Source organism: Sebastes fasciatus, chromosome 19, assembly GCF_043250625.1.
Source record: "Sebastes fasciatus isolate fSebFas1 chromosome 19, fSebFas1.pri, whole genome shotgun sequence".
Lineage (NCBI taxonomy): Eukaryota > Metazoa > Chordata > Actinopteri > Perciformes > Sebastidae > Sebastes > Sebastes fasciatus.
The window spans coordinates 19394791-20526363 of NC_133813.1; the positions used below are offsets into that span (position 1 = coordinate 19394791).

General features: G+C 40.2%; 35 protein-coding genes and 6 long non-coding RNA genes across 82 annotated transcripts; 18 read left to right on the top strand and 23 right to left on the bottom strand.

Annotated features, from left to right (window-relative positions):
* Positions 1 to 6152: 6152 nt before the first annotated feature.
* dbh (dopamine beta-hydroxylase (dopamine beta-monooxygenase)) lies at positions 6153 to 23962 on the top strand. The gene is made up of 12 exons (XM_074617240.1): positions 6153 to 6682; positions 10677 to 10823; positions 12044 to 12301; positions 12719 to 12895; positions 18027 to 18129; positions 18687 to 18853; positions 18980 to 19123; positions 20517 to 20555; positions 20948 to 21007; positions 21195 to 21322; positions 21688 to 21847; positions 23822 to 23962. Exons 1-12 carry the CDS (start codon positions 6314 to 6316, stop codon positions 23933 to 23935), a joined length of 1866 nt encoding a protein of 621 aa, XP_074473341.1. The 5' UTR covers positions 6153 to 6313; the 3' UTR covers positions 23936 to 23962.
* On the bottom strand, positions 12105 to 13676 carry LOC141757069 (uncharacterized). The gene is made up of 3 exons (XR_012591581.1): positions 13449 to 13676; positions 12672 to 12890; positions 12105 to 12269 (listed from the first exon to the last, which is right to left on the bottom strand). It is a non-coding gene; the product is annotated as an uncharacterized LOC141757069 (long non-coding RNA).
* Positions 23963 to 26043: 2081 nt separating the features above from the next.
* sardh (sarcosine dehydrogenase) lies at positions 26044 to 80399 on the bottom strand. 2 transcript variants are annotated; one of them, XM_074617231.1, is made up of 22 exons: positions 80188 to 80399; positions 77267 to 77456; positions 75929 to 76065; positions 75136 to 75314; positions 72971 to 73150; positions 70044 to 70167; positions 69723 to 69823; positions 66033 to 66137; positions 62565 to 62694; positions 59835 to 59921; positions 52769 to 52859; positions 52376 to 52517; positions 46984 to 47067; positions 46573 to 46686; positions 45952 to 46090; positions 42617 to 42730; positions 41368 to 41515; positions 37637 to 37730; positions 34644 to 34806; positions 34361 to 34529; positions 33271 to 33406; positions 26044 to 28707 (listed from the first exon to the last, which is right to left on the bottom strand). In XM_074617231.1, exons 2-22 carry the CDS (start codon positions 77449 to 77451, stop codon positions 28579 to 28581), a joined length of 2751 nt encoding a protein of 916 aa, XP_074473332.1. In that variant the 5' UTR covers positions 77452 to 77456; positions 80188 to 80399; the 3' UTR covers positions 26044 to 28578. The 2 variants fall into 2 exon arrangements, with proteins under 2 accessions (XP_074473332.1, XP_074473333.1); XM_074617232.1 differs by having other exon boundaries at positions 77267 to 77467.
* Positions 80400 to 85621: 5222 nt separating this feature from the next.
* On the bottom strand, positions 85622 to 100214 carry cercam (cerebral endothelial cell adhesion molecule). 2 transcript variants are annotated; one of them, XR_012591625.1, is made up of 13 exons: positions 99789 to 100214; positions 97021 to 97131; positions 95459 to 95576; positions 95124 to 95258; positions 94715 to 94919; positions 94463 to 94582; positions 94156 to 94232; positions 93559 to 93665; positions 92944 to 93076; positions 91999 to 92126; positions 90819 to 91022; positions 86521 to 87996; positions 85622 to 86367 (listed from the first exon to the last, which is right to left on the bottom strand). XR_012591625.1 is itself a non-coding variant. In XM_074617772.1 (12 exons), the coding sequence occupies exons 1-12, from the start codon at positions 99989 to 99991 to the stop codon at positions 87762 to 87764; spliced, it is 1776 nt and encodes a 591-aa protein (XP_074473873.1). In that variant the 5' UTR covers positions 99992 to 100214; the 3' UTR covers positions 85622 to 87761. The 2 variants fall into 2 exon arrangements, 1 of the variants encoding a protein (XP_074473873.1); XM_074617772.1 differs by having other exon boundaries at positions 85622 to 87996.
* Positions 100215 to 120909: 20695 nt separating this feature from the next.
* urm1 (ubiquitin related modifier 1) lies at positions 120910 to 133508 on the bottom strand. Its single transcript, XM_074617241.1, has 5 exons — positions 133409 to 133508; positions 131331 to 131401; positions 124428 to 124509; positions 122477 to 122525; positions 120910 to 121910 (listed from the first exon to the last, which is right to left on the bottom strand). The coding sequence occupies exons 1-5, from the start codon at positions 133441 to 133443 to the stop codon at positions 121842 to 121844; spliced, it is 306 nt and encodes a 101-aa protein (XP_074473342.1). The 5' UTR covers positions 133444 to 133508; the 3' UTR covers positions 120910 to 121841.
* A 5500-nt stretch (positions 133509 to 139008) lies between these two features.
* On the bottom strand, positions 139009 to 202416 carry sh2d3ca (SH2 domain containing 3Ca). Of its 3 annotated transcripts, XM_074617152.1 has the most exons (16): positions 202222 to 202408; positions 200238 to 200504; positions 199596 to 200109; positions 194338 to 194377; positions 154945 to 155073; positions 151691 to 151840; positions 149370 to 149647; positions 149181 to 149258; positions 148234 to 148361; positions 147779 to 148151; positions 145615 to 145744; positions 145348 to 145463; positions 144886 to 145057; positions 144688 to 144799; positions 144395 to 144601; positions 139009 to 141331 (listed from the first exon to the last, which is right to left on the bottom strand). In XM_074617152.1, the coding sequence occupies exons 1-16, from the start codon at positions 202238 to 202240 to the stop codon at positions 141156 to 141158; spliced, it is 2889 nt and encodes a 962-aa protein (XP_074473253.1). In that variant the 5' UTR covers positions 202241 to 202408; the 3' UTR covers positions 139009 to 141155. The 3 variants fall into 3 exon arrangements, with proteins under 3 accessions (XP_074473253.1, XP_074473252.1, XP_074473254.1); XM_074617151.1 differs by lacking the exon at positions 149181 to 149258 and having other exon boundaries at positions 202222 to 202416; XM_074617153.1 differs by lacking the exons at positions 194338 to 194377; positions 199596 to 200109; positions 200238 to 200504; positions 202222 to 202408 and adding an exon at positions 184311 to 184519.
* Positions 202417 to 239239: 36823 nt separating this feature from the next.
* On the top strand, positions 239240 to 339067 carry strbp (spermatid perinuclear RNA binding protein). Of its 6 annotated transcripts, none has more exons than XM_074617236.1 (20): positions 240929 to 241145; positions 261587 to 261723; positions 273367 to 273471; positions 294481 to 294669; positions 305717 to 305979; positions 307152 to 307320; positions 309905 to 310172; positions 313921 to 314036; positions 314932 to 315027; positions 315907 to 316018; positions 317245 to 317342; positions 318592 to 318697; positions 319454 to 319537; positions 320191 to 320399; positions 321707 to 321859; positions 322086 to 322220; positions 322834 to 322974; positions 323431 to 323575; positions 324383 to 324436; positions 331275 to 339067. In XM_074617236.1, the coding sequence occupies exons 4-20, from the start codon at positions 294667 to 294669 to the stop codon at positions 331367 to 331369; spliced, it is 2247 nt and encodes a 748-aa protein (XP_074473337.1). In that variant the 5' UTR covers positions 240929 to 241145; positions 261587 to 261723; positions 273367 to 273471; positions 294481 to 294666; the 3' UTR covers positions 331370 to 339067. The 6 variants fall into 6 exon arrangements, with proteins under 6 accessions (XP_074473336.1, XP_074473337.1, XP_074473339.1 ...); XM_074617238.1 differs by lacking the exons at positions 261587 to 261723; positions 331275 to 339067 and adding exons at positions 327585 to 327669; positions 327718 to 328206; XM_074617239.1 differs by lacking the exons at positions 261587 to 261723; positions 331275 to 339067 and adding exons at positions 327585 to 327669; positions 327720 to 328206 and having other exon boundaries at positions 240931 to 241145; positions 323446 to 323575.
* A 2020-nt stretch (positions 339068 to 341087) lies between these two features.
* LOC141757068 (uncharacterized) lies at positions 341088 to 360821 on the top strand. The gene is made up of 3 exons (XR_012591580.1): positions 341088 to 341507; positions 343825 to 343987; positions 360738 to 360821. It is a non-coding gene; the product is annotated as an uncharacterized LOC141757068 (long non-coding RNA).
* On the bottom strand, positions 350069 to 434461 carry rabgap1 (RAB GTPase activating protein 1). Of its 4 annotated transcripts, none has more exons than XM_074617228.1 (27): positions 434306 to 434461; positions 418760 to 418995; positions 416840 to 416869; positions 415556 to 415814; positions 414858 to 415071; positions 413915 to 414089; positions 408606 to 408766; positions 406968 to 407078; positions 405637 to 405703; positions 405450 to 405552; positions 403932 to 404101; positions 403560 to 403728; positions 401469 to 401562; positions 399413 to 399563; positions 377199 to 377312; positions 373840 to 373914; positions 373134 to 373259; positions 372724 to 372867; positions 369612 to 369653; positions 369067 to 369195; positions 364222 to 364314; positions 362685 to 362795; positions 362234 to 362338; positions 360688 to 360771; positions 355357 to 355428; positions 352094 to 352291; positions 350069 to 351820 (listed from the first exon to the last, which is right to left on the bottom strand). In XM_074617228.1, the coding sequence occupies exons 2-27, from the start codon at positions 418910 to 418912 to the stop codon at positions 351698 to 351700; spliced, it is 3273 nt and encodes a 1090-aa protein (XP_074473329.1). In that variant the 5' UTR covers positions 418913 to 418995; positions 434306 to 434461; the 3' UTR covers positions 350069 to 351697. The 4 variants fall into 4 exon arrangements, with proteins under 4 accessions (XP_074473329.1, XP_074473328.1, XP_074473331.1 ...); XM_074617227.1 differs by having other exon boundaries at positions 364222 to 364317; XM_074617230.1 differs by lacking the exon at positions 416840 to 416869.
* On the bottom strand, positions 385896 to 391023 carry LOC141757289 (putative G-protein coupled receptor 21). The gene has a single exon (XM_074617673.1). It carries the CDS (start codon positions 390093 to 390095, stop codon positions 388878 to 388880), a length of 1218 nt encoding a protein of 405 aa, XP_074473774.1. The 5' UTR covers positions 390096 to 391023; the 3' UTR covers positions 385896 to 388877.
* Positions 434462 to 438106: 3645 nt separating the features above from the next.
* rc3h2 (ring finger and CCCH-type domains 2) lies at positions 438107 to 470644 on the bottom strand. Of its 9 annotated transcripts, none has more exons than XM_074617061.1 (21): positions 463749 to 463932; positions 462875 to 462893; positions 460307 to 460629; positions 460102 to 460219; positions 459294 to 459545; positions 458424 to 458599; positions 455984 to 456184; positions 455659 to 455791; positions 454179 to 454297; positions 452853 to 452965; positions 451575 to 451889; positions 450275 to 450477; positions 449886 to 450190; positions 449663 to 449809; positions 447332 to 447469; positions 445339 to 445503; positions 444981 to 445239; positions 444217 to 444301; positions 443477 to 443684; positions 443085 to 443248; positions 438107 to 442971 (listed from the first exon to the last, which is right to left on the bottom strand). In XM_074617061.1, exons 3-21 carry the CDS (start codon positions 460535 to 460537, stop codon positions 442830 to 442832), a joined length of 3474 nt encoding a protein of 1157 aa, XP_074473162.1. In that variant the 5' UTR covers positions 460538 to 460629; positions 462875 to 462893; positions 463749 to 463932; the 3' UTR covers positions 438107 to 442829. The 9 variants fall into 9 exon arrangements, with proteins under 9 accessions (XP_074473162.1, XP_074473161.1, XP_074473165.1 ...); XM_074617060.1 differs by having other exon boundaries at positions 462831 to 462893; XM_074617064.1 differs by lacking the exons at positions 462875 to 462893; positions 463749 to 463932 and adding an exon at positions 470162 to 470644 and having other exon boundaries at positions 459294 to 459527.
* Positions 470645 to 476011: 5367 nt separating this feature from the next.
* LOC141757521 (zinc finger and BTB domain-containing protein 6-like) lies at positions 476012 to 480133 on the bottom strand. Its single transcript, XM_074618051.1, has 3 exons — positions 479570 to 480133; positions 478947 to 479261; positions 476012 to 478038 (listed from the first exon to the last, which is right to left on the bottom strand). Exons 2-3 carry the CDS (start codon positions 479253 to 479255, stop codon positions 476932 to 476934), a joined length of 1416 nt encoding a protein of 471 aa, XP_074474152.1. The 5' UTR covers positions 479256 to 479261; positions 479570 to 480133; the 3' UTR covers positions 476012 to 476931.
* A 6474-nt stretch (positions 480134 to 486607) lies between these two features.
* jak2a (Janus kinase 2a) lies at positions 486608 to 526133 on the top strand. 3 transcript variants are annotated; one of them, XM_074618347.1, is made up of 24 exons: positions 486608 to 486965; positions 498526 to 498802; positions 504247 to 504370; positions 504460 to 504580; positions 505995 to 506140; positions 507736 to 508030; positions 508203 to 508322; positions 508861 to 509018; positions 509121 to 509232; positions 510717 to 510903; positions 511884 to 512008; positions 513770 to 513904; positions 513993 to 514080; positions 516428 to 516555; positions 516678 to 516816; positions 517018 to 517169; positions 517713 to 517863; positions 518019 to 518152; positions 519764 to 519953; positions 520567 to 520691; positions 520817 to 520989; positions 521297 to 521414; positions 521720 to 521833; positions 522568 to 526133. In XM_074618347.1, the coding sequence occupies exons 2-24, from the start codon at positions 498550 to 498552 to the stop codon at positions 522673 to 522675; spliced, it is 3396 nt and encodes a 1131-aa protein (XP_074474448.1). In that variant the 5' UTR covers positions 486608 to 486965; positions 498526 to 498549; the 3' UTR covers positions 522676 to 526133. The 3 variants fall into 3 exon arrangements, with proteins under 3 accessions (XP_074474448.1, XP_074474450.1, XP_074474449.1); XM_074618348.1 differs by having other exon boundaries at positions 486636 to 486965; positions 498547 to 498802; XM_074618349.1 differs by lacking the exons at positions 521297 to 521414; positions 521720 to 521833; positions 522568 to 526133 and having other exon boundaries at positions 520817 to 520993.
* Positions 498555 to 502022, bottom strand: LOC141757677 (uncharacterized). The gene is made up of 3 exons (XR_012591697.1): positions 501999 to 502022; positions 501800 to 501906; positions 498555 to 498696 (listed from the first exon to the last, which is right to left on the bottom strand). It is a non-coding gene; the product is annotated as an uncharacterized LOC141757677 (long non-coding RNA).
* A 582-nt stretch (positions 526134 to 526715) lies between the features above and the next one.
* Positions 526716 to 528102, bottom strand: rln1 (relaxin 1). The gene is made up of 2 exons (XM_074618351.1): positions 527774 to 528102; positions 526716 to 527217 (listed from the first exon to the last, which is right to left on the bottom strand). The coding sequence occupies exons 1-2, from the start codon at positions 527967 to 527969 to the stop codon at positions 526856 to 526858; spliced, it is 558 nt and encodes a 185-aa protein (XP_074474452.1). The 5' UTR covers positions 527970 to 528102; the 3' UTR covers positions 526716 to 526855.
* A 492-nt stretch (positions 528103 to 528594) lies between these two features.
* Positions 528595 to 545579, bottom strand: plgrkt (plasminogen receptor, C-terminal lysine transmembrane protein). Of its 2 annotated transcripts, none has more exons than XM_074618236.1 (5): positions 545506 to 545579; positions 545107 to 545210; positions 532823 to 532953; positions 531725 to 531834; positions 528595 to 531156 (listed from the first exon to the last, which is right to left on the bottom strand). In XM_074618236.1, the coding sequence occupies exons 2-5, from the start codon at positions 545185 to 545187 to the stop codon at positions 531029 to 531031; spliced, it is 450 nt and encodes a 149-aa protein (XP_074474337.1). In that variant the 5' UTR covers positions 545188 to 545210; positions 545506 to 545579; the 3' UTR covers positions 528595 to 531028. The 2 variants fall into 2 exon arrangements, with proteins under 2 accessions (XP_074474337.1, XP_074474338.1); XM_074618237.1 differs by having other exon boundaries at positions 545406 to 545562.
* Positions 537528 to 540414, top strand: LOC141757641 (uncharacterized). The gene is made up of 3 exons (XR_012591690.1): positions 537528 to 537781; positions 538819 to 538884; positions 540110 to 540414. It is a non-coding gene; the product is annotated as an uncharacterized LOC141757641 (long non-coding RNA).
* Positions 545580 to 550990: 5411 nt separating the features above from the next.
* LOC141757843 (uncharacterized) lies at positions 550991 to 562712 on the top strand. The gene is made up of 10 exons (XM_074618699.1): positions 550991 to 551530; positions 552915 to 552978; positions 553130 to 553392; positions 553772 to 553868; positions 554154 to 554420; positions 555741 to 555857; positions 558479 to 558547; positions 559634 to 559684; positions 560177 to 560438; positions 562097 to 562712. Exons 2-10 carry the CDS (start codon positions 552921 to 552923, stop codon positions 562572 to 562574), a joined length of 1662 nt encoding a protein of 553 aa, XP_074474800.1. The 5' UTR covers positions 550991 to 551530; positions 552915 to 552920; the 3' UTR covers positions 562575 to 562712.
* On the bottom strand, positions 554423 to 607640 carry mrrf (mitochondrial ribosome recycling factor). 5 transcript variants are annotated; one of them, XM_074618229.1, is made up of 8 exons: positions 594553 to 594667; positions 591770 to 591937; positions 591483 to 591635; positions 584669 to 584787; positions 579267 to 579358; positions 576332 to 576491; positions 575964 to 576057; positions 554423 to 554605 (listed from the first exon to the last, which is right to left on the bottom strand). In XM_074618229.1, exons 1-7 carry the CDS (start codon positions 594557 to 594559, stop codon positions 575980 to 575982), a joined length of 777 nt encoding a protein of 258 aa, XP_074474330.1. In that variant the 5' UTR covers positions 594560 to 594667; the 3' UTR covers positions 554423 to 554605; positions 575964 to 575979. The 5 variants fall into 5 exon arrangements, with proteins under 5 accessions (XP_074474330.1, XP_074474328.1, XP_074474332.1 ...); XM_074618227.1 differs by having other exon boundaries at positions 554424 to 554602; XM_074618231.1 differs by lacking the exons at positions 554423 to 554605; positions 594553 to 594667 and adding an exon at positions 607554 to 607640 and having other exon boundaries at positions 575245 to 576057.
* Positions 597085 to 618450, top strand: rbm18 (RNA binding motif protein 18). 2 transcript variants are annotated; one of them, XM_074618232.1, is made up of 6 exons: positions 597085 to 597307; positions 602696 to 602809; positions 608942 to 609068; positions 610599 to 610685; positions 614615 to 614715; positions 616590 to 618450. In XM_074618232.1, the coding sequence occupies exons 2-6, from the start codon at positions 602703 to 602705 to the stop codon at positions 616771 to 616773; spliced, it is 606 nt and encodes a 201-aa protein (XP_074474333.1). In that variant the 5' UTR covers positions 597085 to 597307; positions 602696 to 602702; the 3' UTR covers positions 616774 to 618450. The 2 variants fall into 2 exon arrangements, with proteins under 2 accessions (XP_074474333.1, XP_074474334.1); XM_074618233.1 differs by having other exon boundaries at positions 597088 to 597307; positions 610599 to 610679.
* A 1045-nt stretch (positions 618451 to 619495) lies between these two features.
* Positions 619496 to 638347, top strand: lhx6a (LIM homeobox 6a). Of its 2 annotated transcripts, none has more exons than XR_012591653.1 (9): positions 619496 to 619993; positions 621034 to 621105; positions 623036 to 623221; positions 625055 to 625176; positions 634703 to 634923; positions 635245 to 635345; positions 635520 to 635615; positions 636432 to 636586; positions 636701 to 638347. XR_012591653.1 is itself a non-coding variant. In XM_074617963.1 (9 exons), the coding sequence occupies exons 1-9, from the start codon at positions 619916 to 619918 to the stop codon at positions 636778 to 636780; spliced, it is 1131 nt and encodes a 376-aa protein (XP_074474064.1). In that variant the 5' UTR covers positions 619496 to 619915; the 3' UTR covers positions 636781 to 638347. The 2 variants fall into 2 exon arrangements, 1 of the variants encoding a protein (XP_074474064.1); XM_074617963.1 differs by having other exon boundaries at positions 636412 to 636586.
* A 1000-nt stretch (positions 638348 to 639347) lies between these two features.
* Positions 639348 to 650382, bottom strand: morn5 (MORN repeat containing 5). Its single transcript, XM_074618235.1, has 5 exons — positions 650208 to 650382; positions 649932 to 650079; positions 647986 to 648097; positions 647760 to 647891; positions 639348 to 639765 (listed from the first exon to the last, which is right to left on the bottom strand). Exons 1-5 carry the CDS (start codon positions 650252 to 650254, stop codon positions 639677 to 639679), a joined length of 528 nt encoding a protein of 175 aa, XP_074474336.1. The 5' UTR covers positions 650255 to 650382; the 3' UTR covers positions 639348 to 639676.
* A 430-nt stretch (positions 650383 to 650812) lies between these two features.
* On the top strand, positions 650813 to 657914 carry ndufa8 (NADH:ubiquinone oxidoreductase subunit A8). 2 transcript variants are annotated; one of them, XM_074618590.1, is made up of 4 exons: positions 650813 to 651035; positions 653013 to 653176; positions 656212 to 656377; positions 656951 to 657138. In XM_074618590.1, exons 1-4 carry the CDS (start codon positions 650985 to 650987, stop codon positions 657026 to 657028), a joined length of 459 nt encoding a protein of 152 aa, XP_074474691.1. In that variant the 5' UTR covers positions 650813 to 650984; the 3' UTR covers positions 657029 to 657138. The 2 variants fall into 2 exon arrangements, with proteins under 2 accessions (XP_074474691.1, XP_074474690.1); XM_074618589.1 differs by lacking the exon at positions 656951 to 657138 and adding an exon at positions 657468 to 657914 and having other exon boundaries at positions 650817 to 651035.
* A 12485-nt stretch (positions 657915 to 670399) lies between these two features.
* fyb1b (FYN binding protein 1 b) lies at positions 670400 to 746719 on the bottom strand. 4 transcript variants are annotated; one of them, XM_074618596.1, is made up of 20 exons: positions 746328 to 746719; positions 741500 to 742418; positions 738457 to 738592; positions 738270 to 738343; positions 737764 to 737786; positions 736718 to 736779; positions 735258 to 735390; positions 735004 to 735163; positions 734629 to 734746; positions 734313 to 734332; positions 734107 to 734179; positions 733919 to 734005; positions 733407 to 733447; positions 732235 to 732313; positions 731975 to 732074; positions 731251 to 731413; positions 731084 to 731117; positions 730940 to 730971; positions 730748 to 730785; positions 670400 to 670411 (listed from the first exon to the last, which is right to left on the bottom strand). In XM_074618596.1, exons 1-19 carry the CDS (start codon positions 746328 to 746330, stop codon positions 730763 to 730765), a joined length of 2280 nt encoding a protein of 759 aa, XP_074474697.1. In that variant the 5' UTR covers positions 746331 to 746719; the 3' UTR covers positions 670400 to 670411; positions 730748 to 730762. The 4 variants fall into 4 exon arrangements, with proteins under 4 accessions (XP_074474697.1, XP_074474698.1, XP_074474696.1 ...); XM_074618597.1 differs by lacking the exon at positions 670400 to 670411 and having other exon boundaries at positions 730151 to 730785; positions 736718 to 736770; positions 746328 to 746717; XM_074618595.1 differs by lacking the exon at positions 670400 to 670411 and having other exon boundaries at positions 730151 to 730785; positions 746328 to 746717.
* On the top strand, positions 676976 to 686938 carry LOC141757496 (uncharacterized). The gene is made up of 4 exons (XR_012591657.1): positions 676976 to 677791; positions 678560 to 678646; positions 683123 to 683266; positions 685519 to 686938. It is a non-coding gene; the product is annotated as an uncharacterized LOC141757496 (long non-coding RNA).
* Positions 687009 to 696715, top strand: LOC141757494 (keratin, type I cytoskeletal 18). 2 transcript variants are annotated; one of them, XM_074618011.1, is made up of 11 exons: positions 687009 to 687138; positions 688503 to 688775; positions 688909 to 689034; positions 689515 to 689597; positions 690115 to 690271; positions 691437 to 691601; positions 692560 to 692685; positions 693478 to 693695; positions 694810 to 694838; positions 695882 to 695898; positions 696094 to 696715. In XM_074618011.1, exons 2-11 carry the CDS (start codon positions 688512 to 688514, stop codon positions 696124 to 696126), a joined length of 1218 nt encoding a protein of 405 aa, XP_074474112.1. In that variant the 5' UTR covers positions 687009 to 687138; positions 688503 to 688511; the 3' UTR covers positions 696127 to 696715. The 2 variants fall into 2 exon arrangements, with proteins under 2 accessions (XP_074474112.1, XP_074474111.1); XM_074618010.1 differs by lacking the exon at positions 695882 to 695898.
* Positions 701797 to 703833, bottom strand: rbp4l (retinol binding protein 4, like). Its single transcript, XM_074618049.1, has 5 exons — positions 703759 to 703833; positions 703312 to 703429; positions 703081 to 703217; positions 702453 to 702565; positions 701797 to 702360 (listed from the first exon to the last, which is right to left on the bottom strand). Exons 2-5 carry the CDS (start codon positions 703426 to 703428, stop codon positions 702137 to 702139), a joined length of 591 nt encoding a protein of 196 aa, XP_074474150.1. The 5' UTR covers position 703429; positions 703759 to 703833; the 3' UTR covers positions 701797 to 702136.
* pde6b (phosphodiesterase 6B, cGMP-specific, rod, beta) lies at positions 705597 to 723948 on the top strand. 3 transcript variants are annotated; one of them, XM_074618591.1, is made up of 25 exons: positions 705597 to 705652; positions 708077 to 708164; positions 711302 to 711579; positions 711793 to 712104; positions 714099 to 714251; positions 715132 to 715221; positions 715347 to 715487; positions 715586 to 715660; positions 715787 to 715851; positions 716112 to 716178; positions 716292 to 716339; positions 716699 to 716848; positions 717047 to 717190; positions 717783 to 717848; positions 718027 to 718176; positions 718260 to 718367; positions 718532 to 718641; positions 719156 to 719243; positions 719350 to 719450; positions 719567 to 719674; positions 719766 to 719829; positions 719916 to 719990; positions 721060 to 721143; positions 721575 to 721728; positions 721972 to 723948. In XM_074618591.1, the coding sequence occupies exons 3-25, from the start codon at positions 711421 to 711423 to the stop codon at positions 722019 to 722021; spliced, it is 2562 nt and encodes an 853-aa protein (XP_074474692.1). In that variant the 5' UTR covers positions 705597 to 705652; positions 708077 to 708164; positions 711302 to 711420; the 3' UTR covers positions 722022 to 723948. The 3 variants fall into 3 exon arrangements, with proteins under 3 accessions (XP_074474692.1, XP_074474694.1, XP_074474693.1); XM_074618593.1 differs by lacking the exon at positions 705597 to 705652 and having other exon boundaries at positions 708082 to 708164; positions 711304 to 711579; XM_074618592.1 differs by lacking the exons at positions 705597 to 705652; positions 708077 to 708164 and adding an exon at positions 711067 to 711214 and having other exon boundaries at positions 711304 to 711579.
* Positions 746720 to 748272: 1553 nt separating the features above from the next.
* Positions 748273 to 754601, bottom strand: ccdc80l2 (coiled-coil domain containing 80 like 2). Its single transcript, XM_074618599.1, has 12 exons — positions 753896 to 754601; positions 753718 to 753806; positions 753403 to 753576; positions 753123 to 753268; positions 752503 to 752826; positions 751559 to 751799; positions 751243 to 751399; positions 750269 to 750405; positions 749685 to 749836; positions 749428 to 749531; positions 749021 to 749101; positions 748273 to 748799 (listed from the first exon to the last, which is right to left on the bottom strand). Exons 1-12 carry the CDS (start codon positions 754170 to 754172, stop codon positions 748465 to 748467), a joined length of 2217 nt encoding a protein of 738 aa, XP_074474700.1. The 5' UTR covers positions 754173 to 754601; the 3' UTR covers positions 748273 to 748464.
* Positions 754602 to 762022: 7421 nt separating this feature from the next.
* On the top strand, positions 762023 to 840201 carry nnt (nicotinamide nucleotide transhydrogenase). 2 transcript variants are annotated; one of them, XM_074617133.1, is made up of 23 exons: positions 762023 to 762171; positions 765007 to 765226; positions 768752 to 768981; positions 769266 to 769483; positions 769712 to 769799; positions 769912 to 770000; positions 770463 to 770650; positions 770956 to 771089; positions 771181 to 771372; positions 773280 to 773433; positions 775295 to 775456; positions 779590 to 779700; positions 783380 to 783525; positions 783674 to 783869; positions 784499 to 784732; positions 786780 to 786940; positions 788730 to 788909; positions 789204 to 789363; positions 792461 to 792542; positions 793655 to 793773; positions 794972 to 795087; positions 795995 to 796159; positions 840191 to 840201. In XM_074617133.1, the coding sequence occupies exons 2-22, from the start codon at positions 765073 to 765075 to the stop codon at positions 796142 to 796144; spliced, it is 3264 nt and encodes a 1087-aa protein (XP_074473234.1). In that variant the 5' UTR covers positions 762023 to 762171; positions 765007 to 765072; the 3' UTR covers positions 796145 to 796159; positions 840191 to 840201. The 2 variants fall into 2 exon arrangements, with proteins under 2 accessions (XP_074473234.1, XP_074473233.1); XM_074617132.1 differs by lacking the exon at positions 840191 to 840201 and having other exon boundaries at positions 795995 to 798596.
* A 19490-nt stretch (positions 840202 to 859691) lies between these two features.
* On the bottom strand, positions 859692 to 880317 carry fgf10a (fibroblast growth factor 10a). Its single transcript, XM_074617142.1, has 3 exons — positions 878880 to 880317; positions 863966 to 864069; positions 859692 to 860569 (listed from the first exon to the last, which is right to left on the bottom strand). Exons 1-3 carry the CDS (start codon positions 879325 to 879327, stop codon positions 860369 to 860371), a joined length of 753 nt encoding a protein of 250 aa, XP_074473243.1. The 5' UTR covers positions 879328 to 880317; the 3' UTR covers positions 859692 to 860368.
* A 40073-nt stretch (positions 880318 to 920390) lies between these two features.
* rai14 (retinoic acid induced 14) lies at positions 920391 to 971032 on the bottom strand. Of its 3 annotated transcripts, XM_074617137.1 has the most exons (22): positions 970752 to 971027; positions 967872 to 967953; positions 954804 to 954933; positions 945376 to 945506; positions 943147 to 943235; positions 942825 to 942889; positions 940864 to 940921; positions 940119 to 940189; positions 935081 to 935187; positions 934785 to 934969; positions 933271 to 933296; positions 932755 to 932841; positions 932180 to 932269; positions 930700 to 930837; positions 930009 to 930110; positions 926176 to 926892; positions 925510 to 925979; positions 924984 to 925152; positions 923445 to 923612; positions 923039 to 923209; positions 922861 to 922926; positions 920391 to 922308 (listed from the first exon to the last, which is right to left on the bottom strand). In XM_074617137.1, exons 10-22 carry the CDS (start codon positions 934957 to 934959, stop codon positions 922222 to 922224), a joined length of 2466 nt encoding a protein of 821 aa, XP_074473238.1. In that variant the 5' UTR covers positions 934960 to 934969; positions 935081 to 935187; positions 940119 to 940189; positions 940864 to 940921; positions 942825 to 942889; positions 943147 to 943235; positions 945376 to 945506; positions 954804 to 954933; positions 967872 to 967953; positions 970752 to 971027; the 3' UTR covers positions 920391 to 922221. The 3 variants fall into 3 exon arrangements, with proteins under 3 accessions (XP_074473238.1, XP_074473236.1, XP_074473237.1); XM_074617135.1 differs by lacking the exon at positions 954804 to 954933 and having other exon boundaries at positions 970752 to 971032; XM_074617136.1 differs by lacking the exons at positions 932755 to 932841; positions 954804 to 954933 and having other exon boundaries at positions 970752 to 971032.
* A 6845-nt stretch (positions 971033 to 977877) lies between these two features.
* Positions 977878 to 991085, top strand: scarb2c (scavenger receptor class B, member 2c). The gene is made up of 12 exons (XM_074617242.1): positions 977878 to 978071; positions 980192 to 980349; positions 981463 to 981607; positions 982896 to 983087; positions 983267 to 983358; positions 984039 to 984158; positions 985609 to 985787; positions 985963 to 986081; positions 988404 to 988477; positions 988860 to 988911; positions 989079 to 989231; positions 989726 to 991085. Exons 1-12 carry the CDS (start codon positions 977949 to 977951, stop codon positions 989762 to 989764), a joined length of 1446 nt encoding a protein of 481 aa, XP_074473343.1. The 5' UTR covers positions 977878 to 977948; the 3' UTR covers positions 989765 to 991085.
* A 2031-nt stretch (positions 991086 to 993116) lies between these two features.
* LOC141757072 (liver-expressed antimicrobial peptide 2) lies at positions 993117 to 994047 on the top strand. The gene is made up of 3 exons (XM_074617243.1): positions 993117 to 993322; positions 993462 to 993601; positions 993868 to 994047. Exons 1-3 carry the CDS (start codon positions 993257 to 993259, stop codon positions 993899 to 993901), a joined length of 240 nt encoding a protein of 79 aa, XP_074473344.1. The 5' UTR covers positions 993117 to 993256; the 3' UTR covers positions 993902 to 994047.
* Positions 994048 to 996600: 2553 nt separating this feature from the next.
* On the top strand, positions 996601 to 1010568 carry LOC141757476 (AP-4 complex accessory subunit RUSC2). 2 transcript variants are annotated; one of them, XM_074617983.1, is made up of 10 exons: positions 996601 to 996918; positions 1000981 to 1002367; positions 1003956 to 1004250; positions 1004416 to 1005375; positions 1007056 to 1007132; positions 1007277 to 1007451; positions 1007575 to 1007680; positions 1007784 to 1007830; positions 1009395 to 1010052; positions 1010181 to 1010568. In XM_074617983.1, exons 2-10 carry the CDS (start codon positions 1001036 to 1001038, stop codon positions 1010263 to 1010265), a joined length of 3735 nt encoding a protein of 1244 aa, XP_074474084.1. In that variant the 5' UTR covers positions 996601 to 996918; positions 1000981 to 1001035; the 3' UTR covers positions 1010266 to 1010568. The 2 variants fall into 2 exon arrangements, with proteins under 2 accessions (XP_074474084.1, XP_074474085.1); XM_074617984.1 differs by having other exon boundaries at positions 996604 to 996742.
* A 1192-nt stretch (positions 1010569 to 1011760) lies between these two features.
* Positions 1011761 to 1016278, bottom strand: cimip2b (ciliary microtubule inner protein 2B). The gene is made up of 7 exons (XM_074617985.1): positions 1016260 to 1016278; positions 1015867 to 1015998; positions 1014915 to 1015123; positions 1013968 to 1014122; positions 1013543 to 1013669; positions 1012577 to 1012789; positions 1011761 to 1012457 (listed from the first exon to the last, which is right to left on the bottom strand). The coding sequence occupies exons 2-7, from the start codon at positions 1015929 to 1015931 to the stop codon at positions 1012363 to 1012365; spliced, it is 864 nt and encodes a 287-aa protein (XP_074474086.1). The 5' UTR covers positions 1015932 to 1015998; positions 1016260 to 1016278; the 3' UTR covers positions 1011761 to 1012362.
* A 1010-nt stretch (positions 1016279 to 1017288) lies between these two features.
* On the top strand, positions 1017289 to 1024646 carry LOC141757000 (uncharacterized). The gene is made up of 6 exons (XM_074617140.1): positions 1017289 to 1018938; positions 1021664 to 1021825; positions 1021991 to 1022228; positions 1022332 to 1022414; positions 1022566 to 1022663; positions 1022937 to 1024646. Exons 1-6 carry the CDS (start codon positions 1018297 to 1018299, stop codon positions 1023019 to 1023021), a joined length of 1308 nt encoding a protein of 435 aa, XP_074473241.1. The 5' UTR covers positions 1017289 to 1018296; the 3' UTR covers positions 1023022 to 1024646.
* Positions 1024647 to 1024794: 148 nt separating this feature from the next.
* rnf208 (ring finger protein 208) lies at positions 1024795 to 1037128 on the bottom strand. Its single transcript, XM_074617141.1, has 2 exons — positions 1036215 to 1037128; positions 1024795 to 1027013 (listed from the first exon to the last, which is right to left on the bottom strand). Exon 2 carries the CDS (start codon positions 1025958 to 1025960, stop codon positions 1025184 to 1025186), a length of 777 nt encoding a protein of 258 aa, XP_074473242.1. The 5' UTR covers positions 1025961 to 1027013; positions 1036215 to 1037128; the 3' UTR covers positions 1024795 to 1025183.
* Positions 1037129 to 1043950: 6822 nt separating this feature from the next.
* On the bottom strand, positions 1043951 to 1055134 carry slc5a1 (solute carrier family 5 member 1). The gene is made up of 15 exons (XM_074618365.1): positions 1054898 to 1055134; positions 1053310 to 1053381; positions 1053023 to 1053127; positions 1052727 to 1052786; positions 1052531 to 1052635; positions 1052336 to 1052441; positions 1051002 to 1051082; positions 1050673 to 1050881; positions 1050037 to 1050172; positions 1049792 to 1049899; positions 1049103 to 1049253; positions 1048844 to 1049012; positions 1045146 to 1045361; positions 1044915 to 1045020; positions 1043951 to 1044830 (listed from the first exon to the last, which is right to left on the bottom strand). The coding sequence occupies exons 1-15, from the start codon at positions 1055033 to 1055035 to the stop codon at positions 1044616 to 1044618; spliced, it is 1977 nt and encodes a 658-aa protein (XP_074474466.1). The 5' UTR covers positions 1055036 to 1055134; the 3' UTR covers positions 1043951 to 1044615.
* A 3832-nt stretch (positions 1055135 to 1058966) lies between these two features.
* On the top strand, positions 1058967 to 1127575 carry LOC141757110 (uncharacterized). 2 transcript variants are annotated; one of them, XR_012591587.1, is made up of 5 exons: positions 1058967 to 1059198; positions 1062217 to 1062291; positions 1063468 to 1063562; positions 1090729 to 1090830; positions 1125138 to 1127575. It is a non-coding gene; the product is annotated as an uncharacterized LOC141757110 (long non-coding RNA). The 2 variants fall into 2 exon arrangements; XR_012591586.1 differs by lacking the exon at positions 1058967 to 1059198 and having other exon boundaries at positions 1061437 to 1062291.
* gnaz (guanine nucleotide binding protein (G protein), alpha z polypeptide) lies at positions 1083955 to 1121283 on the bottom strand. The gene is made up of 3 exons (XM_074617386.1): positions 1120987 to 1121283; positions 1099399 to 1100740; positions 1083955 to 1087719 (listed from the first exon to the last, which is right to left on the bottom strand). Exons 2-3 carry the CDS (start codon positions 1100119 to 1100121, stop codon positions 1087375 to 1087377), a joined length of 1068 nt encoding a protein of 355 aa, XP_074473487.1. The 5' UTR covers positions 1100122 to 1100740; positions 1120987 to 1121283; the 3' UTR covers positions 1083955 to 1087374.
* Positions 1127576 to 1131573: the final 3998 nt, after the last annotated feature.

The following is a 1131573-nucleotide window of genomic DNA, read 5'->3' on the forward strand; positions in this document are numbered from 1 at the left end:
TAGGAATCCGTCCATGGCTTTGAATGTGTTTCTTAACTCCCTTTCTTGTGATTCATGTGCCTCTCTTTGTGCCACAGTATTCTCCTCTTGTCAACCTCTGAACATGAACTGTTCCACTACATTTTTCTTCCTCTATCCCTCTCTATCTTTTTTCTCCTCTCCGACTCTTCACTCATCGTTTCCCCTAATTACCCAATCCACCTCGCCTCTCCCATTCAGATCAGACGAGGGGCAGTTTGAGGCGACGTTAAAGAGTAGCGGTGTGAGTTTTTATTGCATTCATTATTCAGACTCACAGAAGTGGAGATTAGTGCACTTTGAGAGTGCGCGGCGTTGAAATATTCATATAAGGAGAGAATGAGATGGTTGGATTTGTCATGTTGAGGTGAATTCTGCTTTTATACATTCCTCTCTCTCTCTATCTTTCTCTCTCTGTGTGTGTGTACATGCATGCCGGGTAAGGTGTGTCAGAGTGGCTAAGAGGCACCTCATAAGATTCAAATAAAAGTAATGGGAGAATTTAAATTAAGCTTTTATTGTTTCATCAATGAACAGGTGTGTACACAATAACATCAACCACTGCAATTGAGCACAATCTTTAAAGTGGACAACTGTCCTGGGGTCCCAGACCAAGTTAACTACAATGATGTAGAATGGTTTTGGTGCTTTGCAAACTTGTAAGGAATTTTTCACAGCTTAAATTGAGGCTATGCAACTTTACAAAGAAAAAACAACACTATCTTTCTTGCAGAAATGTTGAATTCATAAGCAACACAACACACCTTTGCTCAGTTCAATACACTCAGGTTTTACTAGAAACAAAGAAACATGTTTTCCCTTTGTCCTGAGATGGTCCTAAATTTATACTAGAGTACTTACGGTAACACTTCATTTTACAGGTCCGCAAAATGTCATGGTAATTATAGGTGATAATTAGCAAGTAACCTATTTGAAATTTCTGCCAAATTACCCCAATATTTACCTCACAATTAATCGAAACTTACATTATTATAAACATTATTTAATAATTGTATGCTAAAATAGCATTTAATGAGCCCTGTGCGCTGCTCTTCATCGGAGGTAGAAAACCAACACTAGAAGACACTTCAGATCAGGCACAAATCTCACCATTGTGTGACTTCTTGTCTACACAAATGTAATCTGGTAGCTAATGTAATGATTCGGTTTTTTGTAAAGAAATTTCAAATAAGTTATTTGCTAATTATTATCTATTTATCAGCAGACATGGAAATACAGCATATCAATTAACTTTGTATTTATTTTCCTGGAAATGTATTAAATAAATTACCAGCTCTTGGGAAATAGCGGAACATAATTATTAAATAATGTCTATAATGAAGTAGTTTTCGATCAATTTTACTTGCATTGATAAATAGGTTACTTGCCAATTACCACCTAATTACCATGAAATTTGCGGACCTGTAAAATGAAGTGTTACCGTACTTCCTTGTTTATGAATGAAGCGGTACACGAGTTGAAGCCGTTGAAGCAGCCACGCCTTTTTTGGGGGGGAAAAAAGGCCCCGTAAAAATGTTCCTGGAACTTAATTTAGACCCTGGTCCCTGTGTTTGAAACGCAATGAGTTCTTCAAAAGGTTCCTAGTTCTGGGGGAAAGTTCCTGTAGTGGAAACGGGGCAACTGTTACAGCCTTATTTGGTCTGTATTATGATGACTATCCACTAAAATTTAGATAGATATTGCTGTGTAACCTGCTGGCTTTATACTTCTTGTGATTCTGTTACATTACATTTTAACATTTACCATTTTCCTGTAATTACCACTTGTGGCCACGATGCAGATGTTACATAGGCCTCAACCTAAGACAGATTCTGTATTACTAACCAACAATGCTGCATATAAATAGACAATGTACAGTATTTAGCAAACCTGAAAACAAATACAATCCTATAAATTAATACAAAAGAACATAGGTCTCTAAAACGGTCAATGTATCTCTGATGCAGCTTCTGTAAAAGGTGAACATGTTGCAGGACTATTAGACAATTTTGCTTTATATTAGGCTGAACATGTAATCTAATGCAATCAGACCTTAAATGCAATGCAAACCATGCATACGAGAAAACATAAATCAATGTTCATAATCTATGGATCATTTGTCGCATAAATTCTTAATTATTTTGGTATCTGTGCGTCCATGCATGCAGCTTCTCCCAAACTGAAAGCAAAGCATGATGGGAAAGTTTGGGGGGCAATATCTGGATTGTTCTAGGCAGGATAATGTCAGATAGACCCCCAGGCTTTTTTGCATAAACACACACACACACACACACACACACACACACACACACACACACACACACACACACACACACACACACACACACACACACACACACACACACACACACACACACACACACACACAAACAGACATGATTACACAAAGAACCATCACTTTCTGCCTAAATCTGTTCTTCCCCACCCATCCCCCGTTCTACACCCCCCTCGTTCTCCGTCATTCCCTCCGGATCACAGTCGACTTTACAGCGTTTATGTTTGCTGACACATCACGTAGCGGTGTGCATGTAAGAGAAATGAGACGGCAGGAAGCAGAGTGCGAGAGGGTGATCAGCAGTAATAGAGAGAGCAGTGCGACAGAGGAGAGACAGACTGGTAGAGAGGTAGAAGTGCGCTGGTGTAAAAGATAGACACATAGAGAGAAAGAGAAGACATGAAGGCCAGAGACACACACATCACTGCCTCAGGGACTAACAGTCTTTATTACATTAACCAACACAATATCAGTCTGTGCCTCTCTGTTCTGCTCTCTCCGTTTTTCTGCTCGGATCCAAACCTTTTCCTTTACGGAAAATGGATTAAATGGTTTGACGTCATGTACGAAATTGAATCCAACACACATTCACCCTACAGCACATTGGATGACGAGCTTTCCCTGGAATTCACAGGAACTTGAAATGTATTGAATCGTCCCTACATGACATGGAAAGAGATGTGATGAACTAGAAATAAGGTTGCATCTACTGCAAACTCTCCATCCCGTATCCCTATTAATTTAAAGAGTGAAAACACTAGGCTAAAAAGCTATGCTTTACTGCCCTTTCTGGCTGAAAGCCTGTTCACTTGGGTGTGGTTGTCCCCTGTAACCACACCCAACAGTGATGTCACAGGGTACTGGAGTACACCTGTACATCACTGCAGCAAAGTGAGAGGTTGAACCACTGGAGGTCAGCAAAAACAAGATTTTCAGGAGTGTTAAGTAACTCTTTAAAGGGGACATATCATGAAAAACTCACTTTCAGGGTTTGTGCACATACAGTACATTTGGGTATCTGGAGTGCCTACCAACCCACAAACTGTGAAATAAAACAACCCAGTCAGTTTTTTGTGGGCTGCCTGGATCAGAAAACGTGATTCAACAAGCCGTTCAGATTCGGCTCCCCTTCCTATGTCACAAGCAGGCTCATTAGAATATATCGCCCACAGCTTGAGAACTACCTTTGCAAAGGTGCTCCATATTTTTGTCTCAAGCCATTCAGAGCAGACTGGTCTTTTTTTCAGGAGGGGGGTCTTAATACCAATACCAATGTCCACACTCACAGACTTTAAGGCGCGTCCCTGCAAAGTCTGTGAGGGTTTAGGGCTGTCCCACTGTCAAATCGTCAAGTGCATGAGGGCTCTCTCGCAGACATTTAGAGCCCTTTATGAACACTTTCCGTAAATCCGTATTTCTTCAGACTTTGCCTGAGGGAATTACCCACAGTTCATAGCATTGTGATGTTAAACATGGGGCTACCACGGTTACCCGGGAGAGTCCGGAGGTGTAAAGGTAAACAAAGTGGACGGCACATTGGTGCTCAGCGAGGCATATTAAATTTGCACAGAAAACATTAAGGATTTAAGATGGTATATAAACAACACATGAAATCAGAGTAATGCAAGCATTGGACTATTTTACCCACCTGGTTTATTCATCAACCAGTTCTTTTAATTTTGATTAATGAAGTTTGTCAAAAACAAGTAAATAGATTTTTTTGACAGGTACCTCTAGTCTCGTAGGGCAACAGCCTGGGAGACGTCGTGGAAAACATCCAAATCGACAGTAAAAAATGTGGAATAAAAACCCACAATTGGCGTTGTCAAGGTAACGTGACATGTCGCCGCAAAGTGCTATCCCATTCATGTTTAGACCATTTCAAGCCCTTGCAACCTCTCACACTCAACCGTCCACTGTGGGACTAATAAAGGAATATCTTATCTTATCTTATCTTATCTTATCTTATTTACCAGGTGACGTCAGTCAAGTCACTGAGGGTTCAGGACTTAAGGCCTTAGGGGGGACATTGGGATTTGGCCAGGTGCTAAAACAGAGCGTTTCAGACAGAGGGTGAATACAGGTATATTCAGACAGACAGTATAAGAAAAATAATGTGTTTTTTGAACATTAAAGCATGTAAACATGTTCTAGTAGAAACCCAAAATACAAGTATGAATCTAAAAATGAGCATGATATGTCCCCTTTAAAGAGTAATTAAACACATTTTTGAGGTGTTATCCCATAATGTATCTGTAACCAATACCAACGCTAGACAGGAACCTATTGGCTGTTTCCCATGACACAAATCACAATCTTCTTGTTACTTTCTTTAGGTTTTCATTCTAACCACCACCTACTGATAGCACTCCTTTAAGGAGAGAGAAAGAACATATAAGTGAAATCACTCGGAATAGGCCTATTTCACTGCAGACATTTTGACTTGTAGGAGAAACATAGGTTTACTAATAACATTAATAAAAGCTCTGTTTGATTCAAGAGTCTCATTAATAAGTCACAAGAGAGTGACAGTGAGCCAGCATGCACGATACCAGGAGCCTGAAACTGAAGCAGCTAAATGGAAGTCAGCCATCATTGATTTTCTTTTTTATTTCAAATATCATCTGTGAGAAAGGCCCGTTAAAACCTGCAGGGTGTTGAACCCCCCCGCCCCCCGCCCCCCGCCCTCCCTCCTATATATTATACATATGGATTTTTTTTTTATATGATGGTTTTATTCCGCTTAGTTATTTGTTTTTTATTGTCTGCTTTATGTAAAGCACTCAAGTGACATTGGTTTCGAGAAGTGCTACCGTAAACAAATAAACTGTTACTGTACATGGGAAATTCTATCAATAGTCCGTATCATAGCCCTTAATATTGGTTTTCATTCTTTCAGACGTTTTGAACTTTACTTCATTTTCTACAGTTTTTTTCTTTGACTGTGTTGATTTGCTGTAATTCCTGATTTTGTGTAATGTCAAGCTCCCTGTTTGTAATCCTTTATATGCTGTATTGATTCTCAAATGTGTGTAGAAGACGGGGACGGGCCAAAGAGCACAAGCGCACACACTTATCTACAGGGGCTTTACTAACCTTTTAAAACCAAACCCTGAATGTGTCCGTCTTGTGTTTGAAACCTGTAATTGACACTTTGATTAGGTCTTCTGCAGCCTTAGGCGGTGGCTTAAGGAAAGGGCCTAATGCATTGATGCCTTGTTTACGCCTCCACAAGTGCTTCCTGCCCCTTAAATCTGCTTTGAATCAAACACTCAACAAGCCAGGTGAGCGCTATAGGGCGTGCTATACTTTCTGTCAGGAAATGTACAAGAAAATGTATGATACATGCTCGCCAAAGCAAGAAAAAAAAGAGACAGAGATGGAGTGAGCAATAAAGTTTAAGCAGATTGTCGTTGATAATGTCCATGGTTGAATTTGGATCAATTAGGGGCGGGCAGATGTGCAGAATCATGGTTGACCCCAGGGCTTAAAGGATACAATCCAATTTTCCTCAACAAATGTAATACCATTAGGGTGGATAAAAACAGACAACTCACAAGGGAGGAGTCTCTTAAAAACCACGGAGGGGGATGAGACGGAGAGAGACAGAGCAGTTGTTCTGAGGAAAGAGACAATACCCACAAGGGCTTGGAAACAGAGAAACCTAAAGACTGGAAAGTTTAGTGAGACTCAAAAAGACAAGTCAAACTTTTCAGAAAATGAGGGCCTGAGAGGATAGAAAACATGGGAAGAAAAGAATAAACAACCTCACCTGACCACTGCGAGGGAGATACTGTGGGTCCACTGTGGCCAGAAAGAAGAGTAGAGCTGAAAAAAGGCAAACAAAACCATTAGAACTCGTACAGAGCTACAGCATTGTGACGACAGCGCTGCAGAAAAACTTTCTGGATTGAACGCCACATCAACTGAAGACTGAAAGATAAGAAAGAAGAAAATTTGCTACCACACTGACTCCAATTGAGACCCATCATTTAGGCTATGAGAATCTGCAATAAGAACCTTCGCCTTCAAGACATCACCATCATGTACCTCACCGCCCTGGCTGCTCTAATGGTCATCTTGGTGGCTTCGTATCAGGCACCCACCGATGCCATCGAAGTGTCCAGTCTCAAATCGAACCCCTCCAGCCCTCTCCCACCTCTCCCCATGCCTTTCCGCGTTCCCCTCGACCCACGCAAGGAGCTCCAGCTGGCCTGGAACATCAGCTACGCCAACCAGGAGATTTACATGGAGCTGAGGGTCGTCGACATCAAACACGGCGTGGTCCTGGGGATGTCTGACCGCGGGGAGCTGACCAACGCTGACCTGGTGGTGCTGTGGGACTCTGGAGCTAATAGCTACTTTGGGGTAAGCTGTAATTTTGAAAGTTATTGAATTTAAAAAGGGGAGTTAAATCTATAAAAAGCCCAGACTTGCCTCTAAAAAAGGTGTGAATATCAAGCAGGTTTCTACACAGGGTGTAAAATCGAATCATTTTACAGTCTTTCTCACTTGTCAGATTCATAAATGCACGGGGATTACATGAAAGTCCTTAAGGAGTGGAGGTTTCCCTCATCCGTCTGTGGCCCCCGAGGCATGAGATTGGTGTTTTTTGCACGAGGAGCCGGAGGACGGCTTGCTTCATGATCACATAGTCACAAAGGATGTTATCGGCCCCTGCTAATTGGAAATCACTCACACTGCACTAACAGCTGAAGTTCATTGGGGAATCATTAGCGCATATTAGCATATCAAAATTGAATCCTGTGCTGATTAAGATGTGTAAAATGCCTCATTTTCATTTTGCCACACACAATCTTTGAACAATTTTTTTTTCACCCCTGAAATGTCCTGATAACTTTTTCTGAAAAACAATTTATCTTGCTATAAAAAATCCAATTTACCTTTCTTTTCATTTGCATTTTGTCCATAGGTTTTATGTGGGAATATTAATGAGAAACAGTAAGCAGGGTGAATAGTAAATGCAGCTAAAAATGATCCAGTCCTTGGAAAAACCTGTTCTACTTTATCTGTGTCACGTTATTAATATAAGAAATGAAACTTACATATCACTCTCTTTCCTTGATTCCTGTGAATACCAGTAAATGAAAAAAATCTCATTTTACATTAACTGCAATACCAACTGAGAAATTGGCTAGCCTAGGGTAAAACAAAAAGAAAAAAAATGTTAATGAGTTAAAAAGTTATAAAAGTCCCAGTGCTCCATGGGGCCTGCAGATTTCTTCTTATTTTGACCAACTATTACCACTTTTTTTAATGTTCAACCATAACATCCAAAACTAAGATTACTGTTTGCCATTACTTGTTTTTGAGAATGAAATATTTGCTTCTCATCCATCTGTCATCAAGGTAGTGAATAATGGAGTGGAAAAATGTATTACTATTTTGTTAAAGGGGACATATCATACTCATTTTTAGTTTCATACTTGTATTTTGGGTTGCTACTAGAACATGTTTACATGTTTTAATGCTCAAAAAACATATTATTTTTTTTATATTGTCTGTCTGAATATATCTGTATTCAGCCTCTGTCTGAAACGCTCCGTTTTAGTGCCTGTCTCTTTAAGATCGCCTTCCGAAAAAGCCAAGTCTGCTCTGATTGGCTTGCGAGAAAAATACGGCTCACCTTTGCAAAGGTAGTTCTCAAGCCATAAGCGATATATTCTAATGAGCCTGTATGTGACATAGGAAGGGGAGACGAATCTGAATAGGTCCTTTTCACAGCAGCCATTTTGACATGGAATAGCAGGGTAAACACAGGTGATCAAATTAATTATGGTCCAGTTCTATTTAGCGTCACAGTCACAGCCAATCCAGTGAGCCAGCATGCACAATACCAGGGTCCTGGTACACCTAAATGGAACAGGGACATAATTAATGTTATTGATTACAACTGTGTTTACCCCGCAATGTCAAAATGACTGCTGAGAAAAGGTCCTATGGTTTGTTGAATCACATGTTCTCTGATCCAGGCAGCCCACAAAAAACTGACTGGGTTGTCTTATTTCAGTTTGTGGGTTAGTAGGCACTCCAGATGCCCAAATGTATATGCATAAGCACTGAAAAAGTGAGTTTTTCATGATATGTCGCCTTTAATGCCGATTGCTATCCATGGGATAAAAATGGGCATATTTTACTCCATTAAAATGTGAAGCTTTATTGACTTATTCAGCAGAGACAAAACCAGAAAAAAAGAAATCTCTGCTGTGAATCGCTGTTGTGATTAGATGTGAGGCCAGAGGGAGCATGCAGGACTCCAGAGGCCCCGCTCTATTGGGTGGCGCACATTGTAGTTTCAGGATGGGAGTGACACATACTTGTGTCTCATAAGTCCATGAGCAGTCTGTCCCACTATGCCAGCACATTTATTCCATATGTTTGCTATTACTAGAATAGCGATCAACAAATTAGACCTCTAGTTAGATTAAATAAACTACCTTTGAGGTAGACACCTTACAATATGATAAACAAGGAATTTGGATATATGGTTTGGTGTTAGTTTTGTGCATCTTGGTGCTTAATAATGAATTGTTATACAATTAAATGTAATGTAATTATATAGCACAAAGTGTTTTTACAAGCAAAAACTCTTCATTGTAGGTGATTAAGGGAGGAAAATTGGAAACAAAATCTGCATGGCATACATTTATATGAACAATAGCTTTGACCCCTGTATTCATTTCATTTCTTCCTTCTCACAAAGTCGGGCACATTTCAGATATGCTCTAGTTCGGAGACTCTTATAATCCCCTTTTAAATAAATTTATTCAAATCAGGCCCATGGAGATTTGAATTTTAAGACTGTCTCTCAACATATCATACCAGAGATATGAAAACAGAAGATTTTCTTTTTCCTTTTCTCTCGCTTTCTTTTCTTTGGTTCTTTGGTTACATGACTTGATGCACATTTATAGGTATATATGGTCGTTTTTAGTGATACCAATTGGGTCCCCATCAGGACCTAAATAAGGATATGGATATCTATTCATAATGAAGGTGATGGGGGTCTAAAGTTCAGCTGAAGTTAATACGAGACTTCAGCAGTCTGAAGTTCGACAGATCAAGTATCTTCCAAAGTTACAGTCATTTTAGTACAGCATTCCCTCTTTGTGTTACTATCCCTCCAAAATAAAACAAAAGAAAAATAACTTTTGCCATATTTATATCAGCCAGTTGTAAATGAAATCCGCACAGTACGACCACATTCTTAAGAAAAGATCTCCTAACTCCGCCTCTTCCTGCTATAGCTTAATCTGTCCAGCAAAAAGCTCAGAGACAGCTAGCAAGTCTTCCCTCGCTTATCAACACCTTGCGTAAATGCAAAGGCCTGAGGATTGGATTCCATTACCTAGATAATGTCTCCAGATACAGATCACCTGTTAACACCAGGTGTAAATGGGGCCAAATCACATCGGGAAAGGATCTCTTCAAGACCAGTATAACCAGGAGGAATGATTGGATTGACCAAAAACTGTTTCAGTGTATATCTTTGTACGTGAGTATAGTGTTACAAGACAGATTTGAAAAAATGTGAAACTATCCTTTAACCCAACATTTTTTATTACATTTAGGCAGACATTAAGGTCCATTAGAGATGCCTATAACCAAAACACCAACTTCATACATAAACTTTACCAATTTCAAGACTTAAAACTTCAGATTTTTTTTCAATTAAGATATAATAAATATAATAAATATATGACTCTGTCTCTCTCTCAGGCATCTGAAGAGGTCGTGGCTATAGTGCATTCTGTACACACACATGTAACACGCATAACACACGCTGTACTGTGTACTGCCCACATTTTTAGATTTATATATAATGTATTTATTTTCAAAATGGTTGGCTTCGGAGTCTTTTGCAGTTTGTGTAGAACGGTTACATAAGAGGGACAGAGAGGGAGACAGAAATACAGAGATCTTAGGTGCTATTCTGGACAGATATGAATGTGAGAAACATAACAGGAGCGGATAGACGGAGCTGCTGCAAAGCCTCCTGGCAGAGAAGTGGAATCTTGTACACCAGGGTTGGGAAGGTTTCACAAATACCAAACCGCCGCGGGTTTCACTGATGTCTTTGAAAAAAAAAAAAAATGTGTAGGTTTGTGTTAATCTTAAGATTAACAAACAATAGCAACATCCCCTCAAATGGAAAAAAAAGAGCTGTTTTCCTTAATTGTTACTCAGAGCCTATAACAGAAGATTAATCTACTTGAAAACATGACTGTATGTGATTTGCTCATATCAACGTCCTCTTAAATATGTTGTCATCTCTTTTGGTGTTTATTGTATTTACAGTTTTGATTTGTAAAGTTATGATATGCGTCTTCTTCTCCTTCAGGATGCGTGGAGCGACAGCGAGGGTCACGTTTCACTGGACAGCCAACAAGACTACGAGTTGCTGGAAGCCAAACACAAACCGGAGGGATTCTACCTGCTTTTCAAGAGACCGTTCAGTACCTGTGATCCCAGAGACTACCTCATAGAGGTGTGTAACGTCTGTGTACAGGTCAGAGAAGCAGTGGCTCTAGTGTGCACTTATTGGAGAAATTTGGTTTGGCCTCGTTCTCTCCTTTATATCCAGAATCTAAAAATTCTAACTACTAAAGGAGGTGCATCGTTGACATACTGTAGCTGTGACTTGCTCTGGTATCCTCATGTCAGGTTTGTTCATCTTTTATGAGCTGTGTAAACTGCCAGAGAAACCATAGCATTGTATCTGTTGATCCCTTACTTAAGTAACGTATGAAAAACATACTTATAACATAAAAAATGTGCTATTAATTTGCGATTAATTGTCCATGATTAATCACGATTAAATATTTTAATCAATTGACAGCCCTAACAATTACATTAAAATGCATTATAACAGTGATTATAATGCATTATAATTTTGTTTTAATTATAATACACTATGATCGTTGCAAAAAAAAATGTAATTAAAAATTAAATTTTAAATGATAAAATGCTTTATAATGTGTTATTGTATTAAAGCATTATATTATGGATATTCATGACTATAATTATACAGTGCTATAAGCAGATTATAATGCATTATAGACATGGGCGTCATGGAAATGGTTACCAGATTTTTTCCCCTCTACATTTATGACACCTTTCCATTCAACCGAAGCGCATGTAGAGGGCGAGCATATTTGAGCCGAAATAACGCCTGTCAATCATGAACTGACTGAACTTGACAGCGAACAGGTGGCGAGAAGATAACATGTCAGGAAGGCGGGAAAGATGGCGTCTGAGTGCACACGTGTGTAACCCAACGACACAGTGTATTTGCACTGTACAGTACGTGTTGGTTTATGAATGTGTACATGTGTGTGTGTGGGAGGGTGTGTGTGTGTGTGTGTGCGGTTTGTGACATTTTCATTGCCGTCTTTAATGCATATACAAAAGACTGATTATCATGGAGAGCTCACGGCTTCAGGTGTGTACATAAAACCCTCATAGTCGGACTGATCGGCACAATTTCCACTGAAACATTCATCATAATGATAAGGGTTTCCATGGCGCCGCATCAGACCTCTAAGTTGCAGACACAAAACCAATGGTCATCACCATGACAACATAATGAAAAGTTCTGTTTGCCATACGAGAATATTAATGTAAAAAAACACATCCCTTGCCGTTCTGCTTTGTATAGCCACCAAACATGCTTTCTTTTCTGATTTTTTTGTTTTGTGAATTGGTCAGGAGGGAACCGTGCACATCATCTATGGACTTTTGGATGAACCACTTGCCTCGCTGGAGCAGCTGAACCTTTCCCGGATCCACACGGGACTTCAGAGGGTGCTGATGCTTCGCCCCGACACGCCGCCGACCACCCTGCCTCCGGACGTGAACACGCTGGACGTCGTGGCGCCAAACGTCGTCATCCCGAATCAAGAGACCACCTACTGGTGCTTCATACAGAAGCTGCCTGAAAACATGCCCAAGAACCACATTGTTATGGTAGCCTATAAATGCCTCTAAAAATGGAAACACTTCACATAGAGTTTACACACAGCAGAGTGGGTGTTTGTAGATGGAGATCGTGCACAGGCGGCTATTATTATTGCTCCTTGTTTACCAGCTGGGCCTAACAAAACAAGAGAGGCATTTTCATGGTTAGAGAGAAATCTAAAAAACACATCACCTCACATCCTTATTCTTTCCTCTCAGGATTCCGTATAAAAATGAGGATAAGTTATGGAAGCTCATTGCACCGCATGTTGCACATAATTCATTTCAAAGATGTTTTTATTGACATACCCATCTGAGGTAGCAGTATCGCCGAAGCTTTTAGCAGAAAAAACACATAAAAAACCCCCACAATTCTCACTTTTTCCCTTCTTTTTCTCCGTCTTTCTCTCTCTGTGTTCCTGTCAGTATGAGTCAGTGGTAACTCCAGGTAACGAGGCCATCGTGCATCACATGGAGGTGTTCGAATGTTCCCCGGACATCCGCGACGTTCCAGAGTACAGCGGCTCCTGCGATGACAAGATGAAGCCGGGCAAGCTCAACTTCTGCCGCCATGTGCTCGCTGCATGGGCCATGGGTGCTGAGGTATGATGGGAAACAGACACCCCCCCCCACACACACACACACACATCCTCTTACTTCTGTCCTTATGTGCACCTTCCACTGACTATATTGACTCCCTGTTCCCTAAACCAAAACTAAAAGAGAAACAGTGCTACAAACCAATCCTCACCACTTACCTGAATATAATTATTAAGATTCAAATAAACCCTAAAACTGACCCTTGAAGATGCAACAATCAACTCACACAAACACCATCAGATACAGCAGAATAAACATATATATATTGACAAGTTTTTTAATACATAACAGGTGTCTAATTGAAAAAGAGTTGGAGCGAAGCTTGATTTCGGTCCTTTCCTCGTACCTATTATGAGAGATAAACAAAAACTCCTACGTGAGTAATATCCAAGCCTCGAACTGCGAGCAGAAAACCTTGTAAAGACGAACCCACACGCAGCACAAGTCTATTAAGAGCTCGGAGACAGTCTGTATGTGGGAAGCACACAAATATTCACAAACTCCTTTTCATGGACACAAACACGAATGAAAGACACATATTTGTGTACATTGGTACCTTAGAAAGAGGTATGAGGCAGGCAGTAAAGGTTTCATCGTGGCTGATGTTCCATTCAACCAACTAACCCGTCATCTAGCAAGTTGACCACCTGATTAACAAGCAGCACCGTCGCTGCCACTGAGGACAGGGAGGTGTCCATGCTTGTTTTTCTGTAAATTTGGGGGAAACTTGCATTCTATAGTTTAAAAAATACACAAGGTGAGTATTTTACAGGCTGATTTTTGTATTCTTAGACTAATATATATCTAAAGTTGAACTACTTTATTTATTTTATATTAAAATATATTATATTAAAATATATTATAATATAATATAATATATATATATATATATATATTTATTATTATATCAGAGATTTCCCTCTGGAGTTGGTGGAGACCAAACCAAATTTAAAAGGAGAGGGAATAGTGGACTTACAGTCATCAGGTGGCCAGAAAGCATAGACCGTATATAAGAAGTGGACGTAGTCACCGTGACGTCACCCATTGGTTTGTGGACTGCCGTTACGAAGCCTCAAGTTCGGCATTTTGTCCGTCGCCATCTTGTTTTTTGGGAACCAGAAGTGACACGAGAGGGTGGCGCTAAGTACAACTGAACTCTGAATAAAAAATTTTTAGGCGTCCAAAAGGTTATAATTAACTTTCATGAACTAAAAACACTGTGAAAGGTTGTAAGACGAAAACACGAACAACTCCCAGACCGGACAACTCCGTGGTAGCGACCTGTCAATCAAAAGCTAGTCACGCCCTAAGGCATCCCCTGCTTTATGGTCTAAGTGACTCTAAATGGGACCATCATTTACTAAATGAACATCATGCTGTATTGAAGAAGACTTGAAACTAGTGATTGAGACCATAAACTCATGTTTACAATGTTTACTGAGGTAATAAATCAAGTGAGAAGTAGGATCATTTCCTCATAGACTTCTATACAATCAGATTTCTTTTTGCAACCAGAGGAGTCGCCCCCTGCTGGCTGTTAGAAAGAATGCAAGTTTAAGGCACTTCAGCATTGGCTTCAACTCTCAGACCCTGGAGTTGCCCGCTGCCAGAAACACGACTCCAAATGAATGGTAATGTTAGTCCTCATGTGTCCAACATTGTTATAAGATGATATGTCGATGTTGTGGCCAACAACAATGTCTAACATCCTGGCTGCAGCCCTGACAGCCAGCTAAAAAGGTGGCAAAAAAAACAACTGATTGTTGAGTCCATCAGTTGAATTCAACTAATGGAAATCACGGTAACCACTGGAGATCAACTTTTATCTTCATTTCTTGGGGGTAAACAAACACATTGCACTTCGTCTTTGAGACAGAGCTCCCAACTGAAATAGTCAGCGCAGGAGAAATGCACCTGTTTTCCTCATCCAGCTATTCAGTCAGTCACCTATCAGGCATTAAATCACCCCACTTACATACCACGGCTAAAAACCAGCCGGCTGACCGAGCGAGCGAGAAAGCAGCCGGCTGGTCACATAAAGCAAAGAGGACAGGGAACGGCGAGCCTGTCACCATATTTCTCTGCTCCGCTCCCCGCTGTATCACAGCCAGCCTGGCCCCTCTCTGATTGGATTATCTGCCAGCCAAACAAAAACAAGCAGGATGCCTTCTGTGGGCTGTGAGCTGTGAAGACAAGATTAGGTGGGAAATATTCAGGCCTCTTTCATCACCTCTTAATAGTGTTGTTTCATTCTCCCCGGCAGCCGCATCAGAAGGGAAACGTGGCCTTGCAAAAAACACGCAAAACAAGAGAGAAAGAGTGGGGGGGGGGAGTTTGAAAGAAGAGAGAAACAATAATGTTCAACACTGTCAGAAAGCGTAGAGAGAAGACAGCGCCAGAGAAAAAGAGATGCGTGTGTGTAGCAGAGAGAGCGAGTCTCTGAGGATTTTTTCTGTTATGACATAAAACAAGATTAAATGAAACAATTCTCTCTTCCGTTATGTGTATCAGCAGAAGAAGGTGGTCTGAAATAGGTGACTGATGATGAAGATTAAATCAAGCTTCCTTAATAAAAGCGTGGAGGTTTGACACACAGCAGTGATTCGAAAATTAATTTTTGCCACCAAAAGAGAGAACTGTTCAGAATCCAAGGAGCAAAAGAGGATCTCAGAGTATGCATCCATATGAGAATACAACCTTTCTGTGTATAAAATAATCAATAAACATTGCTTGAGCCAGCTCGTAAATCCCCAAAAGACCTCAAAGTCATTCGAGGGTTCTCAACAGGGAACATATTTGATGAAACGACTGAACTGATTTTGTGCTCATGACCCGTTTTCTGTGTCATAATCAGTTTTAAATCTCCTTTTCTGTTTTACAATCTGTTCCTGTTACAATTTTAGATTCAGTGGGTGGCTGGGAGTCTGTGAGTAGGCAGGCCTTTATTTTTAGAGGCCATCATCAAACATTGTAGAGAACCACACACACACTGGTGGAGCTACAGTAGAGAGACAATCTCTTATCTCTGCAGTGTGGGCAAGAAGATGAATAAGACTGACATAATTGTGATTCCTTAGATGTGCCACTTTGACGGAATCACATTGTAAAGACGACTGGTTTGAGATAGATTGGGAAATTGAATTTTGACATGAAAATGTTCTAATCTGGAAGTTTGAGAAACACCTGTCAAGACTCCAGAGAGGCCAGACGTATGGAGTTCAACATTTAATTGGCACACGTTTGCACAGGAATATACATCTGGTCGACTTCTTTTTGTCATCCTCTAACAATATTACGTTGAACGCGAAGAGCAAGGATGCTGTTTTCTCAGCTCCGTCCTCAAATATTGAGACATTTAAATGTGTTTTTGTTGTGTTGGGGACATAAGCACATTAAAGCAGCAGTGGGTAGAATTGGAGCAAATATGATTAAAAAAAGTTAGTTTTTATAAAACGATCACTATATCCTGACAGTAGTGCATGAGACAGTTAATCTGAAAAAAAACATGTGCCTCTGTGTCCTCCGGTGCTCCTAATGGCATCTGCAATATTTCACAGACCGGAGGAAAACAACCAATCAGAGCCGAGCTGGAGCCTTGCCGTCTCTGAGCAGCTGTCAATCACTCACGAACTCCGATCAAACGGTGAAACTAGGCAGCGCTGATTAAATATGAATCAATATTCTGTTACTGTAATGCCTATATCTCGCCTCAAATGTTATCAGAAACATCTTGTAGTGTACTGTTTAGCTGTAAAATTAGAAAGTTTGTGACCCGGCAGCCATGTTGAGATAAATTGAGGAAATACCATGCACCGCCCAGCCGGAGCAAACGTTTTCATTTTACAGCTAAACAGCACACTACAAGATGTTTCTGAAAACATTTGAGGAGAGAAATAGACATTGCAGTGACAGAATATTGATTAATATTTGATCAGCGCTGCCTAGTTTGACCGTTTGATCGGAGTTCCCGAGTGATTTACAGCTGCCTCCGTTGACTGAACAGTCAATAGGAACGCTCTCTCTCTCTGAAATGACCTGTGATTGACCAAAGTCTGCCGTCAAAGGGTAGAGTTTTTAAAGCCTGAAAACAGAGCCATGAGGAGGTGCAGAAGTCTAGTTTTTCTCTCAGAACACTTGAATTACAATATGCTGAAAGGTTATTATTGAATTCTTGCCCAATGATGCCAAAAACATTCTGCCTACTGCAGGTTTAAAGTCCCAGCGTGAGATAATAGTTTGGTTCCTTTAACTAAAGACACCGTCAGTCTCCACAAGCGTCTTCCTCCAGTCTTCTATAATACAATGCCAAACAGAATACAACAACAATTCACACGTTATTGTGAAGATATAAAATGTACAGTACTATATTTGTGAAACATAGGAATAAATTACTTCTGCAGGCAGCGATGAACGGACACTGGTCGACTCGGCCAGGCACAATGAAACAGGAAATCTGCTGAGTGCAACGACCCCTACAAGAGTCTGCGACAAACGGTTCATGAGTTATGTAAGAGGGTGGCACTATAGTGTAGGGGGCCGGGCTATGAATCTATATTGGCATGAAAATATCCTAAGGCCTGGACCCTTATCATGCTTTTGAGCAATTTGGAGCAGATTGGAAAAAGTACGCTGAGGTTACAACAACTTCCTGTTTTATAGTTAAAGGCGCTTTTTGGTCGCACCGCCACGGCAACAATGTTGCATGAAAACACAATCGTTTGATACACTTTCATCGCAAAGGTCTTTATATTGTACTGACCAAATTTGAAGTCGACGAAGAAGTTAGTTAAGGGCCTTGAAAATGGCCGACTTCCTGTTGGGTTTACGGTATACCTCCGAGAGACTTCTTCTTCACATGCTACATATACCCATCAAATGTCATAGATCTAGGTGAAACACACCGCAGTGGCTACTAAATAGGGGGTGCTAGTGAGCCATTTTGTCACACCCAAGGCCAAAACCCATATGACATGTAAGTAAAAATGCATCTGTATTTTGACTTTTTGCACGTCAGGAACAAAAACCTTTTTACTCAACAGCTCATCTGTACTCTATGTGAAGAACAGTCTTTGCTATGACTTCAAAGCAGCTGTGCATAAATGGGAGGAATAATGAATTTTGTGTTTGCTTGCAGGCTTTCTACTATCCTCCCGATGCAGGGCTGCCTATGGGCGGACCAGGATCCTCCAGGTTCCTTCGCCTGGAGGTCCATTACCACAACCCTCTCCTTATATCTGGTACATACAGCACACATGTAAAAACACTTGAACCCGAGCACATGCTGTAACACATGCACTCTTGTCTTTTCCTTTCTCTTTCACACGAACAGCATGGATTCTCTGTATCTCTTCGGAATGAGAGCTGGGCTTATCTCCAACAGAGCGAGTCATTTAAAATTGTCCAGATATACCTTTTGATCTCGCCGGTATGCGAGTCGCCACAGACTGTGCCTTCCTTATCTCGATCTGGCCTTACAATACGCATAATATCCTACACAACCATCTTCTGATTCTCTACACTTCTTTCTTGCTTTAGAGTTGTTTTTCTGTTACGATTGTGTGCATCATCTCATCTCTTCATGCAGTTCAGCAGAGATAGAGCAAAGGCTTTTGCATCAAACTGACACTAATAATCAAGCCAGAATAACAGCAAACACCAGTTTGATCCTGATTAGCAATTTATGCCTTGAGGGTTGACAGTGAAAAAAATAATTCTGGTTGGTATTTTAATGTGATATACTAGTAAACTGGCTGTCTGTTACATGTTTTAATCTTCCATAATATTCTTCACGCAGGCCGTCGTGACTCATCGGGGATACGGTTGCATTACACCCCGAGTCTGAGGCGTTACGATGCAGGGATCATAGAGCTTGGCCTCGTTTATACTCCCATCATGGCTATCCCACCCAAACAAACCACCTTCTACCTCAACGGATATTGCACCTCCAAGTGTACCCACACTGTATGTATACAGTGAATATTTCAGCTGGCGTGCTACATATTTCTTCACTGTTTTTGTCCCTAAAGCACAAAAATCTTGGTTGGAGCTTGACCTTCAAAAGTCTCTGTCTGTGTCTGTCCATCTTAGGCTTTTCCTCCAGGAGGAATCTATATATTTGCGTCCCAGCTGCACACCCACCTGGCGGGCCGTGGGGTGAGGACGGTTTTGGTTAGGGGAGGCAAAGAGCTGGAGGTGGTGCAGGAGGACCAGCACTTCAGCACACACTACCAGGTGAGCAACAGCAGGGCTCAGTTTACCCAGAGGATGATTTGTGGGGATATGAGGAGTTTAAAATGATTTATGTATAAGTGAAAATAACTGTAAAACCTTGCTGTTTTAGGGAAATACTTTAAAGAAAGAATTAAATTATAGTAGTAGTTTTAGTAGTACAGGAGTAAATAGACATAGCTGGCCAATCGCTGATGACCTGAGCTTTTACCTGAGTTCTTGTGCAATTTGCCGGTATTGTACATGCAAGGGATAATGTACAGCAAGCTGTACAATGTACTAGCTGTGCATTACCCTCCTTATTACGTGGCTACTTACTGAAGAAATCAATAATTTGACGCAAAAACGGTCCGCCAGAGTCCGACATCAGAGCTGCGCCCATAGCAACGGTCTGTTATACATAGCAACGGTCTTTTATACATAGCAATAGTCTTTTATACATAGCAACGGTCTTTTATACATAGAAACGGTCTGTTATACATAGCAATGGTCTTTTATACATAGTAACAGTCTTTTATACATAGCAACGGTCTGTTATACATAGCAACGGTCTTTTATACATAGCAAAGGTCTGATATACATAGCACGTAGAACGCCATGATTGACCAAACAAAATTGAATATTCAACAAAGCTGTGCAATAAAAAGTTATAACCCTTCTATGATCAGTCACAAACTATATCAGTCTTGACATGACATTTAGGCCTCATAAGGTGTAGCACACACTATAATCTCCATCCATAGGACAGCAGAATAATAAGATCAACTCGACATCCAAACTGACAAACAACAACGTTAACATTGTTCAGAAACAACAAACGACATCTGTTGCGTTTATTTTTATGCACAACATCCTGGGGCAGGTACACACACACACACACACTCACGCACGCACGCACACACACACACGCACACAGGGCATAGAAGGACATCTGCTAGACTGCCTGATAAAATCTACAGCTGCTGTTGATGTCAGACTAATCTGAGCGTACCTGTGTGGCGGCGTCGTTTCAAATCCTGCAGCCTCATTATGAGGCATATGAAGACTTTATCAAAGCATTCGCAGCAATGCTAATAGACCTTTTCACACACGCAGCTAATAACTATGAAAGCTGCCTCCGAGGAAATCATCAAAAGCAACCAGTGTTTTTATCTTGCTGCGTTTGGAATACATCACAAAGTGCCCAATTATGCCTCAACTTAAGCTGCTAGAGGGAAATGCATTGTGAAAGAAATACGTCCAAATCCACTGTTCTATTCACTCAAGATCATTGTCAGTGAAACCATCATTCTAGTCACATCACAGATTACAGACTTATTTCTAGGTTTAGTGTTTGGAATCCCCAAAATGAATGTTTTCTCTTTAATGCTACTGTTTTTTGTCTTCTTTCTTATAGACGATCCGAGTTCTAAGGAAAATGGCGAATGTTTTACCTGTAAGTATAAAGTTATACGCCTGCATTTGACAAAAGTGACTTTCAGTTTTCCACTGTACAGATTTTACATTCAGACAATAATTTTACTATTCTGCAAGCTCAGCCTTCTACTTCTGAATGGTAGCGCCTCAGATGTATTTTTTTCCTCCCGTTGCATTTAAAGTATTGAATTAGAATACCTCGCATGCTGTATAAGGTGCTTAAATGGAGTAGAAACAGGGACATAGGAAATCGGTGCTGAAGTTCTCAGGAGACAAACGAGACAGAACCGCAGCAGCTGAGCTCCTCAAAGCAAAAAAACACGAATTGTCTGTCAGTAACCTTAAATCATCTCTTTGCTAAACATAAAATATGGTGAACTGCTGGTGTTGTTTGTGCTCCTGGTCCTGCAGGGCGACGTCCTCGTAACAAAGTGTACTTATAACACAGAAGACAGGAGCAAGCCTACAGTGGTGAGCAGCACACTACGTTCACCTTTGAGCACTGCCAACAGCAACAGAAGAATCTCGAGTATTGCCTTCTTTAATCTCTCTCCTTCATATTTCCTTCATTCTCGTAATCCTTCTATTTCTCCCCCTCCTACATGTGGTCTTTGTGCTACGTATCGACACCTTCCTCCAAATCTCTTTGTGTCCTCAGGGAGGTTTTGGCATCATGGAGGAAATGTGTGTAAACTACGTTCACTACTACCCTCGAACTAAGCTGGAGCTCTGCAAGAGCCACGTCGACCCAGAGTACCTGCAGAAATACTTCAGCTTCATTAACAGGTAGCACACGCACAAAACCATCTCTGTCTCTCTCCCCGGAATCATTTCCTTGTTCCCCTTGTCCTTCATTCTTTTCCCATTTTGCATCTTCCTCTCCATCTCCTGTGTGACTAAGCAATTTTTCAGCATGCCCCCCTTTCCTCCCCATCTGTCCTTCACTCCCGGGAACTTCTTTTAATCTCCAAAACCAGATGCTTTGTCCTTTAAAGTGAAACTGTGTTCCCCCCTCCTCCTAATGCCAATTCCAACTGCTTTTTTTCCCTTTTTCTTCAATCTCTTCCTCCTTTTTCTCAATCTCGCTCTGCCTCCCTCTTTTATCGACTTTCCTTCAACCTCTCTCGCTCCTCCTCCCTCCATCCCTCCAGGTTCCACGGAAACGACCGGTGTGTGTGCGGCGAGGTCGGTGTGACGGAGCAGTATTCTCAACTACAGTGGGACGAGTTCACCGGAGAAGTGCTGGACTCCCTCTACAACACAGCCCCCATCTCCATGCACTGCAACCAGTCCAGTGCACGCCTCTTTCCTGTAAGTCCCCAGTCACACACAAACACACACACACACGCACACACACACACACACACACACACACACTACAATTGCCTGCCAAACCACCAATTAAACCAGTTCAAAGGGAGACATCAGTTGGACAGAATAGACAGATCGGCTGAACGGACAGCTTGTTAACTTGTAATATAAACACACACACACCCACACACCCACACGCACGCTGTTTGGATCAGAGCACATAAATCAATTACAGTTCAAAAATGTGTAGACACCTTGATCAAATATTTTTGTCAGTAAAAAAAACTTCTTCCTTGATGTGTGACATCAAGTCAAAACCACGACATGTACAGAGGAACAGATTCCAGTGTTTGGGTGAAAACATCGAGCATAACTTAAAGAGGTGTACTAAGTAACATACAGTAAGCTGATCTCAGCACATAAAGGAAGCATACTGCTTGATCTCTACATACAGATGCTGTCAAGAGTATTCATTGTAATGCATTTATTTCATTAACTTAAACTACAAAACTGGAATGCGTTCATACACTGTATATAAGAAGTGGATGTAGTCACCATGATGTCACCCATTGGTCTGTGGACTGCCGTTTTGAAGCCTCGAGTTCGGTATTTTCACCATCTTGTTTTTTTGGAACTAGAAGTGACACGAGAGGGTGGAGCTAAGTACAACTGAACGCTGAATAAAACATTTTTAGGTGATCAAAATGGTTATAATTAACTTTCATGAACTGAAAAGACACTGTGAACGGGTTAAAGTTGTAAGACGAAAACACGGACAACCCCCAGACTGGACAACGCCATGGTAGCAACCTGTCAATCACAATGTAGCCACGCCCTAAAGCATACCCTGTAATAAATCAAGTGAGAAGTAGGGTCATATTCTCATAGACTTCTATACAATCCGACTTCTTTTTGCAACCAGAGGACTCGTCTGTTGTGATTGGTCAACCCGAACCAAACTTTTCGGACTCCGCTCCAGCTCCGCTCTAACTAGCTTTGTTTGAGGCCGTGACAAACTAGCCACTAGGCAGGTATTATGCAAATATGTTACTTGGTGACATCACCACATTACAGAAGAAAGGCGGGACTTCAAGCAAGGCGTTTCAGGAGCAGTGTTTCTGCGGGGGAGAGTAACTCCCTTTGGCGTGGACTTTGGGCTTTGCAGACCTTTTACATTCACTAAACACTTATATAACACACTAAAGGAAAGGGAAAAAGCACAAAAGGTCCAAATACGTCCTCTTTAACAACAATGGTAAGAGGCAACATCTCATGAGAACAAAGTGAAAGCCTCAGCCTCACACTCTCCTGGTGCAGACAAGTGACTGGCATTTTACCCTCTCAACCTCTCTGAACTGCAACCCACCGTCTGCTCAGACGTACGCAACATACAGTGAGCTGGACAGGTAAAAAGCTTTCAAAGAATAATCAATAACATACAAAGAAATCATTTTATATTTCATAGTTATTGCCGACATTTAAATTTAGCTATAGACAAAAGAAGAACAAGTTTTACCCTTGCTGCCATCACTTGACAGTGTCCAGTCACCCACTGCTTAGAGGACCTAATGATAATGATAATGATGCACACCTGTTTTCACTTTCCCTGTATGAGGAGATGATCAGCAACAGTATCACAAGCAGAAAGAAATTGACAGATGAAGTGGCAAAAAACACTAATAATTTCACACAAAAACACTGCTGATGTTGGGGAACTGGACCTTGTGAAAAGAGTGGGAAGCCGCCTTTTCACAGTCCTAAAAGCTATGTGCCATAAAATAAAAAATACACTCCAGACCACAAGGAAACGGCCTCGAGTGTATTTTTTGACGACAGGTTCGATATATTGTACAGTAACGACTGTGCAAGTTATCTAATAAAACCTGTCGTCTAAATATCAAGGATACTACCCATTTTTTTTTGCCAAGCAACCCATGAAAAAATGTCGCCAACATCATAAATGTGTTTCTCCAGGGAGAGTGGGACAAACAGCCTGTACCGGTGGTTACCTCCATGCTTGAAAAACCTCGCTACCCTTGTGAGGGAGGAGCACATCCCACCAGCCAACCCCTCACACCCCCGGTCTGAGCGAAGGGGGCATCGTGGCATGCTTCAGCCCGGCGAGAGGGCACTTAACCTGGGGAAAGTTAAAGAAGCTCCCGTGAATTGCAGAATTTACCGTTGTTTTATCTGTGTTTGGGGATAGATGACATCCTCTATTGGGGTTTCTGTCATTCGCTGTAATTATATAGCCACTGTCTGTGATGGTAATCCTACTCATATGTCATGTTTCAAAGCACTGGACATGTGAATTGGGATTGGCATGTCACAAACTAAAAAAAAAAGTGCGAATGACTAATTGGTGCTGGCGACAAAAGTGATTACTTTAAAAATAAATGAATAATATTTACTACTCCTTCACATAAAATAAAGAAATAAAATGACTTTAATTTTCATTCATAATTTTTTATAGTTTACCACTGTAATATTTACTCTCTTTTGCTACATGCCGCTTTGTGTCCTTGCATTATTTTTGTGTGTTAAATAATAAATGTCACAAAAATGTCTGCAGTTAAAAAGGAATTTATTGATACACAAATTGTTTCGGACAGATTAAATGAGTGTGGTTTAACTTTAAGTTTACAATGTTACTCATAATTATTTGAACTGGTCAAACAATTAAAGTGTAACTCAATCTAGACCCTATTTTCCCATGCTTTTCAGTCGTGACTAATGGGGACAAATGTTTTTGAAACTGGTCCAGTATTGAGGCATAACGCTGTAACCGGCAACCGCAAAACGAGCTGCGAAGGCAAGTGAGCAGCGTTAATGGGGCAAGTGAGCAGCGTTAATGTAATTTTACGTTAACTTAAAGTGCTTTTTTTGCCACTGACAGGCTGAGATTGTTATTATAAGTGTCTGACAACATTATGGAAAGGAACCTACAGAGAAATAAAATGTTTTTCTTACCTTTCTTTTAATCCGGTCTGTTTGTTATTGTGTCCAAGTCCCGCTCAAGGAGAAGTGTCGTTGTGAAATCTGAATATCTGTATACTCTGGCCATCGAATTCAAAGACCTCATCCACATTGTCGAATTAATCTAAATATTCAGCTATGACAATTGCTATGAAAATTGCTTTCTGTACTTTGTACACTTTCTAACACAACAAACTCCTGGCCGACACTTGCATTTCCACCATGGATGTATTCTACTATTTCACTGTTGTCTTCGGGCAACACGTCACCTCGCCAGATTTCACAATGACTCTTTCCATGTCAGACACTTATAATAATAATCAGAGCCTGTCATTGCAAAAACGAACACTTTGAGTGGATGGTGATGCCAGCTTGCCCCTATAGGACTACATTGCAGCCTGTGAGCAGCTGCCGTCTACAGCGCTCTCCCCAAATACTGGACAAACAACATAAATTGTTGTCCCTATTAGTCAGAGACAAAAACATGAGGAAAATAGGGTTCAGGTTGAAAAACCCCAAAGTTACCCTTTAAGACATTTTGCATTTAAAGGGACTGTTTGTAACTCCTTACACGTATCAATCAATCCGTGTAGGTGTCCCCTACGCTGACTTTCGTTGACTTAACGGCCACAGGTGTCGCTGTTAACACGCAATTTCTGATTCTTACAAACAGTCCCTTTAAGAATCAACTTGCTTTCTATCATCAATACTTTTGCAATATTAAATATCCCACTGTGTAAGGAAGATAAATCCTACAAACTGAATTAGAAAAAAACAAACCCTGTGGACATGTTGTTGTGGTAGAGGACCAGTAGTGATAGTGTTTTATCAGTGTGCTTCACATTTCCCATATAAATCTTGTTATTAACCTAAGCCACGACTGAGAACAACCATTTCAGTGATTAATGGCCTTCTGGGCTGAATCAATGAATCATTCCACATTAGTAAACATTTTGTGCTGAACGTGCAGCAACACAGCGAGTAGTAGCCATACATACAAATAACCTTCTTCTACTTAGACACGTTTTTTGGCTGCCGTTCACACGGTGTGTGTGTGTGTGTGTGTGTGTGAGATGTACTTTGGTTTTTGTTTGGCCTGAACTGTGTCGGTGTAAGTGGATGTAAACAAGGGGCGGAAAATATAATTAACAATCAAAGTGTCAAAGCAAAAATTACATTTTGTAGTTATAGCGTGTAGACACTAATTCTAACACAAAGAATTAACAAAACATCTTTAATTACCGACATAGCAGTTTAGCACCTTGAAAGCTGATCCATCTTAACTGATTTCTCTTTTTGCTGTTTAAGTCACAGTTTTTCCTTTTAAGACATTTTCATTCCAACAACCAGGAGTTGTCGATAAAGAAACCAGGAGCTACCTAGCTAGCAAACTGATTAGCAGTTTTAATTTTTAATTTATCTATACACACACAGAGTGTATTCATGTAAAGGCACCATACATTCTCAATGTGTAGAGTAAATAGTCAAATTAAGACTTGTCCCAAATAATATAAGGATTTGGCTTGTTGATTCAGCATAATTTACATTTTAATTACAGAAATACTACAATACATTCCTGCCATACACACTATTCCACTGTACTAAGTTCATATTTTGAATTCAAAGTGGCCAAGGCGTTGTTTAATGTGCTGTTGCTTCACAGTAAAAGTGCTCGATTATGCCCCCTCCTGGGAGGGCTTTAGCATGACGATGCACAAATTACTGAGTTTGATTCAACAGCAAAACAGCCCGAAATGAGAGCCCTTAAGAAGTCTTGTTAATTAACAGTGCATCTGTTAAAAAAAACACAAAACTAAGAGAATTGAGTTTGCAGCACAGCAGTTTAACGCCGCAGAGCACATCAGCAACAGGGGGTACGGATCAGAAAACACGGGGGTTTCTATCTGTAACAGCTGCTTTCTGATAACTCTTGTCATTTTTCTCCAGCAGTATTTTGTCCCCGACTGGTACGCTGAGCCTCAGGGTGCTTTTTCTCCTCCCTTTCCCTGCAACTTTGTCTGCCTAAGATTTAGATATCTTACAAGCAAGTGAAACTCTGTTTTTAGTCATTATTATCAGCACAAACATCAGTCACTGTAATCTGACTCAAACTGCCAGAGGGGCTAGTGTATCGTTTGAGAATACTTGTATTCCCTAATACGGTACTCTATGGCCTCGTAGGATGCAGTGGAAATGGAAATATTACAGCATTATTTTAGAATATAATATAAGGACAAAATTAGAATTAATGACTCGACTCCAGCCTATCCAATAAAGCCCTACAGTAGCTTTCTCATTAGCATAAGTACACAAAGGCCCTGGACACTAATTGAGAATTTACTGTATTTACTTTACACACACACACACACACACCTGTAACTGTTTTTTTTTAGACTTAAAGGAACAGTGTGTAGGATCTGGCGGTACAGTATCTAGCGGTGAGGTTGCATATTACAACTTCTCCCATGTGCCAAGCGTGTAGGATTGCTACGGTAGCCGACGTGAAAATGCGAATGGCCCTCTTTAGAGCCAGTTGTTGTAAGAGCAGAGTGCTTAAAGTGTGTGTGTGTGTAGGAGGGAAGTGAGTGGTGAAGCAAGAGAGATGAGAGAGCAGTGGCGACGGGAGTGAGTAATGTTATCGACTTATGCCCAGCAGTAAAAGTTAACAGAGTTTGGTTTGTCCGTTCTGGGCTACTGTAGAAACACGGCAGTGCTACATGGCGGACTCCGTGGAGAAAACCCTGCTCCGTATGTAGACAGAAACGGTTCATTCTAAGGTAAAAAAATATAGATTATACACTAAAGAAAACATACTTATTAATAGTATATTCCATTTCTGCCAATAGATCCCCCTAAATGTTCCACACTGTTCCTTTAAGGCTCTTCATAGGGTTATCTACGTAGTGTTATGGCTTACACATATTGAATTGACTATTGATTGTACGAAAAGAGCAAAGATTGTTCAGTTTAGTTTCTATTTCTAAAACTAAAGATTGATCATGTGCTGTTCTTTGAGTACTTAAAGGATAGATCAGGTGTTTTGAAGTAGATGGCGTCATTTCGCCAGTACATGACGGTTGGCGTGTCCCCGGCATTGAGAAACAGACAGGAGCACCGACACCGGGGCAAAGCAATGCGGAGCTCTGGACGGGGACGGCAGAAAAACTTATTTCAGCCACCTAAAAGAAACTCACCTAAAAAAATTCTATTCGTTCAAGTGTACGTTATATTTAGACAGCATTCATCTACTGTAGGTAATACACTGACTATGGATGAGTACCTCATACAACCCCACTTCAAAACACCCAAACTATCCCTTTAAGATCGATCCAGGAAAGGCGCCGGCTTATTCAAAGTTAGCTGGATCATGAATGGATCTTTTTCAGTTTACCCCAGGTGTACAGATAAAACCTCTTAGGTTTACCTCTTGAACTTGTCTTCATAGTAATCACAAGAGAACAGTGTTACTCTCAGACCCAGAGCGGGTATCAAAATGTAGAGCTCAACAACAAAAACATTCATACCAGATTTAAAATCAGTACCTCTTTTACCGTCTCGAAAAGTTGTACCTCCCCCCGTCCAGATCCACCAAATCACAGTTCATAATCTTTACAAAATATCACATTTAAGATGCATGGTATATGACAGAGAGGTTAAGACTAAAACAGCTGCACCTATGTACTGTATCTGCACCTCTCAGCCTCATTCTCCAGCCAGAGTGTGTTTTCCTTCAGTCTTCCCGTGCGTGGTCCTTCTCAAGCATAGATGCCCTTGACACGTTTATTCTCAGGGTCAAATGGAGATTTGAGGTGGGCCTTGGCCTTGTACGTCTCTCCCATCCTCTCCAGGGTAAACTCGCCGCTCTTTATGAAATCGGCACTCACCTGATATAGAAAAGGAAGAGAGAGATCAGAGGATGAAAAGGAGAGGAGGGGGGAGGGGGGGATTTACATTTTTAGGAGATGAGGAGACGATGGAGATTAAAACAGAGAGTGAAAATGAGATGACCAATTAATCCACACTCTTTGTGAAAATAGCTGACAGAGCGCTTCAGAGCGGACGATTTCACGGCACTTGTGTCTTGACAGGAGAGAGCGGCGCAAGAGTTATGAAACGCTGAAAGCAATCCATTCACTCATGAGTCAATGTCAGCTCCCTCGTAACCCAGAGAGCTAATTTTCACTGACTGACTTCACTTTCCCCCTCCCTGCAGCTCTGCCACTGATCTGTCACTCTTTCCCTCTTTCATTCACACACACGTAACACAGAGCTCCTCTCATCACCACTTAGTGTTTACTACTTCCACGTTGAAGAAAGTAGAGGGAACATTATTGTGATCAAAGGCTCTATCCAACCAACAACCATGTTCAGGGACAAAGATGACTTTAGTTTTAGTCAGGTGTTCCTATTATAACACAATGAAATATCAGTGTGCCAGTTTCAATTCATTAACAGCGTTGATGGCAGACGTTTATGTCAAATGTGATTTCCAGGTAGGTGTGTCATGATTTAGAAAGGCACAGATACACTTGTTAAGGATAATAGAATTCACACTTAGCACTGGCATCTTCACCAACTTTCTAAAAACGTATTAAATGCTTTTAACAGAGTTAATAGTTTTTAATAGTTTACGTTTTTTTAGCAAACTTTTGAAATGTCGCACAAAAAGAAACGCTATAGGCTTGCATGGCTGTAATAGAAGAAGAAGAAGTAGAGGTTGCAAACCGGAAACAAAACAAGTTGCCTTGGTCTTCTAACCATCTAGGAGAGAAAAATGGAGACGACTTGCTTCTGGAATTTGTTTCAATTGGGCTGCGATGGACTGGCGACCTGTCCAGGGTGTACCCTGCCTTCGCCCAATGTCGGCTGGGATCGGCTCCAGCCCCCCCGCAACCCCTAACGGGATAAGCGGTTGCAGATGGATGGATGGATGGGCAAGTTTTAATTGTTCTTTCATGTCAGCTAGTATTAACCATGTTTCATGCTGTCCGGAGACGAAGACAAGCATTTGCACTTTATGGGATTATCTGAGAAAATGCCAGCAGCAGAAACAGCTGATCAGTCATGTGAGTTAAATGTTATGTCTACGTCAGAATCTATTTGGCCGAGGCGTTTTTTTCCATAACCCATTTAGCACATCAACTATTTTCCGATAAAGGAAAAAAAACAAACTCCAGCGAGCGTAAAAACCTTTTTTTTCGCAATAGAGGAAGTTTTAGCGAATTTAGCTGTTTCCATACAGGTTTTTTAAAGCAATACTTAAAAATGCAAATAAAAATGTGAATGGAAACATGGCTAGTGACATGAAAAATTTTTTTTTTCCAAGTAACTAATCCTATGTGGCTGTGTTAAATGTTCAGTTATCTCTTGATAAGTGCAAAATATTTCATATCAAAAAACCTCTCTTTTTTCTTCCTGTAAAAAAAATTACAATAATTTTGATGACTCATCCTGAACTTCATCATATACTTGATCGTTTGCGGCTATAGCTACCAGAGCGATATCATAAGAGGAGTTGTGTGTGTTTGATTATCACTCTTCAAAAAACTTTGTTTGCATTTCCAAAGAATGTGTTTGAGGTCTAATATATTAAATCTACCTCATCCTCTTCCTCATCTGACAACAATGAACTGTATAAAAGAAGTGGACAGTCACCGTAGACACCTCCATTGGTTTGTGGACCACGGTTTTGGTATTTTGTCCGTCAAGGGTGTAACGAGAGGGTGGTGCTAAGTATAACCAAACACTGAATAAGACGGTTTTAGGCGGCCAAAATGTTCCAATAACTTTCATGACCTGAAAACACAAAAAAACACCCAGACTAGACGATGGCGTAGCAGCAACCTGTCAATCACAAGGTAGCCACGCCCTAAAGCATACCCTGCTTTATGGTCTATTTGACTCTAAATGGGACCATAATTTACTAAATGAACATCATGCTGTATTGAAGAAGACTTGAAACTAGCGATTGAGACCATAAAATCATGTTTACAATGATTACTGAGGTAATAAATCAAGTGAGAAGTAGGCTCATTTTCTCATAGACTTCTATACAATCAGACTCCATGTATCCCACTTCACTCGGAAATATGCCACATTACTGATGTTACAACTTCTGTTTCACTTTACTCGAATGAATTTACTCCATTTACCATCTTGCCCAACATCATTTGATGGTGTAGTGCACACAAGCCTATAACTATTTTTCAGTGAGTACATTCACATGTCAAACCGCTGATGCGTGTGCAGTACTGTAAATTGGGGGGATACGTTTTAATGATGCGCCCACTTCCTTCGTTACCGCTATACCACAGAGCAGTTAAATGGTGAACTGAAAAAGGAGCAAAAACGAAGGAAACAGAGCGATCAAGCGTATAGACATGTATTGCTCTCTATACGTATAGGTCTGTTTAAAGGAGAAGCCACTTCACACACACACTTCTGTTGAAGCCAGTGATGTGATTGTAGAGGATGTGCTCTGTAATACTGAGTGACAGGAGACTAGATCCCTCAGACCTGTATGTGTGTGTGTGTGTGTGTGTGTGTGTGTGTGTGTGTGCGTGTGTGCGTGTACACATTTGAGTGAGTGCATTTTCCAAACCGAAGTGCTTCGACAAAGCCAAGGGGTCAATCCGCTTTTGTTTTGTTTTGCCGGTCACGACTCGGGGATGGATATTAAACAAATGAGCACACACAAACACAAGGGCACATATGCGTGTGTGTGTGTGTGTGTGTCTACCGAGCACATACGTACTCATAGATATGGATCTCAATACTCTGACAAATCACAGAAGGATTGTTCTGTTTTTTCTGAATTAAAGAGAAAAAGCTCTTTGCCTTTGAGCAACGCTACTTCTACCAATAACTTTTTGTGTCTCTCCTGCTGCTTCCATCCTCCTGTTTGATGTTCCATCTGTTATTCTGTGAGCGTCTGTATTATTATCGAGAGAAACACACAAAGAAAAACCTGTATGCTGGCCAATAAAAACGTATTATTCAGTGCAAAGTGAGTGGTGGGACCTGACCGACAGCCTGAGGCAATGATTGATAATACCTAAAGAAAAAAAACAAAAAAAACTGAAAAGACAGAGTGATGCACCTGCTGGCTCACATTATTGTTCTGTGTGCAAAAACACAACTACACAAATAAATACAGTTTATAGTTTTTCTGATTTCATTCTAGGCATTAGGAAAATGAGATATGGTGTACCCAAGCAGATGTAAAATATGAAACTCGTCTATTGTTGAGTCCTCAAATCATAAAAAAACATTTAAAGTGTGGGTCCATTATTTTTGTTTGTTTTTTTGAGGTTTCTATATCAATCTGTAGCTTCCCAGTGGTGTTCCTTATGTATTCAAATCCGAATATTAAAATTTTGGTCAAAGTATGTACGTTTTAGCATCAAATTGCTTCTTCTTCCTTCCTTCTAAAAACGTTTTCCCATGTGACTTGACGTAGGTTTCTGCCGCTGCTACATGTACAGTATATATACATCCTTCTAGTCAGTGTGTTAAAGTTACATATAGTAACTTAGATGACGGTCGGCATGCTCCCGGTTTGGAGAAGCAGACGGGAGTATCGGCACAGAAGCTAAGCAATGTACTACTGTGTGGACGCCGCATTAGTTCGGGTCCGAAAGTCACACAATTACACAAACTAACCGGTTGATGCTGCGGTTGACCAGCAACTCCCGTGTTCCGCGAGGTAAAATGAGGATAATATATATATATATATATTTTTTTAAATGGAGTCTGGTCTGGTAGCATTGAAGACAGCGATATAACTGCTTCAGTTCCCCGTTGGAAAGAGCTGTTTGATGGCGAGGTAAAGCAGTGAAAATATTCAAAATATAGCATACACTGATTTTTTTAGGTGGCTAAAATGTATTTTTACCGCCACTTTACCTCGCTATCAGACAGCCCTTTCTGACGGGGAACTGAAGCCGTTATATCGCTGTCTTCAATGCAACCAGACCAGACTCCATTAAAGAAAATCCTCATTCTACCTCTTGGAACACAGGAATTGCTGACAGACTACATTCACAAAAGCAGTAATTTTACCTCGCAGAGCGAGTATACATACAACCCCACTTCAATAAAATTCAAACTAACCTTTTCAGTTATTTCCATACTTAGCACAGCTACCTTTGACTTGCTTTCACATTGTTCATAACCTTATTGATTATCTTCGATTAGCTTACTTTGGTAACCTACATAACTGCTTTTTTCAACGGCTGAGTGGGCGTTCCCATTTGAAAGAAATGGAACCCGCCCTTTAAAACATATTTTGTTAATGTTAGTGCAGCAATCCGTCTTGTTGTCAAGATTTTGATGCACATTTCTAACACGGAATAAAAGAGGGTAATAGTAGGGAAAGAGGGTAATGATAGGGATACAGTTTGTAGGTGTATATATAAATATAAATGTTGTGTGTTTAAGGCCTTTACCACTCCTCCATCAGGGTTGCGGATATATCCATATCCAATCGTTTTGTCGACAAAGAAGCCATAGTCAGAGCGCCGTAGGTGACCAACAGGAGTGCCGTTACGGAAAATGGCCTCCAGACCGAACATCGGTATTTTCCTGGTAGAGAGAGAGAGACAAGAGAGAGAGAAGTGGGGGTTTAACTACATTCAAACAAACACCACATATGCCCAGTTCCTTTCGCACACTCACAAAAATCAACTAATTTAATTCAGGTTTTTACTATAAAACCCAGAGACTATAAAACCCAGAGCATATTTAATGAAATCTGTTCATGTGCACAGCAACATGTGCAGAATGTCTGTTGGCAGACCGACTCCCTCCTGCACACACAAGATTCACTCGTATATACACAGACCCATGCACAACTACACACATTCACACTAATCATGACCGTCAGGACCAAACAGAATATGCCCACTTTGATAACCTCTCTTTCTCTTGGAGAAAGCAATGTTTTTCATGATAGCAAATAGCTGCAGACTTTCCCTCGGCTCATTCGAAGGTGTAATCCTCCATCTGAAGATTAAAGATTAATAATAAACAAACCAAGAGTTGGTGTAATTGCATCGTAGAATCTAAACTAAGTGAAATATTTTGAATGTTTTATATGTTTTCGGACAAAAATCGAATGGAGAAAGACAGAAAATGTTTTCAAAGTTTCAGTTTGGGCCTGTATTTACTAAAGAAATCTAGCATGTGGAATGTCTAAAAAGAAAAAACACAGCAGGGAATTTCAATAATAATCCATTAAAATGCTTCTCCGTCCTGTTACACCATGTGTGGCTGCACATGGTCGTTATAAAATCAGTATTTACACACTGCACATTTGGTAAATGCTTCAATATTAAGGATTCTGCTCTGAGTATCCCTAAACTATTTTAGGTTTAGGTTAGGAATCTATTCGTGAAAGATGTCTTCACTACAGGAAGCTTCATTTTAATGTTTTTTTGTGTCTTCTAAAATTTACTACAATGTTCAAATTATCTATTGTTGTAAGGACAATTTCATTTCTTTCTTTCTGACTAGCACATAATCTCAGGCTTTACGTACTCATCGATGGTGAAGCAGACGATGCGCCTCCTCAGCCCCTCCTCCTTCTGTTTCTCCAGCCTATCACGGCCCTGGAACGGGATCGAGCTCTTCAGTTTGCAGGTGAAGCCTAGCCCCGACTCCAAGGGCGTGTCGTCTGGGCGAAGGTCAGCGTGCCAATGTCTGTACCCTGATAAATAAACAGGGGGAAAAGAAAGAGCATTTAGCTATGAGAGGCACCAAGAGAAAGCTCTACCTGAGCTGGATTTGTATTTCCGTGTTATGACCTCTAATCAAAAGTTACCTTTCTCTATGCTGAGCGAGTCGATGGCCCTGTAGCCGGAGTTGATGATGCCGTGCTTCGCGCCAGCAGCCATGACAGCATGGTAGACCGGAAGGCAAGCATCTTTGGGAATGTGCAGCTCCCAGCCGAGCTCTCCGACAAATGACAGACGCATAGCTCGCACCTGGACGAGAGAGAGCGGAGGCTTTAGAGAGATTGAGGGAGGCATGGAGAGGACCAAGCTGCCATGCCTCTGCTTGTGCTCAGTCACACATACAAACACAAACACACTTCACCTTTAAGGACCGGATCTATTTGTCATGCATTTTAATACCAACAGCAGTTTCTGTGTGCTGCTGTTGAAGAGAGAAAAGGCAGTAAACAGCAGGAAAGCATCGGATTAGAATAGATGCAAGGATAAGATAAAATGCACAAAGACGGGAAACAGTGAAACTGTAATCTCCCTTTAGAAATGAATGTCCAAAATGCTTTGAGGCCTGGAAGAGATTGACAGAATAGACAAACAGCGCAGGGAAGCAGGAAGAGACGGGGGCCTTGAGAGGCAGAAGGAGGTTGACATGTACAAGATGACGAACAAGAATATCGAGGCATACTGAAGGTAGAGGAGAGGAGACGCTACGAATCAAAAGGAAAAAGGGAAAGTATTTATCGACCTTGGTGTTATTCTCATGAATTTCATCCATTATGAATATTGGGCATGAAAACATTTTACTCAACACTTCCATTGTGGAGATTTTGGAAAATGCAGCAAGAACGGTGTTGAATGGGGCACAGCTCGAAGAAAAACTCAATTTAATAGATATCATCTCAAAAGCGTGTCTTTCAAAACTGCAAGTAAACACAGAAATCCCTGTAGCTGCTGGACTGAACTGCACATCAGCTGTGGAACAATAACACACAAATGGAATCTGTCTATCTCATAGTGGCAATCGGTGAATATCGAATTCTTAGAAGTTCAACTATGATTTTGGCTTCCAACGATTATGAAAACAAGATAATCGACGTAAAACAATTATTATGCGGCATTACGTTTTGCAATGATGTGCTTGTTTTGTCTCTTGCGCACCGCTTTTTTTTTTGGTGTCATCACCATGCATATCTATACAACCAATGTGTTTATGATTAACTTGTATACTAGAGAACAAAATTCTTTATAGATCCAGCCTCTTCATTTTCCTCTCAAAGTGCACCAGATTGATGCATTTACAAAATATTCTTTCTAGATGCATGATGTTTCCAAAGTAGATGAGTAATCGTGTTAAATAATCAAGATCTCTATATTGACCAAAAATAATCGTGATTAGGATTTTTTGCCACAATCGAGAAGTCTTAAAAGTGAGTATTTTTGTCATTTTGTTTTTTTGCAATCCTGAAACTTGCAGACACAAACTACCAGTGTAGTCTCTGTGGGCTTACGGGTCTCTGTGTGCACCCTGGAGATGTTTTCTCCTACATCTCTAGGATGCACATAAATAAATCAAAGGCAGGATACAGCCTCACTCTAATGTAAAGAAACTGGGGTGTGCACATTAATATGTCAGACTAGACAGCAAGATGACAAGAAGGGGGTCCGCCATGCTATGCAGGATCTCCATGGGACTACTTATTCATTTCTTACACCTTAAAGACAAGGGTCTGAGATGATTTCGGTTGAATTTTCCAGTATCAGTCAGGTCATTATAGTCACAATAACAAAACACCATGAGAATAACACCCAAATTGACAAATACCAGAATGGTAAAGATTCAAAATGATATGTGAAAGAAGAGGGAAAGCTAAAGGGGAAATAAAAGGAAAGGAAGCGAGTGAGAAAATGTGGAAGGGAGTGAAAAAAGAGGAGAGAGAACTCTCTCCAACAGTTCCCCCAGTGGGTGCTGTGACAGCCAGGCCATCTGGCCGGCCAGGGATCACCCTGAGCCCCATATGTACGCCACGAAACTCAGGGGAGGACAGTACATGTAGGCCCGCGCTTATTCACAACAACACGCGACAAACTCCAACACACAGAAAACACATGCACGCCTTATGCCCGCTGTTACTCATAAATTTATCAGACAGACATCGAACACAGACACGGGAACAAAATTGCATATAAACATGAATTCATGACCTAACAGGCATGCATGCACACTCGCATTCAACTGGCGAGTTGGGAAGAGAGAGAGTGTGAGAGTCTAATGAGCTACGAGGGGAGCAGAGGGCAGAGAGAGAGAGAGAGCGCTCTGCTCTCACAGCAGTGCAGCCATTAAAATGTCACCCAGACGAGGCCGGCAACCAGCTGGAACACAGCACAAGTAACGAACACACACACACACACATGCACAAACACTTCTGCAGGAGCTGTGAGGAGATGCTGACTGCAATCACCGGAGCGTTGCATAATTCATGCAAGAGCAACCAAGACAGAGAGAGCGCGCGTGGACATATGTGTCGCCGCATGAGCCGGTACAACATGCTCCTCTTGATCCGAGGCCAGGAACAGTGTGTGGAGGTCAAACTGAGAGGCTGAGGCTCCATTACCTTGCAGGCTTTTGGTTTGAAAACTGAAGCTTAGTATAAATATATGATTTGCCAGTGCTTATAAACAACAACTTTTTGAGTTTTGAGTTGTTAGACCTCAGGGGGAGAAGCAGAAAGAGATAGAAGGAGGAAAGAGGCAGAGAAAAACAAAAGGTGTGGACAGACTTGATATCCAAGTAAGTCACAAGGACGCCTTGAGATATGCCATCTGTCCCACAAACACACACACACACACCTTTGAAATAATAAACCAGTGTCACTCAACAGCATGTGATTTGCATAGAAGTATTATTCAGTTTACTATATTTTCAATTTAACAAGCAGGGTTATTTTGAAGCTGACAAATGTACCACATCCAATTACTGTAGAAATAAGTTGAGGCACCGAGTGTGTGTGTGTGTGTGTGTGTGTGTGTGTGTGTGTGTGTGTGTGTGTGTGTGTGTGTGTGTGTGTGTGTGTGTGTGTTTTCTCACCTGATGCCCCGCTGCGTTGACAACTTTGTGGGAAGAGAAGGGGAAAGCTTCGTTGCTCAGGTCTGTGTCCAACACCTCTTGAAGCACCTCTCGACTGCACACAAAGAGAAAACACAGAAAACAGCGGTGGTCAGTCAATATATTTTTTTCACCTGTGCAACTGGTGTTGTGAAAGAAACTTAATCTGTATGCTTTTTAATAATCAAATTATCAGATTTTCTTTGACTAAAATCTGAAATATTTCACGTAAAATCATTACTACAAAACGACTTGTTATATTGCTGTTGAAACATCTCTCCTTCTCCCACAAACACACACACACTAAAAATCAATATTACATAAAGATGAGTCAACAGAAGAAAAAAAAAGGGACTAAGTTTAGCTTACTTTGCTACTTGTGTGTTTGTGAGTGGGCCGGTAGAGGCCTTTTCTGGGAGATATTTTTTGCAACAGTGTGGCGGGAAGCCAGGGGTTGAAGATATTTGGGGAAGGGGTTCAGGTTACGTTTGTGTGCATCTGTGTGGGTGTCCTTTTTTTTTTTCTTCTGAAAAGCAAATCGATGCAGGTCACAGCTGGATGTAGAAATATGTGTATGCGGCGGGTATGGTCATATGTGATAAAAAAACAAACATTTCTTGCATATATGCATGAGTGTGCTTGTGTGATGCACAGGCTAATATTTTCTTCGGGCTGTCCTCCCTTAAGCAACGCTTTGCTCACTGAACTCCCAAGACCAAGAGCAAGGCCAATTAGCTATATATAATCAGTGAATATGTGTGTGTGTGTGTGTGTGTGTGTGTGTGTGTGTGTGTTTGTGTGTTTATGTGTGTGGGGTGAGCGAGTCTTGCAACCACCAATTTGCTTCTCTGTCGTGCCACTTAACTGTGGCTCTCAGCTGTGGATCAGAGCATGCACACACACACACACACACACACACACACACACACACACACAGATGCAGAGCTTTCTTGCAGGATATCACATAATTTCATAAATTATAAATAAAGCTGTGAGCGAAAAAGCTGCAAAGTCTAGAGACCCCCCCTCCCCGACCCCCTCTCTCGGGAGAATTCGAATGAGACATCTTTTCCATAAATGCTGGTAATTTTCCATCTCCTCGAAACTTTAAAGAGATCAATTTTGCGTCGTAAAGAAAACAAAACCGGGTCGATTTTCTGCAAACTCCTCATACGTGGCAGAAACAATAGCTGAGAATCACTACGGTACAGTGCGGAGAGAGGCGATACAGATGCTAATCTTGTTTATATTATTGACGCACAAACGAGGAAACATCCACTGATGCAAAAAACAAACACTCACAAGGAGCTGAGTGGATGCTCAGGAAAACTCAATGAGCTCCATAATCAACATCCTTTTATGCCTGTGTGTATCTGTGATAAAACACACACATATATATGTATAAATTGGGCTACTGCTGCTAGTGACGCACCGATTTCTGGTTTGACGTAAGCAATAAAGGCAAGAGGGACAGGAAAGTCTGAAAAAGGGGAAGAGAACAGGCGATCCAGCAAAAAAAAAGGCAGGACCGGGGAGGAAGAGAGACTGAGAAAGAGCTGGATAAGATCTACAGAGACATGAAGGCTGAGAGAAAAGAAACTTGGGAGAACAGAAGATGAGAAAAAAGCCTCAAGGAGAAGAAATCGACACACAGCCCACACAGAGAACAGAGTGGCCTAACCCCGCTGCTGGTGAGAGGGAAGAACAAAGACGCGGGGCGGCGAGGTGGGGGGGGGAGAGGAGGTGAGAGGGGAAGAAGAGATAGATGAGGAGTTCAGAGAATGAGATTGGGAAGATGTAAAAGGTGGCACGGCTTGCTCTTTGAGTGAAGAACAAAAGGAAAACTGTAGGAAGCGAGAAGAAAGTGACAAGCTTTGACTACATCCCATGTCCGAATGTGTAGTTTCCCCCTGTACAGTACATGATTTATCATCCTAAGATGAAGAAATCAATGTATGAGGGTAAAAAAAAGGAATACCATGACATGTTCAGTTTAAGTTTTCAGCCATCGCAACTTAATCCCTGGTCGTCGCCCTTCAGGGATCTGAAATTTGCAAGTTATATAATTTCATGAGACCGAATATAAATTCTGTATATCTGCGAAAAAGAGTTTCTGACATTTAGTCTTGGAAGGTCATCGCAGCAGTGTTTACACAGGGGAGTCATGGCAGACGCCGCAGGTGAAGAGAGATATGACTCTATAGGATTACCTTTCATTACTAGTATCATGTTGAGCTTTGAGACGGAGAAGAGCAGAGTTTACGGTTGAGAGGCCTCCAGTGTTATCACCACTTGTCCTAGAACATTCTGTATTAATCCGATGGTGATTCTACAGTTATTACAGAAATGTTAAGTTATAATAAAAATACATTAATACAGCTGAGCCGGATGGGAATGTCATTAGTTTTACAGGTCATAAACCAAAGAACTGGACAAATGAAGGGCAAAATTCATCCTTTGGGGACCGTGGATATCTGTACAAAAAGTGTCCATCCCATAGTTGTTGAAATATTTCACTCTGGGCTCAAGTGTTAGACCGACTAACAGGCAGATATTGTCACAGAGCCACCCCGCTAGCATTGCTAAAAAATAACCAAACCCAAAACCATTTGATTCATTTAGAATCATGTGGCACTCTTTCCTCTATCATAGACTGTATATAAGAAGTGGACGTAGTCACCATGACGTCACCCACTGGTTTGTGGACTGCTGTTTTGAAGCCTCTAGTTTGGCATTTTGGCCCTCGCCATCTTCTTTTTTTTTGCAACCAGAAGGGAAACGAGAGGGTGGAGCTGAATAATGAAATTTTTAGGCAACCAAAATGCTAAACTTTCATTAACACACTATGAAAGGGTAAAAGTTCTAAGACGAAAACGCGGACAACGTCGTGGTAGTGACCTGTCAAACATACAGGTAGCCACGCCCTAAAGCATACCCTGCTATATTGTCCATTTGACTCTAAATGGGACCATCATTTACAAAATGAAGACTTGAAACTAGCGATTGAGACCATAAACTCATGTTTACAATGTTTACTGAGGTAATAAATCAAGTGAGAAGTAGGCTCATTTTCTCATAGACTTCTATACAATCAGACTTCTTTTTGAAACCAGAGGAGTCGCCCCCTGCTGGCTGTTAGAAAGAATGTCAAGTTTAAGGTTTTAGTTCAAGTTTATGATTCATTTTAGATAGTGACAGGTCATTCTCATGGACGTCTAAATCAAGGTGTAAACTGTTGTTGAGACAGGGAGCGCAACTGCTCTGAGTAATCTGCATCATTGTCACTCACTCAGGTGAAAAATAGATTTTAATTTACTTTGCATGGTTCACAGCATCACCAAACACCCAATGGCTACATTAAATCCTCTAACCTCCCTGCGTCCGTCTCCTATTTTCAATCAACCCTCCGTCCTTGCACGCTTTCACCTCTCATGCCTATGGCCACGTCTCGAGAATAGGCACTTAACCTGCTCTCCTTCTATCGATCGTCATCTTTTCAGTTTCCCCCACCTCTTGTGTTCAGGATGTGAATCATAACCTGTTTTTAGACCGGTTACCTTCGTCTTTTTTTTCCTCTCCTCTCCGCCGCTCTTGGCCCTCACTCACTCTTTTTGTCCTTTTTCTCACCTGGATTTATAAATCATGTCAATGTACCCGTTCATTCGTAGCCCTGTTCCCTCCCTCCCTCCCTCCTTGTTCTTTTCTTTCCTCACCTCTTAGGTCCCTGGATGCTGATCATCCCCATGTCCTCAGAGTGGTCCGTCAGCTGGCAGTGGAAGCCTTGGTCCTGAAGAACCGTTCTAATGTGGTTCCAGTTGTGTTCTGCTACGCCGCCTCCAATGGCCAGGTAGTACGCGTCGCCTGGGGGAAAGGCAGGAAAGGAAAGAAATAAACAATGATGGATGAAACATCGGACAAACACAGCAACTGACAGAAAAGTTAAACCTGCAGTAGGCAGAATGTTTTTGGCATCATTGGGCAACAATTCCATAATAACCTTTCAGCATATTATAATTCAAGTGTTTTCAGACTTTAAAAAATCTAGCCTGTGACGGGAGACTTTGGCCAATTGCAGGTCATTTCAAAGGGAGAGCGTTCCTATTGGCTGTTGATTCAACGAAGGCAGCTGTGAATCACCAGCGAACTCCGATGAAACGATCAAACTAAGCAGCGCTGATCAAATATGAATCAATATTCTGTTACTTTAATGCCCATTTCTCTCATCAAATGTTTTCAGAAACATCTTGTAGTGTACTGTTCAGCTGTAAAATGAGAAAGTTTGCTCCGGCTGATGGGCGGTGCTTGGTCTTTTCCTCAACTGATCTCAACATGACTGCCGGGTCACAAACATTTGAGGCGAGAAATAGGCATCACAGTAACAGAATATTGATTCATATTTGATCAGCGCTGCCTAGAGTTTGATAGGAGTTCGCGAGTGATTGACAGCTGCTCAGAGACGGCAAGGCTCCGGTCTGTGAAATCTTGCAGATGCCATTAGGAGCACCGGAGGACACAGAGGCACATGATTTTTTTTTCTCATGCACTACTGTCAGGATATAGTGACAGTTTTATAAAAAATAACTTTTTTTAATCATATTTGCTCCAATTCTACCTTCTTCAGCTTTAAGCAGAGCGACAAATAAGACGGCACATAAATTGATAGCTACATCAAAACACAACAGAATGATAGGTAGAAGAATATATTGCTGAATAAAGCAGATATACAGCATTGATAGAAACTGGGAGACAGAACAATTAATATAACAGAGCAAACAAACAATAAATCCAAAATAAGATAGAACACAATGAGGGATACATCCAGCAAGAGATAAAATACGACAGTTAAAATGACAAAACACGACAGAGATGAAATGATAAAGTGGAGAATGGAATAACAGAAGGCGCAATAGATATGTCAGTATAGCAGAAAAATACTAAAAAACAACACTCTCTGTTTCTCACCGTTGGACTGTGGTGCCAGGGGCATGTTGGCAGCACCCGGCTCCAGTCTGCTCACTGTCAGGTCAGCCTCCGCCCCTCCTCTCTTATTCAGCATGCAGGTGTACACAGTGGAGCCTGAAACACACGCACACAAATAAACAATTAATTCTTTGTAGGCCAATTTAGAGTGTGCAGTCTCTTGGAACGAGGCCGACGGAAATCTCAGAATAAAAAATGAACCCTGGATTTGAGGTCAATCTTGTGTTTGTAGCCGATTCTTTGTGAGCAATCCAGTTTGCGAGCTTGTGTGTGTCTGTGCTGTATATGTGTGTGTGCGCTTTTCCGCCTCCGTGTGTGAATAAGAATAGAATGATTTTTTAATCAACTCAAGTGTACTTATACTTCTTTCACAACTTGCTTCTAAGGGGCAATAAATATAAATATCCGCCTGCAGGAAATACGCCAGCCCTGACGACATGTGAACTTCATCTTTTTGTAAAATAGTTACCAAGGAAACAACTGAAATATGGACCCCATTAAAGCTGAGAACATCACTGAACAAACATATTCATAATGGGAACATAATCCAAATCATGTGCTAATGAGACAAAATAATAACATTCCCGTCACCCGTTGGCCAGAGGAGCTAATGGCTGCAGTGACGTGCTAATATCTACGTGGCTGTCCCTCAGCCGTCTCTCATTTGAATAAATGACTGATGTTACAGTTTTATTCTGTCACTGGTATAAAAGAAAAGGGTGCGTTAGCGGAGCATAGGTCGGCCTGCTGAGACGTTAAATGTTCTCGGAGCGAGTGTGACCACTGTGTAATTGCTGCGAGTGAGAACTGGGAGCACAAAAAGTGAGAGTGATAGACAAAGAGACTGAGCAAGCAAGGTCACACGATGTGTCATTTAAGATTTCGAGAAAGCTTTGGAGAAACTACCTCCGTAGGTGTGGTGGTAGAGGTTAGCACATGAAATCAATCAAACAGGCTGCAGGAAATATTCAGCAGCTGTGCAGCAGTTTAGAGTGGCAAAAGAAATGTTCTTTTGCTATAACTTCGTCATAATAACGTGAATGTTGATTGCAAAGTGTAATGGCTATAGAATAATGACACCATTGGCGTTTGGATTGGTTCCCTTGCTTTCACTATGCAAATCCGTCTGCCACCGGGTACGATTTCACAGGAAAATGAAGGCTTGGCACAAAGGAAGCGCATCAACCACCGCTGCACAACCAAAACAGGAAGACGATCGCTCTTTTGTTGTCCCCAGCAGCTATCATTAGCAATCCCCAATTACCATAGAGTGTCATTGTAAGTTCTTGGTAGTCACTATCCCCCAGTAGTGGAAATGGTGGACGGTGGAATAACCGAAGTGACTGTGGAAAACAAAATGCCGTGTCCTCCTGTGTTGTTAGTAGTTAATAGACTCTGAAGAAAACGGAAAAACGATCCGGTTGTATTTGCAACAGTGGCGCCAACAATAATACCACTTGGAAACACTAGGGGGGGGAAAGTTGTCTGTTCCCACCTTTAAAGGCTTATTCTAGCAATTTAATGTTACATTTCCTTTTTTTTTAATCCGTCTAACAAGAGACAAACTAAATAGGAATGGTCAAAATAGATTTTTTTGATTTCCCTAGTATTCCCTAGCAGTCCCTTGTAGGGATCTTACATCCTATCATAATAGCCTTTATATTTGTTTGTATGTGCCTCTGACACCTATTATCCTTAGCTTAGGTATTTATTCTGATTCCCCCATGGGATCTATATGTACACATGACTGTATATAAAGACTACTTGTGATATTCCAATTTGTCGGTTTATACAAACAGTTATAAACATCCGACATGTTTTATAGCTTTTTAATGACTTGTGTTGCCCCTCAGTGTCTTGTTAACCTATGGCATCCACCGTATTACTTAAATCAGTGTTTGATAGTTGTGTTGTATCTTTCGTGACCTATTGATTGTAAGTTTGTGCAAGACTCCTTTGAATTATGCTTGCATGTCTATTCATATTCATGTTTTTTTTTTTCATTTTCTTGGTAACAAGGAAACGTTGACACATATGAATGTGATTAGATGATGATGATGATATTATTGATCATTTTGATATACGCTGAGTTTGGAATCGCCTGTTATATTAATGTTATTCTTCTTTCCTTTAATAAATGGCTATTTTAAGACGGATCAAAACAGTTTAATTCAGACACCTAATTTATTATTTACATTTGAAATAGTTTTGGCCCCAAAAGAAGAAGAATTAAATGATTAAAACTTCTATTTAGTCCCAACCGTGTTGCATGTCAGGGGAGAATGCAATTTTCTGCTATTTTTTTTTAATTCTTTTTATAATTTATCAATTTTGAAATTCTCCTTGTTTACTTTTTTTAGTTTCAACAATTTGTATTGATGTGTGTGTAATGCAGAAAGGGCACCACGATCAATAGTGGAAAAGAACACAACATCAAGGGATTTAAAGAATGACAAAGAAAGAAACAGCACAATAACCCATTAGAACAACCCCCAACTGGAAATAATAACCAAGAAAGACAAGAGATTAAAAAAAAGAAGTAAATAAATTAAATTATATAAAACTAAATAAAATAAAAATACTAAATAAATACCTTAAAATTCAATTAAAATAAGTAAATAAAATATGTTTTTATTATATTAAATGAATAAAATAAATAAATAAAATAGTAAAATTAATATACCTAACTGACCATCAAAACATTGTAAAATCACCAAAATGTACATACATATGTCATGAATTGCAAAAGTCTGGGCACGTGATCATAACATAATATATTAGACAGTTTTATAAACCCTAATCAAGTGGGGTCACAGACAAGTTCTGAAAATAAGTCAAAAGCCGTTGCCACCTCTTATAGAATGAGTCTGTCGACCCTTTGAGTACTTTGTGTACTTCATTATACAACTCTTTTTACAAGCTAAGTGCTCCCCGTGATTAGTAAAGTGACTTTCATGTGGAGTTCCTCTGTAAGTGGCGATACCACTGGGAGGTGGATCAAGTAGGAATGTGATGAAAGTGGAAAAAAATAATATTAGGAGCATTTGGAGCTCTGCCCATTTTCACATCTACACACCTGTCGCAGTTTGTTGATTTTACAAAAAAAAACGTACAAAAAAATCCTCAGAGCGACTACACAGTATACTGGCCTTTAATATTAGTGCCATTTGAGATTTTGTGGAAGAGTGGACTGTTTTGCTCACATTTTGGCATCTTGTTTAGCCTTCCTATCCATCTATCTGCCCTCTTCATTCTGTCAATCTTTTCTCCCATCTGTCTGGGTGTGTATATGTGTGTATGTGTGTGTACAGACTGACCTGGCTTCTTGTTGACATCAGCAGTGAACAGCCAATCAGCCGCCTTCTTGGCATCTGGTCCAGTGAGATAGAACTTTCCAAAGTAGGACATGTCAAACACTGCCACACCGTGTCTACACGAGAGGCACTCACTCTTAATCTGCAATAATAATAAAAAGAAACACAACACACACACATCCAATTAACACAGACCCTGAAGTTATATAAAAGCATCTTCCTCGCTTTGTCAAACGTGACATTTCTAAGATATCTGGAGCCACATCCTTGAAGGAAACATTCATCACAAACTGTGAAATTAAAGAGTTTTTTTGACGTCAAGGTTGGCAATTCTCCCATTGTGATCTGTCCTCTGAGCTGCTGCGTTGGTTTAGTATGCACTTCATGCACCATAAACCTCACTGACTGTTCTCTCATCACTCTCAGTTGTCCATGGTTGTTATTTCCCATGAGGACACATGTTCCCTTTCCTCACGGGAGCCTTCACACTCATCTGGCAGACCCTGAGTTTTTTTTGGCCCCAAAGTCTTTTGACAAACCAGGAGGTGGCATGTAATTTAATAACATTGTCCTACTGAATAACATACATAATCACGCACACACGTTTATGCTTTGGTGTCTTACCACGTCATGATGTGGAGGGAAGCCAAAGGTGTACTCCTTGCCCAGCAACTCGTTGTATTTGTAGTTCACATTCTTCTTAACGTCATACGCCCCGTAGTAATCGTAGTTTTTAAGCTTTGCAAATAAAACAGATAAACACGTAGTTAGAGGCTTAATTAATCATCACCGTTTCCATGTGCAGAGAAGGACAAAGCATTGGGCCAGCTACAGTGTCAGTGTCGCCAATTATTGGCAGTCAATCTGTTGCAACGGTCCCCGTCCAGAAAAAGCTGTGTAGAAAAATTTGCATCTTAATTGTTTATGTCTTTCCAAATGCCTATTGTCAATATGTGGTTGTAAATAAATCATTAGTGAGCATGTGCTTGTGTACAGTATATGTGTGTGTGTGTGTGTGTGTGTGTGGCGTCTCACAGGAGCAGGTCCGTCTTTGTTGAACCAGCCAGGTCGTTCCCAGCCATGTCTCTCCTGGAACACACAGCCCTGCTCCGTCAGCACCTAAAGACAAACAATCGCACACACAAACAAAGAGGCCAATTTAGTACACGCAGCTGAGTGTTTAGTGATTACTTTGGAATCATTGCACAAAAACATATGCCAAAGTTGAGAAATCAGGATGTTTTTTTTTTTTTTTATTTTAATCGAAAGCATATACTCGCAAAATTGTAAAGTCATAAATTTATTCTCATAGTCAGCAACTTGCAAGCTCTCATATCTACAGATTTGTACACATCAATTGCCAGAGTGACCACAGCTGCGGAGTCTTGCTCAAGGGCATTTTGACTGCTGTTTCTGAGTAGAACTATCTGATTTTTTGTGGCCACTTTGGGGCAGCAGAACAAGCTTTAAAATACGACTACAACACTACTATTACCACCTTATAAAGTAGGGATGCACAATATATATATCAGGCTCCACAAATTTATATTATTATGTATTATTCCAATAATGAAATCATAACTGATAAATTATCAGCTGATTATACAAAGCCAGATTGCTTTCATTGACTTAACAAGTGCAGTATCTGAATACTCCTATACAGTAGGTGTATGCACCTTTAAAGTTGATTTGCGATTCACCAATTTACACAGAGAAGAAGAAGAAGAACAAGAACGTTGTGTCTCAAAGGTAACCCACAAGTTGCAAAACTTTTGCAAGATAGTTTAGGTTTCGGCTTAGGCACAGTTTCAGAGGAAGACAACACAATGGAAGATTTAAGTAAGAGATAATGTACAGCTAGCGGGTCATTTTTGTGAGATAAACCCCTTCAGTGCGATGCGATCCCTGTCGGAGTTTATTTCACAACAATGACCGGCTCGCTGTACATTATCCCTTACTTAAATCATCCATCTTAGCTCACTACATCTTACCCTCAGTTGTGCATAAACTACAGGTTATGAAGTTATTTTTAAAATACAAAAATGTGAAATTATCGGTTATCTTATCGATTTATCGGCCATGAGAAATAGGAAATTATTGGCTGAAAAAAAATCCATATCATGCATCCCTATTATAAAGTTGTTATGTGGAACTTGCAAACAAACACGTTGTGTATTTAAACATCAAGCAGAAATAGAGCATTGTTTTTATTTGGAGTCGTGATGTACTCTCCTTTTAGCTCTGTTTTGGTCTCCGCCATCTCCAGAGAAATTGATCTTTAGCTGCAAAATGCTGCACTATGTTCACCAGCTATTAACTTTGTCTGTCTGCCGTTTGATGCTGGGCAGGTAGCGTAGAGTGGGATTATTAGAGCTTTTTTTTGCTGAAAAAAGTGGTCTGATGCAACTGGAAACAAGGTTGATGAGAACGCTGAGACTGAACCACACAGTAAACAGTAAAGTTGATCCAAAACAATGAACTGGAAGACTCTAAAACGCTCTGTAGAGATGAGAGGAACTCTATAGGATGGTGATAAAAATTCTTTGTAGTTTCGGCACTACAAGAAAACCCCTTTCAAATTAGTCATTTTTAAAAACAATGATGATGATGATGAAGTGCAGCTTTAAACCCAGTACAATACAACATGATGGGCAACAAATCAACTGTCCAAAGGTCAAACCCTCTTTTAGCACAAACTGTTGCAAATATAGTACACTTATTAATTCTTGATTTCTTGACCAGTGTTGAAATAAGACATTCCAGCGCTCGCCACCTTCCTTGTTAAAATTGACAGTCGCCCACAGTCAGTAGGTATGTTCTGCTATGCTCTCCTCCTAGCAGGCAACTAGCTGTTTCTTGCCAGAACTTCCCACACCGAGCTATATTTACCATCCGTGCTACCGAGGTGGAGAAAACGTGTGAGCAGCAATGTCAGAGATGGCCTGTTTGTGCTCTGAAATAATCTCGCATTGCCTCCCTAAAAGTAGACCGTCTCATTATTTGCAAGGGGACGGCTTCCTTGGCGGATCAAAGTCCTTAAGTACCTCTTAGCCACAAAACATGGCGTCGTGATTAGAAACGAGAGCCAGTATCGTGAGCAAAAGCTCATTTAAAAAAATTAATAATTAGACTTTTTCTGTGTGTTTATTTCTTTGTCGCTCTGCCACCTGCCTACTTTTATACGAGGCTCTCCAACAGTAGGAAGGCTAGTTGCTAGGTGATGGCCCTCGACGAGTGATTAGCAGGGGTCTAATGGGCACGCAGCCGAGGGTTGGACGAACCCCGTCTCACAGGGACTGTGATCTCCTTCGACCTACTGTCTGTCTACCTGAGAGCAGTTGTTTTGTCTATTCAGTGCTCTAAACTGTAAACCTGGTGCCATAATTATACTGAACATAACATGATAATACCTGATCCTGCACTCGCTATGCAAATTAGTCTTTTGTGCTGGCTGGAGAAAGCTGTAATAGTACGGAATTAAGTCTTAATGGTACAGTGTTGTACAACAGGACAGTAGATCTGCCACAGCTGCCTGAAAATAGCACCGCACTCTGACACAATCTATTGAGCCTTTGAACAGCTTATATGTTTTACATTAGATAGGATTTAATTTGTGCTATCGTAATGACTCAGTGAACGTCAAAGGCTATATGGATATTTAAGGGCTGAAGTCACAAATTACAAGCGGTCTATAAACAGAACCAGGATGTGCTGATCAGGAGGGCGAATGTGAGAAAACCGAGTTGATGCAGATAGCGGCACATGCAGTATGCTGCCAGTGTGTGGTCTTTAGAAAGAAATGTGCGGGTTTTTTGACATGCATCGTACGTAAGAGCTTGTCAGCGATATTTGCATTATGCTATAAGTAAGTCTCATGGTTTATCGCGATTAATCGCATGATTGCCCATAGTTAATCGTGATTAATCGCAAATTAATTGCACATTTTTGATCTGTTCAAAATGTACTGAGTAAGTGATTTAATACTCTTATCAACATGGGAGTGGGCAAATATGCTTGCTTTATGCAAATTAAGGTACATATTTATTATTGGAAATCAATTATCAACACAAAACAATGACAAATATTGTCCAGAAACCTTCACAGGTACTGCATTTAGTATAAAACATATGCTCAAATCATAACATGGCAAACTCAAGCCCAACGGTGCGTCAGTGTGCTGACTTGACTATGACTTGCCCCAAACTGCATGCAGTCTCTGTAAAGGGGAGACTCGTGGGTACCCATAGAACCCATTTTCATTCACATATCTTGAGGTCAGAGGTCAAGGGACCCCTTTGAAAACGGGCATAAGAGTAAAATTTAGCTCAAGTTCGGAGCGTTATTTGAACCTCCTTCGCGACGAGCTAGTATGACATGGTTGGCACCAATGGATTCCAGCCCGATACAACCTCAGAAAGATCGATCGCATTAATGCATTAAAGAAATTAGTGGCGTTAAATCAAATTTACGTTTATGCATTATTATTGCGTTAAATTTTCCACTTTTTTGTGATCAAAACAACAAATCAAGATAGTAAAGAATCTAAAACACAATTCATAATTTAAACATTCATTACAAGGACACAAGCTACTAACTGAAAAACATTTAAAAAGCTACTCTCCCTTCGTGTCTTTGCTCATTCTGTACAACATCCTAAAAAAAAAAAATCCCTTCAGGAAATCTGGTTAATTATGCATGAAATGTGTCAGGGAGGCTAAATAAAACAAGCTGTAAGAAGGCAGTAGGCATGATCTACAAAATGCATTGACAACATCGCTAATGCAATTTGTGTGACAGTAATCTGTTCTGAAAGAATGCCTGCATGCGTGAGCGGGGGTAGAAATTGCAACAGTTAAAGGTAAATGAAGTCTGGAAGAGGAAAGCAAGGCTAAGTGGGTCATTAATGCATAAAATATGGTGGCGGGGCCCATTAAGAGTTGGTGTCGAGCTGAGGAGAGAAAGGAAACTGAAAGACATCCGAGACCGGGCTACCGAAGCTAAGTGTATCATTTATAGTCAAGTTGGCGAGGATCGCATTAATAAATGTAGCTGCTGGGGATGAGTTACACTGCTAACTGCAGTCTGGCTGAGCCTGAATCAGCTATTTGGATCCAGATTTGAGCGGAGAAGACACGAGGAGAGAGGGAGGGGGAGGCAGAAAGATAAACATACGGAGAGCACTGAGAGAGAGAGAGAGATGGGGTCATAGTTTGACAGATGATATCTTTGCAAACACTTGCATCACCAGTACTTCAACACTAGCTTGGCAAAATATCCCATGACGGACATGAAAGTTTGTTCTACATTAAAATCACATTTTTAGCATCGGCAACTGAACTCAATTTCTACTCCGCACGTTCGTGCACACAGATGTTGAAGCCTTCACAGCCAGCGACATTGTTTATCTGTTGATTTTGCCACATTACTGTCTCAATTATCCAATCAGATGCTGCGGTTACGGAGGTTAATAGAGGGGAAGAAACTGTGGCGGCACCTCTTTTTTTCTCTCACATAAAATACAGATTGGAACAAGAACAAAGACAGCGGCAACCACAGGAAGAGAGAGAGAGAGAGAGAGAGACAGATTAAGTATGAATAGTAGGATGAATAGAAGAGGATGTCAAAAAGAGAGGAGATGAGAGACATATGAGTGAAGGCCGTGGGTGGATGCATGGAGAAAAAAAAAGAAAGAAAAAGGAGTGGAATGAATGGCTAAACAAGTGAGTCACACAACCTCTAAAAATATAGGAGTCATCAAAAGATGACTGGTCAGGTTAGACGGCAGGAGAGATGCTCCTGTGACTTAAAGAGGTGAACCGGTTTCATCTATGTTAGGAAACCTCGTCGATACGGGGTCTAGAAAGTTTCCCCTCAGCTATGTTCAAGCCAAAAGGTGTCCGACTGTCTAAATCCTGAGAGATACTAACACTGCCTACACTTTTTTTTTTTCATAGAAAGTAAAAGCTCCGCTTACCTAACTGAAAGAGCTAGAATAGAGCCAAGGCTGTGCTTAATGGTTATCAGATCGAAGGGAAAGTATATATGAATATGGTTTCGTAATATCTCAGGATAGGAGAACATTTTCGCTTTTATTTGACTAATCAGACTTTACTTGTTCAATAAAGACACTGTTTATAGGTATTTTTAGGATGGAAAAAAAGTATAGGCTTCATTCAGTATATAAGGGATGGACAAAATAACTAAAATATAGCCTTGGATTATTGTGTTCATTGTCAGTTATGTTAGTATTTCCGGTTTTCTATCATTTCTAAAGGGATAGTTAGATGTTAAGAGGAGGAAAAAAAGAATTTATTTGCTATTAAACCTGTGGTGAGTCATCAAACCACAGTTGAAAGGAGTGTGACTAAGCAAAGGGTTGTTTTCCTTGACCTCCTCAAGAAACACGGTTTTGTAACCGCTCATCTACCTGATGGAAAGGGTCCTTCCTCATGTTTCGGCTGGCCAGCGGCTCATCAAAGGGGAACACCACGGAGTAGTTTTTAGCATACGACTCGTGGCTCCTCTCTCTGATCCAGCTTGCGTTGTCTGTCAGCGAGTTGTGGAAGCGCCTGAGACGGGGAGGGAGAGGAAATTCAAAAGATTAGCGCTCGTTAAAAGTCACAATCGTTCAGGCTTCATTAAAATTTCATTATTCTGGTCCCTGCTGCCCTTTGATAAAATGCCAAAACAGAAAACTGTGTTCTGCTTTGTGGAGTGGCGCCGTACCTATGAAACTTCCTGTGATCGCGGCCACTGCTCACATACTTTTTAGGTTTCACCTGTGCAGGTTTTTATACAGTCTCAGTGTGCGTTGATGTACCTGATGTCGTAACCATACATATCCTTTTCAGGGCGGCCGTGTATGATCCAGTGAGCCAGCTCTCTACCGCAACCGCCTCCCAGCATCATGCCTGACAAAAACACATACACACACACACAGAGAATGAAAGGATAACATAAAAATTGTTATGAACAGCATGTCATAATCACATTCAGTTCCTTATAGGAAACACGTTAATTAACGCTGAAACAATTAGTGTATTAATAAAGTTTAATAATCAATAAATCAAGTAGTTTAGGAAAACTCAAAGCCTGGATGTACTAACATGGATTCCTGCCAAGGCTACTTGGCCCCTTCTAGTCTATGAGGTGCCAATGACAACAGTGAAGGCAGTAAAGGAGACCATCAGTCAGTTTCTCTGCACATTCCACTAAGTTGCAGCTCCCCATCAGCGGGTTATCAGAAAAATTCAAAGTCACTCGAGCCAGGGAGCTAATGATGTACCAATTCTGATGTTATAGTTGCTTCGACAGGAATCCTTCGTTAAAAAAAAACGGAAGGAAGTGGCAGGGAAAGGGAGCTGTCGGCAGAGCGGAGACGCGGCTGCGGCGCTACATCTTGGTGGGCACTGTGGCGGTGGGGCGGGCAGCCAGGACTGGGCAGTTTTCCTAAACCAGGCTATGACAAAGCCCGCGGAAAGGAGAAGTGGCAACTGGACCAGACGCCTGGACCAGATGGGAGCATGCGGAATCTTGCAAGATCACCTCGATCAAGTTTCCCAACCAATCAGACTATGATGTTCTCCCAAACCTGCCAACCTGGGGCATGGTAATCACTCCAGCATGCCAACCGTTCCTTGGAGCACATACTCAGTTGCTGCCCGATGGCGTTAGGGGAAGGGTGATACTGCTGATGCCCTGATCTTGTCATGAAAGGGCTAAAAATGAGAGTGCTGGAGAAATGGCTGGAGAGCCCGCTGTGAGCCAGTCGAAGTTGGGCGCCGGGGCTTTGCTGGCTAATTCAGTACAGCGAACTCTCAAACTCCTTGGAGTAAAAGGACTGCAGTGCAGAAGAGCCACCAAGAACATTCTGGAGGCTGCTAGAAAGGCCTGAAAGGGGGATCCGTGGAGCAGGGCGTCACTTGGACACAAATAGCGGGGGCTGATCACCCCTGGCTGGGTCCCCCAGGTGACCTGAAATCCCCGAAACACAGTATGACCCCGGGTTCATCACTGAAGATGTGTCCGAGTAGCACCAGAGGGTGTATTATAATTAAGCAAAAAGGCTCCATGTGCTGGTTCTATCTATTCTTCTTGAATGAGAGGATTTGAATATCTTTGTGTTTTGGTTTAGGCCTGCAATTAACAATTATTTTCATCATCCATAAGTCTGCATTTGCATAATTGTTTAGTCGATGAAATGTCAGACAAAAGAGAGACAAATTAACTGCTAATGAAAATGATTGCCACAGATTACTGCACAGTGGTTGGGAAATGAGAGAGGAAAGTCTGAACTAAAAGCAGGACCTCTCTCCCTCTTCTCTCTCTCTCACTGATTGCCTGTCTGGAGGACTGTGAGTATGTTTCATTAATTTGGAGAAGAGAAGCGTTTTCGTCCTCTGCAACCTCAGCCTCGATATGTCATATGACCTACAGAGGATTGTTTTGACCTTTGTTCCATCATTTGACCCTTGCTCACAGCTGCCCCTGAGCAATCTGACCTCATCAGCTGCACCCAACGGCTGCTGCATTCTGTTTGTTTTTTTAACCCGACCAACAAACAAACACTGGCAATTCAATATTTTACCCATCCGGTCCCAAAACATCTGGGTTAATGAGCTGCTCCCTTTTAGCAACCCCCCTTCTTGTGTTGTGTTGCTGGTAATTTGCATACATTGTGTGTGTGTGTGTGTGTTGTGCGTGCAACACTATGCGTGTGTTTTGCACGACATCAATATGCAGCAGCACGATCAGTGTGTCCTTGCATCCCTCCTTCATCCCTGTCTCCATCTCTCACAGCGTGCCCTCTCCCTTTGTCTCTCATCACTTCACTCATCTGCAGACACTGTCACTCCGGGCCAAGCCTGGATGGATGGATGGGTGGGAGCAGGGGTAGAGAGATAGAGGGAGGAGTGTGGTGATAGAGGGGATGATGGAGTTCTCCCAAGACAATGTGGAGACACCCAAAAAGGCGAGGTGGCACTGATAAATGTCACCCAAGACAACTACGCTGATGTGCGAGCGAGTGTCTGAGTGTGAACCCTTACGCTCGTACTTCCACTCGTCTTATCATCCCTCCTCTCTGCCTTTGTACTTCCACTCTCCTTCAGCGCTATCGGTATCTCGCTCTGTTATTGTTCGTTTATGCTGCACAAAGATTTGTTCCTTTCTATGACATTATTTATCTCTCCCTCTCGTCTCTTTTGTATTGCTCTCAGATTCTTTTTAGATAGTTGCTCTCTTCTTTTCTTCTGACATTTACAGCGATGCCGCTCGTGAATCAAAAAATAGACTGTCAATGCATGTTTGTTTTTTTTCGGTACACTGAAAATCTATAAATACAGCGTCTAAGAACTTAAGCTTTTTAGAATTCTACATTTAAAAGGAATAGTTCCAACATTTTGGACAATGCATTTACCAAAACCATTTATTGGGTCTCATACTGTCAGCTGCAAGAGTTTTCAGACATAAAATACACACTGGTCTCTCCTCATCTTCCACTGCCTTTATTATTATTTATTAAGGCTGTCAATAGATTCAAATATTTAATCGCGATTAATGGCATGATTGTCCGTGATTAATCATTTTGTTATCTGTTCAAAATGTACCTTAAAGGGAAATTTGTCAAGTATTTAATACTCTTATCAACATGGGAGTGGGCAAATATACTTGCTTTATGCAAAGGTATGCATGTATTCATTATTAGAAATCAATTAACAACACAAAACAATGAGAAATATTGTCCAGAAACCCTCACAGGTACTGCATTTAGCATAAAAAATATGCTCAAATCATAACATGGCAAACTCAAGCCCAACAGGCAACAACAGCTGTCAGTGTGTCAGTGTGCTGACTTGACTATGACTTGCCCAAAACTGCATGTGATTATCATAAAGTGGGCATGTCTGTAAAGGGGAGACTCGTGGGTACCCAGAGAACCCATTTTCATTTACATATCTTGAGGTCAGAAGTTAAGGGACACCTGTGAAAATGGCCACGACAGTTTTTCCTCGCCAAAATTTAGCACAAGTTTGGAGCGTTATATATATAAATGTAATTTATGTTGCTGTTAGATTGCTGCTAGATCGCCCCTTAATACAGGTGTGTGTGGGACAGTACACAGTTTTTGACCGCAGTGAAAAAAATTTTTTTTAAATGTTAAACGCCAACAATTGTGGACTGAAGCAGAATACTTCAATAGATAAAAAAACATATTGTGAATTTTGGAAATTATTACATCTATCTTTTTTCAATACATTTTGACTTTTGGACTGAGCACTGTGTGTGTTTGAGAAAGAGGGGGGAAGAGAAGGTGGAAGTTAATGTTTCTGTAAGTTATTAATAATAGTAATTCGAAAGGCAACGTTATGATTGAAGCTTTGAACTACTCAGTGCAGCCCTACTTCGTCATATTTTCTTTTGATTACCGTTAACTGAGCACTTTGTCTTGTTCGACTCCGAAGCATCGTCCGTTTTTCTTCTTCTATCTGTCTATTACCTGTCTGAATGAACACCATTGTTATAGCCGATTTGTTTTCTGTTCCGCCGTTTCCCACCCGACCACTCGCGCCCCACCAGTCATGCCTCTGTGCCCCACACTTTGAGAACCACTGGCATATTGATTGGCAGGGGGGGAAATAGCTAGCCTGGTTCTGTCCGAAGTTCAAAACTTTGATGCTATCAGCATCTGTAAAGCCGACTTATTTACATGATGTATCTCATTTGTAAATGAACCCATAAATTAACAGAAATGTAAAAACAACAATCTCAAGCCATAGCACAAAATTGCATTTAGAGGGGCTTTTGTTTCAGGCGTTTGCCCCTGCCTTTCCCTTATTTTTCCTATAAGGAATCAAACTAGCTCCTCTTTAGGACTACCATCACCGTCTCCATCCTGCACTAAAGCAAAAGTGTAAGGGATTAGGTCTTGTTGCTATTTGCGTCGCTGGCTCTATCCTTGCAAAAAGCATCATGCCACTGAACCCAATTGTTTTCGCAGCCTTCATTGTGTATAGCCTTAAATACAGGCAATTTTCTGTGCGTCACAATGTGATTAACAAAAACTCTGCGAGCCATAATACCTATGGCGGTGCTCAGTCTTGTGATTATGAACAACATGGTGATACAGTTAAGAGGTGCAGCAGTTGAAAGCAATTAAAGAACCATTATCAGAATAAATAAATGCACTCAATGTTAATCATGGTTTTGACACTAAAAATAAGTAAAGTTAAGGTCTCTAGGTAACACATACAACTTATGTAAGTAAGCAGAGTTACTGATTGCTTGGAAACCAAAATGAACCCCAGCAAGTAAAACGAGACAACTTACTGGAGGCTGAAAAAGTTACCGAGCACTCAGTGATGGATTTTTTTAATGCGAGTCTGTCGACTTTGATCCTGTGGTTTCTGAATTATCCACTGAGTCTATGTGTGTGCATGTGTTGTGTGATGGAGTGAAATGGACACAGGACTTTTCCCTTGCCAAAGGGACGAAGAGGCAGGGGGGAGAAAGTGTGACGGACGTAACGAGAGAAGAGAAAAAAAGGACAGCACGAGGGAAAGTCGACATTATCGAGCTCCTGCTTTGATAAAAACTAGGCTGTTTTGTTAGTTTGTGTGTGTGCATGCAGAGTGCAAGTGTGTGTGACTCAGGCAATAGACCTTTGGAGTATCCTTGCAGTGCATGGCCAGTAGAAAATTCTTAATTATAGTTATTATTAGTTATATATCATGACCCTGGTCCCATTTCAATGAGCTTGGTCCCAGCATACCACATCAAAACTAGAGGACGAGGGGACAGCAATATTTCATCCACCTGCATTCAGATAAGAATGTTAAATTTTTATTTTTAAAGTAATAGAAAAAGAACAAAAATACAGTATTGGTTGAAAAAGGGATGTTTTCATAACATTATTTATCTGTCCATAACTTTTTTTGTATTAATTATTTAGTCTATAACTGACCAAAATTTGTCAAAAATGTCCATTACAATTTCCAAAAGCCCAAGGTGATGTCTTCAATCATTTGTTTTTTCTGACTAGCAGTCTCGAACTATTCAATTTACAATATAACAGATAGGGCTGTCAACGTTAACGTGATAACCCTTAACGCAAATTCATTTTAACGCCACTTCTCTAACGCATTAACGCTATTGATTTTTTGGAGGTGGTAGTGGGCTCAGTTTTAAAGCTAGAGTGAAGATACTGGTATCATATGAAACTGGAAAACCCAAGGAACCCATTGGTACCAACCTTGTCGGGAAGGAGGCTAAATAACGCTCCAAACTTGCGCTAAATTATGTCGAGTAAAAACTGTCATGGCCATTTTCAAAGGGGTCCCTTGACCTCTGACCTCAAGATATGTGAATGAAAATGGGTTCTATGGGTACACACGAGTCTCCACTTTACAGACATGCCCACTTTATGATAATCACATGCAGTTTGGGGCAAGTCAGTCAAGTCAGCACACTGACACACTGACAGCTGTTGTTGCCTGTTGGGCTTGAGTTTTGCCATGTTATGATTTGAGCATATTTTTTTATGCTGAATGCAGTACCTGTGAGGGTTTCTGGACAATATTTGTTATTGTTTTGTGTTGTTAATTAATTTCCAATAATACATACGTTTGCAATAAGCAAGCATATTTGTCCACTCCCATGTTGATAAGAGTATTAAATACTTGACAAATCTCCTTTTAAGGTACATTTTGAACAGATCAAAAATGTGCAATTAATTTGCGATTAATCACGGACAATCATGCAATTAAATATGTTAATCGATTGACAGCCCTAATAACAGAGAGCCAGCAAACCTTCACATTGGAGACATTTGCATAAAAAATATAATTCATATTTTCAGCACAACGTAAAACCATAAGCAATACAGGTCCAATTAAATAAAGTATGTATGAGATGTAAAAGGAATCAACAGCTCAGGGACAGCAGTGTGTGTAAGCCCTCGTTACCTTGACAGTGGATAACAAGATACTAACTGACCTACGATCAGGCTGATGGACAGAAAGAGTGTCTCATGGATAAGTGGCGGGGGGAATAAGAGAGCAAGAGAGGACGTGTTCAACAGCAGCAAGGATCAAACTGCAGTTTGCCTCCAACGTACTAAAACTACACTTCTAAAGCAAAAAAAACACAGACCAAAGGTATGTGTGTGTGTGTGTGTTGTGTGTGAGCGTTGAAACCAATGTATGCTCACTCATTAGAGCTCCACCTCCCAACCTCCCAACCTCTTGTCATAACAACTTTAGAGCTCGACCCCGATGGTCTTTTGCTCTTATGCTAGAAAAAAGCTTTCTCTCAACCGCCTGTTAACGCTGATAGCGATTACTTTACCCTTTACGCCCCCTCTCTCTGGGTTTTTCCAGATTGCTGAGATACTCTCGTTCCTCCCTGTCTCATGTCAAAGGTAAACTCATCTTTGAGTGTAGTAATGGAGTGACTTGGGTTGTTGTTTGTATGTGTGTGTGTGTGTGTGTGTGTGTGTCCTCCATGAACTCAGTGAGAAATGAAAAGCCCTCCATTATTCATTTGTGCCTTGAGAGTGTCCACAGAGATTGGCCAAGGCTGGGTCAAAGTATGGGTAAAAAACACTCTTCGGCCATTTTCTCCTTGCTTGTTTTCTCCCTGCTTATACTGCCTCGTACGGAGGATTGCTTTGACCTTTCTAGCTCTATCATTTCAAGGTTTCCTCAAGGGAACGCTCTACACCATGAAGTATCTGAAAGCCCACAACCGTGAGTGCATTATTTGTTTACGACGTCGGGCGGAGACGTCTTTACATTCTCGGTTGTCCTTGTGCTCTCCTCGTTTATCTCCCTCACTTTTCTTTTCTTTCTATAAATGTCTTTCTTCGATCTTTGCCTCGCAGCACTTACCGGCACTGTTGAAGCCACAGCCCAAGAAGAAACCTCTGACCTCTGGGGCTTCACCCATCAACGGCTTGTGGTCGGCGGTAAATGATTCTGAAAACAAACAAGAGCAAGAGAAACTTTGTAGATACACAAACTTACCACAGAGGTGACATACTATCCCCCAATAATAGTTTTACTTTGTGTATATATATAAAGCTTTTTGCAATGTCTCACAAGTCTTTACTGTGCTACAGTATAAGTGGTTGTTATAGCCATTTATTGATAGCTAGCCTTTGGGCTAGCTTTCTCGTAAACTAAATGATGTACTTCAGTTTTCCTGGTTAAATAACTAAATAATAAGAAATAAAATGAATAAATGCATTGCGTCATTGTCATTGCAACGGTTGCTTGTTAAACCAAAATGTCTCATTTTATTATTTCCACACATGTTAAATACAGAATTTCTAACGTGTGTGGAGTATAGACTGTATATAGTCACCGTGACGTCACCCGTTGGTTTGTGGATTTAAGTTTTGAAGCCTCGAGTTTGGCATGTTGGCCGTGGCCATCTTGGTTTATTGCAACCAGAAGTGACTCGAGAATGTGGAGCTAAGCACAACCGAACGCTGAATGAATGAGACATTTTCAGGCAACCAAAAAGGTTATTATTAACTTTCATGAACTGAAAACACACTGTGAAAGAGGAAAACACAGACAACTCCCAGACCGGAAAACGCTGCGGTAGCGACCTGTCAATCACAAGGTAGCCACGCCCTAAAGCATACCCTGCTTTATGGTCCACTTTACTCTAAATGGGACCATAATTTATTAAATGAACATCATGCTGTATTGAAGAAGACTTGAAACTAGCGATTGAGACCATAAACTCATGTTTACAATGTTTACTGAGGTAATAAATCAAGTGAGAAGTAGGGTCATTTTCTCATAGACTTCTATACAATCAGACTTCTTTTTGCAACCAGAGGAGTCGCCCCCTGCTGGCTATTAGAAAGAATTCAAGTCTAAGGCACTTCAGCATTGGCTTCACTTTTCAGACCCGGAGGTAGCTCACTGCTGTGGAGACCTGTTTAAAGCCATGTAGCGAGTAATGTACCAATTATTTTTGCTGTTGGGAAAATAGTAGAGTAATGTAACTACTCTTTCAATGAGTAATATATAGAGTAATTTATTACATTTTTCAAGTAACATGCCCAACACTGGTAATAACAATAACCTACTCTCCTATATAAAGCAAGGAGGGAACTCATTTTTTTATATGGAATTATAAGACTTTATCTGAGATATTATGCAATACTGTGAGAGCTATTTGGGTGACACAGTTGACCTTTTCTTTCAGGGAATACTCAAATTAATCCAATTCATGCTACCTGTAATAATGAGAAAAAAATGTTTTTAAATGTGTCTACCTTCAATTTACTAAGTTTAGAAACCTGGACAAAATAAAAGAGGACGAGAGAAAGTACATTAAACGCATAGATATACAAGTATTATTAGTTATCTAACTGAAATGAATTGAGTTTGTTCTTTTATCTTTATAATCTCATTATTACTTGACACTTTGGCAATATTGTCCCTGTTACATTCATGCCAATAAAGCATATTGAATTGAATTCAATTGAGAGTGAAATCAAAAGGTCGAGTAAATCACTCAATGGGGCTAAAAATACACGTATGACCTCACTCTCCCTCACATACATATACACACACGCTAATACACATGAAGATGTTCATCAGCCACATTCAATTACCTGTTGAATATGGCAAAAGAAAACATGTTTAACCTTTCACTAAGCTTGATCTACTTAACCTAAACCAACCTTTTGAAGACGTGCATTTCTACTGTACGTGGTATGAGGACATAGGTACTCATGGAACTCATAACACTCACACTTATCCTGTAAACACAACACTTGAAATTAACAAAAGCCGGCCTTAACGCGAGGGTCACAGACGAGGAGATGCTCTGCAATAACCTCATTTTTATCTCCATTTCATCTGAGCTTCCTCTCCCTCTGAGCTCCGTCTTTCTTGATCTGATGTTCATTCATTTTTTCTTCCATTTCCTACATGCTGTTTGTGTCTGCCATTCTCTACATCTCATCTCTCCTTCTTTACATCTCCACTTATGTTGTTTCTTTCTCTCTGTGAATCTCTAATTACGAGTCTACTTATCTCTCTTCATGCGTTGCAGTTTCCTTCTGTCTTTCTCATATTTCCTTCTCAGTTTCTCTGTTTTCCATCTTAATCTGGTCATTCATCCCTGATATGTGTGTGTGTCAGTGGTCACTTGTTTCACTTCTTTCTCCGCAAACAGCCACATCTCACTATGATGATGAAAAATCCAATTCGATACTGTATCTCTTCTGGCTGCACAGATTCAGACCGGCTCACTCAAGCACTTCGGCGACGTGATATTGCCTGGATGGGAAGTCGGGCTTGAGCTAATCGAACTATCTCCTCTACAAACATGACACATAGTCTGCTGGTTTAGGTATTCATGAGCGAATGTAGTATTGGAGCGGTGCATAAATATATTTCACAGATGGATACATTTCAGTTTTAAATTAGAATGTGTTCAATTTAAGAAGTGTCATGAAAGTTGCTTGTTCCCTGCTGTAATGCATAATGTTAGAAGAAAATTGCAAGAAGGGCTTGCAGGATCTTCATAAAAATTGATGTCTGTGGAACTGGTGTGTGTGTGTGTATGTGAGTGTGTGTATGTGAGTACTGTACCTGGTCCACAGACGGTGGACTTGATGCCAGTCTGCTCCAGACCAGGAACTCTGTTGATTGCACCCTCAATGTGTTGCATGAATATATCCCAGTCCAGGTCAAACAGACTGAAGGCAAACTTATCATTCACCTAGGAAATAAAACACACAGCAGATATGTGTGTGAGGACTTGGTTTCCTAATACTGGCAAAACATAAGTCATTTGATACATTTTTATTACACAAGTATTAGGCCTGTCAAAGTTAGCGCGATAATAACGTGTTAACGCGAAGTCGTTTTAACGCCACTACAATCTTTAACGCATTAATGCAACTTGCGATTCTTAGATTGTAGTGGGCTCAGGTTAGATACTGGCACCATATGAAACTAAACAACCCGATGAATCCATCGGTATCAACCATGTCATACTAGCTTGTCGCTAAGGAGGTTAAATATATATATTAAAAAAATATGCTATTAATATGAGATTAATCACGATTAACTATGGACAATCATGCCATTAATCGCAATTAAATATTTTAATTGATTGACAGCCCTAAAAAATATTAATTATAGCCAAAAATACTGTTCATATTTCCCGCAAAGTCAATCCACACTACTGCAGTGGATCGTTGGATGTTCGATCCGATTCGCGCCACCTCAAAGCCAAATGTCATCAAGACTGATGTGCTCTTTCTCCTTTTTCTTCCTCATCACTGTTGACAGGAACACTGTGACTTGAGTCCAAGTCGCCACATGTGACTGTAGACCGCCAACTGTGTGAATAAGTCTCATGCTGCAGCCACAGCACAATCCTGTAGCATCTGTTGAATCACCTGGTTCTCACCAGGGAATCGGCATCTGTCAAATCCCCCTCAGTTCCCAGTCCAAGCTTTAATTTGCTCCCATCTGGACCTCTGCAACTCCGTCCTTCTCAGCCGGGCCAAAAATGGAGCCTTTAGCTCTTACAACTCCTGCCGTTCAGTGCTGACCGCCTCGCCTTAATATTCTCCCCTCCTTCTCTAATCTGACGGACTCGGAGGTGCTCAAATTGAAAATTCCGGCACACCAACGATTTTATCAGTCATGCATTTCTCCCCACATGCTGGCACTGATGTGGTCATCCCTCCATTTGAACTTCCCCATCTTGGCTCCTTTAGAAAAGCAGTCGGTCTCTTACTTTCAGAGGCGTTTCTGAGTCTTTGCTGACAAATCACACTGGATAACCACATCAACGTGAAGCCTAAAAATGTTAAATATAAGTGATTCTTTAAGTTAGAAGTCTGGGGGAGGAAAAAGTTCCTTTGGCTTTACAATTAGTTTTGATTAAGACTTGAATGTCTGGCGGTAGCTGCTTTCATGTGAACAAAGGCTTTCTGCGTTATTACCGAGCGCCGACACTCAACCGGAGTGTGTGAGGAGCAGCGTTCTTTGTCCCAGACGCCACACTTCTCTCAATCCCTTCCCGAGCCATCGATCCTGCTCATCTTCACTCAGTAGGCATCCTCTATTCTCTCTGTCTCCCTGCTAATTCTCCTTTCTGTATCTCCTCTTTCTTCCTCCGTTCGCCTCAAGACATCAAAGCAACGCTCAGCCGCAGAACGAGAACAAAAGCAGCTGCTTCCGCACAAAGAAATCCTCTAAAATGTAAAAACCACTGAGGAGTCTGTAGACAGGCAGGCAGCCAGATGGAAAGACAGAAAGTCATGAAGTCAGTATTATCAGTGCCCTGCAAAAACCCCGTCTAGTGCCTTTCATAAAAAGTGAGGCAGCATATTTTCTATTATTTATATATGTATTTCTTTACATTGTTTTGGGCTTGATAATATTATTAAAAACTGGGAGATATCTTTTGTAAATGTCTTTCATCGCAGTTATTGACATGGCTCATTCTTAAACATGAACAGGTTGAATAGACAGTAATTTTTATTTGTGAATTGGGGGTCCAGGATTATATTGCATTGTAAGAGCACAGATTAAAATGAATAAATCAATCAGGAACGCATGAGCAGCGGTGAAACGTTTTAAGTGTGCGAACACCAGGACGAGAAAAAGAGCAGAGATGCCTGTCACCCAACCTGCCAGTCTACTTAACAAGCTGCTCTAAAAACCTGTCCTTGAGAGAAAGTACACATCCATTAAGACCAAGACCACCTGTCGATTTAAAGGCTTTTATAAAGATCGTTCTCCAAAGTCAACCACCCCTTTAAAGAGTCAGTCTGTGCATGAAAGAACAGCCTGTACGATTACCTTTTATAGTTGCCAAAAGAGCTGTTTGAATAATCTTCCCTCGTCTTCACAGCCTTTTGTGTTTTACAGAAATGCTTTGGTTTTTACGCTCCAATAAAAGCGATTGCAGGGGTAGTGGTGCTAAGAATATAAGGTTTGTGGGTGGTGCTAAAAAGAACAGATATGAGGTCATTAAAATCAATGGCGTTTATCGCCTTTGGAGCGTGTTCTGCTCATCAATCTGCCTATTAGAAATTAGATATCTGGTGTGCAGGTAAGACACTTGACCATGGATGACAACAATACTTTTTGATAGCTTACCTTGCCGAGCACGTTTTTCTATAAAAACCCTTTTTATAGGAAAAACAAACTTTTCGAAATGTTGCTTGCACTTTTTCTGCAAAATGACTATTTTTAACTTTGATAACAAAAGAAAAGTTTGACATTTTGGGCACTCTTGGTGCGAGTTGGATAAGAGGATACACAACTCCACCTATAAACCACAAATTGTCATTCATTCCATTTCTCCTCATGTATGAGTTAAACAAACAAGATACATTGTGTAAATAAGTCATCTTTAACCTTAGAGCAAAGACTGGAAACATGGAGAAACAGCTAGCCAGCCTATAGCCAAAGGTAACCCCCAATAAAACCACAACTTGTCATTTTTACACTTTCGTTTTTGTATTTTGTATTAAATCAACAAGGTATAAGTGTTCATTAGTGAGCTTTAGCTGTGCTAGTAGGCATATTTCTGAGTGGTATCAATCTTCCCACCCAACTCTTGGCAAAAAAGCAATAATTTAACAAAATGTCAAATGTTTTCTGTATTGTACACTTTTATCTATTTCTACTTCAGCAAAGTTTTGAGTGCAGGACTTTTACTTGCAATAGAGTAATTCTATATTATTATATCGCCGCTTTTACCCGAGTAGACAAAAGCACCTGAATACCTCCTTCCACCCCTGGGAGATTAGTGAACAAACACACACACACACTTTTATGAGTCATGTTATAAATGCAGTCAGTTTAACCTCCAAGCTAATACAACAGCAAGTATTGAAGACAAGGAGGATAAAACAGACTAAATAAAAGATTAGGTCAAAAGAGTATATAAACTTCTTAACTGAAGTATTTGATTATATGTCAAACAACACAGATGTGCGTCATCAATCTCACTCAGATGTGCGACAGTCAACACACAAGTGTCATCGACAGAGAATGATACGGTTAATCATTTCAGATAATATTCAAGCTTACCTCCTCCCAGAAGATGGGGTTGTGTTCGTAACCGCCCACAGACAGGGCGTCACCTTGGAGGCGCAGGTACACCGATGCATCATGGTCCCTGACGTTTGGCATGTTCTGGGAAGATTAAAGTGGAAACATTCAAAACATGAATTAGTCCAAAACACATTGTGTTTCAGTTACAAAATGATGGGCAGATTCATATTCATAATCAAGAGGAGGATAAGAGCCTCATCTTAAGAAATTAATTACTTTGTTTGATTGGCAGTTAGAACTATAAAATCGTCATTCATAATGACAAGACACAAAGAGAAGGAAGTTGATGGTAACATAATTGAAGCCGTACCAGAAAATGTTTGGTATTTTTTGCCAGATAATGGATTATAACAATTCTTGGTTGATTTTATGTCAATCAATGAACTGACTGACAACTAATTTCAGCTTTGCTTATCGCAAGGAAACCAAAACAAAGATGAAAATGGGGGAAATTTGCCAATCATGCCATTTACCGTATTAAAGACGACCTATTATGCTTACTTTCAGGTGCCTACTTGTATTTTGGGTTTCTACTAGAACATGTTAACATACTTTAATGTTAAAAAAAACACTTTATTTTTCTCAAACCGGCCTCCGCTAGCTTTGTTTGAGGGCGTGCCAAACTAGCCGCCAGGTGGGTTTTATGCAAATGTGTTACTTGGTGACATCGCCACGTTACGGAAGAAAAGGCAGGACTTCAAGCAAGGCAGTTCAGGAGCAGTGTTTCTGTGGGGGAGAGTAACTCCCTTTGGCGTGGACTTTGGGCTTTGTAACTTTGCAGACCTTTTACACGCACACAAAAGTTATAAAACACTTTAAGGAAAGGGGGAAAGCACAAAAGCATAATAGGTCCTCTTTAAAAGCTAATTTTCCCTTGACTCCACCCAGATTATCCCATGTGCTTTTTGATATTTTACAAAGAGGCATACATATAGAAAAGGGTATACAATACAGGACACAACAATCATAAAAGTCTACACAACACACAACAAACAGCGATATCCGTCTGAGAATAACTAATAATAATTACTGTTGAATATGAATAATGTTGTGGGATTATTCCTTATTTCATGGGCTATTTGGGGATTTATACTTTATTATTACGTACTTATATCAAGTCAAGTCAATTTTATTTGTATAAAAGAATATAAAAAAAACAAAGCATTCGAATACTGATTTGGAGGTCGATTACCATGGCAACTGTCAACGCTTTGAAACATTCAGGTCAGCCCTAGATAACATTTATCTTTTTTCAATAAATGTTGACTTTTGGACTTAACAATACTCTGGAGTAATTTGAAATGTTTGGATCATACGCGTCTGAAAGAATCTTTTGCAGCCACTACTGGAAACTAATTCTACTAATAATATAATACTAATAATATTAGTGGAGCCTGATCTTTATCTGCAACTCAGCAGAAATAATGGGTTTAAACACAATGGCACCCATGTAGCAAAAAAGATTTTTGTAGAAATGATCCAGTAAGTGTGTTATTAGTTATACACTCTCCCATGCTGAGTACAGTCGGGCAGCTTACGCCATGCGATCAGCACTGGACTTTAACACACTCTGTCCTTCATGCACTCACACAGATAAAAACACACACCAATTACTGTCAGCGAGCTATTTTAAAAAATCTAAATCCATCTATTCACACACAGACATGTGGTCATGTTTGACCTGACAAGTTGCACACCCTGGTGGGAACAGATTTCCTGAGTGTGTGAGACGTGTCATTTTGTGTGTGTGTGTGTGTGTGTGTGTGTGTGTGTGTGTGTGTGGGCTGATGTCTGTGTACATGATGTAGCAGTAATGCTGGTTAAACTGATCTTAAACTACATAACACAGAGAAGCTCTGACAGCCCCCCTAAAACCGCCGGCCTCTAGAGGATGAGCACAGTCATGCATGAGTACACCAACTAAAACTAACACACACAAGGTCCGCAATCAGAGGTATACAGTGGCTCATGTACACAAGCCATGTCAGACATTATGTTATAAATCTGCATGCAGTGGCTTCCTCAATGCCCCCAAATACTCACATTATCAGCATTAAAAGGATGCAAATTAAACAATTTCCCTTCCTCAAAAAGCACACACATCATTCCAACACTCATTAAGAGCAGTCTAGACCATTAAAGGTGGAAATCTATGATGCCACAGTGCCCCCTGCTGGTCATACAGACTTAATACACACAGATGAAGGGATGTCTGTCTCTGTGGGAACGTCTATTTGCTATATTAACACAGACAACAGTACATATTAGTGGTGCACATTGTTTACATTTATACTAGATATGCTATTAATCTTACCGTGTCACTTTATCTTGTAACTTGTCACTTTAACTTGCTAAGTTTGTCATTACTTCCTCTTGTTCATTCTTGTAAAGTTTTGTGTAGTTTCTACTCTTACACCCGTTGTATATTCCTCTTTATTCTATTTTATTTTATTTTATTTAATGTATTCTTATTTATATTTTTACCTCTCTATTTTTTTAATTTTGTTTTAATTTTTTATATTTTTACTTCTCTATTTATTTGTACTTATTCAGTCTTTCTGCTGATGTAACACCTGAACATCAATAAAGGCTTATCGTATCTTATTTCTTCACACTGTATGAGCCACAAAAACAAATAAATAAACGACACAAATAGTGCTGTTGTAATCAGGAACCTCGTCAATCTTCTGGACCCTGTTCAGAAATCAGGTTTAACGAACTCTGAGCTGATGAACCCTGATGATGAACAGTGTTTTTGGTTCCAGAACAGCTGATCAGAGTCAGTTCAATCAAATCTGATTATGTTTACTGTAGAGTTAAGCTTGTGCATAGTAAATGACAAAAGCCATCACAGTGGAGCTCCAATACTATGATTCACCATGGCAACAGGTAAATAAAAGGCAGAGCCTCCCTTTTAATCTAGTGGACCTAGAGATATTAATGCATGTATGTATATGCGGACTGTGCACATTTCTCATCATAGAGCAGGGAAAAGTGTCAATAATACAATAAGGTTTTATTCAGCGTTGTCCATTAAGTCATTGTCTAGACTTACATTACAAGATCTAGACTTACATTTCCTTAATAGATGATAAAGTGGTGAAAGCTGACTGTGTATTAGGCTGTAGCCTACATTCAGCTTTAATCTGACTGAATGTGAGGGTAAAAACAGCTGTTCAAAGAAATGACTGACTGTGCATAAAAGTGGTCATTTTATACAGTCCTGAGTAACAAACTAATATCCTAGCAGGATTTTGATTCCGATATACAGTAAACCTCCGCTAATTTTTATGCTTTATTACACCGCTTTGTTGAATACTTGATTCCGATTGGTCAATCACGACATTCTACGGTCTGTTATTTCTCTATAACAGACCGTTGCTATGTATAACAGACTGCCAGTGAGCAGGTTAGGTTCACAAAGTTTCTTCCTGGAACTGAAAATCCAGAGTTTCCCTCATCTCAGGCTTATTAACTCAAGAGTTTTGTGTCTTGTATTGACAACAATGCGCCAAAAAGCAATAAAATATAACAAAATCAGACCTGCCATTTGCCAGCATGCTATCAGAGCCTACAGAACAGTGTGCCAATGGTTGTTTGTATTTTTAGCACAATATATCATGAACCACAGTCAGGCTGTTCAGATATGACACATGGAGGTCCTACCTGTATGCCTTCAATCCTCTCTGTCACCACATAGGCATGATGCATCGCAACAAGAGGCACCTTGACTCCAGCCATGTCCCCCAGCTTGGTGGCCCACACACCTGCATGTAACAAACAGAGACAAAAATGTCATGAAAATGCAACCTTTAAATCGAGATAAATGCAAATTGGGTAAAAACACCAATAAAATTGCACCAAATTATTTCTTTTGCATTAAGTATCAACCCTCTGCAATCTCAGACAGATGCTCCTGATATCAGGAATGCCTCACATTGTGTCACATACATGTCAAATGAAACCAAAATGTTTTTAAAACCTCACCTGCACAGTTCACCACACAGGGCGTCTCGATGGTGCCATGAGGGGTCTCCACTGCCTTCACCCTCTTCACACCAAAGTCATCTGCCCGCACTTGGATGCCAGTCACAGGGCAGTTCTCGATCACCTGATTTAAAGATATACATTAAAGATAGTGTACATGCTCTGCTTCACCCTGAGTCGCTGTGTGTAATGTAGGGACGAGTTGTACAGTAAATCATTCTAATAGTATTGTAGCCCTTTTAATATCTGCTCACTGAGGCTGTGAAAAGATTTTCGATTCACAAGTCTGACAGCAGAAGGGGTTCAGTCTACTGAGTCAATCACAATTTTGCCGTACTTCATAATCCTCTTCGTTTTTTCTCAATTCCTCAAAGATTACTATACTATAGATTACTGTAAAATGCTATAAAAAGCTATAAACATATAAAGTAGCTCTTTGAAAGTGCATGCCAGCGGAGGTTCTTCACATGTAACAGCAAGCAAAGCAAAACAAACAGTATAATACACACATTCTGCAACACAATGATCACATGGTTTCAGTGGTTTCAAGTGCAGTAATCTAGGAATTGTGACATCATTGTTTAAGAACAATTATCGGTAATTATGTTCTTATTTCTATGATAGTATTTTTGGATTTGATAGACTGAGCTTAGCCTGCTTTCCAGCAGCCGCGTAGTCTCAGTTACCATAGTGACCTACCCAAAAAGTTACTTTCATGAGGCCAAAAGGTCAGACTAATAGTGCCTTCAAATAAAACTTATGCGCTTGTGATTACAACATGGGAAGTCGTGCACACGATGTGCTTGGCGTTCAAGTGGCTAAGACCTGAGAACACCGTTGCTAAGCAATGGCAATATTAACGTTACTGTCGGCGTCTAGAAGCCACAGAGGCTAACAATTTAGCAAGCTATAAGGTGGGTAACATAATGCAGGAAATGCAAAGGCATTATAACAGAGAAAAAAGATGAGGCCGTTGGGAATATCAATTTTCCTCAGACCCATTATAAAATTGCGAAGAAAAACAATATATGACTAAAATTACAATATATTCACTTATTATGCACCGAAAAATTAACTTCCATGGCCTCCAGCATTTCAAACACGTCCCACTCGTAAACTCGGAGCTTTCAGAAACTTTCCACTTACAAGGTCGTGAATACCACAAGAGGGGGCATTCATATGGACTCTTCTCGTGAACACGGTAAACACGACCCCATTAGAAGGCACCATATAACCTAAAGTTATTATTTTATTACTAAAAAGGCTTACCTCTAAATTTATATACAGTACATGTAAAACCTACATTGTGTCCCTCAATTGTAGCTAAATACGTAGGTCTCACATAGGATAGGGATCAGTTTAAAAAGTATGCCGTTGTGTTACACATTTATTTACTGCCATTCAAGAAACAGCAATTAATGTTTAGCTGTACACAAGGTTGTCTCATAGGTTGCGACGTGGCTATCTACACTAGATTATCTTGTTCCAATAAGGGTGCTATATAAACAGTACTGGCAGCTCACTAAACTGGAAAGGCAGGTAGAAAAGCAGAACTGTATGTTCCATTCTATGGTTGAATAATTCTATGATGAGTTGATTGAGTATGGTTAATAGCTCCTTCATGTGAAGGTAGTGAACATGGAGGTTTGATTTTCTTCCATCTAGCCTTTCTATAATCTCTTCTATGACGTCGAATGGAATCATCTATCCAAGGGGACGGAAAGACTACTTGGGCTACAGTATCAATGGCTTGGGAGCACAATTCATTAAACCACTTAACGGAGTCATAACATTGGAAAACTTAGGAATTGTCTTGGACATATCAGAGAATAGAGCTGAGAACCGAGCTGCAGAGTGCTCATTAAAGATGGCAGACTGTATAGTTTGTTTCTGAGAAAACATTGACTGTAGAACTGTATCAGAAACTAAGTCAAGAGATATGTAGGGAGTTCAGAGTAAAAACAAGATCAAGGATGTCCCCGCAGTAATGTGTGGCGGCAGGAACATTTTGCACTAGGTTAAATGATTTTGCAGTGAGTTGAGTTTAGCTCCAACTCTCGGCCACACTTCATCCTTTAAGGCCCTGACACACCAGCATTTCAGGCTGTCAATGAGTGTCTGTTGCCCAAGGTTTTTGCGGTGTGTCCCGCATTGTTGGCACTAGTCTGCCTGTGTTGGAGGCTTTTGCTGCTGCGCTCGTCGGTGAGATAAATCGCAACAAATTGGCTGTTCAGCTAAAACAGATCAGCGCACGAGAAGAGAAACCGAAGTGAAGAAAACAAGCAAACGAGTAAAGTCAATAAGCCACACACAGAAGGCTCTTTTCATTTTTCAGAGTGGTGTGAAAATGGTCGGCAAACGCCGCTTTATTTCATGTACGTATCATAACAACGGCTTGTATATCCGGAGGCCTCAGTCTTCCAGTTTCTGAATGATGAATACAGACTACCGCTACCTGCCGGTATGAAGAGTTATTACATCTCACCCAGGTGCAGGACATACAGTACGTGCTAACTGGCCGTCGGCTGTAGTCTTTACGGTGTGTTTGAGTGCAACTTTTTGGCCAAGACACAAGTGACGTGAGGCGACGCAACAGTCGGCCTTCGTCGCTGCTAGTTCTTTGATGTGGGCTTGGTGTGTCCGGGCCTTTAAAGCCAGGAGATCATTTTCCACACACAGCCATGATTGTAGTTGTTTAAGTTGGTCAGCTTGCTTAGCCACCAAACGGGGTAATCATCACACAGTTAAAAGTTAAAACTAGATATCCAGACCCGTCAAGTTTAAAAAGGGCGTTAAAGACTACAAGCGATTAAAAAGGGTATTAAAAACTAGAGCGTTCAAGCAACAGCCAGCCACACAGCTTCATATCCTTGAATAGAAGAAAACATTGTATATACTGCTGGCCCAACAAGAAAAGCGAACATTACCGTGGCTCCCCGGGCGGAGGCAGCTCTGGTCAGGGTGGTGCAGGTGCCTGCTGGGTCCATGGTGCCATCTTTCGGTACATACAGGGTTCCATACAGATCGTCAACATTCATCAGAGGATACAGGTCCTTGGTCTCCGCAGGTGACAGGACGTAGGACTCGATACCATAAACTTTACCCAGCTAGGAATGAGGGGAGATGGCATGTTTTATTGTTATGATCTTGCCTGAGAGAGATTTTTTTTTCATTTAAAGATGATCAGTTACTTGTATCACTTTTATTCTACAGCAAATGAGAAAACTTTGCACAACACTCCCTGAAGCATATGCAGGAGGAGCTGAGTTATAGTCACTGGTCACGGCTGGATCAGTTTCACACCATGTATTGATTAGGTAAAGCTTAAAGTGAACTTTGAACATCCGACACACATAATCAAGATAAACAAAGCCCTTTCCCTGAATGTGCGCATGTGTGTGTTGAGCAATTAATAACCAAATATTAACTCTGCGTTTTAAAGCCTCAGGGAGTAGTTTTGTTCCAACCCATTAATATACTTACAAAACCACTAATTTACTAGATGGAGCCTGTGGTTTACGCACACATTAAGTTTCTATCAGGTATTGCTCTTTAGTAATTATGACAACAGGGGTTATTACCTCAATAATACAATTAGTTATGAGCCATTACTTTTTGGAAGCCCCCTAACTGGCAGAAACAATCAGTATTTTTTTTTTTTAGAAACGTGTTACTTAGAGAAATCAAATCACAGTAGAAAATACAATCATTTATATGCACTAACGCAGCATGGTGGAGCCTTCCACGGATTTACAGCTAGCCCACTTTGGAAACAGGCTAACGACCGGGACACACTGGGAAAGTAAGCAGCGTGTGTGCGTCGCGGAACCTGTTGCATTTTATTTCGGCGCCCATGTTAACAGGTTAGAGCAGCAACACAGCCCGAGACTCGAGGTTTTGCCTATTTTTTCAGCATGCCGCACGCGGTTCACAGCAAGAATAGACAGTGAAAATAATCTTTTGACAGTAAATTGACATCATACAAGCAACATTACTACAGTTTCAATGTCTACACCTGTAGAATATGTCACAGACATAAAAAAAAAGTTCATATTTATTTTTAACTCAACACTTCTGTTTCCGTTTCAGTATAAAAGCCTATAGCATTTTTTTCTGAGGACAGAATTCCTTCATTTTTTTAACACAAGGCTTTTATTCTGAAATATCTGCAAGACAGTGTTGGGGAAAATGCAATGACTTGCACAGCCCCATAAATGAATAGAGTACCGGCTTTTAATTGTGGATTATTACTACAGAGTACACGCTTCTTAACCTTTTTCTGTCCAAAATAAATATAAATTATATTTATGATGAAATGAAATGGCCATTATGAAAGGCAAACTCTATGTAGACAGAAACGGCCGGCAGTAGCAGAGCAGCAGTTCAGCGAGGTAGCCGTCACTCGCTGCTCACGTTCCCAGTGTGTCCCGGCCATAAGAGAACAAACAGCTTTTTCCTTGTAGCATAAATGCGTGTGAATTTTACAAGAATATTTTGCTTAGCTGATTCATTTTTACTTCTAGAACTAAATTATTTCCTCTGTCTGAAGTCTGCAGCCACCTACTTTGCAGTGAAATAAGTGACACTTGTTGCTATGGAAACCATTTAAAGCTATAATGACGGCCCCTTGTGCCTGTTAATTACATATTCAAATGACCTAGGCTCAATAATAATAATAATACATTTTATTTAGTGGCGCCTTTCTGGACACCCAAGGACACCTTACAAAAATCTGTTAAAACATAGACAGATAAAAAACAATATAAAAACAACAGGACATGACAGAGACATATTTGTACAAACACATAGGATGGGTGATGATGAGTTCTAGAGAGAGTAGGCCAGTTTAAACAGGTGGGTTTTCAGGAGGGATTTGAAAGATGTGATATTGTCAGACTGCCGGATGTAATGTAGGACAAGTTCTGATATGGTTGTTCAAATGTTGATATTTTATCACGTGAAAACCAGTTACGCCAGTTAAACCCTTGCACTGTACAAACATGTACATGCAATAAGCCTTTAATTATACTAACTCATTATCTCAATGCAAAGATATTTTCCTCACAGTGGCCAAAAACATCTCGATTCTTACCGACATGAGGCGCTTGTACTCGTCCAGCCTCTGCTTGTTGGAGGCGATGAAGAGTCCTCCGTTCTGGATCCAGCCTGTGTGGAGACCCGTCTCCTCCTCCAGGTCTTTGCTGATCACATTCCTGGTGTGGGCTAAGAGCTCTACCTCTACATCACTGGGACGGAGCTGCCACAGCAGGCCTAGTGAACAGACACACACATCGGAGGATTTACAAACAAATGCATGCCATGTACTGTACAGTGTGCAGGTGAACATACAAACACACAACTGTGGGTACTTTATCTGCAGAGACCTTATCCAGACTTGAAGAACGGGAGATAGAGAACAAAGATAATGTAGGCAGTGTAGAGTAAGAGTCAGGGTGGATGGTTTAAACAGTATCTGTAAAGCCGCGTTTCCACCAAACAGTCCAGTTCAGGTAAGTTCATTAAACATTAGCAAAAGTTGTAGATAGCACCTGGTACTTTTTTTGGTACCATCTCGGTCAAGGTTCCGAGCAAGCTGAGCCAATCCTAGAAGGTGGAGTTAAAACACTGACCACTGATTGGTCAGAGAGACCTAGCACAACACAGGACATCTTGCACAAAACCAAGTAGCCAAGCTACCTTTAATATTTTTTATTCACTCAACCTGCCTACACTGAGGTGGGTCTATCCGCAGTGGAAAACGAATTAGAGAAAAGTACCAAAAGTGAGTCGAGTCGATCGGAGCCGTACCATGCAGTGGAAACGCGCCATAACAGTGCACTTAGAAGTACTCCTTACATCTGTCCTTATTCCGTACGGTTTGTTACCTGCAGTGTGCCAGGTGGTGCCAGCAGTCAGTCTGTCTCTCTCCAGCAGAACTACGTTGGTCATCCCCATTTTAGCCAGGTGGTAGACTGTCTGACAGCCCAGACTGCCTCCTCCGATCACCACCACATCCGCTGACCTGAGGCAGGTGGCAGATAACCACATGGTGAGCTGAGAACATGACTTTCAAAGTGGGATAAGAACGACGTCACTTAAAACTCAAACCAGCGAAACCATTCACTGAAAAGTCAGAAACAAAAAAGGTAATTTTAGTTACTTAAAGGTACTAAATACGAAATAGCATAGAGTGTAACTATTGCCTCCACACAGTTCTCAACATGGTGACAGCTGCTAACAGCACTAACAGTGAAAAAATCGGCAACAGTGCTGTTCCGCAGCGACGACGTCGGTAGGGACATTATCAGTGCGTTATCTGTGATCAGTTAAATCACAAACCGGCCATCGTTGTTTGGTTCAGTGTGAAAAAGCAAAACCGGCATAATCAGCGGATCTTATTCATGGCACTACTGCAGAATCTCAGTCTGAGAAGGGCTAAAGACTGCAGTTCACATTTGCTGCTGGATGCTGGATATACTAACGTTACAAACAAACTCTTCTTCACTTCCCTGGAGTCAACGGGCAATAAGCGGTTCTCAAGAACACTGCAAGCAGCGTTTGCGGGGCCCCGAACGGGCACAGAGAAGCTTGGATTACAACACACACAGAGAGAGTGACTTCATTCTCTGCTCAGGTAGCCATTACTCCACTATGTCTTTACATAGCAAATAGTTGTTTGCTGCTGTATTAATGCTCATAATATTTTGGGAAATCAGTCTCCAGTCTCTATACTAAGCTAAGCTAACTGGCTAATAGCTGTTGCTTCATATTTAACGGACAGATATGAGAGTGGTATCGGTCTTCTCATCAAATTCGCGGCAAGAAAGCAAATAAACACATTCCCGAAAATACTGACCTATTGCTATAAAGATTTTTCCGCCTGAAGTTAAAATTATTATTATTTTTTTTAATTTTATATATTTATTAAACTGGCAATCAAATGTCTTTGTTTTCAGATCGTTTCCAGACCTGAGTGATCCAAAGAGTTCCTACAGTCTGTTCAGGCCTTGCAGAGGTCATCATGATCATTATTACTCCATCAGCTGGTCCTGTATTGATCCATTAAACAAACCCTCAACTTACCCAGCTGTGTGCTATTAGTCATGCCAAATCATCTCATGTTGTAAGAATTCTTAGAAGTCTTGAATTGCAAAAACTACTGGAAGTCAACGGTCATTTTTACAGCACATAATACAGTAAACACAATGCATCCATAAACTAACCTGGGTAAAGGTTTAGTGGGTCCAGAGGAGGCTCCAGCCTCTTGTTTGAGTATCTTCTCATAGGGAACACTTTTTTCCTTGGTGGGCTCTGAGCTGTAGGACCGAGCGGTCGTCCGGCACAAGGGAGAGAGAGGAGGCCGCACTGCCGACACCACCCGCCGAACTGCGCTCCCAAGGAAGGCCATGGCCCCTGTGGTCAGTCAGGGGACACAAAGGGACAAAGTGATATTGTAGAAACATAAGTGGATTGTATTGTCATAGTAAAGTAAGGTCATGGTAAAGAAATGTATAATGCAACCGGTTTCAAAGTTCTTTACAGAAAAACATTTCTGAACTGCAAGGAAATGTATACACACATGTATTCTGTATATTCTGTATCTGCTTGTTCTGGTTGCAGAGGATATGTCACACTTATTTATAGTAATTAAAAGGGGTTTGAACCGGCAACCATGTTGAGATCAGTTGAGGAAATACAAGCACCGCCCACCAGCCGGAGCAAACTTTCTCATTTACAGCTAAACAGTACACTACAAGATGTTTCTGAAAACATTTGAGGTTAGAAATAGGCATAACAGTAACAAAATATTGACTGCAGTTTTTGAGGGGTTCCAATGAAAGTAAAAGTGTGGCGACCGACCCCGTTCTCCCCTACACCAAATTGAATTGTGCATTGTTTTATACACAATATGGTGGAAAGATCCAAGAAAAGTCAAGCGAGACTGATGGTTTGAGATAATGTTATTTTAACTCCAGTTCCAGTCAGCAAATGCGGAAAACAAAATTCCTCTATGAAGATCAAGGGTCACCTTATCACTAAAAAAAGATTAAGCTGCACCTGTAACAAGGTCAATGAATGACAGCAGCCTATTGTCAGCTACTTAAAGCTGCAGTGGGTAGAAATGGAGCAAATATGATTTTAAAAAGTTAGTTTTATAAAACGGTCACTATATCTTGACAGTAGTGCATGAGACAGGTAATCTGAAAAAAATCATGTGCCTCTGTGTCCTCCGGTGCTCCTAATGGCATCTGCAAGATTTCACAGACCGGAGGAAAACAACCAGTCAGAGCCGAGCTGGAGCCTTGCCGTCTCTGAGCAGCTGTCAATCACTCTCGAACTCCGATCAAACGGTGAAACTAGGCAGCTGTAAAATGAGAAAGTTTATGACCTGGCAGCCATGTTGAGATCAGTTGAGGAAATACCAAGCACCGCCCACCAGCAGACGCAAACTTTCTCATTTTACAGCTAAACAGTACACTACAAAATGTTTCTGGAAACATTTGAGGCACAAAATAGGCATTACAGTAACAGAATATTGATTCATATTTGATCTGCGCCACCCAGTTTGACCTTTTGATCGGAGTTCGCGAGTGATTGACAGCTGCCTTGTTGAATGAACAGCCAATAGGAACGCTCTCTCTTTGAAATGACCTGCGAATGGCCAAAGTGTCCCGTCACAAGATTGATTTTTTTAAGGCCTGAAAACAGAGCCATGAGGAGCTGCAGAAGTCTAGTTTTCTCTCAGAACACTTGTATTACAATATGCTGAAAGGTTATTACGGAACTTTTGCCCAATGATGCCAAAAACATTCTGACTACTGCAGGTTTAATATAAAATTGCTGCTGTGTCAATGCTTTCTCCTCCACTGTAACATTACAGAACTGAGATACATGGAAGATATAGTTGTCTAGGAACTTGGGGCATGGCCACTACACTAATAATTATTTAGTTATTTAGCTGGTATGTGAATGTTCCTGAAATGTGCCTAATAGACTACCACGCCCTGTAGGCTACTGCTACTGACTAAACCTGTCTGCATTTTTTTTTTAAACAATATATTTGAGTTTTTTCCCCTTTTTTCCCTCACAAATGATAGAACACAATCAATACAGACAGCATTACACATTGATCCCCCCGTAAGATAATTGCATGAATAAACTTAGCATATATGATAACAAAATAACAGTAGTTACAATTGTGATAAATACAAGTGAAGAAAATTAAAAAAAATAAAAATAATAAAAAAAGGAGAAAGTAAAAAATAATAGAAAAGAAAGAATATATATACACACATACATATACACATATATATATATACACATATATACATATATATACACACATATATATATATACACACACACACATATACATATATACACATATATATATATATACACACATATATATATATACACACACATATATATATACACATATATATTTATATATGTATACACAGACACATATATATATATATACACACACACACACACACACATATATATATATACATATATATATATATATATATATATATACATATACATACATACACATATAAATAAGTAAAAACTATGCAAATTTGTTTAACCACAAATGAATAAAAGGTTTAGGGTGACGTGTGTCAGCTTGTAAACACTCAGGTGCTCATTCATGACTTGGCCTTAAGACTTTAGCCTTACTGTACTTCAGACTTATGCAACCTCCAAACAGCTTGACAGCGAGTTGAAAAAACCCGCAAGAAACTTCAAACTGGCCACTAAAGTGCAGCAGTGCAGTTGTTTTGGCTTCTTGTGCACTGACACGTTTTAATACCAGTTCATATCTTATGGCGTTCACAACACCCGGAGTCACTTAACTTGAGAGTATGAACACATCAGCACATAATCGCAGCGCATATTGCAGCATGCCCATTGAACAGACTGCACACACACACTATAGCATGTAAACAGCCACGTCCCAAAATAACAACCCGAGCAGCTGCAAGCTATAACGTGGCATAGATGCATAATATGCTGTCTCACACCGACAAGCATTGAATAGAAGAACAACGTCACCAAAACCTGCAACTTGTATCATGCAGTAGTAACTCTGTTGCATGAGAGCAGCAGCTCGGTTTCCATATGCATGCATACTTACAACACTCAGTTCCGACTGTTTCCGACTGTCAAGTCAAATTCACACGATGCGAGATGTAAATAATAAAAAAAAGGTGAAGCAGTTTGCAGGAAAACGGGATTAGAGTCGCGAAAAATGTCTAAATACTTGTGTAAATATCAGAGACAGTCGGCGTTTTCACAGTGTGGCAGAGGAGCTGCTGCTCTGGAGCTGTTAGAAAAGTGAGCTGCAGCGGACTTCCTGTTTTGATCCCACCCATCAGCAGTCACTCAAGCATGCTTGATTTTTTTTTTTATCTGATATGGACCTATCTGAAATAAAGTTGAATTGATTGATTGATTGATTAATTGATTGATTGATTGAGTGATTGATGCTGGTTGCACAAAACATAATAGGGATCTGCCATGCATAGTTCAAGTTCAAGTTTGAGTTTATTGATCACATACACATTGACATGGCAGTGAGATTCTTTGTTCCTGTTTGTTACTCTCTCATCCCTGTATAATAGACAATCGATCAATGATCAATTGAATAACAATAATGAAGTAAAATATAATCATCATTATAAACATTATAAATATAGCAGCAGCAATGGCAAATTGTACGATAAAATATGAGGTAGGGAATACTTTCACAATTATAAAATGAATATAAGAGAATATACACCCATCCGCACACATGCACGCACGCACACACCACACACACACATACTTATGGAGCGCTTCACAGTAAATACATAGAATACTTTGTAAGTGTGTGGTGCAATGTTTAGTTGTGGCTTGACAGCATGCCACATCCCTCCAATTACTGCAGCACCAATTTCATTAAAGCATCAGTTGGTAGAATTGATTTAAAGAGTTATTTTTATAAAACGGTCTCTATATCCTGACAGTAGTACATGAGACAGGTAATCTGAAAAAAAATCATGTGCCATATCGGTGTCCTCCAGTGCTCCTAATGGCATTTGCAAGATTTCACAGACCGGAGGAAAACAACCAATCAGAGCCGAGCTGGAGCCTTGCCGTCTCTGAGCAGCTGTCAATCACTTGCAAACTCCAATCAAAAGGTCAAACAAGGCAGCGTTGATCAAATATTAATCAATATTCTGTTACTGTAATGCCTATTTCTTGCGCCAAATGTTTTCAGAAACATCTTGTAGTGTACTGTTTAGCTGTAAAATAAGAAAGTTTGTGCCCCGGCTGCCATGTTGAGATCAGTTGAGGAAATACCAAGCACCACCCACCAGCCGGAGCAAACTTTCTCATTTTACAGCTAAACAGTACACTACAAGATGTTTCTGAAAACATTTGAGAAACAATAGGCTTTACAGTAACAGAATATGGATTCTTATATGATCAGCGCTGCTTAGATTTACCTTTTGATCGGAGTTCGCAAACGATTGACAGCTGCCTCCGTTGAATGAACAGCCAATAGGAACGCTCTCAGTCTGAAATGACCTGTGAATGGCCAAAGCCATGAGGAGATGCAGAAGTCTAGTTTTTTTGCCTATTGCCACTTTAATGTTCAGTCAATTTTACCTGAATAAGCAATGGTTGATGATGATGATTATAATTATATTATAATTTCGCCTGAAAGCGATTATAGCAAAAACAAAAGCAGCCCAAACTCATGACATCATCAGACGTTGATGATGTGCACATAACCAAGGGGTGTTCTGTGGTTACTTTACAACCGTCTTTGAAGCCGGTTGAAGCAAAGGGTTTTTTTCAGGCTGGTTATAATACACGTGCATGAGTAGCACGCCACCTAGGATGGGGTTGCTTCTTCTCCACCTAACTCAGGTGGGGTGACGTGTTCGCTCATCCAGCATGGCCCACCAGCTTGCTCAACATACTTCTGCTTCTGAGGCCGAAACAATACAGTCAGAGTGGGCCCTGGCACCGGATGGTATAGGGGTCAGACTCGGATGGCGGCGACTTGGATCAGCTGTAACCAGGAGCCAATCCAGGACCATGGTGCTGATCCGGCTCCTCTGACCGCTCAGGGGACATTCCTAACAGCCTTTGCCTCAGGTATTAACCAATAGCCTGTTAGAGGAATGTACAAAATAGTAATAGTAGTTACCTGGATGTAACTCCAGTTCTATGAGCACATGCTTAGCTCTCTAACTGCATGCCCAGCTGGCCTCTGTCGTCAGTCGCCGAGCTCAAAAGGGAGCAGACGGTTGTGCCGCTTTTTTATAGCGCATTCATTCTACCACCTGATCTGCCTCAGGATGTGGAAAGTCAATGGCGAAGCCAGTTAGAGGGCTGTACACGTACTCATAGATCTGGAGTTACATCCAGGTAACTGCTGTTCACGTGAGACGAGAATGCAAATCCTTTATGAGAATGTTCAGCGCAAGAACATCGCCAAAGGCGAATTACAAGCAGTCGATTTGTTCTATTCAGATTCAGTTAAATAAACTGTGTGGTTGTGGTGTGTGTTAGGGTAGCAGCTGTTCCTGAGAGTTCTCACAGTCTAGAGAGCAAACCAAGCAGAAGTGGAACATCAGATCTGCATAGGACGTGATGAATGAAGAGTTTGTGTGTGAGGCGTTGGAAGCATAGTCGTGATAATCTTGTAGTGTGGGGGAATAAACGGTGTGAAGAGATTTTCAAACCCGAAACAACCCTGCCTATACACAGCTAAACATTATGAAACCATATATGCTCTGTAGCACTGAGCCACATGCAATGCTCCGCCTGCCGAGTTGACCTCCAAGTTAGCAGCCAATAAGGCGCTGAGTTCAGGTTCCCTCCTGCGAGAGGAGGTTCTCTCCAGTTCATACAGCCTGGAGCAGGCGAAGAGTTAATCTAAGAGCTGCAGCCAGTCCCTCTACTTTATCTATGAGTGTCTGCACCGCTGCACTGCTCTACACCAACCTTTGAACCTTGTTGTCTTCTCCAAAACCCTGTCGTGTAGTTGAATAACCAAGTTTATGAACTAGGAACTAAGTGCAGCATGGCATGTACACACACATCTTCCCATGCGCGTACATGTACAAGGGTGTGTGCTATACTTATGCAAACAGCAGGCCTATTTGTTGTATGTTGGGACTTATCTTTAGCGTCTGCTGCCCCTGCGACCCGACCCCGGATAACCGGAAGATAATGTATGGATAGATGGATGTATAGACAGTTCATTCATTCTGATCTGGGACATGGTGTTCCAGAGGGAAATAAGGCCACGTAAACCAGATAGTGTACATTAGTGCCTGAGACAGGTAAACTGAAAAAAAAAAAAATCATGTGCATCTGTGTCCTCCGGTGTCCTCCGGTGCTCCTAATGGCATCTGCAAGATTTCACAGACCGGAGGAAAACAACCAATCGGAGCCGAGCTGGAGCCTTACCGTCTCTGAGCAGCTGTCAATCACTCGCAAACTCCGATCAAACGGTCAAACTAGGCAGCGCTGATCAAATATGAATCAATATTATGTTACAACTGTTACTGTAATGCCTATTTCTCGCCTCAAATGTTTTCAGAAACATCTTGTAGTGTACTGTTTAGCTGTAAAATGAGAACGTTTTTGAACCGGCCGCCATGTTGAGATCAGTTGAGGAAATACCAAGAACCGCCCACCAGCCGGAGCAAACTTTCTCATTTTACAGCTAAACAGTACACTACAAGATGTTTCTGAAAACATTTGAGGAGAGAAATAGGCTTTACAGTAACAGAATATGGATTCATATATGATCAGCGCTGCCTAGTTTTACCTTTTGATCGGAGTTCGCGAACGATTGACAGCTGCCTCCGTTGAATGAACAGCCAATAGGAATGCTCTCTGTCTGAAATGACCTGTGAATGGCCAAAGCCATGAGGAGATGCACAAGTCTAGTTTTTTTGCCTATTGCCACTTGCCTATTAATGTTCAGTAAATTTTACCTGAATAAGCAATGGTTGATGATGATGATTATAATTATATTATAATTTCGCCTGAAAGCGATTATAGCAAAAACTACCAAAAAGCAGCCAAAACTCATGACATCATCAAACGTTGATGATGTGCACACAACCAAGGGGTGTTCTGTGGTTACTTTACAACCGTCTTTGAAATCGGTTGAAGCATAGGCTGTTTTTCAGGCTGGTTCAGCACCACCCACATGAATGAACAGCCAATAGGAACGCTCTCTCTCTGAAATGACCCGTGATTAGATTTTTTAAAGCCTGAAAACAGAGCCATGATGAGGAGCAAAAGTCTAGTTATCTCTCAGAACACTTGAATTACAATATGCTGAATGGTTATTATGAAATGTTTGCCCAATGATGCCAAAAACATTTTTCCTACTGCAGGTTTAAGTCAAGTCAACTGTATTTATATAGCACATTTCATGCATAATAACATGCAACGCAAAGTGCTTTACATAAAAAAAAATTACATGATAATATAACAAAAATCTCAATATAAAAATGTGAAAGTATACAAGAAACACACATGTTCACATACACACACACACACACTGAAGTTAGCCCTAGACTGTTTTGAAGAGGAATGTTTTTAACCTGCTTTTAAAGGTGTTCAGTACGGGGGCCTCTCTCTCTCAGGTCCTCAGGCAGGGCATTCCATCTGCTAGGGGCATAAATACAGATATACATGTATACTGTATATACTGTATATACACACTGGGGTGCAAAACAATTTAGAGCTTTGTATATAAGTATAGCAGAATTTTAAAATCAAGTTTAAAAGGGGAGCCAATGCAGAGATCTAAGAATATAGGTGCAATGGGCTCATACGTTTTAGTTCTAATAAGAACACGTGCAGCTGCATTTTGAAGTGACTGTAGTCGCTGCACTGCTGATTTTGGGAGGCCAGTGAATAGACCATTACAGTAGTCTAGTCTGCTTTTTATAAATGCATGGATTAATTTCTTAGAGTGTAATTTTGATAAGATTACTGAATTTGCAGACAGCAGTCGAATGCATAGGAGTAAATGTGTACGCTTACATACAGCATTGTGTCTGTGCCAAGTGTGTGTGTGTGTGTGTAGAAATAAATAGATAAACAAAACTCTTTCAATTTACTTCAAAGTTTATGTCAACTTAAGTATTATTGGTGCCTAAGAAGACTTTTCTTATGCTAATCATCTGTGAATACCTTTGCCACTGCACACTAGTGACTGCCCACAGCAATAGAGGAGAATACACACCATGTGGTTTGATTTGTTATACCTTGGTACTGGTAAATGAAGACACGCTCCTGGACTACTAAACTATTTTGAAAATGAATTGACAGAAATTTAGACAATGTTTGATGTTACATTAAAGTGAAATAAGAGTTATACAGATTGTCACCATTATGAACATTTATGAATGAAACACAGTAGTCACCCCTTGTTTTGTTTCCATTTGGGTAATTTTTTCCAGTCAACAAATTGAAAAACTGAACCCTCGGTGGTGGATTTTTGTCAGTGCAACATCTGGTAGTACTTTACAAATTACCACATACTTGGATACTTCTCCATCCAAAAAAAAGTTTGGTTTATTAATAAAAAAAATGCATAATCACAATTAGACAACGGAAACAGTTTAGTCATCCTAACATCTTGTTTTACAACATCCGAATACAAATTTATTGCTCAAAGACACACAAAGAGGCTTTTGTCAGAAAAAAACATTGCACTTTGATTGTTTGCTTTACATCATGTCGAGTGACTCTTCCATCATCAAGAGACTCGACAAATAAATTAAGACATAAAGGAAAAGCAACGCTCATGATAACGGATAGGAGAGGAATACATGAAATTAGACCATCGTAAATGATTATGAAAGCAGACGGATATAATACAAGTTGTAACTTGACCATCATAATCTAAATCTATGATCAAATGTCAAAATATTCCTAGATTTAAGGATCCCAGTGATGCTACAGAAAGGTTGTTAAAGGCTGTGTTTTAATATGGCTTTTACAGATTTTTTAATTTTTTAACATAAGATGTATTGCACCGAAAAGCAGCTGGTTCTCCTAATAAAAGTAGCAGCGCTCTGCAAAAAAACGGGACCAAAGTTAAACTTACACTGCCAACACATTTGGTTAACATATCAACATGCTGCACTGATTTTATGCAAATATTTCACAAAATTATTTCAAAGGATGTTGAAATGAAATGTGTCCACCGATAAATAATTGTGCAGTGTCAGTGCTGAGAGAATATACGGTCAACTCCAATTGCCTGAAACCACATATAAGCATTCTGTTCCTGATTATTATTGATTTAATTGAAATTATATGAAACATTTTGAGGTATTGATCACGTTAACTGCTTTTAAATATATTTTAGAGCAGTGGTTTTCCATCCATAAGTAACACAATGACAGAATGTAAGACTATTTGGTCATGGGGTTTCATACACTTTCTGTAATTACACATTTAAAAGCAAAACTCCTATCAGATGAGGGACCCTGGGACAAAATCTTATCAAATGGGGGTCTAATTTGTTTCAGTTTAGGGGTCCTTGATGTGAAAAAGGTTTGGGAACCACTGCTTTAGAGTAATGTCAGATTCATCTTATACTCCAAATCAATATTTTTTGGATTTAGCTCGAGAATAATAGATCACATTATATCATTTCTCAGTCTACAGTACATAAATACAGTACGATACTTCCAAAGACATACAATTAAAAAGCCAAAGTGGAAAAAATGACCTTGTGGTGGTAGAATTGGGAGTGCTAAATAAATATTATTATACAAACTGTGATCTTGAAATCCAAATTTTGTGGCTAAATGTGAAAAATATTAAAACAAAGCCACAGAGGAGAAGGTAGTCTAATGAGTCGAAGTAAAGAAGCTTAGATTGTTCAAACGCAAACATTCAATGTGTTAAGTTTCACTAAGAAAATACTTTCAGACTGTAACCTGGTGCAACTGAAACAGAGTCCGTAGAAACCATGAGGTACATCAGCTTTAAAACTGTAAATTGTAAATATGAATTAGGGTCAGTCTAGCTTTGTGTTAAATTCAAATGTATCTTTTAACAGTCCCGATGGAAGACATGTAAAAAATGGAGAAATGAATCGACAGACAGATATACCAACAAAGAGAAATTAAAGCAATAACAACATGAGACTTTTGTCCAGACTTGCCAGGAGTTATGAAAAGTGCAGCTACTGGAGCTTCAGTCAGCGCTCAACAGATTAACAAATAAAAGTTCTTGTAAAGCCGCCTCTCCTGTGTCTTTTTAAAAGCTGTGTAATTAGCATTACGAAACATGCAATCATCACAAGCACGCGAACCATCAGACGCATACATTCAAACGAAAACATCAGCCATACAAACTGTGTAAACTCTCAGAATATTAAAAATGTCTGAATAAAAGAAAAAAGAATTTAAAGGGTGGATTGACATCTGTACAAGTATTAAAACACCCCTCGTTTTACACGTCTTTACAATTAACATTCTCCCTTATATTGTTTTCCTCTTGTGCCGCACACTTTCAGACATGCTTTGAAAAGTCCAGTTTAAATGACACTGAGCATGTCGGTGGTGTGACACAGAGTGGACTGAAATAAAGTCTGGGAACACTTTCTCTTCTCAGCATCTGCCCCTCTGACCTTGTGACCTTTTGACCCTCCACAGCTACGTCTGCTCCGCACTAAAGTTCATCCCTGTGGGCAGCTGACAGCACGCCGGCCGGCGGCGCGGCCCCTTTCAGGGTCTTGTGGGAACCCCTCCAATCAGTGCGCACGGCGTCGTCGTCCCACAGAGTCGACGTCTCCGTGTCGCTCACCCACTGGGGATCGCCGGCGTAGTGGCACGGCTGGACCAGGAGGGGGAGTGTACTGTAGGCTTGCAAGTTTCTGTTGGGGAAATGGGACTTGTAGTCCTTACTGCAAGAGAGAGAGAACAGTGATAGGGGATTATATAGATGTGATTTCATTTGAGACTGTATCACAGATTTTTATTCCCCTACGATTCAGTAATATTTTGTGATTTATTTGGAATACACTGATTTTGACAAGAGATGGGAGACGGAGGCTGATTTTCCAAGACAGTTCAGTTACTCTTAGCATGGAGGGGCGACAGCAGGACCGATGTGTGGCATGCGGTTGTTGTGCATTCTTAGCGGACCAGTCAAGCATATCAAATTAGAATCACAGAGGTGAGAGAGAGAGAGAGAGAGAGAGAGAGAGAGAGAGAGAGAATAGAGAAAGTGGGTTGGCTATAAGCCAGTTTTCCACACATGATGGAGCACACAGACACTGCCAAGCCTTCTGGTTCGCAGGCCCCTTCAACCTAAGGTGCATTTCATCTCTCTTGCCACATATGTGTCTCAGTTACTCTGCTAGATCAAAGCTGAGGGATGATGAGAAAAGTCGTTTGGTTAGGGTTAATGTCAGGGAGATTGGGGTTAGAGTTAGGGTCAGGATTGCATAGAGATGCAGCAAATGAATTGATAAAAAAACTTGAAGTGAAGTACTGTATATATATTAGAAAACTGAAGTGTTTCAAAGATGACAATTAATGCATGTGACAATGTCTTTATGTTATGTTATGTTTCCCTTTTTGAATGACGAATACAGAGTACCGCGACCTGCTGGTAGGGAGAGTTATTTCATCTCACTCAGGCGCTGTAACATACGTTGTAGTTGACCGTCGGCTGTTGTCTTTGCTGTGTGTTCGAGTGCAACTTGTCAGCCAAAACAAAGGCGAAGTGAGGCGACGCAACAGGTGGCCTTCATCGCTACTAGTTGTCTGATGTTGGGTTGGTGTGTCTAGGGCTTTAGAGCAGAGCCCAGACAGAGCGTTTCAGACAGAGGGTGAAAAGAGGCGCTGCAGTACAGCCGGTATGAGAAAAAAAAGTGTTTTTTTTAACATCAAAGCATGTAAACATGCTCTAGTAGAAACCCAAAATACAAGTATGCAACTGAAAATAAACATAATAGGTCCCCTTTAAATGGGTTATGGGACAGAGGAGGAGTTAGTGGACATTTTTGGACTGGTGGGAGGACCTTAATGTTGTTGCTGTTTTGAGACAACCTTGGTTGGACCACCTATGAAACCAAGTAAAATGCTTATGTTGGCATGCTACCATGTCATGATGACAATGCTAACATGCTAATGTTTGGCAGGTATGGTGTTTACCATGTTCACTGTCTTAGTTTACCATGTTAGCATGTCAGGCTGTTCTCATACACAGGTCGTAGCTATACCTACGAAAAGCTAATGCACTGGAATTTGTACATATCCCACAAAAGCAATTTCGTGCGTAATTTATGTAATCGTGAACCAGTAACTATAAATAGCGTAAGGAGGAGGTCGGGGTGGATCGGCTGGTCAAAAAATACCAGACTTTTGCCCAGGAGACTGGCGTTCATGTCCCCTTGTGAAACCAGAAGTCAACGTTGATTTATTTGTCAAGTAACTTAGGAGCTTAAGTTACGGCACTTCTGGAGTTATTTTTAGCCAAAGCACAATCTTTTCCTAAACCTAATCGAGCAGTTTTCTTGCTTAAACTTAACTGAGTAGTTTTGTTGCCTAAACCTAAGGAAGGTGTTTCCTGTGAAGATGGAAGTTTTGTTTTTTTAAAAGACTGTATGCATGTAACGAGTGGAAATCAACAAGTGTTGCTGGACATTTGTAGGAAAACAAACGAACAGGAGGAAAAACCTTTCGTAAGATATCATACGAACCGTTGTATGAGAATACGTTGAGTATGAAACATCTACTAAGTAGCACTAAACACGAGGCTGATGGGAATGTCATTAGTTTTGTAAATATGGGATGGGATGGTGGCAAGTACTGGACAAACATGATGGAGCTTATTGAAAAGTTAAGGGATCGCCAAACTTATTAAAATTCATCCTGAGGGTAACATTAATGTTGGTACCAAAGTTCATGGCAATCCATCCAATAGTTGGCGAGACATTTCACTGAAAACCAAAAATGTGGAATTGTCAGAGGTCACAAAAGTAATTGGGATTCATCCTCTGGGCACGACTTTCTGTACAAAATTCCATGTTAATCCATCCAATAGTTGCTGAGATATTTTACTCTGGACTACAAGTCAGACCAGGCGACATTTATAACCCTGAAGCTGCCGATAGCTCGGCTAAATACGTTGAAGGAAATGTTATTTTTACAAAGCGCAGCACAAGTTTATCACAAACACATCTGGACTCCCCCTCTGCTTGTTAAAGTGTATCTGGCAACCACACTGTGCATAAAAAAAGTGGCAGTCCACGTTGCCCAAAATCTAGGCAATCATTCCCAGAAAGACACGAAACCTGCACACCATAAAGAGAAAAAAGATTTAAGACCTACTTTGAAATGTGGCGTTCTAATTCAGCTTGACAAGCGCTGCACATTAAACTGACAAGAACAGAGATTATGGACAAAGCTGACCTTTTTTTTTCTCCAAAGAAACCACAGACTTCACTATAGTTATTTTGTCTACTCACGCCACAAAAAAAACCTAGGCTAAATATATAGTGTGTATGCAAGTTTAGGTAACTATTGTTAGGAACGTTTGCAGCAATCATGAGGTCAGATTTAGAATTACAGGCCTGGCAGCAGAGGGAGGTTTTAGAGTGCTGAAAAACACGTCTCTGTGACTTGAATGTGAAAATGATTGACACGAAACAAACTTTCACCAAAATGTTCATCAAAATTAAAACAAGAAAAGTTGATTCAGCGTTGTCATCATACATACTTGGGATGTTTGTCGTACATGATGGGAAGGAATTCATCGACAGGAAGCATCTTGGACAGTGGCTCAGCGTTGAGCAGTTTTTGGGCTCCTTGCAGAGAGATGGCGTAGGACAGAGTCCAATACGAGTAGTCAGCCATTACCAAGTTGTGAACGTTCTCCACCGCTTCCTCCTTTCCGGGATTGATCTGCTTCCTGCCAAAGTATCTGTAGCAACGTTGGAAAAAAAAAAAAGGGAAAAAAAGGATAAAAATAAAGTGGTGAAGAAGAAATGAGGCAATCTCTAAAACATCCTGAAAATCGTCTGCAATGCTGCAGTTCTTTTTTGCCACATGTGTTGGAAATCACTTTTGAAGTATCATCTTTTTTTGCAGCATTTGTTCCGCATGTGTAACCATTTTCAGAAAGTCATGGTAACCACAATACACACAACAAAAATGCTGGTACATTTCCCATCCTTCTGCTGATAGATGCTTTCAAAATGCTTTCATCTGTTTTGTCTAATCATGTCAGTTTGATTTCAATTAAAAACGTTTGTTTCTATGTCCTGCAGAGGCCTTAATCACAGAAACACTGACACACACACACACACACACACACACACACACACAGTGTGTGACGTGCATTCCTGGACGTAAATTTTTTCCTCTGACTTCTGACCCCATTCCTCTACACACGCACACACAGCATACTTTTCAGAAAACGGTATTGACTTAACCTAACTAGGTTCTGTACACACAGGGAACGTCAGCAGCGCGTGGCGGTTGCCTCGCTGAGCGGCTGCTTGTTTCACGCGTGTGGCATCCACACTGGCAGTGTTCCTGCTGCTGTTGGGCTGCTGCTGCCAGCTCTTTCTTTCTACATTGAGTTTGACTTTCATAATGGCCATTTCATTTCATTATAAATGTAAATTATATTTATTTTAGACAGAAAAAGGTTAAGCTGCAAGAGCTCATTGTAAATAATAGTAATGATCCACAATTAAAAGCTGGTACTTTATTCATGCATGGAGACGTGCAAGTCACCGCATTTTCTACAACACTGTCCTGTTCACGCAGAGCAGTGTGGCGGCTCTAACCTATTGACGTGGACGCCAAAATAAATAACAACAGGTTCCGCAGTTTCCGCCGCACGCTGCTGAAGTTCCCTGTGTGGACAGAGCGTTAACAAGTGTTTATCTTACATGATGTCCCAGTCCAGCTCCAACTGCTTCACCTCCTCCATCAGTTTGAGTGATCGTCGTTTGAAGTTGGCTTGGAAACGAACGTCGTCTTCAAACACCAGCGCCTTGTCCATCTGCAAGTCCACCATCTGAGGAGAGGAGAGTAAAAACGTGTGTTTCAGAATGAACCAAGAGATGGTTAAGGAATACAGAGGGAAAAAAACTTTCAAGATTTTGTCATTAAAAATGTAATTGATGGAGTAAAAAAAGATGATAGAGACACAAAAAGGGTTAAAATATGAACTGAGTGTCAGTTAGTTTACTTAAGTTCTAAACAACTTATTACGTATTTCTTCACTGAAAAAAGAGCAAAGAACGGCACTGAAGGCTTTCCTCCATGGTAAAACTAAATATGTTTTCACTCTTCTCCTGACTGGCTTCGGCAAGAGATTGATTGACAGATGATTCATCCAATCAGCTGCCAAGTATTTTTTGAAAGTGCCCGCCTTTTCCCAAAGCTTGTCAGCTGGTTCTGTGTAACAAACCATCTGGTGGGTCAGGTTAATACTTAATAGGCTTGTGTTCCATTTCGGGTCCATTTCCAAGTTGGTAAAACCCAAATTGAAAATTTTGAAATCTTTTTTTTTTTAAATCGCAAAGAAAAAATGACAAAACATGCAAGTAGTTATTAGTTAAATAGCAAATATGTTACCTATATGGAACAATTTGAGTTTGGTTCTTTGAATTTGAGTCTTTGAAATTTTGTTTTTTTCATTTATTTATAATTGATTTATACTTAACAATGTTATCAATTGCAGTGAAGGCTATAAAACATTTGGAAGGGTTTGTATTTGATAAACAGATGGCCATCATTCATCCTCTTCAATATATTACCTGTGTTGTTCTCTGCAAACCACTGCCAGTCATACCTAGACGATCATGTATAATATGTTTGTGTTTTCTCACCTCCTTCCAGATGAAGTAGTGGCTGAGGAAGCAGCCCACCTCTCCTTTGGTCAGGGTGCGTCCATTGAACGGGTCATAGTAGCCTGGCAGCAGGTCAACACCCAGGATCTTAATGTCACTGCTGTTCAGAGCACTGCAAACACACACAAGGGTGTTATATTATTATAATCCCATATTTCCATACAACCTCAATGCACATTTTCTTTTAATGCTACCTTCGAAATGTTGTGCAAATGTACAGCGAGAATTATATACAAAAAAATATTTTTTCAGTGGTAAATGTCTTCTTTACACTGTTTCTTTTGCACAGATAGATAACTGCATGTCCATAATAAAGAAGCTATTTTTCCATTCAGAATTTGCATTAAATATCAGGATACTATCTGGGAATCCAACACCATTGTGAATTAAACCAAAACACGAGTTTATGTATCAATACATTTTCTTTCCTTCACACCAACCATACTCCAATGTACATCTCCTGTCAGTATCTTCTATTTCGGTATTGATTTTTCTCTCTTTTTTTCACAGACACTCTCAAAACACACTCTCTATCTGAGCCAGTTGAGTGATCTCGCTACAGTATATTCAGTCTTTCCCTGAGAGTGTACTCACTTTCCATCCACAGCGTCCACCACCTTGACGTCAATCTCCAGCTCATTCAGGGAGAACAACATCCGGTCTCTGCGGTCAGTACGCCGTCGCAGATTAATCAGATATATCTGAGGAGAGGAGGGCAAATGGTTATTTAACTCTGTTATAACTGCTTGACGTAACTGAAATGTATATTATTAACTCCCATCTTTGACTTCTGTTAACAAGTCTGCTTAAACTAAATTCTTTCAAAAAAAAATTCAGTAATAATGCTTCAGTTTTACTTTGAATGTATTGTCCATTGTGTGTGTTTGAAAATGGAATTAAAAGCAGATGTCAAGACAGGCAAGACACAGCAAGGCATAACGCCAGGATTTTGATTAATACCATCCAGGAATCAGAGTAAATATGTAAGAACTTACCCCACTTACAATCATTTCAGACTTAAAAGTTGAGAAGTTACAATGTTTTTTCCACAGATGCTGGGACTACCGTGCTAGTTGAAACACAATCTAATGTGTATACACAGTATACAATGTAAGCAGTATATCAATATATCAGAAATGATGGCGTCCCTTAAAGCTACTTCTACCAGAAAAAGAATGGGGCGTCTCTCACCTCATCAAAGCCCATGAGGTCTCTCTGTTTGGGGAACATGGAGACGAATCGTGAGGGGTGCATCGGAGGACCATCGACTGTTTGACAAAGATGTAACACATGTTAGAAGAGAAGGACATAAACAATAAAACAAAACTGAACCAACACAACGAACTTGCACAGACATGGTTGATATACAGCCAAACAAATGCTGTTTTATGCTTTTCATCTATTTTTTTCAGTCTGTGTATCCCTCGTTTTCTTTTTTTTTATTCTCTGTCAGCATTTGTCTTTATTAATATTATTAGTGAATATAATCTCTTCTTACTCATTGACTCAAGCTGGACATGAACAAAGTTGAGGCGATCGTCTTCCAAGGTGTGTTGAGGCTTGGCCGGGACGTTCAGGTAGCCGTAGCGCTCCTTGTTACACAGGTACATCTGGACCTCTGAGCAGCATAAAATTATGAATGAATCCATAAATAGACATTGTGTAACATCATAGGTTTTTCCTCTCTAAAAGATACAATTGTGGACATGATTAAAAAAAACATAACCACAAACAAGAAGCGCTAACGAACCTGCAGCCCGGCAGGAGAAGGCGAACACGATGATGTCGTCGTAGGGCCACGAGTAGTCGCTGTGAGGAGGGTAGAAGGCCAGTTTCTTCATGCCTTCCTTTCTTAAATCCAGCAGCACGGTGGAGTGGATCATGGGCACGGGGAAGCAGCCCAGTCTGTGGCGATGACGGGTTGGGAAATACTCTGCTGTTCGACGATAGTATCCCTGAGAGAGAGGTGGATTAGGATGTACGGTAAGAGAGTCGGGACAACAACAAAAAAGGACGGTTACTTTAAAACAAATATTTACAGGTGGGCGCAGGTATCAGATATCCATGTGTCGGAGGAATCTTGATATAAAGAAGTTATTTTTTCGTCATTTTTGCATGCTGCCTCATGTGTCCCCTTCCACTATCAAGCTCACACTCACCTGTGGAGTGATACCACACCAGTAGTTGGAGTACGCTCCCTGAGAGTCAAGCATGGGAGCGATGGCCGACTTGTTCTCCGCTATCATCAGGTTGAGGGTCTCTGGGTTGGTGAGGATATTGTCTGTGTCGGCGTACTGAAACGGAGACACAGAGGAGGAAAGAGACAAAAAGCAGATTGAGAGTGTCGTGTCTCTGGAACGATCGTTGCCAAAAGTTTTTCTTGGATGCAAAAACGGCAACAGAGAGGGAAGAAAATCTCATCGGATAAATCAAGGGGAAGGAGCCAACATGAATCTTACGCTAATGTCACAAGAGAGATTATCTTATTATGTACCAGGATGTAATCGGCCCAGCGTTTCCTGGCGAAGTTGAGCGCTGCCTGCTTCAGCTTCATCACGTACTCATATCTGCTGTTGGGCCAATGCTTAGGACCCAGCTCTCCTGCATAGGACCTGAGACAGAGATACATAATAAGGACATTAAAGTAGATTGTTGCACTGATTTGCCATTTTCTCATATCTATATCATCTCATACCTCATGTACGTATACCACTGTGCAATATCAATATTCTGTGCAATATCAACATTTCATATTCATATGTGCAATATTGGGAAACCACTCATTCAGTCTCTTTTTTTATATATTGTTATTTACTGTACACTTGCTGACTATATCTTTATTGTGTACTTGCTTATTTATTAGATCTTGTTTTTGTTTTTTTAATGATGCCTGTTGTTGTTTGCCCTGTACCCCTTTGCTGCTGTAATCCTGCAAATTTCCCTGCTGTGGGTCTAATAAAGGATTATCTTATCTTATCTTATCATATCTTACCTTATATCTCATAATCTACAACTAGTTGAATTAGGCTGGTCTCTATATGTAGTTAACACTGTATATATCTATAATAGATCGCGATTAATCGCATGATTGTCTGTAGTTAATCGCGATTAATCGCAAATTAAATTTTTTATCTTTTCAAAATGTACCTTAAAGGGAGATTTGTAATGTTTTCAATACTCTTATCAACATGGGAGTGGGCAAATATGCTGCTTTATGCAAATGTATATATATATATATATATATATATATATATATAATGAACAACACAAAACAATGACAAATATTGTCCAGAAACCCTGACAGGTACTGCATTTAGCATAAAAAATATGCTCAAATCATAACATGGCAAACTGCAGCCCAACAGGCAACAACAGCTGTCAGTGTGTCAGTGTGCTGACTTGACTATGACTTGCCCCAAAACTGCATGTGATTATCATAAAGTGGGCATGACTGTAAAGGGGAGACTCGTGGGTACCCAGAGAACCCATTTTCATTCACATATCTTGAGGTCAGAGGTCAAGGGACGCCTTTGAAAATGGCCATGTCAGTTTTTCCTCGCCAAAATGTAGCATAAGTTTGGAGCATTATTTAGCCTCCTTCGCAACAAGGTAGTATGACGTGGTACCCTACCTTTAAAACTGAGCCCGCTACAACCTAAAAATTGCATGTTGCGTTAACGCGTTAAAGAAATTAGTGGCGTTAAATACAGCTAGACTGACACTTTATAGAGTTCAGTGACTGTAAGCAGATCAGACTGTATCATTGACAAGTACAAATAATTTCCACTGATGGCCTCTTCAGCTCAGACAGATGTCCACACAGATAAGACGTACGGACAAGCAGAGGCGTGCTGCATCATTCCTCATTATGCAAAGTGCAAATGAGCGTCGTCTTGAGGCAACACAGTGGAGGTGCACTACAGGCTTAGAGGCTATATGGTAAACTTTCACGTGTCCTGGGTTAAGATTTGCTTAGATCTACACATGATGTTCGCCTACCCAGATTCCCTGCTGCTGTTAATAACAATTTAATACATTCATATTATTTTGACTTACGTGGGCTGGTCCATTGGTCTCCACTCAACGTAATGGTAGAATTTCTGCATGACAGTAAGCCACTCTTTCAGTATGGCTGTGGTGTTATCTGTGTTGTGATCCGTGGCTGCCCTGAGGAGCACAGAGAAAGAAGGTTTTCAAATGCTGGTTTAATGGAGGAATAATTCATTTCAACACATCTTTAAGGGGAGACACCCCAGGTGAATAGTGTAAAAATTTCAAGGAATAGATATCACCATGAAACTTCCCCAGTTGATTACTTACATAAAGTTTTCTGAAATATTATGTTTAAAAATGCAAATGAGGCACTATCTAATGCTAACTGTTGGTGATTTTAGGAGAAATCTACACACAAAAATAGATAAAATAAACCCCTAAATGTGTATTTTGGATGTTTTCTTTTCACTTGTCAAGTGTATGAAAAACAATAATTTTGCTCTGGCAGTGTCTCGTCTTAACACATACAAATAATTACCATAATACCATACCATACCATACCATACCATAATTACGGTCTCATCTCTGTGATTGAGGAGCATTTTTCTTTTTCTTGTACATGTTTAAGCACATTCTGCTGAAACATTCAAGTGGAGCAGCTGACAGTTATGCATATGATATTCCTATCAAATGTGCGTTGGATCTCTTTTCCCTCAGACAAATTCAACACTTTCTGAGAAAGCTTTCTTTAAAAGAGAAGATGGTCATTACAGAATCTGGTATAGTAGACCATTTTGGGCCTAAATGTGAATCAATTAGAAGAAGTTCTCTATTACAATTAGGGCTGCAACTACGATTAATCTGTTTAGTATTTTCTCAATTAATAGATTAGTTGTTTGGTCTATAAAATGTCAGAAAATGGTGAAAAATGTCGATCAGTGTTCCCCAAAGCCCAAGCCTCAAATGTCTTGTTTGTCCACAACTCAAAGATATTCAGTTTACCGTCATAGAGGAGTAAAGAAACCAGAAAATATTCACATTTTAGAAGCTGGAATCAGATTTTTTTAAAACTTTTTTCACTTAAAAATTACTCACTAATTAATCGATTATCAAAAAAGTTAGCGAATCATTTAATAGTTGACAACTAATCGATTAATCGTTGCTGCTCTAACTGCATTTTTTTTCTTTTTCTTATATGACTTTTATTATTTTTATTGGTCAGTTATGTAATTTGCTGGATCAGCTGAGAACAGACATTCTTGTCTAGTTATTTCATCCATTAACAACTTCTCAATTGTTTTGATATTATCATCATGATATTGATATTGTGATATAAAATGACTCATACTGTGACAGAGGATTTTTTCCATACAATACTATTATACAACAAATTTAATAGGGGTGTAAGGATACATTAATCTGGATTGATATATCGATTTAATGATCAATGATCCAATATCATCGATGCAAAGTGAAAATATCGATACATCGTCATCTTTAAGATACGCCTTTATTTTGAAATTCCCACTATATATATATTCTTCAGTTAAAAAGAATAGATTGTTTTTCATTTAAATGACTGGGAGAGCTCAGTAATAAAATTGTCAAATCAGGTTTTAGTTGCTTTCGTGAGTTGATATACAGTAAATGTGACGGATTGTGTTAAATGGGCATATTATATTGTCTCATATCGATGGCAGGCCCCTGAATTGAATCAAAATCGCACCGTGGCAGACTTTGTGACATCAGCCAATATCGTATCATTGTCCAAAGAATCGATTTAATATTGTATCGTGCTGGGGTGGATTAATGCACAGGCTGGCCTATAGGTTGCAGCCTATAGGGGCCCCATGTTTATGCCATGCCAGATTATTTTTAATTATTTAAATGTACTTCAGAGAAAAAAAATAACAACCGTGACCCCTACAGGCCCATAAGACACATTTAAAAAAAAATAAGCAGCTGATTTTTTTCACTGCTACTGGACAGAATAACTTCAACGCGGAGCATAAAAAGCACAACGGCTGAAAGAACAGCGTGACCAAGATCTACTAAAGAAAATCCCTAAATTGCTAAATATTTTAAGGCTTAGTGTAACGGCTGTCTCAATGTGTGTGTTTCCAAGTGTGTACCTGTGGGCCGTGGATTATTCCTAGCACACTTTTTACACATGGCATGATGAGGAGGGGGCCCCCATACAAAGAGTAGCTTACAGGGGCCCCTGACCACCTTAATCCGCCACTGGCATGGTGATTTATATATATTTATATGATCATCACAGCTCTATTTTGCACTGTTAGGCAACCCAGCAACAGTTCAATCTTCCTTCTCACATCCAGGTTTGTCAAAATCAAACTTTAAAATGAACAAGCAGAATGGATTTTAAATGAGATCAGGGTCACTTTATGACACATTAAACTCCAACTCCAGCACCCCACAGAGGCATATAATACAGCTTAACTGCTAACAGCCCTTAGAGGACAGTTTAGTTTGTGGGTTTTTAATCATTAGCTGTATTTTTTTTTATGAAAATGATTGCTATAAGATCAGTTACAAACAAGCTGTGACAGAAACTAAAAAATGGTCATGCAGCCCACCACAGTAGGACCCTGAACGCGTCACAGTAGGACCCTGAACGCCTCATCCCTGGAGTGTGAAAGGCTCACAGAGGGAGGACAGAGGGAGGGGTGCTGCTGCTGCTTTCACCAACTCATTTAAATGCAATTGACCTTTTGAACGGCTGCCATAGCCGGATAAAAGGGTGACCCCCTCTACAAACAAGCCTGGCAGACAGACAGACAGACAGTATCCATGCAGGAGAAACAACCCACCACACAGAGATGCGTTCTTTGGGGTAGTTGAGTCTCTCCAGAGCTCCGAGGTAGTAAGGCAGAGAGTGAGCTGTATTCCGGGCTATGAGAGCGACCACCACCGTAGGAGGCTGCATTTTCGACTCCTCCGGGAACAATTCCTCCGAAAAGTAGCATTCAGCCTGGAAAACAAAGGCCCCTAAAGCCAGAAAGTGGAGTAACATGGTGGAGGTGAAGCTGCTTACAGGAGCTCCAGCTACAGCACGTAGCCGGTGGACGCGTCAGCAGTCCAAGAAGAAGAAGAAAAAAAGAGGAGTTTTCACAAAATGTTCAACCCCCTCTTACTTAATGTACAAGCTGGCTTCGGTTTTTTCCCAAGAACAAATCCAAACGGAGAGAGTTACCTACATTACAACTTCCGCTTTAGGCCTGTATAGTAGCAGAAGAGAAAGTCTGCTACATCTAAAGATGAAGAAGAAGAAGGCGTGATTTGGCTACATTGTAGTTCTCTCTAAACTATGACGTTTAGCAGTTAACATCCTGAGGATACACAGTGGGAGAAAGCTTTGTGATATAGATACTGCATCACTAACAAACTTAAGGAAGTGTCTTTCAGAATCAGAATCAGAATCAGAATCAGAATCAGAACCAGAATCGTGTTTATTGCCATGTGTAAGAGGTATACACTAGGAATTTGCTTTGGTTCTGTTGGTGCAAATAAGTAGTGTAACAAAAGAATAAATAAAAACGTTAGAATAAAATAAGAATAAAAATTTTTTAAATTCTACCAATGTACAATAAACAATATAAGCTATAAACAAAAATAAACATGGTATAAACAGATGCACACAGATGCAAATATTGCCAGTGTGCAAACATGATATTTTTCAAGATATTACATAGAATTTACCCGTTAAAACTTGTGTTCGAAAGATTCAAGGTGGATTACAAGTGTGATTTCTGTGGACTTGATAAAGAGTGTATTTCCCATTATTCTTTCACTGTATATATACAAGAATGTTCTGGAGGGATGTAGCCAACTTTCTACAATACATTTAAAGCTGCAGTTGGTATAATGTAGCAAATATGAGTATTATTTTTTTAATAACACGGTCACTATATCCTGACAGTAGTGCATAAGACAGGTAATCTTAAAAAAAAGACACCGGAGGCACCTGAAGGTATCTGCAAGATTTTCCCCTAAACTAAACTGTTTGTTTGTTGCCTAGACCTAAAGAAGTTGTAGTTTTGTTGCCTAACCCTAAAGAAGCCTTTTTGTTTGTGTACAAAACATGACGTTTCATTCAGTTTTACAACATGTTAGACCATGTTGCTTTTAAGTTTCACTTTTACGATGTAGTAGGCGTAATCGGTCCCTAACCACCCACATCTATGGAGCTTATAGCGACAGATAACGCACATTTAATGGCCTGGCCCACTCAAATCAGGTGCTCCATTTCCATCTGAGATCTTTACTTACTTTGCCTCGCGTTTGCATTAGCCGCGGCCACCATGACGATGGTGCTCGTAATGGCATCTGCAAGATTTCACAGACCGGAGAAAAAAACAACCAATCAGAGCCGAGCTGGAGCCTTGCCGTCTCTGAGCATGTGTCAATCACTCGCAAACTCCGATCAAACTATGACCAGATATGAATCAATATTCTGTTACTGTAATGCCTATATTTTTCACATAAAATGTTTTCAGAAACATCTTGTATAGTATACTTTTTAGCTGTAAAATGAGAAAGTTTGTGACACAGCAGCCACGTTGAGATCAGTTGAGGAAATACCAAGCACCGCCCACCAGGTGGAGCACAGCCAATAGGAACGCTCTCTCTCTGAAATTACCTGTTTGGCTAAAGTCTCCCGTCACGGGCTAGATTATTTAAAGCCTGAAAACAGAGCCATAAGGAGGTGCAGAAGTCTAGTTTTCTCTCAGAACACTTGAATTACAATATGATGAAAGGTTATTATAGAATTTTTGCCCAATGATGCTGAAAATATGAATGTTGAAATAAATATGTTTGATGTAATGCTATATTTTAGTCAAGATAATATTGTAAATACCATGCTGTATATCATACAATTATTTATTATCTTTTAGAAAATGTCATATTTATAAGAGAAAATGATCAGGAACGAAGCCAACTGTCCTGCATTTTATTAATGAATTCAAACAATATAGCACCATCGTACCCAATATTAAAAACCATTAAGACTTTTAAATGATGAAATGATTATAATATGATGTTTATAAACATAAACACTGGCATTATGAAACGTAAATGTAATTATTTTTGTTTTGTCTTCTTTTTGTCCTTTATTTTTCAAATGTATCTGTTTGTACCTCTGTTCATAAAATAAATTAATAAAAAAAGCAACATAATATTTTTTTTTAACAATCTAATACATCAGTTTAGCTAAATCACTTGTAGCTACACGTGTCAAATATTAAAAAAGCATAAACATTGTTACTTTGTGTCAACAATAGCACTGCAACTCTTTTCATTATGTTACATTTTTGTATAATCTGTAAATCAACAGATACATTATGCACATTTTTTTAAGGTTCAAAGTTCAAGGTTCAATGTTATTTATTTATTTGTCACTTTTAAACTCCAGCAAAGCAGTCATTGGCAATGAAAATCTTTGCTCTCAGCTTCCTTCAACTATGCTCATAAAATATGTATATATAAAAGGGGAAATCACACAAGTAAAAGTAAAAGCAAAATGATAATCTAAGGCATAAAGTAGTGCAGTTGGGGGTTTAAATATAAACATAAGTAAACATAAAATAGTAATGTAAATGTAAATTTGTAATTTTGTTAAAGACAGTATTTCAGATGGGAATGTAAACTGGATGTAGTATGCATGATAAGAAGTAGTGTATGTACACAGAGGTGTAAACAGGAATGTAGTACGTTATAATGAGAAGTACTAAAATATATATACAGAGGTGTAGACAAGAGTGTAGTATGCATAGAGAAGTAGTAAATACGTATAATATTGTTTGTAAAACAGTATGTAAAGTATATAAAGGTAAAAAAGTAAAGTGACAATGGTGAAGTGTGTTTAGACTGCAGTTTTAGTGCTTACACTTATATACACATTATTATTCACATTATTATTATTATATAATACATTATTAGGCATGTATATTTATTGTTATGAAATATAATTTGTAAGAGCGATATTAGATCAAACTGTAGTCTGAAATATACATCAGTAAATGGTTGTTTTATTCTGGCTGCAGTTTCACAGATTCACCAACAGAGGGGGGATTTGATCCAATAGAAGGTCCAGTATTCAGGCTGTGAGTGTCTGTCTGAGGTCAGATCTTATGGTTTTCTTTGGTTTATGGTTGGATGTAACTAATTGCATTATTCTCAAGTACATTTCTGGAGTTGCTCGAAATTTATGTGAGTATTTTCACGGTGCTTTTGCATTTATTTGGCAACAATAATCACTTTTGCAACACAAAGATAATATATGATGCATTGTTGCAGGTTAAAATACATAACAGTACATACAGTATGTTCAAATTAGTTACTAAATTGTAATAATATAACACACTGAAAGGGAGCATTCTGCATAATGACAACATTTGAGGATTTAAGTACATTTTCCTGATAATATGGGGCGGCTGTAGCTCTATAGAGTGATCATCCCTGTTTCCTACTGCCTGCATGTTGAAGTGACCTTGAGTGAGACACTGAACCCTAAGTTGCTCCCTCTGTTCCAATGCAGATGTCAAATTTCATGTATGTATATGTTGAATACATTAAACTTTAAGTTATAATACTTCTGTAAGTATTTTTACATCACACTCTGGTGTTGCTACTTCGACTCAAGTATTTTTTCCACCACTGGGTCACAAGTACTGTATATGGCCTGCTGTGTGTCAAAAGCCACACTGAGATCATCTGCTGCTATGGGAGCGCATTGAATTACCTCACACACACACTTGTGAAGCAATTTGAAATTTCTCCAAAAAAAAGGTGATGATCGGAAAAGGTACAAGTACTTTAGGAAGAAAAGCCAAATTGAAAATTGGACCTGAAATTATTTAAGATAACAGGATCTAAATCTCTGGTTGGGTGGTTGCATGTTTGAAGCACAGACAAGCTGGTGGGATGCATGCCACAGGGGCAGGAGGGCTTTATGGCTGAGATAGTCTCCACTGGAGGCTTGGTCAGTGAAACAAAGAATTTGGAACGATCCGTGGTACTGATGTTCAACATAATATTCACATTTAAATAAGGAAGAGTCCAAACAGAGCTGGGAGGATGGCTGATCATTGAATCAGTGGAGTCATGGCAGTTCTTAACAACATTGGAACACTTATATTTAGCCTTCAAAATTTTAAATACAACTCATTTGTCATTGAGAAGAGGGTCAGTTTCAGAAGAAGTAAACAGTTGGGGCCAGAGGATCCAAACAGGTGTATCGTCTTTATGTGTTTTGTACTGATGGAACAAGGCCAACAGTTACAAAGCAAAGGAACCAGAAACTAATGGAAACGGCACTGTGGAGATAGCTTTCATTACTCACTTCAATAAATAGCCACTGGTATTTGTCCAGTCCAAGGGTCAACAGATCCTCTTATTTAATAGTCTCCTCCTGATGAGGTCATAACTGGTATAAGCACTTACATTTCCTGCACTCAAGTGATCAGTTCAGGTTTTGCTGCAGTGGACCACCTTGAACCTCCTCAGTGACCCCTGGATGTCCCTGGGACAGCTGTTGTTGGTGCTGTTTTCTTCCTTTCAAAGTTATTTTTATTGGACTTTTACAAGTAATCTTACAATGCAGTTGCATGTGGTACAATCAAGATGTTAAAATGGACTATTTTCAAAAGAAATACAAGAAGCCAGTCCATCACAGGTTACATCCAGCAAGTTTGAATCATCTTCTTAGTTTGTCGAGAACATTGTCAAAAATGATTTTGACATACGTTAACATAACCTGAACCAATAATCTAAATCAGATAGATTACACACAGTAGCACTAAACAACAATCTAAATTAAAGACCACGATCATACTCTACGTACGTATGCACATGCACACGGTTAAATCTTCAACGAAATCTGACTTATGTCAGAAGAAGAAAGCTTTTTTAAGAATGAAAAATAGGCTACGTATTGGAGCAGTTTGTGGAAAATGCAATACTCATTTCAAGTGAAAAATGCTGTTGTGAAACTTAAGATGAGACATTGATAAGTTTCCCAATGGCACATTTTTAGCTAAGAATTGAGTAAGGCTGAGCACTCAAGTGAAAATTGAAGATCAGAAGTTGAGGTTGACAGGACAGAGGATGTGGAAAAAAAGCAAAAAGAGCAGTGATGCGAGCAGAAGAAAGAGGATGAGGATGATGGAAAGAACGGGGAAGAAACGAGAAGAGTCATAAAGACATAAACGCGGGTGGAAAATAATAAGCAAAGTGGTATATAATGAATTTTGACGCCTTTTGGCGGGCTCTCTGAATAAACGGAGGCAGTCACGGCTGACAATAGCGGAGCTGGGTTGAAGGGGTCGTTTGTGTGGACAGGTCAGTGGGGTCTGAGGGTCAAATCTCTCCTATTCATGACACCACAAGTGTCGCCACACTCACACACAAACACACGCACACACATATATATACACGTATGTCAGGGGCACTTTCCCAGCGTTTGCGGCAGAGGCTGATCTGGGAGAGTTCAACCTAGGGTGCACTAACTTTTCACTGCGAGGTCAAGGGTGGAGATGACGTTTGTGTGTGTGGGGGGGTGTGAATTAAAGAAGGGGAAATCTTTATTGTTTTGACCAGATTGCAGGAAAGAGACTGGGGAAAAAAAGAAAAGAAAACGTGGATAAATTGCAGTTATTGAGACTTGAGTACTTGTCTTAAGTGGTTGGATCACCCAAACACAGGGCTTTCACCCAAGAGGCCAAGGTTTGCATCCCATGTGAAACCATCCATGTGTAGTTGTCTTTGTGTTCACAAGTGATAAGTTTCACATTCACTTTTGAGAAGTAGTCATTTGAAGCCAAAACACGAGGTTTTTCCCTAAACTTAACCAAGTGGTTTTGTTGCCTGAAGAAGTTGTAGTTTTGTTGCCTAAACCCAAAGAAGCCTTTTTGTTTGTGTTCAAAATGTAACGTTTCTTTCAGTTTTACATGTTAGAACGTGTTCCTTTTAAGTTTCGCTTTCGCAACGTAGTAGGTGTAGGCCTCTACTGACCCACATCACACTTTTTATAGGCTACTCTATCAAAACATAAGCACATCTACAAGCCAAGTATACCTTATAGGCCTATAAGGCAAGAATACTTAATTATACTTTTCTTAAGTATATCGCGATCAAAAGATTAAGTACGAGTAGGCCTACTGTATAAGCCAAGTGTACTTAGACTTTTCAGTATACTTGTCAGTATGAGCCAAGTATTCTTATGTATACCTTTGTTAAGTATATCTCTGATAAGTATATAAAAAGTAAGTGAAAGTATTTAAAAGAAGTATACTAATAGCACACTTGAATAAACTTATTTTTGGTAAGATTATGGTGCTTACAGTGGTGGATGAAGTACCTGAAAGCCACATTTAATAAAAGTACAGATCCCTAACCAGAAAATCACTTTGGTAGAAGTTAAAGTCACCTATTAGAATATTATTTGAGTAATAGTCTTAAAGTATCTGGTATTTTCTGTACTTAAGTATCAAAAGTCATTTTCTGATATTAAATGTACGTAAGAATTGAAAAGTTCAAAAGCTCAAATAACTGCTGTTAATTAAAAAGCAAGCAAGTCAGAATTTTGAGATTGATGAAGTGTATTCCTCTTAACATGTACACCACCTTAAAAAAGGAGGCTACACTAGGCTTGAAGAAAAACGAGGTCTTCGCAACTTAAAGGATTTCAAGAACAAAATCCAGTTTTTCCTTCTCTCGTAGCCGCAAGTAGCATGTAGCATGATCTGACACGTAGCCTGCCTTGACTTGAGCGGAAATCGAAACTTGACTACGGCTTTCAGAGACTTGCAAGCTACAGTAGGACCACTAATTCGCCAAACCTGCTTTCTTGCAATAGTAACGAGTAACGAAAATGCTTCGGGGAAATGTATCTGAGTAAAAGTACACATTTTATTTAGGAAATGTAGTGCAGTAAAAGTGAAAGTTGACAGAAGTATAAAACTAAAGTAAAGTACTGATACTCCCGAAAAATACTTAATTACTGTAACAAAGTATTATTACTTCGTTACATTACACCACTGGGTGCCATAGCTACCGATAACACCTATTTAATGGCCTGATAACAGTCGAATCGGGTGATTCAATGGAGGTGAATAGAATTTTTGTGGCACTCAAAACACTGAAAACTGACATTTAGAAAGATCAAAAGCAATGTGTTTTTTTAGAGACAATTCTCCAGATAATCCAGAGTCTTTGCTACCACAAAGTAGTGAAATGAAAACTGAAAAACAGCATGTTCTGCGGATCATTCTGAGTAGCAGAGAGACTAATTCTGAAAGGTTGCTGCTGATTTTTTTTTTTTCTACTATTATTTCATTGCTTGGAGCACCACAAATGAAATTCCATTCACCTCCATCGTACTGGAGTGGCAGCAGAAATCTAAATGACAAATATCTCAAAATTCAAGCATAATCTGAAAGCATATCTGCATGATGCTACTGAAGATAAAATCTGTTTTTTGGGAATTACTCATGCATGTGCACACAAATGTGCATATCATCCCGCCAGGCAGCCACTGTGGCACCAATCTCTCCTCCATCAGTTAGAGGGGCTTTAGTTAGCGTGAGAGAATGAGTGGCTGCAGGTTAGGTGATGTGTCAGAGTGAAAGTGCTTCTGTCTTTGTGTGTTGGGACCGACGGCTGCTATACAGGCAGCACAGAGTCGTGACATTCTCACAAGCTTCCGGGACCTTTATTGCTGTGGCAATAATCAATAGCGTTCCCACAGAGACGTCTTTTGGCTGGGCGGGTCAATACCTGTCACTCAGGGTCTGAGCCGTGGTGGCACATACCCTCTTACTCAGCAGCTACAGCAGCCTCGCTCTGTCTGCGCCCCTCCTCCCACGTCATCCTGTGGATCTCAGGAGTGGGATGGTTCCACAATTTAAGGAGTTGTGTGTTTTATCTGAAGTCATGTCCAATTCAGTATACCTGTGTCAGTGATTTTTTTTGTTTGAAAATCTATAGTGAATAATCTATATATCCAAAATCCATTGGTGTTCCAGTTGCACTTTTATAAAACAGGGAAAAGCAGCAGATCTTCACATTTGAAAACCAGAGAATGATTTTTTTCTTGATAAATGACTTCAACGATCAGTCCATTATCAGCATTGTTATTGAATTTTTCTGTCAGTTCACTAATCACTTAACGGTCTTATTGATAACATTATTATGTAAACAAATATAAAAAAAAAAGTATGGCTTTTCCTGAAAAAAAATTATTATGATGAATTAATCATTTTAAAAATGTTGGTGGGTCCACAATGAATGTTTTGTTTATCTCTGTGGAAGATATCTGATGTTTGGTTCCCACCTCTAACAACGCTTGTGAGCCAATAGTAAAACAACGTTGGTATCACGTGATATCTCTGGGTCGTCAGTTAGCGTGGAAAAAAACGCCTTTTATACGTCCATTACCTGGCAATGACTTGTTGTGAAGTAAATGCAATGGAACGGGGGAGGGAGGATACGACACCTTTAATCTTTTCAGCACTAAACTCCAGTTGTGGTTATTTGTTTTATTGTAAACTGAACTGTTGATTCAGAAAACTCTGACCACTTGATGCTTATGAAACTCTTTCGAAAACTACTTTTATGAACCAAAAATTTCAAAGCAATTTTAAGAAAATGCATTTGTTTGTTTTTTGGCTATGGTGCACGTTTTGTTGCATTAAAACTACATCCAGGCACTATTTGGTTACAGATAAAAATAAATAAAAAATCTCTAGAATTTTGTTAGAACTAAAAAAAAAACCTGCAAGAATTTCTTCTTCCATCTCAATAATACATATAACGAATCCAAAAAGAGCGGTTTCTGTGATAATGTTTTTTGCATGTTTAAAGCTACAGTGGGTAGAAATGGAGCAAATATGATTAAAAAAAGTTATTTTCACTATATCCTGACAGTAGTGCATGAGACAGGTAAACTGACAAAAAATCATGTGCCTCTGTGTCCTCCGGTTTCACAGACCGGAGGAAAACAACCAATCAGAGCCGAGCTGGAGCCTTGCCGTCTCCGAGCAGCTGTCAATCACTCACAAACTCAGATCAAACAGTCAAACTAGGCAGCGCTGATCAAATATGAATCAATATTCTGTTACTGTAATGCATATTTCTTGTTTCAAATTTTTACAGAAACATCTTGTAGTGTACTGTTTAGCTGTAAAATGTGAAAGTTTGTGACACGGCAAGCCATGTTGAGACAAGTTGAGGAAATACCAAGCACCGCCCACCAGCCGCAGCACAGCCAATAGGAAGGCTTCTCTCTCTGAAATGACCTGTGATTAGATTTTTTTAAAGTGTGAAAACAGAGCCATGAGGAGGTGCAGAAGTCTAGTTTTCTCCCAGAACACTTAAATTACAATATGCTGAGAAGTTATTATGGAATTTTTGCCCAATGATGCCAAAAATATTCTACCTACTGCAGGTTTAAGTAAGCAACGTGTCAGTGTGTTTGTAAATTGATAATGTTTAAATCACAAATTGTCCACCTTATAGACGTCATGTTTCTGCTCACAATGTGTAAAGAGGCAGCAGTATAGATAAATTGATTGCCAAGCCAGGGGGGGTGGGCTTTTTTCTTTTTTTTTACCCAGGTGGCCAATACTACTGTTTGACTCAAGCACTTAAACAGAATTGCTTCAGTAAAAAAAAAAAAAAAAAGACCTGTGTACGTCAAGTCCGATCTTTACACAACACCACTTAGTCAGCACAAAGATGCTCAGACTGAATGCTCCGGAGATGCCTGTAATAATGAGATTATCAAGTCAGTTAGCTGCTGTCATGAATATGAAACAGATCATCAATGAATATATATATAATTCTTTTATTTATTTATTTATTTTTTAAATATTCAATTTCAATGTTGTCAAATGAAATATCTACCCAGTGAATTGATTTAGTAGATAATGATGACAGTGTGGTGTAAAGTCACGGATTTTGGTTGCCGAGGCATGATTTAGGAATTTAATCTTCTTTAACTTTTAAAAAAACTCACATTCATTTAAAACCTTGCATGTCTACTCAAAGGTATTCAGGTTTACTTTTGCATCTTTTAATCCTGCAAAACACCGACACACAATAACAAATTACAGGATATTTGTGAACGCCCTCGAGCCCTGTGATCTCGACAAAGTAATGGTGAGATTAGCTCAGACTTCTCTGCTTCTCATCTTCTCCGTTACTCCCTGGATGACGCTGTCCGTCGCCTCGTTGCCAAGCAACAGCGCAGCCACTGTCAAAGAATTCTGGGGGATGTTTAGGCAGAGGCATGCTTGGGGGGAAGGTGTGTGTGGTTGTGTGGTTGTGTGTGGTGGTGGTGGCAGAGGAGAAGTGGTCTGAGTAGAGAGAGAAGCAGGATGGACACTCTCTCTCAGATGTGCATTTATAGGAGAATTTCCTTTTAATCTTTTAATCCCAGCTGTTATGCCACTTCGTCAAGATCTATTTTACAATCCAGTCTTTCATCATCGGTGCTACAAAGTACGTATATCGTACGTAATCTCTGATGAGTCAACTTTTCTCACACCAAAAAAAACTTCACACTCACTCAAATATATGTTTTTGAGGTTTGCGATGAGGTTTAGCCTGGTCACAAGGTCAGATTCTTGACCCCCGACAACATCGTGGAGCAATCTCCTGTCGGTAAAATGAGATTTGGCTTCTTCTGTTAAAAAGTCATAAAATATTTCGCCCATAAGCAACACTACAGCTTGGCAAATGAATGTGCAGAAAGCAAAAAAGTGCATGTTCATATGAGACTGTAGGACACAGAGAGAATTTATAATGAAAGCTAAGACTGTCTCTGGTGTGTGTGTCGTGGCCTTAAGATTTCTATGCCTCTCTGTAATTGGCTTCCTGCGTTTGCTGTCTGTCTCCTTTAATGCCCCCAGTTGTGCATCATATTTCCTGCCTATCTCTTACATTTTCTCCACTAACTATTGCAAGCTGCCAGCACAGAAGAACAAGTCTTCGCTTTTATCACGGCTGCCGGATGAAACAAGTGTATAGCGCTGCTCTCGAAATGATCTTTTTTAGAGAATACAGTAGCAGGTAGATATATGGATGGACTTGTGTTTGTCCATTAGTTTACCTCTTTGTCCATTTGACTCTATGTCCTAACATGCTTCCCACTATAAATTCCAATGACATTCCCTGCCACAGCGTTGCCTCTCTCTCTAACCTCTCCATCCTCTATAGCTGTGCCCTATAGCAGCGGGGAGGAGATGCCTTCACCAGAGGAGGTTTATTTTAAGGATTCCCCTGTTCTCTTTGTCCCCGCTCTCCTCTCCATCTCTCGACGGGATGGTTTCATAGCCCACCCCCGCCGACCGGGCCTCCCTCTCCCCTGCCAGGCCTTTTAGCCAGCGGGTTAAACATTGATTTGTGAATGGAGGGGAGCACAGTGGCCCCTGCGTAGAGTGCAGCGGTCCCCTACTGTTTCTGTGTGTACACACACACACCCCTACTATACACAACCAAGACTAACAGCCGACATGAAAGCTACGCAGCTAAAAGGCCTTAATTCAACAACTGATGTAAGTTGATAGTGCTATTTAGCCTTAAATTGTTTTGATTAGATTTTTCAGAAACAATTTGGGACAATTTTCATTGTGTTTTTTTACTAACTGAAGCCAAATACACACAACTTAAGGGAAAGAACTAAAGGAACGGCATTTTGAAGGCACATACTTCTTTCAGTGCTTGATCTCAAAGTGGTCATTATCACCTAAGAACCCGATCGGCGTGTAAACAGCATGATACTACAGGGACATTCCACGTGTCAGGAGGACGCATTTTAGGCTTTTCACGTGTCATTTGTACGCCACGCAACAAAACAACAGGAACATCTGCAGTTAGGGTTAAGGCAACAAAACCACTTAGTTAGATCTAGGAAGAACGTCATGTTTGGGCTTAAAATAAGTACGTAAATTAAGTAAAATATGTACAGGAACGATGCAACATATGTGCAAAAAACATGTCACCACTTCACTAATGTAACCTACAAAACCACTTAGTTAGGTTTAGGAATAACGTCATGGCTGGGCTTAAAATAAGTTTGTAAACTACGTAAAATACTTACAGTAGCAATGCGACATAAGTACGGAAAACATGTCACCAACATCGCTAACGTAATTTACAAAACTTGGTTAGGTTTAGGAAGCATGTCATGGTGGGGCTTAAAATAAGTACATGAACTAGGTAAAATACGTACAGAAACATCGTAGCATAAGTACGAAAAACATGTCACCAACGTCACCAACGTCATCAACGTCACCAACGTAACTTACAAAAATAACACCAGTCTCCTGTCTCCTGAATGGCCTGCGTTTGTTGGACCCATCCACTCCCCTCACAAATGACTCGCCAAAAGCAAGAATGGCGTTCTCATTGTGGGCTAAAGACCATGCGAATTATTGTGTCATTCCAACAGTCTCACGGCAGTTCGTGCAATAGTCACGGAATTTAATCTATTTGATTCGTGTACATAGACACATATTTCCTTATTTTTTCATGACACTCAGCACGACTTTCAACATCGCAATAGATCGATTTAGTTAGACTTACGCAACAAAACTACTTAGTTAGGTTTAGGAAAAGAACATGGTTTAGGTTAAAATAACACTGGAAGTGATGTAACTTAAGTATGGAAGTTAGTCTATGTGTCAAATAAATCAAAGTTGACCTCTGACCTCCTTCCTAGATGGCGTTTGCTGCTCTCTATACTTCCTCTGTACTCTATACTTTGGTTCACAATTTCATGGATTACATACAAATTGATTTCATGCTGACCATCAAGAAAAAATGTGAAATCTGTGTCTATGTACACGAATCAATACATCAAATTTCGGGATTATTTCACAAACTGCTGTGCGACTGGGCTGGTCATTCATTTTGTGCCAACGGGCTGCAACTAAAAAGGATAACTTATTCATAAACCTTTCACTGTATGAAAACTACTACTTTGCAGGTTTAAAGATGTTTCTTATCCACAAACAAACAAAAATGTCGTACTGAAACTGATCACACGTATCATGTGCATCACTTGTTGAGCTGTTGAGTTTTTGCCACACATATAGGCAACACTTTTAGATCAAAATAACAAATCTTCACTGCAGGTGTCTCTGTGATCTTAACAGCATGTTCAATGTGGTTTACAAGGTGGAAAAACGTGAATTTGCACTGCCGTACTGGTACACAGTATACACCGAGAGTGTCAAAACTCTTCAGATCCGTATACCACAAGTGAAAGGATGTCAAGGTGAGAGCGAAAGTGGACCCTCTTGACTTCTCACTGGGTTTCCCGCCTCTGGAAGAGGCAGGGCATGAAAAGGCAAAGAGAGGGAGAAGAGAGGGGAGTGGAGACGGAGGGGCTTGCTTTTCACCACTCCAGAAAAGAGCAATGAATGAGTGACTGGCTGAATGAATGAGAGGCGGGCCGGAGCTGAGAGGGGCTCTGGCCTCGTGGATCAGCAGAGGTTAACTCGGCTTCTTCAGAAGGATGAAAAGGGGGAAAAAACGGATTGAGCTTTAAAGAGGAGGATCCCCCTGCGCCTGGGGCGGGATCAGACAGGATGATTTATTAGAGAGAGAGAGAGAGAGAGAGAGAAGAGACAGAGAGAGAGGAGGTGGCGTTTGTAAGCATCAAAAAGCTGCAGAGCAAACGCAGCATTCAAAACTGCTGATATGCACGACATGAGGATGGGCTTGATTCAGGTTCCAGAGAGAGAGAGAGAGACACACAAACACTTCTCACCTCTTGAATCTCACATATTGGGGCATTTATGCAAAAACCATTTTACGCATGAACATTTTTCAGTGTGCTTAAAATGCAATTATGTGGGCACACACACACACACACACACACAGAAAAAAGCTCTTTAATTTGGTTCTTTTGTTTTGATGCTTGTAAAAAAATCCCATTAGTCACACAGTGTTCAGGATGGAACCAGGTGCGCCTTGGGGGCTAAAAGATTTAACCTTGGTGTTTAAAAAATAAATAAATAAATAAAAAAACAGCTGCAACATAATGGCAGTTTATATATAGTGGAATAGGACACTGCAATAAACAAAATGACCATTGCATTTGTGCAATTTTCTTGTTTTTTGATTGCATCTTTTTTGTATATGAACTGTGCTATATAAAAAGTCATTATTTAAAAATTAGAAGGGCCTCTGTCACATGATGAGCATCACATAATAATCCACTCATTTTTCTGTCAACACTTTGCCACACAGGCCTATACAGTAGGCTGCCCTTTTCTGCAGCAGAAATTCCACGTGTCAGGAGGAAGCATTTTAGGCTTTTCACGTGTCATGTGTACGCCACGCAACAAAACAACAGGAACATCTGCAGTTGGGTTAAGGCAACAAAACCACTTAGTTATATTTAGGAAGAACGTCATGGCTGGGCTTAAAATAAGTTTCTTAACTACGTAAAATACTTACAGTAGCAATGCAACATAAGTACAGAAAACACGTCACAAACATCACGAAAAAACACGTCACCAACTTCACTAATGTAACCTACAAAACCACTTAGTTATATTTAGGAAGAACGTCATGGCTGGGCTTAAAATAAGTTTCTTAACTACGTAAAATACTTACAGTAGCAATGCAACATAAGTACGGAAAACACGTCACCAACGTCACTAACGTAATTTACAAAACCACTTGGTTAGGTTTAGGAAGAACGTCATGGTGGGGCTTAAAATAAGTTCATGAACTAGGTAAAATACGTACAGAAACATCATAGCATAAGTACGAAAAACATGTCACCGGCGTAACTTACAAAAAAAACACCAGTCTCCTGTCTCCTGAATGGCCTGCGTTTGTTGGACCAATCCACTCCCCTCACAAATGACTCCCCAAAAGCAAGAACATTATTGTGCGCTAAAGGCTATGCGAATTATTGTGTCATTATTTAAAAAATAGAAGACTCTCTGTCACATGATGAACATTACATATAATCCACTAATTTTTCTGTCAACACTTTGCAACACACACAGGCCTATATAGTATAGGCTGCCCTTTTCTGCAGCAGAACAGGCTGACCATGTGCAACATAATGGCAGTTTATATATAGTGGAATAGGACACTGCAATAAACAAAATGACCATTGCATTTGTGCAATTTTCTTGTTTTTTGATTGCATCTTTTTTGTATATGAACTGTGCTATATAAAAAGTCATTATTTAAAAATAGAAGACCCTCTGTCACATGATGAGCATCACATATAATCCACTCATTTTCTGTTAACACAGGCCTACAGTAGGCTGCCCTTTTCTGCATCATGAACAGGCTGCACATGGTCGCTGAAGGCACCGCTTTATATCCAAGTGCCTGGTTACAGCTTTGCACTATAGTTTGCTCACACAAGAGAGCGAGAGAGAGAGAAGAGGGGGGCAACACAAGACAAACACCAAACGTCATGCAGTGCGGTCAGAGAGTAAACAGTGTCGGGATTGTAATCTCTTTTTGGGGTAGAAAAAAGGGCTGTTGTGTCTTTAAGAGGAGCTGCTGGTCCTCTCATCGCAGCTGCTGGCGTGTGTGTGTGTGTGTGTGTGTGTGTGTGTGACATAGAGGACAGCGGAGATTCATTACTTAAGCAGTACAATGGACATTTATCACCCCGTGGTGTTATTCAAATTCAGTACCAAGCGAGGACCTTCTCCACTCCTCTCCTCTTCTCTCTCTCTCTCTCTCTCTCTCTCTCTCCGCCTTGGAGCAGCAGAAGCAGCGTCTATTTGTTGGAGCAACGTAAAAGGAAAAAGCCAGAGAGGGCAGAGAGACATGCATCCAGTCAGTCAGTCCGAGAGACCCGTTCAGGAAGGATGGAAGGAAGGATGGATGGAAAGCAGGAGCCGGGATGTGGACGATGCCCGCTGCTCAGCCTCCTTTTTTGTCAGCATCCAACGCGTCTCGCTGGGGGGCTTTTTTGGACGAACGCAGAGAACGCACGTCGTGGGAACTGAACCAAGGACGCACCAACGGGAACTAAAGGGGTTTCCTTTTTTTTTTTTTTAAATAAATAAAAAAAATCATCACCAGCTATAGAGGAAAGAATCTAAACGCTGCAGGTGCTTTTTTTTTCTTTGCTTTTTTTTATTATCATCCGTGGAAAAGCCATTGTGCATTTTGAGGCACCACAACTGAACAGTCTTCCTCCTGAATCGATGACACTATACACACAGGTGCAGAAATGGCGTTTTTTTTTCTGGCTCGGGACTTTAAAGACGAAATGAAGTCCACTTTGATTCCTTTCTTTTATTCCACCAACCTTTTCTTCTTTCTTTCTTTCTTTCTTCTTTTAAAAGTGCGACTCTCTTGTGGTGAACCAAAAGGAGATGACATTTTTACTTGAAGATGCAAATGGCACATTCAGCCATCTTAAGGGGGCCCTGAGATGTGTGGACAGACTTGGGGGTTAACTTTACTAAACTATAGCAACCAGTGTACTATAGAGAGAGAGAGAGAAAGTATATAGGCATCCTATAGGAAATAGGATGCTTTCAAACAAGCAGTAGAAAAAGTAACATTGTGTGGCTGCAACAAAGCCTCCTTAGTATTTTGCAAAAAAAAAAGAAAAAAGAATGGACTTTCTTCTAATGTGGAGATTGTGCTCAAGCATTTGATGCGTAAAGATGCGTAAAGTTGCACTACAGGCTTTATTTCAATGTTTTTCCATAGCAACAAATAGGCTATCTGGAGTTTTTTTTCTGCTTCAACACAGCTCACTGTTGGAAATACACTCTTTCAAAATAGAATCCGAGGCAATGCTGAGCAGAGAGGATGTCAAGAATAATGCATAGTACTGCAACTCCCTATCTGGTAGAAAAAAAGGGAAAGAAAACAGTTTTCAGTGTCAGACGCTCAGCCAATACTGTCAAAGGGCATGTAGGCAGCAGCAGCAGTAGCAGGTGCAGCTGCACGGGGCCTATACAAGAACTCGTGCCACACTTTGTGATTTAAATAATCAAATGCTTCATTCCTTCTTCTTTTTTTTTTTTTAACCTTGGCAGAGGATATACAGAGTCATTTAGCGACTGATTGTCCAAACGCAATTCTTGAGTAAACTCAAAATTCAACCCCAAGAATTGTGTATGGACATCTGTTGCTGCAGACTCACATTCATCACTGCTGCTGTCTTTGGCCAAGAGCCACACCAACACTGTATGTACTAGGCCTCTCCAGAGCCACAAAGAAAGGCCTTTTAGTCTCGTTTTGTGTTGTAACTGTCTCGTTTTGCAGGTAAGATACAAATTTTAGCATGTTATGGAGAGGAAAAAAGGGCCAATAAAGTGGAGGAAACCTTCTTCTGATTGGTGTGTTTTTCTAGATGCGCGTCGTCGTGTTTTTGGCCCTCGATTGGTATTTACACTTTTGTCGAAGATCTAATCAAGACTGTTTGTTTTAAATGGCAAATATCGACTTGGGAGCATCGATGTATCGACTGTGTTTGGCAAATAGTAGAAAAGCAGTGAGTTGAGTGCTCGCGCGGAGTGAGGCCTGCACGCAGCACATACATGCACGTGAGACGAGGAAAGCTATATAAAACAAACTGTACCATCAGATGCATGAAGTCATGAACAGATTAAATAGGTTTTTATATTTTAATAAGTTTTGGTTAAGCCTAAAAGCTACATTTGGCTGAAAAAATAGCTTCTTAGATAATTCTATAATTTATTAATATATAGAGAGGCTATTTAGAGCCTATTAAGGGCAAAGTGCATCCTACAGGAAGGGTCTTAAACCACTGATATATTACTTAAAACGCAATTTTTTAAATGCTTCTAAGGGAAAATCAAAGCCTGCTACATACTACAGTGCTGTAAAGACACAAGAGGCCTGATGATGACTGATGCTGCCAAACAGCGTCACTGATAAATCACGTGGGGACACTTCTTTGGCCCATTTTCTTTTTATCTTTTACTTTTTTCATTATTTTCTTTATTTAATTACTTTTTAATAATTGTTCTAATTATTATTATTATTTTTATTTTTAAAAAACAACAAATTGTTGAACATTTAAACTCATATTAATCTAATAGATAATTAAAACGATTTTTTTTTAACGAAAATATAAAAAATATATTACCCCTAAAAGGTATTTTCTTATTTCAAATACCTTTTTATTTTATTTTGTATAGGCTCCAGGTTTAATTGAAAATAACACACACACACACATACACACAGCCAATGTGTGTGTGTGTGTGTGTGTGTTGTTGAACATTAAAGGCTAACCTTTCTTAATTCCAGGGATCAGTTGCATCCTGTTTGCATCAAGGCCTTTGTGTGTTAAATGGGCTCTGCTACTGATTCTCTTTATTTATTTTTACAGAATATCAGTAGCTTGTAAAAAATACAACCGTGTATTAACTATTTTAATTGATATTTGAAGCACAAATGCGATGATTTGTGCACGTGTTAAACAAACACGGAATGTGTTTCTCATAAATAAAGAGCTCCCTTTAAAAATAAATAATTATAATAGTCAGTAGGTTTAGTGTAGAAAAGCTAAGTCTTGTTACATTTTGATTGTTGCTCTAAAATGCATTTAATTAAGTTATTTGGACATGCATGCTATATATAGGTGTAGGCTATATATTTCTGCAGTGTTTTTGTTCACACAACTAACATCCCTGCAGAAACTATAGGTGCAATACAGGAAAACACGATGGAGAGCAAATCTGGCAATAGTTGCTTTTGTCACCATAATCGAAATAATAGGGATGAATCTATTTTCTTTAATGCAGGGAGCAAGTTTTCGTTACAGGAAAAATAATATTTTACAAAATGATCACCCAGATAGTAAAACTAAATCAATACTGTTATGTAAAAGCATAATCTAGCAGTTAATTTTTATTGGCTAGTGTTTATTATAAGGCTGTTTATTACAGACTGGAGATCACAGGCACTTTTTATACCCACTGTTGTAACATGAACTGCTCAGAGTCGTTATGATACACGTGTGTGATCTGATGGTGAGGCCACTAGCCAGCCAGTCAAGTGTGTGTGTGCAGGATGCACTGGAAACTGTGGAGGTCCAGGTAAAAGTCCAGACCCTGCATGTATTTAGAACTGAAATGGAAACAGACAGGGAATAAAATGTGGGTATGATTCACACACAAGTTATGGAAAATAGGTTGTAATAGATACAATCAAATGTTTAAAGACTTAAGACATCTACAATAGACTTTGAAGCCTTTGATTTTCTTAATATTTGGTCCAAAAATTGTAAAATGGTGGCCTATAAAGAGGCATCAAGCCCATACACACTTGCACAAACATGTTTTGGATCATGCATAAAAGTCTCCCAGTGTCCCCAGTCAGTGTGTGTGCAGGATGCACTGGAAACTGTGCAGGTCCAGTTAATAGTCCAGACCCTGCATGCATTTATAACTGAGTAACAAATGGAAACAGAGAGGGAATAAATATGATTCACACACGAATTATGGAAAAATAGGTTGTAATAGATAAAATCAAACGTTTAAAGAACATTTGAAATCAATAGACTTTGAAGCCTTTGATGTTCTTATAATATTTGGTCCAAAAATTGTAAAATGCAGGCCTATAAAGAGGCATCAAGCCCATACACACTTGTGCCAACATGTTTTGGATCATGCATAAAAGTCTCCCAGTGTCCCCAGTATGCCCAGTCAGTGTGTGTGCAGGATGCACTGGAAACTTTGCAGGTCCAGGTAATAGTCCAGACCCTGCATGCATTTGTAACTGAGTACCAAATGGAAAGAGAGAGGGAATAAAATGTGGGTATGATTCACACACGAATTATGGAAAATAGGTTGTAATAGATAAGATCAAACGTTTAAAGACATTTGAAATCTACAAGACTTTTTTGTTCTTAATATTTGGTCCAAAAATTGTAAAATGGTGGCCCTATAAGAGGCATCAAGCCCATGCACACTTGCACAAACATGTTTTGGATCATGCGTAAAAGTCTCCCAGTGTCCCCAGTCAGTGTCTGCCACAGTGCTACACTTTCTCCTCTCTGTAACCCCCTCACAGCAGCCTCATTAGCATTTCCTTTCTAGCGGCCATTATCAGCCGGTTTCCCGTTGCAAATCGGACTCCACAGCCGAGAAAAGGTTTTAAGTCGCCCCGGGCGTTCAGGGGAGGGCAGCCCGGGGGCTAGACCTCGACCTCCCGCAGTGGTCCTGGAGTTCACACCCCACCCACCACCACCACCACCACCACCACCACCACACACACACATAGGCCTACACGCACACTATCACACACACACACACACCACCACCCCTCCTCTTGTGCATATTCCAGCTGAGTGGGGCTATAGGAAGGTAAAATCTTCCTCAAGTCTCATCTAATCAGCCTAAAACTGCAGTGTGATCACAGAGCTTGGCTTAAATCGATCAGATATAAACCATCACCAGGAATTATCGAAGCGTGATGTACAATCCTAATTGAGAAAAGCTGTTTGGCTCTATAGGCCTCTGCATGTGTGCGGTATAGGCTATATACAGTGGATCCTTGCAGCCTAAATTGCACTTTGGAGAGATAAGCTGCAGTTTGTCTAGTGCAGGAACACACAGTGTGGGTTGGGGAGTTGTAAAAGAACAACCTTTACATTGGTGAACAATAATAACATGGAAGACAGCTTTAGAAATTCAGTATGAATATAATTTTACTGCAATTGCAATATTCTTAATACATTAAAGAGGAAACCATCTAGAATTACATTCCCTAATTTATTTATCTTTAATGCATTTTTTTATTTTTTTTAACCAGTGTTTATAACTTGAAATATGCACTCCTGTCAGGAAATCAAGTAAAGAATACATGTTGTTTAATTGTTCACATATTTTGAAAGAAAAATACTATTTTGATAATTAGAAATTATTGTATAAAAAAAAAAATAGTCAGGACTCTTTAACATTTCTTTAAAAAAGCTTTTAATCTTTTTTTTTTTCAATTTTGTGAGGAAAAATATAAGAAACAATTAGAAGAATAAAACATATCTTAAGAATTTATATTTTTTTGCAATCTTATACCAAAAAAAACAAAAACATTATTTTTCTTTGGCAACACTTTATTTTAACCCCCCTAATTAGCATTACTAAGCACAATATAATTTTTTTTAATAACACACTATAATGGAGTTATAAGCAGATGTAGGGACATTGGTTGGTTTACTAATTATTTGTCAACAACTGTAACTTCCCATGTGAAGTATCCATAACTGGTTGTTGGTGTATAAACAGATAATGTATAACAATATCATAAAACACAGATAAAATATATGTCTTATAGGAGAAGTTATAATTGTTGACAAATACATTAATAAATGCTTAAAATGTCCAAATATCTGCTTACAACTATTACAGTGTGTTATGCATCTATTATTACATTTTAAATTAGGAGGGCGTTAAAGCAAAGTGTTACCTTTTATTTTATATTCTCGTGCAAGACTGAAGGTCATTGTGGACCTTGACATAAGGTAATTTTGTCTTTCATGGTCATGCTAGAAGAGAGGATGCTGGGAGATAAAGGTTTACACACCAACTGTCGGTATTTAGCCAGTACAACCGGAGCTTCGTATGATAGCCCTTTACACCTGTCCAGTTTGATTTTAAAAAAATGTTACGCAAACGTCCACAGAATTGTCACCACACAGTTTCAAAAATGTTCTTGGTCTTCACCTCTGAATTTCCCCTCATTCCTGCACACCAGCATCAATCACGGCCAGACCTCACGGTGCAAGGCTGACACATCCACAGCGTCCAATGGGGTGGCGTGTTGTTGAGATGTGGGGTGGAAAGAGGAGGTGGAGAAAAGGCTGTTACAGAGATTGCAAAGATATGTTTTTGCTATCCTCCATGAAGAGTAGAAATAAACACAACGTTGTCTTGGTCTTGCAGTTGGTAGTCCAGCTCCCCCTGAGGACCAGAAAACACACACAATATTCAATATTCAAACAGCTCTACGAGTCAAAAGGAGAAATATCTGTGTTTTGCTAATACAAATGTGTGCATCGCTCCTGTGTTCCCATCGGGGTCCAATCAATGACAAACTTTTCATTTCATTTACATCCTGTGCTGCGTCCTGTAATTGAATCAATGGATTCAAATTGAAGCGTTCACACCGTGTGTGCATGTAAATGTGTTCAGATATGAGACCCCAAGGACAAACTTGTCTTGCAGCTGCTTTCACGTTGCATGAAACATTAACTGACTCAAAGAAAATGAGCAATCTCGGTGTCAGTGAACACGCAGGCTAACCTTCACACTCACACACACACAGTCTTGAATTAAATGTTATGTGTATAGTTATATGGATCTATGTATGAAGACATGATCTCCACTCATTTAACACGGTAATGGTGCATCCTGAAAACAGACAACATTGGTTAAAAGAGTTCAAAATAATGCATGTTTTTACAAGCTGCTGGAAACACACACACACACACACACATGTGACAGTGAGCATGGCTCCCAGTGCTCACCATTAGCTCCCAGTCTGCATCATTGATAAGCACCAGTATCCCAGGTCTCCTGTGGGAAAACACACCGTTTTGAGTCAGACCCATTTCCCAAAGGTAACACTCGTACGTATGCGTGTAAAATATAGACAGGGATAGCAGTAATGCCTCCACAGATGTACGTTAAAAAACACAATAAGGGAACAAAAATTATCGACATAAAAAAAGCAAATAAAACAAATCAAGAGAAAATGTTCAAGTTGTTTTGAAATATAACAAAATTAATGAAAGAAGATTAAAATGTTTAACAAAAGAGAAATGTCTTTTTCTCTTTCTCAGGGATACGATTTTTTATTTTCTCTGTGAATGTAAGTCTGTCAAATTAAAACACATTTTTGAAATATATATATTATTACTAATTCAATTCTTACTAATTATTCCCATTTAGTCTTTAACTTTTTGGGGTGATGGATTGGGACACAGGAGTCGTTCGGAGTCATTTCTTTGCAAGCACAGCCTGACTATTTGATGATTAGATGAATACACAAAAGTGTACATTACTGACATTTTTTCAGTCAAAAACTATGATATATATTTATTTATTTACAATTCATAGGAAAATGTAGCCCAGAGAAAATAGGAAATCAAGTCCGGTGTTTTCATTTTCAACACTACATAGTATGAAATGAATAGACAACCAGTATTATCTATGTAAACAATCAGTATAAGTGACTGCATGTGTGTGTGTGTCCATGTTACAGCCCATATAGGACCATAAACAAGCACTTAACGCATTAAAGCTATGTACATTTTTACACTACTCTATCTGCAAATACTGTATGCATAAAGCACTGTTATTAGCAATCACAAACTCTCAAAATAGGGACAAGAATTTAGAAGAAATTAGCAATAGCTATAAACTCAGTTTCATGCCCTGTTTTGGAACTATGTTAAATTGCATCGTCCCTATCAAATCAAAATCAAATCAAATTGTTTTCTGCCTAACAAGGACTGAAAATAATATATACATATTTTTAAAAATAAAAGAGACATAAGTTGCTGAGGTAAAAAAGAGTAGAGAGATCGTGGGGGGGGGGAGAGAAAAAACAAACTGTCACTGGAAATTAATAGCGGCCCAAAAATAACATACAGAAGAAGCTTAAAAAAAATCAGCACCCTTCAAAAGAGGATAATGGGGATAATGGGGGGGGAGGGTAACAACAAACACCTATGGGTGCAGCCTTCTGAACGTATGCTGGTGTATTTTATCCCTGAGGAAAATTATTTAGGTGATGTGGACGGTGAGAGAACGCCTGAAGCCGTTCAAATACGCTTCTCTCCACCTTGTAGATGCTCTGACGTCAATGTGAGAGGAAACCTGCGAGTACAAACGTGTCCACACACACACAAAAAAAAAAACAGGGCTGCTTTGAGAAAGAACAAAAGAATTAAAGAAAGGTAAAGATTGTAAACTAATCACACACACAGCAACCCATAGATCTTTTTTAAAAGATAATGAAGAAAACAGCCCTGATGATGGTGTGCTGCCAACATAAAGTACACACATCTAATCTATACGGTTTATAGGTAGGCCAGCTTTTTCTCCATTCATTGGTTAGGTGGTGCTATAAATAGTCCTGCACAAAGGCAGCTGTAAAAGTCAGCCAGTCCTATAAGGCTGCTGTGAGCCCTGGAACCCACACACACATACACACAAGCTCACATGCACACACAGGTAATCATCTTACTGAAACCCATAACCTGAAGGGCTAGACTGTGTTTTTGTTTTTTTTCCTCAGCAGTTTTGAACTGCAGGAAAAAATGCTTCAGAAAGCTCCTCGACTTCAGTTTCATTTTCACTTTGATCAAATATTACAGTCATATCATGGCAGTTTTGTGTGATGTATAACATATCATATCTTTTATATTGTTGAACACAGATCCAAGTGGGTGTCAAGTGCACGCACACACTCACACAGAGTCTCCCTGGACAAAGAGCTCGGGCCGTTCCTTCAGCAGGTTCTGTTGGATCCAGACCAGCAGCTGCTTCACGTCCCCTAGAAGCACACACACACACACACAAAGCCCATACACAGGCAGACAACAGAGGTCACAGGTCAGGGGTTAAGGGTCAAGGTGCACGGTTCCAGCCCCCTGGTCGATGTGACGCGACAGAAGCACCAGGCGGGACGAAGCTGTGTATATGTGTGTGTGTGTCTGCATGTATATTTATGAGTGTATGTGTACGTTAGGGGGGGAGGGGGGGGGGAGGACACTGGAAATGGGGGGGATGGTTGACTGATGTCAATGGCCAGGAGCGACATTGTTCACCTTGGCTAGAAAAGAAATTAAATTAATGATTTGTGTGTATAAATCTGGAAACGACCCGAAGAGATTTAGAAAACAGAATCCGTCTACACACCTCGACATTTTTTAAAAATAAAGAAATTAAAACCAGGTATTTACCAAAAGCATCTACTTCTTCAAAAATATAAATGCAATAATATTTCTCTCTAGCATCACACTTTTAGTGTCAATGCGGGACTTAAATAAAAATGATCAGAAAATCCAATTTCAGAATTTTCTTTTGTTAAGAGTCAAACATTAAAGGCGCTGCTTCTCGTCTGAGCTTGAATATCAGCAATGCTCAATTTTTTTTTTTATGAGTCTGACCTCTTGAACAATCAGACTGACCTCGTCTCCACAATAGGTCGAGCCTCACTCAGACCGACTGACAGAACGCCACAAAGGCGACGACAATGAGAGGTTTTAGGGTAAATCCCCACTAAACAACTAACGATGAATATATTAGTTACGGCTGTTGTTAACATCCAGATTCAAGGTGGTGTGAGGGCTTTTAGAGAGTAGTGGTGCTTCCTGTGTTTCCTTTACAAAACTGGAGGTTTTCTTATAAAACAGTGTAATAATATGGACACAAACAAACACAACAAAAACAAGGTGAATGCAACAAAACAAATATTTTCTTGTGACCATTTCCTGTGTGTTGCGTGTTCGAGCGTGTGGTGTGTGTGTGTGTAGTGTGTGTGTGTGTGTGATCACATCTGTCTTCCTAATGTACATGAGGAACACGCCTCGCGATAACAGTTGAGAGCAGTGCTGCAGTTCCTGGTAGCCATATCACACACACACACACACACGCTCACACACACCATCAAAATTAACAGTATCGGCCTCCTCGACCAGATGAACGAAAGAACAGAGGAGACGAGGGATGGAAATGTACAAGGAAGAGAGTAAATAAACGGAAGAGAGGGAGCATTACGAGGGTGAGAAGAGGAAACGAGAGCAGCAGATGGAGCACGTATACGAGGGTAGGAGGACGACGGTGAGTCAGGTGTGAGGAGAGCGGTGAAGCCGTAGCAGGTAGGCGGCGAAACCACACGAGGGTTGAGGAGTTCAGCTGGATCAAAGGCAGGAGCTAATGTCACATTAAAACTATGCAAAGACTGCAGTTTTTTTTACATGAAATACATTCACAAAATACGCAGGAGAAAAAAAAACAAATGCTGCATGGTCACAGGTGGTATTTGCTTTCGTTTGAAATTAATTATTCTATTAGATATAGTCTTATGTTTTGTGCACATCTAAAATTACTGACACATTTTGGCCAAAAATATCTGCTTTTTCTGGGTTTTCACATTCTGAAATTATACAGAGAAAGGGGGTTATAATCAAATCTAGGTCCACACATCAGACAGAAATGTGTATTTTTTTTAATTTTTCTGTGGAAGAGTCACTTTATACATTACATCACAGAAATGACTGTGCTTGCTGATTACAAAAATACAAAAAAAGATACAATAAAATTAAATACAAACTAAAAAAAACATAAAAACCTATTCCACACATTCCAAGTTATAGGAGACATATTAAAAGGACCTACTTGCAGCATTTAGCTTGTGACAAAAAGATTTGTAGAGGCACCTGCGTGGTCACTGTGGCTATGAGGGCAACAGACTGTGATCTATAAGGGGTGTGTGTGTGTGTGTGTGTGTGTGTGTGTGTGTGTGTGTGTGTCTGCACGTGCAGCCTGTGTGAATGGTGCTCAGGTTAATTGCAGTGCTGCCGGCCAGCTCAGTAGTATAATGATAGTGCTGGTTTTCTACGGTTCCAGGCCTCCATATAAAGAAAACGACAAATACCTCCCCTTGCAACACACACACACACATACATACACACACACACACACACACATACATACATACATACACACACACACACACACACACACACACACACACTAGAGTACTAGGCAGTGAATATTGACCTGCACCTCTGCGGGGCTAAAAACAGAACTAATCACTACAGCAGTCATAACTCCTTCTTTGTGGTGACTCCTTTCTTTGCTCTCTCTCTCTCTCTCTGCCTTTAACAATTGGTAATTTTTCTCCACCATTACCCCTTATTCGCTCTTTCATCCTCTCGCCCATTTACTTTTTCATTTGCTCTCTCTCTCTCTCCGTCTCACACACACTCTCTCACACTCTCTCTCATTCTCTCATAAAACCTCTCTTCTCTTTCTCTCCTTCATTTCTTTCGCCTTCTTTTTTTTATTTCCCTCCCTAGAGACACACACATAGGCAAACATGTTAAAAGTTGCACATAGGAAATAAATAGGTTGTCTCAGCTCGATACACTCAGGTCGCTAATAATTCAGACAGCTTCTTTTTTTATAACAGAAACAGTCATCATGGCGCTGCCCTTTTTAATGCTTTTCTTGTAAAAGGTTACACATAGGGCTACAAATTTAAATCACCCAGAAGCAAAAAAGGTGGGCTTGTATAAATGAACTGTTTTAAAAAATGGAAGAAAGAAATAAAGAGTTAAGAGAGGTGAAAGAAAGAGATGGTTTTTGATAGCGCGTCGCGGTCCAGGTAGAAAGAAAATCAGGGAGCAAACAGACAACAGAGAAGGGGAAAATGCGTCACAGAGCTCCTGAAGCATCTTGGGATAGCTGCGTTGCGTGGGTGGAAAGGAGGCAAGGAAAGGGAGGGGAGGGGGAGAAAAAGGCGCCATTTTGACGCCGATTCAAAACCGTGCCCGCTTTTCTTTTGTGCGTGCAGGTTTTGTCACCCCCCTTTTCTTTCTTCTCCTTTTCCTTTTCTGTCTTTGTGCGATTATGACGGTCATGTGAGGGGGGGGGTGAGCTATCCATCTTTCTGCTGATGCGAGGGGGCAAAAAACTGTGTGATCCTTAGACCACGGGGGTTTTTGTTGTGTGTGTGTGTGTGTGTGAGAGAGAGAGAGAGAGAGTTAGATAGATAGATAGAGAGAGAGATAGAGAGAGAGAGAGATAGAGAGATAGAGAGAGAGAGAGAGAGAGAGAGAGAGAGAGAGAGAGAGAGAGAGTGGGGGTGGGGTCTTTCAGTCGAGGGTCATCAATCACCGGCTGGGGTCAAAGAGAAATACGAAGGATTCAGAACCAATTATATCTGCCTTCACTGCACCCCTTCTGTACCAACACACACCCCACACACACACACACACACACACACACACACTGATGTGTGAGGCGAAATTAGTTCGGAGCGACATTTTCAGGATCAGCAAACCTGCCAGACGCACACAACCGGTCCAGACTTCAGATCACAGTGAGCTAATACGTCCAGGAAATGTTACGTCAAAATGTCCCAGTGCTCCTGTGGCGTTAGAATTATGAACTTTGTGCACAAAACATGGCAAAACCGCACACACACACACACATACACACATATACACACATATACACGCAGGTCGGCTGGTGCAGCAAGGTCATATCTGGCTGACATTCCCTCTTCTGGTCAACTTTTGTCTTTTTGTTGTCGTGGTAACATCAGCGCCATGGATGAACACCCTTTGTTTAGTGAAATACCAAAGACACATATTTCTCTCGTTTGTTCCCTCTCTCCGTAACACACACACACACATATATATATATATAAACCCACAAGACATTTTAACCTCGAGGCAACTTCCATTCTCCTCTCCTTATTTTCTCAATGACCCGGGTCCTGAGCAGGGTTTGGGAAATAAAACCGGGCTGCGGGGCGGGTTTTCCCTCGACTCCCCCATGCTGAGTTAGTGACCCATATTGGAAGGCGCCCGAATCCCACAGCAAAATAAAATCTAATCAATTTGGATCCTGAGGTGGGAGAAGTTTTTATGAACTGAGAAATGAGCACACGCCCGCCTAGTCAGCCGAAATGATCTCAGACCAAAAAAAAAAAAAAAAGCTGCGTCACCTTTTTGCGACCCACAGAAAAAAAACATTATCTTCCCCTTTTGCCCCCTTTACACCTCCGTTCACATACACACATTGGCATTAACAGTGGGCCACATTCACAAGTGAAAAGGGTAGAAAGGGTCAGTTTAGAAGTGAGGATGGAAGTGAAGAGAGAGAGAGAGAGAGAGAAGAAATGGGGAAGTGATTGGAGGATAATGGCTTATAGGATATACAGAGAAGTGCAAATAAAAACGATTATACGGCTTATTTACATTGGATTTAAATGGGTTAATAATAGAGCTTGCATCAACACTGAATATTGACTACTAGATTTTCCTGTTGTATGATATGATATTATAGCATAATGTCAACAAAACCTCAAAATATGGCATATTGGTTCAAATAAACCTGAAGTTCTAATGTTCTGTTATAACATTGTTGTGTTACATCAGCTGTTATAATGTAAGTGTGTTTTTAAAAGACACAATTTTCTGTCAATTTAAATAAACTAGTAGCTGCTTTTTGGAGCAACACGTGTCTCCATTATATGCTGTTGCAGCAGTGCTATGCCTGCTACACTAAATAGATATAGCAAGCCACAGATCACAAGATGTGTCACCACCTTCCCTCCAAAAATCCTAATGTAAATTCATTTCCATATTGTTCATATTTTGCTACCAGAGGCCTGAGCTGTAGCTACAATGTCAGGTCTCTCTTGTAAAGGAGATGATGCATCTCAAAATACGTTGTAGTCCTGCCATCCCATATAAAGGGCAGATGAGGTGGTTTGGTACTAGAAAACTTTTTTAAAAAAGGGATGTTGAAGAACCGGGTCGATACGCAGGAGTAGTGCAATAACGTGGCATTTATTAACAAAAACCTGGGAAATTCAATAAAACTACATCTAACCTGAATTAAAGGAACACCAAACAAAAGAAAGCTACAGCAAGCTGACAACTCCTTTCTCCCCTTCCCTTACTCCAGTGAATGGGATTTCACCCAACCTAACCTACCACCTGTCCAGGTACGTAAGTATAGGGTGAGCTAAGCCGGGCAAGCGTCCAAATTCACTGCTGACATCTCAATCTATCTATCTATCTATCTATGGGCACCCATCCATGGGCACACCAAAGATTACACATAGAGTGTCATTTACTGCAGAATTATCTTAACTATCTTACAAATTAATATGGCCCAGCTCCTCCCTATTAAGAGGACATAATTTGTAGGAATGTGCATTCCAAGCAAAAATACGATTTGATAATCACTGGAAATTAGTCGATTATTTTTGGAAAATCGGCACATACCATACACACGTTTTATCGGTAGTAACGTTACTACCAGCGCCTGCGACGGGTTAAAACGAGGGAAAATATATGTTTTTTAAGACAGGACGACAGTCGCATAAACTAGTCGATTTTTTTATAATTTAACAACTATTCGGAAAATCTGTAAATCATGACCCATCCCTAATAATTAGGCAAACCTGTTGGCACTTTCCTTGATCGAGCCGCCGAGCAGCTGATCTACCCCAACATCATAGGCAGAATAACAAAACTCCTATGAACCAATAAAACAAACAAACTAAACAAGCCTGTGCAATTTATACACCTTAATTGATAATGCATCAAATGAACTGAAACATTGGATTGAAATTAATAATTAAGCAGACACAAAAACACAGTTAATTTTGGGGAACAAGGCCTGGGGGAAAGGGGAGAAGGGAAACCTTTTCACAGACTTCCTGGCTAATGTTTGGCCATTATGATATAAAAAGAAAACATTCTTTTTACCAGGTTTATTGTTTTGAGATAACAGCTGTAATTATGTGAAATCAGCACAATGCTGATGCCGTCGCATTTCATGCAATTTATCCATGATATTTCCATTCTCTTGATCACAAACTCTTGACTGTGAAGAAACCAAAGAATCCTGCACACTGTCAATCAGGTAAAAGACCAAAACGTCATTAATAAAGTGAATATAAGTGATCGACAGTGTGACGGATTCTTTGGTTTCTCCTCAAACCATCCTACCTGACAGGAAACCATCGGTTTCCATTCATTTCAGTACGCCATGACAGTCAACTTGGGGAAGCTAAACTTGATATGTAATCCACCACACTGAACATCGCATCTATTTTTAATTCAGTTCATTTAACATCATCATCACACGGTAATGCAGCTAAAAACATGGATTTATTTGAGAGGTCAGCAAAGGTGATGCGTTCATGTACCGGGTGGACCGAGGGTTGGTTGACCACATCGCATTAACTAAACCGTCCTGTTAGAATATTAACACATGACGACAAATAATATGCATAGATGGATGTTGCGATCCCGATTTTAAAGTTAAATGTAAAAGTTTGTGCGGTAAAAAAGTTGTCATTTGGCAGCTGAGATTTCTGATGTCTTGGATGTGATTTGCAGTAAATGGACTAAAGCTTGCAGAAACACTGGACAGGTCCTTTAAGTGACAACTCTAAACACAAAAGTCATTAGGAACATTTCTCATCCTGGGATGCAGCTATCTGACACTGTGTCACTACCCAGTCTCTTACACTGTCAACACAGCATTTATTTTAAAGAAATAAAATCAGTTTCACAATAAGGCTCTAATTCTGACATGAACAGACAGGTGACAGGTGATACTCACAAGGTTCAGACTGGTTTGGAAGAGTCACATGATGTTGCTTCACACCATTGAAAAGCAACTCTGCTCCGCCACTAGAGAAAGTAAAAAAAGAGTCAGATAAAGTGTGTGTTTTTTTTGTTTTTTAGACACTTCCACACAATACAGGGCAAACTAGTTGTCTGTTAACATGACATGACACTTAGTTGAGCTGAGAGTATTGGAAAATAAAAAATACTGTTGCTGTTAACACTGGCGTAAAACACCTGTACAGATAAAGAACACATACATTAAACAGGTTGCAGGATTACATATATAAAACTAATTTATGCCTGGTTTCCATCACTCTGAGCCTGGGGCAGTTTGGCCATACAAAGAGAAAGGTTTTGTATATTATGCGTGTCTCAACGAGGAAACTCTGAGTCTTGAAAGAATCCATTAAGACGTATTGGCAGGAGGTTTAGGCTGTCCAGGTGTACAAACTGCTGCTCCGCAAATAATCTGGAGATCAGTGGAGGATGTTGCATCATGGTGACCAAACTGTTAAATCACATAAGCACACAGCTGTTTTAAGTATTCTGGGGCAGCACCAAGTCAAGTCTTTATAAGCAAACGTTGAGTGATGATTTAAGTCTGCCATGTCTCTGAGCTTCAAGACAATATTGTATTAAGTACTTTGAACTGTCAGGTATTTAATTCACTGGATTAGCCAAAAACAGACATGTTTGTCTGGATATTTTCCCGTGTCTTGTGAAGTGACGGGGCTCCGCAGAGAGAAACGTTATCGTCTCCGACCGGGTGCCGGTGTCTCCCCTATTCCCTTCGACCGCGGTCGGGAGGCTGAAGCAGGAAAAGCCAACACTAGTATCAGCATTGATTCATGGAGAGACCTTTGTCTGGTCAGCTAACATTACTGCCAAGCAGGTGAAATATAGAGTGATATTGTGGTTTTAGCTGACGTGTGTCGACTCACTGTTTTGAGCGATGCTCGTTCATGTCTATTTAGAGCGAGCACAACCGCGGGCCTGACGCTGACTTTCGTTGACTAAATGGCCACAGGTGTCGCTGTTAACAAGCATTTCTGATTCTTATAAACAGTCACTTTAAATTACTAGAAAAACTGACATTTAAACCCAAGAAAATATTTATTATTGGAAACTTTATTACCCACATTTGTTAAATTGTAGGATTGTCTGCAGACAAATGTCACATTTTTGCATGTTCCTCTGACCTGCTGTGCACTGGCTAACTAAAAGACCTTCTTCCTATAAATTACTGTAACATATCAGTTCCTTTTAGGGAACTATGGGACCCATAAAATTAAAATAAATATATAGAATTATATATACCATGAAAAAGGACTATATACTTATCCTCCACCAGCGCCACCCATGTGCTGCTGTCATTTTTATTGTGTAATTGAAAAGTCTATTCTCACAGCAGCCAAGCTCAAATCAAGTCCTCATTTTTTTTTTGTGATGTACGTCCAAATTTAGGCTAAGCTTTATAGTTTTAAAGGAGATGGTTTTCCTTTTGTTTTGCAGGTTATTGATTATGTTCAGTCAGATCCCTGCTGGCATGTTTTGCCAGACAGACTTTGCACATCTGGCTGAGCTGCAGGAGGAAAAGGGGAGAGGTGAGATCAGTCCGACCGAGGATGTGCTGGTAGGTCGTGGAGGAGAGTGAGATAACCTCACAGTGTGAGTGTTTTACAGGCTGCACAGTGCAGCATGGTTACAAAGAGAAGATGTTAAAGTCAGCTCTGTTCAGTGCTGCTACTGTGTACGGTTATATGAGTATTTTTCTCTCTGGTTTCCTCTTTTCTACAACGTATTAGTGCCAACATACAACCTGTCTCTATGCCTGTCAAAGGAGAGAGAAGAAGCGACCACAAGAGGGTGGATATATAATATAAACAAACTCTAAACTAGCAGGCAGCGAGCTGTCACACTGATTTAAGGTCTTTATTTACATGAACGAAGGCTAACGATGCAAAAACAAACTAATACAGAGGTCAACTAACATCTTGTCTCCACAAATCTGCTGTCAGAACACCAAAACAGGCAAACTAGACCATAATAAAGAGGTTTAAAGTCGCCTACCCAAACTCCAGGTGGATCTCTGTGGACGCTGCCATACTGCCGGCACACACAGGAAGTAGTGGGGAGGGGAAGTCGGAAGTGACGTGTGTGGATACAATTTGGATACAATAAGAGCACACATGATGTAAAAAAAAAGAAAGAGGCTTGATTTAATCTGTAAATAAATGCTTTTTTTTGTTTTTAATATAATACATTTATGATAATGATGTTGGCATTTTTTTTATTCGTAAATGTAAATTCAACAATAAAAAAATAACTTATTTAGTAGTTTTCCTGAAGGATGTTGAGTAATATGTGAAACTATGAATACTAACAAAAGGCTATATAATAATAATAATAATAATAATAATAATAATAACAACAACAACAACAACAATAATAATAATAATAATAATAATAATATTTTGTTATTTAATTGATCATTTCCCAAATGTCTTTTATCGACAACGACATAATCAAGTACAGTATTGTTTTTAATATAATACATTTATGATAATGATGTTGGCATTTTTTTTATTTGTAAATTATACAAATACAATTTAATTTATATTTCTGTATGACACAGATTAAAGGTAATAATTTTAGTTAGAATAATTATAAATAATAAGGAAAATTTAATTAATTAATTAATACTTGACTTATGGAGAAGGGGTGGGATTAAATAAATTTATACTTCTTCTCACTCCTTTTCGAATATGTAAATCAAGGCATCAAGTGTTTGACAATTTATTTTTCTTATGCTTTTCATTGTATGTAAATACTACTTGTTTCTGACTGTCCACTTGTTGGTATGATCATTATCTTTTTCTTTATTTTTTTATTTTTTCTTTATTTTTTATTCTACATGTTTGAAATAAATTTTGAAATGAAATGAAATGAATAAATGTAAACTCAACAATAAACAAAAAACTTATTTAGTTGTTTTCCTGAAGGATGTGGAGTAATATGTGAAACTACGAAGACAACTAACAAAAAGGCTATATAATAATAATAATAATAATAATAATAATAATAATAATAATAATAATAATAATAATAATAACAATAACAATAACAATAATATTGATAATAATTTGTTAATTAATTGATAATTTCCCAAATGTCTTTTATTGACATGACCCTAATCAAGTACAGTATGTACAAGCATGTTATACAGGTTTACAATTTATGTGTGATGATTCAGAATGAAATAAAATAGAATTGTTTACATACCACTAAATTGTATGGCCTCCACTAATGTACAGTATATACAAATATTTAAAATTGTGTTTATGCAATTATCTCTATACATTTGCCAATTCAATCATTTTGTTAACAATTTGTTTACAGGGTAGTTTCTGTCTTTTTTATTGCTCAATTACTTTTATTTATTTAATGTGTTATATTTCATATTGAGATATTTGCCATCAATATGAGGAGATAAGGAGCTTTTGAGTAAATTCTTTAGATATTTAGATTTGGCTTTTTATTTACAACGTTTTCAGAATTTCAATTTCAGTTGTAGACTCACGTTATTTAACTTGAACATGTAAACTGAGTTTTGTTCTGCACACAATGTTAAGTTGTGCTTCTGTGAACTCCAGAATCAACATTGTAAATACCAACTCCTTTATACCAAGGCAAAGAAAGTTTACTAGTATATCACATTTCAAAATAAATTAAGTATGTTTTACATAATGCATTGGAAACATACAAAAATAAAGAAAAACCGCATAAAAAAACAAATTAAAGAATAGAAAATTAAATTAAAACATTAAGAAAATATATTGTATATAAATACAGGATAGGAGAACAAGATGGTGTTTTTATTCTGGATTTAAAGGCGGTTAAAATTGGTCTAATATATAATATACTGTATAGTCTAATATCCTCTGGACATTTGTTCCAGCTCTAGTGCTTCTCCATGTTTAGTTTGGAAACCGTAAGCATCTCTGTAACTGATTCTGTGTGACAGTGCACCCATTTATGAACTGGTATTCCCTTGGACTTAACTTTATTTTAGAAAATCATTATATTGGAAAGTCATTAGTAGCCTACACACACGCCCTGTGCATGTGCATGTCTGCATATTTGCATTGTGTCTGTCAATATGAAAGTGTGCAGAGGCCTGACATGAGTGTGTGAATGCACATCTGTCTCTCTCTATCCCTCTCTCCCTCCTCATATACATCCTCAATCATACTGGTGACAGCTCCGGTCCCAGTATACGGGGCCGGGGAGGATGAGGTGGGGGGTGGGAGGTGGTCGGTCAGAGGTTTGAATTGCAAATCCGCTGCCTTCTGTTGGCGTCCAAGCCTTAGCGGGCCCTTCCCTGTCTTCATTCATGTGTTAATGAGGAGTCAGTGCAGGGGCAGATAGACAGATCGACCAGGGGCCTTGGCGTGGCGGGGGCGAGGGGAGAGAGTGAGGCGTGGGCGGTGGGTGGGGAGGCAGGCGGGAAAACGAGGGGGTCCTCTTGATGGCGGAGGCCGCAGTGGAAGTTTTGAAAGATGATGAAGACATGATGAGTGGCTGCAGCCTTTCGTTCTGGGACGAGGGAGTATATACTGTCATGGGGCGAGCTCAGAGGGAGGCAAAGAGGCAGAAGGTGGGGCGTGTGGGTGGGATTGTTATGGCTGTATGTTTCATGAGTTATCCAGGAATGATCACACCATCACTTGGGTGTCACGTCACATTTTGCTAAGCTGCCTTGAGGTGCACGTATACAGCCGTGCTTCTGTTGTGCTCTGATGGACACCTTGTGCTTTCTACATCTCAGTATGCAATGAACAAAAGTGTACACAAATAGTTCGTATGTAATATGATGTGTTTTACAGGTGTAAATATTCAAATTAGAGTTCAAATCGAGAGGATTTTGAGATATTTTAATATTTTAAATGTATATATTCAGTTGAAGATGATGTGAAATACATCTTAACCTTAACCTTTGCAGACATGCTCAATCTCATGTGCTTGATTTACAGTTAAAAGGATGTGCTCTCATCATCCAATGCCAATATTCATACGCGCTTTAAATTACAATTTCTCTACCTTAGACTCACTAAAAACAGGATTCACTACCTGATTCATGAGGACAAACATGTTTTCTTAGTTTATTTTTAATCAGACTACTATCTAATTCTGTGAAGGAGTAGCAGTGACCTCTGACGTGACAAATACCATGTTTTTTTCCCTGTTATTTTGTTGGCTGTCTCCAACCTGTATCCCATCCAAACTTCGGTCGTCTCAGCCTCTCAAAAGTTCCATATCTTCCCGCCGTTGAACGTCAAAAGTCAGCGCTACGCTGCCAGGCACCAGCTATAGAGCAGCCCGGGGTCACACATGATCAGATGACAATGACCCACACAATGGATTAGCTATAAAAGGACTGGGGGGAGAGATTAGGGGTGAATTGATGACGGTTGGCTGGCTGGTTGGCTGGCTGGCAGGCCTGGGAGACCTTGGGTCTGTTTCAATAAGGAACATAAAGCGCTGAAATTAACATGTACCATGATACCAAGCAGAGAGAATCCTCTTAGAGATTACATCCATAACATGTTACGCCTATGGAACTGTATGGAGAGGGGAGACAAAGAGCAGAGCGAGTGATCATTTTCTATTGTGGCATCCTATTCTGCTCTACTCTGTTTGATTCTATTGTGTTTTCTGTTCTACATTACAGTTTTGTTCATCTCATTCCTTCATTCTTCTACTTTCTGTTTTTTCCCAGGAAATGTTTTCACCTGGAATAAACTGGACCCCCCCTCAGTATGACAGCTGCCAGGCCACACTACTGCCTCCTTCATGAAAGGGGTAAGCAGCAAGAGCAACAGCAGTATCCCTGCAACATCTGTGTTGAGGCGCACATACACACACGTTGATAAAAGCACACGTTGATACGAAAACACACGCATGCACACACACGTACACGCTCACACATGCATGGACACACACACACGGTCCATCTGTCTTTGTCTCCCTCCCACCGCCATCACCACCGTGGGTCTGTCTGCGAAACAATGTGTGATGCTTCGCACAACACGCATGCTCACTTCATACGATGAACATTTTCTGTTCAACACGAGATGCAATGCAGATTTTTATGCATAATGAACATTGAGAAAATACTTAATAGAGTAGCCAAAGTGCTCAGGAGGGTGCATGATCCAAGTTGAGGATGCTCTTTTGGTCTACCTGGGAAGGAACCATTAAAACTCAGGACTGCTTGCCACCTAAACTGGACAAGGAACCAGGATGTTCAGTTGGCTAAAGGAGGGATCACTGAAAAGTGAATATATGAGAAGGGTCAGCTTTGGTTTGACAGTGAAATGATGCCACCTATTGGCTACCAGTGTGCATTGCAAGAGAAGGCTCTTTAACCTTTTAAATGCTAATAAATTCTAAACTAGTTGTTGCAAACTAGGAACTGGTGTCTTTTGCTACTAAAACAAGGATAGAGAGACAAGTCATTTGTGTTTATATAGCTTAAAAGATAAGCCTGGCAATCATCTATATGTTTCTTATTTCTTATTCTTATTTCATGTTTCTAATAATCATTATCAGCATGAAAAGACAACAATGTGTTGTCAGTCTGTCAATACTTTCCAACTTCCCCAGGCTTTGTCAGTAAATACGTTTATGTAGGATTGACTAAAAAGTGTTCATGGTAATGAAGGAACATGCCGGTGCAACAGTGTGGCTCATTCAATGGTGTTATGTAACTAAGTACTTAGAAATTGTACTTAAGTACAGTACTTGAGTTTTTCAATTTTATTCTACTTTATACTTCTACTCCACTATTCAACTACAATTAAGAGGTGCATATAGTTTTTTACGCCAGTAAATGTTTTTGTTACTCTGCAGATTCCGATTAATAATACAAAATATAAATCAACGAATAAATTATGATGTATTATTATGTATTATTACACGGCTGTGTTGAATACTCGATTCTGATTGGTCAATCAAGGCGTTCTGCGGTCTGTTATTTCCCTATAACAGAGCGTTGCTATGTATAGCAGACCGTTGCTATGGGCGCAGCTCTGATGTCAGACTTTGGCGGACCTTTTTTGTTTCAAAATATTGATTTCTTCAGTCAGTAGCCGTGTAATAAGTGGGATAATGTACAGCTTTCACAACAATGAACGGCTCGCTGTACATTATCCCTTACTGAAGCTACCCAGCAGTATATACGTATAGTAAATTATCCCCACATACACCAGCTGCATTACAGTAATGTACACATTAATGTATCAATAATTATAATCCAGTAATATATAATACAAATGTTGCTGAAATGAGCCATTCTACATAATGAGTACTTTTGGTTATTGAAGTATATTTTGATGATAATACTGTTGTATTTCTACTTAAGTAAGATTTTAAATACAGGACTTTTACTTGTAATAGTATTTCTACACTGTAATATTTCTACTTTTACTTAAGTACAATATCTGAGTACTTCTTCCACCACTAAGCTCATTGTTTTTGGACAACAACTGAGGTCTAAGTCACAGAGGAATAAGCTATATCAGTTGGTTTAAGTCTTTTGGTGGAATTTCATACCAGCAAATCTAGCTTACATTTATTTATTTTTTCCGTAACGAAACCAAACTCTTCGACACAAGCAATCATTTTATTTGAAAAAAAGTGAATTGCTATGTACAGTATACGTAAAAAAAACATGAGATCAGTCCTGAAACATTTCTTGTCTTTTTTGCTGTTCACGTTCGTCTCACACAGTCCTGTTATTTAGAAACAACAACAGGAGAATCCACACACTGTCGGAGCATTCCTGTACAGCATTCAACAAATAAAAACATTTTACATCATCACTTTTTCATCATCATAAGTGTTCTCAGATATCAAACCTAAACCGGTAGGTTTGATATCTAATAACATTGATATCAAACATTGGTCTCAAAACACACACAATAAATGTGTTTTTTTGTGTCTTCCTGTTATATTGTATTACAATTAATGATTCAGTATTTTTTGCTGACTAAAGGTCGCCCCCTGTTGGACCACAGCGGGAACTGGCACATGGCTCCTCACCTCATGAACTGATCTGTACAGGTTCACACTAGAAAGACAATCAAACATCCATTTAAGAATCTCTGATATGCAACTCTCTAGAAGCATTATTTTAGAATAATTGCTGATTGATTGATATCGGATATGACTTTAGTTCATATATAGATTATCAGTTTGGATAGGGTTAGAGAGAACAAAGGATATACATTTAAAAAAGGGGCAAAAAGTGGATATTGTGAATGGGTGTCTGTTCCTCAGGGGTCTCAGCCCTTGGTTGAAATGATTGCATAGCTCTGAGAGTTGGCTCCAGCCCTCTCAGGCCCACATGCTGTTAATACAGCAATGATTTAACACAAAATGTAATCCTATAGCAATAAAAGGATTTGCTCGATTGCTGAAACACAAACTCAAAACTAAAAAGACATTCTGTGTAGCAGGGCTGTGGTCAACATGTCCTTATTTGACCCCGTTTGGGAACTTCTTTTATCATTCATTGGTTTTAAAACTGGAAAAAAAGATGAATGACTTCTCTTCGTCTGTTTGGTGTCATTCAAGATTATCCACGGACCTGAAAGATCTTCACTGTATCGTCTGCATATTACTTGAGTTTGAAAAGTTTGACACATTGTTATATTTAAATTAGTAGTTTAAAGCAACATTTGACTTGGTACAACATTTATATCTGCATGCATCAACCATTTCAATTATTTCTGCAACTTTACAAACTGAATGTTGATATACTAAGTGAAACATTGCTTAAACTAAATTTAAAAAGAACATAAATCCCATTTTCATCCATCTCTTAATGTCGTTTTAAGCAAAATCATGTGCACAAGACACACACTATCAAATGTATTAGTCAAACAGCTACAACAGCGGGAAGTCGCTTTGTCCTCTGAACATTTTTAACAACTCGCAAAGCCCTCATATTGAAGTTGCTGCGTTACTTCTGCAAATGTTTAATTTCTGATACATTTATTAATGCATGCCTGATACATTTTTAATGGGATTCAATGGGACTGCTTGATACATATTTAATGAGGTTTTATGAACATGGCTCCCTAAGAATGAACACTGGCAGATTCTCACGAGTTTGATGAAGCAACGTCCATGATGTTTAGAGATCTTTTGATCATAACAAATAAATAAGAAAAAAAAAAAATATGTGAAAGATTGATAACATACAAAAATGAAGGAATGTAAAACATACACACACTCACACACACACTCGCTCACACAGACAAAACATCTATATATGAGCGATGTAAGTTATTGTTAGCATTTCTGCAACAGTGTGTGACAACAGTTGTTTGAAACAAGAGAGAGTCTGTGTTTTCTCGGAGCAAAGCCAAACTCTGCAGCTCTGTTTGGCCCTCGGAACGCACCGTACACATGTCACTGTTTGTCGCCCACCTCCCACCATCTTCTTTTCCACTTAGCTTGTCTCCTCTTCGACGCCTTTTAAATATTCTAGCGCTAAGTGAGGAACAGAAGAAGAACTCCACATTGAGTGCAACATGTGTTTTAAGTGAGACCCTCTTTTCTGTATTGCTCACTGCACATGCTCCGTTAGCTGCCTCTTCATCCCCCCCCCTCCCTCCTCCCCGCCTCCTCCCAGTGTTCACGCTGGACTCTTCCACATCATCCTTTGCGATGCAAAACAAGACCGTACCACAATGAGTGGTGAGTGCAGATGGGTGTGTTTTGGCGATGTCGTTGGGTGTCGGGGCAGGTGCTATAGCTCGCTGTGGCGCACGGGAGGCTCCAGCTTGTGCGACAGAGCGGTGAGGACCTTGTCGAACTTCTCGTAACGCTCCGATTGGCTGCCCTCGGAGCCGCGGCTGCCCCACAGGAGACGCATTTGAAACTCTGTCTGGAAGATCTCGTGTATTTCTGCTCGCTCCTGGAAGCCTGGAGAGGAGAGGAGAGGAGAGGAGTGGGTGTTACTCTTTGCAGATGACATGTTTAACAGAAATCGAAAAAAGTAGAACTCTCCTCGACCAAATATAAATTCTTAGTTGACTAATACTCATACGATTTTGTAGACTAATTGATTAGTTGATTTAATCGACAGATCTGTAAAATTGAGTTTCTCCACAAAGAATCACACAAAAGCACCACTTTAAATCTTGTGTTTACCAGAGATGTGCTCATAAGTTTCTTTGAAATAAGTCATTCAGCATGAAAAAAGTATAAAAAACAACTAAACGACTGAAGAAATATTAGTCGACTAAGACCAAAACGACCAATTAGTTGACTAATCGACAAAGAGGTGGCAGCCCTAGAAGAAAAGTTAATAAAAATCCCATAATTGAATAATAAAATAAAAACAAGACTGTGGAAAAAAATAAAACTTAACTGATTTTGTCAACTAATAAATAATAATAGCTAATATATTTTTTTACAATGATCTTGTAAAGCACTTTGTGATGTTATTTCTGTGAAAAGCGCTATATAGATACATTTGACTTACTTACTTTCAAATTAACTAACATAATATATATAATAAATAAAATATTTGGACATTTTTAATAAAAAAGCACTCTGAAAAAATGTGACTTGGAATATTACCATATAAATAATACTGTAACAAATAACTAAATAATTAGAGAAAAATTTAATTAATAAAACTGCCAAATGCATGTTAAAAAGTAAGCAAAAAGTAAGTCATAATTAAAAGAAAAAATATAATTATAAAGTAAAAAAGGTAATTAACAAATTAGTGCTGAAAGTCCAAATCTATCATCATTCTGTGTGACAAAATAATCTCAACTCAAAGGTCCACTAACTAGCCTTTCAACCATATTTCATGACTGTCATCAGCGATCTTCTCCCTTATGTATGACCACTTATCATCATGTGACAGAGTTGCCACACTCCAGGTCACGGGACGACACCTGGAGCCACTTCCATTTGCAGATGAAGACAGTGAGATGAGCTTGAAAGCTCTGAAAAGTGGACCTTTGAAATGAGATTATTCAGTCACACGTATAGCTCCCAAGGTAAAGAATGAAAATCCATGCTGAAATGCTCACTTAAACAATTTAAACTCCCTAACCTGACCCTTTAGATGAACTAAAGATAGCTTTTGAACATAAACATCTTGAGCTGAACCAATTTCGACAACTGTATGAAGTGACCGTTTCAACTTTGGCTCGTAGAAATGTTGATGAGGGGAGCAGACTGAGGTCAGGCTGATCGATAGCGAGTTATAACAGAAACAGAGATGTGAGCTGATAGCTATTGACACGCTGTTCAATAAAGCAGTAATGGCCTCAAACTGAGAACCATTGGGGAGGTATTAGGGATCAATACAGTTAACATGGTAGCCACACACACACACGGCCATTTCACCAAATCAGTGATACTGAACACACTTATCATTATTAACAGCATGAGATGTAACACAATACCAGCTGTACAACAGAACCAAAGAGGCTGTGGTGAGAAACAGTTCATAATTTCTTAAAGGACCCTATTTTCCCGTGTTTTTGTGTCCAAGTGAGTAATGGGGACAACATTTTTTGTAATTAATTCTGCACCGATTTACTGTACGTTATCATTTTACATCCTCTAAAAGTGCTTGTTTTTGCCACTGACAGGCTCAGATTGTTACCTTGTTCTTGACCTTTGGCTTGATGCGGCCTGTTTGTTATTGTGTCTAACCAAGTCTCGCTCAAGTAGACGTATCGTTCTGAAATCTCGCGTTGCATCCACATTGTCGAAATCAGCTAGATATTCAGCCATGACATTAATAATCTTTTCCTAAGCTACACATTCTGTACTCCAACACAATACACTCTGATAGCACACCTTCTCTCCACTCTTGCTCACATTTCCACCGTTGTCTTTTGGCAACAAGTCAACTGACACAATAACAAACTGAAAATGCGAAAGGTAAGAAAAACGTTTAATTTCTCTGTATGGTCCTTTTCATAATGTTGTCAGACATTTATGATAACAATCTGAACCTGTCAGCAGCAAAAACAAGCACTGTAGTGGACGTAACGTTTCATGGACGCTGCTCACTTGCCCTCGCAGCTGCTGGTTACACCGTTATCCCTCAATACTGGACCAATTAAAAAAAATGTTGTCCTCATTAGTCATTTAGAAAATATGGGAAAATTGAGTCCAGGTTGAAAAATACCGAAGTTACCCTTTAAGGTCAGTGTGAATGAAATAATTAACAAGGTTGTGTTAATGATCTTAAACCAAACAGTATCAGGGGTAACGGGGTGGTGAGAATATATACTTCTTCTACAGCCGTGCTACCGTGTACTTAAGCACGGCTTTGAGTTAACCCTTTGAACTCTGCAATAGAAATGGTCCGCCAGTGCCTACGCTGGTATTTTTGCTTATTGTGATGTCATTTCTTGGATTATCTTCAAATTATTCATATCCCTAAAATCTGTACAACCTAAGCTAAAAGGTTATATAAGTAAATAAACCATAATAATTGACAAAAGTATTGAAATTGTATGAAAAACATACAAAAATCTTTGTTGTTTTTTCACAAAATGTTACTAAATAAACACACAAAACATATTGATCCAAAAGATATGTAAATTTAGAAACATGAACAAACTATTTCTTAACACTACATAAGTTATTTGAACAATGCACATTTTTCAGTTTTTGAGAACAAGTGCAAAGGCGTTTTGATAGTTTTGTTACTTTCCGCACGTAATGTAATGACATCATCACGAGTGTACAACTTGATGACGTGAAAGACACAAGCCTTGGCTCTCCACTGCAAAAACAATGAATGCTCTAGCTGTTATGGTTTTTATTTTAGATCATGCAAACAATGGTCCGTTTTAAAGGGTTAAATGCTAACATTGAAATTTTTCAGTATGTACCAAAGTGGTAAATGCCCAACCGCCCAACAGACTGACAAACCAACATTGCCATACATAGAGCCACGCCGCTAGCATGGATAAAAACAACACAGATGCTGTCTCATGTCGGCCTTACCCTGCAGTTTGGTCTCAGTGTTGGTTCTATAGATCCCCCCGTGATGTGCGATGGTACGAGCCGCCTCTAGGTGGTACATAACCACGTCCACTCCCACCTCCGCACTCTCCCATGGCTCCAGCGCCTCCCCTACCGCCATGCCCCGCTCCAATAAGGACAGGACGGGAATGATGTGGGGGAGTGAAGTGTTGGACAGGGCGTTCGACTCTGTAAGCACAGGAGAGTTCAGCGTTGCAAAAAAATACACACTTTTGCAAATTTTTTTGCATGAAACATGCAAACTAAGATCTCACCTTTGCCGTCGTTCATGTTCTTCATGAAAGGTTTGAGTTTCTTCTCATATAGAATGGCGCCCTCTGTGTGTCTCTGGCGTAACGTCACCCACGTCTGCTCCAGGCGGGAAATCTACAGCAATAAGTGACAAAAAATGTAAGAATGCATTTGGAGTTTTTGTGCTTATGATGGTGACTTGTATCTGTGTCTCTCTTAACCTGTGGTAGCTCCAGGGCTCTCATCACAGCAGCGAAGCCAAACATGTTGCCCAGGTTGCTCTTCAACTCTGCTGCCAACTGGATGGTCTTGTGGAGCAGCGCCGCCCTCTCCTCCGTGCTTCCCGTACAGCCCAGCAGGTCCACCGCCATCATGATAGACATGGTGTAGAACCTGAGAAAAGAAGAACGCGCTATTCAATAAAATGCATCAATAGATGTTAATTGCTGCTGCTGATAGGGAAGCAGGGGGGTGTTGAGTCAAAGCCTATTTTGAAAGCCACTCTGGAAAAATTCACATTGTGGCCGACTGGTATGTGTTACAAGATAAGAACAGAAGAGGGAAGAGAAGAGGAGAGATGGAGGGGAAGAAGAGAAGAGTACAGATAATCAATAGCTGGATTAATGAAGGAGTTAGTGAGGGATGTATAAAGGAAGACCGAGGGGGAAAAAGCGTGTTTGTACCTCTCCAGTAGGTCAAGTCTTAGCTGGTGTCCATGTGGTAGTGTCAGCAACTCCAACCCTGAGGACACTCCCATCATCCTTTGCGTCTCTGAGGTCACGCCTAATATTCTAGCCACCTGTCCAAGAGTTTGAAAAAAAAGATTAGCCGTATGTGTGCAGGCATTTTAGTGTATACGATTATGCAAGTCAGCATGTGTGCTTTTGTATGCGTGATGTGTCAGCATGTGTGCTGCCATGTGAACTGCATATATTTATGTGTGTGCGTACCGTGCAGTCGGCCATGGTGATGTGTTTAGCGGCGGTCCGTGCGTCCACCTCAGCCAGCAGCTCTTTGACTCTCTTCAGCACCGACATCTCCAGAGGCTTATTCTCAGCTGGCATAAGGCAAGACTCGTACCTGCAAAGGTTTATGATTACACCGTATTAGAAAATACTGAACCAAGACGGAGGCATGAGCACTGGCAAAGAGTGCAAGAGATGAGTGTTGTAAAGATAAATAGGTTACCACATGATATTTAGTAAACCTGGTAGGCTCATCCAGAGGTTTTATGACACACAAAACCACTGGATGACCACGGTTTATGACTTTATGTTGATCATGTAGCAATCGGGACCAAGTGGGCGGATTATGAGTCAATGAGTCCCTGGGCAGAGACATGAAAAAGGGCCCCACCATCTCCCCTACATAGGAACAAGACACACTGTGCATCTCTTTGTAGTCGTTATGCATCTTTTCGTGGTTGTTTTGTGTCTCTCTGTAGTCATTGTGTCTCTTTGTAGTCACTGTGTGTCTTTTTTGGTCATATTGTGTCTCTTTGTAGTTGTTTTGTGTCTCTTTGTAGTCACTGTGTGTCTTTTTTGGTCATATCGTGTCTCTTTGTATTCACTGTGTGTCTTTTTTTGGTTGTATTGTGTCTGTTTGTAGTTGTTTTGTGTCTCTTTGTAGTCATTGTGTGTCTTTTATGGTCGTTTTGTGTCTCTTAGTAGTTGTTTTGTGTCTCTTTGTAGTTAATTTTCCATATCTTTGTAGTGTCTGTGTCTCTTCGAATGACATTTTGGTGAAATGGCCAGGTGAAGGCCAAGGGGGCCCCTGTGCCTGTACCCAGTTGGCTCTTTCAGTAATCCATCCATTTCGAATGGCAGCCACCCAACCCTCCGTCATAGGTGTAAGGCCTCTGGACATATCAACAAACCGGACTAATACATATGCAAACCAACCCAAATACACAGTATATATTCTACACAATGTGACACTCAACACTAGCTCTAACATTAGTCACTCACTGGCTCACACTGGTGCCTCAAACATAAGTCGCCTTTACTGACTTAACTGCCAATTTTCCCCCGTAGTGTTAACAGTCAATAATCCCCCTCTGCAGTAAATTTCACAGGGGACGCTTAGATGTCCAAAGCTGCTGCCGACTCGGTGTACCTGTCCATTTTCCTGTGACAAGCCTCATCTGCTGTGCCCTCCCATGGCACCGTAAGCCCAATGAAATATACAGTATCTGCTGTGTCTCTGACCACAGCACAAAGTCTGCCCTCGGGCTATTTCCCACAGGATTATCAGCTGTTTACTCAAGTCTATTTTCCAGTCTCTGCTCACTCATAGCTGTGCTGCAGTGCCTGCACGAAATTGCCTCACTCCACTATTTTGCCGTCTATGACAAAACGTCAGCAGGGGTATTGACCTTTGAACACAACCAATTTAAATTAACCCCGCTGTAGTGATGAGATCTAACTGTGGCTGTTACACGGTTTCTTTTTAGCTACCTTCAGCAGTTTTTTTTATTTTTATTGAGTCCAACAATTTGACTCAGCCGAAAGTCCAGCCATAAAGTTAAAGCAAAATGTTTGGCCATATTTCTGTACCTTCTCTTCTTCCTATGGACATGACAACTATTCCTTAAATGCACGTTCAGCCTTAGCACATGGGCGATGAAACTTGATCACTGTAATCCAGATTTTCCACTCAAAGAGAGGAATAAAACAAGACAGATTCATGCAGAAGTGTCTTCCACCGTTGGTGCAGACAGTAATCTGTTGTGTGCTGTTTTTAGCAACTTTCTAACTATATGGTTATGCATATTATTTTTTGTTGCACAAGATGAAAGTTGGCAACTCCAGCACCACACTATGCATTTGAAAGTGGTCAAACAGTCGGTTTTTGACCGTCCAAACTCCCCTTCAGCCCTCAATGCATGTAACTGAATTAGCTTCTGAATTTCTTTCCATTCTATTTCTCATCTAAATTAAATTTTCTAAAGAGGGAAATAGTGGTAAGACTCACTCACTCCCTCACCAAACTTCAAAAGCTGTCTTTGTGCTGTGAGTCCCTTTCATAAAGTACTCCAACTCAAGTTAAAAGAAGAGGTTACATTTGGAAACACCACAAAGCCTACTCCTGTGTGTGTGTGTGTTTGTCTCGTACTTGGATGGCCTGAACGAGGACGCTGTCTCCACTTGTGGTGCGCTGAACATCCCCTCTCCTTCCTCCCTCGCTCCATCCTGTCTCCCTTCTTCCACTCGCAATCGCTCCACATAGCCCTTTGTCGGGGGTTTCGGGGGCCCGGCGGGGCAAGGTCTGAGGTCACAGTAGCTCCCTGCTGTTTCTGAGGAATGTGATTGGTAGCTGGGATGATGGGCAGGCGTGGAGTGCGCCGAGTGAGAGGTGTGCGCGGGATGCTCTGGAGGGTTGTTACCGGCCGATGGGCTGAGCTGGGGGTCGCTGGAGCGGCGCATCTGTGGGGACGGTGGGACGACAGCCAGGACCCGCCCGCTTGAGTGGGCCCTCTGCCTGGTGACTGAAGAAACAGAGAAAGGGGAGTTTGTAAATGTGAAAGGGAGAGCTTTTATTTTTCATTCATATGCTCGTGTGTCACTTACTTGCACTATATGCAGGAGACAGCGGGATTTCCCCGACAGGTGACAAGGGGCAGCGGTACTCCTGAATCTGGTCCATGCTCATCGCACAGTTCCGCATTGCGTCTTTATGGTGGTGGATTGTCGACGGGCTGCAAGCACAGCATTTTTTAAGGCTGTTAAAAATCTTTGGGCATGGATTTAAAAGCTGTCAAGGCAGTGAAGGGGAACCTCACAAAGCGGTGCAGTTCAGGGTGTCACATTTATCAGTTTGAGATGACAGGAATGGTGTCGTTACAGATGCAAATGATAATTATTTCAGGGTGAGAGAGAAGTGGGAGACATTTTAGTTGGTTGAAGACAATTCTTCTTCGTGACACTCATATTCTTGTGTTATTTATGAATTCAAACCAGTGTTAGGAGTTTAAAGCAGGAGCAGAGCATATAGCACAGTGTGGCTTCTTAAGAAGAGATTCAATGCAAATAATAAAAACTAATATTTAAGGTGCAAAATCACTATTTTTTGGAGCATTAAGTGCTGGAAAATGTTTTCAGCAATCATGCCCAAATACATTTTTTCAAACATCTTTGCTTTCTAAAGCCCAGTGCGTCAGTACAGCATTGGTTTTGTCCCACGCTTTAAAAGCTTGCTCAACTCCTTTCCATACTCCCAATGAGGCTAAAATGTATTTCCACTGTACAAACATTATTTGTCTGCTCCTTCTTTGTAGATTCAAGTTTCAAACGGCCTTTTTTTGTGTTTGAAACTTGAACGATCCAGTGCAGAATTGGCGAGTGAAGAAGTCATTTTGCAACTTCACTCTGAGAGAAACTAAGAGGACTTGATGCTCATCACTTGGGGAGGTGCTAATGGTGTTTGTGAAGTGAGGGGACTTCAGGAATGTGAGAGGAAAAGTGTACTAGTTTAGTGCTCAAACACAACACTAGTAATACACACACACACACACAACCTGCAGTTGGGCACAGGCTCCGGCTCTGGTTCTGGTGGTGCCACTGGTGTCCTAACTGGACTGGGACTGTCTGAGTCACTGATCATGTGTACAACATAAAGCAAGAATGAAACATGATGAAGACTGCAAAAAAAAGAGACTGTCAGGGTTTCATTATTGGCTGCTCATCTCCTCGTTCTCCCGGCTCACCTGTGAGGTATCATCTTCTCCGTCGTCAGCCCGTCGGTCATGGTGACGCTCCGCCTCTTGATGTACGCTCCCCTCTGACTGGACGGCGAGTAGGCGGAGCCTTGCTTGCTGCTGGCCAGAGCGAAGGTGGCCTCCAGGTAGCGCAGAGGGAGGGTCCTGCTGACCGGACAGTAGATGTGGACGCCGCTGGACTGGGAGACCGGTTTGCGCTGGCCCACGTAAAACCGCACGAGCTCCTGGACCGAGTCGAAGCTGTCGGACTCCAACACATACTGCACCTGAGGATAGAAATTAATATGACGTCTTTATTCATTTATAAGAAAGAGTTTTCTTTTCATGATCTGTAATGCCCCCCATTAACCTTTATTAAGGATACTATTAAAGTCAGAGAGAGTAGGAGAGTCTGTCTGTCAGAAACAAACACGTTTTACATCATTTATCGTCATTTCCATTCAGTCACATGTTCGGCATCCGGTTTGATATGAGCTACATCATTTCAATTTCCCCTGAAACATTTAGCCTAATACATAATTTCTAGTGTTCAAAGGACACAATAATCATATTCTGTGTTATGAAACAATGAATTCACAATCAGAATATCAATTAATACAGATGCTAATAATGAATGAATAATAGAAAGGCGTTGTGCCAGTAGAAATGGTCCCCTAAGTAGGACACAGTCCACAGTATAAATACAGACTGCAGGCTGTTATTCATGTGCAGGTGTTTGTTAAACAGGTAACAGGCTACAGAGAGAAAACACTGCTGCTCTGCCACTGATAACTGTGTGTCTTTATTAGTATTAGTACAGTTCAGACATAAATAGCTGTTAAAGCCGACTGACAGCTGATCCAGCTGTGATCAGCTGCTGCGGTCATCAGAAACGGACGTCGCTCCACGTGACTTTATTCTCTAAAAACACATTTCCTCGCTACCTCTCTCCTCGCATCTATTCCTCGCCTCTTCCGCTCGCACCTCAGGTGGGACGGACTAAGACGCGAGGAGAGGAGTCGAGGAAAGGAATTGAGGAGGTACGAACTCGTAAATGGGAAAGCCCTCTTGACTCGCCGAACACAGATGTAAATAACAACACTAAAAAATGCATCACATTCAGGAGGCTATGGGAAACACTCATGTCTATAAAGGCCAGTAAAGACTGTAGTCAAGACTCAATACACCACTGGTTCCCAACCTGGGGGTCCCGACCCCCACCAGGGGTCGCCAAAGCTTCACGAGGCCTTCTTGATTTTAAGTAATAGGCAACTAAATATATACAGTTGGCCTATATCTCAGGATTTCATTCATTTCTGTGAAGAAAACTAAATGAATGTTTTTAAACTTTGGATTATTAAGGATATAAACAGGACAGAAATTGTGTTAACTGGCCTGTATTCACTGTTCTTGTCGTCCTCTTGTTGTTCTGTTAATGTATTGTTGAGTATTGTCTTTTGTCTTGCAATAGAAGATATAAACAAGATAAGGGAATGGTGAAGACCTGAACTCAAGCTATATTCAAAGAGCCTTCCCTCTCTGCTAAACAGCCCCGTCCTGCTTTAGAAAAGTAAATGGTAAAATGGTAAATGGACTTGCATTTATATAATGCTTTTCTAGTCTTCCGACCACTCAAGGCACTTTACACTTCATGTCAGCATTCACCCATTCACACACACATTCATACACTGACGGCATAAGCTGTCGTGCAAGGTGCCAACTTTGCCCATCAGGATCTAATTTAAATACTCATTCACACACCGATGACTAAGCCTTCGGGAGCAATTTGGGTTTTAAGTGTCTCGCTCAAGGACACTTCGACATGTGACCGGAGGAGCCGGGTTATCGAATCACCGACCTTCTGATTGGTGGACGACCTGCTCTACCCTCTGAGCCACAGACTATTAAGTATGAATAATTGTTCAATTATTCAATTATATACATAATGCAGACAGATTAAAATTATTAAAAGGTTCCTAAAAATAACAGCAAACTCATCTCTGATGCGATATTCACCAAAATAATCTGCTCAAAATTCATCCAAATTGAATTTCATCCAAATTACACAAACTTCCCTGCAGTTATTGCATTCTGTGTTCTGAACTGTCATTGAATATAACATGAAATATCCATAAAATATGTCACTTAGTCAGGGGTCGTCAGTTTACTCAATGCTAGAAAAGGGGTCCCTTCAGTAAAAAAAAGGTTGTGAACCAGTGATGCACCCTAAACGGAACATATGTTATGTTATTAGTTACACTGACACAAAGTAAAAGGCCTCTAGTTGTTAAGTGATGAAACACACAGCCAGTAAAAGCTTTAATACGTACCTTGGTCTCAGTGGATTTGACCAGGACCTTGCTGATCTTGAAGTGCAGCACCTCATTATCCCACCGACAGGTCAGCACGTAGTCGCCCACGCTGGTCAGAGAGTCACGCACGAGGAAATCCCCGTTCCGTACAACCAGAGTCTCTGACACCTAGACGGAGGAAAAAAAATATGTATATGGTTCAAAGTTAGTAAAAACAACACGGGCTCCAATCTTAAAGAGCTGGAAGCAAACTTGGCTCACACTCGGCTACAGCATGTGTGAGAATATTTTGTTTCCGACACCATTGTTGAATAATTGAATTTAGAGAATCCTGATTATTTATAACAATGCCTTAGGACAGTTTGTTTCTCTGAACAAACACAACCATCTCTCTCACGTCCCTGCTTTGCACAATTTTGAATTGGCAATGATGGATAAAACGCCAAGCGACAACGGCCAGACTGACTTTCAGAGGATGCATTTTATTGAGTTCAGCAATGAGACGTATTTTAAATGTATTGACAAAACGAACAACCCGGTGAAAGCAATCTCCCATTCGCGGCCAACGGAGCAGCTTGGGGCTGTACATCTCGCTGATACCAAACGCTGCAGATGTGTCTCTGGTGTCTGTGAGACAAATATTGATCTTGTCGTAGTCATGCAGGTAAAAAAGGGAAACACACATATTTCAAACTGAGCGGTATTCCCTTTAAAACGACCCGCAAAGAGGCGAGTGATGAAGGCTGGAGGTGTGACGCTTTAAATTCACTCAATACAGAGGGGATAAAAGGCATGAAATATGCAATGCAGCATAGCACAAGGTAAACAGTGCTTCACACACCAGCAGGAGGCAGTATATACACAGATCAAAAGCTCAAACCAAGCAGGATCCTCTTATCTCTCCCATTAATAAGCACCATTCTGTTGTGGTGGGGTTTTGTAGCTTTTTAAAAATATGATAAATATGTTTTTCACTGACGATTTGGAACAAAATACATATCAAAATATATATAGAATAATATGACTAGGAAAGCCACACACTTTTGACTTGTGCACATAGAGGAAGTCTTCACTTTAAAAGGGAAGAAGAGCAGAACAGAAGGAAGAAAACAAGCAGGAAGGAAGAATAGGATGTACAGTAAGTCTAGTCGCTAAGTATTGTTTTGGTAACCAGGGGGCTCAGGGTTTCCCCAAGTTTCCACTGGAGGAAACCATGCATACATGAATATTTTATGTAAATTAAAAGAGGAAAGACTCACAGATGGCTGATTTGAATCTGTGTTTATGTGTGTGTGTGTGTGTGTGTGAGAGAGAACAGAGGTTGATCAAGAGACGGAGGCTGCGTCTATGAACGAGAACCCTCCACATGTGCATGCAATGTGGGTGTGTGTGTGTGAATGTGTGTGTGTGTGTGTCTCAGTCACCAGCTGCGGAACTCAATTGCGTACATCAGCAACACACACAGCTGTCTGTTTGGCAGAGCTTCCCCTCCTTCTGAGCGCTAAAGCAATTTCTACTGAGCTGTGACAGATGATGGGATTCAGTAATCAGTGTCATTCTGTGTGTAAAGCGTTTAAACTGCGCTTTCAGAGCCAGAGACTTTGGCCAAGTAATCGCTTGACTAATACTATTGGTTTGACATTAACCACATCATCCCACTCAGAAAATACTATTGTGTTCTGTACTTTATCTCATTTAATTCGGGCTTTTTGAAATGTATCATGACATGTGGGGAAATAAAAAAACATTATTCATTATTTATTTCACTGCCACAAGGACTAACAGGCAGTTAGTGACATGAAGTTTAACTTGAAGCTTTTTATTTGTATTTTAACAGGTTTCTTGACAACTGAAGGTTTGAAAACTGATCGCTGACTAGTAATACATTGAACGGGACATAATCACATTCATTTCCAGGTTCGTACTTGTATTTTGGGTTTCTACTAGAACATGTTTACGTGCTTTAACGTTCAAAAAACACATTATTTACTGTCCGTCTGAATATAACTGTATCCACCCTCTGTCTGAAACGCTCCGTTTTAGCACCTGTCTCTTTAAGACCAGGTAGCTCTCAAGCTGTGGGCGATATATTCTAATGAGCCATATGAATGTGACATAGGCTTGTTGAATCACGTTTTCTGAAAAACTGACTGGGTTGTGTTATTTCACAGTTTGTGGGTTGGTAGGTACTCCAGATACCCAAAATGTACAGTATGTGCACAAGCACTGAAAAAGGGAGTTTTTCATGATATGTCCCCTTTAATGTTTTGGTTATTTCTAAGAATGAAAGTTCAGTGTGTTAGTAGAAACACATTACACTTTATTTGATTTAACCAAAACACAATGCAAAACTATGACTACAATGCTGCAACTAACGATTATGTTCATTCACAAACAAAGACAAGCAGCAAATATTCACATTTGAAAACTGAAAATTATTAACGAGTTTTTGCTTGAAAAATTACTGAAATGAATGATCAATCATCAAAATAATTGCTGATTAATTTTGCATTGATTGACTAATTAACTAAAACAATGAATTGACTAATCATTTCAGCTCTAATGGCTCCAAAGTGCTGCCTGCATAGGCCTGTGTGTATAGCCCATTTTCAACCGCAGGAACTTTTCCCCAGAACTATAAGAACCTTTTGAAGAACTCATTGCATTTCGACCGCAGGGATCAGGATCTAAATTAAGTTCCGGGGACATTTTATCCCCGAAAAAGGCCCTGTGGTCGAGTTTCATTCATTTCATTCATTCGTTTCATTCATTTCATTCATTCATAAAAAAAGGAAGTACCCTAGTATCGATTTAGGACCATTTTAGGACGAGAGGAGAGCATTTCTCTTTGTTCGATAACATCAAAAGTGAGGCTCTGCTGTCAGCTTCCCGACTCATTTTAAAAAAAGTCAGAGAGATTGTGCGAGCGAGCTGAGAGGCCAAGCAGTAGAAAAGATAGACAGCATGGCGGTGCTGTGAATGAGAGAAAAAATGGGTATTTTCTGATTGTCTGAGATTCATTAAAACACTCAGCAGATGATGAAATGCGACTTATGTGCGTGTACTATATACGTTTGTGTGTTCCCGTGTATGTGCTGGGACATACTGTGCACAGGAAGTGCGATACCTCGATGGTTTATTGCCTTGCATGTATAATATCTGTGTCCCCATCTGTTCTCAAACATCCATCCAGCGTCATGATTTAACTCGATGTTCTCTGCCATGCATGTGTACAGATTCCACTTGTACTCCACAGTGTGTGTTTTGTTTACCTCTCTGGGTATGTGTCCATGGTACCAGCCATGGCTCCGGATGTCAGCGGCGCTCAGCTTCAGCTCCTCCTCCAGCTCCTTACGAAGTTTCTCAGGAGGAGACTCCAGCAGGTACTTCTCCTTGGAGAACTGCGGGGAACAAAGACGAGAGGACAACAAGACATCAGTGGGAGTGATGAGTCGACACAAGGGACTCCTTGCACGACATGTTTGCCCTTACAGTGTATTGTAAAATGGACAACAGATCAGTCTTATATTACGTTGTGTTCATTTCCAAGAGGAGCTCGAGTACATAAATAACTACATAATGTAGAATTTACAATACAAAAACAAATAATATTGAAACACGGGTGTATGGTTCCTGGCTACAGCAGAGTGTCCTTTACACAGATACACACAGACATGCACAAAAACACACACACCTGCGTTACAGAAGGCAACACTGCAGGGAAGCAACAGTGTGTGCTGCTTTCTACACAAGCACACACTCAGGCACACTCACGCACGCACACACACACAACACACACACACACACACACACACACACGCACAAAACAATCCAATCGACCCTGACCTGATTACTGAGAGGCAGAAATCATCATGAGTACGCTCTTATTGTTCTCATGCACAGTGGAGACCTAGCTTTAGCTTTTCGAGTGTGGTCACTCAGGATGGCTCATAATAATGCCGAATACACACAAACACACACACACACATTGGTAAATACAAATAAACGGATCAGACTTCAGATTTCAAAGCTTCATATTTCTGTTTGCACAAAGAATGGCACTTGGGCGAAATCTGGGTTGTAAAACATGGGAATTTAATTCCACATATTTGAATGGTTATTTTTAGTAAGGGATAATGTACAGCAAGCTGGTCATTGTTGTGAAATAAACCCCAACAGGGCGATACGGCACCCCGATATGAAGCAGAGGGGTCTTGCATTGCCTGGAAGGGGTTTTATTTCACAACAATGACCCCCTCGCTGTACATTATCACGCTTATTACACGGCTACTTACTTAAGAAATCAACAATTTGACACAAAAACGGTCCGCCATAGTCTGACATCAGAACTGCGCCCATAGCAACGGTCTGTTATTCATAGCAACAGTCTGCTATAAATAAATAACAGACCGTAGAACGCTGTGATTGACCAATCAGAACCGAGTATTCAACAAAGCCGTGTAATAAACACAAATAATCTACAAGCCACGCCTGTCTGAGATAATGATAACAAGCATACAAGCTTCTTAAATGATATTGACACCTGAATTGGTTGAATCCACAATCAAACTGAGATGAAACTATGTGCACAATAAATGATTGAAAACTGTATGTGTTCAAGTATCTGATCTACTATTTGAGTAGGTACGGAGAGAAAAATAGGAAATCCCGCAGTGGGACCTCGATGTAACGTGACTACGCCATAACAACCGATGATTGTGGAAAGATTGAGTTCAGATTGATGATCTTAGACGAGGCAAACAGGGGACGCACGAACACAAACAACCTCAAAAAACACAAGGCATCCACACAGGAATAAACAGCGAAAGGAAATCATCTCGACTCTGCCAATATACGAGGAGAAATGAGACTGGAGACCAAAATAAACAGTAAACAGCCTCGTCGCTAAGGCCGGCCTGTCGTTCCTCCTAATATTTTCCTTCAATCTCTCCCTCAGACTCAATATTTTTCTCCTACATTCTCTCCGGCTCACACTCTTTTCTCTCTTGTTCACCGTTCATCTTCCTCTCTCCTTTCATCATCCCTCACAATCACAAAGTTTCATTAAGTTTTGAGACTTTTGCTGAATGCGTGCGACACACAAAGAGAGGGGCGAAGACATTGCAAGAGAGTGTGAGCGAGGATGAGAAACTGTGAGGATCCGTGTGTGCGCTGCAGAGTGTGTTGCCGCCTTCCCGCGTGAGTGTGTGTGACACGAGGAGACTACAAGAGCCAAACAATCGATCTTATCGTCTCCAGGTCACTGCAAGATGAAATTATTAACTTCCTCCTCTCCCCTTCTCTTCAGCCCTCTCTTCTCCAACCCTCGGGGGAAGATGGAGGAAGATCGCCACGGGGGGGCTCACTCTCCCAGATTAGATTTGAGGTGTGCGAGCGCACGTGTGTGTATGTGTGAAGAGGCCAATAAAAGAGCAGAGGGGTCAAGTGTGAAGTTATTGCTTTTCCTCGTCTCCCTGGAAACCCAGGAGGAGAGGCCTGCCGCTGAACTGATGCTCTACAATGAACTTGGTGTGTATAAGTGTGTATGTGTGTGTATATATATGAAGGGTTATGGGGCAAATTGAAATGTCAGTGGGGCTCTATTTATGATACGGTTCATGGAATAGGCTGACATCAGGGGGGCACGTTGAAAGAGGAAGGAAAAATGGATTGACAATAAAGGAGCGGTGGAGAAAAAGTGATTTGACAAGGATGCAGGACACAGCTACTTTATTGTATTCCAACATATGAGGGGAACTGAAAGTACGCCTCCAACACACACACACACGCAGCCATCAATCTACGTTAATATTGCAGAGAAATTCCTGTTTTCCTTTATGCTGTAATAGCAGACACACTCTCACAGAGCACAAAAAAGGGGAGGATAAAGACTGAAATTGTGTTCCGGAGAAATGTGTTGACTGGTGAGAAAAAGGGAAAGACACAAAGGGAATAAGTACAATGGGAGACATCCACAATGATAGTACTATTCTAATTATAATTACCAGGTGTATGCAACTCTTATACCCCCCACCTGTCCCCGCTTAGTCCTTTGTTTGCCATAGCAACATATCATTGTGTTTGTTTGCCTGTTGGTGTGCAAAGAAGAGTCCGTGAACACAACAGCCACACAGAGCAGCAAAGAACGTCGGATCAAAAACACAGAGACCGACACACTTATAGAAACCAAGATGCAGACGGGACAGAGACGGACAGACAAAATAACCGGCATACATAAAGACAAGACATCATCAGACATTCAGGAAGGCACTGAGGCAGACAGACAGACAGAAACTCATTAATGTAGACAGAGAGCCAGATCCGCAGGAAGACAGGTAGCCCATTAGCAGATGAGAGAGTTTAGGCAATTTAGCAGCTGATGCAGGACTTTGTTTCCCCAGGGGGGGCGAAGAAGAGAGGAAAAGTGATTGGTGTGTGTGTGTGTGTACATGCAGGATGTGTGTGCATTCATCTATGTAAAGCGTGTGTGCATATGTGTGTGTTCTACATGGGTGGCACTATTAATGGATGGGGCTCTATTTTTGGTGTGAGCTGCAGAGAGAGTAACACCAGGTTACCAGAGAGAAGAGCACTGTTATGATATAGCGGTGGCTGTACTGTGTAGTTTGAATGGATGGAGGTGAGTGAGGGGTTAGGGGCGTGTGTGTGCATGTGCGAATATGAGTTTTATAGATAACTACCCAGTGTGATCCATCACCTAATTTATACCAACATGCACTTGAGCCTCTCACCACACCCTCCCCGGGTGAGAATCGACGCCGCTATCACTCAAGATCAGTAAGAGAAAAAAACGAACCACCTAAAAGGAGAATAAATGAAAGGGATGATAATGGGGAGAAATTCTAAATTTATGCACATATTTATACATATATTATGCGCGCACACGCCTTTTTTTAGCATGTTGTGTGTGTGTGTGTGTGTGTGTTACTGCGGCTCTTGGTTTTGTTCTGTTGTCTGTTCCACGATGAATTTCATATGTTTATTACTTTGTCCAGTTTGCATGCTTGCTGTAATTCTTTCTTTGCAGTTCTAAAATACAGTAAATCATCACTGCATGTGGTTCAGCTTGATGTTAAGTCAAAAATATACAGCCACAGGTATTTAACGATGCACAACACAGTGGGGCGGAGTGTTCACTCTGGCACGAACCAGCGTGTTGTTGTTTGCGGCTGAACCAGTTTGTTTGCTAATTCTTGCGGAAGGAGCACAAAGCCAAGTACCTTGAGCAACTTAGAGGGATGCCACTAAAAAACAAACAACTCCGAGAGCGGAGGCATGAATGCGGAATGAAATGGAAGATAATTGTTGACAAGAAGGAGAAGAAGAAGCAGAAAAAAAATCTCTGGTATTTAGCAGCATGGATGCAAAGTGGAAAAAGAGAATGAGAGAGCGTCAACAAAAGAGAGGAATGCGTTCTAAACAGACTGCAGCACTTAGATCTGAGCTCACGTCAGAATGCATCTTTCTTTTGCAGCTCGTGGGCTAGCCTCTAACCCCGTTGTCATGGTAACGCCCCCGAGTGGTGGTGATGGTGATGGTTGGGGGAGAGGAAGGGGGCTGGGTTTGGGTGCGCACACACACACACATCAGGGTCAGGGGTCCAATTCTTGAAGAACCTTTCTATCCCTTGATCTGCTTTCTCTTTCTCCTCCTTCAGCTCCATGCGTCCCCTCTTTTGGGGAAATAGAGACCAGGATTATTGCTTAAAGACCCTTGAATCCTCCTATCTCCCATTACACACACACACACACACACACGATAGGAGTTAATGTGTACGTATACGTGGCCAGTATCACCCCGCTCCATACCGTTATAATCCCTCTGTGCCCTCCAGCCTGATTTCCACTGTTACATCCACGCTGGTTCACACGGGTATAACGCTCTTTAACACACATGTAAAATGATATGAGCATTAGAGGGAGTGCTGCTGGTAACATTAGACACGTTTTATATTTACCCTGTATTTTTTTTTTCTCAGCGAGGTGAGAAGGCATTGAATCGAAGCTAATGAAACTGCTTTTGCAATGATGTAATAAAGGAAAGCTCAACAGTGGGTTCAGCCTGAAGTCAACCTGCAGTTTTACAAGCCTGAACCCTATCAACAATGTTTGGCAATGTCTCTGACTTAATACCCTGGAGTTATTGTTGGAGTAACAACAGCAACTCTTATGGTAAATGGACTGCACTTACATGGTACTTTTCTATTTTATTGGACAAAGTTTACAGACTTTTGACTTCATCATCATGGAAAAGACATCATCTATGCACACTACTGTCACGTGTGAACCTAGATACAGTAGTTACTATATTTCACACTTTTATCCTGTGTTTCACCTGCCTGATTACTAACTCTCCTGTCATTACAGATCCTGTTATGCTCGGAATTGACCCTCAGATTCTTCATGGTAAATAGTAAATGGACTTTATATCGCGCCTTTCTAGTCTTCCAACCACTCAAAGCACTTTACACTACATGGCGCAGTCTTCAGGAGCTATTGGGGGGGGTTAAGTATCTTGCTTAAGGACACTTCTACATGTGGAGAGTGGAGGAGCTGGGGATCGAACCGCGGACTTTCTGATTGGTGGGCAACCTGCTCTACCTCTGAGCCACAGCTGCCTCTTCAATGTGCGACCTGCCATGCATAAGACTTCCACACCAACTGTGCTCAGTCTAGCTGGACAAAATGTCAGATAATGAAGAGGACTCAGCTCAAAAGACAGCAACAAACATCCTTTTCAATAATTAACTCCTATTGAAATGTGTCCCTTGCAACGTTTAAAACAAAAAAAAACAACATCATCAAAAGCACAGCCGGTGCAGTATATTAGATAACAGGTGGAATAACAGTTCACATGCGAACAGATTGGCTCGCTAGTGATAGTGCTAGCTCGTCCGTCGAGTGTCTCCCCCTCATATCAGCCTAATTGATGCAGCAGAGTAATCAGCTGACACAGTATGGTATTTATTAGATGTTGTTTCCTGACACCTGTACTTGCTCCAGATGATGGTTTAAAGGTCCCATATTATGCTCATTTTCAGGTCCATACTTGTATTTTGTGTTTCTACTAGAACATGTTTACATGCTGTAATGTTAAAAAAAAACTTTATTTTCCTCATAATGTCAGCCTGAATATACCTGTCTTTACCCTCTGTCTGAAACGCTCCGTTTTAGCGCATTTTGACCGAATTGCAACAGAATTGCGTTGCTAGGCAACAGCTTGGGTCCATGTGTATTTCCTGTCTACTGATGACATTTACATACACTGCAACCAGTAATACACTGGGACACATTGAGAATGTTTACGTTTAAAATTGTGTCAAGGGTCTAAATATTGTATATTCGTGACATCATGAATGGGCAGAAATCCTGACAGCTTGTTTCAAACGCAGAGTTTCTGAATACGGGCTGTGTGTATTTCCCTGTGGATTGAGTGTCTCGATACTTTCACAGTATTTATATAGCACTTAAGCCTGCTTTATAATAAAAAAACATGAAAATCTCACTTTTTTATAATATGGGACCTTTAAAGTAAAACTGAAAGCTTCAAACACTTTCTGAAATGACCCTTCTCTTATAAGGTGAACAGCGCTATTAGTAATTAGGCTTCTTTCAACCAATCATACCACATTTGAAGTTCCTAAGTTAAATAGTTTCTGAGTTCTGCTCCGGAAACGAAAGTGTGACACGCGAACGGATGGAAGGACGTACGGAAGAATAGACAGAAGGACGGACGGAGCGCTATATACCATGACTGCGTTGTCGCGGGGGTATAATAAATTCATACATATATATGAAGTGATCAAGTGGCCGCCTCTCTCTCTCTCATATTGTGATAGGTAGGAAATGTTGCTTGTTTTGGGCTTGTTTCTATAGACCTGGTTGCTTGTTTCTCTTGTGAGATCTGGCAACACTGCAGTGGAACAGATGCAGACTTCCACATGATCTCACTCGAAAGATAACTCAAGAACAAAATGAATGCAAAGAAACCTAAATGATTCATATATAAGCGAGTAAATGGAAGGAAGAATTAGATCCAGAACCTGTTGGGCCTACACCAGTTTGGGATGAGAATCAAAGCTTTTTTTTCTGTAAGTAAGAACAGTGCAGTCACAGATCCTGAGACAAACACACACAAACACAGAGACAGAAATAAGAGTGCTGATGTCTCATGTGATCAGACAGTATCAGAGAAGCAGCTTCAGACAAAGAGAGAGAGAGAGTGACGACTGGTGTAGAGACAGGAAGAGAATATGAGACTGATAACAGTGACCTTCTACTGTCGTTAGGAATGAGTGTCTCCTACAAAAACGCATGTACACACACAAACACACACAGCGGGCATTCACCCCCTAGAGGCAGCTGGATGCTGATATACACCCTACAGAAATATATAGATACACACACATGCACACATACCTTATATATAGAGGAGTGGTGTGAGCTGTCAGTCAGTATGGTGTCAGAGACAAGACCCCCTGGATTGAGTGACAGCTGGTGGACAGGATATGACATACAGCTACGCTCCCGCTGAGACGGCAGGAAGCACAGTGCCGCTGTGCACCACGGGGCTCCTCTCTATTCTCAAAACTATATACTCTCTCCTTCTGCTGTGCATTGTTACTTCCTTACTCTCTCTTTTTTTCACTTTTCCTCCCTTCTCTCAAGCCCATTCTCTCTATTCACTCAACTGTAAGAGCCTTTACAGACATGAAGCAACAGTGACAAAGGCAACATTTGAAATCTATACATTTTGTTCCTGCATTATTGTTGATGGACGATTCTCTCTGACCAATCAGTGTTTTAACTCCACCTCCTAGTATCGGCTCAGCTCGCTCGGATCCTCGACCAAAGGTGGTACCAAAAAATGGAGTGGTTCTATTGGTAACATCCACAACTTTTGCTAATGGAAAAGTAATCAGTCTAATGAAGTGAACTGAACTGAACTTGACTGCTTGGGGGGGAAACGTGCCATATGTAGCCTGAGAGACACGACCCGGGGGAGAAGGAAGTCCTCATCAAGTCTCGTCTGCTCATAAAGCTTAATTGATCTGACAATTGAAAGTGACCTTGATGAGCATATCGACGTTTTTATCAACTCTCCTCTCATGTGAATTGTGGTGGCTGGACAGTAAGAAGACTCTGTCTGACAAGTGAGCGGGGACATCCTAACGCCCTTGTGTGGAAGCAAAAATAAAAGCAGAAGGATGAACCCAAAATGTCTGTTAGAATCATCCTTTGCACCGCAGCACTGCATAAGCCATAGCTTCTGCTATACTTCTCAGCATTAGTTTGGGCAACAACCATAGACCATGTGACGTCAACCGTTGGTTTGTGTACTACGGTTTCGTAGCCTCGAGATCGGCATTTAGGGCATCGCCTTCTTGGTTATTGGCCGTTGGATTATTTGCAACCAGAAGTGACACAAGAGGGTGGAGCTAAGTACAACCGAATGACATTTTTCGGGCGACCAAACAGGTTATAATGAACTTTCATGAACTGAAACACAATGTGAAAGGATTAAAATTCTAAGACTAAAACACAGACAACACCCAGACCGGACAACGCCGTGGTAGCGACCTGTCAATCACAAGGTAGCCACGCCCTAATGCATCCCCTGCTTTATGGTCTATTTTACTCTAAATGCAACCATAATTTACTAAATGAACATCATGCTGTATTGAAGATTTGAAATTAGCGATTGAGACCATAAACTCATGTTTACAATGTTTACTGAGGTAATAAATCAAGTGAGAAGTAGGCTCATTTTCTCATAGACTTCTATACAATCTGACTTCTTTTTGCAACCAGAGGAGTCGCCCCCTGCTGGCTATTAGAAAGAATGCAAGTTTAAGGCACTTCAACCCTACAACCCTTAAAGCTCCTTTCTCCGGCTGAAGTCATATAGTTGAACTGAGGACTTGTGTGTATAAAACATACATCAAACATGTCGGACCATTTGTGATGCTTTATCTATTGAACACAGTTATAAAGCTACCACTGCGTCCCCAGACATCATTATTAATGCTGGGAAGTAAAATCTTGTCAAAACCAATATGAATGAAGACCACAACTATGAAAAGCTGTAAAAAATGTCCTTTCATTAATACTCTAATGCAAGTATGTGCCTTCCTCTCTATGGACCAAACCCATCTTTTCTCTCTGCGTGTCCCTCTCTGACTCTTCCATTCATATTTTAATGTCTCTTCCACTGTGATTCCCTTCGTTTCCTGCTTTTTGTTTATGGCTCAAAGACCTACTGGAGCGTTTCCTCTCTCTCTATTTCGCCCTCCAATCAACCTGGTGAGCAACATCTATCAGCACTTTGATGAGAGGACCATTACTGAGAGTGAAACACAAGTGTGTGTGTGTGTGTGTGTGCTTGTCATTGTGCAATAGATATATGCCGACAACCAGCTGCCTAAAGGGGCTGAATGTCCTCTCCCTGAATGTGCGGTTTGGTGTATTATTATTATTATTACTATTATGTATCCACAATACTGTCACTCCTGTGAATTGAATTCTGGCTCATTTATAAAAAAAAACTGTTGTATATGGAGTGTTTGCACATGACAGCGCTGCCGGCGCCAATGAGAGAGAAAACAGAAAAAAGTAACCTAGATATCACAGCAAATGCAAAAAAAAAAACTTTGTTTATCCCCACAAACGCGAACAGACGGAGAACGATAACACATACGCACACAGATATAAATACACATGACATGCGGATAACACACACACAGAAGAAGATTTTAATGATGTTTGACTGTTAAGTGTGACTCCTAACTGCACGTTTCTCCCTCGCCTCCTGACCCGTGCCTCCTCTGCTAAACAGGCCTATAGGCTACAAACACCGTCTCTCTCACACACACAAAGAGGGGAGGGGAGTAAACATCCATTTCCCTGAAGCGTCCGCACAGACACAAACTCCCCTTTTCCCAGAAATGCACACACACAAACTGTAAGACTGTGTACACACAGGTAAAAATAGAGATGGTATACTGATAACGTGTCGAGTTATTAAAAGAAACAGATCGGAGCGCTGATGTCACCCAGAGCACCACACAGATACTGATTAGAGAGATTACACTGATTCAATTAGACGTTTCTCTGGATGAAATTAGATAGCTTGCTTGAACGTAATTCAATTCAAATTAGTTCAATACTTCTGCTAATGACACAGCAATGTAGCCACACACATTGCGTCGGTGTAATTGGATGCACAATTTAACACAGTTGTATTTGCGTAGGCTCATCCCATGGCTAGAGGGCAGAGTGCAGATGGCTGAGGGCTCGGGTCTTGACTGATGTGGTTAGATTAAAGGCTTGGTAACACTTCATTTTACAGGTCTGCAAATTTTTATGGTAATTAGGTGATTAGCAAGTAACCTATTTGAAATTTCTTTGGAATTTGGAATCAAAAATGACTTTATATATATGCTAAAACAGCATATAATCGTTAAATTAGGGCCCTTAGGCTTGAGAAGCGGCTGTGCGCTGCTCTTCATCGGAGGGGGAAAATCAAAACTAACAGAAGACACTTCTGATCAAGCACAAATCTCACTGACTTATTGTCTACACAAATGTAACTGGCAGCTAATGTAATTATTCAGGCAGTTTTAAATAAGTTATTTGCTAATTATTATCTATTTATCAGCAGACGTGGAAATAAAGCATATCAGTTAACTTTGTATTCTTTTCCTGGAAATGTATTTAATAAATTACCAGCTATTGGGAAATAGCCATCTGTCAATCAAACCATTGTTGTTTAGAATGAACAGTCGCCTCACTCACACCTAAACCATGGCCTTATTATTGCCAGTAGCTCCTCACAGGACGCTGATTGGTTTAAACCACATTACTTGAAGCCTGACAAGATGGATTTTCATGTGATCTCGTGATATCGCAAGAATCCAGCTGGCGTTCAAGGTAAGGCTTTCACTGGACATGGAGCAGCAATGTATTCTCATGATGCTACTGTAGGTTTACAGACGTGTTACAGGTTCTGTTTTGTTGATTTCACTAATAAATATTCACATAATTGTGCCAACAGCTTTTAGAAAACACTTATTTGCTTACAATTTGCACAACTTACAGCGTAAAAATGTGCATGTGGCAGAGAGAGAGACAAGGGAGGTATGGTAACACAGTGCTTGACTGCAGATGTCTGTTATCTGTCTGTCTGTAATATGGAAACACTGTTGCAGTAATGAGGGGATGGAGAGATGTCCATTAAACAAAATCATTATCCAGAATAAACACCAGATGCCAAACATAAAATAAGACACACACACACACAAGCACTCACACACACACACAAGCACTCACACCCCACTCCCTTACTGTCGACTCAGCAATGCCACACCTACAGATGCTGTTGCCATGGTAACTACCATACTCTGCATGCCCCAGCTGGTGTTTCCCTGAGGAGATATGTATGGTTGTGTGTGCGTGTGTGTGTGTGTGTGTGTGTGTGTGTGAGAAAGAGAGAGGTTAATGTGCCCCATGTGTGCTCTGCTCTGTCATGTGCAGCGGGGTGTACTGAAGAGGAAAACATGGCTGGTTGGGAGCAGTTATCATGGGATCCTATTGTGTGTATGATCATGTGTGTGTTTGTGTGTGTGTGTGTGTGATCTTTTTCCTATGGTTCTGTTCTATATTTCAGTCATCAGTTTTTGCTATTGACCGATCAAGCAGTTCACCCCCGACTGAAGACCATGAGACTTGACAAATCAGCATTCAGCTTTCATTTAGAGATATTGAAGATGGACAAAACAGTGAATGAAGATAAAATGCCACAAAACCATTTAGATCAACTTTTTACTGCCAAGAATTTACTGCCAAAATCTGATCTCAGTCCAAATTAATTAGAATCCGATAGTACCACCACAACAATAGCTGAAAACAAAGCCATGGAGCCACACCGGAGGAAACAAATACCTCAGCAGCCCACTCAATCACACAGCTTTTTGCTATTTTTTCTTACAGTGACTTATGCTTTAAATTTACACACATTACAGCATGTGTGGTGACCTGGGTTCCTGCCAACATGGGTGAAAGGATTTGCGATGTAGAAGTAGTAGTCATGTTTCCACTGTAGCATCACTCACCACAGGAACTTACACAAAGAATAACAAAGGATTTAGCCATGAATGTGTAATCTATGATATAATAGCTAATTCACCATCGCTGTGACATTACGTTGTGTATTTTTGCTTTCTGTGTTGATGTCATAAGGAACTTACAATGAAAATGTCATGAACTGAAGTAGAATTTTACACGATAACACATGTTCAAGACGCACATAAAAGCAAGATAAAACCTGACAGAGCAAACAGTGGCACAACTATACTATACTGTTTATTGCATCGCCTGTGTGCATGATTGTCCCTAAAAGCCGTGTTCCCACCAAGAAGTTCCTGGTAATTTTAGTCCTGGGACTACTTTTCAAGGAACTAAAAGGTTCATTCAGCCCATTGTTGTTTCCATAGCCGTCTAAAGACCTGCAAAGATTAGGCAAATTAGTCCGCTGACGCATGAAAAAGCAACATGACGTGGGATGGGGCCTGCTGGTGGTCGCAGCGGTAAACACACTCAATGTGCCCGTCTGTTTCATCTAAAAAATACATTAGAACAAAATAAAGGTTTTGTCTCACTGCGGCGATATCTATTGCTACATATATTTATTTATGAATGAAATGCAGAGGAAGAAAATTAAACATCTGTTTCCACAGAAAAGTCATATGTTGAGTGTTTAATGGTTATTTTTTTGCACTTTAGAACAAAACTACCATGAAACAATCAGAAAATTAAAAAAATGTTTCTCTCATTCACGGCACCACCGGCTGTCCGTCTCTTCCTCCACTCGCCGATCTCTCTCTCTCTTTTTCTCTCTATCTTTTTTAAAATGAGTCTGGAAGCCGGCAGCAAAGCCCAACTTTACTTTTAATGTCATCAAACAAAGAGAAAAGCTCTCCCCTCGTCCTAAATCGATACTAGAGTACTTCCTTGTTTTATGAATGAAGCAGTCCAGTTGAAGCAGGGGCGCTGTGTGTGTGTGTGTGTGTGTGTGTTTGACCAATCAACAATATTCCTTCCTGAAAATCCCACTGCGAAAGTTCTTGTGTTTTCAGAAAGTACTACTCCCCGACCAGAGCCTTTTTGGGGGGTAAAAAGGCCCCAGAACTTAATATAGATCCTGGTTCCTGCGGTCGAAATGCAATGAGTTCCTCAAAAGATTACTAGTTCTGGGGGAAAGTTCCTGTGGTTGAAACAGGGCTTAACAAAACAGGTACCCTGTGGGTTATAGCACTACTAATGGTCAAAAACTCCATGCTGTACCTTTAAAACAGGCTATTTATTTATCCATTTGCCATATTTTCTTCAGGACATTCCCTTTTGCATTACAATTTGACATTTAGTAATGATAAAGAATAAATACCAGACACTGTTTTTTATCACGTAGAAACTTTTTCAAAACAGTTCTCTTTCAAGATGTTTATTAATCCTGACTGACACAGCTGAATCGACCCTGTCCATCTTTCCTGGCTAACGCTCAGAGTAATCAAAGAGAATTGAAGCTTCGCTGTTCAATCACTGCATTTCGGCCTGCCTTCCTTCGCCTCTCATACTTCACTTCTCCCTCGCTGCGGTGCAATTTATAGACCGCTCGAATGTACACACACACACACACACACGCACGTCTGACTCATCATATGGCTTTCCTTTACTTCGCTGCTTTATTCTCCACCACTTTCCATCAGATATCTCCACCTACCACGCTTTAGGCAAACACCGACAGACCTATTTCTGCACTTCACATGCTCTCTATTTGAATATTTCTTCCTCTTATCTTCCCCAGACTTTTCTAGGGTAGATGGCTATAAGTGGAGTGGAGGTCAGTTATCTCATTTCCCCTTTTCTTCTTCTTCTTCTTCTTTCTTTCCAGCATCACGGCTGACCTGTCCGTCTCATTTCTTGCTTCTCTTTCTTAATATGTACTTTATTATCCCGCCAACTCACTCCATTACCTTTTGTCATTCTGCTCCTTCATTCCTTTATTCCCCCACTTGGAAATTCTCCTTTATTTCTTCTCTTCTAAGTTAATCATCACCGTCTACTGTCAGTTCATCTCTCCCTCCCTCCCTCCTGTTCTAACCTGCCATCTCTCAACCACACATCATATCGTTCCCCTCTCTGTGCACTCTCCCTCACCGATCCACTCAGCCGGTCTGTCGGCGTGGGTGTGTAGTTGTTTGTGTGCGTGAATGTGTGTTGATATCAAACAACAGCAGGAGCATCACCTTGTTCCATCGGCGAAACAGAGACAGAGAGATGGAGGGAGAGAGAGAGAGAGAAGCAATGCACTATAGGAGGCAGAGAGGAGAGAGAAAGAAAAGTAAAAGAGATTAAGCATTTCAGGCATTTAAGCGACCAGTCCTTTCATTTATATCATTTGTTTTTCTTAAAAAAAACTGTTATACACACTTCTACACCAGTTTCATTTGAAATCCTAATTTTGTTACTTTGACAACCCAATCTACTAAAGGCACATGTATGCATAACAATGAGCACATTCAACTCAGAAGAGTTAAATAGAAGGAAAGCTGCTATAAATCAGGCAAAATGTTCCAAATTTAGACAGGGAATGTGTTACTTTGGCTCGCACTTGTATATTTTGCTTAGTCATTTTAACAACCTTATATTTGTCTTTGATGAGAGCACAAACTGTATGATCGGTCTTTCTAACAGCCAGCAGGGGGCGACTCCTCTGGTTGCAAAAAGAAGTCTGATTGTATAGAAGTCTATGAGAGATTGCGCCTACTTCTCACTTGATTTATTACCTCAGTAAACATTGTAAACATGAGTTTATGGTTTCAATTGCTAGTTTCAAGTTTTCTTCAATACAGCATGATGTTCATTTAGTAAATTACAGTCCCATTTAGAGTAAAACAGACCATACAGCAGGGGATGCTTTAGGACGTGGCTACCTTGTGATTGACAGGTCGCTACAACGGCGTTTTGTGTTTGTGTGTTTTCAGTTCATGAAAGGTAATTATAACGTTACGGTCGCCTAGAAATGTCTTATTCAGTGTTCGGTCGTACTTAGCTCCACCCTCTCATGTTGCTTCTGGTTGCAAAAAAACAAGATGACAATGGCCAAAATACCGAACTCAAGGCCTCAAAACGGCAGTCCACAAACCAATACCTTAACCACTTCTTATACTTTATAGAGTTTGGTCTAGACCTGCTTTATATGAAAAGCGTCTCAAGATAACTTTTGTTAGGATTTAACGCTACATCAAAATAAATTGAATTGAATTATATACAGTCTATGCATTTCACTCACAGTAAAGAACATCCTCTCTTTGTCTTTAATTGAAACAGGATCTGTCAAGAGTCTATGACGACCAGGAGCAGCTGGGACGGCTGAAAGATGTTCTGGGCAGTTTATTCACTCGGCTGTTAAATACAAATCTAACCTTTCATTTTGGCAGCTCAGACGTGAGCTTGTGATTCGTGAAGAATCATGAATGTCAGCAAACTGGGGAAAAAAAGCATTATTTTAAAAGAGACCTCATCCTGACAAATATGCTAATGATGGTATGTTAAATCAGCGACCACTCACAGTGACAAACACCTTTGCCCAGCTTGATCCCAATCTTTCTTCAGAAAGACACAACACGACCACTCACTCACACACAATTACCCCTAAGGGGCTGTGCCACTCGCTGTCATCCTCTCTTCTCTGGGCTGAACCATTAATGGCTAATTTGCAGGCTTTTGGGGGTAAAAGGTCAGCAAACTGATGGATGGAAGGTCTAAGGACTCATCAATACTAACACACACAGACACACACACACACACATACATAGATGTCTAGGTGCAGACACGCGAATTTAAACATATTGCAACCAATCAGATGTACACAGCTGCACACAAACATCCATTCCCTTCTTGCCATTTAACCGCAAGCCAGTACCATTACCATCCATACTAGCACCATCTATCTTGACATTGACAGGTGTGAAGGGAAAAACCACAAACCCATAATGCATTTCTCCAATGCAGTTAAACAGGAAGGGGGAAAAGAAGGGAGGAAGCAGTATTTGAAAGACAGGCAGCAGAGAGGCTAAATGAGAGGTGGGGGGTTTGGTGAAGAGGGAGAAGAGGGCCTTAAAATGAAAATAGAAATCTGCAATGCTGGAACACAGAGCAATTTATAAATGCCCTCTTCTCGTTTGTGGTCAAATGACGGACAGTGCAGAGGATCATTGTTTTGAAAATAACTAAATAAATTGTGTTTTGTACTTTAAAGGGGACCTAATATGCATTTGTGCTTTTTTCCCTTTCCTTTAGTGTGTCATATAGTTTTTTGTGCATGTAAAAGGTCTGCAAAGTTACAAAGCCAAAAGAGTTACTTTCCCCCACAGAAACACTGCTCCTGAACTGCCTGAAACGCCTTGATTGAAGTCCCGCCTTTTCTTCTGTAACGTGGTGATGTCACCAAGTAACACATTTGCATAATACCTGCCTAGCGGCTAGTTTGGCATGCCCTCAAACAACGCTAGTTAAAGCGGAGCTGGAGTGGAGTCCGAAGAGTTCGGTTCGGTTGACCAATCACAACAGAGTGGGCCAGCTGACCAATCAGAGCAGACTCAAACAGGAGCTCAAACAGAGCGTTTCAGACGGCCAGTATGAGAAAAATAAAGTGTTTTTTGAACATTAAAGCATGTAAACATGTTCTAGTAGAAACCCAAAATATAAGTATGAACCTGAAAATAAGCATAATAGGTCCTCTTTAAATTAAAAACATGATGGACATCTATTGCTTTTATACTCATTACACATAAACATAATGCACTGCTTCTAACTTCAATAAAGACCTCTGCGGCGCAAGCTGCAGCCTCGTTACTATGGATACACACGCATATGGTGACACAGCATCCAATTAATTAATCAATGACTGACAGCAGAGGATTAATCAGCTTTGCTGGCTGAAACACAGCCAAGAAATAGAACGTAGATACAAACACGGTCACTCTCAGACAAACAACCTCAGCTTTTGATGTTTTTTTTATTAGCATACACAAATTCAACTTAATTGTATATATTAAGGGATTAGGTTTGACTCAAATTGGATGAAAACAGGATTCACTGCGCTTGAAAACGGGGCTCGCTTCCTCATATCTGTCCGTGAAGCCAACAAAGTAGTGCGTGTCTGGGAATCCATGATGGAAACACTCAACTTTTCAGCCCAGTCGCCAGGAAAAATTGTTGGCAATGGACGCTTCAGTAAACCAGGGATACATTGAATGTCAAGTGACGTAGTTTAAATAGCCAAAAGAGATACACCGGGTGGGTGGGTCCAACAAACTCATGGCTTTCATCCAGGAGACCGCTGTTCGTGTCCCGTGCATCACGTTACAATCAGCTGTTCATTCGTGTCCAATGTACACAACATTTAGTGTAATTTTCACTGTAAACACATAGTAGTTTTAAGCCCAACCATGTAGTTATTTCCTAAACCTAACTATAGTGGGTTTGTGGTTGTTACGTTATATTGTTAAGTTGTTAGGTTATCATTTGAATACAAACCATGATCTTTTTTCTAACCATAACCAAGTATTGTTGCCTAAGCCTAACCAACGGTTTCACGTTAACCATGTGGTATTGCGTTTCTTCAAGCGTGACACAAAGCTGATATAAAAAGTATTTATGAAACATATTTTTGGTTCAGAAACGTCGCCATTCAACATATCTGTGGTTTGCAAAAAACGTCCAAATGCCAACATTTTTTCTGGCGACTAGGTTGCACTTTTAGATGGAAGGTCACAGCAGGGAAGTGCATCATGAACAAGTTTATCTGTAGCTCGGTCATGGTGTCACCCTACCCTCCGTCACCGTGCTGTGTCAGTACACACACGCACATAAATTTTGCCTAGTCACGGTACAATACAACGACCTATCGACTGGCCTTGGAACTTGACACACAAATGCACCACGTGCTCAGGAGGAGGTGATGACGATGCAGCTGATGATGCGACCGCAGAGGGCAGAAATAAAGAGAGGCGCAAAAAGGTAAACAGACAATGAAATAAGAAGAATGAAAAAGAGAGAAAAAGTTATAGAGGGAGAAAGATGGGAGAAAATAAATATGGGTATATGATGAGACAGAAATGAGGAACAGTTTTGATCCCATAGGTCGACCACGGCTGCGAATCAATCACTTTTATCCCCCTATTACCAGCACACACGCACACAACCTTCCTCGTCACCCCTGATCATGCAGACCGTTGGAAAGAAGCACGCCCTAGAGCTGTGATGCCATTGGCCGGCAATGATGTCATCTCCTCCTGGAGGTTGAGCAGCGAGCTGAACAATTGGCTGGCGGAGGCAGACAGTGGGAGAGCGCCGCTGAGGTATCAATTCCATTCATACAGAGGCAGCAATGGAGCGCGCGCGTGTGTGTGTGTGTGTGTATATATGCGTGTATGTGTGTGACCACTCCCCACTGAGGCATACAGGCAGAGCCATTAGGGCCGCGTCCATCATTCAGAGACGCAGACGGTACCTGCTGGGATGCTCCCTAATGGACGCTCTCTCTGTCACACACACACATTGGAATTTCGCTCAAATGCACACTATCAAATATGCAAGTAATCAAGCATGCACACACACACTCTTGCACACACACAGTGATGGGGGTTGGGAGGGTTGAGATGGGTGTTGTCTCCCTGTTGTTACCGGGCTGTTGTCATGGTGATGACGATGATGGAGCTTTTACTGCTATAGCTGGGACGTTGCGATAAACACACACACACCAGCACACCTCTTTTCACTGATGCACACCTTTTGAGAGCAGCTTTGCCCTTGCTTTCAAGCAACAGAAAGAAAAAAAAACAGAAAAAGGACTCACTTCAGTGTGTGTGTGTGTGTGTGTGTGTGTGTGTGTGAAGGTGTGAGTGTAAACACTCCCGTGGGAGACACTGGAGTCGTTCCTCTAAGAGAAGCTCAAGGGAAATTAGCCTGTGATAGCCTGTTAGAAAGTGCTGCACGCTCACTCTTCTCTTTCTCTCCTTACATGTTTTACACTCCCCTCCCCCCTTTTCACCACCCACACCTCCCACTCCTCACCCAAACTCCCCCTCCACCACCCCCTTTTTTTTTTTAGAGTATGATGTCACTCGCGAGCTTGTAATTGCCAGCATTGCTGTCGGGATTTCTTCCAAGACTTCACGTGTGAACACAAAATGTGAAACTATGCAGCCCTGAATCTCATTTCAATGCGCTGCAGTTGAGTTTATATGAAAAATTCAACATGCACACTATGGATAGATACAAGTCCAGATAGCACACACTGAAAGCCATTTCCCCCAACCATGATAATGCAATTTGAGATGTCCCGATAACGGAAAATAATTGCCTTCCTTCGAGGCTGTTCTTGTCCATTACTCTCTTATATCCGGACACTTCTATTGCTCACTTGTTACATACCGAAGACATAATAACTGATATTCTATCGACACAGTCTTCTCATCTGTCCCCCTGGTTATGTGTATGCATGAGTTATACGTGTTCCAGCACACGATCTGTGTGTCCACGCTGCATGAATTCCATCTTATTAGCAGGAGTGTAATCTAATTTGAATTGAATTACATCCAACAAAGCTATCAAATTTCAGTCAATTAAATCGGTTTAATCTCTGATCAGTATCTGTATCTGGTTCGCAGATCTGCTTCATTAATACTAAAAAATGTTATCAGTATCTTTAGAAATATTACACTATCTGCCAAATCTATCAGTGAGCACTTGTGTTGATAATCGCTTTAAGGTGTTCGATAAGGATAAATGCAAACTGTTTGACATCATAGAGACTAAACAATTCATAGATGCAGACCCATGCATGTATGTGTAGGCATGCACACATACATGAGTGAATATGTGTGTGTGTGAGAGACGGAGTGAGCGAGTGTGTTCATTGCCATTCTCAGCTGCTCTCTGCAAATCACCCAGAGACGCTCTGACAGCCCTGAGTCTTTTCTTAAAGGAAAATGATGCATTAAAAACTCCGCAGAGGTCCAGGGCCTTCTGTAGCTCAAACACACTTCACCCAGTGGGATTTATTAGAAATCAGAACAGAGAGCAACACTGGTATGCAGAGCTGAGATATCTAAAGAGAGAACAATTTCCCGGGCAAAACGGACTCTGCACTGAATATTCAGCCTACATAAATAAATGAATAACTTCCTTTCAACAATATTAATAAGGATGCAGTCCAAACACTTCATAAATATAAAATAAAAAAACTTCAGTTTTTAATTACAGCTTCCTCTGAATCATTCATTTGGACGACGGGAATTTCTATAACAGGCTATGTACAGGCTGTTCTCATACGCCGTTCGTCGCTTTACCTATGAAAGGTAATGCACTGTAATTCGCATAATATATCCCAAGAAATCAATTTGCATGTAATCCAGGTAATGGTGAACCACTATAAAGAGCGACAAACGCTGCGTAGGGAGGAGGTCGGGGTGGATGGGTGGGTCTATCACCCAGGAGACCAGTGTTCATAACCCGTGTGAAACCAGAAGTCAACGTTGAATTATTTGTCACGTAATTTCCGTACTTAAGTTACGCCACTTCCGGTGTTATTTTAACCCAAACCACAATCTTTTCCTAAACCTAACTAAGTAGTTTTGTTGCCTAAACCTAACCAAGTGGATCTTTTCCTAAACCTAACTAACTAGTTTTTGTCACGTAACTTCTGCACTTAAGTTACACCCCTTCCAGAGTTATTTCAACCCAAACCTCAATCTTTTCTTAAACCTAACTAAGTAGTTTTGTTCCCTAAAACTAACCAAGTAGTTTCCTGTGAAGACGGAAGTTTATTTTGAAAAGCCTGAATGCATGTAATGAATGGAAATGAACAATTCGTCACATGTTGCTGGACATTCGTAGGAAAACGCATGAAAAATGAGGAATAACACTTCGTAAGATATCATACGAACTGTTGTATGAAGATACGTTAATCTGTAAGACGATAAGCTGAAGGTAGATATTCTTTAACATTAACTATATTAACACTAACATCAGGACCATTTCGATGTCTGAGCAGGTGCTATACTTCCAGATTGCATCCATTTCAAACCAGAAGGCCCTGCTTTTTTTAACAATGGGCCGTTAAAAGCATGAGAGCACAACTCCCCGTGCTGGAACGGCTATTTGGTTTCATTTGGGAGGAACTGAGCCCTTTAAAGCCGCGGCCGCCTTTGATCCAACAGCCTCCGCTTCCTCAGAGGTCAGGTAAGGTCAAAGATGAGGAGGGCAAACAATCGCCAACCTCCTGCTCTAAATCCCTTCACTATGCCACACTCCCTCTCAGCTGCGTCGTTCCCAGCATATGTGAGCGCGGCGTGTCTGCGTGTGGATCCACAGGCATGTGTGATTTCTTCAGCGAGAGACTAGTGGAGAGACTTCAGAGGATTGATTCTCTCACACACACACACTGTTCAGCCCTCTGTGTCAGCTCTGAAGGTTTGCTTGCAAAACTAACAGACACTTGACTTCATTCATCTTTAAACTCCACATTAGAATTTGTGAATGGATGTAGAAGTAAGAGAAGCGAGAGAGCCTGATAAGAAAAAAAAAGAGGAGAGGAGAATATTATTCTTATTCTCGATCAATGGTGAGCTAAGTGGATGCAATACATAAACTGTGCTAATGGGCGATGCTATCAACCTACGCTCAATGTGAAATTATGCCTTCATGTTCGCAGTTACCAAGAGCTCTCTTGCAATTTGTGATCATCTATAGAGCATTTCTCTCCATCTAAAAAGGAGCGTCTGTCTACACTTTGCAGCATTCACACCTCCCTTCAAGTCCAGGAACAATCAGCCTTGCATCAGCATCGAGCATCGTGCATTTTTCAAATGTAAACGCCCACTCAGCCGTTGCAAAAAGCAGTGACGTAGGTTACCAAAGTAAGCTAATTGAAGCTAATCAATATGGTTATGAACAATGTGAACACGGGCACTAGCTGAGTCAGAGTTAACTGTGCTAAGTTTGGAAATAAATAAAGTTTAGTTCAGATTTTTTTAAAGTAGGGTTGTATGTATGCTCCCGCATTCTGCGAGGTAAAATTACTGTTTTTGTGAATGGAGTCTGGTGGCTTTGAAGAGAGCGATACCTTGCCATCGGACAGCCCTTTCTGATGGGGAACTGAAGCCGTTATATCACTGAATTCAGAGCCATCAGACCAGACTCCATTCACAAAAACGGTCATTTTACCTTGCAGAACGCGGGAGTTGCTGATCTAACCGCTGCATCGATCGGTTAATTTGTCCGTCTGCTTCTCCAACCTGGGAACTTGCAGACCGTCATCTATGTTACTATATGTAATGTTAATACACTGGAGACAAGGATACTGTACATGTAGCAGCATCATCATGCAGAAACCTTCATCAGGTCAAAAAATTGTACGCTAAGACACACATACTTTGACCAAAATTTGAATGTTTGGATTTGAATACATAAAGAACACCACTGAGAAGCTACAGAATGAAATAAAAACGTAGAAAAAAAATAAATAAAATACCCATCCTTTAAATAAATTGCTGGATCGCAGAGCAGTGTTGAACATTTTTGAGGCAAAGACACTAAAAGATGAAAAAAGCAAAATGTAAATATTCACCAAAGTAATTACTTTCAGCCCTACATCTTAAATGTTGAGAGAAGAAGAAGATAATTACAACGCTGAGGGTCATTTTTTTTTATCTTTAACCTGCAGGCAGGTATTCTTTAGAATAATCTCTCTCCTCCACCTCCACCAGCCTCTGTGTTTTAAGTGCCTAGATTGTCATTAAATGAACAGCAGCGTTCGCCATACGTTTCTGCTCTTGTGCTATTCTAGTTTAAAGATTTCCTCTATCATGTCAAGAGAAAGAGCAGATGATTACATGAAGCACTGAGCTGGAAAGCTCTGCGATCCTGGCCTGCAGCTAAGAGTCATGATATGCAGAGACCATTTTTGCATTTTCACTTGTTTGAACAGCGAGCACATTAATGCGCTCGAGTTCGCTGAACCATACAGCGCCCGAAGACACGACAGCCTGGCCACATTTATTTAAATGACAGTATTTAGAACCTTTTCAGTAATGCCACCACCTGACTGCTCTCAGGTCTGGTCTTATTTAGAGCTGAGCTTTTAATGCGTACCATCAACCTTGCAAACAAGTTAACGTTATTTGATGAGAGGCTCAGTGAACCATATGTCAACACATCTGTTAATCCACATTTTATCTTTTTTTAGGAATACTTCTTCTACCTTTTAGAGTAAGCAGCCTTGTAAGTGACTTACGGCTGGAGGACCACTTCACTCTCTAGTGTTTTCTCTGACCTGTCTGGCCAAGATGAAGATTAAAAGAGAACCTGAACACAATGAAGAATGAGATGGTGGTGGACTCTTTAGTATGCTGTTGAAGCTAACTCAATACATCCTATATAGCTGCTTCACAGTAAGAGCCTTCAAGCGAAGACGATATAAGCCTTCTGTTTGGGTTTTACATGGCAGCTGCTGAAAAGGTAGGTTCGTTTCTGCAGGTTTTAAGTGATGTTAGATGCTACATCACCTCGTCTCTGCTCAAATTCTCTCAAAGATCAGAGCCACCAAATCTAACTCTCTAACCTATGTTCACGTTTTCTTGACAAGAAACATCTTGCGATCAGTTTTTCTCTCAGAAGCAAGGGCAGGAGTAGCAGGATGTTTTCGTACAGTAGCACTACAAGGTGTCGTTGAAGTGGATGTTTGGGTGTAAAAAGGATTTTGACTTTGGTGCAGTGTTGTAGTACTCAAAATCAGTCTTGGTCTCAAGAGCACTTTTTGAAGGTCTCGTCTCAGAATCGACCGCATTTTTACTCGGTCTTGTCTCGGTCAGACAAAGAGGACTCTCGATTTTATCTCCACACCACAACTGTGGGGAGATCACTAAACTGCCTGTGCATTGCCTGATTTATTTGTTATCATCATTACTGTGATTGCTCATAGAAGACAAAGGAAAAATTCCCACATATAAAATTCACTTCTTCAATGCCTTTTGGTTATTCTATCAAGGCATTTCTCCTGGTACACTTATACATACACACATGTACAGTATACATGGCAATAAAAGAGATGAATAAAGAGGAATCTTCATTTGTTTTCTGTGGGTGATTTTATGGGAATGTGGATCTTTCAGATCTATTTGAGGACTGTTTATGGTTTGCAGGTTCCATGTTTTATTGTATGCCATGCAGTGTGGGACTCGCACTGGTCTGGTCTTGACTTGGTTTCAACCACTCAAAGTCTTGGTCTTGTCTCGGTCTCGATACACTCTGGTCTTGGTCATGACTTGGTCTTGGTTTAGGTGGTTTTGACTACAACACTGCTTAGGTAACTTTGGTTCGCAGGAATGCTGGTTTCTTTAGACCATGACCTAAATCTTTCCCTCACATGCAACCAAACCTTAACCACAGAGGTGGCAGATTAGAAGCGCTCATATAAATTGTTTTTTGAGGACACAAACAATGTTGTCCGGCTGATAGGGGCACCAGATCGTAAAATGCTCAAAATGCACTTTGTCCTTTAGGTATGAGGACTTCTTTTAGTGTTATTTTCTTCTTCTCACTCCAAGGAACTCTCACCAAATCAGAGAGATTGCAAGTGTCAAACAAACTTGTAGTTAATCTAAAGAATTGTTGACCGATTACGCCGTCTTAAACTGATCCTTCTCCTCAGCTTATGCAATTAACAAACGAACCAAAGAAGAGCCGAGAACAGAGAAATGTGAATGAAGAACACATTCACAGAAGCACCACACACACACATGCACTAGCTGACACAAACACACACACACACAGGCAGGCTTTTTCCTCATTACTGCCAAAAACATCACAGTGCTCTAATGAGGATATGGACTCTGGCAACATGGAACAAGGCAATTCAAGCACACACACACACAAACACACACACACACAGCTGCCCTTCACACTATGAGCCTGAGGGTGTGACAGGCAGGCACACCAAAAGAGGATTTGTGGTGAAAAGCTTCGGGGCGGAGGGCGAGAGGGAGAGAGAGAGAGAGAGATAGGAGGAGTGGAGAAGAGGGGATTACATGGTGAATATTTCAATACTAAAACATACCAATTGGCCTGGGCTGCCTTTCTGGCTTGGACAGACAGATACACACACACATAAAGGCATTAGCAGGGCCATATCTTCTACAGCTAGCTTAGCACTGAGTAGACAGAGAATGGGATGATGGGTAAAGCTAATATAAAAACCAAAGGGGCCCCCCGGGGATCGGACCGACAAGTTGATTGCTGGTTAACCTGACTGGATCAAAACCAACCATTCACTTTAATACTGTGTCATCTTTTGGCAGAAAGTCTAAAACGCATCACTGAGAGTAGATAAAACTCAGGAGGCGAGGAGGTATGAAATGAGGATTTTTTTTTGTTGCTGTAAAACTAATAAAATCAAAGGACAGACTGTGAACTGTATGTAGAGGAGGTTTTAAAGAAATGACATACAGCCAACGGCGCCGGTTCAATTTCTGTTATTAAACTGTGACCTTCTCTCGGGAGTAAAGAATAGACGAGACATCCAGCAAGGACGTCGATGCAATAAAGTTCGCCAGTTTAATATGTATGATCTATTTGTCGCAGGGTTCCTTGAGAATAATCCTCCCGCTGCGTGTTATGAATGGAGCTCTGTGATGATCTAACTTGTTTATATCACTACTGCTGAATATTTTCACTTTTGATTTACAAAGAAATCGGTGAATTTATCAGTGTTTATTTTCTATATTTAATAAAAAATAAACCCATGCAGATAAAAATCTGATTTTAGCAGTACAATCTGCAACGCCAACACTGTATTTACTTCTCCTTTGTGTCTTTGAGTCCTTCATTTACTGTAAACTAAACATGATCAGGATGCACAAGAGCTTCATCCGAAATCGCATACTATGCAGTACAATATGCGTACTATCGTTCAACATACTTTTGTGTGACTAAACAGTAGTATGAATCTTTTCGGACGCACTGAGCAGTAATTTACGTCGTCACTCCCTGAGAGCCTCCTTGCCGGTTGGAGACGTGTAACCATGGTAACCCGCGCCAACCTCATGTGACCAAAACGACGTTTTTTGAGAATCAAAGTCGGAATTCATTTTAAAAATATATTACGCCTAGCAAAGTGAAATCTTATACTTAAATTGAAGCGTTATTGATGTTACAGAGCTGTCAGTCAATGTCTGTTATTAACGATGTTGTCACAACGCATTGCATTGTGGGATATTTATGCCTCCGTAGTGTTTAGTGTTTGCATACTGCAATATTTCATCGGAAATAGTATGCAATTCACGTAACTATTGGTTTCGGACATACTAACAACTGTTTTAGCGTACTAAATAGCATGTTAGTATGGAATTTTGGACGCAACCAAGAACTTTTGGCTGCACAGGGGCATAGAATCAAAGTGAAAATCTAATCTAATCTGCTCTTTAAAAATTCAAATTAAGTAAAAATGTGTGTAAACAAAAGCAATGAGCCTTATATTCTACTCCTGTATTGTCATATTATGTAAAGGATAATGTACAGCGTGCCGGTCACAACAATGACCCGCTAGCTGTACATTACCCCGATTATTACACGGCTACTTACTTAAGAAATCAATAATTTGACACAAAAACGGCCCGCTATAGTCTGACATCAGAACTGCATACACCATGAGGTGCTGGATCGCTGAGAAACAGAAACTTGGTTAACAGTGCATTGGACTGGATGGCAGAGAGGTGCCATGTTGCGAGGTTGGAGGTCGACAGCAGCGTTCCAGATACAGTCGGGCTGCAGGAACGCTAAAGGACATAGGGACCGGCTGCCGGCTGGCATGACGGCTGCCACATGCTGGCCGGGTCAGCAGGGAACGAGGCTACGGTGCCGAGTGGCAGAGAGAGAGGAAGGAAGGAGAGGGGGAAAGTGGCTCGCAGTAACGAAAGGATTAACTTCAAAAACAATTTAAGTAGAGGGGGCAGCTCTGTGTATTTGTGAGTCCATGCATCTGTTAATGTATTTGTCCGTGTGTGTGTGTGTGCGTGCGTGCGTGCGTGTGTGTGTGTGTTTTTCTGGGGGCTCATTGGGGGTTTTAACGCTGCAGGAGTCCAGCGGACAGTTACATTGCCCCAGTTACACTGATGCGCTGGAAACACTGGGTATAATGCAGACACAATGGTTAAGCTGCACGTCTCTGTATATGTGTGTGTGTGTGTGTGTGTGTGTGTGTGTGTGTGTGTGTGTGTGTGTGTGTGTGTGTGTCCATAGTTAGCATAGTGCAGTCTAGACCAGGGGATCAAGTGTAATCTCTCTCCACTGATACAGCTGATGAGTCGTCCATTGTCGCTCCATCAACATCATCTCTGCACGTAACTTAATCAATTCGTAGACGGATTCAAAGTGCTATTTGTTTTATGTAGTGCTGTCAAAATTGACACAATAATAACGCGTTCATGCAAATTCGTTTGAACGCCACCAATTTCTTTAACGCATTAACGCAGCTTGCGATTTTTAGGTTGTGGGGGGCTCAGTTTTAAAGCTAGAGTGAAGATACTAGTATCATATGAACCTAGAAAACCTAAGGAATCCATCGGTACCAACCATGTTATACTAGCTCCAAACGTATGCTGACAGCCTTAGTTTTCATCACATCTGTGTTTATTATGAAAATATAATGGTTAAAATATTCCTGTAGTGGGAGCAGTTGTTGCTGCTGTGGTTACTGACCACTAAGGAACACTCATGAAGCAACAGCCTGCACGAACAAGCCAATCTGCAGTCATTAGCGATGGGCTTTTTTTTGCTGCTTTTTGGGGGGAGTAAAACACTGATAAAAAGATAGATCTAGATCAACATCACTGGTTCCCCTGAGTGTTCACAAATTCACACACCAGCCAGGCAGCGAGTAATCTTTATGTTTTCAGATAAAAGAAGACTCAATCACAAGTTGCAGGTGTCTAAGAGAAGTGTAAACATCATAACCCCCTGGAGGGAAAAGAAAAAGCATCAACATGACATTGAATGCGCGGAGCAAGTAATGATTAAAGCATCACTTCTCTGAGCGGCAGTCAGACACTGTTTGGGTTACATGACACTCAGTATTGTGCTTGATGGGCTGTGTTTAATTAGAATGGATCGGGGGGAATCAATATTGGTCTATGGACAAAATCGCACTGTTCTTTAAACAAACTCAAGTTTTGGGGAATTATATATTTTGCAATAGAAAAGCTCCCACTTAACTCTTAACCCTTCAGCGACTGCTAATTAATTCACACATACCCTAACCACAATCACCACTTCGCAGGAACCCCCACGACAGACTCAATTAAAACAACTTCATTACTCTGAAACACTTCACTCTAAACAAGAGCAGATGCCTCCAAAACCTAGAAAGACGAGAGCCAAGAATATCCCTCTCTCTCTGTGTGTCTTTCTCTAGGAGAGACATTTGTTTTTACAACAACAAAACAACCAAAGTAATCCAGCGCTGACTGTCTCGGCTATAGCCGTCACACTGACAAAGTGTCCTGCTGCCATGCAAGGGGCAAGGTGGGACACGTCAACACCCAACATGAGGATTACCGCCCTGAAACGCAGTTAAACCGCACACACAAACACAACCTGCTGCTTTCCCCGTTTAAAGTAAAGCCATAATTATAACAACACAGTCGGCTACAAACAACGTGGCAGGGAGAAGAGAGTACGTGTTCTACTACAACCACTTCAGTCCAACACAGATTCATATAACCCCAGGCAATAACATCTTTTTGGTTCCTCATACTATTATCTCATCTATTAACCAATTCTCTTTAAGTAGTCTCTTCTTTTGTCTCGGGAAATCCTTCAAACCCTCACACTGAAAAGAGTCTCATAACTGTGCTTTACGAACCAAAATGTGTCAGAAAGCAAACAGAAAAAGTTGTTTTTGTTGGTCCCTGAAGGAGCAAATCAAATGTTTAAGCATAACAGACACATACAAAACATACTGTAGGTATTTTGTCCCAGGAATAAGGTCAGATATTAGGTTCCAGGCGTGAAGCCAGAATTAGACCGAAGTAAACTGATACTCTACTGTACCCTTCACACATTCTCTCACACACATTCCCCCTTTCTCTCTCTCTTTTCCCCTCTTTAGTCCCAAACCCCTCTCCTCCCTCTATCTCTCTCTCTCCACGCCGTGATTTCACACAGTCCATCTGACACCCAAGTACTGTACGGGCATCTATGATATCATCAGTCTGCCAGCTAGCAGGCTGGCTGGCTGGCTGACATTACCGGCTGCCGGCCGGGACAGGAGAGGAGAGGAAGCCAACACACCTCCCGTGAATGCACACAAGCACAAACACACACACACACACACACACACACACACACACGTGCATATGGACAAATGTGCCAAATGTAAGTAAACTATATGAAATCAGAACACACATATGCCTGGTGATGACATACTGCGAGCACTGTTACACACCAGGAAGCACACAGTATCACAACACACACACACACATATATAGATGCTCACTCACCTGCACCTGCATGAAAGACCCCCGGTAGAAGCAGCATGCTGCAGCCGACAGGGCACTCCACAGACTACACCTCTCCGTCATGGTGGGTGCACACCTTTCTCTTCCTCAAACCTTTTCCCTCTTCTTCACCTCTTCTTCTTCTGTCCTCTTCTTTATCCACCCACACCCAGGGTGTCCGATCTAAACCCCCAGCCCCTGGGCTAAGCCTGTCCCGCCCCTGCCAGCCTCCTCCTCGCCTGCCTCTCTGCCTGGCTAACAGCCCCTCAACATAGTGCCACCACTACAAAACCAGGGCTACCGAGCAGAAAACAGCTAACACCACAGCTTACAGCTTGCAGGCAGCTGCTGGTAAACCACATCAGCTATACAAGCGAGCCCGCTAAACAGCTGGTACCGATGGCAGCGAGAGATATTGCAGCCTCCTAAACATCCTCCGCTGCAACCGGCTTCTGTCGCTCCTGCTCTCTCTCCCTCTCACTGCACTTGCTGCACTTCACGCGGCTGCTAGGGATTACCTCATTGCTTGCTGATGAAAGGAGTGTGGGTGGGGGGAGGGCGGACCAGAGAGCGAGGGTGGGAGGGATGGATGGATGGAGGGAGGGATGGAGGGATGGAGGGAGGGAAGCTGAAGAGGGGGGGGTGTATGGTAGCAGGCACAAGCAGAGAGGAGTGCTGTCGAAATTGCAGGCAGAAAACCCCACCCACCCCACCCCAACCCGACGACCCCCGCTTCAGCGCTGAGACAATGCTGACACTGGGTGGGGGGGGAGGCGATGGACTCAGTAAAACAAGGAGAAAGTGAGAAAAGATGGGAGGAGGCAAAAAGAAAAGATAATCAAAAGATGAGGTGATGAATGAGGAAGATGCGGGTAAGAGGAGAGAAAGGAGGAGGAGGAGGAGGAGTGCAGCCTCCCAAAGGAATCTAACCTTTCTTTTGCCATGAAAGGAACCCAGCAGGGGTGCCCCCCCCACCCACCCTACCATACACACACACACACACACACACACAAACGTTTGAATGCAAATTCACACCTTTTATTCCACCTACAAGTCCACACACACACACCACTATAATATATTACTAGAGATGGCAGGAGCTACATCGCTTTTGGTTCCTGTTGTGAAATAATGTTGATAGTTATCCTTGTGTGTGTGTGTGTGTGTGTGTGTGTGTGTGTGTGTGTGTGTGTGTGTGTATGTGTACACAGCAGAATATAATGATGTATCTCTAAAAAGCCATGCAGACTGCAGCTAGACAGCTCATTATAGGCTGAAACACACAGGCAGGTGTTTCAAGGATAACACGGTGTGATATTCACCGGCCCATTTGACACACACACACACACACACACACACACATACACAGGCATACGTGCACACACACACACACACATCGGCAGGGAGGATGTCAGGGAGGGAGGGGTGGAGCTCTGTCTCTAGAGGCCTGAGTGAGTGAGTGAGTGAGTGACATCATTGAGGACGCTTCACCATGGCAACACTGCGAGAGCACTTGACAGCATCCAAAATTCTGACACTGCATTTAGTCAGGTCTGCACCACTGCAGGGAAGCATAACGCAAGAGAGGGACATAGCCGGAGAAGACATATGCAACACAGGTGACAAAAACTTCTTACTTTGAGGACATCTCTGTTGCCGCGCAAACACACACACACATGCAGCATCAGAAGACGGCAGTAATCACTCTGCTAATCTGCCTCTTGAATGCATGCTAGTGGGTCACAGGCAAAGAGAGAGAGAGAGAAAGGGCCGCTAGATAAGGAGCTACAAGAAGACACAGGGTGGATTCATTAACTGCAGTGACTCCTCTTAATGTAATCTCAAACCATCCAGCGCTGGATTAGACAGATTACACAGCAGGGACACAATATAATCTCATAAGAGGGGGCCCTGTGCTTTCCTTCCTCTCAATCCTCTGTAATACCATGGCAAAACAATCACAACATACAGCGTGTCACATCTGGATACTGCTGCGCCACACACACAGAAAAAAACATGTGACAATGTGATGGAGTTTAAAGAGTATATGGTCCGCTATGAGTTTATCATTAAAATTGGCAGTGTTAGGCTTGTAATTCCCACTCAGACAGGCCATAATGAAAATATATTGCACTGTAAGGTCCATTAGCTAAAAGCCACTCCACAAAATTATACTTTTATCAGACACATTCTTTTTATATCACACCTTCCTAATCATTTTAAACAAGTGTTTTGATTTGAGAAAAGAATCTCCGCTATAAATGAGCACATCCTCTAAAATGTTTTGAAGCTAACTGGATTGTAAATGTTGCAGCTTGTGTTTAAATAAAGTCAACAGATATCAAATGGCAGGCCGTGGGGAGCCGTGACGTTAAAGCAAAGCAGCAGATTCACCGCGACTGAGTCATACCGTGTTCTCTGGAAATACTTGATACAGAGGAAAATGTATTGTGCTCTGCTGCACTATGATATAATACTCAAGGGCAGATATTCTGGTGCTGTCAGTATAACTCGCTCTTTTTACTTCCTTTTCATCAGCAACTTAGAATAACTGTCTTGAATTGAGCTGACAAGTGACTGCATGTATTGAAATATCAATATTATGAATCTCTTACAGACCTAAATGTGGTCGATTCACTATTGAATTGAATCCGACACAATTTAACTGAGAATAAAATACAAGGACAATATCAAGTCCCAAATCAAGTCCCAAGTCCTAAACTTCGGGTTTTGAGTCCTACACAAGTCATAATGCGCTCTTCAACAAATGAACGTGCCATTTTAACATCAGAGTAACTGGCGCCAACTAGGTCTGCACAATTAATCCAAATTTTGTCAAAATCGCAATATGGCCTACGGCAATTTTCACATCACGGGATGAGGAGGAAATCGCAATATTTGTCAAAGGTGAAAATGTGTGTCAGGTACAGATGCCCGCAAAAATCACACCATAATAACTTTTAAATATGTTTTTCAATGAAAATCAGAATAATGATGTAAAAAGTATCATTCTCTCTAATATCGCAAATCATATCGCAATCACAATATCAGTCAAAATAATCACAATTAGATATTTTTTTCAAAATTCGTGCAGCCTTATAGCGCCAACTGACGCTCAGTAGCCTAACATAGCGTTAGTTCTTCTTGGTTTTCTGGATGGAATTAAGTGGAAGATAATCAAATGCAAGTCCCAATAATATTCACCAAAAATAAAGAGTCCAGAGTTCAACAAAAAAAACACCACTTTGTGGGGATAAATAAACAAGAAAAGATAGAAATTCAGTTTAGACAGTTCCGTTTTTTCCCTACGAGTAAATCCTCTTCCCAAACAAATCAATAAAGGGTCTCTCAAAAAGTAAATAATCCCAATATTTCTGATGCTGTCGGAGTTACCTCCGATACCGGGCAGTTTATCGTTTTTTTGCACACACTTTTTAAATAACATATTTTTTAATCTTTGGGCTTGGGGGGAAGGGACTTCCAAGTCAAAAAGCGCAAGTCCAAGTGAAGTCACGAGTCTTTGGTGTTAAAGTCCAAGTTGAGTTGCAAGTCTTTTTTGGTCCTGTCATGTCGAGTCTAAAGTCATCAAATTTGTGACTCGAGTCTCTACACCTCTGACCATACTACACACTAGTTCATCAAGACAAACAAAACAGATGTGACTCAATATAAGAAGTAAAAATCACCAATATAATAAAAAAAAAGTTATTGTTACTTATTATACGGCTTTGTTGAATACTCAATTCTGATTGGTCAACCACAGAGTTCTACTGTCTGTTATTTCTTTATAGCAGACCGTTGCTATGTATAACAGACTGTTACTATGAATAACAGACCGTTTCTATGGGCGCAGTTCTGATGTCGGACTCTGGTGGACCTTTTTTGTGTCAAATTATTGATTTATTAACTAAGTAGCCGTGTAATAAGCGGTATAATGTACTTTAGCCGGTCGTTGTTGTGAAATAAACCCCTTCATGGGTTAGTGCCGGGGTGCCGCATCGCCCTGTCGGGGTTTATTTCACAAAAATGACCGGCTCACTGTACATTATCCCTTACATATTTCATTATGGAGATAAATGTGACAATGTATCGACATATCATCAAGTCCCAGCCTTCAGTGCTCCATAACATTTAAGATGTTTTAGATCTAATAAGACTGAACGGTCCACAGACACAGGTTGGAAGAAAAATGGTGGTAACTTCGCCCCCTTTTGTGCCTTTGGGAAGACTAAAGAGAGTCTCATTCTTACTTTACTGTCTTGTTCACTTCATTACCCTGAATTGCCTGTCTTGTTCTCTTTTTTCCCTTGCTTCATCCTCACTTTGTTTCCACTACTGCTTCCCTTTAAATCCTTTTATCTATCTTCCTTTCATTCTCTGCATTCACAAGTGTGTGTCAGAAAACGTATGTACAGGTACTCTTCTACTCATTGAACCTATCCTTTCTCTTTTCTGCATTCCCTCAACTCCCTCTCGGCTCTATCGAATCCAACCTTTCTCCAACCCTTCTTATCACCCTGCTCCCCCCCTCATCTCTCCCTCCACCTTATCCCGACCTCTCATCACTAGCCTAACCTCCTCCTTCCAGCCTCCTCCGCTCTCTGATCCCTGTCTTTCCTCCGTCCTTCCCTTCTCCTCCGTGGCCATCCCTCCGCCTTCCTCTCCTTCCACACCTCTATCTCTACATCTCCTCCCCTGCTTGGAGGCGGTCTTCAGTTAAATATTAATTAGTGAGCCCCATCCCGCAGGCTGATAGGGAGCACAATGGAGAATCCCTGCATGTGCCTGCAAGCGTCCCACTAATGAAAGGAGTGTGTGTGTGTGTGTGTGTGTGTGTGTGTGTGCAGAAAGACACACTGTGATAGAAAGAGAAAGACAGCGAGAGAGTGTGTATGTGTGTGTGAGAGATGAAAAGAGACACACCGAGGGCAGATCAAGATTACATGTGCACACATATCTTTACGTGTGTCTACGTGTTTGCACACGTGCGTCTCTAGAAACAAAGGCCGGGCTCCGTTGGGGGTTAGCGGGGTACGGCTAATGATCTGTGTGTGTCTGATTGTCATCAGTGTGTTCTCACAGGGCGGACCCCATTCACCGAGCGGTTAATCCGTATCGAACCACCAGATGTGTGTTTCAAAGGCCGTTTGAAACATCAGCCTGCGATAATGATGCACATCGAGAGGAGGAGGCCTGCCGGAGAACGCCGCGACTTTGTCCTCACAGACGTTTCCGAAAAAATATGAATTTAGGTGTGAAATAGCGCAATTAAAAATCAGCTGTCCTGCTTTAATCGCATTAAAATGACTTAGCCTTACACAAATGCGTTGCTGTAGCAACGAGACACATCTCGAGCGTGAATAAAGCAGTGCGTAATACTTTTTTTAGAGAGATCAATGTGCCATTATTCCCTGTTTCGTGTACCGGTTTGTGGCATGGGCGCGCTGACCTTGAAGCGGGTGGACAAAATAACAGAAACACTTGAGAATAATATAGCCCTGCAGCAAATATCAGAGTTTTTTTCCTGAGACTTTCAGAGGTGTTGATTCAAAAATGGCTATTTTTGAGGCTGCAGTTTGTGAAGTAAATATCCAATAAGGTTTCTTTTGTTCAGTGTTGCTGATGGTGCGCATGTAACCACTGGGCCTCTTTGCTAAGGCAGTTTTTTCTGTATTTTGCATGTGGTCGTAGGATTTTTTACCACCATCATATATTCTTTTAGTGTTTTATGACTGAAGTACCAGCAGTTCAGGCACCGACCACTGTGCTGTAAAACATAATTGCAAAAGGCAGTTAAGACAACGAGCCATTTAAAGTTGAAAACCAATTAGCAAAGTGTGCTTGCAGATTGTCAGCAATTTAAGCCACATTAGTGGCGTGGCTTGAGGGATGGCGATGCTGGTCGGTCGGTTGGTCGGTCGGTCACGTTGGTCGCCATCAGAAGGCCAAAGTTTTCAATTATCCAGTGAAATTATCTCAACATTTAGATCGATTGCCACAAAATTCAACCTAGTATCACGCCAAAGTGTGTAACAGACCTGCCTGTCCACCAGAAGATAACATGTAAATGTCACGTTTTGCCTAACATAAAGAAGTGTAAGAAAATAGAAATAAAGCAGTATGTAACATGTAAATGATGTACATAATGCTACAATATATAACACAATATATGTAGAGACATAGAAGTATTACACGCATGTATGAAGGTGCAGTACCAGCAGGGGGCAACAAAACCACTCACTATAGGTTTAGACAACAAAACCACTTAGTTATGTTTAGGAAAAACGTCATGGTTGGGCCTAAAATAAGTACATAAACTAAATTTATTACGTACAGAAACAACGTTACATAAGTGCAGATAGCGAGTCACAAATGTCACTAATGTAACAAAACAAAACACCGGTCTTGAACACCTGTCTCCTGGTTGAAAGTCCTGTGTTTGTTGGATGCATAAACCTACCCAAAAGCGGTCTTTCTCACTTTTTATTCTACGTCACTAGCTCTGAGCGTAGCATATTTACGTGGATGCGTTTACATTGCGGTCAGTTCAGACTACATCACGTGCAAATGACACGCCAAAAGCAAGAACGGCATTCTTATGGCACTCTTTTGCCATAATTGTGTCATTCATACGCCTTTTCGTGCGATCGGGTTGCAAAATTTGTTGAAGACATTCATGGTCCCCAGAGGATGACGCCATACCGACATTACCTGCTGAAATTGTCATTGTTTTGCTTGAATGCTGGTCAGCTGCAAACACTGAAAAATATGTGTAGCAATGGAAAAACTCTACCATGTCACACTTTCAACAAACTGGTATTTACTGCAGGGTATTGCACTGTAATGTATTGGCCCTTTTCTCTTTGGTGACCTATATAAACTGATTTATCCGAGATGTAAACACAGTGTGTGTGTACTGTATATGTCTGTGTCTGTATGAGTCTTTGTCAGTCTGTCTGCACGGTGAAGGAACAGTAACTGGAGCCTTTCCACGGGTGTGTTACCGAGGGCCAGCCCTGACAGTTTACACCCCCTCTCATTTACTGAGGCGCCACATTAATTCATCTACTGTAATAGTCACACGTGCACCCACCCACAGGGCACTGCCGTAATTTAATCAGGCGGCACACAGACAGATTTTGAGAATTCAAACCATTCGCATAATCAAACATGGGGTAACGCACAGACACACAGCTGAGCACCAGTGTGACTCTATAGTGCCAGACGTATGTTAATATACCACATATGATCCGAGCCGCTCCACCTCCCCCCTCAAAGTAGCACCAAACCACTAAATAGGACGCGAGACAAAGCAGGGCTGGGCTGCAGTCATAGAGACACACACACACACCCATACTGTACACATCATGCACACTGTTCAAAAACAAGCTCACACTTAAACCGAACAATTTTGATTAGTTACTTAATAACACAGCATCATCATCATCAGGCCTGTTTTATCACCAACCTCAGCCATTTTAAAACTGCTTTTTACATCTTTCACTAAAAGTCACAAAAACAAATCAAAAACAGTAGATATTGCTTGACCAGCCGTGCGTCTGCACATGAAAAATGAATGATGATGGATATTTTATGATAAAGCCTAACTTGTCCTGAATGCTTCGGGGCTTTTCTTACTGATTGCTTATTTTCTTTGTACAGATCAGATCGGTTTGTCTGTTTTCGTTTTATGTGTGTGTGTGATACTGCGAGTAAATAAGTACATGTGTGTGAGCGTGCGCGTATGACAAACCGGGCGAGAGTCACTGGCCTGGTCTCTCCCATTATAACAGGGAACACTGAGGCCGACTCCTGATTTAAACATCAGCTGTCATAAATGTTTCAGGGGAATGGAAGGAGATGGAGGGATTGCTGGCAGCTTTCAGGGAGCGGGTGGAGCGGTGAGTGGTGGTTGGTGGTGGCGGGAGGGGCTGTTGTGGTTTTTGAGAGCGAGACAGGCGAACAGGAAACAAATTTGGGTGTCAAAACATGTATAAGGATTTGAAAGAAAGTTGGTGTTTAAAGCAGAAAACAACGATCCTACCTTACTTCTAGCTTTTTAAAATCTGAATGATGTGCTCGACGCGTGTTCATCCAATATTACACAAATGAAATATTAAGAAAGTTCATGTTAAAAGCTGTCACATGTCAAGCTCATTTAAAATTGAAAAACTTCAGAACCAAAAGAAGTCGAACAGCATTTATTTTGTGTCAGTGTGAGAGTAGCGCTATTGGTATTAAGTACAGGGGCGTCTCTCGGTGGCCTATAGTTTAAGTCGGGTGGGTCACCTCGCCTGAAATAAAGACCACGTCACTGACATCATAAAAAATGTATACACTTTTATGAAATAAAACATTAAAGAGCAGAGGTACTATTTTCGACAGAGCTTTCAGGCCTTCATCTAGTAAGTAAATTGATGACAAAATGAGATTTGTCAGAATCTGGGTCATGGTCAGAAATCTACTTACCCGAGGTCAATTTTTACTTGCCCTTATACAAATACTTTTATTTATAACAAAAAACAAAGTTAATCGTCATGTTTAATCTTTATTTAAGTAAATGAATCTGGTGTTTTGCCCACATCCTCTAACGCCACCTAACTAAACTCCTGTTTACCGGATAATTGAAATGCCTGCTTGCACTCCAGCTTATAAACGTTGTCTTTACCTGCCGCAATTTTCTCGCCAGTGTCCGATTGGTACTGTGTATGTGCAACTCTCAACAGAGATGAGAAGGAGGCTTCGACACCCTCTGTCCTTTACAGTATGGCTCTCTCATCGGAGTGCGACTCTCTCATCTTGCCCAATCGGGCATCAGTTATGGGGCCTTGAAGTATTGTTTGAGGCAAGATGAAAATGAAGATGTTAAAGAAGTGTAACATTTACACGCTATTGTTCTGCCTCCAACATTAAAATCCTAATAACGGAGGCAGTGTGGAGGGATTTAACTGTAGTCGATGTGTTGTGGTCGGAGGAAGTCGGATATATTTGTTTTACAAAAGGAATACAGGTCAGGGTCACAGGAGAAGGCTTTTACCGCCCGCCTGTGATGGATAATCAATAAAAAAAACTGATCCCAAGAGCTCAACAGTTCACTTCCCTTCCCCTCTCTCTTCTTCTTTCCTCCTTTCTTTCTTGAGCTTCACTTTCTTGACTGTAACATCCCGCTTTTGCTCTCAGTTTAAAGCCCAATATCTGTATTAATGTGTGTTTGTGTTATATGGGATGCATGAATCCCTATTATCCACCTCCAAGGTCATGAAACAGCTTCACATGCTCTCTGATCTATAAGGAGTTCACATCTCCTCCAGCGTGTGGCACCACCTACTGGCCAGGCTGCAGCACAGACCGGCTCCCTATAGCTGCACGGTGCTGACATTAGCACTGCCTCACTCCAAATTCAATTAGCTAAATGGCAGACTGAATTAGGCTAAATGCAGAGTGAGCCTGCTGAAATGAGCGAAGCTGTTGAAGACTAAAGGGCTAATAATCAGCCGCAATTACATCTGAGAGCTCACATTAAAAAAAATCTAATTCAATAATATGGGGGAAAGGAGGAAACTCAAACTGGAACGCCTGTGTAGGCTGAAAACTACAACTCATATCTGCTGGCATCTCAAGCGTTACATGTGTGTGTGCATGTGTGTAACTGAAGACAGAGTGATGAAATGAAAGGATTTCTGTGGGAAAATATGCAATTACACCCACACACACACACAGTCGTGTTTCCATAAACCACTACTTGCCTAATCCTAACCCTAACCTTAACCTTATCCTAACCTTACACCAAGTCTACACCCAAAAATGTAATGAATTACGTTATGGGGACGTGCATTTTGTCCCAAAAAGGAAGGAGAGTCCCCACAATGTGACTTTGTAAACAGATTCATGTCCCCACAACATGAGTCCCACAGGCCCACACACACACGCCCACACACATCTGTACAATCTTACCACACATTCAAGGACATAGACGCAGACAGAAGAGGACAGGACGAGGACACACACACCTTGAACAGAGCTGACTTACCTGCATATATTCCGCCTGGTTCCGTGCTGGCTCCATGTGGCTGAAGAAATAAAAAAAAAAAAAGAGATGAAAGACGGGAAATGTCATAACAGAAAAAAAAGGCTGTAAGCCTCTGTCAAATGGTGCGTACATGTGTGTTTGATCTGGTCTTGTAACAGGTGCAGCACATGTTACCACAGGCAAAAAACATGCCTGTATTCCCATGACCCATTTCTGCTGCTCCAGTGAGTGAAATGTTGTTGCAGGCCAGCAGCTTCATGGAAAACGGACAGATAACAAACCCCACCGAGCATCTAAAGGTTGCCGAATACAGAGCCGGCCCTCTCAGATCTCTCTCGGGCGCCATAACTCACACTTTTACACTCATGATGCATCCGGATCATGTGTCAGAGCCCCGCTGCGCTGCAGTCTTGGGAGCCATACTGTGGGTACTTTGTGATATACGGAGCGAGCGCGGGCTTAAAGGGGCAATTACACTCCCGGACAAGTTTTAAGATCAATCATTCAGCGCAGCTCCCAATTGCATGATGGGTCTCACAGGACCCGGAGCAAAGCCGTGTTAACACATGACCACAGAGAGGCCAGATCAAAGGGTCCCGTCGCGGCAGCGGGCTCGGAGAATGTTAATAGGTCCCATGGCAGAGGAACTCTACATTCTCTTCCTAAGCTGCTCCTGCGCTCACACTAAAGAAGAATGGTTGTACAAATGTAAAGCATTTGCCTCCATCATTTGCACTGATAACAGCAGCATTTATCCAGAGAAGAATGTGACAGAGCTGCAAATAGAAAAAACATACCAATCATGTATGAAAACAAACAGCAGCCCAGACCTAGATAGGACGGAGGTCACCGAGCACTACAGCGGAGCTGATGTCCATGCCAAGCATATCAGTGGTGGTTCATAGACTTAAAGACATGCCTTGTGTTTATGCTCTGAAATCATAAGAAATTATTTATCTTGCAAGTCAAATTTCAGATGCAAATCCACGTAATCTTATGCAAAAGCCCTTGCAGTTGTTTGATTACTGCAGTAAGGCGATCTTTATTTCATATCTAAGTCATTTTTCCAGCAAACAAAAAACAGCTCGGCAATCAAGGCCAAGCGGCTGGAGGCACAAGTCAACTGACTATAAACAGCACAGTAAACTAATAAAAGGGACTGTTGGAAACACTTTTATGATTTGACCTACTTGAACTTATTATTACACATAATATGTCACTATATTATCCTCGAGTATTATACTATGAACTTGATATTATGCTTGACATTTATTCACTAAATATTGAAACTGTTTTTATTGTAATTCTACTGCTGCTACGTCTGTCTACTCTGTACGAGCAGCAACCGCATCGAGGATGGAAGAACAGAGGTTGTCATATGTTGTACAATTTGTAAAGCCCTCATACTCCCATGTTCAAAGGGAAACTTAGCAAAAGTGCACTCTTGGATGCCTCTATGGTAGATAAAACGAGATAAAGTGCCCTCTAGGGTGCCCTTCCAGTGGAGAAAACAAGATAAAGTGCCCTCTAGGGTGCCCTTCCAGTGGAGAAAATGTCATAAATTGTCCACTAGGGTGCCCTTAAATGGAGAAAATGTGATGAGGTGCCCTCCTGGATGCCCCCTATGGTTGATAAACACGATAAAGTGCCCACTGGGTGCCCTTAAATGGAATAAAAACATGATGCAGTGCCATATAGGCTGCCCTACATGCTATAGAAAAGGCTACCACCACATGCAGTTGGTGCCCCTTTCATTTTTTGTAGTCCACCACTGAATTAATGAGTAGCATCGTTATCAATTAATCTGCAGAATTTTTTCCTGATTAATCAATTCATTGTTCTATCTATAAAATGTCACAAAAGAGTGAACAATGCCCGTCACAAAGGTGAAATATTTAAATTGCTCGTATTATCTGACCAACAGTCGACCACCAAATGATATCTAGTTTAATGTCAAATATGACATATGCGAAAAGCATAAATTCCTCATATTTGAGATGCTGAAACCAGCGAAAGGTTGCCACTTTTTGCTTGAAAACTGACTGAAATGATTAATCTGCTGCTGATGAAGTTTCTGTTGATCCATTAATCATCTAATGTTGGGCATCCCTCTTCCTCCCTTTTTCAATTAGTGCCCAATAAAGACGTTGAAATGCTCAGACAAAAAGAACAAAACCCATAATTATGACAACATGACAGCATATCATTTCAGAGCCAAATCTTACCAGTATCACCAACAACAAAGTCAAATTGTTTTTTCCATGAAGCAGCCCGGCAAAGACAGGCAAAGAAGTGAAGAGCTGCACTTTGACCAGAGTAAGAAAGAACAGGAAGTGGTAATGGACAGACAGGAGTTGTAATTTAGGGCAGAACAGACACAGAGAGATCTTTGATGTGCCCATACTGAACTTGCACTTACACCATATACAGCCATGTTTCCCACGGTCCCTATAGGCTGAACTAATGGACTGAGGCTGCTCGCTCACACATGCACGCCCATGCATGCCAGCACGACTGCAACTACGCATGCTGCACACACACACACACACGGTGTAAATATGATACTGGAGGCAGTATAGGGAGACCTTAATGGCATGTCATCATGGGAAAGCAGCGAGGAAACGCAATCTGCTCTGCTGGAGAGGAGGAGTTTTACGCACAGATAAACATTTACCCTAAAAACTCTCCAATAAACTTCTTCTGACTTTGTTTGATAAATCCACTACAACATTATGAAGCCCAGCAGCACACAACAAAAAAGCTTCTTCATGTCAGATCTCCTGTGTGTCAGAACGAATCAATGCAAAATAAGAAAAACATCAGATCCGCAGCTCTCCAGCAGCAATCTGATCAATAAAATGGATCAATAATACCACCGGCTGCCTTTTAAAAAGTGAAGTAATGAATCCTGTTATCGTCTCACCTCACACCCCATGGCCTGAGGCGAGTCCTGTCTGTCCACAAAGTCAGCACTGAACTGTGAACTGTCCAACTTCACCCGGTGAGTCCACCACGCGGAACAGTCCAAACCGATTTGCGCCCTCTGGCGTTACGCACAGACACGGACAGATTAACCTGTTGTGAGGCCCTGAGGGGCTAAACTGTGCTGCTGCTGCTCCTCTGTTCACCCACAGTTACTGCACTCTCTCAGCTATGTTTTCAGTGCTGGAATATAACCACGACCAACATTTACTTTAGGAATATGCAACATGTACTGTATATTCCAGTGGCGGCCGGTCAATAGAGGCCAACAAAAAAGTGAAGGTATCAAAAAATACATTACTACTTTGCAGTCAAATAATTAACAATTATTTTATTCCAACAGGATGAGTAAATAATGCTTTGGAAAAACACAACAGTATAAAATGTACTCAGTGGTGCAATGTAACTAAGTACTTAAATACAATTTTGAGGTACTTTACTTGAGTATTTCCATGTTCTGCTACTTTCTACTCAACTACATCTCAGAGGGAAATATTAGACTTTTTACTCCACTACATTTATCTGACAACTTTAGTTACTTTACAGATTCAGATTTTTTAATACAAAATATAATTACATTACAATCAAATTACACATATTACTGGGTGAATTCCATATTTAAAACACAAATATTGACAATTTGTATAATTATTATTATTATTATTATTAGTAGTAGTAGTAATGATTTTTTGTGTGTGACTCAGGGAGGGTAATGTTTTTTGAGTCACACACAAAAAACATTACTACTACTACTAATAATAATAATAATAATACAAATGTGATTATATTTTGTATTAATAATCTGAATCTGTAAAGTAACTAAAGTTGTCAGATAAATGTAGTGGAGTAAAAAGTCTAATATTTCCCTCTGAGATGTAGTTGAGTAGAAGTAGAAAGTAGCAGAACATGGAAAAATACTCAAGTAAAGTAGAAATACCTAAAAAATTGTATTTAAGTGCTAAGTTACATTCCACCACTGAGTACATTTTATACTGTTGTGTTTTTCAAAGCATTATTTACTCTTCCTGTTGGAATAAAATAATTGTTAATTATTTAACTGCAAAGTAGTAATGTGTTTTTTTGATACCTTCACTTTTTTTGCATTAATCATACCGGGATGTTTGCTGAGATTGTTTGGATGTGGCACAGCCCCACCAAGAAAAAATTCCACCAGCAGCCACTGGTATATTCCTTCACTGAAGTAAAGGTGCCAAAAAAACAATGTAAAAATACCTCATGACAAGTAAGTAATCCTACTTAAGTGAAAGTACAGTAGCAGCTAAATATACTCCGTAAAAGTAAAAAGTACTGTTTCTGTAGGGGGGGGGGGGGGGATTTGCCTCTGTGACACATATTTGATTGTATATTTTATATAGGTATTCTAATTACAAATACTTTGGAATTTGGATGGACAAAAGCCTAAATTTGAAATGCCATATTGACCATCTTGCAAAGAAAAATAAAATTCTCACTGGGTTTTCTGTACAGCCTGTTTTTCCATAGCATCAAGAAAACTCTTAGTTGCTGGCCTTTTTCCTGAGGTTTGTCACTAATTCTAGCTTCAGGATCCATAACTGAACCTTATACAGCATGGTATAGTCATCCTTCACTCTGTGGAGGTTACAACATTGGTACATTTCAGTCTATAAGATCATCCCTGGCAAATTTCTTACTTACTTAAGCCGGAAGTTTGCATTTCTCCAAAACAGTTATAATCTTAGGTCACATAAATGGCTTCAGTGTAAAGTGGCTTCTATCAGAACAGAAGCTGGCAAAACAAATCTGTTCCACTGTGGACTTTGGTCTTGGAACAATCTGCAGGCCAATCAGTTAAATCAGGTAGTAAAGCAGAAGCCACCTTAAGACCTTTATCGTGTCAGTTAATACTGCGCTTTAGTGGTGCACACTCCCAAATTTTCAATAAACTACAACAAACCAGTTGATGAGACTGGAGTTTTTGGGGGACCCCTGGACCTCTTTCGGCAGTTCTCCAATTTGGAAATAAAACACATTGCCTACAATCATTAGTTAATAGATTCATAGTTATTAATGATTCAAGTGTAGATATTTTTCTTTATGACCTTTGTTTAGTTTCATTAAAGCTTTCAATAGCCTACTGTGCATGCCAAACAAATCTGCGTCAAACTGGTACAGGACAGGCCCATAAATGTACGGCACTCTCTCATCTCCTCAATCAGTAACCTTTCCTCCCTCAGTGACTTTATTGTGTCATAACTGTACACATCTAAGAAAACAAGAAAGTAAAAGCAAATCACCAGTAAATGCTGTCAGAGGTTTGGTTTCCTGTGTCTGCTCCTTCTGTCAGCTCTCTGCTCTCTGCTTTCTCCTCCTTTGGGTCGGATACAGGGCCGGACTCTGACCCGTCATCCTCGTGAGTCCGGGTCTGATCATTCCCGCGGCTGGGAAGTGGAGGTGATGCTTCAGGGTTCAAGTCTACGCTTGCCTGGGTGACGCCCTGCTCGTTACAAGCCTCTGGTTGGAGTGCATCACCTGAGCCACCAGATGGCGACGTGGCAGGTATGGGTCCTGGGATGGTGTTTGGGGTGTTAGTGACATTAGTTTCTCCTGTAGGTTCAGGCTGGGTCTTGGGGTCAGGGAGAGAGTCTTTGTTGAGCCAAGTGTCAGCTTTAGCTCCAGATTCATCCCCAGCCACCTTGGATGAGGCGGCTGTTGGCCTCGGGGGCTTACCACGATCTTTCTCCCCTGCAGGTCGCTGGCTTTGACTTCTGTTGATGCTGCTCTTACTCTTCTTATTGCTTTCGGGGCCTCCTAGAGAAGAGGGGACGTGAGAAACAACACAAAATCTTTGTCATGGAGAAAATTGTTGTCCTATTTCTCAAAAAGATTTTTTCCCAGGCTAAAGATCATGTTGTTCAATGACTTTTGCTGCTTTATACCTTTATTGCTCTTGTCTCTCCTCTTCATCAGTAGCCGTGGCAGGGTACCCATGTGTGTGTAGCTCTCACTGGAGCGGATGTAGCTGGCAGTGCGAGGACGCATGGTGCCCATGTCGTCCATCGTTATCTCAGGAACTGGAGCCAGGATCGCCGTGGTGACACCGTCAGTGCCATCTACGCCAGACTTGGACTGAGACGACTTGGAGTCTGCTTTCTCAGTGGAGCGGCGAAAGGAGAGGTTGGTGAGGCTACCAAACCACTTGAAACCTTGATAGGGGAACAGTTAGAAAAGAAGAAGAAATGCTCAGTATATAACAAGTCTGTGATGTTGTTTCATGTGTTTGCCCACCAGCCAACCCAACTCATCCCCATTCAGGCAACCTCTCAATTAGATTTTTTGTTAGGCAGGAGGGCCAGAGAAGTTAAAGGGGAACACCACCTAAATTAAGAATTTGAATATGTTATTTCCATGGCCTAGTAAAGTCAATATTTGTGATCATGAGCTACTTCCTCTCAAAGCCAGAAACCAGAGATGTAAGCCTAATACTTGTGTGTGGTCATAGGGTATAAAGTCTGGAGCTGCTCCATAGACAATGAATGGGAGACTGATTTTGTGGACCCACAGAATGTTTGTTTTCTTTTTTATACCCAAATGAGTTTTATTCTATTGTAGTTTTCTCAGTTGTGAAACAGAAAATGTTCCTGTATACTCAAAACATTCCCCTGGGTGCTCTCAGTGTCATCTAGAACATCTCTCCCAATTCATTGTCTATGGAGCAGTTCCACACTTTATACCCTATGAAATCACAAATTTGAGTTTTAACACTAGTTTTTGGATTTGGGAGAGAGTTGTTCATGTTTACTAATATTTTTTTAAATTGTTTTAGACCATAGGAATAACATGTATGAATTTTGAATATGGGCGTAGTTCCCCTTTAAAGATTATGAGTTGATTAAAACTGCAGAATATTTTTTTTAATTGATAATGGATCAAATGACTAAGTGTAATGTGAAAGGTGTCGTTTGTAGTGATGAACCAACAGAGAATTAACACCCAATTGCAGTTGCCCTCACATCAACAGAGCTTTTTAGTGTCTTTTAGCTCGTTGTTTTGGTTTTCCGACTCTCAAACTCTGCTCTCATTTACCTCTCAGCAAAACAGCTCTTTTTACCAGCCACCTGCCCAGCACCAAGCGGCAGACAAAGTTATCAACTAGCTGTGGAACATACTGGAGCATCCTGTGAGCTAAAAACATGATGTGTTTATCAGCAGTTGGCGAGGACTAAAACAGAACTAAAAAAGAGACTTACATTTTTACCAGATGGATAGACACACGACTCAAAATGAATTGTCGCTCTGTGTCTGCTAGATGTGTAAAGTAAAGTAAAACTCTAAGTGCAGCTTCAATGAAAAAAAAGGGTGTCTCTCTTTCTGCACAGCTGTTACAGCTGAATTCCCTTTTGCAGAGCTACAGTGTTTTGATCGCTGTACAGATGAGATGTAACATACTGTATGTTAGTGTGTATGTGGTTGGGTGGGCGGGTGCATATGTTCCTGTTTAGTTGTCTCTGTGTGTCAGCACCAGTAGGCATACAAGTGTTTTGCTATTTGTATAAATACTTGCTTTTACCAAACATATACTGTATATACTGTAGTGTATATAAATTAAATATAATAAACAATGCAAAAACAGGTCTCTAAAATCCATTTACTGTACACGTTTTCTGCTCTCAGAAGAAATCATTTCAGCTGCCAGTTGATTTTTGCATCATTATCACCAAATTGTTGCAAAACTGACATGGCAGTGTCTGAGAATCAGTTAACCTAACCGACACCCTGGTTTACTATATGTGCAAACACATGAACAAAGTGCAGCTGCTCTACGCACAAACACACACACACAGACAACCACACAGACACACACACACACACACACACACGCACACACACACGCACACACACACACACACATACTGTACTCACTCAGTTTCCGTATGCTCATGTTGTGGCTGTATAAGATGAGCTGCAGGTGGCTGACAGATGGATCATCTGAGAGGAGCTGCAGTACAACAGAAAGAGGAGAGCCAGAGAGGGGAGGATAACTTAGTTGCGGAGGCGGAGAAACCTCAGTATGAACCACGGTTCCTCTCTGTGGGTGAGATATACTGCACACAGTGTGTACGTGTGACAGAGACAAAACCGAGAGATGAGAGGCAGCGACAGGGGCAGGGCAGACCGTGACACTTCCTGTGTGAAGCTGAGAGCACCAATGGTGACAGGAAATGAAATGATAAGATGAGATGAGATGACAGGAATATAAATATATAAAACATGTGAGGGTGCCCTTTGGTTTGGATGATAAAGTGTTGATAGGATAGGTAGAGTGGTGATGGGTGTTTCAAACTGAAACTGCTGATTGGTCACTTTTGTCCCATTAAAATAAAAAGCTGGTTATAAACTCATCTAGAGAGGTAATAATAACGGTCACCTTTGATATCACTGATTATCTACTACAAGCTATTTCATCTTCCCGATGCGGTTTATAGACATAGTTAATGTTTGATTAGTATTACTAATGCATTGTTATGTTCATTTGTTCTTGTTCTTTTACTTCAGATTGCACTGATGTGTATGTCACTTGCTTTTTCCACAGGATGGACGTATTGCAATTACAGCTATTCTATTTATAGTATCTACCAGTTTGAAACTTCAATTATGTTTGAGTAAATTAGGCTCAAAATGCCTCCAGAAAGCTAAACTCAACATAAATCTGTGGCATCATCTTCCTTGTAAGCCCCTTTAAAAAAAAAAAAAGCCCACTGATGGATCAGTCATTATAAATCCATGCTGTGCAGCCAAACATTGTTCAAACCCACAGAACTTTTAGCAGGAAGTTTCCAAACATGTCAGGTTGAATTTTGGGTATATGTGTATATAATGGTGCAAAAAGACATCTAGAATATTCCAATTAGATGGAAAAGTGCAGTTATAATAACATGGAGTCTTGGTTAGACACATCATATATAAGGAGGTGGAACAAACAGATACAGAATATACAGTATGTGATACTGTGTGGAATAAGGGGATTTTTCCAATCTGTTCATAACTTGCTCGGTTTTTTGTAACTTTGCTTAATTTGCATAGATGTTTATTTTCAGGACGGCTTCAATAACATCACTTTTGCATAAGATAGATAAATGGTCTAAAGTTAGGAGGGGAATTTCTTTATTTTTTTTCTTCCCCTTTCTTCAAAGATTATTTATTTATTTTTTTCATTTATTATGAAAAGTGATGCCTTCGAAATAGAATGTTACTCATTATGTTGGAATCTTCCTGTTTCTTTATTTCTATTTTTCCTTCTCCTATTTATTTATTCTTTTACATCATTTCCCTTTTCTTTTTTTTCATTTAAGCATAATGAAGGAACAAACTCCACAAATACAAAATACTGTATATTTTCAATTTTAGTTTGGCATTATATATGTCTACGATTATTTCTTTAAAAAAACACATGATACATTTTTATGTAGTATGTTGTTTTGAATGTCAGATCAGGGAGATCAGTTAAGGTCACAGTAGTGTAGTGTCTACTGGTCTATTAGTGCGACCCATACGCCTTCATGGGCTTTCACTTCCTGTTGACACTTGGGTGTGCAGCTTCTGCAAAGAGGCCTTTTGTCTTCCTGTTAAGATTGTACCGCACCAGTATAGATGCAGCTGTGAAACTGTAGGTGTGAAGGCATAGAACAGAGTTAAATACATTATAAAGCAAAATGAAACTCCAGCACATCTGAAATATTCACGCACTCCCTTATTATTAAAGGCAACATCATCAGCTGAGACTGGATGTAATATGATTTTAAAATATGTATCAGCCTGTAAGCTGAAAGAGCAACAATGGCTTGTTATTGTAAATTAATTTCATTCCATTTTCCATCCAAAGATGCCCTGAAGATAATAATTCAGACTTCACTGCTCAGTTATTTCATCATCACACTGTCTGGTTTTATTGTGTTAACAAAACTAAACTTTGAACTTCTTAATCCAGGGACAAACGGCTCTTTGAATGCACACATGCGTCCTCAACCAAAAAGCTTTTTGTCACACAAGTTGTTCCCTTCTCAGTGAATAACCCAGCATCTCAGAAAGAGTCACAGAAACAGTTAGAGATCCTTATCTTCTGTTAACTGTCCTCTGGGTGGCACCAAAGGTCCCTGAAAAAAACAAAAAAACAGAATACAGCCATACTGACTTACTTCCACCCCATATCTACTTCACCACAGATTACTGTAGATACATGCATGTTTAATTCTGAAAATTGCTGATAAATTGGCCTTGCACATTTCCAATTAGGAGTCATTAAGACTCATAATGACTCATGTAGAAGACTCTGAATTGCTGCCTAGTTACCGGCCTAATGGATTGTTTGGTTCCATTATACATATATGTCTCATGTAATGATTTTTGTGTCTTGAAAGGTGTTTTTGTGATGATATGTTTTTCTGCTAGTGACTTTGGTGCAGCCTATAGACCCAATCAAATGAACATGGCAGCTGTAATCCACCAGTATGGAGGCAGATGGAGTAAAGGGAGAAATATGATGCAGTGTGGTAAACACAAACACACATACAATACAGTATGAGCACACACACACCCTGAGGTAATGGGTTGGACTTCATTTTAGACTTTGTGTCCCAACCTGGTTTTCCACAGAAGTAATTTGCTGCTAGAGTGAATGACTGTGTGTGTTTGTGCGTGTGTGTGTGTGTGTTGTGCCTGCGTGTGCTGCTTTAATTTCACCTTGATGAAAAACAAGACCTCAATAATTCAGCTCTCTGCCTCCTCATACGATGACAAATATCAGTCACTTTGACCCGAGGCCACGTTGATACACACCGCCGTGTAAGAAAGACTCACACAAAACTGAAACCTTATTTACACAAAAATAGAAATACTGTCAGTCTGACTTCAAACTTTTTAAACTTTATTACATTCGTCATATACAGTACATACAGGTACACCTGTTTCTTAGATTCTCTTTATCTTATTTCATTTCCAACATTGCATAGCTTATAGGACAAAGCTAGCTATGTTCCTCAATAGATTATAGTAATACATGTTATTCTTGCTTTTTGGTTATTTATGATTATTTATGAGTGTGAAATTACTGTATGCCACCAGAATAAAAATAACTGATAGGTAGATCATTTATCTAATTGATGGAAGGTAACTATTATCCTCCTTTATTATGATAACATTGTCAGAAATAGAACAGACTAATGCTTTTCTCTTATTAAAAAAATATATTAACATATTTTAAAAGCCCTACAATGTAGATTAGAAACATAAAAACATATGGTTGTATTGATTTTTCCTTCTTGCTTCCATTATATTTCCAATAATGTCAGCATTAACTATCAGTGAAGTGGTGCTAATACAGACTGGGAGACACCCAGCGACTGGAAGTTGGCTGGGAGGGCAAATTCTATGTGGCTGCATCCGTATTGTATTCACTGGTATAATTCAGTTTATATTTTAAAGCTTTGCAATTATGTTTTTTATTATTCTCCAGTCGAACCTGCTGTAATTAAAAAAAAAAAAATTGCAAAACACCATCCCAGTGCAGCACCTAAACAGCACTTGAATGAATTACTCTGAGCTGTTATCCTTGAATGTACATTATGTAAGTTATTTCTGAATGACGTCTACAATATATTTTGTATCTGCTGTGCCTTACTGTGCAATACAGAACGTGGGTCACGCTCCAATAAATTCACAAAATCATCTATCCTGACGTTACCGCAAGAACAACTGATTTGGTGCATTAAATACTGTTGGGTTGTGTAATCTACAAAATAATGGATTATATCACCACAACTTTTGATCTTTGTTTATTTTAAGCTCTCTTTATATGTTCTCTACTATCATGGTGTTTGTTTTCCTTTTCCAGCTGACTACCTGTCACTTCTTATTGTATGCTGTTCAATAAAAGAGAAATGCTGCAAAAAAGGATAGTCGTAAAATGAAATGATGGTGGGAGAGGAAAAGGTCAAGACGGCAGTGTTTCAGATTGTGTTGCCATCAGGTTTTGGCACTTTGCTATTGACGTGGCCTCATAAGGGGGGCTGAATTATTGAAGCCTTGTTTGTCATCAGGATGAAATTAAAGCAGCACACATTTAACCTGGCACACACGGACACATCCTTTGTGAGGACCTTGACTTGATGTCACACTATACGTCTTTCCACTGCTGCCAAAAAAATAAAAAAAATTACATGACGTTTGGTATGAAATGTTTGAGTCATCATAAATGTATCTGGATACATCTAAGGAAAATATGGACATAAGACAGTAGACCATGAAATGTATACCCCCCTTGGCTCCCTTGTATTTGTAAAATATATTTAAATTGGTGCAAATAAAAATGTGACAAAATGTTTTAGTTATTATTACAAACACTTAGTAGCCACTTTATTAGGTACCCCTGTACAATCAATTGTAATTCAATGCAACAGCTCTGCAGTAACATCTATTTTTACGAAGCTAATAATGTTCCGTTTTTGGTGATATTGTTGGAAATGTGTAAAATCAATTATATGTGTATTAGTGAGGCCATAGACAGGTCATTAAATGGGCGTTATCAGTGAGCCTCATAGATGTGGGTCAGTAAGGCCCTGCTACACCCACTAGTAAGTTTTATCATTGATTCACATGGGCGATCACCAAAAGAAACCAGGAGACCGGGATTCGCGTCCTGTGTGAAATCAACAACGTGTTGTTGTCTTTGTGTTCACAAGCTTTAAGCTTCACTTTCACTTTTCAAAGGTAGTTAATTTAAGCCAAAACACAATCTTTTCCTGTAAACTTAACTAAGTGGTTTTGTTGCCTAATCCTAAAGAAGTTATAGTTTTGTTGCCTAAATGTAAACAAGCTGTTTTGTAAAGTTTCATTCAGTTTTACAACGTGTTTTAATGTGTTGCTTTTAAGTTTCACTTTCACTTTTAAAACGTAGTAGGCGCAGCAGGCCTCTGCTGACCCACATCTATGAGACTTATGACGAATGATGGCGCACCTTTAATGAGCTGATAACAGTTGAATCGCGTGCCATAGTTAAAGGTGATGTTGTGCTGGACTACATTATATTGAGAGGTGTTTCAAAATTTTTGTCAACACTAATTACATACATGAAGGGGTCCAGAACATCTCTGAATATAATACAGTCAATACAACACCATCACTAACTACAATCTCAATGCTAAAATTGAAGAACACCTGAATGACAGCATCAACAAAAACTGAATGTTATAGACTTCATAAAAGTAGATTTTATGGCAGAGCAGTTGTATTGGATTTGGAGGCACAAAGGTCCAATGTAATGTCATTTCATTTATACCAAATGCTTTATTTTGGAGCTTAACTTTGGATTCTCTTGAACACTTCGACTTCATCAGCACCAAATATCACAAATACATCAATAGTGAAGTCGTACAGCACAAGTTGTTTAGCATTCATGATGTGCGTCTGTGTGTGTGTTTATGGCACGCTGAAAAAATTCATTAAACTTGTAGTTGGATAGTGTACTCAAATACAGTGAAACATTTAAAGTGTGTCATCATGTGTCTCAGACTGTAGGGGGCGCCAAAGACAATTGAATTTCACATTAGAGAGGAAAACACCTGCCTCTATCGGACCAACAGACCAATCGCAGCAGAGAACTGTATAATGCATTACACAGAGCCAAACATTTGAAATAATGTATAACCTTGGCATCTTTTTATCCACTCCTAGGAAGAAAGATTACAACTTCAACAACACTACAACAAGCTCTCTCTGTGATGCTCAGATGTTCGCTGACTGAGTTTGTACTGAATCGTTTTGGAAAAATATACTGTAAGGAGACCTGAGAAGACTTCAGTTTACAGGAGCTGTGCCAGCTTTGATTTCTGGCAGCTTGTGTCTCCCTGTAGACAAGGAGGAGGGCCAGGCCAAGGACTCTGAATCAGTATTTCTTATACCGCGGATGCTGGATTGACTGCGGAAGTTTTTTACTTTATAAACATCAATAAAGGGACATTTGGGAGGCACTTGATGAAGACACACGTTATTTAATTGGCATTTGTTGACCCATATGGCCTTGACTCTGACAGATTTAAAACAGATAGACAATTTACACACCATTGTCCCTTTCTGTTTTACATAACTGGGTCAAACCAAAAGTCGTATATATACACATATTTTATGTATATCTGCATATTTTTGAATTTCCTATGGGTGTGAGAATTATTCTCCATATTTTTCCTCATAATTATGTACTGTAGAAGCATTATACTGCCGAATGACCTTCTCTTGTAGCCTGCTGTTTGTTTTTGGCACAAACCTGCCAGTCTCTGCAGCTAATGTGCCTCTACACAGTCAGCGTTGGCCACCATGTTGTCTATTTTACTACCGATACCAAAATTGTACTAATGATTCAACAAAGTCATAGACGATTACATGTAAATATGCATTGTGCTATCATATGACTTCATTGGATTTTTGTATACTTTTGCAACAAAATAAGATTAACTGAGAGTAAGTGAAATTGTTTAAAGGAAAATATAACCAGTGCTATTTTAATGTGCATTATCCGCAAATGCTAAAAGTCAGTTGAGAGCACAACTGCATCGACAAAACATTCAATTAGCCAACAATCTGCTGTTGGTCCGCTGCTATCCATTACTGCGTCATCCCCTGTGTGGTTTGGGAGGGAAGTCAAAAGGCCAGCTTAGTAATAAGGAATACAGGTGTGAGTGTCTTTAATGAGTCGAGCAGGCCAGCCATCTGAAGGTGACTCATCATGCGCCAGGTGCAGCTCTCATAGTAGCACTCTTCTCTGTTGGGGAGGTGTTGAATCATGAAGAGGAAACGACGATTCCTCAATGAAATCTGCAATTTATTTGATCTTTTACCATATTTCCTTAACTCTACATGCATTTAGCTCTATTTCTATATCATTGTTTTTGCCTGTGCATTGTCAGGGATAATGGTGTATTGGTCTTGGTTTGGATAATCAGGATATCATGAATTCTATGCATTTGTTTACTGTATTATATAATGCATGCACATGTCCTCCTATCAAAATGTATATATATATATTTATAGTGTTTATTTTTAGTGATCATTCCACACTCAGAAACAATTGTTTTTTGTCATTGTTGTTTGTCTCTCTTTATTTTTATTTAGTTATTTCTTTTTTGATTATTGTTTTCTTTAGTTAAATAACTAAATAAGTTAATTTTTTGTATTTTTATTTTTGTTCTTAATTTTTTTTCCATTCTTTTTTGCCTCTGGGATTCATGACTGCTATAACTTGCTGATATTCTTATATTTTGTGAGGATTCATATGTATTGGTATTGTATCATGTCATTGCCCAATGTCATGTTGTGTACTAAAGCATTACAGTCCACACAGTAACACTATCACGAGTTAACGATGAGCAATGGTGATGAAATGCTTAATAAAGCATAGGTCAACTTCTTAATGTTAATAAAACACTCAACTTTTTAAAAAAATTGAATGGTTTGAATTAAATCGTATTAATTTTTTGCCTTGCTGTCAAGATTGGCACGTTTTAAATTATAATATTAAACATGAAATTCTCATATTATCTTGGAAAATACAGATTATTGCTGTATTTACTGTGACAGCAGTGAGAGTAGCTGCAGGCCACATAAGGTTACAGACATGCATTAACCCTACCCGGGGTCATTTAGCTTCTACTTCTGGCCCCTGAGGAAGTTCACCGGAGCGGTTGGGGATTAAGTACTTAATGTCACTTCAGTGAGAGTTGTTGAAGGGTGGGATGAGTTCTTCTAATTCACTTCCTTGTCTGGAGTTCCTGGCTTTCCAAGGATTCAATCCAACGGCATTCAACTCATATCCCCAAAATAATTAGGCTTCTGCCACCGTTTCCCTTCAAATTGGCGGTGTTAAGAGAGTCATCGGAAGCCAAGTGTTTACAAGCTAATACTTGTAGAGACATTTTCAGCATTTTGTTATTTGTACGATGGTTACATGTTATATATTGTATGTCTTTAATGCACAAATGTGTACATATTTCTTAATTTCTTATTTTTCTTATTTACTTATATTTCTCTACATATATTGTGTAATATATTGTAGCATTGTGTACAGAATTTGCACGTTACTTACTCCTTTATTTCTACATTTCTTTAAGCTTATATAAGAGCAACTATAACGTCCCAATTTCCCCTCGGGCACCAATATAGTATTTCTGATTCTGATTCTGATTAACTGTGGGGTGGTAGGTTTTTCACATACCACTACTTTTTTAAAACAATCCTCTCCGTTCTGTGCATGTACTGTCAGTTTTCAACCACTAGAGGACTGCAAATAACTGAGATTGCAATATAATGCAAATTGGTTGTGCTCAATTTGAAAGTAAGCAGTAAATCATATTGTAATTGAGTGCGTTTGAAGAAGCGGTATGCATGCGGTGACTGCAGGTGAAGAATGATCTGCATTGAATGTGCAGTAGTGTTTTGGCACCCTGTGTGAAATTTTAGAAGTTATACTGAATGGAATGAGATTCATGAGATAAATTACGAGCACCGCAGAGCATTCATAATATCAACACTGTTTACCATCTTTGCAGGTCAATTTGGTTGTATAATAAATCATCGCATGGTAAGAAGGGTCGGCCGTAAGTTTTAGCCACTGGATAGTTAAACAGCGGATTGATTTTCTGTGAGGAGTAAATCTCAAGAGTGCCAGTTGAGTAAGATGATAATTCTCCAACAGACATTATTGAGCTTCAAAGGGACCTCGGTGATTACTGGGATTGGTCTCCCAGAGGAAAGGTTTTAAAAACAGATGGTGAGCAGAACCAGAGGCAGGTCCTGTCCTTGCCCTTTACTGATGACGCTCTCACATATGGAGTGAGGGGAAGATTATCGAAATCAGCACAAAAACATTCAAGGAGAATAGAAATAATCTGGATCAAATTCTGGGCATCAAGTCCGAACCAACATGTGATTCATTGTAGCTTAAATCCCAGACTTCATCAGCTGAGGCAAAAGGAGATAAATAGAGTATATGCACGGTTCTGAGGGGCGATCAGCACCACGGACAGCGGTCCAGAGAGGAAAAGTGTGCAGGAAACACTGAAAATGGAGTGAAACAAAAAAAAAAAAGCTAAACTTACAGGTATCATTAAACGGTATTATTACTCCTCTAAAGTGAGATACTTCCTGTTGAAAGAGGAATGGAGAGTTGAGCCGATGTGGCCAATCAATTCCTGTTTTTAGGGCTAGAATTTCGGAACACTCTTTGGGTACCGTGAGGTCAAAGTGTAATCAGACCTGACTGCAAAGACATGATGCTTTCACTCCAGTAGTGTCCGAGCCATGGTTTGCTATTTAAGCTGAACAAGAGCATATAGCAAGGCTCAAAGAAGCTGATAGATATACAGTATATATTTTAACATTCCAATGAAATAATCCCTTTTTAAATATTTCATTACTTTTCATCCACTGCTTCCGATAGCTCACTTACAGTCCTACAAGGACTTATGTATAATATATTGCACTAAAAGCAACCCCACAGATCCCAAATAGGCATAATTAAGTAACTACATGTTTTGCAATATGCATGCAAAAGTTCATCGTGGGTATAAAATTAAAACTTCCCTTTCTTCCACTTTCTCTCTCACACACACATATGCAGACACACTGTCGTTTCTTATTCTCTCAGCATCCACTCAGCCGGCACAGACTTTGACCCAACATGTGACTGTCATACTGAAACCGCGAGCTGAAGAATGAGTAAAGGCCTACCGTAAACGAATAATAAAAAGAGGTGTGGCGAGGGTGAAATAACAAGAGAGGAAGGAGTGTTTGTGTGAAAGAGACTGACTGAAAAACACAAAGAGAGAGAGAGAGAGAGAGAGAGGGCTAGAGAGGAGGAAATAGAACAACAAAGAGAGGAAGACAGCAGATGGTGTCAGGGATCATTGTGAGTAATGCCTGCCAAATTAAAACACAGCTTGATGATATTCCCCAATTTATCTCACTCCACTGGGTTATTGTCTATCTATCTATCTATCTATCTATCTATCTATCTATCTATCTATCTATCTATCTATCTATCTATCTATCTTAACATATAATTGTTTCAGGCAGAAAGTTAAGAGCTGTCTTAAAGAATATGGTCTTCGAAAATGGAAATTTGAACGTCTACAATTCCACGTCAACCGGGCATCTCCATCTGCTGAGGAACACAATTAGATAGGAATCGAAAGCTCCAGAACAGCTACTAATGGGCCTTGTGGTGAGATTGTTTTGCCAACATGCTGTTTTTGTAAGGTCAAATATGACGTTTCAGTCTCAAATTGAAACTGTGGTTGTTTTGAGCCCTGTCCTAAAGCTTTCACTTCTTCTAAAATCTGGTTTACCGTAATAATCATCTCTTAAAGGGACAATGTGTATGATTTAGCGGCATCTAGTGGTGAGATTGCAGATAGCAACCAACTTAAACTTAATGTTCTCCAAGTGTGTAGGAGAACTATGGTGGCCGCCGCAAAAACACGAAAACGACAAATGGCACTATCTAGAGCTATAGGGTTGGACTGTCCGTTCTGGGCCAGCTCCGTGAAGAGGACCTGCTCCATATGTAGATATATACGGAACATTCAAAGGTAATGAAAACACAACAATTCTTATTTTCAGGTGATTTACACACTAAAGAAAACATACTTATTAATATCATATTCCATTTCTGCCAATAGATCCCCCTAAATGTGACACACATTCCTTTAATCAATTACTTAAACTATCAGACTGTCAACCTGTATTTTGCACCTTGTACTCGTGAACTCCATTTAACTGTTTTCGCTTTGTCGCATACGCTGTAATCACAGTTCGACTTGTCGGCGGCATCGCTGGAGAGGATAAATTCAGTGTTCGCTCTGTTTTGAAATTCATGAAATATGTCAGGGGCTCACAATGCACATTTGCATAATTCTGTATTACTGCTCTCCTGTCTGCCTATTGGGTGAGGCGAGCGGATAACCATCGCACGAGTGAAGACTCTCACCGACTGTGAAGAAGTGTAAACCTTGAACATCTGCTAACCTGCAAACCTTGTTTATCACTGTAAACGCTATAAAAAATATAGCGAATGCTTTTGAGCCCCGTCTTTTTAAAATATTTGAACTATTATTTTTGCCACTAACATATTCCACATGGCTAATAATGTCTGTCTAGCTTGTATCCTGCACTGTGACCCAATTTCTGCAAGCAGATCATAAATGTTTCATCGACTCTAATCTAAAGCTACTCCATTGGATTGTTATTTGGTTGATGTGCTTCACTTTATTGCGTTCATACTGTGAATTCTAACCTCTCTCTTTCTCTTTTCTCTTCGTCTATCCATCAGCCTCCTGGAATCAAACCAGGACGCCTCCTGTCCTTTGATCTCTGCTGTCTGTTTCATGGATCACACACACACACACACACACACACACACACACACACACACACACACACACACACAGAAACATATTATGCACATACAAAATCACATTGTTCAACCTTGAGTGTCCTTCCCCACAGCTGACTGAGAGGGTGAGACAAAAACAGAGAGATTGAGGGAGATGGGGGAGGTGCAAAGTCATCAATTATTTATGGATGAAATCTAATAAGAGGCAAGAGTTTAGATGGGCAGCCAGCGAGCATATTGACAGATAGACAGAGTCTCTGTTTGCTGCAACGTTACAACATCATTATCATGTGGAAAAAAAACAACACTGAAATGTTGAAATCAGAATATAATTTTCTTTGTTTGTGTTTCTTTGCCGTTCAAATACTCAGCTGGATTGCTGTAATAACATTACATGACACATTATACTCTGTTTGTACATGTGTGTGTATGTGTGTGTAGGGGGTGAATGCATTTGAAGGAACATCCCAATGTTTGGGATTTACTCCAGTTGAAGCTCATTTATCGTCCCGCTATAGAAGCTTCTTTGGTATATTTTCATCATAAAATATAAGATTTTTGACACAAAAATTCACAAACACACACACATGTGCAATGCCACAACACAGTCTCTGAGACACACCAAGATCCTTTCTGTTTGTGAAGTATTCCGCTGTCCATATTTGCATACTTATTTGATCTGCGGGGTGACTACAGCAGCTTCCTAGTTCCTCATTAAGAGCATTTTTGAGTATTCTGATGTCTACTCATGTGTGACTGTGCTGGCAGCTCCAACGGTGTTCATACAAAGCCAACTAAAGCCTACTATGAACCCTCTTTCTGTGAATAAATAGAGAGGGAGGTTTTTGTTTAAATAACGATTAATTTGTAAGGATATACAATAAAGTTCAGCTCTCTTTACCAGCATGGCAGTGCGTATTTGTATACCATCATTACCTAACATAACATAAAATCCACCAAAACTCTGCAATTTTTTCAACGTTTTATAGCTCTAACCACAAAATTGTCCACACCTTTGCCTCTTTCTTTGAGCTTGGGCTCATGGGAAATGGTGTACAGAAATTCTGAATAAACGTGATATGTCACTGTTTTGGTTTCGCAAAAGTGAAGCCGATGAGGAAGTGCCTTAAACGTGCATTCTTTCTAACAGCCAGCAGGGGGGGAATTATGGTCCCATTTAGAGTCAAAAGACCATAAAGGGTATGATTTAGGGCATGGCCAGGATGGACAGGTCACCACCACGACATTGTCCGGTCTGGGTGTTGTCCATGTTTTTTTCCTACAACTTTAACCCTTTCACAGTGTGTTTTCAGTTCATGAAAGTTAATTATAACATTCTGGTCACCTAAAAATGTCTTATTCAGTGTTCGGTTGTGCTAAGCTCCACCCTCTCGTGTCACTTCTGGTTCCAAAGAACCAAGACGGTGACGACCAAAATGCCAAACTCAAGGCTTCAAAACAGCAGTCCACAAACCAATGGGTGACGTCACGTTGACTACGCCCACTTCTTGTATACAGTCTTAGTCTACAGTCTCTTAAAGGCCATATTTTTTCATGCTCTACTGTCAGTCTATAGGGTCAGTTCACCCAAATGACAAGAACACTCTTCTCACTTACCCCCACTGGTATCCAGGCCATGCAGATAGCGTGGGTTTTATTTGCTGAGGTTTTGAGAGATCAGCTACTGAGACATCTGCCTCCACCCAAATACAACAGAGGTGAATGCAATCTTGTGCATATTAAGAGTAATCCATATGTAGCCTAGAGAGTTATCTCTATTTTTTATAGTTGGTAGAAAATAGTGAAACAGCAGGATGAGTCATTGATTCTGCAAAAACATATCACTGTTAAGTTTTTCAAATGTAATCTTTTGATGCTTTGAGTACCCCGAATAAAATCACATTCTCCTTGGCCTGGAAACACAAGTGTCAGATAAGAGCTTAACCTTCTTCATGTCTAAGCTACCATAGGTGTAGGTGAGTTATGACAATCACCAGTGACTCTAAAGAAAAATGCTCCAATCTCATCACCATCTTCCTCCTCAGTATTGATGCAATCACTGCAAACAACATCAAAGATAGTTCAAAGACTCTTGATCCTGGAAGAGTTCTGGTTACGAACCAGATAAAAACAACTTCTTTATTAGTTAGAGAGTGGAGGGAAGTGTAAAGGTGTATAGCGTAGGCGCCGCTAAGAAGAAGACAACTAATGGTACTAATGATGTTTTTCTCAAAGTGGAAACTATTCCAGAGAAAGTTCAAAGAGTTTCTCAACCAGGGCAAGTGACCATGGTATAATTGGGTTCAGATTATTCAGGTACATTAAGTTTATCCAGGTATATTTGACCCCTGTACACATCTTATCCATAATTTACAGTAAAAACAAAGTACTGACTACCACTTGAAAGAAGTATAGGCTAAAGTTTTCTTTCCCGCATCTTAGTCATTGGTTTTACCCCTCAGATTCTGGTTGTCTCAGTCAGTTTTTCGCCACAGAGGCTCCAGTAATGAGAATGATTTACTTATTCAGCTATACATGGGATTTTGATGGCTTATGAGCTCACTCTAAAGCACTTTAAAAGGACTGTATGTAAGTTTTTACACATATAAATTTGTTTTAATTGTTTTTTATGGCCAATGTGTGAACATGTTGTAACCTAACTTAAAAAATTAGACCTTCCGCGACTTTCTGGGTTTCCTCTATCAGCCTGTAGACTGCTTTTAATGTGTTTTCTAGGAAAATCCAACAGACGGGACGTCATGCATGCTCGCGAGCGCCTTTACTCTCTTCAGCTCCACTACAGGGCTAACAGTGTGCAACCACAGCTAACGTTCGATTAGAAATAGAACGCCAACAAACGACCAGCCCCCAACACAACTCAGACTCCAACTCAAACTCCACGTAAGCACAAAAAAAACAAAGTTATATCTAGTGAAGCCCGTCTTGCAAAACAGGAATGTGACCAACGTTGGGGGGGGAAACTAGGATCAACATCGGCCGGGCCTTTGATTCATGGATTCGTTTGGTTTTGGGTATCAAAACGGACCCGAGCTGGCAAAATTCCTATTGGACAGGCAAACTAACATTACTGCCAAGCGTGTGAAATAAATAGTGATATTGTGGTCTTAGCTGGCTAATGTTGCTAATCAACATGATGCCTGTCAATCACGTTCAGTCTTGAGTGTTTCGCCTCGATGCTCGCTCGAGTCTACGTCGTGCGAGTGTGAGCAACAGGACGCTGACTGTCGTTGACTTAACGGCCACAGGTGTCACTGTTAACAAGCAATTTTGGATTCTTACATCCAGCCCCTTTAAAAAGGACAGAAGCAATGCAGTTGTTCTGAAGTCTTCAATGACCTTCAGAGTTATGGAAATCACAGCAGGACATGTGAGAGAAAGAAGCTGACGGGGCTGCTCTGTTCCTCACCGAGGCTCAGAGGCACAGGGCCTGCTGGACAGTGAGTCTGAGTCAGACAATATCAGCTGAGAGAGTTTGGGAATTGCAGACTCTTTTAGTGTTTGTGAATGTCCTTACAAAAGCCCTCAACTGTAACTGGCTATTTTTCTACTAACATGTATAATATAAGGAGTTTTTTTCCCCTCATCTGAGTGGAGTTAAGCTCAAGTCCTCCAGTTTAAGGCCTTCAGGGACGTGCAATCAAGCTGATGAATCTCTCCATTGAAGCTCATCCCCGCCGTGAGAATACAGCCAGCAACAACAACAGCCGCTCCTCAGTGGCATGCCCTTTCTCTTTATCTCTTCACAATGTGATGCTCCAACAAATGTTTAAAAGAACTAGCTGTCCATGAGGCTGGCACACATCAGAAACAGTTCTTTTGAAAGGTGGTTTAAATAAGTGTAAGGGAGGAAAACACAGAAAGCTGTAGTTAAGATAAGACACAAGACGCATTCAGCATTTAGCAAATCAGCGTATCTGTGTGTTCATACGGACTGGATATTAAAAACTTGGATAAAGAATATGACTTTTTATCCATATATATCACTCCGTGCTGTCCTATAAATGATACTTAAATATGATTAACTGTAATGATCAGATGTATCACCAACCAACCAGGCTGCCGCTGCTGTAAAACCGTCGACACTGAACCTGATTTGTGAGTGACAGAAAAAAAAGAAAGGGATTTATATATGTACGTGTGTGCATGTGCGTGAGTGTGCGCCAGTTAACAGGATTTGCTGACGGTGGCTATACAGTACGTGACAGTGTTTGATCCCCCTGTAATATGGAGGATCAGCGAAACGCATACATGACGTGTTTGATCATGCAAAGTCACACACTAACACACTTACACCATGGAGGAACAGATGTGTTGCATTGCCTTTGAGCTTACTGTGCACCTTTACTAGAGTAAGTGCTTACAGTGTTGTGCAACAGGCTGTTCTCATACCCTTCGTAGCTATACCTACGAAAAGTAATACACTGTAATTCGTAATCATCCCACAAAATCAATTTGTATGTAATCTGCATAATCGTGAAATAGGAAGTATAAGGAGCAACCAACGTCATGTAGGGAAGAGATCGGGGTAGATGGGTGGGTCAAAAAACAGCAGCCTTTCGCCCAGGAGACCGGCGTTTGTGTCCTTTGTGAAGCCAGAAGTCAACTTTGATTTTCTCATGTAACTTCTGTACTTAAGTAACCTAACCTAACTAAGTAGTTTTGTTGCCTAAACCTAACCAAGTGTTTCAAGCATAGCTATATTAACCTCAACTACGATCTTTGCCTAAAGAGTTAGTTTTGTTGCCTAAACCTAACTAAGTATAGTTTTGTTGCCTAAACCTAACTAAGTAGTTTTGTTGCTTAAACCTAACCAAGTGTTTCAAGCATAGCTATATTAACCTCAACTATGATCTTTGCCTAAAGAGTTAGTTTTGTTGCCTAAACCTAACTAAGTATAGTTTTGTTGCCTAAACTTAACTAAGTAGTTTTGTTGCCTAAACCTAACCAAGTCGATCTATTCCTAAACCTAACTAAGTCGTTTTGTTGCCTAAACCTAGCTAAGTAATTTTGTTGCCTAAACCTAACAAAGTCGATCTTTTCCCTAAACCTAACTAAGTAGTTTTGTTGCCTGAACCTAACTAAGTTGTTTCCTGTGATTACGGAAATTTATTTTGAAAAGACTGTATGCATGTAACGGCCGTAAATTGACACGTTTTGCTGGACATTCGTAAGAAAACACACGATAAATGATTAATAACTTTTCATAAGATATCATACGAATTTGTTGTTATGACAGCTTATGTGTAACAGCTTCCTCGTTGGCAAAAGAAGAAGGGTGAGGGTTACATTTAGCTTTAGGGTTCATTTTGTCCCAAAGGTCACACAGAGCTAACAGAAGGGCACTGAGGCTGACTAGAGGCACACCTGGGCCTCTCAAGTGCTCCTCTGGTGTGACTTTAGGGCAAATATGAAGCATGGAAGTGTCCAATTAGGGGCACAGACATACCGTGGTGAAACATAGGTTTGACAAAAGCCTCACAGTAAAAGCAGCAGGCAACAGAAAGAGAGATTTATAAATACATAACCTTTAACCTCCTTGGTGCTGCCATCGTCTTAACCTCTCGTTCTGATTTAGAAAAGTCTTTTCCCGCTTCAGCTCTCATGTCAGATCCACCGTGACGAGAACAGAGAGCGTCGGCAGCATTCGTTGCTCTAATGATGCCCCAGCTGCCTGCCTGCCTGCCTGCCTGCCTGCCTGCTAGACTGTGTGTGCACTCCTGACAAGTGACATGATGCATTGCTTGATCTCACTGTTCGTACGATATCTGTCTGAAGTGTATTCGTTGGCGAACTCACTGCAGCATGAATAAATGCAGGCCTTATTAAAAAGGAAGGTTTTTGATTGGCTCTTTTTGTTCTTTATTTAAGGTACCACGCTCGATGAGTTCGCAGAATTTCAACTGCTCTGTAATCTTTTACACTTAAAAGTATTTTTTAATTTTCTTTTCATTCTGTCTATGTGGCAAAATTCTGGCTTCATCTTTCACTATCTCACAAACAAAGACACCTTTATCACCGATACATCTGGACTCCAATAAGGTGAATCCTGCCAGCTTACACAGGAGGGAGGGAGAGGAAGTGAGGCCTCAGGTGTTTGGTTTCATATAGAAGAGCCTGTTGATCCTTCATTTCTCCTTGTCTCCCCCTCCCTTCTTCACCATCCTTGTTTCTCTCCACTGCTCCCTTTGTTAACCCGAGGCCATGTTGCTCCCACAACACTCAATCTCATTTCCACATGCATGCTATATTTTTCTTATATTCCCCTCCCGGCCTCCCTTATTTCCCACCTGTGATTTTTCCTTCCTGGTTGTAATTTTTCTCTTCACGTTCAGTTACACTTCAAGCTCTCACTTCAGTATAAAAAAAACATGATGAATGCTACGGGGCATGGCTCATGGCGTGGAGAAGTAAAATCCTTAAGGGTGAATACAAGACTCTAACTGGATGGTGGGTGTAAACAACATCACAATATATTCAGGAGGCTCTCCAGCATACATCATTTTCAGATCAAATAAACCAAAATTAAACTCAGAGATCAGAATACGTTAGCATGTTGCAGGACTGTATATTTCTTGAGGGCAAATCTGGTTTGAGCCATTAAAACACTTGCTCAATGTACTGTGTGTGAATCTGATATGTGGGCAGCCACTCAGAGGTCTGGAACATAGACTGTATATAAAGATTAACGACATGACAGCTCCCCAAAAGTGAAGCCAAAACATCTCAATCGCCCCCTGGTGGCTGGCAACAGTATAGGTCATAAATCCCGCCCCTCCAAGTTAGCGGATGGGCCAAACTAAAAAGTCAATGTACATGTCAAATACATTTTCCCCAAAGATGGTTTCTGTCATTTTAGGTAGTTCTTATCATGCTGATGTATGTTCAAGTGTTAGTTTTTCTGATGAGTTTAGTTTTAATTAATTATTTGATGCTAATCATGGTGAGACGTCATGATTAAGCGTTATCAGTTGCTATAAGCCCATAGATACGGGTCAATAGGGGCCTACTACACCCACTAGTAGGTTTTATCATCTATTCACATGGTAGATTAGAGAAAGAAGGTATAAAAGAACACGACAGCAACCTCTAGTGACTGCAGTAATTATGATAGGAGCAGAAGTGGAAGTCAGGCGCTGTAGGAAACACAGGGAGACTGGAGTTCACATCCTGTGTGGAACTAACAAACGTGTAGTTGTCTTTGTGTTTGTAGTTATTTTATCCCAAAACACTAAACTTAACCAAGTGTTTTTTTTTTGCCTAAACCTTAAGAAGTTGTAGTTTTGTTACCTAAACCTAAAGAAGCCTTTTTGTTTGTGTTCAAAATGTAACGTTTCATTCAGTTTTACAACATGTTAGAACGTGTTGCTTTTAAGTTTCAATTTCACTTTTACAATGTAGTAGGCCCCTACTGACCCACATCTATGGTGCTTATAGCGACTGATAACGCCTATTTCATGGCATGATAACAGTCGAATCGGGATCATTTGACTTCACTTTTGTACAGTGGGAGGAAGTGGAGACGTGTCGTCCATCTATATAAACAGTCTATGGTCTAAAACCAGGCTTGTAAAACACAAAATGTTAAAACAATTTAACTGAATTTATAACTGACACACACACACATACTAGAATTAAAGGAACATGCAATAGTAATGGACTCTGTTTTCACAGCCAGTTGTGATGCAAATAAAAGATCATCACATTGTAGAGAACTTCCCTAAAATAGATGAAAACATATGCATCAAACCCAGTGAGCTAGTGGCAAAGTCTTGCTTTACTTGGTTGGAGTGACAACTTTGATTGTCTTTCCATGTTTTATGTCATGGTTGTATTTCACAGTTTTGCCACAGTGTAAAGAAAAGAGGGGGGTAGGGTATTCTGCATCATTATTCTCACTTACACTCGTGTCTCCATGCATCTTGTTTCTCACATTTTCCACATCTTCCGAACTCATTCTCACACTCTTGAGTAGCATGTGTTATCTCACAAACAGAACAGCCTGCAGTATCTAACGCTGAGTAATTTAGCCTCTCCGTTCCTCCTAACCGGCTCCTTTATAACAATTATTGTTTATTGCACTGCGACACAACAGTCCTACAAGACAAATCCCTGCGAGTACTCAGTGATAGATTGGCTGGCTTCACACAATAGCTACAGTGAATGAGAAAAAAATGAAGTCATGTTCATGGCTTCAAAATTTAGCTAGAGATCTGGAAATAAATATTGTTAGTGTTTGACGCTACAGAACAGTTCAATTTAATGACTCCGGGCTGGAATTTTTCCAGGATTCCTGTTATTTTAACGTCACTTTTCCCCCCACTTTCTCCTAAAATATTGTCTTTACACTGGGAGATGAGCTCAGATTCCAAAACCGGTTTCCACAGTCAACTGAAAAAGGGTGAAATGACGGCCTTTGACTGTAAAAGTTGAATGTTGGATGGGCATAACAACTACCGTCACTGGGGGATAATGAGCAGGCACAGACAAGTTGCCGGCTGTGTTGTTGGTCTCTTCCTTCACACTCCGTCAATTGCTCTTCTTCACAGTGCCAAAAATAACCAAGCATGATAAGCTGAGTGACAAATTACATTCATGTTAGTGTTGACACCTATCAGAAGTATACTTTTTCATAATGTTTTTTGTTTTCTTATGTACCCCTCATACTGGGGGGTGGACCGACATCATCAGGGGAAAATGTGGAGTTTTATATTTCAAGTAAGAAAGCAAGGTAAAGTGTAAAGATTTTTGACAGGGCAGACAAGGAAAAAAATGGTGATGCTTATCAAGCAAACAGATCAGTCAGATGCATGCATGAATGGCAAGCATTGGCCATTCTATGAAGCAATCTATGACGAAAGTAATGAGCCAAATCATAAAATCCAAAAGCACAGTTGGAACAAATTCTGCCCTTTTTTTAAATTTTATTTTGTTACTCACCTCTCCTCTCATTTCAGATCACTTCCTGTCTTTGTGTGTTTTGCCGCCAGTTTTGATTGTCTGCCCCGCCCTGATTAGTCTCGCCTGTCCCTCGTCAGCCCTGCAATCACATGACCTCCAGCTCACTCACAATTTATACCAGAATAGGAGTATAGGACAGAAATTCCCATTCAAATCAATGTAGCAAGATGGTCAGAGTGGCGGACATTTTTATGTGTACCATCGTCATTGCAACTGTTTTAACTTACAGCAAGTCACGGACTCACTGAGGCGGGGTTTTGCACAACCAAACGAGCAGCGGAGTAGTACAAATCATGGAGAGGATCTTTGGTGCAAATCGTTGCCTTGCTGCGAGAGAGGAATTAAGGATTGCTACCAGATGAATATCAACAGAGAGACACACAAATGGAATGGACGGTAGGCCAAAACAGAGGCTGCGTTCCAAATCGCATACTTTTTACTTTTAGTACATAGGCTACTGCAGCTTCCCCTTACACAGTATGTACTGTTGCATGCAGTATGCATACAATTGGGACATCTGGTGCCTTCAAATGAAACTCGTGAGTTTGTCTTTACAGCATGGGATGTCGTGTATACACGATATGCTTGTGGTTAAGTCGTGAGAACACCAACGGCAATATTAATTAGAAGCGGTGAAAAAAATATTTTTGTGTGTTTCTCAGTGGGACACGACTTCCAATAAAGTTTCAGCCCTATTTAATCCTGTAAAGTTACTTTTCAATATTACTGCTGTAAACAGACATTTTATAGAGAACTCAAAACATGTATTTCGATCCAGTGTTTGTATGTGTGCTACAGTAAAAGACAACCAATCTGGCATTGATAAGTTCAAGTCTTGTACATTTTTGTGATGTGCCACCTGTCTTCTTACAATAGTTGTGTATAATATGCTCCTCAGAAGCACAGACAATATATTACCATACTGCTGGCAGGCCTTAATTGGAGACTTTGAGCATTTATTGTAATGTGTATGAAAAAGTACATTAATCTATTTGAATACATTTTAGTGTATTGTCTGTGTTTCTTCTTTCTGCAGCTCTGTGTATTGAAATGTTCTAAAACTGCTGCACTGTACTGATAAAGTTGAACTGATTGATTTGTGTCAGCATGTACTAAATAGCCAACATTGGATGCCTCGTGCTTTTGCCCAGCACTCAGTATTGAGCCGATAATTCCATATCAGCCTGACTTCCTCAGAGGTCAGGAGAAGTTCAGGTGAAGGTCACAGGTAAATGCCTTCTGTGCTCATCTTGGATCACTTTTTCAATTTCTCTACAGATGAGTGACCTCACCCCTGACAGCCCGCCCTTCCATTGGCTCTCAACCCAATTAGTGTGAGTGCATTGATTTAAGTCAATGACGTGAGCTGTCCCCTATTGAGCAGCTAGTCCTTGGGGCTGAAGATCAATAAACATGATCATTGATTACTTATGTATAATGAGTATGGATTCAGTTACGAATGTTTACATCCCTTCTATTTTTAACCATATTACAGTATTTATGATGCTTCTATTTTTATTCCTGGGTTTCCAGCAGTGTTTTATTATAGTGGAGGTATGAAATGTATAATTTTTTAATGAAATAAGACAAAAATGAGCCAATGAGCTTTAAAACTGCAGTCGGTAATTTTGAGCAAATATGATAAAAAAGTGATTTTTATAAAACTGTCAATATATCCTGACAGTAGTGCTTCTAATGGCATTTGCAAGATTTCAACGTGTCACAACTAAAACAACCAATCAGAGCCGAGGAGTCTCTACAGCAGCTGTCAATCACTGCTCGGTGCCTACCGGCCGGAGCAAGCTTAATCAGAGTTTGAGATCAGTGATTGACAGCTGCCCAGACGCTGCTCGGCTCCAGCTCGGCTCTGATTGGTTGTTTTTCTTCAGGCGCGGGGAAATCTTGCAAATGCCATTAGGAGCATTAGGAGGAGGCAGAGAAACATGATATTTTTTTTACAGATTATCTGTTTTATGTACTACTGTCAGGATATAGTGACCATTTTATAAAAATATTTTTATCATATTTGCTCAAAGTTCCCGACTGCAGCTTTAAAGAAACAATATGTAGGACAGCTAACGTGTAAAATGGGTAACAGCTGTCCAAATTCAAAACATTGGAGCCGTGGCCCGTCCGCTCCTCCGGTGTGACTGATAGCAGCACACGTTTTCACAATTTGAGGGCTTACCTTCTACACACAAGCACGTTAGCCTCTGGCCAGCAGCAGTAGTCGGAATCACTTCACCGGCTGTGTGCCTCAAATACCTGCTGCCTTGATAAACCAGCTGCACACGGACCACAGATTGCCAATTTGTTTTAGAAGTGGCAACGGGGTGTAGAAATGGACAGTGGACGGGATCACACCGGCCAAAATAAAACAGATGTTCCTGACCGGAAAGTTCAAAGGTGAACATACTGGCTGTACTGTAGCATTGTTGTCAGAGAAACCAGTATTTCAATTCAGCGTGTTTACTTAATCTTTGATGACATATCATGGTCATTTTTATGATTTATTACACTAAATATATTACACATTAGTCCTTTAATGGTACATTGTTTTGTCATGTTCTATGTATGCTTATTATACTAATATGCTCACAGTTAGAACGTACTAATCACCATTGTCTTTGATGGTGGATATGCTTTGAATATTATGCTGTTGTGTTGTGATCCCCCTTTCTCTCTCTCTCTCTCTCACTCACTCACTCACTCACTCACTCACACACACACACACACACAGACAGACAGGCATGGTGGTCTATCTCACTAAATAGTTAGAGGAACAGGTGGTTGGCCTCTTGTGGCTTTACCAAAAACCCTATAAATACTTCCACTGCTGTGTTACCGTAATTGTTATCAACATCATCGTACTCTACAAGAGGAAATGCCAACACCTACTTTATCAGCCTATTTACCAAAAAGTATAACTTCTTATAAGAGAACTAAATTGGCTCTTTGCTCTGCTGCTCCTGTATGATTTGCTTGATAATAACTTTATATAATAAAGTGCAGAAATTATCCTACTTAAGGTAATAAAGCCCCCACTCTCCTGAGCTATTTCTATGTTCTCATCAGTGTATTTTGTTTCTCTTGAGCTCTGGTCCCCCCTGCACATATCTGAGCACCGACACATGTACTCTACAAAAACAACGCTGGTTAGTGTGACAGAAATTCCAAAACATCCTGACCTCATTGCTCGGATGTTCTTTTCTTCAGCTGAGCAAAAACTGTCTGCGCGAAAGGACCACAGCATTGTTGGCAAATAACCTCCAAAGCTCTCCATCTATGTGTGTGTGTGTGTGGATAATAGACTGATAGATCTCATTGTCTAAATTTACAGCGTCGCTGGGTGTTAATGAGGGTGGCGTAATTCTGCTGCACAAGCAGAAAATACCCGGAGACCTCACAGGAAGAAGTTCACAGCTGTGCGTCAGGGGGTCTCACTTATACGATACTTGGATTCCATCGTTCACATATACTTTGTAATATATGCTGCGATGCATTCTGCAATCAGTAATTTTATCTCAAGGGTCTTTATGTTTGGTGGAATTTAGACACCATGCACTTGAGACAATCAAGACTCGCAGGGGGATCTTACATCAGCGTCTGTGGGGGGATGTGGTCCTCCACATGCAGTCCTCAATCTGAGGCGTCCGTCCTAATCTGATCTGCATCTGGAAGGACAGATGTTTGACATGAGTAATGTAGGTGTCTATTCAGGCAGTAAGTTTGGGGTTTATTTTGATTTTAAAGATACCTGTCTCAGAAATGCCTCCATCCCAATACAATCCATAATACAGCCTGTCAACAGTTTCCATGCTATTATTCAACTATTTCTTCACTAGATCCGAAAACTGTTCACAGTGAAGTCAGATTATCAAAAGTAACCAGGAAGAACACATTGTTGTTGAAATTTTAGAAGTATTTTTTTTTTCCAATATCTTGATCAGACCAAATTGCCATTTTGTTTCACTGCATTATTCAGTCTGATATAATGTTCAAGTTAGCCACTTTCTGTTTGGGAATTGTTCATTCATATTTATCGTACAAACATGAGAGTTGTATCAATCCTCATATCTATTTGTAACGCTCAGCAAAGCAGTGCATTTCCCTAAATGTCAAACTATTCCTTCAGCTCTCTGCTGCTACACCGAAAACACAAGTCCCCCCACGCCCCCAAAGTAAAAATGGTAAACATAATACCTGCTAAACATAATACCAGTGTATGTTATCATTTAGCTCAAAGCACAACGGTACAATCTTGTTATTTGATCACTTAAAGTTAAAGCACTTTTTATATTTTTTTATCATTAAAGGTGCAGTATGTAATACCTGGCCACATGCTCCAAACAAATAGGGGACAGCAGCATTTCACCTCTACTACTGGGTCCATGCAATCTCTAAATTTAAAGTCATCAGTTATAAAAAAAAAAGAATAAATAAAGTCAACTACTAACTTACAGCAGGGCAAGAATACCACCCGATTCAACTGTTATAAGGCCATTTAATAGGCATTATCAGTCGCTATAAGCACCACAGATGTGGGTCAGTAGGGGCCTACTACGCCTACTATGTTGTGAAAGTAAAAACAAACCGTTCTAACACGTTGTAAAACTGAATGAAATGTCACGTTTTGAACACAAGCAAAAAGGCTTCTTTAGGTTAAGGCAACAAAACTACAGCTTCTTAAGGTTAAGGCAGAAAAAAAAACTTAGATAAAATTTAGGTTCAAAACATCGTGTTTTGGGTTAAAATAACTACGAACACAAAGACAACTACCCATTGTTGATTTCACACGGGATGCGAACTCTGGTCTCCTGGGTGAAAACCCTGTGTTTCATGCTCTTTTATACCTTCTCTCTGTGATCTACCATGTGAATAGATGATAAAACCTACAAGTGGGTGTAGTAGGCCCCTATTGACCCACATCTATGGGGCTTATAGCGACTAATAACGCCTATTTAATAGCCTGACAAGAATACACAAAATTCCACCAAAACTGAAACTCTGAGAGCTAGTCAAACTAACGCTGCTATCTTTTAATCTTCACGCTTTGATCGTTTATTTATTGGATTAAATCCGAAGTGGCAGAAACGAGAAAACGTGTTAGTGGAGCTGTGGCTAGCAACTTAAATTCAGCCAGTGCAAACCCCTTACAAAACAAGATGACGTTCATTCATTTCATTTCATTTTTTTTAATGAAAATGATGGCCATATCTTACACATTGCACCTTTAATGTTGATATTAATTAACTAATTATATGGCACTGGGCTTAGATGACAGGAGGAAGAAAAACAAATGCACATATTTGCCTTTAGTGTCTTTTTGTCATTATAGATCTGTTAAGGTAAATGCACTTCATTCTGTTATATTCTGTTGCATGCAGGATTTCCTGACCACGCAGCCCCCATTATTTTGAAATTCTACTGGGGAGAAGAAAAGGAGAAGGAGAGGAGACGGAGTCACAAGAGAGGTGAGTGTGAGACTGAGAAAAAGGAAGGAATAATGAGAAGAGTGCTGCGTGAGAAGAGAGAGAGAGAGATCAAAAACGTAAAGGGGTTATAAAAAGATATAAAAATCTCTGTGGGATATGCGGAAATGAGAAATAAATTAATGTAAAAGTTGAAGAAAAAGCAGATGAGATGAAGGGTGGGAGAGAAAAAAAAGATCATTGAAAGCCTGACAGCAAGAGAGAGACGGAGATGTGGAGGTGACAGATTTCTGAGTGTCTGGGAAAAAAAGAAATCTGCAGCAGGTGTGAATCTAGTCTCAAGCTGCAGAACACACACACACACACACGCACACACACCTACTTGCACATAAAACACACAACGGAGACATCATTTTTTCTGGCAAGCTGTCTTGATTTGCCCTTCCTCTTTCTTCTAACCGGCTATCTATCTCTGTCTCAGACAAACAAGCACACATTTATGTATAAAACCATCTGAGAAGGATTTTAAAACATGACTCTCTGTTCATTTTCTCTTCTTTTCTGTTTTTTTACTAATTAAAATAATTTGGTAATGTCACTCTCTTCCAGCATCACACACACACACACACACACACACACACATACTGAGATGCTGCTGATTACTGATTAAAGCTCAAAGCAGACTAAATTTAGACAGGATTTAGATTGTCTTAACACGATGGGAAGATGAAGAAATTTCAAATTAATTTGAACATTTTGCTCGTCTTCATTGTTGCAAAATAGTAAGACTAGAAAGAAGCCCTATTTCTTTAACTCAAAGGAACTAAGAACACGGAGTTACACCCCTCATTCTTCTTTCAGCTTTTACTCCTCTACTATCCTATCCTCTTTTTAATTCACTGTTTCTAAACCTGACATATCAATATATCACTTCATATGTCAGTCATTTTGTGCTAATGAGGGGAATGGTTGGACACATATAGATTTGAATAAAAACCAAGCTTAGCTACATTCATTCATCATTAATTCAATTTAAAACTTTCATTTGAAGCTGCTTCGGCACAGTATCACAGATCCTGATGGGTTTGCTGTTAAATTGGAAGACAAAACTGTCAAAAAATCTATATAAGGAGAGGTTTAACTGTAATAAACGACTTCCCCACCAGAAATGAAATTCTTTTATCAGTGACAGGATAATAAAAAAGCATTAAACCTGCAGTAGGCAGAATATTGTTGGCATCACTGGGCAAAAATTCCATAATAGCCTTTCAGCATATTGTAATTCAAGTGTTCTGAGAGATAACTAGACTCTTACTCCTCCTCTTGGCTCTGTTTTCAGGCTTTAAAAAGTCTAACCCGTGATGGGAGACTTTGACCAATCACAGGTCATTTCAGAGAGAGAGCGTTCCTATTGGCTGTTCATTCAACGGAGGCAGCCGTCAATCACTCGCGAACTGGGATCAAACGGTCAAACTAGAGAACGCTGATCAAATATGGATTAACATTCTGTTACTGTTATGCCTATATCTCGCCTCAAATGTTTTCAGAAACATCTTGTAGTGTACTCTTTAGCTGTAAAATGAGAAAGTTTGCTCCGGCTGGTGGGCGGTGCTTTGTATTTCCTCAACTGATCTCAACATGGCTGCCGAATCACAAACTTTATCATTTGACTTTATCATATCACTTTCAAGCATTTGAGGTGAGAAATAGGCATTACAGCAACAGAATATTAATTCATATTTGATCAGTGCTGCCTAGTTTGACTGTTTGATCGGAGATCACAAGTGATTGACAGCCGGCTCTCATAGACGGCAGCTGAACGGCAGGCTCCAGCTCGGCTCTGACTTGTTGTTTTACTCCGGTCTGTGAAATCTTTTGGATGCCATTAGGAGCACCGGAGGACACAGAGGAACAAGATTTATTTTTCAGATTACCCGTCTCATGCACTACTGTCTGGATATTTTTTTAATCATAATTGCTCTATTTCTACCAACTGCTGCTTTAAGAAAATGTCAGTAGTGTTTGTGTGTTTTGTGCACAAACTCCTGCGGGGATAAAGTGTATCTAGGAGAAGTCGGTGCAAAAAAAACACAAATATTTTGGTTGATGATTTTAGTTGCCCGTGTGCACATTTAAACTCTAATTGGGGCACCCACTCATCTACAAATATGCGGACACATGCACTCACACATCTCCCTGTGCTACAAGGAGGAGTAGACAGCTGCCTCTCTAAAACTGAACTGTAATTAACACCTTTAAACCCGACATGCCAGACTCATAAATAAAAGAAGCAGATTAAGGGCCTGGGACACATTAAAAGTGGATTAGCTCCACAGATGTAAATATCCCGCGCTCATTTTCATCATAGTACCCAGATATCCAGCGCCTGAACCACCATTAGGGAACCGGGAGGGCAGAAATGGACGCTAATGTTGAGTGAGAGAGTAAGAGAGGGTATTATAAACAGAGACGTGTCAATCACACATAACTCTTTTGGATCTAAGTCCAGGGGATTTGCATTGCTCTGTAATACTCTATTATGAAATACACACCCATACACATACCATCTGTCAGATATGAGAAATGTGCACGCACACAATTAACATAACACTTAGCTTGAATCAACAGTAAGACCTCTAAGTGTATGAATAATTAATGACGGTAATGTTTTATTTTTGCACATTTGGTTGCTGTGTACATAGTTACTCTGCATATGGTATTTTATGGAGGTAAAGTGATTGTTTTTAGATAATGGTACAATATCAAGAGGTACAGTTACTACCATGGTTCACATGGTCGATCACCAAAAGAAGGAATAAAAAAAGCGACCTCTAGCGATCGTAGTAATTATGACAAGAGCAAAATTGAAAGTGAGGCGTTGTAGTAGAGTAGTAGAGCAAGAGTTTTCAACCTTTTTGGGGCCAGGGACCCCTTACAGAGGAGAACATTTTCCAAGGACCCCCTTATAATCGCAATGCCGATTAAACATTACTACCATTTGTATTCTTAGATGCCAGTGTAACTATTTGTATTCGAAAACTTTTCAACCTAAATACTTCAGACCTGTTTCATAGTGAAACAGAAACACATTTTAGTTTGAATCTTGTTAAGATAAGATACAATCCTTTATTATTCCCACAGTTGGGAGCAAGTAGCAAGACTGGTATAGTCCTAATAAATCCAGATATTTAAACAGTTTATTATCAGTCTAAAGCTGACTTTTAATAAGTGCTTCAAATTCAAAATAATGAACTTATTGCTGTGTGTCACATCATATCAGAGTTTCTAGTGGCCACAAGCTAAGGTGGGTGGGAGTAATGGATACAATATGCTTGTTTTATTGGTGCAAATGGTCCTCATCTGTAGATTTGCACTTTTTAATAATGCAGCACAATTTTATAATTTATAGAAAAAAATTTCGCGGACCCAGCAGAGTGCTACAGACTCAGAATAATCAGAGAATAACTCAGAGAATCACTGGGGGCGATGGATGGGACACAAAACACAGTATTTTCACCCAAGAGACTGGATGTATCCCAATGGAAACCAAGAATGTGTAGTTTTGCAGTTGTCTACAATGTAGTAGGTGTAGCAGGTCCCTACTGACCCATGTCTATGAGGCTTATAACAATGCACATTTAATGAGCTGATAATAGTCAAATCGGGTGGATATTCAGAGTCTGGATTGGAAGAAAACCTTGGAACATTTGGAAGCATTGCTCGACCACCATCAACACAGTCCTGCTTCACATATTTTCCTCAACGTGGCTCTTGACGTTCTAATAAAACAACATATCGGTGCTACGCTGAATGAATGTGGAACCAGCATGGCACCACACATGGTGTGAATTTATACTGAGCAGTCATTTGTTGAGATATACACAGTGTTTTATAGCTCCATATTTGTCAGATGTGACCTGACATTTTTTTCATTTTGCTTTTTTGGAAGATCCATGTTACTGTAATGTTTGCATATGAAGTCACTGACACAGACTCGCTGGCATTAAATTAAATCACATTATCTGCCAAAAGCCGCGTAGTAAGACTTGATGAGTCAAGTCATTACTTATCAAAAATGGTTTCCAGGATGGAATCATCTGTGATTTTCAAAGTAATGAATTGGGATTTTTGTGTACAGCTTGATTAGCCGAATATGCTCAAAAAGATGAGATAATGATGTTAATAGCTTTGCAAATAGACGGACAGGATCACAGAAGTTATGCTCAATATTACTGTGTTCAGGTGTATGGGGGAAGGAACCTGCCAAAATCTAAAATAAATAAATAAATCACTCGATATATAAACAAATAGGCCCATGTCATTAAATTAACCAAAATAATATTAGAAATAAATGTAGGCATTAATTCATTTATAAAATGTGACATAAATTGATATGTCATGCTTCGTTATTTATTTATTTATCTTTGCATTACTTCCCCTTTCTTTATACTCTTCTATTTAATTTTCCTTTTTATTTATCTATTAAAACAGAATAATAGCATTTTTATTTTTTTATTTTTTTATTTTGGCAGGTTCCGTCCTCCATACAGGCGGGGTAGGTGTGTGTGCTTAAGTGAGTGAAACTCCATGTAACATTTAAAAAATCAACCTGTCTGGTGTGTTGACAGAACCACTAAACATATTTGACTGATGCACTGACTTTGTCTCTGCAGTTTGGAAACCAGTGATCTGGAACATTGTTTGTTATTTCCTCCTTTCAGCCTGATCTAATGTGAGGTCGGTTATTGCTCAACAGATGGAAGGATTTAGGCAGACGCTGTCGCTGTCTCTCTCACCCACAGGCGCAGACAAAACAAATTTTTATTTGTCACGTTTTCTGCCATTACGAATGTGATGTATTCCCAATTCTGATGTGTTATCCAGTATTTGGTAATAATCTCTTTCCCAACACCTGCTCGCACTGCGGCTCTTTATTCATTAACAACCACCAGTTTAGATACGGGAGCCTCTCTATACGTCTTTCTCTCTCTTCCCCCATGGCTCTCCCCTTGTTTCTGCTGCTTTTGAAGTGCAGGAACATCGAGGCAAGGGGTCTGGAGAGAATCTCAGGAGATAGAGAGGAAAGATTTGAGTGGAAGGATGTGAAGATGGGGGAAGATGAAAGCACTGAGATGTTATGTAGGATGGGGAAGGAGGGAGCGGGCAGGTGGTTGACAAGTAATGATTGAGCATGTGGAGTAGAGGTTGAACAGGCTAGATTGATGTCCCCCACTGATGTAAAGTAACCAATATTCGTCAAGGTCGAGATCAATGCTGCAATCAGAGCTACCCTGTATGGGTTTCCTCTCTATTGTGTATCTCTGGCTTTCTTTCTCTGCTTTTCTTTCTCCTTCCTTTGTGTAAAGTCACTGTACATGTGATGGGATGTCATATGAGCATGCAGTCAAATTAAGACACCTTCAAGTTATAGCTCACACTAGCCCGACTGATACAACAGCGACTAAGGCAGGAGTTTTCATGGTTTCACCGCTTTGCATCATCTAGCCAACGGTCTGTTTTAGTTGAAGTCTGTTCTCTCAGCTTTTGCGTGTTCCCACTTCTAAAGCTGGGTTGTTTTTGGGCAGGTGTGCATGTACAGTACAGGTGTCTATTCATTCAACTGTGAGTGTATCAACGTGCCAAGAATACAAGGCAGGTAGTATGTTGCATGCAAATGGCGAGACTGAATTTGTGTTACTTTCCCTTACTGAATGACACGGTCCCTTCATAACAAAAATTGTCACCTTCTGCACGTTTAAAGAAGAGCAATAATGATGGATCATCAGATGTCAAATTGTGAAGTTGTGTCACCTCGTTATTGTTGGTGTGTGGAGAGCTTTATTTTCAAAGCAAAATGTACAAAGTGCTCAACAGAACACCAGATAAGGAGATGAATATTTTTTAAAAAGCTGGTGTAATGAAATTAACAGATATTGAAATACTAATAAAGGATTACGTCTTTCAATATAGAGCCAAAGTAAAAGCTACTGTATTAAGGTTTTGGGGATTGATTTAAAGGAAAAGACTGAAGAGTCTAGCGTGATTTTCTCAAGCTTACTGAGAAGGCTTCATCACATGTCTGTATTTCGGAACAACTAACATCACCATCTGGGTACAACGTGATTACATAGTTCGACATCGTCCAGAGTGAGCCCCGGAGGTAATTAGTGAAATAAAATGAGTCTACTTATGTAGTCTGGTTTTAGACGTCTGATTCATCACCCATGTCTCTGATGTGTTAGACATTTCAAACTAAAGGTAGTGTCGGTAAAGATTTTAGAAATATTTTCTGTTACATTTGTTGAAATTCTCATTACATCCCGACAGCAATTAATAAATCAAATGTGAATTTTTCGAATGAAAGGGATACCTGTCTATCTATCTGCCTGCCTGCATCCACTTTGCCACCGGAGTCTTCCACAAGCTGCTAGCTTGACAGCTGTGAGTACTAACAGTAGCCATGTTCACGTTCATAATGATAATTTGAGGGAAGTGGCTTTGGAGAGAAGCCTGAAGCGACGGACTGTCAGCGTTGCCAACTTGCCGACTTTTTTGCTTAGATCTAGCGACTTTTGGAGCTAGTGTTGCTAACTACTTTCATTGGAAAAGAGTTGGCAACACTGGGCTGGCTTTTTCGGTTGAATCATTTTCAAAATCTAGCATACTCTTGCTAGTTTCTCAAGATTACCAATCCTAGCTTTAAATGGCAATTAAGTCTGATTATCAGGCTACTGCTTTTGCTGGATGCCTAGATGATATATGATATTTCAGTTGTCCCCAAAGGATACATTTGTTTTCCACAGGGCGGTCAGGGGTCAGGGTCAGCTATGGAACTATGTTGGAGCCAGAATGCTGTCAACGTGTTGCGCAAGACACTTGCCATCAAGGATGGTATGACTTTGTTTTTATTTCTTAATGAGTTTCGGTCTAAGAATAGAGACTTTGGGGGGAAAAAAGCTGCTGTTGTGTTTCAGAACAGCGTGTGTTGTGTTGGTGAGAAGGCCTGATGATCCTGGAGTATTAAGGCGAACAAAAGAGAGTGTCAACCCTTTTGATGGGTGTGTATGTCATGCTGTCACCACCAGTACAGAGAGACAGAGATCGGGTCTGACAGCCGAAGGCTTGAGGTGCACACTGTGAGTGTGTGTGCGTGTATTATTTGTGTGAGGTTTCGGGTGGGGGCAGCAGTGTGGTCTCACTTTACCATCACCTGTCACTGACAACAGATGTTCACACAACAAGGTTATTTACCAACCACATTGTGTGTGTGTGTTTATGTGTGTGTGTGTGAGGGGAAGTGACTGAGAGTTATCGATCTAAAAAGCCCATATATGAAACAACTCTTCCAAAACACACACACACACATGCCCTCAAAGCGAATCCATCTTCTTTGTACATCACCAGCATTGTGGAGGTGTCATGTCATCATTTGCTCATTCCACGTGATCCTAATTCGACAGCTCTTGTCTTCACATTTCTGAGATGGAAAAGGACATCGGAAAAGGATGTCCTTCCCCAAAAAGCCACTCCAAAACATATTTTTCCATCACCTGCAGTAATGAAGCTGCACAGTGCTGGCAGAGGAAAATGTTTCCCCCCTCAGTCCATAGTCCACCACAGCGCTGCATTTAAAGCTCCCGTCTCATCCATCACGCTCCAACAATAGAGATGTCGTCCAGTCCCTAGACAGCTGTTCAGCCACAGACTGTGTGTGTGTGTGTGTGTGTGTGTGTGTGTGTGCCTTTGCATCTGTATGTTTATGTATGTGTCGATGTCTAAAAAGTAGTGAGTTTGTTTGTGTGTATAATAAAGCTCTAACATTACAATAACATTGTATTTAAAAAGTGATACACACTAAACAAATTAGGCTTACAAAGACTCCACATCACCTGTTTGACACCAGCATTGTACTATGTTGAACGGCATTCATTTAACAGATTGATTATACCTTTGTTGACAGTGACACGCCGTCTCCTCCGTAATATATCGAGGACTTTTTTTTAATTAGAAAAGAAATTAGAACCGTGGTCTGCATAATCACGGGTATTAATAAGCAAGGAGAAAAAAAATGAAAGAACTAGATGGATACGTCCATACACGGTTGATAAAAAGTACAAAGGGTGGTGGGGTGTTGAAAGTCAGATTAGTATTTATTGAAACTTCCTGTGTGCATCCATGTGTGTGAGTCCGCCTTGCTCTTATGCCGATGCCACGCTGGCACCGCCATCTGCTGCCCGTCGAAATTCTGTCCGGCCCAGCGAGACTCCTCAAACACACACACACACACAACTCCCTATGTCCTGCTTGTGGTCAGACAGCCAGGTGGCATCACACCAATTGACCAACGGTTGTTAACGCACACGCTGCGACCTACGGAAAGTCCCTCTCCATCCTCTCGTGCTTCTTCCTCTTTCTCCATGTGCACGTAGGCCTGATTAACGCGCAGTAAGGGTGTCTGTCTGTCCGTCCGTCTGTTTCTCTCTGTGCCATTTGGCCTGTTTCTCCGCCTTGGATTGAGAACATAGAGGAGCTCTTCCTCGCAAACCACCACACAGTGTTTATGTGTGTGTTTTTTAGAAGACAACTCTTGAAACAGAACTCCTTAGAGGGGTGTCAGATGGCAGGCGTTTGTGTTGGTGTGCGGAGAGGAGAAGGGGGGGGATGGAGAGATGATGGGGGCGGATGAAGGAAGGGATGGAAAGAAACGGGAGGAGGGGGAGTTTGCTCTGTTCTCTGCTCTTCAGCTTTTGTTCTCTTAGATAATAACTCTCCACCCCCTGACTCCAAAAACCAAGGGAACCCCTCCAGTCTGGAAACAGGAGTTACATTCATGCTCATATGACAACTGATTATGCGTATATATATCTGAGCTGACAGGATGAATCGCTGTGGATTTCCGACAGTTGGTGCTGCAACTGTGTCAGATTTCTCATAGTCAATTATAAATGCCCTATGTTGCCCTAAAAAACACGCTTTTAATTTGGGCCAATACTGAGTAGGGGGAAAACAGAGCACATATCACTGCCAGCAGCCCGGAGGCCAGTTGAGCGTCTTGGCCTAATCTGCCAGGACCAATGACGAAGACTGAAATCTGAGTAGAGAAGATGGAGCTAAAGTGCAGGTTGCGACATAATAATCACAATCGCTGCTCTCAAATTTCTTCTTTTAAAAAAAATCGACACTGAATACGGGAAGGCAAACATTTAGGGGGGAAAACCGAGAGGAAGTCAAGGGCATTGGATGTTGCAGTGAAAAACACTGTTCTATTTGCTGTGACCTGGTTGAGTAGAGCAGCATCTGCAACCCACATGAAATCTAAAAATACTCCCGCGCCATTGACTGCTACTATGCCGTGGCCTCAGTAGGTAGATGAATAACTGCGGGTGTATGGTATATGCTTGTGTGTATGTGTTAAAGTAGGAATGGGGTATGGGCTACATTCTTAGGTGTGTTGGTGTAGTGTAATTTGTGTTAGATTCTGCTTACTTGTACTCGTATATGTGTGTCTATATTATAAGTTATGGGTTTGTAAATGGGAATATATCTCGTTCAAAAGGGCCACGGCAATCCTTCTGTCGTGCTAATGACTGGTTTGTGACAGATGTTACTAATGTTGTTAATGCTACAGTAAAGACTGGCTTCATCTATGGATCAGTCGTTGTTATTACCATGATGTTGATACAGTAACAGAAGCACTCAAACACAAACTACAATATCCACAGCGACAAGTTTTAATGACTTGGCTGAATCTTTATCTTTAATTTGCTCGATTGTGAGTTTGCTGGTGAAGCTTTATTATTCAGAAAGTCTCATTGAGATTATTTCCAAGATGTAATATTTAGAGCTGTCAATCGATTAAGATATTTATCGCGATTAATCGCATGATCGACCATAGTTAATCCTGATTAGTTGCAAATTTTTTCACAAATATGCTTGCTTTATGCAAATATATGTATATATTTATTATTGGAAATCAATTAACAACACAAAACAATGAAAAATATTGTCCAGAAACCCTCACAGGTACTGCATTAAACATAAAAAAACATGTTCAAATCATAACATGGCAAACTCAAACCCAACAGGCAACAACAGCTGTCAGTGTGTCAGTGTGCTGACTTGACTATGACTTGCCCCAAACTGCATGCGATTATCATAAAGTGGGCATGTCTGTAAAGGGGAGACTCGTGGGAACCCATAAAACCCATTTTCGTTCACATAACTTGAGGTCAGAGGTCAAGGGACCTCTTTGAAAATGGCCATGCCAGTTTTTCCTCACCAACATTTAGTGCAAGTTTGGAGCATTATTTAACCTCCTTCCCGACAAGCTAGTATGACGTGGTTGGTACCAATGGATTCCTCTATGATACTAGTATCTTCACGCAAATTCCGTTAAAGAAGTGGCGTTAAAACATATTTGCGTTAACTTTGACAGCCCTAGTAATATTCATCTGAGTAGGCCTACGCTATGCAAAAATGGCAAGAAAAATCTATCAATTTATAGTATGTAAAGATATGACATTTAGCCTACCAGACTTCAGATGTAAAAAGTATGCCCTGACACCTTGTTTGTGTCTTGATAATCCTTTTCATTCTTAAAGGAACAGTGTGTAACTCTTAAGGGGATCTATTGGCAGAAATGGAATGTAATATTAATACGTAAGTTTTCTTTAGTGTATAATCACCTGAAAATAGGAATCATTGTGTTTTCGTTAACTTAGAATGAGCCGTCTCTATCTAGCGGGTCCTCTTCACGGCGCCAGCTGCCATGTTCCTACAGTGCAAAGGTGTCGCTGTTAACAAGCATTTCTGAAAGTTACAAATAGTCCCTTTAAGCATGCTTTATAATAAAAAAAAACATTAAAATCTCATGTTTTTATAATATGGGACCTTTAATATAGTTTTCTCTGACTCACACACACACACACACACACACACGGGGATGGGATCAATATTATGCAAGGATATATATTATGCACCAATCTGTTCTCTTCTTTCTCTCTGTCTCATCCTCTCATCCTGCATGGCTGCATGTTTTTACCGATAACCGTACAGGTGAATGACGGCTCGAGCCGCTCCACCAATTAGGGAGCACTGAGCGTGACCACGTGAACAAATCCCGTCGTCTAAATTCCCGGTCGAGAGGCTGAGCAGCTCGGAGTGAGCGGCAGAAAGAAGCGCTGAAAGCCACACTGAGACTGAGAGTGGGAAGTATTGGGCTGATTTACTGGAGGCGGAGGAGTGCAGGTAAATGGCTCTTTTTTTCCTGACTATACACTTTGTGTCTGTCTGTCTCACCTGCTCTGTTTGCGGGTAACATATGCTCGGAGCTCTGGGACAGGATGGATTACATTCTCCTCCTTCTCCTCCGATCCTTGGACAGGACAAAACAGCATCATCGGCTGCTTTGCTCTGCACAGTCTGCGCATTGAAACTCGGCCACCACCATCCCTCTCTCTCTCTCTCTCTCTCGCTCTCTCGCTCTCTCGGCTATTGATAGTTGACAGAAGACCTTGTAATCCCTGACTGATCTGGCTGAACCGACCACACAGCCAATTGCACAACAAAGAATGTTGATTGAACTTTATTTCGCTTGGAGATTTGTTTAAATTTGTAACGTAGATGCGATGCGAGAGGGGGGAGCGTGAGAGAGGATTCTTTTTGGTGCTGCATGCAACCAGGCAAGCAGAGGCGAGCTTTTATATTGCTGAATTATTTATAAGACTGTCTGGGAGAGAGTAATGCTTCTCTGGAGAGGGAGTCAAGGCTCCTTCTAATCGGGATTTCTACCTATTTTCACTGGCATATATATATTGTTTTACTTTGTCCAGTTTAAGCTTTAAGGCTTTGAGTTTCTTTTTATTGTTTTGGTAAATAAATCAAATGAAATGCTGACAGGATTAAGCGAAAAATCAATTAAAAATGATTGAATCAAGCATTAATGAAGTAAGAAAAGGACAACTCTGATTTCAGCTTCTCAAATTTCAAAAGATTTGCTGATTTCAATGATTCATATATCACTCGAAATTGAATATCTTTGAGTTTTTGGACTGTTAATCGGACAACATAAGCACTCTGGGAAACTTGTTAATTATGAACATTTATCTGACATATTACAGCCTCAATTTATAGATTCATCTAAAAAAAATATTTCCAGGTTAATTGATGGTGAAAATAATCAATAGTTGTATAGCCCTAATTAAATTAAGATGCCGGAACAGCCTTTTCTAGTGTTGTCTACAGATTTGCTCCAGCTGTTTATTCCACTCTCTTTTCTATTCGTCTCAAATGCTTCCTCAGAAAAAAACATATATATATATATATACATATATATATAATAATAATAATAATAATAATAATCTTTATTTATATAGCACCTTTCAAAACACAGTTACAAAGTGCTTTTCAATAAAAAATAAAATAAACAATAAATAAATAAATAGATAAATGAATAAATAAATAATAATAATAATAATAATAATAATAATCATATTTATTTATATAGCACCTTTCAAAACACAGTTACAAAGTGCTCTTCAATAAATAAATAATCATAATAATAATAATAATAATAATAATCTTTATTTATATAGCACCTTTCAAAACACAGGTACAAAGTGCTTTTCAATAAAAAATAAAATAAATAAATAAATAAAAGCACCGCATTTTGCCCTGCTATGTTTCTGCCTCTTTCTCAGCCCTACTCCACCGGAATGAATCGACCCCCCGTCTGCGCATGCGCACTGCCGCCTCCATTCATCTCTAGGGATCTCGCTCTCTTCCTCTTGTCTCGTGCGAGAGAGAGAAGAGAAACCAGCAGGCGGCTCCGGGGCTCGCGCTCTCTCGGTTGTCAAGGCTCCTCACCAGCAGTCTGACTTCTCTCCTCGCTGCTGCGGCTGCACGCTGACAGCTCGCTGTTTTGTGTCGGATTTTCTGCCTATTTGGATTTCTATGTTTTGGTAGAAGTGACGGACTATCAAGAGCTTCTCGTTAACACCGTAAGTTGGTTGATATTTTATTTCTAGCTTGTTTTTTTTCCTGTATTTTAAGAGGGTTTATGTTGTCACACCGTGAGAGAAACCTCTCTGCGTGCTCTTGGTCGACTGAGTAGTTGAGTAGATCAACTCTATTGTTTCGTTATCTGTTTATCAGTCCTTTACTTTCGCTTTTTCCCCCGTGGCAAGAACAAAAAGAGGAACTTTTTTTCCCACGTGATGAAACGTTAACTTTTCCTCGTGTTTGTGAGTGTCCAGTCAGTGTTAGTGGACGATGTTTTGGTGGTTTATCCTGCAAAGAGTTGACTGAGATGAGGAGGTGCTGGTGGCGGTGGCTCATCTTTTATAGCAGGTGTTTGATAATAACCCACTTCCGCAGTGTGCTGCGAGATATCGCTCCTATTGTCAAGTCTGTTTAATATTTGTTTAACATTGCTGGGTTATTACTAGAGGTCCTGCTATAGTTGAGGTGTCACAGTTGTTTATTTAGAATTAACAGTTGTTTTTTCAGTATTGTTTTCATTTCCCCTTTTTTAACCTATACACGAGGCACTTTAGGGAACCAAAACAAAGTTATTGAAACACCGAGTTTCATCATCGAGCTCATTTCCTCACACTATAGTACATACTACCTTCTCTGTTTTGTGTGTGTGAATGTTTATTTTTTTATTTGTTTTGCACAATTTAAGACTATACGACATAACAAAAACAATAAATGAATAATATACAGTGCAGGAAGAGGCAAAAAACCCCACTGGGCTTATCTGAAGCCTCCACCTAGAGACAAGTTTAATATAAAGACATAATATGACTACATAATAGTGATAACAACCAATTAGGACAAGATATATATATATATATGTGTGTTGCGTGGAAGTGTATGGTTAGTGTTTGTGAGGAAGATATTGATTTAAATATCTATAAAGACTTCTGGGCAATCGTAACCAAACAACATTGTGAGTGGGAAAAAATATAAAACATATAAACAGATACATGGACAACAAGCAATTACAAGACAGTAATTAAATGACACTTTAAGCGACTTTTGAAACATTGTGTGTAAAAAGTGTTTGTTCTATATGGTGACCAGATCCCAACAAACCAAATGTGGGACAAAGAATATGTTTGTGTGTGACAATGTGGGACTGATGCTGAGAAGTATAGTCTTCAATTTTGATATCATGTCTATTGAACTTAAAAAAATCAACATTTCTATTTCGTCCCTTAGCTTGTAAGGCAAGGCAAAAGGCAAGGCAGCTTTATTTGTATAGCACATTTCAGCAACAGGGCAATTCAAAGTGCTTTACATAAACATTCAAGAACATTGCGACAAAGTTCAAAAGAAACATTAACACATAATTAAAACAGTTATAAAAACATTAAAGATTAGAAAATAAAAACAAGCTAAAAATAAAAGCTAGGATAGAAGCTAAAATAGAATATAACACACAAGAGTAAAGGCTCTAATGCAGTTTAAGATCATTATCTGGTTTCATAAAAGGCAGCAGCAAACAGGAAAGTTTTGTAACGTCTCTATGCTTTGCCCTCTGGTTGAAAACATTTTGCAAGAACTCTTTGAGAAGCACTTTCCACTGGCTTCACCCAGTTATAAGTAGTTTAACAGTCTTTGTTGTTGCTGCATTTCCTTTTCTTTGCTTGTGACTTTTCCCCATATAGCAAAGACAGGTTAACCTGTACTTGACCCTCGTGATGACAGCCTTCCCTGCTCTCTTCACAGCCATCTGATAAAAGCCATATTTTAGAAAAGCGTCTGCCCTGCGGTGGTTTGGCTTTTGAGAACTATAGCCGATATATATCAGAATGTGGGACATATAGTATCAAGGGACAAGGGATAAAAATGCAGTGCAGTCCATCATAAAGTGTGTGACACCTGGTCACCCTAGTTTGTTCCTGTGTGTGTGTGTGTGTGTGTGCATGCGTGGGTGGATTGAAGTGAATGACAGTGAAAGAAAGAAATGCTGAAGTGCCCTTACCTCCGTTCTTGCTGAACCAGCTTGTTGGCGTACCTAAACCTGTGAAGTGATTGTAAACTAACACCTTATTTCTGTGTCTTACAACAACTAGAAAGACCACAACAGGCATATCAGCTTGTCAGTGTACAAAGGTCTTCTTCCCACCTGCCTGTAGACTGCTATCATGCAAATCTTTCCTAACACTTCCTCTTGGTGCTGAAACAGCACTATTGCAGATTTGGCAGCATGTCATTTTTTATGTGTGGACAGCGGGGCTGGGACGATCCACCTATCTCCTGATTCAATACTATCACGATACTTGGGTGCTGATTCAATACGTATTGCGATTTTTAAGTATTGCGATTCAATCTTCTGATTTATTGCGATTTTTGTAAACTTTTTTAACACTAGACTGTGGGAAAAAGTTGAATCATACACTTCTAGGGAATTTTTCATTTGAAAAATATCAAAATTAATTTATTAAAATGTTTGATTTTCAGCATGTATGTAGTCAGAGATGTCCTGAAGTCAAATATATCTGTAATTGTCAGGCATTATTTATTATTTTTTTCCCCAGCAACCCAAAAATCAAAGAATAAACACATTTCCCTCACAATTAAGTGGTATTTTCTTTTTAATTTATAAGGGACATGTAATGTTTTATACTTCTGGTGAATATAATCCAATCAATCTTATTTCCATATATGTATTTTGTATATACAGTTCCCTTTTGTTAACACCTTATTTTGAAAACCGGACGTAGTCACACGTGTATACTTCCGCTAACTTCTCCAAGTCCGTCGCTAGCTCTCCCGTCAGCTCCGTTGTCTTTATACATCCGTGGTCAGCTCCATCGGGGGCCGATTGAATGCATTTAACATAAATGTCAGTATATAGGTGCTCTACAGTTGTAGCGTCGGCCAATGTGACCACAGAGATGCGAGTGGCGGCTGGCTTGACCGCACGTTACCGCAATACGATACGACAGATTTAGCATGCAGCTTTAGCCATGATGTCTAGCTCTTCTTTTCCCGGCAATATTAGAAACCCAAAGTGTTTCTATACTTTACTGTATGTGTAGTTGTTTACCACTTTGGATTTAAAATGGGAGGGTGCAGGTCGTACCCACGCGTACCCTCCGCCGTTTTCTGCTTTGTCGTTTCGTCCGGCTGCGTTTTGTTTTGGTTGACGGGTACGAAATGGATATTACGTCACGTTACTCAGACTACAACAATAAAAGCGTTAACTTCCTTTTACCTCCGCATAGACTCAAATGAAGCAAATATATTGATTCTGGCATTAAAAAATTAATTTCAAAATTGTAAAAAAAAAAAAAATCACAAAACATAGATGAATCGATTTTATTTCCATCCCTAGTGGACAAGTTGTTTTTCTGTATTCATTGACTGAGCTGTATTGGTCTCCGCTGTGGTCTCTGTTGGTTTCAGTAGTTTATCAGCTCCTTGTGCCAGGTGGCCTCCAGGCTTGACTAATGGCCTGTTGCCTTTGGGTTATTTTTGGTTGCTCCACCCTACTCCACCCGGTTTCATGTGCAGGAGCTGCCCCTGCTACAGTAACACACTCGGCCACACCTGCCCTGCTTAGATCGAAATGTGGGGCGTCTTTGTTTCAATGCCCAACCCTTGCTTCACTTAGATAGAGTTGATTTATGGAGTGGAAACACAGACGCGTCTTTAGTTGTTGCTTGTTATGGCCATATAATGCTCCTCTTGTGCTGCATAAAGTGGACTTTGTGAGAGTGACAGATGGAGTAATTACATTCTTGCTTTTTCAAATATGTGTTTGAGAAATTGTCAGTGATTTGCTTCTTTTCTTGTGTGTATTTATGTCTCTTTTCTGTGATGGACAAATACCCAGCGGCGACTTCACAAAGTGAGCACCAGGAATGGGGCAGGTTGAGAAAGTGTGTGTGTGTGTGTGTGTGTATGCTCCAGGCCCCCATGAGCACTTTCTACAGACTCTTTCTCGTAAGCATCGACTTGGCAGTGAACTCTCTATCAGTATCGATGAGATAAGAGGATGAGAACGAGAGAGGGCTGATATTGTACTGTATGATGCACAGTCCGTCTTTGGCTCTCTCTCAGTATTTCTTTTTGCGAGAATCGTTTTCTTTTTTGTATTTCTCTCCTCACTTCTTTTGGAAAATGTGGAACACTCTTTTTCTTTGACAGTTTTTTTTCCTTCATTTTGCTCGACATCTCTAGCCCCTTTTTGTATTTCTTTGTCCTCTTAGACTTACATATAAGAAAGACATAGATTTCAGTCTTTGATTTAGTGCATTATTTACTTATCTTTGACATTTTGAGAAGGTAGACATTGAATTACACACATAAATCATTTGATCAGAATAACCCAAATATTTTTTCCATATAAAATAGGGCTCTTTTACCATTCTATATTTAGCTTTTGGTGTTTGATCCTCTTATCAAACAGGTGATTGAAGCACGAGGGTTATGGATTGCTTCAATGGATTTGGAAATTGATTTAATTTCCACTAATGGAACTCACTTGGGCCCAGATTCCCAGACTAAGGACACATACTCTGAGCATGCATGACAAAGACAAACACAGAGACAGTGGATTGACAATTAAATAACAGCCACAAGCCACAAACCAGAAGAGCACGGTTGTGTAAGGTACATTTGTTCTAATCTATTCCACACGCAGTCGGTTAAACAAAGTACAGCATTTAATTTGTTTTCAAGTAACGTCCCATCGGTTTTACTTATTTAGCCCAAAATCACAAATTTGCCTCTAATGGCTTTGCAATTTAGCACAGCATACACCCTCTATCCTTAGATCCTCGATTCTGATAAGGAAAAACTCCTAAAAAAAGAAAAGGTTAAGGTGGGGAAATCGGTAAGAATAACAGTTTTATTTAAAAAATGAAAATGTCTGGTCTCGGTCCTCTTCCCTTTTTCTGTCTGTATGTATAGCCTGGCTCAGCCTTTTTTTTTCTGCAAACCCATCCGTGCAAGTGTCTGTTTTATGTACGCTTGGAGCAGCGTCGCGGCCCCTCGGCTGCTTGGGTTCTGGTTTGCCTTAAGTTATGTTCTTGGTTTAAACTGTTTAGAATCTCATACACAATCAGTAGCAGAGGATTCACAGTTACAGCGTCACGGGATGCCTCTCTCTTTCTCCTGCCGCTGCCTCTGCTGCAGCGTGTGTGTGTGTGTATTCTGGTGCCCAGTGCCTATCAGCGAAACAGGAGTCAGCCCACCAGTTCTCAGATTCTAGCATACAGCAGCACATTTAGAGTCTCATCTGGCAAGGAAATGTAGCACTAATCCAATTGGCTGGAGCTTTAGTAAAAGCTTTCCTAATTGGCCGATATGGCAGCTGGCTGCCAAGGTTCCTGTAAGAACAACAGGGAGTTGGGGAGAGTCCCAGTGGTGCAGGAGAGACTGAACAAAGGGCAGATAGCAGAGTGTGTGTTTTGAATATTCCCTCACATGGCAATATAAAGGAAGAACCCATCTGCACCCTGCTGACTCAGATCCATCCAGCTGACCGTATCTCATTTTCAGCTGTGTTGTTTGCCAAGCACGCATGCAAATACACACATGCAAACACCCCCCTACGCATTCCATGTGCAGGAACAAGAATGGCTTTCGTCACACAAACATGTTTGAGGAAATAGCTTCCCAACTGGCTGAGGAACAATGTCATTAACACAGGAATATTGACTGTGTGTGCGTGTATTACAAGAGGAAGAGTGGCTCTTTGCAGAGAAAAAAAAAATGCTGCTACCAACATCCACTGCAGCCATTCCTGTTTCCTTTCACCTCAGTGTGGAATCCAGGAATAGCTCAGAGTGACAGAGACAAGAGATGAGCGAGAGGGAGGGAAACAAAGAGGGACCCGCCAGACAGACAGAGGCAGAGAGTGTGAGAGATGGCCATGTAAGGTTTCCTGCACCACCACCACCACCACCCCACACAAACACTGAACCTTAAATGAACTGTTCAGGGTTTAGTTTCTCAAGTCGCTGTTATCTTGAACTTTGACCTTGCGTGGCTGCTTTACAATGAAACAAAGGCAGCCTTCACCAGAGGATGCATTGGGGGTCTTGTAATAATAGTGAGTTCCTCCTGAGGAATGGCATGTTTTGTTTGCATTCTCATTGTATTCATACATACAATAGCAGTGCTGTTGCTTAATGTACTGCATATTATGAATTAATTCCCCATTAGGCCCTGAAACCCTTTGTAAACAAGTTAGTTAACTTACTACAACTTGGTACTTCTCAGAGCTCATGATTTGCAAGTACAAAAGTTTAATTTCCTTTTTATGCTTGCTCATATGATTTTTTTTTAACACTTGGACATTATGTAGGGCTGTCAATCGATTAAAATATTTAATCGAGATTAATTGCATGATTGTCCATTATCAATCACGATTAATCGCACATATTTTATAGATTTGTCAAGTATTTAACACTCTTATCAACATGGGAGTGGACAAATATGCTTGCTTTTTGCAAATGTATGTATATATTTATTATTGGAAATCAATTAACAATACAAAACAATGACACATATTGTCCAGAAACCCTTTCAAGCACTGCATTTAGCATAAAAAAATATGCTCAAATCATAACATAGCAAACTCAAGCCCAACATGCAACAACAGCTGTCAGTGTGCTAACTTGACTACGACTTGCCCCCAAACTGCATGTGATTATCACAAAGTGGGCATGTCTGTAAAGGGTACTCATAGAACCCATTTCCATTCACATATCTTGAGGTCAGAGGTAAATGCCAGTTTTTTCTCGCCAAAATTTAGTGTAAGTTTGGAGCATTATTCAACCCCCTTTTCCGACAAGCTAGTATGACATGGTTGGTACCAATGGATTCCTTAGGTTTTTCTAGTTTCATATGATACCAGTATCTTCACTCTAGCTTTAAAACTGAGCCCGCTGCAACCTAAAAAAAGTTGCTTTAATGTGTTAAAGAAATTAGTGGCGTTAAAATGAATTTGTGTTAACGCGTTATCGCGTTAACTTTAACAGCCCTACTATTATGCATTCCTATGGAGAACTAACTGGTAATGAAATCTGTCACTTGGATTCTCTATTAAGTAATCATTGTCTCTGTAGCAAGTGAAAGAAATTTGATAACTTGAATTATTGCAGCTGTTGCAAACGCATATAGACAAGCTCTAATTTGGCTTTATATAAAAGGTCACTTGTTCAATTAATGTAGAAGCAGAGTGGATACGAATTTGTTCAGTGTATGACACGTTTCTTTCATGAGAAAAATATATAATAAATATGAATAAATAAATAGAAATATTTCTCTAATTAGCGAGGCCAGTGAAGGACAAATGACACGCAGCAGAGTGTGTTTATCATCTTTGCTTTACACAAAGAAAGTTAAATATTGACATTTTTTATCACAGGGGAAAATGCTCCAGATGGCATTGTAAACCACTAAATGTGGGTTTACGCAGAATCCCTGTCCTATAAAGTGAGATGAAGCTCAGAGAATGCATTTGATCACACCATACTGACCCTGAAAGGGAAATAATGGGAAAAATGTCTCTATCAGGAAAAAAATGGTCACTTTACATTAAATTTGAGGAATAAGTGTAAACATGCTTATATTATTGATTGAAGTGTGTATGATCAACATTTTACTTATAGAATTTTTTTACAAAAATCTGAGCCACAAGTCGCTTGACTATTTGAGCATCGCTAGTGTCATTGGGTGAAGGTCATATATTTATGGAGGGAAGCTTTCAGAAGTTTCATTCTCTGCATATTCCATTTCACTTGCTGATGTGATGATGGATTTACCAGGAAAGAGGTTGGCGTGACGGACATGTGGGCGAGGACAGTTAAGAATGTGCCTTTTTATTGCATTGGTGGATTTGTTAGAGAGCAGTTAGCATTACCACAACAGTTGTTTCTGCACTAATCATTAACAGGTCAACAATACCACATCTTTAACATTATTGATGAGCAGTATAAGGGTAGACAGTGAACATAGAACAAGGGCAGGGTGTAGATGGGATTAAGAAGTGGCACAGTGAGTGGAGGTTATCTTGACAGCTCCAGTTCTCAGGAGCAAAACAAACATTCACATCCTTCTTGGTTCACTTTGAGTTTGTGATTTTTTGCCCTCCTGTCTTTCATTTTTTGCTGTTAATCACAGCTTTGTACTTGTGTTTATCGAAGAAACTGTCAGACTAAAGAGAAATAAAAAGTCAAGGAGACAGGAAACGGGCCATCGGAGCCCTCAATGAAATGAAGGAGACAGATGCAAAGAATGGAAGAAGTTAGAAAAATGTGAAAGGAGGGAATTAGTTACATCCAGTTACAGTTACATGCTTACCCATAACCTGTTTACTGTGAATACCTGTATGACGGTAACAGCTTGACATGGATAATTAGTCGATTTACCCAACAACCCAGATTTACATGAGGTGACAGACAGTTGAAGAAATGTCCGGTTGGATATGTTGCAGTGAAATGGAGGACTTTTGTTTTGCCGTTTTATTGTTTTCACTTTGATTAATTCCCTGAGCACTATGACGGTCCAATTCATAATAATGGACTCTGACGTGTGGGTTGAAAAGTGCAGTCACAGATTATGGATTGTGGGGTTTAAATGCAATCCCTGTTACTTGTGGTGTGACATGAAAATCGCTTCCTCCATTTGCTCCATTTTTTTTTACTGCTACTTACTCATGTTGTTCTTTTTTCAAAAATGCATGATTGCATCCTTTTTACTCTGATACTTTTGTTGTGGTGTGCACAATCAAAACTCTTAAAAAAAGCAAGACTAGACTGTTTACATGCCAAAATAGTTCCAAGATTAAGTATTACTACTTTACATGTACTCTAATATTCCACTATTATTCCAAGTATGACAATATTCCTAATTTGTTACGGGGCCATGTAAACAGCATTCTCTTTGGATATTCTGATATAGGCCTTATTGTGAATGGAGCACTTTCTGATTAAGACATGGGATATGCCGATATTATAACTACCCGACAGTTTGCAGAGATGCATGCCCAACAGAAAGCCCACATTTCTGGCCAGAAGGAGAAACACACCTACTTTAAACATTATGAAAGACTTGGTCATCAACAGGTTTTTGGACATGCGCAAATATCGCAACGCTGGCCTTTTCAAGAAGGTGGTTGAAGGAATGAAAGAGGGGGGGGGCTGTGTGTGCCTGGTCGAACAAGTCCACCACCGGTTACGCTAATCAGAGTATGCTATGCACGGCTGCATGTAAACGGAAATATTAGTGAAATATTCATTTTCATTAGCCATGTAAACAACTTAGTAGGAATTTTGTCTTTTTTGGAATAAGGGCAAAAAATGTAATATTTTGTGCATGTAAACATGTAACAATGTTAGTATGATAACCTGGTTGAGATATATTTTTTCCATTATTATTACCATTTTCAGCATATTGCATTTCTCTAGCCTTAGCAAAAATGATGCCATGCATATACACACATACTGAAGGAAGTGAAGGATTGAGTGAAGAGAAAGTCTTGACAGTTTGGTATGGGAGGCCCATCTGCTCTATCACTCAACTAGTGTGACTCACTGAGTGTCACCTCTCTGCTCTGCCTAGTCGCTCACACCCACTGACAGCAACATATAACGCATATAGTGTTCACATGTTGTTATTCCATTTGCACAGACCCCAGCCGAACTCTTGAGCTCTCTCTCACTCTCACAAACATGTGCACGCAACCTTCCCCTATCCCCCTCCTCTAATGTCCCAGCTCTGCTTACCGCATCAAAAAGAGCTTAGATCAGGGAAACCATAGCTTGCTCTCATGCGTACTTCCTGGAAGATCAGGCTATTTATTCAAACCACGCACTCCATGTTTGGACTGTGACTGGAGAGTTTCCAGTTTGAATCCCAGTATAGTTTAACAAATTTGGTTGAACCAAACCACTATCAAGGTGCTGCAGAGCAGGGCAGTCACTTCCATTTGCTCCAACATGCGGATGAAGACTGTAGTTGTACTTGGACGTTTCATTATTATATGATAACTTGTGCATGTTTGTAATATATTACACTGTAATTTATTTAAAAACAAGTGAGAATATTTAACAGAAAAATCACATCATGTTTTAACTTAGGTATAATCAATTGTGTTCGTAACAGTTTATACAAAGTGAACGGCTGTTTGTCGATCACAGTGTGACATGCTGTTTATGAGCTTCATCTGTCATTGTTAAGACTCTCCATTCATTTGTCTTATTAATATATTAGACAGAGCAGATGAAGTGTTGTTGGATACCCACTTTGATAACAAATACACAACTACTGCCAGCTCTTGTTGTAGGTTTGTAGTGTCTGCTTGTGGTAGTTGTTAACATAATCCAGCTCAATCTGCCTTAATCGGCATTTAACAACAAACAGTGCTAAACGTTGAAGTGGATCGACTTCTTGTTTTGAGTCCAAAGAAGCCATTGTTTCCACGATTTAGTTATGATGAATAGCACCATCTTTCAGGGTTATACTCACACTCACTGCAGGCAAGTCTGTCTCCATTAGACCGATCTAAAGCATGCATTTGTGCCGCTTTGAAAGGAACCCGCGAGAAAAAGTCTTGGGACCAATTTTGAGTCCTTCACCACAGTTTGAGAACACAGGCACTATGGAAATAAGAATGGAAAAAAAAAAACTCCACTATATTTGAATTGGATCTCTGGAGAAATGAGGAAAAATTATACTTCGCTCTAAATAAAATATCTCAATGATACTATGGCTTTGTGTGTGTGTGTGCATATGCGTGCCTGCAGGCGATATTTCCCTCTCTACTACAATGACCCAGTGACCGGTGTTAGCAGATTAATTGCTGCTTTCATGTTAAGCTGTGGCGTATCACCCCGTAATTGGTAATGGAGATTATCAGTGAGATGCTGTCTGGGTCTCTGCATGTGTGTGTGCGCACGGGGGGTGTGTGAGATTTCTTTATCTGATTAGGAAGTTTATCTAGTAAAGTAGGATTTATGGGATTCTCCCTCTGCACACACACACACCGGCCCACGCTGACAAGTGTACTAGCGGAGGAAGAGGATCACATGCAGAGTGCATGTCTCTGCAGAGCTGGGTGTTATTCACAAAATTGTTTTGCATATTGCAATGCCTTTACTGAATTCTCAGACGGACTATGAATTGTGACACGCGGACATGTTACCTCTACATTATTTCTCTTTAAGGCTTAAAGTTAAATTTGGGCTGTCAATCGATTAAGATATTTAATCACGAATATTCGCACGTTTGTCCATAGTTAATTGCGATTAATCGCAAATTAATAACATTGTTTTAGTGCTGAAATGATTTGTTGTTGATTAGACAATTGACATAAAATTGACAATTAATAATTGATTAATAGTGCTTTGAAGTAAAAACGCCAGATACACTGGTTACAGCTTTTCAAATATGTTAGGACTGTAAATTGAATACCGTTTAGACTTTTTTTGGGCTCAGACTAAAAAAACTTACAGTAGGTGCTTGATATTATTTTTCATATTTTGTAGACTAAATGATTGTTTAACCACACTAAGAGATTATTAGCTGCAGCTTGGAAATGCTCTCCTTTTTTATCTAATTTCATCACTTGAGTATATACTTTACGTTACCAGATAAGTCAATGACATGAACAACAAGATGAAACAACAGATTTTATGCTTCAAAATGGTGAAAAATAGTATGTACAGTATCAATGACAGTAAAGTGATAAAATGATGTGTATATGTGCGACTTCATGGATGCCCAGCGTGTAGAATCAAAGATATTAATGTACAGTACTTGTACACATACTTGTGTCATATGCCTCAGAGCCACTGAGGTGTATCCACCCGTGTTTGTTGTGCTTGCAGGGAGGATGGGGATGAAAAGGATGCAACGGAGCAGCACACACACACGCACACACACACACACACACACACACACACCATCACACATACATGGCTATGAGCAGACACATAGCACTCGCAGGGAAGCTTCACCATATTTCTCCTGAGATCTTTTGGAGCCACATCATCGTCTCACTCCAGCACACACATCATTGTCAGCCTGACTTGCCTGCGTGTATGTGTGTAGCTGTGAAGGGAAAAGGAAGGACAGGAGTGCAAGAAATGTGCAAAAATAGTTGACTTTGCTTGTGCGCATCTGTATGTGTTTGCTTGAATTAATAAGCCATCTATAAAATATTGGAAAATTGCACTTTTACACTTGTAAACTTCCTTTTTTTGTGGAAATTAACCTAAATTCAAGGGTAAAAAATTCTGAAAACATGATTCTACCAGTTTTTCTACAGTACTACAGGTACCGTAGGTAGGTACCGGGGATCAGGGCTCGGGACTAACTGCATACCGTCATTCTGGGGACGATAGAAAAATTGCCTGATAATGCTGCAATGTGAACAACAAATCCGTGTTGAAATCGGCAGGAGACGAGCTAGTTATTGAGAATTGAGAAATTTCGCTGGTATTGGTATCGACTACTAAATTTCTGGTATCATGACATCCCTAGTAAGAACACAAAGCATTTACGGCACTCTACAACAACTTGGTTGTGTGAACCGTACCCAGGCTACTGTGGGATGTACCTTATATTGGAATAAAGAAAGGTCATGTTGGTCCAACTCTTGCTTTTCATCCACAGCTCATTAGAGCTATAGTCCGACAGCTCCCACACAGCTCTCTCCAAACAGTCTCTCTCGCCTGCCCAATACACAGAAAAACAACTGAAACAACACATCACGCTAGCTTGAACATGCAGGGTGAACCAAACTGACTTGACTGACAGGTGTAGCTTTGATCGGTGAGCACTCACAAATAAACATCAGGCTCTACGACACCATCAGACCGGCAGTGACACTAACCACTTGTAGTACTTATTCTATTCAGCCTGAACCGAGTGTGGGCATGACATCGTGGTTATCAAGTGGGCACCTTCCTTCACAAATGAGTCACTGAGTTAGAGACACGACACCTCAAGAAGTGTCTGCCAGCGTCCCTGCCTGCAACACCCCACTTCTGTTCCCAATCTCAACAGACCCAGTCACATTACACTCATATCGTGTCATGATCTTAGTAGCATGAGCTCCTCTTGCAGGAAGTTGCAACCGCCGAGAGCTCTGACAGTAAAAGGCACGGCCACCTCTGCGTGTGGAACAAGCAGTCAGGCTCTGCTTTAAGAGGACCGAAACTGTGCCTTGGCTCATAAGTGATAAAAAGAGGTCTGATATGTCGCTGCGGGGCATTTAGTTATCAGTAAATTAAAAATGAAACCTAAAAAAAAGCAGCAAGCGTAAGGCTGCTAAACAGGAGTGATGTGATGTGGTGCTGCGGTTTGAATGGGCAGCAAGTGGGAAAGATAACAACACAAAGACCATGACTAATGCCATTTAATCAAAGAGAAGTATGTCTTGCATTGCTTTATAAAACGCTGTAATCTGTTGAGGTGCTGTCTCTCCCTAAAGTCCTACAGTATAACATATTGAGTTTACAACAAAACATTGTTATAAAGTCAGCCATCTGAACCTCAGGAAACTTGCTACAAAGCAGAGAAAATGATCTTCCCATGTGGTTTCCTCTGAGTACTTGTATCCTGTAAGAAAAGAGGCTTTTTTTTGTTAAGAGTGATGTAATAATATACTGTGAGTTGTAATACAGTATATTTTGTAACTCATAGACCATTTGATCAAAACGTGCGTTAATGGGTGCTGAGGCTTTCCATCTGCAGTTGAGTCCATATGAAATGATGCGTGTATAGTTGTTATTTTCTCTTTTTGACAAACTTTGATCAGATCTGTTGTTCTCTGGAGAACTTTGCTGTATATTATATTTAGCTGGGTATGTTTGCTCTCCATGGTGCTGAAATTCATGATTGTCTTTGTTTGAATTGCTTTTTGTACCAGTTGCTCGATATCACAAATAGATCTGCACCTCAAATCTTTTGTTACTTAGGCATTGTAACATTGGCTGGTGCATGGACTGGTTGTTTGCCTGTCTTGTTAGTCCACAGTGTTGGACTCTAGGTAAACTTGATTTGGTTGTTTGTCGTGTGTCGTTCTTGATCTGCTTCTCTCTACTGTGGTGTCAGGCTTATTTTACAAATGACTCCGACCTTAATCCATGTGTTTCCAGGACTACTCAGGACGACTTTTACGTGGTATGTTACGCCACTGCATAGCTGGAATTAGATCCCATACCATAGACCATTTCTGTTTTATATGAGATGGACAATATTAGTGGTAATTTATTGGACCGCTTAGTTCATTTTTATAAAACAAGAATTTTACAATGAAATTGATAAAAGGTAAATATTTTCTTTTATTTTGAGAGTCTTTTTTTTTTTTTTTTAACTGTAGCCACATTGAATAAATTGCTATGTGCTATGATTTAATTGCATTTATTGGAGCGTCACGTGGCGTGGATTTGGGAAGGATAATGGATTCTGGTGGGATTAGGAATCACTTACTCTTTACAATAAAAACTGCCATATTTATGCAGTGTTTTGTGTTACGGGAAAGCAAGAGGAGGGGAGAAAGAAGCTCAGAGTTGGTTTGCATGATTAAGTGAAATACGATATAGAGCGATGCAGGTGGAGGCTGTAGTTAATTGGGAATCCATGCCAGCTTTTTATTTCCGCTGGCATGCATCGCTATCCGCAATACTGTAGTATTGTAATACTGTAATACTATACTTAATGATGACGAGAAGATGTAGACCGCGAAAATAGAAGCACTTTCAAGGCATATCAGAGGGGGAAAAAAAGCTAAATATGGACATGGGTTGTCTGAAGAACTTCCCTTTGCCTGCAGAGTTGCACGACCATCATCAGACTGAGAGAAACATGTCTGTTTCAGGATGCCAGAAAGCAAGGCGCGTTACAGCTACAGTAACTGTCATGGACCGACCCAAACAACCAGCAAACTTGAGTTCTTTTCCCAATTAGATTTCTAAATGAAATTAAAGGTGCATGAAAAAGAGATAAGCTGAGACGCATTGAATTAGCAGGCGCATCATGCCGTGTTCATCCTGTCTTAGCGAGGATTTTTTTTTCCTGCAGCTCTTTTCCAGGAACAGGATCTTGATTTGGTGATTTCAATCAGCGTTGGTGATAGCGGTTAAGCAGGTTTTTTTTGGGCTTTTTGATTTTTTGTTGGCTTAAGCAGAGGGGGGCGGGATCCTCCTCTGTACGGAGCACAAGCTTACCTGTATACAGTATTTGGTGTCTGGTCATGGATTATTGGTATGTGGCTGCACTAGTGTTTTATTCATTCCCATCCTGCTTTCAACCCTGATCTTTGGCAGAAGGTCAAAAAGGAGGGGACTTGATCCTCAGTAGTAATCTGTTGTGATTCACAAGCGAGGAAAGATTAAAAAAAATATATGTTTTTTATGTTGATTTTTTGAAGGCAAGATAGTATCTCAATTATATTCATCACTCTGCATCATTCATGATAATTCGATGACTGCAACAGTGATTAGTGACCTTTTGCTTGTGCTCCTTTTAATTAGTGGTATTACCTTTAGCCAACTGTGCTGTGTGTTTTGTGGTGATATTGGCAGTTCAAAAGTCTGCATTGGCATTATATCTGTGGTATCCGGCCAGATCTACTGTAGCCTTTTACTGCAGCCGTCATAATGATTTTATGCCTGTGTGTGTGTGTGTGTGTGTGTGCTTGCTACTGTAGCTTCTGTATGTCAAGATAGCCATGTTCACCTCTGTTTTTGTTCATGTTAAATACTTTGTGTATCCATCATATTTTCTTCTAAAAAAGATTGCAGTTACACAGTGACCAGCAGTTTAATAACCTGGGTATACTGTTTCTAAAACAACACTGTAGTTAGATATGTATTTGTTCCCCGCGACATTATGCAAACAAATATCACTGTTAGCATACATCCGTGATAAACAGGAAGTTCCTGTTTCCTTTTCTCATAAAGTGTTAACCATACGACCTCATGTGTAAGCCTCATTTCAGCTCTGCTGAATGAATACGACTGTTATCACAGATAAGACATTACATACATACATACATTTTCTCACTCTGTGTAGTTGCAGTCAGACTTTATCTGTGGATTATGTGTAGGCTGTACCCTAATCTGTGTCTATTTGCTAAATTGTTTTCGATAAATGCACACACACAGGTCTGTAAGCTATGTCAGAGTTGGTGGTTTCAGGAAGGTTTGCTAACCTCTTGGTTGGTTGTAAAATGGCTTTATTGTTTTAATGCCTATGGACTTTAAACCTTGCAATTATAGTGGATTCTCGCAGTTACGGGGCTTCTCGCAGTTATGGGGGTGTGGTTGCAGTGTAGAGTTATACAGAATTATCTTGGACACACGTTCTTAACAATATATTTCATTGAAAAACCGCAAGAAAGACACTTTTATTGTCCCAGTAGTTAAAAAGAGCTTCTGCATAGTTTTGCATTTTTGCATATTGCATATTTGTCAGTCAAACCATAGAGTTTTGAGCAGTGCTTCCAGTATTCAAATGCATTAAAAGACTATTGACTATGAATACTGTTACAAAAACGCCAGCAATAAAAAGTATCAAATAATGTATTCGTGTTAAGGATTAACAGCTATAGAGTTACAAGTTCTTGAATCGTAGGCTATATGTCCAAATGAAATTGCAAGTGAAAGTCTTCAGTTTAAACTCACAGTAACCTTAAAGCTTTAGTCAGCTCACAGCCAACACACAATCCAACCTATTTAAATGTTTCACTTATGCACAAAAAACACATAGAAGGCTCACATTCAGAGCTACTGTACTTAGTGCGTTCCCCTCAGTGACACTGAGTAGTTATTTTCTGTCAAAGATCTACTGTAGCAACACTGTAGTGCAGTGTATCTTCAACTAAAAGGCCTCCACATGACAAGGATAATATGGCGTTTTATGTTCATTAGGATAGACTCTCGCTGGGCCCTCGCTTTAAAAGACCGCAGAGTACCACTGCACCATTAAGATATGAGTTAACCCCTACGTATGTCTCTTCTTCTCTTCCATAAAACACACCAACGCCTTGCCACCATCACATGTATAGTTCACAAACACACGGAGCTCTTTCTTTCGCACAAACGCATATACGGCAGGTGGTTTAAATGAAGAAACATGGAACCCTGGAGGACTGCTGCAGTGCGTTACATATGCTGTAGTCAGCTCGAGCTATTTCTGTTGCCCCTAGTCAGCCGGCCAAGAATCAGCCCTGCCCATTTCGGAACCAACCCTGCAGGTTAATCCATCGAGGCCTTGAGTTCTTAATCATTTTAAGCTCTAAGTAGCTCTATCCAGGCACATGAATGTATGAATTCATAGTGGAGATTGGCTAATCTACACATGGTTAACAAGAATGATTATGAAATAGCAGAAACATGGCAAGTAAAAGGAGCAAAGAGGTAAAGGTTAGCTTGATTATTCAGCAGTAGATTGACCTTATTTGCATACTACTTACTTTTTCACATTATTGCTTACCATTGCTAAAAATTCTGGCATGTGAATATTTGAGTTCAAGCGAAAATACACAGGTGGGAATTCCCCGAGTGCAAGAGAGCTCCTGTATTAATTTGTCTTGTAGATGTATGACTCTGGCTAACACACACACACACACACGCAGCTAATGCAGTAGTAGCCTGATGAATAGTCTGCAAAATAGTTAGTATGCTTACAGCAGTCTTCATCAATAAAGATTTTAATTACTGCTCAGAATTGCTGATCCACGCACATTTTATGGTTTATGTGTTACACTTATAGCTGCTGTGGGCAACAGTAAAGACTCAGAAAACACAGCAGGCCGTGGAATTTTTGGTGCATGGGATTACATTTCATAGATTAAAAAGAGAGTGTGAGAGAGAAACTATGGAATTCAGAGTCCATCTGAAAATAGCTTAAATATTGAAAATGATTTAAAATAGGCCAGTTATGTATCTTTAATCCTTAGATCTTTAACCCACAGCAGCTACACTGGACACTAGAGAGAAGCAGCAGCTGGGCAGATATAGTAGGAAAAGTTTAAAAGATGATATTATGCTCACATTTAGCTAATCTGTTTCCAGGTTCACCAGATATGCTATGCTATAATACACAGGTGCACAGGCTGAGATAGAAGTAGCATGGATTTGATGGGTAGGAATGGGACAAAGTGTGGACAGAAATAGAAGAGGTGCTGAACATGCAAAGACAATTTGAGTGCTTAAAAAATAAGCATTAATAAGATAGGTAAAAGGTCCAGAAGGATAGAGGACAGACCAAGGGAATGGAAGTGTGTGCAGAGCAGTGTGTGACAAAACACCACGGCCGAAATAATTGAGTGACTTGGCATCAATATTGCTGTAAATTAGTTTCTAAATTAACCAAATTAAAATCACATTAAATCATGGTTTTGGAGGCCCGGTAAATTACCAGATATGTTTTTTTAAAGAGCGCAATATCACATTAACCGGTGACTGATTTCGTGCCACCGATAATAACACAGGCTGCGATATAATAACTTGAGTTCGTACATTCTTCTTCTTATTCCCACAAGGTTATCAGTTAGCTTCGCCATCATTATCATCGGTTCAAGACGTGTCACATTGCTTAACTGCCGGGTAATTAAATGCTGTATTATGAATAGATTAACTGGCAGTGTATTACGCAGCATGTTTTATTCAGCCATTTAGTGGTTAGAAATGTGTATTTACAGAGGGAGAACAGAGAAAGAGAAAGGGAGGCAGGGTTAATTGCAAGAGGGGAACTCGGGGAGCAGAATGTGACGGAGGCTAGCGGGTGTGTGTGATAAAGTCGAGGCTATGTTTATTAGCAGAAGAAGGAAGGGATGAGGGTGTAAACAAAGGAACTAGAGACAAGATGGAAAGATGTGGGAGGGTGGGATGGGAGGACAGACTATCGGACGGATAGATGGATGCACTGAGAATGCCGCTCAGCCTTAACAGCCTTAAGGTGAAGAGAGAGACTGACTTCTGCTGCACACTGATACCACAGACTGAATCAATGTGATACCTCCCTCTCTCGCTCCTCTCTCTTTCTCCCTCTGTGGGAATTCTCTGACCCAGTTAGCTCTTCCACCAGGCAGCAGCAGAGTTATTTTTACATATTAACAGGAGACAATACGTTGTCCTCTGCTCGTCCTCCCCTCATCCATTCCGCTCCTCTCCTCCTCCATCTTAGCCGTTCCCATCCTTTCATCTCGTACCATCCCGCACTTCTTCCCCCCCTTTTCTGTATGCGTCTCTACTTTGTCCTCCTTTAGGGATGTAAAGGTTCACCAACTCTCTGCTTCGTTTGGCACAAGATACTGGCTTGATGGCAATATCACCACAATAAGTTGAGCAAAACAGACAATTATGCACAAAAAAAAGCGAATCATAAATACATTGATGACAGGTTTTTAGATATTGTTTTTAGTAGGGCTGTCAAAGTTAACGCAATAATAATGCGTTAACGCAAAATCGTTTTAATGCCACTAATTTCTTTAACGCATTAACGCAACTTGCAAGGTTGTAGCGGGTTCAGTTTTAATCATATGAAACAAGAAAACCTAAGAAATCCATTGGTACCAACCATTTCATACTAGCTTGTCATGAAGGAGGTAAAATGGCGCTCCAAACTTACACTAAATTTTGGCGAGGAAAAACTGGCATGGTCATTTTCAAAGAGCTCCCTTGACCTCTGACATCAAGATTTGTGAATGAAAATGGGTTCTATGGGTACCCACGAGTCTCCCCTTTACAGACATGCCCACTTTATGATAATCACATGCAGTTTGGAGCAAGTCATAGTTAAGTCAGCACACTGACACACTGACAGCTGTTGTTGCCTGTTGGGCTTGAGTTTTGCCACGTTATGATTTGAGCATATTTTTTTATACTAAATGCAGTACCTGTGAGGATTTCTGGACAATATTTACATTGTTTTGTGTTGTTACTTGATTTCCAATAATAAATATATACATATATTTGCCTAAAGCAAGCATATTTGCCCACTCCCATGTTGAAAAGAGTATTAAAAACATGACAAATCTCCCATTAAGGTACATTTTGAACAGATACAAAATGCGTGATTAATTTGCGTTTTCATCACGATTAACTATGGACAATCTTGCGAATAATTGTGATATTATACTCTTATTATACCCTTGGGACTTGACTTTATTAGGTGTTGTTAGTGTTGTGTTGATGCAATGTGGCTAAGGAATCCTTGTAGCACAAATAGAGAAAGAGCAATGAGTCAGAAATTTGAATTTCAATGCAAATACACACACGCAGTATGATATAACATAACATATAACAATATACTGTGTACATGTATGTACAGCCAAAGTGTCAGTCCGGTCTATAAGCTCTCCTCTCCTCTCCTCTCCTCTCCTCTCCTCTCCTCCTCTTCCTCTCCTCTCCTCTTCCTCTTCCTGTTCCTCTTCCTCTTCCTCTCCTGTTCCTCTCCTATCCAGAGAGTAAAGGGACAGAGAGTGGTTGCAGGTGTAGACAGGTCATCTATCCCCCTCCTAATGATGATGGATGGCAGGACTGCAGAGAGCGAGAGCGTAGAGAAAAGTGGAGCGATGCAGGGAGATAAAGAAATAGCAGAGTAAGAGAAGACTGTGTTTCTATTTGTCTGCTGGCGGGCAGGTGGTGGGAGTTTTAGTGATATGTTGATCCTCAAGTGTTTACATCATTCTTGTCATCTACAGTACCTGCAAACAAACACACACACATACACACACATACACCTGTGCGGTGTGCTCGCAAGGTGACATCTGGCGTAGTGCATTGAGAAGCACACTTCTGAAGACACATATGCATCTTGAGCACACACACACACACACACACACACACACACACACACACACAGACACACACAGCTCCATCTCTGTCAGTCCTGCCTTCTCTGTCCTGTCTACAGAAGGAGCAGATCTCCTGGGGTGCTCTCACACTTTCTCTGTCTCTCTCACTCCTTCTGACACACACACACACACACACACACACACACACACACACACACACTCATTTTCTCGCCAGCTCCGCTGACTCGTGATAGCTTCACAAACAGCGCTGTACTCTGTCCCTGTATTTTAGTGGGATAATGAATTTTTCTAAACAACCTTTGCATCTTCTCCCTGTACGGATCGACAGTGTTTGTTTGTAAATCACTGCATCTCGGGAAATCATCATATTTTCTTATCATAAAGGGAATCATCGATGCATAGCAAACACACACTCAAAGAGATAGAGGCTACCCACAAACGAGTACATAAAAGGATTCATCACACACTCTTTTTCTGTTATTACTGTATGTGAGAAGATCCCCATCAACAACAGAATAAATATTAGATATTACTAGAATGCTACAACTGAAGACTGACTTGTTACTATCATTATCCTAGGGCTGTCCTCCACTAAAGAAATTCCTAGTCGACTAACACTCATATGATTTTGTCGACTGAATGATTAGTCGAGTTTCTCCACAAAAAAATCACACTACAGTACCACTTTAAATCATGTATTTACCAGAAATGTGCTCAGAAGTTTCTTGGAAATAAGTCATTCAGTATGAAAAAAGAATATAAAAAACGACAAATCGACAAAAGAAATCTTAGTTGACTAAAAAAAAACTGATTAGTTGACCTATCGACTAGGAGGGGGCAGCCCTACATTGTCCATGTAAGGGATAATGTACAGCGAGCTGGTCATCGTCGTGAGATAAACCCCATTTATAAAATGTTTTTATATTCAATAACCATACAAACAATACTGTAACAGAATCCGTAAAAATGAATGGCTTGAAAGTAAACCGAAAGACACGTGTTGAAGCGCTATGCCGTCCATCTCAGCCGAGGACGGAGGAATGTCTGGCTGAGTCCTTCCCGAGTCATGTCATGGAGCCCTCGCTGCCTTTGCTTGTGGTAGAGCGTTCTCCGATGCAAGCCATGGAGGGGCCGAAAGAGCTGAGTGGAAGCCACTGGAGGCTGCATTACGCACATTACCGGGCACTGCCGGAGACAGTCTAAAAAAGAGAAAAGCAACAAATCTTCACATTTAAGAAGCTAGTGCCTAAGTATAGGTATGAAAACTCAGTGTTTTGATGTTTCTGGTCATATTAATAATCTTGTTTACGTATTCTTTGATCAAATAGTTCCGGATTCCAATACATTTTTTGCCAGTTTTAGGCTATTTTATCTCAGTAAAGGTACAGTAGTACATTTTAGAAGTTAATAAAAAAAAAAGGGAGCACAGTCCATACTCTGCCCCTACAACAGAAGCCAGGTCGTTGCTCTTTAGACATGGTGTCGGTACTGAATGGGATGACACGAGTGTGTGGGGTCACAAGCAATCTCATCCACCACACTACAGTTATTTTCTCCCTTCTCTCAGCGCGTCTCACCTCTCTGCTATCTCGCAGCCTCCCGTCTCAGACGTCCAATAGGAGTGTGAATGTAAGGTTGACAGATACAAAGTGTTAAGACCCCATCTGTTGGGGTTAGCACATACACACATACACACACACACACACACACACACACACACACACACACACACACACACACACACACACACACACACACACACACACACTGGTAAAGTCTCACCCTTCCCAAAGTACAGACAAGGAGGCAGGCTGTAGCTATGGCAACCCAGAGAGAAGGGAAACGATTGGGCAAGGCTTGAATTTGTTAAGAGCTACTGTATGAAGCCTAGGGGTGAGACTTAGTCACTCTCTCTCATTTGGGGCTTGTGTGCTTGTGTGTGTGTTGATACTAGAGTGGGTGAGAGGAACACAAGGAGTCAAGACTCCTCTTCCTCGCTCCCCTTCCTGTCTGTCTGCCTTTTTCATGTTCTGTTTAGAGCGCTCCGTCAGTTGTCAGGCTGTTTTATGATGGATCTGGGTGAGCAGCAAAGCATTTCCTCACTGCAGCACGGCCTATAAACCTGGAAAATGACTGCGAATTGCAGCCATTGGTCGCATATGCTCGCATGGCTAATTGAATGAAATGAAACACTTCGCAGGGGAGATACAAAGCAGCCGCAGAGTAGCTGTGACATCAAATAGACCGTATAAGCCCGAATGTTTCGCTGAAAGGCAGGCATATGTTCCTGTTTAGCCTTTAGAGGAGAACTCCCAGTTTTTACTATAGATCTTGTGTCTGTCTCATTTAGAGTTAGAGCTGCAACAATTAATCGCTTAATTGATTAGTTGTCAACTATTAAATTAATCGCCAACTATTTTGATAATCGATTAATCAGTTTGAGTAATTTTTTAAGAGAAAAAAAAAGTAAAAAATCAGATTCCAGCTTCTTAAATGTGAATATTTTCTGGTTTCTTTACTCCTCTATAACAGTAAACTGAATATATTTTGAGTTGTATACAAAACAAAACATACGAGGATGTAATCTTGGGCTTTGGTAAACAATGATTGACATTTTTCCACCATGTTCTGACATTTTATAGACCAAACAACTAATCAATAATTCGAGAAAATAAATCATTATTATGTCAGATTAATGGACAATGAAAATACTGTAATCCTTAGTTGCAGTCCTACATTGACTTTTATCACACTCTTGTGTCCTTTCTTACTGTTTATCAATCAGACAAGAGCCTCTGTTTTCTGATTTGTACCTCTTTTCTGTGCACTCATTATCAATTCCTCTGCTGATTATTTTCTTGATTAAGCGATTCATCATTTGATAAAGAAATGGTGGAAAATGCCAGTCCCAACTTCTCTTTGCTACAAAACAAAATGACTGAAAGAATTAAGGGATTGTCAAAATAGTTGCAGAGTAATTTCCTGTTGATCAAGTAATCGATTCATTGATTAATTGTTTCAGCTCTAGATTAAACACTCTGCTTGAATAGAGGATCCCCGGCAGTTTTGCCACATAAAAGACTTCACATTGGTTTCATTTCCACTGATGTTACACCCTGTCGGATATCATTACAACTTGGAAAAATAATGGTACAATATTTTTTCTGCATCGCACAGTATGCTGTCAGCCTCAAATGAGTTATTCCTCTAACATGATGGCGTTTTCGATGTTCTTTCCTTGGCGTGTCAGTATTTATTGGCGGTTCCATGCAGGATGTCTAAGTTATGCCTCCTACGCTGCATTAGTGTCAAAGGCTCTTTGCACTGTCTATAGGGTGTGTTCTACTGCAGAATGTGTTAGTGTTAAACAAGCGCTGAATGTAGACTCATTTGTGATTTTAGGGACCTCCGCCTAGACACACAAGGGTGCCCACAAACCGGCACCAATTGCTGTATCTGTATGGATAACATAGAGGGGGTCTTTATTGATGTTTGAAACAGAAGCGTCTTTGTAGATGTCAGATCACAACCAATGACTGGGGCTCACACACTGTGTGTGTGCTTTGCAGACTTTGTGCATGATTGTATGAATGGGAGTGTGTTTTACGCTGTTATTACAGCGCTGGCTCAGTGTCTCATCAGCTTTGCTCGAATAAACTGAATAACTCTTAATAGAACTGATATGGCTGTCCATGTATGTACCTCAAGGGACATGTTAGGAAAGCTAACAGAAGTCTGGTCACTAGATCATTTCTTTTACACAAGAAGGCTATTTGACTTTGCTCCTAGGAATAAAGAAATGCAGTCAGCGGCAAATGACTCTGCAGTGGCTCTGTATAAGCTTACAGTAAATTGCTTTTATTGTTGAGTGGAAGGAGGTCACACACGCAAGAATGAAGAACAACCGGCTGAACCTGGAAACTCCCTGTCACCTGTCGCCACTTCCCTTCTCACCGCCCTCCCTCCCACGTTCCTTCTCCCAACCTCACACTCTACCTCTTTTACCGTGCATCAGGCGTGTATCAGCATCTTCATTTCTCACCTTTTTGTCAGCATATTGTAGCTCTTGAAGGGATGGATTTTAGTCTACCTCGCCTACTGTATCCCACAATGCAAAGCGCTGGAACGGTACAGGCTGTGGTCACAAGAACAGTGGCCAAAAACTGCACGTTTCTTTAAATTTTTCATAGCTGTTTCATCACTAAATTCTAAAAACTTTTTGAGGCGAGGAAATCAACTGTGTAGATTTTGAATATTGGCAGTTTTATGATATTAGATGGCGAATCGAAACTCCAGCATTACTCTAATATTTGTAGAGACATCATTCCACTGTTTAGTTGCTGTAACTGAAAAAGCAGTTTGAGTAAATTTTGTGGATCAATGTTTTATATTTACCGTCTCCCCTGGATGTGCAGTAAGATGTTTGTCTTACTTCACCATGAGCTGTTAGAATAAATTGTTTAAAGGTGGAGCTAAACCATGCAGTATCTTATAAATAAAAAAGGAAACAAAAAAAAATCAAAGTTGTATTTTTCGATAATATTGCAGTAGAGGTACGAGTTTGTTTATTTGTCCAGTGCTTTAAGAGCTTGTTTAAAGGCTAAAACCTGGCCTAACATACTGAAAAATAAATCGCTTGAACTGTTTCACTAGCATACTACTGAGGTTTGCAGTATGTACTGTATAGTAGCATGTAGTGGCCGGTTTCGAATACAGCCCAGGTCTTTCTGTCTTCACACCTCGACACCCTCCACCTACTGTACACTCCATCCAGCCGGAACCCATCTCACCCTTCACCCTCTAGTTGTTTCCTGATCGAAATCCCAAAGCCAAGGCTTAAGTCAGTGGAGATCTCTGGGCCAGCCTGCCTCAGATTGGAAATATAAAAACAGAGAACCAATTCCAGGGCTTCCTCCACTGTAGGTATGTGTGTGACATGCATGCATGTTTGTACACAGGTGTGCAATTATGGGTTTAAAGAAGGCTTTGTTCCTCTAAGGCAAGTAGTTCCCTCTGCACTTGCAATCTTTGTGAGCGGCATTTGTGAGTCTACGCCTGTGTTTGTTTTATATCTGTGACTTTTTGAATTGTCTGGTTACCTGCAGCTTGGATTCAGATAATTGTGTTTTTAAACGCATACAAATCGGAAGCGTGTATGCAAGCGCATCACCGTAATGAAAATGATTCAAAACCGGAGATTATCTGGATTAGGATTACATGTAATATTTTTAAATTGAGAACAACGTTAGGCATACTCTCTCACATCATAATTTCTATTAGAGTGTGTATGAATATTAAAAAGGGATTGTCATTTTAAATTTATTTCACAAATTGAATAGCAAAACTAATTTAGAATTATACGGAATGGTCTTTTATGTTTTTTATGAAAGCACTCTGGTGTGAGATCAACTAATATGCTTGCCATGACACGTCAATCTCACTTAGGCTCAAAGCTAAAGAAACTCTCAATGACGGCATTTTTCACTGACTACAATATTAATAATATAATCTGATTAAGATTGTGATTAAGAAATTACTACATAAGCAGCATTATGTGATTAGCTTCATGATGATATTAACACCTGGAGCTATACCAACACAAAGTAAAGTCACGTTATCGTATTGTAAACTAACAGCAGATAACCAGATAACCGACACACTGCATTGAGGTAGCACAGGAAACCTCAGAAATCATTCACAGTAGTAGAGCTTCCGTTGTAAAGACGTTCAGAGTATACATTTGTGCAGCACAACATAATTGAAGCAAAAAATGGTAGCTTTGGTTTAGGGCTGGGCGATGTGGAGAAAGTCAAATATAACAATATTTTTGACAAAAATCCCTCGATATCGATATTATGAGGATATTGTAGGGCTGACTATTGGTGCTTTAACAAAATATTTACACAATGGGGTAATTTCTTATCTCGATAACGATTCACGATATAGCGTGTTTTCTGGTAATTCAATAAATAAATATACTTTATGGAATAACCACATGGTAAGGCCTTTTTTTGTATACTCCTTTGGGAATTTCATACTTGACAAATGAAAAGTACTGAGCATTTTTTTCAGATTTTCTGAGAAATTTGAGTTAGTATGTGCTTGTTATTAGTAATTTAAACAACATAATTGTGTGCCACGATATCTTAATCTTGTGATAAATTATCATATTGAATTATCGCCCAGCCCTATAACTAAGTGGGTAAAGTCAAGTAATAGAACAGCGAGAATAAGTTTAAAAAATTACATCACTTTACTGTAATGCAGCCTTTAAAACCAGGAAAAGACAACACTTATGCCATATTACAATATCCAAAAGCTAAGACGATATATAGTCTCATATCATAATTTCAATATAATATTGATATATTGCCCAGCCCTACATTGGTTATTAAAAAGTGGACAAGAATGACAGTACAAATTACTTTTTGTGTTGTTTTTTTTAATATTATGTAAATGTACATCATTGTAGAGCTGACATTGGCAGTGATGTTACAGTATGGGCCATAACATTTGGGGCAGGTTTTATGGTTCGAAAATGTCCAGTCATTTAAAAGTTCCCGTTCGCTTTAAACATCCACCTCTGTTTTGGGTTCACACTTCATTAAGTTTATTATTATTGGCTGTAGTCCCCTACTACTTGTCTGGCTAATGGTTACTACATCACCACACATTACGCTGTGAGGGCTCAAGCTGATTAAACAGCCCCTTTGATCAAGGAACTCTCTGGGTGATTCACCAGAGACGGAGGTATTGCGAAGGCACCTGCGCTCGCGCGAAATGTATCCCGTGAATTCAGGTGCTGTGGGTGAGAATGATCTGAATCATGCGTGTGGAAATGAACAGCTTAACAGTGGGGTTGACTCATAGAGCTGGAGAGTGCTCAGCTTTATTCAAAGAGGTATAGAGAGGACTCTGCCCTGTTTTCCTCATCAAGCAAGGGGGTCTCGTGCAGCATATGGGCCGGAATGCACACCCGTCAATTTGGGTGTTTATGATGGCACGTAAACTTGTGTTCGCCCATGGGTATTGTGTAGATTTCCATGTTGGCGCATACTTTTATATGGTCACGCATGTGGTTTTGGTTACATTTCCCCCCCAGCCTGTCTGATTAAAAAATGTGACACTGTCAGTGCAATCTGTCACTAACAAGCTCAATTTCTTACAGGTTGTGTTTTATGCACCGAGTCAGGTTCTCGTACCACCTACTGCAGCATAAAATGATGTCTTTGTTTACGCATCGTTGCACCACTGCTTCTCAGTTTGACACCTAGCTCCTTATTTCTCACGATCAGTAATGCTTTACAAATGAGATGTGAAGGATCGGCAAATTAGATAATGCTGTCGGCTGAAGGTTTATTTTTCTTTTCTCGTGAGCGCTCTATTGAGAACACGTGTCAGTCACTGGAGACCATTATCTGACAGAACGTCTCCATTAACCCCCCTTCTCTCTCTCTCTCTCAAGTGCTCCTCTACAGAGGGAAGAAATAAAAATCTGTGATGAGGTTTTTATTTTTTAATATTCTCCATCTTTAAAACTGATTCACCACGCCTGTTAGAGGTGTGAAAAATGACTTTCAAGCCTAATCTACATTCCATACTTTAGCACTGCCTAATACATCTGCAATTTTCTGTGAAAAAACAACTAGAGTATCTTTAGATATAATGTTAACATTGCTCAATTCAATGTGGCTTTATGCAGCACTTTTGTTTGTGATCTGATTCATATGCCAATCCCTTATTGAATATTACGTACAGTTTATAATATTTGTCAGTATCAAACTGTAATTACTTAAACAGATTACTGACTAAGATGTTATAATCATGATAAATCTTTTGCTTGAAAAAAATGATTTCCGTCCGTCCTTTGTGATTTACTTGTGCCTGTTCAGAATGGGCCGATTGCTTGGCTCCTGGTAGCCTCCCAGTATTGCTGCTTGCAGCACTGTCGTGGGCTCGTGCTCGTTTGGAGCCCGCCTCCTTCGGAGCCCGCTTCCGTTTGGAGCGGGCCAATTAGCTCCCGGTAGCCCCCCGGTATTGCTGTTTGCAGCTTTGTTGCTGGCTTGTGCCCGTTTGAAGCGGGCCGATTGCTTGCAGCGCAGTCGAGAACTGCTCATCGCTCGTCAACTCCAGGAAAGTGAAGAAGAGTTTGGTTGTATCGTAAGAATATCCAGCAGCCAAAGTGAATGTCAGTCAGCCCACTGAGGACGACATGCTCGTCTCAGCCCTGAAGCCCTGAAGCCCCTCCCCCACTGCTGCACAGAGTGCTATGTGGTTGTTTATTTAAAGTTTATTAATATTGAACATGTTACGTGTCCAAATTGCATTGAAAAAAGCACTCCCTTGGGTCCCCAGCAGTACACCCGCCCAGTGTAAAGTAGATCGGATGAGCAGTTCTCAAGATATGCTAAGGACACACAGACAGACAGAGATTCCTCGCTTTATAGTTAGATGACAAGCGTTCGAATAACAATTTTTTTTAACCAACTGTCACACTGTCACATCGTGTTTACCAGCTTTCCAACTGTCCAATGTTTTTCTAAACAAAGCACACAAAATAAAAGGAATTGTGTAATTAAATGGAATGAGTCATTCACAGTCTAGACAATACTCAGATACATAGGCCTATAAATAATTACAAAGGGTAAAGAGATTACAAGCAGAAAGAGTATTTTAAAAAATAAGATTTGTTTGATTTTGATAAGGTTTTATTAATGTTACCATGGTTAACAGTGCTCATACCTCAAAGGCTTTTTTCAGGAAGATTAACTGTGTGTGTGTTTGTGTACTATACGCAGTGTACTTGTAAGTCTAATTTGTGTGTGTATGCACGTGTCAAAGTTGTGAATAGAGTTCCAATCAGATGTGACTGTGAACCAGTTTGACTTGAAGGACCATGGCATTACATCCATTTACACCAACCCACACCCACCTCAGTTATGCTCTATTATAAAAGGTGTGACCGCTTCCCCAAACAGCACAAAGCAAATACTGTACATTTGTTCTGCTCTGATTTTCTTGGCTGTGTGTCATATTTGTAGGAGGGTGCACCGCCGTCTGTTCGTTGTATCTGGTTTTTCAGGATCATCACTGTCAGAATTTGCTACACAGGGAGGGACATGTCATTAGTGTTAGTACTATGAATAGTATTTTTTTGCATTGTAATACACAATATATGGTCTGTTAGGATTAATGCTGGTTCAGACTTTTCTTAACTCCGCTCATGAATACTGAGCAAAGCAGATAGTTTGATATTTCCCAGTAGTCCAGCAATCAGGCTTGTTCTTATTGATTTACAATAGCGCAAATTAAACCCAACAAGATTACTTAATGACTCCAGCTGGTTCATCCGTTAATGGTGCCTAAAGTTGTTTTAGCTAATAGAAGACCGAGGACAATTTAAAAGCCACAACCTAATTTAGCTAATGTTCAGAAAGTAAAATGTGAAAATGATCGGTGCTTTACAGAGCAGCCAGTAGCTCTTAAAAGGGACATATCATGACATATCGTGCTTGTGCACAAACATTTGGGTATCTGAAGTACCTATCAACCCACAAACTGAAATAGGACAACCCAGTCAGTTTTTTTTTGCAGTCACAATAGAATATATCACCCACGGCTTGAGAACTACCTTTACTAAGGTCTGCCGTATTTTTTTTCGCAGACTTGGCTTGGCTATTTCAGGAGGGTGTCTTAAAGAGACAGAGGAGCATTTCAGACAGAGGGTGAATACAGGTATATTCAGACAGACCGTATGAGAAAAATAAAGTGTTTTTTGAATATTAAAGTATGTAAACATGTTCTAGTAGAAACCTAAGACACAAGTATGAACCTGAAAATGAGCATGAAATGTTCCCTTTAAGTTGTTCTTACGTGTCACTGTAGCTTTGTCTCACAGTAAAGTCTCAAATGACTATTACAATGGTAGTTTGGTTGATAAAGTTTGAAGGTGAAAAGCTACAAGTGCTTATTGCAGTATGGTTGTACATCAGTCTGCCATCACAGTGAATTAAAAGTAAGCAACTTTGCCGTGTCACGCTGGGCGGAATAAAAGAGGAATGGGTCAGCTCAGCAGTGCTTTAGACAAGCTTTGGAAAGTTGGGAGAATTCAGCGGACAAGCTAATACCCAAGCTTTTCTCAAAGTCAAACATGTCCTCGAGGAATAAACTAGAGCACATTCTCTGAAAATCTGTGACACAGTGCTATATGTTACGGGCACATTCTCTGTAATCCGTTTGCATGGAAAGGAAATGTGGAAATTGAAGTGATGTTGCATGCGTGTATGTATGTAGCGGCACATATGCAAATGGGAAAGGGAGGGCCCACTTCTTCTGCAGGGGCAGGGTCTCAATTTTCTGGTCAGTGTTTATACACTTCTGTGTTTTCCAGAAGAAGTTCGTCCCTTCTTATGATCTCTTCCTTTACTCTTCTCTTTCATACATGCTTCCTTTCCCGTATTATTTCCTTTTTCCCAGCCCTTGACCCCCTAAGGTCCTGTCCCCTCTCCACTGCCCTTTCTGCCGACGTTTTCAGGAAGGAGAGGAACAAGTAATATAACGACGACACTCTGCCATGTGCACGAGTGAATCAGTCATACTTCAGTGCAAAATAATTACTCTTATCGCACCGAGATTAAATATGCACTTGCTTAATGGAGGTTTTAGTCTTTCAACCTCTCATCTTCAAGCGTCTGTTCAGCTATCTCTTGCCTTTGATAGATAGCAGTGGAGTGTCTACGTGCACACGCTTTTGTTTGTGCGAGTGCAAGTGTGCAAGTGTGCAAGGAAATGCATGATACTTAAATTACTATTCAGGCCGTTCTCATTGACTCTTCGTACTTATACCTACGAAAAGTAATGCACTGGAATTCATATGTAACCCACATAATCGTGAGCCAGGATGTGCAGGGGTCTAAGGAACTCAGGTGAATGAGTATAAAGAGCGACAAAGTCTGCATAAGAAGGAGGTCGGGTTGGATAGACACGTCAAACAAACACAGGTCTTTCACCCAGGAGACTGATGTTCCTTTGTGCTCCTGTGTCCTATGTGGAACCAAGTTGATGTTGACTTATTTGACCTTACTTTTGTTTTGTAACTTGCGTACTTAACTAATTTAAAGTTACGTAACAAACCTAAGCCTAACCAAGTAGTTTTTCTGCCTAGAGAGATTCTGCACTGAAGGGGCACTGATCGCACAAAAGAGAACACACGGAAATGAAAAATAACTTTTCGCAAGATACCATACGAACTGTTGCACAAGGATACATTGTAGTACTTAAGCACACAAGCAAATCCTTATTTGCACCTTTTTTTTTTTTTTTTACTCCCCCTTTGGTGTCAGCTGGTCAGCTGGTGTCAAGCTGAACATGATCCTTAAGTGTCATCGCACTGATGTTAACTGACCTTTGACCTTTTGTCTTCTCAGGTATTGAACCCTGCCTGCTCAGACACCGTGACTCCAGACAGACACACTGGGTGACGGACGCTGAAAGAGAAGTGGGCAGATAAACAGATTGGAGGACAGTGGGGGGTGAGTAAAAAAGAATAACGGAATCCAAATTCTTATCTCTCCGTCTGCATGTCTCTGTATATTGTATCTGGGCTGCTGCAGCATTGTTGGCTCACTGTTTATGGAGCGAAACTTTAAATCCTCTGGCTCTCTCTATATCTCATGCTCCTACTACTGTATATACCAATATCTGCTCACCTATATATGTATTCTGTAACCGTCTATGCTCGTATCTCTTCCTTTCCCATCTGTGTCATCTGAATAAACATAAGCCCCACATTCATCTTGTGGTCTGCTCCTCAGTATCAAAGCCGTACACCGAGGATGCCTTTAGGTAAGACACCGTTTTTTGATCACAGCTGGTCAGGGTCTGCGGTCCAAGCGGTTGCCGAGTTCACTCGCCGCTTTGGTAAACTGCCTACTTATGTTAAGAAGCTTTTATGCAATTCACCCCGCGGCCTTCCCCGCTATCATCTCAGTGGGAGTGTTTTGGGGTCTGCGCGTGGCGTGTGTTTTTATGTGTAAATAATTGATTGCTGTAGAGGTTTCAGTGGATCGCTGGTGAGACTGAACCAGGCAGAAAAAAGCTGCTCCATGCGCGGCTCTGCTCCTCAGTGTGCATAACATAAACATATATAACATATATGCTGCTCAGTTGGGCTCTCTGTGTTCTCTGGGGTTGCCCATTGGTGTCAAGTCAGTTTAGTTTGTATTAGTGCTGCTGAAAGGATTAAGTCATAAATCTCAGAATTACAGAAAATCTATACAAACATTCATTGACAACAACTTTTATGAAGATGTTATATTATGAAGATATAATTAAATTAGGTTTTTTTTCAAGCCAAAATACCACTGCTTGATTTACTGTAAGTTTAAGATGTCACCTTGAGTCATTTTCAACCGTGTTTTTACATTTTTTAACGTGTTTTAGACTAAATGATTAATTGATTAAACTAAAAAGAATCATCGATACATTAACTGATAATGACATCGTCTGTAGCTGTAGCACTAGTTTTGTATTGTGTTTAACATTCACGGTAATGAGACAAACAACGTTTTCTGGTTACTCCCACTGGGAAACCGCCGGGTCTGAAAAGTGAAGCCAATACAGAAAGTGCCTTAAACTTGCATTCTTTCTAATAGCCAGCAGGGGGCATCTCCTCCATGAGGAAATTACCCGACTTTTCAATTGATTTATTACCTCAGTAAACATTATAAACGGTTTATGGTCTCAATCGCTAGTTTCAAGTCTTCTTCAATACAGCACGATGTTCATTTAGTAAATTATGGTCCCATTTAAAGTCAAATAGACCATAAAGCAGGGTATGCTTTAGGGCGTGGCTACCTTGTGATTGACAGGTCATTACCTCGGCGTCCGTGTTCTCATCTTACAACTTTAACCCTTTCACAGTGTGTTTTCAGTTCATGAAAGTTAATTGTAACATTTTGGTCACCTAGAAATGTCTTATTCAGCGTTTGGTTATACTTAGCGTTATACTACGTCCACTTCTTATATACAGTCTATGGTTACTTTACATACTGTAAACCTTGTTGCAGTTTTCCAACAAGAAATATTTTCACTTTCACATATGGAGCACAGCTTTCCTTATCTGCTGCCTCCTCCACTCTCATTTTTTTTTGCCTGTTTTCTCCGCTTATTTCTTTATCTTACTTGGCCTTCTATCATCAGATGTCTTTATTTCATTCTGCCTCCTTCTCGCATTCTCTTCCCGTGTGTCATTCCTTCTCTCTTTCTTGCCCCTTAGCCGCAGTGTCCTTGAGAAAGCAGTGACTTTGCCGGTGAGCGCAGCAGAGCGCATCTCTCTCTCTCTCTCTCTCTCTCTCTCTCTCTCTCTCTCTCTCTCTCTCTCTCTCTCTCTCTCTCTCTTTCTCATTGACACTCACTCAATCCCCTGAACACACACACACACGCACACACACACATCTGGTAGGTCCATGGCAACACTGTCAAGCAGAACCAGCCCTTACAAGTCTCTTTCCTTTAGTCTCCATAAATAATTCATGACCAGTAACATTGGCTGTACTTTATGCAAATATTGACAAACCTATTGCAGAGAAAAATTGAGACGGTCGTTTCCTGTGTTGAGCACAATTTTTGCCCACTTACTGTTTTCAGAAAATCATCAACAAACTGCTGATACGAGTAAAATATCTCAAAATCATGGCACAATAGAGCGCTCCCCAAATAAATTGTTCAGAAGAAGTGTTATTAGATTAGTTTGATTTTTTTTTTCTTTGTTAATGCTTGTCAATCAGACCCCAGCGATAACACGCTGTGTACCACAAAAGATGACACTGTGTCCATTAAAAAGACGACCAATGCTTCAATGTTTCTGGTAAATTCACTTCTCTTGGTTAGATGATGAGACATTTAAGAAAACGGGGTTTGGTGCACAAGTTCAATTACTCTTCCTCAAGTTTTGTTACAGAATTCGGACAAATTGGCCCTCAGGCGATACCGCCGTTAGCCTGCCAGCATGGAAACACGACCCCTTTGTGCCCTCTTCCTCCTCCTCCTCCTCCTCCTCCTCCTCATTAAAGGTGCCCTCCACTAATCTTAGATCATGACGGCCCATTGTCACGATTTTCCGTAGCTTTTGAAATATAGATGGAGTCTGATTGTCTGGTTGTAAGATGAGACGTTATAGTCTCTTGATGCTGTTTGTTCTCGTTGGTCTCCGTTTTCCATTAGAGTTCATTAGAGTTCGTATTGGGTCACTGCTTTTTCCTGACGTCTTACATGTTTTCTGTTGGAGATCAAGTGTCTTGTGGTTACCTAGCTGCAGTGCTATATAAGGCACAAGTGTTTTTGTAACTGCATCCTGAATGTATCATACATTTTTTTAACTGCTTTACATCTACATTAACGTACAATGACAATATATCAGTGCCGCCATGTTATCTCTCTCTCTGTCTCTTTGCGTTTCTCTCTCACTCTTCCTTATGTTTGTCCCACGTTCAGCTGAAAATGCTTCCGTAGCCATGGCGACCAATCCCAAGGGGAAAAGTTGATGCTGAATCTCTTTCTCACTCTCTTCTTCCTCCTTTGTCTCATGCCGTGTTGCAATCTAACGCTTTCCTCGCGCGCACACACACACACACACACACAGAATCTGAAAGCAGAGGAGATTGCAGTTTGTGAGTCACGTGTTGTTTTGGTTCTTTTGGCACAGATTTCAATATAGCACTGTTGTAAAATAAGTAGGGCCGGGTATCAGTACTCAATACCTTTTAAAGGGCGAGTCCATCTGCATTCTTTTCCTTTTTTTTCAAATGGAAACGCCCACTCAGCCGTCTCCAAAAGCAGTGGCGTAGGTTACAAAAGTAAGCTAATAGAAGCTAATCAATAAAGTTGTGAATAATGTGAACGCTAGCACTGGCTGAGTCAAAGTCAGCTGTGCTAAGTTTGGAAATAACTGAAAGGGTTAATTCAGATTTTTTAAAGTGGAGTTGTATATATACTCCTGTGTTCTGTGAGATAAAATGACTGCTTTTGTGAATGTAGTCTGGTGGCTTTGAAGAGAGCGTTGTAACGACTTCAGTTCCCCATCGAGAGGGCTGTCTGACGGCAAATTAAAGCGACTGGATGGGAGCAGCCGATTTTAGCCACCTAAAAAAATCTGTTTAAGTTTCCGCTATATTTAGAATATTTTCACCGCTTTCCCTACCATCAGACAGCCCTCTCTGATGGGGAACATGGGGTCATTTTACCCCGCAGAAAATGGGAGTTGCTGGTTTACTGCTGCATCAATCGATTAGTTTGTGTTATTGTGTGACTTTTCAGATTCAAACTAACGTGGCGTCCACACAGCAGTACATTGCTGAGCTTTCGTGCTCCAAGCTGGGAGCATGCAGACCGCCATCTAAGTTACTGTATGTAACGTTAATACACTGACTATAAGGATATATTGTATGTATACTGCATATGTATAGCAGTGTCATCATGTAGAAATCTATGTCAGACCACGTGGGGAAACGTTTTTAGAAGGGCTTGGGAAGATAGCATTTTGACGCAAAAACATACATACTTTGACCAAAAATTGTATATTTGGATTTGAATACATAAGGAGCACCACTGGGAAGCTACAGAATGATATAAAAACTTAATAACAAATTAAATAATGTACCGCCCTTTAAGGTATCGACCGAAATAACCCTGTACCAATTATCGAAACTTCTCCAGTCAAATGATACATGCATTCGTTCATTTTTATACCCATCATCGCAAGCATTCTTCGAATTAATGCTACATGTGATTGCGCCACTACCACAGCAGCTACAAGCCATACAGTCTGTGGTGTGATGAAGTTGAGCGCAGTGTATTTCTCTTTTTCTCTTTTTTCTTCAGTTTCTTGGTTTCTTGCTTGTTAGTGACCATGACCGTTGCAGTTGAACCCAAGTTTGACATTTAACACTCACATAAAAGAAGCTGATGGAAAAAAAGACTACTGAAAAAAGAGGAAAATGAAGTGAGGAGGCAGAATAATTTCACAAGAATCTAAAGCTTGAAAAAGAGAGTCAGACCATGTCATCACACATGTATGTGGCCATGAGCTGCTGTATGCTTCCTTTGACATACTGTATGTAATTAAATTTTTTTCAACCAGGTCCTTACTGATTTGCATCATGCAACCATCCAAAAATGTCTTTTATTTGAGTTTCTCTTGCAATTAGACCTTCCTTATTGAGAAATGGGTGTAAAGTGAGTGGAATCATCCTTTAATCTGTGGTTTTAATGGCGGTGGCCTTGGGCAAGATGAAGACAGACTGGAGATTTAAAAGTGCAGGAAATTCCGTTTTGTGAATTAATGATAATTAATTGTTAATTATTAATCACAAGTCCTGTTCCTGTGGCTCGGTAAGGTTTGTTTTAATATTAATATGAAACATTTTGTTCTAAAGTGTATAAAAGACAGTGGAAATGAATCATTTCAGCCACGGCTCCTCTGGCTCTGCTTGTCTCCCTTCACTTCATCCCTTCTTTCTATATTCCCTTCACACCCTCTCCCTCGTGCTTTCATCCCCCTGCCTCCCCTTCCTTCCTTCCTTCCTGTCCCCACCTTTCTCCATTCACCCATTTTTGTCCTTCTCAGTTTCCTCAGTTTTTTTGTCCTTCTTGCTTCTGCTATTCTTCTCTCACAGTTTCTATTCTTCACACCACTTTTCCTCCCTCACTCTCTTTCTTCTGCTCTGCACGTCCTACCTTACGGCTCCATTATTCTTATCTAAATCAGCCACACCCTGTCACTCAACCCCTTTCACCGTCTCCCACTCCTTTGTGCCATCCTGATTCCTATCTTCCTAATCTCTCACACTCACACTTAATATTGCACTTATCTCCCTCTCTTCACCACATACTGTAAACCTTTTCCATCTCCTTCCTTCTGTTCATTTCCCAGTCTTATTCCCTCATTTCTAGCACCCCTAACTCCCTCTCTCTCCCACAGTACACCCCTTCAATCCCGCCCTTCCTCTTCTCTCCCCTCTCTCCTCCTGTTCCTTCCTCTCGGTCCCTCCGTCTTCTCCCCAGAGTCAGAGAGACAGACAGACAGGAAGGAAGTGTGTAATGAAACGGCCATATCGAGCACACTGCCCAAATTGACCTGGAATGAATGGAGTCACTGATCAGCTCCCCGTTAAAGCTGCGCAGATGAAGAAGTAGGGGGGTTGGGAGAGAAAATTAAGCTGCCTAATGTAGCACACATTTTATGAATACTGCTGTCAGACAGAATGAGTAAACACACACGTTTACTCTGTGTATCTGAGTCAAAGAACACAATCAACAACGCTAGATGTGTGTTTATTTGGGAGTGTATGATTCTATTACTAGTGAGCTGTGTTTGAAACAATAGATGAGTGCAGAAAAATAACTTTTCTTCTGCTGCATTCTGCCTGAAATCGATACTTGGCCGAGAATTCAGTCATTTCAGCTGAAGGAGGAAGCAATCTGTATTCAAGAGATTTTCTCTGCTGCTGTTTGAACAGAGACAGGCGAGGCAATAGCTAAAGAAAATTAGAAAAAACACAGACAAACAGAAAGAGACAGAATGACGGGATGCACTTTCCCAAGTCACTGAAGTTGTTCTACGTTTATTAGTGTCCAAAATGTAAGATGATGTCATTCTGAGTCCATCCTGTGAAATTAATTTTGTTAAAAATACTTGATCCTTCAATGGGATTTGGCTTTCGCAATACATCACGCTAATCTGCTCATCTGCCACCACCCGCCACACTACTGCTTTTATTAATGAAAATGGAGGGAGAGAGATAATGGACACACAATGGGTGTGTGTGTGTGTGTGTGTGTGTGTGTGTGTGTGTGTGTGTGTGTGTGTGTGTTTGTTTGCCAGCTTGCCTGCCAGTGTGTGCTGTGGAGTAGAAGCCCATTAGGGAATTAGTCCACATCTGGACAACCCTAGCTGTCCTCATGCACTCACAACTCGTAACATATACGCTTCAGAATTGGGAGGGTTTTAACAACATTGCATAGTCTTCTGACTATGAACTCTCTACAATTATCTAAGAGACCTGTTCTGATGTTTATGTGGCCCATTGTTTGGCTTTGGCATACCTCAATTTTCAATAGATTTATAGCATATCAAGATTGTTTTTTCTCAATGTCATTGATACAGCTGGACAAACATGAGGTTTAAGCAGGGAAAAACTACATATAATCCAGTAAGGCTGGGCAATATGGCCAAAATCCTCTATCCTGATAATATAGGTAATTTCACATCTTGGTACCGATAAACATCACAATAAAGCATGTTTTCTGGTTCAATAAATAAGTCGTCTATATGAAATAACCACATGATAAAGCCCATTTTTGTATACTGTGTGAATTAAATACTTGACAAATGACAAGTATAAACTACTGTAAGCAATTTTAGTTTCCTTTTAGCAAAATGCTCTGCGTAACTGTTTATCAGAGGCAAATTCACTCAGTGTATATGTCCAGGGCTTTTATTGTGAAAGGTAAGAACGGAAGGAGTAGGTCTGCTGCCTTTGTCAAGGTTGAAAGTAGTATCGTTTGGCGTCTTGGTTCAGACTACGGAGCCTCCGTGTTACTATAGTGTACGTATTGAATGTGTCCATTCCACACAACACGATTGGTTGATGCCTTGATTTGAGTTGCGAAAGCTCAGAAAAATCAAAGTTGTTCCGTAAAAAAATTACGGTGCTTTTTTCGCCAGGAAATATTTGTGTTCGGTGTGAAAATACTCATGACAAAAACAACATTGACACAGAAATATAGTGAAAGAACACTCCCAGTGTGTTAAGGCCTTAAGGATCAGAATGTACAGGGTTGTCCAAATGACGTAAATATTGCCGTATTTTAACATCACGATATAGAAAAATATAAACAATAGACATTTTTATATCGTTTTGACAATATATATTGTCATATTGCCCAGCCCTACAATCCATCTTCAAAGTTTCTATACATTCTAGTTTTTCTTTCTTTCTACATCTCTCCTCTCTTCTCCTTCTGTCCTTCCCTACCACATCACCCTACCTATCACTTTTTTGTGACCTACGTGACCTTGCTTCGAAATGACTCGATAATTCAATAAGTTGATAATTTGCTATGTGTCGGTAACATTCTTCGTTTGCTCTTTTTTGGTGTGTATTTATTTATTTATTATTGAATAATAGTGTCAGTATGATGCAGCAGTCCTTTTTTTTTTACTTCAAAGTGACAGCTGGCGTTTATGTGATAAGTGTTTGTAACCACTTACGTATTCACAAACCTGCTCGGACAAACAAACACACAAAGCGGTGGGGGTGTGACAGCTTTGTGTGTTGGCAAACATGAGCTTAGCAGTCAAGAGCCTTTCAAGCAGGATTAAGCTACGAAGTGTCAATGGAACAGACAACTAGGTCAAAGACCACTAGGATATCACTTACACCGCAGCAATCAGTGTCAGTGTGCCTGTGTGTGTGTGTGTGTGTACAGTAGTATGTAAAGTAGTGCGGTAGATAAATAAAAAGGAGTAGGAATCACACACACACGCACACATACACACACACACAGTCCGCACATTCGCAAGTCTTCCCACAGACTACGGACTGGAGCCTCGGCAGAGCCCTGGCAGCGCCATCTGTTCATGCTGAAATCAGCACAGCAGGAGCCTCCAAGTGCACACGCACACACACACACACACACACACACACACACACACACCGTTGCAGCATGCTTCAGTTCTGGCATAGTGATAGTCTATTTATTCCCCACGCTGACGCAGGACAGTGTTCAATTGTGTATGTGTGTAGGGCAGTTAAGTTTTCAGTGAAAAGTAAGCTAACCCATGGAGATGACAGGTGTGTCTGAGATGAGTAATGCTAAGCTAATTTTAAGATGATGTGGATACACAAACATATCATGTAGATGGATGGATGGACGGTAGGAATCAAGACATATTGCGATTTATTACCTTTTTTCAACTGCAAATTATGCAGTTTGTCAACATCTGTTTTTTCTAATAAGATAAAGTTTTCACTCCATTCATCTCAAAGTTTTCATTCACATATCTTGAGGTCAGAGATCAAGGGACCCCTTTGAATATGTGCCATGCCAGTTTTTCCTCACCAAGTATAGCATAAATTTGGAGCGTTATTTAGCGTTCTTCCCGACAAGCTAACATGACATGGTTGGTATCAATCGATTCCTTAGGTTCTCTTGTTTCATGTTACCAGTATCTTCACTCTAGCTTCAAGACTGAGCCCGCTACAACCTCTGAAAGACAGAATAGCAGCCCGGTGGATTGTTATTTTTTTATTTAAAATAAAAGATCAATACTTGACTTCTGTGTACCGATACAAACTTGCCACACAAAATATCGCGATACTATGCTATATTGATTTTTTCCCCACCCCGGATAGATAGATAGATAGATAGATAGATAGATAGATAGATAGATAGATAGATAGATAGATAGATAGTCTCTCAGCAGGAACTGCACACACATTCAGCTTTTCTACATTTTAATAATCGACCGAGGGCAGTTACACTCCCCCTGTCAATGTTATCTATTTCCCTCCCAGAAGCAACATCAGCGTTTCCTCTTGCTTTCTGCCGTCTCATCAATACTCTGTGCTTTGACCTCCCCTGGCCCCCACCTGCACAGGACCATAGTGTAGTACTCAAAAACATACGCAGGGCAACAGAGTGTCATCCTTCAAGATAAGCAGTGAGTACATACTGTAGTTCTGTAACTTACATTTTAGAGTTGCCTACAAATATAGAGAAGACAAATGTGAAAATGATAGCTAAAAGGAGCTCATCAGTGGTAACAGAAATCAATGTCTGGGTTCAACAAAACTTGACCTAACCTTGTCCTATATGGACTAGAATACCAATTTCAATCAATAAAGCAAAGCATGGTCATTTATCCTCATTTTTCTAAGCTTGTTTCCAAAGCACCTGCATTTTTCAACCATATCAGGCTGCGCTTTATGCAGTATATATACATATATAGATATATATGTATATATACAGTACGGCTGCACAATAAATTGAATATCAATCGCAATTACGATTTTGACTTCCCACATTAAATGAACACGATCGACTGTGATATTGACGTTTAAAATGCCCCGCTAATAGAAAACTCTGCTGCATAAATCAAGCGCTTCCTAAGCTAACAGCTATATATGCACCGTAAATCAGCAGCCGATCGATGCCGGCCAGTTTTCAGTAGTCTCATATATCCGAGTTTTTGCCGGTCACAAACACGTGCATCGGCCGCATGATGGTTTTACGTCGGCACACAGTGGCACAGTCAGCTACGTCACACACGACATGTTGGCGGTGTGGAAGTTCTTCAGCGTGAGTGAAAAGAACTGTAAGTCCAAAATAAGCCGTGAAGGAAGAACCTTAAAATATCTGTAACAACTAACTTAATCAGATTCTCATTATGTTGTAATTAATTCCCATGATGCTGCTCAGAGTAAACACAGTGATCGGCTCGTCTGCCGACAGCAGGGAGCTAAATAGCTAATGTAAACCGAGGTTCCATTGGGTTACATTATGATGTATACAAACTCTGCTCAGTAAATATGAGTATGAATATGAGTTTTTATGCAAATAACCAACCACCATAGATGACAGTAACACAGCAAAAGGACAACATTTAGTAATTTTGACTGTTGGAATGTAGTACAACTCTGTTTATTTAAAATGTGAAATTGCAATAAAAATGTTTTGTTCCTAAAATCTATGAATAATCGTGATAATAATCGTGATCTCAATATTGATGAAAGTAATCGGGATTATCATTTTGGCCATAATCGTGCAGGCCTAATATACAATGTGTTTGGTTTCTTATTGTGGCCATTACTGACGCACTTCATGATTGCAGGCTTTCAAAAGAAGCATAGACGTAACCAGGGACTGTTGAACACTGTTATTGTGGCAGGAGTGAGTCTTTAGTCATCACACTGAGCATCTTCTTTTTAAATGAAGGTCTTTTATAAAGAAAACATTGAATCAGAAAACATCTCATTGCTGGAATTTTTAAGATGTTCTGTAAATAGAATAAAAACCTTAAAAGGGCTCCCGTCAGCATCTCATCACAAAAGAATAAGGATGACAAATAAGGATGACAAATCAAACGTAACGCCATCCATACTGACACTGAAAGACTGAACAAGTCGTTAATAAAACAGCAGGAAAACATAAAAGTGGTAGGAGGGCTAAGATAAATTGGAACAGACCAGGTGCATAAGTTGAGATCAGCGGGGAAATCAGCGTGCTAGTCACTAGGAGAAGTAATTGCTTTTGTGCGTGTGTGTTCAGTGGAGTCAGTGTGTGTCCAGTGTGAGGAGAGTCATGTTCATTTGTTCGTGAGACGGACCTATCCATCTATGTTAGATCCTCAGAATATGTGGTCATTAAAATTGGATTGTTCCCCCTGTTCCTGAAAATATCAATAAATGAAACACTTATCAATAACAGAAGTCTAGTCCGCCGTTGCATAAAACTAAAAAGACACAGGATAAATGTATTGAATAGTGTACCAACTACTATGTAGGGAAATGTTTAATTTGCATTCACCTCGACTCCCAGGTGTAATGCAGTCCCAGATTAAACGGCTGGAATGAACCCAGCAGGTCTCCTTTTTCTGAGGACTAGAATCGAGAGCCGTACAGTTTTAAATGAATTTGCAATGTTTTAATGGGCCAATTCCTGACAGTCTTTTCAAGTTGCAATTGGCATTGTTCTGCCTGTAGTCGCACCTGTCAACTACTCTCCATGCCAAGTGCTCAACGTTAGCAGTATGGTAGAGGAACGGACAGAGAAAACAAAACAGAAACAAACACATAAATCAGTCAGGAAGGAACAAATTGGGGAAAATGGAGAAAGATGGCAAAAGCAGCCATAAAAGAGTAGACAGTTTATACAATCTGTCAAGACACCTATTTGGGCTTTGAGAGAAATGCGGCTAACAGGAATGAGGAAGGACAACAACGCACCTCCCAACCATCACCATTACGCACATGCAGTACATACCTGACGCCATATCCCTGGTGTCCTTTGTTCTAATATCCTCTCAGCGTGCGTCGAGCTTGCTGCATAGTTCTGCATTAATGAGACATAATGCAGACGATACGGGCATGTCACTTCCACCTGATCATGCCTCTACTATGTAGGGTGCATGTTAAATAGATGTGCATGAATACTGATACCTTTTGAGTAGTTTTATGTATTACTCTCTCGCGGCTGTTTTTCGTACGTTGTGTGTGTATTTGTGCAGATGGAAACTTAAAGAGGACATGTTATGCTTTTGTGCTTTTTCCCCTTTTCCTTTAGTGTGTTATATCATTTTTTTGTGCATGTAAAAGGTCTGCAAAGTTAAAAAGCCCAAAGTCCACACCAGAGGGAGTTACTCTTCCCCTACAGAAACGCTGCTCATGAACTGCCTGAAACACCTCGCTTGAAGTCCCGCCTTTTCTTTCGTAACATGGTGATGTCACCAAGTAACACATTTGCATAATACCTGCCTAGGCTAGCGGCTAGTTTGGCACGCCCTCAAACAAAGCTAGTTGCAGTGGAGCAAGAGCGAAGTCCAAATAGTTTGGTTCGGTTGACCAATCACGAGAGGGCCAGCGGACCAATCAGAGCACATTTTTTTGAACATTAAAGCATGTAAACATGTTCTAGAAGAAACCCAAAATATAAGTAGGAACCTGAAAATAAGCATAATAGGTCCTCTTTAAGAATTTGTGGTCAGGAAGAAAATTTGTTCTTGTGAAAAACGCAGCATTTTTTCAGCATTTAAGTTCAGTCTCAAGATCTGTAAGACTTTCTTTCTTTGCTTTAAGTCTTCCTTTACATTTGTGTGATTGTAATGTACAATGTTGCATTATGTGATTTTATGTATGATGTGGTATTTATATTTTTTCTTAAAAGCCTAACCAGGGATAATGTCTGCAAATTAGCTACGGCTAGAAGTTCTATATACATTGCATCGGTTGCACTTTAATAATTGTCCCTGTCAAATAAATGTATAAATCATTTCTATTAATGGAGCCTCTCACCACCACTCTCTGTTCCTTGCAATCTACTGCCAAGTTAGCATTGCTTGTTTGTTTATTGCCATTGCTGGTAACCAAGGATTTGGTTCCTCCAATCTCATCTGTTGCTTTCCACCTTTCTCCCCTACAAACAATCAAGGTTGATCTCACCATTGCAGTTCCAGGTCTTTGTGAACTCAAGCATGACAGCTTCTACTCTGTGTTGTTCCTCGTTCACAAAAAGGATGAACAGCTCACCTGCGTCCTCGACTTGAGAGGGCTAATGCACTTTTTGAAAGTCATGCACTTCCTGATGCTACTTTAAAATATGTTGTTTATATTGTTGCTCACAGGGACTGGCTTGTTTCCATCATCCTTAAATTGTCTGCGGGTACATGGATACCTACACTTTGCATTTGTGGCCACCGGCCAGGAGTATTAGTGTAAGGTCCTGCCGTTCAGGATCGCCCCTTTAATATTTATGAGGTGTTTGGTATAGTGGCCCTGTCACCTCTACTGGCCAGGCATTCCTCTCATATTTTGATGACTGGCGGATTATTTCCGCAATTCGGGGGGGCAAGCAATCAGGCACAGCGTCCTCCGCTATGTGAGCCAGTAAAGCCTCACAGTGAACTAGCAAAGGCAACCTTATACTCGGTCAGCAATCGGCTTATCTGGGCATGTCTCTCAGTGAAATACAGCCTCTTCCTTTAGCTGCAGGGCGTGCTGACTGCAGCCTCCACAGTTGTGCCATTGGACCTACCCTTCAGATCTTGATAAATGGTCTCCACATAGACACCACGTAGAACAAGACGGGGTCAGAGTGTCCAACCTTTGCCTCCGGCCGTTAAACAATAAGGAGGGCAGTGTATCTAACCAAGAGGTTTCCTTTTGAAGTGTCTCCCTTCCTCTGTTTGTCTTCAATCTTTTCTAACGTTAGACTTTCATTATCCAGCTCCTGATATTCACACCCTGCTTATACTGTTATTGTCTTTTTCGTCTTCTTCTCATGTTGTCTTATCTGCAAAGGAAAATACTTCCGTAATTCTTGAAAGAATGTGAATGCAGAATTTATCTGAGAAAGAAATCATTGTTTATTTCTGGAAAGGAAATCGGTTCATTAAGGGAAGGAAAAGCCCTCGCACACTAAGGTTGTACTACATAAATGGACTGTTTGGTGTCACATTGTCAATGAGTTACGTTGATAGTAGGGCTGTCAATTGATTAAAATACTAATCACAATCAATTGCATGATTGTCCATAGTTAATCATGCTTAATTGCAAATTAATCACACTTTTTTTTGTATCTGTTCAAAATGTACCTTAAAGATAGATTAGGTCAGATTTCTCAAGTATTTAATACTCTTATCAACACGGGAGTGGGCAAATATGCTTGCTTTATGCACATGTATGTATATATTTATTATTGGAAATCAATTAACAAAACAAAACAATGACAAATATTGTCCAGAAACCCTCACAGGTACTGCACTTGGCATAAAAAATATGTTCAAATCATAACATGGCAAACTGCAGCCCAACAGGCAACAACAGCTGTCAGTGTGTCAGTGTGCTGACTTGACTATGACTTGCCCCAAACTGCATGTGATTAACATAAAGTGGGCATGTCTGTAAAGGGGAGACTTGTGGGTACCCATAGAACCCATTTTCATTCACATATCTTGAGGTCAGAGGTCAAGGAACCCCTTTGAAAATGGCCATGCCAGTTTTTCCTCGACAAAATTTAGCATACTTTTGGAGTATTGTTTAACCTCCTTCTTGACAAGCTAGTATGACATGGTTGGTACCAATGAACCCTTAGGTTTTCTAGCTTCATATGATGTGTTATTATCGTGTTAACTTTGACACCCCTAGCTGATAGTTAATCAGGATGTTCAATGTTTGTTTGTCTAACTGTATCCATTGTAGTTAAAAGTCATAATGTCAGCAAAACTGTGAGCCAATTCTTTTGCCTACACTTTGTATGGCAATAAAAGGAGCCCAGATTACACTCAAATTAAAGCTACTTTTATTTTAGACAGCCTGTTTGCAGTCTAGTCTGTTGAAGTCTGCTATACTAGCAATATAAGCATTATAACTGCTCTTTTGGCAGCACAACCAAGGATCAAATGAAAGAGTGGAAATAAGTTGAAGGAAGGCCTAATGGATGAGGAAATCAGATGTTGTTAGGTTGGAGGAAAGATGAGACATAAATAGTAAAGTTTATGTGAGAAAATACATGAGTTTGTAGAGAATTTTCATTTTCATCAAAATTCAGAAGTATTCTTTCATTTTCAAGGACAGAGACAACAGTCTTCCTTACTTCTCCTTTGAGCTTTTTTTCTGCAATCTCCTCTGCAATCAAAAATGAAACTTCTCTGTCTTTCTACCTCTCCCCGTCTCAGCGTGCCTCTCTCTTGCTGTTACACTGTCTGTGTTTCTGATCACTTGTCTCTCCATCTGTCTCCGTCCTGCTGTCTCGCCCCAGTAGAGAAATAGCCAGCACCTGTTTACACAGTGCATGCTTCTTCACAACAGAGGTGGTTAGAGAGAGGTGTATGGGAGCGTGATTCTGCATCCATTCTGTTTATTGTGCACTGCCTGCTCCCCTCGGTTTCATTATTTGTGTGTGTGTGTTTGTCCAGCTCATTACCACACACTTTTGCAGATGTTTTCCCAGATGCAAACATTGCTGCACCAATAACCCCGGAGCCAGCCACACACCAGTCGGTACTAATATAACACAGAGGCTACTCACACTCTCTAAACAGCCTTTCAGGTGTGTGATGAATGTTTAAACATGATGGATCAGAAATAGCGTTGGTGAGAAAAGCATTCATGAGAGCAAAAATACCTAAACCTGGGAATAAAAAGAGAAAAATCAACAGTCATGCTCTAAAATATCTTAGGAATAACACACAGACTCAACTGCCAGAAACATCACCTGCTCAAGATTAGCTCCGTCGTGGGTCTGCTTCATTGGAGTGCATAGAGACGTCTGTACAGTTGTTGGTTTAGAAAAAGAAGAGTATGGCATGTGACAGCAGGGCAAGAGCTGGAACGAACGCACAAAGATGCAAGCGCATGATACGTACTTAAGCTCATTACCTTATTAAGGGTCCCTCAGCACTGGAGGCATGGCTACCTTGTGATTGACAGGTCGCTACCACAGCGTTGTCCGGTCTGGGAGTTGTCTGTGTTTTCATCTTAGATCTTTAACCCTTTCACAGTGTGTTTTCAGTTCATGAAATTCTAACCTTTTTGGTCACCTAAAAATGTTTTATTCATCGTTCGGTTGTACTTCTGGCAAAGAGTATAGAAAAAAAAGAAGAAATAAAGGGGAATTGATGGCTAGCAAGGTAGAAGTGAAGTGCATAGATTGATGTAAGCTTGTTCTGTTTAAAGTAAATCAGTGGACTCTGTTTGGACTTTGTGTGCGACATTATATCTTATTCCAAAAAACTGTGGCAGGAAGCTTTTTCCTGGGACAGGGCCCAGGGCTTTCCCCTGTTATAATCGGAATACAGATGGTTTTTATAGTAGATCATTAGTTTGGGCTTCTCGCAAACTCCCTAACACAAAAAAGATACTAATTTGGTGTTTTATAATTCATAGCTTTATAAAGTGCAAGCACATTTTTGGTTGTGGTTGTAATGTTCGATTCGTCCTCCAACTATTCTGGCATGTAGCCGGCCATTAATCGAAAGGTCCTTTCACCGGTGGAATAATGACAGTGTGTCTTGAATTTTGGGATCCTGCTGGCACCCAGGCCGCTGGATGAAACACTTCCGACCGTGCTGTAATCATTAAACATTGGTCCACATCATTTTATGCAGTGATGATCTGATTAAAATATTAAGCAGATAAACAAAACTCTAAGAGGGAATACATTGTGGAAAATGAGCTCCTCCAACACTAATTAGCACACTCTCTCTGGCTTTTTGTCAATCCTATGTCTCCCTTCACTCCGTCTCTTCCACTGCTCATCTCATTTGATGGTTATCAGATGAGAAAGGTGTAAATTGCTGCTCAGAGCCATCTCAGCAAATTCCCCAGCTCTGCTATCTCTCCTTCATCTTCCCATCCCTCGTTTCTTATCCTCTTATTTGATTCCTTTCATCTCTGTAGGGAAAAACGGGATGTTATCACCAGCTCTTGGCACAGGAAGGACACAGTATGTGTGTGTGTTTTCCCCCTTTTTGCATAAACTTCTAGGAGAAATAGATTCAACAACTATGGAACCAAATTGAGGTGATGGTGATGGTGTCTGTGTGTGTGCACACATGCTAATGTCAATGAGCCACCACCAGTGTTAATGAGGCAGAGGCAGGGCCTCTGCCAGTTTCCCCCCTCCTTTTTCCTCCTCTTCTCTGGGGAAAAACTCAAAATCACACATTAATGACCCACCAGGATGGTGTGAGTAAACGAGAAGAAGTAAAATGGAGAATAGATACCAGTGGGAGGCGTACAAAAAGAGATGGGGAAGAGGGGGGGATGCAGGGAGAAATGTAATAATTGGTCAGTGTGAGCCCAAGGAAGACAAAGCCACAAGAGGATTTATGAACAAGCAGGCAGCATACAGTTTGTACAGACGACACAAAGCCATGCGTGTGAAAACATGGTCCCCTCAGTCGCCCTCGGTCCCAGTGTGAGGAGGGTGGGCATACTGTAAGGCCACATATTGTTGTTCTGGCGATCCAGATCTTCATTTAAGCTTTGATTCAGACGACATTCCGTTTTTGTTCTATTATATTTTTTAATGTAGGGGTGTATTTTTCATTTGTGTACACACAATTTTAATTAAAGAAAAATGAGAAGGAAAGTGCCACGAGAGAGAAACAAAGGGAGGGAATTGGTGTTGTTGTTTATCACTGAATTGCTCTGATAATGAGAATCGAATGGGGGGCTGGCACGTTGCTATTATGCTTCTTGGCAGGGTGTTTGGATCTGCGTCGTGTTTGTGTGCGTGCACTATAATCATGTGCGTGCAATCCTAAGTGGCCAAGCCATGTTGGAAAAAGAGCTTACCCCCCCACCCCCCCTCAGGCACAGTGTTGGCTGTAAGGTAAACTGGCAAAACACGAGTGCAGAGACACAGACGCTGTCGCTGCCAGGTGTGTTGAGGAGGTAATTGCCAGTGCGGCCAGTGGCTCAGAGAGGGGGACCTGGAGAGAAAATGAGGAGCAGCCTCGGGTGGAGTCTGTTTGCCTGAGGGGGCCAGCTCAATATCTGCCATTCATTGTTGTTTATCCGATTCCCCTCTGTCCCTATACACCACTTCGTATTCTCCTTATAGTTTCGCTCTCCGCCTTCTTTCCTCGCTCGCCTCGACCTACGTGCTCCCGTTCATGCACATTACCAATTCTCCCCCATTTTTCGCTTGTCTTTTCTTTAACTACTCACTGCATGTCTATCTCTGGATCCCACAGAGCTTTCACTGAGGCTGCTGCTGCTTCCCCACACCCAGCAAATCTACATCTAGGAGAGACCAACAATCACGCGTTTATCTTTTCTGTCCCCAGATAGAACCCTGGGTATATGTACAGAGGTCTCAAGGTGATGAGATACTCTACACATCAGACACACTGTTTATTTATCTGGTAGAGTGTTGAGATACAGTCTGGTGTTTGTAATGGACTTTAATGGATGCATGTGTACTTTTTCCTGGATTATGCCACATGAATGTCTGTATTGTTTCCCATATCATTGCAGTGCCTGCTTAATGTCATTTCTCAGAGATGATGGCTTTTTGCAGATCAAACTAAAATGCAGTAATGACCGTCCACCAGCCGGAGCAAACTTTCTCATTTTACAGCTAAACAGTACACTACAAGATGTTTCTGAAAACAATTGAGGCGATAAATAGGATTACAGTTAATTACAATAACAGAATATTGATTCATATTTGATCAGCGCTGCCTAGTTTGACCGTTTGATCGGAGTTCGCGAGTGATTGACAGCTGCCTCCGTTAAATGAACAGCCAATAGAAACACTAGGAACGCTCGCTAGATTTTTTCTGGCCTGAAAACAGAGCCATGAGAAGGTGCAGGTTTTCTCTCAGAGCACTTGAATTACAATTTGCTGAAAGGTTATTATGGAATTTTTTCCCCCAATGATGCCAAAAACGTTCTGCCTACTGCCACTTTAATGTTTTTAGTCAAATCTAGTTGGATGAAAACATTTGACATTTGTGAGGACTTGTGAGAAGCATTTTTATCTGACTTCAGTAAAAGGGTGAAGCAATCACTCTTTCTGTCTGCATCGTTACAAATAAGTCCAAATATCAGCCCATTGTTTTGCTACCCTGCCCTATTTTTGTTTTTTTATTTTTCAAATCCCATTTTTTCACTGTTTTCATTAATGAAATTAACACTGCTGCAACACCTGCCTGCAACACGCAACCCCCTTGAATCTGGAAGACCTTTGAGAAATCCACTCGTACACTCTTGTGTGAACACATGCGCAGCTCTATAAATGTCATTGCTCTGGTTTGAGAGTGACCAGATGCGTCTGTGTACTGTCAGTGGTGATACTGTTGACATTTCATGTTGTGAATAAGAACGTTGTGTATCTGTTTAGCTCGGCTCGCTGCGCGCTGATAAAAACTGGCCTGTGTTTTCATAGCAACACCAGATGTTTAGTTTAATTCACGGGACCCTGAGATGAGCTGAAGGTAGAAGTCACAAGTAGCTTCATTGAAGTTCAAGGTTGCATTTACAATTAATTTATCATTAGGTCATTATAAGAGGCATGGAAAACCATAAAGATGAATTGGTTTACTGGCATTGAATAATTTATTTGTTGTGTTCTCTGTATTTTGAGTTAAATAAATCTGTTTCCAGTGTTATTTTACTGTCACCTCTGTTCACTGAAAGGAATAAAAGCCAGGAAGAGATAAGGTTAGAACCATTACTGTCTCAAATAGTATTGGAAGGAACACTCTGTAGCGCAGTGGTCCGGCTCCCGCCAAGCACTAAACATTGTAATTTTAGTTTTGTCAGTCCCTTTTCTGTCCTTTTTTCCAGTCGCCTTCTCTACTGTTTGTCACTGGGTGAATCAGAAGTGCTTTACAGTAAAACACAGTATTTGCGAGTAATACATTATAATTTTGTCAACATTTCGTCACTGCTTCTTCTATAAAGTGGTTGGAAATGTCACTCTGCAAGACTCATGGGCATAGTATGGACTCACTGTGGTCAGGCTGTTCTCATACACCGTTCGTAGCTATACCTATTCGTGTAATATCCATGAAATAAATTTGTATGTAATCCAGGTAATGGTGAACCAGGAAGTTTAAAGATCGACCAACGCCGCGTAGGGAGGAGGTCAGGGTGGGTCAAAAAACACTGGACTTTTGCCCAGGAGATCGGCGTTCGTACCCTGTGAGAACGCGCAAAACCAGAAGTCAACATTGATTTACTTGTCACGTAACTTCCGTACTTAAGTCACGCCACTTCCGGAGTTATTTAAGCCCGTACCACCATATTTTCCTAAACCTAATTAAGTAGTTTAGCCTGTATGCTTGTCATGAGCGGAAATTGACACATGTTGCTGGACATTCGTAGGAAAACACCCAAAAAAATGAGAGATACCTTTTCGTAAGATATCATACTAACCGTTGAGGATACGTTGCTGTGGAAGCATTTAAATTAGGGCTGTCAAAGTTAACGCGATAATAATGCGTTAACGCAAATTTGTTTTAACGCCACTAATTTCTTTAACGCAATAACGCAATCGATCTTTCGAAAGGCTGTAGTGGGCTCAGTTTTAAAGGGAGAGTGAATCCATTGGTACCAACCATGTCATACTAGCGAAATGAAATAAATAACGCTCCGAACTTGCACTAAATTTTGGTGAGGAAAAACTGTCATGGCCTTTTTGAAAGGGGTGAAAATGGGTTCTATGGGTACCGTGCGTGCGTGCGTGTGTGTGTGTGTGAATGGAGGAGGGTGTGTTAGGCATAAGTGTGTAACCCAGTGTATAGAAACAAGTACATGTTTGTATTACATCCCCCTCCCTCAGACCCCTGCTAGCTCATGAAAAATGAATGAAGGCCTGTGTGTGTGTGTGTGTGTGTGTGTCCACATGTCTGTCTCCACATGGGTCGATCAGCCATTCTGTCAGATCTTTTACTCAAGGACGGGGACTGCACCCGTACTTAGAAAACCATGTGTGTGTGTGAGAGAATTGGGTGCTACAGGGGGAAATGAAGGTATGGATGGAATTGGTGTAGACAGATGCTGGTTAAATGTGAGGGGGGTTGATGCTGGTTAGATGATGATCATGCTGCTGTCTTTGTTTGATCTGTTTTGCTCTGCGTTTTAGAAGTATTTTGTTATAAAAATCTATATCGCTTCCTTTTTTGTGTGTTTTTTTTATGTGGAAGAGACGAAGCAGCATCGCCTATTTCCCCTTGACATTCCCTCCTGTGGTTGTTGAGGCACTGATCAACCTTTCTCCCCTTCTTCTCTCTGTTTCTCCATCCCGTTTAGAAGCAGAACCTCTTGTAGAGCGGTGGCCAGAGTGACGGACGAACACATGAGGAGCGGAAACGGCGTGACAGCAACATCCTGACCGCTAACCTTGCTTCTGAACCCCCCCCTCCCCACCACACGCCCAGCAACTCTAGAAGCAGGGCGACAGAAGGAAGGAAACGTGCGACCACTCCTCCTGCAGGCATGGTAATAAACTCTCTGTCTGTATTATAAGTGCTGGTGTGTGTGTGTGTGTGAATGCCTTTGTTGTGGTTCTGTTTGCTTGGATGCTGGTGAATTATCCACAGTAGAGTAAGGAAACACTCTCCAGACTGGAGGGGTGTAAGAGTTCAAGTAGCTGATAAGAGATATGTGCAGACAGGAGTGTATAGCTTTGCGTAGACGAGGAGGGACTATACAGGCTATATGTTAACACGGGGGAAAGAGGAGAAGGAGGAGACAGAAGAATGAAAGGGGGCAGAGGAGGTTAAGGAGATGAAGAACAATGAAAGGGAACAGGAGAAGACAGTGGTGTTTAACAGAAAGAGCCCATCAGATTAATTACTGTTGGCTGTTTATTAGGTTTTCTAAATGTTTTTCTTGTGATTTTGATCCAAAGACAATGAATTTCCATATGTTATATTCTTATAGTTTGGATAACTAGTAATTATGCATGGAATGAATGTCTTAAATCCGGCCTGTATTCATTTGTTGATGTTAAAGAGGACTTATACTTATTTTGAGGTGTATACTTGTATTTTGGGTTTCTACTAGAACATGTTTACCCACTTTAATGTTCAAAAAACGCTTTATTTTTCTCATACCAGCTGTGCCGCAGCACCTCTTTTCATCCTCTGTCTGAAACGCTTTTCCCAAAAAGCCCAGTCTGCTCTGATTGGTCAACCGAACCAAACTCTTAGGACTCCGCTCCAGCTCCGCTCTAACTAGCTTTGTTTGAGGGCATTCCAAACTAGACACTAGGGATGTGACGATGAGGAAATTTTCCCACCGGTTAATAAACTCCTGACAACACCGGTGTTGCCGATTACACCAGACAGTTTACAAGAAAAGATGATGGCCAATATGTGTCGCACGCTTATTTGATCTTTAACGTCGGGTGGCTGTGTGTCTGGCCTTTCCGGTCCAGCTTTCGCTGCGGGGCCGCAGGTTTCCACCCGGCGCTGCTCTGCCGCGCACACCGACTATGACTGCGCCGTCCTTCTTGCGGCGATTACCTCATTAACGTTATGGTTCCCTTATAGCATTATAGAGTTTAAATAGGCGCTTTTGCTTTTCGCTTCGACACCAAAGCCTCCGCCAACGTCTCGCTGGTCAACTCTCTCTCGTCCCGTGTGTGTGTGAAATATGACAACTGCTACTCTGTGCTGGGACTCCATACGGAGCAGACACATTCACTTTCAGTTTGTAGTGTCCGTCATCCGACTATGTATTGATAACACGGCGCTGATAACACCGACTACTGCGGCAAGCCTACAAGCCGCTAGGCAGGTATTATGCAAATGTGTTACATGGTGACATCACCACGTTACGGAAGAAAAAGCAGGACTTCAAGCGAGGCGTTTCAGGCAGTGCAGGAGCAGTGTTTCTGTGGGGGAGAGTAACTCCTTTTGGTGTGGACTTTGGCTCTTTGTAACTTTGCAGACCTTTTACATGCACAAAAAACTATACAACACACTAAAGGAAAGGGAAAAAGCACAAAAACATAATGGGTCCTCTTTAAATATGAAGGATAGTTGATTATTTTTCATTGGTCTACAATTTTCTACCCGTGCACAATCACAAATACTGAATGAATGCAGAAATGAGGTTTGTTCCTTAAGTAATAGCACAAGAGGCGCGTTACGGAAGGAAGAAGATGCCTGAAAAAGAGAGCTGTGGGTTGTTTAGGAGGAGGAGAGGCCGTCTCAAAAGATCAAAGAGAGCAGCTGAGGGGGGAGAATGACAAGCCGGGGGCAGATAAGACCATAAAAACATAAATGATGGACAGAAACATGACAGGTGAAAAGCGCAAAGGATGTGAAAAGCAAAAAGAGAAGTGTGGAAATGGGGGAGAGAAGGGAGGTTAAGAGCTGAGAGAGGTAGAGAGAGACGAGGGATTGATTAATGTTCTTGGCCTGTGACAGAGGGAGCTTTTCCCCGAGGAGGGGGGAGCAGACTAGAAGATGAATTATTAAAAAAAACTAGAACAAGAGGAGGAAGGAGGAAAAATGAGTGGAAAAAGGAAGAGAGTGGTTTATGAGGGGAGGGTGGAAGAATGGAGGGAGGAGGAAAAGGGGAGAAAGATGAATGATTGAGGGAAAACAAGATGTTGCTGATGGTGCTGAGGTTGGACGCCGCAGAAGAGGGCACATGGTTGAGCTCATAAATAACCAAGGGTAATGAGACTAGTGCATGCCTGTGTGTGTGTGTGTGTGTGTGTGTGTGTGTGCAGCCTGCAAACACAGTACCGTGATTAGTCTTGAGTTATAGTGATGCAGCAAATACTGACTGTGGGTGACCTTGGCGAGGGTGTCACCGCGCGAACCGCACAATACACCATACAGCTTCTTTATCGACTTTCAGCATTCTGCATTTAATGAATACACATGCCCACAGCGCTTCTCTGTGTCTTCATTCCCTGCCTACACACACACACACACACACACACACACACACACACACACACACACGCTCACACACTTTGGCCTGATTATTTTGTATCTGTCTGGCACGTTGTATAGCTCGGCCCCTTGTACATGTCATCATTAGTTCACCGCTCAGTTTCTGGAGCAGACGCTGCAGACGTCGCCAAGCGGAAAGTTTTAACAACTTTTGTGGTTCCAGTTCCGCTTTTCGTATTACGTTGACTGTAAAATAGTACTCTCCATATCTTTCCTGCATCTTTGATGTGCAATTTAGTAAAAGACAAAAGTAATATTCAAAGTGAGGTTTTAAAAGTTTTTGTCGAAACATATTTCGTTAGAACATTCACCTATATGACATAATTTTATGTTTATTTCATTGTGTTCTGCTATTCCCCTCGTGTAGACATGTCCGTACTCAATACCGTAATGGTATGCCTCGAAAAAGCGTAATGTCAGCTCATCTGCTTTTAGCGGTCCGGTCATAATATTTTATAGGCCGTACATAAACCTTTAAAACCTTGCCGACACATTAAAGGGGGGTACAGGAGCGTAGATAAGAAAAGCTCTTCCGTTAGTGCAAAGTAGGCTGTGTATTATAGTTTGGAGAGGCTGGTTTATAAGCTTGATTGATGACAGCAGACAGGCAGACGGTGCTGACATATTCTATATATATATATATTGCCCTGGTTTATGGTTTTCTAGTTTTTCATGTGTTTATCAGGACAGTTTGAGAGGTGAGACTTGACATGGACAGCCGGTTTGTTGTTTTGCCGCTTTTTCATACATATTGTGATGTATGTGTACCCTTCTATCGTGTGTGACTGCACGCATGTGGTAATTTGGAAGACAGAGAGAGAGAGAGAAAGAGAGAGAGAGCACAATAAAACAGGACAGCGGAGTGTGTCGGGCCGGCTTGCCAAGCCGAGAGCAGATAAATCACAGGATGAATTTTTAATGCAATCTCCCCTAGGCTGCTGGATGTTACAGAGAAGGCGCTGAGTTTTTTTTATTTGTGTGTGTGTGCGTGTTGCTTGTTCCATCACTCCGAGCCTATTTGGTGATGGGTTTTTGAAGTTTTTATTTTCTCCTTCAACTTTACTTGGTTTCATGTTAGGCTAAAGAGGTGTGACATTTTCCTCAAACACCACTTCTGAAATAGTTTTGCGTGCTATTTATATTGGTGGTGATTTGTTTTTCTGGGTTTCTTCTGTGAGGATGTTTTTTGGCCCGTGTTGTCAGCTCCAGCACAAACAAACGTTTGTTTTCGGCAGCTGGCTAAAAATATTAAAATCCAGTTTGTCTTTATCTCCCCGCATCTCCTTCTGTCGACCTCTCGGCTTTGGTCGTTTGTTTACTTTCGGAGGCTTGTCTCTCCCTCATATCTCAGTCTCTCTATTCACAATACCTAGTAGTGTGTGCTGTCATCCAAGCGCTCGGCATGCACTTTAGGCATATGACTTATTTAGAATAGGAGCATGCAAACACCTTAGGCGCACTGCCTCAGCGCACACACACACATAGTACACTGTTCCTAAACGGTGCTCTAAAAATAATAGTTTTTTTTTAGGAAAAACGGGTCTATAGACTCCAATCAGAGCTGATATTGTTCCTGTGAGTCTTGTCCTTGGCATCGGGTCATGCAATTTATAGCAGATGGCCACAGAGAGACAGGAAGAGACAGGCGGCGATGGAGAGGAGAGTCATTGCTGCTCCTAAAGTGAGGTAGCCGCTACCGACCGGGTGCGTGTCTAACCACAACACCTTGATCCGAAATGCTTTTACTGCCGGGCATAAAGCACAGAATGGGGCGGATGATGGATTGAAGTGATGGAAGTAATGTGTGTGCAATTGATTGTGTGGGTTTTATGTGTATATATCACTCATAATTTTCATATTTAGTGATGAAGGTGTTGGATTTTTTCCGTGATATGTTCAAGGTTTCCTTGTGTTTATGTGTGTGCACATTAGTTTAGCACACAGCGAGTTGTAAATGCTGTGTAATGTGGTTATGTAACATGGGCCTGCCAGCCGGTCGTCCCCGCTGGAGCATGAAATGGAGTGTAATTGGTAAGTGTGTGGTCTAAAAGCACTGTGCAACAATGGCATACGAATGTACACACACACAGTGCATGGTGGTGTGTGCCAGTGGCTTGTAGACAGCTGGGATTTAACAGTTTGTATGAGTGCATGTCTGTTTCTGATTCCTTGAGGGGAAAAATCACAGGCAACAGATTCCCTCATACAAGTTTACAGATTCTGTGTTGTTCATATTTGGCTCTTCACAAAGTTATCACTTATTTTGGATGTCTGAGCTTTAGTGGAATCATTTGCTTTGGAGCTAGATGTTTAATTTTTTGTTAAAACTCTGAAAATACACTGCCTGACTCGGCTTATACACTCAAATGTTATCCTTTGTTTATATTCTTTGTAATAATAAATAATTTACATTGTTTGGCATTTTCTGTCTGCTCCGGTTTTTGTCATGGCCCACGGGCCAGGTTGTGACAACTGCAATGCCAGAATGTAGTGTGTCCAGGTTTTCACTCCACAGTGAGCTAAAATAATGTTTATCTTACAGTTTTTTATCACTCAATAATGATATACATCGTTATACTACATTACACATTATTAAAACATTAATGACGCTTGGAGCACAGGATTCAGAAAGTGCTTCAGAAGGGAAAACAAGCGATAAAACAGCTTAGTGGGAATATTTTTTTATTTGGTGTAAATATGTCAACCAGAAAGGTAATTATGCTTAATGTTGTGTGATGTTTTATCCTGAAACATGTTACAGGATAATTCTGGTGTTGTGTTATTTTTGTACGTTTTGCCATCGTTCAATAATAATATTCCTTGCTGATATTTGGGAACATGAGCGGTGAGACAATCAGACGCGTGTTTTGAAGTGGGGTTGTATGAGGTACTTATCCATAGTCAGTGTATTACCTACAGTAGATGACGGTCAGCACGTCTCCAGTTTGGAGAAACAGACAGGAGCACCGACACCGAAACAAAGCAATACAGTGCTGTCTAAATATATATTTAGCCATTAAAAGACAGGCTGACCTAAAAAAATCTATGTCAGTTTAAATGTACAGTATATTTAGAATAGTTTCCGATGGCGAACTGAACTGAAAATGAAACGTATCTATACTGTTTTTGTCATCTGAGCCCGTTGGCTTTGGAGAGAGCATAGATAAGTTTCACTTTCAGTTCAGTTTCCTGTCAGAAAGGAGAAGGAAAGGGCTGTCTGACGGCAAGATAAAGCAGTGAAAATATTTTAAATATAGCGTACACTTAAACGAAGATCAACTTTTTTTAGGTGGGCCTGTCTTTTAAGTGGCTAAAATATGTTTTACTGCTGTCCCCGTCCACAGCAATGTATTGCTTTGCTCCGGTGTCGGTACTCCTGTCTGTTTCTCCAAGCTGGGGTCGTGCAGACCATCATCTACTGTAGGTAATACACCTACTATGGATAAGTACCTCATACAACCCCACTTCAAAACACCCAAACTATCACTTTAAACGATTAGTGAATTTAGAATAGAGTATTTTTGGCATTTTGTGTGCGCTCCAAACAAAGTGGTTTTGATAATATGGCTAAACTGTTGACTAGTTTACAACCTGTCTGTCTTGCCCCTACACTCTTTGTCATAGGTTGTTGGTGTGTTTAATTTTCTACAGCCTTTATAGACTAAGAACTTAATTTGAGCTTGATATATTGAATTTGTGGACATAGCAACATTAACATTGGCCTTACAAGACACCTGAACATAATTTTCACCTCCAGGGATCAGCTTTAGGTCAATGTGCTGAAATTGGACAGTGACACTGGCGGGGTTGTTACAGGCATCTGGATAGAGTGCTGTGATTTATTTCGCTCTCACAGGAGAACATATTGTGCGATTGACCTCTGGGTTATGTGCCGGTCAGGGTGGATTCAAGGACAACCAAGGTGTTTGTCTTTAATAGACTGAGTGTGCATCTTTGTAATCAGGTTGTAAAGAGAGCAACTTGTGCTGTTTTCACCTGAGAGCCTTTTTCTTGAAGTTGGTTCTTTTTTTTCATAAAAATTGGAGAACGTTACAAAAATATAGGTTAAAGCATTTAGTTTCCACAGTTACCATGGAATTTTCATTCAACCGTCCTCCTTTCTCTAGTGTGAAACTGCGAAATCCTGCATCCCTTCCTATCTTGGCCGCAGTAGCTTACTTATCGTGTCACTTGTCTAAATGTCTGCAACATTATCTGGGCACGCGCCGGCCTAGGGGGTCGATTCCTGTCAGTGAGTCCTCCTTAACTGCTCTGATTTACATGGTGATCAGAGCGGCTGGGCAACAACTCCCCCGTGGTCGAGTAGTACCGACACACACACATAGATACACGGACGCTCTCCTCGCAATGTGGTTTATGGCTGCAGAAGCTCACATTAGCAACGGCTCATAAAATCTGCGACTGTTGGTCTGTTAAACACTGCTGTGAGAAGGCACACAAGGATAAAGATACACACACACAGGATCGTACACGTGCATACACAATCTCACAGTTAAACTGTTGGCACCCTTTGTACAGTACTTTTTGCTGAAGAGAATAAAACATTTTCTCTATAAAGAGAAGAGGGGAAACATCTGTTGGAGACAGTGAAAATTACTCATAGCTCAATAAAGGACCAGTGCAGGGATTTTTTTCCAAAGTAATGGTTATTTTCACTATCTATTAATCTGACTATTACATTTTCAATTGATCAAATTTATTTATTAAATTTATTTCATTTTGTTTGACCAAAAGTCCAAAATCGTTTTTTAATACATCTTCAATGAAATAAAACAAAGAAAAGCAGGAAATCGTCATATATCTGTTAAGTATTAACCCTTTAAAAACGGACCTCCCGCGGCCCATCGTTGTTTGCATGATCCTGTTTAAATCAATCTAAAATAAAAACCATAATAGCTAGAGCATTCACTCTTTTTGCAGCAGGAAGCTAAGGCTTCTGTCTTTCACGTCATCACGTTGTACACTCGTGACGACGTCATTAAGTTACGTTACTTGCGGAACGTAACAAAGCTATCAAAACACCTTTGCACTCAATCTGCTCATAAAATAGAGCATATCTCAAAAACTAAAACATGTGCATAGTTCAAATAACTTATAGAGTGATGAGAAATATTTTGTTCATGTTTCTACTTAAGGATCTCAACGTAAGGAATCCATTGGTACCAACCATGTCATACTAGCTTGTCGCGAAGAAGGTTAAATAACCATCCAAACTTGCACTAAATTTTGGCGAGGAAAAACTGGCATGGCCATTTTCAAAGGGGTCCTTTGACCTCTGACCTCAAGATATGTGAATGAAAATGGGTTCTATGGGTACCCACGAGTCTCTCCTTTACAGACATGCCCACTTTATGATAATCACATGCAGTTTGGGGCAAGTCATAGTCAAGTCAGCACACTGACACACTGACTGCTGTTGTTCCTTGTTGGGCTTGAGTTTGCCATGTTATGATTTGAGCATATTTGTTATGCTAAATGCAGTACCTGGGAGGGTTTCTGGACAATATTTGTCATTGTTTTGTGTTGTTACTTGATTTGTTATAATACATATATACATACATTTGCATAACGCAGCATATTTGCCCACTACCATGTTGATAAGAGTATCAAATACTTGACAAATCTTCCTTGTAGGCACATTTTGAACAAATAAAAGATGTGCGATTAATTTGCAATTAATCACGGACAATCATGTGATTAATCGCGATTGAATATTTGAATCGATTGACAGTCCTAATCTTTTTTTATTTATGACACAATTTTAAGACTTGTCAATTATTATGGTTTATGACTTATACAACCTTTTAGCTTAGGTTGTTCAGGTTTGAAGGATATGAAGAATTTGAAAATACTCCAAGAAATGACATCACAATTAGCAAAAATACCAATGTCGGCACTGGCAAACCATTTCTATTGCAGAGTTCAAAGGGTTAATCAATCATAATTGTTGTTGCTTAATTTTTAGTCGATCAACTGATCGTTGCTCTGCGCTAGCACAATTGAAACTGTATTGACTGTATTTCTTTAGTCCTGTTTCCTGTGTTGTCCCTCCTAAAGAAACGAGGCGTAATCATTTTTTGACATTGCTCATGAAGATTATGAAAATGGCATTTCAAAATATTGATTGTCTGAAAATGTCAGATGAAGCTGTGCAAGTCATGTTGATCGAAATAAGACATGATGATGATGAGGCAGATTTAGAATATTGGCATATTCTTACAAGGTATCTAAATTCACTCTTGTGTCCCTTCTGTGCCAAAGTGAGTCCCAGCGGGAATGTAAAGTCTAACCCTGTTGAATATTTTTTGCCACACTCCACATACTGAGCTACACAGGCTGCGAGGCTGCCGTTATTGTGCAGTGCTTGTCCTCCATTCTGTTAATAGCTTTATCTCACTCACGCCGGTGAAAGAGAATGTCACCAGTTCAATTAGGAATGGGATGAAGTGTGTGTGTGTGCAGTTGGTCCTTGGATTTCAAGTAGATTGATAGTAGCGCTCCAGCTACTCTATCCATACTACAACGAAAAAAGGTCATCTCTCCTGCGTGTGTGTGTGTGACGTCAGCATGCCTGGTGTGTGGTTCTCTTAGAGTGGATGTGTGCGTCGTGAATAAAGGGAAATGTGGGTCTTGGAGATAAGGAGCTTGTTGAGAGCAGCCTCCTCATGTTGAACTGGGTTATGCACCTCGGGCTCCCATGCACAGTGCGACAACCTCTAATGATTAAAAAGGAACCTCATCCTTCAGATTCAGGTTACCAAGTGATGCTGTAAACAATACCTTGTAATCTTAATTGTTTTTCTCTGATATTACATCTTTATATTTATAAAAAATAAATAAAGACGGAGTGGTAGAAAGAAAGAGAGACAAAGTGAAGAGATAAAAAGCAAAACTGAACTACAGTGATTTTATTTTGATGTGTATAATAACACAAAAGAAATGCAGAAAGAAATTAGAATCAGAAGTGGTGTTGCTGCTATAAACATTGAGGAATTAATATGAAATAATGTATTATTACAAGCACTGTAATATATTATTCATCTGCTTCTTTTATTAATTATATGGTTACCCCAGATAATTTACATGATGTGTATTGCTGCAAATGTTGTATTTTGATAATAGATTCTAATGCATTCTCAATGTAATTATGCTGGCAAAGGGTTATCCCATCATCTGTTCTATGCATTGACACCTAAGTTAAGTCAGTTTTATATTACATTAAATTAGTTAATACCTAATGGTCAGATGTTAAATTATTCTCTCACATAACAAACCACCCACTCAAATTCTGTGACACGTCAAAAGATGTAAACAGCTGACATATAATTTACAAGGTGTTTTCATATAAATGCACAGGGACCCATCTGGGTGGTATTAATTGCATAGAGTGAATCATAAAAGCCTCAGCCGCACCTGCTCCTCTCTTTCATCTCTTTACTTTTCCATTCATCTTCGAGTTCAGCCTCCTCTGCTGCAACAACCATTTCCACGTCCTTTTTAAAGATTCTGCACCGTTCCCACAGCCCTCCTCTGCCGTCCTCTGTTCTCTTCCTTCTCGGCTTGGCCCTATTTTCAGTCGTTTACTCTCCTCTGTGCTACCCCTGTCTGATGCCTCCCACCTGATCTCCTCCCTCTGCCTCCCAGAGAGTAAGAAGGAGCAAATGAGAAAGACCGAAGAGCTGACATAAATTCCCAGAGCCAGGATGTCTGATTGAATTAGGACAGGTAGAGAGGATATGAGGATGGTGGTCAGATGAATGTCTGATAGCTGTGTGGGCATGCATGCGTGTCAGGGTCAGTGCCGTTAAATGGAAGCGGGTCACTGAGTTAGGAATTGATTTATTTCCCATAAAAAAGATACATGTGCAGTTTGCAATGAAAGCAACACACACTCAACACACACAAAAAGCTAGGGCCGACCTGAATGCTTCGAAGCTTTGACCGTTGCCAAGGTAATCGACCTCCAAATTAGTATTCGAATGCTTTGTTTATCTGTATATTATAAGATGATATAAGTATGTAATAATAATGTATAAATCCCCTAATAGCCCATGAAATAAGGAGTAACCCCACAACATCATTCATTATTCACATTCAACATGAATTATTATTTGTATTCTCAAATGGATATCGCAGTTTGTGTGTGTAGAGGTGCATGTGTGTACAGTAGTGGTAGTTCCGGGGCCATGCTGCAAAGCTTCGAGTAGCTTCGAATATTTCTCGCCGAAGCTTTCGAGGCCCAAAAAATGGTATTCGAGACAGCCCTACAAAAAGCCATTTTTACTCGCGCTTGCTGGTATGTGTGTTTGTTTTTGGCTGGTTCGGTTGTGGTGCAAGCATTTGTGCGAGCTGTGTGAGTTTAATTTGTGTGTAAGATGGAGAGAAGTCAGGCCCCAACAGGGAGCCCATAGCATGATTTGATGGATTAAAGCTCAATCTGTTGTTGAAAACCTCTCTCCGGTGGTGCCCTTGCTGTGTGTGTGTACAGGTGTGTGTGCGTCCCTGTGTTTTACTATTTGATAACTAACTCCTGATTGATCTTTCCCTTCCAGAGGTCCTTCCGTTCCTTCAGCAATGATGACCGCCACGTCATGGCGAAACACTCCACCATCTACCCCTCCTCTCAGGAGCTGGAAGCCGTTCAGACACTGGTGTCCACAGTCGAGTGCGCCCTCAAGCACGTCTCCGATTGGTTGGATCAGAGCGGCAGCGAAGCCCACAGCCAGGTCGACGTAAAACCAGCAGACAGCACAGAGGAGAACGATCCTGGCGAAGAGCCCAGCAATGAAACTGAGGATTCCAGCGACAGCTACAGGTGGGGTAGTAGTGACGCATACTAGAGCTGCAACTACTGATTTTTTTTTTTATTAATAAATTGATTATTTTGTTTATAAAATGTCAGAAAATTGACATGACATAGGAGGCGACGTCCTCTTGCTTGTTTTTTCTGACCAAAAATGTTAAAGGAATAGTTCAATATGTTGGGAAATACTCTTATTTCGCTTCCTGGCAGAGAGTTAGATGAACAGCAGGAGCACGTGCGGCTCCGGAGGAAATTAACTTAACCACTTGACACTCTCCGGGCACAGTCTCCACGGTCGGCTATCTCCATGAATCTTTTTATTAAGGGTTCATTACTTCTCTTTAAGGTCTTGAATTACCTTGTCAGATCTTATTTTGCAATCTTAACTGGCACCTTGTATTTTAATTAGAGCTGTCGATCGGTTAAAATAATTTAGTTAATCGTGATTTATCACAAATTATTTGCAAATTTTTTATCTGCTGAAAATGTACCTTAAAGGGAGTTTTGTAGTATTTAATGCTCTTATCAACATGGGAGTGGACAAATATGCTTGCTTTATGCAAATGTATGTATATATTTATTATGGGAAATAAATGAACAACACAAAACAATGACAAATATTGTCCCGAAACCCTCACAGGTACTGCATTTAGCATAAAAAAATGCTCAAATCATAACATGGCAAACGCAAGCCCAACAGACAACAACAGCTGTCAGTGTGTCAGTGTGCTGACTTGACTATGACTCGTGGGTACCGATAGAACCCATTTTCATTCACATATCTTGAGGTCAGAGGTCAAGGGACCCCTTTGAAAATGACCATGCCAGTTTTTCTTCGCCAAAGTTTGGAGCGTTATTTAGGCTGCTTCGCGACAAGCTAGTATGATATGGTTGGTACCAATGGATCACTCTTGCTTTAAAACTGAGGTACAACCTCCAAAAGATCGAATAGCGGCTGGCCCGACAGGAGGTTTACAAAAAAATCGCAAGTTCATTAATGCACTAAAGAAATTAGTGGCGTTAAAACTACTTTGTGTTATGGCATATGTTATTGGAAAAAAAGGATGTAGTAATGTTTTTAATTTTCCCAGGTGTACAGTAAATTGAAATGTGAGCGTCCTTATAGTTAAAAACCACGAGATACGAATGTTACCTGTCGTTTTTTATTTCTCTTTTAAAAACAGAGAACCCAGCAGTGGTGGCGTGCTGTGTGGAGTGATGAGGATCGGCCTCGTGGCCAAAGGCTTGCTGATCAAAGGCGACATGGACCTGGAGCTGGTGCTGATGTGCAGAGACAAACCCACGCAGACACTGCTGGACACTGTCTGTCACAATTTACCCACACAGATAGAGGTTAGAGACACACACCCACACATGCACAGATGCACGCACACAGGCACATAATTCTGCTTCTTAGTTTCTGTCTTTTGTTTTCTGCTCACACACACAAATGCATCTTAGCCTTGCATCAAACTGTCAGTGCTAGTCTGCCAAATGTAATCCAAGAAAGCTCTATTTTTATTGCCTCTCCAACGTCAGAAAGCTATTCGGATAAGCATCCACATTTTATTGTGTAGTGTTTCTGCTTGAATTTCGCCACTCTCGCTATACTATGTGCGTGTGTACGGTATAATAATAAGTTCATGTGTAAGTGTAAAGAGAAGTGTCGTTGAGTGTTGCCTACTTATGCCAATGCCGTCAAGTGAGAAGTTGAGAGGTGTTTTAGTATGTATGAGTCATGTGTGATTAATGCTCTCGTCACTACCTCAGTGTCACGTTTCCTCATTAACAAGTCATGGCACAGAAATACAAAACACACTGATCCCTGCAGTGCACTCAGAGCGAGCTCAAAATACAGGCACAAATGGGCAGCACATAGTTTTCATCTTTTTTTTACATGCTGTGACTTTGGCTCTGGGACTTGATGGCTTGTAATGTTAAGTGGGAATTAAGTTAGCTCATAGTCCCCTTTTGAAATCCATTAAGTCATTCGTTAGCTGTATAGTGTGGCAACCAGGGGAACTTTTGCGTTCCCTAAAAAGCTGTTAGAAGGGAAGGTATTTAGCAATGAGCTAACGCGTTAAAACTCCACAACCTGGCCGACAAGTGCAGAAATTACTCAATGAATAAATTCTGCCCCTGTGCCTCGTCTCTGCCCATTCTCTTTAGTGGTTAAGTGGTGTGAGAGAGAGAACGACAGGCAGAGTGTGTGTGTGTGTTTTCTGTGTGTGGGTGGGCAGGGAGGTAATCTCATGTCTCGGCCCAGTGACCAGCGATTCTGAATTTCTCATCAGGGCCAAATGGGATGTAGATGGGCCCTCTGCGACTCACTGCTCACTTAAACAGTGTTAGAAAAACACCCACACACTTGTTTTTGTCACGCCGGAGGAGGACATTGCATTGACTTATATGAATGTCCTGAAAGCTTACTGGAATCTTAGCCTAAAGTCTTAACCCTTAAATAAGTGATGGATCTTGTGAGGACCAGCTTTTTGCCTCCGCATTGGACCGTACATAGTTCCAATAATGTGATTGGATGACAGATTTATTGCCCAACAATATAAATAATGCAAATACATACACAAACATATAGTCCACTTGCAAGTAGAGCTAGAGCAGCATATGGTAGGTACAACAGAAACAGCTATATACATACTGCTTGACTTGTGCTGTGTTTTAGTTCACATCTCTGTTTATTCAATATTTATAGTCGGTCATGATTTTATATGTGTTTCGTGAGTCTGTGTTAGAGCTATGATCAGAAGTTGCATAGTTTCTGTCGCAGCCCAACCCCGAGCCCGATTTAAATACCTGAATTGCCACTGTAAATCCGGCCGCTATTCGATTTTTCAGAGGTTGTTGCAGGACTCAGTTTTAAAGCTAGAGGAGGCTGGCATGGCAGACATTTGTGACACCATCTCCGACATGCGCCTTTTCCTACCGAATGTTCAGCACAGCCCAAAAACCGTCACAGCCGGACCCAACCCAAACCGGGTGGGTCAGGTCGTTAGGGCAGAGGATCAAAGCTCTATTTGTGTGTACCTGTTTTTGCCTGTGGGGCTAATGTGTGTGTTGATGTGTGTTCATTAATATAAGTGTTTTAGTGGGCGAGACTGCAGGTCGTTGCTGTTGTTGTTGTGTTGTTATTCCATTAATTCTTGTATGTAGGCACGTGTGTTTAAGTGCATGTTTGTATCAAGTAACAAATGTGGCTGCTGTGAATACATGAATTCATTATCATCAGTACTTCTCAGTCCTGACCACAGAGGTCAGCAGTAATTGAGAATGGTAGCAGAATGAAGCATAGTGTACATACAGATAGACAATTTCACAAATGATGTGTGACACTATTGTGGAACAATAGAGGTAGACACGTAAAAACACACATCATTATCATTACAATGTCTCCAAAATTCATGTAGAGGATACAGAGCTTATAGCAGCTTTCATCACTTCATCATCTTTATGATTTTTTTCATCGAATCCATCTCACAGCTGTCATTCAGTGCCCTTTATTCATTTGCATGTTGTCATGCGTGTGATCGAGATGGAGTGTTGGTACAAATGTGACTTTAAAATAAGTATTTTTTGCCCATTATGATGTGTGGACAAGTCAGTGAGAGATACTTCTCACATTTCAAAAAGCTGCTTTTAGTTCAAGATATCAGTCACATCTTTGAGACCAAAATAGCCCCGGAAATATCAAGAGATACGGTATCTGCAAGGCTAATCATTTTCTCAAAGAAAAAAAGACAAAATTCTCACGCACGTTATTCACTTGATATTTCTCCTGTCGTACCTGGTGATGTCGTTGCAGCATCTTGAAGCAGCAGCAGCAGCAGGCTCAGATATATTTTGCTTCTTTTTCATCTGCACCGAGTCATGTCGTGACCTTGGCCTCTGACCATCCATTTATGTTCGTTTTGACACATGACAGAAGCTGACAGAAGAGAAATATGAGGTCACGAGCTCCTTGCCCGAGGCGGCCATCTTGGTACGAACTACAACAGAGCCCAAACTCACACTCACGATTACCCTCACCTCGCCGGTCATGAGGGAAGACGACGAGGACGAGGAGGAGGAGGAGGAGGAGGAGATGGAGAATGGGGAGGAAGGACAGGAGGAGGAGGAGAAGGAGAAGGAGAAGGAGAAGGAGGAGGAAGTGGAGGATGAAAAGGAGGAGCAGGAGAAGAAGAATGGGCGAGGTAGGAACACACCAGTTGTGGTTTTTCCCTCTCACACCCCAACACACATTTCCATTTTATATTTGTATATGCCATAGAACTGTTTTATTTCCCTCAAACAAGAGGTATGACCTCATTAACTGATGCTGACACAAGACAAGACAGCTACAGGACGCATACCAGAGCTGAAACACACAGGAACTGTCTGTTCAGTCTAATAACAATCCCCGCTCCCCACCCCCCACGTTTTCATGGGTAGCAGGAACTGATTATAATTGGTTGTGGGAGGTGGGACGGCGAGGCAAGGCCAGCAGGGCTCTAAAATCAATAACCCAGCAGTAGCAAGCTGCCCATCCATCCTGTGGCTCCCGTCCAACTAGACACTCAGGTCTCAGAGAGAGATGAGAGATAGCACGGAGGTTAGCCGTACATCATGCCACGTGCCACGGCAAGATGGAGAAGATAGGCTCATATTTTTCTCTCTCTCGCATCACCAAGAAGAACACACACAACCACACGGAGGAGGAGACATGCACACGCAGTCGTATTTTACAGCCGACGGATAAAGATACCTGTCACACGCCGGATGTCTTAATTGCTCAGATTTCATCAGACACCCGTGGCAGTTGAGGAATGCGGGTCAGTCTGTCTAATAGGGGTCACGTCGTAAAAGGCAGCGTCTAATACTTTTACACATTAACACACGCATCGATCGACACAGATACCAGTGGTGTTGTCCACTGTCGGCACCTCTTTCAGCTCTCTTAAACCTATGGCTGCCTGTGCCTGGTCAGAACTTTATTAGCAACGTATTAGAGGGTCTGTAAACTAAATCTGAAAGACGCACAAGTTCATGCACAGCAACATGGCACACACATTTAAAGAGGACCTATTATGCTTATTCTCAGGTGCATACTTTGTATTTTGTGTTTCTACTAGAACATGTTTACATGCTTTAATGTTGAAGAAAACGCTTTATTTTTCTCATACCGGCTCTAAGCATAATAGGTCCTCTTTAATAAGAGTAGTAAAAGCCAGAATGTTTCAGTAAGCTCCGGCTATTTAAATGCTGCGATCAATAATGCCTTCTGATTTGATGTCAGGCAATCAATACATTGATTTAAAAATAGTGCTTGGTCATTTTATCTGCCACTTAAATCAGTCACCACATGAATCAGGGTCACTGTGTTTGATTTTATACACAAGACTACGTATAGTTGAATATTTGATTGAATATGAGTTACTCTTTGAGCTCAGTGTGATCACAGAGGGAGGGAAGGTGCTGCGGCAGCAAATTAAAGAACACACGGTAGCAAAGGGAATTATTTTTTTTTTAATCAGACTGAGTGAGAGCACGGCGTCAGTAACCACAGAAGGTGATAATAATAAAATAAGAGCGCTGAGTGAGGGCGCGGCCAGCCAGCAATAGCGCTTGAGAGAGCAGTGGGAGGACTAGCAAACGAGAGTGGAAATACTATAATGATCCACTAGCAGCAGAGCGCTCCCACGTGCAGCTGGGATCACGCTGACAGACCTTCAGATACACCGTTATACATAAAAAAAATACACACACTACTTCATGCGTTAGACAGAGGAAGAGCTACGCTGCCATAATGGCCACATGAGTTCAGGGATAATGTGAGATAAATGTGCTCCTGCTGCTACACATTGGACACATTTACCATTTCAACTTAATGTCTCTTCAGGGAAGGGTTTTCTTTTCACGGGAGATTGATGATGAAAATATTTACCTAGTTGTGTTTTCATACAGACCCAAAGGGCTCTTTAGCGTGTTTTATGTCACTTCCAGTAGGTCCCGCACACAAGAAACCCTCTTCAGAAACCCCATGTAACCACACTCATTCATACACAGCCTGCGTTTGATTCAGCTCACCTCGCACATCATAGATTTTTTTGCTGATACTAAAGTAGCAGAGCGAAGTAACTCAACCACCCCGGTGTGCTTGGCGGCGTGAATCAAACGCTCACATATAAAAGCGTAAAGAATGCTCCTCTTTTACCGACCACGATGCTCTTGACTAAACCCTGCCTTGATCCCTCCTGTGTTGTGTTTTGTCTGAGACTGGGTCAAACTATCTTAGATTTTTTTTCTTTTCTTTTCAGTTCTACTTTAGGAGCGCTTGATTCTGTGTTTTGCCCAGACAGGGAGTTGAATTGCTTTTTCTCTGCACCATTTCTCTACGAGCCTGTGAAATCAAGTGCACCTTAAGTAATCCAGAAGAAAAAAATCAACTTCTATTTTGACTCCTGCCTGGTGCAGACTGGATCAAAATAAATGAAAATCCTCCTCAAATACATACAGGAGAGATTGATTTACCTTGCTGGGCACGGCGAAATGAATGGATGTGTCCCAACAATGCCCACACATTAAATCAAACACTCCTTAGGTATTTGTTTGGTGTATGTCTGTGGGGGGCTCTTCATCCCACAAAGTTGTCTCTTCCCCGGTTGCTCTCACTTTCACTGATTTGTCAGTGAATGGATGGATGTAAAACACTAAATTACTGTTGAATAGTGTGTGTGTAATTTTCAATAAGGGGACAGTGCATCCTGTATTACTAGGGCTGGGACAATTCACCTCTCTCCTGATTCGATACTATCACGATACCTGGGTGCCGATTCGATATGTATTGCGATTTTTAAGTATTGCGATTCTACAAGAATTGCAATTCGATATTACGATTTATTACGATTTGTGTTAACTTTTTTATAGCTAGACCATGGGAAAAAGTTAAATCATACACTTGACGTATTTTGTATGTACATTTCCCTTTGTTAACACCTTATTTTGAAAACCGGACGTAGTCACACGTGTATACTTCCGCTAACTTTGCCAAGTCCGTTGCTAGCTCTCCCGTCAGCTCCGTTCTCTTTATAAATGTCAGTATATGGGTGCGCTACAGTTGTAGCATCAGCCGATTTGACCACAGAGATGCGAGTGACAGCTGGCTTGACCACACATTACCGCAATACGATAACTTTTCCTGTCCATGACAGAGTTAGCACGCAGCTTTAGCCATCATGTCTAGCTCTGCTTATCCTGGCAATGTGTGAAACCCAAAGTGTTTCCATACTTTACTGTATGTGTAGTGTTTACCACTTTGGATTTAATATGTGAGGGTGCAGGTCGTATCCACTTGGACCCTTTGCCGTTTTCTACTTTTCCGTTTCGGCTCGCTGCGGCCGACTGCGGTTTGTTTTGGTTGACGGATACGGACATATATGACATCGCGTTACTCAGACTACAACAATAAAAGCGGTAACTTCCTTCTACCTCCGCATAGACTCAAATTAAGCAAATATATCGGTTCTGGCATTAAAAAATCAATTTCAGAATCGTAAAAAAAATAAATCGCGATACAGATGTGAATCGATTTTTTCCCCACCCCTATGTATTATTTTGTGCTATAGATGTCAACATGTGATGCAGTTAACACACGCTAGACTGATCACAGTGTTGAAAATGACACACCGTTTAAAGAGTGTTTTTCTGAGCATTCATCACAGATCTGTGCCCTGTAGAGAGCCAGCGCTTTCTACAAGGAGAGGAACAACTTTATGGCATGAAAAGCACCTTGTATGTACCAAAAAATATCCATGCATGTGTGTGTGTTATGCGTGCATTCACACGCAATTTCAAGCGTGTGTCTGCACACATTCACACGCGCACATTTCAAACACACACACTCAGACGTGACGTGTGTGTGTTTCACGTTCTCTATATCGGGTTGTTATTGTTTTGTGGCAGTGTTGGGTGCTGCCGCGCAGAGAGTGGAGGCTGAGGAGGAGGAGGAGGGGGAGGTGCTGGATAGACACAGATGTCTGTTGGCCCTGGCAGCGCTGCGACACGCCAAGTGGTTCCAGGTCGGCACCCACTCACTTCCTGTCTTCCTGCCCGATGCTTATTGTAGCCTGACGATTCACCCCGAGGGCACACACTCACCGTTGGCTAGTGCTGTGGTGCTTATTATGCCCACTCAGATTAGACTAATCTAGAATAGAGAGACGTGTGGAAAATTACTTATTAACACAAATTTGAATTTAAATGTGAGAATGATTACAAATGATCTCATAGTTAAAGATGATATGGCTGATAAACATTTTTATGCTCGCTCATCTCCAGTTCAGTTTGCAGGATGTTGTTTTACAACATTATGAACAAAAATTGCCAAATATTACACATCAGTTGCATAAAAACTCTCCCAAAAAGTGTATTTTCCACTATATACGAAGTTGCACTCCACCCACTGAGTATAAACTGGAAAAAACGATGAATGTAAGAAGAATCGTAAGGCTACAAAAGCAATGGTTGATACTTGTTTTTCTTTTTGGCTATCATGTGAACCTGCCTGCTCTGTACAGTATGTCAATGCTTCCTTTTGATTCCCCTCCCATACCCTTCCCCATCTACTGTATCTCCCAACTCACTTACCTTACTGACAACATTTTACAAGTTCAGAATGATAGGTTTTTTACTGAAGACATAGAGAAATATTTATAGTAAAACACATTTAGTGGACTAAATTCAAAATGTTTAGTGTCCGGATATTCATTCTCTGTGGGGTTTTAGACAGATACAATCGCTTCATCATGTGGTTTTGTGGTGTAAAGCAGGCTGTTTATCTGTATGTGTTTGCGCAAATGCCACTCCTCCTGCACTCAATTTGTTCCCTTCCTCCCTCTGTCTGTGTAATCTTCCTTCTTGCATCCCTCCGCCTTTCCTTTCCTTCTCCCCTCTCCATCCCTCGATCTCTCTCAGGCTCGAGTGAACGGGCTCAAGTCCTGCGTTATCGTTCTCAGGATACTTAGAGACATGTGCAATAGACACCCCGTCTGGGAACCTCTCAAGGGATGGGTGAGTCTTTTGCTGTAATTACCTGTGTTTGAGTGTTAACACGAATGAAATGAAAAGAGAGCGTTCAGCCCCCTTGAACTTGAACTACATTTGTATGCCTCCGCGCCAGCGACAGCGTCCGTCTGTCCATTCTCGTGAACACAATATTTCTGGAACACCTTGAATTCATTTCTTCAAATTTGGCACAAACGTCCACTTGGATTCAAGGATGAACTGATATAGAATTTGGTGGTCAAAGGTCAAGGTCACTGTGACCTCACAATACACGTTTTTGACCATAAATCCAGGAGCCATATGCAAATTATGACAATTACACACAAATTTCTTACAGGATAAAATGATGAAGTGATGACATTTTTGGACAGACATGGATGTAAACTGCAACTTGACAGAGGCATACAGCCGCAAGGCGGTAATTCTAGTTGTGCTATTATGTGCATTCCAAAATGCCCTCCATCTCCCTGCTCCAATGGGAGGTTCATATTTCTATTGGAATTTGAAGAATTGTGCTCAAACATCATCTATAAGTGAACTGTGTGGCTCATACGAGGCTGAAGAATTCAGTCCAGTGTACACCACAAAACACAGTCTCATTAAGATCTGACTGACCGACGTGCTGTTAATCTTGTCGGCGAGAGAGATGAATAATGTTTAGTGAGAAAACCACTACATATATTATGTAAATACAACATTTAAGCAACAGATGGTGATAATTCTTTTGAAATATTAATGCCAACCCACATTCTCCGAGTTTAATTTCATACACCGCAGGTATTTAGTAAAAGGGGTAAACACCTTTTATTGGCACAGCACCTCATTTTCTTTACAGCTGCACGTTCATCTGTGTTCATGTGTGTGTGTGTGTGTGTGTTCTTGCAGCCCTTAGAGCTTATCTGCGAGAAGGCAATTGCCACCTGCAACAGACCTCTCGGGGCTGGAGAAGCCCTGCGTCGAGTCATGGAGTGTCTGGCCTCAGGCATACTGCTACCAGGTATGGAGCCACAGTGGATGCATGACAGCAGGAAAGATTAGAGAAATCAACAGAGGACCATGTGTGTTTTCATGCAAATTGGCATCACTAGTGAGCGTAGCGAGGGAACATGCTGGCTTTGGGAAGATGAGCTGATAGATCGAGGCTCTGCTTGGCACATTTTGAAGCTGTTCCTCTCTAAGAGAGGTCGAGACATTATGAATGACCCAGCAGAGCACAGCTGTCTGAGGAAAGTCATCATTACAAGAGCATCTTAATTAGGAGCAGCTGAAGGGTTTCTTTGCAAACTGTTGTGCATCCTCGGCAAAAGTGTTCAAAAGTATGTGAAAGTTTCATTTAGCTGAATTTAAAAATTGTAATTTGGATGCAAACGCCAGTTATGGCTTGATTGATATGGATTGAGGCTTATTAAGGTCTTACTTTAGGAAGTACTGAGAAAAGTTTTTTTTTTACTGGCAAAAATGGCTGGTCTCATACACCGCTTGTAGCTATACCTACGAAAAGGTAATGCACTGTAATTTGTGTATATCCCACAAAATCAAATTGTGTGTAATTTAACGAAATCGTGAACCAGTAATTATAAATACCACAGAATGCCGCTTAGGGAGGAGTAGGATGGGTTGGTCAAAAACACAGGACTTTCACCCAGGAGCCCGGCGTTCATGTCCCATATGAAACCAGAAAATCAATGTTGATTTATTGGTCACATAAGTTACGTACTTAAGTAACGCCACTTCCGGAGTTAAACCACAATCTTTTTCTAAACCTAACCAAGTAGCTTTCTTGCCTAAACCTAAGGAAGTGGTTTCCTGTAAAGACGGAAGTTTATTTTGAAAAGACTGTATGCATGTAACAAGCGGAAATTGACACGTGTTGCTGGACATTCGTAGGAAAACAAACGAAAAAGGAGAAATAACTATTTTGTAAGATATCATACGAACCGTTGCATGAGAATACGTTGCACAATTAAAGGTTGAGAATTTTTACCTTTTAAATTAAGTGACTGATTTGAATATCTCACTGCCAGTTTGACCAGTTACATTTTCCCATAGCTGCTGTTGTCCATTTTAAGAGTCAGGATTTCCACTTCACGTCACTTATTCCATGACAGTGAAGCCTAATTAAATGTTGCTGAGCTGCAGTGTCAGTACATAAAGTGACAACAACTGACTCTGTGTGTGTGTGTGTGTGTGTGTGTGTGTGTCGTCTTGTGTCGTTTCCCCCAGGTGGTCCAGGTTTACACGACCCATGTGAGAAAGAGCCAACAAACACACTAGCCAACATGACCGACCAGCAGGCTGAGGCCATTACCTTCCGCGCACAGGTACACGCACACACACACACACACACACACACACACACACACACACACTCACTCACACAAGTCAGCTTAAAGACACAGTTGTTATCACCCAGCTGCACTTGCCTTGAGCTGTCAGTGTGTGGGAATCAGTAGGCAACACGCCTATTACCAGACAGAAAGACCCCATCACCACCCCAACCACACAATGTGCACGCACACACACACACACACACACACACACACTTGTGCGAGCGTGCATGCACGTCTCCATGAAGAGCTGTGTGGTGCTGCATTTTAATGGTTGGTGTGGGAAACTATTGCCATTGCGAGCCATAAATCCATCTCTGACACCCGGAGGACAGTATTTGTGTGCTTGCACTTTGGGTGCGCGTGCTGTCGTGTCCTTCTTAACACACACACACACACACACGCGCACACACACTCGAGTGAGCAGGGCAGCCTCTGAGCCGCATGGCTTAGTGAATCCTGCCGCCCATTTCCTTTGAAGGCAGCCTGAACGAGGCTGGAATGTCAATGGGGATAATTGTATTGGAGCAGATACAAGAGCAGATAGAAGAGAGGGAGCTGTTCTGTCAATGAGCTACACCGAGCCTCATGAATATCTGAGACACTCTAGCTCCCTAATGGATTTGTATTAGCAGAGCCACATATATTAGGGGTGGCTGTGGCTCTGAGGTAGAGCGGGTCGCCCACCAATCGGAAGGTCAACAGTTCGTCTCCTCCAGTCCACATGTCGAAGTGTCCTTGAGCGAGATTGCTCCCGAAGGCTGTGCAATCGGTGTGTGAATGAGTATTTCGATTAGATCCTGATGGGCAGGTTTGCACCTTGCATGTCAGCCTCTGTATGATTGTGTGTGTGGGTGGGTGAATGCTGACATGTAGAGTAAAGCGCTTTGAGTAGACTAGAAAGGCGCTATATAAATGAAAGTCCATTTACCATATTGCAATTTTTGCACTACTTTTTGTGCAATCTGAGCCACGAATCTTTGCAAACTATTAATTAAAAATCAATAGTGTTTTTGAGTGTGCCGTTTGAAAGAAGTTGGCATTTACGAGGCAGGGAACGTCTAAGAAACTCATTGCATAATTGGAAATGTAGGATCTAACTTTAAGTAAGTGCAATTCTAAATTGCTGGTATAATGACGAGCGAATAATTTGACTCTGTCAATGTCCATACTGTCTATAAAGTTTGAATGTATCTTCTCAGGTTTTTATTTCATTTCCGGTGTGTGTTTTTACGTTCAACAGCACTCTCTCAGACTCATGGCGTTCGGACAGATCTACAAGGTGTTGGAGATGGAGCCTCTTCCCTCAAATAAACCATCGCAGAAATACCCTTGGTCTGATAAAGAAGGTGTGTCTGCTCAGTCTACCTCACGCTGTGTTTCACTGTCTCTCTTTCCGTCCTTGTTAAGCTTTCAGTCTGTATGTGTTGTCTTTCTTAATCTGTCTGTACAAAGGCTTGTCCGTCATTCTCACATAAAACCTACAGCAGTTCAGGCAGAAGGCTTTCGTTCATAGGTCGGACTTGCCATCATATCTTTTCGCACATGACGTGACCTTTCTGGATGCATTTGGTGTTTTTTCTACACCCCAGCACTGACAGCGCTGTCAATATTGCTGACATGTGAAACACCACAAAAATATGTTTTGCCTGCTTTTTTCCACTATATATTTTTTTTGGGTGTCTTACCAAAAACACAGTAGCCTTGGTTGAAATGTCTTGTGTGTGGTTCACGCAGGAATGTTTCTGCTTTTGTTCACACGAGAGAAAGTTGGCCAATTTTCAAATGAGCTCGAGCCTTTTGGTGCCTCGTGACGCTGACATGGAAAATTGCCAGAGCATTTGCAGATTAAGGTGCATGTAGGAAAGGAGCTTATATGTCTTCCTCATTGTTTGACTGTTTGCGGCTCTCTCTGTCTGCTCTGTTTATCTTGTCTGTGAGCTTATCCATCTTTATGCTTCTTCTCACACGGTGCATGTTTTCTGCGCCTTTCTTTTCCGTCACACACAAGTGCCTTTTTGTGTGCGTTCATATAAACATCTCCTGTAGTCACTGATTGATTAGTAACTCTCTCTATGTTTCTCTCCCTCTTGCTTTCTCTCCAGGCTTAGGTCTGAAGAGGCCATACGAGGATGGAGCGATGGATGACAAGGACCTCATCAAGAAGATGAAGAGGAATCTGAGGAAAGGTATGAGAAGGAGGGAAAGAAAACAATGGCAGGGTTTTATTACTTATTTCTAATGCTTTTTCTGTTCACCCCATTATTTTAAAGCTGGAAAGAAAAGCAAAACAAAAAGTTCCATTCAGCATTGGATTGTCTTTTTATTTTTAATCAAAGCACTGAAAACAAAGCAGCACAATGCTCGGAGATGGAAGTAATCATACTCTGTTGTCTGCAGACAAGCATCGCTTCTTTTCCCCGTCTCTGTTTTTTCCCCTGTCTGCTTCTCTCCTCCTTCCATTCCATGGAGGCAGATCAATAGTATTGATCGCTAACGTTTTAGTAGGCCACCCAACCATCCCCAGCTCTTTCTTCATACAAGGAGAAGATGAACCACGACTAATGGAGACAGAGAGGCATTTTTTAGATATCGGCAAACAGGAGGAAAGTGATTGAAAGAAGAAGAAAATAGAGAGGCACCTTTATTCATCATGAAAACAGCCGGCGAGGGTGCTGAAAACCTTTTAGAAAAATGTGATTTATTACGTACAGTATCTCTGAATTGGCTAAGTCTGTCCAATTTCGTCTGGATAATTGGTACACGCCCTGCAAAACCTTATTAAATCTATCCTAATATGCTCTACTTTCTACTGTAACCATGCCCCCTCCATTTCTTTTAGTCCTAGACAGTAAAGCCATAGACTCCAACCAGCCAATGAACGCCCTGATGCGGTTGAACCAGATCCGGCCGGGGCTGCAGTACCGCCTGCTGTCCCAGTCGGGCCCGGTTCACGCTCCGGTCTTCACAATGTCTGTGGATCTGGACGGAACCATTTACGAAGCGTCCGGATCCTCCAAGAAGACCGCCAAGCTCCACGTCGCCGTCAAGGTAAGGAAGGAAAATGAATAAAAATGATAAAAGTCCTACGAATATCAAAAAGAGAGATGATTCTTTTTTGGCTACCTGAAGAACTTTCTAAGCTCCAGCTTCAGCCGAAACCTGCGTGTATCTATAAATATGGTTCTGTCTGTGTGTCTGCCTATTGTGTGTGTGCGTGCGTGTGAGGAGGGATGGAGGTGGGCAAATCCATGTAATCCCAAAGTGGTTGTGAACAAAGAGGCTCTCCAGAGCACAGAGCCGGGATAATCCGCTATCCGCTGCATTCCCATAAAAGGCTCTTTCTCCCCCTTTTCCATTCTCCTCCTCACTCACTTTCTTTCTCTCATGTACTCACCTTTTGATCTCCCCTCAGTTTCTCTCTCTCTCTCTGCTCTACTCTCTCACTACATTGGCTGGTTCAGCAGCTGTAACACAGTCACCCATTTGGATCAAAAACGTGTCATTCTTCTATTATCTCCTGCGTGCATATTGTTCTGAGTCACTTTGCTGCTCTGTGTGCTGTCGAGGACTCGCGGTAGACTGGTGTGAATCTGTACAGCCAGTGTATTATAATGGCTTTATTGTAAACATTGTGTGAGTTAGATTACCCTTTTTATTGCTGCGTCCAGTAGAATTTGTTTGTTAAAATATAGTAATTTGTGTCATCAACACATTTACGGATGCGGTTGTTATTTCCTGTCTATGCACTGCTTTACATTCTTATTGCCCTTGGGAGCAGCTCTCTGCCTTTATGGCTGATAATGCCAATAAAGTCTGTTCGAAACAGAGTCGTCACACGCAAAGGGAAATGAATATAACAGTGGGAATTTGTTCTCACATTGCAAAATCTATCTCATCCCATTTATTGTGTTATTTGGCATGGCCATTTTCAAAGGGGTCCCTTGACCTCTGACCTCAATATATGTGAATGGAAACTCTGAGATGAACAGAGTCAAAACTGTATCTTATTAGATAAAACAGATGTTGACAAACTGCAGAAGGGCCTCTGGTGATTCCCACCCTTCTATTTTACTAAACCTACAACATCATCCCCAGATTGTGTATAAGTAGAGTAGTAAGACAATGTTGTTCTTTTATTTTAGTAACTTTGGATTTTCAAATCAACAAAAACAAAACACAAAAAAATTCATGTATACATTTAGGCCTGTACAATAGCAGCAAAATACAAGTTGTTAAAAAATTGTTTTGTTGGTTTTCTATTCAGAACGACCGTTTGTGCTTGGTATCCACACATTGAGCTTTAATGTTTTTGTTTGACGTTTATTTTCTACTTTATCATCATCATCCCTCTCTAGGTTCTCCAGGCGATGGGCTACCCGACAGGTTTCGACTCAGACCTGGACCCCATGAGTTCAGACGAGAAGTCGGACGGCGAGGGGAAGAGCGAGACGTCGTCACACACTAGCAATAACCCAAAACACTCCTCGGACAGTTCAAACACACTGGAGGTGAATGCTGAATGCTTTTCTTAAAGTCTAATTCAGGGAAATTTAAATTGTAAGTGATTAAAACTGAACAGTCTCTCTGGTTTAAGGCCATAAAAGGGTGTCCAAATTTTGTTAAATCTTCACCCTGCTTCAGTCATGCCCTTGCTCCTCCACATCACGCTTTGTCACCCAGGTTTTTTAAAATGCTCTTAAATTAAATTACTTTAATAATCTTTTCACTCCCCAGGTGCGAACTCAGGGCCCCATACTGACGGCGAGTGGGAAGAACCCTGTCATGGAGCTAAACGAAAAGAGACGAGGCCTCAAATATGAACTCATCTCTGAAAGCGGAGGCAGCCACGACAAACGCTTTGTTATGGAGGTGAGGGCTTCATGCACACACACACACGGACTGACTCTGGGAAAAGATTATAAAATATGTACACATGTAAAAAGAAAAAGTGTGGAGCCATGTGGTAATAAAAAAAAAAATCTAGAATAAGTACACTTTAGCCAGGGGGAGACGCATACAGAGGCTAAGCCACACACAGACACTCACTAACAGGCTGATAACCAGTAGCGTCAATCAGTCAACTTGGTTCCTGGAGCAGGCCTGTTCTCTGTGGGGTGTGTTGTTTTCCGACATGCATGGCTGCTCCATCGCTCTGCTGATTGATTAGCAAGCCCGCTTGACAGCAGGGCATCGCTAAACAAGCCGTCCTGTTCAGCCAGACTCGCTCGCTGAGTTACTGATGACTGATAAACGCATGGGTTTTGCCAAAGCTATTGTGTGATTGTTAGTTTTGACAGAGCTGTAACATAAAATATGAAACCGCTAATAGAAATGCTAATTAGAATAGAAAATTCATTGTGGAAAAATTGACTTTTCACCAGATGCCCAAAATACAGAGTGTTCCTTCTGTCTGACTCTAATCATAAAGCATGTTTTGATTAATAATTTACATTCTGTGTGTGTGTGTGTTTGTGCATGTAAGGTGGAGGTCGATGGGCAGAAGTTTCGTGGGGCAGGTCCCAACAAAAAAGTAGCAAAGGCCAGCGCTGCTTTGGCAGCTCTGGAGAAACTCTTCTCTGGTCCCAACGCAGCTGCAAACAAGAAAAAGAAGATATTGCCTCAGGTGAGGAGATACACACACATACTGTACTGTACATACCAGGAACAGAGGGCACTGCTTCAGTCTGTGGCGTTTACACACACAGAATGAAACATATAATCAAAGCAATCTGTTACTCTCTTCCTTGAGAGCTGAACTGTCAGTGCAGCTTTAAAGAGGATGAAGTTTAAATGTCTTTTGTGATCCCTAATCATCTCTGTAGAGCTGTGGGACTATTTGTCCATCCATCAGTAATCAATGGCACTGCGTTTAACAAGTGTTTAATCAGATCAATACTTGACAGTTATCAGATCTCACACTTATTTAGTCAATGAGCCTGTGTGCCAACACATTTGTGTGTGTGTGTTTTATGCCTTATTTCTGTGCACCATATTTATGCAGACATGTATGTATATCTATGTATCTAAACACTGTGTCTATCTTTTATATCATGGATGTTTGAAACACACTTACATATAGTGGGTCTGTGTTCAGACTAAAGGAGCCCTGGCCGCGGCAGCAGCAGCCTCAGCAGTAGCAGCTCAAGTAGCCAGAGGAAGAGGAAGAGCAGCCCTCGCGAGAGGAGCCTTCGTCAGTGCAGCCGCACCTGGATTCGTCACGCCAGGTTAGTGAGAGGATAGTTGTTTGTGGTTTTGGTGTTTTTTACTGAGGCAATACACAGTTTTTGATATTTAAAAAAAAAAAAAATGATTATGTTTTTTTATATTTGTGGGTTGGTGGTTTATTTTTGGTATATTTCAAGGGCCATTTTATCAGCCTATGAAATAATTAGGGCTGTGTATTGGCAAGAATCTGCCGATACAATACGTATGATACATTCAATATATTGCGATACTGTAAACAAGCAAGGCGATATGACATATTAACTGTCATAGTATAAAGACATGTATGAAGATCCCACCACCATATGCATTAAGTAAAATAAGATGACATTTTTTATACAATCAGATCAAAATCACAAAATAAAATATCTTTTATATACATATATAAATACTTGTTTTTTCTAGAAATAATGCAGTTATTTGTACAGCTGATATTTTGATGCATTGTACCATAATACTATATCATGTAAAAAATGTTGCCCATCTTCACGTCAGGTTTTATTGAACGTGAACGTATTCTTGGCCCTTCATTTAGATTTTTAATCAGAATTTGATTGATTTTCAGTTTGTGCTAAACCTCCCCTTATATATGACCCTGTTGTGTGAGAACGTACAGTACGTTGATCTTGTTAGGAAGGAGTGTACAGTAGCTTCCACTTAGATCTCTTAACCTGAACCCATGACTGTCTGCTAGTGTGCAGGATGTCCAAATGTCATCTAAACTTAAAACTTAAAATGTTGGAAAAAATACAGCTTGCAATTAAACACGTGTGCAATGGAATAAGAGCATGTAACCTCTTCCCCAACAGGCTTTGGGACACCGTATGGCTACAGCCCTGCTGCAGCAGCTGCTCCTGCATACGGTACGTGCTTCTTGTTTGTTTTCCCTGTCAACTCCTTTCGCCCTCCTTCTATAACCTTCTTCCACCTTCTCGCCTCTCTTAATCAAACAGTTCCCTTCTAACACAACATACCATAACTGCTAACCACTAGTGGGTAAATTAATTCTCCCTTTCACTTCAATTTCCTCCCCTTTTCTCAAAATAAACTTGATCCCATTCTAATCTAAGTTTTAGGGTTTGGCGCTGACTTTTAGTCATGATTAAACAAATCTTATACCTCTTTGTTGCAAGCAAATCTCTCTGTACTTTGGCTTATTGTCCGCCCGCCACTTGTTTGTTAATCTGCTTGTTGCCACTCACTTCCTCATCTCTTATGGTTGGATCACTACTCTGTCAGTAAAGAGCTGCTGTCAGTCTCAAGCTCCAAGAAACTGATCATAAAATCACAATGACACACACACCTGCACTTCTTGAATGAAAACAGAAAAGAGTAGAACGATAAAACAGCCACCTCTTACTAACTATACAAGCTTTTCCTGGATTTACAACAACCCTGACATGCTGCCTTTGCTGCCGTCATCTTCATTTCTGTTGAGATTAGCAGAACGCATAGTGTGAGTTCCTCACTTTACCCGCTGTTATTTAAGACAGGGTGGCAGCGCTACTCCTGTCATGTTACTCCTGCTAAGGGGTTTCCATTTCCTCGCTGCTGAAAGTGGCCGCCGGGCTCTCTCTCACACATGCATAGGCTAGAATCTATACTAGTCCTTGACCTTTAACAGCATAAGTATTGGTGCAAAATTCACTCACACATGCGTCCCCTCTGTCACACACAGTCATATTTACCTCGACAGACTCGGCCTTGTGTAGCATTGGGAGGCCTCTCTGTCCATCCTAGAGCTTTGAGCTTGAATGGGTCTTATGTGCTAGGAGAAACTGATCTGGGGCCCCAGGCGGACGTCTAGTACCCCCCTGAGACCCCATCAGCCCTGAATATGAAGCGCGCCTTAGTTTTTCTGTTTATGATGGAGCTGGAGCTCTGCGGTCGTTTGGGGTGTTTCGTTTCGGTCACTGACATCCGCACACTTTTCACATGTTCTTGTGAACGGGCGCGGCGCTTACAGAAATAGTTTCTGCTTTCATCTTTTATTATGTTATTCCTTCAAATTTACAAGTTTGTTAAAGGCCATGACATCCAAAATAGTTGAGAAGGCATTCAGTAGGCTGCTTCAAAAAACAGACGCTTAAATGCATCTTCTGTGGGGGTGATGGAGCATAAATCGTTGTGTGCATCTCTGCCCCCGTATCAGAGTAATGTCACGTATCCTCGTGGGTGATCATTCTGCTTGAGCTTTAACCTGAGTTCTAACCTCCCACAAGTAGGTAGGAAGTTCAATTTGTGTTATACAAGTTCACTATGTTAGAAAAGATAGACATGAAAAACAGAATTATACCCAGAATTAGGTACTGGAATGAAATGTTTCATCCTCCCAATTTGTGTCAGCACAGCATGTGTGTGGAGACCTTTCTGTCCTGCTCTCTGTTATGCTTGGCTTCTCACTCAGTGGTTTCCAACTGTGTGATCAGAGACTTTATATGGCAAATTTGAGGGAAAACACAAATATATACAAAATATTAGATACACCTGCTGTTAAGGCGAGTTAAGGTGAAAATCTAATGTTTTCTGTGTACACTTGACTTATAATGCAGAGCTGCAGCTTAGTGGAAGAATAAGAATGAGAGATTGATTTTTTTTTACATTGAATAAATGAACGGAACAGTGTTTCGGAGGATCTATTAGCAGAAATTGAATATAATATTCATAACTACATTTCCATTAGTGTATAATCACCTGAAACTAAGAATCGTTTCGTTATCTTAGAATGAGCCCTTCATAGGGAGCGGGTCCTCCGCCATGTTTCTACAGTAGCTCAGAACGGACAAACCAAACACTGGCTCTGGAGAGAGCCTTTCACGTTTTTAAGTTTCCTGAAGTCCACCGTAGTTCTCCGACACGCTTGTGAAACTGTCTTTGGGTTGGACCCACTGGGTCTTACATTTCAATCAGAAGGGAGAAAAAAGGCACATGAAAACACTGGGAACTAGTCTTTTATATTTTGGAAACAAAGCTTTCATCCTGTTTCCTGCTTTTTCAATGTGCACTGGTACCCGTTGCTGCTTTGGGCTTTCTTGTTGGCAAACACTTAGAACATTAGATTATATAGCACACAACATTAGATCATACTGTAAAACAAAGAACATTATAGAACATATTATTCCATAGCTCTTCTAGAAGGACCACTTCCTACATTACAGGAAAGTAACAACAACAACAACTTCTTCTGCTCAACCGTCTCCTTTAAAGGATCATTCCGCTTTATTACAACTTGGGTCCTAAATTAGTAGTATTTTTGTCCATCATTCCTATCAGTAATAACAACATTGTACTCCCCAGGTTTAGATCTGGCAGAGATCTGGCAATGTGACATAATTAAAGAGAACCAAACCCCAGATATGCCAAACTTATTTGAAAGAAAAAACAAAGGCAGATGTTTCAAAGTTGACATGCGCTACTCCGCAATTAAAACCTGCAGTAGGCAGAATATGTTTGGCATCATTGGAGACAGCAGGCTCCAGCTCGGCTTTGATTGGTTGTTTTCCTCCGGTCTGTGAAATCTTGCAGATGCCGTTAGGAACACCAGAGGACACAGAGGCACATGATTTTTTTTTTTGTCTCATGTACTACTGTCAGGATATAGTGACCGTCACATAAAAATATTTTTTTTAAATCATATTTGCTCCAACCTGCCTACCCCAGCTTTAACTTGAAGAGTTCAGTGTTTTCCTAACCAATGGAAAAGATTGCTAAAACTACAGAAATAAGACCAAGTTGTAATAAACCAAATCTTTAACTTTGGCCATTTGTTTTCTTCTCTTTTTAACGCCGTCTCTCTGCCCTTCTCGGTTCCTCTAACCACCGATGAAGGACACACAATCCTGCCTGTTCTCACACACTTCCCCCTTTGGGAGCCCTGTTTGCGTAGTGCGAGGGCTGTTTGTTGGACCTAAATGTAGCGTAGCGTAGTGTGTAGCGGGAATAGAAACACATGGTTTATTTTGTTGCCCTGGACTCATGCAGAGCTGTGCTCTTCTCATGTCTCCCCTCTAGGTTTGCCCAAGAGAATGCTTCTGTTGCCTGTCATGAAAATGCCCACCTACTCCGTCCCCCACTACCACTTCTTTTAGCACAGGAGACACACACACACACACACACACACACACACACACACACACACACACACACACACACACACACACACCAAACGCTTTTTCATACATACCAAACGCTTTTTCCAAACCGTACAATTCGGGTTTTTTTAGAAGGGAAACTTTTTTTTCTACAATATCAATGACGGGGAGAGGATTAAGGACTTGAGCTGAAGATTTATAAAAGCGATTTTTTGGGGGGGGCTTTTTTGTTTTCTTACTGTTTCCAGAAACTTTTATGAATATGAAAAAATACTGCAGGTTAAAGTTCTTAAGAGATAAACAAAAACTTGAAGGATTTGTACTGTGAATTGTGACCTCGTTCTTTGAGTCTAAATTATATATATATCAGCCTTTTGTTATTGTTTGTTCTTTGATAGGAAGAGGAGAGCCTTTTGCAATATGATACACACAACGCACACACACTCTCTGTAAAAAGGAAATAATAATGAGCCGTGTGAAGGATGTATAGGAGTAAATAAATAAGAATGTTGAAAAATGAATAAAGTTTATCTCCTATAAAAGCTGAACACTGGATTGTGACTCTTTAGAACAGTTATGTCTGTTCACATGTGAAAGGATTTCTCTGCGCATAATACTGTGACCTTAACTTACATCAAGCTTTAATATTCCACCCTCATACTAGGACGCAGATTAAATTTCCATCTTTCCACGTACCTCAGGGCGTCTCGTTACATCCCTTTGACCCTCAGCTTATCGATATTCAGAGAGAAAGGCAAGAAGACAACGGATGAATTCAGAAAGCTCCCATCAGATCCTGCATCTTGCATTCAGCTGCACGATCCCATTACGCGGATTAATATTTGGCGGATTTCCCACAGCTATCAGCGGTATCACCTACAGCATATATGCAACGCCTTTTATAGGTTGTCACATAAACCGACTACAGCCTTTTTGCAGCAGCAATGTTAGAGCTAAGCACATAAAAAAATTAAATAAAGACTAATACTGCATCTGTATATCCCTATATTTGTCTTATCAGACGTCACAGAGCCGTTAACACTGCACATCGACCACAAACATTACAATCAAAAGCAGCAATAAGGGACCTGCATGAATTCAAACCTCACTGTCGGTGTGTTCTATGTTGTTGTTTCATTATTTCAGTATCATTGCTGTATTTTGTTGCTTTTGCATGTTTTTTGCTCAACCGTTGTCAAATCAAAATCAGCACCAACTGAGCCGCTGCAACTTGAGCTCAAAAGTATCCCTCTAGACTGAGTCTGTGTTTCAAATAAAGATTTAAAGATTTAAAAAATGATCTAATGTCACAGGTAAGACAAATAAAAATAGAAGAGGAACTTGGCTAAAAACTTTACAAAAAAGAAAAATGCTCCCAACATGCTAGACACGCTGGCCCTTCACCACGTCTCGGTCATCCTACCAGCGAGAGATAACCCCCCTGACGACGTCTCCATGGTTACAGCTATGAGGCGCAGCCATTGGATGAGAGGACCCAGTATCTTATCCAATGGTTGGTTGAGCTCCATTGTGTTCTTTTAAAACCTTTCAAATGATATTTGTCTGACATCACCGGAGCTTTATTTCAATCTGAAATGATTGAAGATTGATTTCCAACTCTGTGTATATTTCTGTTATTCTTCTATTCTGTTCAAGGTTGAATTCCTTTCAGTGCACAAAGAGCTGAAGCCCAAAGGGAGAACTGTCTTACCGGTGTTGGATCTCATTTTCAGTCTCTACATCTTTGATTTAATATTTGTAATAAGGTTTTTCACTCAGCTCCTACTGGATGTTCATGACTGGAATAGCTGTGAATTATTAAAGGAATTCGGAAGTTTTGGGAAATTTGGTTCTTTGATTTCTCGCCAAGAGTTAGATGAGAAGATTGATACCACTCACTCAAATATGAAGCTACAGCCAGCATCCAGTTAGCGTAGCTTAGAATAAAGACTGGAAACGGGGGCAAACAGTTAGCCTGACAGAGCCTGGCTGCTTCCCCCTGCTTTTGGTCTTTATTTTAAGCTGAGCTCACCGTCTCATGGCTTCATATTTAATGACAGATATAAGACTGGTCCGGTATCAATCATGTAAAGTTGATTTGAATTTATCCATCCATTTTCCGCTGCTTATCTGGTACCAGGTCGCGGTGACAGCTGGCCCCCCCAGGGACCTTTTCTAGATCCTCCTGGTGGATCGTGTTCCCAAAACAGATTAGATATATAATCTCTCTGGCATGTTCTGTGTATATGAGTTGCTGCCCCAAGTATTTTATTTATATAGCCCAATACCATAAATCACAAATATACCTCAAGGGGCTTTACAATCTGTACAGCATTACGACACCCTCTATCCTTTGACCCTCCATTCAGATAAGGAAATACTTTAACTGGGAACCAACAGAGAAGGCATCCCTCTTCCAGGACGGACAGACATGTAATACATGTCACATGTACAGAATAGAACAAAATACCAAAAATTATAATTTGGAAAATCAGGATGATAATATTTAGGGCTGTCAAAGTTAATGCGATAATAACGCGTTAACGCAAATTCATTTTAACGGCACTAATTTCTTTAACGCATTTGATCTTTCGGAGGTTGTAGCGGGGGGTTTTAAAGCTACAGTGAAGGTATTTATATCATATGAAACCAGAAAAAGGAATCCATTTGTAACAATTACAGTATGACATACTAGCTTGTCGCGAAGGAGGTTGAATAATGCTCCAAACGTGCACAACATTTCGCAAGGAAAAACTGTCATGGCCATTTTCAAAGGGGTCCCTTAACCTCTGACCTCAAGATATGTGAATGAAAATGGGTTCTATGGTTACCCACGAGTCTCCCCTTTACAGACATGACAACTTTATCATAGTCAAGTCAGCACACTGACAGCTGTTGTTGCCTGTTGGGCTGCAGTTTGCCATGTTATGATTTGAGCATATTGTTTTATGCTAAACCCAGTACCTGTGAGGGTTTCTGGACAATATCTGTTATTGTTTTGTGTTGTTAATTGATTTCCAATAATAAACATACATTTGCAAAGAGCAAGCATATTTGCCCACCTCCATGTTGAGACAAGTATTAAATACTTGATAAATATCCTTTTATAGATAAAAAAAAATCTGCAATTAATTTGCAATTAATCACAATTAATCACGATTAATCATGGACAATCCTGCGATTATTCGTGATTAAATATTTTAATCGACTGACAGCCCTAATAATATTATCTTCTATTTTAACTCTCTGTAAGAAAGCTAATTATTTTCTTTCCCAAAATGACGAACTATTCCTAATCTACTGGACATTCCCATATAATGTAATGTTATTAATGCCACCCAGGTAATACTCTTTTTTTACTGGAACATTTCCAGTTACTGTTCAAGTACACTTGAAGTAACCTTGTCCCAAAAAAAACAAACATTATTGGATTTCTTTGTCCCTATGGAACTGCCTCTGTGTAGGCATTCATTCGTTTAACCCATATTGTTGTCACAGAAGTGAATAAAGATTTATATATAGCAGCATAACATTGTGTTTTATAGATCTCTATATATAGATATAGTAATCTCTCCTGCTCTCTTTGTCTCTGTCCTTCATCTCACTGCAGGTGGTCTTTTCATTGACAATCCCTTCTACCAGCCTCGGACCCTCGCTCCTTTTATCATTCACCTGGGTCCCCAGGATCTCTTCTCTGACTTCTAGAGGCAGCAGGTTGTTGGATACTCTCTTCACACTTACCTGTCCGTATACGCAGGACACCTGTTTTTTCTGTCCGTCTAAGCGGGCTGCCTTTCTATCCAGGTGACGGACTCACAGAACCAAAACTGTTTCTGTTTGATCAGGTCCGCTGGGAAAAAAAAAAAAGCCCGACAGCAGCGTCCGGAAACTATCTCACCTACTGACCGAGAGGCTCATAGCTCCTCTCTGTGTTTTCTCTACTCTCCGCCCAGATTATCACTTCAGAGGAGAGAAACTTTACACGAAGCAATACTCTGATTTTACGAGAAACGTTCAGCTGCGACTGTGCAAAGGCTGGGCTGAACTTCTTTCTTATAGCAATACACCAGAACTCCTCTCTTCGAGCTTACTTACTTGAGAAGATGTGAATGTCCGACGGAGTTTGACCCAACACAGCATTGCAATAGCTCATTCTGATTGTATATTCATTGTATGTGTGTGTACGTGTGGCTATAACATGACTATATACACATATATGTATGGTGTATGTTTCTATAACGATGTGTTGACAATAATATTACTATACGATGATGTATTTATGTAAATATTCTATAAAATATAACTATTGTTGGTATAAATTATTTTAGAATTATAAAGTGAGATGTAACTGTAATATCACAGTATAGCTTTCTTCCAATTTTATATACACTGAGCAATTGAAGCTAGTTCTAGGAGATGCAATATTATCTTTGGTATTCCTATTAACCTGTGCTGTTAGAATAATAATGCTTCCTTCTTTCCTTCCTTCCTCTCCTTCCTCCTCTATCTTTGATGTCTTTCTGAGCCTTTCTGAGCACGCTCTCTGCTGCCCGAGGTTTGTTTACGTGGCCCGGACCAGAGGTGCTCACTACTACTGAACACACTCATAACCTAATCACACACACACACGCACACACACTTTTTTCCTGTCAGAAAGCACATTTTCTATAGTCTCACTGCTGGCAGGGAATACAGTTGTTACAAATACAGTACTGTATGTGTATAGTATGTGTATACTCTGATGTACGCGCTCCTCCATCTGCCATTAACACGTTAGCGGACTCACCCATCAACACTCGGTACAATCGTCAGCTCTGTCCCGCTCGCCTTAGGAACCAAAAGCACAGCTCACTCGCACTCCTTCTTTCTGCAAACACACACATTCACACACACCCTTCCCTCCACCCTCCTATGGCAACCCTCTACTGTACGGACGTGATGCTGCTGGTGGCAGATACAGTGTTCTTACACAATGGGAAAGACACAGCACAAACTACTGGCTAACTAATTAAAGGTATAGCCCAGCAAAAATCTTCAAAAGCAGGGCTTTGAATTGGATTTATGACTTTGATTGGAATATGCACATTTCAGTGGTTTGGCGATGTCACCCGTAGGTCTCTGGAGGGATGAGGTTTTATGTTTGGCTAGCTTTGCAGGTCACTGATGCCAGAAAATTTGAGCAAAAGAAACCTGGCTAGAGCTGAGGTGGATTGAGGAAGTTTCGTCTAGGGATGCACCGATCCAACATGCCCGATCAGTATCGACCACAGCAATCTCTGGCCTCATGTTACAGTACATTAAAGGGGACCTATTATGCTTTTTTTATTTTCATGTGCATACTTGTATTTGGGGTTTCTAATAGAATTTGTTTGCGTACTTTAATGTTCAAAAAAAGGTTTATTTTTCTCATATCGGCTGTGCTGCAGCACCTCTTTTCACCCTCTGTCTGAAACGTTCTGTTTGAGCTCCTGCCCCGCCGCCCCGAAAATTTCAGTTTGCTCTGATTGGTCAGCTGGCCCACTGTTATGATTGGCTAACCAAACCAGATGCTTCAGACTCTGCTCCAGCTCGCTCGATCTAGCTTTGTTTGAAGGCGTGCCAAACTAGCCGCTAGGCAAAATGTGTTACTTGGTGACATCACCATGTTACAGAAGAAAAGGCGGGACTTAATGCAAGTCGTTTCAGGCAGTTCATGAGCAGTGTTTCTGTGGGGGAGAGTAAAGAGTGGGCTTTGTAACTTTGCAGACCTTTTACACGCACAACAAAATATAGAATGAAAGGGGAAAAAAACAAAAAAGCATAATAAATCCTCTCTAAAAGGATTCCGGCAGATAACCTGAGTTGAGGTATCGGAGTTGAGAGAGAAAAAGTTGGATTGGTGCATGCCTAGTTTCAGCCACCGTGGCAAGAAAACAGCCTGCAAAACCTCTGTGTAAGACTAAATATTTTCTTAATGGAACAGTGATTCTGAACATTCCACCGCGGCACACTTTTGAGGAAGCAAAATTAGCTTTCGAGGTAAAAAAAAGTACAGTGGAAACCTCTTATAGTGATCACGTCTTTAAATTGATCACTATAAGCGGATGATTATTATAAACATTTTTTTCTTTATTTCTCATGCAGATTACCATTTAATTGACATTTGTATATTTCACTTTCTTTTTCCCGTCGTGATTTCAATGTGCACGCAGCACCAGCTTCAGTTAACCAGCCGGAAAGCAGACGGGTTACTGCGAGGCAAAGTATCATGGGAGTAAAGTTTAAAAAAAAAAATAGAATTACTGTAGTTTTTAATTTTTATTTTCCATATGTTGTCACGCATGAAAACGGACTACTTGATTACTGTAAGCGAATTATTTAAACAGCATTTGTATTGGAATGATTCTGTCGCTAGCTTTTTGATCTATATATAAGCGGTTGATCACTGTAACTGTGATCACCATAAGCGGTTTCCACTGTATTTGTATTTTGAGACAGAAGTTGGGTCTCTTTGCAGATTTGAAGCCTCCTCATGGCTCATGCATCAGTTAGTGTTTCTGCAATTTAAGGCAATTCTGCACTGGCTAGTCACAAGGATGTTGAACTGCTGCGGAGATATTTGGGGAATGGAGGAAATGGAATTTGGCTGGTTATCATTTTTAGTCTGAAAATACATGTATATTGCACTTAGTAGTTGACTGTGTAGTCTTAACGCTGTGGGTTTAACGCTGCTATAGTAGTAATTAGACTGAGCGCTGAGATATTCTATTTAACTCTAAAGTGCTTTATGTATAACAGTCTAATTTGGGGGTATTGTTGGAACCAAACAGGTGTCACAACACTGTTCCGATAGCAGTCACAGACATAGTACTCACTCAGCGCTGTGTGGGCTTTCGGCAAATTTCTGCGGTGCTTACATGCGTCTGAGAGCTCTTCATCCGTTATTTATTTATTTTTAGCCTTTAATAGAGACAAGGTGTCAGTCGGCAGCGGCAGAATCGAACAGCATGTGCATCAAAAGGCTTTGATTATCCTCGCGCTCGCCTTGATCTGGGCGCCGGTTTGATCTCCTGTGTTTGTGTCGGCTTTGATTCGACAAAAACGACGTCTGAGAACGAGACTCGCTCAGGCCCCCGAAGCCCAATTTTTTCGAGACGATAAGTCAAATTAGAGTTTGTGATGCCGCTGAGCTGACAGCGACAAGAATTTGGACAGTTTTACTGAAGATGGAATAAAATCCATCAAGCTGTGATTGTTAGGTAAACTGGAGGATATCCTGTTTCCTCCGGTTGTGTGTCGGAGCGTTGAGGTCAAGCACGTAAGCTCTCGGCCATTTGTGTTTGAGCAGCTGGTTCCTCAACTTAAACATCCACACAGTGTGCTGTTATGTGTTATAGCAGGAGTCCACTCCTATGCCCCATGTGGTAGCCACTGTGCTCCCCGTGAACCATCAAATCACGTCGTCCCATCTCCTCCGGGAGAGGAGCTGCTTTGCAGTTTTTCATTCTGGTGTTGGAATTCACGTGGAGGTGAATAACTTGGAGCTTTACTGTGTGGAAACAGACCTTCTCTATCGGCTGAGAATTTATCCTAATTTCCCCTCCGTCTCTCTCTCTCTCTCTCTCTGCCCCCGTCCCCTCTGTCCAGATGGCCCACATTAATAAGGCAGACAGTCATACCTCAGTGAGCAACCTTTTCATTTCCCCTCAGACTGAGCAGACACGCAGGAGGAGTCACCCTGACTACTGACCCTGTCCTCTTGGTCTGTTGGCTGGACGACTGCGTTCAGAGGAAGGGTGGCGGAGCGAGAGCTCAGGGAAACGCAGTCGGTCTAGAACTGGCACACAGGCGGTCTGGTGGGATTGTAGCGATTGGGGAGTTGTTGTCTTCTAGTTAGGCAGAGGTCCCACGTGTGTGTTTCTTGTTAGGCTTTACAATGAAATGTGAGGAAAAACAACATTTTACCGCTACCTTAAAGCCCCTAGTGGTTTGAGTAGAAAAATAAATAAAAGCATCCATGCTGTTTGTTGTCTAATAGGGATTACTGAAGGGGAAAAAAAAGACATTTTCTTGTTCTTTAAAAGTACTAGTGCAGTTCCTGTTCAAAACATGCCTGTCCAGAATGGGCCGAATGCTTGTCCTGTGGTGTTGCTGCTTGCAGCTTTCTCGAGAACCGCTCATCCAAAAAACTTCACACTCAACACTGCGCTTCCTTGGGTCCTGAGCAATACACCTGCCATGATATAGTCGCGTCACACACCCATGTCGCGGCTACTCATAATCCGACACCGATGAAATACACTCTGGTTCACGGGGGGAAAAACACACCCAGGTCGGGGTTATTCGCAATCAGAAAAATCTGTGAAATACACTTACAGGAGGTAATTTCAAAATAGGCGCATCAGTTGCTTGCTTTGACATAACCACTGTGGTTATAAAGTAGAGCTTGGATTTAATTAGCGGAGGTATTTTGCTTGCAGTAACATTATTAGTGTTATAAGTTCAAGTCTTACACCAGGGATGGGGAAAAAACACACACTGGTGAAATACACCTTGGTTTCATTCTGCTTCCAGTTGGCTATCCATTATTTCATTAATATCGAACATGTCCAAATTGCACAAAATTCGACACTGCACATCCCCAGCAACACACCCACCGAGTGTGACGTCGATTGGATGAACGGTTGTCAAGACATGTGTGTAACAGACAGACAGAGATGACTTGCTTTCTAGTTTGATATATTTGGTGATGATGTAGAGAAAGCGTGAGAAACAAGGAGGAGAGTGAAACTAAAGCTGCTCCGTTCACAATCCATACAAAAAAGCTTTATTCAGTACATGCAGAAATCATCAGTCAGATAGTTTCCAGCTGTGTTTCCCACACTGTTGATGACAATACCAGCCGTACTCCACTATGAACTGTCGCAGAATAGAAAACATTACTACATTAGCCGTATCTGAAGGCTCGGAGAGTTATGTCCACGTGGATAACTTTTCTAGAGAGTAATGCTTGTTTGTGCGGGGACTCGAGTCCTGTGAGCTTTTCTGATGGATGTTCTTCCTGCTCCCCAGAAATGTCTCTTAAGAGATCACTATGAAACAGGAAAACGTGGCAGCCATTGTAAACATACACACACCCTCCTGCATCCACACTTTTCCCAAACACCGCCTCTCCGCAACAACTTTCAATCTAAAAAGCACAAAACACACACGAGCAATACACCCACACATCGTTCTCAGGGCCACCTGACACACACACACACACACACGTGTATGCAAATAGACACACATGTAATCATATATGTAAATATCTAAGCACTCACCGACAATAACAGCCGAGCACATCGAGACAGCGTGGCGTTCTTCGCTCTGTATATTACACTTAAGATTGTACTGTATGTAGTGAGAATCACACAAGTGGTTAGGCCTTGTTTGTACTTTTAGGATTTGAGCCATGTATAGCTGAGAAAACACACCGCCCCCATTTGTTATCTCGGTGCTTTATAACGGGCTGTCCGTAGCACTGTATGTAAAGGATTTTACTTTTGCTTTTTTGGAGCGGTTATCTGTGAACAACTCGAGCTTTGCTGACAGGAGAAAAGAGGGAGGGGAGAAAACTTTTTTTTGGCAACATATGCAGGAGCTTTGCGCATTTAGATCTGAGTGCTTTGGCTGCCAGGTACCGTCAGCTTTTTTTTGGACTCACTTTGAAGACTGTCGAGCCCAGTTTCCCTAAGGCACCTCTTCATCCCCCCTGCCAGGTCAAAGGTTAAAACAAGGAAAGCGAATGATGCAGAGATGCTATTGGGAAATGGGTTTCGGATTTGTTCTGGGATTCATCCAGACACCAAAGACTCTTAAAGCCTTTGTTGCACAAATCTGATCATCCCGGCAGTCTCAGAAGTGAGAAACCAATACGGTAGATGTGATCTGATATTCGCCAATCTAGACCGTTATGAAATATCAGGTAAAAAGAAAAGTGTGTAAATAAAGAAAAACGGTGTCTTGCTCATTCTTGCATCACCACAGAGAGTTGTGTTTTAAGTCTGGGAGTCGTGCTAAACTTGTCTGGGAGCAGAAGGAGAAGAGCTGCAGAAAGAAAGAGCCGGAAAGTCCAATCCGCGAGTCGCCCCCTGAACTCTGCAGGGCAGCAGAAATAGATCCGGGATCACGTTTCGACTGCCGAGGCAAAGCGAACCAGACTAACTGCTGAACACGTCATTCTCTCTGGGTGTGTGTGCATGTGTGTCGTGGGGGGGGGAAATGTGTGTTTTTGTGTGTTCGCCTTGCAAGCACATAAACCGGAGGCTAATGGGGGAAGCTATTTCACACCCATATGCACGCATACATACACACAATATTGCAATTGCAATAAGCATGTCGTTGCATACTTCCTGGTCATGGTCCACCTCCTGATAAAACGATCGAAGCATTTTGGTTGGGAATGTACACTGTCGTTATAGTGATTGTAGAGTAGAATGTATTTACTCATAGAAAGAGTAAACTTGCTTTTTTGTAGAGAAGCATATATACAGAATATATATGGATACATACATATATATACATCTATATATCTTTTGAACTACTTGTGTGTGAGAGTTGTTTTTGGGGCGCATCCACCCTTTTGGATTCACATTTCTTCCCCCTTTTTCAATTTTTATTTATAATTGTTCTGACAAAAGTAGCGTCTTACGAGTGATGAGTGTTTGCTTTTTTTCTGTAAATATGATTTTTTTAATTTTATTTTATTTTTGACAAAAAGGGGATTAAAAGAGAAACAGTTTTACGATGCCGCCTGTGAAACTATGAAGTGATTATCTGTCCACAGAATCTGTTTTGATCCATGAAATTATCAAAGTATAATGTTTGTGAAATGTAACGATGAACAGGGTGGTGAGTGAACGGAGGCCGATGACGGGGTCATTTGAACTCGCTGTGTTGATCGTTTTGATTAGTAGCAACATTCACAGCGGTGCTGATCTGTGGTTGTCACTGTTTTTTGACATAATCTATGCTTGACGAACTGAAAATAAATCTGAGAAAGTGCTGAATCTCTACATGTGAGTATCTTTTTTAATGGTCTCTGAGAACTGAAACTGATGAACATTCGCATGACACTACAGGACACTATACAAACTACAGAAAAACACGGTAGTATCACCACTAGGACTGCAACTAAAGATTATTTTCATTCTCGATTAATCTGTTTATTATTTTCTTGATTAATCGATTAGTTAATTGGTCTATAAAATGGTGAAAAATGTCAATCAGTGTTTCCCAAAGCCTAAGATGACGTCCTCAAATGTCTTGTTTTGTCCACGACATTCAATTCACATTCATAGAGGAGGAAAGAAACCAGAAAATATTCACATTTATGAAGCTGGAATCAGAGAACTTCAACTTTTTTTCTTAAAAATAAATAAATACTCAAACCGATTAATCGATTATCATTATATTATATGATCAATTAATCGTTGCATCTCTAATCAGCACCGTGTAAACAAGTTGGAGGAAATAACAGCACATACTATTTACTGTTAGCAGAGAGAGAGAGACATCTTTCTTCATTTGAATCCATTTCTTGAAGCATTTAAAACAAAGGGTACATGTCATGTTTTGAAGAGAACACAGAGAGACAGAACATCGCTAAAAAGAAAGTAGAAATCATAAGAAACAATCATTAAAATGACATTTACTTTGTAAAAATAATAAAACCGTTCAGATTTGGGCCCCCAGCAAATGACTGAGCTGATTTTGTAAACCACAGAGTCTGCACACACTGGCAAATTGGCAATTTTTATTATAGTTCCTCCTGTGCCCACATTGTTAGTGCTACATTCTGACACCGAATAGTGATAATACTCGTGTCAATCTATAATCGCGGACTCAAGGTTATGAGCGATAATTGGCAAGTTTGTTTAAGAAGAGTTTCAGCACACATGAGCTGTCAGTCACATTTAGAGCGGCACTGCTGACGGCTGAGTCCAAGTATCCGGTGACATCTCCAGCAGTCAACGCCACCAGCACACAGCCACGACTGCCAATCATCCTGCAGAGAAAAGAGTGTGTGTGTGCATGTGTGTGTGTTTTCATAAAAAAAAGAACAACTGGAATAAAAGTGCTTTTTGTCGGAAAGAAAGCAAATGAGACGGAGAAGATGAAGATGAAACTTGCCGATGACAGTTATCCTGACAGATTAAACCCTGCTCAGTAGATATCAGTGCCAGTGGATTGTGTCAAATGTGGCAGTTCACTTTTTTTACTCCATCTATTGTCTTTTTATAGTATATTCTTTTCCGTTGAAAGTGACAAAAATGAGGGCAATGTGGATAGAAGTGTCAAAAATCTTAACTGTAATGCTACGTTTACATGCCAACACCCATCAACATGATGAATACAACAAAACAACCATTTAGAGTAAAATGGCGGCGGGCCCGGCAGCTATTCTGTCTTTCTGAGATTGTTGCGGGCTGAGCTAGAGTGAAGATACTGCATCTCAAATTTATCTTCAGGTTCCCAGCTTTCAGATGATGTACACCACTTCTATTTGACATTATACTGTTGACTATTTATCTACCCCCTAACATCCCCTGTCTAGGGGTTGAGGACTCTGTTTTTACCCCTCTAAAAAAAGGAGTGATACCAGTTATGTAGGCAGGCTGAACACTAATCTGGAAAACCACTTAGAAACTTTATACCAGGGGCATATTACGCATAGTCCAAGTTCATACACTAGATCAGGGGTCAGCAACCTGCGGCTCCGGAGCCACATGCGGCTCTTTAGCTCCTCTCCAGTGGCTCTCTGTGGATTTTTAAAAATGGAAATGAATAACTGTTTTTTTGTTTACATTTTCATTTTTATTTATCATTGTTGTAGGTCTATGGTAGGTACGATGTAGTATTAGGGCCACATTGAGGAAAAACAAATAAATCTGAAATTTTGAGAATAAAGTCATAATATTATAAAGTAGTAATTTTACGTGCTAGTTTATTTTTTTCTCGTAATGTTATGACTTTATTCTTGTAATATTACAACTTTTTTTCTCGTAAAGTTCTGACTTTATTCTCTTAATATTACGACTTTATTCTCGTAAAGTTAATATTACGACTTTTTCCTTGTAATATTATAACTTTATTCTCGAAATCTCTGATGTTTTTCCCGTCAATGTGGCCCCAATACTCTGTAGTACATTTAACTCTTTGGCCCTATATACTATATACTAATACTATAAACTGTGTTACCTTCATCACAATGATCAAATGTTTTGCGGCTCCAGACAGATTTTTTATTTATTTATTGTCTAAAAAGGCTCTTTTGATACTAAAGGTTGCTGACCTGCTCTAGTGTAATAACTGATGTTGGACTGCTGACAACTTCTCAGGATGATCCGTTTTGTATTTCAAGTTATTTTGTAACCGGAAGCTGTGATTGTGCTCACAAATCAGATTGATATGACGTCAGCCTTCACGCCAGGGCCTGTTTACAGATAAAACAAAGTAAAACAATATGAATACAAGTCTACAGCTATATATGGTTTGAGCACACGCACACTGTTTTTCTATGTTACGTATATTCACACAGTGACGTTACATGACAATTTAACAACGTAACCTGTACGCAGAACGCACCTGTGTGCTATCACCTGTAATCAGCAGCTAGCTGCTCTACCAGGTAACTAAAGCTGTATGATAATGTTTGCGTATTTTTTCGCGAATATGTGCTCGGAGTAAAAGTGAATAAACGGACGGACAGCAGCAGAGAAGTGTTAGTGATAACGTTAGTTTACATTTTGGTACTTTTCAACGTGAAACAGACGCTGTTAGCTGCAAGAGAGCGAGCTACAAACTATAGAGAGCCAGTGAGGTGAGTGGTTATGTGAGTGGTTATGATATTAAATGTGATGTTTATGATATTAAAACAGGTTTTTCGATGGGGTAAATGTTTAATATGAGAATGATGCAGGACCGTGAAGTTATTAGCTTTTTTTTTAGATAGGTAGGTATTGTTTATTAATTTCTTTATTTGTGCAGAAGTAAGGCTAAACGTGCATGGGGGGTTCTGGGGTTAAATAGCTACTTTAGCTAATTTGCACCTGTAGTTCCAATTTAATCAGACAGAACAGATGTAAATATTACATAACTACACCATAGTGTAACCACAAAAAAAACATTAAAGTAACAAGTGAAACATCAGACTATTATTAAATATTATTAAAGAAATGTGTGCAAATCCAACAACACATTCAAAGATACTGGACAGTGAAGTTATTTGCTTTTTTCGCTGCAGGTAGGTATTGTTTATTAATGTCTTTATTTGTGCTGAAGTAAAGCTAAACGTGCATGGGTTTAAGGGTTAAATAACCAATTTGCACAGGTAGTCCCAATTTAATTAAATAGACAGAACAGATGTAAACATTACATAAGTACACTATAGTGTAACCACAAAAAAAACATAAAAGTAACAACAGTAACAAGTGAAACATCAGACTTTTATTAAAAATGATGAAAGAAATGTGTGCAAATCCAACAACATATTCAATGATGCTGGACAGTGAAGTTATTTTGCTTGTTTCCCGGTAGATATTGTTTATTAGTTTCTTTATTTGTGCAGAAGTAAGGCTAAACGTGCATTGGTTCTGGGGTTAGTTTCTTTATTTGTGCAAAAGTAGGCTGTACGTGCATGGGATTTGGGGTTAAATGGCTAGCTAATTTGCACTGGTAGTTCCAATTTAAACAGACAGAACAAATGTAAACATAACATAACTAGACTATAGTGTAACCACACAAAAAAAAACATACAAGTAACACCAGTAACAAGTGAAACATAAGATTGTTATTGAATATTATTAAAGAAATGTCTGCAAATCTCCAACAACATATTCAATGATGCTGGACAATGACGTTAATTTCTTTATTTGTGCAGAAGTAAGTGCATGGGTTTTGGGGTTTAATAGCTAGTTAATTTGTCCCACTTTAAACAGACAGAAACAATAAACATTATATCATTTTTGTTTTGTTGTTTTGGTCAGAACCACTGAATGACTTTGTTTACATGAAAACTCCACATGGCCCCTTTAAGAACCCCAATTGCAATGAATGGAAGAACCAGTGTGGTCCCAATTAATCATGAAATTAATTTTGGGTAGATCAAATGCCTAAGTCTTTGCTCCTTCACACATTAACTTATTTTTTTATTTAATTTATTATTATTACTCTCTTATTTTTGTATTATGATTGGTTTTTTTGTGTGTTTTTTTAATTATATTCCTTCTTTTTATTATTATTATTATTATTTATTTTCTTAATTTTATTTCAATTTTGAATGTTGAAGTTGTTTTCTCTAGTGTACTTAATGAGTTCGTCTTTAAGCTCAACTACTTAAAAAATTGGTTAATGAACTATTGTAATTACAAACTCTAAATTGCATATATGAAAACAACCTCGAAAAAATAAAGTATAAAAAAAAAGTTAAAAAAATCTTGCTCCTCCACACTCTGTGCAGTTTGACATGGTTGCCAACCAGCCCTACCTTCTTGTCTTTACCACAACAAATTTAAATCCACACTCATTATTGTTTTACCAGGCGAGCTGTACAGTTTGAAGTCTTTTTTACCGTACAAACTCTGGCTTCTGTAACACTTATTTGAACCCAGATTATTTATCAACTCTGCTTACATTGTCTGCTCCCATCTGCATTTGACATGTTTGTGTGACCTCAAACCTGTAAACACTGTTAGCTGGAGAATAACAGCACTGATTCAAATGAACTTGAGTGGGAGTAAATTGATATTAAACCAAGGCAGTCAGGTGGAATAATGGGAACGTGAAACTGTTAACATTACGTCTATTATCAGTGCTAAAATATGTGTTCTGTCCACGATTAAAGCATGAGGGACAAACAACAAAGATATGATAAAGAGTTTCTGGGTTAAGTTTAAGTGTAAAAAGACCTACGAATGTTTTAGAGAGGAGCATTTTGTTATTTTTCTCAACACTTCACAACTAACTTGAGAAGCTTGACTATATTGTAATTGGATGTCAAGGATTAAGAAAATAGTGTTTCTTTCCCTGAGAATACCCTCAGGCTTAATTGTCCATTGAGAGGGAAATGATAGCAATGTAATTGGACACAGCAGAGAAGTGTGAATCTTTTACTCAGCCAAAATATCTTTTCTGAACAGGTGGAGGCTCCGCTTTGTTCACACTCTTCTCCTGAACAAATGAGATAACCGCGACGAGACTAACACGATTCAGCGCTCAGGATTTCACCTTCAAGGGCCGCTTCAAGCTTCCAAATATTCACCCACAGTCCTCCAGAAGGGAACAGGAAAGGTAAGTGTGTCCGTGTGAAAACATACTCTGTTCTGTGTATGTACATGAAACAGTGGTGGAACTTTTATTTACTAGAAAAGTGTCGACACCTGAACCACAATGTTAAAAAGTAAGAGTCTGATATATCTGTAAATAATAGTACTAAATAAATATATCTAGTAAGCACTGATTTGATGATTTGTAGGTTGTTTATAGGTTGTTTAGGTAGAATGAAAACGTTGTTTCAACATTTCACTGAATATATTTCAAATCTAGTTAGGACCTGCTTCTCATTTAAATATAGTCGTGGGTAATATCAAATACAGCTGAAGCGCTTAGTCGGTTAATCGATTAGTTGTTCAACATAAAATTAATATTTAACAATCTAGGTAATCAATTAATCATTGATGTTTAAGTGATTTTTATTTTTTTATTTTTTTATTTTTAAGCATAAATGGCAAAAATGTTATACTTTCAGCTGCTCAAATGTGAATATTTCCTGATTTTCTTAATCTTCTATGAAAGTAAACTCAGTTATTGGGTTTTTGGCTATTGGTCAGACAAAAAAAAAATGACGTTTGAAAATCAACTTGGGCTCTCGGTACTAGGGCTGTGGCAGTGAAGGAATTTCCCCTGCAGTGATAATGATTGGCTCAACAGCGATATGCGGTATTATTGCAATTTCTTTTTTTGCAAATTACTTTATTTATCCTGATTTTAGTGCTGTATAAATAAGCTTTATTGTAAGGCTATTATTAGGTATATTGTTGCTTTTTAAATGATAAAAGATGACAGTTTTAAAACTAATTAAATACTTGATTATTGTTAAATGCAAAACACAGCAGTGTTTTTTTCAGCTGCGCTTTGGTTGCGTCTGGCTGCTATGATACGGAATATCAAAATGTCGGCAAAGTGGAAAACTTGCTCTTGATGAAGGGAAGACTGAAGCATGTAGGGAGAGAGGACGGACCCGCCGATCTATGTGTATTAATATCTCCTGTAGTTGTTCAGCACTTGTAGCCTACATGTAGGATGTGACGGTTGGTCATTGGGGAGTTTTACCTAGATTTTTCAACTCTCGATGACCAGAAAAAAACACCATACATAGATGCTCAGCGCCTTGTCACTCTGCTGCCGTTTGTAGCAAAGTGTAAAAATGTGGCGCTCCCATTTCAAAGAATTAAAAAAAACTAAAATGTGAACAGAGTGGTTGTGGCGGTTGCTTGCCATCCCCTGTGGTTGGCTTGTCAATATTGCGGTTATTGCAACAACCGTACTCGGAAATTGAGACCAAACGATTTTTCGAGTAATTGAGAAAATAATTAGTAGATTAATCAATAATGAAAAATTAGAATTAGTTGCAGTCCTGGTGTAGAAAGTAAAACCACTGGTAGTGAAGAATGGTCACATTGTAGCGCCTCGGTGACCACATGGCTACAGTGCTCGCCACATAACTGCAGCATCCCTGGTTCGATTCCAGCCAGTGACGTTCGTCATGGCCCTCTCTCCCCTTTTTTCTTGTCTGCTTCCTCACTGTCGACTGTGAGTCCCTATATGTGTGTGCCCCACTGTCAAGGTTAGCACTGTTAGCTCTGTCAGCACTGTTGCCGTTGTTTGCACTGTTAGCTGCGAGCCACCGGAGAAAGAATGATGTTGACAGAATTTGACTGACACAGAATTGGCTACATCTGAGACTGGTGATCGATGCATCTCTGCTGACCTATTGTTGTCATGATTCGTCTCTCTTGCATTCTCCCGTTGATTTTTTTTTTCCTGTTCTGTCCCAGTCATGTGACAAATAGTGAAATTGTTATTGAACCAGTATGGAAAGTAGGGATACTTTCCATACTGGTTCAATTACTATCCTTAACCACAACTCAGCAAGGAAACTGTTTGGGAAACACAAAGAGGGAATTTTTGGAAGATGATTTGTTGAACTCTCATATTTGGCTTAAGAAGTAATTTTTACGAAAAACGACTGGATTTTGTCCACCATCTCTTTCATTAGAATTGCATTAGGAAGGGATCTCTTTGGTATGGAAAGTAGGGACAAAAACGTTTTTATATACATATGGGCAATATTATTTTAAGACGTAACTGAACATTTGTAAACTTATCCTTTTTAAAACGTACCTTAAAAGTGTACCAACTTTGTTACTTTTCACAGCTGATGTTAAACTTGTCAAAGTTGCTGGTAACTGAAGCAGTGTGAGATCAGTGCGTTTGCATCTGCAGCCAGAGGATTAGGTGACAGAGAGTTCAGAAGGTTGTTGGGAGGATCTAGGGTCCAAATAGCTCCACACTGCCCATCTAACACGCACTCACATACTACACACACCGAGTTTCATCCCCGACTCGCAAATCATCGACGACTGAGCCGAGCAGCAACCGAAGACACCCGTCCCGTCAGCATTCCACCTTTGCATTTTACTCTGTTGCTGCGTCGCCGGTTGTATTTATAGCTCTGTAACGCAGGACAGAAAAGAGGAGGGGAGGGCATTTCAAGCTGATTACATAATGCTGACGTTTGTTACCTCCAGCCGCTGCAGGTACCGGGTTTCCAGCTCATCGTTTCCTGCTGCTTTGCAATCTGCAGACTCAGTAGCAGACGCAGAGCCAAGATCCCAACGGCCGTCATAACTAAAGGTGATGATTTTACGGGCCTGCACTAAGTTACCTTCCAGATGATATATGTAAGACCTCCAGCACAATCAGTGCACACTGTACATTTTACACACTGAGGCCACGGCAGGAAATAGCTCATCCCTGACACAGATAACAATGCAGCCATATGTTATGAGGGATGTTCTCGGAGGGGGATGATGAGAGATAGAGCCGCCGCCAACAGTAAGTAAAAGCTACGAGGAGATTTCCATCCAGCTCGAGGGAAACTGCTCATTCAAGTAGCTGACAGACAGAGGCGGTTTTCACAAGACATAATTAGCTAGAAGAAAACGGGGTTTATTTCCATGTTCAAAACTCTCTCAGATGTCCAGAGAAGTGTTCCCAAGAGGTGAGTTAGAGAAGTCTCATTATAATAACAGCAGGGGCCTCTATTTATCTCTTTCTCCTTTTCATATCCGAAATGTTAGTGAGGGAACGGAGAGGAAACGACACGTTTGGCTTTATAGATTTAGAACCAACAGATAAAGATGCAAAACCAATAAATAAATAACCTTTTTAAGACTTCCGGTGACGTCTTGAGATGGGTGAAGAGCCTCTAAAGCAATAGTCAGTGCTCATGTTAAAAGTGAAGGAGAAAAGGTGTTGATGTGGGAAAGCAGGGTCAGAATAGTACAGACATTGGCTTTAATTTCAAACAGCTACTTGAGGTGAAGATTGTCACATTTTTGACAAAGAGGCATATTAATTCAGCTGGATGCTGAAAGATTATATAGCACCAAAAGATAGAAAAGTATTGTATATTTAGTCAATTTGAATCCTGCTCTACTGTACGCACTCAACTTGAAGAAAGATCTTGCTTTTAATTCGTATCTCACCGCACTCAGCAATATTCCATATTCAAACGATGGATTTCTGAGGGCTGATTTACTGTTTTGTACTTTCAGCTGAGAGCAGATCGATATAAACCAAAGAGACTGATGCAGTTTAAATGTCACAGCACCAGGTGGTTTATTCAGTTTAGGTCACAATCGCACTATTTCTAAATGAATGCCTCGCATCCACTTACGTCCTCTCTCCCACGTTACCTCTCTACGTGTCCTCAAAGAGCACTTTCATATCCTCTTTAAGTATAATCTGTGTACCCTCTTTCTGCTGAACCTGCTGGTGTATCAAAGTTTAAAGTGTTACTGAAGCTGAGTATTGAACCGCAATACTTTTTGGTGCAACCAAAATTTGTCCGTAGCAGAGGATTGAAGTACGGAAAGCTGGCATTAAAGGGAGAGTTCAGATGTTTTGAGGTGGGGTTGTATGAGGTACTTATCCATATTCAGCAAAAAGTTTTTGACCGCAGTGAAAATGTTGGCCCGTTTGGGTGGCACCCGGCCCGTTGTGTGTGTATTTTTATTTTTCCGATAATTAACATAGCCCACAGACAAAAACGTATAGCTTATGCATTTATAAGGGCATGAAGAGAAAAGATGAATGGAGACACGACACCAACACTTTTCACGTCAACACACATGAAGCAGATATCCCATAGTCTTTTCCTCGGACAATCAAATTCTCATGGCCGTTTTCATTTTGTTCTTAAGGCTGAACCAGCGCTCTGCTGCCACACTAGAGACTGGAATTACCAGACTCTGAATGTGGGATTTCCTGATCCTGCAAGCACTTGCTTCACTGGAAGGAAGTCCCGCAGCATGCTCTCTTTCTGCACAGCTGGATCTGCACTGCTCTGTGACCCGAATAGCCACAGCCGTGTTCCAAGGCCTTGTACAGTCTGTCAAAATGACGGACATTTGACATACTATACTATGACTTTTTTTCTCAACATACTATAGTGACTTTTTTTCGACACTCTATAGTATGACTTTTTTTGAAATACTAAACTATGACTTGTTCTTCCGACATACTATACTATAACGTTTTTTTCAACATACTAAAGTATGACTTTTTTTTTCGACACTTTATAATATGACTTTTTTTTTATATATATACTATACTGACTTTTTTTTGACAGACTATACTATGACTTTTTTTCAACATACTATACTATGACTTTTTTTCAACATACTATACTACGACTTTTTTTCAACATACTATAGTATAACTTTTTTTTCATACTACACTATGATGTTTTTTTCAACATACCATACTATGACTTTTTTTGTGGACATACTATACTATGTTTTATTCAACATACTATACTATGACTTTTTTTCGACATACTTTACTATGACTCAGCTTCACCCTTCCATCTCAATTTCATTTTCATCCATCATCTACTTTAACAACAGTCTGTTGAGCTGACCGGTCAGAGGGTTTGATTTTTCTTCCTTTGAAAATGCAAAAGAAAGACAGGCAGACATATTTTTGTGTTGATATCTTTATATTGAAATTCATGAAGTATACACAATGCATCCTACACTATTACAATTTCCACACGTTGATAATGTTTTTTGTTGTTGGATGATAAAGCTACGTTTTGGCATTTAATTAACCAAACAGCAGTCTGACTTGAGAAGCTTGGAGCAAAATAAACATGAAACCATAAAACATCGTTGTGGATTAAACTGTAGCACGGCAGCAGGTTGGTAGGTACAAGTAGGCAACATTAGTTATAGTAACAGAGTAGAAAATCATAAACATTTTAATGTTTGTTATATACAACCCAGTGCCTTTAGAGGAACGGCCCTTTGTTTCTTTCAACTTCATCAGGACCTTTCCTCTGACATCACCAGTAGATTTCAGCCAATCAGATTCCACTTTCAAGTTTGATGCAACATACAGTAACTGCTCATTTTAGGCTGGCTAAAGAAATAGAGCTTTCTCTGAATTTGTTTTTTCTTCAGTCTAATCTGATCAGTAAAGTATGAAGAGAAATTGGTTGTTGACCCCCCTTTCTAGTCAGCTAAATATGAAAACACACACAAGCACTTTTGAACCCCCCCATCCCCTCTGGACTGATTTAGAGTGCATGTCAGTTTGACCCCTGCTTTGACCTCTGATGAAATCCCTCTGAAGTCCTGCGACTGACAGTCTAACTCCTGTGATACTGATAGACACTTAAGGTGCAGAGTTTCACTTCTGGTATTTGACAAGTGTCTTTGTTTATGTGACTTTTTTTAACACTCGGTGGCCACTTCAATATGTCAACCCTCTCAGTACTGGGCCACTTCTGCTTTTGCCTCCTGAACAAATTGAATTATTTGAGGCATGAATTCATCAAGGTGTTAAAAATATTTCACAGGGATTTAGCTCCACGCTGGTTCGATAAAGTCGATCAATTCCTGCAGATTGCTGGAAGCTGTGAGACGCTTGTGTTGTGGTTATCTTGTTCCACCTCATCCCGAAGGTGCTCCTACTGAGCCGAGTGCAGGCAGCCGGAGTAAACACAAGTTTCTGTCATGTTACTGAATCTATCTTGAGGTGATGAGCGCTTTCACGCGGCAAGGAAGAGATGCGCCTGATGCTAAGAAAAAAAACACCTTTTTAATGCCAATTCTGCCCTTTTATTGTTTTTGCTATAAAATGACCAAACGTCTTGACCTTGTCTGCATGTTTCTCACATAGATGACCTTTAATAAGCAGGTGTCCCTAATGAAGTGGCCACTGAGTGTTTGTTCTGTACCCATTTGTATATAAGTTGAACAGTGTACTTCAGTGTTTGTGTGTAAAGAGACTCAAAAGGTCTGACTCAAGTGTTAAAAATAAACACAAGGCCTGCCCAGCCTGCTCAGCAAAGTATCAAACATGACCTTACCAGTCAAGGTCAGAGGTCAAAGATCATAGAGCAGCTGGCGCCAGAGTAGGGACGGGGGTTTAAAAGGTGTGTTCAAGTGCAGCAGGGATTACAACGTTGTGTGTGTGTGCTTTCCATTTTGACTTTACACTTCTCCTAAGCGATGATTATAGTTTGTAACGAGCATTGCACCACTCTGGGGTTTTAACAGTGTTCTAACATTTATACACTTTACTGTATAATACATGCAGAGGTTTGCATGGTTTGGAGCTTTTTTTAGTTTCTTTGTGCTGGGACAGCCAAACCAAACAAACCTCAACCATGTTTTAAGTTTGAATTTTGATGTGAGGAAAGTTTTTATATATTCATATCCGTTAGCATCATCTTTATCGACCTTCATATCAAGGCTTTGTCAGCAAACTTCTTTAGCATCATTCATATACACATTTGAACATTAAAGGAAACTAGACAAGGGAAAACTTTTTTTTTCCCCCTTACATGCACACACTCATAACCTTAGTGCTTTTTTCTTTCCCTTGGACTTCAACACGCCGTCTCACTCTCTCTTATACACACACCAACATTATTTCAGTCAATTATTTAAGCATTCAAACACATTTTTTCAGTCTCACACACATGAACACACACACCTCATAGTCAACACAAAACAAAAAAACATGCGTGCTTACACACACACACACATATGCTCATTACATAAGCACATTCATGAACATACATAGAAAAAGAAAGATGTTGTTCAACGTAAATTAGAAAAAGCTCAGTTTTGAAAAGGCGTCTCTATTAGCTCTCGTACCTAAAACAAAGATTTTACAGGGACTGGTTGCTTTGTGCCAGTAGTTTAGAGGGGAGCACGCAGGACAGTAAGGAAGGACGGAGTGTTTTTCTTCTCTATCCCGTCGGGACAGTAACAGTTCAGATGTCCTACCTTCCTTCTGCGGTTCTTTAATATCAGCAGTACAAAGACAGAAATAAATGAAGCATTTCTTTTTTACACTTTCTGTGACCGGTGGAAGCACATTGTGTCTCTGGGGAAAGTGGTAGCGCTGCACTTCATCGCATGTTTTTCAACCCCTTCTCATCAGCACATTTGGCTGTAGTCATTCGGGGTGGAGGAGAAGAAGAATAAATGGATGGGGGTGATTAGATCAGGAGCAGTGGGAACAAAAAGGACATTCTTGATAAGACGAACAAGTAACACGGTATGTAGTAATGGTCATCCTGGGATTTAACGGTCAATGTTCAAGTTAAAGTTATGGCCCGGTGGGTTAAGTTAGGCGTCCAGAGGTTTCAGCGTGGTGAGTTGCACTGAGCTCCAGACGTGGTCTGGGTAAAACTGGATGATGGGGGTTATCAGGTTAGGTGGTCTCCTTGCCCTGGGTCCCAGTGACTGTCTTGATGGAGCTGAGCGTTCGGTTGAACCAGGTCTTCTTGGCGGCCTGCACTTCGTTTAGGGCCAGACCCAGGTGGTGCTCCAGGTCCTGATTAAAGAGGAACAAAGAACTATCACTATGACTGTCACAGAACAGTGGTCGAAACAAGTAGTGTTGAGTGTGCCACTGCAACAAAGGCCAGTATAGCAGACTCTGTGTGACTTAAGGTCTGTCTGTTGAATGGCTTCAACATTAGCTAGATTGGTCGTGATGGGAGCAGAACTAGTATGACTCAAGTTATATTACAACTCAATAATTATTTATGAACGACTTTCATGTGTCAATCGTGTTTTGATTTGGGCCAAAACTGTGTGTTAGTACCTGGATTTTGCACTCAGCCTCAACCAGCTGCAGTTTGGTCTGGGCTAGTTCCAGCTCCATCTCTCTCAGCTGGTTCTTCAAATCCTCCTTCTCCTCATCTGTCTCCTCAGGCCCCCCAGCAGATGCTCTGGTCACGACCCGCACACGGCCTTCTTTGTTGAAAAGACTGCTGCACTTCTCACAGCCTTCCACTTTGGACTAAAGAAGGATAAAAGAGAGAGCGATAAATTAAGAGTTAAAACAAGGTAATAACTGAGATCTTTACACTGGTCGCTTGAATACATTTAAAACTTGAGTTGAGTAAATACAGACAGAAAAAAGCAGAATGATGTCGGGGGTAAATGAAAAATGTTAAAGACAAATTCTAAATTAAGAAAATATAGGCCAGTAATTGATGAATGTTTTATAGCATAATTTAATGTGACAGAAAGTGATGGTATAATACAGTATGTGGAAAAAAACAAGTCATACAGTATGTCGAAAAAGTTTAATGAAAAAAGTAAAACAAATTAAGTCATAGTATGTCATAAAAATGTCACAAAAATAATGTATAAAATGTTATAGCATACGATAACAAACGTCATAAAAAAGTAAGACATTCTCGCCTATGACTTTTTGTGATATACTTTTCTATGATTTTTTTTACTGTATATTATGAGGTGTTTTTTATTATACTATACTATGATTTTGACAATATGATGATAATGACAAAATATAATCAACATACTTTACGGCATACTATTCTATTTGTGTGTCTAAACTAAATGCAATTATCTGCAGCCCCGCAATTCTGTGAGGGGCCCCGTTTATCTTTTTGCAGTTGAGATATTTTTATAATTTGAGGAGAGAGAGACAGTGCTCTGCTTAGTTACTGAAGCATGGCAGCTCATTAGTGTAGTTGCTATACAAGCCAACCATTCTCTCCATCTTCAGTCGGGGCTGCGCTCGACCCTGCCCTTTTGTCAAAGAGCTCTATTTGGGTTCCCTTGTATGTGATGAGCTATTATTGGGCACGGAGCATTTGTGCAAGCAGCAACAGAAAATCACTGCGAACAGAGCCACACTGACTGCTAGTAGAGGACAACACCCCATTAAGGTATTTTTACTTGTCATTTTCTAGTGTTAACTCATTTAAGTACCTATCACTGTGGGAATGGGACATTATTTTTGCCAGATGATGAGTTTTGTTGAGATATTCCCTCAAAATTAATATTTCATAACACTATTACATTTCATTTGCATTAAACTGTCAACTGATTTTAAAGCTGAATAGTAATTATACATGTTTGCAGGCTCATCACTGCAGAAGTGGATGAGAGCATTAATGAAGCGCCCGAGCTGAAATTGTTTCCGTTGTCACTTTAAAGAGTTTTAGTGAATAAGTATGTCAGTGTATTATTTAAGCATTTCTAATTAACACTGTTGTAACTTACAATTATATATTATTCACTGCGCATCACTGTTCCCCTACTTGAGTTATGAATGCGATTGCTAACAGAACAAAAAATGACAAACAAGATGATAGACTTTCCTCTACACACAGAGAGAGATGCCAGGCTACATCCTTTACAGGACTTGTCCTTGGTGCAATAAACCTTTTGTCTGTCCTTTTTGTGAGTCCTTGGGCAGCCCTGACGGAGCTCTCTGCCAAAATGGCATTTCTCCCTGCTACAGTCTAAACAAACAGTTCGCCAGCCAAGTGTGCGAGTGCTGGAAGTGAGATGCTCGGCCCTGGCTCATTGGCCTAACTCCTCATTCTTCCCCGAAAGCTTTGATTACACTACCAGGCAGGACAATGAGATGGCAACATAGTTACCAACAAAACCTACAAACTCAGGAAGTAAGAGATCAAAACTGTTCTGTGCATTTAAGGCTCTGACGTTCTACATGGAGGGAGCAGCTGAATCTAATATTGTTATAGAGTGTAGCGAATCAACCATGCATCAACTCTACAATGATTGTAGAGAACTTGTGAGGCATGAAATACAAATTTAGAAGTTATGTACGGTAAATAAAGCTCTGTAAAATATATTTGTTTTTTTCTGACATACTATACTACAGCATTTTTAATTACATTTTTATGAAACACTATAATGCGACTCTTTTTATGGCATACTATATTATGACATTTTTATGACTTTTATGGCATAATACATGATCATTTTTAATGGAGGACCACAAGAGTCATGTAAATAGTAATAAAGCATTTGATTGATTAATAACTACTTGTAGAAATAAAAATAAGCATTCATTTGTTTTCAAATTGATTGATTAATCTATGAATAAATTGACTAAATTATAAAGTAATTAATTATTTGACATTTTAATGGGCAATTAAAAGAAGAATTATAAAAAGAATTTACAAATGAAATATTAATCCATCAATAAATAGTTCAAATTAAAAGGGGATTTACAAAAATATTATAAAAGAATCAGTCATTTAATGGATTAATATTTCATTTTTATATTCTTTTATAATGTTTCTTTTTAATTGCCCATTAAAATGCCAAATAATGAATTACTTAATTTAATTGTAATTTAGTCCATTTATTCATATATTAATAAATCAATTTTTAAACAATATTTCTTATTTTATTTTTCATTAGCTATTATCATGGCTCTTGTGGTCCTCCTTATTTTATATACTATAGGATAACTTTTATACTATGACTAGGGATGTTAATAATTAACCAATTAACGCTATCACTTAAACGGTTAAAAGAAATATTAATAGTTCATTAAAAGCTGAACAAAACTCAGAGGAGCGTCTTGTCACTAAAAGAAGAAAAGCTGGTCCACCTTAACAGCCCGCCTCAAGAGAGTCAGAGCCGGCGTTGCAAGATACAGGAAGTCGGCTCTGGTTGCTTGAGCTGAGGAGCTGTAGCATTTATTCACCGACAAATGAACTGTACACACAATGCTACAGCTACGTTCACAGCTATAATGCCACACTCACCGCCGCTACACACGTGCGGTTTGTCGGATACTCGCTATCGTTACGTCGGGCAGACACACAGCTGACAACCTGCTAAACTAAACTAAATGATGCGGTGGTGGCATCCCTAAATATGACTTTTTTGTGACATACTATACTTAGACATTAAGTCCACACTTTAACTGTAAAAGACATATACACTCATACATTTGTCGCCAACAGCACAGCTCTGTAATTATGCTCCACTCATAGTCCAGGCTGTTAATCTACACTGTGTTTGAGAGCACACAGCAGTGTTTTGAGGCCTGTGTTTGTGTGTAAAACTCACCCGGATTTTCTCCAGTTCTCCTCGGTTGGCTGTCTGTTGTTTCTCCAGTCGTTCACTCAGCTGAGAGCAGATCTATATGAACCAGAGACGGAGGCAGTTGTTCAGAAAGGGTGTTCAGTTACTGTGTTTTCAGACTGCCATTAACGTGATCGACAATTCACCCAAAGTCCATTGAATTTCTACTTAGCCAATTCAGCGTGACAGCTATTGTATCTAGAGCTGCACTGTGTTGGTTAGCTAAAGATAAATGACTTAAAAACATAATACAGATGCAGTAGTTTGTAGTGCTTTCAAAAATAACAAAGTATCAATACATATCAATACTGAATATTCTCCCCAAACACATCAGAGACTGCACCAACCGGTCCACTAAATCACTAATCAAAACTCATCTTTTTAGAACTGCTTTTAATGAGTGATTAATGTTGTTTTATATATAATGCTGTTTTATTTATGATCATTTTAACTGTGAACTGTCTGAGTTTTATGAAAAGCGCTGTATAAATAAAATTTATTATTTATATTTGAAACAGTTTCAATGCTCATTTTCTGCAGTATCGATATAGACGGGAGTTTAGAACATTTGATCAAATAAGGTTGTAGGATGAAATAAATTTGGAAAATAAAAAATTCTATTACATGAATATATCAGTCAATCTATGTAATTAACGCCTTTAACTGGGGGAATAAAAAACTCAATCACCCACCATTTCCTTCCACCCCAAAAGCTTCTAGTATTTTTTGTTACAGTGCAGCTAAGACGTAAAACACAATATGTAACCTCATAACAAATTGAAACCAAATTGAAACAGCGAAGTGTATTGTTCCACTGAGATAAAACAGCTATTTTGATGTCTGCCTCTCCTGACCATACCACTGTGCACAACCTTGTCTCTCCCTTGTTTGTCTTTATTTGTAAATCAGTCTTTGTGGCAGAGACTTCATCCTCTTACTTTTAATTCCATTAGTGGTGTCTTAAGGTCCTGCTTTTCCAGCAGGGCTCACCGAATGCACACACGAGTATGCATGTGCGTCCTTAAATACACCCAATCTCTTTTTCTCCTCTTTCTATACCTATAACCCACAGCTACAAACACGCTGACAGACGCACACACACCCACACACACACGCTTGTGCTCTAGCTTGCCGACAAACAGAGAGATCGATGTGACATGAGTCATCCTAACGGGAACATCGGGTTATCCCACCTCTCTGTAGACAGACGATCTATCTCTCTATCTGTTCCTGCTCTCAGCATATCGCTCAGATTCCCCGTGGCATACACCGAATCTCTCTTCATCCTTCTCCTGTAGAGATCAATCTATACATCCATCTGTGTATCTTTAGCTAAGCAGATATCCATCTCTCTCTCCTCCATGTCTTATCTTTTTTCTCCTGTCATCCTCTCCTTCATTTACTCTCAACTGCAATTACTGAACACATCTTTCTACCTTCCCTTCATCACCACTGATCACTTATATCCCTCTTGATCTTGCAGCTACCCCCTATGCTCCTTTACTCTAACTAGTGCTACTCCATGGCAGGCTGTACATCTTTTTTACTTTGTGAAGCTTTAACTTGAGCTGCTAGCCTTCAATCAGTTTTCTCCCCCACATGGAAATATTTTTTTTCTATAATTTGTAGAAGGGCTGAGAGGGACACGGTGAGGAGGACAGTGTGTTCTGCAGGGATTTTAAAGTCCACGTAAGATGGGGTACATGTCAGCCTACGGTCAGGTGTCCTTATCGCTGTACCATCTGCAAGCAAGCTGTCAAGGAATATTTTGCTGATTTTAGGTGAATTTAGGGTTATTGTTTTTCTTGATATTGTTTTTTTACATTTGCATGTCAAATAATAGATTTTGTGCTTATTTATACTGTATATAGTTCAGGCTATGGGACCCATGGGACATTTTTTTGTTTTCATGTTTTCTCTGTCTTATTTATTTGAAATGTTTCCACTCAGTATTTTTTCTGGTCCGTGTACTCTCCGTCCAAAGCTGCTTTCAACTTTCAACCAATATACAATGCATTATTTATTTTTGTCGTGAATTAAAGAAACGGAAGTCCACTTGCTTTTTCCGTCTATCTATCTATCCCATCTAGGTCTATAGCATAGCAAGTGATGTTTTTGTAGCGATGCAGTAGGGTCAGATAGCCTATAGATATAACAATAAAAGCGAAAAACAGGTCGTTTTCTGGTTTTAGTTTCATTTCTATCCCAATTTCAGATTTGAAGACGAAAACGGGAAAAGCAAGTGGATTTCCCTTTTTTTTTTTTTTTTTAATTCACACAAAAAACTAAAACAAAATAATGCATTGTTTATGTTTTCAAGTTGAAAACAGCTTTGGACGGAGGGTACACGGACCCTGCTGTAACTTTACTGCCTGCGGCAATTTTGGCTTTCTTTGTCAATAATGCATGTATAGTGTAAGCAGTAAGCACATGTTATTTTAATAGCTTTATCCCACTTATAACATTTTGTATAAAGCTTAGAACTAGAAGCGAATTAAGATGCAATGCTCAATCAAAATATGCTCCGAATAATGTTAGTGTCCAGTGTCAAAAAATATTTTGAAACTGTAAGAAATAAAAATAAATAGAATGCTAACAAGGCCTCAGAGACACAAAGCGCTGGCACATGTCGCTGTCCCTGGCAAGCACCCGGGAGGCCTGAGTGTATCTACACCGGCTCCGCTCCTACAACGGGGGATTACAATACGCCACTCGACACTGTTTTTAGCTTCACCTTTAACAGACGTTTTCTCTGTCCTCGTGAGCTGAAGGGGCAATTAGCGCACAAAGCTTTTTTGGCTCTAATCCCAACAAAAAAAGAAGCTTGGCATTCACAGCCACTGAAATAGCAAAATGCTATTTGAAGAATAATTTGAGTTATCTGGGTTGGAAAACAATGCAGGCTATTTTGGGGAATTCAACTTGTCAATCCCAGAGGATTGAATGCTGCTGTCCTCCCTCTCTGCTCTCTTCTCCACAGACTTCTGTTCATTTTATCACTCTCTCCATCCATCACCCCCTTTTTTTTGCTGTCACAAAAATAACTATTTTTTGACGAAGCTCCATTTTCACATTTAGCTCTGCTCAGCTGCATGCTTGCAATGTGAAGGCTGCTTTTCACCTATAATACACACACAGACACACAACCATCAAGTCCACTGATAGCTCTTCATCAGTTTTCAGATCTGCTGTCGATACTTTTAGACTCAGGTGGGGTTAAGGTCTGTTTCTAAATTAGTCCTCTTTCTATTTCTGCGTACCTCCGCAGGGAGCGATAAGAGCCGTATTGTTGCATAATGCCTCTGTGCTGATAGTAATAGTACTTGATCTGGGTAGGTTTATATTAAAGCATTAAGTGACAGGATGAGATCTGAAAGGATGAAAATCACTGTAAGAGGAATTTGGAGAGACAGGAACTCAGAATATGCTCACAGGCTCAGTCATCAAAGGCTCCGGGTTCAGCTTAGGGACGTTTTCGTAAAATTAGATGTTTCCGCTTCACAAACGAGATGAGTGAATGAAAACAGATCGCTCTTATATTTTTAAATATTTATGGCTAGTCTTGCCGCGGTAATGGCTCGATCGGAGCTTAGATCTGAAAGGACGAGCCAAATAAGGAAAGATAAGTGGAGGAGAGGCGCTCAAAGGCTCATCAAACCTCCAGAGTTCAGGATGCGAGTCACGTAAAATGCATCGAAACACACATTAAAGAAACATCAAAATAAACTAAAACTATAAGCCACAGTTACGCAAATATATATACCAGATGTTCAGTGAAAAAATATTAAACTACCGTATATACATTATTTCATGTATGTTTTCTTTGAGATATAAATCAAATAATAATTAACTTCGAGCTAATACCTGCAGCTATGCAGAGATCACCAACTGTTGGCAGCTTTTGCTGGAGTTCACACATTTTTTCTTGTTAAACATTGTGAGATGTTCATTTTGGGTTAGTGAGTCTTCAATCGAGCAACAATTAAATGTCACTAAATCTTTACATTTTTAATATATGTCTAGCCAAATTCATACGTGGACCTTCAGAATTACTGGCTGTTTGTATCTAATCATCACTCACAAGCTACTAGTGCTGTCTTACTCTGTTCTATATGCACTTGCATGTCCTGTGCATCTTCCAGATCAATGAGCAGCTTTCTGCTCATCTGCTTTAGACTTTAAAGCTTTTCATAAAATTAAATCTACACAACAAATTTTAATAAATTCTCGTACATAAATAATTAGTGTGCAGTCGCCTTCTTGCTGCTGGAAAACAACAGCAGCTGTACAGAAGTCAGCGGTTAAGCTTTTAACCAGAGCTAAGAGGTGACTTGTCAACACCTGTTTTGTGTCTTTACACTGGCTCACAGTAGGTTTGAGGATTGATTTAAAGATTTTATTGATTACCTTTAAGGCTCTTGATGGCCTGGCTATATTTCAGACATTTTAGCTCCATATGGACCGGTGTGTAAAACTAGAGCTTGTTACCTGAGGGACCCAAGTCTGTGGAGGGACCGGCTTGAGGACGTACAGAAAGGCTGGCTGACTTGTTGTCATATTATTTGATTGATTCTTTATTTTATCTATTCTTTTATTCTTCATCTATCTATCTATCTATCTATCTTATTAGATTTTAGTTTTACTTTATTTGGGTCTATTTTAATACATTTTATTTACCTGTATTGCTTGGTTTTTACTCTTATATTTGCTCTACAAATAAGGATTATTATTATTATTATTAGAACGTTTTTGATGCTCTAACAACATTAATTATAGTATTTTGATGGTATTGTCACACTGGAGAACATGCTGTAGTTTTTTTTTAGGACACAATAGAAGTTAACACAAAGATGGGCCAGGATGTGCGATACATCGGAGGAACAGCTCCATGTGATTATGTTACTGTGTATATCTTGCTCCCTCATATTTAAATATATTTACTTTTCATCATCTTCCCTCTCTTACATTTCTTACTTTTACATTTAATGTATATACCACATGTAAGCTTATGAGGATATACATTAATAAACTTATATACCGGCACATTGGTATAGTTAAATATTTGTATTTATGTATTGGATGGTGTATTGATCACCACGTTGAAGAGCCTTGGGGATTTGTCTATGCCTGGGCTGGTGGGAGGTTAATTGGATTGTAGAAGGGTTTATGCTGTTGGATCTAAACTGAAAATCATCAATAATGTGTTCCAAAAACGTTTCAAGGAAACTGGGCTGGGTATGTCACAGTTCACGGTTTCACTTCTCTATTTCTGTACTCAATTCTAAAGCACAAGTTTCAGATATATACGGTACATACCTGCTTATATTCTCCAATAATGGAGCCATTCTTCTTTATCTCCGATTCAGACTTGTCAAGCTCTCGTCGGCACATCTCCTTCAGCTGTGGAAACAAACAAACACAGACTGTTAAAGGCTGTTGGAGGGCAGAGACCGAGGACAGGAACAGAGTCAGAGGCCCCAGAGACCGTGAGACTGCCATGACATGTGATGAAGACAGAGAAAGGTATTGGCAGACCTGAAGCTCGGGGCAAAGTCACACCCTCAATGCAACCTCTACGCAAGCACATAAATCACTCACTGCTACACCTACACATTCAAGAAGACAGGACACATTTGGAGGACAGCATTGAACACACATGGGAGCAGAGGGCAGCAGGTCTGTCCTTCATCTCAGAGACATTCTTCATCCAACTCAAGAAAATCAACATCAAAGATGGACTGACATCGTTTTGACATTGGAGGTTTGACACAGATGATAGAGGAAGCCCTGAAAATGTTTTTTCCACCTTTTTGTATTACATGGGCAGAGGCCAAACAATAACCATACAGACAAGGAGAATATGGCACGGACAGATTCAATGACAAAGTGGTTAGAAGACACACTCAAAGAACAATGTAAGAAACTAAAAGATATGCTGCCATGCCATGAGTCCACAGGTTTTTATTCCCACCAAAAAATACAAAAAAAACATTTTTGGTTGTTTTTTTTGGTGCCCCCCAAAGAGGTTTAGCCAGCACCAAAGGAAAATCCTTTATAATAAAATAATATATTTTTAACCAGTTTTGTTAATTAGGTAACTAATAATTTGTTAGTTCTTGTTTTATTATAATACTATGCATTTCCTTTCTTTATGATCATGATTATTTTAACAAATTTCAGTCATTTACTTACTTACTTATTATTATTATTATTATTATTATTATTATTAATAATAAAACTCATATTTTGTTTGTTTTGTTTGGCTGTTTCCCCTTGCTTTTATCTTATTTTATGAATCTTTTTTCTTTCTCCTTTATTGTTTTTCTTTCCCCTCACATAAAATTATTACTTTTTGGATTTATGAGTTATTTAGTATCTTGGAGAACAAAGCATATGTATGGTTTTGCTGAGTCAATAAATAAAGTTATTAAAAAAAAAGAAAAAAAGTTTTGTTTATTGTGGTTTCATTTACTCAAGCATAATATACATTTGTGTTTATCAAATGGTCAATAACAGGAAAATGCATAGATTTCTGTCAAATAATGTAACGCAGACTCATGCTTACTGTTGTGCATAGTCGCCCCCCCAAGGGCCCATTCTGAGCCAGGAAAAACCTGCAGACTCTTGGCTCTCTCTCTCATAAGATGGACTGCTCAGTCATCGCCTGTCACATTAATATTGCATACTTCCTGCTAGTCTCCCTCTTTTTCACAATAATTCTGATCATTGGAGAATTTGTGTTGCAGTAGTGCTGACGCTTTCCTCCCATCTGTAACCCTGTGTGCCGCGTGAGATTAAAAGAAAAAACATATATTCAGCTAATGTCTAAAATATAGACATCAGGCTGAAAAGTGGCTCTAACCTGTGCAGATTCTTCCTCCAGTCGTCTCTTCTCGTCCTCAGAGTCCACCAGTTTCTGTTTGGTCAGCAGCAACTCTTTATTCAGGGCGTCTGCCTTCTCCTCAGCCTGACACACAAACACACACAGGACAGAATGACCCAGTGTTGATGAGGTCGTTGAAAGTTACACTTGCCCTACTTTCTTCTTAGCTGTCTCTCTTTTCAAAGTCAAACGATGCCTTACACACAAACACACACACACTCTAATGACATTTTGAATTGGTGTAAAAAGGTTTTGCAACATGTATGTGTTTTGGTTCTCATGCTGTTTCACTTCTTGCACAATTATTGCCACATACACTGCATACTTGCTTCTGTTAAGTGTGCTTACAGAAGTGACAACTCACATTTTCATGAACATGTGTACACAAACACGCGTAATGAGACAAATATAATCTTTCTCTTTGGCTTACGTTGTCGAGGTCTTTGCGTAGGGCTATCTTGCTGCTGACTAGTTCGTGTGCCAGGTCGTCGTTCTCCTGCTCCAAACGCATGTTAGCCTCTTGCAAGCGACGGTTCTCCCTCTGGACGGAGGATACAGAGCGAGAAGGAGGAAAAAGAGGAAGAGAGATGAAGACAAAGGCAAAATTATGAAATAAGAAAAAGAGGGAAGAAAACAGAAGAGCGTATGAAACGGAAAGAAGTGAGGGAACATGGAAGAGGAAGGAAGATAGCAGAGCAGGGACAATGAGTTAATCATGAAGAGAATGTGAACAATCAGTACAACAATATACAGAATGAGACTGTGTGAGTGTAAAAGTTAACTGATCAGGTGAGAGTGCAGGAGTTGTCTGTAATGTTTAACAGGGTATAACCTGTTTGTCTATCATTAACAGCAACAGACAGCTATATTAAAAAAACAGACATTGTTTAAAATCTTTTCCCAGAGATGCATGGACTTATGGAAGCATAAGAGTTAAGGGGATAAAGTATATATGTTATAAAACCTTGAGCATTCCTACTTCCAAAAAGAGATTTGAAAAATAGTGCCGATTTGTTCTTACTTAGGTAAACGTAACAAGGTGTCATCCTAACTGTCTTGCATAGGGACTTACAAGCAAGTCTGTTACTGCAAATAATGCACACATTCTTCTTTTCTGCTCACTTTCATTCTGGGAAAATAAGTCAAATGTTTTTCATAATAAAATAAATTTCTAATGCTCTGATGTGCTCGCTAAAAATAGGATAACAGGGAATTGTTCAAAAGGATTTAAATACAGAATTGTGATAATCTGAAATACGCTTAAGCGTCTTAAAATGATGAAACTGATAATTTGACTGAACCAAACTGACTTTATCAAGTTGTGGCTTAATGGTTGAGTGTGTGAAAATCCTCATAAACAGCAATAATACAAACATCTCAAGGTACCTTGTTTGACATTTTAAAGAAAATGGTATTGGTATACGGTTTGTTGGAAGCATTTTTAAAGAGCAAACCGGGCAGATGTTCTGTCGCTGTTATTGATGATCTTGTACTGTACACAACCAAGACGCTACCCTTGAGATGACTTATGGCATGTACAATTAATGGCTTTTTTGGTGCCATGTGATTTTTCTTTCTCCAACAAGGACTGTCAAGGTCCACAGTAAAAAAAAAAAAGAAAAAAAAAAAAGATTTATTTTGTTCAGTGGAAAATCTGTCAGTATATGGTGGTTGTTTTAAGACTATGTAATGGTAACATGTAGTATATCCATATAACACAATCCATTAACTACACCAAAGAGTTCCAGAGTCATGAGATCAAATGTTATACTTTGGATACTAAAATAGTTAAATTATAAACTATATAAAACTAAATTAGTTGTTACAACAAAGGACAAAATCATAAAGATTCCTGCTCTTGTCAGAAGAACCAAATCGGAGTTATATTATGTTGATATTAAGTTTATGTTAATTCCATGGCAAAGTCGTTGAATTTTTTTTTATGTGCACAGGTGAATATTTTGTACCTCATATCTCTCGATGGGGGCCTCCTGTTGCTCCTGCTGCTCCCTCAGGGTGTGATACTCCTTCTCGAATTTCTTCAGCTTTTTCTGGCTGATCTGCTGGGCAGCGAGAGCAGAGAAAATGTTTGGTACTCATCGACCATATCACACGAACATGAAGAATTACACTAATAATTGCAATTATACACACATGATGACAAACATGAATACAAACTAGCCTAATAGTCTTTGGCTCGTGCGCTAAAGGTGGCTGCCAGTGAAGAATCTTTCCCATATTTTGTAAACAAGATTGCACAAGATTGATAATCTATGTTGGACTGTGGCGTTCATCAGTTCGGTCCAGCATTTGAATAAGGATGCAATGGAACATGTTAAGAGATTACAGGCAAATTCGCTACTGTTAATTCCTGTCTGACAAGCCGGTACGTTGGGATAACACAGTCCGGAGTAACTCCTGCCACCTTAATGTTTGGTTGAGCTATAAAAAGTTCTTAGATTTTTTTTCCCATTTGATTTTAAAGCCGCGCAGAAATAAAAAATGAATAGCATTTTAAAATTAGGCTGCGGCACCAAAACATGCTGAGCCGAACTCCTGAATGCTAAAAAGTGGGCATCAAATTGCATCAGTTCACACTATTTATCGTCTTGTTGTTGAACTGATGAACACAAAATACAGTAGCTCAGGTTCAGTGCTTCACCACAGATCGCCCAAACCAGCGAAACAGTGTCTCATTTAAACACGCACGCTTACAGTCACATTCACGCCTACAGATGCCGTTTGCACACACTGCTGCATTTAGACAAACTCATCAACAGGCCTTTCACTGCCCAGCTGCTGCCTTACATTGGGCTTTTTTTTTTTTTTTTTTAAAAGGAGACAGCTACCATACAAGGAACACTATGTGCCTGATTCTCAGCATGAGAGACAGACTTGCCTGTCCATTCTGTGGATTTTTTAATGCATCTAGTTACAGCTGCAACATCAATGCACCGTTGGTCTTTTGCATGGATGTTACTATCTCTCCCTCACCCACCTAATGATGTCGGCAGAACTGGGGCAGCACATGTTGTCCTTTTCTAAGTGTGTCTCTGCATGTATGTGTGTGTGCATGAACATGGGAGACGGATAAAACAAAGAAAAAGTACAAGAGATCATTCAGGGCAGGAGTTGGCTCATCCATGTCCTATTTGTCTCCTTTCTCTCACAGCCTTGACAGACAGCTGGGTCACCAGACGTTACTACTTAGAAAAGCAATTAGGAGCACAGAGCAACTATAGCTCTGTTAAGTACAGACATAAATATCTTACAAGTCTTGTCTGTGCAGTACCATCAGTATTGTTTTCTTAAAGTACACTAGAGGTCTTGTAAAACCATTTGCTGATTATCCTCTGCTCTTCTTAACCCTAAAAACCTATTAGAAGCTTTCTTCATCTGAAGAGCTGTAGCTGAAGACAAATACCTATGTATACTGGGGGTGAGGGAAAAAAAGCAATTCACCTCTGCATCGCAATTTTTTAATGGAAGTTACCGCTTTTATTGTTGTAGTCAGAGTAACGTGACGTCATATCCGTCCCGTATCCGTCAACCGAAAACAAACCACAGCCGGCCGGAGTGAGCCAAAACGAGAAAGTAGAAAACGGCGAAGGGTCGGCGTGGATACGACCTGCACCCTCACATATTAAATCCAAAGTGGTAAACACCACGCATACAGTAAAGTATGGAAACACTTTGGGTTTCACACATTGCCAGGAAAAACAGAGCTAGACATCACGGCCAAAGCTGTATGCTAACTCTGTCGTATCGTATTACTTGCGGTCAAGCCAGCCGTCACTCGCATCTCTGTGGTCAAATCGGCCGACGCTACAACTGTAGAGCACCCATATACTGACATTTATGTTAAATGCATTCAAACGGCCCCGATGGAGCTGACCAAAGACAACAGAGCTGACAGGAGAGCTAGCGACGGACTTGGAGAACTTAGCGGAAGTATACACATGTGACTACGTCCATTTTTTAAAAGGAACTTTTGTCCGGTTAACAAGAAGAAGTGTCTATACAAAATACAAATATGGAAATAAGATTGATTGAATTATATTCACCAGAAGTATAAAACATTACATGTCCCTTATACATTAAAAAGAAAATAGTACTAATTTGTGAGGGAAATGTGTTTATTCTTTGATTTCGGAGTTGCTGGAAAAAGATTTAATAAATAATGCCTGACAATGATCCTGATATATTTGACTTCAGGACATCTCTGACTACAAACATCCTGAAAATCAAACATTTTAATGTATTAATTTAGATATTTTCCGAAGTAAAATTCCCTAGAAGTGTATGATTCAACTGTTTCCCCATAGTCTAGTGTTGAAAAAGTTAACAAAAATTGCAATGAATCGTAATATCGAATCGCAATACATATCGAATCGGCACCCAAGTGTCGAGATAGTATTGAATCAGGAGAGAGGTGTATCGTCCCAGCCCTAATGTATACATGCTCATATTGTATGTTCTAGAGCGACAGTAGAGAGCTATGTGGTAGACATAAAGAGATGGAAACTAAAAACACACAGTAAACAAAAAGAAAATGTAAGCATTCATGACTTTCATTTAAATCCCCTGGGCAATTAGCATATATTAGCTTTGGAAGTCAAAAGGTTGGCAGACGAGAAGAGAAAGTAGGTGTAACAACTACACGCCGTGACAACATCCATGACCCTAGTTTGACCCCGAGATTGTCTCCTGAATACATTTTCGGACCCGACTGTAGTTTCCAACTGTGTTTGTCACATATTCACTTCAAAATTATTCAAATTATAATGACCTTTGACAACAATTACTAAGTAAAGTACTTTAGAGAGTTTTTTTTTATTTCCAGCACTTCTATGTGGCACTTTTATTTCCTCTTGAGACAGGATCACTATAATCCTGCTTTTTACAGTTTTGTGCCGACTCCACCATGAGGGTGATGAAGCAGGAGAGGAAGGAGTCAATAGTTCAAAGGGTCAAGGACCAGATGGTTTGACTTTAACCTCTGGTACATTAATAAAAATGTAATAAAAACTCCATGTAACCAATATAGTTCTCCAGCATCTTGTGCTATTTTATCTTAAAAAATGTACATGGACACATCCCCAGGTAGGTCATTCAACAGTAATAATCCAAACATCATGTTTAAAACCTCACAATCCGACACCGACTACATACCTGGCAAATCTGAGCTAAAAATGGGCAATAACGTTGGAGCACCTGGCAGTGCAGAAAGATGTGTGCTCCAATCAGACGGCAGTGTGTCATCAGTCAATGAGGGCACCAGTAATCTGGTCCGTTAATCCCACTATAGTAACATCCAAGCTTCAGATTAGCCTTCCTTGATTCTGATTTAATTCCCGGCCCCACCGTTGCCGTACTCATTGAGGTCAAATGGCTTCTTGGAATTATTTTCTCTTGCCACATAGAAGTGCTGGAAATAACTTCTTAAAGCAGTGTGCAGGAAATTGTAGGTCAATATGCATCTGTGTAACTACATGCAGGTATTTTATTTAAATGGGTACAAAGCAACCCTTAAATCACAAGCATAACTAAGCTTAATAATTACACAAACTAGGGCTGTCAGTCGATTCAAATATTGAATCGCGACTAATCGCAAATTAATTACACCTTTTTTATCTGTTCGAAATGTACCTTAAAGGGAGATTTATCAAGTGTTTAATACTCTTATCAACATGGGAGTGGACAAATATGCTTGTTTTATGCAAATGTATGTATATATTCATTATTGGAAATCAATTAACAACATAAAACAATGACAAATATTGTCCAGAAACCCTCACAGGTACTGCATTTAGCATAAATAAATACGCTCAAATCATGAAATGGCAAACTGCAGGCCAACAGGCAACAACAGCTGTCAGTGTGTCAGTGTGCTGACTTGACTATTACTTGCCCCAAACTGCATGTGATTATCATAAAGTGGGCATGTCTGTAAATGGGAGACTTGTGGGTACCCATAGAACCCATTTCCATTCACATATCTTGAGGTCAGAGGTCAAGGGACCCCTTTGAAAATGGCCATGACAGTTTTTCCTCCAAACTCAGGATATATATTAAGAACTGATGCCTCTAAGATGAGTACTGAAACATCTTCAAGACCGCACACCAAGCCGAGTTGCCGAGTTGATTTTGTTCCACTATATTTTTCTCTGTTGGAATATCTGATTGTGTGTGTGTCTCTCTCTCTCTCTCTCTCTCTCTCTCTCTCTCTGCTGCCCAGCTGTCCAACTGAGAACCAAAAGAGCTCAAATCTCTCCCCATGCTGGCTCCTTTCCGGAGTTTGTGCTAATAAATATCTCTGCCCAAAGTTACCTTCAAAGTCCGGCCCTCTAAACTAAGCCAGTCTGTTCGAAACAGGTCAGGACACAGGTGTTGGTGTGTGCGTTCAAAAGATAGACAGAAAGAGAAAGGTGTGTGTGTGCATGTGTTCATTGCATCTGTTAAACTTGATTTACAGTTCAAAAGTGGCCCCTAGTGGTATTTAAGTAGCACTGCTGGACTACAGAGAGGTTTTAGCCATTCATTCAATCCATTACATTTTATCTTGATTATGTGATTAGGAGACATACTGAGTTTTCTGTTTCGAATATTCCAAATCTATTAACGTTTGGGGTTTTCTGGACATTTTGAAGACCATTAGTTTTACCCATATGAGGGATAAATTAAAAATTTTACTCAAAATGAAAATGAGGTTTGAATACATGAATACAGAGCTGAACCTGAAGTCTCAGAGGTTTTGTATAAAGGGGATGCAAGGCTGAACAGACATAGCTACCTATAGACTGTAAACTCACCTTCATGCTACAGGCCAGCTCCATCAGTTTCTTTGCGTTTTCCTCGGAGCGGTACCTCTTCGGAACCGGGACGCGAAAGAATTTGAGTGCACCCTCGAAGTCTGTTTGGATCAGATCGTCTTTGGAGGTCTGAGGGAAAAGAAGGACGGGGACACATTAAGGAACACGTTTACACAACCTGGAGTCGTCTTGGGTGGACATTTATTTCCTTTTTTTGAACATGATGTATCATCACTGCATTTTCTGAACTAGATATGACAAATAACAGATTTGTGATAAACTAGCTTCAGTCTAGAAACAAGCATAAGATAAAAGTTACTCCAAAGATTTCTTTTTGAGGTAAAACTCACAATGAGGGTGACACTACACGTGTCTGCACCTGCTCACATGTGCAGACGTCTAAAATCTTTCCATGGTTTGATTTTCTTTTGGCAGTGTCTTGCTGTGCTTTTCTGTTTCCTCTCAGAGCTGTGGTTGCTAGTGGTGTTGTTGTGTGTGCGTGTGTGTGTGTGTGTGTGTGTTCATATTTGCGTGGGCTACCTTACCTTCAGAAGTGCCAAGGCCACATTGAAGATCACACTGATGCCCTGAAAATAAAGACACATTTTTCATGGTGATGTGAGGAATTAAGTTACTGTAGCTTCAAAGAAATAAACATTAAACAGGAGTCACACCGACTAAAATAACATCAGCACTACATCCAAAGGCGCAGTTTGCGTTGGTTCATGCACCCTAGAAATGCATCTAATATATTTTTTATGATAACGCAGAACTAATAATTTATTATAATGATGAATAATATTGACCTTGATGTGTCTTCTTAATGACAGAAACCAACAAGATAAGAAGATAGATTTGTGGTCTTTTTACTTGTAGCCTAATAAAATTGACTCTGTTAAATATGCACTTCTGTTACGCGATGTAAACAAACCCCGTACCTATCAGCTGTGCGGTCAAGATCAGACTAGAGACGTAACCACTTAAAAGATGGGTGAGTAGTACTTGCTTTCTTCTGACGTTTGTGTTTTTTTTAAACAGAAAACACAGGTTTTATGTTGTGATATTTACAGAAAATGATATACAATACAGCCAACAGTAGCCCGGTAAACTGTCAGGCTCCTGGAGATCTCCCTCCAGCCAGTCGTCACCTTATTTAGGTGACTGTAGTTATCGTACAGATAACTCCTCATTTCAACTTCACCAATCAGCCGTTCCTCATCTATTGCGGCGCTTTCAAAGCGAGCAACAGGAATAAATAGAAACAGAGCGTCCCAATACGTTAGACCTCTCTGCGTTGAATACATCACATTCCCTCTAGATCTTTTTTTGTGAACCCCCAACCTTAAAGTTCAAACTGCGCCTATGACTACAACATTTACAGTTATAGCTATTTTGTATATGTCTTTACAGCTTTACATTATGTTCCTACATTTCAACTGAACCCTTTGTATGTGAATATATAGAGCTACAGATGTTTACATTCCAACTGCACCTTGGTTTAGTCCTTTGTACATATTTACTCTCGTATTTATTTATTACTTGTATATAGTGCCAGCACAACTCAATATGCAACAATACGCAACGTGCAATATCTGAAGTGCAATATTTGACTGTTTTTATAGTTCAAGCAAATATACATTTTCTATTTATAAGATGTCTTTTTATTTGTACTACTGTTTAATAGATGTGTATGCACCGTCAGGATTGATATTTCATTTCGTTGTACTCTGCAATAAAGGAATTCTATTCTTTAACATTTAAACATGAGAGTATGTTTTAGTGCCGCAGTTGCTGCTAATGGAATTCCTTTACCAGCTTTGCCTATTTGGATTTGCACAGTCTCCTAACCTTCCTTTCAGATTATTTATCAGCGCTGTCAGACTTCACGGGAAGTTGAAAAACTACAAATGTAACATCTCTCCACAGACGGTTAGGGATTTGGCTGACCAACTTTAAAGACACTCCAGTTGTCTTGGCTTGGACCACTATGCTGAAAGGTCAATCTTCCTCTTAGTCTGAGCTTGTGTGTGATTTGAAGCAGGTTTTTCCTCTCTGTACTTGGGTCTGTCCATCATCTCCTAGATCTTGATCAGTCTCCCAGTTCCGATGCATCATTACAGCATCATGGTGTCCTGCGTTATTCAGGTTATTAATGGGGCATGGTTTTCACTAGATGTAGAGCCTGACATTCAGGACAAAAAAATACATATTTGTCTCATCAGGCAAACTGCTCTTTGAGGCCCTCAAGTGGATAAACGTTTTACTGACTCTGGCCTAACAACCAGCTCTTGGAAGAGTGTTCAATGTTCCAAACTTCACTTCAAAACTTTATTATTATTATTATTATTATATCAACTCGTGGGGTGCTTTCAGTGCTTGAAATTGCCACAGTCGACAAATCTTGTAGAGATAGATGATCAAAATAAACAGGATGCGCGTGAGCTCAGTTTAGGGTGTCATAGCAATGGGGTTCCTTAGAGTACTTTTGTTTTTTAGTTCAATTACTTTATCATTGTTTACAGTACATACAAATATGTAACACTTTATAATAACCATCATTATTAAATGGTTAATTAATTAAACTTGGTAAACGTAATGATGTTATAATGTGTGCAATAATAAACAGTTAATAGTTTACTAATGTAATCAGAATGTAATTATTATCGTCTCTTATCAGCTATGATATAAAATATAATTCATAAACTAATTATTTCATATTACACAAACTAATGATAAAATAACATAAGTTATAGCATTACTAGTAACTGGTAAACATTGTTAATTATCATTTCATTGTTTGTAAACAGTAAAATCATTGTTTGTAAACAGTAAAATAACTATTAGCTTAACTATCAATTTACCATTTCTTGATTATGGTTATTATAAAGTGTTACCAAAAAAAATCCTTTGTTAGTATGGAATAATGTGTGTACATAAATGGCAAAGTAAGTGTTATTGTGGTCCTTGTTTACATGGTATTATGGCCTTTTCCTCTGATTTGTATATGCATATCGTGAAGTGATATAGTGATTCTTGTGCTAACCGTGCTAATTATTTATGTGGACACTGACTCTAGTTATAGCTGTTCCCTCCCTCATTTTATATTCATGGGGACATGCATATAGATTCTTACTCTTATATATGTTTTGAGCTACATCCTAGTCTGTTTTTTTTTTTTATATAGAGATGCCTCTATTCCAATCTAACCATATAGAAAGTATGACAGCCATGGGCTTGATGTTATTCTTATCTGTTGAGAGGTACTTACCTATATTATGACTTGATAAATGTATGTATATGTTATTATGTATATATGAGTTTAATGTAACATTACGTTTGATTATACTTGGTTCACTGGCGGTTGTCATGTGACCAGAGCCTTTAGAACCTTTTAAGATGGCGTCTCTGTGCGAATTTATTAAGTCTGAAGAAGAGCTTGTACTCGAAACGTCCCTTACTAAGATGTGCCAATAAATTGCACTCTTATGGAGCTACAGTGTGAGGACATTCTTCTACGTTGTACATAAATGGCAAACATAAATTAATTGAAATTGGTGGAAATTGAAAATTAGATCTGTAATACAACAAAATGTTCATTTGTACATATTTTTATGTGTGAATTGCAACCGGGAAAGGTTTGTGTCTTTTACTACTAACCTCACACAGTAGCAGGTCAATGATATGGAAGACCATGTAAAGAGGGAACTTGGCTGTGAAGAGGGTGAGGAACCACTGAGAGGCGTACATATGAGCCTCCAGACCCACGTTCAGGAAATGGTTGTACAGGTCTGGTATGTATTCCTGTTTAAGGCAGAGAGAAAGCAAATGACAGACAGAAGAGAGGAGAAAATGATGAAAGAGACAGGGGTACGGAGAGGTAGACAAGTAGAGGGAAGGAAAGAGGATTCATTAATAGAAAAAATGGTTAACACAGAAAGAAAGTAGCACTTGTCAGGAATTAGACCAATTGTATACCACCTAACACATTTTTCAGTCTGAAGTCGACCACGGCTTTTGTGTACATTCAGAAAAAAAACACTTTAGATCTGCAAATAACACACACATACCTGCATGAGTCTCTCAAGTTGGAAGAACTTGCAATGCAGATCTTCAAAGTTCTGCTTGAAAAGGTCCCTGAGCCCGTAATCAAACATGATCTTGACCAGCACGCTGAAGGCTTGCTCCTCCGGCATCTGAAGGAGACGACCAAGAGATTTAGTAATTATTAGAACCTCGCGCCAATTCATATCCTAGTGACACAGATGAGGCTAATATGTGAAACCTTTTACTTCACAGCGTTCTTATATAACACTACCTGAACTTGTTAAATATCTCCTTTTAATGTTGTAATACTTTGCACATATCTCCTCTATTCCATCTGCATCTAATAGGACATTGACGTTGTTTGTCCACTAGGTGGTAGTGTTGACATGTCCCTTAACTGCAGGAGTGCTTAAAGGGAAGTAACTTGGCAGATGAACACGAACACATTATATATTATTTATAAAAAAAAAATGTCAGTGTCCCACAGATACCATCTCACATCTGGAATCTTTCGCAAACTGTTTTCGTGCAGTAACAGTACATCATGCATATCATATAATATACTTCAGACAAGGCTCTAAGACATTTAAAATAAGCCAATCCTCTGGCTTTGCAGAATGTCAAAAATGTACTGATGTCAAATGAGAACAAAACAGTCCCTCTCAGCTCTTCAGAGTGGATTAAATTGGATAGGATTTTTTGCTGGACCCAGCTGATATGTGAACTCACGTGCAGCAGCAGCACAGCAGCCAAGAAGGATTGTCCCTGGCAGTAGCCAATCTCCTCGTCGTAAACAGAGTAAGCCTGAAGGAGACGACAAAGGCAAACGGGCACACAGTAAATAAGTTTCATAGTGAATTAAAAAAATTCATGAGGGTAATTAAATGATGATAAAATCTTTTTTTTTTATTCTGGGATGTTGCTTGTCCAACTACTGTATAATAGATGTTAGTCCAGATGTTGCTGTTGCAACTGCAGCTGATCCAAACCAAGATTTTTTACAGGTACATTAAACGGTATTTATGATTTCAAAACAGACTCAAATGATGAAATATAATCTGAAAAAGAAGACCAAAATATTTTCCTTAGGAGTTGGAAAACCAGCCCACGGCAAATTCAGAGTCAGTAAATACTGAACTTGTATTTGACAGGTAGTGAGAAAGATGGCTCAAGATACACTGGAAACTTAAAAGGCAGAATGAGGAGGATTTTCCTAAAAAACAATGTATAAACTGATACAAAAATAATCCCTCTCAATCATCAATTATGACCCAATAGAAGTGTGTGGTGGTGTCTGTATCTGCAGAGACCCTGCCCTCTGCCTGGATTTTATTGCTTTGCTGTGTTCAGGACATTTCTGGGTATCAACCTTTGTAAAAACGTAGCGACCCGGTGCCAGATCGGAAGCACGCATCCAAGACGAAGCTACGAAAATGGGGGACACGGCACCGAAAAAAGGAAAAATATAAATGCCAAGCGGACAAAGCTTCTTCTGAATCTAAAGTTGGCTTTCACCCGCTAGTGAGAACTCTAACCCTAACCGCGGTCAGGGGGGCATGCGCTTCTGGTGCCGTTGGGCCGGGTAGGTGGAGTCAACTTTGAATGTTGTGTTTACAAAACCGCAACCGACAAATCCTACTCATTCGACCTTTAACACAGCTTTAAATCAAACACAGACAAATTAAAGAACGGTTGAGAAATTACACACACAAAAACAAAGACGATCTTTGTCTACCCACCATCATGTGAGTCAATTATGTAAGGGATAACGCAGAGCGAGTCAGTCATTGTTGTGAAATAAACCCTGACAACATCGCCCTGAAGGGGTTTATTTCACAACATTGATCCGCTAGCTGTACATTATCCCACTAATTACACAGCTAATTACTTTAGAAATCAATAATTAGACACCAAAAAAACGGTCCGCCAGAGTCCGACATCAGAACTGCGGCCATAGCAACGGTCTGTTATACATAGCGACGGTATGCTATAAAGAAATAACAGACGTGATTAACTAATCAGAATCGAGTATTCAACAAAGCCGTGTAATAAAACATGTATAAATATTTAGTTTTTGAACTCGCAGCAGACTTTTTTGGCTACAGAGCACTTGAATTATATTGCATAAGCTGTTGAGAGTAATATCTAGTCGTTTTTATTCCCTTTTTAGAAATCTCAAGTTGTTGAAGTTTTTCCATTGTATGCCGTATGTCTTCAAGTACACTGTAGAATTGAATAGCAGTAAAGGAAGAAATAGATGAGCGAAGGAGAAATGACCATGAGACTGTTAAAAAGACAAACAGAAAGGAAAGGACAAAGAGAGGGAAAGAAAAGGGGTTGGCGAGAGATGTTGATATGGAGGAAATGGAGTACATATGAGGGGAGGGAGAGAGAGTTTGGAACAGGCGCTGTAGTGGCCTACTGAGCTACAAACACAAATAACGAGTGCAAGTCAAACAGACAAAGTGCGGATCAATCCACGCACAGAGGGAAGGGAGGGCCCGCTGAATTATTCAAACACACCTGAGGAGGTGCCTGTCTGGGAAAGAGATTGATGCCCTCACCTGAGTTATACATAATGAATGAAATGAAAACAGTGAACAAACTGCAGCCACACCGCTCATTTGGGTTTATGGAACTATAGGTTGAAATGTGTGAGAAAGAACACGCGGCACTTTACGATCAATATGACGTTACATAATATAATGTTTTGTGACAAGTTGCCAGGTTTGCGTATATGTGTGTGTGTATCAGCTGTGCAGCAGGACTGATTATAGTGGAGTCTAGTGTGTGTGTGTGCGTTTGTTCGATTAGAAACTTGTGCTGCATTTCTAGACAGGCAGCAGCGGTTGTTATGAACTCGCTGAACCACCCAGAAACAGAGCGTCTGTTCAGTTAATTAATAAACAGTTCCCTGTGGCTCCGACACCTCTCACTACTGCTCTGCAAACTTTGTCATCAGACCTACTGTAAAGCAAGTCATTTACACAGTAATGACACAGTATTATAGGGGAACATGTGACTGCAGTTCACATGCAGAATGCTATAAGCGGTTCTAGCTTTTTGCTACCAAAAAGATCAATTGTTTAAGTCTCCAATTATATTTTAACAGTACAGTATCATCCTCAGTAATCGTGAGGTTATAAATATATTTCAGGGCCATAATGTTTATAAAAAATCCCCCCCAAAAAAACACTTGTGACAGAGGTTGTACAGTTTGAATTAGAGCTGCAAAGATTAATCGATTAGTTGTCAACTATTAAATTAATCGCCACCTATTTTGATAATTGATTTATCGGTTTGAGTAATTTTTTAAGAATAAAAAAGTAAAAGTTCTCTGATTCCAGCTTCTTCAATGTGAATATTTTCTTGTTTCTTTTCTCCTTTATGACAGTAAACTAAATATTTTGAGTTGTGGACAAAGCAAGACATTTGAGGACGTCATCTTGGGCTTTGGGAAACACTGATCGACATCTTTCACCATTTTCTGACATTTCATCGACCAAACAACTAATCGATTAATCAAGAATATAATCAACAGATTAATCGACAATGAAAATAACCGTTAGTTGCAGCCCTAATTAATACATTTTTCACTGTGATGGATGGGAGTGTAGAAATTCCATCAAACTTTTTATCTGTTATTTGTTCTCATGTTTACGAATATTTTACAGATTTATTTTGAGTTGCCTTTGTATGTATTTTATGCCAATTCCAAAACTATTGTCAAAAAAAAAAGATATGCTGTGTCAAGTTTCAGAAAAGACGGATATTAAACTGTATGCGTGTTGCATTTAAATAAAAATTTGAATGCAGATAATGTGGATCAGAGTGGAGAATGGAGGAGGGGAATACATGCTTGTTTCTCTAAAATAAAAAGGTTTACACCTCTTGTGGTATACAGCTGTTGCTGAAGCTTTGTCCACTATGTTGATCCATTTTTTTCTATTTTTTACTGGCCCCTGAATGCCCCGTGTTGACTTTAAAAATGCCATTCAAACATCCTCTTGCATGTGTGTGTGTGTGTGTGTGTGTGTGTGTGTGTGTGTGTGTGTGTGTGTGTGTGTGTGTGTGTGTGTGTGTCCCACCTTGCAGATCTTGTAGAGGGAGTCTTGTCCATCTCCTCCAGTGTCTTTGAAGTAGTCATGAGCTGGAAATGTCCTGTTAATGTCCCTGGTGATGGCGCTGTCCTGAGGGGACTCCTAATAATGAGACAAAAAGGACAAAAAGGTCGAGGTGAATGAGAAGACGTGAAGATGGTGTGTCACAGAGAGGGAGATTCATCACTTAAGAATCCACAAATAGTTTTATTAGATTACTGGAATAAAAATCCCATAGAGGCCCAGCAGTGGCCAGTGTTCCTCAGTGTGTGGTGCCAACACACTGCTGAGAATTTACAGTGTGGGTCAAGATGAATTACTGGTGGCACAGAATGTTCTCTCTTCTACAGTACAGACTGTACAACTCTCCTCTTTTTATGTCCATTTTAATTCGAATTGTAATAAATTTAGAACTTGACAAGTAATTCTTATGTTGCCAAAGGTTAGATACGCTGACATTAGTTACTAAAAATAATAACTCAGCTCTGACCAACCGTTAAAAATAACATTAAAGTGAAACTGACAAAACACAGATACTGTTACGCAAACACAGAGAGATTCTTTGAAAGAAATAACATTGGGATAAAAAAGTTAGGTTCATTGCTGTGCCACTCTGAACTGTAAGAGAAAATCAACAAGACCTTTTGTCTGGAGAGCAGAATGGATGTAAAACTAGAACAAAGAGCAGGAGATGTGTGGAGGTGTGAATAAAAATGCATGCAGCAGAAAATAAATTCTAAACAGGAAAAGAGCCATCGGCGACATAACACGAGGGACTGAGGGTGTTGTTCTGTGAACATGTGAACTTATTTCCGTTATAATTGATATGATCTTATTTGTTTGTTTACACTTGCATGAGTCACCATGGCGCGGGCCTCCACAAATGGTGCGTGCACTACAAGCACGCACAAATGCATTTTTTGCTCATTGCGTTATTCGTTGCAGTATTTTTCCGAAACGCCAGAAGCCATACAAACTAAATATTCTCTAAAAAAAACAAGAAGTCAAGGAGTGTTACCGGCAAAACACCATAAACTCCTCAATGCCGGGAAGGAATTGTAATTAACTGTAATCTCATATTTCATGTTCATGGTCATACTTAATCGCCTTTATACAATCCCTGTAAAGAAAGGAGTCAAGTATTAAATGTATTATAATTAAACGAAGGTTGTATTTGATTTGGCTGGCAAACTATTCACTCACACTATTTACTTTCTATGATCTCCTGCTTTTAAAGCATTTAAAAAACGAATTAGCCATCTTTCTAATTAATTATTAATATCTTATTGTGGCGGTCATGTCTGAAAAGCCTAGTTACAAAAATTCAGAGGTACATGACCAAGTGCTGCGACAACTTTGCGGAGTCTTCATGCTTTACGCACAATACATGAGTAGTATAAACCCGGCTTTAGAGTCTAGAACTATGCTATGTGAGACAGCAGTGTTTTGAGCTAAATGCTAAATGCTAACGTCAGCATGCTAACATGCTCACAATGCTAACAACAAGCTAAAGCATAGTATTGTGATATTTTGCCTGGAAATTTTGTGTCGATACACGGACATCAAGTATTGATTTTTTATTATATAAACTATTAACCTCTTAACAATCTGACTGCCCACCAGATACTGCCATCTTACGAAACTAGAAAACCTAAGGAATCGATTGGTGCCAACCATGTTATGTTAGTTTGTCGGGAAGAACGCTCCAAAGTTACACTAAATTTTGGCGAGGAAAAACTGGCATGGCCATCTTCAAAGGGGTCCCTTGACCTCTGACCTCAAGATATGTGAATGAAAACTATGAGAAAACTGTATCTTATTAGATAAAACAGATGTTGAAAAAACTTCAGAATTTGCAGTTAAAAAAAAGGTAATTAATTGCAACATATCTTATCGCAATACTCTGCAAATCGCAAAATGTTTAAAATCGCAATAAGATCGTATCGTGACTTGAGTATCATGATAATCTCATATCGTGGAGCCTGTGGTGATTCCCACCCTTATAATCCACCCAGTAGTTGTTGAGATATTTCAGTGTGGACCAAAGCGATGGACCGACAAATCGGCACAGACCACATTGACATCAATAGAGCTAAACCACAAGGTCAGAAGAAACTGTTCAAGGTCAGGACAGGAGTAGACCGCAAGCACCGCAAGCCCAACTGCATACAGTGCACACACACAAGCGACATTCTTCTCTGGGATATCCCTCCACTGTGATGACAGAGCACAACACAGAGGAAACACACACACCCACACAAACACACACACACACACACAGATCAGTAACTACTCTACTAGCAAATATTAATCACCCCTCATTTCATTATTGATGCTCAGTGTACTTGGAACAAACAGCCTCTGAATAAGTAATGTTACTCCAAGACACCCTGGCCATTAAATACACATTTAAAGATACAGTATCTGCAAACAGTATTTGGAGGTGAAGTCTGAAGTCTGGATTGCATGTTGGGTAATGTAATACAACAAAATGGGGCATTAATTTAACTTTGTAGGCAGAAATCCATTATGGCATTCCTTGTAGCCTGGTGCTGCGACCCTGCTTTCATGCCATCAGTGAATAATGAGACCGTCGGAAGGGTTTCCATTCAGTCAGCAGTACGTAACAATAATGCCTCATCGAGTTCATGTGAAATGAGCAAATTAATTTGATACTCCATTGATCCATGTAGGGAAATTTTCCACTACACACTGAGATGTCAGAAAGTACTCCTCGAGTTTTTCAGCATCCTGTGCCTTGCTCAGTGGCACTTTAGGACTGAAGCTTACCATCAATTCCTGCAGGGGCTTTAAATCATCCCTACTAACAGAACCATCCTGCAACACCATGTATTTAGTGGATGTAAATTAAAGCAGAAATCCCTGATTTTTTTTATTTTTTTTTATTTCTCTTGCTCTCTTTGTAGCTAATTCTACCGTCCTGGTCTCTCTGTTACCGTACCCATCAAGTCCCTCGCTCTTATTTTTCCAAGGTTTCTGTTCCAGCCTCAACAGAGGAAGAGAGTGAAACAAAAATAAAACGAGTATAAGAAGAAATGCAGGAAGAAAGGAATACTAAAACAAAGTGAACAAATGGGGATCAGAGACCAACAACAGGGGGCTATTTTATGAGTCAAGTCCACAACTTCCACCACACCCTGTAAGTCTGAGTTTGTGTGTGTGTTTGTCCTTGACTAGATGCTGAGGGAAGTTTGAGTAATGATGATTGTTAGAGTAATTTTGGTCAGAGTACAATATGTTCCTCTGTTGTTATATGGTTGGTGTTTATGCGGTATTATAACGTTCAATAAAGCATGAACATATCCCATCCACTGATCTGAGATCAGTCATTGTTAATTAGATTTGCGGCTTCTCTTCGCATATATAATTGTAAACTGAACCAAGACATTTGAAGACATCACATTGGGCTCTGGGAAGTTGTGATTGGCATTTTTTCACTTTTTTTAGGGATGGGAAAACAAATCGATTCACCTATGGATCGCGATTTATTTTTTTTTTTAAGATTTTGAAATCAATTTTTAATGCCAGAACCGATATATTTGCTTCATTTGAGTCTATGCGGAGGTAGAAGGAAGTTTCCTCTTTTATTGTTGTAGTCAGAGTAACGTGACGTCATGTCCGTTCCGTATCCGCAACCGAAACAAACTGCAGCTGTATCGTCCCTGCCCTACTATTTTTTTGACATTTCATAAACCAAACAATGAATCGATTAATCAAAAAAAATCATTGGCAAATTAAGGGCTTCACTATAAAGCACATCAGTGAAGTTCAACTGAAAAGGTGCACACAAGCACTCCAGAAATCTTCATCTTGAAATGAGTATTGATGCGTTTCAGAGCGCAGGGGTGGAGAGTTACCGCGTCCAGTGTGAAGGGCCCATTACACCGGGCTACAGTCTCTCAGTGAATGATAAGGATCCATGTTTATACAAGCACCACTTAGCCATACTTATCTGAAGTGCTGAGAGCATGTACAAAGACCTCTGACATAATGGCCAATTAGCTCCCCTTCTGTCTGTCTGTCGATTCAGTTAAAGCGAGGTTTGGAATGAGGGTAGCGTGAGAGGGGAGAGAAAACATATCCAGTGTCTCATGGCAGTGCACGAAAAAGTGTGAGAGCGAGTTCAAGCGATTAAGAGCGAGACGAAGAGAGGGAAGAGAGCTAATACTAAGAATAGTGTATCTCTATGGAAATGTATAAAGAAGATAGTGAATAACATAAATATTACTGAAGCTTTAAGTGATATTTAAACACTTAATCCATGTAGATTTTTCAAGGTGGCTATAGAGGGTGAACGGTGGCTGTGGTCTGCTTGGACAGTATAAAGAATACATAGCATAGCAGATAGCATAAAGCCTGGAAGCAGGGGGAAAATGAACACTTTGTATCTCGTTTGTTTAATCTGTACACAAAAAAAAAAAAACCCGTCAAGGTGTGGTTTTACAGGGAATTACAGTACATGCTGTAAAAAAGGGAGTGATTTCTGGGAGTCTACACGGGTTCTCCAGCAGGAAGTCATTGAGCTCGGCTGATGTTTGCCAAGAACCATGTTGATAAGGGAGCTTTAGAGGTGCTGGTAAACATATTTTTGAAGTTGACAGAACCAGGCTAGTTACCCCCTACTTTCAACATAATCACTGCTGATCATTATTAATCATCATGTGTACAAGAAACTGAACAATTTGTTTCTCCAACATTGTCCTAACGCACTTGTTTAATGGCACACCGTAAAGGAATATGCCGTATAAGTTAAAGTTGAAAACTGTAATAAGAGTGTTCATCGCACCATATGAGACTTTGCAAACACAGTTTATGCTGAGCCACAGATCTCTTTGAATAGTCAAAATCCATCAGTCCAATCAACAGCAAACAAGGTGACACCAAAAAAAAAACACTGCAACAGCTACAGCTACTTTTTGTTAAACTGTCTTAACAAATGCTATGGATGTGTCGAAGCACTGTCTACTGTCAGTGAAAAGTAACTGCCAGAGTAGTACTGCAGGGAAATCAAAGGGAACCTATACACTGAATGGAAGTCAAGAAACCAAACACGTTCTTTTAACAGACATCCAATAAAAACGCTTAACTGGGGGCAGTGGTACAGTGTGTTTGTGTTTGTGTGTGTGTGTGTGTGTGTGTGTGTGTGTGTGTGTGTGTGTGTTGTGTGTCTAAAGCTAGGAATAAAGTACCGGAGCAGGGCTTCCGTGGGAAGGCTGAGTAGCTAGCCCTCTATTGTTTATGTCCCTGATTTTCTCTGACTCAACACAATAGCTGACATGTCATTCTGTTATTCTTTCTCTGCTCCTAAAGGACCCTGCTGAGATGCCAAGAGAACACAGGGTGATATTTATCAAGCTCGATACAAAACCTCACTCCCCAGGCCAAACAACCCTGAGTGCTACACTTTGATTATATCGCTGGATTTAAAACTTAAATTACAGAAGGAATAGCGAATGTGACGGTAACTTTAATGCGTTGTAAATAATGAGTAGAGCCCTGACAGATGCTTTCATCACTAGGGGTGTAAGAAAATATTAAAAAATATCGAGTATCGCAATATTATGTTTTGTGATACTTTATCGATTCTCAAAAACACTATTGATTTTTCAATTAATTGCTTACATGCAAAGATTAACTCAGTCAATACTTTATTTCATTTGCAAAGATATGTGCCCTCTCAAGTAGTGCCATTAATGTTGGATGGTACAGGGAGAGTGATAAATGAAAAAGGCAGATCTCACTGTTCTGATTGCAAAAAAAAGTGAACTTATAGTGCTTACAGTATCGCAATATATTGAATCGTAACCCCTGTATCATGATACGTATCGTATCGCCAGATTCTTGCCAATACACAGCCCTAGTCATCATAAACAACTGCAATTCCTTTATTAATAAAATTCAGTGTTTCTATCAGTCTTTCCTTTATAATAATCTGTAATGCTCACATGCTCACGCTACCCATAGCGCTGTCTCCTCACCTTAGCGTCATTTATCATTAAATCTTAATGGTCTGTTTCATGCCCTACTTTTTGTGCCATTTGTGCACTGGTATGCTGCTTTAGCACAAGGAGGAGCAAGCAAAAATATGTATCTGATCAAGACAGGGATGACAGAGCGGAAGAAGCAATGTAAATTGTAATAACACCACATACTACATACTACATACACCGCCAAAACTACAATGGTCTGCATTCTCTTATGGTACGACTTTCCAGTTGAGCCCATTAACATTTCCCGCTGCAGCTTCACCAGCATGCAAATTCAGCAGACCAAACTGCTTGAATGAATATGGTGCTGCTACAGTTCATTTACAGCATGTAACATTAACATAGCAACAATTTATTCTCATCTGTGACGATTTACGCCAAAGTGTTTGGCAAATCATGGAAAAGTCTATGTGAATGCAATGCTATTATTTTTCTTATCAACTAAACTACTTGGTCTTCAGCCAGCAGTATTTACCCAAGACTTCCACTTCACTAAATATTAGGGCTGTCCTCAACCAAAGAAATTCTTAGTCAACTAACACATACGATTTTGTCAACTAATCTATTAGTTTTACAGATTTGTCGATTAAATCAACTGAGTTTCTCCACAAATAATCACACAAAAGCCCCTTTATATCTTGTGTTTACCAGAGATGTGCTCATAAGTTTCTTGGAAATAAGTCATTCAGCATGAAAAATGTCTAATCTAATAAAGAAATCTTAGTCGACTAAGACTAAAACGACCAATTAGTCAACTAATCTACTAAGAAAGGACAGTCCTACTAAATATAACTGTGCAAAAGGGTCTGTTTTGTGATATTTGTCCAAAAAAAAAAACAGTGTGTGTGTGTTAAAGTACTTCAGTAGTGATTACTAAATGGCATTTCACCTGCAGGAGGGTGGAGAAACTGACAATAAAAGAAATTGTGCCCACCATGCCTGTGTTCGTAGCAAAGTAATTAGCACAAGGAAGTTTGAATACATTGAGATAACATTACATTTATTTGCTATTTACAGATACACAACATGTACATCTTATAATACCATACAGGCTCGTCGCCTACAGAGCATCGTGTGATGAAAAATTTAACATTTTTCACACAGACTCACTTTCATGACAGCAAAATTAAACATGTTTGACCATTTGCATTATCCACACATTCTCTAACTATAAAAGCATACATCTTTACAAAAAACGTCATAACAAATACCCCTGACGTATGAAATATGACATGATTTTGTCATGATCTAATGCAGTAAATGGCTTAATTTTCTCCATCGGAAATTTACAAATGCCCCATTGTTGACTGTAAGCAATTTCCAGCGTTCATTGAGGACAAAAATAAACGCAGAGTGAAATTCCTGCATCTTTTGGGACATTTCCAAAACCAAGGTTTTGTTACAGTGGTCAAACTAGTCTTATTTGTGATAATAATCTGTTCCTCAGAACAGCTGGGTCATGAGACAGCCATTAGTGGGGGTCTTGTGTGGCCTATTTAGAGCCTTACGAAAACACAAAGTCCAATGCAGATTAAAAGGCAGATAAGAAAATACCGTTCCGTGAGTATTTTTGCGTTAAAGTGCACTATAAGAGTGAAGCTGTACTGGGGTACGGTCTACTGTTAGATACAATAGCCAACCAGTATTCAGTTGGTGTAAAATACTTTTGTATTGTTTTTGTCTGAACTGAGAGAAACAAAATGTTCAATAAAAAAAAAAGTGCCTCAAAATGGATTTTATTGGTTATTTTGAATAAGGCCCCTATCACACTTATCAATGCCATGTGTTTTTTTATCTGGATAAATTCAAAATATAGTTTCTACAATTCTATTTACATAGATCCACATAGACAGTATATGCTACATATGCTTGTTCCCACGACAGATACACATCTGGGTAACCCCAGTTCTGAAAGTGGCGATGCACCTAAAGCTGTTTGCCAACCACATAAGATGCCAGAAGAGAAAGATAAAGAAGAAGCAGCAGCCGCCCTCTAATGTTTCTGGATAAACTTGTAAAGGGCTTAAAATGAAATAAAATGACGAGTGCATAATATAAGGACTCTGGAAACACAAGCTAGGAACCATTCAAACTTCCTTCTTTGCACCCTTTGTACATTTTATTTAAACTTTCATATCTGAAAAAACACTATCAGCAGATATCTTTCCCCATTATTACCGATCTACATACACTCATATATTACTCTCTCACAGCAGAAGGCTGTATTTAACCTACAAATGGCTTCCTAAACCAGCCCTAGTGTCCATATTCCCTCTTGTTCCCTCTAATCCTGCCCAACATGGCACTGCAGCCAGACACAGCCGCCACCACCAGTGTTGTTCCCTTGAGAACATGAGTCGATTGTTTTCCCACAGGAAAAAGGGGAATGTGTGTGTGTGAATGCTAATGCTGAATGTTTTGGCACAATAACTTTTCCCTAAATCTTACACATTTATGAGGAATTGTACCATTAACTGCTGTGGGAAACTTGTGGTGGACTTCTTACCTCAAATTCACAGTAATCTATTTTTACCAACTGCAAAAGACACCTTAATAGAAGCTGTCCAAGTAAAATAAAAATGCATCTTCATAAAGACAGCGCTTCATCATTTCGATAGGTAAGCATGCTACTAAACCTACTTACGAGTTCCACAAGAGAAAAAGACAGAAACCAAGGAATTTTTACAAAAATAAATTTCTGTAGTTTGACCATCAGACATTCAATATGCCATTTCTGTACATGCTATTTTCTGTACACGTCATTTCTGAACAAAAGACGGCACAAATAGGAAAGATTACAATATTTGGCAATGCTTCCCAGATGTCAGCCAAAATATTTAAAGACAACATGTGAATCTACCACCATTGTACATCATACACTCACAAAATACAGTATACTGGAGGGAAGTGATGTGCAGCTAATAAAGCAATGAAGATCTATTAGCACCCTTGCTAAAACACCGTAAACAGTCCAATTCAGCCAATGGTCGCTTAATCCTAACATACCTGCACAAGCACTCATACTCATTCACACACAAACAAATAAATTAAAATGCAAACAAAATGAACAGTTTTGAGTCACGTGTTTGCTCCTGGTTGTTTTCAGTTTTACAGAAGAGAGGAACAATGACTGCAAATTATGAATTTTTTAACGAGTAGCTGAATTAACACATTTTTTTTAATGACTTCACACACCAACTGGGGCTCAAAGTGTGGAATCAAGGCTGGCTAATGTACATTTTCATTTAAATTTTTCCAGTCCGTGCCGTTCCCTCTAAAAACAGTCGCTTGTCTATAAATTAAGCCCTCCCTAAATGTAAGGAGAATACTTTCCCAGCAGTTCATTTGTATATCAAGGCAACAATAGATCACTATATACTGAGAAACAGTCATATTCATGCACACAAGGCATCACTGAGCCAACACAGTGCAGTGGACCTACACAAAACGTTGTGTAAAAACCCATTCGCATTTTACTAAACCTTCATATATTAGATAGAAAAAGAATATCTGTTGAACTTTCTTTGGTAGATTAGATAAAACATATAAAGTGAGATTATCTGCACCTAAATAAACGGTGAAATGAGTCTCCATGGTTCAAAATAGAGAGAATCTTTCACAATGTTTGAGTTCAGTGACGCTTGTATTCATTTCGGCTTATTATTGGTCTTGATAATGTTGTATTAGATATCAAGTTAAGAGTGAAAAGAACCCACAGAACTACACATGGGAACAAGCAGACTGACTACAACACGTGCATGCACGTAGGCGCTCACATACACGCACACATGCAACTGAATTTCAGGAGAGTTGAAGGGGTCAGTCCCTCTTCATGGTGCTGCACAGAGGTTGGAGTTAAACCAGAGGTTAGTCGACTGGCAGCAGAGTTAATGGGCTATTTGTCTGTTCTGTTTACATTTAATGATGATTTGATGTTTGTATGTGTGCACATGCACTAGTCCCCAAATACGGGCACAATAATGCAGTCACAATACAGTCAACAAATACGCCTGGAGTACTGCCCAGTTAATTTGTTAAGTGAAGCTTAGAAACATCTACAAAAACTGCACAGAACAGAGCAGTCAAATTAGTTCTTCATTGTTCTTTCTGTGCTAATGTGTGTGAGATATATCAACAATTATCATTCATGGCTAACTGTGGCGACTCTATTCAAATCTAGTCATCTGTTACATATGCAAAATGTCATTTGAAGAGGTCATCAGACAGTCAAAAGTAGATTTTCTTTAAAAAAAAAAAAAAAGCCACTAAAGCATATATGCTATTTTGGTTATTGTTGTTTTGGAAATTTGTGACAATTTAGTTTTTGTTATTTTCTGATTCTTACTATTGGCTTCTTTTCTTCTCTTTTCTTCTCGTTTGATTTAAAATTATTCTTATTGATTTTGTTTGAACCCCAGAAAGAGTAGCAACCGCTCTGCAGAAGCTAGCTAATGGGGATCCGAATAAAGAATGAAGAATAAATAATGAAGTACACCTCGGTTTCTAACAAGTGAATTATTTGCAAGAATATTTCCACAATCACATAGTTAAGACTTCTCATTATTCCTCTCAGCACAATCCTGAAGACAAGGTGTCAGGATCACAGTTCAAGGGTCATTCATCTAAGAGCTTAATGTTTTTTTACCTTCGATCAAAAAGTCAGCCCAATGATGTACCAACAATCAGTGTAAAATAAGTGTGAAAATACATCCTTTCTTTGTCTTGCTTTGCCTTGGACATGGTTATGAAATGCGTTTAGTTACATAATCAAAACAGCAAGGGGGCAATGAAACTGACAAAGACTTGAAAAATGAATTGAAAGATAAATTCACTGAGAATAACATCAAAAGTTGATGAATAGATGTTTTGATGCTGACAAACCACAATCAGTTCAGTCAATGCAAACGAACTAGAAAATAACGTGTACTGGGTCTGGACCTACATCATTTCTTTTTGACTGACTAAGCTCAATCAATCAGTCAACAACAAGGGACACAACAAATACACAAACACACTGTTGCATCACCTTTAGTATTCAGATACTGAGTGGGTAAGAGCACGTGAAAACATATTTAAAGAGCTTGCTATCGGCAGTTCACCTAAGCACCACATTACTGAAACACTGTTACTCTATTTGCATTCATTTCTTCTTCTATTTTTGCATTCAACTGTGCTGATAATCTGGCAACAAAGGTTTCACATACAGCTTTTCACAACATTTTTCTTGTAACATTTTGATGTTTTGGCAAAATAAGTTAAGGATTCACTTCCCATTAAAAGATAAAAATGTTTTTCAACCTCAAAAGAGTTCATTTCTCCAGAGATTTTCAGACACTATTTTCGCCTCCTTTTTCAACCAGTGAATATGCTCGGTTTCCTTGACCATTTTAAAACACCTTGCAGGGCTATTTAGCCCTTTTCTCCTTCAGTGATTTGCTCCCGACTCCCTTTTCTCTGTCTTTGCCAGCTGTGGAGTGTGCCGAGAGGACGCCTGTGTAACCTCCAAATGCGACAGAAACAGCAGCGGCGGATCAACGCCTCCTTCCATCTCTTTACAGCACATTTAAGCTTAAAAGAGGAGACGTTTTACAGCACATCAGGCATCTTTTAAAAAAGGTTCAAATGCCAATTTGACACAAGGGTTTACTCTGTGTGTGCCCTACACATGACATGTTGTGCCAATTCCTATTTCCCCGTGACCGTATCCATACCCCGACCCTCCACATCCTTTTTCAACAGAACCAACAAAAGTCTTTTTGGTGCTGCTAACCCCAAAGCCATTGCCGCTGCGCTGTAAACAAAAGGAGCAGAGGCGTTTGAGGCCCTTCCTGAAGGCCGAGTTGGAGAGGCTGTATATAAGACAGTTACAGAAGCTGTTGCTGATGGCGAGCCATGTGGTGAGGAATGAGGCTGCGGGGTGGTGGTAGATCCCACCGCTCTCCAACAGAAAGTACAGGATGTAGGGCAACCAGAGGATATAGAACACGCTGGTAATGCGGAACAGTACCATAGCGTATCGCTTGTCTGGGTATGTTGATGTGGGCTGCTGATATGGTGGTTGGGATTTTTGTGGTTGGGACAAGTGCTCTACTGCACTGTTGTCCTTGATTGCAGACCCCACTGTCAATCCTGGGCACTGCAGCTGTTGGGGTCGGTAACGCGCGCGGCGCTCGCTGATCTCCCGGTTGTGCTGTCGGCAGATCTTGAAGATGTTGGCGTAGGTGAAGCAGACGGTGAGAGCGGCTGGGGCGTAGAGCATTGCAACGATGAAGGTTGTGAATTCTGGACGAGTCCTCCACTCGACCGCGCACCACTCCACCACGTCCCCGTGGTAGCCGGGTTTCCCCCACCCGAGAAAAGACGGGAGGAACACCAGGGCGGAGTACAACCATATTAGAATGATGCAGCATCGCACTCGGCAAGGCGTCACCAGGGACGCGTAAGTCAGAGGTCGTGTGATGGCGACGTAGCGGTCTACACTCACGCACGCTAACGACACCATTGACACTGATTTTAAAACGGACACCATGTACCCGAACACCTGGCAGGTGAGTTTGGGGTCGAGGCCCTGGAGGTGATGCAGGAGGTACAGGGAGGGGAAGAGGCAGCTGACCCCCACCAGCAGATCAGCGTACGCCATAGTCTGGATGAAAGCACTGGTGGTGTGCTGGCTAAGCAAGGGGGCACAGTGGAACACAAAAATCACCACAAGGTTACCGGAAATGATAAGAACAGTGAGGAGGCATATGATCGAGACTTCGAGGAGGCAGGTGGTGAAAATTTGGGAGTAGCCTATCTCAAGCAGGCAGAAGGGAGTAGATAAGTTTGACGGGTCAGCAGAGCTCTGGTTCAGTGGATCCAGGGAGGAATTCATCATCTTGGGCAGGAATACGTGTCTGAGGGGCCCCTCCGAGGGTACGATGAACCCACTATTTTGACAGGTATCTGGCTGCTTCTGAAAGTAGCTGTAGGCTCTCAGTCCAAACAAAAAGCTCCATGCTGCGGTTCCATGATGAGACTGCTGCCATCTGCCATTTCAAAATGCAGGAGGGATGGAAAGGACAGAGAAAGGTGAGAAGCCCCCTGGGTTTGTCCTCGGTGCAAGCAGTTGTGGTTTTACACCGAGATACAAAACCACCAGATTAACACACAAAAAAGCAACGTGTGTATTCCTTCTTTCTTTACTTCCCAGCTGAAGGCACGAAAAGGAAGAGAAAAAAAAGAGAATGAAATGTGACTTTGTTTAAAGGAATTCCAGTCCAATGTATGCTTGAAATGCCTCCGCTCCCTATAAAGTCAAAGATGTCTTCAACATCTGCTGCAGCTGCAGAAAGCTCAGACAGAAGCTCCCTCTCATCTGTCAATAGTCCACAGAGTCACAGCTTCCAGTAAGAAGACATCACTGTGTCATGTGCTGTGGACATGAAGGAAGAAATTGAAGTCTCCTTTTTATTCTGTCCTCCTGCTTCTCTTTCTTGTTTCTTCTTCTTGCTCTCTGCTTTACCCTCTTTTCATCACTCCTCCACGTCCGCTTGCTCTTGTCTCAGTTTGTCTGTCTGGTCCTTCGCAGTAAGATCACAGCGGACTGCCGTGAGCGGAGAGGATGAAAGAGGTGCGCGGGGTGACGGATATTTAAAACACGCGCACACGCATGCGAACGCACCTCAGCTGTTATTCCTATCCAGAGGAGCAGCAACTATGTCTGGACTGGAAATGAGGGAGGCAGGCATACCGATGCTGGGAGAACCCCCTGTGTTCATTTATCCTCCTTTGCTGTCTCTCTTTCTCTCTCTCAGTCTCTCTCTCTCTCTACAGAAACAGTGGCACCAAGGCCCCTCCCCTTCCCTGTGGCTCCAACCAATGATCAACTGCAAGGGCACGAGGCTTCCCTCCTTCCCCCACCCTCTCACTCCTCCCCGTTTTGTTTTTTTATGCCAGTGTTTCTCAAAATCACCCAAAAATTCAAACATGCTGTTTCACACTGCTAAAATTAGTAACATTCAGTACTAGGCCAGCTCTTTTGACTGTTAACTTGTCTGTAGTCTCTCACCTCATTCCCAAAAGCATTTTCGAGCTGTAAAGAATGGACATTGTCTTTCTACAGTACAGAAAAGTTATTGTATTTGTTTGCAGGGAAACAATAACTGCATTCCTGGGTGCAGTTTACAGGAAATATTTCTATTATTAATCTAAATGTAAACCAAGGACATACAGTATGTGCTTAATGCTGCACAAAGGTTAAATCAGCTCTTATGTGTGTCTGCTTCTGTAAATGAAAAGAACAGCAACACCCTGTATTAAAAGTGACGTCATTCAACAGATAATCTTTAATTTCTTGTGAAAGAAAGAATCCAAAGTTAATTGTGCAACACTTTCTCTCTTTGTTTATTAAGGAAGCTATAACTGCATTTTTACTGTCTTTTTCAAGCTGGTACTCAGCTGCACACTGCATAAAACTAAATGCGATAAATCCATTTTTTCTAGTTTACTAATTTTTTATATTTGTAATCTACTAATAATAAACAGCAGCAACATACAAGCCTAACGAGACTGAGAGACAGATTTCAATACATGAAAGCACAGCGCATCATAATTTAATTTACGCTGACAGCCTTTGAGTAATTAGCAGCTGATTCACTAACGCATCAAGTAATTATGCAATTAGTAACTGCGAGTGAAGGAGAGACTGAAAGGCGCAATTCAATGGTGGATGTTTGGCAAGTTCAGATAAGAAATAGAAAATGTAGTGATGCTAAAATTAACATTTTCTTAGGCCACTTTAAGCCTGACTGAGAAATGCATTGCTTTAAATCATGAGAAAGAACTTCAAAGAAAAAGAACGAGATAAAATGACATAATTAGACGCGCATAAGATCGCTGATTGAAAAAAAAAACACACCATTGCAAGATAAATATGCTATTGCCATAGTGCATTAGTCTAGTTCAAGGTGAATGAACTCACAACCTCAACGGCAAAGAGGGTTTATTATTAATACTGGAAAATTGTACATCTTACTTAAATAACATCCCATTCAAAAATAAGCGCACACACACAGTACAGTACTTAGTACACACAGTACTCTTGCCTTTTACAATGTACGCCTTGTATAAAATTGGTACTTATATCATGTATCATTATACAAATGACCTACTTTCTTCAAGGGTCTTTCCAGATATAAAAGTGGGTTTTTGTGGGTTTTTTCTGTTTAACTTTGCAACTTTATGAGTGCATGTGTCTTTGAAAGAGAGAGAGAGAGAGAGAGAGAGAGAGAGAGAGAGAGAGAGAGAGAGAGAGAGAGAGAGAGAGAGAGAGAGAGAGAGAGAGAGAGAGAGAGAGAGAGAGAGAGAGAGAGAGAGACTGTAAATCTACAGTACTAAGAAGGGTTCAATGTTAATCTTTTTTTTTTTTTTTCTTCTTCCTTTTTTTTTTAAATCGACTTGCCCGGAGTAAATTTTTACTTGACCCTAGACAAATTGTTTTATTTATTAGCAGTTATCAAATAACAACAAAGACTTAAGTTAATTGTCATGTTTAATCTTTATTTAGGTAAATTAATCTGGAGTTTCGCCCACATCATCTAACGCCACCCAACTAAACTCCTGTGATAATTGAAATGCTTGCTTGTGCTTCAGCGCATAAACTTTGTCTTTACCCACCTTCATTTTCTTACCAGTAGCCTATCGGTTCTGCACATGTGCAGCTCTCAATAGAGATAAGAAAGATGCAAGATGGCTCAGTCCTTAGCTACTTCCATCATCAGCTCCGGAAAAAACAATGTTTTATTCTTCTACTTTTTTTTTTTTTACCACTTGCCTTATAGAGAGAGTTGTTAGATTTACTAGCCTGACGTGGCATTTTACTTGTTTTATAATTATTAAATAATGTTTATAATAAAGTAATTTGCGATACATTTTGAGGTAAATATTGGAGTAATTTGGCAGTAACTCTAAAGAAATTTCAAATATGTTACTTGCTAATTATCACCTAATTACCATGAAATTTGCGGACCTGTAAAATGAAGCGTTACCAAATATTCTTATGGTTGTACCAGAGCCAACATACTATATGTAAGCAAAATACAAGCAAGATCCAAATATTGTCAGATTAATATATACTTTGCACATCAAAGAATGTTCGCATTTGAACAGTAACTTTGTCCATGTATTTGTGCATGGTCTATTTGGCCTGAAAGCCCCTAAACAGATATGCAGCTGCTCCTGATTGTGTATGCATCAGCGGATGCTGTGCCTCCACTTAGCACGAGAGTTGCTTTGACACAGTCAGCTATACCCAAGTAGCATGACCTCACCAGACATCTTTTAATCTCCAACAATATTAACAGCCAGCTTTTTTATTGCAGGTGCTCTAAAGGAATGAGTTGAACACTTTTTATTCAATTTTCTTAAAGAGGTTAGCTCTAGCAAGTCTCCTTCAGCCCTTCTGTAAAGAGCCTACTGTATCTCCGCAAGGAAAATTACCAACTGAGTTATTTTTAGATCCTATGATGTGCTGATTACATTTAACTCAGATTGTTGTACTAAAATTAGAAAAGATTTAGTGCTGCTACATCCTCATCCTAATGGCTTCCTGAAGACTGTGTCTCGTGCGGTGCAATTTGATGTAGCGTGATGGAGACCCAAACATACCCACACATACACACACACACACACACACACAGACACACACACACCGGCGTGCACCTTTCTCCCCCGCGATCCAGACACACTCCCATGCTTTCACGCACCTCCTCTGCCCACCACACGAGGAGCTAAAAATAGATGACAGTACGACGAAAAGGGGTTGGAAGAAGAGGAGGATTAGGAGAAAAAGATGAGGAGGGGACTCAAAGGTAACACAGAGCTCATTAAAGGTGAGAGGAGGAAGAGGTGGAGGTGGTGAAAGACATACAATATTGCAAGAACAAATCAGAAGAGGGAGCGGTGAGAATTGAGGAAGAAGGAAGAGCGTGATGTACTGTCACGGTCACCTGGTTGAGCAGCTTGTGAACCAACGAAGGACAGGCGTCCCGTAGCTGACACAAATCTGGCAACAACACAACGCTCTTAAATGCCTGTAAAAGCATGTCTGAGTTTAAGGGAAAGAAAAAAGTTGAGGATTACATTTATGTGTTGTTATCATAGCTCTATATATAAAGATGGACAACATAACCGCTCCACAAAAGTGAAGCCAAAACATCTGGATCGCCCCCATCTTTATATACAGTCAATGGTTGTCATGTTGACATCATGATTGCGCTTTACTGACGTTGCTGTAGTTATTGTTAGGGTGGAAGACAATTAATGCTTCACCGGTGATTCATGGATTACCAGAAAATGTTCTCTATTTTTACTTATATAACACAAAATGAATAAGTCATCAAAAAATGGAACATATTGTCTGCTTGACAAGCTAAGCTAAACACTATTAAAAGAATGGGATAGTTAACTTGCAACTGCCATACTGGCTGACTTCCAGCTGATTATTATGAACACCCACAATCCACCACCACCCAGCTGGTGACTCATAATCCTGACAGCTCTGTTTTCATATAAATATAAAAATAAGCAGTCACACTGTGCCAACTTCTGTATCAGCATAATAGCAAAAACGTTAAAAGAACGGGTCAACTGATCTCCTAACTGAAGTTTTTATTCATCTTAGGAAATGCCTTGTAGGAATCGAAATGAAAAGAATCTCAAAGGAACTGGACAGCTAATACACTATGATTTATATCCCAGAATGAATGATGTTTATCTCTGCGGTCTCCACGGTGATGAGGCCAGAGCTAGCACATAAATACCGGAATCAGTCAAAGGTTGTGAGAGCTGTTAACACAGTCACAAAACATTATAATAATAAGATATACAATGTTCCAGTTTGTTCACAACTGCAAAAATGATTCTTTCTTCTGGTATTTTACTGTGTGTTAAAGTGGGAGACTGGCTTTAAGGAAGGTTACAAAAAACATCTAAAAGTGTTTACATTTCAGCTGAAGTCAGAACAAGCAATGCACACATAAACCTATGGGACAGAGAGACAAGCAGTCACACAGAAAAGGAAAGAAGCAAACACGTCGGTCCGACAAGACAGCGGGACAGAATCGAGAAAGAGGCAAGCGGACAGTGTGACAAAAATAAAAACACAAATGAGCAGGCATACAGAGAGAGGCAGGAAGATACACAAGTTGACAGGAGCACAAACAGGTCTAGGTAGAAGTCAGAGAGAGTCAGAGTCAGGCGTACGCAAATACAAACGATTACATAGAGAGACAGATAGACAGAGAGGCAGGCATACAGGTCATTATGTGGGTCAGACGGAGACACGCAGATAGATGTGGGCGCTTGTTTTTGCTCTACACAGGAGGCTGGCGCAGCAGGTCTGGGGACCGGTCCTGTGTTTACCTGATCACATTGTGTCTACACTACACATATCCGTATGTGCGTATGCTCATAATACACATCTTAGGAGACATTTAGAATATTCTGCCTCACTAATGTAGGTAAAAAAGCGGTTGAAACACCTTTGACTATCATGCAGTAACACGATATAACTCAACACCATCAACCAAACCACTGTTTAGCAGTCCAATCAAATGTGAAGGGTTTGATTTAAATCCCTCTTGTAACTGTATATTGCTTCTACTGGGCAGTACTCACAGTACAGAAGCTAAAGATGCTCTAACTTCTGTTTCACTGAGACTTTAACATTTAACACGCTACTGGGCCACGACAACATGATACTGATTATAAACTAAAGATAGTTATCAACACAGGACGTAGTCAGTCAATCATCACCCACTTAACTACTTGTGATGTGCTCCTATTACTGTTGCAACAAGCTCTCAAGTTCTGTTAAAATAAACAAACTTATTACTTTTGCCTTTTATTATTTTCCACCATCCCTCTCACCGTTGGCCCATCCACGACAACATTGCCAATATGAAAACAGTCTACGATGCAAAAAAGGTTTGGAACGTTTTTTTAACAGGATTATGTATACTATAATATCCATAGCTCAATATTATTTCAATTATTACCACCAAACTACAGCTTATAAAATGAAAAAAAAAAAATGTAATTCATAGGCTACACTCTGTCAATTTATTTGAAGGTTGAGCAACACTTAACTGGTAGTAAGTTTATTACTGTTATGCTGTAATATGGTCACAATATTAATACTGCCCCTCGGCAAAATAACAAAGAGCTGCCTGCCATTATGTCACGTTATCTTTCGTAACCAATTATTTGTTTCCCAGACTTACTAACTCCGTGCGACTGGCATTCTACTCACTATAACTTATGCTTTGTTAATGCAAAATTAGACTGGTACTTCCGGTATTTACCACATATTGGGGAATTAATTAGGGCTCCGTAGGGAAAGTATCAGTTAAATGTTCATCAATGCCCTGCATTCAGATACATGGATGAACACCAAGTTCAGAGAGAGTGAGGGTACAAAAGAGGGCACTAGCTAGGACATGATGTACATACTGTACACAAAGAGGTACACACAAGCACAGGCTGAATACAGGAAGAACACAAAACAAATTAGGCGCTGGCACATGAGTATGGTATTTTAAAACATGCGCTGAACAGGGAAAGACAGAAATAGTACTTACATGAGAACATGAGCTTTAATTGGTACCAGTAACAATACCAGCATTAATGTGAATTCAATTCTTTCCTAATTAACACATATAATATTCGGCATATCGTTATGCAATACAGTTCAATACTCTTTTAGAGCTAATTTTATTAACAAAACGTGTGGTGTCTTAGTTCTCGTTTGATTTAAAGAAATTTACTCTGTGCACACCTTGTTGTGTTGAATAAGATTTATCATCTGTCTGTCCTTTAACTGCTCTTGGCTACCTTGCCCTGTCTTGCTCAAAGGAGACTAAATAAAACACGCAAATTGTCTGTCAGTGTCAGATAAAGCTGCGCGGGTTCTCCACACTTTTCTCGGTGTGTTTGTTGGCTGACGTACAAACCTGGAATGCTTTAGAGCTTCTGCAATAAATTCCTATCCAACTTTCTGTCCAATGGCTATCAATGCAGTGGCATTGTGATCCATTGTTATTGTTGTCTGAGTGAAAGTTGAGATTCCATTCATACCGTTCATGTTAACAGAAAACAGCATGGCTCCCATGTTATTTTTGGTGTAAAACTTCTATTTGAGTTTAATCCTCTTTTTTTAAACTTTTAGTATCCACATTTTTCCAACATCTCATGCCAGAGATGTGGGGCGAAATAAAGAGCAGGCAGAGATAGGAAAAGAGCAAAAGAGACAGGGAGGGAGGGTGAGGAAAATGAGAGTGGGAGAGGAGAGCAGAGGGGAGGAAAGGGCAAGACCAACATCTTGTCACCACCTGGGACCCAGCTTGCTGCCTGGGGATGTTGCCTTTACATAAGAACAGTGGACAGAACTGCAGCCGAGAGAAAAATTACATAGACTAACACACTGTTCTCAGCGCGCAGGGGGGGGGCTAACCATCTACAGCAGTGTTAAGTCACCTCCGATTCTTTCACACACGGCCGCACAGACAGACCTACACATGCACTCCATGATTTTCCAACAAACTGAAAAGCTAGCTGTCATTACTGACCATATATCCAGACACATGTCTGCAGAAAAGAGGCACATAGGCAGAGGCAATAACAAAGCCAAGCAGCTATGACATGCTAATGTTAAAAAATACTCCCCATTGAAATCATCATATTTGAATATTAGAAATAAAGTATCTTTTCTGACTGTTGCAGCTGAGAAACTCAACCAACCTCATGATATATGATTCCTTACTGTCAGAGGTTCATAAACAGGTAGTTGCATATACATTTACTTTTTTCGTCAACAACATTATTGAGTTATTATTTGAGCTGTCAAAGTTAACGTGATAATAACGCATTAACGCAAATTCGTTTTAACGCCACTAATTTCTTTAACGCATTAACAATTTTATCTTTTGGAGGTTGTAGCGGGTTCAGTTTTAACGCAAGAGTGACGATACTATTGGTACCAACCATGTCATACTAGCTTGTCGAGAAAAAGGTTAAATAACGCTCCAAATGCTAATTTTGGCGAGGAAAAACTGGTATGGTTATATTCAAAGGGGTCCCCTGACCTCTGACCTCACGATATGTAAATGAAAATGGGTTCTATGGGTACCCACGAGTCTCCCCTTTACAGACATGCCCTCTTTATGATGATCATATGCAGTTTGTCATAGTCAAGTCAGCACACTGACACACTGACCGCTGTTGTTACCTGTTGGGCTCGAGTTTGCCATGTTATGATTTGAGCATATTTGTATGCTAAATGCAGTACCTGTGAGGGTTTCTGGACAATATTTGTCATTGTTTTGTGTTGTTAATTGATTTCCAATAATAAATATAGACACACATTTGCATAAAGCTAGCATATTTGTCTACTCCCATGTTGATAAGAGTATTAAATACTTTGACAAATCTCCCTTTAAGGTGCATTCCGAACAGATCAAAACTGTGCCATTAATTTGCGATTAATCACAATTAACTATGGAAAATCATGCGATTAAATATTTTAGTCGATTGACAGCCCTAGTTGTTACTGTATAAGAAGTTACGGATTAATAGTTTTAATATTACGAAAGAGGACTGACTTTAAACTTAGAACTAAAAAAACTGTTTCACATGTGGACCTAATCCTCTTCTGTATCACAGAACCATGAACACACTGCAAAATTCTTAAGGGAAGAAACATGTATAACCCTTTCACTTGCATAACACCAAAAGTGATCAGCTGGCATGAGCTACAGGGCAGCAGTGGTTTGCATCACAAGTTTGAAGCACATGAGAGAGAAATTTATGCAACATGGCCATCACTGGCCCCTGAGGTGCACGTTTAAAGAGCTGCTGCCAAGGACAATAACGGCAACACATATGCTCTGGCCAACAAAAAAAACAAGAAATTGAATCATTTTGAATTAAATGTGTTTCAGTTAAAGAGATCAAACTTATAACCAAGTGTATAAACAGATAGGACAAAAAAAAAATCACCAGAAGTGAAGTGCAGAGCTTGCTGATGCATCCTTAAATTATGGGGACTTGTGTATGAGTCATCTTGAAGGACAGCTTACACCACCAACATTAGGGGCTCATGGGACTTTAGTATGTCCTGGCCATCTTAACAAAGGCAATACTTTTGTGTGGTCTTACCTTTGTAATAAGAGTGCGGTACTCTTCAACCTGGTGGTCATTGTTATGGCAGCCTGCCAGGAGCTGCCACACCTCCCCACGGAGAGCCTCGGGAATGCCACTCCGCACCAAAGCTGGTAGCTGCCTGGGACGCACTGATAAGTTCATATGCCTGAGAGAGGAGAGGAGCGGAGGAGTCAACCATGAAAGTTTATCAAAAGACATACTAATCTTATGTCATGAGTTCTTGCATCTGCAATCTTTCTGGCACACCTGCCTACGATATCTACCCGAAACAATGTTTTCATTGGCTTTACATTGTGTCCAAAAAGGACTATCATCATCTCTACAGATGGTCTGCTGGGCCAAGATCATGACAGTGAGGAGGAGTTATTATATCACTTAATACCACAAGTATAAGGGTTTACGAGCATAGCAGTCTTTAAAAAGTTCCAGTCTCACCTCCCACAAGGGATACAATCAATCAATGACTCAAATGTCAGCTTCAGAATGTACACTATGTGCTATTTTTGTACTTTATGTATCCCTGAAAACTCTTTCTCAAATTTATTTTCTCCAATAATTGTACGTTAGTTTTGCTTTATTTTTATACATGCACTATTTTTAGCAGGATGGGAAAACAATAGACAATAGAAGACAATAAGCCATTAGAAAATTACAGCAACAATACACAGAGGCAAATTTTAATAACTTCCTTCCTTCCTCATCTTCACATTTAAATGTGAAAGCTGTTGGCGAAACAGAGTTTTTTACACTGTATGCAGCGTCAAAATTAACTCCGATATCTCCCAGCCCACGAGTGAGACAGAATTAGAGAGGTGATTTTGGAGGCACAGCTGTATCAACCTAACAACTACCGCCTGACTGGAGCCGACAGAAAACCCCTGAATCCCTGATGATTCTCTCACTTCCCCCCCCCCCTTTCTTAATTAATCTCTCTCTATTCTCTGAATTTGTTTAGTTTATTTGTTTCCGAGCAGTAAGGTTATGCAATATGTGGCATTTTCTGTTGAAACTAAGAGAGGGAACAAAAGTATACTGTGTACGTGTATGTGCATGCATGTGTGCGTGCATGTGACGTAAGTAATGCCAGGCCTGGCCCTTGGGGGCATAAGATTGTAAAGGGCTTTCTGTGATTTGCCTCTCTTGTGCTCCCTGAGCGCTGCGTCCCACAATGCCACAGCACACACAAGAGCACCCGCACAAAGCCGAGTATTATGAGAGTCTTGTCTTATGATTATCTTCTTTAGTTAGGCGTCATCTTTAACAGAGGGAGAGTGAGACAATTACCTCTTTAAACATGCAATGTTTTAACACTCCTGTCAACATTTGGCATTGACAAAGGACATTATATACACCAAAATACAGTAAATAATGTAGAAAAAAGAAATTAGATTTATTACGATAAACATGTATAAGATAAACCAAATAATCTATATATGTAGTATGCATTGTACAAATTCAACCAAATTACACTGTTCTCTTGAAAAACATACATGAGAACAGAGAGAAAGAAAGGCCGAGGCATGCTATGCAGTGTGTGTGTGTGTGTGTGTGTGTGTGTGTGTGTGTGTGTGTTTGTGTGTTTGTGTGTGTGTGTGTGTGTGTGTGTGTGTGTGTGTGTGTGTGTGTGTTTGTGTGTTTGTGTGTTTGTGTGTTTGTGTGTTTGTGTGTGTGTGTGTGTGTGTGAAGCTTAACTAACAGCTAATTAAAGTCCGGGCAGCTTCAATTCAGTTCATCACAAGCTTTTGATTAAAAACAAATGCAGTAATGGAAGAGGGAAGCCACCTCAATAAGCTGCTTATCAAGAACTCCTGCCTGCTGCTCTTTCTTTCGCATACAGTACATCCGCTAAACCCCACACACAAAAATGACATATTTATGTGCGTGTGTGTGTAAGTGTGTATGTGCACATTCATCGCAGCAGCAGCAGCAGCAGCAGCAGCAGCAGCAGCAGCAGCAGCAGCAGCAGCAGCAGCAGCAGCAGCAGCAGCAGCAGCAGCAGCAGCAGCAATAGAAGAGGAAGGACAAAGTTAACGAGGGAACAAAGCCTTACCACTTGGATAACAAGTCCCCCCAGGTCTCCAGGATCTTCTCTGCACACTCCTTGGAAACGTCACCCGACCCGCTGAGTAATGGCTCGTCATTATCTGGACACACACAGGAAGTACAAACACAAAGTGAGATCCATTATTGTCCTTTTTCTTCTTACTATGTTTAGATTTGCCCTTTAAATGAACTTAATTCGATACAATTCACCAGAGCTCATGCATGTGAAATGAAAATGATTAAATAAATGGGAGGAATTAAGCTATACAGTAGATGTTTCCTCGTTAACGCTTCAGTAGGCGACAATTCTTTTGTTTTTCTTTACAATTTTTTTCTTGTGAGAGAAAACTAGACTTTTGCACCTCCGCATGGCTCTGTTTATACAGGCTTTAAAAAATCTAGCCCATGACGGAAGACTTTAATCAATCCCAGGTCATTTCAGAGAGAGAGAGAGCGTTCCTATTGGCTGTGCTCCGGCCATGTGAGCGGTATTTCCTCAACTGATCTCAATATGGCTGTCGGGTCACAAACTTTCTCATTTTACAGCTAAACAGTACACTACAAGATGTTTATGAAAACATTTTGAACAACAGAATATTGATTCATATTTGATCAGCGCTTCCTAGTTTGACCGTTTGGTCGGAGTTCGTGAGTGATTGACTCATGGCTCTCATAGACAGCAGCTGGATGGCAGACTCCAGAGCAGCTCTGACTTGTTGTTTTCCTACGGTCTGTAAAATCTTGGAGATGCCATTGGGAGCACCGGAGGACACAGGATGACACAGTGGCACATGTTTTTTTGTTCTAGATTACCGGTCTCATGCCATACTGTCAGGAAATACTGACTGTTTTATAAAAATATATATATATATTTTTTTAAATCATATTTGCTCCAATCTCGCCTACTTCAGCTTTAAAGGAGATTGATGTTCAGTCACAAACTTTCTGCTTATTTGTGTTACCAAGATAGTTTCCCTCGTCCACTTAGAGACACTTTGTTTTAAGGTGTATAACGAATGTCACAGGCTCTTATCGTCTGGTTTAATATTTTATGATGTTCTATACTGTATGTTGTGTGGTCTTCTGCATCTGAGCTGTGGTCATGATAATATTGAACTTGAACTGCAGCTTTCTAAATAAATTATTGTTGTTTCGATAGACGACATGCATATCTAGATGTGGAATTATATGATCGAAACAAATCGTTGGGTCTTTTATTTCAACTCTTCATGGTATCGGCTGAAAAGCTGCACTATCTTTATCTACTATGGCATCTAAATATTCACCATCAATGAACATGCAGTCCAAGGAGTGAGGTCAAACTGTACCAAAGGGCCAATAGACCAAAGACCAACACACAGACGGATATAAAAAGTACCTAGATTATGCTCTCTAATTGCTACCTCCCACATTCACACACAAATACAAAAACACACACATATACACACCACCGCTGGCTAAGTACTGTGTGAGGATACAGTACAAACAGTTCTGTAACACAGCGTCTTATCTCCCACGGGATTCTGACTCCTGTTGACCGCAAGACTATATCTGGCACAGCCCACGGGTAGAGTTTTCATTTGTACATCGAGTCAGGATATAAATGTAAATGTTAAACGCTAAATATCTGAGCGCATGCAGCGCAATTCAGCTGAGCTGTATGCTGGTCAACCTTGTTAGATTTCTTGCTGCTGGGCAGTAATACTTTTATTATTGTGTTTAGGTCCGTGCTTCTGAACGAGGTCATTCCTGACCAAGGACACCACAATGGTTCAGCGTTTCAGAGTTAAACACTTATATTATCTTGCCAGTTAAGTGTCTGCTTTGAGGCTGTTTATGTGTCTGACATGATCAAGTACAACAAGTGGTTCAAAATGTTAAAACCATTTTCATATGGTTCTGCTTGTCAGGCTTTTTCTGTGGTTCTATGTGGTCATGTTTGCAAAGGATATTTTCATATGGCTCATATAAAGTAATTATACCCTTCGCTACATCAGGAATTTGATTTTTAATAACATATTTGCTATTTTTCTGTATTGTGTGCCTTTAATGAAATAAGAATCCTATAAGAGGAAAAAGTAAGACAGCAACCAATTACCTTCCTCTTCATCATCCTCAGGTGGTGAAGGGACCGTGGTACCAGTCCCGCTGGGCACGATGCCGGGACTGGCTGTGGTCTTCCGTTTCTCTCTCTCAGTCTCGCTTTCCAAACTCACCACCTCGTAAAGTGTGTCAGAGGCAGGACTCTTACGCTCCTTACGCTCCATCTGAAGAGAAAGGATTGGTTGATAAAACATCTATCACATATCTTTTTCAAATATTACTTAGCAAATTACAAAACTACAGTGTATTAATGAACATATTGCTTTGCATCATTGCAGATCACAGCTGACATCTTGTGCAATTCACAGAGACCATCACTTGAATTTATTTAATCACGGATGGAAAATCGTGCCATGACTTGACATACCTGTCGTAGTTTAAGGTAGAAGGTCTCAGTGTAGTTACGCTTGCTGAAGGGCCAGAACAGCCTGTCATTTGGGGAGCAGACTCTGACCCTGGTCTCCAGCAGAAAACGGACAGGCTCCTCCACCTCTGTGATCACCAGGTCCACCGCTGTCGTCATGTACATGAACTTATCTGGAAAAACAAGAAACGGCTAAAATGTTATCCCCAGTGAGTGCTTCCACTTCCATTCAACCTTTTAACAAAATACATATTCAAACCAAATCCTGCAACTGTGTGATTTATGAGAACACTGGAGTTTGACTTATTGTGTTTGAAGGTGGATTTGTTTTGTGTGATGTACGGTAGGCCTATTCAATTGGAAGCTTGTAATGACCTCAATCCAGCCCTTGGATCATTTATAAATATGGAAAAGTATTTTAAAAAAACAATAATAATGTATTCCAATAAGAGAGTTTATTCCTAATCAACAACATTACTGACGCTGTTACGGACTATCAAAAGCAATATTTTATATTTTATTTATATTCTATTTTATTTAAATAACCTGCTAACATTATAAGTTTATGGGTGTTTACATTGTTTGATTATTAGAAGATCATCATTTTATCGGTAGGCTAATTAGCCCATTCATTAGTTATGTCTTCTTAAAGGAGCCGTGTGTAGGTTTTAGTGGCATCTAGTGGTGAGGTTGCAGATTGCATCTAACTGAATACACTTCCGCTTACCCCTCCCTTCACAAGCGTGTCAGAGAAACTACGGTGGCCTTCAGGTAACATAAAAAACGCGGAACGTTATCTCTAGAGCCAGTGTTTGGCTTGTCCGTTCTGGGCTACTGTAGAAACATGGCGGTGCAACATGGCGGACAAGGAGAGGAGGACCTGCTCCCTATGTAGCTATGAAGGGCTCATTCTAAGCTAACAAAAAACCTTCTTACTTTCAGGTGATTACACACTAATGAAAACATATTTATGAACATTATATTCCATTTTTGCTAATAAATCCCCCTAAATCCTACACACTGTAACTTTAAGCAAAAAAACTTATTTAGTTAAAAAGTTTAACTCAAGCTGCTTAATCAAAGGGAGTCAAACTGAATAAAAAAATATGTTGAATGCAACATTGTGCTTATTAAAACGATAATCTACTAAGACTAAAAAGGTGTTTTGTTTTCGCATTTAAATTCCTAGCTTTGCAGATCAGACATAGGAAATGTAAATGTCTGTCCCCTATTCTAGCTTCTACCTTGTATGCAACATGATTTTTAACAGTTTTAAAGAACAGTCTCTATACCTATTTAGTGTAGCTATAATTTTACAATAAATTGCTCCTTCACGAGTTCATTTGAGGCTTTGTGCAACCAGTGGAAAGTGGTTTCCGCGCTTAGAAATGTGTCAAATATTAGTGTGAAAATATGTGCGAATAAACAACCAACTAGCCGATAAAATATAAACCAAGGAAATAATAACTGTTGAAAATCATTCTGTTTTATGTGAATTTTCGACAGATTGTTGGCTGTTACCTTTGGGCGTTTCCTCATTCACAGGCTGGAACTGAGGCGTGTTGGGGTTCCAACTTCCTGTGATGATGTAAGACTTCCCGTCGGAGCTCTTTCCCATTGACTCCTGAAGGGGCACAAGTTGGGAGGAAGTAAGCAAACACAACGCAAGCACACAATGATATACACACACATGAAAACAGTCACCCACCAGATCTAGCAGGTGCATGTCGCTGTTCTTCACATTTTTCCCGGGGCTGAGCAGGAGACCGAAACACCTGGAAAGAAGACACACATGAATGCACATGACACACACAAACAAGCATGCACATACACACACACACACACACACACAGATGCAAGAAAGAGAGAAAAGTGAAATGAATAGGATTACATAAGAAAAAAGGGAGAGAAAAAAAAAAGAAAGAACGGAGCAAGAGCGGGAACAAGAACAATAAATCTCTATATCGAGTAAAACCAGTTATTAACTATCGCAAGTTACCGCAAATAGCTTCCTGGACTGATCCTTTAACACAGACCAGAACATTGAGAATATTAAACACAGCCCTTCAATCTTCACCTTCGCTGGGTTCATCAAACAATAACAAACCACCGTGAAAGTGGAAGTCTGCGAAAAAGTGATGGAATGTTTACATTTCAGTAGATTTATCAAACTGTGGAAAATGAGGCCTCGCATCAATCACCATCTTAAAACTGTGCCGGAACACTTAAAACCTGACGTGGTCCGACACGCGGATGTAAAGATGTTCGCCGGTTCAATTATAGCTGAGTGATTCCTTTCTTATGAATGTCTGCCCGTGTTTTAAGTAGAATGGAGGAACCTCGGTCAGTCTGACAGATACATGACTGATTCTTTCCTTAGATATTTCCCTTTTAGGATAATTCCAGAGTGACCAAAAAATGTAAGTTATATCCTCTATTCCCTTGGTTTTTTACATTACTCTAGATTATTTCCGCATGTTTTTGTCATGTTTAGAGATATATCTGTTGTCTTGGTTGTTGTATTTCAGAATAAATCTTGTGAAAGTAGTGCTACATCTTAGTTAATGAGAAGAAACTTAACAAGACCCGGTCAAAACCAAGTATATGACTGGAACGTGTATCTGGTCAGTCTGTGAATTTGTGGCTAAATTGTTATACAAATAGTCAGTGGTCATGTCTATAATCCAGGTAAATCCAGCTCGTCGTTTCAGCATACAACATGGCGGCTTGCTCATAAACTTTCTGTTATTCCATCTAAACAATCCACCAAAATCTACTTCCGAAAACATTTTAAGCGAGAAACAAGCTATGCCACTGCTGAATCTCGCTTCACTTTAGAACTAGATCGCCTAGTTTCACAGCTTGGTCCAAGTAGTCTCATCACTGACTGGATGTTATAACTTATATGGATAATACATGAAACAAAAACAAAAACAACATTCAGCACTGTATAATAAACTAGTGCCTCGAAAAAATGCTACTCAGAAGCTATTCAGAAGATGTCTTGTGTGTTTGGTTTGTGTTTGTGCTTTATTTTACCTCTCAATAGCCAGTTCCTTATTGGAGGTCTGCTGGACATAGATGACAATTTTCTTGTCCATTCCTGCACGCAGCTTGAAGCTCTGCTTGTCCTTGTCTTTCGCTACAGCACTAAATATGTGAAAACAAGAAATATGAACAACATTTTAACAGCAAGAAGATCATCAATAGAAAAAGAAGAGATAAATGTGACAAAAGCATACTTAAATTACACTGTAAGACAGATTTACTACCTTGACATTAAAGACATTTTAGGTCATATTTGACTACAGGCTGTTGTTTATGTCTGGACTGGGAATAAAAACAATAATCCTGTGTCTACTTTTGATACAAACTGACACATACATTTCAAGCAACTGGTGTTTCTTCTGCTGGACAAATAGACCAATGAACTGTATCACTAATCAGTCAACCAGCCACTCTGGCTGGAAAAAAAATTAGACCATGGCTCATATTCAGAATAGACCCATTTTTCATAATAAAAGCGTGCATAAGAGCCATTTTCAAACATGCTCTGGCTCTGGTTCTTTTCCTGCTCTGCTTTCAGAGCAGGAAAAGAACCAGGTTTGAGACAGGAACAGTAATCAACATTCTCCAAACTTTCGCAGAAATAAATTCCAGAGGAAACACTAAAGAAATCCTTAAGTACAGAGATTCCCGAGTAAAAAAAAAGAAAATCCATTAAACAATTTTAAATCTAATGCAAACATTTAGAACCTGCCATGATTTCAGGCAGTGATCAGATCATAAAAAAAACGTGTCTCTTTGTGAGTACAGACTTAATGTACCAGATAAAGCTTAGTCAACTATACTATCAGACTGAGTCATGGTTTTACACTGTAAATAGGTCCTCTGACTGCAGATAAACAGGCTTGTTTACATCCCATTAAAAAGGAAAAAATAATTTCAATATATTCTACTTCTATTTTATTTTACAGATATTCTTCTATATAAACTTTCTATAGAGCATTCTTTCCATCTTATTTTATCTGAGTGCTTGCACACATTGCATGTGAGAGCTGTTTGCTTGGAAGTCAGCACACTAAAAATAATCAACTGAGAGCTAATGAGGAGGAAATATGTGCTGGCTAAAAATAACGAGAGGCATAAATTGTGTTTGTTTTGTTTTGTTTTCCAAATAAGCTGAGTATCTAGGGCTGATTGTGAACGCACGGACGTGACTCAGTAGTATGGGAGAACAAAATTTTAAAGGTCAGGGAAGATGGGTCGAAGGGAGCAAACACAGGAACTTTCTGTTGAAACGTGTGAAAAAGAGTTGTGATGGGAAATCTATGAGAGTGGTCAAGATATCAGTCTACTGTGAGACAGGAAATCAGAAATTTAACAATGATGTTTAAGGTTTCTATACATTTTCCACATTTTCAAAATGCCATACTTGATTTGACGATTAAAGCTAGTGATCAATACAGTTCTGATGACAGACTTAACAGTATGCCCACATCTACAGTACATTTATTCTTCTCCAGCACAAGCCACAATAGACTCAACAGAAAAAAAGTTCCATTATGTTTCCAGACTTCTGTGCAACTACAAAGTATTTCAAGACATGGAATTCATTTTTCACAAATTATATCATTCCATGCTCTGAACATTGGAATGAGTGAATGTATGTCTCACCTGAAAGTACCCTTGCCATCATCCTCCCTGATTTCCAGGCTGACAGTGAAGGTAAACAAGTCACTGTCAGGGGTGAGCGGAGCAGGCTGCTGAGATGACAGAACTGCCTTCTTAGCTGACCGCCGAAAAGCAGTGGCAAAGCTGTACAGTATCCTACTCACCTGCAGGGGGAAGGTAAACACATACAAAACACTTGAGAATAAACACAAAATTAAGCCACGATAATGGGGAGGCGGTTAATCATAACAATACAGATATACAATTCAATAATTTGTGTTTGAATAGGCATTTATGACCTCGATTCACAGAGAGTAGAAATCCCCACCCCCATCTGCTCTCTGTTGCATTAAAGGGGTAGATTTTTTGAAGTGGGGTTGTATGAGGTACTTATCCATAGTCAGTGTATTACCTACTGTAGATGACAGTCAGCACGCCCCAAATTTGGAGAAACAGACAGGAGTACCAGCACAGAAGTAAAGCAATGTACTGCTGTGGACAGGGCCGGCAGCTAAACGTGTTTTAGCCACTAAAAAAATCAATAACAGTTTAAGTGTACGCTATATCTAGAATAAATAAAATAAATAAATAATAAAAAAGCCACTCTACACCTTTGCCAAACAGTCATTTTACCTCGCAGAACATTGTAGTTGCTGGTCTACCGCTGCCCTGATTTGCTTAGTTTGTTTGTGTTATTGTGTGGCTTTGGTGTTTTAAAGGGTTACTTCAGATTCACCAAAGTCACACAAGAACATTAACAAACTAACCGATTTGAGACAGTGGTAGACCAGCAACTCCTATGTTCTGCAAGGTAAAATTACAGTTTTTGTTAATAGAGTCTGTCAGCTTTTAAGAGAGCATAGCTGGATATAACGGCTTCAGTTCCCCGTCGGATAAGGCTGTCTGATGGCAAGGTAAAACGGTGGAAATATTCTAACTATAGCGTACACTTAAACTGATATTGATTGTTTTAGGCGAGCCTTTTTCTTTTAGGTGGCTAAAATATGTTTTGCTGCCAGCCCCGTCCACAGCAGTACATTGCTTTGCTCCCGTCTGTTTCTCCAAATTACTATCACTGTAGGTAATACACTGACTATGGATAAGTACCTCATACAACACCACTTCAAAATATTCAAACCATCCTTTTTGAATCAAAAACACAGGCAACTCTGACAAGTTATATAGCTGAATAAGTAGAAATCCAATAGAAAACATCCACTGAAGAGATAAACGGTATCACACGGCAAAGTATTGTAGTGTTTCTTTGGCCATGGCACAAAGTTTAGCAGCTTTTGTAGCTGACATGTCTTGCAGATCATAAAATGGAGTTTTCAAAGTCAAAAATATCAGCACCAGGCAAAATAATCACAGAGTCATTAGTATTGATTAAAACCTCTGCAGATCTGTTATGCCATTTTGCAATATGGGACACTAAAAAGCTTACCTAATGACCCACTATTCTACGGCCAGCAGAGTGTGGAGGTTTTGTTCCTATTAACATTAAGCAGAGACAACTCAGTCCTACCAGAGACTCAAGGGTTCTGCTAAACCTCCAACCCCAAAGAGGAGCAGGGTTGGTGTGTGGAAAACTGGGTGGTAATCATTTATTTACATTCACTAAATGTACTTTTCCACTCACAAGTCTTTAGATTTGTGAGCTTTGCTTTTAAGTTTTTTTATTTAATTTTTGATCATTACTACACAGACGTGTGTGTGTGTGTGTGTGTGTGTGTGTGTGTGTGTGTGTGTGTGTGTGTGTGTGTGTGTGTGTGTGTGTGTGTGTGTGTGTGATGACAGAGTGCTCCCCCAACTAGGGGCCCATAGCACAGTGGTTTTGGATCATCTCTTATTCTGGTAAACAGCACAGCTTGGGGGTTAGTGACTGAGAGGTGGTTGTGGGGAAACTGCTGTTATGAATAAATAACAAGGCTCTTTTGCTTTTTTCAAGTCCAGAGTATAAAGCAGCTCCTAACCTCTCCTACAAAAAGCCTTTGTTATGTTCTCGGTACAGTAGAAGGATGTTAGGGCCTCGCAGGGGGTTTGTTTATTGAGAAACAACGGGGGGCTGGATGCAAGAGATGGGGAATAAGTGGAGTTAGATGGGGGTCACCCCCTGTATGGATGAAATTATGACAAATAACACAAGAGAATTGTTGTTTTGTACTGTTCCAATCAACGCTAGAGTCAGAACTGACCAGTTTCGACTTTCTACAAATGGCCTTTTTATTCTTTGTATGCAGTTTGAAGGAGTTCTATTAGGATGTGGACAGTTGTACTGCAAAAATATCAATCTGACAAGTAATTTAGGCTGATATTGGGTGCTTCCCATCCTGTCTTTGTAATGTGACAAGGAAATGACACTTTTTCACAAAAGTTGTCAAACTAATCCATTTCAATTGGAAACAAGGAGTTTTTTTAATCACACTCACTTTTTTCAAGTGCTGCTGGAGTTTCATTCAGAGGGTCTGTTCCCTGCTCATTTTTGTACTTTTATGGAAAACCAAGAAAACATTTTTAAAATCAAAACGGTATGGGAAACTGTTTTTACCCTCAAATTTCTTATGAAATGTAATTCAATACGGCATTTTGGAATCCTTTATCTGACAACACTGTAGCCTTTAAAGATCTGGAACTTGTTAAGTATTGTGTTACAGATACATTGTTTTTACTTCCCGTACAGGAAAGTCTTATTTTTTCCTACTTGGCAGCATGATCTTTATGTACGTACTGACATGAAGCTTTGAGACATTTTTATCTGATGTCACGGCAACAATCTGTATCCATTTATCACTACCAAATTTGTGCTTGTCTCCCTGAGTATGAACATGTGATTTATTTATGTAAGGAACCCGAATCATTTCAGTGAAACAAATCTACTGAAGCCGAACTGATTTTGAACAACATATACGTCTCTGGATGGGAACGGCAAGTTTATGGGCACAAAAGGAAAGCGTTGGGTATGAGAGTCACCAGGGCTCTACGTCACCATCAACATCATAAAAGTTTGAATTGTTAGAAACTGGCCTTGGGGCCTGACTAGGAGGTATGGCACAAAGGAGGCGGAGAAGGGCTGGGGAGGTGAATAGTTCAGCTCCAAAATCAACAAATCTGTTTAGAAAATGAAATTATACAGATTCTCCAAAAAAAAGCACATGATTACAAAACCCAAAAGTCCTAAGACTTTGCCTCAAGTTTCTTATTTCTCTTTCCAAATATTCAGAAGTTTGAAATTCTGGGTAAAGAAGGCTTCAGATGCTCTTTACAATTTGATTAAATAATTCGGTCACTTCTGTTACAGCCCGGCTAAAAGCAAATGAGAAAGCTGAGGCAAATTGGGCAGTTTTAGTCCAGCTGTGATGGCTTGCCACAAGGTTACCTCAGTAGAGATCGGTGATGAAATCAATCAAGAAATACAGTGGTTTAAGAGGTTTTAGGAGTTTTTTACAGGGGACTTGAGGCTGATGTGAGGCGTATGACTAGGGCAGCTTTTTTCCGAAGAAGTAGGCAACGAATGGGCTGACTCACTCCAGTCTAATAGTGCAAATGAGAGGCCCAAATTAAAAAAAAAAAAGCTGGAGGCCTTGTAGATTGGTTTGTTGCTGGGGGTTTGGAAGGAAGCGAAGGGCGGGTGCAAGAGGAAGACTGTGGGGAAGAAGACAGAGCCGAAGACAGAGATGTCCGGTTGCTAAGTAAAGAAGTGAATTACTACTGGGGATTATCTGTGTGTGGGTTTGTGTGAGTGTGTATAAGCATTAGTGTTGTAGCGTGAGCATGTGTGTTACGGATGGGTGTCTGATAGTGATGTGGGACTGATAAAGTAGCATCTGTCTGGGGGCTCTAAGTGACATTGAAGGAGAGTGCTTCCATGAGGGAGAAATCAGGTCACTGAACACTGCAGCGGCACTTTAACCCAGTTTCATGAGTCGACTCCCTATTCTCTTCCTTTATATTTCTGCTGAACCTCCCGTATATAAGCAATGACACTTCCTCTCCCATATAAGTTAGCTTGGGGGATTGTGTGTACTTTGTGTATGGTTTACATGTGCATTGCAGCGCAGCCTGCAGTGCATGACATAATCCCTTGTGGACCACTGACGAAGCTCCCACACTGTTTCTGAACTCTGGGGAACCGGCCACAGGGAGATCAAGACTTTAAGACAAGGTCAACCAGAATACTGCTGACAATATGAGTGCCTGTGTACACATGTATATGTACGTGAGTGGAAGAGACAGAAAAAGTGTGGAGAAAAAAAAGGGAGAACAGAGTGTCATGTGAAATGCAGGGTAGAGCATTTATAAGCAGAGCTTTTGCTCCCCCTTTGGTTCGCTATCTGAATAGCAGTAACATTGCTTGTTACTGTTTTTTTCTTTTGGCATGCGTGAGTTTGTGTTAAAGGATAGCTTCACAATTATTCAAGTCTGACTTAAAACAATAGCCAGGTGCCCATATGAACATTGATACAGGTTTTGCTTGCTGTAATCATCCCTCCTGTTCACACTGGCTACTACTAATGTGCCTCCAATGATAGACAAAATCCATAGTCCTCGTTTTGTGCATTAAAATGCATTTCAAAGTTTATCTGAAGCTGAAGTTTCCATTGAAAACACAGTGAGGTCTCTCAATGACTATTGTTTTAAGACTTCAAAATTTTGAACCTATCCATTAAATGTGTCTTCAGCAAACATAGACCCCTTTCACATCTGCCATTAAAATGTGTCTCGTATCCAGATAGGATATGATTTTTAACCTGATTACATTTACACCTGGTATTAATATGTATCTCCAGTGTCCACATTGAGATCTGATCGCTCCTTCTGAAAGGGAGGAAGGCTGCATGGGCTTGCAGCGCAGCACTGTCGGAGAGGCGGTGGGTAATGAATAGACACATCTGCCTCAAAACATCGCTGTTCAGGGGAGAGGGTCCGCAAACCTGACTTTGAGATACGTCTGCACTGGCACACACAGAGGGATGAGGAGAGACAGAGTGCAGACAGAGCGGTGGCGGCCGCGGTGATCTTTCTGCATGGAGCATTACTTATTTTCGCCTGCGTAGTTGTTGTGGTCTGAAAACGCAATTGCATTCACACTTGTGTTTAATGTTGTCACAATGCGTCCCTGACCACCTATGGAGGTGGTTTTGTCGATCGGATCACAATCCGTCCTCATTGCGTTTTGGGTGCATTTACACCTGTACTTTCATGTGGTCAAGCACTATCCAATTGCAATTCGATCACCCAAACGCATTTTAACGTCAGATGTAAAGGGGGTCAAAGTTACACATAAATTAAACAACAATCAATCGATTCCTCACCGCTTCTTGGATTTGGCAGCGGAACACATGGATCCTGAAGATCTCGGCGTTGTAGTGGCTCTCAGTGAAGGCAAAGCAGTCGCTCTCTGGTGTGCCATCATGGCCTCGCACACAGAACAGAATCTTGTAGATTGGGTAGTTGGCGATCTCTGTGCTGGCGTTGGGGTCCAGCAACCTGTTAAATATCAATAAAAAATGGTGCCGTTTGGTATCGTCGCTGAAAACGTGACGTAATTGTTTTTCTACAGTACCGCAGGTACCATCAGACTCAAGACTAATGGTGTCCTGTAGTCCTGGGGATGATAGTGAATGTCTTTTGGGTGCAGTAAACTCACTATCGATGCGTCCAGGGACCGCACCCCTTTCTCCCTGATAATGCTAAACTGTGAACATCAAATCCATGTTGAAGTCAGCGGGACAAGAGCTAATTAACGTTAGCTGTTAGCTCTGTGCAGGACTGTGGTGCTTACTGGCTGCTAACAGCTAACGTTAACTATCTCTCCTCCTGCCGATTTCAACATGGAGGAGCCGTTGATTTACATTATGATGCGGTAAATTATAACGTTATCATAATGTGTTCAAATGTAATCTTGTAAAATGTAGTTTTTGGTGAGAAACTTGAATAAATACAGTTGTTTGAAGTAGATTTTTTCACAGCAATATAAAATAGATAATAGAGAGAGAATTATGAACCGTTTAACTTCATAACAAAAAAAACAGTATGCAAATGGTAATAAAGGAGTTTGTGTTGAAGTACATGGGATTCATTGTTTTACTTTTATTTTTTACCAAGGTATCAAATTGGTATCGAGAATCGTGGAATTTCCCTGGTATTGATATTGACTACTAAATTTCTGGTATCGTGACATTCCTAACGGTATATAAATTTATGTATGATACAGTACACTCTAGAACTGGAACCAATTATCCATGTTTCTCCTACCTGACAGTGCCTTCGGACACGCCTGGCACAGACAGTGTAACATCCAGGGGGAGTTGGCATTGCCCTCTGAGGATGCTCATCATACGGAGGGCCTCCACCTCACTGCGGGGGGCGTTGACCGAGGCACACCCCAGATATGTCAGCTGGCTGAACACAACGCTGTCCTCGTCTGGGATGGGACTGCAGGGACTGCCCTCTGATGATGATTCATCTGCTGCAATGGGGCAACGGATTGGGAGAGAGGTGGAAATAAGAGTAGAAGAAAGGAAAGGCAAAAGATTTGATTATTCTAAAACACCTATCATGATTTTATGGTTGTACATCAACATTATTGTCCTCATCTGAGATAAGCTGACTTGCCTTCTGCAAAGTAGAAATAATGTGAAGTAGCCATGTAATAGTAGGATGGGAGATACGTGAGAAGATCAACAGTCGTATCATTCAGTGAAATTCATGCGACAAATGCATAGAGGAGAGGAAAATGGCAAAGGAGTCCTCTGATACAGATATAAAAAAGAAGCAATGAGGGAAGTGGAAAGACCTTGAGTATACTGTATGGTTTTGAAAGCTGGGTGTTTCTGTGATATGACTCTGAATGGCTTAGAAACACTATATCTATAGCGCTGAAGATAAGAGCCATTGTGTGAGCTTTGACAGTCACAAGAAAAGAGGATAAGAAAAGTCCCATCGCGGCTCACCTCGATACGACCTCTCATTCAGCTCACTCTCCTGAGCCGTCTGAACGGGAAGCACCATCTCCAGCTTGGGTGGCGCAGCGCTCAGAGGGTCAGAGCCTGGCGGCACGGGTGACGCTGTGGTGGGAAGTGGGACGTGGTCGCCCCCGCCGAGGCTGTCCATTCCGGCTTCTGATCTGAGCCCAGTGTCGGCTACCGATGGGTCCATGAGGACATCCTCTAACTCCCTCTGGAGTTGCTGCTCACTTCCATTCCCCACAATCTGACACACAGACACACACAGAGAGGAGTAGAGAAACACACACACACACAGAAACAGACATGAACCCAACCACACCAAGGAGAAGTGACAAAAGGAAGCATAAAAAGCACCACATTTAGTTTAAAAAACACAAATCAAAATCATTGTAGAAATCACCGTAGCACATAATTTAGGATAATCTGTGTGGTTGCAGTGGGTGTGCCTTATAGTGATTTTGTAATTCATTTCAAGTGGTTGCAGTGTTCAAGGGGGAAAGATGCCTTGTTTCATGTTGGCGGTCAGAGATATATCTTCATTACATTTCATCCAATATTAGTGATTAGTAGGCATGTGAGTTTGAGTTGTGAAATACCTGTATCAAGACATTAGAGGAGTCATGCTTATTCTACAGCTAACAAATAGAAATCAAAGATCAAGTTTAAGGCTGGACAAACCATGAGGCGCCACAAAAGGAGGCAAGGCCCCATTTTCCCTGCCTGCTATGGTTTAAGACTTAAGCTGCAGAGGGCACTGCTGTGCTGAGCAATACAGGATAGGAACAGACAATTTAGAATGGAGAATCTTATTTTTCAGCCTTCGTTATATATATGATTATTGCATGGTTGAAGATTCTGTTGGACTCATGCAATTATCTATCTAGATCAGGATGGATACTACAGCTACAGTGTCTATGTTAATAGTCCTAATGCCATATAGTGGGAAAAAAAGATTATCATTTGAAGACTGATAAAAGCAGCATCAAATGTAAGTCCACACATCTGACATAACTGCGTCACTATGCAACTGTGGTGGGCCTTCTGATTTACAGGCAGTGGTAAAAGCCTGAGCAATTATAGTCCTATATGTTCACTACCATCATCCAAGTGTTAAATAGGCTGGCTAGGGCCATCACTCAACAGAGAGCACAAATAAATCACAGAAAGAATCACCACGGAATCACATCACAGAAAGAAGAGGATAATAGATAGATACAAGCAAGAAAGAGATACAGAGAGAGGAGAAAGCTAGCGAGAGAAGAGACTGACCTTAAAGCTGACCCCTTCCTCAGAAATCACCTGCATAACAAACAACAAGTTTAGACACACTGACTCCTCTCTGACCGGATGGGCTGACTGGGAGGGAAATGTGCACAAGAGTGTGTTGGCGGGAACCGATACATGATAATCTGGATGACCAAGTGTCAATGAATGGAGTGATTTCACCACTACATATTGAGAACAGTGGATGTGTGTAGGGAGCTGCCTTTCAGCAACCGCTAGGCTGCACAAAACTGATACCTCAACCCGGTTTCCATTCAAATAATTCTGATCCTTTAACAGACTTGTGTAATATGCACAATCCTATTCTCTCATCTCCAGGCACAGCAAATGCCTATCAGCTTATGCAACATCCACGCTCTGCTGGCGCCTCCTTCTGGTATTTTTACAACATCAAGTCGACAATTCCTTTCACAGGAAATACAGGTACAGTACAGTAATGATATGAAGAAATGGACGCTGTATGAACATACGAGCCAGCTGCTTAAGTAAATTCAATAAAAGGAAGTGTGATAAATAGTAAACTGAAATACTGTACATGAGGAGAGGAGAGGAGAGGAGAGGAGAGGAGAGGAGAGGAGAGGAGAGGAGAGGAGAGGAGAGGAGAGGAGAGGAGAGGAGAGGAGAGGAGAGGAGAAACCTGAACCCATTAGGGATACACACAGGATGGTGGCTGGCAGCTACATATCTTTCCTCAGAAAGTCTTCATTCTCTTTGTGAAGACACACCCTGGTCACAAAACACCATTACTTTCCCTGACAATGACTTCAAAGCACTCGCAGCTGCATCACCACACGGTTTGTAAACCAATATCTGCTGAGTGAGCACTAACTGAAGCACTGAACTGAACCGCAGAGGGCATACTGTATGTCAGACATACTGTGGTACGACAGCTCATGCTGTATACTAACAGAAGCAGCTCATTGACTGCGGGTGGGAGATGTTCTCAATTTCTGGTGATGTGCAAGGACTTAAGGGCTTCCTTACTATAAGAAGCAAATGAAAACGGACAACCACATATAAAACACACAAATCTAAGACCAACTATGAGAAGAAGGTAGAGTGAGAATGTGGAAAAAGCAAAATCAAGAAATGGTTAGCCTTATGGTTAGAGTGTGAGACCGCATGTTTAAAAAAGATGGACGAGAGTTGTGATGAACTCAACCTGTTAACAATGGAATATGTATGGACTGACACCCCCAACCTGCAATTCTAACAAGTTGATGACAAATAGGTAAAAAATTAAATGAAGTTTTCAAAAAATCATGCTGTGGGTCCTGAGATACACTCCTAAATCAGTTTTACATTTATTGGAAATTTTCTGGTACAGGATATTAATCCTCCACACCAGACTTTCCAACTACAACAAACAATACAACAAAATAATACCACAATATACTTGTTTAAAATAACAATAATTTCAAAAAAAAATATCACACAAGTTAGCGTTACTGTAATAAAAATCTCCTTTGCTGACCAGAATTGATCCAATCTATTTTTATTTATTTTTTTAAGTTACCTGAAGGAGCCTGCACTACATCCTGTCAAAGCTTGTTCCATGCTTTTACAGCACAAAGTGTGAAGTATTTTCTCTTTTCAGTGAAAAGACTGTTACAAAAAAAGAGTGTTGATATGACACCATTTCGCCCGCAGCACTCTCTGGCCTGTTATCCTCCTAGTACTTTGAAAATAACTATTGCTTTACACTAGCTGTCATTTTTCTTATGTAATCAGGACCAGATTGTGACTCAGTATTGAGCATACTCGTGATATTCACAGTAAGAAACAGCTTAGGAAAATATTTATGCCCTTGAGGTTGTTATCACAGTAAATGTCAACAGACTTTTATATCAACTCTCCCTTCTCTCCTTTGTACTTCGGTCCATACCTACACCCAACCATCCTTACCTTCAGTCCTGTCTTTTCGTCATCACTACCATTATTAGTGGAGGAGGGTGTCTCGTCCCCCAGCCGGGACACGAGGACAAAGTCCTCACTGTTGAGAGTGGACACTGAGTCCGAAGACACGCTAATCTTCCCCACCGAGCCCTTGTCATCCATGGCTGCCGCTGTTTAACTCAGCCACGCTGCTCATGAATGGAAGACGGGAGGAGAAAGTGGTGGGAGATGATGAGCAAAATCACCTAGGAAAAAAAAGAAAAAAATATATATAAAGAAAAGAAGCAGAAAACAGTCATGATGTGATGAAATCCATGAAAGGCATCTTTTACGGTAACTGGAAACTTGGCTACTTAGAAACTAACCCTCTCATAAAATGGTGAAATCATTTTTAATTCATTTTCACAGGTCTTTAAAACACCTTTAGGAAACTTTGAGGAAGCTTTAGAAAACCCAGAGAGAGGGAGTGTTAAGAGGAATTAGAGGCTGCATAAGAAAAGTAAGCAAAAAAGCTTGGTTCAAGTAGGGCTGCACAATTAATCGGATATTGATCGCGATCACAATTTTAACTTCCCACAATTAAATGAACATGCTTGTTCTAAAAAGCATGCTCTGCTCATAGAATAATCTGCTGCATATGAAATAGAGCGCTTCCTAAACGAACAGCCAGCCACCAGGGGCGACCGAGATGATTTGGCTTCATTTTTGGGGAGTTGTCATGTCGCTGGGCTCGCATCCTGCAGCAGCAGCCTGTGAAAAACTTTCCTGAATGTTGCGGCTGTAGTCCAGAGTAAAAAAGTAATATACTGTAGAGCAGACGGGCAAAATGAAAATGCACTGAATTTAGGTGAAGAAGAACCTTATTTTAAGTCTCATTTTGATGCAACGATTTGTTTATTAGCAGAAATGTAGCACAAAGTGAAAGTGACAGCAGTGCTCTGTTGATTTAATTTTGCGTAAAAAGTTTTGGTACAATTTTAGGCGATGCACTGTAAATAAGGACTAGGGGTGGGGGAAAAGAAAATCGATTCACTTATGTGTTGTCATTTATTTTTTACGATTTTGAAATAGATTTTTTAATACCAGAATTTATATATTTGCTTAATTTGAGTCTAGGTAGACGGAAGAAGGAAGTTACCTCTTTTATTGTTGTAGTCTGAGTAACGTGATGTCATATCAATTCCATATCCGTCAACAAAACCAAACCACAGCCGGCCGCAGTGAGCCGAAACGATAAAGTACAAAATGGCAGAGGGTCTGCATGGATACGACCTGCACCCTCACATTTTATATCCAAAGTGGTAAACACTACCCATGCAGTAAAATATGGAAACAATTTTGGGTTCACACATTGCCAAGCAGAGCTAGACATCATGGCTAAAGCTGCATGCTCACTCTGTCATGGATAGCTAACGTTCTGGTATTGCGGTAACGTGCGGTCAAGCAAGCCATCATCTCCGGGGTCAAATCGGCCGACGCTACAAGAGTAGCGCACCCATATACTGACATTTATGTTAGATGCATTGAAACGGCTTTAGTCTATGATTTTTGAGTTGCTGGAAATGTTTTTATAAATAATGCTAGACATTGACTGATATATTTGATCTCAGGACATCTCTGACTACATACATGCCAAAACTCAATTTTTACTGTATCAATTTAGATATTTTCCTAACTAAAAGTCCCTAGAAGTGTATGATTCAACTTTTCCCTATGGTGTAGTATGAAAAAAGATAAAAAACGCAATAAATCATGATATTGAATCCGAATACATATCGAATCAACACCCAAGTATCGTGATAGTATCGAATCGGAAGATGGGTGTATCGTCCCTGCCCTAATAATGACTAGTCTTATTTTGATGCAAAAATGTGTAGTGAATGTAGCACAACATGGAGGGGAAAGCAATGCTCTGTTTATTTATATGAGAACTATTTTCATCCCTAAAAATCAAGGAATAATTGTGATAAATAATCATGATCTCAATTTTTATCAAAATAATCGCGATTATCATTTTGGCCATAATCGTGCAGCCCTAAATTCAAGTGAACATGAAGAAGTAAGGACACGGGACAGATCAGAGGAAAAGAGGATCTGTGGGTCATCTGACGCAAATGTGTCTATGTCAGCAGAATAAAGAAGAGGTATTTGCAAAGTAGCTTGATGCAATGCAAAGTCATGGTGATGCAAGTGTCATTTTGAAAAAGAAACATGCATATGAAAGTGAGGAATAGGGAACAAGCACGCTTGCCACAAGCATCCATCTATTCCATGTCAGTATTACCCCTTATAAAGATTTGTGGTCCCCCACCAACACGTTAGACACCAGAAATATATTATGTAAACAAAGAATGATGCACTGAATGTGCTAATTGCGTTGCGTGCACTCCTCACTGCATGGTTCTCCCGGCCTGCCGCCGTAACCACAAATAACCTAGATCCCGTGGGAAAAACTGCACATCATCTCGCTCTGCCTTTCACTCCAGCTCCCTCCATCAATACATCAATGACATTTTAACATAGCGTCATATTTTGGCACAAGATAAACACATACAGTGAGCCATCAAATATGACATTGTGTAGCTAATCAAGAAAAGCTTGCAAAACTGACCTAAGCATAACAATTATATCTTTATTTGTGAGGACAGCTGATGACAGGAGAAAAGACTCAGAAAGAGGAAGTAAGGTGTGGAACAGGTATAGCAAAGCAAGCATTTTTAGTCTCTATTTGTGAGCCTAGGTAAAACAATAGGAGGTAAAATTAAGGTAAGAATTATTTTTATAAGAAAAATAAGGTAAAGCTCTATCGCTAGGGCATGAGGTAACTCATGAAAAAAAAGGGAGGCGCCATTGTTTGTAACACAGGAAGAAAGGCGCAACAGAAGGTTCTGGCAGAGATTCAACAAGAGACCATAACAAGCTATTTCTGGCCGTTCTCCCCCGCCTTCCCCTTTCATTCTCTCCCATCTCTCTCCCTTTCTCTCTTTTCTTCTTCATGCCCTCCTAATCTATTCCCCTACAATCTTCTATTTTCTCAGCCCTTATTGCTCTCAAACAAGGGCTGCCCTTGCATTCCTACATTTTTTTTTAAGGTTTTGCTTGCCGTTTCTTCCACTTTACTCTCCCGTCAAACCCCCACCCTTCCTATTCAAAGCAGGTCCAACAAGGAAAAAGTAATAGGAAATAAGGTCTACAGCGGAAAGGTCATAGCAGTTAATAAATGTGCATTACTTATGATAACATTGTTATACTGACCGGGAATATACCTCAATATAAGTAGCTATCTCTGCGTGACTAGAAGGTTTTACAACATCTTGTGCTGATGTGAATGTTATTATGAGGCTACCAAACACAAACTGAGTAACGTAAACTGACAGCTTAGGCTTGTTCTCTTTATCCGTTCAAAGAAAACTGAGGAAATGAGAGACTGGTATTCATCCAAAAGTCCTGGGTGTTGTTTTTCACTTGTGTTGCAAAAGTGAAGTTGAGAGGCAGGGTCACAGCGTACGATGATTCGTCATGACCACTTATACTGTCACCCTTTGACCTCTGAAAGTTCCCTCAACAAAAAGCCAATGGGATTTTTCCATTGGGTTTTGGATTATTGCAGAAAATAAGCTCTGTGGCAAACACACATACTGTATATGATACTTAACATTTTGTTCAGCAAGATAATCTTCACAAAGGAACACCACTTTTGTGATTTTGAATGTGTGAATGCAATCGCCACAAGTAAAAAGCCAATGTTAGGCTATAAACAAACTACACCACGGTCGCAAGAATGTGAGTATACACAACGAGGCTGTAAAGGTCGACAAGTCGACGTGATGACGTATAGCAGTCTCATTTAGCCACTTGTTTGCAACCGCCTTTTTTAAGACACGTAAAGGCTTCAAAATTCTCGAGTGGGGTATTTATTGATGTATTTTATGTCTTAGAACAAAACATTAAAATCTCTTAAGCTTGTGTTAACCACTGACCTTATTTCAGGCAACAAAATAAAAACCCATTCAAAAAACCCATTGACTTTGAGACAAGGGAACCGGAATTGCTAAAATGCTTAGGAGCTGTAGTACTCTATTGCATGCTAAATGCCTTGCACATTGTCATTCATACGCTTTTTTGTGCAAACGGGCTGAAAAAAAAGATATGTTGTTGCCTTTCAGTTAAGGGGAATAACAAAGAAGTCATATGGACTGACACAGGTAATTGTCATCCTGCATCATTGGCTCTACATAGACCCATGGGGGAAATCAAAGACCAGTAAGTGACAGCACCTTATGTGTTAACTTCTCTAGTATCACAAGGAGCCCATATAGAAATAACTAATAATGAGCTTCCTGTCAACAGTTGACAGAAGCTTCACTGCTACAATATACAAAGCACACACAAGCCCAACACACCTCTGTTTTATCTCCTCTTCAATTCCTAACATCATCGGAAAATCCCAGCACTCAAGTGCAATGCATATGTGTTATCATGGTTACCAAATAATCCTGCATAAATATATACGTCTCACACAGAGCAAGTGATCGCTTTGTTAATTATAACAACTTTCAGCATGGTCTTTAATTCTGCAGAACAGAACACTTCAATATATTACTTCAATAACATGGTTAGGCTTATAATATAGGCCTAGTTCTGCAGTGATTCAACATCTACCTTCTAGGACTACGTTGGTGTGTACAGACTGTGATTGATTGAGCATGTTTGGATGTTTAGTCTATAGCTACCGTCACAAATTGCGTCACACATACAAAATACAAATTGCAGGGCAGAGCTGAGCTGAGAATCGTAAACCTAGCATCTGACTCAATCCAAGAGGGAAATTTACATCACTCCTCATCCTCCTGATCTTCTCCGGCTTTTAATCTTGAAGAGACAGTGCAGATGTTTACTCTACTTCTGGCTCAAAGGCAGCTGCTTTCCATTTTTAGCACACTTGTCCTCTGAGTGATTAGTCTAGTTCTTCTTCCTCAGATTATGTGTTGATGAACGTTACGTTTCTACATGTTTGGCACTTCCTTTAAGCATCTTTTCTCCATGCTTAGATAGTCCTCATACCTCAAAGAGGGCCTATATATAGTTATATAGTTGTTGGTGCATGTAAAAGGTATGCAAAGTTACAAAGCCTAAAGTCGCCAGCCCGCTAGGGCTGAAGGATTTTGAAAAAATATCAAATTGGAATTACTTTGACTGATATTGCAATTGCGATATGATTTGCGATATAAGGGGGAATGATAATTATTCTCATTTTCATTGAAAAACATATTAAAATGATTATGGTGTTATTTTTGCAGGGAACTGTACCAAACAAAGAAGTCTGTTGAATATGATGTGTAGGCAAGGACATCTCTGCAGCATGACAATGTTTAATTTAAAATGGTATTTTGACATACATCTTGTCTTTAACAAATATTGCACCTCCTGCGATTTGAAAATTGCAGTAGGCCGAATTGCAATTTCAATAAAATTTAAATTAATTGTGCAGCCCTAGTCTATGCAAAAGGGAGCTACTCTCCCTCACGAAACACTGCTCCTGAACTGCCTGAAACGCCTTGCTCGAAGTCCTGCCTTTTCTTCCGTGACGTGGTGATGTCACCAAGTACAATATTTGCATAATACCTGCCAGCAGCTAGTTTGGCACGCCCTCAAACAAAGCTAGTTAGAGCGGAGCTGGAGCGGAGTCCAAAGAGTTTGGTTCGGTTGACCAATCACAACAGTGGGACAGCGGACCGATAAGAGCAGACTGGACTTTTATTTGGGGGGGAGGGGGGGCGGGGGGGCTAAACAGAGCGTTTCAGATAGAGGGTGAAAAGAGGTGCTACTGTACAGCCGGTATGAGAAAAATAGAGCGTTCTTTGAACATTAAAGGTCACATATTATACTCCATTTAAACTAGTTATTATAGGTCTCAGACACCTCCAAACCATGTCTCTGAAGTTTTTTTTTCAAAAAAACAATCAGATCATGCATTCCAGCATGTCTCTATAACCTCTGTTTCAGCCCATTTCCAAAAGTGCTGATTTCTGTGTCTGTAGCCTCTGTCTCCTCCCACTCTGCTCTGATTGGTCAGCGTTTTCTGTCAATCAAACGTCCTCAACAACACAGCGTCACCCTCCCCGCCCACCTCGCGGCCTGAGAGGAGTGGAGAGAGAGGAGCTAGAATAGAGCTTATAAACCACTTTAAAGTTTATAAACCAGAAACTTCACCCAGCGCACGTTACCGGAGGAATCTGATCAGAAATCGGCGACACATGATGAACATCTGCGGTCCAGATTCCAGGTTTTCCTGACGGTTTCTCTCAGGTAAATAATACTATTTATATCTCTGTTAGTTAGCTCAGTGTTTACCTCATGCATCAACTCTGTAAACCGTAAACATACACTCTGTTTTACGTCTGTCTTTACAGATCCATCTGTGAGAAATGACCGACAGAATCATCCCAGAGGAGAGCAGACAGCTGAGAGCAGATGGCTCTGTTTACATGGAGATACAGAGCTAACCCATTAGCATGTAGCTAACCCGTTAGCATGTAGCTACATGCTAACGGGTTAGCTACATGCTACCGCTATGACACGGTGTGTAAACACAGCGACCATCAGGGTGGAAAATAGAAGATGTGAAACAGTAGTCAGTTCATTATTTCTGCTAAAAGATAAATGTATGGAAGATCAGAGTAATGGTATATTATTTACAGTAGTAGCTGTCTCTGTGTTACCATGACTACAGACCACCGGAGCTTAGCTTACCATAGTTTACCAGAGCTGAAGACTTTCTCCTGTACCATGTTAACATAACTAACTAACAGGTGAGATGATTACAAATGCTGTGAATAATTAATATTGTCATCTGTCAACTCAAATAAAGTTTGACTGTGAAACAGAAATGTGTTGTGTTGCTTACAAGTCACTATTTACTACCTGTAATCTGCTACATGCATGACATCAAATATATAATATATAAATATCACCTGTTTAAACAGTGTAATTACATAAAGCCTTTGTGAATGAACATGTTATATTTAGATGATGGGAGTACATGAAGCCTGTTCTGCTGGTTCTTGCAGACTAACTGTAGGAGCTACTTTGCTCAAGTTAGGTTGAGGAGGAGAGACAGTGACGCGCTGTGGGGCGGGGTCAGCTACTGAAGGTTCTGCTCTGGTTCGACCAGGAAACCCTCACGTGGCTTGCATTCCCTAATGACGTCAGAATACAAGGAAAAAAGCGAATTTTTTTTCTGCACCCATTTCCGGACAAACGGAGGAGGAGAAAAAGAGAGAGGATGGTCTTTTATGATACTATGGTGGCCTGTAGACACACTGGGGACAGATATTGATGTTTAAAAGACATGGAAAAGTGCATTTTGCATAATAGGTGACCTTTAAAGAATGTAAACATGTTCTAGTAGAAACTCATGACCTTGTAAATCTACTAAATAAAAATACTGTTTGGTTAGAAAAGAAATGAGACAGTAGCCAATCACTTTTTTTATGCCCAGAGTTAATCCTTTCACTGGAGAGCAATGTAGATCCTGAGACTTCACAACTTGTGAAAGATGGCAATTAGCTTCACTAATTCATTCATGTTTCAAGCAAAAAACACTGAAATCTCTATCAACCTATGCAATCGAGTCTAGACAAACACATGCATACATAAACAGAAAAGAAAGTACTGTTTCATGCTGGCTCACACACACGCACAAGCAGCTGTATGATGAACACAAATAAGCACTCACCCGAAGGCGCACATGTGCATGCACACACAAACCTCATACTCTATGTCTCTATGACTAGCTGGCGGCTCCGACAGGCTTATAATGGTTGCCTTGTCGCCCTGCTTTCCTCCCGAGCCTCAGCAACAGCCCTCTGCCTGCTCCTGCCAAGCTACACTGTTCCTTATCAATGTTTTCAGTGTCTTGGTACATTTCCAGCAAGACACACAATCCATTGCCTATCATGCCAGAGATTGTTACAAAATTAGCAACAGCGTTTCCTATCTAAATGCCTAAAAGGTTCCTAAATGTCTTAAATTGGAAGACATTTCTAGGCCTGTGGGGCAATTTTCTTGAACAAAGTCACACTTTTAAATTGATTTTATGCACATCACATTCGCTGCAGTATTCCTCCAGCCACACCCTTCCTCTTCCTCCTCTTGTGTATGTCCCATTCTTTGTTTTAAATCTTTATTTGCACATCTTATATTTTCCCCCTTTTCTTTAACTATTCTCTGACTTATTTCCCATGTTAGAGAGTTGAAAAGATGAGAAGAAAAGCAGGAAGCACTTTCCTCTGTAACTCTGTTGTGTGTATCACCATGACAACAAGACCCTTGTCATCTATAGTGGTTAATTTGGTGCAAACCACCAAAGGTGGTGATAGTCATATGTCAGCTCTGAAAGGTAATTCTGGCTCTAAGACTGATATTTTGAATCTATTACTTCCTTAATAAAATACTATCACTCTATATCAAATGCACTTCCCTGAAGAGACAATTTTGTAGACATAAGGCAACAAAAAGTGAGCGTGTGCACATTTTAGAGTTAGAGGAAGACATTCATTACATTTTGAATGTCAGACAATTTTGAAATTTAATACTGCAACTAAAGATTATTGTCATTATTAATCTATCTACCAATTTTTTTATTAAACAATTAATCATTTTAAATGTTCACCATGACATGAAATGAAATGAAATGTAAAATATTTCAATTTAAATGTTTAAAGCACAGGGGGGTACCGGTGAGGGTTTCTGGACAATATCTGTCATTGTTTTGTGTTGTTAATTGATTTCCAATAATTAATATATACATACGTTTGCAAAAACAAGCATATTTGCCCACTCCCATGTTGATAAGAGTATTAAATACTTGGCAACCCTTTAAGGGACATTCTGAAGAGATAAAAATATGTGATTAATTTGCAATTTGAAAAACTGAAAAACTATTTTTCAGGGTTGCAAACCAAGTTGTCTAGTGTGGTAGGGCTGAGCTTTACTAACTGAGCTGACAAACAAAGCGATAACAGCAGTTATGTTGATGTAGTCTGGGTGTGTCCTGCAAATGGATCACGCAGAGTACAGTTTCATGTTGGGACCAAATGACTGACTGACAAGAGTGACCTCTCTTAGCTATTTGTCGCAGTTAAAAACAGGTGCAAAGTATTTGAATCTGTAACAAGCATATCTTATTCGTGCCGGAAACCTATGCCTTTTCTTTTTTTTTGCCCTGCCAACCATTCTCTAGCTGAACGGGCTGTTCTGGGCTGCCAGCTGGGCCCTGCGTGCACCTCACAAGGGAGAGGAAGACACAGCCAGACACAGCCAGAGAGCATTCAAGCTTGCAACACAGTCCCTTTCGACTCGCCTCTCAGCAATGATTTCAACCAGGCAGAGATAGCAGCACGGAGAAAGGGAGAAGTCAGACAGCAAAAGGAGAAAGAACGATAGAAAAAGGCTGAACTAACATAAGGTGAGTCACAAGGTATAGGGTACAAAAGAGTGGAGAAAGAAAAGGGATGGAAGAGGAGGAAACGCACACACATGCTGTCTCTAATTTACATCTCATTTGTCATCAAGGAATTAAACCTCTGCATCGTCGACCTCGAACACTCAGTGCAGGCCTGCCTTTAACATCTGAAATGGAGCACTGGCTGCAACAAACCCCTCCACTGTGAGATACTGAGCTGCACAATGTGTGGTTACAGATGTGTTTAGCACTACAGTGGTTTATGTCTGCTGGTTTATAAAGAACAGAATTATGGCTTATAAGGGAAACTTTACACCTGTGTGTGTTTGAGTGGGTACATGCTCTAACAACAAACAGTCGTTAAGGGTGTTAGGCCTCTAGAAATTAGGACTGAAAGCAGCAACTGATACTCGGTTCATATGCGGTTAAAAGGAAAGAGCAGGTTTATTATATAGCCGTTTTATGTACATTCTGCAGAATAAAAGTGAGAGAAAATGCATTAGTTTCACTCTCAAAATACCAGATATGATGACCAGTTATATAAGCATTGGCATTCTACATTATTAAAGGGTGTTATGTAATCAATACTTTCATTTATTTTCTTTTAAAAAGGAACAAAAAGGTGTTGTTAAAGGCAAAATGTGTGTAAAAAATACCATCCATCAATCCATCCATTATCTGTAACGCTGTAACGGGGAGCTGGAGCCGATCCCAGCTGACATTGGGCGATTGCGGGGTACACCCTGGACAGGTCGCCAGACTATCACAGAGCTGACACAAAGAGACACCCTCCCATTCACACCTACGAGCAATTTAGAGTCAACAATTAACCTAACCTGTATGTCTTTGGACTGTGAGAGGCAGCCAGAGAAGTGTCAAAATACAGTTTTAAATTAAATATTGTGGTACTGCATGTCCTGGCCTTCACATAATATCGGGAAAACATCTTTGTTTGTTACGGATCTCCACAAAAACCATAACATAATCATTTTAATATGTATTTCAATGAAAATGAGAATAATGACACACAAATTATCATTCTCTCTAATATCGCAAATCATGTCGCCATCGTAATATCAGTTAGATTCAATTCGATATTTTTTTTTTTTTAAATCGTGCAGCCTTAGTCATGATTGCCTGATTTCTAATCCACAGAAAACTCAATTATATTGTTCTTTCCCCTGAACGACTTTGTTTTTTTACTCCATATTACATTAGACTTTTACAATACAAGGGACTGGCCGTGGTTCAAGAAGTAGCCTGGATGCAATGTGACTGTGAAAGGAACTGAAAACACTGAGAATACATTTGTGGGTGTTACATGTTAGTCTCTGTACACGCACATATATAGTCACAAACAAACTGCTTGCCACTACTGTGGGTCAGGAAGTCTAAGGACTGAAATAGCACAATCATAAAATCTAAAAATCAACACCAAGATAATGTTCCTTTCCTACTAATTAAAAGAATCAAATGGTAAAATAGTTAATAAGCAATCAGTGATTCATTTCACAACACTGATTAAAGTTCTTGCCCTCCTGGGGTGATGGACTGGAGGTCTGAATAATTTGAAGGAAATGTATTCATTTAAAATACAGGCTTTATCAATTATGCATCTCAGGGTAAGTCATTAGATATCATTAAAGCAAACATTGACTTTTCTGATCTGAATTATTAGCAGTTTGTTTTTAAAAGACTACACACTGAGACAGAGATATAATATAAACGGATATAAAGATATAAACAAAATAATTCAACAATGCTTCTAGATGCAAGAAGTTTGGTGGAAGCAGGTCAGTCACTGGGTGAATTTCCCATTACTGATGCTTTACCGGATCAAGCCCAATTAAAGCATCTCCGTAAAGCTACACAGAGAGTTGTGGATAGACTCCCCAAACCTAAAATATTTCCTCCAAGCTCATTGTTGATGTTTTAAAACTGTGATTAGTGTTGAGTCAACCGTAAGCGAGGAAGATATTTCGCAGACAAATTCTTTACACTTCTGTGTATCTTTTAACTCCTCTCTTAGCCATGAAATATCATGCTTTTGACCCCACATGGTCTCTTTTAACCTCGTCCACACAGCAACTGCGAGGAAACACGAATCCACTACGGTTGAGCTCCCCGCCATTCAGGCTCCGCCAGCTCCCCAAATGACAGGTGCATCTGAGGGGCGTTGTTGGGACTTCAGAGCATTCAGGGATCAGTGCAAACTCAATTACAGATAAAGCTATAATAGGAGGGATACAATGGGGGGACACGCTAAGAGAAGGGATGTGTGAAAGGGTTCGAGAAAGTGCACCAAGCATTAGATTTGACATATTTGCTTCTGAGGAAGCGGATTAATTTTTATTGTATATAATTATGGTGCATAAATTCTGCATTTTATTATGGCTTACTTTAGGAGAGAAGCTGAAATGCAAATGCTGAAATTATGCACCCTGCGAATCTGTGCATGAGACAGTAGTGGCGGAAGTGTTTTAAATAGTAAGATTTTGGCGAAATGCATGTATTTGGTAAGTACTGAGAATACAACTGAATAAACGAGACTTGCATTATACTGCACGAGTTGTGTGAAAGTTTGTAAACAGATTTTTTTATATAGTTTTTCTGTTCTTAAACCTGTCCTCCATTTACTTCAATTCATCAAGGATTTAGTAGTTTTGGGCCTTTTTTGGATTCTCCGTGGGTGAAGTATTCCTTTAATATCTTTTATAGTGTTAACTTTGATCAAATGAATAATTTATGCACTTGTTCCCATAATTCCTCAGACTGCATAACTGAATGATCATTAGAATAATTGTATTGTATTGTGCTCTGGTTTTAAACAATTGCTTAAAAAAAATGGAAAAAACTATTGTGTTTAAGACCAATATTAAAAATGCATGTATCTGTATAGTATTGGCTTTAGCCCAAATGCGTAAAAAAAATATATCATACTCATACTGGCTTAAAAAACCTAATAGAAAATACATCTGACAAAGTACTCTGCTTTTCCCTCCTCTCGTACACACTGACTGTTGTCAATACAGCAAATATTTGCTTACACACAAATCTGGGTTGTGTGTTTTTGTGCACGTGTCACCTGCTTTAATGTAATACATCAGTTTCAGGAAACAGAGCAGGAACAAGGATTTGAGTCACGTGAAGTGACAGTTGGCACCATGCATGACCTGTTATCCACTGCTGAGAAGTATTTGAAATCAGGAGACAAGAGCTACTGGTATTGACAACAATCCTTCCTATTCTTGGCTAACAATAGTATTAGACCCAGGCATTAAGCTAATGACAGATGGTTTGATGCTGTAACAAATTGTGTCTCACTATCAGTATCAATTTACGTTGGCACAACTTGCACTACTTATGGCTGATTGAAAGAGCTGTTCGGTGCTAACCCTAAAACACAGAACCTTTTGAAATGTTGAAATCAGGATCAGAGAGGTTGCATTAAGAAACGATATCCCTGAAAGATTCTCCTAGAATAAGATAACACATTATCAATATGTTATTAACCTAGTTGTACAGTTAGTTTATTGTATTGATTTTGCTATTGTAATGAGTGTTTCTGTGCCTAACTAGTGGGACTGTTAAAAGGTGTCAATGGGGTCATTCAACATACAAAAAAATAATCAAGCTCATTCAAGCTAGGGCTGCACAATATATCATTTTTTATCATCATCGCAATGTCAACTTAAGTACTAAACACATCACTAAAAACTGCAATATTGCATTCAGGGATGTTTTAGTTAGTTGAGAGTATCTATTGAAAACTACACATTAACTATCATTCTTTTTTTTTATTGGTACGTGTGTTCAGTTCAATTTGTTTGATAAAAGAATGTTGGAAATAATTTATTTTCATTTTTTTTTTTATTCAACAAGCAATTTTTTGTAATATATCAGAATACTGACAGCAAAAGAAAGGCATAACTGAGTATACTTAAATATCTGTTTATCGTAAGTAATATCATTATCGCGATATACAACAATTGCATATTTTCCTCATAACGTACAGCCCTAATTCAGGCTATGCTTCACAGCAGACATGTCAGACAGACACTCACGCCACCGCAGAGACTTCTCAAAACAATCCCTGCTGGTCCCTCCCTCATCATGTGACAATAACAGAACTTCAACTAACAAAAACATAGCTTGGATTAAATGCTCTCTGTGCCAAATTACTTAATTTAAGAAAGATTCAAAAGTTAAATTCCAGTCAGTAAGTATCTGTAGGACACTTAGTATATTTTTTTACACTCTGCCAAAGCCTATATATACACTGAATGGTTTCATGTTGTGTTTATATAACAATCAACCCAAAAAAATCATTAAGTGAGTTAAAGTAGCCTAAACTAAGCTATTGAGCTATCAATGTTGTTGTGTGATTTCTTCTAATTGTACATCTCTTATGTCTCTATTATTGTTTTTATAATTTTTGTATACCTTTACCTCTCCTGTTTTTCACTCTGTTTGCTGATGTTTGCTGATGTTGCTGCTTTGACACCTGAGTTTCCCTTCGGGGATTAATAAAGGTTCATCTTATCTTATCTTATGTCTTTATTATATATGTCAAAATGAACTACCGGTATGTATGTAGTAAACTCCCATGGTACATAAGAAACAAACTGGTTAATGTGATCATCAGTGCATTTTGAAGACTATTACTGAATATGTAAAAATGCCACAGAAAATCACAGATCAGTAACCATAATAAACCATACCATCAGCCTATACACATAACACATCAAACAGAGCACATATAGTTTTCATTTTGATCTGAGCTGAAATATTAACAGTGACAAATAAATTAGGGAAACCAATATGGAGAAAATATTGTACATGTCTACAAATATTGTACATGTCTAATTGTACATGTCTTTATTATATATATGTCAAAATGAACCAGCGATATGTTCTGTATGTAGTACGCTACCATGGTGCATAAGAGACTGGTTAATGTGATCATCAGTGCATTCTGAAGACTATTACTGAATATGTAAATATGCCACAGGAAATCCCAGATCAGTAACCATAATAAGATAAGATAATATAAGATAAGATGAGATAAGATGAACCTTTATTAATCCCCCAAGGGAAATTCAGGTGTCAAAGCAGCAACATCAGCAAACAGAGTGAAAGACAGGAGAGGTAAAGGTATAAAAAAATTATAAAAACAATAATAGAGATATAAAAGATACAGAGTGAATGGGTGAACATAGTGTGTACAGTCTATCAATAAATAAATGTAGTATGTACAATAAATAAATGTAATATGTACATATGTGCAGTCTAGTAAGTGGGTTATAAACTGTACTATCAGCCTATACACTATGTTGAAAACAAAAACAGAGCATATATAGTTGTCATTTCGATCTGAGCTGAAATGTGACAAATAAATTAGGGAAACCAATATGGAGAGAATATATATATAAATATATATATATATATATATATATATATATATATATATATATATATTGCTTAACACATAGTAGTCACAGCTCTCAACATGGTTATTCTTATCAGACAGATATACTACTAGTTTAATTGGCTTTCTGGTCTCACCAGGTGCACCACTTAATCTGGATACAAGCACACCTGCTACACATCAATGCAGCCTGTTCAGCCTCCATTCATTCATTTTAAATCTGCACAGCTCTTTAACGGTTACTTAATTAACGGCTACTAACGGTTACTAACGGTTAGCGTCAGTTAATTTAATTGTTGTATACCGTTGGGCGAGGCTAATGTAGCAGTTAGCCGTTATAAACCGTTCGCTAGCAACGATAGCTTCTCAGCAGACCATCGAGTCAAAGTGCGACAACAATGTGAAACTGCACAGTGACAAACTAACCAAACTGTCCCGTCAACATACAGCAAACTGCAGTGTGAAGGCTGGTGAGTAAACCCGCTGACTGGCCCTTTCTGAAGCCTTCAAACAGGCCGTTACTGTATGTAGCTAGCTGGCTAAGCTAACATGCTAACCCTGCTACTTAACAACCAACAGACGGGTTGATTTGTTGTGATAACTGAAGAGACAGCTGCGTTTTACGGTGACTTTACGTGTGCAAACATACAAAACAGCTTACCTTTATTCCCACGGATGTATTTGTTCCAGTGGAGGTTGGCACAACATTGCACTTTCCCCAATAACATCAGCAGCCAGCAGCATCCAGCCGAGCTGTAAACACTAGACCCGACCAACCCGCTGAGACGCCCACTGCGCATGCGCCTGTCAGAGCACCTCTCTCTGGTCTAGTGCTGAGGAAGCAGGAAGGTTGGCATTACCTAATGATAGGATGGATGGATGGACATGATGCAAACTACCATCCTATCTTATTCACTGTATCTTATTTATATGTACAGTACATGAATGTGGGTATATGTATGTGTGTGTATATATAAACTGGGGGGAAAAAAGTTCTGAAACTTGTGTTTGGTGGATTATTTCTCTGTTGTAAAAATGCTAATTGGCATTGTATTTTACATTGTTGGAAAGCCTGTTTATTTACCTTCACAATGATGTCCAACAAAAAAAAAATCAATCAAATCAGGATTGCATTTAGCTGCGCACAATATCTAAATAATGTAAAAAAAAAAAAAATATACATATATACATACATACATACAGTACATACATACTGTACATATCCAAACAAACCCATGTGTACATACATACATAATCGTTACATATTCCCAAGAACCCTATATATTTGGGGTGCCATGTGGAGAGAAACAGAGCACCATATCAGATTGACAGCAAGCTAATATTGATAAATATAGAAATAGTAAGAGTAATCCTATGAGATAAACAAATATACATGTATATATGCATACACACGCTCATATACCCACATGTTCATGCCCATACATACACGTATATATTGCATATAAACTGGTTACAATGCTAATTGGCATTGTATTTTACATTGTTGGAAAGCCTGTTTATTTACCTTCACAATGATGTCCAACTTGTAAGGATCATGCATTTGTGTGATGAGCAGCACAGCTGATTATGTGGGTAGCGCCCAAGAAAAATTTGCCAAAATGCTCTGCCAATGGTAAACAGTGTATTCTGCTGTTGGTGTTGACTCTTGTTTTGAGTTGTTTGGTGGATTGGATGATTGAACTCTCTATCAGTAACAAGGAACAAACAAGACATGTTAGCTATTTTACACTTTATTCATTTAATACACCGTCAGGAGCCTCAGTAGCGGGTGAAGGGCAGTCATTGCAGGCTTCCTGGTAGCCTTATTAGACTGTTTACCATTGGCAGAGCATTTTGGCAAATTTTTCTTGGGCGCTACCCACATAATCAGCTGTGCTGCTCATCCCACAAATGCATGATCCTTACAAGTTGGACATCATTGTGAAGGTAAATAAACAGGCTTTCCCACAATGTAAAATACAATGCCAATTAGCATTGTAACCAGTTTATATGCAATATATACGTGTATGTATGGACATGAACATGTGGGTAAATGAGCGTGTGTATGCATATATACATGCATATTTGTTTATCTCATAGAATTACTCTTACTATTTCTATATTTATCAATATTACCTTGCTGTCAATCTGATATGGTGCTCTGTTTCTCTCCACAGGGCACCCCAAATATATAGGGTTCTTGGGAATATGTAATGATTATGTATGTATGTACACATGGGTTTGTATGGATATGTATGTGTATGCACTGTATGTATGTGTGTATATATATATATTTGTGTGTATATGCAGGTATGTATGTATGTATATATGTATATATTTAACTTATTTTTTTTTTTTTTTCCCATTATTTAGACATTGTGCACAGCTAAATGCAATCCTGATTTGATTGATTTTTTTTCCCCTCTCTGCTACTGTAGGTGTGTACCCCACGAATAGGGGAGACTCCCATCACGGACTGGATTTTTTTTAAAGCTTGAAAACAGAGCCATGAGGAGGAGCAGAAGTCTAGTTTTCTCTCAGAACACTTGATATACAATATGCTGAAAGGTTATTATGGAATTTTTGCCCAACGATGCCAAAAACATTCTGCCTACTGCAGGTTTAAGTCTCAAGTCAGGTCATTTCTGTCACTACACATTAGTAAAAAAAGTTTGCTTCAGCATTAGCACTCTAATGTAATCTCACATAATTCAGCAGTTTGGGCGGTACCGTTTGCACAGCAGTCATTTGTAAGAAACACACCCAATGCTGTCACTGTGTTGTGGTCATGCTGGCCCTTCCTGTCCAGCCTGTCAGGGCTTATTGTTTCACCAGAATTGGACCAGGAAACATAAAGCAATCCTCTTCTCCTTTTTAAAATAATAAAACCCAAGTCACTAATTGAGAGATTGCTCCTCACACTCACACACTCGCAAAGCTAGTTAGGTGTATTGCAGATTTCTGAAAGGCAGTTTAGAGATTTTTAGCACCCCCTTGTGTTTTGTTAACTTTCTTGTTTTCCTGATTAGATTTAAATACTATAGACAGTGAGAGAGGTCCGATACAGTATCTCCCTGACCAGGAAATCCAAGAGCCATGAGCAAAAGTGAATAAGGTGTGTGAGTGAATGCAACCGCAACATTTTTTTACATAACTAATGAGAAGGTCTTGGTATCTATGTCACTTTGTCAAGAGTCAAGTCTTCACAGTAGCGTTTCAAAAACCCAATAAGAAACTCACTGGTGAATATCAATAATGAAAGTCTAAGAATGTGGAAGAAATATGTTCTCCTACTCCATATGTATCTGGGGTTTATATTGGAAAAATCTGCCACATTAAGTTGAAAAAAGAACATTATTAAATAAATACAAGGTCTCAATTCTTCAGGTATCTGCAGCTTTGACATTTACTATCAGGGATTTTTCACCAGCTCCCAAAACTTCAGAGTTATTAGATAAAGTACTAATGAGCTATGGGAAAGGCCATGAGGCATCTTATTCTATGATGATCAAGAGCGTGGGTAATGGGGCAATATATTAGCCCTTAAGAAGATGTGGGAAAGGGATCTGAACCTGACATTGAATGATGAGGAATGGGATAGGATATGTAAGAACATTAAAACTATGTCAAGGGACGCGAGGGTTCGCCTCATACAATTTAAAATAATGCATTGCTTTAGACTTGGGTTAAAGGACCCCCCAAATTGCTAGCGATGCAAGTCTGAGGAACGTGATCCAATTCATGTTTTATGATCCTGTCACAAAGTTCAAGAATTTGGGGCTATATGATAATCTCTTTGAGATTTCGGAGACCCAAATTCCTTTAAGCCACTACTTTTAGGTGATGGATCGGTCTTAATAGGAGGAGACAAACATATTACAAGTTGGGTCCAAACTAGTATTTTGATAGGCAGACAGATTCTCTCCTCTGAGGATGTCGCCTGAGGGTATGCCTCCAGTCAAAGAATGGGCTGCTGAAATGGCAAGAGTGGCAGCATATAGATGGTTTGGAAGATTGAATATTAGTAAATGGGGCAGGTACTTAACCTTTTTGGAGAGTGCCTGACATGAACCAAACTCTGTGGGGAGTCGCATATTTTGTGTATAGTGTTTTAATATAAGCATGGAAAAAAAAAAGATGTACTTGTATTGTACTTCCTTATTTTGCGATGGTCTTTTTGTTGAGTTATTTATTGTTTTAATATGTGTTCCCACTGCATATGATGGAGAGTATTTATGTTGACAACCAAGGACACTTGTGTATGTGGTGACGATGAGTTGTGGGGTTTAGGGTTGAGGGGTTTGTATGTATATTTTGAGATGAACACTATTTTGTATCAGAAAAAAAAGAGAATCATTAAATAGCGTACTGTTTCAAAGCCTATGAATTGGTTGTGTTATCTAATGTCATATCATGTCACAATACCATATTCACAAATGACGACAGGAATCATAACGAAACATAATTTGTCGTTGATTTATTGTGGCATGCAATTTCATGTGCCTTTTCATAATTACACCTTTCAGTGCAACACAGAAGCAATACGCTGCTCGGCCAAGCCATCTGTAAGTCAGTGTAATACAGATGAACGAGCCAGGAAATGCACAGAAGAATCAGTCAAATCGGTCAGTCAGTCAAACAGTTTCATCAATCATTAACAGCACATCATAAATCATCATCATCACAGGTTTGACTCACTCCAGTCCTGCATTACCGTACAGTCAGTAAAAGGGAAACCTTTCACAATGTGATATTTCCAAGGAAATAAATGGAATACGTAACAGTATTATTCATTACGGGTACATTTTAAATATGCTGTCTCTTAAAAGGAGTTTATTTTCCTCATTCTGAAACATTACACAACTGCCCCGATGATTTTAAACATTTAAATATATCTGATTATCACAGGTTGTATAAATGAGCGTCTATACTATATAAGTCCATCTAATGATGGTGCCAGAACTGTATACAATGACGGATGTGTACCATCTCTTAATAGTTCATTTACATTTCAATCGAACAATAGATTTCGCAAATAAAATGTCTAATACAGACATGAATAGTCAGAAAACATCAGTTCATCATATGTTTCACAATCAACAAACAGGCTTTTTTCCATATAATATAGAATAATGAGACACTTTCTTTGTCTAATAAAAAACGGTTTCAGCAAATTCTCAAATTCAAAACAAAAGAAGCTGACTTAGAATATACCGAGGAGGAAAAATACCACGACAACAACCAAATGGTGGTCATAACGATAATAGTCATAATAATATAATCTCTATCAAACAAGAATTTTTCATGAGCAAACAAGTAAACTGCTGCAAGCAAACTTCAGCACTTGACGTGGCCACACAGTGGGCATGTGCAGAACTCTTAACAGCGCTGGGTGTGTTGTATCACAACTACAGAATCATCAATACTCCTCCGCCGTCACAAGAGGGACTATATCGCATGCATGACGCAGGATGCAGGGAGGATGGGGTGAAGGGAAGTTGTGCACCCGCTGGCAGTGATGGGGGGGGGGGGAATTAGTGCAGTGCAATTGGCCACTACAGCAGTGCTCTTAAAGGAAACAGGGAGTATCACTTTGACGTACTCACAATACTGTTTTTACATACAGTAGTGCCCAGCCCTTTCCCAAGGGAACAGGAATAGCACAGCCAATATTGATACAGAGAGGCAAAAAAAAAAAAAAAACACTGGTAAAGCAAACACTGGCAAACAATATAATCTCTAACCCGTTTACGCTTTGGGTTGTCAGTTATCAGCAGGTGAAATTCAGGTAAATACTTCCACAGAATATTTAATAAGGAGTGATGAATATAGAAAAAGCCAAAGTAGCTGGGCAACTTAATAAGTCTTCCCTGAGCGATTCAGACGGAAATGGATCTATAGCCTCCTCTAATGGAACAAAGCAGAACTGCACGAGAAGTGTCTCACTCCTCGACTTCTCCTCCTCACATATAGTTTACAGGCGAGGGATATGAAAAGCCGTATAGGAAAAATCGCAGGGGATTGATTGTACTGTACTGCACTGTACACAACATGGCACTTACATGTCTTCAAAAGGTGAAGTTGTAAACAGATGCAGAGCGACAGTAGGTAGTAGCTGAGCTAATTTCATGACTTGGGGGAGCAGCAAAATCCCTGCACCATCTTTAGAAATGAACCCTGCAAAAGACACTGAATTGTTCAGTCCAGTTCTTCACTTGTGTGGGTGGAAGATAAGGGAGAAACCCCTAAAAAGGTTACCGGTTCACTATTTCATTGTTCATTCGGGTTAATAAACTTGAAACTTGGAGGATAAGCAATCCTCACAAGTTCAGCCGTTTTGCCATCCTCTAAAATGGGATTTAATGTAGAGATTTTTGAAAAGGTACAGTAGCTCAGGTGAGAGGAAATGAAAGAGGAAAGCTGGAAAGATTCAAATATTATACAGCCCCCCTCTTCTCATTCTACACAAATCTCATAAGATTTAGAATAGGGTGTAAACAAACTGTATATTTGAAATGGATTTTCACTCTAATTATTAAAGCCGTTAAGACGAAGACATGATAAGATGCCTCATATCTATAAAAGGGAGTGAGGCAAGGCCGGGCTGTATGGAGATCGCCCATAATACTGCACAAAATGACAGTGAACTAGACAGCGTACTGATGACAGCGCATCCGATGGCCGGCGAACACATGGAAACATTAGTCAAGGCGATCAATTTTGTCTCTAAAATACAGCAAAAACAAAACAAGAGTAACAAAGATCCTGATACAAAATACCCCGACAAACAACTTCACAGAAGTTAGCAATGCAATTAAATAAAAGAAACTGAAACTTGTTAAAAAGTTAAACAAACACATACAGCGTGACGAAACACAAGAAGCGGTGTCCCTCGCTTTGGTATGCTTGAAACACCACGCATGACCTCTGAATGTCGTTTACATTAAAAGGTGAAAGCACAGAAAACGCCACAAGCTTACAAAAAAAATGTGATTTCCAGTTTCTGAGATTTACATGAAAGGTAACAGCTCTGAAACAGAGGACAGGAGTCTGTCAGCGGGCACGGACAAAAGTCACTGTAGAGCCCGATGTTTAGGTCTGTGTAACACCAAGGAGAGAAAGGCCACTGTATTGCATGTTTGTGTATACTGTGTGTGTGTGTGTGAATGACGGCACACATGTACTGTGTGAGAGAGAGAGAGCAGTGAGACTGTTCCTAACTTACAGTCAGCAGGATTAAATGCCAGGACCACTACAGGCACACTAAGATGAAACAAGTTTTTAATGTGGCTTGGATAGAAATCTACGAAATTAGCCCCAACTGGAGCTGAAAATACAAATTTCTGCTCCAAAATTGGTGATTGGTATTCTTTAGTTATGCAGTATGAGTCATCTAAGAACAAGGTAGTATGGTATGGACAAAAAAAAGTGTACATGCATCTTTGTTTTGTTGTCATCCCTCCAGTGATCGATGATCATTAACAAATTCAGTTTATGACTGCGCTGTTGTGTTCTGCGATCTCATGACAGTCGCAGGAATTAAGAGGTCGACATATGACTCATTAAAGATAGAGCTCCTTTGGGCATCAACATAGTGAAGACCTCTGTTTCCTGCAGTTTGTTTTTTTTATTTTCTCAGAGGGTTGGAGCGCCCCTGCCCATTTATCTTCTAACGTCTATTTCTTGATTTTTTCACGGAATACTTAATGTTTACGCAGCAATACATCAAAAGCTATACTCTAAATCAGGAGCATTGAGCTGGGCGAGGGCCAGTTACCATGTACGTCGGCTTATGGAAACAAGAGATAGCAAGGCATGGAAAATAATTGTCAGATATTCATAAGGTGGCAACTAATTAAGGATGCACCGATACCGATACCAGATTGGGTATCGGGTTGATACTGACTTAAATAGCTGGATCGGGTAATGAGACAATAGGGCCGATCTATTCAATTCAATTCTATGTTTATATACTATATACATTATATACTGGAATTTGAATTCCTGTTTAAGTTTTGACCAATTTTGTTGCTGCGTTAAAAAGGTTTACACTTGAATTGTAATTCCTGTTAATTTTTGAAGATTATTTTTTACCAAGTTCCTGGTGTACAATTTATTATTTTAATAAATAACAATTCACTAAATTCATATGTATGTATTTATTTGTTACATTTAGTTTTACAAAGTTAGGAAAGCAATGTTTAAGTCAAGTCTGTTGTTTCCTTACACATAAGAGAATGATCCCAGTCACTTCCACACCGTGAGGCATACAGCTTATTAATTAAACACTGGTATTGGATCGGTACTCGTAATCCCAGGTATCGCTATCGGTATCGGGACTGAAAAAGTCGGATCGGTGCATCCCTAGTGGCAATGACTGATAGCTTTGGATAAATAAGTGTCTCTAGACCAGCGCCTGCCTTGGAGGAAACAGACACAAGAAAGTGAGCAATTATATACAGTAAATATAATCATAACATCATAAAAAGAATGATAATTTACTGTACTTATATTTACTATCCCAGGTACCCGACCTTAGTACTGTGACCAGGACATTATTTGATAGGAAATGTTGGGATCTCAGTCCCTGCTCTCAATCCATGTTACATGAAAAAAAAATTAGGAATAAGTAAAGGAAAAGATTAAATTCTAAAGTTAACTTTAAAAGTGGCGCCTACTGTTTAGGCTCTTGCTGTGTGACGGACCATGTGAAATGAAAAAAAGACGCATTGAACATAAGTCCGTCTTTGTCAGCCATGTTGAATGACAACAAACTAGATGCTGTGTAAACCTCAGGACTACGATGTCATGTAAAGTGATTAATTATGTGGTGTAGATGCTGCAGCCTTTCTCCTAAATGTGAACAAACATGGACGAGTTCAGCATCTACTGTAAGGTCAAACTGGACGTGTGCCTTACTGGGCATAAACAGTGATACAGTGGAGCTGTACATCGGTGAAAATCAACACTTGGGAGGCAGGACAATGTGTTTTTCTCTTGCTCCTTACGACGACGCGGCGCAGCACAGTCTGTTGACCCACATCTGTCAGGTTTTACTTAGGCATATGATTGACATATATGAAGGCTGGAATTAAACGGTATTCCCTTTAACCAGGAATCTGGTTATGGGGCAAGCGACTCAGCTCTAGCTTTGGCGCAGGTCAGTGTCCGACTTTGTGTCCCCCTTAGCTTCCATTGAGCAGCATCTCTGTCCCGGGCGTTTCAGGACAAGCCCGGGTGGAAGCGTCCCCCAGTCGAGGAGGTCCGGTCCGCAGCACGAGCTTGCCGAGACCTCCTGAGACCAACCCTCCAGGAGACAGGGACTTCCTGGGAAGCAGAAAGACAGGAAGGAAGGAATGACAGAGGGAAGTCAAAGTCAAGTCAAAGACGACTCTGACTGAGGGCGACCCTGTGAAACAGCGATTACCGTGGTAAATCACCTGAAGGCCATCTTTTTCAGCAGGTGAGCGTCCATCTTTTCTGTCGAAGGACCCTCTGTTTGGGGGTGCTCCTCCACAGGAGAAGAGAGGAGGGGAGAGGAGCAGGGTGGCGGGCGGAGGTGGGAAGCATCCTGAGACTGTGGGGTGGCCAGGTCTAAAGACTCCTGAGAGTATGAGATGATAAAGATGACGATAAGTTAAGAAGATGATAAGATAAAGAGGTTTGGTTGCACTTGGTTGCATTTAGACTTTGAGTCAAAATGTTCTGATTGAGGTTGGACAAAATCAACTCCAATCTTGGAAACATCCCTTCAGAAATACTCAAGCCACATCACAGATATAGTGTCCATCTGTATAGCTGCTTATAGTCCATCACTCTGGTGTGATTTTACCTGAGACTTGATCTCCTGGTGGTCTGAATCCTCCATGTCAAGAGCGCACAGTTCGAGCTCGATGTCTCGTTCCGGGTCCGGTTCGCTCTCGGCCCGGCCCCGATCCCGGCTGTAGGCGGTCTGACGGGCTTGCAGATCAGATACGATTTTCTCTCCGCTGCTTAATGAAGTTCGACGGCAGTGAAGCTCTGATGCACAAAGCTGCTCACTAAAACACATAGAGATACAGATAATTGTATGTAAAAGTATAGTACATCGAAATTGTAAATTTCTTGGAATCAATATCCTTGGCATTAGTAGAAAAATTGCATTGTGCGTTAATACAATACAGCAAAGTGTAAAAGTATATTGGAGAATAAGTTGTGCGTTAGAGAGACATCAGTGCAGAGGGCTATCCTGACTCTGTTCCTTGGCTGCCCAGCTGGCAACACTATTTTAGTCTGACCACAAAGAGGAAACGACTGCAGCACAATGAGACAGGAGAGCGGGATGAGAGAGGACGAGGGAGAGCAAATGTGTTAAGAACAATCAGGAATGGACTTCTACGTGTGCCCAGGGGAGAGAAAGCTAACCGATAACTGTGAAATTGCTTTAATCATGTTCACATCATTTTCTGTACTGAGGTGTGAACTTAAAGATTTGAATTGTTTCCTGTTCAATTCTCACTTCTTTCCATGGGGAGTTTGTGTGTTTCCCCAGAGTTCAACAACATGCAAAGTCCTGAAGGAGACGTGTTGTACCTCTCTAGGAAACTGGAGTGGCTGGAAGAGTCTGATCCTCTGGAGCTCCACCTGTAGTCGCTGTGATCCAAGTGGTGGTTGTAATCTTTGAGAGAAAAACAAAGACAGAAAAATGTAAAAAAAAATAGAGAAAAACAAAAACTAAGCAAAATTTACCTTATATTAATATAGATTAAATATGTATCATGTTTTATGCATCTGTATATTGAACACAGTTTACAGATAAAGGACAGTAAATAGTAAAACAGCTGCATCCCAGGATGAAATTTCCAACTTTAGTTTAGAGACTTAAAGGTCTTATTGACATTCGTCTACATTTTTATGTAGACGAATATTTTTTTAAAACAATATATCTACAGAGCCTTTAGAAAAGTGCTGAATAAAAGTATGGCTTTTCCTGAAACAAATTATTATGATTGTGAATTAATCATTTTAAAAAAGATATCCAACGTTTGGTTCCCACTTCTAACAAGGCTTGTGAGCCAATAGTAAAATGACGTTGGTATCTCTGGGTTGTCAGTTAGTGTGGAAAAAGCGAATAAATGGCTGAGATTGACAGTAAGTGCCTGGCAATGACTTGTGAAGTAAGTGCAATGGAACAGGGGAGGGAGAATGCGACATCTAGTGAATGAATGTTGTCAATGTTGTACCTTTAAAAATAAACAAGAAAAAAAAGCTTAAACAAAATTAAAAAATCCAAATAAAAAACAACAACATAGAACATCATCATGGTGACATATGAATAACAAAGGATCCCTCCTCACCTTTAAAGTTGATGGGCGTGGTGTTGGCGCTGCCCTGGCAGGCCGTGGCTTGGATGGGGTCAGTGGTGTGGTAGCCCGTGCGAGACGCCCTGGAGATGGCACCCCACTTGGAGATAATGGGCCCCTCACTGAAGGGAATGATCGGGTCCTCGTCTTTCAAGCGCCGGTAGTGATCCAACGAATGTAGCCATCGCTTTCCCACGCCGCCGCCGCCACCACTGCCGCTAACGCCGCCTCCACCGCCGTTACTGTCCAACTCCTGCATGAGATAAAATACTGTTGGAACACATCCAATACGCTGCAGCAGAGATATCGAAATTAAAATAATAATTTGTCTTCAGTGTCTTCAGAGTCTCACCGAGTGCTCTGAGCAGGAGTGAGCCGAGGTGTGTGCGAGCGTTTCGGGCTCAAAGGGGCTGAGGCAGGGGCCGATGGTGCCACAGGACCACGGAGAGTAGTGAGCTAAACTTTCCTCGCCTCTGAACCTGCACCCCACACACTGGCCTCCGCTGCTCTCCACATGCTGAAAGACAGAGAGAGAGACATTTGAAGGGACAGTATGTAACATTTCTGGGGATCTATTAGCAGAAATGGAATGTAATATTCATATCTTTGTTTTTATCAGTGTATAATACCTGAAACTAATAGATTGTTGTATTTTTGTTAGCTTAAAATGAGCCCTTCATATCTACATAGGGAGTAGGTCCTCTTCACAGAGTCCACCATGTTGCTCCGCCATGTTTCAACAGTAGCCCAGAACGGACAAACCAAACACTGGCTCTAGCGAGAGCCTTTCATGTTTTTACACTATCTGAAGCCGTAGTTCTCTGACGCCCTTGTGAAACTGTGGTAATGTGAGCCACAGTGCAAAACCTTGGTGCCGCCAGCCGCCGTCTGACTTTCGTTGCTCCTAAAGTAGTGTTATTATGGTATGGATGGCCTCTGAGCAAGGCGAACGGCGTTACCGCGGTTTTGCACTCGGCGGCTGATGTTACCGCAGTCTTGGAAAGGGAGGAGTAAGCGGAGGGTTATTCAGTTGGTTGCAATCTGCAACCAAACCACTAGATGTCGCCAAATCCTACACACTGTACCTTTAATAATGATGGTGAGACACGCACCTTAGATTGTGCATGCTGCTAAGCCTATATTCATCAGCCAAACATTTGTTTTAAAGAGACAGGAAGAGAGATGCCCAGTAGCAGTGTTTTGGGTTATTATTAATAATAATAATAATAATAATAATAATAATAATAATGATAATAATAATAGCTTTATTTATAAAGCACTTTTCAAAAAGAAGTTACAAAGTGCTTTACAAAGACATAAAAAGCAAGAGAAATTAATAGGTAGTGATAAATAAAAGGGATAGCAGCTGTTTGCTCAATACAGTACATGGGGCACTATAGGATAATTTTCGCTCCTAATATTTTGCGATGTAATATCAATGACTGTTGGGTTGGCACACTGGCTTAGCGGTAAGCACCGTCACCGCCACCAGTTTTTTCCAGGTGCTCCAGTATTCTCCCACAATCAAAAGACATGCAGATTAGGTGAAATAGAGAACCAGAGGTGTGACTGTGAGTGTGCGTGGTTGTCAATGTCACATGTGAAATGAATATTAAACACAAGGTGTACGTTTTAAGAGGGCTCCTACACCTCATATCAGCCTTTGTTGCTGACTAATTTGAATTTAAGCTCTCACTGCCAGCGCTGCCACTTTGCTGCCGTCCCCATTGCAAACACTGGATATCATTCAATAGAACTAACTAGTCTTTTCACCGATGGTCTTGTTAGCTTATGTTTATTATGCAGAGGCATCGAAATTAAATTGAGATCAGTGCACCTAAAACACTTAAAAAGTCCTTGTGTTTTTCTTGAATCAGCGCTCAAATTGTAAAGCGGATATCTTCCCAAAAACATATCTGCCGTGCCGTTAAACAAAGCTGAAAGCCTGAGTCACTGCTTGTTAAAGTCTCTCCTCTCGCTGTCTCTTTTTCTCTCTCGCACACACGCACATACACACGCCCCCACATGCACATACGCCACAATTGTGCAATGCTATGATATCTCCCTCCACAGTTGCTAAGCAACTATCCCCCCACTTAAATAGCATTGGGCACAGCTGAGGCGCAAGCTTTTGGGATGGGAATTAAATCCTACATATCTTTAAAAATGGTAAAAATGCACAAGCAATTTATTACTCTCACTTTCAGGTGCCTGCAGACGTGACACTATTAACAAACTGGTCACGGTGGCGTTTTAATTGTAATTGTCGCGCCTCTAAATAAACGCCCTTAACGATGCTCTGTGTGTTTGTACGTGATGTGTCGTCTCTTTTATTTGCTTTCTACCTCAGTTCCAAAATCGATGGTGAAGATGGGGGAGGACTGGGAGGGCCTGTTGGCGTTGTGATGGTGGTGATGGTGAGCCCACTGCTCCTGCTTCCTTCTGAACAGATCCTCGTAGCCGAGAGGAACGCGGCCATAATCCTGACACGGGGAGCGTAGGACGAGACAGGAAGTGCGAGGAAGCAAAAAGAGAACAGATACTTATATTAACATAATAGCCTAATATATTTAAACGACAGTTTAGCGATGATGCCATTAGGTAGCAAACACATCTGACTGAAACTATAACTGTTAACTGCTGTTCAGAACCAAATCAGACTGTTGACAAATACATGACTAATACAGTATATGAGGTTTCAGTTGAATCCGATTTGTAATCAATCTTTTCCAAACTTTAGATTGCATTTTATGTTTGGTCTAGGTCTAGACATCGGGGCAGACAGAGGAGCCTTTTTTGAATATGTGGGGGTGGAAACAATAAAAACAGCTGTCCAATAAAATGCAATAAAACAACTCTCCAGTAGAAAATTGTCACGCTTCTAATGTTCCCTTTTTATCTAGACCCTAGAGAGCTGTTTGTTCAGAAATTAAAAGTATTGTAGTTATTAGTGGTCTTGTATTAGCTTGCCATTTAGTCACCTTATACTGTACACACAGGTGGTGGACACAAAAGGTATATTGAATATTTTCATTGCAGCACTGCATTGCATTGCAATGTATAGGTGTTGCTTTAACAAAATGTTTGTTCTCTCCTGCAGAACTGAGAAAAAGTCTTTGCTTAGACTTAAACCAGCAGTAGGCAGAATGTTTTTGGCATCATTGGGCAAGAAGTTCCATAATAACCTTTCAGCATATTATAATTCAAGTGTTCTGAGAGATAACTAGACTTCTGCACCTCCTCATGGCTCTGTTTTCAGGCTTTAAAAAATCTAGCCTGTGACGGAAGACTTTGGCCAATCACAGGTCATTTCAGAGAGAGAGCGTTCCTATTGGTTGTTCATTCAACGGAGGCAGCTGTCAATCACTCGTGAACTCGGATCAAACGGTCAAACTAGGCAGCGCTGATATGATGATATGAATCAATTTTCTGTTACTTTAATACCTATATCAGAAACATCTTGTAGTGTACTGTTCAGCTGTAAAATTAGAAAGTTTGCTCCGGCTGGTGGGCGGTGCTTGGTATTTCCTCAACTGATCTCAACATGGCTGCCGGGTCACAAACTTTCTCATTTTACAACTAAACAGTACACTACAAGATGTTTCTGAAAACATTTGAGGTGAGAAATAGACATTACAGTAGCAGAATATTGATTCATATTTGATTAGCGCTGCATAGTTTGATCATTTGATCGGAGTTTGCGAGTGATTGAAAGCTGCTCAGAGACAGCAAGGCTCCAGCTCGGCTCTGATTGGTTGTTTTCCTCCGGTCTGTGAAATCTTGCAGATGCCATTAGGAGCACTGGAGGACACAGAGGCACATGATTTTTTTTCAGATTACCTGTCTCATGCACTACTGTCAGGATATAGTGATTTTATAAAATTACTTTTTTTAATCATTTATGCTCCATTTCTACCTACTGCTGCTTTAATTTACCTTAAAAAAGGATATTTTGAAGACTGTGTCCTGTATTCATAATCTCTAGCCAGACAACATTACTGGTAAAATAAAGTGTAGTACTGCAGTATAGTCAGACTGGTGATGCTATATGATGATGTGAGAAGAAGAAGAAGAGAGTGGGGGAGGCAGAAACATATTTGGGTGAGAAGTGGGAGGACTAGAGGAGGTTGGAGCTACATACTGCAGCTCTGTGGCTGGCAGGGAAGGTAGAGGTGAGATAATATGTGGGTGTAAAAAGAGAAATCAAAGGAAAGGAAATGTTACTGGAAAAAACGCAGCAACAGATCTGTTCAACGTGAGACAGACCAACATCGATTAATATGGATTTTTTTCACAGGATACACTGGAAGCTACATGAGAGATGTTTCAGGAAAAACAGGAAGAAAGCCATCTAATATAAGCCTCGGCAAAGAGCATTAGTTTCTAATGATTGCATGGCTCCGAGTGGATTATCTCTCTTATAATAAGCCTACTTTCAATAATTAAAATACACTACTACGCTCTTGAAAATAGATGCTACTGTGAACGTTGGAAGAAACGTCACTCAAACAAGTGGGAGAAGCTGTAGCCAAGTAACGGATATGTGTCTTCAACTAAAACTGTGATGCAGCGGTTACATCAGAGGTGTGTTGTCGTCTAAAAATAAATCCCCCCCAGCCTATCAGAAGCGAGTATTCCCCACGGCAATGCTATGAGATGTGCGTCGCTTCACCTACCCTGTGTAGCCCTGCGCGGTGCTCAGCTCCGGAGCAGTAGTTGCTGTCTAGAGAGTTGAATCTCTCCCTGAGTGGAGGCTGGTAGACGGAGGAATGCAACACCTCTGGAGGCAGCGAGTTACTCCTGGCGTCCTCTCTGTGGTACAGCTGGTAATGATAATAATCATTAGTGTGAGTCACAGAATGATCAGTAGCATGACTAATTAATTAAGATAAGACTCACCTGAGGCCTCCATACTCTCCTGCTGTCGTAGAGGGGAGCGTAAACGCCATGAGCAGGAGCCAGAGGGCCGTACTGAGGCTGCCCCGGGTGGTGATGGAAGGCAGGTGGTCCCATCCGCTCTCTAGGCGGGTACCCCGACGAAGAGGAGGAAGGTGGATGCGGTGATTGAGGGTCACTGGGGTAGGAAGATGGCGGAGGGCCAATAGAGGGCGGCAGAGAGGATTCTGGGACGTTGGAGGATCGAAGGAAGCGTGCCATGCAGGGTTTGTGAGGAGGATGAAGAGAGGATTGGTAGTAGGAACCTGCTGGAGAGGAGGAGGAAATTTGCACTTTTCCAAGACAACACAAATTTTTTTAATATAAGCCTTAATTTTAAAAATAGGACTCACAGGTTGGTTGATAATGCGGCGTGTCATATGCAGAGTGGGGCTCCTGATAGTACAGCTCCGACGCCTGAGAAGGATGTGGTGCACGCAGCACGAACTGACCATGTTTGGGCATAGGAGCCCCACTGTCGCAACGCCCGACTGTTGTCAAGGGAGACGACGCTGAGGAGTGGCTGACTGGAGTCCTGGGAGGTGAGATGGGCTTCCTGTGTGACAACGTGAAGAGTGAACACATGAATGCCTCTTGGGTTGAGTTGGAGATACCTAACGTCAGACCTTCCCTGCCAAAATCACATGCAAATATCCAAAATGTGTGCAAATCCACATATCAGGTGACTTGTTAATGTGGATTTGACTAGATTCATTTAAGTGTAAATGAAAGAAAACCACATTTTTTGATACACAAATAGTCATATGGACTACAATTTTTGTTACATCCAACTTTACAAAAATAAATTCAATGTTTGGAACCATGCATGCAAAAATACATTTATATATTGTTTATTTTTATATTGCTTAATTACTTATTGCAACTTCACTCCACATAAATAGTAACGGAAATGATATTAGGCTGGTCACAGGGTTAAAGAGGACCTACTATGTTTATTTTCAGGTGCATACTTGTATTTGGGGTTTCTACTAAAACATGTTTACATGCTTTAATGTTCAAGAAACGCTTTACTCTTCTTATACCGGCTGTGCCGCAGCACCTCTTTTCACCCTCTTTCTGAAATGCTCTGTTTGAGCTCCTGCCCCCCCCCCTCGCGTCTGATTGGTCAATCGAACCAAACTCTTCGGACTCCGCTCCAGCTCCGCTCTAACTAGCAGGGCGTGCCAAACTAGCCGCTAGGCAGGTATTATGCAAATGTGTTACTTTGTGACATCACCACGTTACGAAAGAACAGAGGGACTTCAAGCAAGGCGTTTCAGGCAGTTCAGGAGCAGTGTTTCTGTGGGGGAGAGTAACTCCCTTTGGCGTGGACTTTGGGCTTTGTAACTTTGCAGACCTTTTACATGCAGAAAAAAAACTATATAACACACTAAAGGAAAGGAGAAAAGCACAAAAGCATAATAGGTCCTCTTTAAGTCGGAGCTCAATCCAAAATTGAAAAGAGGTTTTACCCAGACAAATTTTAAGAAAATCATTGTTTTTGTTTATCTTAATTTAATAGAGTTTATTCAGTGGAACATATTATACTAAATCTGAAAAGAATACAAGTCAAAAGCAAAATAGGTCCTCTTTAAAAGCCAACAACAGAAGATGTACAAGCATCAGTGAAAAAGTAGATAATAATAATCTTACTGTTCAGTTGACCCCGATGTGTTTCTGCTAGATAGCCCGTTGGACCCGTTAGCCCCGTTGGATCCATTCGGCACCGCTCTCTTCATTTCCTCCATCATGTCGGCCCCTCTGGAGATCAGTTGCGGGTGAGTCAGGCCGGGCCCTGCCTCTGTCAGGGAGGCAGTGTTCTCCCCTGTGCCTTTGAGCCCCTGCCCCACACTTGTAGACACATCAGTCTGGATACTGCCCTCCATGGTGAAGGTTTTACCCATAACCCCCGGCGCCAACGGGAATGCGCGGCCCACGCTGCTGCTCTTCTTGTTCCTCAGTCTGAATCTGTAAAGAGAAGAAGGGACGACGGGGTAGGGTTATGTTTAGGGGTGGGAATCACCAGAGGCCCCACGACACGATATTATCACGATACTTAATAAGTTACGATACAATCTTATTGCGATTTTAAACATTTTTCGATATGCTGAGAATTGCGATAAGATATGTTGCGATTTATCACCTTTTTTCAACTGCAAATTATGCAGTTTGTCTGTTTCATCTAATCAGATACAGTTTTTACTCTGTTCATCAGTTTCTATTCACATATCTTGAGGTCAGAGGTCAAGAGACCCATTGAAAATGGCCATGCCAGTTTTCTTCGCCAAAATTTAGTGTAACTATGGAGCGTTATTTAGCGTTCTTCCCGACGAGATGAAAATCGTTTCCTTAGGTTTTCTAGTTTCATATTATACCAGTATCTTCATTCTAGCAGTTCTTCTCAATAGCGGCCGGCGGTAAATAGTTTATACAATAAAAGATCGATATACTTGACGTCCGTGTATTGATACAATATTGCCACGCAAAATATCGCAATACTATGCTGTTTCAATTTTTCCCCTTCCCCTCGTTATGTTTGGATTAATAAATGGTATTTGCAGTAAGGACCTCTTGTAAATAAAGATATGATTAGATAAATAAAACCTAATTAAAAAGGGGGACTTGGGGAAGACTGTGTAGGAACAGATGAGAGCAGAGAGACTCTAAAGGACTTTTTTGCAGGGCAGATAAAGTGTATCCGGGGCTACAAACCCTTAATATAATGTAGATATCTGTCTCGTTTCAATTCAATTCTTCCTTATATACAGATACATAGACACTTATAAAAAATAAAGAAAATCTCCCACAGTTGGACAAGCAGACATCTGTTTTTATCTAAGTATAAATACAAACTTGGACAACTGGAGTTATTTTCTATCTTGAATACAGTGACTCTTTCTTTCGGAGTGTATGCGAGTGCGGCGGACTCACTTCTCCAGCTCATCCTGTGTGTGTGCAAATGTACAGTTGGTTCCTCTGGGACAGCCTCCCTGCTGACGAAGGTCTCGGCACATGCTGGTCTTGTACTTGCTGTTGGCCTGAGGCTGCAAATACAATGATACGATACACATTACTGTAACTGTGAAATCAAACTAATGCATGCAAGTCTTCGATGAAAGACTAAAATTAACTCAGGACTCTCGGTCTGAAGTTGTAAGTTGCGATAGATATAATAAAACATGGGCAATATAAGTGTAAAGTTCAAGATCTTAGTTAATGTTTACTCTTAACAGTGTTTGTGCACTGTTGTGACTAATTATCTAGATCCATAGTGATTCCAGTTTTTATTGACAAATTGTTACAACTCATTACAGTAGAAGTTGAAAGGGAAAAGGCGCAGAATTTCGCAATGGATGTCAAACAGATGTCAAAGACACTGCTGGCAAAGATGAATGATGTCACAAAGCAAAGCCAACAAACAGGTGTATAATAATCACCTTTGTGGTACATTCCCCGATGGAAAACAGACTTAGTGTTTATGGCAGGGCTGCTGTTTTGAAACTGTTTTCCTCCAAAGCAAACGCACAAAAATACTCCCTGCTTTACAGAGCTCAAAACACAAAGTATAATGGTGTGATCGGTCATCTTTAACATCTTATTTTCTAATATGGAGAAAAGTACAAGATTCATTTAACCAACAAAATGTCTCAGTTTGCACAGGGCAGAACTTCATGATAGCAAGCCACGGATGATGAAAGATATTATACTACTATATTGTACATGGATATTGTACAAGTATTATTTTATTTTATTTATTTATTTATTTATGTATTTATGTATGTATGTATGTATGTATGTATGTATGTATGTATGTATGTATGTATGTATGTATGTATGTATGTATGTATTCATTCATTCATTCATTCATTCATTCATTCATTCATTCATTCATTCATTCATTCATTTATTTATTTATTTATATTTATTTTAACCCTAAGCTTGTGGTAAACTGTGTCTGGACTTGATCTTGTTTTTAGGGTTTGTTTTAAACTTCATTCATTTGACATTGGCAGGAGATCTTCTGCCCCTATTCACCCTACTATACTGTTTGTTTAATGACGTGGTATCCAGCCAGAGACCATGTTGTTATGTCCCGTTTAGCCAAGAGGAACAAAGTGTGCTGCTAGACCCTGAACATCTTATCTTCCATGTCAATGACCTTCTACGGTAAATAATAATAATAAATATTATGTTTATCAATCGCTCTGATTTCATGCATTGTTCTGTGTACAATCTCTTCGTATTGCCTCAGTGTACCTGCGGAGTGTCGTGGCTCTTCTTGCTGAAGTTCTGTATGAATTCCACTAGTCCGTGAACCACCAACTTCACAGCCAGCATCACACTTTCCAGCTCCTCCCATGATGGCGCCGGGGCATCTGCACACAGATCAACAACACAAGTCTGTTCAGAAGAAGGGATCCTAATCACTGCACAAGCTCTTAAAAAAGCTCAGGAGACAGAATTTAGCGTGTATCAGATATAATTAAGATTAGACATCCTGATATCTTTAAGTCAGGGTAAAACTCTGTAGCTGAGTTACTTTTTGGATGAGTACACACACACTTTCACCATTATATCTATTATACAATGTGATAAGTAAACAGAACAGCAAAAGAAGAGAATGTAAATAACGCAACTCTACAGTCATGCCAGCAGCTCTGTGAGGCTGAGAGCACATGCTAAAATTAGCGTGCCAACATGCTCAAGTACTGGACACATTTCAAATATTACCCCCTTATTGTCAAAATAGCTAGGAAAGCCAACCATCCTCTGAATGCCCTAGGTCTCTAGTTTGTGGTTGTAAAGTTTCGTGAGGCTGTGATTATCCTAGAGGTCACCACAGGTCATTTTATACAGTGAGGTCAAGTTTAAAAAATATGGTCTCACTATATGAAATGGCTACTATGGGGACTAACATCATCACACATGAATACAATTAGGCTCATTGGATCCACAAGAGTCTCAGCTTTACAGTAAAACCCAATTTATGTAATTCCAAGACTGTTTAGGGACCCCAGTATGCAGAAATATTCAAATACACTATTTCAGAAAAGGTGAAAATAACACATTTATACTGCATGCAAAAAACAGCATGTTTTTTTTGCCCCAAAATGCATGGGATTATCATAAAGTGGGCATGTCTATAAAGGGGAGACTCGTGCGTACCCATAGAACCCATTTTCATTCACATATCCGGAGGTCAGAGGTCAAGGGACCTCTTTGAAAATCACCATTCCAGTTTTCCCTCACCAAAGTTTTGCCTAAATTTGGAGCATTATTTAGCCTCTTTCCCAACAAGCTAGCATGACATGGTTGGTACTAATGGATTCCTTAGGTTTTTTTAGTATCATATACATTTCCTCTAGCTTTAAGATTGAGCCCACATGCCTCGTAAAGACAGTAATGTCCTCTAGGATCGCCGGCAATCACGTAGGTCTCAGAGGGATAAGACACCACAATAGGCTACAGAATACAGAGTAGAGTGCCATCATATTTGAAACTCCCTGCTTGTCTTTGTGCTTTGCTAAATAAATATTTAACACACAAAATGAATCAGGAGTTTTAATCTTCTCTTTTGTGCTCATTAATTGCATTTTGGTATGTGAGCGCCACAGCTTTCCTATTTACTTCACTTTTCGATCTCATTAATCTTTGTGGAACAGGACAGGCCCTTTATTCTGAGAAGTGTGAATCATTGAGACTCATTAGTATTCAGATGTCAAACAAACCCAAGTACCTGGGTTGTGGTCTATGTTGGCTAGCAGCTCTAGGTGCTGTCTAAGGCTGGTGAGGTTGGCGGGGTCTCCCGTCCTCTGCAGAACGATCGTCAGTTCCTGAACGCTCTTTGCAAACGACTCCGGGGACTGCAACTGGAGCAAAAGATGGAAGAGGAGAGTGAGGCATTAAAAAAATAAATATTAGAATAATGTGTTTTCCCTGTGCTCCTGTTCTCCAGAGGCTTGTTAGACCCACCGTGTGAAATTTCTATAATGAATGCTGAAACTTAAATGGCAAGTGGAATGACAACCTGTTACTTAATGGCATATGAATCATACTGGTACCTTGTCAATAATGGACTGCATATGTGACTTGTGGACCAGGTCTCCGTACAGCAGAGAGGACCACTGCTCGGGTGAAATCCGTAGGCCCGCCTCCATGGCGATGTGGACGATCTGAGCGTCGTGTTCTCTCCGGAGGGCCTCGTATGTTCGAAACTCTTCTTTCAGCTGCATCAGTGAGGAGTCTTCATCACGCTTAGTCACCTGACAGTAATGGAGAGAGAGAGAATAAGAAAGAGAGGGAATTGAGAGACAGGAGAGTGAGGAGAAAGACGAGGGAGAGAAGGAAGGTAGGGAGAGATTATTATTTTTTGTAAGAGTTTTTGTCATTGATACAGAACAAATGGAAAAATATCATCATCTTTCACGTCATCCCATAATTAAACGTCACTCCTTGTATAAAACCAGACATGACACTTATAATCAATCGATCTCAATTTATAAAGCACATTTCATACGACTGGCGTAAAATCAATGTACTTCAAATAAAAACAAAAAACAAAGATCATATATGGCACATATATAAAACATATAAGATAAAAACATATAAGAAAAGAAGCTATCACATATAAATGTAGTAAACCATTACTATTGTTGTTTGTTTTGCTGTATTTTAACATGAATGTAAAAGCTACATTAACGTTAAGAATTAAAAATACAGCAAAAGAAACAACAATACTATTGGTTTACTACATGTTAAGTGTATTGTATGGTAGTATACAAGAAGGAGTGACATTTTACAATTTTTATTTAATTTGTCCCTGCTGTTTAGTTTGACCTGTTTTTAGTCTTTAATTACTTATTAATTTAATTTAATGTAATTTTATATACATATATATATTCATTTTGGGGTGACCTATTACTTTAAAATAAAAATAGTATTTTGGTATGGGAGACAAAGAGGCATATTTGTCCAATTAAATGTGGCCAAATATACAAACCAGCCAGTTTGTCCGTATGTGGTGTCTTCAGACTAACAAACTCAAATTCAGATCAGACAAAGGGATTCCCCCTTCTCAGAATCTGCCCTATGAGTAATCATCACAAGACACACAACCAGCTACTGTATCACTATCACAACATTTCTGCCAAGTTCAACAGCAACAACAAAATTGTGAGTGAACCGAATCAGATTTCATCATGATTGGAACTCTTGCTGCTGTCCATCCTCTTTGTCTGTTTTCTCTCTGTTCCTGCACTATCTTTCTCTGCATCTCTGTGCTGTGCTGTCCGTCTATCTGTCCTGGCTGCACGGCGGGGCAACAGGGGCAAATATAGACCACTGTTACATCAGGGAGCGAATAGCTGGCATTTCTGCCCTACCAGCAATGTCTGTCATCAGGTAACAAGCACAGAAATACACGCACGAGCAGCAAATATATCCACAGACGCTCGTATCCTGATTACAAATACGACTCTAATGCAATGTGAGATATTGGTGGTAATGGGCAACCCATTTAGGGAGTGATAATACTTTAATGTCAGACAGGGTGTTAAAGCTTAAAGGGGATGTTAAAGAGGACCTGTTATGCTCAATTTCAGGTGCATACTTGTATTTTGGGTTTCTACTAAAACATGTTTACATGCTTTAATGTTAAAAAAAATGCTTTAATTTTCTCATACTGGCTGTGCTGCCCCACCTCTTTTCACCCTCTGTCTGAAACACTCCCCCCCATCTCCCAAAAAAGCCCAGTCTGCTCTGATTGGTCAACTGAACCAAACTCTTCAGACTCCGATCCATCTCCACATCTCCGCTTTGTTTGAGGGCGTACCAAACTAGCCGCTAGGCAGAAATGATGCAAATAGGTTACTTGGTGACATCACCAGGTTACGGAAGAAAAGGCAGGACTTCAATCAAGGCATTTCAGGCAGTTCAGGAGCAGTGTTTCTGTGGGGGAGAGTAACTCTCTTTGGCATGGACTTTGGGTTTTGTAACTTTGCAGACCTTTTACATGCACAATATAACACACTAAAGGAAAGGAGAAAAGCACAAAAGCATAATAGGTCCTCTTTAAGTTGGAGCTCAATCCACAATTGAAAAGAGGTTTTACCCAGACAAATTTTAAGAAAATCATTGTTTTTGTTTATCTTAATTTGATAGAGTTTATTAAGTGGAACATATTATACTAAAACTGAAAAGAATACAAGTTTTGGAGAACCCCTCTGTTACTGCTGACATACAAAAAAGGGTATTCATTTGAAGCACTATCTCTGCGGTAATGGACTATGTGGAGGATCTATTTAAACACCCTTCTTTTAATCAGGTCATTCATTATGGCTTGGGTTCTTGGGACAGCAGCAAACTGAGGTTCTTTTGTTCAGTCTGACGTAGATTACATTTTTTTAATAAAGCATTCAATAGTGCAGCTTGCTCACATGTCCTCGCATGTGCACGTATTTATGTGACTGATGTACATCTGTGTGTGTACGCTCATGCACATACCTTGAAGCAGGAGGCCCTGTAGAGAAGCTGCACCACGTGCCCTATGCTGGTTTTGGAGGCCTGGGGGAACCGAGCCTCGAGCTTTTGGACGACAAACAAGACCAACACCTTCCTGGACAAAGCCGACCCGTCCTCCAGAGCCAGTAAAACCAGCTTCAGAGCATCCTCTTGCATAGCTGATGAGGAGGAGGAGGTAGAGGGGGATTGTTGGGATGCAGCGAGAGGTGAGGATGGTGGGATGATGGAAGAACACAACACATATTTTAATCAACAAATCAAACAAACAAAATCTATTTCTAACACATAGAGCCAGGTGTCCTCAGACTTTCAAATGAACTCATTCTGTTATCATGATGAGAAACATTTTCCCAGTCAGAATCTGCCCTATGAGTAATCATCACAGGACACCGGGTACCAGCACCAGCAGCCAGTTTGATGAGACAATCCAAAAGGCAACTTCTGGACACAATTCCTTTGAATTCAGACACCAAACCACTAAAATAACAAGTAGTTTCAATGATTTCATAAATCCAACAAGTTTATAGCAGCAATAAAACCAAGATGCCACTTTATTGTTCTCAAACCTGTACCACACGGCTTGTACTTTTTACAGGTAACAAAAGTAAGCATCAAGTGACCTGTTTTTAAATTATAGTGCCTCAAAAAGTTCACAATAGCATGCATCACCTTTAAAACTTGAATGTCTGTTTTAAATGTCTAGTTGGAGATGGTTACAGTATAAGACAAGATGCAAAAAGACGTGTGGAATCTGCTGAAAAATCCATTCAAATCTTACAAATCACGTTTATCGCCGTGCCTCACAACATCTAAGTGTTTGTGTCTTGGAGCATGACGTTCATTCACACCCACCAGGTCCCAGGAACTGGCATCCCCGCGCCCTCACCGCCGCCCACAGGTTGGCAGAGAGCTGCTGGGGGTTCTGGTGCTGCAGGATGAGCTCGGTGACGGTCCGTTCCCCCAGCGACCGGCCCGCCCGCACCGCCCGCACGCGGCCCTCCTCCTCCACCAGCTGGCAGTTCACCAAGGTCACCAGCTTCCTCTGCATTGGCCGGCTGAGCACGCTCGGACTCAGAGTCGCCACGCCTGCAGAAGGTGACAGGTCTGTGGTAAAACAGCGTGGCACTTCATCACAACTCGAACATTTACTTTAGTTATCAGTCATTTTTCAATTTTATTGATTTTGTCTTAGTTTAACTCTGTTAAAGTCTGTTAGAACCAGTTACAGTATGTAGGTGTATTTAAAGGCCTCTTCATGGAATGGATAAAGGTTCACTGTGCAGCTAATCTCCCACCAATGGTTTATGATTCTTGGGGAACCAGAACATGACAAAGTGTGATCTAATTCGCCAAAAATGATGACGAATGCTGCCATAGCACCGTCACCCAGAAATTGGCTGAACAAACAACCGGAAACTACTGGTCATTTTCAGAGAGGTTAATCTTTCTTATCTGGTTACGTAGAGAGCTGCATCTTCCCTCAGCATCATAAAAGTACAGCTTTCAGGCGTCATGAGAAGTGTGAGAAGCATGAATTGCCAAGTTGCACATGGCAGCTCAACTGCAGCCCACGCATGTTCAGCACCAAGAGCTTCATTCTCTCTCTAGGATGTGAAACTCTAAAATTTACCATCAAAAACACAAAAACAGACACACAAACCTTTCGCTCCGCTGATGGGTTTCAGGTAGAGAGCCAGCTCTTCCACGCACACCCTGCACACCTCGTAGTTCTCGACTTCTGCTGCATTGCTCAGGCTCACCGGCTGCACATCTGGGATCTGAGAGACGCACATCATCATGAGCACACACAAGACATAGAACACTTTGATACACAAACATGCCATCTTCTTTCTTCCCCGACTCACCTGAGCTCCGACCAGCTGCAGCAGGGCGCAGTTGACCGGCAGCAGGTCGATGTCGGTGCTGATCGGCGTCTGATCGAAGGGGCAGGCCTTGCGGTGCAGCTTGTGCAGGCAGGTCTTACACACCGTGTGGGAGCAGCCCAGGCTGATGGGCTGGTGGCCGCTGCTGTCGAACTCATTGTAGCAGATGGGGCAGGACAGGAACTCCGTCCATTGGGCCGCCTGCACTGGCATCCTGCCGCCGCACCACCGAGGGAGGTGTCGGCGAGCTCAGGGGGAATGCATGTCAACGAGCCCCGACTACAGCTCCTGCTCGCTGCCGACAACTGTGAGGAACAGGACATGAAGTTATGCAGCAGTCATTTTGTAAAGACACACGTTAGCACAGTACTGTAAAAAAAGAACAGGCGCAACTAATGATGTCATTATGATGAAAAAAGACAGTTTACTACTTCATTAATCCACTAATTGTTGCAGCACTAACCGGCACATTAAAGTACTTTAGATAATCCACCACATGGCACATTAAGGATCATCACAGTCTGCATGGCGTTACAATAACTACAACTATAGCTACACCACAAAAAAGCATTACATTCTGGGATTTGCACTCAGTGTGACTGAAAAAAAAGCCATATCAAATTTAAAGAGGACCTAATATGCTTATTTTCAGGTGCATACTTGTATTTTGGTTTTTCTACTAGAACATGTTTACATGCTTTAATGTTCAAAAAACGCTTCATTTTTGTCATACTGGCTGTGTTGCAGCACCTCTTTTCACCCTCTGTCTGAAATGCTCTGTTTGAGCTCCTGCCCCCCCCCCCCCCCCTCCTAAAAAGCCCAGTCTGTTCTGATTGGTCAGTTGGCCCACTGTTATGATTGGTCAACAGAACCTAGCTCTTCAGATTCCTCTCCAGCTCCGCTCTAACCAGCTTTGTTTGAGGGCACGACAAACTGGCCGCTATAGCAGGTATTACGCAAATGTGTTACTTGGTGACATCACCACGTTATGGAAGAAAAGGCAGGACTTCAAGCGAGGTGTTTCTGGCAGCTCAGGAGCAGTGTTTCTGTGGGGGAGAGTAACTCCCTTTGGAGTGGACTTTGGGTTTTGTAACTTTGCAGACCTTTTTACATGCGCAAAAAAATATACAACACACTAAAGGAAAGGGAAAAGGCACAAAAGCATAAAAGGTCCTCTTTAAATAATCGAAAAAAAATAGAAGAATGTGAAATAGAGAATGCGTAAACCTCCACAATTACAACTTACATTGTTAAAGTTTTGTAATAAAGCCCATTAGAATTCATTATGTGCATATATGCACTCTGTTCGTATATATATTCAGCTGCTTGCCATAAAAAATATTAGCCATAGCTTCATAAATCAAGAATGCTTTTGCTTTGATGTATTATGATCTACATTTGAAAATATATATAATTTATACACATATTTACAGACAATAAGAGTTAACAGACAATGATATGGTGTCTAGCCAATAAATAAAGCAGAATAAATATCATTATTCTTTGAGCTCTATCAAGTGCAATAAGCATTTAGCTAAGTACACAGGCAATCTTCAGCCACTCTCCCCATAAAAGTCAGACATTTATTTAATACAGGCAATAAAATCTCTCTCTCCGTCTCTCCTAAAATAAGCAGTTGCCAAATTCTCAACACATATTGCGTTAAAAGGCCTCGCTGTGAACACAATTTGTACAGTATCAAGCTGTCCAAGCCTATATTTCACTCTCCTCATTACCAACACAGACGGGACATTATTTAAATCATCAAAGATCACAAGAACAAGTAGAAAAACAAGAGTGCCAAAGATAAAACATTATTCAAGAATAGCAGGTGAAGACAATTACCTCAAAAATAAAGGTCCAAGTTTGAGCACTGAGTGTTAATTTGAGAGTGAGATCGGTCTTTGCAGAATCATCTCAGCTTCCACTTCCTGCTCTTTAAGACAAACCCTCTCTTGTCTAATGAGGACTGAGCTCACGCTGAATCATAATAATACTGAATGAGCACAACTGATAAACACAGACAGGATCATCAGGTTGAGACGGATAAAGCTGAATCATAACAGCGTTTCCTGTATCAGGGAAAGTTTGTAGGCCAGTGTTTGTTTATGTCAAATGTTCACAGACATCTTTTACAACTGACTCTCATTCAGTTTTGTATTAGTGAGCACAGTTTGCAAGACTGTATTGAACTGAGCACAATGCCACACGGTGAGATAGACAAGATGAAATAAAGATATACAACAATACTTCTTTAGAAAAGCATCAAAACAAACAATATTTGCTCCTGTTACTGCACTAAGTGGATATTTTCAGTGTTTTCTGCAGGCAGTATTTTTGTACTTCAACTGACAAAAGTTCTTCCTGCATACTATTTGATTTGAGCATCAACCTATTAACTACAAGCAAAACCTTGCATAAAAAAATACATGCAAACATGAGAAAAATCCTTCTGACTCCATTATGCAAAGTGTTTTAGACACAGTGGCACACAGACAGTCAGCACCTGTTGCTTTTTAAGAGTCTGCTGCATCTGTTCAAACTGCTCACCAAAATAACAGCTGGTGCCCTAAAACAGAACAGAACAGGTGCCATGATAAACTGAACAAAAAATATCTATTCAAATGGGTTTAAAGATAAAATAACTCTTACACACACTCACACAGTGCAAATAAAGGAGATTATAGAGGGCAAAGCAAATCAGTTAACGGACCAAACACGTTTTGAAAATATGCAACCAGTGTGTGTGCGTGTGTGTGTGTGATTCTGAGAGCCTGTGCAGCATGTATATGTAAAAAATATATTTATTTTTTCTATAAACTCTACAGTGTGTTTCTGTGTCCCGTGAAATAAAAACAAAACTCCAATATGTCTGGAAAAGTAAGAATAAAAAAAAAAGATTCCCCAAGTTTTCTAGGAATTGTCTGAGCTTGAATATCAACCTTTTTACAACCTTTTATGGCAAATATTTATTAGTATAAAGTATGCAACCAGTGTGTATGTGTGTGTGCTTCTGAGAGCCTGTGCAGCATGTATCGACCACGTGCACAAATATATATTTAATTTTTCTATTAACACTACTTTCTGTGTCCCATGAAATAAAAACAAAACTCCGATATGTCTGGAAAAGTAATAATAATAATAATAATTAAAAAAAAAAGATTCCCCAAGTTTCCTAGGAATTGTCTGAGCTTGAATAACAACCTTTTTTTTTTTTACAACCTTTTATGGCAATAAATATGAGTATTTTTACAATATGAAGATGCTGGCAGTCCAATGGGAAGCGAAAGAGGAACTGTGCGCATTTACGCATTACGCGCCACATTAAACAACAAACACACCCACAACATGCATTTCCATGTGATTTAAATCATAATTAAATATAGCAGTTATAAATATGCCAGTTTACTGTCTATACACGCACCTTCCAACCTGCCCCCCGCTGCAGCGCGCGGTGCCCCCCTGTCCGCGTGGACAGCTCCGCTCTGTCCTCGCGCGTCATATTTCCTTCCACAAGGAGAACCAAATATAACACCTATTACGGGTTATTGCAGCCCACAAACTGAGGAACCACTGGAGTGAGGTAACGCTCATGTGATGAAGCTGGCTCAGGGTGAGGGGGGGGAGGGGGGGGGGGGGTTTGGAGACGATGAAGGTGGGGCAGTTTTTTATCTTGGACTCTTTCTCTGCGTGCGCGCCAGATTAGGGATTGGTGAAAACTCTGGGGGCAACTGTTCACCGTCATTCACTGGCACTAGGCACGTTGACAGCCACCTGTTCCTGCTCGGAGCAACTGCTACATCCTGTCTTTTACTTGGCAGAATGCAAGAAGTCTGGCCTGAGCTCCTGCCTGTCTCTCTCTCTGTGCAGAAATGATTCCTGCAACACATGGCTGGATGCACTGTCACACCACAATTAGATCCATGATATGCATAAGTACCTCACAACACATAATGTGCACAAGACTTCCATTAAAGGGACTACTTGTAAGATTCAGAAATGCTTGTTAACAGCGACACCTGTGGCCGTTAAGTCAACGAAAGTCAGCGTCGGGCTTGCGCTTGCTCGCTCTAAATAGACATGAACGAGCATCGCTCAAAACAGTGAGGCGACACACGTCAGCTAAAACCACAATATCACTCTATATTTCACCTGCTTGGCAGTAATGTTAGCTGACCAGACGAAGGTCTCTCCATGAATCAATGCTGATCCTAGTGTTGGCTTTTCAAGAGAAACGTTATTGTCTCCCGACTGCGCCCGCAGGGAGACACCAGCACCCGGTCAGAGACGATAACATTTCTCGCTGCGAAGCCCCGTCACTTAACAAGACACGGGAAACCTCTGTTGGTCTGGAGGAGCAGCAGCCTTTATTTCTGCACAAACGTCCACTGTCATTCACTAGATATTCTCAGAGCTACTAACTCTTCTGCAGTGTGTAGTGTGCGCGCATGCACGTGAGGTGAAGCGAGAATGCGCGCGTTGTGTGAGTGAAGGCAGGCAGCGGAGTGGTCTGAACAGCGTACCCACACGCGAGCGCGCATATGCGAGCGCGCATGGGATCCCGACCCAGTAGATTTATACGTGTAAAAAGTTACAAACAGTCCCTTTAATTGCATGGATGGACCACTGCTTTATGCCACACACACACACACACACACAAAAAAAAAGCCCCCACAGTCATGAATAAGTCCGGTCTTGTGACCTTGGAAGGCGGAGTGGGCGTGATGTGATGTCACAGGAGACCTCAACTTCCTCATTAGGCTCCACTGATTATTTCAAAATGAGGAAATTGACCTATGAGCTGTGTTTTTTATTCTACCAGGCTTGTCCATGCTTGCGATTCACCTGCAACGGTTTGTGAACTTGAGGATGTGCCATTTTTAAAAACACACCCCAAGCATCCAAGAAAGCTCCAGTGTCCACTTTTAAGAGCAAAAAATATCCCTAAAAGTGTTGAACGAAAGAAGGCTTCGTAGCTTTTATAAGCCGTTATTTCTGCTTGTAGCTGCCTGTTGAGCCACCCACTCTGCCGAGCGGAGGATGAGAAGTACATTGTGTCTTTACAGCCAACAGTTGGCGAGCTATCATCTGGCTCAGGACAGTGAGTCCTCACTTGGCCCCCTCTATGTGGGGGAGGGCATCTGGAGTTTCCTTTGGCATGTCTCATAGAGAGAGAGAGAGGGAGAGGAGAGAGAGAGAGAGAGAGAGAGAGAGAGAGAGAGAGAGAGAGAGAGAGAGAGAGAGAGAGAGAGAGAGAGAGAGAGAGAGAGAGAGAGAGAGAGAGAGAGAGAGAGAGAGAGAGAGATTGTTTTGAGAAAGTGTTTTTCAGAACATTGAGGTACGAACATTTTCACAATAAGACAGCCCATCCTCATTTATCAAGGGCCTTTATTAGATTTGGACTCTGGCTTATAGGCTCATGATGAGACTTCCTGTTGGGTTAAGTTAATTTAAGGGTAAAGATGGAAGTTCTCACATTGGCAGCGAAAGATTGGGTAGAAATAAATCAGGTAGACTCATGCTGGTGCATGCTAAGATCACTACAACGCCTGCAAAAATATCATGCCAGTGGGGAAAACTACAGTTGCTCCGATATCAGGATCGGAAATGCATCCGTATCGGCGAGTACGCCAGTCTATGCACCGATACGATACCATCATTTATTAACCCAGGAAAAAAATAAACTGAAATCCAGAAATCGATACCACTTCGCCGCTCCAAAACAGTAGCCTTCACTGTGCCTCCGTCGCCCTGACTGATCATGGCTGCCACTGACAACTACTGTTTTGGAGCAGCGAAGAAGAACTGCTTGCAGGTAGCTTGTCACATGACGATAGCTAACAACAACAGTGCGGTGCTAGTGGAGAGTGTAACGGTAACGGTAACGGTAGTCAGAGCGAGAAAAATGTCAGCCATCTGGCAATATTTCACAGTGGAAAATCTAACAAGTAAAACTAAATAATAAAAGAGATTTCTATTGCATTCATTCTGTGTATGTATATGTTCATGGAGCCAGGTCATACAACAAAGATAGTAATCATATCACATCCATAAATAGGCACTAGTAAACAGCTGTTAAATAACAATAATAATAACCATATATTTTTTAATCACGGTGGTATCGGATCAGTACTCGGTATTGTCCGATATCGCAAATTCAGGTATCGGAATCAGTATCGGTATATATAAAAAATGGTATCGGAACATCTCTACCGAAACAGCGACGCAACCGAAAGGAAAAGTAGAAGGAAGCAGCCGGGCCAATGGGAGGCTCATCCAAGCTGTACACACCCTCATGCAGGCAGGGTTAAGTCATGGTTGGAGTAAGAACTGAGGTAAGGCATGCAGTAACGATGGACGGATGTGGCTGCCAACAAAAAAATCTAACAGTTAGACGTTTGACCAGTTTATGGGTCCACAACAACCAACAACAATAAGGAGATGAGCTGTCTCTCTGTGGCTGAGCAAGCGCTGCATCATCTGATGGACACACGGTCATCCTCATATCGTCCAAAAACTTGTCTGCTGCATGTGCACACACATACATACGCACGAAAAAGAAAAAAGAAATGGCTGCATGGACACACACACACACACACACACACACACTCACACACCGCCACAGAGCAGAGTTGGACCTGAAGGAGAGGAATCTGAAGTAATGTGAGGACTCCTTCTCAGTGTCACTGTGACCCTTGAATTAGAACATTCCTTCTAGTGTGTGTGTGTGTGTGTGTATGCAAGCATGTGAGAGCGTGTGTAAGAATATGCACGTCACTGTTTATGACGTCACTGAATCAGTAAACCCAGATTGGTGTTTTCACCAGAGACACAGATTAATGAAATATAGGCTATGTTCAACTGCAGGCCTTTTAGTGCTCTATTCAGATTTAATGCTCAGATCTGATCTTTTTGTTTGGCTGTTCACATTATTTTTTATAAATGTGGCCAATATCAGATTCCTGTGTGAACTGGTCATGGTCCTGAACTGACCCGCATGCGCAAAAGAACAATAACAAAGACACGCTGTCATACGGAAGTAAACGTGGAGGCCACTGAAGTCAACGTTTACAGTTTTATTTATGTATTTATTTAAAGTTAATGTGCAGGAGGAAAACCATAGACTGTATATAAGAAGTGGACGTAGTCACCGTGACGTCACCCATTGGTGTGTGGACTGCCGTTTTGGAGCCTCGGGTTCGGCATTTTGGCCGTCGGGATCTCGGCTTTTTGGAACCAGAAGTGACACGTCAGGGTGGAGCTAAGCACAACCGAACACTGAATAAGATATTTTTAGGCGACCAAAATGTTGCAGTTAACTTTCATGAACTGAAAAACAAAACACGTGAAAGGGTTAAAGTTGTAAGACAAAAACGCAGACAACTCCCAGACCGGACAACGCCGTGGTAGCAACCTGTCAATCACAAGATAGCCACGCCCTAAAGCATACCCTGCTTTATCGTCTATTGGACTCTGAATGGGACCATAATTTACTAAATGAACATCATGCTGTATTGAAGAAGACTTGAAAGTAGCAATTGAGACCATAAACTCATGTTCACAATGTTTACTGAGGAAGTAAACCAGAGGAGTCGCCCCCTGCTGGATATTAGCAAGAATGCAAGTTTAAGGCACTTCAGCGATGGCTTCACTTTTCAGACCCGGAGGTAGCCCGCTGGCGGAAACCAGCAAATTCGTGAGCAGATGATAACGATCACTGTTCCACCACTGACTGCCTCCACCGCAGCTGTCTTCCATATTTGTGTTCACGGTCGTATCTAGAAGGTAACCAACAAGCTGTGAAAACGTGTGAAACTCTCACAAGACTCACTGCCCGACCTTAACCATTTGAGGTCAATGCCTAACCTTAACCATCTCACGAGAGTTTGGCAACTTGTGGGTCATCTTCCAGACACACATGAGCACGAGTGACGTAAAAGTCGCAAAGACTCATCAGACTGCGGTCGCATTGCAAAAAAATCTTACCTGTATCTGATTTAGGACCACATATGAAAGTGTGTGTGCCGTTCACACTGTTATGAAAAAAACAGATACGAGTCACATGGACGCAAAAAATTAAAAAACTGATTTGAGCCACTGTTGCCTACAGTGTAAACATAGCCTTATTCACAAAAACTCCCCAACAACTGATTTACTATCACTAAAGAAGTACATCAGCACAAAACAAAGGTCTCATTCTGTAATTCATGGCCGTACTACTGTAATCACTACTCTAATTTACTCATTTTGAAAAATATGTGCAACTTGTGCTCACACACACACACACACACACACACACACACACAAACACACGTGTTGTTTTAATGAGCCTATTTAGGTATTTACAAAAAATGTAATTTCCAATCTCATGACTCATTTGTCTTCACTTCTGTAGATGTGCTCATGACCTTTTAAATCCCCCCCTAAATATGCCTGGCCTGCCCCTCTACAACATGAAGCTACAACCAGAAGTTTAACATAAACTCAACTGCAGAGCCTTCGGGGGAACAACTTTGTGGGTAAAGCACAACAAGACTGAAACCTCACACCCACCACATTGCTGAAGAAAAAAAAAATACTGAAAAACTCTATTATCAGTCGAGTCAAGCAAGCCAAGAAGACTATAAACACTAAACTCTTTGTCCTGAAATACATTTCTGTTGACAACAAAGTGAAAGTAATTCAATCAGATTGTGTTTACATGCACAATAACTCTCGACTTGCAGCACCTCTCGGCTGCAAAGTGAAAGCACTTATAACCACAACCAGCAGGTAAATGATGAAGAGAAAGTTCAACTTTAACACTGACGCTGCTTGTTAATCTTTAAAAAGTCTCAACAGGCACACACACATTCCAGTATATGTGACAACTCACTAATGCACTTACAGTCTGCAATGAAAAATCATATTTTGGCTTTACATGATTTTAAATTTTGTTTTTGTATTGCAGCACAAGGGCTATTTTTTTGTGATATTTGGATTGTTTCGTTCCATAATTCATTGCAGGATTACTACACTTGTTTTTGTGTGTGCTCGCTTGTTTTTGAGTGTACAGCACAGTGGGGGTATGTGGGTCTGGGTGATTATTTATTCATTAGGCCTGTCATCACAGTGTGTGGATGTAGGCAGGGCAACCATACAGCTTACAATCTACAGCAACACAGGCCTACTTTAGTACGCATGCTGCTGCAGTAGGAGACAACCAAGAAGAGTTATGCAATCTTAGTTTGTTGCAGCCTTGGATTATCAAAATATCAGGTTGCATCCAGTTGCAAAACCAGCAGATTATATAGAGTATAACCTCCAACATGACAGGCTGCTGCACACTCCTCCTTGCCTTTTCAGACTGTAAATAATATGCAACACCTGAACTTGCTCTGCTGTGGCTCAGGAGGAGTCACTTTGAGAGCAAAAGTGATGCTCCTCCATAAATTGTGCACCACGCTTTTTGGGGGTAACATCAACCTAGTCTCCACCATTGCAGCAAGCATATCTATTTCATGTTGCTTTTTACAGCATGCAATGACAACTCTTTCTAGAAAACCCTCATTCGTATGAGCTTATTATTATGGGCCCATAACTCCAAATACAACCAGCCTTCTTATTATAATATCTCATCAGCACCAGTTGCAGGAATTGATGATAATGCGCTGGTGGGCTGAATAGTTTCCAGGTTTAATGATATAATAATTTCTGAAATCTTTAGCTGTTAAATGAGATAAACACACAAAAAAAAGAAAAATCTGATAGAAAAATTTCTTTGCACACATCAAACAAAAATCTCGATTTAAAGGAGCAGGAGAAAGTAGCGCGCACCTCTCTGGATAAGTCACTTACCTCAGAGCTCCAGAATAAACATATTCATCCCACAGAAGCGCATCAAAAATAATAATAATAATAATCATAAATAAAAAAAATCATCAGTTGCAAAACAGCAGCAGCAGCCAGCTCAGGGTGAGATAATTCTTGATGCCAGAGTGATGTGGCTCTGCATTTCAGAGCATTATAGAGACAGCTGCCTTGGTCCAGTGTTTGATCCTCTGCCCTCCTTTTCGATAGTACATGACGGACACGTTCACGCAGGTACAGTGAGAGAGCAGCCTCTCAGAGGCTGAGATGAGATGGTGGTATCGCTCCGCCGGTGATGGTGCCTCACGACCGGGCTGCACAGGCGGAGAGCTGCTGCTGCCGCACCGAGAGAATAATACGCATCATGCATTTACTCCATAGACGCTTGTTTTGTTCATCCTCCAGACGTTTCAATGAAAAATGCTTGCGCGTAATTGGAGGAGCAGTGTGTGTCTGTGTGGTGGGGCACTATTTTAATGTTGTGAGCAAGGATAAAAAGATGTAAAGGGGCAAGCCGGAACAAGCCGCTTTTCGAGGCGTGGGCTGTCTGGTTTTAAAGGAACAGACCGGCTGGAGGATGATGATGATGATGCGCTTCAGCAAGTGCGCTCTGAAGAGAGGAAGTTCACACACACGCACACACACACATACATATACACACACACACACATACAGACTAAACACAAGCAGTTCCCGCTCGCTTTATTGCAGCCCTGCATGCGTTTAGAGAAGTGGATCAGCAGCGGAAGAAAATAAAACTCAGTTTGTCTTCCCCATTATTTATAATGTTGTTTACTCTCCCATACTAACCTACTAACCATGCATGCATGCAGTGTGGGGGAATGTAACTCATTTATCTAGGTATACTGTACTTAAAGCTGCAGTATTGGAGAATTGGAGCAGATATGATGGTGTAATACAGCTACAAATGTAAATGACAAATGTATTGGTTTTGGTTAGACTAGACTGACTGAAATGTTCAGTGTAATCTGATGACTAAAACAAAGAACATTTGACACAGGGCTAGACTAAGACTAAATTAAAGGGACTGTTTGTAACTTCTTACATGTATAAATCACCCGGGTCGGTGTCCCATGCGCGCTCAAGTATACACGCTTGCTTCGTGTATGCACGCTTGCGCCGTATGCATGCTCGTGTGTGGCTACGCTGTTCAGACAAGACTCCAACACAAACTACACAGAAGCACCAAAAATACAAAGTTCTATCTAGCTTTGGTCTCCAGGGCCGGAGTCTCTGCTGTACTCTGCTCCTCTGCTCCTCTGTTCCTCTGCCTGCTTGCCTTCACTCACAGCACTCTCCACCTCACGTGCATGCGCACACACTGCAGAAGACTTCGTAGCTCTGAGAATATCTAGTAAATGTACAGTGGACGTTTGTGCAGAAATAAATGCTGCAGCTCCTACAGACCAACAGAGGTTTCCTGTGTCATGTGAAGTGACGGGGCTCAACAGCGAGAAACGTTATCGTCTCCGACCGGGTGCCGGTGTCCCTGTTTCCTCTGACCGCGGTCGGGAGGCTGAAGCAGGAAAAGCTAACACTAGGATCAGCAGTGATTCATGGAGAGACCTTCGTCTGGTCAGCTAACATTACTGAGAAGCAGGTGAAATATAGAGTGATATTGTGGTTTTAGCTGACGTGTGTTGCCTCACTGTTTTGAGCGATGCTCGTTCATGTCTATTTAGAGCGAGAACAAGCGCGAGCCCGACGCTGACTTTCGTTGACTTAACGGCCACAGGTGTCGCTGTTAACAAGCATTTCTGATTCTTACAAACAGTTCCTTTAAGAGAGAATACTTTTTGACTAAAAATAATGACTAAAAGTTGACTAAAATGTAATATAATAACTAAAACGGGAGTAAAATGGGATTAGAACATTATGAGTTGTCGTCGACTTAAACTAGACTAAAACTATGAGGGATAAAAATGACTAAAATGCGATTAAAACTAATAAGCATTTTTGTCTAAAGAGTAAGACTAAGATTAAATCTAAACTAGCTGCCAAAACGAACACTGCAATACTGTCACCGGTTTCCCCCTCTTATAAAGAGTAATAAAAGTGCCCCGGTTATGCATGACCACATATTTTAGCACAATGGTTCCCAACTATCAGGCCTCTTAAAGATGCAGTAGGTAGAAATGGAGCAAATATGATTAAAAAAAGTTATTTTTATAAAACGGTCACTATATCCTGACAGTAGTGTATGAGACAGGTAATCTGAAAAAATGATGTGCCTCTGTGTCCTCCGGAGCTCCTAATGGCATCTACAAGAAGACTTATACTTATAAGTAAAGATCTGAATACTTCCTCCACCTCGCATTGATGTGTTTATCTCCAACTGTTTGACCAATATTTTTTAATTATCTTAAATTACATTTGTTGTTATTATTATTAGGCTGTTACAGCATTTGAAAGTCAGAATTATGTGAATATATTCAAATGTCTTCTCATGGAAAATATGATTATTTTATATTGAGAGTGCCTTTTTATATCTATTATAGGCTACTGGTTGATAAAACTCTGGTTTATGTTGATGAACGTGGCCTACTGAGGTTAATCCGGTTAGTTGGCTAGCCTCATCCAGTACATTATAATAGACTTAGTCTGGCATCTCAGTGGTATTTAACATGTTCATTGGCTATGGCTTTACCTCCAGTGTTTATAATTGTATCATACTGTAGTAATAATAACTCAGACTGTCTATGTTCACCCTATTCGACTGTTATCAGGCCATTAAATAGGCGTTATCGGTTGCTATAAGCATCATAGATGTGGGTCAGTAGGGGCTGCTTCTGCTCCCGTCATCATTACTGCAGTTGCTAGAGGTCACTGTCATGTTCTTTTATACTGTCTTTTGGTGATCTACCATATGAATAGATGATAAAACCTACTAGTGGGTGTAGTAGGCCCCTATTGACCCACATCTATGGGGCTTATAGCAACTGTTAACGCCTATTTAATAGCCTGATTGACCTTCTGTTCACTACAGGAGATGTGAGCCTACAATGAGGACATAATGTGTTTCTAATTTACCATAAGATGCATATTGGAGAGCTAAATATGTGCTAATTTGCTTTTTTGAGATGTTGCAAGCCATTTGTACATGCGTCAGGCTGTTGGCTTTGAAAAGTTACTTTAGTTAGTGAAAATTTGAGGCCGACCTGTCTCCGTGGTAACAAGTGGTGCATTTGGGAACTGCGAGGAACTCAAACTCAGTTACATAATGAGTCTGGATAACACTACTGTGAGTTAAACAGTGACTGAACTGTCCTATCTGAGTGTTTTATTTGAGTGCTTCATTTATATGTGACTCGCTGTGTGGAGTGAGCTGTTTGCATTATCAGAGAGGTGTCCTTAATAAAGTGAGCGGTCCGTTTAGCAAAGAATGATATCAGGAGGTCAGCTCACTCAAATATCATCCTGCAGTAAAAGCACAAATTAATGTTTAACACCTCACCTTTAATTGAGATAATAACACAACCAACAATCTCTTTTTGTCCATCTACTGTATCGTCACATGACAATCCCTCCTCTCTGTGGATGGGGCTGCAGGTTAAATGCTGCCTCAACATGATGTGGAAATAATCAGTGGAACAACTTGACAGCTGCAAGCAGTAACTTCAAAGTGTTTGTTCATTCAAACTCATTTAAAGCCTTGGAAAAGGTTATTTGTTGTTTTCTAACTTGCACCCCTTAAATCACATGCAGTTAGTGAGTTTGAGTTTGTTTTACAGCAAAGTAAACTAAACATTAAAATGTCAGTGATTGCAATCTGTCATATGCATACTTTATTGTGTAATATAAACATTATAAAACAGTGCAACCAATAGAGCTTTATTCTTTTCTTGTATTTAGCCACAACAGCCCACCACGTTGATCCAGATTGCCATTACTATGAAATCTTCAACAGACCTTCATGGTCTCCAGAAGATGAATCCAACCTCCACTCCTTTAGTGCCACCAGCAGGTTGACATTTGTGGTTTTTAGTGACATTTCTTGTATGCAGTTGAATGGATTGTCATAACATTTTCAATCAAATGTGCCCAGAGGATGCATTATAATTTAATTAGAAATCATAAGGTCAATATTTTAATTTGTTTGATACTTTAGTTTATGACCAAATACCTACAAAATGAATGATATTTCTATCAGTCTCAGCTGTACTTATGTTAGCATTCTAACACACTGAACAAAAATGGTGAACATGGTAAACATTATGCCTGCTAAACATCAGCATTGTTAGCATGCTGAGTTTACGTTTATCAGTCTCACAATGCCACTAGCATGATGTAGATCTTTGTTTCTTTCTTTTCCTTTTCTTTCTTGCAGTAGGCTGAATATACCAATTGGTGAAAGAGGATTATTTGTGCTTTTTGGCATCAGATAAATATCAAATAAAATCACATTTCATTGTAGTGTTTTCAGATTTATTTATCAGAGGTAGTTCTGCTGAGAGTAATGCCATTATTTTTTAGGAATATAGCCTCACACAGTTGCGCACATTCATATCTGTACAGCCACAGTCTGATCTGTTGGCCAACAATATTTCCTATACCAGCATCACAGTAAATGGACTCCTTGGTACAGTCATGGTCATGCACATGCATATATATATATATATATACACTTCCAGTAATGGTTTTAATTATCATAAGACCAAAGAAAATGCTTCTTCTCGATAACCCACTTTCTTTTATCACTCTAGTTACCAGCCGAGACAGTGACGCTGCATGGTCTTCTGTCTGTTTTCACCTCAATAGTGTCACAACTGTATAAGATGTAGTCACGAAACTTTACAGGTGTGCAGTTGAGATCAAAATGAAGACCGAGTTCGAAGATGGGTGTAGTCCGAGCAAGGGGGCCGGAAGTAGGGGGGTAGGAAGAAGGAAAGGGGCCATTGCCCCCCTCCCCAGGATTTGGTGTTGTGGCTGGTGTGATCGCATCACAAGATGGTCTCTATACCTTTCTCTGTATCTACCACTACTCCTCCATCTTCCCCACTGCCTTCATCCTCCTCATATTTTATACCGCTCTGTCTCTCATTCATAATGGAGGTTCCCCGAATGCCACATTTACTGTGTGTGTGTGTGTGTGTGTGTGTGTGTGTGTGTGTGTGTGCACATACTCCCACTATAATTTATGTATTGAATACACAGCCCACCATGCGTTAATCATTTGTCTGCACAGAGACTCACACATTACAAGCCAATGGCACCTCGGATGCCCCGAGGAGGGCAACGACTACTGTTCCATTCACTGAGATGAGTGACGGAGAAAGGGAGGGATGCGAAGGGAAAGGATGGAGCGAGAGAGAGAGAGAATGGAAACCCTCTCAGCCACGCGGGAGAACCCACTCACTGATAACGTAATGCTCAGCGAGCTGCACACAATTTCAGTCGGGTCAAATGGAGAAGCAGTGGTTTGTCTGTGAACTCCAGCAGGCAGTATGCAGCATTCAGTCTATCCAAAGAAAATCAACAAACAAGCCGTGAAATAACCTTTTAAAAAGAGAAAGGCATTTTATTTTAAAACTGTTTTCTCCAGAATTTGTTGCAGTAATTAAAGCAGTGTTCACTTGTTCACTGTATTATGAATTTTTATTTTTTTATACTTTCTTTTTTCCCTTTTTTCAAGGTTGTTGTCATATATGCAATTTACAGTTCGTAATTACAATAGTTTATTAACCAATTTTTTAAGTAGTTGAGCTTATAGACAAACTCATTAAGTACACTAGAGAAAACAACTTCAACATTCAAAATTGAAATAAAATTAAGAAAAGAAATAATAATAATAATAATGATAAAAATAAAGAATAGAATAAAAAAAAAATAACTGAGTAATAATAAATTAAATAAACAAATAAGTTAATAGAAAATTATGAATTTTTCAGTCATAGCATTCTCTCTCTTATAGTTACTTTTGGCTTATCTTATCTTCTAATAATCTTGGGTTGTAGAGGGAACAGAGACACAAACTCAGTCATCTGTACACACTATATAAAATGCAGGAGCACCAGCACATGACATAGGCATTATCAGTCGCTTTGAGGACCATAGAAGTGGGTCTGTGGGGGCCTACTACACCGACTACATTGTAAAATTGAAAGCAAAAATTAAAAGCAACACCTTTTTAACACATTGTAAAACTGAATGAAACGTTTTCAACACAAACAAAACAAATTGAAAAAATTAATTACTAAGGTCACTAGAGGTCGCTGTCATGTTCTTTTATACCTTCTTTCTGTGATGTACAATGTGAATAGATGATAAAAACCTATATATTGGGTGTAGTGGGCCCCGACTGACCCACATCTATGGTGCTTATAGCGACCGATAATACCCATTTAATGGCCTGATAAAAGTCTAATCGGCTGTGGAAACAATGCCCCAACTCAACCCTATATGAGACTGCATTCACTATTGTACATGCCAGACTATCTATAGCATAATGAAAAGTGTACATTGCATGCTACAGGACTTAATTCAATGTATTGTACCAGCAGAGATCAGGAAAACGCTGCAGAAGGCACAGAAGGAATTTCCATTAGCCAGATGATACAGTGCAAATGCATGAACTCACTGATCCTTTATCACTGTTATGGGAGATACTGGTGTAGCAGAAAGGGAGATAATTTGAGATTTTGAGATACCTTATTTGACATGTTCCCAAAGTAATAGAAACAAACAACTGTTAGGCCCCTGCATTAACAACACTTGAGCTAAAACTGCTTGTTTTAGCATCAGTGCACAGCTTCCTCCATGTTTCGCAGGCTACCCTTACCATGAACGTCCTTCAGGTGGCGCCTGAGGCCTGGCTTGTGAGCGAAGAGCACAGCGCAGTGCTTACACTCATGGGGCTTACCATCCCCTGTGTGCAGATTGAGGTGATCTTGCAGCGTGGTCTTCTGGGAGAACGTCTTGTGGCAGAGCGGGCATCGGAAAGGCTTGACCCCGGTGTGGACGTGTACGTGGCGGGTCAGGTTGCTCCTCTGGGAAAAGCCTCTCCCGCAGACCAAACACAGGTGCTGTCTGTGCTCCTTCAGGTGGCCCACGTAGCTCTGCAGATGCTGGAAGACTCTGTCGCACCTCCGGCACAGGTACGGCCTCTGGACCGACACGCTGTCTGAACCTTCTGCCAGATCATCATCTCCAGAACAATGACTCTTTGCTCCGGAGAGGCGGAACAGATCGGAATCCATCAGCTCTCCGCATTCTTGCAGTTGAGCTGCCAGCAAGAACATTTCTTCCTCTTCTCTTTGCTCTTCCTGTGTTTCTTCATCATGATTCTGTGAACTGTAGGCCAATTCTTCGTGTTGAGAACTTCCTCTGGTTGTGGATGATAAATGATCTTGAGGAGGGTGTTGCTTACATTGCAGGGCACCTGTAACATGGCAGACTTGGTTGTTTGTGTGAACAGGCTGGATGTCTCCACCTTCCTCTGACTCCGGTGTATCAAGACAACTTGCTGCATCTTCAGATAACTCTATTTTAGCTATAACCACCCTCCTATCATCTCTGACCTCCCTCAGTCCTTGAACATCGACCTCAGCTCCTTGGCTGAACCTCGACTTTTTGGACTGAATCACATCCTCGGTGCTTGCTTCCTGGATGCTGGTGCTGGGCAGGGCTGCATCCTTTTCCTCCTGATTGTTGAGGCTGGTACCTGGCCAGCAGTCGCTGTCTGGCGGCTGCAGGATTTCCTTCTCCTCTGAGTGTCTCTCCAGATTCAAAAAAGCCAGTGTGGGACTGAGGTACTGGGAGACGGCCTGGGCACACTTCTCCACCACCTTACTCATCTGGAGCGCACTGGCGGCAGTCAGGTAGCTCACCAGTTCTCTCAGAGGGACCTACAAGGACAAACAGTGAATTAAAGGGATAGTTCGAGTGTTTTGAAGTGGGGTCGTATGAGGTGCTTATCCATAGTCAGTGTGTTAGCTACAGTAGATGACGGTCGGCACGCCCCTAGTTTGAAGAAGCAGACAGGAGTTACCGCACAGAAGCAAAGCAATGTACTGCTGTGGATGGGGCCGGCAGCGAAATTTATTTTACCACCTAAAAGAAAATCAGTAAAAGTGTATGCTATATTTAGAATATTTTCATTGGTTTACCTTGCCGTGAGACAGCTATGTATTCTATGTTGTCAACGGGGAACTGAAGCCGTTATCTATACTCTTGCCAAAGCAGCCAGACAAGCAGAACACTGGAGTTGCTGGTCTACCGCTGCCTCAATCGGTTAGTTTGTTTGTGTAATTGTGTGACTTTGGTTAGTTCGGATTTACTAAATGCAGCGTACAATTAAACTGATATTGATTTTTCTTTTAGGTGGCTAAAATATGTTTTTCTGCTGGCCCCGTCCACAGCAGAACATTGTTTTGCTTCTGCGCTGTAAGTCCTGTCTGTTTCATCAAGCTGGAGGCGTGATGATAGTCATCTACTGTAGGTAATACACTGACTTTGGATAAGTACCTCATACAACCCCACTTCAAAACATCCAAACTATCCCTTTAATAATGAAAAAAAACAAAAACAACTAACAGTACAAGATTCATGCCAAAACACACGGTCACTTTAACTTTAATACCACGCAACACCCTCTCTTTTGTTGTTGTAACAGTATGTTTGTTCCTTATTTCTGATTTGGTGCCGTAACACCTTGATGTTGTTCAATCCGACTGTTTTGCGGTGATGCCATCTTGATTGTACAGTAGTATAACTGGGATGGATTTGTTCAGAGAAGCAGTAGATTACATTGCACCTCTAAGAGCCCGGTGTAGCAGGACAGGAGAAGTCTCCTGCCGACCTCCACACTGGACACTACACCCATGCTCAGCTCGGCCCTGCCTTCGTGGAGCAGGAATTGGTCACGCAAGAAGTCCGAGGACGCCGCGAGCACCACTCTGTGACCGTGGAAATGGAAGGGCCGGACGGTGGCACCCCGTTGACCACCAAGGAGGAGCGTGATGTCACAGAAGCGGTGCTCCTCCCTTAAGGTGTTGATTTTGCTGAGGATGGAGTCGCCGTGGGTGGGGAAACAGAACCGTAGGATGTCAGAGGAGGTTGACATGATGGTCTGTGCGGATTTAAAAGAATAGTTTGTTAGAGGTTGAACACAGAAAGATTGTTTTTCATTATACTGTCTTTTCAAATAGGTTGTGGGCCTTTTCTATTACGTTTAGTTGAACAGTGCAAGTACATTTTAGAATTTTAAGTGTGATAAAAGTTTGTGATACTTTATATAAGGCCCACACTGACTTGCAGCCAAATCACAATCCCCACATCCTCATTCTCATCATTATCATGGGATAGTTTTGGTCAGCAATTAAGCAAAAAATCTCTGCACCACAGTCAGTAAAATACCAGAGAGAACACAGCCCCCACCTTTTACAGCAGGCGCATCCCGTGATGTCTGATGGATCCAGCCGGATTGAAAACCACAATTGATTTAGAGGGAACAGTGAGTCTTCTATTCGCCTGGTGCCTGACAGTTTAACTACAATTACTGATGGGAAAAAAGGCGTTTAATGGGCAACACATGCAGGCGGATGAGACGTATCCTTCAGCGAGGAAGCAATGGTCATCCTGACTTCCTCCGTCTTTCTGCTGAGGAATTTAAATTTAGACAGCAGTGTGTGTGTGTGTGTGTGTGTGTATGTGTGCTGTGCAGGAGCTTGTGAACTAATTAACCCCTTCAGTGCCTTTATTTAAAAAGGGTTTCTACAAAGGCACCGAGGGCTCCTGAAATGATATTGTGTAAACCTACCCAAACGGACAGATTGTGCAATACATTGAAATAAAGCAATTCAGTAGTGCAACTCTAAAAACCAACTGCATGGTGATGATAATGCTCTCTAACTCCTTCACTCACACAGTGTGCACACATTGTGCTTAGTATAGGGAAATTGTTTATTTGCACGCTGGAATTGGTAAAAAAAGAAAGAAAATGTAATACTACTTGTATTTCTGTTCTTTTTCTACTGTGAACTACATTTCCAATGTAATAGAGCAGCATAGAGTGAACTGAAGTAATTTATTTGTGTGGTACATAAGCATGTTCTATTAAAAAAATATAAATAATTGATTTTAAAACTAAAAATAACTGCCATGGAGCTGATAAGACGATTAGAAGAAGAAGAAAAACAAGTTATATGAGGCCTTGAGTGATATCTTTTTTTGAATGAGGAGATATTTGTAAAACTAGCCAGTGAAATATTTACACAGTTCAGCTGGGAATCAGGATAAGATTGACATTGTTACATATCTTAATAGGAATTTTGATGAAGCTAATAACTGACATGACTGCTTGCAAAGGTGTTTGTTTATGGTATGATTACACTATTTTGCCAAAAGTAAAAAGACTTGCCTGTCCACATTTAGTTTCCTTTGATAAGGCCCATGATTTTGGGTTTATATGTTCAACTATCACCTATGAGTTGAAAATTCAGGTGTCCACATACTTTGAGACATGGCACCCGATTCAATTGTTATCAGGCCATTAAATAGGCGTTATCAGTCGCTATAAGCACCATAGATGTGGGTCAATAGGGGCCTACTACATCTACTACGTTGAAAAAGTGAAAGTGAAACTTAAAAGCAATACGTGTTCTAACATGTTGTAAAACTGAATGAAACGTTACGTTTTGAACACAAACAAAAAGGCTTCCTTAGGTTTATGCAATAAAACTACAACTTCTTTAGGTTTAGGCAACAAAACTACAACTTCTCTAGGTTTAGGCAAAAAAAAAACAGTTAGGTTTAGGCAACAAAACTACAACTTCTTTAGGTGTAGGCAAAAAAAAAAAAACAGTTAGGTTTAGGCAACAAAACTACAACTTCTTTAGGTTTAGGCAACAAAAAAACAATCAAGTTTAGGGATAACATTGTGTTTTGGGTTAAAATAACTACGAACACAAAGACAACTGCACATAGTTGTTCCCACACGGGATGCGATCTCTGGTCTCCTGGGTGAAAGCCCTAAAGTCTGTATTTTGTGTCCCATCCATTGTCCCCAATCTCCACACCTTATGGAGCTTCACACTGTCTATACTGCAGCGCCTGACTTCCGTTTCTTCTCCTGTCATAATTACTACGGTCGCTAATGGTTGTCCTCTTCCTTACATTCTTTTGGTGATCTACCATGTGAATAGATGATAAACCCTACTAGTGGGTGTAGTAGGCCCCTATTGACCCACATCTATGGGCTTATAGTGACTGATAACACCTATATTTGATAGCCTGACAACAGTCTAATCGGCTGGCCATGCAGTGAATGTTGAACTTCAGTCTGTTAAACAATATTTTTTTACTGTAAGTTGTGGATTACAAGTTATTAAGCTGAGCAATACAAATTGTTTAAGTGTAACTGTGGATGATATGAAATTAGATAACATGAATATAAATGTAACTCATAACTTGCAAATTCATATCTTACACACAAACATTAGTTGGCAATAAAGCTCAGGCTATACAAACTTTCCATAGGGTGGGTTCAAATCAAGAAATTTTCAGATGTCTTTAAAAAAAAATGAAGAAAGTTACTTTTATTGTTTTGAATGAAGATGAATGGTGAACCATAGAATATGGGAAAGGCTGAACAATTCCCCTGGCTTCATGGGAAACAATGGTTCTTATTGTGCTTTCAAAAGGTTTTTTTTTTAAGCAAAAAAGATGAAAAGCTATCGCTTCCTGCTGCTGATGTCACATGAATTCCTGTATGCGGATGACCATCATGCTCGTCTGCAGCCAACTTCTCTTGTCCTGTCATTGTATTTTTTTCCTCTGTGGTCTTCTAACTGCAATAACCCACTGAACATGGTTATGTTCATTGTCTTTTCTGTTCTCCAAGGTTCTGGCTAACCTCTAAATGTTGCCCTCTGTCACACAAACAACTCAGAAGTTGCACACAAAATATGTTAATCCCAAAGAGAAAGCATGTGAGAATGTGCTCTATGGACAATATCTATTATTGAATTACGCTTTTTTTTCATCCGCTTTGGCTCAATTCTCGAATGAGAATTATTTTTTCCAAAACAATAAGTTAAAATCTCTGAACAATCTGCATTTTGCACAATAACCACTTGCATGTCTTGCTGATCAAAACTGATAAGTTGATTCTCAGTGAAATTGTCATATTCTTCACAACTTCTAAATATTCTTTTATCGTTCGAGCCATCACATGCAAAATGATCCATTCAATTAGTTTTTCTCATTCGCTTTGGCTCAATTCTTTGAACTGAACTACTGCAGGTTTCTTCATTGTTGCAGTGTTATTTGTTTGTTTTTTGGCATAGCTGTCATTTTGTGGGAAATTTTCTGTTCACATGAAAGATCAAAAGAGAATTTTCTGTTTACAGTACATGTAACACATTGCTACATGAAAAAAAATTCTTTAAACACAAATGTAAATACAAATGTGCATATTATTTTTCTGTATAGCTACTACAGTATTGACTTTTCCCAGTAAACCCTTGCCTACTGTTAAAATGGGAATCTAAAAAGCTCTGTGCGATACACAACAGCCTTCAGCTGGACAAAACTGACATTCTGGTATAGTACAGTAAGCAGTCAATGTCAACAAAAAGTAGAACGAAACAGAGATTTGCATATGAGACACATTTCCAGGATTGACTGGCCTGATGAAAAAAATCTAAATATTTGGTCCAGTGGTGCTCACACAATGACAACACAACTTTTCATTTTGGTGGCATTGGCCAATATTCTGACACAATAACTAGGTTTTGAAGCATGAATGAAGTGTTTTGGGTGAGTTTCTACCTTTTGCAGACATGCAATAGGGTTGTGATGTCCCGTCAAACAGTTGTGATAATTGCACTTACAGTTTAGACAATGTTAAGATGGTTTCAAAAAATGAGCCAAAGGGATTGAGAAAAACTGTAATGAATATAACATATCAGTGCGTGTCTCCAATTGTGTGCAGCAAGTGGGAGAGCAAACAGTTTTTTGACCACACTGAAAATGTTTTTTAAAAGGCTAAACGCCAACAAAAATTGGATTGAAACTGAATATTTCATTAGACAAAAACATGTGATAAAATTTTGACTTTACTGGGTTTAAACAGAATATGGCCTGCTAAGTAGCAAAAGAAAATCTCTTTTTAAAATGTTTTTTATGCAGATTTCTTTCATAAATTATCCAGTTTTATATGTGCAAGTCTAATTTTCGACCACCTCAGAGCAGACAAATCCTGGAGCACCCCCTGGGAAAAGCAGAACGAAACGACTTTTTCTACTTTTATATAAGAAACATTTCCAGGGTTGACTGCCGTGGCCAATTTACAGACACAATAACAAGGTTTTGAAGCATGAATTAAGTGTTTTGGGTGAGTTATTACCTTTTGCAGACATACAGTGGAGTTGTGATTTCCCATGAGTACAGTTTAGAGAAGACTGTTTAAAAAAATTTGCCAAATTGATTAAGAAAAACTGTAATCCAAAAGAGAAAGCATGTGAGGACATTCAGTTGGATGCACTCTGAGGACATAATAAATAAATAATAAATAAATAGATAGACTTTTGTTGAAATGTTTTCACTCCTGAAGATCAAAGGACACACGCCTATAAACAGAGTTTGCCAGACATCTGTCTCTTCTTAGAAGCTGCAGTTATTACCTGCCAAACCTCTTATCATGCCAAAAGATTAATGTTCCAAAGAATTAGGGTTTGCCATATCAGCAAATTAATCTGTGTTCAGCTGTTCATCATTATTAGGAAATATGAGTCATATCCATAATCACATCATTCAATAATACCACCAACATCTCTGCAAGCGGCTGCCGGTTGCTCTCGAAGGAGCTTCTTCAGTATGAGCCAATTCACAATTTGGGGTTTTAATTGTCAGGATACAATTTTAATCCAGTTTTGGGGTAAAAACTATAAAGAAAAGTAGTCAGCTTTCATGTTAATATAATTATTTGAACTACTTGTTGCTCAAGACATCAAAGTGCTCAAGTTAAATTATGGAAATATTTCCAACAAAAAGTTGTCATTACGCAGAATGGCTCCTCTAAATGATATATTCTATTGTTGCATTATTATTCCATTAGTCCAGTGATTCTCAACGTGGGGTCTGTGGATGCCAAAACGTTCGTGAAATAATTTGCTATAAATTATAAAATTGTGCTGTATCATTAAAAAGTACATATGTACAGATGGGGATTATTTGTGCCAATAAAACAGGCAGATTTACTCCCAACCATGTTAGCTGTGGGCCAATAGAAACTCTGATATGATTGGGACACATCACATCAATCTCACTCACTCTAATGCAAATTTTTCCAGTCAAAATTTCCTGAAGTAATAGACATAATTACTATGATGTTGCCTACTTTGTAACACTGCATGATAACTTCTATTGTGATTTGTTAAGAGCTTTCTGCCTATGATTTGAATAAGGAGCAATAAGTTCATTATTTTTAAAGTCGAAGCACTTACTAATATTATGATATGATTTTTTAGAGAACTAATATATTGTAAATTAGTTATTTATTATCTGGTATGATTATACCTGGTCTTAGCATTTTAAACTATTGTCTTTCATTACTTTTTATTATTTTAAAGAACTACTGTCTCACACTCAACATGTGAATTTAAGCACGTTCATGCATGAGTGTATGTATGATCCATGTTTTATGCGTGTATGTACATTGTGACTTTGGTACAGTATGTTGTGTGATGAAGTGGCCTAGAGCCCAAGACAAATTTCCCTGTGGGACAATAAAGTATATTTTATCTTATCTTATCATATCATATCATATCTTATCTTATCTTATCTTATCCATCTTACTGAAAGTCAGCTTTAGACTGTTCATTTTAAATATCTGGATGTATTAGGACTACGCCAGTCTTGCTTCTGTTCATTTTCTGAAAGCTTTTAAGATCAATTACTATAAAATAAATATCGGGATGTGATTATTCCCAAGAATGCACCACATCCTGAATTATATATTTTAATTTGAGACATTACTGCCATGCCCTGAATTTAAAGACACTTACAGCTGCAGTTGGTAGAAATGGAGCAAATATGATTTAAAAAAGTTATTTTTATAAAACGGTGTCTATATCCTGACTGCAGTGCATGAGACAGGTAATTTGAAAAAAAAAACATGTGCCTTTGTGTCCTCCGGTGCTCCTAATGCAGGGGTCAGCAACCTGCGGCTCCGGAGCCACATGCTGCTCTTTAGCTCCTCTCCAGTGGCTCCCTGTGGATTTTTAAAAATGGAAATGAGTAACTATTTTTTGTTTACATTTTCATTTTTATTTATCATTGTTGTAGGTCTATGGTACGACGGTACGACGAGTATAAGGGCCACATTGAGGAAAAATAAATAAATCTGAGATTTCGAGAATAAAGTCATAATATTATTTGAATAAAGTCGTAATATTATGAGAATAAAGTCATAATATTATAAAGTAGTAATTTTACGTGTTATTTAATTTTTTTCTCGTAAAGTTATGACTTTATTCTGTAAATCTACAATTTTCTTTCCCTCAATGTGACCCTAATACTCCGTAGTACATGTGCTCTTTGGCCCTCACTGCATTAGACTTATATACTATATACTTAGACTATAAACTGTGTTACCTTCATCACAATGCTCAAATGTTTTGCAGCTCCAGACAGATTTTAATTTTTTTTATTTGCCTAAAATGGCTCTTTTGATAGTAAAGGTTTGCTGACTCCTGTCCTAATGGCATCTGAAAGATTTTACAAACCAGAGGAAAACAACCAATCAGAGCCGAGATGAAGCCTTGCCGTCTCTGAGCAGCTGTCAATTACACGCAAACTCCGACCAAACGATCAAACTAGGCAGCGCTGATCAAATATGAATCAATATTCTGTTAATGTAATGCCTATTTCTCGCCTCAAATGTTTTTAAAAAACATCTTGTAGTGTACTGTTTAGCTGCAAAATGAGAAAGTTTGTGAGCCAAGCACCGCCCACCAGCCGGAGCACAGCCAATAGGAACGCTCAATAGGCTCCCTCTCTGAAATGACCTGCGATTGGCTTGGGAGATTGTGTTTTCAAGCCTGAAAACAAACAGCCATGAGGAGGTGCAGAAGTCTTGTTATCTTTAACAAAACACTTGAATTACAACATGCTGAAAGGTTTCTATGGAATTTTTGCCCAATGATGCCAAAAATATATATACTGCCTACTGCCACTTTAAAGAAGTGAAACCTGGCTCAACTCACCCCGCTCTCCCCTACAGTAAAACTACCACAACATTGTAGTTACATTGACTTTAGACTTCTTCAGCTGTGTGATTAACTAAAAGGGATTCTAGTATAAAAAAAATGCTTCCGTGTCGAACACGGAAGAACCGGTCAGAGTGGCTCAGAAAGCAGACTACACAGTTAGGCATCCTGCTCCGCCCTCCTCCTCCTCCTCATCATCATCATCTACACAGAAGCGTACTACCGAATCATATGAGGAGACAGTTGCGTCGGGTGAGTCCGGATAGTAGACTACGTAGTAGGTTTCTAAAGCACAACGCGTCATGTGAGCTCGGTGAGAAGTGACTGAAGTGAAAATAGTTTAGGAGAAGATGTGAAGACCGACGGGATGAGAGTTAACGGAGCTAGTAACGGAGCTATAAGCGCGTTTGTTGACAGCTAAACGTTAACGTTAACGTCTGTCTAGATAGCCAGGTTGACTCGGGTTGACTCGGGTATTTCCGTTGGCACGCTTTTTGGCAAAAGACCCACCGGACTTCAAAACTCCAGCAGCCACACAGCAACACCAGAAGACAACAAGCAGAGTAAGTAGGATGTTATTGTCGTATGTCGTGAAGTTCCTGCAAACCAACTAACTGACACCAGTTATAGTTTATATCAAGTAGAGTTATAATGTTGAATCAGCTGGTGTGTGATGGAGCTGCTATATAACTGTATAGGCTGCATTTTGCAAGAGCAAACTTCAGAAAAGTTTGTGTTTACCACCTTACTGTAGTCTATTGGTGTTGATGTGGTTGGACAGTTCAGTAAATGTTAAAGTGTTGAACAAAAGTACCAGAGATTCCTTAAATTGAGTTCATCCCAAGGTTCACATTTTTGGTTTATAAACTCGGAAAAAAAAGTTTGGAAATTTGTGTTTGGTGGATTATGTCTCTGTTGTTACAATGCTAATTGGCATTTTATTTTACATGGTTTGAAAGCTTGTTTATTTACCTTCACAATGATGTCCAACTTGTAAGGATCATGCATTTGTGTGATGAGCAGAACAGCTGATTATGTGGGTAGCGCCCAAGAAGAATTTGCCAAAATGTTCTGCCAATGGTAAACAGTGTATTCTCCTGTTGGAATTGACTCTTGTTTTGAGTTGTTTGGTGGATTGGATGATTGAACTCTCTAAACAGGATTTCCAACGATGTAAAATACAATGCCAACTAGCATTGTAACAACAGAGAAATAATCCACCAAACACAAATTTCCAAACTTTGTTTTCCGAGTTTATTTATACTCAGTAGCTACACCTGTCTGAAGCTTGTAGTGTTATTCTAGTGCAAAAGCCCTGCAGTAAATACTACCTTAAGAAGGGTTTTAATGATCAGGTTTTGTTGAAGAGTTTATTTGATGAGGGTCGATATGTCAGTATTGGATTTTTGAGGCCGATATATGAGAGTTTGAAAAACAGTATGTTGGCCAATATTAATTTCTTTTAACATTAAGGCATAACATAAACATTCCTTTTTGATAAGGATCCCTTCAATTTGGTAATTAAAAAAATCATCTAGTGCAGTGTTTTTGGGGACCCACTTTTTTAAAAATGACAGACCATCCCAACCCAATTCACAATATGGTAAATGGTAAATGGACTTGCATTGATATAGCGCTTTTTTAATCTTCCGACCACTCAAAGCGCTTTACACTACATGTCAGCATTCACACATTCACACACACATTCATACACTGATGGCAGAGGCTGTTAAGGTGCCAACTTTGCCCATCAGTATCTAATCTAAATACTCATTCACACACCGATGGCTATGCCTTCGGAAGCAATTTGGGGTTAAGTGTCTTGCTCAAGGACACATCGACATGTGACCCGAAGCAGCCGGGACCCGATCGAACCACCGACCTTCCGATTGGTGGACAACCTTTCAACCACATGTTATTGAAAACATATACACATGTTATGGTGCATCATGGTGCAATATGGTTCCAATGAAACTTGCAAGCTTGTGTTTACAACATGGGAAGTCGTGTACACAATGTGCTTGGCGTTCAAGTGGTTAAAGCTTTCAATAGGCATAAAGTTTTTGGCATCATTGGGCACAAACTTTCTAATTTTACAGTTTAACAGTACACTACAAGATGTTTCTAAAAACATTTGAGGCGAGAAATAGGTATTACAGTAACAGAATATGACTCACATTTGATCAGCGCTGCCTGGTTTGACCGTTTGGTCGGAGTTTGTGAGTGATTGACTCATGGCTCTCGTAGACAGAAGCTGGACCGCAGAATCCAGATGGGCTCTGATTGGTTGTTCTCCTCCAGTCTGTGAATTCTTGCAAATGCCATTAAGAGCACGGGAGGACACCGGACGACACTGAGGCACATGATTTTTTTCACATTACCTGTCTCATGAACTACTGTCAGGATAAAATGACCATTTTATAAAAAAATAACCTTTTTCAATCATATTTGCTCCATTGCTATGCCCTGCAGCTTTAAGTTGAATCAACACCTGAAGTGATACTGTAGTTTGTTAATAATTCCTTCATCCATGAATCAACACCTCTCTAAAACAGTTTAAAAAAAAAACTGAGCAATATAACCATCATGTAGGGAGGGAGGATTTATTGCAAGACTAGGCCAACTAAGTGTACCTGATAAACTGGTTACTGAACTCTACATTCACTGTAGCCTACTTTTGTTTATGTGGTTGGACACTTGATCTCTATTGATAGTGATGTCGCGTGATTTACTGCATATAGCTCATCCAAGATAATTCATTTTAAAAGCCGGGCCAGTTAATTCCCTTCATAGCAAACAAGTCATTTTCCAGTTCATAGTGTTAGGCTGAACTCTGGTTTCGAGAAGGGAAGCCGTGTTGTTTGCAATGTTTGAGTCATCCCCAACCAACAGTACTAATACGGATTCTTAAATTGACTGTATCGCATTTCTAGGGGACTGCTGGGCCTGAGGGAGCAGAAAACTCCACATTTACCACAACACGGATATACTTAGCAGTGCATCTATTTAGGGCTAGACATGCTTTAAATAGTGTACTATTATGTAACTGTTTTTGTTTTTTATATTTCAAAAGCATGTACACATGTTCCTGATGTTTTTGACATGATGTTTTAATTGTACGTAGGCAGAGTTGATTCATTGGAGTACTTGTCATAGCCAATTTAGCATTTTTGTTGAGGTCTTTCCTGGAAGAACAAAATCCGTGACAGTGGGGAAAGTACATTATTCTTGCAAATTAAATTCAGGTCACATTCAAAGATCTGCACTGTCAGCCGCTGTAACTGAGAAAACATGAGTTGGCCAGTTTAAAATGGAACACGTAGCAGCAGTTAAATTACACGTCTGCATGTTTTTCCATGTTTAGTCAGTGCAATCTTAAGACCATTAGAGAGACTTGCAGCTATAAACCCGAATGAATGAAAACATCCCACACTGTGATGTGGTTGTGTTTTCCGGAGCCTTGATTCATACAGTGTTTGAAGCATGCTGCTCATTTGTGGTTTTTTTAACCAGTTGGAGGTATTTTAGAAGAGAATCCCTTTTACCAAAATATTTTCCATCTTTCAAACACAGTGCCTCTGTTCTTTTAACACAGCGAGAGCCAGCACACAAACATTCCCACGAGCAACGCACACATACAGTACTGTGCTGCAGGGGAAGGAAACGCCTGTGTTCCACATTTCACTTTCATGACTTTAATCTGTGGTCTGTTCTGTACATTTCGTTGATGACGTTATGTGAATTTTTTTTATTTGAGATGTTCAAGTCCGGGTAAAGCAAAAGTAAATGTTTGTCACACCACAGAAAATTTGTTATTAACCACCCAGCCAAATTTGTAGTATATAGTAAGTATATAAAATGGTCAGTAAGTAAGTAAGTAAGTAATTACATAAAATGTGGTTTCAAAATTGTGAAAAAAATAAGCAGTATCTCTTCTCTGAAACACTGGGGGCATGTCCGCTGAAGGCGCTGAAACCACGGGCAATCGCAGTTGTGGGTTGATTACATATGTACAGCATATACAACACTTCTTGTTGGCAATATCACTGCTGTGCACTACTTTTGTAGAACGTTAACGTGCATGCTCTATGGGCAGAGCATGCGCACCAGAGACTTCTATTGACCAAGTCGGTTAACTTCTGGTTTAGCCCTATGCTAATTTGAATGAAGATAAAATAATTAAATCGTGCTTCTCTTCTAGACTTTCCAAATATTAACGGCTCGAATCGATCAAATTCTGATAGTGAAACGACTAATTTCACGAGGGTTGTGACGCGCAAAACAATTTATCCACCATTTTACAGCCGCAACAGTAGCAACCTAATAGGCTACAGTGGAGCCTATGACATAAACACAAGTTTTACTTGGTTGTGATTGGCCAGTGAGCCCAGACCTGGAACACACATGCAGCACGCTCTCATGGGCACCCCGAATGACGGGCCCACAGAGAGGTCATGTCTAGAAGGTAACCCACAAGTTGCAAAACTGTGCAAAAACTTTCGCGAGACTTGCTGCCCGAAGACCTATCCTAACCATAACCATCGGAAGTTAATGCCTAACCTTCACCATTGGAGGTCAATGCCTAACCTTGACCATTGGAGGTCAATGCCTAACCTTAACCATTAGAGGTCAACGCCTAACCTTAACCACTGGAGGTCAACGCCCAACCTTAACCATTGGAGGTTAATGCTTAACCTTAACCATTGGAAGTCAATGCCTAACCTTAACCATTGGAGGTCAATGCCTAACCTTATCCATTGGACGTCAATACCTAACCTTAATCATTGGAGGTCAATGCCTAACCTTAACCATTGGACGTCAATGCCTAAGCCTAACCATTGGAGGTCAATGCCCAACCTTAACCATTTTAGGTCAATGCCTAACCTTAACCATTCGAGATCAATGCCTAACCTTAGCCATTCGAGTTCAATGCCTAACCTTAACCATTCAAGGTCAATGCCTAACCTTAACCATTCAAGGTCAATGCTCAACCTTAACCATCTCATGACAGTTTTGCAAACTTGTGGGTTACCTTCTAGACATAACCAGGGCTGGACGGCTGGTAAAAACGTTATGAATTTGTTGACGGTCCACTGGCCCACCAATGTGCCAGCCCACCAAGATTTGTCCCATTATGCCAGATGGCCACTACACCACTGGCTGTGGTAAATAAGTATTGTTTCAAGTCGCGGTTGAATGGGAGAACCACTGGTGCTATGTGCTCTAATTTGTATATAGCATTAGGGGAGAGGTTATGCTACGGATGGCTCCAGTGCATCATAGAGCCATGATTTCAGGCCTGCCCAAAAAATCCTAAAACACAAAAATGGTGAAAAACTGTTTAAAAAACAGTCTAACTCCACAATTAAGTACTATCTTTGTCACAGTATTTTCACATATTTTCAGCAATTATTTTCTAACGTGTAATGTGTTTAGAAACAAATCTCAGATTTTACTTTAGCCAGACTTTAAGGGATGACGGAAGGGTGTGATTCAATGCTAAATTGTGTGCCATGGCTGACTACAACAAATTGCCCCTAGGGGATAATAAAGTTTTCCTTGATCTTGACCTTGTAATTACTCGCACTAAACTTTTTTCATGTGGGAAAAGACAGCACATAGCATGTGAAAACTGTAACAAAGTGTTATATTGTTTCAACTCTGACAAATAAAGAGTACAGAGCAGAGACAAGTAGTAGATGGGAAGTGGGTGACCAGTAACTGAGGACAATATGAACTTTAGACACAACTCTCTTATTGTACTGTTTGCTCAGTGAAGATTACACAGTCAAACAAATGTTTTGGAATTTTCCAGCCTAGCTACCATTGCCCTCTTTTGATCAATTTCCATTCTTAGCACGTGAGAAAATATATTAAATGAGGCTTGTGTCTTGTCAAAAGACAAAAGTAGATCACAAGAGATAGCACAGTTTACATCAATTAGATGGCTGTGTGGTTACTTGTCAAAACATGAATAGGTATGACACAGACTAAAATCATTATTGAGTTACACACAAGTCTCTAGAACTAGATGGAAGAGCAAGATTAGTAACACAAAAAAACGCTCCAGGATGCGTATGATTGGTGGTCTTATACAATGCACCTGCTATCTGAAGTCCCCATCAGTCCATCATCAATGAGTCAGGAGTATCATAAAGTATTGTTTGACTGAAGGTGCCACAAACAAACAAATCTTGGCACATAGTGGAGTCAGCAGCTATACAACCCTCTCCTCCTTAAGCAACAATAGGTGCTATAGACTGCTTCAGTGATGGCCAGCAGCCAGGGATTTTTTTCTTCACCAGAAAAGTTGTATATTGTCTTTCACATTTCACACATGCTGCTCAGACTGAACCAGAGTAACATGTAAACTATTTTGAGGGGTTTTCCCCATTTTATAGAGAGCTCTGGCTGGGTTGAGAGCTATTGATGCTGTGGGCCTATGTGAAGCTAAACGAAGCAAAGCCAAACGAAGCAAAGCCAAACGAAGCAAAGCCAAACGTCACCTCGACTTTTCCATCCTTTTATTTCTTCACATTATTGAAGAAGTTATTGCACGTTTTTGACACGTGCGCATTCTTTGGCAGCAGTTATAGCTTGGTGTCTATGTCTCAGCTTTGTACATCTGGAAACTGGATTTTGTAGTGGCACGAGGACCATGAGCAGATGTTCCCCACCTCATGATGCTGTCAGCACCAGGCCTCATGTTTGGGATGATGTGTTTCTGCTGATGTGTGGGGTTTGGCGAACATCAATGATCAAAAAGCTTAACGCTAGTTTCATCAGACCATCAAACCTCTTTCACTCTGCCACATTGTCATTAAGCTATGACCGGTGAAGCACCCAGGCGATAGTTGTTGGATGCACCGTGTCTCCCATTTTGAGCCTTGGAAACCTGTTGCTCCTTGGTCGTGTCTAGAAGGTAACACCGAAGTTGCAGAACTCTTGCAAGATGGTTAGGGTTAGGCATTGACCTCCAATGGTTAAGGTTAGGCATTGACCTCCAATGGTTAAGGTTAGGCGTTGACCTCCAATGGTTAAGGTTAGGCATTGACCGACCTCCAATGGTTAAGGTTAGGCATTGACCTCCAATGGTTAAGGTTAGGCGTTGACCTCCAATGGTTAAGGTTAGGCATTGACCGACCTCCAATGGTTAAGGTTAGGCATTGACCGACCTCCAATGGTTAGGGTTAGGCAATGACCTCCAATGGTTAGGGTTAGGCATTGACCTCCAATGGTTAGGGTTAGGCATTGACTTCCAATGGTTAGGGTTAGGGTACGTCATCAGGCAGTAAGTCTCATGAGAGTTTACACGTTTTCTCAACTTGGGGGTTACCTTCTAGACACAACCTTGCTCCTTCAGATTTGTCATAGGTCTCAGGTTAGCCTCCCTTATTGGTAAACGTCTCAATACTTTTTATAAGCACTGTCTTAAAGATTCATCTCATATTATTTTCTGGATTGGTTGTTGATCATTGAATGATGAAGAAAAACAGAAAACAAAAGCCATCTGCAAGACAAAGTCTGTCAGCGAGCTCTGTTTTCTAGATGGGAAAGTTGTAGCCATGGCTTTCATTAGCTGGTGGACACTTAAATTGCAGCCAACAATGTAGTTTCAAATGAAAGGAAAGAAGGCACCCACTTGATAACCCAGAAGATGCCATCGCTCACTTGATCACCCTACTTAGTCTAGGCAGCATGCATAAGGTGTGTAATTTAAGGTATGCCAACAACTACTCCTGTAGAACAAATCTGAGATATTAAGCCATGCTTTTTTGGAACTTGATCCAAACTTTTTAAAGGAAGCCCAGCAGTTAGTTGGTTAGTGGAAAATGTCCAGAGGCCGATTAAAGAGGTGGCATCGGCGGCCAGCACGGAAGCAGAGCAGCAGAGCAGCCATGTCCGAGCTGATAGCGCTGACCTTAACCAGCGCCAAGGCCCAGATAAGACGCAGCGAGGAACTGGTCTAACTGCCTGTCTGCTACATGATAAACTTGTGGGTGTGTAAACACACTGACAGAAAGTTTCCTCTATTCTTAAACAAGGACTCCAGCTATGGAGCATCAATAATGTTCTGCCTAGACCAAAACAATACTTTGCATAATTCATTGCTTACTTTTTTTACTTTTACTGTGCAACACCTTCTGTGTTGTATCCTACATAGAATTAGGTACTCTGTCAAACATTAAACAAATGCATTTGTGTGTATGATGCTTGTTTTAAGTGAATTCATTTTTCTTGTTATGATCTTTTGTAGATGTTAGTTGCTCTCTCTTGCAAAAGAGATCTTAATTTCATGAAATTTCCTGAGTAAATAAACAATAGCCACAAGCCCAGTGTTTAATTCCCAAGTTTACAGTCATCCATATTGAATTAATTGTTCTAGTGGTCGTTTCTCTTGGCTCTTTTTTTTTCTTTTCTTTTATCCTTTTTGTTATTTCATCGTCAACAAGGAACATGTTACACTATTGCACTCCATGATGTGATTTAAATGGAAACTGTATCTGGGGCTTAACATTGGACTTCAGCCACTAAATCCTTGAGAAAAACTCAGTGTGGTTACTGAATGTACTGGAGGTTAATTAATAACATACAAATTCAGAAAAAAAATACAGTTAATATTCAGTTGTTGCAGAAATGGCACAAATCCCACTGCATGAAAATTAAATTACAGGGCATATCCCACTAACTAGATATCTATAAGCCCAAATGATCTAAACATGATTTCAGCAGTCAGGTAATCTGTATTTGCCTTTAAGTTTACCCATGTGTAAGTAGCATTTAGTCTTGTTTTTAAGGAGCTTTTGGTTTAGTATTGTCTACAGTATATTGTTGTATACTTTGTTGTTCATCTCCTAGTAATGTTTGTGCAGTTTGTTTATGTCATCGGGGTGTGTACATAGTGTTGCACTTCCTCTTTATGGGTTTTGACTATTAGCTGATAATACCACCCTTGTTTGGCTGTGCTGCACCAGAAGAGAGCTTTTCACTGTTTGGGGCATGTTACTGTAGGTCATCATTGTAGTTTTGGAGTGAACCTTTAATAACCATACACTGTTAAATGCTCTGAACATTACTGTCTTTAAGAGGCTGTAGCGGGCTCAGTCTAAAACATAAGGAATCCATTGGTACCAATCATGTCATGCTAACTTGTTGGGAAGGAGGCTAAATAACACTCTAAAATTTGGCAAGGGATAACTGGCATGACGATTTTCTAAGGGTCCCTTGACCTCTGACCTCAAGATATGTCAACGAAAATGGGTTCTATGGGTAACCACGAGTCTCCCCTTTAAAAACATGCACACTTATGATAATCCCATGCAGTTTTGGGCAAAAAAAACATGCAGTTTTTTTGCATGCAGTATAAAGTTATTTTCACCTATAAATGGTTTCTACATACTAGGGTCCCTAAACAGTCTTGGAATTGCATAAATTGGGTATCACTGTAAAGCTGAGCATGCTACAACTTATGAGACATAAGTGAGGATGGGAATGGCCATCATATACTTCTATCATAATGTTCTAAGTTCTTATACAACTTTAGGATTCATTTTAATAAATTCAATAACTCATGTTTATTTCTGATTTATGACTAGCAAAACTTGCCAGAGTCCGAGATCAGAACTGTGTCCATAGCAACGGTCTGTTATACATAGCAACGGTCTGCTATAAAGAAATAATAGACTGTAGAACGCTGTAATTGACCAATCAAAGTCAACTATTCAACAAAGTCGTGTAATAAAGAATGTGAAACTGATGTTGTGTACCATCTGCTTCCACTAATGTAATGACTCGTCAGCCAGTTTGTAATCAAAAGCAGACTGGCAGTGCAGAGCTAGGGCAACCAGAGGAGTGAGTCTATTTCAGTATCTGACTTGAAAACAGTCAATTCTGTTTTTATTTACTGTGTTTTCCCTCTTACAATGCAATGCATCACAGCAAAATTAGATTTCAAAGATTTTACTCAACAATGAATGGCATAACCCCATGAGGGCAATTCATTACATTTGATCCCTCTTGGAAATACCATTAATTATTAATTAATTATTATGAGCATATAGGGACACATTTCAAAGAACTGAGAATGTGAATTTACATACGATAAGATAAACATTATTGATAGAGGGATATTGAAGCATAATGGACCGTAAAGCTCAGCAGCTAAGCAGAATAGCAATATCTTCACCATCTTAGTTTACCGTGTATGAATGCTAAACTAAGGAACTAGTAAACTAAGCTAATGAGCACTAAACACAGTACAGCTGAGGCTGATGGAAATATCATTACTATTTGGTTATAACCCAAAGTATTGGAGAAATACAAATTTTGACCGAATGATGAAAAATGAAAAATGAAAAATCAGGAGATTATCAAAGTCATTACAATTTAATTTGGAAGGGACTTAATTGTGTGTACAACATGTCACAGCAATCCATCCAATAGTTATCGGGACGTTTCACTCAAAAACGATGTCACAAACGTCAACCTGCTGGTTGCATCAGAGTAAAAGAAATAGAGACATTTATTTTCCACGTGCAAAAATTATTAAGTGCATTTTCCACGTACATAGTTTGGAGACTATAGAACTGCTGAGAGCTGTCCAGGGCAGTCTTTATAGTATAGTATAGTATAGTATAGTATAGTATAGTAAGCGCACTGCACTGCAGTCTTGTGATAAGTAATTGTGTGTTCTGATAATTAACCATAAATGTAATAGACGATAAGTAATACTGATCTTGTGTCAGCCAACAGTTTATGGTTATAGAGAGGTATACATTAGTATCTCAGACATCTATATCAGCCACTGTTCAAAACGGCTGCTGTCTAGAAAAATATTACAGTGTCATTTTAGGATTGAGTGCAAATTAGAGTGAAAAGACCAGGAAGGAATGTGCTGTGATTTCCAAGCATTACACTTGTTCTTCTCCATAATCCGTCTTTTATTGGGAAATCTGCCATCAAAGCTGACTCAGCCAAGAAACGCCCAACTACAGACTACAAACATGAATTACTAATCTCTTACTGATGCCTTTACCTTCCCTTGGGAGCACAGACTATTGATGACTTCTCCCCATTTACTGGAAGTAATATCTAGGAAAGTCTCTTCAGGGTGTTCCAGCTGTGGCCTATCATCTTCATTTCAGCTCCTACTTCCAACCTATTTTCCCTCTTTCCCTTTGGGGTGGATCTGAGGGCTTTTCTTGTGATAATATTTCAACTTTTTTTCACCATATTCATCCCATCTTTCTGGATTTTCGTTTTATTTCAGTAATTATAATTGATTTAAGGAACCTTGATTTCAGTATTGAGGGCATAAACAAGAAGACAGATGAAAGTGATAGATGAAGATATTGTGATTAAGAGACATTTCGTGCTTTTGATTTGATTAGAGCTGAAACGATTATTTTCATTGTTGATTAATCTGTTGATCATTTTCTTGATTAATCAATTAGTTGTTTGGTCTATAAAATGTTAGAAAATGTTGAAAAATGTGTTTTCCCAAAGCCCAAGTTGACGTCCTCAATAGTCTTGTTTTGTCCACAACTCAAAGATATAATATAATAGTTGCTGATTTTGAAAGGAATGAAATTGATCTTCAAATGAGTCATTTTTACTGTGACTGAGGTGTTTACATTATGCATTTTAATCTTATTCTGATTGCGGATTAAAGTAAACGTAAAAAGTGCGACATAAAGATATTTTAGCTATTTGAAAATCCTTATAAAAAATGAAAAGCAAAAAACTATTTCTATTTTCAGACCCTCTGAATCTAATTTTCTCAGACTCTATTTGTCATGCAGGAAGAAATCTATCCTAGATGAGACAAAGATGCCTGTTTCTCCGCTATTAATATCCTCCACAAGATAATAAAAGGATACAATTCTCACTTTTTTGTGTCTGATAGTGGCTTAATTTGCTGATGAAAACCTTCAAATCTCAGAAGGTCATATGTCAGGTCAGTCAGAAAACCGTGGATGGCAGTATGTGCCGTAAAACACTATCTTCACTCCAAAATGCCTTAATCTGATAAAATTATGTCCCAGAACTACAGTATAATATGACCTTTTCTACTCAGTCTCGTTCTTACCTGTGTATTTTTTCTCTGTCTTTGTTCCCTGACAGTTGGATGATTGTTTTAAGCAGCACATGGCCTGTATTCTGCTGACAGACATGGATCCCATCGCCGGCCCCGCAGCACATCTTAATGGCGTTCCACCAGACCTCGACGCAGCCTCTGGACTCGACCCCAAGCAGGACACGGATGCCACCTGCCTCACTGTCCACCTCTACTACCTGGGGAAGGATGGAGGAGAGGGTAACGGTTCAGAAAGTGTGCTCACATTTCCACCTGGGGAGTATGTAGCAGAGGAGCTGTGCATCAGTGCAGCGAAAGCATGTGGTGAGTCACAGGAGGATTCCAGTTCTGATGTCTTCCCACACACACACACAATATATAGTTTAGTTTACTCATATGAAGTTTATTTGTTGAGCAATTTGTTTAACATCAGTTTAATATGATGCTAAAAAAACGAAACATGCATCAAATATGTTAGAAAACAGAGGGGAAAGAAGAACAACAATCAAAATATAGTGGTGTGAAAATGTATTATATTGTTCTCCACCAGTTTTTTGCCGTTTTTATTGCCACATATCTGGTCGTTTGTGCAACCTTGCGAAGTTCTGCTTTTGTTTGTGTTGTCCTCTAAGTGCGTCAGGCTTACAGTAAGTCTCAAATATTACACACACGACATTCATACACATCCACATTCCTAGACACTGTTGAACATATAATGACACTGTTGTGAAGGATCATCTTGAATCATGAATTTATGTAGAAGTAAGAACAGAAAGGCATTAAGTCTTATGCAACTGCTTACAAAAGAAAAGGTGCTACAATAGACTGATATATGAGAAGTGCACCTAGTCACCATGACGTCAGCCATTGGTTTGTGGGCTATTGTTTTGAAGCCTCGATTTCGGCATTTTGGCCGTGACCTTCTTGAATTTTTGGTATCAGAAGTGACACGAGAGGGTGGAGCTAAGTACAACCGAACGCTGAATAAGACATTTTTAGGCGACCACAATTTTACAGTTAACTTTCATGAACTGAAAACACACTGTGAAAGGGTTAAAGTTGTAAGACAAAAACACGGACAACTCCCAGACCGGACTACGCCGTAGTAGCAACCTGTCAATCACAAGGTAGCCACGCCCTAAAGCATACCCTGCTTTATCATCTATTTGACTTTAAATGGGAATATAATTTACTAAATGAACATCATGCTGTATTGAAGAAGACTTGAAACTAGCGATTGAGACCATAAACTCATGTTTACAATGTTTTCTGAGGTAATAGTAGGCTCATTTTATCACAGATATCTATACAATCAGAATTATTTTTATAACCAGAGGAGTCGCCCCCTGCTGGCTATTAGAAATGATTTAAGTTTAGGGAACTTCTGCATTGGCTTCACTTTTCAGAACCGGAGGTTGCTGCGTGGTTGCTACTTGCATCAATGCATTTGTCTGAATAGATCATAGACTGGACCGTAACTTTCATCTTTGTGAAGAGGGGTAATGAGTGGGAAGCCTGGAAAGAGCTGAGTGAGGACGTAAGGTTCACACTACGTTTCCATTCAACATAAACATTAGCAACAGAGAGGCGAAGTCCCTCCCCTTCCGGTGGACTCCATGGGACCATATTTCAGAAAAAATATGACTGGACTTTTTTTGACTTGCTAAATAATTTTTTTAAATTGACAAACATCATATGTGTGATTCATGACGCAACTCAAACAGGATCAAAAAAATATTTTTTCTCCTGCCGTTGATTACCGTTCATGTTTTTTTTTTTCAAAATAAGGTCCTATGTTTGTTCACCGGAAGGAGAGGGACTTCGCCTCTCTATATAATATAAGCAGGAAACGCATGCTTGATTTCGTCCGTCATATGTGTTTCATTTAAAGTGAGAGTTGGTACGAGCAGTTGGCCTATCACAAACTGTGATAGGCTTAAATATCAATATCAGTAACAGTATGTCAGTCAAGCAAATGCGGGCCCAAAGCATAGTTCCCACAACCAAGAAGACACACATGGGAGAATGTATTTTTTTTTCTTTTTCTAAGTGTGCCTTTAAATTCTCGTGGAAAAAAAAAAAGCAGGGATCGGTACTTCCCCCTCCACACCAAATGAGGGGATATCTTTTGGAAGAATGTTGTTTATCCCTTTACTGGAGTTCAGAGACTTGATGCGAAGGAGCATTGATAATGATGGGTCAACACCTTATTAGGACATCCCATGCTGTTTTTGCCTTTAATTTGTCCGTATATGTATAAACTAGCTTGTTTTGTTCTCTTCAATATGGTGGGAAAATTCTTTGATCCATGACCTGTAGCTATCTAGAGGCATTTTAAGGCTCTGAGCCATGATCTGCTTGGTTTAGATTGATCATCCAGTTGATAAGGAAGTAAATAATCAAATGGACTGGTTAACCAAAAGCATTTGTTGTTTATTTCTGTGGTCTCATCCAACTGTGTTTCATTACAAGAATATCCTGGTAAAGGAATTGAAGGAGTTTCCGCTGAGTTATTTCTGTGGAAACGGAACCTTTCACCAACTCTTTCTAGCAAACAGAAAATCAGGAAGTTGTCGACTGTTGTGTGTTTTCCTCTTTGCCTCAGCTCTACAGTATCTCTCACTGCCACACTCTCTTGCTCCATCCCCCTTTGAGCTGATAAGAAACAACCACTCTCCTTTTTTATCTTCTACTTTTTCTATATCCCCTTGCTTTTGTTTGTTTTTGTTCTTTTCAACTCCCTTTGTTGTCTTGTTTGTCTGTCTTTGCACTTTCATGGTAAAATGGTATGAAGTGTGTCATTAAGCTGTGTAACATACTGTATAATGCAATGAATGGTGTGAATACAGTGACTCTGCAGTACATTGCTTACCTTATTATTTGATAATGTCATAAATCATACAACGTTAGGACTTGCTTACTTTGACTTCACTTCCCCTGTTGTGGTTGAGCATACATCCTCTAATGCACCCTCATACCATTGCTTCACATGTGTGAGTGCTTCCTGCCAAATGATGAAATCTTTTGTTTGCTAATGACTCACTTTTAAGCCTGACTGATAAAACACCTTACTGCCACAACAGATCGAACAGGTGGGCATTCAGTTTTCACAGGGGGTTTAAATATGGTTGGGAATGTTGAATGTGGCATTATAGCGCAGCATAAACATTTTCCAATGCAAACTTAATGAACAAAAGCTGATTACTTCCACTAAAATGCCACAACATAACTCCTAAGCCTGGGTTTAACCACCGCTGCCAACTCTTAATAGACTACGCAAATCTGCGTTAAAAACTGTAGCCGCTACGCCACTGGACTCACCCTTAGAAGAGCTGAAGGATGCATCTCGGTGGGTCTCCCTTGAGGACCTCGTCCTTCCATTTATTCAGGAATTTGAGTGTGAGGTCTCTCTCTAAGACCAGCTGCACCTGAAAGGGGACATATCATAACAAACTCACTTTTTCAGTGCTTGTACCCAAGCAGGCTCATTAGAATATATCGGACACAGCTTGGGAACTACCTTTACAAAGGTGCACCATATGTTTCTCACAAGCCAATCAGAGCAGACTGGGCTTTTTCGGGAGGGGGGGCTTAAAGAGACAGGTGCCAAAACGGAGCGTTTCAGACAGAGGGTGAATACAGGTATATTCAGACAGACACTATGAGAAAAATAATGTGTTTTTTTAACATTAAAGCTGGGGTAGGCCGTATATATTTGGCATCACTGGGCAACAAATCCATAATAACCCTTCAGCATATTGTAATTCAAGTGTTTTGAAAGAAAACTAGACTTCTGCACCTCATCGTGGCTCTGTTTTCAGTCTTTAGAAAATCTAGCCCGTGACGGGAGACTTTGGCCAATCATAGGTCATTTCAGAGAGATAGAGCGTTCCTATTGGCTGTTCTAATGTAGATGCACATTCACATCCTTTCAGATGGTGAAAGACTAACTCAATGGCAAAATATCCTGCAGGAAAAGTTGCCATTCCAGCATTAGCATCAACTGTCTATTAAGGATCAGTGTATGTGCCCTCTCAAAGTAGTGCTATGATGTTGGATGTTATCGGGACTGTGATAAATGCAAATGCAGATCCCACTGTTCTGATTGCTTAAAAAAAGTCAACTTTTTTTAACTCAGATTTTATGCATATGGCGGTGTGTTCTTTAAACTGACAGTTTTCCTAAAATTAGATTCGCAATTGCAATATATCGCCTCACTTCTAGTATCGCAATATATCCCAATATATTGAGTCGTAACCCCTGTATCATGATACGTATCGTATCGCCATATTCTTGCCAATACACAGCCCTAGTGTCTACACTGCAAAGCAACCCAAAATCGGAAGATGGACTTCAAGAAAAGAGTCTGTCACTGTCGGCAGAGTGTTTCAGAGATGGAGAGAAAATGTTGCTAATAGTTAGTTAATAGCCTTCTGCTCGCTGCTGCAGTGCAACGGCTAAAGGCTAAATTATTAGCAACGTTTTCTCTCCATCTCTGAAAACGCTTTGCTGATATTTTAGCTTTCCAGAGCCTCGAATCAAAGTATGTCATCTCAAAGGGCTTTACAGGCTCACAAGTCTGCAAAGAAAACAGGATGTACTTCTCATAGAATTGCCGCTACATGACGGCATCAGGATCACAATGATGATCGGGATGATGTTTGAAATGAATGACGAGTACTCGTACAGGTTACTGTATGAAGCGTGTGCATATGCCCCTGCTCGTCTAGTGGAAGGGTCTTAGGACAGAGACGGGAGAGAGGAGAGCTGTAGGACGAAGGCTGAAGACTGTGTGCCTTTTCCAGGAAACTGCCTACCCCGGGGTACCACTTGAATTGCAATATGCGGAAAAGTTATTATGGATTTTTTACCCAATAATGCCAAAAATAAACCGCCTCGTCCAGCTTTAAAGCACGTAAACATGTTCTAGTAGAAACCCAAGATACAAATATGAACCTGAAAATGTTCATGATATATCCCCTTTAAAGTTACATGCATGGTACATGGGTGGTCAGTGAAGATACCTTTCCTCAATACTGAGAGTGAATTTTCTCTCACTTCCAAGATCAGCTGAAGGCTGAAGTTGTTGTCTATTGACTATCACACCTGATCCACGAATCGATGACAGTGGCGGGGATCCAGCCGCAGGTTTAATGTTAGCTTGGCCTTCTATTGTGATTTCCTCCTTGGTTAAATTTCCTTTTGCATTAAACCATTTTCTTATATCCATTATCACCAACCATACATTACTATTTGCTAATGCTGGCTCCCAAAATTCTCTGTGTTCGCTGCGCTCACCCTCGAAAGTCATCCTTAATCTCCCAGTTATGTGCGAGATTGAATGCTTGGCTGTCTACCTCCTAAATTAGGCTGCCAAATCCGCAATTAAATTATGATCCCAAACAGTTTTTATCTGTGTAATCTCAAATGTAAATAAAACTCCTGACAAAGACTCAAACTCATAAAACAGTCCATGGGAACTTCAGCAGGGAATTTAATTATTTTCATTGAGGCAACTCCACTGAGATACACTACCAATAGAAGTGAGTTGGTGGTCATCATGTGTCGCTGAATAAGCACAGCTGCTTCCAGTCTACATTGCTACTGCAACACAAGCTGTGAGTGTGAATAAACACACAGCCAGTTCTTCTTTTGTTACATCTAATTAGGAACATGCGCTGATAAAGCTGTAAAAACTGTCATTCAAACTTCCCAGACTTTCACTGTCTGTGCTGTATCATAGTAAACAGATGACTGTCTCTTTCCAGGGATTGCTCCGGTGTACTGCAACTTGTTTGGCCTGATGAGGGAAAATGACAGGATATGGTTCCCTCCGAATCACATCTTTAAACTGCACCAGCCGGATAGTGAGACCCTGCACTTCAGAATCAGGTAGATATTTTTAGTATGCATGTTTCAGATTTGCATGTGTTGTTTCATGCTCTGATTCCTTTCCTTACTCTGTCTCTTTTTCTGCCCAGATACTATTTTCCTGGCTGGTACGACAGCGGCAATTCATTATTCGCCCATCGCTACGGCGTGTCCAAGGGGACAGAGAGACCTGTGATGGATGATTGTGTCATGGCATACCAGTTTTTTCAGGTTAGTCTTTATGACTTGCATCTCGTATTATCATTAAAGGGGAACTACGCCAATTTTCAAAATTCAAATGTTATTCCTGGGCCTACATTCTTTAGACTAGTCTGATGAAGACCAATTCCTGCATAGTCAACAAACTGGTTAAGGCCCACTTATACGTGCTATAGCAGCACATTAGAGCTAGCGTTAGCTTCAGTTAGCTATGAGACTTAAAGGGGATCTACGCCCATTTTTCAAAATTCATACATGTTATTCCTCAGTCTGAGACAGACCAAAAAATATTAGTTAACATGAACAACTCTCCCAAATCCAGAACTAGAGTGCTAAAACTCAAACTTTTGATGTCATAGGGTATAAAATGTGGAACCGCTCCATAGACAATGAATTGGGAGAGATGTTATAGATGACACTGAGAGCACCCAGGCGAACGTTCTGAGTATATGGGAACATTTTCTGTTTCACAACTGACAACACTACAATAGAATAAAGCTCATTTGGCACAAAATCAGTCTCCCATTCATTGTCTATGGAGCAGCTCCAGACTTTATACCTTATGACATCACAATTATGAGACTTACTTCTCTGGTTTCTGGCTTTGAGAGAGCGTAACTCATGTTCACACATATTGATTGAACTTTACTAGGCCGTGGAAATAGCATACTGTATTTCTTAATTTAGGTGGTGTTCCCCTTTAAGTGTGCTATTTTCTATGTTCTTTGTATTTGTGATTTTATAAATTGGAGTGCATTTTTAGTCTGAATCATTTATAGTTTTTTTCCTTTAACCGGGTGCCAACTAAAGGACAGCGTCTTCAAGATGCCCTCTCCTTCCCCTCCATCCCACGCTTTCTCTTTCATGCATTGCTTTTTTTAAATATAACGACAAGCAGAAGTGTTGAGTGGGGGAGATATATGCTTGCTTCCTTCTCTCTCTGACTGACTGGCCGACTGTCGGCCTATCAGTCATGTCAGCCATTGTGCAAGTTCAGAAAACAGGAAGTGGGGTAGTCAGAGTGTTTAAGAAGCACAAATGGGGAACAAGGATGTGTCAGGGTTCTCTTCACACAGTGTTTGCTTGTGTCTAGGCACGCATATGTGTGTGAGTGCATTTGCATGTGCGTTTTAAATAGTTTCTACTACTTTTTTTTCTTTCCCACATGCTATTATAAACTTGACACATACAGCTCTGTTCAGCTTTTATCTCCACTTTCACATTGACAACATGAGCTGTGAGTCAACAGAATGTCGTTGTAGAGCTCGACTTGATGTGATGAGTTTGTTGATGAACTGAAATACTTTTTTTTGTTGTTTGTAACATACAACTTCCGGTGCCATGAAGAGATTATAATCCGTCTGATTACTGTCAGTTTGGTTGATAGATCTAAGATTTACTTCACTTTTTTTCACTCCTCCTCCAGAGGCGTAGTGACTTCCTGAACGGCTGGGTTCTTATTCCGGTGAGCCACGAGGTCCAGGAGGAGTGTCTCGGCATGGCAGTGCTGGACATGATGAGGCTCGCCAAAGAGAGTGGTCAGTCACCTGTGGAAGTCTACAATGACACCAGGTACAGGATGCATTCACTCACTAGAGATGAACGACCAAATGTCATAAAATGCCATTGTGACTGTTGCTGCTTTCAGACATTATATGATCTAAAGCAGGAGTAACCAAAAAATATGGATATGAAGGGAAACCTGATAGAATCATCACACAGCTAGAAGGGTTTAATACTGTAAGCCCAGAAATGTTTATCACTTAAAGGGATAGTTTAGGTGTTATGAAGTGGGGTTGTATGAGGTACTTATCCATAGTCAGTGTATTACCTACAGTAGATGACGGTCGGCACGCCCCCAGTTTGGAGAAACAGACGGGATTTACCGCACGGAACCAAAGCAATGTACTGCTGTGGACGGGGCCGGCAGCAAAACGTGTTTTAGCCACCTAAAAGAAAGGCTCACTTAAAATAACAATATCAGTTTAAGTGCATGCTATATTTAGAATATTTCCACTGCTTTACCTTGCCATCAGACAGCCCTTTCTGATGGAGAACTAAAACCGTTGTATCATCTATTATCTCGCCAAAGCCACCAGACTCCATTGAAAAAAACTAATTTTTTCTTGCAGAACACGGGGGTTAATGGTCTACGGCTGCCTCGATCAGTTAGTTTGTTTGTGCTTTTGTGTGACATTGGTGAGGTGGACCAGCAACTCACATGCTTTGCGAGGTAAAATTACTTTTTTTTTTTTTAATGGAGTCTGGTTGCTTTACTTTGGCGACAGCATAGATAACGGCTTATGTGCCCTGTCGGAAACATAGACTGTATAGCTGTCTCGTGGCAAGGTAAACCAGCTAAAGTATTCTAAATATAGCGTACACTTATATCGATTTTTTTAGGTGGGTCTTTCTTTTAGGTGCTAAAATATGTTTTGTTGATGCCCTCGTCCACAGCAGCGCTTTGCTTTGCTACGATGTCGGTACTCCTGTTTGCTTCTCCAAACTGGGAACGTGCCCACCGTCATCTACTGTAGGTAATACACTGACTATGGATAAGTAAGTACCTCTTATAACCCCACTTCAAAACACCCCAAATATCCCACTTTAACTATAAAGCAGCAGTTCCAAAACTCCAGACGATTTTGGTCTCATGTACATGCTGCACACTCTCTTCCCTAAATAATGTGAAATGCTCGCTGTTATGCTTGTGTGCCTGTGGTACAGCTCATGAATAACGATTTCAGAGCAGTGTGATAGGACACAGCGAGCATCAAGATAGTTTCATTATGTGTGTTCATGCAGCTGAATGAATTCTCTCTTTGTATGAGATGTTTCAGTTGAAAAGGTGTCTACAATATCTGATCTTACTTTGCATGCATTGTGTCCACACTTGTATTATTAATTCTTCTATAATTTCTCTTTCATATACTGTATAATTCATCATTAATATTATTTGATTCTCCTGAGGTGGATGCAGCATGTAGACTTACTGAATTGCCACAAAGCGTACTTAGCGTTTGCTCTTTTAACCTTCCTCTTTCACTCGCCCCTCCCTTCTCTCTCTGCATTTCCTGTTATTTGTTCATCATTCCCTCCTCCTCCTCCTCCTCTTTTTGATAACTCACATAACCCACCCATCCCGATCCCCCTCCCCGCTCTGATAGCTACAAATCCTTCCTGCCGAGATGCATGCAAAGCCGCATCCAGAAATACAACATCTTGACTCGGAAGAGGATTCGCTATCGCTTCAAGAAGTTCATCCAGCAGTTCAGCGAATGCAAGGCCACGGTGTGTAACCTCAAGCTCAAGTACCTCATGAGCCTGGAGATGCTGCTACCCTCCCTCTACTCCGAGCGCTTCCAAGTCACCGACCCCTCTGGGCGCGAGCTCGCCATCGTTGTCACGGGCAACACGGGCATCCAGTGGTCAAAAGGGAAAGAGGAGGAGGGAGCAGAGGAGGTGAGGACTAGGGGATGGGTTCATGCTGCCATGGCTGTTTTTGTGCCAATAGATGGAGCTCTAGGAGTTGGTTAAAATTGCCAATAACAACAAGAGAGCATGCATGTGCACGGTTCTTCATCTAATACGAATACAAATAAACCAGTATCTTGTGCTCTTTCTGTGTCTCCAGGAGTTACTGACATACTGTGACTTCCCGGCGGTGATCGACATCAGCATCAAACAGTCCAATAAGGAAGGCTCAGTGGAGAGTCGCATCGTCAGCCTCACCAGACAGGACAGCCAGATCCTGGTAGAGTACACGCTGAGCTCTTCTTCAAGCTGAATCATTTGTTTACTTTGCTTATCTTATTTTCACTACTGTCTGTAAACCAAATTGTCCCTGCAATGTGTTTAAATGAGCACATACTTGTTGTCAGAGTCAAAGATCCTTATATGGATAGATTTGCCTGGACCCAGTACGAAATATTTCTGAGAATTATGGTTAAAAAGTCACAGGCCAAAATGTAAAGTTCATTGATATAGCGCCACCATCTGGCCAAATTGAACCACATTCGACACTTGGATCCTGAGCAATACACCCGCCAAGTGTGAAGTCGATCGGATGAACGGTCCTCGAGATATGCGAAGGACATATGGAAAGACAGACAGACAGAGATTCCTTGCTTTATAGTTGATTTATAAAGTGTAATAATTTGTTACACTAAATTGCATAAAAACATGGATTGAAGGCTTATTGTTTACATTGATTAAGTTAAAAATAGGCACTTAATGATTTATTTTTCTCTTCTTCTACATCCCCTCTCTATGCTCTCTGTCTGACCACAAAGGAACTGGAGTTTAATTCGCTCCCGGAGGCTCTGTCATTCGTATCGTTAGTCGACGGCTATTACAGGCTGGTTGCAGACGCCCATCATTATCTGTGCAAAGAGGTGGCTCCACCGAGACTTCTGGAGTGCATTCAGAGCTACTGCCACGGTCCCGTGTCGTGAGTATCGCACCCAATGCACCTATAGTATATAGCGCGTCACTCGTGCGCCCACAACCACAGAGCCATTTACACACACATCCTCTGCATCTTTGATCACAGGATGGAGTTCACGATTGGTAAGCTGCGTCGCTCCGGTAACCACCAAGGCCTGTTCATCCTTCGCTGCAGCCCCAGGGACTACGACAAATTCTTTGTGTCCTTTGTGGTGGGGGTAAGCTCTTAATATTGGGTCTTCTTCAATGTGATGTACTGTGTTTCTCTCACATGTGACTCTACAAATAAAACAGGCTCATTCAACACAGTCTTTGTTGATTGATAAACATCACAAACTTGCTTCAAACTTGTTTCTGAAAGTGTTTGTTCACAGTTTTGCTAAAACTCAGTAGTCATAAAGGTGTGCTCACCAGCACCTCTGAAATATAGACCATAATTTCAACCACTGGAGGGAGCAATAAGGTTTTATTATCACATAAAATGAACAATCCAGCTGATATCTAATACCATACTGTGACTAAGGTGTACTGTATATCTTCTGTTCTATACATCAGGTGCAACATGTTTGTCATAAACATATTATATTAAGTTTAGTTTATAATCGTGCCAATATTGCAAATGTTGTGGGACTGAGGGAAGTTTTGAATACATTGAAATGAATTTTTTTTTAAGGTTTCAGTATAGCAAGGTGCCAAAATGAGCATTGAATCATGTTTTTTCTTTCTGTAATCATTCCTCTTGTTCATACTGGCCTTTAAAAGATCCCTTCCTAGTGCGCTTCCAATGGGAGTGATAGGAGAAAAAAATCAGCAGTCCTTGTTCTGTGTGTAGATGTATTCCAAAGTTTATCTGGTAGATAAATAATCAGGCTTCAGCTGTCCGTGATAGTCAAATCAAGTGGGTGTCGTCTTTTTGTTGCTGTCCCTCCGCTGCAGCACTGTCCATGAAAACAAAAAGTGGGACTGTGACTCTTTACTCTTTACTCTTTTAACTGATTAACACTGCTGAAAGCTCATATTAACTTCTGATAAATGTTGTAATGTATATTTTCACAGAAAGAGGACTGTGGATTAATGCTGCAACTAACTAATTATTTTCATTGTCGATTAATCTTTCGATTATTTTCTCGATTAATCAATTAGTTGTTTGGTCTATAAAACCTCAGAAAATGGTGAAAAATGTCGATTAGTTTTTCCCAAAGCCCAAAATGATGTCGTCAAATGTCTTGTTTTGTCCACAACTCAAACATATTCAGTTTACTGTCATAGAGGAGTAAAGAAACCAGAACAAATATTCACATTTAAGGAGCTGAAATCAGAGAATTTAGACTTTTTTCTTAGAAAATGATGATTAATCGATTATCAAAACAGTTGGCGATTAATTTAATAGTTGACAACTAATCGATTAATCGTTGCAGCTCTACTGTTGATGTTATCCATCATCACTTTAGGAATGGATATTTTCATGGCCAGTATGAATAAGAGGAGTGATTACAGAAAGAAAGAAAAATGTTTCAGTGTTTATACTGTATTGATACCCGACTGTTTGAAGAAAGACTTAAAAAGATGTGAACCTATCCTTTTTTTAAAGCTCTTGTGTGTTCTGACAGACTCAATCGCAGAATGTACTTTGTAGTCTCTTAGAATAATATTGGCATATTCAGCACAACTTAACTGTAATAATTAATATTGTTATTTTCAGGATGTAAGTATGGTGGACTATAAGCACTGTCAGATCGTGAAGACGGAGTCGGGAGAGTACATTCTGAGCGGTGCTAAGAGGAGCTTCGGCTCGCTCAGTGAACTCCTGCACTGCTACCAAAAGGAGGCGCTCCGCACTGATGGATACATGTTCCAGCTGACCAGGTGCTGCTCACCCAGCCTCAAAGGTAAGTATTCACACACACAGACATACACGAAGAAGAATAAAGCATGTATATCCGCACACATATTAACACAGGTAAAAGAAGGTCATTGTTTCTTTGTCCATGAGGCTGCAAAAATACAACAACAGCATCCTTTCCATCATAGATGGATGATCTCCTATTTTAACCAGGATCAATTGTAAAACTTTGAGTGAGTTTTGTGCACATTGTATAAAAATGCAGATGTTATTTTAGCTGCAGACCCAAAGATTGGTCTTAATTGATGCTGGGTCATAAATCACTTTTAGGAATGACTAACAGTTGAGTTTAATCTATTACATTTTGAAACGAATGATTAGACAATAGAAGGAAGTGATTTAAAGTCGCAAGAATGCTCCGAGTTCAACATCTCTTATCAAGGCAACCAATTACCCTTTGTGTTTAGAGCCCAACACAATTCCTCACAGCGGTCTTTGACACTGTTATCTTGTTATTACGTTAATATTTACTTACTCCAATCCCTGCTGCGGCTAATTACCCATTTTCAAGCTTCTGTTTATATCCAACACATTCTCATCCCAACTCGTCACATACCGCCGCTTTGTAACTTTATTTTCGGCATCAAAACCACTATAGTTACCCCTTGGCGTCACTTTAGGATTAGGCAACAAAACCACTGTAGTTAGGTTTACATGGTTGGGCTTAAAACGACTTTGTTTGCACAGTAGAAATGACACTGAACGTTGTGAACAAGGGATACAAATGAACAGCTGATTGCAACGTGACGCACGGGACACGAACAGCGGTCTCCTGGATGAAAACCTTGTGTTTGTTTGACCCATACACTGATTTTACAATTGGTAGCTGTTGCATTTCTATTCATACTTGCCATTTAACGGTATCACACATTGAAAAGAAATAACCCTCCTGTAGTGATAATCAGATGTGGTGTCAAAATGTGATGTGAGTTTTTTACTAATCCCTTCATCTTTACCTTTCTGTAGATAAATCCAACCTGGTGGTGTGCAGAAATAACCAAGGGGCAGATGTCCCACTGTCTCCCTCGCTCCACAAACACAACATCAGCCAGATGGTCTTCCACAAGATCCGAAAGGAGGACCTCGTCATCGTAAGATAACCCTCCTCGCTTCCTCTCTGAAAAAGACGTGCAAACATTCAGAATTAGGCCATTTCTTCATTCTTAATATGTTGTATTAGTGTAAGATTATATGCATTGTAGAAGCTTACAACAGTAACGAAAAGGCGCTTGTGTATTGTTTCTTGCCATGAGCAGATACGTTATAGATTTACAGAGGTAATCTGTACCAAAGAGGGTCGCCGATGTTTTAATAAATGTAAAATAACACTGAATGTAAAGCCAAAATATACTGATCCAGGCCTTTTGTAGAATTTGTAAACTCCTGTGGGGTCAATGAGGTCGCTACAGTTAACAAAACACTTCCTCCATTGATCCACCTACTGTCAGTGGCGGTCCCTGTGGACATGTGTGTGTCAGCGGGGCTTTCACCTCGTTGACTGCTCCATTTCCGTGTCACCGTATTTTCTCTTAGTTGAGCACTTGAAGTTTTGTACAGCAGGTCTGTCACAGGAAAACCACAGAAGCCGTTTCCACTAATCAGAGAGCTCAGGGGGTTTTCTGTATTGCAATATTATCTTCTCGCACGTCCCCCCATCAGATTCAACAGGTGTTGTTTTTGTTTTATCTTCCTATTTTGAACATGTGTTCAGCTTTTTTGTGCATTTATTTAAGAGCTTTGGCAGATGCTGACCTTAAATCTATTTAGTTGAATCTTAAAGGTGCAGTGTGTTAAATCTGACGGCATCTAGCAGTGACCAACTGAAATTTCCATTGCCAAGCGTATAGGAGGATTACGGTGGCCGACGCGAACATGCGATTGGCCCTCTCTGGAGCCAGTGTTAGGTTTGTCCGTTAGAAACATGGCAGGCAGCTCCGTGAAGAGGATGTAGATATAAACGGCTCATTCTAAGGTAACGAAACCACAACGATTCTTAGTTGCAGGTGATTATACACTAAAGAATACATACTTATTATTATCATATTCCATTTCTGCCAATAGATCCCCCTAAATGGTACACACTGGAGGATGACAGGAGTGGACTTTATTCAAACTAGTTTCTGGGCTGCAAGTGAGGAAACTTCTTGTAGCTCTCATAATGTCTTTGATATGTCATTTGGAGCATCATATATCAAATAGGTCGCCATTATTGCGATTATTTATGCTCCTTAGTAATACTACTTGGAGAGTGTTTAAAGGAACAATATGTAGGACTGACAGCTGGCGTTTCAAATGAGTACAAGCAGTCCAAATTCAAAACATTGGAGCCTTGGCCCGTCCGCTACTCCGGTGTGACTGATAGCAGCGCACGTTTTCGCAATATGAGGGTTACCTTTTTGGAAACGACCTTGTTAGCCTCTGGCCAGTAACTATATTACATATTGGTCCTTTTTATAATCATATTCACTTATTATTATGTTATACTGTCTTATATTAGGCCAGCCAATGTTGTCAGAAGCAAAGTCGAGGATTTCAGCCTTCAACTATTAATTCCCGTCATGCAAGGCAGAAAGAAACACTCTGGACATGAGGTCATGAATCTACAGACAAAAGACAGCCAGCTGGGAGATCCGCACCTCCAAATGTGAACCCTGTTTATTGTTATAAAACTCTAAAAAGGACAAGCTCGTTCTTTGTGAATTCATCTTTAAAGAGCCACCACAGAGGGATCCAGTAACTGTATGAGGGAGTATTGGCCAAGGAATTGTTTCTTTGACTCAGAGAAGGTGGTTAAAATGCACTCCACCCCCTTTCCAAACTAGGTTTTTCAACATAATAAAACTGTGTTTTAGAACGAGAGTCTGGGCCAAGGAACGTTCACCAAGATCTCCTGCGGTGTGAGGAAGGAGCTGGGAGACTACGGAGAGGTGCACCAGATAGACGTCGTTATCAAGACCCTGGACAAGGCTCACCGCAACTATTCAGAGGTTTGTCTTGTTGATTGAGTGAGCCTGATTAAATAAACTCTGAGGACACCAGTTAATAGGATCTCTTATCTCATTTTCTCCTTCACAGTCCTTCTTTGAAGCAGCCAGTATGATGAGCCAGCTCTCCCACAAGCACTTACTGCTCAACTACGGCGTGTGTGTTTGTGGCAATGAGAGTAAGTCTACAACACACACACACACACACACACACACACACACACACACACACACACACAACCACAGGACAGAGATGGTCACAGAGGAAGGAATCATTGTGGTTATCCTCATATAAAAAGGACGCTTTAAGATCTTAGATGAGAGGGATATTGAGAGCAAGACAAAACAGAATGTGTGTTACGGTAGAATACAAAGAAAGCAAGGAGGCTGTTGTCCTCCTGAATGCAAAAGAGAGTTTTCAACACTAAAAACAGGTGTGTTTACATTAGACGAGGTCAAATGTTGTCACTTTAGGCAACTGAGACAATCAAACAGAGAGGAAATAAGGTTTCTGACCTGCTGACCTGCTCTCTGCTGTGCTCTGACCCTTCCACTCGGACAGGATTAAGCCCTCGGGATCAACAAGTTACTAATGGGCCACTGCGGTCTTGATCTTTACTCCACCTGGAACTGCCCGCACACATCAGGGCAGTGTGTCTGGAAACCTTCACCATTCACATTTCTGAGTGCAGGATAAGAGAAGGCTGGAAAGAAATACAAAGATTGTAATAAAGGACTTGAAAAAAAAAGATGCAAAACTGACACAAGCAATTCAATTACAGCAATTACCCATAAAACCGAATTTGCTCACAGGCCTATAAACAAATGAATGAACAAATAGACTGTAGCCTATGCCAACATATTAAATTAAATACCTGTCTTTATTGAGCCGGTCTGTCCGTCAATCTCCACTGCTCCGTTTCAGCACCCGGGACAGCGCCGCATCTCCACATGCACGCTCTACGCACAACAAACAGCGCTCTCCGTCTGAGAATAACTAATAATAATTAAAGTTGATGCATAATCAATAATGTGGGATTATTATTAATTATTTCATGGGCCATTTGGGATTTTTGGGTTAATGCATATATATAATGACAAAAAAACCAAAAAAAAAACTGCTGCACTTGGAATACTGATTTGCACGTGGATTACCATGGCAACTGTCGAAGCTTCGAAGCATTCGGGTCAGCCTTAGGGGCTGATCACACAGAGACGCGTTGCCACAGGCGCGGCCGCTTCAAAAACGCCCCTTGGCAAATGGCGTAGGGCAAAACCGCCTGTGGAGCGGGCTGCGTAACCATCTGCGTAACCGGGCAATCAAATGTGATTAACAGAAAAATGTGGTCTCTCTCTCTCTCTCTCTGTCTCTCGCTCAAAGAAAGTAGCCTTCATGAAACCATCACGACATGATGATGATATATGGTAAAGTCCGCCTCTTGCTTGACTTGATTGGCTTCCTGGGCCAAGTGTGACACTGTGGAGCAGTGCGACTCCATGCCTGGTGCTGAAAAGTTGAGAATATTTTAACTTTTGTTCGCGTCTAAAAAAAACGTCAGAAAAACTCAACGCACAGCGCCAGAGAGGAGCGCACGGCAGTCGCGTCATACCATAGGAAAACAATGGTTTTGCCCGGCGACACATTCCTAGCGATACATCTCAGTGTGATCGGGGCCGTGGTTAGGTTGTTCCATTCTTTATATAAATCAGGCATATGGTGCACTAATAGCCTGATGGTACGAGTCCACAGGGGTGTTTTTTATCGCGAGGGGACGCAACGCTTCCCAACATTGGACGCTTGGTGGGCGTGTCGCTAGACACAGGCTCTCCCCACCTGATTGGAAGAAAAACTCCCTCCGTTGGCTGCTGCTGCTCCCAGCTTCAAACCGGAACCAGTATGGAGGCTCGTTTGGAAACTTTCTTCTCTTATTTCACGAAAGTAGTTCACTGAAATGTGTTTCTGAAAACATTTGAGGTGAGAAATAAGCCATGCAGTTGCTGAATCTGTCTTTATTTTGGATCAACAACATTTATTTTAAAAGATTCTCGGGAGTTTCGAGAGGCGGCGAGTCGCGTCGGACGCCCGAGATTTGCATAAAGTAGACTAGACCTCAACTTTATTCAAATGAGGAGCGGGCGTCGTGACGCTCCGTTTCTGAAATCGCGCCGCCACGCTACCAGAATGCATTGCGCGGCTGCTTACATAGACAATGAATGGGGAGCGTGGAAAGCACGGAGCCTGTGGACATGTACCATAACAGCTCCAAAGAAATTAAAACTTTTCAGTTCAGATTTTATGACCAAAACTAGACAATAAAAACTGTACTCTACCAGATAGCAAAATAGGGATGAAGAAATTCATGGGTGCGGAAAGTGTTCCCTCTATAACTGCTGTCTTTGAGGAAACCACAGGAAATCAGCTACCGTAGTGCACAAACTGGATGTATGGGAGTTTTGATAGAAAGAATTTTGTTTGGAAGATTTCTAAATGGATAGTAGTGACTAATAAAATGATCTCCCTGTCAGACATGATGGTGCAGGAGTATGGTAAATTTGGCTCACTGGACACCTACCTGAAGAAGAATAAAAGCTGTGTTAACATCACCTGGAAGCTAGAAGTGGCCAAGCAGCTATCCTGGGCTATGCACTACCTGGTAAGACTACCGACATAAGAAAGAGAAATACCTTCAAGCAATGTGTAAATAAAACTAGTGGAGCGTTGAAGCCTTGAAGTACCTAATATCATTATTGTTGTCGCTGTCATGTCTGCACGCAGGAGGATAAGAGCCTCATCCATGGAAATGTTTGTGCCAAGAATGTTCTCTTGATCAGAGAGGAGGATCGGATGACGGGCAGCCTGCCCTTCATCAAACTCAGTGACCCGGGTATCAGCATCACCGTGCTGCCCAAAGAAGGTGAGATCAGTCATGTACCGTCCTGATGTGAGGAGGCTTGTAGCTCACACCTGTGTGGAGGCTCAAGTCATGTGAGAATAATGTCACCTAACATAGTTTTGCTTTGGTGTGATTTATTTTTTTCCTCCTCTACCTTTTTATTCCATTCATGTATTTCCTTCTCTCTGTGCTTCTATATCTCTCCTCGTGTTCGTCCGTCAGTGCTGGTGGAGCGTATCCCATGGGTGCCCCCCGAGTGCATTGAAAACCCTCAAAACCTGAGTTTAGCCACAGACAAGTGGGGCTTTGGGACCACGCTTTGGGAGATCTGCAGTGGCGGAGACAAACCACTCAGCAGCCTGGACTGCTCTAAGGTCACAAAAACAGAGGATGCATTAAGAATATTGAATATTAAATTAAAGGAATAGTTCCACATTTTGGGAAATGTTGATTAAGTTGCCTGGCAACACTGAGAGGCCAGGAAGACACTGCTCCCGGCAAAAAATAGTTCCAGTGTCATTTTTACACTATGGTGTTCATTAGTGAGCTTTAGAGGTGCTGGTAAGTGTTTTTTTTACTTTTGGACAGGGTCAGGCTAGCTGTTTCCACCTGTTTCCAGTCATTATGCTAAGCTAAGCTAACCGGCTGTTGACTGTAGCTTCACATTTACCATACAGACATGAGAGCCACTCATCTCATTTAACTCATTGGCATGAAAGCAAATAAGCATTTTTCCTAAAATGACGAACTATTCCTTTAACTAATGCAATTTGTTCAAAACGTGAGAAGCACACAAGATTATTTAAAACATATTCTATTGACTATTTTAAGAATGTCTGCCATCTTTGTATCTTGGATCGTTTCCCAAATCAGTTTGAAAACATGCAGGCTCTGACTTTTGCTCTTTTGCTCTGCAGAAGAACTTGTTCTACGAGGACAGGCACCAGCTGCCGGCTCCTAAATGGACAGAGCTGGCCAATCTGATAAACAGCTGTATGGACTATGAGCCGTCACACCGACCCTCCTTCAGAGCGATTATCAGAGATCTCAACAGCCTCTTCACACCAGGTGGGGAGAAAAAAATCAATGTGGATTCACTACGCCCTACACACACACACACACACACACACGCACACACGCACACACGCACACACGCACTCGTCATCTAGGGTTTTCTCAAGATATTTTAAGAAAACGACTTTGCGCTTTTTGTTGTGTTGTAGACTATGAGCTGCTGGTGGAGAGCGACATGGTGCCCAACAGGACAAGAGGCGTCGGCTTCCCGTGGGCCTCCGAGAGCCAGGAGCCCGCCCAGTTTGAGGAGAGGCACCTCATCTTTCTCAAGCAGCTGGGCAAAGTGAGAAACATGCACACACACACACACTATCATTTTGTTTGATTCTCCTTTATCTCCTCCAGAGTATTTAGATAATATCTTTAAGTGTGATTGTTTGACAGTGAGGCAACACACATGAGACTGAACGTGATTGACAGGCATCATGTTGATTAAAGTTAGCAATATTAGCCAGCTAAAACCACAATATCACGATATATTTCACATGCTTAGCAGTAAGGTTAGCTTACCAAAACAAAAGGTCCCTCCATAAATCGAAGGCCCGGCCGATGTTGATCCTAACCGAACGTTAGCTATGGTTGCACACTGTTAGCCCTGTAAGCGGAGCTGAAGATAAAAGGCATGATGTCACACTTTCTTCACATTAAAAGCAGTCTACAGGCTGATAGAGGAAACCCAGAAAGTCGCGGAAGGTCTCATTTTTTAGGTTCGGCTACAACCTGTACACATGAACACATTTATGCAATAAAAAGCGATTACCATGTTTATATGTGTAAAAACTTACATACAGCCGCTTTAATACAAATATTTGTTAAAGCATTAAAACGATTTTCACTGGAGAGCTGGATGCATATCTGTTAAAACTTCCTCAAAGATTCACACTCTCTTGAGGTGGTTTTTCTTTTTCTTTCTGCTGGTCTTTATGTGGGTGTTTGAAATGCGTCTGTCAGATAAATGATGATATACAGTAGCAAACATTCAACCCACACGACTAATCAGCAGTTTCCGCTATTATCTCAAAAATTCTCATGACACTTCCCGGACAGCGTGAACTTGCTCAGCACTATTTGATTCGCAAGAACAACAATTTTCTGAAGATGATGTGTCTTGTTTTCTGTCATAACTAATTCTTCTTCTGGTGATTAGGTATCTCACTGATTCCATCCTAGTTAATGACAACGCACCATCTTGTACTTTGCTACATAATTTAATGTGCGCTCAAACTAGAGCTGCAACGAGTATGTTTTGTTTTTTTTAAAGTCAAAATTCTCGGATTCTTAAATGGGCATATTTCCAGTTTCTTTACGTCAAATTCACACCAGAGCAGCGGTGAAGTGCGGCCTGTGGCGAGCTGCCATGCAATGTCTATGAAAAGCTGCGGCGACCACTTCCGAGCTCAACCAGCTGTGGCTGTTTGATTCTTTAATGAGGTCTAAAGTTGGGAAAAGTTCAACTTTTTGTGGCGAAATGCAGCCAGAGACAACCAATAAACCAGTAAACAGATCCTTTATGATCCTGTGACATCTTTGTTACAAAGAATTTCTTAAAGCCTGAAACACATGAATATGCCTCCAGGGTACAGAACATTTTTATTATTGCGGTGAGCTGCACGTCACCGCTGGCTGGTGTGAATTCTGTGTTATATCTCTATGACAGTAAACTGAATATCTTTTTGTTGTGGACAAAACACATTTTCTGACATCATCTTGGGCTTTGGGAAACACTGATCAACATTTTTCATCATTTTCTGACATTTTATAAACCAAACAAACTAATTAATTAATCGACAATGAAAATATCCGTTAGTGGCAGTCCTACTCAAAACCAAGATGGAATCACAGCTGTTGTTTCTAGATTTCTTAAATGTGCTCTCCTTCTGACCCCACGCTGCAGGGAAACTTTGGCAGCGTGGAGATGTGCAGGTACGACCCCCTGCAGGACAGCACGGGGGAGGTGGTGGCCGTGAAGAAGCTACAGCACAGCACGGCCGAGCACGTCAGGGACTTTGAGCGAGAAATCGAGATCCTCAAATCCCTCCAGCATGAAAACATCGTCAAATACAAAGGAGTCTGCTACAGCGCAGGTAGGAGCACATGGTCTGATATCTATATGTGCAATATTTCATTATTATAATAATATCATATTGTTTAGAAATGGTCAAAAATCACAATAAAGGGGTGTGATTCTCTTTCTTGTTGCCTGTCTTAGCTCAGTTTTGAATATATATAACTGATTTGTTATGAATATAGGTCACATATTGTTTATATAAATCAAAGCGATATAAGCTGGTGTTTCTACATCAGTGGTTCTAAGCTTATTAAAGAGATAAGAAGAGATTTGCTGTATGAATAAATATCTCCTTTTACACAGATTTGATTCCCAATCAACAGTAGATCACAATAAAAATATATATTTAGTATTTCTTTTCTTTGTTGGCATACATTATTTAGATAAAGCAAATTATTTTCCTGATAAATCTCATTTCTTAAGTGAGATCTAGGAGCGGCCTACAACTTGTTCCTTGATTTGATATCACCACCCCGGCAGATTTTGTTACACATAATAAATGACTTTACAGTTCCAACATGTGCTGCCTGCGGCGTCAGTGACCATGCCCATGAGACAAATCAATCTTGATTTCCTCAGAAGGCCTCCACTCCGCCGCTGTGTCACACTTAACTTCTTTATTTCTGCAGGACGAAGGAACCTGCGGCTGATCATGGAGTATCTCCCCTACGGCAGCTTGAGAGATTATCTCATCAAACACAAGGAGCGCTTTGATTTCAACAAACTGATGCACTATGCATCACAGATTTGCAAGGTAATGTAGTGCAGTGGGTGGTGTGGACTTTAAAGACTTTGTGTAACCCTACCAGATTCTTGCCGATACACAGCCCCTAATATAAACCAGTTCTCTTTCTCTGTGTGATTGCGTTCATTCTTCAGGGCATGGACTACCTCGCCACTAAGCGATACATCCACAGAGACCTGGCCACTCGGAACATTCTGGTGGAGAGCGAGATGAGGGTGAAGATCGGTGATTTTGGCCTGACCAAGGTGCTGCCGCAGGACAAAGAGTACTACACTGTCAGAGAGCCGGGGGAAAGCCCCATCTTTTGGTGAGGAAGACACACTGCACATGTTTGTTAGAAGTATTTTCATATTTTTTGTGGGTTGACATTTATGGATTCTCTGTTTTTGATTAGCTTTTCGACAGTTGTGGTTAAGAAGTGTAACCCTTTGTGACTGATCTTTAAACACAGATAACATCATGTGATCACGCCGGGAGAAAAAAGTGTTTTTGTGCTGTTTCTGTCATGCCTTCATGTCTGTCTGCTTGTAATGTAGGATTAGTGTTGACTGTTTAAAGACGTGTGCATCATTATGTATATGTTTGTTATGTACTGTATATATGGTATTTTCCAGGTATGCTCCGGAGTCGCTGACAGAGAGCAAGTTCTCTGTGGGATCAGACGTTTGGAGTTTCGGTGTCGTCCTCTACGAACTCTTCACCTACAGTGACAAGAACAGCAGCCCACCGGCGGTACTGCACTTCTTCTTTCTTTCTTTTAACTTTTGGTTTTTTTGTTCTGACAATATGACTTCTCTCTCACGTAAACCTTTTCTTATTCCACCCTTAATTGCTTTGTCAAATTAACTGAGCTAGATAACAATGGCCGGTATAATTAGTCTGTAGTGTTAAAGCAATCAGTTGATTGAGCAATCAGTTGATTGAGCACTCAGCGATGTACTCAGAAACAGGAAACACTTCTCATCTTTTTTGGGGGCATTTTTAATGTTTTACTAGGCAGTTTTCACTAAAGAACTACACTTTTTTTTCTTTTACAGGTGTTTATGGACAAGATGGGAAATGAAAAGCAGGGCCAGATGATCGTCTACCATCTGATAGACCTGCTGAAACAGGGATATAGGTTACCTGCTCCAGATACTTGCCCAAAGGAGGTCAGTAACTCTTTACAAAATATACAAAATTGCAAAACTTTTTTTTTTCTCTCAGTTTTTTGCTTTAATAAAAATGTCTCTTGGTTCAAGGCCAATGCAAACTCACCACTTGTTTGTAAAGTCAAACAAACCAGGGTCTCATTTAATAAAGTATACAAACTCAGGTTCACTTGAGTCCACCAGGTTTAGGGCCCTATCTTACACCCGGCGCAAAGCGGCACACAGAGCAGTGCAACTGTCATTGGTGGTTTCAGACCGACGCAGTTGTCATTCTCACGTCCAGCCCCACGTTTTATAAGTAGCAAATGTATTTGCGCACATCTGTGCGCCCATGGGCCCAGATTATGTGCCGTTTAACTAGCAAAAGTGGAGTTGGACATAAAGCACTTCCACGCTGCTATAGATTGTTTGTGAGTCTTATCTCTTCAAGTGATAACCTCACTAGTTTTCTGTGTTGCAGAAATGGATAGAGAAGTTAAGGACTTACTAAGAGCAAACACTTGGGGAATAAAGACAATATTATTCTTTGCCCCAAGTAGAAAACGTCATATCATTAAATAGCATATCCAATCAAAAATGAATAGAGACCTCTTCCATAGCAAAAATATATTTCAAAATGTTCCATGGCTGTAAAACTAGCTTATTATTTAACTTATTTAAGTAGAATAAAATAATTGTAGCTCTTTTATTTTTTTCTCCCTGTGTTAATGTTCGTGCTCTGCTGCTTCCTTCAGATTCACAAGATTATGACAGAGTGCTGGAGCAGTGATCCGAAAGCGCGCCCCACTTTCAAGACATTAATCCACAGTGTGGAGAATGTACGAGACAGCAAGGACGGATGAGCCGCACTGACCCCTGAACCTTTGACCTTTAGGTGTCGACTCCCAGAAGTCAGTCCTCACAGATCTCAACAGAACAATGAATGTACAGTATTTGCTGAGTTTACTGCAGTGATGCAGTCACTAGTCAGCCGTGGACTTGTTTTTCTCTTGGTGCTCTGCATGTCTGTCAGCCTGTTTAACATTTACTCAAAATAAGGATGATGAATGGTAATAGAGTGCTCCAGGGATGACGTATTTTTTGTAGGCCAACCATGAAGTTAGCATCGCCCTGGTTACCTAGACAGAAAGCCAAGGGGATTTTTCCATTGAGTTTTGAATTATTGCAGAAAATGAGCTCTGTGGCAAAGAAACAAGTTTTGTTCAGCAAGGTTTTCTTCACAAATGATACCACTTTTTTGATTTCTGAAGACATTAAAATCTCTTAAGCTTGTGTTAACCACACTTTCAGGCATCTAACTAAAAAAGCCATTCAAGAAACCCTTTGACTTCCAGACAAGGGAACTGGAAATGCTAACTCATTTCTGTGTTTTAGGACTCATTCCTGTAGCACTCTATGTCCGCTTTCTTAGCAGTTTGCCTTCTTTCTATGACGTACACAAATGATCTGATTACTTAGTACACTACATGTGACTCAGACACCGAACAAAATATATTTCAGATGCCTTTAAGAACATTTCATTAATTATGGGATAAATTATTTCCTTTGTGTTATTTGTACATGTTGTGTTTTACAAGTTGAATTGACGAGTCCCGGACTGGGGATACGAGATTTTCTTTACTTTAAGTAACTTGTGTCGAATGTTTAAGCCTTAAAATTAGTATTAGTACCAAAATGTATAAATCTCCAGCAAGCAGCATTTCATTTGTTAATGATCATTTATTTGATTTTGTACTGTTATGTTATTATTGTAAAATGAGCAGCAACTTGTTGAACCAAAGAAGCTGTGGGATTCTCAACAGCCATCTTACCGCACACCTGAACCTCACTGAACCTCACACCTGAACCTCACTGAACCTCACACCTGAACCTCGCTGCTCTTGTGGCCGGACTTTTAAGGACTGGAACTGAGCAGGGATCCTCCTGCTTGATAGTTTTAAGACTGATAAAGGACAGACCATAAATGTGAAGCACCACAAGGGGACCCGTTATGAACGTCTCTACGGGTGGTTTGGAGTCACATTTCTGCCGTTACTTGTGTTTTACAGATATTCATTGCACATCGAGGATGATTCTGTGTGTTTTCTGAGCTTGCTATGACTACACATCAGGGGTCAGAATGAACACAAATCAACTCTTATTTGTCAACTACATTAGAGACACAGCAATAACTGCTTGGTAATCCCTTTGAGAACTACTTGAGGGTATCTAGTAGTGTCACATCATGGACTCATACAGTATCATTCTTGTTTTTGAAACTGGAAATGATGATGTTGCCTTTGTAATTATTAATGGGTGTATATATATAAATACATATATATGATGTTTTTAGTGTTATGAGGCTATACTATCTGCCTGTATTGCAGATACCTAATGTGAAAAGTTTATTTTGGTGGAGAAAAAAAGTAATGAAGGGAGATGCTTTTATTTTCTGCAGTAGCTTGTTGTTGCACGTGATGGTTTTATTTTCTTTGACCTTTGTTCATGTCATTATTTTTCAACCCATTTAGAGTTGTTGAAGAGCGTGTGTATTATGTTGAATACATTTATGTGTTATGGTGTGCATTACAATGTTAGCCGCAAATGTATCAGTGTTTTCTTTGGGATTTTTTTTAAACTTAAAAACTTAGAAATAGGGATTACAGTTACAGAATATTGATTCATATTTGATCAGCGCTGCCTAGTTTGACCGTTTGATCGGAGTTTGTGAGTGATTGACAGCTTCCTCCATTGAATGAACAGCCAATAGGAACACTCTCTGAAATGACCTGTGATTGGCCAAAGTCTCCCGTCACGGGCTAGATTTTCTAAAGCGTGAAAACAGAGCCATGAGGAGGAGCAGAAGTCTAGTTTTCTCTCAGAACACTTGAATTACAATATGCTGAAAAGTTTTTATGGAATTTTTGCCCAATGATGCCAAAAACATTCTGCCTACCATCGCTTTAAAGGTGCTATTGACAACATCAACCACTAGATGTTGCACTCTCCCTACCCTGTTCCATTGCATTCACTTCACAACAAGTGGTTGCCAGTTCATTGTACAACCTGCGTCTTTTATGGTCGAGTGGAGTGAGACTCAGACTGCTTTTCGGTTGGCGGAGCATTATAAAACAAACTTCATTCAAACTCGACAGAAACAAAATAAAACTCACCAAAACCGCCTTGTTAAGTCTTTCCAACAATCGCCAACTCTGGTTTGGTTGAAATAAACCCTTATTTCACTTATTTTTCAGTCGGCCATCCACTTCTAAATCCCCTCTGATGCGCATCTTTGTTGACAACACATTAGTTAAGGTTAAAAGGACTATGGCTGTTGGTAGTTGTTGGTTTTGTTTAAATATGCTGAATTGTACTTGTATGGGTTATTGTTTTTCAACTGAGATATGGCAGCTAATATGTGCTAATGTCAGTTTTTTCACTTGTTGCCACGGTGAATATTCACGTATTCTTCAGCCTGATGGAGACACCAGTGTCAGATTCCGCCTTTTATCCATTTTTTCCCACACTAATTGGCAACTTGATCACTGACGACCCAGAGATACCACGTGATACCAACGTCGTTGGCTCACAAGTCTTGTTAGAAGTGGGAAACGAACGTCTGATATCTTCCACAGAGATAAACAAAACATTCATTTTGGACCCGTCAAAATGATTAATTCACAAACTTTTATTTGGCATCTTTCTAAAAGATCTGTGGATGTGATTTTTAATTTTTTTTTATATTGGTCTTAATGCCATTAAAAGGATGCCATACACACATGCACGCACAAAATGTCAAAGGATGGATCCCCTCTCACATCGCTAAGAATGAGTCACTGTAAAGAGCAACGTTTTCTCACTTACAAACATACAGTGTGTCTGTAAGCTCCCACGCTCTAACCTCTGGGCAGTATCACACCGGTCTGGAGATTTTGTTCACGTCAAGTCTGTTGTTTGTCAGTTTCTTCAGAGTTGCTAAGAAAATATTACTGCCAAACAGGTTCCCTACCCCCCCAATCCAGATTTCTTTTTACTCATATAACCATTATTGTGATATACTGTATATGTACATTGGTGTGTAAGACCAAATAAGATTATTTTATGAAATATGTATAATTGTTCTTATCCTGGTGGTTTTTCCATTTATTTCATTTTGAGTTTGTTGCAGTGTGAATGACATTAAGCCTGATTCTGTCATCTGATGGCAACATGCAGCTGCCTTTAATACATTTATGTGTAGATAGATGTAAATAGTGAAAGATGGATATGGAGTATATTCAAGGTGTGTGTATACTTTTATTAAACAAAACATGTTGTAGTACTACGGGCGTGAAAATTGTACTTTTTTTAATGTAAATGTGGCTTTCTTTTCACATAAAGCTTCATCATATTGTACCCACAGTACAGAGCTTTTTTCTAGTCAAGATAAAGTTCTGTTCATGATTTCTACATTTAGACCAGTGTGGGGTTTTAGTGCAAGGGGCTAAATGTATTTATTGGTTTGTTTTATCTGCGTCACAAAGGGGTTAAAAGAAAAAAAGAAATCTGCTCTTTTGCAGTAGTGTCCTCAGGGTGTTAACAGAAAAATGATCAGACAGACGTAATGTTGTGAACAGAGGCCAGCAATAAGTTCACAGCAGCCTAAATGACATTAATGTGTGATATTGGCCCGCGCTAGTATGAACGTTAGTTTAGTCCGATGGTCTGCGGGCGAGAATACGGACGCTGTTTATCGCTCCAAACATAAACAAGTGTCAAAGACAACATATGATGCGGCTCAACATTTCATATTAACACAGTATTTCAAATTTATTTTCAATGATGCTGAAAGGGTGTCATACAGTACATACAGAACATACATACATTTTCTTTTTTTAAACAAAATATCAAACAAGTTAGGAGAATAAAGAAAATATTAGATTATCTATTAAAATATCAGGCCTATTAAAGAGCAGATGTGAACTTGCTCTCCTCCGTATTTATCCTCCTACATCTTCATCCTCCATCACCCACCTCTCCTCCCCCCCACCTCTCCTCCCTGCCTCAGCACAAGCGTCCGATATCATTCTTGGTACAGCCCTGGTTACAGCACTTCCCCGCCACGCCCAGAGAAAAGTTCCTCTTCTTCTTGCTCGGTATGGGCCAATCAGCTGCAGCTCGGTTCCCGTCTCGCTCGCCTAAAACTGCGGACGGCTGAAGAGCCGAGTTACTCAGCGGCAGCGGCTGCTGCTGCTGCTGCCGGTCTCCTCTGACCCCGTAAAGAGCCAGGAGGTCTGCCAGGGAGTAAGAGGAGGAGCCGATACGGAGTGGAGAAGGGTTATCTGCTGTGAGCTCTGCGACAGGTTGCCAGGTGTGATGGTTTTCCTCCACTGTAACGTCACTGAGGGAACTCCACTGGAAGGGATCTGGAGGATTGATCAATAATAGCAGGAGTTGACTAAAAAGTATTTTATTTGTCAAATGCACCTTTGGTCATAGTAAAAAAACAAATTCACAGATCAGAATGTGTGACTAACAACACAGGAAGGATGGTTATTACTCACAAAAATGCTAACAATGAAGAATGAGCTGACCATGGTGCTGAAATACGAGGCTCCGTCAATCAGCTGTCCAACTGAAATGTGGGGGCAACTGTTGCCTGATTATAGCTCTGTGGCAGCCTAACATTTTGATGTGTAATAACCCACCATCTACAGTAACATGCGCTCGCTAGAAATCAACAGTTCCTCGCCTGTGAACCTTTTCTTCCTCCCTTTAATCATCCTTAGCCTTAATGAGAAATCAGTTTCTTACAGTATACCTTGGCTACACCAGAATACTGTATAATTAAAGACGTTTAACAAGTAGAGTCTAACTGTTTTGATGTCTGTATACTAATTTCTGTACTGCTATTTTTAGACATACTCCACTTATGGTGCACAAATTAAGCACTTAATGAAACAGCAGTAAAGGTTAACTCACCTATGTCCCCCTCTGTGGACCGTTTCCAGCGGGAGCCGCCGCAGGTGAAAATGACCGCCCTGATGAACTCTCTCCCGCACAGTTTCACCCCGTAGTCCCTCGGCAGGATCAGTCTGCTCATCACGTCAGCCTTCACACACTTGCATATGCCACCGACGCACACCACAGCCACGGCAAGAGTCAATCTCCAGAGCATTTTCACTTTGAGAACAAGTCGGCTGGTTTTGCCGCTGCAGAGAGGAGGGTCAAGCTGAGCTCCACCTCAGATCTGATCAGTGTTTCAAATCCTGTTAGTTTCCTTGTTGTTTTTTTTATTGTTAGGAGAGTTACGTTGCGAGCCAAATGCTGAAGTTGTAAAAGATGCTCCTATTGTGTCGGTCCTTGTGATGCAGAGCAGGCTTCGGTTTCCTCTTTTTGTTCTCTCTATAAACCTAGTCACTGGTTCACTCATCAACCTATGCGTTCAACCCCTCTCCCTCCCTCCCTCTCACACACACACACGTCATTTAGATTGATGACAATGACGTACTTGGGAGTTATTTCTTTATTGTAATAATATTCGGGGACTATTTTGATGCGATGTGCGAGTGTGCACATTACTCATACGCTAGTTGCGGTGACGATTTTGAGACAAGCAATACGAAGGCATGTGTGACGTCTTGTACATTTCACTGGGAAGAAATTAAGATCGTGAGTGCTTCAGGCTTTTATTAACACGTTATGTGATGTTATTGTAAAAAAAAAGATTTGGGGTTTAGATAAGTTGGAGCTTTGTATCAAACTAGCAGCGTGTCACAAAACAGGATCGTAGAAGAGAAAAGTCTTGGCAATATTTCTTTTTATTGGATTTTCAAATATAGTTTCAATGATGTCAAACAAGTTAAAATTAAACACAATGTATAAATATCAGCACCTTGTTATATTATACATCCATCGAATACATAAAATAAAGCTCTTTAACGCTCAAATTCGACAAATTAACTCTTTCGGTAACAATGACCAAAAAGTTTTAGTGATACATTTTGGATTTATAACAATCTTTCGCTGTCAGGACAAATGTCTGCAGTGTTGATTTATGATATTAACATTTAGATCACTCTGTAGCTGATTTGATCATTTCTTTGATCATTGCTTTGACAGCGAGTGTACCATTTACCTGCCTGGCAGGAAACATCAGCTGTCTAATGTAAAAACCCAAAAGTTATGCATCTAGCACATGATACACGGAGCTTGTCAGCCAAAGTAGGGTTAAAAAAAACATGTGAATATTACATTTCTCCGTGTCAGGTAGCAAGAGAATATACACCAAGAGATTTTCATGTTGTTTTGTGTCTGCCTGATGTGCAAGTAGGCAACTGTTTACTAAAACATCAGCCGTATGGCCTTGATAACCTGTAAGGGGTTATGTTCCTGTCAGTGGGTTTAGGAGTCTTTCTGCCCTCTAGTGGTCAAAAATCACTTAATGCAGCTTCAACTAAGAACATGATTGACATAAACACAACTTGTTGAGACGTACGCCGTGTCCCAATTCAAGTACTACATACTGAGGCTAAGCAGCTTTTCATGCATACTAAGTGTTGAGTGCTCTGTTGATGCACACTATTCTCCCACAATGCAGTGCACAAAGGAAATAGACCTGCGCCAGCTGATTAAAATAAATCGTGGGTGGTGGTGAAACGGCTCAAATATGGAAAACTAAAGTAGGTGTCTAATCTTATAATATTAATACGAAACGGTTTAATGGGCAGTAGCTTTCACACATACAGTATTGTATCATTCCCTGTTAGAATAATTATGGTAAAGTATGTTGATATTTTTTGTATATTAACTGTTAAAATGAGTCATAGATTAGTATGTAGTCTGGATTTGGGACACGGCTGTAGTCTCAGTGTACAATAATGTCTGAGTGTAATATGTAACAATGGTTGAATGTAATTAATGCAAATATACATGTTACAGATTTATTCCATGATATACTCCAGTACTGACGGTGTAACTTACCATAAAACTGCAATTAAGCCCAGGTTTTTTATTTTCGGTGTATATATGAGAAAGCCTTCAATGTCTTTCGCACAACAATCTTGCTCAGCAAAGATCGTAAATAAATACTATCAAATTGTTTATTTAAACCGGTATGAATATTACTTGCATAAAAATTAGGCTAACAAATAACCTATTAATTACAAGTCATTCATTTGATCTTGCTCCGGTAGGTTATTTACAGGCTTACTGGATTTTTTTTTTCCGTCAGAGCATTTGATTCAATTTCAACAAATATAACAAAAACATTTTTTGGAGAACATTACCAACCCTAGCTTTGACAACGCTCGTTTTACGGCAAGCATACCGCCTCAACACCTCTCTTTATCCCCTTTAAACCAACCTGTCTGTCAGCGACGAGCCTATTTGGCATACCGCAAAGGAAAAGGGGTGAAAACTAAACAGAGAAAGGTGGGGACACTCTAATTTTGTAGCCAGGGAGGTCATGAAAACAAACATATCCAACAACACGGTGCAGGAAATATTGTTTATGTCAGTTAAAGTGCGTTCTTCGTTTGACGAACGGTTAGCAGACAGTGAGCAACAATGGACTTCACATGATAATATCCACAATTTGGATTCATTTTTATGAAAAAAACGTTTGATTCTTTCGATCCTTGTATTTTTACGGATTAAAGGAATATAAATAATCGAAGAATTGACACATATTCTGAATTTATGAGCGCTTCAAAAGGTAGGGAGTCACCACTTGTTTTCATATCTCTTGTTTACCATGCTGGTAACTCTGAATGAGTTATACTTTGATGCTCATGGTTTCCATGAAATGAACTGAACAATTGACTTGTGGAGATTCTAACTGATCTAACGATGTGTTGCATGTCCATATTGACAAAAGTTACCTGCCGTCTAATTGAGAACCTGCGTTTCTTTGTCAAAAGTGTGGCCACACCTGGAGAGTAAAAGGGACTGGGCGTATAATGGGGGCTCTGCTTTTAATTGGAGTTTTACGGTAAGTATTTTGTTTGGCTTAAGTAAATGTGTTTAACTACTGATGCACCTCTAATAATAATAACAACAAAAACATAATTCTTTTTATATTCATTAATATTGAATTTGACTCAAGGTCCATGATAAAGAAATAGTGCAAACCATAGACTCAATAATGTCAAAAAGGCAGTTTTTTTCTTAAGCAAAAGCAGAATGGGTGAATGCATCGGCTGGACGGTTATGATTTTGTCTCAAACAACCAACACGTCATTTCTCCAAGAAGGAGGCGAGGCTGCTTCTAGCGCGGCGGGCTTTCTCTATGCTATCGAAAGTTGGAGTCCCGTGAGGCAAGTCCAGACGGTCGTGTTCAGACGCCATAATACTCTCAGCCTCCCCTGAAGGTACAATAGAGAACAATAATACATGTGCATTATGGCAAATGGGTGTCTGTGAAAACAATTATTTTTGTCCTATACATACAGTAGTTGTTTTAAATCAGCCAGTTCATTCAATAATGTGTCAGCTAATTAACGCTAATTATTGGGTTATTACTATTGAGTTTCTGCCTTTCCAGGTGAGCACTGATGGCAGAGAATATAAATGTATTATAGCTGCTTTTACATATGTATATGATAATTATACCCCCAAAAAAAGATTTGGGCATGTGAGGTATAGACACCTCCAGGCATGTGGGTGTATTTTGGGGATACACAGATGTTCAAATATTAAACATACTAATGTCTGACTAACCATTTAATTACATTTATATGCATAACTGTGATTTGATGCGTGACTTTTGTAATAAAAGGCATTTTTGTTTAATAAACTTTTGATAATTGTGGATGTGTGTGTAACAGCTCAGGCTGAAATTCAATGGAAGGCTTGTTTTTCTTTTTCTGGCCAGCATTAAAGCTCTGCTTGTGTGGGGTAATGATGATGATAATAATAACTGCTTTGACTTACCTCTCATGCGATAAATAAGTGTCCCATAAGCGCTGTCCATCTGGTAGGCAAGTAAGAAGCTGAGAGGGATGACGGGAGCAAATAGGGCCGGTTTCCTTCTTTTTAGCGCACTGAAGAAAAGTAAAGAGACAAAGAGAAGAACATGTTAGTATTTTACACTGTAATTATGTGATACAAAGATAAATAAAAGCACTCAGAGAACGCATACTTCCTTTTAGGCTACACAATTATATTTTTGGATCTGCAATTTGCATTAAAATACACACAGCCATTCGCTAATTTTCTCAATAATTAAATCCTGAGAATATAGAACGATAAAAAAGTGAAGTGAATCAGACTCACGACCACTGATGTACAGACATTTAAAGGGCTGCTACACAGTTAAAAATGTATGTGACTACTGTGACGAACCCTTGCAAAACATCACACATGGAGCTGCGCCAGTAAAGGATACTACACTGTGATTACTTTAATACTGAAGCTGTGAAGACTTGCAGCTGACACATACAAGCTGATACAGGTTGTTCTCTCACTGTGCATTATTACTGGGTCTTTGTATGTGTGTGTTAGAAACAAGAGATCATCTCTAGGTGAATTCATGTTAAACTAAACCCCTGTGCGCTGACTTCTACCGACTTTACTCATGTAAAAGTAGCAATACTACAGTATACAAATACTCTGTTGCAAGTAAAAGTCCTTCATTCAAAACCTTACTTAAGTAAAAGTACAAAAGTTTTGGCATTAAAATGTATTCATTATGCAGAATGGCCAACATCAGAATAATGTATATATGATATTATTGGATAAGAATTATTGATACATTAATGTGGTAAAGGTGGGTCTTATTTTGTAATATATATACTGCTGGGAAGCTCAATAAAGTTTTATATTAACTTATAATAATACATCATTTATTTGTTGATTACATTTTGTATTATTATCTGAAGTTTTCAAACAAATGTAGTGGAGTAGAAGTATAAAATAGCATAAAATGGCAATACTCAAGTAAAGTACCTCAGAATTGTACTTTAGTACAGTACTTGAGTAAATGTACTTTCCACCACTGGACCTCTATGAGCAGCTGTATACAAAACTCACCCCACAGTGAGTCCGAATGTAGTCAGTGCGTAGAAAGTCCCAAAGTATTTGAGAAACTCTCTGGACCAGGCGACCTGCATCGCCATCTGTCTCTCTCTCATCTGGTTCTGCATCAGGATCTGACGGTCCATCTGCACACAGGAGACAAGGAGACAGAAGACGTCATAACAGACCTTTAAAACCAAATGTGGACACTATAGTCAACTTGTAACATGAAATATTTAATGATGAGAAATAAATTGTTTCAGGAATACAAATAAAACAAAAAGAAAATTGACAAATGAAATTACCAAATAAATAAAATACTAGAGTCTGATGTTAGCCCATCACAGATATATCTGTATCAGCATTTATGTTGGCTAATAAGCAACAAAAAATGTCAATACTACAAAGGTATGTTTGACATAATTAGGAACAGTATCTTCATTCATATAGTTTGTCTACCAGAGAGCACTGACAACTTTATTTTTCAAATGTTAAATGTCCAGCTCAGTACATATCTTGGTTACAATTGGCTCTGAGTCCATTTTTTTTTGGCTGAGTTGTGTGAGAGCGTTAAGAGAGAGTTAGAGAGAGTTAAACCTGGTCCCTATTTACATTAATTCAACAAAAATGTACTCCGTTTTTTGGACGTTTCTGGATTCTCCATTCACCGTGGAAACATGCAAGAAAAAAAAAGCTTTCCTCAAGAATTCAAGAGTAACACACGATGAGTAATTGATATACAAATGATCATTTTCAAGGGTGAAGTATTCCTTTAATGGTACGCGCTCTACCCGGTGAGCTACCAGAGACCCCCAAGAGCCAAATTTAACAGATAACATTTTTTGTTTAAGTTATGTGTTCATCTGAAGAATATCGGTCTATATAACCCTGGACATTAGAGCTGCATCGCCTACTCTTTTAATAATTAATTCAGTCATTTTTCATGTAAAAAATGTCAGAAAAAGCTGTTTTCAGCCACTCAAATATAGAGATAACCTGCTTTTCTCTGTTTTATATCATATACACAAACTGAATAACTTTGTTTTTTTTGGAGATTTTTTTTTAATGTTTTCTGACATTTTATAGACCAAACAATCGATTAATCAAGAAAGTGATCGGCTGATTAATCGATAATGAAAATAATGGTTAGTTGAAGCCCTACTGGATGTTAAAGCAGTGAGACGGACAGGCAGTCGGAGGGACAACGACAGGGTTCAAAGCAACGAGGGACGGCCAGTCCAGTCTCAGAAACACTGCGTCCATGCTGATGATGAACCTCAGTCAGATGAATCTATTGTCTGCTGTTTCCTGTTTGACGTCACTCACGTCTACATGCTTCCTTCCTTCAAAATGACTGCTAACGAGCTGACTGAGTGACATTTTAATTTAAAAAGCCTTTATCCCTTAAAAAAAGTGAATGTGTCAAAGATGAGCTTTTATTTCCACTTAAGGAATGTGACATCAACTCACTGATGACGTAAAGGTAAAAAAAAAAAGACCACAGTTCCATTCAAAGGAGTCCGTGACGCAAGTGGGTGACGTAAATTACAACATGTCTGAAAAGCAACATTTGATTTATTTTCTCGTTTGATTTGATTATTATTAACATTATTAATATTATTTATATTCCCACTAGACATATGTGCATTACTCTGCACCCTGCTTTTTGCACTTCTGGCACATAAAAACATTTTTCAAACAGAATGACTGAGTTGTGCCAATGAGTGAATAAAAAAAAAACACCTCAGTGGTCAGTACTACAGTGCACACTACCTACACTTTGCTGTAAAGCTTTAAGGAGTAGGAAGAAATAATGTTCGATTTGAGCTGCTGTTGAAATTTGAGCCAGTCTGCATCCGGGCAAGAAACATCTACATTTAGGTAACAGAGAAGGATGAGCCATTTCAAGCCAGGCTATGAGGTGCAGGAGCCTCTAATTGAACAAGTCAGTGTTAATTTAATGTTTGATGAGGGAGTCGGCTTCTTATTGACCAACTCACAGCACTAAATGTGTTTAACTTGTCAAGCAGGATAAATACTGGCAGGATCGGTCAACCCCTCGGGGCCTGACGGTAGGCATGAGATAATTATCTCCAGTCACTTTCACTAATGGAAGTTATATGACAAATTTAATGCATATTTCAACAATAAAAAAAAGTGCTTAGGAATGGTTTAACATATTCTATATAATGACAAAGCCTTGCCCACTTCGCCCAGTTTGCAACATTCAGAAGTCCAGTGTAGATTTTATATGTTTATATACTTTATATGCTGGGCAACTCTAATAATATAAACTGTAATAGCTCTAATCAAATACCTTTGTTGCCTAATACATGACCAAAATGTATTTTCCTGTTGTGACCGTGCTGAAGTGGGGTGACTAATAAAATTCAGTAGTAGAGGAGAAAGAAGGGCGTAAAGTTCAGCCTAAAATTACTGCCTTGCGGTTTGTTTGCCTCCGCCAACCAGTCAAGTTTACAGTTTACATCCATGTCTGTCCAAAATGTCATCACTTCATAAAAAACAGCTCAGGAGGGTTAAGCTGTAATCATCGGGCTGAGACGGCACTGGCAGGTAAAAAATACTATAAAAGGCGCTGATGAAGTGCAATGAACTCTGAAATTTGATCTGATTTTTAAGCATGCTGTTTAATCAACATTTGTGACCATCAAAAGGCTCAGGTAGATAGAGATGGCATGTGATAGATGTGCTAATGTGCTAAATAAATAAAATGGGATGTAGGGGGAAGCACCTAGCATCAGTTTGCAAGCCAGCGTTTGGAAGTTTTACCAAATGTCTACAGATGCCAGATATTTGCACGAGAGGATCCTCCCACACCGAGCGTTATGTACCTGAGCTGTCAAGCGGGGGAGAAAGCGCGCCGCAGCAGAAAAAGGAAAGAGGTGTGCTTATCTTGTTTTCATAATCGTTGGAAGCCTAAATTGTGACTGATATTGAAAATGCGATTAATTGCACAGTCCTAGTCGGTTGGACAAAACAATTTGTAGATGTCGCGCCGTAGGCTCTGGGAGTTTTTTTCACTCCCTTTCTGACATTTTATAGCCCAAACAGGCATCATGCAATCATAAGCTGGGGGAGCACGGGTATGAACTTGTAGGCTACATATTTAAACATTTGCTCATCATGAAACTTGGAAATAACTTTGTAAATAATTACTGTAATCACCAAGCTGGTGACGAAAGGCTACCTCTCCAGAATTTTTTTTTTTAATGTAATACTCAGAGACTCTGGGTGGAGTAATGTTTCTAAAGTAGTGGGAATTCACAGGAACGGCTTCTGCAATCAACAGTTCATGTGCCCTAATCATGGGGTCCGCTTAGCTAAATTAGTGAACAATAGTGAACTCGAGGATGCCTCATTAAAATGAGGCACAGTCCGAATGGGAAACCAAATGCAGCAGGTGTCGTTTTAATGAGTCAGGAATTTCATTATGTTTCGATTAGAGCCCCTTTTCCAAGGACAGCAAGGGGAAATTACCCATTATTATGTTATATTCCTCAAGAGCGAGAAATGTGTAATGAATGCTTTCTGGTGACTCAGTTAAAGAGAAACGTGACCTCTCGTGAAGTCATCCGCTCTCTCATCTAGGTCGCCAAAACAGGAAGTAGGCCGGACATACTGGATGTTCGGTTCTAATAAACTATCTGGAAACTACCTACTTCTTGTCAATGATGATCATTTTATCCCTTTTAGTGACCTGCATCTAAGTTTACTTTAAAGAGAGTGTAGAATATTCCAATGGACATAAAAAGTAGTTAAAAAAGACATGGGAATTGTCTTAGTGGAGGCGTTAATCCGAGTATAATCGGTATGATGTGTTGAAACAAAAGCAAACAGCTGATTATTAGTAGCTTGCCTCTTTGTTGAATGGCACCCCCTCTCACTGGCTCATGAAAAGTCTGCTCAAATGATGCATTCAAGTGCAATATACAAATTGCAAGACTGCTCTTATTAAGACTGCAACTAACTATTATTATTTCACTATCTATTAATCTGCCTATTATTATTATTGACTCATCTTTTAGTCTCACTTTACTGTTATGCAGCCGTTAAAACCAGGAAAAGACAATGCTTATGCCACATTATCCAAAATCTAAGACGATATCTAGTCTCATACCATGATATCGAAAATATTGCCCAGCCCTGCGTCAGCACTGACGCAGCTGACACGGAATCAAGTTTCAAACATACGGGAATCACAAACTCTGCCAGCAGACGCTCTCCGCCATCCGGAAGCTCAACGCCCTCTCTCTGTCGCACCCAACCTACCGCTCCCCTTGTACCAAAGCATCAAAAAGCACGTCCTCGTCTATTGCAGCATCTGCTACTTCACAGTCATTAACAGGAACAAACTCATTCAAAACCACAACCACAAAAAATCCACTTCTAACCTCACAGATGGGAACGTAAACACTGCAGACATCCAAATCACAATCAAACATGACTGGAAATTGGGTATCATTTGAAAGTTTCCTATTAGCGCAGATACAATTGAGGAGTTTTGGTTGCGATACCAAAATGATATATAAGCATGTGTCTCTATTCTATTATCTATTCTATTCTTTATTCATTTAAATGAATAAGTAACATGTTGTCTAAACAAAAGCATACAGTCGTCAATTGGCAAAATATTGATGACATGTCGTCTATGTCAAAATGACTTCAGGGACACTTTGTATTTCTCAAGTGCCAACATGTCCAAACCCATGCATGATAAACTAGAGTTACTTAGAAAAACTGACAAAGCAACATAGTGTTACCTTTACCTACGTGTGTGCTTTAAAAATAGACATTAAGTCTCTCAGTGGAAACGTGGCAAAGGGATGAGCAATGCTGTGGATTTTGAAAGGCAAGCTTGGACAAGCAGCGGAGGAGACGGTGACTGGAAAGAGCAGTGAAGAAGAAGTGAAAGAAAGAAATGAGGCACAATGAGTTCACTCCGAAGGTGACAAGGTGAGAGCAGAGCTGGAAATTCACTGACATTTTATAAAAGCTACAAGCATACGGGACAATACCTGGAAAACTGATACACACAAATCATCACGGTCTATATACTGAAAGTAGTAGATGTGACAGAAAGAGAGAGAGAGAGAGAGAAACCCACAGCACACACACACACACACACAAACAAGAGATATTATGGCTACCATGTTATTTATCATAGTCTTACATGTCCAGTGTTTTTCCTGACAATTTAAATACAAAATATCTTTTGTATTTTGCATCATTTGTGTTTTAAAACCATAAATAAAAAATGTCTCTGTAAGTACGTGCTCCAACAAGTAAAAAAGGGTCGTGTCTAGAAGGTAACCCACAAGTTGCAAAACTCTCGCAAGATGGTTGAGGTTAGGCATTGACCACAAATGGTTGAGGTTAAGATGGGTTACCTTATAGACACAACCGTACAAAAAGTTTGATGATGAAGCAACAACAACACTTATGTTTCCATCACGTCACGCCTGATTAGTTGTGGCGGTTCCTTGGGGTACCCATATCTATAGAATTTGTCCAGATCTCAACACTGAAGCTGGTTTGACATCCCTACTGCTCTCTATTCAAATTTGCAGTACACAAAATCCTGTAGTGGACAATTGAAGAGTGTTATTGTGATTCATGTTTACATTTTAATCAGTGCATCCCATAACTGGTTCAGGCTTGCTTCTTTCATCTCATGGATATAGTTAATATTAAATACATGTTGCCTTTATTGTTTCTTGCTTTAAAAGGAACAGTGTGTAGGATTTAGCGATATCTAGAGGTGAGGTTGCAGATTGCAACCAGTTCAAACTTCTCCTGCGTGCCAAGCGTGTAGGAGTGAAGTGGAAGTTGCCGTTTGTGAAGCAAGAACAATAGAGGCTTCCAGTGTCTTGTTTCGCAGCGGCCCGAGTGGAGTGTCGGCAAGGGGTTAACTCCGGAGCGAGTAACGTTATCGACTCCGGCCCAAGCAGGAAAAGTTAACTTAGTTGTTTGTCCGTTCTGGGCTACTGTAGAAACATGGTGGTCGGCTCCGTGAGGAGGACCCGCTCCCTATTTGGATATAAACAGCTCATTCTAAGGTAACGAAAACACAATGATTTTCATTTTCCGGTGATTATACACTAAAAAAACCCTATTTATTATTATTATATATTTCATTTCTGCCAATAGATCCCACTAATTGTTACACACTGGTCCTTTAATAATGACCGGCTTTAACTAAGATCAGATCATAGCCCTTGTGTTAGCCACTATACACTGTCTCCCATTACCCAATAGAACTGATTTTATTATTATTGATTACCCACAAGGCACTTCATGGCAGAAGTCTCAATGTTGACTTCATCATTTGACCCGGGGCTTCTAGCTGTCCTCCCAATAATTTAAAACTACAGGATTTATTTGCGGCGAAAGCTTCCATAAAAAAGCTGAAAAGAAGAGAAAAGAGAAACTTGGTATTTCCCTAATTTTCACCCTGTGTTCTATTGTACTACTCAATACGTAAGTAAGTCTTTCCTGTTTAATGTGTCTTCTTTCTGCACTTTTTATTTATATTTAATTCATGTTTTTGAACAGCGCTAAAGAATCTCAACTTTTATTCATTACTAGTGTCTGCATTATCTTTAGAAAGTGAGGAACGCAGTGGGGAGAAACCAGTGAAATAAATCAAATCAAAACTTTGTAGGGAGGTCTCACCTCTCACCTACTTCACATTCAGGCCCACTCAAATTCAGCGACTGTGAATGAAAAGCACAACCCTATCATTAGCTACTAAGACCCTTATTAAAAAAATTAACAAAAACGTCATTGACGTCACTTCACAGCTGCCATTCATTCTGAGGACATGAGTCACACCAACACACCCATACCCAATACATTTTCAATGTTTTGTCATGTTTCAGATGGACACCGTGATTCAAACACAAAGCCAATTAACTTTGACTAAGAGTCCACAAGGCAAGAGTGTGGAAAGGAACAATTAGCTTTGAATGATGTGACTTGAAAACACTGGCAAGCAATCATCTTTGACATCTTAATGCACGGGGAGGCAACAGTGTTGCTTCACAGATATTCTGAAATTGTCAATCTTATTCATTCAATTTGGTGGTGAAAAGATGCAATTTCACTATTACAAACCCTAACGTACCATTTGTCCATTAGCGACCCTGAAGATTTCTGTTTGACTGTTGGACATTTGAGTATGTTTTGTTCAGTCAAGATCTGAAATATTATATTTGTCTAACTATAAAGCGAGGAATCTCTCCGTCTGTCTTTCCGTATGTCCTATGCATATCTCGAGAACAGCTCATCCGATCGACCTCACACTTGGTGGGTGTATTACTGCGGACCCCATGGAGTGCTTCATAACATTTTGTGCAATTTGGGCACGGCACAAGCACACGGCGCTCTGTGCAGCAGCAGGCGGTGGGACTTCAGGGCTCTGCAGACAGGCCAGCACAGTGACCCTGCAAGCTGGCGTCTGTATCAGCAGAACTCTGTTAAATAAAACAAGGAAAATAACAACGCGGCTCTAATTACCAACCAAATGTACCAATAAAATTAGATTCACCATCTTTTCTGGATCTATCCAAGCATCTCCTGTAATTCAGCAAACAACAAATCCATGAAAGAGCACGTGTTAAAGTATTTTTACCGTGTTTCTCAGTAAAGGAAAAGCAGTCCGGAGGTAAGAGTGACATTCTCTTCACAAATACCACTTCGACACACAACACAGCGCTTTCTACAGTCACTGTGGCGTCTTCCTGATTTTAGAAGCTTTTCTCTCATCAACTTCTCACAAAACTTCTTCTGAATATATTATATTTTTGTGGGGTTTTGTTTTGGAAGCCTCTCGCTGTCTCACGTGCTGCAGTACCACTCTCCGCCTGAATGTGTTATGATGCACCTGCGGGGGGGCGCTGTTTTACAAAAAAAAGGTTGAGAGTTAATATAAAAGAAAACTTTTTTTCTGAAGTAAAACTATTAACTATTAATAGTAAAACTATTGATAGTAATACAATTAATACCGCACAGTATCCTGCAATCAAATTTTTACTTCACAGGAAGAGTTAAAGAGAGGCATTATCAGCACAATGTGCTTAAATTGACTTAACATGACTTTACTTAACTTTCAAGGTGGAGCTTTCAATTCTGATATTACGCTGGATACATAGTTTAATGAATAATAGTGCATCATATTCTAATTGTTATATGAGTCAAATCTGAATCTGCAATGTAACCACTAACACTTCTCTGTCAGGTAAATGTAGTAGTACAATATTTTCCTCTGAAGTAGAAGTACACAGTAAGTAGTATGCGATTGAGTTGCACATTGTTTTACGTGCTTTGGGGGCCTTTTGTAAGTTATTTCGGGGTACAATGAGTGTTTTTTTTTTCCCGTGAACCAGAGTGTATTTCACCAGAGCTTCTGACCGTGAGTAGCCGCGACTTGGGCGGTGACGTAACTATGTCATGGCAGGTGTTGGCCTACTGCTCAGGACTCAAGGAAGTGTCCGAGAGTGAAGTTGTTTGCATGAGCGGTTCTTGTGAAAGCTGCGAGCAGTCCATTCTAAACAGGCACTGCACTAGTTAATGATCAAAATAAATGAAAAATTAGAAATGTCTTGATAATTTGTATTCAAAAGTGATGCCAAGTGTGAATTATAAATATGAAACTATCTGTCGTAACTTAAGTCAATGAAACAATGTAGATCTACTACAGCAATGCTTAAGCATCACGTACCTAATATTTACCTGTGAGTCATCGTCACGACCCAAATGAGGGCGCTCTGAAACTCAATTTCCAAAACCTTTGCCATCACTGAATATTAGTCATCCTCTACCACATTTACAGCCGGGAAAGCAGGAGAAAAAATTACGGGGCAGAAAACACAACAAACCTTTTGGGTGTAAGTTGGATAATGTCATTGGTGTTATGACAGTCACACACCCCACCTGCTGCTCAGCAGCTTACAGGCATGCATAAATCACAACAAATTGGCTCCAAAAAGGAGAAGAAAAATACCCACAATCCTTTGTTTAAATGAAATAATGAGTGCAATAAAACATGTGGTCTCTAAATGGAAAAGGCTGAGATACAAACTGAAGCTTGTGTTCCTGGCTTTGACAGTGTGATTCATGTAAGAAAGACTGAACGCCAGGCTGACAAGAAAGATAGATAAATTAGATTAATGTGATGGTCAGATTGATGGCCTGAGTCTGTTTTCTGGGAAAAAAACCTGCCAAAACTCTGGTCCATGTGGGCTGGTTCACTGGTACAATTGATGGATTACCCTGGCATATTACAGCCCCATGCTTGCTGTGTAGTAACTACATTTAAAAGATACTATTTCAGGTTTCATGTTTGCTGTGTAGTAATTACATTAAAAGATATTATTCTAGAAATATGCACAATGTAAATATGTATACCCTGAAGGTAACAATTAAAATCAAAATAAATAATAAACATAATGTTGTTAAACAACACTGCCCTACCTTAACCCTCCCACATGGTGTCTTTTGCTCTCTGTACTTTTTTATATCCTGGTTACACCCTAACAGTACATCCCTACAGTAATAGCTATTGAATGCTTTAGTATTGTCTTTACCTCATAAGACATTAAGCAATGTTGGATCTCATAGAAAAAAAAGTGTTTACTCAAGATCTGTATCACAAAACTTTCCTGTAATGACAAGTGTTTTATCTGTTTGCGTAATCTGGGTCGTAAAGTCTAAAACTGTTTTGGATTTCCCAAGGGTTCTCCAAAACGGTGGAAACTGTGTCAAAAATAAACTCCCCAGTGACAAAAACATTAATAAGGTCAGACACCTACAATTACCATATTCCCATAAAACAATAAATAAAGCTGGTATTCCTGCCCTACATTTAAAAAATACTATTTCAGGTTTCATGTTTGCTATGTAGTAATAACATTAAAAAGATATTATTCTAGAAATATGCACAATGTAAGTACAAGTCAATAACATTTTAATCTTAAAGCTAGATTTTGACACAGAGGGACCTCTTTAAAACAGGGTCACTAGATCAAGTAACAAAGCAGGACCCAATTCAAAAGGTAACTTCTGTGTTTTTCAACCTGGACACTATTGTCCCATGTTTTTATGTCTAACTGACCAATAGGGACAACAATTTCTGAAAATTGGTCCAGTATTGAGAGATAACGCTGTAGACGGCAGCCACTCACAGGCTGCAGTATGGTGCTAACATTGGGGCAAGCTGGCACTGCCATTTACGTCCACTTAAAGTGCTTGTTTTTGCCATGACAGGCTCTGACTGTTATTATAAGTGTCTGACAACATCATGGAAAGAGTCTCGCTCAAGGAGAAGTCTCGTTCTGAAATCTGGCGAGGTGATGTGTTGCCGGAAGATAACGGTGGAATAGTGGAATACATCCATGGTGGAAACGCGAGTGCCGGCCGGGCAGTTTGTTGTGTTGGAGTGCAGAAAGCGTAGCTTAGTGTTATCTAAAAGATTTTCAATGTTACGGCTGAATATTTAGATGATTTCGACAATGTGGATGAGGTCTTTGAATTCGATGGCCGCCTGTATTTATTTGAGCCAGAGTATACGGATATTCAGGTTTCCGAACGAGACTTCTCCATGAACGGGACTTGGACACAATAACAAACAGACCGGATCAAGCGAAAGGTAAGAAAAACATTTTATTTCTCTGTAGGGTCCCTAACATGATGTTGTCAGACACTTATAATAACAATTTGAGCCTGTCAGTGGCAAAACAAGCAATTTTAGTGGACATAACTTTACATTGACGTTGCTCACTTGCCCACGCAGCTCGTTTTGCTGCTGCCAATTACTGCGTTATCCCTCAATACTGGACCAATTTCAAAAATTGTTTTCCCCATTAGTCATTTAGACACAAAAACATGGGGAAATAGGGACCAGGTTGAAAAATGCCTAAGTTACCCTCAAGGTCATACTACATATCAGTAGTATATGCATACATACAGTATACTGTATACTACATACATTAATACATACTACATTTCTGTTTACACCTCTGTATGTATATATGTATTACTTTCATCATGAATATACATACTACATCCTGTTTACATTCAACTTATTCATTTGTAATACTCCCTTCCACAAATTTATATTTACATTACTTCTTTTATATTTATGTATGTTAATATTTAAGCCCTATATTTTAACCTGCACTATTTTATGTCTTTGATTCTCCCTTTGCTTTTACTTGTGTGATTTTCCTTTTTTATATATACATTTTTAAAATGGGCATTGTTGAATGGTAACTGAGACCCAAGATTTTCATTGCCAACGACTGCTTGCTGTAATTGTTGTGCATATGACGAATAAAGAAACTTGAAACTTGAGGTCTTCATTGTGTCAGTTGACATTGTGCTTTAGTAGTGTGTTGCAAATTCCCATTTTCCAACTTGTGCAAAATGCTGCTGCTCTCTTTTTAACTAACACTTCCAGACGTGAACACATCGCCCCTGTACTTTACTCGCTCCATTGGCTTCCAGTTCGCTTTAGAATCGATTTTAAGCTCTTGATGTTTGTTTTTAAAGCCATTAACGGCCTCGCCCCACCTTATTTGTCCGAGATTTTAACTTTCCACGAGCATAACAGGGCTTTACGGTCATCGGGTCAACTTTTTTTAGAAGTCCCAAGGTCGAGGTATAAGCTGTGGGGTGATCGTGCTTTTGCTGTCGCTGCTCCTAAACTATGGAACAAGTTACCCCCTGATATACGCACTATCACTGACCTAGTACTTTTTAAATCTAAGCTCAAGACTTCTTTATTTCGATTGGCTTTTAATATCTACTAGCACTGTGACATTTTTCCTGTGCTTTTTATGTACCTTTTTATGATTTTATGATATGTTATGGTTTTATTCCTGTTATTTCTTGATGTTAATGTAAAGCACTTTGGGTACCTTTTGGTTATTGTAAAGGGCTATACAAATAAATGCTGATTGATTGATTGATATTCCTAAACAAAATTACAATTGATCATATTGCCACATGGTGAACCTGGAGCTATTGGGGCCTTGTAGGTGGTTGTCTTGCTTTGCACATCGGGCTTTGACTGGTACAACATACATGTACATATATGTTCATGTACCACAGTAGATTAAGGACAAGCCTTCAGCATAACACTCACTTCCATGTCCCACCTGACACCTGAATTCACCACATTGTTCCAGGTGCATGAAGTAAACCATGAGTGCATATAGCTACATCTTCTGAACAATGTTGTTTTTAATATCATGTGAGTGAGTGTGTGCACCTTCACTCACCTGCAGCCGTGCATTGTGCAGCATGAACTCTTGCTGCTTCTTGAGGTTTGCATCCATGGACTTAGACAGTAGAAACCCCATGTTTCCACGCTGTTACTGTTCACCTAAACACACAATTACTCACACTTATACTTCAGCCAAACGTTACCAACACTTACAGGCACAGATAGTGAATGTATAGAGCTAAAAGCAACGTTAAAAACTGTATTTACTTCAACATAAATAAAGCTTCGCTCGATAAGCGTCGCTTTTAACCTTGAGTGGTAACTTGGTTAACTAATAAATAAACCTTTACATACCTAATGTACTCTGAAGACGGTGGGTTAAGTAAGGTGACGTTACTGACTTACTCGTCACACTAAAAGCAGGTTTGACGAGCTATTCAAGGGCATACTGTACCTGTATGAAAACAAAACGTGTGCTGCCAGCACACCCTCAGAAACAGACACTTCCGGTATAAATAAACACTATACTCCCGGGAGAACTTTCAAAATAAAACAAAAAAGCATGTTATAGCAATCCTCAACAAACAGGATGCTTTCCAAATTTCAAAACTAAAATATTAAAGGGGCATTATAATGCCAGTCTACCACCAAAATAAGTCATTGTAAACTCACTATTAAAGCAAATGAATATCATGGGGATTTTTCATCAGGGACTTAATCACATTCATGATTGAAAGGAATTCATTCAAACCAGTTTATTAACACGTTTCGGCTGAGTAAGTGAAAAATTGGGGCTGAGAAATATACAATTTACACCCAGTGCTTGTGTTAAAGAGGTATAGTGCACTGGTACATGGTCCCAGGGTAGGTGCAGTTAAAGAGAAATGGCTCCCTCTGTTGGTGTTTGTGGGATAGATAGATAGATAGATAGATAGATAGATAGATAGATAGATAGATAGATAGATAGATAGATAGATAGATAGATAGATAGATAGATAGATAGATTCTAATGTCCACTGTTATGTAGTCCTGTCCGGGGTACCCAGCAAAGCCCTGGACAGGCTCCAGTATGTCCAGACCTCAGCTGCCAGGGTTCTCACCCGCACTAGGCCCTGCATGGCAGCACATCACCCCGACACTCATCCACCTTCACTGGCTTCCAATCAAGTCGCCGCATCAACTATAAACTCCTCATTCTCACATACAAATCCCTCCATGCCCTCGCCCCTCAGTACCTAACCTACCTTCTCCACCCCTACACTCCATCCCGGAAACTACGATCCTCCGACACTGGTCTGCTCTCCACCCCCCTACACCCGGCTGAGAACATTTGGCAACAGAGCGTTCAGCGTCGCGGCCCTCCGCCCTCTGGAACTCTCTCCCTCCTGAAATAAGAAATGCTTCATCCCTGGACATTTTCAAAAAACACCTCAAACACCACCAGTTCATCAAGGCCTATGATCTCAGCTGACTCTTCCTACACATTACTCTTTTAATTACTTAGCTGTAGTTTCTCCTCTGTGTTATTTATTTGTATGATTTTGTGTGAACCCCTTTGTAAAGCGTCCTTGGGTTTCTGAAAGGCGCTATATAGTAAGTCCAATTTATTATTATCATTATTATAGATAGATAGATAGATAGATAGATAGATAGATAGATAGATAGATAGATAGATAGATAGATAGATAGATAGATAGATAGATAGATAGATAGATAGATAGATAGATAGATAGATAGATAGATAGATAAATAGATAGATAGATAGATAAGCTGGTACAGAGAGAAACATTTAAAGCTGGAAGACTTTTATGTAAATGTTGTGACCTGGTATAGGCTCCAGCACCCAGCACTTAAATGGATATAGATTGGATAGATGGACTTTGCACAACCAAGGCCCTTAATAGGTGGGAGGATACTACAATAACTTTGTGGGAGAGTTAGCATCCCAAGCTGCTTTTTGGTTAGTTCTGACTTGATCTGTCAAAAGTGAAAATCTCCATGCTGCAGTGAAGCATATCAAGCCCAGCTATTATTTTTCATTAATGTATTACAATAGCGTTGGGAACTCCTGGCCAACTTTCAACTTCCTGGAAAAGTAAGACATGATATTCCACCTCCTTAGGTTTACAACTGACTCAGCATACATGGGTCATGCTGTAGGTCATGTCTTTTTCCATTTTTGACAAAATAATAATTCTCAAATGTAAGTATAATCTCCAGAACCAAATTCACAGCTAAAGACAACAATTAAACTGAACCAATAAAAGTCAAAATAAATAATTAACTTAATGTTGTATTAAACACCACTGCCCTACCTTAACCCTCCCACATGGTGTCTTTAGCACTTTACCTCATAAAATGTTAATCAAGGTTGGATTACATAGGGAAAAAAGTTTTTACTCAAGATCTGTATCACAAACGTTTCCTGCAATGACAGGCATTTTATCTGTTTAAGTAATCCGGGTTGTAAAGGTCATAACCGTTTTGGATTTCCCAAGGGGTCTCCAAACAGTGGAAACTGTGTCAAAAATAAACTTCCCAGTGACAAAAACATTTATAAGATCAAACACCTATAATTAACTAGTCCCATGTGTGAATACGCATATTTGTGGGAGCCGAGCCAGTAGGTGAAGGGAAACCCACAACACTGTCATACAGTCATACTATAATTGGGACAGCCCAATCTCTGCCAGACATCGCTGGATAGAGGAAAGAATTATTATTTTGTATGTGCAGTATGTAAAACATGTGCTGTGGCAGAATGCAGGGCATTCAAATTTCCAACTTTCCCAAATTACGGTATTGACCTGTGTGAACGTGAATCTCTTTGTTTTTGGAAGCACATTTACATATCAACACAGACTAAAAAATTCCAGTGTACTTCCTGTACTGTAGTAGCAGCAAAGTGTGTTATATAATCAGTGGGGGAAAAAAATAAGAACATTTCCTCAAGCTCTGTGTCCAATTCTGTGGTAATTGTACTTTACTATACCTTCATTTTCTACCACTTTATACGTCTACTTTTTACTCCTCTAAATTTATTTGACTTTTAGTTATGACATTGCAGAATAACATTTTACCTATAGAACATATGGTGAGTTTATAAAACTTGGTGCATTTGTACAGATTACACAGTTGAATGATCTGTCAAAGTTCAATCTCTCAAAACTTAAAATGTGCATTGTAGCCTACTACTGTAGATGACCTGACGGCTGCTAAAAAGATGATTATAATATGATGGAAGCCTCCTCACTCACTCACCATCAGACACTGGGTCCTCACATTTTTGGATGTTGTTTATCTGGAGTTGTCAACTGCCCGATTTAATGGGACAAGTGAGACTAGTTTAAACAACTGGCTCTCTGCATCTGATTCACTTAAAGATCAACCGCTGCCTTTCAAAGTGAATTTATATGAAACTGTGTGGGTGTGTATATGTGTATATACTGTATATGAATGCACTGATACCGATACCGAATCGGATATCGGGCCGATACTGACTCACATAGCTGGATCGGGGGTCGGTGACAATGGGGCCGATCTATTCAGTTCAGTTTTATATTTTACTATCTACATTATATATTGGAATTTTAATTTGTGTTTAAGTTTTGACCAATTTGTTGCTGCATTGAAGATTTTTTTCCAAGTTACTGCTGTAGGATTTATTATTTTAATAGTAATTAATTCAGTAATTTTCTATCTATGTGTTTATTTTGTTACATTTTGTTTTACAAAGTTAGGAAAGCGATGTTTAAGTCAGGCCTGATGTTGCCTTACACATAAAAGAATGATTCCAGTCACTTACACACAGTGAGGCATACAGCTAATTAATTAAACATTGGTATCGGATCGGTACCTGTTATCGGTCGATACCCAAAGCCCAGGTATCAATATCGGCATGGGGCTGAAAAAGTCGGATCGGTGCATCCCTAATATGTATATATATATATATGTATATATATATCTACAAAACAGTGGAAACTGTGCCTAAAATAAACTCCCCAGTGACAAAAACATTGATAAGATCAGACACAATTACCATATTCCCATAAAACAATAAATAAAGTTGCGTGTGAATACGCACATGTGGGAGCCGAGCCAGTAAGTGAACTGAAGGGAAACCCACAAAACGTTCACACAGTCATACTATAATTGGGTCAACCTAATCTCCAAACTTAGTTGGATAGCTGAAATTATTGGATGCGTGCGTGCCCTCTTGTGGGAATTCCTCGTGGCTGGTATCTTGGTGATGTACTGTATGTGCAGTATGTAAAACGTCTCTCTGATGTGCTGTGGCAGAATGCACTCCATTCAAATCTCCAACTTTCCCAAATTACGGTGTTGACCTGTGTGAACGTGAATCTCTTTGTTTTTGGAAGTACATTTACATATCAACAGACTAAAAATTCCAGTGTACTTCTTGTACTGTAGTCGCAGCAAAGTGTGTTATATAATCAGTGGTGGAAAGAAACTATACGTGTGCCCGTCCTACTGTTGAATGATCTGTCAAAGTTCAATCTCTCAAAACTTAAAATGTGCATTGTAGCCTACTACTGTAGATGACCTGACGGCTGCTAAAAAGATGATAACAGTAAGATGGAAGCCTCCTCACTCACTCACCACCAGACACTGGGTCCTCACATTTTTGGATGTTGTTTATCTGGAGTTGTCAACTGCCCGAAATAATGGGACAAGTGAGACTAGTTTAAACAACTGGCTCTCTGCATCTGATTCACTTAAAGATCAACCGCTGCCTTTCAAAGTGAATTTATATGAAACTGTGTGGATGTGTATATGTGTATATACTGTATATGAATGCACTGATACCGATACCGAATCGGATATCGGGCCGATACTGACTCACATAGCTGGATCGGGGGTCGGTGACAATGGGGCCGATCTATTCAATTCAGTTCTATATTTTACTATATACATTGTATACTGGAATGTTTAAGTTTTGACCAATTTGTTGCCGCATTGAAGTTTTTTTTTACCAAGTTACTGGTGTACGATTTATTATTTTAATAATAATTAATTCAGTAAATTTATATCTATGTATTTATTTTGTTACATTTTGTTTTACAAAGTTAGGAAAGCGATGTTTAAGTCAGGCCTGATGTTGCCTTACACATAAAACAATGATTCCAGTCACTTCCACACCGTGAGGCATACAGCTTATAATTAGACAATGGCCCAGGTATCACTATCGGTATCGGGACTGAAAAAGTCGGATCGCTGCATCACTAATATATATATATATATATATATATATATATATATATATATATATATATATATATACACACACACACACACACACACACACATATATCTCTCTCTCTCTCTATATATATATATATATATATGTGTGTGTGTGTAGTCCTTTTGTTTTGTTATTTTACTTTATTCATATAGATTATTATTTGTATATTTTGTCTTTTTTCTATATGTACTTTTTGTCATTGTTGTCAAAATTCTAAACAAAAAAATTAAAACAAAAAAAACAAAAACAGAACATCAGTAACGGTAATCCAGTAATATAATATTTAGTAATGTATTTCTAATAGGGGACATTCTGCTTCATAATGAGTACTTATTTTTGATACTTTAAGTACATTTTGATGATAATACATTATTATTATAAAATTATATATTATTATTTATAATTTCAAGTAAGATTCTTTTGAATGTAGAACTTTTACATGGCTACATATACATGGGTACTGTTCAGTAGGATACTAAATACTCCTGTTTTTTTTTTTTTCTACCGAAGCTTTGGGAGTTACAGTAAATGCTTAATTGAAGCCCCACACCAAATGACATCAATACATCCCTTTGAACAGTTCCCATAAAGATGAGCTGTGTGATGAAACTCTTGGCATTGCTTTGGTAAAACTGTACTCTACACGTGACGTCACAGGGACCCCTGAGAGGGAACTCACACACAGACAGATCAGAAGAGGGAAAAACACACAATGTAGCTATCAGTTTCATAATATATCCTGTCTGACTGACCAATTCTGCTTATTCTCATCTTTTAAACGTCTACAGTTTAACAGTAAAGGGCGGTGTTTGTTAGCCTTACAGCTGTTTTATGACTTTTTCGGTGAGATAATCTCCTGCTGCTCCTTTTTCCTTACAGTAAATCCAGTGGTGGACTTCCGTGTGTGTGTTAACCCTTTCCTTGGCTATTGCGAGATTTTTTTCTTCTTGTAGTATTATCGCAATATGGGGACATAAATCTGTAATTTCCTTCTAATTGTTAACACAAAGCTTGACCACAGAGCTAGGAACAGTACGTGCCAAAAGTTATTTGGCACTGTTGTTTGTTGTTTGTGGGCGTGTGCAATTGGGATGCCACGCGTTGTCTCTCGAGGAAACGCATATAGTCCAGTCTCGAGCACTTCTAATCAGACACAACTATTGAAGGAAGCGGGAAACACCAGGTGAAAATATAACTACAGCTGTTGCAAGAACAGGTAAGAATATATTATTATCTGATAAACAACAGTTCGGGGTTGCACAACTTTTAGACTTGAATAATAATAATAATTTATTTATTTATTTTTTATATTATTGTTAATATTATTATTATTATTATTATTATTATTATTATATTCAATGTTGTACTATTGTTATTTTTCTTTTTTATCATTTGTATTTATCTGGTTTTTCATATCTAAATATACATTTTGCAATTTACCACCTTTTTGCCAACTGTAGCCTGAAGACCAATACAGTTATCTTAATTATTGTAAATATGTTCACCTCAGGCTTTTTGTAATAAGTTCAAGTATACCTGTTATTTTTCTTCTTTTTTTTTTTATAATATATCTGTTTTTTCATATGTAAATATACATTTTGCCATTTACCACCTTTTTGCCAACTGTTTGAATCTATAGCTCTGTAGCCTGAAGACCAATACAGTTATTTTAATTATTGTAAATATGTTCACCTCAGGCTTTTTGTAATAAGTTCAAGAGTACCTGTTATTTTTCTATTTTTATAATTTATCTGGGCTTTTTTTCACATTTAAATATTAATTTAGCCATTTATCACCTTCTTGCTGAGTGTTTGAGGCTATAGCTCTGTAGCATGAAGACCAATAAGTTATCTTAATTATTGTAAATATGTTCACCTCAGGCTTTATGTAATAAGTTTAAGTGTACCTAGTACTTAACTTAATAACTGACTCATTTCAAGTGATTTAATTTATGCCTATTGTGAGAGAGCTCACCCACATTCAAAGAGATAAATGTTCTGCAGAACTACAGTTGTCGTTGTTGTCATTTCGCGCGAAATCTGCAAGGAAAGTGACTAATGTGCTTATCACCCAACAGCTTACTCATAAAATGACTTCAAAAATAAGCACTTGGAGATCAAGTTATTCCTTAGAATAATGTGTCTGACTAAATCTTTTCCACTGAAGCATAACTTGCACGATATGCATGAACAGCTGTTTTGTTTTGTTTTGTTTGGTGTGTGTGTGTGTGTGTGTGTGTGTGTGTGTGTGTGTGTGTGTGTGTGTGTATCTTGACACAGCTCCAGAGTCAACCAACAGCATCCTTGTTGCTAGTTTTGTTTTGTTATCAGGAATAAATCAATGAGGAAGTGATTTCCTTTGTTGGGCCGAGTCATGCTGAGATCAGGATTAATCATGTATATGTCACCAACATGTGATGTCTGTTATGTTATGTTATGTGTCATGTAAATTTTTTTGCAGAGTAAAGAAGTAAACTAGGTCAAACTTCTTGTGGTTTCTGGAATTCACATCTGGTCTTCTCCAGTAGAATGACTCATGCTTCTCAGCAACATGACAAAAGATTTCAACATCCGTCTAACTCCCTTTTGTTTCTTCCTCAGGTTTCAATGGACTGGACCCTATTTGTTGTAATTTTGCAACTCGTGCTGAAGCCATCTCACGCAGGTGTGTATACAGCATACAGCAGTGGAGACATTAATGAATAAATAAGAGAACAAACATGTTATCTATATTAAACATTTCTATTTCTACTTGAAAGTAAAATCTAGTGAACTTAATTTGATGTTGAAATTTACTTTGTATTATTTCCCTGCAGTGTTGTTCACTGTTGAGGCAGAGCAAACTGCATACCAGTCAAAGTTTGGAGGAGATGTTGTGATGGGCTGCAGGTTTCAGCCTAAACTACCAAACATTCACGCTGACCTGAAGGTGACCTGGCAATGGATCGGCTCCACCTCGACTCGGGAGGTGTACCACATGGATAACCGGAAGGAGCGATTGGCGTCACGGGACCCGGACTACCAGGGCCGAGTGGAGCTTCTCGATGCGGAGCTGGAGCAAGGCTGGGCCAAGTTACAGGTAAATGGTATTTCTTTCTATTCTTCCGAGCACTCAAAGCGCTTTACACTACAGCATTCACCCATTCACACACACACATTCATACACTGATGGAAGAGGCTGTCATGCAAGGTGCCAACCTGCCCAAGAGCAATTTGGGGTTAAGTATCTTGCTCAAGGACATTTCGACATGTCATCAATAAGGTCAATAATGGCAGTGATGTTTTCATATGGGATGAGTTAGATTCAGATTTCCTCTAAGTGACGTGTTTAACTTGTTTAAGCTTGCCCAAGAGAGATTATTACAGATTGATTAATTTAAACCTCTAGTTTATGAGGGTGTAATATGGCCAGGAGCACATCTAAGGACTCTACTTTCTTCTACTTTGTCACATTACAGATCTCCAGGCTCCGGATCAATGATTCCGGTACCTACCAGTGTTTGGTCCAGACAGCAGAAGGATCTGATTATAAAACGATATCTCTGTCGGTTGTAGGTAAGTACCGAGTCAGTGACAGCACAATGACATTTTAGGTTTTTAGGTGAAGACTTAAGGGGCTTTGTTCTGGTAATAGTCTTGCTCATTTGCCACAGCATGTGGTCGTTTCTGGGCAGTATAGCTCATAATGAAAATGAAACTAAAGCAGTATTACTCAATTTTGTAAAGAATGCTTTTGGTTCATTTAAACCTTCCTGTAATCTTCCCCTTATCATGCAAGATCTCTTGAACATAATCATAGTGCTATTCTAAACACAAGATATATGTGTGATTCTGCCCTAGCACCTTATAAAGCAGTGACTAAACACACGCATAAGGCTGCAGAGGGGGATGGGGTGCTGCTGACCTGCGAGTCTGAGGGATACCCCGAGTCCTCTGTTACGTGGCATGATGGACACCTGCGGAGCCTCAGTCACGATACCAACACCGTCTCAACTCCAGACCAGCTTTTTAAAGTCACCAGCCAGATACATGTCTGGTCATCAGAGAAAAACAACTACACGTGTATCTTTACAAATGATGGCCAGTCTGCAACATTTCATATTCCAGGTACAGTTTTTATTTCCTTTAAAGCTTTCTTAGAAGACAGGATTCTGCTTAGCTGGAGAGAATATGCAAACACACAGGGGTTTTCTAAATGTTGACTGTGCAATTGCAACATCTCCAGGTCATGTTTCCCGACAGTGAACTTTACTCCATGTCATCCCTCCTCATGTCTTGTCAGCTCTTGTCTGCTGCCCAAAATAAATTACAAAAACAGAAAATCAGAAGCAAGCAAATAGATGTATGACTGTTTTACATTTTTGAGGCACTTGTACTTTACGCGAGTATTTCCATTTTATGCCACTTTCTTCTTTTACTCGACTAAGTGTCAGACGGGAATATTATACTTTTTATTCCCCTACATTTATATGATAACTTTAGTTAGTTACTTTGCAGATTCTAATCGTTAAAACAACATATAATCAACTAATACATTATGATGTATTACATTATTATAGATATACTGTAAGCTACTAAGCAATCAGTTGAAATCAGCCCCACCTTTTGCCAGCTGCTTACACATAACGCATCACTATTTATAATCCATGTCAATAAACCCACATTAACCTCTTTTCTATGAATGAAAGAAAAACTGAGGTAGAATTGTTCCAATTCAAACTTTTAGTTTAAAAAAGCCCCATTAAGTTAGGTGAAGCCTTGGTAATTCTCAGGAACAGGAAATATAATATCAGCATTTGCATAGTTATCACTCTACTGCTGTTTCCTGTTATGTTCTATTTTCTTTTTGATAGAGATATCCTCTGTCAACCCACATCAAATGTGATTTCTAACACAGACGGGATATATGAGCCTTCAGCTCTTGCTCACAGTTTTTCCAGTTACAAGATTTTTGCTCTTCAGTGGAGCTGTAGGAGGTGTTTGGGTTTCAAGCTTCAAACGATACAGCAGTGTGTAGGAGTTCTATTACAAGAGATGTAGTCATGTGTGGAAATGTGTGGCTTGTCTGCGTGTGTGCATGTAGGCTGCTCATGTTTCGGCATATGTATATATTATGTATGAAAAGTATGAGGTTATTTTAATGCTAAATAAAGGGAAAAGTAAAAGAAGAAGATCGGGCTGCATGCACAGCTGATCAAAAAACAGGTACACAAGCATGAGTCACTTTAATTGCTGCAATCTTTACTTCTTAACCAGTAAGGGGAAGTCTGGGATAGTTCGTCTTTGGTATATTTGGTTATTTCCATAGTGGTCAGATATATTAAGACGGTGGGTATAACTCACAAAATGCCAACACTTGTCCTGACCCTGTCATTGCTGAATTACAACTTTTGTGGCACATTTTAACACCAATCCTTCTTTTCACAGATGAAATACCCGTTCCTCCTGTAAAAACTGATGCTGTCGCCGTTGCATGGAGCATAGGAGTGACAATGATAATAGTTGGCATCATCATTGCAGTGATCATGTGTCGACGACGAAAAGGTAACCAGTCACTCAATTCTTTGTGTATGTGCACATTACAGATTCAGGACATGTTGTTTACAACAACCACAGCATTACATAGAATGCAGATGTAGATTGGAGACAAAATATCTAAAGCAGAGGTCTAATGAAATCTACATCAAATGGAAATTTGGGTTTGACACTGGCAAATGAGACAATGCACACCAGGCATTACAATGCATAATAATTTCACATCCATCCATCCATCCATTATCTGGAACCGCTTATCCTATTCGGGGTCGCCAGACTATCACAGGGCTGACACATAGAGACAGACAACCATTCACGCTCACGTTCACACCTACGGGCAGTTTAGAGTCGGCAATTAACCTAACATGCATGTCTTTGGACTGTGGGAAAACCCATGCTAACATGGGGAGAACATGCAATTCCACATACAGCTATGGTGAAACGTTAAAGGTGCTATATACGGGATTGGGAACATTTCTATTGCCTCTCAACGGCTCTCAACATGGCGACGGCAAGCCACGGCTCGCAGCTAATGGTACTAACAGCGCAAACAACTGTTGGGTTTACCTGAGGGGGAACCGGAGTGTGGGTGCTACGCTTCCGCAATGACACTGTCGGTCGGGACGGCATTATCAGCCGTATGAGAGCCTTGAGCTAGCCAGTGGGGCACGCTCACATGCACTAAAAGCACGCACGGCCGGCCCGGCTATGTCAACAAAGCGAGGAGAAACTCGCAATACAACACACACAGGGGGGGAGAGTGACTTCATTCTCTGCTCAGGTAGACATTACTCCTCTGTTTCATTACATAGCAAATAGTTGTTTGCTCCTATATTAATGCTCTGGATATCGTATAGAGAACCTTTAAAGTGACAAATGTCAGCAATACAAAATTGTTCTTGCACTTGTATATGAAGCACATATATATGCACAGAGATACACAACAACAGATACTTGTGCAATAGATTATTAAAAATATAAACCAATCGTCTCGGCTACTGGGACATTCAACCTGCAGCCTGAACACATTCTGTGCAGGACAGAGACTGTGTGCAAGAAAGGGCGGGATCGCTGCAGGGCGGGAATTCCCTTCAGAGCTTGCGCTGAACGTGCAGGACATGAAGTGAAAAATCCAGTTGTGCATCTTTAATTATTTCCTCATTGTAAGAACTCACACTGTATTATTTTTAACTGTTACACCCATTTGAAAACATGACGTACACACTGCAATGACTTAGGACAGATAGAATAGATCTTTTTAATAGAACTTTATTGTCCAACCAGAACCTCAAACAACTTACAGAAGTGCTGAAATTCATTAGTCAGCAAGTGTATTGTTCCTGTGTCAAAGCCATTGCAGCCTAGCTGTGTTTTACTTTTAGTCCTTGTCAAGGGTCAGAGGAACTTGTGTCCTGTCAGTAAACAGCTGTGTGACTTCAGCTGAAAAGATAACGCAGCCGCCGCATACAGACGGTGATAGTTACTCCCCTCCGAAAAGAGGAAGTATTTCTAAAACGTTATAGAATTGAGATGTTAGTTTTGTGAACTTACTGTTTGCCATTTGGTTAAGAGGGATTTTACCAGCATGTGACTCAGCATGCAGGTTATCATGGGATCATGACTTTGCTTTCTAGACCTGACATGTGACACAACAACCAGGTTTGGAAACACCCAGGTTGATCTTGGTCTGGGTGCCAGGGGAATTTGAGGCTATTTGTTTATGCGTGGGTGGTTTTTCAGTGTAGCACGTTTATTTTTTGAATAATTCCCCAAAACACACACCTCCATCATTTCATTAGTAGACTTATTACTAGAATTATTACGTTTCTACATATATGACTGTGTGAACATGATAAGTGTGAAGTAGAAGTGTTACTTCAGCTACGGGTCCGGGAATCTACGGACGGTATTTTGAAGCTGGTATCCGGTCACAATTTCAAAAAAGTCTTAAGTTACAGCTGTGTAGTTAAAACAGGTCAAAACAATGAATGTACTTACAAGAGCACATAAAATACATGATAAATAGAAGATTTACAAGAGAAAATACCATCACCTGTCAAACATCAACACAGAAAGCTAAGTTGACACGTTTGGAACAAAGACTGTCCTGTCCCATTTTAATATCATTTTATTAAGCTGCATGAATTAAACTATTTGTATGTAGAGCCAAACAACACATACAGTAGGGGAGAACGGGGTTGGCTGGGACAATTTTCTTTTGACATCAAATAACTCACCATTACTCACAGACCGCTTGAACAGTAATGAAAATAATTTGATCCCTGAACAGATACAGGTGTCTGCTAACAATTTATCAAGTTTTTTGGAGGCCAACCCAAACGTAAAAGGCACAATTTTGATAAATGTACAAGGAGTCCATTTTCCAAAATTCTCTGTTTTTGTTGATTTGTAACGAGGTAGGAACTATAAACAATACTGTCCCAACCGTCCCCGGGTAGTCTGAACCATCCCGAGGAGAGCAGACACACTTTGGACTCCTGTGCTATAGCTACCGACTAAACTTCATACAGCTAACGCTAGCATCATCTGATAAGCCAGAAAATAGGCTTTCCAACAATATGTTTTTTGTATGTAGCATAACTAAAGACAGTATGCGTTTTGTTCTGTAGGTCCCAGAACTCACGGTACCAAGAACCTTTTCGTCCAGGGTCAAGGCCGGTCTGTTTCTTCTGCTGCCTGTGAGTCTAAATAATTCACTACACACGCACACACGATCCCTGCATGTAACTAAGTAACACCCATTAAAAACAATGTGTTACATCCTTGTAATCATTACAACCAAAGACACAGCCATGCTGATAGCAGCAGCCACAGGAAAACTAAGTTAACTAACTTGCACTAGTTATCTCAACATTGGCTGTAATGATACAAACGCTGTGGTCACATCCGACGGCTGTAGCTAATACAGCTCGCCCTTCCTGTAAGGATCAGAGGGAATATAAAATGTATTGCAAGGAAAACTTATTGAGAGGGAACACAAAGTAGTTCAAAAGTAGTAGGGAGCTTTCACAGACCTCCGTTGTTTCCACTTTTGTTCCAAACCACTTACCGGCATTTGAAAAGTTCGTTATTTTGACACTCTCGGTTGAGTTCAGTCAAATTGCTGATGCTGCATTTTGTGCAATTTGTGACAAAAGACGCCCACAGTTTCTGTCACTCTCCACAAAGAAGGTTGAGATCACACATTTAGGGGCATCCTGAAACTCTGATCATAATTTCCTCTTCCACCGCGATGATTCATTTTACTGTCAATATCATGATCCATTTTCCACTTGTCTGGCTGTGCACTGTGCATCAAGGTACTCATGGGAAACGAATTAATGAACATGAACTGTTCTTTCACAAGAAGGGCAAAAAACTCATATCATTGCATGACTTCTTACACGTTACAAATAAGTAACACCTACATTAATACAATAAGACCTATATTTCAAGTTGTACATGTTGACTGAGCTATAGATATTCAGTTAACATACGTATTGACAGTGTGCGAAAGCTTGTTTGTTATTCTCCAGAATACAGAAGTGCAAAGATCCCCTTTCTGTGAAGTTGTTCATTACATAGTACACTTTAGATTAATCTGATTTAAACTTGCATTGAGGTGTTTATGAGTGGATTTACACTATCACAATTATTGCAGCCTTGTAAAGTCTCTGTAGAAATGACTAATTAATAGTACTGTTTCAGTAGTTCTATAAATATTACACTTGTTTTCTAATCACTTAATCACAATGTGTTCTAACAACTCTGTTCTTTTCCTTCAGGCATAGAAAAGGCTAAAGACAATGAGGAAGAGATAACTATTTTTAATGAAGGTAAGCGACTCTTGTGACTCGAAGAACTATTGTTTACATTATTTATGTCTTTCAGTTGATGTATAAAACTATTTTTCACATTCACAATTTCCCTTTGTCTCTGCTGATTAGTTGGTAGGAGTACCTTGATCAATTAGTCACAGTAATAATGTCATGTTTTTTGTCCAACCAATAGTCCAGAACTCAAAAATATTCAGTTTACTACCACGTAAGATATAGAAAAGGACTCATCAGTGAATCGACCCAGTATTAGAATCAGTACTAAAAATGATCATACATAATTATTTCAAAGTGGCGCTGAATATAAACCTGTTGGTTTTGGTGCAAAACTGCCCTTAGATGTTTAAAACCGACCTGATGACACACACAAGTTGATGTTTTCGAACAAACCTCTCAGAAAAGACAAATTCAGTAAGACAAGTTCTTCCAGAAATCTGTTGTTGTCTGTAACAGCATTATACTACAGAACTAGGCCTGCATTCATTTAAAAAAATAACCCTTTTACTGTAAAAATGTCAGCCTACGCACTCCACACCAGACAGAAACAAAGCATCTTCTCACGCTATTTGCTTCCTTTTCATGAAAATGATCTGGATGTGATCATGATCAAGTCTGTGTTATTGTCTGCATGTTGCGTAGAGGAAAATCTGGGGGCGTTTCTGAAAGCCCATTATTCCGAATTCTCCTTCAGCACGGAGGTGAGACACCACTGGAAGGCTTTTGTTTCGGAGTTGCCTAAAAGGCTGCAAAACAAGTGAGTCACAAACACAACTTTCCACTTTGATCAAAAGGATGCCAGACTTCTATGATTCTTCTTTGTTCTCGTTTCCAGTAACCTAACAACAACAATTCAAGTTTTTTTTATTCCAAACCATTGAGAGAAATGTTAGTTACCTTCTATTCTTTGATCAATAAGCTAGCTAGCTTGCTAAATGTTAGATAACAAGCTTAACTGTCAGTTAGCAAGCTTGATAGCTTGGTCGATAGCTGGAAAATATATTTGTGCTATCTCCTGTCTCGTAGAAGTTGGTAAACCATTTGTCTTTTGTAGTGCAGTATATACTTAAATAAAGTTTTGAAGCCTCAAGTTCGTCATTTTGGCCCTCGCCATCTTGTTTTTTTGCAACCAGAAGTGACATGAGAGGGCGGAGCTAAGTGCAACCAAACGCTGAATAAGACATTTTTAGGCGACCAAAAAGGTTATAATTAACTTTCACAAACTGAAAGCACACTGTGAAAGGGTTAAAGTTGTAAGACGAAAACTTCAGACAACTCCCAGACCGGACAACGCCGTGGTAGCGACCTGCCAATCACAAGGTAGCCACGCCCTAAAGCATAACCTGCTTTATGGTCTATTTTAGGGTGCTTACACATCAACATGTAGTCCGCTTTAGTCGAACTCTGGTGCGGTTCATGTGGGCGGTTGTGAACACAGTAATCAAACTCTGGTGCGGACCAAAACAATCGGTCCAAGACCACTTGCGAGAGGCGGTCTTGGACCGTTTCCAAGCGATTCAAAACGCTCCCTGTGCAGGCATTTGTTGAGATGGACACTGGTAAATGACAGGTTAACATGAGTGGGAGAAAACGGACGTGGACTTCTGCAGAAGTCTGATGTTTCCTTGACATCTGGGCAGAAGAGAACAACCAGAATATGCAAAATAAAGTCTGCAAACGCAGTGAAATTTATAAAGTCATAAACTGGGTTAGAAGGGAGTCATGCTCACCGTAGATCAGTTCCGAATCAAAGTGAAAAAACTTTGACAGCATCGAAGTCTGCAATTCCCTGCATAGATGTGGCATCTCTCAAGATGAAAAAGATAAATTCACTCCTTCATACACATATTTGATCCACTTTCATTTGTGCACCGTGAAACCGAACCAGATCAAATAAATAGAAAACAAACCAAAAGTATCAATTTCACTCTGATTCGGACTATAGCTAGTGAAAGCGCCCTTACTCTAAATGGGACCATCATTTTCTAAATGAACATCATGCTGTATTGAAGAAGATTTGAAACTAGCGATTGAGACCATAAACTCATGTTTACTGAGGTAATAAATCAAGTGAGAAGTAGGGTCATTTTCTCATAGACTGTTATACAATCAGACTTATTTTTGCAACCAGAGGAGTCGCCCCCTGCTGGTTATAAGAATGAATGCAAGTTTAAGGCACTTCTGCATTGGCTTCACTTTTCAGACCATGGAGGAGGTTACCCACTGTGCAACACACTTAATTACAATAACTTCCTCCATTTTGGACTGCCAAGATGGTTTGATATTGGCCAGTGGTGTAAATTTGCGAGTCAGAGTTCACCACAGTGTGTGGACATATCCAGTTGACTCAGCTGAAGTCTATGTTTTAGTATTTGTATTTCTGTGTAGCTTACAATCTCAATCTCTTTTTTCCAGTAAGGGCCAGCCTGTGAATCTTCAAGCTTTACTCCCAGAAGCTGGAGAGACACTTTTCCTCGAGGGACCCCCAGGAAGCGGGAAGACAACCCTAGCCCACATCCTGGTCTCTTCTTGGACAGAGGGGAACAAACATGCCCTCTCTCACCTCCTCGATCTCAGCAAACTTCTACTTCTCCTATATGTCGACTGCAGCAAAGTGAAGGGGGACTTGTTTCAGGAAATAACAGTTCAACTTTCTCTCACGGGAAAGATATCAACGGAGGATGAGCTGAAAGCTGTGTTGACAAGGTCCAGTGAGGCTCTGCTGTTGTTGGACGAGTACAGAGAAGAGAACAAGTGTTTCGATGAGTCCTTGAGGAAGTTTCTAATGGAAAAAGGAGAATGCAGGGTGCTGGTCATGACCTGCCAGGAACACTGCCCCATACTCAAGGACACAGTTGGGACAGAAGGGGTGTTGCAGCTCCAAACAGTATGACATACTGAGGGCAACAAAGACATTAAGCACTTGTTACATGTTAAACAAACATTTATATGATGTTAAAGGCAGGGTTGGTACTGTTGAGAAACTAGCAAGAGTACACAAATAACCAAAAAACTGAGCCCGAAATGTAGCGAGAAAGTGGCCAAGTCGGCAACATTGAGAGCCCGTCCCTTAAAAGGTACTGTTTAGAACTTCTTACACTTACACTCTCATAAATCATTGCGGGTCGCGAATGTAATAGTTGGATTGCCTATCTGCCTGTAAAGGTTGATTACAATCCTGTGACAGCAACAGATGTTTTTCTCTTTTTTTTGTCAGCGCATTAGATTCATTGATTGCTGTCGGAATGTAATGAGAACTTCAAAAAATGTATTTGAAGAACATTACCAACCCTACCTTTAATATGTTTTTTTTACACAGACTGTATGGTTATTTTGTATATAGGCCCAGATATGCTGCAACATTTTTTGTATTCAATATATGTAATAAATACTACTTTTGTATTCTTTATAAGACATCACTGATTATCATTTTGATTAACATTTGTTAACATGTAATAGTAATTCTTCTAAGTTTGAAAATGAAGTAAATCATTCGCCCCATCCCCTACAGTATACGGATGGAGAAACTCCACGGCAAATTCGGTAATCCACCTTAGCCTTGTTTGCACGTTACACGAAACTCCTGAAAATGGTTTCAGCCACACCATCAAACTCTCTGTTTCCAGCAGATCTGATAGTTCACACACTCAGTTAATAATTGCAGTCGTTTCTGTTTCTGTTCTGTTTCAGTCCAAGAGAAAAAGAAAGGTCCCTGTTAGGGGTCATTTGCTAGGCTGCAAGTAAAGCAGGAACAGTTTCTGTCTGCCTAAAGTGAAAAGAGAAGTGATTTTGTGAGAGATGAGTATTCCTGGCAAGAGAGCTCGCTGTTTCCAGTAACATTTGATTAAAAAAAGTTTTTTATTTTATTTCTGTTCATTCTTCAATCTCCAGTAATTGGAGCATCCTACCTACCGTATCTCACCAAATTCATGAGTAATTCATTTTTGGCATTCATTTTCATCGAGTCAGCATGTCGTCTTGTGGTCTAATGTTTGACTCATTTATCACCCACGCTCATATCAAGATCAACTTTCAGGTCGGTTTAGAGAGGAACCGTCAATGAATGCCTGATTGTGTCTTTTTCTGCTACAGTCAGCAATGATCAGCAGGTTGTGATTTCCATTCTCTCACTCTTCAAAATATCTCTGTTGAATTTACTTTATAAACTGAGAAAGACTAACGGCTAAAGACTAAACTGTGAGGATAGTTATTGTGGTCGACATACTGTATGTTGCAGGAAATAGGATATGACGCCCAGTCAGTGACCCTGCAGAAGACATTGGTTCTTATCTTCACACTGATGTTATTTTTGAGTTGTCACAGAAACGGGTGCAGGCAACAGGCACATCCTTATTTGTGCACATGCTTTGCAACAAATTAACCGTCTGGAACGACACGGACCGATTGAATGGCCCCCGGAAGTTCTGCTTGCAGCTTTGTCCAGAACCGCGGTTTGGCTGCTTGTACCCTCCAAGTGTGAAATTGATTGGATGAACGGTTCTTTGTAATATAACAGGTTTTTTTTCGTGATACAAGCCCTGCCCACTGCATTTGAGCTAAGTTTGAGGGCCAGCTGTAGCAAAACTGTATGGAACATCGACAATCCAAAAAGGTCACTTTTTCCAGCTTGGTCCAGAGATGTTCTGTACCAAATTTGGTGATGATTGCGGAAAATTTGAAGGAGGAATAGCAAATAATCAGATTTGGACAAAATTTAAAGACGGCAAATGGGTGTGGCTTACATAGGTACATTCGTCTGGACCCACAAAATCCAGCAATTGAGACTGACGGTTCAAAAGTTACAGGCCAAAACGTAAAGTTCATCGTTATAGCGCGACCATCTGGCCAAATTGCACCACAATCAACGCTGCTCTCCCATGGGTCCTAAGCAATGAACTATGAAGTAGATTGGATGAGCGGTTCTGCGAATAACACAGAGACACAGACAGACAGACAGAGATTCCTTGCTTTATATAGAAGAATATTCTAATAGACATTGAAAAAGGAAGACTTTACTGAGCAGAGAGAGCAGCTGCCAGTAACTCAACATTGGTTTTTGGTTAAGAAATCAGGCAGCCGACTGTAACCGGGATAATTAAAGATATATTAATCTATTTCTGTAATAGCATTGGGTCACATGATGAAAGGTTTTGCTTGTAGTGATGAATCCACAGATAATCATCACCCAACTCTGCAATTCCTCTCAGCTCTATACAGAACATTTTAGCATCTTTCAGCTCATTGTTTTGGGGCCTGCAACTTTACTGTTTTGGTTGAGTCTCACCGCTCTCATCAACAAGCTACAGCAGGCAGCTGTTTTTAGTTTTTTAAAAAAGCACTAATTCCCTCTGTATGCTGCTGTATCTGTCCGGCACCAAACAGCAGATAGACAGAGTTAGCGGAGACCAAAAACAGAGCTAAAAGGAGAGTGAGTATTCCCCAGAACTTGTGTAAATGTCATTAATTACCGTATGTACAAGAAAATAACATACTTGAAAGTCAGGTTCCCCTGCAAAGAGAAACCAAGGGAAAGGCTTAGGTCATAAAATGATCGTACATATTATTATAAATGAATAAACAAAGTATGGATGTACGGGTATACTGTGACATATATATGTATTATACATAAATAACCATTACACCTGAAAATAATAAAACCACCCAGTAATATTACACATGATCTTGCTTTGTTTTCAAAAGTGGATGATTTGCCTCCATCAGCTGTTGCTTGTTGGTTATTTATGGACGACTTCCTCTTTCTAAGCACTAATTCTGTAGAAACTACCTGTGCATTGCTTTGTTTATAGTGAGAATACAGTACATCCTTTAATCTGTAAATGGAGCTGTAATGAATACACCGTCAGTCCTTATGTTTGTTCATGTAAACTGGTGGAAGTTAGATATACAGACACTTTATCAGTCATGTTTTATGTGAAGAGGAACAGAAACTGTCTCATAAAAGAGTCATCGGTTAAAATAACCTTCCTTATTATTCCTTTTTTTAAAGATATCCTTAGTGACTGTGTGTTTCAGTAAATAAAATAAATAACATTTCATCAACATGTGCCATAATCACTGCTATTTTCACAAATGCTAAGGCTTCGTTAATTCAGGGAAAATCTCTTGGTACTGTTACTGTACATTCTGTAGATTTGAGGATTACAGTAAGAAATATGGAAAATACCGAATGTGTTGCGATATTTTGGAAAAGATGACTGTTTGGAATATACTATTTGGACAGGAGAGAAGTGGTTTTTTGATGCAAGAGTGGTTTCAGAAGCATCTTTTGCTGAAGTTCACACGCTTTTAAGGGGATTCACTTCACAACAAGTCATTGCCAAGCACTTACCATCAATCTCAGGCATTTTTTTCACACTAACTGACAACCCAGAGATACCACGTGATACCAATGTTGTTATACAATTGGCTCACAAGCCTTATTAGAAGTGGGAACCAAACATCAGGTATCTTCCACAGATATAAACAAAACATTCATTTTGGACCTGCCGAATTTTTTAAAATGATTAATTCACGATCAGAATAATTTTTTTCAGAAAAAGCCGTACTTTTATTCGGCACCTTCCTAAAGGCTCTGTGGATGTATTATATACTGGAAAAACAAAGTTCAGAAACTTGTGTTTGATGGATTATTTCTCTGTTGTTACAATGCTAATTGGCATTGTATTTTACATTGTTGGAAAGCCTGTTTATTTACCTTCGCAATGATGTCCAACCTGTAAGGATCATGCATTTGTGGGATGAGCAGCACAGCTGATTATGGTGGTAAACAGTGTATTCTCATAAGGCTACCAGGAAGCCTGCAATGACTGCCCTTCACCGTCAGGCCCGTTTGCGCTGGTGTCGACAACACAGACAATGGAACCTGAACATGTGGGGGAAGGTCATGTTCAGTGATGAGAACAGGTTCTGTCTGCCAAAGTTGGACGGCAGGGTCAAAGTATGGAGACGACGCGGAGAACGCTGTGCTGATTGTAGCACCGATGGAGTAACAGCTTTTGGTGGGGCTGTGTTATGGTGTGGGGCGGCATCTCCCTCACTGGCAAAACAAGGCTTGTCATCATTGAAGGCCATCTCAATGCAGTGAGATATCGGGATGAGATTCTGCAGCCAGTGGTGATCCCATATCTCCACAATCTGGCACCTAACTTCATCCTTCAAGAAACAACGCTCACCCCCACAGAGCCAGGGTTATCACAGACTACCTCCACAATGTGGGAGTGGAGAGAATGGAACGGCCTGCCAAGAATCCACACCTGAACCCAATTCAACACTTCAGGATCAGCTTGGGCGTGCTGTACGTGTTAGAGTGACCAACACAACCACGCTGGCTGACCTGCAACGAATCCTGATTGAGGAATGGAAAGCCATCCCACAGCAACGTGTGACCAGGTTGGTGACCAGCATGAGGAGGAGGTGCCAGGCTGTTGTGGCTGCGTATAGATCTTCCACCGCTACTGAGGCTCCTGACGGTGTATTAAATGAATAAAGTGTAAAATTGCCAATATGTCTTGTTTGTTCCTTGTTACTGATAGAGAGTTCAATCATCCAATCCACCAAACAACTCAAAACAAGAGTCAATACCAACAGGAGAATACACTGTTTACCATTGACGGAGCATTTTAATCGGCCAAACACAAGTTTCCGAAGTTTGTTTTTCCAGTTTATATTCGTCTACATAAAAATTGTATCAATAAGACCTTTAAGCCTGTTTTATTACTCTCACTTTCAATAAAAAAAGATTTTCAATTATAATACTGCATTCTTAAACAGGGGTAAATAATAAAGTATTAATTATTAATGATTAATTCATATTTATTTTGTTGTTATTCTTATTTAATATCTTCAAGCACTGTATTTCTGCCATTACAACGACACAAAAAGAAATTATGGAGTTTCCGTCTCTGCCTACATCATAGTTTCACTAGAGGGTGCCATCCTCCTTTCCATGCAGGCTCAGTGTGAGAGCTGTACAAGGTTTCTGGTGTCGGCTCATTATGAATCCATGAAATTGTGTTTACTTATGTGGAATTAAAGGGTCACAGAAAATAATTTAGACCTTAAACATACAAAAACGCAAGTATTTGATAAAAGGGAAGGTTATTATGAGGCAACTGTGTTTTATATCTTATCTTCTATTTCACTGTCTATGCTTTGTTATCTTATTATAGTAGTCTTTGATGTCTATTGTATTGCTTCTTATCCTCGATCTTACCTACAAAATTGTTAGCTCTCAGTCAGGCTAAGTTGGTATGTGTGTGCTTGTCTGAATACTCATATATCTAATGCTATTTACAGGAGTGTCCTGGCCGAAATAGACATATGAGTACAAGCTTTTTAACTTCTTTTCATTATTTTTTTCTCTTGCGTAAAGATAACTTTCTTTGGTGCCAAGAAAGAGGTACATTAATTAGCAATTCTGTGCCAAAAACACAACTGCTTCTTCCAGCTGTCCAAGATATTCTCATCATCCATTCACTGTGAGAAAAATGCTTCCCCCCTGAAACTCAACACCCCAACAAAGCTGGTGCTATACCCCCATCCCCATCACCCACTCCTACCTCCCCATAGCGCCACACACACACACACACACACACACACACACACACACACACACACTCAAAATGAGAGTTAACCCCATCAAATAGGACGGTCTCCGACATGCGCGGCCCCCATTTCCTCCTCTAACCTCAACCCCCTCAGACCAAAGAGGCGGTTTCATCATTTGGTAATTAATATTCTGGAGCAGAGGGGAGCATCAGGAAACAATTATTCAATAATGTATGGATGTAAATGCACGCTGTGTCCACACAAAAACACACACGTATGCACAAGCACATATATATATCACCGTGATCGACTCTTCCTCTCTTCCGAGATCAGGTTACTTTCATACATGTAACACAACTGGAGTGAACGGAGTGAATGTGCTGGATGGAGGGTGAAGTCTTGCATTTGAAATATTCAAGCTACTGGCTTACACACAAAGTTTTTGTTCTATATTGTTACAAAATGTGTACTTTAAGAGTATTCCAGTTTTAACAGGGTGTGTACCAAACCTGCCCGTAGTAATTGTGCTTTTTTTATTTTATAAAAGTGTGGAAAGTCAATAGAGGGAATAGAAGTTAAAAGTAGGAGAGGATTATACACGTTATAAACTTTCACTATAGGACAAGATATAAGAAGATATGGTATAACATGACATATTATAATATCAAATAATAGGCCATGACATAAAAGTGCATAATGACAACTTTTCCATCTGAGCAGCTGATAACTGTCATGACATAAGAAGATAAGACAAGAAGAAGACGAGATGTGTTATAATGTGACATGGCAAGACTTACTACGACATGACATCTTATTAAAGGACATGTCCTGATATTCAGTATGCACATGTAAAGCCATTTGAAATGCTTTGTTGTTGAAAGGTGCCATGCAAATAGGTAAACTTCTACATTCATACATACAACCTTGCCCATTTTTGAGATACAGTATATGAAGTGCATATACTGTATGTATTTATGTATGTGTAAAAGCAGTAACATGGGTCAATGCCATATTTCTATGCTCTAACTTGGCAGTAAGATAGATTTCAAGGTGGCTTTGTGGTTAAGGATGCACCGATACTGTCATTTTAATTCCTGTTTAAGTTTTGACAAATTTGTTGCTGCATTAAAAAGGTTTGTACCTGAATTGCAATTCCTGTTCATTTTGAAGATCTTTTATCAAGTTGCTAGTGTACAATTTATTATTTTAATCATAAATAACAATTCAGTAAATGTATATCTATGTATTTATTTGTTACATTTTCATTTACAAAGTCAGGAAAACAATGTTTAAGTCAAGCCTGTTTCCTTACATATAAAAGAAGGATCCCAGTCACATCCACACAGTGAGGCATACAGCTTATTAATTATTATTATTATTAATAATAAACACTGGTATGGGATCGGGACTGAAAAAGTTGAATCGGTACATCCCTATTTGTGGTTAGATCCCCATTGCAGGTTAGTCACAGGTTTGATCCCCACAACAGCTTCATGTCCCACTGAAATGACACTAAATCCACGCATACTCACTCATACTTATCCACTTAAGAGCATGAGATAAAATTTTAAAAAAGTGTGCAAAAGCCATACTGGTTATAAACTGTATATGTGCTATGGTTTGCATTAAATTACAGATAATTTCTGCACAGTGACGGGGATGATGGGGCATGGTGGGGCATGGTGTGGTGGCGATGTGTTGATTTAAGCCAAAAGGATGCCACACTTGGGTTGTCGCTGGAGTCTAACTAACACACGACTCCAGTCTGCACCCATGTAGTCCCCGCTGGCTTTGACCTAGTCTGTCTGGTAATTGGGATCAGATGAGTGGCAGCGAAAGCGAGGCGACCTGGGTTCTCCGGGACCCGCGCTAACCTGGAAGCATTTATTTTATGGAAAAGATGTTTAGTTAAAGTGCAGCGCTGCAGCCTGCAGCCCAGCCCCTCTAATGACTCTCCAGCTCTCTTGCCCAGGCCTGGAGACAGAGCCCTGTGATGGATATGACTGGTGAAACAGGGACACACACACACACATGAACACACATGCTTCCATCACCGTGCACTGTGATGGATACGACTGGTGAAAGCTCTGAACACTGCTTCCTGAGTCCTTCACTTCCTTCCTCCCAGGCCTCGGTCAGCCAAGCTGAGCCGGGTTTCACTAGACTCGGGCCGGATTGGATTGCAGATTAACTGGCTTCCTGTCCAATCCGTTGGCCGCGTTCATCTGCTTTCCTAACGGTCACTTTTATTTATGAGCAAGCGGTGACGTTATCGAGGACGAATGAGTCTCGTCAGGATGGATGAGATCCTGGAGGGGGTTGTGGATTTGCTTTAGGGACAATGTGTTTCAGAAGTGTATTGTGGAAAGAATTTAGGAAGAATATTAACAATGACTCAATAAACAAAACAAATAGAACTGCGTGTCTACTGTATGTACGTCATGCTTGCGTCCACTCCTGCTCATTTGTGCAGTGTATGTTTTCTCTTGCTGACCTACAGCACGTCAGCTGACTTTTTTTTTTTTTTAAAGCCGTTATTGCACTGCAAAAATCTCCATCTGACCAAGTCACTTGGTCTATTATTGATCGCTGAAAGTCTTAATTTCTTAAAATAAGTGAAAAAATCTGCCAGTGTGGGGAGATATTTCAGTAGAAATTAATATTCTCAGTTCTAGTGCAGCCATTTGCATAATTCTGTTTTATTTCAATAAACTCACTCACAGATTTGTATTGGAAACCCGTACAAATGATCCTTCTGCAATAGCAGATTTTTAAAATTAGTTTTACTGTATGAAAACGTGACTTTTGGCCTGAATAAAAGAAAATTATATGAGATCTTTGCAAGGGCTGAAAGTGATTTTATTCCTAATCCTAATTAACTTTGCTCCAATTTAAACGTTTTCCTACTAGTATTTGGTCAAAGACAAGTGCCGGTTATAGTTAAGTCTTTTGTGCAAAAAAGGATTTTTTTTACAACAAAAGGAGAGGATTTCATTGTCTGAAAATATTGTCCAGATATACTGACAAAAAAAAGTTGTAATATTTCAATCAAAAGCAGGTCATGCCAGACAGATTGTACTTACTTTCTGTCTTCTTTCTTTTAGGACTTGTCTGAGTACTTCAGTATGTTTTAAGGACCGAGATGCAGAGATATATTTGTAACTTGGGTCCATTGTCATTCCCTCCACCATCCCATCACTACAGGGCTCCAACACCATCCACCCCACACCTCTCATCCTCCTCCCTCCCTCTCCCTCTTTCTCCCTCTCTCCTGCTGGCAGCCCTTGATTACACTTGTCTCCTGGGGGAAGGTTTAAACTCCTCAGAGATAGTAATATCGAGGGCACTACTGGCTAGTCACTTCAGATCAGGGCGGGGGGAGGAAATGGCGACGGACATAAAGCTAAATATATAATTCCTCCCATGCCGGTAATCACGATGTCCAGACGATTTGAAATGACAGTTTAACCACTTTAGACTGAGGAACGCTTTGTTCAGATTTTGAGAAGCGGGAGGTGTGTGTGCTGGTTGCTCCCTAGTACGACGGTTGGGGAGCCTCCTCGTGGGTATATAGAGGCTATCCAAAGGGGGCCCGTGTGGTCCTCTCTAAATGCACGTTGGGGGGGGAAAGAGTGCACGTTCCATTGAGTTAAAATGGCTCGCAGACCAGACAGGAGCAATTCTGTGAATGACTGACGTGCCAAGAGCTCCGGAAGGAAACACTCTCGCCGCCCGGTATTAGTTCACCTGATTATTAGGATATCCAGCTTCCTCCAAAAATGGCCGGCCATTTCCCTGTTAGAGGAGGTAAGAGCATCCACCTGGATTAAGCCTAAACGTGGTCTGCATTACACCAGGCACAACAAGGCCTCATGCCACACAGCTCCACCAATTACATCTATAAATATTAATAGGCTAATCTGCACATATTCTTTTCCTGCGAGCCCTGTTACCACATCTCTGAAAGGGTCAGAGATGCTCTTATGAACATCAAATCCATTAAATTTTGTCTTCAATTTGCATATGCAGAGATTTTCGCTCCAGACAAGGCTCTCTCAATGTCTCACCCCCCCTCCACCCATCATCACATCGCAAGAGGAGAGTGCATTTGGTATTCACGCGCTGATTGGATCCTTGATGAGATCTTCAGGGTGGCTTCACACACTCTTTACACTCCAGAGGTGATGAGAAGAGAGAGAGAGAGGGAGAGAATAAGAGGTGTGTGTGTGTGTGTGTGTGTGTGTGTGTGTGTGTGTGTGTGTGTGTGTGTGTGTGTGGGATCTGGCCAATTCTGTCTACGGTGAAGTGGTCGGCTCCGTCGCCGCCCCGGCTCCGCGGCCTCCTCAGCGGTTCAGCTGCTGCAGGAGCACCGCGGCTTGATGCTCAGAGTGTAATCACAGGCGGCACAAAGGGAAGACAGAAAGCAGAGGGGGAATCATATGTACACACACATATTCTCTCTCTTCTTTCATACGCACAGTGGCTATACAATATAATGTAGGTCTTTTTGGGGAAACTAGTATTAGACCATGGTGTCGAGCTTCTCTCAGAAGATATGAATAATGCAGTGCAGAAATCTGCATGAAAAGTAGAGATATTGAGAAGTAGAGAGGAAGAATGAAGTAGCAGAGGATGGAGTGACTGAGATAAGAGAGCAACACTCGAGGGATTTTTGATTCTTTTCTCCAATATGAGTTTAAATTGTACTCTTCTGTATCTGATATTTGCGCTTTCTGAAAAGAGTAAAGTGCTCTAGTCTGCATACTTAAAAAAAAAAAAAAAAAATCCCATTTTGATGATTTAAAGTGAGAATATGCAGCTTTTGAAAGAAGAAATTATGAATTCTTCTTCTTACAAATGAATTCACAAGAACTAAAATAGACTCTTGCCCAATTTAGCGCATTCAGGAGTTTTGCTGCTTAAGCCTCACTTGGTCTTGTATGACCAGTACTGGCTAATTTTAACAAACTTTAGTTAGATATTGCTGTATAACTGACATTATTATGAGTCTTCTCTACTTGTGCTGTTGTTACATTACATTTTAGAATTCAACATTATCCCATAAATATCACCTTTACGGCTAATTAGGAAAAGTTATGTTTTATTCAATTGTCAAGCAAATTTTAAGCTAAAATGATGCAAAAATGCAAATTAGGCGCGTTTCCATTAACTGGTTTGGAGCAGATAAACTCTGCTACAGCGTAGTTTGGACAGAAGTTGGCGCCATAGGTTACGCATGGCTGTAATCCGCCAGTAAACAGAGTAAAAGAAGAAGTAGAGGTTGCAAACCAGAAACAAAACAAGTCAGTTTGGCCGTCTAACCATCTATGATGAAAAAATGGAGTCAATGAAGTCATCAGGAATTTGTTTCAATTGGGCATGTTTTAATTGTTCTCTCATGTCAGCTTGTATTGGCCATGTTTCACGGAGACTTAAGACATGCATTTGCACGTTATGGGAATATCTGAGAAGACGGCCACAGCAGGAAACAGCAGATCAGTCATGCAAGTTAAATGTTTCGCTACGTCAGAACTTATTCGTCAGTTGTTTCCATAATCCGTTTAGCGCATCAACTCTTTTTCGACAAAGACAAAAACTACTTCAAGTGAGCGTAAAAAGTTTTTCCGCATATCCTTTTGCAGTTTCCATACAGCTTTTCTAATGCAATACTTCAAAATGTGCATGTGCAATATGTGAATGGAAACGCGACTAGTGTCTCTTCTGTTTTGAATATCACATTTGCATTTCTGTCATGTAAAAATACAGCTTTACCTTGTTGCGAGTTAAAGCTCCGAGTACAAAATGTGCAACTGGTTATCTTTCCTTAAATGCACCGGCAACGCATAGAAGGCCAGACTATCAAATCAAACGTTTACTGAACTAATTCAGACTTGTATATTTTTGTGAGGAATCGCCAAAGGACACACCAGAACAGAATTGCTCTCTCACTCGAACACAGTCACACACATGAACACACACACGAACACACACATACGTCAAAAGGCGGTGCTAGTAGTAGTAAACATTTGAAAGGAACAGGGGTAATTCACTTGATAAATGTCAACCAAAATGAAGCTATCAGCTGAAAGCAATTTCCTCGTGTTTGCCTGTGTTCTGCGCCAGGGACTTGGGAGATTTTCACCCCTCCATCGATCATGAAGCCTCTGTTTTAGGCCAAGGTACACAATGCCCTCAAATTGCTGACATATGGACCCAGAATCACCACAAAAAACCTGCCATTTCCACCCCGCCCCTCCTCTGTCCCGACCCAGCCACTCCTCTCCGCTAAACTCTTGTTTATCCAACGACTCTGGTCTGTTTAGGCCATTAAAGCAAAGCCGTTCGGGGAGACAGAGAGCCAAGGTAAATGTAATAAAGCCACAATCTGTAGCGTGCAACTTAGCGCTGCTACCACCTAACACCAAAGATGACCAAAAAACCACCATGGAATCTGCATCAGCACTATTCCTCATTTTAAAAAGAGCATTTTTGATTAAGATTTAATTAGTAGTTTGCAACGTCGCAGCGGCTGTCATCATCAAATGACTGGGCAAGTGTGTGGGCAAACTTTTAAAATTAAACCTGTCTGCCATATGGGCCAGTAGCAGAGGAAGAAAAAGAAACCATGATAGAGATGAAGACACCGACCACATAATAGTACGGAAAGCCTCTAGCTGGTGTAAACAGCGGATACGTGAAAGCGGAGCCATGTGTGTGTCGCCGGGTAGGTTTCCCATTCATACATTTCTTGTTATCGATCCACTTGTACGACAATTCCTGACTTTAAAAGGGCAGTTATTTAAAGACAAAGAAGGCCAAGTGCACACAACATTAAAAGCCTCTTTTCCTAATGGACAACTGGGGTGCCAGCAGCCGGAGCCTGGAGGTCTGTACACAGGAAAAGTCCATTATCACTCTGACTAATGGAGGAGGGGGGGGGCGACGACTTCAAACCGAGAAAAAGAAAACAAGAGAGAGAAAGATGACGCACATGGTACAAAGCAGTGTTTCTTTAATGGAGTCCATCAATAATGTTACTTTCCCGACTTTATTGTCGAGAGAGTAGCCGTATTATCAATCCTAGACACGGGCTGAAATTAAAGGCTTTTTCTACTCAAGTGCATTTTTTAAACAGACTTCGAATCAATGTGAAACAAATGTTTGGCAACACGCTAATCATATCCTGCGTCTCTGGAACAAAACCCTCTCTCCCTTTCTCTCTCTCTCGCTCTCGCCACCAAGACAAACCCACAGCCAGTTTACACTCAGACGGGTGCGCTTGTTTTATATAAACAGACAGCCCTTGTGGCAAGGGGGTTTGATTAGGAGGAGGCCCGCAAATCCCATTAAAAGTCCATTCGTCCCTCGCTCGGTGTTTGTTTGAAGACAGGAAGAGTAACAAGGGAGGAGGGAGGTGACTGGCAGTCTGTCGTTGTTGTTTCCGTGCCAATTTCTGTTTATGCGCTGACGGTTAAACGCAGATATCACCCAGCAGCGAAGAGCGGATCTTTGCCAGTGATGTGGGCAGGAACCGAAAGCCCAGTTTCTGCCAAAAACATGTACGACGGGGCCGAGACTCGTTCGTCTGTGTGAAGCTTTCGGACTGTGAGAACGGGATTCACTGAGTCAGTGTCAATTATAAACATGATAGGGATGACATTCTGTTTTGTGTGTCCATCTGTAGGTTCAGCTATAACCCCAAAAAAAACAAGACCTTGTAATCATCACCGTCAGCCTAACAGCTCCTTGGTCTTGGCTGCAAGCTGTTTGTCAATGTCCACTGCCATGTTGTCCGCCATCTGCTGAATCTGTGAAGGCAGAAAAAAATGTAATATGAATACACCTTTTGGGCTCTCTTTTTACCTCTCTCTAGTGTATGTCTGGTAAAGGATGACATTATGTTTCTGCAATGTGAGAGAATAAAACCGGACTAATGATGAATTTATCACTTCTCTAATTATGTCACTTAAGAAAAAGCTGCACCCTTGCATCTAGCCACTCGACTCAACCTTCCTTTAAACTTCCCCTTCTCCGTCTGATCTATCAATTAAGAAGCGTTTTGTTCTTCTCCTTGTCTCCTACCTGTTTTTCCACGAGTCGTATGGTGTCCTCCGAGTGTCCTTCCTTCGTCTTTTTGACCTGTGTGACGGCGTTAGATCGCACTTTCCTCAGCGAGTCTTTAGCCTTGTTGCTGAACTGTTTGGCCAGCTTGGTGAGGTTCTCTCTGTGTTCCCGCGTTACTCTGCAGGGAAGGGAGGAAAGAAGATAGATATAGATAGACAGAAGATAACAGAGAAAAAAACAAAACAGGTAAATGGATTACACCAAGCAAAGGTTCCCACACACACAAACTCACCTGCACCTTTTATGTCTCTGTATGCAGTTTGAAGATACGATGGAGGATGATATTAACTAAGCTTAGGTCGACTGATATTAACTAAGCTTAGGTCGGCTGATGTCTGTGGGTTCAAGTCAGTGGGCAACTTCCTGGTCTGAAAAGTGAAGCCAATGTGGAAGTGCCTTAAACTTGCATTCTTTCTAATAGCCAGCAGGGGGCGACTCCTCTGGTTGCAAAAAGAAGTCAGATTGTATAGAAGTCTATAAGAAAATGATCCTACTTCTCACTTGATTTATTACCTCAGTAAACATTGTAAACATGAGTTTATGGTCTCAATTGCTAGTTTCAAGTCTTCTTCAATACAGTATGATGTTCATTTAGTAAATTATGGTCCCATTTAGAGTCAAATAGACCATAAAGCAGGGGATGCTTTAGGGCGTGGCTACCTTGTGATTGACAAGTCGCTACCACAGCGTTGTCCTGGGAGTTGTCCGTGTTTTCGTCTTACAGCTTGAACCCTTTCACAGTGTGTTTTCAGTTCATGAAAGTTAATTGTAACATTTTGGTCACCTGATAATGTCTTATTCAGCGTTCGGCTCTACTTAGCTTCACCCTCTAGTGTCACTTCTGGTTGCAAAAAACCAAGAAGGCGACGACCAAAATGCCAAACTCGAGGCTTCAAAACGGCAGACCACAAACCAATGGGTGATGTCACAATGACTACGTCCACTTCTTATATACAGTCTGTGGTTCAACTAGCAGTTTCCTCTTAAAAGCATGGTGATACACTGTACCAAGTAATGAAATAATTGCAAAGATATGTTTATTAAAATGTTATTAAGCTCTCAGTGTTGGAGAAAGTATACTTCCTACTTTTGAGAGGAGTTGCTACGGCATAATAAGATAAACTATGCTAAAAATTCAACATAACTTCAAACTGCATAGAGACCATAAAAGAAAGGGTGAGTCAGACTCTCGGTAAAACACAGACCTGTGAATAATGAAAAAACAATGTCCTCAGTTGTCCAAATGAGAATGTTAAGTGCTCATAAGCATGAAGTCTAATCATTTTAGTTCTGACTCCTGAGCAGCCATCTAACAACAATCACTTGCCGAGGTCTCAGACCAGATCCCGACAACTTTGTATTCACTTTGCATTTGTTAATCACTCAGAAAATCCTACTTCCCATTTCACTCTCCCTCTTTGTCCTTAATTGGCTTTTTTTTCGTTGTTTTTGCCTCGGGGACTATTTGCAAACAATCCAAGTGCGGCGTCTATTTACCGCAAACAATACGGCCTAATTACTGATTCCAGAGCCAATCAAGGAGCGCCTTCTCTTTGGAAATGTAAATGGAGGCTCGGAGCGTGCCGAGACTGATTGCAGGGGGAGAGCAGTCTGACTCTTGTGTCCCTCTTCTGCCAGACTAACACCTGCTGCTCCACGCGCACGCACACACACGCACGCACACACATACACACACACACACACACACACACACATGCACATAAACACAGGCCGGCATTCATACATGTATTCTTACATGCACATGTGTGTATATGTAAAAAATAAATAAAAAAAATACTATATATATACACACAGAGTGGTTTAGTGAGTGAAGGATGGATCGTTTTTTGTGAGGTTGTTTGACTTGGCAGAGAAAAAGAGAGAGAAAGACTGAGTGAGAGAGGTCCATCCAGAATAGAGAGAGAGAGAGTGACCAGACCCTCACATCAACACACGGGGGGTCTCTATACATCTACAGACAACAAGTCCATAAATCTGTTAGTTACAGGGATTTATTAATGGGGAGATATTCAAAACCATGGATGAGACTTACTGTAAGGTTTAGGTTTATGATAATTTACATTTTGTATTGATTATTTCACAATTATTTGGTTACTTATTTAGTCTATAAAATAGCATAACTATATAACATAACTATAAAAAACATTCTAAAAATATTTATTTTGTCAAATAACAGTAAAAAAAATAACTCATTGCGCTGATAGTAGTGATAATTCAATATGATAATTTATCCTCTTTCAATGGAATTGTATCATGATGAAATCATATATCGAGATATCGTGATACACAATTACGCTGTCTAAGCTGATAACAAGTACATACTAACTCAAATTTCTCTGAAAATCTGATCAAACTTAGTTAAATCAACTATTACTACTATTGTCTTATATTCTAAATTGATATTACTCTCTCTTTGTCTGCATGAAAATAGTGTAAGCTGGAAATATTTATTCAGTTTTTTTGTAATTTCTCTATAATTTCACGTGAAATTATGAACTTAAATTATAAATGTATAAACATTTTGCCATAAAGTTCTTAATTAAATTAGAAAATACTCAGTAATTTTCATTTGTTAAGTATTTAATTCATACAGTAGTATACACAAATAGGCTTTATTTCATATAGACTATTTATTTTTTGAACTACCAAAAAACATTCTATATCGTGATATATATCGTTATCGAGTAAATGATCTATATCGGGATAGAAGATTTTGGACATATCGCCCAGTCTTACTTCATGGTACAGAAACTGGGAAAACAGATGAATAACAGAAGAAAAGTAAAAGGTGTAAAGAAAAGATTGAAAAGCAGGAAAGTGTTTCTGCCCTTGGGGCTGTGTTTCTGTGTGTGTGTTTCAGAAAGAGACTCACTTGGGAACGGGCACCTTGATGATCGTCCCGTCCACCTCTGGGTTAAGGTTCATGCTACTCTCTCTCAGGGCACGGGTGGCGGCCGCTGTAGCCTGGGGGCGCACACACACACATTAACAGAAACACACACACACAGATATATGAATGTGTTCTTGCTTCGAGCGCTGGTGTGAATGAAAAAGCAACGCTACAACTGCAGGTAGTGGCCCAGCTCCAGCTGGCAATCATTAAGGTGTTGTGGTGTGTTTGTAGTGTGTGTGTGTGTATGTGTGTATGTGTGTGTTTGGGTGGGGTTGTGTGTGTGTGTGTGTGTGTGTGTGTGTGTGTCAGGGGAAGCCCGTGCAGTGTGGAAGTGCCTTGGGCCACTGTCAGCGCTTGGCCCTGTGGGACAGGACTGAGAGGTTGCAGGGCAGGGCGTTGACCCATGGTGACCTCACAGGAGAGTCTGCTTGGGCTTGTGTATGATACATTGATACACACACACAAACACATGTGCTTTTGACTTTGTATGTATTCATTTTGAAATTATTTTGAAATATAAAAGTAGCTAATTGCTTGCGTATGCAGATGGGGAATGGTAATTATCTTGAGGTGAGCACATGTACATTCACTTTAACTAAAGAGTGCATGAAAACACTTTTCTTGTATTGTGGTCATATTTTGCATGTGGCCAGCTCATTATTACCAAATGTGGGTCTGAAAGGGAGGTCTTAATTCTACTGGTTGGAAGGCAGAAGTCAACACATGATGAAAGACATTGATATCTTATGGTCTTCAGACAGGCACAGACACCGTGATTGTGACATTTTAACATGGCTGAGGAGCAATTTTTCCCGACCGAACCCATTTCTGTCCATTCTGTTTATTTCCATCCATTGAAGAGCAATTAACACTGAATGTTGCAGAAATAAAATTCTAAACTGATGATGTGAGGAAACAACTGAATGTTTCCTCACATCATCCTCTGTAATGATACAGTTATTCTTAGGTAATAAAACATCCAATCCCTACAGTTGGATGAACAATCCATTCATCTATGCTAGCAGTAGCGTTATTAGGACTATTATTAGGAGATTATACATTATGTATCACCTGTGCTTTTCCTTCTCTGCTGAGTCAAAAAGCCTCATGTGCACATTAGTTTCACTATTGCCAAAAGTCACTGTCTACAAAAGCAAGGTTAGTTTTGCGAAGACCAGCCTCATGTCTGTGAAAATGGACATTAGAGATTCCCTTCCCCTACATTTGTCCACATTAAAGGTACTGTGTAGGATCTGGCAGCATCTAGTTGTGTGGTTGCGGATTGCAACCAGCAGAGTACCCCTCCGCTCACTTTCCAAGACTGTGGTAACATGAGGCGCAGAGTGCAAAATCGTGGTAATGCCATTCGCCTCGCTCAGAGGTCATCCTTACCATTATAACACTACTTTAGGAGCAATGGAAGTCAGACGACGGCTGGCGATACCACAGTTTTACACTCTGCGGCTCACTTTACCGCAGTTTCACAAGCATGTCGGAGAACTACGGTGGCCTTCAGCTAACGTAAAAACATAAGGCTCTCTCTAGAGCCAATGTTTGGTTTGAACAACATGGCGTACTCTGTGAAGAGGACCCGCTCCCTATGTAGATATGAAGAGCTCATTCTAAGCTAACGAAAACACAACAATTCCTATTTTAAGGTGATTATATACTAATGAAAACATAGTTATTTCTGCTAAAATATCACCTGAAATGTTACACACTGTTCCTTTAAGAGCAAAAGTGAAAATGTGTGTTTCTGATCTGCACTGAGCAACTACATCAACAGAAATAAATAGAGAGGATGGTCGTGGATTTGGGACAAAACTATTACTAGAAATGAAAACATCTGCAGAAAATTCCCTTCTCAGCTGTTGTCTAAAATGGCTTATTGAAAAAAAGTACCATCTGTCTTCTTTTTAAAAGGATGAAGATAATCAAGAGGGAGATGAAAAGAAGAGCATCATGTGTTTTGTGAGGGAACAAGTGATCCAGCATTGATGTGGACGCAGGCTGGAGAGGCAGCTGTGCTGTAAATGATATCGCAACACCACACAGGATCAGACAAAGACGCTGTTAAGAGGTTTTCTGAGAAGTGTTGGTCTACTGCAGTCACACAATACTTTGATAATATCAGTTAATTTATTATAGTGGCTTTCTTTGGAATTTTATTTAAAAGTGTATTTGTATATGTTTGGCAGGGAGAAAAAGAAGCTTGCATGTGACTCAATGGTAAACATTAAAACAAGCATTCACATATGCGAAACATAAAAACTTGATCCACCACATACAACACAGCAAATACTACATTAGAACCAGAGAGCCACAGTTAAACAGTGCACACAGACAACGGGGAGGAAGCCAAATCCATTGAATTACTTAAAACAGGGTCACACTCCTCAAACCAATTCTGCAACCGCATGACAATTCCCTTAGCTGAGCTGAACAAAGTGTGCAAATGTGCAATACGAGGAAAAAGAGCATATAATTTCCTCTTTTTTTTTTACCCTACTCTCCTTTCTCGACAGCTCCTTCTGGCCTTATCCGCTGGGGGAAAGACATGGCAGCGAGATTAAAGGAATTTATTTGTGTGCATTAAATTAATTCATGTGGTTTTTCTTTGCTTTTCCTTTGTCAGAATCATCCGGAGCGCAGGCCTCTGGTTGCTCTCTTTGAGTGTGGGGTGATAGATTCGGCCCATACCTATGTTTGATTGTTCTCAGCATCAAATTCATCACCGCTTCCCCTCTCCCCGACGACCACTCCGGTGGTTACGGAAAACCGAGGGGAATTTCTCTGGGCCGGTTCTGGTTAATATGTTGGAGAGGAAGAGAAATTACGCTGAAGTTTCACATCAAACGCTTTGACGGCCCCGGTTCAAAGCGAACAGGCGAGCGGAGAGGAATGCGTGCGAGTAGTGCGCGTGTGTGCGTGTTTAAACAGGGAGTCTTGAAGAAAACACTTTCCGAACAAAGTGGTGGGATGCTTAAACATGCGCGCACACACTCATCCTAAAACACACACACCAAATTGCCTCCTGATCTAAGCATGCTGGTAGTTGTTGTTAGTTCCACTGTGCCTTCCCAGGCTGCTCTTAATGAATGAATGGAAAAACAATGGTAGGGCCTCTGGAGTGCCTGGTAATGGATAGGCATCATTATAAGCCTATTAGCTCTGGGTACTGAGGACTCACCTCTGTGTGGGACACGGGTAACGTAGGGCACGACAGGGTAGTGTGTGTGAGTATGTCTGTCGGTGTGTGTGTGTGGTCTGTGGTCTGAGTTTCTGGGAAGGAAATAGACTCACTGAAAGACCATTCAGCCTGACTCAGGTGGAAGACTGGATTTACAGATTTAAGATGCTGATAAATACTTAGATTTGCGTGTTGTTTTGTGATATCGGTACAAAAGAGAACAAAGAGGTGAAGCCACTGCTCGCAGATTCACAAAAGGTGACCGGTAGGAAAATAGAAGGTGGTGGAAAATGATTGCGAGAACTGTCTTTTGTTGTAACAGACAGGTGTTTCTCCAAAAGAACAAACTGCCTTTGAAAACAGGAAAACCAAATCATGTTACAATGGCTGGTTTAGATTTTTGGGGTGTAGGGGTGGCCATGTCAGTCATTGGCTATTTCTTTATAGTTATTCCTAATGCTTGTCATCGGTGCCACCGAGTCGGAATTCTGCGCGAAGTCAGATGAAAACACGCAGGTTCACCAGAAACTACAGCGGGGCTTCTGGCAGCAACCAGCCCACCACGGACAGACCCAGATCCGGCTTCGCTGCCGCCTTCTACATGCAGTCAAAGCTCCGGCGGAAGGTGGAGAGCGCTTCGCTACGCCGCTATGCAGGTCCCCGCTGTGGAGCCAACACCGACACCATACTGCTAGAGACTCAGGCCGTATTGCTGGGTACGCTGGAGGGAAGGGAGGCACGGGAGAACTAGAACCAGGACTGAGGAGGGCAGGCTGTCAGACCCTGCTGCAGTAAAATGAAAGGTTTTCTAATTGGAATCTGGTGCTCGGAAACACTACCGCTTTTGTCCAACAGGGACCGCCAAAATCAACATAAAATTAAAGTTCCTCGTGGTAGCTTTAACAGCAGCATGTTAGCATTGTCACTGTGAGCATGTAGCACGCTGACATTAGCATATAGATACATTAGTACAGCCTCACAGTCTTTTTAATCCTTTAAATCTTGTTTTATTGCACTTTACTGTATGCATTTGTTTTATTACTGTAATCATTACTATTGCCAGGTCTCTGAGTGACATGTTGTACATGGAAGTATCACTTGTAAGGTGGCATCATTCCTTATTCCTATTCATCTGAACTTAATTTCTCAGGTGGTATATATGTTTTCTTGCCTTCCTGTGTATCATTCCCTCATTTTAGATGTTTGTATACTATGCATGTAAACATATTAAATGTCTGCTTATTTGGTGGAATTTATCACCTTAACTCTGCATTTGATATCATTCATTTTGCATACTAGTCTTGTTTTTTTAAAGTGTTTTTCAGTCATATAAGCATTCTAACAGGTGTTTCACTACATTATACATATGTGTAACTGTGCACATAAAAAAAATAATATTTGAATTTACTAACAGTTGCATCTCATGAGAAGAGGAGCAGATGTGAAAAACCTTATGAAAACAAAGCACCACGTAGCTGTATATCGGCTCAATCAAACTAAGAGCTAAATCTTCAGTCATGACTGTCTGTGAATATGTGGTTGCATAATGTCGTATTAAATACTAAAAAAAAGCACATTTAGATTTTCCAGACCACCAGAAGGTCTGGCCGCTAAAATTGCGAGTTGCCCCTGTGGACAAAATTTCTTTCTGGAGCTCTGATTAGCGCAGCATTGTATCATCTAAGAAGGAAAAGAGGGAAAGCAAAAGGAGTAAAAAAAAAAGAAAAATAATCCATTCCTTCCTAACCTGGGGGTAAAATGAGGTAATTTCCTATTCTGTGACAACTCATACGCAGACGTAACCACATCTCAGTGCACACACACACACACAGAGTTTGGGTTCATGTTGCTATCTTTCACCCCAGAACAAAAGGCTCCTAGAGTGATCCATCAATTAGCATCTGAGACACCGTTGGAGAGAGAGAGTCAGGTTTCATTTATACAGAGATGTGGGCTTAGAGTTCTGGTCCGGCTCACTTTTCCTCCTGAGAGGAGGACCGTCTATCTATCTGTCTGTGCTTCAGATTATTTTTATAAAGCTTTTAGTTACTGTGTGCTTGTCTGCGTGAGACACACATACCTGTCGGGAAGAATCTGTATGTGTATATGTGTGTGTGTGTGTGTGTGTGTGTGTGTGTGTGTGTGTGTGTGTGTGTGTGTGTGTGTGTGTTTGTGTGTGTGATCGTCTTACCTCTGGGAAGCTGCTCATGTTGACCATAATGAGCTGAGGGGATTTCATGGAGACCTGGCCCAGCTGGTTGAGAGGGAACTTCCCATCTTGAGTCGTCACCACAATGTGATCCAGAGCTCCTGAATGAATACAGATAAATGCTATTGTTTATTTATTGTATTCATCATTATTTAGACAATTCACGGCATCATTTTACTGTTGCAATGTACAATGCGGTCACCCGATCTTGTACATCTACGCATATGAAGGCCAATTTTATTTGACAATACCAAAAATATCAGCATTAGCAGAAATACATATTTTATAGGCCGCATTTTATGTATATTTGACTTTATTTTTTCAAAATTTAAGTTGAATACTGTATTATTTAATGGTACAGTGTGTAGGATTTGGCGGCAACTAGTGGTGTGGTTGCAGATTGCAACCAACTGAATACCCCTCCGCTCACTCCTCCCTTTCCAAGACTGCAGTAACGTGAGCCACCGAGTGCGAAACCATGGTCACGTCGTTCGCCGCGCTCAGAGACCATCCTTACCATAATAACACTTAGGAGCAACAGAAGCAGAGAGTATAGAAACAAAGAGACAAAACACTTCTTTTTTTTTTTACAACAGCCGCTGCTGCCACTTTGGACTTAAAACGCTTATTTTATTTATAATATTTTTATTGTTCAACACAAGCCATTTCGGTGGAGACATTAAATATGACAACAGAATAGAAATAATTTTGTTTTACTTTTGTACGGCACTTTATAGCTTGACGTTTTACTGCTGTCCGGTAGTTGCTTTCAGTCCAAAATGGCGGAAGCGTAGCTTCGCTGCTAGGCGCTAATGTTGCAATGTAGCGAACAATTGACTTTCACTTCTTGGTAATATACGAAGTCAGACGGCGGCTGACGGTACCACGGTTTTGCACTCCGCGGCTCACGTTACTGCAGTTTCACAAGTGTGTCAGAGAACTACGGTGGCTTTCAGGTAACGTAAAAACGTGAAAGGCTCTCTCTAGAGCCAGTGTTTGGTTTGTCCGTTCTGGGCTACTGTAGAAACATGGTGGACTCCGTGAAGAGGACCCGCTCCCTATGTAGATATGAAGGGCTCATTCTAAGCTAACGAAAACACAACGATTATACACTAATGAAAACATGAATATTATATTCCATTTCTGCTAACAGATCCCCCGAAATGTTACACACTGTTCCTTTAAAATAATTTAAATTTCCACAATGTTGACTGCTCAATTTACTGTTACCTCATATTTACTGTTAGTGTCGTTTTTGATAATAAAGTTTATTGTTCATCCGTAAAATATCTCTACTCTCAGACATATCTTTCTCACAAAATGCTTGTTTACGTCATGTGTTTATGTAAAACACATGAATATTAACCAATATATTATTAACAAATTTGTTTTATTCTCATGGATCAATCTGAGGTATCAGGCTGTGGTAATATGGTAGCTTGTCTGGTTTGATGACACGGTTTCTATGTTGACTGAATGATCGAGATGAATGGGCAGCAGAAGCCACAAACTGCATGAAAAATGTTGAAACCACTATAGTGTTAAGAGTTTCCACGATCTACTGTCTCTCCCCACTGTCAACACGGAGAGAAACAAAGGTAAGTTCGCCAACAAGAGTTGACTTCTGTCCTCTCCTTCTCTCCCTCGCTCCATCCATCCGCCCCTCTCCCTCTCCTCCATCTGGCTAACCTCAGACGCAGTTGTTTCCTCCTTCTCCACCTCTGCCTTACATCACTCGCTCCCTGCTTACCCATTGGGGGCTGTGCTGGTGGTGAGTGTGGAAAAGGGAGGGTGAAGGGGAGGTGAGCCAATGGTGTAATTTAAAAAAATAATTTATCATGTGATTTCAAGCACAAAAAAACCCCCATAGATGTACCAGAAGAAGAATTTAAAAATAAAAGGTTGGTATGATGTGATGTAATGGATACCTTTAGTTTAAAGACTGGATCACTGACATACCGTCTACCTGCCTGCAAATTATTCTGTCTCCCTCTTTGACTCCAAACATCCGTTTGTGTGCAGCTCTAAACCTTTCTGTCCGTCTCACAGCGCCTCTCTGTGTATATGCAGACCGTTCATGTCAATATCTGTGACCTTCTGCCTGTCCGTCTTTGTTACCTGTGCCTTGACAATGAGCACCTACACATCTGCTAATACTTTAGGAGGGCAGACAGACATTTCTTAAACTACAAAGGTGGAGGGTGAGGAGGGGTACGAGGGTTGAGAGAGAAGAGGAAGGTCAGAGGAGGAGGGCTGAGAGAGCATTTGCCAAATTGTTATTTATCAAATATTGCAAATATAATACATACAATATAAATGTACACTATAGTTTTATATATATATACACAATTTTTTTTTGCTTTTCATTTAAAAATGATGTTTCTATAATTAAACAAGCCATATTATTTGTAAACTTCATATACTAGGGATGTACACAGTTAATCGATATTGGTGATTTTCATTCACATTCACCAGACTGAGATGAATGTTGTCCACCTATTGGAAGGTCGGTGGTTCGATCTCCTGCTGCTCCGGTCACATGTCGATGTGTCCTTGAGCAAGACACTTAACCCCAAATTGGTGTGTGAATGAGTATTTAGATTATTTCCTGATGGGCAAAGTTGGCACCTTGCATGGCAGCCTCTGCCATCAGTGTATGAATGTGTGTGTGAATGTGTGAATGCCGACATGTAGAATAAAGCGCTTTGAGTGGTTGGAAGACTTGAAAAGCGCTATATAAATGCAAGTCCATTTACCATTTGTTTGTTTGTTTGTCAACAGGATTACGGAAAAACTACTGGCTCAATTTTCATGAAACTTGTTGGAAAGGTGTAGCATGACGGAAGAGGAAGAACCAGTTACAGTTCTGCGCCCTCTGAGTGCCCTTCTAGTTATCTGTGGGTTCATCACAACGAGCGACCCCTTTCACAATCAAGTAGTCATTTAATCCATTCATAAAAAATATTGATTATAGCAGCTTTAATATGCTGTGTTGAACTCTAAATGTAAAAAACAGAAATTTGCAGTTCTACGGTGGATTACTTGCCTGGACGATTTCCTGGCCAGGAGCGGTGACTCCATGGTGTCTTGTCGTTGCCTTGAGGTTGCCAGACCACCAGTACAGACTCAAGGAGTCACTGGCTTGGCCAAGAAATTGTTCCGGCAACTTGTCGTTTTTACATTTCGACTATTGTACAGATTAAACAAATGTATGAGACATAACGTGTTGATTAGTAATCTTTAGAGGTGCTGGTAGGCGCATCTTTTTCCACCTGCGTCCAGGCTTTATGCTAGGCTAAACTAACCAGCTGTAGCTTTATAGTCAACAGAAGTCAACTGATTCTCTGCAAGGTGTATTTCTCAAAATGTCAAACTATTCCTTTAAGCTCCAATTTCATTTCCTTGGTTGGAAGACCTATTAGTAGCTAAAGGTTTCTACGTATTTCTAGGCATTTCTTTCTTTACAGTACTGTTGTTGTTGTTGTTCAATGTCTCAGTCAACCCCGTCTTAACAAAGTTTCCATGGAAACAGAGCCTGTTTTTGGGCCATCTTTACCCATCTGTGACTGACCACAACATGATGATCACTGCATTGATCCCCTCTCCATGCAGCTATCTGTGACTTTCTGCTATTTGCCACATACAAATAAATGCATGCACACATACAGTATGCATTCATGGCACCACACAACAGCAGTCATATCCACATACACACACACATGTACTCATAAGCTTAATGAGAGCCAGATGAGAGGTTCATGGAACAAACACACACACGAACGAGACACATAATACACACATGAACGAGACACATGCACACATTCGGACAGCTGACGTCATTCCATTCCACCATCTCATCTCTGCTGTCAGCTCTAAGTCCTGCTGCCTCCCTGGATTACTGTGCAGCTGGACAGAAGAGAGGAGGACAGAGGGAGTGGAGGACAGCAGCGAGTGGATGGAGAGGTGGAGCGAGGATGACGGGATGAAGGGAAGGAGACAGAAATGACAAAGAGAAACAGAAGGAAACGCAGGGAGTGAAGGAGGGAACCCTTGCCCTGTGAACAAATGTCTCCCTGTAGGTCAAAGGGAAATTTAAATATGAGACACAAATTGAAAATATCATATGAGCGGAGGCTAAAAGTAAAGCTGGGAAAGCTTTTGGAAAAACAAAAGAGAAGAGTAAGTAATGGAGGGATATAAAGGGAGGGGCCAAGGACAAAAAATGCTGAATGAGTGGAGAAAGAAAAAAAGCTGATGGGAACACGATGGAGAATGGACAGACAAATGAATAAAGAACAATGAAACAGTTGGAAGAAATCAACAAGACAAGACATTGAGGTGTTAACCACAAAATATCCATGTAGTGTAAAAGTGTAAAAGACTGCACATGCATCAAATGTCAGAGAAGGCGCACTTTCATCTGAGGACGAAAAGGAGTAAAAGCTCAGACACTTTAAGTTTGAAGTCTGCCTCCTCCCTCGGGAGCTTCCATTATACACCCCACCTCTGACTCCCCCGAGCCCAGCTCCCATTTGTTAGAACCCAGAGGCAAAAGGGTCATGACCTGGATGTAGTTGGGGAAGTAGAGGTCAAACTGGGGTCAAGGTAAGGTCACACTGGAGCTCACTCTCAGCCCTCAGGGGCTTTGTCAGGTAGATGCAAACAAAGAGGAAGACTTACTGACTTTTATCCCAAAGTCAAGACGTGCCTTTGGTGTGCTGTTAAAGGGTACCTTTGGTATTTTTCAATCTGGACCCTATTTTCCCATGTTTTTGTGTATGACTGACTAAAGGGGACAACAATTTTTGAAACTGGTCCAGTATTGAGGGCTAACGCTGTAACCGGTAGCCACGGAACGAGCTGCGAGGGCAAGTGGGCAGCGTCAATGTTACATTATGTTCACGAAAAGTGCTTGTTTTTGCCACTGAGAGGCTCAGATTGTTATTTTAAGTGTCTGACAACATTATAGAAAGCACCCTACAGAGAAACAAGGCAAAAGTGAGTATGGCTCACATACCCCTGCTCACTGCTTGACCTCTACTAAAGTAGGGCCCTTTTGGAACTAATGGAACAAGTTCTACTACGGAAACGAAACGGAAGTAAAAAAAAAAAAATCACTGTTTTTGGCCAAGATTTCAGAAATGTTGGGCACCCCGGACTTCTAACCCCCAAAAGGCAGAACTAGACCACACTGTCAACCATCATACCAAATTTGGAGTTCCTAAGTTAAATAGTTTTGGAGTTGTGCTCCGGAAACGAAAGTGTGACACGCGAACGGACGGAAGGACAGATGGACGGACACGCAGAGCGCCATATACCCCTGACTACGTTGTCGCGGTAGTATAATAAAACGTTTTTTTCTGGCCTTTCGCCTGATCCGGTCTGTTTGTTATTGTGTCCCAAGTCCCGCTCAAGGACAAGATTCGTTGTGAAATCTGAATATCCGTAAACTCTGACACAAATAAATACAGAAAACCACTGAATTCATAGACCTCATCCACATTGTCGATATCATCTAAATATTCAGCAATGACTTAGAAAATCATTTAGATAACACTAAGCTACGCTTTCTGTACTCCAACACAACAAACTCTGCCCGGCTGGCCCTCACGTTTCCACCATAGATGTATGCCACTATTCCACCGTTGTCTTCCGGCAACACGTCACCTCGCCAGATTTCAGAACGAGACTTCTCCTTGAGCGAGACTCTTTCCATGATGTTGTCAGACACTTACAATAACAGTCAGAGCCTGTAATGGCAAAAACAAGCACTTTTAATGGACGTAAATGACGGTGCCTGCTTGCCCCAATAGCACCATAGCGCAGCCTGTGAGCAGCTGCCGTCTACAGCGCTCCCCCTCAAGACTGGACCAATTTCAGAAATTGTTGTAATTGTCGCTCTAAGTGAATTAGACACCAAAACATGGGACAATAGGGTCCAGGTTGAAAAATATAGAAGTTACCCTTTAAGAAGGAACAGCGTGTAAAGTACATGATGCAATTGAAAAATAAAACCGCACTGCAACAGTCAAGTATGTATATCAATTCACTGTAGAAATCCAAACAACAAGGAACCCCTATATGTGACCTCAGCACTCTGTTTGTTACTTTGTAACATTATGGGAAACAAAAGTTAAAAGGTGTTCAGAGGTATCTCATGGATGTCAAGTGATTTCATCGATGTCATGGCAGTTCATCCAAATGCAAAATGATAAAATGTTAACTCAGGGCTAGGACAAAGGACACAACAAACAGCTTGTATAGAGAAGAAGAGATTATAAGCCATGTTTGTAGAGATGTTACTGAAAAACAATTCTTCGGAAAAAGTGTATTCAAACATTGGTTTCGTTCCGGGTAAACACTGTATCATTCTGGTTGGACTGCAGACATCCATGAGATCACAGACATACCTTTGCACATTGAACCTGCTGTTGGAAAATATATAAAAACACTAGTTTGGCCTATCCGTATGTGGTATGATATTCAATTCACTGCTTTTGTACTATTGTTCAAGCATGTTTTCTTCTTTAACTCTGTTAACAATAAAAGAAAATAGCAAGCCGAGCAACTAAATTAAACCCTTGCATTTGTTACATCACTGTCATTTCTCTTATTATACTGCCACTTGTTTTCACTCACAACAAATGGATACTTGGCCCTATTGGACGGCTGTTAGTTCGTATTGGTTCGTTTTGTCTTCTGTAAAGTTTTGAAACAGAGTAGTGTACGAAGGAGACACAGGCAGACAGACAACATGAGAGGGAGTCCGAGAAAGAAACAGAGATAAGCTGAATACCTGGCGAGGTTCGGATGCTGAGGTTGCGTGTGAAGTCCTCTTTGAGTGCATTGAGAACAGCTGCCATGTCCCCCTTCACTTCATCCAGACTGATGATGTCTTCCACCAGAGAGGAATTAATATTCACCTTAGCCGACTGGCCCTTTGCCTTGGCTTGGAAGATGAAGAGAGGGAAAGAAGCAAAGCACTGTATTATCTATCTAAGATGGATAACATGTAATCACGTAACCCGCGTTCATGCCAGCAGAACTACGGAGGTTGTGCACATGTGAAATCTCTTCACTGACCTTTTGCCTTCTTGGTGGCATAGAGCCTGGTGCATGCAGCAGGGTAGCAGGGGGTGTTGGGGTACAGCAGTGGTGCATTGACCCTGGAGGTGGCCACAAGGGGAGACCTGAGCTGTCGCACCAGGGACTGACACAGCAGAGGTCGCAGCAGGTGATTCATAGCCACAACTGGAACAGAAAGAATGGGGGGGAAGTAAGAGAGTAAATAAAAAACATAGTAGAGGAAGTATACAAACACAATAAGTTTGGAATATCATCATTTGATTAAATTTGACAGGATCACAAATTGTTCACAGATCAGTTGAAGGCACTGCTGGTAATATTTATCAAAATGAAGTAATAGCTCATATCAGCCAGTAGGAGGTAGGCCTACATCTTGTACTGACATTACAGTACCAGAGCCTCTTTTTCTCTTCACAACTATCTGCTGAGAATTTGAGACAAAAAATAATAATAAAAACAGAGCCAAACCTGTGAATGCTAGATTTTCTTTGCAATATCAGCCATATCTCTTTGCAATCTACAGTATAAAGAGTTAAATTTTTTTCAATAAAAAAAGGTTCCATCTGTGATTTTTTAACACATAAATTACAAGTATATTCAAAATACATACATTAACTCAAGAGATTGAATTACAACTAATCATCTTTTTTTTTCTGACCAAATTTGTTTTTCCTTTTTCTTAATGGAGACAAATATTGTGTTGACATGGCATAACACATCTAAATCTATTCACTAAGGTAATCACATCCATTATAAATGTAAATAAATTTACATTCACATAACTACATAAAATGAAATACAAAAATAAATGGTGTGAATAATACAGATATATAATGTATACCCTGAAGATAAGCACTTTGGTGTGCAATGCCCTTGCCAAAACTTTCGAATAATATTTGAACACAGTTTATTACAAATCATTTTTCAACCTCCATTTAAACCTCCTATGATCCTAATTATAACGTAACCCCACTCTTTACCCACGGCCCTCCTATCCATCTATTTGATAAATTCATTCATCTTGGATCTAGGGATCGAACTAATCATTTTCTTCATTATCGATTAATCTACCAATAGGTCTTATTCACAGCAGACATGTTGGCATGTCATAGCAGGAAAAGCACAGGTGTAAATGATAACAGTAATATAGCGAATGCATTCCACTTCACTGAGCTGACTTACAGGAACTCTTAATGGAATTGAGCCACCGTTGAGGAAATTTGTTTCACCTGTGCTTTTCCTGCTATGACAAGTCAAAGAAAATGTACTTTCTGCACTCATCTCTACAGGCTACATTTCATGCAATAAGTCACAAACATGCTCTTCCTCTTACACACACAACTCTATGGCCAACACGAAGTCTACACTCTGCCCACGCACAGTTGTTTGGGCATTCCTGAAGGGGATCCTCCCATTCAAAAGAAAATCACACAACAATATGAGACCAACCACAAAACCACCTCCCACCTCGCAAACTGGCTCTCGACTGCGAACTGTGTCACTGAACCTCGGAGTACACACACAGGCGCAGACAAACTGTGAGATATCTAAGCACACAGACACAAACACACACTAAAGCCCATCTTTCACAGTCAGTGGCTGTGAAGAGCTCACAGTGCACTGCAGCCTGACTGACATCCTCTATTGTCTGGTGTGTGTTTATAACTGGGAGCTGTGAGAAGAAACACACTGATGCATTAAAAGACAAGTCTGGTTGCAAGTGAGAAGAACTTTCCCAAATGCATCATATTACTGACATTTTTTTCTGTAAAATATAAAAATAAAAAGCAGGAATTATTTTCAGTCGCGAGCAAAATGTAAAAAAGTAAAACAAAAACCACCCGACTAATGACTGAAAAACTGAAGATCAAATGCACTCAAATGTATTAAAAATGATTTTTTTTCACTGAACATAAATATTATTTGAATAAAAAAACAAGTAAAGACCTCTCATCACCTGTCATGAGTCCAAACTAAAGCTGCAACAATTAGTCAATCTACAGAAAAACAATCGCCAACTATTTTGATAATCAATCAATCATTAGTAATGCTGTTTGCAGCCTCTCAAATATGAATTTTCCCTACTTTTCTCTGTTTTATATCATATTAAAGCAAATATTTTGGGGCTTTGGACTGACAAAACAAGATATTTAAAGAAATCTTTGACTTTGAGAAATTGGGACGGACATTTTTTACTATTTTCTGCATTTTATAGACCAAAAAACTAAAGAGAAAATAATCGGTAAATGAATCAATAATAAAAAATAATCGTTAGCCCTAGCCCAAACATCCCCTAGAGAAACCCACTGCTCTGAAAAAAATGTTTGAAATTATCTGATTATTTTAAATATTTATTTATTCTACTAACTGTTAGATTAAAGTTGTATCTCTCTAAATGTTGTTCTAAATGCTATTTCAAAGATTTATCCACACTGCCAGCAATATAATACTAAATCACTTTTAGTAAAATGTAAATGTATGTACTTATCTGGCCAGAAACAGACACATTTTGGATTTTTGTTTTAAAAACATGTCAGAATCAGCCTTAAATTATCCATGAAGTGTCGTTTTGTGTAATTGTAGATTGTAAACTCCTCCTTCGGTCACTTAAACCCCAAAAATCCCAGATATGATACTGATCTCAATGGTTACGGCCACACAACAAGCCCCTGCTGTTAATCCAGCATTTACTTTAGATATTAACCAACATAACATATTCCAATGGCAATATTTAGACTAGACTGTGGACCACCAGCTAGCCTACAATACAAAACCCATACCAGGCATCCGTGGCTGGCAGGTTTCCTGACAAGCTGATATGATACAGCGCACTCTGGCAGAGCAGATAGACTCGGATGTGGGACGTTGACGGATCGCTTTAGAGTGGAAGTCAAGCAGAAAAGGTGAAGCACAGGTGTTCAGTGGGATACTGTAGCCTCGTATCCTGTAGATTTCACACACACACACAGCAGCAGCTGCAGACACACCTCTCTTTCTTCCAGTAGCAGAAGCCAGCTGGTGAGCCCGCATGAGCTCTCCTCTGCACACTTTACAGTTCGAGCAGAAAATAATACAGCAGAGTATCTGATAATGCTCTGCCTCCTCAAACAAGCTGTTCAGACTAGGGCTGCAACTAACAATTATTTGAATGATCAATTAACCTCTCAATTACTTTTATGTTCAATTGATTAACTGTTTAGTCTATGAAGTGCCAGAAAATGCTGAAAGATTATTGTCTAAACTTTCTCAACCCAAGGTCACATGTTCAAATTGCTGTTTTTGTCCAGTTCAAAACCCAAATTAGGGATGCACCGATCCGACTTTTTCAGTCCCGATACCGATTGCGATACCTGGGTTATCTCCAATACCGAGTATCGATCCGATACCAGTGTTCAATTAATAAGCTGTATGCCTCACTGTGTGGAAGTGACTAGGATCATTCTTTTATGTGTAAGGCAACATCAGGCTTGACTTAAACATCGCTTTCCTAACTTTGTAAAATAAAATGTAACTAATAAATACATAGATTTGCATTTAGTTAATTGTTATTTATTATTAAAATAATACATTTTGCACATACAATTTGATAAAAAAAAAAAATCAAAATTAACAGGAATTACAGTTTAAGTGTAAACCTTTATAATGCAGCAACTAACTAGGCAAAAATTACATCAGGAATTAAAATTCCAGTATATAATGTATGGAGTATATAAGCATAGAACTGAATTTAATAGATTGGCCCCATTCTCACCAATACCCAATCCAGCTATTTGAGTCAATATCGGCCCGATATCTGATCCGGTATCAGTATCTGTGCATCCCTAACCCAAATATATTCATATTACGATATACAAATATTACAATTACATGATACAAAAAGCCAAAATTCCTCATATTTCAAAAAGATTAAACCAGCATATTTACAATTCTTGTTTTAAATTCCTGTTATTTGTGTTGTTTCTGTTTTGCTGATTGTGTTCTTGTGAATATTTCTTGTTCTCAGGTCTCTCTTGGCAAAGAGATATTAATCTCAATGAGACTGCCTGATTAAAATAAAGATTAAATAAATATATAAACCAGCATATGTTTGACACTTTGCTTGATAAATCACTTTTTAGTTGATTATCATATTATTTGGCATCCCTAATGTGTCTGAAAACTGAAAATGTCAGTTCAATTTGACTTTTTTTTATTGTCATGCAGACCACTGAGAGGAATATTAGCAGGGCAAATTCAGATGTAACATCACCAAGCTGAACAGATATTTAGATATAACGTTAGTATGTCGACATCAGAAGTTAGTATGTCGATATCAGAAGTTAGTATGTCGATATCAGAAGGATATCAGTCTTTTTAATTAATTTGTAATTGTCTGAAATATATTAATTATTTATTTTTTAAATATTTTTGAGAGTTACAAGTTTTTTTAACATGATCATGGAGCATATATACTGTATATTTGTATTCTGGGGGTATCGTTCCTATGCAGAGGGTAGTTTAGTTTATTTATAGACTACACTGAGGGCGTTTTAACCTTTAATAATTTATTTATTTATTGTGTTGAGTTGAATGTGCTACTTATTTTGTACTGCAATTACCTTTTGCTTTTTCTACATTTTTTCTTTTCTTAAAGCTGACTCTGTGTAAGCTGCTCAGAATCCCAATGTACTTATTATAGGAGCAAATGGCAAATAAAACTCTTGAATTTTTAATCTTTTGGTTATAATTACTGATGTGTTGACACCATACTGTCATGCAAGTGGCACCAGGTTAGTTTTGTAATTGATACTCGAGTAAAGCAGGAAACACGAGGCTGTCGAGGCAGATACATTATCAACAATAGTAGGTACATATTTATAAAATAACTGACTGGTCGTAACACTTTATGTAAGTGAAGCAGTGTGAAGGTCGATGTGATGCATACAGCACTTCTTGTACACACAATGGGAAAAAAACTACACATAAACAGCAACCACGTAGTTGCTAAACATGATAAAGCCGTTCATTTCAGCTCCGACCAGATAAAACCCAACATTAACTGTAAAACAGAGTACTTACGTTCACGTTTACAGCCTTTACAGCAGCAGCATGTTAGCTAGTGAGGAGCAACATATATGTCGTCATCATCCAGCTCCGACACTCTGAGACGCCCGGTTGTGTTGGAGACGTTTGAAACAGTGTACGGGGTGAACCGAATGAGCGGGGGGGGGCGGGGTTTCCTGCCTGAGAAGGTGACTCGGGAGTCCGGAGGAGAGAGGTGCGGGAGATGCCAAACATTAAAACGAGCGCCTCCTCTCAAACCCACAGACAGTTAAACACACTACGACATCACCCTGCGCCTTTGTTGTGAGACGATAGCAAGGCGACTTGTTGTATCCTTCCAGCTTAAACCACTCAGTTCAACAGAGGAGGAAAACATCACAAACAGCTTGAAATGATTAGTGTTAACTGAATCACCCCGAAGTGGGATCCGTAGTATATTAAGTGGAAGAAGTCCGTCGCTATCAGAGAGGAGGCTTCAACAGATCCGAGGAGGTAAAGTGATGCTACCTGAGCTAAGCTACCTAGCAACCAGCTGCTCGCTCTAAACGGACCGTTAACCGTTTAGAGGAGAGGTTTATAATCTTATACATCTCCACACCTGGAGGAGAGATATTCAATTAACCTTAGGCTAATCGATTTCAACCAGCAGACGCTTACTACGAGCTGATCAATCGATCAACCTGCGGAGAGCTAAGCTAACTGTAGCTAGCAGCAAGTCAACGTTTCCTAAAGAGGAAACCAAAGAGTTCTTCTCTTGTTATACTGTTCAAGAGTCCTTCTCTTGTTATACTCATCAAGAGTCCTTCTCTTGTTATACTCATCAAGAGTCCTTCTCTTGTTATACTCATCAAGAGTCCTTCTCTTGTTATACTCATCAAGAGTCCTTCTCTTGTTATACTCATCAAGAGTCCTTCTCTTGTTATACTCATCAAGAGTCCTTCTCTTGTTATACTCATCAAGAGTCCTTCTCTTGTTATACTCATCAAGAGTCCTTCTCTTGTTATACTCATCAAGAGTCCTTCTCTTGTTATACTCATCAAGAGTCCTTCTCTTGTTATACTCATCAAGAGTCCTTCTCTTGTTATACTCATCAAGAGTCCTTCTCTTGTTATACTCATCAAGAGTCCTTCTCTTGTTATACTCATCAAGAGTCCTTCTCTTGTTATACTCATCAAGAGTCCTTCTCTTGTTATACTCATCAAGAGTCCTTCTCTTGTTATACTCATCAAGAGTCCTTCTCTTGTTATACTCATCAAGAGTCCTTCTCTTGTGATACTTATCAAGAGTTCTTCTCTTGTTATACTTATCAAGAGTCCTTCTCTTGTTATACTCATCAAGAGTCCTTCTCTTGTGATACTTATCAAGAGTTCTTCTCTTGTTATACTCATCAAGAGTCCTTCTCTTGTGATACTTATCAAGAGTCCTTCTCTTGTGATACTTATCAAGAGTTCTTCTCTTGTTATACTCATCAAGAGTCCTTCTCTTGTTATACTCATCAAGAGTCCTTCTCTTGTTATACTGTTCAAGAGTCCTTCTCTTGTTATACTGTTCAAGAGTCCTTCTCTTGTTATACTGTTCAAGAGTCCTTCTCTTGTTATACTGTTCAAGAGTCCTTCTCTTGTTATACTCATCAAGAGTCCTTCTCTTGTGATACTCATCAAGAGTCCTTCTCTTGTTATACTCATCAAGAGTCCTTCTCTTGTGATACTTATCAAGAGTTCTTCTCTTGTTATACTCATCAAGAGTCCTTCTCTTGTTATACTCATCAAGAGTCCTTCTCTTGTTATACTCATCAAGAGTCCTTCTCTTGTGATACTTATCAAGAGTCCTTCTCTTGTTATACTCATCAAGAGTCCTTCTCTTGTGATACTTATCAAGAGTCCTTCTCTTGTTATACTCATCAAGAGTCCTTCTCTTGTGATACTTATCAAGAGTCCTTCTCTTGTGATACTTATCAAGAGTTCTTCTCTTGTTATACTCATCAAGAGTCCTTCTCTTGTGATACTTATCAAGAGTTCTTCTCTTGTTATACTCATCAAGAGTCCTTCTCTTGTGATACTTATCAAGAGTTCTTCTCTTGTGATACTCATCAAGAGTCCTTCTCTTGTTATACTTATCAAGAGTCCTTCTCTTGTTATACTTATCAAGAGTCCTTCTCTTGTTAAACTCATCAAGAGTCCTTCTCTTGTTATACTCATCAAGAGTCCTTCTCTTGTTATACTCATCAAGAGTCCTTCTCTTGTGATACTTATCAAGAGTTCTTCTCTTGTTATACTCATCAAGAGTCCTTCTCTTGTTATACTCATCAAGAGTCCTTCTCTTGTTATACTCATCAAGAGTCCTTCTCTTGTTATACTCATCAAGAGTCCTTCTCTTGTTATACTCATCAAGAGTCCTTCTCTTGTTATACTCATCAAGAGTCCTTCTCTTGTTATACTCATCAAGAGTCCTTCTCTTGTTATACTCATCAAGAGTCCTTCTCTTGTTATACTCATCAAGAGTCCTTCTCTTGTTATACTCATCAAGAGTCCTTCTCTTGTTATACTCATCAAGAGTCCTTCTCTTGTTATACTCATCAAGAGTCCTTCTCTTGTTATACTCATCAAGAGTCCTTCTCGTTATACTCATCAAGAGTCCTTCTCTTGTTATACTCATCAAGAGTCCTTCTCTTGTTATACTCATCAAGAGTCCTTCTCTTGTTATACTCATCAAGAGTCCTTCTCTTGTTATACTCATCAAGAGTCCTTCTCTTGTTATACTCATCAAGAGTCCTTCTCTTGTTATACTCATCAAGAGTCCTTCTCTTGTTATACTCATCAAGAGTCCTTCTCTTGTGATACTTATCAAGAGTTCTTCTCTTGTTATACTCATCAAGAGTCCTTCTCTTGTGATACTTATCAAGAGTTCTTCTCTTGTGATACTCATCAAGAGTCCTTCTCTTGTTATACTTATCAAGAGTCCTTCTCTTGTTATACTTATCAAGAGTCCTTCTCTTGTTAAACTCATCAAGAGTCCTTCTCTTGTTATACTCATCAAGAGTCCTTCTCTTGTTATACTTATCAAGAGTCCTTCTCTTGTTATACTTATCAAGAGTCCTTCTCTTGTTAAACTCATCAAGAGTCCTTCTCTTGTTATACTCATCAAGAGTCCTTCTCTTGTTATACTTATCAAGAGTCCTTCTCTTGTTAAACTCATCAAGAGTCCTTCTCTTGTGATACTTATCAAGAGTTCTTCTCTTGTTATACTCATCAAGAGTCCTTCTCTTGTTATACTCATCAAGAGTCCTTCTCTTGTTATACTCATCAAGAGTCCTTCTCTTGTTATACTCATCAAGAGTCCTTCTCTTGTTATACTCATCAAGAGTCCTTCTCTTGTTATACTCATCAAGAGTCCTTCTCTTGTTATACTCATCAAGAGTCCTTCTCTTGTTATACTCATCAAGAGTCCTTCTCTTGTTATACTCATCAAGAGTCCTTCTCTTGTTATACTCATCAAGAGTCCTTCTCTTGTTATACTCATCAAGAGTCCTTCTCTTGTTATACTCATCAAGAGTCCTTCTCTTGTTATACTCATCAAGAGTCCTTCTCTTGTTATACTCATCAAGAGTCCTTCTCTTGTTATACTCATCAAGAGTCCTTCTCGTTATACTCATCAAGAGTCCTTCTCTTGTTATACTCATCAAGAGTCCTTCTCTTGTTATACTCATCAAGAGTCCTTCTCTTGTTATACTCATCAAGAGTCCTTCTCTTGTTATACTCATCAAGAGTCCTTCTCTTGTTATACTCATCAAGAGTCCTTCTCTTGTTATACTCATCAAGAGTCCTTCTCTTGTTATACTGTTCAAGAGTCCTTCTCTCTTTATAATGTTCAAGAGCCCAGTGTTTGCCTGACACAGCAACCCTATCGCCATAGAAGCTGCAGGATATGTCAGTGCATGTTACCTTACTAGTTAACTACTGTGGGCCAAAAAGAGACACTAGTTAATTAGTAAGACAAAATGTCCTACTAGTGTGATCAAATGTCCAACTAGTGTGATCAAATGTCCAACTAGTGTGATCAAATGTCCAACTAGTGCTGCCAAATACCAAACTAGTGGAGGACACTGACGTCTGATATTAAGGATGCTCAAACGAAAACCAAAGAGTTCTTCTCTTTTTATAATGTTCAAGAAGCCAGTGTTTGTCTGACACAGTAATAGGAGAGAGAGGAGAGAGAGGAGAGGAGAGAGAGGAGAGGAGAGGGAGAGGGAGAGAGAGAGAATTACCTAATTATAGCTAAAGCAAAAGAAAATGACATCAACTATTGGACATCTATCACAAAAACTCAACACAAACGTCAATGCTATTTGGCTCTAAACAGACAGTACACAGTGGCAGACTATCTCACCACCGTGACTAAACAGAAACAGAGAAAGACATTGGCTATGTACAGACTCAGTGATCACAGCCTGGCCTATAGAGACTGGCCCGACACAGAGAAGACAGGCTGTGTCAGCTCTGTCCACAGAGACAGGTGGAGACAGAGCAACATTTCCTGCTAACATGTAGCACATATTATGAAGAAATTAGGAAAAATTCTTTACAAAAATTAAATCCCAAGATTTTGATTCCCTCTCTGACCAAAATAAAATACAACATCTACTTGGAGAAAATAGTGTCATCGCCATAGAAGCTGCAGGATATGTCAGTGCATGTCAGCTAAGAGACAACCACAACAACAACAACAACAACAACACATAATAGATGTAACTCGCACTCTGCCTTTTATTTACTCCTCTACTTCATGTTTTTTTTTTTTACATTTATCCTTTAATATTGCAATATATTGTTATTAATTGTTTTTTATTTGTTTGTTTGTTTGTTTTATTGACACAACAAACATTAATTACTTCTTTATTGTTTTCTTCCATTTACATGCATGTTCTTTTTAAATATCTATATATTGTAATTTGCTTAATGAATTGTATATATGTTTATATATGTTTTTGTTTTTATTTTGATCTTTTTTTTAATTTTTTATTTAGTATTGAATTGACGCTTTGGCAATATTGTTCACCTGACAGTCATGCCAATAAAGCAAATTGAATTGAATTGAACTGAATTGAATAAAAGTAATGCACCTACATAATCGTCTGATTCTGGAGGAGCTAGATATCTGAGATACAGATTAAAACTAAAGGAAGGATATATTGACACTGCTGACATTGTGTAGACTGCTTCTCAAATGTGTTTGACCACAATCTTGTCACTGCTTTATCCGTATAACGTTATACATTATGTAACATAAATCATATTTACAATGAGCGCAGTGTTTGGCATTTATACTACGACATAAAAGCGTAGTTAAACGTCAAACAATTTGCTCATTAAATACCAAAAACCGAGAAAGGAATCTCTGAGTGAACTGATAAATTATTGAATTTTTGAACTTTTTGAAATGAACTAAATCTGATTGCCTAACCCTTTTAATGTATAATTACAGTTGATGTTAGCACTGGCTACATGTTATTAACGCTTCATGTGTATGTAGGCTTAACTGTTTGACCTATCTAGGGAACTTTTACTATTATAAAGCACCGATTAAGAGTCCCAGCTCGGTCTGAGAGTTGAATATGTGGTCACTCAGTAGGTCAAATGGGTGGACAAATCTTTTCTGATCACTTTTCTTTATTTTCCAGATGCCTTCTGATCAATCATGTAAGCCACAGTGCTCAAAGAGATATAGTTAGTTTAGTATAGTTTCGTCTTAAGGCAATATTTTAGTCTTCCACTTAACAGCTTATTATTCTGTCTTTCTTAATGATTGCTGAGTATCTGACACAAATGCAAAACAGTTAACTTTTCTTTGCAAACCTAATGTTTCTGTCTTCTATTCCTGCAGAGTACACATGTCGTCTGCGGCAGAGACAGTGGAAAATGCCTCCATCATGTCAGAGAGTGTGGCCCATGACGGAAACCGCTTGTGGATAGGCAACATTGATCCCAAAATTACAGAGTGAGTAAATCCACTACTAATTTCAGCCAGGCCTGCACTTTCCCCCCACGATTTTGGGAAGGTGTTCACACTCGACAGTCTCTTGCTTCAGATTAGTTTAGAGCTGAAACTACCAGGGGGACACACAACATCTGGTCATCACATTTTAAGAGATTAATTGGAATTGAAAACAGATCTGTTTTTCACTACAAACGTACAAATCTCCAGACTCAACCTCAATGAAAAACAAGGTTCGTTTTTGATTTTAGCAGCGACAAATGTTGGATTTGACTCGATTTCTGTGAGGCGGTCCGTGTTATGAACCTGATGCATTGCTTTTTAAACTCGCCTGGCTCTACCTCATAGAGAGGCGATGCATTGTGTGTGCATATATGATTGATTAACTGTGTGCGTAGTGTGTGTGTGTGCGCGTCGCAGGCTGAGACTGAGCAGACAGGGCTGGGTGTGTGAAAGAGAGGCAGCGAGGCGTGGAGACCTGCTCTGCTAAGGAGCAGCCATCATTCTTCACTCACCTGCCCTGTTTACTCTCTCTGTGTCAACCTGGAGATGACTGTGTGTGTGTATATGTGTTTGTGCATGTGTGTGTGTGTGTGAGCATGTTTAAGTACACAGTTGATGTTTAGGTGGCAGCTGGTAGTGGTGCAGGCTTCAACACACTGAGGTGTCTGTGTACATGATTAGTGTCTCATTTATACAACATCACATGTACATGCAAACCTTCTATTGTTGCATTTGTATGTGTGCAGTTGAATATGCAAAAAAACTCCAAATGTGAGTGTGGAGAGCAGCACCCCTTACATATATAGTGATGGAGAGAAGGTAGTTTTTTCGGGGGTGAGGGGGTGTGTTTGCTCGCCTGTGGGGGCTGCTGGAGAATGTATGGGCCGCAGCTCTGGTGGGCGTCTAGACAGGCGTTTCCTTCCCCTTTCCCTGCTCTGCTCTACCTCTCCTTAAATAGCCCACTACCTCACAGTATGGAGGGAAAACAAGAGAAATGCCCGTGGCCCCTGGTGCTGATTGGGAAGATTAATTAGCTCCTGGGTAGCATACGCAGTACTCCCTCTGTTTGTCCCCCGGTAAGACAAACCAAAACTCAGTGCAGAGGAGGAACGCAGACGTGAAATGCAAGGTGTTGATTATGAATATATGAGGCCATGAATAGTTAATATGACTTTGTTTATTCTGCAAGTGTGTTTTTTTGGTAATTAAAGACATCAAGTCATTTAATCTAGACTAGAATTTATAATGTGATATTTTATTTCTTTGAAGCTATTTTCTTTCTATTTTGAAGCAGAAATGGTTAATTTGAACATATAGCAATATTAAATGGCAGGTTTTTTTTATTTAACTGCAAGGTTTTAGAGTGATCAGCAAATGAAGCCAAATACGAGAATATTATCAAAGTATTTTGGAGACATCCAGGTCTGCTCTGGTTGGTCAGGGTGAAATATTACATTGATTAAGATGTAATGAGGTAAGAAGTCTGCACTTTCATCCTGTGTCAGAAAGACAAATTTTAGCGTGTGTAGTTGTGGTTATTACTGATCTCAGGTTTTCTAAGAAGGATAAAAGATTCCTGTTTGGCTCATAGCTTAGAAACCTGGACAAAAATGTAACCCAAGCTTGTGATTTTTGAAAAACAAACTGCACTTTTCTTCTTCTTTCATCTCTGTGTTGTAAACTCTCTCCTTTTCTCCTGTTTCTGTGGAGGTAGCAACTCTGTTACGAGAAAAACTATAATCCTCTTATTATCTACTGTCACTTTAAATCCTCAGTAAAGACGAAAGGACCAGTAAATAGTCACACTCTTTTAACTCTTCTACATTGAAATGATCTCCTCAGAGCTTAGATGAGCATCCCACATAATATTATCCAGTCAGATCTTCTTGCCCTGCGCACAGAGCAAAGACACACAGCAGGTGTAACTAAAGCTTTCAGCACATATTCATGTTTTTGTGCTTTTGGCTGCCCAGAGAGGGAATTTCTCATTAACGGTGATCCATCACCGTCTCCCTCTTTGTTCTCTCTCTGGTCCTCTTGTTACATTTCAAGTGGCGTACCTGGAAGTTGCCATGATGTCTTATTAAAGAACTTATCATCTTACTCATACTGCAGGCCTATTTTTATCTGCAGTTTCTTTATATGAAGAAACTGCAGATCGCTGCCTTGCCAGAAAGCCCAAACTCCCCCCCTCCCTCCTCCTCTCTTACCTTTCCCCCCCTCTGACCTGCACTTTTCTGCATCGAACCTTTTGTCTTATCTTTTTCTGGACTGCACATCCCTCCTGTTTCGCTTCCTTCCTCTTCTTTTGCTTCCTAGCTCTTGTGTCTCTCCTACCTGGCTCCTGCACCTCCTCTCTTCTTTTGGCTTCTCCTCCTCCTCCTCCTCCTCTTCCTCCACCTTTCACCTCACCGTCAACATCCCCTCTCTGAACTTTACTCTCCCACCTCCCTCCCTTTTCCTCCCCCCTCTCCTCCTCTTCCTCCGGTGGTTTTTACAGCCCCCACGAGGAGCGGTCCATTGTGGTTCAGCCTGCGAGCATCCAAAAATGTTCTTAGAGTGTTTCTCTCACATTTACACATATGCACAAACATGGGGTATACATTTATTTGAATATAGAGCAATATTAAAAGGTAATATTTAGACTTTTTGCATTTGACTTTTCTCATTTCCTGATCAGTGCTTCAGAGGTGCACAAAGTGCAAAGGCAAACTATTTGAGTAAGAAGTGCAGAAAAGTGTTATAAATAATATGAAAAACCTTTATTTAATATCGACTTTTCATTGTAAATGAGCCTATAACTTCTTGAGGAGCCACCTTCACATGGGAGGCTTGCTGGGTGTTGTCTGGGAAAAGCAGAAATTCTCTTTGGCCTGAAGCCCTCCAGGGAGTCATAGAAGACATTAGCTGAGACGCACTATTCACCCTCCGTATCCCACATCGAGTCCCATTCATACACACAAGTGCGTCCTGGCATATTAACGTCATATTTGTGGTGACACTCACACACACACAAACCACTCCAGGATTAAAAATAACAATCAGCTAAACAATAAAAGGCTGAAGCATTAGTTCCTCTTGAACAATTATACAAAATACCTGGGGTCACTGCGAGGCCTGGACAGTCACACAAGGTAACAAAACACAGGAAGGTGTTTGTTCATTTCTTTTGTTTTCTTTTGTGCATTTTCGGTTTTGTTTTTTGCTGTTGCTTTTTATGGTTTGTGAGGCTTTTTTTTTTTCATAGAAGACATGCTGGAGACACAGTAGGAAAAGCACAGGTTTAAATGCTGAATAGAACAGAGATGTTTAAGGTTGTGCTAATTTTAACTACTTTATTTACTGTTGTAGGGCTGTCCCGAATACCATTTTTTGGGCTTCGAAGCTTCGGTGAGAAATATTCAAAAGTATCCGAAGCTTCGTGGAGCAGCGCGTCAGTAGGACTTCTGTCTGTCTGTGTCCATCTCCCCCATTTCAGTGCCCGGGACAGTGCTGCTGACGCATGACTCTACACACAACAAACAGCGTTATCCGTCTGAGAATAACTAATACTAATTGATGTTAAATATGAATAATGTTGTGGGATTATTCCTTATTTCATGGGTTATTTGGGGATTTATTATTATTACATACTTATATATAAAAGATTAAAAAAAAAGATTTAAAAAGCGAAGCATTTGAATAGTGATTCGGAGGTTGAATACCTTTTCAGGTCAGCCCTATACTGTTTGGAAGTTTAATTCACAGCAATGCATCCCAAAGATCATCATATGTTTGTAGCCTCGCTGTCCTGTAAGGACTGCGTAATTCTAAAAAACATCTCCAAAGTTGTTGTCTTTTTTATATTTTGTTTAGCTTAAGAGAAGGAGAATTTCCTCAATCCAAATAGGCCCTTTACACAGCAGCTATTTTGACAAGTCATAGCAGGGTAGACACAGGGTGTAATTGATCAAATTAATTATGATCCAGTATATAGCATCACAGCCATTCCAGTGAGCCAGCATGAAAAATACCAGGGACCTGACCCACCTAAATGAAACAGGGCAATAATTAATGTTATTAATTATACCTGTGTTCACCCTGCAATGACATGTCAAATGGCTGCTGTGAAAAGGACCTATAGGAACACTTTTCACATTTAAAATCACCAAATTTGGAGATTCACTGGACAGGAAGGGTGTGAAAAATTACAATGTGAAAACTAACTATAGCTGTCAGACACATGTAATAAAAAAGTATAATATTTGCCTGTGAGAGATGTAGTGGAGTAAAAGTATAATGTTGCATAAGATGGAAACACTCAAGTACCTGGACTTTGTACTTAAGTACAAGCACAGTACTTGTAGAGTAAATGTAGCTACCTATGGTGCCTTCAAATGAAACTCGTTAGCTCGTGTTTACAACATGGGAAGTTGTGTACACGATATGCTTGGCGTTCAAGTGGTTAAGTCATGAGAACACTGATGCTAACCAACGGCAATATTAACGTTACTGTCGGCGTCTAGAAGCCACAGAGGCTAACAATTCATATGGACTCTTCTGGTGAACGCAGTAAACGCGACTGCATTTGAAGGCACCACTAGTTACACTCCACCACTGGCCCTCGTTAATGTTATTAGTAGCACCTGTGCTTTTTCTGCTATGACAAGTCAAAATATCTGCAGTGAAAAATGCCTGTTACCACATGCGTCAAACTAATTATGAATTAATTTGGGAACATTCATAAAATGAGAAAATTGCTTACCAAACTCTGCCAAAGAACAACCAGGAAATTGTAACTTTTTTTTTCCTGCAGTTGTTTTTTAACTCTCATTACCTCCAGAACATGATGAGGTACTTCACAGGTGGTTTCAATGACTAATCAATCAGGAAGACACTGTGTGCTGCTAATGAACTGTTTCTGGTAGAACAGTTTGTGTTTGCCCAGTAGGGAGACACCAAGACTTGCATAATATTAGACCTGAAGCAATTACTCGATTAGTTTGATTAATCAATTAATCAATACGCAGAAAATAAACCGGCAACAATTTTGATGACTGATTAATCTTTTCAGTCTTTTTCCTTTTTTTTTTAAGCAAAACTGCCAAACATTTATTGGTTCCAGCTTCTCAAATGTGAATATTTGCTGGCTTCCTACGACACTAAATTGAATATCTTATGTGAATATTTGAATATCAGACAAAAACAATCAATTTGAATATGTCAACTTTGCTCTTGGGAAATAACGATGGGCATTTTTCACTATTTTCTGACAGGTTATCGGCCCAGTAAATAATAAATTATTAAAAAAATAATCATTAGTTGCAGCCCTACGGTTATTGGAAGAACATGCCTCAGACAATCACTTATTCCGCACATGCAAAAATAAGAATATTGCTCCTATAAATCATATGATACAAGTTTTGACAAGTCATGAAATGGGAAAGCACCTGCTGCTCAGCATGCATTGGAAACATTCAATCAGCCCCCGGGTATTCACAGTAATACAGCAGTGAATATAGTCTACAGGTGGCCCTGAACTCGTTGCTCTTTTCGACACCGTCTGAAGAAATATTTTTTCCCATGGCTGCCAGCAGTCAGTTACACGCAAACCTCGCTGCATAGCTCTTCAATGACAACATATCTATGTTCACTCCCAGGTCCAGCGGTCCCAGGCAGCTCCGCACAGTGAGTGGATGTTGTTTGTGCGGAGCTCGGTGCTCAGGGGAGATTTGAGGCTTCCTCTTTTTTATTCCCTCATTGTCCCGCTACTGTATCCTCAGCATTGTCTCAATGAGAGATTTACTGTCACTGCGCCGTCACACCAGCTGGCCTGCTGCTAAAAAGGTGACAGGGAGAGAAAGCTGTCATTCTCATTAGCCTTGACAGATTCACAGACTGCAGGGGGGCAAATAACACAGTATGGAGCAGATCTATGTGGCTGGTTCATAGAGTTAAACTACAATTTACTGTGTAGTACATTTGGTTGACCATTGTGGAAATGTAAGATAAGAGGAGGTCTCATGTGGGACATTTTACTAAATAAAAGCTTGTTTTCTCTCTTTACAGAATAGATACTAATAAATACCATTTTCCTCTTTCCTCTCGCCTTTTCTTCGAACCTTTTCATTCACGTGACTCCTCTGTTGGCAGGTATCATCTTGTGAAGTTGTTGGAGAGGTTTGGCAATGTGAAACAGTTTGACTTCCTGTTTCACAAGTCTGGGCCTTTGGAGGGACAGCCGCGGGGCTACTGCTTTGTCAACTTCAACACCAGAGAGGTACGTGCAAGATTCATATTTTAAGACAATTTTATAATTGATTTTAATTATATTGTATGTCATTTTTGTAAACTAAAACTCAGATGTGTCAAATACTAAGTTTTTCTAGTCATGTTAAGTGTTTGTCACAAAAATGACATGGTACATATGTCAATAATTCGTTGTTTGAAGAGAAAATCTGATTTTAATTGATGTAATTCTAATTCCACGGTCAATCATTGGCAGTAAAATTGATATTGCATCAGTGCAGATATTGCATTTTTACACAACATATCAGTTAGGGCTGTCCCGAATACCATTTTTTGGGCTTCAAAGCTTCGGTGAGAAATATTCAAAGGTATTCAAAGTTTCGCTTCGCGGCACGGCAAGTGCTTCGACATGTTCTTCTGTCTGCCTGTCTGTCTGTCTGTCTGTCTCTCTCCATCTCCCCCGTTTCAGTGCCCGGGACAGTGCTGCTGCCACACTACTGTACACACATGCCTCTCTACACACAACAAACAGCGATATCCGTCTGAGAATAACTAATAATAATGAATATTGAATAATTAATAATGTTTTGGGATTATTCCTTCTTTCATGGGCTATTTTGGGATTTATATATTATTATTACATTCAAATTAAAGAAACGAAGCATTCGAATACTGATTTGGAGGTCAAAAAACCATGGCAACGGTCGAAGCTTCGAAGCATTTGGGTCAGCCCTAATATCAGTCAATGGTGATAGTATGCCAGTATATTGGTGTGTCTACACAAACTCAAAGCAAAAGGAGGAGTGTGACTTTGACCAGATTATGTCAAATTGCATATTTGTATCAAACTTGTGCAGTGAATGAAAAAGAAAAAGAAAAACTCTTACAGTCAAATATATTTGATCCAAGGAATTTCCTTCATTAATGCTCCCCATACTCAAATAGCCTAAGAAAAGCTTCATTAGACGTCTTCAAGCAGTCAGGACCTGATTATGTGTCTCACTGAAGTGGGCCGTATTTATTTTTTTTATAAAAAAGGACTTAAAAGGAGCCCACTCGGCTTCACAGGTTCGGCAGCAGGCAGTATTTGTTTTGGAGTGAGCCTGGGGATCGTGATAAGCATCTCGTTTAACAGCTAGTGTCTATCAGTGGGATATGAAGCCCTCCCAAAAGGATTATACAGAGGAAGTGTGTGTTTATCTTACACACTCACACACACGTAGACACTTGCGCACACAGACACACACACACACACAGAAAAAGTACTTAATTAATATAATTTAGCATCAAAGCCACACACTCATTTGATTAGACAAAACTACATTTTCTCACACTGCCTCTCAAACACACACATGTGTCAGTTATGGTCTATCTGCAGGCAGAGTGGTACATCATCATCTATTATTGTTTCTGCCGTCTCTCTATTGTGATGACTAATTATTTAAAGACTCTGGTGCAATCATCAAGGCTGATTTTTAATCATAATTGTAAAAAATCTGTTCCTCTTCCTTTCTCCTCTTCCTCTTTTCCCCTCTGTGTGTGTATGTGTGACTGTCTGCAGGAAGCAGAGAGGGCGATCCAGTGTTTAAATGGGAAACTAGCTTTGTCCAAGAAGCTGGTCGTGCGCTGGGCGCACGCACAGGTGAGGGTAAGTGTCAAACCTGGTTCCATTTTTATAAAACTGAAAATCGTATGCAGGATATATAAGATATTATAAGATATCTCAATGAGTTTATTATTATTATTATTATTATTATTTATGTATGACACTGTGATTGTGGCTGCAGTTTGACAAGACTAAATAGACATACATTCATACTAGCTTGTCAAGAAGGAGGCTAAATAACGCTTCAAATTTACGCACAATTTTTGCGAGGAAGAACTGCCATGGCCATTTTCAAAAAGGTCCCTTGACCTCTGACCTCAAGATATGTGAATGAAAATGGGTTCTCTGGGTACCCACAAGTCTCCCCTTTACAGACATGCCCATTTTATGATAATCACATGCAGTTTTGGGGCAAGTCATAGTCAAGTCAGCACACTGACACACTGACAGCTGTTGTTGCCTGTTGGCCTGCAGTTTGCCATGTTATGATTTGAGCATATTTTTTTATGCTAAATGCAGTACCTGTGAGGGTTTCTGGACAATATTTGTCATTGTTTTGTGTTGTTTATCGATTTCAATAATAAATATATACATACATTTGCATAAAGCAAGCATATTAGTCCACTCCCATGTTGATAAGAGTATTAAATTCTTGACAAATCTCCCTTTTAAGGTACGTTTTAAACAGATAAAAAAAATGTGTGCTTAATTTGCGTGTAATTAATCGAGATTATAGTTCTTTTAATCGATTGACAGCCCTAGTTGATTTATATTTCCACGTTATTACTGCAGTAGTTAGATTACGGCGAGCAGTGGGATCCGAGCACAACCTATGCCTGTCTCTTAACAATAGCCCGCCTACTGGCAATGGGTGAAGGGATATCCTGTATAGAGACGAATCACGCCCTACACACACACACACACACACACACACACAGAGGGAGAGGGAGGTCAAGGTCAACGCTGCCGCCTCTAAGACAACACGTAGTAGGATAAATCCACCGTTCCAACCAAAAATAGCTTTGGTTAGTTATACCTTTATGAACCTAAAATTTTAGCGGTTTATATCTCAAAATGAATACCAGTCTGTCTTTCTGTTACTCAACATTTTAACTTCTTTACTCACAGTGTCTGTCAACACCTTCTGCATGCCCTTCTCTTACACTTTCCAGTTCATTTCGACTATGAATGTTTTCTCAAATTCAGTGCCGTACTAACATAGTCAGGGTCTGGCGTTCACCATCATCTGGATTTGATACACTTTTATTGGCAAGTCATCGGCCAGAAGACGTTTTGCTGCATCACCGAGCTACAGCATCTTTATTTGAAGAAATTGGTTTCGTTCTGTCTCTACAAGTACCTAACATACTGGAAGTAGTGTTCGGCCTTCATGCATGAAACTTTAAGCACATAGCAGCCGATTAACAGCTCTGCACGGGAGCCGTGTTTTATAGCCGCTGAGCGACTGGTATATATTTCATTTTGGATTGGATATTTTGTTTTTTAGTACCCGACTAGCTCGGCCGGTTAGGGTGTGAAAGTCAGTGTTACAGTTGGGTGTTAGAGTTTTGGGTTCAGCCTTCATTTTAAAGCGTGCTTGGATTCAAGGCATGGTTAATATGATGTTGCAAACACATCAGCCAGGTATGAGCAAAGCTGCACTGCAGGAATGTGTTTCTGTCAAGCTGCTCGCGGGGGACCAACCTTTCTGGTCAGTGTCCCAGCTGACCAAGTTGAATTGCAAGATGCATAATTTCATCCCACGACATGCTTTAACAAGCTCATATCAACCCGAAATTATCCTCCAGTCTTTGATCGTTCTGCTTCGGGATGTAAAAACAGGATCTTACAGCGTAATCCTTACTACGCAAGTAGCAGATTTCCACCAATGGTGCCAGCTCAGGTCCAGTTGAATGTGATGTATTCTTCAGCGAGCCTGTCTTTCCAACCCAGAAGCGGCGTGCCGGGATAAGTGAGTCAGAGACAGCCTGCGTTGGAAGTCGTTGTCTCATTTCCAAGATTACATCTTGACTTTGTTACGTAGCTTTGAAAGAGAGGAAATACACGTTGAAGAACGTTTATTGAAGTGTTTCCCCTAAACTCTTCACAAACATCCATGGCTTCCCAAATCTACGTTTTTCAACGGTTAAACAATTTTGTCCTATAATTCATTACTGTATTATTCTGTATTTAGCACAGTTAAGCCAAGGTGTGTGTTATGCATGTTATATTCTTGGTACGTGAAACTCTCACTGTCACTAACCCTAATCCTCTAAACCTTCCTGTGACTGTATCCATAATAGGGATGAGGAAAAAATCAATACACTATAGTATCGCAATATTTTGCGTGGCAATAATATTGGAACAATACACGGGACGTCAAGTATTGATCTTTTATTATATAAACTGTTTCAGAGGTTGTAGCAGGCTCAATCTTAAAGCTAGAGTGAAGATACTGGTATCATATGAAACTAGAAAACCTAGAAAAAAGGAATCGATTGTTACCAACCGTGTCATGTTAACTTGTCAGGAAGAACAATAAAAAACGCTCCAAAGTTACGATAAATAAAAAACTGGCATAGCCGTTTTTAAAGGGGGCCCTTGACCTCTGACCTCAAGATATGGGAATGAAAACTCTGAGATGAACAGAGTGAAAACTGTATCTTATTAGATAAAACAGATGTTGACAAACTGCATAATTTGCAGTTGAAAAAAGGTAATAAATCGCAATATATATCTTATCGCAAATGTTTAAAATCGCAACAAGATCGTATTGTGATAATATTGTATCGTGGGGCCTCTGGTGATTCCCACCCCTACTAAATAATGAACTATAAAAACAGTTGAACAGTTATTTTAATCCTTGATGAAGCTCTAATGCTTAAGCAGATGTGTGCCTATTATAGTGAATGCTATAAAAATCAAAAGTGCAATTATTGGAGCAACAAGAAACATTTTAACTTAACTTTCCCTTCGCTAAAGCTTTGGCTTGTGTGCAGAGTCACTACGGCCTGATTGGCTCTATGTACTGTAGATCTATATGCATTCCAGCTACATGCCTTTAGGAATTGGTGGAAGGGAAGGGTCCTGGCTGGTGGAATGGTCATTGTTTTAGACCTATTCTTGGCTATACACGTTATTTATTTCTTGGGACAGTACAGTGTGTAAGAACATGTGTGTGTTATTGTGCATTTATATAACTTAACTTGATTCAGTGCCACTTACATCAACTGATTTCTAAGCTTCACATTCCCGCGAATGGCTGCTGCTGCACCAAGCGCCAGGGGTTTCCTCACGCCCATCATGTGACTGTTGTTTCGTTTTTTTGTCCCCCTTTCTTTCTTCGCAGGTTTCAAGAGTTCTGTGTTGGCTGGTGGAGATGTTTGGAAGGTGGTTTTTGAAAGGAATGAGTGCACAGATTTTTTATTTTTTTTTTGCTCTTCAGCTGCTCCCCCTTTATCCTCCCTCGTGCCTTAGGGTGTGATCATGAGCTGAACAAGCAGTCCTGCTTGGTTACTGTCTGTTTGAGCAAACACAAACAAAATCAATACTTCAGTTTAATAATGTTGATCCTTGTGGGAGGAAGCTGGAGTTGGCTCTCCAGAGAGCGGCTGTCAGTGTTTATTTGGAGGTCTGATGGTTTGTAAATGTCTGGTTCACACACAGGATGTTTTTCTGTCTTCTCTTGCTCTACTTGTTATGTGGTCCTGTTCCAACTGGGCACTTAAATGTGTCTAAATGCAGGTGCGATTGTACCCAAAATGCGCTTAGAATAGCCCATGTCTAGATAAACACACGATGCACTAAGCACATTTTTTAGTGAGTTTAGCTGCGACTATCCATGTGCCTTCTCTTGCTTCTAGCTGTTATTTTACCCCCTTTTTGTCTCTCTCCATCTGTCCGTCCATTCACCATGTTTCCATCACTGTTTGTGTGGGTCGTTTTGTTTTGGCCACATGTATCATCTACAGAGGTTTGAAGGTTTCCGTAACGACAAGACGATGCCTCCGAGCCTGGAGCCGTCGTGCAGCGGGGCGTCAGACGACGGAGCCTTAACCGCCAACCACCTCAGGTTGGTACCAAACGCACACAGCAGCACCATCGGCCATCTCAGAGGATGTCCACGCTAATCCTGCTAAATCAAAATCGTACCCGCTGTTTTGTCCTTCTGCCCACGCTAAGCCATCAAAAACTAAGCTCCTTGAAAGCGGCGCCCCTGAGTGGATAAATCTGAAAACACTGATCTCCCATTTTTAGTGTGGACAAGGAAAACTGTGGAAAACAATGATGTAAGCCTGCTCAGACAAAGTGGAGGCAGTAATGTGAAGAAGCCAACTTTTTGTCAATCACTGTTCGCTTCGGTTAACGGCAGCTTTTACCACTGTCACTATTGATGTTTTTCCGTTGTCTGACAACAGAAGCAGAATATATGTTAAAGGAGACCTATTATGCTTTTGGGCTTTTTACTTTCCTTTAGTATGTTATATATAGTTTTTTGTGCATGTAAAAGGTCTGCAAAGTTACAAAGTCGACGTCAAAGGGAGTTACTCTCCCCCACAGAAACACTGCTCTTGAACTGCCTGAAACGCCTTGCTTTAAGTCCTGCCTTTTCTTCTGCAACATGGTGATGTCAGCAAGTAACACATTTGCAAAATACCAGCCTAGCGGCTAGTTTGGCACGCCCTCAAACAAAGCTAGTTAGAGCGGAGCTGGAGCGGAGTCTGAAGGGTGGGGGCGGGAGCTCAAACAGAGCATTTCAGACAGAGGGTGAAAAGAGGTGCTGCAGCACAGCCGGTAGGAGAAAAAAAAAGTTTTTTTTGAACATTAAAGCATGTAAACATGTTCTAGTAGAAACCCAAAATACAAGTATGCACCTTAAAATGTGTTCAACAGGTCCTCTTTAATGAACTACTGTCAGTCGAGCTATACTGAAACATTATATAGGTGACCATGGAGAGCATGAGGCGACAACAGAGGTTTAACTAACTAGGCTGTGTCTGTCCCACTCGTTGATATTTGATGTTATTGAATGCAATCTGAAAAAAGGAGGAAGAAGAAGAGATTTACCCATTTTCAGTGCGGATGAAGGTCTTCAAAAAGATAATGTGAAAATGCGTGGATTCATGTCGTCACATAAAAATGACATTTTTCAGATTTAGCCTGCTCAGTGTGGACGAAGTTTCTGGTCGCTTTACCCCTAACAAATCTGGTCCTGAAATGATTATAGGAGAGCGTGTGGGGTTGTTGTTTTCACCACAAAACAGCAGTTCAAGTTCATCCGAGTACAACTGGACTAACACTTTCAAAAAGTCGAAGGCCTGTTAGAGCAACTTCTAACATGTTCCATTATTGTGGCTACACTTGCAGCCTACATTCACACATATACACAGACACTGTAAGTACGCCAGTCAAATAGAGCACTTGAGTCGATAAAAGGCCCCTTGTGGTTCGCAGTATCAACTCTTACCGAGACAATCCAGTATGTGTAATAAGTTATCAGCTATCAGGAAAGTCTTCAGTTCTAGTGTAAACTCTCTCCACACAGCACAAGAGAGGAAATATAAACACTCTTTTCCCCCCTTTTTCCCCACGATACCCCCCCTAGACATTCTCTCTCCTGCTTTTTAGATACCTCTTACAGTCACTCGTCTTCTCACCTGCACTGTCATTTTTCCTCACTTGCTCCTTCAAACTCTGTTTCACCATTTAAATACAAATTTTCCTCTACTTTACATGCAGCACAAACTGGTAATCTCTTGCTTGTGCTCCCTTTTTTTTCCTCCCCACCGCATCTGTCCCTCCCACTACTAAGAGTGCTAATACCTCTTCTTTTCCCCCCTTCCAGCCAAGAGCCAAGATCTGTCCATCACTCAGTTCAGCACCAGCACTGGTATTTCCCCCTCAGCCTCGCGACGCTAACATCTCCCCTCTCTCTCTCTCCTCCAGTACGAGTGCTAAGATCCGCGCCATCGAGGCCAAGCTTCAGATGATGGACGAGAATCCAGATGATGACTACTCGGGCCCGTCAGCCTACGTTTACAACAAACCGCCAGAGAGGAAACGCTGGGAGCCCTACTCTAAATCACACCACAATAACCAGAGCAGGCCCTTCCGCAAGTTTAGGAGATGACCCATCCCCTTCCCCACTCATTCTGGAGCCTCCCCTACACACCTCACCCTCCACCGACACACAAACAGACTCTACGCTAGATACTATAAAGACTATACATACCCTATCTGGGGAGAAAAAGGTTTTGAATACTTTGAGAAGCCGGACTCTTTGGGAGTAATCGCAGCAATCATGGACAAAAGTGGTTTTTATTTTGGTTTATGAGTTCTTACTTGGTCTTAACATATGTCCCCTACCTGACTGCTGTGCAGGTTGGATCCCTTATCAATCTCACTTTTGCAGAGATTTAATGCAGGTGAATCATACAGCTGTGAGTCACACACGAGGGAAAGAGAAATGTTATTATTATTAAAAAATCTAAATGGCGATTCTCTTATTGTTTTTCACGTGTTTTTAATTTCAGATGGTATTATTTAAAAGGTGAAATATTTGTCTTTATTCAAGACTTCAGTGAAGAGGAAGAAATGCAAAGAAACAGGTTTGTATTAATGGAGTTCAAATGATAAAGCCACTCAGCGACAATTACTGTACATTGCAGTATTTTTGTGTGACGTTGCTCTTTTCCTAATAGTTTTTTTTCCCCCTGGATCCAATTTTTTTATACGATTGCACTCAAACTCTTTTTACTGACTCTTTTTTGTGTTGAGTTTTGGTATTTCCCTAACCACAGTCTCTTTATTTCACCAATTAAAGGCTATTAAATATCACATCTGCAGCGTGTTGTTCAATGCCCTTTGGTAGATATTCTACATTAAACATATTACTTAAAATGCAGGATTCAGTTTTATGATTTGTCAGTCGACAACATTTCAACACTCTAAATCACGCTGATATAATGGTATTGTTTTGTAAGAAATCTAAAGCATCTGCCTCTCATTAATGGGAGACTTTAGAGGAATCCCAATTAAACCCATTAATCCACCATGGGTTAAGAAAAAATGCAGTCCTGAATTATCACAGAATTTTTTTAAATCAGGGAGATTAGCACAAGACAGATGTCCCAATGTCTTCTGTAATAACTGATAATCCTGTTTATTATAGCATACATTATGTTTTTTTGTCCCAGTATTCTTTCGAACCCCCTGTTTCGATTAATTCGTCTGCAGTCTACCAAAAGTTTCTGTAAATCATTTAAATATTTGCTGGCCCTTTGGGGTTTAATGTGGAAACATTTTCAAATGTAATGTTTATTGATTTCTGTGTTCACTATACTTTTGATGTGGTCTGAGTTGTGTTTTCCTGCAGGTGTGACGTGCAGTGTGAGGCTATAAAAAACGTCTTTAAGGCACAAAAAAGACATATGTTGGCGAAATTGTAGTCTGAATTTGTTTGCGTGAAGAATGAATTTGCCAACCAAAGGTCCTTTTTGCAGAAGCAATGTTTTTTAAGAGTTTACCAAGAATATTTAAGTCCCATATTAAGGCTGGATGACGTTGCAGAATGGATGGAGATGGGCAGACTAATTGTACAAGATGAGAAAAAGCACAATTTGGTGCGAACAGAGCAAATCAAATCCTACCTCTTGACATCAGTCAGCCCTTTTTTTTTTTCTTTAAAAGTCTTTGTTGCAAAATCACCCGATTGCAGAATATTTCTGATGGCCATTAGAATCAATTAATGTTTTCTTTGCAATGTGTGTAATTTATCTGTTTTCAATAAAAGGCCTATTCGTTAAAATATATTTTCCATTGGTTGTAAATATTTCAAATTCGTTTCTCCTCAGGAATGACGAAGAAGTTTCTTAATTTTTATTTTTTTTTAAGGCCTGGTTTATTTTGATGGGATCATTTCTGCTGCTATAGATTTACAGATAATTGCTGGATCCTCGCGCAGAAGCCTGATTGACACGTGGACGTAGGCTGAACCGGTGTGTGGGCTCGAGCCACATTACATCCTGTAATCATCAGGCTTCCTTTCCGTTAAAAGAGCCGGTGAGTTTCTCTTTCATCTGCATCACCTCCTCTACTCTTTACATCATTTAGAAAAAATATTTCTCACTATTTATCACAATTATTTTGTTTGTTTGAGTTATAGCCTAAATTAATTATGTCCAAATCAAATTCTGACCCATATGGATTAATATAACTAACTTTTTCTTGTTTTTAATCCGTAAATTGTACTACAGTATGTGTTTCTTTAATTTTTTTTTTATCTTTAAAAATATTTTGTTTTCCTTAATTTTACACATTACATCAATGTAATAACGAATTTTTAATATACAAATTCAAGTTTTTAATAATGAGGATAAGAGGCATTACAATACAATAAATATGATTAGGCCTACACCCAATGGAATTATTTAAATTATATTTTTATACAATGGAATTTGGGGAAATGCATTTTCTTGTATCATTATTTTTTTGTTCTGGTGTAGATATATCCTGAATAAAACCCAACATATATATGGACACATTGTGTATAAAACAAGGTCTATTTATATGCCCCAGTATGTAGGTTAATTATTGCATTCCAGTCTATATATTTCTAGTAGCAAATAAACGGCCAATTATATAAATACCTATAATTTACATTGTTGTTTTCTTCTCTGGCAGCAGCCATATATGTCTTGAGATATCAAACATACACCAGCAGAGTTTGAGTAAGTTTCTGTCACAACTGTTCCAAAGTGTGTCCACCCTTCTTCTCACGCATATGAAAGTCTTTCCTCTCACCCTCCCCCTTTTCTTTAACTATTGAGGCAGGCCAGAGAGACGCGCAAACTTTCACTGCAGCTCTGCAAAGACACTCCGCAGTCTCTCCCTGCTCTGCACCTTATGAAGCCTTGGAGTAAAAGCTGCCAGCCCCTCAATTTGATTCACTTCCTGTAGTCAGACTCCTTCCAGAAAGTGGAGAGAGAGAGAGAGAGGAGAGAGGGGGAAAAGGAAGAAGTCTTTCTGTTCTAAATAAGACTCTCTGGAGGAGCAGCGAGCAACTCCTTTGCCTCTGCAAAGCTTCACAACTTCTGTAGTTGTGCACAAAGACAGCAGCTTTTTTTAAAGAGAGAATTTTGCGTTAAAAACAAAACTTATACGCCCGAGTCCATGCGGATGGTACAAAGTTTTTGACGTCAAATCGCCGAGTCTTCTTCTCCTGGTTCCACGCATCGAGTGTTTGGAGACACTGTGAAGCTCCAGGGAGGTTCATGTACTGGAAAAATGAAGTTTTGTCCCCTCTTTCAGAGGGAAATAAGATTCTGTCCGAAGGAATTCCCACGAAGCAGGTATATACTAACAACTTTGGACACTTTGGCTGAGCTTTGCAACTTTGTGCGTAAAAAGGTTCAAATTGGAGAGGTACCACCACTTATTCCCATGTGGGCCTCCACTGTTTGGTTCAGACTGAATTATGTTTTTATGTGATGACGTACAACTAGTAGTATGTGGTATAACGATGCCTCAATGTGAAATTATTTATTATGATTTTTTTAATATGATTTTTTTTTCTTCTTTTATCTTTTTTTATCTTCTTTATCTTTTTTTCTTCTTTAACCTTTTTTTTATCTTCTTTATCTTCTTTATATTATTTTTTTTCTTCTATCTTTTTTTTATCTTCTTTATCTTTTTTTTCTTCTTTTACCTTTTTTTTATCTTCTTTATCTTCAGTTTATTTGCAGCCCCGCAGCATCTTGCTTGTGCAGTGCGCTAGTTTTGTGTTGTTGTCTCCTTGTGATGTCACAAGAATCACTGCTTGTGTGTACTGAGATCAGCTGCACGCGCCAGCCGCCGTGAAGAGGCACGCGCGCCTCTCTTGTTATGAATAGCGTGATTTGCGGTCCGCGAGCCTCTCTCTCTCTCTCTCTGCTGCCAATTCGCCACGAGAAGAATTGGATTTTAATTACAGCCATTAAAAATCAAATTTGCAATTCTTTAGGGTGACCCGTTGCCTTCCTGTGATTGACAGATGAAATTGACACTCCGGGTCGCTCTTATCCGCAGCGTTTCAAGCTATTTGTAATTACAGGTAGTTTTTTTTTTCTTTTTCTCCCCCCTCCTCCTCCACTCTCGTGTCCTGGATTGCGAAGAAAATACTATTATTCTAAGAGGCACGGGTTAAGGGCAGGGAGAAAAAAAAATCAATCCAAATTGAAATAGCTTCATTAAAATGTGCCTTTTGTTCAGTTTTTAAACTGGGGGTTTATTGTCAGGACCACTTTATATAGGAGTAGCTCTGGAGAGCTGTCTGCAAATATCTCCAGGGGATTTCTCAGCTGAGGATGAGACGGACAAAGTGATGAAGACTTTACTGACCGTTTTCTTGTAGGTGATCATCACCGAGCAGCAGAGTACACCGGGAGCCTCGCGCTGCAGTGTGGACTCGAAACACGCGCCAATGGTAAGAGCTTTATTGCTTTATATTTATGCTTCTTATATGTCTGGGTCGTTTATTACGCATCCACTGCACAGTGGGATTCATGCAAATATCCTCTTTGGAAACGAGGAAAAAAAGTGTCTTCCAATTCCATTTTTTTGTGATTTCCTGAAACAATCGTGCCACTCTAGTTCACCCATTAATCTCTGAAGCATTTTGTTATTTTTCAGTGAATGCACTGTGTAGTTTCCTATTTCTCAACGCAAGCAATTCTTTTTTTTTTTTTTTAAGTAAGAATTTGGGAAGATTTCTAAGAGAGTCCCTCCTTTTGATTGTCTGTAAAGCCAACCTATATTCAACTTTCTTACTTCACACTGAAGGTTTCCACCTGTTAATGGTTGGTTGGTTGTTTGTAATAAAACGCACCCCCACATTCAAGCTTCAAAACTATATGGCATAGTTAGGAAAAAAAAAAAAGGTGTGATGAACACAAGACTGATTTTTGTCTACGAAGTTTTCCATTTTTTTTCTTTTGTAATCAACCACAATCTTACAATTTAGACTTTTTCAATTTTATTTTAATTTTTTTTAATTTACAGCATGTCCTCTTTAGTGGACCATTTTAATGTTAAACGATTCAGAAGATACAACAAAATGAACAGATTATGGCTGTAGAGTAATATTAAACCAAAAAATGATTGAAAAACTAAAAAAATATATCATTCTGGATTCATGGTAACACAAATTATATTTACAGTAAATGGGTAATTCCATGTAATGTAACACCCATAATGCATACATATCGCTATGTATCACTGACATGTATCAGTGATCATTGAGGTTTGAAGATTTCCCCAAGTAGAAATACAATTTGCCTCAAGAATACAAAGTTTGCGCTTATGAGTATGGTAAACAGGAGACCATAACACTGGAATTGTCCCAATGATGCCCAGGATGTCCTCTTTAAAATACACAGGGGTTCATAGAGTAGCTCAAAAGAGTAAAAGGGGATGCATGTGGACAAAATGTCTACTACACACCGTTAGGAATTTCCCAGTAAAATAACAGTAAAGAACTGGCAGCAGGGTTTCCTTTATGTTACTGTAAAATTAACATTATTATACTGTCGCTGAAATTTACAGCTTTATACTTTTAATGAAAAATACAGTTTGAAATGTTTTTTTTTTATTAATTTCACAGTATTTTACAGTTAATTTACTGTTTAAAGATACATTATATAGCTGTTTTCCACCTTTCTTTTACATTATCTTACTGATTTCTTTTAATGCACTATTTAGGTTGTATTTTTTACATACATTTGAATAAACATTTTTTTTTTTGCCTAGATAAATAGACTTAGCAGGTTACAGACATAGGAATAGTCACACTAAATACAATTAAAGGCACTTGTTAGGAAAAAGGTTATAATAAACTTGTTGACACTTTTCCCAAAATGTCTGTCTATAGCTGGCTACAAGCACAGAATGCAAACCATAACAACATGTGAGTGAAGAACAATAAAGCTAATTCACTGATTTTACAATCATGTACAATGTACAAGCCTCACATGTGCAGATCAGGTCCCAGAATAAAACAAATACTGCATGAAACTGTTACTGATGATACTTTAGACAGTTGATCAGCAGTAAAGTGCTGTTTTTTAAGAATGCATTATAGTTCAGTTAAAAAACGGCCTATGAGCGTAATTTAACAGGTTTTCTTTTGTATTAACAGTAAAGCACTGTTTTTAGCAATAACAGGTTAATACTGTTGAAATCCTGCTGTAAATTAACAGCAATTGTTAACAGTGCAGAGGACATAAGTCAACGGGCTGGGTCTCAGGAGGATATACATTACATTTGTGAATTATCCACTTATTGATATCATGAAATTGGCATCAACATCTGCAGAGTGTGATTTATTGTGTGTGTTGCTGATGATGCTCCTCTTGCAGTCTCAGTCGGACGGAGAGTCCCAGCGGTCCAACATGGAGCCGGAGGACACCCGGTCGTCTCCCAGTACTCCGTCCACTCCCTCCGTGTGCTCACCGATCTCCACCAGCAGCTCGGTGTCAGCGTCCACCGGGAAGAACATGTGCGCCAGCTGCGGACAGGAGATCGTGGACAGATACCTGCTGAAGGTGAGAGAGAGAGGCCGAGCAGAAACAGCTTCGACTAAAAAACAGGATGAAAATGCACAGAGCAGAAATAATGTTCTTCTGGCTGCTGGGGACGTCTTGTTTATTTGTTTAGCCTTCTCTTTTTTTTTATTCTGGCATTCACATTAACAGCAAATAGCTCTTAGTCTACAACAAGACGAGCAGGAGCAAGTGGAGGAGGGTGCCATGTTGTCCTGTTTTGGTGAAGGCCTTGGACAACTTTACGCATCCTTATTGTGGAAATTACGCCAAATAAAAAAATCATGCACAAGTAAATACAACACTGAAGAAATGTGTCACCCATGAACTAAACGTATCCTGACCTGGCACATAGAAATACCTTAATTCAACTTATTCTCTAATTATTTTATAGTTGTAACATGCACGAAATAAACCTTTAGATTCAAAAACCTACATGTCTCCAGATTTAACCGCTCTTATCTGCACAAAAAAAAAAACATTTTCAAAGATTTAAAGCGACAGATACAACAGGGGGGTGTTTTGATTTTTTTTTCTTTCTGTTTTACAGCCTAGCTGTCAATACGCCTCGACTTGTCGCGTGCGCCCGCGTGCTTCTTCCAAGCAAAACAGTCTTCACTCGCGCGCAAATGGGTGTGTTTGTCAGGAAGTGTGAGTTCACTTTTGTTGTTGTGTCGAAGTCCAGGCCTATTAGGAGATCATCTAGAAATGTTGATGAAAAACACACTTTATGAAAAATAAAGATTTGTGTAAATTAATTTAACTATAAATAAATGATAATGTCACATAATACATTAAAGTGCAGCATTTTATGTGGTCTACATTAATGGTAGTCTTGTCCTGTTTTTTTTTATATTAGCCCTTTTTGACTGTTAAACTTCGTGCTTATTTCTGTGTGTACATATTTCACACTGGCCGATGCTGTAAATAAATTTATGTAAATAAATTGTTTTTTTTACTGATTTTAAAAGTCCTAAAATGGTTACAATAAATTATGCTTTGTTAGATAAAATTGCCATAATAGATATTTATATTCTAAATTGAATATGATTGCATGATCTCTATCGCCAAAATAATCGGGCTAATTTTGGATAATAATAATATTTTGAAACCTATTAAATGAGCAGCAGCGAAATGGCTATGCAATCTGTAAATTTACAAAAATGATTTAAATAATTTTTTAGTTGTCATTAGATATTGGTCACTTGTTTTCCACGCTTGATAATTATTATTATTATTATTATTATTATTATTATTTTAATTTTGCTAAAATGCTATCATAATTGCTGTTGAACGAAAACATTTTACTCAGTGCCAGAAAATGTTAGCTATAAGCAGGATGCTTGCTTTGATATTTCTCAATAAGAATGCATGCAAAATCATATAGTTTACGATAAAGTACGAAAAGGAACCACAGTAATTTTACAGGCTAATTATTTAATTTTTTAAGAAAAAAAATCCTAGTGATTACACAAATATGGTGTTGTTATATCAGAAAAAAAAGTACAATAAGATCTCTATAAAGTCACATATTGGCACCATAGACTCGCTTAAAGTCCCTAAAATTTAATTTTAAAATGATAATAGGCCAATATCACTATTAACTCTTTAATGTAAGATGTACAACTTTCATAGAAATATTTTTTCAAGTTGTATTGCTGCGTAATTAGGCATATAGAGGAATTATGAATATAGTAATGTTGATGGAAAACTTTGGTTAGTTATTACTCAGCACCATGCACACTGTACGTCCATAATGCAGTGATCGATCATAATCAGTGTGTGTGTGAGTGTGTGTGTGTGGGTGTGTTGACATGGATGTTTCCTATTTTGCAGGTGAACAACCTGATCTGGCACGTGCGCTGTCTGGAGTGTTCTGTCTGCAGAACGTCGCTACGTCAGCACAGCAGCTGCTACATCAAAAACAAAGAGATCTTCTGTAAAATGGATTATTTCAGGTAGGGTAAGTTTATGACCGTGTTTTCAAAATACCACGTCTACTCTCTCTCTCTCTCTCTCTCTCTCTCTCTCTCTCTCTCTCTCTCTCTGAGATGGATGCGGGTTGCCTCATGTGTTCCTCTTGAAAGATCTTTTCAAAAACGTCTCACAAGTCTGTAACAAAATAAAAGTCTAGCTGAAAGATCCACACTTTTGTTATGGCTATCCAACACACAGCATTCCCTCCCAGGAGCGACAAAAAAAAAGAAAAATAATATCTAGCCCACCAGAATAAAAGTTTGGAAAATGCTGTCCTTTATCTTAAAACGCGTAAAAGGAGAGTTTTGCCGTTTTTTGGGATGTTATTATCCTATAGCTGTGTTTTAGGGGAGGATGTTTTTTTATTCTTTTTATCACGTTTCACCATCTTCTACCGCTCAGATAATATCAGATTATTTTTTTAAATTATTTTGTTGTCATTTTACATTGCATTAAATGTAATGATTAGTTTCCTGTGGACCATGTCGGATCAGACAGGCCTTGGACCGGATTTTATTTGGCCACTGCATGATAAGTTCTCCAATTTATGGGCGTTAAACACACGCACACACACACACACACACACACACACACACACACACACACACACACACACATACACACACACTTTAACTTATCAACACACTGTTAATGCACAACGTGCCAGCCACGAAGCGCGCACGATGGCTGGCACGTTAAAGAAACGGAAATGGCCGGAAATGCCCGTTTGAGTGCGCAGCTATCTGAGTTTAGTCTACTCGGCTCCTATAGGCAAGCAAAGCGTTGAATGCAACGAAACTGACATACAACAGAGAGAAAAATGCATACACTCTATTTTATTCCAATCTATTCTATTCTATTTCTACTGCATCACCATAAAATGTGAAAATAGAAAGATATGTGTTATAATAATAATAAAACATATCACATGCTTGTTATTAATTTCCAGAGAACAAAACAAAGCAAAATAAAACAAAAATATTCAAATAAATTCTATCTTTAGACTCAAGTACAATAAATAACAATATTATTTCACAGATTTACTATCTATCTATTCAATTCATCTTTATTGACAGACTCGAAGTCCATTAAAAAACATACAACACAAACAACAATACGTACATTAAAATAGAAACTGCCACTTTTTTATAAAAGACAGTTATACCAGTGTTTCCACAGGGGTGACTGGTATCGTATAACACTAAAACAAGGATTTCTATCTATCTATCTATCTATCTATCTATCTATCTATCTATCTATCTATCTATCTATCTATCTATCTATCTATCTATCTACCTATCTATCATACTCATATGTATACTCTGTTGTGTATATTTTGGACAGCAATTACTTTATTTTCATGCAAGATCAATGCCGATAAATAAACAAATAGATATAGTGATACAGAGATACACACACACACATTGGGGGAAAATGAGAGACAGATTTGTTGATTGATATGTTGATTTATCATAATTCAAGGATGAATTTACCATCAGTTGCATTCATTCAATAGCCACATACTGTACTTGTGTTGGCATGCAGCAGAGAAGGAATAAGTCTTGGTTGATGTTTTTATTCCGATTTTCTCACTTTTTTGACTGTGTGTGTGTGTGTGTGTGTGTGTTTGTGTGTGTGTGTGTGTCTGAGGTTAAATGGGGTTCACACCAGCAACAACACATAGTAAAATCCTGTGCCTGTAGCCTGAAGCTGGTGGATAGGCTATATAGTATGGACACACATGCATCGTGCACATTGTGTGTGTGTGTGTGTGTGTGCATGTGTGACTGCTTGGAGCTGTGAGCTTTGGTGTTTGTCTGATCGAAACCTGATACCACGCCACCGCTCTGAGGTTTATAATCACCAGCAATTAGTCGTCCTCCACCCCAGACCCTCAGGCCTCCAGACCAGCAATTAGACCGCCCCGAGTGCCTGGTCAGCATGTTTCTGTTCTGAATGTGACTCCTATCCAAACTAAAAAAAAAACACACACAGACTAAAACAGATATGGGCACACTTATACATGGACACACACCTAAATATGAAAACATGAATATGAAACATGTACATATTAGCAGTGTACACATTGCCTCCTTTTACAACTCTAAAGAACGTGCACACACTGACACACACACATAAACATCCACTGAGATCTCTGTTTATTTATGCATGTCCAGCAGCTGCCAATCATTTTGCTGATTTTTTCACAAAATGTAGATTTTTGGTGTTTGCTCTGCCACATCATAATAATATTTTACCTGACCCGTCTCCATTTAAAAGCTCCTTCACCATTCACCCCTCTCGCCCCCTAAACACCGCTCTCTGGACTCTGAGCCTGTATTAACCACGCAGAGAGGGTTTCAAATACATCAGAGCATTAGAAAATGGTAATGAGTGTCACTGGGTCATATGTTATATACTCATCAGAGAAATCCTATGCTGTATTTATGTGAAATACAGCTTATGACTAAAAAGTGCTTGAATATAGAAGTGATAATATGTTGTTGACCCACCAGGATAAAGAATTTCCAAAAGATTAATGTATATTAAAGACACACTATACAGATTACACAAATTCATACAGTAGTTTTATATCAACCAGTGTGCAGCAGCTAGCCTATATGAACTGTAATGCAGTCCACACAGATTTTGAAAGGACCATTTCCCACTATAGCTCAAATTATGGGTCAGTTTTTCTTCTTGTTAATAAAGAAATGCAAACAGAAAAAAAAGAAAATCAAACAGCTTCACATTTAAACACTTTAAGCTGTCAGCTTTAGTGTCAATGTGAATCTCTGCTTTGGCCTAAATGCTGTAGCCAACTATACATAGCCAAAACACTGTAAAAATATATCTGATTGAATCTGTTTTTGTTTGACATGACATGGTTTTACAATATGAAAATTATTCTTTTACACACAATGACGTAATGCTCTACCCATGCCGCTGCCCGCTAGCCTATCATGCGCCTCCGCCTCCAGTGTTTGCACCTCCAACAAAAATGGCGCCAACCCCAAATACCTATGTGTGTGTGGAAAAAAATTCAGAAAAATGCGTAATTTTCTAAATAAAACAACATATAAAATTACAAAACACAACCAAACTGCAGTGACTGAAACGGCTAACTCAAGCTACCTGGTGAGGCACAGCTAGCCTTTGCTAAAGCTAATTGACCCCCACTTTCTGACCTGTTTCCTGTAATTGAAAAATCAACTCTAACAGTTCAACATGTTAATAATTGGTTATATTATTATGTGACATAAACGAGGCAGTATCATAATCACAATGGAGGAAACATGTAACACCAGATAAATGAGGCCTGCTGAATCTAACTAGCCTAGTTTAGCAGAGTAGCATGCTAGCGGCTGTAATCTGAGCCTCCAGTGAAATTGATTTGGTGTAGTTAAACTACTTTTAAATCTATAGATTACTTTGTTCATTTGTTCAAAAGGATATGAAAGCTAAGAACCCAATTTGTTTGTATGGCAGTATTCCTATGAATGAATGGTACAAACTAAAGTTTTTTATGCATGCTGTAGGCGTTTCATACATCAAAACTTCCAACCACCTTCACAAGATGTAAAACTAGTAGGTTGTTAGTTTCAAAGGTTCAGAGCCTCATAAGTCAAAAACACAGCATTCAGAACAGTTTCATTCCTATCAGTTTCAGCTGCAACTAACAGTTATTTAGATTTTTGATTAATCTGTTGATTATTTTCTTGATTTATCGATTAGTTATTTGGTCTAAAAAATGTTGAAAAATGTTGATCAGTGTTTCTCAAAGCCCTAGATGATGTCCTCAAATGTCTTGTTTTGTCCACGATTCAAATATATTCAGTTTACTGTCATAGAGGAGTAAAGAAACCAGAAAATACACATTTAAGAAGCTGGGATCAGAGACTTTTTACTTTTTTTTTTCTTAAAAAATTACTCAAACTGATTAATCGATTATCAAAATAATTGGCGATTGATTTCATAGTTGACAATTAATCAACTAATCGTTGCAGCTTTAGGCCTACTACCAGTGGAATAACTGAACACTAATACATTTAATTTGATAGTCTGGATAATATAATGGTCAAACTGTTAGACAAATCTTCTACTCAATATGGTTACAATCTCTGGACAAAAATCCTCATTTGCATAATACTATTTGTAGTTTCGGATTAGATTTCCTTGGTCTGACTGGAAAACGATAAATTGTTTAGTAAATCCTGCAGCGACAGTGAAGCTTTGCTGCATGGCTGGTGTCTGTACAATGGTTACCTCTGTAAATATAAACTGTAATCTGGGTTTAGGCCAGATTTAAACTAGGCTAAACACCACCGCGAGTCCAGATCCTCTGGGCTGGTTTTCAAACCTCTGGAGATATTTCTTCATCTGTGTCAGCCTCTCATCTGGCTTTGGACTGACAGCTACTTTAATGGGGCGTAATAGCAGGAAATCAGAGCGGGTTTCCCTCCATATACGTGTGTGTGTGTGTGTATGTATGTATGGTGAGGGGGGGTTGGAAGGTGGTGTGTGTATGTCGGGATAGGGGGCGCAGGACAGAGCCCATGCTGTGCCTCTCAAACCCATGTCAGGCCTCAGGGGCTTGCACACACACACACACACACACACACACACACACACACACGCATACACGCACGCAAACCATTTCTTTATCAGCCTCCTCCCCTGACCCCCCTCCCCTCCCTCGCCCCGCTCCGTAGAAACATCATCCTCGTCCGTGAGCTGCAGGCCACACAGGAAGTTGCATTGCTGCACTAATCAGGGGCACCCTGGGATACCGACATACAGTGTAACCAGAGTCCATGCACGTATAGGGAACTTTGTGGATGAGATGTGTGCACGTGTCTCTTTATGTGTGTGTGTGTGTGTGTGTGTGTGTGTGTGTGTGTGTGTGTGTATTGTAATAATAATTATTCATCAACCCACCTCTGCTTAGCTGATTAGGTCTCCATAGCAACAAAGACGAGTAAATCGGTACAGAGCGAGAGTGAGTTTTATTAAGAACTGAATGAATTGAAATTATAATAAGACATCTGTCACACAATGCTACACATTTAAATAAAGACTGCTCAGTCAAAGCAATGAATTATTATTATTATTATTATGATGATTATTCATGTTGTAAAGCACAAAGAAAACCGCCACAGTTACTGCAGTCTCAAAGAACACAGTATAAAAAATGTCAAGGTTTCTCTTGTGCAGGGTTAATGTGGTAAAGCCTGATGATATTTTTTAAATCCGTTAAAAGATGTTGTCTGTAAAGTATTTAGATCACTTCCCCCCCCGTTTTGGATTCCCATACAAAAGGCCTAACACGAACCTCGCCTCGTAAAAACCGCAAGCAAGAAGTCTCTCAGGACAAATCTAATAGAGATTAGAGTATTCTCATAGCACATCAGAAATAATCCGAAAAACGTGTACCTCCTCAAGCCACTCTTTCAGCAGCAGGTGAATTACTGTTAAAAAAAAAAAGAAGAAGTAAAGATTAGACGAAAGAAGGGAGCAAATAGCAGAGGTCTGGGGGAAAAGGGGAGTTTTGCGGTGTAGGATTTTCCCCTTTTGTGAGTGATACAGGGGGGGCCGTGAGGATTGACATCGCTCCAAAATAAACACCAGGTTTTTGGTACAAAGACAAAAAACGAGATACAAAAAAAAAAAAAAAGCCGGGGTATAGAGGGAGGAGGGGTCTGAGGAGGAGATGAAGATGGGGGACGAGGAGGGGGTTAAAACAAGGGATGATTTGCAGCTTTTCTGGGTTCTGTCTCGGAGCATGAAACTGACAAGCTGTCATGCTAGATTAGCCACAATGTTCCACAATGTTTTCCTCTTTTACTGTAGAAACAGCCTGGATTTCTCCATAACAATCCGAAACAATACGCACACACACAGCACAGCGCTGTAAGCCATGGAGACCATTTGTCTCCGGAATGGCTTTTATTGGGTTATAAGAGGTTTCTTTTGGTTAAGTTGCACATATCTGTGACAACTTAAGATCCTCTGTAAGTGCTATGCCAGCTAATTTTTATTTCAAGGTCACCACAAAGACTCGCTTGCTCTAATGCTGAACTGTGTTTGTTTGTGATGAGGAATAGCAGGCCTGGTACTGGAGATTGTATTTGTTGCATTACTTGACAGTGATGATAAAAACTAGGAAGGCAAACAGAATCCTCAAACAGTAGGCATGTATTCATGACCTATAAATATTCTCTCTACCACACTACATGCAGAAAAATGAATCTTCTGGCCAACAAGCTCATATACATGAGGAGGGGTACGAGTTTGTGAGATGTCGGAGGCTATAGTATGCTTTCATCCCAGATAGAGTGGACTTGAGTGCACTGATACGCTGCCAAACCCACTCACTTGGCAAACCCTCGTGCTCTCCGTCCCCCTGCTCCTCTCTCTCCCTCTGCCATCGACACTCTTTACTTTGCTATTTCCCTCAGCCACTTACTTCCTCTCTCTCCGTGTCTATTCTTTTCATCCCGCCCTCACCAGCTTGCCTTCGTACCTTTCAACTATTGACTGAATTTGGCTCGTGCTTGTGATGCTGCACTTGCATGAGCTTTCTCTCTATACCTCTGCTCTATATTCTAAGTTAAAGAAGAACATGTATTAGTAAAGATGTTGAGTCAGCCATCAGCTCTTGATATCTGTCCATCAATATGGAAAATCTAATTTGAGCTTCGCCGTTATGCTTCTGGGCCCCCAGTTTTACTTTCTCCCAGGCTGCCTCCTTCACCAGAATTGGCAGCTGCTGACCCCAACAATGGCTCTTAACCTAACCACGACCGTCTCAAACGTAAAGCGCTTTATACCCATTAAACCCACAATGTGCTCTTTAAATTAGGAGCTTAATGTCTTTTGATTGTGGTGTAAAACAGGAAATTAGTATAATATTTCAGTTGTATTAAAGTGGAGTTTTTTGGGATACTCCACAGTGCCAGCTGCACAGCGAATCCCAGTTAAAGGAGAAGCCCGGTGATATTCTATGTTTTTTTGTATTTTCAACAAATCCCATTAAAAGACCGAAACTATCAAAGCATCGTCTGCGTTGCCAAAGCCTGATGTATCTTATTCCTCCCTGCCACAGACCCCCATTTTTTTCATAATTTTTTTACATTCAAAGCTTCTATTGAGGTTTCGAATGAAGCTACAATTGTCTCTCGTCATATTTTATGACGTCATGACCCCCCCTCAATTTGAATAAAGTGATTCATCAGATTAAATGAGTATTTTTTTTTTATTAAATTAACTTTCTTTAATAAATATAACTCGTCAGTTTCATCACCATAAATACATATACTGTAGGTGTGACCTGACCTGCGAGTCGACCAGTCACCTGCGCATCACGTTACGCAGCCACCACTGGAATTTGATTTTACAAATAGTTTAATAGCCACTTATAATATTAGCCTAATCTTTATCTGCAACTGTGCAGAAATACTGGGTTTAAACTAGGGCTGTCAATCGATTCAAATATTGAATTGTGATTAGTCACATGATTGTCCATATTTAATCGTGCTTAATCGTAAATTAATCGCACATTTTTTATCTGTTCAAAATGTACCTTAAAGGGAGATTTGTCAAGTATTTAATACTCTGATCAACATGGGAGTGGGCAAATATTCTTGCTATATGCAAATGTATGTATATATTTATTATTGGAACACAAAACAATGACAAATATTCATTCAAGAAACCCTCACAGGTACTGCATTTAGTATAAAAATAGTATGCTCAAATCATAACATGGCAAACTGCAGCCCAACAGGCAACAACAGCTGTCAGTGTGTCAGTGTGCTGACTTGACTATGACTTGCCCCAAAACTGCATGTGATTATCATAAAGTGGGCATGTATGTAAAGGTGAGACTCATGGGTACCCATAGAAGCCATTTTCATTCACATATCTTGAGGTCAGAGGTCAAGGGACCCCTTTGAAATTGGCCATGCCAGTTTTTCCTCGCCGAAATGTAGCATTAGTTTGGAGCGTTATTTAGCCTCCTTTGCAACGAGCTAGTATAACATGGTTGGTACCGATGGATTTTAGGTTTTCTAGTTTCATATGATACCAGTATCTTCACTCTAGCTTTAAAACTGAGCCCGCTACAACCTCCGAAAGATGGATTGAGTTAATACATTAAAGAAATTAGTGGCGTTGAAACAAATTTGTGTTAGCCTGTTATTATCCCATTAAATTTGACAGCCCCAATTTAAACACAATGAATTGACATGCAAAAATTTTTTTGATTTTGAATTTGAATGTCGACGTTATGAACGAAGCTTTGAACTATTGGGTACAGCCCTACTAAAACTACTATGAACACATTAATGAGTCACATGACAAGATGAACATGGGCACTGTAGTTTATTTAGAGTCAGCTCTACACCATCCTGCTGCTGTAAATACTCACTAGGACACCAAATGTGTATTCATCCGCTGATGAAAATAGTCCCCATGAAATACATTGTTCACTCTTGTTTGAATAATGTTTGTGAAAAATTACCAGCTGTTTTAAGGAACTATTCAGCCTTTAAAAAATGTACTATATATATTTGTGACCCATTTAAAAAAAAAAAAAAAAAGATTTACATCTTCAGTGGGATTAAATGGGATTGGGGCTGAGTGCCAAAAATCATAGTGAGAGGGACTAATGCACACTTATTTAGAAGATGATGAATGTTAGGGTACTTAAATCTATGTTTACTTTGTCTCTGTTCCACCCTTGTATTTGTCTCATTCTGTCCTCAATCACATTTCTACACATTCAAATATTTCAAATGACGAGAGCATGTTTATTTTAGACATTCATATCTTGTTTTGAGCTCATGAGGAATTGTCTTAAAGCGTTTGCTGACTTAACAAATGTACGTTCACTCACCCTCTCTCTTTCCATGACTTTCTGTCCACTTATCTTTCATCCACCCACCCATTCAGAACAGTAAGTCAGGTGGTTTAGGTTTATGTGCCGCCTGACCTCACTGTTGCTATCAGTTACAGCGGGGCGATCTAGAGTGATGTCATCCGAGTCTTTCTTCATCTTCCACTGTGTGTAAAACCACCCTGGTTTGCGTGTGTGTTGGTTTGTTCCCCGGTGTGTGTGTGTGTGTGTGCATGTCAGGGCCTTCATGCATCAACCAGGAAATTGCAGGTGTTGGTTTGTTTGCATTCAAGGCTCAGCTTGCAGCCGCAGTCAGGAGTCTTTTCTGAAGGCCACATCCTCCTCCAAGGTTTCTTCCTTTAAACCCTTGAGTTCTGCCAAAACTTCAAGTTTAAAAACACTTATTTTCAACTTCAGCTCTCTCAAAATATTCTCAAAGAAAAGGACGTCTGTGCATGTTTAATTGATGTGTGTACTATCTGGATCATCTAACATCATCTACTGCTGTGATTTTCTTTATCGAAATGTTGCTTTTACCCCATCAATGAACCACTAATTCCTCATTCTGTTTCTCCTCCTCTGCCTCTGCTCTCCTTTTCTCTCCCTCACAGTAGGTTTGGTACTAAGTGTGCCCGCTGTGGGCGGCAGATATACGCCAGCGACTGGGTGCGCCGTGCCAGGGGAAACGCATACCACTTGGCGTGTTTTGCGTGTTACTCGTGTAAGAGGCAGTTGTCCACGGGAGAGGAGTTTGGCTTGGTGGAAGACAAGGTCCTGTGTAAGATCCACTACGACACCATGGTGGAGAACCTCAAACGGGCGGCTGAGAGCGGTGAGTAGTGGTTCTGGCAAATTTACTGTAATGGTTCTCTGTGGCCGTCCAGATGTTTGCTTGAGAGTCCTCCCAAAATCCGAGCAAAATAATGACTGCATAATTCACCTTTGTACGGTTTATTATTTCTGATGATTTAATATGTCTGGGCTGCTTCTTTCTGATTTCTCAATGGTCATGTTACAAGACACTCAAATTTGGGTTCCGACTGAGGAAAAAAAAGTCCCTTCCAAGTCGTCTGGTTCAAATCTCCTGGGACTATCTTGGTCATTTCATTTAGGTTTGTCTGTCATCTCACATGTCTGCCGTTGTGTTTTTCAGGCAATGGTATCACATTAGAAGGAGCGGTTCCAACAGAACAAGACAGTCAGCCCAAACCGGCCAAAAGGGCACGGACATCCTTCACTGCAGAACAGCTACAGGTCAGACACAACACATCACACCAATCTCAGCCTATAACCAAGGTATTTTTTAATACAATTTGAAGCCCATTTTGTAAACGTGCAGCACTCTTAGCTTCAATCCTCAATCCAATACGCAATGACCTCTGTAATGATCGGATTGGTTTAATGCTAAAGATTCGCCTCCATGTGCAGATCATGCAGGCTCAGTTTGCCCAGGACAACAATCCAGACGCCCAGACGCTACAGAAACTAGCCGACATGACGGGCCTCAGCAGGAGAGTTATACAGGTCAGTACACAGAAATCCACTTTATTCTGGTACTAATGAATCTACTGATGTTATGGCACTGTTGGTGCCTTCAAATGGGGTCGTGTTTACCGTGACTCACGAGAAGAATCTATATGAACGCGCCGCTCTTGTGGTATTCACAACATCATAAGTGGAAAGTTTCTGAAAGCTCCAGCCTCACGACTTGTGACGTGTTTGTTGACGTTGTCAGAAATGGCGGAGGCCTTGGAAGTACATTTTTCGGCACATATTAAGTTAATATATTGTAATTTTAGTCGTATATTGTTTTTATTCGTAATTTTATAATATGTCTGAGGAAAATGTTGATATTCCCAACAGCCTCATCTTTTTCCTCTGTCATTATGCCTTTGCATTTCCTGCATTATGTTACCCACTTGCTAGCTTGCTAAATTGTAAGCCTCTGTGGCTTCTAGACGCCGACAGTAACGTTAATATTGCTGTTGCTTAGCAGCGGTGTTCTCACGACTTAACCACCACTTGAACGCCAAGCAAATCGTGTACACGACTTCCCATGTTGTAAACACAAGTTTCATTTGAAGGCACCATGCATGTATTGAAATCACATAATTCAGCAACATACAAACACCTATGACCTGATCCAGCCATACAATGAGTAGAATAAAAAAAAGTCAGATTATGTATTAAATGTTCATGTTAGATAATACATTTTCAATTTTTTTGTCTGTCATTTATGCTTCTTAAAAAACGTACAAATCAACATATTTGATTTTAAGAATATAGCTACATGATGTCTGGTTACATTGCGTCTTCATAGGTGTGGTTTCAAAACTGCAGAGCAAGACACAAAAAGCACACGCCCCAGCACAGTGGGGCGCCCCCAGGTCATCTCCAGTCCAGGATACCCTCGTCCCTGCCCGATGAGCTGCATTACTCTCCCTTTGGCAGTCCAGAGCGGGCGCGCATGGTGGCCCTTCACGGGTACATTGACAGTGAGTTGCAGCTTACTTTTGTGCAGTAAAATAAAACTGTACTTTTAGGTAGTTTTAAAGCAGATTATTATTTATTACACTGTTTTAAAATGCTTTTTTCTGTGTGCTCTCCAGGTCATCCCTTCTCCATGCTGACCTCTCAGGGTCTCCCTCACCAGGCCATGTCGCTGCCACAGCTCCCCCTCAGCCGCTAGCGCTCCACCACTACGACCCCTCGTGACCCCTAAACCTCCGGATCCTAACCCTCGACCTCCCATCACTGACGTCTGCAGACCTGACCCAGAGGTCAGGCAGGAGTCAGCTTGGAGAAAAGACACATCTTACAGGAGCCGCTCGGAAGCAGAAAAAGAAATGGAAGAACGAGGAAAAATTACATCCGTCTTTATGTTTTTTTTTTTCTTTCTGAGGACAGGACAGGAATATCCCACCTGCAGCCACTCTGTCAAAATGATGAAGCATTTATCATTAGCGGGAACTCACTGACTGTATTTTACACCACCTAAAGGACCCATTTTGCTTCACATGTACAGCATCCTCCACTCTGCCAATCCACCCTCCGACTTGAAGGAGGAATGGAGTTTTAAAGGGATGAAACTGACCAAGGAAGCAGGACTGAAGCCTCTGAGTGCTGTCAGAAGATAAACAAAGAAGGGAAAATTTAAAGGGGGAACTAACTGTCATTGTGGCCCCGAGGTCCCGGCACACACAGTAGACCACATTAGAGGTAAGACTCCTCACTCTTTTCTCTCTAAAACAACCATGAAGGAAACATAAATGTAAATTAAATAAGTCGACTGTTGAAATATTTTCTTTAGGAATGACAGACTTTTATGACATCTCAAAAAACAGAAACTTCTTAGTTACATTTTAGGTCACTTTTCCATTGAAATTCGATTTTTGTTAAGGAATGAAAATGTTGTGTGCCTTATCTTTTCCATTATTAAAAGAAACGTTACAGCAGTGAATCAGCTAATTACAATTCCAGCCTGCAATCCGTCTCTAATTTGGGTGTTTTTTTTATTTTATTGTGCAGAACAAATTATTTTAAATCTTCTATTGGTAGAAAATCAGCATCTTGACTGTTTATCACGAAAGGAAAACCACCAAAGCACAATGTCTGGGCTCGTTTGTTATTAAATTATGGCTGTAACATTAGAAGCTAACAGATTTCAGGCCGCCACAATCCTGTTACGTTTCTTTTAAACTGCGAGAGGGAAGTCTGAGATGAGCGTACTAGTCAAAAAACACATTCCTACAAAATCTGTTCCAAGTATTTTCACATTTCCAAACAAGTGTATTGTCACTAATTTATAATTTCGAAGGTTGCTTGTTCAGCCGCTGTGTGTGTGTGTGTCTTTCACACAAAGAGGGAGTGTTGGTGTATTGGTACAATATGAAACAGACTGGGGTTGTACATAGTAAGACGTGTGTGTGTGTGTGTGTGTGTGTGTGTGTGTGTGTGTGTGTGTGTGTGGGCGTGTGTGTGTGTGTATGTGTGCGTGCGTGTGTGTTGGCAGGGGTAGAGAGTGTGCATCTGTATTTTAGTGCCATGGCCATTGTGTGAAGAACAGGATCCAACAAGACCTCAATGTCCTTGTATTTATTGAGATGGTAAATCCCTGTAAAGCACTTTTTTCCTCCTCTGAAATTGTTTTTGTTTTGTTAAAAAACATGAAATGAAATCCAACAAAAAAGTTTATTTGATAGACTGTGCATCATAAATGTTTTGTGTACTAAATTGCAATAAAATAGAATGTGATATTTTTGTGTTTTTTGGATCATTTGTGAGGATAAATTAATGAAGCAATAATTTATTTCCCAAACGTTGGGAAAATGTTTGGCACCAAGATTAAATTAGGCTCAATTGGATAGGATTATTCAAATGACAAACGTACAAATAAAATAAATAAATATGACGCAGTTGTATGTGTTTTGTAATTATGCATGACGTTTAGTCCTTTGGCTGTGCGTGCATGTATTTGCCCTTATTATTGTGGATAGTTGGTACATCCTAGTGTGTGTGTGTGTGTGTGTTGCATTTTTTGTGAGTGTGTATTTGCCACAAAGCAGGAAGAGTGCATCATGGGAAAGATTGTGCAAAGGACTGCTGCCTTTAAATTACTTGATGTTATTTATTGATGTTATTTTCACCTTTGACCTTGTGAAGTTGTTTAGGTGATAGAGGGGCTATCGGGCCCCCAACATATCCTCTGCTAAAGACAATTTATGGTGATTATTATTATTATTATTATTATTATTATATGTTAAAGTAGGAGTACATGACCCTGTTAACGTTACCTGCACATTAGCAAGTATCTTGTTTTGGAGACAAAAGCGTGCCTGTAATCTCATACATTATAGTATCAAAATATGACTAACTATTGAACTTTTCATTGATGACCGACCGCAGCATGAAGCCTAAATATATAAAAACGTATTTATTGACATGTAGACTATGAATGTCATATACCTCCATTATAATGTTTTGAATATTATTTATATTTTTGCATGCAGGAACATTCATTGTCAGGATTTAAAAGTGCAAGAGATATTCCTCTATCTGAGATCGAAACTGTCAACTGTAAAACAAAAACACCTCAGGTTATTATTATTTTTTTTGATGGACAATGGTATTAGACTTTTTCCCATGCAGGAAGTGATATTTAGTCGTATAGCAAATGCTGATGGCATCAGATGGAGTTCATATAAATATAGTATGTTTGCACAACCAACAACTAAACTAAAAACAACACACAGTACATTTAAACTGATCACAGTTTATTTAATCAACTGGACACATAGGTATGGTGTTGCTTATACATTCTCAGACTCACAGTAAATGGAAATGAAGATGAATACAGGCAGTGGCTACAACTCCTTTAAAATAAACAACAAGGAGGATTTAAAAAAAAAAGAAAATTAATCATAACAGAAAAAGATACAATATAAACTTTTTGCTTTTCATTCATTAAACAACAACAAAAAATCAAGAAATTTCCAATAGTCTTAAAAGGATACATACAAATAAAAAGAGCATTTTTAATTTTTTTTTAAATATCAGTTGATGTTGCTGGTCTCCTCAGGAATGGGTCAAACAGACTCATCCTCAGGCTCAACGCGAACAACCTCATCCCAAGCTTTCCGACAAGTCCGCACAATCCACTCATGTTCCTCGTCATCTGTTGAAAAGATTTAATTTGAAATTATCTCGATTTTTTTTTTTTAATAGTAATCTTAATAGTATTGGAAACAAAGTCTGTAGTAAAAGTAAATTGTTTTTAAACGTTTGACCTATAGGATTAAATGAGACAAAAAAACTACAAGTGTAAAGGTAAAAGCGTTTAAATCAAACCTCTAATAACCAGTAAGCCTGCATAATAATTAAACCACAGGTCATTTTGTGTGTGTGTGTGTGAGGCTGTAACAAGTGAAGTGGCATTCAAGTCTCGGGCTAAATCTGTCAAATCAAGATAGACCTGACAATTAGGGGGAGAAAATAACTTCTCAGAGCCACTTCAGACACCAATAAATAATAACCCACCCCAAAAAAAATAGACGCCAATTTTTTTTTTTTTTAAACCGAAACGACTGCCAGAGGAGCTGATAATAAACCAGTTTTTTCATTGTTACAACTGAAATGAGTAGCTAATTGCAGGGGAAGTGAGCTTTTTTCTCTGGAAACGCCCGCAGCTGCACGCACTTGAGCAGCAGCGCGCGGGCCTCACCCCGCAGGTTCCACTGCTGCTGCGCGCGGGGCTCCATTGTGCGCGAGAGGAGAGCAGGTCTGCAGAGCTCTCCGGCTGATTGTGCGTAATTGCGCATTGACGCAGGCGTCAATACTAACAGCCACTTCAAGTCTTTCTCCTTGCGTCTGTCTTCTCCTTTTCTACCTGTTTCTGATCGGGAGGTCATTGAACGCATCGGACACGCGGACAGCTGCCACGCAAACACTCTTTGTGACGCAGGAGAAGGTAATTATTGCCGTTGCGTTTACTGACCTCAATTAGCCACAAACCACAACCTGCCTTAATGAGAATTAGATTGGGACATTTTCATATTTGCTGTAATTCTGCCCCTCTTGAGATTGTATAGCAGCGTTTATCTCGGGATTTAAGTCACATGTAATTGGTACCTTTGGGTTATTTGAGGGCACAGGTGGCTCTGGTGTGTTTTAGGTAATTCCCTGCAATCTGAGGACAGCGGTACACTTTTGTGATTTACCAGTTTTTGTAAGGCAATACATTAATCTTATAGATCTACCCTTATAAAAAAAAAGTATACTTCAAGTTTATTTTACAAAGTAAACTTAGTTCAAGTATATTCCCAAGTATATTTTTTTGTAATAAGTATATTAATATCAATGTACTATTAGTATACTTGTAAGTGTACTATTTTAATAATAAAAATATATAATATATATATATACTTTAAATGTAAGAGTAGTAAACGTTGAGTACACAACTAGTTAACAGAAAAGTCTAAGTGTACTTGGCAAGTATACAGAAAAGTCTGTTTAATTTAAGTAATAAGTATACTTATATCAATGTACTAGTAGTAAGTGCGCTACTTTGATACTTCTTGGGACTAAATTGGCCCACTTTTTAATTTATAAAAGTATACTTTAAATATACTTCAAGGGTAGTGAACGCTGAGTACACAACTAGTTTACATCCAAGTTGTATTTTGTACTGCAACTATAATATGAACTATACTACAAGTGAACGTATAGGTATATTGTTAGTTTACTAGTTATTTACTTGTAGCCCACTTTTTAGTTTATGAAAGTACACTTTAAATACTCTCAGTAAACTACTTGTTTAATAGTTTTTACTGCAAGTATACTTGTAAGTTTTCTTTAAGTGAATTTATAGTACTTAGTCAAATGTGCTTATACTTTTCTGTATACTTTTCAGTATAAGCTAAGTATACTAAGTATACTAAGTAATGACTCTTCTCATCCTTTCTATGTATTGGGATATTGCAGTTAGACTAATAAAAAGAGAAATACATAAATCATAGCAGCCTATATGGTTCGCTCAAGTAATGATAATGTCAAATGTTGTAAGGTAAATTTCAGGAAAAATGTTGCACCTAAATACACTTGTTTATTAAACAGTTTTTTAGTTGATATCCATCTCGACTGTAACAACCTGCAAGGACAAACCTTTTTGCAGGAGAGAGAGTGTGTGGAAGCGATAATGGCACCTTGTTAAAGTCTGTTTATCTTAATCCTTAAAATACACTCAGAGGGGAAAGTGTTTCCTTCCAGCCTAATGGCTGCGAATTAACACACACACACACACACATACACACACACACACACACACACGGTCACACAAAGACAGACACTGGTGTAATTAGCAAAAGCACAAATCTGCTTTCTGGTAGTGATTTGCATAAGAGATGATTGCATTCTGCTGGGTTTCACAGCAGAAACAGGAGAGCTATGACACTCTGTGATGTCAAACTCTGTGACATCACGGTGACATAGAGGTCACGTGTGCTAATATAAGCACATTTTGTGGTTTCCAAGTGGAGGCACCACAGTGAAATCAAACGTACCTAAATGTGAAAGCTCAAATAAACATTCGAATGCACACGTAGAAGTCATCTGTCTCCAATTCACTGCGAGCGGAACAGCAGCCCCTTTTGCTTTTGTGTCTTGATGATGACATCACAGAAAACGGCGGCGGTTTTCCGGTTGCCAGCTTTGAAGGAGAGATGCTGATCTTCAAAATTATTATTAATCCATCTGTCACAGCTCACAGGCTTAACATGTGAATCCTGTTTTATGGTGTTTTTTTGTCTCTAAGATGTATGAAAAATGAGAGTTTGAGGATATGTGTTCCACTCCCAAGGGCCCCGGCTGATGTTATCTGTCTGTGTGAAACACCTCGGCTGGACGGGGACAAAGGGAGGGGCCGCGGTTTGGTCACCAGAGGTGTTTTCCTTGGCAGTGGAATGTTTTCAGTGTGGAACTCTTTCTGTGCGGAGTTTCAAAGGGAAGCGGTTATTCCAGAAACAGGAAAGTGCTACAAACAATATGGCAACACATGGCCCCTGCTGCATGGAGCTGCTGCCGCCGCCTCCTATGCCGCCGCCGCCTGTTGCTGCCGGTTGCCAAGAGAGAATACACACAACTGGCCGTGTGTGTGTTTGTTTTTAATAGCAGAACACGCTCAATCAGTCAGTGGTGGAGATTTGATTGTGCAGATGTGGCCTATGTAACTCGTTCTTTTTTAATTACACTTTTATAGAGTCATGTTTTATATTCTACCTTCAAACTTAAGTAACAATCTTCATCAGCAAAGACAAATTAAGTACAATTAAGTGTCTCTGGAAGTTTTTATGCGAGGGGCGGAAGCAGATAAAAATAGTCTTTTAGAGTTGTTTGTTGATTTTGTGATTTGTGTTTCAGGTTTAACAGTAATTGTTTCATTGTGTTGCAGTCTGTTGGCTTTATTTAAGCTGGGGCTGCAAACTATGACACTGAGGTGGAAGCACATGTTTGTTGCAATGATCTCATGTCGACATAAAAACGTAAAAAAATAATTAAAATCTCAATCACTGAACATCATTAATTGCTTAGCAAGCAGTGTTTTGTGTTTTGAAATATACTGAAGTCTGCCAGCTCATCCTCTATGCCAACTGATATGCTACTTAACAACTATTTTGAGTGCACTGACATGTCGTCGTCTTATTTTTCTTTTCAGACTCCCTGGTTTACCCTCCTAGTGAGAGATGAACTGAAGAGATGTAAAACTGCAGTGTAATAATACCAAATGACTAAGTGCTGTGGTGTCAAAGTAGCAGTTGGACGCTCATGAAGAAGGTTGGGAAGAACATCAGCCAGAAATAAAGTCTGTGACTTTTCCCTGAAAGTTCATCTTTCACCACCTGCAATCACTCGTTACTGACACACACGCACTGCAAAGTCACACACACTCCGACACAATTCCGTCTTCTGTGTATTGCAGGTGTCTTTGCATTCAAATCACCTGTCTGACTCCTCGTCTGACTACTTTCTTACAAATTTTTAATAAAAATCTAGGAAGAATCACTGAGTCTGTCATTCAACCCAATCACTGAGATACTGGTTTGGATGATGATGGTGATGTGACTGGCTGTAAACCCCAAAAAAACTTGGAATTGTAGATATGAAATAAAGCATGATTCTGTTTGTGAATGGCATGTCTTTCCCTAAATCTAATCAGAACATTTATTTAACATACTATTAAGGAAGAAACAAAAAGATGGGAAGCAACGTCCAATGTCAGCCCAGTGGTTACATGTGTCGGTAAAGGAGGGCACTTGTCATCTTTAAAAAGACTGCACCATTTCCTCGTAGAGTAATGTTGGTCAACGCCCAGTGACGACTCCTCTAATCCATGTAAATGCTCCCTGGTCCTTGCCCAAAACAAAATGAGTAAAGTGAAATTTGTGATGTGTGTTTTCGCAGGACTTAAGTCTGTCAATGTACATTGGGTTTTAACGTGCTGAGCAGGCCATAAAGAGGGCCAGCCATCCCATTATTGTTAGTATTGTTTGCTCTACATTCATTTGGCAAACGCTTTTATTCAAGCTGACTACTTAGGGGAGTGGTTTGGGGTTCAGTGACTTGCTCGAGAATACTTCAACATGTGGAGGAAAACCACCACCCCAACGAATAATGAGCCTTAAATTTTGAAGTAATTGTACAAAGTAATGTAAAAACAGGATCAGTAGGTCGTGTCTAGAAGGTAACACGCAAATTGTGAAAGTCTCGTGAGATGTTTAAGGTCAGGCATTGATCTTGAATGGTCATAGGTCACAAGAGTTTTTGTAATTTGCAAGTTACCTTCTAGACACGACTGGATCAGTATGGATGTGTTCAGGTTTGTTGCATCTTACATTTGAACCCTCTGGACACATCTGTGACGGGAGGAACTGACACTCTTACTCTCATCTCCCTCCATTCCCTCCATCATCCTCCAATTCCTACACGGTGTATACCAGTACTCTCAACACATCCCTCCATACATGCAGTCGGCACGGCAGCTCCACGATGACAAGAAATCAGTTCAACTCCCAAAAATAATCTATAACCTCTTGGGGACTATTAGCTACAGATCCTATTGTTTTGCTGCCTGGCGCTATGCCAAGAGGGACTGTTTGTCCAAGTTAGCAACAGTAACTAAGGAGGGCGGGACTTTGCAATAGGTCAGTTGTGGCCAGCGAGTAAAGTTTAGATATTTCCTAGCAACGACGTCCAGTTCAAGGGGGGCTAACACTTGAATCATCTGCAGTTTAAACCAGTTCCATACGCAACTTTTCTAGATATGAGGTTTTGTCTTCCTTGTCCCACATCCACCAGCTGTGACGGCTACACAGGGAGCTCCTTCCTCTTTCCTTGCTGCAGCAAGCGTCCCCTCTGGGAGGGTGGGTCCTCCCTGTGTCCCATCATCCCCGCAGTCCTCATCCTGGGCGGAAGCCACGAGGCAATAAATTCCGTCTTCACACCCACTCTGACAAATGTGCCTTCACCTCCCGGGGTTGAAAAATAAATCCATACAGGATACAGGAGCATTCTTCTCAAGAATTGTATACCAAGACAAGAGGTAGTGTATGTGATATATAGAGCACACGACACATCCCTCCACACACTTGCACACAAACAGGCATGCATCAATTAAATAGTTCCTGTTTGACTTAGAGCATTGTTGGAAAGTGTTCAGTTCCTCTTCTTTTTTCATCTCAACTTCCAAAAAAAATCCTCTTGTTCTCTCTCTCTCACCGCCACTCCACTGATCAGTACCAGAGCTGTAACGATGATGAACTACCCGCATCATGGAAAGAATCGCAAAACATATTTTTGTGTTCTTACACACGCCGATAACATCTGGCGAGGAGGATGTGGATCTTCTCCTCTGTTTCCTTCTGTCTCTCCACAAATGTAAATGAGATATGTGTGCTTGTGGAACTGATCTGTATTATGTTGCAAGTAGTAGCTCATCTGAATACAGATATTCCGCCTCAAAAATACATTTCTACCTCGGGGAGCTTGTGAGTGATACCTTAACTTCTGCCAAGGATCATATCTTGAGACATTGCTGCATTTGTAAAGTTAAAAAGAGTCAGAATCATCAGATGAGGATCCAGACAAATGTGGAAGAATACCAAAATATTGCTGCATTTCTGCAATTAAAAGCAAAGTTACAAGAGCCCTGCATGATTGTACAACAACCCCATGCATGTACTTGTGATTAAAGCTGTGTTGCAACACGTGTCCAATAAAAAACGGTAATGCCAAACACCGTTGATGCACAGCAATAAAACTGGACCAAACCTCAGTGAGCCAAAAGCTGTGTATTTAGAGACCGCATTCACAAGCCGCTACCTAATTCACAACATTGTCCAGTGATGTAAAATCATAGGAGACATGACGAGCAGAGGATGTCAGGATTTGGGAATTCCTATCTGGACACCTGACAGATCACATTCACTTCAAATCAGGAGCTCCAAAACTGGGCACCCGTTCAGTGGAAAAAATGTGTCTTGAATTTTCCACTTTTGACAAATAACAAAAGGAGAAAAAAAAAGTTTTGCTATAGCCTGTAGAAGCATGCTTATCAGATGACTTGTAGAAATAATCTTCCATCAGAGAATCCAGGGATAATCCATTTAACATCACTCCATAGGTTCATTGCTATCAAATCCTTCCCATATGGCCATATGCTTTCAGAGATGCAGTTATTTTTTAAAAAATGGGCAAAGACAAAGGGTCCAGCCTGAGACAAATTCAATACAAGAGCTTTGGTTGTTTCAAAGTATTTTCAGAAAGGCCTTTTCTGTGGCCTGCTCTCAGGAAAGTAGAGTTGTTGAAAAGTAGACATGATTTTACACGGAGCTACTATCTTGTATGACAAGGCAGCAACAGTGCCTCCCTCAGTACTAATCTGTCTGATTGTATGGCTTTGAACTCCTGAATCTAACTGAGATATAGACCTGAGTGGGCATTTATTTCCTCGAGCAATTCAACTATATCAAACAATGATTGGGACATTTACACGAGGAGTCTACACCAATAACTGGAACACAAAACATTACATTGTCCACTCAAACAAACCATTAGCTTGACCATAGGTGCATACTACAGCACACAAACTAAACTAGGCTCTGGTTAAATCAATGGCAATATGATTGCTGAAATTTTGTGGTACTGCTTTATTAAAGGTACAGTGTGTAGGATTTGGCGACATTTAGTGGTGTGGTTGCAGATTGCAACCAACTGAGTACCCCTCCGCTCACTCCTCCCTTTCCAAGACTGCGGTAACGTGAGCCGCCGAGTGCAAAACCGCGGTAACGCCGTTCGCTGCGCTCGGAGGCCATCCTTACCATAATAACACTACTTTAGGAGCAACGGAAGTCAGACGGCGGTTGTGTGTGTCGGAGAACTATGGTGGTCTTCAGGTAATGAAAAAACGTGAAAGGCTCTCTCTAGAGCCAGTGTTTGGTTTGTCCATTCTGGGCTACTGTAGAAACATGGTGGAGCAACATATGGACTCCGTGAAGAGGACCCGCTTTCTATGTAGATATGAAGGGCTCATTCTAAGCTAACGAAAACACAACGATTCTATGTTTGATTATACACTAATGAAAATATAATTATGAACATAGAATAGATCCCCCCGAAATGATACATGCGGTTCCTTTAAGTTACTATTTCACAGCAATCCATCACTGAGAAGGGGCTTCTTTGGACATAAAACTGTGTGTACTTAATTTGAAATGGAAATTCGTGTATGCTCTTGACTTTCATCTTTCTCATTTGCTTTGGCACAACAGGCTAAGATGTCTGGATATTACTCAACACTCAGATGGAGCCAATTTGGCCTCAAATTAGTGGGGAAAAAAATGTGCACAAACTAGTGCAAAGGAGCAGTGAGAAAAAGAGGTATGATTTTGATTATGATGGAGATGTTGAGTTTCATATCTGGATTGTTGTACTTTTGTTCACCTCACATTAAATACATAGTTCAGGTATCCATTATTTAGCAGCAAAGGATTGTTATTATTACGAATCAAAGTAAGGAGTTACATGAACATTGTTAGAAGACACATCTCCTAATATTCCAGTCATGTTTGGTGTCACAGGGCTACAAAAGTGGAAATAACAGGATATTTTCTGTCTCACCTGCATTCCTGAGGAATCTGCCAGTGTAGGATGTGACGGTTCTGGTATTGGGGTCATAAAAACCATCTCCACAGTCGTAGCATCCATCAGGAATGATGTGTGGCGGATGCAGATTAGTCAGCTGAGATTCTCCTGTATGAACAAAACGGTTGTTTTTTTACTGAGCGGCGATCTTACAGTGGTTTACAACTACTAAGACAGAGTGAGCAAATAAATGAATTCCAACCTGCAGGTCTGAGTCCGTTGCAATGCTCACTGTGGAAGCGCCTGTCGTAACCATTACAGTAGTCCCAGTCCTCCTCCTTGTACTCCAGACCATCAGCAAAGGTAAATGACCCCTTGTGAGGAAGCACAATAGTGAAATTATCCTCATTCTTCAGTCATACATTTTAATGGGTCAATTCACGCAAACCTCTAGTCGTTTCTGGCGATGGAGTTCCAATTTTATGTGCCAAAATTTTGAGATATTCACATCTTCCACCACCTCCATACAATGGAGTTTCATTTTTGCTCCTCAAAGTGAAAAAAATGCATTTAAAAAACTCGACAGCAGAAACAATGTTACTCAAGATAATCCACAGACCTCACTGTTGGCAGGTTTCCTTGGAGCTATTTGTTTGGCAGAAAGTAGTTCCAGGGAAAACTATTGAAAGAAAGGTCTGGGGGTTATTCTACCAGACATGGTTTCTGGAGAGATAAGTTGAAGTTGAGGTTTTTAAATGTCACTTTTCGGTGCTTTTAAGCACCACAAAAGAATTTAAATTTTCCTCTATTGTCTTTGGGTTAAGGCGGAAATCTTGGAGATGGATATCTCAAAACCTCAGCAGATAAAACCAAAACTGTCTGCGTAGATAAATCCCATGAGGGAAAAGTGGAAAAATATGTCTTTTGGGGTGAACTGAAACACTTTGTGTATGTGTGTGTTTTTCTGAAGAATGTCACAACTGTTATTGGGAATGAAAAATAAGCATGCATTGTTCAGGAATTTTGCAAAATGTGGAAACATTGCAACATTTTCACTCCAATGTCAACAATATAATTTGCCATCATGAAAATGCCATTAATTCTGATTGTATAACATGTACATTTTTAAGTGCTTATTTAGTGGAAATACAAATTCAAAAAAAGAAGAGAAAAGAAGTCAAAGGGGTGAATTTGTAATTTTGACAACTGGTGTAGATTTAGCATTGTCTTCTCTATAGACCCTTCTCACTGCAGATCATTTAGACTGGTCATTGCAGGAGAAGCACAGGTGTAAATTATAACACCAACGATGCTTCAGCTCCACTAAAGTGTCCCATTAACCCATATCAGTGATCCGGCATGCACAGTACTGGCCATGGTCCTTAATTAATGTTATTAATTACACCTTTGCTTTTCCTGCTATTTTGTGTAAAAATGTCTCCAGTAAAAAGAGTTCTGTTAACTTGCATCAGACATAATTAGAGGTTGCTGTTAACTGTATGTCAGTGGTTGTTGTCCCTTTTATATCGGAGTACATTTGATAAAGTTTAGATCCAACAGTTGTAGTGATATTTACACTCCGGCCACAAAATTTCTAATATAAAGTGTCTTTTACATTAATATACACATTGGAACTCAACCTTTTAGGATCACAGCCCTTTAAAATGCTTGTTTTATTTGGTTAATAAAAAGAAAAAAACATACATGCGGGATCCTCAACCCCTCCCAGGCTGAGAAGCATTGTTTGATGGGAGAGGTGCAAGTTTCAGAGTGAGCTATAAGCTACCAGATAGTTTGAATTTCTGAGTTTATTGGATGGTTTAGGTCTGTTTTGAATGGAAGTATAGGTTTTCTTGGTGCTGGCATGGATGCAGGTGCAGGGTAGTCCGGGCCACGGTTAGTCATGGTTCAGAGCTGCTATCATTTCAAATGAACCGCAACTGAAATGATGATAATAATTGGAGTGATCGCTGTTGTGGCAAAAGCCCATGAAAGATTGCATCAGAACATCAGGGACTGTAGCTTCAGGCAGGAAAAAAAAAGGAGAGAAACCTAATAACTGCGACAATAATGGTGAGTGATTGCTAAAAGGGACCAGATGTAATATCAACTATAACCAATGTGAAACACACAGTCATGCATGTGGATGCATATATTCTGACATGCATGCAGGGACACACACACACACACACACACACGACTCCTCACCTGTTTAGCTAGGCCGTTTTCCCAGATGGCCTCATATTTACTCCCATTTGTAAAGTGTAGCACTCCTTTGCCATGGAACATCCCATTTCTCATCTCTCCCTTATACTTGGTCTGTGTGGGAAACGTGTACTCTCCTTTTCCATCCATACTGAGGTAGAGATGAGATGGTCACACACACATAGGTAGCACATAATAATGTATATATATATATATATATATATATATATATATATATATATATATATATGTCATTAATGTTATGAAACAAACACTTACCACCCATTTTTCATATCTCCTGTGTAGCTGCTTCCGAGGAGCTCCATTATTACTACACTGACTTGATGGTAGCACCGTTTCTTCTCAAAATAAACAAACAAGCACACAAAACCGTGGATTTAACATCAACTGGGCAAGGCTGCCAAGTGTATCGTTACCATGGCAAGTGTATCGTTACCATGGCAAGTGTATCGTTACCATGGCGAGTGTATCGTTACCATGGCGAGTGTATTGTTACCATGGCAACGTAGCAACAAATTGCCAAAGCGAGGCTAACAGCCTAAAACTGTTCTGCATGAAGAGCAAATGAATCATTTGTCACATTTTTATCATTTTAACATTTTAATTTCGATATTATTATTATTAATAATAATAATAATAATAATAATAATAATAATAATAAATAATATAAAATAAATAATTATTAATATAAAATCAATTATAAAATAAATAATTTTTTTTATCATTTTAACATTTTAATTTTGATATTAAACTTGGCAAAACAAATAAATAAAGATAAATAACAATAATAAAATAGATAAACAAAAGTTTATCCACATTTTTTTTACAGATCCTTAAGTGCGCATGCGCTCTCTCGATAGCGTCATCAGATCGCGTCTCGCTAGCTGACAGCAGCCGACAGCAGCAGCAGGTCGCACTACACCAGACTGACCTTCTTCCTCGCGGCCTCGTCGTCCTGGAGACCAGACGAGGAGGACCTTGAATGTGTTTCATGTGATTCTCTGCGTGTCTTTTATTGTACACAGACACACAGCCATGCCCACAACGCCGGACGTGCCCTCGCTGCAGGAGCTGAGCGTGGACGAGGTGAGTTATGAGGTTACTGTTAAGATTGAATGGAAATCAAAGTAAGACTGAACATGCTAAGCTAACTAGCTTCTGGCTAATGCTAGCTGCAGTTATGGCTCAAAATATGCCCAGTAAAACTTTAGCTACTAATTGATAATAAGCACACCAGCAAATATGTGTGAATGCAACTAAAGCTGGTGAATGTTGCTGTGTTTTATGTCCACCTTGGTAACATTAACTAGCTTTAGAGGAACCATAATATGTGCAGTATATCCTTGATGCAATAAACACCTCAAGTGCAACTACCTTTGTTTACATTTTATTTATTATATTACATCTACCCTACCTTTTTTACAAGTGCAATTACCTCTGTTCACATTAAATCTATTTTTATATTTTATACTTCTAGTGTAACACTTCTGTTTATATTTATTTATTACATCTACTTTACCTGTTTTATTTGCTTTATAACTGTGTGTGTTTTACCTGTTATATGTTTCATCTGCCTCGTTTAGTCTTGTCAATTATTTGTTTTAAAGCACTGACCAGAAGTGGCAACTGTGAATCTCGTTGTATTTAATACAATGACAATAAAGGTTTCTATTCTATTCTATATGCAGGAGCTCATTGGCTGTCAACCAACGTTAACGTTGTATCGCACTCTTCATAGTCCGCATTCAATTCACTCCTATGGTGAAAGTAACTTTACAATGGTTGCCCCCAAACAAATCTCTGGCCTGTGTATGTCAGCAGCAGTGCTATGTGACACATTGAACTTGTCCTTGGAAGTCAGGTGTTAGTTGGCAGCAGCTTATGTCTTTCCAGCACTAATATTATATAATATATAATATATCAGGGATCAAATAAACAATATGCGTGCAGGTACAAGTTTCTCTTGAATTCAATAGTTTGATAAATGTTTTTTGGTAATTAATTAATGAAGTATAAATTGGTTGTTGTATTGCCAAGCACCTCATGAATTATTTTTATTTTCTTATAAAGATAGTTAGATTTCATGAAATACACTTACACGTTCTCAAGATAGATAGATAGATAGATAGATAGATAGTAACTTAATTGATCCCGAGGGAAATTCAAGTTTCCAGCATCACAGTTCCATAGTGCAAAACATGTTAGTAAAAAGGCAGTAAAAAAGTTAGTAGTGCAAAGTACAAACAAATATACCAGATATAAAAATACAAGTAGATGAAGAAAAGTGTTAAAACTGAATACAGTGCAGGGTAACAGCTGTGATACACAACTATTAAAAAAGTGAATATAGTGTAGAAGAGACTGTTAAAAATGAGTATAGTGCAGGATAATGAATATAGTGCAGGATAACTCCAGTAGCTTAGTCTATGAAAGTGCACTGTGTGCATTATTATCTGTCCTGCAGACCGTTTTCCTATTTTTGTGTGCTTATCTGGTGGGGGATCAAATACAAATTCAAAACAGAAGAGAAAAGAAGACCCACATTGAAGGGGTGAATTTGTGATTTTGACAAGTGGTGTGATAACCCATGCTAGAAATTAGAGATCAACACAATCCGCATACATCACCCCTGTAGTTGGAGATCATTTAAAGAGATGCTGGACAGAAGAATACATGCTTGTCCTCCAAGAAATAGTTCAGACCTGATAGCTGCTTACATCACAAAGACTATTTTCATTGTTTTTTGTTTTAATACACAAGTTTAGTAAATAATATACAACATGCAGGCTGAATACAACAATTTAGGAGTTTGTGAAGGTGTACTTTTCACTAATGGAGCTAGCCTAGCAATCCATGACCGGATGAATATTAAATTGATCTGCAATATTTGATTAAACACATTCTTTCAGCTCTTTTAATGAGGTCACCAATCAACAAGTGTCAGGATATCCAAGAATAATCCTTTACCTCAAAAGATGTCTTAGTGCATCAACTATTTGGTAATGAATGATCATTTTACCCAGACTCATTGTTTTCCATGTGTCTGTCCCTGTTTCTGTCCAGGTCAATGTGTCCTCAGCAGTACTGAAGGCTGCTGCCCACCATTATGGCTCCCAGTGTGACAAACCCAACAAGGAGTTCATGCTCTGCCGCTGGGAGGAGAAGGACCCCAGAAAGTGTCTAGAAGAAGGGAGGAAAGTCAACGAGTGTGCCCTCAACTTCTTCAGGTAACTCACACCCAGAGTTGTCAATTTTTTTGGTGCCAAATACTCCGAGTACACAATGACACAAAGTCTGAAACAGTCGTTCAAGAAGGTTTACACATTGAGGGTTTTTTCTAGCGATTCAGTACAAAAAAATAATTAATAATAATCAGGGCAACAGTGAATAGACTAGAAAACTAGTGATTACACAGAATATATACACTTTTGGGGGCTGCCACAGTGGTGTCATCTGCAAAACTTGTGGTCAGTGAGTGAGTGAAGATGTGGCTGAACTGTGGAGCCGGCGGGTGGGTGCAGAGTTTGCGAGACTTTTTGAAACCTTGGTCAAAGGAGGTTTGCGGTCAAGGGTTTTTGCCTTTCTTCCTCTGTGATGGACATGTGGGTAGAAAATGTGCTCTGAGGTTGCAAATACATAAAGTTTTTCTTCCAGGGGTTACAGTTGTTAAGTTTACACAGTTTCCTATCCTGTAACTTGTCCTGCTAATAAGCTTTCCATTCCTTTGGCTTACAGCGGAAGTGGGATAGAGATGCCAGTCTTCCCTGGCCAAGCAGAATGGTTTGCGATTTAACGCTAGTGATGTAAGGGCAGGAGAGAAAACATTGGTGAAAATTAAGTTCCAGTGCCCCATCTGGGATGGAGGTGAACGACCCGATTTTACAGAAAAACAAGAGGAGAGTGAGGTTTAAAATAACTTTTTAATTCTGGTCCAACCTAAGGACAGATGTTTATAAGTCATTAGTCCTCCATGAATTCCCATGCACTGTTTCTACTAAGTGCACTGAACCTTAAAGTGGGGGTAGGCAGTACATTTTTGGCATCATTGGGCAAAAATTCCACAATGACCTTTCAGTATATTGTAATTCAAGTGCTGTGAGAGAAAACTAGACTACCGCACCTCCTCATTGCTCTGTTTTCAGGCTTTAAAAAATCTAGCCTGTGACGGGAGACTTTGGCCGATCACAGGTCATTTCAGAGAGAGTGTTCCTATTGGCTGCAAATGCAGACATGCGTGCACGTCCTTTCAGATGGTGAAAGACTGATTTAACGGCAGAATATCCTGCAGGAAAAGTTGCTATTCCAGCATTGGCAACAACTGTCTACACTGCAAAGCAACCCATAAAAGCAAGACGGACTTATCAAGAAGAGAGGCTGACAATATCGACGAAGTGTTTCCGAGATGAAGTGAAAATGTTAATTGTTAGCTAATAGCCTTCTGCTCACTGCTGCGGAGCAGTGCCTAACGTTAGCAAAAGGCGAAATTATTAGAAACATTTTCTCTCCTTCTCTGAAACAATTTGCCAATAATTTAGCTTGCCAGAGCCTCAAAATCACAGTATGTCATCTCAAAGGTCTTTACAGGATCACAACTCTGCAAAGAAAACAACAGGGTATGTTCTCATAGAATTGCCGCTATAACAGCATTGGGATCACAATCACGATCGGGATGATGTTTAAAATGAATGACTAGTACTCGTACTGGTTACTGTATGAAGCATGTGCATATGCCCATGCTCGTCTAGTGGATGGGTCTTAGGACAGAGAGGGGAGAGAGGAGAGCTGCAGGAGCAGGGTTTTATTTCCAAATAATTCAGGAGCAGAAAACTGCCTACCCTGGGCTACCACTTGAATTACAATATGCTGAAAGGTTATTATGGATTTTTTGCCCAATAATGCCAAAAATAAACCGCCTCATCCAGCTTTAAGTGGTGAAATGTTGTAGCTGAATGAAATGTCTTCTGACTTTTAAGAAATTCTGGTTGAGAAATGGTGCATATGGTGTCATTAATATTCCAAAGTGTATCTCAATGGAGGGAAAGAGTAATTAATTTGTTTTTATGAATGTGAACACAAGAGAAAAGCCCCAAAAAACAACAGTAAAATGAAGGAAAAGGCTTTTTTCACACACAAACACAAGAATAAAACTGCACAGTAGGGTACAGTCGAGAATATAGGTAGAATCAAACTTATTGTATGAGGGTATGATCGTAAAGGACATCTCTTGTGCTTTTTAAGGTGAGTTTATGCTTCATGCAATGACAAAACTGGATTTTTTAGAAAGTATAAATACCCACAACAGATTTTTGCTCACAACTTTCCTGGGATGTTGCCAGATGTCTCAAAATGTGTTTTCCAATGTGTAAGTGTACTGTGTCATAGTACTAATCTTACAGCTTTTGGATCCTCTTATCGAGTCAGTATTTATTCCATTAAAGCTCTTTAACTATCTTATTTTCATTTCATTAAAATCTATTAATGATTGTTTTGCCTGCGTTTTTTGGCTATTGATTAAGAGTGAGCCTCTCAATAAATGCGTGTTATCTTGAAATAAATAAGAATAAATCAACTAGTGGTGACTAAAGTATGTTGAAAACATCTTTATGTAATTTCTCTGTGTATTTTTTTAAAACAATGCCCTGTAGAAAAAAGGGGTGTTAATTTTAAAACATGAATAAGTGAAGTACTGAGCTTATTGTGTCTATAAAACTGCCCTTGGGGGCTATTTGGGGAAGTGGTCTGGGGTTTTTCACTCTTAACTGCTGTGTCTGTGTTTACTGAAAGTGTGAGACTGAGCTTTGGTTATACCCTGATGCCCATGCAGCAACTAAGGTGCTTTTGTGTGAAACAGATTGTTTCTGGTTCTCAAAAAACACATGACCTCTAATTCTAAAGCCGAAATAAACAGCCGACACTCCAACTGAGAGTTACTGTGAAAGGGCAATACCTTTAATTATTATAATGAGGAAAGATTTGAGAAAAGCTGTAATTGCACCCGGGACCTGGTTTGATTCTTAGGTGCTTCTGGCAACTGCCGGCCACCTTTCGGAGCACTTTATTCACATGACCAGTTCAGAAAGTTCTTGTTATGGAAACCTTGGAAATCTTTTGAGTAGTTGGAAGTCATAAAGCAACAATTAAATGAAAGTTTTTGACGTGGTTGGAGTGTGCATAGGAACCAACTGAGTTTTGTGGACTATTTAAATTTTACTCTTGCATATGTGATTCTGATTCAAATCTCTGTTTGCACTCTTCCTCCTAGGCAAATCAAGGGAAATTGTGCCGAGTCCTTCACGGAGTACTGGACCTGTCTGGATTATTCAAACCTGTTGGAGCTGCGCCAGTGCCGTAAGCAGCAGCAAGCCTTCGACAGCTGCGTCCTTGATAAGCTGGGGTGGCAGAGACCCGATCTGGGAGACCTGTCTAAGGTGAGTCTTATGAGGGATTGACTGCATTCACAATGCGAGCAGCTCGGTTGATTATGGGCTGTGCAAGAGGCTCTGATTGCATCTGCGTAGTGGTCTCATTCAGCTACAGTTCTGAGCAGGCAAATCATGCATTTTATGTTGCTTTGGTTTTTTCTTTTCATAAAATTGCCATTTTTAAGGGGCTTGCATAACACGCTGGCAAGCACTAATTAGGTAGCAGCAAAAAACAAGACCAAAAGCTGATCTTGACAACAGCTTTTTGGACATTTATTTGTGTAGTCTTTGAAAAGACACTTGGACAAACCTGGGAATCGGTGAATGGCTGTAATCAACCTTCTGGTCATTTTGCACTTACCAAGCAGAACTGTTGTTAATGGAGTCAAATCACATGAGCAGGGAAACAAAAGATCAGAAATCTGACTTGAGATCACTATGAAAAATGTCCAGTTTGACTGCCCACTTGCTGGCTGAGTTTCTCTGGTGGCTCAGCTACAGTATATAACATGGAAAGACTTGTTCTTGAGATGGTGGGAGTACATTTGGAAAAAGGTTGAGAAAGAGTTACCTATTCAGGTTCAGAGATATCCAGTCTTGGAGAAAGACAAAAGCATGTCAGGAAAAGGAAAGACAGACCTGACCCAGAAGTCATAAAGAAAGTGCAAGGGAGAGGATGAGGAATGAGGTGGATAAAGAAGAGCCGAGAGGATGTAAATCATGATTTGAGGGAAGAGAAGGAAGAGGAAATGGACAAGGATTCAACAGAAAAAAGGTCTGTTTGCTCATTCCTCAGTTATTAGATCTCACAGGTTTTACCAGAAATCAATCATTGTAAACGTCACTGGTTAGTCAGATATTGGCTCTATATACACATGTTGTACAATAATATATAACAAGGTATTTGTTGTGTTTCAATTCAGTTGTATTAATCACAATGTCAAGAAGAATCAAGGCCTTTAAAACACTGAATCACTGAAACTGAGCACCCCACCAATAACGTCCTAGCAGAACACTGTTATTTCAATGTGTTCACACGTTTGCACAATATGTATGTCTGACAAATCATGGCGTGCATGTTCCTTTTCTTTCGTAGGTGACCAAAGTGGCGACCGAGCGGGCCCTCCCTGAGAACCCCTACCATTCTAGACCACGTCCCGAGGCAAACCCAGCCATCGAGGGTAAACTGGAGCCTTCCAAACATGGCAGCAGGTTATTCTTCTGGAGCTGGTGAGGCAGCTCCAGAAAGTCTGTCATCTTCCAAAATCCATGTGCTCTGTCCAAAAACATCTAGCTGGTTTTGACACCTTTCAACCGTGTAAGGACTGTGAGTTTGTTTTTGGACAGGGCTCATGCTCTAACAGTCTCTTCATCAGCGGTACCTCCAGTGTCGTCAAACAGTTTGATAAAAGGAAGGGAAGGATGATTGTGTGAACAAATCCATGAATCCATACAGCTTTCCTGACCTTTTCTGTAAATGTAATGAGTGAACAAATGCAACATGCTGTTATTGTTGTCAAATAATAAAAAATATAAATTATAATTCCAGATTTTAATGTTTTCATTGAAAGACTCAGTTGCCTTAAAACAGAATAAAAAGATTTCTCCGTTTCCTAATGTCAGAAAGTTCAGCTATTCAGAGGCTTTATGCTGCCAGACACAGTTCCTTCGATATCTGCAAATTGCAGGCAACACCGCCGTGTTTGCACATCTGTGTTTTGTCAGAGTGCGTATTGTCAGGACTGATGGAGGGTGAGGTTGGAGGTCAAGGTTCAGGGTCACTACCTGCAGCCAGAGAGAGCTGCTTCAGCTTCCTCCTTTTCCTCCCAGCTCACTTCCTGCCTCTGACCCGGAATGGAAGAAGACTACGGGAGTCATTTCGGGAGATCCACAGTAAAGTGTGTTATTGCTGCCGGCACGCGTGTGTACTCGTGACCTTGAATCGAAGGAGGTGAGAAAACCAATTCAAAGACATGCTGCAACATAGTGGACTGTGCCAATGCACACACACACACACACATACACACATGCACTCACGCACTCACGTACCACCAGGACATTGTCCAAGATCAAAGTTGAAGTATAAGTTTCCATAAAAGCTCAGATTTAGTTTCAACACGCACATCAGCTGTTTAAAAACTACACAGCAGTCGTGATTTGATTTGCTCCACTACAAACGTCAGGCAGGTTGAGTCTTTAACCCGTGTGCCATGTGGTTGATTTCTTTGGGGACCAGTAGTAATGCGTGATTTGACAGCTTTCTCATACTTAAACGTAGAGATGTGGCCCTAGGGTGTTTGCATTATGACGTAAAAACGTCTTGTTTCAGTGCACAAAAACACAGACTTGACTTACCAGTCAGAGAGGTCGACAGCTACCCGCTGATGGTCATTTTATTCAGAATAAAAATACAGCTTTTTTTGTTTTTGCTTATTCTAGATGGAGCGTTGATATAAGTCCCGTTGAATGTGTTTTCAACATTTTTTCCCACAAGTTCCTTTTTATCCTACAGACAGCGTTTCAACAGAGTCACAGCTTATTGCCAAAAACAACCGTATATTCTCAGTGTGTACAGTAGCTCCGTTTATGTCTGTATGCGGACATGAGCATGCACGTCTCCTTGTTGGAGAAATCCCCTCACAAGGTGTGGTCTGGACCTGCGGCTTGTACAGGAAAACGCCTGACAGACCCTCTTCTGACCTGGACAGTGGGACAAAGGGAGGAGGGAAGAAGGGATGCAGAGAGGAAAGGAGGTGTGGACGGAGGGAAACATGGAGGAGAAGTGGGGCGAGGACAGACGTGAGGTAGCAAATAAGAAAATATTTAAGTAGATGGAAGGGGGATGAAGGGATGTAAAATAAAAGAAGCAGAGTTAAAGGGAGGTAAAGATTTAATTGAAATAAGAGACGGGGCTCGGAAAAAGTGAAAAGGGCAAGGTGGGTAATGACTTGAAAGCAGACAGACAGACGGAGTGGGGTCTTGGAGGTTGTCCAGTGGCTGGCGGTGAGGCCCCGGGGCTCGTGGCAGACCCGTCTCCATGCGACTTGCAGGAAGCAGAGGGTCATCGTTTGACACGGCACCGCCACAGGAAACGGGCTCTGGCACAGGAAAGAAATACAATACAGCGCTTTCACAAAGCTACAGCCCGCCTGGGAGCCCGGCCGCGCTAAAATACTCAAACAACCCGGCTTGTTCATAACACACGACTGTCAATATTCCCATTGTTCGGCGTCAGGTTCGACATAATAAAGTGTATGTTTGAAGTGGTGATGAGCATCAGCAGTCATAACTTTTTTTTTTTCTTTTCCATTAATTCGTCCGTGAGTTCAAGGAGACGTAAAACAAATTTCTATGTTCCAACAGTCAGTTTTTATCTGCTGGGATTCCCCAAGCAAATTTGCGATAAATGCATCTATTTAAATAAAGATAGATAAATAGATCAAGTGCAGTCTGACAATTTCCGTTGATTACATTTTGTGGAATAACACGACCAATGCACTACTTTAGTTTCAGTAACACTGCAGTATACTTCTCTTCAGACTTCGGTTGCATCCATGCCATTAAGAACCCCTTACCCCTAAGAACATGTGGGTGCACTTGATTTGACAAAATGTAGGTGTGTTTGATTTGTTTATGTTGGTGCGCCTTCCTCGCCATTTGGCTCTGTGATCTTACATGTCGTTGAGTGCTGCTTTCATGTCTCCTCTCATCCCCTCGTACTGCACGGGGGTGGCTTTGAACTGCCATGCAGGTTGCTCTATGTATAAAACACACACACACCCCACAAGCCACAAGTACCACCACTGCATCCACGACCACCACCACCACCACCACCACTCATGGAGACTAATAATCTGAGATCTTCAAAAGGGTAAACACACTCACACATGCACATGTGCTCACTTACGCGGCAGACGTTGTTGTTTTTAATCTTTGTGTTTTATGAGAAGAGCCGTGCAGGCAGAGTGAGACCACCACCACCTGTTTTGTGAGGATGTGCAAATGAATTTTGCTGCACCACTATCTGGAAATCGGGAAAGTGGGAAACAACACTGATGTATCACCTTTTACATCGATATGGCAAAGTTGTTAGCAGAGTTGCCTAATTACATATCCAGCAGATATGGAGACACATTAGCATTCATTTGGAGTTGTGCTTCTGGCCTCCCAACGAATGTAAACCCAGTATTCACTTTCCTATTAGCTCTGTTTTTGGTCTCCACCAACTCCTGAGAGAAATATGTGTCTCTTTGGCTGCTAAATGCTCAACTATGTTTACTAGCATGCCACTAATTTCTGTCTGTCCACCTTTTGGCACTAGGCAGGCAGTGTACAGTCCTCTTATAGGGCTTTTTCTGCTGTGGCTGTAAACAAGGTTGACGAGAGCGCTGAGAGAGAACGAAAAGAGTAAAGTTGGAGCGGGAAAACCAAAGCAGAAAGCTGAAAGATGTGATAAAGCTCTGTAAAGTTTAGGGGAATAGCAGATTTGGGTCATAACTGTGTGAGGGGCACTACGAGTCATATTATACCTAGTCATTTGATCCACTCTTATTATAAAAAATATAGATTATAGCTGCTTTAAATAACCTCTATATTAACTTAATCTTTGTTGAGGATGGATATTCTTTATCAACAATCCTGTTTTACACCAATAACACATTTACCTAACAATTGGGATTAAGTTAAATTTACCAGAAACAAAATTACACACACAGATCCTCAAAGCCTGTATCTGTGTGGTGACAGAGTGATGACCACAACTTGTGTTTTGCATTCCAGCCAGACACACTTCACAGCCGCTCTTTCACGCTGCAGTTTTGCCAAACTGCCTCTCAATGCGGCTCTTAAGATAACATTTAGCACATTTTTAAAGGTTTCACTCAAGATGTTAGTTGGTCAAAAGACAAGACGGAGCAGGAGAGCTCTCGCTTCACAGCACGCTAATGAAGCTCAGTCACACGCTCACGGACAAACGGGGAAACACACTGACACATGTGCATGCAGATGCAAGCAACTAACAGTAGTGACAAATATCTTACCACCATGTATGAGTTTTGATTACATCTACAGGACGCAGCTGGCATTTTTGTCTTTTATGGTACTTACAAAGAAAAAGTTTCATTAAGGGGGATTTTGCTGAGGGCTCGACTAACTCTGCTTTTGCCTCGGATTTAAAAATAAAACTCCAACCCATTTCTTTTCGCCGCGTGTTTACTCTGCGGTATCTCACCAAATGGAGTAATGTGAAGTGTGTGATGAAACGAGATGTCTAAATGACAGCTCAGGCTGTTGTCACACAGCTTAGCACTCGAGAAGTTGTGGTTTTGGGAGCCTTAAAGTACACTGTTTATTTGTCTGCAGGCGTTTGTGCGTGCATGGGCGTGTTTGTATTAGATGTGTGTGTGTAACAGTATGATGAATATAAAGTGCTGCTCGCAGTCTTAAGTGTTTGTATGTCTGTGCATTTGTACATATGTGTGTGAGTAACATTCATACATATGTGTGTGTGTGTGTGTGTGTGTGTGTGGTGGTGCTGCAGCTCCTTCTGGGCTGGTCTGTGTTTATCTTGGCCTGATCCCAGACCTTCATCACTTCTCTGCTGATAGCTCCATTCCTCCATCCCTCTGTCCCTCCGGCTATTTACAAGTCTACCGCAGACTGCTTTTCCCTGCGTGCCAACATCCAATCCGTTTTCTTCCCCGTCCTCTCCTCTCCTCTCCTCTCCTCTCCTTCATACTGTCGTCATTTGCTTTATCTCAGACTGTTTCAGTACTCTCCATCCCAAAAAAACACTTCCCTGTCTCACTCTTCTTCTTCTTCTCCGCCAAATAGGTCAAACGAGTGTATATGCACATCTGCCCTTCACTCATTCTTTCCTTTGATTTACTTACGCAGTGTATGTGCTCCTTGTAGAGACAAAAATGTATTTATCTAATATCCTTCTTTAGTGTGGACTTGTGTACAATGAAATATGCTACAACACGGTTCCCATAATTGGATGATTGTGTTTTTTTATATTTTGTGATAGTGTTTTTCTGTTAGCTTCCATCAAATCAAGTATAAAAGGATAATAAAAAATGATCAGTTAAAGGTTTTTGTTTCAATACTTCAATATTATCTACTACAACAGCTTGTTTGCAGGAAAAGGCGTATTAATGCCACAATAATGCGCAAGGCATTTAGCGTGCAATAAGAATGTCCTTTCTTGCTTTCGGCATGTCATTTGTACGCCATCTAGTCTGACAAATTGCAATGTAAATGCATCCACGCAAATATGCTTTACTCAGAGCTAATGACGTATAGAATAAAAAGCGAGAAAGACTGCTTATGGCGGGCGGGTGGGTCCAACAAACACACAGCTTTCAACCAGGAGAGCGATGTTCGAGAGCGGTGTTTTGTTTTGCAAGTTACGTTAGTGACATTTGACGTGTTTTTTAATGATGTGTTTTCCGTACTATGTTACATTGTTACTGTACGTATTTATTTTTACTTAATTTAAGTTCCTGTTTTAATGAAATTCCATAAACCTAAGTGTTTTTTTTTTTTGCATAAATCTGACCGCGGACGTTACAATCATTTTGTTGCATGGCGCGACAAATGACACGAAAATGCATCCTCATGACTCGTGGAATGTCATTATTGACTTAAAGGAGTGACAGCTAAAAGCTTAGGTGGAGGCCTTTTTCACTGCAGACATTTTGACTTGTCATTGCAGGAAAAGCACAGCTGTTACTAATGATATTAACGATGGCTCTGTTTAAGAATCCCTGTAAGCTCTGACAGTGTAAGAGTGGGCCAGCATGCACAAAACCAGCCATCGTTCATTTTATGATTCACACCTGTGCTTTAACCTCCCTGTTTTTTTTTTTACATATCAAGTCCTTTCGATAGAGAGGTGAAGTCCCTCTTCTTCCAGTGTCCCTCATGGGACCCTTATTTCAGAAGAAATATGAACGGTAGTCAACGGCAAGAGAAAAATATTTTTTTGATCCTGTTTGAATTGTGCCATGAATGGTCCCATGGTGGTCCACCGGAAGGGGCGGGACTTCGTCTCTCTGTAGGCCTTTTTCACTACAGACATTTAGACTTTTCATAGCTGGAAAAGCACAGGTGTTACTAATGATATTAACTCCCAGTGTGACAGTGGTGAGACAACATGCACAAGAGCCATCGTTCATTTTATTGTTTACACCTGTGCTTTGACCTCCTTTCAACGCATCGGCTCGATAATTAAATATTCAAGTTGTGTCGCTATGCGAGGCCCCCCTGATATCGTCTTATTTACCAGTTCATAACTTGATACTTGAAACCTTTAGCTTTTAAGTCTTGAATCAAATCAGTTGTGGCAGCCAAGTCTCAAGTGAGTCAAGTCTCACAGCAGACAACTCGAGTCCAAGTCTCAACTTACAGGTCTACTGTGCTGACCCTTATCTTTCTGACAGTACCACACCATCAAAGGGACTTTAACTAATATAGCCATACAGCACTCATAGTACCAGCTGACATGTATTCACACACACGCACACACACACGTACACACTGAACTCCTCCAGCCAGCCATTTATAATCCCGCTAGTAGCCAGAGTTGACTTATTCCCATGCGCTGGGAAGCTGCTGTCGCTCTAATGCTGTTGTGCTTGCGGTTTCTGCAAGGTATACTGAAGCATTCCTCCGCCGTGCGCTCATCTAAACAAAGCTAGTTAAAAAGGACGCACAGGGGGCTCGGGCTACACAGTTGTGGCGGGGCTCCACTGGGTGGCTCCTATCTGACAGAGGGCTCAGAGAGTCTTGGGTTTCCTACGCATGTCAAGGTAGGTTAGCTGTTCCCAGCGTCGGGCCGCTCCGAGGCCCCGGTGGGCTATCACTCACAACGGGCCCTCCCGTCTCTCTCTCTCTCTCTCTCTCTTTCCATCCCTCCACGCCCTCCATCCCACCCACCCACCCACCGCCTCGCCTACGCTGACGCACAGCCTGTCTTCTGGCTGTCGTCCCAGGTTTAGGCTACATGTCAGGTTTTGCCCTTTTTTCCTTGTCTGTGTCTCTCAGACCTTACATCCCCTCCGTCTTGCTCTTTTCTTTCCACTCAGATCACGATGTGTCAGAGTGTCATCTTTAATTTTTCTCATGCATTAAAAGCAAACTCTTGCCGTTCTCTAATTGACTGCGGTCCACAATGAGCCATATATAGGGAGAGCTAAATGTCATTGGCGTAGGTGTTGAGGCCATATTGTTTTGTTTTTTCCTGGAAGCATCTTGCTCGCTGAGGCACAATGTATTTTGAATATATTTGTATCGGGTTTTTTTTATTTAAAGTTACGCCTCATTTCCACATAGCTCTGTGTATGTATGCGAATCAGTCGGAAGTTGGTTCATTGCTATGGGAACCTCCGTGATCGCCGATGTGTTTGCAAACTCCTTTAGTTGTTTTTTTTGTCCTTAATTTGAGTACATTGAAAAAATTTAACTTTTGCGGCAGATAACAGACAGACCGTATAGAGAGGCGAAGTCCCTCCCCTTCCGGTGGACCCCATGGGACCTTATTTTGAAAAAAAAAAAGTACGGTAGTCAATGGTGAGAGATCACCATTTTTGGTAGCGTTTGAATTGCGCCATGAATCACACATATGATGTTTGTCAATTTAAAACATAATTTTGCGAGTCAAGAAAGTCACATTTTGTCGTAGGTTTGTCGTAGTGTCATTTAGTTTTGTGTGAAACCACGAAGAGAAAAAACAAGCGTGACCCGTTGCTCATGTGATTACATCCCAGTACGAAACACACAGGCATCGTAGCTTGGGTGTGTAGTCTTTCTAATTGCGTATTTTTTGCGTCTTATACTTCATCAGTTTTACAACAAACTGCAACTTTATTAACTTGCAAAATTAGCTTTTAAATTAACAAACATCTTATGTGTGATTCATGGCGCAATTCAAACGCCAAGGATTCGTCTTTCGCCGTTGACTACCGTTCATATTTTTTCCGAAATAAGGTCCCATTGGGTCCACTGGAAAGGGCGTATGTATGTACTGTGTGGAGTTAGCAAATTAATAACTATTTGATGAATGTAACAAAGTTCGACGGCATATTTAGCAGTTTTTAGATATAAAAGTTTTATATCTATGCCGTAACTTCTCTCCCATATCTGCGGTGGTGTTTCTATCCTTCTGTAAAGAGATGCATTTCCTTGTGTTGAACACTAGGGGCGTAATCCGTATACTATACGGATTTACGGACACAAAACAAAACTGTGGGGAAACAAGCAGTTAGCCAAGCCTATAGGCAGAAATAAAGGAAACACCACCTTCTCTCACCTCTCCGTCCTCTTTGCAGTGTCGTCTTGTTTGGGTCACTGCGAGGTAGCGCGAAAGAGACAGTCCAGTCCTCCCATCTCACACGTCCACGCCTCAACACATACATAATCACAGCACTTCCAGGTTTACCGAGCCCGTTAGCCTCCTGCACAACACCGTTGCTTAATTGTGAATGCAGGCAGTTTGTGAGTCAAAACTAAAATAACTTTTTGCAAAAGAAAAATAAACTGACAGGGATTTTTCCTGAGAGGAAACCTTTAGTTTACTATATGACATGTTTCTTAATAGTGCTAAAGTGTTCAGTGTTCTTTAAATAAACAATGTGGAGTTTTGCATAGCGGGGCATGAAAGAATGCAGGAGTCTCGCTGCCCCTCGCACACATGTCAGCAATTTGGCTGCCTTGTGTATTTTGGATGTTGAAAAAAAAGGAACATTTCAAAGTAAACGAAAGAAGGAAAGTCTTATCCGCCTGGCAGCTGCGCTCCGGACCAAATTGCTTTCAGCTGATGCGCTGCAGCTCAAACTTGCTTGGGTAATGTCAAGTGATGCATTGCAATACTGAGAAAACAACACAGACAAAAAATAAATAAAAAGGAAAAGAAATGCTGGAAAGTTCCAGTGCTTATTCAGGCAAAGCCCACAAACCCCCCCAACAACAAGCAGACATGCTCAGGGACATTTTATTTCTTAATTCGCTGTTTTTATTTTTTAATTCAATCGTCATTTAGTCGTGTTGTGAGTCAAACAGTAGAGATGTTGTGTCCGTGTAAACAGCACATTTGTGTTTGACATTTTAAACATTTAACTACAACGAAACAAAAATCTATTAGCGTAGATTGACACAGGAAGAAACAATGAAATTAAGATATAAAGTTTTTAATGAGCAGAGCAAATTTAAAGCAAGGTTTGCAGATATGAAGTTCTTTCAATAAATAAACAAAGTAATGAAAAAACACAATAAAACGCCAAAAAATAGGTAAAAATATGCTGTTTTTTTGTGCGAATATTTTATTCATAGTGGTTTTGCAAACTAAAACAAGGCAGACAAGACATATTTAAACTACGTAGACAAGTACAATAAAAACAATAATAATATTTTTAAAAATAAATAAGTAAATAAATAATAATTACATTAAAACCCGCCCCTATTCCCTCCCCCGTAATAAAAAAAAAGTCAAATAAAATAAATTTAAAAATTAGAAAATGTTATTAAGGAATTATGTATATATGTATTGATAGTAACAATAAGACAAAAAAAAAGGTTTTCACTTTTCCCCGCTCAAAATATGCTGGTTAAGCAAAACTAAGAATCTTCATCTACCCACACTCACATCGTTGTCCTGGACATGATGAATATGATTAATTTCATTCATTACATTGTGTAACTACATGCTGGCATCTCCACTACTGAACTCCAGTACTAACAAACATGCCAGCAAACAAATGAAGGTGCAAATCAAGCATCAAGCAAGATTTATTTTTCTTTCAACACGCAGGCGTGCTTGCACAAATACACAAAAATATTAAATCTAAAAACCCACAAATCACAAAGGCACGGAAATTATACAGTATACATTTATAAATTCTCCACACACAAACAAACACGTAGAATAAATAAAATTATGTTTTAGTGAAGATTATTGAATTTTCCATGTTCGGTGGGGGGTTTAGATTTTCAGCACGGTTCATCTGTGGTTTGAGAAATGAAGTCGTGATTTCACACATACAGGATTTGGTATTTACACCTCGAGGTCATGACATTTCCTCTGGCGCACGACTGTCATCAAGCTCATTTATTAATTTCATTTTCATTTTACACACACACAGACACACACACACACACACACATTTTTCATGTTTAATAAAATGCCATGAACATTTTTTCTCCTGTATAATGGGTTCTCTGTTTGGTGTTTCTCTAAGGAAACACCTAACTGAGGTGTTTCCCTAAATTTCCCTCGCCAACGGTCCAGAAGTCCAGCATGCTATTACATATTACATAAGTTGTTCAGTGCACCTCTCAAGAGCTGTGGGGAGCGATCATTTACAATAACGTTAATATGCTCTGAGAGGCTATTCGGACTTTATAGGAAACCTCTAGACATCAACAGATATTACCCAGAGTCTGACGGGGAATTGCTGTAAAGAAAATAGAGAAAGAGACAGTTAATAACTTTGTTATGTACAGTTTTTTTTAAGGGATGTTGATGATAAATCCGAGCACTCCAGTTATACCATTTATATATACTAACTTTTGTGGTAAACAGAAAACTTCTGAATATTTGTTTTATGTGCAAAACTCTTCTCTTATACATTCCTGGGTATATGTTATTAACATTTTGGGCAACACTTTAAGTCCCTCTATTTAGCATATTTAAGCAGTATATAAACATGGTATATTACATGTAAACAAGTTATAAGCAGTTACAACAGTTATAACTCCTCCTGTGGGCGCCCACAAGTGGAAGCTGGTGATGAATGTCAGTAAAACACAATTATAATATGTTATTTATGTCTTTGTACGATATAATTGTTGAAAAAATACTTTACATGAATGAACTACGTTATAATCTGTTATAAACCACTTATTAAATATACTGCTTATAAATGCTGAATAGGGGAAATAAAGTGTCAAAAATTTGATGTGCATTATCACACCAAAAAATATGTAATATGAGTGCAAAAGTTGATTTGCGTGCGTAAGAATATCATATAATTCAAATTAAGTATTTTATAATTATTTTATTGAGGTTCCATTTTACCTTATTACATAGATAGACAGATATTAGAGAGCAGGTATGTAATGAGGGGAGAGAGGTTGGGAATGACATCGGGGACATTGCAGTTACGTGGTTTTATACAATGTATAAGAAATACAACGTTGTTTTCTCACTGTTGTTCATTTTAGACATGAAGAAATAACTGCTGACGTCTGGTTCATCTCAGTATTGTAGCTCTGACAAAATATTTCCCCACCAAGAGTCACCACCTGCACGTCCTTGACTTTTTGAGTAAAAACAACACACGACTTTTAACTTGAGAAAAAAAAAGAAGAAGTTTTGGCCAACCAACTAAACCAACGACAACAGCAGGTTCACTTGGTCTGTCCCAGCCCCCCGGCTCTGTTTACATTCTGCTGGCAGGCCGATCTGGAAGTGTTTGGCTCGGCTCGGCGCTCACTGGGAACTATCAGACAATTCACATTTTAAACTATTTTGATATCAGCTCTGTGGAGAGTTGCCGTTTCCCTGAGAACATGACTTGCCTCTGGGCTCTGGGGCCTGTTGCACCGCCAGAAGAATAAACAGAGGGAGGGGAAGAGAGAGGCGGGGAGAGACAAGAGAGGGTGATGGGAAGAGAGAGAGAGTGTTCCTCAACTTCTACAGTAAAAACAAATACGTTTAAAAAAGTATAATCACACTCTCTGCTGCAAAAATCTCACGATTCTGAGGATGACTACAGTGTAAACACACCAAAAAATCAGGGTTCAAGACGAGTGACTAAATTCCTCGTAACTTAAAAACACAAATATAAAAGTACAAAGAGCATAATATTTGAGTAGATGAAAATGGTTGTACTGTATCTGCTGCAGTGAGCTCTGAGGTCAAGGTTTTCTGGTGAGTAACGGCTTCTTATGTTGAGGTTAAAGGTGCTGGAATTAGAGAGGGAACCCTTCAGCCTGCGTTAATTAGGTGAGTAGTTAAGTTTCACCCCGTTCATGCAGCGCCTGAAGCTGTGTGTGTGGATATGTATGTATGTGTGTGAGTGTGAGTACAAAATAATAGAAGACCTTAACATACGGTCAAACAACACTGATATAAAAAACAAATCTTAATTTGAGCTCATAAGGTTCATCTTTTGTGGAGACAGGTGTTTCAACCATTGATGATTGGTTAATCTGACTAAAAACTTAAAGGTGCAATTGACAACATTGATATCATTCAGCCGCTAGATGACATTTATCTGTTTTTTTCCACACTAACTGGCAACTCGATCGCTGATGACCCAGACGACCCATTTACTGTGGTATTGCTATTTTTGACTGACATTAAGTAAAGATCTCAATCCTTCTTCCACCACTGTTAATCGATAATGATAATACATAATATAACATAACCTAATAATATTATTAATAACTCTGACAGGAGCCATTGTACATGTACATACATTTTAATTATAAGGTTGATGTACTTTTACTTACATACAGTTTTAATTTATTATTTATAATGAAATATTTCTATACTGTGTTATTGCTACGTTTACTTAGACAAAGGAAATGAATACTTCTTTCACCAGCAGTGTGCAGTCTGTGTGTATGTTTTTGTGATATGTTGTGTATTTGATGTGCATATGTGTAATTTTGGAAAAATGTTTGAAATTTGATCTTATTTTTAACCCATTTGTGCCGCAACTGAAATGATTGATTTCCTTTGGTGGAAATGTTCTCTGGGCTCGCAGCACAAATGTGAAGAAATTTCAATATTGGTCAAAAAGTGCGTTTTTCTTATTATACTATATCTAGTATTTGGGCACATGGGACTATTGTTTTTACTATAGACTCCATTATATTTTAGGAAAAAACAGTCGTCCCATGTGCCCAAAAACTAGATATAGTATGATAAGAAAATGTCTGTGTCTCAGAAACTACAAGGAGCACAATCAAGTATTTGGTATCTATGAACTCATAATAAGTTGAATATCAAAGATATGCACACATATGCAGTGTAAAAAAACATTTAATAATCACAATGTTAGTGTTTTTCCCAAGTTTTCACAACTTTGACGATCAATAAAACTGTGATGTTTCATGTGATCTAAAAAGGTCAAAGTTGTACTGTTAGATAGTTGACCGAAGTATCAAACCTTTTACCAATCAGAACAAATGTTGTGGCATTTTTCCATATCATATCAAATATAGTCTTTGGGCACAAATGAAAAAGTATGGATCCATGTCAGTAATAAAGTAATTTGACACATTGATTGACAAATTCTTGACAAATTCCCTAATTTTTGAGACCTTCAGCATTGCATAATTTTTAAGAATTTGACTAACAAACCAGAAGTCCTGTCCGTCTTAAACTGCCTCGTGTTGCCCTGGAAGCTCTATTAAAGCTGACACACACACTACTAATTGCTAGTCAGCTGCATGACTCACTTGTGTAGCTTGTTTCCTTTTTAAAAAATGATTTACAGTAGTTGCTATAATCGCCTGTGACAGTCCTGACAGAAAAAACACTATTATAAAGTGTTGTTTTGTCCATTACTGTGCATGCATTTGTGCATTTCTGAGTGCATGCACATATTGCTAATGCAGGAACTTAAAACAACCTCGTGGCCAATCAACAGGTCCGCCTTCTCCGCTTCAGGTTCGAATGACCTATTAGCCAAATGTGTTTATTCAGTGTTTAGTCACTATTACCCTCAGTATGATCCCTGCTCTAAAGGGCTAATGGCTGAACATTTTTCCCCCCAAGTCCGACTTCACCGTAAAATAATTGATCGCATATGAGAGCAACTGGCACGCGTTTCCTCTTGTTTTCCTAAAGAGGTGATATCATGCGGTCAGGCTGCTTGTTCGTCACCGAGATAGCGTGATTGCTTCCGGTGCTGAGGAAAGAAAAGAAAGAAAGAAAAGATGTTTAGGAGGGCAATGTGGTTCTCAGTGAGGCACCGTGGCATTAAATCACACATCGAATAATTTGGTGTGTTATCGCTCTAAAAACTGCCCCCGCCCCCCCCACCTCCGGAACGAAGCCAAAGAAAGAACATGAATTGTTTTGCAAGCTGTGTTTCAAATGCTCCGTCATTACGTCAGCAGGAAATTGTCCTTTATCAAAAACTACACTTTGCAGCTTAATCTTTACCGTTTCTGGAGATAACATTTCAGCTGCATGGATTTATTTCGTTGTTTTCTTTTCCTGAAACATCAAATTAATCTTTTCAATCTTGCTTTTGGTTGGTTTATAATTTGAGAGATGTTTGTCTCCCTTTAGCCGTTCAGATTACACGGTCAACTGGAATAAATGGGCCTGTTTATTCAGCGCTTCCAATTGTTAGGTCTTTATGTTTACAACTTACAGAACACTTTATAGACATTTTGTTCTATTTATCATTTTATTGTTGGTCATTAATGCTCTTTATATATATTTATATAATATTTATACACTCCATTTTTTTTACCACCACTTGTGTACATAACAGTTTTGTCTATTCCTTGCCTTTGCCTTTATCCAGCTTTGTTGTCCTTGTCCTTAGCTGTTATTTTTTCTATTTCTGTGTGAGAGAGAGATGCATAAAACCTGAGTCAAGTTCCTTGTATGTATGTACTTGAAAAACATTTTTTATTCTGATTTAAAATCTGGTCTGACTCGTCAAAAATCAACACTGGCTCCTCTAGTGGACATTTTTTAAGTTCAGTATTAAAAGCAAATAGATCAAAATTGATTTGCACTCGTGCTCAGCTTTTCACTATTTGACATATTCTGCGTAATAAATCTGTTAGTCCATGTAAATCCACATAAGCAGTTTACATGCATGCGTGTGTGTGCGTGTAATATATTTCTCTCTTTTTGAAGGTGTGTGTGTATTTGTGATTATTCACTGTGTGCATCCCATGTAACACTACCCTAAACTTGGTGTGTGTGTTCAGTACTTGAAGGGGCATATGTACGAGCGTGCCCGTGCTGCGTTTGTGTGTGTGTGTCCCCTATATGTTACATTTACCTAAACTGCTGCTCTCTCTTTTTCCTGCTTCATTTTGACAAATTTGCGTTTCCAGGAAGCCTCTGAGGTCAGCGCGGCATCTGTTGCTACTTATAGGTCCAAGATGCAGTCATGAAGCACACACACATACGCACACCTACACACACACACACACACACACGTGCATGGTGCAGGAGCTGCTTTGTATAAGTTACTGAAGAACCGAGACCCAATCAGACATGAAGGCGTGTTTAAAGTTCCCAAAGTGACTTTAAAGAGGAGTCCAGGTCTAGACCTCCAGGTTTAACGGAGAGGGTTAAGAGGGTGTATGTGAAGGAAGTGGATCATTATTTTAAGGGGGCTAAACTAGAGTTATACAATAATTTTAGCATTATAAACAATGGACCAGTTAAATGCAATGAAATAATGCAATAGTGATTTTGATCAATTCAGACTTTCAGCTGTTTTCCTAAAGCGCAAAGTGAATACATTTTCTCAAATAGAAGCTCTATGACTTCATGCCGTCTCATCTTCTTCTTATGTGTGCATGTGTATGTTTCTTCTTTGAATATCAGATTACTGACATGCAGACAGTCGTTCATTCTCTCAGAGCTTCGGCCAAAGCGAACAGAACACCTGGATAGTTAAACTGGCTGCATTGGTTTGGCCAAAGCCGTCCACTGCATCAGCCCTTCACCCCCAACTGTTTCACCCTGTCAGTCCTCATTCCCTTTCATTCACGTCTCTTCGCCCAAAACCACATTCATGACCAAACATGGCCTGATCCCATCAAAGTGATGCATCGGAGTACCTCAGCGAAAACCCTCAGATACTTCGGCGATACCGCAGCGATGGAAGCGGAGAAGAAGAAGAAGAAGGAGCCCATTTTGCTCTCACGGTTTCTGGAAAGGCATCGAGGAGGCACCGAGGAGAGAAAGATGAGAGAAGCCAGACGTCTAGAAAAGATCTGTAAGGAAAAGGTTTTCTGTTCTTGGTTTGGTCTGAAGCCACAGGAACTGGGCTTCACAGCCAAGTCCCTGAGCAGAACCCAGAACCGCAGATCGCAGACCTCTGTCTCGGTATGCAGAGAGGTCTGCATTCCAGTTAAACCTCATGTTTGTTTTTTCATATTTATGTCATGAAGTGAAGCGAAGGTGAAAACATACATGCTTAAATTAAGTGATTTTACTTGATAATTCAACACAAAACAGAATGCAATGCACCATTTATCACCTGTGGATACAGAAACAGAACATCTGGGTCACTGGGTGACATGTCTGTTCTTTATTTTGAGTCAGTCCCACATACGCCATCCTGCTGCTGTAAATAGTCAGCGCAGTAATTCCACGGCTGAAAATATCCCCCCAAAAATGCACTATTTACTCGTGTTTGGGTAAAGTTTAGTAAAAACTACCGTGCCCAGATGTTTTATCTGACACATGCCAGTGTTTTATGTAATATTAGGCCTCATGCAAGAAGCAACATACAAAAAAAAGTTCTCTTCATTTTGTCCGTATCCACGATTCATTCTTATTTTGTTAGTACCAATTGATTTCTGGGATTCACCAATGTTTTCTTACTCTTGCTCTTCTAAGATAACATTTTACGAGTCGAGGAGCACTCTTATAAAGGTAAGAAAAAAAACCATCTTGTTTTCCCAGTTCACAAATTGTTTGTCCAATGCAAGGAAACATTTTTCATGAAACAAGTTTTCAATTTGAGGATGCCCAATGCCCCTCTTGGGTATTTGTACACAGCATAACACCTATAGCATTTAGGGTGTGTTACCTATGCCAATACCTGTCCTTATATAGTGTTTAGGGGTGGTACCTACGGTAATACCTGTCCTTATATACGTACATGTCCTACACTGTTTTCTTTCTTGCTTGGGCCGGAGTCGACATCATTACTCGCTGCCATCGTCACCGCCGCTGTCTCTCTCTTGCTTCACCACTCACTTCCTACGTACACACACACTAAGCACTGGCCCTGCCTCAAAAGACCTACATTATTCTCACAACAGCTGGCTCTAGAGAGGGCCATTCGCGTTATCGTGTCGGCAACCGTAGCTCTTCTACACGCTTGACACACAGAAGATGCTTCAGTTGGTTGCAATCTTCAACCTCACGGCAACATACTGCCAGATCCACTGCAACTGCAGCTGAAGACACTTTTCACGTGGGCTTCAACATCCATCTGTGCTGCTGGTCGTTGTTTGGGTCTGGCGGATCAGCCGAAAAGGAACCAGTGGAGTGCCCTGCAGTCTACATGTACCCACAACATCCTTGGTTTGGTTTCAGCTATAGGGACTTCTACATTTACTTACACACGTCGCTCTCCTTCTCTTTTTTTATCGCTCTTCATGTCTCCTGACAGGATCTACTGTCAACTATCCAATAAAGGCAAAAACAACCGAAGGGGAGCCAACACTGAGGGCTCCTCTCAATAAAAGTTGTGGTTTTATGGAGGATTATTCGCTGGACTATTTCTTGGAGGGGACTCAGATTTTTGGTTTTACACTTCAGTTTTTGGATGGATTAAACAAATACAATATAATGTGTTTATTAGTCAGCTGTGGAAGTGCTGGTAGGTGGCCAGACTAGCTGTTTCCCCCTGTTTCCAGCTAACAGGTTGTGGCCATACATTTAACACACAGACATGAGAGTGGTATCGATCTTCTCATCTAACTCTTGGCAAGAAAGCAAATAAGTGCATTTCCCAAAATGTAAAATTATTACGTATTTCCACCAGCCGCCAAATTACACGTCAACCTTTTAGTTGCCTTAGTTTTTGCACTGCTCCACTGAGCTGTGAGTGTTGCTGAACTGCACGGCGAGGAGATGTTAAGATGCTGAACCCGCGGGGTGATGGACTCTCCGTGGCCCGCCGTGTTAACAGGACAGACCTGTTAGAGGAGCGAGGACCACCCCAACGCAGCTTCCCTCGATAAAACTCAACCAGATGTGTAATGAAGGCCGTGTATGCGTGAGGACGGTGTGTGTATGTATGAGTGTAATCATTCTCACCTGTGTTGCCGCTGTGTGCTGATACAACCCCCCCGTGTGGAGGTTAATGGATGCGATACCCTGTTGGGTTCGACCAAGTTTCTGCCTTTGTTTCTCTCTCTCCCCGTCACAATTCTGCAGATCTTACATCACCTCACCCTCCTCGTTTTCTTTTTGTCCCGTCCAACATTTTCTTTTTCTATTTGCGGTGTTTTAGGTTCTCTTCCCCCCTTAGGGCTTACATGCGGAATTAATTTTCATATTCCCTTTCCATAATTCCCTTTCTCCTCCTTAACTGACAGCCCTTCTCCCTCCTTCACCTCCTGTACCCCCTCCTCCTCCCCTTCATCCCCTCATCCCTACCTTACAGCTGTTGTTTTGGATTAGTCAAATAGCTCCTGTCAGATCCAGTGATCCTTCTCCTTTGCCACCCACAGAGCTGCACTCCACTCACTCACACTTTCTGTCTCTCTCTTGTGCACGTGCACACAAGCCGTATTGACGTCTTTGACAGGTGCGTGTCAAGGTGTCTCTGTGGGCCGGGGCCGTGAGGTTGCCGTTGTTTCAGAGGGCTCCGCTGGCTTTTCTTTCTTTTCAGGTCCAGGAAGGCGCGACGGTGCTGGCGTAGCGCTCACACCTCTCAGTAAAAAAAAAAGGGTGTTGTTCTAAATCGGACAAGGAGCGTCATAAATTCCCAGAGTTTTACTTCCCTGGAATTCACCTTTACCTTTCAGCTGCTGCTCTCTTCTTCTTCTTCTTCTTCTTCTTGGATGTCTCGAGGAGTCTTTATTATTTTTTGGGGGAATTTTGACAGCTGCAGGTCTGGTCATCCATGCTGGGCGAGACTGACTGACACTGAAAAGGGTTTTGACATGATGATGGCAAGAGTAATAGTGTTATTTCAGTCATTTTGGAGAAAGGGAGTAGCTGGGTGTGCATGCGTGTGTGTGTGTGATAGAACGAGAGAGTCCAGTTGCAATAGAACAGCAAAGATATGCGTCGAAGCAGAATCGGGAGAGGTGCTACATAATAATTTGACAGAGACATGTCGAACCAATGATGTTGTTTCAGTGATTACAGAAATAGGTTGCTTTTAGTTTAGAGTTTCAGTGATACAGTATACGGTAGGGGTGCGGTGCAAAGACAACACAGGAGTAGCTGTTACTGTTATGAATGAGCGGCAGAAATCTGTCTCCTTTTGACCATAAATGTTATACGGTACATTGTAAGGGGATTTCATGTCTGTGTTTATGAGTTTGTATTGAGATCAAGCATGCAGTGGCAGTCCAAAATGAAATTTGCAGTCTAACTTGGGTCATTTCTCAATGACAGGGTGCCATCTAGGTTGTTATACAGGTAGTGCTTGAATGAGACATATAAAAGACAAGATCTTACATTTTCAGAAAAATGACCGTTAGAGACTACAAATGTGAGAGACATATTCGCTGTAGAAATGCTCCTTGATATGAGTCAGTATTTGAATTGAGGTCATCAGAAATGAAAAGAAATGCACATGCCCATCATCCACTATGCTCACACTCCTGTTTCTATGACTACTGAGCTGATTTCAGTTGTTCCAACTACACATCAACCTTTCTTTGTATTAAAACATGTTTCTTTCACACATATTTACACTTCACAAACATAAGCCGACCAGGCGGTCCGGTGCTTAACATTTTCCTACTTCCGACCCCGTGTTCAGATCAGATCTTCTTTTTCCCCAAAAGACTTTAAAAAACCTTCAACAAGAATGTCATATTCTTCTAATTAGACTACTGTCGGCTTTGTTCCAGCCTTCACATATCAATCATGGTAGCTGTCGGCTCTTTATGGCCATATAAATAATGTATCAATCACACACACACACTATTACGCACATAGATTGATGTGGTGGCTTTAATCAGTTAAATAGCTCCGTGCCAATTAGCAGTATTTCTATCCAGTTAGCAGACACTATTATAAAGCCATCAGAGTCTCACACGATTGATGAGTGTGTGTGTGAGGGAGACATTACTGAGCTATGTAAAAATATAGATTGACATTCAAGGTTTTCTTTTTAATGATCTTCAAATAACTGCATATTAGACCACAAAAGACCCTCTTATGTTTATATACATGCACATCTATAACCTCAGCTCCTCAAATCACCTCACATTCAAACTCGCTTTACTCACAGCTGGTCAAACTCCCTGTCGGTAAAGGACAACATCTCGCCTCCTCCTCCGTTCCCTCTTCCTCTTCCTCCTCTACGTCCTCTCGGTCTCTCCATCCTGGTGTTTTCTTCTCCATTGCCCTGCGTTCCTCCTTCAGCTTTAAGGACAAGATCCGACCTCTTCCTCCACTCGCGGGCTTCCTCTGTAAGACAATGGCAGGCCAAAGGAGCTGTGTGTGCATCCAGAGAGGTGTGTGTGTGTGCACGTTTATTTGCAAATGAACTCATATGTGTAGGTGCATTATTAGTTATTAGTAGCATCTGTATACATGTTGTTTCTTTTATGTGTCCGTGCAGGTTTGTAGATTTGATGTATGTGTGTCGTTTATAAATTACATATATTAGTTGGTGTTCATGTAGATTTATGACGCAGGAAACAGCGACTATGTCTCTGTAAAACAATAGAAGATTCACAGCGCTACTGCAAACACACACACATGCACTCTTTTGGCACTCGCTTCTCCTGAGACCACTTCGCTTCGACCACAAGGAACTCCCTTCCTGCTGCAATGCTGGCACACACACACACACACACACACTGAGTGACACATCCCCTGGGCTCACAAGTCATCAGGATAAAGCTTCAACAGTTGTGCATCCTCTTTTCGAAAGTTAAAAAAAAGTAAGGAATAAAACACAAGGGATACAGGAAATAAAAGTGAGAAGTCTTGTACGTCCACGTACGAGCTGTCAGATTTATTTATGGGATTATGGCTGTGAGGAGATAAAGAGAAAGAGTGTCGCCCTCATATATCAGCTTTTCCTGCTTTGATAAACTATGTCATTTGAAGCCGTATCAGACTGGAAAGCACTACATTATTGTTGCAAAGGAAATGCTAGATTCCACTGTGTGTAATCCTCATGAGACAATAGCCTTGAGTGGCCGTGTTCACTTATGGAGGTATAATAAGCTTTCTTTCTTTCATGTCACCCTTCCCCCCCTCTGTGTCGATGGAAGCGCTGAAGGCCCACTTGAGACGGGCAAAGATGCCGTAGCCACCGTCCGCTCCCCCCTGTGAATGCAGACAGTCACCCCGAGATAAAGGTGAGATAAAATACATGAGATTATGGTTGAATCATTGAGCTTTTCCCCCTATTCTCTCGCACAATGCAGTAACAGTCAATCACCTGCATAACACAGCCTAAATATAGGGTTTAAGACTTGTTACACCACTACCCGCAAGGCTTGTAATTGAAACTTTTCCATTCTGTTTTTTTTTTTTTTTTCAAATGCTTTGGCTGCCGAGGGGAGATTGGCAGCTCTGAGTGGCCAGCAGATGAAGCGGCTGGCGCGCTAATGAATAGAACGCTGATTGCAGGATCCCCGAGATGCAAATTACCGCGCCTGCCACCCCTGACGACCGGCAATTACCGGGCCGCCGCGGCGGACGCCTCGTGCATATTCATCGCACCCGCTGGGCATATTGATCAACAACTTACTTCAAGCAAGAAGCACTGAAATGTATCGTGTCGCTCAGTCAGTGCTAAAAAAAAAATACTCTTTATTTCACTGTTGTCAAAATTAACACAGTAACATCCAGCAGGACCGGCCCTTTAACTAGGTATTTCTTTTAATCAGGCTCAGGTATAGGCTAATTGCTAGTATGTCACATTTTCAAGAAGAAGTGACAAAACATGTCATTCATTGGAAAATAATCTGAATTCAGATATTAATTCCTGCTTGTACTTTACCTAATTAACTGCACTTTAAGTTCACTGCCCCCAACAATGACGTGCAGCTCTAAGTTTTGTCTAAATCTTGACAAATGTTTCAGGCTTTTCTTATTTCATTCGCAGTGGACAAAATCAGAAAGAGTATTAAATGCAATGCTTTATCCCCAATTTTCTTCACACCACATATGCTCATTAAAGATTAGTTCAGTTTCGTTTAGTTTTAACATGAGTCACAGGAATTATGTCATTATACTAATAGCAGTCCATTCGGGACTGTGTTAAAATGACAAGCATTTCTCCTGTTTTCATGCTGCTAATAAGCACCTACACTCAGTATTTAACCCTCAGCACTGACAACTGAGGTTTAAATGTTATTTTTGTCCATTTAACTCATATTTTGGAGATACGCACACTTTTTATGGAGTCATTCCTGAAAACACACACACACACACACACACACACACACACACACACGCAGACACACACACACTCAAGCGCTGTGCTGAACATGGAATATGAATATGAAAGGGCTTCTTTCAACAACAACGGAAAAACAAGAGCGCTGCCAGCGGTTAATGGGACCAAATGAAGGAAAGCTGAGCAACATCGGATTTTGAGCTCTCTCCCTCAAAACAAACATCCAATGATCACATTAGCGATGGATCACAGAGCTGTGTCATTATTGTCTTGTGTGTCCTGTCTGGTTTAGAGAGTCACTTCCACATCTGAAAAACAACACAACAACAAAAAAAAAGATTTGAGATGACAAAAACTTCCTTTCCGGAGAGTCAAATTTTCTAAATGATTTATATTTTTTATCCCAGACTTACCGGGCAGAAAATAGCAATCCAAAGGTCACCGTATATTTATGATATTTAACATTATTTAACATTATTTACACTGAAGGACCCACTTAAAAACAACCTGTTTATCAAAGGAAATGTTTTTTTCTAACCACAATGGTTTCACTAGATTTTTAGCCTTTCATCATGCAGTGAAATGTAGAATAATAAAGGTCTTAAAGCCCCTGAAGGCTTGGTGTAAATCTTGAATATTTCTCGATAACATAACATATTTATTAAATAACTACCGCTCAAATTCGAAGCTTGGAAAAACTGTCATCAGATTTTGATTGAAATTTTGCTAAATTCTGATTGGTGCACAGAGACATATGACATCACCTTTTTTCAACTCCAGTTCACTTCAAACCAGTGAGAAAACCCAACCTGCTCTCACTCCCAACTCGTCAAATACTGTTTGGTCAGTGCCCCTTTATTTTGAAAGGACATGTGCATGTAACGAGCGTTTTTTGACACGTCGCTTCTGGTGCGTCCTAAAGTAACGCAAGAGGGGTACCCCGTGTGTCAGTCTCTGATGCCGACCACACGGCGGTATTCGACGAGTTCGGAGTGAGAATGTGTTGGAAAAACAAAAATGTTTCAACTTTAGCAGAAAGTTTTATGTCCATGTAGGACCCCATCGCTCATAATAAGAAGCTGATTACGGAGTATTAGGTCCTTTAAAATCCAATTTTGTAACATGGCCCCTCTACAAGATACCTAATATTACCTAATAATGCAGGACCTGTGTTAGTTGATATTGTACTTTATGGTGTAAATTTCCAAACAAAATTCAAATTAATCGAATCAACAAAAACAGGTAAAAAGAGGTACTTTGGGGCAGTTGCCTGCGTTGCCCAGTTGGTAATCCAGCCGTATTAGGTGAGCCTGAAACTGGAGCCTCTGCACTTTGTGAGAAACAACTGCCGAGGTGCCAACGAGCAAGACACCAAATTTACATAACTGTTATAGCGGCTCAGATGTCAACAGGACTGTAGTTGCACCACTAAGCAGCTCCCAACGGTGCTGCCCTCCCTCCCTCCCTCCTTCTGCTGCTACTTCCCCGGCCCAGTGTGCTCTTAGTGAAGTTTTCCTCTTAAATAAGGGTTAACACACGCACACACACACACACACACACATACACACACAGACCTCTTTCTCTTTCAACTTTTCATACACTCACCAGCTATGCATATAGATGCATATCTTAAATATTACCAACCCTCCTGATAATAATCTCCACACACATACTGAACAGTCTGACGTGTTTCCGTCACACAATAGCAACCTGCAGTTAGGTGGGGGGGGGGTGCGGGGGAGGAAAGCCCAAATGTAGGAAGGGAGAAAAAAAACCCTTATAGTTAAAGCAAAAGAGAAGAAAGAGCAAGTGCAGGTGCTGACCTCCAGAGCTGCTAACATATGTTGCTATCGGTGTGTAATTTCTCCGCTACAGATTCTTATCTTCTTATCAGAGAAAGGCTGGTGTGCTGACGTCCGCCCATCAAACGGCGACTCGGCGGCCCAAATTGCATCAATCAGGGTCTGGAGTGGAGCGGCGCTTTGAGTTTCTTAAATTGGTGGAATAACGAATCTACTTCCAATTGTTACCTTAGATTTCAACTTTTGATGGGAAACTGTGAGAAACGCAGCAGAGGAAAAACTGTAGATGAGACCGTGGCTTGTTTGTATGTACAACTTGTTGCTGCCTCAAAGAACTTACAGCAAGATTTTCTCAATAATATACTTGAGTGATTGTAAACATCAGATTGCTTTATGCATAATTCAATCTGCATTGGGTTAGGAGGTTGTCCATAGGCTCAAACCAGTGGGTTACCCCCAAGTCTGAGAAGTGAAGCCAATGCTGAAGTGCCTTAAACTTGCATTCTTTCTAATAGCCAGCAGGGGGCGACTCCTCTGGTTACAAAAAGAAGTCTGATTGTATAGAAGTCTATGAGGAAATGACCCTACTTCTCACTTTATTTAAATCTTCAGTAATCATTGTAAACATGAATTTATGGTCTCAATCGCTAGTTTCAAATCTTCTTCAATACAGCATGATGTTCATGTAGTAAATTATGGTCCCATTTAGAGTCAAATAGACCATAAAGCAGGGTATGCTTTAGGGCGTGGCTACCTTGTGATTGACAGGTTGCTACCACGGTGTTGTCCATTCTGGGAGTTGTCTGCGTTTTTGTCTTACAACCTTAACCCTTTAAAACTCACAGCGTGTTTTCAGTTCATGAAAGACCTTTTTGGTCGTCTGAAAATGTCTTATTCAGCGTTGTGCTTAGCTCCTCCCTCTTGTTTCACTTCTGGTTGCAAAAAAACAATATGGTGACGGCAAAAATGCCGAACTTGAGGCTTCAAAACAGCAGTCCATTGTGGACTATGAGGTTAGCCAATTGACAAGCTTCATGATATGATATTATACTTCTATGATCTGCAATGATCCGATTCAGATTTCCTTCATAAAATGTAAATGATTGTGAACATATATCTATTACAGTGGAGTAGAATAAAGCTGTAATATCCCCAAAGGCTAATTTGGCGTACAGACAGCAGTCAATTGATAATAAATACAGAAAAGTTAAAAAGGTTAATACCAACATCATCACTTGGGCCTTTTTCACAGGAGACACTTTGACCTAGCTTATGAAATGTTGACATTTCAGGGATCCATTGTTCAGAGGACAACGATGATGTTTCTACTATCTCACTTACATCACTTGGATCAGCTCCCAAAATCTGTGATTGAACTTTGTGCTCCAACTTGAATTAATGCTATAAAGGGAGGCCATTTATTTTTCCTGATCAACTCCAAACGCAACTCATTTTTTCAAGTTCTGCAGGCTCACAGGAACAATTGTCACATGTTTTCAACCATATGTTGGGACCCTAAAGCTTCCTGATCAGGATAGTCATGCTGCAGATGAAAATAATGAAAAGCTGTGGAATGGACTGATTCCTCTGTCTGTCTGTCTGTCTGTGTTTGTTTGCCCGTCTGTCAGCCAGCCAACGTGAATGCAAGTCAGTCCTGCCAGCAGCAGAATTGTAACAGGAAGCAATCACTTCAGGAGCAAAATGACTATTGAGAGGCGTCAGTCATGTTCATGGCCAGAGCAGCAAGAATGTTGCACAGCGTGATGCTGAAGGTGAGTTTGTTTCTCTAAGAAGTCCTTTTTCAGGATTTTACCTGATCGATCTGGTGTTTTAAATACTTTTATGTTTGCTCCGGCTGTCACATTTGTGTATTATATGACTTTGTTGCTGGTCATGTTGTATCATAAACGTACAGTTCAATTTTTCCCTCCAAACTGACAGCTTGGTTCTTAAAATATGAAAATCACAAGTAGATTTCAGAGTGAAGTTTACATTTCATATCATCCAAATATACCCTATAACATTCCAGTCTGTGTGGTAATATTACGAAAGTGATGACCTGACCCTGGGTGTCTTCGGAGTTAGCGCTCTTCTCTGCTGGTGTGTGCATTTTGCCGGTGTGGTCACATGATCGCTTGTGACAGGGGTCACGCGGGGTCAAGTGGGGTCATGAGTAGTATCCTGACATCCTGCCAGTCTAATCACCTGTTTATTTTTTTAACAACCAAACTCTGATCCACGCTGGCTGAAGAGGAGAGAGAGGGAGAGGGAGAAAGTGACAGTAAGAGGAAAGGTTGATTGAGGTTCAGCTCGATCGTGATCGATCTCATGTAGGGATGTGTATCTCATATTTAGTGGTAGTTCTGGTACAAAGTGCTAGCACGTTAAGTTTACATGTCTCTTTATTTAACTCCTTTACTGTAAATACAGCAGCCTGGATGTGGATAAGTTCTTACAAACTTGTGCAGTGAAGCCAAACACCGTTCAGATCTACAGAACTTTCTTTTAAAGTCTGGTGGAGATCCAAAAGTTTCCAAAGATACCAAATATGTCCAGAATTGAATATGGATGTATATGTGAAATGTGTATAAAATTCAAATATTTAATTTTGATGAAACGGTGCAGCCACTTAGAAACACGGCGTTGTTGGGTGAACATTATATAGCTTCAATGAAGAGCTGAAACAAGCAGATTCATAATATACTGTACATGTCATACTCTCAGACAGTGTAAATTCATTTTCCAACCTTAAAGCTGCTTAAAGTGGAAGTTAATAGGCAATACTAAATATTAAAGGGTTAAAATAATATTTCTTCTTATTTGAATTCTCACTTACATGTATCAAAATTACATTTTGATTTGCTAAGCACTTAGAAACATGGAAATATCTATTAAGACAGTCTGCTGGGATAACAACACTAAGAGAAGTACAATAGCAGTACAGCTTGTTGCTGCCCTCTTTTGGGAGGTGCTGGTACCGGCTATGTTGTGGACTTCACTTGTATTGACCAGCCTTCACCACAGAGAGGAGATAGATTACAGCTGTCTGGTGAATGATGTGTGGTCTGATGGGAATATACACCGGCGGACACTGGCAACATTTTGAACAAATGGAGATTTGCAATATGAAATACACATTTTTTTTTTTCTTTGTTTATTTTTGGATCATTCTCTGTCCCTTCCAGTTCACCATGTAACAACACTGCTCTGCCACTGGTTAGGACAGTGTTACTCTTATAAAATAATTACAGTATATTTAAAACACTTCTTAAAACTAATTTCTATTAATTAGCCTCTCAACAATTTTCTATATTTTACCTTTGCCATCTTATTATGTTGTATATGCTGATATATAATATAGATAGATATAGATAGATAGATAGATCATCCTCATCCTCAGGTTGCCATTTTTCACTTTATGTAGGATGATGTGTTTTTTGCAAACAAGCCTTCATCAGAGCACCACAACAGTGATATTATTATTATTTTGATGAAATATGATCATTGTATGATGATGATGGTGCTGTGAAATACAAAATGGTCAACTGAGACCAGAGCATTGAGAAGATTTTTAGCTGTTACTAATGTTGCAGCTCGTAAAATGTAAGGCCACAATGATGAGATGAGAATAATACAAGTCATAAACTAATATAATAATGTAGCTATTCGCTACTCACAACTCGTGGGAACTATATGCAGAATGTTTGTGGATGCAAATGGAGACATTTGCAATGAAAACACACAAGGAATATTTTAATCTTGCTTGTATTTGAATATGATAATAGGCTATGTGGGAAACACATGCTTCACTCATGCATTTTTAATATCAAACATCCCTCTATGTTTCTATAAGACTTTGCATGAACAAAGTTCAAAGACTCATGGTTACCGGTTACAGTATCAGTCCTGCTCTGTATGGGCTGTGTAAACTACTATGAGTTTACACCATGTTTGTTTCAAAGAGCTTCAGCCAGCAGGTTTTCTTACTCTGTGAGCGACTTGTTGAATATTTTATCTCCTTCAGGTAGAAGGAGGGTCAGGTTGCAGCGAGATGACTGACTGCAGGACAGGAGGGCTCCAGAGACCTGCAGGGAGGGATCCACCCACCACATGCAAACAGTAAAGGGATGGTGATGACAATGAGATATTTAATAGCACAGATGCTTTATTGTGAGCAGTGATGCTGCTCGGAGGAAGCTGAGCCCCGTCAGCATCACTGACTGAATATCTGTTGAGAAAATATGCATTGTACATTTTTTTAGGATTTAAATCTATATTTCAGTCTCTCAGGAGTTGGTGGAGACCAGAAACAGAGCTAAACGGAGAGTGAATATTCAGCCGATTAGCCTGTTATCACGTCTTTAAATGGGCGTTATCAGTGGTTTTAAGGCTCATAGATGTGGGTCAGTGAGGCCCATAGTAGGTTTTATCATCTATTCACATGGTCAATCACCAAAAGTAGGAATACAAGAGGACGACGGCAACCGTAGAAATTATGACAGGAACAAAAGCGGAAGTGGGGCGCTGTAAACAGCGTGAAACTCCATATGACATGGAGGTCGACAAAACACTTTCACCCAGAAGATCGGGTTTCACACTCCGTCTTTAGTTGTTTTTATGTGTTCACAAGCGTTAAGTTTCACTTTCAGTTTTGAAACAGGTATTTTAGGCCAAAACTTAATCTTTTTCCCTAAACTTAACTAAGTGGTTTGTTACCTAAACCTAAAGAAGCCTTTTTGTTTGTGTTCAAAACATAACGTTTCATTCAGTTTTACAATGTGTTAGAACATGTTGGTTTTAAATTTTGCTTTCAATTTTACAGTGTAGTAGGCGTAGTAGGCCCCTACTGACCCACATCTATATAGCGAGCGATAACGCACATGTAATGGCCTGACAGTGGAATCAAGTGCGTGTGCATACAAGCAGGATTTTGTGACATCGAAACTAGTGTGGAAGCCAACCATGGTCCAAATAAACAACCCACGCAAGTGTGATGTGGAAACCTAAAACCACCAGTGCAAAAACACACTGAGAGCAGACTTGTCAGTGAAGTAGGACACGTCTTGTGTCGAGCAGTTAAGTTATTTAAATGATGTCCATAGCTCCTGAAATTTTCAATGAATTTATCCTGGTGATTGAATGTTGTTTTTTGTAAACCACATCAGACACACAATTCCAAACAAATTATTTTGATATGTCCTAAAACCATCCATCTTTAAGTAGACATCACGACAAAGGGAAGAAGGTTAGAAAAAGAAAGTTCAAGTCAAGCTCTACATAATTCATCACACTGGGAGAATATTGTGATCAAGTAGATATGTCTCTCTTATCAGGGTTGATCATTTTAGCACAGACCTACGACATCTATTCTGTAACTGCCCTTTCATAATACAATATCCCTAGTATCTCAGTAAAGCATCTTATTGCATGTAATAGTAGGCTGATGAAATGGATAGGTATGTTTCATTACAAGCCTCCACATCCACCTTTCTCAAGACCTGCAGGTGCAGTAAACACACCTCCTGTTCAAAGCTAGCCCCTCCCACTTTCTGCACACCTGTATATAAGCTCACCTGTAGCATCAACAGCACAGATCCTCCACTATTCCTCCGGATCCCACTGTGCATCTCTGAAGAAAACCCTGGTGAGTAGGAGCTTATTTTTTAAGAAATTATTATTTTGTAGAATTAGATTCATTCGTTTTATTATTATTATTATTTAGTTTTATTGATTGATGATTTAAATCATTCTCATCGATTGTAGTTTGTTCTTTTATTAAGTTTAATCATTAAGATTGTGGAAAAAATAACAAAGCATTGATCTAAATCAAAATTATAACTTGAAGAAAAAGCTTGTACCACTTTCGCAGTTAATCTTATCTACCTGTTCACTTTCAATCAACAGTTGTCAACACAACTATTTGTCAGCTAATGACAAGATGATTTTTTTCAAATGAAATGAAAGTCCATTTCCTGTCGAACAAAATGTCCCCTTGTGTCACTGGAATTCAACCTGAATATTTTCCCGATCAGTTTCCCAAGCTCTATATCTTTCATCTGAACAAGGGCCGTCTGTCTCCTGCTGGCTCCTTTGTAGTGTTGTGGGAACGGTGTTGCGGGGATCAAGTGACAGAGAGACAGTGAGACAGAGAGGTTCCCTTGACTGCTAATCTACAGAAACACACACACTCAGACAAAGATACACTGTCCATGTTTGACATCCATACACCAACTAGTCACACCTGACCGTCCAGGAAGTAATGTGAACACCTGTTAAACTTACCATCAAATGAGGTTAAAAAAAAGTAGGAATTTAAAGTGACATCACTGGAAAAAAATTTTTGCATATAACATTTGACCACATCTCTAGTGGAAAGCTTCTATTTTTATGCAGTCACTTTTTCTGTTTTTATGAATCCTCCATTAGTCTCTTCTTGAATATAAAATGCACCTTATTATCATAGTAATAGACTATATGAGAGCCTTCTCAGTCCCGGTGAGAGGCTCTCCTTCGACCCAGGGTTGAGCCGCGTGCTCATTTACATTTTAATATTACACCGACTTGAGTTGAAGTTGTATTTGAACGGAGCCGAGATGGACAGACTGAAGTGGCTCTGACCGTAAAGTCAGGCGATGTCTTTCAATTGCAGATGGTTCATTTGAAAAGCCACTAGCCGGCCGCATACGTACACTCGTTGAAAGACTCCTTCCGTCATTTTCAGTGGGTCGTTCGGAGGTCTTGAATATGAGCCTACTTGTATTTAAGTCTAGCCAAATGCTGGAATAAAACACATTTGTTAAGGGCTACAAAAGAGCTTTTCCACAGCTAGATCTCATGTAACACTATGGTTGCATTTGAACTTATGTATTTTCCTGTAATTTGAGCATCCGTCCACTCTCTATTCAGAGAGGTGAACCCTTAGCAGCTGTGATGGATGTAACATGTGTGATTCTGTTTCTCTCTCCATGTATTGCCTACCCTTTTTGTCTTTCACCAACATCTCCATAGCCGCCCATCATGGCCTCCAGCATGTCGATGAGGAGCTTCTCAATGGGCCGCCAGCCCTCCTTTTCCAGTCGCTCCCTGATGGACACTGGCCGCGCTCGCTCCCGTGCTTCGGTCTCCTTCGCCGCATCCAGCCCCCTGAGTCGTTCGTCCTCAATCGGCCAGGATCTCAACGGGCCGGCCAGCCTGCAACTCAACGGCCTGCACGGCAACAGCATCAACGATAAGGAAGCCATGCAGAGCCTCAACACCCGTCTGGCCAACTACCTGGACAAGGTTTGATACATAAAACAGTAGCAGCACTGTTAAGCTGTTGGTCGGCAGCCAAATGGGCCAAAAGGAAATGATACCACTAGTAGCTGAAACACTTTGATCATTAAACTGCCTCCTTCTCTCTGTCTTCCTGCAGGTGCGTTCGCTGGAGCGCTCCAACGCAGACCTGGAGATGAAGATCAAGCAGGTGATGATCGAACGCATCCCCAAAGGTCATGACCTTGACTCCATGATGGCCCAAGCTCACGCTGTTGAGCAAGAGGTAGGCATGAAGGGATGTGCACCAGACCAGACATACATTATACAGACTGTCAATGAACAAAGCTCAAGGTTGATATGATGACATTGGTTATTTTACATAGACAAAACGTCCATGCAAATGTGGACATGTGCTGCGTCTTTTAGCAGGAGCAGCATCAGTTGATCCATCAGAGGCAGACTTTATCTTTGTGTTAACTTGAGTGAAGTTAATCATTATTTTTGCCTATTTTTTTACCAAACAGATAAAGTTACAGTTTAATGGAGATGGAATGTGTTACCTTATTGGACAAGGATTCAACTTTTCATGTGTCTTTTGTAACTTTAGTACTCTAGTTTTACTGCCAGTATACTGAATACAATATAAACATGTGAACATAATACATAAAGCATCAATGCACATGACTTCTGTGTGAAGACTGACTTTAATGAAGGATGTTAATGTCTTTCATGACATCATTTCCCCCACGTTAATATTTGTCAGGTGAGGAAGAGGACCTTGGAGAACGCTCGTCTCATGTTAGAGATCGATAACGCCAAACTGGCTGCTGATGACTTCAGAATCAAGTGAGTGGTTAATGATTACAGTATGAAGGTGAAAAGCTGAAACAAATTTTTTTTTTATACACCTTATTGAGCCCTTTAGGGTTTAATCCGTGTCTTTGATCGAGGTTTTACTACATCTGCATCATGCAGTAGCATCCACTGCACATTTGTAATAACTGTGCGGCATGGTAGCGGTAGCATTTAATTAAAGTGTTAAATATTTGTCACTTTTTAGTGTAATGTTGGTTCAGCTGTTGAGATATTTAATGCAAATTCTGTGTATTATCATCAATAATTGGATAATAAATATCATATCACTTTGATTTTAGACTTTCTACTGCTTCAAGCATTAATTTTCTACTTTTTCTTCCATTGTGCAGAGAGATCCTTGAGTATTTTGTTAAGCGAGCGTTATGCAAATGCTTTTCTTCTTTTCTACATAAATGTTTATTTTCCATCTGCAGACAGTCCAGATGTAACTTCAATTAAAAAGAAAGTAAATAAACATGTCTCTCTCTATTTATCTGGACTTTCCCAGGTGGGAGACTGAGCTGGTGATGTGCCAGTCTGTGGAGCGAGACTGTGTTGCCCTGAAAAAGGCCAAGACCGACCACGAGCAGATCATCGCCTCCCTGAGGGGAGATCTGGACAGCCTGAAAGAAGAACTTTACTTCCTCAAGAAGAACCACGAGGAGGTAAAGCCTGTCCTAACTCCATCCGTCTGCGCTCGTTTCTTATCCCTCCTATCTCTTTTCTACTTCGCCCACATTCCTACAGTACGCAGGTCTTTTGTTTATCCCGTTTGCTGCTCCATTACTCGTCATTTGCCTCATCTCATTTTCATCTTGGCCCTCTCTCTTATTCTCCAACCTGCCCTCACACAAACAACAACTTGTTTGATAAGAGGCTGACCCAGTTTGGTGGACTCAAGAGGTCTTATTTAGAGCCTAAGCGGACAGAAAAAAAAGTGTAGCGAGGGAGGAAGAGAGAGAGAGAGAGTGAGAGAGAGGTGGTCCTCTGGTTACTACAGACAAAAGGAGCAGGTGGATCTGGTTTCCCAAACCTGCTCTTTCTGCCCAATCAGCTCATCCGAGGCGTCCGGACTACTGTCCTCTGGGGGGGATAAGAAACTAAGATAAACTTACCCCCTCCCACCAAGAGAAGGACACATCTCCTACTTACTGAATCATGAATTAAACTGAACGGATCCAATTCATGACCTACTGCAGATATTGAGAATGAATTTGGATTGAGCCTCTTTGTCTGCTCTCATCAATGCAGTCAGTCCTTTTTGTTGACCTTTCCCCACTAAATAGAAAAGCAGCATCTCTGGGGGGTTAGCTGAGGAACTAGAGCACATCACATCTCTCATGCGTCCACTTCCCAAGCAAAGATACGATTACATAATGCATAAAATAAAGTGCATAATTGAGCTTTATTGTCCAGCAGTAGTTGGAAAATTCAAGAGCATTAAAACCAGATCAGATCACGTTAACGCAAATGTGACATGACACGATGCCACACAGAAACGAGAGTGAAAGAGATCCAGCAAACATGCATGAATAGAGTTTAGTGAGTGTGTGTGGGGGGGGTGGTTGTAAGGTAAGGTGAGCTCTGCCCATCAACTATTGATGGAGAACATCTAAATTATGAAGATGTCCTCACATCCTCTCTGCCACCCCGCGGTGTAGGATTCACAAAACTATCCCTGGTTCCATATGTCGTCTGTACATTCACACATATGGTTCAACTTCAGGTTTATTTTAGAGACGACACATGCAGCCATTATGTTCTTTTCATTAAAAGATATACACACTGTGACAAAGCATCATTAAGGATATCAATATTCACTACCCCCAGGATCTGGAGCAGATGAAGTCTCGTGTTGCCAGAGATGAGGTGAATGTGGAGGTGGATACGGCCAGCGGGCCGGAGCTGGGTACCGTTCTGTCTAACCTGCGTTCCCAGTATGAGGGGATTGTCAAGAACAACAAGGACCAAGCGGAGCAGTGGTACCTCAAGAAGGTGAGGAGAGAATGGGGCATTTCTTTTCTCATGACAAGAGAATTGTTTTTAATCAACTTTTTTTTCATTGTTTAGTATATTATGTTCAAAAATAAGTTGAAAATGCCCATCACAAGTTGAAAGAGGCCACGGTGATGTCTTCAAATGTCATGTTTTGTCCAACCAAATGTCCAACACCCAAAGATATTCAAGAAAAGCACCAAATCCTCTCATTTGAGAAGCTCGAAAAAGAGAATATTTGGTGTTTTTTCACTGTTTTTGCTTGAAAAATGACTGAAACTATTCATCAGTTGGACAAATCATGTCCACACTGAAATATTTTGACAGTTACACTTGGCAGTCTGGTATCAAAGTTTATGTCAAATGGCCTGAAACAAACTAGAATTACCGCCTCGCGTCGTATGCCTTCGCCAACTAGTAAAGTTGCAGTTTACACCCATGTCTGTCCAAAATGTCACCACTTCATCATTTTATCCTGTTAGATATTTGTGTGAAATTGTCATAATTAGCGTATGAATTCTTGAGTTATCGCCAAAAACATGTTTTTACCTTTGACAAACCAAAATCGAATCAGGTCATCCTTGAATCCAAGTGGATGTTTGTGCCAAATTTGAAGAAATTCATCAAGTCGTTCCTGAGATATCAAAGGTCAAGGTCACGATGGCCTTGACCTTTGACTTACCAAAACCTAATCAGTTTATCCTTGAGTCCAAGTGGACGTTTGTGCCGAATTTGAAGAAATTCCCTCCTCCTGAGATATTGCGTTCGCAAGAATGGACCGGACGAACGAAACGGACGGACAACCCAAAAACGTAATGCATGAAAATCAATGCTGTACTCAGTGAAGAAATAGCAGACTAAATGAGGGGAAACACACAATCGTTAAATTGATCTTTAGTACAATACATGCATTTCATGGGAGTGTGCATCACTGTGATGTTTTTGTGTCCCCGTCCAGCTGGACACGGTGCAGAATGTCGTGAAGGAGAGCAACGAGGCTCTGAGGGGAGCTCAGGGCGAGCTGGTCGAGAGGCAGCGCTTCCTGCAGACCCTGGAGGTGGAGCTGGAGAGTCTGCACAAACAGGTGAGCTGCTACTGTACACCTGGAGGGAGGGGAGGGGACAAGAAGAGCACATTATCCCACGAACACACACGAGAAACATAGGAGGAGGATTATATTCAACAAACAGTAAGATGAACTGGCATGTCCACATATAAAGCACCACAACCATGACTTTAAATTATGGTTACGGAGTGTTTCCTTTGCACAAAGCCATGATGTGCTATGGTATTGTGTTAAAGAAAAGCCAGGCTTAGGAGGGATTTGTCGAATACCAACACAGAAAATCCTTACAGAAGTTCAGAGTCAGTCTCAGACTTTCTTTTTTTAACTTGACATCAGCGTCTGAGAAGAATGTTTTTGTTTTACTCTTTTCTAATCTTGTATTGACAGTAAACATGTTCTCCCACGCTGATAAATCATGCAAGAACATGACAGTTGCTAAATTGTATGGGGTTGAGTATCGGTGGTGAGATGGGTAATCGTGTCTGAGCAGCGAATGTTTGTTCTGGATGCCAAGGCCTTGCCAGCTCACAGGTATTTGTTGATAATGGTTTGGGAAGTAATTTCAGAATCAGGAGACACTGAGGTCTGATTTCTACTGGCAAACCACCTTCTGAGGAAATGTGAGGGGGTTGAAAAGCCACAACTTTTAATACCAGCATAACAGAATTATGAATAATTGGACATTTCCCCGGTACATTTCCCAGATCACCGGTCAATTAACTTATAAACTGATATGATTATGGTAACGGTAACAAGCCTATTAGACCCAGGCAGGTAAACTCTCTTATTATTTCCCCTTCCTCTTCTCAGGTAGCGGCGCTGGAAGGTAACCTGGGTGAGACGGGTCAGAAATACTCCTCTGAGATGGAGCGGCTGCAGGCCAAACTGAGCCAGCTCGAGGACGACCTCTCCCAGCTCCGGCTGGACATGCAGCGCACCAAGACCGACTACGAGCAGCTCCTCCGCATCAAGCAGAACCTGGAGATGGAGATCGCCACCTACAGGCGCCTGCTGGAGGGAGAGGAATCGTGAGTTTTCCACCAGTCTCACGACCGGATGAAAGCTAAACTATGATTAGAAAATCATTACCACTCTCAGCTCGTTTAGCTTAGCTTAGCATAAGGACTGGAACTGAGGGGAAACAGCTAGTTTGGCTCAATCTAAAGGTAACAAAACCCCTTTAAAACCAGGCGGCAACCTCCAGGTCTGAGAAGTGAAGCCAATGCGGAAGTGCCTTAAACTTGCATTCTTTCTAATAGCCAGCAGGGGGCGACTCCTCTGGTTGCAAAACAAAGTCTGATTGTATAGAAGTCTATAAGAAAATGAGCCTACTTCTCACTTGATTTATTACCTCAGTAAACATTGTAAACATGAGTTTATGGTCTCAATCACTAGTTTCAAGTCTTCTTCAATACAGCATGATGTTCATTTAGTAAATTATGGTCCCATTGAGAGTCAAATAGACCATAAAGCAGGGTATGCTTTAGGGCGTGGCTACCTTGTGATTGACAGGTCGCTACCACAGCGTTGTCCGGTCGGGAGTTGTCCGTGTTTTTATTTTAGAACTTGAACTATTTCACAGTGTGTTTTCAGTTCATGAAAGTTATTTATAACCTTTTTGGTTGTCTAAAATTGTCGGATTCAGCGTTCGATTGTACTTAGCTCCACCCTCTCGTGTCACTTCTGGTTGCAAAACACCAACATGGCGACGGCCTAAATGCCGAGCTCGAGGCTTCAAAACGGCAGTCGACAAACCAATGGGTGACGTCACGGCGACTACGTCCACTTCTTATATACAGTCTATGTCTAAAACCACAACTTGGCATCTCACTATAACATGTTAATTAGTGAGCTTTAGAGGTGCCGGTAATTTTGTTACTTTTGGACAGAGATAGGCTAGCTGTTTCCCCTTGTTTCTAGTCTTTATGCTAAGCTAAGCTAACCAGCTGCTGGCTCCAGCCTCATCTTAACAGACGTGAGAGTGGTATTAATCTTTTCATCTAACTCTTGGCAAGAAAGCTAAAAACAGAAATGCAAATGCAAAAGTGCATTTTATTGAACTATTCCTTTAAACATGTTCATCTTGTTTTCAAGTCAATTCAATGCTATTTGTATCTAACATGTTTCATTTCTGCCCCTCAGAGTCAAGGAAGTTCCTCCTCCACCAAAAAGTGAGCACTTGGCTTCTTCATTTTAACTGTTAAAAAAAAAAAGCAAAGTCACACGTATGCCAGAACAACAGAATGACATCCAAGCATAGTATTATACAATATATTAATAGTACATCAGCACAGCAACGAGTGAAGCACGGCTCATTCATTCATTCTGAATGCATCTTATCACAACCTGAGGGAAACACAACAGGGAGGTAAAGAGTGACTGAAACGACAATGATGAAGGAGATAAGAAGAGCAAACTGTTCACTAATGTTTTTGTTGTAATTTGACAGCGTTGGTGTGAGGCTGGCAGACAGACACAAACACAATATTCATTAACACGCCCAAGCGGCCCAGGACTAATGATTGTTTTATGAACCTAGCAAACACCGCCAACAGCTCAACTCCTATAGCAACAAATATGGGTGTGAAAACATTTATCCCAATGTTGTGAGTTACAACATTGACATAAATGTTTTTCACACCCACATTTGATTAAGGCACAGTCACAACTTGTAACTGTGTCCTAATCGGACTGACTCATGCTGCTAGATTAACAAACTGCAGGGTGTTTTGGTATGATGTTCCACGTTAGAAGGCTAAAGACAACACAGAATCAAAGACTGTGACGTCTTTTAGTAAAGCTGTTTTTACAAACCGAGTGTTTTTAGTGCACGCAGTCCTTCACCTGAAGCTGTCGAGACATGACATATTTTTAGTACATTTAGTACGATTCAACACGGAATATGAGATTAAAAAGACTCATCTCATTTTAATTTCCCTTCTCATCTCACCGCTTCTAATGTTTTCTCTCCTCTCCTCCCGTCTCATACCACCTCATTGCATCTCATCTCTTCAAATCACATTCTTCTCACACCGCATTATTTCATATTTTGTCTCATATGATCTCGTCTTCACACTTTAAATTGTTTTATCTATTTTGTATCTTCTCTTTTCTTTTCATTTAATCTCATATCATAAAACCTTTTCTTCTTCTTCTTCATTCAAATCTTCTCTTCTCTTCTCATCTCATTTTGCATCGTCTCTTTTCATCACAGCTTACTTTCTCACCAGTGTAAATGTCATTTAAACTAATTTTATATTATTGTGTCATTTCAACTCATTTTTATCATTTCATTTGATCTAATCTATTTTATTTGATCTAATCTCATTCCAAATCATCCTTTTTTTCTTCTTTCGTCTTCCATCTCATCCCTTCTCATCTCATCTCATTAAATCTCATCTCATCTCATCATATCTGTCTGTGCAGAGGAGCCTGACGTTCGCACCAGGAAAATTGTGAAGGTGGTGACTCAGACGATGATCAACGGCAAAGTGGTGGACGAAACCAGCGAGGTGGAGCAGATCGAGGAGACCAAGAAATAAAAAGAGGAAAGGGAGAGAACTTTATCAGAAGATGACACAGGGATAACAAAAAGAGAGAGGGAGGAGAGTGTCAGCATATCACACACGAGCTGTGGAACATCATTAAATCTTCTTAACAGAGAAAATTTTGTTTTGAATAGGGAATTTTGGGGGGATTTGATCCACTATGAATGTTTTGTTTTCAGAGAAATGTTTTCCCCACAGTGGACTTTGATCAGTTCTTTATGTCTGGAGAAAATGCCACAAACATATAATGTCCAGTACTGCTGTAGCTATGCATGCTTATACCAATTAGAATAGAGATGTGTCTGTGTTTTTGTGTTGACTAACCATCTTCATTCTGTTTTACTAGGTTGATAAAATGCTGTGTACAAGATATTTATTACTTAGTGTGCAGTTTATTTTAGTAAATGTAATACATACCTTTTAATCCTTTTACAAGAATATCATTTAATTGTCTTTGCTGTTTTTGTGTACTTATCTAAATAAAGTTTCTTTAATCCATGGCATATCTACCCGTGTGTTCTTATGTCATTCAGAATAAACATTTTATGGCTTTTATACTGAAATCAGGAAATGTTTACCATCTTAGGTTAGCATGTTAGTGTGGTTTTGCTAATTAGCACTAAATACAAAGTGCAACTGAGGCTGATATCATTAGTTTGGCAGGTAGTATTGGACAAATTGACATTTTGATCTGATGATGGGGTTAGAGGAAAAGTCAGGGGACCACCAAATTCAGTCAAATTCATCCTCTGGGGACCATGAATGTCAGTACAAAATTTGATGGCAATCTATATCCAATAGTTGTTGAGATATTTCTGTCTAAACCAAAGTGTTGAACCGACCAACAGACCATCCAAAACTGTGAAGATACTAATTTTAGCTTTTCACAAAGAGAAAATTTATGCCATATACATTTTTAATTTTGCAGTTCTTTACATAAATGATGCCAAAGTGCAGGTAAAATAATACATTATTTCTTTCTTCATGTGGTCTGAAGGTTTGGGATGTTTATCAGTATTAGTTTGTACAGTGCGTGTGAAAGAAATTAGTGGACATTTAGTTTGTCAAAGATTATTCACACATCTTTCTTCTCAACTTTGTTTTGTCGAGTTTTGTTGCTTGATCATCACAAACCCCGAGTTGGGATTTCCTGTAATGTATCTCATAAACCTCCGATGATAAAAGTAAAAAAAAAAAATCCATTTCATTAAATTGTTTTGGGGGAAGATAAAAGTAGCAAGAGATAAAAAAAAAAGAAAAAGAAGATGATATCAAAAGAAAACAGAGCTAAAAAGGAGGGAAACATTTGCTTTATAATTAGTGCTGTTCCTCCCCACAGTTATTATGAGGGTGAACACATCTGTTGCCATTCAGGTTAAGTGTGAAGTAATGTCTCTATCAGCCTGTCGCTCTTTCATCAAAGACACCTCCTGTAATACTGAGGTGAACATTACTATGATGAGCTGTCAAATTATCAAAAAAGTGTTGTTGTCTTCATGTTTGGTTTTTACACGCAGGTTAAATTTTTCTCTGTTCCACTTGAGAGACTTTAATATATCTGCTGATGATCCCTTAATAAGCAGGTTCTACATGAGCACACACTTTGTCATGAGATAACAACCCCACTGTGACTTCCATCAACCCTATAATTAAGGGTCATGACCTTTTGGACCGGGGTCACCGTGCTCCAATAATCCTCATGAACAAAAGCCAACGCCTTGTTGCCCCTCCCCAGACATTGTGATAAAAAGCAACGTCTGCAGTTTAAAGAGCAGTTATGAGTTGTCAAACCCCCGCCGGCAGATTCCACGTCGGACGACTCAAAGACTCATAAAAAGACAGACAGACAGTCAGAATGAGCGCAAACAAAGAGACAGGTGGTCAATAAAGTGAGCAAGAAGAAACAAGAAATGTCTCACACTGATGCTCTGTGATCATAGTACAGGTAATTTAACAAGTAACAGCACCATTTATTATTTTAACGCCTTGCACATCCATCCTTTTAACCAACTGACGCATTATATGTAATGTGAAGGTGTCTATTTTAGATAATGCCCTCCGCACCCCTTTAAAGAGGACATATCATGCTCATCACCAGGTTCATACTTGTATTTTGGGTTTCTAATAATATGTTTACATGCTTTAATGTTCAAAAAACACATTATTTTTCTCATACTGTCTGTCTGATTTTATACCTGTATTCACCCTCTGTCTGAAACGCTCCATTTTAGCTCCTCTTTAAGACCCCCTCCAGAAAAAGCCCATTCTGCTCTGATTGGTTTGTGAGAAAAATATTTTGCACCGTTGCAAAGGTAGTTCTCAAGCTGTAGGCGATATATTCTAATGAGCCTGCATGTGACATAGGAAGGGGAGCCAACGCCTTGTATATCCACAGTCCTCGGTATTCCAGTTTCCCTTTTAGAATGACAAATAAAGATTATACCTGCAGGTATGGAGAGTTATTAGATCTCATGCTGATGCAGAATGTAAGTGGTGGTTGGCTGTCGGCTGTAGTCTTTGTGGTGCGTTTGAGTGCAACTATTGGCCAAGACACAGGCGACGTGAACGGTCGACCTTCGTCGCTGCTAGTTCCCTGATGTAGGTTTGGTGTATCTGGGCCTTTAAAAGAACAATTTCCCTCAAGTGGAAAGTATTTGTTGAGTAATGAATGCCAAAATCCTACCATTGAGAGTGAACCCATTACATAAAATATGCCTGTTTCGGTAAGACTAACAGAATTTAGGACCTTCGTTGTTTATTACAATACAAGATACAGACACTCATTCCTGAAACAAGGAAAACTGCACTGGGAACAAATTCAATCATCTCACTCACTTAGCATCCAATTACCTTTTCTAGTTCGTAATGAATAAAGTCTTGAAGGCTGAGACTGAATACAAGATCATTTGCACATAATCACATACAGTATAGACTTAGAAACCTTGATAAATATTGAGACAGAAAGTGTAAATTGTTGGCAACAATAGTTTGTTAGAACATTTATTCTTGGTGCAGGTACCTTTTATTTCCTAAACAATAGGTTTACGGAGGGAATTCCTGGAAAGAGCTGCAGAAGTCTTACAGTCACATAGATCCATCTGTAACTCAAGTTAATATTAGATTAGTTAGAATAGTGTTCTAACTGAACACTTTTTCTAATTGATCTAAAATGACTAAAGTCTTTTATAGAAAACTAAATTACAGTTATTTCCTGTTCTCTCTAGCGAATAATAGCAAAAAAAGGGGTTAAAACAGTTTTCTTAATAGTTTGTTTAATGACATGTCTTTATTAATATGTTGATGTTGTGTTCAGTTTTGTTTTGCAGTGCTTCTCCTGTATAGAGCACATTCATGATCCACAAGCAGAAGTTTTCTTGTATCTCTTAAAAGACGGCAGGTAGAGTACACAGGCAGTCACCTTCTGTCTTTCCTCTGTTTTCTCCACAGAGCGAGAGAGAGAGATAATGACGACATGGTGAGTAAGAGGCAGACAGATCATTGGATTAAGCGGTGTTTCAAAAACAGGCACACCTCAAGATATCCTCCAAGTTCAGACGCTGCATTCAGGCACCGTTTAATCTAGAGTCATATTTTCCTTTCAGTTTTCTCGTGTTGTTCCTTTATTGGTTATGTGAACAAAAACAAGGTGACATTTTAAAAGTACTACGAAAATCCCCTAAGTCAGATCAAATCCCATCCCCACCCTGAGCCCACAGTCACACACACAATAGCACCAATTATCTTCCAATTATACTCCGCTCTGTTCATTCACCTGTTTATTCTGAGGAACGGCTCCAACATGAACCCCATGCACTTTGAGAAACAGCACTGAAATACACCTCTTCCACCTGTAGAGCACCGGCATCTCACACCATCTGCATGATGAATACAGAATGTAACGTAAAATATAAACTTATACTAGTAGAGTATTTAAAAAAATCAAGTAGAGCCTCATGGTTTATTGTTACCAATGTGATCAGCTGTCACTGAATTAAAGCAAGTTTATCAAATAAGTAAGTTTATCACCATCAATTGATCAAAAACGAAAATTATTGACTATTAATTGAAACTATGATTAATTTATTTAATAGTCATATTATAACTACTTTAAGTTGACTTAAAGTAGTTATAATAGGTCTTCAAACTCAGTGTTCAATGTGCTTTGACTGCCTTCTAGTGGACAGATCTTGATGTAGCAATTAATATACAATTTACCTAGTAAAGGCAGCAATTGCAGACATTCACAATGTGCAATTTTACATAAGGTAGTGTGTTTAAACAGTAATTTCCATTATTTCTGGTTGAATGCAGAGACATGATACAGTCTGCTAAAAACATTTATCCCTCAGAGACTTCAAATAATAAAAAAAGTGACCGTATGAAAGGAAAACCACCTGCTTGACAGACAGATATAACTCAATAACACTAGTTATTTCTTATTAATAATGAGTAATGAGCAGATTTTTGTCACTTTAGCCTAGCTTTGCTGTAGAGAAGACCATTAAGAGACCTTAACTCCTAACTCTGGTATTTTCCAGACGCGGGGTGTTTGAGTTGAGGCTCACCAGACTCAAACAGATAAATCCACTTATATTCTTACCTCAAGCTTGTAGTCTATTTTCGTGAAAACAGTCTGGGATTTACCAGCTATAGTCTGGGTCTGCACTAAATGTGAGACTAAATATAACTTCTTTGTTTTGGTGTTCTGATGTTTTTGTTGTTGTTGTTGTGTGATTTGTTTCTCCATCCAAAGTGATGCCTATGTAATAGTTTCCTTAACTGTTCGTCATGAAATCCAAGAATATGACAAGAGAATAAATCATGAAAGAAGTATAAAAGATTGTTTGAGTTTAGCTGTTTTGAATTGCTTATCACAGTCTCTTTTCCACTAAGGTCAAACTGTTGATCCCATCACAGCTAAACTAGTTTACACACTGTCCCGCCAACCAGTGTCATCACCCACAGAGATTATCCACGATCCCTTGTCACACATTCCCGTTTCACAACCGGGATGCCTCTAAAATTAGCAAGTGAGTTATTTTGAATTCTATATATTTACCATACAAAAAGAGTAAATTTAAGTAAACCTACTGAGATGTTTAAACAGAAAGAAGAAGAAAAAGACCATCTTGCTTCTCCCTTTTGCTTCTCACATTTTACCTATTTGGTGATGTCACATTTAAAAAAAAAACTAACATTTGAGTATCAAAGTGTTACATGAGAGTACGCAGCCAGTCGTCTTTGTAATCCAAACAAGACGTGGCTTCAGTTAAGAAAGCCCCTGATATGACCTTTGACCCCTGGAGCATGCTAACAGGTGAGTTTGTATAATAGGACTAAAGGTTTCTGAGCATCAGACCACCAGTAAGCTTATTACTGCTCAGTGTGTACTGTGTTGGTTTTGTCTGCATTCTCATGAGCTCAGGAGGGATCACCGCCGCTTACATAGCCAAAGTGCAACATGTGTTTTTAAGCTTTATGCTTTATTTGTTAACTACTAAAGGGATTTATATACAATCACTTGTACATGTTTTGAAAGTGACCTTCTGTACAGCACAAAAAGGACAAAAATCCACTGATATTGTTTAGAAAAATATCTTTTATTTGACCTTTCAAAGCAGCGGTAACATTTTTCCTTGGATAAACAATGGATGAACACAGAGTGATAGAGGAGGAAATGGATCAAAAGATGTGAATCTTGGAATCCTGGTTGGACATATGCGGGTATTTCTCTGTCTTCGTTTAATTTTTTCTAATGTTTTTCCTCCTCTCATCCTTTTTTTATTTTTCGCGTCTGTCCATTCACATTATCACTCTCACATACAGACCGTTTATACACTCTTTCATTCTCCCTCTTCTTGCTTTCAAGCCTCCTAGACTGCAACTAGCTGGCTGCTCTCTCTCTCTCTCTCTCTCTCTCTTTAGCAGGCTCCAGACTGCAGGACGGGCTGGAACTCTCCGGCCATGCACACGTCTTCCTGTTTCTGACGCACGACGCGCTGGATGGCGGGAGGCAGGCCGCGGGGGTTCCTGGAGAAGATGATGGCGTAGCCGTCCTCGCAGCTGCCGTCGTCCTTCAGGGTGCGGCAGGCGTAGGTGATGGCGTAGTTGTCGTAGTCGGTGTCGATCACCCAGTAGTTGTCACCTGGTTAGAGAGGAAGGGAGAGGTTAGGGAGTGTGAAGAGGAACGAGGAGGTATAAGAGGGGTGTGATGGGAGATATGTGTGCACAGCTGACCTCCACTGGACAGGTAGCTGGCCAGTCCCTGGTAGTTCATGAACATCTTGCCGGGGGTGTTAGGGTCAGGGACGGAGTACTGGGCGGCCATGTCAGCACACACAACCCAGAAGCTGCAACATGGTGATACAAACACACATGTTAGTATCAAGGTGAACAATGTACAACAAATCAACAGCCTTTGGCTTATATCATTGACCTTTTCTTGCAATTACAGAAACTTTTAACCATGTAAACCTCAGAAATTCCAAGTATTATAGGCATATTCATACAGTAAGTTTTACAATTTCTCTGAATAAAGCCTAGATTGCATTCGGTCCACGCCATAAGCCCTTAAATCGGCTGTACTTAAATTTGTTTGTTACACATTCCTGTGTAAAAACCCACCTCTTAATTTCTCTCTAATCCTCCATAATCCAGTAAAACCCTGGCTGCTTCTAGAAAATTACTCCTGCTCCTAACTACTGACCCTGGAAACTGAATATTTATCGTAGAGAGTCAAGAAGGTCTTTGTAACCAAACTGACCCTTTGCCTTGGTTTTGCTGTTCATTTATGTAATTGTATCTGTAGATAATGAGATAAATAAGGCAGGGTAAGTACAAAAACTCACTGGCCCCTCTGACTCACCCAAAAAGAGTGACACGTCCTTTGGAGGAGGCAGTCATTGAGCCGTCATCGTCAATGGTGTACTCAGCTGAGATGTTGTCCTGCAGGAACAGGCCCTCTGGATCTTTCTTCTGCAGCGCGTACCACTTTCCTGCATACTGCGATGAAGACGATAGACACTCAGACACTCAGAAATGATTTTACTTTACTTTTTTCAACATGCATGCTATCTGTGTGTTTCAATTCACTCACCCTCTTGGGGTCAAAGTCCTCTTTGACTGTGAAACTGTCAACGACGCAGGAGGCAGACAGACAGCGCTCAACGCAGGACAGCAAGACCAGCAGCAGGGGCAGCTTAGAGGATCCCATTCTGTAATGAACATACATATCAGTGTATTAAGACCAGAAACAGGCCTCAGGTCTCAGGACAAAATAGTCCACCATCCCTGAACTCTTGTATACTAATATACAATAAATGCACCAACAGTATATTGTACCATTTAACATGAGATAAAGAAAATAGTAGCCTTATTTGACATCCTAAAACATGCTTACTCTGGGTTAACAGAAAGTTCTTAATTTCACAGTGCACTTTCAGAAAACTCAAATCTCAGATATCTTTTGCCGATCGCTACTGATACAAGTTGAAGAAATCCCCAAACAAGTGGAGGTAAAATGAGTAAAACATCAGTGTCTTACCTGTTTTGAGTCAAAGAAGCAACAGTAATTCAAAATGTACTACTGTACTGGCTATCCACCGGTGTGTGAGGCAGCCTTTATATACTCACCCCACAGACGAGCTTATGGCTGATTTTCATTGCTGGGAACTAAATAAGGTGCTTAAATCTAGAGGTAATCCTGTTGGGTTGAAATACTTACCGTAATCTGGCTTCTTCGTTGAAACCTGCCCAAGATTTACTATAAAGACAATTAGACCTTTATGTAACTTACTGGAAGCAAAATAAAACAGGCACATGCATCACTGAGCAGAAACAGGTGCATACACATAATCTGACTTTAAATGCACACATGGCATTGTTTGAGTTTACTCAACTGTCTAACATTTTAAGTATATGTTGAAATAAATTGCCGTTACATGAAATAGAATTTGCAACAGGAAGGAGGAAAATGCCTACAAGGTAACAAGAGAGACTTTTGAGCTTTGTTCTCTGACATTTGGCTTATTAAGAAAATAATCATATGATTTATACACACCTTAAAAATAATTTTGTAATACAAGTATCCGCATCACAATTATTATATAAGGAAGAAGTTTTGCGCCAATCAAAAAGGTTAGATGCCACAATACCAATATTCACAACTTGTAACAAGAAAGGCTTTTTCATTTTTTGATTTGGCAGGTTATAGTGCTGTCATTTTTGCAGAATTATTTTTTATATATATATAAAAAGTCAAGTCTGAAATGAAAAAGCTGTTTCCAATATAACGTTTCTGATAAGATTTCTTCAACACTGGGTATATGTAAATAAAGATGGAACACCGCATAAATGAAAGTTTTAATTTCCGCCTAACAAAACTGTACACTTTTAGAGTGAATATCCCGTTGGAATGATGCAGTTTCAGCCCGAAACCTCTAGCAAACCATATCACAACATCTGAACAACCTGTGCACAGACTGATGCTATAATGGTATTAATTCTATCTAAATACAACTGTTTTTGGCTTTATTTGTAAGAAGTAGACGTAGTCACCCATTGGTTTGTGGACTGCCGTTTTAAAGCCTTGAGTTCGGTATTTTGGCCATCGCCTTCTTGGTTTTTGGCCGTTGCCATCTTGGTTTCTTTGCAACCAGAAGTGACACGAGAGGGTGGAGCTAAGTAGCCTACAGTAGCCTAATAGATGTTACAATTAACTTTCATTAACTAAACACAGTGTGAAAGGGTTAAAGTTGTGCCATTTTTTTCATATGGAGAGAGATCTTAAAACTAGTGAAAACGTCTGACTAAAAACTGCCGTACGAAAGTAAGACAAAATTATTTATATTCTACTGAAATGGCCTGTGTTAAACAGTAAAATATTATAAATATAATAAGCGTTTTCAGTACAAAATGTCAGCAGCGGCTGTTGTCAAAAAACACTGGACGTTCATCTCTTTGCTTCTATAATCTATGATGCAAGTTTTTCTTTTTTTTATTGAACAAATTCAAATTTACAAACAACATGGCTCATAGATCATTGTATTTGAGTAAAAGGACAAGGTGCATACAAAACAAGAACAAATAAAATATGTAAAATTATACATGAAAATAATAATAAATCAAATTACGGGCTAGGGCTGTATCTGTAATTCATATTCTTCTATTATACTAAGAAGTTTCAATGCATTTTTGTTTTTCATGACTTTAAGGGCTTTTATGTAAGAAAGAAACTCATTAAACTTAGATTTCACTTTCATATACTTGGATTTGTGCAAGAATGAGAATGTTATTCACCAGAAAGTCATCTTGTCTTTGATGCAAGTTTAAGACACTTCCGCATTGGCTTCACTTTTCAGACCCGGATGTTGCCAACTGACGGTATGGATGGTTGTCATGGAGATGTATTACAAGAACTGGAGCACACAACAGTAAAGGTGAGACATCATTCATGGTTATGGCTGTATAAAGTTAATTTTTTTTTTCACCGTTAGCTTGATTTTGTGCTAATGGTGTTGAAATTGTGTTTCGTTTAGATACAAATGTTTATCGTGAGCTTATAGTGGAGTTTCTTGAATGATGAATGTGTTGCCAGGTGTTGGACATGTCTTATCTGGTACTCGTTACCATGGTAACGTTACAGGGGCCGCTCAGGTTCAAGCTAACTTTTATGCTAAATTGTGACGTCAGCTGTAAATGACGTCATCTTATATGTTAATGAGGCCACCTTGCTTAGAGTTGTTAGTTCATTACATGCACATTGTGCCACAATAAATTCTCTAAAAGTGCTTACAATAAGCAAAACGACTAAAACCTGTAGTGGAGAGTTATCTTTCCTTAATTCAATTTCAAAATCTGAAAATTATTTTCAAATTATTAATTATGTAAATGCATAACATAACTTACACACCAAAAAACTGACAATAACCTGATATTTTCAGGTGGAATTTCATTCAATCATTCATTCTCACTGTGCAATATAATTTTCCACTTGTGCAATTTTGTTAATAGTCTGTTTATACTTCCTTCTATTTAAATGGTTCATATTTTGTTATGCTTTGTTTAGCTCTTTTTTTTACTGTGTTAGCTGATGCTTGTTTTTTGCACTATCCCTTTTGCTGCTGTACACTGCAAATTTCCCCACTGCGGGACTAATAAAGGAATATCTTATCTTATCTTGCAGTCTTACATGTACACACACATATACAAAGACATATACTGTTGCTGCCAAAGTTGTACTGCAGGATTTAAATATTTTGTAAATTCAGCACAGTTTAAGGCTAAGAACATTATCCCAGAACACTTGAGAGAGTAAACAGAACTGGTCTAGACCTACCTGATTATTTTCTCTTCTTGCAGTTGAGCAATCAGTGTAATAATCCTTTAAGAAGTTGCCTGTAAGCTGTCCAAACTTTCCAAATAGTGGGATGATCCGCTCATAATAACATCAACACTCATAATACAGTTAGATAAGGGTTTTACAGTATACACTATACTATGTTTGAGAAGGCTTTTACCACAGAAAAGACCACATCGGAAACCAATATTAAATGTAAAGACAAAAAGAGAAGTGGAAGTCAATATAACTATAACTTTGCATGCTTGAATGCTTTCTCACTCTCTGTTGTGAACTAATGAACTCTCCTTTCCCGGATTAACCCCGGTCACATGAGATTACTGCTGCCATAACACACATCATGTAATAACATCTAAAGTCTTCTTCATGTGTAGCTCTGTTCTTCTTTTCTGCATTTTTCTTTGCTTAATTAAAGTTATTTAATCTGCTGCTTTTACACACAAAATAAAATAACAAGTTAATAACTGCAGAATCACCCCACACTGATCGTAAACAGTCTCCTCAGTGAGGATACACACAGACAAGCCAATCAAGACAATCTATTTTTTTCCGCTGACTGTAATCCTATTGTATGGCCTGAAATGGACCTGTAATTGACTTACTATACACATTTCTATATAGAGATTTTACTTTCCTAAATGGAATTAATAATAAAATGCCATTCTGACAAACTAATTCTGTGACCCTACCTCCATTCTTGAGGTTGTTTACGGTAAAGAAATCTGTGATTGATGCTGAGTACTTCTAAAAACATTTATATAAATTCATTTTTGATCTGAGGACACATGTGGGCCCAAAGGTGGCTTCATCGACAGCATGCTCCAAGCCTTATCGTGATCATCATCTGAATTTGATTGGCCGATAACTCAGATAGACCCGGGACAAGGCTAACACAACAATTACACCCTCTGCTGACCATCCAGACGATTGTATTTACATCTATTTTAAGTACTGTCACGTTTTGGGACTGTACATGCCTACGCTGCCTAAAACCTTAAGCTTGTACGGTACATCCCATTCACAAAACATGGAGGCATTTCCTTCTATTTGGGATTGTGGCCTTATGTTTGGTACATTGTGATGTAAAAAAAAAGGTGAGATGCTAAGACAGCTCTAGGCCTTGGGCTGGAAAGGATTACGAGGATCTGACTAAAAAAAATTGGATTTCCGCGTTTTGGTAACATCCAGCCACAAAGACAGAGCTTCTTTCTGTATTGAGTCTTCGAACATATCCATAACACGGTGTGCTATAATTTAAATAGGCACACTGAATGTTTACATTTACATCTGTCATGTAATATTGTCTCTTTGCTAGACAGTCTTAGGGGGTTAAGTTGTCGACCATGAAACACAATGCGTCTGGTTCCTCTCCAGTCATTCCTCATTTACTGTCAGCTATAATAAAGACATAAAATCCCCCCCAAAATGATAAACTACAAGGAGAGTATGATGGATGTCAACTTGTGTTAACATGTGCATTGATTATCATGTATTCTCTCTTCAGGACCAGGGGTGTGTGAGAGCTTTAATGTGTACAGGTGCTACGATGTGGATCTGCTGCCATCTTGTGGTGAATGTCAGCATTGCAACTAGTAAGTATTTTTTTTTTTACTAGTTAGTTTTAAGACTAGTAGAATAGTAGTGATGTACAACACTGAATTCAAATTAGCTGGCAACACTCACATGTCCATATGTATAATGAAACAGTTATTGGTCACTGTGATTATCCCTTTTGTCCATCTATTATGTGTGTACAGTGAGTGATGGATGAGTGATAAATGGAGAGCCAGTGGGCACTAATTTAATTCAAGAAGTTATTCAGTGTAAACAGACTAATCAAACATATTCAGCAGAAAAAAGTCAAACATCCACATTAAACTCAATGTGGTCCTCATGGTATAATAAAGAGATTGGATAACAAGTAGGAAATATTTCTGACTGTGATTAGTTTAGCCCCACCTTCTGGCAGCAGAAAATAGTGTGGTTTTAATGGTACCGAGAAATACTTCTGGTTAATTCATGACATAATAATTATAGGTTGTTGGTGTTATTTATCATTATTCTACCATTTAAGGTCAGTGGCTGGATAAAATGGTTTTTAAATGTTTTCATTGCACTTGGCTTCAGAGGGCTTTATGTGGGGAAAGCCTCACACTCACATCAAGTGTCCTGAGTGTGGGGAAATAACAGTACACATGCCCAAAGCTGTTGTACCAACCTAGATTATGTTCTACAGCACACATTTGAACGTCGACCTTTAGAAGAAAAACTTGAGATTAAACACCTCAGTTCCCACCAGCTGTGGAATATTGTTGTTATAAACCAAACTTCTGGTAAAAAAATAATCACAGATTTAACACTGAGTGGTTCTCTGTGAAAAAGAGAATGTCTATCTGTTAGCTTGACAGAGAAGATGCTGTTTTTTTTCCTGAGAGGATGCGATCTGGTCAAGATTCAAGAACAGACTTTCAGAATCTCAAGCATCTTTCTGAGAGGATTACCAAACATGAAAGCAGCAGGACAACGCTATAAAAATTGGGCTTACTCTGCAGAGCAAACACATACAGTAGCTACCCAAACTAACATACTTACTATGCCCTCCCTCCCTCACTCATTCTATGTCATACACACACACACACACATACTCTGGACCTGCCGTAATCTATTATAGTGGAAGCAGATTATCTCTTTGACCTTTTTGTTTAAGGTGTTTATGGAACCTTATTATAGAGCGGTCCTCCCTGCTCTGAATGAAAGGATTAACTTTCTAACAAAAGCACAAAACATCTTTCTTTTTCCACTTTGTGTCCGTGGGTGTTCCTGACAGTAGCTTAATATGTCATGAATGTTAAATTAGTTGTCTAGCTTCTAGCTGGCTTTACTCCCTCAGCCTTCTCAGGATATCCTTGACCATCAGTCTGTTAAATAATGACAGTCATTGCTGTGGAAACTCAGAAAGGCACTGCAGGTAGACCTGCATGTGGAGAAAGACGGAGAGTTGGGGTGCTGAGATAATCAGCTAGTGTCCTAACTAAATAGGGCTTATGCCAGAGGAGGCCTTGTTTAATAAGGACTTAAAGAGCTTGTACAGGTAGACCTGCATGTGCGAGAGAGACAGTCAGTAACAGTATAGTCTGTAGAGAATGCAACACATTTAAAAATAATATGGAAGACCTAAGATGAACTATGTCTTCCATTTTATTTTTCAGTTTATTATGTGTTGTCTACAGCATACTAAAAATACTTAGTTTAGTTTAGAGACTAAACTAAAAATACTTATAAACTTATCATTTTTTCTCATACATTTCCGTATCTCTATCATTCATTTTGATCCCTCTCTCTTTAAGAGTACACGTGATCAACTTTTTATTGAATTTGTCACATGAATATCGTTGTACACTAGTCACCATAGACAAGGATTCTTGCACATACAAACAACATTTAGTACAAACTATACACATATCACAATTGCCAAAAAAAAAAACACTAGGTCTTCTTACATTCTATTAAAGTGAAAATGTGGATTCAAAAGAGAACCAATGATGCCCGCGCTTTATGAATTACAGCTAATGAGAGTACTATGAGCGCAATATCCAGATTTCTCTTATTTTTTGCATTTATTTCACAAGTTTAACAATTTTATCGTGGGTGTTATTCTTGTCTGCTTTTAGAGTGTAAATTGGCCAAACCAAGATAATCTAGATTTGTTATCATGGCTGGGCGATATGGCCAAAATCTTCTATCCCGATATAGGTCATTTCATATCTCGATAAAGATATATATCACGATAAAGCACGTTTTCTGGTAATTCAAATAAATACATAGTCTATATGAAATAACCACATGGTAAAGCCTTTTTGTGTGTACTCCTGTGTGAATATAATACTTGACAAATTAAAAACTACTGAGTATTTTCCCATTTTAAGAACTTGAGTGCAAAATGAACATAACAGTTTTACGTGAAATTTCTAAAGAACAAATGAATAAATATATGCCTAGCCTATATTGCGATAGAAATGTTATAGAAAAATATATACAATGGACATTTTTATATAATTTTGACGATATATATCCTCATATTGCCTTGCCCTATTTGTTATACTTATTTCCACCTTTATTTTGTTTTGTGGTTGTTTGCTGATTAGTTTCATCGTTAGCTTTGTGTACATTTATTTAAGACTAAGAAAGCTATACACATTTAGATATACATATAAATGATTCATTTTCAAATGTGTGTAAAAGAATTGCTAATTGGATGTAACCCTTAAATTGAAAATTCAGTGCAGTGAAAAAGAGAGGGATATGTGTTGTTGCTTTTGTGTGAAATCTTGTATATTTTCCTATGGATTTATTTGATCCATCTGTACAGTTACAAAGGTGCTGCATGCACTGAAGCATAGCTGGAGTATCTGGCCCACATATCCGTTACTAGATGATCAGCTGACAAGTTTAGCATAGGCAGATCCCTGCTAACCTTCAGCACTATCTGCTGATGACAGATGGATTGTTTGGATTCAGCCCTCTGCCTTCTCCTCGGGGAACTCCCTCACTCAGTCCGTTCATCCCGCTAACAAGGGGGATTAATTTGACCTGCATTTGAATGTGTCCACTTCTGTTTTCCCCCTTTGTGTGTAATACCTGGGTAAGATTTTTTTTTCTTTAGGGGGGATTAACTGGATAAACCGTGTGCTTTGTTTTGCTTATTCTTTTTTCTTTTATTTCTATTCAGAGAAGTTGGAAGTAGCTCGTTCAGGGGAAGTGTTGGACCGAGCGGGAGCTCCGTCACTGAGCCGAAGAGGGAGAAGACAGGAACATTTGGGAGACTAGGAGGAAGAAGAAGAAGGAACCATGAGTGTGCAAAAGGAAGACGTGGAGAAGTTCCTCCAGGGGAACCCTGCATTTGCTAAACAGTACTTTGCCAAGAAGCTGAGCCCTGCCTCCATAGCAACGGTGTCAGGACTCCCAGAAAAACAGATTGACTTCACCCAGTTCCAGGAGCTCAGTCAGGTAAAATTTCATTATTTCACTACTTGTTTATTAAGGAAAAACAAGCAGGTAGACCAAACTTTGCCATAGTTGTTCATCCTGAGTTACCCCATCATAAATCTATCCATATATAATATAACATCTGGCAAACTTCTGTACTTATTATGAAGATCCTAATCTTCTCAACTGAAAACAAATTCTAAAAATTGGGCTATTTTTTTGCTCTGTTTCCAGGTCGAAGAAAGCCGAATCATGTATGAATTGATCAGAGACATGCAGGAGAACATCAACGTGGAAAAGGTGGTGTTCAAGATCTTGAAGAGAATCAGTGCGCTCATCCACGCGGACCGGTGCAGCTTGTTCATGTACCGCCAGCGGAACGGCATCGGAGAGCTCGCCACAAGGCTCTTTAACATCAACGCGGAGGCAGAGCTGGACGACTGCGTCGTGCCGCCGGACTCTGAAATCGTCTATCCGCTGGACATGGGAATAGTCGGCCACGTGGCCCTGACCAAGAAGACTGTTAATGTGAAAGATGTCACAGAGGTTAGTGGTGAACAGTAATCCTAAACTTAGAACGATAAAATCTGGATGGGGTGCAGATGTTGAGCATATCTCACAGTGTCATTCACGATACTACCACCAGATGACGCCACTGCCTTCCATTTTCAAATCCCACGCATCGTGGTTTTAACTAATGATTAAATGTTTATCTTCTTAACAATTACATTTTAATCTCATAGCAAGCAAGCCTGTTTCTCATTATAGCTCCTAAGAGTGAGTAAATTAACTCATTAATTTGCGACTCAGGCAACCCAAGTTAAATCTGTACGGCACCGTTTTTATCTAAAAATATCAGCATAAAACACAAAGCACAGCATTGCAAGGAAATCTTTTTTTTAATCAAAAAGTAAGAGTAAATCCACTCCTAAGTGAAAATAAGCTGTAGCAAGACTTTGCCATACCTTTCATACTGTACGATATTTCCCTTAATCTGGTTCTGGTTCTATTAGACAATTTTTGGGAAATTTGGAAAATGGGCAAAATTGGATTTGTCGATGATTTTTGCATTAACTTGATGATGTTCTCAGAATGACCAGCATGTTGCTGAAGGAATATGCTGGACAATATTCTTGTCCCCATTGAGTAATCCCAGTGAAACTGATATAGATCAAACCTAGAAATAGCATGTTGCAGATGGACCAGCATTGATAGTTCACATTTGAAAAAGACAATAAGGCTATGACAACTGAATTGTTAATATCATAATTTCAACAAACATTTTGTTGGGAGTGGCTAAAAAACATTGTATGATCCTACAACCCTCAATATAGAAAACTAGCTATTAGAAGTTTGATGACACAATAGATACAATCTAGAAATAATATTCTATGCTCTAATGCAGCTTTAATTTCTGAGGTTGTTATCAATAATGCACTGGTGTAAAAACACTGTACTGGGCAGCCAAGAGTTAAAACCTACAGTAGTTAGTGTAGCCTTAGCACCCACTCCTCTGTTTATGAAGTAAAAACAATATTTCGATGTATTATTATTACAGTATATCAAACTGAGCATATTGACTATAGTCAATAGACATGTCCTACTGAATCTGTATGTTTTCATGAATCACATTAAACCTCTGATGGTTGTAAACAAGTAAAGGAAGAGTTAGTGACACGTTCAGTATCCACAGTATACTTGAGTAGTGAGAGTGTAAATCCCCTTGTCAGACATAATCCATTTATTTCCAGATCCCATCAGCCTTTGCTCTAGCTGTGGATTAGACGCCTCTGGCATTTAGTCAGCAGGAATCTAAAACAGATCAAAACAGGTTTGCTTTGCTCTGCCTCCATACAGACTAAACTACATATTAAATATGTATTGTGCCCAGTTTAAATAAGTACTGTGGTTTCATAATGACATCAACTTGATCATTAAGCAGTGGGAAACAGCTGGTTGATCCTATGATTGTGGGACATTTTGCTTTGGTAAATCATATAAAAAAGAAAAAAAACGACATGTTCCAAGGCATGCCTAGTAATTCTTTCTTGCCAAGCTCAGTATAGAGATTTTAGGTACTTTTCCAACGACATTATGGGTCATCTAGGTTACTGTTACAATAATGGTCTTGGTTTTGGTCCAAATTGTAATACTTGAGAGGCTATAGATCTACCTACCTACAACGCGGCATATAAAAAAAAAAGAAACATTCATTCTACGTCATAAAAGTACTAATTTGAAGGCAATTAATATATTTTATCTCATGATAGATTAGGAACACCATTGACCTAATAAATCCACTTAAAACTCTACACTCTACAATATACCAAATGAAAATTACAGCTATTATATCAAGTTAGAGCACATTACTGGCATATTATAGAAGCTATAAATGTAATGTTGGACCAAATTTCTTCTTCAAAACATTATAATATATAATATATATACATAATACACAGTAATAGTAATGAAATCAAGTAATGAAAGTCCTGCAAGTATGCTTCATATATACTCAAAGCATGTATTTTCTTGTCTTCTAGAACCAGCACTTCAGCTCATTCGTCGACGACCTCACAGAATACAAGACCCGGAACGTTCTGGCTACGCCCATCCTCAACGGCAAAGACATGGTGGCTGTGATCATGGCTCTAAACAAGACCACTGGACCGCATTTCACTGCTGAGGATGAAGATGTGAGTCCCAATGCACGAAGCACACACAGATAAAGCACATAGAATCTCAGAGCAGAGCAGTGTGATGTACGGAGGCTAAATCCTAGTTTCTTCAACATAAACTATTGTACAGCATCTGTTTCTGCCAGATGTTGATTGTGGCTATTTTTTAACCTTTAGCGTATCTAAAATTGTGATGATAACTCTTAAAGACAACCGCAATCACTACATTTTGGAGGGAATCCCATTCGGGCCGACTGGTATATCATTAAGGTGTTTACGAGTAGGACCAGTGTGTGTGTTCAGTATACGTTAGGTCATTAATCCCAATTAGGAGTAAACTAAGCTTCAAAATGGAAATAAGCTTGAGGTGGACAGGTCAGTTATGGACTTAGATCTACAGCAGGTTAATGACTTTATTAACAGCATGTTACTACAGGATGTATGACATCATGAGCAGAAATAAATAGAAAGTCAGTACCGTATATTATCTGAATGACAGCAGCAAAATGCAGATGTTCTCGATAGTATTTTTATAGCATATACAAAATGTATATCTGTAGTTTTTTTGCCAGGGTCGTTATCTGCCTGAATATCATCATTACCTTCTAAATTAACCCATTAAATATATCAAACATGTCTGGAATGATGGCTTTTATTAAACATTAGACACTTTGGGGCTTACTGTACATTGTGTTTTTAAAAAGCACACCTAGTCATCTGTATCAGATTATGCTTTATCCTATATCCAGATTATGCTTTATCCTATATCCTCACACATCACCACATCTTGTCATAATGTAGCCCTTATTTTATGTAATCAGAAGTTTGGTCCAGACACTGTATTGTAATATTATGTATTTATTCATATTGCTTTCTTTTCTCTTGTTTGTCCATTTAGCTTTTTTTAAAGTATCTGAAAATTGCCACGTTGAACTTGAAGATCTACCACCTGAGTTACCTCCACAGCTGTGAGACCCGTAAAGGACAGGTGAAGGATATCAACCTGCTCATGTTTTGATAGAACTCACTCTCAAGAGTTTGGCTTTTCATTCTTCTCAAATACAGAATCACTGCATGAACTGACTGCTGTATGTTTGTGTTGTGTATCTCTAGCTGCTGCTGTGGTCTGCCAACAAAGTATTTGAAGAGCTGACAGACATTGAGCGACAGTTTCACAAAGCCTTGTACACAGTCCGAGCCTACCTCAACTGTGACCGCTACTCTGTCGGTTTACTAGACATGACGAAGGAGAAGGTACCGTGTCTTCCTGTGTCTTTGCTTGTAATATCCCGTGTTTTGTTACCATGAAGTGCTGACTTTTTCCTGCATTTGTTGTGTCCTTCTTCCTCCAGGAGTTCTTTGATATTTGGCCAGTGTTGATGGGAGAGCAGGCACCTTACTCTGGCCCCGTCACGCCTGATGGCAGGGTACATTTTTATTTAATTTATCTAATTTATCAACATTCTGCTTGGCAGTAGATTTGTCGCCCTTTGTCTTTTTCCTCTGTTTCAACTGTTTTAAACCTAATCTGTGTTTTTTATTTTTGCCTCCAGGAGGTAATTTTCTACAAAGTGATTGACTATATACTACACGGAAAAGAAGACATCAAAGTAATACCGTAAGTAGTTCTTTTATCGTTGAATATTTATTCCAAATGTGATCTTGGATTAATATGGCAACAAAAATACCAACAAATCAGCCTTATTCATTTCAATCTACAGAACTAGCAGCATTTTGGGGAACAGGGCTTAAAGTAACATTATTCTATTTATGTACCATGTTTCAATAACACATCAGAGAGCAGAAGGTCAATCTTAGTTTGGAGACAATCTGTGCTCATATCTGTTAACTTTGTCTTCTTGCCCGTCTGACACACAGCACTCCGACTCCAGACCATTGGGCCTTGAGTAGCGGCCTGCCTACTTACGTTGCTGAGAGCGGTTTTGTGAGTCTCTTTTCATTACATTACTACAAGCTGTTGAATCAGTTAGAAACCAAATGAACGAATTTTTGCTTCATCTTCCACCTCGACCAATCTCTTTTATTTCTGCTCCTCAGATTTGTAACATTATGAATGTGGCTGCTGACGAGATGTTCAAGTTTCAGGTAAGAGACTTAATCTATCGATACCCCTACCAATTAGTATTTTTTCATATTCACGTAACCCCCGCCCTAACCCTCCTAACCATTTCACAGCGCCAGAATCCAAATCCTAGAGCTAAAGGCACCAAACTTAGTATACATGGGCAGTGGGAAGAGACAATCACGCACACCAAAATTGGTGGCTCTATCACTTACCATTCGGGGGGATCATCCGTACCTATACCTAGTATTTTTTCATATTAAGATGGCTAAGATCAGCTGGATGGTAAAAGAGATGATTTACAAAAAAAAAAGCAGTCTATGGATATTTAGAGATGTTCATACAGTATCACATGCTTTTGCTTGTTGTTCTATTGTTTCAGACTGAGCCGCTCGACAGCAGTGGCTGGACCATAAAAAATGTTCTCTCGCTGCCAATCGTCAACAAAAAAGAAGAGATAGTTGGCGTGGCCACTTTTTACAACAGGAAAGACGGAAAGCCTTTTGATGACCAGGATGAGCAGCTCATGGAGGTATATAGAAATCTGTCACATAATTACATGCTTTTTGTATGCATTGAATAAGTACATCACATAGTATGAAATGAATGATACAGTTTTTGAAATCAGAAACTGATACTGCTCATCTTGGTATGACGTGGTTAAGGAAAGTCTAGCAAGCAATTTAATTTGCACTATGTGTGTGAAATACAAGATCCCTTTTTGTCTCAGGCTTTGACCCAGTTCCTGGGCTGGTCTGTTTTGAACACGGACACTTACGACAAGATGAACAAGCTGGAGAATCGGAAAGACATCGCTCAAGACATGGTGCTCTACCATATCAAATGTCGGGATGATGAGCTTCAGAATGTCCTGGTCAGTACTGTTTACATTTTTCCACCTGTTAATTAATTGTAAATGTTGAAATATTCAGAGAAGTTTTAGCTTTATCAAAAAATTGCATGCACTAGCACATTCTGGTTTTTCATATGATTTTTCATCACAGCATTTGAACGCAATTATTATACCCCCTTGACAACGTAGTCGGGGGTATAAAGCGCTCCGCGTGTCCGTCCTTCTGTCTCTCCGTCCTTCCTTCCGTTCGCTTGCCACACTTTAGTTTCCGGAGCAGAACTCCAAAATTATTTAACTTAGGAACTACAAATTTGGTATGATGGTTGGCGCTGTGGTCTAGTTGTGCCTTTTGGGAGTTAGAAGTCCAGGGTGCCCACAATTTTTGAAATCTTTCCAAAAGGGCAAAACCTTTAGCCCTTTTTTATTAGGGGTCAAGCAGTGAGCGGGGGTATGTGAGCCATGCTCACTTTTGCCTTGTTTCAAATTCAAACCATCGGCCCACCACAAGGCAACAGAAACGGTCTAGCATCCATGTTACACACTTTCTTTTCAGTATGTCTATCTCTGTACTTCAATTCATACTTACAATCAATGTTTTTCTCATTTCTCACAGAACACCGTAGAAGTCTATGGCCGTGAACCCAGAGACTGTGAAGAGGAGGAGCTCTACGATCTCCTGGTAACATCTGTAATTTAGTGTCCACACATTCAATTTGTACCCTAAATTGCACCTAATCTTTAGAAGAGGAGGCAAATTGACACATTCAAATAATTTGTCCGTTTTTCTTATATTCAAGCAAACCTGTCTGCCACTGCCATGAATGTGCTGTGTGCCTTGTTTTATCTTTGTCTCTTAGAAAAAAGACCTACCTCCACTAATTAAGAAGTTTGAGATCTACGAGTTCCGCTTTTCGGATTTTAACTGCACGGAGATGGAACTGGTGAAGTGCGGCGTCCAGATGTACTACGAGGTCGGCGTGGTCAAGAAGTTCCAGGTCCCTCAAGAGGTGATCTAGGCACACATACAACATTATTATACATTATTATGAAGCCAGCAAGCGTGTGTGATTAATCAGTTTTCTCCTCTCAGGCGCTGGTTCGGTTCATGTACTCACTCTGTAAAGGCTACAGAAGAATCACCTACCACAACTGGCGTCATGGCTTCAACGTGGGACAGACCATGTTTACACTCTTAACCGTACTGCTTTTCAATATCATTTTCTACTCTATTTACAATATAAGATATTTAAATTTCTGCAAGCACTATTATGTTCCATTTCAATACCTAAAAGCCTTAAAAAGTACCTACAAAATGTTGTGTATTTTCTTTGTAATGACCACTTTGTGTCTCCGTGTGCTCAGACAGGAATGCTGAAGCGGTACTACACTGACTTGGAGGTAATGGCCATGATGACTGCTGGCTTCCTCCATGATCTAGATCACAGGGGGACCAACAACTTGTACCAAGTCAAGTAAGTGCTGTTGGGGACTTTTTAATTTCTTAGTAATAAAAAAAAAATACAACCCTACACTTTGCAAAACTATATCCATAGCTGGGTATACAGGAAATCAGCCTCCTTCAGAGAGGTACAGTAATAACACTGCTGTGTCTGTATCTGATTGGTTGTCTCTCATACTTTTTTTTACCTCCTTTGAATTTTTTGTCTTCTTCATACCTACCCTAATTAATAATGTGTTTCACGATGACCCTGATGAAGATCACAGGCCGAAACGCAATAAAGTTTTTCTATATACTACAAGTGTTAATGGAAGAGACTATGGAAGACAACAGGGTTGCCAATCTTGAAAGCCATATGGTAGAGGATGTTTTGAAAGTGAGGGACAATTTGAATTAAATGGGTCAATGATCCTTTTAAATGCCCATAAAGTCATATGCTGAAGCCTTAGACTTGAAACTGATGGTGATCGTTGTTACTTTCGTGTTTAATTCTGTTGATCTCTGAGGAATTTTGCTTACACCAACAGATCTGGCAACCCTATGGCCAAGCTACATGGCTCCTCTATCTTGGAACGACACCATCTAGAGATGGGGAAGTTCCTCTTGGCTGACGAGGTGAGAAAGGGGAGGTGAACTAGACTTGCACGTTACTGAAATCTCCTTGTCACATTCCTCAGTCACCGACTATGACTGATGCCCATCTCTGTCATCTCATCTGCAGAATCTGAATATCTACCAGAACCTTAACAGGCGACAGGTAGACCATGTGATTCATCTAATGGACATCGCCATCATCGCCACTGACCTGGCTCTTTATTTCAAGTCAGCATGATCTCTCATTGACTCACTCTACTTGTGTATTCCCTCCTTTTGTACTTTCTCTTATCTTTATACTGTAAAACATACATAATGATAAATGGTAAAATACTGTTTAATAGGAAAAGAACCATGTTCCAGAAGATCGTGGACCTTTCACACACATATGAGGACGAGAAGAAGTGGGTCGACTTCATGTCACTAGAAACAACCAGAAAAGAAATCGTCATGTGAGTACAACAAGCATGTACAGTACGTTGTTCTTTGTTCATATTTTAAAATCTTTCTGATCTTCTAAATCTTTTTTTTTTTCAATTTCAGGGCTATGATGATGACCGCATGTGACTTGTCAGCCATCACCAAGCCTTGGGAGGTACAGAGCAAGGTGAGAAGCACAAAAACGTAATGAATTAGTGACTCACTGAGTGTTTGTGATCTGCGTTTCTACAGATGACTGTGTGTATCTTTCAGGTTGCCTTGCTAGTAGCAGCAGAGTTCTGGGAGCAGGGCGACCTGGAGAGGTCGGTACTGGAGCAACAACCTATTGTGAGTTTACAAATTGTTACAGTGAATATGTTTATCTGTGTTGGATATGTGCATATGTGAAAGCACATGTAAGTATCAGTACATGTAGGCTATCCCTGTTGTGGTATTACTACTTTCTACTTTAATAGTTTGGTGTATGAAAATAGTGAAAAATGTCCTTCACAATGTCTTTTATTTGACCAACTGTCCAAAACACAAAAATATTTAATATAAAATGATATAAAACTGAGAAAAGCCAGAAATGCTTACATTGGAGAGGCTAGAATGAGATTATTTTGGGCATTTTTTGCTTACTTTTCTGTCAATCGACTGATCGATCTGGTTACAAAATGAAGTCTGACCTCAGTAAACATTGCAAACATGAGTTTATGATCTCAATTGCTAGTTTCAAGTCTTCTTCAATACAGCATGATGTTCATTTAGTAAATGATGGTCCCATTTAGAGTCAAATAGACGATAAAGCAGGGTATGCTTTAGGACGTTGCTACCTTGTGATTGACAGGGCGCTACCACGGCGTTGTCCGGTCTGGGAGTTGTCCGTGTTTTTGCCTTACAACTTTAACCCTTTCACAGCGTTTTCAGTTCATGAAAGTTAATTGTGACATTTTGGTCGTCTAAAAATGTCTTATTCAGCATTCGGTTGTACTTAGCGCCACCCTCTCGTGTCACTTCTGGTTGCAAAATACGAAGATGGCGACGGTCAAAATGCCAAACTCAAGGCTTCAAAACAGCAGTCGTCAAACCAATGGGTGACGTCACGGCGACTACTCCCACTTATTTAGCTCTTTGTCTACCTACAGATACACATACTGTATACTGTACATGTTGATTGAGCCCTGATTGAAGTGACTCTACCATTTTAGGCATTGTGCTCATTAAGCTCCTGAACATAAGAATGTTAAAAACATAAACTAACCTGAGGGAATTTAAACTTCTCAGAAACCAGGAGAAAATGGTTGATATCAGGCAGGTGTTTAGTAACAAGAGACTACTTCCAGCTGTTATTGATTTCCTGGATGTTAATATGATGTTTTTGAGTGACTCAAACACGTTCTGTTCCTCCCACCAGCCCATGATGGACAGGAACAAGTCAGCGGAGCTACCAAAGCTACAGTGTGGTTTCATTGACTTTGTCTGCACGTTTGTCTACAAGGTAATGTTGCATTTTGACTGATTACATGGTTCTTTACAGTTTACCTAAAGAAAATCATCTATTTAGTATATATTTGGAGGTTTTCTGTTCTATTTTTTGTGTAATTTTGTTTTGGCTGTCCCCTCTATTAGTCGCCTAGTTGGTAATTTTGGTAAACACAAGATTTAAAGTTGTGCTTTTGTGTGATTCTTTGCTGAGAAACTCAAGTTTCACAGATCTCTTGATAAAATCAACTTAATTGATTAGTCGACTAAGAATTTCTTTGGTCGAGGACAGCCCTAAATTTTGTACATAAACTTTTTATGGTAGGTCTGACAAAATAAAAGCACATCCACTCACTTATTTCCACTGGAGCATCAACAAGTGTGAACAAACCCCTCTCACTCTAACCTTTTTAACGTAATTTTGTCTTTGACTCTTTTTCTTCTCAGGAGTTTTCTCGCTTCCACCCACAAATCACGCCCATGCTGGATGGCATCCTAAATAACAGGAAGGAGTGGAATAATAAGAAAGAGGAGTATGACGCTAAAATGAAAGCCATAGAAGACGCGAAGGGTCCTAAAGAGGCAACCACGGCCAGTAAAGGTGCGGTGATTCTTTGGAATAATCACACAGAACTGCTACCATGATGTTTGCGCAATCTTATTGATGTGTGTCCTATTGTGTATCATTTTGTATCACCTGATGGCTTTTTTTTAAAAGTGTGAGGAGCATTTTGGGTTATTGTTTAGTTTGAATACTGAATTTGGCAAAACCAAGCCTAATTACTAAATCCACAAATGATCCATAAATACATTGACTCTTTTCTTTGATGTCTTTGTCTACCAGCTCCTGCAAACCCCGGTGGTGGAGGCTCCAAGACCTGCTCAGTGTGCTAGAAGCTCAAAAGCCGTGCACATGATGGGAGTGCTCACGACAGACTGACTTCAGAATTACCTGAGCACCACAGCCAGCCAGCCAGTCAGTCAGTCAGTCAGTCTCACCGCCAAGGAGTAAATGCAATAAAGTCAGGAATACGGATACGTGAGTGAATGTACAGCGCCGTAGTATTTCTTCAGAAAAACTGGTTGCGATCAGAAAAGGAAAAAACCTGAACGAGGAGAGAAATCCTCACCAAGAAGAGCAAAGTTTTATCTTTGAAAGGACACGAACCAGGTGAGCAAGGCAGGACACCAACACATCTCGGAAAAAAACATCACCGAGGAACAACTGACACAGTCGTGACCACTTGTACTTTAATTAAATATGAATCCATTTTTGAATCTCAGGTTTTCACTCATCCTCACATCCGCTTCCTTATATTTTAAGGATTAATGTTAGTTCAGACGGTGCAGAGATGCTGAATGCGCTTGTTTGTTTTTGTTGCGGGACAAACTTTTATATTTCTTCTCACGGTTTCTTTAATGTAGTTATGATACAGCAAAATGAGAGGATACAATTTGTACATACATTCGTGTAGTAAGTGATACCCATGTACAGTATGTAATATGTAAGAGTGAGCACACTATATAAGTAATTCTTTGCTGCAAAGCCCAAGTCACTGTAGCGTGTAGATCATGTTTGGAGCTGTTTTTAAACACACTATATTGTACATTAATGTAATATTCATATAGGGGTTCAGTATAATGGGTAGATAGAAGTATAATTAAACTACTGTATATTTATTCCAAAATGATAATTTCATGTTCACTCCTTCCAGTCACTTACCATTTACAAATGAGAGTCTGTTTACCTTGATTGCAGAGAACCAAAGGTAGATGACAAGCTGCTGCAGTAAAAGATGCATATTTGTATAGAGTATATTTACTTTATAGGAATATAAAAGGCATAGAAATGTAGCTTTACTGTCTGCAAACAAGCCTGTAGTTGCTTAATCATGATGCCTTCATACTGTACATACATCTGAGAGAGTAGCTGAGTTATATTTTATGAATATACATTACAAATGTCTTATTAAATAAGAGCATGTTGAAAAAGCTGGAAATGAATTGGTTCCAGGTCAGATTAACTTTACTATGAACTCAATGATTGGACCTCAATGGTTATTCCAATCTTTTTTAGCATGATATGGTAGCAGGAGCAGCCATCTGTCTCCAACTGCTGCGGAAAGTTACTACTTATTAATTCATCCTCTACAACATCCTAAATAGGAGCAAGGGTCAGCAGCCCTAGAGCTCCACCCGAGGACCAACTCAACTTCTGAGGCCTGTGTATTGTTCAAGGGCAATGATAGTATTTATAATAGCTAACGATGATGCGTTTTGAAGTGAGAGGAAACGGAACACAGAAATGTGGAGAACATGCTAAACCCCACATTAAAATCATCAGGTCAATGATCTGAAAAAAACACTAGTCCATCGTGCATCTGCAGTAACTATATCTGCAGACAGAAGTGAAAAGAACAACGCATTGTAATGACTTGTACATACTTCCTTCCTTCCTCCCTGTAAATATATATAAAAAAAAGAATATTTTTCTAGTTGAAATATAGAGGCTTATTTTTTAAATAGTGAAAGTAGTGTGGTTTGTAAGCACTGGCAAATGAGTCATCAAGTCATTTCTTATTCCCTTAAATGATTGAAATATGGTTTTTAATCACGCTTAACTCAATTTTACTGATGTAGAAGTATGGGTGTATCAGAGATGACTATGTAATATTAGACAATAAATGTACCGTAATATGCTGTGGACATTAACATTTTAAGTAGACTTAACTTTATGGTCAGTTTTTTAAAGCTTGCCCCTCCATGTGCTCTATGTGTACAATGATGACCCAAATAAAGCAAATGTATTTTTATGAGGTAACTGAGTGAATTAATTGCTTGATTACAAACTAAAATGACTCACTTGATACTGTTCGGCCAGGGTTTGGTAACTCACTATTTACCGAAATTTACTTTTATAGACATCTCACAAGTTTAACTTATTGAAAACAAAGACACATTTTTGTTTGAGAGTCACATGTAGCAACATGAAATGTACTAAACCCTCATCTGCAGTCACAGTAGCATGTACTATGTAATGCTCTAACGTAATGTAGAGTTCATAATGAAGCTTACAATATTACACAACACACAAGAGTATTGAGGGAACACTTCTGTCCACACTGCACTTTTTACTACTGCGCCCTGACCCCAATCCTGGGATTGCTGCTAAACTAGGCCAGGATTACAACCATGCTCTTCTCCAGGCTCATCTCCTACTGAAGGACAGGTACACCCACACACACACTACTCTAGTCACAAGGTGTGTGTGTGTGTGTGCTACAGTGGGTTGTGTCTTTGTATTACATGCAAAATTACAAAACTTCACCTGAAGAATAACTCGAAAAAGTGAATAGTTTGAAAGATGACCTTCTTAAATTAGATGTAAGGCTGTCAAAGTTAACAGGATAATAACGCGTTAATACAAATTTGTTTTAAAGCAACTAATTTCTTTAACGAATTAATGCAACCCGCTTTAGGTTGTAGCGGGCTCAGCTAGAGTGAAGATACTTATATCATATGAAACTAGAAAACCTAAAGAAGCATTGATGCCATACTGTCATACTAGCTTGTAGCTCAAAAGTAATGCTAAATTTCGGCAAGGAAAAACTGTCATGGCCATTTTCAAAGGGGTCCCTTGACCTCTGACCTCAAGATATGTGAATGATAATGTGTTCTATGGGTACCCATGAGTCTCTCCTTTACAGACATGCCCACCTTATGATGATCACATACAGTTTGGGGCAAGTCATGGTCAAGTCAGCACACTGACAGCTGTTGTTGTCTGTTAGGCTTGAGTTTGCCATGTTATGATTTGAGCATATTTGTTATGCTAAATGCAGTACCTGTGAGGGTTTCTGGACAATATTTTTCATTGTTTTGTGCTGTTAATTGATTTACAATAATACATACATTTGCGTAAAGCAAACCTATTTGCTCACTCCCTTGTTAAGAGTATTAAATACTTGACAAATCTCCCTTTAAGGTACATTTTGAACTAATAAAAAATGTGTAATTAATTTGCGATTAATGGTGATTTACTATTGACAATCATACAATTAATCGCGATTAAATATTTTAATCGATTGACAGCCTTAATTAGATTATAATAACTCGTTTGATGTTATTTTCTATTTTAGTAATAAGATAAACCCCACAAAAAAACAATAACACTTTGATTATTACATGGAAAATACTCTTTGTGTTTATTGAGTTTGGAACATAACGACACAGGTCCAGAGATCTTTCATTTGAGGATGGTGTCCGTATTGGCTGCAGAGAGGAGAGAGAACAAGAGGGTAAAAATATGTAAATAAGACTTTTTGTTGGACATAATGTTGAAATGTGTGATGATGCCTCGTTGTAATAAAGTGTGACAGTCAGGAACAAAGCGGGTGTGTGGTCCCGTGTTACCTTCAGCCAGTTCTTTGTAGATACGCTCCTGCTCCTCTCTGATCACCTTCTCTGCTTCCTCAACCCTCTTCTCCTCCTCAGCGATGGGCTTTAGGTAGTCTGAACAAGAATAATACCACAACCCGTCATTATTTAAAAAACAAATCCTGAACATTTGTATTAGGGCTGACCCGAATGCTTCGAAGCTTTGACCATCGCCATGGTGCTCGACCTCCAAATCACTATTCGAATGCTTTGTTTTAATTTTTTTTATATATAAGTATGTAATAATAATGTATAAATCCCTAACTAGCCCATGAAATAAGGAATAATCCCACAACATTATTAAATATTAGTCGTTATTCTCAGACGGATATTGCTGTTTGTTGTGTAGAGATGTGTGTGTGTACAGCACAGTAGCACTGTTCGAGGCACTGAAACGGGGGAGATAGAGACGGACAGACAGACAGACAGACAGAAGAACATGTCAGCCTGCCACACCACGCCACGCCACTCTGCGAAGCTTCAAATACATTCAAATATTTATCACCAAAGCTCCGAAGCCCCAAAAATGGTATTTGGGACAGCCCTAGTTTTTGCTTTAGCTTTACGCAGTGTGCAAAATATCCTAATGATAGCGGGGTCCAGCATTATACGCACAGGTAGAAATAAGCAGATTCACAGTATACAGTATATTATAGATACATAATGTTATATACTTTTTAAATTTATAGAAAATCCTATATCCCATGAAAAAAAAAAACAGGAAATTTTGCAGAACGTATCTGAAAACATCTCCCAAATAAAAATAAGTGTAGTCCACTTCTTTTTAATTTGTATACGTTTGTTTAGTGATATAAGGACTGTTTAAGTACTCTAAATATATTTCTTTGGGATAATAACTTCTATCTTGCACATGGGTTGGCATTGCCTATGTTTTATTGGACTAAATGAGACTTTAAAAAACATTTATATGAAGAGACCTTTCCTATTCCCTCACTTTTGTTGCTGCCCTCGAAGTTTGGACATTGACAGAAACAACTCTTGTTGGCGCATGTGCAAACATGAACTTACCAAACCTCTGTTTGCCATAGAAGACGCCGAGCAGCAGAGCAGACCACCTGGCCGTCTGAAATAAAAGAGATTCACAGGTGTTAACTACTGAAGCAACTATGGCTAACCAGCTAACTGAGTGAGCTGAGACATGACAGCAAGACGTGCTGACGATAAAGTTATTTTTCTTAAACAATATTTAAGATTCCCAAGGGGTACTCTGTTTCACTGTGTATGGGACTGTCCGAAGTAAAAAAAATACTGGGAAACAATTGTTCAGAATATATCTGAGATTGTTGGAGTGAAGGTGCCTCACCAAGCAAAGATATGTATACTATAACCTTTGTTGGAGTTTCTTGGACGTCAGGGGACACAGTCAAATTGAAACTGCTGTGTGTTGCTGAGTGCTGTTGTTGAAATTGTTGTGTTTTTTTTTTGTTCTTCTTCTTTGAGGTATTTATTTGTTTTGTCTTATCTTTTATTTTCTTTGTTAGACATGTGAAATACATGAAATGTCATGTCTCTCTTTCTTTGATTACTGTGGAAGTTCTGACTAAACATTTCATTGTATAATTTAATTATTAATATTGTTAGTCTGTCTGTATGTGTATATATGTATATATGTAAAATTCAATAAAAAATAGTTTAAAAACAAATATATATATTTAAGATTTCCACTGCAATACCCATAGATGTGCCTCACTTATGTGACTGTCACTTTTAAACATTACTAACTAGCTGAGTGAGAGATAACATGTCACAGCCTAAGAGACAACCAAAACAACAACAACACATAATAGATGTAACTCACACTCTGCCTTTTATTTACTCCTCTACTTCATGCTTTTTTTTTAACATTTATCCTTTGATATTGCAATATATTGTTATTAATTGTTTTTATTTTATTGACACAACAAACATTAATTACTTCTTTATTGTTTTCTTCCATTTCCATGCATGTTATTTTTAAATATCTATATATTGTAATTTGCTTAATGGATTGTATATATGTATATATGTTTTTGTTTTGTTCTTTTTTAAATTGTATTTATTATTGAATATAATAATATTGTTCACCTGACAGTCATGCAAATAAAGCAAATTGAATTGAATTGATAATCACCTTTCTGTTTTTTTTACAGGAGCAAAGTTCACCTTTTCTCTGACCTTTATTATCTAACTATAGGAGCTGTTGACTGAAATAACACACTGGAATCAGTGCAGCTGTACAACTAGTAATGACAATCACGATCAGACAGATGTGGAAGACGCTCTAGATGTTAACGTACAGGTGTTTGAGTGCAGAGAAACCTTCACCTGTGCTGTGCAGCCTGTCAATGTCATCGCTAGCAGACATGAGCTAACATGCTACTGCAGCATTGACGGCCACACAGCAGCCGAGAGCTGCACGTGGAGAAGAACGCGGGCGCTTTACATTAATGTATTCCCTTTTACATTGATAAATCCACACAACAATGACAGTCTTCAGGGTGAATAATGTGTGTTATTACCTTGATGAGCGGCGACACTGCGACCGGAGGAACCATGTTGAAGCTGGGTGAAACTAGGAAGTGACTTCCGGTGCAGGGCGGAAGTGTTTTTTTCTTTTTTTTTTACATGAGAGTTTCAGAGAGAGTTGACTCACCTGCGTCACAAGGTAGGCCAATGATGCTAAACCATACTGACGTTAGCAAAGTTAGCAGATAAAAGCACAGTTGCAATATAGATAATAAATAGTTAGTCAAACATGAACACTTAACATATTCATTTGAGGAGTCAAAAACTAAATGAGTATATACTGATTTAGTTTTTGTCTCCATCAAACTGTATAACACCTCTAGGGGGGGACAAAGGAGGACTGTCTGCAGGACAGATAATAATGCACACAGTGCACTTTCATAGACTAAGCTACTGGAGTTACCCTGCACTATACTCACTTTTAACAGTCTCTTCTGCACTATACTCACTTTTAACAGTCTCTTCTGCACTATATTCACTTTTAACAGTCTCTTCTGCACTATATCTAGTTTTTAACAGTCTCTTCTGCACTATATCTAGTTTTTAACAGTCTCTTCTGCATTATACTAATTTTTAACAGTCTCTTCTGCACTATATTCACTTTTTTAATAGTCGTGTATCACAGCTGTTACCCTGCACTATATTCACTTTTAACAGTCTCTTCTGCACTATATCTAGTTTTTAACAGTCTCTTCTGCACTATATTCACTTTTTTAATAGTCGTGTATCACAGCTGTTACCCTGCACTATATTCACTTTTAACAGTCTCTTCTGCACTATATCTAGTTTTTAACAGTCTCTTCTGCACTATATTCATTTTTAACAGTCTCTTCTGCACTATACTCACTTTTTTAATAGTCCTGTATCACAGCTGTTACCCTGCACTATATTCAGTTTTAACAGTTTTCTTCATCTCCTTGTATTTTTATATCTGGTATATTTTTTTGTACTTTGCACTACTAACTTTTTTACTGCCTTTTTACTAACATGTTTTGCACTATGGAACTGTGATGCTGGAAACTTGAATTTCCCTCGGGATCAATAGAGTTACTATCTATCTATCTATCTATCTATCTATCTATATATATATCTATCTATCTATCTATCCTCAAATGAATATGATAAGTGTTTGACTAACTATTTATTATCTATTATTGCTAACTTTGTGTGATTGCATATGAGACACTTTTATATAGTTATATCAAAGCCATGCAGGTGCACTGCTAGAAAGTTTGACTTCCCTGGAAACAGCTTAACCATAATAAATGTGTATACTACCGGGCATGTTTTAGGGTCCCTGAATCATTTAGCATTCGCCCCACTTATTGGATGTTTATGTCACACATTTGGTCATAGTTTTGTTCTGCCAGTCAAAGAGACTCATATCTGGCTTCCACCTCAACTGTGGCACCACCTCACCTGAGTCAATTTTGCAAAGATTATTATTGATTATTGTCTCAATGAATCAATTCATTTTTAAGGTTAAAAAATGTCCGAATTTTATATTATATTATATTATATATTTAAATTGTCCTAAGTCAGTTTCCCATCTTCAAATGTCCTGTTTTGTCCGACCAGTTGTCCAAAAAGGTATAAAACATTGAAAAGCAGATAATACATATATTTAAGATGTTATTACCAATTTCTCTATAGCAATCTTTAGTGTTGTATCAATAATCTAATTTACAGCAAAAATGAAACTTCTACTTGAAATACAAATCCCAGCGTGAAGTTTGCTATTGTTGTTGTTCCTGATGGCTGCCACTAGAGATCACTGCTTCCCTTCTTGCACATAAACTGCACAGAGAAGGTCATGATTGAGGATTTGAAATTTCTTTTCTATATGTTTTGCTGGAAAAGCAATGGTCTTCATTTAGTCTTAAACACATCATACACCTGCACACACACAACCCACGTTTACAAGCATCACACAACATTGTATGTTGCATGTTATTGTCATGTGATACACTTATGGAACAGGAGCACTCTCTCCATAATAGATAATGCTCTTACTTTAACAACAGGACAAATTAAGACATGTAGAGAAAAAATCAAAATTGTTTTATGTATTTTATAATTGTATGTTCATATTATAGAGCAATTTTGGCACTAGAACAGTTAGTCTGCATGTTGAAACTTGATACGAAGACACCAGAGTTAGTTTAGGAGCTGTTAAAATTTCAGTTGGCCTTACAGATGGCAGTTGAATATACATACATACAGTATCATATCATGGACATTAATTGAAAAACAAAATAGCAAGTAATGTTTACAACACGTAGCTCTTATAAAATTGCAAAACACAGTAGAAGCTTGCATGTAAATACAGTGCTGTGGAGTTTCAGAGATATGCAAATACTGTTGTTATAACAAACGTTTCCCACTTTGCTGAAATATCGCAAGTAATATAACCCCTTTAAATTGGTTTGTTTGATGTTTTTTGAAGAAACATTTAAAAAGGACCACATTATTCAAAGGAATTAAAGCTAGCCTGATTCCATGTCCAATTTATTCAACGATTCAAAGGTCGATTCATAAATAATGAAGGGAAAAATGACAATTCAGGCTGACTAGCAGGCGAACCAAAAGCAGCTCCCAATGTATATTATCAATAAACATAATAAATAACATGAACAATGAATATGAATAACATGAATAAAAGCCGGACGTTTCTAATCGTTGTCATAGATGCAATCTGAAAAGAAAATACAATACTGATTAAAAAAAATAATTATAAAAAATAAATAAATAAATGTATATATATATATATTATGAATGATATTTTAGGTCCACTGTGTGGATATTTACAAATTATATGAAATGATGAAAGATTAGTTGGAAAAACATACCATCTCCAATATCATCGTAGATATCACCATCGCTGTAAATTGAAAAAAAAAAATGAAATGATCAGTACAGACAGCATACTGTTAAGTGTTTCTTTCTCTGTCTGTGTGTGTGTGTGTGAACGTGTGAATGTTTGTGATACTCACTCCGTATCAATGTGAGAGGTCGAAACATGACCAACTGTAAAATACACACAGAGATTTTAGACTTGGATGGTCCAATTTTGTGGTGCAAAGAATGAAAAAGCAGCCGTGTGGGAATCTTGAATATATTTAATTTTCTTTGCAAACAATAACAAGCAGCAGATACTCACACTTGCCCTCCTCATTCCGACAGATCAGTTTGTTGTCCTCGGCTTTAACAATGACGTCAAGTTTCTCTCCTCCTTTGACTGGAAGCTCTTTCACACCCCACTTCTTATTGGTAAGGTTCGGGGCGATGGTCACCTGGTACAGCACCTGGATCTCCCCATCATACTGAAAGAGAATTACATCATCAATATTGTGACTATGAATACATTTTAATTTTACATTCTTGATAAAAGCACATTAGTTTTTAAAGGGAACCTATTATGCTTTTGTGCTTTTTCCCTTTCCTTTAGTGTGTTATTTAGTTTTTTTGTGCATGTAAAATGTCTGCAAAGTTACAAATCCCAAAGTCCACGCCAAAGGGAGTTACTCTCCCCCACAGAAACACTGCTCCTGAACTGCCTGAAACGCCTTGCTTTAAGTCCTGCCTTTTCTTCCGTAACGTAGTGATGTCACCAAGTAACACATTTGCATAGCAGCTACAGCCGGTATGAAAAAAAGTTTTTTGAACATTAAAGAATGTTTAACATTATATTCACTAATGATTATACTCAATATTCTAATGAAATTTGATTAAACTTATTTATTTCTTCCTGAAGTATGAATGCATTTAAATCAGGGAGCAACATTTTTTTTTCACTATTGAGCAGTTTCAAGTTTCTTCAGTAGGTGAGATCCAGGTAACAGTAAGAGTTTAAACATGCTTAAAGACATAATAGCGCTACAAACTTTAAACTTTTTCCTGAAGTCCTTCTCCTCTTTCTCAAACTTTTTCTGCTTCTTTGGATCCATCTCTTCAGTCTTGCTTTTGCCTTTCTGAGGTGGAAGGCTGGAGAGCACAAACAAATGATTCCTTGGTTATGGTTTTTGTCAACCAAAATATATGTCCTCTCCACAATTTTAAAAAACACACTTGAAATAATGAATCTAAATGGTTGGGATGGGAATTATTGTAAAGTTGTTTAGTTTTAATACTGATGTAATTGTACCTGCTGATGGGAGGAGGGGGAGGCGCATCTTGAGAGTCAACATCATCGTATATGTCCTCATCAATTGTTCCTGGCTGATCTGTGATAACACATGGGAGAAGTCAGTGATGTGAAATTGTTAACTTTAAGACATTAACCGAGATGGACATGCATTCAGAGGTGGCACATTATAATCACACTACATATAACAAACATCAACCTGTAAAGGATGTGAAGAGGAGGTGTTTTTTGCAAATTTGCATTTTGGCCAGTGAGGTTTAAAAGCTGACATAAAAGGATACGTCCAGATCCAATTTTGAAGTCATAAATGAATTTAGACAAGTACAAACATTACATGTTAGAGATAAAATTCAAAGTGCAGAGGGATTGGTATTTATAGTTGAAGTTGGTAACTTTGAGTATGATATAAAAAGAGCTTTAAAGTGAGAATATGTAATGTATGTCAGCTATTGTGGCCATTGTGGCCACAAGCTAAAATAGCAGTTGGTGCCTTCAAATGGGGTCGTGTTTACCGCGTTCATGAGAAGAGTTCATATGAACGCCCCCTCTTTTTTCTGAAAGCTCCGAGTTCACAAGTTGTGATGTGTTTGTTGACGTTGTCAGAAATGGCAGATCCCATGGAAGTTCATTTTTCGGTGCATAATAAGTTAATATATTGTAATTTTAGTCGTATATTGTTTTTCTTCGTAATTTTATAATATGTCTGAGGAAAATGTTGATACTTCCAAGGGCCTCATCTTTTTTCTTTTTGTCATTATGCCTTTGCATTTCCTGCATTATGTAACCCACTTGCTAAATTGCCAGCCTCTGTGGCTTCTACACGCTGTCAGTAACATTATTTTTACACAACATTATCTATCTAAAGTTTGCTATTATTAGCCGCCGAGCTACTGGTCATAACAGACCAAATAAAGCAGCACCACTGTTTGTATTGACGAGAGCAAGAGTGTGTTTTATTGCTTATGAATTCAACTTCTTATTTGTAAGAGGAAGAATATGTTATATTTTCTTTCAAAAGTGACATAGCCTACTGTAGTCTCGCTTTAATAATGCCAACCAAGGACTTCTGTTTTGGGTATAATACCTGACCAGTTGCATAAGAGCACTAAAAGGGCACTTCCTCATCTTTTTTTCATTAAATATCATAGTAATATTATCACAGTGAGTGGTACCTGAATTCCCCTCGGCAGTAAACTGGCTGGGTGGAGGCACTCTGGCACAACAGAAGAAAAAAAATATTAAATTTGTTACATCATTTATATCATTGCAATACCGTCAATTAAAAGTAGGTTAATACGATTCAAAGCAGCCCAAATTAATAATCATATTCATGCAACACAATATTTAGTTAGTATACTTGTGTTAACAGATGGAGTCTTGATTTTCTCATTAAGTCAACAATTCATACATCAATTATAGACATGCAAATGACTTGAGAAGATTAGTGAAATCACAGATAATCAGCGGCACTGATTGTAATCACAGAAACAACACTTAGATGTCAATTTGCAAATTAACATCCTTCAGTGTCATTCAGTAAGAGGTGAAGTGGTTGATGTGATACGAACATTCAAAAGCGACTTCATCTGAGAGGAACTTTTTAGACGTTAAAAGTGGGAGCGACGGCTGAAAGATTAGGGATTAACAAACAGTGTGATCAGTCTTACTACTGAGTGTATTTTACACTTTAGTGCTGGCAGGACGTCTGTTCCGGTCAAACATACGCAGGAAACCACGAGCCTTTGTAGGAGAAGACCTGTGGTCCGGGGGACTAGAGAGCCAACCAAGCATGAAATGACCTGAACTTCTTTCTTAACTATCAATCTCAAGCATATTGTACTGAAACACTTAAATAAACAAATCAGTTCCCACCTGACTTCCAGGTTTGGATCAACAATGTCATCATATATTTCTCCGTCGTCTCCTGGTATCGGCGGTAAGACAACTACAGGACAACAGCAAAAACATGATGTAGTTGGTGACGTGTTTTATCTCAGTGAAACAAACATTGACATTAACTGAATGCAAAGAGTGTAACTGAATATAATTAAATTAATTGTATTATCGTAAGGTTTTACCTCCTGGTCCTTTCATCCCGCTGTAGAGAGAGAAGAATTTGATATAAGTATTAAAGAATTAAGTAAACTTTAATTTCTCACTGTAGATCGGAGTAAACTCCACTTCCAGTGTTAGATGAATATACAGAAAACTGACAGAAAAGGGGAGATTTTTACAACTATTGTCTGTGTGTCTGTGTTGCTCAAAGCTGATCTTATTGGCAGTTTATAATGAGAAATAATACTTCTGTTACGAGTGGCTCCAATCATTTTACATGTCTCCATTCTTTCAAAAGTGCCACTAAGTGATTTACATGTAGAATATCTAATTCCGTACCTGTTATCAGCAGAGACCACATCGATGTCATCGTATACCTCGGGGTCGTACGCCTGCTGAGCTTGATTCTTCAGAGAGTTAAAGTCAATTCCCACTGAAGTGGTCTTCACATAACCAACTGTTAGAAAACAAAGAGCAAAGTGAAATATTGAGTTGATTTATTGTCCTTAATTGGGACGTTGGGTTTGATTTATTGCATGTTTGTAGCTCAAATATTGACTATTAAATTAAAAAAAGAGAATTTGTAGATAATAAAAAGATAATAAGGTTGAGAGATGTCATTTTAAAGTCTTTTCCTGTATTTACAGATTGGACTGGAAGGATGTCATGCCAAAGATAAGTGAAGACCAATGAGGGATAAATATGTGAACCTACTGCATCCATCCGGCGTCCGTCCCAACCATTTTCCCTCTGGGTTGCCCTGGACACGGATGATGTCCACGCATTCTCCCTGCTTCAGAGCGAGGTCGGTTTTACTGCTTTTGCAGTCCACGCGAGCCTTCCCCTGGTGGACGACCTCCAGGGGGCCAACCAACTAACAGGTGAGACAAAAAACAATTTTTATGCTAAACTGAATTAACCACTTGCTGGGTCTATCTTCATATTAAGCTCCAGTCTTGTTCACTCACTTTGAACTTCTTTCTGGCATCTTGTTCCTTCTTCTCACGTTCCTTCTGCTCCTTCTTCTCAGCCTCCAGTCGTTTTTTCTCCTCCTTCTCCTCTTTCTCTCTCTTCTTTTCTAGCTTTTGATCAGCCGCTTCCCTTTTGAGAGCGAGAGAGAGTTGACAATAAACAGTAAATTATAAATTGTGACGGATAAACTAATCCACTTACTGGTTGGCAGACGCTCCTAAGATTACAAAACTTATTTTTTACTATTTAACAAAGAGAACATCCGAATAAATGTCAACGTAACTGACAAAATACAAATGCGTACACTATGTTAAAATAACCCAGTTTATCTGTTTAAGTGTGATCATTTTGAATAATGCTATTTATCATAGTATTTTATCCCGAGCTAATTTGCAGCACATCACAAGGTACTTTCTAAAAATACAAAACACTAACAGTAATAGAAAACACAACTGGTCAACTGAAAGTACATCCGAGTGAGAATTCTGGTATTGTTGTGAAACAACCACCAGAGAGCAGCGTTAGTAAAGATAGACGTGAACACAGCTGAACTGGGATTAAAACAAACACTTGTGTGAGGGAGCTCAGCGCAGAAACAAGTTGTTAAACATGTGTTTACAATATTAAAATCGGTGAAGAGTACTTTGTAGAGACAAATCTAGTTATGGATATAAATACACATATAGACATAAGTATGGATTGAAGGGATAGTTCGGGTGTTTTGAAGTGGGGTTGTATGAGGTACTTATCCATAGTCAGTGTATTAGCTACAGTAGATGACGGTCGACACTCCCCCAGTTTGCAGAAACAGACAGGAGTTACCGCACAGAAGCAAATCAATGTACTGCTGTGGAACGAGGGCAGCCGCAAAACGTATTTTAGCCTCATAAAAGAAAAGCCCACCTAAAACAAGCCGTTGTCTATGCTCCCTCCAAAGCAACCAGACTCCATTGAAAAAAATAATAATTTTACCTTGCAGAACACGGGAGTTGCTGGTCAACTTCTGCCTCTTTTATAGTGCGACTTTGGTTAGTTCGGTTTCACCAAAGTCACACAAGAGCACAAACAAACTAACCGATCGAGGCAGCAGTGTTCTGCGAGGTAAAATTACTGGGTTTTTTTCAATGGAGTCTGGTGGCTTTGACGAGAGCCTAGATGAAGACAACTTCAGGCTGTCTCACGGCAAGGTAAAGCAGTGAACATATTCTAAATATAGCATACACTTAAACTGATATTGAGTTTTTTAGGGTGGGTCTTTCTTTTAGGTGGCTAAAATACGTTTTGCTGCTGCCCACGGGACACAGCACTAAATACTTCATACAACCCCACTACAAAACACTCCAACTATCCCTTTAAAGCACTCCACTAAACCAGATTTAAAGCCAGAGCAAAATCAGTGAGGATGTGTAGGAAAAAACGGGTAAAGATTTAATGAAGAACACTCTCTCTCTCTCACCATATTTCATCAAGATCCTCATACATCTCTCCATCATCATCATCATCATTTTCCTCCTGGGCCTAGAAAACACATGAGTAAAAAACAGCAATACAAATGAATTATTCTCATACAGTACATAATAGAGTATGTTCTGTATGTCACACTCCTGTAGACCCTAGTAAAGACATATTTAACGCACATTTTCTATATTTGCTCCAATATTCTTGTTTTCTTATTTTTCTTATTCCTCCTACAATTACATACATAAAAAAATTTTTATTTCATGCTGCAGATATTTCATATTCTTCTTCGCAACATGTTTCACACTCTGATTCAAACATCCCTCATACTGTGTAATCAATCTAACATATACTTACATACCTTATCTGCTTTTTGCATACACTGAAAGTTATTCTCCGTTGCAGTACTCATCTTTTCTTTCTTGCCTATTTACTTCCTGTGTCGTTGCTGTATGTTTTCACAACACGCTGATACATGTTGCACCACTGGGCTCATTAGTCACACGTCTTTTATAGGTGAAAATCATGAATCACTTTGCAGATTCAAATCTCTTTGTTCGGTTTAGTTCAAAGATTTGTAGTCACTGGCAGTTCGTTCACGTATTACCCCAACCTCGAATGCTCTCCAGTGCATACGTCAGTAAGTGAATGCATCACCGTTCATACGACCCGAAGTTCAGCACTGATTCTGATTGTCTTCAGTTCTGTAGTACATTCAGTCTGTTGTAATTGTCCATATAATATAATAGTCTTAGGTGTCAGGTTAAGTTTAGTACACAACTAGTACTAGCACTTTACATAAGGTTCATACTGTAGCTCAGCAGTAGTCGAAAGTAGTAGTAGTAGTAAAAGAATACATGTGTTGAACCCCTCTAGTGTCTTTATGAGCATAGATGCAAGTTCTTATCTGTGTGTGTGTGTGTGTGTGTGTGTGTGTGTGTGTGTGTGTGTGTGTGTGTGTGTGTGTGTGTGTGTGTGTGTGTGTGTCTGCATCTGCACATGTAACTGCATGCAAATCTGTATTTATGTGAAAGTAAATCTCACCTTTCCCCTCCGACTTGGGTGACCTAAAGAGACACAATGAATCAACATTACAAGATAATTTGATCCTTATGGAATTGCTACGATCATCATGATCCGACTCACACTTTAGATCGGAGTATTTTTAGCATTTAGTCACAATCACAGAAAGTTGCTCACCCATTTTATCTTTTGATTCTGAATTATTTAAAACAATGAGATCTAAACTAGACTGTCTAGAAAACTATTGATAGAAACTACACAGTTTTAGCCATACAGTATATCTTATGCAAATAACCAAAATATCTACCCCAAAGTAGGTAAGAAGTAGGCAACAGTAAGACAGACTATTCACTGCCAAGAAATGCTGACTAATATAGTTCCTTTTATGTGTCTTCTGATCTGTAAATATGGTTCAAGGTTCAGCATCACACAGTCCTCTTCTTTCTTCCTGCGGTGCTAAACACATAAACGCCTTGTCACACAGCCCTGACACATCACATTTGATCAGATAGTGACTGCTACTGAACCTGTAGATGATGGTAGAGGTGGCGGAGTGCTGTTAAAGTCATCAACATCATCATATACGTCATCTTGCTGCATCCTGAAAAGCACAGTCAGGATTTACCTTTTGTTAAACTGGAGAAGCTTTATCTAAAAATCATATATCATTTGTCAGTGTGCTTGTGTTTGTGTGTGCATGAATGTGGGGCTTACATGGCTCCGGGGTGTCGCGGGGGCAGACTAGGAACTGCAGGCTGAGGGGGTAGAGTCGGGGTCACCTGGTTGCTATGGTTACTGGGGTGAGAGGTCAGAGGAGCTTGGACGAGGGGTTTCTTAAAGGTGCCAGGGCCTGTAACAAAAAACACATGGTGTTGACAATTTACTGTAAGTGTCTTTACTAGTGCCCTTCAGGGGCTTTATATGCATAGATGGATAACTTTATCAATTCCCAAAGGGGTAACTAGTGTGGTTGCCCATGCGAAAAGAAACCCCAAGTCGGACAGGTCCCAACCATGGTATATAGGAAGTGGACGTAGTCACCGTGACTATTTGGCCGTCACCATCTTGTTTTTTGCAACCAGAAGTGACACGAGAGGATGGAGCTAATTACAACTGCACACTGAATAAGACATTTTTAGGCGACCAAAATGTTACAATTAACTTTCATGAACTGAAAACACACAGTGAAAGGGTTTAAGTTGTACGTTTTTGCAACCAGAGGAATCGCCCTTTTAAGTCTTCACTTTTCAGAAGCGGAGGTTGCGACCTGATCCCAACAAACAATATGACAATGTGAAAAGTCCTGCATTTGAAATCAATTATCAGAAAAAAATGTAGTGAAAAATGGAAGTACTTCTAATGGAGCAGAACGGCTACTGACAGTCTTATTATATCTTATAATATTGGATTATGATTAGTGATGCATTATTGTGTAAGTAGCATTTTACTGGTGGAGCTAATTTCATTTCATGACAATAGTTAACTAACTAGTGGAGTAAAAAGTAGAATATGTGCCTCTGAAATGCAGGGGGGTAGAAGTATAAAGTAGCAAAAAATGGAAATACTCAAGTACAAGTACCTCAAAATTGTACTGAAGTGCAGCACTTGAGTAAATGTAATCAAATCACAAACTGTGGTTAAAGTCTTCAGGAAAGAAATAATCAAATGAAGCAACAACAACATCTTTATTTTTATTTTTGGTCTTCTTGTATTTGCCCATGTTTTAAGAGGCATTTCAGCCAACAGGCATCCTTCACCTCTGACTCGATATCGATTCAGGTCAGGTGTGTGTCTAAAAACAGAGCCTCTCACTCGAAACTGTCCTTGTTTGCTGGGACTTACTTCCTCATGTGGTGAAACAAACTAAGCTGTCAGATCAGAGCAGAGAGCGAGGGGGGGGGGGAGAAAGGAGAAACTGGACAGGGAACTTGGCCGGCGGAAATAGAGGAACCAAGTGTGTGTCTGTGACTTTGGTCTCGTATCCGAACCTCTGGACAACTGTGTGCAGCAGCTTCTGAGACTTGCAGTAATTTTGCACAATTTTCTGAACATATCTTAAAATGGCAAGAATAATTCACTTTTCATGCACAAGCATGCTTGCATTGCTGCTTGATCAGATAACCCAGATTAAACCCAACATCCGCAGTCTACACATTGCCAACTCCACTGACACATTAACCTGTGAAGCAAGTCCGTTTCACACCTCTGACATGCGTTCACAAAGTCTGCCCACGGTAGCGCTTCTAGTGACAGAGAGGAAGTGACAATAGCAAAGTAACTGTTCACTGTAATTTAATTTTTGCTGAAACCTTTTGCAGTGTTTGGTTTGCTGTATTTGTTTCATGCTGATTGTGAGCAGGGGACATATCATACCAAATGGAAAACAAATGGTGAAGTATTCCTGCATGTGGGTCACATGTGTGTACCTGCTGGCTGCCAGTACTACTCTCCTAAAACTCTTTTTTTCCCCAGCTGTTAAAGTCAAGTCATTTGTTCAACACGTTGCCTTCTAATATAGATTAGATAGGAAGGAGATTTATACTGAAAAAGGAATAAAATGTGTACTTTAGACTTTCTTTGTTGAACCATTACAAAGAATTCCATTCCATTTGCAAAAGCTTTAATGTTTGATTAGTTAGTAAGTTAGTTAAGCTGTATTTACTCATATCTCTTTTGCAGCATAGGCCTGAAAACAAATCAAATATCCAAAAGACCACAGCCAGATTAGTCATTAACTTACACTGTATTCATGAGTCCATATAATATATTTTCTGTAAATTTGATCTCCAGTTCAGAAATAAGTTTTTTTTTAAGATTCAAATCGATTAAATTTCAAGGCCCAGACTTTACCAATTCATGAAGTAATGGTTTTGATTTGAACTTTATACTTTTGTGACTATTCATCAGAATTAACCCTTCAATACCAATAAAGGAACCCCCAAAAAGACATGCCGTGATTTTTGGAAGAGTGGGTGAAATTAGGCAGATGAATAAGCAAAGGGCCACCGGTAACAGAGCTGCCTGCAAAAGTAAAAGCAAGATTTTTTTCTGTTGCTTGAGTTTATCTGTGGCACTAAAAGTGTGATGACACATCTTTGAGAGTGTTAAGCCACACATTCTCAACTCGTGACTTTATCACGCGTCTTGGCGTCACTTTAGGTTCAGGCAACAAAACCACTTAGTTAGGTTTAGGAAAGAAATACATGGTTGGGATTAAATTTACTACGTTTGTACAGTGAAAATGACACTGAACTTTGTGAACACGGGACACGAACGAACAGCTGATTGTAACGTGAAAGTGAAACTTAACACACGGGACACAAACAGCGGTCTCCCGGATGAAAGCCTTGTGTTTGTTGGACCCGTCCACCTCAGCTCCCGCCCGCCCTGTGTGTGTGTGTTTTTGCTCTTTCAACTACGTCGCCACACTCCCGGTGCACTTTCTTGGAGCGTTTACTGTTGCCGCAGATGAGTTTGTATTATAGTTAATGGAACGCCTGGTGCGTTTCATACCGGCGCTAAAGGGGCGTATTTAACGCTGTGGAATGAGAACAGGCTGGTAATTTTTATGGTGCCTCGGACTACACTTTAAAGTACAACTTTGCAAAATGCAACTTTGTAATGCATTGCCCCCAATACTGATATATATTCACTCACTGGATTGGTGGTTACATCTTCTCATAATCCATAGTTTCGTTCATCTATGGTGTCACCATTAAACAAAGCTGTTAATTCCTGTAAATGAAGTCCTACTTACCGTTATCAGAGGTCACAGCACCTCTTTTAAAGCTCTCCAGGTTGACTCTGGGGGGGCGGTTGGGCTTGGCAGGAGCTTGGCCCAAAGCTAAACTGTTGGGGAGGGTGTGACGCTTGGGACCAGCGATGGTATCCCCGATGACGCCGCTCGTCTGAGGAGAAGGCTTTGGAGGTTTTTTGATGCTAGGTTTTTTACTGGGCAGAGGTTTTGGAGGAGGTGTGGAGTTAGTAGGAATGAGGGGTGGTTTGTTGGCACCGTCTGCTTTCACGTCGCTATCTGACTCCTTGAAGATATTCTGAGCATTCCTGAAGTTGGACGGGGGCGAAGGTTTGTTCGCAGTGTTCGTGCCAGCTCCTGGCACCTCTTCACTATGATGCCGTAATTTTGAAATGCTGCTCCTTGGTTTGTCTTGGAAGCCTCCACCGCTGTCTTCTTTCACCCAGCTGGGCTTGGAGTTGAGCGGTTTTGGCATGGCTGGTTTGGAGTCGGACAGGGTGGAGCTCAGGGTGGAGCTCAGGGCGGGCTTGTTGAAAGGCGGCTTCTGTAGAGCGCCTTTAGCTTCAGGAGACTGGGAAAAGGTTGGCTTCAACGGCTGTTTAGTAACAACGAAAGGTTTTTTGTTGGTGTCATCCTGGGTGTTTCCAAACCTGCTAGCTAGGGCTTTAGCCTTGTTTGGTTCGTGTGCCTCTGTGTCACTTTTAGTTGATACTGTACTTTTCAGAACAGTGGATCTAAGTGGAATAGTTATCCCGCTGCCTGAGCGGCTCTCCAAGACCGGTTTCTTTGTCTGTATGGTCGGGCCAGAGGAGACGGTGGAGTGCAAGGGCTGTTTGATGCGTACAGCCGGTGTGGAAGAAGTCTCGTCCGTGCTCGCCGTTTGGAAGCGAGCCATCATGGCCTTCACATCGGATTTGTTATCCTGGAAAGAACGGAAGAGGATCAGAGGGATCAGAATACAAAACCAGAATTGAAAATAAGCTTAGGATGTGCTGTGCATACCAGAATATAAATTGACTTCAGCAAACAAAAGTAAAACAGAAACAGCTGGACAAAGCAAAAGAGGAATAGAAGAAAACACAATATAAGTTCACGTAGGAACAGAGAGTTGCACAACTTTAAAATACCATATCTCCTATCAGAGCATTTCCTTCTCTTTTTTCCAAATGTTTTATCTAATCAGTGCAACTCACGTTCTCTGTGTGGTTACTTATTTAACTTATCTGTTTGCTTCTCTCTCTGAAAAATGTTTGAACAATCCAGGGTTGGTGTTAACACCAAAGTAGTCTCAATCAATCACTTTTCTCTTGTTTTTCTCTTTGGTTTTAACAGGAAAGTAATACGCGCCCCATAACACTCTTATAAATATGACATAAATGAAAGTCCTGTATTGTAGAGTTTCCTTCACATATCCAATTAAAAGCTCTTTCCTATGATGTGGAAACTATTGTGATTATTTGATTAATGTAGACGAAGATCAGAACTGGGAAAATGTGTACCTCACATGATATTAAAATGTATAAATGAAAAGCAAATGTGATATCTCAAAAGAGAACATTCTCATAAGCAGACCGATAAAAGTTAAACGACACTTCAAAGCAAATTCTAATATGTTAATTATACAGTACTATAAAATAGATAAACTCGTCATTGTATAAAGATCTTTATTACTTCTCGGACCACAGTTTGTATTGACTTTCCTGGCTTATCTTAGCACATTCCCCAGTGTGGGTGAACTAAAGGCACTGTTGTCACGTATTTATTGTTGAAGAGGAGGGGGAGGGATATTTAGAATATGCTTGTTTCAAGGTTAAATGAGCCTTTGCAACAAAATGGTTTATATTGTATTACAGTTTGATTGTTTATTAAACTGAAAAGAAGTCTATAGAAAGGAGTGTGTTGTGTTGCTTTGGCTATATGGCATGAATGGATAAGCCATTCAATCTCAAAGTCTGTCCTACGAGCACCCAGAGGTGTGCAGGATGACCAAATGTTGCATTCAAATAAGCCCATAATAGCAGGTTTGCGTGCAGCTGCTTCACAAAGTGCCACAATGAACTGACCAAGTAGCAGCCACACCTATTGTAATGAGGCAGGTTTGACTGGAGTCAGCACCATACCAGGAAGTGGAGAGATAAGAGCATGCTGTTCCTATAGCGGAGCAGTGAGAGCGAGGGAAAACAGTGCAATGGAAAGTACAAATGTACTGACACTAAATGGGAAGTTAAACCACAGTGACCGTGAGATCTTATAATAATATTCAACAAAACACCCAGCTAAAATATTGTTACATCAAAAAAGAAGAAGCTACTGATGATCTCAGTAGTGGTTTTGGTTAAATACTGAAAAAGATGATTGCATTCTGATCTTTTCATGACTTAACCAAGTGCTTTAACTTGCCAAAACATAACCATGAAAAAATGCTTTTTGTTACCACGAGCAGATATTGTGCTGAAAACAATGTTCAGTTTGAGCAATTTGCAGCCTTGCATAATTTGTTCTTCTTCTAAACCAATTATGCTGCCTGGATTTCTCCGCTGTCCAGTCGTCTATCCATCCATCATCCAAAATATGGCTAAAAACACTGCACTCAGAACAGCCCAGCCTTCACCGACATCATTTGGCAGAGTTAAACGCTCACCCCCAGTCTCCCCGGCCCCCCCGCTAAAATGCTAATTCTAATTCAGAGGTGCTAGATTAATTTCACAAGCGGGGAGGAGGTGGGTGTGACAATGTTCATTTAGTAACACAAGACAACTTTACCGCTAATTTCTTCTTGCCAACAGCTGATCTGTTCTGAACACCGTCGCTCTCTCTGTTGCTTGACCACACACTTGCTACTCACACGTTAGGCTACTCTTGGCGTTGCCTGTCATTTTACACGTTGTTTTCTTCATCTACTCTCATTTACAATGCGGGACAGGGGTGTAAAGTGGGGGTGGGCTAATGGCCCCTTGGACCCTCCACTTACTGTACAGTGCACTTCTGACCCAATGTCTTTGACGGAGATGGCCTCATCTGTCTCAAAAAAAGATTCAGGGGCGCCCCGGTAGCTCACCTGGTAAAGCGGGCACCCCATGTACTAAAGGCTGAGTCCTTGCTGCAGTGGCCCGGGGTTCTGTCCTCACTATCTCTGTCTATCACTATCTCTGTCAAATAAAAGCAAAAAGCCCCAAAAATAATAATAAAAAAAACATTCATCTGCACCTTTAATCATGTTTACAATCATCTATATTATGTGTTAAGAAATTACCAATGCATATGAGAACTGACAAAAAAGGTAATTCTTACAGTGTGATGTATTATTGTGGCGCCAAAAGGCGCGGTGAAAAGTTTTGGATGCACCTAAATTATGTGCTGATGAACCTAAATGAAAAGGTTAATCTGGAGCCCTGGTTTGGGCTATTTATTTAGTCAGAGATCCAAAATATATTACAGCATACTGGGCATATGAATGGACAAAGGAGAAGTGAGTGATGTTGGAGGATTGGTTTTGATACTTTTTATTCCGCTATGGGAAATTGTCACCATTTGATGGTTGCAAACATCATGGTTCACTAAATACTTTACGTTAGCAATCAATGACTGCTCTCTTTTACTTTATAAACACCTTTCAAGCCAACGGAGGCTCCGTATTTAGTGCTCAAAAGAAAGTCTTTGGGTGGAGTGTCACTTTAAGGATAACAGTAACACCTTGCAGTGTTGGCAAGTCTGACATGATGTGGCTGCATATGAAATTTGAGGAAAGTTCCCTCTGTTTCTCAACCACAGAAAACTAAAAATTGCCCAATAGGTTCTGTACCAGACAGTTGCAATTACTGCTTCTCTAAATGTTTGTGCAGTTTCAGTTTTGTAAAACAGTTTTTTGAATTTTCAAATCCTGGAAACACCTCTCAGAATAACGCAACACAACTCAACAGAACCACAAACTGCAGCCAAAAATCCAGTTTAATCCTCTCTAAAACAGTTTCAACTAAAAATGTAACATAGGTAGGATTTATTGCAGGGTTGTTATATATTAAACTAAATTAGTTTCAGCGAGGTGTGACTGATAAACAAGCAACTGACTGACTATACAGTCAGGGTAAGTACAGGTTTAGATTGGTTTACCCTTATACAATCCATCGTTTTAGTGCAGGGTCACTTTTATTATGTGCAAATTCCTTGGGAGGAGTGAGAACCACAGCATTGCTATGTTGGGCACAAAGACTTTAACCACTGGAAGGTTAGGTATTTGGCTAGTTTCCCTGCTATTGCAAACATAAATAGAAATGCTATTGTCTACACAGTCAAATGATCTGCTGAGGAAAGTACGAGAGAAAGAGATGCAAAGAGGAACCATGATTTCTATTTCCAGTGTGATGAAAAGTGGAGGCCAAAGTTGTCTTGCTCAATCTAGTAGACACGAAACCACACAAAAAAACTACCCTAATGGTGACTCCTGCTTTTACACAATATATATGAAGATATGAAACAAAAACATAAAATCAAATAAAAGAATGTCATGGGTCTATCTGAGGATAACTAAAAGCCATTTAAATACTAGTACCATTTAAATATAACAGATCCTCTCTAATCTTACATGCAATAACTTGCTCATACATTGTCAAATGCATGTGTACAAGAATGAATAGCTACTTGAGGGTGTTGTTGCAAAGAAATACTCATAATATCCATTCATAATACATTGTAAGTCTTGTAAAATGTTCACAACAAAGATTTAGCATCACAGCTTTCTTTTAGTAAATCTTACTAAGGCACTCCGGGGCAATTCTAATATCTAGAAAGTGATTTTTAAAGTAGTTTCAGTTGACAGTTAAGTTGTACTCACCATACTGAGGACAGCAATCCCAGGCACCTCTGCTCTGTCCAAGTGGCTGGTGTATAAAGTGGCGCAGAGTGTGTTTGTTCAGTGTGTCTGTGTGAGTTTCTGTCGCTGTCGAAATGAGAGAGAGGCACCGAGATAAAGTGAACGACAAAGAGTGCGACAAAGCCTTAAGTGTGTGAGCCTGTGGGGGGGGGATGTACACTCCAGTTCTGTCAGCGACATTAGCAGACTACTTGACCACTTCCTCTCTTAGTAGTATGTGTGTTTTGTATGGGTGTGAGTATGGGTGTCACAGTGTCTGCTATCTGTGTGTTTTTATCTGGTGGATTTGCCTATCCCTGGCAAACTCCCTGCAGTATTTACCTCTGCTCAACAACTGGTGCCCACTCACTCGGTGGCAGCTCAACAGAAAACACACTGTGACACTTGTTCCTTAGCAACCGTTTAAATATCATGAATGATTTTGGAAAAACAAAAATGTGACATGACTAAAAGCTATAGAGCCTTAATAAGCAAATAACAACAAGACTAACAGCCTACAGCCATGGTAGTGGCTCTGTGAGGCTATACTTAGGCACAGCTAACGCAAGCATGTCAACATACTCACTATGACAAAGCTAACATGCTGATGTTTATCAGGTAGAATGTTTACCATCCTGTGTGAAAGCTAACATGCTAAGTTTTGCTTATATTTTCAAGCATGATGTTCATGCTTGAAAATATCGATTGAGACCATGAACTCATGTTTACAATGTTTACTGAGGTAATAAATCAAGTGAGAAGTAGGCTCATTTTCTCATAGACTTCTATACAATCAGACTTCTTTTTGTTAAAAGTGAGTCAGCTGGTTTTATGTTCCATTATTTCACCTCCTCCAAAGAGTTTCTCCTCTGTGTATAAACTCCTGCTGTGTTCAAACGCCCCTCGATTACAAATCTCCCTTTAGAATCTAAGCGCCAAGTGTCAAAGAATGAATTAATTATCACATATGATCTTTTATAATAAACTGCGGTATGGAGGATTTAGCTTTTAGTGTTTTATTGCCTCTCAGTATCAGTGTAAGTCTTTATGGTGTAAATGAGGCTCAGTGATCAGCAGGTTCCGCAGGTTTTTGCACAGGTACTTTCAAACTTTTTAAACATTTGTAGCATCCTTGTTATTCTGATGTTATTTGCCTACCAGCGTGTTTTCAAACCTATAATTACCTACTTCTTCTTCCCTTTTACCGTAAGATGCTGCTGCAAATGCAGAAACTAACATCCACATTTAGGCATGTGTGGTGTTCATCCTCACGCAGATACATTTCCCCTGAACTGAGTCTGCATATCTTCTCATCTTTACTAAGCGTTGCTTTAGGATATTTACAGTACAGTCAATGTCATGACTATTCACTGTTCTCTTTGGATTGGTCTATGTCTATATGACATTAATCACATTCTCCTTATCATAAAATGATGTTTGTGCGTTTGATTTCACGGTCTAATGGTAGAAAAATTAAGAAAAACAAAAATATTTTTTGGTTACACTGATGGTATGTTGTTTTTTCAACAACTGAACGCCTTTGCAGACAAGTTAAATTATGTATTTTTTTCTAAATGAGATGAGTCCAGCCTCAAAAACTCTTTGTTTTACTGACCCTGAGATGTCTCAAGACTGCAGCTCTTTAAAAAACAGATGTTTAGCTCAGAGTTAAAGAAAAGAACATGTGTTTGGTTTATATACTACAGCTTCAAATTTAGCATCAAAACGTTTCAACGGAGGGACTTTACACAGTGAATGTGTTTGGAAAAAGAGTGGACAGAAGTGTTGCCAAAAAGCACAATCTGCTCGGCCTCGGATGGACTTTTTTCTTGTTAAACTGTTGCTGTAATCAACAAATAATAACATTAAAAAAACTGTTGAATAGTGCACATATGCTTTCCCTTTTTTTAATTAAGCCATGCCAATATTTCTGCTCTGCTTTTGAAATTTATTACTTGCAAACATAAAATATTCATCTTATTATTGTGGGTCTGTGAAGATGTGAGTCCTGGACCTGAGTCCTGAAGATGAGCTTTGCGACGTCTTTGCTGTGCTCATCTCAAGAATTTAGGTAGCTCTTTCTTCACTTCGCCTGCATTTTCTTCCTCCTTCTTCCTCATCATTTCTCTGAACGGTGATACAAGTACGTCTCGTCCGCCCCGTCTTCATCATAGCCGGGATAATGCCCCCCCTCACTGCCTCCTCTCCCTCTGTCCTCAGGGCAGTGGATCCCCAGTCTCTTCTGCAGCTTCTCCTCCTGAAGGCGCAGCTCCATGGAATCCACCAGGTCGTAGATGCTGTCCAGGGACCACATGGGTGATGGGAACCACGCCTTGACATCGCTGTCCTTCCCCACCACCAACATGCTGAAATAGTCCTTGCTGATCTTCAGCTGCTCTCTCAGATTGTTGACCATGTCACGGGACAACGGCTCAACTTCACTCTGACTGCGGCCTGGAAGAAGAACAACATGGTGAAAAAGTAAGTTGTGCACTTTATAAAACACAGTAATAAGGGATTCAAAAAAGATATGGAGTCCTAAAACACACAGTCCAACCTGAAATTTTAAAAAAATTGGGCATGTCTCCATATATATTTACATTAATATACACAACATTAGCAGTAATGTTTCACTGTTTTGCATACCTGGACTGCCCCACATAACTGTAACTCACCATTTAGGGGAAATAGTTCAACAGTTCCTGATGCTTTGTCTCCAGTTCCAGTCAGTTTCAACATGGCAAAGTGGCGAATACCTGAAGAGAGACCCAAAAATTAGTATTGGGTAAATGTGAGCAACAAATGGTAGTGGCCAGTGGTGGAAAAGTACTCAGAAGTTTTACTTAAGTAAAAGCAGTAATGCCACACTGTACAAATTCGTAAAAATAAAAAAAGTAAAAGCCCTGCATTAAATTTTGTTCAGAAGTAAAACTTCATAAGTATTCATGTCATAATATATTAAATGGAAAAATGCTCATTTTGCAGAATGACCCATTTCAGATTAATATATATTATATTTATGGATTATAATTATTGATGACATTGTATTGTTCAGCAGACGTAAGTGTGGTGTGTTACTGACCCAGGTGACACTCCTGTCCCCTGAGAGCAGAGAGCTGCTGCTGGAAGGAGTAGTCGTCCTCAGAGGGAGCAGAGATGAGCAGCAGTCTCCTCTTAGACATGAACCTAAACATCCAGGGTAATAGATTGAATGCTGTGGTATGAGTCAGTATTATGTTAAATAAGGACATTTTTTAAATGACTTCTGAAGAGGCTCCAGATGCTGTTTGTCTCTATGCAATATTAGGTAATAATGTGCAGTGAATTAAAGTGCAGTACCTGAGCAGTGAATTCTCAGCTCCAGGCTTTTGCTTGCCGTTGGAGCAGGACGGAGGACTCCTCCTTTCCTTTTCTTTTTCTGAGCGCCTTGAGGGAAAGTTGTCAATGTAATCGAACAGAGCAGGACGTGATGGAGGAGCCTCAAAGACTCTCTACGAAAAATACAAGATCATTAGGCATTAAAAAAACAGAGAAACAAGTCTAGTCAAGTTAGGTGTATTTGTATTACATGGAATTGCATTTCAGTGATTCCTGACATATAGCCTAAGTCGGCAAAAAATGAAAAGAACATTGTAAAAACACAGCTGTGACACAGCTGGATTATAATAAAATGGGGGATCAATTGGTCATTTTGTAAATCTCTTACTAAATCATACTGTATTCTTTCAGATTTTCACAACTAAGTGAAAGGATGGCACATGTTGCCTGTCACGAGGTGTTCTCATCACTCTGAGCAGCTGTGAACTAGACTGCTTCCAGGTGTGATCATGAGTGGGAGTGGTGCTGAAAACGAGCACGCGCGCTTATCAAATGCAAATAAAAAGACCAGAAAAAGAAAGAAAGTGCAGAGGAGACTGTCTTACATTGGGCTTGATGTCGTAGTCTGTGACGGTCATGGAAAAGAGGTCAGAGGACGACAGGCCGAGCTCTGCTCTCAACAGAGAGATCAGGCCTGAATCTGAGAAATGCTCTGATTGGTCACTGAGTGGAGGCTCCGACTCTGAAACACACAAAATATATGAATAATAAGTCTGCATGGATGTAAAGGGAGCGGACAAAATACCAGGGACACCTTAGAGAAATGCAACCCAGTCCAACCACAACAACATTAACTACGACTCAAAACTACCATAAATCTGAATCACCACTTCTGAGCAATGTTTGTACCGTGTAACCTTCAAGGACAGTATTTATTGCAGGACTGTTCCAATAACTTTGTTTTATGACCAATCATCTACAAAACAAACAACATTCCCATCAGCCACAGCTGTAGTCCGTGTTCACTGCTAATTTAGCAAATGTAAGCATGCTAAGACAGGATGTGTTATCATTTAGCTCAAAGCACCACTGTGGATTTAGTGCCTAAAAACACAACCTCACAGAGCCGCTAGCATGGCTGCAGAATTGTTTTGTTTTCCATTAACAGCTGCTGTTCAGCTGCTGACATTGTTGGAAGTACCCACAGCATTTAAACACACCACAGGACAATAACAAATACCAGCAACACAATCAAAAAGCAGTTTGCAGCTGAATTTTTTTTTAAATAAATTGATGTAAAGAGTATGAAGCATAAAAAACACCAATATGATCCTTTTTACAACAAATGCAAGAGTGAAGAAATTCAGTTTCAGACCTTTGTAATTCAGTGAATTGTCACGCCTTAGTGAAAAATACAATGTGTTCCTCTTCTGGTTCAAGTAGATAATATCTGCCCACATTTTCCAATAACATGGATCACACCTAGAGAAAACCTAACCAAATGTTTTAGATGCAAATTCTCAAACAAATAACATCGAAGACACACATGCAAAAGTGTACAAACACAACAACAACCTACCGAGCTGGTGGTGTTGTAGCGTGAGCGTGGCGTCTCTTCCCTCTCCAACAACGGTCGCCACAGTGACCTTCCTAATAGCGAGGTCACAGTGTTGCTTCTCGCTGTCGTCTTTCTGCTGGATGTACAGTGTTGCATCTTTGCTGGGCGTTGAGATCAACTAGTACCGGGACGACACACAAACAGATACTCCAAATGAACAATAGGAAGGTGCAGATGTGTCTTAAAAGTCAAATAATGCATTTATATAATGTGGATGTACATCAGGGGATTAGAGATAAAAGGCAGACAACAGGATGTAAAAAGAGAAAGTTCTCACCATTAACCTTCTTGTCCCCTTTAAACTGTCCAGAAACTCCTTCAGGGCTGTTTTGTCCTTCTCACTGGCCTCTCTGTTTGACTTCTTCCCTCTCCCTTTCCCTTTCTTCCCTTTTTTCCCTTTACCCTTTTTCTTAGAGCTCGGTTTTTCCCGTGTGTCATCCTTGACATTCTGCTCTTTTTTATCTTCACTGTTTTTCCCTCCATGTCTTCTCTTCCCTTCTTCCACGGCAGAGCCAGGCCTGCAGTAGAGTAGAAAGAAAAATTACTTTGATGTTCGTCCAGCACTAAAAAAACAAAAAACTCTGGTCTGGTGTAAAGGCAGGAGGAGGCATGACCTACCAGATGGGAGTACAAAATCTAAGCACGATTTAAAGTGTAACTAAACCCCCAAACCACTTTTTTTCAGCTGGAAACCAATATATATGGGTATTTAGGAGTGTTACTGATGCCTTGCATGTGAACTCAAATTCACAATTTACGTTTTATTTATGCGTTTATACTGTATTTTGCCACAATAACAGCCCATTTACAGCACTCTCACCTAACCCAAGTCAGCATGCTAGCGATTAACATTAGTGACTAGCATCAGCAACTGGCATAAGCTAATTGAAAGGGTAACATTTATCATTTAAGGTAATTTAAAAACGGTAAATCCGGCTAAATGTTAAAGTAACGTAGACCAAGCCCAGCAGTTGGCAAGCTAGATGGCTAACTAGCCAGCTGCAAAATGAGTAAAATTTAACAACTTGATGCTTCATCCACACACTCTTTTCACAACATGGAAACAACTGCTGTCGCCAAATAGATTCACCAGATTTTGTGATGTGCTGATGGCTAAATTTCCATTTTTACATTTTGTAAAGTCCACAGTAAAGAGAGAAAAAGGCTTTGATTGTGCTGTGATTGTAATGCTACACTGGTTACTGAAAATGAGCCCAGCACCTGTCTTTCTCCACTTCTTCATTGCTCTTTGACACAGGTGGGGGACTGTGCACTCTTTCCAGTCCATTAGAAGTGCCCCGACCACCACTGCTCGAATCCTTTCCCTTCGTAGACCCCACAGCAGGCGCCTTACGGATGACAAACCTCGACCGTCCGCTCAGTATATCCTGGATTTTACTCCTCAGGGCAGCTTTTTTGTCCAGGGGAGGTCTTCTTTGTAATGTCACAACCGACGTCACGTTCCCTCGCCTCTGAGGGCTCAGCACCACCTTCTTCTTCATTCTTTTCCTTTTCATCACAACCTTCTTTTTAGTGGTTTTACACCTGAGTAAAAATAAAACATCAAACAGCATTTTGCCTGAGAGGGTTTGTGTAGATTTTTCCTCCATAACTTCAACCAAAATGACAACGAAAAACCACAAATTCTGAATGCACTGTAATGGTCACATGGATAACACACATTAACATCTTACACAGAGCATCGCCAACTCCTACAAACTGAAGAAGAATTTTCCCAACAAAAAGCAGCACTTTAAATTTTGAAGTGGACTGAATGAATTTGTAAAATCCTTCCTCCGTTCTCGATCAATACAGTGAATAACACAGTGGTGTAATGTAACCTCAAGTTGGATCCTTTTCTGGTAATCTTCTCCAGCTTCCTTACTGGGAACTGATCAATGAGCTCCAAAACCGCCTCGACACGGACCGGATAAGGGAAGTGCTCACTGACCCGAAGGTTCTTCTTCAGAACAAGCATGGTGAACTCCTGAAACAATTGTCATTTCAAGCGGAGGTACCCACAAAGGAGAAACAGACAATTTTTAGAAAAAAATTCAATTAAAAGAAATAATTAAAATGTCTGTAACTTGCTTATATCTTGTCAAGAGACTAACTGCTTACCTGGCTGGTAAGCTCCAGGTAGTGCAGCAGTTTGCTAACTGTGTCAGGGTCCAGGCTCTCCACTGTGGCGTCTCCTTGGAAAGTTGTTTTCTGGATTCGACCCTCCATCCTGGCGTTCTGGATGATGGTGATGATGAATGTGTCTCTTTCTGCTAGACGGCAGTTCAGCCCTTTCTGAGAGAAACAGAAAACAAGTTAAAAAAAGAGATAGAAAGGGGACTCTTTTTAGTGAAATTCTTTTTTAATGTTTTACCAAATTACATGAAACAAATCTCCAAAGGGTGTATCTGAAGAGAAAATTAATATGTACAGTACCTGGTCTGTGTCTTCCAGCTGTTTCTCCATCATACGAAGGTAGTTGTCATTGTGTGATGGGGCCGTTATCACCCACAGTCGCCTTTTACCTGGAGGAGGGAAGGGCGGTGGAGGTACTGTAGTTAGGTAAACAGACAGGTACATCAGCTGATCACTTCTTTTTCTCCATTTGTCTTGCCTGCAAAGTCAGCGAGGAAATCCAGCTCCGGAGCCAGGCTCGACGACGACTCCCCAACTCCTCTGTTGTTTCCATGTTCTTCATCCAACCCCAGCCCATGCTCGATGCCCGGAGGGAGGTCTGAGTAGTCTCCCCAGTCCCTCACATTGGGGTCCAGCTGATCCTTGGGCTTGCTGCGACTGATGCCCGGCCAGGCGGTGAGCAAACTCGGGTAGCTGAGGCTCCACAGAGCAGCAAACAACAGCAGAGGCCAGTGTGACTTATAGAAATGAAACATCCTTTTACTGACACGGTTGAGTTTGTTGATCAGCTGGAACTGGTTAGCAGCTCACAAATGCCCCGGTGATTAAAAAATACATTTGTGCCAGATCATATAGGCAGCGGGGGTGCATCTGAAACTTCACCAGTTGTTCAATTTAAAAGTCAGTTTAAGAGCTCTAGATCGTCAGTCACAGAACTGAGAAATCTCCATACATTGCATTCAAATTCAAACCCCCATTAAAGGCTGAGGAATTCTGTATCCTTAAAAGAAACAGGTGGACCAAATCTGACATGAATCTCAAAGGTAAAAGGACAGCAAAGACTGCAGTGATGTTAGACCCTCTCACCAGCATAGAGAGACTGACTGGAGAGACTTTCCTCTCTTTACACACTCACACAAGCACTCCTGGTTCACATTATGCCCCGGGATCGTTAACAGGAAACTCCTGGAATTTTCTGGGACTTCAAAGCATTTTCTTGCTGAAAAATCTCTTTCTTTAACCCTCTCTCTCTCTCTCTCTCTCTCTCTCTCTCTCTCTCACACACCCACACACATATTTTCTGTGCATATGTGTGTGGTGCTGCTTTGTCCCACAGCTGACAGGTTTGGTGTCCATTACCTATAGAAAAACAATCGCTCACATGCAAAATCACACACATTTTTGCACAACATTAGTAGGAGTGAGAGCCTGCTTCAGGGGTGTTCCTGTGAGGCTGACCTCTGACCACTGACCTCCCTCTAGAGTGGGGGCAAGTGAATAGACAATATACCTGCAAGGAGCAAATTGCTTGCATTATTGCACCTGGTGAAGATTGATTGTATTTGCCAGTTTTGTATTTTAACATCTGTCACTATCCATCAGAGGCTGTCTCACACATGAAGGCAGAAAAAAACAATGAAAGCTTGAGTGTTGACAGATTGAGGGAGTAAAAGTAGGACATTGGAGTCAGAGCAGTTCAGCTTAAAGCCATTTGTTCAACATGAGTTAAAGCTTTTAAATGCAGGGAAATGGCCGCGACCATAAATTACCCAGACAGGCTAATGGATGCGTCAGTCTAGAAAAGTTCACACCAGTTCAAAGTTGTGAATCTTAGGCAAACATACCCACAGGCGAGTTCACCCCTGAAGTATCCATCTCTCCCACTACTGCCCAATAAATGATCCACCAACTGAAAACTTAACCACATTAAATAAAAAGTCTGAAACTAGTCATCTATCACTTAATGCACAACCATCTCAACTATCAGTTCCCACCAGGAATCAAACCTAGAATTGAGAATTAACTAAAAAAAACAATGTATCGACTGATTAAAAAATAATCCCTCTCAATCATCACTTATGCCCCACTAGAAGTGTGTGGCGGTGTCTGTTTCTGCAGAGACCCTGCAGCCCTCTGCCTGTATTTTCTGTTTTCTTCTTATTTTGCTTTATTCTGGATGCTTCTGGGTGTCTGCAAACAGCCTTTGGGCCCCACGTGGCGGTGTAACCCCCAGCCAATAACAGTGTGCAGGGTGTGCAGCCCGTTCGGGTATCCGTTCAAATATCGCTGCTGTGTCACACCCCTCGGCTTCTGATACCGAAGCACAAGTCTCCACATACAAAGCGTCTTTACTTCACGGATGAGAACGGGTTGTGTTATGTGCATGTGTTCCAGTGATCCCCCTACTCCTCTCTGTGCTTTGAGTGCAGCTATGATCGGTGTGTGTCTGTAGTTAAACGACAAAGCCTGCATTCATTCAAAATCCGGCAACTCGGCACCTTCCCGCAGTATTATGCAGAGTTGTGTGGAGTTAGTTGTGTGTTAATTCGTGTTTTGGAACGTAACCGCCGGGAAAGAATCAGAAAATAACGTTTTATTTTTCTGTTTCGCTGCTTTGTTCTCACTAACGCCGCTCTCTCTCTTCAGTCACTCTATAGCTCGCTCAACCATAGCTGCTCTCTCTCTCCCTCTCAACTCGTTGAGCTGTGGAGGTGCGGCCAACTTTGAATGCAGTGTCTTAACAAACAGCAACCGACAACGGTTATATAATACTTTTAAACAGCTGATATTAGCATAAAACCCCAAGGCACCACAAACCTATAACCATAAACTTGACTATCTGATGTACAGCCTTTTAATAAGTAATCTATTAAACATTCTGCTTTCCTGATCTGAAGTTATTATAATGTAAACATACACAAATAATGTACCACATTTATATTGCATTTTAAATTCTTCAAAGTAATTAAACTAAGCATCTCAGAGCACAAACATAAAGCAAAAACAAAAAAAACATAAAGTTGACAGCAGCAGTGGGATGAGTAATAAAATTCATATGGGAATGGGAGTGATCCATGATCCTATGGTTCAGTCCTTTTTTTATGCAAGGCACCATATGTCCAAATTTGGATGGCCTTTGATGTCAATCAACATTATTTGACAGTTGTAAAGGGTCTTCATCCTATTCTTGATTTTCAAAATAAAAACATTGAAAATATGTATGGCCTGAAAGAGAAAGAGGAGACATTTGTTTCGGATAAAAAATGGATATGCAACTAGTTATAATGTATCTACTAAACAGAGCAAGGTACAGCGACAGGTACACACTTTAAAATGACTGAACAATGACTGGGGTGTTAACAATCAGAAATGTTCCTCCACCTGCTCCTTGACCTAAAAAAAAATTACACATGTTGGTTAAATTTATAGTCTTAATGTCACTGAGGAAGAAGAAGAAATGAAGAAATGAAAACAGGAAACAAAGAAAACCGAAGCCGATACAATTAGAAGATCCGTCTTTAGGGTGAAAAGCTGAAATGAGAACCAGGCGTAGCAACAATGCATTCCTCTCTCTGAGCCTGATAAAGAGAACCAGATGATCAGTATGTCAGTGACAGAGAGAGAGAATACTGTATACAGCACATAATATATCGTACTGTAAGTGAAGTGAGTTTCAACACTACTTCTGTCTCAATGCTACTTTTTCATTAGCAAAGATTGACTGTTAAAAGGAAGCCAGCCACCTTCTATTTGTCTCTACAAGCACAGAAACACAGATGCAATTTCGCACATGAGGAACGAGGCATCATGCATGTATCTGCTGACAGTTCGGCAAACACATTATAGTGTAATGGTGCTGGAGAGGAGAGGAGAGGATAGTCTTCAATGACCTTATATCATATTTCATTATGTATCATGGAAGTTATGAAGCAATCCGGAAACATGCAGCGCAAAATCTAAAACCTCAATGGTGATTCTACTTTGTTAATGATTACTGTTTTAGTTTATCAGACCAGATTTCTCATTTTCTGGAGCAATGAAACTAAAAATTAGACGAATATGGATGAATGACAATGTCAAATGGTTAAAAAAAAAAAAAACACCCCTTGGTGGAGATACGTGAGTCTTGCACCACATGTGTGAACAAATGTGCCAGCTAGAAAGGAACTGATTAGTCCATGAAGGGGGCTGGAGGGGGGCCAACCAAAGTTCAACTAGGGGGGAAATCCTGGACTGCAGGCAGACCTCACTCCACCATCCAAATGACACTGGATCTCATACAGTGGTGTATGCGCACCAGTCACAGTCTCAAAATGAGGGCCAGGTGTTCAAAAAGAAAATCAGGGTGTGGATGCCGCGCAAAGTGAAGATCTTTACATGTTTTAATATCATGCATTTAGTATAAAGGAAATTAATCACATTGTGACATTTAATGGCAGCTAACAATACTATTCTAACAGAACGGGACATAAGGAACGCATCACGGTCACATTATAACAGCAAATGACATCTATTCTAAAAGTACAGGTAGAAAAAACATAGTGTACAATTTTGGTAAACAAAAGTAATTAAAATAGATTTAACATTACCTTATGTTACTGTACTTACAGTATATGAAAAATACACAGAAATTAAGTGTCCAGCAAGCTTTTATGGACATACCTCCCCCAAAATAGCCGAAAATGTTCCAAACAAATTGTCCATTGTATGTTATTTGTAAAGAGGCACGTTGGTGCAGTGGTTAGCACTGTCGCCTCACGGTAAGAGGGTCGCAGGTTCAAACCCGGCTGTGTGGAGTTTGCATGTTCTCTCCGTGTTAGCGTGGGTTTTCTCCGGGTTCTCCGGCTTCCTCCCACAGTCCAAAGACATGCAGGTTAGGTTCATTGATGACTCTAAAATTGCCGTAGGTTTGATTTGATTCATATTTGATCAGTGTTGCCTAGTTTGACCGTTTGATCGGAGTTCACGAGTGATTGACAGCTGCCTCTGTTGAATGAACAATGAGAATGTTCTCTCTCTGAAATGACCTGGGATTGGCCAAAGTTTCCCGTCGTGGGCTATACAGATTTTTTAAAGCCTGAAAACAGAGCCATGAGGAGGTGCAGAAGTCTAGTTTTCTCTCAGAACACTTGAATTACAATATGCTGAAAGGTTATTATGGATTTTTTGCCCAATGATGCCAAAAACATTCTGCCTACTGCAGGTTTAAAGCATAATATCAGCTGAAATGAAAATGGTCTTAAGGTGGATCCTGCTATATTTTCAAACCATTAGGCCCTGTCGACCTGTCCAGGCTGTACCCCCTCACCCAGTGTGAACTGGTATAGGCTCCTGTGACTCTTCAAAGAACAAGATGGTAGGCCTCTGGATGGATGGATGCTGCATAGCCCCATGCCACCTTAACAGGATTATTCAGCCATGTTTGTAGACATATTCAGATGTATATGTAAGTCCATGTGCAAGACAATTTTATGAATGTTAGGTTTAGTGTAGTGTGGCAGGGTCAAAAATGACTTGTGCATGATTTATGTTTTATGGTTGTTGTTCTCCCTGGTAAAGTCTACTCCAAGGTGCTGGAAAGGAGGGTTCGGCCGATAGTCGAACCTCAGATCGAAGAGGAACAATGCGGATTCCGTCCTGGCCGTGGAACAACGGACCAGCTTTTCACTCTCGCAAGGATCCTGGAGGGGGCCTGGGAGTATGCCCATCCAGTCTACATGTGTTTTGTGGACTTGGAGAAGGCATATGACCGGGTCCCCCGGGAGATACTGTGGGGGGTGCTGCGGGAGTATGGGGTGAGGGGGGCACTTCTCAGGGCCATCCAATCCCTGTACGCCCAAAGCGAGAGCTGTGTTCGGATCCTCGGCAATAAGTCGGACTCGTTTCCGGTGGGGGTTGGCCTCCGCCAGGGCTGCGCTTTGTCACCAATCCTGTTCGTGATATTCATGGACAGGATATCGAGGCGTAGTCGGGTGGAGGAGGGTTTGCAGATCGGTGTGCTGAGGATCTCATCGCTGCTTTTTGCAGATGATGTGGTCCTGTTGGCATCATCGGTCTGCGACCTCCAGCACTCACTGGATCGGTTCGCAGCCGAGTGTGACGCAGTCGGGATGAGAATCAGCACCTCTAAATCTGAGGCCATGGTTCTCAGCAGGAAACCGGTGGTTTGCCTACTCCGGGTAGGGAATGAGTCCTTACCCCAAGTGAAGGAGTTTAAGTATCTCGGGGTCTTGTTCGCGAGTGAGGGGACGATGGAACGTGAGATTGGTCGGAGAATCGGAGCAGCAGGGGCGGTATTGCATTCGCTTTACCGCACCGTTGTGACGAAAAGAGAGCTGAGCCGGAAGGCAAAGCTCTCGATCTACCGTTCAATCTTCGTTCCTACTCTCACCTATGGTCATGAGGGTTGGGTCATGACCGAAAGAACGAGGTCGCGGGTGCAAGCGGCCGAAATGGGTTTCCTCAGGAGGGTGGCTGGCGTCTCCCTTAGAGATAGGGTAAGAAGCTCAGTCATCCGTGAGGGACTCGGAGTAGAGTCCTTGCTCCTTTGCGTCGAAAGGAGCCAGTTGAGGTGGTTCGGGCATCTAGCACGGATGCCTCCTGGGCGCCTCCCTTGGGAGGTGTTCCAGGCACGACCAGCTGGGAGGAGACCACGGGGAAGACCCAGGACTAGATGGAGAGATTATATCTCTACTCTGGCCTGGGAACGCCTCGGGATCCCCCAGTCAGAGCTGGTTAATGTGGCCCGGGAAAGGGAAGTTTGGGGTCCCCTGCTGGAGCTGTTGCCCCCGCGACCCGATCCCGGATAAGCGGTTGAAGATGGATGGATGGATGGTTGTTTTTATTCTATTTTGCATGTTTTATGGTTTTTATTGTATTGTGTGTTTTATCCCTGCATGTTGGTTGTTTGGATTGCTTTTAATATGTAAATTGAAGTGTTTTTAAGTCATGAACTGGAATGAGACCCATGGACAGCGTTAGGAGAGGAGCGGCAGGTGTGGCTGAGAGCCTGCAATTAGCAGGATGCAGCACAGGTGGAGAGGATACAAAAGGAGAGAACGGCTTGCAGCAGCAGAGGAGATCTTCAGTCAGAGACAGTCCAGAGACAGCAGTGCAGCAGAAAAGCCCTCCTGCTACTACCTACCAGCCCAGCGACCTGAGAGTCGTGTGAGACTACATGCAGCAGACCAGTGACCTGAGAGTCCGCCAACGCAGATTCACTCAAAAAACGTAAGTACCCTTTTGGACGTGGCGGACACACTGAAAACAGACCAGGATAGCTTTTATCTGGAGTTGTGATAGCAAAGTAGTGGAGAACACACTACTGGTCCTGGTCTCTTGTTGTTTCACAGTTTCGGACGGTGCTGGAGAGACGGCCGAGACGGGCAGACGGCTGTTGGAGTACGGGAGGAGCTAAGACGCGGACACGAGGAGGATCGCTGGATTGGATTGGACTAGATTGGACTGAACTGGATTAAAGAGCCGGATTGGACTTTATTGGACTGGACTTTTTATAGGGTTTTTAACCTTGTTGCTAGTAACATTTTATTCCTTTTAGCTTTAGATTAATCATTCATTTTTAGACCCATGCTATTTTAATTGCAATAAATCTGGTTTTAAATTGATTTAAACTTCTGCCTGTGTTTTTAACTCTGCTCCCCTGATGTAAAAGAACCTGAATTTATCAGAGTCCTAGGCTCCAAATATTTCCTAGGTGGCGTTGTCGGCTCTAAGCAAAAACATTAATTGTAAATCTAACTGGTACTTTAAATTGCGGCCTTGCCATTGGCTGTTGGGCCCGGGCCACAGTAGAAGGAAAATGAATCCCCCCCAAAAAAGGTAGACCAAATGTTATCCCATGATGGATATAAAATGGTAAAAGAGCGCTCTCCAGTGGGAAGTACACAGAGTTGCATCTTCAGTAAGTTTTGGGACGCCATTTCTGATATAGTAGAATACAAGTATATGTGCTCATTAATCAATTTCTTTGTCATTGCATATGCATCAGCCACAGACTCATCCCCCCTCGGCACAACACAAAGCGCTTGGGTCAATCCTTCATGCTGGTAGCCATCAGGCTCCACAACCAAGGCTGACCCCTATATGAGGACTTTAAGAACTTTAAACATGCACTATCTGCAACCATCTTGGACTCTAACCACTGGCGCACTTTACAATTACTTTACACTATACATCCTATATACCACTTTTATAGACTGCACATATAGACATATTACATTTATTTATTGCACATACTACATTTATTTATTGACGGACTGTACACACTATGTTCACCCATTCAACTCTGTATCTTTTATATCTCTATTTATTGTTTTTATAATTTTTGTATACCTTTACCTCTACTGTGTTTCACTGTTTGCTGATGTTGCTGCTTTGACACCTGAATTTCCCTCCTGGGATTAATAAAGGTTGATCTTATTTGTTTATTTAGAAATGTACTCGTGCATATGCTTTTAGAGAGTTTTAAATAAAACTTGTGCCCAAATTACGCTTTAACGTATAATGCAAAATGGGAACATTCATGTTACTGTCAATTAATAAAATGTTACTAAAACAGTTTGACTTTGTTATGCCTCTGTCAGTGACAGCCCATCAGAAGTCACCGGATGTCCTCTGATGCATCATCTCATATGATCCAATCACACTCCTGTGTCTGCTGCCTTCAACTCAACTTCTTCCGGATCCACAGAGAGTTCGCCTGTGCTGCTCACAGAGCCAGGACTATCTGCAAAGGTCAGTCGAGTTGTCTGCCGCTAACCTTCCCACTCTCACTTTCCACCCGTGCATTGTTTCGTTTTGCATCTGTGCGTGTGTAAGGGTCTTTTTGAGTCACACCTCGCCTTCATTGCACGACACACGTGTGTTGCATTCCCGGTGTTTCCCGGATAAAGCGCCAGTTAGCTCCTGTTAGCTCTAAAGCTATGTTTTGCAGACAAAAGGAGAGAAGTGGCAGACTGCAGGCGGCTGCAGGATATTCATGTTTATCTGTGACTCACAGAGGAACTGCATTGAGCACCAAAAACACATTTTAACCCTCCAGTTTTTACGCTTTTAGTGTCTGGATGACACAGTTGTGAGAGAGTGGAAGCCATTGATTTATGATGCCTTTAAGTCCTGACTCGGGTTGTTTAATCCGGCACATTCAGGACAAAGCGATAGACGTGTGCCATATAATGCCGCGTTCATCATTTTTTATGAGCTAAGGTTATAGTGTTAGCAAAATGTTAACTGAATCTGTGTCAGTCCATGTGTGAGTCATATTTTAAGACCGCGATACTTTTTGATGACGTGGTAGCTTCAGTTTTTCTGACATTAAATCAGAGTCCTGAACACAACACACCCAGCTGAGACATCTGCAGTCTGCTCTACAAACAAATTGTTTTTCCCTTTTAAATAGTCTTTTTTTTTTTAAAGTATTATATTTTTGATAATTGTTAAATCGTTCAGCAATTTATCAAGCTGTTTCTCAAATGTAAATATTTACTGCTTTTCTTTGTTTTTGAGACGTCAACTTGCACTTACTTTCACTTTCTGACAGACTGACATGATGAGACATACCTGACAACCTACTATAAGATATTCCTTTATTAGCCCTGCAGTGGGGAAATTTGCAGTGTACAGCAGCAAAGGGGATAGTGCAAAAAACAAAATCCATCAGCTAACACAGTAAAAAAAGAGCCGAACAAAGTAACAAAATATGAACCATTTAAATAGAAGGAAGTATAAAATAGGAGCAGTATATACAGTATTGACAATAAACAGACTATTAACAAAATTGCACAAGTGGAAAATGATATTGCACAGTGAGAATGAATGAATAAAAGTCCAATATCAGGTTATTGTCAGTTTGTTTGGTGTGTAAGTGGTCTGGTGTGTAAGTGGTCTACTGGGAGCAGTGCTGGTTGTGGAGGCTGACAGCTGCAGGAGGGGGACATATTATAAAAAGGAGATTTTCATGTTTTTTTAATTATAAAGCAGGCTTAAGTCCTATATAAATACTGTGAAAGTATCGAAGCACTCAACCCACAGGGAAATACACACAGCCCGTATTCAGAAACTGCATTTGAAACAAGCTGTCAGGATTTCTGTCCATTCGTGATGTCGAGAATATACATATATATATATTTAGACCCTTTATGCAGTTTTAAACATAAACATTCTAAATGTGTCCCAGTTTATTCCTGGTTGCAGTGTATGTGAATGTCATCAGCTGACAGGACGTACACATGGTCCCAAGCTGTTGCAATTCTGTCGAAATGCACTAAAACGGAGCGTTTCAGACAGAGGGTAAATACAGGCATATTCAGGCTGACAGTATGAGGAAAATAAAGTTTTTTTTTTAAACATTACAGCATGTAAACATGTTCTAGTAGAAACGCAAAATACAAATATGAACCTAAAAATGAACATGATATGGGACCTTTAAAACTTTCAAAATACTTACAGTATACTTCGATATGTGTATGCTTTGCACTTTGATTGTACAACATTGATTAGATGTAGTTATATATTGATCCTTTGACTCTACTACATTAAAGTCTACCAAGTAGGTCAGTTCTGCCACAAAGGCTCCATTAGTGGCATATTTGATTCACATAGTGTCTACAATGACCCTAAGATTTTATTCTGACTCTGCTGATTTGCATGGTGGGAAATACCTTGATAATTATTTTTAGTATTAGTTTAAAATGTCAGAAAAGAGTGAAAAATTGTCAAGTTTCTAACAGTCCAAAACCTAAAGATATTCAATTTACAATGGAGATGCTGGAGCCGGCAGCTGACGGGTATTTTTTCTTGATAAATGATTAATTGATTATCAATTATTATTATGCTACATTTTCAATTAATTGACTCATCATTTCAGCTCTAGTTTCAGCATTAATGAGTCGTGGTGTGTATTGTTTCAGTTGTAATATGTGTCTCCCCCTCAAATCAATATGTGTTTTGACCTTTTAACTGAAATGGTCTCTTTACTCTCTCTGCAATCTGTGAAATGTATTACCAGTCAATTCTAGTTTAAACCCTACTACACCAGCCAAGCTATCCCAGTTCCATTATCTCCCTTTAAAGTAAACATACTCTCCCTCATGCTGTTTATTTCCTCAGTCATTCAGTAGGCTGCAAATTAAAGAAGTGTCTGTTAATGTCCAGATGTGTAAATTACAATATTTTTATCCTTGAAAATGGGACAAAATGCACAAATTAACTTGGACCGATTCATAATGTGGCTCCAACAGCCAGAATATGTGTTGGATTTGGGTGCAAATGCATGTAGGAAAGTGTGTGACCTGTTGCATAAACATAGGTCATGTGTTTGATCTACAAGGGAAAAGAGTAGGACATGTTTCTGTGGAACTTGTGGGCACAACTTAGAGTGCATACTTTTTCAACTGTGAGAGTATGTGCAATTGAATTGAAAGCTGATAACGATGGAGATATATTGACACTAACTTAAATGTTCCCTTTCTCTTTCACACACTTTCATCCTTCTGTTTTTCTTCTTTACCCATAACCCCCCTCCCCTCTCTTTCTGCTGGTGCCCTTATCTCTCACCTGTCTCTTTCCCAGGAGGGGTGCTGTCTGTCCTGTTGAGCTCCTCCTGGTGTGTGTGTCGGGTGTGTGTGTGTATGCACCATGGCGAGCCTCCTGCGTGTTGTGGCGGCCAGCTGCTCGGCCCCTGTGTTCAGCGGTGTTTCCTGTGTGAAGCTGCAGAGCGGCGGTGGTATCAAATCCTCATGCCTTCGCTTTTTCAGGACCCATCAAGCTCTGGGACGATGTGCCAGTCCAGGTAAGACAAGACTATACACACAACTGAGATTTTCTGATTGAAAGGATCAAGCTTTCAGTAGAAAGCAACACAATGTTGTTGCAATGAAGTGTGACCTTGAGGTTTGAATAGAAGTAGTAATGAAGGATCACCACACATGATCTTGTAAACTACACTGTGACAAAAAATGCTCAAGTACAAAGTTGTGTGAGTATTTACATAACTACATTTCCCATGATATAGGTCCTTTTTTATATAGGTGCATGATGTCCCACCAGCCTCAGATCATAGCCAGTAGATTTACTGCTAACTGAGAACAACATGTTGGAAGTGACTGAAAATATTCACACACCCGAGACTCTTGGATGTTGTCAAATATGAAGTGGCCAAGATGACCCAGTTCTGTCTATATCAGCATGTTACTGTTGGCATTTCTAACCTAGATGTAACTGTTTCTATACAGAAATAGAGCTATAAATTGAATACTTATGTGGCAAATGCAGTAGTTGTCTTCTTGGCTGATTGTCTGTATTTATCTAAAAGTAAATGAGATCATAAAGGAATGGTTTAATTCATGGCCAGCAGGCAGATTTTCCTCCTGTTGGACTCTAAATTGAAATCACTTGTAACCTAGCTGATAAGGTTTATAGATGCACGTTTTACTACTGATAGCAACATAAAAGCAAAGCCACCTGTAGCTTCCGTGTGCATTCTCATGTATCTCGTGTATCAGGTGCAACATGGCAGGTGGCAACATACTCCTTACATAAACACCGACGCTATTCATACCGTTGTCCTTCGTTGGCCTTGGCAACTGGTGAAACAAATCGGTCATTGTGATTTAAATATGCTGTCGAGTAGAGCACAACCCATTCATTCCTTTATTGCATGCTTATTCTAATTCTTAATCGTTATGAAGAAGGTAATCTTCTGTTTAGGTAAAATAGAGATAAATAAAACCCAACAGAGCACATCCTTTAACCTCATACAACTCTAATCTAGGGGTTAGTATTGCTACCTGCATTTGCTTTCATCCCAAGGTCACATTTAGGACATTAGGACATTAGGACATTTTCCATGCCCTCACTCTGTACCCAGTAACCTGGCAGAAGGTGCCTGTCTGTCTGGCAGAAGGTGCCTGTCTGTGTGTGCTGTGAAAGCCAGTACAAGCTGGTTGCAGGTGCTTCATGCCTGTGTGTGCTGGGTTCACGATTGTGCCGGTTGTCTCTCTATATATGTAGGTGGGTGACGTGTTTAGAAGTTGCTTGTGACATGGTTCATGCCGACATTCCTGCAGTTCAGGCAGCGCCAGTAACAGCTGGCAGCGTCTATTCTGGACACACAAGTATCAGCTGACAGGCTCGTACACCACACACATTTCATATAGATGTGCGTATGCTCTGACCTCTAGGGAGCCTATAGACATACAGTATAGACTGAAGCAGTGTGTTGATGTGAGGCTGGGTTTGTGAGCTACAGTATGATGTGGTCAAAATGACACTGTCCTGTATGAACAGTTACTGACATTCTCTAGAGATGTTTGTTTGTGGGACTAGTTGTGACATACAGTAATTGTGCTTCTTGGTTAGCAGATGCTACCAACTGTACGTCGAGTTGTCTGTTTCCACGCACCCTTACCGGGCGTCCGAACCAAAAACAGGGCACCACCAGTGCATTGGTGGTGGCGTGCATGGTGACAATCATTTGTACACCTCATCGAAATGAATGAGGGGTGCACTTTTATTAAGTGCATTCAGCACTTAATAAAAGTGCTGAATGCACTTCCTTCCTTATCAAATATTTACAAAATCCTGCATCGTTTATATCCATGATGGCTTGCTAGCTAGCAGTCTTCTTGTTAGTGTGAAACCGGTGTGTAGCGTGCTGCCCACGTGCAAGTGCATGTTTATCCTTGTAGTTGTGCACGCTTTATTTAATCTAGATTATTGTGTTATTATCTCTACTGTGAGGTTCTCAACAGCTCTTATAAAGTACACATGTAGAGTCTAAACACAAGATAATGCTAGTTCGCTGCTGCATTTTCTGTATTTTTAGGGTTATGGTGGTGGTCGTTGGGTGTATCAGCTGGTTTCTACTCAAATTGAACTTCATCTTAACTGCATTTTTGTAATATACGATGGACTACCCTGCTCTCTGACTCTAACCACTTCAGCTGATTGCTGCCTGAGTGCTAAAGTTGTTGGCAGAAACAAATGGGACACACGGCACATACAGTGGCATGGGGTGACTCTCGGTTTATAGAAATGTAATAATCAAATGGCTGGCAACCATTTGTTTGGCTGTCTTGTGCTGTGGAGCTTTTCGTAAAACAAAAGTTGTTAGAGGACGGGTCACCACAGCAGGGTGAGAGGAAAGGCAGCCGGTCAGAGGCTCATGTGTTTATCTATAGACGAGGAAACTGAGGGAAAGAGCTGCAGTGGAATTTTCCATAGGAGCCGACACAACATGTGACCTGCCTGTCCCTTTGACACTAGACCTGAATAAGAGTACTAAAAAAGACAGAATGAACTGGCTGAAATTAATAATAGTTCAGTGTCTGTCATAGTCATTGTATCTCACTTGACTCTGTTTTTATATTTTTTTCTTCCCTTTACCAATCTCATTCTCATTATAAGCTTCCCCTAGCAAAAATCTTAAACAACAAATGAAAGCTTTCTACTTGTATATTGCAAACAACATTGTGTTTGTATCTAACTATCCAAAGTTATTATTATCTGACTTTAAATAAAAGACAAGCTGGCTGTGGAGCTCTAGAGATAGCAATAGCAGTCAGTTGTTCAGTTAAACATTTGGTCAAAAATGTAATATCTTGATTGAAGTATAGGATGGATTGCCATCAAATTTTGTACAGACATCCACGGACTCCAGAGGATAAATCCTATTCAATTTGGTAGTCTCCTGACCTTTCCTCTTGTGCCAAATGCAAGTCAAAGTTTTCAAGTATCCAGTGATGTATATTCACATTATCTACTTCATGAATGAGCACAATGTTTGCTAGAGACATCTATCATTTTTGGTTAAATTTCACTTTGGTTTATGACCAAATACCTGCAAAACTAAAGACATTCAGCTCAGCTTTTGTGTTTAGTGCTAAATAGCAAATGTTTTTTGTGTTGGCATGCAAAGTACAGCATCAAAGAGCCACTAACAAGGCTGTAGACTCTTACTGTTGTTGCTGGACACTGACCTTGTATGTCTGCCTACGAAGGCCATTCCACATACAGTACAGTATTTACGGTAAACACAGTTCTCCTGGCCGTTTCCTGAGGAGACTCTCCTTGAAGCTGCAGAGGTTTCTGCCTGAAAGTATTTTCCTCTGTGCTGTTGTGATGTTTATAATAAAACATTTTCTCAAATAATCCCCTATTACTTAAATCATGAGCTCCGACTTGTGAAAGCGAAAAGCTGCCATAGTTAAAATGATCCACTAAATCAGCAAAATAACTGTAAAGTATAATGTGTATTAACAGCTGTAACACTTATGCCACATTCTTCATCTTTTATTGTTTCTCTTTGCCTCTGCAGGTATCGCGTACAAACAGCTCACAGTCGGTGTACCCAAAGAAATCTTCCTGAATGAACGCCGTGTGGCGCTCTCCCCCGCTGGTGTCCAGGCGCTCATTAAGCAAGGCTTCAATGTCGTGGTGGAGTCCGGAGCCGGAGAGCCTTCCAAGTTCGCTGATGAACACTACACCCAGGCTGGAGCAACGATCAAAGACATTAAAGATGTCTTGGCATCTGATGTCCTGGTTAAGGTAGGATTTAAGTGGGAGTTAGAGGGGTAATAAGAGGGATGAGGAGGTAAATAAGATTAGGGTTAGTGGATGTATTGCAGATAGATTCATGCATAATCTGTCTTTTTATAAAATATAAATAGGACGTCCTTTCACACTCTCTGCTTCTCAAACTCCCTCCCTAAGGTTGGGGATATTTAATATAACATTCTACCTTTTTGCGTACAGCTTTTAGTGCAACATTTAGCTTTCCCTCTCACTTTGCCCCTGTCCTGATCTTTATCAACCAACATCTCTGCTTCCAGGTTCGTGCTCCCATTTTCAACCCTGAATTGGGTGTCCATGAGGTGGAGATGATGAAGGATGCGGCCACATTATTCAGCTTCATCTACCCGGCTCAAAACCCTGAGCTGATGGACATGCTGTCCCAGAAGAAGGCCACCGTTCTGGCTATGGACCAGGTGCCCCGAGTCACCATCGCCCAGGGTTACGATGCACTGAGCTCCATGGCAAACATCGCAGGGTATGTACACGGTGCCTTCAAGGGAGGTCTTGTTTACTGTGTTTTACTGTCCATCTAAGAGAGATTCTGCACTTTCACGTGTTAAATATGAACAAATATGTCTGTTTGAATATTGTCTAATGTCTTAATTGGACATGTTTAAACAGGTGCAGTTCATACTTACATTCATGTTGCTTGATGTTTCACTCTCTCTATCATTTCCTGTTATTTTCCTCTCCGTGATTTCAGGTACAAGGCAGTGGTGCTGGCAGCTAACAACTTTGGTCGCTTTTTCACTGGACAAATCACAGCAGCTGGAAAAGTGCCACCTGCAAAGGTGTGTAGTACGAGTGTGTGTTTGTGTCGAATAGAAGTAGTATCGGAAGTGTGGAAGTGTCTATGCCAGTTTTAACATGCTAAATCCCAAACTATTTCATGTATGTGAATAGGTTCTGATCATTGGAGGTGGTGTGGCTGGATTGGCAGCAGCTGGTTCTGCCAGGTCCATGGGAGCCATCGTCAGAGGATTTGACACCAGGTTTGTTTTTGATATTATACTGTGTGTCTGACCTGCAAATGAAATGAATGCTGGCTTTTAAAATTTTTATTTGAGCAGAATTAGATGAAATGATTGTCTTGTTCGCCTGCTAATATGATCAGATTTGTTAAATTGGATCGGATTGACAACTGCAATGGCAGCATCTGATGTGCTGTACATGTGCATGTAACCATAGCAAACCGTCCGATTAAAAGCCTTTGTAGAAACAGATCAAGACAATCATGAAAAAGTGTTTTGGGACAATGAGTGACAACAATATTGCATAATTTACACACAATTTGATTGCATTAGATACATTTTTCAATCATGCCATGAGCAACCGAGGTCTGTGTATGTCTGTGTGCAGCTTTAAGGACAAACAATGTTACTCCTGCATTACCAGTCCAACAGAGAGATTTTCCTTCTGCCTGACTAACAAATCACCTCTCGTCCCTCTTCCAGAGCTGCAGCTTTGGAGCAGTTTAAATCTCTGGGCGCAGAGCCGCTGGAGGTGGACTTCAAGGAGTCAGGAGAGGGTCAGGGAGGCTACGCCAAGACAATGTCGAAGGAGTTCATCGAGGCAGAGATGAAGCTGTTTGCCAAGCAGTGTCTGGAGGTGGACATTGTCATCACCACTGCTCTTATCCCAGGTATGCACAGAGCACAGCATAAATACTGAACCAAACAACAACAAACGAAAGATCATGGAATATCACAGAATGTGAGACATGTATAATTTTGGGCAGGTAGTTGGAGAATTTAGAAATAAAAAAGGACCAGTCATGAAATATTGAACATTAAAAATAACTTTACCAGAACATATTTTACATTTGTTCCATTTCGTATTTGTACATTGTATGGCCATGCATTCACAGTAGCTGTAGCGAATAAGTTTCACTTCTTGGGAAAGTATGTATAATGCCTTGATGTCTGTTTTTCCATTGTAACATTGTAGGTAAGCGTTCACCCATCCTGATCACCAAAGCAATGGTAGAGAGCATGAAAGATGGGTCAGTGGTGGTGGACTTGGCCGCCGAGGCCGGAGGAAACATTGAGACCACAGTACCCGGAGAGCTGTCGGTACACAAGGTCAGCGCACATACTCGCACCCATACCAAAAAGATAAAGGTTTTTTGGTTTATGTCGTTTGTCTTTTAAGTTTTTTTTTTTTTCTTTTTAGGGAGTGACCCATATCGGCTTCACAGACCTGCCCAGCCGTTTGCCAACACAGTCCAGCACTCTGTACTCCAACAACATCACTAAGTTGATGCGGGCCGTCAGTCCCGGCACGGAGAACTTTTTCCTCGATGTCAAGGAAGTGTTCGACTACGGGACCATGGATCACGTCGTCAGGGGATCCGTTGTCATGCAGGTATGACGTCTAATGCACAGATAAAAACTAAGGATCCATGCAGTCATATTGAAAATCATTCCAAATGCCCTGCGGGTCCCTTTCTGTGCCACTAGATGTCACCCTAAGAACAAACAATCTTTTTTTCTTACACTTTCTATTTAGAGGATCTTTACAGTTGCCAGTAGAGTGATGTCCCCTCAATAAACATAAAACCTTATTATCCATGTTTGATTATTAACAGTGAAAAAAATGGCATTAACATAATGATGATCATAAAGATACAACCACATGCACACAGAATAAAGAAGACATAGCAAAGATACCTCCAACATAAAATGTCATTGTGCTTCTCACTCACTCCTTACTTTAGTTTATTGGTGCAAATATTTAGTCGAGTAGAAATAGGTTCTTGATCTTTTTCAGATAATTGTACTCAAATGTTCCTATATTGTAACAGATTAAATTTAGTAGTAAATGACTAATAACATTTGCATAATTTTATGATCACTTTTGATAAAGCTTTTTTAAATTTAATTGTAAGTTCATCCAACTGTGTGTCATGTTACCCAGAAACAAAAATGCCAAAAAGCTTACTGTCTATGTCACCAAATAATCATCTGAAGCTTTTATTTGTTATATACCGCTCTATATGAAGGTCTGCTCATACTGTTCTAATATCACAGCCTTAAATGCTCAGATTTAAGATAATTAAAATTTTAATAAGATCCTGAAAAAATACTGAGCTGCCGATATTATTGGGTTATCACACATATACTGATATCGGTGTATATGTCAGCCGATAATTAAGAAGAGGGCCTGAGGAAGCACAGCAAGCTTAAAACATGTTGCAATCCAGCTGCTATTCCATTCCCTTGGGGTTCTTTGTGCCTTTTAAAGGATCAGTGTGTAACATTTAGGGGGATCTATTGGAAGAAATGGAATATAATATGAACAAGTGAGCTTTCTTTAATGTATAATTACCTGAAAATACAAATCCTGTTTTCGTTACCTTAGAATGAGCCGTTTATATCTACATGGGGAGCGGGTCCTCTTCACGGAGCCGCTCTAGATGGCTCTAGATAGGGCCATTCGCGTTTTCGCGTTTTTCACAGCAACCGTAGTTCTCCTACGCACTTGGCACACGGGAGAAGTTTAATTTGGTTGCAACCTCACCACTAGATGCCGCCAGATGTTACACACTGTTCCTTTAGGTACCTGCATTTGAAAACATATTGAGCAGATTCAATTTCTTTACTTTTCTACATTGAAAGGCTCCCCCACCTTTCTTTTTGTGGTAATTTAGAAACAGTGTTGCACAAGTTCATCTTTCAACTATAAAATGTCCTCATCGGTCACCGTTCTGCAAATTTAAGAGATCCTTATCAAAATGTTTGTTTTTATGTTAATATATAAAAAGAATACCATATTGTATTTTTTTAGTACTATAAAGGCCTTTCTTCAATATCCATGTTTTTTTCAGTAAGGTGGACCCACATCATTTTAATCATAGATCATTGTTATATCATTGAGATTATATTTGCTGTAATCAGTCTAACTCAGGCTGTGTTCATTTAAACAAATAGATTTTCGATAGTAATTTTACCCATATCTGATCGCAATAATGGTCACGCATCTTATAAATGATGCTGAAATGCAGATATTACTTACCGTGCTTACTGATCATTAGTTTGCTTTCTTTGATCTTGACAGCGTAGTCTAATGTTTCACAGATTTACGAATGCAACAGAGGACATTGTACACCACCAGGTGATGAGATCAGGGAATAACGTGTAGATAACTACAAGCCGAGCCATTAATATGGTGGTTAGGAAAGATTGATTGAACTTTCTGTTTGTTCTTTTTTTTCGCCTGTTTCTCCCTTTCACATCGTCCTCATTCTCTGTCTAAACTCTTGTCACCTCCAGGATGGAAGGAACCTGTTCCCAGCTCCCCAGCCTAACAATGTGCCCGTCGCAGCTCCTATTAAACCCAAGTCCGTCCAGGAACTTGCGAAAGAGAAGGCTGCACAAGTCTCCCCCTTCAGCGCTACACTCACTACTGCTGGCGCGTACACTGGAGGTTAGTTGAATGTGCCATTAGGTTAAGATTTTCTGGTTAAACCTGCAGTAGGCAGACATTTTTTGAAATCATTGGGCAAAAATTCCATAATGACCTTTCAGCATGTTGAGAGAAAACTAGACTTCTGCACCTCATCATGGCTCTGTTCAGACTTTAAAAAAATCTATGTTCCTATTGAGCGTTCCTATTGGCTGTGCTCCAGCTGGTGGGTGGTGCTTGGTATTTCCTCGACAGATCTCAACATGACTGCCGGGTCACAAACTTTCTAATTTTACAGCTAAACGGTACACTACGAGATGTTTTTGAAAACATTTGAGGCGAGAAATAGGCATTACAGTAACAGAATATTGATTCATATTCGATCAGCGCTGCCTAGTTTGACCGTTTGATCGGAGTTTGCGAGTGATTGACTTGTGGCTCTCAGACGGCAACTGGATGGCAGACTGGTTGTTTTCTTAACTCATCTTGCAGATGCCATTAGGAGCAATTTTTTTCAGATTACCTGTCTCATGCACTACTGTCAGGATATAGCGACCGTTTTATAAAAATAACCTTTTTTAATAATATTTGCTCCAATCTCGCCTACTTCAGCTTTAAGTAGAGAAATCAGGAAGATGCCATATCTGAGCACTTTGCTCATTTACAAGGTTTATTCTTAATTGTCCACATTGGGTCTTGAGGGAGGTTGAAGGTGAAGCATAGGTTAATAATCAGCTTTCTAGGTCACTGCTGGAATGTGCACAGGAGGCGAGAAGTGACACACACACAGACACCCTGTTAGTGTCAGGAAGTGTGCATTGTAAAAACTAGTGTCACGCTGTGTGCGTGTGTGTTTGAAGTAGTGCTGTTGCGAGTGGTTCCCATGGTGCCACACAGCGCTCTGTGTAAGTGTGCCACATGCTGTTAATGTGGTTCACACATTGTTTAGGTGCTCCAGTAGTTTCCTACTTAACACCAACACACAGCTGCTGGTGTTGGATGCTCCTGAGAACTTGTTTCACGCTGGTTACTTGCTTATTAGTGTGGCATGTAATGTGGTCATTTTAATCATTTTAGATTGACTGCAATGGACATGGATAACCTCTTTAGCTACAGCAGCCAGTTTGTTACATGCCACCAGTCAACCAGGCTGTCTGACAATTATACTAGTCTGTTGTAGTAACAGGAAATAAGGACATCATGGGTGGTCAAGTGCCTACCACAGAAAATGTGCTTATTGTTGGGGAAACATACTAAATCCAAAGCTCATTTATACAAATTAAACTGCTGTTAGACCAGAGGGGTAGAAATATGATAACAGGATAGGAAACAGAAAAAACATAGTTCTGCTACACAAAGTTATGTTTTTTTTTTTTAATATGACTTTCTAATTTTGGCTTTTTTTGTGAACTATTGGATAGTTTTCTGTCTTCTTTGTCTTCTAATTTTTGTGGTGTTATTATTTATACTTATTCTATTATAATTTATATATCTATTTTACTCTATTTTGTTCTATCAACATTGTACTACTTTAACTGTTGATCATTATGAATTATTTTATTTTGACATTTTACTGCTTTTAGCATCCTAAGTTTTGTTAATTGCTTGTTAATCATGTTGAAGTGCATTTGATTTATTCGAAAGGTGCTATATAAATAAAGTTTGGTTTATTGAAGTGGAAGTTACCTTTGTTTTATGAGGTCATAAGCTAACAAGGTTGGGGACCACTGTACTGGGATGACTGGTTCTAAATATACTGTACACTAAATGTTAATTATCTCAATAATTTTCAGATTATTTAAACAAAATCTCCCCCCAGATATGCTGTTCAAGCTCTCTAGTTTTTACATTAACTCTCCTCTTTTTTTATTTCTTTAACCAGGCGCTGCTACCCTGCTGGGTCTGGGTCTGGCAGCTCCCAACGCCGCCTTCACTCAGATCGTCACCACCTTCGGTCTGGCTGGCATTGTGGGATACCACACCGTGTGGGGAGTCACTCCTGCTCTGCACTCTCCACTAATGTCTGTCACCAACGCCATCTCAGGTTGGTTGTGTTCAGTGTGTCTTTTACAAACACGTTTCACCACTGCTAGGCAACAGCACAAAGTAGGGCCAAACAATATGATCTGCAATTTATAGCAGGATGGACTCACATTAGTCTTTATAGCAATGAATGCAATAATATTTATTAATACATCAGCACTTGGAATTACTTTTCTTGTGCTTGCTTAAATGTATGTATTCATCTGGATTAATTTCAATATGACCATTTTACAGGTTATATTGATAACATTTTCATGTAGACGAACAATTAATAAAAATAATACATCCATAGAGCTTTTAGAAAGGTGATGAATAAAAGTATGGCTGTTCCTCAAAAAACACATGACTGTGAATTAATCATTTAAAAAACATTTTGAGGGTCCAAAATGATTGTTTTGTTTATATCTCTAGACGATATCTGATGTTCGGTTCCAACTTCTAACAAGACTTTTGAGCCAATAGAATAACGACGTTCGTATCACGTGGTATCTCTGGGTCATCAGGGATCATGTTGCCAGTTAATGTGGAAAAAACAGATAAATGGCTGAGTTTGACACTGGTGTCTCCATCAGGCTGTCCAAAGTTATCAATTGTACCTTTTATGTTTCTGGATATATGGGCTGGACTTTAGATACATTTGGACTATTTATTAATTTCAAACTTTAACAAAAGTAAATTTAGATTAATAACACATTAGAGCATAATTTTCCTCAGACACTTGAGTATTAAATTCAGTAAGATGGATGTAATAGATGAGAATGTAACTTTATCGTCCACCAGAGTGAGAAAATGTCTTAAAAACAGCACATGTAACGTGCAGAACAAATATGGTAACAAAACACCATTGAATTCTAACCAGGTTTATTATAGTAACTAAAACTGAAAGTAAAACAAAAATAAGCAGTAAAAAATAATGTTAGTAAAATGAAGCTAAATAAAGACTATATCCTTTAAGAAAAACTAAACTATATTTCCTGGTTAAAAACTAATAAAATGAATGTAAATTCATTTCAGTTTTAGTTTTTAGCTATAATATATTACGACTGAAAAAAGGAGACGGCATGAATTTGCGTCAACTCTTGTGACATTGAACCAAAGAAACTGAACACACTTGACCTCTAAGTGACGGCGCTAGGCCGCAATTGATTCACATTGGACACTAAGGTAGCACAAAGATTAATCATTAAACATCATGACCAGTCCTACACAGTTCTCCAACCAAGTATTTTGTATGTATATGTACTTCTGAGACATTATAGCTGGCTCCAACTAAAACTTCTGTAAAATAGATATTTAAAAACAAAAAAATAAACCTTTCTGAAAAATGTAAACTAAACTAAAACTAGCAAACACACTTTGAAAACTAACTAAAACTGAACTAAAATGAAATAAAAACTGAACTAGTATAACCTTGTTTCTAACACATAGTACACTAATAGAAAACAGAGATAAGATATGTACAAAAAAGAAACACTTTCAAACATAACATAAAGACCTAGCTAGAGGATCAAACATGTCACATGTCAGTCCAGCAGGTCTCTTCAGAGTCCAAATAAAACCTTTAAAGATTGTGTCCTTATTGTCGGCTGCTGCTTAACACAGAGGGGTTAAGAGGTTAGAGAGGTAAGTGCATGTGTGTGTTCTCGTGGCTTTGATCACTCCTCAGAGCCGCACTGGGGTAGGAAGTAACACACCCTCGGTGATCTTTGAGGGTCAGGGAAGTCCTTTGCTCGTTTACTCGTGTGCACACACCCGGACATGAGTTGTTGCTCTGCTGGGCTCCGCAACCGAGCTAAGAGACAGCTTTCACTTCCTGTTAAAACTTTATGACTTACACCTATACCCTATTTTCACATTCCCATCTTCACACCGCCTTACTTTGTTCCTCTGGGTCCGTGCCCTTTTATTTTCTGCCCTGTTTTCTTGAAGTCTGTTACTCTGTCAAGTTTGTCAAATGCAATTTTTTAAAAGTTTTGTTTGCATTTTATAACAAAAAGCTCACGAGACCATCACTGAATATCAGTGGAATATGAGACCGCAAAGAAATGAATACACGTTAGAGTTCATTTGAAGGTTTTCCTTTCTTCTCTCCGAGTCGTCTGCCCTCCATCTGTCCTCCTTTTCTCCTTGTTAAAATATTTTCCATTCATATTTGGCGTTACTTTATTATTACTTTATTATTTGTTTTATTCTGTCACTGACTGACTGTGGTTATGGAAACAGTGAGACCAACAGAAATCTGTTGTTGTTGTGCCAGGCATCGTAAAGAGACACACACACACACACACACACACACACACACACACACACACACAATCACTCAGACATTAGGGAATCATGTTGGAATTTAGGGTTTTGAGTGAGGGACAGTTATATTCTTCATGTGGAGATTATAGTGTTACAACCAGTAGTGACTCTGACTGGTGGGTCATCTTAAATTCTCCAGACACTGGTCTCATATCCAGCGTCTTTATATCTGGTGTCTGATAGAAATGCTTTAATCTACTTGAGAGCTCTGATTCACTGTCATACACTGTGCCTGTAACCTGGTAGCTGATGTTTGTCACAGCTACAGGACATTGGCCCACCCAGTATATAGTATATGTGTCATAGTTGGTGTGCGTGCGTCCACTGATGCCTATTAGCTTTCTTTCTGGCTGATCTATTAGTTATCGTGGCCAGGCTCGCCTTTGATCTCTTAATAAATGGTGTCGCTGTACTTTTTTCTTTTTTTTTCTTTCTTTTTGTATCAAGTAAAAAATAAAGTGTGCCAAACTTGGAAGGCTACAGCTGTAATTTCAATATGTCAGATATTTAATCAACATTTAGATAAATATAAGTATCAGAGCCGTAAAATATTCAAGGACTCTTGATTCATTGTTATTTTTTTCTTCAGTCAGATCGCATTTTGACCCAGACCTTTTCAGTAAATTTAAACTAAATATTATTTAGTACGACGGAGTATTAGGGCCACATTGAGGGGGGAAAAAAATCTGAGATTCTGAGAATAAAGTCATAATATTACGAGAAAAAAGTCGTAATTTAATGAGAATAAAGTCATACTATTTCAAGAAAAGTTTTTGTTAGTTACTAAAAAGCGTGAATGAAAATGAGAGGCAGGCGGCGCAACACAGCTAGTGAACATAGCAAAATGTGTGTATTTGAAAGCATATGTAACAAGATTGCAAATGCAATATGAGCTGCGTTCGAGTTGATATGCGCATATGAGTTTACCTTACTGACACTAGCATCTGTTCCAACTTGGTAACAAGAGAAAAACATTGTTATCATTAGCCTTTGGAGAAAATTGATCCGTGGCATCCTGACACACTTTCAGGTGTTTTTGTGTTAGAAACCAAACTACAGTTGTTTGGAAAGCTTTCTGTCCTTTTTTATATTCTCATCATAAACAAACATTGCATGTTTCCTGCTGTAGCCATCTCTTTTGTAACAGTGGACATTTTTAATTGGCCCATATTTACGAAGTAAAAGTTGTGAAATGATGTTTGGCAGCATTTGAAACTTGCTTTGTTTAGGAGCTGATATACACACTTGATTATAAAGTTGACTTTGTTGGGGAAAAAAGAGACTAGTGAGAGAATGTCAAACTTCGTATTTGCCTCATTTGAAAATTCAAACACACTATTGACTTCATACACATACACACACACACACATACACACTGTACCTGCTAGTCATCCTAAATTGTACTCAAACACAATGCCGTGTGAATGCAGGCTCCCGGGGTGCTGTGTGTTGCATCTTACTGCCTGTAAGTCATTACAGGGCTGATGTTATCAAGGTTTCCTGAGCCTCTCTTGGTAAACACACTCTCTCTCTCTCTCTCTCTCTCTCTCTCTCTCTCTCTCTCTCTCTCCCCTTCTCTTTTTATCTCTAAATCTTCCTATTTCTGTCTTTTTCCAACATGGGAAGCAGACAGAGTATTCTGAGCTTAAGAAGACAACTATAAAAATGTCTGTACCAGTTACACAATACTGGTGATACGTGTTAAGATGGACGTTTTTATGACTATTCATGTTTTTTATTGTTTTTGTAACATCTTCACCAGAGGTTCCAATGTCCTGTATAATGAACTATGAAAGTGGAGGTTCATAAAATATCCCCGTTCCGCAGGTCTGACGGCTGTGGGTGGTCTGTCCCTGATGGGCGGCGGCCTCTCCCCATCAACTACCGCTGAGACACTGGCTGTGCTGGCCGCCTTCATCTCCTCGATCAACATTGCTGGTGAGTCACCCGCACATAGACACCTCACAGTGATCCCTGCCAGTTACAGCAACCTTTAGCCAATAAAATATCAACTTAGGCTGAAGATTGAAGTGTTTTATATTGATTGTACAATAACATTCTTTCGGACCAAGTTTTGCAGCTGCCCTCTCTGCCCACCTGCTCAGACCTCGGACCACACACACATTCATCCCCGCTATTCCTCTTAATAATTTCCATTATGACAAAGTGTTCCCGGAGTCATTATGATACTCATCACTCTCTAATAATCCTGGGAAACAGAGTGTTCCTCTCAGGGCTGAGCCATGAACTTGTTTTAATTTCTCCTGTTAGCTCACAGCTAGAGACACCAGGGGAGACTTTGACGCAAGCGAATGAATAGTTAACTTAATGGATCAGTTCGGCCTGTTGGTTAAAATGCACTGAAGCTTCTTTGTGTGTGTGTGTGTGTGTGTGAGCTGCAGGGCACCATAATGTTTAAAGTCAAGACGAGGCTGTGAAACCTGCCACAAATCTCAGGCCTTCTAGGCTCTTACAGCATTAATGTTAAAAACACCTATTAGTCTTTTAGATTTCCCTTAACCAACCTTTACAGACATACCTAGTTTCATTTTTGATCTTCTACATGGGTTCCTTTCCACACACACACACATTTCCAAGCGGTTTACCACATTACCCATAAACCCCCGGGAACAGAAAAAAAACATTCCATTGAAAGGGACGAAACACAATGTCGAAAGTTAGCTCCAATAAAACAGACCCTGAATTTTTTCAGTCTGTTCTGAAGAACAGGTCCCTGGCCGGTAGCTTCTTGTTCCCTTTTGTGTGTCAGCAGCGGATAAAATGTAGGAATGCTTGGAAAACACCAGTGTCTGTTGAATATCTTTAGCTAAATATGTTCAGTTTCTCACTATCCAAATGTCAGTGTGCACTCATCACATTCCATATTTTCCTGTTATTGCTCCAGGCCACTCATTTCAGTCATTGAGCTGAATCTTATCAGTATTTTAGAAGTGGCTTAAAGTAAAATAACATCAATGCCGAAAGTGTTTTGTTGAATGTCTTCCGACTGCAAAAGTGGACGACTAGTTGTAATTTCAGGGACAAGTTTTGAGCCACGGTAGTTGTGTGGCTCTGTAGAGTGCTGCAGGAATGAGTGCTAAATCCCAGAAATGAGTTAGCATTTAGCACTTCTGGTTCTAGTTTAACGTTTTGTTCTGCGACATACAAATACGTCAGTAAATACCCTAACCTACTCATGAATTTTGAAGATTTTATATGTTTTAAAAAAAGGCGGTTGCTAACAAGTGACTAAATGAGACTACTAAACATCATCATGCCAAATACTACTTTGCCTTTAGCTTAGTGGTGGTGACATGAGGTTCGTTTATAGCCTAACGTTAGCTTTTTACTCCTGCCGATTGCACTCACGCTTCAAAAATCATAAAAGTGGTGTTCATTTGTTAAGATTATCTAGCTGAATAAACGTGTGTTCGCCACAGAGCTTATTTTCTGCAATGATCCAAAACCCAATGGAAAAATCACATCGGCTTTTTGTCATGGTAACCATGGCGATGTTAACATCCTGGTTGGCCTACAAAAAATACGTCATCCCTGCACCACTCTATTGATCAGATGGCAATGTTAGTTGTCCAGACTGAAATATCTATTAGATGGATTGCCTTGTAATTTTGTCTTTCATGGCTCCTAGTGGATGAATCCTAATAACTTTGATGATCCTCTGAAACTTTAGCGCCACCATGAGGTTGACATTAGTGGTTTTGAGGGAAAAGTCTCAACAACAAAATGGATTTCCAGCCTCACAGAGCTGCTAGCACGGCTGTAGATTCTTAGGCCTCATGACTTGGCCGGCGTTGCTGATTTGCTTCTAAATATAGTTTCAGCAGACCCATTCTAGGTATCAAAAACAAAATAACCACAAGAAATGAGTGGATACTGGCTTTGCTTTTTTTAAAATACATGAACATTCCTCCATATTAATATATTGACTCAGATTGGTCAGCAATAATATTAGTCAGATTATGTTACGCATTTTAACTTGGACAGTCTACGACTAAAATTACACGAACCGGTGAGAAACAGGTGCTGGCCTCTGATTCACCTTTGTACGTATGGGTGCACGTGTGTGTGCGCATTGCTACAATCATGCCAGGGGGGAAAAAGGGAGACATACACACGGTAATGTGATCTCCTCCTGTAAAGCAGTGAGACACTGTCTGGTCCTGGTTTGACACTTTTTGAGGTTTTCTACTTGAAATATTTACACTGACATGAAGTAGACTCATTAAATTCCTAACATTGGTTATTGTGCTTGGCAACAGTTTTAAACTATTGGCTTTAAAACACCTGTTGTCCAAATTTTTCATGTACTTCAGATGCCTCGACTCTCTGCCTTTACATCCCTGCCTCAACACCTCTTACTGTCTTTTGCCATCTTGCACTTTTTGTTATCATTAAAGGTTTTTTTACTACTCCTTTTTGGTTCAGCTTTTAACCTTCTGAGACCCACAATAGACCAGTTTTTGTCTTTTTGAGGGGGGTGGGGGGAGACAGTGGGTCTTGAGGGGGAGATAGCAGGTCAGCAGTAGATGTCACATAGAAGTGGTGTACATCAACCGAAAGCTGGAAACCTGAAGATTAATTTGAGATGCAGCTCAGCACTGTCAAGTTGTTCTAGTCAGAAATCACAAATAAAGATTAATTAATTATCTAAAATAAATTGTACAATTGTACAAGTGTATAAGGGTTTATAACTTTATGATAGAAGTATATGATGTCCATTCCCATAAACTGTTATGCTTCATAAGTTGTGCAGCACTTTTTGGGTTGATACCATTTGTTACACAAATTTGGTGCTAAATGTAATAATTTTTTTTACCAATCGAGAATTGATAAAAATGATCAATAATCCCTCAAATACCACATTAAGACACCAAGACCTCGAGGAACACCATAGAAATGACCATGCTGTGATTTGGTATCAAAACCTTTGGACATTTGGAGATTTCTGCAAGAATTGCATTTTTTCGGTTATTGGATGGCGAGCACTTCAGTTCTGGAAAACTTCAGAAACCCCCCTTATTGTCAACATAGTTAGTAAAGCCATACATCCTCTGAATACTCTAGGTCTCTAGTTTGTGGTTGTAAAGTTTCATGAGGCTGTGATTATCCTAGAGGTCACCACAGGTCATTTTATACAGTGAGGTCAAGTTTTAAAAAATGGTCTCGCTACAAAGAAATGGCTACTATGGGGACTAACATCATCTCACATGAATACAGTTGGGCTCATTGGATCCACAAGAGTCTCAGCTTCACAGTGATACCCAATTTATATAATTTCAAGACTGTTTATGGACCGCTGTATGCAGAAATATTCTAACGCATCATTTTAGAATAGGCGAAAATAACATATTTATACTGCATGCAAAAAACTGCATGTGATTATCATAAAGTGGGCATGTCTGTAAAGGGGAGACTCGTGGGTACTCGTAGAGTCCATTTTCATTCACATATCTTGAGGACAGAGGTCAAGGGACAGTTTTTCCTCGCCAAAATTTAGCATACTTTGGAGCGTTTGGAGCCTTCCCGACAAACTACGATAGGTTTTCTAGTTTAACTGGTAAGTACAGGTTTTAATCATTTTCCCTGTGTCTCCCAGGTGGTTTCCTGGTGACTAAGAAGATGTTGGACATGTTCAAGCGTCCCACTGATCCCCCAGAGCATAACTACCTTTATCTGCTTCCTGGTGGCGTCTTTGTCGGCGGCTATGCTGCTGCCCTGCAGTCTGGATACAACATTGAACAGGTGCGAGAGGATGTTTATAATGCCATGTCCCCCGTGTTTTCCCAGATGTAGTACAGAAACCTTTCAAGTAAACCATTTGGCCTTATTTCTCAATCCTGGTCTATAACCCCCCCCTTTTTTTCCATTCTCTGTTTCTTTCTCTCACCAGATAATGTACTTGGGCTCAGGTCTGTGCTGTGTCGGTGCCCTGGCTGGCCTTTCCAACCAGAAAACAGCCCGTCTGGGTAACGCTCTGGGTATGATGGGAGTCGCGGGAGGCGTCATTGCCACTCTCGGTGCCCTCAAACCGAGCCCTGAGCTCCTGGCACAGATGAGTGCAGCCATGGCTGTAGGTGGCACTACTGGTGAGTCTGTGTGTATTTATGTCAAGGCAGACTTAGAGATACTGGACTTGCAGAATGGTGTTGCAACAGATGTAAATTAGTGGACATTTGTTTTGCATCGTTTGTGTGTGTGAATGTGCTCCAAGCTTGGCCAGATTAAGCAGCAGGTGTGCCGAGTGCAGAGGCATCTCTGTGATGTTTACATCAAACACAATATGACTAACGCCCCGCCAGACACGGGAGGTCTGTCGAAATGGTCAGCAGCATGTATTACTCAACTTTCTCTCGCTCATTCGGGACAGTTTGATCATTTAAATGCTAATTATTCCAGTAACAAAGCGGAAACCCAGACTAAACTATCCAAGCAGACAGTAATGCTCTTTTCCAGATACGGCAACATTACAACAGGCGTCCTGCAGTACACACACACACACACACACACACAAAGTGTTGACCCACTCACAAACATGGAATTTCCCCAAACAGGCCTCATCAGCAACACCTGGTTCCTCAGATGGACCCATTTCCCAGCAGTGCTCTGAGTGTGTGTGTGTGCACGTGCTTGTGATTTGCATGTTATTAGCGTGTGGGTCTTTCAGGGCCACTGCACTTTATTTATGCGTTATCTCTCTTGTATCTCTCCCCTTTAGGCCTGGCCATTGCTAGGAAGATCGAGATCACTGACCTGCCCCAGCTGGTGGCTGCCTTCCACAGCTTGGTGGGCATGGCCGCCGTGCTCACCTGCGTGGCCGAATACATGATCGAGTACCCCCACTTCGCCACAGACCCCGCAGCCAACCTCACCAAGATAGTCGCCTACATCGGCACCTACATTGGTGGAATCACTTTCAGTGGCTCTTTGGTGGCATATGGCAAACTGCAAGGTGAGAGAAGCACAGTCGTGTATATATATATACTTAAAGGAACAGTGTGTAACATTTCGGGGGATCTATTAGCAGAAATGAAATATAATATTCAGAACTTTGTTTTCATTCGTGTATAATCACCTGAAACTAAGAATCTAGCTTAGAATGAGCCCTTCATATCTACATAGGGAGCGGGTCATCTTCACTGAATCCGCCATGTTGCTCCGTGTTTCTACGGTAGCACAGAACGGACAAACCGAACACTGGCTCTAGAGAGAGCCTTTCACGTTTTTACGTTACCTAAAGGCCACCGTAGTTCTCCGACACGCTTGTGAAACTGCAAACTGCTGTAACATGAGCCGCAGAGTGCAAAACCGTGGTACTGCCAACCATCCATTCCTAAAGTTATTAAGGTAAGGATGGCATCTGAGCGAGGCAACCCATTGCCACGGTTTTGCATTCGGCGGCTCATGTTAATAGTCACAGTCTTGGAAAGGGAGGCGTGAGCGGAGGGGTTGCAATCTGTAACCACACCACTAGATGCCGCCCAATCTTACACACTGTACCTTTAATGTTCCCTGCAGAGCAAACATTTACATTTCCAGTGTGCTAATGCACAAACAGAACTTGCATTAATGCTTTTATGGTATTAAAAAGTGCATTCATCACACAGTTGATGACATAGGTAGACAAAGAGAAAGTCTAAACTGCATATCGAATGTAACCCATCATGTGTTTGGTATTTGACGCCTTATCGGAGTTACTTTGCATGATACACATTGGAAAAAATGTTGTTGGCTCCAGAAATATCTATCTCTCTTCTTCTCTTTGTTATATTTGTGTTTTTGGAAACCAATTTTTTTTATGTTACTGTATGCATCCTTATGATATGATTTTAGAAATGACCATTTTATTTTATTCCATTTTATTTGCAACTGCTTAGTCATTTCATTACCTAAGTAATTGTTAACATCAATTTCTAGGGGTGGAAAAAAAAATTGATACAGCATAGTATTGTGATATTTTTTCGTGTCAATATTATATTGATACACAGATTTCAAATATCAATCTTATTTAAACTATTAACATCTTAACAATTCGACGGCCACTATTCTGTCTTTCAGAGGTTGTAGTGGGCTCAGTCTTATATCTAGAGTGAAGATACTGTTATCATATGAAACTACAAAACCTAAGGAATTAATTGGTACCAAACATGTCATGTTAGCTTGTCGGGAAAACCACAAAATAACGCACCAAAAGTTACGCTACATTTTAGTTAGGACAAACTGGCATGGCCATTTTCAAAGGGGTCCCTTGACCTCTGACCTCAAGATATGTGAATGAAAACTCTTTGATGAACTAAACTGTATCTTATTAGATAAAACGGATGTTGATAAAGTGCATAATTTGCAGTTGAAAAAAAGATAATAAATCGCATCTTATTGCATTACTCAGCATATCGTCTAAAATCACAATAATATCGTATCATGGGGCCTCTGGTGATTCCCACCCCTATCAATTTGCTGTAATCCTTTGATTCTTTGTCCGTAACCACCAGTTCTGTGAGCTGTACATCTTATTGCACTTTCATATTTAGGGGTAATGAAAAGGAACATATTGCGTTTATTGATGTGAATGAAAATCACTCAAAACAGGATTAATAGTAAATATTTTTTTATGTCCGCTTGGCCGTGCTGTAGTTATCAACAAGAGAAGGTCTGATACGCACTGCTGCCTGCTGTGAAGGGGAAAGAGGGAAAAAAAAGAGTTCATGGGGTTCATGTGCTGGCACCAGTCCTAGCAGCCACACTGTAATTTTCATGTTGACTGCAAGTGTTTCATGACGGCAAATTATGCATGAACATGACATTCAGTTAATGACAAGTCTCAAGTGGTTGCTGCTGAAGGATAAATGAAACGCTACACAAGTTCCTTTTTCCACTGTTTTGATTTACGTCTTTCTAAAAACAAGTTCACAGTTTATTGATGTATAAATACAAGTGTTGTTATTGGTGGTGTTTTCTTATAAATTCTCAGTTAAATCCTCCCTCTTTTCTCCATGCAGGCGTTTTGAGCAGCGCTCCCCTGATGCTCCCTGGTCGTCACGCTCTCAACGGCACTCTGATGGCAGCCAGTATTGGTGGGATGATTCCCTACATGCTGGATCCCAGTTTCACCACAGGCATCACCTGTCTGGGATCTGTCTCTGCTCTCTCCGCTGTCATGGTATGGCGTGCGTGTGTGTGTTTCTAAAGTCTGTTTTTTGCACTCAGTGAGGCCCAGCAGTAGAAAAATCTGCACCTAAATATTGCAGATTGAAATTTTCTTCCAAGCTGATCGACAGAATATGATAAAAGATTTCAGTAAACACCAGGAATGGGGAAAAAGCATAAAAGAGTCAAAAATGATGCTCGAAGACAGACTCGGATTTACTTAATATGCAAAGGAAAATACTGCAAAGGATTTGCCTCTTGCAAAGGTAACAGTAGCTGTCCAGACATTTAGTCAGAGTTGAGCAGTTAATAGTCAGAGCTGTTAATAGTCTGGCAGCGATTGTGGCAAACAGGCTTAAGTTTGTAAAACTGCAAGGTTCCTGTTTGTGTTCGACTCATTATGTTGGTCTCCACCATTAAGTCTTGCTTAACTTTTGAAAATGTGCCACAGAGTTTGTCAGAGACAAAGATGTCCATGGTCATATTATTACACGGCTTTGTTGAATACTCCATTGGTAAATTATGGCGTTCTACGGTCTGTTCTTTATAGCAGATTGCTGCTATATATAACAGACCGTTGCTATGGATGCGGTTCTGATGTCAGACTCTGGAGGACCGTTTTTGTGTTATTGATTTCTTAAGTAAGTAGCCGTGTAATGAGCGGGATAATGTACAGCTAGCGGGTCATTGTTGTGAAATCAACCCATGCAGGCTGCAGTGTCATTCTGTCGCAGTCTTACATCGCCCTGAAGGGGTTTATTTCACTACAATGACCGGCTCGCTGTACATTATCTCTTACATAATACTAATAGTAGTCTGTTGCATATGAACTTCACCTTTCAACTTTATTTCTCCCTGAAGGGCAATTGCATCAACGAATGCATCACTCCTCCATGAGTGGCAAAACATTTAAGAATAAACTGCAACAAACCAGAAACGGTTTATTCATCGCTGAGTTAATGAGGAAATTTTAGTTCTGCATTTTGTTATATTTCTACAGTAGGTTATTGTAATTAATCTGTAGGAGAAAAAAAAACATTTTTAAGTTTATTCATTTCATCATAAAAAGAAAATATAAAATTTACTCTGCATATACAGTAGCAGTCAAATGGCCCTTGATCATGACATTTACTCTGTGAAACATCTGGAAAGTGATACATTTTGTGGAATTATGCTGGAATCATGCTGGAATTATCAGCGTGCACTAATGTAACTACTGTAAAAAGAAAAGAAATGTGTATATACAGTGACATTTTACAATTTCCGCATTTTTTTGCTTGCTTTGCATATTTTTGTGTTGCTGGGAAAATAAACAACTGGAGTCAGTCCCAGAAAGAGTGAGCACAGCATCCCTAGAGACGTTAGATGGATATCATTTCAGTGATGCACAAATTAGTTCAAAATAGCTGATCCGTAATCAGTCGTTAAAGTACAGTATTGTGCATGTGTGTGTTCCTAAAAATAAACCTACAGTCAACAAGAACACCTCTGTGCGCATTGAAAAGATGTACACACACTCCTGGGTCTCACTGCTGCTACAACAGTTGGCCACTGTTAAACAAAAACTGCCCAGATGTTTTCCCTCATGATGAAGAGAAATGGTTATGTGAGTTTTTTTTTTTTTTTTTTTTTAAATACATCCTAGTGGGGTTCAATCAGTACATCACTAAGCTAGCTAGTTCCAGTTGTTATGGATCACCTTTCCTCTTTTGTAGCTGGTCCTCACATCTGCTGTGGCGTTCACGGTATTAAACGGCTAATCTGATGAAGCTCCTCTCCTGTTTTCTTCTTCTCTCCTTCAGGGTGTGACCTTGACAGCAGCTATCGGAGGCGCTGACATGCCGGTGGTCATCACCGTGCTGAACAGTTACTCAGGTTGGGCGCTGTGTGCCGAGGGCTTCCTGCTCAACAACAACCTGCTGACCATCGTCGGAGCTCTCATCGGGTCGTCTGGAGCCATTCTGTCATACATTATGTGTGTGGTGAGTGGAGCGCAGTCTCAGTTTAAACAGCAAACATGCATCGTCGTGCTGCTGCCTTGAGATCAGCCCAGTTTCGTGTGGTTGTTCCTCTCCCGTCCACCAGGAGGGACTCTAACTTTATCATAGTGGAGTCCCTGTTGGGAATACAAATTTCAGGTCACAAATGTGTGTTTTTGAGGAATTTTACTTTTTAATATTTCCTCTGATTGCTGTATCTTGCTGTACACTGTCAATAAAGTGAAAGCAAAAGGTAATATAATCATAAAAAAGGGAAATATCTTACTCCCATTTCAGGCCATGAATCGATCACTGGCTAACGTGATCTTGGGAGGCTTCGGCACGTCCTCCACCGGCACAGGAAAGCCCATGGAGATCACGGGCACACACACTGAGGTCAACGTGGATCAGACCGTAGACATGATTAAAGACTCCCAGAGCATAATCATCACTCCAGGTAACACACACACACACACACACACAAGCATGCACACACACCCCTACACACACACTTCAGCAGGTCTCGTACGTGAGTGGAAAAACATGGTACTTTGACTTTGCCAGTCACTTTTTTTTTTTTCAGCATTAGCGAAGTGTGTGTTCTGTTTATTTAACCTCGTCTTGACCCATGTTACATCACCATTTTGCTAGGCTAATTGACAAGTCATGGTAGAGTGGCCACACACACACACATACTCTTAGGTTTCTGTGTGGTCGTCAGTCCCAGGTAAATAGACATTCTACAGTGCAGCGCATATATATGCAAGGTCAAGGGAAAATGAGATGGAATGAGGGTATTCTGGGTTTATGTTGACAATTCAAACACTACGTTCAAAATTGGCTCAGAAGTTCCTTTTTCAGGGGGTTAGAGCGCGGGGTCCAACCTCTGTTCCAGGTACATGCTTTTTCTCTGTTTCACATGTTTTCAATATTTGACTATAAATACGTGTCTGAATCTCCCTCTTGGACTATTGCGAAGGTGCTGCTATCCTAAAACCATCATTGTGTGGCCCGGTGACGTTTCAGTCCTCTCGCCAGACTGTTCCAAAGAGTTGTTTCACTCACGTGGGTACATGTAAACACAGACTAACGGCATCCAGCCTGCAAATTGGTGATTCCAGTCACAGTGCTAAGTGCCTATATACAAAAAAAACAACTCTTCAGAGGACACCTCTGCAATTTACAAGAATTAAAGTGGTTACATGGTTGAGACGGGAATCCAAGTGGAGAAGTGATCCATGTAGATTAAACCATTTTTTTTTTCTTGCTTTTTTGAGACCAAATAGAAGACAAAGAGGAACACGTTTGACAGCTGAAACTAAAAGCAGGCCAAAACATTTTTAGTTGGAAGGAGTGGGAGAAATGAAAGGGCGGAACTGAGAATTTTTTTTTTTATCTTTTACTCAAAAGGTTCTCCAAACAATACCACATCAAGACGAGACGAATAATAAAATGCCAGACATTTCTTTCGAAGATTATAGAAAGACCTCAACAAGTGAAATATGAGGATTCGAGTAGAAACAAATCACAATAGAACCAGTCAGTCATTTTATGACTCGAGTGATTCGAAAGACATCGGTCAGTTACCCAGCCAGTACAGAGATATTTCTCTCTGCGGTTGCAACGTTGGTGCAAAGACATCGATTAAAATTACATACCAAGTAGTTAATATATCACATCAGCTGATGTATCATTTTTTTAGACCATCCAAATGCGTAATCCTTCTCTCCACACTTCAGTCAGACTAGTATTGTTACACCCAACACCGGCTTTCACTCAGCCCCCTTGTTCCCATGTTGACCAGTCTCCCTAATTGGAGCCGTCACAGCCACTTTGCCTGATTGACATCTGTGGAAACGGTTACGACTCTGCCTGATAAACATAAGTGTTTTTCTGGCTTCGTCTGGCCCATCTCCGCATGGCCCGGGTCCACTTGTTTTTCTTATAGGAGAAACTCCAGAGAGAATATTGGAAGCACAAGGAATGACAGAAAAAAAAAAGTTTAAAAAAAAGTCAACTATGTCTCTTGTATAGTTTTTTTTTTTCTTCCTGTCTCTGTGCTGAATTTGAAACCTTGTCATTTTGACTGGTGTGATGTAACGAGACAGATTCTGACTGGTTGTTGTGACAAGGCTAGTAAACACCACTGGACCGTTTGACGTCTGTTTGTGTGTGTGACGGGGTGATAAAAATCAAGTCCCACACTCCAGCAATATTAAACATGAAAGAGGTCCGAGGCCTGGAGAGAAAAACATAGACTGTGTATTGAATTCAATGCCAGCTCTCTACTAAAAGGCAAGTAACATTATTATCGGATTATTTATTTTTATATATATATAATCTAAATATACATTTTTAAATGCATTATTCAACACAATAATTTAAATGTGAAAACAATGATGCATTTAACATCTTTTTTTTATTCAGTTTGGCTCTCCTAAATTCCCTCTGCTTAAACAGCCCGGGATAAAACCTTTTAACAAAATAAGTATTTTTGTGCGTACCAAGATGTACTGTAACTAATGAATGTGCCTACTAATAAAATGATGATCTTCTAATAATCAAACAATGTAAACACCCATAAAGAAAGTTAGCTGGTCATTTAAATATGCTTCAACAGTCTGTAACAGCGTCATTAAAGTGAGTGGAATAAATGTTCTTATTGGAAGAAGTTATATTTATTTTTAAATACTTTTTCATATATTTATAAATGATCAAACGACTGGATTGAGATCGTTAAAAGGCCTGATTTGGCTGGCCCACGTGCCGCCAATTGAATAGGCCTGATTTAAAGTTTCACAGTTACAGAAAATGTTTAATTGAAATAAATATATATATTTGAGAAGTACTTTTTTGTCTTATCTATCATTCAATCTTATCCTAACCCTTCCCACAGACGACTGTGTTTATGTTTGTATAAGTGTTGCTTATCACATAGTTTGGACTTGTATTTATTTAATGTGCTTGCTCCCTCTGTGCTGTTGAGAACTTTACCCCATCTCTGGGTTGGTAAAGGTTAGTAGGGCTGCAACTAACGATTATTTTCATTGTTGATTAATCTGTCCATTATTTTCTTGATTAATCGATTAGTTGTTTGGTCTATAAAATGTCACAAAAAAATCACATCAGTGTTTCCTTAAGCCCAAGATGACGTCCTCAAATGCCTTGTTTTGTCCACAACTCAAATATATTCAGTTTACTGTCATAGAGGAGTAAAGAAACCAGAAAATATTCACATTTAAGAAGCTGGAAACAGAATTTTGACTTTTGTTTCTTAAAAAATTACTCAAACCGATTTTAATCGATTGTCAAAATAGTTGCCGATTAATTTAATAGTTGACAGCAAACGATTAATCGGTTGCTGCTCTAAAGGTTAGTGGAGACTAGAGCTGAAAAAGGTCTTTGAAAGAAGATGCAGACAAATCAGAAAATGTATCTGTATTATCTCAAAACTTTGTCTTGGACAGGTAAATCCTGGCAAAAGTTGTGTCGTCCACACAAGGTTTTAATATCGTCTAATTCTTATCTGTTGTTTTTTTTAATCTCTCTTTCAGGTTATGGACTGTGTGCTGCGAAGGCCCAGTACCCCATCGCTGAGCTGGTGAAGATGCTTCAAGAGGCTGGCAAGCATGTCAGGTAAAAGGGGGTGATAAAACTCATCTACATTTAATGCAGTTCATAAACAGTCAACTGTTGGCTACATAGATATAGATAGAAACAGTATAGATGGAGGTACATGTAGATGTAAGGAGGGAAGGGAAACAATTTTTCCCCAGTACAAGATGTAACCTGAGCCATGAAGGACAGAAAAGAGGAGTTGTGGTTTGGGGCTTGATGACAAGAAGATGGGACAGGAGAGATAGGAAGAGACCTGTGTGCGAAGAAAGAATGAGGGAAAAATAGGAAATGCGAAAGAGAGGAGAGGAAGGACAAGGTACAGCGGAAGCATGTGTAATTGTCCTGCCTCAGTCGTTTGATCCTGGCTGTTGCAGCTGCTGCTACTTAGAGCATTTGTACTTGATTAGAGGAAAGTGGGTGGTCAGAAAAAAAACCTTTACCCCGATCTCTTACACTCCTATTTTTCGCTGTTCTATATTATAACGCATTCGTTTGAATTGTTGTCTTCTTACTCTTCATATCTGTCTGCTTAATCCCTCTACACCTCTCCCCTTAGTCTGAATGAACCATATGCCGTTTTATTCCTCTTCCTATACACTACAGTACGATGTTTGGAAGCACAACACACCAAAGACCAAAGTCTTTGCATCTTCCCACTGTTTTCTAATGCATGTAGACCGTACGGGATTACATGAAGAGCAGAAAATGACTTTTTCAAACGGCAGCCACAGTCGCTAATAGATCCCAGAGCCCGACAGGCCATCTGCGCTCTGAATCCGCCTAAACTCGCCCAACAAATAGAAAATAAATCTCGCAAATGGTGGTCGATCAGAGAGAGCTAGCCGCCGGAATTCAGTGGCTGGTGTTAATTTCCTACCCTGATTACATGACATGGCTAATTGAGTTTGAGAGCTATGTAAACCCAGTCACACACATGCACTCAACAAATAATACATAGTGGAGGATTGCAGTGGGAAGCGTGTGTGCAACCAGACTATAATCACAAACGTCTCAACTGCACGACATCACTCATTTTTATCCCATCTCCCCAGGTTATAGTGGATGGTGGTCAATAACCAAGTCTATAGAGGAGGGACTGTTAAAGTACTCATTAAACTTTGTTGTCACAGGTTTGGTATCCACCCCGTGGCCGGCCGTATGCCCGGTCAACTCAACGTGCTGTTGGCTGAAGCTGGCGTCCCGTATGATATTGTCCTGGAAATGGACGAGATTAATGAAGACTTCCCTGGTAAGATCCAGTCTTTTTTTTTGTCTGTTACGTACTGCACCTTCATGAATTACAAAACTGATTCATCCAGAATTAATTGTGGCCCAACATGTTTGATTCTGCTGCAGCTTTTTAGAGAGTTTTTAGAGAGTTGTCAGGGAAGGCAGTCGTCATTTGAATATATGGTGTTAAAGGATAGGAAAGTGTAACATTTAGGGGATCTATTGGCAGAAATGGAATATAATATTCATAGTATCGCTGTGTTTTCATTACCTTAGAATGAGCCGTTTATATCTACATACAGAGCGGGTCCTTTACACGGAGCCGGCCACCATGTTTCTACAGTAGCCCAGAACGGACAAACCAAACACTGGCTCCAGATAGGGCCTTTCATGTTTTTTTTGCGTCAAGTCGGCCACCGTAGTTTTCCTACGCGCTTGGCACACGGGAGAAGTTTCAGTTGGTTGCAACATCCCTGCTAGATGCCACCAAATCCTCCACACTGCACCTTTTTAATGGAATAATTTGACTTTTTATGAAATACACTTATTGGCTTTCTTGCTGAGAGTTAGATGAGAAGACTCTTGCTCTCATGTTTGTATAAATATGAAGCTAGAGTAGTTGTGGTTTTATGGGAAGTCAGGTGGTGGAATTATTTCTTCCTGGAGTCTCCGCTGGTTGCCTGACAAACTTGCAGAGCAGCCCGACCGCACGATAAGGCGTGTGAATGACACGATAATAAAACAAAGGCAAAAGCGTGCAATAAAAACGCCCCTCTTGCTTTAGGCGTGTCATTTTCACACCATGTAGTCTATACTGACTGCAGTGTAAATGCATCTGCGTAAATATGCTACGCTCTGAGCTAATGATGTAGTATGAAAAGGGAGAAAGACTGCTTATGGCGGGCGGGAGGGGAGGGGAGGTGGATGTGTGCAACAAACACATGACTTTCAACCAGGAGACCGGTTTTTGAGACCAGTGTTTTGTTTTGTGTTAGTGGTGTTTGATACGCTATCCTCTGGTGTACAGGGGGGTCTATTACACGCTTTGGCGTGATATCGGGTTGCACAGTGACAACAAGACTACAGTGATCTAACTTGAGTTGATAAGCGAAAGACTGGATAGGATATAACATCGTGGAGATAATAAATCCAGTAAACTTCATGTTAAAAGGATCGAGATATGTTTTTTGATATTAATTTGTCGTGTGTCCAATCAGAAACGGACCTTGTCCTGGTGATCGGAGCCAATGACACAGTAAACTCAGCCTCCCAGGAAGATCCCAACTCTATCATTGCTGGTATGCCGGTGCTGGAGGTCTGGAAGTCTAAGCAGGTGAGACATCTGGTGCATGCATGTGTGATAATGAGGTTGTCCTGAAGCCCAAAAAGATAAAGAGGAATGGAGGATTTTACAACAACGGGACTGCTTTTTATCGCCACAACTGAATGTTGGAGTCCACACCCGTAGAGGGGCCTCCATTTGAAGACACACACACACTCAGGCTCACATGCATAGACACAGATTGTTACAGTTCCAGGTGCGGTCCCATCCTGATCCCATTAGTGGCGACTGTGTCGCTGTGGAATGACGACATTCGGAGCATCCCGCTGGCACCATTCCGAGATCTGGGATTTTATACGGCGCTCCCACTTGTTTCCACACACACTTTCCCCCGGGGAAATCAAAGAGGACATTCTACCTAACCACACACACACACTCGTATGGACGCACACAGAGACGCACATACAGGTGCACAGATTAAAAAACAAGACAAAAATGTGGGTTCCCACAAAAAAATATCACAAAAATGCTTTTAAAAAGCCATTCATAAGTGCCCAATTATGCATGCATGAGTCATATGAGAACACACATAAACTACTTTTAGACTTGATGAGTCAAACTACAGTAAAATACATCTTTATTGAATTAATGTTGTCCAAAACAAACTATGAAGGCATTTCAGGTTCTAATATAATTAGGTCTACTGATTGACGCACAGTGTTTTTAATGACATCAGTGTTGTTAAATATGTTAAGAAAGCAGCTGTTATTAAATTTCAAACATCCCAGCTCTATTTCTAGATAGATCTCTATTTCTTAGAGAATATCAGAGATGGGATTAGAAAATTCAGGCACAGTTTGAAAAAGAATTTGCCTTTTTAAAAGCTTCTTCTCCAGTATTGTCACATGTAATCGTCCAATTAGAGGCTAATGCATGTGTGTCTGTGTTGTGGTTGTAGGTGGTCGTGATGAAACGTTCCCTGGGCGTTGGATACGCAGCTGTCGACAACCCCATCTTCTACAAGCCCAACACCGCGATGTTGCTAGGCGACGCCAAGAAGACTTGTGACGCCCTGCAAGCCAAGGTCCGCGAGTCTCAGAGTCAGTAAGGCGGACACCTCCACAAAAAGAGCACACACGGAGCGAGGAAGGTCGAAGACAATGAGTCACCAAAAAATATCTCCACTTTAAGATGATCTTTGTCCGATTGTGACTATTTGAGCAAAGATAATTTAAAAGTTATTGGCACATCCTTCCTGTCATCTATAAATAAAAGAAATTGTAATGGTTGTAATATGCTTGTGCAGTAGGAGCCAAGCAATGCAGATATTGTAGTTTGTCTATTAGTGCTCCAACTGTGGTACTTAGATACAGATTTACAAGCACGTCTTTTATCTCTAGATATTATAGGAAGGGTATGTCAACAATTTGCATGTGGTAATCTGGCGAGCAAGCAGCTGTGTCATCTTCATTATAGACGCCTATATTAATGTAAAACAATCAGAAATGTAGATGCATTAAGATGTTAGATAATGTTAAATTTCAGTGTTAAGATATTTTAGGAAATAGTCAATAATTGAAAGACAATTTTAGATGAATAGGAATTAAAAAGGAACAAAAGCAGAGATATAAAGAGAAAGAGGTATGACAGACTTGGGCACTAACTAACGTTTTTCCACACCGATAAGAGTTTTCACCCACGTTTTCTTTTATTATCGTAAGGTAATGTGGTGTTCCCTTTATTTTCTCAAATGCTAACGTACGTCGCACCTTCTTTTCCTGTCCAAGTAAAAAGAAAAAAAGCAGAATAGCGCAACATTTTTGTAAAGTTCTTTCAGTTCCAGTTTTATACGGTATTGAGAGATTTTTGTATTTGGTCTAATAATTATCATGAACCTATAAAATCACATTTTAGAAGCCATAGCTTAAAGAAATCTGGTCATGCTATTTGCTTTTTTTCTTTTAACTTATGTGTCTTGTGACCTCCACCTACACTATGCCTCTAGTGCAGCAATCACACACGGACCCAAAAACATTAATAAAGATCCATTCAGACCTCGTCTATCAAGCATTCAATGCAATAAACCAAATGACACCACAGCGGTCATGTAATGCTGGTAAAGACTGCACTATTACAAACACACACACTCTTGTAGCTCTGAAAGCTGAATGGATTTTATGATGTTTTTGAGCCAGGTGCATCACATCATCACCCTGTGTGGTTCTGGTGTTACAGTACATATGATGATGATAGCCTTTACGGTAAAGAAGGGTGTGTTTTTTTTTTTTCAGTGAACGTGGCTCCATCCACTCCGATATTTCTGTGTCCTCATTATTTTTCTAGAGGAAAATGAAGGATCGCTGTTTTGTAAACTAGGGCCAGATGTTAACCTGACTGTTGTGCAAAGAGTCTCAAGCAACATGACGCTTCTAATTCATTCAATTTGTCGCCACATTTCAGAATACATGTTTGTTATTATTAAGCATTTCTTAATTGGAAATGTTCTTTTTATCCTTTGCCATAAATATAAACTTGTGCCATAACGTCCCATTTTTACAATCAATCTGGATAGATTTCACAGCACAAATATAGATGGATTGGTTGCCGTATTAGCACTTCTTGAAAGATCACTGACAAAATGACAGCAGCTCCCACTCTACACCGAACTAACTAATAACTAAAAACACCAGAAAGTCCATCAAGTTAGAATTTTTGACTGAGGTTGGATTGCTTCCTTCCTTTTTATTACTTTACTTTACACAGTTTTCGTGGTCATGATACAGTAGATTAATTAGTTTTCCGGTACACGGTTTGAAGAACATGAGGTGACAGGTTGGCAATCTCCGTTGCTGTTAAAATCTGTACAAGTACAAGTTAGTCGTTCTAGTTTCATCCTGGGACCTGATTACATTGACCATGACAACTATCCTACCTCTCCATAAAACGACCAACACCTTTTCAGAGGACCCTCATCTGACCAATCACCTTTGACTGAATCGACCACAGGGCGTCTTAACGGACCAGTCATTTTCCTTCTTTCACATCTGATTTCAACCAGTCAGCTCTCATGCATCCTAAACCTGACCAATCGCCTTCTGTTTTGTGTTCACATCATGTTTTTAACCATCAGACCTCAGTTTATCGCTGGCTAGTTTACTGTATGTTACGCAAGTGTAGAGCTGCATATGTCATTAGTGCTCATGAGGGGTTATTGTTCTTACATGTCAATTTACACAAACGCAGTCTTTAGGGACTATTAGATTGAGATGTTTGCTTAATATTTGTTGCCATTTTGAGGAAGTCAAATCAAGGAAGCTGGAGAATATTACTAGTTTTGCCAATGTGCCCCCCCCTTATGCCCTTTTTGTCTTCTTAAGGAAAATATTTTTGTAAAGAGGCACCGTATCTGTGCAGAGCAACAATGGGGTTTTGAAGTTGTACAATGTTTCGCCGTGTTATAGGGAGATGAAATGATGAAATGTACTGTGAATGTCTCCCCCCCCCCCCCCCTTTGTTTATCATGGAACAGTTTCATCCCTAATAAACCTGTATTTACACTAGATGTTGCCTGAGGGTCTCATTCCTTCCCAGACACACACTCTTAAAGGTGCTATTGAATTCCCTAAATAATAAACAAGTTGATCTGCGAGGTTTTCCCTGAGGTCTACCACAGCTTTGATGGGAACGCTACCCAATTTTGTACGCCGGGGTTGAAAACTCAAATATTTGCAGCAATTAACCCGGATTAAGGATCATGAGGGGAAGGAGTTTGTATCCACACTCGCACACATGCTTCACCTGTGCAGTGCTGCTTTACACCAAATAATGTAAACACTTTGTGCAAAGAAATCAAAATCTGTCAATCAGCACTTTGATAGTGGAGGTTTCTGAGCCTCAGCAACTGACGGGGCATAAAAGATTAAAAAACTACAATTAGTTAACCAACAATAGACATGTTTGAAACTTTTTTAGGGGGGTACAGGGGGTCTTTAGGGGGAGATAGCAGGTCAACAGTAGATGTCACATAGAAGTGGTGTACATCATCTGAAAGCTGGGAACCAGACGATTAATTTGAGATGCAGCTCAGCACTGTCAAGTTGCTCTAATCATGAATCAGAAATAAACATTATTATTATATAGTATATAAGGGTATAGAACACCATGATAGAAGTATATGATGGCAATTTTCTATTATGTCTCATAATTTGTTGCAGCAATTTTTGGGTTGAAACCATTTGTTACAAAGATTTGGTGCTAAATTTAACCATTTTTTACAACTCGAGAATTAATAATGAGAATTATCAAAAATCCCTCAAATACTACATTAAGACACCAAGACCTTGAACACCATAGAAAAAGCCATGCTGTGATTTGGTATCAAAAACTTTTGATATGAGATTTCTGCAACTTCTGACGAGCAAAGGGGAGACCCGTGGGTACCCATAGAACCCATTTTCATTCACATATCTTGAGGTCAGAGGTCAAGGGACCCCTTTGAAAAACACCATGGCAGTTTTCCCTCGCCAAAATGTACCCTAAATTTTGAGTATTATTTAAGCCCCTTCCTGACAAGCTAATGACAAGCATGACATCATTGGTGGGCTACCAACGCATTCCTTATGTTTTCTAGTTTCATATGATACCAGTATATTCACTCTAGCTTTAAGACTGAGCCCGCTACAGCATCTTAAAGGCAGTCTCAACTGTAGACAAGAAAAAGAAAAAATATGATAAAAGGACAAATACTATGAATGTTTCAGGGAGAAGCTATCTGTAGGAATTGCTGTAGAGCGCCATATTGTTGTTTCCAAATTGTCATCGCACTGAAATGGAAATTAAACACAGCTGAAGAGCTGTCTCAAGATATCAGTATCACTACACTTTTTTTTAAAAAGATACTAAAACTTGTACTTAAACGCAGTCACGATATGCCATTGAAATGAAGACAGGAAGTGGTTTATTTATACCATCGTGCCACCAGTGTCATGCAATGAGCATCTCTTCTAAAAGGAGAAGATACACACGCTGGTTAGGAATGCCACCTTCGCGACCACAAAGTGTCCGTGCATGTGCAACAGAATGGGATCGCATGAGTCCGTCATGAGGGTCGTGACAATGACTGAAATGTAAATATCGGCTTGTGTGACATTTTCACCTACAAGCGGCACTTGATTGCTTTTCATCAGCGGAGAAAGGAACTGGAGGTACTTAGAGAAGGGGAGTGGTACCTGGAGAGATGGAGCAGATATATTTATGAAGACGGGGATTGCATGTGTGTGCGATGAGGGTGGCTTCATCCTGTAACAAGTAGCACTCAGACAGGCTGTTATCTGCTCTCATGGTGGAGGAGATCTGAGGAGAACTGTCAGTCCCACAGCAGAGGAGAGATGCAGCGGTAGTGATAAAAGAACAGGTTGAGAAATCACTTATTTTGTGTGCATCATCTGTCTGAATTGTTCTTGAATGGGAGTAAAAAGTTATTTCATCTACTGTATATCCATAAAGTGTACTTTTAATGATCTACTGTATGCATGTGGAGGGTCTCAGGTGCTGACAAAGGTCATGTATGTCTTAGAGAGTGATAAGTGTGAGAGATACCATGAAGATCCACGGCCTGATAAGACCTGAGGTGACAGCCTCCACAGCTCAAGCTGGTCTATTGTCATACTGCCAGTATTTACCCAGAGTGCTGAAGGATAGCCAGCATGTTCCAGCCACAATACGCCTCCATCCCTCCTCCCTGCAGGGATAGAGAAAAAAACAGTTTGTTTTGCCTGGCCTTGCATGCAATTTGACGTGGAGGGGATTTAATTATGAGTGAATCTATTTGATGATGAGACGTACTATGTGGAATCCACGTTTGATAAGGTCAGCGAGCGTGCACGCACATGCGTGAGAAGAAAACATGCAGTTGTGGATGAAGTGTTCTGATTGTTTTACTTAAAAAGTGCAAATACCACATCAAAATGTCACTTCAGTATAAGTACAGAAGTGTATTCAGCAATGTACTCCAGTAGAAAAAAGTAGAGAAGTAGTTATCTTCATGCAGAATGTCCGCTTTCAGCATTATGAGGCTCCTATTGACCCCCTTGTTTGAGTTAGACATACAGTTCATTTTAATTCAGGGCCTGTCTGGAGCTGCAAAACATTTGAGCATTGTGATGAAGGTAGCACAGCTTATAGTCTAAGTATATAGTATATAAATCTAATGCAGTGAGGGCCAAAGTGCAAATGTACTACGTAGTATTAGGGCCACATTGAGGGAAAACAAATCTGAGATTTCAAGAATAAAGTCATAACTTTACAAGAAAAAAGTCGTAATATTACGAGAACAAAGTCATAACTTTACGATAAAAAAAGTAATATTTCGAGAATAAAGCCATACTTTATAAGAAAAAGTCGTAATATTTCGAGAATAAAGTCATAACTTTACGAGAAAAAAGTCGTAATATAATGGGAATAATGTCATAACTTTACGAGAAAAAATTCGTAACATTACGAGAATAAAGTTATACCTTTACGAGGAAAAAATAAAATACGTAGAAATTAGTACTTATTCTTAGTCATATTATGACTTGATTCTCATAATTCTACGACTTTTTTCTCGTAAACTTCTGACTTAATTCTCGTAATATTACGACTTTATTCTCGAAATCTCAGATGGGTTTTTTTTCCTCAATGTGGCCATAATACTCCGTCGTACCGTCGTACCATAGACCTACAACAATGATAGATCAAATTAAAAATGTAAACAAAAAAACAGTTATTCATTTTCATTTTAAAAAATCAACAGCGAGCCACTAGAGAGGAGCTTAAGAGCCTCATGTGGCTCCAGAGCAGCAGGTTGCTAACCCCTGAGTTAGGGGGGGAAACACATATCGACTGTAAACAATACTCGAGACAACACCGTGTGGGACACGTTGCAGCCTTTAATACATCCATGGTTGCAGCCTTTAATACATCCGTGGTTGTCGCCTCTTGTACTGGCTGCATCATTAAAACACACCTGGTCGCTAATTGGTTTAAAGCGTCATGGCCCCGCCCACTCTGCAGCTGTTTCCGGTGCTGCTAATTAGGCATTAAGTCAGCAAGTTAATTACTCAGCTGTGAAACTGCGCAACGTAGCGTTTAATGAATAAGCTACCTCGGTTTTTGTCGCTTTATGACGGCTATATAGAGAAATAATGTGCTTCCCACAACAAAGTGAGCGTTTAAGGCAGCAGGTGAGGGAATGAAACGCCACTTCATGTGCAGAGGGAGTCTGCTGGGCTGGTTTCACTAGCTTGGGACCGCCGCCGTCATGGTGACTGCTGCTACTCTTCCTGAAGGCCTTCACTTCACTTCACCTCTAGCTAAGTAAGTACCCATCAAAGCAAAGTCCAGCATGGCACATATAGTCCAGAACTATATTGATCAGCACTTCTCAGACTCCTGGTTCTTATTTACAGACTGCTCCAAAGACCCCGAGACAGGGTGTGTGCAGGTGCAGCAGTTTATATCCAGGTGAGTGAGACCTACATCAAATCCTGTGTCAGTATATACCACAGAACTAATGGCAATATTATTGGCCCTGCAGTTGATAGAGGAGAGGGAAATAAACAACACCGTTATTGCATCTGACAGTTTTTCAGCACTCAAAAGCATAGGATCTGGTAGATCATCAGTCAGAACAGATATCATCAACAAGATAAGATAAGATAAGATATTCCTTTATTAGTCCCGCAGTGGGGAAATGTGCAGAGTACAGCAGCAAAGGGGATAGTGCAAAAAACAAGATGCATCAGCTAACACAGTAAACAAAAAAGAGCTAAACAAAGTGTAACAAAATATGAACCATTTAAATAGAAGTATAAAAAAGGAGCAGTTTTTACAGTATTGACAATAAACAGACTATTAACAAAATTGCACAAGTGGAAAATGATATTGCACAGTGAGAATTACACCTGAGTAGTACTGATAGACAGTTGGTGTACAGTAAAGTGCAGTTCTTGTCAGTTTGTTGTGACAGTTTATGTGGTCTACTGGGAGCACTGCTGGTTGGAGCAATGGAATATTCCTCATAATGTACAGGATGGAAATGAAAGGCACAGTTGCACGATTCCTCTGGGTTCCTGCTCATGTTGGTGTGGAGGGAAATGAGCAACAAGTAGATATTCTGGCCGAGCAAACACTCAGAATTAAGAATATAGATTTACAAGGTCCATTAAGTAAAGCTGAGGCTCTAAGCCATTCATCAGGACATAATATGCACAAACAGTATGGCAGTCCAGTTGGTGGCGGTAATGCAACTCTAAGCTTGTTTGCCAACTGCCAATAAACACCAAAGAAGAAGAAGTAGTAAGTACCCAATTTACTGCTGCTTGTTGTGCCAACGCTGTGTTAACTCTGTGCACTTATCTGCTGTTAATGCTGCTATTGTGAATTTCATTTTTAGTGTGGTTTAAGTTTTCTGTTAGTTGTTGTGTGATGTGTGCATTGAAGCTGTTGACTTCATGAGTACTCATGTTTGAGCAATAGTTTATATATTTGGTTATACATTGTATGGGGCTAGAGAGATTGGTTTTGCCCTCGAGGTTATTGCTGTTGTTTTGAGCGGTTATTGGCTCAGTGTTATGGAGATTTTGGTAACAATGGTATGTTGGCTTGAAACCAAACATGAGTGTTGTTGTTCACATAATCCCTGTATTATTTGCCTCATTGGCTTTTTTCACATTCATATTTTGTCCACACCCTTCAGAAGAAATGTTTTTCTGCCAGCTTGCTTTACTATTCTTAATATGATGATATGCGTGGTCTGTGGTTAATGCTGCTGCTGCTGCTGCACATTCAGTATCAACCTTTTAACCACATAGTGTCAGTGTACTGTTGATAATCTGTTGTTTATTTGCTGATGTTTCAAAAGGAGATTGTCAGCTTTAAGCTAATGATTTGCCATGTAGCTGATTTGTAGTCTGATGCTGCATAACCAGTATGGATCCCAACAAACCAAATGTGGGACAAAGAGTATGTTTATGTGGGACATGTTACCAAGGCGGAGAGGTAGTTTACAATTTTTATATAATGTCTAACTTAAATAATAAACATTTCTATTCTGCCCCTTATTTTTTAGCATCTCTATGCTTTGCCCGAATGCATCCATAGATCGGCACATCTCTTTTTGAGACGCACGTTTTCTTGTGAGACTCGCGCGAACTGTGTCGCTTCATGTCGTATTCCCCCCTGTGTGAAATTGAAAAATAACTCTATAAATCGCCTTCCACCAGCTTATAAATACTTATAAGTAGTTTCACAGTCTTTGTCGTTGCTGCTCTTCCTTTTGCTTGTGGTAGTTTCCATCATATTTTGCCTAAATCTGTATAGCTTGTGACTTTGCGGTGACTCTCAATTTTCTCTGTTGGGCATAGCGTAGCAAAGACGGGTGAAATGTTAACCTGCACTTGACAGCAAACCCGTGATGACAGCCTTCCCTGCTTTCTTCACAGCCATTGGATAAAAGCCATATTTTAGAAAAGCGTCTGTCCTGCAGCGGTTTGACTTTTGAAAAACTACAGCCAAGGAAAATGTGGGACATTGTCTCAATATGTGGGACAAGGGATAAAAATGCCGTGCAGTCCCTCGTAAAGTGGGACACCTGGTCACCCTAATAGTTTTATTAAGTCATAGCCTGGACGCCAAATATCACCTCTGTGCATATTCTGAATTCAATACCCTGAAACTATGGGCAAATGGTGTTTTGAATGCTACAGCAACATCTCGTCTTCTCCCTCACTCACCACTGTAGGAACCACGCTGTTTCCAGTACTTTTAGTTCAAGAAACACATTTTAAATCAGTGCTATGCAGACAGGCTCGAGTCTCTCTGCAGTGTGTTTGATCGTGTGATGAGCGCCAACCTCAGACCCCAAAACTATCTGCAGCTCCAAACCCACAGACCCTAGTTAACTGAGTGTGTGTGTGTTAGAACACATAGCCTTGTGTACATGAAGTAATCCTTGTTGAAAGGCGTGCAGATGAAACTATGTGTGATTGGAGAGACTTGTAGCTGGGTCCCCCGCCACAGATGAAGTATGTGTGTGTGTCAAATCAGGCCAGAGGATTTGTGGCTGTGCTACGGGATGAAACCTCTCCACATGCCTTTTATACCAGGATAAGCATCTGTTTAACAAGTCTTTTTTTTTACCAATTGTCAGTCTGAACATAGTGTAGTTGCTACTAAACTGACAAACAACATTGATGTATACGGCCTGAACTCACCACAGGGGGCATTATTATTAACTCCGGTCCCAAATCAGAGGAATCTGTTCTCATAAACTCCACTTCATAGTCTCATTAAACTGCTCTCATTTACTTGTTTCTAGACTTGAAAATAGCGATTGAGACTGTAAACTCATGTTTACAATGTTTACTGAGGTAATAAATCAAGTGAGAAGTAGGGTCATTTTCTCATAGACTTCTACACAATCAGACTTTTTTTTGCAACCAGTCGTCGCCCCCTGCTGGCTATTAGAAAGAATGCAAGTTTAAGGCACTTCTGCATTGGCTTCACTTTTCAGACCCTGGAGGTTGCTTATCTAATGAAGGTTAGATAAATATAAATACTTTTACCGTCATTAAGTAAGCCACCATCATCTGTTGAGTAAAGGTCATAAACTCTATAGTAATAGGAGCTCCATCATCCTAATCTATCACTGCAGCACTGGTCTTGTTATATCTACAGGTAGAGTGATGGCGTATCATCAGTCTGCGTTACGGACGGTGGACCTCTCAACGAGAGGAATCTCTTTCATCCTCGATCTCGAGCGTGTTCCCCTCCCTTAATGTCTAATCTGATCGTCCTAACAGCTTGTTTGGAGAAACTGTGTTATTGAGCGGTGTTTTAAAAGCCCCCAGACCCAGGCCTCTGGGATACATCGTCCCAACGGACACACACAAACATACACAATGTCTGCCCCAGACTGTCCTCGAGTCGTTTTGACCGTGACAGCCAGAGATAAATGTAGACACACTAACCTGGCCAACGAGCAACACAACTGGCCTCTTTACTGTTCCGTTTCATTGCTGCTCGGGGATGGCTAACGTAAACATCGTGGGAGTGTGTCCTTTTAAGCTGCTTTTATTGTCCAGCTGCTTCTCAACCTCTGGATGTAAATTGTTGAGAGGTTGGGATGGAAGGATGAGAGGAGAGGGGGGAATTAGGCGGGGGTGAAAAGAGGTGAGGGCGGTGGTTAATGTAGTGGTAAGAAGTGAGGGGATGGGATATCCTCTGAAGTAAGAGCAGGAATCATTTAGAGTGGTTTTCTCTCCGTGTGCATCTGTATGTTTGTGCACGTGTCATTAAAGCAGAGGCATCACAAAGTTCAGAGAAACAAAATGTTTATTGAAACATCTTCCCAGACCACTCCGCATCAGTTTGTTATTGTCTTGTGGCTAGGGGAGAGTTGTTGGAGCAAAAAAAGTAATGCGAAAAGAAACAAATTGTATTTACTCTGGAAACCCAACCTATGCAAATGAAGGGGGAATCACACTACGAGGCTTTGAAGCTGATGGAGCCTCACTGTTGGCTGTCAGACACAAACACTGGGATGGAAATCCTTGAAAATATGTCTGCTATGCAGCTGTGGTGTCTGATATTTATTTGTTGTGCTCACAAGTTGTCATCATAATAGATTGTCTTGCCTTGACAGAGCATACATTACTTATTTTCCCATGCTTCCCACTTGACATGCACAGTATATACTTAATGTATTGAAATAGTTGACGGTTGTTGTCTTTTCTATTTTAGTTGGGTATTTATATTCCACTCTGTTCTGGTCTGGATCTGTCCGTTTTGTCGGATGCTGTGGTTCTCTCTTGCACTCCCAGTGACGGCAACAAAAATTAAATGAACGATAATTGATAAGAGGCCTTGCATAGCTTTTTACTCAATGTTTAGACTTGTGTCTTGTATGAAGTTTCCCATTTAGTGACAGTTAAACTAAAAAAAAAGCTGGCAGGTGAGAGACATTTTGTTGGACGATTCTTGCATTTTATTGCTCTGTCCAAATATAAATGTGTTTCTTGTGTGTAACCAGAGTGTACATGGATCTGTGCTGTGTGATAAAATGTTTCCTACAGCCTGTAGAGTGATCTGGAAAAGAAAGCAGCTATTATTGCGGTCTCATATACAGTAGCTATCCTAGAAGCTGTTGTAGATGTGCTAATAGATACATCGATTCAACGATCAAATATCATTGATGCAAAGTGAAAACATCATCTTTAAGATACGCCTTTACTTTGAAATTCCCATGGCACGTCTGTGTCACCATTTCCATCCTTTCTACAGAGCCCAGCAATGAAATTGTCAAATCACATTTTAGTTGCTTTTTGCGAGTTTATATACATGTAACTGGTTGTGTTAAACGGGTATATGATATTGTCTAATATCGATCACAGGCCCCTGAATTGAATGGAATCGAAATCCAATTGTGGAGGACTTTGTAATATCAGCAAGTACAGAATCATATTGTTGTCCAAAGAATGGATATAATATCTTATTGTGATGAAACTTGTGATTTACACCCCTATTAACTGTTGTGTGAGGTATGCACTGTAGGTATCTTCTATGCTGTTGACTAAAGGTAAATAGATTTATTCTGTACACAAGAAGTAAGACATTAGCAAGGTGGATTTGTAGTTCATGTGTTAATATTTGTCAAACTTTCTTTGGTTTTTGTTTCACGTGAGAAAGCATACACTCTTTTTATATTCATCGCAGGGTTTCCTCCAGAAAAGTCGTTAGGACCGGCAGCCAAGTGTGATGCTCTCTTTCTTGCTTTCTCTCGACCGCAAACACCGACACTTGCTAACGTCATGTGTTCGTGTAGATACAGAAAGATGGGTTGAGTAATAGCTGCTGTGGTCCATCTGGACTTTGTTCATTTATGTTTGAATGTTTATTGATCCTGAATGATCTGATGCCAAGTCACCACACAGTCATATACTGTATCATACTGTAGATTTATATCTGCTTACACAGATGCACGTATACACTCGGTGGCTGTTCTATCAACAGGACACTGTATTGCACAGTAAGCTATTCTTTTTTTGTCAGCTCAGATATATGCGTCTTATGAAGTTGTCCAGAAATTACCTCAATCACTTGACACTCTGAGAAGGTTCACTTAATGTTTACTTTCAAGCCTTTTATGGAGCTTTTGTTTGCCGGCTGTGGATTAAGTCTAAGCCTACAGTTTTAGTGTATATAGATTGGGATGGACTTGGCAAAACGATTGCTTTTACATTTGGGGCAGACCAGTCCAGGACAGTGCACCCTATAATGAAAAGGTTCCTGCGGGCTACTTTAAGGGTTCATTAAAACAAAACACTGGTAGAACCTTTTTATTTATCATTGCAAAACCCAGGTAGTGAAAACAGTGAATTATGTTCTCGTGAGGTTTTTATGCTGTACAATAGTTTTGGCTGCCGCCGGAGTCATGAAAGATGGAGATGAAATCAGTTTTCTGTTGCAGTAATGATCTGTATGACTGAAGGAGATTGATTATACAACTCATAGACTGACTTGTAAGGCTTATAATCCCCTTTACACCGTAAATACTTGCTCCAGAAATTAAGCTCATCAGGGCATGTTACTACAAATAATGATGCATATCCTCTTTTGACGAAGGCGTCGTACTTCATACCCCGCATAATGCGAAACAGCTTTATTTACATTGCAGATAACATGAAGTTCTCATCATGTTCAGACTGTTTTGGCAGAGTTGAAACAAACATAAATGTACAAGCATCTACAGACTTGTTGCCAATATGCAGTCATGTTCATAATTTTGTTGCTCCCTGCATGTATTGACTTTTATATGGTTGCTACACATGCATGAATTATCCTCAGACAAAAAGGATGTCTCAAATTAAATTGCTCCCTTCATAATGTTGACATGTTTTGCAGTAGCATCCGCTCGGTCACATGACTCGGTCACCGGGTCCCAACGTCACGCTGTCGTCACGGCTTGCGCTCCAGCCTCGGTCTGGGTCTCATTCACATGAACGGAGGAAGGGAAATAACTCTGGATTCAGCTATTAGTGCGTTTTACAACTTTTAGGACCTAATGATTTAAATAAGGGGCTATTACAGTGTTTGTACTGGGGAGTTGATTTACCTCAAAAATAATAATAAGCTAACGATAATTACATTTTATGAACTTCGAAGGAATGTGCTGGTCACAAAATGTAATGTAATATAATAAATAGAAACCGATGTTAATCAGATATGAAGGGCTGTGGGTATACAGGCCAGCTGTTGAGTGTTTAAAGAGTTGTCATCATGCTTTTAGTCAAACTTACTACGTCCCGCTGTCTCATCCGGCCCAGCACCATAAAACACACCCAGGCAGCCTCATCTTGTGACATGGGGGCCACTTTGGTCCGTCATCTGAGGTGTCTTTTATCTAAGAGCTTTCCGTGAGAGTCACCGAAGAAACAACCAAAAAGAAGGTCTGGAGTGGAGCTTGATTCCCTCGGGATCTGGCCTAGAGTGGTGTCCTGTATCTGGTTAGTAGGGGGGTTGTTAGCAAGTTTACTTCTCTTTTCAAGGTGATGAAATTTGACTTTTCTGTTAATGATAGAAATATGGTCTAATCAAGAAAACTGAAAGGTAATAAGCGGTCATTCCATATCACTCAAGGGTGAAGAGGAGAAAGGATGCAAACAAGAGGCAGGGACCAACCAGGGGAAAGGACATACAGATGGTAGCAGATGTGAGAAGAGAAAGGGTATCTCTTCTTTCCCTCCCTTTCCTCCCCCCTCTCTGTGGTGATGTAAGTGTTTTCCGACACTTCTCCTGTGGTATCTTTTTGTGGCGTGACCTGCGTATCTGTGTTAGGATGGCGGAGAAGTGATTAAAAGACTGAGGGAACAAAGAAGAAAGGAAGAGACAGAAGCTTGAGTGTAAGAAAGAAAAAGAGGGTAGTGGATGCGTGCATGTGTGTGTGTGTGTGTGTTTGAGAGAAAAGCGTCTTCAATGGGAGTCAGGTATCGGCTGAATAACCTCTTCAGTGTCGAGGGGGCCTCATCAGCAACATACACAAAAGAGCAACTGACACAATGAGAGAGGGAATGAAAGAGGGATAGGGTTTCACAGGCAAGGCAGGCAAAAAGAAAAACATCACATCTCTCCCCCTCCCTTTCTCTTTCTGTCTCACTCACTTTCTGACTCTTTCTTAGCGTTTGTCAAACTACAAAGGGAGAAACACCTGAGCCCCTTATTTGGGCAGCACTATGTCATAGCAGGAATGTGCCACTTGTGTGAGGTTGCGTGTGTGTGTGTATGTGCGTGCGTGTCTGTTTGGGTATTTGGATGAGAGCGTCCAGCCGCAGCCAGCATACCTCACTTGCCTACCTACCTGAGAGCCTTTGAACGCTCCCCAGCTGTATGGTGGCCCATTCAGTGATCAGTGGCTCGCATAAAGTGTTTGATCACACAGTGTGTATCTGATGAAACCTTTTGTTAGCCAGAGAGAGGCTGAAGCGTTGCCTTACCTTACCTGAAATTTAAAACGGGGAAACTGCTAACATGCAACAACTGCCTCTCATTTTGATGGACTGCATACTTTTTAAATAGTAATTTTACGACAGTGTGATATTAATCCCTCATGATGAGTCCTGTATGTCACCCAGAGGTCCTCCTGCCCTCGTTGTGCTTCACACATTGGTTACATGCATTATTAGTGATTTATTAAGGCTGAATGCGTTGAGGAAAATCCTGGCTGTTTCCTTATTTACCCCCTTTTTTATATTGTTTATGCACAAACAAGTTGTAACATTGGTATTTTCATCAGGGCCCTGAAGGCAGCATAATGAGAATTTGTTTGGAATGCTTCATAGTAAATAAAAAGGTGAAAGACAAAGAAACACGTGAAATGTGTTTAAAAATATCAACACATGCACACTTGTATTGGCCTAGTTAGTCAGTGTAATGCAAAATCACGTACGGAGCAGCACAGATTTTTCTTTCTCCTGGTTTTGCTACATAGTAGGTCTGGGCAATATATCGATATTATATCGTTATTGTGATAGGAGACTAGATATTGTCTAAGATTTTGGATATTGCAATATTGTAATATGGCATAAGTGTTGTCTTTTCCTGGTTTTTAAAAGCTGCATTACAGCAAAGTGATGTAATTTTCTGAACTTACCAGACTCTTCTAGCTGTTCTATTATTTGCTTTTACCCACTTAGTCATTATATCCACATTACTGATGATTATTTATCAAAAATCTCATTGTGTAAATATTTTATTAAAGCACCAAAGGTCAACCCTACAATATCATTGTAATATCTATATCAGGGTATTTGCTAAAAAAATTTAATATTTGATTTTCTCCATACCGCCCAGCTCTAGTACATAGACATGGATCAACCCACAGGTCAACCAGTCCACCATTGCCATTACTCCTGATACTCCAGATAACCAATAAATACAGTTATTTAATAAAATGCATATAGATAATATATATGCAAATATAGCACATTTATAATAATAATATTTATTTATTATTATTAATTTATATATAAACAAATTTGGACACCACTATATTAGCCAAGCTACAGCCTTTTTACTCAGCTGTCATTTTGACATGTCATTAGAGGAAAATGAGAGGTGTTATTAATCCTATTAAGCAGGACTTTACTCTATTAAGATTTACTAATTTCAGTGCCCTCCCACTGTGCATGCTGGCTCACTGACAAGGATTACTGATCCACTTTAATGGCAAGCGTTACCAGTAGGGGTGGGCGATATGGCCGAAATCTTTTATCACTGTATATGTAATTTCATATCATGGTGACGGTATACATCACAATATAGTAATTGTTCTGTAAATTAAATTAAGAAATGCTTACCGTACCATATTTCATCATATTTGATTAATTTCTTCTTTTATTTGGAGCTTCCATGAAAAAAAAAACTGCCTCACATGAGACAAGACTCAAAGCAATGAAAATTCTTTCTAAATGGAAGCTTTAAGGTTCCTGAAAAATTGAATTTCAAGTGTTACAGGTTTTTAAGGTTGGCAGGGGCAAATAAATACCAGCCTGACTTCAGTCAGTGCAATATAAAAATCACAACAATTTGTATTTTAGAGTGTACCAAAAGAAAAAAAATCCAAATGTGATAATAATCATGTAACCAGAGTTCTTCCTCATCTTGGGTTGGTTGGGATTCCTCCTCTTTAATTAATTACACCTGTGCTTTTTCCTGCAATAACAAGTAAAAAGGGCTGCTGTGACAAAAAGGCCCATGACGAGCTCGAGGAAGATGTCTAAAGTATATTATAGTGTGGGCGGTTGATGATGTTGATGGTGGCGGCGGTGGTGGAACCTTGAAACTCTTGTGAAACCCACATCATCACTCTAGCCATATCACTCAGATGTTTTTAAAGCACTTGTTGTGGTTACGGGTATTTCATGTCTATGTGTGAGGGATGGACAATAGATATAACGTGCCACTACAGAAGGAGGATGAAAAGATGGAATGTGTCGTCTTGTCCTTGCTTGAATTTGTGGATCACACAACAAAGAGAAACCCGCCACTTCCATTCTTACCGATGAGATTCATGTTCACACATACTTTACAGATTTATTCGTTAATACGTCGGTAAAATAATCAAGATGCATTAAGTGCTTCAATTTAGTCTCTTTTGTTTCCATGCTATCCATGTCTCGCTTACTTTAATCAGCAAAAACACAATCACCATCTGGGATTTATTGCGTTAAATTGAGAATATTAGAAAATGCTGACAGCAAATATGCCACTAGACCTCAGCGCCGTGCAGATTGAGGAGATTTTATTTTTGGCATCATGGCTCTGTTTTGTCCAACATCTCTCCCCTTAAAGTTTTATTTACAGGCAATGCAAAAGGAGACTAACCTTGTATTTGAAACCACGACGACACCGAGCATGTCGTCGAATGCTGCAGGGGGGAGATTGACGGCTGCCTTTGTATAGACGGCACATCAGCTTACCAACAACACAGTGCTTCCAGACTTCATTTCTTGTGACACGAATTAATTATCACACTACTGTACATGGTGCAGACAAGGACTCTATTTTTAGTGAGTGCAGAAATACGTTTTCTATGACAGTTTAGACTGACTGCAAGCAGACAGTAATAACAGAGCAATCAATGCCCTGCCAACCAAACAGACATGAATAGTGTATGACAGACTTTGACACAATGAACAGATTACAGGCAGAGAAAAATAACAGTGGTTATATGGTGCCAGACGAGAAACTAATTTTAAATCAATCACTCAGATTGGAGAGATGCTGTGCAGATTGCAGATGTCATGCACAAGCCAGTGTGCTGTGGATTGTTGGTGGTTGATCAATTGTTCCTTTTTACAATTTCTGTTCCTCTACACAAGTTATCAGATTTCAGTGGCAAAGAGAATCTCTGGTACTCGCCTTGCTGTCATGTTTTCACTTATACTCAGTCTAGCTGTCTTTTATTAATCTTCATAACTTCTGCATCATTGCTAAATACTGTGTGAGAGTATTATAAAGCCATAGGCCCGGATCACAGAGTGTGTTTTAGCAGCCTGGGGCGGCTTTTTATAATTGTTTTCAATGAGAGTGAAGCCTTTTGCGTTGCCGAGTGTCTCGCGTTTATCTGCTCTGTGCCTCACGTTTTTATAGAAGCGCCCTGAACGCCTCGACTCTGAAAAATTCAACTCAGAGCGGAAAAGCACCCGACGTTGTTTTTTTTTTTTTTTTAAGGCTTTCAAAGTTAACATGATAATAATGCGTTAACACAAATTAGTTTTAACGGCACTCATTTCTTCAACGCATTAACATAACTTGTGATTTTTAGGTTGTAGCGGGCTCAATTTAAAGCGAGAGTAAGGATAATGGTATCATATGAAACTAGAAAAAACCTAAGGAAGCCATTAGCACTGACCATGTCAGGCAAGGAAAAACTGGCATGTCCGCTTTCAAAGGGGTCCCTTGACCTCTGACCTCAAGATATGTGAATGCAAATAAAGACAGACATGCCCACTTTATGTTAATCACATGCAGTTTTGGGGCAAGTCATAGTCAAGTCAGCACACTGACACACTGACAGCTGCTGTTGTCTGTTGGGTTAGAGTTTGCCATGTTATGATTTGAGCATATTTTTATGCTAAATGCAGTACCTGTGAGGGTTTCTGGACAATATTTGTTATTGTTTTGTGTTAATTGATTTCCAATAAAAAAATATATACAGGTTTAATATACATTTAAAACATATAAAAAATGTGCAATTAATTTGTGATTAATCGCAATTAACTATGGACAATCATGCAATTAATTGCGATTAAATATTCTAATTGATTTAACAGCCTTAGTTTTTTTCTCATTGTGCTGACTTTTGCTGGATACCCGGAGCTATATGACTTTGCCAACCATATCATGACCTGAACAGAGAACAGTAGGCTTGGAGGCTGTTGCTGTATACCCGGAGCTACTGTATGTGAGTTTACCAACTGTAGTTACCATGATGAAAAAAAAATTTAAATTAGTATGGCACTTGAGATAAGTTGTTTTCATTAATTTGAACTGTACTATTAACTATTTAGGTAGCTCACAGTTCATGGTTTGTATTCAGGTAACATTAGCACTCATTTGGTGGTTGCCTAGTAACAATATAAAATAAAAAGATGCAGCAAACTGCAAAAAAACGCTCCACCTGCGGTGCGCCTTGCTTTTTCCGCCTGCAAAACGCACTCTGTGCGCTCAGGGCCTTGCAGGGTGTTCCGACCAAAAACAGCACTGTGTTGAAAAAAAGGCTGCTTTGGTGGGGCCGCGTTGCTCTGGCATTGGTGAGACGAAATCCGATCCAAGAAGGCCGGTTAGAGTAATAGATCCATGTGTTTGAAGGCGTACAGTGGTTTGACTGTGGCTTGGATTGTACCTCATCTGTATGTCACTTTGGACCCAAGTGTCTGCCAATGGATCAATCCAAACGTAGGAGAACGGATATGATCCACAGTCTCCGTTGTTGAAGTCAGATGTTTTGTACACCCAACTATTCAGCCCAACAAAGGTCTTGCGGCAATATAACGTCACGGTACTTCCACCTTTTTGCTACTTTGAGAGGACAGTCATTCCTTACATGACCACAGCATGTCACTTGAAAGGAAAACGTAAACATGGGTCGATTGAGCGTTTGAATGAATGACCAGCACTATTGTTTTCTGGTGAGGATAGTCTGGCACAACCACACCAAGCTTTTTAAATAAATTTGATTATTACATTGTGTGGGATTGGAAGAGGATGACTAAGAGAAAGGAAGTCTCAGCAGACAGAAATAAACAGAGAGGGAGAAAAATGGAATGGGATAGAAGTAGGGGAACCCCTCATTAGCGATGAATCAACCCATGGGATGGTAATAAAACTTAATTTAGAGATTTTTTTGTGTGTTTGTGCAGCCAGGCCACACACTGCAGCAGCAGCACAGCTCCGTCTGCCAAGAGAACACACCAGAATAGGAAATATTAATAAGAGGCCATGACCTGCTGCCTGTGTGTTCGTACATGAAAGTGTGTGTGGGTTTGTAGTTGTTTGAATGCATGTATTTGTGTGCATCAGAGATGCTCCTCAGCTGTTGCTGTGGAAGCATGGAGATCATGATGAATCAACCCGGTATCACGCCAAAGCGTGTAATAGATCGCCTGTCCAGCAGGAAGATAGCCTGTCAGTGTCACGTTTTGCATCGCAGAGATTACACACCTGTATTAACATGCAGTACCAGCAGGGGGCAACAAAGCCACAGACTTAGGATCAGGCAAGAAAACCACTTAGTTATGCTGAGGGAAAACGTCATTGTCGCTAGCGAGAAAACTACTTAGTTGGGGTAAGGGAAAACGTCATGGTTAGGCTTAAAATAAGTACGGAAACAAAGTAAAACACATACGGAAACAACGTAATGTCAGTGCGGAAAACTACTGTGTTTTGTTCTACTTGCTACAAAACACGTGACAAACGTCGTTAATGTAACTAACAAAACGAAACACCAGTCTCGAACAAAGGCCTCCCCACCCACCTACCATAAGTGCTCTTTCTAACTTTTTATACTACGTCACTAGCTCGGAGCTTTGTACGGATTACACAAAACGCGTGACAACCGTCACTTCATAACACTGCACCTTCATGCAGGTGTGTAATGCAAGTGTCGCGCCTCGGCGAGGCAAAACGTGACACTGACACTTTCTTCCGGTGGACAGGCAGGTCTATTACACACTTTGCCATGAGACTGGGCTGGATGAAGATGAGCTGTGGAGAGTTAAATTGTAGCTACGAAGAAATAAAGGGCAGAGGTTGTTTAATTACACTTATGGTGTTGTTTTTGCTTACTTATGGTCCTGACTATATACTCTGACTTTTTTTTTGCCAGGGGTCTGTTTAAAGCTGAAGTAGGCGAGATTGTAGCAAATATGATTTTAAAAAAAGTTATTTTTACAAAACGGTCGCTATATCCTGACAGTAGTACATGAAACAGGTAACCTGAAATAAAACAAGTGCCTCGGTGTCCTCCGGTGCTCCTAACGGCATCTGCAAGATTTCACAGACCGGAGGAAAAGAACCAGTCAGAGCTGATTTGGGGTCTGCTGTCCAGCTGCTGTCTATAAGAGCCGGCTGTCAATCACTTGCGATCTCCGACCAAACGGTCAAACTAGGCAGCGCTGATCAAAATGAATCAATATTATGTTACGTTAAAGTGGCAGTAGGCAGTATATTTCTTACATCATTGGGCAAAAATTCCATAATAACCTTTCAGCATATTGTAATTCAAGTGTTCTGAGAGAAAACTAGACTTCTGCTCCTCCTCATGGCTCGGTTTTCAGGCTTTAAAAAATCTAGCCCGTGACGGGAGACTTTGACCAATCATAGGTCATTTCAGAGAGATGAACTTTCCTATTGGCTGTGCTCCGGTCATGAGACCGAAACTTGACGTTCCTTCAACAGATTTCACAATGGCTGCCGTGTCACAAACGTTCTCATTTTACAGCTAAACAGTACACTACAAGGTGATTCTGAAAACATTTGAGGTAAGAAATAGGCATTAACGTTACATAATATTGATTCATATTTGATCAGCGTGGCCTAGTTTGACTATTTGGTCAGAGTTCCCAAGTGATTAACAGCCGGCTCTCATTTCTTGGGGATAACCAAGCACCGCTCACATGACCGGAGCACAGCCAATAGGAACGCTCTCTCTCTGAAATGACCTATGATTGGTCAAAGTAGATTTTTTTAAAGCCTGAAAACGGAGCCAAGAGGAGGTGCAGAAGTCTACTTTTCTCTCAGAACACTTAAATTACAATATGCTGAAAGGCTATTTGGGAATTTTTGCCCAGTGATGTCAATCAATACTGGACCAATTTCAAAAACTGTTGTCCCCATCAGTCACTTGGACTCAAAAACACTGGAAAATAGGATCCAGGTTGAAAAATGCCGAAGTTATCCTTTAAGAAGGGTCATATTTGGTTTGTCGGCTGGTTGCCCGTGTTGATCCAGACTGACATAACTATTGTATGGATTGCCATCATTTTGTACAGATGTTCATGGTCCCCAGAGGATAAATCATACTGACTTTGGTAATCAATTACAACCTTAACATTTGTATTTTGGTGTATGTTGAGAAAACTGTGACACTGAAGCATGTGAATTCAATTTTTCACAGCCCTTTGGAGTCGTTCCCAAGCGTCGGAATATTGTTCTTTCACAATGGGTGTGCATTTGACTTTGATTTTGAATGTGGTTTTGTCTGGATGCCTGATAAAATATGCACTAAATCATGGGATTCTCTCCAGTGTCTTTCCTAGTGATAGACTGAACCCGGAGACCACAATCAATTCTTGTTGGTCTTAAGATAATTTGAGACCAGAGCTACAGTTTCACTTGTCTTTTCAATATGACTTTTTAGAGGCATGGAAATCAGATTGAGCAAAAAAAAAAAAAAAAAAGCTATTGGATTTTCAAACCCAGATGCAGAAGTGGTCAAATTTGCATTCAACACAGACTGCATGCAAACCACCCACAATGTACATAGAAAGCAAAAAAAGAATAGACACAGTGAGATGAGATTTTGTCACAGGAAAGGTAGATAGCCATTTTGAGGCCAAGTATGAATGTATAGCAATTATAATTCATTCAGTGTCGGCCCCTTAGGCATTATATAAAGACGGACGACATGACAGCTCCCCAAAAGTGAAGCCTAAACATCTGGATCGCCCCCTGGTGGCTGGCTGAAGTATTGTTCATAACTCCCACCCTCTCCATATTAACTGGCCAAACTAAACAGTCAAATTATACCTGAGTTTGGTTTTAATTAATTATTTGATGCTATGCTATAAAAAGGAGGTGAGACATCATGATTGACAGCTGCCCAGGAATTGTACGAGAGAGGAGATGTAACTTTAACTTTCCATAACCGTCTGTGTATCAGGATGTGTAAAAGAACGTATCAATTTGATCATAATGTAGTTCTAGCTTTATTATGGTTAGTTGCTGTGTCTTTCTAGCCAAACAGCTACCGTGGTGTTAACGTAGCGGCTAAGTGGCTCACGCTAACAAGCTGCGGCCATGCTTGGCTCGTGATTGGCTCGGGCGGGTGTGTGGGCGGGACCTCGACACCGCCGCTTCAGCCCCCCCCGATCACTACTACACAGCCTCTGGCTACAAATAACGTCAAAATCTCAAGATTGGCTTCACTTTTGTACAGTGGGACGAAGTAGAGACACGTCAACATCTATATATACAGTCTATGATCAGACCCCAAAAGTCACAACACTGATGATGACTCAAGCAGAAGGTTATGAGTCTATTATCAACATGTGTTACTGCTATGATTTTGGAGAGTTGACCACATACATTATGTCGAAATGAGAAAGCTAGAAACAAGATAGGCATGACTCTGTTGATAATGTTTTTTGAGAGACAGGCTCTGAATTTGGGTAACAAACAGGAACATGATATTATTCCGCTGTATGTGATCATAGCAGTGATGTACTGAACAGTATGAAGTCTGACAGAGCCAAACCGTGATGGAGATTGTACAAACTCCAAGCCTTTTTAATGAAATAGAAGATAAGTTCTTTGTCATACTGTATACTCACATGCATGTGTCAGTATTTCCAAACCTGTGTTCTTGTTTACAAAATGCATTCAGCCATTTGTATCTATTAGGACTATCAATAAAGCCTAATAACTAATAGGCAAGACCGATGTTTACTGTTTGCTGCCAGATATGTTTTTTCCATCATCTGCTCACATTAGTTCAGGATGTTTATTCCAAATTTTCCACACACCTGGATTTTGATGTGTTTTTTCCCCCCGAAGTGCAGATGTGTGTGTGTGTGTCCTGTAAGGGTACTTCATCTTTGTTTCTGAGCAGAATTGGCAGTGTGTTTTGAAACGTTACACCTCAACACCCCGGCCTGCACATGGATTGCTCCGCATGCCAGCTCATCACCAGGCTGGGAGAACGAGTGTGTTTGTTGTGTGTGTGTGTGTGTGTGGGTGGTGCGGGTGTGTGCACGCTGATGTGTGGGTGTTCCTTGATTAGCCTGTAGTCTGTGGAGGTATAAGGTTAACTACCAGTGCAGCATTGGCTGAAAGACTACCCAGGAAGGTGCATCATCATCAACTGATGACTTCATGATGACAGTAATACGAAATACAGACTTTTTACTTTCATCTGTTTCTGTTTCATGGTGTTCTCCTCCATGTCCTTTACTGGATGTAATAACTTTTCTTTATTACGGAGCAGTTGATGCATCTTTCCAACAACCCATCATCAATGTATCATTTTTTTTCTGGTAGACATTTTGCAGGGTTACGGATGTGCTGTAAAACCTATTTATACTCGTATCACAACCAGCTTTATATCATTAACTATTAGCAGCTGGAGACAGCCTTGTCACTTCAATTATGTCCAATGAGGCAATAAACACGAGCAGTCAGAAAATCAGAAAGCAAACAAGCCAACAGTTAAGTGGGAGGTGAAACCAAAAGAAAGCGCATCCAAAATGTTGATAATAATACTGTGTGCCCCTAATTACAGCAGCAGGTCAACATCTGTCTGTGAACTCTGATGGATGTTTACAAACGACAGTGTGGGCAATAATTTAAAGGTTTACCTTCGTTTCCCCTTCCACATTAGGTTGGATAACCTGATGGTTTGTTTTAAACCTGTGATCATCTGAGCACTTCCTTTTTGTTTCTTCTCACCGTGTTCCCAAATCTCTTAAGCCCCTTTCCCACTGGACAAAAACCCCACTAACACCCACTAACATCTGTTTTTTCCTTCAGTGGGAAAGGTTACAATTGGCATTCATTACCGGGACAAATAATTATGTTGTGGTCATGGATATTTGTCGGCTTCAGCTCTGATCTGCTGTGATGGAAACGTGACACCCGGGTGGAAACGTACATTTTTGCCCCATTTCTGGTTGCGATGCTGTGAGACGCAAGTTGAAGTGAATATATAATACATAAAATCGATGTGGATTTGAGCAATTATTATAACTTAATATCGTGCAAAATATTAGAGGTGTAAATCACAAGTTTCATCACGATATTATTTGGATACAGTACAATATTTGTTATCACAAATACTGCCATGATACAATACATTTATAACGACTCACAAATGGCAACTAAAATATGATTTGACAATTTTATTACTATCACTTCAAAATAAAGTGCGTATTTTAAAGATATGTATCGATATTTTCACTTTGCATCAGTATATTGGATCATTGAATCGATATAACGATTCAGATCGACGTATTGTTGTTCCCTAAAACATACAATTCATATTTTCTCCTCAAAGCCACCAGACTCCAGTCAGATAACAGTAATTTTACCTCGTCTTTGTCAGTTCTTCCACTGTTCCAACGATCACCAACTCTGGTCTGAGAGTTTGAAAGAGAGACTGAATAAGTAGCAGGGTTTCCCCGTGTTTAAAAAACCTGCTGATACATGCTACTTTTGGTGTAAAAAGGGTATTAGTGAACACAGTGTTATTCTTAGTTTTTCTTACAGATTAGATGATGGCCAAAACGATAATTTAAAAAGAAAAACAAACAAGAGGATTTGGCTCTTTCTTTAATAGTTTTTCCATGTTTCTGATCACACGCTTGTCCCTGTAATCTTTAGACTCAGCTCCAGCAAAGCTTAACAAGACTGACAGAATTTACTGGTTCAGAGAAAACAAGTCCTTCAAGTTCAAGCACCAGCTGACCGCCGATTTAATATCTGAGATCTTACGATAAAGAGACAGAAATGCTGCAAAAACACCATGAGGAAACGCTCGAGTGTTTTACTAACGTCAGACTGTCTTACTACATTTCCTCCTTCCATTAAGCAACGTCTGTGATTTTTGTGTGTGCATGTACAACATGCGCGTCTGAATGCATACATGAGCGTGGCCATCTGTGTGTTTGTGTTCCCCCGAACAGCCCTACAGAGTCCCGACTCTAAAACAAATACGGCAGGAGGTCACGGTTAAAGATGGGCCAAGAGAGACACCACAAAGAGAAGGAGGGAGACAGAAATGTCAAATAAACTCGCTGCCGCCAACATCTTGTTTATCTATCAAGAGTTTACTGGTGACTCACTCTGAATATATTTTTTGTTGCTTTTTGTTGCATCTGTGTGTGTAAGCACAAGCTCACGTTTGCTTGTGTGACACGTGTACATTTGTATGTACATTTCCGTTATTTGGTTATTTTAGCGCCTTTTGTGTATGTTGTCAGTGAGCGGGTGTCCTCAAATGGAAGCGTTACACGTGCAACATATCTGCGGTTCAACCCAGGGTGGCCTATCTGCCACTGCTGGTAGCTGGTATATATTTCACAGTGTATGTTTAGTTTTGTTTTCTTGCTTCAGCTACTGCTGCTGCCTGACTTGTGGTTAAAAAAAATGTTTATCTTGCGATCACTTTGGGGGTCCTGACCCCCAGGTTGGACACCACTGGGATATCATAGACATGAAAGTTGGGAGATAGGAATTCAATGATAATTTGTATGTAGATTACTGTAGTATTTGTCTTGTTGCAGTTATTAGGTCAATATAGATACTGTATGTTGGTTGGTCCCATTCCAGATATTTGTCTGTCATGCCTAAAAAGTCAAGAAGAATCTATAGCTAGAGTTTTTCTTCATCAGTATTAAATGGATTTCATAACGATAATTGTTATGATGATGATGATGATAAAAATCTCAGTCTCTGGGTTTATGATTATTGTTTTTTAATTGACTCATGTTCAATCGTATATATATTAGGGCTCGGACGATACACCTATATCCCGATTCGATATTATCACAATACGTGGGTGCCGAATAGATATGTATTGCGATTCTACAAGTATTGCGATTCGATATTATGATTTATTGGGATTTTTTTTAAACCTTTTTTAACACTAGACTATGGGAAAAAGTTGTATCATACACTTCTAGGGACTTTTAATTTGAAAAATATCTAAATTAATACATTCAAATGTTTGATTTTCAGCATGTATGTACTCAGAGATATCCTGAAGTCAAATATATCAATCTGTCATTGTCAGGCATTATTTATTAAAATTTTTCCAACAATCCAAAAATCAAAGAATAAACACATTTCCTTCACAAATTAGTGGTATTTTCTTTTTAATTTAATGTAATATTTAATGATTTATACTTCTGGTGAATATAATCCAATCAATCTTATTTCCTTATATGTATTTTGTATATACAGTTCCCTTTGTTAATACTTTATTTTGAAAACCGGACGTAGTCACACGTGCATACTTCCACTAACTTCGCCAAGTCCGTCGCTAGCTTTCCCGTCAGCTCCGTTCTCTTTATACATCCATGATCAGCTCTGTTTGAATACATTTAACCTAAATGTCAGTATATGGGTGCGCTACAGTTGTAGCGTCGGCCGAATTTAATATGTGAGGGTTCAAGTTGTATCCACGCTGTTTTGTACTTCCTCGTTGCGGCCGGCTGCGGTTTGCTTTGGTTGACGGATACGGAACAGATATGACGTCATGTTACTCAGACTGCAACAATAAAAGCGGTAACTTCCTTCTAGACTCAAATGAAGCAAATATATCGATTCTGGCATAAAAAGTTTTATTTCAAAATCGTTAAAAAAAATTGCGATGCATACTGTAGGTGAATCGATTTTTTGTTTTTGTCCACCCCTAATAGATACTCATGCACTTTTCTGCTACTTTCCAGCTTGATCTCTCTTCCGTCTTTCATTTACATTATAAAACCTGCTCCTAAAGGTCAGGTGCTTCAGTGTTACCAAACATGTTTTGGGACACTTTGAGCCTATTACTCATGTTCCCGTGTTTCTGAGTGGTACAGAGTTACTTTGGGGTGATTGTGTTAACAAAGGGTGAATCATCCCCACCCCTAGCTGGAAGTCTCCCCACTGGGGACTATTGTAAATATTTGAGAGGAACTGTTGACATGAAGATAACACTGACTAATGGATATACATGCCTGGACTCAGAAAAGCACTGATGGTTCTGTGGGAGTGATGGAGAAAAAGGATGGGTGGGTGGGAGGGAGATATTGGAAGGGAGATGAAGAGAGAAGAAGAAAGGATGGGAATGTGGCGAAGGGCAAAGAGTAGAGAGGGGAGTGGGAACTGTGGAGGGGAGAGGAATGACATAACCGAGGAGAAAGTTGGGAAAAACAGATTGTGTGATGGAAAAAGAGGTGACGAGGCAAAGGCAGGTGGAGAAACGAAGATGGAAACTGATGGTGCCTATTGTAAATAAAAAAAACGAAACAAACGAATACTGTAGTCTTCCCACCATTTTAACTCTATTCTGTCTCATCTTCCAAAGTCCTGCCTTTTGGATGTGCACCGCAGTTTCATTTTGATGAGTGAAAATGAAGAAGCGAGGGGATAGAAGGAGGCTGGAAGGGGAAAACTTTCCATTCCAGCACTGGTGTTTAGTTTGAGATTATATCAATATTGATAAAACTGTCTGTAACACTGATTTCAGGCAGATTACCTTTACTATTCTGAGAAGCGAATAACGACAGAAAGGAGGGTGCCCTCTGCTATCTAATAAACAACCTAATACTCCAAGCCTGAATTTAGTCTGTATCCAGGAATACAATGCAGAGTGTCATCTTGATTAAAGTGTCGGAGATGCAATGATGTTTACACTTTGAAATGATAATGATTACAATGACTTCTATTAACAAAAGAAAGGTCAGCGCAGAATTTCGCCAAGGGATTGAATCGAACACAAACAAATGGTTTCTTCACTACTTTCAAGTTAAGTCTGTTCTCTTTTTCTTTGCACAATGTTAGTTTGAGCAATATTTTACTGGAACCAGCGTTTGAATGTTTAGATGTGTGTACTGGTGTCGGGTTACAGAGGGAATTCTTCAGAAGCAGAGCTGACAGCCTGGTTATCTATTTCTGTTGCTGTGTACAGTACACACACACACACACACACACCTCTTCCTCTTCTGGGAGGGTTCAGGGAGTTCTAGCTATGCTAGCTCAAAAGTGAAGGGGACTAAAAGCATCAAACACAACTAATTAGGAACACAACAAGTCATCCATTCAAAGCTACTTTTGCCAACAGACAAGTTTCCATCCAAATGCAGCACACATTTTAAAAGAATATCCAGAAAATCCACAAAGGAAAATGCTAATTAATGCATGTTTTCATATAGAGCTGCAACAAATTAATCGATTAGTTGTCAACTATTAACTATTTTGTTAATCGATTTTGAGTATTTTTTAAGAAAAGAAAGTAAAAACTCTGAGTTCAGCTTCTTGAATGTGAATATTTTCTGGTCTCTTTACTCTTTTATGACAGTAAACTGAATATCTTTGAGTTGTGGACAAAACAAGACATTTGAGAATGCCACCTTGGGCTTTTGGGAAACACTGATTGTAATTTGTCACCATTTTTGACATTTTATAGACGATAAAATATTAATGATAAAAAAATTGTATAATCAATTAAGAAAATAATTGACAATGAAAATAATCGTTTGTTGCAGCCCTATTTTCATCCACTACTGTTTGCTAGTATTGGTCAGTTGGTGGGACTAACTCTCCATTTGGCACATGATGAATCATGCTTAATTTCACATTTAGAAATGCCTTAGTAATTATTATGGGGTCTGCCATATTTTCAGCCACCTCATCAATAAAAACCACCCCCCAGAATTAGCTGCTTGATAGATTCTGCTGGACGTTCTCAAGATTGATTTCCCGTAACACAAACTCAGCTCTTGAGATTTAGGACGGCTTCTCCAAGACCAAACAGCGATGCAGAGTCATCATGTAGTTGCAAACAGGCACAGTGCAGCAATAGAAGAGTTTTTCCCTTAAAAGGAGGAAGAAAATACTAACAGTCTATGCAAAGCAGTGTTCTCTTTTATCCAAGACTAATACGCGTGACATTTGGAGAATGGCGGCTCTCTGTTTCGCGTCTTTACATTCCTTGTGGTCCTGTTTCTGTTCCACCCTGTTTGTGTTCTTTAATGTCACTGTATATAACTTGAATATATCCAGGCTTGGAGTGTTTGGCTGCCAAGTCTATATTATATTATGTTGTTATGTTATACACATGCTTTCTCGTTCATATCTGTATGTTACCGTACAGTTTTGTTTTGCAACCTAAACATAGGCTCTTTTTATGTATCAACCTTCTATGTTTTATTAGTTTTGTAATGTTCCTGGTTAAAAATGTTGTCCGTTGGCCACTCAATAAGATGCAGCATCCCTGTAAGTTTCATCAAAATCAGTGGTTCAGCACATATGACTAAGTTTTTAAAATTACTTTATTGCAGGTTTTTAGAAATTGATTATAACTTTTGACTATATGTTTAACCAAAGACATGAAAGTACAGTATGACTTTTGGTTATAGTATCATGTTTATCAGTGTGATGTTTTTAAAGAAGGTTGTCAAGCTTTATATCTTCGCCTATGTTGCAATATTCATCAATAAGATAGCTAACGGTGCCTCATTTTCTGCAAACTCTACAAAATCCTGCCCTTTTTCAAAAAAATGGAAAACAATATATTTGATCAGATTTGGTGCCAAAGTAAGTTCAAAACAAGCATTCATTGGCTCGCTGTAACAATGGAAAATACAATCATTCTCCAATGCTCTGGCCATGAAAAGGGCATGTCAAGAATTCAGAATATGAGCAATGCCAAGGTTCAGTCAAATAACCATCATGGCAAAGGGAAACCACAGTCCACGACATGGAATCTCAACAAGCCATGAAGAATGTAGAGAAGTAAGACTGTAAAATAAGTAGACAAAAAGTCTACAAGGAGAAGGAAAGCAATCTTCCGAGGAGGTCTGGAGGGCACTGGGCCCTGTTTTACACTGAAAACTCAACACACATGTTGGTTTAGCATTAACTTAAATGTTACTTAGGGAATTACGCTGATGTTTACCCCAAACCAACCCCCCAATCCAGGGGATTTCAAAATCTGCACTTCTCCACTGGTAATTTCCAAAACAACATTGATAGTGCATCATGAAAAACTAAATGTTAATGGATTTGTCACTCCTGTTATTCTTTTGTCTTACTTCTACTGTATATGGGGATAATCATGCTCTAACCTTTGGAACTACAGTTACTATAATTTGGGGGCTTTGGGGTAAGTAAACAGGAAGTATAATGTTGCCATGGAGTGAGTTAGCTGCATGCTTAAACTTAAGCTCAGTTTTAAGTACCCATATTTGTTTAAGATTTGGCAAATTGGCACCATTAAAAGTATTAGGGCTGACCTTGACCAAAGAAATTCTTAGTCGACTAACACTCATACAATTTTGTCGACTAATCAGTTAGTTGATTTAATTGACAGATTTGTAAAACTGAGTTTCTCCACAAAGAATCACACAAAAGCACCACTTTAAATCTTGTTTACCAGAGATGTGCTCGGACGTTTCTTGAAAATAAGTCATTCAGCATGAAAAAGCCTAAAAAACGACTAATCAACTAAAGAAATCTTAGTTGATTAAGACCAAAACGACCAATTACTCGACTAATCAACTAAAAGGGGACAGCCCTAAAAAGTATGCCGAATCCGCTATTGGCAGTTCCTGTTTGCAAAATACCCATGTACAGACAACTATCACTGGATTACTTTGTAATTGAAGAACAGTAAAAAACATATTATGATTCTCAGGCAAGTTCTGGAGTTATTTTTTCTATGATTTCTCAGCAGGTTTATGGATGTTTATTTGCAATGGGCATAGATAATGATATCACAGGGAAGTGTAAGTCACACTGAATCTAAAATTATAAGTATCATGTTATGACTCAGAATAGCGTAAATTGCGGTAATCGGACGCTAAGGGTTTTAAAGTGCCATAATTGCCTCCATGAGCAATTGTGTGTCACAGCTCCTGCTGCTGACCATGTTGATAAACAGCCAAACTACTATAATTAACTTCACCGTTGTTTTCAGAACACGGTATGCACCTCTGCCCCAACTCATAAAGAAGACTGTTTTGTACCACATAATACATACATCAGCAAAAAAAATTTATTAGATCAATTTTGATTTTATTAGGAAGTGAACTTTGACAACCAAATACGTGATGCTCTAGTCCCAACTAACCGATGGTTCATTACAAATGTGAAAAAAATGCTTTCGTCAAATAAACACTCACTTTTTGCAAGACTTGCAAATCATCAGCTCAAGTTCCCGTTAAAAAATACTTTGCCGCATATTTATATCACCATGAAATTAAGAATTTCATATGCCTTCTTTATTTTTACAATGCTCCAAATTTGATTAAAATCAAAGCAACATTCACGTAGTGAATCAGAGAGAGAGAGACGGAGCTGAAGTGAGTGTGTCACTTGACAGTTTAATTGAATACAGCGTTTGAGCTGTTGCCCAACTTTGTTGTCAGTAAAGCGTCCATGTCTAGTGAAGTGTGTGTGTGTGTGTGTGTGTGTGTGAGTGCTCATGCATGTGCAACGTTAAGTGTTCCAGGAATCAAAGTGAAATGAGAGGGAAAAAAAGCTCGAGCTCCAAAGGACCTTAACTACGCCCTGAAGGGCGAGCAGCCCCCTGTCCCCTCCACATGTATGCACACACACACGCACACACACACACACGGCAAACTAACCTGCAGCCCATAGGTGAACCCCAGAGAGAGGAGAGAACAGAGCTGCCAGCTGCCCGTAAAGCCTGACTGAAGAAGTGAATGAAACAAAATCACCCATTTAAGTCATTTTAACTCAATGAATCAAGTATGTTATACACTGAAATATTTTTTTGGTGGTGTTTTTTGCCTGTTGTCCCCGCCACTGGTGAAATTAATGATCAACTTGCTTTAGGGTAGTAGGGCTAAAACTGTTAATTTCCCCCAACAAAAGTGTACTGTTTGACTTTTAGTTGTTTAACAGTTTAGGATGATGGTACACAACGATAATCAGATAAACAGAACTAGACCGACACAGTTTGTATAAAAACTGTTGCTGCTCCACCCAAATAAACATATGGGGAATAATGTAGGAGAATCTAAAAGTGAAGGACTTCCGTAGGGCAATGGTCGGAAACTTTGAAAAACGCAGCCTGAATAACACTGTTTAGCATAGTAACACATTCTTGTTGCATAATGGCCAATTATACAGCAAAACTCACATGAATATATTTTTTGTAATTAAGTGATTCATTTAATGTGTTTTCTGCCACATCAAAGCATGCATCAGTGGGTGACACGGAGGTCCTTGTAGTCTGATTCTCAAGGCGTTTTTATACAGTCACAAATGTGTGTTTGAGCGTGCATGTGCGCATATGCTTTTGTGTGTGTGTGTGTGTGTATCTTTTGGTCAAGGTAGGAGTGTGTGAGTCATGCTGCGTACAGCTGTGGTCCAGATGAAGGAGGCCACCTGCTCCCTCCCTCCCTTTCCTTCGTTTTCCTCTTACCTCCATCATTTACACGTTCTCCCAGACATACAAACAACCTCCAATTAGGCCAACCTTGACTCACTCTACGCCTGTACTTTATACACATACACGCACACATACACACTCACCTCATATTGGGTATGTACTCTCTTTGATGCAGTGTGTCTCTGTATGAGACGGATGAAGAAAGAAAAGGAGTGGGATAAGGAAGGAGAGAAGTGAAGAGACATTTGATTAATTTCCTTGGAAGCGCTACATTTAATTCAGTTGTAATATGTGCTCCATTGTGTTATTCTGCAAAGATTAAACCCAGGACTCCAGAAATCCCAGACAAAATCCTCCACACCACCCCGGCTGACACCATTGTGGTTTTTGGCAGGGAGGGGTCTTAAACTTGTGATCCAAGTCATATTAGTACAAACATGCCAAATAGTGGATATCCAACTCGGCAAGACAGTTGTTTGACTCAACCGTCCCGAAGAGACCTTGTATTTCCAAAAAGTCTGGAACACACAAAAAAAAAGTGCAGTATTTCTTTTTAAATGAACATCCTTCCATCTTCTGTCAGTTTGTCGTGAATATTTTTGGCTTGGTCCCACTATTATGAAGCATTTTTTTTAGATTTAAAGGACACCTTAAAGGGTGAGTTTAATTATAAATCGACATAGCTTTCGTTGACTACGTTCCCATTTAATTTCAACAAAAACTGTGAAAAACTTGCGCTCTGCCCCCCCCTCTGTTAAATCTGTGCTCACACACGTTACGCATTTGTACCAAATCAAACTTTAACATGAATATTTTCTCAGTCAGGAATGACTGGATGCTTGTGGTTTGTGTCTCATTCAGTCACGGTGGTCGTCGGTTGGACCACACTAGGTGTGTGTATGTTTCCGTGTGTGTGTGTGTGTGTGTGAGTTTTGAGGGATGTAATGTGTTGGTGTGCGGCTTGCGTGTTTTCTGTGCACGTTTGCATCGTGTGGTAGAGTCCGTATCAACCAGCCATATCAAATCTGGGGATAAATAACCGGCATGGCTATGCCTAATTTCACCCAGCCACCCAGCCAATCAACCTGAGTTCAGTATCTGTCCTGATTGGAGGAGATGTGATCTGAATTCCTGTTGGTAATGCTAATTACCCAGCATGCTGTTCTACTTGTGTTTCATCCCAGAATTGGTATTCCTAGATCAGCTCTGTATTCTGTGTTTAGGCTTTCATGTCTAACTAAAGCTAAAAAACATTTTACCTCCTGAACGCCCTTGACTTCAGATCAGTTGAAATAAAATAAACGTGTATAAGGGAAAAAAAGCAAAGGGATGGTTTGAATAAAAACAGCAAAGGCATGTTCAATTATCCCCTCTCTACTGTAACTATCTTCCCATCACATCATCTAAGCCATGCATTTTTTTTGGCACATGTTGCAAAACTTTGGATGAATGTAAATGTATCAGAAAGATGCATATTGTACCATATTGCTCATATTTACGCAGATCCCCCCCATTTAAACCGTCATCATAACTTATACAACTTCCATAATGAATGAATTACAACAAGAAAATGTGGTCATTGTACAAACAATGACTTCTGTGGCTTGTCTTGATCTGCTGGCTGTATTATTTCTACTAAAGCTATCATAAATTTCTTGTAATAAAGTTGCACAAACGTTGGTGAAATCACGCATCAGCTTTGCCACAAACGGCCCAATATTCCTTTGATTATCGGCATAATTGTCTTTAGGAATTTCATGTTCATTCAATCGTTTAATAGCTGGAAAGATACGTTACAGATTTTTGCTGCTATGACTTGCAAATGCTGGTTGTTTTTTAGGATTGAAAGCGTTTTTCACAAGATCTTTGGTTAGTGAAAGTTGGATAAATGTTATGTTTTAAGAGATCAATGAAACAGCACTGGGCAGTATAATGAAAAATAATTCCTGGTCTTTTTAGTCTCGCTCCTGTGGACGCAAAGTTTTTATAAAAGCATATCAAAACGTCTAGTCTATAAATGGTATTTCTGTGTTTATCCCTGTTCTCCATTTCAGCCTCCATACATTCCAGTCAAATGAGGCCTCCCATTGGACCCAGTCAGTAATCAGCCCACTGGCTGGCTGCTGCTGTTCTGTAATAATATTCTAATAAGCAGTGACTGCTGCTTTGATGAAGGCCTGCTACTCCTACTGCTGATCTACTGAACTCACTCCTACTTGGGCAATTAAATATAGCCGAAAAGAAGGAAATGGACCACCAGCTCTCCTCGTTTCTGCTTTTCCTGCGTCCCTCCCTTTCTTTCTCTCGCGTTTTTTTTGCGCTCGGTTTTCCTCCTCGTGTTTCTAGATGTGAGCTTTTATGTGCCTTTTCATCATGCTTCGCTGGTTCTTTCCTCACTCGTCTATGTTTTCTTTCTCTCTCATCTCTTTAATTTCTTATTTGTTGTTGTTTCTCAAGTCTGATAGAAGCTTAGTGCTGAACTGCTGCTCTGATCTCACTCCTACCCGGGCAATTAAATCAAGAGAGGTAACAGTGGGAACATGGACCACCAGTGGGAGAATGGGGATGTGGATTCCTTTTTTACATTTTGTATCCCCTCATTTATTATTGTTTTCTTTCACAGTTTGTCTACCCATTTTCTATCATTTTCTCTTTAACACAGTCATCTTTTTTATCTCTTGTTATTCTCTCCCTTATGTCTTGTTCAGTGGTTTACCCTCTCTCTCTCTCTGTCTGTCTCTATCTCCCTTCCCCCTCACTCTCTTGATTGACTTGAGTGGGTGAAACAGGCCAATTTGTTCTCCCAGGGTCTAAAATTACCTGCCTGTCTGTTTGGATGTGGAGAGGCACAGATGATTTCTGCTCTCCCATCAGTAACCACGGTTCACGTCGTTCAAAATCAGCATTGTTTGCATAGGACTTTACCCTGAGAAACCATGAGAACTTCCCTCAAATGATATCAAAGTTGTTTGCATTAGCTCTTAACCGCCGAGGACCGAGACCGAGCCCCGTTTACAAGTTGAACAACTTGAACAAGAACCGACAGAATAGAGGCCATAAAGACAAGAAATATTGTATCATAAATGTAGCTGTCTCCACTTGAGTTGATCTTAATAAAATCCAGATTATAGCCAAATATTTATACTTGAGGGGATAGTTACTACTTCATAAAAGCAAATGAAGAGTGGTGCATTTAAATTTTGTGCTTCTGGATCTGGCATGATTTTTGACAGCACTTCACATAAATACAGGCGAAATAAATTCCAGTAATCATCCTCAAAGTGTATCTTCTTGGTTCGGTGAAATTGCAGTTGTTTGTCTTTAGCTTACATAATGTGAAATATGTCAGAGTTTGGTTTACTCAAGAAGAGTGGGCTTGGTTTACAGAGCAGGACTCCCCTGGATAAAAAGGCAATTTTGACATTTGTCACACGAAAAGCACAGGTGTGAATAATGAAATGAATGATGGCTGAATTCCATTTAGCTGCTTCGGTTTCAGGGTCCTGGTATTGTACACGCTGTCTCATTGTCACACTCTCATGACTTACTGGCTTTTGCCCTAATGAAGATCAAGTGACCTTTTTTTTGGCCTCCTGGCACCTTTAGTATTGTGTCAAGATAGGGGTGGGGGTCACCAGAGGCCCCAAGATACGATATTATTACGATACTTAAGTCACAATACAATCTTATTGAGATTTTTGTATGCTAAATGCAGTAGCTGTGAAGGTTTCTGGACAATATTTGACATTTTTTTTGTACTGTTAATTGATTTCCAGTAATAAATATATACATACATTTGCATAAAGCAAGCATTTGAGGTCAAGGGACCCCTTTTGAAAATGGCCATGCCAGTTTTTCCTCCCCAAAATTGAGCGTAACGTTGGAGCTTTATTTAGCGTTCTTCCCGACAAGCTAACATGTCACTAACATGATGGTTGGTACCATTGATTCCTTAGGTTTTCTAGTTTCGTATGATACCAGAATATTCACTCTAGCTTGGATCACAATCAGAAATACTATATTGATGTCAGGAATGCGGCGATCTTCTTGAATGTGTTTTTTAAAAGATGTTTTATTTCATAGTAGATTGTCTCTTAATCTTATTTCATCCTCAATCTTGAGCCACTGTTATCCATCTCTCTCATGGAAACGTTCAAACGGAGTGATCCTGAGTGTTTACAGAGACACATTTTTGGCACAATGTATGACACCGCTTTAGAAACAAATTACATTTTCAATCAATTTATTAAAATAATCCAAATGATAAAGAATCTGGTTCTGTAATGGTTACTAGTTGATTAATAGCTCTTCAAAAATAGTCTCTTGTGTGAATGTTATCAAGTCTTCAGTGCAAGGTACCACGAGGAGACCCTAAAACAACCTTCTTCAGTGCAGACCAGGCCCCAGTTCAATGTTCTGTTAAAGAAAGCTCTGCTGAGAGATGGTTTCAAGATCGCTGTAAATATGACAGATAAAGTGCACCTCAGCGGAGGCTTAGGAAGGTGCGAGTGAGTAGTTTTTGGTCTCATTCCTGGCTGTGTCTGGCCCTTGTTCAGCTCCCGTTTCACTGTCCTGTCAGCCCTCATACTGGGGGTCTGGAATTAAACAAAACAAAACAAACATAGCACAGATTCCATTGTGTGTGTGTGGTTTTTAAACTTGGCCGTTCGGGGTCATTTCGGCTATTTCTAGATGTAATTTCGCACTCGCGCACACAGATACTCAATATCCAGATGAAATAACATTGCCTCCGTGCTCTAAGAGGTGTATTAATATTGGCACCGCTCTCTCGGATTAGGAAAAAGACAGCGGATATTTCTAGACAGACATTCTAATTTTACTACTTTGCATTAAAACACATTTGGAGCTGATTCTTTTTTTCTAGCCTCCAAAGAGCAACAGTTATTGTTTTTTGTGTGGTTTTCAGAGCCAGGGTTTTGTGGCTACATCTTCCAGTCTCCAGCGTGCCTGGCCTTTTGTGCTGATTCTTTGTGTGAGGAATACTTTTCCACCTCACTAGTTTCGCCGCTCGCCTGTTTTCCCGGCTCATTCTTTGGATGGAGTGTGTTTTTTCTTTGTCAGTGTGAACATTAATTCATCTCTCCCCCGGTCTGTGGAGACTGTGGTGACCTGAGCTTCAGTGGAACAGAACATGGCTGTGTTGGTGTGTGCGTGTCTATTGGGCCTGTCACTTTTATTTTTGAAATTTGAGCCGCCATTTGAATGTGGGGAAATATATTCAATCTGTAATGGTCAGACCGAATTCAGAATTCACTCTGTATAAGGGCTACAGGCAATGCCTTGTACTCCAGCTGAGAGTGTATGTACAATTAACTATTATTCGGACCTATTGCATGCCCAGTTGCCCATCTGTACACTATGCTGAAGTGGCCCACAAATGAACAGGACAACATCCATTCTGCAAAGTAGTTTACGATTAGGCTGTATGGGTTGTGATCTCTCTGGTCACGATGGTCCAGTGCTCGGAGGAGCGCTGAGAGCGCACGGCGGAGCGCTGAGAGCGCACGGCGGGTTGAGCCCCTTTCCTTTGGAAGTGTTCTCTGGGTTTGCCTAAGCACAAATTGAAGAAATTTCAAAATCGGTCAAACGAAAGTGAGTTTTTCTTATCATAATATATCTAGTATTTGGCTACGTGAGACTGCTGTTTTTGCAATAGATTATATTTTGGGAAAAAACAGTCGTCCCATGTGCCTAAATACTAGATATAGCATGATAAGAAAATGTCTGTATCTCAGAAACCACAAGGAGCACAATCAAGTATCTGATATCTTTGAACTCATAACAAGTTGAATATCACACATGCAGTGTAAAAAAAAAACATTTTATATGGAAAACATTAAATAAACACAATGTTAGTTTTTCCTTATTAAAGTGTGATTTTTCATGTGATTTAAAATTTCAAAGTTGCACTGTTACATATTTGACCAAAGTATGTCTGTACCAAATTTCATGATTTTAGACCAATTGGAACAAATGTTGTGGCATTTTTCCTTATCAAAGTCGTTGGGCACAAATGATTTTATTATCTTAGCGTGTGTACAAGGAAGCACTTTGTAGAAAAGCTGAAACGCGGCTTCATTGTTGTTGCTGTTGTTTCAGTTACTGGTGAGACGATGAAATGCGATCCAGGAAGACCCGTTTGAACCAACCATATTGTTGGAACAGTGGAGGAGGCCAGTAGAACAACAAACCAAGACGGTTTTGATGAGTTTTATTTTGTTTCTATTGGGTTTGAATGACGATGTTGCGCCGCTTGCGCACTCACAAACACACACACACACACACACACACACCTACCTGCGCTGACAGAAAAGAGCTGAACTGAACATGCCACACATTTTACCAGTAGTAATGTTACTCCCAGGCAGCGCCTGCAACAGTTAAAACAAGGGAAAATATATATTTTTTAAGACAGGACGATAGTCACCTAAACTAGTCATTTGTTTTATAATTGAATGTCTTCGAAAAATCGAAGATCATGACCCATCCCTAAACAGTAGAAATATGCTATTGACGTTACAAACAAATCTACACGCTTTGTGTTGCTGTATGACATTGCATTGCATTGTGTCAAAAAAAAATTGAGGCAGTTTCAGCTTTTTTGCTGGATGACCCCGTGTTTCATGCAGTATTATTGTCTGTCTGAACACGGTCTTAACGCCTTTCCACACCAAGTCCATATTTTTTGTCCAAAATTGTCACACGTTTTAAAATAAATACAACCTCACGTTGTGTCAATCATGTTTATTCACCGACTCCGAAACTTTCGTCCGTCATTTAAGTTTTCGAAACAGGTTTGTTTTTCTGCATTTTTTTTTCTGCATCTGCAAAAGGCAAAAGGTGGCTTGTTTGAACACTTAGAGCCACCGTCCGTGCAAACGTCATCATCAAAAATGACATGATAAAGCTAAACGATAGCTTCTTGCTAATGTCAGTCATTCATTAGCACCATTCTGGACTAGCGCTATCCATTGCACCCATGTAATTTATTCAGTTTTGTCAGTGTGCAAGGTTTCAGTGCGTAACGTTTTTTTATTGGAATACGGATTTAAAAAACACATACAAAAAATACAGACTTGGTGTTCAAAGACCTTTAGCCTCAGCAGCTCATTTGCATATTCTTACAATTTATCTCTTTATTTTCTATTACTGAAAATTCACAAATTGTGCTGATTATCAAAGGACCATGTTTACAATAAACTTTAGCCTTTAGCATTCTCGGTAAGAAACACTTTGGAGTGCGTTAGGAGAAAAAATTCCAGTGTATGTTTGGGTGAAAATCTGTAACGATGAAAACGATGAGCCATAATTGTGAGCCTGTGTGTGTGCGTGATGCATCTGTGCGTGCTTATGTGCGTCTTTCTGGGTCGATGACACCAGACTGTCTGATCCCAGTTGTACACCACAAGCAAACACCTCCACACATTTCCCCCGAGGTCTCAATAAAGTCACCTGCTAATACAAACTTTATTAGTCCGCAGAGCCGCTGCAAACTCCGAATCTTTCACTAGTGACTTGTTATTGTTTTTAAAGCTCTGTTTACTCTGCACAGCCCCCCCAAAACCCAGCCCCTCAAACCCAGCCCCTCTCTGGGCTGCGACCCAAAAGCTTTATTAGCTAGATGAGTGTTGGGTGGCCAAATCTGAAAGCGTGATTGTGTGTGTGAGTAAGAAACTGTAACAGAGGGTTTATATATTTATGTGCTTGCCTGCTTTGTGGGTATCATTATGTGTGCTTGAACGTGTGTTTAGACCAGTTTTGACCAGCTGCTGTGGCTGTGGTGTGGTTGCCTTCACCTCTTAAAATGTTCATGGGGAGGTGATTATTGCATTATTTGTTTGTTGTTTTACAGAGTCTGCAATGCACACTAGACTAGGCAAGTGTTTATCTCAGCCGGCTATGTTTTCACCTGCTGACAGGTGCAGTGTAGCACTATTAACGTACATAATTATGACTAATTATTAGTTCTGTTTCTTTTCAAATACGGGTAAGAGGAGGAGACTGATCCTTGTGTAAAGTCACATCATGGATCTCTCTTGAACAAGTGAACATATTACTTTTTTTTTATCTTTTACATTAAGGGACAACCATGGCTTTTACTGGCCTGCTACAATTTTAATGGGTTTTGATGGAAAGGGTATAGCATTACTGCAGCAGTAAGATCTTGTGGTGGCCAAAACCCCTGCAAGCCATCCCTGAGAACAGTCATTTAAACATTTTCAGTATAGCACAATGATGTCACCAAGTCTTTTCTAGCAACTCCTTCATGTCGGAAAAAGTAAATTTTTTTTCCCCACCCCAAGTAGTTTTCCTCATTCACACATTCAGCTTGGCCTGCTCTTTTCTGGCGGCGTCTATTAGGCCTATACTTTATGTTGCCTTTCAAAACATGGCATTTTTTATTAGTTTATATAGTCGGCTAAGTAGGTGCCATTACTTGATTATATTGTTGCTGAAATAAATCATGGAAGTAGGGAAAGTAGTTATCTGACTGATTTTGACTGATATCAGCCACTAAGGTCAATGGAAAATCAATCATCATCTTTTTAGGCTTTTCCACCTTTTTTTATGACATGGAACAATTGTGCCAAGGCTGGAATCAAACGTTACGGTTGTATAGCATGCGCTGGAACCACTCGGCTACCGAGACGCTCCCCAAAGGACTTTCTCACAGAACTTCTTTGGATGGATAGAGGGGATGGATAGTGGGGATGCCACGGTGAGGACATTTTCCCACCGGTTAATAGACTTGTGACTGCACCGGTGTTTCTAATTGCACCGGACTTTTTACAAGAAAAGATGTTTGTCGATGACCCCCAATATGTGCAGATCGCTTACTTTGATCTTTAACGTTGGGCGGCTGTGTGTCTGGCCTCTCTGGTCGAGCTTTCACTGCGGGGGCCACAGTCGCACCGGCTGCGACTCGTTTTTTTTTTCTGTACTCCGCGCGACTTCATACCAAAAGTTTACAGATTGCGTCAGTAACTTTATCAGGTTCCCTGTTAGCATTGGGTTTAATCCAAAATATTGCCAAATAGTAGCTTTTGCTTTTCATGTTGACACCAAATCTTCTGCCGCCTTGTCGGCCAACTCTCCTTACTCTCATCATGTAAAGTTAAAGGTCCAGTGTGTAGGATTTAGTGGCATCTAGTGGTTAGGTTGCTGATTTCAACCAACTGAATACCCCTCCGCTTTTCCAAGCGTGTCGGAGAACTACGGTGGCCTTTAGGTAACATAAAAACGTGAAAGGGTCTCTCTGGAACCAGTGTTTGGTTTGTTCGTTCTGGCCTACTGTAGAAACACGGCTGAGCAACATGGCGGACTCTGTGAAGAGGTCCCGCTCCCTATGTAGATATGAAGGGCTCATTCTAAGCTGACAAAAACACGATTCTTAGTTTCAGGTGATTATACACTAATGAAAACATAGCTATGAATATTATATTCCATTTCTGCTAATTGATCCCCTGAAATCCTACACACTGGACCGTTTTAAGGGAAAAAATGCCACAACATGTAAACCCAACATGAAATTGTGTTTTAAAGGTTAAAGGGTTAGAAAAGCACTGATCATCTGTGTTCTAGAGGAGACTCTTTAATTTTCACCAAATTAAATCATTTCCAAATTGTTCACTCTGATGTGTGAACAGCACACTGTAGCCTTTCTTCACTTGGACTTTCCAGACTGAGGTTAAACACACTAAAATCACATTCCCACAAGCCTGCTGTATTTAATGTTAAGTCAAGAAACTTTAACTTACAAAGACAACAGTTGCTCCTTTGACAGATAATGAAAAACTGACTTTACAGGCCCTGACGGTACCGAGGGAAATTTTTATGGGGATACGGGCACATTCTCTCTGGTTCGGAGATGTCAACACCCCGGTGAAATAAAGGATGCAAAGTACAGTTCAAACATTCAGCCTTCAGTTTCTTCTTAATTTCTCTGGTTTCAAGCTTTGTGAGAAAACGTATTCCTGTTAACAATGATTATCTGAGCCGTGTGAGATCTGTAGAATAACACATGGTGATTCTGTTTGGAGTGTTTTTTTCTCTTCAGTATGGAAGAGTGATTAAGATGACACTGACTTGCATCCCGCCAACAGCTGCTGAGAGACTCAACTATATGCAGTAGATATTTCTGAGATTATTGGCTGGTACACGGTTGTCATTTTCTACTGTAGTAAACCACTTTGTATGTGAACGTCTTTGTGTGTTGCACTTTCTTCCTGACTCTACTTTTTCCTCATCTCTCTCACCTTCCCTCATCTTTCCATCTCCCTCTCATCCTCTCTTCTCTCCGTCTCTCTCCGTTTAGTAGGTCAACATGTCCTGCCTCCTCTCCACATTAATTGTTGTCTTGCTGTATCACGCAACCATTCACAGCTGGGACTCATTAGACCTGCGTCTGTGTTTGCCTGAATGTGTGTGTGTGTGTGTGTTTGTATATGGGTGTGTGTGTGTTCACCAGGCCAGGGTAATTCCCCCGCTGTCTTTGATGAGCAGGTTGGTCCAAGGCTCCGGGCTGAGCTCTGTAAGATGCTTCACACTTGGATGATATGCTGGTGTTTGTAGTTTTCCACGCATTGCTTCTGTCTCTCATGTGTCATGTCAAAAGTGGGACTGCGAGAACACTGAGAGAACTGGATGTACGTAGCTATGGTTGCTTGGGAGGCCTGTGGTACTTGTTGTAGTGTGAGATGCTCACAAGATTTGTCGCCTGTCATCGACTCTTTATCCTCTCCATTTCCCCTCTGTCTACACTACACAGTGTGATTTATATATAAAAGGGGTAATGTCTCGCTGAAACCAATCTACATGTAATATTTTACACGCTGCATTTTGGAAATTGTATCTGTTGAAGACGTCCTTGCTTTTATACTACTGGATCTTCTCCAGAACGCTGCAGCGACGCAGCAAATACGTAGCAGAGGATTCTGAAAAATGTTTTTCCGCCAGAAAAGTCAGACTCAAACCCGAAACAAACAAAAACGGATCCAAACTGACCCGAGCCGAAACAAGACAATGAACCAGTTTGTTTTTAAGCCTGTCTGTTATTTTATGGATCACTAATCCAGTTGGAAAAACGGCTGATTGACACACATAACTGGTAAATTCAACCCCCATTGCCCCGATCACGTCAGTGTCCCAGGAGACATTTGTTATTGATATTTAATTATTGAATTGCCAATTATTTCATGTTAAGAGCACAAAACTATATTAAAGCACTGAAAGAGCTGCTACGATTAGTTAACTAATCAATTAGTCGATCGACAAAAAGTAGTTCCGCTGTTTTTTGATAATTGATTACTCCTATAAGTCATTTTTCAATAAGATCTTTTTCTGGTTACAGCTCCTCCAATGGGAGGATCTGCTGCTTTTTTCTGTTTTATAGCCTTGTAAACTGAATATCTTTATAGGTTGTAGGTCAGACTAAACAAGACATTTGGTTAGAAGTTACCTTTACATTTTTTTAGACCAAATGATTTAATCTAGAAATTAATCAGCAGACTAATCAATAATGAAATTAAGCCAGGGATAAACTCAGTTGCCGCATGTTGCTTCATGGATCAAATTCAGTACTCAAAAGAGCCACCATCTCTAACATGACGCAAAATTCAGGTTGATAATTAGACCAATGTATTGGTGCTGATATCAGTTGTCCTGTTCCCTCAGTCCAAATTTGCAGAGCCAGGACTCATAGTCATTAAAGTTCAACACGATGAATTAAAAACAAGGTGAATTATGAGTTATTCCTTATAGGAGTTTTCTACTTGTAGAGCCCATTTTAGTTTAAAAAACATCTTTAAAATACATAATTCCCCGATGATTAGGCCCGGCGGGCAGTCAACTTAGACCCGGCAGGCCGCCGGGTTTGCAATACACTTGCGGAAACCCTGATAAAGTTCACCAAAGATCTAGTTAGTGTCCAGGAGATCTGTCTGTCCTATAGACAAAGCTGTCGTATAATGTAAAGTTGGGCTCAGATGTGCGTAAAACACTGTTTTTCCAAGTCGTGATGCTACCTGAGTGAGAGCAGCGTTTGAATATGCAGCTGCATATCGTTGATATAAGATGTCATGATTTCGAAACGGATCAGTTTACACTTTGTGTCTATACTTGATTTTTCTTTTGGAATAACGGATATTATTTATGTATTTTAAACACAACAACAGCATTGCCAGAATTACACAACGTTTTCACCCTCTCCCTTCTTCATTATTAAGTCTTGTCTTGATGCCAAACCCTCTGTTTAATTCCAGTTTTCCCAAATGTACAGAGTGAGCGATTACTTGATATCAGATATAAAGTTTCATTTGTACAGTTTGAGCGCACGCAGGTGTACTTGTTACAGATGCATGTGGTGAATCATCAGCACAAAAATAAATATTCTTGGCTTTCACCGGTTAACTTGACATTGGCCAGATGTTTCTCTTCATTTGCATATTACCACTGTCATATTCAGCCAGCAAACCTCTCTGTTTACCTATTACAGTCAGCTGAAGTGCGTGTGTGTTACTTGGTGCATTAGAGAGGATTTGGGTTTCAAATCAGGCTCCTGGCCCTCATTATTCACATGGGGGATGGACGTGTTGTAAAACCTTTAATGATTTTATACAGAACATGCAGCTGCATGTCGAGTACCTGTGTATTCGAGGGGGTATTTGCTGTTTTATCAATGTTTGTCGTCTCTCTTTTATTGTTTTTGTAAGTGATTAACTTAAGTGTATAATCCATTACAAAGAGTGATGTTAGGCCTAATTAAGCCTAACTGCGCAGCTCTCCATCCACTTGTAAAATTGTATGCATTGGCTAAGCGCCCACGTTGCAGCACCTTATCCGAGACTTAATAAAATTAGGGGTGTACGAAAATATCGATACACTGGAGTATTGCGATATTATGTTTTGTGGTACTGTATCGATTCTCAAAAACACTGCATTGATTTTTTTAATTAATAGTATACATGCAAAGATTTGTGGCAGACAGTGGGTCAGATTGCACAAAAAGTAGTGCTATGATGTTGGATGTTACAGGGACTGTAATCCCACTGTTCTGATTGCATAAAAAAGTAAACTTTTTTTACACAGATTTTATGCATATGGCAGTGCGTTCTTTACTATGACAGTTTCCTAAAATTAGTTTAGGAAAAAAGGAGTAGAAAATTAATATATATAGCAATATATTGCCTTGCTTACAGTATGGTAATATATTGAATCGTAACCCCTGTACCATGATACATATTGTATCGCCAGATGCTTGCTAATACACAGCCCAAGTTGAAATATAGTATGTCCTGGAGCAGCAACATCTGAATGGATGGCTGTATCCTGAAAGGCTGTTTTTCACTTCTGGCAAAAAATGAACCTATTGGTAGCAGTGGTTGCGTTAGATTTTCTCATTGTCTCTCATTTTGACGGACATGGTTGTAAAAATTCTGTCATCATCTATTATTACCCGTCATTTTAATTGTAGTGTTTTTTTTATATTTATTATACAGAACAAGCTTATAGATTATGCATTTACAGTATAAGGGCATGGAGAGAAATGATGAACGGAGACACAACACCGACGGGCGGTCACTTTTCATGTCAACACACAGAAGCAGATGAATGATTTTTCCTTGGACAGTTGACTTCTCACTGTCGTTTTCATTTAGTTCTGAAGGCTGAACCAGCGCTCTGCCACACTGGAGACTGGAATTACCAGACTCTCTGAACATGGGAGTTCCTGATCCTGCAAGCACTCGCTGCACCAGTGGCGCGGCTGCATCGACACCGCTCTGTGACCCGATTGGTCACAGCTGCGTTCCAAAGCCTCCTACAGTCTGTCAAAATGATGGACAGCCTTCCGATTTTTTCCGTCATCTTTAAAATTCATTCAACGATGGAAAATATTCGGTTAACGCGACCTCTGACTGGTCGTCAAATCCTTTGTGAACTACTCAGTGCCTCATCAACTGAATGCATTCTGCAACAGTCCTCACTGCTGCATGCAGAGCCATCATCCTGCTTGCAGCACATAAACAAAGCTGCAACACTCACTGTGGGTTTCTTCCGTTACTCCCATGTCCAAACTTTGCTTCCCTTCTGCCTGAACAGCTTGTTCTCAAACAGGAATAAGGAGTAAGACCACATCACAACCCTGTGGGGAGTTTCAGTGTGGCGGCGGTGCTTGGACCATTCATTCACCCACCTTTGTTTAATTATAGGTCAAAGACACCTCAAGGTTTGTGGGCCACATACATGTAACAATTCAAAGGGGGGAAACCCCCCGGAGGGTACCTCCCGCACCGTAAATAACAGGATCCTGCCCTTTTTCTCTGGCTGTCCTTGTGTATGGATTTATGGATCACTACAGTGATCCATAAATTGTTTTGTGGAGTGTTTTGTTAAAGCTCTCCTTCAACTCTGGGGGTGGGAGACACTTGTACAAACTGATTTAATGGACAATATTTTGTACAGTTTGTGGTGTGATGATGTAAAACAGACTGCAATGTTCAGATGTTATTCAGTGGCATCCAGCAGAGACAGGGCTGGTTCATTGTTTTACACAGTAATGCATCATCTACTGTCGTATTCGACTGCATTAGGTTTTCTAGGTGTACTTCATGAACTGGAAGCTGAGTATACTCTTGTAAATACTTGTCCTCCTTGCATCTATGCTGTATTTCCAAAGCGAGATTTATACTTTTTCCTCTTGACGGTGATAGCAAGTAGTGTTAGTGCAGCAAGTGAAATACACGCATGAAAATAAATCGTCATCATTAGGCACTCAGTCCGTCCCTCTCTCCTTCTCTCCCTGAGGTCCCTCATCCCCCCTCTTTTGAAGTCTACTCTCAGTCCCTGACTCTTTTTAATCATGTTGAGGACCCGCGTTTTAAAGCCAAGGTAAGATAAACTCTGTCTATAGAGTACATCTGGCAGGGAGAGCTCTGCTAGTAAAACAACAGGAGAGAGAAAAGAGGAGAGAGAGCCAGTAAGATGTCAGGGTGAGGACAGCTACAGGCAGAGCAGGGTGAACAAGCAGTGCGAATGGTATAGAGAAGAGGAGCTGGTGGAAAAGAGAGCAAGGGAAGCAGGATGAAGGACTGAATGAAAAGTGGAAATGTGAGCTAAGAGGGTTAATGTTTGTACATCCCCATCCCTTCTGAGAGCATGGGCTGGGCTGCTTATTCTCCAACAAAAATAAGTTGAGGTTGGAGAAAAAAGAACACCAGATAAACAAAAGCTATGCAACAGCAGCAGCAGGGATGTACAGTATTTTATATGGTCACGGTGAGAGGGCCAATGTGGTATCCTAGCCTGCAGAAGCAAATAAAATTGAGGAAACTGATAACTCTGACTGAGTTTTGAGAAGTTTGTGGTCGGTGAATCCATTTTGACTTTCTCATATTTTTTTAGCTGTTTTTGTCCTTTTTTAGTTTAGTTGCAATGTAGTTTTCACTGTTTGTTTTTGTATTGTTTCGTCTGCAACTTTTTATGCTGCCAACTTGGCCAAGTCTACTTTGCAAAAGGGGGTCTCTGAACTCGGTGAGTTTTCACTGGGTAAAAGCCGTTTCGCACCAGTGCCATGCAAAAATGCACTGCAGGAAGACGGAAAATCTGCGTGCGAATTATTCTGCATGACAACTATGCGCAATGGTTCCTGTGCAAATTATCCGAGTTACCGTGTTCCATTTTCGTCAGTGAGTTTGCTCCTAAATAGTGCAGTGTCCACTCCACACAACAAGACAGAGAATGTCTAAGGGACTAACGTTAACTGCACAATACATAAACTAAAATGGCATAATTCATTTTGTCTTTATTTGGTTGTTGAGGTAGTAGTGTTTGTCCTACATTATTGGGTGTTGAGAAGGACACAACCCATGTTTTCCCATTGAACTGAAAAAAGCTCATTCGTCCGACAGTCCGTTACCCCGAAAACAAACGGCCATTGTTCCAGAACCATTGCTCCAAAAATACGCACTCTCCATGCATCAAACTGAAGCATATGGCTACTTATTATGCAGAATGACAATGACATTTTTTATGACATCAGTTGGAAGAAAGGATTTCATCGGTCAAACGTATATTTCCTCAGGCGGAAATCCTGAATATTCCGCAAAGGTGTGCAAGCATTCATAAGAACCCACAAAATCAATATTTATAAATTTCCGTGCAAATTTTTCGGATGGAAATCCATGCTTGGTGTATAACGGCTTTAAATATGGGTGAAATGAATTGTTTACAATCTTTATATTGTTCTCTAAAGATGTAATTGGCTTGACACTGGTTTAAAAGTCTTGTTTTAAATCTTCTACTCTGATCTCAGTTCAGCGTGGTAAAGGAGAGGGTCATTAGATCACAAACATGGGAGGTTGGATGGAGCAGGAGTGAGACACAGTACGGGGTAGGTCTACCTTATGAAAGACACATGGAAGAGAGCACGATCAGGCCAAACCTGTAGCAAACAGTGGTTGGGGATGTGTGTGTGTCTGCGTTTGACTACATCTGTTGTGTGTGTGTGTGTGTGTGTGTGTGTGCATATGAACGGTAATTACGTGTGTCTGTATCCTCTCGTTCATCCTGTACGTTTGGCAATATTTGTATGGATATATAAGCATATCAATAACTGTATGTGTGCTTGTGTGTGTGGCGGCGTAAAGTACCGTGAAAGCTCTGGAAAAAAAGCTCGGGCCGTCATCAATTCTGTCCGATCCGTTTCATGCAAGAAAAAGCACAACATCATAACGCCGGCCATATGGAGGTTGTTACTATAGAAAGCAAAGCAAAAGAGGCTGCTTGTGAATGCAGGTCACACAGGTTGGACTCTGCAGGAGAAGACTGTGTACTCTCTCACACACACACACACACACACACACACACACACACCAAGGATATTGGACAGTTTACCAGAGAAAATCAGAGATAAGGAAATTGAAGAGTCTCTTTCCTCTGTCTCATGCGGCTTGTTTTCTCTCTAAACAAACAGCCGGCAGCAGCGCAGCGTTTAGGAGCACTTTATGAAATAGTTTGACATCCTTTTATGGGACGCACACAAACATACGCACAAGTAAAACAAAAAAAAAAAACTCAACTTTGACACACAAGTACAAGAGAGGTTAACTAGTTCCAGAAAAATAACACTTCCCGCCAAATTCGGCAGCTGCAAACTCAAAACACTTTGAACTGTTGGAGGTCCCCCACCAGACATCACCAGAGTCACTGTAGGTTACGAGCTGTATCTCACATCTGGATCTGTAGGTGACCTGAGGGTATAGACGAAGAATGCCATTCTAAACCGCCACCGTCCTCTCACAGTCTCTGCCCCATAGTGATCAAACGGCGGGATGGTTAGTCGTCCCACTGCAGCTCGGCATGACAAATCACACTCATACCGTCGCTGCTCACAGATGTGCATGCAGCTCTGGTGCTTTTACAACACATAGAAAGGCCTTTTTTTTTGCACACAGAGTCTGGGCGCAGTGTTGTGAGTGACGTTGTGGTTGCCCGTCCTAGTCTTGTTCTGCCGCAACCACCAGTAAAAAAAAAAAAAAAAAAAAAAAAAGGACTGTAAGGCTGACTGCATTAGACTCAGGCCGCAAAGTCTCCAGCGACCTGCGGTTCCTATTAGCCGGCCATCATTTCTGACAGTCTAATAAAGCCCAAATCTTTTCAGGAAGGGCTTTTCCTTTTGTTTTTGCTTGTTTTAAGCTTTAGTTTTTGAAGTTAACGTCTGATGCTATTGTCCACAGTGTCTAGAAAAATACGAGCAGGAATGTACTGCGGTGCATTTGTCTTTAATTTTATTTGTTAAAGCTGTTGCAGCGATGATTTGTGCGTCCATGTGTGAATCAGGTCGCCAGACTGCGGGGATACCCTTGGGGCGCTAGTGTCTGCTAAGGACACAATATAGCTACTGTAGCAGCGAGCACACTAGCTATAGGGAAGTCTTTGGATAACATATGAACAGTAAGTGCTGATCTTTATGGGCAAGTCTGTCTGCTATTAAAAAAGGAAAACTATAGATGAAATATAAATAGTTTTGTTGGTGTGGAACCTGGCATTATTGAATTCATAAACTATAAAGAAATATCCAATATTATAATATTGCATTTTCAGTTTCTGCAAGTATGGCAATCAACAACTTCTGACAGTCATATAGAAAAATCAACGTATTACTAAGATTACACTAAGCTTTCACACGTGACTTTGATTAGGGTTTCAAGCTGTGTGATTAATGGCGAATGATTGTGTCTCATATAACCTTGGGGACTTGAAAGCACCATACTAAATAATTAAATGCAATAAATGTGTTTTGGGCAGTCATCAATGCTATTATCTACACTCGGCCTGTATGACGGCTGGAACTGGGGACATGGGGCCAGAAGCTGTTTATTGCTTTCATATGGAGCCAACATGTGTTTCACATTTACCAGGAGATTTTTTTTTTTTTTCTTACTGTAATATGCAGGGTGCTCTCACCGTTGAGACATGATCACACTGCTTCTACTGCACAGTTATCATCTGTTAGTAAAACTAAGAAATGAAAACGAAAGCTCGTCTTAAATTGGCCGCACTTTATTATTTTTCTCGTTTTGTTGCAGTATTAAATTACGGGTTTGATTTGATTATCAGATGTTGATTCACGCAAAGTAAAATCTAAACTGTAACAGAGTTTATAGCATTACGGTGCTGGCTCACCTGCACGAGGATGGCCGTGGTTTGTTTGTAATTCATCAAGTAAATGGATTTGGCTGCTTTTGGTTGCGGTTTGACTATCATGTCAGTGTAAACAAGTCTAGTGCAGGATCCTGTAATAGCCAAAACATTCTTTCCTCGTGAATTACTGATTTGGACTCGAGTAAAGGCCCCTTCAGTGCCCCTGTTCGTCTTAGCGTCTTGAACCTGTGTAGTGCAGGTCAGTTGGCGTGGAGCACTTGCAGAATATGACATCAATGGGACGTCTTCTGCTGTGCTGAAAGATAAAGTGCATCACTGAAAACCTCATCAATGTTCCTGTGGGCTCTGTGCTGGTGGGACCACATCATGCATGAATGCATGAATGAATGTGTGTATGTGTGCATGTGTGTGTGTTCACACACACACCACAACCAAACCATCACAGGACTCGTCTTCTCCGTGATTACCCTTTAGTGAGGCCCGGCAGGACAATGCTTGGTTGAAATGAAGCAGGCATTGTTTTACTCTTAAGCAGAGAAGAAGGCAGAGAAACGTGTGGCATTATTTAGTCAGGCCCATGTCTCATCCCACCTAGTAAGATTACTGGATTAGCAAGTTAATTCATGGTTTAACCCTGACCTTTTGTGGTTTTACAGTGGCGCTTCATGCTGAAACGGATCATTTAATTATGGTGCACAACAAATCTGCCCCCAAGCAGGTTCAATTGAGACTGTCACATCCAGATTTATTAAATAACAGCAGCTGATTTAAAAAACAAACAAACATTTTAATCAAAGGATGAGGACATCATCAGCAGATACCAGTTTGAAAAATACCAATTAGGGAAAATCACTTTTCAAACAATCTGTGAATTTAACTGGGTTGGTTGTTATAAGTCGTCGCAAATCAAATCCAACTAGCTGAGAGATGCAACGATTAATCGATTAGTTGTCTACCATTAAATTAACCGCCAACTATTTTGATAATCTGTTTGAGTAATCTTTTCAGAAAAAGTCATAATTCTCTGATTCCAACTTCTTAAATGTGAATATTTTCTGTTTTATTTACTCCTCTATGACAGTAAACTGAATATCTTTGAGTTGTGGACAAATCAAGACATTTGAGGACGTCATCTTGGGCTTTGGGAAAAACACTGATCGACCATTTTCTGGCATTTCATATACCAAACAACTGATCGATTAATCAAGACAATAATCCACAAATTAATCAACAATGAAAATAATCGTGAGTTTCAGCCCTAAACAATTTATTATTTAATACTAAAACTCTAACTTGTCAGGGGTACCTTCAAATTGCATACCAATTTAAAATATCCAGAAAGTTAGTTCAGATTGTATAAAACATTAGCTTATAGAGAAAGTTTACTAATTTTATTTATTTTTAGAATTTCACAAATGATTTTCACCTTGTAATACTGATAAAACATCCACTGTATATGGTACTTTTGTTGTGTTGTCTTAGAAATAAAAGCACCACTTTTTCTAGGATACAAATAGCTGTTCTCCAGTCAGTCAACTTTCATGTCTTATCATCAGAGGTTAAATTGGGATTCATAAGGAGGCATTATGAATAACCTGTTTCTGTTTTAACTCCTCTAAATTCTATTCCAAAAGGACTTTAACCTGAAAAGGACTTAAATGTCTACAATAGTGTGTATTAACATTGAATCAGGGCTGAAAAATTCACCTGTTTCTACTTTGTTTATCCAGAGTTGATGGTATAAATTCACGATACCCTTCCTAAAAAATCTGTTTGCGGGGATTGTCGTTGTGTCTTTCTGTCAGCAGTTTTCTCCTACAAATTTCTGATGCCAGTACAGATTGTTGAGAGTCAAGACAACATGAAGCAGGTTGAAAAAAGGCTGGATTATCTTCTTCTTTTGTGTATCTCTCTATCACAGTGAATACGTGAAACAGCGTAAATACATAAGGCGACTGCACGGAATAGTCTCATTCAAAAATGTCCACTGTCGCTTGTATTACAAAGTAAATGAAAGAAAGTAAACAGTAATTGTGAGGAATAAAATGAAAGCATGATGCATCTTGAGCATCAATCTAGTGTACTGCTATGAACGGGTAAGCTCTGGCACTGAACTACAAAAACTACGCCGCCGGAATCTACCGCCTATGTGAAACTGTGGTGAACTTTATTCGTGAAACACCCGGCTTTGGTGTTCAAAGCTTTGTGGATATACAGGGTGATGTTTCTATAGGATCCACATTGCCATCTAAACCCCTGATGTGGTGCACCCACACAGACCCTCCTCAGTGCAAAACCACATATTGCCAGACAATCTTAACACTGTGCCACACCAGACCGTTTTCACGCTGATCCCAAACCAGACCGAGGCATTCCAACCATCGAGCTGAATCTGGGGATCAAGGGACACTCGGGCTCAACAGTGTGTGCAAATGATCACGTATGACAGGTTTCAAGACTCGCCACTTGATTCTTTTTTTTTTCCAAATGTGTTGATTTTCTTGGCTTGTGTGTCACGAAGTAGTCCAAGAGTTCTCCAAGAATGAGCTCAATTGTACAACAGCCAGTGGGAGTTTAGCTCGAGGGGGAGTAAACGAGAACAAACTGGAAAAAAAGAAATCACTTTTAATAACTCACACTGACATTAGTGAGCAGTAGAGATTCTCAAGTACATGATGTAATTATTATAGCAAAATATGTGAGGGAGAAACTAATATATTACATTTACTATTTGGTAAGACACCGAAGAATTAACTGGAATAGAGTTCAACAAGAACTGGAGACTTCGCTGCTTTGTGTGACTATTATTCTTGTAAATAATACACATTAAAAAGCTCTTCTGTGTTTATCAGAATGCAAACCCAGCGTTTCCAGAGAATGTTAACATGGAAACTGCACCATCAGGTGCACCATGGGAGAAATTCGGCCTCAGAAAGGAAACGAAAAGACTGAATGTCTTAACCTGTGTATGCAAATGTTTGAATGAAAATAGATGGCCTAAAGACATTTTGGAGGATGCAGCATGTTTAGAGTGGAACATATTTCTCTTGCTTTCCATGCGCAGTTCACATAAGTATTTGCATTTTACAGTTTTTAAAAAAATGTGCACGACTAAGTCCATATAAATATAGAGCTTCAGCGCACACACACACACACACACGGAGCACCCTAATATAGCTCACTCCTGCCACAGCCCTTTTCGAGCCTATACCACACCAATCTCCCCACACTACCACAAAAAAGCCCACTCACTCCTTTTGCCACCTTACCTCATGTTGAGCAAAAGTCTGTTCTTACTTTAAAACACACTCTCACCACACATATTACACACCAACCACCAATCTCAGCCGCAACCCCTCATATTACCAGCACTCTGACCAGAAAAAGCATATGGCTAGCTATAATTCTCACAACTACGTGTGTTGTAAGAACTAGAAAGCCCTCAGAGATGACATACTGTATATATCTACCAAGGCTGTACAATCCTAATCTTATAATATGAAATATTTACAAGTTATTGATTTGGATCTGCATCAAAGTGCACAGTGAAATATACATACCTGAGCTTTGGACAAGGATCAAATTAAAGTGACACATTTTTGAACATTTAAATTCTTTATGTGGCTGCATCACTACCTACAGGCAAAATGCTATTCAAATATGTTTTGTACTAGAGATGCACTGGTCCAACTTTCTCAGTCCCGATAGCGATACCTGGGCTTTAGGTATCGACCGATACCAAGTACCGATCCGATGTGTTTAACCAGTGTTTAATTAACAAGCTGTATGCCTCACTGTGTGGAAGTGACCGGGATCATCAGGCTTGGCTTGAACATTGCTTTCCTAACTTTGTAAAACAAAATGTGACCCATAAAGACATAGATATAAATGTATTTAATTGTTGTTCAAAAAAAAAGAAAACAGCCGCAGCTTTGCACTGCTCTCATACGGCGGTTACAGTTGATAATGCTGCCCCAACTGACGTTGCGGAGGAGTAGCAACCACCCTCCGGTTCCCCCTCAGGATAACACTGTCGGCTCTGTCAGCAGTGTTGCCGTTGTTTTCACTGTTAGCGCTGTTAGCATTGTTAACTGCGAGCCGCCAGCTCAGCTGTTGCCATGTTGAGAGCCGTGAGGAAGCAATAGAAATGCTTTCAAACACGCATTTAGCACCTTCATATATTGGGATAACGGCACACATTTACACTATTTGACTATTTGTCACAAGTGTCTTTGTACGGCCGCTCCAAAGCAATTCTTGCTGAAAATCTCTTTTTCAGAAAAGTGCTGATGTCATCACTGTGGATGAAGCGCTCTTCAGCGCCCTGCCAGCACTTTTCTGCCAGAAAAAAAAAAAAAAGAAGCTATTTGGACACCTGGTGGTACAAATGAAAAGTGACAAATAGTTGTGTATAGAATGAAAGAGAGAGAGAGTTTGAGTTAGGAGTTCAAACCCAGCTTACTTTCTCTCATCTGCACACCTGGCCAATCACTGTGTGAAATAGGTGTAAATGGCGAATCATCGATTTTGTAAAGTTAGAAAATTGTTGGACATACCCCCCCTAATTTTGACATTGGAAAGGTGTGGGGGGAGGGGGTTTCAGACGCTGTTCAACCATCAAGCACTTCTGTTGAAGCATACTGGGCCCAAACAGTTCAGGGGTTTTGAATATAACTTACTGCCGGCAAAGAAAGTTTGTTGAAACCACAAGGTGCACTGGAGGTCCTTTTGTTTGATACTGTGAACTTGGTTCATGATGAAGAACAGAGACAAGTATTGCAAAATGTAGTGACCTTCTATAAGCTTGTATAAGCGTTATCACTTTGTGAGCTTAGTTCACAGCAGTGACGTCTAAATGCATTTAATCCTTCCTACAAACCCCTTCACATCAAGTTTGGAGGTCTGTGCAATTAAAAGTCCCCTAAGGGAGAGTGATATTCTGATTTTAATCTGTTTTATGGCACTTTTCTACATGGAATCCACACGAATCAATAGCAGATGGTAAAGGTATTCTTTATCATAACAGGATCCTTTTTGCTTTGCATCAAGATTTTTACCCTGCAATGTAAACACGACATTCAAACAAATCCTCTTTTAAAATCAGCAAATGCCTTCCAGTGGAAAAAAAAAAACTGGTTGCCATGTCGCCTTTGAATTAAACCGATATGATATGATTTCTTTATATGAAATAATGTTTAATTTAGAATCATCTACCCGTCTCTCTAACCATTATAAGAATACATTATAAAACATTTCTCTTCCTTTTTTTGATTTTGCTACAGTAAAAATAACTGTCCCTCTTGTTCATCTAATCGTTTCAATCATTAATTTCAGCTAATTTAATTATTAGAAAACAAAACCGGGATGGGGAATGGTTAATGTGGTTTTACTATACACAGACACCCAGTAAATTAGCCTTTATTTGATCCCATGTCAGGCCCTAATGTCCTGCATGTTGACTCTGCTGTCAGGCAGCCAGTGATCAAGGACTAATAGAGGCTTTCTGCTGCCATAGCCGCTTCCAGCGACCCTGGGTCTAAGGCTAAATCACGCCAGTGGAGTTAGAGGAGAGAAGGCCAACAAAAACAACAAATATATTTTCATTTAGACTGCCGGCATATTCCTCTGGAGAGTAGGGGGGTGAAGGAGGGTGGAGGAGTAAAAGGCGAGGAGAGGAGAGGTAAAGCAGAGCAGAGGAGAGAAACCCAATGATTTAAGCGAGGCAGGAATGAGATGAGAAAAAACTGAGAGGAGACTAATTTTGGGGTTTTGGCTGCTCTGGCTCAAGCTCTGGAAAATGTTTCATAGGTTTATCAAAGCCCTGACTAAAATATTAGTACAAAATACATGTTTACATTCTTGTTTTTATCTCCGCGTAGCAAATGCATTAACATGAAACACACTCCACTTGAGTGACTCACATTTAGGACTCTTGTGACTTTCCCTGAATATTTCTCTCTCCCGCTGACGGGCTTTAACAGGGTTTTTTTTCTTCCTCTTTCTTTTTATTTCTGTCTCTCCCTCCCTCTCCTGACTCTCCTCACTCTTTCCGAATCGATAAACAGAGGCCTCACCTCAGTGCAGGCCAAGGCAAATGTTTGAGCCACCTGTTGCAGGAAACTTGAAGCCCTCAGGAGATGTGAAGATGGAGCTGGAGCTGAGGCTGCGCTCCAGGTACAGGTCGCCTCTGAACCAGAGCAGAAAGGGTGACAGAAAACGCAGAGCAGCGTGTGTGCGTTTGTGTCAACGGGCAGGCGGGGGGTGAACTGCTTGATGTGACTGTGTGTGTGTGTGTGTGTGTGTGTGTGTTTGTGTGAAAGCACATTTACAAATGAGATGTAATGATATTTCTATATTTAAACTTCAGGGTGCTTGTCTGCTGACGCCTCAATTAAAAGAAAAATAATAATCCCAGCGGGAAAAAAAGAAAAAAAAGATTTGGATGATTTATAGGATTTTCATTTCTTATTATTCCACTGCATCTGCATATACAACTTTATTTTGGTATGCTTTTCAACAGAAGCAAAATGTCAAATGACAGGAATTTGTAACAAGTGAAAACACTAAACAAGTAAAAACTCAAGACTAAGTAGTTTAAGAATCAAGGTAAGGTGGTATAGAGCCCGAAAGTGACAAAAGGAAGTAAAATGTTATCAGATAAATTTTTTCCTATAACCTCTTATCTAATCAAATGATTAAATAGCATTCACTTTGTATTTATCTTCTGTTTATCTATCTCTCTCCTTAGTTTTCTTATTTTTTTGGCTAAAGTTTAATCATTTTTCTATTCCCCAATTCCTCCCAAGAAATATTTCCAGTTTATGGAATAATATGGATGATATATGTGTGTGTGTGTGTGTTATTTCTCTAGTATGATGGTAGACACTGTCTACTGTGTGTTTAGTGTTTAGGCTTACATTGGTAGCTAAACATGTTGAGCACCAGCCTTTTCAGCTATTTACTGTACCTAGCGTAAGCTATAATTTAATCATACAAGTACACTAGAGCAGGTAAAGTTAATATCCGTATACTGTGTACTACTGTGGCATCACTCTAGAAACTCTTATAACAGTAGCTAAAGCATTTAGGCCGACAAGCTGACACAAAATGCACACTAGAGATCGACCAATAGTGAATTGTAGGTCGATATAATAATGATAGTTTGGAGCAGGAAAAAGCCGATGAATCGGCCGATGCCAAAACGGTGATGTACGTCCCCGTGTGACTGGCGGCGGCTGTGCAGCCATCGGCCACTTTCGGAGCCCAATTCTGCCGATAACGATAGTTTGATTAAAAACAAAAAAATTTTAATCCAATTTTATTGTCACACATGCACAGCACAGCACACAGTAAAATTAGCTACAGCATTAAACCCATCCTAGTATATTGGGAGCAGTGGGCAGCTGCTATACAGCGCCCAGGGAGCAGTTTTGAGGGGGTCGGTGCCTTGCTCAAGGGCACCTCGGCTGTGCCTAGGAGGCAAACTGGTACCTCTCCAGCTAACAGTCCTTACTCCGTACTTGGTCCGTGCAGGGACTTGACTGGCGATCCTCCGATTCCCAAGCCAAGTCCCTACGGAATGAGCTCCTGCCGCCCCAATCGGCGCTGATTACTGTATATGCTCAGCTGTTGACAGACTACTACTGTTTTATTCTATCTGTGACTAGTAATAAGTAGAAGTTTATTACTAAAAATAAACATTTACTTTTTAATGAATGATAAATAATTACAGTTACCATTTTTGGCCTCTAGGGACAGGACTCCAAATCAAGCTGTCAGACATGACATGTAATTGTATTGATAAGTTGTTATGGCTAACAGCAGATGCAGAGCAGCATTATCATCAATTGGAGTCATTTCTGTTAGTTCTGGCTAATGAATGACTCCTTTTAGCTCTGTTTTGGTTTCCACCAACATCTGAGAAAAATATCTAGCTTTACAGCAGCCAGATGTTTGACTTTCTGTACCAGGTAGTTGCTAAATTTGTCTGTCCGGGGCTGGACAGCTAGCATATAGTCAGTTAATCAGAGCCTTTTTTGCTTGAAACGGCTGCTTGCTTCTGTCTTAAAACAGTGTTGGATGGACTGGTGAGATTTGAATTCACTTTCGGGCTGTAAAATGAAAACACTGTGATATGTAAGGCTAAAAAGCCATTTGGAGCTTCAGAGTTTTGTGATAATTGTCTCTGGGTTTTGTCAGTACAAGCAACCAAATTACATTACGCATAGTGATTCATTGTTGATATACAAAATCTTGATTTAATTCAGCTTTCACGCAGGGGGTTAAAGATGCTATTGACATGAAAGATAATGACAAATAGTTGCGCTGAAATTAAGTAAAAGGAGCTGAACATGCGAGGAGTAGGACTCCTGGTTCACCTCCTCGGTTCCAGGAACTCCCTTGGTCTGCTTCCAATGATTGCCCCCGAGCCCCTTTGCCCCCCCAACCCTCTTTACCTCTGCAAATACCCCTTCAAACCACCCCCCAACCCTCCAACCCCAAATTTTCTGGCAACTCCTTTAATCGCCCCCATCACCCCTTCTTCCTCTCGACCACTCACCCCCTCCTTTCACCCTTTGGCATCGCGTCCAAACTGCTGCCCTCTCAGCAAACATCTCCCCTCCTCCCTTTCTTTCTCGCGCCCCCCCCCCCCCCCCCCCCCACCCCCTCCCTACCCCCACTCGACTGCCGCAAATGCCCCCAGGACTGTGGTTCTTTCAGTTATTCACCTCTCCTCCAAACCCACACGTCTTTCTCCAATTCAGAGCTTGCAAACTCTCTCTCTCTCTCTCTCTCGCTCTCTTTCTCCCCCTCTCCCCGGGAAGTAAAATATTCACAGCTGCTGCTGCGGTCAGGTCGCACGGCCACAAGACTCTCTGAGCAAACAGAGGAGCTGTGAACGTGTGAAGCCGATGGTGTACGTTTCATTTGAGGTCCGACACAGGTCCGATAGATCCTGATGTAGTCAAAACAGAAACCGCATACTGAGCCTCGCCACATGCCTCAACAAACCAAACACTAACCAAACACACCCAAGCACAACACTAAAAAAAAAAAACGACATTGGCAAACAGTTTTTAGAAACACGTTAGGGCGCACTGTAGAAACGGGAGAAATGATGCGTGGCTCGGTGCCGCCGAACAGACTCACTCAGATGTCACCGGGGTTGATAATCAGTGTGAAACATCTGTCTTGGATGAATACCCCCGCTTTTTAACGTCTGGCCTTGTTATGCATTACGGGTAAAGGCACATTAAGTCATGTTAAGGTTGCAATAAAAATACATCAAGCTATTCCAAGAGGTCTACACATGATATGTATGCAGACTTGATTCCAAGTTCGCTGAATGAACAAGTGGACGGATTTGTCTCAAACGTCTCCTCCAGATCCTGATGAAACGGGAAGTTTTACATATGTAGATCTCTGAAGTTGTACCACCATAATAAAGAGATCTTGGCTTAGGAATGCCAGCCCTTGAACTTTATGAGGGAGGGAGAACGGGGGGGGGAAGGAGGAGGCGGGATCAGTGTCTTGAACACATTTCAAAGTAATTGTACTTGATATGTCGTTTACAGAACACCCAAGTAATCATATAAACAAAGGACTAGATGCCCTGGGAGGATGAAAGGAAATCTGAATCTCCCCCTGATGCATCATACTTACTCGCGTTTTGACACGAGCGTAAGGCACCGAGGATTCCTGAGCACAAAAAAAGAGGATCCAGGACCTTTTTGTAATAAACACAGCGGGGATGGCCCGACTCCGGTGGATTCCATCATACCCCCGAAATTGCCTTACGCACACACGGAGAAACAGATGGCAGAGAGTTGAAGGTGATGGATGCAATGAACAAATTACAATTGCCGCAGCCCTGGGCAGAGGAAGCGCGTGTGTGTGTGTGTTTGTGCGATAACCTTGCTCTAGGTCTGATCCCGCTAATTGCTGGAATCTATCTGAACTTTACTGAGACATGACAAAAAGTTTGAAAAACAACGTGAACGCGGCGCAGAGGGACCCCGGACGGCAACAACACCGGAGAGGGAGTTAAAGAAAAAGAGAGGGAAAGCGAGGGAAGAATAAAGAAAAACATGACATCATAGTTAATTAGAATCAGGTGATAAACAAGGGAGTGATATTTACGTTATACCACATGCCCTGCTCCATGTGTCTTTCTGTCTCTGGGGGGGCACAGCAACAGGTTTCAGACAAGTAAGGTCAAGGCGGAGGCTTTTCCCAGCTGCTGGACCACACTGATGCACACACCTCCTTTACCCAGCCGCCCCAGTGTGTGTGTGTGTGTGTGTGTGCGTGCGCGCCTGTGGGCCATTTCTAAAGCCTGTTTTGTCTTTGTTGCTATCACATAAAAAGACAGTGTTTATCCTCCAGGAAGCCATGTTTGCCATGTGTACTTGTAAGGGGAGAGGTTTTTTCGCAGCGAGAAATGAAAACCCCTGAACTCATCAACCAGGGTTGTCTAGCTGGGCTTCTTTCAAAACGTCTAATCTCTTACAGATTCACGTCTTTGTTTTAGAATACCCCACCGACGTACTCACAGTTTGTTATAGACTCTGATTACTTAGATAAAGACGCTTTTGAGTTGCCAAAACATTTGAATATCTGAGCGTGAAAAGGTCATTCTTGGCCTTTTTGGAATAGTAGTTTAACAAAAATAACCATGGCCTTCTTACTAAAGGTCTTTTTCACACCAAGTCTGTATTTTTTGTTGGAAATTGTCGCACGTTTAAAAATATATACGACCTCACATTGCGTCTTTCACATTTACACACCATCTCAGAAACTTTCGTCCGTCATTTAAGTTTTCGGTTTGATTTTCTGCATTTTTTTTCCGCATCCCTCAAAAGGCAAAAGAGGGTCGTTTTACCACTCAATGCCACCGTATGTGCAAACGTCGTCATTCAAAATAGCACATTCACTTTGTCTCCATGCACAAAGCACTTTACAATAAAGCAATAAAAGAATAAAGAGATGCAGAATTTAAAGATATATTTAAATTATCTGCCACATATCGTGGCTGTTGATTGCAGAACAGCTTAGAAATCGGGGATGGTTGCAAACAAAAGACACAAGACGGTAGTTATTGTGCTCCAGGCAGCTAAATGATAGCTTCTTGCTAATGTCATCCATTCATTAGCCCCGTTTTGGAATAGTGCTATCCATTGCACCCACATAATTTATTCAGTTTTGTCACCTACTTTGAACTTTTGCAACGAACAGAATAATAAAATGCATCGGACTCGGTGTGCAAGGTTTCTGTGCGTAACGTTTTTTTATCGGCTGACGGATTTAAAAAACGCATAACTCTGAAGCTTTCAACCACACGGTGAATGGTGTTAGTTCTGTCACGGCAAACTGAGCAATAGTCCATCTGCCAATGAAGACCATGAGATGTGGTTGAAAGCTCTAGAAAAGTTACGATTATTTTGTCAACCTGCTAATTTCAAAGGTCAAGAATGATCTTTTAATTCTTTAATCTGTTAATTCCCAGCACTTTTCATGGTAATATAAAAATAATACAGTGGATCATTTACCCGGGTCAACTGATTGAAGCATTTCCTTAAATGTTTAGTTTATATATGTATTTATTTCTATCTCTTTGCATTGTATTTACAATATGAACAACCAATACTTGAACCGTGAAAATAGGGCTGCGCAATATGGCCAAAATCTTCTATCACAATATAGGTCATTTCATATCTCGATAATGATACATATCACGATATAGCATGTTTCCTGGTAATTCATTAAATAAGTAGTCTATATGAAATAACCACATGGTAAAGCTTATTTTTAAATACTTGACAAATAAAAAGTACTGAGTATTTTCTCAGTTTTAAGTGAAATTATAGAGAAAAAATAAATAACTATAGGCCTAGCCTATATCGCAATAGAAACGATATAGACAAAAAATATATGAGACATTTTTATATTGTTTTGACGATATATGTCGTCATATTGCCCAGCCCTACGTGAAAGTATCTAAAAAAAAGATTCAAAGTCAGTCAAACAACTTAAAGACAAATATATTTTTTATATTTATTCAGGTTTAAATGATTAGTATTCAAAAAGAGAAGCATAAATGGTAAAAAAGACAAGAATTTGTCCTTTTTGTGTTTTTGTTCTTTTTTTGTTAAATATTACACAAAATAAATAAATTTAAAGAAAAGAAAAACATGATAGTGTTAGACTTGCTGTTGTGTTGGGGCTTCTTGACTCTTAACTCTTTCTCATCATTTCCATTTTCTGCTTTCCTTGTTCATTTCTCCTCCTTTTCTATCAGTTAGCCTTCTATCAATACTTCCTCTTCTTGTCTTCTTTCTTTTCCTCCCTTACACATTCTATCATTTAATTTCTTCCCAGCCAAGCGCTTCACATGCACACAAATCTAGAAATGTGAGTTACTGATCACATTTTGGCACAGAAGTAATTTCTTTTCATATTTTCTACTGTGCCAATGTACTTGATAACTTAAAACAGAAAATAATATATACATTGTATAGCAATATATCTTATTTCTTTCTTTAAAAATAGAAATGTCTTTATCCAACAGAGATAAAATGTCCATAGGTTTCCATTCTGTTCCTCCTCAGTGCATCATTCAGATCTGATTCAGATCTGTCCAATGTAGCCATCGCTGTAACTCCAAAGAAGTCCGATACCCTGCAGTGGGCAGAGCTCTCTCGTGGCCGATATGTCCAATCATCGTGGTGTTACCACAATGGGCAGGAAGTGAGTGGCAGTGTTTTTCCTCCGTGTCTTCTTCCCCCTCATTGGCTTGCCGTTGGCGTTCAGTCCCACAAACATGTGCTTCTTCTTGTTGCGCCACTCTGCTGAAGCGTAGGTGTTGTACTTGTTCTCCTCGATGCGTTCAATCAGACGGCAGTCCGGACCAAAGTCCCTCTGCAGGGGAGAGACGACAAGGAGTGTAAATGTCAGATTTTTAAATCTGAAACGTTGAGTTTGATTAATGCTAAATCCAGTTTCTGAATTTCAAGGATTTGCTGCTTTTCTTTGTCTTGTATGACCGTAAACTGAATATCTTTGGGTTTTGGACTGTCGGTTGAACAAAACGAACAATCTGATAGCATCACCTTGGACTTTATGAAATTGAGATGGTCATTTCTCACTATTTTCTGACATTTTATAGAAGTCAGATTAAAGCTGCAGTCGGTAACTTTGAGGAAATATGATAATTATTTTTATAAAACTGTCACTATATCCTGACAGCAGTGCATGGGACTGATGATCTGTGAAAAAAAAATTCATGTTCCTCTGTGTCCTCCTGTGCTCCTAATGGCATTTGAAAGATTTCACTGTGCCTAAACAAAAAGAACCAATCATAGCCGAGGAGTCTCTACAGCTGCTGTCAATCACTGCTTGTGAAACTCGTGAACTCCGATCAAACGGTCAAACTAGGCAGCGCTGATCAAATACAAATCAATATTCTGTTACTGTAATGTCTATTTCTCTCCTCAAATGTTTCCAGAAACATCTTGTAGTGTACTGTTTAGCTGTAAAATGAGAAAGTTTGCTCCGGCCAGTGGGCGGTGCTTGGTATTTCCTCAACTGTTCTCAACATGGTTGCTGGGTCACAAACTTTCTCATTTTACAGCTACAGTTTTATAGAAATAATTCTTTTATCATATTTGCTCAAAGTTACCGACTGCAGCTTTAATCAATAATTCTAGATAGTCATTGGTTGCAGCCTTAATGCGTGTGAATGCTCGAAATGGATACATTTCAGGACTTGGATGGTGCTGCGTGAGATTAGTGGATTTCTCAGCATCATATTTAACAAATCAGGAGGCTGTTATACTGTACAGCTGTGGTTGTTCAGGCTACTTGCTGTATGTTTTATTAACCCCCCCCCGATGTAATGGAGCCTAGTCTTTACTTTATCCTAATTATTTCCTTGTCCACATCTTGTCCTCAGTTGCTCTTTTTAATCTTTCCGTGTCATCATTAAGAGTTTCATTATTTCTATCCTAACTTGCTTTAGTTGTTCCTAGAAGTAGTTCTGAGCTCAGCAACATGATATTTTTACTTCTTTTGACAACATGGATCAACAAATGCTTAAGAATCTGCTGCACCAATCCCCAGTGTAATCAAGGCCAATTGTAAAATGATGACATGAAACTCAAATTGTTGTAGAGGATGTTTGTGTGTCAGTGGACTCGAGGGAGGTAGAGGGATGGGGGTAGGGGAGATGTTTTGGGGACGGGGGGCCGAGAGGTTAGCATGAGATGTGACGTCGTAAAGGTTCGGGCTCCGAGCCAGCAAAGGGCATCGTGACACGGCGTTTGTGGCTTACGTTACCGCAGTGACCACCCACCACTAGTAAATAAAGAGAAAATGATCTGAGAGAGTAACATTTGTCAGTTTACTGGAAGCTGCCCTTGTGCTTAAGGCTAACGTCGCTTAAACAGCCAGTTAACTGGATGCGGTTATTCACGAGCAAAAATGTACACGCACACACACACACACATGCATCATATAACTCAGTCTCTCTCTCTCTCTCTCTGTATCTGGCCACAGCTGTTTAAATTGGTTCCAGAAGTAAAACTGAATGTTCCCAAAGCAAAATGAGAATATTTTACATACACTGTGCAGCTTCTTAACGTACGCTGGTGCTTGGTACGACCAAATGGGGGTATAAACTTTAATCACAAGTGACATCAAATCATAGAAATGAATTATGAAAAATAATAATGTCAGTACCGTTTTGCTAAGTGTCAATCTCTACATTCGATAGAGGAATAACTGCTGAACACGATTAATTTTTGCAGAGACCACACAGTGCATTTATCCATCTTTGGTTTTCTTCTGTACAAATTGAATTATGGTAAAAAAAACCTAAAGGCAATCATAATCCTTTTGTGTCCCTTGCGTGTATTGATCTGGCGATGTAACGAAACAATGATTTCATTTGATTACCACCGGATAAAGAAGTCACTGTGTAAACCCATCAAGTGTAATCGAACGCCAGCCCCTCACCGCCGCGCTACTATGGCTTGTGTTGCACCGCGCAGAAGACGTCATGGGAATTCAGTTTCAGGCCATGCAACAGAATGCCTCTCTGTCTTTTTCTACCGTGTGTCATTTCATCTGTGGTGTGGCTCCCAGAGAGACACCGCTGAAAGTTGGGTCTTTCAAAGTGAGCAAAAGAGAGGAAAAAAAGGAAGGGCGAGAATGAGATGAAGAAAAGGAGGGAGAGAGAGAAAACGGATGAAACGAGGGCTGCTCTCCCCCCAGAGGGACTGAAGCAGAATAGAGAAACTGAAGGATTGTGTTTCCTGTTTCTGAATGGAGCGGAGAGGAGAGGTAGGTAGCAGAGAGGAGAGCTCTCATTGACGAACTGTGGTTCCTATTTCTGGAATAGAGAGTCTCGCAGCCTTGTCCATTGTTTTAAAAAGCATTCAAGAAAAGTCCAAGCTGCAGGGTCACCAGTTTAGGGCGAAAAGTGTCTCTTTTGCAAGACTTTGATTCATTAAGATCGACATATTTTACGGCGTATCACCGGTCAGATTTAACAATCGTGAGACTGCGTAAGTGTTTGGACACCTTGAGATTCTGGATTAAAAAGTAATGGAGGTGGCAGATTTAGGGGTGCGACGATCCACGATTCGATTTGACATTTGATTTTAAGGTCACTATTCGATTTTCAGTTAATGCACGCCATTGTTAGACCATGGAGTCTTGATTCATAAAGATCAACAGGTCATTTGGTTTTATGCCCTGACAGCTGTCATTTACACTCACAACAAAAGATCTATAGATGGATGGCAGGAGGATACTTTACAACAACAGCTAGAGTTTTTCAGAGTTTACGAGGCACACCTGAATGCACCATGACGTCCCTGTCGGCGCCTACATGCTTCACGGCAAGCATAAATCCTGCTTTACTGTACAGAGCAACGTTGACGCACAATCGATTTTAAGTGGAGATATTGCGACCGCAGCTGAAATCGCCAAACAATTCGCCGAGCGCAGTTTACTTTGTTTGTCTCTAAATCTTCTGCAGCCTACAAACTGTAGTTTTTCTGTCAACGATGCATTCGTTGTTTACATAAGTCATGGGGAAGGCAAAATGTGGCCACACTGGTGACTTCAGGGCAGCAGGACGATTTCAAGTTCTGTTGTTTCTCCGTCATCTCCGACTTCTTTAGTTGAAGGCTACCGGTAAGATGCATTATGTCGTCTTTGAAGTGTTTTTTTTCCCTTTGGACACATGCAAGTAGGAGGGGGCGGAGAGAAAAAAATACTACTAAATATGGATACTAAATAACAGCTACTCACCGCTCCGTATAGCTCTCCCTTCTTGCTGATTGCCAGGTAGTAGTTACTGCTGAGGCCCCTGATGGCCACGACTCCCACATCCACCGACTTGATCTCCAACATACCTGGTGCAGCGGAGACAGGGAGACACACGTCAAAACTTTGTGCGGACTGGTTCCTCAGATGTTGTTGCATTCATGTACATTGTGGTTTTGTTCTGCTGATACCAGCTTCATATGGTCGTGAACTAACGATTATTTCATTAGTAACGCCTATGACATTTTTCACAAGTGATGCACATATATATATGAAATTCAAATTTGGCTTCATGGATGAGTTAAAAGATGAATCGCCTGTCAAAATTAATGTAAAACATTGTTCTGTCCATCAACTAATTGATCAATTGGCTAAACTCTTCTGCGCTAGTGCTGAAGTTTATGGCTCTTGCTGTTTCTTTCAAGTGTTGGTGCTGTTACCAAGAACATATGGATACTCATTTGAGAGATTATGGGATCTGAAACACCACAAAAGTAGCGCTCAGACTGTATTAGCATTGGTTTCAAATGGGAAAAGGTGCATCTTAGAATATGAGGTCTTAGGTCAGCATGCATCACTCTTAATTACATTCTATAATTTTGCAAAATAGCTTAAAAATACTGCAGGAGAAAATCATCTCAGTTTCTTTCGCACAAGTGAACCCCAGTCTCATCCATCCCCCTCTCTTTTTTTCTTCACTATGTGACAGTCGGACCTCAGACCGGCCTCTTGCCCCCTGTTCATTTGCTGGTTAGCTTGTGGGCTGCGTGCCCTGGGACCGAGGTGTAAGCCAGGAAAAAACATTTCTCCGTCCCATGTTTGTTTTTCTGACCAGGGGAGCTAAGGCAGGCAGGCAGGCACACGGACGGGACGGAGAGAAGCTCTCTGGCTGCCAGACTGGCAAGAGGTCAAGGCGTCCGTATCAGTTTTCAAGCCTGAACCAATTACTGGTTTAAGCTGTGGTCGCCGGCCCTTTCTTCTCTCATGCTAAAGCCAGTTACACCAAGCCGTAAAACTATCAGGGGTTTGAGAGGATTAGCTGAAGGGGCCAGTAGGAAGTGGAGCCTGGTTGCAGGAATAGTCGGAAGGATGAGGTGAGAAACCGGGACGGTCTATCCAGTATCTCTAGAGGTCTTTAAAGATGTTAAAGTGACAGTATTAGACAGCTTCCTGTTGGAGTAATGTATTATGGACAACCTTATGTCATGCTGCATTGCCAAAAAACAGTTGAATCTGTGAATTGGCTGGATCTACAGTAGACTGAGGTCGGATACAGCTTAAGCAAAAAATGTGAATATTTAATTATGGATTTTGTGTATGATTTCTTTTTTTATATTATTCACATATTTTCCCCAACTTTAGCAGGTAGGCAGTAAACCCTGGAAGAAACAGTGACCAGTAGAAGCAAGTTACAATAAATACACAACACAGTCTTACGGTAGTTTCTGAAATAGTCACAAAATCGATCTATGTAATTGATTCGGGTACATAGACACGAATTTCCCCTTTTTTTTCGTGATGCTCAGCACGACTTTCAAATTTTTTTGTGTTTTCCTACGAATGTCCAGCAACACGTGACGCATGTGTCAATTTCCACTCCAGTCTTTTCAAAATAAAACTACTTAGTTTTGGAGTAGATGGACTGCTAAAACTGCTAAGTTAGGTTTAGGGAAAGATCGCGGTTTGGGTTTAAATAACACCAGAAGTGTCTAAACTTAAGTACGAAAGTTACATGACAAATAAATCAACCTTGACTTCTGGTTTCACACGGGACACGAACAGTGGTGCTGTGTTTTTTGATCCACCTCGACCTCCTCTCTACGCGGCGTTCGCCACTCTTTATACTTTGTGGCTCACAATTATGTGAATTACATACGAATTGAATATGAATGTTGAAAGAGTAAGGTTGAAGATCAAGTAAATGTCTCTTAAGTCTTCTTACCAGATGCCCCTTCCCTGCCTTCATCCCCCTCTCTCGTCCTCAGACAGGGATTTGCAACATCCTGCAGGGGTGTGATTTTTATGATGGTCCGAGAGATGAAGGTTGAGGAGGAGCTTCAGATGGAGACATCTGAAGGAGCCTGCCCTCACTCTGAACCTCTATACGTTGAGGTATCTTTTCTTTTTCTCTATCTATCACTGCTAAACTGTGTCACCATTGTCTCCAATAGTCTTCTCATCGCTTGGCAATAGCAAAGAGAGACCGTTTTATATTTGCTGCTGTTTTTAATCATTTCTGGCCTTGTTTCTTTTTGTTAAATGTATTCCTTGGCATTAAACCATCCCCACGGTTCCTTTATTTGGCCTTGTTAAACTAACTGTAAACTTCAAGTAGATTTTCGAAAACCCGCAGTGCATCATATTAGCTCGTTACGTTAAGTCCATTACTCACTGATGTGTACCACAACACATCACTCGTCAGGTTCAAAATGTTCCATCTCGCTCCGCACACAGCTGACATTTCTGAGCCGTGATCCGTCCGACTGAGATTTGTGCTGCGCTAAAAGGCCGGTCCACCTGTTCAAACCCTTTCCCTCTCCTCCCCGTTTGATGTGGTTTGTCAAAAAACCAAAGCGCAGGGCTCTTTTATGGCCCCTTTAGCAGTTACCAGAAGCAGCCCCGTCTGCCTGCGAGTTAAAAGGCCAGGCCGCAACAAAAGGCTTAGATTGCAACAACAGAGTTTATGGCGAGGAGACGGAGAAAAACAGAACCCCGGCTTGTAACATGGACCATTCGTCAGGTTTTTGTGATAAACGCACACACAGACGCAGTCGTGCACATACGTAAGCGAACGGTTCAAGCTCAGGTGCTAGACCTACATTGCAGTCTGTTAATGTACTCTTCTCTCTTCTCATTTTTTTTCTGAGAAGGGAAAACAGTTTTTCTCCCTCCTTGTGCCCTCTGGATCTCAGCCCATCTTAATTATGAATTTATGTTTTTAAGTGGAAAGGGGAAAAAAAAGTTTTATAACCCAGCACTGAAGCACAAACAGCAACAGGGTTGAGTTAATATAAAAGGCATGGACATTTTCCGCTATCAACATTTAAAAAAAAAAAAAGACTACCAAGGGCAAACACCTGTGTGTAACAGGGCAACACGACAACTTTCATAAAAAACAAGCCAAAAGGGAGTTTTGCCAGTCAAACCCAAACCGTAACACTAACGGAGCAACAAGTACAAATAAACACAACCTGGCCTTCTAACAGTAAGAAACTGTTCATTAACAACCTCATGAAGAAACCAAACCCCAATGTGATACTTCTACAACATCTATTCAGTCAACTATACTTCAGTTGCTCCATGTGTTTAGTGATATGCTGCATTATTTAATTGACGTAGGTAACTTATGCGATACTATAAGAAGATTCAAAAGTTTAGTATTGTCGCTGATAATCTTTGTTTTTGCCCTGATACCACAGAAAATGAAGTCGAGTGGAAACTTCACTTGCAAGTTAAGATGAATCAAACACTCACTTTTGAGATGCATTTACTGCTCTGAACAGCACAACAGCGCACATATACATCACATGTTCACAGATCCACACACACATACTGCAGAGCTCCCGTCAACCCCCCCCACCCGGCCCCCCTTTAGAAACACGGTCACTGAGACTCCAGCTGAACCTAAAGGTGAAGGGAGGTTATGAAAATGTTTCCACTGTTTATCCAGAGGCTTTTTTTGAAGATTATACTGCGGTTGTTCCCAATTTGACCTCGACACGGTGACCAGCTGTGACTGGGTCTACTGCGTGCCTGCTGTCCTGAGAGTGGTCTCGCTCCGTATTGTGAAATCTTGTCACTTGCGGACTAGTTTGTGTCATGAACTCCCCTCAGCGAGAAGAATGGATAGTTTGGTTCTTTTATTCTGGGTCCAATGCTCAGATGTTTGGATGAACCCCTGACTTTTCCTGTGTTTTTCTAATCCTCTCACTCTTTTCTTCTTTAGATGTGAAATATGAATGTGTCATCCAAGAAACGAAAATTTCATGAAGAAAAAGCAGCCCATGTATTTTTTTTTTTTTCTTTTTAAGATTTAATATCTGATTTGCATCAGTTGAAGTCTAAACACTAAGATCATTTTTCTCTTGAGAACTACGGCAACAGAGTGACTGACGATGTCTCGTATTCTTTGTGACAAGAGTTTACATCCATGCAACCGCCGAAGACTCGAAAGAAAAGAAAAGCTGCGCCAGTAAAGAAAAAAAAACAAAGATACAAAAGAAGAATTCAGAAAGGAACAAATGGACCACCAAATCAGTTATCAGTTGAGAATATCTAACTATTCTCCTGTATTTGGCCTTTTTAGATGCAAAAAACAAAGGCACGCAAACAAGTCTTCTTGACAGCTGCTTCATTTCAGCAAACCCGCGCTTTTTACAGGTTTAAACTATTTCCTTTGCATTATTTTTTCTTGATGTTTGGTTGAATATTTCTGTCTCTTTATGCAGTTTGAGAGAGAACAAACGTTTCTTGCTTGGTGAGGTGAAGATATTGGGTTGGAGTGGATACTGCTGTATATTATGTGTGTAGAAGAGTGTTGAGGTATTGGGTCGGACTGATGTGGTTGACAACAGTATCATCCTGCGCTAAGTGGCCACATCAAAGCCTGCCTAACCCGACGGTTTTGACTGAAGCTGAGAAAACGAGGCCTGTTCATGATTTATCTTTTTTTTTTCTTTTACAAATAGAATTTTTGGTAAACTGATTTTTCAAAATTTGTTTTGCTCGTATTCAATTTCTGGGTTGTAAATTAGATGAAACAGACATTGCGCGCCCTTTTGTGCACTACATTGGATGAAAGTCTTTTTTTCATTAGCAGGATTGTACTATGTGACCCGCGCTCACTGTATTATTCAGCTTATTCTTGCCCCCATAATGGTTTTATTTCCTTCCCTGACAGGAACACTCACATCACTGTCTTTCTTGTTGGACCGAAATAGCAAAAAACCACACACTGTTCTTCTTCAAGCTGTATGTGATTTCAAAAACTGGCCGGGGTACGAAAAGAAAAACAAACCCAGATTAATCCTGAAATCAAACAAAAAGGGATCACCTGAGCGAAAACCCTCAAGTTTTTAAAACACCAGAGGTCTGGCCAACAGATAGCGTTAAGTTTCTCGTCTGCGCCGCTCATCATTCCAGCGCTGCATAATTTGAGATCACTTTACCGGGGCGCAGCGAGACCGCAGCGAGTTATGTCACACACGTTTAAGAGCAGCTGGGAGGAAACCAAAAGAAATTCGCAGTGATGTTAATGGTGATTTGATGGAGAGGAGGAAAAAAAACAAAAAAAAAACATAACCACCTGAGATATTGTGATTCCTTTAACACAGTTGACTTTGTAACATGATAAAGTGCCGGAGCTGCCAGTTTCTGTCAAAACATTTCACAGGCCTGACACGGCAGAGGAGTTATGTTTTTCAGGCAAAGCGCTGTGACGGTCGTCTGCATTTCGCACATTTTTCATTTACAGTTCAGCTGCCAGTGAGATGTTGCCCAACTGTTGAGGTCGGAGTTGTTGGCGTTGGACTTTTAAGCTTTGGAGATCTTGGTATTTTACACCGCAGATATAACGCACGGACATGCAGAAATATTATTCCGTTTTTCACTTTCGGTCTCTGTATTGTTCTTACTTTCTTTGCTTCGCCTTGCACATGCATTTATGTTCGTACACATACAGTACGCACACACACACACACACACACACACACACACATACAGGGTAATTAGCTGGCATTCCTGGCTGCTCTGTTCAAACAGCCAGGCTGTCCAGATGCCTCTCTGGACTCAGCTCTACCTTTGATGACTCCATTAAGAGCCTCACTTTCATGCAGCGACTGTGTGTGTGTGTGTGTGTGTGTGTGTGTGTGTGTGTGTGTGTAGTGGGGTTAGGGGTGACTGAGAGAGTATGGAGGAGCAGGAACATGAGGGGTGTGTGTGTGTATTTGGCAGGGGGGCTTTTCTTGAAGCACATGGTGTCTAGGTGGCAGCAGCCCTGGATGTTATCTGTCACAGGTGCTATTCTTCAGCTCCCGCTGCTTTACTGGCCATGAATCCTGCCTGTTCACATGCACCAGGCCAACACCTGAATGACACTTTCAGTATCAGGCTTCCACTGCATTATTCAGCATAGTTGCTGGTAGAGAAAGTCTGATGAAAATATATTATAATGCAATTTAAGGCTCATTGATTTTGGTATTCTAGAAATAAGATTGTGAAGGACTTGGGCTGCAACTAACGATCATTTTCGTCGTCAATTAATCTTCTTTTTTTTTTAATATATCTTTATGTTAGTAGAAAGTCAACAGGCACAATGTATCTTACACTGTATACTTTTGTTCTTGAAGCCAAACAAATCATGACTTTAAAAATCAGACAATACTAATCAAACAGAAACAAAAAAGGAAATTGTCGATTAATGTAACGATTATTTTCTTAATTGTTCGGTCTATAAAATGGCCATCGCGATTTCCTAGAGCTCAAGGTGACGTCTTTAAAATGTTGTTGTGTCCCAACGACAGTCCAAAACAAGATTCAAATTACAGTTGTGTAAAACAGGCGAAATCAGTAAATCCTCACACTGGAGAAGCTGGAACCAAAGAAAGTTTGGTGATTGAGCTTGAAGAACGTCTTAAAGATTATCAGAATAGTTTCTGATAAATTTCTGTCGATCGCCCCAGTCGATTTATCTGCTACTGATTTCTGATCTAAAATGGACTAGATTATAGAGCTGCAACGATTCATCAATTAGTCATAAACTATTAAATTAATTGGCAACTATTTTGATAATCGATTAATCGAATTGAGTATTGTTTTTAAAGACAAAAGGTAAAAATTCTCTGATTCCAGCCTCTTAAATGTGAATATTTAACTCCTCTTTGACAGTAAATTAAATATCTTTGAGTTGTGGATGTCATTTTGAACTTTGGGAATCACTGATGGTCATTTTCCAAAATGTTATAGACCAAACAACTAATCGATTAATCGAGAAAATAATCAACAGATGAATCGACAATGTTGCAGCCCTACTAGATTATTTTAAATTTTCTCCTGGATATTAAGTTTACATGTGTCAGAAAGCTGTTCTGTTTCCTGCTACAAGAGGTCACTGTTCAGTCTAGTTTACAGTATAAAGGGCTCATCTCATGGACTTCTTAGATTGCAGATGAAGCAGCTAAACTGCACAATGTCTGCGCTGCAAACTGTGTTTTTATATTCCAAGTTTCACATTTGAGATGTTTGCATTTTTTTCCTCTTTCTCCACAATGAAATCCTCTCCAGAACAAAGTAGCTCTGGCTCCAACTCTGCTGATATTACACAACGTTAAGCCGTGGAGAATAGTTTCTATCTGACATGGCAAATACTGCAATTTCCGGTTCTTAACTGGAGATGATGCTAACAACGTTCCCGTTATTGTTTACTCCAAAGTGAATATTGCTGTGATTCTGCCTCGCAGTTCTTTACCAAATGTAATTAGATGTTATTTAGACGACAACAAACATTTGGATTATTGCTGACAGCCCTGAGATGAGCCAGGAACTGAGCTGAACGGGCAATGTGTTGGCATTCACACAGCAAATGCCTCTCCGTATTGATAATACTGTGGGCTGCATGTAAAACTTCCAAAAAACGTCCACACAGATATTTGTAAAGTTTGCTCATTTAGCAGATTTGTATGCCACATACCAGTTACGTGGAAATGATGATTCAAATCTGTTTGATTACTGAGAACTAGTTGTAAGTCCGAGTATCTTCGCCTGCTCCTTTCTCTTTCCCTCTCAAGGATATTTATGATTGTACTCTGCAAGAATCCTCCACATAACATAAACAATGAAAAAGGCCGTCCATCAAAACAAAGATGTCCAATTTAAGATTCTTTGCGGACAGTAATCGACTCTTGCTGTTTGGAGCCGTTTTGTCTTCAGAGAGCCGAAGATCTTACAGAAACATGATTTGCTGCTGAAAGACTTTTGTTTAAGGTGGTGCCGGACTGCTGAGGTTTTGTGGCAGGGCCGCTTCGGTTCTGCCTACAGAAATCTGTCTCTTGTTTCAGTCTTGTTGTTAGCTGACACATTAATGGACAAGGGAGTGAACTAATGGGAAAGTATCGAGCAGCGATGATAGGAAATATGTTAACAGTGATCGAAAAATGAGACGGATCCTGTCGATGTCCTCTTGGCAAAAACACGGCGCTTTCAAAAGTCTAACTGCACTTCAGCGATGTAGAAATATGTTAACCAACATCTTGATGGGGAAACTTTTATTAACTGTGAAGAGCTGATCATTTTCAACACTGCATGTTTCTTCCAGACACGTCCAAAGCCCCAATGCGCACATGCTCCGTAAATTACCCTGTTGGGGCGGTTATGGGGTCAAAGGGCACTCATACATCTGAACCTCTGGACCTTCACATTCAACCCCCTGTGGGAGATGGAAAATACTGCGAGAGGCCAGAAGTTGCATAAATGGTAATTGTTTTTACTTACTTTTAGATAATATTTATTGTAGATACACAAAAAAACATTTTAGATGAAAATATTGCATATGACTCTGATCAAATTTGGAAGTAAAAAATGGGCACTGTTTTAATTAATTAATGCTGTATCTGACGACAATCTTTTCATTATTACTAGGGCTGTCAAAGTTGATAATAATAACGCGTTAACGCACATTCGTTTTAACGCCACTAATTTCTTTAGCGCATTAACGCAACTTGCAATTTTTAATTAACCTCTTAAGAATCCGACGGGCCGCCATGTGGCCCGGCCACTATTCAATCTTTCGGAGGTTTAGCAGGCTCAGTTTTAAAGCTAGAGTGAAGATACTGGCATCATATGAAACCTAAGGGATCCATTGATACCAACCATGTCATACTAGCTTGTCTAATAACGCTCCAAACTTGCACTAAATTTTGGCGAGGAAGAAGTGGCTGTCGCTGACCTCAAGATATGTGAATGAAAATGGGTTCTATGGGTACCCACGAGTCTCCCCTTGATGATTTGAGCATATTTCTTTTTGCTAAATGCAGTACCGGTGAGGGTTTCTGGACAATATTTGTCATTGTTTTGTGTTGTTAATTGATTTTCAATAATTAATATATACATACGCTTGCATGAAGCAAGCATATTTGTCCACTCCCATGTTGATAAGAGTATTAAATACTTGACAAAACTTCCTTTAAGGTACATTTTGAACAGATAAAAAAAATGTGTGATTCATTTGGGATTAATCGCGATTAACTATTGTAATTGATTGACAGCCCTAAATACTACACAACAGTGTGTAGACCATCACAATATTGTTGCAGTCATGAGGAGATGAAAATGCCAAACACAAATGAGCGCTGCATATCTATCTTGCCACGATACAGGCCAGAGAATTTCTTGCGTAACAACTCATACTGGAGCCTTTGAAAGTTTCCAGCCTCGGACTAATATTTATTAAAAGACGGCAAGTTGTAAATTCCTAAAGCAGGTAAATTCAGCAGTGCTTACTCCCTCACAGCCTCTGTTTGTACATCAGTACATGCAGGTTTTCTCTGCCTTTTTATACTTTGACGGCCTGTCTTCTGGGACTCCGATTACGTTTTGTCCCGAACGGAACATTTCTCGCTCCAGACGTCAAAGATTGCGCAATACTTTTTGTGAAGTGCCATTAAACTTCCAGTAAACGGCTTGTTAATCTGTCTCTCTCAAATACTCTACAGCAGTGTTATCAATGCTTTGGCTCTATTTCATTACAGTAAACTAATGTTTGCTCTTATGTAAGATGTGATCAATGTAATGTCTCTGCAGGACATCGATGGCGTTTGCTCCCTAGATTCCAGTAAAAGGAGTCATGAATCAGAACTGACATGATTTGATCCAGACTCTCGCTGCATTTTTAGATATTAACCAAACATCATGAAGAGTGGCAATGTGAAAATGAATTGATTTGTTTGTCTATATAAGCAGATTGCAGCTCATAACATGTTACAAGGCGATTAAGTAAAAGACTAATTTCACTCGTTACCTTGAATGGTTTTTCCATGATTTCTGTTTACAACCTCTCAGGAGCGCTTCCTATTTGTTTCAGCCATGAATGTTAGTGAGTGTAGTTGTCGGGAGGATCACAGGGAGTGTGCAGGCAGTATATGTTTATTGTAAGTTTCCAGAGTACAGCTGAATGTAATTGTTGATGTTAAACTCGGCTCCGGCAGCTTTAGGAGCACCCGATGATAGGTTCAGTATTTCCTGAACAAGCTCACACTGCGACGTTTGCGCTCCGCTTTTATTTACGGCTGTTGGACAGAAGAGTCCATGAAGATGTCAAAGCTACTTTGAATGAAAAGCAACGCTGACACTAACCTCTGGAGCATCCAGTCCCTCCTCATAACTCTCTTTTATGGGCCACACTGTTACCTTTTCCCACGAGAACCATAACACACACTCATCAAGCAGTGAGAGAGCAAGGGAGGAACAGCAAAAATGAAGACATAACAGAAACTGAAAAAAAGGGGGAAAAAGGCTGTGGGACTAATTTCAAGATGTTCAGGAAAGGGCAAGCACTTGATGCATTTTAGTTTTTTGCGTTAACCTTGCTGAGTCATTGGAGGTTTATGGATGCGGAGGAGAAAGACGAAGACGTGCTTGTGGTTTAGGAGACCTTATTCAGATGTTCCCGAAACACAAATTTACATTCCACATGTTTTTAAAGAGAAAGAGACTGATTAGAGTTTCTTGGTGCTTTTGTTTTTTTTTGTAATACGGATTGTAACTGCAAAAATCTCATCAAGTAAATTATTATTGAGTCCTAATGGTCACATTTTTCTCAACACAATTGGAAAAATCTGCCAGTGCGGTGAAATAATTTGACCATTTCCAATAGAAATCCACTTGTTTCATGAATTTTCTAGAATCAAGTGTAATTTTCCTTCATTCTAGCGCAGTGATCTGCCTTATTTTGTCTTGTTTAAAGATACTCGCACTTCTTGACTTATTTTATATTAAGAAAACAAAACTTTTTAGACTCGATTAGAGACAAAAATGACTTTGTACAATGGAGAACATGCACTGTAAGGGAAGGTTTCCTCCAGCGGAATTTGGATTTAAAGATATAATTGGAAATACAAATGTGAAATTTGCATCCCCCCCCCAGCTACACCACATAATTAACAGTGGCAGAGCAACGTAAAGTGATGCACTATGTGTACCGTTGACCTTTGCATTACTAAAGCTTCCTGGCTTGGGTCAATAGGTAGAGGTCAAACCAGAGGGGACAGACCTGTGTAATTAGCCTGGACATGGAAAACCTGCACTAAATCAGAATAATGTCCAGTGTATTAAACCCTCCATAAATCGCGTTGCGTTCGATTCACTCATGTCAGTGGGTAATGTGTCTGCCATGATTAATGTTCGCAATAAGTACGTGTGGCAGCTTTTACAATCCGGGTGGCCGCAGTGCGAATCAAAGCTCTAGCTGTGGTCAAGTTGGCACAGCCCAATGCTAATTGAGCTACGCGAGACCACAAGTCTGTTGTCCAACTGCAAACACATGTCCGATTGTTTCATTGCTTTTTTATGCGTTTGTTGGTAAACACGATGTGACAGTCCGTGGACGACATGTAAGGAAGGAAACAAGGACAGTTTTGTTGCTTATGGTCGGTGGCGGGATCAATGCTAATCACATCACGGCCCGAACGGATCTCCATGTTCAGACTAGGAGAGCCTTATTTTAAAGGCCTTATGAGGTGAGATGGATAGATGAGCATTGATCACATGACCATAAATAGACAAACATTGATGTGCACCAGTGAGCGCACACACTAATACAGGCCCTTAACCCTGAATGATGTACTGCCCTCAGCTTTGACAAGATGATTAGAAAGGCTTCGGCTGCGGAGGAGAGCCTCGCCCCCGGAGCCGGAGCTGAAACTTCTTCATCACCTCTGACACCATCTAATGACACTCATTTGCAATCTGACCTCCTGAACATTACCAGACTACTAGACCATGATAACAACACTAACAACTTCCCCCCTTGATAGCGTTTCAATTTGATGCTTTCCCTAAAGGAGTAGTTCCATTTTTGACTAATAAGATCTTGGATCAACTTATAGATGTGCAACAGCGGAGTTTGCTCTGACACCTTGGAACAATTTTTGTCCTCTGTGTTATGTTGGTATATTATACAATATAGTATGTCATTCTGTAGAGGATTTTTTTGCATTATTTCCAATGAGCCATGTGTGTTTGATGAGCACATAAAGGCCAGAAAACTGCATCAAAGACCTCATTTATCCAAAAGTCTGTGCACAGATTGAAGTAGTTGTTTTGGATCTATCAGCTCTAAAACTATACAGTATAAATGAACAGTGTTATCATCTGTAGCATATAAAAATTAAAATGTATTGAAACGTCTAAGCAGGAATGATCACGCACAAAAACATGTCTATGTCGTATAGTACCACATCTATATTGTCAGTTAGGGGAGGAGAATTAAATTGTTGTTTGATTTAGTTTGAAGGGTACAATTTGTACTCTACAGATTTTAGAACACATGCAAAATAGTGTAGTACTAGTAGTAAGCATACAAAATGCCATACATGCAAGCTTGTGCACAAATACTGTCAATGCACAAGCACCTAAACGTATAATATGGTGTGCAGATGCCTGCATTATTCAATCTTTATTACATTACAGCCAAATCTCTCCACTTTATCACCAAATTTCCACCCATCTTCTTTTTATCTGAAACACGTTAAACATCTGCACTTGCTGTCAGGTAGATACAAAATGATGAAATGCCCTACTAAATATACTGGCAAGACAAAATATGAGCTAAAAGGTTTTTGCCTCCAACTCCTCATATCTAAGATTTTCCTTTTTCCTCTAGAAAGTTCTTCCCTACTTCCCACCACAATCAAGTGGCAGGAGCTGTTGAAATTGATGGATTGTGCTCCTAATGCCATGACCTGATGCCATTATAGTTAGTGACACGTTGCACCCTAATGGTTGAGCTCTTTAATGTGCATGTGTGTAAAAGTGTATGTGTGTGTGCACATGTGCATGTGTGTGTCAGAGAAGACTGCAGGCAAGGGGAGGGAGGAAGAGACGCTAATTGAAATTCCTTCAGCCATGTCTGGCAGAGCCTTGGTGTCTGAGTGGCACATGCACACACACACACGCACACACACGCACACACACGCACACACACATATTCACACTGGCCCTGGCCCTAATAAAAGTGGGCTTTGCCATATGGAGGCCATGTGCAAGACTGGCCTCTCTGTGCTCAAGTGTGTGTGCGCTCTTAGCAGGAGAGGCTTGTACAGCACCGCACAGACCCACAGACGGATGCATACAAACCTCTGACATGTGTCTGAAGTTGTGCGAGAGATAAAGATCCATTTTATGAATATAACATTCCCACACACACACACACACTCGACATGCTGTGACGGATTCAAACACACACACACACACACACAGTAGACGTAACGCAGCTAGAGCCTGTTGTTTAATCTTAAAGAAATTAGCCCGTGTTTTGGACGTCACCCTTCTTAATTCAGCGAGCTGGCAGGGGAAACTCTGGGCAGGTAAATGTGGGAGTAATGTTCTGTTCTCCCTCAACAACTACTGTCAGTGTGCCCTGAGGCGATGCAGCTATCCTGAGACCAGAAGACTGTGGCAGTCCTGGAGAACTTCCAGATGTGTTGGTTAACTAGAAGATAAAGTTGTGGGCTCCAGAATGATAACAGCTGATTTTCTGCTCTGCATCAGTCATAAATGATTGTGATGGCCCTTACAAGCTGTTAAAAGTATTTGCTAGTGTGCAGATCAGATGTTTTGTGGCTACCATATAGCTGTTGTGGTACAGTTTGGTTTTTAAGTAACTGAGAACAGAGTAAAGCATTTAGCATCATTTTATATGTGCGTTTTAACATGCTTCAGTCCTATTATCTTACAAGAGGTTCCACAAATGTTGCATCCATCATGCAATCATACTCTTTCCTCCCTTAAAAAGGTAAAGTTAAGGTGCCTTTAAAGGTACCGGCGGAGTTTCTCAGTGCTCCACAGTGGAGGAGCTGAAGAGTGAAAGAGTGCAACTGTGTGAATGTGAGACTGAGTGGTGCTGACAAAAGAGCATGTGTGTTCAGTGACCCTTCTCAGGCTAAATAAAGGTTAAAATCATATTTCACAGCCATCCGAAATATACAACCATAAAAAAAGGGAGCAGGAATCGCGTGGTTAATTCTTTACATCTGAGTCCGTAGAACCTCATGCTTAGCATATGCCCACCGCTATTATAGCTGCGGCACAATAGCAGCAAGGAGTAAGTGGACTTGTCATTCTCCCCTGGGGTTTGGTAATAGCTGTGTTTTAGATATTTCCTCAAGGAGGAACTTTCTCTGGGCAAATTTCTAATTGGTTCCAGTGGATCATCTCTCTTTTTTATCTTCCTGGCTTACTCATTTTGTTTGTTCCTCTCCTCTCCCACTCTCATGCTCCCCCCTTCTCTCTAACTCTCTGTAATCTGGCCTGCCTCTACACATGGTGAAAGGGCCGAAAAGCACGCAGCTCTGTTTGTTCTTTTGCCCAGGCACCTGTCTTAATGTGCATGGTCTGCCCAGGGTGGAAAACCAGAAACCCCTCTTTTCCCACAACACTAACACAGGAGATGCAGTGGGAGAAAACTAGTCTAACATTTGCCCTCTTTGACAGATATAGGCAGGAAACTTCCTAACGTGGACTTCCCTTTGCGCTCTTCTGTCAATTTTTAGTGCAACAAAAAAAGTCTAAGAGGAAATGAAACGGCTCAATATCCAGCAATAGCTTGAACAATTCCCAGATGGCTCTCTAATTCTCACAAGTTGCTATTTCCATGCTGCTTAAAATGTAAAGAACAAAGAGGACTTACTGTATGGATCATCCTCACTTTTGGTGCCATTAACTTTTCCTTTCTTGTCGATGCGAAGGAAGAATTTCTGGAAGGAGAACAGTTTCCTCCTTCGCACGTCTCCTTGGAGATGGTTGTAGCTGCTCCGCACGTGGCGCCCGATGACCGTCGCGGAGGACGACGACACGTTGGTCGCCCGTGGCAACCTCGCGGAGGATGCGTGCAGCGGTGCGGGCGATGAGGAAGGAGATGAAGGGCGTGAGATGAAGGCGTGCGGAGGATTCCCTCGTGGTTTTGCATTGTGTGAGTCTGATGATGATAAAGCGGACAGGGGCGCAGACGAGGAGGGTCCGAGCAAAAGGAGCAGGAGGAGGAAGGTGAGGGACAGGACGAGTGAAGGAGGTCTGTAGCAGGGGCAGGTGGAGAACCAGGCGACCGGTGCACCTTGTGTCACTGTCCATCTACACATGGTAGTGGAGCTGGGAGAGCTATGGAGGTGCTCAGGGGCTGGGGCATGCTGAGCTGGGTGCAGGGAGAGGGAGCGAGAGTGGGAGAAACCCCCCCTGACTGACCGACTACACCTCCTCCGTCTGGGGACCCACAGCCTCGCTGTAGGTGTAGGCGTTGGAACCTGTAGAATGGCTGCTTGCGGTAGATGTGATGTAGCGTTATCGGTAATATTGATGGTGATGGTGATGGTGATGCAGCTGCTGGTGGTGGTGACTCTGCTGTAGTCCCCCGGTGCTGTTTATTCCTCAGTGGCGTCGCAGGAATGCATCAACATCCATAACTCAGATCACCTCGCAACAGGAACAACTGGGGGTTCACCACCTCCTCCCTCTCCTCCTCCCAAGACTGCCGCTCTTTGCTCCTGGTTGCTCCCACACACACACACACACACACACACACACACACACACACACACACACACTCAAAATCCCTTTTTAAAGTTTGAATGCACACCTATACACTCTCACATCCAAAGACAAAAACACCCAGTTCATTCATACACACTGTTACTCCACACACATGTCCCAAAACCAGTGATCTTCTCCAGTCCAGGGAGGTGGATAGTAAGAAGGCAGAGGAGGAGGAGGTCTGGATTAAAGATGCCAAACTTCTCAGTACAAATTGATTAAATAACAGGAAGTTTAAAAAAAAAAAGGATTAATGCTGCTTTTCATAAAATGTCCTGAAAAATCCACGCAAGGCAGGCCACAACAAAAAGAGTCACAGAATCCAGACTTTCTTCTTCTCTTCTCTTTGTTTCTCTCGGTTTTGTCGGAGCTGGTTTGAAGTTACTTGAGTGTGTAACTGAGCCCCGGAGCTCTCGTCTTTCTCCCCTCTCTGGTTGTGCGTCTTGTCAGTGAGCTGAGCTCCCTATCTCTCCTCTGTCCTCTCGGAGTCTGAGCGTCGGAGCAGTGCGTTGCCTCTCTTCTTTCCTCCCGTGTGTGGCTCTCCCCTCTCCTTTTGGCCCCCTCCCTCTTTCCTTTGCCTCTCCCTCCCTCCTATCTCTATCAGCGGTGCGCTCTCGGCTTATCTGGAGTTTCTCTGAGGTGACTGAATCTTGTCTTTCCTTTCACCTTATTTATCTGCTGCAGTTCCCCAGATGTCATCTGTTAGTGTAATTGGATGTCTATGAAAACCACTTGGCTTTGAAGAGCTGTGTGCATTTGTGTGTGCGTGCATGTGTGTGTCTGCACATGTACATGTGTGTTTGTGTGTGTGTGTGCAGTGGGGGTGTGTGGGGGGGATCTGTCCCACCCCGTTTTCTCTTTCCCTCCCTCCCTCTCCCTCTTTTCTCTGTCTCCTCCCCTTCCCAGACAAAACCCCACCAGTTTAGCAGAGAGAAAACTATTCTTCATATCTCTCTCCTTTTGCGCTGCTCTCAGTACGTCTTTCTAATATTTCTGTCCTCTCAATTAAGAATTTTTAATATTAATATTGATTGAATTTTTTCAATACTAATTCTGGTGAGATATCTGACTTTTGGTACCTATGACACCAAAATAGCACGGCCTTATTTGAGAAAGATGATCATATTTCTCTTCAACGCACATTTTTAGAAATTAAGCCAAAGTTCTGAAATGTGGAATATGCATCACAAGAATTTAGGAGGAGTAAAGAAACCAGAAAATATCACAAAGATTCATATTTAAGAAGCTGGAATCAGAGAATTTTTACTTTTTTATTATTTTTTTTATTTGTCAAACCGATTAATCGATTATCAAAATAGTTGGGGATTAATTTAATAGTTGAAAACTAATCGATTAAACGAAATTTGAAATCAGGAACTATCTGAAGAAGATTATGACTAACATATTTTGGTCAGTACCAGAACATTATTTGAACTTAATCATACATACTAGGTTCAATACATATTAATTCCTGTGGACGTAACCTAAATAAATGACGGTTCAAAGTTCAACTATGAATAAAAGATGAGGCGTGGCGTTAGTTCAGGCATTAGCTGATTGGCGTCAGCTGCTTCATTCATGCTTCACAATCGCTGGCTCATTCACAGCTCTGCGGCTACCAGCTGACTTGTAACATCCAATCATATTCATGCAGGTGTAGAGCCCGGCCATTATTAACCTGACACCTCACACTATTACTCCCCCCACCACAAGCACATTGCTTGTTGCAAAGCATTTCCTGCCAAATGTGACTTTCTAGCCATTCGCTGTAAATGCTTGTAGTAAAATAACCTCCTGTACTGTTTGTGACGACGTTAAAAGACTATGAATCCTCCATCCTCCATACCACTTACTGTAGTTGCCTGTCCCCCTCAGCTATTTTGACATATCAAGTGATTTCTTACTTGGAGCTCAATCTTTAGACGAACATCTCTCTGTGCTTGGATGAAAGAAGTTGTACCTTACATGTGTTGCTGTCTTTCGCCTGTCAAGAATCTAGGTCTACTGTCTGGGTTCAGCATTGTTTAATTTCCTTTTCACATTGTCAGACAACAGCCACATCTCCGCCCCTGCCTTCTCTTCTCTTCTCTCAGAAGTTTCTCAGTTATTGCTGGAGCTACTGACTCCTGTCTGAGGTATGCAGCAGATATATGGGAATTATCACGTTCTACTGAATATCTTCCTACATTTAGCCCCTCAAGTGTCAATCCATCATGCATTAGTACTTCAGGATTTTCACGTAATTCCTTTTGCCGATGCACCAACTGCAAATGTCAAAAGAAAGACCTATAACACACCAGCATTTCCCTCTTAACTCTAATTGAGATTAAACAGCTGCTGGATGCTGCCAACAATCTGTCATTCACGTCAACTTATACCAAACATTTGCTGGTTCCAGCTTCTCAATTGTTAGGATTTGTCGTTTTTCTCTCTTATGTGTTGAATCTCTTTTGAGTTTTAGACAAAACAAGCAATTTAGAAGTCAGCTCAGGCTTCTTTTATTTTCTGACATTTTATAAAGCAAATGATTAATGGAGAACATCTGTGCTACACGTCAACACCTGCAGACAAAATTCAGCACCACGGACAGCACTTTACGATGTAGTTCTTCGCCGTATGTAATTGAAGATGCTCGCCGTAGATACCTTAAACTTTCCGTAGAGTGTGCCGTAAAAGGATTCTCCAAGGCAGACATGTACAGACATGATTTTGTCTGAAGAAGAATCTAGCAAAGTGTTGTGACACACTGTGATACAGGTGCTGGACATCCTCCTGGATCCACTTTCTCACAAATGTTCACATTATATTTTTTAATTTTTGTCATATGGATTGTCTATGTTGTCCTTTCACTATGTTGTTACTCATACAACATGTATTGCACATTTTAGATTTTATTTAAAGATAAATAATAGTGTGTGTGTTTGTGTGTGAGTCAACTCAATGTCTGAGAGAGCAGAAAGCGCAGCTGGTATACTGTGTATATACATTATATAATATCGATACTGCGTAAAATGAGTATTGAAACCTTTTCAAATATTTAGTATTGATATGCATCGATACTTTGATATTTGTAACAGCACTTGTCTCGAGCTCATACGTTGTGCATAACATGCCATCTGTTGGTATAAAGGCAGAACACTGAATGAATGAATGAATGGGAACTTGTGGAAGCAATAAAAATGGAAACTCCCAGGGAAAGAACAAAGGAGTGAGAAGAAGAGATAGAAGAGATTGAGTGAAAGAGAGAAAAAAACATCTGGTCAGTGGCTCTGTGGCTTGAATATGGGGTGTAGAATGACAACACACACATGGACAAACACAAAAACAAATACACATGTAGTACGAGCATGTCTCTGACCCTTCTATTATTGCTCTGAAATTTTCAAGCCGTTTAATCATCGCTGTGTCGTATTAGCAAGCACGCATCACTATTGAACCAATTATCAGTTGCTGATCAATTACTGACTGATCTCTTCATTGCCTCGCCCCGCAGTCTTGTTGTTCTGTGTAACAGTCCTAACAAGACTCAGATGTTGGAAGGCAGTCGTCCGTGAGGGAAAGAAAATGTTTCGTCACACCAGAAAACAATTTGTTGGACGCAGCGAAGCACCGCATATTCCTCTTTTTCCCCCCTGAACTACTTAAGAAGGCTGTAGGGGCTTCCCTCTCTGGAAAGGATTGTAATTCAAAGGCTGTTTGCTTTACAATAAGTTACACACAGCTCCAAATTGATGTACATGATTTTACATAACAGTTTATTTTCTAGCAATTGATTTTTTTTTTTTAATGTTACTCAACAGACTCAAAATAGACTCTATAATTATGATGCCACCAGGTGTGGTATGTAACTAAGAGCATTTACTCAAGTACTGTACTTGAGTACAATTTTGACATACTTTACTTCTTCTTCTCTACCACTTTATACCTCTACTTTACTACATTTCAGAGGGGAACATTGTACTTTTTACTCCACTATATACTGTATATTTGACAGCTGTAGTTACTTGTTAAAATATATAAAACATGATATTCTTACATTATATGATGCAGTGATCTACACAGCCAGTAGTACATCCATCTGAAAATGACTCCAAATTGATGAACTACATCATTAAATTGCTCTTCCATGTATTCATTAGTGATAAAAACAGAATATTATATTATAACACTTAAAAGAGCCATTCTGCATCATGAGTACTTTACTTTTGATACTTGAAGTATATTTATGCTGATGATACTCTACTTTTACTTAAGTAAAGTATCTGAGTACTTCTTCCACCTCTGGATGCTACTAATACATATACAGTTGTAGGTCTCGTATGTTTACGTCACAACGCAGAAGCGGTGCCTCTCTAATGATGAATATATATATATTTTTTTTTTAGATGTGGCCACATTTCTCAAAATCTTTTTTCCCCCGTTGTAGGAAAGAAATGAGTCAGTCTCATTGTCTCGTGGTTTTGGCTTAAACTGCCGTCGCAATCTGAGGCAAAACTTCAAAGTCAAGCCAAGTGGAAGTGCTGATCCGGGGTCAGCACCCAAAAGCAAACGACTGTGGTCTTATTTATTCCCAAAGAGCTACGCAGATTTTAGATCAGGGAATGTGAGCAGCTTGGCATATCCCAGCCCAGATGAGCTGACGCAGGGTCCCCTCTGGCTCCGCTGGTCATGCCTTGGATAAGTCTTGATTGCTCATGCCTAGGAGGAGAACGCCATTAGGGACCAGCAGTTCGGCTCAGTGATTCTAATTGTTTCATTGCGGTTGAGCCGGTGGCTTTGAACGCATTATGGTCTTCAAACCGGCTCTGCAGAAATGGCCCTGGCAGTTAACTTTAATTACAGACACGTTAAAACACTTATAGACAAAAAGGGAGGTCTTGCGATAACGTACAGATACATTACAGTTACGGTCAAGCCGCTGAATAGATAATTCCCAGTGAATGCAAAACATCAGTGACAATCTTAATAATGCAGCGCACTTTGATTACGATCGGTTTCCAACAAGCTTTTCAATCTGAAGTCATGGTTTTAAATTAATCAACACGGCCCTTTTTAAAGCCGTGTGTTGTTGCCCTCCCCACTGAGTGCATTATTGTTGTCATTCCATCGGAATGTACTACATGCACTTGAAATGGAAACAAACACGGATCAGTGTGTTAACTGCGGCAATAAGAGAAACACGAGTAAACACCTCTTTCTCAGGCCGCCTCAGAAGGTATGCCAGACTCCTGAGCGAAGAGACACGACCTTCAACATCGCATAAACAAAAGATGTGCGGAGACGGTGACGTAGAACAATAAGACTAGTGCTTTGGTTTAAGGGCATTTTATGATTCACACACCACAGTATTTCTGATGGTCTCCTCATGCTGATGCTCTAAAAATAAAGAGGCAGGTTTATAATCACGAACACGTCTCTCCCAAAGCGGCAAATGACACATAAAGTCAGCACTGTGTTTCCGTAATAATTAGGGCTGTCAAATTTAACGCGATAATAACGCGTTAATGCAAATTCGTTTTAACGCCACTTATTTCTTAAGTGCATTAAAGCAACTTGCTTTTTAAAGTTGTAGTGGGCTCAGTTTTAAAGCTAGAGTGAAGATACTTGTATCATATGAAACTAGAACACGGAGGAACCCATTGGCACCAACCATGTCATACTAGCTTGTCACGAAGAAGGCTAAATAACGCTTCAAACTTGCACTAAATTTTGGCGTGGAAAAACTGTCATGGCCATTTTCAAAGGGGTCCCTTGACCTCTGACCTCAAGGTATGTGAATGAAAATGGGTTCTATGGGTACCCACGAGTCTCCCCTTTACAGACATGCCCTCTTTATGATAATCACATGCAGTTTGGAGCAAGTCATAGTCAAGTCAGCACACTGACACACTGACAGCTGTTGTTGCCTGTTGGGCTGCAGTTTGCCATGTTATGATTTGAGCATATTTTTATGCTAAATGCAGTACCTGTGAGGGTTTCTGGACAATATTTGTCATTGTTTTGTGTTAATTGATTTCCAATAATATATATATTTGCATAAAGCAGCATATTTGCCCACTCCCATGTTGATAAGAGTATTAAATACTTGACAAATCTCCCTTTTAAGGTACATTTTGAACAGATAAAAAATGTGTGATTAACTATTTTAATCAATTGACAGCCTAGGTAATAATGTATTGTGTATCGTCACCGTCGTCACATATTAGAGTCTTGACGATCTGGTTTCTGTCACTCACCACAATGTTTTATTGTTTGGAAATTATATTATGCAACATCATATGAGCCCCACATGAGTATTTCCTTTTGCGGTAAGCAATTTTATTTTGCAGGGCTGATCCAGATGATTATTGGATCAAGATATCACAACCAGGGAATTCTCAAAACAGACTCCATCTGAATAAATGCACCTGTGTAGGTCAGAGGACTAAAGGGTCATTACCAATGGAAACAAACAACACAGAGATCCGTCTGATGCAGGCCGGCTGTTCCACTTCATCCACAACTGTCCTCTAAAAATCAACAGTGAGAAGGAATAGTTTATTTCTTAGGGCTATCATGCTGAAAATCATGACTCAATATGAAGTCATAACTGAGCTAATTATACATTTGAAGGAAAGTGCTGCCAAATTTTGGTCCTTACACACCAAACCTCGCATCTGTGAAGCAGACTCTGACATCTGCCTTACAGATCCATCCATACACCATCAGCCCTGATGCCATAATGAGCTATACAGTCAAACAAACAACAGTCAGAAACATAGACTTCACAGAGCACATAGGAAGTGCGTGCAGCAGGTGTTGATTTTATTAATGGCTGTGGACCTCCTCCATAGGAAGTATTTGTTGTGTGTTGGATCTGTAAACGCAGTATAAACTAACATCATCACTAGTGCTGGATGTGGTTTAGGATAAAGAATTACTGTCAGTGGAAATGCAGCGCCAACAAAGGCAGTCATAGGATTTAAATAGATGACCCTGGTTTCTTACAGCACAAGTGGAGAAGCAGTAACCGCCATGTTTAAGCAAAGAGAGTACTCTGCATCGGACCAGTTCAAAGTCTGACATCACAAAACCTCATCGGATCCGTCTCCAGCCGGTTTCACACTTAATTTGTCAACTACTGGCATAAATTACAAACTGCGATTCCCCATATCAGACGGTGCCGCTTCTCAGACTGAGTTTACATTTTGAAATGTAAACCTAAAGTTTTGAAACGTTGCCCGATGCGCCGCCGACAGCTTCTTTTAATCGTGCTTCTACAAGCTGAGATATAGCTTCCATATTTTAATAACTACATGGAAGTAATTACCGTGTGGCCGGAGACTTAAAAGCTGAAATGTTAAACACAACTGGCACCGGAAGGGTAATTCTCATGATACATGTGCCGTGATAACAAATTACATTTCACCAAGGCGATGATCATTTCCATCACTTGGCTGGCTGTTTACTTACTGGAGTGTCGATGAAATGAACTCACTGACCTGGAGAGCTCCTGACTGATCCTCATATTCTCTATTTGTAGCCTTCTTCGCTAGGGATGGGACGATATACGATTTTATCGTCGATCGCGATAAAGACACTCACAATAGTTGTTTTATTAATAATTATCGGGATAATTGTGAATATACAAGTGACTCAAAAGCTGTCCAGCTCACTATCATGTTAGAGAAGTGAAAAATAGAGCCTGATTTAAAAAAAAAAAAAAAAAATGCAGGAATTATCGTGTAAGAAAGAACAGACTCGCACAAAAGTATGATATAAATATTAAAGTATAAATAAAAATGTTTGTTTCTTAATAAAATGTGAGGTTAAAGCAGCAGTAGACAAGATTGGAGCAAATATGATTTTAAAAAGTTATTTTTATAAAACGGTCACTATATCCTGACAGTAGTGCATGAAACAGGTAATCTGAAAAAAACATCATGTGCCTCTGATGTCCTCCGGAGATCCTAATGCCATCTGAGAGATTTCACAAACCGGATCAAAACAACCAATCGGAGCCGAGCTGGAGCCTTGCTGTCTCTGTGCAGCTGTCAATCACTTGCAAAAAATGATGCCGAAAACATTCTGCCTACTGCAGGTTTAAGTGATTCCAGTATGTTTTAGTGCCATTTTAAGAGTTTTAAGCATATTTTGGAGATTATTGGGATAATATCGTGAATTTCAATTATTTTGGCCAGGATAATCGAGACTTGGGCTCCATAATTTATCAAAATTTTATTGAAATTGCAATATGGCCTACTGCAATTTTCAAATCGCAGAATTTTAAATACTATATGCAATATTTGTTAAAGGCAAATGAAATATGGTGTTGTTGCAACGTTGTCCTGGCCTTCGCATCATATTCTTCAGACTTAAGAAAATGTCTGTTTGGTACAGAGCCATACAAATATCACACCATAATCATGTGAATATGTTTTTCAATGAAAATGGGAAAAAATATGTAACAATTATCATTCCCTCTAATATCGCAAATCATATCAGAATCGCATTATTAGTCAGAATAATAGCTGTTATGTATTTTTTGGAAATCGTTCTGCCCTAATTGAGACATGAAATTGTCTTCCCCATGCCTGTTCTTCACTATCTGTTGCTGGAAATGTCTTCTTTACCTAAGACGCATATATTTTTTAGCTACAGTAGATGTCATCTCACCTCAACTTTTATTTGCAATTGTAAAAATTAGTCATAAAGGCACATTATTGTTTGTTAAAAAGCATTTTTAATGTGTGTATACTGCTCATAAATGCTAGATAGGGGGAGTCAAAGTGTTGCCGTCTGGACATAAAGAATAAAGCAAAACAAAAGTCTGCCAGTCTCCACCTTTTTAAATTTGAACTAAATCCCCTGCGGGCTATATTCCGTCCACCATCCACCGAACCAACATCCACATCCATCTCATCACGCTGACCAGTGGAGGTCCGTGGTCTTCACTGAAATATTGATGCGGGGACTGGGAGTGTTGGTTCCGGGTGAATAATGCAACAGGTGGATTAGTTCTGGTTTCAGAGAAAGCGAGCGGATGGATAAATTAATGATTATAGCTCCTTCCATCCACCTCTCTGGCAGAATTAAAGGCAGAAAAAGAGGAAATTAGAGGAAGGGAAAATGCTTGTCATGTAAATTTGCGTTCACTTACTCACTCAAACATCACGGAAATGACAAACAGATACCTTTTTATATTCAAAGTAACTCTTCAAAATCCAGATGTGTATCATAGTTTTGTGGGGTGACGCATTCAAGGTCATCCGTTTTTGCTGCAATTGGGGCCTTGTTACTTTGTTTGAAGGAATATATAACTAACATGACTTGTCCTTGACACTTGTAAATCTATTGTAGTCTAAGGCCCAGAAATCATATGCTACATTTAACAGACTCAAGTGAGCACCTTTTACGTGACCATAATGAAGTTTGACATTCAGCATAAACTGCCACATCTGTCACAGTCCAGACATGTACGTAGCTAAAGAGAGACTAAATAAAGGAATACAGCATGAGCGTGAAAGGGGGAGGTCTTCGGGGAGGACTGAGGAAGGAGGAGAGTGAGAAAGAAAGAGAGAGATAATTGTCGTAGATGATTGATGATTTTCGTGGCTTTCTTGTTTATTTCACCAGGCGGGAGGTTGAAAGCAGTCTAGGCCTGTGACCAATCAGTGGTCATCATTAAAGGTGGGATGAATGCCAGAACCAATCAGACACTGGTTTATTAGAAGGCGGGACAAGTGAGCGAGACATGTTGTTTGTATCTGAGAGGAGTTTTTAAGTCTGTAAAACTTTTTTAAACTCTTTACTTGTAGCTGTAGACTCTTGTTTCTACTCTTCTTCACATCTCTCTGCTAAGGTCCGTGGTAAACATTCATTAAATTCAACTTTTCAAGGAACTGAATCCAACATTCATCACTAAAATTAATCGCTTGACAGGATACAGAAGGTCTTCTTTTGCTGTCATCAAGTACATTACTTCGGTACCAAGTTGATGCCAAATTTCTGAAAACGTGACTGTACTCATTTTTCTACAGTACTGCACTACCGTACCGGTACCATCAGGGCTTGAGACTAACAGCGCCCCGTCATCCTGGGGACAACTGAAAAGGTTTTGCGACGCATTAAACTCAATATCGACTTGTCCAGGGCACGCACCCCATTTTTTTCCCTAATAACGCTACATTATGAACGCTAACGTTAACTAGCTCTCATCCTGCCAATTTCAACACGGGAGGTGCCACTTACATTATGACGTGTTCAGGCTCTATTCCGTAAAATGAGTTTTGGGCACAGGTAAATGATAACGTTATCGTGAGGTGTTCAAATGTAATCTTGTAAAATGTAGTTTTTGGCGAGAAACTATATAGCAATATAAAATAGATAACAGACAGGTAATTATGACTTGTTTAACTTCAGAACAAAAACCAATATGCAAATGGTAAAAAAGGAGTGTATGTTGAAGTACATGGGATTTATTGTTTTACTTTAGTTTTTTACAGTGGTATCGAACTTGTATTGAGAATCTGGGGCTGCAACTTATTTTCATTACTGATTATTCTGCAGAGGTGTTGTATTCATGTAGCTTGTTTTATTCGACCGAATATCCAAAACCAAAAGATATGAACCTCTAGCTTTTACAAACACACCCAGTGCTATGATATTTGTCTCTTCAGGGCCGCCATGCCTCATAGTAACCAAAGTTCACTTGAGGAATCCTCTGCAGGGGATATTTCTATGAAGCGGCTACCATGACATGCAGGATTGCGTCAGGCAGGAGGTAAAATGGAGGCCAGGTGTGTGTGAGCGGAGGCTCGGAGGCTTATTTGACCAAAAATGCTCCCAGACCTTTCAAGCACGAAGAGCATCCTGCTTTAGACATCACAGTGCGGTGGTCTGCTTCGTTTTAAAGATAGCTCTCAGTGCTCTCTTGACCTTGACGCTGCCACAAATGAACGCACCTCCAATCTTACACACTCACGGACACGGTTATACACACACACACACACACACACATATATACATTTGTATAAAGGTCAGATAAGGGTGAGAGGTCAGGGGAAAGAGTGAGACATGGGAAGTTGATGAGGATTTTGTAACCTCCCACACCAGGCCCTAACACACACACCAACCCACCCCCCACCACCACTCACGTCCATTACTTTGGCCACAGTTGGAACCAGACACCTGTCCTGTTCCATGTCCCGAGGTTGAATTTCAGGTATCGGGTTTAAGTGGGCCAATAACCCCGTCCCTCCCCTTTCCTAACCTCTCTGCACACACTCTGTGAGCAGGTGACCGGCGTAGCTTTATCCTCTACATAGAAGCAGGGCGGCCCGGTACAGACCGTTCCACCTTCCCCCTGCACGACACATCAGCGATGAGCAGAGAGGGCGACGGGAGTTGAAAGGCAATTATGTCTGGTCTCCGATGAGAGAACAAACTGAGGCAGACAAAGGCCTGTGATGTGGTGAAGCCATCCAACCATCCCCAGGTACACAGGTAGACAATAGACAGCCAAGTCAAAGCCCCGCAAAATGCATTCTGTCTAGACACGCGAGCAAACCAAAGCAAAAAGAGTTCCACACAGAGAAGATGAAGACGTTCGTTAGGAGGTGAGACGACAACAAAAAATTGTTGAGCTGAAAAAGCTTTGAAAGTTCTTTTGAAGCACTTGAAATGCACTTGAATTAACCTGTTAAGCACTTGTCTCAGTAGTGGGTTCTCCACTTTAAAGATCAATCAAGAAAGATTATTTTTGCAGCGTTCTCTGTTTGGAGCAGGTATTTCTTTTTTTTCCTAAGATACAAAGCAGACTCAAAGCGCTAAGTGGATGTTCATCTTGAACAAAACAGCACCCCCCCCCCCCGAACCACTAACGTTACTTATGTGAGCACCTTTCACGTGAGCATAATGAAGTTTGACATTCAGCGTAAACTGGCACATCTGTCAGAGTCCAGACGTGTGTGTAGTTTCAGGAGAGACCAAGAAAGAGGTATTTGGGTGAGAAGGGGGGGAGGCTTTGGGGTGACTGAGGGAATAAGGGAGAGGTAGTTGTCTTGATTCTCAAGGCTTTATTGTTGATTTCAAGCAGAGTAGGCCTGTGACCAATCAGCGGTCGTCATTAAAAGACGGAATGATCGCCAGAACCAATCCGACGCTGGTTTATTAGAAGGCGGGACTAGAGTGACGCAGTCATGTTGTCTGAAGGAAGGCTAACAGACGAGAGGTGTTTAAGTGTGGAAAACGTTTGTATTTTCTGCATCTTTATATGTTACTTTACCAGTGCGTATAAGTCAAATGCATTAGTGTACAGTTCTATAAGCCTGTTGTCATTTGCTAAACGGATCTGTCATGCTAGAGACATTCTATGGCTGTCTGTCTTTTGATCAGTCCACCACTTTAGTTCAGACTAAAATATCTCAACTATTTTATGTATTGCCATGATATCCTTTAGAGACATTCATGGTCCCTACATGATGAATCCTACCGACATTGTGACCCCCTGACTTTTCAGCCCATTGTCATTCCCAGGGCGTCAAATACCAACGCTTTGTCATGGCCGTCGGCGTTACATACTGACGCACAAGGCACCTTTTAGGGACCCATTTTTCACCATTTTCTGACATTTTATAGACCAAACAGCTAATCGGTTAATTGAGGAAAATAATCAACAGTAATCGTTGTTTGCAGCCCTACAACCAGTCTGATCCGCTGGCCACTGAGCAGCTCCACTGGAGCAGTTATAGGGTTAAGGGCATTGCTCAAGGGCACCTCAGTGGTGGTAATGAGAGACCACCCAGATTTAACATGCCGGTTCCGGGGGATTGAACCCGACGACCTTGCGGTGACGAGCTCGCTTCCCTAACCTTGAGAATTGAAAGAAATGAGCACATCTCTGGTAAACACAAGATTTAAAGGGGTGCTTTTGTGTGATTCTTTGTAGATTCAAGGATCAGTCGACAAAGTTGTACATGTTAGTCGACTAAGAATTTCTTTGGTCGAGAACAGCCCTAGTTTTTTTTCTTGTGATTTGAATACTAATTCATACTATTGTGATTTTGAGCTACAGCTGCCTTTTTCCTCAAGAGAGCCAGCTATAATCTTTTCAAAGCCACCTTCCGAGGTTACAAGCGGCAAGGATTTGAGACTTTGAGTGGAATATTTCTTTACTACAATTGTAAATCAAAGAATAGCATCATCTCAAATCTCGCATACTTTCTCTAATTCCACTGCGCTAAGTCCCACTATGCTGATGTGACATACTGTAGAGTGTAAGCTGCGAGTACATCTACAGTCAAAATAACGGTTCTGTCTCTTGTAGAGAAGCGATGTATTTTGATATTGACGTTACCTCCTTTCTTCCTTCAGTCTAAATGTGTTTTGTGATGGTTGATTGGGGATATAAGTTGTCATTTGTCTGTAATAATAATAATACTGTGTTGCAAGTTTTTACAAGGCCAGTGTGAACACCTGCGCTTTAACTGGCTTTGTTTCCACGCCGGGGCTCATAACAACAAATGCATTTACTGCGTTAAGAAGAAGCACTACTGCTGCTACCGGAGATGGCACACACACTCGCACAGACACACATAAAACACACACATGAATCTGCGGTTTTCAAAACCACAACAAACACTTACTCAAGGACTAATCCCATGTCTGTACAGTATGTAGTGTTTTCTCATGTTTACACTCTCCAGTAATGATGGGGCCATTAGACATGAGACTTGGTCTCACATGAAGGGAGTCATCACGCTTCATCATCACAACGGTCTGTTGCCTGTAATGAGGACAGTGAGGCCGGGCTTCCCCCTGTCTAGCTGCTGATGTCTTGACTCATAGGTTCCCACAGGCGGTTGTCCCTCACACGTCCTGACTGAAGGTAAATCCCACTATCGGAGTGGTTCTCAACCTGGGGGTCAGGATTCCCCACAAGGGACCACAGGATCAAGCTGAGGGATCTCAAAAAACAACATTTCTGCCACACAGATTTAAGTTTCTGACTTGCATCTAATGTTTGCTTTTATATTGTGACTTATTAGATAATTCCTATAAAAGGTACTCATATACTGACTGTACATATAACACTCTTTGGGTGAATTGGTCAAAACTGGTAGACATGCTGTATGCAACCGGTTGAGAGGGGCCTCAAGTAGACTGCATTGTGTGAATGCATCAAATGAGCCAAAATGAGCGTCAGAACCAATCAGACGCTGGTTCATTAGAGCAGTGGTTCTCAACCTTTTTCTCGCGACCCCCCAGAATAATCCCATTGGTGTTGAGTGATTATTGTGAATGATCTGATTAATAAATGTAGGATAAATAATGTAATACTTTTTTTAAATCATGTGCATGCACACTTTGACTCTCTCAAACACACTAACAATAAAATGTATTCTAAGGCAAATTATATCACTGGTACAAGCAATGTGATGTAAAAAACATTCCCCAGCTTAAAATGTTATTTTATTTTTAATATGTTGTTTTATGTTGTTGTCCATAACCATCTGGCGACCCCCTGTAATCATCTCGCGACCCCCAGGTTGAGAACCACCACATTAGAAAGCTGTTTTTAAAAATGTACGAATAGACAGGTCAGAGCAGGAAAGTGTGAAAGCTTTGAGTGACAGACTAACGCATCGTTGTTTTTTGTCTCCTCGTGGGATTTGTTGATAATAACAAAAATATAAACTAGAGACCATCTTGCGCTGGGATCACACTAAATCGGGGCCAGGGGTGTAAACTTCCCACTTCTTACCCCCCCTTACTTCCTGCGCCCTTGCTCGAACCACACCCATCTTCAAACTCTGCCTTCATTTTGTTACGTGAGTCGGGACTGCATCGTGCACGGTCGTGACGCTATCGCGTTGACAACATCTGTCCACAGACAGACATATAAACACCAGGCAAAGTACTCAAAACCTCTTCTGTGGCAGTTCCCGCTACGGTACAGACTGACAAGGTGAAAACAATACCAGCCGCACGATGTTACGGCCGGTAAGTATCACCAGCCTTATCCTTTAATGGAAGACTTCACAGATAATCTTTCTTTTGACTACATGTGTCAACACTCACCCCCTGTAGGCTTGAAAGATGGCTGTGGAAAGTCTTTAGCACAGCAGCTGTAGTCTCTGCTTGGATTCACAGCAGTAGAACGATGTATTCAGATTCAGATCTGTACATTCTCTCGCAGATATGACAGTGACATACAGTTTTTGGAGCTCTGACATATCTTTGTGAATTTCAAAGCTTCGTGTTCATATGGTGGCCAGCGCAACTGGCATGTTGACTTCTGTCATCGCTATCAGTATGTGTCAACTTCGGCCAAGTCACTCATATGGAGGCAACAAAACGAACGGCATTGTCCTCTGCCTCCGGGGTCGACAGCCTCTCTCACACTCTCTTTCTGGATCATTATGCACACACAATACACACAAATTGAGTTTAATACCCTTTAAAATAAAGTAAAAGAAGTGTCTGCTGAGGCCAACTCCCTCATATGGCGGCAACAACACCCAATGATTGATGTTTTTTTCTTTGATGTTTTGGATGCCGACCCAACTGAGTCCACATGTTTCCCCAAAGAGGACGATTAATGGCTAATAGAACAGAAAGGGATTAACGAGCACCGGTCATGAACTTTATTCACAACAAACAAACATGTCATGTCACATTTGTTTGGGCAGTGGTTTTGATTGTTAGTCTCGCCTGAGATTTTGATGAGTGATGAGGCAACATGGGAGCTTCCAGAGAGAGAAACCGCAGTAGAGCTGTGACGTGTGTTACATCAGCACATGGGGCTAAGGCCTTCTCAAACCAGTAATACATTACCCTGCACCTGTTACTCATTTTAAAGGCGACAAAATTACAGAAATCCCTTGTTAGGACTAATGGACTACATTAGTTATTATGTAACCTTTCATTTATAACCTCGCAATTCTTGTTCATCTTCACAAAAACTGTTATTATTCAGGATAGTTTCTTTTTTCTCTCAGACAAACAGACAGCAGTGCAGTTACAGGAATAACCTAAATTATATATATATAGTTTTGTGCATAGTTTTATCAAACAAGATTTGGCACTTGAAGCTTTGTTTTCTGCAATTTTTAACTCATGTCCGCTTCATTCATGTCAATGTCAGGCTGCGTTCAGGCCGACTTGAGCCCTGCGTGAAAAAGCCCTCTCATTCATCTCAATGGAGCCAGTATGTCGATGTAGCCAGGGCGCCAATAAAAGGGGTTTCCCAGGGGGAAAAAATGCAGGGTCATGGGTCAGGCTCAACTGTTGCTGCAACGCAATGCTATGTCATCCGGCAAGGCTCTGCGTTAGCCAATCAAATACATGCAAGCACACTTATTTAGCACTTTGTAACGTGAACGTTTACCTCGCGGTCGTCGTGAAGAAAGATGAAATAGTTGCAGCCGTGATAACTTAACAGAAATCCTGTCTGAGTATTACAGTGTTTGGCATCTGATAGACCCTTAAATGCATGAATCTGTCACTCCAGCTGGACTTCCTTGGATCATTGTCTCACCAGTACCTTAAAAAACAACAAGCCACCACCAATTTGAATGCAGAGATGTTTTCAGTCTGAATTTCTGCCGAGTCTAATTTGGAGATCTTTATTTTATATTATGATTTATTGCAGATTTCATGTCCTATTATTTCACTGGCAGCAGTTTTTGCACCTCCAGTATAATTGAGTGGGAATACCTTTTGAAATAGCACAGAGCCATTTGACATTTTGCATCTAGGCCAGTTCAGTTGACATGTTTGGATCAACAACTGTATAAGACAGCTGATTGTAGAAGTGAATGTGATATTTAGAGTTGTTGACACAATAATAATAATAACTAGAAAAGAAGAAATGAATCAGTTTATTTTTAGTTCACATCATCACTATCCTCCCATCTGTTTCCTCAGTACATCCTTATTGTGTCACTGGATTCCCAACATAGTTGGACCAGCTTGTGTGGCACATCTCTTTGCGTACATCTTGTTGTTGAGAAGAAAGCAGCCAAGTACACGGTATCCTCTATAGACCTCTCAAAAGCAGCCTCTGACACTGATAATGGAGAAATGTCACACGGCTGCCTCAGTCTCCTACATCAGCTCAACACATTCTGTTAAGATGTGGCGGGGTAACAATAAAAACGACGCAGATTGGACGCAGTCAGCAGCAGTGTATCTTTGATGTGATCTGTCAAGCATCTGGTGTAAGTAAGGCATATCATGGGCAGACTAATAAGATAGCATAAGCTTAGCATCTTTAGTTAGCCATGTGGACTGACAGGCCAAGACAGCTGAGCAGGCTGCAAAATGAAACCGTGTCTTCGGAGACACATTAACCACCTGCTGCCGTCGTGGTCAGGTCCTTTATTCAACAACATGCTGCAGAAGTGTTCTTCTCTTCAGAACTGTTGGTTCTTCTGTAATTTTCCAGCAGCTCAGCTGACTCAACAGGAACACTTAAAGTAATCCTGCTGCCTGGAGACTTTGCTTTTTCACACCTATAGTAGGCCTCTAGTGACGGTAGTATTTCCTGCAAATGTGCAAGCAAGCTGTGGATTTGTGAGAAATGTACCACTTTCAGAGGGCAGAAGGGGGAATGCATGGAGCTGAAATGCAAATTGCATGATTTATTGATGTATGGATGCTTACGTGAACAGAACAGTCTGGTTTAGTTTTTTTCTTTATGATTTTTAAGAAACATATACTCCTTGAATTCTGCTTCTTAGGCTGCTCAGAAAATGGACAGAAGTTGTTTAATTGGATACGTTTTTGTCACTTGGGTTGTTGATGATATCTAGACTTTGCCTCGCGGTTGCTACTTGAGAAAAATGGAATATATGACCCGACTTACTATTATCATCCTGACTTTAAACATTTGTCTTTGCAAGCATTTACTAATTCCTAACAAAGCAGGTCTGTGTTCATCGCCATTTTCCTGTTTTTACTCTAATTGACATTCATATTCAACTGTTCCGCATTTGCAGTTGACATTCATTGAAAACTTTTAGCACCGATGCAGCAAGTAGTGTGAAGTACAGTGGAGATCAGGGTGCTGGTTGGGCGCATGAAACATTTGCCTCTTACATCGTGACAGCTAAATTTACCAACCTGTCTCGTACTTGTAGTTAAAGATAATATTTGTTGACGGCTGCAACAATTAATCGATTAGTTGTCAACTATTAAATTTAAAGCTAACTATTTTTATAATCAATTAAACGGTTTGAGTAATTTTTTAAGAAAAAAATAGGCAAAATTCTCTGATTCCAGCTTTTTAAATGTGAATAATTTCTGGTTGCTTTACTCCTCTATGACAGTTAACTGAATATCTTTGAGTTGTGGACAAAACAAGATATCTGAGGACGTCATCTTGGGCTTTGGGAAACACTGATCGGCATTTTTCACCATTTTCTGACATTTTATAGACCAAACAACTAATCGATTAATCGAGAAAAATATCGACAGATTAATCGACAATGAAAATAATTGTTAGTTTCAGTCCTAATGGTTTTTATCATTTAACTATTATGTTATTTTTTTCCTCGAACAAATACTGTAAGTTCTCATATCTTACCAATTCTTTAGTTGCGAAGTGACGACCTCGACCGAAAGAAATATGCAGTTGCAAAACTTTTTTAAAATGGTGAATGGTTTGAATCATAATCATAAATGGGTCATGCAGTAAATGACTTCCAATGGAAATGGCTCCATAAATGCCATCAACCCACCGGCGAAATCAGAGAAAATGACTTCTGTTTTGATTTTGATATACTCTTGTAGAAAAGCTCAGATGACTTCTTGTGCGTGGCATTGGCAAAAACTCAGGGAGGGCTGTGACGTTATATTACATCCACACATTAGTTCCCATTTTACCTACTGTACCTACCCAGTGGTGGAATGTAACTAAGTACATTTACTCAAGTACTGTACTTAAGTTAAATTTGGAGGTACTTGTAATTTACTTGAGTATTTCCATTTTATGTAACTTCATACTTCTACTACCGCTCTACATTTTGGAAACAATATTGTTCTTTTTATTCCACTACATTTATTTGACAACATTAGTTACTTTACAGATTTAGATTATTAATAATTAATCAACTAATAATTATGATGTACTATTATAGATTAAGCTACCCAGCAGTATATAAAGTAGTTGAAATGAGCTCCACCTTTACAAGCTGCAACATTATTGATGAACACATTAATGCATTAATTATTATAATACAGTGATATAATATATATGATTCTGAAATAATGAGTACTTTTACTTTTGGTACTTTAAGTATATTTTGATGCTAAAACCTGGGTACTTTTACTTTACTAAAATGTTGAATGCAGTACTTTTACTTGTTGAGTATTTTCACACTGTGGTATTACTACTTTTACTGAAGTATAAGATCTGAGTACTTCTTCCACCACTGTACCTACCTACCTGCATGTAGCTCTATCTGCTGAACCTTTTTGTATTTTCTTCTTTTCCTCAACTGGAACTAATTCTTCTTTTTGAAGGAGAGGTATTTTTCACATGTGCAGACAGAGAAAAATATATCTACAAATTCCCTCACTCTTTTTCTCTCTCCGTGTCTTAAGGTCCATGACCTGAGTTCCTCTCGTTGATAATTAAAATAAGTTTCATCCATCTAAAGAGACACATTTGTACCTCATGGACATTAATTCTTCCAATCTCAAGACACAGCTGGCAAATATGGTTACCATATTAACAGATTTTTTTTAACATCTAGTCTTTTAAGATAGTCTTTTAGAAGCTGAGATTTATAATGACCCTTGACAGTTTACATTTGCCTGTCGAGAGTTAACAAACTAATCTGAGAAATAACATTATTGGAGCCCTCAGCCATTTCCCCGCTGAGCCTAAAACAAACACACGTGATACGATGACTACTCAACCTTTCACTGGTGGGGATTACAGTACTTTGTCCCAGTGGGTTGCTGGTTTGAAACCTCATTACATCGTGTCTGATTATGGATTTAATCCTGAACCTGACATCGACTGGTCCACTGGACCGAGGCAAGATATCCGCTCCCTCAACAGGAGGGACCTGGATCACAGCCCACTGAAACTTCGTTCTCCAATTCAGACGTCTTTCACCCGTCAAGGTGATAGACAGTCATGCTAACTGATTAAGTTAAACACATTTTTAGCAAGAATGCATGAAATTCTTTAAAATGATGTTTTACCACGTTTAGAACAAACACCATGTAACTGTAAATTCAGCCCAAAGACGGATGCCTGGAGGGTTTGCAGTGAACAACCAAGTGTAACATTGGTAAATCAGGCGTTCATGAAGGGAGGTTAAAGCAGAAAAGTGGAGACATTGGTTCATAAAGATTTCTGCACAGTCAGCTTCTTCCACTATTTATTTTATTTTACACTAAAACATTCAATTTGTGCACAGGATATTACATAACAGAAGTCTTCATGGGCACTACATGATGTCTCACTGAACTCGACCATAATATCTGCCTCATTGTTGGCTTCAGGTGCAATGTCACTCTCACAGCAGGGGCTGAAGCTACAGTGCCAATCCTGAAAATTCGTCTGTTCATCAGTTGTTTCAGCAAATACCACAAAACAACATCTGTTTGCCCCCTAGCGACCGTAGGAACGATTTGCTCTGTCAGGAGCAAGGACGAAAATGGTGTGACATTATAGAGCGACAAAGTCCGCAGAGGTCGGAGGTCGGAGGTCGGGTGGATGTATGGGTCAACCAGACGGCGGACTTTGACATGGGAACTGTTCATTTCCCGTTTCCTTCCTTCTTGTTACCATGACAACGATCGTTCCCTGACCTTAACCGAGTGGTTATGGTTGCAACCATGATGACGAATTTTAACCCAAACCACAATGTTTCCCTAACCACATCCAACCAAACCTCAACCGTAGTGGTGTCGGCTCGGAAAATGGTTTTGTTGTTGCGGCGCTGGTTTGTAACGGTTTTTGAAGGCACAGACAAATGACGCAGTCCTGCTGATGTGGGCGTCAAACACATATGCTTGTGTCGTTCTGAAGGGCAGCTACAAATGATGCATTTTGGGATTTAATTGTTGAGCATTGTAGGTGTCGGTCGGTTGGATTTAGGTGTTTGGTCTTGTTCTGTGTAGAAAAAGTGCTGCCTAGAGCTGCACGTTATTTCAGTAACAGCGGGAGGTCCTTGTAGTTTGACTACTAAAGTCTAATTTGCCCTTTTCACATTTTTAGCAGCTGCAGTGGCTGTCAATCCTCAGTGCCAGTCATGGCAAAACCTCTTGCAGCTATACAGTTGCATTGCAAGATGTGCTTGGTTTTGTTTTTTGAACCCCTTTTTTTCCACAACGGGTAAATAAGTCCTACCAGATCTTAAAAGCAGCTGCTTTCGATCCTTGTAAAGGTTGATCTGTTTGATCCCATAGTTTATGGTTGAAGTTACATAATGGAACAGTGTTCATGTTCAATTTCTCCAGCAGCACTTTGTTTGTCTTTGTTGTTGTTTTTGTGGGGAGTCATAAATCTAGCTTCCTCTTCCCTGTGAATTGTTTGATGAGAGAAATCAACAGTGCTCCTTTCTTAACATTTGAGAGTAGTCGTTTCTGATAAAGCATACAGCAGGAGCATATATTTAGAATGGATATATGCATATATTTTAATGTAAAAATGTGCTGTTAGGTTTGAAAACAGCAAACATTTTAAAGCAGCTGCCAAATGAATGCCTTTATATGTCCCAATTGTACAGATTTCCATCATTTTTGCATTTGAAATTGTTTGTGTGGCCTGTCCAGTCAGTGTGGAGCCTATCCAGTCAGTGTGTGTTCAGTATCTAAGGACCTCCAGCAGTGGGTCATGCCAGCTCGGTTTGCTCAGTAGGAAAGGGTGACCCACATTTTGTCCGTTGTTTGGTTCGGTCAAATTATGAACTTAAATCAATCTACAACGTCAGTTCCCAGCGTGCTCATCTGTTCCCCTGATAACCGAGCAGATGCAGTGATCCTTGCGCTGGTAAATCTGTCAGTGTGTCTGACGTTATATACGTCTGTCCCTCACATCTAGCATGTCCAGCCACTAGCGTGAAATCAACAGGAGTCTTCTTGATGTTGGGAAGTTAAGAAAAGGGTGCTGGGGATGCAAAATACTCAGCTTGTGATGGAGGGAGTACTTGTATTTTTTTGTGCCAATAGTAGCTTGAAAACCATAAACAGGAATGTATTGCTTTACTGCACAAATACTTTCATACATTCCCCATTTTTCATACATGTATGAACTCGGGGCTGTCAATCAATTAAAATATTTAATCGCGATCAACCGCACGATGGTCCATAGTTAATCGCGATTCATCATACATATTTTATCTGTTCAAAATGCACCTTAATGGGAGATTTGTCAAATATTTAATACTCTTGTCAACATGGGAGTGGGCAAATATGCTTGCTTTATGCAAATGTATTATGATGCATTTTACATTTATTATTGGAAATCAGTTAACAACACAAAATGGCAAATATTGTCCGGAAACCCTGACAGGTACTGCATTTAGCATAAAAAATATACTCAAATCATAACATGGCAAACTCAAGCCCAACAGGCAACAACAGCTGTCAGTGTGTCAGTGTGCTGACTTGACTATGACTTGCCCCAAAACTGCATGTGATTATCATAAAGTGGGCATGTCTGTAAAGGGGAGACTCGTGGGTACCCATAGAACCCATTTACATTCTCATATCTTGAGGTCAGAGGTCAAGGGACCCCTTTGAAAATGCCCATGCTATTTTTTCTACGCAAAAATTTAGCGCAAGTTTAGAGTGTTATTTAGCCTCTTCCGCTACAAGCTAGTATGACATGGTCGGTACCAATAGATTCCTCAGGTTTTCTACTTTCATATGATGCCACTATCTTCCCTCTAGCTATAACCGCCGAAATCGCAAATTGCGTTAATGCGTTAAAGAATTTAGTGGCGTTAACGCGTTAACTTTGACAGCCAAACAACAAAACAAAAGTCTTGGTAATCAAATTTTGAAACATTTTAAATGTTGAAATACTCTACTCCATAAAAATAGGAACCATTCCCAAGGTAGGAAAGATGACGACTAGTGATAAACTAAGCAAATGAGCTAAAGCTCTTAGGGATGTGTGTTGTGAAGGGGGAGTATTGAGAAGAGTGGGTGGGCTGTGATATATGTAACTAGCAATGATGTCACGAGAACAATTTGTCTGGGAGATAAAGACAAGTGGTGAAGTTGTTATCTAAGAAAGATGGAGAGAGAGAGAGGCCGAGAGAGAGGTTGAACGCAACAAAATATATCACCACTAAGAGACACGATAAGATAACATCAAGTCGGTATTTGCACTAATTTGATTTCACTTGAGACAGTGTGCTTGTAATGCATCTTATAAACTCATAAAACTTTTAGTTTGTTACTCTTACTATTGATATGATGTTTTATCATTGTTATTAATGATAGTTGCCATCAAGTGTTGTTTGCAGAGTCTGGGAGCTGAGATTAAACAATGTCTTCAGCCTCTTGATATATTAAGTATTATCTAATTTCTACCGGCCAAGAAAGTTTTCTCGACTGTTGCAACACTGCCGCGCTCTTGCATTTCTTGCCCGTGTCACTCCCTTGCAGAGCAGAGAGGTCTTGTAAAAGTCCAGCTGTGAAGACGAATTCCAGAGCTTCCTGGGGAAAAAAAATGCTATCCGACAGCATTAGCCCAAATAACGTTGTTGATTAATCATTTTCTAACAGGCTCTGACGTCGCTTCATGTGAGAGGCATCCAAAGGCTAAGGCATTACTCACACCCGCCTGGTGTTTCTGGTCACACGCTGACACACACACACACACACACGGACGTACAGAAAAAAAAAACATGCATACCCTCATGCACAAAAACACCACTTAGAGCTTGAACGATGTGTGCATACCGCTCTCAGGCTCCTTTGGCCTGTTACCTGACTGCAGCTCGCAGACCAAGTTTGGTTTGTAATTCAACCCCTCTCTCCTCTGAACATTTGACAAGCAAAGCTCCAGCAGGTGACAGAGACAGAGCGCATCACCCGGATGAAAAAAGCTGTTTTTTTTTTTTTGTCCCAGTGAGAATTAACCTTACCCAGATAAACGGTGATTGATTTAACTGATCAGAACCACATGGTTAAACTGCTGTAAAGGCCCTGATGAGAAGCGAACGTGAGGGCCAGATACTCTAGATCTAATTCATTACTGTAAGTACATGAAGATTCATTGCCTTGGCAACAGCAATGGATCAAAGCAGAATCAGCAGATTGGATTACTGAACTTAAAGTTGATGATTGCTTCTTACAGAGAGAAAGATAAAAAAGAAAAGAGAATTTGATATCTCTCTCTCAGTAATCCTTTTCTGCGATGACATTATTTTCATGCTGGTGTCTCCCTCATTACAGTAAACCAGAACATATGTACGTGGTGTCGTTTGTTTGTGCTTGTAATTAAAGACCCGTCACTTAGAGACACTTAAGTCTCCCCAGACCGAAGACACACACAGCGAGAGATGTCTCTTCTGTAATGAAACTAAATGAATCATTGTAATTATTGTCAGACGTTTGCTGGGAGGGAATACCTCAGAGGCCAACATTGTAGTGTCACGTAAGCACAGGGCACCACTTTAGTTTTCAAGCTGAGTGTGTGCGGTTATACAGTATAAAGAAAAGCAACTGAAGCTCTAGATGCAGGTGACAGTACAGAATATTCTGAACTCATCTGAACAGTAATTATCCTCCTAATATGTATCTGCTCAAAAGAAAGTCTCCAGATATTTTATGGCATACCTGCTAACATATCATTACACAAGACAAATGGTTTAAACAGCGCTGAAATACTTTTTCAAAGATGGAAAAAGGCACATAAGAGCCGCCGGCCAAGTTGATTCAGCTACAAATGATATTTTCGTTTTCATTTTTTGGTGCTGCGGTTGGGGTGAAATCCCTCAACGCAACTGCTGCAAAACCATCTGTCCAATCAGTGTCAGGTGAAATAACATGGATGGGCCATGAATCACTGGAAAAATGTTGATTAAAAATCTGTATAGGAAATCTTAAGCAATGCTTTGGACAGCTCTCGTGAGAGCCTTGAAGTCGGCTCTTAGAAAGTGTTCTGTGTTTTTTAAACATTACCGTTGTTGCTGATTTGACCTGCCACTGTGCGCCGTTTTCTTTAGAGCGTAGCAGTTTAAAGGTCTAGCACCTGGAGTTATTTGAGTCCATGTTTTCTCCCTCCCAGGGAGCACAAGGTGGTTCACATGAGCATAAAAGTGTTCCACATTTTGTTAATGGACATGAATTATATGCTATTTCAACCATAAATCTATAACTGTGCTTATTTGCATGTATTGCTTGTGTGGTTTCGAATGGTTGTGATTTGGATGATTTGTGGAGACACAATTTTGTGCACTGTAGAGTTTAAATTCCATTACAAATCTGCAGTTTTGAGTGAAGCAAACTTCCTCACTGGTCTACAGTAAGACACAGATATCACAAAAGGCGAGCATTTTCTTCTTGCATTTTTTTTTTAACAATAAATTAAAGGTGTGAAAAAGAAATGTATTCACTTCTGTATCGCCTTTTTTATTTATTTATTTTACGATTTTGAAATAGTTTTTTTAATGCCAGAATCAAATTTGCGCCATTTGAGTCTATACGGAGGTAGAAGGAAGTTACTGCTTTTATTGTTGTAGTCTGAGTAACGTGACATCATATCCGTTCCGTATCCGTCAACCAAAACAAACCACAGCGGCCGCAGCGAGCGGTAACGAGAGAGCAGTAAACGGCAGAGGGTCGGCGTGATTACGACCTGCACCCTCACACTCTCACAGCTGCATGCTAACTCTGTCATGGGCAGGGAACGTTATCGTATTGCGGTAATGTCACATGTCAGCGCTAAAGAAAGGTATGGCTCCACACATTACCATTATGGTATAGGGGGGGGAAAGTGCTCTGGCTCGTTTGTATTTCTTTAAACCAATCACAATCGTCTTTGGCGGCGTTAAGCAGAAGATGCAGCGACGGTGCCCTTGCAAAACATAAACTGAAAGGGGAGGAGAATGCCGCTTGAAATACACGGCCAATGGTAGACTTTTACCCACATTCTACATCCGGTGAGTCAGACTTGCGTTGAGGCGGCAAGTATGTGTCTGCTTCTCTCTTCTTTTTTCCTTTTTTTAAGAGTTTTTGGGGATTTAATGTCTTTATTTGATAGTGATAGTGGAGAGAGAAAGGAAGTGTGGGGAAAGAGAGTAGGGGAATGACATGCAACAAATGGTCTGGCCAGCATTCCCATCACAATATGGTCTCTAGTATCACATGCTATTATTTTTCTAAGAAGCCATGTCACATTTTTCAAACATCAAAACATAATATTTTAAGAGAGGAAGCCAAGAACTTATGTAAAAAAGAAACTAATGCATACTTAGTGATGTAATAAAATGTACAGTAGTGATTCCTCAGGCTGTAGTAAGTCCTTCTGCCGCATTATTATCAACTTTGCTGAGCATAAAATCTTGTATCTCTAATTTTTATTACTGAACTGTCCAAAACCTGTTGGATAAACAGAAATATCCAGCATACGATCAGGCTGAGCCTCTTCAAAGTTTAGATATTTGGAGATGTGAGTTTTCACCCGACAGCAGTGACTGTGAATCCGTCTCCTCTGGCTCTGGAGTGTTTAGTCTGAGCGCTGCACACCACCATCTGCTTTACAGCTGCCTGTTAGAGCGAGGGGCTAATTAGAACAATGGTAATGTCCAATCATCTATGCTACATTAAGCTAACATCTAACACAACCAATCAGGAGGTCAGGGAGCACCAGGGCTCAAAGCTCATAAGAGGAGCTGTTACTGTCAAACAGTTCTGTATGAGTTGTTACATTTTGGTTATTAACGTTGATGACTTTATAACCAATAGCAAAGTTTTGTTAATAATCATACTGAGCACTATTTGCTAATAAATATAGATGACCAGTAGATACTTTGAGTTTGTTTGGTGTGGGATGTACCCACACAACATATTATCATACAACGGTTCATATAATATCTCACGAAAAAGTTATTTCTCCTTTTTTGTTCGTTTTCCTATGAATGTCCAGCAACGCGTCAATCTCCGCTCGTTACATGCATACAGTCTTTTCAAAATAAACTTCTGTTTTCACAGGAAACAACTTTCTTAGGATTTGGCAAGAAAGCTTCTTAGTTAGGTTTAGGAAAAGATCGACTTGGTTAGGCAACAAGTAAACTACTTAATTAGGTTTAGGCAAGAAAACTACTTAGTTAGGTTTAGGAAAATATTGTGGCGTTACTTAAGTACATAACTTACGTGACAAATAAACCAACATTGACTTCTGGTTTCACACGGGACACGAACGCCGGTCTCCTGGGTGAAAGTCCGCTGTTTTTTTGACCCACCAATCCAACTCAATCTCCTCCCTACGCGCCGTTTGCCGCTATTTATATTTCCTGGTTCACAATTACGTTGATTACACACAAATTGATTTTGTGAGATGTACACAAGTTATAGTGCATTACTTTTTGTAGGTGCAGTATAGCTACGAACAGTGTATGAGAGCAGCCTGACCCACATGACATTTCGGAGGCTGTTCCAGTATCTAGCAAGTCAAATAAAGTCGAAACTAGCCCTGAGATTAGTAGTTGTTTAATCAGTTAGTTGATAGACAGACAGTTCTTTTTTTGAATGCATGAAAGGCTATCCCATTAATTTACTGGGACTTATGTGTGAAAGAGGCAAAAGGATCACATCATCTGGGAACCATAAATATCTGCACAACATTTTGTGGCATTTTGTGGATAAAGTTGAACTTGTTGGTGGTGCTAGATGAAATATCAGGGGATCGGCAAAGTCCATAAGATTCAACCTATGGACACCATAATTGTTTGTACCAAATTTCATGGCAATCCATTTAGTAGTGGTTGAGATATTTCAGTTTAGACCAAAGTGGCGGACTGACCTTTTCTTGACAAAAACACTCGCTCTCCCTCCCGACTTTCCTTAACTCTGTCTTTCTCTTCAAAGCATCTCAAAATCATCGGCGTAACCCCGACACTACCTTCACCCAAGCTGAGTTCTGCCCTTTCCAGCTATTCCCATGAGCCCCCAACATCAGTTACAGTATCTTTTCTTCCTCCTCCTCCTCTTCCTCCTCATCCCCTCTCGCTCCCATGCCCCTCAGCCCTGACACCAGCCTCCCCTTTGAAGTCCTCTTTTAAGAGCACAATTAACCCCCTCCTCCAGACACCGCACTCACTTCTCACCTTTTTAATAAGACACTCATAGACAAGTGTCAGACCGTTTTTTTTTTCTTTCTTTCTCTCACACACACTCTGTCACACACTCACATGCACACTTAGATCTACAGGTCCTTACAAACACGCCTGTAAAGTCTTTGTCACTTGGCTGCGAACTCAGAGACCCCTTTCTGTGTATATGCTGTGGCACTGTACAAGTGTGTGTGTGTGTGTGTGTGTGTGAGAGAGGGGGCAAATGAAAGAGAGAGACAGAGGTGTTTTCTGGTGGTTTGACTCAGGGTTAATGTAGTTTCCGGTACTTTGATACAAAGTGAATCAGTGGTGACTGGAGGGTGAGAAAGCCAACAAAGCAGCAGACCACCTAATTGTCACTCAGCGTGTGCTCTTTTATGTGCAATACCTGTGCAGTTCAGTTCAACAGAAATTATATGGAGGAACATACACAATAGTGTGAAGCCTTATTCCAAAACCATAGTCATTATTATTTCGCTGCTAGCAAGATTTTGCTTCCATTCAGCCACAAGAGCTCAGCTTGGCATCTTAAAAGGGGAAAAAGGTTGCGTCCATTTTCCCGCAATTCGCCCCCATACCTCCACGATCTGTAAATGCTCAGTGTTTCCTGCGCTGGCGGGATACATGGCCTCAGGCTCCCGGAGTAATTCGGTGCAGGGGAATCCGGCTTTAGTGACTCAGTCTGTAGCACCAGGATGTTTTCTTTGTAATCCAGGGTCGGGGTACTGGTGAATATTGCCTGATGGCAGTGGCCAGAGTGAAATAATAATGAAATCGCTCCTCTTCTTGTTGTTGTTTCTCATCTTTATCTTTGTCTTTGTGGGAGATAAAACTGTTGTAGATGGTGATGTGTGCAAAAACCATAATGGTTGTCTATAAAGCTCATACCTTGCAGCATTAACGAAGAAACATTTGCTCCCGTTCAGCCGCAAGAGAGTTAGTGAAGTTGAGCGCTGATGTTTAGAGCTGCTTTCATTCATCAAAGATAAATGTTGACTATAGATTAGATCAAACTAATAGTCCAACTTCAGATGGATGTCTAAATTCATCTCTCGCGTTCTTGACTATCTTAAGCAGGACAACAATGATTTGCTATGAATTCTGGGTAAATTAAGACTTAAGGTCTTTGAACACAGTCAGTATTTTTGCATATGCGTTTTGTTTAATCCGTTCTATTCGATTAAAAAAATAAATCTTGTACACTGAGTCCGATGCGTTGAAAATTTACCAATACAAGACAAAACTGAATTAATGATGTGGGTACAATGGATTGCGCTAGTCCAAAACATGGCTAATGAATGAATGACATTAGCATGAAGCTATCGCTGAGCTGCCTAGAGCACGATCACTACCGTCTAATCTTTCGTACATCCTTTATTTTTCAACCATCCCCGATTCCAAGCTGCTCTGCAATCATCTGCCATAATCTATCTTTAAATTCTGTATCTCTGTAGTCTTTTGTTTATCGGAAAGTGCTTTCTTTGCGCTGGGAGACAAAGTGAATGTTCATCGTGCCATTTAGGATGCACAGACGGTGGCTCTGAGTGGTCAAACAACCCTCTTTTGCCTTTCGGCAGTTGCGAAAAAACGCAGAAAATAGAACCTGTTCCGAAAACTTTAATGATGGACGATGGATCGCCACAACGTGAGGTTGTATTTATTTTAAAACGTGACAATTTCGGACTAAAAAAATACGGATTTGGCGTTCAAAGGCAAAACAAATCAAACTAAACATGGCTGACTGAGCAACCACATCTGACCACTGAACAAACCTGGTAGCTGCATCTGCAGGTTGATATTATACCAAGCAAATATCTTTTCTTCTCTCAATATGAGGCCAATTATGTTTTTGTACAGTTCTGGAAAAATTCAGAAACAGAAGTAATTCGTTTCTTGTCCATTTTTTATTGGTCAACAGCGTTTGGCTACACCCGCAAAGGTCAGCGCTGTGCATCGGGGCGTTATGTCAATCTGCAGCCAATTTTTTAAAATATCATCAGAAGAATATTTAGATTTTCCTTAATTAGAACTAAAGTAAACTCAATAACAGCCCCAGACCAAAAGTACACAAAAGGGGCGTCTACATACTTTTGGGCATCTTCTCACTCTGGACCCTCGTGCACACGAGGGTCCAGAGTTCAGCGGCTTCAAGAGGAGTGACATGGGGCTAAGCCTGCTGAGTATTGAGTTAGATTGAGAGGATATTCCATATGCAAACACAGACGTGCTGCCTTCCTATAATAACTTCCTCAGAAGCGACGGCAGCTCAGTGTTGAGCTATTTAAGACCAGCGAGCCTTTGAGGAGGGAGGATTTTCCCTTCCCCACTTCTCTCCCTCCCTCCCTCGGTCTCTCTCTTTCTGTCATTAATAATATGATATTGTCCCATCTGTCGGGGGAGCCAGCGTGGACCACGTGTTTCCAGTTAGGCTCATCAGAACCTGATGTGGGGAGGCCGGAGTGAGCGCGAGGGACCTGAAACTGGGAAGCCTGGAACTAGAGTGGGAACGGCGGCACAGGGCGAGGTAATTAAATCACAGGGTCTCCACTATTTCAGTGCGCAGGTATACACTTCAGTGATATATGAAAACTCACAAAGTCTGTTTGGAATAAGCAGAGGACTCTTGGGAAAGATAGCGCGAGCTGCAAGACGTTATTATCCAGCTCGAACAATAAATAGTCAAATAAAGATGTGTTTTTTTTCTGACCTCTTTCACATGACACGCCGTGCAAAACATTCTCCCTCCCAGATGTTTAGTTTCATGGCTCCCCGCCAAATGTTTACATGCACATATTGTTCACCATATACAAGCGATCGTATAATTAGATTGTCTTATATGATTGGTTTACAAAGTAATGTGTAGGTGCCCTGGGACACAAGTACGTTGACATCACTATTAACATATTTGTAAGATGCCATAATGTAAAACGCAAACAAGAAAATAGTCTGATCAAAGGCCTTGTTCTGCCCACTGCTATTACCCCACCGCCAGACAGTATTGCTGCAATCATTCTGTGCTAAATCAGATGCAGAAATAAACATCTCTGGGGTTTGGATCTGTAGCCAAAACTCTCTCAGATCAGGGATCTCATCCAACTCTCCCACATCCAGACGGAGCAAAAGAGCACACGATAATGTATTATTGAATATCATCAATACGCATGCAAACATTGGAGGTTTGTAGACAGTGAAGACAGTGGGTCATGAAACTGTTACGCTGAATCATGTTTAAGAACAAGAGGAATAATGTAAACACTTAACCATGGCTCTTACTGCTATTCACAGTACACCACTTGCAGTGTTTCTGTGCAGGACTTTTTGCTTTGTGTTGTGGTGTTGTGGTCTTCCACAGTCGTGAGTGTAACTGTATCTCAGTGACCTAGGTTACTGCCGCCAGCAGATCTGCAGTCGGCTCAGTGATGTCAGGGAATGCACCAAGCGCGCCCAGAGATGGTGTAGCGGTTGCCGGGGGAATACCACTTCAATTTCAACAAATCACATCTGCTATCATCACGGCGTAGCACCGTCAAATCTCTTTTTTAGGGGGAACCGAATAGCGAGGAAACCGGAGAGCCGAGGCTGTAATCTGCGTGATGTCATCCTGGTGCGCCGCCCAGAGCGACAATCAAGATGAGGCTGAATTTTAGTGAAATGTTTTTTTGTGAGCCTTCGCTGATGTTAGATTTGAGTCATAAAATGTGCGTTTTCCCCGGAGGAAATGTTCCAGCGTACTGTTACAGTCACCTATTCCAACTTTTCCAATTGATTCTCTATGGAGCTGTGTACCGTTTCACAGATTCTTTATCGTTTATGACTGTTCACGTACAGTATACAGATTCAGCAATCCTAGAAATATTATATTGTAATGGTGTAATTCAGAGGAGCTCCCTTGGTGGCTTCAGCTGCTCAAGTATAAGATCAAATCAGACCCAAGCTTCTCTCCCGTCTCTCTACTCTCTGATCCCTCTCATCATTTCTGTTCAGTAATGCTTGATGGATTCTACTAAGAGCCAAATGTAGATTACTCAAAAGCATCTTTGCATTAATATCATCTTTTATCCATTAGACGTTCGGTTCAAAAGACCTGCTTAAGATGCCTCTAGGAAACGAAACCCGTCGATTTTGAATCATTTCGATTTGGTTTGATTCCATTTGGTTTGCTTCAGAGAGAAGGACTTTTGAATGTTCTCCATCAAAGGATCGTAGGAGAATTAAAACCTTGTTTTTCACCAACAAACAAACAAAAAAACAAATGTGTCTATGAAGTTTGGGCCCATGCCGTGATGCGGAGCAACAAATCCAGCCAAGTTGTAATTTAGTAAAACACTTAAAGCAGTTTGTGTTTTCTCTACCGCATATACTATGTGTGTCCACATTTGATTGTGTGTTTGCATGCTTTCATGTTGGTGGATGTGTGCGAGTGTGTTTGTGGGCCACAGTAGGCTGCAGGCGAGGTTACATCTTGCAGCAATTAAGCTGCATGCGTCTCTTACGCCCCTCCATTCGTCTACTGCGGGGTCTCGTTTCAAGGCCGGGCTGCGTTAGACAAACTGAGAACATTTGACGGCTTTTTGGTGGCTGGTGGCTTGACGGTTGAACACAGCAACAACATGTTGCACACATCGGTTAATTACTCGACAATAAAATGCGGTCGCATTAGATGGAACGTAAGCATGTTAGCAATGTTGACAAACCATAGAGATGTGCGGCAGAGGGAAGAGATGAAAAGAAAGAGGGAGAGGAGGAGGAGGAGGAAGGAGGGAAGCAAAAGAGAGGTAGAGTGATATAGGTGAAGTGAGAGATGAGGTGAAGGCCGTAATGTGATGACAGTTGCTGAAAAACAGTTGCCAGGAACGAAAATTTGCATTTGGAAATGTGTCAGGCCTGTTTTATTTCTCAGTTCTGTTCCATCACTTCCACAGCGTTCATTACCGTCAGACCTCCCATAAAAATACATATGTAAACACACGGTGTTCTGCCAAGAAGGAGAGAGAGCCGCGGACTCAGTGATACTTAAAAAGTTCCCCGATGACAGCATGAATGCAACCACGCACGTAGTTATCATGGCAGAGATTACTGACATACCGAAACCTCTCCCTGTTTACACTGTAGGAGCCTGGATGCCAGAAGCCAATTGTCCCCAGCATTACCGAGAGGCATTTAGCACGGCTACATGTCAAAATATAATTAGTTTTAACTGTGTAGTTCAACAGATAGTCAACAAACAAATGATCTCTTGTAGATGTAGACTCACAGAAGTATTGTGTCTATGTAGACAATGAGGCCTGGGACGGCTTTATGTGGCTGCGTAGTGGAAGAGGGTTGTGGCCAAGAGAAAAAAAACATGGAGAAGCGAGAGCAGCAGATCAGGAGAGAGGGACAAGTGTATATGATGAATCACTGGAAGGATGACTAATCTGCCACTAACAGACTCCTCGGAAGTGGCGTGCAAACCTGTACAAGGTGCCAGAAGCCTGGGAGGAACAGGCTGAGGGGGGGGGGGAGAGGAAGTTGCTGATGAAGAGGTGACTTTTCTAGTTAGATTTCTTGACAACCATGACTCACTAGTGATTAAGCACAGCAGCAGTAAAGCACATTTTATATTTGACATCCTTTGGTAAATTAAAGTTTGGTCTCAAGTTGATAACCTGAGTGGTTATTGATAAGCAGATTCTTTGCACTGATGACCTTCACTGCATGGCCAAAAGTATATGGACACCTGAAGATTACGCGTTATGTGATCGTTGAATATCTGATTCTAAATGGCTATTAATATGCTGCTATAACAGCCTCCACTTTTGTGGGAAGGTTTTTCCATAAGATTGGGAGGTCAGGCACTGTCGTCAAGCAGTGAGGCCTGGCCGGGTCCATCGGAGGCTCCAGAGATTGTTTTCTAGCTAGGGCTCGTTATTGGTGGGGCTCTGGAATTTGTCGTAAATATACAAATAAATGAGGCCAGGTGCAGACTTATTTTGAAGTCTCAAATGATTACTACAAAACTTAAAAATGATAATAATATCCAGCGCTCTGATAGTACTGGTAGATAGGACCCAAGTGCTGACAAAGAATAGAACAATGCAGAAATAGACACCAGTCAGCTTTGGAAAATGAATAAACAGTTTACTTAAGTAAATACATTTTGTTGATAAGCAATTCGAACTTGCCCAGGTGGTTCTAGTGCATAGCAGGTTATTATGGCAATTGGGGGGGGTGCTATTGAACCGGATCAGCTGGTGAATGGGGGAAACTGCTGCAGAATTATGGACGCTTTCACAAACCAACATTTAGTCCACTTTAATCGAACTCTGGTGCGGTTCGTTTGGGCGGTTTTGAACGCAGTAATCGTACTCTGGTGCGGACCAAAACAGCTGGTGCAAGATGTGGCCTCGGACCGTTTCCAAACATACCAAAACGCAATAAAATATTAGGAAATACTTCATTAAAGCAGAAACGACACATACTGGCAGACACAAGTAGCGACACTTGAGCAGATAACGCTCGCTGAGACCGAGCATACGGCCTCTGACGCACATTAGTGAGAAGCCATTCAACAATATTTACTAAGCCCACAAACCTTGATTTGGTAGGAAATACACAGTATAAACTGCACTGCTTTTACTGCTGCCGTGCTTAATCACTAGTGAGTCATGGTTGTCAAGAAAACTAACTAGAAAAGTCACCTCTTCATCAGCAACTTCCTCTTCCCCCCCTCAGCCTTGTTTCTCTCAGGCTTCTGGCACCTTATACAGGTTTGCACGCCACTTCAGAGGAGTCTGTTAGTGGCAGATTAGTCATCCTTCCAGTGATTCAACATATACACTTGTCCCTCTCTCCTGATCTGCTGCTCTCGCTTCTCCATGTTTTTTTTCTCTTGGCCACAACCTCTTCTCATTTCCTCCCGGAGTGGGCTCCTTCAGCCGCAGTCTTCCTCTCCTGGGATTTGACCTTCTCTTATGACTTCTCAACATCGCCTAAACTCTCCGCTCTTCATTTTACTGAACTCTTTTTCTCTACACAGAATCACCACGAATCAATTCACTTTTGCATTCATATATCATAAGCTGTCTTTCTTTGTCCTTTTTAGTGGAAAGCGTGTCAGTCACAAAGTACCTTATCTGTGCCTATCTCTGGGGTTCCTCAGGGTTCATCTCTGGGTCCACTCATTAGTTGCCATGTTTTGCCGTTCCGTGGGCTAAATCCATTAACCCTTTGAACTTCACTGCCTCAACGGCGAGTCATCATTACAAAGGCTCTATTTGAAATAGTAGTTCAGATCAGCAAGTGCCCAAACATAAGAAACACCACCCCACGTTACAGAGAAATTACGAAATTACGTGCAAAATATTTACAATTCTCGATTGGATGTAATGGTGCGTTCATACTAATCACAATATCTGATTTTGAATATTCAAATCAAGACAATGTTGCTTTGAAGTTGGGCAACAACTAATTATTATTTCCATCAGCGATTAATCTGCAGATCATTTTCTCAGTAACTAAGTTAATTTCATTTGTAAAATATTAATATAGATAACAGTTTTCTGACATTTTCCCAGAGCCAAAGGGAAATTAATCAAATTGCTTATGTTGTCCGACCAACAGTCAAAAACCTAAATATACAATCATATATAATAAAGAAAAGTAGCTGCAAACAGCTTCTTTTTTTTTGCAGTTTTGCTTGAAAAAATATTTAAACAATTAATTGATTTATCAAAGTTTTTGACGAGTAATTTCCTGTCCTTCAATAATCGGTTAATTGGCTAATTATTTAATGGCGTTAGTTCTACTTCTTTTGGAGCAAGCAGATAAGGAGCATTTATGTGACATTAAAAAAATCTAACTTCAAAGCCACTTAAAGATGTTAGACATTAAAGGAAAACACTGAAAGGTCAATTTAATAGCTAGTTAAATGCAACAGAAATAGCTATAAAACAGTCCCATGATTAAACATCCCCGTAAATAACGTCAATTTTTTAAAATATTATTTCAGCCAAGCAGAGTTCATCCTGCCACTCACACTGGGGCTGGGATATTTGACAAATATGGGCCCTTGTGATCACAGCACCAGATCTCTCTCCACTAACCCCCGAGGCCTGAGGGCAGAACGTGTGGGAAAGCAAGATTGACAGGAAGTTGACGTGTAAAGGCAGAGGTGTGTGTGTGTGTGTTTGTACGAATGTGTGTAGTTTCTTGCGTGCATTATGCGTATGTGTGTGTGTTTGCCCAGCGGGCAGAACACAGGGCCAGGACAGGAAACGAAGTGGTTGTGCCACCGGTTAGAGGAAACAGAACGGCAGATAAATTACCCGGAGTCGGGCTGGCAGGACTTCTGAGAGCCAAAGCTGAGTGGACATTGAGGGAGGACAGAGTGTTGACATGGAGGACGGCCGTGCCTAACCCAACAGGAAGATAAACAATGTTTTTTTTAATTCACCCACTATTTCAAACTCAAAGTGTATATTTCTTACTCTGATTCTGGAGGAGGTTAGAGTAAATGCAGAAACTGAACATTAGATATCATGTGTGTATATATATATGTATATATATATGTATGTATGTACGTATATATGTATGTACGTATATATGTATATATATATGTATATATATATGTATGTATGTGTATATATATATATATATATATATGTATGTATATATATATATATGTGTATATATGGGGACAAATGAAAGGAAATAAACAACATAAAGGGACTTAGTACGGCGTTGGACCACCACGAGCCACCAGAACAGCTTCCAATGCTTCCTTTGCAAGAATTCTACAAGTCTCTGCAGCTCTACTGGAGGGATAAAACACCATTCTTCTAAAGATAGTCCCTCATTTAGTGTTTTGATGATGGCGGTGGAGAGTCTGTCTAACACGTCCGTCCTAAATATCCCATAGGAGTTCAAATAGGTTGAAATCTGGTGACTAGGAAAGCCCCATTCACATGATTTTCATACTCATCAAGCCATTTAATTAAATTTTTTCAGATTTTTCCTACAATTTGTCTCCTATCTGTAAAAGTGTGTGAGCAGGACGGCCCTATGGGAGTCTCTTTACCATTATATTATATTGACACTTTACCTTTATATACTTTTACTTACTGTTTTACAAACTGTTTACATTTCTTTATATATATTTATGACTTAAAATTATGCATATTACTATATTCCTGTTTACATTCAGTTTATTCATTTAAATCACCTACATTTATTTAATTTGGTGCTTTATCCCTATATTTTAACTTTCACTATTTTACGTCTTAGATTCTAATTTTTCTAGTTGCGTGATTTTCTTTTTATTCATATTTAATGAGCATTGTTGAAGGGAATCTAAGATTTTCATACTACTCTGTAATTGTTGTGCATATGACAACAAATAAGAGATCCAATTTTGGCAAAGGCTGCCATCTAGTGGTCATATACCGCCTGTTCAGTCTTAAACTGCTCTTCACCAAACACTTGCCACAAGTATGTTAAGATAAATCGGATTTGACTCTACATTCAACAAAGAAACATTGTGGCCCATTCTGGGTTAAGAAAGGATCAGCTTTTGTCTTTGATAGCCAAGATTTAATGAAACCAAGCCTGTGATGTAAAATCATTTGTTGTATCTTGTTTATCTAGAAACCAAAGGTCTGATGTTGTTTCTGTGGTCATTGAGTTCGGCAGATTAAAAAAATAGATCATGTGAGTTGTGTGATTTGGGAGAAGTGTGTCCCAACATTTATCATTTAAGAGTATATTCTGGTAAACAAGTGTATCTGTTGCTTGCTTCTGATGTGTTTCTATTGGCCAACTTTGTCTCAAAAGCTTGGAAAAGAAGGCAGTGTTGTTGTGTTGTTTGAACATGTATACAGGGAAAAAGTATTTGCCCCGTCCTGATTTCTTCTATTTCTGCATATTCGTCACACTTGACTGTTTCAGATCTTCAAACTAAATTGAATATCATACAAAGACAATCTGAGTAAAACACAAAATACAGTTTTTAAATGATTATTTCATTTATTGAAGGAAAAAAAGTCATCCAACACCAACTGGCCCTACATGTGTGAAAAAAGTAATTGCCCCCTTAGTTACTCATTCAAACAAAATGGACCAAATTGAATTTATAACTGGGTTGAATTAGACTTGACACAGTCAGGCTTGATTGCTGCTAAACATTACATTTCCAGCAATGTGAAGTTGGCTAAAAAGGTCTCAATAAGTAGCACAGTGTGACGCGATCAAAAGAAATTCCACAAGAGATGAGAAAGAAAGAAATATATCGGTCTGGAAAGGGTTACAAAGCCATTTTTTATGGCTCTGGCACTCTAGCGAACCACAGTGAGAGCTATTATGTCCAAATGGAGAAAAATTGGAACAGTGGTGAATCTTCCCAGGAGAGGCCGGCCTACCAAAATTACTCCAAGAGCACATCGACGCCTCATCCAGGAAGTCACAAAAGAACCCAGACAGACATCTAAGGAACTGCAGGCCTCGCTCGCCTCCATTAACGTCAGCGCTTGTGATTCCACTAAAAGAAAGAGACACAAAAAAACACAGTGATGAAGCCTGAGCCTTTTACGGATGATGTTCTGCATTCAACAATAACTAGCAGTCAGTCATGGCGGTGGTGGCGTGATGGTGTGGGGATGGAACTGATGGAAGCATGAATTCTACCAGAGTTATCAGTCCTCGATCTAAACCTCAAGCGCAACTGTGTTATGCAGCAGGACAACGGTCCAAAGCACAAGAGCAAGTCCACCCAAAAAGTCCACCAAAATTAAGGTTTTTGGAGCGGCCTATTCAAATTCCTGACTTCAATCCAATTGAGATGCTGTGGCTGTGGCTTAAATGTGCAATTCAGACTCAAAAACCCTCCAATGTGGCCGAATTAAAGCAATTCTGCAAAGAAGAGTCGGCCAGAATTCCTCCACAGCGATGTAAAAGACTGATCTCCGGAAATCGGAAAGCGTTTCGGTTGCAGCTAAATGTGGCACAACTAGTTAATTACTTTTGCACACGGGTGATGTACGTGTTAGATTACTTTTTTCCTTCAATACATGAAATGATCATTTAAAGGGGACATATCGTGCTCATTTTCAGGTTCAGACTTGTATTTGGGGTTTCTTATAGAACATGTTTACTTACTTTTAATGTTCAAAAAACATTATTTTTCTCATACTGTTAGTCTGAATATACCTGTATATAAATATTAATCACAATTCTGGCTTCCCACAATTAAATGAGCATGATCGCCTTGCGATATTGATGTTTAAAAATGCGCGGTCTGCTCATAGAAAACGCTGCAGCATATCAAATCAAGCGCTTCCTAAACTAACAGCAAGGCACCAGCCGGTGATGGAGATGTTTTGGCTTCACTTTTGGGTATGGATATTATTTATACAACCAATGTGTTTACTTTAATTTAAATTAAGGGCATTAAATTGATTATCTAGCTCTTATTGTTGCTAATTTTGCTCTTGAAGTGCACCACATTGATGCATTTAACTCTAAAATGTAGAGTTGAATGTAAATGCAATGTCAGTTTTTTCCAACATCGTGCAGCCCTCAGTTGTACATTAGCAGGAACAGCATGAAAGTGAAAACAGTGCTCTCTTTATTTTAATGTGAAAGTCCAATAGTTGTCGCTAAAATCAATGAATAATTGTGATAAATAAACGTGATATCAATATTGATCCAAATAATCGTGATCATCATTTTGGCCATAATCGTGCAGCCCTTATTCACCCTCTGTCTGAAACGCTCCGTTTTAGCGCCTGTCTCTTTAAGACCCCATCCCGAAAAAGCCCAGTCTGCTCTGACTGGCTTGGGTGAAAACTATGGTGCACCTTTGCAAAGGTAGTTCTCAAGCTGTGGGCGATATATTCTAATGAATTACATGTTTTTTCTGATCTAGGCAGCCCACAAAAAACTGACTGTGTTGTCTTATTCCACAGTTTGTGTTGGTGGGCACTCAAGATACCCAAATGTCTGTATACAAGCACTGAAAAGGTGAGTTTGTCATGATATTACCCTTTAAATACTGTATTTTGTGTTTACTCAGGTTATCTCTGTCTTATATTCAGTTTTGTTTGACGGTCTGAGAGCGTTTATACTTTTTCACTGCACTGTATGTGGCACTCTGAATCTGCTTTAAGTTAATCTGTGGTATGTTGTAAATGCATGCAGGCTGGGCGTACTGTAGTTGTATGCATGACACAATAACCAAAACCTAATTTCAATCACTATGCTAAAATCCTTTTAAGGTTTCAAATTAAGTAATGCTACCTTTCTTACAATAGAGGTTTTGATATGAGGAGGGAAACATAAAACAGACACATAAATGGCACAATATTTTGAAAATTTATTAACGTGGGCAACAAAGCAGTTCGCAAACAAGCATTTTTTTCATGTCACTACAAAACTCTTAGTGTAGAAACGACCAGCAGAGTTCGTTCTTTTCCCTTTCGTGTTACAAAACATTTCAGTCAAAGGCTTAGAGATAAAGAGAGACATTGTTTATGATATTCTACAAACCTATGAAATAAAGCAAAAGCTCTACTCAGGGTGTAACAAACCTTACAGTCAGGTGTAAATCGGTAAAAAAGTTCCTGAGTGAGAGACGAGGGTGGGAGCTTCAGTCGGTCATACACAAATTAATCTGACTAAAGTTGAACAGCGTTAGTGTTTAATCTCAAACACTGAGCAGAAGCAGGGTGATATCTAAGTGCGTATGGCTCTAAGTACAGTACTAAGGCAAAGGAGTGTGATGTGAAAACAGTTCAGAAGCCTCTAGAAGACACAAAAGAAATGTATTCTGTACATACTAGTGTATATCCGTACCTACAAAGAAACACAGAGAGATGGGAGTATGACTAATAGAAAGACAGAAAGCATTCCTCCTGGTAAATGTTAATAAATTAATAAGGAAGCCTGGTGAAATTGGCATCAACGGCAATTGAGAATTACTGATATTGACAGTAATTCTCGGTCGCAAAAAGTACTGCAGAGTCAGAAAATACTGTCTGATTACAGGCACGTGACAGCAGACTCAACCGTTTGCTTTCAGCCGACACATTTTGCTTTTCAAGTAAGGGATTGAACAAAAGACCAACGTGTAAGATTTAGACGAGAGGAAATGTAAGAACTAAAAAATCTTACCTCCTGACTGTCCTTGGAGTCAAAATATTCAGTTACAACTGAAACGTTTTATCACAGTAAACAATCATTCAACCCCTTATATGTAAAATATGAATAATAACAGGAAATCAACTAATTCAGGCGTCACTAGACCAAAATAGTGCGTTGTTATACTCGAGGAAAAGTCATTTCATTCACACAAAACAAGGCCATCAAAAATACAGCTATCAAACCTCTTCATTAAAGTACAGTATCTTAGAAAACATGGCATGTAATACAATTCAGTAAAATACATTTTTATAAATTTGTTGTGCTAATGGGGAAATAGCAATACAAACAGTATCATGCTTTTTCTTCATAGAAGTGCGACAAAAAAACAAAACATTTTTATGTGATTTTTTTTTTGGGCTGTTTGAGCAAAGTCACATGCATTGTTTAGAGGGCACAAATAATTTAGATTGTATCAGGAAAATGTTGACAACCATGAAACCTTTTTTAGACAACAAGTAAAATACTACTAACACTGTTGTATCATAAAATAGATACTAGCAACAGCAGCGCCAAGTGAGTCTTTTAGCGCACATTGTAACAGAAACCAACCACGTTAAACTCACTGTTTTGAGTGGACTGATTAGTACGCACACGTTTGTGTCAGAGTACACGTGTTTTGCATTGTTATTGTCCAACTGCATGTGATTTAAGGTTACTGCACATTTGACAGTGTAGTGTTTACATGCACATACAAAGTTTGGCTGGAACCACTTGGTTCTTAGTTGGCTGATGTGCATTATCTGTATGCTGGGCTGGGCTTTCCCAAAAACATCTTATATCATAAGATCGATTACGTTAGCAAAGGCAATGAGCATGATTGTAAACCTATTCCTCAGTAACAAGGTTTATCCAGAGGCACCATGTGTGTGGCCTTGCTTGTAATCAGCACAAGCGACGTGTGAATTCGGACGGGAGGCGCCGACGGCAGCAAGTCACTTCACTTTCGTTCACAACATGCTTTTGGGAAACCACACCCAGTGTATCTTAGCAGGCCTCCTTGGCTTGGCTTGGCACCTTGCACATCATCAGGATCTGCTTCAAGGCTTTCTGGACGTCCTCGTCCATCTGACCCTGAAGACACAACACCGCTTCAGTTAACCGACTCAAATAAATACACAATAAGTACTAGGGCTGCCCCCTCTTAATCACTCATTTTGGTCTTAGTCAACTAAAGCTGGGCATACACCGTACACAACCCAAGTTACTATGGGATTTAAAGGGCCAGTTCACCCAAAAACAATCAGAATTTCTCACATCTTGTGATATATTTGGGTTGATTTTCCAGATTTTGAGATGTCTGTCTGAGATTTCTGCAGCCAACCCAATAAAATGTGTTTCAGCGGAACTACTTTCTACATAAGAAATTATTATATAGTATGCTGTAGAATATATTTTTTAAAGTAATTTTTCAGTCTTTTTTCAGAGCACATCAAATGCAACTCCATTCACCTCCTTCGTATTGGGATGGAGGCAGAAATATTATTGCAAAACTATCTGCACGGCTACATACCACAACTGGTAAGAGGGAAAAGTGTATTTCTTCATAATTTGAGTACCATTCCTTTACAATTTGAGTTGAAAACTAAACTTGCACTCTTTCAGCAAACTAATGGATGGATTTACCTGGACAGCATAGAGGAGGTGCATCCTGTAGACTGACACTATCTCATTGTGCTGCTTCTTTGACTCCTAAAAAGAAAACAAGAGGTAAATAGAAATGTTTTCACCTTTTACAATACAAGTATTCGTAGTACAGTAAATATTCTGTGTTATATCTTAAAATATGTAGACCAAATCTTACAGCTAGCTGGTACTGTAGTTGTTTGATTTGTTGCTGCAGTGTCTCCAGCTGCTGGTTCAGCTGCTGGTTTTGCTGCAGTCTCTTGGAGGGAGACCCAGCGCTGTAGGAGAGCTGTGATAGGCTGTTTAAGGCATCCTTCAGCTTCCCCACCTCCCGTGACAGGTCATCTATCTGAGAGGGAGAAACAGAAAACATCTAGTTAATTAAACTATTAACTTTAAAGAGATTTTTATCTAAAAAAAAAAATGGTATGATAACAGGAAAAACAACAGATTAGACTGTCTCAAGTTTAGGTTGACTTGTGTCTAAAATTACATCGCAACCAACTTCTAAATCATGTGTCTGGTGTCAGTACTGCAGTAGTGATGGTACTTGTGCAGCGGCCCGGTACCAGATTGTTACTGACCCTCTTGTTCTTCTCTCTCTCTGAGGCGACGTGGTTCTCCACCAGCTGTTTGAGCTGACACACTGCATCCTGGGCCTCAGCCAGCCTGCTGCTCAGCGTCTGGTTCTCCTTCTCCCTCGACATCAGCAGCTCCTGCACAGCCGCCCGCTCTGCACCGTTGTCCCGCGCCTGATGGACAGAAACCACGCTGGAGAGGTAAGTTCACTCTCTCTCTATTGACCTCCCTTGCTCCCTCTCATTCCCGCTCTCCCTCTATCTCTCTCTCCTTCCCACTCTCTCTAACTCTCCCTCGCTCTATCTATCTCTCACTCTATCTCGCTTCTCTCTCTCTATCCATCGCTCTATCTATTTCTCGCTCTCTCTGCCTCGCTCGCTCCATCTCTATCTCGCTCCCTTTCCTTCCCGCTCTCTCCCTCTTCTTCCCTCTCTGGCTCGCCCGCTCTCCATCTCTCTCCCTCGCTCGCTTGCTCCCTCTCCCCATCTCTATCGCTCTCTCTCTCTCTCTCTCCATCTGTCCCTCGCTATCTCTTGCTCTCCCTCGCTCCTCCCTCTCTATCGCTCTCTCTCTACCTCGCACCCTCTCCTTCCCGCTCTATCTAACTCTCCCTCGCTCGCTCTCTTGCTCTCTATCTCTCGCTCTCCTTCCCACTCGCTCCCACTCTCTCTATCGCTCACTTGCTCCATCTCGCTCCCTTTCCTTCCCGCTTGCTCGCTCCATCTCTCTATCTCTGGCTCGCTCTCTCTATCCCTCGCTCTCTATCTCTCCCTCCCCTCGCTCCATCTCTCCATCGCACCCTCTCTCTCCCTCGCACCCTCTCCATTTACCTCTCCCTTGCTCACTCTCCTTCCCCCTCTCTCTCGCTAGCTTGCTCCTTCTCCTTCCCACTCTCTCTAACTCTTCCTCGCTCCCGCTCTCTCTCCCTCGCTCCCGCTCTCTCTAACTCTCCCTCGCTCTCTCTCCCTCTCTTCTTCTTCCCGCTCGCTTGCTCGCTCTCTTTATATCTCTCCCTTGCTCCATCTCTGGCTCGCTTGCTTTCCTTCCTGCTCTCTCTCCCTCCATCTCTCTCTCTCTCTCTCTCTCCTTCCCGCTCTCTCTAACTCTCCCTCGCTCCTTCCCGCTCTCTCTCTCTCCTTCCCGCTCTCTCTCTCTCCTTCCCGCTCTCTCTAACTCTCCCTCGCTCCTTCCCGCTCTCCCTCGCTCTCTCCGTCGCTCCTTCTCCTTCCCACTCTCCCCGTCGCTCTCTCTATCACTACCTCTATCTCTCCCTCTTCCTAACTCGCTCGATCTCTCCCTTACTCCCACTATCTCTCGCTCCCTCTCCTTCCCACTCTATCTCTCCCTTTCTCGCTTGCTCTCCATCTCGCTCGCTCGCGCTTTCTATTTCTCGCTCCATCTCTCCCTCGACCGCTATCTCTATGGCTTTTTCTCTCGCTCACCCTCTATCACTTGCTCGCTTCCTCTCTCTCCATTGAGCTATCGCCTCTATCGTCCCAAGCCTAATAAACAGTCAATGTTTGAAAGTTGTTTTTTATTCTCACCTTCTGCCATGCATCAGCAGCCTCCAGAGCCATCTCGTCCTGCTTCCTGAGGGCCCCCTGGAGGAGCTGCGTCAGGTGGTTCACCTCGCCCTCCAGCTGCTTTTGCGTAGTCTCGTGCTCAACGCGGGAAACTGAATCATCTGGGGTGACATCTTTCTCTGCTGTCTGCCTTTTTTGTGTAAAAGACAAGAATCCCATGGTGAAATCTGATGCCTTGATCAGCTCACATCACTACAGTAGGAGAAACCATCTTCATATAAAACGCGTTTTAGTCCCCCCACACTGGATTGTAAACAAGTTATGAGGTAAAAGTATATTTTCTTCTATAAAGTTGCAATAAATGGAAATACTTGAGTAAAATACCCTAAAAAGCATACAGTGTTTATTACATTCCTCCACTGCTTTTCTAATTGCTTATATACCATTTCATAAGCCCCTATTTCCCCCTCAGCATCCAGCTGTAGGTCTCTAGTAAAAGCAGAAAAAGATGCATCTATCAACCACAGGTGACAGTTTTCTTCCTCACCTGTTCTGAAGAGCCTCCACCTGCAAGGTTTTCTGGCATAGCTGCTCTTTCAGGGCCTCTGACTGGCTTTCCAACTCTTTGATGGCATTTCCCAGAGACGACATCACTTGTGTGTGGTCGGCGAGGGCCACAGAGCTCTGTGCCTGAGCTTCTGCCTCCTGCCTCAGCAGTGAAATCTCCTCTTGGGCGGCCGAGTGCTTCTTCTCCGTCTCAGCTAGCAACGTCTGCAGCTCCTCCACCTTGCTGTTCAGCACCTGTTGCTGCTGTTGTTCTGAGGAGGGAGATGAGGCTGCGCTGCTCTCAGCCAGCTGTTTCTGTGCGGTACTTAGCTGACTCTTGGTGTCACTGTAGGAGTGTGACAGTTCCAGCAAGCGGCGCTGCAGCCCAGCAATTACCTCGTTGAGCTCAGCCTTCATTTCTTCAAAGTCTTTGGCTGCAGCTTCAACTGGCACTGTGCCCCTCAGAGCCTCCTAAACAACAAGGGAAAAAATTAAAGAGGAAAAGTAGGAGACATGTCATTGAATTCAAGAAGTAGGTGATGCACAGCAAGTAGAATAAAATAAAGGATAATTGATGTCAATGTTGAAGCACTTTGAACTTCTGTATTAATGAAAGGACGACTGCACCGATTTTATACGTCAGAGAGAAAAAGAGGCCCATATTCACCTGGAGCATCTTGATCTCCTCTTGTGCCTCCTTGTACAGCTCCTCAGTCCGTGCATTCCTCTGTTCTTTCTCCTTTACACTCCGTCTTTCCTCCTCCACCCTCCTCAGCGCCTCCTCCAGCTGTCTGATTTGTTGAGCTGCTTTCTCTTGTTCAGATCCCGATTGGACGAGCAGGGCCCTCAGCTGTTTTACTTCATGTTCAAGTGTGGATGATGAACGTCTCTGGACCTCCTGTTTCTCCGTCGGCTCACCTCCTCCCCTTCCCATCTGCACCCTCAGCTCCTCCACCTCCTCCACAGCTTGGTGGTATCTCTCCTGAGTGTCCGTCAGCTTCGCCTGAAGCTCCGCGAGACTCTCCATCAACTCTTCCTCTCTTCCTTTCTCCCTCACGCTTTCATCCTCCTCTCTTTCTCTGCCCCGCTCAGGTTTCAGCTGGGCATGAAGCGAGCGGTTTTCCTTCCTGGTTTCTAGCAGTTTCACTTGAACGCTGTCTAGCGCCTGTCTCAACAGTCTCATCTCCTCTTTGCTCCCAACTCTCCCTCCGTCGCTCTCTTCTTCCTCTCGTCTGACAGAAACACCGATCGAACCGTCTTCTCTTTCCACTTGTGGCAGTGACTCAAACTCGTCCTGGGTGGAGTGGAAGGAGGAGTTGGAGGCCATGCTGTTTGGACGACTGGTGTCCTTCGGGTCTTCGCTTCCTTGGCGGGACGGATGTTTCTGTGAGGTGAGGGATTAAATATAAAAATCTCACTAACAAAGCACAATAGTTAAAAGTTTGTGGCTAAAGTTTGTCATTACACAGAGGGGACCACATCAAGAAAAGCAGCAAATTCTCACTTTCAGTTTGGCATTTTTGCTTAAAGGTCACATATTATACTCCATTTAAACTAGTTATTATAGGTCTCAGACACCTCCAAACCATGTCTCTGAAGTTTTTTTTTCAAAAAAAACAATCAGATCATGCATTCCAGCATGTCTCTATAACCTCTGTTTCAGCCCATTTCCAAAAGTGCTGATTTCTGTGTCTGTAGCCTCTGTCTCCTCCCACTCTGCTCTGATTGGTCAGCGTTTTCTGTCAATCAAACGTCCTCAACAACAGCGTCACCCTCCCCCTCCCGGAGAGAGAGAGAGAGAGAGAGAGACGAGTGGAGAGATAGCAGCTAGAATAAAGTTTATAAACCACTTTAAAGTTTATAAACCAGAAACTTCACCCAGCGCACGTTACCGGAGGAATCTGATCAGAAATCGGCGACACATGATGAACATCTGCGGTCCAGATTCCAGGTTTTCCTGACGGTTTCTCTCAGGTAAATAATACTATTTATAGCTCTGTTAGTTAGCTCAGTGTTTACCTCATGCATCAACTCTGTAAACCGTAAACATACACTCTGTTTTACGTCTGTCTTTACAGATCCATCTGTGAGAAATGACCGACAGAATCATCCCAGAGGAGAGCAGACAGCTGAGAGCAGATGGCTCTGTTTACATGGAGATAAAGAGCTAACCCGGTAGCATGTAGCTAACCCGTTAGCATGTAGCTACATGCTAACGGGTTAGCTACATGCTACCGCTATGACACGGTGTGTAAACACAGCGACCATCAGGGTGGAAAATAGAAGATGTGAAACAGTAGTCAGTTCATTATTTCTGCTAAAAGATAAATGTATGGAAGATCAGAGTAATGGTATATTATTTACAGTAGTAGCTGTCTCTGTGTTACCATGACTACAGACCACCGGAGCTTAGCTTACCATAGTTTACCAGAGCTGAAGACTTTCTCCTGTACCATGTTAACATAACTAACTAACAGGTGAGATGATTACAAATGCTGTGAATAATTAATATTGTCATCTGTCAACTCAAATAAAGTTTGACTGTGAAACAGAAATGTGTTGTGTTGCTTACAAGTCACTATTTACTACCTGTACTCTGCTACATGCATGACATCAAATATATATAATATATAAATATCATCTGTTTAAACAGTGTAATTACATAAAGCCTTTGTGAATGAACATGTTATATTTAGATGATGGGAGTACATGAAGCCTGTTCTGCTGGTTCTTGCAGACTTTGCTCAAGTTAGGTTGAGGAGGAGAGACAGTGACGCGCTGTGGGCCGGGGTCAGCTACTGAAGGTTCTCTCTGGTTCGACCAGGAAACCCTCACGTGACTTGCATTCCCTAATGACGTCAAGATACAAGGAAAAAAGCGAATTTTTTTTCTGCACCCATTTCCGGACAAACGGAGGAGGAGAAAAAGAGAGAGGATGGTCTTTTATGATACTATGGTGGCCTGTAGACACACTGGGGACAGATATTGATGTTTAAAAGACATGGAAAAGTGCATTTTGCATAATAGGTGACCTTTAAAAGAATTATTTTAATAATGAATCGATTAATCAGCTAATCATTGTAGCACTAATAAAATCAATTTACTGCATATAAAACAAATGGGAAAGGGAGGGAAATCTGAATATAGCTTTGACTGATGATTGGATTTGTATATTTCCGGTATTTTTATGATGGGTTGAGACTAATTTGTGAAAATATGGTATCACCTATTACACCTTTATGTCCTTCATTTGTTAATGTGATTCTTTTAATAAATTACATTTTCTACAAGTTTCTGATTCTATTTCTTTTCTTTCATCTTTTTTAAATTTTCAGTTAATTAGTAGATTAATAAATGGGTTAGATTTAGTTAATAGATTGACAAAATTAGTCTGCACCTATTATGGCATTTAATTAGTTTAAAAAAAACCTGCAGCCATAAAAAACAGGTGTGTGCATGTTATACTAGTGCACAGAACAGTATCCGTGAGCGGAAAGCATCCTCGCGAGGGAACATTTCTGCTCCTCATGCACAAACCCTCTTTACACGGTCGCAACTGCTCATGAAGATGACTTTTGAGACTTTGGAGGCAGGGATGGTATAGACCGTATCATTTTCATGATTGAAAACTTTTGAACGGTGGTTTGTGTATCATAAGAGAGACATAGATCAGACCGGAGACTGTGGGCGTTGAAAGTGACCAATCAAAGGAGTGGAGACATCAGCCACTATTCCGTCCTCGCCTTCAAAATCTCAAAAGTCAACCTGACAAGCAAGAGAGTGGAAAGCAATTGCAAGCGCGTAGAGGGTTTAGCTCACGCTCATCATAACCCTGTGCTTGCGGGACGGCATTTGTGCACGCTGAGCAGAAATGTTCCCTCACGAGGATGCTTTTCCACTTACTGTTTTCTGCTCTTGTATCATGTGCACATGCTTGTTTTTTTTGTGTGAGTGGGTTTTAAGACTATTTAAACGCTATAAACTGTTAACATTTTTGTAATTGTTTAAGCAAAAAATTTATATATGTTATATATGATAGTAAACTGAATATCTTTGGATTTTGTAGTGTCACTTTGGGTTATGGGAATTTTTAACTATCTCTGACATTTTATAGACAATAAATCAAGAAAAAAAAAGTAATTTTGTACTAAAATCACAATACTGAAGCCTCATTATTATCTTTGGTTATCTTTTAAACTTTTTTTCTCTTTTTTGCACAGAAAGAGGACTGGATTTTGCTGCTATTTTTGTTATACTATATTATAGTGACTATAATAACATTACATATTTTTGCATTGCCTTGTTATATCTAAATAAAAACATAACTTTTATAACTTAAATTGTTTGCTGTAGTTCATGTTCTTAGCCTCTCACATGAAGACTGTGCAGCAGTTGCATAGCGTATACCAGTATGTATACACAGTGTGCTGCCCTGACCTTGAGTATGTTCATTCATTGATTTATGGTGAACTAATGAGCGTGAATGAATGGGTTACATACCTTGAGTTTGCCTACAAGTTGCTGATTCTCCAAAGTAAGAGCAGTAATCTTGGTTTGCAAAGCAGAAACCAGAGCTGCAGATGCTGTAAAACTGTGCTCGACCTGTCAACACATAACACATATACATTCCCATGCAGAGGCACACGGAGACAGAAAAGCAACGTTAAGGACCACTAGCTACCGACTGAAAAACAAATCAAGTTGTGACACGTCTGAAGCTTAGGTTAGACCTCCTTCAAGAATGCCCAAGGTGAAAAAGTTCAGCAGTACACAGCTGTCTGTTGTCAGAGTATAGTATTACACTTACAAAAGCAATGTTGATTTAAGAATTTAACAACCAGAAAGACTTTTAGTTAACTTGTGATACATAGAAAAAAAGCTAAACATTATTGAAAATAGCCACCATTTAAAAACATCTATATATTCTAGCCCAAAATGTTTTGAATTCTCTTCATCCAAATAGGAAGAAATTTAAGTTGGATTAGGTCAGAGATTCATTTACAATATGTTTATACACCAATAGTTATACTCAGTGTATGTGCTGTACTCCACTGTGTTTCAATGCTCTTCTTTTCAAACTAAAAGTCTGACGTCATTAACTTAGACTGTTCGAGCCACCACTTCTGTTTTTCAAATCTGCTCATCTGTAGTTTAAATGCAGTCGGTGTAGTGTTGCTTAGTCGTTAATCACCTTTGTATCCAGTTCGGGACCAGTCACCGTCTGCTCCACCGACTGCTTCAGGTCTTCGATTGTCTCCAGCAACATGTTTCTCTCCTCATGGAGCTTCTCAACCTCCTCTCTCAGTGTTGCTCCTTTAACCTCATCCTCCTTTGAAATGGGGGAAAAAGGAGGAGTGGCGGGAAAGAGGAGTGGGAGGGGAGAAGATGCACAAGGAGAAGAAAGAGAGTAAAGGTGAGAGGAGGAGGTCGAGGAGGGAAAAGGGTATGGAGGATGAAGGCAAGAATTTCGCTAATTGGCACATGAGATGCTACTGTATCATAAATCATAAGTTAATTATGTACAAAATGTCTCCCTCTGGAGTTGAAGAAGAAGAATGTTGCATATTTGATGACATTCCTGAAACATCGCTGCATGTTTCCAATCAACATTCGCATCTGAGGACTAATTGCACTCGGGAGTGTCGGGATATACCAGTATTGATGGTAACCGTGATATTTAAAAATGAAATATTGATATCATGTTAATAATACACATGTAATAATATCATGTAAATAATCCTGCACCTCTTAAATCATTTTATATATACAGTTATGGTTAAATACTCACTTTCCACCTCCTTACATTTGTATTTTGAATTAATTAGTTTGACAAAAAAAGAGCCAAAATGCACAAAGTTATAGATGATTTTTTTTTTTTCAAATTTTCTATGGCTATAACGATTATATAGTTTCATGAATTCTTTTGGCCACAATAACCGTGTAGTGAAAATCTGATATCTTAACAGCCCTAATTTGCACAAACCTTTCAAAGGAAAGGGCTAGTGCATTTGTCATAAATGATGTAAATGCTGCTTTCCACACATTTTTATTCACCTAATATTGATATATAAGTTACTAAAGTACATAATATGTTGCATTTTAAGTTGAAGTTACTTCAGTACATATTATAATGTATTATTCATATATAAGTCGAAGTTACTACAGTACATAATATGCTGTATTATTCATAAACAAGTTGAAATTACTACAGTACATAATATACTTTTTTTTTTTCATATATAATTTGAAGTTACTATAGTGCATTATATGCTGCATTTCTCATATATAAGTTAAAGTTACTACAGTAAATGTGTTGATTTTTCATATACAAGTTGAAGTTACTACAGTACATAGTATGCTGTATTTTTCTATGAGGGTCTTCTTATTCCTATTACCACTGATACAGGTTCAAAGGCATTTGCTGCAAGTTTGGGGCTTATTGAATATTTTAATATATGATAAAATAATTTATTTACTATTATTTTTTTTAATTTTCCTTTCATCATTTTGTGCATCTTGATGTCCCTGCAGCAATAAATAACACTATTGTAAGCTCTGAAGAAGGCACGTTGTTGACGAAACATCAATTTATGGAATAAAGTTCCGTAGATCTTCATATTCAAGTTATTATATGTGTTATGTTGACTGTTATTTTATAAGCTTTATATTACCTTGTAGGTGAATCTTTTGGGAGTGTCACTTTTGTTGGATCCAGGGGTCCCAGCGGAGATGAGGACTGAAGGAGAAGAGGGTCCAGAGCTCTGAAGGAGGGTGAAGTTGATTAGTATTTGGATTTGTTTTCCTCATAAACCCTTGTCATAATTTAGTTGGAATAAAAGTCAAGATTTGTTCTTGAGCAGCTTTAAAAACAAATGTGCAGTACGTTTATAATTTATTGATACAGAAACCACAGAGACTTCAAAATGTTAAGTGTCCTGTAACAATAATCAAGGGCCCTGCATGTTTGCATTAAGTACATTTTAAATCCTAAACTCTGGAAAACAAAAGGTAGATTAGTAAATAAATTAAATGAACATACTACACGAGTGAAATACTTTGTTATACTTTGGCAAACCATAAACTAATGAGAGACTGACTGACGGAGAGATCAATAATATAACAGTAAACAGACCAGACACATACAGGTCTGACTACTCATTTTATGAATATACTGCAGACATGCATTAATATAAAGAGTGGCATACTGATACAAGCAGACGGATACAAAAGAGAGACATGCATTTACCTGCAGTGGGCTAATAGGAGGTGGAGGTGCTTTTCGTTTTTTGGGAGTTGTGATCCGTTCATCACTTAGTTTAGCTACTTGATCATGCTGAGGAGCCAGCAAAGAGACGGAGAAGAGAAGAAAGGCAACGGAAAGAGAAAAAGAAAGGAGGGATTCAGTGCTGGTTAGTAAGAGGAGGGTCAATCAATGAGGGCTACAGTAAGGCTTAAGTTTTGTTTTCCAAAAATATTAACTAAAAGATTTTTTTACAAGCTGAGAAATTTGATATTGACACATTAGAAAAAGCTGATACTAAACTACAATCCATGAGTTGTAGCTACACAACAGAAATTAGACAGAATTGGGCTTCAGCTCTTCCTCAGTATGAATCAAATTGTAGTGCTAAAAACGTATTAGACTCTTTCACTATTAATAGTTGATTGGTTGTTGTAAGTTCAGATGTTGTAGTAACTATGATTGCCTGTTTTTGTGATGACCTCTAAAGAAAAGTATTGAAAGACAAGTCTGGTGTGTTACCTGAGGACTTCTAGGAGACTTTGTATCTGTCAAAAGGAGATAGGAAGAACACAGAAAAATTAACAAAAATAAAAGTAATAACCATAGCTTTCTCTTTAGATATTTTACATGTTTCTACTACAGGTGACATTGCATTCATAGACAGCAGCTTACACCACACATGTAAAGAAAAAGAAAAACAATACTAATGGGAGAACTCCTCCAGATGGCAGTGTTGACTTTGTGTTGAAACCAGAGCAGTACAAATCTCTACCACATAGAGGCGATACATTTGTGTGCATGTGTGTATTAGTATTGCTCATGTTGTGGGGACAAAGATAAAAACAGTGACATTATGGGGACTCAACTCCCATCTGGGGGCAAAAACCAGGTCCTCACCAAATCAACCATTAAATAGTAAGGTTAAGACCTTCTTGGTTAAGGTTTGGGTTAGGTCTGAGGTTAGGTTTATGGTGGTTATGGTTAAACTCAGTAAGTCTCCAGGAAAATTATGTAAAAATATGGAGTAATGTCTACCTGAGCAGAGAATGAAATCACTGGTTGCGTTCGAAATTCCATACCGACATACTATTTAGTACACAAAAGCAGTATGTGAGATTTTTTTATTATGTCCGAAAACCTTAGTATGAAACCAATAGTACGCAAATTGCGTACCATTTCCGGTGAAATATTACAGTATGCAACGCTGGACACTACGGCGGCATAAATATCCCACAATGCAATGCAGCAGTGACGACAACATTCAGAACAGACATTGACGGACAGCTCTGTAACGTCATTAACGCTTCCGATTAGATTAAGCATAAGATTTCACTTTGCCAGGTGTAAATGTATATTTCAAATTAGTTCAGACTTTATGATAGTCACAAACTGTTGTTTGGTCACATGAGGTTGACACGGGTGACCATGGTTACACGTCTCCAAACGGCAAGGAGGCTCTCAGGAAGTGACGACGTAAATTACTGCTCAGTGCGTCCGAAAAGACATACTACTGTTTTTTCACACAAAAGCATATTGAACGATGGTACACATATTGGGTATGTTGGACATAGCCACTCTCCCTCTGTGTGTTGTAGTCCGAGCTTCTCCGTGCTTTGTTTACATAGCCGGGCTGGCCACGTGCCTTTTAGTGCATGTGTGGGTGCCCTACTGCCTAGCTCGCTGCCACAGCTCTGCACTGCTCTCATACGGCGGTTACAGATGATAATGCGCTCCCGACTGACGGCGGCGTCACAGAAGCGTAGCACCCACCCTCAGGTTCCCCTCAGGTAAACACTGTTAGCTCTGTCAGCACTGTTGCCGTTGTTTGCACTGTTAGCACCATTAGCTGTGAGCCGCCAGCTCAGTTGTTGTCATGTTGAGAGCCGTGTGGAAGAAATAGACATGCTCTGCATTTCGAATTTATCACCTTTATGTATGTATGATGTATAATGTAAAAACACAACAACACTTGTCTACTGCTGCCTCAATGCTCCTACAGTGAGTATGTGTGTGTGACTTTGCATAACTCTTACCAGAGACATGTTGTCTGTTCAGGGCAGCAGTGAGGGCACTTTTGACCTCAGAGTTGCCCAACAGCTTGGTGTAGTGTACGACATCATGGCCTTGTGAATCTACTGCTGACAGATCTGCTCCTCGCTGAACCAAGACTTCAACAACAGAAACTGCGTCGGACTCGCTCGCCAGCATCACGGCTGTCCTGCAACACAGAATATAACAAATATTCAATACATAAGTGTCTGTAATCAGTCATCACTATTGTTACACACCATTTCTGAATTTTCAGTGTGTGTCTTGACTGTGTTTGTACCTGCCACTGTTGTCAGAAGTGTTGATTTCAGCACCGCAGTCCAGCAAAGCGCTGCACACCTCAGCATGACCGTGTTTGGCTGACAACAGCAAAGGGGTGAGCCCGTCCTTTGGAACAAACAAGACATTATAAACATCAGATATGATTGAAATCATCCTATGGAGGGACCACAAATCAACACAACACACACACACACCTACATAACTTAACTCGTGTGACATCAGGACGTGGGCCTGGACATGAAATATGGCAAGTGTCTGTGTGGTGAGAGAAATCTCAGATCCATGTGAAAAAGGAGTGGATGTCTCCTAAATGAATTTCCCAGAACATAAACAGAAAAGCCAAAGTTGTTCCACTTTCTGGAGAGGCGTAGATTTGGGGAAAATCCCCCAAATTATACATTTACAGTTCTAAATGAATGGGCTGACTCAGTAGAATTTATTGCCCTGAGTTGGGCAACCGAGGCGGTATTTCATGCAATGTAATCCCACATTTTTCACCAACATTGACAAATCCTAACCCCAAGCATGACATTTCCTTCTATGACCTAAATCTAACAAACATTTGATTGGCTGGGCTTGTGGAGGGCGGTGTACAGCCTGGAAGGAGCTGATGCCATAACATCATCTTCACAAAGATGACATTAGAACTCCTTATTAAACTGTATGAACAGCCTTTTTCACATTGTCAATTCATTTTGTTAAAGTGAAACAAAAAGGGGGAAAAAAAAATCTAAAGTCATGTCCAACTGGAAAAAAGAGAAAGAATGCCAAGAAACAGTAAAGTGTGTCAGCATAGCTTTGTGTTTTATATTACAAGGCTGCTGCTTCAACACACCACAGAGAACAAAACTATGTTGTGGGTTCCTCTGAGCTCTGCTAAAGACTTTAACAGCCCTGTGTCTGCTCTGCTCAGTCTCTGTTTCTACTGAACTGTTTCTCCGGGAATATAAAAGACAGAAATATGTTTTTCATGTCAGGGTCATAGATTCAGTGTCTGTGTGGATGAATGTGAGAGCGTAGGTGGATAAATGTTTGTCTACAAGTTATGTTTACAACTTGCTGCCATCTTGTCAGTTTAAAGCCAGAATACCAAATTTGGGCAACGAGGTAAAGACTGGGCAGAGCTGACGCAGAGCAGCAGCCATCACAGCTAAGTGTGATAATTTGAGAGGCCTGTCGATCAAAGCAAAAACACACAAACATGCCCCTGTTTAAGGCTTAATACACTCATAATGGGACAATAATTATCAAAATTGCCACCAAAATACGCATTAAAAGAGTTGAAATTGGCTTTAAAACTGTAAATTGTGAGAAAGAAATAGATCAGTGTTGAAAGAAGCCTAATATAATTAACTCTCTGTGGTGGTTGATGTAGACACAAATACTACATACAGTACATGTCTGTGTGCGTGTAACAGCCTTGTGAATGAATATTTAATAAGTACAACATGTGACAAACTACTTTAGAAAGGGCATTTTTTTTTCATAAGACCTCTTACTCATGAAAAATGACAGGAGAGTAGATACAAAAGTGGTTGTTGTGCTAGCTCTATCACTTTATGTGCTGCTAATTGAGGAGTAGGCTGAAGGACACTATGAACCCAACCTTTGTAGCATGCCACCCTATAAAACCAAGCAATGTCTATTTGTGACCCATCTTCACATGTTGCATGTCATTGAGCTGTGATCTGTCGAAACAAAGAGTGATCAGATTGTTTCATTTCTATAATTTCAGAGGCCTGACGAAGTAAAACTATAAACACAGAAAAATAAATATTGGAAAAAACAGTTTGAAATATTTACAATTTTGTCTGACCTATCCTGTCTCGTAAATCAGTACAAGGTCCTCACTCCCAGGTTGGGAATCATTGCTAAAAGCTCCATCTGAATTCCACTTAAGTTTTATTTCAGTACTGGGGAAAGCAATGAATCACTCACCATGCAACTTCCTGGTATGTGGATGTCCACTGGACCAGACTAGACCTGACTCGTACCTGTTTTACCATACTGTCTAGAATACACATGCATACTGCCATTTGGTCTTGTAGAACTCTTCAGGATACTTTATTCAACACTCTGTAGTAGAGAGACAGATAAATTGTCCAGGCCGATAGGGCTTTAATGGTTCTTGTATTAATGGTTCTTGTATTTGTGCTGAACCGTCACGGTACGGGGGTCATGGTTCCGTGCAAACAGCGGCATGCAGAATACACGGTATGTGGATTGATCCATGTAATGCGGAACCACAGTTCACAAGCGTAAGTTCCGCCCAGAAACATCAGCTGTACGCCGTTAGCAACATGTACTGAGGTTAGCACAACATGTACTGTACATGCCTTTCTTCAGCTTGACGGCATCGTTTGGGTTCTGGTTCAGGCACCAACGACGTTCCGACCACAACTACTAGCAGCCGCTTCCACAATGGAGATTATGAACATGGCCCACTTGGATTCCATGTCCCTAGCCTCCCCTGGGTTGCGCAATACAAAAATTCTTCCGGAGATAGGAGTTGAAGACCACACGGACAGGGGCGTCAGCCAGACGTTCCCAGATCACCCTCACTTCATGTTTGGGTTTACCAGGTCTGTCTGGCAGCCTCCTTGCCATCTGATCCAACTCACCACCACGTGATCCAGTTGACAGCTCTGCTCCTGTCTTCATCCCAGTATCCAAGACATACGGCCACAGATCTGATGATATGACCACAAAGTCGATCATCGATCTTTGGCCTAAGGTGTTCCGGTACCAAGTACACTTATGAACCACCCTATATTCGTACATGTTTTTCATTATGGCCAATCCATGACTAGCACAGAAGTCCAACAACAAAGCACCACTCGGATTCAGGTGAGGCAGGCCGTTCCTTCCAAACACCCGTCTCCCGGTTTCTACATTGTTGCCCATGTGAGCGATGAAGTCCCCCAGCAGAACTATAGAGTCCCCAGTTGGCGCCCTTTTTAGGATGCCACCCAGAGACCTTTGTGCATGAGCACATACAACAGTCAGGGTCTTCCTCTCAGTCACGTAGAGGCCACCCTCTCATTCCCCGGGGAGAACTCCAACACAGCGGCACCTAACCCCAGACAGGGGCTTGCAAGTCCAGCCCCTCTCCAGGAGTCTGGTTCCAGAACCAGTGCTATGCATGGAGTTGAGCCCAACTATATCTAGTTGATACTGCTCCTACTCCCGCACCAGTTCTGGTTCCTTCACCGCCAGTGAAGTGACATTCGTCCCTAGAGAGAGTCTGCGATGCCAGGGGTTGGCACACCCAGGTCTCCACCTTTTCCTGCTGCCCAGCTCACCTTGCCTTAGCTAACTGCATATATGAACATGCTTATGTTGTGTTTATATATTAAACAGAAATTAGTATTACCTATCATTATGGGAATTACTAAACACCCAAAAATCAATATCATTATCAGCTTCAAAAATCAAGCATTGGTAGGGCTATACTCTGTATTGTCTGTATATTAACAGCTACATGACTCATATCCTTTTTGCAGTCTTCCAACACTCTTTGACCCACTCAAACCAAACAACAATTACCCGGCCATGTCTTTGAATTGTGTCAAGGAAGGCTGAGCTTCTTTTAAGTAACTGAGATATATATTTCTTTCCAACTGAAAGCATAAGGAAGCTTTTACACTCATAGTACCACTGTTTCTGAACAGTAGTTTACATTTACTTGATTTTCTATAAACACTCTTTGTCCGACATATGTGAAACCTGGCAGATGTTCCCCTATTTCTTTTCTATATCTTGCTGTGTGTTTATTTAAGCCAAATATAGATCAGGTATAGGTATTTGTTACAGCCATGATGTCTGCCTGAGGCTAACAAGCTGGCATGTTCTGTTCAGCACAGAGAGCAATATGTTCCAGACGACTATGTGGTTCTCAGTCTACATGTCGACTAACAGCAGACAGAGCTGCTCACATCTCGCACACATATTTGCAGATGTTTGGCTGGAAAAGTAAATGATCACATTTTGTCTTCCGGTTAACAGAAAACTGCACTGAAGCTCTGTCTTTCAGCTACAAATTCATGTATAAAACCTAAAATGTGCAAGTGTGAGAACACGTAAATATACGATCTGCTGACACATTTTGAGATTAGGAAGAAATGTTTGAAGACCGTGTGTAAATGTCACTGAAAAAAAACTAAAAAGTCTGGTTGGGCCTCCTCAAATTGTAATAGGATTTCAGAAACACTATACTTTAGCTTTAAAACCCTTACAGCCAGTGGTACAAAGTGGTAGCATGTACCAGTTTTAAAAGCCACAACATACATCTTGTCAAAGACTTAAACAAGCATGAGGCGGCAATACATTTTAATTAAAAATAAACATAACATCTTTACATGTAGGCTAAGAGACCACTGCGTGTGTATATTTATCTCCAACAGGCCAGATGTGGCGGGATAATAAAAAGGGGCAACACATGCTCTTCTTTCTTTCTTTTCTCTCACTTGCTCTCTTTTTCTATTACACAAACACAAAATATCATGCTCACGCACCCCAGTTGGGTAAAAAACCACAGGCATGGAGCGTCACTGCAATGGAGACCACATGTCTGCGGCTTGAGAGCAGAGTTCCCACAATATACTGACCCCCTACCTCACACAAATTCACATATACACGCACACACAATGTACATTAATCAATCTTTAAACGGAGAAAGAGAAACAAGAGGAAATGTCAGTTAATGAGGATCCTTCATAGTGTAGATTTACAGCTGTGAGAGACAACTGCCTCTGCTCTCTTAACAAACTCAAAAAGCACATTAAGGGACACAGACCAATAGCATCCTGGGGCACACACACAACCAATAGACAGGTAAAATCCAAAGCGTACAAATAGTGATTAACCTTCCTAGAACAAATTCCTCTCTGGAAATAACACAGTACGAAAGCGATATGAATGAGACTGAATGGAGCATTTCTGTGGTCGTTATCCTGTTTCAGAGCCCCCTTGCTATCCTGCCAGAAAAAATAAGTCTGGGTAAGAAAGAAAGTGGAAGTAATAATGAAAGTACATACTGCATCTTTCAGGTTGATGGGACTTTTGAGTTCACACAGCAGTTGGACGATCTGGATGTTCCCGCTGGCAGCTGAGGATAAAATAAAACAGTCAGAAAGTCAGTCATGAAAAGAAGATTGCAGTGTGGTCTTGATCAGTTAGGATTTAATTCAGCAAGAATGTGTCTGCTTTGTCTCCCTCTCTGATTTCCAAAACACCAAATGAATTTAAAATAAGATGAGTTAAACATGACTGGACTGTCTACTTTCCCATTGGCAGGCTTATGGTAGCTGTACTGTTGTAACACATGACACTAGTAAGCCATTGCCTCAACTTTAAAAGGGCAACATTGAATTTACCTAAACATCCCTGTCGACTCATCATTGTAACACAAACTGAAAAGAAGCTCAGAAGAGATCTGTTATTCTCAGTGTAGGCAGACGATGTTGAAAAACATTATTTTTAGAGACAGAAAGTATAAGCTTCATGAAAAAATGATGAGGTCTGTGAGAATCTTCCCATCGCTCTGACACAGTGTTTGGTTTGAATGAAAACCGGCAAGAGTATTATAGGAACTTTAGATTGAAACAAACTGGGCTGAACATGTTTAATCACTTAATTCCAAATATGGTAGAGGATTTCATCCAAATAAAATCAGAGCTTGAACCTAATCTCACAAGATATTTTCCCACGTCCTTGTCTAAGCAGACTAATCTTTGAGAAAAGCACATGTTTAATTAAGTCTCCGGACACTGAGACACTTACCAGCGTGATGCAGAGCAGCTTTTCCTGAGCTGTCTACAGCATCGATAGGACATTTACTCTGGAGGGGAAACAGAAACATATTAGAAGTGTAAATCAATGTTACACATGAATTATGAAAGGAAATTGTTAAATACACTTTTTTGTGTCAGTAGTCTGTGACATGCAACATATTCAGTACTTGTGGTGTGATGAACTGCTGTGATTACATTTAGTCTCCACTCTCCATCAACCTGCCGTGTCTGTCTGCTAATTTGGTGAATTCTTACATTTCCCTGAATGACTTTCAAAACTTTTCAGAGAACATGACATCTGTCCAAATAATTCTCAAAACTCAAAATGTCACGTGGCTGAATTTCATGCTGGTGTAGATTATAATGTTAGTTTTCCACTGGAGCTCCATTACAACAGAGCAACCTGCTTGAGGGTGTGTGTAACCACGGCTGTGACTAGTGGTTAAAGGAGCGGCTGTAAAACGGTGATAAACACATTTCATTTCCTATATTCTTCACAATAAAGCCCCACGTTATTTTGTTATTTAAAAGCTTTTATTATGAAGTAGCAAAATCAGGAAATGCTGGGTTTCCATCATCAGTAACTTTACAAGACTCCTATGCAGCTGAAAGCGAAACAGCAAAATAAAGCGACGATAAAGTGCCATGAAGGTGTTCAGCATCATCAGATTCTCTTCATACTACAAAAACTGTATTAGTGTCAAAATTAAGGCCCAAAAATTTCGCTGCGCTCGCATAGAAGGCCTCTAAATCTCAAAGTCCCAGGATGAATTTCTGTCCCAGTCCTTCCCTGTTGCAAATTGAGGGACGGCATAATTGTTTTTCGCCTGTAACGGCAGAAGTGCATGCGCCGGGCCTTCTTCCACCTACTGTATATATGCGAGTCGAACTCCTCATCAATGAATAAAGACGCGTGAGAGGAATCGATTGACGTAAAAAACTTTGAGAACTGCCTGCGGATTAAAGTGACGTCCATATCACCAGACATCCAAAAAAATCATGACTGATGGCCGATGCCAGTTTGCACATTAAGTAATTGCTAAACCTCTCGTTATTGTATTTAATTTGTATTGTGAAATTGTAAAAAACGAACTCTCACACTTTTATTTTGTAGACAAAATCACTAAAGAGGACGTGATTCTGTGGGTAACAGTTGCTGCCATGACGAAGATCTACAGTATTTCAGCATTCAGCATCTGACTGAGGGGCCCGGCAGGCTCCATTGTTTCCTCAGAGTTGTTTTGTAGCATGTCACCGGAGTGTGATTGATTATTATTATTATTATTGTGTGGGACATATGCTTGAATACAAAAAGCACCATCAACTGTCAAAATGCCATGTTAAACAGGCAGGTGTGAGTTGCTGAGATGCTGCAGACTGTCATGGGGTAGTTCGGTCAGCAGATCAGAGCAGGAAGAGTGTGTGTGAAAGTTTGTTTGTGTCTCCTCCTGCTGAGATCTGCTGATCTGCGCGCACACATACACATAATCAGCAGGCTGAAGAAATGAAGCAGTGAAACTGTCTGGTTTCAGACATATTAACTGAATAGTGAGACCATTCAGAGTGTAGGTTTCACACGGTTCATGCTACCGCTGTCACGCATTCCTTATTGGCTACACAAAATAATGCGTCCAAGAAGAAGGCCTGCTGGGTGACTAGATGCTCTGCAATTAAAAAATTCTTAGTTCCATATTTCTTGCACTTTTTGCTGTATAACACGTCTTGAAAACATTTCACTGAACCTAAAGTATGGTAAAGCCATTATATTAAATCAAATACCATGTAGTAAATGATCACTATGGGAACATGTTGTGTGTAAAATAGCATGGCTTGATAGATGGCAGCAAATTGTTGCAATATTTTTAGGGCATTAAATATGACAAAGCCAATTTAGAGATACAAACCACAATTTGTTACTTATAAAAGCCTACTTCACTACATCCATCTTACCTGAATGAGCTTTTTGCAGCACTCGATGTGATTGCTTTTGGCAGCCAGGTGTAACGGATTGAAACCTGAACATAAACAAAGAAAGGAACTTAGTTGAGATCTTCATTAGGCCAAAGAATTTAGTGAGAAATTGGATAAGATGAAAAAGAAAACGACTACAAGAAAGCATCTAGAAGTGGCACTAGAAAGCATGTGGACACAGCATTATACTTTTCTATTTACAGTATTTATTGAAAAAGAGATCACATTTTTTGCAGAAACACAGATTCAAAACAATATCCATCTGTTCTATTACTACTGCATATATAACAACAGTACATACCTGCAGCATCAGTGATTGACAGGTCAGCTCCATGGGCCAGGATGACAGATAGGCAGTCTGTCTGTCCACGTGCAGCTGCCACATGAAGACTAGATACAAAGCCAAGAACAAAGAACAAGTGCTGTAATTAGGGCTGTCAAATTATAATGTGTTCACGCAAATTTGTTTTAACGCCACTAATTTCTTTAACACATTAAGACAATCGATCTTTCAGAGGTTGTAGCAGGTTCGGTTTTAAAGCAAGAGTGATGATACTGGTATCATGTGAAAGGAATCCATTGGTACCAACCATGTCATAGGTTGTAACGAACAATAACGATAACAAATAATGCGCAGAATTGGCGCAGAATTTCGGTGAGGAAAAACTGCCATGGCCATTTTCAAAAGGGGTCCCTTGACCTCTGACCTCAAGATATGTGAATGAAAATGGGTTCTATGGGTACCCACGAGTCTCCCCTTTACAGACATGCCCACTTTATGATAATCACATGCAGTTTTGGTCAAGTCATAGTCAAGTCAGCACACTGACACACTTACAGCTGTTGTTGCCTGTTGGGCTGCAGTTTGCCATGTTATGATTTGAGCATATTTTTTATGCTAAACGGAATACCTGTGAGGGTTTCTGGACAATATTTGTCATTGTTTTGTGTTGTTAATTGATGTCCAATAATAAATATATACATACATCTGCATAAAGCAAGCATATATGCCCACTCCCATGTTGATAAGAGTATTAAATACTACTACTAATCTCCCTTTAAGATACATTTTGAACATAAAAAATGGATGATTACATGCAATTAATCGCGATTAATCATGGACAATCATGTGATTAATCCTGATTAAATATTTTAATCGACTGAAAGCCCTAGCAGTAATGTATTGTATGTTTGACAGCAATTTTAGGTATTTGCTAGTTTTCAGCATTAAAGATCTCATAGCGTGGGAACCTGAACTTCCTTGAAAACTACTACTTTGCAAAATAGTGCATCTACATGCTCATACAGCACATAACCCACTGTAAAACCACAACATTTTGTCTGTTTGTGCGTATGCGTGCAGTAGCCAATCAATACAACCCCTTTCCACCTCAGCGAGCAGAATGAAAAAAACTACTACACATACCCAGCATTCCCTTGGTGTGTGAGTGTGTGTAGGATACACACTCACACAACTATGCCCACATGCCTTTCAATCAGGTTTTATCACCATAGAGATACTGTAGACTCCTCCTTTGTGCGTCCTGAAAAGATTGGAGCGCTCTGAGATCCCAAACCACCACATTCATCATGATTTACAAAGGCTGTGAGTATGCATCTATATGTGTGTTTCTGCGTTCTAATAGTCACACACAGAGAAAAGGGTCAAGGATGTGAACTACTGATGGAACAAAAAAAAGCCTGTGTGTTTGTTTCGGCATGTGAGAGTCTAAGCGTTCCTGAGTTTTGATGTTCCTGGGTCTGAGTGAGCCGCTCAACACATTGAGGTCAGCGGGTGTTGTGTTTCAGAAAAAAGAAAGGAGGTCAAATATTAACACTGAGCCTCTGTGTTATCAACAATCTGAACTGGTGAGGCAACGAGCTTCACTGCCTCTGCAGAAATGAACCGGCTCTCAAAACACTGAATATCAGGGAGGCTGAATGAATGGTTGAAAATGTCAACCTTTCAGGAAATAGAAAAACAGCTATATTTTTAGACTGGCCATTCATTTTTAACATAGTGCTGTGGAGCGTAAAAGTAGTCTCAAAAGCCCAAGACATGAGGATTTGAGCATATGCTGTAACTGAAAGGAAAACACAAAAATCACCAAGACTGGATAATGTTTCCCTAAAATTTAATACACCCACTTTTATTTTACCACAACCACACTATTTCTTATCACACCTTTGTTATTAAAGTGTGAGCTAAGTCCCAGATAGCGCCTGAATAGCTGCACTTCTATTTACTTGTCAGATATTACTAAACCAGGCTGCAAACTGGAGATTTGCACATTTTATTCTCCTCAGGTTTTTGGTTTGCAGCCTTGTCTGTGTAGCAGATCTGAATCAAAGTGCTTTTCTTTTTTGACTGAAGCTGCTTCCCCGAGCTCATACAGTACCCATCCTACAGAAGCAATTAATTACTCTGCGGGAGTAATTTTGTGCTAAAAAGCTAATTTCCCTGATTGCCACATCTTTATCACAGCCCATTTTCCTTGATTCTTTTGTAGATATTAGTAAGAATGCTTACGCTGATTTGCCCTCGCTGTCCAGCTTTATAGCACTGGCACCTTTCTTGGCGAGAAGCGACGCCAACTTCTCCACCTCGCCGTGCTCCACCGCAGCAAGCAGGCGCTCGTCATTTTTGCTCCACTCATTGACCTAAAGAGATGGGAGAGAAAGACAAAACCATCAATATCATCAAGACAGACTTTAAGATATCAATTGTTGTGATGTAGGGCTGTCCTCGACCAAAGAAATTCTTAGTCGACTAAAACTCCACCACTTTAAATCTTGTGTTTACCAGATATGTGCTCATAAGGTTCATGAAAATAAGTCATTCAACATGAAAAAAGCATAAAAAAACTACTAATCTAATAAAGAAATCTTAGTTGATTTAGACCAAGACGAGACTAGTCGGCTGATCGACTAAGAGGGGGAAGTATCCATGGTTTTAATTATAAGAAAGTATGTTATATCAGACATTTAACTTTATCTCTAATAATAATGTATACTTTCCCAACAATGACGTGCATCATTGGACATTAATATACACATTAGCAGATCTTACTCTGCAGCCAAAATGACCGAGATGCCCTTAATGTGAGTAATGTTTCTCAGAGGGAGGGAATGTTTTTTTGGCTCTGCTATGGCCCGCACAAAACATTAGTCTCCATATGTGAGAAGAACACACACACACACACACACACACACACACACACACAACTAAGTAATATCCAATGTGGACACGTACACAAACCAAACGGCCCCACTTTTGTATCACTGACAGGCCGTTCAGATAGAGAGATGTCAGCTATTGGAAAGCTTCAAGCATGATCTCACTGCACACTGCAGTCTGATGGCAAAAAATACAGTAAGCTTTTTAAGAGCTGTTCACAAAAGCATTTACCTCTGGCAAAAAACTAAATCAACATTATGGAAACACATCTACCATATACATTAACCATATAAAAAAGGACGATGGACAATCCTGACCAAAATCAGGAATATCAAACTAGGAAAGAAGTAGCCGCTCATTTGAAAGAAAGACAGATTCGAAAATGTGTTTAAACGAAATTGTTGTAAAGGGAGCGTGTTCTAAATGTATTTGTTTCCTTAACTTGATAACAGAGTGACAGGCAGAACTAAACCTGCGCTCCTCAAACATGTTGGCAGCACAAATTCATTAGTCAGCTCTCCATGCAACCATCTGTGCATATTAGGATGCAGCGCACAGTATTAGATTTGACCCGATAGCCTACTGACCTACACGTGATAAGGGGGGTGAACTCTCTGACTCCAGAAATACTTGTGGTGGCAAACTGTACTCTATTTCAAGAGAGCAATAAGCTAACATAGCAATACTTGGTGTAGATAGCCTCTGTGGCAAACCCCCAAATGCAATCACTGCAATACGTTTTGCACAGCTGGTGGAAAATTGCTGGGCTATAAAAATCCCTTCTGTCACTGAAACAGCTAGGATGACCACCTAGCGCTGCAGCCTTAGCCACAGAGTCATTTATATGGAGCAGTGAGGAAATTAAATACACTAAATTGTTGGTGTTTTCTAAACTAAAAAGAAAGTAAGACTGAGAGGAGAGACATATTGTTGCATTTCTGGCGAGGAGCTCTGGAAAACTGTTGTAAACCCACACATGCTCTTTGTGTTCCAGGCTTCAAAGCGTTGAAGCAAGAGGTGAGATACTATTTAGGAGGCTGTGTAAGACGAGAAAGTTCTCCGACAGACTGGAAATAACAGATTGGATATAAAAATACTCAGCTGAGCACTGAAGGGACACGTGAAAAAGATTTATGAATCTACCAGGTGCCCTTCCATGTCTTTGATGAGCAACGATGGGCGTACTTCACCAAGTATTTCCAAAAATATCCAAGACCAGTTTAGAGTTACTACAAAATAAATGCTGGACCTTTATAACAAAGTTTACCATTAACTGTGTTAATTTGAGTTTTAACTTTCTGCTTGCACAATTCCTGTATTATTAGAGATACTGTCCTGGCAATACACCTAGCAGTAGCCCTTTGTTTATTACTAGCGTGTTCATCAGTATCCCCCAGAAACTGCTGCTGTGTTGACTTACAGCATTTCAGTATTTGCTCATGTTTTGTCTATTTGCTTATGTTTTCTTAAAGGTAAACTGTGGAGTTTTGTCCAGAAACCCTCACAGGTACTGCATTTCACATAAAAAAAATATGCTCAAATCATAACATGGCAAAGTCAGCAACTTTGTTGTCATGCAACAACAGCTGTCAGTGTGCTGACTTGACTATGACTTGCCCCAAACTGCATGTGATTATCATAAAGTGGGCATGTCTGTAAAGGGGAGACTCGTGGGTACCCATAGAACCCATTTCCATTCACATATCTTGAGGTCAGAGGTCAAGGGGACCCTTTTGAAAATGGCCATGACAGTTTTTCCTCGCCAAAATTTAACACAGGTCTGCAGCGTTATTCAACCTCCTTTGGTGACAAGCTAGTATGACATGGTTGGTACCAATCGATTCCTTCGGTGTTCTTGTTTCATATGATGCCAGTACCTTCACTCTAGCTTTAAAACTGAGCCTGCTACAACATCGAAAGATTGATTGTGTTAATGCATTACAGCAGTGGTTCCCAAACCTTTTCTACAGGGCCCCCCTTTTGTAGCTAAAAATATTTTCAAGACCATTGATCATTAGATGAGCTGAATAAGGACCTGGGTGGCTTACCGCCTCTGCTAATCTATATCTCTGGGGAAACCCTGTGTCGCGGAGTAAAACATGCACAATGGTACTGTGGGGGTAAGTGCAAGTGGAACAGAAAAGTCAGAGAACGTGCATCTGTCCGTCGCTATGATTGACGTGCAGTGAAACATGACACAGCAGGAGATAACTAAAGCTATAAAGAGGACATATCCCATATGGTGTAGTGTTTAGGATTCCTTGTTTTCACAGAGGTGAGTGGTATTTGCCTCCCAGTATGCTGGTCAGAAAAGTCTCAGTCATGTGCTTTTCAAGCAGCATGCAGGGCACTCAAGCAATCAAATACTAAAAAAACAACTGAGCCATAACTGAAGAAAAAGGAAAAAAATACATATATGCATATGAATGAACCCTGTGTTTCTGTTGCCAGAGCTTTATCAAAATCTTCAAAGAGAATGTAAAAGGAACTTGTAGAGTTGTTTGTTTATATTATTCATTCAACACGGTACCCGGTAGTACTCTTCTTATCATGTTTTGGGGACATCAGGAAGGGTGGAACTTGCTGCTGTAATTTAGTGCCTTTATGATCCGGAAATAGCAGCAAAACAAAGCCACTCCTATACTGCACATTACAGATTGAATAACAGGAGCAGTCGCATCTTGCAGATGGTGAGGTGTCACTTAATGGGACCTTATTCAGGGAGCTACAGTTCAAGTTAAGTTTGTATTGTGTGCACCTGAATAATTCAGTAACTTTCCAGATCTCTCAAAATAAACATCATAACAAACTCACTTGATGTTGCATCTGATTCTTTACTGGGTGTTGACACTTTGCAGATATTTGCATGAAAGGTCTGCAAACTGAGTTGATTAAAATAATTTAGATGGATCTGAAACTTTGTATTTCCTATATCTAACCCTGTGAAGTAAACTCAACATTGCTTGTATATATGAAGCCCTGTGATTGACAGGCCACTAACCCAGCTTGTTATTTTCCCCAGTTCATGATGGGGTTGGTTCCAGCTTCCCTGTGACCCACAAGTCCTATGGGAGGCTGGGTCACGCGTCATCAACGCGTCATATCTTTCGGGGTATTACACATGCGCAGTAAAATCTGGCCTGCAGTCGCCGAAATTGAGCCAATCGCAACGCACGACCGCAGCTTCAGTTACACTGCGCATGTGTTATACCCCATACCCCAAGACCCATGTCCGCCCGTCACCCAGCCTCCTTTCTATAGGATTTGGTGACCCACCTGATCAAATCAGACTCTGTACCTTTTCTAAAAAAGTTAATCCTGCATCCTTTCCTAGTCCAGGCTGTACTTTGCTTAGGGCTGTGTATTGCCAAGAATCTGGCAATACGATACATATCATGATACAGGGGTTACGATTGAATATATTTTGATACTGTAAGCAAGGCGATATATTGCTATCTATATTTAATTCTAAAAAAACTGTCGTAGTATAAAAAACACATCACCATATGCATAAAATCTGAGTAAAAAAAAGTTTACTTTTTTTATGCAATCCCAACGGTGAGATCTACATTTGCATTTATCACATTCCCTGTATCATACAACATCATAGCACTGCTTTTTGTCCAATATGAGCCACTGTCTGCCACAAATCTTTGCATGTAAATTATTAATTTGAAATCTATAATGTTTTTGAGAATCAATACAGTATCACAAAACATAATATTGCAATACTCAAGTGTATCGGTATTTTCTTACACACCTATTTAGCTGTTTGTTTGAACAACTGAATATGCTTTTTCTCTGGTATGTTTTCAACACACTGGCGTACAGCAGGACATGAAATGATTTTCAGAGTTGCTTAACCAGAGGAGCATGTCACAAAAGACACAGAATGATACTGAAAAGACAAAATACTGGTACAATGCCTAGATTGGAAGTGTTTTCATTTCAAATACAGAAGTATGCTGGGATAATATCTCACAGAGAACAGACACAAGATTTTAAATGCACCATGCAAAGAAACGACTACCAATGTTTATCCTTACGATTCACCCACCCAATATTTACAGAAAAACCCAGAAGAGAAGAGTTGTCATGAAAGATGGTCAACCACACAAACCTGTCCAACCTAAGAGGGTAGTACGAGGAGGAACCTGAAAATGATTAAGTTAGAGTGTGGTTTCACAGAGACGGAAAACCAGAAAAAAAAAAAAAGGTATGAGGTAGTTTTAAAACTAAAGTCCAGGGATCTGGGTACTGTATATTCTCTTGCTTCAGGGCTTTGTGCTATCATTAAAAACACTGCCAAGAACACTAGACAGCCAGTTCTCTGTATACTTGCTTCAGTAAAGATTTGTTCATGCTGTGTTTGGTTGTCAGAGTCTTTGAATCAAGAAACTGCAGCCCACTACTCTGCGTTTTCTAACAACTGCCTTACAGGCAAAAGTTTCACTCTGAAAGTATGCAACTCTACAAAAGCTTTTACCTCATCTGAACCTCCACTGTGTCTACAGAGTAGAGTCGACACTCCCCTTCTCTGTCAAACAGAAATATGTACTGTAACTTATTATTACCACGCCATTCATTATTACCCAAAGGTTTATATGACAGAGAAACTAGTATTACAACATCTGCACAACGTTTCACACATCTGTGTCTCCGAAGTGTACTTTCTCCAGTGTTCATGATTCATTTAACTTGTTTCATATTGAGCAGGACTTCCTCTTTGTACACTGAAGCATCCTGCTGGTCACACTCAAACACATTATCTGTCGATCGACTAATCGAGTCGTTGTAGCTCTACAAAAATCCATATTGTAATTAAAATTTGGGTGGCTGACCTTTTTTGGTCAAAACAAATGGTTTATGGGTCGCTCTTATTTTGATTCTTGAACACTATATGACTGTAAAAGAAACATCTCTAACCAAAAACTGCCAAGTATAGAGTTGATTTTTGCAGGTAAGGCTCCTGTTGTGGTCTCATTAACAAGAACTGCATGTGGTAGAAAAACTGGAATGGACTTTAAACCCCTACCAACACAAATACCAACCAGCGCTAATAGAAAAAATTACAGGGGAAACACTGATGTACTGTATCACATGATCCTGCCTAATGGCTTCTGTGATTTTAATAGGCTGACCAAAGAAATGAAAGGCCATCACGACAAAGCAGCATGACATCGATAGCATTAGACTACAGTACATTGCAATGGACAGGTTTAAGTGGAGCGGAATGCACTGCTCCAGTTTCAGCCACATACACAAATAGTGTCATCCCGGGGAGGCTGATGAAATAATCATGGGCCGGCAGAGATGGTGCAAAATCAGCACAGGCCTCCTCTGCAAAAAGTGATTCAACAAAGTGTATTGAAGAGTTTTCTTAACCAAATTTCTTTTTGCCTGTTCTGAGAGGGCAAACAGTGTACCATATACCCTTGCCGTGCAGCAGTAGAAACAAATATCCTCATGTCCTTAAAGGGTAACTTTTGTAATTTTCAACCTGGACCCTATTTTCCCATGTTTTTGTGTCTAACTGACTAATAGGGAGAATAATTTCTAAAGCTGGTCCAGTATTGGGGGAGGTGCTGTAGACAGCAGCTGCTCACAGGCTGCAATATGGTGCTATTGGGGCAAGCTGGCACTGCCATTTGCGTCCACTAAAAGAGCTTATTTTTGCCATGACAGGCTCCGATTGTTATTATAAGTGTCTGACATTATGGAAAGAGTGCCGCTCAAGGAGAAGTTTTGTTCTGAAATCTTGCGATGTTACGTGTTGCTGGAAATGGAGTAGCCGGGCAGGGTTTGTTGTGTTGGAGTACAGAAAGCGTAGCTTAGTGTTATCTAAAAGATTCTCAATGTCATGGCTGAATATTTAGATGATTTCGACAATGTGGATGAGGTCTTTGAATTCGATGGCCACCCGTACTTATTTGAGCCAGAGTCTTGTGTGCCAGAGTTCTCCATGAACGGGACTTGAACACAAGAACAAACAGACCGGATCAAGCGAAAGGTAAGAAAAACATTTTATTTCTCTGTAGGGTCCTTTCCATAAAGTTGTCAGACACTTTTAATAACAATCTGAGCCTGTCAGTGGCAAAAACAAGCACTTTTAGTGAACACAACATTACACTGATGCTGCTCACTTGCCATCGCAGCTTGGTCGCTCGCGGCTGCCGGTTACGGCGTTATCTCTCAATACTGGACCAAAAAATTGTTGTCCCCATTAGTCACTTAGACAGGTTGAAAAATACAGAAGTTACCCTTAAAGTTTGCTGTAACTATTTTGATAATCTATTAACCATTCATTTTTCAAGCAAAGAAGCCAAGCACTACCTCGTCCCAGCTTCTCAGTTGTGAGGAAAATATGCTGCCTTTCTTTTTGTTATGTGATTGTAAATTGAACATCTGTGGGTTTTGGACTGCTGGCTGGACAAACGATTAGTCAAGTAAAAGAGAAAAGAATTGGCAGATTAATCACTAAACCAGCAACATGAGCATTCATTTGGAATCGTGTTTCGGCTCACCTGACAAATGTAAGTCCAATATTCTCTCTCTTTTAGCTCTGTTTTTGATCTCCACCAACTCCTGAGGGAAATATCTGGCTCTTTAGCTTCTAAAAGCTCCACTATGTTCTCCAGCTAGTCTCTAACTGTGTGTGTCTACTATTTGCTGCAGAGCAGGGAGTGTACAGTGGGCTTTGTTGCTGAAAACAGCTGCCTGCTGCGATCGAAAACGATGCTGTGAAAGAGAGTGAACCGAAACAGTAAGACAGCTAAACAATGAGCTGAAACTCGCAATAAAGCTCTGTAAAACTGAGAGGAGCTGCAGATGCAAGTGTTAATTCACTGAAGGTTCATCACAACGACCCCTTTCACATATATGATACAGTGTTATTACAAAATATGAATTATATTAACCACTTTCATGAAAACAATTGCTATTTGCAGCCCTGCCCCTCATGACAACACAGCAAAGAGCATGTCAAATACTGTACAAACACTGCACTTTCAAAAACATCTAAACCAGTGTACAACACATGAACTCTAAATGACTGGACAATATCTGCTTCTACTGAATACTGTTGGCTTAGCCTACATTGGCTTGCACTGGACAGCATGGGTTTAGCCCCAATAAGTCATGGGTCACTAATCCTGTGATTATAAACCAGCAAGACCACCGTTGTTCTGTGTGTGTACCCCCAGGAAGTGAGAAGGATCTCACTTCCTGTCTTGCTTTCAGTTCTGTTTCCCCATCTGCCCCCCCGTCCTCTCCGTCCCCGTCCGTCCGCCTGTCTCTCTTTCAGGTTCTCCCTCTCTTTCAGTTTCTTTTGCTGCGATAAGTGTGTTTACAGTGGGATCAGGGTGTGGACGGTAGTGTGTTCTCGCTCTGTCTTTAGCCTGACAGTCATTAAGACACACAAAGAGTCGGCTGATAACACTAAGTGTTTCCTGTTTGTCCAGGCATGAGGCTGGCTGCAAGGACAAGGACAAGAGAACAAGGAGCGAGAAAGCTGAAGAGGTGAGGAAAAAGAGAAAGCAATTAATGAATTGGTAGAGACATGCTGAGAGACAAAAAGAAACAGAGATACATTACTGGTAGAAATCAGAAGTTTTACCATGTATTAATGTTCTGTGTGTTGCTTTACAGTTATGTTTCAATGAGTCATTGTGTCCTCTCCTCTCCTCACGTCCCACAGGTGTTAATTTCTCTAAATCATGGAATGACAACTTCAAACGTCCAGTCATTACTACACTTTTAGAATAAATTGCAAAGAAAACAGATACCCATCAAGTGTGTGCGACTGTTTGTTATCCTACTGGTTTTTGCGTAAACATGGCTGTGTTTTTTCTGGTTCCCTGAACTTCCTCGGTTCTCTGAAGGAAAAACAAACTGAGATCGGGAAACAGTAAGTCCTACATCACAGTCTGTATGTTTGTAGAGTTCAGCCCCTAAGAGCAGGTGGAGTTTAACTTAAAAAATGTTTACTTAAGAAAACCTTTAGTATTTCCCTCCAAAATAGACAAAATAACATGTTTGTTGATCTACGGATAAAAAGGTGTTTGTTCTTCTTTGAACAACTACGTGGAGAATACAGGTCATTTCAATGCAGCTGCTGTACTTCCACATATATAGTGGTAAAAGCTAATACTATACTTATACTACTTATTGCTATAACTCATTTAAGTTAAAGCTGACCTGATAAGCAAAGAAACCAGGAGGCCTTTTGACACTATTATTTGTCAGTGTACTGCATCTGTGTGAACTTAGGGGACACTGAAAAAGAAAACAAAGCAAATCCTTTCCCAGGAAAACTAAAGATTAGAATATAATGTTAAAGGCAAAACCAGGACTATGCATATCCTCAGCAGACTTCATAGAAAAATCCAAGAATTACTTTTCCAGATGCCTTGTGAGGTTGTTTAAGGGAAATCTGAGCCGACGGTGGCAACAACATCACTGGCACTCTGGGGATGAAAAATAACCCTAACACATTTCATGGTGATCTGGGCAGTAATTGTAAGGAAATCTTGTTTTGGACTGAAGTGTTGGACAGACAGAACAACCAACTAGGCCACTCTGTTAGTTGGGCAGGAAAAACAAAATGTTGACATAAAGAGAGAAGATAAGGGAAACAGAAACAATACATTGAGTGAGGAAGTATTATTTTTTAAAGATAATGCACATAGAGACTGACTTTCTAAAAGTCTTAAAAGGGATAGTCTGGGTGTTTTGAAGTTGGGTTGTATGATGTATTTATCCATTGTTAGTGTTTTACCTACAGTACATGACGGCCGGCACGCCCCCAGTTTGGAGAAACAGACAGGAGTTACTGCACGGAACCAGAGTAATGTACTGCTGTGGACGGGGCCGGCAGGAAAAACATTTTTGTCACCTAATAGAAAGGCTCACCTAAAAACAAAAATCAATTTCAGTTTAAGTGTACACAACAGTTTGAATATTGTTGCAGGTTTACCTTGCCGTCAGACAGCTCTTTCCGACGGGGAACTAAAGCCGCTGTATCCATTCATGGTCTCGCCAGAGCCACCAGACTCCATTGAAAAAAACCTGTAATTTTACCTCGCAGAACACGGGGGTTGCTGGTCTATCGCTGCCTCAATTGGTTAGTTTGTTTGTGCTTGTGTGACTTTGGTGAATCCGAACTCAAACTAACCCATTTGAGGCAGCGGTAGACCAGCAGCTCCCGTGTTCTGCGAGGTAAAATTAAATTTTTTTTCCCAATGGAGTTTGGCTGCTTTGGCAAGAGCATAGATAACGGCTTCGGTTCCCCATCGGAAACAAAGAGTGTAGAGCTGTCTCATGGCAAGGTAAACCGGAGAAAATATTCTAAATATCGCAAACACTTAAACTGATATTGCTATTTTTAGGTGTGCCTTTATTTTTGGTGTCTAAAATAGGTTTTGCTGCTGCCCCCGTCCACAGCAGTACATTGCTTTGCTCTCGTGCCAGCACTCCTGTCTGTTTCTCCAAATTGGGGGAGTGCCAACCGTCATCTACTGTAGGTAATACACTGACTATGGATAAGTATCTCATACAACTGCACTTCAAAACACCCAAACTATCCCTTTAAGCATGGAGAGGAAATACGGAAAGGAAATGGAGAGTGGGGAAAAGGAAAAAACAACCAAAGCAGCACAAGGTTATTAGGATGAAAATACATTAATACATGTATTAAAGTCATTTCTTCTCACAGGTTCTCAGAGAGCTGACTGAACATGAACACACAACCCCACTGTTCCAATTCACACACTAAACCAGATTTGTCTCTTGTGTAAATGAGCATTATGTTGTCTGTGGGATTACATGCAGAGATGAAAGATAAAGATAAATAAATGCAGAGAGAAAAGTAGGTTACTGGGAGGTAAGACACACAAGCAACATACAGACTAAACTCCAGAGGGGAATAACATCTATGCAGGTTACAAGAATATTCTTTGTTTTAGAGAACGGTTGAGAGACAGAGGAGGGCAGTACAGACAGGAAGGAGAGGATGGACGAGTGAACAATGTACAGAACAGAAAGGAAAAGAAACAGTGAAGGAAAGAGAGACTGACACATCTACAATATTTCTGCCCTTTGATCAGTAGGCTGTTAACTATAAACCCCTTATCTGCAACAAAGCAGATGCTCAAATGTCCTCGGACAATACATCCTTTCTCTCGGGCCACAGCTGAAACCGCTTACTGCCCTCTGTAGTACAAGCACACACACACATACACACATACACACAATAGTTTACTAGACTCTGAAACTCAAACCCAGAATAAGAGAGTTAGTAGACAGAACTGTTAAACAAAGACCAGATGGTTGCTCTCAGGATGAAAGATGCTGCCATATATTTCACAATACCCCCCAATCTGGACCGCACGTTTAGATGATGAAATAAATTTACATCATGACAATATTTCTCATTTAGCAACTTTGTTTTGGATTAACTGCAATTTTACTGGAACCACCTTCTCCCCACTGAATGTCTTTTACCCTCAAAACTGATGATCGTTGGTACAGTCAATATATTGTCCATATATGAACATCAGGCAGCGGTGTACTTCATCGGTTTAGCATTGCACTCCTATAACACTCACGGTGGACAGTTTGAAAAAAGGATCAAAATCAATGCAGCAGACCCAGAGATATTTTTATTTATTTATTTCTTCTTCCTTGTCAAAACCTGAGGCCTACATTACCCACAATGCAGCACAACCACCAACAGTTGGGATCGATATATCGATCCAGATCGATGTATCGTTACACCCCTAATATAAAGTTGTACTCCTAAGATCTGTAAACAGACTTTGATGTGTAAAATCGGTGGAGTTCCCCTTTAGAGACACTAATGACAGCCAAGTTGAATGGCACCCATATTAACACTCAAAGTCTGCCAAGATCCGAGACTGTCAAGGAGAATATCTGTGCCCGAGATACAGTGATGATTAATAATTTTCAATCAATTTACCTTAGAGAATAGGTCTGCCATTATGTGATTGGTTGTAATTGTGTCTTGTAAGCCCCCAAACGGGCTTACAAGACACCATTATTTAGAAAAAAAAGAAAAGACAAAGGCAGAAACCAGAGTAGCAGTATAAATTATAAATACTACGAGACAAATAAACCATCCTGATGTTTTTTCCAAGCTTGAGAAACAAAGGTTGACAATTTATAAGTATTAAAATTAAATAGCCATTCCATTTTGTCATCATCCGAGCACTGAAACATTTCTGGATTTTGAACACACATTTCGTTTAAAATAGAAGTTCGTAACTCATCATAGTATGGACAATACAGAAGGAAAATGTGATTAATTTTCAACAGGCAAAATATGTTTGCCAAAAAGGAAATGTTATGATTATAAATCATTTTAGTCCTTATTTCAGTTATTTTTAGCTTTCCTCTATTTACGTAAATGCTAAATGTGGTGTAGTGGAGACTCTCAGATGAAAGTGCTATAAATGCTAAATAAGCTCTGTGTTTATGCTTCACTCTTAGAGTATTTAGAAGAATAAGATTGTTATTGCCTAAGGTGGTAAATCTGCATTGGAAGTACCATTGTATTTATTTTCTGACTGATAAACTAAACATATGATGTGATCTTGTTTTAAAAGTTTCCACTGATGACCGGGCATCAACATTAAGACTTAACAGAAATGAAAACAAAATTGTCATGTCATCCATCAGCCCCCCTTTACCCTCTCTTCACTTTAGTGTCGGAGCTTGAAAAACTCCCATTAGTTGACGTTTCCCTTTGACCTCTCTAATTACCTCTTATTTTACTGCTTTTCTTGTGCTCCCCTCATAAACAACTTGTGTAGTTACGGGAATACTACGAGGCCACCATGACTCTAAGAATTGAATTGTGACAATATAAGTATATACTATGTTTTTTGCTTAGAGTATTATAGGCTGCGACAAAGACACAAGCCTCCTACATGTATGTGATCTTACCACTAGAACTCCTTACATACAATTATGACACACAGCTCTTTTCATTGAATGTACTTATTTTAAAGCTGATGAATTGATGCAGAAGTCCGGCATAGGACATCTATGGGTGCAAGAAAACCTCCAGTAAAAAATAGCCCTCATGCAACACTTCCTCCTGACACAAATAGCCTTTCCTGCCCTATAAATAAACACTGCTGGACTTGGAAAGCAACCAGCCTCATTACGCTCGAGGCCCGCTCATAAAGTCAGCAGAGTAGGGCAAAAATCTACTGTATTCCTCACTTTAGACAGGATAGGAGTTCATGCACAGACGTCAGTGTACAAAGAGTCAAAGTAGAGTCAAATAGAAGTTACACAGTCTCACTGATCATTCTGTTGAGCTCCAAGGACTCAATTTTGACAGGAAACCGTGTTTCTGGTCCGGCTATTCTACTTTAAAGATGTGTCCATAAAACTGTCTATCACTCCTCCATCACTTAAATCATTAGACATAACTAAAAACACATCTCACAAACGCTTGAGAGCAAAAACAGCTCTCGGAAGTACGCTGCAAATCACGCAGTGCGATGCCAAAAGTCTCTCATGACGGAAAGTTCTGATATTTTTTTCAGGTGAACTGAGATTAACCCTCTCTCCATCCATCTCCAAGCCTGAATATTGTTCCAGTTGTTCTGCGCAGGCCAAACTAAACAACCCGTCTGAACCCGACTGGAGGCGGGGAGCCGGACTGCCCTTCTCGCTCATATAGGGTTTCTCTGCTGCTCATTTTCTTCCCCCATCATCCCCCAATCTCTCCTCCTTTATCCGCTTCTTGTTCCTCATTATTCCTTCATCTTTCTCCCTCTTCTCTTATTATTCTTCACAACTTTTCCACAACCTTTCACCTGAACTCCCCTCATCATCTACCTTATCTGCTGTCGTCTATATCTCTGGTGCCGCCGTTATTATCAGTGATTAGTTATGTCTCGCACCATTACTTCATCTACATGTAATTCTGAACTATGTCAACAGACTAGTGAGTCATGCTACACTGGATACAGCCACAGCTGTCTTAAAAACTTTAAGCTCACACTGATAAATATACCTTCACAAACAAATCCTCTTAAACATAAATACAAACATATAGAGTACATACAGCAGCAGTCAAGCACCTTGCATCATGTGCTCACACCCACACCAGACAACAAACAAGCCCATGCACAGACACACGCCCACACATCAATGAGCATGCAAACACATGCACAGACATAAGGATCACACCCGCCTGCTTTTACCATGCTGCTCACTGCTTCATGTATTTGCTGATGAGCAGGTTTCCTGTAGTTCATGTACACAGGCGATAAGGAATAAAGAGATCCCATGGGCAGTTCTTGCTTTAATTGGATCCATGTTTAAACAGGCTCTAAGCCATTTTCCTCTGGCCTTTCCTTGGCTTAATTTAAACTAGTTCAAGTCTGTATATTTTAACATTCATTTAGAAGCCCATGGGGGCAAAATCAAGGATGAAACTTTAGGATAACGACCACAGTGGCTAGTGCAATCAACAACTGACTAACCGTTGCGAGCATACCAGTAGTTGGACTGGTAATCTGCATGCAACATAAGTAAGCTACACTAGTACCATCATAGAGGCAGGACTCTTCATCTAACTAGTTCCACAAAGGAGACAAAATTAACATTTGGTTAATTTTGGTTAATTCACACCAGGGCAGCGGCGAAGTGTGGCCTGCGGCGAGCTGCCATGCAATGTCTATGAAAAGCTGGGAGGCCGCTCTCGAGCTCAGCGAGCTGTGGCCTTTTGATTCTGCGACGAAATGTGACCAAACAAAAGTTGGGAAAAGTTAAACTTGTGGCGGCGAAGTACGGCCAGCGAGGACCCACGGCCTATCAGTAAACAGATCATGTGACTCCTGTGACATGTTGACCTATGTTACAAAGAATTTCTTCCTGCTTGAAACATGAATATGCCTCCTGGCTGCAGAAAAATGTTATTATTGCAGCGAGCCGCACCTCACTGCTGCCTGGTGTGAATTCGGCATAAGTAAGGACCAAATGATTATTTTCACTACCGTTTAATCTGCTGGTTATTTTCTTGCTTAATCATTAGAAAACTGTAAAAAAAATGTCTTTCCCAGTTTTCAAATCATGTCCTCAAATGTTTTGTTTTCTCCAGCCAACAGTCCAAAACTACACAGGGAAAAGTAACAAATCCTCATATTGGAGAGAGACAGAGATCTTTTTTGCATAAAAATGTACTTAAATGATCAATTATCAAAACAAGTTGCTGAATCATTTTCTGGCAATAAACTAACTGATTAAAAGACTAATCGTTTCAGCTCTAAACCTAAGCCACGGCTAGACGTGTGATTGGCTGATGGGTCACTCATCCTCCTGACAATCATGATTAAATCCAACTGATAAGTGCTGTGAACCCACATCATCCTTAATTGTCCTTCTCTGCATTGGCTAAATTTGTATTTTGTTGACACTTCCTGTTGAATGTAGACAGAATCAGAACGCACTGTATATCTAGAGATAAAATACTATAGTATGTCTGAACGGGGCCGTAGTTATCTCTTGGACTGCTGTACTATCTCCTGCTGACAACTGACAAACATACACATCCACAGACACACACACCCTTCCTCCTCTCCCAGATTAATGCTGGGCTGTCCCTGAGGTTTTACTGTCTGTCACTACCAGCGCTATACGCTTTCACTACACCCAGTCATTCCATGCCAAACCAAGTTAGACTGGGCCAAATCAAACAGAGCCAAGTGGATGTGCTTCAGTTAAAAAGAAACCTTCTATAATTGAGGGGCTGCTTCATTATTGTGTTACTATAGAATGATTTTTCTTTTTTGTGACTAAAGTATGTTTCAACTTTCATGGAAAAAGTAGGGTGTAACATTTTTTTTTCCTCGATGTACTGAGAAGGAGGGGAAATACGGTATTATGGTTTTCAACCACACAGTGCATATTTCTTTTAGAAATGCTTTCAGATGATCAGCATGTGATTTGCTTTGCAGTGCTGCTCCAGTTAACACAGCGGACATATTTCAGAACTCCTGATAAGAAGGCCTCCATTCCTGCAGTATTTACATAGCTAACTTCAGATTATATACATTTTAATAAGTGCCAAACAGTAAATGCACAGTTTAGTCTCCAGTGTCGTGTAGCTCAGATTAATTGAAGCCATGAAACAGATGTGTGGAGTGAGAGGAGACAAAATAATCCACACATCAATTAGACACAAAGACTGGGGAGGGTGTGTGTGTGTCTGCGCATATGCTGTGGATACCAGTCTATACACATGGATATGAAAATGCGTGTGTGAGTGAAAGCCTCGAGTAATCCTGCTTAGTCTACCGGCTGGGGGTGCAGGTTTAAGTAGTGACAGTATGAAGGTCTGGGTGAGGGTTTAATACTAGAATTACTGTCAACAATAGAAATGCACACATAATAACAAACACTGTATAATGTGTGTATGTGTACGCACAACAGCACAGCCAGTAAGCAATGTGCTTGGGGGATGGTAGTAAGGGGCTGAGAGTACAGATAACAGTGTAAGCAAATTAACTAATTTAGAGCAGCTCTGTACAAACAGCAGGGAGACTTGTTAATGTGGTCTCAAAGGGTCGACGCACACTACAAGACTTAATTAAGATCTCTCAAACTAATTACACACGACCGTTTTCTACGATGAAGGTTGTTTCAAGAAAAAAACATGATTGTAGAATGATTTTTTACATTACAACATGGTTTTTGCATTGTTTTACTCGTAGGTATTACAGAGTACTATTTAGGGCTAGTTATCAAACCTCAATAACTTTTTCTTCTCAACCAAAATGCTTCAGTAGCACTAAGTATTGAAAATAATGTAGTACTAAGAGCTGGAACTAAATGTTTGTACAGATTCTTAGTATTGTTAACTATAATTAAATCTAAACTTTGTCAACTTTAGACTGGCATAGATCTTGTGAAATAAGCATTTATACCAAAACTCACAACCAAACCAAACCAAACCACACTCAACTCGCTAAATCTGGGTCTTCTTGTATTTCCAACTCAACTAGGGCTGCAACTAACGATTGTTTTCATTGTCAATTAATCTGACGATTATTTTGTCGATTAATTGATTAGTTGCTTACTATGTTGTGGTATATTGTGGTCTATAAAATGTCAGAAAATGTTGAAAAATGATGATCATTGTTTCCCAAAGCCCAAGATGACGTCCTCAAATGTCTTATTTTGTCCAGAACTCAAAGATATTCAGTTTACTGTCATAGAGGAGTAAAGAAACCAGAAAATATTCACATTTAAGAAGCTGGAATCAGAGAATTTTGTAAATTTTTTTTCTTAAAAATTTACTTAAACCAATTGATTATCAAAATAGTTGGTGATTAATACAATAGTTGACAGCTAATCGATTAATCGTTGCAGCTCTAAAATTAACTTTAAATAAATGAGGCCTAGTTTGAACAAAACAAAAGAGAAACATTCGTATTGACATTATCGGTGCAGGTCACGGCAAAACCATCTCTGACGGCTGATTGTTCAGACATGGCCGAAGCAAAATGCCTGTAAACCTCTCTGTGGCTGATTGCCAACCCCATTCCCAGAAACCAGATTACAGCGTCTGCTTGTCTTAAACACTGCTCACACACACACAAAACCTTCCTCATTATGCTGACTGTTTGGCCAAATAGGCTTAGCCAAAATGATCCAAAAAATTAATCCCAAAATGTCTATGATATATCCAGAAGACATATTCAGACAGACAGAAACAACAGTTAAACGCAGACAGTCTAGCAGACAGACATGCAAACATTTCAGAGCACACTAACACACACACTTAAAAAGAATTCCTCTGATTCACTCTGACCTTGCATAAATACACACCTGCTGATAAAGCAACACTGGTGTTACTCCCTACTGGCATGCACAGAATTTTGATGGACACATTTCATGTAGAAAAAGTCAGACCAAAACATAGCCATGATGATCCCAGTGCGGTTATTACCAATACTGGATAATCTGAGAGAAAAATCACACATTCAGTTCTCAGTTAATCTTTTTTGTGCAGCAATAAAGCTGTTTAATATCAAGGTTAGAAATGCATGAGCACCTTAAGCGTAGGCGGCGTTTTCACACTACTTAGCCTTAAAGCGCATTCACAGTGCAGCATTTGAGAAAGCCGAGCTACTTAACCTGGTGATACTTTCTGCTGAGTCTGCCTGGCTGGACAGTTTTTAGCTAGTTTGCGTGGCATTACTGCAGCTGAACACAGTTTCATATAACAATCAAATATACTGGAAGGTCAAAAAATAACTACAAGCATAACCCAAAACATAAGAAAGGTCAGGTTTTTGTAAAAGAGGAAATTCATTTCAAGCCACCCAGCATCAAGTCAGTAAAGCCATGGTGGAGAATATAAGAGTAAAAAAAAAGAGTAATAAATGTTAGGAAGTGGTAGGTCTTTCAAGCACTGCTTTGGCATTAGTAGTTTTAATGATGTATCATAAGCTGCTTAGAGCTAGTGTGAAGAAGTTAAACATATCATAATTCTCTCTCTATTATGTATTTTATATTGCTGTGAAAACATCTCCTTCAAACAACTGTATTTGTTCAAGTTTCTCACCAATAACTACATTTTACAAGATTACATTCGAATGCATCATGATAGGGTTATAATTTACCTTCGCCCAATACTCTGCTTTTTACTGAGCAGAGCCTGAACGCACCATAATGTAACCCAATGGAACTTCCGTTAACGTTCAACTCTTCAGCTCTGCGCTGTCGGCAGACGAGTCGGTCACTGTGATTACTCTGAGCAATATCATGGGAATGGCTTACAATATAATAAGTTTCTTATTAAGTTAGTTGTTCCAAATGTTTTTAAAGGTTGTTTCTCCACGGCTTATTTAAGACTTGCAGTTGTGGAAAATTGCAGATCCTTCACTCAGCTGAAGAACTTCCACACCGACATGTTTTGTATGTGTGACGTTACTGACTGTGTCGCTGTGTGCCAACGTAATACCATCATGTGGAGGCTGCACATGAAATTCAGTTTCTATAGGGATTTTTTATAACCAGAGCATCCAAAAATCCAAATTATGGTTTGGCCGCTGTACAGTTAATAGGTGTTGAACTAGGTGATCATAAGGGATAGAACGGAGTTGATGACTAATGTTCTCTGTGAAATGTTGTTCCGAGTGCCCTGAAAACATGACATATTTGCCTCTTTTCTATGAGTGGAGCATTTTAGAACGTCAATATCACAGTCAATCATTTTCATTTAATTGTGGGATGCAAAAATCGTGATTCATATTTTTTTGATATTTGTGCAGCCCTGTCACATACATAAACTTTTTCTCCTTGAAGAAATTGGTGTGAAGCCAGGCATTAAACATGACCACAAGGCATAAAAAGCATACACTCAACACCAAAGAAGAGATAAAAGCATAACCTAACAAAAATGAGACCACCAGACAAAACACCCTGATGAGGGATAAAGCAACCATACATGATGCAAAGTAAAGTTCTTGTGTGTTTATCAGAAGTTGAGTTGTTCATCAGCTAATGGTATAAAAGAGAATCTGGTGTTGTTGTATACATATGTACATCTCTCTCTTACCGTTGCATCAAATGGAAAGTTCTAGATGTTTTGTATCAAGGTTTTATTATCAGGCCATATCATCCAGCTCAACCTTTAGCCCTTATACTGCCTGCCTGTATCATACCTTTTACTTTATTTAGGCCTCATGTTGTAGGTGTTTGAGTAAAGGTTTGGCTGTGTGATGCATTCAGTACACTGGGCTGGAAGTGAAGCATTTAGTGAAGCATTTAGAAATGGTTTGACACAACAGATTCCATTACACATTATCTGGAAAGGTCTTTACTTCATAGTAAAGATATTTAAGAAGGAATTAAGTTTCTGTTATTTTGTTAAAAGAAAAAAAAGAAGGGCCTGTTTTGGGTTTGGGGGGGAACATTCCTGAGAAATCAGTCGCTGACACACAGCTTAAAATAGAACAACCGAGATATTTTCTTTCTATTACGGTTGTTCAGGGTTTCTATAAAAAGCAATGGAATGACTGTTGGCTCAGAGGATAACCATGCTAGCCTGTGAAACAATTTTCAGCACATCTTAATCATGACCATTGCTTTTAATCACTAACAATATTGGCACTGTATAAAAAAATATATCTGTATTTCACTGGAAGTTATTTGTTTATATATATCTATATATTTATATATAGATATATAGTATATTTATGGATCTTTCTTTTAAAAAAATAGAGTTTTGTATTCTGTATTTCAGAATTACTCAAAAGAAAATTGTCCAAACTTAGAATATAGTTGGTAAGATATGATTTTTGTCAACAGTTCTTAGTGTTTGTATATGACTGGTACAGCACAACAGTTCAATCGATTCCTTTCCCAAACTGTATCATATCAATGCACAGATATGAAAACAGGGATTTATTACAATTAAAAGACAACTGGACATCAAATTGGTCAAAGTGCGACAATGTGTGTGGGTGTGAGAGGTCTGCTAAAGGCATGCATGACTGCAAATGGCTTCAGTCGTGTTTCTAAGCAACATGCACATCCACTGCTCTTCCCTTTCTTCTCTCATGCCGCCTACGACCAGCTATTTCAGTGACGACAAGCATTCCTCTCCAAAAGCATCTCAAACAGTTTACAACCCTTACTGTAACAATACAGGTTTTTACTGGAATAACACCCAGTAAAGGTGAGACAACCACCATCCATTTTACGCACTAAGGAGGAACTACTGTGACCTTGCAGCCCATTTCTGGACTCAACATTTTCTAGAACAAGGGACACTATTGTACTCCCCCACATAGCTGACTGAATTTGCAAAAAATTGCTAATATCAGGCTGTAGAGACTGTGTAAAAATTGCAGGCTGTTAAAGATTGAATCAGAAAACGGGAGTAAATTGTTATTTTTCCCATTTTCTATTGATATATCTTTGCATCTGTATTCCTTATAGAGAGTTTTAGAGGGATAGTTTGGGTGTTTTGAAGTGGAGTTGTATGGAGGTACTTAACTATAGTCAGTATTTTACGTACAGTAGATGACTTTCGGGGCACCTCCAGCATCGAGAAACAGACAGGAGTACCAGCACAGGAGCAAAGCATTACAGTGCTGTAGATGGGGACTGCAGAAAAATATATTTTAGCCACTTAATAAAAAGGCTCACCTAAGAAAATTTATATCCATTTAAGTGTACGCTATAATTAGAAAGTGAAACACTAAAAGTGAAATGTATTGATACTATTTTTTTCATCTGAGCCTGTTGGCTTAGGAGAGAGCATAGATAGGTTTCACTTTAAGTCCAGTTCCCCATCGGAAAGGAGAAGGAATGGGCTGTCTGACGGCAAGATAAAGCAGTAAAAATATTCTAAATATAGCGCACACGTAAACGGATGTCATTTTTGTTTAGGTGAGCTTTTCTTTTAGGTGGCTAAAATAAGTTTTTCTGCCGTTCACATCCGCAGCACTGTATTGCTTTGCTCCGATGTCGGTAATCCGGTCTGTTTCTCGATGCTGGGAGCGTGCCGACCGTCATCTAATGTAAGCAATACAAGTACCTCATACAACCCCACTTCAAAACACCCAAACTATCCCTTTAACAGCTGAATGACTTATTTCCAAGAAACTTATGAGCACATCTCTGGTAAACACAAGATTCCTTGTGGAGAAACTCAGTTTTACATATCTGTTGATTAAATCAACTAATCGATTAGTCAACAAAATTGTATGAGTGTTAGTCGACTAAGAACTTCTGTCTTAGGACAGCCCTAGACTCTACATTTGAATATTCTTCCAGATGATCTATAGGTGTGTCTCTGATGACTTGATTTTGCTCTCCACACATCCATGCACTAGTTATGCTTTGCAGTATATTGGGGCTATAATTGAGTAAAAGCAGAAGCAAAGTTAACTCTTCCTCTGTGGGACGGTCTCTCTCTCAACAGAGCATGCCATTTAACCATAGCTCACCACCCTGCCCCGCCACACACTCTTAATCTCATGGAAACTGTCTACATAAACCAAGTATCTCATTTAGTAGGCATTCTCCTCTCCATTCGCCAACTTCTATACTTCTGACACTCCCTCATCCCCTAAAACTCATCCCATTCATCCAGAAACCCTCCAGCTTTTTCCTGTCTGGCGCTTGGCTCTGTGTCATTACGGTCACTGTGACAACAGATGAGTCAGACGCTGTGGAGACGCCTCTCTTCCTGTGATTGTAGAGTATCTTAGACTGTGACCGAATGGATGATGATGAACCAACACAGAGAAATTCCTCCCTAAAGACTGATTCATAGTTAGCAGGATCAAACCCTCATCTGGAGCAGTGCAGAGTCACAGTATCTGAGCATACTTGTGGTCTTTGAAGGATTAATCCAAATTTTTGCACATCCGCAGTCACCTTCCTAAAGTGACTCCACATGACAAGTGTGTGTCATATCGCTAACATCATAAATCCTGATTTTCTCAAACTCATGATCCCGTTTTTAGGTCCTGAGGTTCTCATGACACCCGCAATTAGAGCTGACAAGTTGTCATGTGAAATTGAGCATGGCATACTTTCTGTTTACAAGAGCACAGGGAAGCTCTAAATAGATTACATAGACATTATGATAAATCTATTTATTTTATCTTTCCAGCCTATTTATTTGTTCTTAAATAGCAAAATATCAACAAGCCACAGGGTGCTGCTGACCCTAAGGTTAAGAAAATCTGCCATAGTACTGCTCAAGGCATACATACACAGACACTGACTCAGCCACGCAGACATGCACACATGGTAGCATGTACACAGCTATGAACACATGTTACAGTACTTACATCAGTTTTTCTAAACTTCGCTTTAAGGCTCTTCATGTTCAGTCCGGTCCATGCAGTCACCCACTCAATCACTCAGTCAAGGCTGTGAAGAGAAAAGACACAGATGTTTAAACTCAGCCTGAGTGATCGAATGTGATTTAGTGTTTCTGGAAGACTAAACTATCTGATTTATCAGGTATTTTGTGACACTATTATCCACACAAGTTACAGTCAATATGAGGTGTAAATGTGCTGTGCAGCAGCACGGATTTGCAGTGGCAATAGATACAGCCTTAATAAATCAACATCTTCCTCATAAAAACTAAAATATGCCGTTTATTAAAGCCTCGTCAGCAGCACAGCTTCCTCTACAGTAAGTGACAAAAGTAAATGTAACGTTTTTATAATGATCACAGCACTCTATACTCGAGCTGTAACAAATCTGAAGCACTTTTACATTCAACTATTCCTCTCCAATCAATGGGCAGTTTTGGGAATGTGTACCACATGCAATTCTAATTTAAACCCGTTGCTGGAAATGGTATCCGGCTTTGTATTGTTTCCTATAAGGATGTTTTAAATCACCACGGAACCCTTGGGGATGTCTGGTGACTGTATTTTTTGCGCCTTAAATGCCTCTAGCAATTTCCAATTTTTCATGCCTGACAGTGATTTACTACCAAAATATCATTGTGAGCATTCCAGTCAAAATTAGCCTACTCACTTACTTCATTATTATTATTATTTCCAGGTTCCTCTGTGTCCGCTTGTATTTCAACCAAGAGCAACATGTTAGCAATTTGAGGCTCTTTGCAATGATAACCCGCAGTGCACTCTGGAGCCTTAATTGAATATATTTTTGATAATGTTTATGTATTTTCTGAATATATTTCTAAAGCATGGGATAGGAGGAGAAAAGTAACATATGCAATAGATAAATTCCTCACTCTTATGCCTTTTTTTGTCATGATAAGATGTGTCTTTCGCTTAGGGAGCTGTGTTCGTATATCTGTGACTGTTTATTTGTTGTATTTCCATTGTGGGATATATCCTGGAGCATTATTTGTGGGAGGTTCACATTTGCGATTATGTCTGGATGATGTTTCATTTTATGTTTGGATGATACTGGTGTATTGTGCTGTTAGATGATGGTGGGCTAACATGCCGTAATGTTTGTTGTTAGATAATGTGTCTGAATAATCCCATGAGGGATGGGTTATGTAAATGACCAGGCACAAAAATAAATGATTAATTCATTCATTTCATTCAAATAGTCTTTACATGGGCAGATACTGATGGTGTACTGAAGGTGGGTGCATCGAGGACAGCCATGTCTGGGCTCCTCTGGCAGCATTCAAGCCACAGATTAACATAGATTTGCCTTCAACATTCAAATCTTATTTTTCGGTCAAATATCAGCAGCCCATCAATGACAAATAGGGCCGTGTATTGGCAAGAATCTGGCGATAAGTTATGTATCAAGATACATGGGTTACGATTCAATACATTGCGATATATTGCGATACTGTAAGTAGGCGATATATTGTGATTTTGAAAGAACAAACCATATGCATTAAATCTGAGTAAAAGAAGTACACTTTTTTCTGCAATCAGAACAATGGGACCTGCATTTATCACATAACATCCAACATCATAGCACTACTTTGAGAGGGCACATACACTGAGAGGGTGCATCTCTTTGCAAATGAAATAAAGTAATCTTTGCATGTATATTATTATTAATTCAAAATCAATACAGTGTTTTTGAGAATAGCGATACCTTACGTATCAAGATACAGGGGTTACGATTCAATACATTGCGATACATTGCAATACTGTAAGTAGGAGATATATTGTGATTTTTAATCTAATTACAGGGAAAACTGTCATAGTATAGAGAACAAACCATATGCATTAAATCTGAGTAAAAAAAAAGTATACTTTTTTCTGCAATCAGAACAATGGGACTTGCATTTATCACAGTAACTGTAACATCCAACATCATAGCACTACTTTGAGAGGGCACATACACTGATTGTAAACAACATTGAGACATCAAACAGATTTTGTCTCACTGTAAGTAGGAGATGTATTGTGATTTTTAATCTAATTACGGGGGAAACTGTTATAGTATAAAGAACAAACCATATGCATTAAATCTGAGTAAAAAAAAAAAGTATAGTTTTTTTCTGCAATCAACCAACCAATCATCCAACATCATAGCACTACTTTGAGAAGGCACATACACTGAGAGGGTGCATCTCTTTGCAAATGAAATAAAGTATTGACAGAGTTAAACTTTGCATGTATGGTATTAATTAAAAATCAATACAGTGTTTTTGAGAATCAAAACAGTATCACAGAACATAATATCACCAATTTTGTCTATATTTTCTTAAACCCCAAAAGGGGTGAAGACAACAATAAAGACAACATTGAGACATCAAACACATTATGTCTCAGTGTTGGACAACAGACTTAACTACTGAACAGTCAAACTTTCTATTGGACCACGAATTAACAGAACAACAAACAGTTCAGACAACTATCAAACAGCTACCTGTGTATATATTTGCACACTGGCCCCTCAAACAATGGGAGTTGTGCAGGAATACCGTGCACCAACATGGGTTAACGTCACGGCTGCAGCTCGTTGAGCAAATTAGCACAAAAAGTATCAAAAATGCGCGCAACTTGCATCATTGTGCACCAACAGTCCGACTGAACGAGGTTGTAACCATGGATATATAAAGAGAACGGGTTGTAACCATGGATATATTAAAGGTTGTTAACAGGAGCTGTAGTTTAATTCACCACTGAGACTTAAAAACAGTTAGTTGTGCGGCTTTTGTACGACCAACAACTCCTTACATGATGTGAAATGACTGGACACACACTTACCCGGGTTATGTGTTGGAGTCGCTGTGGGAGAAGCTGGACACATAAAAGAAACGGACACACAAACCGCCTTTTTGTGCCAAAAAAAGCAGATTATCTACCGAGCCGGTGAGGAAACAGCGAGCCGTAGTTGAGCTAAGTCGAGCAGGAGGAGGGTGAATAAAAGGAGGAGAAAACAGTGCGTCCCAACCCGACACACTGAGCCCCGGCTCGGCCCGCATACATTAAAAGTTGTTCACGGACTCTCTGCCTGTCTGTCTGACTCTGCCTGTCTGTCTGACTCTGTCTGTCTGTCTGACTCTGGCTCTCCGGGACTCAACTAGTGATGTGTTGGTCGCGAACGAGCTGGTTCAAAGAGCCGGCTCTTTTAAGTGAACGATAATGGTACGTTTTCACAGGCTCCGTGCTTTCCACGCTCCCCATTCATTTTCTATGTAAGCAGCCGCGCAATGCATTCTGGTAGCGTGGCGTCGCGATTCGAGAAACGGAGCGTCACAACGCCCGCTCCTCATTTGCATAAAGTTGAGGGCTAGTCTACTTTATGCAAATCACGGACGTCCGACGCAACTCGCCACCTCTCAAAACTCACGAGAATCTTTTAAAATAAACGTTGTCGATCCAAATTAAAGACAGATTCAGCAACTGCATGGCTTATTTCTAGCCTCAAATGTTTTCAGAAACACATTTCAGTGAACTACTTTCGTGAAATAAGAGAAGAAAGTTTCTAAACGAGCCTTCATACTGTTTCCGGTTTGAATCAGAATCAGACTCAGAATCAGAATCAGAATGGTATTTATTGCCAGGTGTAAGAGGTATACACTAAGAATTTTCTTTGGCTTTGTTGGTGCAAGACAAACAGTATAATAAAAAAAGAATAGATAAAACGTTAGAATAAAATAAGAATAAAAATGTACAATTTACAAAATAAGCTATAAACAAAAATAAAGCTGGGAGCAGCAGTCAACGGAGGGAAACCTTTCGTCCAATCAGGTGGGAACAGCCTGTGTCTAGTGACAACCCACCAAGCGTCCAATGTTGGGAAGCGTCGCGTTTTTTTTTGTTTGTTTTTTTAAATTAATTCAAGGCAGAATGATAGGACGATCTTCTCCGCGCCACGGGCACTCCATGCACTGACTGTGACTGAATGTTGTGTTAATGACGTTAATGACAGACAAGGATCATACCATCAAACAGGGAGGGGCAGGGGTGCTGACGGTCTTCAGGTACAGAGCAGGAGGGAGAGGAGGAGAGAAAGAGAGAGGGGTGCGGTGCGCAAAGAGCAGACAAGATGAGAGACAGTCGGAAACGAAGCAGCATGTAAAATGATGGTATTCTGGAAATTATAAGGTTTAGTATATATGTGCACACATTGCCTATTAATCATAGGTCAAAACAGCGCTAAATTTGGCTGAATTATAAAAGGCAGAAGTGGTAAAACGAAGAACCGTTTGGTAGCCGAAAGAGCCGGCTCTTCTTGGTGAGCTGAGCCAAATGATCTGGCTCACTAAAAAGAGCCGGAATTCCCATCAATAGTTGCCCGGTTTAGGAAAGTGACGTCACTCTCCCAGTGCTCTCGTGACCGCGGCGAGCGAGCGAGCCCTCTTCTGTTCTCCATTGTGCCCCATTCATGTTCTGGTTAAAGGGGTGTTTCCCACAAAAACCACACTGACACAGCTAGAATCGAATAAAATTAGAATATAATAAAATCTTTTACTGACATCACTTTTGTTAATTCACCACAGTGTAGGACAACACACACACACCCCCACAACCTGCCCTCTGGTAGAAGATACAGGACCCCCAGGACTCTCACCAGCAGACTGAGTAACAGTTTTTTCCCCCAGGCATTTAGACTTTTAAATAGATAATTCATACGACACCTTCTCACACAAAAAGTACCTCATTCATATATCTTATACTGTATATGTTCTTAATGTATATGTTCTTAATATGCCTCGTACAAAGTATTTCCTTTTATCATTGTAATAAAACCTTATTATTTTGAATGGAGCTTCCCAGCAAATAGCATTTCACACAATTGTACTTGTGTAACCAGCGTGACACTAAACATCTTGAATCTTGAATCTTGTGGCACATGTTTCAGATTTTTGGCCAGACCCCTGAACTCCCATGCCGCCCTCCCCCTCCAAAAAAAGGTCTGTTTTACGTTTTCATGCAACAAACCTCTATGTAGAAGGAGCTCCATTTTAACTATCACATATTTCAAACCACTGAATGCATAATTAAACTAGTAAATCAGTCAATATGTGTAGGCGCACACACTTTGCTTAAAGGGATATTCCAGCATATTATTATTATTGCACCTTCATAAAGTTGGCTGACTGGCAAGAGACAGTTTTTAATTAGGGCTGTCAATCAATTAAAATGTTTAATCGCGATTAATCTCATGATTGTCCATAGTTAATCACAATTAATTGTAAATTAATAGCACATCTTTTAAAAGTTCATCTTAAAGGGAGATTTGTCAAGTATTTAATACTTTCAACATGGGAGTGGGCAAATATGCTGATTTATGCAAATGTATGTATATTTTTATAATTGGAAATCAATAAACAACACAAAACAATGACAAATTTTGTCCGGAAATCCTCACAGGTACTGCATTTAGCATAAAAAATATGCTCAAATCATAACATGGCAAACTCAAGCCCAACAGGCAACAACAGCTGTCAGTGTGTCAGTGTGTCAGTGTGCTGACTTGACCACAACTTGCCCCAAAACTGCATGTGATTATCATAAAGTGGTCATGTCTGTAAAGGGGAGACTCGTGGGTACCCATAGAACCCATTTTCATTCACATATCTTGAGGTCAGAGGTCAAGGGACCCCTTTCAAAATGGCCATGCCAGTTTTTCCTCGCCAAAATTTAGCGCAAGTTTATTTAACCTCCTTCCAAACAAACTGGTATGACATGGTTGGTACCAATGGAATCCTTAGGTTTTCTAGTTTCATATGATACCAGTACTAGCTTTAAAACTGATCCCGCTATGACCTAAAAATCACAAGTTGCATTAATGCGTTAAAGAAATTAGTGCCGTTAAAATGAATTTGCGTTAACGCGTTATTATCGTGTTAACTTTGACGGCACTAGTTTTAATAAGAATGGTCAAAATAAATGTAACAGGGGTGAAGATCTTCAATTTTTAGTCACACAGGTGAGCCGAGCTCCAAAACGTTGGATCATACATTTCCCATAATGCATCTCAGACTTGACAATGCTCCGCAGATGCAGAAGGATCCACAAAAGACACATTTTTTTCAGGCTGTGTAGTACTCATAATGTGTTAACTATCATGTGTGAAATCTGTGTGTATCATCTCTAAGGTTGAGAAACCGCCAGTCAAACAAGTCGTGTTGATGATACGGGCCTATGTCGCAACAATATACTTATAAAGCAGGTAAGAACGTGTCTGAGCTGTAAGGTTGTAATGTTGATGCTATTTGGTAAGATGAGATAATGCTACCTGGGCTTCCTCACTGTCTGTCTGTCATAATAAACCAAAACCATCCATTCAAAGCAAATGTTTTGATTTACAGCCCCATATCTGTTTCAGTACATATCATATATATATATATATATATACAGTTTGTGATGGTCTATTCAGGTTGTCCTGGCATATCTGAATATATTTCCTTAATAAGTATGAGCAATATCCTCAAAATTGTGTAATTTTGGAATTTCTGTCTAAACAATCAGAGGAAAAAAATGAGGAAAAAAAGGAGACAGTGTGACAAAGAGACATAGATGCCTGCTCATAGGTTCTGCTTACCCAAGGTGTGGCCCCTTTTATTATGAAATTTTGACTCAACAGGTATGAATCCAGTTTCTAGTCAAACAAAGAATGTAGGCAGTGGCATGATGTCAAGACAGTGACATCTAGTGGAGAAGTTATTTACTACATTGTTCTGTTCGATGAATAATGTGGTCTTTTTAATAAGGTGAATGTTGTATAGCTCAAATTTATCTCCCCACAAAAGTGTCATGCAAACCATAAAACAGGCAATTTGCATAGCCTATGTGAGAAAGCCTGGTACACACCTGGTTATGCATAACACACACACACACACACACGCTGGTGAGTGTGTGCTCCTATAATATGGAAAAGTTGCTGTGTCAGGTTGACGATCTCACAGCAAACTGGAACATGATCTATGCTGTCAGTGTCTTCCTTTAACCCATTAGAAAAAAAGAAATATAATTTACGAAGTTAACTTAAGAATAGTTCAAGTATATTCCCAAGTATACTTTATGTGATAAGTATACTAATATCAATGTACTTGTAGTATACTTGTAAGTGTACTACTTCAATACTTCTTGGGACTAAATTGGCCCACTTTCAATGGTATCAATCCAAAAAGTGCTGCAACAACTTGGTTGGCCATCATATACTTCTATCATAATATTCTAAGCTCTTATTATTTTGATTAATTAATTGTCTATGTCTGATTAATGACTAAAACAACAAGAGGCATTTACTTATTCAAACTGAGGCTTTTTTTTTTTTTTATTAAGAATTTTTTCAATTACATACGGATTGAGTTAATTTAATTTATTTTGTGTGGTTGGAAAAAAGGCCAACCTGGCACCCCTTCCTAGCTGGGGTCATAGTTCCAGTACTGCCACACTGCAATGACATGTCAAAACAGCTGCTGTGAACAGGGCATATTACACCAGTTTTAGCTAATTGTAAATGGATGCACCCCTTTCTACCTTCCTGATCTCCTTAAACCTTATGCTCCAATCAGGACTCTCTGCTCTCAGAATACAGGGCTCCTGTCTGTCCCTAGAGTTACAAGAAGTAGCAGGCCAAAGGGCCTTTTCCTATCATACCACCTTCTTTGGAATAACCTGTGGACATCAGACGGTCTCAATCTGTCTCTCTCTCCCTCTCTACCCCAACCACTTGAACATGCCTCTACAAATGCCCTGATAACTTACTTCATATTGGTTTAGTGTGCCTATCATATACGGTATAGTTCCAGCATGAATAGCACAAGAAGAGCACAAAAAGTATATATTACATGAATAACAACAATAAATGATTTTTGTCTTTTCTTCTATATCCTGTCTGCACCCTTCAAGTACAGATGCCTCTAACACTGGGATGACCTGAATGATATGAGTAACAGGAAATTAGTTATTTGGTCAAAAATGATTCAAAGCAATTAAGTTCCTTACTCAAGGGTATTCAATCACTGAAAGCAGGGATTTATTGTAGGTATGGAGAGGTTGAATAAAATTGGGGAGAGAAAAGTTTGTGAAAAATAGATCAGGCCTATCATTGTTGGATTTACCTGCTAGGGTATTGACCTCTATTGACCTCTGTTTGTGGTCATTTTAACACACCATTGTGGGCCATTATATGAGACACAAGACAGGTGCAGGAACCACCTGGAAGGCCTTTTAGTGCATATCATGCGTAAGGGGTGCACATTGGCAAACAAAATTGCAGTTTATGAAATTACCACAAACCAGCTGCCTCAAAATAAATATGGGGCCTTTGGGGGCCACTTTACTGGCAATCCAGCCTTGATCCTACACCACACTATCGGTTCTTTTTCCTTTTCTAAATACACAGAAACAATAATGCAACGGAATCTCCTGGTTTTGTTTACACTCAGATAACCTGAATTTAATCTGAGATTCAACATGGTTGTACTAATATTCCAACGTTTGGATTATATTAAATTGTCACACATAAAGCTCAGATTTTGTGTATAATTTTATTGAAATACATCTTTGACCCGAGTCTTAATGTTAAATCTTTTTACCTCACATTAATTAACTCTCCATCAGACGTCCCAATAACGCTGTTTTCCTGGATTCATGTGAAACCTGCAAGTATTTAATTTTGTCACGCATGTGCTCAATTTTTGTTTGTCTTTAGCGTAATTTATTTAATTACATTATATATATAATATATATAATTTTATATAATTGATAAATATAATATAATTAAATAAATCAATTACATTACACAAGTGATTGTATCAGTAACAGACAGGCATGTGATTAAGGCTCGTTTCTCACTGTTTGATAATGTTAAGGGATTTTTCCTGCCATTGTCATAACACAGTTGATTAGTGTCTTTCATCAACAAAACAATGTTAATCCTCTCTGTTGCACTTGGAGATTTTCTTTTGTCTTTCTTTCAGACTCTTCTGTTGTGTCTGTCAGTGAGGTAGGCTATACAGTAGCCTAACAATGATCTTCCATATATTTGACGTTTTGGGAAATACACTTATTTGCTGTCTTGCAGAGATTTGGATGAAAAGATCGAAGCTGCTCCCTCTGTCAGTTAAATAGAAAATAGCCAGGAGAGGGTTAGATGATTTTATTTTAATTTCATTGAATTTGGTTTAATTTAATTAATTTATTCATTCATTTATAATGACCTGTGTTTTAACCAAAATGGTCCAGAAAAGACTGAGGTTTAATGAATAACGTCATAATCATGCGATTAAAAATAAATATTTGCTGTCTTGCAGAGATTTGGATGAAAAGATCAAAGCTGCACCCTCTGTCAGCTAAATACAAACAGCCAGGAGATGGTTAGCTTATTTTATTTTAATTTAATTCAATTTAGTTTAGTTTAGTTTAGTTTAATTTTATTAAATTTTATTAAATGTATTTATTTATTTATCTATTTATTTATCCATTTATTTATTCATTAATTTATAATGACCTGTGTTTTAAACAAAATGGTCCAGAAAAGACTGAGGTTTAATGAATGACGTCATGGTCATGCGATTAAGAAACAAAGAGTCTTTAGCTACAAGAGAGATATTTTCCCTACATTTGGCCTTCAACAACCAGCTAATGTGGAAACACAGTATTTCATCTACCATTTACTAGTTGTTGGAAGCAATGTCACATTTCAGCATTATATATTACTACTTTGCATTAAATGGGCTTTTCTAAATCACTGTAGTGTATTTGTCACGGCTGCTTGCTCCGGGAAGGAAGTCGACTGTCGAAGAAAGCGGAAGTGGTAAGAGATGAGTTATTTCATTCCGGAAGTGTGTCTTCGCTTCACCGAGAAAGTTCCTGGGCCACCAAAACAAAACCAGCTCTCACAGACAGACAGACAGTAGCTGATGTTAGTCACAGACAGACAGTAGCTAGAGTCACAGTGGGAGCTACTGTCCACGGAGATAATAATCAGTCTGCTGTGTCACCATGCAACAGAAATCATGCTGCATTTACACCACCGGAGTTTTTTCTCTTCTGTTGTTGATATCGGGCATCGCTTTGGTCTTGTCTAACGTGTTTCCACATTTCCTTCAGTCGATGGTTGAAAAGGTAAACATCTTATTCTAATAACGTGTTTTTATGACTGGCTAGATAATCAATAACTAAACTTAGTAATCATTTTGGTGACAGTTATTGTTAGCTAGCGTGATTTGACAAAACATCCAATAACAACAGTCTGCTGAGTTTCGATTTCATCATCGATATTCATCATGAAACTGTCAGCTGGACAGCTTTAAAACTATCTGTTTAGCTGGTTATAAAGTTCAATATGTTGTTATGACTTACATCTAATGTAATGTCATTATACTCACTAAGCTTCTGTCAATAGACATCTGTTTAGACCGTTTAATGAGCTAGATAGTTGTGTCCTTAGCTGTTCTGGGTGGGGTCATGGGGTGTATTATTGTGTCACTTTAAACTTTAAAATTAAATATCTGATGATTTTTTGTTCAGTATGTCACTCTTAAGCATTCGCATGATTATTATACATTCTTTATTTTGTTTTACATAATCAAATCTATGACAATATAATAATATCTGTATATGTTATGGGGTTATATTATGTCAGGTTATGCATGTAGTGCAATGTGCGGTGTATATATATGTGTATATATATATGTATATATACACATATATATACATATGTATATATATATATACATATGTATATATGTATATATTATATATTATTATTATATATATTATATATGTATATATATGTGTATATATATATATGTGTGTGTATACATATATGTGTATACATATATATGTATACACATATATATGTATATATATATACATACACACATATATATATATATATATATATGTGTGTATGTATATATATGTTTTTATTTATATATATGTATATATATATATATATATATATATGTATGTGTATGTATATATTTCGGGTTGTATTGCATGTGCATATTGTATATTATAAATTGTATTTTATAAATAATAATATGCACATATAAGAAAAGATAACAAATAGTCAATATGATTAAGATTAATATGTAAGTAATGAATTGGTATTGTGATTAAGTTATATTATAAGTAATGAATTGGTATTCTGGATTGATAACAAATTTATATTTTGATAAGGATAATTATATCAGTAATTAATTAATATTTCTGTATGACACAGATTAAAGGTAATAATTACAGTTAGAATAATTATAAATAATAATAATTGTAGCTAGACAAATTTAGTTAAATTTAATTAGAGTATATGTATGGCTCAATAAGGTAGCTGGTTAATAATCAATAATTGACTTATGGAGAAAGGGTGGGATTAAATACATTTATACTTCTTCTCACTCCTCTTCGAATATGTAAATCAAGGCATCAAGTGTTGACAATTTATTTTTCTTATGCTTTTCATTGTATGTAAATACTACTTTTTTTCTGATTGTCCACTTGTTGTTATGATCATTCTTTTTCTTTATTTTTTATTTTATTTTTTTGTACTCTACATGTTCGAAATACATTTTGAAATTAAATGAAATTAATGAGTTTAAACCTTAATATGAAATATCTGATGATTTTTTGCACAGTATGTCACTCTTAAGCATTCGCATGATTATTATAAATTCTTTATTTTGTTTTACATATTCAAATCTATGACAATATAATAATATCTGGCATAGTTTTACCTAAGTGTGTAGGAAAATATCGATACACATGAGTATCGCGATATTATGATTTGCGATACAGTATCGATTTTTAATTAACTTCTTAAAAATGTGCAGGCCAGCCAGCTGACCCGGACGTTATACTTTCGGAGGCTGTAGCAGTGGGCACAGTTTAAGGCTAGAGTGAAGCTACTGGCATAAACTAGGTTAAATTAGATTTGAAAAAAATCCCAATATATCGCCTTGCTTACAGTAACGCAATATATTGAATCATAATCCCTGTATCATGATACGTATCGTATCGCCAGATTCTTGCCAATATGCAGCCCTACTTTTAGTGTTATTTTAGTCTATTCTCGCTTTCCTCTTTGGCCTTCTTTAATGTCAATGAAATAGCATATCATGACTGCTAATCCCAATGGTGGTTTCACCACTTGCAGCGGCTTTTGTCATATGATTGTGAGGACAGCTTAGTCAGCGTCTGAAGTTGCACATTTTACAATTAACCCTTTGCTCTGTGTCCCCACGTAGGAAGTAGTATTGAAGAATGGCACAGAGGCATTTGAGGCCTGGGAGAATCCACCAGCCCCTATTTACATGCAGTTTTACTTCTTTAACCTGACCAACCCCCTGGAGGTGCTGGATGGGGATAGGCCTGCCGTTATTGAGATCGGACCATATACATACAGGTGAGAAAAGAAAAAGGAGACTTCACTCTTAATTCTCCAGTCATCTATTCAATAAAACAGAAGTGCAGATGTCACAATCAAAAAAACAGCCACGCAGATCTAAAGGAGGGGGGACGCAAAAGCAATTGCAATCAAGAAGCCTCCTTCTAAACTGTTTACATCATACTAGAATAAAAGAAACTGACGACAGACTAATTACAGCCCACACAATGGAAACAAAGTCTGTCATTCATCTAGGTAGAAAGGTGCCAAAAAGCTGATAATTAGATTAACTGTAACACAAAAGAAAGGACCCAAAGATACACAAGACAGTGTTGAACATGATGAACACTATAATAGAAAATGTAAGTATACAAGACTACAAACATACAAATTATCTCTCAAGAATGATTAAAATAGATTGATTTTGAAGTTTTGAATAGTATTCTTGACTTGACTGATGAGTAATGGCCATTCCCCGAAGGAAGTTGTTGGAACAGTTTTATTCGCCAATCTATTACCTTTTTCCATTTACATACTTGTAATATGTTGAATATAAGCCCGGGTTTGGTAGATATCTTACCACACACTTGAGATGGTTTGCTTATATTTTTTTGACACTGATATTCACCTTCTGTGGAGAAGAGTTAAATGTCATCACAGTAGTGGCCTCTATTGCGCAACAACCGCAAAGATCCCTTTTCCTCTTTTTGACAGTCATGTGAAATTGAGTCAGGAAAGAAAACGACTTTAAAAGAAACCTCTTCTTCCTGTATTATGCTACATTTAAGCCAAATATATCATTTTCAATGCAATCTGGGGTGCAGGTACTATATATATAGTAAATGTGCGATTCTTGGCCATGTAAAGTTTAAAAGGCTGTTCATGATGGGAACATATTACCATCCTAATTGTATGTATCGTATGTTGCTAATGTAATGTTTTGTTTAATATTGTGCTTGGGACTCAGGGAGAGACCGTATCTAGAAAGACAGTGACATAACTTCATCTGTAAAAATTTGTATTTAAGGTTATTTTCTCTTAAAATATTTGGCTACAGCACTTTAACAAGGAACTATCAACAGTTAACGTCTGTGAACATTAACCCAATTGTTATATTATTTTCCTACACAGAGAGTACCGGCCCATGGAGCAAGTGGACTTCCACGATAATGGCACTAAAGTAGCAGCTGTCAACACTAAGACCTACATATTCCAGCCTAACATGTCCCGAGGTCCAGAGAGTGACCTCATCAGGACAGTCAACATCCCTGCAATGGTGAGCCAAAGAGATCCAGGAACTACTAGTGTTGTTTGATAACACATTATTGAGTCACAGTAATGTTATTTTCTAGTTTTATTTATGTATGTTATCGGGCAGCAACAAGGAAATCGTGTTTTATTAATATTTTATGAGTTTTTAGTATTTCGTAATATTTTTGAGGCAAGATATGAAATATTAATGGATTAATATGTCTTCCATGTAACTACAAGGAGCACCATTACCTTTGAAACACATTAGAAGTACTTCTCTATGGAGTCGTGTGGTTAATTTCGTTTACCACAGCAAGGCCCAAAGTATTCTCCATTTAGTAAGGCTAAATGGAGAAGCTAAATAATTTAGCAAATCCAATAGCTAATAGGTTCAGTAAAAGCAGCAGGGAAATGTTAATGCAAACGGAAAAAGAAGATGCCCTTTTAATTGCCTGATTAAAAAATTTCCTTAATTCAATTTGTGAATCCAGTTATTTATTTATTTCTCTTTATAAACTAATTTAAATTCCGTTAATTATTTATTAATTAATGGATGTATTTTTAAATGATGTACTGTTTTATGGTGTTTTTTGTAAATCCCTTTTTAATTTGAACTATTTATAGATGGATTAATATTTCAGTTGTAAGTTCTTCTTTTTATTGCCCATAAAAATGTCAAATTTTTAATTTAGTCCATTTATTTATAGATTAATACATAAATAATAAATGTAATAAAATAAACAAATTTATTAATGTCTATTTTTATTGTACAATTAGTTATTAATCAATTAAATGCTTTATTACTATATCCGTGACTCTTGTGGTCCTCCATAGTAACTATTTATTACACAATATGCAATAAATCACTGACTACATTCCCCAAAAAATTCTGAGATGATTTTGGCTTTTTTTGTTTTGGTTTTGCTATTTTTTCCAGCGTTTACTGATAATTATTCAACTTTATGTGACACAGAAATTAAATAGTTCAATCATATACTTTACAGTTTAGTACATATCTAGTTGTTTTTAATCTAATAATCTTATTCTGTTCTCTCCAGCGTTAATATTTATTTTCTGCTTTATTAGATGTGATTTCCTTTCTCTGTTACACAAACATAGCAGTAAATGATGTATTGCAGCACTGAGATTGGTAATATGTTCAGTTGAGCTACTGTAATGTTAACTCTCATAAAGTTTTTTATTTTAAATGTTATATAAGTAAATGATTCATTCCATTACGTAGTCGTCTTTATGGAACTTATGCAATTTAGCGCTTTACACAACAGGTTGTCTTCCCTTTTTTCTCCTGGTAGACGGTGATGGAACAATTCAAGGACTCGTCTTTTATGGCCAATCTGATCTCCAACTACATGAAGGACGCCGACGAAGGCCTGTTCACCACCCGCACAGTGGGAGAGCTGCTGTGGGGATATGAAGACACCTTGCTCAAAGCCCTCAAACTTCTAAAACCCGACTTGGATGATGTTTTCGGACTCTTCTATAAGGTCTCATTTAAGCATATGAATACGTTATTGTACACTTTGTAGTGTTTATTCATAAAAACGTATAAAATATATCAGATAATTAGTTATTAGTTATAGTTATTAGAATCATAGGAAATCAAGAGTTTCTTGTGTGAGAGTTGTTTGTTGAAATATTCGTACATTATTTTTTTTTCTTACAGAGCAATGCTTCCAACGATGGTGAATATGTCTTCTTCACTGGCCAGCAAAACTACAAGGACTATTCCAAAGTGGATACATGGAACGGTGATAGGTAATTGTCTCCATCAGCAAATCAAATGACAATGAATGAATGAATGAGAATTATCTCTCGCTCTGTAAATCCCATCAGTGAGAATCATTGATTACATGCAGTTTAAATGGATGAGAGTTGGATTACACAAGCGATTGTATCAGTACCAGACAGGCGTATGATCAAGGCTCGTTTCCCCCTGTTTGATAACATTAAGGTTTTTTTTTCCTGCCATTATTATGTGTCTTTCATCAGAGCTACTCACGTCAAAAAGCCACACCGATGTTAATCCTCTCTGTTGCACTTCGAGATTTCCTTTCATCTTAGTCTATCTTTTAAATTGTTTCAGACTCCTCTGTTGTGTCAGGTAGCGCTGTAGTAGTAGTTATCTCGATCGACGCCACACTCTTATCTGTCAGTTAAGTTCAAAGCTACAGCGTTTACCAAGCTTTTTTATGACCTTCAAACATATTCAGTCTTGATCTACTGTAAGCCCACACTATTTAAAACATTAAAAAAACACAATTTTTGCCTAACAAATTAGCAGTCCATCAATCAACCTGACAAAGGAAAACCAGTGAACTGGTTAGGCGCTGGCCATTCTAAATGCCTAAATATCCTGGGTTTTTAAAAACATAAATGACTGACTGATAACTGATAAAAAACATTACCAAAATATCCTTTTTTGTGTTTGCATGCAGCAAGCTGAATTGGTGGACATCTGATGAGTGCAATATGATCAATGGAACCAACGGAGCATCTTTCCATCCAGTCATCGCCAAGAATGAGACGATCTACATATTCTCCTCTGACCTGTGCAGGTGAGCAGACTGACAGACGGTGAAACACCATGCTGCTTTGAAGACTAAATATGTTCCGCAAATGCAAATGGGCATACATCAAATCATTTTATATATTCATATATACAGCATATACTGTATACTGTATGTTCAGATGAAGCTCTAGGCGATGTTCTTATATAGGCTACAGTAGTTTCCGCAATTCTTTTTGAAGGCACAAAACATTGAGTCAGATGAGCTTATTTGGATTTTCTTTCCTTCTTTTCTTAAGTAACTTAAAAGTCCCTTTAAGCTAATGTGGGATATGTTTTTATTTTCTCCAAATACGTCAAAGGTTTGAATTTAGCTTGAGTGGGAAGTTTGAAAAACACTTTTGTTGCCTATGGAGCACAGCTGACCTTTTCAACTTTAGGCAATATGAAATTGATTTTAATTAAGTGTGGTTTTCCGCTTCCTCTTTTGCTGAGTCATTCTTTTTCTGGTCTTACCTGCCTGGCTTGACTTGGCTCATGTGAAATAGCTCTCCCTTCAGTCATCCTAGGAATGTCTTCCTACGCCTTTCCCTCTGCCTTTAGGGCTGCTTAAAACAACTAATATCAGCTCTCTTTGACTGTTCATACACCAGAACTGAGAGTGCAGCACATGCAGGTCAACTAACCGACAGACAGACAGCCAAGGTTTATGAGGCAGTAACATGTTAGACCAGCACAACCTTTTAAATCAGGGCTGCCCAAAGTGGGGCCCGCGGGCCAAAGTTGGCCTGCCCTCAGGTTCAATTTTGGCCGGCCAGATGTTAGCGATTTAAAAAATGTTTTTAATCAAAGGGCCCCTCTTTCGGAGGATTTAGCGGGCAGTTTTAGAGTTAGAATGAAGTTACTGGTATCATATGAAACTAGAAACCTAAGGAACTCATTGGCACCAACCATGTCATTGCATGGCCATCTTCACAGGGGTCCCTTGACCTCTGACCTCAAGATATTCGGACTGAAAATGGGGCAGTATAAATGTTATTTTCACCTATTCAAAAAATGATGTATTTTAATATTTCTGCATACTGGGGTCCCTAAACAGTCTTGGAAATGCATAAATTGGGTATGACTGGAAATGTGTCCAATTGTATTCAGCAGGTGGGTTTTAATGGGTTAACTATGTAAAAGCTCAAATAATATTCAATTAAGGGAACTTGGGATCCTAGTACCATTTTGCATCTTAACAATACAATACAATAGGTGATTGCTTTTGGCCTGTGGCCCACCATTGAGTTCCAGTTTTGGCCCTCCAGGGGAAAACGTTTGGGCAGCCCTGTTTTAAACACTTTGGTAAAACCTGCTTGTGCTGTGCAGGTTTTCTGTAAATCAGCTTACGACATAGCTCATGTACAAAATTAGCTCAAACTGCCCTCCTTTGTTGCAGTTTCAGCTTTACAGAATTTATTTGTGTGTGCAAAGATTAACCAGACTCTGTTTCCAAGGTCTATATACGCTCTGTATGAGGAGGATGTGACAGTGAAGGGGATCCCCGGGTATCGCTTCAGCCCCCCTAGCGCGGTGTTTGCCAATAAGACCGTGAACCCGGCCAACGCAGGCTTCTGTGTCCCTGCTGAAAATTGCCTCGGCACTGGCTTGCTGAATGTCAGCCCATGCAAACAAGGTAGGCATCAAAGCAGCTGGTCTGTATGTAAAGCCAGAAGAATGTTTTCATTGTGTCACAGTATGGAAATGTTCTTCAGAAAACTGTTTCATCCTGAACTGTTGTTGTTTTCTGAATCCGCTCTGTTGAGTATCTTTCATAATGTTATTCTGACTGAATCTTTTGTGTGTTTAAGGAGCTCCCATCATAATGTCTCCGCCACACTTCTACCAGTCAGATGAGAAATTTGTTCAGGATGTATTTGGCATGAATCCTAACAAGGAGCAGCATCAGACTGCGATTGATCTCAATCCGGTAGGAATTTCAACTTTAATTCTTCAAGATCCCCTCCACACATGTTTCAAGACATATACAATATTCTGCTTGGAGTAATAATTTGTGTCTGGTATTTTTCCCTCAAAGAAGGTCAATGAACCAATTTAAAATTCTTATGACATCTACTAATTCTCCGTCACGGAAAAATCCAAAATCTGTGAATATGCCAATATTTTTTCATTTCAAAATTTTAACTAATTGACAAAATAATAATAATAATAATAAATTAAACTTATATAGCGCTTTTAGAGAACTCAAAGATGCTTTACAATATCGGGGGAAACGGTGTGAGACAAACGGGAGACAGACGACACACACAGGCGCACTCTCATTCACACACACGGACAAATGGGTACGGGGAGGGGGGGCTAGGAGTAGGCAGAGGAGAAAAGGTGGGTTTTGAGGCGGGACTGGAATAGGGTGGGGGAATCAGACTGTCTAATGTGTTGTGGGAGGGAGTTAAAAAGCTTGGGAGCTGCCCTGGAGAATGCTCTGTCCCCAAAGCACAAAAGATTTCTTCTTCTTTGCTGAAATGTCCATTCACAATGTGTGTGTGTGTGTGTGTGTGTGTGTGTGTGCACTGGAGGTTTCAAGTTTCCGCTTCACACTTTCAAACGTTCCCTCTTCATTTTGAAATTTTTAAAACACATTTTTAAGCGGAGGGGTATTTTAATGATGTAGTTTGTGTACACGTTTTAAGCTTTTCTTTACTTTATACCCTCACGTTGTTCATATGATTCCTTTTTTCCATGTAGAAAAATCTGTTGTGAAAACTTTTGGTATAAAATTCATGCTTACCACTAGATGGTGAACTATCTCAGCTTTGTGACTGCCTGCCAGTGGTTACCCACAATGCAGTGGTAAACAGTGGTTAAAGATTAATGCAGAGTTACATGGAACGGAGGTGACACCAAAGATAAGCTCTGACAGCTCTTATTATGTGTTATATTATAATAACTTGGTTGAGCCAGGAGTGTTAGGGCCATAATAAAGAAGAAAAAACTGTTCACCCTTATATGTAGAATTAGTGCAATTTTAATCCTGTGAGTACGTGGTTACTATTTGAAGGGCAACCATATAAACTACCATACTGTAGTAAATTTGAGAAAGAAATACAGAGCCATATCCTGTGATGAATCTATATAGTGTTTTGTGGTATTTTGCAGCACCTAATTACATTCAAAACATTAAATTCCATAAGAGATATTGCTGACAACAATATCTAACAGATACACTCCAGGGTGAAAACAAGGAAATGATTATACTATCAAACTTATTTTTTTTCTGCTCTTCAATTTTACACCAATTTGACTCCTGCGAGAAAAGCAGACTATAAAGACGAACAGCTAAGACATGAATAAATAAAAATAAATAAGTTAAGGTCTAATTATAAGACGGAGTTCTGTTTGAGTCTTTCTTCAGATTGTTATTTGCAGTTTGCTTTGCATGAAGACTTTATTTAACTCTTTTATTCTTTTTGCAGTGTATTTTTTGTTAGAGGTCTGCATCATTGATACAATTTGGAATATATTATCTAATAAATTGAAGCTTATTCTTAGAAAAGTAAAATGAAAAATGGAGTGTGATGCACAAATGCATCAAAGACGGTGAAATAGGTTATTGTAAAAAATATGTTCACAAGAGCATTTAGTCGATTTGCCCGACCCAGAATGCAACCGTGACAAACACTTTGGTTTTATACTAATGTCACGTACACTTCCTTAACCCCAACGTGTAAGGTGATGGCACCATAAAGTGAACTCAGTCTTTGAACCCAATGATCAAGCTACTGTTTTGACTGTTTACCCTCCTTCTTAAACTGTAAACTTCACGGTGCCACTGTATGGGATTACTGAGATTGGTCAAAGTCCTGCAACTTCTGTAATAAATACTGGGTTGCTATGCCTTGTACAACTTCATGGGTAGAGTAAACCACCTCCGCTGCCAGTGTCGGGGCTGTGATTTTCATTTGGGCCACCTACAACAAAGATCTATGCAGATAGATCTCTGTTACAAAATTCACTTGTGTATACACAGTACGTGCAGATTGTGTGTTTTAGCTCTCAGATCATTTCTGCCAACTAGACTCATAAAGTACATTTACTGGAAAATGTTTGCAGCATAAAGATCTTGAACATAATACACAGTGTCTTGGCAACATGTGGTATTGGTGCTAAATATGCTATAACTATGCATAAATGTTTTCATCATCAGGAGTGACAGGTGTGAGTCTAAATCTGCACACGGCTCGGTGGTGTTAAGTTTAACTCTTAAACCAAGTTTAATTCTTCTGTTTCGCAGCTAACAGGAATCATCCTGCAAGCTGCAAAGCGGCTCCAGATCAACGTGAATGTCGAGAAAATTGATACCTTCAGGTAATCAGCTCATTGCCTTCATTAATCACTTGTTACTGCACCTTTTGTCATAAACCCCACGGTCACCGTGTCTGGGAAGTGTTGCTGTTAAGTAATTACGCCAGCATCATCATCATGACCGGACTTTTGGACAGTCGTGACTCACTTGTTGTGCATCTACTTGGCATCCGAAGGAACAAACAATCTTGATATACTCTTCCAGGCCTAACTGATGTACATGTTATCAAACTAAATGTAGACTAACTAAATGTACACTGTATATGAACAGCATACCAAGAAATATCGGTGCTGAAATCATAAGTAAATGTTCAGATTGCTAATAACGAAATGCATGATTATCATAGCTGGTAAAACATTGTGAATAATTCAAATTGTCTTTCAGTCAAACAGGAAACGTGAGGACGGTGGTCTTTCCTGTGGTTTATCTCAATGAGGTACAAAAACACACACACGGCAATTTGTCATTTAGTCATTCAGAATGACAACATAAGTATGTTTACTGTAATAGCTAATCTACCTCTGGCGGTTGTTTTCTTTGCTCAGTGTTTTTTACGTTGTGCTGAGCTGAGCCTCTAATCTCAATCTCCTACCGTCTTCTCAGAGTGTCGTCATCGACGACGCGTCGGCCGCGAAGCTGCAGAAGATCGCCGTCATGAAGAACGTCGTGGAGAACATTCCCTTCATGCTGATCGGTCTCGGCATCATCGCGGGAGTAATCTTCATGTTCCTGATGTGTCGACAGAAGGTCCCCGAGGTGAGTGTAAGAGATAGACATTGATGAGTTTGCGTGGTCATTAGAGCTGTTATCGATCAATCTGTTGATTATGTTTTACTTTAATGGATTAAGTGTTTCGTCTATTGAACATCAAAAAGATCTTGACGTTAAAATAATATAAAAGACAGGAAAACAGAAAATCTTCACATTTTAGGAACTGGGCCAGACAATATCAATGTAATTTCTGCTTGACTGAACTGTAATGATTAACCGCTTATCAGAATTGTTATTAATTCATTATTAATATTCTGACGATTGACTAATCAATTAATTAAATGATCATTTCAGCTCACGTGGTTATGTAGAAAACAAACATTTAAAATATTTCTTTTAATATTATTCAGAGATAATGTTCGTGGCAAATGTTAAATGTGTATTATTGTACATTAAATATGTTAGATATTTATGTACATATGTCAATTAATAGACTTGTTTTTCAAGGTAACATTTTTGTGTCTGGTTTTATTTTTCAGAGCTCTGCAGCTGAGCGACAGCCCCTGCTCTCATCATAGCACCAAACAGTATGTAAAAAGAAGGAGGGTTGCTATATTTGCAGTATAATTCCACATTTCATGGGTTCAATGGATCTGCAATATTCACCATTAACCCGCCCAAGTAATATTTTCCATTAATATTCACAATTCCACCTTTTTAATCAGTTTTTTAATCCAAGTGTTTTAGGAAACAAAGTGAAGAGGTTTGTTACAGGGATGGGGTTAATGTCTTCCTTACAACTCCGTTGTAATGAGGCTGGAATCCCTATTTTTTAAATTAAATCTTAAATATCTTTTTTACAACATGAACTGAGTAAATTAAATCTCCTACCAAATGTAATTTGAATTGTCTGGAGAGTCAGCTCTGAACTATTCAAACCTCCGGCAATTGAAGTGAAAATATACTGTCTCGTTGATTGACCGTTACCCATATTTTTGTGTGAAATTGCTGCTTTTCTGAGTATGTGTGTGTGTGTGTGTGTGTGTGTGTGTGTGTTTGTCCATAAGATGAATGACTACAGAACTGAAATAGTGATGAAGGAATACTGTCAGTGTGTGTTCTTAAAAATGGGCCAATAATCTGTTTTTCGCATGGTCTGGTGAGATTGTTAAGGCATCAGTAAGAAGAAAGTTTATACAGCTGAAGAGAAATATCCTTTCTTTCTTTCACGTCTACATTTCACAATTTTTTGTATTGTCAAAAAACATAAGCAAAGTGAATAACAAAGTCAAGCTGTGCAAAACGACTGCGGGCTTAATGTTTTACGAATATAGAGTGACCTCGGCTTCCTTTTCAAACCATATACCGTTTTGAAACCACAGTACATGAAAATAGTATAACGTGGAATGGCATCCAAATAGTATTATTTCAACAATAGTAGTTTAAAGGGAACGTTTTTGTCTGGTACGATATTTTCTTTCCCCTAATTCCACTACTTTGCCATGAATGTGTGATTTTAAAATTTTTCTACTGATAAATATGCTGACAAATAGAATTGTTTTCCTATTTAACTACTAGGAATTGTCCATGGCTTTTATGGTTAAATTCTGCACTTCTAAACAACATTTTATCAGATTATTGTAACTTAATTTAAAGGTTTTTTTTGTGTGTTTGTGTGTGTTTGAATAACCACTGTTTCACAAGCATTACTGACAGGCCGTCTTGTGTTCATTTGGTCTTTGTTTCATATGTAACAGAGATTATTGTTTACACTACTACTCCTACATAGTAAAAATCAATATGTAATCACTGTTTACGTACTCTCAATAGGTCACATATCTACCAATTTGCACATTGTCTTGCCATCTGCTACAACTTTAATAAATCTGGTGTGCTTCACATTCTCTCTGACGGCGTGTTTGTATTTCCTCCTGCACACATTGCAAAATGTGTTGACTAGTCTGTATAAAGGTCACCAGTATCATCGCCTCATAACTATTTTCTGGGGTTGGTCTGACCAATTTATTATTTGCAGATGTTGAAACTTTAGTAATTATAGCTACACTTAGTACACACACACACACACACACACACACACACACACACACACACACACACACACACTATGAATAGACCAAATAGTTGTACAGTTCACTTTAGTATTTTGAAAGGTTGACACCTCACCTACAAACCTTCTATATACGTATGAATTTTTGTTAACACTTTTTATGGGAGTTTCTATTTGATACTCAATTACACCGAAACGTACCACCAATTTAGTAATACACTCATTGTGTTTCTTCATTCCATGCATTCTCCTTCCATGCCAACACCTGCCGCCTACATTACGTTGGCATTAGTCGGTAATGTATCAGAGGTATGTTATGCTAGTAATGCAGCCTCGAGCTGCGAGCCTCAAGCTGTTAAGCGTGTTAAACTCGCTTCTTACTAACTTATGTTAGCACTTAGCTACACTATAGAAGAGTATCTTCAGCGTCATGGCTTACCCATATCCATTGCTGCTTAGAACAAACTTAGAGGTTGAAACTAGGGCTGTAAATCGATTAAAATATTTAATCGCGATAAATTGCACGACTGTCCATATACCTTAAAGGGAGATTTGTCAAGTATTTAATACTCTTATCAACATGGGAGTGGGCAAATATGCTGCTTTATGCAAATGTATGTATATATTTATTATTGGAAATCAATTAACAACACAAAACAGTGACAAATATTGTCCAGAAACCCTCACAGGTACTGCATTTAACATAAAAAATATGCTCAAATCATAACATGGAAAACTGCAGGCCAACAGGCAACAACAGCTGTCAGTGTGTCAGTGTGCTGACTTGACTATGACTTGCCCTAAAACTGCATGTGATTATCATAAAGTGGGCATGTCTGTAAAGGGGAGACTTGTGGGTACCCATAGAACCCATTTTCATTCACATATCTTGAGGTCAGAGGTCAAGGGACCCCTTTGAAACTGTGTGAACAGCTTGTAACCATACCTAAAAAATGAGACCTTCCGCGACTGTCTGGGTTTCCTCTATCAGACTGTAGACTGCTTTTAATGTGAAGAATGCGGGAATGGTTTTGGGTATCAAAACGGACCCCCGAATCAACCGCTGTCGTTGACTTAACGGCCACAGGTTTCACTGTTGACAAGCAATTTCTGATTCTTACATAGAGCCCCTTTAATTGACAGATGTGAGAGTGGTATCGATCTTCTCAGCTAACTCTTGGCAAGGAAGCGAATAAGCGTATTTCCCAAAGTGTCTTACTTTTCCTTTAAGGATGTTCGCTTGTTTACAGCATCACATTCAAACTGATATTCACAGCAGTATAACCACAGTTTTGTCCAGTGAGAAGCTCAAACTGAACAATTACCAAGTAGAAGAGGAGTTAGTGTCTAGTCCGAGGGAAAATCAGTCGTCATTTTTGCACATCTAAATTTGGTAAACTTTGTTCACGTTCATTGACCAGAAATTCTCAGGATCCAAACTAGCTGAGGACCGTCGACCTTCCTTCAAGAGGATGTATCTACTACAGTAAGGTGGCTTAGTGGTAAGCAGTCACATTATGTGGAATCCTCATGTTGTCCCTGTGTTCACATGGATTTCCTTCAATTTCCTCCCACCGTCCAAACCATGCAGCTCAGATGAATTGGAGACTGCAGGGGTGAAGTAAATGGGTACATTTCTACAGTCCATGACACGATGTTAAGGTTTCAGTTAGATACCTCCGACGTGGACTTGTCCTCAAGTGCAGGGTTAAAGTGTACTTTGTCTTCCTGCAGATAAACTTTGACCTCAACTGCCATTATAAAACTGATAAATACGACTGATCAACGAGGTTTGCATTGTTGGCTCTGACTTGAGATCAGCTTCTCTGCCAAACCTCAGCCTCAGTCATTAAAGTAGTAAATTGGGGAATTAATCTTTCATGTCTGTCAACGGGTAACTCCTCCCCAACCCAAATAAAGCCTTTAATACAAGTGGCATATGGGACAACACACCAGCCCCGCCGCACAACTGCTTCTCTTTTGAACGTGATAAGCAAACAGCATGAGGACTCTTCGGGAAAAAATCGTTGTTCTCTCAGTTCTTGTGACTCTGATCTGTGCCATTCAGGTAAGTTAACAACCCTTCTGTTGCTGTTTACGTCCTGAGAGTCCATGTCTTTTGATTTTTTTATGGAATTTGATTTTATCACCATAAATCATGAGGGTCATCACAGTTCTTAAGGGATTCTTATATTTGCCTTTTACAGGTCGATTCACTGCCCGTACCTAAAGACTGGAATGGTCTGATCCAGCGGACCAAACGGTCGCTCCTGTGGCGTTGGAACAGCATGAAGCCCGTGGGTGCCAGCTGCAGGGATCACTTGGAGTGTGGCTCAAAATACTGCAGGTACAGCAGAGCTTCTCAGACAAGTCAAAGCCTAAGTAATCTGACATTTGACACATTTAAGAAACCGGCCTACATTCACAGACAAAAGTCTGAATATTGTGGTTCTCATAAATGTAATTTAGTTCCTCTAAATGGCATTCCATGATATTAAATAGACATGCAATAGTATCTCTGTACTGTGAAATTTTGTCCACGTGTGTTTTGCATGGCGTGGACAAAGTCAGAAAGTAATAATACTGCAATAAAATTGCTCCTTATCTTTACAGGAGAAGTATCTGTACCTTCTGGAGCTCCACTTGAAGAGGATACACAAACAAAACTCCATCAGGGTGACAAAACAAACATCTGCCTGATGGACCAAAGCGACCCGTCTCAAAATGAACCCTGTATGAAATTACTGCTCTAATATTCTGGCTTGAACTGAAGACCTGCTGGCACTTTATCAGACTCTGTGCATTCAGTTAAAATAATCTGATCTGGCACTGCACTGCAGCAAAACAAAGCTGTAAATGCTGCATTTACATGAATGATCAAATGGCTCCATCTAGAGCGACATTGATTTTTTATAATTATTATTAGTCTAAAACACTTGTAGTACATCAGACAGGCTGTAACAAATGTTTAATAAGAAAATATAAATATTCATGCAACGTTTGTGAGATGCTCTGAGTTTATTGGTTCATGTTATCATTATATATTTATTTGTACATATTGTAAATATAAAAAAATACTTTTTTCAAGAGGTTGTATTGCCCACATTTTTTTTGTCAAAAAATTCAGAACAAATGAAAATATTCCTCATACTTCCTTCTACTCTTTTACTGCAATGGAAGAAGATGAAAACTTTGATGTTGGTTGGTGTAAAAAAAAAAAAAAAAAAAGGATTGGCATTTTAACTTAGAAATTAAATATTTTTGTATTTATTCATCCAAGGCCATGTTTCACAAGGTGGTGATGCTGTGATTCCTCACTCATCACTGACCAAGGGACATGCTTAATCTCACTGCTTTTACATGTTTTGAATTATTATTAATTCTTTATTGCTGTTTTTCCATCAAAAGCTCTTGTGATGAAGTACCAAAAAAATATTGAAATTCAAATAACCATGCAAAAACATTGCCCATCTGTCTGAAAATGACAAAAAAATGAATAAAGTTACTGCATCAAAGGTCCTGAGATGGATAGTATGGTTGGGAATTGTAAGGATATTTTTGACCATATGTCAAATCCTTTGTCTGTGGTTTGGAGAAAACAAATGTTAAAGCTGCTCTCAACTCTTTTATGTGTTGTATTGATGAGGAGAGCTGATCAGATTTGGTGAAAAATATGGTTGACCTCTGATATCCGTCCACTGCTGTACTAATGTTTGAGGCTCAGTCCAGCACTTTAACAGATTAACATGGTAAACTTGGTGAGGCTTCTTCTCTCTTACCATGCTGGAATATACATACAGTATGCTCACATACAATGAGTTTGACGCTCTGGATTATGTTCCATGTTGAGGTGGTACCACCCACTTGCCATGAGACAAACCCTGTCTCTTGGGTTATTGGGGATGCCTTCTTTGATACCCACAGAACAGCATTACCGCCATGTGGATTATGGCTTTAGATGTAAAGTTTACCTATACAGTCAAGGGCTGAATTTTGATTTCAAAGGTGGGGGGGATACAGTTATAGTACAGGCACAAATCCTCAAAACGGCTTTAGTTTTTCATATACCCGAGATAGAACAAAACATGACCACTTTTTGTCATAATTTTGATTTTGAATCTACTATTGAATCTATTGTTGCCTGGATTAATGCTAGACCTAGGCTACATACACAGATTTCAATGATGCTATCCAATCTAGCCACACCAGACACCTCATGACATGGGAGGGGACTTGGAAGGGGACTGGGAGCTTGAACAGGCAGTTTCTCCTGTTTGTTTGTTTTTTAATATAAAGTATATATTTAGTAGTATATTATTATATATAGTATACAGTATATAGTATATATAAAGTGTAGGGGTCCAATACTGCCGTCTGAAAAAGTGGGGGGCATATGTCCCCTGTGCCTTCCCCCTATCATTACGCCCTTGCCTACAGTGTATAACAGAGGGAACCACATGTCACATATTGTGCAACTGTCCTTGAAAATGGTTGCATCAATTCGCCACTGGAGGGCGAGCTGAGCCAAGGTGGTTTTAGTGAGATGAATATGCCACTAGCACATTTGTGATTTGACCAGCAAACTGTAGTATTTTATAAACTAATTCTTACAAATTCTGCAATTGTTTAGTTTAGAGTTACACTATTTTGACTTTTTGCATTATGTCACCATTGTCTAGGCATTCAAACAATTACACGGAGTAGTTATTTTGAAAATATTGTTTATTATTTGTTACTGTGTTATTTGTTCTTGTTCTTTTAATTTTTTATGTTGGTGGTTATCTAAAACTATGCTCATTTCGGACAATAAAAGGATGAAAAGTTAGGAATGAGATGGGAAATACAATGGTCATAATGTTAATGATGAATGATAACATATTTTATTTATTTTATTAAAATTAAAAATTAAAAAAATAAATAAAGGTAATTTTTAATTTGAATAAAAAAATAAATACAAAACTATTTTATATATTTATGTGTGTGTATATATATATATATATATATATATATATATATATATGTGTATATATATACACATACATTTATAAAATAGTTTTGTATTTATTTTGTATATTTTAATTTTAACCTATAGCCTACTAAGAACAAAAACATACCTAATTACAATGAATTATTCCAAATTAACATTATAGTCATTGTATAACTTCTTATGAGAGATCTCATTCCAAGCTGTTCATCCTGTTATCATGTGAAATGAGCATCCTTTTAGATAAACCACATATACTGTATATACAGGCTCTCTCGCTGTCTCGGATACTTGAGTGACAGCCACTTCTCCCTCCTCATTGGTTAAAGCCTCCGTGACGTCGTATCTCTGTCCGGCTGAGTGGTGCTGAAGCTGCGGCGGCGTGGTGGTGGAGGTCCTGCTGTCTCTGTCCGGACCTCAATGGCCGACCGGTCTCATATTACGCTTTAGAATATAGTTATTCATTCCCGGTGCAACCCGTTGATTTTAATATCAGGATATCAGGTAATATAGCTGAAATTATGAGCTTTCTAATGCATCTTTGACGTCAGAGGTGCGTCGAGTACTCGCGTGATTTTATTTATAGGGAATTGTTTGGTTGCATTATTTTGGATCTAACATATTTAAATCAGCTGGAAGAGGAGGACGGACATCACTTTTGACTGAGGACTGTTAATCCAGTAGGTGATCATAATAATATTAAAGGATATCATTGCTGGTGATGGTGCAAAATGCACGAGTCTTTAGATAATAATAATAATAATAATACATTTAGATGTGCTTACTTTGCTTTGAAGTCAGCTGTATTGATTCTAATCTTTTGTCTTACTTTATTTGGGGTTTAAATCTGTATGTGTGTGATAGTGTGTGTGTGTGAGAGACAGAGAGAGAGAGGGAAAGGGAGATGCTATACTTCTGTCATGGGTGCTGCATGTCTCTTGTTGTCTAACATGTTGTCCTACTTCAGCCACTTTGAATATTTCATCATGAGAACCAACACACACACACACATACTCACAGACAGGTACTGTCCATGCATTGCAGTCTCCATATGTGACCTTCTTCTTCTTCCCTCTGTCTATACACTGTTTGCTGTCTTTTAATCTTTAGACGCAGGTCAAAGATCATATCTTATCATTTGTTATTGAGTTCTATACAGACCAATGTGAGCCGTAATGATGTCTCATTATCAGAGAGACATCACTGAATACAAGCAGCATCACGATCTGTTTTCCAGGCACAACAACAGTGGACCTCCTCTCAGACTCTTTGCTTTCACAGCATCCCTCATGTGAGATGGCTGACTTGACTTGACAGACATTTTTCCAGTGAAGTAGCTCAGTTAATCACAGCCTTCTATCTCAGTGTGCTCCAGAGGACAGAGCTGCAAGTTACTGGACCACCAGCAGTGATAATGATAACGCAAGAGTTGTATCCGCTTTGCAGTGAAATTGTTAGTCCCCCTGCAGACAACCAGTCAGTCACGCTGGCCTACTTTCCTGTGGCATTGAACTGTTGAACTGTTGAAGATCAGAGGGGACAGACAGGAAGAATCAAGATGCAATGCTATGTATTATGTTGTCCCTCATATTACATTATACCAGAGACATTTATCTTGCAGTACTAATCAAACGACAACATATTGATTCAACACGATTCGGTCAAAACTGTTCAGCAGGACTCCCTCCACCCAAATGTGTGTTATGTTGTGTATAATATCTTTTAGGACAGAAGTAAAAAAAATAAGACAGTTTCCTCCAAACATCTACACATACACTGGGAGCAGTTGGAGATTTGTGTGTATATATAAAACCTTTATTTAACTAGGAAGTCACGTTGACTTAGTCAAGAGAGGATCAAATAGCAGCAACCCACACGTAACAAGACAACAACATTGAATCACGACAGCAACAATAGGTACGGCAAAATACGTTACATCATACAGTGCATTAACAGAGCAGCATGTTGGTCATGTGTTTGTCATGACCACATGTGTGACCACTTCCTTTATTCTATGTTTAAAATCATTTAAAGAGATCTCAAGTTTAAGCTTGGCCTGCAGATCGTTCCAGGACCAAGGACCGTAGTGTCAGGCCATTAAATAGGCGTTATCCCTCGCTATAAGCCCCATAGATGTGGGTCATTCAACCTACTACACCCGCTAGTAGGTTTTATCATCCTTTCACATGGTAGATCACCGAAAGAAGGTATAAAAACACGACAGCGACCTCTAGTTACTGTAGTTATTATGTCAGGAGCCGAAGCGGAAGTCAGGCACTGTAGTATAGACGGCATGAAAGTCCATAAGGCGTGGAGGTTGGGGAAAACACAGGGTTTTCACTCAGGACACCAGAGTTTGCAAATTTTTAGTAGCTTAATTGTTAGCCACATTTAAATATTAAATAATGCAATGTAATTAGATCATATCTGGAAACACAAGACTAGGAATAGACTGAAATATATGCCAAAATCAAAACCTGGCTCTGGTGTTGTAGGACAGAATTATAAGTCTTCTAAAAATGCTCAATATTTGACTTTGTATTGTTTGTATTAGTGCTCTGAACAAAGGTCCCACAGCCAAGCCACATCCACTTTGTTTATATCCAACAGATTGATATTTCTGCAAACAAGCATATATCTACGTGTTTACTCTTTGTTGCCATGGTAGGGATGTTGTTTATTGTAGCAGTGTGATAATAAAGAGGATTATCTCTTCACGGTCATCTGCAACAGATGTTGTTTGTTTACACACGTTATGCCCAGACAGTAGTACAGCGATGTCATGTGCTACATAATGCCCCAAATGTCTTAACACAGAGGATGTTGAATCTAAAATAATGCATTTTCTGAACATGATTCTATAGCATAAATTCACAACATAGCACTGCTGAAGGCAGATTTCAGTAAATGGTGTGTGTGGTTGTATCCTAGCAATATTAATTATCGCTAATAACTTAAAAGAGCTATTTCATTAACTGAAGGTCATCAGCAATCTTCAGTGTTTAATGTATATATATAATGTATATATATCATATTTTATGTGCTTTGTAATTATTGTTATTTTTTTTTACTTATCAGTAGTTGTGTTTCATGAAAGGATGATGATCATTATTAGGCTGCCTGTGTATAGGTAAAATCAGGAGCAGTGCGTATGAACATGGTAGAGCACGTTGAATTAACTAAACTGATGTGAAAGTGTATTTACTCTTAGCAGTGCCAGAGGAGCATCTCTGCAGTGCAACTGCCCTAGTTACAGAGCAGCTGAGTAACGGTGAGAGACTGTGGTTGGCCCAGGCAGAGAGAGGAGGAGTTTATTAATGGTCCACTGAATTATGGGGGGTAGGCTGCGCTGAGGGCCAGAAGCAGGCAACACAGTAGGATGCTGACTGGGGGACCAGTGGTGGGAAGTGAGGGAGCAGACTCCCTGTGCTTTTTACATGTATCTATTCTGTAGGGATACTTTTACTCTACAATTAAACATGCACTTTTCTTTTTTTACTAAAATTAGGTCCCTGAGGCTTTAAGCCTGTCACACCATTACAGCTAGGAGAGTCCAAGATCAACATAAACACTTCATATACAGACACCTACAACAAACATACAATTTATCTTAATTACATTTACATTCAGCATTAAATCATGTCTCCATGGTCCAACTGTGAAAACATTTTCTCTCAAATTCAGATGGTCTATAATGGTACCTCTGTTCTTAGGGCCAGGCCTTAAACAGAGTTTAAACCTAAACCTAAGTCTTAAACAATAACTTTGGTATTTTTCAACAATATTTTCCCATGTTTTTTGTGTCTAAGTGACTAATGGGGGCAACAATTTCTGAAACTGGTCCAGTATTGAGGGATAACGCTACAGCCGCCAGCCGCTAATCAAGCTGTAATGTAATCCTTTGGGGCAACCTGGCACCGTCAGTTTACGCCCTCTAAATTGCTTGTTTTTGCCACTGACAAGCTCAGATTGTTTTTATAAGTGTCTGACAACATTATGGGAAGGACTTTACAGAGAAATTAAACATTTTTCTTACCTTTCGCTTGACGCCGTCTGTTTGTTATTCTGAAACCTTGCATCGCATCCACATTGTGGAAATAGTCTATTGTAAATATTCAGCCATGACATTGGAAATCTTTTAGCTAACACTAAGCTATACTCTTTCTGTACTCCAACACAACAACCTCAGACAACACTGGTGTCCCGTGACACTCCTCTCTCCACTCTCACTCACTTTTCCACTGTTGTCTTCTGGCAACAAGTCACACGACACAATAACAAGCAGAAAGTGAAAGGTAAGAAGAACATTTCATTTCTCTGTAGGGTCTTTTCTATAATCTTAGAATAAAAACCTGAGCCTGTCAGTGGCAAAAACAAGCACTTTTAATGGATGTAAACTGACGGTGCCAGGTTGCCCCAAACGATTACATTATAGCCTGATTAGCGACTGGCGGCTGCAGTGTTCTCCCTCAATACTGGACCAGTTTCAAACGCTGTTGTCCCCATTAGTCACTTAGACACAAAAACATGGGAAAATAGGATCCAGGTTGAAAAATTCAGAGGTTATCCTTTAACTGTCTGTAGCAGTGGTAGTAATTGATTGTTTCATGTATTTTGTATCAACACATATTACCATTGTACTCTTGTATGCATCCCCTTGCATAGTTGTGAATATGTTTCACATGATAACACATTCAAAGCAGATTCATTACAAGTGATTCTATTCTGTTTTATTCTTTCAGGATTTAATCTTAATAACATGGAGACCGTGTCCATGGTCCAGTCTGATCCAGCAGTATGATTGGAGCATCCAGTCTCTCAGGGCACACCCTAATAGCATGCCACTTCCCCGTGGTTCAGCTCCCCACTTGGCAACTTCCTGTCCAGGCCCTGTGCGGCTCAGCCAAGAGGCCCGGCCGGCTGTGCTCAGTAGGTCTGACCCGAGCTGTGTCCCTCCCAGAGCGAGACTCGCTGCACCGAGAGCACGCCTTCGCAGGCGGGCGAAGGCCTTTTTCCAGCAGCTACGGTAGTCTCAACGAGGACCGAGCGGAGGAGGAGGGGGCCAGCGACAGCAGCGGGAGGTACGACTCCAACTCGTCACCAGAGGAGACGAGTTCCCATCTGAAGAAGGAAAGTTCTGGAGCTAGAGATAGAGACAGCCTGCGGTCACGCAACTCATTCCTTCCCAGTACAGAGCTAGATGAGGATGAGGAAGATGAAGATAGTGATGGCGATAATCTACACCGATATCACGAGGACTCCTCTTTTGTGCTGCATGGAAATTCCAACTGGCCTCGAAATAATGGTGCCAGAAATCATACAATGTCCCACAGGGACAGCGAATGGGGCAATGAAGGGACCATGCTGGGTACGAAGAGTGACCAGGAGTGGCTCTCTAACCAGCCTCGCCAGCAGGACTCACTGCAGACTGAATGCTTTCATGTGAGCAGATCTGGCATCACAGTGGTGGCTTTTGGCGAGCAAGACTCAGACAGACTGAAGGATAACATGTCCTGCTGCATCCACAAATGTTCCCCAGAGCTGTTCTCCAACAGCCACGCAGAGTATGTCAGCGACTCTTCCTGTAACAGCTCTGATGGCGTCTTGGTTAACTTCTGCACCATCTATAACAGGAGCAACAACCCTGCCACGCCGAACGACCTCAGCAGTCCCGTGGTTCACCCCTATCCGTCATCTGAGGGATCCGTGTTCCTCAACCTTCAACCCGTTGCTCAGACTCCAGCCGAGGACCTCCAACATGATGACATGGCGGTTAACTCTCCCCCTAAAGAGGAGGTCGACGTGACACCCCCCGCTTCCTGCTGGTCTCCTCAGGGCCTCGACTCTAACTGCAATCTTTACTCCCTGGAGCCGCTACCCCCGGGTCTCTCTTCGCTGGAGGTGTCAGACCTGGCCGCCTGCCTCCAAAGCCAGGCCACATTAGCTATGGGGACCAACCAGAAGTACTACAAGCTTGTGACCTGTGACCTCTCCTCCAAGTCGCCTAGCCCAGCCTGGTCCAGCCTCACCAGCTGCCCCGAGGGTCAGAGCAGAAGTAGCCCCTTCCATCCCTCTGAGCACCTCTTTGAGGATCATAAGAAAGAAGAACAACACAAAGAAGCAGAGAAGGTAATATTTCTTTTAGATGATATAGGTATGCTAAACATAGATTATTAGGGAAAATTACAAAAAATGCATAGCTAAAGTTGTCGCTGTCCAAAGAAAACCAATCGAATGTCCAATGAATTTTTTATGGCAGGCCTATTCAATTAATTTTTTAGAAGGGCCAGATTTGAAAAACAAGTGTCAAGGGGCCGGACATCTACATTGCTGTGTCTGATCTGCAAAGCTAGTAATTTGAATGTGAAAACAATACACCTTTTTAATTTTAGTAGGTTGTTGTTTTAATAAACAAGTGGGTCTTTAGGGGGAGATACTGTAGCAGGTCAGCAATTCATTAATGAATTAAACCCATTCATACTGCATGCAAAACCTGCTTTTTATTTGCCCAAAACTGTATGGAATTATCATAAAGTGGGCATGTCTGCGAAGGGGAGACTCTTGGGTACACCATAGGACCCATTTTAATTCACATATGTTGAGGTCACAGGTCAAGGGACAAAATCATTGGTACTAATAGATTCCTTAAGTATTCTAGGTTCATATAATACCAGTATCTTCACTCTAGCTTTAGACTGAGACCGCTACAGCCTCTTTAAAAACAGCAATGTCATCGTTGATCCCGCTTCAGGTCTCAGAGGGTTAAATGCTTTTTCATATTTGTAAATGATCAAAGGGCCAGATTGAGGTCATTAAAGGGCCGGATTCAGCCCACGGGCGGCCAATTGAATATGTCTGCTTTATGGGTTTGGAAAATTCTTCTACTTCTTGAGCGATATAAACCATTTAAAAACTGTATTAGATTATCTGAAAAAGGCAATAAAGCTGAAAAGAGGCAGTGTTTTGTAGATGCATGGGTTTTACAGGACAGCTACGATTTGCTAATATGAAAGAAAGAGAAAATAACACAATTGAATAAAATACACTAACAAAGGCATTGTATGTACTGTATTCTGAAGTATGAACATCACCATTCTCACAAGCTTTAAACATCTCAGTACTCATCTTCTAATACGTTAAGTATAAGTTAATGACATAGACCCCTCTAATGGACCATTTGACCACTTAACTTTGTTTATTAGACACGTATTAACATCCACTACAGACTTGATAGATTATTGTGAAAACTCTTTTATCAATTAATGACAGTTAGCCTTCTACTACAGACTTGATGGCGTGTAAGTAGAGCTGTCAATTATTGTGATTATCATAAAGTGGGCATGTCTGTAAAGCGGAGACTCGTGGGTACCCATGGAACCCATTCTTATTCACATATCTTGAGGTCAGAGGTCAAGTGGACCCTTTGAACATGGCCATGCCAGTTTATCCTCGCCAACATTTTGCATAAGTTTGGAGCGTTATTATCGCGTTACCTTTGATAGCCCTACTTATAACAAAGTGAGAAATTATTTTTAATGGTTTACAACACAGCTTACAACTGATCCATAAAGCCATCTGTTACTACTTAAAGTATAAACCCCATTACAAAGAGTTTCTTGTTAGACAGTCGTGACAACGTCTTGTGTAATAATAGGCTACATGATGTGATATGGTTGTGTAAACCTAAGCAGTTATGTCTTTTCTGTATCACCATCAGGAGAAAGAGGATCACCAGAAGGAGAAGAGGTTCTCCTCCGCACAGTGCAGCGCCGGGTTTGATCGCTCTCAGTTTCAGACCTATGATTACCAAGTTGCCACCACCTCCACTGAGAAAGCCCTCTGCAGGAAGGAACATACAGACAGCATCCAAAGCCTCTCCCACACGCCTTGTTCGCTCTGCCCCAGCCAGTGTAGCCCACATAGCAGTGAATGCCAAGGCACAAGCGTTGCGTCCACACGGCCATCTGTGATTCTGCACCAGGAGCACTGTGATACTGATGCTACTGAGAAGGGTAAGGCTACAAATGGGAGTGTTTTATTTCTTTGATGCTTGCTTTTATAAGTGAGAGGGCAAAATACGCAAAGATACAATACCAGATTTCAAAATGATCAATAAAGTATTAGGTGAATCTAACATCTGTTCCAACTATTTTTCTTATCCTCTACCACCATGTCAGGAGCATGTTCATTGGAAAATGCAGTGGTGCGCTACAGTAAAGCCCAGAGACCAACCTCGCTGCCCATCCAGCCCTTTGTTCTGGTCCCCACAGGCAAACCCCAGACCCAGCACCTGGGCTGTCTTCTGGAGCAGTACATAAACCAGAAGAGCAGCAAGTCTGGTAGCTCCCAACCGGGCCTCAAGTTCAAGGCCAAAAGCAGCCAGTGCTTTTCTAATCTTCAGCCGTCACCGATGGGCAACCGTTGCCCCGTCTTCCTGGAGGCTCCGTCGAGCTCTGACACCTGCTCCACCTGCACGCCGAGCCCAGAGTGCTTCAGCCGCAGACGGGCATGGAGCCAGCCCTGCAGAAGCCAAGGATGCCCAAGTCTGTGTACATTAAACTGCAGCCTAGATCCAACTCCCAGCAGCCCAACGCCCAGACTGGTTCAAGATAAAACAAGCCCATACTCAGGCAAAACTACCAATTTTTCAGCCCCAAATCAGACCAACCTTGTAAAAATTCCCACCTACCAGGACCTTATTAACCTCACACCTGAGCAGAGCCATGCCAACACTGAGCCCAAAAGTCCCACCTACCATCCACTAGTCTCCCATACACCGCCCACTTTACTCCTAACCACTGACGCCCGTCACCCAAACCTGCAGGTGTCCCTGTCTCCTCCTGCAACCGTACAACCAGACAAGAAGCTCCCTCAGCACCGGGCTGCACCTGCAGCTGACGCCGGCTTTTTTCGCGGAGGTTTTACAGCTGCCCTCTCCTCGGTAGCTCCTCTCTCTTCTCTGAGTTGTCTGCTTTCTTTAGCTGCTTCCGGGCTGCAAATGCAGGACTCTACTGGGAAGCCGAGTCAGAGTCAACACAGTGACTCTCTGATCCTGAGCGACAGGCCGCCCACAGAGTTCTGCCTCTCGCCCGACACGTCTTATGAGTCCATGTCTATCAGCCACCTTCAGAGGAGAGGTGAGGCCTGAGTCATATCAGTTTGTGTAAAACATGTTATATGCCATACATTGAAATCTGGATGAAGTAAAAAAAAAAAGTGACCCATTAACAGCAATGACGGGATTCCTCCTTGATTGGATTGGCAATCCAGTGATGAGCTGTAGAGAGCAGCAATAAAAACTCACTGTGCTGCAGCAGTGCCTTCAATACCCTGAAGGGGCTTCCTCTCAAACATGACCTATTTTTAACTCTCCCTGCACGGGATTGGCTGAGCCCTCTGCTCTGTCGCCCTATGTGTGTGTGTGTGTGCGACTGCAAGCTCCAAGAGAGGGAGAACGATGCAGTAGAAACAGTGCTAATGAATTATAAACACACCTTATCATTTTGTTTTACCACATGGGCCAATTGGTGCAAATTGGATTCTCTAAATGGGAACCTTTTGTGATGTATAATCAACGACGGTGAACAGTCAGTGTGGTGCAACACTGCAGGCAGCATCAGCATGCATAAAGAATTCACCGTGACATTTGCAGAGGCTAGGCAGCATGAGACGAAAAGAGAAAGGCAAGGGGAAAGCAAGTCAATGAGGATCGCTGCTAAATTTGACTCTTTCATCTTCGGTTCACTTTCACATTTGCATTCCCCGCAATATGATAATGAACCCTGAAAGTAATCTCTCATATTTCTATGCACTGACCCACTTAAGAGAGGTGAAATCCAGCAAGTTCTGTTCATTGTTGAGTCTTGTTTTATTATTTTTTAAGTGAAACATCTGACAGTGCAGTATCATCGCTTCAACCTGTCTCCAATACAAATCACCTTGTTTAAAGAAGTTTCTAGAAATGAGAGTACAAGGGAAATTACTGCACTAGAAACAAAAAATTCAAGAAACAGCTGGATTTGTACTGGAAACAGGTTAGTTAGATACCACCACACTAGCAGCTTACGCTTATTTGATGAAAGTAATACACTGAACTGATATCAGATGGGAATTTGCAGTGTAACACGCATTGTATATATTATAGGGCTGTCAAAGTTAACGTGATAATAACGCGTTAACCCATATTGGTTTTAACGCCACTAATTTCTTTAACACATTAACGCAACTTGCGATTTTTAGGTTGTAGCAGGAGTGAAGATACTGGCATCATATGAAACTATAAAACCTAAGGAGTCCATTGGTACAAACCATGTCATACCAGCTTGTCGCCAAGGAGGCTAAATAACGCTCCAAAGTTATGCAACATTTTGGAGAGGAAAAACTGGCACGGCCAATTTCAAAGGGGTCCGTTGACCTCTGACCTCAAGATATGTGAATGAAAATGGGTTCACCCACGTGTCTCCCCTTTACAGACATGCCCACTTTATGCTAATCACATGCAGTCTGGTGCAAGTCATAGCACACTGACACACTGACAAGCAAGCATATTTGCCCACTGCCATGTTGATAAGAGTGTTAAATACTTGACAAATCTCCCTTTAAGGTACCTTTTGAACAGATAAAAAAATGTGTGATTCATTTGCAATTAATTGCGAATAACTATAAACAATCATGCGTTTAATGGCTACTAAATATTTTAATCGATTGAAAGCCCTAATATATTAATATATTCATGTTTTGTATATGACCAAACAATGTATGGAGCATTAATTATTACTTCAGCTCATCCAACCTCTTTCCTCATCCCATATCTCTAGGTTTGCTGAGGTCTGTGAGCAGGGCAGTGGATTTGATCATGGCTCATTTTGGCAGCAGCAGAGACCCTGAAGAAAAGGTATGAATTTGGCAGAGCTATAAGCAGATAGAAAAGTGTGTCACAATGGAAAAGCGCCAAACTGGTGTTACTTACATGGATTGGATTGGAGTCAAATAACTTGCAGGAAATATAGTGTATCATATTTATTTTCTTCTGCCACAGATGCGTCTGGGTAACAGCTCTCGCAGTCCCACAATAGGCGGTCTGGTCCTGGAACATTTGTGTCCGGCGATCCAGAATATTTTAGAGGACGGTCTTAGGGATCACAAATTGGATCTCATCATCGGGCAGCGCCGCAACCACTCCTGGAGCGTGGTGGAGGTCTCTACTAGGATCGGTAAATTGAACTAGAATGTCATGAATGTCCTGGCATGATGCACCGGTGGAGCAGCATTGTTTTGTGGCGCTCTGTTTATTGTGTGCTCTTCGATGAACTCTCTTTCATCTCTGTCTGCAACAGGTCCATCCACCAGGGTCCTTCACAGCCTGGTCTCCAAAATCAGACAATGTCCCCAGCTCGCCAGCCACTGCATGAGACTGAGAGCCTTCATCATGGGCCTGCTTAAGTAAGTAATTATCTTTAATCCCACTGATGATGATAAAGAATGTTAATGGTAATTAATGCACATATAAGCATTAATCTGCTGTTGTTTATTTGCTCTCTTTCAGCTTGAGAGCTTTGGAGTTCTGGCTCAGTCACCTTCAGAGTCAAAAAGGTGAGGAAACAGTCAATTTACTGGACTAGCAGCGTGGCAAAATGTCAAATGTCCACACTCAAATGTCTCAACAACTATTGAAAGCACTGTCATGAAATTTCATATTCATGTTCCCCACAGAATTAATTGAAATAACTCCTGACTTTTCATTTAGCTCCTTTATCGTGTCAAATTCATATTTGTTAGGGCTGGGCATCATTTAAAATTGAGAACCCATCCTGTGAATGGAAGCATTCAGTTGCGTAAAATGCCACCACCACTGCGTTTATTTTTATCAGACGCCTCAGGAGTGTAGTATAGCCATACTTTCAAACGTTTTAGTGGCGTCTCGGCATGCTGAACTGGCAAATACACTGTGCTCGACTTCACCACACCAGACTGCAAGGCCTGTAGCTGCTTCTGTAGTGGGCCAATCACACGTCGCATTGAATTGAAGAACGCTTGCGGTGATTGGCTGCAAGCAAAACCGTACAAATTGTAATTTCTTTCTAGATCTGGGTATAAAAAGGATCAGGTATCGTTTATTTTGATTGATACCTTAAAAGGTATTGAGTATCGATACTCAGCCCCAGTATTTGTCCAATACCTTTGTTTAGGAACTTTGTGTTTAGTGCTTATTAGCAAATGGTAGTATGCAAACATGCTAAACTGGGACACAATAAACAAGACCTGCTAAACACCAGCATTGACAAATTTGACAAAAAAAATCTTATCTATCCATTATCTATATATATTAGGTGATCTGCTGAGGAAAACTGTGAGATGTGGCTGAAAGGTCTGAAAATGAAGACCTTGAGATAAGATTTTTTTTGTTGTTTGTTGTTGTTGTTGTCAGACTCTTGTTTCCAAGGTCAAGAATGAAGTCTCAGAATCAACATTGTCTTTGTGAGCATGTTAGCATGCTGATGTTAGCATGTTTAGCTCAATTACAGCCTCACAGGATAGAGATGAACTTTATTACTTCCGAAAGGGCAAACTGTTTTGCCACCATAAACAAAGACATACGCAGTATATACTATACGTCATCTACACCGGTGGTTCTCAAACTTTTTCATGTCAAGGACACCTAAACTGACACAAGTAAAGACCATGGACCCCATGGATTTGGTAAGATTTTAGGGCAAAAATGCATTAAGATGTTTTATGACATAAAGTGTACCAAACCCATGACCAAAATAGTCATACATTCTGTCGTTATTATTACTTATGGATGGAATTGCTGGGGACCCCGTGAAACCCCCTCAAGGTCCCCCCGGGGTTCCCAAACCCCACTTTGAGACCCACTGATCTACACAACATATAACACGAGGCAGGGACAAGAGAAATTCACAGTACCATTGCGACAACGATGAGGGTCAGTAAAAGTCAAGTATACAGTCATAAAAACCAAAAGTGCAGGTATGCCAAACAACAATGTAAAAGTTATTCAGACAATAACAGCATAAGTAAGACAGCCAATAGCGTGCCTGCGGAGTCCTATTAAATAATTGTTGAATCTAAACCAACAAATAATTGCATATGTTTGGACCTTTGTGCGCTCACACGTCCGTTTCTGTCTCCACAGATGTGGTGACAGCATACTACCATTCTTGGGGGTTCCTGTTCATGTCACTGGGTCAGTGTCAGCCCATGTTTCAGGAGCTGCTACTTCTGCTGCAGCCGCTCTCCGTGATGCCCTTTGACCTCAACTTGCTCCTGGAGCCCCGACTGTTACGCAACAGACAGCTGTGTTCGGAGGAGGAGCAGGGTGTTTCTCCACCTCCGCCGTGCTCGGCCCTCCTGGTGACCAGCTGGCCACTACTGCAAGCTGACAAAAAGGTGGACAGCAGTCAGCAAACTAAGATTTCACAGCAGACTGCTCTGCATCGCCAAGAGTCTCCCAGTTTTCAGAAGCAGGATTGCGTAGGGATGCAGGCTAACAGGAGTCCATTAGCGCCTATTCCAGAGTGGTGGCCGAAAGAGCCCGACCTTATGGATGGTATGGATGAAGGGGAGGACTGCAGCCATAATTATGCAGATACTTGGTCCCAAATAAGTATGGACAGCAGGCAAGAAGAGAGGACGGGAGAGAAAGACAATGGGACCCCAATTGCGTCCACTTGTGTCCAGACTGAGAGTCCATGTCTGGGCGGGCTGCGCTGGGCCAAACTGTTCGGAGCAGCTGATACGTCCACCAGGACAGAGAGCGTCTCTCAGAGTCACAGTGGAGCACAAACCAAAAGGTACACATTTTGTTGTTTGATTTTCTCACTGCTTTAATGTATTCTTTGGTTGATTTGGGATCTAGATTGATGGCAGGCTGACACTCTCTCTACTTATAACCAATACCTCTGTATCATTGCTTTTATAGGTGCAGGCGACCGTCGCAGTGGCTGCATTTTGACAGATCGCAGCTTGGACTGTTGGCTCAATCCATCAGGTCAATGAAGCTATGAGGAGCTCAGACTAACAAAGACTGCTGAAAACTAAACCCTTTGCGGGTGGAGGACAGAGTGGAGCCTATTTACTATAATAACGAAAAGTCTTAACTGCATGATAATACATACACAGTGCTGAACTGATCAGCAAGTACATTGAACACAGGATTAACAGCTTCGGCAATGGCCCTTATTCATCAAGCTTTGCGTTGCACCAGCTATTCACAAATCCATCCAAGTTTGTGTGCCCTTTCTAAGTTCTTAGTACCAGTTAGTTATCAGCCGTGACAGTGTGTGGCTGGTATTGTTTTCACCTTGTGAGTGTGTGTGTGTCATCAGGTGTGCCAGGTGTTTATGTCTGTGGACAGATTTTGTCACCGCGGTAGCGTCACAATTGCCGAGTTCGAACATTGGTGTGGTCCGAGCAAGGGCGCCGGAAGTAGGGGGGGTACGAAGTGGGAAAGGGGCCATTGGCACCTCACTTTACGCCCCTGGCCCAATTTGACGTTGTGGTCGGTGTGATCCCGTTGCAAGATGGTCTCTAGTTTTGAAATAAATCAGGTTGCAAGGAAGTCTTGATTAGTTAAAAAAAAAAATTTTAACAATGTGTAAGGAAACATCTATAATGCTCTTCAATCAACTATGTAAACAGGAAGTTGCTGTAGCATCACAAACAAGCCCCCAGGAAGAGCGCCGGGCTTTGAAGCAAATTTTCGTAATGGCCAAACCATGGAATTACAACGTCATCTGATGCCATTAGGCCCAAAAATACTTTTTCCCATAGACTTACATTGGGAAAGAGACTTCTGTCAATCAGCGGATACTTTTTTTTTAGGTAAATCAACTTCCCAGTGAGAACACTTGAATAGCCCTCATTTATTTTTTACGTCCTAAAAGTTGTAAAACGCACTTATAGCCCAATCCAGAGTTAGTTCCCTTCCTCCGTTCATGTGAATGAGACCCAGACGGAGGCTGGAGCGGGGGCTGGGAGGCGGAGTCAAAGGAAACACTACTGCTCCTGCTTTATGGGCCCACTGGAAGTGGAAGATCGCCAGAAGATCCGGGTACTTTTATACCTCTGCAGTGTGGTACAACCCATTTTAATTCAGTGATACATAAATCTCCACTTAGTAAACACATTATACCATAACTGGGCGTGGTTTGAACTTTCAGCTGGTGTAACTGGCTCCTGACGGCTGTTGTTTTATCTGTGTCAGAAGACACAGGATCATTTCCTCAGTAGATCCTGAGCTCTTTTCCAGGAAATAGCTTGATGAATGAGGGCCAATTCCTCCATTTGCAATTGCACTCTGGAGTAAATTTCCTTTATAGGCAGATATCAATCATGAAATGTGAATATTGACCTGCGTTTAGACTGTTGGACATTCTTGTGGTGCAAAACTATCTCATATTTCTCATAGTCATTTTCTCCATAGCTGTAGCTACATTTCATATAGGCGGAAAAATAGAAAGCAATACACCCTTACTAGTGCCAACACACACCAGCCTCGTGGATAGTCAGTAATGTTTTATTTCCAGTAACTTGATTTTTTTGAGCAGATCCCCAGCATGGATTTTCTGTACAGTAGGTGCATGAGTTAACAAACATACAGTCAGTACTTCCTAGATCTCTTAACTTCCTCTCAATGTTTTAGTTATAGGTTTTGGACATTTTCTGGCACAGAACTTTAAAATGTGTGGAATTGTTTGGTATATACAGTAGTAGTAGGCTATGTCTTCCAGTGAGGTTTGTTGAGTTGTACAAAGATAAGCCATCTTGTGGCTGCTTCAGGTACTTACATGTGTGTCAGGTATATTTTGATAGACTGGTGGTTAGATACATTAAGAGCGAGGAAAGAACAGAAAGTGTGTTTTTTTTAATGTATTGTGTCTGTGACATTATTTCACCCAGCATCGTTTTCTCAACCTCTGAATGCTTCCTCTAATGCCCAGTGACAATCAAAGTCTGTCAATAAAGACTTCTTCTTACATGCCAACAGTGAACAGAACAAATTATGTGCTTCGTGTTAATGTGAGGACTTCCTGATAAGTTCTTGACTCATGTCACAACTCATCTTGCCAGTAATGATCATTTTATTGACGTGCACGATGGTTTTATGACTTTGCCTGAAGGATCCTCTTGATGCCGCTCCTTTCCAGTGCATTCTGGGAAAGTTGGCCAAAGGTATGTCCATACATGAACTGGTATCCTGTGGGATGGTGTAGAGTTAGACATGTTTGAACTTGATTGATTAATGCCACTTCAGTAACATTCCTAAAATAGCTGATCACAAGGTAAATGTGTTGCTAACCTAACGCTGACACCGACCTGGGATGTGTCCTGTGAACGACGGCACCACGCCCCTGTTTGATGGATAGATAGTGGGCATGGGAGTTATTGTGCTGTGCTCCCTCCCTGGGCTGCCTCGGGATGTGGGGTCAGTCCGCTGCTGCTTCCCAAACTGGATCAGTGCCTGGTTGGTAGTGATGGGGAAACCTTTGCCAATTAGGAAGCGAGATTTTGGCACATGCCCAGTAAAACCTGTAAAAAGACATCACTCAGTGTCGTAAGGATTCTTTGGCATGGTATGCAAGAGAAACAAAAGTCAGTATATGTTTTTCCAGTCTGCACGGTTGCATTTCTTTTTTTTCTCCCATTTTTTGTTATATTTATATTTTATTGCAGGAGTGCAGGAGTTAACATTTACATTTGCTTACACGATGTTGTTCATACTTATATCATTCCTACAATGTTTATTTATTCTATAGCGAAAAAGTAAAATTGATTGTAAATTAGAACAAAATAAAGAAATAAACAAAGTATTAACAGAAATTAAAAACAAGAAAAAATAATAATAAATAATAGAAAATAAAATATTAAAATGAATTCAAAACAAAAAAGAAATAAGCAAAACAAGAAAATAAATAAAATAAAATAAAAAAGGTAAGCTAGTATACAGTACATACACACACACATACATATATATGTATATATATAAAAGCAACATGCGAAACGGGTAGTTCGTAATGTAATTTGTCATAATTTCTCAATAAAACAGAGTCTATACCAGTACCCTGGTGTGCGCTGGTATTTTGATTTCCTTTGATTTAATTTACTGTGGTTTACCCTGTAACGGCTGCACCCAGGAGAGAAGTATTACTGGAGAGAAGAGAAGCAGTTTTTTAAAAGTTGATATGTTATGTTCACAGCTCATTTACGCTGCCGCTACGTAGCCACAAAAAAAAATCTGTTACCGCAGGTTTAAGGTCTCATTCTTAAAGTTCCCTGATGTACCTGAGATAAAGAACTTGTGCGGGTTATCATCATCCATGAAGTATGGTGTCCCAGTAGGGGTGAAGGACTTCAAGGGCCTGTAGGTGATCACTTTGTTGGAGATTGCTGTCAAGGGGGGTCTTGGTCTCTGGGCCAAAAGATAACAGAGAACCATTAAAACATGCATGACTCAGAGATCATTCAAACAAAGATTACATCTACATAACAATGTGAATCTCAGACACATAATTGGTGAATCTGACCTTCTGGAGAGCTGACCAGTTCAGCCTCTCAGTCTGTTTTCAGGGTGGATTATATTACAGTGAACTGACACTGCAGTTCCACTATGGATAATTAAACAAGAGTGAACCTATTCAGAGCTGCCATGTCAACATGTGTGTGTGTGTGTGTGTGTGTTTGTGGACAATAGAGTGAGAGAGAGTTACGTCAAACTGTTGGTTGGTGTAGTTGACAACAGCTGGCAGGTCTGTTGATCGCCGTTGGACCTTTGTACGCCCGTCCTGGTAAAACTCCCTCAGCGCTTTACGACATGTTTCAGAGTAGCTGCAGGCAAAGTAGTTCTGACTTTTTGGAATGAAACCTAAAACAGCAAGAAGTGACGTTAAAGGATCGGATCAGCCGCATTTCTAGTGGTTTCTAGTTTTATTTGCTCCGTTTTTAAGATGTCTATGATAAAATCGAGGTGAATAGATTTCGTACTTCTGTTCTATTTAAAACACCACCATCTCTTTAATGGAGGTGAATAGATGTTGTACTCCTGTTCTATTTAAAACACCACCATCTCTTTCCAGAAACAGCGTCCCTGTAACTCTGGATAATCCACAGATCACAGCGTGAAGAGTTTTCAAAGGGACTATTTCTTTGGCACGAAGTGTTTCCAATGAAACAGTGTTGTATATTATCCGGAGTAACCAGGGCATTGCTTTTAGGAAGATATGAAATATATAAATGCTATATATATATATAAAACCAGAGCAATCTGAATGACTAAGTTTTTTGTGTAGTTTGGGTGAACTGACCCTTTAAAATGCTCTGTAAAAATGTGTGGGATTTCCCTGCCAAATGTTTCCATAGGGTTCAAAAAAGCAACATAAACACATGAAAAAAAGGGACAAACTTTGAAATCACAACTGCAAATATTGCTACAAATAATTTATACTTAATAATTATTCTCATGGTTTTATGTTGCTGTGCTGTGAAAACTCACATATTTAATTTTAAATTATAACTGACCCATACTGCTAATTGCCATTTTGGTTATTTTACATCATAACTAAGTCACAGGTTGTACATTAAATGTGACCAACATTTTGTCTCCAATATGAAATCATTTTCCCATGAGGTGTTAAGTTACTTAGTGTGTGATACCTACCTGTGTATCCTGGTATCATCTGCTTCAAGTTACTGTCAGGGATGCCTCTCGGTGTCAGACCAGCGTCCGACTCTGTGGAGGGGTCGTGACCCGTGTGGAGGACCAGACGACTGGAGTGTTTCACCTCAGGACTGGTCAGCAGCTCGCCTGTGAGCTGGCCGTAAGACTTCCCCATATTGTACTTGAGCTGTGGACAATAGCCTGCATACCTGAACACAATAGGGAGCCTGGGGTAAACACAAGTTCCAGCATATAGTAGTAGCTCTTCAGTTGGAAACAATACGATATTTAGGTACATTTATTATTATATATGACATTAACAGATTTAACAAACAAATTCTGAGACAATTAGAAGGAAGTAGAGGAGAAATTGTGGACAAATTAACAGGTATCCAATAATCAAGAATAGGGCTGCAACAAATACCATACAGACTAGATTTAACACTAAACTTTAATCAAATAAATAAATGACATAACTTTGTTATAATTTCACATTGTTTTGCATTATATTTGACATGTTCTCCTCCTATGAATTGTAATAATTTAACAGTAATAAGGAGTTTACAGTGACCAATGTGCATAAGGGGATTTAAAATAAGTATTTTATAAATACCGAAATCACTGACAAAGATAAATGAATAAAAGAATATGAGTAAGCATACATAAATAAAATAAATAAATGGCATTAAATAAATAATTAAATAAATAAACAGCATAACATAAATAAAATAAATAAAATAAATAAAATAAATAAAATAAATAAATAACAAAACATAACTTTATTATAATTCCACATTGTTTTGCATTATATTTGACATGTTCTCTTCCTTTGAATTGTAATTTAACAGTATTAAGCCCATGCAGACATTGAACCATGTTCACTCATGCTACATATAACCTACTTTATATGGTTATTTCTAAGCGGATCTGGTGTGAGGAGACAGGTACTTACCCCGGTATATAATGTGGGTCAGGTGTCAGCAGGACTGTGCTGAATTTAGGGGGGTATTTCTCCATGTTGGTCCAGTTTAATCAGGCTGAAGTAGCAGGTTTCCTTCCTGAGCGATGCTGTGTTTGCTGGTTGCTACAGAGAATCACACACAAACACACTGATGGAGCTCAGTGTCCAGTGACCGAAACTTTCTCTGCAAGGACTAAAAACACTATTGTTCGTTTTCTATAGGCTAATACTAATAAAGTAAATAACTCTGAATTTATAGTGATTATTAGAACATATTAGCAAGTGTTTTGCTGTCACTCTTTCATCACTTTTTGAGCTGTTTTTGATCTCTTCTGTGTCAAATATTACAGTATAGGCTACCAGCTTATTACCACTCAGACTTACAGTGTAGCTGATGTGTCGCCTGCAGAGTCCCACATGTCCTCCTCCAAAAGAGACATCAGAGGAGCTTCTAGTATTGTGACAGACTAAGCTCTAAAAAAAACATCAGTATACTCCACTGTTGTATTTTTGACCTGATTATTGTGTTAAAAATGGAAGTGAGGGTGTTATTGTAGCCTATGAAATGACTTTTTAATAGATAGACGGATAGAAATTCTTCAGAAATGCTCAACGACGCCCCCTAGCGACTCCCCCCCCTAATAGCATGAGGAGAAGGAATGTTTACAGTGACCAATGTACATAAGGGGATTTAAGAAAATAAGTTTTTTAGAAATACTGAAATCACTGACAAAAATAAATGAATAAAAGGATATGAGTAAACATACATAAATAAAATAAATAAACGGCATTAAATAACTAAATAAACTGCATTAAATAAATAAATAAATAACAAAACATAACGTTATTATAATTCCAAATTGTTTTGCATTATATTTGACATGTTCTCTTCCTTTGAATTGCAATTCAACAGTATTAAGCCCATGCAGACATGAAACTAAATAAATATATTATTTTTTAATTTTTTTTAATTGGAAGAACATTGCAAGGCACAAAAATTACAGAGCAAATAAGTAGTCTTCTATTTTTCATCTATTTTTCCCTCCCACCCCCGACAATAAAGGAAATAACCAATATCACACTAATAGTGATAAGACTTAAGGCAGTAATGACATTATTTATCTATTTATCGATTTGCTTAAAAATGGTAAGATACAGTCTATAACATCAACGACAGTATATGTTATTTATTTATTTTAACTGTAGAATAAAAAAATAAATAGACAATGACGTCAGCATCCTCAATTGTAGCATCGATATGAGCATGTGTGAATGTATTGAACACATCCGAACCTATCCTATCTTGGTTTATCTAACATGGAGGTAAACACCACGGCAAATATGAGTGATAGTTATTTATTTGTTTATTGAGCGGGATGAAGAGATTTTTTCTTTACTTTTTTGTCTGTTTTTAACACACACACACACACACACACACACACACACACACACACACACACACACAAACCTGGGGGTGAGACATAGGGTGCACACTTTGTTGTGAAGATGGATACATTTGGTGCAACAACACAGGAAACCAGGACTAGTTTTAGTTGTATGTATCACAGGTAGAAGAATAGTACTGAATGTGTGTGGATGTATAGGTCTGTTTATGAAAAAATAGAAAATATAATAGAATCAATGAATACAATAGTTAGCATTCATCAGGACAACAATAGTGGGCACTGACTCAAAATAACTCTTTTGTTATGTGTTTCCATGCAGGATTGTGGATGACCCAGTGTGTTTGATCAGATGTTGAGGAATGTAGATCATATCTGCAGACAGGAGTGTCCACTTTACACATTCCTGCACTTGCAGATAAATCTGGGGTTTGTTGAAATGACGAAACGGCGTTTACTGTTTCAGCGTCACACACGCATACCTCATAATGCTGTACATCCACAGAGGAATTTCAACATATTGTGTTACCCTTCTCGTATACTCACACCCGTGAATGAATGAGTAAGGCGTGTTAAGGTTACAGAAGTGTTTCCATCTCAAGTTGTGGGAAACATTTTAATGGCAATTCTGAAGTTTATGTCTTATTTCATTCCAAGTACTGTTTGTAAATACACAGGTTAAATCTGTGCGTCCATGTCTTGACTTGTCTTGTTATGTCTTTGTATTTCTTACAGGTGTGTGGACAAATCAAACATTTCAGTCAGTGCAGATGAGTCAGTCTTTTCCCAGAATGTTTGACAGGAAGGAGCGGGTATGGACATGCAGCTCTGCGCTGTGACAGGACAGATGATGGGTGGAGGCGTGGTGAAGGAACAGAGGCGGATCAGAGGGGATGTTTTGAATTCTACTTCACCAGTTCACCTCAGCTAGTGACTGCGTGGGCTGTCTGAACTCTGGTGACTTTGTTCATTCTCCTACTGCAGCTCAGGAGCAGAGGTGTGAGGATACAGAGGGGAGATGAATCTGTACAGGAGCTTTGGAAACCTCATGGAGGCTTGGGTAACTGACGGAGGCCAGTCGTTGGACTCAGAATGGCTTGGAAGTAATGATGGAGACCTTCCTACGCCTTCCTCCGACGTGGGGTCAAACCTGCGCTCAGAATCGGTGGACTCTGGAGTGGAGACAGCCAGCTCTGTGATGTCCTCCCCTGCTACACCCTGCTCTATCTGGACAGATAACGCAGAAATAGACACGTTTTCACCAGAGAGAGAAGGCGACGGACTCACTCCAGCATCAACATCTCCTGTCCTTTCTTCGCCTTCACCTTCTTCTTCCTCCCTGCAACTCAGTCCCTGCAGATCTCCGGTGGGCTCCACAGCGTCGCCCTCAAAAGTGGAACAAGCGCTACAGAAGACTGACTCGAAGCGTCAAAAGAACAAACAAGCTCCCCTTACAGTGGACGAGATGCTCAAGCGACGACCCCGAACACCTTTCTTATCCAAGCAACATGCATCGGAGTTAGTGAGAGGTCAAAGGTCAGAGAGTTTGAACCTTAGGAGGACAGCCTTCCCATCTCTGCCCATGAGGCAGTTGTCAGAAACATGCGTAGAGCCGCCGTCTACGAGTTGTGACAAGCAGCCAGCTCAGGCAAGATCAGAGGTGAGTTACTGTTTACGTCACAAACGAAACTGTGTCCAAATTTCTATGAATTAGTTACATAATGTGTGTAATTCCTCTTTGTGCTTTTTTTTTGGGAGGAGTTTCGGGATGACACAAGTTTCACAGTAACATGTACGGTCTTGCACATCACAGGCTTTTTAAATGTAAAAGGAAAGCCTGAAAGAAAGTATAATTAGGTGTCTAGTTTTACCGCAAAGAGTTGCAACACACATTTACCATTCAAATTCAAAGTAGGACAGGCATGCTATTACTCACACAAACACTCTTTCAACCTGTCACAAGTTGGTCTGCGGTGTAAGGGATAGTAAACCAGTCTGCCCAGGTGACTCTACGCCCACAGGCATGAGAGTAATGGATGGAGACTTGCAGGGGGGAAGCTGAGTAGTCTGTGGGGGTTTTTGCCAACAGACATGCTGTTATCCACATGATGGAAAAGATTTTAAAAAACAGCAGATGTATTCCCCTTCACCGTGAGTTAGGGAGCTCAGTGTGAAAATCAGTTCATGCCGACGGCACACAGAGGTGTTGAAACAACAGGATTTGTTGTTACCGTTTGTGTCCAATTAAGCCCTCAATGTTTTTTTAAGTCTTTGGGTGTGCATGCTCTCTGTTTGTTTCCTTGTATGAGGGCCAGAGTTAAAAGGCTTTGAGGAAACTGATAAGCCGTATAGTGCCAAGTTGACCCAATTATACCCAATTATATCTTTTTTGTAATTCGATATAATTACACTGTCATTAATCTGTTGAAAAATTGATGCGATGTATGCAAATATGCATTGATAGAAAATGATAAGCAATCAGTCAGTCAGACAAATCTGGACTAAACAGTTTATCTCAAGGTTCGTGGCAAAGAACTATACTTACATGGCTTAAATTCAATCCTGATATTAAATATCAAACTCTTTTAATCAAATTATATTAATTATATCATATTATAAAATTATATTGATATATTATTTTATATATATATATTCTGGGTGGTACCATTGGTCGCCTTACAGCAAGAAGGTCGAGGATTCGATCCCCGGTCTGGGCATTGTCTTTCTGTGTAGAGTTTGCATGTTCTCCACGTGTTTGTGTGGGTCTCCGCCGGGTTCTCCTGTTTCCTCCAACCACCAAAACATGTATCCCACCCCCAGGCACTGTGAATGGGGGGAGTGGGGGAGGGAGGACATCCAGCGTAAAACATCAATAATGTAAAAAAATGTCAAATCAAGTATGCGGATCATAAAATCAGATCATGATCCACTGTGGCGACTCCTAACGGGAGCAGCTGAATGACGAACAACATTACTTATCTCTCATTCTGTTCTATTCTTTTTTATTTTACTCTAGTTAGTTTTTATAGAGATTAGGGCTGTCAATCGATTCAAATATTTAACCGCATGATTGTCCATAGTTAATCGCACATTTTTTATCGGTTCAAATGTACCTTAATGGGAGACTTGTCAAGTATTTAATACTCTTATCAACATGGGAGTGGGCAAATATGCTTGCTTTATGCAAATGTGTGTATATATTTATAATTGGTAATCAATTAACAACAGAAAACAATGACAAATATTGTCCAGAAACCCTCACAGGTACTGCATTTAGCATAAAACAATATGCTCAAATCATAACATGGCATACTCAGTTGTCAGTGTGTCAGTGTGCTGACTTGACTATGACTTGCCCCAAACTGCATGTGATTATCATAAAGTGGGCATGTCTGTAAAGGGGAGACTCGTGGGTACCCATAGAACCCATTTTCATTCACATATCTTGAGGTCAGAGGTCAAGGGACCCCTTTGAAAATGGCCATGACAGTTTTTCCTCGCCAAAATTTAGCGCAAGTTTGGAGCATTATTTAACCTCCTTTCCAACAAGCTAGTATGACATGGTTGGTATCGATGGATTCCTTAGGTTTTTTATAGTTTCATATGATACCAGTATTGTGTCCAGTAAGTCGTGTTAATGCGTTAAAGCAATTGGTGCCGTTAAAACGAATTTGCTTTAACGCTTTATTATAGCGTTAACTTTGACAGCCCTAATAAATTGATTATATTTATAAATTGAATATCTTTGAGGTCTAGACTGTTGGTCTGACAAACCATTCAATTTAAAGACAACTTGGACTATGATGGATATCTTTTCAGTATTTTCTGACGATTAATTGAAACAAACAATAAACAGATTCATCGACAATAAAAATAATCTTTAGTTGCAGACTTAATTCTAGAGGTTACAGCCATGGTAGCAGCTCTGTGAGGCTGTAATCAGGCACTTTAGGACTGCTTTGAGCTAAATGCTAACCTCAGCATGCTAACATGCTCGTAATTTGTTTTGCCATGTTGACCATCACCATGCCAACATTTGATTATTAGCACTAAACACAATCAACCAAGTTATTGCAATTCATCCTGAGGGAAACATGAGTGTCTGTATCACATTTCATGGCATTTTATCGAGAAATTTCACTCAAAGGTCTACCTGCTGGTGGCACTAGAGTAAAAATCAGGGGGATCACCAAAGTCTTTTGAATTCATCATCTTGGCACCATGAATGTATGTACAGAATTTCATGTCAATTCCATCTTGACCGCAGTGGTGGACCTATGTGTTTGAAGAGCAGCAGTGAAAACTAAGTTGACCAAACTTGTATACATTGTGTTGGTATTGTGTCCTACAAGGTAAATCTTTTCTTGCTTACTGATCTTTTTCAGGCCTGTGGCGAGGAGGCGGTTACACTGATGAGTCCTGGGCTCTGCTACCTGGAGCAGGTGTGCCAAATGTTAGAGGAAATTGCCAGAAAACAGATGCGCAGCCGAGCGATACAGACGGAGATGGATGCCCTGCGGGAGCACGAAAACATGGAGCTGAGCCAGGTAAAAGACATCCACGTCTTTGCAATGCAATTAAGAAAGTTGTCCACGGATTGAGTTTCCATGATTTACAAGCATGAAATGAGCTTGTCAAGCTGGTGATGACAAGATGTTTCCTTGCAGCCATATGAATTAACCATTGTTTACCCCTTCACTTGACTCTTTCAGGCTGTCGACACCTGTCAGACACCTGACTTTAAAGCTGCAGCTGAGGAGGATCTCTCTTCTTATCAGACACCCGACTTTAAAGCTGCAGCTGAGGAGAATCTCTCTTCTTATCAGAGTCTGGAAAACACACAAAGTGCAGAGCAGAGTCCCACTGAACCTCAGCAGCGGAAAGATTCTTCTTCCAGACACTTTCGTCAGAGATCGGCTTCAGACACAAACATTTCAACAATGCATTTAAGTGAGCACCTGTTTCTTTCCATGTGGTCTTGTAGTGTATATTCAATTTATTCTTGCGTGTATTGCTGCTATAATATTGCTTGCTGTGTGTGTGATTGGTGCAGGAAAGTTGAATGCAAACTGCAGAGGGCAGCATCTGAGTACAGATGACCTGCTGGAGAAGGAAGAGGAAGAGCATGAGAAGCAGGTAGAATACACTTAAATACAATACATGACATGTACTGCACACTAAAGAATAAATGCATTATGTCATTTGCAGTTTTAAAGGAAATCTGTTACTTTTTTCTCATAATATTCTATTAATTTGGTCCACAAATATTTGTATTTTGTCTTTTCAGGGGTGTGACAAAGAGGAGACGATTAAAACTAACAGGAACTGGAAGTTACCGTTTGGGTATTTTACAAGAGACGTGTCTTCACTGAGAGAAACAAAGGGGTGAGCTTTACATAGCTGTAACCTCTAAGGGGGCAGTATTATTAATCTCATATGATGCATGATGATGCTCATGGACATGCGTGTGCGCCGCTCCAACATGGCAGCCGGCCACACTGACGCAGTGGTCCAGAGCTAATGCACAGTCGATGCAGAGTTCATTTTCAGTCTGTTCCTCCTGAACATTTTGTCCCCTTTTTTTTCATGAAACTTAGCCTACATGCTGCTTCCAGTGGCTCGCCTCAGCTCTGTTTAATGAATTTTTTATCTGCACAGCCAACAGATGCAGTCATCTGAGAAAAACTCGGCCCGACGACGGCTGAGCCAGCTGTTCAGGAGGAGGAAAACTGTGCCTGTGTAAATGGAGCACAGTGTGCGTCTGTCATTGGACATTTTTGGTTTCAGCTGTGAAGAGGAGGAAGCTTTCCTTTTAAAGGTCTGAGCACTGCCGCTTCTTTCAAACGGACTACCTATTCAGACCACGAGATGTAGCAGTCTGCCATGTTTATTTATTGTCTGCTGTATGCTTGCCATTATTTTTATACTGATAATGTGATTTTCTATAAAACTGTGAGGGGGGAATGGCATTCCTCTGTCACGTCATAGCACTACGAAGCTCGGCTTTACAAACATCAAACTTGTATCTGTGATAAGCTGCAACTTGGTGAAGAATGCACTGTACGGTATGTTACACTATAAATGTAATATAATGTAAATATAGCTCTCTGAAATTCGTATTCACTTTGTCCTGGTGTTCTGTAACATGAGAGAAACACGCTTCATATCCATCACATGCCTATGTATGTCCACATATGAAAGAACAAGCTGATATGACTGCATCACATACGCTTTCTGATAGCATCTTATTCATTATTTAGTCTATAAAATGTCAGAAAATTGCATGAAAAATCACAGGTCACAACCTTCCAGAGCCCAAGGTGAAGTCTTTAAAGTGCTTGTTTTGTCCGACCAACAGTTCAAAACTCAAATATAATCACTTTAAAGTGATTGTAAATGTAGCTTGATCCTCACATTTGAGAAAGTAGATCAAGTTGTGTATTTTTGCTTGACAAATGACAGACTTTCAGTTGATTGATGAATCAATTAATCAACTAATTGTGTCAGTTTGGAATAGATGAATGCATAAATTCATGGGTTATATTAAGGGATTGTTTATGTATTTTTTTTTTCTGCATGAATTAAGGGGTTCTGTAAGGGGTAAAATACCAAATGCCATGAAAAACATCCCTGACTTTGCACCTGAAAGTAACCTTTATTTTTGAAGCATGAAAGTCATTTCTCAATTTGCATTTTAATTGCGGTGTAAATTAAGGGATGACCTTTATGGTTTTTGGAACATTTCAAGGACGTTTTACAAAACCCTTAAACCGTGCAGAAAACCCATTACAAAATACCACAATCCATTAATTATCCCCTTTATTTAAAGGATAACATTGGTATTTTTCAACCTGGACCTTATTTTCCCATGTTTTTGTGTCTAAGTGACTAATGAGGACAACACTTTTTGAAATTGGTCCAGTATTGAGGGAGAGCGATGCAGCTGCCAGCCGCTAATCAGGCTATTATGTAATCGTTTGGGGCAACCAAGTGCTTGTTTTTGCCACTGACAGGCTCTGATTGTTATTATAAGTGTCTGACAACTTTATGGAAAGGACCCTACAGACAAATTAAATGTTTTTCTTATCTTTTGCTTTCCTTTTGTCCTTGCGTCATGTTAACTTGTTGCCGGAAGAGACAAAGGAGGAAACGTGAGTGAGAGTGGAGAGAGGAGTGCCACGGGACATCGGTGTTGTCTGAGTTTGTTGGAGTACAGAAAGAGTAGCTTAGTGGTATCTAAAAGTATTTCAATGTCATGGCTGAATTATTTCTCTGTAGGGTCCTTCTCATAATGTTGTCAGACACTTATAATATCAATATCAACACTTCAAATCAAAGCGGCTGGCCACTGCAGCGTTCTCCCTCAATACTGTCCCCAAATACCGAAGTTACCCTTTAAGGCAAAACATCAACGTATCCAGCTTCATAGTGCACTAGTCTAAATAAGAAAAAGGAAAGGCATAATTCTGCATTTTCTGTAGCTTGACAGATAACAAGTGCAGGCCACACAGAGTTCCTTTTATCATTTATTTAATCTTTATTCACCTAGGTTGGGGGGATAGACCTCCCCTGGCATTCCCATGTAAAGAGATGTCAATGACAAACACGTCCAACCAAACGAGAGAGGGGGAATAGGATTCCAGTCCATACATAAAATACATTTATTTACTATTTAATGATCCATCGGCATCCATTAGTCCCACATAGCATCCATCTGTGCTATTAAATATATAGAGATAACATCTGTGGAGGGATTTATTTACTGTATGTGTGTGTGTGAGAGAGGGAGATTGGCAGAGAGGGTATAGCTTATAGACGAAATGAGTGGTGGAGGGATGGGTGGAGGGATGGAGGGTGGGGGGGGGGGACAGCGTCGAGTCATGCCTGCAGCGTCCCCCCTTGTCTCTACATGATGCCACAGGAGGACAAGGGGTTGGCGATCTGGCAGGTGCAGGCTGACTGGCAGTATTGGCGCACAGTCTGGTAGCAGCTGCGGTCGGCGTCCCCGCCCCACTGCACGGGCCCGTTGGGGTCAGAGGGCAAGCGGCTCAGGATGCTGGTGTTGATGGCCAGAGCAGCCAGGCCATAGTCAGTGAACAGCACTGTCTCGCGCCTGCACGTGGGGCAGGAGATGAACTTGTACTTGGGACAGGACTCGTAGAGGATCTGCAGGCACTCCTCGCACACCGAGTGCAGGCAGGAGAGGATCCTTGGGCGCTTGCCGGCGAAGTTGTAGGTGTGGCCGCAGGTGGGGCAGTCCAGCGGCTCGCAGGGCATCACGGGCCCCGAGGAGGAGGAGGACGAAGTGGACGAGGAGGTGGAGGAGGAGCGCAGCACGTACTGGTTCACGATGACGTCTTCCATCTTGTAGTGGAACTGGTGGTAGCAGATTTCGTTGGCACTGGTTTTGCGCTGCGCCAGGAAGCTCTGCTCCCGGCGCGTCACGGGGACCGAGGGGGACACCATGGGCCGGGGGGACCCCGTGATGTCCAGGGTCAGGTCGCTGCAGGCCTGGTTGACGATGATTTCGCCTTCGCCTCCGCCGTCCCACGCCACTCTGGGAGGTGGGGCATAGCGCGGCTGGGTGACGGGCACAGGGCACTCTCTGGGGAACTTCTCCGACTGAATGATCTTGACGGTGTCCATGGGGATGGTGACGGGCTGGCGCCTGAGGCAGGACATTCAGACGTTTTTTGTGGAGGTGGAAGAGAGAGGTGGCTCGAATCAGCGCTGGACGCCCCTGCCTGGTTGTGGGCAAGGGGGAAAAAGATTAGGCTCTTTCTCTGAAGTCAGCCATTTGAGGGAACATGGGGACGGATGGTTGCCTCCATGTTTCCCTCAGAGATTCCCCAGCCTTGTGGGCGCTACTCTCAGCCTGTGTCTTTATGAGTGGAAGACAGATAGAAGAGCTCCGCCAGAGCACCGCAATCTGCACCTCTTATTCTGTCACCGCTGATATGTACAGATGATTAAACAGTCCAGCTTACACTATCTGACCAGTGTTGACTACTTAAAAGGTAGCTTTTTTTGTTGTTCTTACTCACTTATGCTGATGTTCTTGTGCTGTCTCTGATGGCTATTTTGCAGATATTCACACACAAGGACAGTTTAGCACAAAGATATGTTCTCACTCAGTGACGACACTAATAAATAATCTCACAGATGCTCACATATATACATACAGTACAGGTAGGTGGATTTCTGCATTCACAGCATGGGTTAGGGGGGTTGAGTTCAGGCAGTTCAGAAAGGTCCAAGAGGTATTGTCTTAAACTATATATCCTGTGGCCTGCCAAGGAAACTCTTGCCTTCTCAAACTTTGCCTTTTACACGCGGTTCTCGCTTAAACGCCCACTTAACTTCCTGTTTTTGGCTTGCGGGTGTGTTACACTTTGACTCGAGTGCGTGAGAAAGAAAGAACGAGTAACCTCAAGTCTTTCTCTCTGCTCTTGTTCCAGTTTGGCCAGATGACCCTGTTTGACCTCTCAGCGGCTCGTTGATAAGAAACAGGGAGGAGGTCTTTTTTTCTTTTGGGGAGGTGCTCCAGAAAGCTGTTGGAATGACGCCTTCAAGCTCCAAGGCTCCTGAATTCCTCGAAGGTGGGAGTGAAGGGTTTAACTTTCAGACAGTCCTCCCAGCTGAGCAGAAGAAGTGATAATAGTCTGAAGGATGCCTCTGTGCTTGTCTCCCCTTTTCAGTGAAACGTCTCCTCAGGATTCCTTTTCGTCCATGTACCTGTGAAAACAGTAAAGAGATATTACATAAATTACATGAATTTCTGCTCTGATAAACACATTATCTGTTAGATTTAGTGAATTTTAATGACATTTAACATGGAATGTAAATGGAATACAAGCGGGGAGGACAGGGTCAGCTTCTCACAAGATATGAAGGTAGAAAGGTATGTAGGTGTATGCCATTTTCACTGTTTCATAGACAGAATATTTAGCTGTGAGGTATTAGTTTGATTTTAACATACTCCTACAGACTGTATAAAATATGGACGTAGGCTCCCTGACGTCACCAATAGGTTTCTGAAGAGCTGTTGTGAAGCTCAAAGTGGGTGAGGCCTTGGCAGTGCACAACCTAACTCCTGGCTAATCCAAAAATGGAAAAAAAGTGCATCTTCGGTGGAGCTGAGGTGAGCCCGGGTGACGCAGCAGAGCAGACAGCTAGCAGCTAGCGACCTGAAATGGCACCCACCTGTCAATCAAAGTGGCCACGCCCTCAATTATGCCAAACTTTAAGCTTTAATATAATTTAAACGGGTGAGTTCTATACAAATTCACCGGAGATATTAGCTATGGAGACCAAAACTGTTTTTTTGTACCAGGCTGTTAATATGTTTATTTCTGCTGTAAAGTCGAACCTTTTAACATGGGGGTCTGTGGGGGTCTGTGGGGATCGGCTCACTTTTGGAGCCAGCCTCAAGTGGCCATTTGAGGAAAGGCAGTTTTTGGCACTTCTGCATGGGCTTCATTTTTCAGCACATACTTTGTGTGTATGATTAATTGGAAGGAATCTGAAACTGTAGCTGTATGAGGATCAAGTTTCTTTGAAGCTATCAGATGACGGAGGCCGTCACCTTTGCGTCTTGGCCTCGGCCCAGGTGTGTTGATAATTATCATGTTGCCAATTCCTCGAGGGCACAGCACAGAGAGTAACGCCTTTCTTTAGGCTAAACACAATCAGAGCGCTACAAAGTCGGAGGATTATGTAGATATGTGGTGTGTTAGGCGTAAGAATGACCTGGTGAGTGCAATTCAGAACACTTCAATTATTTTTTAGGGCAGAAACTAAAGGTTATTTTCATTAGATTAATTTACAGTTAATTGTTTAGTCAACAGAATTGCAGCAAATATGGTAAAATGACAGATCCCAGAAACAATGGCTTGTTTTGGCAAAACAGTAAAATAACAGTTAATATACGACAAATATTTGGCTTTTTTTGTTTAAAGGTGCAGTGTGTAGGATCTGGCGTCATCTAGCGGTGAGGTTTGCAACCAACTGAAACTTCTCCCGTGTGCCAAGTGGATAGGAGAACCCACGGTGACTGACGCAAAAACGAGAATGGCCCTCTCTAGTGCCAGTGTTTGGTTTGTCCGTTCTGGGCTACTGTAGAAACATGGTGGAAACACAATGATTCTTAGTTTCAGGTGATTATACACTAAAGACAACACAGTTATTGGCAGGTGGGGCCATTCTATTTTTGCCAATAGATCCCCCTAAATGTTACACACTGTTCTTGTAATAAATTACTCATGAATCAGCTAAATTGGGTCAGTTTTCTGTAGATCAAGTAATCGTTTCAGTGCTAGTACTTTTGAATACAAGAGAGGCTCTTATATATAAACTGATTAGGTATGTACTATTAAGTACACCTGTACAGTCTAATGCAATCCAATACAACTGATCTTCCATCAGTCTTACTTTTACAGTGTTCTGTTTTTGTTGAGGCTGTCGTAGAGGTGTTACTTAGATTCTGTTTTAACATTGAGGTCATAGTTGGTGATGGTGTTGCACAATTATTTTAGGTGCTTCTAATATTCTGCCCCCCCCCCTCATGTATGTAAATAGGGAGGACAAAAAAATTAGAAACACCTCAATGTACTGTAATGTAGTCCAGTATAGAGCTGCAACGATTAATCGATTAGTTTAGTCAAACAGGAAATGAATCGCCAACTATTTTGATAATCGATTAATTGGTTTGAGAAGGGAAAAAAAAGGTCAAAGTTCTGTGATTCCAGCTTCTTAAATGTAAATATCTTCTGGTTTCTTTACTCATCTATGACAGTAAACTGATGGACATTTTTCACTATTTTATAGACCAAACAAGTAATCGATTAATTGAGAAAATAATCTACAGATTAATCAACAATTAAAATAACAGTTGCAGCCCTATTACAGTACAATACTATCTTTGACAATGACCTCAATAATATGTCAACAAAAACTGCTGGTCTGTTGTATTGGACTGCATTAGATTGTACAGGTGTACCTAATAAACTGGCCACTGAGTGTATATGTAATATATGTTTTATGATCTTTCTTTACATATTTGAGCTTTTATCATTCTGCAAATTCTTTCAGCACACAGACTTGTTTTATTCAGATTATTAGTGATGTCATTTGCTCTGGTGCACACACACACATACATGTTACACATAAAAATGCATGCTTCTAGCTGTATTTTTAGAAATACTGAGGTCATGAGTATCTGTGAGTGGTGTGAAAACACCCAAATAGTCACATTTAAAACCTTTTATAAAAAAAAGTGTTAATACCAGTAATAGAAGTGCAACAACAGTAAATGCAACCGACTGTCTGGTCAGAGCAGGTGATTGAGACACATGCTGTGGTCCTGCTCTTGTCACGCTTCCTGTCAGCATTCTGTTGAATCTTATGAGTTGCGTCAGTTAGACGCTTACATGCGTGGGAACAGGTTACACTCTTGCATGGAGGTTTTGTGTCATACTGTGTGTGGGTTTTATGAAGAAAAAAAAGAACAAGTGTATGGATGAAGCTTTTTTTTTCGATTGACCAAAACAATAGCTGCCAACCAGCAGAGGAGGGAGGATGACACATCTTCCATTCTCTTTCACGGCTGTCAAACTGTGATGATTCATTAGAGAGAGAAAAAAAAAAACTGTGCAGAGGAGGTGACCTACATGGCGAAGAAGAGAGAGGGAGAAAGAGAAAGAGAGAGAGCACAGTGCTGGTCCTGGTTTCTATTTATGGTTTGTTTATCTATGCACATCTCAGTGGTTTCCTGCCCCCCCAACCCAACCCATGCCGAAGATTCACACCGAACGACAGAGATGTACCTAACAGGCGGAAGTGCTTCAGACGGTTACTTCCACGTGATGCGGCGAGCCTTATTGGGCAAGCAGGCAGACGTTTTGTTTCTCCCCTTTATCCTTTCTCAATGAGCCTGTTGACATATTTGTACACGCCACACTCAAACACGCAGACAGAGAACTGGTCGCCAGAATCACTCGCAATCTCACCAAATGTGTTTCCTCCCAGCACTGCAAAGCTGCAACACTTCTCCCAAAATAGCCTGTTTCTATCTCATCCTCTTTGCACGCGCAGCATGCATTCACACACGTTTGATAAAGAGAGTGATATATATTTCGGCAGCGATGGTTGGTGCTTTTTTAGAGGATATTTATGAAAGACATTTCTGAGATACGATCATCATGAATGTGTATATGATGGTCTCACAGGTCCAGGCCAATAGTGGCAAGAAGAAACTGATATCTCATATCAGGAAAAGACAACCTTTTTGCTATATCACAATATTGTGATAATTGTTTGATATTTAATGTACATAAAATCATATGGCAAATGTATGCAAAATCACATAGAAATGATTAAACTGCTATTCAATGCAATGGACTGTGTTCCACTGTTATGTGTCATATGTGACAAAATTCCACAGAAACATTTAGCAACTAATTTTGTCAGTATGTACAAATTCCTTGTAATCATTCATTTGGACATTATGAAAAACAATACATACGATGTGATCATATTGTCATAATCATGGCTGGATACCAACCTTAGAGATGTCTGTGACACTATGTTAATAAACCCGCCAAGTAACTGATCAGATTCTTAGTCATATTTACTTATTCTATGAAAAATGTACTGGTTTAAATCCCAAGTTCTGTTTATGTTTAGACAATATTTAACATGAGATTTGGGGCTTTTGTTAAATAAAAAGGTGTTATGTAGAAAAACATGTTTGTATTCATCAAAGTAATGTATCAACATTTTGTACCTAAACTCAGACATAATATCAGAATCAAACAATTTTAAATGATACTCTACATCAGGGGTTCTCAACCTTTTGTAACTCGAGTCCCACTTCCGATTGTTAAAATTTTTTCGAGAACCACCTTCCCAAAAATTGCTTGATTTTGTGTCACTGCATCTGTGACCTATATGTCTGTAAAGGGGAGACTCGTGGGTACCCATAGAACCCATTTTCATTCACATATCTTGAGGTCAGAGGTCAAGGGACCCCTTTAAGAAAATGGACATGAAAGTTTTTCCTCACCAAAATTTTGCATAACTTTGGAGCGTTATTTAACCTCCTACCCGACAAGCTAGCATGACATGGTTGGTACCGATGGATTCTGTAGGTTTTTCTAGTTTCATGTGATACCTAGCTTTAAAAGTGAGCCCGCTATAACCTCTGAAATACAGAATAGCGGTTAATCTAACCATTTGGCAGCACCTTCGCGGCCCACTAGGCGGCTCTCTGAGGCCCACCAGTGGGCCCCGGCCCAGTGGTTGAGAATAGCTGCTCTACATGATACTAGGGCTGGGCGATATGGCCAAAAACTTCTTTCATGATATATTTCCTTTCATATCTTGATAACAATATATATATCACAATATAGCATGTTTTCTGGTATTTTTGTATACTCCTGTATGAACTAAATACTTGACAAATCAAAAGTATTTTCTCATTTTAAGCACTTAATTGAAAAATAAACATAACAGTGTAAAAGTAAAATTAAAGAGAATAAATAAATAAATCTAGGCCTATATCGCAATAGAAACGATATAGAAAAATGTACATATTTTTATATAATTTCGACGATATAAATCGTCCTATTGCCTCAGCCCTAGATCGTACTGTCATAATTATGGCTGGATATCAACCTGATAGCATGTCTGACACAATGTATATACAACTATCAAGTACTAAATGCCGGCATTGAATGCCTGATCAGATTCTTGGTCTTGTTCACTTATTCCATGATCAGATATTAACTGGTTTAAATCATAATTTTGCCACTGTTTGACTGTTTTATTTGGGCAAAGTTCTGTTTGTGTTGAGACAACATTTAGCATGAGATTTTAGTTTTTTCTTAAATAAAAAAAAGGTTATGAAGAAAAATATGTTTGTATTCATCAAAGTAATGTATCGAAATTATAACATTTTGGCATTAAAACCTAAACTCAGACATAATATCAACATCAAACTATTTTGAATGATATCCTACATGATACTATACTATACTATATCACATGAATGTTTTCCAGCTCTATACTAGGAGTGTAACGATACATCGATGTGGATCGATATACTGTATATACTCAATGATCAACGATCCAATATATCGATGCAAAGTGAAAACATGGATACATATTGTCATCTTTAAGATAAACCTTTATTTTGAAATTCTTAACTGATAAAAAACATTTGCACTTAAACATGAGAAATGTGGCACTTTATAGTGTACAACAGGAGGTCTATTTTTATTAAAAAGCAGAGATTGTTTTTTAATTGAAATGTCTGGAGGATCCCAGTAATAAAGTTGTTGAATCATAATTTAGTTGCTCTTTGTGAGTTGATATAAATGTAACTGATTGTGTTAAATCGTCTCATATCGATCGCAGGCCCCTGCATTGAAACACGGTGCATGGTTTGTGATATCAGTAAATATCGTATCGTTGTCCAAAGAATCGCGATAATATTGTATTGTGATGAAACTTATGATTTACACCACTACTCTATATGTGGTTTTATAAATGCAATTGGGGGAATTTAGGCCTGAATTTAAATCAAACTCTGCAAAATCTGCCGGGATGATATACCTGCTGATATTAGCTTATTGCAGATATACAGTATCTGTATTGGTGGATATATGGGCCAATAAATAATAATATAAATTGCAGTTAGAGCTGCAACGATTAATCGATTAGTTGTCAACTATCAAATTAATCGGCAACTATTTTGATAATCGACTAATCGGTTTGAGTCATTTTTTTAAAGAAAAAAAAAAGTAAAAATTCTCTGATTCCAGCTTCTTAAATGTGAATATTTTCTGGTTTCTTTACTCCGCTATGACAGTAAACTGACTAGTTTTGAGTTGTGGACAAAACAAGACATTTGTGGACAAAACAAGACATTTGTGGACAAAACAAGACATTTGAGGACGTCATCTTGGGCTTTGGGAAACACTGATCGACATTTTTCACCATTTTCTGACATTTTCTAGACCAAACAACTAATAAAAACTAAATAATCAACAGATTAATTGACAATGAAAATAATCGATAGTTGCAGCCCTGGTTGCAGTACAGAAAGGCCAAATATATATTTTAGGTAATTTAGAAACAAAGTTGCACAAACACAAACAAATGTAACTAATAAATGTCTGTTTATTTTATGTTTATGTGAAACACATAAAATCAGCTGATAATCATTATCAGATTTTTTAAACCCTCTCATAATGATATTGGTATTGGCCTCCAAAATCCGATATTAGTTATTGTTTGAAATTCACATAATCAGCTCCACTTCTGACAGACATTTTACGTCTTTGTGGATACAAACAACTTGTGAGAGTATGTGTGTCTTCCTGGTAAGTGGGCAGGGGTCGAGTTGATAAAGCATCCAGGCTGCACGAGGAGGAGCCTTTGAGCCTGGGGGGAGATGAAGCAGCTAAAATTACCCTCTAATTTGGTGACAGCGCTATGAAAAGGGCTGATAACTGATGCAGGCTGCCTGCTGATGGGCCGGCTTTTGGCGCAGCCTCCTCCTAATCGACGGAGCACTCTCTCCGGTTATGTAAGGAGCTCATCTCCGACCCAGTCACCATATTAACACGGCGCTTCAGCTCTCCCACAGACTTGACATTGAGTGTTTGTGTGTGTGTGTGTGTGTGTGTGTATACATAGCTCTGGATGCTCTCCCTGCAGAGGAATTATTACACTAATGAAATCATGGCAGGCATTTGACCTCGTCATCGCGAGCAAGAGGAGGAAGCTGACCACAGGGATGTCAGAGGAGTTTGTCTCAGCAGCAGCAAATTCCTCATAGCATTAAAGACACACACAGAGCTGCATACACAGGATAAACCCTCACACACACACATATCCTAGAACGTTCTCACCCTCGAACGACTCCCCATCACGTACTCCTCGGCACCACCCTTTTACATTCCAGTCAGTGGACACACAAACAAAACAGATAACAAACAGATACGAGCCTCTAAAAGCAGTATTTTTAAATGTGTCTACTATCAGTCATGCTGCAGATTAAACTGAAAGAAACACCTGAAGAGAAAGAGACGTAGTGCCACATGCCAAGAACATTCCTATCCTCTCACACTCCCACTACGTTGCTTCGTCTCAGGTCCTCATGATCATATCGGAGAGCGCTAGAAGGGCACCATGTTGAATGAGTCATAGAGACCCTGCCCATCAGTCTGTCTCTCTCCCTTTCCTCAATGAAAAATCTGTCTCTATCTATCCATCTCTCACTCCATCCGTCCATCCCTCCATCTATCCATATGAGCAGTGTGCTGGCCTGCCTGGACAGAACAGACGGTCCGGATTCTTTGTGCCCCCTACACCACATACTGTACATACCAGCAGTATGTCAGGTATGCCAGCTATGTTGAGATGCGTATCCACATTCATGCCTCGGCCGGTAAAAAGAAAAAGCATCGCTACGCATCCTTACTCTGACCTGCGTGGGATGATATGTTTGTATTTTGATTACATAACATGTTATGACCCTTAGCGTGATCTGAGGACAAATCCCCAGATTTGCTGTATGTTTGCTGGCTGCAGCTTCTCTCGGGAAATCGTTGCACTTGCAGGGATTCAGTGAACTACTGGCGAAGATTCAAATGATTCAAATACAGGAGGAGGGTTTGCTTCTGTGGCATGTTTTACTATGCAGATGACAGCTGCAACTCAAAGTCTTGCTTGCTTTTATCTTCCTGATGTTACGGCCAAATATGCATTCTTTTTTAATGACATGTTTTCTCAATGGGGTTTGGCTTGCAATCATTTTATGAATAAAGCAATGAATTTCCTTCACATATAACATGCAGTAGGTTGAAATTAAATACATCTAGATATCTTTTCCCATGCAGGATTAGATCAGGATATGATGTTTGGCTTTTATTACTATATTTAGAGTCAATCCATCAAGCTGTGATTACATGCATTTGTTCTGTAAGCTACTGTGCGATTGTGATGTTTGTGCTTTTGCATGGAAAAGCAGAAAGTGCTTAGTGAGCATGTGGGGAGGTGTTGTTTTTAATAGTTCAGCTCGCTGTCATTCACACGGCAGACATCGGCCATTTTGCCTCGCAATTCATTACAAGCCAAGTGCTCTTTGTTCTCGTCTGTATGTATCTCCCACAGCAACATGGCAGAGCTGCACACACGGGCAGAAAACTAAAAGGGCAATAACCATCATCGCTCAGCCTGACACAGACCTCATAGGAGATTTATGAGGGGGGAAAGGTCCAGCAAACGGTCCAGCTCTTCAATAACAGCTTGATTGATTCGGGTCGATTGATTTTTCTTTTAAGGAGGTCTGTCTCGGCACGTGGGGTTTAAGGTGGATCGTTGATGTCGTGGGAGCCGAGACTCGGGAGGGGACTAGAGTCGAGGTGGCCAAAATGTTTGGCCCGTGTGAGATGGAGCGGCTTTTTATTGTGTGGGAGGGGTGCGTTCGGGGGAGCAGCAGTTATGCAATCGCAGCATGGTGTACTCTCACTGCAGCGCCAATGTATGGCCAATATGGAGATGCCTTTCGTGCTGCTGACAGCTACAGAACAGGCAGTTCCTGCCCTGTCCCTATATCAACCCCCACCCTCGCTTTCCTCCGGGCCCCCGCTGGAGGTCTGTCAAATGTCATAACCGCTGGAGACGTGACCCTGAAGATGCCATCTACACCCAAACACACTGGACTCCATTCATGCATCCATGTGTGCGTCTGCAAAAATGATGCAACGACCATGTAAAAGCAGCTGAAAAGGGCAAAGGCCATCTCTGTTTTGCACAGAGAGAGCTATAGAGAGAAACATTAAATGCACATATAGAGGAGCCACACCTCACAGATGTGAAACATACAGATGCAGAATATGAAGATAAACTGATGCAAAAGCTCATCTTCACCTGTCTGCCTACGCACTTGTCTTGTTCCAGTCCTTTTCTCGCCCTCCTCTTCCTCGCTCCTGCTCCAGTTGGTTGCCGTCGACGTTGCTGATGCTGCTCTGTGAAGATAAAACCCGCTCTTTGTTCAGGGGGACGTCTCACCAGAGGGAGGATGCTCTCTCCTGTCCATTTGAGTCTAGCAGGACGAACGGCGAGCAGCAGCAGCAGCAGCAGCAGCGCAGGGAGGCGAACATGGAGATGTAAGATGGAGGAAGCTGTTGCAAGGTGGATGCGTCATGTCTCGGGCTGCTTTCGTCGAGCTCTGCATCCCTCGTTCCCTCTCCTCCTGCTCTCTGGCACCTTTGTCCTTCACTCTCCCACCCGTGCTCCTTCTCCTCCGTGCTGTGGCTGAGCGTCTGGTCTCTCTTTCTCCATCCCTCCTCCTAAAGCCTCTCAAATGATTCAGCTTACGACCTGAGCTTCTGCGCTTCTGTGTTCCTCTGCGTGCACGTCAACCTCTTCTCTTCTCTTCTCTTCCTTCCTGTCTTTCTGCCCGTCTCTTTCTTCTTCTGGTTCTTCAGGTAAACCTCTCTTCTTCTCTTCCTTCTTCTTTCTTTCCTCTCTCCTCTGCTGTTATCTCTCCTCTCGTCTCAGCTGCCGTTCATTACTCCTCTTTCTCCTTCTCTCCGTCTGCTCCAGTCAGTGCACCTCACAGTCACACATGCGCAGTGTTTTCACACATACATGCACATTCACTCACACACACACTCCCTCTCTGTCTCTGTGCCTCTGGCTGCCTCCTTATGCATATGGCTTGTTTCGCCTGCCCACCCCCTCCTGTCTCTCTCTCTCTCTCTCTCTTCCTCTCTCTCTCTCTTTCTCTCACACACTCCCTCTCTTTCTCTCTCGTTATGCTCTCTCTCGCTGCAGCACACACTGCAGTGCCTCTGCAGGCAGGATCACGTTTTCTAGTTGCCAGAGAAAATATTTCAGCCAATGAGAAACGCTAACATCCCCCACCCCCCATCACCCCCAGCGTCTAAACACACATATGCATACACACACATAAACACACTCCTGCTCATTTATCCACAAACATGCACACGGCGTGTCTGATATATGAGCCTGTGTATAAATGTTTGTGTCTAAATGTGAAGGCTTTTGCACCGAGAGTCATGAATCATACTTAAAATGCAATATGAAAACACACACATATGGTTAAGTACACCAGCCAGGAAATACAGGAGGCTGTTTTGCAAGTACATCTAATCTAAGGGAGTGCAGCACATCTGACAAGGCAAAAAAAAACTGCATATATTCACTCCGAAATTAATTTTCTATCAGGCTGCTGACTGGACCTTTTTTAGAAAAACAGATCCATCATATTCAGCGCATGTTTCTCACTCATGTTTGCAGAAATGGATTCCCACAAACAGCCTCAATGCATAATGTTAACAACATAACAGAGTGGTGTCATTTGTTCTCATTCCTCCTTGACACTTTGAATCCTCGAAACAAACTGTGAAATGCTGAGTTTTCTATAAATTCACCCAGAAACTTGAAAGCAGCATCCCATAATCTGCTCCGACCACAGATCTGCTCATTCAGTGATGTTGCATAACGAGGATTTTGATAAGTTTTGTATCTAGCCCTCATGCTGACCAATAAATAATCCTCAGATCAAAGTGGGGAAAAAAAACATGATGCGATTTTTCAATCAATGGAAGAGGGTTATTCTTATATAATGTGGGCATCGGATGCATAATGTAATGAGAGATAATCTGAACACCAAATGGCTCCTGTTTGAAGAGGATTAGCAGTGAGAACTGTGTAAACTTGCTTCTCTGTCAGAAGTTTGAGGAGGATTCAGCAGCATGTGCACATCATTGATGCAATATGAGTTCCTCAAACTCAAAGGCTATTTGGTGTGCAGATTTCTTATACTCTGGTATCTCTCTTACCTGGCACGCTTTTTAAAGTGCATGTGCAAAATCCTGTTGTTAAAGCTCATGAAAATCTCTAGAACATAAATATTCATGACCAGTGTTGGGCAGTAATTAATTATAATGTGTTACAGTCATGTTTTTTTCAGTAAGGACTAACACTTTACTCTAAGTCCTCCCCATTTAACATTTATAGGCTGTGCATACACTTATAATAAATCATTAAATACAAACTATAATGTGTGCTGGTTGTAAGCAGATGTAAGTATTAATTTATGTGTTTGTCAGCAACCACTGCAGCTATAAGTCGTCCAGTGGGCACCCATAAGTAGAGGCTTGAATGACAATATAGTAAAACACAGTTGTAACAATATAAAATGTCTTCATAGGGGACATTATGATTGCTGACATATAGGATATATAGGGCCTACACCAATAAGCACTTGGAATTGACCTTATTTACCATTTATGTATTGTTACAGTTTAAAATTCAGTAACTAGCCTACATTATAGTTAGTAATCCCAGTAGTCCCTGTTACATTCAGCTCTGCACTCTTACCTGATGATGATGTCTGATGATGGAGTCTCTGTGGGCTCAGTGGTCAGACTGTCAGGTGTATTAGCTTATTGGCTCCAGGGGGTTGGAAGTGTGGGAGGCGGCTATCTACTGCAAAAGAGGAGAAATATTCACACTTTATAAGTCCAAAGCTGGTCCAAAGTCATCTTAATTACGTGGCATGGATCCCCTGCATGGCTTTGCTCTGGGCTGGAGGGTGTGTGTGAACCATGTGGCTTCATGGTGAGGACAGGAACTCTGGAGAGCTGCATGCAGCCAGGGCCTATGTTAAGCTAGTAGGCTAATGTTAAGATAGCTGTTGATGGTAGACTAATGTTAAAGGTCCCATATTGTGCTCATTTTCAGGTTCATACTTCTATTTTCTGTCTCTACTAGAACATGTTTACATGCTGTAATGTTAAAAAAAACACTTTATTTTCCTCATACTGTCTGCCTGAATATGCCCGTATTTACCCTCTGTCTGAAACGCTCCGTTTTAGTGCATTTCAATGGAATTGCGTTGCTAGGCAACAGCTTGGGTCCATGTTTACTTCCTGTCAGCTGATGTTATTTACATACACTGCAACAGGAAATAAACTGGGACACATTTAGAATGTTTATGTTTAAAACCGTGTAATGGTCTAAATATTGTATATTCGTGACATCACAAATGGACAGAAATGCTAATGGCTTGCTTCAAACGCAGAATTTCTCTGTATAGTGTTTTGATAGTTTAACAGTATTTATACAGCACTTAAACCTGCTCTATAATATAAAAGACATGAAAATCTCACTTTTCACAATATGGGACCTTTAAGCAAGCTAGCTGTTGATGGTAGGCTAATGTTAAGCTAGCTGTTGATAGGCTAATGTTAAGCTAGATGTTGATGGTAGACGAATATTAAGCTAGCTGTTGGGTTGACGGTAGGCAACATTAGCAAACAGCTGAAGTTAAATGTAGGTAAAAGATTGGTGCTCTGCAGTAGGCTACATAATGTAACATCACAAGTTCCACCAACTTCAAAACAGTCAGAAGAACAAAATACAGAAAATCTCTCGTAAATAACCAAAAACTGGTCGAACGTTGGCAGAAAGTTATGCTTATGTGTTTATGTGGGACCTCATTGTTCAGAAGTTGATTGAGGAAATACATTTTCAGGACTTGCAGGAGCAATAAATAAAAGAAAGCTCCAAAAGCAAGCCATTTTCTACCACTAAACTCAAGCCATGACTGACAGATGTGTTCACTTTTTTTTTTTTTTTTTACTTTAGTCATGCCCCATACCTATAGCTCCAATTCATAAATGTCCAACCTCCTTACACATTGAAAACAATACAACTATGTAGCAAAAAAGGCGGACCTCAGATTTTCTCTAGCCTATATGAAATTCATCGAGATCATTATAATCTTATAAATATGAGTAATTTATTTAAAACTCAGTACAATCCAGTATATCCAACCAGTATTTATTTTCTTTGCACTATTTGTATTGTTTACATCTTCCAGAACACTTGACTTGTATTTTTATGGTGTTCTTTCATTCTGTTGTTTCTATAAGTAAGTTTCTATAAGTGGAAGTACATTGAGAGAGCTGCATAAAACTGGAGTCAAATTCCATGTATGTGTTTATACTTGGCGAAATAAACCTGATTCTGATTCTGATTCTGAAAATACCTGCGTACAGCTAGTGGAAAAGCCAGGTTTTCACAGTGTTAGAAATATGAAAAGCACTTGCAGCAGGGTCAAATTGTGTGTTTAAGAATAGACCAAGAAAGCTGTTATCATGAACGTTTTGCAAATGTCAGTGGACCAAAACATTACAAAAATGTGTGTGCGTGGGAGGTTTATGACCAAGTGAACTCAGCCGGCCATGAACTAAGGTTAATGGCGAAGTCAAGGTCTTTGGCGTGTGTGAGTGGTTTTCTTCTAAAAGAATTTTCCCATTGCTGATGTGCAGTTCAGAGAGAGCTATGAGGAACTGAAGACCTTTATAATTGTATAACTGCAAGGACAATGAGACCTGTCACATGCACAGAGGGCCCAACATGCCCCGAGGCATGCTTCTCTCAACAAGGCCGGATTTCTACTTTACCTGTCACCCAGCTGTCAGCTGAGTGACGGGCTGAAGGGGATAAGAAATTATATTTTCCAATCCAATCCAATCCAAATTTATTTATAAAGCACATTTAAAAACATCAAAAGTTGACCAAAGTGCTGTACAATTATACATAAAAACATAAAAATAACATAATAAAACACTAAGACCAACTTAAAACCAACAGGACATTAAAATAATAAAAGCATTAAGACCAATAGGAAAGGAAAAAAGGTTGCTGTTTGTATATAGTCATTTATTACATGTATCACAATTATATAGGCTACCATGCCTGTCATTCTGTATTTATTTGTTTTTGTAAATATGTAACTACATGCAAGTTTGTCACAGTTTGCACTAGTTAGATGCTAAACTGCATTAGTTGCATTGGTATTTACTGAACCCGAAATGGTCGAAACTAATGTAATCAAATCTAATATAATCTGTGTACAGTTCCAAATGAAAAAAAATTAGATCTACTGTATGCAGAATGACATTAATATGTATATACAAGTAATCTTTTTTATTGCATTAAGATTATCAAAAAAAATAATAATACACTGTAGCTGGCAGCCATGCCCGCTGATACCCCCCAAGATTTCACCGATTTCCACTGGCATTAGTTCATTTTTATACAAACAAAAACCTTGTGTCATCAGAATAATTTGAAATATGCTGAATCACATATTCTACACAAAGGTTTGAAAAATGCTTTACCAAACACTGACCATGTTTATTGCTTTTTTTATTTCCACATAGACAGGAAGACATCCATACTCACACCAAGTCCAAGATCTAAGTTGTGCAGAGAACAACAGTCCTGTCCTGAGAGTTATTGATCTCAACTTTCTTTGAGATCAACTCTTTAAACTAGTGTGGAACTAGTGTATTTACTGCACAATTGCAGTAAATACACTAGTTCCACACTAGAGACTATCATGATGGCTGATATGTGTATATATAGATAGCTGCTACAGTAGAAGGGTTAAAGCCAGTGTTCTGCATGGAGTGATGTAGTATACTGTCCTTTGTAATGAGGCTCTTGTGCCACTAGGAGGCCACTGATGAAGTGATTAGATTTTGATGGTTAGAGGTCAGAGGTCAAGGTCAACCTGATCACACGTCTGTCCCATTCACGTGAAAGCGATATCTCAGGAAACACCTGAAGCAAATTTCTTCAAATTTGGTAAAAACTTAGAATCAAGGATGACCCAATTAGTTTTTGGTTGGTCAAAGGTCAAGGTCACTGTGACCCTACGTCCGTCCCATTCTCATGAAAGCAATATCTCAGGAATGCCTTGAGCGAATTTCTTCAAATTTGGCACATTCGTCCACTTGGATGGAAGGATGACCTGATTAGATTCCAGTGGTGAAAGGTCAAGGTAATTGTGACCTCACAAAACCCTTTTCTGGCCATAACTCAAGAATTCATATGCTAATTATGCTAATTTCACACAAATGTCTAACAGGATAAAATGATGAAGTGATGACATTTTGTACAAACATGGATGTAAACTGCAACTTGACTGGGTAGTGGAGGCATACAACCACGAGGTGGTAATTCTATTTTTTTCAAGATTTAAATGTTTATAACCCTGATTGTGATTTGTTGCTTGTATTCGGAAAGAGCAATTCACTATTTCACACTCATTACAACACTGCTCACAGAAGTTAACACAATATCACACACCTTTCACACAGTTTCATGAAACACAATAATCCTGAAACAAATACCACCTTTGTAATAATTATTGTGTTACATTTTTGATGGGACCCTGTCTGAGAGATTTAGTGGTAATATTTTGGATCCCACGTAGTTTATGTATTCATTATCTTTCTCATAAGTTGGATATAAATATCACTGTGATGAGATGAGGACTCAGCTCAGGACAGGACTGGACTGTCAAAAATATGAACATGCTTAACATTGAGAACAGGAGGACATTCTGCTAACACAGTTGTGCTTCTTTGTTGCATTTTACTCCTTCATAGAAATGCTTTGGATACCATGTTTTGAAAGATGTTCCATGTTGAAAATGATCACTTCAAATGGCTACTGTGGAGTGAGTTCAACCTCTTTCTCAGACTGGGTCAAGTAGACAGATTCCACAGTTAACAAAGCCTAGAAATAATCTACAGCACATAAGAAAAAGGCATAAAAAGGAATTGTTTCTTCATCGAACAAAGTATAAAATGTCATAATTATTATTCAAAAATGTCATTAATACTCTTATCTTATTCTTCGGCTATCTATTATAATCGACTCAGTCTTTGTTTGCAATTTGTAAAGAATTTGAAACATGCCTTGTCTCTTCATTACTCATCACGATGGGTAACGATGGCAAACAAAAATGTCTCCTCTGACTATTGAGAGCCAGACAAGCCTCCATGTTGACCTTTGACCGTGGTTTGTTGCTCTTAGTCACCACGCGGGCCAGCAGAATCACTACCAGACGTATGATTCAAACAGTATACAGTAAAGTCACTCGCAGCTTCTGGACAATTAGGCAATGGATAAACTGCAGAGAGAACAAAGCATGCAAGTCCAAGGCAGGAATCATAAATCATTCAACAGCGGTGCACACATTCAAGGCCTACATTATTGCACATTAACCACAGAGTTAGTGATAAGAGCGAGATAATAAGTGTGTCACAATGTGAATGACTTACAGTACATTAAAAAGTGATCATGTGTGGTTTCGGCATTTATTTACCAAGTACATAAAAGACATAATTTACCTCGGTAAGAGCAGAATTTACCAGAAATTGAATGTGCAATCAAATAAACATGAAACCAGTGTCTTACATTTTCAGCAGGAGCAGCAGAGGAGCAGTGAGCCACCAGAGGGAAGCAAAGAGAGTCAAACAGTGCTCTGTGTAATTCACAACCCTTCTTTCCTGAGATGTTTTTATTCATTAACGCCTAAAACAACTCACAGTAAGATGCATAGATAAGAAGTGACAGCACTCTTGGACTTTGAACACACATAATGAGAAATGAGTTAGCAAAAATGAGGTAGAATAAACAGTAATTACCGGAAATTGTATCTATTAATAATAGATAAAAATGTATTAGAGGTAAATTAGAGTAATTTTGTATAGCATGTGATCTCAAAAACACATAATAATTAACCTAGGTCAATTCTCGTCACTTACATCACATTATTGCTTCAGCTAAAAGCAATCTGATTATTTTATTGAGTTCATGTGAACAGGGGCTGTTATCACAAATAAAATAATACATTTACGCCACTAACAGCAGTGTGAGTGGACTCTTTTCAGGTGAAGGAAAGCATGAGTCACACTGCAGCTCCATTCATGAGCTGTTCTGATTTACAAAGCTACTCTTGCCCTCTTTCATGATGCCAACAATCACAAAAGCAACAGTAGAACAAGGAAGGAAACCCACAGGGGGGATCAGGAACAATGTGCAGCAAATAGATGTGTGAATAGTTATGCACAGTATTAACATGTGTAAGTGTAATATCTATTACAGTATGGTTTACTGGTTCACTTCAGGTGCAAAATGGCAAAGTTAACAGAAATGAAAGATTATGTGCCTTAAATTTACACCAGACCTGTGTACAATAGAGAAATATTTGTAAGAGTTTTAGACAGGCACATACTTTACAAAATATGTCCTGAAGGAGTTCAGTAGCCATAAATGACACATGATACATACAGTAATAATGATACGGTATAGTAAAATCTGCCATGCATCTTATTTTAGAAGGGTGTGGAAAAACAGTTGGTTATAAATTACATTCGTATAAAATCCTGTCACGTAAATATAAGTTATCCGAGAGCATGTGGTCAGTCGTGTTTCTTTAACCGTAGTAACCATGAAAGAAAACAGCCACACAGAGGAGGATCATGGCGTTGGCGTTGACAACGTTCCTCCACAGAGGCTTCTCTGTGGTGTCTGTGAGCTTCTTCTGCAGCTCCGCCTGCTCCTCTGGACTCAAGGGCGGGGCTCTTTGCGTGTCCAGGCCGCAGAAGCACGACACCGCCTTCTTGCACAAGCCTGGTTCGTCCTGGGGCTCTGTGATGAAACAGACAAAGGCGATGAAGAAAATCTGCTTCTGTGTGCGTTTACATACGTTTATACTGCACGTCCTCTGATTACCCTCTACGTCCATATAGTCGGATTGTTGGTTATCAATCCAGTCATCCTGTTCAAGGTCCACCCTCTCCTCCGTACGGTTCCTCAGGCTCCAGCACAGCCGATACAGCTGGACAAGGAACACAACACATGGGTTGAAACAAATCATTTATAAAGTTAGTTATTGCTCGTGTTTCCCAGTGATGTTTGAGAGATTAATTATTCATCTGGCCTCATCTCACAGCGGTCACGTACATGCTTGTCATCGATGGGTTTGGTCACGAGAGAGACTCCCAGGATGATGATACAGGAGATGACAAACAGGATGATGGAGAAGTAGAGGTAGTGGACTCCACATATGATGTCGGGACAGTTACTGGGGCTAACGCAGCTGCCTGTCCCATAAGCGAATTCAGCGATCATCCTGCTCAGGCCGATAAGCAGGCCAATCATGAGGCCGTAAAATGCACCCTGAGGAAAGAAAAAAGTTGGAAAAACGATCAGTAGCCTATATGTATTAGCAAAACTAAGAGTCTCCAGCCATGCTAGCAGCTGAGTGGTGCTTTGAGCTGCTGACATGCTGGCGCTATATGGCGTCAACATGCCCAAACTGTACAATGCTGACATGCAGATTTTTTTTTTAGCAAGTGTAATGTTTACTTTGTTCACCATTTTAGTTTAGCTAACATTTGCTAATTAGAACTTAATACAAGGTACCACTGAGGCTGATGGGAATGTCAAAATATTACAGGTAATTATTTTTTTTATTACAACGGGCAACCTCCAAGGTCTGAAAAGTGAAGCCGATGCGGAAGTGCCTTAAACTTGCATTCTTTCTAATAGCCAGCAGGTGGCGACTCCTCTGGTTGCAAAAAGAAGTCTGATTGTATAGAAGTCTATGAGAAAATGAGCTTTATGGTGTCAATCAATAGTTTCAAGTCTTCTTCAATACAGCATAATGTTCATTTAGTAAATTATGACCATAATAGACCATAAAGCAGGGTATGCTTTAGGGCGTGGTGTCACTTTGACTATGTCCACTTCTTATATACAGTCTATGGTATTTGGTCCAAGGTACTGGAGAAAATAAAACCTGATAATGGTCCTAGATGAAAATTCAAAGGGTCACCAAAATAACTACACTTCATCCAGAGGGGGATGTGAATGTGTTTAATTAATCTCATGACAATCCATCCAACAGCTGTCGAGACATTTCACTCAAAACCACAAATGTCAACCTGCTGGTGGTGCTACAGGAACTGTCACCAAAGTCAGTAGGCTTCTCCCTCTGGGGACCATGAATGTCTCTGCCAAATTTAATGACAATCCATCCAATAGTTGTTGAGATACTGTATTTCAGACCGACCAACCAACCCAACTAAATATATCCAAACAGCATCATGGATTCTGTCGGACCACAGAACCACCAGAGGAATACATGGAGCAGCATCCAGCACACACATATAACTGAGATATGAAATATATATATATATATATAGTCATGACAAATCAAATGTGATTAACAAGAAACCAGGGCAGGAGGAAGCTGGAGAAATGAGACAGTAATAGCAGCAGCATGAATGAGAGTGAGTTTGTAGATTATAAAATAATTAAAAAAATTATGAAATCCTCCTCACTGGCTTGTGATTGTGTAAATTGGCTGATGACTAACACAGATCAGCTGACGGCGTGCATGACTTCAGTGTTCTGCCAAAGTTAATGTGACGATCATGAGAGTAAGAACCATATCAACAGAGGGTCCCTGTTCACGCCACCTTTGAAAAGCAAGTCTTTTGACCCCAGTCCCACTTTTTTAGATCACATAACATGTCCAGTGATTCAACTGCTTTATGGTCAGAAGACCCCGGATTACACAAGATGTCAGAGGAAGCAATAAAAGCAAAAATGTCGCCAAAGACCTTTGGCCAGTAATTACTTATGAAGTTTTATTACTACTGTAGGTTTGGGAACAAAGACCACGCACACCCCATTTCTGCTCAAAAGTATTTAAGCACACCTGATCCTTTCACTTCCCCTTTGATTCAGTTTTCACATCCTTTCCCCCCAAACCCTTTTTTCTTTTCTCTTTCTCTCGTTTGAATACAGGAACCACTGGGGGCTTTGCAAACATCAGAGCTTGCAAGAGATGGCTTCCCGACTCTGAGTCTCGACTCCCCCGGTTCTTACCTGCCTCCTGACGACACCGGCCCAATGATGCTTTCTTCAATCCATCCTTCCACAACCCTGATTCCTCCCCTCATCCCTCCATCCCTTTACCCTTCATCCCTCAACCCCCATCCCTTCATCCCTCATCCTCTTGATCCTTCACTCCTACATCATCATGGCTCTACTCCATATTCTATATGTAATAAACTATAGAGTGTTACAGGAATGAGTCCTAAAACCTGGCAATGAGTTAGCATTTTAGCACTTCCGGTTCCTTCGTCTGGAAGTCAATGGGTTTTTTGAATGGGCTTTTAGCTAGATACCTGAAATTTGGTCTATGATTAACACAAACTTAAGAGATTTTAACGTTTTGTTCTACGACATAAAATGCATCAATAAATACCCCACTCCTGAATTTTGAAGCCTTAATGTGTCTTAAAAAAAGGCCTTTGCTAACAAGTGGCTAACTGAGACTACAAAACATCATCACGCCGACTCGTCCTCATGCAACCGTGGTGTAGTTTGTTTATAGCCTAACGTTAGCTTTTTACTTCTGGCGATTGCAGTCACGCTTCAAATATAAAAGTGATGTTCATTTGTGGAGATTATCTTGCTGAACAAAATGTCTAAGTATCATAAACGTTTGTTTGCCCAAGAGCTTATTTTCTGCAATAATCCAAAACCCAATGGAAAAATCCCATTGGCTTTTTGTTGAGGGAACCAGGGCGATGCTAACTTCCTGTTTGGCCTACAAAAATACGTTATCCCTGGAGCACTCTATTCTAAACCCATATCGCTATTGGCATGGTCTTTGTTAGAGAAAATATCTTTATAATGGACTGCACTTTACCACACACAAAAGCTGGTCCACCGCTTTGGTCCAGGCTGAAATAGACGGGCTTTGTAGAGGTTCACATTTTTGGTTTTGAGTGAAATGTCCATTGGATGCCATGAGATTTGGTACACACATTCATGTTCACCTCAGGATGAACTGTAATCAGTTTGGAGATCCGCCGACTTGTGTCATCATCAGGTCGAAATTTAAATGCGTCGAATACTTTGGTTTCCATCAGTGCAGCTGTACATTGTGGTTTGTGGTTATTAAGATAAGATAAGATAAGATAAGATAAGATGGACCTTTATTAATCCCCGGAGGGAAATTCAGGTGTCAAAGCAGCAACATCAGCAAACAGAGTGAATCACAGGAGAGGTAAAGGTATACAAAAATTCTAAAGACAATAATAGAGATATAAAAGATACAGAGTGAATGGGTGAACATAGTGTGTACAGTCCGTCAATAAATAAATAAATGTAGTATGTACAATAAATAAATAAATAAATAAATATAATATATACATATGTGCAGTCAGCAATAAAGTGGTATATAGGATGTATAGTGTAAAGTGAGTGTAAAGTGTGCCAGATAGTGCATGTTTAAATTTCTTAAAAGTCCTAATAGTTGTCATATGGGGGTCAGCCTTGGTTGTGTAGCCTGATGGCTACCAGCATGAAGGACTGACCCAGGCGCTTTGTGTTGTGCCGAGGAGGGATGAGTCTGTGGCTGAAGACCAAGTCCTCATCCATGCTAACACTCTAAACTAAGATGGTTAACATAGCAAACATTGTACTGAACATCAGCATGTAAGTACAGCCTAACAGAGCTGCTAGCATGGATGAGGACTTGGTCTTGTATATATGGAACAGGCAGTAGATTGCACTGTAGAGAAACGTTGAAATTAAATGAATTGAAATGTGTAAATAAAGAGATGATTGGAGTGGAAACTCACAGACTCATTGACACGTTTGCAGAAGATGGCGAGCATGAAGACGGCTGCAACAGGTGGCGTTAGGTAGCTGGTGATGGACTGGATGTAGTCAAAGAGCTGACCGCTCTGGGCCGATTGCACCACGGGGATCCATGCTATGCTCACCCCGATCAGGGCGATGATAAACACTCTATACACAGTCAAAGATAGTGACGGTAAGGCACGTGTGAATTCTTTCATCCTCAGAAATCATATCAAACTGAACCCCGATGGGTTTTACCTGCCGGCAATCATGAGTTCCTTTTCACTGGCCGAGCGGCGCATCTTAGTGTAGATGTCCATTGTGAAGAGAGTACTGGCGCTGTTGAAGATGGAGGTAAGTGAGCTCATCAGAGAGGCCATCATCACCGACAGCATGAGACCTCGCAGACCTGAAACAGAGAGATTAAAGAGGACCTATTATGCTCATTTTCAGGTGCATACTTGTATTTTGGGTTTCTACTAGAACATGATTACATGCTTTAATGTTAAAAAAAAGAAAAAAAAAGCCCAGTCTGCTCTGATTGGTCAGCTGGCCCACTCTGTTATGATTGGTCAACCGATCCAAACCTTTCAGACTCCGCTCCAACTCCACTCTAACTAGCTTTGTTTGAGGGCCTGCCAAACTAGCCGCTAGGCAGGTAATTGTTTTACTTGGTGACATCACCACATTACAGAAGAAAAGGCTGCTAGCAGGAGCAGTGTTTCTGTGGGGGAGAGTAACTCCCTTTGGCGTGTACTTTGGACTTTGTAACTTTGCAGACCTTTTACATGCACAAAAAAAAACACATAACACACTAAAGGAAAGGGGAAAAAGCACAAAAGCATAATAGGTCCCCTTTAACAGATTGAAATGGGGGAAGATAACTTGACCAAATAGTCTGCCCTTTGCTTCCTCAGCTCTCAAGACAAAGGTCTTTAGCCACCCACCATTGGGCATGAGATCCACCACCAGTTTGGGATAAGCGATGTTGGTGCAGCCCACGCTGGCACCACAGTATTTTTCACATTCATCCGGGTCCACACAGGCCACCGCGTCTAGAACGAAACAAATGAGATGTTAAGAAATATTTCAATCCGCCATTATATATGTGGTAAGATGTGCATGAGCTACAATAGTACTTTCAGCCAGTGAGCTTGCTTCACCAGTCACATTATAAACTTGGCACACTCACCAGGATAGAGGATCCTGCTGATCATCCCGGGGAAAACCATGAGGAACATTGGCAGCAGCTTCAGGTAGCCACACAAGATACAGCCGGCCTTAACGTGAGATAAATTCTTGGCTGAGAGGCAGCGCTGGACAATCACCTGCAGGAAAAGAACACATGGGAAAAGATCAGTAGTGTCATGATACAATCAGCAAACAGGATGGGTAAATGGATGTAAAAAAAACAACTAAACTATTCTCTCTATTTCAGGTTTAACTCAAAATATTTGCAGAGTGAAAACATCACTTTAAGCCAAAGAAGCCAATTGGATCAGCTTGCTGATATGTTTTCTCCTCTATAGGCTGACTATAATGTGTTTATCTGCGTGCTGGATGTCAACATCTCAATTAGCATCTAGTTCTTTGCTGAGATCCAGCTATAGTCTGCCTGTTAATCTTATCTGCATCTCTGGGAGTGCATTAAGGTCTAACTAAAACCACGTCACTCCTCTTACAGCAGACCGCTTGAGCGAGTCTGGTCAAAACAGTCAAGATAAAGGCACATAAGTGTCTGTACAAATGTGTGGGAATCAATTGAATGAGTGTGTTTTTATCACCATGGATTGTGGTCATGCAAATACTGGTCATTTGCTGGACTGACCTGATCAGTGCACCAGTACCAGGTGGCCTGAATGGTGAGTCCAAACACAAGGCCGGGCCACGGCAGGTCTCCTGTGATCGCATCCCTAAAAATATGGAAGGAATCGGCCCGAGGCTCGTAGCAGCTCGCACTGACGTTAGCCGTGATGATGGGGATGGCCTCCATGTAGCGCTGCTGGAAGCTCTCATAGCCTCCCACCTCATGGAAAGCTGTGTGAAAGTTAGATTTTACTCTTCAACAATTTCATGTCACAAACAGGATTTGCCTTCTTGTCACACCATATATTAAAACCAAGTATAAGGATTAAAAAAAGGAAAATACCATATTACCAAAGCCCATAAGGATGAATGATCCAACAACCATGATGATGGTCTGTAAGGTGTCCGTGTAGATCACAGCAGCCAGTCCACCTGAGATACGACATGTGATGTTATCAATTTATTCAAAATCAACATATTTTATCACCATTAATGTACATCACTGGTTCCTAACCTGGGGGACCCGACCCACACTAAGGGTCACTGAAGCTTCATGGGGGGTCGCGGGGGTCTTCTTGATTTTAAGGGGTGAAAGACAACTTTTTAGAAAAATATACAGTTGGCCTACAGCTCAGGATTTCATTCATTTCTGTGAAGAACACTAAGTGAAATTGTTATTTTTAAAGTTTGGATTATTAATTAGGATGTAAACTAAATATATCACAGCATCAGGGTAGAACCTGAACCTGATGATGATTTGAGCATATTTTTTTTATGCTAAATGCAGAACCTGTGAGGGTTTTTGAACAATATTTGTCATTGTTTTGTGTTGTTAGTTGATTTCCAATACTAAATATATACATACATTTGCATACAGCAAGCATTTTTGTCCACTCCCATGTTGATAAGAGAATTAAATACTTTACCCTTTAAGGTACATTTTGAACAGATAAAAAAAGAGTGCGATTAATTTGCAATTAATCATGATTAACTATGGACAATCATGCGATTAATCGCGATTAAATATTTTAATCAATTAACAGCCCTAGTACAGAGCCTTTCCTTCACAGGAAACAATCTGCTCAAAATTCATCCAAATCGCTTGTTTCCTTCCTGCAATTATTGCGTTCACTATTTGGGTTAATTGTACAGTTTATCAGTTGCTCTGTACTGTTATTGTTATGCATTGAATATAATATGAAATATCCATAAAATATGTAATTTCTTGAGGGGTCGTCAATTTACTCAATGATAGAAAAGGGGTCCCTGAAGGAAAAAGGCTAGGAACCACTGATGTACATAACTGAACTTATTGGAGAGAACTTGATGTACATGATCCAATTCATTACTGCTAATTGGGTATTCAGTGTTAATCGGTGATATGTGATATATAAGTGATCTTTCAGAGTCTTTGTCAAGCTAAAGTTCAGGTGTGTACGTGTTATTACAAAACAGCAACAGAAGGCCATTTCCTGCTTATCACAGTCCATAGGTAATTAACCCCAATAATACACTCAATGGGAGGAGAGAGAGAGCATGTATGTATGTGTGTCTACATCTCTATATATGGTCTTGAGGAGACTTTACCCCCAGTTGTAGTGTCGTTCTGCAAGGCAGATAAGACTTCTGGCTTTGATTTATGAGTTTGGTGGAAAAGGCAGTGACTGCATCCCAAGGGGACAGACCTGTGACGGTGTACAGCGCAGTAATCAACAGCAGCATGACAACAGCAAGGTAGATATTCAACCCGAGAGCCTGGTTGATAAAAATGGCGCCAGAGAACATGTCTGCCTGAGTGGAGAGGAGAAGAGAAAACACAATCAATAACGTACAATATTGGCAGTGTTGACATAGAGGACATCACTGATGTGGTGACTTACTGAGATCTTGGTGAAAACATACAGGAAGAGGGACAGCACAGAGAGATAGATGCGTATACGCTGTCCTCCAAACCTCTTCTTCAGGTACTCAGGCATGGTGACCACCTAAACACATCCATAGATTTTATTTTTTGTTTTACTTACTTTCGTCCTCTAATGTTGCTGTTTTTAATGTGGCCTGTGTGTTCTGTATTACCCCAGCTTTAATATAGATGGGCACAAAGAGCCATCCCAGAATGACGACCACTATGAGAGCCTGAAAAATACAAGGACACGACCAACAAATAATCAATGCCACCATTTACTCGAAATGCTCCTTTAAAGATAAAGTTCACACCTGTTGTCCTTCTGTTTCCTCTGCAAGGTGAAACCCTCATGATAAACTAACACTTATCAGCTCACCTGACAGAGATAACTGATGCTATCTGTCACAGGTTAGAAACACATTTGTGTAGAAGAAGTGATAATGGTGCGATTGGGATGATTACTCACATTCCATTCAAATCCACCAATAGCGATTCCTGCAGCTGCAGCGGTCCCAGCTATTCCTACAAAGTGGCCGCTGCCAATGTTGCTGGCAAACAGTGATGCTCCGATCTGTGGTGTTCAAAATTATATTTATAAATGATATGCAAACATTTTAAGATTCTCATTTGCTTTTATGGTATGTCAAGTAGTCAGTATAATAAGTAATAGATGATTTACACACATAATAGTTATTGATAAGACCTGATGTCCAAACAATAAAAAACTGTTATCAGTCTACATGAGATACCCACCGGCCACCACACCATACTCCTCCCAGCGAGGAAGAAGCCACCGACTGTGGATCGGTTGGTGCGGACCATAGCCTGCAACACATTTTTAGAAAATCCATAAATGCATTTGTACAAAAACAGCAACAGACTCTCTATTTGTTAATGATTCCATTATAATTTATATGCTGCTGTAAGAGTGATAAAAAGACAATAAACAACGATATTACAATGACACTATACTCCTCATAAATGTATCTAACTATTCTGAAAGTACTCTGATCTGCAATAAAATATTGTGAACCAGGTTGTTGAGTAAGATGCTGTGATTACACAATATGTGCTGCTGTAAAGGTGCTAAAAAAACAAGTCCTCTGCTGCTAAAAGTGAATTCCCTCTTAGTATATCAGAACTAGGGCTGTCAAATTTAACGCAATAATAACGCACACGGTGGTGCAGTGGTTAGCACTGGCGCCTCACAGCTAGAGGGTTGCAGGTTCGAATCCGGCTTGGGACCCTTCTGTGTGGAGTTTGCATGTTCTCCCCGTGTTAGCGTGGGTTTTCTCCGGGTACTCCGGTTTCCTCCCACAGTCCAAAGACATGCAGGTTAGGTTAATTGTGGACTCTAAATTGCCCGTAGGTGTGAGTGTGAGCGTGAATGGTTGTCTGTCTCTCTATGTCAGCCCTGCGATGGACTGGCGACCTGTCCAGGGTGTACCCTGCCTTCGCCCAATGTCGGCTGGGATCTGCTCCAGCCCCCCCGCGACCCCTAACGGGATAAGCGGTTGCAGATGGATGGATGGATGGATGAATAACGCCACTAACTTCTTTAACACATTAACGCAATTTAGGATTTTAAGGTTGTATCGGGCTCAGTTTTAAAGCTAGAGTGAAGATACTGGTATCATATGAAACTAAAAAACCTAAAGAATCATTTAGTACCACATATACATAGATTTCAAAGAGGTCCCTTGACCTCTGACCTCAAGATATGTGAATGAAAATGGGTTCTATGGGTACCCACGAGTCTCCCATTTACAGACATGCCCACTTTATGATAATCACATGCAGTTTGGGGCAAGTCATAGTCAGGTCAGCACACTGACACACTGACAGCTGTTGTTGCCTGTTGGGCTGCAGTTTGCCATGTTATGATTGGAGCATATTTCTTATGTTTAATGCAGTACCTGTGAGGGTTTCTGGCCAATATTTTATATTGTTTTGTGTTGTTAGTTGATTTCCAATAAAAAAAAATATATAGACACGTTTGCATAAAGCAGCACATCTGTCCACTCCCATGTTGATAAGAGTTTTAAATACTTGACAAATCTCCCTTTAAGGTACATTTTTAACAGAAAAAAGAATGTGTGATTAATTTGCGATTAATGGCGATCAAATGTTTTAATTTATTGACAGCCCTAATCAGAACATATTTAATTATTATCTTGAATTCTCCTATAAATAATGAATCCTTATATTTTCTCTCGTGGCTCAATACAGACATACTTCTTCTTCTTAGATTGACGTAAAACAAACTCTCACAACAGTGAAACTGGTGAAGAGTTAACTATTCACAGAGAAGGATTGTCAACTGAAAGACTGATCGACTCACCCATACTCCGACAGCCAAGACAACCACAAAGTAAATGACAATAACGGAGATATCTGCTGCATTGTTAAGAGCCACGGTGGTCGTGCCGTTTCTTGCATTGCTCCTTATTAAGGAGAATCCAAAATAATCCTGAGACATTTTGCTGAAAGGGTGACCAGAGAACAGGAGTGCTGCTGGAGTCGCTCCTCTGTGACTGAAGCACCTGCACAGACACTTATGTACCTGTGGTGGAGGTGTGTGTGTGTGTGTGTGTGTGTGTGTGTGTGTTTGTGTGGGAAAGATGGGGGGCTGGGAGGGAGAGCATGTGTTTATCTAATAAATGACCAGATATTGTGTTTGCTTGAAAGTGTATATGGATATGCAAATAAACCTTGCTGATACATGACTGTGTTCATGTGAATGAATGTGTTCAAATGTGTAACCTTTCAGCAAATAAAAACTTTTTTGTTAATGATCAACTCACAAGGAAATACTGCAAGTAAAGAAACAGGTGGACTTACAAACAGACTCCATCAGCACTGAATTCAACTTAATTCAATTCAAACACACATATCAACAGATATCATTTTGGAACATAGCACATTCCAAAATGAAAGCAGTTTATTCTAATTTAGCAAAAAGAAATGATACTGTGATACTGTATAGATTAAACCATCCAACAGTATATAAAGTATCAATAATAATATTCCGGTATATTCCAATAATATGATATATATAATAATTATGGCTGTCAATCAATTCAAATATTTAATCACGATTAATCGCAAATTAATCGCATTTTTTTTTATCTGTTCAAAATGTACCTTAAAGGGAGATTTGTCAAGTATTTGATACTCTTATCGACATGCGAGTGAGCAAATATGCTTGCTTTTTGCAAATGTATGTCTGTAAAGGGGGAGACTCGTGGGTACCCATAGAACCCATTTTCATTCACATATCTTGAGGTCAGAGGTCAAGGGACCCCTCTGAGAATGGCCATGCCAGTTTTTCCTCGCCAAAATTTAGTGTAAGTTTGGAGCGTTATTTAGTCTCCTTCCTGACAAGCTAGTATGACGGTTGGTACCAATGGGTTCATTGTGTTTTGTAGTTTCATAATATGCCAGTATCTTCACTCTAGCTTTAAAAAACTCACTGCTACAACCTAAAATTCACAAGTTACGTTAATGCGTTAAAGAAGTTAGTGGCGTTTAAACGTATTTGCGTTAACGCGTTATTATCGCGTTAAATTTGACAGCCCTAATAATAATATAACTCTCTGAAAAGGACCATTCTGCCCAACAAGTACTTTTACTTCAATACTTTCAGTAATTTTAGCTGTTAATACATTTGTGCTTTTAAGTACTGTAAGTGAAATCTTTAATGTAGGACTTTTACTTAAGTAAAAGATCTGAGTACTTCTTCCACCACTGCTGCCTCCTGATAGAAATAGGACATTTGTTAACCCATAAGAGCTCTGTTACATAGTCCTCTCACTGCCCCCTCACACTGACTTTGACACCTCTGTCAATAAGTAAAACAGGACTATCCGACAAGTACAGTTCACTAATATTTTGAATGTCGGAGGACATTTTTGCCATTGTTGGAACAATCACACAGATCGTGCCTCTGCTTTGGCAGCACCAAAGCTGTGGAATCACTATTAATCAAATGTCCCTCCACTATTGACACTTTTAAGAAAAATCTCAAATATTTATGTTTTCAATGGCCTTTGGTTGCTCTTAGTGTTTTTTTTTGTGTTTTAGAATTGTATTCCTTTAACCTCGTTTTTCCAGTGTTTTTAGTCATAACATTAACTTTATTATTATTACTATTTATTGTTATTATTGTGATTTGATTTTTAATAATGTCTCTTTATTTTTGCTGCACCACTGTAAAGCACTTTGGACGACTAAGGTTGTTTTTAAATGTGCTTTATAAATCAAATTGATTTGGTTTTGATTTGACACAATAGCAGAGTAATCCAGGGAGAGGCACAAATGACTAACTTTAAATATTATTATTAATCTTGTAAAATCTTTAAATCAAAGCGAGGCCTTTATTTTTGATCTCTAAATAGGTCTACCAACTAGGAAATATTTCCTCATTTACTGTAAGTCTAGTACAAATAAAGGGCACTTAACTCCGACTTCACTCCACCCACAGTGAACACTAGATCCTTTATCCAAGACATGATCGTTAATAATTAGTCTAAAGGCCAGTGTTTGAAGGAGGGCACAACAGAGACTGAAAATAAATGATCACAAGTTGCTACAGTTGGCATCATGTTATATACCCTCCAACAATGTATGATTCCTGAAAAAAAAGAAAGAAAAACATCAATGTACAAAAATATAAAGAAAGTACTATGAGCAGCCACTAGGTGTCTCTACAACACAGTGAAACTAATCTAGGATTCAGGTGACTATGAGCTCATACAGATATTTAAGGGTATAGTATTCACTTAAAAAAATATGCTTTTTCCCTAATGGTGGAAAGTAGCTGTGTATATTAATTCAAGTACTGTGCTTAAGTACAATTTTGAGGTACTATTTTGAGGTTTACATTTTATTCTAGCCTACTTTATACTTCAACTCCAATACATTTCAGAGGAATATGTTGTACTTTTTAGCCCACTACACTTATTTGATAATTTTAGGTATAGTTACTTTGCCGATTCAAAATAATAATAGTAAATATAATCAACAAATAAATTCTGATGTATTATTATAGATTCATTAATAATACAATTTATATTCTGAAATTGGCCTGTCTGCATCATAAATACCTTCACTTTTGATACTTTGATGGTTTATTTTGATGGTCATTTTATATTTTGACTTAAGTAACATTTTGAATGCATGGCTTTTACTTGTAACAGTGTATTTCTACACTGAAGTTTCTATTTAAGTAAAAGATCTGAGTACTTCTTTCACCACCAAACCTTACAATAGTGTCAAAGCCCCTACAAAGTCCACCCACACAGGTGTTTGCACTTACCTGATTTAGACATCTTCTCAAAACTGTGTGGACAGACTGTGCATGATTGACAGCTCCCTTGCTCTCCTGTTAGGGCGGGACTATTTACACTGTTATTATCTTATATAGTTTGGTGACTTCACGCAATTTTCAGCATAGCTCCAACCTGGCTGGAGGTCTAATTAGCCAGAAGAATTGAAAACACCTGTGTGTGTCTGCACAATAGACGGTATATAAAGATGGACGACATTTCAGCTCCCCAAAGGTCTTGTGTAGAAAGTAGGCCTAACCCGCAAGTTAGAGAAACGCTTGTGAGATGGTTAACTTTAGGCATTGATCTTGAATAGAATAGATTATGTTAGGATAGGCCGTGAGTCAAGCAACGAGCCTTGAGAGAGTTTTTTAAAGTTTTGAAGAATTTAAAATAATATTTCGTAATTTGTGGGTTACCTTCTAGACACGCCCCTCCCGGAAAATGAAGCCAAAACACCGCGGTCAAAGACGTTATATAGCCAAGAAGTGAAAGTTAGTTGTTCGTTCCATTGCAACATCAGCACCCAGCAGCAAAGCTACGCTTCCGCTATTTTGGAACAAAACACGTCCGCCTAAAAAGGGCTGTACAAAAGTAAAACAAAATAATTTTTTTCATCTTTTGTCATATTCTACCAAAATGGCTTGTGTTGAACAATAAAATATTATAAGTTCCAAAATGGCAGCAGCGGCTGTGGTCTTACTTTATACATTTCTGGTGATGAACGATGAATAGAAGTGATATATAATGATAGTCTACTGTAGCTCTGTACGCTACCCAGAATGCTCCGCGATCCCCATTCCCTATTGAACAGATAGATAGATAGATAAATAGATAGATAGATACTTTATTGACATTATCAACATGCGTCAATTTGATCATAAATGTAGTTATAGAGATATTATGATTAGTTGTTGTGTCTTTAGCCAAACAGCTACGGTGGAGCTACTGTAGCAGCCAGGTGGCTCCTGCTAGTAAGCTGCAGCCGTGCTCGGCTTGTGATTGGCTCTGGCGGGTGTGTGGGCGGGACCTAGATATCGCGTCTCCAGCCGCCCTGAACACTACTCAGCAGACTCTGGCTCCAAATGACGTAACAAGTTACACATCTCAAGATGGTAGCTCCTGGGATATTTTGGCTTCACTTTTGTTACAGTGAGAGGAAGGTAGACGCGTCATCCATCTATACAGGTGTGCTACAGGCCTTTAGAGGAGCTAAATACGGGATTGGGAGCATTTCTATTGCCTATCACCATGGCGACGGCGAACTGGCAGCTAACGGAGCTAACAGTGCAAACAACGGCGAAAGTGCTGACAGGTAACAGTTTCTACCTTACCTTTAGGGTGTCCTGGTTCCAGTGGTGGCTGGTGACTCAACAAATTCGGGAGGACAGGAATTTGTATGGCCTCATGTTATTTTACACTTTGCTTATCTCAACTTTCTTTCTTTCTTAAACAACATAATGCACATTCAGTATAACAATAACAAAAAGAGCCAGGGGTATGTCACACTAAACACAAATATTAAAACCTACATATATTGAGTTTGTTAGTAGCCTTTTTCTTAGTCAAATTAGAAAGTTGTTTCACATATCGTTCAATATCCTTCAAGAAATTCCTGTTAATGAATAAAAGATTAAAAGAAAACATCAGATTTATTATAAGAAAATATTGTTTTGTTTTTTTTGAAGAAACCAAATCACCACATTTACCTATAATAATGCCTTTAAATATATGATCAATGACAAATCTGCAAAGGTATTTATGTCTTTTTTTTAATAATTATTCTTATTATTTCTGCATGTAGTGATTGACAGCGTGATATTTATGAATCATTTTGAATGACACTTCCTTAACCTTATTCACTATCCTATACATCATTTAAAAACCGATTCCAATATGCCATGATGATGACATATGAACATCTCTTTGAAACAGGGCAGTTGTGGCTCTATTATTATTATTATTATTATGGGGATGTAGTGAGAAACATATTCTTCCTACTGGTGTGTCAGCTGGGTTGGGGTTATCCCTACTTTCTTATCAAGCAGCAAAACAACGACTTACAAGATTTATAATAAACAATCATTGCAGTCTCTGCATGGGAATGAACCTCGTCTTATAAAATAGAGGAGGAGCAACCTCTTCTGCCTGGTGCTCACCTGGGGTTCCAGTATGCAGAGGGCTCTGGTGGAAAATAAAAATAAAATTGGGAAAGTCTTGTTACAAACAGCAACCCAAAAGAACAGAACAGCCACCTTAATATTCACATTTTTACCAGTTTAACAAAGTCATCAATAACAACAACAACACATTTTATGACAGGAGAGTGATGGTCAATATTTTAATTTTTTAATAACTTTTATTTCATATGTGCATATGGAAGTTTTATAGGTTGTGTAGCAATAATGTCATGATGGGGGAAACGTCATCATTCTGTTCATGTGTAAGGCAACGTCAGGCTCGTTTTCCTAATTTTGTAAAATAAAAGGAAACAAATAAATATTTAGATAACATAACATAAATTTAGTGAATTGTTATTTATTATTAAAATATTAAATCTTACACCAACAACTTGACAACGAAAAATGAACAGGAATTACTATACAGGTGTAAACCTTTTTAATGCAACAACAAATTGGTCAAAATTTAAACAGGAACACCTAATTTAGATTTGAACCCAGCTACAGCTGTGTACACATAAGCTAAGCAACAACCTTATAGTAAGTACATCTTACCCTAATTATAACCTAATGTAATTAAGAGAGTAATTAAGTAATTAAATCCTGTAATTAAATGGTCTTAAGCAAAAACACACTATCGAATTTGCACCCAGTAAGCAGTGATTGGTTTATTGAAGGCTGTTTTATTGAATTGCATTAGTTGTACCTAATAGTCTTGCAATTCAGCGTGCAGGATGACTTCAAACCTGAGTTAATTTGCGTTACTCTGATCTAGCAGTAACCGAGCTGTACAAGGCACAAAATCCAATTTGCCCCACATTTCATAAACCATCCTCCCTTCAACATTTGTGTCATCTTTCACCACCTATGTCCCAATGTTTCCGGACTGCTTCGACCCAGTGAATTGCTGCTCGCAGCCTTATCTATCATTATAATGCTGACATCCTCGTCCAAGGTTATAGTGCTCTGTCACAGCTGAGGCTGTGGGGAAAGAGCATAGGAGAAAATAGAAGCGGAAATTAAAAAAAAATGTCTGTTTTTGTTAATGTTCTGGCATAAAGGAAATTGATTGGTAATATGTTTTATGATAAACAGTATGGTAGAAATATAAAATAATGTATTTAATAAACATAAGAACATTTAAAGTGTATGGTTGGATTTGAAACAAAAAAACATACAGTATTATAGCTTATATTTAACATTTCAAAGTTTGACTTAATAATAACGGTCAACCAGCAGCCACAATATGCAAATATTTTATTTTCAGGGATGCAAATGTCCTACAAAATAAAATGCTGATGAATTTATGACTGCAATGTAAAATAGTTGAAGTTTAAGTTCATCCAATACAGTGTTGTAGAATCAATATGAACGGCAAAAAATAAAGGCAAAGTGTGCATTATTTCCAGATCAGAAGGGGAGTACAGGGGCGGCATCAAATTAAAACAGTTGTTTTAGATGTATTCAATAATCAGGGTGAACAGGGATACAAAGCATAAACATGTGGTTTGTGTTGTGTTAATGTTCCACATCCAAAAGGCCGAATAAAGACGTAAGAAACAGAAATGTACACCTTGGATGGTGTGGAGAGGAAGAGATGTAAGGGAGTGAGATGGGGGAGTTATCAGACTGGTACTGTTACAAATGGCTGCTTGAAATCTCTAAATGGGGACAATCAATATTCACTTGAATGAGAATCAATCACTGGAATGAGGCCAGTGCTCTGTGGGGATTAAGGCCCGGTCACACTCCCAGATTTCAGTCCTGATTTTAAAACTGAGAGGAGCCTTCGGACTTCTAACGTCTCCAGACAGGTTTTCTCAGATTTATTAGATTTAGTGTGGCCTAGTTTATTTCTGTGTTCACAAAGACTGAAATCTGATCATAACCCTGGCAAGAACTATAGTTGGTGTTTAAAACAGAAACACACCACAGAGCCGATAACATCCCAGGGCAGCGAGACCACAAACAAACTCTGCTGATTAGTGTAAGAAATTGATCTCTTGCAGGAGTCCATTCCCCATACATAGTAGTCTACATCGTGTGGGAAAATACTGTAGTTGTCTTTGGCAAACAGAGCCGTGATTGAGTGTCCTGACCTGCGGTCAACACAGACACAATTGTGTCTTATAAACTCCTCCCTGTGTCTACAGATCTATGATTCAGGAAACTCTGGCAGAGGGGCCCGTGAACTGAGACGGGGAAACAAATCCACTTCAACACCAGTGGTGAGTGCTTTGTGAGCACATTGTGCTTTGTCCAGGTTTCCGTGTCAAGTAAACTGTTAAAAATCAGGCCACAAAGCTACCACATTTACATGATCATTTTCACACCATTGTCTGTTTCCACCACCATCTCATGAACACGTCACCCAGAAGGCTTTTAAAAAACAATCCGTACTTCTAACCCCATTAACAACAACAAGAAATATGTCAGCTGGGATGGATTACTTTTTTCAAGGAAGTTTAAAGTTTCTCGAAAATCTGTTGATTTTCATAACCTATAGCATATTGATAGAAACTATTGACTGTTTTAAATAAAAATGACGCTTTGTGATGCTTTGGTTAAAACTTCAGTTTCAGGGTCTTTGTATTGTGCATGCTGGTTCACTGTCACGCTGTCATGGCTTACTGGGACACATGAAGAGAGACATGGTTAAGTCCTTTTCCTACTATGACAAGACAAAATGTCTGCTGCGGAAAAAGGTCTATTGTGGGCACCCAATTAGATAGAATACGAACAGAATAAGACAGTATTACGTTTCAGCTTCTCAGAAAGTTCAGTAAAAGAAACTTTTCAGCCAGAGACATTTTGTGTAATGGAGGCTCATGGAACAGAGAGCCTCCATTAGCCTTTGTAGTAAATGACATAAAAAATGGAAAAGAAAAAAAAATGGTTATTTTACAAGTATTTTACCAAAATGAATAGAGTGCATCTCTGCAACTACAAGGTCTATTCTTGGTATCATTATAAAGGCAACACTTGTGAGATTCTGCAGAGGTGTAAGCATGAGTTTATATGTTACTGGGTCAGAGTAAATGAAGATTGAATACAGTATTAATGAAAGAGTTAATGTCCGCCTAACAAAACTGTACACTTACAGATTGAATATCCCTTTGGAATGATGCAGTTGCAGCCCAAAACCTCTAGCAAACCATATCACAACACCTAAACATCACTTGTGCACAGACTGATGCTAATAAAGTGAAGCAGAATAAAGTTGGAGAGGTTTTAGTTTCGGCATGTTAAGGCCGAATCTTCAGATTGACCATTTTGGTACATTTGGGTATCATCTGTGCTATTTGAAATTTTCTCCGATAACTGTAATTTCATTTACATGTCACTACAGGTATTAATTCCATATAAATGCAACTGTTTTTGGCTTTGTTTGATTCATCGACTAGATGGAGAGATAGACTGTGTTTTCATATGGAAGGCTGAGGACGGGCTGGTCGATGCTGGAGGGAGGCAGACGGCAATTGATCAGAAAACAGCAAAGGTAAGACATCATTTAATGTGAAGTTTATTTTTTTCTTCTCTTATTCGTGCTGCTGGTTCAGTGGGTTTTGGTCGTAGTGCTAAGCCTTATACAGTTGGAATCTGTGGAGTCTCAGCTCAACGACATATCGTTTGTTTGAACAGGTAGCATTAAGTAGCAAAATCGTCGGGCATGCACCGTTACCATGTTTGCTCATTTAGTTGCTTGGTGTTGGACTTGTGTTTCCTTTAGGTAAAAATGGATAGCTTTTGTATGCAGGATGAATATGTTGCTACATGTTTAACATGTCCTTATCTGGTGTTTGTTGCAATGTGCACAGCGGGCCGCCGGTACCAGGGGGCGCAAGATGAATGATAAACTGGATTTGTGTATCTGCTGCCAACTGAAATCTGTTTAGGATTTCACCATTTTTTGATAAATCTCTTACACACAAAGAAACTACAAATAAATCTTGTAGTTCACATACGGAATTTAAAAAAAAAACTCTCTTTCAAAGTAGCAGATATTTATCTATAGATGGACAAAAGTATTTGATTCATCTACTGTGCAGTCAATGAATAATAGAGAATGATGTGGCAGAGTTCACTTGTAGGCCAACATGTGCACTAGTTGGAAGAGTTGTAATCACAACACCATCTCTGGGCACGGTTCCATATTCAGTAACTGTAGCCACAAGCCATGACGAAGACTGCAGGGTTTTCACCCAGGGAGCTGTTAATGCCATAATTCAATTTGAACTCAATTTATTATAGTGTCAAATCATAACAGAAGTTATCTCGATACACTTTTCATGTAGAGCAGGTTTAGACCGTGCTCTGTAATTTAGAGGGATCCAATATTCCCCTACAAGCTAGCAAGCACTGGTAGTTGACACAGTTGAAAGGAGTGCTTCAAGGTGATCAACTGGAACCTGCACACGGGCCCCGCGGCAGTCATTATAAGTGAGGCTTCTCTCTCCATCAAACCCCCCCCCCTGACTGGGCGTCCTTCAGCCCCTAGTTGCATGTGCAGAGCCTCAGCTTCTTCATCAACTAATAACTACTCACCCTCAACTGTGAGAGTAACAGAAAAGGGAGGAAGCAACTCCTTAAAGCCCAGACACACCCAACATAAAACAACTAGCGGCGACGAAGGCCACCAGTTGCGTCACCTCACATCGCTTGTGTCTTGGCCAAAAAGTTGCACTCGAACACGCCATAGGCCAACTACCACGTATGTTCTGCGCCTGCGTGAGATGACATAACTATCCCTACCAGCAGGTGGTGGTAGTCTGTATTCGTCATTCAAAAAAGGGTAACCGGAAGACCGAGAACTGCGGATATACAAGCTGTTGTTATGATACGTACATGAAATAAGGCTGTGTTTGCCGAACATTTTCACACCACTCTCACTCACCACTTGATTTCATTCCAGACGGCCATGTCGTTGTGAAAATATCTGTGTATTGGGGTGATCGGTTGAGATGAAGATGAAAAATGAGAAGAGCCTTCTGTGTTTTTCCTCCTGACTTTACTCGTTGGCTTGCTTTCCACACGTCCGTTTCTCTTCTCGTGCACTGATTCGTTTAAGCTGAACAGCCAACCCGAGGGATTTCTCTGACCGACGGGCACCGCCGTCGATTCAACATGCTGAATCGGCAGAACAAACTTCAACACGGGCAGATTAGGGCTGATGGTGCGAGACACACCGAAAAAACTAGGCCCACGGACGCTCACCAACGGCCCCAAGCTGTCCGACGGCCGACCGTCGGCCTGGTGTGTCAGGGCCTTTAGAGCAATGGTTCTTGGGGCCTTTTCAAAGTGACCTTTTTGACTTGTCGAGCACAGGTGTATCTAGTTGTTAATTGCTGCATTGGAAGCTGCTGGAACTGAGCCATCGTTAATGTTATTGGTTTCACCTGCGCTTTCCCGCTATGAAAAATAAAAATGTCTGCTGTGAAAAAGTCCTCCGACTCTCAACTGATTTGGGAATAAAAGTGCTCTGATATTAGCAAGGATGTCATCATACGGGTAGCAAGATTCATTCAGAACAAAACATGTTAAGGAGTTTTGTCGGTCAAATCCAAACTACGAAAAAGAAACTTATCTTGCTTTGGATTAATTGTCAACATAGCATGAGATCATTGTGTCTTTGGTGTCAAAAAAACTCAAAGTTGAACTTTTTCACAAATTTAATTTGCACAACAGAAACTAATAAGTAACAAACTTTTAAGGATATGTTAGCCACAAGGTGGCACAGTAGTACAACACTGCAGAAATGATGCGTCACAGTGATGTGAGGGAAAAGAAACTGAAAGAGCCCTCGCAGTTCAAAAAATTAGATTACATTGCAAAAAAGACTTCTTGATTGAAATCTATATTTCTAAATATTGCCTCATTCCATGAACTATACTGCCTTATGTATGTTTAAATCGTCTATCTTTTAGCCGATGTATTGTTGGGCAGCAACTCAGCATCAGATTTAGTATATAGGCCTGCATCACATATACCACTGAGTAAAGCCTGGTTGATATCTAATATATTAAATGTCATTAGTGACTGCGTTGATGGGTGTAAATCATTGAGTGTGTAGGCAGTCCATTTCAAACATCATGGTGTGAAAACAAATAAACTGATACCGTTTCTGCCCTGAAACAGTTTTCGTTCTGTCTGTCATACGCATTCGCTACAGCAGATGGAGCGAGTGAGCCGGTTATGCTTCTTTAGAGTATAGTTTATAGCTTTAATGTTGCTAGGCTAACAAGTTTCTATCTGTCCAGCTGTAGTTTGTTTGCTAATTAGTCCCACATTATGTCCAGGAAGTTCAGTTTAACGTACAGGGATTTTGTTCTGCTCGTTCCTGTTTTGTTGCCAAGAGGGAAATCAATTTCTAGCGAGTAGAAACAAGTGGAAAATGTCGCCCAACAGATTCATCATGGCAGAAATACCAGTGAAGCTAATCAACTGTGAAGCCGGTCGAGAAACATGGCGTCACGGAATGTCATGTGAGCTTAGAGGATGCTAATGCTAGCAGTGAAAGAAAAGCTTTCTGTTTCCCAAGAAAGAACCTGACAGGTTGAAATTCAGACTGAAGCCTGAAGCCTTCTAGCTGCTGTATGCCTTATCATAACACTACCTGTCAGAAGAGATAACTCCTGGGAAGTCAGTTTCATTCAGTCTGTCAACTATCTTAAACCAATTTCAGTCATGTCTGAACTCCGGGAACTTTTTCTTTGCGTCCTGTTTTCATAGCCCCGTTATCTTCAAACCTGTCTCTCTTTTCTGTGGGAAATATCACCTGAGATTTATTTTCATGGTGTCTGAACAACCTTTTAAACCACGGAAATTTCTCGCTAAAATGTATTTTATTTATGTACCCAAGCTTGCTTATCTCCTGCCATTTGAACTCCTCTCCTGTTCCCTTTTCATATCATTACTGGTGATTTCCTACCAAACAGTTTCTACAGTGGTGGAATGTAATCTCTGCTATAGTAACCTGTACCTTAGGTTTATTTTCTCTTTATTAATTTGCTACATGTTTTGATGTTGATTGTGCATAAATGTACATTTTAGTTCTTTTTGATGAACATGAGCAAAGCGCCTTAAATTGAATGTACCCTGGATGCCTGGTTATATCTACTTACCTGAAAACTCTGCTTTACATGGTGCATAATCACAGATGTAATAACCAGATACATACAGTAAAGCTTGTTTGTCACATTGCAAGACATCAATGTTCACTTCAGCCTTTCCCATTTGTTGAACATGTAGGCTGAGCATACCTTAACAATAGATCAATATTATTAACAATGACATGTTGTTCAAAGGTTTCATACCACAATCTGATCAATGTTGATCTCTGGATTACAACAAAACAAAGCCGATAGGGAACTACAGTAGGGCTTTGTTGATTGTAATGAGAGAAGCCTGAAACATGATAATCATGTAATGAATAGGGAGAAGTCCAGCATGTAAGTAACACACCTTTTGAAAAGTATTTGAGGCCCTTTATTTTGAAGCCACAATGAAAGAGTTAATCAACCAACTCATGGAATATGTAAATATACATTTGACATGTTTTGACTTGTTTTCATCTGAGGAGCACGATAGAGTGCTGCAAGAATGAGTCCTGAAAAATACAGTACGTCATCCCTGGAGCACTCTATATATCAATATAAAAAATAAAATAAAAGTCAAAGCGTTTTATCAGTTGATTAATTCATTCAACCAAAAAATATACTTAAAAAAAATAAAAATATTTAATTTTCATCACACAAAAATGTACAATCTACAAACAAACTTACAAACATACACAATATCAGTAAAGAAAGTATATGGCTATGAATAGCAAAACTGGGTATCACTTTTCTATTAAAGGGACTGTTCGTAAGAATCAGAAATTGGTTGTAACAGCGACACCTGTGGCCGTTAAGTCAACGAAAGTCGACTTTCTCGTGCTCGCCCGTGTGCACGCGCTACCTGAATGTGAGCGAGTATCTGTCAAAACAGTGAGGCTCACACGTCAGCTAAAACCACAATATCACTCCATATTTCACCTGCTTGGCAGTAATGTTAGCTGACCAGACGGAGGTCTCTCCATGAATCAATGCTGATCCTAGTGTTGGCTTTTCCTGCCTCAGCCTCCCGACCGCACCAGAGGGAACAGGGGGGACACCGGCACCCGGTCAGAGACAATAACGTAACTCGCTGCGGAGCCCCGTCACTTCACAAGACACGGAAAACCTCTGTTGGTCTGGAGGAGCTGCAGCATTTATTTCTGCACAAACGTCCACTGTACATTCACTAGATATTCTCAGAGCTAAACTAATTCTTCTGCAGTGTGTAGTGTGCGCGCATGCACGTGAGGTGGAGCAAGCTGAGTGAAGGCAAGCAGGCAGGCAGAGGAGCAGAGTACAGCAGAGACTCCAGCCCTGGAGACCAAAGCTACGGTCTCCCCCGCATCCTCCGACCGCGGCCAACAATGTTTTGTAAGACGGGCTTCACTAGATATTACTTTGCGGTTTTGGTGCTTCCGTGTAGTTTGTGTTGGAGTCTGAGTCTGAACAGCGTAGCCACACACGAGCGCGAATGGGACACCGACCCGGATTGATTTATACCTGTAAGAAGTTACAAACAGTCCCTTTAAGGTGTCTAATAATAAGCCCCCAGGACCCTCAATCAAATTTTTCATGAAAACCATGTGTGTTGCTTCGAAGCTTCTCAAGATATATCACTGAACTAGTTCCCTAAACCATCTGGAGAAACAAGGAGCTCGTAGCTTTCCATTCCTTGAGAATTATCCTTTTTGCATACCAAGCATGTCTGCTGTACAATATGTGGCAGAACAAGAGAAGCTTCGGAACAACCAAACAAGGCGATTACTGTAGTGCATCAGGTTCAATCTGTAAATCAGGGGTGTCAAACTCATTTGAGTTCATGGGCCACATTCAGCACAATTTAATCTCAAGTGGGCCAGACCAGTAAAACCATTATATTTAGTTTAAAGATGTACAAGCACATTCCTGAAACATTGAACAATCCAAACAGTCCATTTACAAAAGAGATAAACAGTCGGCTACGACTAAAAACAGACTGCTGTTTCCTCAAACCTGCCAACAATTCATTTATCTTCTCTGTTCTCAGTTCTCCTTGCACTTTTTTGTATTTTTTTACCATGATGAGTCAGATAGTAGGCGCCGAATATTACATTCTTTGAGCACTGAAACGTGCTGTGAACACCGGCGTCCATTTACCTCTGTGAACAAATAGAACTGGTCCATTTATTTTTTGGAAAACCCGACACTCTGTCTACTTTTCTCCTTTTCGACAGAGACATTTTCCATCTACGGCTCCAGCATGAACAGTAGCCTACGCTTGACAGTGGTGTGTCACGTAGCCTATAGGTAAGCATGTGGATCTATAACAGCGTATCCATTATAGGGCCTGCTAGTCTTATCAGGACAGCGCCACCCACAGCGGATAAATAGGAATAGCAGTATATTTTATTGAAAAATTGGAATTAATGACTTCTCTGCACACTTTGCAAAGTCATCCAGTGTGCCAGATTGAACCCTTTGGTGGGCCGGTTTGACACCCCTGCTGTAAATCATACATTTTACAATACCAAGTTAAGATATCCTGCCAATCTTAGGACAAAACTAGAAGCTAAGATACCTTTTCAGAAGTTACATCTGTCAAAATTATTAGATACATTTGGATACATTTTGTTAATCTTTTCTTCGGAATAATGTAATCTATGCATGACTTTGAACTGAATCAGCTGCAACCTGTCGTTAATTGAACTTATCCTCTCCATCCCCTCCCTCCACACCTCCTCCGTCAACGCCACACCAAGATCTGCCTCCCAAGGCTGATTTTATACAGTTTGCTGATACAACATATTAGAAAACAGTAACACACAACGTTAAGGCAAGCTGTTTAGAACCAGGATGTTGTTTCATTAAAGAATGAAAAGAGTGTTCCTTAGGTGGGCTTTCATTTTTTTTTTAGGATATTTCTATCAAAATGTCTGACTTGTAAGTAAGAAAAAAAATTGGTCTTTAGTAAGGGAGAAGGTTTCATTCAGTTCCAGATGCAAGGATATTATTTATGCACAAATCTGCAATGGTTGTCAGATCTTTATCCCTCCAGTGATTTTAAGGCTTGATCAGATTGGGATGGAATCATATTATGATTGAAACAAATTGGAGAATATACAGAACATTTAGGGGCTTGGAGCACCGTTTTAATCTGTTTTAAAATTTTAATTGAGTTTTGCATGACTAAACTATCTTCCACCAGATGCAATGGGTAATCCTTAGTGTAAACAGAAGAGCTGAAAGGGAACTGTTTCTCGCTGCATGAGACTCCAACTGCAGCCACTTGGGCGCATCAGAGAGCTCACTTGTATGAGGGAACTGATCTTGCCAATAAATTGAGGCTCTGGCATTGGCTGCCAAATAATAATGTTGGAACACTGGAAGGGATAAACCCCCCCAATTTCTTGGACTTTTTGAGTATTGGAGATATGATGGCTTTAAACAAGGCATTATTATTGAATAAAGTAACCCAGAAAAGATACTGTTGAGTAGGAAGTTCATCAATTCAATTTGTAATATGTCAACACATGGTGTTAATGCATTACAATCTTTGATATATTTTACTAGGGTCGCACCGTTTGCAAAATTATGGGCCAATACCGATATTTTGTTGTTTATTTTGTTGTTATTTATTCCCCCTTCGGTGCCAGGGTAACAAAGACATCTTCATTATTCAAAAAATAACTGAACTGTCTTCACTCTTAACGTAATACAGACCTTCATTCATATCTTGAAATAGCAAAAATTGTACAAATTTATGAAGCAAGCTTTAAAATAACCTTTTTTCACATGAAAAAATAACGGCTTCAAAAGCCCCTTAGCCTGTATATACAGTAACTACTCAATGAGAGGAATTTATTATCTAGCCCATCAAGAACTTTTAGCGAAACATCAATTAAATGTAATTAAATCAGCAGCCAACAACACAACATTAAGCAAAATTAATGCAACACAAACCATAAACATGGGCCACCGCCATCGGTGAATGTTATCTTATTTGCAGATAGGCTGATTTCATCCGATACCAATGTTCATCCGATAAATCGGTGCATTCCTATATTTTACATGGAAAGACGCATAACCGTTGCAAAAACAGCATGATCGCACTAATGGGCCCAGCTGTAAACCCGACCCCCCCTATTCCTTTCACTCTCTGTGGATTGCCTATGTACCCTGTCCATCAAGTACTCGTCAGTAGAACCAGCAGACTTTACACGGCAGCTTAATTATAATTTTTTCAGAAACCAAGAATCTAATCAGTTCCTGTAATCAGTAGTCCTGCCTGACCCGAAGTTTGCCATGTATCAATTAGTGTGTGGCAATTTGATTAAACACAAAATTATCTAGGAACATGCTCCATGTGAGCACAAAATTACAAAATCTAAATTAATAAGATTAGGTCATAATGCAGCAGCCTTTTATAAGGCCCTTGTCATTTCAGTTAATATTGTGCTTTAGTGGTGCGTACTCTCAGACAAATAGGTCTTTTTTTTTTTTTACAGCAGATGGTTTGAGTTGTCATGGCAGGAAAATCACAGGTGGAACCAATACTGTTAACAACGGCTTAACGATGGCGTCCCAGTAAAGCCGGCCATTTAGTGAGCGTGCACAATACCAGGACTCACTTAAATGGAATGCAGCCAATGTTATTAGTTACACATGTGCTTTTCCTGCTGTGACATGTCGAAATGACTGCTGTGAAAGAGGCCTATTTGCTGTTAGTTAGATTACAACAGACCAATTGGCACACAGTGAACCTGGGGCTGTTGTGGTGCTGTGGATGCTTGGGACACCGGGACAGTAATCCTTATAATCTATTGATTAATCTGTTGATTCAGTTCTCGATTAATCAATTGATTGTCTGGTTTATAAAATGTCCGTAAAAGAGAAATATGCCCGTCACAGTTTCCTCAAGTCCAAAGTGACGTCTTCAATTCCTCGTATTTTTCTGACAAACAGTCAAATATATTTAATTCATTATCACATAAAACAATGAAATGCAGCAAATCCTCACATTTGAGAAGCTGGAACCAATGAATGTAATTTTTGCTTGAAAAATTACTTCAACGGTCGACTCTATCTCATCTTTACTAGTGACTAAAGCCTAAACTAAGTGACTCTAGCCCGTGACGGGAGACTTTGGCCAATCACAAGTCATTTCAGAGAGAGAGCGTTCCTATTGGCTGTTCAACAGCACTCGCGACCTCCGACCAAACGGTCAAATGAGGCTGCGCTGATCAAATATGGACCAATATTCTGTTACTGTAATGCCTATTTCTCACATAAAATGTTTTCAGAAACATCTTGTGGTGTACTGTTTAGCTGCAAAATGAGAGAGTTTGCTCCGGCTGGTGGGCGGTGCTTGGTATTTCCTCAACCAATCCCAACATGACTGCCGGGTCACAAACTAACTAAACAAAGTTAAACAGTACACTACAAGATGTTTCTGAAAACATTTGAGGCGAGAAATAGGCATTACATTAACAGCATATTGATTCATATTTGATCAACGCTGCCTAGTTTGACCGTTTGATCGGAGTTTGTGAGTGATTGACAGCTTCTCAGAGACGGCAAGGCTCCAGCTCGGCTTGGATTGGTTGTTTTCCTCAGGTTTGTGAAATCTTGCAGATGCCATTAGGAGCAACGGAGGACACAGAGGCACATGAATTTATTACCTGTCTCATGCACTACTGTCAGGATATAGTGAAAGTTTTATAAAAATAACTTTTTTAATCATATTTGCTCCAATTCTAGCCACTGCTGCTTTAATCACATTTGAAAGTAGCATTTCGATAAGGAGATACTCAAAATGAATTAAGACTGATTGGATGGTGTTATTTTGTGCATCAACTGATCTCTGACCAGAGTGGGGCCTGTAGGGAGTGGTGGGAAATTGTTGCCGTGGTGGATAATTGGACTGTGGCGGGGGAGAGGACAGGTGAAAATTGCTGATAAATAAGGTGCTTAACAGTAGGGACTGTAGCTCAAAGGAGGTTTCTAGAGTGGTCCAGAGAAAAGTGGTGACTAAGTCAAGGATGTATCATGTATTTTCCCTAATGTGTGCTGGGAGAGACTCCAGCTTGGTAGTAAGCTACCATTAAAATAAGGAAACTATGAAAGAGTTTGATAATTCCCCGGTCCCCAGGTAGGGTTTTTACAGAAGTAGAAATAACAGCTGGTGGTAATAAAGTAGTCAAGACATTTCTTTAGACTTACCTGGTTTTTGATTTTTACCAAAGCAGATTTCCACTGGAAATTTCAATTGGGGTTTTTAATAAAGATCTCCAATCAACCATACATTAACAATTAATATATCAAAAGCTGTGCACCTTAAGAACAAAATACTAAAGGTTTGGGCACATATAAACCTCATCTTATTTTGAAATGTCTGAAAAAGGCATAAAAAACATTTCTTTTTAATTTTTTTGTTTTAGCTCTGTCACATACTTCTGTGAATATGTCTAAAGCAGAAAGAAATGGATGAGAAGCAACAAGGAAAGAAAATTATCATTGTTTTGAGTGGGAATCTGTAATAAATGCATTTTTGTTATTATTAAAGAGGATAATTCAATGCTGAAATGATCAAAAAGGGTATGTTAGATCATGTTAGTGATAAAAGCATTAGAGGCATTTTTATACTGGTGTAATAAAGTATGGCAGGAGGGCAGATTGCCCAGAATTTTGGAAGCCAGTAAGCCTATTAATTATAGGTGGATTGCTTCTTTGAAACCGTATCTTTTTGAAGTAATGGAACATATGACAACGAGAGGACTTACAGAGGCTGGAAATGAATCATTCCTTTAAGTGGGATCATGAAATGGAGGGTCACCATGGAAATGGAGATAAATAGAAGATAAATTGGAAAATAGTTGCAGCTGCGTTCTTGATGTGGATGAGAATTAAGATTTACTATATAAGGGTTAGTTATTTATCAAAAAGAAGTGATTCACAATATCAGATATTGTATGTACCCAGACAGAGGAATTTTATTCTGGGGCCTCTGTTCAGAGGGAGTATGAAGAATGTTCTCATCTTCTATTTTGAGTGGTAATGTGAAATATTCATAGTTGACCAGAAAGGGGTCCAAAAACCTCCGGTTCAATCTATACTGCTAAAACAAAGTTTGGAAACTTGTGTTTGGTTGGTTATTTCTCTGTTGTTACAATGCTAATTGGCATTGTATTTTACATCGTTGGAAAGCCTGTTTATTTACCTTCGCAATGATTTCCAACTTGTAAGGATCATGCATTTGTGGGATGAACAGCACAGCTGATTATGTGGGTAGCGCCCAAGAAAAATTTGCCAAAATGCTCTGCCAATGGTAAACAGTGTATTCTCATAAGGCTACCAGGAAGCCTGCAATGACTGCCCTTCACCGTCAGGCCCGTTTGCGCTGGTGTCGACAACACAGACAATGGAACCTGAACATGTGGGGGAATGTCATGTTCAGTGATGAGTCCAGGTTCTGTCTGCAAAAGTTGGATGGCAGGGTCAAAGTATGGAGACAACGTGGAGTACGCTATGCTGATTGTTGCACCGATGGAGTAACAGCTTTTGGTGGGGGCAGTGTCATGGTGTGGGGCGGCATCTCCCTCACTGGCAAAACAAGGCTTGTCATCATTGAAGGCCATCTCAATGCAGGGAGATATCGGGATGAGATTCTGCAGCCAGTGGTGATCCCATATCTCCACAATCTGGCACCTAACTTCATCCTTCAAGAAACAACGCTCACCCCCACAGAGCCAGGGTTATCACAGACTACCTCCACAATGTGGGAGTGGAGAGAATGGAACGGCCTGCCAAGAGTCCACACCTCAACCCAATTCAACACTTGTGGGATCAGGTTGGGCGTGCTGTACGTGTTAGAGTGACCAACACAACCACGCTGGCTGACCTGCAACAAATCCTGATTGAGGAATGGAAAGCCATCCCACAGCGACATGTGACCAGGTTGGTGATCAGCATGAGGAGGAGGTGCCAGGCTGTTATGGCTGCGTATGGATCTTCCACCGCTACTGAGGCTCCTGACGGTGTATTAAATGAATAAAGTGTAAACTAGCCAATATGTCTTGTTTGTTCCTTGTTACTGATAGAGAGTTCAATCATCCAATCCACCAAACAACTCAAAACAAGAGTCAATACCAACAGGAGAATACACTGTTTACCATTGACGGAGCATTTTGGCAAATTTTTCTTGGGCGCTACCCACATAATCAGCTGTGCTGCTCATCCCACAAATGCATGATCCTTACAAGTTGGACATCATTGCGAAGGTAAATAAACAGGCTTTCTGACGATGTAAAATACAATGCCAATTAGCATTGTAACAACAGAGAAATAATCGACCAAACACAAGTTTCCGAACTTTGTTTTTCCAGTATATATATATATATATATATATATATATATATATGTATAGAGAGAGAGAGAGACCAGAACCAGCAATGAAGCTATGAACTGATCCTACTAACAAGTAGATTTTAAAGATATAGCGTATACCTCTATTGTTGTACAAAAACAAACATGTATTAATCCGCTGCTGAAAATAGTCCCCAACAAATGCACTATTTACTCCTGTTTGAGTAACATTTACTAAATATTACAGTGCCCAGCTGGTTTTGTAAATTATGGAGCCATTTAAAAGGTCCGTAGGAACCAGTACGCTTGCGGCTTAGTGACAGGGTAGGGAAGTCACAAAGTATTTAGAAAACATCGCTGTTTTTGATCTTTTCATGGGATTTGACAATAAAATAAATATAAAACACCACTAGCCATATTCTTTAAAATGGCAGCTGGTTGGAGCGATGCATCGATTCAGTTGTTACCCAATTGCAATAAAGGAAAGTTAACCAGACCAAAAGCAGAAGTAGAGTTAGATCAAGAAAAAGGAGGACAGGTCAGGTCTTCATCTGGATGGCTCAGTTTCTAACAAGGCTACAAGTAAAGGAGAACCATAACTTTTACTAGAAAACCTGTGATTGATGCAGAGCAGATTTTGTTTCACAGCATTAACCCCTACCTCCGTGAGCTGTATGAGTATTACAAGGACAGTCCAGTGATTTGATTTTATGCACATGCACATCGATACGTCAGTCAGTCATGAGAGCGATTTACTGGAGGACCATAGCAAATCAGGGTCATGCTCATGGAATGGTGACACACTGGTTAAGATGCACAGAGCCCCACAGTCTGTCAATAAGGGAAATACACTGTGTGTTTGTGCATAGTAGGCATCACAAGAAATAACTGTTGGAGTTACTAAAGTCTAATAATGCCCCATTCAGCCAGCATTCAAACGACTAAACATTTTTATTAGAAGTTACAGTAATTGCTACAGACTAGCCACACATTATGGCAATGTGAACACGCTGTTAAAGAGCTGGATAAGTATTGCAGATTCAAATTCAGAGCAAGCTGTTCATTAAATCACTCACCCAAAGTGGGACTTTTTACAACCTTTATTTAACAAAAGAATAGACTGGACTAAAAGCAGCGGCGTATTGAGGCTGAGGAGACACCGTGCACAGGGTGGAATTTGTGTGGTCTTTTATTTGTATAGCCACCACTACAAGAAAACAGAAAAACAGTAAGCTTCAGATACTGAACTAGCTGCCAACCACAAGGCACGCTGTACTGAGCCCATGATTGGCAGACGACTTGACCACAGCAAACAACAGAAACTACAATGTACGATAACTCTGAACCCAATATCTACAAACGTTACTGCAAAACAGTGACATAGCATTATCTGTAGGAAGTTACTTTTCTGTAACTTTATTTAATCAGGTAGTCTCATTTAAGTCAAGATCTCCTTTTCAAGAGAGACCTGAGAACAATAAACATTCATAGATGGACAACCACATGAGAACAGTCTGCCTGGTGCTTGGTGTGCATCCCACATCCTGTGCTTCCTATTAGGATAGAGTTACTCTATGGGGATTTTTTAATTATTTAAACTGCTTCGTCCCTAGTTTCCTGTAGGGCTTATCGAAATCGCAATACGGCCTACTGCAATTTTCAAATTGCAGTATTTGTTAAAAGCGTACTGTGTGTCAAAATACCATTTACCATTTTCAACAGCTGCAGAGATGTCCTGGCCTACACATCATATTCTACAGACTTGAGAAAACATTTTTGTTTGGTACAGAGCCCCGCAAAAATCACACCATAATCGTTTTAATATGTTTCGCAATGAAAATGAGAATAATGATATAAAAATGGTCAGTCCCTCTTAATATGGCAAATCATATCGTAATTGCAATATCAGTCAAAATGAATCGCAGTTAGATATTTTTTCAAAATCGTGCAGCCTTAGTTTCCTGTTGAGTTGGGGGCTTTTATTTTGAAAAAAAAATCATCCGTTGCTTCCTGTGAAGATACAGTTACTCTGTGGGGCTTTTAATTTGAAAAACAAGCCTCATCCTGGCTTCCAGCCTTGTAGCTATCAGGCACGCTGAATATAAAATGGAGTATTTCATGTAAGAGAAATGGTAATACTGGTAATAATATTCCTACTGGCCATATTGGGTATGGTGGTGCGACTGCTACTACACTCTGAGTCTCTTTGTCTGTCTCTCTCCATCAGTCTGATCAGTTTATGTTCCAGTCTGGTCTAGTCCCACACTGCAGATGGCACTTAGGTTGTGTTGCCGGCTGGCAGTCCTGCTAGTGCTACCGAGGGTGGGGGGTGTTAGTTTATGTATTTGCTTTGTCTTATTTGTCTGCAGTTTTATATGTTTTCTTAAGTTGCTACCAAAATGGTGGGACTTGAGATGCAGAAAGTGTTTAGTGTCTAGTATATGGTTGCAACATTAATAAGTGAATTGGCACAAGTTTATGTTTACAAAAAGGAAGAGAGTTGAACTCTGATCATGTGGATACAGCTGAAATGAATGGACTTCTGTCTGAAATTTGATAAACACTGGTGTGACCGAATAACCCTCTTCCTTATTTTTATGACTCACTCTACATTTGGCGCCCGTGTTCTATCACATTCGATCTCTGCTGTATCAGTCACATTGATGCGCTTGATTCAGCGCAGGAATGTTGGCCCAAAAGCACTGTAAGATGGACTTGATCAAGGCTTTAGGCATCTCCAAAGGCCTGGTAAGGTAGGCCCATGTTTTTATTACATCCAGGCTACAGCAAGGAGTGATGGTTTTGCTCCTCATAGCAGCACAATAAATACAGTTACCTTGCTAGGCCAGACGTTGTTCTGCTGTTTATAATATCAGTAAAGAGGTACAATCTTGAGCTTACTCGACCATTGGACCATAAGTGAACAAGAGGTAAGTGATGGAGAGGTTATGTTCACTGTATACAGTATACTCGTAGAGGAAGGCCGTCGAGGGGAGTCTGTCTGCAGGGTCTCCTGGCGTATCCGGTTGGCACAAAAGGAGGGCCAACAAAATGATAACAGAACCCGCAGAGAGGACCTCAAGTTGGCTGTGGTTAAAAAGAAGATTTCTGCACAACTTATTTTTCGAGCATTGTACCATTTATGCTAAACATGCAGGCAACAGTAACCTATGATATAAACTTAATGTGTACATTAATGTCAGCGGTTTATCCTCAACAAATCACTAGCACAAGGGGCCGTACACATGCCGCAGCTAAAATAATTGGAAAACGCCAGCTGTGCCGCTTTTTACTTCTTTCCAATATGCTTGGCACTCCTGTCGCGCCTGCCGTTACTAAGCAACCAAAACCTGCGTGCTGCGATGACGACGAAGTTGCGGTAATTTAGCAAGGAAGCCTCACTGACTAAACTAAACACAGTCAAAACAAAGATAAATGCATTTCTAGCACCGTAAATCCTTCACAGTAGCTTTACTGCTCGATTTCTCTGTATCAGTTTGGCTCACCTTTCAACCGGATGTTGTGCCGTCCTCGGACCGAAAGAGTGAAGCCAGTAAAATAGTCCGTGGGACAGATCGTAAATCTCTGGGTAGCCCTGCATTAAAATAATCAACCTCTCCTCCATATATTTAGCGTAGACTGATATTTATGAAAGAAAGAAAAGATGTTTGCCGGCTGTGATTGGTTGCTCCTCATCACATGACGTGGTGCGCGCTGCAGCGTTCCAAAATTTTATCTCGGGGCGCAGCCATCTCGACCCAAAAAAATAGGCACTTGGGAACGCTTTCGCGCCATGACGACGTTGCTTTCACGTTTCAGCTCGCCTGCATGTGTGCGGCCCCTGAGATCGGATGCTTTCCCGTGGATTGTTAGATATCTCTTTTGGCCATGCTAGCCATGCATGTTGGTCTCTCTGTTGGTTGGTCCACCACTTTGGTCCAGACTGAAATATCTCAACTACTACAACTGGATTGCAGTGACATTTTGTGCAGACATTCATGATTCCCAACCAAAGACGTGCAACAGCTCACTGGCCACCAGCTGTGTTCCATCGCATTTTTAGCACATGCTTTTATAGCATGCTTTTAAAAGGCCACTAATCTGGACTCTCATATAACTAACTTTGAAGGGGACATATCATGCTCATTTCCAGGTTCATACTTGTGTTTTGGGTTTCTACTAGAAGATGTTTTCATGCTTTAATGTTAAAAAAAAACACATTATTTTTCTCATACCGTCTGTCTGATTACACATGTATCTGTCTGAAACGCTCCGCTTTAGTGCCTGTTTCTTTAAGACCCCCTCCTGAAAAAGCCCAGTCTGCTCTGACTGGCTTGCGAGAAAAATATGGTGCACCTTTGCAAAGGTGTAGTTCTCAAGCTGTGGGCGGTATATTCTAATGAGCCTGCATGTAACATAGGAAGGGGAGCCAAATCTGAATGGCTTGTTGAATCACGTGTTTTCTGATCTAGGCAGCCCGCAAAAAAAACTGACTGGGTCATCTTATTTCACAGTTTGTAGGTTGGTAGGCACTCCAGATGTACGAGCACAAGCACTGGAAAAGTGAGTTTTTCATGATATGTCCTCTTTAATATCATTTAAATTAAATATTCTGCAACCTTTTATACCTTAGTCTTTCACGGGTCTAACAGTGGCTGTATACAAGTTCAGTTTCTGGATGGATAAAAGTACATGCAACAATAGCAAGAGTACCGAAGAAAGGCTTGACAGCAGTCTGTAATAGACGTCAGATGGGTGAAGATGAGGTTTTGTGAGGAGAACAGTGGCTCTAAAAGACAGATGGTTTTCAGCCAGATGCCAGGGAGGGGTTGATGATATCAGTCGAGAAGTAGAGCAGATCAGCAGCGATGGTCAGGGAGGGGGGAGTGGGTTCAAGAGGGCAGAAGTTAAGTCTGCTCATGGAATTGTTTTTGTTAAGACTTCATTTTAAATGGGTTTGAGGGAGACATTGCTGTAAGCTCGTGCTAGAGGGGTCAGAGGAGGAGAGGGTGGCCAAAAGGGAGGATGAGCCTTGGCTGTCATCACTCTTTTTGGGGAGTGAACAGAGGAGGGAGGAGAGGATAGAGACGAGCTTCTGGAGATCAGAAGCAGGAGGTAGTGGAAGTAGTAAATGGCAGGTTTGCTAGCAGAGAGAGAGAGAGAGGAGATGAGATACTAAAACTCTTCCAAGAAAGCCAGACTTGTGGAATTTTCACCACAGCTGCCTGAAGGCTTGACCATCTGATTCAACCAGGTGGTTTACAGCTAAGGACCAGGTGGGAGCAGATAGACAAGCTTAGAGGAAAGGGGAGAAGGTCCAGAGGGGATGAGAGGGCAGGTATAAATGTTGAGGTCACGGAGGAGAGTCAGCTGGAGGGAGTAAAGAGGGGGGGAGCTTAGTGAAGATTAGTGGTGGTGGTGTGAGGGAAACCAGTTTAGAAGAGATCTTGTAGAGGGGAGCGGAGAGGGAAATAAGTGCTGGTCAACAAGACGTCAAGGGTCAAGAGAGGCTAGTGGCAAGGGCCTTCCTCTTTTCTCTCTTTTTTTTCTCCTTTTAAAAACATGTCTTAATGATTCAGGAGGCCTAGAAATAGACATGGTCGTGGAACATGCCAGGGATTATAGATATTTATTGTTTCAGAACTGTCATCATAAGGCCAAGAATTTATATTTGTGCCCGTGGTTGTTTGTGAACTACTTACATTTTTAGAAATGCCCTCAATCCCTTTTTCCTTATTAGATATTGGATGTCTCAATACAGATGACAAATGAGAGTTTGGCGTGGCCCCAGCTTAAATCTTACATCTACGGACAAAGCTCTTTTGATGTCTCCAAAATCTAAAAGTAAAGACAGAAGTATTTCTGTTCAGGGTTCCTAAACATTACAGCGACCCGTCAGAGAAACATAAAGTGAACGTGGCACAATACTGGCACCTGGATTTCACATCAGGACACATTGCATCATGCAGTCTGACAAAAAGACACACGATATCTTTATCTTGTGTCTTATCCTTATTTCACCCAATTCCTCTACAAGATATCTCATCACATTTCATTGTGGCTGTCTGTTCAATCTATTTGAACAAGTGATTGGAAGATTTACTCTCTTAACTTTCTCCTACAGCATTATGACATGTGACCATGTTAGAGATCATGTTATACTGAAGATATCACAAAAGAGATTGTATCAATTCTGCACAATTCTGCACCAGAATATATATATATATATATATATATATATATATATTTTTTTTTTATTTTTTTTTTTTATATATATATATTTATTTTTTTTTAGGTTGTGGCAGGCTCAGTTTAAAAGCTAGAGTGAAGATACTGGCATTATATGAAACTAGAAAACATAAGGAATCCATTGGTACCAACCATATCATAAACCACACTTACGCAAAATTTTGGAGAGGAAAAACTGGCATGACCATTTTCAAAGGGGTCCCTTGACCTCTGACCTTTAGACATGTGAATGAAAATGGGTACCCACAAGTCTCCCCTTTACAGACATGTCCACTTTATGATAATCACATGCAGTTTGGGGTCATAGTCAAGTCAGCACACTGACACACTGACAGCTGTTGTTGCCTGTTGGGCTTGAGTTTGCCATGTTATGATTTGAGCATTTTTTTTATGCTAAATGCAGTACCTGTGAGGGTTTCTGGACAATATTTTTCATTGTTTTATGTTGTTAATTGATTTCCAATAATGAATATATACATACATTTGCAAAAAGCAGCATATTTGCCCACTCGCATGTTGATAAGAGTTTTAAATATTGACAAATCTCCCTTTAAGGTACATTTTGAATGGATAAAAAATGTGCGATTCATTTTCGATTAATCACAATTAACTACGGACAATCATGTGATTAATTGCGATTAAATATTTTAATAGATTGACAGCCTTAATGTGTTCAAGTATTCACTCATTGTTGTATTTTTCAGAGCAAAATGGTAGAAAGAAACATCTTCATTCTTAGGCCTAGTCCACACTTACATGGGTATTTTTGTAAACAACATTGTCCCTCCTTCGTTCTCAAAAAATGCCGTCCACATAAGCACGGGTTTAAAAAATATCTCTGTCCAGATGAAAATGCAAAAACCAAATTGAAGCACTATCAAGGCCAGTGGGGAGGTTGGGACACACAAACACACACACAAACAAGCGACGGGGTCTGCATCGTGGGAGTGTTGCATTGGATAAGTAGCAGTGACCTCCGCAGCGCATTCTGATGCATCTGTTCCTCATTATAGCGGAAGAGTAACTGTACATTTAAGTTTCAACATGTAAAAAGTCCTGTTAGCAGGTCATTTGGCCACGTCTGCCGTTCATGCATGATGTATTCATGCTGCCGTTGCACAACATGTCACCTCGTTAGTGCCTCACAAAAGAGATAGCAGTGCACTCTCTGATGCCACAAGCCAAAAACTCCATTTTCTCTGTCTACACGTCAACTCGGAAAATCTTCACCCTGGCCGGAGTTTTACAAAAGCCCCGTTTCCAGTGACCTAAAATGACGTTTTGGGTGTGGACGAAAGGCCAAAACACATATAAAAAGCTACATTTACCAAAATACTTTTGTACGTGTGGACAAGGCTTCGGTCTTATCCCATTACCTCCCTTTTACTGTATCTGCTACTTTGGTTATTTTTTGCAATTTATGCTGCACTGATGCTTTTTTCCCTTTTACTATATTTGCAAATCTCCTCAGTGAAAGTGTAAATTGTCAATTTGTCTGTGAATCTCTGTCAAGTATACAAACTTTTTTGCATTTATTGCACTTAGCCATGTTATATGCCACAGTTTAATGGGAATCCAATCATACATATTTAAGTAACATGTGCATAGTGTGCGTTTGGTCTGGATAATGTCCACTCTATCTTACCTTGTACAACTTTTTAGCTTGCTGGTTTGCAGTGTATGTCTCTTTTACATATTATTGCTCTTATAATATGTTACAGAGGATGTTTATGTGTATTTGGTTCCCCTTTCTTATCGCTGTTTAATTTGGACAAGCTTAAGACTTTTAGCCTTCTCTATGGGATGCAGTATTGGTCAAGTAATCGAAAGTATTTGTACTTCTTAATTTACTTCGTATTGCTGCTTGTGTTCATTCCTACGATAGTAATTTCACTTTGAATAACTAGACTAGTCAACAAGTGACCCATGTGAAATTTTGAGGCGGCGAATTTCCAGTCAACATCAGCTGCTTAGCACCACCTTGTGACAACGGTCCTGAGAAAAACCCCAGACCCCACCCGTCTACCATCTCAAATTTTCACTTAGAGTCACTTCCTTCCGGATTCATTCCAATAAATGAAGAGAGAGCATTTCTATACCGCCTTTGATTTTTTTGTAGCAGCAATTCTCCCATTCAGCAGCTTTTTTTTTTTATTGTTGGCACCGACTCCTACCACATGACAGTCACAAGGCATGATTTCATCTCCCTTCTCAGTAGTGGATTTTTATTTTTGCTCATCTCTCAAACAAATTCCCACTGTTGGGGCCTGACCTGAAGATGTTTTTCACACAGTGATGTACAGTAAAGATAAGATGAATGAATATATAAAAAAACATCAGCCATACAGTACTGTAATATTTTATGTATGTTCCCCATGTCTAGCATAATGAAAGCATTATCAACACTTGAATGGTGTTTAAAAATGAAAAAAAAATCATACCACATGAGCGTAACACAGAGTTAACAGGACGGCCTGCTTGGTAGAAGCATAAAATCCTGTTCCAGGTTTGTACTATTTCTTGTCTAAATGTCTCTCAAAAGACATCATGTTAAGTGTATAAAAGAAATTCTCAGTTTGTATGCAGTGTTTGAGGTTTGCCAGAACTTCTCTGCATAAATATTAAATTAAATTAAATCTAAATTGTATGATAAGTGGGATATTTAAATCTTAAACCCATTTGTGCCCAAAGACTATATTTAGTATGATAAGGAAAACTGCCACATAATTTGTTCTGATTGGTCAAAAGTCTAGAAATTTGGTACTTAGGGCTGACCCGAATGTTTCAAATCTTCGACCGTTGTCATGGTAATCGACCTCCAAATCGGTATTTGAATGCTTCATTTTTGGTATTGCTTTGTTTTTTATAGAAGTATGTAATAATAAAGTATAAATCCCAAAATAGCCCATGAAAATAAGGAATAATCTCACAACGTTATTTATATTCAACATTAATTATTATTAATTATTCTCATCGCTGTTTGTTGTGTGCAGAGTAGATGGAGACAGACGGACAGAAGAACACGTCAGCCTGCTGCGCCGTGCGCGAAGCTTCGAATACCTTCGAATAATTCTCACCAAAGCTTCGAAACCCAAAAATGTGTATTCGGGACAGCCTTAGACATACTTTTAAATATTTAGATCACATGAAACATCACACTTTTATTAATAGTCAAAGTCAGGATTTATGAAAAATGAGGAAAAAGTAAAAAAAAAAATGATTTTTTTACACTGCATATGTGTGCATATCATTGATATTCAACTTGTTATGAGTTCATAGATACCAAATAATTGATTGTGCTCCTTGTAGTTTCGGAGATACAGACATTTGCTTATCATACTATATCTAGTATTTGGGCAAAATATATATTGTAAAAACAGTAGTCCCATCTGCCCAAAGACAAGATATAATATGATAAGAAAAACTCACTTTTTAGCTCAACAGATTTTGAAAATGTCTTCAGATTTGTTCTGCAAGCCCAAAGGAACACTTCCACCAAAGGAAATTAAACATTCAAGTTATGGGCACAAATGGGTTAAAGACTAAAAATTGCAAAACAAAACCTTTATTTAGGGACAGACATGTTGGGTCAGCTGGGGTTTACACACTAATGAGAGTGGAATCCGTATACGCTGTCACCTCATCTTACATAGGCCAAGTTCATTCAGGAGTAATTTAATTGCATACTTTATGTCCGAATTATGCGCGCCCCAGCGGCTTCATTGTATGGCGAGGACAAACACGTCATGATTTTGTACACTGAGGATGGAAGCGAGGACTTCGGACAGTACGTCCTCTTCCGGGTTGCAAATCATTTGATGCAGCATAATTACGAAAGAATAAGAAAGATCAGTGAACCAGCTCATCATCCCAAACACATTTAAAGCACAACCACCACCCAAAAACACATTTACTACACCATGAAAATTTGCATAAGTTGTTTTATTCGTAGTTATTGTCCTCTTTATACTTCTTTTTTAAATTGTTTTGTCTTTTGTTGAAGTGGACATCCCGTAAAGTCAAGCCTGAGCCCTTAGCTGAGTTGTTTGCACATCACCGTCTGAACTGAAAGGAAAGGGTAAGAGGAGGAGCAGAGTGGGCTTTTCCTCCTTCTCTTTCTCTCGCTCTCTCTCTTTCTCTCATTTACAGTATCCCAACTCAACCTTTTATTTTCATTTGTTTGAACAAAGAGTGTACCTTACAGTATATTTACACATCATACTGACTGGCTGTTTCACAAATTTCCACTTAGATAATGCAAGGAAGATTGAACTTTCAAGATTTGCGTCTTTGTATTTTTCTACAGTCTTGTTCTCCTTTGATCCGCTTTCTCCTCTCATGCTAACTTTTGTAGTGAGATTCTCCTTGACATTATTGTAATCATCAATACCGCCATCATCATCAGTCATCTTTTTCATCATCATAACATCATATTCACCGTTATTATATTCATATAACTCTTTTCAATAGATTCCTCTCTGACAACTGTACAATCGTACACAGTGTTTGACTTTTATATATATTTTTGGGAATATATTATTTAAACCTAAGAAAAGAGGAACGTAATCCCAAAGAAAATATATTAGTATCCCAAAGTAACAAAATCATGCATGTTTTAATGTATTTGTCCATAAAAACAAAACAAAAAATTAACGTCTGAATGGATGGGATCTGGTTTTATTTACAAATTGATCTTGGCACTGTTTTTGTTGTCTCTTTGCTGGAAACTGGAATGATCATAAAGAATACTTTTGACTCTACCGAGCATAAACACTCTCCTGGTATTAGAAGTCAGTGACCTGCTTTAAAAGGCAGGTTTGAGAGACATATTCTTTTTTTTTTAAAGCACAAAAAAATAAAAGAAAGACGGGAAAAGAACAACATTAGAGAGTCGACCAGGGGAAGGGGACGGGGGGGCAGAACAGAAAGTGTGTAGAAAATGTATTTCACTTCAGCTTTACACTGTGGCAGTTTCCTCTTTTAGGCAGAAACCCTGTGACATCATGTCTACTGACATTTTTTTTTTTTTCCTCAGCAATACAGGCTCTCCCCACGTCTCATCGGTGCACTCATTGTTAGGGTGAAGATCCAAAAGAGAACATTGATTCTGTCAAAATTCGTCTCGTAAAGCAGCATTAATTGACTGTGGCAAATAAAACAAAGGAGACAAAAGTAACCGAAAAACCACCAGTGCAGACCTTCTACCTCAGGTTTGGCAGGCAGGTAGGGGTAGCTGTCTAAAATTTCCAGTGTTGCCGCGTCAAACAAGCGCTTGACTGTTGTTCCAAAGTGTGTGAGCAAACATAATGTGTGTCGTGTGTGTGTGTCTGTGTGTGTGTTTGGGTGTCTCTGCAAACTCATATTCAGTGCAAACACATTGGGTAAAAATCCCATCTTGACCATGGCCCATCAGCTCTTTTGTTTCAACTGAAACACATAAATCTACAGTATCGTCCATCCCTGACCATCTCACTACCTCACCTCCTTTGCAGGTCTCTGTTGCACCTCTTCAAAGAGATAAACAGGCAGACTGACATGCCTTTTGTTTATCCAGCCTGATGGCGGGCCAACCGCTGCCGCCTTACCCCCCCAATCCCCCATCCCCTACCCCCAACCCAGCATCAGGTCCTAGCACAGCCCAATGTACTTGAGATTGTTCTGGATGATCACGTCCGTGACAGCGTCGAACACAAACTGGATGTTGCTGGTGTCAGTGGCACAGGTGAAGTGCGAATAGATCTCCTTGGTCTCCTTGTTGCGGTTGAGGTCCTCGAACTGCCGCTGCACATAGACGGCGGCCTCCTCGTAGGTGTTCTGACCTTTGTAGTCGGGGAAGCACACTGTCAGAGGAATGCGTTTGATCTTCTCAGCCAACAGGTCCTTCTTGTTGAGGAAGAGGATGAGCGACGTGTTGGTGAACCAGTTGTTGTTGCAGATGGAGTCGAACAGGCGCAAGCTCTCGGCCATGCGGCTCTGTGGGGATGTGGGAAGAGAAAGGAAATACATGAGAATCAAGACGCTTTTGAACCCGATATCCCCCGTCCCGACAATGATCAGCAAACCCCCTGGATCTAAAGATTATCTTTGCAGATATTCCTGTGGTGTGAGGTATGTTACGAGTGTTTTTTACAACCCCCGATCGGTTCAGAAGTCCATCCTGGCACCGATTTCAAATCGTTAATATTGAACATGTTCAATATTCAATATTTGAAATCGGATCTCCTGTTGTGTGTGAGGAACCCCCAGGACAGCCGTTGACGCAGTCACCTCGGAAAGAACGGTAGCCAATTGAGAACCAAACTGACTGAAGCGGAAGGACAACAATCGCCATCATGGCGACCACGGCTAATTCATGGGCTAATGCAAAACGCGAAGCATAAAGTTGTAGTAAGATGGACCTCAGAAATGAAGGACCAACTTGTTGATTTGTGGCAACAACACAAGGGTTTATTTTAAATGTCTCCATGACTTCATCCATAAATTTTTTTATTTTTCTTCTCAAATTTTTTTCAGTACAAAGTAGTGCAAAAAATAACATCGCTAATTGTTTCTGCTCGTCGTCCGCCATGATTGTTCACGTCTTTTTTAGTCGGGACTCTTGTTCTGTTAGTGTGTGGTTTGCTGTTTTGGCCAAAGTCGTTGCTCACCACACACTATAGGAACAAAACTGAAACAGTTCTTTGAAGCAACAACCTAAATCATCCCAATTCATCACACAATCAGACCTCATTCACACGAGCAGGACCATACAATTTGGCAAAACCCAAGGGAGGAAGTCACACCATATACGGCAAGAATTGAGGATGAAAAGGAAGATAACCGACTGAATGACTGACTAGCCAACGGCGCGGCTTCTCTGTTATGTCAACAGAGACTCAGACAAATGAAGACCTGCATTTGAACTCTCTGCAAATTCTCCTTCTCTTTTTTTTTACCTCCCTACTACTCTCTGTCTCCAAGTCCAAAACTGTGAAATGATCATTTGTAATTTTATTCATTACAGAAAAACCTCACTCTTGTGAAGAATAGTTAATTGTCATATATGTCAATTTGAATGGATCAGGTGGAGGCAGAGACAAAGACTGCATCGACAGATAGGCTGTTTACACTGAAGACAGACTGCTCAGGCTCTATGATATTGTTTTTCTTCTTCAGCCTCATAAATAAATCTTAACAAAGGCCCTCCAGATGTTGATGCATTATCATTTATAGCCGGAAGGACCACATTAGGTGTCACATTTTTTTCCCTCCGAAATTAATTATTAAGATTTGTTTCACAATTCTGTCATGGAAATCACTGATGTCTGCCATGTCCTGCAGATAAATGAATTAAGGGAAGAGTACCACGTGACCGGTATCGGCATAAAATCCGACCTTTAACACCGTACCAATACCGGAGAAAAAGTCTATGTGCATCCGTGCGTATATGTGTGCACGTGCATGTATGCATCCATGTGCTTCTGTACAGTTAAAGTGCTCATGTGACGTTTGAATGTATGAGAGAAAAAAAGAGTGAAAAAGAGAAAGTTGATCTGTTCATGGCAGCTGCTGGCATGTGGCGACTGGCCAGTAGCTTGTGACTGGGAGGTTGTCAGATGGAAGACTGCTGTTTAAAAGGTTACAGAAACAACATGGTGCTCTGAGCAAATCACAAGATCTGCTGCACAGCATGAAAAAAAAGACACTGAGAGGGGAATAGCGAAGGATTAGACAATCATAGTGCAGATTCAAAGTTAGCCCTGATTATTCAGTGTTGTAAGTACACTATTTTTGGATAATGATGAAAAGGCTGTGAGAAACAAAGGTTGCATGTAACCCTGATACGCTGTTCAAAATTCTTCTTTTGATTTTTTTTACAGCGGCTAATGTAGGTTAAAAACATTTATTGGATTATTTATGTCCATTAAAGGGTCAGTGTGTAAAATTTGGGGGGATCTATTAACAGAAATAGAATAAATAGTTCTCGGACGCGCTTGTGAAACTCCGATAACGTGAGCCACAGAATGCAAAACTGTGGTACCGCCAGCCGCTGTTCCGTTGCTCCTAAAGTAGTGTTATTATGGTAAGGATGGCCTCTTAGCGAGGCGAACGTTACCGCGGTTTTACACTCGGCTGCTCACTTTACTAAAGTCTTAGATATGGAGGAGTGAGCGGAAGGGTGCTCAGTTGGTTCCAATCTGCAACCACACCACTAGATGCAGCCAAATCCTACACACTGTACCTTTAAAGATTCATCTTTATAATAAATTCTATAGAAAAATAGAGTTTTCTCTAGGCAGTCTGTCAAGTTTGACAAAGTAGCGTATGTACTGTCGTAGTGTATAATCACCTGACACTAAAAATGGTTGTGTTTTCGTTAGCTTAGAATGAGCGCTTCATATCTACATAGGGAGCGGGTCCTCTTCATGGAATCCACCATGTTGCTCCGCCATGTTTCTACAGTAGCCCACAACGGACAAACCAAACACTGACTCTAGGGAGAGCCTTTCACGTTTTTACATTACCTGAAGGCCACCGTAGTTCTCCGACACGCTCGTGAAACCACGGTTTTGTACTCAGTGGCTCACGTTACCGCAGTCTTGGAAAGGGAGGAGTGAGCCAGTGAGGGTACTCGTTGTAATCTGCAACCACACCACTAGATGCCACCAATTCTTACACACTGTACCTTAAAGATGCATCTTTATAATTAATTAAGAATAATAAAAGAAAAATTCCAGAAACACGCTGAAAATAAATTGAGATCTATTGAAAATACAAGAACTGCGAAGAAATAATTAAACTGAGGCTTTGCTCAATACAAATATTCATTAATGCCGTTCCTTTCTGCTCCCGTTCTCTCACGTCGTTACCCTCAGCCTGAAACATAAGCTCTCCTTTCTGTATAAGCATGCTCCCCTAAAGGGACTATAAGACTGGCCCTTAAACATTGTACACTACACATAGTCATGTCAGGCTGTTTGACCTCACTCTTCCTCTTTGCAGGGTGTGAAAACAAGAGCCCAGCTGCTAACCGAGTGTGTCAGGAGACAGCCAGCTGAGCCCAGGGAATCTCTTCACCTGCATGGCCACTACAGCGCTCATACAGTAAGAGTTTCTTAATGGGGAGCGGGAGAAGAGGGGGGGGGGGGGCAACATCTAAGAGCACTAAAGCATGCAGACCCCCTCCCTTTGCTTCAAACACCCACTGATACACACACACACACACACACACATATATCCCCCAGACACACACTTCTTTCCCCCTCACCTCCTCCTGTCAGAGTAGTCCAGAGGCGCAGGCTTTAATTAAGCTTAAGTATTAATGAGGAGGTTCAGCCCTGTGTCATTGCTTTGTTTCCCATAAATACAAATCACTCAAGTGTGCAGCCACCCCCCTTCGTAATCCATTAAGGTTCATTTTAAATGTCATAGCCTTACAAGACGGGGCACTTTGCTCTTATCCACTGAGATGATTTCCTCTGTCATGTATGTTTTTTTTCCCGCCGCACCTGAAGATGACATTTTTCTCCCCTTTCTGTTGAATTACTAATATCTCTGTTACTCTGAGCAGCAGGTCTAGATTTCAAAACAAACACAGTATAATTGTACATATAACATTATTCTCCCGCTAGAATCTCATCGAAATCACAGTTTTGATTTTCAGCTATAAGCACATTTGAATTACAGTTTTATATAATTGTTTGTTTATGCTGTAGATGATGTCCAGCTGAAGGTAAACGTTTTCACACTGTGTTTGTTGTATTACAAGGCATAAGGCAAAACTAGCAATGGGTGAGCTAACTTAATACTAATACTAATACTAGAGATGTTCCGATTCCATTTCGTTTTGGCTGAATTTGCGGTATTGTCCGATACTGATGTGATATGAAGCACTTTTGTAGCATCTAACTGAATCTCCTGCTTCCCTGTTTGTACTTTCAAATATCTGCTTTATTTTACTGTTTCACATTCAGCTGCATAGGAGTCGTGTTAAGTTGCTGCTGATGAAAACCATAATTTCCTGATTTTGCTGCTTCATGATAAAAGCTTTCGAATACCAATATAACGGGGGGCTTTTATTGTGAAGAATATAGGAAATGAAATGTGTTTATCACCGTTTTACAGCCGCTCCTTTGGCCACTAGTCACAGCCGTGGTTGCACGCAGCCAAGCAGGTAGCACTGTTGTAATGGAGACGGTGCAAAGACTGGCGTACTTGCCGATACCCAATCCCGAATTTTGGGCAGTAACAGACGCATTCCAAAAATGGTATCGGAACAATTCTACTTAATACTGCGTGTAACATCGTGTGTAGCATTAAATCTTCAGACTGGAGGTCATCGTAGAGCATTTCAATAACATTTAAGATAAATTGAATCTGGCCAATATGCAATAAATAAGCTTTTGCTCCTACAGTTTAGTGATGAAAAAGCTAGATAGTATAAGGGATACACTGAGAGCATGTATAGCCTGGTAAGGAAAATATTGGCAAAAAAAAGCATGACATGTTTTTCTCACTTGGTGTGTCCTTGAGCAGTAGCATTACGTTTCCTGGAGAGCTCTCTTTCAAAACACCATTATGTCATATGAAGCAATTCAATTACATGATAGTAATGCCTTTGATAACCCATTAGGCGGTTAAGATGCTGTAGCCAAGCGAGGGAGAATACTCCTGAATGCATTTTGAGACACCAGTCTGACACCTTCCTCTGTGTTTCTGAGGCGACGTGATGTGATTTAAAGCCACCGATCAGGGAAGCTGTCATTTCACGTTCAGATCAGTGCATACGTCGTCTTTGCCGTGGCTCGGGAGGAAAAGTGCACATGACAAACTTTGACATAAAAAACATCAGTAATTAATTTCCACTCGTCTTTCATGTGACAGGCAATTAATTCCCCGTTTTGAGAGATTAATAATATAATAATTGGGACAATAGAAATAGAGCTGACACTGCAGTCAGTGTGTGCCTTGATGTTTGGCTAACACAAGCTTAAACAAGCGCCAACCTCACATTTCATTTTCACCTCACATACACACAGAATTCACTGCAGTTGCTCAGCCCCAGTCATTGCACATAAACCTGCACCACACATTCATAATGATGCACCCAGAAACACACAATACATGCATGCACATATACACCTCATATCTATTCTCTCCAGCGCTGCTGTTTGTTGCACAACCCCCCCCCCCCCCCCCTTCTTCTTCTTCCCTCCTCTCCCCTTCTCATCCTCCCTTCCCTAGTCACAGCTCACTGTCAACAGCGCAGGATTAGGAGCATTTGACTGGCCTGTTGCTAAGCAACAGTAACCATGGCAACCGATTCATTATGAAGACAGGGATGGGACAGGGAAAATGCATCAGGGAATGGGTTGATGGGTAAATGTTGTACTGTAATTATTATGGTGTATTTTCAGTCTTGTGTGAGCTGGTGCATTGAAACTGAACCGGCGTCGATCTGGTCGGACGAAGTTTGTTTTCTGCTCGTGTGACATTGTACGAAGCTTTGAAGGTTTAGATCACTATGATGATCACTGGACACAACAAGCCACCCTTATGAAAATGGCACCTTTTCCTCTAATGAGGAACCCTTCAAAGTAACCGTTTTGTATATGTAACACTGTTTTCCGGAGCCATCAATTAGTGATCATCATACATACGCATGCACATAAAAACTGATGAATGTCCCATAATTAGACGCATCATTCAACTTCAACTCCCCTGTTGTGTTGTTTTCTATTAGATAAGACAAAATTCCTTCGAACATGCTCAACAGTGCATTCTGCTACTGTGGTTTTAGACCAGCGTTGCCCGATAATTATCGTATTTGTACAATAATTTTGCCCTTTGCACCATGTACGATCAATAATGCCGAAAGTGCCATAATGTACGTTAATTTGACCATTTTGAGGCTCACAAGTAATAGTTGGTTTTAGTCCGTGCTGTCTCATTTTAATTAATTTCCGGATGGATCCTACATCCATGTGTACGCATAGCTTTGAATACACCAGTTATTTGTTTAGTTAGCTATATCTTATGGTCTTAACTGTTTTCAAGCAGAATATGAATATGATTATGCGTATGATAATTTCCCTCAAAATACGATAATTTTAAGCCTCTGGTATGATAGATTAACATTTACCTTCTGTTCCACACTAAGAAATAGAAGAGTCGCACTTGGACTAAAATTGATGAGTCACCTTTGGTCCAGAAAGCTGAATCAGTGACTGTGTTTGATTGTTTAATCTCACAAAGGTTTATGTCAGTGAACATTATTGACTCAGTATGCTAAGGCTAAGGTAAAGGAAGTTATATATGTCTTTGCTGGTAGTTCATGTTGTGCTTATCAACATGAGAACAGGAAGGTCTCCTAATAAGATATCAGAGTTTTCATTGAGTCAAAGAATCACTGATGCTGGAGGGAAATTACCTCCACTGCTAGGGCAGTTGAAACAAATTAAAATTACAGCTTCTCCTTAACAATGCATGCATTGGAATTGAAGATGTAACTATGTAAAAGCCATTAATTGGCAATCAATGTATATGCTGTACATACAACAGCTTTACTGCAAATGTATTCTTCAAGGGAGGCTTAAACCAGTCTATGTGACATAGGCCATGCCTCTACAGCGCCTTCTGACAATGTCTCAGCTGTGAAATCTAGTGTGTGTATTGTACAATCTGATAAATATGAATTTCAAATGAGGTTATTTTGCTACAGGTTAGCTATCCTGCAAAAGGCTAAGGCAAGGATGTGGTCATGTTTCTGATCTTTATCGAAACATCTGTTGAGTCTACACAGATGTCTCTTTTTTTGTACAAGTCGACCAAACAGATGGAAAACATTTTCGTAGAACTATGCACATGTTTCCCCAGAGGTCTGTCCGCCTATTATTCTGCTATTTATTATCATATTTTGCTGTAGTCAGTATCTGTTTTCTGGTAGGTTGAAATATATTGCCTTGTCTCTGCTTGGAGCATGGTAGCTGACCCAATCCTTTACCCTCACATTGTACTGACCTTCATAGTACCTAACCTTAATCTTAACTGATGCTTGACCCAATTTAACATAAATCAGATTTGGTTTCACTGCTGTTTTATTCCCCATCAACTGCATGTAAAAATGTGTAACCAGAGACACATATACGGTACACAGATACAAACACTCGTCTCTTACTCACATTGCAGATGTATTGAGCATGTAGAGGCTAGACTATGTGTTAGGTAACAGCTGTTCAGCAGCGTGCTGTCAGCTGACAGTGGTTATGGAAGCGGGCGGCTCCAAGATGCAGGAATTCACTGAGGAGCCTTGTGTGGATGTCGAAGAAACCACAGCGACATACCTGCACTTAATCCAGCAACATTTAGATTAGGTGTACTCTGAATGTGACATTTGGAAATACTGCTGCATTATGCCGACTGCCTGATGCTCCCGTAGATTTATGAGGGTGTGGCTTGATGTCCTGTTTGGCCACCATTATGTGGTTTGTGTGCTAGTTACAGCCTCTCTTTCACAAATCTGCATTTGTATAAATGTTCAGCCTACATCACATGTACATACTACAAATTACTGTAGTATCTCAGCCATGACATCAATGTGTTTCTGTGTTACTGTATGAGTATTTTGTCAGTGATGCATTTATACTGACACATTTATTCAGCATTGTTGTGGTGTGATTGTTTGCATAGTGTGATATTCAGTTTAAAATATATGTGAGTAGATCATCTCTTTAATAAGCTCTCCATCCTGTTACACGTCTACTCTGCACATTACTGTCAATTGCGTGTTCTATCCATCCATTATATATTGTATATAATTATACTTGAGGCTATTAAAACGCTGTCACATCTGTTATAAAACCACCTACTGGGTAATGTAATTGCAAGTTATATAAGGTATGGCCTACTATTTACAATTCTGGCTTCACATGTGCCCTACAAAATGTAATTTTTTTCCTAAATTCTTGACTTGATGATTATTTAACAACAGATGTGTTTGTTTTAATGTCTTGAAAGTCATGAATATTAGATTTTGGTTTATGCGCTATTGCCATTGACATGGTGTCGAATCTAAACTCATTTTATAGCACAATATTTCACACATTTAGAATTTTTAAACCAATTTCTTTAAACCAAAAGATTTGAGCTCATTGCTAATAATACTGTAGCTAATAACAATATTAGAAATGTTAGCTTCCACAATTTCTAACCATGTGCTGTGGTGAGAGACAGGCAACTGAGCATGGAATAGTTAATTAGCTGAAGCACATTGTTGGTACGCAGTTTTGGCAGCTGAGCTACTAGTATGCCAGTGGCTGTCTTTAACCTGTTAAGCCTTAGCTCCATCCCTCGGAAAAAAACGGCTAAAATAACATACACAAAATGAATCAGGAATAGCTCTTCCACCATAAGACTTATACGCATATATTTGGTCTCCTCTGAAAGGTACGAAGCTAAGGAATATTAATCCATTGTAAGTAAACTAAACTCTACTATTATTTCAGAGAAAACGGAGATACAATAAAGGAAAAAAATAAAATTTTTATCCTGAAATAAAATCTTAATTTCAAAGCCAATCTCACCATTATGACCAAGACCCCATGTAAATGGACGCTGTATTTTGTCGAGGTGCGTTTTGGTGCATTAGAAAGCTCGGAATTTTTTGTTTCAAGCGATACCAAGCATGTTATTGTAGACCAATGAGAAATGGTTCTTTTGAACATAACTTGCTCGTATGTTTACGAAGCTAATATTTCTACGACTTTATTGTTAAAATACTTCTTAATAAGACATAGTTTGGACAACATACAGTTGGTTTATGGATTCTGAAAGCTGAAGACCTCATGTTTTCAAAACAGTACAACATGCATATATCTTCTATAAGTAGATCATCTTCCATTGCGCCTTTTTGTAAATACGCCACAGGGTTCGACCAAATGCACACGGCCATAAACTTAGCTGTATGCCGCTATATGCTTGCTGGCCCTTGTGCAGATCCTCAAATGATGAACATGGTTGGTGAGTAATGGTATGCTTTTTGCTTTGTCTTTGGTCTCACAATATAGCTCGCACTGAATATGGCTAGCCTTTCACAGTACCCATGCAAGAAAACCATTTTGGAAATACCCGACCATTGCTAGATTAATTCATGGTATTTTAAGTACCAACCATTTGATGTGGTTGACTGGTAGTACTGATGACTACATGTGAATAGCATCAATCTGGTAATGCTCATCACAGACACTGCAGCGGTAACATACAGACAACTCTTCAAAACACATCTTAATCTAAAATGCACAAGATGTACCTTAGACTCATTCAGCTGATGCCTGGCAAGTCTCTGTGCTAATGCAGTTAATGGGAACACAAAGGCTATTTGTGAAAAGGTTTCACTTGAATCAGATAAGGCAACATGTTACAGTCTGGCCTCTGAAAATCACAGCCGGCATTAATGTTACTATGTCACAAGTTTGTCGTCGTCCAACTAAAGACACCCCTGGTGTGTTCAAAGTGATCTTTGTCTTCACATGTTAAAACACATAAAACTGTAAAGGAAGTCATTGATTCAACCACAGCCTATAACCATGAAAATGTATTTGCAGAAGTCTTATTCACAGTCGGCTCTGCAGCAGGATGGCTGCTCTAATTGCACGATGTCTTTCCTTCTGGTACTTTTGATCCATTGCTGTATCTTCTTCCTCTCCTGTCTTAGAATAATAAAAGTTGTTTTTTTTAGCACCTGTGAACTCCCATTGCTACACGGTGCCTTCACAATCTGCTAATTCTCACAGGTACAGCCTCACACTTTATTCTGTGAACTCAATTAACACCATACTGCATTTTTCTCCTTAGACTTTATTTTTAACCTATAAAACTAATTGATTTCATGTTCCAACCCGGCCGGTGTACTCCCTGTTTTATCCGGGTAACCCATGAGTTATCAGGCCAGTTCACTTACAGGAATGACAAAGTTTCCTCTGTTCTCGAGTTATTCCTTGTGTATAAAGAGGTATACATAGATACTGGAACCTCTCTAGGAGAAAAATGGGATCACGTCAGTGAAGAAATAGAAAATAGTTGACCCCTCATAGTTGGTCTAGACTGAAAACGTTAAGTAGTATCTATTGTTGACCTTCCATTATCAAAAAGGCAGTTAAACAAGCAATAACTACCCAACTATTCCAAAACACTCCGATAACAAAACAGATATGCTATGGATAGCAAATCGTTCAAATTCCACAACCATGAAGGCGAGATAAGAAACGCCGGCCACTCTCATTCAGACAGATTTGAAATAGCTTTGCTACCACATTAAGGCAAAGTGAATGTGTTTCACCCATTTCTATAAAATCAGTCCATTTATGCCCCCAGCCAAAGAACTTTGGATAAGGACCATAAAATTTGGATAAGGCTTTCCAAATTGTTTATTAAACAAAACTGAATGAACTGTAAAAGGATTACATTAGGTCGTAATGCTATTTAGGCTGACAATAAAATGAAGAAAAGGGTGCGTAGAGTGGTCCTGGATGCCCTGTGGGGATATTAGGAAAACCACCCTCTGCAATTATGTCTTTTGACTGTTACATTAGGAAAGAGTAGCTGTTCAGCACTTACAGCAAATCCAATCAACTGTTAGTCTATGCCATAATGAATATCTACCAAAAAAGAGTAGGAAAGTTTTTTTTTCTTGCTTCTGTGGCAAATCAGGTGGCCTTCTCTCCAATAGAACAGATCATTTATGCAACCTGTGATCCCTAAATTTGGGCACAGAATGACAGTTTCACATAGTTGCATCCTTTAGAGGTAGACCTGAACTCAATATCCATTAAGTAGTCTGCTTAGCAGAATCAACTTTAACACTCTGTTTAGTTTTGTTTTCCTACTTCAAATGATAAGCTGTTGAGCGGTTTGGTGGTTTAAAAATCTTTGAGTGAGCTAAAGATTGTGCATTTGTTCCCACCAAAGTAAACATAAGTCATTCAAAGTTCAAACTCTTTCCTTTGCTAATTGATTTCACATAGCCACTACCTTCTAAATATGTATGACGTAAGCAAAAGAGAAAATGCAATACCCGTATCTGTGTAACGACATCACGGTCATTGTGTTGAAGACGGGGATGTACAGAGAGGAAATGACACCTCAGAACAGCCTTGTGATCTCTTTGCTTCTCCGGACTGTTAAACCATTTTATACAAATACATTCCTTGTTTGGTAGCATTGAAACCTCACTGCATTTTGCCTTTATTCACTCTCTGATATGGTAAATAATAGTGTGAAATTTCTTAATTTACTTGCGAACAGTTAATGATTTTAAGTAATAGCGTGCACTAGAATCAAGATACTAAGATTAGTGGTATCTAATTAATCATTGCAGTAAGTCAGATAAGTATTATCTGTCTCACATAAGAGATATATTCCTGCACTTGAATCATCTCAACCTATCGAGAGAAATAAAGGCTAGACCTCTTCTCACGAATGGTGTAAAAACTTAATAAGAGAGAATAGTTGTATAATTTGTGCTAATTGGGTTGACATCTGTCTCGTCCCTCTTCTCGTACCTCCTGTGTTAGGGTGAGAGGCTGCTGCGTGCAAGCATGTGTTAGTGCATACATGTGTGCATGTGCATACATTTACTGTGCAAATGTGGGCCCTTTTAAAACAGATTTTCCTTACCGTCTGGTTGTCCTCGTAGAGTTTGAGGTCATAGCCACTTAACTCGACACAGAAAATGATTGCAGTCACGCCCTCGAAGCAGTGGATCCACTTCTTTCTCTCCGAACGCTGTCCACCCACATCTACCATCTTGAAGGTGAGCTCCTTGAAGGTGAACTTGTTCTCCACAATGCCGGTGGTCATGTCGCGGGACCGTAGGATGTCCTCCACAGTTGGGATGAACTCAAGAGCAGAGATGCGGTCCAGGTCGTTCAGGTAGTAGGCCGTGTTGTCCTCTAAGTGGTACTCATTGGATCGTTGAAAGCACTCCAGGACCCCTGAGTCAGCCCACAGACGTTTCATGACCCCCTGCAACTCTAGAGTGATCTCCCCTTTGCTCTCAGCCGGACCCGTGAGGGCAAAGAGCTGCACGGCATCGTAGGCGCGATCGGGATTGTGAAAGTCGATCTTGAGGGTGGTGAGGGCGCGGATGATGCGGGTGAGCGAGTCGATGGCATTGTAGAGGATGAGGGGCTTGTACTCCTTGCAGGCCTCCAGGTTGAAGCCTCCGCTGTGGATGATCTTCATCTGCTTGACAATGGTGCTCTTGCCCGAGTTGCTGGTGCCCAGCAACAGTAGCTTGATCTCACGCCGCTGCCGCTGGCTCTCTGAGCGCAAGTGGCGGTCGATTCGCCGCGAGCGCCGCGCCGCTTCCTTCTCCTCCGAGCTCTGACGGCATCCCATGGTCCTCCACCACGTGGTGAGCACAAAGGAACTCGTGCTGCTGCTTGATGGGAAAGCAAATTACAACGAAGTGGTGACCCAAAAGGAGGTGGTGGAAGAGCTGGAGAGGGGTTTTCACTAACGGTAGGAACTTGCCGGTGAAGAGGCAGACAGAACTTCACAACAGACCAATTTAACACTAGACAGGAGAGCCACCACACAGAGGAGTGGCTCAGGAGTATTTCATTCTTTTTGTTCAGGTGCAGTCGGTGAGTCCTGTGTGGGCAGAACCCAGACTTGTGGGATGCCCACACAGCGCCTGGCACTGAGGTTGGACCGCCTGCTGAAGCCAACAGAGCTGGGGTGCATAGCAGGGGCTCCCCCTGAGGAAATGCTCTGGAAGAGGGCTAGAGAACGTTAAGCGTATCTCAGTAGACAAAGTATTTGGGCTTGATGCGTTCAAATAGCAAAACTCCCTCACTCTCCTCCCACATGGCTCTTGTGGTACGTTGACCTTATTTGGCTTCTGCAACCATCCACTTCAGTTCGATATTGGCCTGTTTTGCTTGTTCTTGTTGATAAAATCTTTTCTGCTTCTTCTGTGCTGTGATATCTCCCCAGCAACCGATGGCCTCCGAGTCTGCCAACACACAAGACAGAGAGGAGAAATGAACAGCATGTTCAAGACAAATAAGAGCAGTTGCATCACTTCTTATCACATCATTAACATATTTTTTAAAGGAACAGTTCAACATATTGTAAAATATGCTTATTCGCTTTTAAGCCCGGTTGCACAAAAAGGCATATGAGTGATAAGTCGCAAGGCATTTAACGTGCAATAAGAACGCCCTTCTTGCTTTAGGCGTGTTATTTGTACGCCGTGTAATCTGTCCTGACTGCAGTGTAAACGCATCCGCGTAAATCTGCTACACTCAGTGCTAGTGATGTAGAAAAAAAAGGGAGAAAGACTACTTATAGCATGCGAGAGGGGAGGTGGATGGGTACAACAAACACTTTCAACTTTCAACCAGTGACCAACCAGAGACCGGTGATTTGTTTTGGATGTGACTTTTGTGACGTGTTTTTTTGTGACATGTTTTCTGTGCTTATGTCATGTTCTTTCCTTACGTATTTTTACCGAAGCCCTGAAAGGCAAACGAGAAGAAAACATTTCTGGTGATCCATTTTCTAAGTCTGGTCTAAATTGTTTTCTCTCCTATGTTTATGACCTAAGAACAGGCGAAAAAAAAGTTTTGCCAGTACAAACTTTCTTAGTTCCTTTTTTTTTACATCTGTGAAACAGGTAAAAAAAGGAAGTTTTGCAAGTTACTTTTTTTTTTTCCATCTGTGAAAACCGGTCAGGCTCATTTTCTGTATATTTTACTTAGTTTACATACTTATTTTAAGGTCAACCATGACGTTTTTCCTAAACCTAACTGCAGTAATGTTGCGTGGCATACAAATCACACACAAAAAGCCTAAAATGCATCCTCATGACACGCATAATGTTTGGTACCATTGTGCCATTGCATAGAGACCTATACCAAAACCTGTGCTCGCTGACTTAGTCTAGCAACCAGAGGCACTCTGCATAGAAGTGCTTGCTGGATGGATAAACCACAAATGAGTGTTTCTGCAACAGACTAAACAAACAAAATACAATGTGCCAATTAGTGAGTTTAAGAGGTGCTGGTAAGCATATTTTTTAACTTTGGAGAAAGGCACACTTGCTGTTTGCCTCTGCTTCCCGTCTTTATGCTAATTGCCTCTTGGCTCTAGCTTCACACTGACACTGACAGTAACTCCAATCTTCTTATTTCATTTGAATCAAAACTGACAAAACCCCCCCAGAAGAATCACATTCAATACTTTATCCGTCAAATGTAAATGAACTGATTAGCAATGAAAGCATATAGAGTCACATGTATACTGACCTGCACACTTCCCATTCTACCTTTGCCATGCTACCCTTATTCTGTGTGCGTTGCCTCTTGAGATTCCTGCTCCTTATAGTTACACACCCATATTCTCTCCCTCTGCAGTCCTGTGTCACCATAGACTCTGAACCAAAGTAGACTTCAGCTGACCACGCCCACTCATTTAACACCACCGCACACACATAGACTCATTATATACACAATCAAGGTCAAACATACGCATAGAAACAGGCCGAGAAAAATAAGCTCCACTGTTTGAAAGGAAACGGATGCAGGATTAACACGATATTCCTTGTAACCAATAGCATCTTCTGCTATTCACACTACAACACGGCACCGCTGGCTCTCAGAGCTGCTCAGCAGAACGGCAGCAGGTGAAATGCTTATTTACTATCACAGTGGAAAATGACAGGCTCAAGCCAGCAGGGGCCTCTCATGCTTTCAAACCGCTGTAAAGCCTCTTCTCCCTGCCCAGACATCTGTGTTGTTATGCTTAAGATATTCGACACTCAGAAAAAACCCGAAGAATATCTGGTTTCACTCTGCTCTTGCTTTAATATATTAGCCTTACAAAATACTGAATTCTAATAAGTTTGGGGACATTAAATCCAAATAAAATGCTGTCTTATAGTATATGATGAATTTAAAAGCAAAAGCAAATTTGCAGCAGTGGCTGCCTGTGGGAGTCTGTGATAAATAGATGCACATTGAAGCAGGCTGCATGTTATTGGCTGAGTAACAAATGTGAAATCATACTGTGGCCTAGTTTTGTTGGGCGAAACTATACTCCGCAGACCTGTCACATAGAGCGAGAGAGGAGAGAGAGAGAGAGAGCATTTCTCAGAGCGCAGTGAGTGAGGTCCACTCTTCAAATGACTGAGAGGACAAACAGCAGAACAAAGCCATAACAAAGCATCACAACACAAACAGAGTGGAGAGCATTGTTTCCTGGCTCCGGGCACCTGACTACCCTCTCAAAATGGCATAGCCAGCCAAACCGGTTAATGCACATCACTGATTTTGAGAGCCTATGAAACACATTAAAGCTGCGCGTGAAGTCTTTTCAATTTGCTGTTTCGGAAATATGCAGCACATGCATTTCCGCACTTTTTTGAAGCCATACCACTTTAGGTAATTGCTAAGGAAGTAGTGCACCGGCAGGGCAAAATCATTGTATATTATTATCACATTAAATTTGTATTAATAATATCCCCCATGCTAATACACTGCATAGAAGAAAACATGGTCTGACCTACACCCTAATAACTAGAGCATAACACAGCGGGGCAAAAATGCCTTTGAATATTTTCAACAAAAAATAATTAAGAAAGCGCCTACAGGATAAAAACGTGCTTACTCATTGTAACAAATTAGTTTAAAGTTGAAATAGCTCTGAAAAATATACAAATACGATACCATCTTTACTCAATAAGGATACATTTCCAGGCTTACCTCCTCGGGTAACTCCTATCTATCCTCATATATGTAAAACCGTTACGGGGACACCTGTCACACAGTTGACTCTGGTTCGAAGAAGAGGCATGTCTCTTTAAGAGTAAGTGTGTAGAGGTAGAGCCATGGGGTCCGCAGAGAGAGGCCAGCATCATCGATGTACCATGAGGGCTGAGGTAATGTGATAGCCAAGATTAGACCGAGCCCTCCTGGTCACTCTCCCTCACAGCTCCCGCTGCACACGGCCCTCCAGCTCGGCCCTCCAGCTCTCCCCTCCACCCCCCTCCCAGGTGCTTACCTACCTCCTATTATTTACCTTGCTGCAAATAATTACAATCCCACCCCTTTATTAGAGATGAGTGCATGTAGTCACAGTGTGTTCAGTCCACAAAAATGCTATTAAAATTGGGGTCAATCACATCAGATTGAGTGGTGATTTTAATCCATCAGAGGCTCAATGTTATTGCTCACACAAAGTTTGTTATCAGAAAAATGCATTATGGCTAGTTTGGACTAGTCTGATTACACATTTAGAAATCTCACATTGATGACCAGTGTGTTTAAGTAGTGTGGATATTTGTAGCCGCTTAAACCTGCAGTAGGCAGAATGTTTTTGGCATCATTGGGCAAAAAATCCATAATAACCTTTCAGCATATTGTAATTCAAGTGTTCTGAGAGATAACTAGACTTCTGCACCTCCTCATGGCTCTGTTTTCAGGCTTCAGAAAATCTAGCCCGTGACGGGAGACAGAGAGAGCGTTCCTATTGGCTGTTCATACAACGGAGGCAGCTGTCAATCACTCGCGAACTCCGATCAAACGGTCAAACTAGGTAGCGCTGATCAAATATGAATCAATACTCTGTTACTGTAATGCCTATTTCTCACCTCAAATGTTTTCAGAAACATCTTGTAGTGTACTGTTTAGCTACAAAATTAGAAAATTTGCTCCGGCTGGTGGGCGGTGCTCGGTATTACCTCAACTGATCTCAACATGGTTGCCGGGTCACAAACTTTTGAATACTGATTCATATTTGATCAGCGCTGCATTGTTTTCCGGTCTGTGAAATCTTGTAGATGCCATCAGGAGCACCGGAGGACACAGAGGCACATGATTTTTTTCAGATTACCTGTCTCATGCACTACTGCCAGGATATAGTGAGTTTTATAAGAATAACTTGTATTAGTCATATTTGCTCCAATTCTACCCACTGCTGCTTTAACACCTGAGAAGATAAGAAAACCACGTAGCCGATTATATTCACACAATCACCAAAACACAACTTTCAAAAAGAGGAAGTGAAAGAGGAAGTCGGCTGGTACACCCTCTTCTGCTTGCAGGCTCAGCGAGCACATTACCAGGTAAATGGTAACAATGAACTCGGTGTTCCAGGTCAGTACAGCAGCCATTGTTAAGCATTTATAGAACAGTCAATTGTATCTAAAAGCAGCTGTTTTAAAGAGTCACACAAGCGTGTTAAATCCATTATGTGCCGTGAAATCAATCTCACCGTGTGCCGCTGAAGACACATGATTTGGATTTAATTAAATTAAATTAAACCGCATATGATTTCAGAGGAAGAATGGAAAACAATGCATGCGATGCTCTGGCGCAGTGTGTGTTATGAGTCCCACTTGTGCTCAGGTGTGTCAGAGATGACGAAGAGCAAATGCAGAAAATTTAATTTATTCTATGAATGAAAAGCAAATGTGTGAGAAGAGATAAGTGAAAGTCGCAGGTAGTCATCTTGTAATGCTTTATGAATGAGGCGTGCAGGTGGATGTGTCAGCGCTGTGGTCAGCAGGCTTGCATTTCAAGAGGGATCGGATGAGGTGTTCAGTGAGACTAACAGCACCGTGGCGTGGACAGGCAGCAGCAAGAATTGTGCACCTCACAACATCTGTTGGTCAAATAACTGTTGTGCTCAGTAGGGGACCAGCAAGCAATCATGTTTCCCATTTATTAACCAGTTACCCACCAGCTAAAGCAAGAAAATAGCCCATTCATCACAGCTAAGCAGGCCAAGGACTTTTGAACAGCAACCTGGGGACTCACACGTGTGTTGGGAAAGTGACTGAACAAGACTGGGTTGCAATTTTCTGTAGTGGTTTCAGTAATATTTGTTTTTAAAGTGTATTGAAGTAGCATATCACGTGACACACCCACATTACCACTGCCTTATGACGCAACCCATACACTGCCATGTCTGTGAAAACAAAAGGGACAATGCACATTAGGAAAGAATTGCGTTAAACATAGTACACATGGCAGTATATTGTTTCCATCTCAGGGTTTCTCGCTGTTTTGGGGCTCCCGGTGGATTGTATGCTCACACTGGAAGCCCTATTTTTTTGATACAGGAGAGTAACAGGAGAGTAATACTGAGCAATCACAAGTCATGCTACTGACAAACTCCTAAACAAATAAACGAAAATTGTGCGGTGGGAACACAGAGCGTAATTCCCACCACTGTTATTGTCTGCTCTGAGTTAGGCTGCAGAGCAGACAATAACGGTGATGGGAATCCGAGCCGCCAACTGAAGCTCTGTCCCCCGAATGCTCCTCTCCCGGCGAAGCAGTCCCCTGTCGGCGGGGAGGACGAAACTAAAACACGAGTCGTTCCCTCGTCTCTGCCACCCCAGACCCAAGCCAATAAACAAACTGTCAACAGCCTCTAGTCAGTGATACAGTAAACACAAAGATGGCTAATGTAAAGTATAGGCCAATACCACAGAAGAAGATAGCAGTGTTATTTTAACCAGCTCTTAGAGTTTGGTCGAATTTTGCCGATTCTTGTCCTGCTATTTGCTTTTTTATTCCGCCGCACTGGCGACTAAAGAGTATAGAAGCAAAGGGACAAAACTCCCGTGTTTTTTTGACAATAGCCGCTGCCGCCATTTTGGACTGAAAACGCTTATTATGTTTATATTTTATTGTTCAACACAGGTCATTTCGGTAGAATATGACAATAGAAAATAAATTATTTTGTTTTGCTTCTGTACGGCATCTTTTTAGGTGGACGTTTTTCAGGCATCCGGTAGTCGCTTTCAGTCCAAAATGGCGGAAGCGTAGCTTTGCTGCTTGGCGCTGGCGTTGCAATGGAACCAACAATTGACTCTCACTTCTTGGTAACATACATTCTTTGTGGCGACGGCTGTGGCCGGAGGCATTATGTTTTCGGGTTGTCCTCATTAGGCTCATTAAAATATATCACCCACAGCTTGAGAACTACAAGCAAAGGTGCACCATATTTTTCTCGCAAGCCAATCAGAGCAGACTGGGCTTTTTCAGGAGGGGGGTCTTAAAGAGACAGGCGCTAAAACGGAGCGTTTCAGACAGAGGGTGAATACAGGTATATTCAGACAGACAGTATGAGAAAAATAGTGTGTGAAAAAGTATGTGAACATGTTCTAGTAGAACCCAAAAATACAAGTATGATGCTGGAAATGGACATGATATGTCCCCTTTAACCTTGACTATTCAGAACAGCATGGCGCTATGAAATGTGACTCTTTGATTCATATCCATATGCCCAATGGGATAGCGGACCTCCTGAACTTTGTGTGTCACCATCATTCATGCATTTTCACAACAGGCCTCGCATTGTATAGTAAACAAGCTATTATATAAACACTAATAAAATGTTATCTCTGTTTTACTGATGGATTCTGGCATTCCATAAAGAAGCACTCCCAGTAGTCCGACACCCTCCAGCAAACTAGAATACAGTACATGCACACAGAAAACAAAACAGCTCACATGCTTTACAATCAGCTGCACAGCGCTCATGCTTTCTCATCCAAAGGCAGCTGTTTCAGTGGCTGGAAGGTTGCTTCCTGCTTCTGACTAGCTTTCCCCCCCTGGCTGCCTGACAAATGATGTTACTGAAAGACTTAGGCTGTCTGGTCAGTGTCCATATACAGAGTGTTACTGGAATCTAGCAGAGTGATTCTTACAATAATATCTGAAACCCCAGGAGTGAAACAGTAGCTAATCCTCAGATCTGTACTAAGTCCTGCCATTGTATCAAGATTAGGCAGTTAGAGTAAAACTGTGATCAAACCTTTGGGCCGCGTCGGATATGTATGAGCTCTGTGATGACTGTCAAGATCAACTATATGTAATTTTTCAGTTCTGGATTCAAAATTGTATAAAAAACTAGGGCTGAAAAGGCCGCAAATTTGTCAGTTTTAAAGCTAGAGTGAAGATACTGATATCATATAAAACTAGAAAGCTTAAGCAATCCATTGGTACCAACCATGTTATACTATGCTTAATTTTTGCGAAGAAAAACTGGCATGGCCATTTTCAAAGTGGTCAAGATATGTGAATGAAAATGGGTTCTATGGGTACCCACGAGTCTCCCCTTTACAGACATGCCCACTTTATGATAATCACATGCAGTTTTGGTCAAGTCATAGTCAAGTCAGCACACTGACACACTGACAGCTGTTGTTGCCTGTCGGTCTTGAGTTTGCCATGTTATGATTGGAGCATATTTTTTATGCTAAATGAGCGACCCTGTGAGGGTTTCTGGACAATATTTGTCATTGTTTTGTGTTGTTAACTGATTTCCAATAATAAATATATGCATACATTTGCATTAAGCAAGCATATTTGCCCACTGTTGATAAGAGTATTAAATACTTGACAAATCTCCCTTTAAGGTACATTTTGAACAGATAAAAAGACAACCATGTGAATAATTGCGATTAAATATTTTAATCGATTGACAGCCCTAATAAAAACTCTAACTCTAACTGTGATAGGTGTATAGAAATCAGCAGATAATAAAAAAGAAAAACAGCCTTGTGAGATTCCTGGGACGGAACGTTGCCCAGCCAAGCAGAGAAGACCTCCAAGAGAGACAAGAGGCTCGGCTGGAGACGTTATTAATTCATGTGATGCCACAGAGGCAGTGAATAAGCAATGCATCAGTGAGAAAATCTGAGGTGAGCCACGGGCATGCTTTCTTCAACTACTGTTGTCTTCAACAACTTATACAATCACCACAAGGTCACAGATAAGAATGGTATGGACAGAGTTTTATGCTAGTCAAAGATGGTTAATGATTGAGTTGAAAGGACAAAAATGAAAACACGGAAAGCTTTAATTCCCAAATGAAGGCATATATAACAGCAAATCTGCTAAACGGATGTTGGGGCAGACTAATCCTCTTTCAGATAGACATGATTGGTGGCGATTTTCCACACAGGCCAGAATTTGAAATGTACCAGGGTAGAAACAGGCATTGAAATGATGAAAGGACACACAAAGATAAAATTGCACTGCACACCCGAGTGAGGCTGCTGACCCTATCCGTGGAGGTCAGGTTGACATTCACGGACGGGTTTGTGTAGATTGTTTGTCGTTGATGTTACTGAGCTACAGCGGTGCATCATCAGCACAGCACACCTGCTGAAGGCTCACTGAAATTTCCGTGGGCATTAGCATTTCTTTGAAAGGGATGAGAAATTCAAACAATGGTAGTTGTGACGCTGTTGACAGTTGAAACAAACGCTATCAGATTATCATCTGCAACTGCAAAAACTGTAAACACAAGAAGAGCACTCCTTTTGAAAGAGCAGACTTAAGTTTCATTTCAGTGACGCCTACAAAAAAAAAGCAATTTCTGTGCGACGGTAAGATATTGAATACTGATATATACTGTATGAACACTTGCTTGGTTGGTCATTGACAAAGCGATCATAGTCTTGAGGCTGTAATCGCTGGAGGTTTTTAAATATTTAATCAGGAGCAGACATGTTCTAGCAGCTCTTGCCTTTTCAATAAAGCAGCTGTAAATATTCCAATTTTCAATTTGCATATTTTGAAAGAGATCAAACCTTTAAGTGTTCTTTATTGCTTTGTGACTGATTAATGAATGAACACATGGAACCAATATGAGATTCAGCAGCAAACAATCAGTTTTTCAGCTTTTGCTTGAACTTAATCAAATAAACCAAATAAATAAAATTAGAATAATCTAAGAGAACAATACGCCTATCATACTATAAAAAGGAGACAGATGGGCTCAGTAACATCAAGCAAAAGCAAGATATCTAAAAGTAGAAGCCTTTCATTGGAAGGAAATGTTGGATTTTACTCTCTTTCTAAACAAAAAATCAATTTTAGACTCAAAACATGAGGTTTCAATCTTTGCTGTACTGAGCTGAATACGGTGGACCACAACATCTTGGTGTCTGATGGGCTGCACATGACTCAAATCAAGTCTGGAATCATAGTGTGTGTTTTATTATGTACAGTATTTATAGTTTATATGTGATTATTCAGCCCAGTCGCACAACATTTCATAAAATAGTCACAAAATTGAATGTATTGATTCGTGTACATAGACATGAATTTCACATTTTTGTAATGGTCAGAACAAAATTTGTAAATAATCCACGTAATTGTGAACCGGGAAGTATAAAGAGTGGCAAATGCTGCGTAGGGAGGAGGCTGGGGTGGATGGGTGACCGGGTGACCGGTGTTTGTGTCCCGTGTGAAACCAGAAGTCAAAGTTGATTTATTATCGCGTAACTTCCGTATTTAAGTTACCCCACTTCCAGAGTTATTTGAACCCAAACCACAATCTTTTCCGAAAGCTATCAAAGTAGTTTTTGTCACGTTACTTTCGTACTTAAGTTATGGCACTTCTGGTGTTATTTAAACTCAAACCGTGATCTAACTAAGTAGTTTTGCTGCCTAAACCTAACCAAGTTGATCTATTCCTAAACCAAACTACGTAGTTTCATTTGAAAAGAAGGGAGAGGAAATTAACACATAATGATTTGCTGGACATTCGTAGGAAAAAGCACGAAAAATACGTTGTTGAAAGTCGTACCTGAGCGTCACGAAAAAAAAGGGAAATTCGTGTCTATGTACACGAATCAAATAGATCAAATTTCGTGACTATTTCACAAACTGCCGTCAGACTGGGTTGGATCATTGTGTGGACATAATGATTATGGCCACTTGTAAATTTCACATTGTGCTTATGCAATCTGGTATCACGCCAAAGCATGTAATAGACCCACCTATCCATCAGAAGATAGCGTGTCAGTGTCACGTTTTGCCTCGCCAAGGCGTGGATATTACACGTGTGTATGAAGTTACAGTAGCCTACCATCAGGGGGCAACAAAACCCCTTAGCTAGGTTCAGGAAAAACATCATGGTAGGCCCTAAAATAAGTACATCAAATAAGTACAATACGTACGGAAACAACATAAAATCACTATGGAAAACGTCACAAACATCACTAACGTAAATGATAAAACAGAACTCCTGATTGAAAGTCGTGTGTTTGTTGGACCCATCCACCTCCCCTCCCGCCCGCCCGCCATAAGTAGTCTTTCTTACTTTTTATTCTACGTCACTAGCTCTGAGCGTAGCGTATTTATGCGGATGCGTTTACATTGCAGTCAGTACACACTACATGGCGTACAAATGACACACCAAAAGCAAGAACGGCGTACTTATTGCACGCTTTTGCCTTATTATTTGCATTATCGTGTCATTCATACGCCTTTTTGTTCGACCAGGCTGCTTTATAATATATGCACTTATATTACCATATACCTACTATATGTTTAGTTTATGGGATACATTTTGTATTAAAGTAAGTCTAGTGCTTGTTTGGGGGGGGGGGTTGAATGATGATTACATCATATTCGAAGGTGTTTCTGATGTTCTCATGTACTGTATGTACACGGGGAGGATATTATATTAGCAACACAACAAAGTACAGCCTCTAAATTGACCATAGAGCTGAATCAACACCCGGCTGACACATTGTCAACACAGCTAAACTTGACAAAGGAAGGATTTATCGCAGGGTTATTGTATTGGACGGCATTAAGTACCCTATAAACTGGTGACTCATTGCATTTTGATTGGTTGTCAGTGTCAATATTGACCCGTTTGATGGAGCGTAGACTGCATTATGAAGAATGGAAATAGAAACATAATTCATTCTGTGTTTCCTAAGACGGTAGAGGTGAAATATTGTATAAATCTAGCTGAAATATTCATAAAATCACCTGTGTAACATGCCCTGATCTACACGCATTTTGACTAGCAATATCAACTCATAACTCCAAAGCAGAGTTTTCATTACAACTAATTGACCCACACCCTGTAGTTGCTATATTTGACCTGGCCATCAAACTAATGTAGTGGCCTTTATTACCTTAATGGCTCGACGTCTAATACTTTCAAAGAGCTCAAAACCTCCATCCCATGTCAGATGGATCAGGGATGTAATGTTTCATCTTAAGTTGGAGAAGATAAAATTCATCTTAAGGGGCAATAAGGATAGGTTCAAGCCAATCCCAGCTGACATTGGGCGAAGGCGGGGTACACCCTGGACAGATCGCCAGACTATCACAGGGCTGACACATAGAGACAGACAACCATTCACGCTCACATCCACACCTACGGGCTATTTAGAGTCAACTATTAACCTAACATGCATGTGTTTGGGCTGTGTGAGGAAGCCGGAGAACCCGGAAGGGCCCCAAGCCGGGTTTGAACCTGTGACCCTCTTTGCTGTGAAGCGACAGTGCTAACCACCGCACCATTGTGCCGTATCATATTAAACTGAATATCTTTTGGTTTTGGACTGCCAAAACAAGACATTTAAAGACATCATCTTGGAATTTGATAAGCAGGGTTGGACATTTTTCACTATTTTCATAACATTTTATAACGATTAATCTAGAAAATATATGGCAGATTAATCGATAATGAAAATAATCATTAGTTGCAGTCCTAGTCTGGAATGGCCCGATTTGTATTAATCGTAGGATGAGAGTACTTCTATGTGTGCACTCGGTGAACAATGTTGAAGCTGTTTGTCTGTTTTCCTCATTGATTCAAAGCTCTTGTCCTTACTGTCTGCTGCTGTGTTTCCTCTCTCTGTATGTCTGTCTGTCTCTGTTCTGGCTGTGTGTAATTTATTGTTTTCAAAATTATATTTTATCTAGAAGATCTGGGAGTGTGGAGTGGAGAAAGAGGGAGTGTGTGTGTGTGTGTGGGGGGGGGGTTACCATGTAAAATTATTGAATATGTGATTTGTACGCATGTTAAAATTGGAAATGGAAATTAACAGATAAAAAAATCTGAATATTTTCACATATATTTATCAAGTAACATTTTAAAAGGCTGCAGCTACGATCTAGAATAATCAGGACATTTCTCATTGAAAGAAATATGCCATAAATGCTATGTTGTTAAAAACATTTGCTTCTCATTTAACTCTAAGCTTAAAGTGGAATCTTTGAAGCTGAAATAAGAAAAAGATATTGAAATAGGCCTCTTGTTTGTGTTCTCTGACTTATCCCCACTCCAATCTACTAAGGCCTACTGCCTCAGAGCCGAGAGGAGTACTGGAGATGTTACTAGTCTGGCAAGGTTTCCAGGAATTCCTACATCTAGCAGCTAATACTGTGCACGATGGGGAGCTTTTGATAAGATGGAGCTGGCTACTTTGGCGATTATAATCTTAATCTGTCAAAATCCTTTGGCCATCATAAACGTGGGAACCATGAATAGATAAAAAAAAAAAATGCTGTTGCCCTTTAACTCCTTCCAATCCGCCTGATAATCTTTTCACCACACCGCATTTATGACTAGATACTAACCAAGAACAAATGGATAATGGCATTTTGAACTGATTAGTAATAGTAGAAACAGGGTGGATGTTTTGTTCCAGTGCCAAAGGCGAAATCCAGAAACTAAAATTGACCCTTTACATGCAAGGCAGAAATGCAGCTCCACAAAACAGTGGTTTATGGAGAGATTTCTGACTTTCCAAAGGACAGAAAGAAGCTCTACAGTAAGTCATAGGTGGGTGATCTGCAGGGCATGACACTGTGAATGTGTTTTTGTGTCCACAGACTGCAACTATAACGATGTGGAATCTGGGACAAAAGGCAGACAGTCAATTTCATGCTTCTAGCAGCAGAATAATAGATCAATATCACCCCGATGCCAGTTGCTAACACAGATCCTGTAGATAACGTTACATCATGTGATGCTGATGATAAAAATACTGTTTTGTTGCTAGTAATAACTGAAAATACCTGCTTTTCTGTGCATTCCAACCTAGAAAGCCTGCGTCGGTGTGATGAGTCAGAGCTTCATGGTCGACACATCCTACGTCAGAATCATATGAGATATAGGTCGCAGGCAGAGTGATCCTGAGCACCATTCAGCAACAGTTTGCGTCACTTTATGCGAGATTTAGCGCTTGATCCTAAAAGAGCTGCGTCCGGACTAGCCTACTTTTCTGACAATAATCCAGTCCTCCTTGTACGTCATCTGTTCTTGAGAATAGATTGGACTACAGAGTGAAAATTGAACAAGCAGGGGACCTTGTCATTCAGGCTGAACAAGGATTCCTAGTTAACCACATTTACACAGTGAAGACACATTTAAATGGGCTGTCAAAGAGTCTCAAGAATGAGCCTGTCAGCAACCGTGTGTCTAGGATGTCTAGGAAGAAGACTCCTGGGGGAAGGTGTCTGAAAGCCTCTCATGTCAGATGGCACCTTCGCTTCAAAATCATATGTCAGGTGACATTGGATCTAATGGATTTTAAATTCATGTTGTCATTATAGTCAGGCTCCATCAGAGGTTTTTTTCTGTGCTTGGAGTAGAGCTGTGGCTCTGTGTCCTGCATATTTACTGTATGACTTGTAGGTAGCCCTTTCTAGCAAAAAGGAAAAAGAAAAAGAGGAAAAGCCAAGCTTTGAAATGTTAGGTCAACAATGTCACCAGCTAGCAGGTGAAGAAAGTCAAACATCCCGCAAAAAATGAAGTTGGGGAAGACCAAAACAGAGCTAAAAACATAGACTGTATATATAGATGGAAGACGCATCTCCACTTCCTCCCATTGTACAAAAATGAAGCCAAAATATCCCGGATAGGGAGCTGCCATCTTGAGGTTTGTACGTCATTTGGAGAGAGTCTGCGCAGTAGTGATCGGGGGGGGCTGGAGTCGCGGTATCAAGGTCCCATCCACACACCCACCCGCGCCAATCCCAAGCCGAGCACGGACGCAGTTTGTTAGCGTGAGCCACCTAACTGCTACGTTAGCACCACGGTAGCTGTTTGGCTAGAAAGACACAACAACTAACCATAATATCTCTATAACTACATTTATGATCAAATTGACACGTTTCATTACACAGACTGGTGAAAGATCAAGTTACATCTCCTCTCTCGTACGATTCCCGAGCCTCCGGCTCCGCGACTACTTCACTCAGAGCAGCTGTCAATCACAGCTGTCAACCATGACGTCTCACCCTCTTTTTATAGCATCAAATAAATAATTAAAACCAAACACAAAATGAACACTAACATACATCAGTGTGATAAGAGCTACCTAAAATGACAGAAAACATCTTTGGGGAAAAATGTATTTGACGTGTACTCTGAGTTTTTAGATTGGCCCATGTCCCATCTAGCTAACATGGAGGGGGTGGGATTTATGACCTATACTGCAGCCAGCCACCAGGGGGCGATCCAGATGATTTGGCTTCACTTTGGGGGAGCTGTCATGTCGTCCATCTTTATATACAGTCTATGGTTAAAAAGAAGAGTAGAAGAGTAGTAGTAGGCCAGTAAACATTACTCCAAATGAATGCTCCATGTCTGCTGGATGTGTATGTCGACAACTGTACGCTACTGATACGGTGGTGGCTGTGTAGCTAAGGACTCTTTTCTGTGCTCCCTAGTGGCACAAAATTGAATAATGCAGCTTTAAGAAAAACACTGCTCTTATCTCAGGACATCCATAACATGCATGAAATCTTGTCATATTTGCTTTTTTCCGGCGATGTGACTCTACCTATTCATTATGAATGGACCAAATCATCTGGGAGTTGAAGCTAAATCTAATATAAGATAGAAAACTGAGTAGTCTGTCATTGGCTTTATCTAAAATTGATATCGTAATATGATATTCAAACGTAGTTATTGTAAACTCTTCATATATCTCTCACACTTGTTTGTTCAACATTTTGTGCTATCACCTCATGTTATCACAACTGCCATGCTGTCCTGAGTGCAGACTTCAGAGAAAGATGCTTGTGTACTGTACACATGTGAGGACACTACTCATTCATTATAGAACACAATGATGGGCAGTGTTCTCCTCCCTACTCCCCCAAAACAGTGGGCTGTTTAGAGGGTGGAGACGGGGTGGGGGGAGGTTCGGCCTCTGCATGCTAGATGCTTTTTCGTGATAATGCTCTGTTTAACGTCGCTGATCTCAATGGCTGTGTTCCCCCTTCTCCAATCCAGCGGGTCACACTGAGTCACAAGGCCAGCCAGCGACGACAATGGCATGTTTGTGCACAGGCTGAGCTATGGGTAGGCCGTCTGATGTGAAGGGATAAGATGGCACAAGGTGGACACTAGCGTCTTGTACAAGCAAAATGTGAGTTACATGTGTGAGTCTTTGGATATCTGTCTGTTCAGATCTTTTGCTGCCGGTGCATGCAGACGCTTTTTCTTCTGCTTTCATTGAGAGAGCTTCTCTCACTATATCACATAGATCAAAACAATTCAGGTTATAAGCAGTCTAATCTTCATTCAAACACTCCAACGTGCTATTCATTTGGGTCATGACAGATAAGATAAACGCTTTCTGCAGCAGAAGGAAATTGTGGGTAACAGACACTTTCAGGCTTGTACAACCCACAGATTTGATAACTGAAACAGGAAAAGGAGAAATAACTCACATTGCAGCACATGCAACAGCCATTAACAAACGCGGTCAGCACAGTAAAAAAAATAAGCGCTGTAAGGGACAATGATGAAGTAGAAGCTAAAAGGAATAATAAAGAGTATCTTACATATTGCAGTGGGGCGGTTGCTCCTGCAGAGACTTTGCAAGATTTACACCAAATGATGAAATCGCCATCCAAAAAGGCCACACCTATATTTTGATTCAATTATGTATGCTCTATTGCCAAGCCCCCAACAGATGCCAGCCAACAATTGAAAACAGTTGTAGTTATGTGTGTTTGCAGGATGAATGTGTGGGGAAGGGAAAGATATAACAAAACGTCACCTGTTCAAACAGGGAAAGGCAATTATACTGCATGTTAAACATTGGAAATCAGAATTAATTTCTCTACTAGACCACAACAGTGGACTGTAGAGGTCACTGACCACCGGTTTTACTCCACTTTCAGGTATTTTTACTGGAAAAGCAGACCTGCATGCCCTCATCAAAACAAGCTCATTGTTGTGCTGTAAACTTTATTTTTGGGCTGTGCTCCAGAAAGCCTGTAGTAATACAGCAGGATGCAGTGCCATGCCAGGAAAGAGCAGAGCTAGACATCATGGCTAAAGCTGCATGCTAACTGTAACTGTAACATGCGGTCAAGCCAGACGTCACTCTCATCTCTGTGGTCAAATCGGCCGATGATTCAACTGTAGAGCATCCATGTATTGACATTTATGGTAAATGCATTCAAACGGCCCCGATGGAGCTGTCACCGAGCTGACGGGAAGAGCTCAGAGCTAGTGATGTACCGGAAGTATACGCGTATGACTACGTCCAGTCTTCAAAATAAGGTGTTAACAAAGAGAACTGTATATACAAAATACATATATGCAAATAAGATTGATTGGATTATATTCACCAGAAGTATAAAACATTACACGTCCCTTATAAATTAAAAAGAAAATACAACTAATTTGTGAGGGAAATGTCTTTATTTTTTTTATTTTTGGGTTGCTGGCAAAAATTTATTTTATTTATTAATATTTCCTGACAATGACTGATATATTTGACTTCAGGACATCTCTGACTACATACATGCTGAAAAATCAAACAGTTCTACCATATTAATTTATATATTTTCCAAAATTAAAAGTCTCTAGAGGTATATGATTCAACTTTTTCCCATGGTCTAGTGTTAAAAAATGTATCGCAATATTTCGTAATATCGAATCGCAATACTATAAAATCGCAATACATATCGAATCAACACACAAGTAATGTGCTAATATCGAATCGTATGATAGGTGTATCAGCCCTAATGCACACACACTCCTTAGTAGGCCATACACTCCCTCATCATCCCCCGCTCCTCCGTCTCTTCCACCTCCTTGTTGTCATATGACCGCTGTTATGTGTGTGCAATGGAACACAACGCGTTGCTCTGTTAGTCCCCTCTGCTCTGCCCTCTTAGATTTGAGTGCTGTAAGTAAAGGCCCTCTCAGGAAAACAGACAGGCCCCTGTATGTGACTACCAGCGAAGATTAGAAAGGAGGGCAAAGAGAAAGAGAGGGATGAATCGAGCCCCCAAAAACAGATAACTCAATCGCTCACTCAGTCACAGAGCCCCGCCCTAAGATGTAGTTTGATTCAGCTGACAGCTCTCCTCACTGATGCTTTAAAGTCATTCATTAGTCCTCTGTACATCAGCGCCTGTCTAAAAGGAATGGCTGCCAAACAGCCGTTTGTGTGGAGATGACACTTTGTCCCAGTACCTGGCAGGGATTAAAGACCCAAAACGAACACAAATGCTGAGCCAGCTGAATCAAGAGCAATCTGAACATACAGAATGACAAAGCAGCTGAGAGACCTGAACTTTATGGACATGGTTTTATAGGATATTTTAAGATCCCCGTTAATTCTCACAACTACTGAAGCAAATGTACAAGACTCATGTGGTACTCTCTCTCTAGGAAATAAGTGACATCTTAGATTAATCATTTTATTAAGTAGGCTGCCGAGGGAACTGCGCTCGGCCCCCTCGGTGCTTAACTGTAATAGAGCTGAGTTTAATTGTCCAAGTCGACTGTGTGCTCACCTAAAAAGGTTAAAGATGGCTAAAAGTGCACCGGACGGTGACATCGGCCTCCTCGGTGCCGCCTCAACAGCCACTGTCACTTTAAAACCAAGTCTGTCGCTGCTGTCCCCTGCCATTATGTCACCCAGCGGAGTGGATGGAGCAAGTAACAAAGGAGGTGGAAGGAGGTCAACTCAGCATAGGTTTTGTCACACTATTGCTCTCGTTTTTTTTTTATGTGCAGAAAGGTCGCTCGAGTGGCAGCACACTGCACATTAGCATTGAAACAAAAGAGAACAAAAACATTCGCTGTTGGAAGAGGCTTTATGCTTAATTTATGTGATGTGTATTCCACTGCTGGTTTAAGAATTCATGTTGAGGTTTGTGTGTTTGGCTCAACAATAATCAAAATCAGAGCAGCAGAGCAGTTTCTCTTCAATATTATGTTCAAACAGTCTGAATAAGGCTATCATGCCATTTTTCAGCGTGTGTGTGTGTTTGTGTGTGAAACCTGGTGAATTATGTAAGCATGTGATTAACCTTTATATTTTGCACTGGACCTCGTCATCCATCATTTTAAAGCCAAGGTCATTAGTGACCTCTGACATTTTTTGACAAGTCGCAGAAGGGAATTTTGATGAAATAATTAGGGTTGATTGCAGTGGATGTGACCATGGTTTGTGTTCTAGTGGCCAGCAAGTGACTGATACTGTTGAGAGGAGGTCACAACTGGACAAAATCATCAAAAAAACACTGAATTGTGGGTGCAAAACAAAGACGGCGAGACACTGTCTTGCCTGCAAAATGCATGCAAAAACATTTATTGTCGCAATATTATAGGCCACTGTTTTTGTTTTCTCCCAGTAACTGACATGGAAGCAACATGACGTGCATCTTCTCTTGAGATTGCATCATGAAGAATTAGGCATCTGCACATTTTGGTAACCACCCTAAATCACAAATCAAACATCCTTGAAGTTTTAATGATTGAACAACAATACACCAGTTTACTGTGCTTCCAGTCATCTATGCTTGAAAAACACGAGGATGTTAACTAATTTGATTTATCAACGGTGGTGAGATCAGAAAGAAATAAAGATATAGATGTCTCTAAGCTAATGAGGAGGTGTTACACAACCTGAACAAATATGGTTTGTATGCTGCAAAACCAGCTTCTGAAGTCCAAAAATGTAAAAGCATTTTCTTGATGAAGAACAGTAAATTCAACCTGCAGCGACCCATAAAGGCTCGTTCCAATCTGTCAGCATTACACCATGACAGCGATCAATATTCCTATCCAGTTTTTCTCACAAACCAGGCAACATTACACGGGTTCAGCAAAAGTATTAATCTAATATTCCTGATTCATTTTTTGGTACCAGTAGTGTTGAAGAGATGAAGGCATGGTGGAATGTATCCACCATCTTTGCCTGGATTCACAGATGTCTCAGGGCCTCGATGTGAGCTGCTGCCGGTGGAGCTATCACAGGCACAGCCAGCGTTTTTTTTGTTTTTTTCTCTCTATGTCACATGCTCAGAAAAAGCGCTGTCTTTCTACCGCCGTGAAATCATCACGGTCTTTCCCCCCCTCTCTCTCTCATCCAATCTGTTCCAAATCTTCTCTTTCCTTCATTCTCTCTCTCTCTGACTCTCTGCTGCATCAACCTCCGCCCCTCTGCCCCATCTGCCTCCCTACTGTTAAACCCCCCAGCCCCTCGACCCCTCCCTGCACTGGTTCTCTCTCTCTCTCTCTCTCTCTCTCAAGCATGTAACACAAACACACATACAGTACGCACAAATACACATGCTCTCCTGATGCTGCACAACCAATCCCAACCCCCCATTGAAAGAAATACAGTAATGCTCTGTTAAAAATGTGAAAGGTTGTTGAAACAGAAAAATGTCACAAATCATGCTGTTTCGCCTGCTGAGTAATGAACACGCTCTCCTCTCTCTCTCCCTCTTTCCCCCTCATCTCTACACCGTTAAGATTTTACATTCATAAGCAGACACAAATGAACCAAATAAATCCCAGCTGCAGATTATTAATGAATGTAAATTTCCCCCACCCGTAGAACAGGAGATGCTCAAATCCTACAACGTTGCTGTGTTGCTGTCAGGGCCACAATTTGCCCGCTTATCCCAGTGCCCGCCAGCTCGGCGGGATTTGTACGCCTCCCACTGCAAATTCACATTCAATGTCTGGTGAAGTGAAGTGCTGAACACCTGATCGTGTGCTTTTACTCTCTCATTTCCCCTTTTTCCATACAGCTTATGGCCTAGACAGAGCACACACACACACACACACACACACACACACACACACATCTTTGATGCATCCTTCACTTGTCCTACATACAGTAATTACATGAACGCCTCAGATAAGAGCCCTTCTATAAGGACCGAGGATGCTCTGGGAAGATGATGAGTCAAATTGCAAGCATAAGACACAGCAGCGTCCGTTGGCACCGAGCTAGCAGGGTGGAGGAGGGGACTGGACAGGCTGCCTGCCTTGGTGCCATCTCTGAACATCACCTTCCCCTTTTTTATCAGAAAAAACACACTCACCCTGCACAGAACGGCTCTAATGAAATAGCATCTTGCCTCACCTCTGTGTCCAAACCAGAGCGGTGATTACAAAAAAAAAGCAGCTTTGTGTCTGTTTGAGAGTAGTCAGGCTTACCGTGCTCACAAGCCAGCATCCATTTACAAAGGATACTGCAGACAAGCCCCTTGCAGGGAGAGAGAGAAAGGCTCTGTGCAATCCACCTTTAGTCCCGCTGCTTCTTCATCTTCATATCTTCCTCAGGGTCACACACACACACACTCAAACATACACCTCTCTCTCTCTCTTTCAGTGCTCCTCTTTCTCTGTCTTATTAACGTCTGCGTTCTATATCCTCTCTTGTTCTGCTCCGAGGCAGTTGAGACACTGCAGCGATGGGGGTGGAGGGCGTGTATATATGTGTGCGTGTGTTTGAGTGTGTCAGAGACGGAGAGAGGCAGAGAGAGGGAGTGCAGGACAGAAATGGAGGGAGGAGTCAGCAGGGATAGAGAGAGAGAAGGGGGAAATGGTCAGGATTAAATCATGAGAGTAACAGAGGGAGGAAAAAACAGGCTTTGATGGGGCAGCTACAGCATCCAGTGTATCTTTATTTCATGCTGTAATGATAAAATATACATAAAGGAATCTGCCGGCTAGAATGGAGGTGATACAGTGAGTGGATGTGTTTCTTATATGCTTGCTGACAGGCCAGCAGCAGGATTGGTTGTGATTTCATTGATGACTGAAAAAACATACAAGATAGGGAGAGAGGGAGGAGGAGGAGGAGGAGAAGGGGACTGGAGAGGAGAGGAAGGGAGGGGAGGGGAGAAATGACGACAAAGGAATGGGAGGGGGATTGGACGATGGTGTAATGTGCTGTTTCCGTGCCAACTGTTTCTGTGACAGTGGGACCACTTCCTTTTTTGCTATTGGCTATAACCGAGAATTGATAGAGGCTCGGGCAAATGAGGCAGCATGCCACTGGGTGTGAATGGGTGTATTTCCTCCACTTCTTGTTATAATCTCTGGGAAAACAAAATGAACGTGTTTTTTGCTTGACTGCAGCCACACTCGCTGGAGCACGATTGTGAATTATCGCTTTGTCATTATGGATACCACCAGTGTGTAAAAAAAGGACTCCTCCCTTCCTTCTGACGCACACAAACACACTGTACGACAGGAAAAAATCCCCCAGATCAGGTTGCTCAGGGTGTGTAGTGTAATGTAATTGCCTGGACACCAATCCTGGTGTCATGAACTGTGAGATAATTAATCGGCTATAGGCCAGAGCGAGCGCACATCTGGTGGGGGCGAGCAACTTTGCCTCTCCCTGACCTTTCATCCGGCCCCTTTAATCCGCTCTGGCAGGCAGGTGGTGTAATTGTCCCCATTCTTTCTCCCTGTCACTTTCTCCCTCGCTGTGATCATCAATTACCTTAAACAGACGCTCGATCTCAACACGCAGTCAGTCCCTTCCTCTTTTAGTGGCCATTTAATACTGTAGAATTGTGTCGGTTTCAGCTTTAGTGCAGAGGGAACTGACAATAGTGCAATAACATAATGTAAGTCAGGTGCATGAAACTGTAACCTGTTACAAAACCCCCCATAAAGCCACACTGGGATGTCCCTATTACATATATTCAAACACACCTGCCAGTAAACAGGACACCATTTTTGTTACACAAAACATACCAAGAAAGTCCCTGCAGAGTATGTCATATACAAAATAGCCTTGGCTCTAAACTAGGTTGTTTCCGTTTTGCCTTCACATCTCAAACCTGTGACGGTCTACCTGACCACATCACACGGGAGATAAAATCTGCAGGAGGGACAGAAACATTACGCATGTTTTCATGTTTTTGAGTACGAAATGTTTCGATTTCTGTCCCGAATGAGAAGATCTATTAGGCAGATAGAAACACAAAGCAACAATCAGTCAAGTTCCTGATGGTCACAGGCGATGGTGATATACATCAGACGGGTACTTTGCAAAAAGACAAGGCCGCGCGAAGATCCCATAGACTTCAATGCAATTTGACATATGTTTGGATCAATCGGTTTTTTTATACATATGTCTAATCATTATTTTGGACCTTGCCTGAATCTACAATTTTATTTAGCAAACACTTTTGTCCAAAGCGACGTACATCTGAGAGTTCGTACAACACAAGCAAGGATCAAGAGGGAACAACGCCAGTAAGCACCAACAACAGCTTCAAGTCCGATCGGACACAGGCGCCGACAGGCAGAGCACAGAGGCAATGCACAGGGTGTATAGAAGCAGATTCCCCTTTTTCAACATCATCATCATTAACAATATCAACGACGTCATCAATGTCATCATCATCATCATCATCATGAATATCTTAATCAATATCGACAACATCCTCAATATCCTCATCATCGATATCATCGTCATCGGTGTCATTGAACCTGAGCGTTCGTGAGACCTTAATAAATGAAGGTTGATCGCCATCATGTCCCCTCAGTCTTCCCCCGTCCAACACAGTGGCTGGACATTGCTCATCTAGACGTCTATACATATTTGATTGAATCACGTTAGGCTAAGTGTTGCCTGTAAATGACCAACGGGTTATTAGCCAACTGTTTGATCTACAGCCTGAGATTTAGTTGGCCTTGGTTAACCCGCTACACAACGGCTTTTCGTCATTTTCTCTCCAGCAAGTTTCTTTCCCCCAAAAGGGAGCGCAGCCTCGACGATGACTTGATGCAGCCATAAAGCCCCTTTATTATATATATTTTTAGGACATGGCAGGGGAACAAATCGGAGATCAGCATTTTTAGATGTATTGTTGGTGCAACCAACTACACGGCAACTCTTCAGCATAGCGTTATTACTATTACCAGTTTGTTTAAAGTAGATGTTTAGAGACATGTCTCAACTTCTTCTGTTTACGCTGTTGCCGCCTATGGGGACACGGGACAAGGGATTGTTTTCCCCAAAAAAGGGGCGTGGTCATGTGAGCCTACTCTGGATGACGTATTGTCGGTCTGATGTATGCCGTATTGCCATTTATTACACGGCTTTGTTGAATACTCAATTCTGATTGGTCAATATCAGCATTCTATGGTCTGTTATTTCTTAATAGTGAATGCTGCATCACCCTGTCGGGGTTTATTTCACAACAATGACCGACTCGCTGTATATTATCCCATACTTGACAACCACTTTACCTCTTGAAAGGTTTTCAAAACTCCTGGGCTTTTGTAGCTAGCTCACAGACTCTTATTTTGGTCTCCTATTACATTAAAGGAACAGTGTGTAACATTTAGGGGGATCTATTGGCAGAAATGGAATATAATATTAATAAGTATGTTTTCTTTCGTGTATAATCTCCTGAAAATAAGAATCGTTGTGTTTTCGTTACCTTAGATTGAGCCCTTCATATCTACTGTACATAGGGAGCGGGTCCTCTTCATGAGGAGGATAGGCCCATTCACATTTTCACGTTTTTGCGTCGGCCAGCATAGTTCTCCTATACACGCTTGGAACGCGGTAAACGTTTCAGTTGTTTCACCGCTAGATGGCGCTAAATCCTACACACTGCACCTTTAAAGATGCTATTGTCCACTGAAAAACACTTAACGTGACTAGAATTCTATAATAATAACAACTATCCTCACAATTAAGACTCTATCCAGCAACATTAACCCTGTAGAAAATAACCTGGATGTGACTTTGATTCTGATATTTGCAGTCTTTGCTTCCCTCATTTAAAAGCTATTTTCAAAATAACCTATTTTTATTTTGTCATTTGGTGATCTTAAAAACATTACACATGCCTTTTATATTTCTTACTACTATCTGATTCCCTTTCCTGTTTCCTGCAGCAGCTGTTAACCAAACAAAGTACAAAAGATCATATTGACCCCCGGTAAGCAGCTCTACACTGGTTGCCTGTTAGCTTCAGAATTGATTTCAAGATTTCACTATTAAAGCACAGCAGGGTTTGTCTCTCAGCTACATATCAGACTAAACACTTCATGAGTTGCAGCACACACAACGGTCCTCTGGGAGAGCTTGGCTGGTAACAGATTGGTGACTGAGCTCCAGAAAAGCTAAAGCTGCATTGTCTCTTAAATCACTCCAAAAGACATGTTTTACAGAAAAGCTATTGTGTGGCAAATCCCTTCACTGACTTTATTCTCTGTGTTTAGTTTCTCAAGGTGTTCTCTGCCAGTGCCTTATGACCCCTCCGTCTCCTTCAACATCTTTCCATCCCTTTCACTCTCCATAACCCTCACTATCCCTTTTTTGTCTCTCCCAGATTGTCTCTGTGCCTCTCCCAGCTTCCTGTCTCCCTAATCCTTAATCCTGTGGAAATCGGTCAGGCAGAATGAGCCAGCTTTGATCAGGCTCTCATATCAGGCGTGCTAACAGTGTCAGCACACCCGGATCCCACAGAACCCTGGAGCCCAGGGGGAGAGCTTCAAACAGGCGTTCACCCCCCTGACTCTGCTTGAGAGGAAAAGAGAGAGGTACCGTCTCAACTGCCAGCTACACACTCTGTCATCAGTCTCTCTCTCTTTTAATTTAGCAAACATGATTCAACACCATTTATCCACAATGGCACCTTTTGGATAGGCTTTTTGTTTCCCTCGTGAGCTAAACTTGCTGTGGGAAAAGAGATCAGCGGCCATTTGAGGCTGAGAACAGTGAACAGCACAGAGACGTGAAAGTCACTTCTGCTTTTGTCAGCGGTGTCCTTGACAGCCAGCATGGAATCTGTGTCACTGGTGTTTTGGTATTGTGATCCACGCGGCCGGGGATGATGATATCTGCCTGAGTGGGAGGAGTCATGTCACAAAACACCTGGTGATCTCGTGGCACAAATGCAGGGAAATTAGCTTTCTTTAAAGGTCAGCTTTGCACAGAGCATCTAACAAACAAACTGAATGGTGCCAAAGCGATTTGTGCTTGTGCTCACATTTGAATCCAAACATCCTACCCTGAAGATATGTTTGGAATGGTCACTGCAATACAATAACTCAAACAAACCTGCTGCTTTCACTTCAGGTTACTGTTTGAAGAGGGCAATCTATGTAAAAACATGCATTTACTGAATACTTGGAATGGATGCCACAAACCAGGCTTATTTAATTTGCGGCCCATGGGCCGAATCCGGCCCCTTAACAACCTCAAACCGGTCCTTTGATCATTTATAAATATGAAAAAAAAATTAATAAATAATAATAATGATTTCTTCCAACAAGAGAGTTTGTTCCCGTTCATCAATGTCACCACTCACGCTATTGACGCTTTTTACAGACTGTTAAAAGCAATAACATTGTGTCTTTATTTAAATAATCTGCGAACATAACACCACCAAGTTTATGGGTGTTTACATTGTTTGATTATTAGAAGATCACCATTGTAATAGTAGGCTAATTATCCCACTCATTAGTTACATCTTGTTAAGCACAGAAATACTTATTTTGTTAAAAAAGTTTGAACCCAGGCTGTTTAGGCAGAGGGAGTTTAGGAGAGTCAAATGAATAAAAAGGATGTTAAATGCAACATTGTGTTTATTAAAACAAGAAGATTAAAAATGTTTATTGTTTTCACATTTAAATTCCTAGCTTTGCAGATCAGACATAGGAAATGTAAATGTCTGGCCCCTTGGCATTTCACTGTTTTTCAAATCTGGTCCTTCTAAGAAAGTAATTGAATAGGCCTGCCATGAGGTATATGAGTCAGTAACACTACAACAATATCAGAGCAACCATTTCCTTTATAACTGCATTCTTTATTAACTCATTCTCTCCAAATGTTGCACACAGTCTGTCCATATAGATGGTGTCTTAGTGGAAAGGTTATCCTACAGTATATTGTTAGATCAGGATCATGTTAAAGAATGGGCTACGACCTTGCAGTACAAACAATAAACGGTACTTAAGGGTTTTCGAGACTCACAATCACATGAACTCTGCTGATCTACAACAACACTGACAGTGCACTCAGTCCCCTCATTAAATCAGCATTTAGCAGGGCCAGTCTGTGCACACGATGTGCAACATCTGATATGCGTAATGAGCTCCATTCCTCAACTGAAGACGGTAGAGGGCAAACTCTTTGTGTGATAATATCTGTGTTCATAACGCGGGTCTATAAAATGTCAATTTTTGCAAACAAGACATACATCAAAGTAACTGATGTGGTGCCTGCATCAATTATAACACCAAATAATGGTTCATAAAAAGTTCAAGGCAAGAAGAGTACATTTCTCTAAGAGGAAATAAACTGTTGAAGGATACACATACTCTCTACTGTTGCATGGCTGGCTCTGGTCTGCCCCTCTGTAACGTCTTGTCCACTTCTCTCAAAGTAAAGGATGACATCTAGTGGACAAGCTGATGTACTACATTGTTAAGAGGGAATATTTTGTATTTGGATGCATTTTCTTGTTGTTGTTTTGAGCACAAAAATGATTAAGTAAGAACAAAAATATGATTTATCTGAATTATAAATTAAATTATTTAGAATTTTTAACACAAATCCCCATCAATTCAACCTCAAATGAAGGAATTTTGATGCATGTGCTACACAAAATGAATTTGAAAGTGAAAGACCCAGTAGTTTGTGCCAAATGTAGTATCCGAATTGTTAAAGTTGCTCATATAATTACTTAATGATGGCTACACCTCCGTGCTAATCTTGAGTACACTAAACACACAGCAGCGAGCGAGCTAATGCACTCTTATCTACAGCTTTTCTTATTTACACTTCCATTTCACTAACACCTGTCTGTAGCCGGTATGTAGCTGACATCAATATGAGATCAGCGCACAATGAATATTAACCATTTGAAGCCTATAATCAAAACTTCCCATCAGCAATCAAGACTTGATAAACAATCATTTCACCTCAGCCCTTACTTTTCTTTGTACGGTTGGAGCCAGAATAGCGAATTTGTTTTTTTCCACTCTTCAGTATTTGGTTCAGACTATCAGCTGATGTTCAGACTATACCAGTGATTTTAAAGGTTTTGTGTATTCACTGCCCCAATAAATACTCCCTTCCGACATCTTTGATATTCCTCTCCTTGTAAAGTTTTGACGTCTAAGAATGTAAATAAAGACTTTTATAATGTATAAACCCAACAGAGACCAGTGTTCTCCTCAGATGATCTACCAACATGATCATCATGTGCAATAAATTACATAATTTGGGGGTCCTGTGATATCTTAAATTAGTATTACCTTGTGTCACAAGGTAGCTGAGTGCAGATCGATGGATGCTGCAGAAAAACCTCAACCTTAACCTTGAATGAATAAGCCCTTTGGTTAATTCTGCTCCTGTGTCTCGTGAATATATGGTTGTGTTGCTGAGAACAGAATGCACATAATCTCTAAGAAAATCAGCTCTTTGCAGACGCTGGTAATCCCCACACTCTTTGGCTAGAGGGAATTCCTTTGACCCCTCTCTAAACCCTTATACCATCTTTATCTACACTGTCTCGTCTGGCATCAGCTAAGCCCATATAGAAAAGTTTCCTTCGATTCATTCCGCTGGGCTTGAATCACTGTGTAAAACTGACCTCAGATCAATACACATATTTAACAGTGGAGATGGTGGAAAGGAAATACAAGGCTTTCCTGTATTTTTTCGTTGTGATTTAGACTTAATCAGGACGGGAAATTAAAAAGCTTTGCAATGTTCTGCCTGCAGCTGTGTATAGTTGACTTTAAACGAGAGGAAATGTGATTTATAGCATGCTTATGGGTTCATATGGATGGTTTCACAGACAAACCAAGAGTCCGTATTGGTTGTTAATGTCACTGAACAACAGGGATCAGAATAGACACTTACACTAAGCCGTGTCTACACCACACATGATCCATGATCCACAGAGGGTATACCATTTCTATTTTGCACACTCCTCCTTTAACCCTCCATTTTATACACAGGATATAAAACTAATTTTAAAAAAAAATAATAATTCAGTTTCTTGGTCCTGAATGAATCCTAATGTTTTTGGTGACCCCCTGACCTTTAAGGCCCTGACACACCAGGCCGACAGATGGCCGATTGCCGTCTGTGAGCGTTTATCAGCAAAGTTTTTGCAGTGTGTCCCGAACTGTCGGCTCTGGTCTGCCCATGTCGGAAGCTTTGCGGTCGATTCAGCGTGGAATCGGCGGCGGAGCTCGTTGAGGAGAGAAATCACTCTGATTGGCTGTTCAGCTTAAACAAATCAGTGCACAAGAAGAGACTAGGACGTGAGGAAAGCAAGCGAAATGAGTGAAGTCCAGAGGAAAAACACAGAAGGCTCTTCTCATTTTTCCATCTTCATCTCATCTGATCATTCCAATACACGGATATTTTCACAGCGACATGGTCATCTGGAATGAAGCTAAGTGGTCAGTCAGAGCGGTGTGAAAATTGTTGGCAAACGCCGCTTTGTTTCATGTATGTATCATAGCAACTGCTTGTATATCTCAGTCCTTGCTCTTCCGATTTCCGTTTTTGAATGAGGCATACAGACCGCCGCCTGCTGGTGTGGAGAGTTATTTCCTCTCACGCATACGCAGAACGTACGTGCTAACTGGCTGTCGGCTGTAGTCTTTGCTGTGTGTTCAAGTACAACTTGTCGGCCAAGACAAAGGCGACGTGAGGCGACGCAACAGTCGGCCTTCATCGCCGCTGGTTCTTTGATGTCGGTTTGGCGTGTCTGGGCCTTAAATCTCTCGCCACCATCCGGCCAAAATATCCACTTGAAGACATCAAAGTTTAATGGGCAGATTGCCGTTTGAATTCACTGAGCACATCTACGTTACCCAGAGGATAAAAGTTTCCATCATCCTCCTTTTTGTGCACCTTCAGTCAAAATGTCAACTTTGCACACAATATATCTCATAATCTGATCAGTGTAGCGTCTGCTGTGAACTGTTATGAGCCCTCTGGGGACCAATCCTGATTTTAATGACCCCATAGTTTCTTTCAGTTGTGCTGTGCACTGATAAGGCTCTCTGAACAGAACAAGACAAAGAGTGTAGAACCCCGCTAACAGCTCGGTGAGGCGCCAATGCTCATTGTTATGAGAAAAACAAACTGTTGGAGAGAAAAAATAATTATTCCACAAATTGAAATTGTGACCTGATGATGGCACTAGATGAAAAGTCAGGGGATCACCAAGCTCAGACAGAAAGACCATGAAGGTCTGCAACAAATGCATGCCAATCCATCCCATAGTTCATTATAAATCCACAGTGAAACATCAGGGGATAACCAAAGTCAGGAGACTTTTTCCTCTGGAGACCATGAATGTCTGTCTGAAATTTAATGGCAATCCATCCACAAACTGACTGACTTACATTGCCATCCCTAGAGCCTCTAGCATGGCTTATACAAATTTAATGTTGTTTTTTCCTTCCTAGACTGTACGTATATGTGGACGTAGTCACTGTGTCGTCACCCATCATTTTGTGGACTGCCATTTTGAAGCCTCGAATTTGACATTTTGGCCGTCGTAATCTTGTTTTTTTGCAACCAGATGTGACACGAGAGGGGGGGAGCTAACCACAACTGAACGCTGAATAAGACATTTTCGGGGTCAAAAGGTTATAGTTAACTTTCATGAACTGAAAACACACTGTGAAAGGGTTAAAGTTGTAAGACGAAAACACAGACAACTCCCGGGGCAATGCCGTGGTAGTGACCTGTCAATCACAAGGTAGTCACGCCCTAAAGCATACCCTGCTTTATGGTCTATCTTACTGGGGAAATAAATCAAGTGAGAAGTAGCCTCATTTTCTCATAGACTTCTATACAATCAGACTTCTTTTTGCAACCAGAAGAGTCGCCCCCTGCTGGCTATTAGAAATAAAGCAAGTGTTAGACACTTCCACGTAGGCTTCACTTTTCAGAGGTTGCCACTGGTTCTGGTATATCGAGGGTGGTATAGTGCAGCCTCTAGTGGTGCTAGTGGGGCTTTAGTCCAATGGGGAATCATCATGTTTGCTTACACAAAAAATCTCAGGCAGTGTTGATAATCTATTTTATACATGGACAATATGGCAACAATAAGGACCTGCCCTTTCGCTGAGGCTCTTTAGGTATATGTAGATTAGGGCTGGGTAACATGACGACAAATATCATCAAAACGATATAAAAATGTCTATCATATATATTTTTCTATATCGTTTCTATCAAGATATAGGATAGGCCTATATTTATTTATTTTTTCTCTATAATTTTACTTAAAACGCGTTCATTTTGCACTCAAGTTCTTAAAATAAGAAAATACTGAAGTCAAGTATTTATTTCACAGATTTTCTGGATTACCAGAAAACATGCTATATCGTGATATATATTGTTATCAAGATATGAAATGACCTATATTGTGATAGAAGATTTTGGTCATATCGCCCAGCCCTAATATAATATTTAAGCCAGCAAAGCTTGAGTGCAGTGAGTGGCTACAAGAGCTCTCACTGAAAAGCTCAACCATCCTGCCAGAGCTTTACAAGTACTAGGGCAACTGGGAAAACTAGGATATCCCAGTGAGCATCAAATCTGCAGGGACAAAGTCCCTTATGCAGGTTGGCCAACATTCATCAGAGGACCCTCTCGGGATCTGTGTCCAATAGAAAATGTGTCTTATTGCTCATTCTAGCAATTTCTAATCTGCAATCACTGCAAATTGTCACTACTAGACTAATGAGGGGGTCTACTTTGACTAATGGTGGCACTGTAATGCTTGTTTA

Bases quoted from the DNA above. Each gene is read 5' to 3' on its own strand.
- dbh (XM_074617240.1), top strand. From the start codon at position 6,314: ATGAGAATCTGCAATAAGAACCTTCGCCTTCAAGACATCACCATCATG. The intron at 6,683-10,676 runs GTAAGCTGTAAT...CTTCTCCTTCAG, and splicing joins GAGCTAATAGCTACTTTGGG to GATGCGTGGAGCGACAGCGA. The intron at 19,124-20,516 runs GTGAGCAACAGC...TCTTTCTTATAG, and splicing joins ACTTCAGCACACACTACCAG to ACGATCCGAGTTCTAAGGAA.
- scarb2c (XM_074617242.1), top strand. From the start codon at position 977,949: ATGCAACAGAAATCATGCTGCATTTACACCACCGGAGTTTTTTCTCTT. The intron at 980,350-981,462 runs GTGAGAAAAGAA...TTTCCTACACAG, and splicing joins ATCGGACCATATACATACAG to AGAGTACCGGCCCATGGAGC. The intron at 985,788-985,962 runs GTAGGCATCAAA...TGTGTGTTTAAG, and splicing joins TGTCAGCCCATGCAAACAAG to GAGCTCCCATCATAATGTCT.
- morn5 (XM_074618235.1), bottom strand. From the start codon at position 650,254: ATGGAGCTCCTCGGAAGCAGCTACACAGGAGATATGAAAAATGGGTG. The intron at 650,080-650,207 runs GTAAGTGTTTGT...TCTCTACCTCAG, and splicing joins GGAGATATGAAAAATGGGTG to TATGGATGGAAAAGGAGAGT. The intron at 647,892-647,985 runs GTTGGAATTCAT...TTGTTCATACAG, and splicing joins CAACGGACTCAGACCTGCAG to GAGAATCTCAGCTGACTAAT.
- LOC141757843 (XM_074618699.1), top strand. From the start codon at position 552,921: ATGGACTGGACCCTATTTGTTGTAATTTTGCAACTCGTGCTGAAGCCA. The intron at 553,869-554,153 runs GTAAGTACCGAG...ATTCTGCCCTAG, and splicing joins GATATCTCTGTCGGTTGTAG to CACCTTATAAAGCAGTGACT. The intron at 560,439-562,096 runs GTGAGTCACAAA...TCTTTTTTCCAG, and splicing joins CCTAAAAGGCTGCAAAACAA to TAAGGGCCAGCCTGTGAATC.
- sardh (XM_074617231.1), bottom strand. From the start codon at position 77,451: ATGGCCTTCCTTGGGAGCGCAGTTCGGCGGGTGGTGTCGGCAGTGCGG. The intron at 66,138-69,722 runs GTAGGACCTCCA...TAATCTTCCCAG, and splicing joins AGAGGATTGAAGGCATACAG to AACATGCCAAACGTCAGGGA. The intron at 33,407-34,360 runs GTACGTAAAGCC...TCTCTCTACCAG, and splicing joins GTCTGCTTCACCATCGATGA to GAAAATACCGATGTTCGGTC.
- LOC141757521 (XM_074618051.1), bottom strand. From the start codon at position 479,255: ATGTCAACCTCCTCTGACATCCTACGGTTCTGTTTCCCCACCCACGGC. The intron at 478,039-478,946 runs GTGCAATGTAAT...TTGTCCTTGTAG, and splicing joins GCTACACCGGGCTCTTAGAG to GTCCCTCTGAGAGAACTGGT.
- mrrf (XM_074618229.1), bottom strand. The intron at 584,788-591,482 runs GTATTCAGCTTA...GTATTCATTCAG, and splicing joins CAGCATCCGAACCTCGCCAG to GAGCTCTGGATCACATTGTG. The intron at 576,058-576,331 runs GTAGGAGACAAG...CTGCCTTCACAG, and splicing joins TACGACTCGTGGAAAAACAG to ATTCAGCAGATGGCGGACAA.
- lhx6a (XM_074617963.1), top strand. From the start codon at position 619,916: ATGTACTGGAAAAATGAAGTTTTGTCCCCTCTTTCAGAGGGAAATAAG. The intron at 619,994-621,033 runs GTATATACTAAC...GTTTTCTTGTAG, and splicing joins AAGGAATTCCCACGAAGCAG to GTGATCATCACCGAGCAGCA. The intron at 621,106-623,035 runs GTAAGAGCTTTA...CTCCTCTTGCAG, and splicing joins ACTCGAAACACGCGCCAATG to TCTCAGTCGGACGGAGAGTC.
- rc3h2 (XM_074617058.1), bottom strand. From the start codon at position 460,537: ATGCCAGTGCAGGCGGCCCAATGGACGGAGTTCCTGTCCTGCCCCATC. The intron at 455,792-455,983 runs GTACCAGTATGA...CTTTTGCTCCAG, and splicing joins TGCAGTCCATTATTGACAAG to TTGCAGTCCCCGGAGTCGTT. The intron at 443,685-444,216 runs GTACAACACGTC...TATGTGTTTTAG, and splicing joins CACTCCAGTTTCCTAGAGAG to TGAGCAGCTTTGTGCATCAG.
- rnf208 (XM_074617141.1), bottom strand. From the start codon at position 1,025,960: ATGTCCTGCCTCAGGCGCCAGCCCGTCACCATCCCCATGGACACCGTC.
- slc5a1 (XM_074618365.1), bottom strand. From the start codon at position 1,055,035: ATGTCTCAGGATTATTTTGGATTCTCCTTAATAAGGAGCAATGCAAGA. The intron at 1,051,083-1,052,335 runs GTCTGTCCCCTT...GTCGTATCTCAG, and splicing joins TGCGCTGTACACCGTCACAG to GTGGACTGGCTGCTGTGATC. The intron at 1,045,021-1,045,145 runs GTACGTGACCGC...TTCCTTGTCCAG, and splicing joins AACCCATCGATGACAAGCAT to CTGTATCGGCTGTGCTGGAG.
- LOC141757000 (XM_074617140.1), top strand. From the start codon at position 1,018,297: ATGAATCTGTACAGGAGCTTTGGAAACCTCATGGAGGCTTGGGTAACT. The intron at 1,021,826-1,021,990 runs GTAAAAGACATC...TGACTCTTTCAG, and splicing joins AAAACATGGAGCTGAGCCAG to GCTGTCGACACCTGTCAGAC. The intron at 1,022,664-1,022,936 runs GTGAGCTTTACA...TTATCTGCACAG, and splicing joins TCACTGAGAGAAACAAAGGG to CCAACAGATGCAGTCATCTG.
- sh2d3ca (XM_074617152.1), bottom strand. The intron at 149,648-151,690 runs GTACGTATTAAA...TTCTATCCTCAG, and splicing joins TCAAATCCACTGAGACCAAG to GTGCAGTATGTGTTGGAGTC. The intron at 145,058-145,347 runs GTACAAACACGC...TTCTTTTCTCAG, and splicing joins AGACTTGACCTACTGGAGAG to GTTCTACACCATGTCTATCA.
- rabgap1 (XM_074617227.1), bottom strand. From the start codon at position 418,912: ATGGATGACAAGGGCTCGGTGGGGAAGATTAGCGTGTCTTCGGACTCA. The intron at 405,704-406,967 runs GTAAAATAAAGC...TCTTCTTTCCAG, and splicing joins AAGGAACTGGCTATTGAGAG to GTGTTTCGGTCTCCTGCTCA. The intron at 405,553-405,636 runs GTGGGTGACTGT...GTGCCCCTTCAG, and splicing joins ACATGCACCTGCTAGATCTG to GAGTCAATGGGAAAGAGCTC.
- urm1 (XM_074617241.1), bottom strand. From the start codon at position 133,443: ATGGCAGCGTCCACAGAGATCCACCTGGAGTTTGG. The intron at 122,526-124,427 runs GTGAGTGTGTGC...GTTTTCCCACAG, and splicing joins TTTGTCCAGGGAGACTCTGT to GAGACCTGGGATACTGGTGC. The intron at 121,911-122,476 runs GTGAGCACTGGG...TCTGGTCCTCAG, and splicing joins ATGCAGACTGGGAGCTAATG to GGGGAGCTGGACTACCAACT.
- ccdc80l2 (XM_074618599.1), bottom strand. From the start codon at position 754,172: ATGTTTCATTTCTATAAGTCACACTGGCCTCTGCTGTTGTTTGCTGCT. The intron at 753,807-753,895 runs GCAAGACAAATG...TCCCTCCTCCAG, and splicing joins TTTCCTCGCTGACTTTGCAG to GTAAAAGGCGACTGTGGGTG. The intron at 751,400-751,558 runs GTGAGAACTTTC...TCCCGGTACTAG, and splicing joins AGGGGACAAGAAGGTTAATG to TTGATCTCAACGCCCAGCAA.
- LOC141757494 (XM_074618010.1), top strand. From the start codon at position 688,512: ATGGCCTCCAGCATGTCGATGAGGAGCTTCTCAATGGGCCGCCAGCCC. The intron at 689,598-690,114 runs GTGAGTGGTTAA...GGACTTTCCCAG, and splicing joins GCTGATGACTTCAGAATCAA to GTGGGAGACTGAGCTGGTGA. The intron at 693,696-694,809 runs GTGAGTTTTCCA...TCTGCCCCTCAG, and splicing joins CTGCTGGAGGGAGAGGAATC to AGTCAAGGAAGTTCCTCCTC.
- nnt (XM_074617133.1), top strand. From the start codon at position 765,073: ATGGCGAGCCTCCTGCGTGTTGTGGCGGCCAGCTGCTCGGCCCCTGTG. The intron at 769,484-769,711 runs GTATGTACACGG...CCGTGATTTCAG, and splicing joins TCCATGGCAAACATCGCAGG to GTACAAGGCAGTGGTGCTGG. The intron at 770,651-770,955 runs GTATGCACAGAG...GTAACATTGTAG, and splicing joins CACCACTGCTCTTATCCCAG to GTAAGCGTTCACCCATCCTG.
- fyb1b (XM_074618596.1), bottom strand. The intron at 732,314-733,406 runs GTACCACTCACT...GTGTTATCACAG, and splicing joins TACTGCCGAGGGGAATTCAG to ATCAGCCAGGAACAATTGAT. The intron at 730,972-731,083 runs GTGAGTATCACA...TTCAATTTACAG, and splicing joins ACCTCTCACATTGATACGGA to CGATGGTGATATCTACGATG.
- plgrkt (XM_074618236.1), bottom strand. From the start codon at position 545,187: ATGGGGTTTCTACTGTCTAAGTCCATGGATGCAAACCTCAAGAAGCAG. The intron at 532,954-545,106 runs GTGAGTGAAGGT...TCCTGTGTGCAG, and splicing joins TGCACAATGCACGGCTGCAG to ATGGACCGTCAGATCCTGAT. The intron at 531,157-531,724 runs GTAAGTCAAAGC...TTGTACCTTCAG, and splicing joins ACTTATTTATCGCATGAGAG to GGGAGGCTGAGAGTATTATG.
- LOC141757476 (XM_074617983.1), top strand. From the start codon at position 1,001,036: ATGATTGGAGCATCCAGTCTCTCAGGGCACACCCTAATAGCATGCCAC. The intron at 1,002,368-1,003,955 runs GTAATATTTCTT...TATCACCATCAG, and splicing joins AACACAAAGAAGCAGAGAAG to GAGAAAGAGGATCACCAGAA. The intron at 1,007,681-1,007,783 runs GTAAGTAATTAT...GCTCTCTTTCAG, and splicing joins TTCATCATGGGCCTGCTTAA to CTTGAGAGCTTTGGAGTTCT.
- cercam (XM_074617772.1), bottom strand. From the start codon at position 99,991: ATGTTACTCCACTTTCTGGCTTTAGGGGCCTTTGTTTTCCAGGCTGAA. The intron at 97,132-99,788 runs GTGGGTTGTTTC...TGTGCTCCTCAG, and splicing joins AAAGAACGCATCTCTGTGTG to GGCAGCCACGGATCACAACA. The intron at 94,583-94,714 runs GTTCGTTAGCGC...TATGCTGCTCAG, and splicing joins CTTCTCCTGCCGGGCTGCAG to AGGTCCAGATGTACCTGTGT.
- ndufa8 (XM_074618589.1), top strand. From the start codon at position 650,985: ATGCCCACAACGCCGGACGTGCCCTCGCTGCAGGAGCTGAGCGTGGAC. The intron at 651,036-653,012 runs GTGAGTTATGAG...GTTTCTGTCCAG, and splicing joins AGGAGCTGAGCGTGGACGAG to GTCAATGTGTCCTCAGCAGT. The intron at 656,378-657,467 runs GTGAGTCTTATG...TTTCTTTCGTAG, and splicing joins ATCTGGGAGACCTGTCTAAG to GTGACCAAAGTGGCGACCGA.
- LOC141757072 (XM_074617243.1), top strand. From the start codon at position 993,257: ATGAGGACTCTTCGGGAAAAAATCGTTGTTCTCTCAGTTCTTGTGACT. The intron at 993,323-993,461 runs GTAAGTTAACAA...TGCCTTTTACAG, and splicing joins CTCTGATCTGTGCCATTCAG to GTCGATTCACTGCCCGTACC. The intron at 993,602-993,867 runs GTACAGCAGAGC...TTATCTTTACAG, and splicing joins TGTGGCTCAAAATACTGCAG to GAGAAGTATCTGTACCTTCT.
- jak2a (XM_074618347.1), top strand. From the start codon at position 498,550: ATGGCCTGTATTCTGCTGACAGACATGGATCCCATCGCCGGCCCCGCA. The intron at 506,141-507,735 runs GTACAGGATGCA...CCGCTCTGATAG, and splicing joins GAAGTCTACAATGACACCAG to CTACAAATCCTTCCTGCCGA. The intron at 508,031-508,202 runs GTGAGGACTAGG...CTGTGTCTCCAG, and splicing joins AGGAGGAGGGAGCAGAGGAG to GAGTTACTGACATACTGTGA.
- cimip2b (XM_074617985.1), bottom strand. From the start codon at position 1,015,931: ATGGAGAAATACCCCCCTAAATTCAGCACAGTCCTGCTGACACCTGAC. The intron at 1,015,124-1,015,866 runs GTAAGTACCTGT...TATTGTGTTCAG, and splicing joins GACCCACATTATATACCGGG to GTATGCAGGCTATTGTCCAC. The intron at 1,013,670-1,013,967 runs GTAACTCTCTCT...CTTTTGGCCCAG, and splicing joins ACACCAACCAACAGTTTGAC to AGACCAAGACCCCCCTTGAC.
- rln1 (XM_074618351.1), bottom strand. From the start codon at position 527,969: ATGCTCTGGAGATTGACTCTTGCCGTGGCTGTGGTGTGCGTCGGTGGC. The intron at 527,218-527,773 runs GTGAGTTAACCT...TCAATCCTCCAG, and splicing joins GTCCACAGAGGGGGACATAG to ATCCCTTCCAGTGGAGTTCC.
- fgf10a (XM_074617142.1), bottom strand. From the start codon at position 879,327: ATGTGTAGATGGACAGTGACACAAGGTGCACCGGTCGCCTGGTTCTCC. The intron at 864,070-878,879 runs GTAAGTCCTCTT...CCGCTGCACCAG, and splicing joins AAGTGAGGATGATCCATACA to GTATGTTGGAGATCAAGTCG. The intron at 860,570-863,965 runs GTGAGTAGCTGT...TCTCCCCTGCAG, and splicing joins AGGGAGAGCTATACGGAGCG to AGGGACTTTGGTCCGGACTG.
- rai14 (XM_074617135.1), bottom strand. From the start codon at position 967,907: ATGAAGAGCCTTAAAGCGAAGTTTAGAAAAACTGAT. The intron at 940,922-942,824 runs GTAAGATGGATG...TTTCCCCTCCAG, and splicing joins GCTGCAAAAAGCTCATTCAG to AGTAAATGTCCTATCGATGC. The intron at 932,842-933,270 runs GTAACACACCAG...CTGGCTCCTCAG, and splicing joins AGTCTCCTAGAAGTCCTCAG to CATGATCAAGTAGCTAAACT.
- rbp4l (XM_074618049.1), bottom strand. From the start codon at position 703,428: ATGGGATCCTCTAAGCTGCCCCTGCTGCTGGTCTTGCTGTCCTGCGTT. The intron at 703,218-703,311 runs GTGAGTGAATTG...TCTTCATCGCAG, and splicing joins AGGACTTTGACCCCAAGAGG to TATGCAGGAAAGTGGTACGC. The intron at 702,361-702,452 runs GTCAGCTGTGCA...CTCTCTAACCAG, and splicing joins CAGCTACCTGTCCAGTGGAG to GTGACAACTACTGGGTGATC.
- pde6b (XM_074618591.1), top strand. From the start codon at position 711,421: ATGAGTGTGCAAAAGGAAGACGTGGAGAAGTTCCTCCAGGGGAACCCT. The intron at 712,105-714,098 runs GTTAGTGGTGAA...CTTGTCTTCTAG, and splicing joins ATGTGAAAGATGTCACAGAG to AACCAGCACTTCAGCTCATT. The intron at 717,849-718,026 runs GTAACATCTGTA...TTTGTCTCTTAG, and splicing joins AGGAGCTCTACGATCTCCTG to AAAAAAGACCTACCTCCACT.
- gnaz (XM_074617386.1), bottom strand. From the start codon at position 1,100,121: ATGGGATGCCGTCAGAGCTCGGAGGAGAAGGAAGCGGCGCGGCGCTCG. The intron at 1,087,720-1,099,398 runs GTAAGGAAAATC...ACATCCCCACAG, and splicing joins TCTACGAGGACAACCAGACG to AGCCGCATGGCCGAGAGCTT.
- LOC141757289 (XM_074617673.1), bottom strand. From the start codon at position 390,095: ATGATGAATTCCTCCCTGGATCCACTGAACCAGAGCTCTGCTGACCCG.
- strbp (XM_074617235.1), top strand. The intron at 317,343-318,591 runs GTACACGCACAC...TACGTTCAACAG, and splicing joins CCATTACCTTCCGCGCACAG to CACTCTCTCAGACTCATGGC. The intron at 324,437-331,274 runs GTACGTGCTTCT...ATCTCACTGCAG, and splicing joins AGCAGCTGCTCCTGCATACG to GTGGTCTTTTCATTGACAAT.
- rbm18 (XM_074618232.1), top strand. From the start codon at position 602,703: ATGTCGTCTGCGGCAGAGACAGTGGAAAATGCCTCCATCATGTCAGAG. The intron at 610,686-614,614 runs GTAAGTGTCAAA...TATCATCTACAG, and splicing joins GGGCGCACGCACAGGTGAGG to AGGTTTGAAGGTTTCCGTAA. The intron at 614,716-616,589 runs GTTGGTACCAAA...TCTCTCCTCCAG, and splicing joins TTAACCGCCAACCACCTCAG to TACGAGTGCTAAGATCCGCG.